This window comes from Schistocerca cancellata, chromosome 9, assembly GCF_023864275.1.
Source record: "Schistocerca cancellata isolate TAMUIC-IGC-003103 chromosome 9, iqSchCanc2.1, whole genome shotgun sequence".
NCBI lineage: Eukaryota > Metazoa > Arthropoda > Insecta > Orthoptera > Acrididae > Schistocerca > Schistocerca cancellata.
In genome coordinates, this window is record NC_064634.1 from 33,198,811 (window position 1) to 34,352,243 (window position 1,153,433).

Genomic DNA, 1,153,433 nt, shown 5'->3' on the forward strand with positions numbered 1-1,153,433 from the left:
GTTCCAAAACCAAGATGTCATGTCACAGAGCCACAATTCTACGTGACTGGTCTGAAGAAAATTTTGGATAATTAAAGTTAATGATTTGGCCACCCAGATCGCCCTAAAGGAGACGTAATTCAGACATCAGTTAGTGCACAGATTCCTGCACCGACGACACTTTCGCAAATAACGTGGAAGAGAGCCCGCATTACCGAAAGAAAGGAAGGCAGAGATGGAATGGTGCGAACCTTAATTCATCGAACCTCAGATGAAAGAAATACTACTCGGCTGGTGCCACTGGTCATCTCACTGAAGATCGACCGGGGTGGGAACGACGACGAGGGTTAAATAAGTACGCTGTTTGTTATGTATTAATATTTGTATTGCATATCTATGACTAGTAAGGTAAATGAAGCTCTAAGAACAATACAGGGTTATAACAAATAATTGAAGCGATTTTACAGCTCTACAATAACTTTATTATTTGAGATATTTTCACAATGCTTTGCACACACATACAAAAACTCAAAAAGTTTTTTTAGGCATTCACAAATGTTCGTTATGTGCCCCTTTAGTGATTCGGCAGACATCAAGCCGATAATCAAGTTCCTCCCACACTCGGCGCAGCATGTCCCCATCAATGAGTTCGAAAGCATCGTTGATGCGAGCTCGCAGTTCTGGCACGTTTCTTGGTAGAGGAGGTTTAAACACTGAATCTTTCACATAACCCCACAGAAAGAAATAGCATGGGGTTAGGTCGGGAGAGCGTGGAGGCCATAACATAAATTGCTGATCATGATCTCCACCACGACCGATCCATCGGTTTTCCAATCTCCTATTTAAGAAATGGCGAACATCATGATGGAGGTGCGTTGGAGCACCATCCTGTTGAAAGATGAAGTCGGCGCTGTCGGTCTCCAGTTGTGGCATGAGCCAATTTTCCAGCATGTCCAGATACACGTGTCCTGTAACATTTTTTTCGCAGAAGAAAAAGGGGCCGTAAACTTTAAACCGTGAGATTACACAAAACACGTTATCTTTTGGTGAATAGCGAATTTGCTGCACGAATGCGTGAGGATTCTCTACCGCCCAGATTCGCACATTGTGTCTGTTCACTTCGCCATTAAGAAAAAATGTTGCTTCATCACTGAAAACAAGTTTCGCACTGAGCGCATCCTCTTCCATGAGCTGTTGCAACCGCACCGAAAATGCAAAGCGTTTGACTTTGTCATCGGGTGTTAGGGCTTGTAGCAATTGTAAACGGTAAGGCTTCTGCTTTAGCCTTTTCCGTAAGATTTTCCAAACCGTCGGCTGTGGTACGTTTAGCTCCCTGCTTACTTTATTCGTCGACTTCCGCGGGCTACGGGTGAAACTTGCCCGCACGCGTCCAACAGTTTCTTCGCTCACTGCAGGCCGACCCGTTGATTTCCCCTTACAGAGGCATCCAGAAGCTTTAAACTGCGCATACCATCGCCGAATGTAGTTAGCAGTTGGTGGATCTTTGTTGAACTTCGTCCTGAAGTGTCGTTGCACTGTTATGACTGACTGATGTGAGTGCATTTCAAGCACAACATACGGTTTTCGGCTCCTGTCGCCATTTTGTCTCACTGCGCTCTCGAGCGCTCTGGCGGCAGAAACCTGAAGTGCGGCTTCAGCCGAACAAAACTTTATGAGTTTTTCTACGTATCTGTAGCGTGTCGTGACCATATGTCAATGAATGGAGCTACAGTGAATTTACGAAATCGCTTCAATCATAGCCCTGTATATGTCGTCCTGGCAGTTATTATACGATACGTATATTATACGATACGGCTATAGAGACAGCAGGGTTCAATGTTTCTGCAGAGGACTTATAACGACTTCTTGAGTCCATTGCCTGTCAAGATGCTGCACTACGCCGGGCAAAAGGAGGACCGGCGAGACAATAGAAGGTATTCCATGATTTCTGTCACTTCAATGTGTTTCCACATTTAGTCCTCCTGGTTACTTTCTTGAACTTCAGCCTCTTGTAATGTGGTCTGAATCAGTATCTGTTCTTGGTTACGCCTTACAATCCAATACCTGTTTTCTGAACCTCAGTCTGTGATCCGTCTTCAATATCCCCTCGTATCTATGGCGTAAGTATTTCGAGGATGTGAATTTTCGAACGTTTAGTATTCTTTCGGTACATTATACTACAGTATCCCACATTAATTGAGAACGTAAGCTGTGAGTAAAACTCAGATATAAAGATTTTGGCACCAGAGAGAAATTCGTGGCGGACTGTATCACACCACTCAGAAGACTGTTGACTAAAAAAAAAAAACGACTGTAGTGAATCGTGGATTCTTGGTAAATCGAAAAAGAAGAGAGTCGACGCGTTTGCGGTGTGGTGTTTTTGGACGATGTTGAAAATTAATTAAATTCTGAAGGTGGCAGGGGTAAAATACAGAGAGCGAAAGGCTATTTACAATTTGTGCAGAAACCAGATGGAAGTTATAAGAGTCAAGAGGCATGAAAGGGAAGCAGTGGTTGGGAAGGGAGTGAGACAGGGTTGTAGCCTCTCCCCAATGTTATTCAATCTGTATATTGAGCAAGCAATAAAGGAAACAAATCAAAAGTTCGGAGTAGGTATGAAAATCCATGAAGAAGAAATAAAAACTTTGAGGTTCGCCGATGACATTGTAATTCTGTCAGAGACAGCCAAGGACTTGGAAGAGCAGTTGAACGGAATGGACAGTGTCTTGAAAGGAGGGTATAAGATGAACATCAACAAAAGCAAAACGAGGATAATGGAATGTAGTCGGGTGATGCGGAGGGAATTAGGTTAGGAAATTAGACACTTAAAGTAGTAACGGAGTTTGGCTATTTGGGGAGCAAAATAACTGATGATGGTCGAAGTAGAGAGGATATAAAATGTAGACTGGCAATGGCAAGGAAAGAAGTGAAATTTGTTAACATCGAGCATTGATTTAAGGGTCAGGAAGACGTTTCTGAAAGTATTTGTATGGAGTGTAGCCATGTATGGAAGTGAAACGTGGTCGATAAATAGCTTAGACAAGAAGGCAATAGAAGCTTTCGAAATGTGGTGCTACAGAAGAATGCTGAAGATTAGATGGGTTGACAACACACCTAATGAGGAGGTATTAAATAGAATTGGGGAGAAGACGAGCTTGTGGCACAACTCGACTAGAAGAAGGGATCTGTTGGTACAACATGTTCTGAGGCATCAACGGATCACCAATTTAGTATTGGAGGGCAGCGTGGAGGGTAAAAATCGTAGAGGGAGACCAAGAGATGAATACAATAAGCAGATTCAGAAGGATGTATGTTGCAGTAGGTACTGGGAGATGAAGAAGCTTGCACAGGATAGGGTAGCATGGAGAGCTGCGTCAAACCAGTCTCAGGACTGAAGACCACAACAACAACAACAATTAAAGAAGTGGTGTATAGGTCTCTGTATGGATAATCGGTGAATAAAGTGAAATTTGGAAAACAATAACAAGGTGAAATGAGCGGGTGATACGAGTAGGAGATTAGTGTTTAACGTCCCGTCGACAATATTGTAGGCCGCGCGGGGTTAGCCGAGGAGTCTCAGCCGCTGCAGTCATGAACTGTGCGGCTGGTCCCGGCGGAGGTTCGAGTCCTCCCTCGGGCATGGGTGTTTGTGTTTGTCCTTCGGATAATTTAGGTTAATTAGTGTGTAATTTTAGCGACTGATGACCTTAGCGGCTGTCCCATAAGATTTCACACACATTACAAATTTTTTTGAACACAACATTGTAATTAGAGGTGGAGCACAAGCTGGGATTAGGTAAAGATGAGGAAGGAAATCGGCCGTGAACTTTCCAAGCAATTATATCCCGGCATTTGCCTGAAACAGTTTAGGGAAATCACGGCGAACATTAATTAAGATGGATGGACGCGAAATTCGAGCGGTCGTCCTCCCGAATGCGAGTTCAGTTTGCTAACCATTGCGCCATCTCTCCTTGTCGGGTTATATAACACGTGTTACGACATTAGACAGTAACTTCCGTTGTACCAGAAGGAGTTGCAGGATGTAAGAATGGTACAGGAAGGCAGATGTCGGAACATGTACAACAAATAATTGAGAACGTAAGCTGCGAGTAAAACTCTGAGATAAATATTTTGGCGCCACAGAGCAATTCTTGGCGGACTGTATCATACCAGTCAGAAGACTGATGATTATAAAAAATTATTCATCAATTCGAAACAGATGTTTGTAGAACTGGATTAATTTGCGATGTTCGAACCGATTTTACAATCGACTAATCAAAGTGTTGGGGATAATTAAAACTTAGCGTTATCTTCTACCTGCCTCAGTAACTGAGTCTACGGTAACTATCGACCACACTTTATTCGTATCTAGCTGTGTACAGCACCAGCACTGCGAGACGCTGGCACTATACACATCTAGATACGAATAAAGTGTGTCGCTTGGCCACTAAATTACTGAAGATAATCGCGCCTTACGAACAAACCCGCTAATAAAGGAAAATATTACCGACTTATCTTGTCCACAATTTTATTTCTTGCAGTCGCTGTCCTCTGCGGTAGCGATGTCTGCTCGCGAATATATTTTTATACGAAGCCTCAGGAAAGAATACTAACAAGTACAAATGCCACAGCTGCATAATGAGAATGAGACAAGCCGTAGTGGACCAGTCACATGCTGCATCAGTTCACAGGCGAACAAAATTTGTTTCCGTATACATGGTGAAGAAACTGAGTTGGGCTCACTGTATCACTCAGCAGCAAACCAAACAAGGTAAACTGTATTACTTTGCACAGATCTTATTCTTAAATGTAATGTTCCGAGTTCGATGCCTGTCCAATATAAGACTTACGCAGTTCTAGAATCAGACTATTAATCTGTCCAATAAGTCCTCATAAGTTATCCAATCTGCCCAGCTATTCTTCACTATTTTCCTGTGACACCACGTTTCGAAAGCTTCTATACTCTTTTTCTCTGAACTTCTTTTAGCTCGAGTTCCACTTCAGCAGAAGGCTACAAACCAAATACGTTCACAAAATAATTCGTGCCATTTAAATTTATACGAGGTTTGTCCGGATAATAGGTATAAAAGTTGAATAATGTCTTTATGTTACAAGTTGCAGTCACCGCCAGGTGGGACTACTGCTGTAATCAATCCCATCAACGCTCAGTTCGACTCAGAGCACTCTGCGTGAAGGTGGGAGTGTGCGGTAGCGTGTTGACAGTTACCCTTTTCCACCTGTCGTCGGCATGGAGCTCTCTCTGATTGAGGAACAGCGCGTCAACATCAAGTTTCTTGCAAAGCTAGGCAAGAAGGGCCGTGAAATGTCTGAGTGTTTGAAACAGGTTTACTGAGACAAATCTCTGAACGAACCAACCGTGAACAAGTGATTAAAAAGGTTCCGGGATAGCTGAGAAGATGTGAACGATGACCCTCGCCCAGGACGCCCGTCGACATCGAGTTCCAACGCAAATGTTGAACGAATTCGGGCTTGTGTTCTTAAAGACCGTAGATTTACAGTCAGAATGATTGCTGACGAGCTGTCAATCCCCAAAACAATCGTTTACGAAATCCTGACACAAAAACTTGAAATGAAGCAATTGTGTGCGAAAATCGTACCGAAGCAATTGACGCCAGAACAGAAAGCAAAGAGGGTTGAGTGCTGTGAGGATTGGTTGGAAGCTGAGGAACGAGGGTACTTTCTCAACCGAGTCACCACTGGAGAAGAATCCTGGTTTTACGAATTCGATGTGGAGCTCAAATCTCAAAGCAAAGAATGGAAACTAGCAGGAGAACCGAGAACAAAAAAGTCGCCAAAATGTAAGTCCAATGTGAAGACAATGTTGATTGTTTCCTTTGATTCTGGGGGCATTGTTCACAAGGAATTTGTCCCTTCCGGCCAGAAAGTGAACGGAAATTTTTACGTTGAAGTTCTGACACGTCTCAGAGCTCGTGTGGCCCGAGTTCGACCGGAGTTGGCAAAAGGGGGCAGGTGGATCCTTCATCACGACAATGCGCCCGCTCACATGTCGCTCGTTGTGCGCGAGTTTTGGGCCCGAAGCTCAATCACCGTGACAGACCACCCGCCTTATTCACCCGATGTAGCCCCGTGTGACTTCTTAATGATCCCGAAATGCAAAATGGTGCTTCGAGAACAACGCGTCAACTGAACAACATCACAACTGAAGGATTTCAGCAATGTTATCAACAGTGGAAACGGCGTTGGCAGAAGTGTATCGCGTCTCAGGGCGAGTACTTTGAAGGAGACCACATTGTAATACCTGAATAATTGTAAAATAAAGTTATTATTCAACTTTTATACGTATTTTCCGGACAAACCTCGTATTCCATGCTAACACACTTCTTGTTTTGATAAATATTTTTCTTGCGATTGCCAGCCTGAATTTTATATCCTCGCTACAACGACCGTAATCAGTTATTTTCCTGCGCAAATAGCAAATCTCATCTACTGCTTTCAGTATAACATTTCCTAACCTAACGTCATCATAATCGGATTTAAACCATGTCGAGAATCTTTGGGATCACATAGATCGGGGTGTCCGCGCTATGCAACCTATCCTTGCTTTACGTTTCAGATTATTTGTCATATAACTTCTTTCCAAGGCCCCATCCACCCTATTTCACTATTTTTCCACGTATTTACCGACTCTAAAAGAATTACAGTGCCATCATCAGGCCTCAAACTGTTTATTTCCGCTCGCTGAACTCCATGGTTACATCGATATGACCACCATCTATGTTCCACGTCCAAGTTCAATAATCACTCACAGACGACAGGTGGTAGCATTAACAGTGGACGGTATATGAGGTGTATGAGGGGACGCAAAAAACAGTGCAGTCGTTGTCGTAAATCGGACACGGAACGATTCATCTGACATCTAAAAGCTTATTATCGTAGGCTGCCTGGGCAGGGGTGGAAGTATTTCCGAAACGCTGAAGTCTGTAAACTGTTCGCGGCCGCTATGATTGAAGTCTACCGTGCATGGCACAACAGCGGCGTTCAAACTCAGGGCCGAGGTGGCTGTGGCGCACTGTGGTGCCATAGATGACAGTGGTGAACGCCGGTTGTGGAGATGTGTACGGGCGAAAAGACGTACAGCTGTTGAGAAACTGACCGTCAAGATGAACCAAGATGCTACAAACAGTGTCTCCTCAGCGACTGTTAGTAGAACTGTGCTCCGTATTGACCACCGCAGCAGGTACTTCCATGCTGGCTGCTGTGCATCGGCGAGGAAGACTGGAATTTGCACACCAATACTGGACGTCCATTGAGTGGCAACAGGTGGCCTTTACAGATGATTAATGTTTTATGATTCTGAAATCAAACACCCTGCAACAGTCGCCGGAAGGGTTCAGTCCGCAGAAGGGGGCGTTATGGTATAGGGAATGATTTCGTAACGTTGCCGAAGTGATCTTGTCACTGTGGAAGGTGCAATGAATCAACACAAGTGTGAATCAATCACTGGGGCCGTGTCAACATCTGTATGCAGTTTGTTTTTTTTTTTTCTTGGCACAATGGCATCTACCAGCAGGACAAAGCAAATTGTCACAAAACTTGCAGCACCAGTAGGAGTTTATCATACTCTCTCCTTGCCACCCAACTCCCCGGATTTAAACCCAGTCGAGAATCTACGGGAACTACACCCGCGATACCTTGCTTAACTAGCCATGGCACAGGAGTCTGCATAGCTCCACGTCCCGGTTAGTACCTTCCAGAACGTGACTCACCCTCTTCCAGCACGTCTTGCAGAGGTCCGCGCTGAAAAAGGTGGTAACTCAGGCCTTTGACATGAGGTCTCAATAATGTGATTGGACAATGTGTAATTCTCTTTAAAAATTTCGCATTGATTTCTTTCGAAGCTTGCTCAGCCTGGCAATTGAATATAATCGGAAGCACGCTACAACCGTCTCTCAATCCCTTCAAAGTCATTGCTTCACTTTCATATTCTTTTACTCGGTAAACTGCACTGTAATTCCTGTACATATTGCATATAACATTTTGCCGCCTGAAATTTATCCATGATACCTCCAGATCCTCAAATCGTGTATTCCAGTCAGTATTATCAAAAGCTTACTCTAAATGTATAAGTGCTAATTGCCTCCAACGGTCCTACATTTTTCTGAAGACCAAATTCATTTTTCCTAAGTCTGTCTGTACATGTTTTCCCATTTTTGTTAACAGTACGAGTCGGGATTTTGCAATATTTGTCATTATACAGATAGTTCGGTGTTATTCACATCTGTCACCACTTACGTTCTTTGTAACGGGAATTATTACATTCATTTCGGACTTGCACACCAGATCCAAACGCACCTTCATAGCTACCTGTCCCTAGGATCTCTGTCAGTTTGATAGAATGACGTTTTCACGACCGCTACGGTCGCAGGTTCGAATCCTGCCTCGGGCATCGATGTGTGTGATGTCCTTAGGTTAGTTAGGTTTAAGTAGTTCTAAGTTCTAGAGGACTGATGGCCTCAGATGATAAGTCCCAGAGTGCTCAGAGCCATTAGAATGACGTTTACTCCAGGAGTGTAGTTTCGACATTAGTCTTTCTATGATCTGTCAGATTTTTCTCGCAGTACCGTAGCTGCAGTCGCCTCATCGTTTACTTTCTCTTTAATTTCTATAGCATTTTCATCAAGCACATGTCTTTTCTATAGTTCTTGTATATATTATTTCAGCTTTCCCTTCTTTGCTTGATACTGGCTTGCCATCTGAGTTCCTGATATTCGTGCAGCTACTTGGCTTTCCTGCAAAGGTCCCTTTAATTTTCACAGAATCGGTATCTGTCTTTCGCCTGTTCATGCACTTCCCGCACTCGATACCCTGGCATTTGTCTTTAGTGCTATCTGCTAAGACTTTTTTTTCTGTTCACATTTGTATTCCCTGTAACCTGTTTCATTTGTTACTTTCTTACATGTCCCACTTCTTAATTTATATTCAATATCTCGCGTTTTATCCGTGAATTTATACCAGATAATGACTTTTCATCTATTTATCATCTTCTGCCTCCAGTATTTCATCTCTCAAAGCTATATATTCGAATCAACCATTGCTTCTGACTTCTTTTAGAACTTTCAGCAATCTCTGGTTCTTTTAATCTGGCCAGTTCCTAACATCTTAATGACGTACCTTCCTAAACTTTTTGTGCAGTCGGCAAAATGCTGAATAAGTCCCTGGGGGATAAGACACTGACCAGATGCAAGCTGGATTTATTATCCCCATATTATGCGTTTCGGATATTGCCATTATCAGCTATCCTGGAACATCATATTATACATAGATACAAACTTTACATGCTATGATCGTTACTACTACATAGAAAAAATTTTACATCCTTCTGCAACATGATGGTCCAGATAAATTTTACATCCATGTGCAACATGATGGTCCAGGATATCTGATGATGGTAAAGTCCGAAACGTGTAACATTGGAATAATAAAGACAGCAGTCTAGTCAATGACTTTTTCCGCAGCAACCTATTCAGCATTTTGCAGACTATATACACTTTCAGCATGGTCACATACATTCTTCGTTATTTCACACCGCAGCTATGTTTCTGCATTTTACTCTGTTTTAATACCCAGTTTGTAACGGACGTATTTTCTCCTCCTCTGTAGTTACGCAAAATCCTCTCACCAACAGACTATCTTGCAGGAATGTATGCTAAAGTAGTATTTATCTTTCTTTGTTTCTCCTTTTAAAATGCCTTTTTTTTATTTTAGGGCTTTACGTAAATAAACATTTCAAGAGAAAAGTATACATTGGGAATGTTTATTCTTTCAATGTAATAGCATTAACTTCTATGTATCCTTGGGGGATCTGGTCCGCTAAGAAATATTTTATCCCTGTAAAATACAAATTAGTCAGCAGGAAAGTAACAGCTGATGAGTAGTAGTATACGGTGGAGCTTAGTTGTATTAAGATAGACGGATGTGGCACTTTTGATAATTAGGAGATATTTAATTACTTCGTGGAAAGCAGGACAGTTATCAGCATGCGATGGAAAGAGGATAAACTTGAAAGATTTCAAGGATAGTGCACTGGGACAGAGAACGCAGTAATTTATGGAAAGTGACGTGAACATCTCAGAATTTTTTGGAAAGCGCTTCTTTCACTAATCTCGCACAAGTTACTAATATTTCGCATGTGAAGATTTATTACGAAATTCGACGCAGAAGGGGATTTCGGCAGACCATAGAAGCTTTGAAAAAAGAAGATATACCAGCAAGAAAATTTATTTCAAGCCTATCGCCGAAGACGTCAATAATGAGAAACAGACAAGAAGGACAATGATCCGGAACCAGAAGCAATCACTTCAAGAGAAGGCAAATTACCGTGATTCTTCAAGGAGCTATATCCAGTTACTTACATGTTACAGGAGACAGAAAAGTGAGTGTGAATTTTACCAGACATTATTTCTGTTACAAGCAGAGAGTCACAGTTGCTGTTTCGTGTGATGAGTCGAGGACCATTTCAAGAGTCAGAGCAAACTGTGTGAGCATTGAAATAGCGATTACAAACACAAGTAACATCTCCACATTTAGACTCATAGTCAAGTAGACAAATGTTTTGAACATGCAAAACTGTGTGTGCAATATTTACTCGACATAATCAACCCCTACGTCCTACTCTGAAACAGTTTAAAGTTCTACATTGTTCATTCTGTGACAGAGTTATGCGCCAGAGCAGTCACGAAAATTCGTTTAAAATTCGTAAAAAAAATTTCCGAATGAAATCACATCCTGATGTGGTCCGGCAATCTCCGAGAAACAGCATCATCATTACGGTAAGAGAGATCTTCCCTGTCTTTGATACAACCCAATGTAAGCCATATCAGTCCTTCACAAATTATCACCTAGCCATCATCTTTGTTTTCAATATGTGAAAAACAGAATCTTTAACCTACTACGAAGTAAATATATGTACAAAAACATCCTTGGCACAAAACATATGTAAGACTCAATGCATATACAATATACAAAATTCAGTTTTTCATACAGCATTTACAAATGTGTCACTGCGCACAAAATGCTGCATATATCTGTAAACAGTGATACAGTTGGTGTGGTTAATCGATGAGGAAATAGTACTGTAAAATGAAGGAGTCTAGCATAGCTTTTTAAGTGAGTATCACATACCAGATTGTATTCAAACATCGTTTAAGTAGATGATGGATGGGGCACACTACATTTGGAATGGGCAGCATATGGGAATTTGGGCAGGACGGGAGGCATTCTCAAATGGCCGAAGCAGTAAAGGCACCCGTTCCAGAGAAACAGAGCATCCGATTTTGACTCCCAGTCTGACACAAATTTTCACGTGCCAGCATTGTATTTAATGCAATGCTAGTACGCAGCTGATGTCTGAAAGTTTCTTTTTCAGGTTAAAAGAAAGCAAAACATCTCCAACGGAGGCCATATATTTTTTAATCAAGACTTGAAATTCATTCTCTGTTATGCCAAAAATACTTTCAATATAGCCACAGTAACAGTTCCTGTGTTCATGGTGACGAGTATAGTTTGTCGTGGCGCATTAACATTACTTTGACAAGAAAGTGAACTGTTTGAGGTGCAAGATCGTTCTCAACGTAAAGTCTCTATTGTCTCCATCTGCACACACATAGGATATCAGAAGATCACTTGGTCGCAGTACTGCCGACCATACTCTATTTAACAAAACGTTCAAGACCTCAATATGATCACAGCTGTTCAAGTTTGTTTTGGGTATAGATGTAGAAGCGAAGTCATGGTAATGTATCTTCCTGCATTGATAGTGCCAAAAGATACATCAAATGAAACCGCTTAGTGCTTTTCACTTGCCCAACTTTGTGACTATTGATTAGGGTCACTTAAAAAGCGATCAGCAAGCTCCTCTAATACGAAAAAAAGATTCCACTCCATCCAAAAGTTGCTACATTCAAGTCAAAAGTATGTGTGCTTCAAGGAAAAACACCTTGTGAATCGTAAGTATGATTGCGGTTATCTCAATATTCATTATGTTCAAAAACGCAGTACGTTGATCACATGGGCAGCACATAGTGCTTCGTTGGTAGTAGCTATGTGCAGATCCACGGGACATCATCATTAATGTGTAAACAGCGGTGCTGGTGCACGCCTGTCTCATAGTAGTCAAATCTCGGAACGTCCAGCGCTGAGTTTGCTCGTGGCGAGGCAGTGATGGATCCCATATTTCCCTTGTGGGTGCAGCATGCGTGAGGATCTGGTGGAGGTAGGTAGTTGGTGAGCGTGTTCAGCTTGCTGTTCTCGGTCGCGGATCGTAACTGTGGTGTGGCATGTGCCTTATCTCGGCAGCCTGCTGTATTAGTTTCTTGTCCGACTCATGGTGTTACAGAAAATCTGAGCGGTGCCAAAACACCTCTCTTATACCCATACCTCTTTCATCCCTTCTCCCATCTGCAGACGGCCTGGGTGGCCGAGCGGTTGTAGGTGCTATAGTCTGAAACCGCGAGACCACTACGGTCGAAGGTTCGAATCCCGCCTCGGGCATGGATGTGTGTAATGTCCTTAGGTTAATTCGGTTTAGTAGTTCTAAGTCCTGGGGACAGATGACCTCGGATGTTAAGTCCCATAGTGTTCAAAGCCATTTGAACCATTTCATTTGAACCCATCTGCAGCTTTCTTATCCTTCTTTCAAAGTGTGACTGGTGTGATCTCAAACCGTTTACAGTACAAATATTAACTTACAGTCCTAATTAAATTCATAGATATTTCGTTCCTATTACTCTTCCTTTAATAATAAAGCATATTAAATTCCATTCTAATTTATCAACATAACAAATCGTTATAATTTGACTTACATCATGACAGGTAAGCAATAATCACAATTCCTTTTATTAAAAATATCAAATTAATTCTTTTATTGTCAAAATGACAGTTATCTCAATGCATATTTTGGTTGGCCGCTCAGGTGAGGTGTACGTGAGTCCTCAACTGTGTTCATGCAATTCTTCCTTGTTCATGTGCACTACCAGAGAGATTTACAACTACCTAGTACACAAGTCACAATTACCTGCGCACTTATCCAAATGTACTGTGGGCACCCTAACTATTTTTTAATTTCTCACTACGTCACCTACCTTATGTTCTCCTCATTCGCTGCTTTTCATCTGATGAGTTAAATTCTCTAAATGTCAGTCACTTTCTGTGTTGTGAATTCGTTTCATTACTGACACCATTGGTTCACTCATTTTCAGCAATTGCTAACCTGAAACATAAACACAAGCACAGTAAAGTTCTCAACTTAGACCTGAAAAACTACATCACAAAGTTATGATGCTTTACTCGTTACTTATTTCAGTGGATCCTTACCTTGTCATCCTGTGCTCATAATGGTTATCTTATTTCACATTTGCAATGGTTTTTGGTCTGTCAGTCTTCCACTGATAAATAATCCATGACTAACATAGTTCGTCCTTTAATCCTGGGTAGCCTTAAGTTCATTCATTGATCTTACTTGCTCTGTGACTTTCGTCATAGTGTCTTCCAAAAGTTCAGCTCCTTTATCTTATCAACAGTACTTGGAGATCCACAAAAATCATCACATCATTCATCAAACAAACACCTGTATAGACTGGTGTACTGTTTTGCTCATCAACTATGTACTCATAGCGTAGCGTTCATTCACGTCTGCTAAATCCTCACAGCGCAGCACTTCTTTATGGCAGCACTCTAATCGGCTCATCGCTATCTAAAATCACTCACAATAGCTCAAATTATCTATCTCTGTGCCTTCTTGTTCAGTGCTCCTTTGCATCTGGTGAATGTTTAAAATAAACCTTAAATGCTATGAGCATGTTCATTGATGGGCAACTATAACCAATGAGCCATTTAATGCTTCTGTTTTCAGTATCGCCAACATTATCTTCCTTAATCTCCTGACGACATTGGATTTATTCCACGCAAAAACTTTCTTTTACATCCACAGGATACTTTTAATTTTGCATTGGGTTGTTAGTTTTATTAGGAAGTTTTCTTCCTAATAATCTAAAACTGGATCTTGTGTTTCTGCTCAGTTCTTCAAAACTTCTCATTCCTTAAACTCCATATGTAGTATGTGGTAACTTCCAATTCATCTGCATCTACGTAGAGTTTCTAGTTATATGATCTTGCAATAAACAACTTTCCGCATGTGGTAAAGTCCGCATAACACGCAAAAGAATTTGCTGCTTGGATATCAGCTCTTCTTTGATCGTTTCCATGACCGAACAAAACTTTGTTGCCTACAGTAAGCTTCATCTACTTTATCGGTTCTCTCTGATTTCCCTTCCTCTTTTGTACTTATCCACTTCGTAATTAATTCTTCTATTTCCTGGTGGTATCTTCATGTAACAGTTGGGTAGGTAACAATCTTTTTATATTATGATGACCTTTGTATAATCATTCTCTCATACAACTACACAATCGACGTTCAGAGTCACTTCACTAAGTTTCTTAACCTTCCTGAAATTTTCCAACACGTATTTATTGCCTAATTACTTCCATCGAAGCGATTTCCCCAAATATCATGTCCACAAACACCATCTACACAATCTCTTCATTATTTTTCCCTTTTTTCTGTTCCTAGCTGTAGTACATTTTACCACTTTCGAGCATATGAAACTTCCTCATCCTCGTTATAGTCTTCTTTCCCTTATGGTGCATTTAAGAGAATGTCAAAAAGCCTCCCGAATCAAATATTGGAAATTCTCTTCTTTTGCATTGCATCCGACGTATTTTGTCTCTTTCTGTTCCGATCTGTCGGTCCACATTTTTTATTTTACATACACGTCAAGTTCCATAGGACCAAATCGAGGAGAAAATCTCCAAGATCATGGAACATATCGGTACATGAAATTACAACATAAAAGTAATGACAGATAAAAATAAAACTTTGATGAACCCGAAAAAAGTCAATCCATAAATAAACGCAATCAATAATACTACAAGAATCAGCTTAATTTTTGAAGGAACTCCTCGACAGCATAGAAGGAATGACCCATGAGGAAACTCTTCAGTTTCGATTTGAAAGCGCGTCGATTACTACTGAGATTTCTGAATTCGTGCAGTAGCTTACTGAAAATGGATGCAGCAGTATACTGCACACCTTTCTGTACAAGAATTAAGGAAGTCCAATCCAAATGCAGGTTTGATTTCTGCCACGTATTAAGTGAATGAAAGCTGCTTATTCTTGGGAATATGCTAATATTGTTAACAAGAAATGACAGTAAGGTGATATATATATATATATATATACACTCCTGGAAATGGAAAAAAGAACACATTGACACCGGTGTGTCAGACCCACCATACTTGCTCCGGACACTGCGAGAGGGCTGTACAAGCAATGATCACACGCACGGCACAGCGGACACACCAGGAACCGCGGTGTTGGCCGTCGAATGGCGCTAGCTGCGCAGCATTTGTGCACCGCCGCCGTCAGTGTCAGCCAGTTTGCCGTGGCATACGGAGCTCCATCGCAGTCATTAACACTGGTAGCATGCCGCGACAGCGTGGACGTGAACCGTATGTGCAGTTGCCGGACTTTGAGCGAGGGCGTATAGTGGGCATGCGGGAGGCCGGGTGGACGTACCGCCGAATTGCTCAACACGTGGGGCGTGAGGTCTCCACAGTACATCGATGTTGTCGCCAGTGGTCGGCGGAAGGTGCACGTGCTCGTCGACCTGGGACCGGACCGCAGCAACGCACGGATGCACGCCAAGACCGTAGGATCCTACGCAGTGCCGTAGGGGACCGCACCGCCACTTCCCAGAAAATTAGGGACACTGTTGCTCCTGGGGTATCGGCGAAGACCATTCGCAACCGTCTCCATGAAGCTGGGCTACGGTCCCGCACACCGTTAGGCCGTCTTCCGCTCACGCCCCAACATCGTGCAGCCCGCCTCCAGTGGTGTCGCGACAGGCGTGAATGGAGGGACGAATGGAGACGTGTCGTCTTCAGCGATGAGAGTCGCTTCTGCCTTGGTGCCAATGATGGTCGTATGCGTGTTTAGCGCCGTGCAGGTGAGCGCCACAATCAGGACTGCATACGACTGAGGCACACAGGGCCAACACCCGGCATCATGGTGTGGGGAGCGATCTCCTACACTGGCCGTACACCACTGGTGATCGTCGAGGGGACACTGAATAGTGCACGGTACATCCAAATCGTCATCGAACCTATCGTTCTACCATTCCTAGACCGGCAAGGGAACTTGCTGTTCCAACAGGACAATGCACGTCCGCATGTATGCCGTGCCACCCAACGTGCTCTAGAAGGTGTAAGTCAACTACCCTGGCCAGCAAGATCTCCGGATCTGTCCCCCATTGAGCATGTTTGGGACTGGATGAAGCGTCGTCTCACGCGGTCTGCACGTCCAGCACGAACGCTGGTCCAACTGAGGCGCCAGGTGGAAATGGCATGGCAAGCCGTTCCACAGGAATACATCCAGCATCTCTACGATCGTCTCCATGGGAGAATAGCAGCCTGCATTGCTGCGAAAGGTGGATATACACTGTACTAGTGCCGACATTGTGCATGCTCTGTTGCCTGTGTCTATGTGCCTGTGGTTCTGTCAGTGTGATCATGTGATGTATCTGACCCCAGGAATGTGTCAATAAAGTTTCCCCTTCCTGGGACAATGAATTCACGGCGTTCTTATTTCAATTTACAGGAGTGTATATAGGGTGAGTCACCAAACATTACCGCTGGATATATTTCGTAAACCACATCAAATACTGACGAATCGATTCCACAGACCGAACATGAGGAGAGGCGCTAGTGTAATTGCTTAATACAAACCCTAAAAAAAATGTACGGAAGTATGTTTTTTAACACATACCTACGTTTTTTTAAATGGAACCCCGTTAGTTTTGTTAGCACATCGGAACATATAAACAAATACGTAATCAGTGCCGTTTGTTGCATTGTAAAATGTTAATTACATCCGGAGATATTGTAACCTAAAGTTGACGCTTGAGTACCACTCCTCCGCTGTTCGATCGAGTGTATCGGAGAGCACCGAATTACGTAGGGATCCAAAGGGAACGGTGATGGACCTTAGGTACAGAAGAGACTGGAACAGCACATTACGTCCACATGCTAACACCTTTTTATTGGTCTTTTTCACTGACGCACATGTACATTACCATGAGGATGAGGTACACGTACACACGGGGTTTCCGTTTTCAATTACGGAGTGGAATAGAGTGTGTCCCGACATGTGAGGCCAATAGATGTTCAATGTTTTGTCCATCATTTGCTGCACACAATTGCAATCTCTGGCGTAATGAATGTCGTACACACCGCAATACATCTGGTGTAATGTCGCCGCAGGCTGCCACAATACGTTGTTTCATATCCTATGGGGCTGTAGGCACATCACAGTACATATTCTCCTTTAACGTACCCCACAGAAAGAAGTCCAGAGGTGTAAGATCAGGAGAACGTGCTGGCCAATTTATGCGTCCTCCACGTCCTATGAAGCGCCCGTCGAACATCCTGTCAAGGGTCAGCCTAGTGTTAATTGCGGAATGTGCAGGTGCACTATCATGCTGATACCACATACGTCGACGCGTTTCTAGTAGGACATTTTAGAGCAACGTTGGCAGATCATTCTGTAGAAACGCGATGTATGTTGCAGCTGCAATGAAGTGAGGACCAATGAGGTGGTCGCCAATGATTTCGCACTATACATTTACAGTCCACGGTCGCTGTCGCTCTACCTGTCTGAGCCAACGAGGATTGTCCACGGACCAGTAATGCATGTTCCGTAGATTCACTGCCCCGCGGTTTGTGAAACCCGCTTCACCGGTAAACAGGTAGAACTGCAACGCTTTCTCTGTTAATGCCCATTGACAGAATTGCACTCGATGATTAAAGTCATCACCATGTAATTGCTGATGTAGCGACACATGAAACGGGTGAAAGCGGTGACGATGCAGTATGCGCATGACACTACTTTGACTTATTCCACCGGCTCTCGCAATGTGCCGTGTACTCATGTGTGGGTTCATGGCAACAGCAGCTAACACACCAACTGCACCCGCTTCTCCTGTGACGGGCCTGTTTCGGACCCGTTTGCGTGCTACGACCATACCTGTTGCATACAGTTGGCGGTAGATGTTTTGCAATGTGCGGCATGTTGGATGCTCTCTGTCCGGGTACCGTTCTGCATGCACCCTGCAGGCTTCAGCTGCATTTAGTCGACACTCGCCATAGATGAGTATCATCTCCGCCTTTTCAGAGTTCGAATACACCATGGTCACAGTTCCTACAACAATACACTATCACAGACGTCTGGTAATACGGTGTACTAAAGTTGGTCTGCGTGCGGAGACGAATGTAGAATAACAATAGCAGCAAGCGCTACATGCGGACACTGCGACAGCTAGACCAAAGCACAACAGTGCACTACAGCCACACTCGTAAACACGGTCGTCATCGTAAACATGTCCCTGCAGATGCTGCTCGCCGACCGTGGCCCGTGTTTGTTACAACACACAACTGGACGTCGGAGTTTTCAAGCGTCAACTTTAGCTTACAATATCTCCGGATGTAATTAACATTTTACAATGCAACAAACGGCACTGATTACGTATTTGTTTATATGTTCAGATGTGCTAACAAAACTAACGTCGTTCCATTTAAAAAAAACGTAGGTTTGTGTTAAGAAAACATACTTCCGTGCATTTTTGTATGGTTTGTATTAAACAATTACACTAGCCCCTCTCCTCACGTTCGGTCTGTGGAATCGGTTCATCAGTATTTGATGTGATTTACGAAATATATCCAGCGGTTACGTTAGGTGACTCACCCTGTATATATATTGAGAGACCAAAGTCAAAATACTCAGACTCGTGAACAGGGATCGATTAGGGGTTCGTGAACTTATACCACTTATTGCCCTAACCGCCTGTTTCTGAACCAAAAATATCGTTTTAGAATGGGATGAGTCACCCCAAAACATAAGTGAATGAAAATAAGTAAAGTAGACTAATTCTCGTGTCGAACGATCAGTCACTTCAGATACTATTCGAATAGTAAAAATGACAGCATTAAGTATTTGAACAAGATCCTGAACGTGGGCTTTCCACGACAGATTACTATCTATCTGGACAGCTAGAAACATGAACTGTTCAGTTTCATTAATCATATGCTTATTCTCTGAAATTAAAACGTCACATTTCGTTGAATTGTGTGTTAGAAACTGTAAAAACAAATCTTAGTAATTTAGCGTTTATTTTGTACAAGCCATGAACTTAGGTCAGGTACTGCACTGTCTGAAACCGAGCCAATGTTGCACACAACATCCTTTACTTCCAACCTAATGTCATCAGCAAACAGAAATATTTTAGAGTTACCTGCCATACTAAAGAGCATATCATTTATATAAATGAGGAACAGGAATGGCCCCAACACTGATCCCTGGGGCATCCACAACTTGACTGTACCCCACTCAGACCCCACATCACCACCATTCTCAACATTGTGAATAATGACCTTTTGCTGTCGGTTGCTAAAGTAAGAGGTGAACCAAATGCGAGATACTCCCCTTATTCCGTAATGGTCCAACTTCTGGACCAATATTTTGTGATCAACACAATCCAACACCTTAGTTAAATCAAAAAAATGTGCCTATCGTTCGAAAGCTTTTGTGTAACCCATCCAGTATCTCACATGTCTCACCCCCCTTCACTGTCTTTGTCATTTTCGAAATCTTTTATTTCTATATTTCCCGCGACCAAAGCTGGAGTCAATTATCCCATCAAATCGCCTACTTGTACCTAATTACAGTCGCTTGTTGGTTCGTGGCTAACTTCGCCTACTGCTTCTCCCTCTTGTCCTGGCCATTCTCTAACTTAAGTCCCTTCTCTTTTTCATTGACAACTGGGCCTAACGAATAACTTTCTTCTCCCAACGTTTATGCATATCCATGAATTTCAGTTTAATTTGCTAACCCTTCAAATTAAACCATGCTAAATTCTACTTCAAAAATGTAGTACAGCATGGTTATGTTACAGAAAATCAAGTACTAACATAGCTTTCAGCCTCAAATCCTTCGCAATCAAAATATTTACAATAAGTGCATGTAACTAGCATTCAAAATCTGCTCTCACTTGGCCCTCAATCTCTGTAACGTTTCCATTTACTGCACCCCATGTTCTCATACAATGCTTCACAGATAATGGTCACTTCTCTTTTTACTGAGACAACTCACAGGTTCATTTTTCCAACAGAGTCACTTGGCTGTCTGAATCGAGTGTACACAGCATTACGTTTTATCCCATGTTCATACTTACAATCGAATATGGAATGTCCTCTGTCCTATGGTCCTATGATTCGTCCTTGATTCTTGGTGCTAACATTAAAACTATAAATAGAGGTCCTGATAAGCTGGTCATAACTGTGTTGCTGGAGCCTCTGCTAGTCAGTTTCTCGGTGCATTCCCCCGTTCTTTATTCGTTTGGTTATGCCTTCTGTCAGGTCCACAAACTTCGAAAGTTTTTACTCTTCCATCTTGTCGATCATCACGTGTCCAGTTATCTTGCTGATCGTCACGTCTGCAGTTATATCTCCTATCATCCGGCCAACAGTGTAGTCCCCATGATCAGCTTTCACTTCGTCTAACCGAACCAATTGCATTTCTCTTCGTTTTTATGAAATATTTCCGCAATTTTCTTGACATGTTCAATCTGCAGATCGAATGCTGTTGGTTGTTGAGTTGTGGACTCCCAAGTTGCGTCATCGAGTGCTGCACTTTTGTGGTCTATGATTTCGGTAATTCCTCTAAATGTGAGACTTCTCCATCGTCTTCTCTTTAAACTTACCTTCTGACATTTCTTTGTCAACCTATGCCTGAATTTGCTCATTACCGACATTACTTCCATTTCGTGACACTACATCCCATGACTAAGGGAGCAAGCATGACATGAGGTCAATTTGTTGTAGCAGGTTCGCTATATTCAGGGGCAAGCATACATTCAGGAACGAGCCTATTGTTCTCTCTTGATTGATTGTTCTGTTATGAAGATATTATCCTGGGGATATTCCGTAATTCATCATTTTGATTCACAGGTCCTTAACATATTGCTCTCCCTCTCATTCTCCTCCCCACTCCTCCTCCCTCTGGGAAATCCCCTTTCCAATACAGCTACAATTTCGACATCAATTAATTAACCGCTCCCCCTCTGGGAAACCCTCCATCCCTCTACCTCTCCCCCCCCCCCCTCCCTGGAAATTGGGGGTAAAAAGACTTAGTTGATTGGCCATTTGGAGACAAATTTATTGTAGTGTATAGAATATTCTTTAAACAATTCAGACAAAGTGTAGAATACTGTTTATCTAAACAATTTACGAGACAGAAGGTGATATATAGAATATTGAAACAACTGCGGTGCTTTTACGTTCTGATCGCATAAGCACACACATATTTACACCGTAACTGAAAGACTTTCTTGCGCCTCGCCATGATTGCAAGCCACACAGGGTCAGGGTGCACCGGTGGCCCCCATGAAGCGAAGTGTCCATCAGCGGCCACGTCACGCACCGCATCATTGTTGGCTATCAGCGGCTCGATAGCTACGTAAAGTACCGCGTTACTCCCCGAAAAAAAGCTACGCTTGGTGGCAATCTTTGATATTGATACCTGAGAAACTCCTGTCGCCATCGCCCCCCACCCCCACCCCCCCTCACCACACACTGCTCCGTTGGTTAAACTGATCTGTATGTGTAAACCAACTTGTCACATGCCAGCGCTAGCGAGAGATACCTTCCATCCACAGCTAATATCCGATTGGGAACCTACGTGAAATACTGCTAGGGGATACAAGGCTGGCTCGGTGGCTGCTTCACACACACAAATTGACGATGTCACAAAGTTAGTAGCAGGATGACTCCAAATACTCGTTGAAAAAAGATCGTTGCGTACAAAGAGAGAGGGATCTAGTTTGCTTTGGAGATGACGTATGAACCACCGTGGGACTGCGACGGATTTTTACGTGCGTCGTGCGATGCAGCAATTGGGACGGACTATACGTTGCTGCTGCAATGCAATTTCTTTTATAATTTTTGTTCACCTACCTCTTCACAGCGGTAAATCTTCGCATGTAAACACCTGACTGCAGCTACTTACGAGATCACAGAAAAGCAGTGTTGAGGAAACTGTAATCTCATAGCTACACGCCGGAGGCCGCTATAAGTAAAATTTGCTGAAAATTGTCTGTGTACTTTAAAGAAATGATTCGGAAAGGGGATGTCACTCGTACTTTAAACATGAAGTTCAAATTTAAACCTTCAATAGATCTTTATTGCCATTAAGCAAGATCATCAGCCCACATTTACGAAAATTACTAAAGTTTCTGCTCACAGTTATCACCATACCTAAAACAGCCAGAACTTTTACCTTCTCAAATTCCGAAACCAATTACTTGTAATTCAGTCAATGATCGGCCAATTACTTCTGCACACGATATTCAGTTATTGTCTTTAGTTAAAGTTTATGCTCGCCATAAAGTACTCAGTAAGAATATACTCAGTACCGCCACGCTATATAATTCAAAGTTCACTCGCGATTTTCGTCGGAACGAATTATCACAACACTCTAAAGTTTTCATCAACAGTTTCTGGTCACTACCAGTACTACTACTGGACCATAACGCGGAAGTCATCCCAAGACTTCATCTCACACATAATGCGAAAAGTCACATCCAGCATAACCGCCTCCAATCAAAGCTAGCTGGCGACGCTCTTCTCACTCTCCCACACTCAAAACTATATATCTCCTCGCTAGGCGGCCAACCGTCTCGCTTCTCATTGGCTGTCAGCACTTACGACCAATGAGAACTCACTTCTAGGGCGCGGCTCGTGCCAAACTCTAGCAAGCACCAACCACTTCTCTAGGCTCTTTGACGTCATCAAGTTAAGTAACACAAAACTCTCTCTGATTAAATAAGCAAAAAAAAAAAAAAAAGAACTATAAGCTTTACTCTACATCTGGAAATTTATTATGTAGTCGCGAATGTTCTGGTTGTCTTATACATAAGCATACATACTTGGACATCCGACATTCACTAGTAGGGGAACCACTAGTGGATTCGTTCCCACGTTACAGAGTAGGAACACTTGCCAGTTCCTGTAGAGAATTACATGAATGGTTTTTAATAATGCCGAACGTCCCACATACTCTCATGCACGCATTCTCATTCACACGCACCCTAACACACAATACACATATTTACTTAGAATTCTTGACATTATTATTATAGAAAAGTCACAGAGGTTTTCCGAAACTAAAATCTTTCCAAATTCATATATGAATACTGAAAGTGTTATCAGATCAACGTACATAGTCACTGAAGGTGAACTATTACATCACTGTATTTATTTAAATTCTTAACTGTTGGAAAATTACGTTTTCTTATGGAATTTTACTAACTTCCAAAATACATCTATTTTTGATCTCAGACTTTGACATATTGTTTGTTTTCAGAACAGAAGGATGTACATCAAATATGACGTTCCTCAGGTTATTCCTTTATTAGTTATTAATATTTTTAGTTTCGTATAATGTAAGTGGCCTGCCAGCGCTACTCCACTGCTTTCACACGCGCAGCTGCAACAGATGATCGTGACGTCAGTCTGCAGGACACAACTCGTCCATTACTGACCGTATAATACTCTACCGGCTTACATTGCACCCCACATACATTCTGAAGTAAGGCTCTTAATAGACAAATGGGCGATCACGCACTAGTTGCGACGCCACAGGACATTTCATTCCGCCGTGCGCTTTAATCTGCGCCAGCCTTCCTTGTGTTGCATTTCACGAACTGCTTCAGGAGCTATTAAATCTGGTGTGGAACATGATATCTTGAAGATGTCTTAAATGTTGCTTCAGAAGATGTGCCACGGGAAATATTAATTAAATCGTTAATATACCATATAAACAATTTACTTCACACCGTTTAAAACTGTTCCATATAGAAAAAGGTCACCACTGCACAATATTATTCCTGTATTAACAAAAGTGTAACGTTTTTTACGTGAAACTTGATTATATAATTCAAAGCTTTTATTGTGGTGATTATTCAGTTTCTCCCGGCGCATTTGTTGCTCGAACAGTCCACGCATATACTGCCGGTTCATAGTGTCCAACGGGCACGATATTTCGGCGATCAGACATGTCGCCATCGTCAGGTGCGCTGACGAACTGAGCTCCTGAGGGTGGGCGGCCGATTTAAATCCCCCCCCCCCCTTCCGCGGGCCTCTCTCTGCGTCGTCCGCGCCCGCGCGCCGGCGGTCGCGAAGACGTGGGCGTCGAAATCTGTCGCAGCGTCGATGTGCTTCCTACGTCCGCCCTGGTCGCCAGTTCGTACCTCTTGCTGAAGGTCTTCTTAATTATATTCAATGCCGGGTCCCAAGCCTTGCTGAGATCGTAGCTGCAATCTCGGATGATAAGACTTCCCTGGTGCGAATGTCGATAGCCTCCCTTATAATGCTGTCCCAATATTTAGAAGTCTGAGCCAGGGTCTTAGTACGCTCATAATCCAAGCCGTGTTTCTCGGACAAACAGTGCTCTGCTACAGCCGACGTATTTGGATATTTCAGTCGCGTGTACCTTTGATGTTCTCGGCAATGATCTTCGATGGTGCGTACTGTTTGTCCGATATAAGTCTTCCCACACTCACAGGGAATTTGGTATATGCCGGCGTTCCCCAAACCGAGCTCATCTTTTACACTTCCCAGTAACGCCCGTGTTTTATTGGGCGGGCAGAAGACGGTTTTAACTCGGTGTTTCGGTTTTTCCCCGATAGTGCGCCATTGTACGGAATAAAGGCAGTGGTCACCTTTTCTTCCGTGACTTCATCCGTCTCAAAAAATGGTTCAAATGGCTCTGAGCACTATGGGACTTAACATCTGTGGTCATCAGTCCCCTAGAACTTAGAACTACTTAAACCTAACTAACCTAAGAACATCACACACATCCATGCCCGAGGCAGGATTCGAACCTGCGACCGTAGCGGTCACGCGGTTCCAGACTGAAGCGCCTAGAACCGCAGGGCCACACCGGCCGGCCTCATCCGTCTCCACAGGTTGTGAAGACCTTTTATTGTTTGATGTCATGATCGGAATCCCTGATGTATAAAATGATAGTTGGAAATTCAAAATTCAATGTGAATTTATATCATCACGGTTATAGAGTTCTCGACGAGTAAGGGTGGCCTAACAAGTGTATTTTCTTTTTTAAAAAAGAGAATGGTTCAAATGGCTTTAAGCACTATGGGACTTAACATCTGAGGTCATCAGTCCCCTACAACTTAGAACTACTTAAACCGAACTAACGGAAGGACACCACACACATCCATGCCCGAGGCAAGATTCGAACTTGCGAACGTAGCGGCACCGCGGTTTCGGACTGAAGCGCCTAGAACCGCTCGGCCACAGCGGCCGGCTTCTTTTTTAAAATGCTATAGAATTCCTAAGGTGACTGGTTCTTTCCGCTACATCGGGAAGGAGGAAGGAACGTTTTACTGTGTGACAGAATAGAGGCAACAGAAAATACCACTGTAAGCCAGAGTCCTCTGTAATGTATTGAGAAGCACTAAACATAATATGTTTAAACAACTATCCAGTCCGTAACAGTAGATGCCGTGGGTAGATCGTTGATAGACTCACACATCCTGCGCACTCAAGATCCAGACGTCCACACACAGCTCGCCCATCGCCTCGTACACCACCAGCGCCTATGTTCAGACCGAAGGAGACTACCACCGAGGCAACAGACGTGCACGTGCGTACATGCCAGTGTGCTCCATCCCGGCCATGGAGGTGATCCCGCGATGACTGCAGTGGTATGTTATCAATACGACCAATACAAACATCCATCATTTCGAATCTTCTCTCACGCAACACACACACGCCCGCTTGTGTCACGCTCATCCAACACACTGATCACTTCACCAGCCCTCGCTGCCATAGGCAAGATCCGACAGGTAGGCGCATTCTTTTTACCTGGGGCCGGCCGCGGTGGTCTAGCGGTTCTGGCGCTGCAGTCCGGAACCGCGGGACTGCTACGGTCGCAGGTTCGAATCCTGCCTCGGGCATGGGTGTGTGTGATGTCCTTAGGTTAGTTAGGTTTAAGTAGTTCTAAGTTCTAGGGGACTTATGACCTAAGATGTTGAGTCCCATAGTGCTCAGAGCCATTTGAACCATTTTTTACCTGGCCTAGGCTGAGCCGGTCCGTTACTTCTGGTTGGCGACTCATGACCGGCACTGCAACCAGCCGCGGTGCACTGCGGAAGTAGCAACTGCAGCTTGGATGTATACAACAGCTTTAAACAATTTTACCCCGATATAGACCCAGCAGTTAAAAAAATCTACTCTACCCAATCTGAGGGAAGTTCTTGAACATAGACCTCGAATTTCTCACGCTAAATGTAGATACACATGCGTTCACACCGCTAAAGTATCGTTACTTCTTGTGAAAATCCTGTACAGGACTATGGCACAGCCTGTATTCCCTCTAAGTATTCTTTCATTAGGCAGACAAATATCTTTTCTTATCTGTCGTGTCCTGAATAGCAGGACTAGAATTTTAAACTCATTTTTGGCTCATGATGGAGTGCTAAGGTCTACCGCTGTCACAAGACGCCTCCTGACTTCGGACTCTCTCTTAAGGTAACAGCACAGAGGAGTTGTAAATATAAGGTTTATACCAAGTATCAGTTTACAAATTCCGTAATACATCTGATTTTATTATGATGGTCGCCTCTTCCTGTGTAGGTGAGTGAACCAAATATCATTAAAATATATTGCCGCAAGCAATAAAACTGCCAAGTTATGAATTATATCCGTGGTGTCCTGGCCATGCCCTCCACCCGCCAGGTTTCGTGACACTGACATCAAATTGATAGGCCAATTAATTAAATTAATCATGAGAGTCACTTTGCAGTAGTCGGATTTCACTTAATAGGTAGTTCAAATGGGTAACCCTGGAGGGAAGATGATGTTCTTTTTGAGGCACACTATTGAAAACCGACATTTGAGGCCGAATACAGAAGGACTCTGCCGCCACCAACATTCATTTTTCATAAGGACCGTGCCATTAAAAACACGATCACAACGACTATGTTAATGTCACCCTGCGTAAAAATCGGTCTTGGTTCTACACAAAAGAGTCCCTGATAGCACTACGCTTTCTGGTAGAAATACTGTCTGCGCTTTTGGAATCAAGTCTCTCCAGTCAACCACATACTTATTTTGGATCCTACAGAAACATCTTTTAATAATAACAGCCACTGGTCAACCATATTCATGCCACTCACATATTTCGAAACAAGTCACCTTCTCTGAACCTATCTGCTACAGCAAAACTTCAACATGACCTTAGACACTGCCTCAGCGTCTTGTAACTGTTCCTCAATCTCTGTCCTGCCGTCCCTGCAACGTCGTCCATGTGATCAGCCCAATTTAAGTCGGAACTGAACAGAAGTCGGAAAGTGCTATATCTACCACCTTCTGCACACTGTGGAGATAAAGCTTGAGATGAGTTAATGTGACAGTGCCGTCTTTTTTGACCACTGGGTGTGTATGGGAAATTTTGTCGTAGCTCCACCAACAGTGTATGATGCGTAACGCCAGTGTCAAAATGGAGGTTTCTCTTGCAACATTAGGTAGTATTAAAGACATTACAGGAACTGAAACAAGGACTCGCCGGCGGTAGTGGCCGAGAGGTTCTAGGCGCTGCAGTCTGGAACTGCACGATGGCGACGGTCGCAGGTTCGAATCCAGCCTCGGGCATGGATGTGTGTGATGTCCTTAGGTTAGTTAGGTTTAGGTAGTTCTAAGTTCTAGGGGACTGATGACCTCAGATGTTAAGTCCCATATTGATCAGAGCCATTTGAACCAAATGGCTCTGAAAGCCTTTGATTGAAAGAAGGACATGGATTTTGCTACTGAATTCCTGTGCGTCTCCAAACTACTTACAGGTACAACAGTTCGGAGGAGATCTGTTTCACTCATGGGGCATTCACGTCTGTCCAAACATACTGTCTACTATCTTTGCTTTGTACCATCCAACACATGAGAACTATGAACTGTAAAAGCTCCACTAACTGCATCTGACAGAGAACTTGGTAAGATTTTACCACATCCCTCTCTTCCGATAAAACGCAAACAAAACCGTATGCCTGCTGCCATGGAACTTATGCGGTGATCCCATTACCTATACACGTCTATTGGAGCAGGTGGCCAGTGGTCGAAGTCCCTTGCACAGATCAGTGTGATGTTTCATATCCCACAGACTATCAGTCGCAAGAGAGGATCCCTGTTGTTGCTGTGTGATAGATTGTTTTATCTGCTGTAACACGTCTATGCAGTGAATTACTACAGCCTCACACACTGCCATACATTTTATTTCTTCCACCAGGACTTCGGGGTCTTTATCAGGTTCAAAACGGACATTAGCAAGTTCCGATCCATTGTGTTTCACAGAATATTGGACATTCCTCAGTAAATCTTGTTACTGCTGCTCCCACAACACACAAACACTGGATGATTTAAATAAAAGACAGTCACAAGATAAGGAAACCGGTAGAGTATTATCACATTGTGGACCATTTCCGAACAGCTGTCCAAAGGTGATTAATGACCTCTACATTTGAACTCCTCTTTCACAGTGACGAGGTAGCGGATACCTCAGTGTTCCATTTCGATTGATTCTTCACACTACAGTGATGCATACTATTTCGGTGCTGGTCATCCCCAGAAGGTGTTGTTCCCACCAAGACTCTCTCGCCATCTCAAACAACTGACGTCAGTCAATCATTGTGAGACAATAAACAGCATACCAGTGAATGGATGGTATGGAAGAGACACCGTCGATATACTGTAAGAAACACCACAGTTGACAGTGTGATCAATTTATCAATTTTACCAGCCTTTTTCTGTAATTTAAATACCAACCAATGACATACAGCATGCTACCCAATTTCTGTATCATCGATAAACCGACCCTCCACTACTTCGCGGATAGCATTGCGAATTTACATAGATAGCTGTGCAGTACGTGCATTACATTGTTAATTTTCGAACATCTACATCAAATTTTACCAGGGAGCGACCTACATATTTCTAGCACTTCGATCATAGGGAGTAATTTGCGATTACGATTGCCCGTCTTTCCCTATACGGATAGCATTCTCGCATTCATAGAATAAAGATAGAGATTGGAAGACCTCGCATTGTCTTTGACCATCGCTCCCTGCAGTACCGTCGCCGATTTAATTTGCAACTGACCAGAAGTAAATTGCTACATTCCACGCCTCGTGAAGAAACAGAGGGAGCCTAGTCCATAACTGCTGTTTAGCCAACACTGTTCCACAGCGATCTAACTCACGGCAGCTATCCAAGTGCACAAGATATCTCCAGATGCGCACATGCCGAGGAGATTGCGACCCCTCATCACTGTATAGCAGATATGAGAGTGTTGTAGTGATATAACAGACGGTTATGAAGAAGAAACGTGTGGTTTATGCACGATGAAGTTCCAAAGGATGTTCTTTGAAGCATTTTACGTAAATCAACTGTGCTATCGATTCAGATGTATTGTTCTAGCGTGTGAGATCGGTACCAAGAAGGTGTTGGCAAGAGTGAAATGATCGTGGAACGTTAACAAATGCATCCCTGAGGTTGCACGGTTCAGCATTTAAAACAATCTATAACGCCAGAGCGGTGCGGCTTCTGACCTATAAGCCAATTGGAATGCACCGCTGTTAATATTACAGAGTAAGAAATACATCCCCAGCGCATGACATGCATTCTCCGTGCAAGTTTCTCAACGATAAACTATGATGATAAACTGTAAATGTATAAAATTACTACTATGCACACCAAAGAATACATCGATTCCTTGTAACACAGACACTACATATGTTTGCAGAGGTGTATAACACCTGCTGTTTACGAAGTTCATGCTCAATTACAGTCCGGAAATGATGATATGTCCACAAGAACCCTATAAAATAATCCTCGACGGCCGAAAGTGCACACGAAGGAACAGTGATACCTTAGCGGGAAATAAACACCACGATCCGTAGCCAGAGGAGATGTAACAGTCTTACCTCTGTTTACCACCGCCCCTGGTAACCTTCATCTTGCACACAGAAGCTATGATCCGGTATTAGGTGTATTGTTCATGTCCAGGGTGCCGTTTCGCCTTGACGTCATGTCTCTAGGGTGCCTCCTCTCTCCACTATTAAGGTGTATATCTGTAGCATGAGTCTACTCTCCTTCTTCAGAATACGCACTTTGATTGATTTTCTCCCGTAGTCTTTTCACGGTATTTGTCTCCAATTTTATGTATTCTAAGTCAATTTCCCTAATTTTACAAGGTTTTCATGATTTTACATATTTCGTGGTATTTCCCTCAATTTTCACGTGTCTCACATCAGTTTTTCGTGATTATATCAGGTTTCCCTCAAATTTTACCAATTTTATGTTTTCTTCCATATATTTAACCGTTTTCCACATATATGTGGTCAGATGGCTGACACACCCATGTGTTGTTTGGTTTTTTGCGAGAATATCAGCGCTTCTTATACACCAACCTGCTAAACAATTATAAGACTTGCCCTCTCGCCGATGATCAGCTTGCGTGCATTTAGGATAGGATGAACATGAAAAGTATAGTAACAGTCTTTTCGTGTGTATATTATACTGAAGACTCGATTTTCGTCCAAGATGGGGAAGAAGAACGGCCTGCGTCGGGTACATCTTCGTCTGTCTAGAAGGTACCGAAACACCTTTCACATCGACGGACATGTTTCATGACACATGAATTAGACGTCTTTTGATGACTGTAGTTTGGAGACACGTTTGCTGTTAACGATCACATGTAGATAGTCCTCTAAGTCGCACACAGAACAAGCAGTTGTGTACGAGTCTATTGCAGGTTATACCACGCAACTGATCTACCGCCAGAGAACAACGGAAAAATCGTTAAATGCATGATACATGATCTGTAGCAACATGACCCTCTCTCTCTCTCTCTCTCTCTCTCTCTCTCTCTCTCTCTCTCTCTCCCCCTCTATCTTAACTTATCACTCCATCTGCTTCCTCTTGTCTTTTAACTCAGATCCATGTAAGTTTAGAAGCAGATGGCTGTCTTTTCAAGGAGAGTATCAAAGACAGCAGTCATCTCGCATGTATCACTATGACCTCAACAGACATACAGCAGAAAGTTGCCATAAATCAACTGTTTGTTAGCTGACAACACAAGATTGTGATTGACGGAGAGTACAGAGAAGCACATTGTAACTACTGTTTGTTAGCGTTTGAAACACCTAAACACTCCTGTACAGGTTCAAATACGCTATCCATTCTGCAGTTGTATACTGCAGTCAACCCAGCCGGTAATACCACACCCTTTAGCTAAGGACACTTTATAAAAATTTATAAGGCCGTTGCCGATAACTTTGGAGTCACACGTGGTTTTGTGATCAGACATATACAAATTTATTAGTCTCTATCTGGTGGTCATCCACGTTAAACATTCTATTCTTACCGTATTATCGCTGTCGACGAAAACTGGCTGTTGTCCTCGTTCCGTGTGATTCCATGTCAACTATTCCTCGTATTCTTCTGGCTGTCGCATATTCGTTGCCATGTACAAGAATTGTCCTGCACCAAGCGGAGGACATGCAAGTATTCTCTCAATTCCCCGGCATTTAGGCGCCTTTTCCATCAATTTATACATATTTTCCATTATCTTCCGTAATATTATCGCTTTTATGCCCCTTCTACCAATATGATCATGACATCACTTCTCGTTCCGTATTCTAAAATTGCTTGTAAATGTAGTAATGTGGCCTACACCTAGCGCAAATGCTCTGTTTTTGTGGTCGGACGGCATAGCATAGCACCGTACTCGAATGCGCCAGTTACCTCCAATCACATATTCTACAGTTGCAGTGGGTTTGCTTTGTTTTCTGTATGTCTGCACACAGCACAGTGCAGAGAAAACAAATAAGATCGCCTACAAGAGTTCAGTTCAACTTCATGTTACTGAAACAGAAAACATAAGTTGGTTGCGCACCAGCAACATAAAATAATTTGTGAACTTTAATTCAATGATTATTGAGAAGGCAAAAGCAAATCGGTCTTCTAAATTGAGTTTGAACTGGAAAAGTTTTGTGGATCCAATAGCGGCGTCAGGAGTTCGCAAGTAAACGTATCCTGAGCAGAGTCGCCAACTTGTAACCTGTCGCTGGTTGGAGGTACTGAGTATTTAAAGTTCCGTAAAACAAGTTCAATTGAAACACATGTTCCTCTGGTTGCAACCAGTTTCGGTGCCGTAAGCACCATGATGGTGGCTGACGTCAGTGGATGGAGCGAGATCAGTAAGAACCCAGAGCAGTTGACGTTCGTGTTCTCTGTGTTTCTCACATTATGTTTACGTACATTGTTAGTTTCAGGCATTTGCTTTTTGTGATTACTCGTAAGTTTTTGATTACATAGTTACATCTTCATTAAACCACTAATACACCAAGTAACCTTGATTTTAAGCGCAGTGTAACGTGCTATTTCAATGATGAACGTCGATCTCATGACGTTTACATTGCACGGGTATTCGTTGTTTCAGGGCGACAGTGAATGGCATGCCCGCTCTGAAAAAGCAAAATTTTGTTATTTAGATGATTCTTTTGCTTGTATAGTTATGTTATCATCTTAGGTATGATGGTCTGGAGTTGTTCTTGTGCAAAGAAATTTAAAATTTTTCACGATTTAAAATGTTCTTTGAGAAGAAAGATATTCGTACTTTCAACTTATTTTTTCTGAAACACTTCCACCGACTGACTGAAAAAAATTAACGGCCATACGCTTCCATGAGCTGTAAAATCCACCTTAATAAGTCTACTCTTAATAACAGTAAAAACTCAAATGTTTTCAACATTAATTAGACCATAAATGCTTCTTTTAATAACCCAAACTGGACATCTTCTCATTCTACAAAGAAAGACCAACGATAAAGTTTTATCTCAGAGAGTTTAAATCATTTATAGCGCTAGGATTTAGATAAACTGGTGCGTATGGAAAATAAATTTATATACAGAGTGGAGAAAAATAATGTCACGAAATGTTAACCCTGAATAGCTGATGCCAGTAAGAACAAAAATTACTAGTGCTGTGTAGGTCGACAACGCACCATTTTTAAGCTGCGGAAACTTGGCGCCACGCGCTCGGATTGGCGGTGGAATTGCCCTGTGGCAATTCGTCGGTTGAGGGAAAATGCTATGGTTGTCGGTTCACACATACATACATCATTCTCCCCATCACTGCCCCAACGTGATACCCACACGGTGAAATTTGCTAGAGATACAACTAAACCAGGATGTTATTGAACTTTACCTTCTGTGGCCCCTAAGAGCAACACATGATGACCTTACAGTACACATGTACACTAGTGACTGATGGAAAATGCTCTGCACTCTAAACGCTTCCAGGTCAGCTGTGCATGTAGTCAAGCGTTTCAGCGTATGCTCGTCAAATATCAAGATGAAAACTCATCTGTCCAGTTGCAATAATAGTGTGGTCGGCTAATTGAAGTGAAACATTTGTACAAATGTGTGTGAAATATATAAATATATGTGACATTTGCATACGTGGATAAAGCCAGGTGTAAAAGGCTCCTTCTAACGCCCTGAGTCGATTTCAACTAAGCTTGACACAAATACAAGGGTCACTCCAAAAGAAATGCACACAATTTTTTTAAAAAATTCATCTTTTATTTTACATGTTTGAAAGTTTTACAGTCTGTAGATACATCCTTTAGGAACAATATTTTAATTTCTTCACATAATTTCCATCCCTCTCAACTGCCTTACGCCATCTTGGAACCAGCGCCTGTATACCGGCACGGTAAAATTCTGGACTAACCTGTTGGAGCCACTGTTTGGCAGCGTGCGGAAGGGAGTCATCATCTTCAAACCTTGTTCCACGAAGAGAGCCTTTCAGTTTCCCAAAGAGATGGTAGTCACATGGAGCCATGTCAGGATTGTAAGGCGGATGTTTCACTGTTGTCCATCCGAGTTTTGTGATCGCTTCCATGGTTTTTTGACTGACATGTGGCTGTGCATTGTCGTGCAATAGCAAAACATCCTGCTTTTGCCGATGTGGTCGAACATGACTTAGTCGAGTTTGAAGTTTCTTCATTGTCGTCACATATGCATCAGAATTTATGGTGGTTCCACTTGGCATTATGTCCACAAACAAGAGTTCTTCGGAATATAAAAACACAGTAGCCATAACTTTTCCAGCAGAAGGTGTGGTTTTGAATTTTTTTGCTTGGGTGAATTTGCATGATGCCACTCCATTGATTGCCTCTTCATCTCTGGTGAAAAATGATGGAGCCACGGTTCATCACCTATCACAATTCTTCCAAGAAATTCATCTCCACCGTTTTCGTACTGTTCCAAAAATTCGGTGCATACAGTTTTTCTTATTTCTTTGTGAGTCACTTTCAACATCCTGGGAACCCACCTGGCACAAACCTTTTTTAACGCCAACACTTTCAGTATTCTGCAAACACTTCCTTCCCCTATGCCAACGTAACGTGACAATTCGTTCACTGTCATGCGTCTGTCAGCAGTCACCAATTCGTTAACTCTCTGCACAATCTCTGGAGTGTCTGCAGAACGAGGCCTGCCGCTACGAGGACAGAACTCAATATAGCTGTGCCCGCTTTCATCACGTAACCTGCTTGCCCACCGACTAACTGTACTGCGATCGACAGCAGCATCTCCATACACCTTTTTGAACCTCTTGTTGATGTTTCCCACTGTCTCGTTTTCACAGCACAGAAATTCTATGACAGCACGTTGCTTCTGACGAACGTTAAGTGAAGCAGCCATCTTGAAGACATGCTGTGACGGCGCCACTCACAGGAACAGGTTGACTAAAATGGTTCAAATGGCTCTGAGCACATGGGACTTAACATCTACGCTCATCAGTCCCCTAGAACTTAGAACTACTTAAACCTAACTATCCTAAGGACATCACACAACACCCAGTCATCATGAGGCAGAGAAAATCCCTGACCCCGCCGGGAATCGAACCCGGGAACCCGGGCGCGGGAAGCGAGAACACTACCGCATGACTACGAGCTGCGGACCGGAACAGTTTTAACTAAGTTTTAAAACAAGCGGGAAGGATGTATCTACACAGTGTAAAACTTTCACACATGCAGAATGAAAACTGTATTTTTACAAAAAAGTGTGCATTTCTTTTGGAGTGACCCTTGTATTACGGTCTGGAAGAAATACTCTGAGGGTAAGGACTAGTAATCTCCTTTTGGGGGAGAAAGAGAAGGTAGACAGATAGGGAAGGAGAAGATGGATAGTGATGGTAGAGGAGGAGAAAAAGAGATGAGAAGGAGGAAACTGACAGAGAAGGGAAAGTGGAGGAAAGGTCAGAGAGAGGAGGAGAGGTAGATAAACAGAGAAAGGAAAGAGAAAGAGATGGACAGAGGGAGGTGGTACGAGGAAATGGACAGAGGGGGAAGGTGCAGATGCACAGAGGGACTACGAACTGATGGACATGGAGAGGAGGAACGGATGGAGAGAGAGAGAGGTGTAGGAACAAATAGACAGAGGAGTAGGAGGATGTGGACAGCCAGAGCGAGAAGTGAGGGGGGGGGGGTGGACGAGATGAACAGAGAGAGGGGGCAAAAGGGAGAGAGGAGGAGGAAGAGGAGGAGAAACACATAGAGAGGCGCAGGAAGGAAACGGACATAGAGAGGGGGAGAAGACAGGCTAAAGGAATTGGCATACATCTACATCTACATGACTACTCTGCAATTCACGTTTAAGTGCTTGGCAGAGGGTTCATCGAACCACAATCATACTATCTCTCTACCATTCCACTCCCGAACAGCGCGCGGGAAAAGCGAACACCTAAACCTTTCTGTTCGAGCTCTGATTTCTCTTATTTTATTTCGATGATCATTCCTACCTATGTAGGTTGGGCTCAACAAAATATTTTCGCATTCGGAAGAGAAAGTTGGTGACTGAAATTTCGTAAATAGATCTCGCCACGACGAGAAACGTCTTCGCTTTAATGACTTCCATCCCAACTCGCGTATCATATCTGCCACACTCTCTCCCCTATTACGTTATAATACAAAACGAGCTGCCCTTTTTTGCACACTTTCGATGTCCTCCGTCAATCCCACCTGGTAAGGATCCCACACCGCGCAGCAAGATTGTAACAGAGGACGAACGAGTGTAGTGTAAGCTGTCTCTTTAGTGGACTTGTTGCATCTTCTAAGTGTCCTGCCACTGAAACGCAACCTTTGGCTCTCCTTCCCCACTACATTATCTATGTGGTCTTTCCAACTGAAGTTGTTCGTAATTTTAACACCCAGGTACTTAGTTGAATTGACAGCCTTGAGAATTGTACTATTTATCGAGTAATCGAATTCCAACGGACTTCTTTTGGAACTCATGTGGATAACCTCACACTTTTCGCTATTTAGTGTCAACTGCCACCTGCCACACCATATAGCAATTTTTCTAAATCGGTTTGCAACTGATACTGGTCTTCGGATGACCTTACTACACGGTAAATTACAGCATCATCTGCGAACAACGTAAGAGAACTGCTCAGATTGTCACCCAGGTCATTTATATAGATCAGGAATAGCAGAGGTCCCAGGACGCTTCCCTGGGGAACACCTGATATCACTTCAGTTTTACGCGATGATTTTCCATCTATTACTACGAATTGCGACCTTCCTGACAGGAAATCACGAATACAGTCGCACAACTGAGACGATAGCCCGTAGGCCCGCAGCTTGATTAGAAGTCGCTTGTGAGGAACGGTGCCAAAAGCTTTCCGGAAATCTAGAAATATGGAATCAATTTGAGATCCCCTGTCGATAGTGGCCATTACTTCGTGCGACTAAAGAGCTAGCTGCGTTGCACAAGAACAATGTTTTCTGAAACCATGCTGCTTACGTATCAATAGATCGTTCCCCTCGAGGTGATTCATAATGTTTGAATACAGTATATGCTCCAAAACCCTACTGCAAACCGACGTCAATGGTATAGGTCTGTAGTTCGATGGATTACTCCTACTACCCTTCTTAAACACTGGTGCGACCTGCGCAATTTTCCAATCTGTAGGTACAGATCTATACATACATAAATACATACCCGAGCGACTCCTAGTACACGCCCAATAATAATATTTCAAAACACACGCTAAGAGACTGGGGCAGCGCAGTGAGTGGATGGGGCGTGGCTTGCCGGCAGGTGGCGTGGCGCTGCGCGACGTGCGCGTGTCGGTGCCGGCGGCCATCCAGCGGGGCACGGCGGCCGTGCTGCGCTGCCGCTACGACCTGGAGGGCGACGCGCTCTACTCCGTCAAGTGGTACAAGGGCCGGCGCGAGTTCTTCCGCTACACGCCGCGCGAGAACCCCGCCATCAAGGTCTTCCCCTTCACCGGGCTCACCGTAGACGTAAGTAAACACCTCTCTACTCCAGTTAGCACTAGATGGCTGCATCGCCTTCATTTTCCGGAGCGGGGCTTATCAACTCGTTAATCCGATGGCTCTACGCAAGTATGCAACTGTCCTTGCAAAACCATGTCTCCACGGCACGATGGCATCTACCAGTAAGACAATGCAACGTGTCACACGGCTCACAGTGTACGTGTGTGATGCGAAGAGTATCAGGATGGGTCAACCGTTCTCCGCTGGACATCAAACGTCCCGGATTTAAACACAGTCGAAACTCTGTGGGATCACCTGCATAGGGCTGTTCAAGTCGTGGATTCTCAACCGTGAAACCTAGAGCAGCTGACCACGACGCTGGGATCCGCATGGCTTCACATACCAGTCGATACGTTCCGGAACCTCTTTCATACTCCTCCTGTGTGTTGCCGCTGGAGAACGTGGATTCAGACTGGCACGTTTTACGATGAATAGGAGTACAGACGTTTTTGGCCCACCTGTCTTCATTTTTCTTCCGAACTACATTGATATTTTACTAGATTATGATTCTACGCCATCGTTTTCTTTTCAGTCATCGGTCTTCTCACTGGTTTGACGCTGCCCTCCACATATTCGTCTCCTGTGTCAATCTCTTCATCTCAGAGTAGCACTCGTAACCTACGTCCTCAACTATTTTCTGGCTCTATTTCGTTCTCTGTCTTCCCCTGCAGTCTTTGCCCCTTACAGCTTCCTCTAGTTCAAATGGTTCAAACGGCTCTGAGAACTATGGGACTTAACTTCTGAGGTCATCAGTCCCCTAGAACTTAGAACTACTTAAACCTAACTAACCTAAGGACATCACACACATCCATGCCCAAAGCAGGATTCGAACCTGCGACCGTAGCGGTCGCGCCTTTCCAGACTGTACCGCCTAGAACTGCTCGGCCACTCCGGCCGGCCTTCCTCTAGTACCATAGAACTTATGCCCTGATGTCTTAAAAGGCATCCAATCGACCTGTCCCTTTCTCCTGTCAGTGCTTTTCACATATTCATTTCTTCGCCGCTTGTACGGAGAATCTCCTCATTCCTTATCTTATCAGTCCTCCTAATTTTCTTCAACATATTTTTGTATAATCACATCTGATATGCGTCGATTCTCTTCTGTCCTGGTTTCCTCACAGTTATTATCCCACTCGCATACAATGCTATGCTCCAAACGTACATTCTCTGAAATTTCTAATTAATTCTAATTCTAATTAAGGCCGATGTCTGGTATTAGTAGACTCCTCTTGGTCCGGAAAGCCCTTTTTGCCAGCGCTAGCCTGGTTTTTATATCCTCGTTCTCCGTCCGTCATAGGTTATTTAGCTGTCTAGATAATAGAATTCCTTGACTTTGTCTACTTCCTGATCCCCAATTATGAGACAAGATTTACCGCTGTTCTAATTTCTGATACTTCTCATTGTACTAAATTGTTAAGACTTTCGAGGCCACATGTTGACAAACTGCCTATTGGCTTCTGTCTTGGGTTCTTCGACCGACGTTCATCTAATGATTTTACTGACGTTTCGCCAGCACGAGTGGCTGACATTGTCAAAGCTTCACTCTCCAGTTCCGGTGGTGAACTGGAGCCGAGCTCGCGGCCGCAGACTATATGTACCTGGCGCGCCAACGTCCGAGGGCTTCTCCGCGGTCATTTCCGGTGCGGTTCTCCTCTTGCTACCTGCGACGGTCGTTCGCTGTAGTACGGGAAGCCAGGATCGGTTTACCTTAAGTTTGTCAACTTCTCATTATTTTCGTCTCACTTCTATTTGTACTCCATCCATGTTCACATTATACTATTAATCCCACTCAATAGAACCTGTAATTCTTCTGAACATTCTCTGAGGATAGCAATGTCATCAAGATTCTTGTCATTGATATTCATCCGCCCTGAATTTTAATCCCGCACTTGAATCTTTCTTTTATTTCCGTCATTGCATCTTAGATTCTTTGTGCCAGCTAAGCTTGATAATGATCATTGACCGAAACTGATAGCGAATCGTGCAAAATAAATAACAGGTGAAGATTTCACCAGGTATTTTAACACTTCGTTGCTGTAGTCATGAAAATCATGGCAGATGGAGGCATCGGAGTGTCTTGACCAATACTGGAATCAATCTATTCTTGAGTCGTTTCTAGTGTCTGCGACCTTGACCTATTTTTCTCCCCAGGCAACCTGCTTCCGATTTTCCTTTCGTTTCCTGCTTGTTTGATTCAACTAAGTCTTTCGTCGTGTTTGTTTAGGCTTTGGGACTGACACACTCTTCTAAAATGCGCAAGCACTCATTTCCTTGTTTGGGTTATCAAGAGTTAGTTCTTGTGGTTGTTTTGGCTACTTGCTGCGGCACATTCGACGTCAAACTAGGCCCTGCCTGTTGTGGCGCAAGAGTTATATGTACATATAATCGCTGGCAGTTTTAAAATGAAAATAATAACACTGTTTAGGACTTTGTGTGAAAACTGTGCAGTATTTTTAAAGTAGGGGAGACCGGGGTTAATTGCCATAATCTTCTATTTCCTGCCTCCATGGAGCTAGAGAGCTGCCATCGTGCCAGCGTTAAAGCCCTAATTAAGGGCTCTAGCTAGTGTGGAGTGTATATAAAGGTGCACCATCCACCGTAACTTCAGTGTGCTTGGAAACGTCAAAAACGCAGGGCCCTTATTTTACCGTTTTTCTGACTGGTCAGTATAACTTTTGAGAGTAGGTATATATATTATTATTATTATTATTCTGGATTTACAATGTGAGTACATTTTTCCAGCACCTATTCTAGATTACAGTAAGTCACTAATTATTGTTCTCCACTCTTCTCTATTTGTCCATAAATCTTCAGGAATGTTGTTCTTCCTCATTGCTGACTGAACTCCCTGTTTCCATGTATCAGGTGGTCGTCCCCTTTTTCTTCTTCCAATTGGTACCCAGTCGATTATGCATTTTGGTAGCCTTTCCTGTTCCAATTGTCTGATGTGTCCATACCATTTAAGTTGTTTGTGCTCGATGAAATCAATAATTGAATTTTTTCATTTCATCTTGTCCCTGATTACTTCATTTCTTATTCTTTCTCGTCTTGATATTCTTGCTGAACGTCTCCAGAAATCCATTTCTGTGGCTAATAATTTTGATTTCAGTTGCCATTTTGTTGTCCACACTTTTGAACCATATGTAATAATGCTTCTAACTATTGTTTTAAAAATCCTTATTTTGTTATCAGTTTTATGTGTTTGTCCCAGAGAATTCCATTTAATAAAGAGATTGTCGTCTTTCCAGAATTTATTCTTGATCTAATTTCCTTGTCCAGTTTCCCATCATTTGTAATTTTCACACCTAAATATTTATATTCCTCAGTAGCTGTTATTGTTCCCATCCCTTCTTCTAATATTAAGTCTCCATTCACTCCACCAATTACCATGTACTTTGTTTTATTCATGTTTACATTTAGACCTGATTTTTTATGTTCTTGAATCAATTTTCTGGTCATATACTCTATGTCCTCATAGTCTTGGGCTATAATCAGTTGGTCATCTGCAAATTGTAACGAGTATATTGTTCTATCATTTATTGGTATTCCCATAGCGTGACATTTTTTCTTCCAATTCTGTAAAGTTACTTCTGTATATATTTTATACAATGTAGGTGAGATGCTACATTCTTGACGTAATCCTTTTGTGACTTGGAATCCATGTGATAGATATTTACCAATTTTTATTTTTGAAATAGAATTTTTATATAAATTTTGAATTGCTTTAATTATTCTTGGATTTATTCCTATTGATTTTAAAGCTTTCCATAAACTGGATAAAGGCACACTATCATAGGCTTTTTCTATATCTATGAATACTAAATGTATAGGTTGTGCCCAAACCATTTTTTTTTCAATAATTTGTTGTAGGCAAAAGATATGATCAATTGTTGATCTTCCAGCTCTAAAACCTGCTTCTTCTTCAAGCTTGTATATATATATATATATATATATATATATATATATATATATATATATATATATATATATCGCCATGTGTTTCCGGCAACGTCCTCAGAAGGACAACTGCAATAATATCGTGGTCAGATACTACGTCTGGAGTCAGCTGGCATATCTATACCAACAGGTAACGTCGAACAAGGTCAACAAGGAATGCCTCGCACTCTCATGGATCTCCTGATCACCCAGAATACTTTCAAATGACTTTGTTTTGGTGACGTACAATGCCTGTCATTACTCTGCTGAGACTGTCGAAGCTTACGGTAATGAGCTTCGCGTGTCCGTCACGATCAAAAAGGCAAAAAACTAAAGACGGTCGGAGGAGAATGATTCAGTCTGGTACAGCCAATGTAAATATGTGCTAAAATTGAGCCCAACAATTCAAACAAATGGACGCCCAACTCCTAAATTACTTGTTTAATTTAATAGATGGAACCAATTCTGGTTCAACAACAACAGGAAGCTATAATAAGAAGGACTACTTATTTTTCTAGAAGATATCGTTGTTTGTTCACACATTTAGGTTCATACTGTTGTTCACACATTTTAGTATAGTTTTTTTCTCTAGCTATTTCTTCATGAGAAATTACTGTGTCCTGCACACGTACCGCAACCCAAATAAAGTTGCCTAGGGTATGCCAACTAGCCCTGCATCGAGGATTTCAAGTTTTTAGGGAAAGCGTTTTGACGTTACCTAAACAATTATTTAGTAAATGGGTCCTAATGTTTTTGTAGTCAAAAATTTAAGCTCTTCACCGTATTCACCACAGTATTTCCAAGTACTGCAGAAAAAAAAGAAAAACCCAATCGATGTTGATGTGTAACGAGTTACTAGTCCCTGACAAGGACGTAACGTCGCAATTCACCGCGGGAACGCCTATACCAGTACCGACATCGGCAAGGATACAGCGTCCATCAGTTTCGACCGCTCACGATGCTCAACACAGACTACAAAATATTTGCGCGAATGTAGGCGACAAGGCTCAACACTGTAATATCCAAGACACTACCCGCCAGATCAGGCTTGTGTACAGGTTCGGAGCATCACTGCCTCGAAGGAGGCACGTGGCATGCAAGCGACGTTCACATGAGTGGAATTAGATCCGGCCTTTGACTGAATCAACGATGATTTCCTTGACTCGATTATGTGGCGCATGACGATACCCCAGGGTTTCGTTGCCATTCTCATGTGCCTCTTTCGCGGTGCTCCTTCGACGTTGAGAGTCAATGGCAGGGAGGTAGGCACGATTCTTGTTTACAGCTGAGTTAGGCAATGAAGTCCTTTGTCGATGGTGCTGTTTGCGATAGCGCTCGAGCCACTGATACTGACTCTTCGACGGAATCTTACGGGCTTCCAGCTCCATGCGAGCTCCTTCATGTGTCGCACATATACAGATGACTGGATGATACTCGCCTGATTGGAGAACGAAGTACGTCAGGTTGTTGCCCTTCTTACTACATACGGCGTGCGACAGGTAGCAGGGTCAGCAAGCATAAAACCAAGATTCTGCACGCAGGTCGGGACCTGGGGGGTCTGTATAGTCTATTTGCGACGGAGGACAACATGCGATGCTTAGGAGTTTTGTTCTCGAGATCGCTACGGCAATCAGCGGCAAACAGCTAGGAGCGTCTGCTCCAGCACGTCTGACTTCACATACGCCACAATTCACACCGAATCCACGACCTGCTCCAAAGGGTGGAATACTCTAATGTTCATATTGCCTCACTACTGCCACACGTGGAACAGGTACTGCCAATGCCATATGGTATTGCTCACAGATTAATGGCGGCCTTTGTACGCTATGTCAGCCAGGGGATGCTGTTTAAGGTCCAGTACGAGATTTTAACTCTCCCACACCATCCCAGACGACTTAATCTCACAAATGCGCGGAACAAGGCTCTCGGTCTATACCTGCGAGCGGCGCTATGGACGTGAAACCAACAGCAGTACACCATCACGTCGGCGAACCTGGACGGGCGCCTTCCCCCGTCCTTTGCACCACCGGTGGCAGTAGGCATACTGTTGTTGTTGTGGTCTTCGGTCCACAGACAGGTTTTATGCAGCTCTCCATGCTGCTATATCCTGTGCAAGCCTCTTCATCTCCGAGTAACTACTGTAAACTACACACTTTGGAGTCTGCTTAGTGCATTCATCTCTTCGTCTCCCTCTACGAATTTTACCCACCACTCTTCCCTCCAATTGCTGGTCACTTGATTCCTCAGAACGTGTCTTATCATTCAATCTCTTCTTCTAGTCAAGATGTGCCACAAATTCCTCTTCTCCCCAGTTCTATTCAGTATCTCCCAATTAGTTACGTGATTTACCCATCTAATCTTCGGCATTCTTTTCCAGCACCACGTTTAGATATCTTCTATTCTCTTCATGTCTAAACTATTTGTCGTCCATGTGTCAATTCCATACATAACTACACCCCTTACAAATAAACGTCAAAAGGGACTTCCTTGCACTTAAATCTGTACTCGATGTTAACAAAATTCCCTTGTACAGAAACGCTTTCCTTGCCATAGCCAGTCTACATTTTATACCCTCCCTACTTCGACCATCATCAGTTATTTTGCTTCCCAAATATCAAAACACATCTATTTTCTCTCATTTCCTAATCTAATTCCCTCAGAATCACCTGATTTAATTCGACTACATACCATTACCCTCGTTTAACTTTTGTTGATAGTCATCTTATATCCTGCATTCAAGACACTGTCAATTCCGTTTTACTGCTCTTCCAAGTCCTTTGCTGTTTCTGACAGAACTACAATGTCGTCGGCAAACCTCAAAGTTTTGGTTTCTCCTCGTTGGACTTTTAATTCCGACTCCAAAATTTTCTTAGTTTTTCCTTTACTGCTTGCTCAATATAGAGATTGAATAATATCGGGGATAGGCTACAAAAATGGTTCAAATGGCTCTAAGCACTGTGGGACTCAACATCTGAAGTCATCAGTCCCCTAGACTTAGAACTATGTAAACATAACTAACCTAAGGGAATCACATACATCCATGCCCGAGGCAGGATTCGAACCTGCGACCGCAGCATCGACGTGGTTCCAGACTGAAGCGCCTAGAACCGCTCGTCCACAGCTGCCGGCGGATAGGCTACAACCTTGTATAGCTCCCTTTTAAACCACTGCTTTCCTTTCCTGCCCCTCGACTCTTGTAACTACCTTCTGGTTCCTATACAAATTGTAAACAGCCTTTCACTTCCTGAATTTTACTGCTGCCACCTTCAGAAATTGAAAGAGAGTATTCCAGTCAACATTGTCAAAAGCTTTCTCTAAAAGTCTACAAGTACTTTCTGTAACCTATCTTCTAAGATAAGTCGTAGGCTCAGTATTACCTTGCTTTTCCCACATTTCTACGGAATCCAAACTGATCGATCAGGAGGCCGGCTTCTACCAATTTTTCCACTCATTCTGTAAGGAATTCGTGTTAGTATTTTGCAACCGTAGCTTATTAAACTGGTAGTTGGGTAACTACACCTGCTATCTTTGGGATTGCCTACTTCGGTGGCCTTGGAATCACATGGAACCCCTGATGTCGCTGCGTCTTCCGGCAGTGAGCATCTTACCGGTCAGCCATCACTCCAGGGTGAATGGCGGACAGTGGTGGGCTCTCGCGTGCCTGGCCGAAAGGCGAAGGTGGGATCTGGCCGCGTGGCAGCTGCCTTACCCCTTTCCAACAGGTACGGGGTGCTTCCTAGTGGTGATGACATCGTTTCCGAGCCACCACAGGATGCCTCGCCTGTTGGGCCAGTGGCCGATTCTCCGGCAAGGTCCCGACAGTCACAGAGGGCGGGCCTATTAGTTATAGGGAGCTCCAACGTTAGGCGGGTTATGGAGCCCCTCAGGAAAATAGCGGGTAGGTCGGGGAAGAATGCCAGTGTGCACTCGGTGTGCTTGCCGGGGGGTCTCGTCCGTAATGTGGAGGAGGCCCTTCCGGCAGCTATTGAACGCACTGGGTGTGACCGGCTGCAGATAGTAGCACATGTCGGAACGAATGACGCCTGCCGCTTGGGTTCTGAGGCCATCCTTGGTTCCTTCCGGCGGCTGGCTGATTTGGTGAAGACAACCAGCATCGCACGCGGAGTGCAAGCTGAGCTTAATATCTGCAGCATAGTGCCCAGAGTCGATCGCGGTCCTCTGGTTTGGAGCCGTGTGGAGGGTCTAAACCAGAGGCTCAGACGACTCTGCGACTATAATGGTTGCAAATTCATCGACCTCCGTTATTGGGTGGAGAACTGTAGGGCCCCCCTAGACAGGTCAGGCGTGCACTACACACCGGAAGCAGCTACTAGGGTAGCAGAGTACGTGTGGCGTGCACACGGGGGTTTTTTAGATTAGAGGGACCCCCCCTTGGGCGAAACGATAAAATACCTGACGGCTTACCAGAGAGGACATTATCATCGTTGATAAAGAACGTCCGTCCTCAGAGACCAAAAACAGGAAAAGTTAACGTAATGTTGGTAAACTGCAGGAGTATCCAGGGCAAGGTTCCTGAATTAGTATCTCTTATTGAAGGAAATAGTGCGCATATAGTATTAGGAACGGAAAGTTGGTTAAAACCGGAAGTGAACAGTAACGAAATCCTAGACACAGAATGGAATATATACCGCAAGGATAGGATAAACGCCAATGGTGGAGGAGTATTTATAGCAGTAAAGAATTCAATAATATCCAGTGAAGTTATTAGCGAATGCGAATGTGAAATAATCTGGGTTAAGCTAAGTATCAAGGGTGGGTCAGATATGATAGTCGGATGCTTCTATAGACCACCTGCATCAGCAACCGTAGTAGTTGAGCGCCTCAGAGAGAACCTGCAGAACGTCGTGAAGAAGTTTCGTGATCATACTATTGTAATAGGGGGAGACTTCAATCTACCAGGTATAGAATGGGATAGTCACACAATCAGAACTGGAGCCAGGGACAGAGACTCTTGTGACATTATCCTGACTGCCTTATCCGAGAATTACTTCGAGCAGATAGTTAGAGAACCAACTCGTGAAGCTAACGTTTTAGACCTCATAGCAACAAATAGACCGGAACTTTTCGACTCTGTGAATGTAGAAGAGGGTATCAGTGATCATAAGTCAGTGGTTGCATCAATGACTACAAGTGTAATAAGAAATGCCAAGAAAGGAAGGAAAATATATTTGCTTAACAAGAGTGATAGGGCACAAATCGCAGAATATCTGAGTGACCACCATCAAACGTTCATTTCTGAGGAAGAGGATGTGGAACAAAAATGGAAAAAATTCAGAAACATCGTCCAGTACGCCTTAGATAAGTTCGTACCGACTAAGGTCCAAAGCGAGGGGAAAGATCCACCGTGGTATAACAATCATGTACGAAAGGTACTACGGAAACAAAGAAAGCTTCATCATAGGTTTAAGAGTAGTCGAATCATAGCTGATAAGGAAAAGCTGAACGAAGCGAAAAAGAGCGTAAAGAGAGCAATGAGAGAAGCATTCAACGAATTCGAACATAAAACATTGGCAAACAATCTAAACAAGAACCCTAAAAAGTTTTGGTCATATGTAAAATCGGTAAGCGGATCTAAATCCCCTATTCAGTCACTCGTTGACCACGATGGCACCGAAACAGAGGACGACCGAAGAAAGGCAGAAATACTGAATTCAGTGTTCCGAAACTGTTTCACTGCGGAAAATCGTAACACGGTCCCTGACTTCAGCCGTCGCACGGACGCCAAAATGGAAAATATTGAAATAAACGATATCGGAATTGAAAAACAACTGCTATCACTTAGTAGCGGAAAAGCATCCGGACCAGACGAGATACCCTTAAGATTCTACAGTGATTATGCTAAAGAACTTGCCCCCTTTCTATCAGCAATTTATCGTAGATCGCTGGAAGAACGTAAAGTACCTAGCGACTGGAAGAAAGCGCAGGTCGTTCCCATTTTCAAGAAGGGTCATAAATCAGATGCGAATAATTATAGGCCTATTTCGCTTACGTCAATCTGTTGTAGAATAATGGAACATGTTTTGTGTTCTCGTATTATGACGTTCTTAGATAATACAAATCTCCTTCATCATAACCAACATGGATTCCGCAAACAGAGATCATGTGAAACTCAGCTCGCCCTATTTGCCCAAGAAATTCACAGTGCCGTAGACACTGGCGAGCAGATTGATGCCGTATTCCTGGACTTCAGGAAGGCATTTGATACGGTTCCGCACTTACGTTTAGTGAAAAAAATACGAGCTTACGGAATATCGGACCAGGTTTGTGATTGGATTCAGGATTTCCTAGAAGAAAGAACACAACATGTCATTCTTAACGGTTCAAAATCTGCAGATGTAGAGGTAATTTCGGGAGTACCGCAAGGAAGCGTGATAGGACCTTTATTGTTTACAATATACATAAATGACTTAGTTGACAACATCGGTAGCTCCGTGAGGCTATTTGCAGATGACACGGTTGTCTACAAGAAAGTAGCAACATCAGAAGACTCGTACGTACTCCAGGAAGACCTGCAGAGGATTAATGCATGGTGCGACAGCTGGCAGCTTTCCCTAAACGTAGATAAATGTAATATAATGCGCATACATAGGGGCAGAAATCCATTCCAGTACGATTATGCCATAGGTGGTAAATCATTGGAAGCGGTAACGACCGTAAAATACTTAGGAGTTACTATCCGGAGCGATCTGAAGTGGAATGATCACATAAAACAAATAGTGGGAAAAGCAGGCGCCAGGTTGAGATTCATAGGAAGAATTCTAAGAAAATGTGACTCATCGACGAAAGAAGTAGCTTACAAAACGCTTGTTCGTCCGATTCTTGAGTATTGCTCATCAGTATGGGACCCTTACCAGGTTGGATTAATAGAAGAGATAGACATGATCCAGCGAAAAGCAGCGCAATTCGTCATGGGGACATTTAGTCAGCGCGAGAGCGTTACGGAGATGCTGAACAAGCTCCAGTGGCGGACACTTCAAGAAAGGCGTTACGCAATACGGAGAGGTTTATTATCGAAATTACGAGAGAGCACATTCCGGGAAGAGATGGGCAACATATTACTACCGCCCACATATATCTCGCGTAATGATCACAACGAAAAGATCCGAGAAATTAGAGCAAATACGGAGACTTACAAGCAGTCGTTCTTCCCACGCACAATTCGTGAATGGAACAGGGAAGGGGGGATCAGATAGTGGTACAATAAGTACCCTCCGCCACACACCGTAAGGTGGCTCGCGGAGTATAGATGTAGATGTAGATGTAGATTATATTCTTCTTGAAGTCAGAGGGTATTTCGCCAGTCTCATACATCGTGCTCACCAGATGGTAGAGTTTTGTCATGACTGGCTCTCCCGAGGCCATCAGTAGTTCAAATGGAATGTTGTCTACTCCCGGGGCCTTGTTTCGACTCAGGTCTTTCAGAGCTCTGTCAAACTCTTCACGCAGTATCTTATCTCCCATTTCGTCTTCATCTACATCCTCTTCCATTTCCATAATATTGTCCTCAAGTACATCGCCCTTGTATAAACCCTCTATATACTCCTTCCACCTTTCTGCCTTCCCTTCTTTGCTTAGAACTGGGTTGCCATCTGAGCTCTTGATATTCATACAAGTGGTTCTCTTCTCTCCAAAGGTCTCTTTAATTTTCCTGTAGGCAGTATCTATTTTACCCCTAGTGAGATAGCCTCTACATCCTTACATTTGTCCTCTAGCCATCCCTGCTTAGCCATTTTGCACTTCCTGTCGATCTCGTTTTTGAGACGTTTGTATTCCTTTTTGCCTGCTTCATTTACTGCATTTTTATATTTTCTCCTTTCATCAATTAAATTCAATATTTCTTCTGTTACCCAAGGATTTCTATTAGCCCTCGTCTTTTTACCTACTTGATCCTCTGCTGCCTTCACTACTTCATCCCTCAGAGCTACCCATTCTTCTTCTACTGTATTACTTTCCCCCATTCATGTCAATTGTTCCCTTATGCTCTCCCTGAAACTCTCTACAACCTCTGGTGCTTTCAGTTTATCCAGGTCCCATCTCCTTAAATTCCCACCTTTTGCAGTTTCTTCAGTTTCAATCTGCAGTTCATAACCAATAGATTGTGGTCAGAATCCACATCTGCCCCTGGAAATGTCTTACAATTTAAAACCTGGTTCCTAAATCTCTGTCTTACCATTATATAATCTATCTGATTCCTTTTAGTATCTCCAGGATTCTTCCAGGTATACAACCTTCTTTTATGATTCTTGAACCAAGTGTTGGCTATGATTAAGTTATGCTCTGTGCAAAATTCTACAAGGCGGCTTTCTCTTTCATTCCTTCCCCCCAATCCATATTCACCTGCTATGTTTCCTTCTCTCCCTTTTCCTACTGACGAATTCCAGTCACCCATGACTATTAAATTTTCATCTCCCTTCACTACCTGAATTATTTCTTTTATCTCGTCATACATTTCATCTATTTCTTCATCATCTGCAGAGGTACTTGGCATATAAACTTGTACTACTGTAGTAGGCATGGGCTTTGTGTCTATCTTGGCCACAATAATGCGTTCACTATGCTGTTTGTAGTAGCTAACCCGCACTCCTATTTTTTTATTCATTATTAAACCTACTCCTGCATTACCCCTATTTGATTTTGTATTTATAACCCTGTAATCACCTGACCAAAAGTCTTGTTCCTCCTTTTCTCCAAAAGTCTCTTTAATTTTTCTGTAGGCAGTATCTATCGTACCCTATGTGATATATGCTCGTTCATCCTTACATTTGTCCTCTAGGCATCCATGCTTAGCCATTCTGCCCCTCCTGACGATCTCATTTTTGAGACGTATGTACTCTTTCGGCCGGCTTCATTTACTGCATTTTTATATTTACACCTTTCATCAATTAAATTCAATAACTCTTCAATTAGCCAAGGATTTCTGTTAGCCCTCGTCTTTTTACTTACTTGATCCTCTGCTGCTTTCTCTATTTCATCTCTCAGAGCTACCTATTATTCTTCTATTGTATTTTCGTTCCCCAGTTCTTGTCAATCGTTCCCTAATGCTCTCTCTGAAACTCTATAAAATCTCTGGTTCTTTCAGTTTCTCCAGGTCTCATCGTCTTAAATTCCTACCTTTTTTGCAGTTTCTTCAGCTTTAATCAACGGTTCATAGCCAATAAATTGTGACCATAGTCCACATGTAACCCTTGAAAGTCTTACAGTTTTAAACCTGGTTCCTAAATCTCTGTCTTACCATTAGACAATCTATCTGGAACTTTGGAGTGCCTCCAGGCATCCTCCACGTTCACAACCTTCTTTCATGATTCTTAAGCCAAGTTGTGCTCTATGCAAAATTCTACCAGGTGGCTTCCTCTGTCATGCCTTACCCGGATTCTGTATTCACCTACTACTTTTCCTTCTCTTCCTTTTCCTACTATTGAATTCCAGTCAGCCATGACTATTCAATTTTCTTCTCCCTTATCTATCTAAATAATTTCTTTTATCGAATCGTTCATTTTTTCAATGTCTTCATCAGCTGCATAACTAGTTGGCCCATGGACTTGTACTACGGTGGTAGGCGTGGGCTTCGTGTTTATCTTGGCTACAATAATGCGTTCATTATGCTGGTGTAGTAGCTGATCCACGTTCCTGTTTTTTTATACATTATTAAACCTACTCCAGCATTATTCATATTTGATTTTGTATTTATAACCCTGTATTCACCTGACTGCCTTCCGATGTGGCCGACCGGTTCTAGGCGCTTCAGTCCGGAACCGCGCTGGTACTATGGTCGCAGGTTCGAATCCTGCCTCTAGCATGGATGTATGTGATGTCCTTAGGGTAGTTAGGTTTAAGTAGTTCTAAGTCTACGGGACTGATGACCTCAGATGTTAAGTCCCATAGTGCTTAGAGCCATTTGAACCATTTTCACCTGACCAAAAGCCTTGTTCCTCCTGCCACCGAATTTCACTGATTCCCACTATATCTAAGTTTAACTTTTCGATTTCTCTTTTTAAATTTTCTAACCTATCTGCCCGATTAAGAGATTTGATATTCCACGCTCCGATCCCTAGACATCCAGTTTTGTTTCTCCTGATAAAGAATTCCTCCTGAGTAGTCCCCGTCCGGAAATCAGGGGACTATTTTACCTCCAAAATATTTTACCCTAGAGGAAGCCATCATCATTTAAGCGCACAGTAAGGCTGCATGCCGTCGGGAAAAATTACAGCTGTAGTTTCCTCTTCCTTTCAGCTGTTCGCAGTACCAGCACAGCAAGGCCGTTTTGATTGATGTTAGAAGGTCAGATAAGTCAATCATCTAGACTATTCTCCCTAAAACCGCTGAAATGGCTGCTGCCGCTCTTCAGGAACCACATGTTTGTCCGGCCTCTGAATACACACAACTCCATGGTGGCGGCACCTACGGTGCGGCCATCTGTATCGCTGAGGCAAGCAAGCCACCCCACCAACGGCAAGGTCCATAGTTCATTCTGGGGAAGTAGGCAGAATATCGCCCTCTTTTTCTCATGTTGTGCGATTGCTTGCCGATTTTCGTTATCTACAAGGATCCTCACTAGCCGTGAGATGTATCGATACTTGTGGCGTCATCATGGCAGCAATTTTGTCGACCTTAAATAGCAGAGTGATTGGCGACAGATCTGGCGAGATGTCCTTACGCCTCTCCTCGCCAAGGTAGTGAGATCGTCGTGGTTTACAGTAATCAACCATAAGACATTTTCTCACTGACACTTGTACGGCATTCACACGGTCCATTTTCCACTCTGCCTTATATGTGGTGTACAGTACAGCGACGAACACTGTCTGTAGTGCGGTGAGGCGAAAGATGTTTGGCGGCTGACGCAATGCATTATGGTACCCCTGCAACACGCCGGTGACTTCACGATCACGACGGACGCTTTATTTTTCCCAGACGCAGTCTTTTTTTCCTCACAAAGAACGTCGGCAATCCTCTGGATTGGAGAACACGTATCGCTCTACTTGCTCTCGCTGACTGTGATATCGGGCACGGACTATTGGCTCCATCTTCTAGAACAACATGAGATCATCCGACGTCATTCTAAATACAAAAAGTACTTTGCGAACTTTCTAGGAGCATGTTCCATGACCCCTGGAGCCGTGGGCAGTTCCAGGTTTACGTAGTTTCTCGGGTTAGGATTTTCCTACCAGTTAAATGACGAGGATATGACTTCGGCCCTACATTTCTTTCCTTTTTTTCACATGTGATTGTTTCTTTTCTTGGTATACTGAAATGAAAAGAAAGGAATTAAAAACAACAGAAAATAATTAATTAAATGTACAATGCTTCGTTCCCGCTGCCTCTCCCTTATCCTGTCGGGAGCTGGGGAAACCGTGACCAGGCCTCCAAGAACGACTCCTGCCCATTCTATCCCATGACCTATACCAATAACAAAAAAATCGGTAGAGCACTAGCCCGAGTAAAACATGATATAGCGACCACTCGCTGTAAGCGGGAAATCCGGGTTCGAGCCCCGGCTCAGCACAAAATGTCGCTGTCATCTTCCCATTCTGCAGCTGATAGTTGTTCGTATGCGCAATTGCGAAATAAATTTTTGTAGGTTGGAATACAAGTTGATTACGTGTTACAACAGTGCAGCGTGCATTATGGAGGACCTACGTAAAAGAACCACCATGTAAACACAGCACTGTGCGCTGGTATCGATAATTTAGGAGCGCTTATTGTCTCAGAAAAAAGGAAAAGTAACGGTCGACGAAATGTTCAAGACGCAACCGTCTTGAGGGTGAGGGAAAGCTACGTACGAAGTCCAAAAAGGAATCAAAGGTACATGCCAGCCCTGGATTTGGTATACTGCAGTGAAAGGTTTGCACGATGTTGTGACCGTGGTTATGTTTGAGACCATACCGTCCGCCACTCGTGCAGTAATTAAAACGGAGGATCATAGCCAGCGCCTTCCACTTTGCATCATAATGCAGGAAGAACTTGATGAACATGTCACCTGCCAGCTGATATTCAGCAAAGACGCAGCCTTCTGTTCATCTGTTAAGGTAATCGCCACAATGTGGGAGTGTAGGGCACTGAACATGCTCACGAAACTATGGCTCATGAGCGAGATTCGCTTTAGGTTAATGTTTTCTGTGTAGTATCACACACGGATCTGTATGGACCATTTATCCTCTGTGTGAAGACAGTGATGGGTGCTACTCAACTTGATATGTAGCAGTTGTAGTTGTTTCCACAACTTACTGCTGATTGTGAGTATTTCATATTCCAACATGACGGATCACCTCTTCGATGGAGCATCGATCGTCGACGCTGCCTAAATGACGAACTTACTCATCGCTTGATTGTGGGTAGTGATGGACATGATGTGGCTCCGATCTCTTGACCGTCCAGACAGCCTGACGTACCGCCCTGATGTTGTGGATTGGCAACAGAGCCAACCCACTATGAGAGGAAGCCGAAAGGCACGCGTTTAAGCTCACGCAGGCTGGCGTCAGGTCTGGAACAGGTCAAGGAAATGAGACTAGCAAAAAACGTACGTAGCTGCTGGTATACTTAACTTTAATCCGTAAATGGTGAACATCGCTCTTTACGGTACATGTTTTACAGCATCAATAGTAACTGAACACGGCGCCTTGCTAGGTCGTAGCAAATGACGTAGCTGAAGGCTATGCTAACTATCGTCTCGACAAATGAGAGCGTAATTTGTCAGTGAACCATCGCTGGCAAAGTCGGCTGTACAACTGGGGCGAGTGCTAGGAAGTCTCTCTAGACCTGCCGTGTGGCGGCGCTCGGTCTGCAATCACTGATAGTGGCGATAGAGGAGTTCCTAGATAACAGGACGTAGCATGTTATTCTCAATGGAGAGAAGTCTTCCGAAGTAAGAGTGATTTCAGGTGTGCCGCAGGAGAGTGTCATAGGACCGTTGCTATTCACAATATACATAAATGACCTGGTGGATGACATCGGAAGTTCACTGAGGCTTTTTGCAGATGATGCTGTGGTGTACCGAGAGGTTGTAACAATGGAAAATTGTACTGAAATGCAGGAGGATCTGCAGCGAATTGACGCATGGTGCAGGGAATGGCAATTGAATCTCAATGTAGACAAGTGTAATGTGCTGCGAATACACAGAAAGATAGATCCTTTATCATTTAGCTACAAAATAGCAGGTCAGCAACTGGAAGCAGTTAATACCATAAATTATCTGGGAGTACGCATTAGGAGTGATTTAAAATGGAATGATCATATAATGTTGATCGTCGGTAAAGCAGATGCCAGACTGAGATTCATTGGAAGAATCCTAAGGAAATGCAATCCGAAAACAAAGGAAGTAGGTTACAGTACGCTTGTTCGCCCACTGCTTGAATACTGCTCAGCAGTGTGGGATCCGTACCAGATAGGGTTGATAGAAGATATAGAGAAGATCCAACGGAGAGCAGCGCGCTTCGTTACAGGATCATTTAGTAATCGCGAAAGCGTTACGGAGATGATAGATAAACTCCAGTGGAAGACTCTGCAGGAGAGACGCTCAGTAGCTCGGTACGGGCTTTTATTGAAGTTTCGAGAACATACCTTGACCGAAGAGTCAAGCAGTATATTGCTCCCTCCTACGTATATCTCGCGAAGAGACCATGAGGATAAAATCTGAGAGATTAGAGCCCACACAGAGGCATACCGACAATCCTTCTTTCCACGAACAATACGAGACTGGAATAGAAAGGAGAACCGATAGAGGTACTGAAGGTACCCTCCGCCACACACCGTCAGGTGGCTTGCGGAGTATGGACGTAGATGTAGACGTAGATGTAGACACGCGGGTCCGACGTATACTAACGAACCGCGGCCGATTTAAAGGCTACCACCTAGCAAGTGTGGTGTCTGGCGGTGACACCACACCTGTCACATTAACGGTCTTCTTTACGTACCCCCACTGCCGTGAACACTGGGACGGCAGACAGAATGCCAAATATGCTGCCGTGACTCCCGTTGACAGAATGCTGCTACATAAGTTGTGGATCGAACTTGCCTGTCACATGGGCGTATGTCGTATGGCCATGGGAGCACTCACAGAACATTTTTTAGAGTGCAAAGTCCAGGCTTGATGAGTTCGCGGTTATATTCATGCTTCAGTCATGTTCTACATGTAATACTGTGGAAAATACAAAGTTTTGGAAAGGAATGAATGTTTTGTAGCAACCTGGTGTGTTTACAATTGAGTCAGCTTTTGAAACTAGGTGCGTGATTGCAATCATGGGACCCTTATCTGATATGGAAGCACTCCGTCTTCAGGCCACAAGTGGCCCATCGGGACCATCCGACCGCCGCGTCATCCTCAGCTGAGGATGCGGATGCGAGGGACGTGTCGTCAGCACACCGCTCTCCCAGTCGTTATGATCGTTCTCTGTGACCAGAGCCGCCACTATTCGGTCGAGTAGCTCCTCAATTGACATCACGAGGCTGAGTGCACCCCAAAAATAGCAACAGGGCATGGTGGCCCGGATGGTCACTTATCTCATATGGAAGTTAGGTGAAAAAAATCGCAATGTTATGCAAATGACACACGAGTGGGTTTATATGGCATCTACACAAAGTGTGTAATGCAGTCCCTTAATGGCTCTGATACAAATATAATTACTATGTGAGCTCGCTTGCCTCCCACGTAATCTGCTCAAGAAATTATTCATTCAAAGTTCTCCTACAAAAATGATGGTGGGGAAGTTGCAGCATTAGAAAATTGTAGTGAAATGCAGGAAGATCCGCAGCGGATAGGCACTTGGTGCAGGGACTGGCAACTGACCCTTAACACAGACAAATGTAATGTATTGCGAATACATAGAAAGAAGGATCCTTTATTGTATGATTATATGATAGCGGAACAAACACTGGTAGCAGTTACTTCTGTAAAATATCTGGGAGTATGAGTGCGGAACGATTTGAAGTGGAATGACCATATAAAATTAATTGTTGGTAAGGCGGGTACCAGGCTGAGATTCATTGGGAGATTCCTTAGAAAATGTAGTCCATCAACAAAGGAGGTGGCTTACAAAACACTCGTTCGACCTATACTTGAGTATTGCGCATCAGTGTGGGATCCGTACCAGATCGGGTTGACGGAGGAAATAGAGAAGATCCAAAGACGAGCGGCGCGTTTCGTTACAGGGTTATTTGGTAACCGTGATAGCGTTACGGAGATGTTTAACACACTCAAGTGGCAGACTCTGCAAGAGAGGCGCTCTGCATCGCGGTGTAGCTTGCTCGCCAGGTTTCGAGAGGCTGTGTTTCTAGATGAGGTATCGAATATATTGATTTCCCCTACTTATACCTCCCGAGGAGATCACGAATGTAAAATTAGAGATATTAGAGCGCGCACGGAGGCTTCAGACAGTCGTTCTTCCCGCGAACCATACGCGACTGGAACACGAAAGGGAGGTAATGACAGTGGCACGTAAAGTGCCGTCCGCCACACACCGTTGGGTGGCTTGCGGAGTATAAATGTAGATGTAGATGTAGATGTAGAGAAGGACTTTGGTGAGTGTTTAATAGATAAATTCCGCCCCATAGTTACAAGTACATTCACGTTCTTTAAACTGAACAAAGAACTGGTCAAGAATTTGTATGAGAAACAATCATGATATAAACGTTAACCAAACATGTAAATAATCATCACTTGACAGAAATGTTGTCAAAATCCTAGTACAAACGGCACTGCATGGTGTCTAGTGTGTCCCTCTATTACAGCAAGTGGGAGCAAAGAGGACAAGTGGAGTGTATAATATCGATAAACAAGTGTGTAATCGGATGCAGTACCACGACATCACCTAAGAAGGCAAAGTGGTTCCAAGGATGCCACCATTGAGAAACCTCAGTTGTAATCAAGGGCGGCTGAAAAATGAATTGAAAACCTACAGGCCGGAGTTGCGTGTACTGCCGATAGTAAGGCGCAATACGGAGTGCTGATAGCGACTACTGCTCGCGGTCGGCTCCGACGCATTGAAATGGGCTCAGCCTTGGAGACCGATAGAAGCGCGAGTGTAAAAGAAAGAGGAGGGGCTATGTGTTTGTCCTGGTGGCCAGACAACTACTGAAGATTAGATTAGATTAGGTTAATTATTCATTCCATAGACCCATAAAAGAGGGATCCTCCTGGGTTTCTAACATGTCAGATAAACACATTACAAAAATATAATTAGAAAAACTTGAGTTTCGTTAATTTTAATGATCCTCAGTCAATAAACAGTAAAATTATGTACATGAATTGAATTTAAATTTCTAATATTTACAGGTTTAATACTTACATCTGCTTTCATTAAACCCGTCATTCAGACATTTGCTAGTTTCTTGGCTATTACAACCAAGTATTGTGAAAAATTAAAGTAAATTATTAATTTCAGTGATCCTCAATTAAGAACAATCAGATTATGTACAAGATTTAAAATTAAAGTTCCACTATTTACAGACTTAAGACTTACATCTGCTTTCCATACATCCATCGTTCACACAGTAGGTAGTTACTTGGCTGTTACAACCATGTATTGCCAAAAATTAAAGTATAATAAATTTTCATTAAAATTCTCTACTGCACTTGTTGAGAAACTCATGGATGGAATAGAAGGAGTTGGCCACCAAAAATTCTTTTAAATTATTTTTAAATTGTGCCTTGCCTGAAACTAAACTCTTAATGTTTGCTGGTAACTTATTGAAAATATGCGTTGCTGCATACTGGACTCATTTCTGGGCAAGAGAAAGTGATTTTATATCTTTATGTATATTGTTCTTATTCCTAGTACTGATACAGTGTACTAAGCAGTTAGTTGGAAAAAGAGATGTATTATTTACAACGAACTTCATTAAGGAATAAATGTACTGAGAAGCTGTGGTTAATATGCCCCATTCTTTGCATAGGTTTCGACATGATGTTTTAGGATTTACGCTACTCATTACTCTTATTATACGCTTCTGTACTCTAAAAAATTTTTCTCTGTTTGTGGAGTTACCCCAAAATATGATACCATATGACAAAATGGAGTGAAAATAAGCAAAAAGTGCCAGTTTTTATATATTTGCATCTCCTATGTCTGACATCATTCGCATTGCAAACACAGACTTGTTTAGGCGCTTTAGCAGTTCGTTAGTATGTTGCTCCCAACGGAATTTATTATCAAGTTGTGGTCCCAAGAATTTTACACTCTCAACTTCCCCTATTTCCATGTCTTCTTTTACACACACCAGAAAGAATTCTCTTGGAAGTTCTGAACTGCATATAGTGGGTCTTTTCAAAGATTAATGGCCGTTAAATTACTATGAACCACTTATTAATGTCAGTAAATATTTGATTAGCTACCCTTTCTAAATTTATATTTGATTTACTATTTATTGCAATGTTTGTATCATCTACAAAGAAGACAAACTTGGCATCTCGTAATGTAACGGATGACACGCCATTAACATATACAAGAAACAGTAGTGGACCTAGTATGGAACCTTGGGGAACACCACATGTAATTTTTTCCCAGTCAGATGACTTCTGATTGCCTATTGCTGAAGTGTTACGTAAAGAAACCCTTGGTTTTCTGCTAGTAAGATATGACTGAAACCACTATGCAGTACTATCAGTGACGCCATAATATTTTAAATTACTTAAAAGAATGCTGTGATTCACACAGTGAAACGCCTTTGACAGGTCACAGAATATGCCAGTTGCCTCCAATTTGTTGTCCCACGAATTCAGGACATTTTCACTGAAACTGCGAACGTAATTACTCCGCAGCAAGGGCGGCAAAGTAAGCGATCGATTCCTGCTTTGGCCAATCGTCACCGATAAACAAAGTGTTCGCCACTCAAGATCTTACAGAAATATCGTCTACACTGTCACTACTGTACCCCATCAGTCTAGGTGCCAATACCGTTCCTTCCCACCTGTTCGCGGAGGTGACTGCAGACATGTGCTGACGTAACAGTCGAGCAGGGTAACATACCCTCCGCCAGGAATTTGTTCAGAAAGCTTTCCGGCGACGGGCGCCGACAGAATGTGATAACTGGGTTGCTACAAGTGACGCCGTTCTGTCGGCTGTCGCGTGGAGCTCTCCCTCCGTTTCTCCTAAACGTCCCAAAAAATTGCAGCGCCGTGTGCTGAGCCGGTGCGTCTTTCCCAAAATATTAAGCATTCGCGAGAAAACTGCGCCCAGCCTTTGTAAAAATAGCGAGCTTCAGTCATTCAGGTTCCTGAGACCCGACATCAAAAGTGAAATCTGCCAGTCATGGTTCAGAACTCCGCCCACAATTCCCGGAGATCGGATGTGCTCCCACGTCCCGCTATTGTGGGCGGCTGGTCTCCTCATAGCTCGTAAGTTCCCCCACGTGAAATTAACAGCATTACGATATGTGTGCATCCTACTCCCTATCATGTACAAGCCAGTACACAGCATTCGATTACCTACTTTGCACGACAGGGTGATACAGTAGAGGAATGACATTAATTTGCACTACACAAATTCAGTGTGGTGTCACTGCCAGACACCACAATTGCTAGGTGGTAGCCTTTAAATCGGCCGTTAGTATACGTCGGACCCGCGTGTCGCCACTATCAGTGATTGCAGACCGAGCGCCGTCACAAGGCAGGTCTAGTCTAGAGAGACTCCCCAGCACTCGCCCCAGTTGTACAGCCGCCTTTGCTAGCGATGGTTCACTGCCTACATACGCTCTCATTTTCAGAGACGACAGATCAGCGTAGCCTTCAGCTACGTCATTTGCTACGACCTAGCAAGGCGCCATATTCAGTTACTATAAATACACTCCTGGAAATTGAAATAAGAACACCGTGAATTCATTGTCCCAGGAAGGGGAAACTTTATTGACACATTCCTGGGGTCAGATACATCACATGATCACACTGACAGAACCACAGGCACATAGACACAGGCAACAGAGCATGCACAATGTCGGCACTAGTACAGTGTATATCCACCTTTCGCAGCAATGCAGGCTGCTATTCTCCCATGGAGACGATCGTAGAGATGCTGGATGTAGTCCTGTGGAACGGCTTGCCATGCCATTTCCACCTGGCGCCTCAGTTGGACCAGCGTTCGTGCTGGACGTGCAGACCGCGTGAGACGACGCTTCATCCAGTCCCAAACATGCTCAATGGGGGACAGATCCGGAGATCTTGCTGGCCAGGGTAGTTGACTTACACCTTCTAGAGCACTTTGGGTGGCACGGGATACATGCGGACGTGCATTGTCCTGTTGGTACAGCAAGTTCCCTTGCCGGTCTAGGAATGGTAGAACGATGGGTTCGATGATGGTTTGGATGTACCGTGCACTATTCAGTGTCCCCTCGACGATCACCAGTGGTGTACGGCCAGTGTAGGAGATCTCTCCCCACACCATGATGCCGGGTGTTGGCCCTGTGTGCCTCGGTCGTATGCAGTCCTGATTGTGGCGCTCACCTGCACGGCGCCAAACACGCATACGACCATCATTGGCACCAAGGCAGAAGCGACTCTCATCGCTGAAGACGACACGTCTCCATTCGTCCCTCCATTCACGCCTGTCGCGACACCACTGGAGGCGGGCTGCACGATGTTGGGGCGTGAGCGGAAGACGGCCTAACGGTGTGCGGGATCGTAGCCCAGCTTCATGGAGACGGTTGCGAATGGTCCTCGCCGATACCCCAGGAGCAACAGTGTCCCTAATTTACTGGGAAGTGGCGGTGCGGTCCCCTACGGCACTGCGTAGGATCCTACGGTCTTGGCGTGCATCCGTGCGTCGCTGCGGTCCGGTCCCAGGTCGACGGGCACGTGCACCTTCCGCCGACCACTGGCGACAACATCGATGTACTGTGGAGACCTCGCGCCCCACGTGTTGAGCAATTCGGCGGTACATCCACGCGGCCTCCCGCATGCCCACTATACGCCCTCGCTCAAAGTCCGTCAACTGCACATACGGTTCACGTCCACGCTGTCGCGGCATGCTACCAGTGTTAAAGACTGCGATGGAGCTCCGTATGCCACGGCAAACTGGCTGACACTGACGGCGGCGGTGCACAAATGCTGCGCAGCTAGCGCCATTCGACGGCCAACACCGCGGTTCCTGGTGTGTCCACTGTGCCGTGCGTGTGATCATTGCTTGTACAGCCCTCTCGCAGTGTCCGGAGCAAGTATGGTGGGTCTGACACACCGGTGTCAATGTGTTCTTTTTTCCATTTCCAGGAGTGTACTATCGTCAAGAATGTATTCTGAACAGATAATAATGTGGATCATGTACCGTCAAGAGCGACGTTCATCATTAATGGATTAAAGTCAAGTATCAAACTAATTACGTCCGCTTTCTGAATTCTCATTCCGTGTCATGTTCCAGACCTCACATCAGTATAGTTCTTCCCTCCTCAAGGCAGCCTGCGTGAGCTAAAAAGCGTGCATTTCGGCCTCCACTCGTAACACGGTGTTGGCTCTTCCGCTAACACAGAATTCAGATTTTATAAATGCAAGATGCCTGGTTTGAGGAGCCTTAAGTAGTGTATGAAGAGGCCAAAGGGCCTTCGGTCTTTGAACAGGACAGTCTCTGCACTATGTGTAGTACCTCTGAAACTGTTGCTCCATTTCCACCCACCTATTCTACAGATCTGGGATAGAACAATTCCAAGAAACTGTAGACCTGCAGTATTAACCTGTCTATGGACCGGATGACATGGAAGCGAACATAATTATCGTGGCTGCACATTCTTCTTTATTAAATGCGTATTAAATTTGCGCCCTTTGTGTAAATGACATGTATTTTGTCGCACAGGTTTTATGTAGCCCGAGTGGGTACACTGTAAGTTGAGGATCACTGTATTTGTGGTGTAGCAGATTCATGTACTTGGACCTGACGTTGATAAAATGAGGGAGTCCACTTGCCGCCGTAAATACTGGTTAGCAGCACTGCTGCCGCTTCGCTAAATGTGGCCGTAAATAGTCGTGGTGCAGCGTTTAAGTGTTAGCAGGCTGTTTTCGCACTGTTAGACTTGATTACTTTCTGCTATGTTTACGCATTAGCTCGCTATTATTCAGCGCTGTTTGGAAGGCGGGCACGGAACAGCGGACGTCGGCAAGCAATAAATCGACGATTATTGGTCATAACTTTCGCGTTAGCTTGAACGAGGGGTACCGCTGGCGAGTCCAACAGCCGATATCCCTGACCAACGCAGAGCTCTCTCTGATTAAGGCACTACTGGTTTCTTCAACCTGACATAATGTTAAACTCTAAGAGGACAAAAGCTGAGTTATAAATTTTCCTCTGAGTATGATGTATGAATGTCACTATTAAATAACTATGTGACCGGTTTTTTTACGAAAGGAAACATAACTACCTGTAAAACACGAAAACTATATTGTAGACCCCAACTGGATTGCATGGACGCATGAGAAAGGAGGAACACTGGCGATATCTTAAGGTATATTGCCAGAGTTCTGGCTTTCCGCAAGTCGCGTTCAGTCAGTGTGTCACAGGAGAAATGGTCAATATTCAAGTATATGACAGAATTGCTAATTTTAAACAAAAGTCTTCATATGTACACGTATCTTATTTACAATGGTTTCCGCGATAGAACCCATTTAAGTAGCTCCGGAACGCCCTATACTTGCAACGTTAAAATAACGCTTATAAATTAGATCTTTCCTCACAAAGTATTTGATGTAGGAAGTTGAACTTTTTACGGATTATTTATTGGAATATGGGCTACAACTTAACCCAGGGATTTTACAAAATTTTAGTTCAATTATTAAAGATGATTTTTTTTCAATTGTAATGAAAATTCACAACTTTTTTTGCAATTTTTTATTTATATATTCAAAAATATACAGTTATTTGGAAAAAGGCTGTGTTAAATTATGCAGAAGGTACTGTGTAACATTTACTGAAAGTGTGAAACAAATATGTTTGGAAGATCCTTAGAAATCAAGTAATTAGTATGAGAAAATAAAAGTTTTGGGAATCGAGCGACAAATATTGGATTAACTTTTTAGTGCATTTCAGGTCCATAGCATGGATTATCTTCATCCTCTGCAAACTCCTCCTCCAGCTTCCTCTTGTTCCTCCTCCTGTTTACTCTTGCTTGTATTTCTAGACTCATTACAGCCCTGTCTGCAGCCCGAAGGCGTTCCTTGTCTAAAGCAAGCATCGCTCGTACTATGTTAGAACCTATCTTCATTCCCATGTTTCTAAATACCTTGCACCTTACAATGTTGCCATCATTGAAAGTCGCAACAGCAACTTTACTTTTACTCATTATTATACTTCAACAAAACAGAGACTCAAGAAACAGAGTTAATTACGAATATTTTCGAGATAACGACAGAGTAAATAAACATGAAACAATCGACAATCACACCAGCGATATATATTGAACCATCACAGGTTAGCCACAACACATACTTTATCTCACATCACTAAAATGTAACTGATGAACACGGACGTTAATAATAACACCATTTGACAGCAGTGGGTCACGCCCATGTAGAACACATTTCAAAAAATTTTTAAAAATAGTTGTAGTCTTCGGAATTGAATAAATTATATATCTATTAAAAGGTAATAGTCTGCAGATTCAGAAAACGCAAAAAAGTAAAAATTGAACTTTTCATGAGTTTGAGCCTTTCCGGAGCCCCTTAATGTACATTTGTTTTTATGCTAGTGGCGCGCACATAGGAGCATATCTGTTACCCACCCAACCTCTTCGACATTTTATTCTTGTACAAAGCACCGCACTGTTTTCAACCTCTTTGCCCGGGATGTCTTTCTGCCATTAAACTACCCCACTGAATGCCCAGCTGTCGACGGTGTGTCGTGATGCAACTAGTGTGAGGGATTGAATACATATCAGAGAGGAGCATCGGTTAACTGTACATGTACATGCGCTTCCTAATATGCCACCCACTCATATTTAACGAAAAATCTGCAGGTACAGTGAATGTTTACGGCTTATGCCACGGTAGCGCTTTTGCTGCTTTCGAAGAATACCGTCGGTGCCTTGAGACACATCGAATTCCTGTTCGCAGAGAGTTTACTTGCCACAGTTTCCAGCTCACTTCGTTCGTTTTTGTCACTGGTCTAGACTGTTGCTAATTTATTGAAGATGACTATTCATTGTGGGTGGTCCCCAAACCTCCTCTCCATGGGGGTAAATGTAGCAATGGCGAATTATTTACGTCTCAACCACCCACTCCATCCCCCTCCACACTTCTCCTCCCCTCACTTGCTTCCCCCGCCCTTCCATCACTTCTCCCCCTTCCCCTTTGTGATCATCATCATCGTCATCATCATTTAAGACTGATTATACCTTTCAGCGTTCAGTCTGGAGCATAGCCCCCCTTATATAAAATTCCCCCATGATCCCCTATTCAGTGCTAACATTGGTGCCTCTTCTGAGGTTAAACCTATAACTTCAAAATCATTCTTAACCGAATCCAGGTACCTTCTCCTTGGTCTGCCCCGACTCCTCCTACCCTCTACTGCTGAACCCATGAGTCTCTTGGGTAGCCTTGCTTCTCCCATGCGTGTAACATGACTCCACCATCTAAGCCTGTTCGCCCTGACTGCTGCATCTATAGAGTTCATTCTCAGTTTTTCTTTGATTTCCTCATTGTGGACACCCTCCTGCCATTGTTCCCACCTACTAGTACCCGCAATCATTCTAGCTACTTTCATATCCGTAACCTCAACCTTGTTGATAAGGTAACCTGAATCCACCCAGCTTTCGCTCCCATACAAGAAATTTGGTTGAAAGATTGAATGGTGCAAGGATAACTTAGTCTTGGTACTGACTTCCTTCTTGCAGAAGAGAGTAGATCGTAGCTGAGCGCTCACTGCATTAGCTTTGCTACACCTCGCTTCCAGTTCTTTCACTATGTTGCCATCCTGTGAGAATATGCATCCTAAGTACTTGAAACCGTCCACCTATTCTTTGTTCCTCCTATTTGGCACTCAATCCGTTTATATTTCTTTCCCACTGCCATTACTTTCGTTTTGGAGATGCTAATCTTCATACCATAGTTCTTACATTTCTGATGTAGCTCTGAAATATTACTTTGCAAACATTCAATCGAATCTGCCATCACAACTAAGGCATCCACACATGCAAGACTGCTTATTTTGTGTTCACATATCTTAATCTCACCCAGCCGGTTTATTGTTTTCAACATATGATCCATAAATAATATGAACAACAGTGGAGACAGGTTGCAGCCTTGTCTTACCCCTGGAACTACTCTGAACCATGAACTCAATTTACTGTCAACTCTAACTGCTGCCTGACTATCCATGTAAAGACCTTTAATTGCTTGCAAAAGTTTGCCTCCTATTCCATAATCTCGTAGAACAGACAATAACTTCCTCCTAGGAACCCGGTCATATGCCTTTTCTAGATCTATAAAGCATAGATAAAATTCCCTGTTCCACCCATAACACTTCTCCATTATTTGCCATAAGATAAAGATCTGGTCCTGACAACCTCGAAGAGGCCTAAACCCACACTGATTTTCATCTAATTGGGCCTCAACTAAGACTCGCACTTTCCTTTCAACAATACCTGAGAAGATTTTACCGACAACGCTGATTAAAGAGATACCTCTGTAATTGTTACAATCTTTTCTGTTTCCATGTTTAAAGATTGGTGTGTTTACTGCTTTTGTCCAGTCTGATGGAACCTGTCCCGACTCCCAGGCCATTTCAATTATCCTGTGTAGCCATTTAAGACCTGGCATTCCACTGTATTTGATGAGTTCTGAATTAATTTCATCCACCCCCGCTGCTTTATTGCACTGCAATCTATTGACCATTTTCTCCACTTCCTCAAATGTGATCCTATTTCCATCATCATTCCTATCCCATTCTACCTCGAAATCTGAAACATTACTGATCGCATTTTCACCTGCACTGAGCAACTCTTCAAAATATTCCCTCCATCTGCCCAAGGCATCCACAGGATTCACCAGCAGTTTTCCTGACCTGTCCAAAATACTTGTCATTTCCTTCTTACCTCCCTTTCGAAGACTGCTAATTACACTCCAGAATGATTTTCCAGCAGCTTGACCCATAGTCTCCAACCTGTTTCCAAAGTCTTCCCAAGATTTCTTCTTGGATGTTGCAATTATCTGTTTGGCTTTGTTTCTTTCTTCAACATAACTTTCTCTGTCTACCTGAGTTCTAGTATGTAGCCATTTCTGATACGCCTTCTTTTTCCTTTTACAGGCTGCCTTGACTGTGTCATTCCACCAAGCTGTTTGCTTCATCCTACTTTTACACACTACTGTTCCAAGACATTCTTCAGCCACTTCTAGTACTGTGTCCCTGTACCTAGTCCATTCCTTTCCCAATGTCTGTAATTGACTACATTCAACTAATTGGTACCTTTCTGAGATCGCTGTTATGTACTTGTGCCTGATTTCCTTATCCTGAAGTTTCTCCACTCTTATCCTCCTACATATGGAGCTGACCTCCTGCACTTTCGGCCTCACAATCCCAATTTCACTGCAGATTAAATAATGATCAGTGTCATCAAAGAATCCCCTGAATACACGTGTGTCCCTCACAGCCTTCCTGAATTCCTGATCTGTTATTATATAGTCGATGACAGATCTGGTTCCCCTGCCTTCCCAAGTATACCGGTGAATGTTTTTAAGTTTAAAAAAGGAGTTTGTGATTACTAAGCCAATACTGGCACAGAAATCCAAGAGTTGTTTCCCGTTCCTGTTGGCCTCCATATCCTCTCCAAATTTACCCATAACCTTTTCATACCCTTGTGTTCGATTTCCAATCCTGGCGTTAAAGTCACCCATGAGCAGAACACTGTCCTTATCCTTTACTCTAACAACTACATCACTGAGTGCCTCATAAAAACTATCCATCTTATCTTTGTGAAATGATGGAAAAAAGACGAAGTCTGTGCTGAGCTGCTGGAGACGAAGGTCATAAGGTACAGTCTTGGGATCTGTATTGATTTATTTCTATGTGTATTATCATGAAGAATTTCCTAAATTTGCTGCTTGAAATTCAAATAGTTATAACCGCTTAAAATTGGAGAGACAATAAAAGGACGCTCTCTTGAAAGAAGGCATCATGACATGGAATTGGTGGTAAAATCGAGCAACATATTGTTCATTTATTTAAACATTAATTAAATTAGGGAGTTAAACGGCTGGGAAATGTATTCAATTGATGGAAATTAGTGTTCTGAAAAGAAGCGTTTGACAAATGTTTTACCTGAGTACCGTTTCCATAGTTTCCTACAAGAGGAATGGAAGAAGCTAATAATGGATGACAACTTCGTCCTGTTCCACACCCCAGACTGAATGAACCAGAAGTTGTGACCTTGGTGTACTACCCAGAACTGAGAAAGTATGAAACGGGTTTTGCTCCTCTTTCCGATTTCCGATTTCGTATTTGTATTTGTTATCCTTCTGCTTACTTTACTTTACTTTTCCGTGTCCAGATCAAATTTTATTTTTCCAATAGTGAGCCACCGCGACGGCTTTGCCGTTGGCTTGTAGCAGGTCACTAAAACTGCAGGGCTCCGGCAGTAGTCGGCACATGAGCAGATGTGCCTCGTCTTGTACCTCTCCGCATCCGCAAACAACGTCGTCATCGTTAGTCAGCAATCCCCACTTGCACAGATTAGATTTGCATCTGGGTACACCAGCGCTCAGCCTATTTAGTGTTCCCCACACTGTATAAGGAAGTTTGTTTCCAGATGCCATTTGCTCTTTTGGTATTATCTGCAGTGCGGTTTGTTCAGTCTCCCATTTACGGACTCTATTATCTTCCTGTGAACCGTCAAGGATCTTGATTCTTGCAATAAAGCTATTTCTAGACTTAAGGCTCCGAGCCTGAATGACGTGCCCATTCAGTGGGTGTCGAGAATCTGTTTCTTTCTTTGTTCTCTCAGCGTCTGCTGCCACCAGCCTTCTGATCTTGGATGGGGCAATTCCAGCAAGTAGGTACAAATTACCCGTTGGTCTGAGTCTCAGACAGCCTGTAACAATTCGCATTGTCTCATTTACACTTACATCAACCTGTTTAGCATGTACAGGTGCTTCCCATACTGGCGCTGCATAGTCTGCTGCAGAAACACACAGAGCATGTGCTGATGTTCTCAGTACTGATGGTTGAGCTCCCCACTCATAGTTTGTCAACCTGCGGATGATGTTATTCCTGGAGCAGACTTTAGCGTTGGTGTTTTGGCAATGCTGCTTAAAGGAAAGCGTTCTGTCATGTACAGCCCCGAGGTATTTAGGTGTTGGACAGTGCTTTAGCTTCTTACCTTGCCATGTAACGTACTTACCATTCGCAACCAGAAGTTCTCTGTGACGTCTGTCTACAAACCACCAGATGTGGACTTTATTTTCCATGAACCAAACATTTTACATACCCTTCTGCTGGCAGCGATATACTGTTCCGGTCTGCAGAAATGAGTCACAGATGGAGAAAAGACTCAAGAACAACTTCCTGCAAGCCGTTAAACGTATTTCTCGAATGACTGGGACCCCTGGAATAATAGCGAAACTCCTGACAATTCGTCATGGATGAAGACCTGACTGGTCTACAGCGGTATTCTTTCAAATGTTCTTGATGTGCCGTCACTGGCTGAAAGTGGTCCTCATCTAAGTAAAATCAATCTCATGTGGGAAAAGCGTTGAAATGGCTCTGAGCACTATGGGACTTAACATCTATGGTCATCAGTCCTAAAAGCGTTGAAATAATACGTACCGTCTAAATGAAATACACACGGTTCTTTATGCTAGTGGTCTCACGGTGTGCCGGTCTGCTCCATTCTGCACCCGACAGGTGTACAGCGTTGCCCCCGCTACCACCTGCAGTTAGAGCACGTCATCGCTCGCGTTTATTCTACTTCTTCATGTAAACTGCATGGTAGACGTTTTAGAAGCGCCACTGTGGAAATAACAGCTTTATGTGCGTGTGTGTGTTCTCGTATACTGCGGAATGATGAGATTCCTGCCGTATAGACAGCGGAGGAATAGACGATGGAGAAATTGTACACAGATCGCTTGCTTCCCATTGAGTAACACACTGCATTTCCGGCTTTTACGCCCTTCTTTGCAGCTCAGCTTTTGCGATGTCAACTCATTTATTTAAGAAAAGCGATTGAATAAACATGATGACTCATTTGCTGCATGAAGTATTTGCATCGTGGATTCTCCAAGTGTGATTCTTATGCTTACTACAACGAATATTGTGTCGACACACCTCGCCTCACATTGTGTAAAGTGTGTAATCTTACGCTTTTAAAATAACGGATACTGTGGAAGTGAAAATGGACATAGTACTAAAAACAATGAGATCTCTAAGTAAGTTTAAACTCACTCTGCAGGTGTGTTTCTTATGCTTGGTACAATGAATATCGTACCAACAGACCTCACGTCGGAACATGTAAATTAATGCTGTGATGACAACAGAGCAAATGGTGAATATAGTACTAAACTCAATGAAATTCCCAAATAAGTGTTAACTCATGCACATTGTATGAACTTGTGCTGGCCACAATAATACTAAACCGACAACATTGAATCTTGCATTGAATGTGCTACAAAATAAACCCTTAACATCAACTAACACTCCTGAAACATACATTCAGCTTGCAGGTTCCACACACTGTGTTGAGTAAAAGACTTTACCAGTAACATAATGCTGGTAGGGCACAACGACACCACCATAATCAGTACTGAGCGAACATTCTGTGTGTGTGTGTGTGTGTGTGTGTGTGTGTGTGTGTGTGTGTGTGTGTGTGCGTGTGTGTGTGTCTGTGTCAGAGTGTGTTTTAGGAGAAGAGAACTGATATCCTCTTGTAATGAGCTACTGAAAAAAAAACCTCTCTTTCCCACACACACAGATACAATAGCATCGATTATGTTTCGCTATGAGTGCATCCCAGCCTTGGTTCAACAGGAAGGCGAACCGATGTGTTAACAACACACAACTATGGAGAAAATGAAAAACTTCCTCAAGCAGTGCTTGTTTCTTCACCTCGACGTATAGATCACACTAAGCATCTTTGAACCAGTCTCACCTTACCTCCTATCTCCGACTCCGCCATCTGTAGGTAGGCATACTCGTCTTTTAGACCTGTTGTATTCTGTCTATGTTTGTACGCACTGAGCTCCATCCACTGCCGATGACTTGCTGTCGTCAATGTTGGAATGAAATATACTTTTGCAACCTACAGTTGGACCCTCCTTAAGGTGGTGGTACTGCTTTCGAAGGTGTAGTCTATCCTCTCGTTGACGGTACACAAAGAGATCTGTCGGCTGGCGATGATCTCCTTAGGTCAGTGTCGGGTTGACAATGGTATATTGTTTGAGGTCTGCAAAAGACAAATGTATTTCTAGGTAATGCTGATCTATGGAATAATTGCGAAGAATTTCACTGATCGTCATGGAGTTGCCAACAGCATGCTATGGCCATCTGCTATGCCTCGTGTTAGGAAGGGGCAGCGCCATTGGTCACACTCGCCAGAACGGTGGACGCCATGACCTGATGGGCATTGCAGCCTTTCATCTCCATGTGGGTGATCGCTATTCAATGTGCTGTCACCGGCCACTCTCTAGCAACAGCCTCCTGCAGCCTGCCCGCTCAATATTAGTGTGTCTGTGCAAGTCTGGTAAATAAATTGTCATGCAAGTGGGTATTACACACAATTCAGACACACAAGTATCAAAAATTAGCATTCTTCTCCCTCGTTATTTCGTAATATCAAACTGAATAAAACAAAAAACTGGGTCTGCGATACTATTGTCAATGGTAGATGAGCTAACTGCTGAGGTACTTTTTAACCAATTACTCGAATTCCAAACCAGTGGTCTTGACTACTTCATACATCAACGAAACGTGTCATTGCATTGATCTTGTGATGCTATCAGCCAATGACTTTGCAGCATGTTTCTCAATTTCACTGTTAAACCATCCTTTCCATTGCCATGCGAATGTTATATGCATGTGGACATCTCGTGAATCTTGTTACACTACACTACCTAGAGCACCGTTTCGTAGTCTGGCAGGTAGACAGTAGCAGAGAGCAGGATGCAAAAACTACGTTCCTTAGGAGAAACAATTTATAAATTCATTAACATTTTATTATGATTGGCCAGATCTACCTGTCTGGATGAGAATGACCAACTGTTCTCGCATTCATAGGCTAAAGTCGGATATGGAATGGTCTCACCAATGCTTTTGATAATTATCACCCCAGCAAACGAATAATATCCATATCATCACTCTATTTCGAAATGAGCTGCTCCTTAGTTGAACCTATCAGCTAAGGATCCTGAACAAAACTCTACATGGTCTCTCTCTGTATTCATCTCGTAACTGTTCCTTTGTCTTCAACCAACCGTCCCGGCAACTTCGTCTCTGATTGAATTTGAAACTGGCCAGAAGCAGGAGTGCAGTGAACCCGCCACATTCAAAATCTCGTGAAGGAACACAACGAGCTGACTTCCGTGTAATCAAAACACATTGACATTTTGATTTAGGAAACTGTTCCAAACTTGAACAACTGACCGATTCTAGTGACATAGACCCGTATTCTCATTCCAATACCATTACTACTGTTCTACGAAGACTGTAAATCAGAGCCTGATATATTTGAGAGTGTTGTGGTGATATAAAAGAAAGTCAAGAAGAAGAAAAAATTTATGTTTTATGCCTGATGGAGCTCCAAAAAACAGGTGTTAGAGACATTTTACTTAAATCACTTATGCTATCAATTATGAAGCTACACAGTTCAGCACTTAAGCATACTGTAATGTTAAAACAGTGTTTTCCGATATATTAGTCGTGGAATGCCCATCTTTTAGTACTGCAGTATAGAAAATATATTTCCAGCATCTCTCAGACACTCACCCTTTAAGTTTTCTATATCACTCGAAACGTCCCCTTTAAACAGTTATACACGACTGTGCTGATAAACCTCTTACATTATTTGCTTTTCAAACAGCAGAGCAAAACAGAACGTACTCAAACATTCACTAAAGTGACACACAATATTTTTTACCGCAACGCAATCTGACTATCAATAATCCCTACAAAACAATGGCCCTGACTAACATTAACCTATACCTTTCACAAATCACTTACCTCACAAAAATATTCGTTACTCGAACTACTGCAATACAGCGAGCGCCACTATTGCCAGCTAAATAAAAGATTGAAACTACAGAAGGCACTAACTACTGATAGGGATAGTTAGCAAATGAAAGATATTAATAGAGAACAAACAATGTATTTACCTTAATAGTCATAATATATATATAGCAGTTCATGACAAATTACAAAACTCCGCCATCTCTCTCCCCACATCCACCTCTGCTGGCGGCTCACCTCCAACTGCCCAACGCTACGCGCTGTTCACATCCAGCTGCCGCTGCCCTACACTACAATGGCAGACAACAATGCAAACTAGCCACAGACTGCACACAGCACAGCCAGTGATTTTCATACAGAGCGCTACGTGGCATTACCAATATAAAAATCTAAACAGTCTACTTACACACTCACTACGGTCACAAACATAAAGGTGATAAAACTAATACTTTCTACACAAAGAAACATAAATTCTTTGTGCTACATGCATTATATACGTTTCTGGAGATACATAGCGCTCACTCCTCACGTCTGATTACAGTTCAGACAATATGCTGTGCTCGCATCAGACCTATAAAATGGTCGTCAGCAATGGAAAATTGATGAAACAATGACATCTTATGAGGATATAGCCGAATGCATAGCAGCGGTGTTTGACATGTGAAATTACATGCTTTGCTGCACTAACTCTGTAAACAGCACACAGTCTCTTCTACACACAACAACTGTCAACCAAATGTACACACAGGAATTGCAGCACCTCACAAACCCCTGTCACTGACTTTCAATCACTGCTCTTACGAAACGGAAGCCTCGAAATACATCCAAGATGTGATGGGAAATGGTGTATTTTGCTTGTATCTTCATTTATCTAGAGGATGGTGCCGAAATAGGTTTACCACTGCTTTGGTGGGCGATATGCATTACACATGAACTGGAGGTCTTCTGATGCCTGTAGGACGGGGAGCATTGCTGTTAATGATTACAAGTAGTTAGCGCCCTACGTCACAATGAGAACGAGCGATTGTATACAATTTGAACCCATGTTAATTAATTAGTTGGTTGGGTGTTCCATTGATCACTCGCACGGCACAGAAGCTGTTATGATGTGGAACATGACAAGTGCACAAGAAATGCACATATGGTACTATATATATATATATATATATATATATATATATATATATATATATATATATATATATATATATATATATATATATAATGTTAAAGATTAATATTTCTATTATTTGCCCCATTCCCTTAAATGGCACAACGTGCATATACTATATTAATAGATTTATTTATTGCTATTCAAGAATTCATCTATGGTACAGAAGGAGTTGTCAAGGAGATTTGATTTCAATTTATTTTTGAAGCTACTACTGCTGTCTGTCTTTCTGTGCCAAAGATGGGTTGAGTAAAGAATAGTGCCAGCCTTTCTTTTTTCTGGTATTATACTGGTGTAATAATCATGAATGTCACTGTTGTTTTTAAACTGGTCCATGTTGTTGAGAACAAATTTCAATAGTGAGTAAATGTACTGTGAGGCTGTTGTATGAACTCCCAATCATTTAGAAAGATGCCTACCAGACGAGCGACTATGAACCCCACACATTATTCTAGCCATTTTCTTTTGAGCAGTGAATGCTTTTTTGTCTAAGTGTTGAGTTACCCCAAAATATTTTTCCATATGACATCAATACCTGAAAGTAGGCAAAGTATGTTAGCTTAAAAATATCAATTTTCCAACAGTAATTCTCATCTATATGTACACTCAAAACTTTAGTATGCTCTACCCTGTCCACTGACTTCCGTTGATGTGTTATATTTATTGAAGGAACTGTACTTTTTGCAGTAGAAAATTGGATGTGATGTGTTTTTCCCAATTTATGCCACACAACTAGTACAGCCCAAGAGAACAATGAAGAAGATGGTTAAATGTGCAATAAATTATATGCTACAACACCTCCCTCTCTACAATGGATCACCGATCTAACATACAGTAGTCCGTCTCAACTGAAGCTCCATTTACTTTTTATCAACTTTCAACGCAGATTCACGTGAAGTTACAGGCAGATGGTTCTCTTTTCTAGGAAGGCATGCAACACTGGCATGTATTCCTATTAATTCGGTAGGCATACTGCTGAATGTTGTTAAACACCATGCAGCAACTGTCCTGTGAGTTACTTAATAGCTGATACAACATTATTGTGATGGAAGAGCGTAAGAGATGCAGATTGTAAATACTGTTGGTTAAAGTTTAAAACGTTTGTCTAGCACGGGGCCGCACACGTGATCCATCCTGTAGTTGTATATTTCAGTCTCTGAGCTGGTAATACAATGCTCTTTAGCTAAGGAGTATGTCAAGTTCATCATATGCACGTGTCTGGACCCTTTATAAAAATCTGTAAGGGATTTGCTGATAACTTTGGGATCACACTAGGGCTTGTGATCCGACTTGTATAAATTTGTTACGCTGCATTTGGTGGTCATCCAAGTTAGAAAGTCTATTCCAGCCGTCTCATCGCTGTCCACAATAAATCACTGTTTACCTATCCCCCAGTGCTTCCATGTCGACTTTAACTCGCATTCTATCTTGCTGTCACACACTCACTCGCATGTACAGGGAATTTTGCTTCACCAAGCAGATAAGTAAATATTCTCTCATTCTCGGTCAATATTCCAGAATCGTGTCATATTTTCTCTCAAGTTATATGTATTTTCCGCCAATATTCATAATTTTACCGATTTTATGTCATTTTTCACATTCTTTTGAGCACACAGGCTATGGGAGGCTGCTGCTGCAGGGTGACTCGTGGTAGTGTATCGCTTGCATAGGGCCTAATTACTGCGGCGCCCATTACGTCACGGCGTCCGCTCCTCTTGCGAGTGCAACCACTTGGAGTTACCTCTTGCCACTGCGAGGTGTAGCAGATGTCCACAGCGTGCTGGTGGCCGACGGATAGCCAAGTTCTTCGCTACTGTTCCAACTATCAGAATTTCCTAGAAATATGATTTCTGCAGCCCTGAAACGCTATATTATTCTCAACTCGACGTTGCCCAAATCAGAGAATAGCCAGTGAGAGGACAGACTACAAACACCAACTACAGGAGGACCCAGCTGCAGGCTGCAAGCAGTATATCACTGTCAACCACACACTGACGAAAGCAGAGCCGCGGAGCCCTTGCAGTCGATGGTGCTCTTTCTGTTCCATCAGTGACAGGATAGAGCAGACCTGAGAATCCAGTATCCCAATTTACGGGGGGAGGAAGCGAGACTGGTTCAATGCCACTTAGGCTGTTTCCACACACCAAGGTGAGGACACATGCCATTCTAGCGTGAAATTTTTCTTTTTCGATAGTTATGTGATGTTATTACATTGTTTTGTCCTGTTGTAGAACCAAGGCTGGGATACACTCGTAGTGCAAAATAATCGTTGCTATTGTGCTCCTTTTTCTCTCTTTTTTTTAAGTTGCTCACATACAAGAGAATATCGCCTCCCATCACTTAAAACATGCTGTTATCTCTCACTAGGATAGAGCGTCTATCCATTCCTAAATGTGAGTGTTAGATCAACATTGATCGTCGTGTTATTGTTTGATCCTATGAACATTACATTATTAGTGAAGTCTTCTACTCACCACAGTGTGTGGAACTTGTTAGCTTAATGTATGTTTAAGGGCTGTTGGATGGTGTTAAGTGCTTATTTTATAGTATATCCATATACTCGGTTCAATAATCGTTGTGGCAAGCGTGAGTTTATACTACCTGTACGAGCTAACCGTTATTTGGAGATTTCATTGATTTTAGTACTATATCCTCTGGTTGCACTGTTGCTGTTACACTATTCGTTTTAAAAGTGTAAGACTACACCCTTCACATGATATGAAGTGACATCTCTCCGTACAGTATTTGCTGGAGAAAGCATAACAATCACGTCTGGAAAATACACGATCCTAAAACATCATGCAACAAATGGGTTTTTATGTTTATTCAATCTCTTTTTCTTATGTAAATGAGCTGATATTACAGCAAATGAGTTGCTAAAAATGGTAAGACTTTCCGTAGACAAGCAGTGTGTTACTCCACTAGAAACACGTGATTTGTGAAAAATATTACACAACATACACACACACACATACACACACACGCACACACACACACACACACACACACACACACACACACACACACAATACTATTCATTACAATGGAGCATTTAAAACGTCCCATCTAGCCTTAGGATAGTGTATATGAAGAACAAACGCCATTAACGACAGGTCCTAGCTGCATTCATTGCAAGAGGCTGGCAAGTGTCGGCTATTGCTCTTCACCTGTACAGACCAGAGTGCGGCAGACTAGTGGAGAGTGAAACAACCTTGAATAAAGATCCGGGTCCATCTCATTTTGGTAGGGCTAATATTTAGGTGTCTTTCCTGAATGAGACTGAGTTTACTTAGACGAGGTCCACTTTCAGAGCGGTTAAGGCACACTAGTTCTTCGTCCATGACGAATTATAAGGTATTTAGCTACTGTTCCAGAGGGGCTAGTCTTCCTGAGAAATATGTCTATCAGTTTGCAAGAAGTGGCCGGTTAGTGAGACTTTCGCCCATCGGTGACTGATTTTTGCAGACGCGAAACAGTCTATCACTGTCAGAAGATCGTTCTCCTTGTGTACCATCAGCGACAGTATAGAACAGGTGTGGTAAAGCGGTATACCTGTCTAGGGGGGGGGGGGATCAGAAGTAGGTAGGTGGGGTGGTAAGAGGGTCTTTAAGACTGGTTCTAAGCTGCTTAGTTAGTATCGACACATAGAAACGAGCACACATATAGCTGCCACCACTTTCTCCTGGCAAGATTTCAGAGATTTGGTTTTCCGCTAGTTGCGTTATTACAGTGATTCGTCTCAATTCCCAGTGCGTGTGTTTAATTACGATCCGTTTTGTATGAGTGGCGGTTTCTTTCACGACAGTTTAACTGTGTAATTAGAGCAGTGAAGCGTTCTCTGTCAGTTATGGTAGTGTGTATAGGTGTTCCTATGCTTCAGTGACACTTTGCTGTCCCATACCTTCTTACAACGTATGTATGTATGTGTGTATGTGTGTGTGTGTGTGTGTGTGTGTGTGTGTGTGTGTGTGTGTGTGTGTGTGTGTCTACAAGTTGCTTAGCAGTTATACATTTGTAGATCGATGGGAGACAACTCTTCCTGCTCTTCACTGATAGTTCGCTGTCCTAGTCCTTCTTACCATGTATCTGTGTACAAGTTTCTCAACAACTATTCACTTGTAGTCCAGTAGGATGTAATACTTCCAGTTATGGCTGCAGGACACTTTCTTGCTAATTTCTAGTGGTATTGTGAATTGGAGCACACAGCAGGCGAACATATGTACACATGCCACCGAAAATGGGAACAAACCCGTTTCAAGCATCCTCAGTAGAGTCCAATACACCAAGGCGAGTTACCTTTGGTTCATTTAGTTTGGGGTATTGGAATAGGACGAAGTTTCTCCTTCACCACGGATTGACCAATTATTTCAAAAAACACAAACAACTTCAGCACAGACAGTGGTCTGCATGAATTGTGAAATGCATCCTAAGTCCACCATACCATTTCACCATTATTTGCTAAAGAGTATTCCCTCTATGCTCGTATTGCCACTTCCTTCCACTCCTCATTGAGAAGTGTATGGATGCAGTACTCAGGTGTAAGCTTAGAAGTATTGCTCTCTATCCAACACAAACATATCATCAATTGAATACATTTCCCAGAAATTTAATTGACTAATTTAATTCATGTCTAAGTAAAGAAGCAATATGTTGCTCGAATTTACCACACATTTCATGTCATGTAATCCATTGCCTCACAAGAGTTTTTTCTTGTCATCCTGACAATTTTAAGAAGTTGTGTTTATTTGAACTGCAAGTGGAAAGGCTGTAAGGGAATTGTCAGTTCGATTTCCCCACCAAATTTAGGAAATTCTCCTAACAGGATAATTCACATGTAAATAAATGGTCACAATTCCGAAGACAGTACCTTATGTCATTCCTCTTCAGCAGCTCAGCACAGACTGAGTCTAATTTCCCACCACTTCACAAGTGGCAGTGGGGAGGGTAGCTGGGGAGACAGGAGGGAAAGTGTGGGTGTGGGGAAAAAGGGGGTGATGACGTCAACAATGTGACATTGCTGCATCTGCCCCCATGGGAATGAGACGTAGGGACCATTCAAGAAGAACAGCCATCTTGAATTAATCTGGCAACAATGCAGACTGGCATAAACTAATATTGCCCATCTACTGTGGTATTCTTCCTAGTTGCCCCATGTAGTTCAACAACCTGACCAGGGACAGCTGCACATAGTTGAAATGGTACACTGCAGTCCTACTACCATAATGCGGTAACTTCCTGCAAATGTCTCTCTCCCACCAATATGTGGATTGCGAACATTACACGCTGAAAACTTTTGCCCATTTCATATGTAGCATTTCCACAATCTGAAAATTGGCGACAAAGCCACAGGACTTGAGCTTTTTCACTGTTTAAGTGACAATTATCTTTTGTGTCCAAAAGAACTAACGTTAAAGGCAGCCATTTCTGTAAGAGGGGTAAGAGAGGAAGTTGAATGCATCCACGTTTTAAAGAGTAATTTTTTGTCAACTGGCGCTGCACCATAAAAACCTGGAGAAAATATAGTAAAATAAAAGGGATATCGTGGTGATGTCACCCATGGTTCCCTCTTTCCCTCTCTATCAGATATCCATCACGGCAAGATCACTACACGAGATTTTTAACGCTGCTGGATGGTATGAAAGTTGTGCGTCCAATGGGACTGGTTAGAATAAGCTAAAGACCATTTAATAGGGGATTCGGATGAAAACTCTCATGGCACATCGCAGTCGATGTATTGCGACCATTTTTCTTAAAGATTTCAGACCGATACCGTATAAAGTGACTTTGGTACTCAGGGGACTCAGGGGCTGTATAACCCGAGAATTGAGTAAGATGCACATTATTTATCTCTGATCTCCTGAATAGAAAAACGTTTTCTGTGGCTGACCGAAAGTACCTTCCACACCGACAAAAGCTAAAACTAATCCACTGACATTCTCTCATGTGCCATTTTCACACATCTCGAGTACAGTTGAGGAAGCATGTGACCATTATTACCGCAACCCAGGAGAGAAATTTCCGTCGCTTCCTCGTCAGCTGTCTCATGAATCGTGCCGAATGACGAGCACGTTAAAGATCACGCAAAGCTTTGTCTGGGTACAGGTCTTGCGAATCCTGGTGTCCCGACCAGGGGATGGTCATTTCTACCGGCCGTCTAGACTCCGAGTCTACTTCAACCACCATTGTTAGGCGTGACTTTTGAAATTTGTGAGTTTCTGCGAGAGAGATTTTCGGCTTGACTGTTTGGGTTGCGAGTTTTTTGGCGCGCATTCGGTGGACACTACAGAGAAGCAGTCATAGGCAGCCCAAACTTGCTTCACCCAAGTCGCAAGTGTAAGACGTGACAGCGTCAGATGAGGGAGAAAGACCGATTTGTTATTCCTGTTATAAATTTTAATGGTCTTGATCACAATATAATGTAATAATGACTAGATGACATCATATTTTGGTTGACTAACAACAACCCTCAGAGCTCATATAAACAAACAGAAAAATTGCCTAAAGTTTATGTCTACACCATCTGACTATAGTTAAAAAACATGTAATTCTTATAAAAACACTAAAATATTAACACAGTGGAAAACCTACCTTGCTAACAATATAAGTGGTATCTTAATACAGTGTTAACCACTACAAAGTCCTAACTAAGCGTAATATTTGTTCTAGCCAAAGGCTGGTCTGAGTATGACTGCTAGCAAATAAAACTACTTGCAGATCAATCCCTGCACTTGTTTGCCAGCTATCAACTTGTTTGTCAATTATAAATCACGGATACCACACAAAGACACCCAGTTACATATCTGAGAAATGAAAAGACGATCGTACCATCATGACACCAGATATGATTGTTTTCAAATACTGTTTTAGGACGTTTATTCTTAACAGACCCTTAATGCGACAGAGAAATTCTTGAGTAGAAATAACATGTAATTTAAAAAAAATTGTAAATGGCGACCTTAACATGTTTTATTTTTTTGTATATAGATACTCCGGGTTTGTTATAACGTTTAATGTGAATTTGATTTATGGAACATGTAACCAGTTAACTACAAACTTTAGAAACAAATGCAAAGACGCATATGAATTTGTATGCGATGTATCTGAGTGTTGAGTGTGAAGCCCAGTCGGACCGTATTTCCTAGCTGATTATCTGTTAAATATATAAAGCAGAGTTTATGTGTGAATGAATGGGATCTCCTTTCAACACCTAGATCGATTTCAGCCAAATTTGACGACGGGACAGAAGGCCATACAAATATCAGCATTGTGGCCTTTATAACTTCCTAGCTCCAAATGTTGAGGATGTAGGTTGCAAGTGCTTCTCTGAGATGAAAAAGATGGCTGAGCAGACGAATTAACGGTGGGTCATATCAAACCAGTCAGAAGACTAACGACTAAACAGAATCTCCAGCAGGAGCAGAGACGTGGGATAAAACTTCTTTTCTAGAGCTCCTGACGTACAGGCTGGCCTGCATTACCAGGATGTTGTGTGGAAATAGTATCAGATTTATCAGCTTGTCTTCTTCAGGTCAGAGGCTAGGACGGTTTTCCAGTACCAGATATGTATGATGATCTGCGCAGCTGGCACATTGTGTTGGAGTTTGAGTGTTTGTTATGGCTACTCATGTAGATGGGCACAGCTAGTGTGGAAGATGGTAGAGGATACAGGTGGTGAGAGAGGGGGAATATGAAGTGGACAGAGGAAAGGAAAGAAATGGGAGATGGTAGGAGGAAACGGACAGAGAAAGTAGGACAAGATGGACAGAGATAGGTTTGTTTTAAAGGTAGTACTGGCGTACCTTATAGGAGTTACATATGTGTTTGGTTACAGATAAGCAGAGGGTTGGAGTGAGACAGATTGGTAGTAGTGATGGGGAAGGACGAGGTGGATACAGATACTGTGAAGGGAGATGAGTTGGTTATAAAAAAGGGGATAGGAGAGGGCAGATAGTTAAAGAGGGAGAATGAGAGAGATGGACAGAGGAGCAGGAGATGGAGAGGAAGGGGTTGGAGGAAATAGAGATGGATGGACAGGACTGAAAGAGACACAAAGAGAGGCACAGGTGGACACACAGTGGTGGTGGTGGTGGGGGGGGGGGGACTTGTGGAATATACGTGCCGAATACCACACAGGAAAAGGCAAGCTGAAAACAAGTGGATGTCATCAAGGGAAAAATATCCAATATCCAAGATGACCCCCGGTTTCGAAACTTCCTACATCTGATCTGAAATATTATTGCTTATATAACGTGTTCCATTGTGAGTTAGTACCTTATGCCATGGTGTCATTATGGTGGATAAAATGCTGCACATTATGCACAGGTTTGTCGACAGTAAATCCATTTACATCTGAAAAGCACAATGCACGTATGGGCATGTTCGCATACGTGGCACACACAGAGACTTGTTAGTTCTTGAAACGGACGATGTACAGTAAAATGACCATTTGTATCTGTTTATGGTTTCACGACGTGTTACATACGTTGTGGCTTCACCTTATGTGAAGAATATCCACATTCACTGCTATATTGCTTTCCACAGGTGGACGAATCCGCTATTGAGGAGGAGGCCATAATGTTTCGGCTCGTCAGTGTATACTGTTTGTGAAAGGCTCCAAAATGTACTGGTGAAATATCTCCTACTAGGGGAGATAATAATTTAAAATCCTTCTTCTTAGTTTGGTGCTGTAATACATCATTTCTGTTAGCCTGTATAGTATACCGACAGTTGAATGACTCATTGTGGATGCAGTGCTAAGGCGTATGTTAGCCATAACCCGCTTTGATACCTCGCCCCGTATGGATTGCCAATAGTGACATATCTCAGGCTGTCAATTATGGGGAGATTACGATAGCGATTATGGCTTACGTGGCAAGACCAGCAATCTCGCTGGAGACAATGCCACAAGTCTCCCTCTCTGACGTACAATTCCGAGTAAATATTTAATGAATCGACATAAGAAGAGAATGTTCGTTCTACATTTCATTTACTTATCAGACAGGGCCTTTATTATGTTTACATTTTCATAGTCCTTACATACATGTAAAATTAAATCCAGTGAGCAGGGATTTGGTTGTATGTAATGGTGTCAAAAGAAAAGAACTTATTGTTATTACGTATGTTAATGGGCATAACAATCGGAAAGTTTAGACACTAAAACAAAGAAACGACGCACCACGAAGGAGTTATGCAAATTGGTCACAAATTGATATTCATACAGATATCGACAGAAAATGCAAAACTGGAAATTTTCGCGACCGATGGATGAATGTGTGTCGCTGCAGCGCAATTTCACCCTGCAACTGGCAAGGATGGTGAACAGGGGACACGTCGATACCAGGTCTCAAAGTCTTTATCAATATCATACCGTGTACTCAGTTCAATGGTAACTATGCTTTTAAGACAGGAGCGTGAACAATGTTTGCAGATGTCAGCATGTGAGTCTTGCTTTCAAAGAAGCCGGCCGGCCGGAGTGGCCGTGCGGTTCTAGGCGCTTCAGTCTGGAACCGAGCGACCGCTACAGTCGCAGGTTCGAATCCTGCCTCGGGCATGGATGTGTGTGATGTCCTTAGGTTAGTTAGGTTTAATTAGTTCTAAGTTCTAGGTGACTGATGACCTCAGAAGTTAAGTCGCATAGTGCTCCGAACCATTTTTGAACCAAAGAAGCCGATTGGAGTAATCGGGGGATCGTTCTTCATTTGGATAGGAGCGATGGCAGTATTCGACGATGTTGGAAAGAATGGGTGAACGATGCCCAAACACAGCGTCACGAACGAAGCGGTGACATAGGACGACGACAGAACATCACGACCGAGCTCTCACAGTCCCTTATTCACATTATCACCGACCCGATGGGCAACTGATGCTTCAGTGACGACAACGACCAGTAATAGACCACCGACAGAAAGGGGTGACTCTTGCGCCGACTACCGTTGAGCTCTGTACACCGACAAGCCCGTTTTCAGTGGTATCGGGCACATTCGGCCTCGAATTTCATTGCCTGAAATATAACTGTCTTTTGTGATGAGCCCCGCTTCGAAATGAACCATGATGAGCGACGAAGACGTGTCTGGAGAAACTCCGGACGGCGATGGGCTACCAACCATATTGTCTCCCGCAATACGGTCCGGCATCCTGAACTGATGGTTTGGGGGTGCTATTTCGTTTCACTGCAGGACTCTTCTGTCGAACCTCTAATGCGCCAATTCTGAACTTTATCGGTCAGGAAGACACCCAACAACTCCATCAATCAATGCCTAGTCGAATTATTGTATACGCAAGAGGCAGAGAAGGACCATCGCGTTATTGACGTTCTCAGTTCGTAAAGCCCTTCCTCTTCAATAAATCAACTAATTTTCTGAAATTGTAATCATTTCTTGATCTGCAAATTTACGTCACATCTAGCGATTTTCGTCCCACTCGGATAACCCTTTCGTGGTGCGTCATTTTTCTTCTCTTAGAATGTGTTTTCATGTGACGAGTCTCTTTTTATTTCTCCTACTGTTCATAATTTTTTCATATCTCCATATACTTAATTCAAACGATATCAACTACCCGGTCAATACCATTTTTCTTGTCCCTCCTTACTTTGACCGTGTACTTTTAGTCGACCTAGCTGCTCAACACCCGATCGATCTCTAGTACATTACAATCTTCCACGTGTTTCCCGCACTCCCTTGTCCTTCACTTCTCAACACACATTACCTAATAGAAGTATGGGCTACCTATACTATGTAACGGTCTCGTTCATGTACTAAGGTCGGTCGCAGATCCGCCGCGTAACCCAGTTAACGTTCTTTAAAATCAAACAAAATTATGAAGAGGAAATAACGATCTTCGACGCAGTGTAGTTTCTACAGAGTCGTGTGTGATCCAGTAATGTAATGACCGACTGGTTTGCTTTGAAGTTATAAGCAATACAGTTGTAAGTAGGCTGTTTATGTTTTCTTTATGTAAGTAGGCCCTTTAGGTTCTTATACTGGCAACGTTACGTAGCGCTCTGTATGAAAATCACTGGCTGTGCTGTGTGCAGCCTGTGGCTAGTTTGCATTGTTGTCTGCCATTGTAGTGTTGGGCAGCGGCAGCTGGATGTGAACAGCGCGTAGCGTTGCGCAGTTGGAGGTGAGCCGCCAGCAGTGGTGGATGTGGGGAGAGAGATGGCGGAGTTTTGTAATTTGTCATGAACTGCTATATATATGATGATATTAAGGAATATACAGTGTTTGTTCTCTATTAAAATCTTTCATTTGCTAACTATTCCTATCAGTAGTTAGTGCCTTCCGTAGTTTGAATCCTTTATTTAGCTGGCAGTAGTGGCGCTCGCTGTATTGCAGTAGTTCGAGTAACGAAGATTTTTGTGAGGTAAGTGATTTCTGAAAGGTATAGTTTAATGTTACTCAGGGCCATTCTTTTGCAGGGATCTTTGATAGTCAGATTGCGTTGCGCTAAAAATATTGTGTGTCAGTTTAAGCACAGTCTTGTATAAATTGTTCTAAGGGGACGTTTCACAGTCTACCTGCCACCCTCCTAACAATGGGATTTCTTCGTGGACGCAGCGCGATACACTACCGCATTGGTAACCCTGGGTGCCGCGGTCTAAGGCGCTGCAGTCGTGGACTGTGAGGCTGGTCCCGGCGGAGGTTCGAGTCCTCCCTCGGGCATGGGTGTGTGTGTTTGTCCTTAGGACAATTTAGGTTAAGTAGTGTGTAAGCTTAGGGACTGATGACCTCAGCAGTTAAGTCCCATAAGATTTCACACACATCTGAACGGTTTTGAACAACTCTGGGTGACTGCCTCCCGGCTTTCCTCGCGGTCTATCGTACCTGAGCCCATGTTCACCGCGTCCGTCACCTCACAATGGGGTATATAATTTTCGTATCAGTTTATCATTAAGCCACTTAATTGACATCAGCATCCCTCTACTGCTGTATATGTCAATGTCGAATTTATTATTCCTGAAGTATCCTGTATACACAGTTTTTTTTCCTGTTACACACTTCAGCTTTTTCCTAGCTTTTACAGCGTCCGCTGTTTTTCATGATTTGACATATTCTTTTTATTTTAGCTTCATAACCGGATGCCCTTCGTGTTGCCACACTAGTCAATCAACCTAATGGATGGAAATTCTGTACGCCGTCTATCAAACGACTCGTGTAAACTTTTTTGGTGTTTGTGTCTCGCATTTTCTGAGGCAGAGCACGAGCCAAGCCTAGAAGTTTTCTAAAATGGTATGGAAAACCGCGTAAAAACAACATTCAGGCTACCCAATGTGCCAGACAAACAAGTGTTTATCCGCTGCGCGGATTCGATCTAGGTCTTGTTCACCACCTAGTGTTCCTAGGTTCATTGCTTAATTTTGGGGAAGGGACCAAACAGTGACTTCGTCGGTCCCATCGTGTTAGGGAAGGATGCGGAAGGAAATCGGTCGCGTCCTTTCAGAGGAACCATCCCGGCATTTGCCTGAAGCAATTTCGGGAAATTACTGAAAACTTAAATCAGGACGGTCAGACGAGGGTTTGAACCGCCGTCCTCCCGAATGCGAGTCTAACAACTGCACGGTCACGCTTGGTTTACCTTCCATGCTAGCACTCTGCGCATTAACCTACGCTTGACGTTGCGAGACTGAGTTGGAAAATTGGAAGAGACAGTTTCGAACAACTTTTCTAACGCATTATGTGTATTTTGGTAATAAGAAGTGTAGCGTGAGTAAACAATAAACGCAGCTTGAAGTGAAGTTAAGGAGAAAGCCATTAACTTTCTGCAATTTAAATGAGAATTAGTTAGGTAATTAGTTACATGGTCCATAGATCATCCGAACGATTCTTTCATCGAAATAATGGATAACAAATGTTTGTAGGATATGTATATATGTTTAAGTTAGATTTAAAGCTTGCTATGTTACCTGTCAGACATTCTGTGTTACTGGGCAAGTGATCAGAGATTTATTTGCTACATATTGAACTCCTTCCTGAGCCACTGATAGCTTTAGTAATGCTTAATTAAGGTCATTTTTCCCTGTAGTGTTGTACGTATGAACATGACTGTTCTTCTGAAAATGTAATGGGTTATTTAAGACTAATCTCATTAGCGAATAGGAAGTGTGGCACAGTTCCATTAGGACCATGACTACGAAAAGTAAGAGTCAAAGTCGTCCCACCTAAATTGTTAGGCTCCTGAAATCGTTTTAAAAGTGTTTCGAAGCAGCCATTCTACTCCACTTTTCTATTTTTAATTAGTACTGCAGTAAAATTTTCTTGGATATCGTTAGATGCGTCGTAGCGGTGCCCTCTAATTGCCACCTTCAATTTGGCGAACAACCAGTAGCCGATTGTGACCACATCCGGTGAATACAGCGGGTGATACAGGCCTGCGATCTGCTCGCGCACCGTATTTCCTTTGTGGGCTGACAACAGGAGACATTGTTAGGGGGCAGCGGCTAGGTACCTGCCTCGCGGTATTTGGGATTCGCGTGGAATTCGACAAATTCTCGGTCAAAACCACAAAACTTAAAACTAAACTTGACGTTGCTTGCAGATCCACTGCCATTTTCAGACGAGTGTCAGACACGTCCTGTTACATTCACGGCTAGGACGTCTGCTGCATTGATGATAATGCTTTGATCTTCGACAACTCTGTTGTTGAAACTTCAAGGATCCTAACGCCAGAACTCACCATGAGATAGCTGGCAGTCCTGGGACCCACCGTCTCTATGAATTATGGTGGTGCAGTTAAAATTGCTAGCTCCTTGAACAGGTACCTACGTGACGTCCGTGGGTCAACAACACGTATTATCCTTACTGCTCACTTTTGTGCAGTCAGTACTTTCTAAATGATGAGTTACCCCAGAAAATTACTCCATAAGACATTTTTGATTGGAAGTATGCAAAATATGTCAAGAGGCTGATTCGTTTGTTTCCAAGATTAGCAGTTATACAAAGAGCAGAGGCAGCTGACCTTCATTGTTTGAGAAGCTCAATAGTATTCTGCTTCCAGCTCAAGTTTACATCAATAGGGACTCCCAATAATGAGGAACATCCTACGATACTTACTGACTCTTGCTCATGTGCTACGTAAGCTATTGGTAAGGCTTTATCTGCACTACGAAACAGCATTTAGCGAGACGTTTCAAAATTTATGGTGTGTCCATAACCCAAGAACCATTTTATAATTCCTTGAAACATGTTATTTGCCATATCTTCTACTGCTTTCTCTGGAATGGGATTTATTATAACAAGAGTATCGTCAGCAAACCGTGCCAGTTACGCTTGTTGAATGTTAAAGGAATATTCACATATATAAGGAATGGGAGTGGACCCAAAATTGAATCCTGTGGGACTCCCTTTGTGATTTCTCCCCAGTCACTAAAATTCCCTAACCTTCTGACAATATGAATTGCAGTTCCTGCCGTAGGAGACACAAGTACTCTCTGTAAGGTGTAGGTATTGTTTTGGTCTTGAGTTATAAATTAAGTTTACTGCACCTCTCCACTATACTCTATCCTGTGCAAATCATTTCATCGCCAAATAACAACTGCAACCTTATGTCCATTTAAACCTTCTAACCGCACTCATCCTTTGTTGTCTCTCGGCAGTTTTTACTCTATCCATTCTTCCTCACACTTTCCCCCTTTCCGAAGCTGAAGACTCACTCGTGCCAAAGAATGTATGCTATAAACAGATTCCTTAATTTAGTCAAGTTGAGCTTTATATTTCACTCTCCAGTTCGGATCACCTCCTCCCCATTAGTTCTCGAACTACCCATTTAATACACCATTTTTCCACAGTGCCATATTTAAACATTATCTGCTCTCTTCGTGTCTGAACTGCTTATGGTTCAAGTTCCGCACTCGTACAAGGATATGTTCCACACAAATTCCTTCACAAAAACTTCGTAACACAGACATTTCTATCTTATGTTAACTAATTCATCGTGTTCAGAAATGCTTTTTTTCTGGACTTTATATATCCTCACATCGGCATGGAGGTTAATTTGTGTTAGAGAGATAGGTTCCACGATAAGAGTAACTAGGCAGTTACAGTATTGTCTAAGGAATCATTGAAACAAAATGAAGAAGCTTCAGTACGGTAGTTTCTGTGATACTGATCTGCCGGCACGTATGAAAATGACTGTCACACCTTGGTAATCCTTGTATCACGACCAGTCCTGTTAATCGATTCGACATACCGAGCGCGCCTGCAGGTCTCTGCCAAACGCTCATTGTAATGCTGCACGCCTCCAGTTAATTACTAACACTGCGACCAGCTGGGCTCTCTGGGGTGAGGGTTGCTTTATTGCAGCACTGTGGAACTGATTTGGTGGGGGTGCTGTATCGCTGGGCAGCACGTTCAACACAGCGAGGGTGGAAGCCGGAAGTAGGCAACAGTATCTACAGTGGCACATTTAGTCCGTCCTGGAAAGCATGTCAGACTACTTGATTGGTGAAAGCAACTCAAGGTACCCTCCGCCACACACCGTCAGGTGGCTTGCGGAGTATGGATCTAGATGTAGATGTAGTAGAGATCAGAAAATTCATACTCCAATTCCTAAATTGCTATTTGGTGAAACATTTCGCAATCCGTGACACGTAACATTGTTTCATTGACATTTTTAAATTTATGTCTGATATGCACAGAAATTGTATACAAATACATTTTAATGATCCTTTTTTGAGTCAATGGGTCATGGGTGGGTCATTTTGGTCGCCAAACTGGGTTGACACGCACCGCCACTATTTCCTCTTCTGTGTCAACCTCTTTATTTCAATCTTGGAAATACACTCCTGGAAATTGAAATAGGAACACCGTGAATTCATTGTCCCAGGAAGGGGAAACTTTATTGACACATTCCTGGGGTCAGATACATCACATGATCACACTGACAGAACCACAGGCACATAGACACAGGCAACAGAGCATGCACAATGTCGGCACTAGTACTGTGTATATCCACCTTTCGCAGCAATGCAGGCTGCTATTCTCCCATGGAGACGGTCGTAGAGATGCTGGATGTAGTCCTGTGGAACGGCTTGCCATGCCATTTCCACCTGGCGCCTCAGTTGGACCAGCGTTCGTGCTGGACGTGCAGACCGCGTAAGACGACGCTTCATCCAGTCCCAAACATGCTCAATGGGGGACAGATCCGGAGATCTTGCTGGCCAGGGTAGTTGACTTACACCTTCTAGAGCACGTTGGGTGGCACGGGATACATGCGGACGTGCATTGTCCTGTTGGAACAGCAAGTTCCCATGCCGGTCTAGGAATGGTAGAACGATGGGTTCGATGACGGTTTGGATGTACCGTGCACTATTCAGTGCCCCTCGACGATCACCAGTGGTGTACGGCCAGTGTAGGAGATCGCTCCCCACACCATAATGCCTGGTGTTGGCCCTGTGTGCCTCGGTCGTATGCAGTCCTGATTGTGGCGCTCACCTGCACGGCGCCAAACACGCATACGACCATCATTGGCACCAAGGCAGAAGCGACTCTCATCGCACGACACGTCTCCATTCGTCCCTCCATTCACGCCTGTCGCAGACACCACTGGAGGCGGGCTGCACGATGTTGGGGCGTGAGTCCGCCGACCACTGGCGACAACATCGATGTACTGTGGAGACCTCACGCCCCACGTGTTGAGCAATTGGGCGGTACGTCCACCCGGCCTCCCGCATGCCCACTATACGCCCTCGCTCAAAGTCCGTCAACTGCACATACGGTTCACGTCCACGCTGTCGCGGCATGCTACCAGTGTTAAAGACTGCGATGGAGCTCCGTATGCCACGGCAAACTGGCTGACACTGACGGCGGCGGTGCACAAATGCTGCGCAGCTAGCGCCATTCGACGGCCAACACCGCGGTTCCTGGTGTGTCCGCTGTGCCGTGCGTGTGATCATTGCTTGTACAGCCCTCTCGCAGTGTCCGGAGCAAGTATGGTGGGTCTGACACACCGGTATCAATGTGTTCTGTTTTCCATTTCCAGGAGTGTATACAAATCTTCGTATTCCCCTAAAATTCTTGCCCTCTGCTGGCGCTCCTAATTTCGCTGAAACAATGAGTTAATACTTGACAGTGATTGATGTTATTCTGATCAGCTTCCCTCTCGTGGCAATTCAGTGACCACCGTACTTTCCACAACAGTGCAGTATTGAATCAGAGTAATTAATGGGAAGGAACGTATAAAAATCATCCCCCTGAAATCTAGTGATGAGATACTGCGCTCCGAAATTGCGGTCGCAAATCCACATTTTGCGGAGCTCTGACAGAAGAGGCCTCTTTTAAATCCGTAGCTAACTGTTCGCTTGAAACAGTTCACACAGGCTACCTGTTTTTTCTCACCGTCAAGCCTCTACGTACAAAATTTCCCATGTATGTGGAATGAGATTGTTTGTGTAGCTGTTTTACTATGCATAACTCCATCTGACGGAAGCCTTGGAGAGCGCGTTTTCGACAGCCTCTCAACGAATTCAGTTGGGTTAAGCCGCATGGTTATACTCCGCTGGGCTATCTATCTAATCTGATGAATTTTGACTGTGTAGCTTGGAACAAAGTGTTTCTAACACGCCAGACGTGCGCTGCAGAGAAACCACTCGAAACAGTGCTGAATAGTCTCTGGAGAAATAGAAAGAAAACGGCTGAGAACTTTTTTTCAATATAATTCCATGTCTTCGTCGTTATATATGATGTGGAACGTTCAACTGAGAAAAAAATATCATATCTTGATTCTATTAAAAAGTACGCCTTAGGTTCTGTAATCCCATGTGGATGTGTGTAAATTACATAACTGTATGTCAGATAAGTAAATTGAGCATGACAATGCTTGTGACAAGCTGCTGTGATGTGAATAAAAGTATTTTTTAGTACTCATGGTGCGTTTGCGGTATCCTGGCTGGTTCACGGTTCTGTGCAGTCTTTTATTTTTAAACCATTAGATACGTCATCAACAGGTACTGAAGAGAACTAATTTTGTTAGAACCTAGGTATCAGCCGGCCGGATTGGCCGAGCGGTTCCAGGCGCTTCAGTCTGGAACCGCGCGACCGCTGCGGTCGCAGGTTCGAATACTGCCTCAGGCATGGATGTGTGTGATGTCCTTAGGTTAGTTAGGTTTAAGTAGTTCTAAGTTCTAGGGGACTGGTGACCTAAGATGTTGAGTCCCAGAGTGCTCAGAGTCATTTGAACCATTTGAACCTAGGTATGAAGTTAACCCTAAACAACATTTATAAACATCTTGCAAATCAAACCTGTTCAATGGTATCAGGAAACGTCGTCGGTGCCTAACAAACATGACAGAAATATTAAACAGAAAACAGCTCCAAAATGTGAACAACTTCCGAGAAACTTCTACGGACTTATATTTGTGTTGAAATTCTAAATATTTCCTACAGGAGCTTTCCAATCAAGGTAGCATTTTCAGCTCCTTCGAGTCTGAGCTTATTCTTATATTTCGCCTGAAGGAGCGATTTCTTGGTCATTCACTTTTACAATCAACGCACTGAAGAAAATGTCCATTTCTCTTGCCGGATTAATGTGGCCTCGACTCACCAAGGACAATTATACTCCAGATATTGTTTACTGTTTAAAAAATCGACGTCAACGTTTCCAAGGCAGATCCTAAGCCCGGATTCGAAAACTCAATGAACAACTCGCCGTTTAACATACGCGACTCGTACCAAAAAGCAGACGGATGCTATACCAGTGACTGGACATCCACGTTTAGATTATCCGTTGCTCCCCTAAATACGCGACGGTTGGTGCTGGGCTGGTACCTTTGAAAAGAGCATACCAGATTTCCTCCACCTGCCCTCCTCAGTCTAAGCTCTAGCTAGGCCTTACGGCCTCGTTGTTGTAGGTTCGTTAAATGCTAAAATTTCCCGATATATGTAACTGGACGGAACCTAACTATCCGTGTCCTTTTGATAGGCATGAACCATGGTTTCGGCTAATGAAGTGTATGGGAAACCTGTCGGAAAGGAATTTGCGCACCGCTCCAGAATGTTTGTCCAATATCTCAACCATTGTACCACCTTGCTAAGTTTTCTCCTTGGAAGTCGATAGTTTGTTATTTAACCGACACACATTACAAAAATGGGTTTACGTACGCGTGTGCGTGTGTATGCTCCACATGTTCTCCTAAGCCAATCCACCGATTTTAACGAAACTTGGTACGCGTATCCCTTACTATCAAGCAACAATCGCTGTAGGTGTAAGAAGCGTGCACCTATTCTGTTTCAGGAGATTCTTACTAACTCTGTTCGGAACACATTTTGCAGACAGCAACCACGTATGCCGCTGAATGTACCTAATCAAATACACCACTGTATGTCACATGGTTCAATATAAACAACGAAATGCGTAAAACAACGCCGCATTTTGCATGGACTTTTGGTACATTTATTCTTTATTACTAAGAGACTCCTAGAGTCGAGTCACCTTAAGGGAATCCCTGAGAAATGGCAGCGCTTTCGAAAGCTTACAACTGCGACGCGCAAACGGCTGTAGTCGAAGACCGCAGTCATCTATAGAGCTATGGAGAGGCGCTGTCTCCACCGTTCAGAAAACGCCCATTTCGAATGTTCAAGTGTGTGAGAATTCCTAAGGGACCAAACTGCTAAGGTCATAGGTCCTTAGTCTTACATACTACTTAAACCATCTTGGACTAACTTTTGCTGAGAACAACACACACACCCATGCCCGAAGGAGGACTCGAACCTCCGATGGGGGAAGCCGCATGAACCATGGCAAGACGCCCTAGACCGCGCGGCCTTAATAATTTCAAACGGGTTTTCAAGAACAGTCGAAAACGAAAATTTTTTAAATATTACACTACAGAGTTCATTTTTTGTTTTCGTTTCTAATAGAAAATTGGAAAAAGGAATACCTGTGAAATACTAGGTTTGTCAGCTAATAACTACATAAAGTTCCATTAGCGCACACCGTACGCCTTCTCCTCATCCAGATAACAATATAATTTTCTTCATGTAATTCGTGTAATATAGAGTTATTGTAGTGAATATAGATGTATAAACTGCGCGTTGCATGACAATACGCTGAAGTGAGAGCTTATTTTTACCCTAACTAGTTTCACCAGAGTGGAGATTACACACATGGCAGTTCATTTTTAAATCATGAAATAAGATATCAATGTGTAGAAGTGTGAATCAGTTCACATTCCATGTTTTGCTGGACGGAACTTGCTATTCGTACATTACATCACTTTTTTTTTTTAATTAGACTGCCTGAAAAAATTAAGTGCCCAGTAGATTCGACAGATATCAGTTTAGATTCGTGCACGAACGCACCATCAGTGGCTACATAAATAATTACAGTAACAATTCTCTGTATCAGGTAGAACAGCCACTAGAGTGTGTTACAGTTGTTCGTGCTTAGTGTCGTTACCAGTTATGGTAGGGTATATAACGATCGTGAATAGCATCTGATTTTCACCAAATTCTATAAGTCCCTCCAGATCCTTGAGCGTCATGCACTCCGCCTCGCCTTCCGTATACGCCTCCCGTCCCCCACGCGGATCCTCTATGATCTCATTCCTTTCCCCCATCTGCTCCTATTCCTCGAACATATCCGCATCCTCTACACCTCCCGCCGTCTTGAACCCCCTCACCCCATGGTTGCTCCTCTCCTCTCCCATCCCTGCCCCCTGCCACGTCTTCACCGTTGTGTCCCCCCTACCCTCCATCTCTACATCCTACATCTCCTTTCCCAAGGTGGCTTCCATCAGCTCCCCCTCCCGGATGATGCCCTCTCTCCCTCCATTTATCCTTCCTATCAACTCTGATCCTCACCCCCCCTCCATTCCTCCGTCCTTTCCCTGGGCTCCCTCTTCCTCCCCCCTTCCATCCTGTGTTTTCTCCCTGCCTATCATCTCCTTTCTCCCCCTCCCCTTTTGTACTCCCCTCCTCTGCCTTCCCCAATCCCTGACACGTCTGCTCAGCATCCCCCACCCCTCTTATGGATCCTCCTATTCCATTGGCTCCTTTCCCCCCTCCCCCTTCACTTTTCCTCTCCTTCCCCCCCTTTTTTCCCGTCATCTGACCAGTTTCCCCCCACCTGCTCTCGGGTGTGGTATGTCCTATTTGTACCAACATTTAGCGCAGTGTTTAAGTGAGTGTTCAGTGTTGTGCGTCCTTCCACAGTGTTGCGAATTGAAATCATGCTGTCGCTGGGTGTGCTTTTTATATCTCTTGCGAACATAACCCAGACTGTCGCCGTGTTTTTTGAATTGACTGTCTATTATTTTTCTGCTTCTTGTGTATTTTATTAGCTTCAACGACCCTGTGTTTTATGTTTTACGCTCCAGAATTTTCTGCCATTTTTACCTTTTAAGTCACCAATTTTATCGCCAACTGTTATTATTTTTTATTATCTTCATCTTTTTAAAACAAATTCTGTAGGCTGAAGAGCGGCGTAATAAGCTGCTGCCAGCCCGCCCCCTTTAGGGGGAATCGAAACTCAATAAAGGAAGAAAAAATATCTGATTTTCAGTGACAACTGCAAGGGACTTCCTTCAAACTGCACAGTCAACACTGTTCCTTGATATCCTGTGTTAGCTTATTTGTAGTGTAAACATGCCCGTTCCTCTCGTGCGAAGCTTCGTAGCTCTAAAGGTCTTAACTGCTGGTAGTCTTCTGTTTGTGAAAGGTTCAACATTCCATCCTCTCGCACGGATAACTCGTTGTTTGTGCTTCTGTTCAAGCTGATTCCGCCGCGGTACAGTACAAAACAAGCACATCATAGCAGAGCTGCAGCTTAGACAAACCCCGCTGCTACACACACTCAAACTCGTTCGCATTACCGGACGACCTTCCGTGCCCTCTCCGCTGATTAGCAGTTCTAGTATGGCTGCAGCTCAACGACGATACATTTCTCACCTATGGTTACCTGGAAAATTCTGCTATATTCGTAATCCCTCACCCTAGTCTGACCTCATTATCATGTTGCTTTTCTCCGTTCTGTTTATTCGGAAAACCTCACTGCGTTGTGTGTCGGTACGATAGTCATGATTGATATCCACAGATCCTTTATTTTCCTGTTCGTGAAGAGTGAGCTGTTTTATCTGCCATTGGATATGAGTTCTTGTGATCTTGGATTTCTCTGATTTATTCTAATGAACATTTCAGTGTTGTAAAATAAATGTAAAAGTCGTAAGAGTAGGGCTTCCCGTCGGGTAGACCTTTCGCCGTCTGCAAGTCTTTCGATTTGACACCACTTCGGCAACTTTCGCGTCGATGGGGATGAAATGATGATGATTAGGAAACACAACATCCAGTCCCCGACCGGAGAAAATCTCCGACCCAGCCTAGAATCGAACCCGGGCCATTAGTATGACATCTTGTCGCGCTGACCACTCGGTTACCGGGGGCGGACATTTCAGTGTGGTGTCGGGAGGGAATAGTTTTCTTGACCCCTCTTGCATGCTTTCTGAATTTTAACAATAGAGTTGTGCTATAAGGAAAACGTCGCTCTCTAAGGCTAATCAAAAGCACTGTACGGATCACATTTTTAAATTATTGGCTATCGTTTTCTATCTGACTAGCAGGCCATCTGCAGGCCTAAGCCGGAAAAAGGAACAATGAGGCACAAGAGTGTAAAAACTACATGAGTGTAACACTACAAATAATACAGACAGAGGTACTACATACTTTATTACAACATCTAACTTACTGAAATGTAGTTCTCCAAGTTAAGTTTGTCGGAAGTAGTAAGCATGAAACATAAAATCTACGTAAAAAAGTACACAGAGAAGGAATTGAAAAATGTTGCATTATAAATTACGTGACATGTCCACAAGTAGGCACCCTCACATCAACGACCACTACGTTGCTGAAGTGTATTGAGGGCTGTTCTACTAAAATAAAGAAAAGTATACAAATCAAAACTACCTTACTTAATACATGTCAGTATCTATGATGTTTTAAAAGATAAAAGTAAAAAAAAACATTTTCTTGGGTGTTCATACGTTTTACGAACCAGCAAGTGCGAGATTAATAAAAGCAGGCAGTTTGCATTATTTTTGACATCCATCTGTAGAACTTGGTGAACTTGAAACAATTTAAAGAATAAAACAATCAGGACTGTTACTGTGATTAAAACGGCAAAAGTAATTTGGTTACACAAAAAGCTGTAACTTGTAGCAAATGATATTAGATCATATTGACTACGGAGTAAGATAATTTGCGATGACCTCCGAGGTACTCTTACGCATTGTAAATGGAAGCGGTGACGAAACGCAAATCTACTCTCTGCTGCGTTAATCATACTCGGGACCGACAAACAGTACTGAAAAATCAGCCGAACGAATTTCAGCTGGCTCCTCACATTTCTCTTGGACTACTCCAAGGAGTCACAGTCTGCCGTTAGGTGTTACGTGGACGTTCCACGTTACGTCGATCCACATGCAATTGGTTTGATGGGCTCCGCCACAAATTCCTCTCCCGTGCCAACCTCCTCATCCCAGAGTAGCACTTCCATCAACGTTCTCAATTATTTGCTGGATGTATTCCAATCTCTGTCTTCTTCTACAGTTTTTTCCCTCTACAGCTCCCTCTACTACCACGGAAGTTATCTCCTGATGTCTCAACAGATGTCAGATGTTCTACGAGGTGCATTCAAGTTCTAAGGCTTCCGATTTTTTTTTTCTCTGGACTGGAAAGAGATAGAAACATGCGCATTGTTTTAAAACGAGGCCGCTTTCATTGTCAATACGTCCCAGAGATGGCAGCACCGTACGGCAGATGGAATTTTACCGCCAGCGGCGAGAATGAGAACTGTTTTAGATACTTAAAATGGCGACGTTTTCCTAATTTCAACTGTGTGCAATCATTCGTTTTCTGAATTTGCGTGGTGTAAAACCAGTGTAAATTCATCGACAGTTGAAGGTGACATGTGGTGATGGTGTTATGGATGTGTCGAAAGTGCGTTCGTGGGTGCGACAGTTTAATGAAGGCAGAACATCGTGTGACAACAAACCGAAACAACCTTGGGATCGCACAAGCCGGTCTGACAACAAGATCTAGAAAGTGGAGAGAATTGTTTTGTGGAATCGTCGAATGATTGTTGAACAGATCGCCTTCAGAGTTGGCATTTCTGTGAGTTCTGTGCACACAATCCTGCATGACGACCTGAAAATGCGAAAAGTGCCATCCAGGTGGGTGCCACGAATGCTGACGGACGACCACATGGCTGCCCATGTGGCATGTTGCCAAGCAATGTTGACGCGGAACGACAGTATGAATGGGACTTTCTTTTCGTCGGTTGTGACAATGGATGAGACGTGGATACCATTTTTCAATCCAGAAACAAAGCACCAGTCAGCTCAATGGAAGCACACAGATTCACCGCCACCAAAAAAATTTCGGGGAACCGCCAGTGCTGAAAAAATAATGGTGTCCATGTTCTGGAACAGCGAGGGCGTAATCCTTAACCACTACGTTCCAAAGGACACTACGGTAACAGGTGCATCCTACGAAAATGTTTTGAAGAACAAATTCCTTCCTGCACTGCAACAAAAACTTCCGAGAAGGGCTGCGCGTGTGCTGTTTCACCAAGACAACGCACCCGCACATCGAGCTAATGTTACTCAACAGTTTCTTCGTGATAACAACTTTAAAGTGATTCCTCAAGCTCCCTACTCACCTGACCTGGCTCCTAGTGACTTTTGGCTTTTTCCAACAATGAAAGACACTCCACGTGGCCGCACATTCACCAGCCGTGCTGCTATTGCCACAGCGATTTTCCAGTGGTCAGAACAGACTCCTATAGAAGCCTTCGCCGCTGCCATGGAATCATGGCGTCAGCGTTGTGAAAAATGTGTACGTCTGCAGGGCGATTACGTCGAGAAGTAACGCCAGTTTCGTCGATTTCGGGTGAATAGTTAATTAGGAAAAAAATCGGAGGCCTTAGAACTTGAATGTACCTCGTACCATCCTGTCCTTTCTTCCTGTTGGTGTTTTCCATATATTCCTTTCCTCTCCGATACTGCGCAGATCCTCCTCGTTTCTAACCTTATCAGTCCACTTAATTTTCGACAGTCGTCAGTAGTACCACATCTCAAATGTTTCGATTCTCTTCTGATTCGGTTTTCCCACAGTCATTGTATCACAATGTTGTGCTCCGAACGTACATTCTCAGATATTTCTTCTTCGTGCATTTTCGTGTGTATATTACGATTCCCACGTGTAATTTAAATAAGCACCTTTTACATTCTTAAAAGTATTGTGTTGGTTACTGTTGTTGTAATTTCACATACACTGCACCAGGGCTAAAATAGTATACATTTCTGCCGGATCTTCCTCGAAATAAAGAAAACGACACCCCACATGTAAACTGAAAGGCTGCCCACCGTTAATTGACTTTAACCTGGGAGTTTATAGGACATGTTGACCCTCGAATCGTTACCCCGTTGTATATTATCTTACCCACATTAAATAAACGTAATTTGATTGAAGTGATTAAAATGTAGGAATTGCAAGGACTTAACCAAAGGGTACCGGAATATTAAGAAGGGGAAGGGGAGGGGCAGAGCATCACACCCAATTAATACAAAACCGCATTTAGGATCCTGACTGTAGACCTAATCCATCTAGTAACTGTATACGGAAACTGTATCTTAAACATACAGTTGATGCAATGCTAGTATTTGTCCATGTCTACGTTACGCTGTTTAATAATCTGAAAAACCCAGAGCAGTAGTTATCTCGAAGACTCTGTCGTGGCTAGAATGTGTTTCGAAGGTCCACAGTGACATAGACTTCTCTTCAGAGCAGGAATTCTTCCCTAATGTGTTTGCAATCACTGCTTAAGGCAGACGACTTCATCGCAGCTATGATTACAATTAAAACGTTTAGAGTACGTTTCGAGAACGTTTTCCTTGAGTGAACACATGTGGAGGTATGTAACACGTAAAAGGATTCATCATAGGTTAGGGTTGGGTTGTTTTCGGAAGGAGACCAGACAGCGAGGTCATCGGTCTCATCGGATTAGGGAAGGATGGGGAAGAAAGCCGCCCGTGCCCTTTCAAAGGAACCATCCCGGCATTTGCCTGGAGCGATTTAGGGAATTCACGGAAAACCTAAATCAGGATTGCCGGACGCGGGATTGAACCGTCGTCCTCCCGAATGCGAGTCCAGTGTCTAACCACTGCGCCACCTCGCTCGGTATCAAAGGTTAGGAAGGAGGATTATATATTCGTATGCTCTGAGTTGATATCTAACGTAACACAATGATCAATATTCATTTACAGGATAACATACCTCACGTGTCAATTCAGTCTAACGGACCATTTGCCTTTACATTCCCAGCGGACGCAACAGACAGAAGAATACGGCAGCATGTTAGTATCAATTCCTGAAGCGTTGTAGAAGCGAGTAGAAAGGAACTGAGTTTGGTCACTTGAAACCTTAGATTACTAAATTATAAATTGGTAATGTTCCCTAGTGATTCTACGGAAGATGAAACCACGAACAAAGACCTAACATTCCCCACACTAAATATCACAAAATGTATCGCCAACAATAATTTAGTTCTCGATAATCTGAAAGGCCTCATAATTAACAGTCACGTAAATCCTGTTCAGATGTGCATAGCGAGCGACAATCTCACCGTAATCCTGGACGAAGTTTGTTGAATGTACCCATTTCACTGCCTCAAAAAAAAAAAAAAAAAAAAAAAAAAAAAAAAAAAAAAAAAAAAAAAAAGCGTCTATGCTACAGGTAAAATCGGCGCGTTCAGTTGTCGCAGTAAAATCAAAGGAAATACCTTCGTGTACTGTACTGGCCACGAGGCCTCCCAAAACCAATCTTGCCCACGGGCTATTTACGGTTGTACGCTGAGGTGATAAAAGTCATCGAATATCTCCAATTATCGTGTCTGACCTCCTTTAGATCGGCGTAGTGCAGCAACCGGATGCCGCATGGACTCAACAGGTCACAGGAGTATTGGGCGAAAGTATAAATGTTTGGTGAAATCCATGTCGGGCGATCCGGATGGCCAAAACATTCGCTCAAATTGTTCACAGTGTTATTCAAACCAACTACGAAAATAATGGCCTCGGCGACATGGCGCATTGTCTTCCATAAACATTGTATTGTTTTTTGGGGACATGAAGTCCGTAATTGGCGGCAAATGGTCTCCCCAGTAGTTCAGTTGGACCAGAGGACTCAGTCAGTTCTGTTGTGACTTGGCAAGACAGCCAAGCCACTATGACTGGTAGCCGAAAGGCACGCGTTAAGCTCACGCAGACTGGCGTGAGGTCTGGAACAGGACAATGTAATTAATATAGCCAATAAAGTACGTTGCTGCTGGAATACTTAACTTTAATCCATAATTGGTGTACATCGGTCTGACGGTACAGGCATCACAAGATAAATAGCAAATGATAATGGCGCCTTGCTAGGTCGTAGCAAATGACGTAGCTGAAGGCTATGCTAACTATCGCCTCGGCAAATGAGAGCATAATTTCTCAGTGAACCATCTCTGGCAAAGTCGGCTATACAACTGGGGCGAGTGCTAGTAAGTGTCTCTAGACCTGCCGTGTGGCGGCGCTCGGTCTGCAATCACTGACAGTGGCGACACTCGGGTCCGACGTATACTAGCGGACCGCGGCCGATTTAAAGGCTACCACCTAGCAAGTGTGGTGTCTGGCGGTGACACCACAAGTTCCAGGTAAACAGAGCCCACACCATTATGGAGCGACCATCAGCTTGCACAGTGCCTTGTTCACCACTTCACTGCGTGGATTCTGCGGCACATTCGAACCCTACCAACAACCCTTACCAGCTAAAATCAGTACTCTACTGAGCAGGTCAGACAAGTTCACGAGCTCAGGAGATGAGCTGCAAATAATGTAGTGCTGTTAGCAAAGGCATTCGCATCTCTCGTCTGCTGCTATAGCCCATCAGTGACGAGTTCTGCCGTTCTCTGTTGGTCCATAATGGCCAGGGAACATCGGCTGGGTAAGTAATTGTCAAACTCGATCAATTCACCAACAGCCGTGTACTTTAAGATACTGGAATAAACCGATTGTATAAAGCAATTGTATAACGATTGAATTCACGATACCCAGTGTCTTATGGTGCTATATGACAAGTTCGTTTATTTGGGTAGAAGCGTATGGGGCCTGGAGATGGCATAATGAATTGCCGAAACTGGTTGCCTTCAGAATAAAATCAAATATTATCCTGAAGTACAAGGCTGTTGGTGAATTTATTGACACTGACAAAGTTTCGCCGTTGTCCGTGGTGAGAGGCAATGTCTGAGAGGCACACACTTGACATTGTGGATCGCGGAATATTGAACTGACTAACGGAATGCCCCATGCGTCCAGCTCCAACTACCATTCCGCGTCCAAAGTCTGCTAATTCCCGTCGTGCAACCATAACCACGTCATTAAATGAAACAGTAGGTTTACTGTAACCAGTCACTGTTTATTTATCTCCACGGCGCGTTTCAAAGGTTTAAACCTCCATCATCAGGTGGATTTATTTTTTGGAGGAACTTGTGGCACTGCCTCCAGTGGTCAGAGGTTCCTTTCACTGTCGTTACGTGTGACAACTGGAGACAGTGGCATAAGATCCCCCAAAATATCGTAACGCAATACACATAAATGTCATACTAACAAATGTTAATCCACCTGATGATGGAGGTTGAAACGCGTCGAGGAGCCATATAAACAAAGACTGGTTACAGTAAACTTGTTCTTTCACTTAATGTCAATAACAGTCACGGTAGAGCCTAACCTAAAATGTTCGCATTTAAACATAACCACGTCGCTAAATTTTTCACCTGAATCACCTGAGTGTAGATGGCAGCTCTACCTATGTACTGCCCTCTTATACCTTGTGTATGCGACACTGTCGCAGTCTGTATACGTGCATATCGCTATCCCATGATTCCCGTCACCTCAGTCTATGGCCCCAATCGAAGCCCCTTCGACCCATCACGACAGACCTTGTTCGTTTCTACCCAGAGAAGTACTGCGCTAGCGGACACCCATGTGACTATCAAATGTTGTTGTTGTTGTGGTCTTCAGTCCTGAGACTGGTTTGATGGAGCTCTCCATGCTACTCTATCCTGTGCAAGCTTCTTCATCTCCCAGTACCTACTGCAACATACATCCTTCTGAATCTGCTTAGTGTATTCATCTCTTGGTCTCCCCCTACGATTTTTACCCTCCACGCTGCCCTCCAATACTATATTGGTGATCCCTTGATGCCTCAGAACATGTCCTACCAACCGATCCCTTCTTCTGGTCAAGTTGTGCCATAAACTTCTCTTCTCCCCAATCCTATTCAATACTTCCTCATTAGTTATGTGATCTACCCATCTAATCTTCTAGCGTACGAATATGTGGCGTCGAAAGCACTGAAGCCAAAGCAAATGCCTTTCAATATATTCTTATATTCGTTCCTTTTAAGAAAATTGTGTTTTTTTTCATTATATGGTAATGATTTTACACATTGTTCGATGTTTCGCTAATTAACCATTACCACGATATGAGTAACTTCTTGCTGGGAGCAAAGTCAGATTTCGCCAACCTTCAGTCGTTGAATTAATTATCACTGCAATGAATTCGATATCGAAGTATATAAATCTTTTATGGCAGTTCGAGAGTCTGGTCATTTCATTTTTATCTGTAATTACTAAATATTTTCCCTGTTCTTTACGTGCATTTGTCATTTTCTGTAAAATTAAATGTCACAGCCACTTGTCCTGTATCTCGCCCCAACACTCCTCTACCTCTGTAATTAACGACAGGTGAGTAGCGTTATTCGTCTGCTTTGTTCATCCCGATAACTGTTCCCGTAGAACGTAAAAACCCAATTAAAATATGTCCGGTCTTTATTACGCCCGAGGGTAGCATTGTTAATATTCGCAAAATATTCAGTACCGGTGCTTCGGGCAAAGTAATTGTAATACTGTAAAAGTATCAGACAGGTAATAATTTCACCGAGATAACTGTTCAAAGGCTGACAAGTGTAATCTGAAAATACTCGCACAATGTCTGAAGAGATGATTGCCCACATTGGAATAATAACGTTTCTAATTTTATATAAGCTAACTGTGTTGCTTGACAAATGATCGGAAAAGCGTAGGGTCTATATCTTTCTAGAACTTAAATAATGAACGTATGACCAGAAGTAAAAACTTCATTAGCAATAGGAGCTACGTCGCAAACGAAGTGACATAGCGGTCATGCGTTGAGCATAATGAATGAATAGCTTGGTCACATCCGGTAAAAACCGGAAGCGGTTCTCTTTCAGCACCGCAATCCGAGACGTGGCCAATGTTGGGTAATTTCCGCTTGGATATAATCATTTAGTCTGTGAGACTCATAGTTCCAAATAATTCATCACTGTGTGACTATTCTGACCATGGGATAATTTTTGTAGGTCACACCCACACCCGCTGATAACTGACTGGCTGAGCGTTTTCAGTGTAGCGTAAAAATTAATTTAGTCAAATTAATAAAAAGTTCTAAATATCAGATTAAATCTCTTATTTATTATTGAAAATCTAAAGATATCCATCCACTTCTGCAGCTGAGAATCCTACAAATCTCGCTGCTTAAGCAAAACTTACACAAAAAGCTACTTACGGGGAGGTCCGTATTCCTAGAAGAATCGTGCATCTTCGAAATGTCACCCGAAGTATTTACACTATATCATAAAACGTATCCGGACACCCCCAAAAGCATACGTTTATCATATTAGATGCATTGTGCTGACGCCTACTGTCAGGTACTCCATATCAGCGACGTCAGTAGTCGTTAAACATCGTGAGAGATCAGAATGGGGCGCTCCGCGAAACTCACGGACTTCGAACGTGGTCAGGTGATTGGGTGTCACTTACGTCAAACGTCTGCAAGCGAGATTTCCATACTCCTAAACATCCCTAGGCCCATGTTTCCCATGTGATAGTGAAGTGGAAACGTGAAGGGATCGTACAGTACAAAAGCATACAGGCCGACCTCGTCTGTTGACTGACAGAGACCGCCGACAGTTGAAGAGGGTTGTAATGTACAATAGGCAGACATCTATCCAGACCATCACACAGGAATTCTAAATTGAATCAGGATCCACTGCAGGTACTATGAAGGTTGGAGGTGAGGAAACTTGGAATTCAGGGTGGAGCTGCTGCTCATAAGCCACACATCACGTCGGTAAATGCCAAACAACGCCTGGCTTGGTGTAAGCAGCGTAAAGGGTTGGGCGACTGAACAGTGGAAAAACGTGTGGAGTCACGAATAGCGATACACAATGTGGCGATCCGATGGCAGGGTGTGAGTATGGCGAATGGCCGGTAAACGTTACCTGCCAGCGTGTGTAGTGCCAAAAGTAAAATTAGGAGGTGGTGGTGTTATGGAGTGGTCGTGTTTGCACCCCTTGTTGTTTTGTGTAGCACTAACACAGCAGAGACCTACACTGACGTTTTAAGCACCTTCTTGCTTCCCACTGTTGACGAGATATCCAGGGATGAATAATATTTCATCTTTCAACACGATCGAGCACTTATTCACAATGCACGGCCTGCGGTGGAGTGGTTACACGACAGTAACATCCCTGTAATGGACTGGCCTACACAGAGTCCTGACCTGTATCCTACGGGACACCTTTGGGATGTGTTGGAACGCCGACTTGGCGCCAGGCCTCACCGACCGACATCGATATCATTCCTCAGCGCAACACTCCATGAAGAATAGGCTGCGCCGAATGGTTCTAGGCGCTACAGTCTGGTACCGCGCGACCGCTACGGTCGCAGGTTCGAATCCTGCCTCTGGCATGGATGTGCGTGATATCCTTAGGTTAGTTAGATTTAAGTAGTTCTAAGCTCTAGGGGAATGATGGCTTCAGAAGTTAAGTCCCATTTGAACCATTTCTACCGATATCAATACCAATATCTAAGTCCTACCAGTAAAATTACTCTTCTGACCAAATATAAATAAAATATAGCATACTAGTTATGGTATAATATTTGATAATATTCTTCTCGGGTATGCATCCGGTTCATAACGTCTTCGTGACACAATATTTCCGCGGTCCAACTGGCCGCCATCTTCAGGTGAGAGTGCTGGTGCACGATCTCGCCGGAACTGACTTCCTAGTGTTTTTTTTTTTCTTTATTGAGTTTCAATTCCCCCCGAAGGGGGCGGGCTGGCAGCAGCTTAGTATGCCGCTCTTCAGCCTACAGATTTTGTGACAAAGATCAGGAGAACAAATAAGAATAAAAAACAGGCGATAAAATCGGGGACTTAGAGAGTAACAAGGCGAAAAGAAATCGTGGAACTTAAAACAAACAACAGAGGGATGATGATGCTAATAAAAATACATACGGAGCAGACAGGGAAAACAATAGACAATTAAAAAACACGGCGACAGTCTGGATTCTGTTCGCAAAAGACATAAAATTCACACCTAGCGACAGCATGGTTTCTGTTCGCAGCATGACAAAGACAAACAACACTGAATAGTCACTGGAACACTGCACTAAAAAGTTGGCAAATGTGACACCACAGTCGAGAGTAGGTGGGGGGAAACGGGACAGAAGATGGGCAAACAAAAAAAGGGGGGAAAGGAGAGTAAAAGCGAAGGGGGGGGGGAACCGGGAAAGGAGCTGATGGAGGAGGAGGACCCATAAGAGGGGTGGGCGGCAGACGCGACAGGGAGGGGGGAGGCAGAGGAGGGGAATACAAAAGGACTGGGGGGGAGAAGGGAGGTAGGGAGAGGTTTAGAGGGGAGGAAACAGGACGGAAAGGGGGGGAAGAGGGAGCCCAGGGAAAGGGCAGAGGAAAGGAGGGGGAGGGAGGATCAGAGTTGATAGGAAGGATAAATGGAGGGAGAGAGGGCATCATCCGGGAGGGGGAGTTGACAGAAGCCACCTTGGGAAAGGAGATGGAGGGTGTAGAGATGGAGGGTAGGGGGGGGACACAACGGTGAAGACGTGGCAGGGGGCGGGGATGGGAGAGGAGAGGAGCAACCAGGGGGTGAGGTGGTTCAAGACGGCGGGAGGTGTAGAGGATGCGGATATGTTCGAGGAATAGGAGCAGATGGGGGAAAGGAATGAGATCATAGAGGATCCGCGTGGGGGACGGAGGCAGATACGGAAGGCGAGGCGGAGTGCATGACCCTCAAGGATCTGGAGGGACTGATAGAATTTGGGGGGGGGGGGCAGATATCCAGGCAGGACTGGCATAACAGAGGATGGGACGGATTAAGAATTTGTAGGTGTGGAGGATGGTAGAGGGGTGCAACCCCCATCTGACTTCCTAGTTTTTTCGGATGAATCCAGGTTCTGTTTACAGCATCATGATGGTCGCATCCGTGTTTGGCGACATGGCAGTGAACGCACATTGGAAGCGTGTATTCGTCACCGCCATACTGGCGTATCACCCGGCGTGATGGTATGGAGTGCCATTGGTTACACGTCTCGGTCACCTCTTGTTCGCATTGACGGCGCTTTGAACAGTGGACGTCTTCATGACACAATATTTCCGCGGTCCAACTGGCCGCCATCTTCAGGTGAGAGTGCTGGTGCACGATCTCGCCGGAACTGACTTCCTTGCGCAAGCGGCGGCCCCTATATAGGCCGCAGAAGACCCGCAACACGTGCGCGAGAAGGTGCCGTAACTGCGCTCTAGCGCAGTAAACATACCGCGCCGCCAGTGTGAAAGGTCTCTGTTGGATTCCTTTCATGTTTAATTTCTTAAATCTGTTGCCATTTATGGAATAAATTCCTCTTCTAAATGTACTGTGGCGTTTCTGACTATCTGGGAGGAGACTGAGCAGTGGAACGTGTTACTTTTACACATAAACAAGAACGATCTGTCACACTACTACACTTTAAAGCACAGTTTATATGTAATTCTTATATGTAATTCATGTCACACAGTCTCATACGGAACCTACATCCGCTTTCTTTTATATACTGTATATGATAAGATACTGTCATCCCCCTTCCCTTTTGTGTGAGAGGATGAATGAGCATATGTATTTCTAGTTGCATGCTTGAGGGTAGCAGACAAGGCTGTCTGCTAGAGAACAGTAGGACCAACGTCGGAACAGGTAGCTACGCTTCCTAAAAGCAAAGAGGTTTCTATTCTTAGTATGGTCCTGTCCGTCCGTTGTCATGTTGGTATAGGAAGCTGCCCCTCTGGCCACTTCCGTTGGTCTTTGTGAGCCACCCCTCAGGAAGCACGCTCGGAAGGAGGGCAGTTGCAGGGTGGCCGTGGCGAGCGTCTGAAGTGGTAAGATCTCCGGCTAAGCGCGTGTCTGTTAAGTCCGTAGGACAATGGATTTCTTAAGTTCGGCCTAACTGAAAATTTAATCACTTTTATTTCGGGTTTAGGTCTAAAATATCCGATGTTATCTTAAATTGCAGCGCAGTGTAATTATCGTGTGAAGTTCAGATTATTTTTCGGTAGTTGCTTTGTTACTACTTTGTGAGTAAAGTGGAACCACGTGTTGAACAGTAACTCTAACTAAGTTCATCAATCTTAAATCCGAATGTGCGTGAGATTATAACGTCTCGTCTTGAGAATATTTTTTTAATATAGCAACTTTTCTTTATGCTTTTCTTTATGTTCAACCCACGTGGGGTGTACTTTGCGAGACCAGTACCACGTGCTTATATAACTGTTTGACCCATCAGGTTAATAGTAAGACGTTAGTAACCAGTTCAAGGTTTTTCTTTTGTCAATTGCTTTTCGATCTAATGTATTTTAATTATCAAAATTATTGTGGAGTTGTACGCTTTGTGTAAACCAAGTTGACCACGTGGAGCATGTGGTGTAACCATCAAAGTAGCCCTCAGCTATTCTTTTTGCGAAGACTTCACAAAGAGTTAATATGAATTTAGTATACCAGAGTGTGGTAATTACATGACGGACAGGATTGTGATATGAACGTAATTTCTTTGGGTAAAAACTGAATCTGTTGGTTGTGGTTAATTTCTTCTTGCTTATGTTTCAATGTTCTTCGTGTGTTATTTTATGAATGGAGTGTTGTATGCAGTTTCCCAAATCTTGGCTCCATATTTTATGTGTTCCGTAAGATTACAATCTCACATTCTTTTCAATCGTAAATAAGGCACCAGCTCAGTTATAACTCACGTATAATATGCGGAAATTTCAATGAACAATCTTAAAATAAATTTCCAAGTATAAACTGATTTCTTTCTTTTTATTTAAATTCTCCTTTTTATATATATATATTTTACCGGTTTTGTATGACTATTAAAAGATTATCATTAGTGTTAGTCTGCTAAATATCTGATGAAACAGTTGCCCAGTAATCCACGGTTAATGTCCCCAGACAGATCACGGCTTTTAACCCACTTTCATTGTCAATTAGCACCGATTTCAGTATACCGAAATTAAAGTTACAATATTACACATGGCGACCCTGTTCTGTGATTCCGCTAGACTCTGGAATCTCTGAAATGTTAGATTGCGAGCGTGTTATAATCTTAATTTTTTTCCTTACAGCGCTCAAACAACTTCTGCGTTGTTTCCGAGCAGACTTTCAAAAGATTCACGGCGTTGTTGATCGGCATTGCGTTGTTTGTCTTGTTGTGGTTTTTTTTATAATTGTGTGTTTTATATGTCTGTGTGTTTTTTTATTCTCGCTTGTAAATTCCACTGTTTCGATCTAAGATAAAAATTTGTTTTGCGTGTGAAAAAGTGCGTACTAGGTTGGGTATCTTTCGTGTGACTGTCGTAATTTTTGTGGGACACATTTATTTTGATTAGTGTGTCGCATACCGGTTATAAATTGCACTAATGCAGACACGTAACCAAACTAAAAGTAAGCGGTCCGACAACCTAACCAACATGGACCAAGGGGATAATTTAATTTCGAATGTTAACGCGTCGGGCGGTTCCGAAAATGCAATGGGGAATACCTCAGACGAAATGCAAGACAGGACGAACGGGCTCACATCAGAGCCACAAATTAATTTGCCTCCAACTAACCAAATTGATTTGGCAGAACTCATGAAAGCCTTATTGCAACAAAATAAAGAGTCATCCGAAAAATTGATCCGCGAGCTAGGCGAACAAATGACGCAGAAATCTGAAAAATCGATCCGAGAGCTAGGGGAACAAATGACGCAGAAATCTGAAAAATCGATCCGGGAGCTAGGGGAACAAATAGACGAAAAACTAATCCAGCAGACAAATAAAGTCGACAAGTCGATGCAGAGAGTGTCCGATGATATCTCACAAAGAATAAACAATCTGGCAAGTGAGATAAAAAGTGATATTATGAAAGAATTATGCCGTACATTTGAACAAATCGATGATCGTCTGCAAGCCTTAGAACAGAGCAAGCGGAGGGGCGATGCCGAATCTAAAGAAAGCGAAGAACGGCTGCTTAGGAATTTCCTAGAGCTGAGGGAAGAATGCCAAAGGGAGCACCAGCAGGTACTCTCGAGTGTCCAAGAGGCGGAAACGCATTGTCCCACGTCCGTTAGAAACACAATAGCGGACAACAGTTTAGCGATCCACGCGTTGGAACAGCAAATAGAACAATTGAAGCAGACTGGGGCGGAGGACAAGAGACAAATTGATGATAAGATTGCGGCATTAGCGGACATTGTAGGCACGATGAAGCTGACGGAAAGCGAGAACAATACTACACCGGTAGCGGCCGCAGAGACCGAAGAAGTGCGTTCTCTTCTGAGATTTCAGAAGGGACAGTTCGAAGTGAACAGGCAAAACAGAGCTGTAACAGGCGAATTGCAAGAACGCGTGGCGCATCTGGAAAACCGCATGGCGTGTGATTCCGAACTCGTCAATAGCATTAAAAATAGCCGTACGAACAGTGCAGAGAGGGACTCCGGCCACGAGGGAGATTTTGACGACAGGGAAGAATGTAATTTGAGGGGCAGACATGAGAATAATAGAAACATTCAAGGGCCTCGCCAGGAGGAAATGCGGGGATTTGATTTCAAACATTTCCTTACGGTGAGAAAGTTTGAGATATTCCGAAATTCGCAAAAAGGAATACATCCACGAGCATGGCTCGAGCAATTTGAGTTCTGTCTTCCTCCCGACTGGGCAAGTTCACATAAGATAGAATATATGTGTGGCTATTTGGAAGGCGAACCGGCGATTCGCATGAGGTCGGCAGCGCGTCACTGCAACTCCACTCGGGAGTTTCGACAAGCCTTTCTGTCCGCCTATTGGTCGGAAGCGGCACAAGATAGGGTCAAACATGGCATAATTATGCTGCCAAATTTGAACCAGTCTGGTCTCGGCAGCCCTGCACGTCTATTCGACCACATGCTGCAGGCAAATCAATTTTTATACGACCCATACGGGCCTGCGGAACTAATTAGGATATGCATCACCAAATTGCCGATGCACTTGCGGCACGTCATTCTTGCGGGACGATGCAAAGAGGACGTGGAAACGTTTAAAACACTTCTCCAAGATTTAGAATATAATACAGCAGAATGCCCGCCTAATCAGGCACAAAGTTATTACGGGGCACAGCAGCGCGATCGCAGTCGTGGCCGTAGTACTAATCAACGGCGTGACTGGTCGTCGCGACGCGAACGGAACAATAATCGGGACAGGCCGTATAGAAACTGGGGTAACAGTCGCGAACACAGGTGGAACAACAGAAATGATCGAGGACGTGGACAGAATCGTGAACGGAACAGTTACGGCAACCAGAATCGATATTACGGTGAACACGGTGGGAATAGGACTGTAGGCGGAGCACCTCATGATGTTGAAATTCGGCCGGCTAACCCTAGACATAATCCAGCAAATGGAAATGAACAAAACCGGCAATGACAAACGATCAGCGCAGAAGGCGCCCAGTCGGAACAAATGAGCGACATGGCAAAGGACTGCATACGGTATATAGAGAGGGAAGATATTAGAGAGGATTTGTTGCAAGAAACTACGAGTGCTAAAATTTCTGGCATAAATCCAGTCGTGACAGTTGCAGTAAACGAAATATGTTTTAAGTGTGTCATTGACACTGGAAGCCCTTTCTCGATAGTGAGCGAGGCAGCATTTCAAAAATGCGAAGGGACTGGGACTTGGCCCGTTTTTCAAGTGCGAGGAATAAAGGTGAAGGGCGCAATCTACGGTAAAAGCATAGAAATCCGAAGGCAGACTCGGCTTAATTTTACCTGCCAGGGAAGAGAGTTTGAGTACAATTTCTTTGTGCTCCCAATGCTGAATGTGGCAATGATTTTAGGAAATGACTTCATGAATGCCCACCATGCAGTAATTGACATGGGTGGAGGAGTAATGACAGTTCATGTTGGGGATCAGCCAATTAATTTAGTATTTGATGAATGCATATTACGTGCCGAATCAGAAATTAGTTGCCTAAAATTTCAAACTCAAACCGAATCGCAACCCAGACTGGAGCTACTCGTGAACTACGTAAGTGAGTCGTGCTCTACGTCTGGTGAGCAGGGAAAAGATGTTGCTTTTGCTGATGCACTGAGAAAGAGCATCGCGGGTGTCAGAACCACGGACAGGGAAAAGGAGAAATTGTATTGCCTACTTAGGAATCATGAACGGGTATTTTCTGAGACTCCCGGGGCGATTAAGGGTTTTACTTACCAATTCAGGGTACGTGAACATCAGAAGTTTTCTGTTAGACCATACCCTATTCCCGTGGCATATAAAGCCCAGGTGGAGAAGGAAATAAACAAGATGTTAGAACAAGGAATAATTGAGCGGGCAGTAAGCTCGTACAATTCACCCTTGCTTGTCGTGCCAAAACGCGACAACTCAGTTCGTTTGGTGCTAGACTCGAGACAGATAAACACAATTATTATGTCGGAAACGGACAGGCCTGAGAGCCTTGAGGAACTCTTACAACGTTTCCACGGAGTAAAGGTACTATCATCTGTCGACCTCCGTTCGAGTTTTTGGCAAATCGTGCTACACCCATCTTGCAGATTATATACAGCGTTCCTGTGTTACGGAAATTGTTTCCAATTCCGGCGTCTCCCGTTCGGACTAAACGTCTCATCATCTGCTTTTATAAGGGGATTAAATAGCATTTTACCTGATGATTTGAAACAGCGAGTGACAATTTACGTGGATGACATATTAATTGCGGAAAAGTCGTGGGAGGACCATAATGACGTTCTGAACAGACTACTGGATGTTTTTGAGAAGGCAGGTGTAACAGTCAACTTAGATAAGTCACAGTTCGGACGAGAGAACATAAAATTCTTAGGCCATATTGTCTCAGCAAATGGAATACAACCTGACCCGGAGAAAATTGCGGCGATAGCGGAGTGTGCAATCCCGACAAATAAAAAACAGTTGCGAGCATTCTTAGGCCTGTGTAATTTTTATAAGCGATTTATAAATTTTAGTGTACTTGGTACACCCCGTCTATGTGGACTAACAGGGAAGAGCGCTTTGTGCGTCTGGGATCAAGAGGCACAGGATGAATTTTATAAATTAAAAAAGGCATTGGTAGAGGCTCCCATCCTCGTGCATCCCGACCTGACACAAGAATTCTGTTTAATGACGGACAGTTCCTTGTGAGGATTAGGTGCGGTACTGTTTCAAACGGGAGGAAATGATGATATTACAACTTGGAAAACAATCTCGTTTGGGAGCAGGGTGCTCTCTCGATGTGAAAAAAATTATTCTGTCACGGAACTCGAAGCACTCGCGATAGTTTGGGCATTCTCAAAATTTAGGTATTTTTTATTTGGGAGGACCACCAAGGTGTACAGTGACCATCGTGCACTCCAATTTCTTATGAGCACAAAAATCACGCATGGGAGACTAGGACGCTGGGCACTATACCTACAGGAATATAACTTCACTGTAGAATACATTCCTGGACAAAAAAATGTAATTGCTGACGCTCTATCACGCATTCCTATAGGTTTGCTTCACACAGAAGAAAGGGAACTGGGTGAAAATAATTTTAGCATCCTATACTTACAGGATGTAGCGTTCGAGAATTTTGTTACCACCTCTTTAGGGAGTATAGCGGACGAACAGGATAAGGACGCTGTACTGAAAGATATAAAGACGAAGTGGGAGGACAAGGAGAATGTAGGAATACGCCAGTACTACTTAGTGCGCAATAGAATATTATTCAAGAAACGAGCCCCGGACGACTCCAGATGGGTGTTGGTGATTCCGGAGGAACTCGTAAATAAAATTATATGGTACATACACTTGAGTTATGGTCACTTCGGAGCACAGAAATGTTGTGAAAAACTGAAAGAGACATGCTGTTTTAATAACATGCTACGGCGTATTCGTGGTGTACTTAGAGTGTGCGGACCTTGTCAGCGAGCAAAGGCGGCCACAGTGACTTATGCTGCATCATTGCACCCGATAATACCAAGCAAACTTTGTGACCTCGCGGCCGTGGATCTATTTGGGCCACTAATACGATCTAAAGCAGGTTTTGCATATGTTTTCGTAGCGGTGGAGCTAACCTCCAAGTTTGTGTGTCTGACTCCGTTGAAGCGAGCCACAGGAAGGGCAGTGGCAACTGCATTTGCAAAGCAGTTTCTGCATGAAGTTGGGAGCGTGAAAAGGGTTATCTCGGATAATGGACCACAATTTAGATCGCAATACTGGCAGCGGATGCTTCGAAGAAGAAGAATTAAACCTATATATATATATATCTCTTTCACCCCAGCTCGAACCCCAGTGAGCGTATTATGCGTGAATTAGGAAAATTATGTAGGTTATACTGCAGTCGTGATCACCGATCGTGGGACATACACCTAAAAGGATTTCAGAACATAATTAATGAGTTGCCTAATACGTCAACAAAGCTTCCGCCAATCACTGTGCTAAAAAACAAGGAGCCCCCAAGCAAATTCAAAGAGGTGGTGCCTTGGCCACTAGAGCCGAGACTACGCCGGAACGCAATTGTTGACTTAGCTTTACGCAACATCAAGCGTGCAGCAGAAGCCAGAGTCAAGGCGTATAAGAAACACGTGAGAAAAACAGTGTTTGATGTAGGACAAAAAGTTCTTATCAGATCACACAAGCTGTCTAACAAACGGTCAGGTGTCTGCAAGAAATTTTTTAATCTCTTTAACGGCCCGTATCGGATAAGGAAGATTCCCCATAAAAACGCCATAGAAGTGGAAACTCTTCGATCGAAGAAATCAAAAGGACTACACCATGTGTCAAATGTAAAACCATACATTGAGTAGAAAGAGCAGTGAGGAGTAGAGAGGACGGTGAAGAGAGACAATTGATTAGTTTAAATTTATAACATGCATTTTGAATAATATGTTGGTAAAAATTAATGATAAAGATGTTTCTATGTGATGGATTGAAGTGATGTTTTAATTTTTTTCTCTCCTTGTGCAATTAGGATTTAGTTTGATTCAAACGTGAAGATAAAAGGTTTCTTTGTGAACGAGTAAAATGCTGTTTATGTTTTTTTTTTGTGTGTAAATTGAAAAGAGTCGCTCCTGAGGAAAGCAAGATCGTTGCTGAATTAGTGCATAAACTCAGGGGAATATCCGATCTGTGGGTATTATGGGTCTGGCAAACCCAGGTCCCCAGCTGTTAGTAGCCTTGTTTCCGATTTTCTGCTTTCAGTGCTACTATCTATCTATTACTATTCTATATCTGTCAGTATAAATGAGGATCTCTTACTATAGTATGCGTGCTGTATGAATATTTTAAGATAGGAGAACTCTGAGAAAGGAATGAGTAAGTTTGGAATCTTGAAAACAGGATGCGATAATACGATTGTTGAACCATTGGCTTCCAATATGCGATGATATGTTAATATTGATGATATATGTTTTTTTTTGTTCTTTATAGCTGAGTACGTAAAGTGCTGTCTGTGGATTTTGTAAGTATATTGATTCCCTTCAAGGTGAAAGAAGAATTGTGGTTTGTGTAATTTACGTGGCTCTGAAATACTATTGTGGTAGTCAAATACGAGCAGCTTCTCAGCAAATGGAGAATGGAACGGAAATATGGATCCTTTTTGTAGTCTTGATTGATGTTGAGCCAAAGCCTAAAAAATTATTCTGCGTTAATACTTGTCCTAGAAAAGCGACGTTTATGTGTTTTGCTGATGCTGTGAGCATTACAGCTTACTGTTTTCGCTGGTGCGGGATGCACTGCAGCCTATATGATTTGTACTGAGGAAATTTCCCTCTTGAAGGTAGAGGATGATTAAATAATTTTGATTATGGGAACGAAGGAAAGCTTGGTTTAAGGTAATAAGGATAAAGCAAAACATTTGTCATTTAAACTACAGGAGGATTCGGATCTTTTGTGTCTGTTGTAAGTTCAATATGTTAAGATGATACTGTTTTACAGAATAGAGGTGACCACAATTTTGCCATTCATGAGAAATGAATCCAGAATAACCACCACAGGCGAAATAACTGATTTGGAAGCGAAAGGTAACGTAAAGAAGGAACGAAATCGCAGCAAAATGGGTAAGAAAATGTAATATAACCTGTATAATGCAAATATTTTTAACCTTCTCAGAGTCATCTGCGTGATTAATTGTTGTGATAACGTAATTTTAGGTGAAATTTTCTTACTGTTTTATGTGTGAATATATGAGTATGATAAATGTATAATTGCGAGTCTCTTTTCAGGTGTGCGAACTGGTATAAATGTTTTGGCGTGTAAATAACCATTGTTCTTTTTAATGTGTATGTTAAAGGAAAGTTCTCCATATTTATCATGTGACAAGACGTATGACGCGAGCGTCAAGAAGAGGACGAATTAGAACAATGTTGTAGTGGTATATACACGGTGTTGAAATAGCATTGAAGTAGCTTATTGGCTTAACTAGTAGTGGATAGAAGTAGAATATTGAGTAATGCATGTTTATGGGTAGTTAGTTTGTAGAATAGACAACAGGTGTGCATGTATGTGTGTGTAAATAACATGTGAACCCTATGCTGTCCTGACCTATACTTGCACAAGGCATAATCCTATTCATTTTAGTGAATTAATAAATAGTATTTGATTTATTAAAACGTAAGTGAACCACATTAGTGATGTGGATTTAAATATTATATTGTCAGTTTATTTAAATTTTTATTTTTATACTGTCAAGTCATTTCACTTTTATTTTTTTTACATTGTCAAGTCATTTAAATTTTATTTTATATTGTCAATTCATCTAATTTTTTTATTTAAAAAAAATATTAAGTCTCACTTTGTTCTTAAAAATTGTGAAAGACAATACTAAGTGGTATTATGTATGACATTGTGTAATCACATAAGGATGATGAAAAATTTCTGTGAATGCAGTTGAGAACCTGAAAGCGAACCGGCAAAACTCTTAAGAGACAGCGGGAGCAGCCGGACTAGTTGTAAACTGGCGGGTTTCCCAGCGGGACACGCTGTCATCCGGGCCACTTTGGGAGCGCGGCCGACAACAAAAGGAGAGTAAGCGGCAAACACTTTCCCTTGTACCTGGAGCTAATGGGCGGCCGCCCCGGACGACGCTTCCTCGAGGCGATGACCTGAGATGGGCGAGCGGTCCACCGCGCGGAAATCCATCTGCTGGCAACGCACCACACGCACGCGACCGTGACGAGACGGCCGCGGTGAAACAACAAAAGGGGCGTGGAGCCTTTTGACAGGTACTGCCCAGAGAAACTTGCAGACGTCAACGACGCCTATCGACATTTCCTGATGGATACCTACTGTCAAGCGACAGTAAATCATGGTTCGATGTTCTCTGGTCGCTAAGGGTGGCACAAAAGAAGAGCCATTAAGTGTCATCCTTGCCCAGGAATATCAACCTGGTGTGTCAAACGAGAATACCGTACGAATTTGACAACACAAACATGGAACCAAATCGAGATGACGTGACACGGGAGAAACTTCATGAGAGGGCAGAGACGGCGGGATCGCACGCAACAGATGGACAAAAAAATCCCTACTGACAGCTGCGGCGACGAACCCCCCCTCTTTCCCCTATATTGTGCCTCGGAACAGTGGAAGTACTGAGTGTGAACAGTGATTATACGGTTCTTAGTCCAGTGCATATACGTGTGTTTCTGTCAGAGAAGCTCTGACTCGTGTGTTTTGCAGGAGTTCGATTTATTGGTGTTTATTAGACTGACTCTTGTATTTTGCAGGTGTTCTATTTATCTTTTTTAGACTTTGACTCCTGTATTTTGCAGGTGTTTTATTTATAGGTGTTTTTGTTTGTTTTAGATGTTGACTATTGTACTGTTTTATTTATCAATGTTTGTTTTTGTGTGATGTGTTAGATTTGTGATATTTTGTTTCGTAAATTCATTGCTGTGGCATTGCTTCGTTTATCAGTCAGATAGCTTTTTATTCTCATTGAACTGTGATCGATTAGCCTTTGCATGGGGCATATTTACTGTGAGGAACCCCTTAAGGGTAACAATCACATAATTATTGTAGTTTCAGTATAATGACACAGTGCTCATTGTTTGCTAGCTAATTGAAATATAGTAGAGTGATTAAATGAGTGCCACATAGTTATTTTAATTCTACAAATTATTAGTTTTATACGATATAGAATTTTTTTGCGGTAGCCACTTTGTAAAACATGTTTTTTCTCTTATCATTTTGTTGCTTTTGCAGATTGTGCATTGTTATGTTCTGCTTTTTAATACCGATGTTATTTGATGTTCTTTTTTTAATTGCTGTGGCACCTTTGCTATTTTCATAAATTTTGCTTGTTAATAAACAGTCATAAATTTTCCTGTGATCAGTTGGCTCTTGCAATGAGCAAATACTGGTGAACTCCATAAGGGTAACAACCAGAAATTGTTTTCATATTAATGACACAGGAGCCATTGTTTTTACTTGCTGACCGAATTAGGTCTGCACTACCTTTTAAATAGGTGTCACAGATTGTGTTCTTTTTTTTCTGTTTGAAATTGGTAGATTCTAAAGATGTGTTGAAATTATTGTGTTTTAGCAAGTAGCTGGTGTCCTTTTGCCTTTTCTTTTACACTTTTGGTTTAAGTAGGGTGTGAGAAGCCTGCTTGGGAATGTCCTAGCATGGCCAGAAAATTCCCTGCACAGTCTTTTCCCGGAGCGTTGGGGTTATGAAAGGTCTCTGTTGGATTCCTTTCATGTTTAATTTCTTAAATCTGTTGCCATTTATGGAATAAATTCCTCTTCTAAATGTACTGTGGCGTTTCTGACTATCTGGGAGGAGACTGAGCAGTGGAACGTGTTACTTTTACACATAAACAAGAACGATCTGTCACACTACTACACTTTAAAGCACAGTTTATATGTAATTCTTATATGTAATTCATGTCACACAGTCTCATACGGAACCTACATCCGCTTTCTTTTATATACTGTATATGATAAGATACTGTCATCCCCCTTCCCTTTTGTGTGAGAGGATGAATGAGCATATGTATTTCTAGTTGCATGCTTGAGGGTAGCAGACAAGGCTGTCTGCTAGAGAACAGTAGGACCAACGTCGGAACAGGTAGCTACGCTTCCTAAAAGCAAAGAGGTTTCTATTCTTAGTATGGTCCTGTCCGTCCGTTGTCATGTTGGTATAGGAAGCTGCCCCTCTGGCCACTTCCGTTGGTCTTTGTGAGCCACCCCTCAGGAAGCACGCTCGGAAGGAGGGCAGTTGCAGGGTGGCCGTGGCGAGCGTCTGAAGTGGTAAGATCTCCGGCTAAGCGCGTGTCTGTTAAGTCCGTAGGACAATGGATTTCTTAAGTTCGGCCTAACTGAAAATTTAATCACTTTTATTTCGGGTTTAGGTCTAAAATATCCGATGTTATCTTAAATTGCAGCGCAGTGTAATTATCGTGTGAAGTTCAGATTATTTTTCGGTAGTTGCTTTGTTACTACTTTGTGAGTAAAGTGGAACCACGTGTTGATCAGTAACTCTAACTAAGTTCATCAATCTTAAATCCGAATGTGCGCGAGATTATAACGTCTCGTCTTGAGAATATTTTTTTAATATAGCAACTTTTCTTTATGCTTTTCTTTATGTTCAACCCACGTGGGGTGTACTTTGCGAGACCAGTACCACGTGCTTATATAACTGTTTGACCCATCAGGTTAATAGTAAGACGTTAGTAACCAGTTCAAGGTTTTTCTTTTGTCAATTGCTTTTCGATCTAATGTATTTTAATTATCAAAATTATTGTGGAGTTGTACGCTTTGTGTAAACCAAGTTGACCACGTGGAGCATGTGGTGTAATCATCAAAGTAGCCCTCAGCTATTCTTTTTGCGAAGACTTCACAAAGAGTTAATATGAATTTAGTATACCAGAGTGTGGTAATTACATGACGGACAGGATTGTGATATGAACGTAATTTCTTTGGGTAAAAACTGAATCTGTTGGTTGTGGTTAATTTCTTCTTGCTTATGTTTCAATGTTCTTTGTGTGTTATTTTATGAATGGAGTGTTGTATGCAGTTTCCCAAATCTTGGCTCCATATTTTATGTGTTCCGTAAGATTACAATCTCACATTCTTTTCAATCGTAAATAAGGCACCAGCTCAGTTATAACTCACGTATAATATGCTGAAATTTCAATGAACAATCTTAAAATAAATTTCCAAGTATAAACTGATTTCTTTCTTTTTATTTAAATTCTCCTTTATATATATATATTTTACCGGTTTTGTATGACTATTAAAAGATTATCATTAGTGTTAGTCTGCTAAATATCTGATGAAACAGTTGCCCAGTAATCCACGGTTAATGTCCCCAGACAGATCACGGCTTTTAACCCACTTTCATTGTCAATTAGCACCGATTTCAGTATACCAAAATTAAAGTTACAATATTACAAGTGGTAGAAATAGGCGAAATCGAGATATCGCTGTCAAAAATTAATAATTTTGAAATTAATTGATGAAAAACTGGATGAGGAAACAACCAGGCTTTGTCGCCACGTGCTGACGTCGACGTACTTTTTATTCAATGACAAATATTTTGAACAGACTGACGGAGTGGCTATGGGGAGCCCATTGTCCCCAATAGTCGCCTATCTTTTTATGGAAGATTTTGAGGACATGGCGCTGAAGACGGCGTCCTTAAAACCAACCTGTTTCTGGAGGTACGTTGACGTTTATGGTGTGGCCTCATGGGAGAGAAGCTCTTGACCGCCTCCTAGATCATTTTAATTCCCTGCATCCTAGCATCAAGTTTACCATGGAGATGGAACGTGATGGAAAGCTTCTGATTCTGGATGTTCTGGTGTACAGAAAGGATGATGGGACACTGGGACACAGTGTTTATCGAAAGCCTACGCACACGGACCGTTACCTGCATGCTTCTAGCTGTCATCCATCGTTCCAGCCTACGGGGGTCCTGCGGACGTTGGCGAGAAGAGCTTATGCCATTTCAGAAGGAGAAAGCTTGACACAAGAATTGGACCATCTTAAGGTTGTGTTCAAGCAGAATGGCTATACAGATAAACAGATCCGTCGTGCTTTCCAGTTTGGACCTTCGCCTGAACCACCAGAAGATACTTGCAAATCGGTGGCTTTTCTGCCTTTTGCTGGGAGCATTTCCTCGAACATAGGAAGAATTCTGAAAAGATACCATATCAAAAGTATTTTTCGTGCGCCAGCCAAGATTCGACCGCTCCTTGGCTCTGTAAAGGATGACTTGGGTTTGAGGAAGCCCGGTGTGTACAAGATCCCTTGCCACTGTGGGAAGGCTTATATTGGGCAGACAATCCGGACCATTCAGAACCGATGTGTTGAGCATCAGCGGCACACACGGCTGCTTCAACCTGAGAAATCTGCAGTGGCGGAGCACTGTCTCACCGAGGGACACAGAATGCTACATGACGAGACACAAATGGTTGCCCCTGCATCTCGCTATTGGGACTGTGTTTTAAAAAAGATTCGTTTATCTGACAATCTTAATAATAGAGACAAGGGTTATCTTTTAAGTAAGACTTGGGACCCGGTGTTATCTGACATTAAAAAACAACGGTCTGTGATCCGATCGTCGGAATAAAAAATTTTTAATTTTTGACAGCGATATCTCGATTTCGCCTATTTCCACCACTGGCGGCGCGGTATGTTTACTGCGCTAGATGGTAGTTACGGCACCTTCTCGCGCACGCGTTGTGGGTCTTCTGCGGCCTATATAGGGGCCGCCGCTTGCGCAAGGAAGTCAGTTCCGGCGAGATCGTGCACCAGCACTCTCACCTGAAGATGGCGGCCAGTTGGACCGCGGAAATATTGTGTCATGAAGACGTCCACTGTTCAAAGCGCCGTCAATGCGAATAAGAGGTGACCGAGACGTGTAACCAATGGCACTCCATACCATCACGCCGGGTGATACGCCAGTATGGCGATGACGAATACACGCTTCCAATGTGCGTTCACTGCCATGTCGCCAAACACGGATGCGACCATCATGATGCTGTAAACAGAACCTGGATTCATCCGAAATAATGACGTTTTGCCATTCGTTCACCCAGGTTCGTCGTTGAGTACACCATCACAAGCGCTCCTGTCTGTGATGCAGCGTCAAGGGTAACCGCAGCCATGGTCTCCGAGCTGATAGTCCATGCTGCTCCTAACGTCGTCGAACTTTGCGTCCAGATGGTTGTTGGCTTACAAACGTTCCCATCTGTTGACTCAGGGATCGAGACGTGGCTGCACGATCCGTTACAGCCATACTGATAAGGTGCCTGTCACCTCGACTGCTAGTGATACCAAGCAATTGGAATCCAGCACGGCGTTCCGTATTACCCACCTGAACCCACCGATTCCATATTCTGCTAACAGTCATTGGATCTCGACGAACGCGAACAGCAATGTCGCGATGCGGTAAACCACAATCGCGATATGCTACAATCCCTTATCAAAGTCGGAAACGTGATGCTAATCATTTCTCCTCCTTACACGAGGCAGAACAACAACGTTCCACCAGGCTACACCGATCAGCTGCTGTTTGTGTATGAGAAATCGGTTTGAAACTTTTCTCATGTGAGCACTTTGTAGGTGTCGCAACCGGCGCCAACCTTGTGTGAATGCTCTGAAAAGCTAATCATTTGCATATCACAGCATATTCTGCCCGTCGACTGAATTTCGCGTCTGTAGCACGTCATCTTCGTGGTATAGCAATATTAATGGCCAGTAGTGTATGATCGTTGCGATCGTGTTTTTAACATCTAGTGGTCAGTAAGACGATTACACCTTTCTTTTTAAAACACATTGGAACCACCCGCAAGAAAAACTTTTGAGACATGTCCATCTATCGTTGATTATCGGTCAGTATTATTTCGTGTCGCACGCAATAATTTATTGGCGAAGTTTTATACTTAATAGTAGGGCTTGCGTGATAGCTTCGCCTTGAGCGTCAGGCTTGTAAAGTATGCGTTTGTCTTCCGACATGTGCAAAGGAAATGACTATGTCCAGTTCTAAGGAAGGTATAGATTTGCCGTGGAATACTGACAGCAAAGGGAAGAGTATGTCAAGTCATAAGAATGATACTGATATTGCTACTCCAGAGCCACAGCCATCTGCAGGATTTATTTCCGATACTTTACTCATTGTGCAATGTCCTCCAATTGAGTCCGCGACTGTAATATTTAATTGTAAGTACAGGGATAATATGTATGTGTGGCTAGTTTTCCTAGGACGATGCGTGCTTAGCGTGCAGCGCCGGTGACCTGAGGCGGGAATGATTCACGTTTCCAGCTATCGGTAGGAGCTGACTGAATGGAGATGCCTGTTGGGATGCAGGAATGTAGCTGGCTTAATCGTGTCGTCCTCTAGACGGCCGAACAGCGAACTAATACATAGTATGTGTTGGGAAGCTTACGTGGTTGGGTGGAAATTTGAGAAGATTCATTATGGACGTGTGTTTGCACTGGATCATTATTCTCTCCCATGTAAATCACTCGGTTGACTGCTTCTGCGCATTTCGAGCCTTTATTTTGTCGAGGGAACATCGACTGTGGTGTGTGCATCTATCAGGTGAAAGACGGGTGGAAGAGACATTTGCTGGTGCTCTGGACATGAGAAACACCTTAGTTGAGTTGTAAATCATTGGGATAATTTGGAATCTGTTACATCACATACATCGGTATTTGCGAGTGTAAATATCAACTTCCTCTATTTTATCGAGTTCTCACGTAAAGGTCTTCACAGACAGAAAAAGTTTCTAGTTACTCAGTGCTTTCCTGCATAGTCCACCTCGCTAAAGTTTCGGATTTCTAGAGAAATAATTTCCAGCTTATACCTTCGGAATTATGTTGCGGGAGCGGTACTGCTATGCAAACCATATTGCTATGTGCTTGATATCGAGAAGTATCGCGTAAATCGTATAATAGTCTGGCAAACCATGTGGTAATGTATGTGTTCTTGTAATTGCAGAGTCGGGAGATTGATATAGAAAGCAAACAAGCAAGCAAGTCGAGAGAAGAAACGGTGACATCTTTGTGCTGAGGGAAACCGACCCATCCTATGTACAACATTTCTGAGAATGGCTTTAGTCCGCTGAGTGCACTATGGTCACACATTGGAAGGTGGATGACTTCTGACTGTTGGATGCAGTGGATGACCACTTGACCTTGTAGGAAGATATCTAGTGGTTAGATTATCTGTCTTCGCAGTATATGTACGACTGTCTGGTGGTCGATAGCTATATGCACGATGCAAAAGGGACGATTTGGTACGGTGCAGGATACAAATTGTATGTCTACTATATCGACATGTTACACAGTGATATGTTCCTCAGTAGGAGATCAGCTTCAAGCTCTAATGTTCAAGCTTCCGTCCTCAGGGGCAGAGCAGTGTAATTGAGCAAGAGTCTTTTTCCATATTTGACGATATATAGGGCACTTTCGCAGGGTTTAGCTGTCAGTGCAATATGCCATACTGTACACAATAGTTTTGCCACTGAAAGTCTCATCTGCAGAAAGAAAAAAGGCAGACAGTGCTTAGACAACGGCAGCATTAGTAATTTGGCTGGTAAATTCAGTAAGAGCCAATCAGAATGCTCCAATCATTCAAAACACATCCTTTGTGCCAGGACGTAGGAGCCTCTACATATCGGTGAGAACGTTTGCGTTTCGGATATGTTTGTTGAAAGTAGGATGAATTCCTGGAAGGATAACACATGACGGGCTGGGACCACGTTAGGACCACGAGGAGGTATGCATTCAGCGTTATTCTTCGCTATTTTGGTAAACAGGTTCTGTTATTACATGAATTTCCATGCAGACAAGCTGAGACATCACGAAAGCTCCTGCAAAAGTGACCGTTAACTACTTCTGGGACACTATACAATTTCCGACAGATCGACTTTGAGAACCTTTTAGATTCACTTGCAGTGGTCTGTAGTTCTGTGAGCATTTCATGGCGACGCATCATCCACACTTGCCTGGTAAACACATGCATGGCTAGATGCAGCTCGCATATCCCATTAGGATCACTAGGAACAATGCAGCCTGAGCTATTCTGGGAAGCACTGGAACAGATTTCTGGTGCATCTGTGAGGGTGAATCGTTTGGCAATTTGGTCTTCACTGGACTGCAGGGAGAGAGGCATCATACCAGCAGCGGTGAACACATGCGTGACCAGAGGTTGACTTGGCTCTTATTTACATAGACATGTGACATCAGTATAACACTCAAAGATCTCTAACTGTAGACACGACATTCACCTGCCATAGGCAGCAGAACGAAAGGAGTGGCTCACCCCATCCATTCGTCTATCCAGTGGTGGCTCGTGGCAGTGTCAACACATGCGGGCATTGGAACAGTTCACTGTAGGTTTGGTTGATGATAGTTCGAAAACCTTTTTTTACGTGCAATGAATGTTTGTGCAATGCATTAATTTCGGCTGTTTAAGCATTTTGATCGTCTTTGCATTACGTTACACATTATCTTTTGACAACTTACGAGTTGTTTTCGTGCCTGTTGCATGATTTGGTGAAGAGGTGTGCAGGCATGATCGCGACAGTTGACAATTGGCATGTGTGTTTGCAGAGCCTTTTAAATTGATTATTATGACAATTTACGAGTTGTTTGCGTCTCAGCACATCAGTTTACTGCATTATTTCAGTGATGTACGAGTAGTTTGCAGGTCTGTAGACTATTTAGTGCGACCTCAAGCACGCCAGGGTGAGTGTTTTGTATTAGCGTAGAAGTAAACTATCTGGAATCCGTCCTTAAATAAATTCTATGGATTATTTCGTCTGATTATAATTAGTAAGCTTGTCAGTACATCAGCAAACTCCATTATTTCGATGATTTACGAGTAATTTGTAGTTCTGTAGGGTGTTCAGTGCACTATTTCGACACTTTACAATTAGCAAGCGTGTTTGCAGAACATTACACATGCAATATTTTGACGACTAGTTTGCAGGTCTGTATGTTGTGTACTGCATTATTTCGGTAATTCACCAGTTGTTTGCGTGACAGTATATCAGTGTATTGTATTATTTCGATAATTTACGAGTAGCTCGCAGAGCGTTATGTGACGCCAAGAACGTCAGAGTGAGTATTATGTATCAGTGTAATAAATAAACTATGTGAAATCCGTCCCTAAATAAACTGTTCCAAAAATAAATAAAGTACACTCCTTCCCCTCTCCAGCAGCCCAGCACAGGCTGAGTCCTTTTCCCATCATTTTTACCCTCCAGACCGCCATCTTGGATTACATCACAGAAGGGGTGGCAGCACCCTCTGGTGGCAGTACAGTGTACTAGGTCAGTTGGCTCCAAACCTCATGGTGGACACACTGAATGGAGCTACTGCCTCAAATTGTTTTAACGAACACTGCATGCAAAATGAAGACTTACGTCCCTTCCTAACCAGCAGCACAGCACAGACTGAGCCCATTCCCCGCCAATTCCTAGGAAGAGGTGGCACTCTGATGACTTAGGTTAGTGGAGCTAGGCCATGTGCCCTCTTTCCCGCCATTTTCTTATGTTAGTGGAGGTAGCCATGATGTGTTGCATCATCATGCTGGAATTTGAACTTCCTGCCATTTTATGGGGCAGGGGTGGAGGTGGAGAGAAGACGAGGAAGCCATTAGGTTAGTGGAGGTTGCCCAGTTGACCTGTTTTCCCGCCAAAATTTGAACTTCCCGCCATGATGTCATTGCGGCATAGCCATATCTATCGCCACCATCTGTGATCAGACATCTTTAAGAAATTTGGCAACAATGGAGAGTGGGATGTTAATCTCTTTGTCCTACTTCCGCCAGTATATCAATCTCTGGCACACATAACAGCAGCAATGCACCTTGACAAGGAAGCAGTAATGCCTTGGTAGGTCGCTAGTGGGAGTTGGCACCTTCCATGCACACAGAGATCACTTAATTTCCATAAATTCTGGGGAGGGCAGTGATGAGCTATGACGCCATCTTCAATCACATCGCAAGCTTGTTCAGTGGGTTCAGATTGGGCGAATTGGGGTGGCGGGAGGGGTGAGGGAACCACATCAAATGGAACTCGCCAATCTGTCCCTGGCCGTGCGACATCGCCCATTATCTCGTTGAAAATTGTTAGTACCGTTGCGACACATGATCGTCATGAAGGGGTGTACGTAGTTTACAAATAGTGTACCATACTCCTTGGTCATCATGGTTCCTTGAACGAGCTCCAATCGACCCAATGATGCCCATGTGAATTTTCCCCAGAGCATAATGGAGCCGCCGCCAGCTTCTCTCTGTCCTGCAGTAGAGGTATCAAGGAGCTGTTTCTCTGGAAGACGACGGATTCGCGTCCTCCCATCGCTATGATGAATATGCCGATGGTCACGCGCCCATTTCAGTCATACTTACCAGTTGTCACAAGCATGGGTTGTCGGCTGCGGAGGTCCTTCGTTAAGTGTGTGCAGTGCTCTGGGTGTTCAGACTCGCTTTTACTCTGTTTCGCCGCAGTTCGCTGCCTGTCACGTTTTACCAGTCTGTTCTGTCTACGACATCCGACATCTATAACAAAGGGTGGCTGCCGATACCACACGACATCTGGACGTGGTTTTACCTTGGTTTCGTCACGTGTTGAAGACAATCACCATTGCATTCGTCGTTCACCCGACGAGTAGTGCAGTTTCCGAAACGCTTGTGCTGAGCCCCCAGGCCATGACAATCTGACCTTGGTCAAACTCTTAACACCTAGCGCGCCTTCCCCATTCTACACGCGGACAGAATGCTCAATGATACTATACGTGCTTTGCGTGTGTCTTACTGGAAGTCCCTTCTATCGCCTGGACGGATTTATATCGATAGTACGCCGGTGGTCATAATGTTCTGGTAGAGCAGTGTGTCATTCAGAAACCAAGCCTCAATCCATGCATTTGAAGGGCCCAACTTCTCCGAGAGTGAAAACAATTACAATAAGGAAGCCAAGATTCAAAGCTATGATGGTGTTTTTCATTATTTACGGAATTGTTTATCTTCACTGGCTTCGTGGAGATTACACTATGAGTCAATATTACTATCTTGAGTTTTTCTTCAACTCCATTAAAGAATAAGAAAAAAATAACCGAATTGTGGAGTAACAAGCCTCAGGTTCTGGATCAAGCCAAGGCACCAGGTCACACCACGCCATCGGTTGAGAGGCTTCTAGCGGGATACAGCAGCCCAACGTTAGACCACCCACGTTATTCGCATGACCTAGCACAATGTGACTTTCACCCATTCCCCAAGATCGAATCTGCATTAAAAACAGCACGGTATCTGTCCATCGAAGCAGTGAAAGAAAAGGCGGCATGCATCATCGGGGAGCTAACGTAGGGAAACTTCCAGCAGTGTTTTTATCAATGGAAAACGCGAGTGGAGCGTTGTCTGGAGGGAGTGTATTGAAAATTTCAACAACTACGTGTGTTTATAAAATAAAAAGTTTTACAGCAACAGTCCCCTTACCTTATAGCCACACCTCGTATAAGTGTTCAGTGCGTCCGTTATTATACAGACATGACTATTTACTGTCTGGACAAATGCTGACGCCCTCCACAATGTCTGATAGTGTTTTATCTCAACGAGGTGGAATATCCAGGGAGTAGGACCAAAAAGCGAAATGGATGGCTATATGAGAAAATCACAGCAATAAATTCTATCAATCGTATTATTGATTAACGCCCTGAGCAGATTGATGTACAGTCATGCTCAAAAGTATCCGAACGACCTGAATTGCATTTCGCATGATTCGCATGCAACCCACATAACGCAGCTCTCTATCAGGTCCTCTAATCGCTGCTCGGTACAGTCGTTTGACTACGTTTGACTATTGACAATGGTTCCAACACGTTTCCACTACAAAACTCTGCTCTGTATCGCAATAACTCAAGATCTAAAGTAATTCCACGATTCTAGAAATATCAGGGAACACCTTGTCACAGATAAGACTGTCCTTAAGGCTAGTAAGGTAATTTACGTAGTAAGTTCGTCGTATTCATGATTCCCTCTTCAAAGCAACGTACCATACCTGTTATTTAACACAAAATGATATTAAAAATTTAAGTTGTTCACGAGCAGCTCTAATGAATGCCCTTACTACTTAAATCGATTTTGCTGAAAGTCTTAAGTTACATGAAATCAGCCTATTAAAATCTCTGGTGGAGCCCTTCTTCTTAATATTCAGCGGCTGGCTTGCTAGAAAAGATCTTCACATACGTTATTATTATTAAGCGCTGCATTCAGTTGGGAAAAAATCGATCGTTTTGAACACTTCGTTCAGTTTACGACAGATCTAAAATTTCAGATGTGGACGAAGCCTTTTTGGACGATTTCAATAAAACTCAGAGATTGCAGGCTCTCTTCGTCACAGCTGAAACTTCCCAATTAATTACAGGCCCCAGACAATCATCAACAATTCAGACAGAGAACGCATTCGTCATTCACTCTAAAATGAAATGGTCACAAACCTTATTTCTGAGGAAAATTGTATATTGAATCCATTTCCGTACATGTTCCGTTTCCGTGGATTTTTAGTCTCATGAAATTTACAAGTCCTTCTTTCTCTTTGTCTACCCCGCTAGCGGCACAAACTTTCCTGCCTCGCTTTATCGCGAAGAAGAGTAAATAAATCTCCTTTTGCAATACGAAAATCTTCCAACCGATACTTTCCGAAGCTGTTCCTTTCTATCTCTTTCTGTCTCTCTTTCCATAACTATAATGACCATGGAGCATACACCTGTGTACCTCTGTTGTTCCAAAGAATAAACGTACTCGAAAAAATACCTTGGCGTCGACGAGCTGTCGGCGCATATATTACTAGAAAATCTGCTCAGATACTTTTCATACGTAAATAAATGTGGATGATTTGATTGACCATTATTAATTATTGCGTGGTAGAGGGTAATTTTCCGTGGGGAGATTACACAGCTAGTTGAGAATACGTATTAACTTCAAATGACACGACGAGCTGCCTCGTTCTGCATATGGATTCAAACCCAGGTCATGTAGACTAAGATTTCGTGACTGACGGAAACTAACAGTCATTCCTGACTAGGCATGCAGAGAGTGATATACCTCGATTTTAGACAGTATCAGTTAGCAAATATCAACTTTAAATTACATAACATAAACATTTTCAACGGACGCGAGCCGGCCGGAGTGGCCGAGCGGTTAAAGGCGCTACAGTCTGGAACCGCACGACCGCTACGGTCGCAGGTTCGAATCCTGCCTCGGCATGGACGTGTGTGATGTCCTTAGGTTAGTTAGGTTTAAGTAGTTCTAAGTTCTAGGGGACTTATGACCACAGCAGTTGAGTCCCATAGTGCTCAGAGCCATTTAACGGACGCGAATTCCTGCCCAGCATCTATTGTCCGTGTTAACGAACTACGAAAGATGTTAAATATTGCTTGTTCACAAGTAACTTACTTGAAATACCGTGAGGTAAAGCTTTATGTTGGACAGGCATTAGAACCCAGAACCTAATCGGATTGTCATCGAAGCACACTCAACTGTGACATATCGGATTTTCTCGGTAGTAGCTAGACGTTTTAACTGAAATGAGGAGGAGAAACATTATTTTTTTCCTTCCCAGGACTCCAACCCGGCACCTATCACTGTTATATTCTAGAGAAAACGAACGTTAAATATGGGTTTGTTACACCAGCAGCGACATGTGAGCATCTTTGAACTAGAAATAATATGCCGAAGAGTTCAGTGCTGACTGGGTATCGAACCCCACACATACCGTTGTTGACTACACACAAAGCGACGTCATCTCAGAGTTTTCCCCCACCAGCAGCTCGGAATAACATCCCTGAACTTACAGTGATCTCCTAAAATTGTTCTGTGTCCCACTGGGAGTCAAAAACGTCAGATATCGTTAGTGTTGACAACGAATGAAAATGCATTAAAAATCAAAATTATTATACACCAACAGATAGGTGTTCTCATGCTACAGCTTGATAATACATTATGTAAACTTTAGTGCCAGGTCAGGATTCGAACCCATTCACGCGCAATATGAGGAGATGTTGAGGAATCTGCAGTTTTGAACAAACAACAAATTTTAGTCTAGCTGTATTGTCACGAAGGGATCAAATTCCGCGTTAAGGGCGGTCTGAGTTGCATTCCAAGTTCAGAACCAATTTTATCGACATGCAGAAGCTAAAATAAAAGATGGAATAAGTGTCCTGTGACACCACATAGCGTTTGTTTCGTCACTAGAAATAAATAAATAGTATAAGAAAGGTTACTGGTGATAGAGTTCCCACATTTCGCCACTCCTGGCTTTATTGTGGTTCTACTTCGTAGAGAAAGAATATCATGTTTAATGTGAATATCAGACCACAATGCCATTATACCTTCTTCTCTTGGAGTAGCCAGAAGAGAATAGAATCTTCCCCCCCCCCCCCTATTAAAAATCATCGGCAGAATTGGGAATCAAACCAAGATCAGCATCATAGGAACCTATCATCAATCCAACAGACCACCAAACCCTCTACTGAGAGACTCATTTTGCTATCATAATACCATTGCGGCACGCTCGATGAAAATTCTGACATACAGGCTCCCTGTAGTGGTTTGCAGCATGTTCAGTACATTCATTTACTTGGTTCACCGAATCGCCATGAGCTAGCTGCCTCGGCTACCCAGTGCATACATTCGACTCTATTTTGTAATCACCGAAATACACTCCTGGAAATGGAAAAAAGAACACATTGACACCGGTGTGTCAGACCCACCATACTTGCTCCGGACACTGCGAGAGGGCTGTACAAGCAATGATCACACGCACGGCACAGCGGACACACCAGAAACCGCGGTGTCGGCCGTCGAATGGCGCTAGCTGCGCAGCATTTGTTTACCGCCGCCGTCAGTGTCAGCCAGTTTGCCGTGGAATACGGAGCTCCATCGCAGTCTTTAACACTGGTAGCATGCCGCGACAGCGTGGACGTGAACCGTATGTGCAGTTGACGGACTTTAAGCGAGGGCGTATAGTGGGCATGCGGGAGGCCAGGTGGACGTACCGCCGAATTGCTCAACACGTGGGGCGTGAGGTCTCCACAGTACATCGATGTTGTCGCCAGTGGTCGGCGGAAGGTGCACGTGCCCGTCGACCTGGGACCGGACCGCAGCGACGCACGGATGCACGCCAAGACCGTAGGATCCTACGCAGTGCCGTAGGGGACCGCACCGCCACTTCCCAACAAATTTGGGACACTGTTGCTCCTGGGGTATCGGCGAGGACCATTCGCAACCGTCTCCATGAAGCTGGGCTACGGTCCCGCACACCGTTAGGCCGTCTTCCGCTCACGCCCCAACATCGTGCAGCCCGCCTCCAGTGGTGTCGCGACAGGCGTGAATGGAGGGACGAATGGAGACGTGTCGTCTTCAGCGATGAGAGTCGCTTCTGCCTTGCTGCCAATGATGGTCATATGCGTGTTTGGCGCCGTGCAGGTGAGCGCCACAATCAGAACTGCATACGACCGAGACACACAGGGGCAACACCCGGCATCATGGTGTGGGGAGCGATCTCCTACACTGGCCGTACACCACTGGTGATCGTCGAGGGGACACTGAATAGTGCACGGTACATCCAAACCGTCATCTAACCCATCGTTCTACCATTCCTAGACCGGCAAGGGAACTTGCTGTTCCAACAGGACAATGCACGTCCGCATGTATCCCGTGCCACCCAACGTGCTCTAGAAGGTGTAAGTCAACTACCCTGGCCAGCAAGATCTCCGGATCTGTCCCCCATTGAGCATGTTTGTGACTGGATGAAGCGTCGTCTCACGCGGTCTGCATGTCCAGCACGAACGCTGGTCCAACTGAGGCGCCAGGTGGAAATGGCATGGCAAGCTGTTCCACAGGACTACATCCAGCATCTCTACGATCGTCTCCATGGAAGAATAGCAGCCTGCATTGCTGCGAAAGGTGGATATACACTGTACTAGTGCCGACATTGTGCATGCTCTGTTGCCTGTGTCTATGTGCCTGTGGTTCTGTCAGTGTGATCATGTGATGTATCTGACCCCAGGAATGTGTCAATAAAGTTTCCCCTTCCTGGGAAAATGAATTCACGGTGTTCTTATTTCAATTTCCAGGAGTGTAAAATCACGTTAACTGCCACCTACACAGAACTTCCAACAGTGTAGGATGCAGAAATGTAAATAGGTTGAGCTACTCTATTGCGCTATCTGTTTGTTTAAAACGTCGTGCAGTGCAAAAGAAAAGCTGTAACTGTCTGGCTCTCAGGAGTCCAGATCCAGCCATATGCATTATCAGACAGCACTGTGGAATGCGGAAGTCCTGGAGGAACTGTTGTGACCTCTGAAGGTGTTGTAGCAACATGACAGCTAGTAGCATAACGGTAAGCCTTGTGCACCGTAGATAAGACGTCGCGAGTTCTATTACATTCGCTGAAACATATTTTAAAACGCAATTCTGCTGTCTGCTGAAGTTATCAATTTAATGGAACTTTGAACGTAAGTCCCTTCACTTCTCAACACAATATAACTGCATGTGGAAAAAGGGCTAACTTCTGAGACATTTTGTTCTTTTCAGGTTTAATAGATGGCCAGGCTGCAGATGCAACTCTAAGCTTTTGTATTATGTATGGGGACGGCGCATCGTGCCAAAATACGTCGGAAAAGTATTTTCTACTTTAGCTGTCGTCTGGTAGTGGCATTTTATTCTTCTCCAAAACTTGTTTGACATCTTTAACTCAGAGCAAGTTTTCTACATGCATGTAATCAATAAACTGCATGTGCATTGTCAGATAGATAACGTCAGAGAATTCGCTCTCACGTTTAGTATTGTTTTAACAACACTAAAAGAAACCTTACGAAAATTGTGCACTGTTTTATAAGAAATGAAATAAAACTACCCACGATAACCTTGCGACGAAAGTCTGTTTTAATAAAACTGAGTATCTGTACACAAGCGTGCCTCTACCAGCACGTATTAGTAAAATACTACTCACTTAGATTTCGCTTGGGTCTGTGTTTAATTGGTATGCTCTGTCATACTCAACAGGTATGAAAATGTGGCATTTCATAAATAAATTTAGATATTCCTAGAAACCCAAAATTTGCTTGTCAGCAGCGGAAAGAGGCGTTACCTACTGTGCAGCATTGTAAGTTTTTCACCATTGTACTACGAGCTGAAAGTATTTTCTTGCGATTTCCTTATCGATGTTTAATTCTGACTGCTTGTAGCCCTTTCACAAAAGGGATAAAAACGTTATAGTCAGCGAGACTGGAACCTCGAACCATAACTCTCGCTTTTTCACACGTCAGCACGTCACCACGGAGCTAGCAAAGAGGTGTGTGTTGGGCCTTCCTCTTACGAGGCCAATAGTGGCTAGATCACGTAAATTGATATTTAAAGGACAAGATTAGCTGCGATTTCCACGTGCTTCGACTTTCCTCGGCTTAAAACCGTAAATTTACAATCTTTTGTTACACCTCAAGCGATAATAACCCAAATTACTCAATGGAAATGACAGGAAAAATCAAGTGAACTTTGAGGCTTAATTGAGTGCACTCCAGGAAGTAACTCATCGATCACAGAGTTGCCTAACATACCTTGCCTTGTTGCCAAATCGCCGTTACAGTACCAGCAGGAAGAAGACGAATGGATGTGAGCCTAGAGCGCGCTGGGAAGTGACCATAGCTGGCGTCTCAAAGACGCGGCTGCTATGGCGTGGAATACGTAATGCGTGTAATTCGCATTTGTGTAACTAGGTTTGGGGACTGGAGCGTAGTTACTAATATGACTCAGAACTGACTGCAAACTGAGCATCATAGCAGCTTTTATATTTCTTTCGTAACTGTACTCAAAACTAAGAAACTCTTTCATGAACATTTTCCTGCCTCGCCGATAGTCGAGCACACCAAACAAATAAAAATAAAAAAAAGAATGTGTGTGTGTGTGTGTGTGTGAGAGACAGAGAGAGAGAGAGAGAGAGAGAGAGAGAGAGAGAGAGAGTAATAAAAATGAATGAGAGAGAGGGTAAAGAAACTGAATACCGGAAAGTAAAGAAACCTTTCATTAAAATGACACGTTCCACATCATTACGAAATGTCGTATTCATTATCTATGGAACAAGTATTAATCTAATCTAATCAAAAATGGTTCAAATGGGTCTGAGCACTATGGGACTCAACTGCTGTGGTCATAAGTCCCCTAGAACTTAGAACAAACCTAACTAACCAAAAGACATCACACACATCCATGACCGAGGCAGGATTCGAATCTGCGACCGTAGCGGTCGCGCGGTTCCAGACTGGAGCTCCCAGAACCGCTCGGCCACTCCGGCCGGCAATCTAATCTAATCTAATCATATCATATTGCTGACTGGCCATGAAGAGACATGACTTACCGAAATTATCGCCAATATCAGTAAACAAATCTAAACTTGAAAATAAAAGACGACAGTTTTTGTAATAAACCGTTACTCCTATCAAAACCCTTTCATCCCTGTTAACTAACCACAAAGATGTCAGATATACCTCCATTCAGAAGTAACAAAGATTGTATGCATTTAAAGATGAAGCGCATGATGTGAAGTTCTGTGACGGAGATACGAATCCAATACGTAATCGGATTGTTAACTAAGTAAAATCAAATGTTACGTATCGGTTTTTCTTACCAGCTTCTAGGTGTTTGAATCCAAAATAAGGATACAAATTTTTGTGCCTGAGCGACAATCCTGCCGCACTCCTATCGTTCTTCATTATCGTCCACGAATATACATTAGTATCAATTACTTACTCACCAACAGTAACATGTGTGCGTGTTTGACCAGAAATTGTTGGCAACACATGAACAGACATTAAAAGTACACGTCAATTTTCGCTAGCAGGCCAGTGTGCACGCGATAAGGCCTGACATGAAATTATGAATATTTTTGTACTGGATCAGGAATCGGACCCACATACTTACCTTTGGAGGAGACCTAGAGAAGATTGCAGTCTTGGAATAAGGTACGAAACGATTGAACATACTGTTCCAGGAGATTCAGGTCCTAAAAAGAGGAGATACGAATTGGAATCACAGTCCAGCAACAGATTTTTCAACGTCTCTAGTTCAATCAAGTACCAGTAAAATAAGAGCCCTGGTCTTTTAAATGGCTATCGGTTCATCAAATGAAATAAAATTTTCTAGTGTTGGTACGTTACCGGCGACAGTATTTCTGTTTACCATGACCTCCGCGTACGTCATTTCCCAAAGTAAACCGGCACTGTCCAGATGGGAATGAAGGTACGTGATGTTTAATGCGGATTCTGCATTATAACATCTTTCTCTTGAGTTTATCAGAGGTAACGTAAATCTGTTTGTGCCTCTTAAAAGTAAATGTCTGAACCCATGCATTGCACTTGTGATATTTCGTTCCACCAGACCATTGTGGCCACATTGGCCAGCCCCAGGAGTGTGCTGTAACAAATGATGTGCGTAGCTTACAAAATTAGTCATGGTGAAAAAATGCGAGTTTATTAAATGGTTAAGCAGAAGCAAGCTTCTGACGCGGAGATTATGCTATTCTCACGTCAGCAGGATGTAATGACTCTTCTAGGCATCATACCTCGATGTGAAGCCATTTTGAAATTTTCACTAATTCAGGAAATGTCATAGTTAGAGAAAATTCACTATGAAGTGTGAAGTTGCCGGATTATTCGATTATTACCGTATTATTACTATCATTTTCTTCATACCGCTGCTGGAAAATATGTGCTTGACGATTATTTAAGGCCTTTTGGTCATTATAGAAGTTGTTGCCCAAGAACAGGTTCTTTCCTCGTTTACGGAATCCTTTTCATGTTAATATCAAACATCAGCAATTACTCGTAGATTACTTTAAAACTATAGTAATTGCTGACGACGTTACTTGATAACAAAAACGCGCTGTTTTTCTTTATTTACTTGCACCTAGAAATGGCTGTCGAATACTGCCAAACCAAAGGCCAAGGGATCTTACTGCCTTTCGATAAGCATCGCTGCCAGTTCTTCAATATGATTTGGGCGACGTGACCTGTTCCAAGTTGTGCATGACAGAGAATGTTTTAGAAAATCAATTTTTTTCCTTTGATATAAACAGAAAGATTTTCATTCTAAGGTATCCAAGATCAAAGTTTTTGCAATATTTGTTCAGATTTAATATTCGCTCCTATAATGTAGGAAAGTATTTCACAGTTGCAAAAACCCATATCCGACTCACTGTCATTACACTTAGTCGCTGACCATAAATTCTAGTTCAGAGTCTCCATAAGTACACTGTAACAGTAATTTCTGTGTTTATGCAATGCATACGGATTGTAGAACTTAGAGGTGCTCTCGCTTTCACTTCTGTATACAATATGCCTGACCTAAACCTACCCTTTATCATTACAGGCCCTGGGCGGTGCAACATCATACTGACAACAGTAATGTGCTTATACTGACAACCTCACAATTCGTTTTACCTGATTTTGTAATCATTTAAATAAAACAACATGACCTTCCAGTGGGAGACATTTCGTCCCCCTTTTCCCTCTATGAAATTTGTAAGTAAGCTTTTTGCCTTCCAACCAGCGAAATGCGGCAGAGTACGGCCCGTAAACGATTCACAAACGACGATTTAGTGCCGTTAAGAAGATTTCTTTAAACAGTGGCGTAGCTGAAGGAATGTAGTTTCTTCTTAAACCGTCTTATGCAGCAACGTTCACAGATACCTCAAATAGGGAAAGCTCTTTATCCAGGTACGAATGTTGTAAAACAAACTTCCCACAGTTTGTATCAGGTTGTATTTTTCGTCTGATAGCACTGCGTAAGTATTTTGTCTAAGAAGTATCATAAGTAGTGTTCCTGTAGCTGTGGGAATCATTGGTTGAAAACGAGTTTAAACCCACTGGGTACAGCACTGCTAAATACTCATAGTGATTATCAACCTAAGTGTGAGTTCATCCACAAAGTGAGACATATTTATAATATTGAAGCTAGACTGTGGATCCTTGTCTCCCTTGAGTGGGCATCGGAAGGTGTTTACACACTCGTATATGAAGGTAATCCCAAATGTAAGGTCTCCTAAGGGACACGCAAGTGCCAACGCAGACACAAACGAGAGATCCTTAATTTTAATGCCAAGCTGCGTGGTGGGAAAGTGATAAAGAGGAAGATTACGGATATGAAGGTCTCAGGTTCAGGCCCAAGAATTTTGTGTGCCATTGTACACTTATTTCCCCTCGGGCAGTACTTGTTGATGTGATAAGTGCCGAGTTGCATTGTGGTCCGAAAGTCACGTTAAACTGTATTTTCCCCTATAAACTGGCTACGTAGGTCAACTCAAAGGTCGGAGGAAAGCATGCCACCTCCAACAAGACCGTGCTTATTAAAGCACTGTGGTGTTCAAACCACTCTTCCGACTGATGACTGCTTTACTTTCTATGAGGTCCAGAGTTAACGATCTTCGGGTTATCAACATTTTTGTGCTTTCGTGCTGTAGCTTTGACACCAGTAAACGTAAGTACCAGGCCGAACACTGTCACCGTTCGAGTTGTCAAGGTGGTAACGGACGATGCTGTCAACCCCAGTTACAATCTTGGTCATGGCTATGTTTCAGTCGAATACCTCTATGTGACTTTCTCCGTATTTCATGATATACTTTTACACCCTTGGTACGCATCCAAATTGATATCTGATAGATCGGTATTTAGCAACATGAATCAGATATGTTTTCCGTGCAATATATCGGACAACGCGTGAGTGCAGCGAGATTTCGTTTGTGTGTCGTGCATGTGCAAGAAATATTTGTATTTTACTCGCTTCTGTAATAGGTTTCACCCCACTGTATGCTAGGAAGCTCACGAATATACTGTCAGTAACTGGAATTACGCAATAATACACTTAAAAGTTGTATGTCTGCATTATGTATCCCAATGAAAATAACTGTAAACAGGATATGTGCCTACTGCTTATTATTCCCACTTCTCGATGCTTTCCTCAAAACAATAAAAAGAGAGACAGAGACAGCGAGAGAAAACAGAAATATATTTCTAATATCAGCTCGGTGACGCCATGTTCGTCTCGTGATGTAAAGCAAGGATAGTTGATAGGTAATATCTCGTTGAACTAGCGATAAGTTTGGCTACAGGGTTCTTTCTTTTCTCTCTCCACACGACCAGAACAGAGTTCAGTAACAAAGTGGTAATAACACGTATGCAGTGGGCCAATTAAACACTCAGCCTTTCTTGGTTATTTTGTTAATCGTCTGTAATGCAGTAAACATCCTTGATTACTGATTTGTTATTACTACCATTTTTATTGTCATTCGTCACCTCACAACTGCTTTCCTATCACTCATTGCTGCCGATGCGCGTAACAAATGGATCAGGATGTATGGAGTGTGGGATGTTTCGACGCGGAGAATATACACATTTATCTCGGCGTCTTGTGTTCAGAGTAATATGAAAATCTCATTATGAGAAGACGAGAATGGGACGCCGGTGATGCAGGCAATAACACCCAACTATTTCTGTCGACTTAACACCATGACGACAGACAAATTTGTGTCTCACTGTATTTTGATTATAATTCGTTAGCCTTCCTGCGACCTTGTTTTACTAGCTCGTGGGAGCGGGCATAATATTTTGCTTTTTGAACACCGAATAATAACACACAAAGATAGTATATGGAAGGATACAAAGAAACAATCAGACTAATGGGTGTGGATCCAGTTCATCTCTAGAAGACTAAATAGGAGGGAAACATTACGAAAGCAATGAATACACTGGTTAGTATACATTATTTGTATAGATCTGAAGATGGAAAAGCGCAGATCTGCACAGTGCCCGCATCTGCACTTTAGTTTCTTTCTTAATGGGCATAAGTTTTCGTTTCTTCTCTTCTGCATTTTCAGATGAATTAGTTATTAAGTGGTACAGAGTAATTAGTTAACTGTGTTTCTTACAGCTTCCATTCGCACCAACATTTTCTACATTCTCGTGCAATTCATGAAATTTTACTTGTATGATCACAAGACTGCACTTAGATGCAATCTATTCGAGGTGCAAAGTGATTGTTATCTTACTTTTCATGACAGGTGGGCAAAGTTGATTTCCAAAGACTTTTTATTGTACTGAAATAATCTTTTCTCACAAAGTAACAAGGTAAGTGTTTTATTCGTATATATATTTTGGGAAACTGAAATCGTAATGGAAGATTACACACCTAAATGTTTGACACAACTGGTAGGAGTAAACACTGCATATTAACCAAACCCTGCACCTCCGCTCCGTATCCTCCTACGACATGAGCACGGGATTCTCCTCCCATAACGCTACAGAGCTATTCCTAGCACAGCTGAGAATTGGCAACATCGTCTCAAACCTTTGGAAACACTGTGACAGTGTAATCACTTTCACGTACGGTACTGAATTGACTCGCTAAATTTACTTGATATTCCCTTTCCATTTGAATGACTCGTGCTGTATAATCCTCATGTAATCTGAAACACTGAGCCAGAAAATACAATTTTTCGGCTAAAGAAATGCTATTCTTCACATAAGTGACAACTTTTATTATCTTTCACGATGCATAATGAGCCTGAATGACCAACGCCATAATGATAGTGGCATGCTGGCAGCAGTGTGTCCGTAGCCCCGAGGTACCACCTATGTTTTGTGTTGCAACAGTTGAAGGAGTCGTCAGTTCTAACCATGGTAGCGGCCAGCGTGTGAGAGCTTTTATTATGATTTGTCTTATGTGCTGCGAATTTCCGCCGGCCGGTGTGCCCAAGCGGTTCTAGGCGCTACAGTCTGGAGCCGCGAGACCGCTACGGTCGCAGGTTCGAATCCTGCCTCGGGCATGGATGTGTGTGATGTCCTTAGGTTAGTTAGGTTTAAGTAGTTCTAAGTTCTAGGAGACTGATGACCTCAGAAGTTGAGTCCCATAGTGCTCAGAGCCATTTGAACCATTTTTTTTAAGAATCTCCTGTGAAAGGAAAAAGAACAGGATGTGACGCTTTAATTATAGCGCACGGGATCAGAAACAATGAAATTAATTCTGTGCCACATTGATGTATTGCATACTAGTGTAATAAAATAGTCATCAAATAAAAACGGTTTTGTGCTTCCATTGCTATCAGGTGTGAAACACAAATAGCAGACAGATTTGATGGGTCACCACTCAACAACATTGAAGGTTTTATACCGTCGAGAGTGAGGAGTGGAGCACATGTTGTCGGCAGAAGGTGAGGCAGCGCAGTGCCTCTGACCCCATCAGTAGGCAGCAAACGAGTGCCAAAGAACTCAGATACATGCGGAGTTCAGAGGCAGATGATCAGCCAAGAAATCTCTCGCTTAAATATTGTTGAACCAAACAGTTATTACCAATGTGACAGAAAACGAAATATATTGTAGATTCGTTTGAACTATAGCTTCAGCACGAGAGGAAAGGGGCAATAAAAATTTTGTCGATGTGTGCTTTTGGTTACCAGACGTCATATTAGCTAGTCTCACGTTTTACCTCAAGACTACATTCGTACACAAGAGTGATGTACTCATACTGCAGTCACGAGTTCCTCCGGGAAGTGTAGCAGTCTACAATGTTGCCAGATCGAGCATATTACAGAACATAGAATTCAGAGGGGAGCACGACAGTATTGTCCACCTTAAAGAATGACTAGGCCGTCAGTTTTTTTCTCTAAGACTGTATCTACAACACATATTGCAGGCTTAAGAAACAGAAGAATTAAAAAACATTAGTTTATGAGAGCAACGTTAACTATAGCTTCGAAATATTCATTGCATTTAATACGCATGTGTCAACGCCTTCCATTGCCCACTAAAGGAAGATAAGGATAAAAAGTCTAGCTTCAATATTATAAATACACATTAGTTTATGGATGAACTCAGACTTAGGTTGATAATCATTTTGAATATTTTGCAGTGCTGTACCCACTAGTGTTAAACTCGTTTTCAACCAATGATTTCCACAGCTACAAGACCACTACTTGTGATACCTGTTACACAAAATACTTACGCAGTGCGATCAGATGAAAAAATCAACCTGACACAAACTGTGGGAAGTTTGTTTTACAACCTTCGTACCTGGATAAAGAGCTTTTCCTACTTGACATATCTGTGGACGTTGCTCCATAAGACGGTTTAAGAAGAAACTAAATTCCTTCGGCTACGCCACTGTTTAAAGAAATCGTCTTAACGGCACTAAATCGTCGTTTGTGAATCGTTTACCGGCCGTACTCTTCTGCACTTCGCTGGTTGGAAGGCAAAAAGCTTACTGACAAATTTCACGGAAGGAAAAGGGGGACGAAATGTCTCCCACTGGAAGGTCATGTTGTTTTATTTAAATTATTACAAAATCAGGTAAAACGAACAGTGAGGTTGTCAGTATAAGTACATTACTGTTGTCAGTATGATGACGCGCAGCCCAGGGCCTGTAATGATAAAGGGCCCGTTCAGATCAGGCATACTGTATACAGAAGTGGAAGAGGGAGCACCTCTAAATTCTACAATCTGTATGCATTGCATAAACACAGAAATTACTGTTACAGTGTACTTATGGAGGCTCTGAGCTAGAATTTATTGTCAGCGACTAAGTGTAATGACAATGAGTCGGATGCGGGTTTTGCAACTGTGAATTACTTTCCTACATTATAAAAGCGAGTATCAAATTTCAGTAATATTGCGAAAATTTTGAACTTGGATAGCTTAAACTGAAAATCTTTCTGTTTATTACAAAGGAAAGCAATTAATTTTCTAAAACATTCTCTGTCATGCACAACTTGAAATAGGTCATGTCGACCAAATCATATGGAAGAACTGACAGCGATGTATATCGAAAGGCAATAGGATCCCTTGGCTTTTGGTTTGGCGGTATTCTACAGCCATTTGTAGTCCGAAGTAAGTGAAGAAAGGCGGCGCGTTTCTGTTATCAAGTAACGTCTTCAACAATTACTTTAGTTTTAATGTAATCTACGAGTAATTGCTGATGTTTGATATTAACATGAAAAGGATTCCGTAGACAGAGAAAGAACCTGTTCTTGGGCAACAACTTCTATAATGACCAGAATGGCTTAAATGATCTTCAGGCACATGTGTTCCAGCAGCGGTATGAAGAAAATGATAGTAATAATGACCGTAATAATCGAATAATCCGGGAACTTCACACTTTCTCTAACTATGACATTTCCTGAATTAGTGAAAATTTCAGAATGGCTTCATATCGAGGCTATGATGCCTAGAAGAGTCTTTACATCCTGCTGACGTGAGAATAGCATAATCTCCGCGTCAGAAGCTTGCTTCTGCTCAACCATTTAATAGACTAGCATTTTTTCCACCACGACGAATTTTGTAAGCTAAGCACATCATCCGTTACAGCACACTCCTGTGGCTGACAAATGTGGCCACTTTGGTCTGGTGGAACGAACTATCACAAGTGCAATGCGTGGGTTCAGACATTTACCTCTGGTAGCATCAAGAGAAAGATGTTATAATCCAGAATCCGCATTTAACATCATGTACCTTCATTCCCATCTGGACAGAGCCTGTTTACTTTGCGAAATGACATAGGCGGAGGTCATGGTAAACAGAAATACTGCCGCCAGTAAACGTACCAACATTAGAAATTTTATTTTATTTGATCAACCGATAGCCATTTAAAGGACCAGAGCTCTTATTTTACTGGTACTTGATTGAACTAGTGGCGTTGAAAAATTGGATGCTGGACTGTGATTCCAATTCGAATCTCCTCTTTCGAGGATCTGAATCTCTCGGAACAGTATACTTCAATCATTTCGTTCCTTTTTCCAAGACTGCAATCTTCTCTAGGTCTCCTCCAAAGGTAAGTATGTGAGTCCGATTCCAGATCCTGTTCAAAAATATTCATAATTTCATTTCAAGCGCTATCGCGTGCACACCGGCCTGCTAGCGAAAATTATCGTGCCCGTTTAACGCTGAAATCATCTGCACAAAAGTATAAATGCCAGTGGTATGAATAGTATGTCTTGTTTGGAAACAAATTTGTTACGCTCACTCACGCTACTTGTTGAGAAACTGTAATTCCCATTTTATTCTCAGCCCTCAAACTTCCTTTCAGTACTGATCTCTTCTGTCTCGTGTTTGTTTCTCCGGCAGTGTCGGTGATACGTCATTAGTGCTTCACTGCAGGATCGATAGGTTCACTGCCGGCCGAAGTGGCCGTGCGGTTAAAGGCGCTGCAGTCTGGAACCGCAAGACCGCTACGGTCGCAGGTTCGAATCCTGCCTCGGGCATGGATGTTTGTGATGTCCTTAGGTTAGTTAGGTTTAACTAGTTCTAAGTTCTTGGGGACTAATGACCTCAGCAGTTGAGTCCCATAGTGCTCAGAGCCATTTTTTTTTTTTTTGATAGGTTCACTAGAGATAAATTGGCTTATATGCATCTAAGATGAGGGTCCATTTAATGATGAGGAAGAAGGCACAACGATATGTTGCACCGTTCCCTCGGCTGCAGAACCTACTTCACAGTACTTTCACAATACAGGGTTGTTGCGTTACGCAGTGCTTTGAATTGTATAATTTTACTGATATCTGTTGTTAAGATATTTTCAAAGAAGCAAAGGTAATGGGGTACTGAATCGAATAATTTACACATACTCTGTTACGAACCCCAGAGACCACACATTCCTCGCACCAAAATAGAAAACTGACCTGAATAACTTCCGTAATTTCTTTTTTGAAGCTTGGTTTCAATCTGTGGAAGAAACAAATGAAGCAACATTCATTTGCCCTCAAATTAACTCCAAAAAATATTAAGGTACCAAGACAGCAAAATTACTACATGTGCTTTAAAGTGGAAGACAATTTACGAATAACACGATGCGTGTACTGTACTAGTTGAACTGGGAACCTATCTGCTGTGTAAGATTGGAAACAAATGTAGCAGCGGTCGTTGTAAAAGAAAAGCCTGTTTAGTGGACTGAGAAACGGGGAAAAAAGTGACAGCTGTGCAATGGAAAATGAAGGAAGTGTAATACACAAGGAGTCTTTAGAGACGAGAAAAAGCTCGGATAACAAAAGCAAGATGGCCGTGTCGTTTTCAAGGGAAGCGCACCTGCTTTTCCCTGAAGCAGTGTAGCGAAACACGGAAAACTGACAGCTCGGCGGCTAAACGGGGAATTGATTTCCGTCCTCCCGAGTATGGGTACTGAGTATTTACGACTGCGCCACCTCTCCTGCCACTGTGTGGAGCAGTAGGAAAAACTTCTTTAAAATAAAGCAGGGAAAAGAGGAGTGGGAAATTCAGTAAATTGCTAACCCAAGACCCCTCCATTATATCAAAATTTAATACAGAAAATAGAATATCGTCGTTCAGCTACTTTGTGTTCATTGTTATTTCACACCAGCTTTTGAAATTGACTTCATATTTCTGTTTCCGATCTCTTTAGCAGCAGATCATTTGTGCTTCGGCCACATTGAACCGAATAACTTTATCAGCAATAACTATGTAAGATGAGACATACCGAGCCACACGAATAGGAGATTACTACTTCCCACACTTTTTAGTCTCTCCAACGACGATAAAAGTTTGTAAGCATAATATAGTGGCTGTAGTTACGACAGCAGCTATTACCTTCCATCATTCCTTTTACTTTGCGTTACAACATCCCCACTTTTCATCCATCGGGTTGTTAAGAAAGAGAAGACAAGAGTTTAACTATTTTGAATAATTTACGTCTGGAGACAAACTTTGTTCACGAGGTAATTTTATTGCTTCTCTCTCTGCAGTTTCCCTTGAAGCAGCCTGGACTGTTGATTTCATTTTTGATAAGAACATTTACGTGGACTTCTATTAGTATATGGAAAGCCTACCTGATTATCAGGCTTGTCCAGGTATGTATTTATTCCAGTCTTCAGTTAGTCTGTCTCCTCCTACCCTCCTTTCTGTCTCCATCTTCTCCTGACCCTGTCTCTGTTCATCTCTTCCACCCCAGTCTCTCTGTCCTCTGTCCATCCCCTCAACTGTCGACTCTCTGTTCATCATCTCCTGCCCATTTCTCTGTCCCTCTGCCCCCCCTCCCCCCTTGTCTTTTGTCCATCTGCTCCACCTATTCTCCCACTCCATTCACTACTACCCTGTCTATCCATCTGCTACTTCCCCTCTGTCCAACTCATCCACTCCTCTGTCCGTTTCCTCCTACCCCTATATCTCTTCCTCACTCCATCTCTGTCCATCTGGTCGTCCCCTTCTCCTCCAGTCATCAATCTCTGTCCATCTTCCCATTCATATCTTCCTCCCTTTCTTCCTGTTTGTCTCCTGCACCCTCTCCATCTTCTTCTCCCCCTCAGTCCGTCAGTCTCCTGCTTTTCTCTCTTTGTACACCTTCTCCAACACTCTTTCCTATCTGTCTCCAAGTACCTCCTTTCTGTCCATCGGCTCATTCCCCCACCCTCTCTCTATCTGTTCCTTCCCCCTCCCTCTGTCCATCACCATCCCCCATCTGCCTCTGTCTACTTACTCCTGCCCCTTTCTCTGCCCATACTCCCTTCTCTTCTAACATAATCACCCCCTATGAAATAGGAGGTTATTGGTTCTTACTCCCACTATATTACTTTCCCGATATTAAGCAAGATGTGAATCGAGTTTGGTTGAAATAAATTCACGGGTTCAGGAAGATTTTTTTGCCTTTGGCTTTGATGGTGTATGCAGTTGCCTCATATATTTCACATATATGACATATGTCTCATATATTTGACAAATGTAAAACATAGAATGTTTGTAAATTAGTTATACAAAAGTAACCTTTAATTGTGAGAAGGATAACTAATTTACAGGAACTCACACAACAAATGTTAAATAAAGGAGGTTCATAAATTAGTTACACAAAATTAAGCTTTAATTATGAAAGCATATTAAATAACTTACAAAATATTTTATGTAGCAGTGGATGCAGTATATCTCAAAGCATTATTCCCATCTAAAATCGTTTCCCAACGGCCTGCTAGGTAGCATGTGGGAATGAGTTATTCCAACAGTCATCATACACTCGTATAACAGTACAGAGCGTGTGCATGGTTCCATGAATGCATATCTGCTATTGAAGCTCTCAGACAGTTCACAACTAAATATAGAAGCCATCACCTCGAAGACAGACTGTTATTAATTGGTAGAATCGTTCGACAGATATTGGCTGTGTGGCAGATAGGACTCAGGGTCGGTTTGGCAAGAGGGCTGTGACACAAAGATTGAACAGTTCTGAAATCTTACATTTGTAGTCGGGGTAAACTAGAGAGACAGGCCAGCTTCTAATTAAATAAGCGCAGAGTAACAGTGTGAAAAGTATTACATAAGCAACTTTTATTCAAACCTTACAAACTGGAAATACTGCAAGCTTTAAGAGGCAGTGACAGAAGAAAACGAGCTGAGTTTTGTGTAGAAATTTTTAACAAAAAGCAGACTGAAGACGGTTTTCTAAATGAAATTGTATTCAGTGACGAAGCCACTGCTGTAAAGTGAATCGGCGTTATGTTTGGGTATGAGGTGAGCAGAAGCCACGTCACGTAATCGGACATGCATGTGGTTCTCTAAGGTAAATGTTTTTTGCGCTGTAAGATTTGTGGTCCTTTCTTCTTTCCCGAGTCAACTGTAAATGGCATATCGTACCTGGACTTGCTTCAACATTGTCTAATGCCTCACTTACGACAGGATATGGGAACAGAGTTCATTTTCCTGCGAGATGCCGTGTCACCACATTATCATAGTGTAGGAATGAGTCGACTTGAATTGGATGTGGTCGAACAATATCCTTGCCACCAAAATCATCCGATTAAACCCCAATTGACTTCTGTGTGTGGGGTTACGTTAAAGACAAAGCGTTATTCCTCCGCTTCTTGGAAAAGTTAACGAGCCGCGACAATGCATAACACAGGCAGTAGCCGCCACACATCAAGACTTGTTTCGTAGGATTTGGAAGAAAACCGATTGTATCTGAGACATTTGTCGTATTACAATGTTCCAAAATGTAGGTACATTGAATGTTTGTGATAAAAACTTGAGCCGCGCGGGATTAGCCGAGCGGTCCAAGGCGCTGCAGTCATGGACCTTTCGGCTGGTCCCGGCGGAGGTTCGAGTCCTCCCTCGGGCATGGGTGTGTGTGTTAGCCCTTAGGATAATTAAGGTTAAGTAGTGTGTAAGCTTAGGGATTGATGAACTTGGCAGTTAAGTCCCATAAGATTTCACACACATTTGAACGTTTTTTTTTTAATTAAAACTTGAAGATATACTGCGTTCAGTGCTGTATCAAACATTTTTGTGAGTTATTTGAGTTATTTACCCTTTTTCACAATTATAGGTTAATTTTGTATAAGTAATTTACAAACACTATATTTTACATATATCACTCGTTTTTTTTTTCAACATACATACTTCATCTGTATCTCTAGCGAATTTCACCCAGCACCTTCGTTTCCACGCTACTCATTGTTTATGACGTCATACCTCCTGACCCATTTAACTACTTGTCGTACAGTGAAATAATTTTGCAGGAACATTCAGCAGGAAATGAGGATATTGACTGCGAAATGTGTTGTAAATGCAGTTGGTAGTCAAGAACTAGTAAACTAAACGGCGATGCTTCATACGGCTGGTTTACTGCATGAAGAGCGAATATTTAGTATTCGATAAACTTTTTTCCTTTCAAGATTTTGTGGCTGCGGAGAGGGGGCGTGGGTTGGGGAACTAGGCGAGAAAAAGTGTGGTAAAAGTTAGAAATTATATGTAAAGTTTGTTGCAAGTCACCACGAAGTGCTTTCCTTTTCAAATAATGGATGAACGAAATCAAGTGTATTCCGGAATCGTGGACTACACTCTTTTTTCATCCCCACCGCCACCGCCGTGATAGGTGTGTGGTTCTTACCCCTACAGTTATTCTTTCCAGACATTAACTGATATGTATACTACATTTGGTTTAAATCAATACAGTGGTTAGGAGAAGATATGATACACACATAACTACATATATCCACTTTTATAATATGTACCGAGCTTCATACATCCAATTTTGTAATATGCACGTAGCTTCACACATCCACTTTTTTACGAGGGCTATCCACAAAGTACATTACGTTTAGGAATTAATAATAAATAAAGTATTGGAAAATCTTTTTATTATATACAGATGAAAGCCACACTTCAATAATACTTTTCTACATAGTTGCTATTTAAATTAAGGCACTTATCGTAGCGATGGACGAGCTTGGAAATTCCTTCGTCGTAAAATTCGGCCGCCTGCACCTACAACAACGTGGTTACCTCTTCTTGAAGCTGTGCGTCGTCATCAAAACGCTGCATAGCCAACCACTTCTTCATTGCTGGGAATAAGTGGAAGTCGCTCGGTGCCAGGTCGGGACTGTACGGCGGATGAGGAAACAGCTCCCACTTAAAAGATTCGAGAACTTCACTAGTGGCATTTGCCGTGTGGGCCCGGGCGTTGTCGTGAATCAGCAAGATCTTTCAGCCCAACTTTCCCCTGCGTTTGTTTTGTATTGCTCTTCTGAGGTTGTGCAGAGTTTGGCAATACCTTTGAGAGTTCATTGTAGTGTCTCTTTCCAGGAAATCCACAAAAATCGTATTTCTACCGGGCTACTGATTAACCACGTGGCGCAGGCGGCCGAATTTTACGACGAAGGAATTTCCCAAGCTCGTCCATCGCTACGATAAGTGCCTTAATTTAAATGGCAACTATGTAGAAAAGTAGTATTTAAATGTAGCTTTCATCTGTATATAATAAAAAAAATTTCCAATACTTTATTTATTTTTAATTCCAAAATGTAATGTGCTTTGTGGATAGCCCTCGTAATATGCACGGATGTATGAGGGGAGTAAATATCTGTTAACAACGGAAGAAAAAGGAAAAAAAAACTATTTAATTGCTAGTTCTTTGCAGGTAAAGTTGAAGTGAAGTTTAAACAAACGTCAGTTTAACATTCGGTTAGTGCAACAACAAGGATATATAGTTTTCAGAAACAATTTAGCCAAAATCAAGTACCTAGCGCGTGCGCAATTGCTTCGGCGAATTACCGGCCGTTTACCAGCAGGATAATACCCAAGTGTTCTACGGGTATATCAATTTATTCGTTCCGTCTTCATTTGCACCACTGTGGTACGTTGTAAACAATCATAGTTTACTCCGACATAATCAAAAGGTGATTGGTATTGTTATCTTCTTCAGAGAAGGAACCGGAAAAAGGGAGAAGATAAGAGGAGCAAGCCAGGATTTGACGTCAGGGAGAGGTTAAAGCGTCCAAAGAAGTGGCCTTCAGCGCTCATGTTGAACTGGCTAAATTAGAGAATGCCATTTATCTCAGTTTACAGTTCGTTAATCCTCTCGCAGCGGAATTTCTGATGCTGAAGTGCCTTCTACCGTCCTCAGTTAAGCAAAGAAGAGCAAAGGAACGGAAAGAGCGAGGAAAGCAGCGGCAAGTATAGGAGGGCACCTGCCACGCGGAAGATTTTAATTTTCTTTTTTTTTTTGAAGAGCAGCTTTATTTCGATTAATCATTTTGCTCTTTCCCGTTTCTTTGGCATCTTCCGGGGCTGGGACCACTACCCATTACTAACTGCTCTTGGTGGGTTCACCGTGCGCTTCGGTCTCACATTGTCATGCCCTTCCCATTACCCCATATCCGCCTTTCGAATCTTATTTCTCACGCTTGATTACCATGCCTGAGAAGCTCGTTTCCACCGTGTTGATTGCCTCACCACTTACCGCTGCACAATATCACTACTTTCAGTCCCTTCGCTCTGTATGATTATATTCCTGATTCTAGTAGCCGTTCGCTTTCCAGCGTTCGCATTTTTATTACCTGCTGAAACGCGGTCGTATCAGTGCTGAAACGAACGACCAGTGCAGTGAGATGGAGGACAGGTAAAGAAAATAAAAGAAGAGAAATAAAATCATATCGGTTAGAGAAAAGTAAACATATTTTGTGGAGGAACGGAGAATTATGGAGGAAAAACCTGGGTAATGTGTCAGGAGCAAAAGGTTTCTATTTGCAATTATTTCACTAACAGGGACTGCACCTACGACAGCTATACTTCTGCTTAAATTATTATTAAGATATCAGTTCAACATAGGCTACGTAGGCGTAAATTCTCAAGCTCTGCCAGCACGTTCAGAAAGTTAATAAATTTGCTGGTTTAGTTGCCCAGTCAAAGCTAATTTGGAGAAGAGTGCTAGCCAGCGTCGCGAATCTGTGTAGCCATTTAGTTATTTGATCTGGTAGTGTGATAGTACGGTAGTGATAATTAGTTACAGTTAAAACATGTTAGACATAGTCGGGCACGATGTTATTTTTCGTAGCTACAAGTGTAAGAGTTTTAATACTACTGCTAATTCGCTGTAGCAAACATTTATAGTACCAAAGATTGGCTACCATTTTTACTTTATATATGTATTTTATTATTTCATCAATTTTCTGACTGATTTGATGCGGTTTAACATGAATTCCACTCCTGTACCGACAACTTCATCTTTGCGCACAACCTCCGCATTTATTTGTTGGATATACTCCAAGCTCAGCCTTCATCTACAGATTTTTTTCATCTCTATATCTCCTAACAAGGGAACCTCCCCATCGCACCCCCCTCAGATTTAGTTATAAGTTGGCACAGTGGATAGGCCATGAAATACTGAACACAGATCAATCGAGAAAACAGGAAGAAGTTGTGTGGAACTATGAAAAAAATAAGCAAAATATACAAACTGAGTAGTACATGCGCAATATAGGCAACATCATGGATTACATAGCTCAGGAGCGCCGTGGTCTCGTGGTTAGCGTGTGCAGCCGCGAAATGTGAGGTCCTTGGTTCAAGTCTTTCCTCGAATCGAAATTTTAATATTTTATTTTCAGACAATTATTATCTTTCCGTCCGTCCGTCCGATGCGAGATAACTGCGTGGTAGTGAATTGCAGTGCGTCAGGAAAAATGGAGAAAAGACTGGTGAAAGACTTTAATGAACGTGTGATTGCTCCTTACGCGGACAAAGATTTTGCCTTACTCCTTGACAGCTATACAGGACAGAAGGATCAGGCATTGTACAATTTTAGTTTGGGAGTAGACGTGATTGCCATTCCTCCAGGTTGTACACCTCTTGTGCAACCGTTAGATATGTTTGGTTTTCGGCAAGTGAAATACTTTGTGAAAAGATTCTATGATTTTGCGAAGCTGCACAGGTACACAGAGCAGTATTGTTTACGTGATCGTGTGTCAATTATCAAAGTTTAGGCACTCACACATAATCAACTTCGCTCTCCAAAATTCCAGGACATGTTCAGATTTGCTTGGAAATATGCAGGATTTGACGGTCTCACACGGAAAAATTTGAAAACGTTAAAAACATATGTTTTGACAGAGCACAGGGAAAACTGTGCGACTGTGAAACTGTTGCATTCATTTGTTGCAGTTTATGTGACAAACTCTTATGTTTTCATCACTTTCTTGGGAGTGATTATCACATCCACAAGAAATCCTAAATCGGGCAAGGTAGAAGAATCTTTTCACCAATTCGCCAAGTGCACAAGTTAGGTGCGTCGACAACATATTCCTCTCAAGTGACGCACATGCCGTCACCAGTGTCGTATTGAATATATCAGACGTATTTTTCTGTGGAGGAATCGGTTGACCTATGACCTTGCGATCAAATGTTTTCGGTTCCCATTGGAGAGGCACGTCCTTTCGTCTACTAATCGCACGGTTTTGCGGTGCGGTTGCAAAACACAGACACTAAACTTATTACAGTGAACAGAGACGTCAATGAACGAACGGACAGACCATAACTTTGCGAGTATAACGAAAGTAAAATTTTCGGTCGAGGGATGACTTTAACCAAAGACCTCTCGTTCCGCAGCTGCTCACGCTAACCACGTGACCACGGCGCTCCTGAGCTATACAATCCATGATGTTGCCTATCTTGCACATGCACTAGTCAGTTTGTATATTTTGCTTATTTTTTTGACAGTTCCACACAACTTCTTCCTGTTTTCTCGATTGATCTGTGTTCATTTTTTCAAGGCCTATCCACTATGCCAACTTATAACTAAATCTGAGGTGGGTGCGATGGGGAGGTTCCCTTGTAAGTACCGTGGAAGTTATTCCTTTGTGTCTAATCACATGTCCTGTTATCCTGTCCCACGTTTCAGTCTATTTTTCCACCTGGTCCGCTCCTAGCTGATTCTACGGGGAAGTTTTCGTTTCATGCCTTATCATTCCACCTAATGTGTTAGTGCGATGTAATACCGTGTATGACACGTCTACGTGTAACATTCACAATATGGTGGTGGCAGTTTCAACTATTATTACGCAATTACTTAGTAAATTACAGATTTCTGCAATGGTTCTCCTAACATTGAGAAAATAGGTTCTGGGAGATTATAAGGTTTTATACAGTACAAATGCCAGGAAAACTGATTCGTAATTAAACAGGACATATGGCTGATATTTCTGTTGCCAAAATCAGTTAAAAGAGCCTGTTATTTACTAAATAAATCTTTCAAGTTTTATTTATTACTTTTGTAGCTGTTCAGTGCCGTATATTAGTACGTAGAAACGCTTTCTCTGCCATAGGGCATTCTCCTGCTAATATGCACTGACAGCAAGCCACAAATGTACTAAGATACTTAGTAATCAATAGCAGTCTGTACCATTTGCATATACTTCAAGTATGCTATGTTTTCCCTTAACAAGCAAAGAAGCTCTTCATGTGAAGCATGTGAAACGAAGTAAAAAGAAAGACAAAGTAGAACAAAGAAGAATTAATCAGCGACTACCAACCAATGAATTGTCCCAACATTCTCAAAAATGCCATAGTCAGCATGGCAGTATTTCTTAACTTGTTAAGCTACAATGCACAGTTATATGACTATAATATTTAAATTATTGGAAGTGCTGTCCATGTCAATGATAATTTGGTCTTCTCCTCTTGCTTTTCTACTAAGATGAATACCGAGTGCAGAGGAGAATCTTACAGCTAAATTGTCCACGTTTAAATTAATTTTCCGCGTCTCTTTTATTAATTCATAACTCGATTCTGTTTTCAGTATTTCAGTGTATTGTAAGGCAACCACCACAGGCCTCTAACTTGTTTTGTTGAGAATAACCTATACAGAGGACACAGGCATAGACATAATGCTTTCAGTTTCCTCTGTACGTCTGATCGTGAGGCGTAAGTGTGCAGTATCCAAATTGTTAAATATAAACAAAAATAGGAGACAACGGCAGATATACGTACCTTCTTTCAAACTTTTTATTTTTCTGTCGTTTTTTATCCATAGAAATTCATTTGTGGAATTCAGACGCAGAATTTAAGGGCTCAGATTTTCGTGTCTAGATATTTAAGTAAATTTTCTATGGTATTGTATCTGAATTTCATAACCATACAGCCTTACGTTCGTTTTAATAAGCTTTAGAAATAACTTTTAGCAATTTCCTTTAGTGTATGGCATTCTGATTCTCTGTACGGTGTGAGGACCCCAGGTAAACCTCCCCCTCCCCTCTCCCACGACCTGAATGTGTTACTATATTTTTAAAATTCAGTGAGATAGCGCTACCTTCAATACACATCACAGTGAAGAGGATGTGATAATACGATAAGAACTCAGTCATCTGAGAGCGTTGTTATACAGATGAACATTGACCGAATGTATATCGAATGTGCTGTACTCGGCTGCAGTGAGAAATTCTAGAGCAGCGTTTAACTTCGTTGGCTGGCGTGCAGCGCGTTGCCATTTCAAACACGACCACAATCACTTATTTGTGGTTTAGCTTTTATCATTTCTGTAAACTTCTCGATAGTTACGTTTGTAGTATTTGTAAATTTTGGAATTCCCGTTGTTTGTATAAATAGCAGCACATTACGTCCAGGCGTCGGTCCTGTTCTGGTTGTACATTAGTGTTCTTAATCAACGAGCTTGTTTCGACTTGTTATCACGTGACGATAACGTGTCAAACCTTTAGCGCGGAAGAGCGTGTTTCCTGTCATCCGATCTTAGGGAATATCTGAATATTTCAGCAGTGTGTAGGCGCTTGTATTTTGAGTGGGTCTTTGTCGCCGAAGCTGATCTTTGTCGCCAGCATGGCAACGAGCCAGTCAGCGTGTACCAGGAAACGAGTGAGTTGACAAGACCATACCGAAAGGTAAATCGTTTTACACGGAAAGTTGAAAAGTTTCTACTAATACTGTATTGCAATGTGATATGAATACTCTGATGATTTAGGTGAAAGTATTTTTGTAGATGTGTACTGTATTTGCTAAAAAGCGATTAAGTAAACATAAACATGAATTACTGCCAAGACATTTGTGACTGTATCACTGGGGATCTTCAGTAACTTTACTAAGACGAACTGTGCTTCTCGTTTATAAACGTGTTTACCGACAGGTCGACGCCAGAACTTACAAACTTCGTGGCAGTACTGCGTCACGAAAAATATTCTGCAGTTACCCGTACAACAGTGGCCAATCAGGAATTAATTCTGGCTACACACGCACGTGTAACAGTTAGCAAATGTAAAGGGCAGTTGATTATTTTCATTGAGGAATTTACAGAAAATATAAGAGAGTATTTTCCAGTCTCTGAGACGTTATTCAGAACTCGCTTTGCTACCTACCTAGTTAACACTCGCTGTGTGTACGTTGAAATGTTACAGACAGTGCACTGCCGAAATGTGAGAGACAGATACAAATTTCGTCGTGCTATAGTTTAACGTTGGTGGATATACAAAGGCACCACGCACGTTTTTATTCCTTAAACCGACAACATTCGGGAATAACATTACACCGATTAAGTGTCCGCAGCTCGTGGTCGTGCGGTAGCGTTCTCGCTTCCCACGCCCGGGTTCCCGGGTTCGATTCCCGGCGGGGTCAGGGACTTTCTCTGCCTCGTGATCACTGGGTGTTGTATGCTGTCCTTAGGTTAGTTAGGTTTAAGTAGTTCTAAGTTCTAGGGGACTGATGACCATAGATGTTAAGTCCCATAGTGCTCAGAACTATTTGAACCATTTTTGAACCGATTAAGTACGGGAGACGCTTACTAGAGTGGCCATTTAAATAAAAATACGTTTACTCTGCAGATGTCGTGACAATAACCACAACAACATTATTACGCGATTACGATGGACATAATGCGATTCTTTTACGCTATGGCACTTACTCACATGTATAATATCAGACGCTAACGGATAGGAAGCCACACTTCATTGTGATGGAGTACATTCTTAGTTTCTTTTGTTATCTGAAGGCTACTGAGTTAGACCAGCAATTCTCAGCCGTATTTTATAATAATATACATCTAGAAACTAACAGACAATTCGAAAAATGTCAACTACCATTAAAAGCTTCTTAGTAGTGTAGATTTCCTGCTCTGTAACAAAAATGTTTACAGATACAACAGTATTTTAAAAATGCTTAATTTTAATTGACCTTGGGAGCTAAATAAGGTTGGCAACTTACGGCAGGGGTAGAGGAGTAAGTAGTGCGGCCACTGTATGGTTGGAGAGTGCGACAGAGGGAAAATTTTATAGTTAGTCTTCCCTCAGGACTGACAACTCACGTGCGTGGACGACTCGTACCGATTAGCTGCTGAGATATAAATTTCAAACTAAGTACCATGGATTCGTGAACGCACGGTTTAGAGATGGTCTCTTCGAATGTGCTTCTTATTTGCGGAAGGGCACATTAAATTGATTAAGAATGCTGGAATACAACTCAATGGGTAGAAGGAAAATAGCACTCAAAATAATTAGTAAATGTGTGTTATTGTTTCTCATATTTTATAATGGATATAAATTTAAGTAAATTTACTGTTGTCAGTCAGTTAATCATCCAACGCGCCAGGGTAGCCGAGAGCGCTAACGCGCTGCCTCCTGGACTCGGGAAGGCGCGCCGGCCCCGGATCGAATCCGCCTGGCGGGTTAACGACGACGGCCGGTGTGCCGGCCAGCCTGGATGGGTTTTTAGGCGGCTTTCCACATCCCGCTAGGTGAATACCGGGCTGGTCCACACGTTCCGCCTCCGTTACACGCGTCGCAGACATTTGAAACACGTCCGCACTATTTACACAAGACGAAGACAGTTGGGGTACACTGATTGCATCCCGGGGGGTACGGGGTGGCGGCAGGAAGGGCATCTGGCCACCCCTAAAACTAACCTCGCCAAATCCGCTGTAACCACGCCGACCCTGCGATCGCTGCAGGACGGTGGCGTAAGCGAAAGCGAAAGCCAATCAGTTAATCATCCACTGACACAATCAACACAACAACATGTTGTCCGGCAAATACAGGGTAACAACTTGGAGGTCGCTGAGCGTGACACCAAACTAAATCATGGCAGTCGACAAGAAACGTTCCGAATGTTGTTGACATTTCAGTATCAGTACTTCAGGTCGGCAGGTAACTTACCGAATTCATACTGTAGTTAGTCTGTTGGAGACTTACAGCATTCCAGCTTGTCAAAGGTACCAATTAATTACAACTATAAATGGTGCATAAGGAGCCCCAACTGGCGTCCTACAGTGTCAGTATAGGTTCTTGAGTAAAACAGGTTGACGACCACTGAGTTAGACGAAGCATTAGTTTTGACCTTCTTAGATCCACGGTCTACTTGCTTACACAGTACCAGACATCGTCGTAAGATTATGTAAGTAATTCCAACTGTAATTAAAAATTCACACAACTGCTATTTTTATGCGTCATGGACTTACATCTGTTGAGATATCATGGAATAACCTCATTGTTACTAGAGAGAACTGTAGAAGGCAAAAACTATCAAGGAAGACATAGATTGGAATGCATCCAACAAGTAATTGAGGACGCACGTTCAAGAGCCACTCTGACATAAAGAGGTTGGTACAAGAGACATTCCCGGTGGGCCGCATCAACCAAGTCAGAAGACTGATGACTCAAAAAAAAAAATCCAACAGTGAAGCTAGCACGATTATATAATGAGTTTTAGGTACGAATACAATGATCGCAGATTACTGTTTGTTTCACTTATTATTTACGCACCATCCGTAACCAGTACCATTTGGGTAACGCTTCATTTCAAATGTAAACAGTTTTATAGAGGAATACTTAAGTTTTTGTTGTTGTTGTTGTTGTTGTTGTGGCCTTCTGTCCCCGAGATCTGTTTGATGCAGCTCTCCATGCTACTCTATCCTGTGCAAGCTTCTTCGTCTCCAAGTACCTACTGCAACTTATATCCTTTTGAATCTGCTTAGTGTGTTCACCTCTTGCTCTCCTTCTGAGATTTTTACGCTCCACGCTGCCCTCCAATACTAAATTGGTGATCGCTTGACGCCTCAGAACATGTCCTACCAACCGATCCGTTCTTCTAGTCAAGTTGTGCCACAAATTTCTCTTCTCCTCAATTCTATTCGGCACCTCATCATTAGTTGTGTGATCTACCCATCAAATCTTCAGTATTTTTCTGTATCACCACATTTAGAAAGCTTCTATTCTCTTCTTGTGCAGACTATTTATCGTCCATGTCTCACTTTCATACATGGCTACATCCCATACGAATACTTTCAGAAACGACTTCCTGACACTTAAATCTATACTCGATGTTAACAAATTTCTCTTCTTCAGAAACGCTTTCCTTGATATTGCCAGTCTACAGTTTACATCCTCTCTACTTATTACATCATCAGTTATTTTGCTTCACAAATAGCAAAACTCCTTTACTACTTTAAGTGTCTCATTTCCTAATCTAATTCCCTCAAAATCACCCGACTTAAGTCGACTACATTCCATTATCCTAGTTTGTTGATGTTTATCTCATATCCTCCTTTCAAGACACAGTCCATTCCGTTCCACTGCTCATCCAGGTCCTTTTCTGTCTTTGACAGAATTACAATGACATCATCGAACCGCAAAGTTTTTATTTCTTCTCGATGGTTTTTAGTTCCTACTCCGAATTTTTCTTTTGTTTCCTTTACTGCTTGCTCAATATACAGATTAAATAACATCAGAAAGAGGCTACAAACCTGTCTCACTCCCTTCCAAACCACTGCGTCACTTTCATGCCCCTCTGCTCTTATAACTGCCTCCTGATTTCTGTATAAATTCTAAATAGCCTTTCGCTCCCTGTATTTTACCCCTGCCACATAGGGAATTTGTAAGAGAGTATTACAGTCAACAATGTGAAAAGCTTTCTCTATGTCTACCAATGCTTGAAACGTAGGTTTGCCTTTCATTAATCTATCTTCTAAGATAAGCCGTAGGGTCAGTATTGCCTGATGTTTTCCAACATTTCTACGGAATCCAAACTGATCTTCCCCGAGGTCAGCTTCTACCAGTTTTTCCATTCGTCTGTAAAGAATTCGCGTTAGTATTTTGCCGCCGTGACTTATTAAACTCATAGTTCGGTAATTTTCTTATCTGTCAGCACCAGCTTCCTTTGGGATTGGAATTATTATATTATTCATGAAGTCTGTGGGTATTTCGCCTAGCTCATACTTTTTGCTCACGAGGGCTTGCTCTCCTAAAGCTGTCAATAGTTCCAATGGAATGTTGTCTACTCCTGGGGCCTTGTTTTGACTTAGGTCTTTCAGTGCTCTGTCAATCTCTTCACGCAGTGTCATACATCCCATTTCATCTTCATCTACATCCTCTTCCATTTCCATAATATTGTCCTCAAGTACATCGCCCTTGTATAGACCCTCTATATACTCCTTCAGCCTTTCTGCTTTATCTTCCTTGCTTAGAACTGGGATCACATTTGAGCTCTTGATATTCATACAAGTGGTTCTATTTTCTCCAAAGGTCTCTTTAAGTTTCTGTCGGCAGTATCAATCTTTCACCTAGTGAGATATGCCTCTACATCCTTACATTTGTCCTCCAGCCATCCCTGCTTAGCCATTTTGCACTTTCTGTCGATCTCATTTTTGAGACGTTTTTATTCCTTTTTGCCTGCTTCATTTACTGTACTCTTATGTTTTCTCCTTTCATAATTTAAATTCAATATGTCTTCTGTTACCCAAGGATATCTACTAGCCCTCGTCTTTTTACATACTTGATCCTCTGGTGCCTTCACTTTCACCCCTCAAAAGTACTCATTCTTCTTCTACTGTATCTCTTTCCCCCATTCCTGTCAATCTTTCCCTAATGCTGTCCCTGAAACTCTCTACAACCTCTGGTTCTGTCAGTTTATCCAGTTCCAATCTCCTTAAATTCCTCTTGCAGTTTCTTCAGTTTTATTCTACAGTTCATAACCGTTAGATAATGGTCAGAGTCCACATCACCCCTGGAAATGTCTTACAATTTAAAATCTAGTTGCTAAATCTCTGTCTTACCATTATATAATCTAGCTGAAACCTTTCAATATCTCCAGGCCTCTTCCATTTATACAACCTTCTTTCGTGATTCTTGAACCAATTGTTAGTCATGATTAAGTTGTGCCTGTGCAAAATTCTACGAGCCGGCTTCCATTTTCATTTCTTCCCCCATTCCAAATTCACCTACTACGTTTCCTTCTCTTCCTTTTTCTACTGTCGAATTCCAGTCATCCATGACTATTCAGTTTTCGTCTCCCTTCACTATCTGCATAATTTCTTTTATCGCATCATATATTTCACGAATCTCTTCGTCATCTTGGAAGCTAGTTTGCATATTAACTTGTACTACTGTAGTAGGCATGGGCTTCGTGTCTATCTTGGCCACAATAATGCGTTCACTATGTTGTTCGTAGTTGCGTACCCTCACTCCTATTGTTTTATTCATTATTATAACTACTCTTGCATTAGCCCTATTTGATTTTGTATTTATAACTCTGTATTCACTTGACCAGAAATCTTGTTCCTCCTACAACCGAACTTCACTAATTCCGACTATGTCTAACTTTAACCTATCCATTTCCCTTTTTAAATTTTCTAACCTACCTGCCCGATTAAGGGATCTGACAGTGCACGCTTCGATCCGTAGAACGTCATTTTTCTTTCTTTTGATAACGACTTACTTTCTCCTGATACTTAAGTATATAAACGTTATTGCTTTGCGAAATCGTGTAGGCGAAACAACGTTCACAATTGTACCTTACCATGGATTCTAGGTTCCATGTTACTCTCTACTTGCACATTCCACCAAAAATGACATCGAATTATTTTTATATATCTTTCAACTTCATTAGACTCATTTAGTTACAAATTTCACCCAAAACTAATATTAATTCCCTATTTCCTTCCAGTAGGAGGATTAATTATACGAGCAGACATATGTGAGAAACTGGATTGCCATTGACCGTCAGAAGATGACATATTCCGCAGTCTAACCTAATTATGGGTTTTAATCAAGTAACTGAAATCAAGTGACCGATTGTGGCAATTGTATTAACATCTAATTCTACAGTCATTAAAAGGGTTCTTAATATTCACCCAGATGTAGGTACATGTACCGAAATGATAACATTTGGATAAATCTCTAATAAGCTGAGCTTACACACTACCGTTTGTGGCAATTGCAGCACCAAGAAGGAAATGCATGAATTCAGTTAATTTAATACCATAGGTTAGGCACATGACAAGTAACAAATGATTACCTCTTCAATTCAATGTGTCGTGTGGCCACCATGCGCTGCAATTAGAGCTGCCATACGCCGTGACATTGAATCGATGAGGTTCGGAATACGTTCCTGAGGGATTTCCCTCCACGCAGTTTGTATCTGAGCCCCCCAATGCGTGACACAAGTTACTGGAGGCCCGTGACGCACCATGTGCCGACCAACCACATCTCAGACATGTTCAATGGGCGACATGTCTGGCTAACGTGCAAGCCCGGGGAAGCAATGGTGCCCGTCGCTCTTCCAAGAAGGCCTGTACTTTCTTTGCAATATGTGGCTGGGCATTGTCCTGTTGAAATGTGGCCTGTGGAGATGCTTCAAGCGGGGGAGTACCTCAGGCTCCACAACCTCCGTTAGATACCGGTTGCTGTTCAAAGTGCCCGCAATACATCCGAGGCGAGATCAGTTGCTGCAACCAATGGGACCCCAAACCATCACACCTGGTGTATGTCCACTATGCCTCTGCACAGTGCAGCCCACCAGGTTGGTTTCACCACGGTCCAATACTGTAGGACACGTTGAAGCGGGATTCATCCGATAACATTACATGTTGCCACGCAGCACTCCAGTGACGGTGTTCACGTGCCCATTGCAGTCGGAGGAGCTTGTGGTCTCTGGACAATGGGAGCCGACGTAGTGGCATGCGTGCAACCAGTCCAACCTGCATCAGACAGCGACGAACCATCGATGCCGACATGTTCACACCTGTTGCAATGCTCCAGCGTCGAGCCGACAGCGTGGATGACGCTGTACGGTCCGTAATGGCCATGCGGACAAGATGACGGTCATCCCGTGCAGTGGTCGTGTTCCGTGGTCCAGTTCCCGCTTGTCGCTGCATTCGACCACCCTCTATCCACTGCTTCCATACACGCGCCACTGTCGTAGCAGTATGCCCTGTGCGAGCCGAAACGTCGCGGTATGACAACCCCGTTTCCCGGAGACCAATTATTCTGTCCCGTTCGAACTAGCTCGCATGCCGATACGGCTCTCTTTGACGTCGACGAGGCATACTGTAATCACTGTATTGTTTCCACCTCGTGTGACAGCTCTGCACCGACTACAGTACGCGCAACACCGAACCTGTCGGACCGACACGAGAGGGCTCTGTTCGGCCCACGTGTACACCATCTCGCTGCAAAACGTATCACGTATTGCTTGCACACCCGTCGCCACTTCCACAAAGTGTGGCGCTATTCGAGTAATTCCTTCTCGGTGTTCCACTTTTCTTAAACAGCAGTGTATATTCATCTAACATGACGACACCTATGTGGCGATTTTTGTTATTTCAAACAGGTAAAACGTCAGTCAAAACGGAAACAGGAAGACCAACCTGAATCAGGAGTATACAGATAAAGTTGTAATTGTGGTTCTGGTAAAGTGAGATATTGTACTGCATTACATAAACATCTACAGGGACACTCCGCAAATCACAGGTAAGTGCCTGGCAAGGGGTTCAACGAACTGTCTTCACAACTCTGTATTATTCCAATGTCTTAAAGCGCGCAGAAAGAACGAACACCTATATCTTTCCTTGCGAGATGTCATCTCCCTTATTTTATTATGGTGATCGTTTCTCCATATGTAGGTCGGTGTCAGCAAAATATTTTCGCATTGGGAGGAGAAAGTTGCTGATTGGATTGATTCGTGAGAAGATTCCTCCGCAACGAAAAATGCCTTTGTTTTAATGAAGTCCATCCCAAATCCTGTATCATCTCAGTGACTCTCTCTACCCTGTTTCACTATAATACAAAACGTGTAGCCCTTCTTTGAACTTTTTCGATGTACTCCTTCAATCCTATCTGGTAAGAATCCCAGCCCGCGCAGTGGTATTCTAAAAGAGGACGGACTAGCGTTGTGTAGGCAGTATCTTTAATAGATCCGTTACATTTTCTAAGTGTTCTGCCAATAGAACGCAGTCTTTGGTTCGCCTTCCCCACAACATTTTCCGTATGTTCTTCCCAATTTAAGTCGTTCGTAAATGTAATTCCTGGCTATTTAGCTGAATTTATGGTCTTCAGATAGAACTGTATCATCGTATAAGTATAGTTTAACGAATACCTTTTATCACTCATGTCAGTGACCTCACACGTTTCATTATTTAAGGTCAACTGCCAATTTAAGCACCATTCAGATACAGTTTCTAAATCGTTTTGCAACTTGTTTTGATCTTCGGATGAGTTTACTAGACGATAAACTAAAACTTCATCTGCAAAACAACCGAAGACGGTTGCTCACATTGTCTCTTAAGTCTTCTGTATAGACAAGGAACGAAAAAGAGCCCATAACACTACCTTGGGGAACGCCAGAAAGCACTTCGGTTTAAGTCGATGACTTTCCGTCAGTTACTATTAACTGTGACCTCTCTGACAGGAAACCACGATTCCAGTCACATAACTGAGACACTGTTCCATAAGCACGCAATTTCGCTACAAGCCGCTTGCTAGGTGCGGTGTAAAACCCCTCTGGAAATCTATAAATATACAATAAATTTGAGATCCCTTGTCAGTGGCACTAAACGCTTAGTGTGTGTCAAGAACTAGTTATGTTTCGCAAGAAAGATGTTTCCAAAATCCATGTTGACTATGTGTTAATTGGCCGTTCTCTTCGAGATAATTCATAATGTTCGAATGTAATATATATTACAAACTAGTGCTGCATACCGACTTTAATGATATGGTCTGTAATTTAGCAGATTACTCATACTGCATTTCGTGAACATTGGTGTGACCTGTGCAACTCTCCAGTCTTCGTGTAGGGATCTTTCGTCGAGCTAGCGGTTGTATATGATTGTTAAGCATGCAGCTATTGCATCAGCATACTCTGAAAGGATCCTAACTAACATACAGTCTGGACCAGAAGACTTGCTTTTATTAAGTGATTTAAGTTGCTCCACTGCTCCGAGGATATCTACTTCTAGGTTACTCATACTGGCAACTTTTCTCGATTCGAATTCTGGAATAAATACTTCGTCATCTTTGGTGAAGGAATTGTAAAGGGCTGTGTTTAGTAAATCTGCTTTTGCAGCACTATTTTCGGCAGTATTTCGACTGCTATCGCACAGAGAAGGCACTGACTGCGTCTTGCCCCTAACATACTTTACATTCGACTAGAATCTCTTTGGATTTTCTGCCAGGTTTCGAAACAAAGTTTCGTTGTGGAAACGATTATAAGTATTTCGCGATGTCCACGCTAAATTTCGAGCTTGCAAAAGATAGCCAATCTTCTACATTTTGCGTTCGTTTAAGTTTGGCATGCTTTTTCCGTAGCTTCTGCAACAGTGTGCTGACTCGTTTTGTGTACCAAGGGGAGCATCTGCGTCATCCGTTAATTTATTTTGTATAAATCTTCCAATTTCTGTCGATACTATTTCTTACAATTTAAGCCATATTCGGTATACACTCACGTTGTTAATTTGAAAGGAGTGGATATTGTGTCTCAGGAAGGCGTCAAATGAATCTTTATCTGCTTTTTTGCATAGGTATATTTTTGGTCTATTTTTGGAGGATTTGGTGGTTACAACATTCAATCTCGCTACGACCACCCTGTGTTCACTAATCTCTTCATCCATTTTGGTGCTCATTAATAGCTGAGGATTAGTTGTTGCTGAGAGGTCAGGCGTCTTTTCACAACCGTTTATTATTTACATGGACTTTACTCATAATGATTTTCAGATGTTGCGCATAGCAGAATTTCGAATGATGTTTTAAGCGTGCCTCCGGATTTAAATATGCATTTTTGTCAGCATGTCAAGAATAAACTAAGGTCACCACCAGATGTAATTTTATGAATCTGGTGCGTGTTTGAAATTAAACTCAAGTTTTCTTGGAACCTTTCAGCAATGGTATCATCTGAAATGAAAGATCGGTAACAGGATCCAGTTACTATTTTATTCCGGTTGTCAAGAAGGATCCCTGGCCATACCAACTCACAGGAATTATTTGCTTACATTTCGCTACAAGATGAAATAGTTAAAACAGCAACAAACACGCCATAGCCATCTGTGTTTCGCCTATTCTTGCAGAACACCATTAGGTTCTCCGCAAGGATTTCAGCTGAACTTATCTCCGGCTTTAGCCAGCTTTCAGTACCTATAACTATTTGAGCGTCAGTGCTTTCTATTAGCTCTTGTTGATCTGGTACCTTCCCAACACAGCTAGGACAATTTACAACTGTTATATCGATGGTTCCTGTATATATGTTCTTATTTTCGATATCCAACCTTTGAGACTGAAGACCATATTGTATTTTCTCGAGTTTCTCTAACCTAAAAAAGGCACAGCCCACGCCACACAGCTCCTGCTACCACTTTTGCCGCCTCCTGCGTGTAGAGGACTCCAGACCTACTGAGCGGAACCAGAAAACTAATCACCATACAGCGCAAGTCGGGGGATGTGCTGCATAAACAGTCGTAGAACCGTTTGAATCTCTGATTCAGACCTTCCACTCGGCTCTGTACCAAATGTCCTCAGGTAACATGACAGTTAAGATGTTTGTGATGGATCTGTTTGCTGATATTGGTGATACTCATTTGACGATGATGATAATGCTGGTGATAGGACGCTGATGCCGGTGTGATTACGAAAGTTGTTGTAGCTTGTATACTGTAGCTGTAGAGGCGTCATTTAAAGTTCTGCCACTATCTATAGATGTTACTTTATTACGTACCCAGTTTGCAGATGACTCTATGTAATTAAATTTCCTAACACGAACATGCGTTTCTCGTAGTAATCGCCTGTTTCGTGCTCTTTCGTAAACCAAAGCAAGTTGTTAATAGTTTTCTACACTACTGACCATTTCAATTGCTACACCACGAAGATGACTTGTTAGAGACACGAAATTAAACAGACAGGAAGACGATGCTGTGATATGCAAATGATTTAGCTTTTCAGAGCATACACACAAGGTTCGCGCCGGTGGCGACACCTACAACGTGCTGACATAAAGGATTGTTTCCAGCCGGCCGAAGTGGCCGTGCGGTTAAAGGCGCTTCAGTCTGGAACCGCAAGACCGCTACGGTCGCAGGTTCGAATCCTGCCTCGGGCATGGATGTTTGTGATGTCCTTAGGTTAGTTAGGTTTAACTAGTTCTAAGTTCTAGGGGACTAATGACCTCAGCAGTTGAGTCCCATAGTGCTCAGAGCCATTTGAACCATTTTTTGATTGTTTCCAACCGATTTCTCAAACACAAACAGCAGTTGACCGGCGTTCCTGGTGAAACATTGCTGCGATACCTCGTGTAAGGAGGAGAAATGCGTACCATCACGTTTCCGACTTTGATAAAAGTCGGATTGTAAGCTATCGGGATTGCGGTTTATCGTATCACGACATTGCTGCTCGCGTTGATCGAGATCCAATGACTGTTAGCCGGATGTGGAATCGGTAGGTTCAGGAGGGTAATGCGGAACGCCTTGCTGGATCCCAACGGCCTCGTATCACTAGCAGTCGAGATGACAGGCATCTTATCTTCATGTCTGTGACGGTTCGTGCAGCTGCGTCTCGATCTCTGAGTCAACAGAGGAGGACGTTTGCAAGGCAACAACCATCTGCACGAACAGTTCGACGACGTTTGCAGCAGCATGGACTATCACCTCAGAGACCATGTCTGCGGTTACCCTTGACGCTGCATCACACACAGGAGCGCCTGTGATGGTGTACCCAACGACGAACCTGGGTGCACGAATAGCCAAACGTAACTTTTTCGGATGAATCCAAGTTCTGTTTGCAGTATCATGGCGGTCGCATCCGTGTTTGGCGACATCGCGGTGAACGCACATTGGAAGCGTGTATTCGTCATCGCCATACTGGCGTATCACGCGGCGTGATGGTACGGGGTGCCATTGGTTACACGTCTCGGTCAGCTCTCGTTCGCATTGACGGCACTTTGAACGGTAAGCGTTAGATTTCAGATGTGTTACGACCCGGGGCTCTACCCTTTATTCGATTCCTGCGAAACCCTACATTTCGGCAGGATAATGCACGACCGTATGTTACAGGTCCTGAACGGGCCTTTCTGGATACTGAAAATGTTCGACTGCTGCCATGGCCAACACATTCTCCAGATCTCTCACCAACTGAAAACGTCTGGTCAATGGTGGCCGACCAACTGGCTCGTCACAATACGCCAGTCACTGCTCTTGATGAACTGTGGTGTCGTGTTGAAGCTGCATGGGCAGCTGTACCTGTACACGCCATCCAAGCTCTGTTTGACTCAATGCCCAGGCGTATCTAGGTCGCTATTACGCCCAGAGGTGGTTGTTCTGGGTACTGATTTCTCAGGACCTATGCACCCAAACTGCGTGAAAATGTAATCAAATGTCAGTTCTAGTATAATATATTTGTCCAATGAATACCCGTTTATCATTTACTTTTCTTGTTGGTGCAGCAATTTTAACAGCCAGTAGTTTATAAGCTAGTTTCAGCCGGCGCGCAGCTGCGTCATCATTCTTTGTAGTTAATAGCTGTTCGATTTCTGGATAGCTGGGATCAGTCGAATATTAATCCAGCATTAATATATACCTTCCTGATAACTGGAGAAAAAAGGGGACGACATGATATATCGAAAAACATGTGTGATGGAAAAGTAAACGGCAGGTGAATAAGTTAGTATTTGCTGCAGTAACATCTCATCCATCCGATAGTATTTTGTAAGAGAGATGTGGCCACACAGGTTAATTTTGGAGAAGAAAAGTTAGGATAAGAAACGATAGTGCTTTTGTTCTCTTTTAAAGGATACTAGCTATTGATTTCAGCCAATAATGTACGGCTACATGTGGCTGATGTGGACAGTACTAATCGGGTAAAGAGCGAATTTTATTTTTAATGGATGGACAAAACTACGGTATGAAATAAGTGAGAAATTGTTCTAAAGTTATGATGCGATGATAAGCAGTGACGTTAATTGTCTGGCTGCAAAGACCCTAATTTTACGGATGAGAAAGTGTTATGGAAATGCAAGCGAATAACGCAGGCTTAACATAAGCAAGCATTTATAATTTCTTCTAACTTTCTAGACTTTTTATTACTCATACGGTGCTGTGCGCTACGTATTGCATCTTGATTTAGTCCCAGGTATTGCATCCATCTGCACACTGTAGACAAGTCGTCATTCATCTGAATGACGGCACTGCTGATTTTTTCAGCCCTGTTGCAAAAGTAAAGCCATAGGTCATCGGCACTGAAGAGAAATTTACAGAAGAACCGTACTGGCTATTTTTCATTGACATAAAAAAGTATAATTGAAACCCAAGGATTTATCTCTATAGTACTCCTGATAATACTTGCATGCTCTACGACTTTTCCTTCACACAGACAACCCTGCTGCCTTCTGTTTCCCTTGTACGTTTCACGTCACTTCAGCTACTTATCTAAAACGGTCAGTTGACATGTTTTTGTGGGCTGTATACATACGTTCCTAGAATATGTGCTTTATTAAAGTCTAGTAATGTCAAATCTGTGGCCTCATTGTTCGAAATGGTTCAAATGGCTCTGAGCACTATGGGACTTAACATCTGAGGTCATCCGTCCCCTACAACGTAGAACAACTTAATACTAACTAACCTAAGGACATCACACACATCCACTCCCGAGGCAGGATTCGAACCTGCGATCGTAGCGGTCGCGCGGTTCCAGACTGAAGCGCCTAGAACCGCTCGGCCACACCGGCCGGTGCTACATTGTTATTTTGGACACAGTTCAGATCATATGTTACTTTCATTAGTACAATTTTCTCTTACGACGTTTTCGAGAAAAGGATTGATATCTGTCACATCAGTTGAATGTATCTGAGTATTCAATCAGTTGAAAATGAAGAAGATATGCAGTGCATGGAACAAAAGCAGCAAACCAGCGTAAATAAATAAAGTAAATGACAAAACTAGAAAAATGACCAAATCAGGCACCGGAATTTTGTTGTGGCATCCACACATGAAACTGTCTGTTTTCAAGCCACGTCGTATCTGATTTAAAATTTTAACTTTTGGAGATATTCACCATCCCCATGGTCAGGAGCTGATTGACGTATGGCATTCAAGAAGTAATGGACTTGCATATTGTTGGTGGAGTTACCTCATCTGCAGAACTCGCCTCTTGTGTGGTCACTCTGTCAACCCGTTATTTATAACACATCCATTGGTTCCACAGTAATCACTGAAGTGCATGCAATCCACGTTCCTTAAACACCAGGTATCCGTCCTCCACAAACATCTTTAAGTAGGACTGCAGCAAGCCTTCTGGGACAAATTTGACCTTCAACATTTGAGTTGGTTACATGTCAGGGGCAAATGCATGACGTCATCAGTGACCTTGAGCACATAACATTACTGATGACCCTGAATGTATTGACATCATGTCCCTCACCCTCTCGCTTCGCTCCACTGCCCTATTGATTAATCAGAACCTAGTATTACACACCTATTAAAATTAAAAAGTGAATCACAGCATAATATTTTAGCAGCCATTAAAATCAAAAAGACACTCAAAATGTAGTCATCTTGACTGTGCTCAAAAGTGCCTGATCATTCTGAATTTTTTGCTGTGTTCAAAAGCATTTATCCCAACAAGTATGCAAAGGGTATAATTGGCACTATTTTCAAATATAAAGCACGAACACACACACACACACACACACACACACACACACAGAAACAAACACACACGTTCCGTCTCAGAATTTCATTTCTCTCACTTTTTATGTCACTGTACTGTCTTGTCATTAAATTTCATTTCACAGGCATGCACATTACATTAAAAAAATTTTATAACTTTTCCACATCTGCGTCATCATCGCCTCTATAATCAGTAAAATTCACCTCTTAGATTCATACACAAAAAAGATGTTTAAGCCATGTTTCCTTTGTCTCTCTCTCTCATTGTAACGGTTACTTTAATGAGGCAGCAACATTAAATACACTGGTGGAGAAAATCACAACACCAAGAGACAACTAATGTAGATAACGGAATTTCTGAAATATATGGAATACATTTGTCTAAGTTACCTATTTAAGTGATTAGCATAGCAATATCTCACGTTATTGTAAATGCTAGATACGCCATTGCAAATGTGAAGTTCTGGTACATTAATAACGGGTGTAACCGCCTAACTGCGAGAATGTTTAATGCAGGCATGGAAACTAGCTGCCGGATGTCAGTTTGTGGGAAGGAGTTCCATGGCTTTTGCTCTTGGTCAGTCAATACGAGGACGGTTAATGCTTTTTTGTGGATGACGCTGGAATTGTCATCCGACGATGTCCTATATGAGCTCAATTGCAGACAGATCTGATGATCGAGCAAGCCAAGGCAACATGTCGATAGTCTGCAGAGCACGTTGGGTTACAAAAGCGGTATTTGGGGAGCGTTAGCTTGTTGGGAAACAGTCCCTGGAATGCTGTTAATGAACAGCAGCGCAACAGGTCGAATCAACAGACTGACGTACAAATGTACAGTGAGGGTGCATGGTATGACCACGAGAGTGGTCCTGCTGTCATTTGGAATCGCACCACAGACCTTAACTCCAGGTGTCCGTCCAGTGTGTCAAAAAAGGACTGGTTGCAGGCCCTCCGCTGCTCCCCTTCTATTCGAAATACGGACTTCGCTGGCACTGAGACAGTGTTAATATTGCAACAGAAACGGTTCAGCTCAGTAAATACATTCAAAATTACATTACAGTTCAAAAGCAATAGCCCGTTCAGAATCCATATAGCACTCTATTTGAACTACTATATTATTTTCACATTGTAACGCCGGAAATGCATATCCTCCTATTTCCATCTATTGTACTATAATTTTTTTCCTTGGTTTGTTACCTCAAGATATGACATTTCTGTCTCTTTATATATTGTAATTGTTTTACTGTTTGTATATATATATATATATATATATATATATATATATATATATATATATATATATATATATATATGCATTTATGTTGGATTGTTTTGTGAATATTATTTGTATTTATACGCTGGGTCTCGCCTAGGGAAAACTATGCTATCGAACGAATACATCGATAGGTTGTGTGGAGAACCTAAGTGTTTAGGATCCTTGGCAGTGTTAACTCTGCCTAGTGGAGCGCGGGCTGAGCAGAGAGAGTCTGGCTGGAGTAGCAAGTGGAGCAGGTGTGTTGTGTGAAGCTCCCGCGAGTTGCCGCGCTTTCGGGGTTTGGCAGCATGTAATTGCGCTCGACTTCCGATGATAGTTTCTGACATGGTGTCGGGGACGGGAAGCATTATCTGGCGCACATCAAGAGCCCATTTCGTCTGGTGACCGTGTCGAGAAGAAGGCGCGCCAACATCCAGCTTCTGCAACAGCGACGGCCGACAATGAGTGACTGTCGCCACCTCCTCGATCGACGGCTTCAAACCTTCAATCAACCAACAAGGAAGACTGGAAGCACGTAAAGTTTTGGAACTGTGTGGCAGACCTCAGCTTTTCAATTTTTTAAAATTGTTGCATCACAAAATTACAGCAACTTAGCATGAACGTTTGTTGCTCATTGTCCCAATTGCATTGCCAAGCAGGGTCCCTTCCTTTTCCGAAATGAACCCGAGTGTCGTTGAAATTCAAACGCCTGCATTAAAGTAATATAATTCAATTTCGCTGCTTTAATTTCAAAGTTCAGTTAAAGTATTTATAGCTGGCTACAATATTTAGATTACACAAGCACAAATTAAGAGTGCGAGTTTAGTTACCGTATTTTAGCTTACCTGTGACTGCAGCTCAGCTTGGTACGTACTAAATTTTACTATTGTTAATCGTTCAGAATCATTTAATTCAAGTTCAAAGTTAAATCTCTTCTTTCTAAATTGCGTACATTCAAGTAGCTTTTGAAATGATTGTTGAGGTAGTCCAAGACTAACCGTATTTTACTGAATTTCGATGTGCTTCAGAAAGAAAGCTCACTATTAACTTCAGTCACTAAATTAACTTTCGATTTTCCGGTTTTATTAATTCTTTTGCTAAATTAAGTCAGAGTGTAGCGAAATTTGTTACTTCTGACAAACTTTCAGTTTTCACACTACAGTTGCCACGCTTCTAGTGCTAATTATATGTGTAATAACCTTTCTTTTTCAGTTACTATAGTAATTGTCCTTAGGACTGGCGATCGTAATTTCCCCCAAATCTCAAATATCTAATTACCGCTAGTTAATTTTTAACGTAACGGCCGCACATTTACTTTCTTTGTTAACTTTACCCCTTTTCAAAATTAATTTCCACCAGTTTCATTAGCATTTTTCCTTTCATTTAGATGTAACCCTTTCCTCCCTCTTTACCGACAAATTAACTTCGGTGACGATTGCTTTTCCCAAATTTCCATTAGGTACACGCGGTTTCATTTTTCACTGTCATGATGGTCGATAAGTGAGGGGTAGGTTACAACATCCATTTCTGAAAACGCGTTTAGATGGCTCTGAGCGCTATGGCACTTAATATCTATTGTCAACAGTCCCCTAGAACTTAGAACTACTTAAACCTAACTAACCTAAGGACAGCACACAACAGCCAGTCATCACGAGGCAGAGAAATCCCCTGACCCCGCCGGGAATCGAACCCGGGAACCCGGGCGTGGGAAGCGAGAACGCTACCGCACGACCACGAGCTGCGGACCGCGTTTAGATCATAAGGAAAACCAGTGGCTGTATGCAAGAACTAAACGCTCTTGCAAATTAAACACAGAGGCACAACAATCGTATTTTAAGGAGACATTTCAATTTTGGGCTATCAACAAGTGTCACCTTGCGAAATATGAACGCAACCTCATCGACATGGGCTTTCGGAACCGAAGACCCAACCGTCTACCCTTGATGACTGCACGACACAAAGCTGTACACCTCGCATGGCCGCGTCTACACCGACATTCACAATATATATAAATGACCTGGTGGATGACATCGGAAGTTTACTGAGGCTTTTTGCAGATGATGCTGTGGTGTTTCGAGAGGTTGTAACAGTGGAAAATTGTACTGAAATGCAGGAGGATCTGCAGCGAATTGACGCATGGTGCAGGGAATGGCAATTGAGTCTCAATGTAGACAAGTGTAAAGTGCTGCGAATACACAGAAAGATAGATCCTTTATCATTTAGCTACAAAATAGCAGGTCAGCAACTGGAAGCAGTTAATACCATAAATTATCTGGGAGTACGCATTAGGTGTGATTTAAAATGGAATGATCATACAATGTTGATCGTCGGTAAAGCAGATGCCAGACTGAGATTCATTGGAAGAATCCTAAGGAAGTGCAATCCGAAAACAAAGGAAGCCGGTTACAGTACGCTTGTTCGCCCACTGCTTGAATACTGCTTAGCAGTGTGGGATCCGTACCAGATAGGGTTGATAGAAGATATAGAGAAGATCCAACGGAGAGCAGCGCGCTTCGTTACAGGATCATTTAGTAATCGCGAAAGCGTTACGGAGATGATAGATAAACTCCAGTGGAAGACTCTGCAGGAGAGACGCTCAGTAGCTCGGTACGGGCTTTTGTGAAAGTTTCGAGAACATACCTTCACCGAAGAGTCAAGCAGTATATTGCTCCCTCCTACGTATATCTCGCGAAGAGACCATGAGGATAAAATCAGAGAGATTAGAGCCCACACAGAGGCATACCGACAATCCTTCTTTTCACGAACAATACGAGACTGGAATAGAAGGGAAAACCGATAGAGGTACTCAAGGTACCCTCCGCCACACACCGTCAGGTGACTTGCGGACCGCCACACACCGTCAGGTGACTTGCGGAGTATGAAAAAAAAAAAAAAGACATTGAACTGTTAACGACTGCAAACATGTTGCTTGGTCGGACGAGTCTCGTTTAAAATTTTATCGAGCGGATGGACGTGTACGGGTACGGAAACAACCTCAGGAATCAAAAGACTTGCATGTCAGCTGGGGACTGTTTAAGCTGGTGGAGGCTCTGTAACAGTATGGAACGTGCGCAGTTGAAGTGATATATGATTCCTGATACATCTAGATACGACTTTGACAGGAGACACGTACGTAAGCTTCCTGTCTAATCAACTGCGTCCATTCATGATCCCCTAACGTACTCCGACGGACTTGGGCAATTCCAGCAGGACAGTGTGGCACCCGTCAATTCCAGAGGTGTTGCAGAGTCACTCCAGGAACACTCTTCTGGGTTTAAACACTTCTGCTGGGCCCCTAAATCCCCACAATTGAGGATTATTGGGCATATCTGGGATGCATTTCAATGTGCTGTTCAGAAGAGATCTGGACCCCTTTCGTACTCTTACGGATTTATTGACAGCCTTGAGGCATTTGTCGAGTCCCTGCCACGTCGTGTTGCAGCATTTTTGCGTACTCGCGGGAGCCCTACGTGATATTAGGCAGGTGTACCATATTTTTTAGGGTCTTCAATGTACATAACCATACGTTAGTTCATAACACTGTTCCTGAAATCAGCTTTGTCTATATTGTTCACTCTTCCACTAAGTGTCCTTCATATGATGCCAGTGTAAAGAAACTCATGTTCACTATCACTAATGTTCAAGAATCTTGATGGTAGATATATTTTTAAGTCCTTTAGATTAGGTGTTGGTACATCTTTCTCTCAGTGTTTCATGACACTGTCCCATCTCCAACATAGACAGTCTTTCAGTGGATATTGCAGTCTCCAGCTTGTTCAGATGTTCTGCTATCTTTTCAAAAATTATTCAAGATCTGCATCATGCAAACAGAACTCGCAATTTCTTGAATTAGAAGAGGTAATTGATAAGTAACATACACATTTAATTATTTGGAATAATATGTGGCATATGACAGAAATACATATTTTGTCCTAAAATGAAGAACTAAACGACTACAACGGCAGTGTCTACAATAATCCACTACTGCTTTTGTAACACACTACCATATCGAGTCAACAATTTCAAAACAGATCAAATGGCATCTGGCACCCAGCAAAAATGCAATTATTCAACAAGTTGTGGCATTAGTCAGCTTGTCTTGTCAATATAAGATTTATATTTTATTTTCCACGTTTTACTGGTTCAAATGGCTCTAAGCACTATGGGGCTTAACATCTGAGGTCATCAGTCCCCTAGAACGTAGAACTACTTAAACCTAACTAACCTAAGGACATCACACACATCCACACCCGAGGCAGGATTTGAACCCTTCGACGGTAGCAGCAGCGCGTTTCCGGACTGAAGCGCCTAGAACCGCTCGGCCACAACGGTCGGCCACGTTCTAATGAACATGATCTGAAAGTTATGTCTAGTTCGAGATACGCATAATCAAGGAATCCCGACCTCAAAAACGGTTTCATTTCAAGCAACAGAGAACACATAGACACAAACGTGACACTGAAATACAGGTGCTGCCTCTGCTCACCTCTGTGCTGTACGGTCACAATGACTAACAAGAATCACAATACAGAAAAAAAGGAATCGCGCGATATACGTACTCAGCAAAGCAGTACCTTACATGCACTCTTTTAAGAAGGTGAGTAATATTTTACATAGTGAGCTCACTTGGGTTGGCCATTACCGTGATGTTCTGTTCCTTCCTGTTTGCTGTTATCCACACCAACACCTATCCTGTTAAACGTTACGTCATCATGCAATATTGGCGATATTATTTGGCATGGATTTTCAGTTGTCCTGTGTGTTCCAATACATCCCTTCTTCCTTTATTCCCAAGATGCAAAGCGTGCTGTTCAGTATGTGAAATAGTTTGCGACGGTTACGAGAACTGCTCCAAAATCTGAAAAATGTACTTTTAGTGGACGTCTTTTAATTAATGGAATGTACCGGGTGTTTCAAAAATGACCGGTATATTTGAAACGGCAATAAAAACTAAACGAGCAGCGATAGAAATACACCGTTTGTTGCAATATGCTTGGGACAACAGTACATTTTCAGGCGGACAAACTTTCGAAATTACAGTAGCTACAATTTTCAACAACAGATGGCGCTGCAAGTGATGTGAAAGAATAGAAGACAACGCAGTCTGTGGGTGCGCCATTCTGTACGTCGTCTTTCTGCTGTAAGCGTGTGCTGTTCACAACGTGCAAGTGTGCTGTAGACAACATGGTTTATTCCTTAGAACAGAGGATGTTTCTGGTGTTGGAATTCCACCGCCTAGAACACAGTGTTGTTGCAACAAGACGAAGTTTTCAACGGAGGTTTAATGTAACCAAAGGACCGAAAAGCGATACAATAAAGGATCTGTTTGAAAAATTTCAATGGACTGGGAACATGACGGATGAACGTGCTGGAAAGGTAGGGCGACCGCGTACGGCAACCACAGAGGGCAACGCGCAGCTAGTGCAGCAGGTGATCCAACAGCGGCCTCGGGTTTCCGTTCGCCGTGTTGCAGCTGCGGTCCAAATGACGCCAACGTCCACGTATCGTCTCATGCGCCAGAGTTTACACCTCTATCCATACAAAATTCAAACGCGGCAACCCCTCAGCGCCGCTACCATTGCTGCACGAGAGACATTCGCTAACGATATAGTGCACAGGATTGATGACGGCGATATGCATGTGGGCAGCATTTGGTTTACTGACGAAGCTTATTTTTACCTGGACGGCTTCGTCAATAAACAGAACTGGCGCTATGGGGAACCAAAAAGCCCCATGTTGCAGTCCCATCGTCCCTGCATCCTCAAAAAGTACTGGTCTGGGCCGCCATTTCTTCCAAAGGAATCATTGGCCCATTTTTCAGATCCGAAACGATTACTGCATCACGCTATCTGGACATTCTTCGTGAATTTGTGGCGGTACAAACTGCCTTAGACGACACTGCGAACACCTCGTGGTTTATGCAAGATGGTGCCCGGCCACATCGCACGGCCGACGTCTTTAATTTCCTGAATGAATATTTCGATGATCGTGTGATTGCTTTGGGCTATCCGAAACATACAGGAGGCGGCGTGGATTGGCCTCCCTATTCGCCAGACATGAACCCCTGTGACTTCTTTCTATGGGGACACTTGAAAGACCAGGTGTACCGCCAGAATCCAGAAACAATTGAACAGCTGAAACAGTACATATCAACTGCATGTGAAGCCATTCCGCCAGACACGTTGTCAAAGGTTTCGGGTAATTTCATTCAGAGACTACGCCATATTATTGCTACGCATGGTGGGTATGTGGAAAATATCGTACTATAGAGTTTCCCAGACCGCAGCGCCATCTGTTGTCGAAAATTGTAACTACTGTAATTTCGAAAGTTTGTCTGCCTGAAAATGTACTGTTGTCCCAAGCATATTGCAACAAACGGTGTATTTCTATCGCTGCTCGTTTAGTTTTTATTGCCGTTTCAACTATACCGGTCATTTTTGAAACACCCTGTATATGCATTCCGTAATGAAGTCTTTCAGTTTCAGTTATCATGTGAATTATAGTTTGCTCATGTTACAGTAAAACCATTAATATTGGGTATATCCATCCTTTTCCTTCATAATGGAATTTATACAGAAACAAATAGGGCAACTTAATTCACAGTAGGGTCATTGGGCACATGCAAGCTTGGTATCTCAGTTCTACCATTCTGTCATGTCTCCATGTTGACAGACTATCGCACAACCACGTCACCTCATCATCTGAAATCTCTTCTGTATCATCTACAGCACCGTAAAACGACCAATGTATTCTCTTAAGAAATTGAGTAATGCTTTGCATAGTGAGCTCACTTTGGGCTGGCGATCACAATGATGTCCTAGTCTCTTCCTGTTTTCTATTATCCACCCCAACACCTATCTTAATTTTCATATGTAAATCGTTCACCTTAACTGTTTTTTTCAACCTATTACCTGTAGAGTGTGAAGTTTGTTTCTCTGACTTACGACTGCCATCTATATGAGATGAAGAGGATGAAATACCGTAAAAAAAGAAATAAAAATGTTACAGCAGGAAGTTAGCTTCATCAGAAGAGAACGGCGGTTATCTTGGAAAGTATTTAGGTCAGAAAAGATTGGATCTGAGCATCGAGTATTTTAATATGTCACAAATACTGTTTGTAATATTAATGAAATAGTATTTGTTTGCCCGCAGTTTCACCAACGCATGCGAAAGCAAAATATATTTAACATATTTCGGACGTTCTTCAACACATATTTCATTTGTATGTATGGTAAATTTCGCACTACAGATTCACCTGATTTTTGAGAAAAGTTGTGATGTAGTCTGTATAAGAAGTAATCAAAATTCCTGGAGAGTGGTTCAACTCCTTAGGTGTGAAAATGAAACAAACGTTCTTTACATTTCAAATAGGGTAAGTATTTCGTCTCATTTCCTCAAAGATACACATATTCATACTTTTTGTTACATTTAGTTTTCAGCTACGGTCCATGTTTAAATGAAAAGTGAAGGAGTTTTTAAACCGTAGACTGAAGTCGGTTTTGTCATTGATACCTCTTTCATTTCTTCACAATGGTCTCACTTTTTTCTTTCCTTTGAATCTGGCCAATAGACTTCTCTGTTGTCTGAGGTATATTGATAAAAATAAATGATTGTCATTTCGAGAAAAAGGACTGTCCCTGGTAGTTATATGATTCTTCTCTATTCCACATCATGCAGTACATTGCGGACGTTAAATGTACAGTGCCATTAAGCTGTGTAGCATCTTATTTGTGTTTGAAACTGGCTGATAAGATTCTTGCGTCATTGCAGTGTTCATTCCCGCGATCTGGATGACGTGCTGAACAACAAAAATAAGGCAGTTGTGCTGTTTGTATCTCTGAAGTATCTCATATAGAGTAAATACAGGAAAGAAATACGTAGCGGTGGCTTTCAAAAATTTTATTCATATCACCCGTTCTCGTTCCGACCCCCCCCCCCTCTAATGGTAACGGGGGTGGCTTACCTCCACAGTATTTTTATGCAAACAATATGTCACGCACATGCCAAATTTGGTGAACATTGCTTCACGCGTTCTTGAGGTATCCTTTTGTATCACCCATTTTCACCTCTTTTCTCAGCTGTTAGGATACTAGGGGTGCCTTAGTGCCACAGGAATTTTTCTGCTGACGGTATGTGGTGTGCGGCCCAAAACGGCTTGAAATTGCTTCGAAGGCATTACAGGGACGTGTTAGTACGTCGCTGTCTTTCCACATCCCACCCCTCACCCCCCAGCCGCCCAAAGGGGTTAAACGTCACAGAGACTGTCACCAAGTGGGCTACTGACACCATAAACAATGCATTCTCATATATGTTTACGAATCATTTTTCACTCTCGTTTCTATTCCTAATGGTAGTAGTGGTATATTTCCCTCACAATATTTTTATACAAAGAATTATACAGATAATGGAAATAATTTGCCGCCCTTATATAAAGTTTTATCTACATATAAAAATTGGATGACATTACTCTAGACGTTATTGACAATGGGAGGCCACCACGTCGGGATCACAGATTCACTTCAAACTCCGTACACCTTTAGTACACCGTTGAAATAACGTGATGTGCAACTGGTAAGGCAGCGAACCCTGTGACAGTAGACGCGGAGCTACCGTTCCCGGATACGCACTCGACCACAATTTATGCTTACGGCCGTCCACTTGGCTCTGATACATCACTTAAATAATAGACGCGTAAGACTTCTCTTGCGATTTTCTCGGAATTGCCTGTCTAGCGGACCTTACTAATTGCACATTATGTTTTTTTAATGGTATTCTAAATGTGTACAAAGTATGCAGTAAATATGTGTGAAATCCGGTTTCGCGGGACAGAGCGGATCAGGTTGTGGAAAGGGGCCAAGGTGAATTACTGTTAGCAATTCAAGAACACACACAACTTTATTCCTGAAACCAATATACAGCTTTCTCTTTAAAACAACAAAGATCAATTTACGGCTCAGTGCCCAAATAACTTATCCTGAATAAGTTTAAATGATCGCTTTTAAAAACACATTTTTATTTAGAATAACGTCTGAAGGCCTTACTAAAATATAATTCCTATTTCTTCTCGGCTAAAGGCCGAAATAATATTTCACATCAGCTAAGAAAATTCTTTAAAAGCCAAGCATTTACAAATTCCGGCTAAAGGCCATATTAAGGAAAATTCAAGTTAATTCTTCGACTGAAAGCCCAATAACAAATTTTACTTTCCATAATAAAAGAGAAGCTTCAAGATAAGCTTTAACGCAGTACACCAGAAAAACATCTTAAGAAAACTTTAAGTATCTTGTCGGCTGAAGGCCCAAACAATTACTGAGGACTAATTTAAGACAACCTCAAGATAGCCATTTATAGAACACGGCTGAAGGCCTTTTATTTAATTATTTATTTCTGCATTTATTTTACCTGGCAAGATTAGAGCCTTCAGGCCCTCTCTTACACCTAACCAGGCATACTCAGCTTCAACAAATTTCGGTTTCTACAGATCATTAAGGACATATAACATGTTATACAGTATTAATGTTAAAAAAAAATAGAGATTATAAAAGTAGTACAATGATAATTATAACAATCAAAAAATAATTATAGCAATCAAGAATAATAATAATAATAATAATAATAATAATAGTAATGACTATGTATATGAAAGTAAACATATTTTTCTTTTATGAATGTCAGTCCTATTGTTAGTTGGAAATTTTCTCGTTATATTCTTGCAGCTTGTGAGTTATTCTCATCAAGCAGAGACATAAGACGATAGAATGGGGTGAAAGAGATATAGAAGAGATAGCTAGGTTAGAGGAAGAGAAATAGGATGGTAAAATTCGAAGCTATGATGGAGAGGAGAAAGAAAAAGATGAGAGGGGCGCAACAATGGTGGCTGTACCGTCCCTAATATGTAAGTCTTGAGTTCCCTCTTGAATGTTCAAAAATGCCAGATAATTAAAGAGTAACCTTACAGATAAGGATTTACATATGAAAGCCACAGATTCTGAAACACACGCGGCTGAAAGCTTAAATACAGAGCAACAAGAATTTTAAATGAAACACGGCTGAAGGCCTATTCTTAAAATAGTTGTCATGAAGTTCGGCTGAAGGCCGTATACTAAAGAGAAACAGACCATATTAATACATGGCTGAAGGCCTGGCACAGTAACTGCTACCAAGTAAAATGACAATCACAAACAACAAACAGTGGTACTCAGAAGTGTAACAACGGACGGCCTGGGGACGACACTCTAACCACAGTTTAGGTGAGATAGGCGGCCAAGCGTAATAATAAACAATGGGGTTGCAACACGACCTAGCGACGGCTGAGGAACCAACCAACATCAAAATCAATTCCCTCTGTCGCAACCAACCAACTGTCTATTCCAGTACGCAGGTAGCATTCATATGCTCAGTGGAAATTATAAGAAGCTACACACAGTTCGACGTAAACACACTTGCTCAAGAACTCGAACTGTAGTACCAGCAGTTACTGTGGAACAACAAGGACGAACCAATTCGACACACAGAGAGTTTGCACAAGCGGTCGGTGACAAAATATACGTCGTCCGATGAGACGACCGACCGAACGACCAACCCAGGTCGTTCCCACTCAAGTTACGTGTCGGCGACGGTCGAGCGAGTTTTGTTCGTCCGCAGCTGCCGGCAGCTCCAACCCGACTGAACTCGATGTCCGTTCGGAACTCGGAGACACGGCGACCCGGGCACCCTGGCTCGGACCCATGCATGCTGAGGTAACTCTTGCCCACTGGCCACGACATCTCTGCACAGGGAAGGAACCGTCCCACGTCCGGCAAGATGGCCAAGTGACGAGGCCCAGAAACGGGCAAAAGACCAAATACACGTCGCCCGATGAGACAACCAACCGAACCACCGACCAACTGTCGTCCCGCTCCAATCTCCTTCCGTCGGACAGTTCATGTGCGTCGCCAGTGGCCGGCAAGCATTGGCTGTCCGCACCTCACTGGCGCCCCGTCCCCGACTTCACTGCTGCTGCGTCCGGACTTCACCGCTGCTGCGCCCCGACTGAGCTCCCAACACATCAGACACACGACCCGGAAAAACTATCGGTCGTTACAGAGACAGTACGACAGTGCACATTTCGATAAGCGCTGCTGCTGCCACTCACAGGCATTTAAGGCAGGAAGTTAGTGAAGCCAGTAAATGGAATAAGAAAACGAGCCGGTAGTATGATAGAAGATAACAAACAATAAACGGGATGAACATGAGCTGCGCACAGCTCAATGTGATCCCAACCTCCTGGCCACCCCTTCTGGGTTATGCGTTGCTGTGACCACCTTTTTGACCCATACCGACCTCTACAGGAGGTCGGTGGTTCATATCACAACAGTGCTTCTTTCCAAAAGGAAAGTCATACGTGTAATATGTTCACGTGAAATCAGTGTAGTGGTATAGGAAGAGATGCATGAGAATCATACTTACATATACAGGGTGTGACAAAAAGGTACGGCCAAACTTTCAGGAAAAATTCATCAAACACAAATAAAGAAAAGATGTTATGTGGACATGTGTCCGGAAACGCTTAATTTCCATGTTAGAGCTCATTTTAGTTTCGTCAGTATGTACTGTACTTCCTCAATTCACCGCCAGTTGGCCCAATTGAAGGAAGGTAATGTTGACTTCGGTGCTTGTATTGACTTGCGACTCATTGCTCTATAGCACTAGCATCAAGCACATCAGTACGTAGCATCACGAACGTGGTTTTACAGTCAGCGCAATGTTTACAAATGCGGAGTTGGCAGATGCCCATTTGATGTATGGATTAGCACGGCGCAATAGCCGTGGCGCGGTACGTTTGTAACGAGACAGATTTCCAGAACGAAGGTGTCCCGACAGGAAGAGGTTCGAAGCAATTGATCGGCGTCATAGGGAGCACAGAACATTCCAGTCTATGACTCGCGACTGGGGAAGACCTAGAACGACGAGGACACCTGCAATGGACGAGGCAATTCTTCATGCAGTTGACGATAACCCTTATGTCAGCATCAGAGAAGTTGCTGCTGTACAAGGTAATGTTGACCACGTCACTGTATGGAGAGTGCTACGGGAGAACCAGTTGATTCCGTACCATGTACAGCGTGTGCAGGCACTATCAGCAGCTGATTGGCCTCCATAGGTACACTTCTGTGAATGGTTCATCCAACAATGTGTCAATCCTCATTTTAGAGCAAATGTTCTCTTTACGGATGAGGCATCATTCCAACGTGATCAAATTGTAAATTTTCAGAATCAACATGTGTTGGCTGACGAGAATCAGCACGCAGTTGTGCAATCACGTCATCAACACAGATTTTCTGTGAACGTTTGGGCAGGCACTGTTGGTGATGTCTTGATTGGGTCCCATGTTCTTCCACTTACGCTGAATGGAGCACGTTATCATGATTTCATACCTGTGCTGCTGGAACATGTGCCTTTACAAGTACGACACAACATGTGGTTCATGCACGATGAAGCTCCTGCACATTTCAGTCGATGTGTTCGTACGCTTCTCAACAACAGATTCGGTGACCGATGGATTGGTAGAGGCGGACCAATTCCATGGCCTCCACGCTCTCCTGACCTCAACCCTCTTGACTTTCATTTATGGGGGCATTTGAAAGGTCTTGTCTACGCAACCCCGGTACCAGATGTAGAGACTCTTCATGCTCGTATTGTTCACGGCTGTGATACAATACGGCATTTTCCAGGGCTGCATCAGCGCATCAGGGATTCCATGCAACGGAGGGTGGATGCATGTATCCTCGCTAACGGAGGACATTTTGAACTTTTCCTGTAACAAAGTGTTTGAAGTCACGCTGGTACGTTCTGTTGCTTTGTGTTTCCATTCCATGATTAATGCGATTTGAAGAGAAGTAATAAAATGAGCTCTAACATGGAACGTAAGCGTTTGCGGACACATGTCCACATAACATATTTTCTTTCTTTGTGTGTGAGGAATGTTACCTGAAAGTTTGGCCGTACCTTTTTGTAACACCCTGTATAAAATGGTTCTTAATAAATAATTAACTGTCCAAATATGCGACTTTAATATGTCAACGGTTTTGTATCACAAGCTGCTATGGAGCAACTTCCCTAAATTAGTAATTCAATACCCTTCTACCGTATGTTGTGGACAAGATTACACTGTGTGCAGATTTAATCCTGCGCACCTTGACTCTTGAACAAAGTCAATGGTGTGTCGATTTAAAGTCGGTATGTGGACGATTGTTTTACGAAAACATCATCAGGGGTTGTGAGTCTAGATTTAGTCGTGCACGTGCAGGTTTTCTGTCACGCAATCGAACATCTGCACACCTGCCTTGCGTGTCTTTGACCGTTGCCTAGGAACGAAACCACGCCGTACCGCAAGGCGGCGGGCCAGTTGGCGGTCGCATTCCGATTTAAGGTCGTGTGTTGGCTGGTTGGCGCAGGAAGTTGCGCAGACTGACTGTCGACGTTGGAAGCTGTTGCTGAACCATGGTGGCACGAGCGTGTTTTTCTTGGCTGTGCACAGCTGAGCAGGGAGGAAATGGCGGTCTGGCCTCCTGTTCATTGCTACCAGTCAGTCATCTGGATTCGAGCAGCCTTACACCTTACACCCTTGCGGTACTAGTCACATTTTGGAATCATCTTACACCGAAGCGCCAAAGAAACTGATATAGGCATGCGTACTCAAATACAATGCTATGTAAACAGGTAGAATACGACGCTGCGATCAGCAACGCCTGTATAAGACGACAAGTGTCTGTCGCAGGTGTTAGATCTGTTACTGCTGCTATAATGGCAGGTTGTCAAGATTTAACTGGTTTGAACGTGGTGTTATAGTCGAGGCACGAGTGATGGGACACAGCATCTCCGAGGTACCTATGAAGTGGGGATTTTCCCGTACGACTGTTTCAGGAGGGTACCGTGAATATCACGGAATCCGGTAAAACATCAAATCTTTGACATCGCGCGGGATTAGCCGAGCGGTCTAAGGCAGTGTAGTCATGGACTGTGCAGCTGGTCCCGGCGGAGGTTCGAGTCCTCAAATGGTTCAAATGGCTCTGAGCACTACGGGACTTAACTTCTGAGGTCATCAGTCCCCTAGAACTTAGAACTACTTAAACCTAACTATCCTAAGGACATTACACACATCCATGCCCGAGGCAGGATTCGAACCTGCGACCGTAGCGGTCGCGCGGTTCCAGACTGTAGCGCCTAGAACCGCTCGGCCACTCCGGCCGGCAGTGTCAGAGTGAGAAGCATTCAACGAAACATCATCGATATGGGCTTTCGGAGCCGAAGGCCCATTCGTGTACCCTTGTTGTCTGCACAACACGAAGGTATATGCCTCGCCTTGACCCACCATTCTAGGGCTGTTGATGACTGGAAACATGTTGCGTGGTTGGACGAGTCCCGTTTCAAATTGCATCGAGTGGGTGGACGTGTACGGGTATGGAGACAACGTCATGAATCCATGGACCCTGCGTGTTCTCCGGGGACTGTTCAAGCTGGTGGAGGCTCGGTAATGGTGTTGGCGTGTGCAGTTACAGTGATATGGGATCCTTGATGCTTCCAGATAAGACTCTGACATGTGACACGTACGTGAACATCCGTGTGATCACCTGCATCCATTCATGTCCATTCTGCATTCCGACGGACTTGGACGATTCCAGCAGGACATGCGACATCCCACACGTCCAGAATTGAAACAGGTTGGCTTCAGGAACACTCCTCTGAGTTTAAACGTTTCCGCTCGCCAGCATACTCCCCAGATATGAACATTAATGAACATACCTTGGATGCCTTGCAACGTGCTGTTCAGAAGAGTTCTCCACCTCGTCATACTCTTACCGATTTATAGACAACACTGCAGGACCAATGGGCCAATTCCAAAGATGCATGTTCCCTCCCTCACGTTGTTTAATGTGCCGTGCCCCTCCATGGTGTTACCTCCCTTTTGCGTTTTCGTGTTATGCGTCAATGGGAAGAGGAGTGGCTGGTAGTCGGTGAAAAGAAGCTGCGTGTGGTAAAGGCCACCACGCTGCCATGGCGTACGTCCTACCAGTCATGCAGGCGGGATGAGGTTCTCCTCACTCGCCTCCGCATCGCGCACAGTCCCTTGTTGTTGTTGTTGTGGTCTTCAGTCCTGAGACTGGTTTGATGCAGCTCTCCATGCTACTCTATCCTGTGCAAGCTTCCTCAACTCCCAGTACCTACTGCAACCTACATCCTTCTGAATCTGCTTAGTGTATTCATCTCTTGGTCTCCCTCTACGATTTTTACCCTCCACGCTGCCCTCCAATACTAAATTGGTGATCCCTTGATGCCTCAGAACATGTCCTACCAACCAATCCCTTCTTCTGGTCAAGCTGTGCCACGAACTTCTCCCCAATCCTATTCAATACTTCCTCATTAGTTATGTGATCTACCCATCTAATCGTCAGCGTTCTTCTGTAGCAGCACATTTCGAAAGCTTCTATTGTCTTCTTGTCCCTTAACACATGGTTTTTTACTCCGGCGGGAAGACCCCCTAATCTGCAGTGCTTGTGCCGTCCAGATTGCTGTCCGCCACATTTTAATTGACTGTCCTTTATTCTCTGACCAGAGGTCGATGGTTTCCTTGCCACCGGATTTGCCCTATGTTTTGCAAGACGACGCAACGACTGTGGTTAAGGTCTTACGGTTTTGTCCCCTGTCCAATTTGTTGCCTCGGATTTCAGGGAGAGGATTTTAATGTGCTGCTGGGTGACTAGCTCAGCCAGGTTTTAGGTAAGAGGTCCGCCAGTCACGATTACCTATTCGTTTCACTTCGATTTCTGTTCTCTTTTCCTTGTGTTTCCTTTCCTTTTTTTGTGCGTTTCTTCTCCTCTTGTTTTGCCTCTGTATGTGAGGATTTGGAACTGCGTCAGGTCTGTGTCTTTTAGCCTTTCTCCTTGTTCGCTGCCCGTCTTCGTCCCTTCACCGCATGTGTTCCTGTTTCTATGCGTTTGGGCGCTGATGACCATGCCCGAAAACCTGAAACCTCACACACACACACACACACACACACACACACACACACACCATCTAGCACTACTCGAGTCATTAATCGAGTTCATGCCACGTCGTGTTGTGGCACTCCTGATGTTAGGAACGTGTACCAGTTTCTTTGGCTGTATATTGTATAGTCTCAATGCGGTGCAGAAGCTAATGACGAGCATCGGCTTCGACACTAGCTGAAAGTCTCTGATTATTCCTCAAAATTTCGCGGTTTCCGGCTTGTGCTATCAGGCAGTAGTCTGTGGCCGCGTAAATTGTTAAGGGGCTCCGGAAAGGCTCAAAATCATGAAAAGATCAATTTTTACTTTTTTGCGTTTTCTGAATCTGCAGACTATTACCTTCTAATAGATAAATAATTTATTCAATTCCGAAGACTACAACTATTTTTAAATTTTTTTTGAAATGTGTTCTACATGGGCGTGACCCACTGTGGCGCTGTTAAACTGCTGTCAAATGGTGTTATTATTAACGTCCGTGTTCATCAGGTACATTTTAGTGATGTGAGATAATGTATGTGTTGTGGCTAACCTATTTTCAGAGACTTAGCAGCACCTGAACTGTTGAAAAAGTGTATTCACGGAAAAACTCAAAACCCCAATGAAAGTGTAAATAGTGTTATATGGTCGAGAATCCCCAAGACTGTATTTGTTGGAATAGAAACACTTCACTTTGGTGTGTATGATGCTGTTGCGACTTTCAATTATGGCAACATTGTAAGGTGCAAGGTATTTAGAAATATGGGAATGAAGATAGGTTCTAACATGGTACGAGCGATGCTTGCTTTAGACAAGGAACGCCTTCGGGCTGCAGACAGGGCTGTAAAGAGTCTAGAAATACAAGCAAGAGTAAACAGGAGGAGGAACAAGAGGAAGCTGGAGGAGGAGTTTTCAGAGGATGAAGATAATCCATCCTATGGACCTGGAATGCACTAAAAAGTTAATCCAATCTTTGTCGGTCGATTCCCAAAACTTTTATTTTCTCATACTAATTACATGTTTTCTAAGGATCTTCCAAACATATTTGTTTCAAACTTTCAGTAAATGTTACACAGTACCTTCTGCATAATTTAACACAGCCTTTTTCCAAAAAACTGTATATTTTTGAATATATAAATAAAAAATTGCAAAAAAATGTTGTGGATTTCCATTACAATTAAAAAAATCATCTTTAATAACTGAACTAAAATTTTGTAAAAGCCCTGTGTTAAGTTGTAGCCCATATTCCAATAAATAATCTGTAAAGTCTTCATTTTCCTACCTCAAATACTTTGTGAGGAAAGATGTAATTTATAAGCGTTATTTTAACATTGCAAGTATAGGGCGTTCTGGAGCCCCTTAAATGGTTTCCAGATGTAATTGTCAGATCCATGCCTTGAGAGTCGCTTTGCTGCTGTGCGAGAATTCAGCTATCATGTTAAAGTACACTGGGTGATCATCTATTGCTAAATAACATCAGTGTTAGTAACACCCAACATCATTAGGCGCTCTCCGTTGGTTTCCATGCAGACATTAAAGCCGCAAAAAAATAAGTGGCAGAAGACAAAATGAGGCAGACATATCAGCCATATTTAGGAAATAAAACCACAATGAACGTATTACACAATGGGTATAATCTCTACATTGTCTCCGATCTTGGTAGGCTGTGGATTCTTTTTTATAATGTTGCGTCTGTAGCGTGGTGTATTGCAATTGTCTTTCTGTTTCTTGGTGTGTTGCTCTGTTGTTTAATAGCCGTTAGTGGTACGCAAGATCGCGGCTGTTATTTCCTATTTATGTGACGTCGCAAAGCTGGTAGTTGCGCTATTTGCGCGTTGGACGTGTTTATGTCGTAACGTGCGTCGGTAGTACTCTACTGCGCCATTATTTATTTCCTGTTCTAGGGCGCTGCCAGCCTGATGCTTGGCGCTGTTTGCGTGTAGGGGCGTTTAGGCTGTAATGGCCGTTAATAGCACATAGCGCGCGGGTGCCATGTCCTAGTAGATGCATCGCAAAGTTTCAACCGGCACGTTTCAGCGTAATACCTAGATTTCCGCTTCCTGCTTTACCTTTATTTTCCTCTACTCCGTTTTATACTTTTACGGAGCAGTTGTTATGACTCACGTTGGATATGTAAATCGTTGGTGCATATTTATGAAAATTTCACTGTTTAAGTCTGCCTCTCTAGGTTTCCACCCTTTTTATAGGCTGTCTAAGTTGTGTTATACGTAAACTTATGCGAGTGGCGTGTGTGTTAACGAAGTTTATTATGTTGTAGCCAATACATAAAATCATTAGTTGACTAAACTGAGATGCCTCATTATAGTTTGATGAGTTCTTGTTTTATTTTAACCATTTTCATTAAGTTGGTACTTACGCTGTTCGTGGTCATGTTTCTTCTGTTGTTGTTGGTGGAAGCTTTTAGACGTTTCCGTTTATAATATTCTAAACTTGCTCTGCGTTACAATTGTAGCGTTAAGGTTTCACTTATTGACTGATTAGAAGATCTTGGGACTGTGTAGCATGTAATTTTGTAATCGAACTTTTACGAGACTTTTGCTTTCACCATGTCTAATTCCATTATCAGTGTTTCAAGGATTTCGTTGTTCATGTTTGTTTTTTTCTTTATTTTTTTTGTTCTTTCATTTTAACACTAGGACTTTCCATTCAGATAGGACTTTATTGATGTACAGACTGTGTTTCTACTTTGTCATGCTTAATTGTGATAACCTTAACTGATTTTTCTAATGGTGCTTAATTTGTAAATTATGTAAATTTACAGTTCGAGGAGCTGTAGGTACCATGTACATCCAAGTAATCTATGCCGAAAATTTTTCATTTCAATCTCGCCTTGCAAATTATTTCTGGTGACCTGTAGTTTACAGTGCAAGTAAAAGCTGAAAATCAGAAAAATCGTAGTCACTTTCTAATTTGGCGCAAATAGTTCTTAAATACTGGGTGCCTCACCTCACTTGTGTATGTTATTCATTGAAGGTTAATAAGTTTGTCGCACTGTATTGTAATTTTCTGGATTGCCACTCGAGTGGATATCAATAGTTATGTGTATGCTAACTTGCTTCCCTCCCAGTATTTGGCTTACATAATTATTATTGCCGCTACCGACCTGCCCTTGAAGGCCTTACTCGTTACATGTACTGCATTTGTGTTTCTTACTGGTCTGCATTGTGGTAAAGTTTGCATGTTTAAAATTGTTTTTATTCTCTGACCCCAGTAACTTACCACTTCACGCGTCCGGCCATCCTGATTTAGGTTTTCCGTGATTTTCCTAAATCGCTTCAGGCAAATGCCGGGATGGTTCCTTTCAAAGGGCACGGCTGACTTCCTTCCCCGTCCTTCCCTAATCCGAAGAGACCGATGATCTAGTTGTCTGGTCTCCTTCCCCAAACCAACCAACCAACCAACTTACCATTTCCCTATACTCCGTGAGTCATGTCCTGCATTTTCATTGACGTCACGAATACGAAACTAATTTCACACGTCCGCATGAACGTTCTGAGCGTTGAACTGAAACGAGGCAGCTTGGGTATGGGTGTATAAAGTGCACGTTAGGCATTAAAAGCGCCACTTTAGCGTTTTACCTTGTTTAATTAGTCCAGGGTGGAAACTTTTTGGAATGTCGGGAGTACACTGCCTAACAAAGAAATAATGCTCTGCGGCTGGTCCCGGCAGAGGATCGAGTCCTCCCTCGGGCATGGGTGTCTGTGTTTGTCCTTAGGATCCTTTAGGTTAAGTATTATGTAAGCTTAGGGACTGATGACCTTAGCAGCTAAGCCCTATAAGATTTCACACACATTTGAACAACAAAGAAATAATTAAGCACTCACAATGGGTGGAGGAAACACAGAGAAACATGACAGGTTGAGAAGGTTTGCGATGTTATTACAATTTTTACAGAATCAAATTGAATTTACGTAGAAATTAACACCTTGACGCTAGATCTCACTAGAGTGTCACAGCTCACCTGGCATGGATGCACACACTGATCCTGTTGGGAAAGATGTCATAACGCCGTAGTATCCTCTCCTGAGGAAAGATGGTCCACAGATACTGTAGCTGGTCGGTGGTATCCTAGCTATTGGCTCTTCGACAGTTAGCATCTGATCTGCTCCCACACATGTTGTATTTGAAGCAGATATTGGAACCTTACAGCAGCACCTCAGTCTCATGGAGACACTTGATGGGGAAACATCGCGTGTGTAGACAAACATAGTTCTGTTGGCAAATGGAACCACGATTTTGTAGCATCAAAGGTAACACGCGAGGATACAGGATGCCCATGGTGTATTGCTGTGCTGGCTGTGCCCCTGCCCCTGACCCCAGTCTGTACCAGTCTGTATCAGCTGTGACCTAAAATCACACTTAATGCCTCACAACATCATGATGCCAAGGTTGACACTGATGCGTCTCTCTCTCCAAAGAGTGAGACCTCTCCCAGGGTTACTAGCACATACATCAAAAAAAGGTAATTCGGATTAGTGCACATCTGTACATCATCAGTCAACACAATGCGACCTACACCTACACCTATATCCATTCTCCGCAAGCCACCTGACGGTGTGTGGCGCAGGGTACCTTGAGTACCTCTATCGGTTATCCCTTCAATTCCAGTCTCCTACTGTTCGTGGAAAGAAAGACTGTCGGTATGCCTCTGTGTGGGCTCTAATCTCTCTGATTTTATCCTCATGGTCTCTTCGCGAGATATACGTAGGAGGGAGCAATATACTGCTTGACTCCTCGGTGAAGGTATGTTCTCGAAACTTCAACAAAAGCCTGTACCGGGCTACTGAGCGTCTCTCCTGCAGAGTCTTCCACTGGAGTTTACCTATCATCTCCGTAACGCTTTCGCGATTACTAAATTTTCCTGTAACGAAGCGCGCTGCTCTCCGTTGGATCTTCTCTATGTCTTGTATCAACCCTATCTGGTACGGATCCCACACTGGTGAGCAATATTCAAGCAGTGGGCGAACAAGTGTAATGTAACCTACTTCCTTTGTTTTCGGATTGCATTTCCTTACGATTCTTCCAATGAATCTCAGTCTGGCATCTGCTTTTCCGACGATCAGCTTTATATGGTCGTTCCATTTTAAATCACTCCTAATGTCTACTCCCAGTTAATTTATGGAATGAACTGCTTCCAGCTGCTGCCCTGCTATATTGTAGCTTAATGATAAGGGATCTTTCTTTCTATGTGTTCGCAGCACATTACACTTGTATACATTGAGATTCAATTGCCATTCCCTGTACCATGCGTCAATTTGCTGCAGATCCTCCTGCATTTCAGTACAATTTTCCATTGTTACAACCTCTCGATATACCACAGCATCATCCGCAAAAAGCCACAGTGAACTTCCGATGTCATCCACAAGGTCATTTATGTATATTGTGAATAGCAACGGTGCCACGACTCTCCCCTGCGGAACGCCTGAAATCGATCTTACTTCAGAAGACTTCTCTCCACTGAGAATGACATGCCCAATGGAGAGAAGTCATTTATCAGCAGTCCCAGTTGTAGCAGTACTACAAACAAAGTTGTTTGAGTTGTGGCGTTGACTGAAGCTTAGCCATTGGATGGTAATTATGTTGCAGGTAATCCATTATTTGTTCCCGAATGGCAGGCGCAAATCTGAAGGGGTGATGATGTGCTTCATGCTGGTTGTCAGATGTGCTCCACCCAAATCTTGTGTATTCCAGCCCTGACGTTCCCGTACAGTTCAACATCTTGCTATTGTCACATCCGAATGCTATACTTTTACACCAATTCACCAAATGCAAATCCACCATGAGCCCCCATTCAAATTATGTCAGGTGCTGACAACGCTATCTGAGACGAGTGTGTGACATCTCTCTGTCAGTCATAGTGATCAATAACCACTGACACTGTTCACTCCAGTTATCTACACTAGCAGGCCATGCGACAACACTGGGCACAAGCTACAGTAATGTTTTTTGTGGTCATTCTACTTGTCACAGAGAGTTCCAGCTGCAATGACTTAGAGACCTGCCGAAGGTGTGTACATGTATGTGGTGGTTCCACTGATATCCGGACGTGTTGTCTTAGTGGTTTACTTTTTTTGACAGGTTGTCTGTGTAAGTAAGTATATTACAGATAGATGATGATCTGTCAAGCTTTAATTGACAGTGGTGAGTTTTCTTGGATAAGGCTATGTGTTGTGTATGGAACTTATACCGTACATGGGAGGGGAGTAGATTGGGAGCGCCTCGCAGAGGCAGTCTGTTCCCAGAACGCTACGTCGCAGAGCGTGCAGGCCGATGCCAGTTCCCCCCTACTCCCCCCCCCCCCTTTGCCAGTCCAGCCGGGCCTCACACAGCCAACAAAGAACAACTTTTAACTGGGCCTGACTCCTGCTCTGTGGGCACACAGCGCGACGGCGCGCGGCGCTGTGTGGCTGCTTTCAATCAAAGTTGCTCTTCTCTGTTAAAACCCCTGACCACGACCTGCCGCGGCTCGTGCGAAACGCCACTTCCTCCCTCCCTCGGTGGCCTGTAGCTTTCAAACTGCTGAAGGCGGCCCTTTCCCCTTCCATGCAATTGCTTCTATGCCTTTTCATTGCGTTGAAAGTGTGAGAAGCTCCACCCAGTATAGAACAGAGGCTGTACGCAATTACACTACTGGCCATTACAATTATTCCACCAAGCAAAAATGCAGATGATAAACGAGTATTCACTGGACAAATATATTATACTAGAACTGCCATGTGATTACAATTTCAGGCAATTTGGGTGCATAGATCCTGAGACATCAGTACCCAGAACAACCTCCTCTTGCCGTAATAACGACCTTGGTACGCCTGGGCTTTGAGTCAAACAGAGCTTGGATGGCGTGTACAGGTACCGCTGCCCATGCAGCTTCAACACAATACCGCAGTTCATTAAGAGTAGTGACTGGTGTATTGTGACGAGCCAGTTGCTCGGCCACCATTGACCAGACGTATTCAATTGGTGACAGATCTGAAGAATGTGCTAGCCAGGGCAGCAGTCGAACATTTTCTGTATCCAGAAAGGCCCGTGCAGGACCTGCAACATGCGGTAGTGCATTATCCTATTCAAATGTAGGGTTTCGCAGGGATCGAATGAAGGGTAGAGCCACGGGTCGTAACACATCTGAAATGTAACGTCCATTGCTCAAAGTGCCGTCAATGCGAACAAGAGGTGACCGAGACGTGTAACCAACGGCGCCCCATACCATCACGCCGGGTGATACGCCAGTATGGTGATGACGAATACACGCTTCCCATGTGCGTTCACCGCGAAGTAGCCAAACACGAATGTGACCATCATGATGCTGTAAACAGAACCTGGATTCATCCGAAGAAATGTCGTTTTGCCATTCGTGCACCCAGGTTCGTCGTTGAGTACACCATCACAGGCGCGCCCGTCTGTGATACAGCGTCAAGAGTAACCGCAGACATGGTCTCCGAGGTGATAGTCCATACTGCTGCAAACGTCGTCGAACTGTTCGTGCAGATGGTTGTTGCCTTGCAAACGTCCCCATCTGTTGACTCAGGGATCGAGACGTGGGTGAACGATCCGTTACAGCCATGCGGATAAGATGCCTGTCATCGCGACTGCTAGTGATACGAGGCCGTTGGGATCCAGCACGGCGTTCCGTATTACCCTCCTCAACCCACCGATACCATATTCTGCTAACAGTCATTGGATCTCGACCGACGCGAGCAGCAATGTCGCGATACGATATAGCGCAACCGCGATAAATTACAATCTTACCTTAATCAAAGTCGAAAACGTGACGGTACGCATTTCTCCTCCTTACACTATGCATCACAACAACGTGTCACCAGGCAACGCCGGTCAATTGCTGTTTGTGTATGAGAAATCGGTTGGAAACTTTCCTGATGTCAGCACGTTGTACGTGTCACCACATGCGCCAACCTTGTGTGAATGCTCTGAAAAGCTAAACATTTTCATATCACAGCATCTTCTTCCTGTCGGTTAAATTTCGCGTCTGTAGCACGTCGTCTTCGTGGTTTAGCAATTTTAATGGCCATAAGTGTATATCAATTACTACAGCGAACTTCGTTCTGCTTGTAGTATTGTTACAACTGTGTAGGTTCTTCATTTTGCTCATTGATCACAAACAGCTTTAATTAACATCTAAAAGTCTGCTATAAAGCTACTATTGTAATGTTATAGGTGTACTTTGAACAACAAGAATAATTTTTTTGACTGTTACTAGCTAGTATTTCTACCACGACAATACAGGGAAACGTGATAGGTTGCGCCTTGACTAGTGGAAACTTGCTGTATGCTGGGAAACAAACACAAATATCGTGATTGCGTTTTTCAGTTGCCTCACTCTGCCACTAATGTTTCTGATGTGTTGGCAAATGTGCCAACACCTTGTAGATAGAGGAGGCCGAAATGCACGCTATAATCTAACGCAGACGGGCGTGAGGTCTGGAACAGGATACGTAATGAATGCTATAAACAAAAGTACGTAGCTGCTGGAATACTTATCTTTAATCCATCATTTGTATACGGCATTCTTGATGATACAAGTGAGACTCTTTAAATACAAGCACTGTAAGGCTAATGGCGCCTTGCTAGGTCGTAGCCATGGACTTAGCTGAAGGCTATTCTAACTGTCTCTCGGCAAATGAGAGAAAGGCTTCGCCAGTGTAGTCGCTAGCAAAGTCGTCGTACAACTGGGGCGAGTGCTAGTACGTCTCTCTAGACCTGCTGTGTGGTGGCGCTCGGTCTGCAATTACTGACAGTGGCGACACGCGGGTGCGACATGTACTAATGGACCGCGGCCGATTTAAAGCTACCACCTAGCAAGTGTGGTGTCTGGCGGTGACACCACAGTTTCCACCTGCGATTTCCGAATCTTATCTGACAGCGTATTGCGCCTCCGTAGCTGTGTGGCAGTCGGCCTTAGGCTTTTGAGTGGTGCTGTACGTCCCTGCCGCTCCATGTAGCGTTTCCGGATGTGTTGTTGTTTACCGCGTCACGGCGCTAGTGTTGAGTGTTATAGTTACGTTCCTGACATCCGATGCCTCTTCCGTATCGGAAAGCCACCATCAAGCTGCAGTTCGACGCAGCGTACTCTAGTCCCAAGGGCCACGAAGTACAGAGATTTTTACGCGACGTGATACATGTTGACTCGAAAGCGTTGCTAGGTATCCAGTTATGTATCGTCTCCAGGGTTGTACATCTTAAGTTCACTGACGAAGAGATCTGTGACAAAATTCTCAGACGCTCGACAGAAGGTTATAGGGTTCGCCACTCAGACGGTATTGTGGGTGTGCTAACGCTTGAACGTGCTGGACTAGGAATACAAAATGTGCGCGTGTTTGAGCTTTGGAATTTCCTACAGCATTTTCGTCGATTCTGGGTATTTCCGCGTCGTCAGGTGCACTGCATCAAAACAAAGCCGTATCTAAATCTAAGTTTGTCTTATTGTTTTAAACTTTATACATAATATTACACTATAAAATTATTTTAAATTTTTGAATTCGGTCAATAACAACACGAAATACAGAAAATCAAACTTTTTTGCCCCTGGGAGCTGTTAAATAGTCTACCCGTAACTGCCTTTGGGGGGAATGCTGTAGACTAGTCGCTTAGTAATTTACAGGGTGTTAGGGGTAAAAGTGCTGATATTTCTATTGGTAACTGACGAGGGTGTACTGAGTAACATTACATCAATGTTTACGTCATCCTCAGACAAATAATTTTTACTATTACAAGTTGTATGTTTCAGATAGGTTAGCGCATCGAAGTATGTGTGGCAAGAGCAATACATTAATGCTTAATTTCTCCTACGAATCCCGCTGTTATGGCCGAGCGGCTCTAGGCGCTTCAGTCTGGAACAGCATCACCGCTACGGTCGCACGTTCGAATCCTGCCTCGGGCATGGATGTGTGTGATGTCCTTAGATTAGTCAGGTTTAAGTAGTTCTAAGTTCTAAGGACTGATGACCTCAGATGTTAAGTCCCGTGGTGCTCAGAGCCACTTGAACCTTTTTTTCTCCTAGGAAAGCAGGTCAGGTTTTAAAGTGTGGATGCGTGGAAACAAAACTGTTAGCCTACCTGATAGGCGTAGACCATTTAGTGGTGTAATTATAACCATGTAGAAAACAGGTGGTAAAGTTGGTGACGAGTTTAAGGAAAGATATCCCACACAGAGAAAGAACAACCACAACACTGACGCTTGTACATATCAAGGTAAGACATATAAGAATATCTGCCCATATATGAATTTCATACTGCTTTATTGCCGGCTCCATATGGAACGCAGTTTACAGACAGTATCCACATATATCGCTCAACGTATGTGCAAAATTATATCATTGTACGATACGTACTACAGGGGATATGACGTCATAAACACTGCGATACGTGAAAAACATGCTTCTGCATAAAATAGGGCGCACGTTACGTCGCCTGTATTCATCCAGTGTTTCATAATGAGCGCACTTAGTGACTTCCAAGATATGTGAAGCAAAATTTCGAATCTTTTATTAACTTTTTCTTGCTTACACGCTTAACGCTAAATATTCAGCACCTCAATTCATTTGTTATCAGACGCTTCAGACCGTTTTATACATGAAAATTCGATATCTTAAAGAATGGATGGTTTAGTGTTTCTCGCGAAAATCCATTAAATTGAAATGAGAGAGATTCTGTCTCCCACTGATGCTTGACAGTGATCATTCTACAGGGTGTTTCAAAAATGACCGGTATATTTGAAACGGCAATAAAAACTAAACGAGCAGCGATAGAAATACACCGTTTGTTGCAATATGCTTGGGACAACAGTACATTTTCAGACAGACAAACTTTCGAAATTACAGTAGTTACAATTTTCAACAACAGATGGCGCTGCGGTCTGGGAAACTCTATAGTACGATATTTTCCACATATCCACCATGCGTAGCAATAATATGGCGTAGTCTCTGAATGAAATTACCCGAAACCTTTGACAACGTGTCTGGCGGAATGGCTTCACATGCAGATGAGATGTACTGCTTCAGCTGTTCAATTGTTTCTGGATTCTGGCGGTACACCTGGTCTTTCAAGTGTCCCCACAGTAAGAAGTCACAGGGGTTCATGTCTGGCGAATAGGGAGGCCAATCCACGCCGCCTCCTGTATGTTTCGGATAGCCCAAAGCAATCACACGATCATCGAAATATTCATTCAGGAAATTAAAGACGTCGGCCCTGCGATGTGGCCGGGCACCATCTTGCATAAACCACGAGGTGTTCGCAGTGTCGTCTAAGGCAGTTTGTACCGCCACAAATTCACGAAGACTGTCCTGATAGCGTGATGCAGTAATCGTTTCGGATCTGAAAAATGGGCCAATGATTCCTTTGGACGAAATGGCGGCCCAGACCAGTACTTTTTGAGGATGCAGGGACGATGGGACTACAACATGGGGCTTTTCGGTTCCCCATATGCGCCAGTTCTGTTTATTGACGAAGCCGTCCAGGTAAAAATAAGCTTCGTCAGTAAACCAAATGCTGCCCACATGCATATCGCCGTCATCAATGCTGGGACGATGGGACTACAACATGGGGCTTTTCGGTTCCCCATATGCGCCAGTTCTGTTTATTGACGAAGCCGTCCAGGTAAAAATAAGCTTCGTCAGTAAACCAAATGCTGCCCACATGCATATCGCCGTCATCAATCCTGTGCACTATATCGTTAGCGAATGTCTCTCGTGCAGCAATGGTAGCGGCGCTGAGGGGTTGCCGCGTTTGAATTTTGTATGGATAGAGGTGTAAACTCTGGCGCATGAGACGATACATGGACGTTGGCGTCATTTGGACCGCAGCTGCAACACGGCGAACGGAAACCCGAGGCCGCTGTCGGATCACCTGCTGCACTAGCTGCGCGTTGCCCTCTGTGGTTGCCGTACGCGGTCGCACTACCTTTCCAGCACGTTCATCCGTCACGTTCCCAGTCCGTTGAAATTTTTCAAACAGATCCTTTATAGTATCGCTTTTCGGTCCTTTGGTTACATTAAACCTGCGTTGAAAACTTCGTCTTGTTGCAATAACACTGTGTTCTAGGTGGTGGAATTCCAACACCAGAAAAATCCTCTGTTCTAAGGAATAAACCATGTTGTCTACAGCACACTTGCACGTTGTGAACAGCACACGCTTACAGCAGAAAGACGACGTACAGAATGGCGCACCCACAGACTGCGTTGTCTTCTATATCTTTCACATCACTTGCAGCGCCATCTGTTGTTGAAAATTGTAACTACTGTAATTTCGAAAGTTTGTCCGCCTGAAAATGTACTGTTGTCCCAAGCATATTGCAACAAAAGGTGTATTTCTATCGCTGCTGGTTTAATTTTTATTGCCGTTTCAAATATACCGGTCATTTTTGAAACACCCTATACCAGCACAGAGGTACACAGTGAAGTCCCCGCCACACATCGTAAGGCACCTTGCGTCGAAGAGATGTAGACTGAGTAGACGGTGGCAGTACAGTTGACAATTACTAATATTATGCTATATTTTTATTTGATTCGTATTTATTATTTCGCAAACAATGAATGCAGAAATTTAATGGGAATCTAAAAATACATCCTGTTTTGGAATGCTAGGTAAATGCTATAATGTAGAAGACGTAAATGAATAGATAAGTCGATAAGTCCTTCGTGTATTCTCCTACTGGCTTCAAGTATTTCTTACTTAACGAGAGGTTTAGATTAGAGTTAAGGAAAAGTTTTAAACAGAGTTCTGTCCTGAGACACAGTTTGAAATTCGAGCGTCGTCGTAAGCCCATTAAAGGATCATACAGCTAAAAACACCACAAAGCTACCCCTACAGCGTATAAAAATAATACTCCCCGATGAGCTGTAGGAAACGGCCTGTGCAACAGATGGTCCATTACGCAGAAGGCGAGGCGAAGCTTACGGTGGAATTCAAAACAAAATTAAGACAACGGGAAACTACAAACAAATCATTGATGGCAGAGCGGGCCTTTCCGAGAGTCGCCCCTATAAATTACGAAAAAGTGGCTTCGCCGCACAATACTTCCAACAGAATGTTTTATTCAGTGGTGGTCTTAAATCAGACTGATTTCCTTTTCCGTGAGTTTGTCTACCGCTGAACCGCCTGTCTCGTCACGCAAATTTTCCTCTGTCTACACGGATGCTACCATTTGAGATGTACAGGAGAAAAGTTTGAAGAAAGGACAGAAGGAGGGCTCTGCCTGTAGGCGTGGATAAGTCAAATATTCCGTCGACGCGAAGACAGTTATTAGCAATACAATACTGCTACGTATGACCATGAAGTCATTCAAGCCTTTAGCTAGGCTTGATGTGCCACCGTAAACGCAACCTAGGACAGAAGGCAAATATTTGCATGTTGCTTCATCATAAAATGAGTTTAGTCTCACATAGCATCATATGTTCTCCACGAGAAGGATGAATATTTAGTTGTTGGAACCACGGCATTAATCTACAAATATGTACTGTCCACAGACCAACTTCACGTGAAGCTTAACCAGTACTAAAATATCTGCGGTCTTAACAGTGACGTCAAGACATCAAAGTGAAATATCACTTTAAGTAACCGAAAATGCATTTGATCAGGATGCATACATATTTGTTCTACACCAAAAAACAACTACACTCCTGGAAATGGAAAAAAGAACACATTGACACCGGTGTGTCAGACCCACCATACTTGCTCCGGACACTGCGAGAGGGCTGTACAAGCAATGATCACACGCACGGCACAGCGGACACACCAGGAACCGCGGTGTTGGCCGTCGAATGGCGCTAGCTGCGCAGCATTTGGGCACCGCCGCCGTCAGTGTCAGCCAGTTTGCCGTGGCATACGGAGCTCCATCGCAGTCTTTCACACTGGTAGCATGCCGCGACAGCGTGGACGTGAACCGTATGTGCAGTTGACGGACTTTGAGCGAGGGCGTATAGTGGGCATGCGGGAGGCCGGGTGGACATACCGCCGAATTGCTCAACACGTGGGGCGTGAGGTCTCCACAGTACATCGATGTTGTCGCCAGTGGTCGGCGGAAGGTGCACGAGCCCGTCGACCTGGGACCGGACCGCAGCGACGCACGGATGAACGCCAAGACCGTAGGATCCTACGCAGTGCTGTAGGGGACCGCACCGCCACTTCCCAGCAAATTAGGGACATTGTTGCTCCTGGGGTATCGGCGAGGACCATTCGCAACCGTCTCCATGAAGCTGGGCTACGGTCCCGCACACCGTTAGGCCGTCTTCCGCTCACGCCCCAACATCGTGCAGCCCGCCTCCAGTGGTGTCGCGACAGGCGTGAATGGAGGGACGAATGGAGACGTGTCGTCTTCAGCGATGAGAGTCGCTTCTGCCTTGGTGCCAATGATGGTCGTATGCGTGTTTGGCGCCGTGCAGGTGAGCGCCACAATCAGGACTGCATACGACCGAGGCACACAGGGCCAACACCCGGCATCATGGTGTGGGGAGCGATCTCCTACACTGGCCGTACATCACTGGTGATCGTCGAGGGAACACTGAATAGTGCACGGTACATCCAAACCGTCATCGAACCCATCGTTCCACCATTCCTAGACCGGCAAGGGAACTTGCTGTTCCAACAGGACAATGCACGTCCACATGTATCCCGTGCCGCCCAACGTGCTCTAGAAGGTTTACGTCAACTACCCTGGCCAGCAAGATCTCCGGATCTGTCGCCCATTGAGCATGTTTGGGACTGGATGAAGCGTCGTCTCACGCGGTCTGCACGTCCAGCACGAACGCTGGTCCAACTGAGGCGCCAGGTGGAAATGGCATGGCAAGCCGTTCCACAGGACTACATCCAGCATCTCTACGATCGTCCCCATGGGAGAATAGCAGCCTGCATTGCTGCGAAAGGTGGATATACACTGTACTAGTGCCGACATTGTGCATGCTCTGTTGCCTGTGTCTATGTGCCTGTGGTTCTGTCAGTGTGATCATGTGATGTATCTGACCCCAGGAATGTGTCAATAAAGTTTCCCCTTCCTGGGACAATGAATTCACGGTGTTCTTTTTTCAATTTCCAGGAGTGTATTTCTATGTATGGTAGATTCATCTTGATACCATTTCGACAGAGATGAATATGGTGAAGTCACCAAGTCACCATGTATTCAACTGTTAAATACAGCTCACATTACAGGCTGTGTCTTGCCTGATTCTTTCTGGCAGTCCACTAGTATGCAGCTTCCCCCTGCCCCCCACCCCCCCCCCCTCTTGCAGCAGTTATTCCCCTCTGGCAGCAACCAGACAAATGTGAAGCCTGCAACTCCATAAAATGAGAAATAAGACAGAGGTGACCTTGAACACGTTAGCAAGTCTCGTCTTGTCTGACACCTTGCCGATTAAGCGCACTTCGCATAGTCTCCTGAAATCACATGCACGTGGCCCTCTCCCTCCCCCCCCCCACCCCCCTTAAATCCAGGTCTCACGCATATGATGATAGGGCAACAGAAACAAGAACTTGGGGAAAAATTCCCCTCAAGTGCCACCTGTGTGCCTCTGTATGTACAGGATTGTATGATTCGATACGTGGACTATATCACACAGTACCCTGCATTAGGCAAAGTGAGTCCAGAGGTGGCACCAAAGGGCAGCATGTGGACACAAAGCAAGACTTTTCTTAACAAACAGGAGATATGTGAATACCACAAAACAAACCATGAATTATGTATCCAATAAGATTACTAGCAACAGCAAAGTGATTGTGAACAGCTGATTTGATAGTTCGATTAGACAGCTGAATGTGGCTGAGTTCCAATTGTAGTGCAAATATACAAAGCAAATTTATATGTCAAATCACAAGCCCAGAAATGGACAAAAGTATCGATACCGAGCTTAACGATTTTATAAATAGCATTTATATGCAGCTACAAGAATCTTTTGTGCCTATCTTGACTATAGAACATGCTGTTATTAGACTGCAAGTTACAGTTGATAACTACAGAATGGATGGTCTCATGACCATGTATAAGGCTGCCTAAAAGTGTATTAAACGCCAAACAAAGAGTATTTACAAAATACCTTGCTGTACTTTCTGCCACTCTCTGCAGTTTTTAGCAGTGTTCTCTAATGTGTCTGTCTGAAGAGAAGGGGAATCAATAATAATAAACTGAAGTACGTTCGTGCACAATTAAATCTTCCAGGAAGTCAAGACCGATATATGTTCTGTGTACCTATAAATTTAATTATTTATCCATAAACTATACGGTAACAGTTTGCGCGAACTCATATTTCGTGATTACAATAATAATAATAATAATAATCACAAACATTCTGGCCGCAGATGGGCCAGTTGGCCCAACAGACTGCCGTGTCATCCATCAGTCAGTGGTGGTGTGTGGTTGAGGTACGGAGCGGAGAGGGTCGGTGCCCGCATTCCCAGCTACTGTCAGGATATCAGACCTGGTGCCACTACTGCTTGGTCTCGTAACCCCTCAATCGGCATCGTGAAGCTGAATGCACAACCCTCAGGTGCTTCTGCCAAGGAAATATCCCTAGCAGTAAGGGAATAGAACCCGTGTCCTCCTCACGGTAGTCAAATACAATGAACTATAAAGTAAGTGTAACATCAAAAATAGAGAAAAATAGTTTGGTTCAAATTGGTTGATCAGAGCGTGCAAAACATCGGTAACTATTCTGCGCATAAAAATTTACATTGGTGTGATACTTTGCTGTCAGAAACCCGTCTTAAAACTCAAGAACTAAATTTAGAGCATTTCGACAACAGAAGACGCTAGGAAAGCAGAAGATCTGATAAAAAGTCTTAATTTTCAAGCCGTGATTGTTTTGAGCGACCGCTACGGTCGCAGATTCGAATCCTGCCTCGGGCATGGACGTGGGTGTAGTCCTTATGTTAGTTAGGTTTAAGTCAGGGGCGGGCAAACGCTGCACGCGGCTCATGAGCACACAGCGCTGCACGTGTGCTGCTCGCGTGCAATCGTCGAACGGGCCAGTGCCGACAGCCTACAGGTTGCGGCAGTGTAGTAGCAGGCTAAGCTGCGGACGTTGAAGCGAAGCGACCACTACTTAGTGAACGTTGTATTTCAATAACCGGAAAATGCAGAGTGAATCAAGGAAACGGAGAATTGGAGATTTGCTATCTTTTAAAAAGGAATGGGGGAATCATTTGTTCTCTGTGGAAAAACGTGAAAATTGGAAATGTATAATATCTGACAGTATTGTCGCTGGTGAGTGGAAGTTTGATATTGAACGCCATTATAATAAATTTTAGTATGTTGCCGTTCTTAGTGCAATAAAAGAGGAATTTCTCAAGCGATTTGGGGATATATCTTACTTATCCCAAGGTTTTGAATAGTTCTCGATAGAATCTGGTTTCTGTAGATGATATTCATCTCAGTTTGCAAATGGAATTAATAGATGTACAGTGTAATTCTCGTCTGAGAGACAAGTTCCTTTTGGCAAGACGTGTAATAGATTTTTATCACGACTTTCCACAGCAAAAGTTTCCTCGTCTCCATCATGAAGCCATGAAGATAGTCAATGTTGGGCTTGACATACTTTTGTGACAGTTTTTTTTCTGTTATGAAAATTAATAAGTCTCGGTCAGTAATGAAAATTTACGTAACTGTTTGCGTTTGTCTGTATGTAGAAATTTTGTTCCAGACATTAAACGTATTGTAAACTCCACCTGTGATAATTAAATAAAACGTATGGTAGGTAATAGGTACTCTTTCAAACCATGATTTCTGTCAAGCACTCCTACTAACCTTATTCCTTCATTTAATAAAGCAGGCCAGGAAACAAAACGCATTACAGAGGAAGAAGCGGTGAGACGGTATGGTGGGGAGGGGTGAGAGGCGGGTGGCCAGCTTGCCCCTGTGTGCACGCAGAACACCTGTTAACTGCACGCGTGCAAGTGCACCGCACACTTGCAGAATTCCTGCCCGCCCCTGGTTTAAGTGGTTCTAAGTTACAGGGGACTGATATCCTCAGGTGTTAAGTCCCATAGTGCTTAGAGCCATTTGAACCACTTGTTTTGAGCGCAAATGTTGGCATTTGTGGGCTATTTGATTTTTAAAACGGCTTCCTTCATGTGAGGTACTAAATTGAGGATATTTCGAGAACAGCAGAACCTTCTCACAAATCAATAACAGAATTTAGGACAAAAAAAAAATTTGAAATTTGTGGTAAGGTCTTATGGGACCAAACTGCTGAGGTCATCGGTCCCTAAGTTTACACACTACTAAATGTAACAAACTAACTTACGCAAAGGACGACACACTCACCCAGGGAGGCTCGAACCTCCGACAGGGGGACCAGCGCGGACCGTGGCAAGAGGCCCCAAACCGCGCGGCTACCTGGCGCGGCAAATTTAGAACATTTCGACAACAGAAGACGCTAAGAATGCAGAATATGTGTAAAAAAGTTCATCTTCTCAAGGCGTAGCTGTTTTGCGGATAAAAAGTAACTTTGGAGTGATATTTGATTTTTAAAACGGCTTCCTTCTTATGAAGTACACTGAGGACATTTCGAGAACAGTAGGCACTAGAAAGACAAACGACGTTTCAAAAACTTCATCTTTTCAGCTCCTAGCAGTTTTACATATAAAAAGTTTCGTTGGTGTGACAGTTAAATTTCAAAAAGGTTTCCTTCGAATCAAGTACGAAAAACAGGACATTTCGACAACTGAAGACGCTAGAAAAGTAAAGGTGATGTCAGTAAGATCATGCTCTCTTAACAGAACTCGAAAATAAAAAATAGCGGAAAAATCTGTCAAATGTATCGTGAAATAATTGTCTAAAACTAAGACACAAAATATATTAGAGAAACGTCTGATATGCCTTTGAAAGGAGCTCGTAATCACATACAGGTAATGTGGTGTATCAAATGTCTCTCTAATCTCTCTCACTTCTGACTTTTAGAACAATAATTTAATAACACATTTGACAATATTTTTCAGTTTTTTCCTCAGTCCTGGACATTGTTCTCCATAGTACCATCAAATGTAGATATTGCAGAATTATAATGTTATTCTGTAGGCCTTAAGAACGAAAAATTAGTCGTCTCAGTGCAGTTAATGTGCTACGTGTACGCGAAAGAAAACTCGAAATGGGAGAGGTCAAAGGAAAAGTATGCAAACTGGAGCATTTGGAGAAGATAACTGCAACGGACGAAGAATATAATTAGTTTGTGGAGAAATAACAAGCCACAGCAGAAGTGCCACAAAGGTTTACAAATTACTTTACACATAGTGTATTCATAACTCTGAATATGACTGGGAGAATAGAATGTATCAGCATTAATTTACCGTAAGCAGCAATGCAGATTTGTTGTGCAATGAAGTGCTCGCAGAAAACAGAATCGAATAACATTTATTATGTTAGTACAGGTGCGGAAATATTGTTTCTAAACTTCGATTCACGTTTGGATCTGCTTAAAATCATGGTTGCATTTTATCTGTATTTGCTGGTCACGACATTGTGCGTCTAGAAACGGAAAATATATCTACAGAGTTTAAAACTGATAAAAGGATTATATTCGACGAACATCCGTATGCTGCAGTGATAAACTTAAAATTTTATGAGGAAGTTCAGCTAGAATATGGAGGAGAGTTTTCAATTGACATCCAAGGGAACGCGGAATATCCAAGCAATATTTCTATGCACTAAATGAAAGGAAAAATTAACTTTCTTCAAGAAGTGCTCTATTTGGTCTAAGCTTGCACTGCGTCCTGCGTTACTAGTACTGGGGACGCACTCTGCGATTCGCACATGTGCTGCGCCCCGATCATGGGACTAAGGCAGGTTGTTAATAAGTTCTAGAGGAACTAGAAGACGTTTTCACAAATTAAGGCAGGTAATCTAGATGTTTACACAACATTGTGGCACTCAATTTTAGTATCTATTGTGCTTTGCATCAAGTGAGTACAAACATTGAACAAATATAAGGTTTTGGACAGAACAAATCTTTCCATATTTCCACAAATAATTCAGACAATTTAGCCGTTGCACTTAATATTAGGATCAGAAAGTGCTTTGCAGACAGGTGAGTGCTAATACAGAACCAAAGTCAGTTTTTGGCGGAGAACAGATCTCTATGTAGTTTTTGATAAGTAATACAGAAAATTTGAATGTGAGAGCCTCATTGTGGAACTTAATTTTGAGGGCCCATTGTGTCTTGCACCTGTTACGTAGGAAGATCGAACCACAGTCGCGTTTTGGAGTCATATGGTCATGTGTACCGCAAACTGTATGTTACAACAGTAGTGCCACGTGAGTTTTGTACTGTGTTAGAAAATAACTGCATGTATTCTGATAAATAATACAGACAATCTATGTTTCTTTAAAATGATATATCTTAGTGCAAAATCGACCCAAAGTCGTGTTGTGATGCCAAATTTACCGTAACCTACAGGTTGCACAAGTAGTGCCAATGTCTTTGTGTATTATGTTTGGTTTACGGTGCGCTCAACTGCGCTGTCATCAGCGATTTCTATATTATGATGAATAATAAAGACAGTAGAGGCGTGAAAATAACATTGTAGCACTAAATTTGAACGTCTATTGTGCCCTGTATCAATTAGGAACAAATCTTTAAGGGGAGTCGTACCGCCCAAAATGACAAAATTTGACATTTTAACTGTTATGCAAATTATGAAAATATGGATGTTTATGCTTAATTTGGTGTTGGTTTTATTGAAATATTGGATTATTTACTATTTTAAATAAATATTTTAAAATAATCATGCAATGACATTTCCGAGAATTTTGTTTTCCATCATTTCGCATATTGCCATTTTCTCTGGAACTATATAGTCTAGAAGGCTGTGGTTTCTTTTGTTTTGTAGAGAACTGTCCGTTTCATAAGTTGCCTACACTGGCGGTACTTCACAGTAAACTCATTGAACTGTACATTTGTTTGTGTTTGACAATAAAAAACTGCTGGGTAATATTGTAATATACAATGCAGCTTCAGACAGTGAAACAAACTGCAATATCATTATTATTCTCCATGTATTTATTTCAGCTTTGTGTGAAACAGTGTTTTCTCGTATATGTGGAGGGGAAATTGACATTTCTGAAAAGCTATCTCAACGCAGTGGTCTGGTGTGCACTTTACAAATAATTTGAACTGTAAAAGCGATAAGACTTTCAAGACTTCAGAAGTAAGTGTAAAGAATGTACTATTGGACACTAATCTAAGATACTTATATGGACTTAGATGCATAGGAAAAGGCCATTACGTTGGTAAGGATCTTTGTGGCTTGCTGAACCTCCCTAGTCCCCCTACAAAATCTATCAAATACAACTCCATAGTAAGAAGTAGTGTCAAGGCATGTGCTATGGAGTAAATGACTACAGCAGCAGAGCAGGCTGTAGCAGAAAATGGTAGTTCTGACATAGCAATATCACTCAACGGATCCTGGCAAAAAAGATGTTTCCAGTCAAAGAATTCATGTGCATGTATTATCAGCATCAACAACGGGAAAGTTTTGGATGTTGATGTGTTGACCATTTACTGTCAGGGTTGTAGGCAAGCAGGCAAGAGTACTGAAAAGCACACTAAGCATTAAATGAATTGTCAGAGAAACGATGAAGGAACTAGTGGAGGTATGGAGGTTGCTTTTGCAGTGAAAATGTTCCAACGTTCCCAGCATGACCGTGCTGTTCGCTACATGAGTTTTCTTGGGGATGGAGACTCACGATCGTATAAGGCAGTGGCTGAGAGTAAACCGTATGGTTATTTGTCAATTACAAAACTAGAGTGCATTAATCATGTGCAAAAGAGGCTGGGTACGAGACTACGTAGACTCAATCAGCAGTTGGGAAGTACCAACTTACGTGATGGTCTAAGTATAAGACGACGACTGACTGATAAACAAATTGATCAGATTACACAATATTATGGTATGGCTATTAGAAGTAACAGAGACAATTTAGATGGTATGAAGAGAGCTGTTTGGGCAATTTATTTTCACAAGCTGTCTACAGATGCTGAACCAATACACAACCTGTGTTCCACAGAATGGTGTAAATACTTGAAGGCAAAAGAGAAGGGTAAAGTAGACACTTTCTCGCACAAAATTGCTATAACAAATGCTGTTTTGCTTGCCATGAAACCTGTGTTTCAGAATCTTGCCCAATCAGAGCTGTTGAAGAAATGTCTCAAGAACAAAACACAAAATGCGAATGAATCACTTAAGATGGTCAAGGATTCCAAAAAATGTGTTTGTAGGAAGGTCAGTCTTTCATCTTGGTGTTTTGGATGCTGTTCTTATTTTTAATCATGGCTATTGTGGAAGAGTACAGGTTTTGGAATATCTTGGCATTCATAAAGGTTGCAACGCCACTAAAAGTGTGATGGGCTTGGACCAACTGCGAATCATGAAGGCAGAGATTGCAACAAACAATATGTCAAAAGAAGCCAGATCCAAGAGGAGGGAAGCACTGGGTGAGGAAGATAGACGAGGAGATAAGGACTACCACCAGGAGGATTCTAACATATTTTTTATGTATCAGTTGGCTGCATATTAAATTTTTTTCTTTAAACGCAATTTTCTCAGCATGACATTTTTCAGCATAAAAGCCGCTTTTTCTCAGAAACTTCTGAATCTACATCAATGAATTATTTACCACATAACACAGGTAGTACAATGAAGTTGTAGCTCTACTTTAGTAATATTTACTGTAATAGTTAAAATTCAAGAAATTAAAATTTTGAAAATTTACAGCAATAAATTGTATGTTTAGGGAAAAAATCATAACTTTCTTTTCCAATTGTTATTTTAAAGTGATTGTAGAGCAATACAAACCATGGGACAACATATGATAAAAACACCACATTTATAAACTCAACAGTTCCCGAGAAAACGGGGCATTTATATAGCAAATTTAATATTGTCGAGATAGGGCAGTACGACTCCCCTTTTGGCAGCTAATACAGACCGTTTATATATGGAAATAACATTGTAGCACTTACTTCTAGGGTCCATTATGAATTGCGCCAAGTAGTACAACTACAGAACCACAGCCATGTCACGACTTCACGTGCACCTTGAACTGTAATTTACAATGTAATTGCCACTAAAGTAAGCTACATGTTACTTAAAATCCGTCTTGATTGCAATTTTTATTTTTATTATTCATATGACCGGTTTCGGTTCATTCAGAACCATCTTCAGATCTGTAAAAATAATTATACTAATTTACTATTTCACGGAAGCAAATCTTTTTCATCCTATCTAATCAACATCAAATATCAGGTACGTTCTGGTACATTTGCCAGTAGGCTTCTGGTACCCCCATTACATAGTCTGGCAGGTAGCTGTGACGTCACTGGTGTACGCAGCATTGCCGTATACTGGCATATGTTGACTCGGCGTTGGATGCGCCCACTTCATCCGCGCCATCGCTGTATCCTACACTGCGCTGAGATGCAGGCCACCGTCTGTTATTGTCGATTTTTATTTCAATGGCTTCTTTAATTACACAGTCCCAGAAACCGTATGTGCGAGCCGCGGCGGATGTTACGCCAAATTTTATCCGATATCCGTTTTCTAATCCATGCTCGGATAAAGCAGATTTCTCGGGGTAGCGCAGGCGCTAAAACCCCCCACGCTCCTTCCTGCGTTGTTCCGCAGTGCTTACTGTTTGTCCGTCATAAGGCTGGCCACACTCACAAGGTATCTTGTAGACCCCAGGTGTTCTGAGACCTGCTGTGTCTTTTACCGGTCTCTTTAGTAGACGGATTTTCGTCGGAGGACTGAAGATCTATTTGATCTTTTGTCGTTTCAGCAGCAGGCCTATCTTGCTGGACACGGAGTGACAGAACAGCAAGAAGGCAAGTTTCTTTTCCTGCTGCTCGTCGCTGGCCTTCTTGTGAGTCTTACATGAAATCACTCCATTTATATGATGGTCGTTATAGCCGTTGTTCCTTAAGACCTTGTATAGGTGGCTCACCTCATGGGGCATGTTGCATTCTTACAAATCTTTACACGTTTCGATAAATGATACAATTTGTGGTTTCTTTAAAGTGATATTTTGCTATGGTAGTCTACAAAGATCGACCACAGTCCTGTTCGGATGCTAAAATGAATACGGAGGACAAGACCGTCTGCTGTTGGGGTGGGAGGGGTGGGGGGGGGTTCGCGTGTGTATATATTGATTGGTTGTTTCATTTTTAACGCTCGCGTGTGTTTTTGTGTGTTGGCTCTCCTAACTGCCCAACTTTTCCCCGCTTGTAAGCTATACGGGCATGCGATGTCACGAGGAGATACTAAGACGGAACTGTATTGAAGTTATACACCTTTCAGCGGAAGCCCCATAAATATTCTATTACTCTCGGTCCACAGTACATGCTTAATAGGTGCTGCAGTTCTTCTTCAATTTTTATAAATCTTATGACTGATACCCTTGTACCCTGAACTTTTATCTCATCGCTGAAGCTTTCCTTTAGCTGTGTCTTTGTTCCTTCGATAGGAGAGCCAAAAGAGCATATCCCCGTCTTATAGCGTTTCCAGTATGGACAACTTGTTTTGGGCTTCAATTCTTATTTTCTCGTATTTTATCTTGTACATAACGTATACCATCTGTCGTTTCCTGTATCTCATGCCTATTTTCTGACCATTTAATATTTTCAACAGTTTTAGTATTTCAGAAGTCTTATTTCCATTGGCATACTAAAGGGCTGAGCTGCTTCTCTGGTTCCTTTACCTCTTCTAAAACCACCTGGTTGTCACTTGAGAAATATTCTTCCTTTTTTTTCCATTCTCTATCTGCTCTTGGTATCTTCGGGTTTGTTTGGATGTATTTTTTCCGAAAGTCTTATCATATTTCTCGGGTTTCATATATTCCCACTGTACTGTTAACTTTGACGGCCTTGCTTCTCATTTCACTGAAGGATGTTTTAACTTTTCTATTCAGTATATACTCTTGAAGGTTGTGGAGGGGACTTAGTTGATCAAGTCTTCTGTAGGGACCCATGTGGGGAAACTACAGAGCGTCAAAGTTATAGCTGCCGGCGTCTGTAAATGTATATATATACTGTGTGATCCCGTGAAGACGTTACCAACTTTCTAGAATGATAGAGACGGATAAATGTATCGGTGTGTGCTGAGCGTCCCTGTACTGGGAACAAACGATTGGGAAGTTGTTAGCGAACACCGTTCCGATACCTCTGACATTGGAATACATACACTGGTGCTGTACTTGCTAAGACTCTAGGGTTCACAACTATCAGGGATGGTAGTATGAAACAGGGAAAAAACGGGGAAAACAAACAGAGGAAAATGTCCAGTAAACAAGGGCTCCAAAACGCATACCTGAAGAGATATGGGTACTTGTTCGTCTTCACTACTGTGGAATACATCTCCTCTATTTAACAACTGCTCATAGGTCTTAAGGTACGCATTATAGAGCCTGTGTTTACTAGATATTTTTTTCTTGTTTTGGTCCATACTACTAGCTCCGAAAGTTACCTACACTCCAGTCCCACGGACATTACCTCAAATTGAAATATTTATCATTCTGCATCATCCTAGACAGTTTGTATCACCATCAGGGGATCACCCTGTATATGCGTACATTTGTGGGCGCTGTAACCTGCATTGGATAACGTTCCTGGACGTGGGTTCCTGTGTAAAACTTGATCTACTAAGACCCCTCTATAACCTCCAAAAGTGTGTAACATGAATTGTAAAAGGCGCTGTACGTGTCGAATCAGTCTATCCGACGCCCGTTTCTTTTCCGATTTGTTCCCATTTTTTCCTGTAACCTTCTCAACTTGGTTTCGTCGCCTTTCTCATTTACTTCCTTCCTAATCGACTTGTTTTGTTTCGTTCTGCTCTTCCCCTGAACGGTTTGTACTTCCTTCTTCCGTCGATCGTCTGAATTGTCAGATCATAATTACTTACGATGTTCAGTTACGAGAACTGGCACGCCACACTAGGCAGCGGAATCACAGCTTGTGTAATGAGTGTATGAACGACCATAGCTCAAGTTCGTGTGCAGCCAACGCTGACCTCGGGTGCCAGCGTGCTGTTCACTTTATCGCAGCAGCACAGCTGCTAATTCCGCCCGATTATCACCTCTCCCTGTGTTTATTGTTTTGTCAGTCAGTCAGCTGACAGAGTCCATGAGCACTTAATGTTAGCTGCACACTGATTTCATGTCTACTGTATCGCCACTTTTCAGAAGTATTCTGAATTTTTTCATGTGAACCAGTAGTGGTGAGCTAGAGGAGGAGGAGGAGGAGGAGATTAGTGTTTTAACGTCCCGTCGACAACAAGGTCATTAGAGACGGAGCGCAAGCTCGGGTAAGGGAAGGATGGGGAAGGAAATCGGCCGTGCCCTTTCAAAGGAACCATCCCGGGATTTGCCTGAAGCGATTTAGGGAAATCACGGAAAACCTAAATCAGGATGGCCGGAGACGGGATTGAACCGTCGTCCTCCCGAATGCGAGTCCAGTGTGCTAACCACTGCGCCACCTCGCTCGGTGGTGAGCTAGATATTTTACTAAAATAACAGCCGGCCGCGGTGGCCGAGCGGTTCTAGGCGCTTCAGTCCGGAACCGCGCGACTGCTACAGTCGCAGTTTCCAATCCTACCTCGGGCATGGATGTGTGTGATGTCCTTAGGTTAGTTAGGTTTACGTAGTTCTAAGTTCTAGGAGACTGATGACCTCAGCTGTTAAGCCCCATAGTGCTCAGAGCAATTTGAACCATTTTTTAACTATAATAACAGATAATAAGGGTATTTTCAGTCTGAACGAACTTGCTGATCTCTATGGAGAGATAAGTAGTCTTAACCTCTTTTTATAAGAAAAATGGCTAATGCTTCTACCGTAGAAGTTAGCAGTTTTGTTATTAAACTTCGACCATGCAGTGGTTTACCTGCACGAGGCCGAATTTGGCGATATTTCGATTTCACCAAAGCCGACAAAGCTGCAAAACGCTGACCTTGACAAATGCTCATGACGGATGAAATACACATTTGTCATAAAAAAATCTAATCCCAACAATATTCTTGATTCGGGAAATCGAAGAGTCAGCGTCTGCAGAATAGGTCTTGAAAAAATGTATTTGGCAATAATTTGAATGACAGTTGGTGCCTTGTACACACTGTCATCATAAACAGCATTACCAATTCTGACACGATCGGGCACGGCACAGAAATGTGTAAGTGGTTGATAATGGTACCAATGGGAACAAACGGAGGGAAAAGCAGGAATATAAAACATGACTTACGATTTCCATGCTTCGAAACTAGGCCGAATATAAAAAGAATTGTGAGATAAATGCTGTAGTAACCGTCTGATTACAGTATTTCTGAAAACCATGTTAATTTTAATTGTTTGTAAGTTACCCAAACATACTGTACAACGTTCCTAAACCGTCAATACTAACAGGCCCATTAAATGTATCTAGTGTGTGTTCTTGCTTAAGTAACATCTAAGGAACGCAATGTTTCGAACAAGGCTGTGATCAGCAACCGTAATTAATTAAAATGTCACAAATTTCCAGCCAACCGGTTGCAAATAGAATTTAAAATTCTTTAACTAGTTTTCAACGCCAACTAGGAGCGCCTTCTTCAGAAGAAACTCTTACTTTGCCGGCCGCGGTGCCCAGCGGTTCTAGGAGCTTCAGTCCGGAACCGCACGACTGCTACATTTGCAGATTCGAATCCTGCCTCAGGCATGGATGTGTGTCATGTCCTTAGGTTAGTTAGGTTTAACTGGTTCTACGTTTGAGGGGACTGATGACATCAGATGTTGAGTCCCATAGCGCTCAGAGCCATTTGAACCATTTTTTGAACTATTACCTTACATAACAATATCACAGGAGGGTACATTAACAGCAGGTAGGCATTAGAACAAACTTGTAACTTTTACAAATTAAATTGCATAAAAATACTCACAGGTGGTTAAAAGGAAATTTGAGCGACATCGCCCTAGTCAAAACATTAAACCACAATTAAAACATTTTCCACCTCAATACGTAACAGGTATAGCCAAAAGTTTAAAACAATATGTAAATATGACACTACAGTGGTATAGGACACGAGTGAGTAACAGCGACTGCGCCAGCGGGCCGTAGCGAATGACGACGTGAACATGATACAGATCGCGCCATGTAGTAGCGGAATTTGCAAAGGTTTAACAACATCTATACGAAATTAATAAAATAGTGATTGACAAATTAACAGGATGTAAATCATAAAAGCAGTACTTAAGGGCCTAACAGGGAAGCGGATAACCAACATTAGCTATCAGATATCTTTTAGTAACGGCTTTAAGCAGTTGAAAAAATTTTTACTACGCGACTGCAGTTGTTCATTTAATATGAGGCGAGCATTCAGAGAAAGATGTTTGAAGATCTGTAAACCTTCCAAAATGTTTAGTGTAAAACCTTTTCTTTCACAGTGCAGAATTCCGATGTCATTTATTTCTATAGGTTTGTGGCCTGTTATCAACAGGTGGTCGGCAAAGGTTGAGTTATGAATGTTATAACCATTTTTCCCTAAAAGATGCTCCTTGTATCTAGCAAAGAAAGCATGAACTGTTTGGCCTACATAATAGGCTTTACATGTGCCACAATTGATTTTATAGGTTCCTGAGATCTGGATGGGAGACCGTTCTGATTTTAAATTATGTATAAGGTTGCTATGCAAGCTGTTGTTCATAGGAAATACTACGTTGCAGTTATATTTGTTCCTGAGTAAATGAATCCTGTAAGATACTGGCCCTATATACGGAATGGAAAAATATTTTTTCTTTTCGTCAACTTCATTATTAAAAGGCGTGCTGAGATTAGTAATTCTGGATTTGGTCTTATTTCTGAAGATTTTATCTACTATAGTCGGCTTATATTCGTTAGCAGCTGCAATGGTTATTAAGAGATTTATCTCAGTTGCAAGATTTTCGACGGACAGTTGTTAGGAAACAGCTCTATGGATGGCTGCGTAAAAAAAAGCTTTTTTATGGGATTCAGGATGCATTGAAGAGGCTGGTGCAATCTAGTGCGTGTATGTTTCTTTGCGAAAAACGTTAAAGGATATTCTTTCGTCAGTTATCGTTAATGTTAAATCCAAGTAGTTTAACTGACGATGTTCATTTTCGCGCTCACATGTGAATGTAATTTTATCCTGCATTGAAGATTTTAAACAGATGGTCAATACCAGACTCAGGGCCTTTGTAAATAATCAAAATGTCATCAACGGTTCGGCAATAAAATAAAATACCTCACGTTGAACATGAGAAATTTTAAAGAAATTTTCTTCTACGGAATTTATAAAGATATCGGCTAATACAATTGCTAACGAACTGCCCATGGCGAGTCCGTCATGTTGTTGGTATAAGTGTCCATTAAATTAGAAATACTTATATTTCAACGTGATATGTAGCAAATTCATGATATCGGTAATTTGCTCGTCACTAAAGTCTTTTTTAAAAAACCGTAATTTTTTTCCACCATATCTAAGGTCATGAGTACAAGTAAATTCGTATATAAATTCTTAATATCAACTAAACAATCTTGGTATTTTGATCACATTTCAAATTTTATTATTTTATGAATTAAGTTCAGGCTATTCAGAACTGGAAACTTATTTTGAAAAACAAAGGATTTTTTTTTATTATCGTGCAGAAACTTTGCTAAGGTGTGGTAAGCACTAAAGACTTTGCTCTTCGAAATAATTTTAAAGTTTTACTTAAAGATGTCTGATAGTTAATGTTGCTTATCCGCATCCCTATTAGGCCCTTAAGTACTGTTTTCTCTCCCTTGTTTTTATGATTTACATCCTGTTAATTTGTCAATCACTATTATGTTAATTTCGTATAGATGTTGTTAAACATTTGTAAATTCTGCTACTAGATGGCGCGAGCTGTATCATGTTTACGTCGTCATTTGGCACGGCCTGCTCGCGCAGTCGCTGTTACTTTCTCGTGTCCTATACCACTGTATTGCTTTTAATGGCACATTTATATATTGTTTTAAAATTTTGACTATACCTGTTATGTATTGAGGTGGAAAATGTTTTAATTGTGGTTTAATGTTTTGACTAGGGTGATGTCGCTCAAATTTCCTTTTAACCACCTGTGAGTATTTTTATGCAATTTAATTTGTAAACGTTAGGTGTTGGTTCTAATGCCTACCTGCTATTAATGTACCTTCCCGTAATATTGTTATGTAAGGTAACAGTTTCTTCTGAAGTATGCGCCCATAGTGTGGCGTTGAAAACTAGTTAAAGAATATTAAATTGTATTTGCAACCTGTTGGCCGGAAATGTATGACATTGTAATTTAAGGAACGTTTAATATAAATTGCCTTGATGAACATGTCATAATGTGCTCATTAAGATGAGTTGTTTGTGTCTGAAGATAGTCGGTGGCGTATCTATGCTCGTAGCCGCAATATGTATTAATATGTGACAGATTATAGACTTATTCGTACAGTACTTTATTGACACCGATTATCCGTACAACATATGTGTTCGATCGCGGAAGATACATTCCGTCATCAGATCTACGTGGAAAATCAATCACTTCTAATATCAGTTCTGTGAAACACGTCCATGCATGGGTAGACGAAAACCAGCGGTATCTTGCTACACCATTTTCTACACACTGTACCAACAACAGAGGACCATTGACAGTTTTTGTTGGTACGTGCAAAGTCAGCTTCAGTTTCATATGTGTTGTGAAACAAAAACAAAAAAGAAATCGTAAAATTTCACTGGTTAAAGTGTTATGATAACATATCAGTGGTTATCGACAGCCCATGCATGGGAGTATTTAATTTAATCTCTATAGTTGTGGTTCGTTTCGAAGATACATCTAATGGATTATGTATTTTCTGCGAACCAACAACACGAATAAGTTTAAGCTTCAGGATTGACGTATCATAAAGCAATTAACTTAACAGCAGTCTGTGTCTATACAATACGTATTGCCTAAGTATCTATCATGTTTCAACTATTACTTCACTAAGAATATTAGCAGAATTACTAAGTACTTATCCTTCGTCATTTTAAACACATGAGCTTTTACAAACAAAAACTGAGTTCTCCTAAACTTACGTTTGGCTAAATAAGAAGTGTTGTAGGGTGTATTGGCTACTATCCGACACGTTTCACAGGAATTTGTCTCAGAAAATTTGGAATAGAAATGGTATTCAGATGACAGAGTCTTTTCATGAGTTTTATCGGTATTACACCTGATTGCCAATTTTGTGTAGAGGGATGGAATAATGCCAGCACTGCTGATAAGGAGCGGATGTTTACTGTGGGCCTAGCCTCACGTTGCGTGCATAAGACTCTGAGAACGCGACAAAGATCTGGCAGCGGCGATTTTCATAAGCACCCATTTTTCCCTCTTGTTCTCACGATTAAGACAAGGTTGGCACGAAAGCTGTAGATAGCCTGTTAAGAGAAGCCATTTATTCTGCAGATTACCCATTTAGTCTGCCATATCGCCCAGTGCAGTACACCCGTGCTGAGAAACGATGATTGTTTAGCGGCCAAACGCTGTTAGACTATGGGTAATTCGACTTTCGGCTCTCTTTCTGCGAGGTAAAATTCCTTTCAATTCCCCCTTAATTTGTTTCCAGTATCCGTTTGAAATGAATTACGTATAGGCTTAATGTTCACTTTCATTCAAAGGTGTTGACATTAAATATAAATGTATAAATGAGATTATGGGACTTACATGATTCGTAACAAACAAATAAAATAAAATTTTTATTCAATTTAAGAAATATTGATGATAATCAGTATAGCAGAGGTAGGCACTGTTCTTTTCGAGGAAGAAACAAATAAATTATTTGTACACAAGCCTGGGAAAATGACAAGAGGTAGACTTCAAACATATGTTACAAAATGTTGGCAGGGGACCGAACTTTAGCAACTAAAACCAGATGGTGAAGATTGCGACAGAGAGAGAATGGCTAAATCAACATGGCGGTATCTGTAGCGTCTAATGAAGTCTTTCACCGCTAACTGTTTTCAAAACTAACTTTAATGAAGAGTCAGTTATACAGATATTCTCACTAGTGCAACTGAAAATAAAATCAAATGCGGACTGTCTGTTATGCATCCTATGTAAATTAGAAGCATGCAAATCACATAGCGGAAGTGTAAATGCGCATAATTTTTAACTATTATATGCATCTATTGGAAAATAAAGAGTCGAAAGAAACCCAGTTGCATACTAAAAACATTAACAAAGGTGAAATAGATGTTTTTTCATCAAACATCCAGCAACCCTCTCCATCTTTCTAAATATGAAACTGCATTGTGGTACTGCAATACTTGCTTTTTAATTTTTTACTGTTATTGTTGAATTACCTTTATGAATCAGCCGTCGGAATGAGCTTTAACTGTGGTTTAGATTTCCCAAAAGGGAGACTACAAGTCATATTGAACATGGCTAGAAGTAGGGCAAGTAGGAAGTAAAAATATGCTACAGTAAGAGAAAAAACATCTGTGCTTCCAGAGAATCTAAGAATCAACTTCTGTGTAGTAAGATATCCTTGATATCAGTATAGGAATCGCATTGTATTGGAAAATCACATCACATGGGGACAATGAAAAACGGATTACAGCTACCACAAAAAAAACAATATATTGCTATCGTCCATTAACATTCCACAAATGTAATGAAGTACTGCTCCTGAGCTTCCAGAACACAGAAAGAAAGTAACTAATTACAAAGGCGTATGGAAGAAATTATATTTACTGAAAATCAAGTTAAGTCTTATTTTGGCTGAAAGCTCTCACATTTCTTTTCCTCCGTTACTCCTAACAACTTTCAAGCTGGATGCTTTTCTGGAACAAAATTGTTTGTTGTTGAAAGTATCTAAACGGGAGGGAATGTTATCTGTAGTGTGGTGAAACTGTCAGCTTCTTTATCGACTGAAGAACCCTTCTGGTGCAATTGTCACGATTAAAAAACTCAATTTAGGACAATTCATTTGCTTAAGCTCCCTGTATCAACAGAAAAAAATGAAGGGGTTGCATGCATTTGTGAAAAATGAATTTGTCCTGACGTTTCGCCCCGATTGTTCTTCGACCATAAATTGTGTCCAAATCATGTGACAAATTTCATAATTTTCAATACCCATGACACTACTTTTAGAACGAAAAAGGAAAAACGTGGGGCACACGCAGTACATAATTGGTGCATGAATAGTTCATTTCTTACTACTATCTACTGTATGCGTCCCGTGGTTTTAGTTTTAAATTCTACACGTTTTTAATACCTATCAAAAATTCACGAACACACAGTTTGAGTACTATCTGTATGGTGTTACGAATATGTATGGTGTTAGGAGAAATTATTTCATACATTTTTGTCCATTTTAAAACGTGTTATAGTAAAAGTTTTTCATTTACATAAGAATTTTCCCATTGATGGTATAGCGACAACCATGAGCTCGTGGTCCAGCGATCATTAGCGGCGCTACAGCATCATAGATAATGGGATGAGAAGTTCCGCCTTACGCAAGACACCTTTTTTCTTTAGTTTCACCCATACATGTTTCAGCACTTTTGTGCTATCATCAGTGGGTTCTATTTTCATTTTTAACTTATATTATGTTATTGTCCTCTTGTTTTGGTAGCTGTTATGCTGCACAATATACAACATGTCATAGTTTTGAAGTTGTGGTACGTTTTCCTGTTTTGTTGGCGAAGTAAATAGGCTTACTTCTTTGCCTGTGTTCGCGTGGCAATGCAGTTTTTCGATTACTCAAAATAGATGCAGTTTTTCGATTGTTTTTAATTTGTTTTGAGTAATCGAAAAACTGCATTGCCACGCGAACACAGGCAAAGAAGTAAGCCTATTTATTTCGCCAACAAAACAGGAAAACGTACCACAACTTCAAAACTATGACATGTTGTATATTGTGTAGCATAACAGCTACCAAAACAAGAGGACAATAACATAATGTAAGTTAAAAATAAAAATAGAACCCACTGATGATAGCACAAAACTGCTGAAACATGTATGGGTGAAACAAAAGAAAAAAGGTGTCTTGCATAAGGCGGAACTTCTCATCCCATTTTCTTAGCAAACACGGAGACAACAAGAAGAACTGCACTACAAGATGATTATCACAGATAATGTATCACTGCGGCTTCAACGCATGATGAGGCACTAGAATATTCCAGTGATTATCAAACCACATGCGTCATTGTCTTGTGGTGTATGAAAATTTCAACAAATTATTCCGTAAATGCGAAAAAAGTTTCAAGAACAGCACTGAGAACTCCGTAAGAAAGGTAGTAACGGAATTTCATTGCATAACATTACATTAACAGTACAAAACTCCCTTCCAGATATAATATGCAGTTGTGTCGTCTGCGCTGCGGTACCCTATCTGTGGTTAGCCTTTCCACATTCGTACACAACCGAAGTTTTAACAGTCAGCACTCTGTCTTTATTTTCGCTCTGAATATTTCTAACAGTTATGAACAAAGTGCACTTCAGTAGCACACATCTGTTCATTTGCCCTTGCCCTTGCGTAATATTATGTTAAACATAACTGACGTACTCGATCTTGTGGCAGTTTCAGTAGCAAATAGTTAACTTGTGAGATGAAATCTTTGAGACAGGAGAATAAATCATATCAAAGCAGTCAAAAAATAATGACGCCATACTTCCACTGCCCCCCCCCCCTCCCCACCACAAAAGCAAAAAGATTAGGAACAGAATTAATATAGCTATGGCGGTATGATGACGACAGCGACGGGTAATGAAGCATACATTGTTCCTTTTGTCATGCGGAAGTTGATGCATTGAAGTGACAGTAGGTTTCAAAACATCCGCAGAGCTCGCTGCGGAAGAGAAATAGGTGTATGCTGTGTTCACAGACACTAAAGTTATTGGTTTTATAGTTCCGAACACACAGCAGAATCGGTAAGCTCTCACTTCTGCTGAGAATTAACATAGTATTTGCAAACAGAATATTAAGACGGAGATTTAGAAAACGTGGCATGCCTCAGCAAGGTGGTCCAGAAATGCACATGCAAACGACGTTTCGTGGTCGCCAGTGTAAGAAATATTCGTGAAATTGTGGAACAGAGTGACTCGTAACGATGGTAGCTGCCCTAGACAATCGACACTCAAAACAATTTGAAGTGAGAGTACGCGACAGACAGAAAAGATTTCAATGAGCAATGTTGATTCCGTATTTTATTGCTTTGAATGATATCTCAAGCGTTACGACATAACATGTAAACGGAATGTGACTTTCTGAGAGAAACGTTTTTCCAGACAACAGACAATGTTGTGCTCTAGTGCACTTTGTCCCCCTCCAGACATGGAAACAAGCGCGTGTATTTTAGAGTATCTTACTAATCAGGCAGCCACCTAACACGGAGCACATCCTTTACTTTCTAATGGAGTGTTGCACAGGACAATAGTAATTAAGTATGGGAACAAAATTTTCTGGGAATCAGTTCGGACCATGGTAAGTGAGACGCGTCCGTCGGTTACGCAATAATGGCATAACAAATGTAAACTCTGGGAGTGCTGACGTACAGACAGACAGGAAGCTTATTGCCTCATAGCGTCCGAAAGTGTCACCAGGGAACACCTAACTGACAACTTAGACTACAGTACCGAGCAGTCCGCAGCTCGTGGTCTCGCTGTCACATTCTTGCTTCCCGCGCATGGAGTCCCAGGTTCGATTCCCGACGGGGTGAGGGATTTCCACCTGCCCCGAGACGACTCGGTGTTTGTGGTGTCCTCATCGTTTCATCATAATTCCTGAAAGTTGGACTGAGCAAAGGTTGGGAATTTGTACGGGCGCTGGTAACCGCGCAGTTGAGCGCCCCACAAAGGAAACATCATCATCATCATCAGTACCGAGCAGATATGATGATCTTCTGTATCAAGGCTATATGTTATAACTCCACCTAGGAATAAGAACGCCTTTAAGGACAAAAACGTGGCATGTAGAGAGGCCCTGAAGCTGAGGTTAAACACTGGGCCAGCGAAAAACGCTCACAGGCTCATAAAATGTAAGTAAATTCGGTCTCCCACAAGGGGGGAATTTCCTCATCGACTGCTATAAAACCACTAGCCTTCTTTCCAGTCACTCTCAGAGTTACCCCACTCTATCTTCATCTGGGATACCGATGGAAGGTCAGCTCTGCTACCTGCAGGGTGCCCTGGTGAATGCAGTGAAGTATCTATAGCTGCCTTCACTTTGAAGTCCGTTGCTACGAGTCTGCAGCCGTCTGGCTGAGGAGGGAACTACGACTCTGCTAGCTGCCACTCACAATAGTGACTGAAGATGAGGGCTTGGCCGATCTTCCATGCCGGCCAGTGTGGCCGAGCGGTTCTAGGCGCTTCAGTCTGGAACCGCGCGACCGCTACGGTCGCAGGTTCGAATCCTGCCTCGGGCATGGATGTGTGTGATGTCCTTAGGTTAGTTAGGTTTAAGTAGTTCTAAGTTCTAGGGGACTGATGACCACTGATATTAAGTCCCATAGTGCTTAGAGCCATTTGAACCAGTAGGCAGTACATTTCTTACTATGTGAGTTTTAGACGAATTGCCTGCAGAGTACGTTTCTTCGTCAGAGACAAATCTGTGGCACATGTTAGCATGTGTCATTAGTTTTGCTGATCTTCAACTACGAAAAGATACTGTAAGTAATGAGTGTATTAAAAATGAGATATGGGTTGATTGAGGACTTTAGTGTTAAAGACGTGAAGGTGAATTCTGTAAAAACACCTGACTAATAAGTATCTATTACGCATCTAAAACACGTTGTTGAACATGTAGATGAAATAGGAACTTTGTATAATATTCTGAATTGTTCTGTATTGAATATTACGGATTACATTGCTTATTGAAATTCGTAAATGGGCGCCATAAACGTAAAATGAGTTCAAGCGGGATCAGCAGTGACAGTAATTTATATTTTCTAAACGAGTGCAGAGACAGGTCAAGGCCAACATATGATTTCATGTTTGAAATTGTCGTTGAGCAAGACCAAACGTTTCTACTAAAACTGATGGCATTGACAGTTCGCCCCTATTTAATTGGAATCACACAGCAGGGCTTAAACAGCTTCCGGAAATGACCGTTGACGATTCTCGCTTTTCTTAGCTATGTACCTGTAGTAAGGATGCGTAAAAAACACTTCCAAGACATGACATGTTTTCAGAAATATGTTCACAAACAATTATTATAAAATAACGAAGAACAGCATTGTGCACAACAGTACACTGAAATTATATTTTCAGACTAAATGCTTATTCCTGTGTAGTGCAGAGTCTCTCCTTTTCGCCGGCCGGTGTTGCCGACCGGTTCTAGGCACTTCAGTCTAGAACCGCGTGACCACTACGGTCGCAGGTTCGAATCCTTCCTCGGGCATGGATGTGTGTGATGTCCTTAGGTTAGTTAGGTTTAAGTAGTTCTAAGTTCTATGGGACTGATGACGTCAGATGTTAAGTCCCATAGTGCTCAGAGCCATTTTTGAACTTTCCCTTTCGATTTCTTCCGAATACATTTTTTGCCCTTCTGTAGCACTTCATTTAAAATGTTCATATATTCTATACACTAGACCAAGCAACTAGACTGTACATTTTACAAAAGCTCGAAAATGAAGGCGGGTAAAGTTTACGTAATGTAACTGAAAAGTTTTGGTAGTTTTTATTCCAGCTTCTCAGTTCTTCTGCAGCGTAATGTGATCTGCGTGTAATGCACAAATTATGAAGACTTACACGTTGGCACAAAACCGTATAGCAATTCGCAGCGTGAGCCGATAGCGCCGTCACACCTGAGCTTGTGTATAGCTTTGACGTCACTAGAGGTTGTCAGCAGCCACTGAGAAACACTGTCCTGTCGCTGTGCGTCACATCACGTCACACTACAAGCCTTATGAGTTTCAGAGGCCGTATGCGTCGGTGAGCGAGCTGCTGTTTCACCCCAATGTAGTATTTCTTAGCTGCGCGTTTAAATACAGACGATCTCTAGGTAATGCATCACAGAGTTAAGGACTTTAATGAGTATCCTTTCATCGACATACCCATTTCATGATGGCCCTGGCGTAGCCGAGTGTTTGCGATGTATGTTGGGCAAGGTAAGCAGTGTGGCAAGTCCGCTGCGGGGTCCGTATTTCTCGCTGGCCCCGAGGCAGAGGCAGGCCTCCTTTCACGAAAGCGTCGGTTGTACACAGCAGCCTGCCGATCAACTGTTTTGTAATCTACTTCTGTCGTTGAAAAATTACTTGTGTTCGTTTCCACGAATTTCAGGCTGGCGAACAGTTTTCCAGCAACTAGTTTTACATGGCTGTTCCCATTTAGATCGCTCCCGACGGATACATCCATATACATTTAGTGATTATCGACGACAGAATGATCGACCAGTAATGAGTTCTGATATCTGATTAAGCCCTGTCAACTACATTTATTTACGTCCGATGTCATCTGCCAATCCGAATTTCGATTCATTTCGCGTCCTCCTGCACTTCATAATGGTTTCCTGGAAATGCAAGCGCGGCCCCGCCCGACGGAGCTTCGAGCATAGGTGTGTGTGTTGTTATTAGCATAAGTTAGTTAATGAGTATGTCTAAGGACCGATGACCTCAGCAGTTTGGACCCTTAGGAATTCACACACCTTTGCGTGTTTGAAGATTTGGTAATGCGTTGTTTCTATACACTACAGCATAATCTGCGAACAATCTCTCGGGGTTTCCGACGTTACTCCACAGTTCATTTAGGCAGAATGTTTCCAAAAAGTGAGGCCAACGATTTTAGGAGTTTCTAGTAGAACTTGAATAAAGCGTCCGCAGTTCGTGTTCTGGCGGATAGCGATGCTGCCTGTGGATCCCCGGGTCGGGGAATTTCGCCACCCCAGGGGCTAAGTGTGTGTTGTTCTCATCATTTCCTCGTCATTCCAGAAGTGGATAGACGGGACAGTGAAACGATTGGGAATTTCTATGGGCGCTGACAACCACGCAGCCGAGCGCCCCACGAACCAACTACGAGTATCGTCTTCATTATCATCGAATAAAGCTTCACGTATGACATACGTCAGTTTTTACTCGTTACAGAGGTACAGCTGTTTTAATATAACCGAAACGAATAATATCAGAAGGTGTTAAGCAAAAACTGTGATTAAATTAAAAGTTGATTTTCTTAAATTCCAGCTCCAACTTCATTGCATCTTGGAATTCCCTCGTTAATGCCATGTGAACCTCTTCTGAGGTTGTTTCGGTATTCCTCTTTGAGTGCAGCAGTATTCATAATAAGAGGGGTAACTTCATCTCTTGTTTGCAGGCATCACCTGGTAAAGAAACTGGTTCTCTACTTCTAAAAAAAAAATTGCATAGTCTTTGTCAGAACGTGCAGAATCTCATGTGAGGCCAATAAGACGTCAATTTGAATCTAGATATGGTATGCCAATGTTTCCATAATATGAAAATAAATTAGAAAAGTCAGTCCAGTTATTATATAGATAAGATAAATCACTTTAACGGGGGCCGAATGAACAATTATGGTCAATATAATTCCAGTAAACCTGCAGAAGTAAAAACAAATTATTGTAGGGGCCTATATAGACATCGCGCATCTGCTAGACGCCCACGAAATACGTAAGTTTGTTTTGAAGCTGACAGCCAATGAGAAAATAGGTGCAGTTTTCAAGCAGTAATGTCGGACAGCATCAGCTGGTAATACACTTAATTTTAAAAATAAAATATGTACTCCCTCCAAAAGAAGTTACAAACAAACATTAAAATAAAATTATAATGAGCAGCAAAATGTCTGACAAGATTTTTAAAGGAAAATTATTAATTGAACTTTAATTTCGCGTGTTTTCAACACTGTCAACAAGACGAAATAATGGAAATAATATATTTATTGGAACTGAACAAAATTGAGATATTGTGACAGTATTTTTAAAATAGTTTAACTGCAGTTGTCTTTAATTTATAAATGAGAGAGAGCGTAATAATTTTCTTTTAATGTCTTAACTGTTGCTGCAGGCAGTGGGATGACGTCAGCGGTCGTCCGCGCGGACGATGTGTGAAGTGAATCCTGGTTCGTGGCGTGAGGATAATGATGGATCCTCCTCTGTCATTAATATTTCAGTTACGGCCGTGGTTCACGTCTCCCTTGTAGTCGAATCAGCTGGCAGCACTGGCGCGATTATAATAGTTCCAGTGTGTGCGTTGTCGTTACGCGCGCGACGTTTCATTATTAAAAGTTTATTAATCACGCGGTGCGGGTGGGTCGGATTTATGCAATGTCTTTAGTATTTACGATATATATCCGGCTAAAGCCAATACTTCGCCGAGTTCTTTAACCGTGTTGTCGCAGGCAAACAATCGCATGTGTTCATCACTATAACAGTCCGTTAAACACCAGTTCAATTTACGTCGTCGTCTTTAAGACAGTTTGGACGATATAATAAATGTTTCTTGATCAAATCACAGCACTGTTCTTTTACTTAACATTTTGGTATGTTCCACTTCTACAGTTAGTGTCTCCACACGACAATGGTGTCTGATTCTTGGCTGATTGTCACAAGTTCACACAGTTTGTAAAATCGTCACCGCAAACACTCGATATACTTTTCAGGTTTTACTGTTCGCTTAATAATGTTCTATCTCCTGTTATAACAGCGGACGCACTGCAATTAATTGTTCCTCCGCGTACCACCGTCTTTCACGCCGAAATTTGCAACGTTTTTCAACCGCGAACCGACCACGATACAACAACTACTCGCACGCTCTCTATCGATAGTCGTTCGCTCTCTATCTGTCACAGTACTTCTCCTAGCCTAACCAAAGATTTACTAAGCATATTAAACCAGAAAATTCATATTCGTACAATATAAAATATAAAACAGTCGCAAAATGAATGAAGAAACAATGTGACATATTAACAAATATTTAATAGTTGAAATAAATGATACATACGTACTATGACACGGTAATGCACAAAAGAAGAAAAATATTATCGGCTTTCGGGGAAAGGTATGTCTTTACAACCTTCGCACACCCGTAAACATAAAATTGCATAGCATTAAGTCCGCGAAAGTTGAGGCCAAGAAACGTGACCAGTTCTCCTGAATCAGCCATCGGAGAATGTTAGGTTTACACTATGTTTTGCCTGATTACTAGAATGTGAAGGACTCTATCGTATTGGAAGAATATACTCAACCCTGTAGTGGGAAGAGTCTCTTTTAACAGTTCGGAAAGCTCGGTTTCAAGAAAGTCTACATATCGAAAGCCTGTCAGGCAATACAGGAACATGATGAGACCAAACATTTGATTGTTTGTCATAAGACACCAAACATTTACAGAAAATCGTCTTTTGAAATGTCTGCAGAAGTGGGTTTTTGTCGGATTTATTGTGTGTGTTACGAGTGTTATCGATAGCTTTAGGAGGGAGGGCAGGTTTCTCAGAAAACAGTATTAATGAGCTTACTCGATTTGAAATCAGCCAAAAACAAAATGCCAATCTCCTGACTTTGTCTCTCTCTCTCTCTCTCTCTCTCTCTCTCTCTCTCTCTCTCTCGAAAGTATTGCATCCGCTACAAATGTAAAGGATAGACGCTGTGTATATGTTAAGTTCGTCAAATTCGTGTATGTGGAACACAGAAACAAACCTTATAGTTCATGCACACACTGTGCATTTGCTCGTTCAAACGAAATATGGCTCACCGGTACTGCACCAATCGAACATGCTTTAGTAAGAACACGAGTAAATTCTCTTGATTCTGGTACTATGTGGCTAGGAACTCGTCTGCCGTATTATCTACAACGAGGAGGAGCGTTTGCATTATAAAACTTGTACGTAACTAGCACCTGCGATAATATACTCGGTGTCGCAGTATAAAAGACGAATTAATTAGTCTTTTAGTGAGTCTGACAGAAAAATTTTGGAATTTAAAGCTGGCTCGCCACATTTAGGTGAGAGTCTCTTAAAGAGGCACATAGTTGTCTTTTTGTTCTCCGAAAGGAGGGTTTTTCGCTGGTTCCATTATTTCACTGCTACTAAAGTGTATGCTGCTATTTAAACGAATTATACAGGGTAAATAAGTTTTCACAATTTGTTTCATAATTAGACATTTTTACATACTTTGACACATATAAACAAAAAATAAGCACACATAATACTACGTTAACGCAAAATCCTTTGCTTTACATTTTTTTTCAGGATACTTTGCTGATTGATCGCAATTTTAAAAAAATGGCTGTGAGCACTATGGGACTTAACATCTGAGGTCTTAACTGCTGTGGTTATCAGTCCCCTAGAACTTGGAACTACTTAAACCTAACTAACCTAAGGACATCACACACATCCATGCCCGAGACAGGCTTAGAACCTGCGACCGTAGCGTTCACGCGGTTCCAGACTGTAGCGCCTAGAACCGCACGGCCACTCCGGCAGGCTCAAGCATACAGACAAGTGGGGAAAAGACGAGTCTGCTTCTGTTACGCTCAAAACCATCGATCTTCTCAACAGCTCGGGACTTGACAGAAACACCGTCAGGAAGCTTTACCCTCTGGCACCGGCTCCACCGCGACTGTACGGCCTCCCGAAGATCCGTAACGAGGATTTCCCACAACGTCATATATTGAATACCATAAATTCTCCGACGTATGGTGTAGCCACGCACCTAGCAAAGCTGTTAAAACCACTCGGGGGTCACTGCGCCCACCGTGCCAAGCACTCGACCGAATTTTTTAAGGTACTCCAAGGGTTACGCCTGGACGTTAAGGATCTACTAGTCAGCTTTGATATCACTTTTTTATTCACTCGGGTGCCACTGGATGATTCCTTAGCTCTACTCGAAGACCACTTCGATGAGGACACACTCAGACTCTGTCGTCTGGCCGGCCGGCGTGGCCGAGCGGTTATAGGCGCTACAGTCTGGAACCGCACGACAACTACGGTCGCAGGTTCGAATCCTGCCTCGGGAATGGATGTGTGTGATGTTCTTAGGTTAGATAGGTTTACGTTGTTCTAAGTTCTAGGGGACTGATGACCTCAGAAGTTAAGTCCCATAGTGGTCAGAGCTATTTGAACCATTTGAATCTTTCGTCACGTGTTAACCACAACGTACGTGAGGCGCGTAATGGGGCCCCTTAGGGATTTGGCAGCAAGACAGGGGAAGAAAACCAACGTGCACTCCGTGTGCATACCGAGGGGAGTCATTCCAGATGTGGAAAGGGTCCTTCCGGATGCCATGAAGGGTACAGGGTGCACCCATCTGCAGGTAGTCGCTCATGTCGGCACCAAGGATATGTGTCGCTATGGATCGGAGGAAATCCTCTCTCGCTTCCGGCGGCTATCTGATTTGGTGAAGACTGCCAGTCTCGCTAGCGAGATGAAAGCAGAGCTCACCTTCTGCAGCATCGTCGACAGGACTGACTGCGGACCATTGGTACAGAGCCGAGTGGAGGGTCTGAATCAGAGGCTGAGACGGTTCTGCGACCGTGAGGGCTGCAGATTCCTCGACTTGCGCCATAGGGTGGTGGGGTTTCGGGTTCCGCTGGATACGTCAGGAGTCCACTACACGCAACAAGCGGCTACACGGGTAGCAGGGGTTGTGTGGCATGGGCTGGGCGGTTTTTCAGGTTAGATGCCCTCGGGCAAGTACAAAATGGCTCTGAGCACTATGGGACTCAACTGCTGTGGTCATAAGTCCCCTAGAACTTAGAACTACTTAAACCTAACTAACCTAAGGACAGCACACAACACCCAGCCATCACGAGGCAGAGAAAATCCCTGACCCCGCCGGGAATCGAACCCGGGAACCCGGGCGTGGGAAGCGAGAACGCTACCGCACGACCACGAGATGCGGGCAGGGCAAGTACAGAAAGGGCAACATCCCCAACGGGTGCGGGGCAAAGTCAGGACATTCGGGGACCAAGCAGCAATCGGTATTGTAATTGTAAACTGTCGAAGCTGCGTTGGTAAAGTACCGGAACTTCAAGCGCTGATAGAAAGCACCGAAGCTGAAATCGTTATAGGTACAGAAAGCTGGCTGAAGCCAGAGATAAATTCTGCCGAAATTTTTACAAAGGTACAGACGGTGTTTAGAAAGGATAGATTGCATGCAACCGGTGGTGGAGTGTTCGTCACTGTTAGTAGTAGTTTATGCTGTAGTGAAGTAGAAGTGGATAGTTCCTGTGAATTATTATGGGCGGAGGTTACACTCAACAACCGAGCTAGGTTAATAATTGGCTCCTTTTACCGACCTCCCGACTCAGCAGCATTAGTGGCAGAACATCTGAGAGAAAATTTGGAATACATCTCACATAAAGTTTCTCAGCATGTTATAGTCTTAGGTGGAGATTTCAATTTACCAGATATAGACTGGGACACTCAGATGTTTAGGACGGGTCGTAGGGACAGAGCATCGAGTGACATTATACCGAGTGCACCATCTGAAAATTACCTCGAGCAATTAAACAGAGAACCGACTCGTGGAGATAACATTTTGGACCTACTGATAACAAACAGACCCGAACTTTTCGACTCTGTATGTGCAGAACAGGGAATCAGTGATCATAAGGCCGTTGCAGCATCCCAGAATATGGAAGTTAATAGGAATATAAAAAAAACGGAGGAAGGTTAATCTGTTTAGCAAGAGTAATAAAAGGCAAATTTCAGACTACCTAACAGATCAAAGCGAAAATTTCTGTTCCGACACTGACAATGTTGAGTGTTTATGGAAAAAGTTCAAGGCAATCGCAAAGTGCGTTTTAGACAGGTAAGTGCCGAGTAAAACTGTGAGGGACGGGAAAAACCCACCGTGGTACAACAACAAAGTTAGGAAGCTACTGCGAAAGCAAAGAGAGCTTCACTCCAAGTTTCAACGCAGCCAAAACCTCTCAGACAAACAGAAGCTAAGCGATGTCAAAGTTAGCGTAAGGAGGGCTATGCGTGAAGCGTTCATTGAATTCTAAAGTAAAATTCTATGTACCGACTTGACAGAAAATCCTAGGTATTCTGGTCTTACGTTAAATCAGTAAGTGGCTCGAAACAGCATATCCAGACACTCCGGGATGATGAAGGCATTGAAACAGAGGATGACACGCGTAAAGCTGAAATACTAAACACCTTTTTCCTAAGCTGTTTCACACAGGATGACCGCACTGCAGTTCCTTCTCTAAATCCTCGCACAAACGAAAAAATGGCTGACATCGAAATAAGTGTCCAAGGAATAGAAAAGCAACTGGAATCACTCAACAGAGGAAAGTCCAGTGGACCTGACGGGATACCAATTCGATTCTACACAGAGTGCAGTGTGGTTTTCCTCTGTGAAACAGCTTTGGAAAAAGGTGTTTAGTATGTTACTGATTTAACGTAAGACCAGAATACCTAAGATTTTCTGTCAAGTCGGTACATAGAATTTTACTTTCGAATTCACTGAACGCTTCGCTCATAGCCCTGCTTACGCTTACTTTGACATCGTTTAGCTTCTGTTTGTCTGAGAGGTTTTGGCTGCGTTGAAACTTGGAATGAAGCTCTCTTTGCTTTCGCAGTAGTTTCCTAACTTTGTTGTTGAACCACGGTGGGTTTTTCCCGTCCCTCACAGTTTTACTCGGCAGCTACCTGTCTAAAACGCATTTTACGATTGCCTTGAACTTTTTCCATAAACACTCAATATTGTCAGTGTCGGAACAGAAATATTCGTTTTGATCCGTAAGATAGTCTGAAAACTGCCTTCAATTACTCTTGCTAAACAGGTAAACCTTCCTCCCTTTTTTTATATTCCTATTAAACTCCATATTCAGGGATGTTGCAACGGCATTATGATCACTGATTCCCTGTTCTGCACTTACAGAGTCGAGAAGTTCTGATCTGTTTGTTAACAGCAGGTCCAAGATGTTATCTCCAAGAGTCGGTTCTCTCTTTAATTGCTCGAGGTAATTTTCGGATAGTGCACCCAGTATAATGTCACTCGTTGGTCTGTCTCTACCACCCGTCCTAAACATCTGAGTGTCCCAGTCTATATCTGGTAAATTGAAATCTCCACCTAAGACTATAACATGCTGAGAAAATTTATGTGAAATGTATTCCAGATTTTCTCTCAGTTGTTCTGCCACTAATGCTGCTGAGTCGGGAGGTCGGTAAAAGGAGCCAATTATTAACCTAGCTCGGTTGTTGAGTGTAACCTCCACCCATAATAATTCACAGGAACTAGCCAATTCTACTTCACGACAGGATAAACTACTACTAACAGCGACAAACACGCCACCACCGGTCGCATGCAATCTATCCTTTCTAAACACCGTCTGTGGCTTTGTAAATATTTCGGCAGAATTTATCTCTGGCTTCAGCCAGCTTTCTGTACCTATAACGATTTCAAGTTCGGTGCTTTCTATCAGCGCTTGAAGTTCCGGTAATTTACCAATGCTGCTTCGACAGTTTACAATTACAATACCGATTGCTGCTTGGTCCCCGCATGTCCTGACTTTGCTCCGCACCCTTTGAGGCTGTTGCCCTTTCTGTGTTTTCCCGAGGCCATCTAACCTAAAAAACCGCCTAGTCCACGCCACATAACCCCTGCTACCCGTGTAGCCGCTTGCTGCGTGTAGTGGACTCCTGACCTATCCAGCGGAACCCAAAACCCCACCACCCTATGGCGCAAGTCGAGGAATCTGCAGCCCACACGGTCGCAGAACCGTCTCAGCCTCTGATTCAGACCCTCCGCTCGGCTCTGTACCAATGGTCCGCAGTCAGTTCTGTCGACGATGCTGCAGATGGTGAGCTCAGCTTTCATCTCGCTAGCGACCCTGCAGTCGTCACCAAATCTGATAGCCGCCGGAAGCCAGAGAGGATTTCCTCCGATCCATAGCGACACAGATCATTGGTGCCGACATGAGCGACTACCTGCAGATGGGTGCACCCTGTAGCCTTCATGGCATCCGGAAAGACCCTTTCCACATCTTGAATGGCTCCCCCCCCCCCCCCGTATGCACACAGAGTGCACAATTGTTTTCTTCCCCTCTCTTGTTGCCATAATCCCACCCTCTGCGACCGCCCGGATCTTGAAGACTGAGGGACAACCTCTGGAACAGGACAAGCAGCGTTGTCCAGCCGAAGATCAGTATCAGCTTGAGACAGAGCCTGAAACCGGTTCGTCAGACAAACTGGAGAGGCCTTCCGTTCAGCCCTCCGGAATGTCTTTCGCCCCCTGCCACACCTTGAGACGACCTCCCACACTACCACAAGTGAGGGATCAGCCTCAATGTGGGCAGTATCCCGGGCAGCCACAGTCTTAGTCCGATCGGAGAATGCTTGGGACGAGCTGGCCGTCCCCAACAAACCCCCATCCGGACCCCCACAGTGATGCCCATTGGCAACAGCCTCAAGCTGTGTGACCGAAACCAACACTGCCTGAAGCTGGGAGCGAAGGGATGCCAACTCAGCCTGCATCCGAACACAGCAGTTGCAGTCCCTATACATTCTAAAACCTGTTGTGCAAAGAATGTCTGAACTAATCTATAGAGAGCACAAACAAATCGACACAAAATTTAAACGGTTATTAAAATTCAAGATTGCCTAGTAAATACAGTAATGCTGCTACTTGCGCACTGCTGACACATTGCTCGGCGGCGGAAGGATACTACGCGATTTTACACTATTCAGGTACTGAAACGCGACGCTACAACTCTCAAATACTATAATACGCCCGAAATTTATGAATTAAACAATGCAAGTACCAAAAGCACGCAAAGAAATTAAGAATTAAACTATGTAACAAATACGTGAGCTAGGAGTATACGACTTCCTGCTGGCAGCTGCTTATCCAACGGCGGCAGGAAGCACACTCTACATCTACAGGAAGAAGGTGCACACGGACTTATATCTCAATGCTCGGAGCTGTCACCATCCATCACAACGTAACTCAGTACGCAGCACCTTAGTACAAAGAGCCAGGTCGATCTGTGACTGCGAGAGTTTGCCGCGTGAGTCAATACATCTGAGGGAAACCTTCCGTGAGAATGGCTACATCGAGACACAGATAAGACACGCCTTACGTGCAGACAAGAAGCGGCAGGAGAAACTAGAAGAAGACGAAGCAAAACGTGTGGCGTTTCTGCCGTTTGCTGGTCCGCCAACAGCCAAGATCGCAAGAATATTAAATAAGCACGAATAAAGACCATCTTTAGCGCACCGAAAAACAGCCAAATATATACTTGGCTCAACCAAAGACCAGCTGGGGCTGCAGAAGCCGGGTATTTACACTATTGGGTGTGAATATGGGATGGAACATATCGAGCAGACGCAACGATGTAACTGCCAGCGGTATACTGAACCATCAGGAACGTACGACTAGGACATACTTCAAGTAAGCGGTAGCAGAACATAGCATTATCGAGGGACACAATTTCGAAATCGAAAAAAAAGAAGAGGTTGTGCAGCGCCAACGGTTTCTGGGACTCGATCTTCAAAGAGGCAGTGGAGATACGTCTGCACAACAATTTAGTAAACAGGGATAGCGGTTTCAGCTCAGTACAGTGTGGAATCTCACAATTGACAGAATACGTCAGGAACGCTCCGATCTGAAGGCAGCGGCGTCCGCAGACAGATTGGACAGCCACCGGGTCTCGAGAGCCGGACCGCGCCGCGCCACTCCCCCCCCCCCCTCCCCTCCCCACTACCGACTCGGTACCCCCTTCCGGCGGAACACGATTGGCCGGCCTACAGTAGCGGACGACCGCCAAGCAGCTATATAGATAAGCAGAACACAGCATCCTGGCCTGGGTTAAACCAAGGCCGGACACACCGAGGGCGACTTACGCGAAAGTGGTTTCTCCTCCGAGGAACCATGAAAGCGTGGCCCAATCATCACAACACCAGACACAATCACGAGAACAACACCGGGAAATACACAGCAACAACGACCAGGTCCACCATGACAGAGGAAGCTCTAGGGAACCCCACACACACTCCCCCCCCCCTCCCCATGGATCAGTTGTTAGGCGTAATGGTGCAGACCATGAACCTCGTCATGGAAATGATGAAGGAATTCAGGGAAGCCCAGAAGCAGAACACACAGATCCTCGTCGCCCTTCAGGCAACAGTCCAGCAGTCGCTCCCCTCTGCGACTTCATCAGTAGTATCAAAACCCCATCATGAATAGACGACCGAATATTCAAGGCCTGACAATGTGCGTCTTCAATGCAGACGGCATTGTTAATCAAGAGGTCGAGTTCAGAAACTCATGAAGGAGTTCTCCATCGACATATGCATGATGGGGGAAACCCACCTAAAACCGGGAATAAAAGAGACAGTTCCCAACTACGTTAGCTACCGTAAAGACAGGCCAATCCAAGGCGGGGGAGTGGCCATATATGTAAAAAGAGGGATCCCCCACCACCAGGTATTCTTACCAGCTACCAACAAAATCGAAGCAGTGGCGATGGAAGTAACCACTGCCACTGGACCCCTAACAATTGTTGCAGTCTACCGACCCCCACATGACCAGATAGATGAGGGAGACATAGCTGCTCTAGGGCAAATTGAAGGCAAACTCATAATAGGGGGAGACTTCAATGCCAATCATCCTGATTGGAATTCTAGAGTAACCTCCAGAGCAGGCACCAAACTGCAACAACTAGCGCGCACCCACCACTTCGAAACATGGGGTCCAGTCGAGCCCACACATTTTCCAAAAAATGGAGGCAGGCCCGACGTGATAGATATAGCTCTCACTAGGAGGATCGCAGGGTTCGTGGTCGCGAGGACAGTCAACAGAATGTCCTCCGACCACAACCCAGTGATTCTGGAGGTCGATGTGGGAGAATGGGTAGCACTCCCACGATACCAGACGTCGTACAAACGTACAGACTGGGAGCGATACCAAGAAACTGTCGCCTCTGATATAGCTCGCGCTCCGCCACCTACTGCTGAAGCAGTAGAACAAGCGCTACAAGACCTAACAGGCACCATCTTGCAGGCAGCGGAAGAAGCCACCCCTCCACAAAGGGATGGCCCACCGCCGCAAATACAGCTCGCGGAACACTTGCTAGCTCAAATTCGACATAAGAACAGAGTGGCAAAAGAGTGGAAAATCACCAGAAATCAGGCCACCAGGAGGCTACTGAATCATCTACAGAGAGAACTGAAGGTAGCGCTCAATGAGCACAGAAACCAGCAATGGCAGAACCGCCTCACAGCTCTCAAAGTAGACGATCATACACTATGGCAAGCGACCAAACAGTTTACAAAACGACGCGCTAAGATGCCGCCACTGCATGGCGAGCGGGGACTGGTCTACAGCCATGCTGGAAAGGCCAACGCCCTCGCCGACTCCTTCGAGAAGCAGTTCCAAGCGGCAGAACCCCAGGATGAAGAGCATGAAGAGGTAGTCAGTTGTCAACTGACTGTCTTCCTCAATGCTGAGGAGGACCCAGAGGACGAACCCATACTTTTTGCCCCCGAGGACGTGGAAAGAGTAATCAGGTCCCTCCCTACAAAAAAGGCACCAGGGCACGACAGTGTCACTAATCAGTTAGTCAAAAAACTCCCACCCACAGCAATCACACACCTCGCGAACGTCCTCAACGAGATTACTCGATCCTGTGTTTTCCCAGCTTGCTGGAAACATGCGGAAGTGGTCGCGATACACAAACCAGGGAAAGACCCTCTATTCCCGCAGCACTACAGGCCGATTAGCCTCTTGCCAACTCTCAGCAAGATCTGTGAGCGCCTCCTGCTAAGACCCATACAAGAACGTATTACCAGAGAGCACATTCTGCCAGATTTCCAATTTGGGTTCCGGCAGCACCACTCTGCCCCACAACAGGTCATGAGAATGGTTGAAGCAGCCACAGAGGGCTTCAACCACAGAGGTTACTGCGGGATAGTGCTACTAGATGTAGCCAAAGCCTTCGATTCGGTATGGCATAGAGGGCTACTCTACAAGTTGTACACACAAGGGTTTCCCGGGTGTATATTTCAGCTGATCAAGAGCTATCTCACGAATAGGACTTTCTCCGTCAAAGTAGAAACTGCCACCTCCACCAGAAGGCGTATTCGTGCCGGGGTGCCACAGGGATCGGTCCTGGGGCCCGTATTGTACAGTTTGTACACTGCGGACACTCCAACGGCCCCCCTGGTGCACACTGCACAGTACACTGACGATACAGCCTTCTACACGAGAAACGCGAACAAGGACCTGGTCATCCGTAGGCTACAAAAGGTTTGAGATGACACAGAAACTTGGGCCCGTCGCTGGCGCATCACCATCAACTCCGAGAAGACGCAGGCAATGCTGATTACCCGCAGGCTCGGAAGGCGCGAAACTCCTCAACGTCCCCCCCTCCACCTTCACCAAAATGGAACCCAACTCCCCTGACGCAGAACCGCCAAGTACCTTCGCGTAACCTTGGACTCTCGTCTTACGTGGAAACCCCACATAGACGAGGTCCACAGGAAGGCCTGTGCCAGAATGTCCATCCTTTACCCTATCCTGAACACAACCAGCTCCCTTCCCTGCCCAGTAGCAGTAAATGTTTACCAGGCCCTGATCCGGCCAGTAATGTAGTATGCGTGCCCTGTCTGGGAATACGCGGCAAAGCAGCACCTGGACAAACTCCAGAGGCTGCAGAACCACGCCCTCAGAAGGGCACTGCACCTACCTCTTGGATTCCCCACAGACGACTTGCACGCCGCAGCCGAAATCCCACTCCTGAGAGAGCGTTTCCAGGATCTGGCAAGGGCCTTCTATGAGGGTTCTTCCAGATCTAGAAACGCACTCATCCACTCCCTAGGTCGGTATGACATGTCCCGCGATAAGCATAAGCGCCCTATGACGATCTTCGACGATTAAGTCGAAGAAAAAATCCCAACACCCAATCCTTAATCCAGTTCCTTCCCATATAACACCAATCTTTTCTCCTACCTCAGGCAAGTACCAGACTCACTCACAACAATCATCACAAATCACAGACACCAAAAAAACTATAGAAAAATCACATACACACGTTCACAGGGGAGTAAAAGCCGAAAGGCTACAAACTCCCCCTCACACTTCCCCAAAGATGGGAAAGAAATAGGTGAGAGCAGCAGCAGCATCCCATCTGTCTTATTCAACGCTGAGGAGAACCCAGAGGACGAACCCATACTTTTTGCCCCCGAGGACTTGGCAAGAGTAATTAGGTCCCTCCCTACAAAAAAGGCGCCAGGACACGACAGTGTCACCAATCAGTTAGTCAAAAATCTCCCACCCACAGCGATCACCCACCTAGCGAACGTCCTCAACGAGTTTACTCGATCCCGCGAGTTCCCAGTGGTCGCGATACACAAACCAGGGAAAGACCCTCTATTCCCGCAGCACTACAGGCCGATTAGCCTCTCGCAAACTCTCAGCAAGATCTATGAGCGCCTCCTGCTAAGACCCATACAAGAACATATTACCAGAGAGCAACTTCTGCCGGATTTCCAATTCGGATTCCGGCAGAACCACTCTGCCCCACAACAGGTCTTGAGAGTGGTGGAAGCAGCCACAGAGGGCTTCAACCACAGAGGCCACTGCGGGATAGTGCTACTATACGTAGCCAAAGCCTTTGATTGAGCATGGCATAGAGGGCTACTCTACAAGTTGTGCACACAAGGGTTCCCTGGGAGTATAGTTAAGCTGATCAAAAGCTATCTCACGAATAGAACTTTCTCCGTCAAAGTAGAAACTGCCACCTCCACCAATAGGCGTATTCGTGCTGGGGTGCCACTGGGATCGGTCCTGGGGCCCGTTTTGTACGTCTGTACACTGCGGACACACCAACGGGCCCCCTGGTGCACACTCCACAGTACGCAGACGACACAGCCTTCTATATGAGAAATGCGAACAAGGACCGGGTCATCCGTAGGCTACAAAGAGTTTTAGACGACCCAGAAACTTGGACATGTCGCTGGCGTATCACCATAAACTCTGAAAAGACGCAGGCTATGCTGATTACCCGCAGGCTCGGAAGGCGCGAAACTCCTCAAAGTCCCACCCTCCACCTTCACAAGAACGGAACCGAACTCCCCTGGCGCAGAACCGCCAAGTACCTTCGCGTAACCTTGGACTTTCGTCTTACATGGAAACCCCACGTAGACGAGGTCCACAGGAAGGTCTGCGCCAGAATGTCCATCCTATACCCAATCCTGAACTCAACCAGCTCCCTTTCCTGCCCAGTAGCAGTAAATGTGTACCCGGCCCTGATACGGCCAGTAATGGAGTATGCATTCCCTCTCTGGTGATAAACGGCGAAGCAGCACCTGGACAAACTCCAGAGGCTGCAGAACCGCTTCCTCAGGAGGCCACTGCGCCTACCCCTCGGATTCCCTGTTGACGATCTGCACGCCGCTGCTGAAATCCCACTCCTAAAAGAGCGCTTCCAAGACCTGGCAAGGGCCTTCTAAGAAGGCTCTTCCAGCTCAGGAAACGCCCTCATCCACTTCCTAGGTCGTTATGACATGTCCCGCGACAAGCACAAACGTCCAATGACGATCTTCGACGACTAAGTCGAAGAGAAAATCCCTACATCCAATTCCTGACCCTCTTCCGTCGCCCATTATATCAATCATCTCGCCCACGCCAGGCAAGTACCAGACACATACATAACTCAGTATCACGACACTTCGCCAGAAGATGATGGGTACGAATCTCATTGAAACGTTGCGACAAAACGACGCCACCACTCGTCTCATAATCCAAAAAGAATTCATTACAGGCAATATGTTACCCATTTGCTTTGGTTATTGCGTTCCACGGTACAAACACGGCTGAAACTCGCTCTTTGCATTGCCTATGTAAGTACGATAACTTTGAATCTCTGGACCTCAGTAACAGATAATGATATCGAAAAAAATTGAAATTCAGTGACAATATCATCTTTCATCTTAAAAATTAATCTTCTATGACCAGAAATTATACAGTGACAATCCTCATAAACTGATGCTTTTCATATCGAAAAATCATGATTTCTCAGGGTTTTGTCACGAATAGCCCTTGAATTGATGGTTATTTTATAAGGGGCTAAGGCACATCTCACAACACACCTTAACCAAAAGAACCAACTAACTTGCTACATTTACCTGGGCTGGCGGTAGAGCGTCACTTTTAAATTTCGGTCCTATGTTGTGGGATAGTGATAGATAATTCGTTTATCGGGTAGCCATACAAATGGTCGCTAATCCAAGAGCTATCGGAAGCAATTAACACTATCTCTCTTTGATTAATAGAATCCGACATACGACGCCATTAAATATCGCATTTTAGTGAGCAGCTTTTTGGATTATACTGCCATCGCGCTTTCTCATGCACGGGTCAATATCAGCTTACTCCCAAATGGGATTATTGGGCAACAAATCACAATCAGATTTCAGTAACTAAACTATGCATGCTCTAGCATAGTTTCACTGTTTGAACAAAAGAAAGACGACAATTGACGAATAAACCTACAGCAACTATAGCACTAACGGCCGAAATGAGCCTTGCTGTATCTCCGTAACCAATAAGAAATACTATACATTTCCATGTACGTGATTATTCTGCTGTTCGGAATAAAGTGCTTGGCAGAGGCTGCAATGAACCACCTTCAAGCTGTCTCTCTACCGTTCCACTCTCGAACTCCGCGCATGAAAAACGAGCACATAAATTTTCTGTGCGAGCCCTGATTTCTCTTATTTTATCTTGATGATCATTTCTCACTACGTAGGTGGGTGCCAACAGAATGTTTTTCGCAATCGGAGGAGAAAATTGGTGATTGAAATTTCATGAGAAGATCCCGTCGCAGCGAAAAACGCCTTTGTTTTAAAGATTGCCACTCCAATCCATGTAACATGTCTGTGGCACTATCTCCCCTGTTTCACTATAATAGAAAACTTTTTCGATGTCATCCGTCAGTCCCACCTGATGCGGATCCCACACCCCACAGCAGTACTCCAGAATAGGGCGGAGAAGCGTGGCGTCAGCAGTCTCTTTAGTAGACCCTTTGCACCTTCCAAGTACTCTGCCAATGATTCGCAGTGTTTGGTTCGCTCTACCCACAACATTATCTATCTGATCGTTCAAATTTACGTTGTTTGTAATTATGATCCCTAAGTACACTCCTGGAAATGGAAAAAAGAACACATTGACACCGGTGTGTCAGACCCACCATACAAGTTTTCTCCCAGACCAACTTCCGCTGTTGCCTGCCTTTCAGAACCGAGGCACTGCTCTCCAGTTAAATTTGCTGGCAAGAGACGCCATACGCCCTCTGCTGAAACTGCCAGCGAATTCACGCCATTGTTTTCAGCCAGTAGTATGTATGGGATTCAGGTCGTGTGTGTGGACGCTGAAGGATTCTGCAGTGCAGAACACAGTTACTTCTCTCTCTTGTGATCCAGACCTGGAGCAGAACAGACCTCCTTTTTTGGAGGCGGAGCCTCTGCCTCTGAGCTCCATGACCGGCCACCGACATCAATCATCATCAACCGCCTCCCACCGTTGCTCATTTCAGTTAGTTGGTCGACCTCCTAAACTGGCCTAAACCTGGTGAATTCCGACACTAGGCGTGCCCTTTGTATTCCGTACATTGATATATATTCCCTTCACTTTACATAATTTTTTGTTCTACCATTTAACGACAGCCCTGGATGCCCCACTCATAAGTCCTGACGGCTCGACCTTCTGTACATTGTCTTAATAAGCCGGATGCAAAAACTTCTTCCCCCTTCCTGACCATGTACAATACTGGCACCCTCTAAAATATTTACTAATCGTCATAAAAAAAACTCCCTATATATGTTTTGAGATCAAAGCCGGAAAATGGCTTCCCTGAGTATTCCCCAAGTCATTTGTACATCTCACAGTGAGCTAATAACTACGTCATATACAGGGTGAGTCACCCAACATTACCGCTGGATATATTTCGTAAACAACATCAAATACTGACGAATCAATTCCACAGACCGAACGTGAGGAGAGGGGCTAGTGTAATTGTTTGATACAAACCATAAAAAAATGCCAGGAAGTATGATTTTTAACACAAACCTACGTTTTTTTAAATGTAACCCCGTTAGTTTTGTTAGCACATCTGAACACTTAAACAAATACGTAATCAGTGCCGTTTGTTGCATTGTAAAATGTTAATTACATCCGGTGATATTGTAACCTAAAGTTGACACTTGCGTACCACTCCTCCGCTGTTCGATCGTGTGTATCGGAGAGCACCGAATTCCGTAGGGATCCAAAGGGATCGGTGATGGACCTTAGGTACAGAAGAGACTGGAACAGCACATTGCGTACACATGCTAACACCCTTTTATTGGTCTTTCTCATTGACGCATATGTACATTACCATGAGGGGTGAGGTACACGTACACACGTGGTTTCCGTTTTCAATTACGGAGTGGAATAGAGTGTGTCCCGACATGTCAGGCCAATAGATGTTCAACGTGGTGGCCATCATTTGCTGCACACAATTGCAATCTCTGGCGTAATGAATGTCGTACACGCCGCAGTACATCTGGTGTAATGTCGCCGCAGGCTGCCACAATACGTATTTTCATATCCTCTGTGGTTGCAGGCACATCACGGTACACATTCTCCTTTAACGTACCCCACAGAAAGAACTCCAGAGGTGTAAGATCAGGAGAACGGGCTGGCCAATTTATGCGTCCTCCACGTCCTATAAAACGCCCGTGGCCCGTGTTTGTTACAACACGCAACTGAATGTCGGAGGTTTCAAGCGTCAACTTTAGGTTACAATATCTCCGGATGTAATTAACATTTTGCAATGCAACAAACGGCACTGATTACGTATTTGTTTATATGTTCAGATGTGTTAACAAAACGAACGTGATTCTATTTAAAAAAACGTAGGTTTATGTTAAAAACCATACTTCCGTGCTTTTTTGTATGGTTTGTATTAAACAATTACACAAGCCCCTCTCCTCACGTTCGCTCCGTTGAATCGGTTCGTCAGTATTTAATGTGGTTTACGAAATATATCCAGCGGTAACGTTAGGTGACTCACCCTGTATATCTCCTGAGATCTCTCAGTCCATTCACAAAACGTGGCCGACATGAAGTAAATTACTACATTGTTTCTGAATGTTGGTGGAGAACCGTACCGATACCATTTCAGAAATCAAAGAACTGGCCACCAACATGGGCGCCATTATCTGCGGCCCTCAGGAACTCATAGGCGAACAAAACGAGCTGAGTTTCCCAACATATCTGTTTATGAAATGCGTGCTGATTCCTGTCTTATCCAGTCAGACACCAAACCGAAAGCGGTGTGGTATCGAAATGAAGCGAGGCAGGCTTCATCCAGGAGCAAACTGAGTGAATGATGCGCCAGTCCCTTTATTGAGCTCCCACACCAGTGTGTCTACCACAGGCCTCGCTAGCGCCTGACAACGCTCGCTACTGAACTGATGGCCATTACAGTTGCTACAGCACGGAAGGGTACCCCCTGTTACAAACGTCAAATCGGCATGGGCTCTAATTCATGCTTCAATATCATATTACTAGAGCTTCAGCACAGCTGTACACAATATTTAAGAGTATCGCCATCTACAATATGTATATAAAGAGCAATTACACGGTGTATTTTTCCACGAGTTGCATGCCGATGTGCTGGTTTGTGAGAGGATCGTGCTATGTCTCGTTAATCAAGGAGAAATAGCTACCAGTGCGTGTCGAAATTCAACACTGGTAAGCTCGTGGCCTATCAACGTTGCATTGCCTCGTTCCGAGATATTATTGCGCGCGTTGGTCGTGGTCCCACAAATGTGAACATGAAATCGATAGTTTCACAAGGCCCATACTGAACGGCAAGCAGAATTCCAGCCACCCCAGTTTGTTGTTACTGTCAGCATAGAATGATTGATTCTGTTGACTGAACCACAACCTTATCCCAGCTTACACGGTTGCGTCATTATGAAACAGAAGTCATTGAAGGAGTTCTTTAAGTTTTGGAAACAGATGATAATCGGAAGGGCTGAAGTCGAGAGTGTATGAAGGACCACCGGTGGCAGTCTGCCCAAACCGTCATATTTTTGCAGGTGTCAAACCGCTCTGGCATTGCCATGCCGATCGAAACGGTGCTCCATGCGTGGACGCACCTTTCCGAAATCGAAACTTTATTACAGCACGGTGTTTCTCATGCACCGACATACACTCCTGGAAATTGAAATAAGAACACCGTGAATTCATTGTCCCAGGAAGGGGAAACTTTATTGACACATTCCTGGGGTCAGATACATCACATGATCACACTGACAGAACCACAGGCACATAGACACAGGCAACAGAGCATGCACAATGTCGGCACTAGTACAGTGTATATCCACCTTTCGCAGCAATGCAGGCTGCTATTCTCCCATGGAGACGATCGTAGAGATGCTGGATGTAGTCCTGTGGAACGGCTTGCCATGCCATTTCCACCTGGCGCCTCAGTTGGACCAGCGTTCGTGCTGGACGTGCAGACCGCGTGAGACGACGCTTCATCCAGTCCCAAACATGCTCAATGGGGGACAGATCCGGAGATCTTGCTGGCCAGGGTAATTGACTTACACCTTCTAGAGCACGTTGGGTGGCACGGGATACATGCGGACGTGCATTGTCCTGTTGGAACAGCAAGTTCCCTTGCCGGTCTAGGAATGGTAGAACGATGGGTTCGATGACGGTTTGGATGTACCGTGCACTATTCAGTGTCCCCTCGACGATCACCAGTGGTGTACGGCCAGTGTAGGAGATCGCTCCCCACACCATGATGCCGGGTGTTGGCCCTGTGTGCCTCGGTCGTATGCAGTCCTGATTGTGGCGCTCACCTGCACGGCGCCAAACACGCATACGACCATCATTGGCACCAAGGCAGAAGCGACTCTCATCGCTGAAGACGACACGTCTCCATTCGTCCCTCCATTCACGCCTGTCGCGACACCACTGGAGGCGGGCTGCACGATGTTGGGGCGTGAGCGGAAGACGGCCTAACGGTGTGCGGGATCGTAGCCCAGCTTCATGGAGACGGTTGCGAATGGTCCTCGCCGATACCCCAGGAGCAACAGTGTCCCTAATTGGCTGGGAAGTGGCAGTGCGGTCCCCTACGGCACTGCGTAGGATCCTACGGTCTTGGCGTGCATCCGTGCGTCGCTGCGGTCCGGTCCCAGGTCGACGGGCACGTGCACCTTCCGCCGACCACTGGCGACAACATCGATGTACTGTGGAGACCTCACGCCCCACGTGTTGAGCAATTCGGCGGTACGTCCACCCGGCCTCCCGCATGCCCACTATCCGCCCTCGCTCAAAGTCCGTCAACTGCACATACGGTTCACGTCCACGCTGTCGCGGCATGCTACCAGTGTTAAAGACTGCGATGGAGCTCCGTATGCCACGGCAAACTGGCTGACACTGACGGCGGCGGTGCACAAATGCTGCGCAGCTAGCGCCATTCGACGGCCAACACCGCGGTTCCTGGTGTGTCCGCTGTGCCGTGCGTGTGATCATTGCTTGTACAGCCCTCTCGCAGTGTCCGGAGCAAGTATGGTGGGTCTGACACACCGGTGTTAATGTGTTCTTTTTTCCATTTCCAGGAGTGTAGATATATTACACAGCACCAGGCTTAACGCTACAATTCGCAGTCATCTAGCGGCAGAGAGCTTGCTTCAGATACGCAGATATTAAAAAATATAGATGCAGCATGTTAATAAGATTTGTTTTATTTTAAAAACTTTAAGAGCTTTCACATAAAAAAAGTTGGAAGCATCTATCGGTTGCTGTAGACCAACGCGGTTGCCTCCACATTCGCCAGAGTTGGAACCGCTGGAATTTTTCTGCTCGTGAATCATTAGGACGGTGTGTATGCAACACCAGTTGAGAATAAACGGGACTTGAAAGTTCGCATTGTGGCAGCAGCGGAAGTGATTTACACTACTCTTGGTGTTTTTCGAAGAATACAGCAGTCCTTGCATCGCCGCTATGTTCTATGCCAGTGTGGTAGCAGTGGCTAGTTTAAACAATTGGTACGACGTACTCATGTTAACAGAGTAGTGACAAGTATTTTGTACAAGAGCATACCCATTTTTCATTTAGTTCGACCTTTTCCGGACAAGTTGTTACATGAAACATGCCGCATATGATTGTTTTGATATCTAAAGGAGTGCTGTGTCCTACGTCAGCTAAGCACCATACACGTGCATACGATGTTTTTCTCCTTCTCATTGTCACTGTTACTCCAAACGTTTTGTTTACGGATAAATTTTCTGTGAATTACTTTTCATTTTGAGTAATATAACGCCCAAAGTGTGCAACTGCGATCCTTAGTTCATATAGTCATACTCCTTTGTTTGATGCTGTCATTCTGCGCTACACTTTTGGACAAATTGTTTTTACGCCCCCTGTATATGAAGGCTTCGGCTGTAGTGGGCCGGCTGGTGTGGCCGAGCGGTTCTACGCGCTTCAGTCTGGAACCGCGCGACCGCTACCGTCGCAGGTTCGAATCCTGCCCCGAGCGTGATGTGTGTGATGTCCTTCGGTTCGTTGGGTTTAAGTAGTTCTAAGTTCTAGGGGACTTATGACCTCAGATGTTAAGTCCCATAGTGCTCAGAGCCATTTGAACCATTTGTAAACAGTGATATGGGGTTGGTTGATTGTGTTGAGGAACTGCGCTGTACAGTTTCAATGAAACCTGATAAATAAACATTTTAAATACATGCGGGCTGACTTTTTTGTCAGGTAAGTCACTGTTTCTAAATATACACAACGACATATTTTTAAAATGATAAATTCTACGCTAAATTTTAATCTTAAAATTCGTCAATTTAAACTCAACTGATTGCGTCTAACGTGCGTTAGCATTTCCTTACCACTGTTTACTTGTTGGGCGAATTATCGGAAAAGTACATCTAAACTTATGAAAAACAATAATGTAAAAGGTCCTAAGTCTTTCTGTTATTGGTACTAAGGTTTGTGTTAACAGTTTCTGCAATAATTAAGCATAACAACATCTATTATCAATCTATGATCAGTACACTGTAAATTAATTTAATTGCCACCTTACAACACCACGTGAACATTGTTAGGGATGTCCCTTGGTATTTCTGAAAACATTACATTCATATGCTCAGCAATTTAAAAAAAGCGAACACTTTTTAACAAATGTGAATGTGCTTCCTTGTCTAAAAAACTATGAGGGCTCTCTGTAACAAACATGATAGTGGCTACTGGTTAAACACTCTCTTGAGTGCCGACAACTTACTCAGAGATTATCTTGTTCCGGGACTGGCGCCATAAACGTTGCGCTTTGCGAGGCAGAGTATAGTTGTCCGGGATAAACGGAACGCCTAAGTCTGTTAATGACGCAGTAGCTCAAAGTTGGCGTTTCGCGTCTGAGAGTGAAGCAGAAATTTTAGCCTTGGTTTGCGGTCGGCAGGTCGCAGATCAAGAACGTAACTTTGAGTTGGGCACCGGAGTTGAGTCAAGTACGCTAACTCCCTGGGCATTCTCTGCCAGTTAGACGGCCCACCTGCAGCTGAGGTACAATTTGGAGGAGGCCGTTAGCTCCCGAAACAGGGGATGTTACTGCCGCTTCGGACAGCGGTATACTCAGTTACTTTCTTTCTCATCGTTCTACGTTAATAACTCTGACAATTCTTTTTGCGTAAACGAAGATTCCTCTTTTATCTGTACATTTGTTTTGTCGGCCAGTGTAGGACGCCCATGGCCTCTGTACAGGATGGAAACAAGTCAAGGACTATTTTAGGGAATTAGTTTAAGATTATTTTTCAAAGTCCCAGTGGAATCTTTATACACTACTGGCCATTAAAATTACTACACCACGAAGATGACCTGCTACAGCTTTTCAGAGCATGTACACAAGGTTGGCGCCGGTGGCGACACCTACGACGTGCTGACATGAGGAAACTTTCCATCCGATTTCTCATGCACAAACAGCAGGTGACCGGCGTTGCATGGTGAAACGTTGTTGTGATGTATCGTGTAAGGAGGTGAAATGCGTACCATCACGTTTCCGCCTATGATAAAGGTGGGATTGTAGACTATCGCGATTGCGGTTTATCGTATCGTGACATTACTGCTCGCGTTGGTCGAGATCCAATAACTGTTAGCAGAATATGGAATCGGTGGGTTCAGGACGGTAATACGGAACGCCGTGCTGGATCCCAACGGCCTCGTATCACTAGCAGTCGAGATGACAGGCATCTTATCCGGCAGTACATGTACATTACCATGAGGGGTGAGGTACACGTTCGACGGGCGTTTCATGGGACTTGGAGGACGCATAAATTGGCCAGCCCATTCTCCTGATCTTACACCTCTGGACATCTTTCTCTGGGGTACGTTAAAGAAAAACGTGTACCGTGATGTGCCTACAACCCCAGAGGATATGAAACGACGTATTGTGGCAGCCTACGGCGACATTACACCACATGTACTGCGGCGTGTACGACATTCATTACGCCAGAGACTGCAATTGTGTGCAGCAAATGATGGCCACCACATTGAACATCTATTGTCCTGACATGTCGGGACACAATCTATTCCACTCCGTAATTGAAAACGGAAACCACGTGTGTACGTGTACCTCACCCCTCATTGTAATGTACATGTGCGTCACTGAAAAAGACCAATACAAAGGTGTTAGCATGTGGACGTAATGAGCTGTTCCAGTCTCTTCTGTACCTAAGGACCATCACCGTTCCCTTTGAATCCCTACGTAATTCGGTGCTCTCCGATACACACGATCGAACAGCGGAGGAGTGGTACTCAAGCGTCAACTTTAAGTTACAATATCTCCGGATGTAACTAACATTTTACAATGCAACAAACGGCACTGGTTACGTATTTGTTTATATGTTCAGATGTGCTAACAAAACTAACGGGGTTCCATTTAAAAAAAAACGTAGGTTTGTGTTAAAAAACATACTCCCGTGCATTTTTTAATGGTTTGTATTAACCAATTACACTAGCGCCTCTCATCACGTTCGGTCTGTGGAATCGATTCGTCAGTATTTGATGTGGTTTACGAAATGTATCCAGCGGTAACGTTAGGTGACTGCCCTTGTATACTGAGAAATCAGTACCCGGAACTACCACCTCTGGCCGTAATAACGGCCTTGATACGCCTGGGCATTGAGTCAAACAGAGCTTGGATGGCGTGTACAGGTACAGCTGCCCATGCAGCTTCAACACGATACCACAGTTCATCAACGGTAGTGACTGGCGTATATTGACGAGCCAGTTGCTCAGCCACCATTGAACAGACTTTTTCAATTGGTGAGATATCTGGAGAATGTGCTGCCCAGAAAGGCCCGTACAGGACCTGCAACATGCGGCCGTGCATTATCCTGCTGAAATATAGGGTTTCGCAGGGATCGAATGAAGGGTAGAGCCACAGGCCGTAAAATACCTGAAATGTAACAGCCACTGTTCAGAGTGCCGTCATTGCGAACAAGAGGTGACCGAGACATGTAACCAATGGCACCCCATACCATCACGCCGGGTGATTCGCCAGTATGGCGATGACGAATAAACGCTTCCAGTGTGCGTTCACGGCGATGTCACCAAACACGGATGCGACCATCATGATGCTGTAAACAGAATCTGGATTCATCCGAAAAAATGACGTTTTGCCATTCGTCCACGCAGGTTTGTCGTTGAGTACGCCATCGCAGGCGCTCCTGTCTGTGATACAGCGTCCAGCGTAACCGCAGCCATGGTCTCCGAGCTTATAGTCCATACTGCTGCAAGCGTCGTCAAACTGTTCATGCAGATGGTTGTTGTCTTGCAAACGTCCCCATCTGTTGACTCAGGGATCGAGACGTGACTGAACGATCCGTTACAGCAATGCGGATAAGATGCCTGTCATCTCGACTGCTAGTGATACGAGACCTTTGGGATCCAGCTCGGCGTTCCGTATTACCCTCCTGATACCATATTCTGCTAACAGTCATTGGATCTCGACCAACGCGAGCTCCAATGTCGCGATACGATAAACCGCATTCGCGATAGGCTACAATCCGACCTTTATCAAAGTCGGAAACGTGATGGTACGCATTTATTCCTCCTTACACGAGGCATCACAACAACGTTTCACTAGGCAAAGCCGGTCAACTGGTGTTTGTGTATGAGAAATCGGTTACAAACTTACGTCATGTCAGCACTTTGTAGGTGTCGCCACCGACGCCAAACTTGTGTGAATGCTCTGAAAAGCTAATGATTTGCGTATTACAGCATCTTCTTCTTGTCGGTTAAATTTCTCGTCTGTAGCACGTCATCTTCGTGGTGTAGCAATTTTAAAGGCCAGTAGTGTATTTAAGAGTACGCGTACGTAGCGATTTAAACTGCGAAACGGGAAAGGCAGTTTCGAAAAGGAGGTTCACTGGAAAGACCGTAAGGAAATGTGTTCCATCGATAAAGTAGGGGCCGGCCTTGGTGGCTGTGCGGTTCTAGGCGCTCCAGTCCGGAGCCGCGCTGTTGCTACGGTCGCAGGTTCGAATCCTGCCTCGGGCATGGGTGTTTGTGATGTCCTTAGGTTAGTTAGGTTTAAGTAGTTCTAAGTTCTAGGGGACTGATGACCACAGCAGTTGAGTCCCATAGTGCTCAGATTCATTTGATTTTTTGATAAAGTAGGTAGTTTATCAAACTCTCGTTCGACAAATTCTTGAACATTGCTCGTCAAATAGGATCCATACAAGACTGGACTGATTGAGGAAACACTAATATCCAAAGAAGAACAGCGCGCTTCGTTTGTCCCTTTAGTAAGCACGGTAGCGTCACGAAGATAGTTAACCAACTGCAGTCGACGACGCAGAAAGAGAGGCGTTTTGCGTCACGGTTTAGTTTACTGCGAAATTTCTGAGAGCATGATTTCCTACAAGAGTGAACAAATGCATTGCTCCCTTCTTCGTATATATCCCGAAACGATTACGAAGGTGAAATAAGAGACATGGAGTCCAGACTGAGGCTTACTGACAGTCCATCTTCCTGCGAACTACTCGCGACTGTAACAGGACAGGAGGGCTGTGGCATCGGTACGGAAGCTATCCTCGCCAAACACCACAACGTGGCTTGTGGCGTATAGGTGTAGATGTAGAGTATGCAACACGTGGTGGCATCTTTTCGCACAGCCGTAGTAGTTACTGGCAAACATCCATACGTTAAATCTACGTCTATATCCACGTTTATACTCCGAAAACCAACCAAAGAAGTGTGGCGGAGGGCACTTTACGTGCCACTGCCATTATCTCCCTTTCTGTTCCAGTCGCGTATGGTTCGCGGGAAGAACGCCTGCCGGAAAGCCTCTGTGCGCGCTCGAATCTCTATAATTTTACATTCGCGATCTCCTCGGGAGGTGTAAGTAGGAGGAAGCAATATATTCGATACCTCATCCAAAAACGCACCCTCTCGAAACGTGGACAGCAAGCTACACCGCGATGCAGAGCGCCTCTCTTGCAGAGTCTGCCACTTGAGTTTGCTAAACATCTCCGTAACGCTATCACGCTTGCCAGATAACCCTGTGACGAAACGCGCCACTCTTCTTTGGATCTTCTATACCTCTTCTCTCAACCCGACCTGGTACGGATCCCACACTGATGAGCAATACTCAAGTAGGCCTACAGATCGAACGAGTGTTTTGTAAGCCACCCCTTTGTTGATATACTACATTTTATAAGGACTCTTCCAATGAATCTCAACCTGGCCTTACCAACAATTAATTTTATATGATCATTCCACTTCAATCGTTCCGTACGCATACCCTCAGATATTTTACAGAAGTAACTGCTACCAGTGTTTGTTCCGCTATCACATAATCATACAATAAAGGATCTTTCTTTCTATGTATTCGCAATACATTACATTTGTCTATGTTAAGAGTCAGCACCAAGTGCCGCGGCCGTGCGGTTCTAGGCGCTACAGTCTGGAGCCGAGCGACCGCTCCGGTCGCAGGTTCGAATCCTGCCTCGGGCATGAATGTGTGTGCTGTCCTTAGGTTAGTTAGGTTTAATTAGTTCTAAGTTCTAGGCGACTGATGACCTCAGAAGTTAAGTCACATGGTGCACAGAGCCATTTGAACCACGTGTCTATCCCCTGCAGATCTTCCTGCATTTCGCTGCAATTCGCTAATGCTGCAACTTCTCTGTATACTAAAGTATCATCTGCGAAAAGCCGCATGGAACATCCGACACTATCTACTAGGTCATTTATATACCGTGTGATCAAAAATTCAGTATAATGTTGAAAACTGAATAAATCACCGAATAATGTAGATAGAGAGGCACAAATTGACACACTTGCTTGGAATGACATGGGGTTTTACTAATACCAAAAAAAGAAAATAGTCAAAAAATGACCAACGGATGCCGCTTCATCTGATCAGAATTGCAATAATTAGCATAACAAAGCAAGACAAAGCAAAGATGATGTTTTTTACAGGAAATGCTCAATATGTGCACCATCATTCCTCAACAATAGCTGTAGTCGAGGAGTAATGTGAACAGCACTGTAAAGCATGTCCGGAGTTATGGTGAGGCATTGGCGTCAGATGTTGTCTTTCAGCATCCCAAGAGATGTCTGTCGATCACTATACACTTGCGACTTCAGGTAACCCTAAAGCCAATAACCGCACGGACTGGGGTCTGGGGACCTGGGAGGCCAAGCATGACGAAAGTGGCGGCTGAGCACACGATCATCACCAAACAACGCGCGCAAGAGATCTTTCACGCGTCTAACAATATGTTTTTTTTTTCTTCTAATAAAACCCCACGTCATTCCAAGCATGTGTGTTAATTTTTACCTGTTTATCTACATTATTCCGTGGTTTATTAAGTTTTCAAATTTATACTGACTTTTTGATCACCCGGTATATTGTGAAATGCAACGGTCCCATAATACTCCCCTGTGGCACGCCAGAGGTTTCTTTAACGTCTGTAGACGTCTCTCCATTGAGAACAACATGCTGTATTCTGTTTGCTAAAAACTCTTCAATCCAGCCACACAGCTGGTCTGATATTACGTAGGCTCTTACTTTATCAGGCGACAGTGTGGAACTGAATCGAACGCTTTCCGGAAGTTAAGGAAAAAGGCATCATTAAAGAGGGAAAGGTGCCCCTTATACAGGTTTTATTACTGTACAGGGATACAACACTCTTAAAAACGTTAATGCAACTATTTAAAGTAAAAATACATATGGTGTGTCACCGTCTTAAAATGAAAACGCTTTCCGCACCTCAGTAAGGTAAACACTGAACCCGTACAGATTCAATTTTGTCTGTCTGCCTGCCAGTCGGACTCTTGAGAAACCATTTTTTCAGGAGCGGGTAGACGAATCAAGTGAAAATTTATGTCAGACACTGAGATTTTAGGTGCCTTGGCAAAGTCAAAAAATTGAAGCTTCTGAATAAATGGAATAAAAAATACGGACATTATGTCACGTAATTTGATACTCGCAAATTCATTCATCAAGTACTAAAGGGTACTTCACGATGGCCTAAATTCTTGAAATTTAACAAGAAGCAAGGACTCACACAACAAGTATAGGAAAAAATCCTAAAATTGTGAATTTGTCGTTACACTACACGGAAAGGAATTAACATTTGTTATCCGATTGTCTATCAGTTCTTCTGTTAAGACATAATTTTTTCAAGAAATGGTAGACGTATCAAATTGAAATTTATGTCACATACTAAGATCTACAGACGCTTTACTATAATAAATGTTCGTTTCTCATCAACTTACGGCCTTTTATATTATATATTTTGATACTAACAAATTCACTCATCGAAACCTATAATAGGGTATTTCCTGTTGGCCTAGAATCATGACATTTGAAAAGAAGAAAGGCTTTACAGTGAAAGTAAAGGGAAAAAATCACTGGTTGCCAATTTGTAATTTCTATCACAAAAAAATGTTTATTGCATGGGTTAGGCAATTGTCCCTCTGTTCGTTCGTCAGTTAATAAGCCTTTTTATCAGAAATGGGTAGACGTAACAAGTTGAAATTTTTGTCACGTACTTGAGATTTCGGTGCCTTGGTGATGTATAAAAGTTAAGCTTCTAAGTGACTGCAATCAAAGGATGCGCCATTTGTGCCACATATTTTGATACTCGAAAACGCACTCATTAAAACCTGTCGTGTGCTACCCGTTCAGATACGATCATAAAATTTAGCCAGAAGGAAGATTTCACAGTACAAGAAAACGAAAAAATCAGAAATCTGTTGGTTCTTCATTGAACCACACGAAAAATACGTTTCTTTTGTCATTCGTTGTTGTTGTTGTTGTTGTGGTCTTCAGTCCTGAGACTGGTTTGATGCAGCTCTCCATGCTACTCTATCCTGTGCAAGCTTCTTCATCTCCCAGTATCTACTGCAACCTACATCCTTCTGAATCTGCTTAGTGTATTCATCTCTTGGTCTCCCTCTACGATTTTTACCCTCCACACTGCCCTCCAATGCTAAATTTGTGATCCCTTGATGCCTATTCGACTTAAAAATTAAAACATTCTCGAAAGTCTCGAATTTTCCGGGACCGATATTTCACTAGAATGAATGTCAGTATGTAATGCCGGAAATGCATATCCTGATATTTTCATCTATTGTACTATAAATTTTTTCCTTATTTTGTTACCTGAAGATATGACATTTCTGTGTCTTTATATATTGTAATTGTTTTACAATTTGTATATTTACATATATTTATGCATTTAAGTCGATGTATAAATGGTTTGTTTTGTAAATATTATTTGTATTTTTTCGCTGGGTCTTGCCTAGGGAAAACTATGCTATCGAACGATTACATGGATAGGTCGTGTGGAGAACCAAAGTATTTAGGATCTTGGGTAGTGCTAACTCTGCCGTGTGGAGTTGCGGGCAGAGCAGAATCTGGCTGGAGTAGGGCGGTGGCGCAGGTGTGTTGAGTGACGCTCCCACGAGTTGCCGCGTTTTGGTGGTTTGGCAGCATGCAATTGCGCTCGACTTGCTGTGATAGTTTCTGGCACGGTGTCGCGGATGGGAAACATTAGCTGGCGCACATCAATAGCCCGTTTAGCCTGGTGACCGTGTCGAGAAGAAGGCGCACCAACATCCAGCTTCCGCAACAGCGACGGCCGACAATAAGTGATTGTCGCGACCTCCTTGATCGACGACTTCAATCCTTCAATCAACCAACAAGGAAAACTGAAAGCACGTGAAGGTTCAAAAGGCTCTGAGCACTATGGGACTTAACTTCTGAGGTCATCAGTCCCCTAGAACTTAGAACTACTTAAACCTAACTAACCTAAGGACATCACACACATTCACACCCGAGGCAGGATTCGAACCTGCGACCGTAGCAGCAGCGCGGTTCCAGACTGTAGCGCTAGGCCACTGCGGCCGGCGAAAGCACGTAAAGTTTTAGAACTGTACGGCAGGCCTCAGCTTTTCAAACTGTTCCATTTGCATTACTAAAATCAACTTAGCTAGAACCTTTGTTGGTCATTGTCCCAATTGCATTACCAAGCATGGTCTCTTCCATTTCCGAAATGAGCCCGAGTGTCGTTTAAATTCAAACGCCAGCATTAAAGTAATATCATTCCATTTCGCTACTTTAATTTCAAAGTTCAGTTAATGTATTCAGAGCTGGCTACAATAACCAACAGAACTATATTTAGATTACACAAGAACAAATTAAGAGTGCGAGTTTTGTTACCATATTTTAGTTTACCTGTGACTGCACCTCAGCTTGGTACATACTAAATTTTACTATTGTTAATTATTCAAAATCATTTAATTCAAGTTCAAAGTTAAATCTCTTATTTCTAAAATGCGTAGATTCGAGTCGCTTTTGAGATGATTGTTGAGGTAGCCTAAGACTAACCTTATTTTATTTAATTTCGTGGTGCTTCAGAAACAAAGTTCACTATTAATTTCAGTCTCTAAATAAACTTTCAGTTTTCCGGTTTTATTAATACTTTTGCTAAATTAAGACAGAGTGTAGCGAAATTTATTACTTATGACAAACATTCAGTTTTCACACAAGACGTGTCAACCTACAGTTGCCACGGTTTTGGTGCTAATTATACGTGCGTTAACCTTTCTTTTTCAGTTATTATAGTAGTTGTCCACAGGACTGACGACCGTAATTTTCCCCAAATCTCAAATATCTAATTAACGCCTGCTAATTGTATCGTAACGACCGCACATTTACTTTCTTTATCAACTTTACCTTCTTCAAAATTAATTTCCACCAATTTCATTTGAATTTTTCATGTCATTTAATGTAACCCTTCCTCCCTCGTTACCGACAAATTAACTTTGGTGACGATTGCTTTTCCCAAATTTCCATTACGTACAAGCGGTTTAATTTTTCACTGTCATTAAGGTCGATAAATGAGGGGGAGGGGGTTACAAGTTACATAAAAATCGTAGAGATTCTCGGTTCCCGAAGTGGATGAACTTTCTATATACTTAATTAAGTCTGCATGGAGTACTCAGAGCGCCAGTGAGCAAATTTTTAGCTATGATGTAGCTTAATAGTGGCAATGGAACGAAACAATGGGATGAAGTAGTTATTTCAAAGTAGAACAACTAGAGCTGGAAAATGATTGGCCTCAAGAAATGCAGATCGGATGTGGTCCCGTACGTACAGAAGGTAATTGCTTCTAGTAAAGTACCGGGTGATCAAAAAGTCAGTATAAATTTGAAAACTTATAAAAAACGGAATAATGTAGATATGCCGGCCGGAGTGGCCGTGCGGTTCTAGGAGCTGCAGTCTGGAACCGCGCTGCTGCTACGGTCGCAGGTTCGAATCCTGCCTCGGGCATGGATGTGTGTGATGTCCTTAGGTTAGTTAGGTTTCATTAGTTCTAAGTTCTAGGCGACTGATGAACTCAGAAGTTAAGTCGCATAGTGCTCAGAGCCATTTGAGCCAATAATGTAGATAGAGAGGTAAAAATTGACACACATGCATGGAATGACATGGGGCTTTATTAGAACAAAAAAAAAAAAAGAACACCCCACATTGCTAGACGCGTGAAAGATCTCTTGCGCGCGTCGTTTGGTGATGATCATGTGCTCAGCCGCCACTTTCGTCATGCTTGGCCTCCCAGGTCCCCAGACCTCAGTCCGTGCGAGTATTGGCTTTGGGGTTACCTTAACTCTGAAGTATATCGTCATCGACCGACATCTCTAGGGATGCTGAAAGACAACATGCGACGCCAATGCGTCACCATAAATCCGGACATGCTTTACAATGCTGTTCACAACATTATTCCTCGACTACAGCTGTTGTTGAGGAATGATGGTGGACGTATTGAGCGTTTCCTGCAAAGAACATCATATTTGCTTTGTCTTACTTTGTTATGCTAATTATTGCTATTCTGACCAGATGAAGCGCCATCTGTCGGTCATTTTTTGAACGTTTGTATTTATTTGGTTCTAATAAAACCCCATGTCATTCCAAGCATGAGTGTCAATTTGTACCTCTCTGTGTACATTATTCCGTGATTTATTCAGTTTTCAAATTTATACTGACTTTTTGAGCACCCGGTACTTTCCTTTTCTTTCTTTTTTACGGTGAGGCACGACGTCTATCACACCGTCTTTTGTTGGAGCCATGCCTGGTCGGTGATGCCGAAAGAATCGGCCTCGCATACAAAGTCCACTCCTGCCTGAGCGTTTCGCGAGGCAGCCGCCCGCTCTCGGCGTCATTAAAATTTTTCGATTCCATTTCCATTCGCGGCGCCTTTACTGCTAAAAGCCGCGGTGTGCCCGCCGCCCCTGTGCGAGGGCGCAGAAATTTTACGGCCCCGCGTGCCGTCGGCGGGCTGTAATGCGCAGGCGCGAGCACTCCGCCGAGTGGCCCCTGGCCTGGGAGGACAAAGCCCGCCGAACAGAAAGGGGGGCCCAGCCCGCGCCTGCATTGGGGTCGGACGTGCTGCCGCTGCCATTACGGCGCCGTCTTAGCGGCAGGGCGTTGCGTATGCGTGTTCGCCGGCGCCGCAGTCTGCGCACGGAGGCGGCTGTGGCAACTGACACCCAACCCCCCACTGCCCCGAGGTGGTGACGTGAAGAGAATCGACCTTGCCGCACTGACACCTAAAATCTACTTAGGCAGCCTAAACTTATACATTTCGCTGGTAATTTTCGTGCCTCACATGTGAATTAGCAGTTGCCAAGCGTCGCAATGTTACGCAGCGCATGTTACATTCCGTGCCCCTTTCCCGCTCTAGGTAGAAAGTGACCACTCGTGCTTTTATTTCTAATTTACTGGATTTTACTTAAATTTTGAACTTTAGCGGTATTATAAAGTGAGTACGTTACCGCCACATCAGATAGATTTCTTGGGGGTATTGTGCTTTCTATCAAGAACAGACCCTGCTCTATAACTTAACGGAAAGTCGTCTTAAGTCGGCAAGGGAACTTAATGTTATGTGACACGTTGATTTATTTGAAAAGTTGCAAGCGGTATCTGAAAAAATGACTTCAGTATGACCAGTCACTGATTGAATTTCATTGATGATTCATAACAACATCTCCCAAGCAGGAACATCTAATCTTATCAATCGCAGCAGGTGGAAAGGAGCGTTATGATCCATGTCGGCGAAATTACTCAATGGAAATGCAATTTATTAAGACAAGGTACTCTCTACTTGAAGTGTAGCAGTCTTTTAATGTGCTAGATGAAATGAACGAGTCACGAAGGACTGCAAGAAAAAAAAGACAAATTATCTAAGTATTGAATATTAACCGTAAGACTTGTAACTTAGGTAGAGGCGCAGAGTGCAATACGCTTTCGTCAGTGTATTAAGCGGTCACACGAACTGGGTAACTCTGATTTGACGCTCGCTGATTGGCACGATGAGGTAAAAAGCGACTCAGTCACGTAACATCTGTAACGAAATAGCCTCAAATGCCTTATATAGAAGCCCTGAAACGTCAAACAAGACTGGGTTCCAGCGAGCACAAGTGATACAGCAGCCCCGGATGAACTAGCCACCAGCAGGTAACTGTGTGAGCGAGCAATATCTTCATTTAAGATTGTGCACTAAGAAGGATCTGCAAATCTTACCTGTACGTACCTCTGGACTAGATGAACTAGTTCCAATCGTAAATTAGTCTACATGTACCCAGGTCTGCACGCCATTCTTCAATTTTCATTTTCCCGGTTTCCCCACAGGTTCTAATTCACCTTCCTACAATACTCTGCACCACATGTACATTAACAGAATTTTTTCCCTAAAACTAAGACCATTTTTGTTTCTATATAGTACTTTTGTAGAGAATTGATATTTTGGACTATCTGTCTGTTCCTTACATCCACCGTGCTTCCGTCGACATGCTTCAGTTTCCTTCCCAGATAGTTTTCCACTTCATTTGCTATGTACTCATCAATTATTTCACACTTCCGCTTTTCATCACTGGATCCGTCTCTCTTTGGTGTACCTTCAAGCCATGTTGTTCTGAGTATGCTGTTCACACCATCGAAGAAGAAAATTCTTCCTTAAGCTCACTAACGATAGCAATGTGATTATCGAATCATATTGTTCCATCGTTGGACTCAGAATTTTGATACCACACCTGACCCATTCTTTGATACCCAGTATTGCTTCTTTGGTGTACATGTAGAGCGGCAGAGAAGAATTACAGAGGTGTGATCAGAGTAGTTTCAAAAGTATACTTACTTTGTAATTCCAAAGTCAATGAGCAAACGAAATAAAGAAGATTTTTACTAATGACTTAGCACTAGTCGCAGTCAGTTAACAGGAACTGAATTTCGAACGTAATGCTCGACAGTACATTGAGCAAGCAGTAAAGGAAACGAAAGAAAAGTTCGGAGAAGGTATTAAAATCCATGGAAAAGAAATTAAAACTTTGAGGTTCGCCGATGACATTGTAATTCTTTCAAAGACAGCAAAGGACTTGGAAGAGCAGTTGAACGCAATGTACAGTGTCTTGAAAGGAGAATAGAAGATGAATATCAACAAAAGCAAAACGAGGATAATGGAATGTAGTCGAATGAAGTCGGGTGATGCTGAGGGAATTAGATTAGGAAATGAGGCACTTAAAGTAGTAAAGGAGTTTTGCTATTTGAGGAGCAAAATAACTGATGATTGTCGAAGTAGAGAGGATATAAAATGTAGTCTGGCGATGGCAAGGAAAGCGTTTCTGAAGAAGAGAAATTTGTTAACATCGAGCATAGGTTTAAGTGTCAGGAAGTCGTTTCTGAAAGTATTTGTATGGAGTGTAGCCATGTATGGAAAGGAAACATGGACGATAAATAGTTTGGAAGGAAACATGGACGATAAATAGTTTGGACAAGAAGAGAATAGAAGCTTTCGAAATGTGGTGCTACAGAAGAATGCTGGAGATTAGATGGGTAGATCACATAACTAATGAGGAGGTATTAAATAGAACTGGTTAGAAGAGGACTTTGTGGCACAACTTGACAAGAAGAAGGGAACGGTCGTCCGCAGCTCGTGGTCTTGAGGTAGCGTTCTCGCTTCCCGCGCCCGGGTTCGATTCCCGGCGGGGTCAGGGATTTTCTCTACCTGGTGATGACTGGGTGTAGTATGATGTCCTTAGGTTAGTTAGGTTTAAGTAGTTCTAAGTTCTAGGGGACTGATGACCATAGATGTTAAGTCCCATAGTGCTTAGAGCCATTTGAACCATTTGGGATCTGTTGGTAGGATATGTTCTGAGGCATCAAGGAATCACCAATTTAGTACTGGAGGGCAGCATGCAGGGTAAAAATCGTAGAGGGAGACCAAGAGATGAATACACTAAGCAGATTCAGAAGGATGTAGGCTGCAGCAGGTACTGGAAGATGAAGAGGCTTGCACAGGATAGAGTAGCATGGAGAGCTGCATCAAACTCGTCTCAGGACTGAAGACCACCACAACAACAACATGGTCGTCAGTGAAAACCTGTATCTGGTGCTCAGATATTTTTCGGGTGCGAGACATGGACCATGGGAAGACGTAAATGAGGCAACGCGAAGTCACTGAAATGTTGTGTACGAGAAACTGTTGGCGATCTGATAAATTGCTAAAGTATGAAGACGCCATGCAACGAGACAACGAGTATTAAATGGAATGTGAAGAAACACAAAGACCGAAAGCTGGCTTGGGTATTAAGGCTTGGAGAAAGTTTCAAACTCTACTTTATGAGATGGTCGAGAAAAAGAATGACAGAAACAATCGTAGCGTGGATATATAGGGGTAAGGGCAGATAATTTAGGAGTCAGTGGCTATGATGAAATAATTAGAACAACTAGCCAGCAACAACAGTACAGAACTCCGGCAAACTAATCGTACAATTAATAACCAAAACACCTACTGCTCTTAGAGAATTCACACGGATGTTAATTGTACAGAGCGTCCTGCATAAAAGCAGACCTGGGCAAATAATATGTACATTCAACAACAGATAAACATCATTTAAGAGGTGCATTGAGTTCTAAGGCCTCCGATTTTTTTTCTAATTAACTACTCACCCGAAATCGATGAAACTGGCGTTACTTCTCGACGTAATCGCCCTGCAGACGTACACATTTTTCACAACGCTGACGCCATGATTCCATGGCAGCGGCGAAGGCTTCTTTAGGAGTCTGTTTTGACCACTGGAAAATCGCTGAGGCAATAGCAGCATGGCTGGTGAATGTGCGGCCACGGAGAGTGTCTTTCATTGTTGGAAAAAGCCAAAAGTAACTAGGAGCCAGGTCAGGTGAGTAGGGAGCATGAGGAATCACTTCAAAGTTGTTATCACGAAGAAACTGTTGCGTAACGTTAGCTCGATGTACGGGTGCGTTGTCTTGGTGAAACAGCACACGCGCAGCCCTTCCCGGACGTTTTTGTTGCAGTGCAGGAAGGAATTTGTTCTTCAAAACATTTTCGTGGGATGCACCTGTTACCGTAGTGCCCTTTGAAACGCAATGGGTAAGGATTACGCCCTCACTGTCCCAGAACATGGACCCCATCATTTTTTCAGCACTGGTGGTTACCCGAAATTTCTTTGGTGGCGGTGAATCTGTGTGCTTCCATTGAGCTGACTGACGCTTTGTTTCTGAATTGAAAAATGGCATACACGTCTCATCCATTGTCACAACCGACGAAAAGAAAGTCCCATTCATGCTGTCGTTGCGCGTCAACATTGCTTGGCAACATGCCACACGGGCAGCCATGTGGTCGTCTGTCAGCATTCGTGGCACCCACCTGGATGACACTTTTCGCATTTTCAGGTCGTCATGCAGGATTGTGTGCACAGAACCCACAGAAATGCCAACTCTGGAGGCGATCTGTTCAACAGTCATTCGGCGATCCCCCAAAATTATTCTCTCCACTTTGTCGATCATGTCGTCAGACCGGCTTGTGCGAGCCCGAGGTTGTTTCGGTTTGTTGTCACACGATGTTCTGCCTTCATTAAACTGTCGCACCCACGAACGCACTTTCGACACATCCATAACTCCATCACCACATGTGTCCTTCAACTGTCGATGAATTTCAATTGGTTTCACACCACGCAAATTCAGAAAACGAATGATTGCACACTGTTCAAGTAAGGAAAACGTCGCCATTTTAAGTATATAAAACAATTCTCATTCTCGCCGCTGGTGGTAAAATTCCATCTGCCGTACGGTGCTGCCATCTCTGGGACGTATTGACAATGAACGCGGCCTTATTTTAAAACAATGCGCGTGTTTCTATCTCTTTCCAGTCCGGAGAAAAAAAATCGGAGGCCTTAGAACTTGAATGCACCTCGTACTTCAGATGAAAAGATACTTTTGAGTACAGTACCTGACAAAAAGTGCAGCGCCCATAACGGGTGGAGGAAACGAAAAGAAACTACACCGGTGCAGAGGGTGTGCGATATTATTCCAGTGACTACAATATCTTGTCAAATTTGCAGACAATTTGGTGTCATTAGACCACCCGTTTTGGACTACAGGATACATTCACTGCTTCGGTTCGAGGAGGTGTTGTATCCTCCCCTGAGGCAATCTGGCCTACAATTCTAGTAATTGGTCCTTGACATGCTGGATACTGGCACCCTGATGTCCAATCCGGTCCTACACATGTATCTCTGGATACTCCAGGCCACTGGAGTACTCCAACATCATCACGCAGACAGCTCATACAGACACATCTGTCTGAGCATTGTCTTGTTGAAGAATGGCGCCACCATACTGCCACATGAGGTGTAAAATATGAGTACGCTGGATGCCCTGTGACATACTGTAGTGCTCTCGGATGTCCATAAACTACTAGCAGCCCTGATGTCAAGTCATACACGATGCCTCCCCACTCGAAATAGTACCGCTGTGCCTCAGCAAAACATAAGAAAATGGGCCATCTCCACAGGTAGCCGTCAACACTTTCTGACGATTGTAGTGTAGAACGATGATTCGCCGCCGAAACCATTGCAATTCTGTTCACCAGCTCTCGATGCTTCCCCGTCACAACACCACTCGAAACGCAGCCGTTGGTGTTGTAGTGTTAACGGCGTCGTACACGCGGACTAGTAGCTCCCTACTCCAGGTGCTGCTAGTCTTTGGCTAACAGTGAGGGATGACACATTGTTGCAACCAGTCCCATTTCTTGCTCTGACGACATCCGCAGGCGTGATGGGGTTATGACGTGCATGGTGCTCGATACGGCGATCCTCAGATGGGTAGTCAGAGGTGTTCGACTGCAATCTTGACGACGAGCATGTCTGCCTTAATGTTCCAGAGCAGTCCAACATCGGGTCACAATCACATCTGAATGCCTATGAATCTGGACATCGCACGATTGAATAAGCTGACCAAATGGAGACCTGGATGAGGCCATTTTCAAACACAGTCACGTGCCGATAAAACTGTCTCAATACACGGCATCTCAATGTTCTTCACTATGAACACACGACGCTGTTCACACCCCTTATATTCCCTATCAGACTTGAGTACAACGTTGAACACAGACAAAGCTAATGCACTGTAGTGGTCATTCCATCTGTCACAGAGAATTGCAGCTCTAATCATTTAGCTATCGGCCGACGGTGTACACATGTACGAAGTTCTATGACATCCGACCATGTCATCTTAGGGCTTTACCTTCTTTACAGGCAGTGTATGGCAACAGTTGACAATAATTTCATCTTCTGCCATCACAAGATTACGGCTTATCGCCTGTCCCACCCTCACCATCTCTACCTCGTCCCTCCCATACTCGATCTTCCAGTAAGATTCTATGCTATCACTTGTCGAGAGATTATCTGAGGTTACACAGGCAATACGTACACTTTCCAACCCTGCTTTCGTTGAATAACTTTTTATGTTAATGGCTGCATACGAGATCTTTTGACTTCTTTTCTTATTTTGTGTTCTCTTGTGCAGCCTATCAGTGATGTAAGGAACTTCATCCCTGTTGTCTCCACTTGTCATGGTTTCGTTTACCTTAATGTCCAACCTACTGGTCCATACAGTACTGTGGGTATTGCCATGACATTACAAAATTTCATGTGAGTTTCTCTTCTCGTTTTACGCATTAATGTTATTGTTATCGTGTTATACTGACGCAAAAAACTGAAATACTGAAAAGTAATTAATGTAGAGTAAATAAATTTCGGGAATACGTTTGTCTAGGTAACATATTTATGTGATTAATTTTAAAAATATTACGAGTTAATGTAAGCATGAGATAAGACATTGCAAATGTCAAATGCTGGTACATTAATAACTCAGGCCAACGATGGAAAAACGTTTCGCTGGAAATAACTTATTCTCCTTTTGTATCCCATCTGGGAGGCGGCGCGTGGGTAGGAACGGGAAAAGGTAATTCAATTTGGTACTGCTAGAACGTGATTTACTGGTGCAAAAACAAGGTGAAAAACGATTACATAACTTTGTACGTATGTGCGATGCTGAAGCGAAGTGTCCTGGCTGGCTGCACCTGATCAAATGGGGTGAAGCAGTCGCGGAGCTCGTAGACCTCGACAGAACCGGCTAGAGGGCGCTGTCGTCTGTGTCTCTCGTAGTGCCAACTTGAGAAACTATTCCGTGGCATCGTTGCTATTGATACCACATCTTACGTTTTTTGGGTAGGAAATCCAAACATGATACTTAAAAAACTGTATCACCCACCATTACTTCATATTTTACAGTCAAATTTATTAAAGTAAGCGACTTTTTAAAGAAGTTAACAGCTTCTATATAGTTAAAATAATTTGAAAAGGAGGTGTAATGAATGTAGATGGTGTTGGTAGCGCTGCCGAAAAACATTTGGTAGCAAAAAAAGGTCGATTCCATTTTTGTGTTAACAGATGGTATTTTGTCTGCTGTCAACCTAACCTAACTTTCCCGTTTCCTGTACATGTGCTCACTACAATGTCTAATCATGGTTGTAAAACCTCTGATGACGGTGTTTGTTACATTTGTGGTGAATTTGTGATTAAAAAACACCAAAGAAACATTACAGACTTTGTGTAAAAGGTTTATCTCCCATACTTTGGATCTAAACCTAGTGATCAAGATAAATCTTGGGCGCCACGTAAGGTATGTTATGTGTGTGTTGAAGATCTGAGGAAATGGTCCAAAAATGTGAAAAAGCCTATAGATTTCCAGTTGCTGGGGTATGGCGGAAGACAAGAAATCATTCCGATGATTGCTACTTCTGCAGAGTTGATATTACTGGTCATAATTCGAAAACCAAGAAAGTAATAAGCTGCAGTAACCTTCCGTCCGCGATCCGAGCAAGGAGAGCGTTTTCAGCAGGACATTAAAGTGATGTAAAAACGCTATCAAGGCTGCTGGAACACAAACATGATGGGGGACTACTATTGATCACTTCACCGAGAAGTTCAGCAAACGACTCATCGTAGAAAAAGCTACACACGAAGCTTCAAAGAAAAAAGAGAAAGAAAATACCAATTACAGCTGACAAGTGAAACCTCTATTAACACATATCATTGGTTTAAGTAGCTTACCATGAATACAAACCACGCTTGTGTTGGAACAAAGCGTTTCATTCGAAAGGGTACAGTACCACCCGACATTCAAAATAGGTACAACATTCTTCGTTACTCTTGTCTGAAGAACATATTTTTTGTAATAAAAACTCAATTTCACTTAAGACACCAAAACCGGATACCAGTGTAGGAAAGAACGACAATTTATTTATTTAATTGATCACATGCGCACTCCCTCAAAATAATTCCCTACATCCAATTTGGTGAGATCTGTGAAATGAATGAATGTATGGTCGTCTGCTAACCGTAGATAGTGAATGTGCAATATATGATCAGCTTTGAGACGGTCCTTTGGTCACCTTTGGTGAAACCAAAGAGATGAAATTTACCTGAGCTTTGAGGGCCTGAAATGCGATTGACGAATACTATAACATGGTGCTGCCCCACCTCGACGGAGGTGCGAGCTGACCTGAAGAACGGCCATGTTTCAGCACTCTGGCGCTGGATCTTGTGTTGGTAAGACCTGTCTTAGGTGTGCTCCGTAAAGACAAAAGAGTGGAGAAAATGGTATGCATGTGAAACACTTAAGAGTAGTTTGGAATAATTATTTCTCTATTTCTGGAACTTTTGGGGGGAGAGTTAAATGACAGGCAGGTAATATTAAGGGGATCATAGTAATCTTCAGAAGTGACCAACGGTCACAGTGAAACCACGTGTAGCAATAAGTTGAAATACTTGCGAGTGCTAGTACTAAGTTGGAATACTTGCAAGTGCTAGTACTAACTTGAAGTACTTCCGAGTGCTAAAGTTAAGCTGAATTACTGGCGTGTGTACTACAAGTTGGAAATATTTAAGAAATGGCGTGTGCAGGACTTGAAATTAGAGACGATTACTTCCACGTGGTGACTACTGTGTGACTCTCAACCTGTGTATGAGACAAAGGATAAAAAGAAGTACTCGTCCATGGTATCAATTGAGGACTCGCGTGTGTGACGAATATGTTCTTAATATTACTTTGCTTGTTATGTTTCCGTGTGACGCTGGATTCAAACTCTAATACTCTGAGAGTGAAACAAGGTGAGTCAGCCCTCTATCAGCGAACAGTTTAGCACCATTACTTCGCCTATGGTGCTAAATGTTCGCTTTGACCCTGTGCCTATAGTCATGTTGTACAAATGGAGAAGATGTCTTAATTATTGACGACGCCTTTGGCACAATTGTTTTATTAATCTCCATTGCATGATGTAATTTTAGATTTTTTACTTCTGATGAAGGTATATTTATATGTACCGAAACCTTGGTCAAGAATTTTAATAAATTTTTATCCTGCAACAGTTTTTGGCTGTCATCCTTTATTGTGAATAATTCTGTGACCATGTTATAGACCATTCTTTGATTTAAATTCTGAGGAAGAGACTTCTAGAAGTGCTGAAACCCTTTTAACGAATTAACATTCGTTAAAAATAGTGACCGAGGGCTGTTTTCTTTCAGTTGTAACTATTCACGGTCTCTGAACGTGCAGCCATGTACAACCTTTTGCGGTCCTTGTAAGTAGTTATTATTTATAAATGCATCCCACTGACATACTGCCTCTACATCTGAAAGCCGGCCTTATGCCACAAACCACACTGCCACTAGCAGCAACTGCCCAGCCGCTGGCGGCGTCACGGCCACGACCAGTAGTTGGAAAGTGCTCTCTGTGGCGACGAAATGCTAGCTCTCTGTTCCGCTAGGTGGGATGTTTGAAAGAAGGAAGCCGCCACAGCCCAATCTCTGTACATAAAAGTCAATAGCAGACATTCCCGGCTAACGAAGCTGCCAGAACTATTTGCTTTTTTTGTATTCTCCTATGAAGTTATCCCAAATACGAGTCAACGAACAGAGATGTTAGACACGCAGATCAATCTTGTTGGAAAGAAGAAGTTCTGGTTTTGATGTTCCCTTAACCGAGAACGAGATCTCAAAAATTTAATTATATTCATCCTAACTGACCGTGTTTTGTGACATCATCATACCACTAACAAGACTGCCAAAATTCATGCACAGATTTCCAGTAATTTGTTGTATTGTTTGATGCATGATAGGAGGATATACGTACACTGGGCCTGGATTGATTAGTCTGTCTACTGATATGGATAAAAGACCGAGGGCCCCACCCAAAATGCTCCAAAAGGTCGCAATTAGGAAGAGACCTTATGACCTAGCTAGACAAGCTGATGTTGGGAGGAACTCTCGTCGTGTATGTGCGGGAATTACCTTGTTAAAATGTAAGCCTAGGATGCCTTGCTATGACGGTAAACAATACCGGAAGTAGAATGTCGTCGACATACCACTATTCTAGAAGAGTGCCGTGGATGACAACCAAAGTGGTCCTGATATGAAATGAGAAGTCACCCTAGAGGAGCCCTCACGGTTGTCAAGCCACATGGTGGGCGACATTGAGGTTGATATCCTACCACTCTCCAGGGCATCTCCAAACATATGTTCGGTACAATCTGGGCTCAGTTCGAAGTGGGATTCATCACTGACACGTCTTTGGACTCGAATTTTATTGAGTGGAGTAGAATTGTCTTCATTGACAAGTCCCACTTCGAAATAAGACTGCACCCTGATAAAACAGCAGTAGTAGTAGAACAACAGAGGTATCACCCCACTCTCCAGTGTTGCCAAATTTATTCAAGATGGCGGAGATAGAAATGGCAAAATCGCAATGACATCATGGTGGAAGTTCAAATTTTGGCGGGAAAATAAGTCAATAGGGCTAGGTAGCTCCACTAACTTAACCACCTCCCAACACCCCCTCCCACCCTCCTCTAAACACCCCCAGAAAGTGTTGGGAAGATCAAATTCCATCAGGACAATACAACACACCATGGCTACCTCCACTAACCTAAGAAAAAGGTGGGAAAATAGGTCACTTGGGCTGCCTCCACTAACCTAAATCATCTGACTGACACCTCTTCCTAGGAATTGGCGGGAAAGGGATTCAGCCTCTGCTGGATAGAATGGACCTAAGTCCCTATTTTGCTGGTAGTCTTTATTTAACCAATTTGAGACAGTACCACCATGCAGTGTGTCCACCGCGAGTTCTGGAGCCAACGTACCTAGTACACAGTACTGCCACCAGAGGCACTGTCATCCCTCCCATGATGCAATCCAAGTGGCGGTCAGGAGGGGGGGGGGGGAAATGGTGGGAAAAGGACTCAGCCTGTTCTTGGCTGCTGGAGAGAGGAGGGAGTTTATTTATTTTGAAACTACTTATTTAGGGACGGGTTTGACATCGTATAGTTATTACACTGATACAAAACACTCAGAAGGTGGCTGATGACCCCTACATTTAAACTCTTCTGTCACAGTGATGAATAGTTGATGGCTCTGTGTTTCGTTTCAACTGATTCCTTATACCGCAGTCATGTACACGATCACCGTTTCGGTGCTAGCCATCCCAAGAATATTTTGCCCCTCCACCAAAACTCTTTCTTAAACTGAAACCAGCGATGTCAGTTAATCATTATGTGGTAACCAACAGCGTACCAATGGATGTATGGGATGGAAAAGACACCATCGATGTACTGTAATAAGCATCATAGTTGATAGTGGGAACAATTTTAACCATTTTACAATAATTGCAACACCAACCAATGATGTTATAGTATGTTTCCTCAATTCCAGTATCATAGCTAAACCGCCCCTTCTCTACTTTGAGACTGTGATTGCGAATGTAGATGGATGACAGTGCAATATTTCCATTCACTGTTAATTCTTGAACACATACGTCATCAAAGTATACCAGACAGCACTATACATACTTCTAACTCCTCGAGCATAGTGAATATGATCTATCTCTATGTGGATGGGCATCACAGAGCATTTTTGCAGTTTTAGGATAAAATCAGTGACAGAAAGACCCTCTCGCACTGCCTTTGACTGGCCCACCCTGTGCAGCTGACCAGAAGTAGACCTCTACATTTGATGTCTCATGAGGGAATGGAGCTTGCCTAGTCCTTGCCCATCCAAATGCACAAGATTTCTCCCAATGCACCCATGTGGAGGAGGTAAGGACTCCTTATCGATGTATAGAACAGAATGGACACCTGTGCATGTCTCAGCAGCTGACGGCCGCATCGTCACTTCGCAGGGGCTGCTGGTGCATCCTGACTCCTGGGAGTGTGTGCAGTAGCGTCCTTTAACTATTTACTGTGACCTGAAGCACGTCAGGCTGAGCATTTTGTATCAGTCTAATAAATATACTATGTCAAATCTGTCCCTAAATAAATTGTTCTAAAATAAATAAAGTACACTCCTTCCTCCCTCCAGCAGCCAAGAACAGGCTAAGCCCTGTTCCCACCATTTTCCCCCTCTACTGACCGCCATCTTCGATTACATCATGGGAGGGATGACAGTGCCCCCTGCTGGCAGTACTTTGTACTAGGTCAGTCAGACTCTGGAACTCGTGGTGGACACACTGGATGGCAATACTGTCTCAAATTAGTTAAATAAAAACTGCCTGCAAAATAAAGACTTATGTCCATTCTATCCAGCACAGCCAATTACTAGGAAGAGGTGGTGGTTGGTTAGTTGAGGTAACCGAAGTTACCTATTTTCCCATCATTTTCTTAGGTTAATTGTGGTAGCCATGGTGTGTTGCATTGACCAGATGCAATTTCAAACTCCCACCATTTACTAGGAGTATGGGGAGGGAGATAGGGGAGGGAGTTTAGATTGGTATAGGTAGCCCAACTGACCTATTTTCCTATCAAAATTTGAACTTCCCACCATGATGTCATTGCAACGGTTCCATATGTATTACTGTCATCTTGGTTCCGCCATCTTGAATAGATTTGGCAACAATGGAGAGTGGGGTGACGCCCCTGTTGTTCTACTACCAGTGGTATGTCGACGATATTCTACGCCCCACTTACATTTCAGCCAAGACATTCTCGTTCGCACACGCCAAGGGTTTCTACTGCTTGGCTTTGGGCTTGCCGAATCCCGCAAAGTGAGAACGTTTGAAGCGTTAGGGGAAGGGCCTTCCAACCAGCTCGGGATTTTGACGATCCGACACGCCAGATGGACAGAATCAGGGACGATATCCGTCAGGGATACATCCAACAACTCTATCAGTCTTTCAGTTAATATCAAATCGAATAACTGCTTTCGTAAAGACAGATGTTGGCATATGAGTTATTGTAATCATTTGTTTGATTGTTTGTGTACATCACATCTACGGATTTCCGTCCCATTCGGATAACTCCCTAATGGAGAGATTTTTTTGCCTCAGAGTGTACGTTTCATATGTCTGTTGCGATAACTAACACAATGATTACTCAGGTAGAAGTAATTTTCTGTTAATTTTTTTCAATCTCTTCCACAATACGAACTGAAGGCTTATGGTCACTCTTAGAGGCTTCTTCTATTGTCGACTTTGGAACACCACACTTCTTTTCAGGTGTACTCCAAATCAAGAATTTTCCGTATTTAACTGAATGACTCTTAACTTACAGAACATGTATGGATGAACACTTCAGCTATGCACACTCTTTCATTCACGAAAAATGGCATACTTTACTGGAATTATTCAAAGAACGAGGGCGAAACGCTAAGAGCGCTTTCAAAGCAACAACTAGAAGCTGTGGCAGTTAATCATCCCAATCACATGATCTGAAGAAACAGGCGTGACAGAAACGCTAATATCACAACTTCCCGCACGTGGTGGGTGGTCGTCTTTGCCTCGGTTATAATGTGCAAATTGGGCGATCGCGTAGCTGTATTCATATAGAGTCGTTTCATTAGTATTTGCTTGGCTTCAATATGAAACAGAAACAGTGGTAATATAGGTAGCACCTACCAGTAAATTTCAGTTTCAGATGCAAAGAGAAGTATGTGTTTGGGACGGTGGTAAGAGGCACTTGTCAAGTGCGGTGTTCTGCGAGAGAGCAACTGCTAGCGGTCCTCTGCAAATTCGCGCCACGCTGGCAGGAGAGGCAAAAACAACAGAGGGAAGGAAGCCCCGAGGCTACTGACTGCAGTACAGACGGGTTGCAGCCTGAAGAGAACTGGCTGGCGGTTTCAGACGAGGCGTATAACTGCATTCGTTATTCTCTGCATTTTATTTCTTATTTCCTTCTGTTATCCAGTTACCTAGCACAACTTAATCCACAAAACGTACATAAACTTTCAGATACACAGAATCGACACCTTTCTACTAAAAACAATTACAGTGTGACAATTTCCGCTAACCAGAATAGAAATACTGCATACCATTAATTACGATAATTAATTAGTATTTCCAAAATATTACTTTTAAAGTATTTCTAGCTATAAGGTATCGAGATAATTATTGGCTTCAATGTTTAATCTTAAACGCCTGTTCTCTGGGAAAACAAAATTAATATATCAACTCTCCAGTTTATTTCGCCTTACTGTTTACTTCTAAGTTGTTTTTGTTGTTGTTGTTGTTGTTGTTGTTTTTTGGGGAAGACCAGACAGCGAGGTCATCGGTCTCATCGGATTAGGGAAGGACGGGGAAGGTAGTCGCCCGTGACCTTTCAAAGGAACCATCCCGGCATTTGCCTGGAACGATTTAGGGAAATCACGGAAAACCTAAATCAGGATGGCCGGACGCGGGATTGAACCGTTGTCCTCCCGAATGCGAGTCCAGTGCGCTAGCCACTGCGCCACCTCGCTCAGTTTACTTCTAAGTATACAATTAATTTCATTTTTGTTACTACACGGTAAATGGAGGTCCATAAACATGATTCTTGTTATGTACAAGTGACGCGGTTTGATTTGTTCGTTTTAACTGTCGATGTTTTTCGGTGCCCAAAATTATATGCAAAAACATTCTCCTACATCGGAAAGTAAGAAGATGGTGGGGAATGCTGAAACGCCCGTCTTCGCTGATTTGCTACGATGGCATGCAGCCCTTCTTAATTTTACGTAAACTTTGGTTTATAGCAAACAGCTTTTCGTGAAAGTACGAATATAACCGTAGCAGTATATGAATGAATATCTATATGGGACCAATATTTTCAGTTCGTTGATGATCGCCAGTTTTCAATTCTTGATCTCAACACCCGATGCATACAAGCCAAGGAACGCAGTACTTTATTAACCAGAAAAGGCACCTGAAGCATTTTACATGTTGTGCCTTCACAAAAGTATTATTCATTTATCAATCATTTCCCTCCGCAATTCATTAAAAAGCCAACACTCTTCGGTTATTTATGTAATTGACACATCAGCTCCTGTATGTTCATAAGCAACTTGCAGAATTTCAACGATTTTATTCGCTTTATTTGCGTATTTCGTACATGCTTTTCAGTATCTGTTAGTCATTGAGACGATTAATAACTTATTTTCACAATTTCGATGTCCAGAAACCCTAGCTCACTCCACCTTCCTTTTATCTCTGTCTGTTGCTCTGTTTTACGCATGTATTAATCTCTGTGTATATAGCGCCTACACTACTGAAAATACTTGCAGTTACACTCACCAAGCAAGTTCGGCCTCCATCATAAAAAGTAGCAGGAAGTAAAGTTTGTACCACAGAAAAATATTTGCAGTATTGGGGTGGCGTGGTTGCACGCTTGCGACTATCTCCTCACAGGACGAATCATACTATGTCAGATAAGGCGGGTAATAAGAAATCTTTAATAACCATTTATTAAAATAAAATAAAAGATGAGTAATCATGAGTAGAGTGATGATAATCAGGAGTGACGCCTTAGTAGAAGGTATGACCATTACTTTAACTTATCTCGGTGATTTATTTATCGTATAGTTTTACAAATACACAAAGTATCTACAGTCAAATATCAGAATTTGACAACCCGTCGAGAGCACTCTGTGTCACGTGATGTAGCGTACACACATCAACGTTAAATGCGCGAAGTGGGCACTCCTTAACAATGTTTTATATTGTCTGTTCCTCCAGTGGTCAGTCGGAGTGAGCTGATGAACGGATATCCCAGTTGTTCAATGTGTTACCTTACCGCTCTTGACCAGTCCTAATGCCGTTCAGCCGCGGCCAGGTTTGGCGCGATAACTGGAATCACATATCTTATTTGCTGGATCTTGAATCAGGTGAGCGTTCTCGGGTAGACTTCCGTTCCAGCATTGAGCCGTACGTGGGTCACTTCAGAAGAACTGATACTTTCCAAATCAACCCGAGTTGGTCTGCATGATTTCAGACGAGTTGGTGGTAGATACTGTATGGCACAGTAGAATAGAGTGTTCTTATGAGAAACGATCTTTTTGAGGAGGATTGTCAGCTGCATTCCTCTTTATATGTTGCAGAGCAATATCTGATAGAACAAGTAAGCACTGAATGGGAGTAGATCTAGCGTACCAGTGATATCTCTCATGGCTCCATTAAGCCGCATATCAAACTCTGTTAGGTGGGCGCTGTTTTCCCACACCGGAACACAATACATACCACAATGATACACAAGACAAATCCAGCAGAGTGTGGGACCATAGAGAATTACACTACTGGCCATTAAAATTGCTACACCACTAAGATGACGTGCTAAAGACGTGAAATTTCACCGACAGGAAGACGAAGCTGTGATACGCAAATGATTAGCTTTTCAGAACATTCACAGAAGGTTTTCTCCTCTGGCGACACGTATAACGTGCTGACATGAGGAAAGTTTCCAACCGATTTCTCATACACAAACAGCAGTTAACCGGCGTAGCCTGGTGGAACAATGTTGTAATGCCTGCTGTAAGGAGGATAAACACGTACCATCACGTTTCCGACTTTGATAAAGGTCGGATTGTAGCCTATCGCAATTGCGGTTTATCGTATTGCGACATTGCTGCTCGCATTGTTCGAAATCCAATGATTGTTTTCATACCATGGAATGGATAGATTCAGGAGGATAATAAGGAATGCCGAGCTGGATCCCAACGGACTCTTGTCACTAGCAGTCGAGATGACAGGCATCTTATCCGCATGGCTGTAACGGATCGTGCAGTCACGTCTCGATCCCTGAGTCAACAAATGGGGACGTTTGCAAGACAACAACCATCGGCACGAACAGTTCGACGACGTTTGCAGCAGCATGGACTATCAGCTCGGAGACCATGGTTGCGGTTACCCTTGACGCTGCATCACAGACAGGAGCGGCTGCGATGGTGTACTCAACGACGAACCTGGGTGCACGAATGGCTGGCCGACGTGGCCGTGCGGTTCTAGGCGCTGCAGTCTGGAACCGCGAGACCACCACGGTCGCAGGTTCGAATCCTGCGTTGCGCATGGATGTGTGTGATATCCTTAGGTTAGTTAGGTTTAAGTAGTTCTAACTTCTAGCGGACTAATGACCTGAGAAGTTGAGTCCCATCGTGCTCAGAGCCATTTGAACCATTCTGCACGAATGCCAAAACGTTATTTTTTCGGATAATTCGAGGTTTTGTTTACACCATCATGATGGTCGCATCCGAGTTTGGCGACATCGCGGTGAACGCACATTGGAAGCGTTTATTCGTCATCGCCATACTGGCGTATCACCCTGCGTGATGGTATGGGGTGCCATTGATTACACGTCTCGGTCACCTCTTGTTCGCATTGACGGCACTTTGAACAGTCGACGTTACATCTCAGATTTGTTACGACCCGTAGCTCTACCCTTCACTCGATAGTGGCGAAACCCTACATTTCAGCAGGATAATACACGACCGCGAGTTGCAGGTCCTGTACGGGACTTTCTGGATACAGAAAATGTTCGACTGCTGCCCTGGCCAGCAAATTCTCCAGATCTCTTACCAATTGAAAACGCCTGGTCAGTGGTGGCCGAGCAACTTGCTCGTCACAATACGCCAGTCACTACTCTCGATGAACTGTGGTACCGTGTTGAAGCTGCATGGGCAGCTGTACCTGTATACGCCATCCAAGCTCTGTTTGACTCAACGCCCAGGCGTATCAAGGCCGTTATTACGGCCACAGGTGGTTGTTCTTCGTACTGATTTCTCAGAATCTATGCACCCAAAATGCTTGAAAATGTAATCACATGTCAGTTCTAGTATAATATATCTGTCCAATGAATACCCGTTTATCATCTGCATTTCTTCTTGGTATCGCAATTTTAATGGCCAGTAGTGTGTTAGTGACAGTTTGGTCTGAAGCACTGTAGACAGACGCATTGGGACTTAGCGTTAAAGGTCTGATAATTACTAGTTGATAGCAGCTCAGCAATAACTGCAGCAAGTGTAGTTCCACGACAGCGGTGAGAACTGGACGCTAACTGTGACAACAGGACGCTTTCTGCAAAAGCTGGTAGCTAACTGTGGCAACAGTCCTGTAACTGTAACAGCTGGTCGCTAACTGGTACTATAGTTCGTTAACTGTAACAGCTGCTCGCTAACTGCGTAGATTGGAAGCTGACGGGTTGCTAACAACGATAAATGGTCACTAACTGTGACTGCTGGTCGCTATCAGATTTCTGTTTGCCAACTGTTACAACTCTTTTATTAAAGATTGAATATTTCTTCGTTTAAATTGCCCAAGTATTTTAATTAAAAATATTGTTTTATAGGTGACAACTGGTCCCTAAATGTCCAAGTGATCGTGTGCAGCCGCTTTTCTTCACATCAGCGAACGAATCGTCATCTGCGCTCTGTTTGGCAGATGTGGGAAATATTCCACCGGCCGCTGTGACCGAGAGGATCCAGGTTCGAATCCTGCCTCGGGCATGGTTTGTGTGATGTCCTTATGTTAGTTAGGTTTAAGTAGTTCTAAGTTCTAGAGGACTGATGACCTCAGATGTTAAGTCCCATAGTGCTCAGAGCCATTTGAACCATTTTTGAAATATTGCAGTGATTGCCTCATTTCAGCGCGCTCTGTGGCGTCAGATATAACTATCGGCGAATAGGTACCACTATCTTAATGCCTTGTGACAGAAGCATAATAAGGTTCCAGTTACACTTGCAATCTATATCTACATCTACATCTACATTTATACTCCGCAAGCCACCCAACGGTGTGTGGCGGAGGGCACTTTACGTGCCACTGTCATTATCTCCCTTTCCTGTTCCAGTCGCGTATGGTTCGCGGGAAGAACGACTGTCTGAAAGCCTCTGTGCGCGCTCTAATCTCTCTAATTTTACATTCGTGATCTCCTCGGGAGGTATAAGTAGGGGGAAGCAATATATTCGATACCTCATCCAGAAACGCACCCTCTCGAAACCTGGCGAGCAAGCTACACCGCGATGCAGAGCGCCTCTCTTGCAGAGTCTGCCACTTGAGTTTGTTAAACATCTCCGTAACGTTATCACGGTTACCAAATAACCCTGTGACGAAACGCGCCGCTCTTCTTTGGATCTTCTCTATCTCCTCCGTCAACCCGATCTGGTACGGATCCCACACTGATGAGCAATACTCAAGTATAGGTCGAACGAGTGTTTTGTAAGCCACCTCCTTTGTTGATGGACTACATTTTCTAAGGACTCTCCCAATGAATCTCAACCTGGTACCCGCCTTACCAACAATTAATTTTATATGATCATTCCACTTCAAATCGTTCCGCACGCATACTCCCAGATATTTTACAGAAGTAACTGCTACCAGTGTTTGTTCCGCTATCATATAATCATACAATAAAGGATCCTTCTTTCTATGTATTCGCAATACATTACATTTGTCTATGTTAAGGGTCAGTTGCCACTCCCTGCACCAAGTGCCTATCCGCTGCAGATCTTCCTGCATTTCGCTACAATTTTCTAATGCTGCAACTTCTCTGTATACTACAGCATCATCCGCGAAAAGCCGCATGGAACTTCCGACACTATCTACTAGGTCATTTATATATATTGTGAAAAGCAATGGTCCCATAACACTCCCCTGTGGCACGCCAGAGGTTACTTTAACGTCTGTAGATGTCTCTCCATTGAGAACAACATGCTGTGTTCTGTCTGCTAAAAACTCTTCAATCCAGCCACACAGCTGGTCTGATATTCCGTAGGCTCTTACTTTGTTTATCAGGCGACAGTGCGGAACTGTATCGAACGCCTTCCGGAAGTCAAGGAAAATGGCATCTACCTGGGAGCCTGTATCTAATATTTTCTGGGTCTCATGAACAAATAAAGCGAGTTGGGTTTCACACGATCGCTGTTTCCGGAATCCATGTTGATTCCTACATAGTAGATTCTGAGTTTCCAAAAACGACATGATACTCGAGCAAAAGACATGTTCTAAAATTCTACAACAGATCGACGTCAGAGAGATAGGTCTATAGTTTTGCGCATCTGCTCGACGACCCTTCTTGAAGACTGGGACTACCTGTGCTCTTTTCCAATCATTTGGAACCTTCTGTTCCTCTAGAGACTTGCGGTACACGGCTGTTAGAAGGGGGGCAAGTTCTTTCGCGTACTCTGTGTAGAATCGAATTGGTATCCCGTCAGGTCCAGTGGACTTTCCTCTGTTGAGTGATTCCAGTTGCTTTTCTATTCCTTGGACACTTATTTCAATGTCAGCCATTTTTTCGTTGGTGCGAGGATTTAGAGAAGGAACCGCAGTGCGGTCTTCCTGTGTGAAACAGCTTTGGAAAAAGGTGTTTAGTATTTCAGTTTTACGCTTGTCATCCTCTGTTTCAATGCCATCATCATCCCGGAGTGTCTGGACATGATGTTTCGAGCCACTTACTGATTTAACGTAAGACCAGAACTTCCTAGGATTTTCTGTCAAGTCGGTACCTAGTATTTTACTTTCGAATTCACTGAACGCTTCACGCATAGCCCTCCTTACGCTAACTTTGACATCGTTTAGCTTCTGTTTGTCTGAGAGGTTTTGGTTGCGTTTAAACTTGGAGTGAAGCTCTCTTTGCTTTCGCAGTAGTTTCCTAACTTTGTTGTTGTACCACGGTGGGTTTTTCCCGTCCCTCACAGTTTTGCTCGGCACGTACCTGTCTAAAACGCATTTTACGATTGCCTTGAACTTTTTCCATAAACACTCAACATTGTCAGTGTCGGAACAGAAATTTTCGTTTTGATCTGTTAGGTAGTCTGAAATCTGCCTTCTATTACTCTTGCTAAACAGATAAACCTTCCTCCCTTTTTTTATATTCCTATTAACTTCCATATTCAGGGATGCTGCAACGGCCTTATGATCACTGATTCCCTGTTCTGCACTTACAGAGTCGAAAAGTTCGGGTCCGCTTGTTATCAGTAGGTCCAAGATGTTATCGCCACGAGTCGGTTCTCTGTTTAATTGTTCGAGGTAATTTTCGGATAGTGCACTCAGTATAATGTCACTCGATGCTCTGTCCCTACCACCCGTCCTAAACATCTGAGTGTCCCAGTCTATATCTGGTAAATTGAAATCTCCACCTAAGACCATAACATGCTGAGAAAATTTATGTGAAATGTATTCCAAATTTTCTCTCAGTTGTTCTGCCACTAATGCTGCTGAGTCGGGGGGTCGGTAAAAGGAGCCAATTATTAACCTAGCTCGGTTGTTGAGTGTAACCTCCACCCATAATAATTCACAGGAACTATCCACTTCTACTTCACTACAGGATAAACTACTACTAACAGCGACGAACACTCCACCACCGGTTGCATGCAATCTATCCTTTCTAAACACCGTCTGTGCCTTTGTAAAAATTTCGGCAGAATTTATCTCTGGCTTCAGCCAGCTTTCTGTACCTATAACGATTTCAGCTTCGGTGCTTTCTATCAGCGCTTGAAGTTCCGGTACTTTACCAACGCAGCTTCGACAGTTTACAATTTCAATACCGATTGCTGCTTGGTCCCCGCATGTCCTGACTTTGCCCCGCACCCGTTGAGCCTGTTGCCCTTTCTGCACTTGCCCGAGGCCATCTAACCTAAAAAACCGCCAAGCCCACGCCACACAACCCATGCTACCCGTGTAGCCGCTTGTTGCGTGTAGTGGACTCCTGACCTATCCAGCGGAACCCGAAACCCCACCACCCTATGGCGCAAGTCGAGGAATCTGCAGCCCACATGGTCGCAGAACCGTCTCAACCTCTGATTCAGACCCTCCACTCGGCTCTGTACCAAAGGTCCGCAGTCAGTCCTGTCGACGATGCTGCAGATGGTGAGCTCTGCTTTCATCCCGCTAGCGAGACTGGCAGTCTTCACCAAATCAGATAGCCCCCGGAAGCCAGAGAGGATTTCCTCCGATCCATAGCGACACACATCATTGGTGCCGACATGAGCGACCACCTGCAGATGGGTGCACCCTGCACCCTTCATGGCATCCGGAAGGACCCTTTCCACATCTGGAATGACTCCCCCCGGTATGCACACGGAGTGCACTTTGGTTTTCTTCCCCTCACTTGCTGCCATATCCCTAAGGGGCCCCATTACGCGCCTGACTTTGGAGCTCCCAACTACCAGTAAGCCCACCCTCTGCGACTGCCCGGATCTTGCAGACTGAGGGGCAACCTCTGGAACAGGACAAGCAGCCATGTCAGGCTGAAGATCAGTATCAGCCTGAGACAGAGCCTGAAACCGGTTCGTCAGACAAACTGGAGAGGCCTTCCGTTCAGCCCTCCGGAATGTCTTTCGCCCCCTGCCACACCTTGAGACGACCTCCCACTCTACCACAGGTGAGGGATCAGCCTCAATGCGGGCAGTATCCCGGGCAACCACAGTCGTAGTCCGATCGGGGGATGCGTGGGACGAGCTGGCCGTCCCCGACAAACCCCCATCAGGACCCCCACAGTGATGCCCATTGGCAACAGCCTCAAGCTGTGTGACCGAAGCCAACACTGCCTGAAGCTGGGAGCGAAGGGATGCCAACTCTGCCTGCATCCGAACACAGCAGTTGCAGTCCCTATCCATGCTAAAAACTTGTGCAAAGAACGTCTGAACTAATCTACAGAGAGCGCAAACAAAACGACACAAAATTGAAGCGGTTATTAAAATACAAGATTGCCTAGTAAATGCAGTAATGCTGCCACTTGTGCACTGCTGACACACTGCTCGGCGGCGGAAGGAGACTACGCGATTTAACACTATTCGAGTACTAAAACGTGATGCTACAACTCTCAAATACTATAATACGCCCGAAATTTATGAATTAAACAATGCAAGTACCAAAAGCACGCAAAGAAATTAAGAATTAAACTATGTAGCAAATGAGTGAGCTAGGAGTACACGACTTTCTGCTGGCAGCTGCTTATCCAACGGCGGCAGGGAGCACACTCGACTGATCGGAATTCTGTGGCGCCACGGCCTCCCATGAGGCAGTGTTTTCTCACACTTTTTTCAGAATGAAACGAAATTGGTGAGTATGCGCTCTGTAGCGGGTTGCTACCAGCGAAATCTTGCTTACAACACCAAAGAGAGAGATACAGGTTTGCGATATCGACAGAAGGCACGAGTGAAGTAAGGTGACCTGCGAGAAACCTACTCCTCGCGATCCTCGGCAGATTTACGCCACGTTAGCAGAACAGAGGGAAACGGTAAAGAGAAGTGTAGCCCGCGGCGAGCCTTTGCAGCACGCCCAGAGGATCGAACGATTGCCGGAAGGGAAGCAGCTTGCCGTGTCCGCCGAGGCGTACTGAACAATTCCGCTGCAGTGCGCTGCAGGAAGGCCTCAGGGCGGACGAGGCAGCAGAAGAGAAACACAGCCGAGCCGCATCGCAATCTTAAGAGCCGAGCAGAGGCCCTCGAAGCGAAATTAATGGGCCAGCGTTCACAGAGTGGGAGAGGTCGTACGCATTTTGTGGGGCACCCAGCCGCGCTAAAGGAAATAAAGAAGGGTCGTAAGGGGGTGGAGGTTGGAGGGCAAAGGGGGAAAGAAAAGAAAGGACCTTAAGTTTTATGGCGTTCCAATACATCGCTTTCGTGCGGTGCTGCCTCCGCACCAAAGCCAGCGGCCGCTATCCGCACCGACCATCTATTTCGACACTGTACTCCCATTGTTATAGTCGCAAAAACGGGCGCAACAGCTACGTCCATTCTCGGATACGGCCGCGGGAGGCAATGATAGCTTCGGAGGTTCTGTTAGTGCTAGACAGAGGCTGAAGCAATCGGCTGCGGTGAATGAGCAGAGCGGGAGGCTGGGCGTGGTGTGGAGGGAGATAGAGCATTAGGGGAGACCGATAGGCAGAAGAACTGCAAACGACGGGAAGGGGAAAGTGCAGAAACTAAATGGGGATATTCAAGCACGTGATGTTGACGCAAAATCCACGGGTGCTACCAGACGAATGGCCTCTAGTAATGGCGACATAACTGCCACGTTTGTACGGCTTGCTATCGATTCCCGATACAGACGGTCGCCGGCGTTCTGAATGGCTAGTTATGGGAAGCGGAGTCCGTACTCACGGCTTCCGTGCACTGTCGATGCGTTACTGCCTCGCTACGTCACAGGTAATCGATGCCCCGTCTCGTCAGTCAAGTGCGAGTTGCGGCTGTTTGCCACGCGTCACGTAGCCAGGTCCAGCTTCGCGCTGCGTCGCTGGACACTGGCAGATTTCAATTGTTGTCTCGTGCTATTTGGGAACAAACTGTATTGTTATCTGTCATGAAACCGACGTACAACTGTACAGCGAAACAGGACGGTGATAATTACGCACCAGTTTTTGAAAATTTGTGACTTACTTTACACAGTACGTTGTGGGACTACGCTATCTTACGAGGGCAGTTCAATAAGTAATGCAACACTTTTTTTTTTCTCGGCCAATTTTGGTTCAAAAAACCGGAAATTTCTTGTGGAATATTTTCAAACATTCCCGATTCGTCTCGTATAGTTTCATTGACTTCCGACACGTGGCAGCGCTGTACGGAGCTGTTAAAATGGCGTCTGTAACGGATGTGCGTTGCAAACAACTGGCAGTGATCGAGTTTCTTTTGGCAGAAAACCAGGGCATCTCAGATATTCATAGGCGCTTGCAGAATTTCTACGGTGATCTGGCAGTGGACAAAAGCACGGTGAGTCGTCGGGCAAAGCGTGTGTCATCATCGCCGCAAGGTCAAGCAAGACTGATCTCCTGCGTGCGGGCCGGCCGTGCACAGCTGTGTCTCCTGCAATGGCGGAGCGTGCGAACACACTCGTTCGAGATGATTGACGGATCACCATCAAACAACTCAGTGCTCAACTTGACATCTCTGTTGGTAGTGCTGTCACAATTGTTCACCAGTTGGGATATTCAAAGGTTTGTTCCCGCTGGGTCCCTCGTTGTCTAACCGAACACCATAAAGAGCAAAGGAGAATCATCTGTGCGGAATTGCTTGCTCGGCATGTGGCTGAGGGTGACCATTTCTTGTCAAAGATTGTTACAGGTGATGAAACATGGGTTCATCACTTCGAACCTGAAACAAAACGGCAATCAATGGAGTGGCGCCACACCCACTCCCCTACCAAGAAAAAGTTTAAAGCCATACCCTCAGCCGGTAAAGTCACAGTTACAGTCTTCTGGGACGCTGAAGGGGTTATTCTGTTCGATGTCCTTCCCCATGGTCAAACGATCAACTCTGAAGTGTATTGTGCTACTCTTCAGAAATTGAAGAAACGACTTCAGCGTGTTCGTAGGCACAAAAATCTGAACGAACTTCTCCTTCTTCATGACAACGCAAGACCTCACACAAGTCTTCGCACCCGAGAGGAGCTCACAAAACTTCAGTGGACTGTTCTTCCTCATGCACCCTACAGCCCCGATGTCGCACCGTCGGATTTCCATATGTTTGGCCCAATGAAGGACGCAATCCGTGGGAGGCACTAAGCGGATGATGAAGAAGTTATTGATGCAGTACGACGTTGGCTCCGACATCGACCAGTGGAATGGTACCGTGCAGGCATACAGGCCCTCATTTCAAGGTGGCGTAAGGCTGTAGCATTGAATGGAGATTACGTTGAAAAATAGTGTTGTGTAGCTAAAAGACTGGGGAATAACCTGGTGTATTACAATGCTGAATAAAACAAACCCTGTTTCAGAAAAAAAATGTGTTGCATTACTTATTGAACTGCCCTCGTATTATCATTTAACGTTGAGAACTTTGTATTCGGGCAATGTAGTCCTCAAACGTGTTGTATTACATAAACATAAATTTTCGACAAATGGCACGTAATAGCCTTCGTACTGACCCACCTACACCGACCAGCTTCATTACGTTTCAATCCCACAACGTTAGCATTCATTGGATTAGTTTACCGGGATATCATCTCGACCTCTTTCAAATAGCTTGTCACGGAAATCGCGACTTACCTGTGTAATGTTACCCTCCCACACAAAACTATCTAAATTCTCTGTCTCGGCACAAGTTTTGAAAGCTTCGTGAGACGTAAGATACACAAAAGAAAAACTTTTTACTTGTCTTCTTCTTCTCTTGTTGTTGGCTCCAAGTCTTGCATCTAGGCGTACATTCTTGCGTATTCTGCGGTAGTCACAATATTCCAAAGACTTTACAAAGGAAAACAAGTTGTACTTTCTTGACAAAAGAAGAATCTTTACGAAATTCTATCATTATATTATAAATGAGCCCAGAAATAAATTTAATAATTAACGTTAGACTGTTCAATTAATAATATGAATTTCAAATATACAAAAAATTTCGTCATTGCAAATATTTTTTAAAAGAACAGTAATTTTACCCGTAGATACAGAGTGTAACAAATTAATTTCTTTTTATATATTTTAGTCTAAAATATATTACTTGGTATACAAAATGAAATGAAATTCTTTCAGCGAAACAGCAGAGAATTTTCACCTATACCAGATTCGGGAATAATCCTGGTATCGGCTACTTATATATAAAAAAAGGATATTTTACGAAAGGGTGTCCCATTACACCTGAATAATATAAAAGTCTGTGAAACGGTGGGGAGAATGGATGGTGAGTGATGAGGTACTGGATAAAATAATTTTACACAATTTCGATCAGTTTGTTTAACAGTAACATTAAACAACAAAACGAACAAAAGTATTGGACCTCTTAAAGCTACAGGCCGACACATGAGAAAAGCAATTTACACCATATTAACTCTTCCGCCCTGATAAACACTCAGAATATCATGGTACAAGCAATAAAATGTGAAAAACTATTGCGATTATTTGACAAATTGAATGGCAATGGAATATAGAAACATAGTAATTAAGGAAACAGGTTCACGGGGATCAATGTTTTTAAAAATACATTTCGAACATTTGTAATTAGATTCTGGCTTTAGATCGCAGTTTCACTATCTGTCCCTTGTGGCCTGAACTTAGGAAGAAGTCCTTGAAGAGGAACCACTAGGAAAAAAGGTTCTCCCTGAGGCTATCTTTCAAGATTTTAAGTTCATGATAATGTGAAGCCTCATAAATCAGAAAGACGCTGCCTGAAACACACCAAATATATTACAGCTATTAAATACTACTTCAACAAGTGTACAGTATTAAGCCTGAATTTGAAATACACGCAGCAGATCAAATATTTAGTCTCCAGGCAGCAATATATATTAAAGAGCAATCCCAAAATGGCCACCAGCTCGAGAGGCCACAGGAATGGAAATATCCTCTAAAACCAAAAGCGACACAGCATGAAGGAATTATCTGAATGGGAACGAAATAGGTAGAAGTGATTTATATATACAGACAAGCAAACGATTACAGTTTCAGAAAAATTGGATGATTTATTCAACTGAATTCTATCGCCTGTGCCTTGTCCCACAGTTGCGCAGGGTCGACCATGGTTAATCGGATTTGGCATGTTAATTTTAAGGGGGTGGCCAGATGCACTCCCAGCCACCACCCCATACCCCCAGGACCGAATTAATGTATCCCAACTGTCTGTGTCTAGTGTAATCCATGGAAGAGTGGGAACGTATGCAGATTTCTGCCAGCCGTGAAACTGAGGTGGAATGTGGGCACCACCCTGGTATTCACGTAGTGGGATGAGGAAAACCACCTAAAAACCACATCAAGGCTGGCCAGGTGGATTGGATCCAGGACCTGCGCACCTACCCGAGTCCAGGAAGCAGTGTGTTAGCGCTCTCACCTACCCTGGCAGGTCGATGATTTATTCAGCTGCATGAGCTTCATAAACTGAGCAAGTCAATAATGCGTTGGGCTACCTTTGGCCCTTATGCTGCTTGGCATTGATTGATAGTTGCTGGATGTCCTGCTGAAGGATATCGTGCCAGACTGTCCAACTGGCGCCTTAGATATCAAAATCCGGATCTGGTTGTACGACCTTGCTTATAATCTTCCATACATTCTCAATTGGGGGTAGATCAGGCGACCTCGCTGGCTAAGGTGCAGCTTTGAAAGCACGAAGACAAGTAGTAGACATTATCTTAACGTGCTGGCGGACATTATCTTGCTGAAATGTAGGCCTAGGATGGCTTGGCACGAAGGGTAACAAAACGGGGCGTTGAATATCGGCGACGTAACGCTGTGCTCTAAGGGTGTCGGGAATGACAACCGAAGGTCACCGGGGTCTCTCCACAGTTGAAAATGTTTGTAACTTATTGGATAGGGCCATGAGGGAATTTTTACGATGGAATGAGCCACTTTGACAGAATATGGCACGATGTCCCTCAAGAGGACATCAAACAACTCTACCAACCAATACCTGCTTGCGTAAGGGCCAGAGAGGGATCAACGCGTTCTGACTTGGACAATTTGTGAAGCTCTTCGGGTATATAAATTGTCTAATTTTTCTGAAATTGTGACCATTCGTCTGTCTCTAAATGTACTTCACATCTACCTTTTTCCTTCTCATTCGGATAAGACGATCCTGGTGTATGTAACTGGTGTATGGAAGAGGGAGAATACAAGGTCTACCTGTCAGGAGTCAAAGCAGGAATAGCACAATGGGGTGTAGGGATTTACATCAGGAAAGAAATGGAACCCAGCGTAGTTGCAATAAGGTATGTAAACGAACGACTGATGTGGATAGATTTGACAGTGTCTAGCAAGAAAATTAGGATTGTGTCAGTATATTCGCATTGTGAAGGGACAGATCAAGATAATATGGATAGTTTTTATGAGGCACTCAGTGATGTAGTTGTTAGAGTAAAGGACAAGGACAGTGTTCTGCTCATGGGTGATTTTAACGCCAGGATTGGAAATCGAACATAAGGGTATGAAAAGGTTATGGGTAAATTTGGAGAGGACATGGAGGCCAACAGGAACGGGAAACAACTCTTGGATTTCTGTGCCAGTATGGGCTTAGTAATCACAAACTCCTTTTTTAAACATAAGAACATTCACCGGTATACTTGGGAAGGCAGGGGAATCAGATCTGTCATTGACTATATTATAAAGATCAGGAATTCAGGAAGGCTGTGAGGGACACACGTGTATTCAGGGGATTCTTTGGTGACACTGATCATTATTTAATCTGCAGTGAAATTGGGATTGTGAGGCCGAAAGTGCAGGAGGTCAGGTCCATATGTAGGAGGATAAGAGTGGAGAAACTTCAGGATAAGGAAATCAGGCACAAGTACATAACAGCGATCTCAGAAAGGTACCAGTTAGTTGAATGTAGTCAATTACAGTCATTGGAAAAGGAATGGACAAGGTACAGGGACACAGTACTAGAAGTGGCTAAAGAATGTCTTGGAACAGTAGTGTGTAAAAGTAGGATGAAGCAAACAGCTTGGTGGAATGATACAGTCAAGGCAGCCTGTAAAAGGAAAAAGAAGGCGTGTCAATAATGGCTACATACCAGAACCCAGGTAGACAGAGAAAGTTACGTTGAAGAAAGAAACCAAGCCAAACAGATAATTGCAGCATCCAAGAAGAAATCGTGGGAAGACTTTGGAAACAGGTTGGAGACTATGGGTCAAGCTGCTGGAAAACCATTCTGGAGTGTAATTAGCAGTCTTCGAAACGGAGGTAAGAAGGAAATGACAAGTATTTTGGACAGGTCAGGAAAACTGCTGGTGAATCCTGTGGATGCCTTGGGCAGATGGAGGGAATATTTTGAAGAGTTGCTCAATGTAGGTGAAAATGCGATCAGTAATGTTTCAGATTTCGAGGTAGAATGGGATAGGAATGATGATGGAAATAGGATCACTTTTGAGGAAGTGGAAAAAATGGTCAATAGATTGCAGTGCAATAAAGCGGCTGGGGTAGATGAAATTAAGTCGGAACTCCTCAAATACAGTGGAATGTCAGGTCTTAAATGGCTACACAGGATAATTGAAATGGCCTGGGAGTCGGGACAGGTTCCATCAGACTGGACAAAAGCAGTAATCACACCAATCTTTAAACATGGAAACAGAAAAGATTGTAACAACTACAGAGGTATCTCTTTAATTAGCGTTGTGGGTAAAATCTTCTCAGGTATTGTTGAAAGGAAAGTGCGAGTATTAGTTGAGGACCAATTGGATGAAAATCAGTGTGGGTTTAGGCCTCTTAGAGGTTGTCAGGACCAGATCTTTAGCTTACGGCAAATAATGGAGAAGTGTTATCAGTGGAACATGGAATTGTATCTATACTTTATAGATCTAGAAAAGGCATATGACCGGGTTAATAGGAGGAAGTTATTGTCTGTTCTACAAGATTATGGAATAGGAGGCAAACTTTTGCAAGCAATTAAAGGTCTTTACATGGATAGTCAGGCAGCAGTTAGAGTTGCTGGTAAATTGAGTTCATGGTTCAGAGTAGTTTCAGGGGTAAGACAAGGCTGCAACCTGTCTCCACTGTTGTTCATATTATATATGGATCATATGTTGAAAACAATAGACTGGCTGGGTGAGATTAAGATATGTGAACACAAAATAAGCAGTCTTGCATATGCGGATGACTTAGTTGTGATGGCAGATTCGATTGAAAGTTTGCAAAGTAATATTTCAGAGCAAGATGAGAAATGTAAGGACTATGGTATGAAGATTAGCATCTCCAAAACGAAAGTAATATCAGTGGGAAAGAAACATAAACGGATTGAGTGCCAAATAGGAGGAACAAAGTTAGAACAGGTGGACGGTTTCAAGTACTTAGGATGCATATTCTCACAGGATGGCAACATAGTGAAAGAACTGGAAGCGAGGTGTAGCAAAGCTAATGCAGTGAGCGCTCAGCTACGATCTACTCTTTTCTGCAAGAAGGAAGTCAGTACCGAGACTAAGTTATCTGTGCACCGTTCAATCTTTCGACCAACTTTGTTGTATGGGAGCGAAAGCTGGGTGGATTCAGGTTACCTTATCAACAAGGTTGAGGTTGCGGATATGAAAGTAGCTAGGATGATTGCAGGTACTAGTAGATGGGAACAATGGCAGGAGGGTGTCCACAATGAGGAAATCAAAGAAAAACTGGGAATGAACTCTATAGATGTAGCAGTCAGGGCGAACAGGCTTAGATGGTGGGGTAATGTTACACGCATGGGAGAACCAAGGTTACCCAAGAGACTCATGGATTCAGCAGTAGAGGGTAGGAGGAGTCGTAATCAGTCTTAAATGATGATGATGATGATGATGATGATGATAGTGTAGAAACACCAGTAAATACCGCAATGGCTCAGCGGAAGTAGGAAGCCGAGTAATAATAGAAGTGAGCAGTACCTCTGTCAGTGGCAGCACCGTCATGCAATTTTATTTTATATGCAATGTAAACACAAATGATGTAAATTATGCGGCCAGTGTCCACTCGCCAGCCTAGTGAATGTTTACTGACAAGGGAAGTGTGTTGCGTAACTTTATAAAATTTTATTAAGCAGTAACACGCTTGCTTCACAAAAGAACAGACCATAACCCACGCACCCACACAGGTCGGGACCACACAGTATTACAGCGCAGTATGTTTCGAAAACTAGGATGGCGAAATGTTACGGCAGAACAAAGGAACATTCCAAAATCTAGTTCTCCGTCACCGGACAACTGTGAAGCAGATGCACACCACAGATTCCACGTTAAAATCGCTACAAGACTCCAATGTACCCGTTAGTGTTCAACACGTCCGTCTTGATCCGCGAGTCAGTTACGTAGTGACCACTATAACGAGCTGTGGCTTCCCACCCATAATATAAAATGAAAGCCACTTTATACGAGTTAGCCCATTATGTTAACAAACTGGTCCTCTGGCGTTGCCATCGGAATGTATTGCAGTGGTTTCGAATTGGTTATCAATCAGTGACTTATACCTCGTGCAGTTAATAATTCTCATGCTCTTTCCAAGATTATTCTGAAACGCAGGTATACGCCTTTGTTACGGGAATTTTCACAATATGTAGCTGATTGGGGATACTGAGCCGGTCGGTGCGGCCGGGCGGTTCTAGGCGCTTCAGTCCGGAACCGCGCGACTGCTACGGTCGCGGGTTCGAATCCTGCCTCGGGGATGGATGTGTGTGATGTCCTTAGGTTAGTTAGGCTTAAGTAGTTCTAAGTTCTAGGGGACTGATGACCTCAGATGTTAAATCCCATAGTGCTCAGTGCCATTTGAACCATTTGGTGACACAGATGAAACTGATAACATTTTGAAAAGCTCTCGAAGGCATGTAGACGTTCAGTCAAACTGCTTACTTCGCAAATTAACTATATTTTAATGTTGTAATCTAGTCTCCGAATGATCACATGATGTTAGCTGGACACACGCACTTCTCAGTGTTTTGATTTTCTGGTATTATGTAGTATAGCGAAGTAGGAAGATTTGCTGAAGGAGAGTGGAGATACCTGGAAATGGCAGTCACAGTAGTTGGAAAGAAATAAATATGCACAAAGAATGTAACTGCGAAGAAACAACGAATAAAAGAACAAATGCTCCAACTGATCAATGAGCAAAGGACGTACAAAAATGATCAGAGAAATTAAGGAATACAGAAATACTAGCCATATAGATATGAAATAAATAGAGAATGCAGGGAAGCTAAGGCGAAATGACTGCAGGAAAAATGTGAAGAAATCTAAAATGATTGATGGTCGGAAATTAAATGAAAGGGTGGTAACATTAAGAGTGTAAGGGTAATCCCATTATTAAATGCAGAGGAGAGAGCGGTTAGATGGAAGGAATATATCGAAGGTCTCTATGAGTGTTAAGGTTTTTTCAGATGACAGTGTAAAAGAAGATACATGAGACATGGAAGAGGTTGGGGATCCAGTATTAGAATCCGAATTCGATAGAGCTTCAGAAGACTTAATATCAAATAAGCCAGAAGGGGTTGGTAACATTGCATCAGAATTTCTGAAATTATTCGGGAAAATGGCAACAAGACGACTATTCACCTTGGCGAGTAGAATGTATGAGTCTGGCGGTATACCATGTGACTTTCGGAAAAGCATCATCCACAAAACTCCCCAGATTGAAAGAGTGGACAAGTGCGGGAATTATCGCACAAGCTTAACACCTGATGTATTCCAGTTACTGATAAGAATGACATACAGAAGCGTTGAAAATAAAACTGAGGATTAAGATCAGTTTGTCACCAGAGAGGCAACGCTGACGTTGAAGTTGATCACGGAAGCAAGACTAAAGAAGAATGAAGACGAGTTTCATAGGATTTGTCGTCCTGGAAAAACTGTTCGACAGTGTCAAATAGTGCAATATGTTGGAAATTCTGAGAAAAATAGGGGTAAGCTGTAGGGAAAGACAGGTAATATACAACATACACAAGAACCAAGAGGGAACAATAAATGTAGGAGAACAGAGTGATCGGATTGAAAAGGGTATAACACAGGGATGCGGTCTTTCTTCGTGATGTGAAATCTATGCACCGAGGAAGCAACGACGGAGATTGAAGAAAGGATCAAGAGTATAATAAAAATTGAAGATGAAAGTATGTCCATGCTAAGATTCGCTGACAACATTGCTATCCTCAGTAAAAGTGAAGAAAACGGAACTCAATTTATTTTAACGTTTTAATTGTATAATATATAGTTTTTAGACATTTGTCTAAGATGTATATACATTCCTAAAGTTAGCAGAGGAAAAATACTCCCATCGGGCCACAAAAAGGTGAATATACTCCTGTTGAAAAGACTGACTGGGAAACAGTTTACCAGCTTCCTCATTCTTCTATCCTTAGCAGCTTCAAAATTTTTGACAAAAATTTTGAAATGCGAGCATATTCGCGCTCTTTTTAACACGCAATTCGCCTCTCACTGCCACAAATTATCGTAAATGTAACTCGCCCATACCCATGAGTCCATCGCTGTAAGTAGTCTCCTTCATTCTGACTTACTGTCCTCTCTCACTCTAACTGGCTCCCTCTTGCTCTTTGTTATTGCTGTTATCTAATTCATACTTTCCTAGTGCTGCTGCCTTTTCTCGCTGTCATGATGTCTCTTTTCCTCGTTGCCATTGTCATGGACTCTGTCCTCCGATATTACTGGCTCTCAACCACTTCAACGTTCTGCGTCTCTTTATTCCTCTCCACTGCCACTGTCTCCTTCACTCTTTTCCTAGCACTGTTCTTTCACTGTCAACTATGTCCCGCAACTACTGTGTCACTCTCTTTCTGTCACAGTGCCAGTGTCTCCTTTCCTGTTGCTGTACCATAACAGTCTACAACCTTCCAGCACTTATTTTCCACTACCACTGTGTTATTTTCTGTCAACAAACAGAAAACTGCGAATACGTCCGTATGTCAAATTTTTGGGAATATTTTTAAAGGTGCTGAGGGAGGTAGAATGAGGCGGGTGGTACATCACTTTTCAGTCATAGTCTTTTATATACGAGAATATTCGCCTCTTTTGTGGTCGAATAGGAACTTTCTTTCGCCAGTTCCCTTATCTTCGCTGCCACAGCAGAATATGTCACACATATGAAAAGAACTTTATGGCTCAGTAAAATTTTGAAACTTCACTTATGTGGAATTGAAACAACACAAAACTAATTTCGCAGCTCCCACCTGATTTTAAGTGCACAAAAATTTTGCATTTGTTTCAGTACTACTATAAGAAGTTCCCACAACCCTTCTGATGATAACGGAAACACAATACAGGATAATTCTCTGCAGTAAATCACTTTATAGACTTCGTTTTCGCCTAGTATTAGATATTACGTGCGTATTTTAGGTATAGCAGTAGGATAATTTTGAGCCTCTCTATCTTCGAAGCGGATAAAGATATCAAGAAAATTTTCAAGGCTGTTCGAGAACGGGATCTTAGGATTCGTAAGAATTTCAGCCATTTGCCGTGCATAGCTGTCTTGGAATCCGTAGCCCGGTTTTGGTACGGAAAAGTGGTAGAATAACCTTTCTCGGTGTTTGCGAAGGATGCGACCATGAACTAATGGTGCCTCTATAAGCCACTAAGGTTCACCGTAGACCAAATCATATGAAATTAACCGTTGCGCTCCATTTACCTAAGCGGGAGGAAATGTGTAATGTTCAAACTTTGACCTTGTACTGTGGGATAGTGACACTAAGACGGCCGGCCGCGGTGGTCGAGCGGTTCTAGACGCTTCAGTCTGGAACCGCGCGACTGCTACGGTCGCAGGTTCGAATCCTGCCTCGGGCATGGATGTGTGTGATGTCCTTAGGTTAACTAGCTTTAAGTGTTCTAAGTTATAGGGGACTGATGACCTCAGATGTTAAGTCACATAGTGCTCAGAGCCATTTGAACCATTTTTGACACTAAGACGATATTTCAGTTGCATGTGCCAATGACCCCTAACTGAAGGGCTATCCAAAACACGCTACGCTACCGGTCTACCGAAGGTATCAGTCTCAGAAAAATCCAGTATTTATGCTGGCCGTTTTGGAATACATTAGACAGCAAAAGCTGTTGCATGCGTACTGACTAGGTGATTGCAAATATGATTTCTTACCAACAATGTTTCAGTCGCAGTAGGACGGCTTATTATTTTTCGCGAAGCTATTTGGCGCTGTGTGCCTTCTGCCGATACCAACGCCCATTTTTAGACAATGTTGCGATTAAAACAATTGCTGAGTCTATTTTTCTCCGATCGCACAAATCTAGAGGTGCTGGCATTGCATATAAAGCTCCACACTGTTCTGTCATTTCGACGTAAGGTCGTTATCTAAGGTGATTAACTTTTTTTATCACTTTTCATTCTCTGCCCCTGGAGGCAGAGATCGAGGGGGATGGCACGGTAGTTAACACACTGGACTCGCATTCGGTAGGACGACGGTCCAAATCCGTGTTCGGCCATCCTGATTTAGGATATCCGTCGTTTCCCGAAGTCGCTGCAACCAAGTGGGGCAGGGTTCGTTTGAAAAGACCACAACCGATTTCTTTCCCTCATGCGTTCGTAATCCAAGCTGTGCTGTGCTCAGTGTGTAAAGACTGCGCTGTTCCGGGACCCTAAACTCTTATCTTCCTTCCTTCCTAAAGAGAAAGGAGTATCAGAGTGAGGACCCGCTGAGGAGTGAATAACTTTTCAGCCTTATATCAGGCGAAATGGTTGTGGGGCAAAGTGAAACCCGAATGATAAATGAGAATTCCCAGCCCCAGTATTTGATTTATAATAAAGTTTAACTACCCGAAAACTTCGTTGAGAATCGGTGGATGGGAACTAGTTGCAACTAAAATCTAGAACAATATATCCCAGAAAAACATAAGGAGCTTGGTGAATGTGAGTGTGTATTGGATCATGTATACACTGCGTAAAATTGATTACTTCTTGGACATGAATGTTTGCCACGGGAATTTTCTGATTGGAACTATTTTCAACTAAAATCTAGGACAATATATCCTAGAAAAACATCAGGACCTTGGCGAATGTGAGTGTGTATTGGATACACTGTGTAACATTGACTGCTTCTTGGACTTGAATGTTTGCCACGGGAATTTTCTGATTATTAATAGTCGCAGTCGCTAAATGGTCGTCTTTATATTTAAAGCATTTATTGTGGATTTTTTTTTTAATGTGGATTCATTATTGATTCACATATCATATAGGTTTGCTGTTGTCGGGCTTAGTTGGATCCTCATTGCTCAAATAAATATTGCGGCTGTAATAGGGTGCTTAGGTTCTTGTGGATTACCCTTTTCAGTCCAGAAACCGGCTTGATGTAAATTCCCACGCCACCCCATCCTCCGCAAGCCACCCCCCACCCCCCCACCCGCCCACCGATTTCCGAGTAACTATTGCAACCCATGTCCTTCTGAATCTGCTTAGCACACTCATACCTTGGTCTCCCTCTACGATTTTTACCCTCCAGAACCATTGATGCCTCACAATGCGTCCTATCAACCGATCTTACCTAGTAAAACAAAAAAATGGTTCAAATGGCTCTGAACACTAGGGGAATTAACATCTGTGGTCATCAGTCCCCTAGAACTTACAACTACTTAAACCTAACTAACCTAAGGACGTCACACACATCCATGCCCGAGGCATGATTCGAACCTGCGACCGTAGCGGTCACGTGGTTCCAGATTGAAGCGCCTAGAACCGCACGGCCACACCGACTGGCTCCTTCTAGTCAAGGTGTGCCACAAATTCCTCTCCAGTTGTGTTCAGAACCCCCTCATTCGTTACGTCATCTAGCCATCTAAACTTCAGCATCCCTGTGAAGCACCGCATTTCGAAAACATCTATTCTCTTCTTGTCTACACGACTTATGGTCCATGTGTCACTTCCATAAATGGCTACACTCCATACAAACACTTTCAGAAACGACTTCCTGACACTTAAATCTATACTCGGTGTTGACCAGTTTCTCTTCTTCAGAAACGCTTTCTTTGCAATTGCCAGTGTACATGTTATATCCTCTCTACTTCGACCATCATCCGTTATTTTGCTCCAAAACAGCAAACCTACTCTCTACTTCGACCATCATCCGTTATTTAGCTCCCCAATTAATAAACCTCATCTATTATGGTAAGTATCCCATTTCCTAATCTAATTTACTGAACATCACCTGATTTAATTCGACTACATTCATTATCCTTGTTTTACTCTTGTTGATGTTCATCTTATATCCTCCTTTCAAGACACTGTCCATTCCGTTCAGCTGCTCTTCCAAGTGTTTTGCTGTCTCCGAGATAATTACAATGCCATCGGCAGACCTCAAAGTTTTTATTTCTTCTACATGGATTTTAATTCCTACTCCAATTTTTCTTTTGGTTCCTTTACTGCTTGCTCAATATACAGACTGAATAACATCGGGGATAGGCTACTACAACCCTATCGTACTCCATTCTCAACCACAGCTCCTGTCTCATGCCTCTCGACTCTTATAAATGCCATCCGGATTCTGTACAAACTGTAAATATCTTTTCGCTCCCCATGGCAACGCCTTCCAGCTGTTCGTAGGCATTGCCATTCCACGTGAAATAGCTAGTTGGCTAGACATGCATGAAAGGGCTACGCGATGTCTTGCGGGAAAATGGAACCGACATGCTCTTAGTCCAGTAGTGGCCAACATCTTCATGGAACATTTCGACGCACAGGCACTGGACTTGGCGATTTGTAAACATATAGTGTGGTACAGATACGTAGTTGATACTTTCGTTGTGTAGAGCCATGGTGAAGAATAGTTCGGTGACTTCCCAACACACTTGAATAGCCTCCATGCAAACATAAAATTTGCTTTGGAAGTAGGAAAGGACAAAAAAGCTACCATTTTTAGATTTGCTGGTCACAAGGGATGGCGAAAACCTGGGACACAGCGTGTATCGAAAACCAACACACTCAGACCGATACCTGCACAAACTATGAAATCACCACCAGAGCCAGAAAAGAGTCATGATTAATACGCTAGTAACGCGAGCAGAACGAATGTGTGAGCCGCAGCAGCTCAGACGCGAAGTGCAACACCGGGAAAGTGTTCTGAGGAGCAATGAGTACTACACAAGTTACATTAGAAGTGTAACAGAGCGAAACACTCGCTGAAGTGAAAAATGAGAAAAAGTAACGTCGGGCACAGCCTTTCTGCCATACATTCCCAGAGTGACGGACAGAATCGGCAGTATATTACACAAACATGACGTAAAGGCGATTTTCAAACCGACATAGATGATCAAAGAGTGTCTTAGATCGGCAAAGGAGATAAGATATCCACGTGCTATGTCGGGAATATACCGCATGCCACGCACATGAGGAAAAGTATATGTCGGAATGCCTGGACGATGAATCAGCACCAGGATCAAAGAACATAAGTGACATTGCAGGTTGGGGCAGGTGGAGAAATCGGCCGTGGTAGAGCACCCACTGTATGAGACCGACCACGTAGTAAATTTCGCCGATACGTAAGTTCTGGCGGTAGAGAAGCACCATCAAACCCGCTTGTTCAGAGAAGCAATAGAAATACAAAAACACGGAAATAGCTTCAACAAGAAAGAAGAAAGCCTTAAGGTAAACGGATCCTGGTTTCTCGTGCTGCAGAGAACGACTGTCGCAGGTAGCAAGAGGAGAACCGCATCGGAAATGACAGCGGAGAAGCCCTCGGACGTTGGTGCGCCAGGCACATATGGTCTGCGGCCGCGAGCTCGCCTCCAGTTCACCACCAGCAATGGAGGGAGAAGCTTTGCCGATGCCAGCCACTCGTACTGGCGAAACATCAGTAAAATCATCAGATGAACCTCGGCCGGAGAACCCGAGACAGAAGCCAATAGCCTGTTTGTCAATGGCGAGTTTGTCGCCTTAAACGAATTCTTGACTAATACCAACTCACTACCTCTACTCTCTAAGGTTAGTAACGCTCACGGTCATTACAGCGCGTATTTAGAGCAAATGTGATTTGCATCCTCAGAGTGGTGCTACTAGAGCCACTTGTATGTGACAGACGTGAAATCTGAATAGACATCTTTCAGGTGAAGAAACATGCCTACCAACATTCGTATACGTTGCACAACTTCTTCTTGGTGTTGCGTTGTATTTATTAGCCCAATGAATTCGCATACAATATTAAATATACTTGTAAAAAATGTAATCTCTGGATAATCATTGGACTTTGTTTAAAGAAACTGGCTGAGGAATCACATTAAACTTCGTCTATCACACTCTCCTTTTTCGCGCACCTCCTTTTACTGTGATTAATGTAAGATGTTGACATTCAAGTTTGTATTTCTCACGTTAATAGGCCTAACACAGTCTTGAGAGAGATGACGTTTATTATTTAATATTATCGTGATTCCTTGCTCTAACATAGATTTTTAAATACCGGGTGATCCAAAAGTCAGTATAAATTTGAAAACTGAATAAATCACGGAATAATGTACACAGAGAGGTACAAATTGACTACATGCTTGGAATGACATGGGATTTTATTAGAACCAAAAAAATACAAACGCTCAAAGTATGTCCGACAGATGGCTCTTCATCTCAACGGAATAGCAATAATTAGCATAACAAAGTAAGACAAAGCAAAGACGATGTTCTTTACAGGAAATGCTCAATATGTCCACCATCATTCCTCAACAATAGCTATAGTCGAGGAATAATGTTGTGAACACCACTGTAAAACATGTCCGGAGTTACGGTGAGGCAATGGCGTCGGATGTTGTCTTTCAGTATCCCTAGAGATGTCGGTCGATCACGATACACTTGCGACTTCAGGTAACCCCAAAGCCAATAATCGAAGGGACTGAGGCCTGGGGACCTGGAAAGCCAAGCACGACGAAAGTGCAGGCTGAGCACACGATCATCACCAAACGACGCACGCAAGAGATCTTTCACGCGTGCAGCAATACTTTGTTTTTTATTTCGGTTCTAATAAAACCCCATGTCATTCCAAACATGTGTGTCAATTCTTACCTCTCTATCTAAATTACACCGTGGTTTATGAAGTTTCCAAATTAATACTGACTTTTTGATCACCCGGTATTTTTTCTAGCTTTTGTGGGATGAGCAACGATTTAATCTGGTCGGTGCTAACACGGTGGTCCCATCGATTGGCCTCCAGTACAGCAGCCTTAAATCCAAATCGTATGGTCAATAAGAGAACCTACATGATTTTTAAACTTATTACGAAGCTCATATAGGCACTGAAATAGCGATTCACTTCGAAGCTTCACCCTGTTAGCAGGGAGTCAGCCACCACTGATTAAGCCTTTTTTTCCCTAGTTCACGTGATTTAGATAATTTCACTCTCTCTTCTTGCTAGTATCCAAAACTTTTACGTTCTGTCCGAAGTGAAACAGGAACTGTGTCACCCTCACACTCTTCTAAGATGATAAACCATCGGACAAATCGTGCATTAGCAGATGAATTGCACTCAGCACCACTTTTATAAAGGTTTCATATTACTAGCGAGTGACGTGAATCAATGTTTAAGACACTGGGCTGACATTCAGCGGACTGGGTGTCAAACCTCCCCATGTTGGTCAGAATTTCCGTTTTCCATAGTTTGCCGAAGTAGGGTAAGACAAATGCTAGGATGATTCTGTGGAGTCAGGCAGTGTCAATATTGTCCATGAACTCTGTCCTCTTTGACTTCGCTGTCTGTCTCTGACCTGGTAGTCGGTACAATGTTAAAATCTGAACGGCAATCTATTCTTTCTATTTCTTTTATTAGTCAGTTCTTATGTTCGTAGCAATATTTATCAGTTTAAGCGTAAGCAAAGTCACAATGTTTTTAGGAAACAGCTGAAAATATACTACCACTGCCGCCACGGTGTTTCGCCGTCCACACAGATACTGAAATTGTGCTTCACCTGCCAATTATATAGCTCTAAGACCAATTTGGTTTAGTACTTACGAATATCCCGTAAAGGGATACAAAGGCTGAAAAAAAACTAACACATTAAATGGGGTCATTTTTAAGCTTATAGATGACAGAGTGTGAGCATAAATTTATAGATGACTGGTTTATACCTCTGAAGCATGATGTCTATTCCAATTCTGCGCCAGTTGGTAGGGTAGTGGCACTACGAGGATGAAAATGAGGTTTGTTTAAATAAAAGGTGTAGCTTTTGTGAGGATTATTTACCTTTGATGTCGGATGTGGTGAGCTGATGTTAGTCGAGAATGCTTTTAAGGCGAGCAAGACGTCACTATCAACACCCCACTGAGGTTGAACGAGGTCGTCTAATAGGGCTACAAGGAGCTATATGTGTCCTCTGCGATTTTGCAGAAAGGCTTGGCAGTAATGCCACTAATGTACATGATTTTTGGCCATAGTTGTTACGGGAATATACAGTCACAAGAAAACCAGGAGCTGGTTTGCCACGTGGCACTAGTGAGAGGAGACCGTCGTATTTGAGTTATGGTTCTGGTGCATCGTACTGCATCTCAAGCAGCAATTTGAGCAGCTGTTGGTACCGTAGGGACACACTGACTCGCAACAGGCCGGCCAGAGTGGCCGAGCGGCTAAAGGCGCTACAGTCTGGAACCGCACGACCGCTACGGTCGCTGGTTCGAATCCTGCCTCGGGCATGGATGTGTGTGATGTCCTAAGGTTAGTTAGGTTTAAGTAGTTTTAAGTTCTAGGGGACTTATGACCACAGCAGTTGAGTCCCATAGCGCTCAGAGTCATTTGAACCATTTTTTTGACTCGCAACATATAGGTGACATCTGGCGTTCCCCAATGTAGTGTTATAGGCCGTTTGCTGTTCCTTATCTATATAAACGATTTGGGAGACAATCAGAGCAGCCGTCTTCGGATGTTTGCAGATGACGCTGTCGTTTATCGACTAATAAAGTCATCAGAAGATCAAAACAAACTGCAAAACAATTTAGAAGAAATATCGGAATGGTGCGAAAAGTGGCAGTTGACCTTAAAGAACGAAAAATGTGAGGTCATCAACATGAGTGCTAAACGGAACGCGTTAAACTTCGGTTACACGATAAATCAGTCTTATTAACAGAATCTTCCGTCGGTTCTTGGTAGAACAGCATTATAATAATAAATGAAAAGCACCAGTTTGCTTTTGTTCTACAATACTACTTTTATTGCTAACCGGTTTTCGGCTTACAAGGCCATCTTCAGACATTTACTGGTAAATGTAATTTTCGGTTTACAAGGCCATCTTCAGACATTTACTAGTAAATGTCTGAAGAGGGCCTTGTAAGCCAAAAACCGGTTAGCAATAAAAGTAATATTGTAGAACAAAAGCAAACTGGTGCTTTTCATTTATTATTATAAATCAGTCTAATCTAAAAGCCGCAAATTAAACTAAATACCTAGGTATTACAATTACAAACAATTTAAATTGGAAGGAACACATAGAAAACGTTGTGGGGAAGGCTAACCAAAGACGGCGTTTCATTGGCAGGACACTTAGAAAATGTAACAGGGCTACTAAGGAAACTGCCTACACTACGCCTATCCGTCCTTTTTTAGAATACTGTTGTGCGGTGTGGGATCCTTACCAGATAGGCCTTACTGAGTACATCGAAAAAGTTCAAAGAAAGGTAGCACGTTTTTTATTATCGCGAAGTATGGGAGCGTATGTCACAGAAATGGCACAGGATGTGGGATGGACATCATTAAAAGAAATGCGATTTTCGTTACGACGGAATCTTCTCACGAAATTCCAATCACCAACTTTCTCCTCCGAACGCGAAAGTTTTTGTTGACACTGACCTACATAGGGAGGAACGATCGTCACGATAAAATAAGGGAAATCAGAGCTCGTACGGAAAGATACAGGTGTTCATTCTTCCCGCGCGCTATACGAGATTGGAATAATAGATAATTGTGAGTGTGGTTAGATGAACCCTCTGCCAGGCACTTAAATGTGATTTGCAGATTATCCATGTAGATGTAGATGTACTTCAAGGAAAGCTCTTAGGCTGACGCCCTATAGCTTGCATATCAGCGACCCCAAATCACTGCCATTTGCGACTTCAGTAGTGCTAAACGAGAACTCATTTGTGTAGGGAGTGGAGAACTATTGTGTTTTTTGATGAAAGCTGGCCCTGTCTCGGTGGCACTGATGGTCGTGTGATGGTTTGATGGAGGAGTACGCGCGTGGTTATCCTACGCACTAAGAGTGCAAATTTGTACGTCAATTTGGTTATTCGACCTATTGTGCTGCCATTTATGAGCACTATTCCAGGGAGTATTTTTCAACTCATAACCGAACAAGACCTGCAGAGCGTCTACACGTGGCCTTGGTCTTCTCAATCGTCTGACCTGCCTCCAGTCGAGCACATATGGGACATCATCGGACGATAACTGCATCATCATCCACGATCAGCAGTAGCCGTTCCTGTATTGGCAGACTATGTGCGACGAGCATGGAACTCCATCCCACAAACTGGTATCCTGCACCTGAACAACATCATCCATGCACGTTTGCATGCTTGCATTCAACATTCTGGTGGTCACACCGTTATTACTGTAACAGCATTTCAGATTTGCATTTGCTTATGTCGTGCATTAACCTGTATTTAACACTTACATATCTTACCTAGATAAAGTATTACCAAAATTTCATTACTCTACATTAATTATTTTCTAGTGGTTGGACCTTTTGCGTCAGCCTATTGACAGGGTGGTTCATTGATAGTGACCAGGCCAAATATCTCACGAAATAAGAAGGTTGTTTTTGGGGAAGAAGACCAGACAGCGAGGTCATCGGTCTCATCGGATTAGGCAAGGACGGGGAAGGAAGTCGGCCGTGCCCTTTGAAAGGAACCATCCCGGCATTTGCCTGGAGCGATTTAGGGAAATCACGGAAAACCTAAATCAGGATGGCCGTACGCGGGATTGAACCGTCGTCCTCCCGAATGCGAGTCCAGTGTCTAACCACTGCGCCACCTCGCTCGGTCTCACGAAATAAGAGTCAAACAAAAAAACTATAAAGAACGAAACTTGTCTAGCTTGAAGCGGGAAACAGGCTGACGCTATGGTTGGCCCGGTAGATGGCGCTACCATGCGTCAAACGGATATTAGCTGCGTTTTTCTAAATAGGAACCCCCATTTTTTATTACATACTCGTGTAGTACGTAAGGAAGCATGAATGTTTTAGTTGGACCACTTTTTTCGCTTTGTGACAGATGGCGCTGTAATAGTCACAAACATATGGCTGACAATTTTAGACAAACAGATGGTAACAGGTAGGTTTTTAAATTAAAAAAATGGTTCAAATGGCTCTGAGCACTATGGGACTTAACATCTATGGTCATCAGTCCCCTAGAACTTAGAACTACTTAAACCTAACTAACCTAAGGACATCACACAACACCCAGCCTTCACGAGGCAGAGAAAATCCCTGACCCCGCCGGGAATCGAACCCGGGAACCCGGGCGTGGGAAGCGAGTACGCTACCGCACGACCACGAGATGCGGGCTTTAAATTAAAATACAGAACGTAGGTACGTTTGAACATTTTATTTCGGTTGTTCCAATGTGATACATGTACCTTTGTGAACTTATCATTTCTGAGAACGCATGCTGTTACAGCGTGATTACCTATAAATCCCACATTAATGCAATAAATGCTCAAAATGATGTCCGTCAACCTCAGTGCATTTGGCAATACGTGTAACGACATTCCTCTCAACAGCGAGTAGTTCGCCTTCCGTAAGGTTCGCACATGCATTGACAAAGCGCTGACGCATGTTGTCAGGCGTTATCGGTGGATCACGATAGCAAGCAAATATCCTTCAACTTTCCCCACATAAAGAAATCCTGGGACGTCAGATCCGGTGAACGTGCGGGCCATGGTATGGTGCTTCGACGACCAATCCACCTGTCATGAAATATGCTATTCAATACCGCTTCAACGGCACTCGAGCTATGTGCCGGACATCTGTCATGTTGGAAGTACATCGCCATTCCATCATGCACTGAGACATCTTGTAGTAACATCGGTAGAACATTACGTAGGAAACCAGCATAGATTGCACCATTTAGATTGCCATCGACAAACTGGGGACCCATAATGCCGCACCATACATTAACCCGCCAAGGTCGCTGATGTTCCACTTGTAGCAGACATCGTGGAGTTTCCGTTGCTCAATAGTGCATATTATACCGGTTTACGTTACGGCTGTTGGTGAATGACTCTTCGTCGCTAAATAGAACGCGTGCAAAAAATCTGTCATCGTCCCGTAATTTCTCTTGTGCCCAGTGGCAGAACTGTACACCTCGTTCAAAGTCGTCGCCATGCAATTCCTGGTGCTTAGAAATATGGTACGGGTGCCACCGATGTTGATGTAGCATTCTCAACACCGACGTTTTTGAGATTCCCGCTTCTCGCGCAATTTGTCTGCTATTGATGTGCGGACTAGGCACGCAGCAGCTAAAACACCTACTTGGGCATCATCATTTGTTGCAGGTCGGGGTGACATTTCACATGTGGCTGAACACTTCCTGTTCTTCGGGCGGATTTAGTGACATCTGCAAACAGTCAAAGAGACTGTGTTTGTGATACAATATCCACATTCAACACCTATCTTCATGATTTCTGAGAACTGGGCTGATGGAAAACATTTTTTGATGCATGTATCTTCAGTTTATCACTTTGACTGCCGCAAGTTTTTGGTGGATCATAAAGTAGAAACATTTAGGACCTCATGTGTCATACCAGCAGTCCTGCACATCTTCGTTTTTTACTGCCCTCGAGAGTACTGCTTGTGACCGATTATATAAAAGGTTTACCAGGAATGTTACTAGTATTTGACGCCCCCTCTCCTACAGAGGTGTAGCACTTTTTTTTATATTTTATGTCTTGCGATACGCAAAGATTATAATAAGGTTGTACAACAGTGGATATAATTTCTTGAATTTTTCTGTATAATTTTTACATATCCCACTTGTACGAGGGTTATACATAGTTTACTTTTCAAGTATATCGCCCAGAGCAAATAATATTTGAAAACAAAACGTATATGTTAATAATTAACTAATAAAAGTTCTCTTAAAACCAAAACTGACGCCTTATGATGGACAAAGCCTCCGAAATGTGTAGTAAATAAAAAACTTACAATGTAGTATTTAATTTCGTCACGTTTAACTTACATTTTCGACAAACAGGTATTGAAACAGCTTACCCAGATACGTGTATGTGTAAAGTCATAGATACTAGTTTAAAGATCTGGCAGAAACATTTTTCTGGGGTGAAGTCTATCCCACCAGCGTTTCACTGAAATCCCTTATCGATTTTCACTGCAGGCTTATTAGAGCTACCAGCAACGTACATCATCAGAAAAGGGCAAATTAATATATGAAATCTACATTATTGTTTATGTCATACTAAATTACTTTCTAGAGGGTTGGTAATTCGCAGGTAAACCAATAGCCAGAACTCCAAGTGAACGGATACCGAATTCGAATTTCGGGTTCCGCTATCTCCTTTGCAACTGATCATGAGATATTGGCTACTGCTTAGAGCAGATAGCACAGGCTGTGAACAGCAAGTTTGGAGAAACTAGTATCAATAATTACTGTTGCGATGTAGTATCACATTTCTCTGGTTGTAAGCAGCATCTGCAGTATGCAATACAGGGCAAGATATTAGCATGCATGACTGCTGTAGCTTAGAATCTTTGCTTTCTAAAATTCGTGTATCGTGAATCGTTATTGTAATACTAATTATTTCTTGCTTATGAGTGTTGCCAGCAGTAAACGTAATATGAAGAATTTACAAAATGTTACTTATGTCTTCTTACAATTCAGTGCAACGTGTTTGTTGGTTACATAACATGCTTGAAAAGATTACATGATTCATTACCAACGGCTGTGTATCTGACTGAAGTATTTCCACCACATGAAGATACTATGAGCTGTGCAAATTACAAAATCGGTGTAAACCGTAAACAACGTCACCAATTTTGGGATTTTTTTCCAAGAAACGTCAGACTACAACACAGTTCCACTGTTATAGCAACTGAAGCTTTTGGCACCACAGACACGTTGAAAGGCAGTACTTTTCTGTCGTCGTCAGAGATCGCGAGCTAAAGAAAATTCGCTCATTATTTGTATATCGTATAACTCCGCTTGTAGATAGAAATTCCTAATACAGGGTTCCTTTTTTTCTACTGTAACGTGATTACATGAAATGAAAGAGTAATTTTTTTAACAGGGTGGTTCGTAGCAGATCAGAACGCCATGTTATTAAAAAATCTCAGAGTAGCCTGTGTCCAAACCGAATTCAGCAATCTCACCAATAATAAACGTTGTTTGTGCATAAATTGTGAGAAAAGTACTGAATACGAAATGCTCAGTTGAATGAAACAGTGTCTTTTTAATTGCTCGTACAATTTTCTGCATGTAGTGATAAGTACTCCGACATTTGTATTTTTCATTCAGTTTATCTTCAATTTCTACTGCTTCAGAAGCTATCAAATAGCGAACATGAACAGTATTTTGACGTTAAAAGAAAAATAAGACGTTGATAACATGTTTACGGAAGTCTCTGGTATTTTTAAACCTTTAAAATTTTGCAACGCTCTAAAGTTCGATAATGGCGGTATAGTCTCGTCTTATAATGTTGTTGCAATGTATATGACACTGTATAAGTGAATTTGTATGATTTTGTTTCTACAAGTACCTGCTTAATAGTAACGCCTCCGAGTTTTTTATTCTGTTCTCAATATCAGATGAGATATAATGCGTCATGAATATCACTCGTTAGACTTTTCCGATTCGCTAACTCAAGTTACAACCCTCTACTTCTAGAGGGCTCCGAATTCTAGCAGGTAATGTGGATGTGTGTAACATAGCTACGTCGCAGCATAAGAAATAGTGAGCTGTAATTGAGTTTCTAACCGCAATAGAGTTCGACCACACAAGGACCAACCTCACCTAAAGTACGACAGAGCCAAACTACACACAAGCACTGGGACATCTGCAACATGTTGCCGCGCGGGATTAGTCGAGCGGTCTCGGGCGGTGTAGTCATGGACTGTGCAGCTGGTCCCGGCGGAGGTTCGAGTCCTCAAATGGTTCAAATGGCTCTGAGCACTATGGGGCTTAACATCTGAGGTCATCAGTCCCGTAGAACTACATAAACCTAACTAATCTAAGGACATCACACACATCCATGCCCGAGGCAGGATTCGAACCTGCGACCGTAGCGGTCGCGCGGCTCCAGACTGTAGTGCCTAGAACCGCTCGGCCACTCAGCCGGCTCGAGTACTCCCTCGGGCATGGGTGTGTGTGTTTGTCCTTAGGATAATTTAGGTTATGTAGTGTGTAAGCTTAGCAGTTAAGTCCCATAAGATATCACACACATTTTGAAGATTTGGAACAATGCGATGCCTTGAGTTTACTGTCACCGATCATTTACCCACAGAGTACTGACTTGGGCCTATCCACTTTTCACCTGTCTACAAAACCTAAAGAACACCTTCGAGGACTTCACTCTTACAGCGATGAAGCGCTGTAAGCAGAGGTGAAGCTGTGGCTCACCCAATAAAGTCAAACATTCTGCAGTGACGGTATCAGCAAAGTGGTCTCTCGGTGAGAGAAATGTGTTGGTCGCCAGGGTGACTATATTGAGAAATAAATATGGAGACGTGAAGAATAAAGATGCAGAACGTTAATAAAAGTTTGTTTTACTTAAAAAGTTGTGCGAGTTTACACATTAAAAATTCGGCGACATTACTTGCTAGCGTGTTCTCGTACATTCTGTTCTGACGCAGTCGTCCAGTAGAAAATGGCTAAAGGCCGAAAATTCAATGCTGTATTTTTAAAAGAATTTAAATATTACTTTTAACAACGTTAACTGGAAGACTTTCTTCGAAGTTCTAAATTTTTTCAGTGACAAAATTCAGGGTGGTGAAGGTTATCTGCGACATATACAGAAATCGGAGTGCATTTATAAGAGTTAAAGAGCATACTGTAAAAGATATATAGTAGCTGAGAAGGGCTAGGACCCCACGTCTTTCAATCTGTACGTAGCACAAGCAAAGCATTAGCGGAAACGAAGATGAAATTAGGCGAAGAAATTAAAATTCAGGGAGGTGGAATTACAACTTCATTTACCGATGATGTTATGCTTTTATCAGGGACGGAAAAGGACTTGGTAACTAAGTTGAAAGAGTGAGTAGTGTATTGACAGTATGTTATAAGTTGGAATAAACAAACGTAATACAAGGGTAATAGAATGTGCTAAAATTAAATCAGTTGATGCAGGGGGATTAGATTAGAACATCAAACAGTGAAAGGAGTGGAATTTCGTTTACTTCAGCAGAAATTTAATTGACGATGGAAGGAGTGAAGAGGGTATGAAATGAAAATTGGCCGTGTAAAGAAAAGATTTTTTTTAAAAAAGAAAAAAGTGAGTATGTTAACATCTTACATTCACTTATGTGTCAGGTGGTGTTAATTCAAAATATTTGCCTGATATGAATCTTAGAGCATAAACAGACATACAGGAACATAAAAGGAACTTTTGAAATGTGTTTCACAAGATGATGGGAATGATGTAGTACATTGGAGTCCAAAATTAAGCAACAAACCACTATATGCCCGTTCTGTGTCTGCTTCACAATATTTCGACACAAACTGTCAACAGATATCTGTACGATTATGTTCTGCAAAGAAGATGGCTTTCCCGTAACGGAAAATCACGCTAAAGATGACATCATGACACCTATCAAAGTGCGGCTGGTCCGGGCATGAGTGTGTGCGTTTGTCCTTAGGATAATTTAGGTTAAGTAGTGTTTAAGCTTAGGGACTGATGACGTTAGCAGTAAAGTCCTACAAGATTTCACACACAATTGAACATTGAACACCTGTCAACCAGGGTAGTGTTTACCCGATAGACCCACATCCACACACAGTGAGAATCGGTGCGGAATGGCGCAGAGAAGATGCCTACCAAACTTTCTACAGCGGAGGGCCATAGGAAAAATGGAAGCAGGACAATCGCAAACCGATGTCGCCTGATGGCATTAAGTGACGTGTGTTGTTTCTCGCATGTGGCGGCAGTTTGTAGAGACCGAAACTGTATCCCGAAGACCAGGGCAGTGTCACATCAGAAAGAGTGGACCGTTATTTGGCTGTAATATATATATATATATATATATATATATATATATATAGTTCATGACATCCAGTCTTACAAATTTACTGTCTCTGATGGACACACGTCCAGAAAGTGCACGACTTTATCGTGTTGGTACTGCACAGTGACTGGCATCTGACCTCGTAGCATTCACTGGTCGTGTTATATCGAGGCAAAAGGTGTACGGAAGGCTTCGGCAGAGTGACCTGTATTTCGGAGACCTGCTGTACGTGTCCTCTTATGCTTCTTCACAGAAGGGAATGTCTGGAGTGGAGCCGTCAACATGCCAATTGGACGGCCGAAAAGTGGACTGATGTTCTTTTCGCAGGTGAGTCCTGATGGGCTCTGGAGAGTGATTCTCGACGGATTCGCATCTGGAGGGAACGTGTGACACGATTTCGGGGCCCAAACATTGCGGAAAGAGACTAATATCGAGTAGGAGGGGCAGGCATTATACTGACCACTCGAACACTTCTTCAAGAAACTGTACGAGTCAATCGGCCAGATTTAACTACTGTCAGGTATCTTGGCGAAACCTTGACACATCAAGTGCTGTTGTCGCGAGGTGCTGTCGGCCCAGACTTCGTAGTGGTGGACGATAATGCTCGTCCTCATAGAGCACGGGTGGTTGAAGTTTTCTTGGAAACGGGAGATATTGCACACATGACGGGGCCTGTTGGCTCTCCTAATTTGAATCCCATAGAGCTTGTCTGGGAGTCACTAAGGAGACGGGTTACATCACTCAGCATCCAACAACCACTCTCAAAGACCATGCCCGCATCTCGTGGTCGTGCGGTAACGTTCTCGCTTCCCACGCCCGGGTTCCCGGGTTCGATTCCCGGCGGGGTCAGGGATTTTCTCTGCCTCGTGATGGCTGGGTGTTGTGTGCTGTCCTTAGGTTAGTTAGGTTTAAGTAGTTCTAAGTTCTAGGAGAGTCCCATAGTGCTCAGAGCCATTTGAACCATTTGAACTCTCAAAGACTGTGAGCAGCTCTGCAGGGAGAGTGGGCGTTATTGCTTCAATGTGAGGTTAATGACGTCATTCAAACAGCATGCTCAGTCTTTGTGAGGCCCATATTGTTACCAGAGGTGGTCACACATCGTAATGCGCACATTAACTGATAGCCGGAATGTGTTTTCAAATTATTTAAGTTGGAAAAAAGGAAGAACATTTTTGTCTACCGTTATCCATGTTGCAGTTGTTAACGTTCTGTATTGTTTACACTATTTCTGCTTTACTACCACCTGCTTATACCATTTTATTGCAAAATAAACGAAAGTTTGCTTAATGTCCCTTTGTCGTTTTAATTCTGGACACCATTGTATGTTGAGTAACTGATGAGTACGTGATGCATCGAGTGTGGGAGAAAACGAATTGTAACACACAGTCTGGGGACAAGAAGACGAGAGAGATTGTTAGGTCATTTCTTAAGGTTCAAGTGGTTCAAATGGCTCTGAGCACTATGGGACTCAACTGCCGAGGTCATTACTCCCCTAGAACTTAGAACTAGTTAAACCTAACTAACCTAAGGACATCATAAACATCCATGCCCGAGGCAGGATTCGAACCTGCGACCGTAGCGGTCTTGCGGTTCCAGGCTGCAGCGCCTTTAACCGCACGGCCACTTCGGCCGGCGATTTCTTAAGGCACAAACAATTAATTATTAGGTTAAGGCCCAAAGTGTGTGCAGTTGTTGACACAGGCAGGTACAGATGGATGTAGATTTCAGCAGTAATGCAAAGAGGATAAGTTTTGCAGAGGATAGACCAGCTTTAATGTGTTATTTGCAGTCCGCAGCTCGTGGTCGTGCGGTAGCGTTCTCGCCTCCCGCGCCCGGGTTCCCGGGTTCGATTCCCGGCGGGATCAGGGATTTTCTCTGCCTCGTGATGAATGGGTGTTGTGTAATGTCCTTAGGTTAGTTAGTTTTAAGTAGTTCTAAGTTCTAGGGGACTGATGACCATAGATGTTAAGTCCCATAATGCTCAGAGCTATGTGAACCATTTTTTTTGTTATTTGCACCGACGATCACAGTAATCACAAGCTGGGTTGATGGGGTGGATTTTAGAGGAAGAGACCAAACAGTGAGGTCATCGGTTTCATCGGATTAGGGAAGGATAGGGAAGGAAGTCAGCCGTGCCCTATCAAAGGAATCACCCCGGCATTTGCCTGAAGCGATTTAGGGAAATCACGGAAAACCTAAATCAGGATGGTCGGACGCGGGATTGAACCGTCGTCCTCCCGAATGCGAGTCCAGTGTGCTAACCCAATGACAGGTGACTAACAGAGACGTTAAGAGACCCGAGATGGAAACCTGTGGTACGTGTTTTTCGAATTCGTTATCTCATTTCGCACTAAGATAGACACATGAGCCAAAACATATTGACCACTGTTCACCAAGAGGTGAAACACCGCTTGGCAGTGTTGTGGTCACGTGACCCGGTAAGAGAAACATACAAGAGGGGCAGAGACGAATGGCGAATCATGATAATGAAAGGACTATCTTCAAAACACAGAAATGCTCCGGCATAAGCAACTCTGACAAAGCAAAGGTGTAATGATTCACCTGGCACCACCTCAGTAATTTAATAGATTAAAATTTCATTTCCCTGCTTTCATGGTAAGGCAATTATTTTTGTATCCAGGCAGAGCCTATTCAGCATATCTGATCTGAGGACGCTCGTACCTGAGTACGGAGCGCCTGGTGCCATTCATCGCATGTTATTGTAAATGATCGGTTCAAATGGCACTGAGCACTATGGGACTTAACATCTGAGGTCATCAGTCCCCTAGAACTTAGAACTATTTAAACCTAACTAACCTAAGGACATAACACACATCCATGCCCGAGGCAGGATTCGAACCTGCGACCGCAGCGGTCGCGCGGTTCCGCACTGAAGCACCTAGAACCGCTCGGCCACAACGGCTGGCTATTGTAAATGACTACCGGCTTTGATTCTCTGCATACATCTTGTAACGTTGTTGTTTCATAGAGACTCTTTTGTTTAAAACTATATTTGTTAATAGTGAAAAGTACTTAATAGTTAAATGGAAGAGTGTGTAGAAGAAACAATCAAGTTGTTGTTGTTGTGGTCTTCAGTCCTGAGACTGGTTTGATGCAGCTCTCCATGCTACTCTATCCTGTGCAAGCTTCTTCATCTTCCAGTACCTACTGCAACCTACATCCTTCTGAATCTGCTTAGTGTATTCATCTCTTGGTATCCCCCTACGATTTTTACCCTCCACGCTGCCCTCCAATACTAAATTGGTGATCCCTTGATGCCTCAGAACATGTTCTACCAACCGATCCCTTCTTCTCCCCAATCCTATTCAATACCTCCTCATTAGTTATGTGATCTACCCATCTGATCTTCAGCATTCTTCTGTAGCACCACATTTCGAAAGCTTCTATTCTCTCCTTGTCCAAACTATTTATCGTCCATGTTTCATTTCCATACATGGCTACACTCCATACAAATACTTTCAGAAATGACTTCCTGACACTTAAATCTATACTCGATGTTAACAAATTTCTCTTCTTCAGAAACGCTTTCCTTGCCATTGCCAGTCTACATTTTATATCCTCTCTACTTCGACCATCATCAGTTATTTTGCTCCCCAAATAGCAAAACTCCTTTACTACTTTAAGTGTCTCATTTCCTAATCTAATACCCTCAACATCACCCGACTTAATTCGGCTACATTCCGTTATTCTCGTTTTGTTTTTGTTGATGTTCATCTTACATCCTTGTATGATATACAATCAAGTATAATTTTCAAAATTGTGAAAGAGCCAAAGAAACGGATAAACTTGTCTAATATCGTGTAGGGGCTCCGCGAGCACGCATAAGTGCCGCAACACAACGTGGCATGGACTACAATAACGTGTGAAGTAGTGCTGGAGGGAACTGACACCATGAATCCTACAGGGCTGTCCATAAATCCGTAAGAGTACAAGGGGATGGAGAGTGCTTTTGAAGAGCGCAATGCAACGCGTCCATGACATGCTCAATAAAGTTCATGTCTGGGGAGTATGGTGGCCCGCGGAAGTGTTTAAACTCAAAAGAGAGTTCCTGGAGCCACTCTGTAGAAATTCTGGACGTGTGGGGTGTCGAATACTCCTGCTGGAATTGCCGAAGTTAGTCGGAATTCACAGTGGACATGAATGGATGCAGGTGATCACACGGTATGCTTACGTAACTGTCACCTGTCAGAGTCGTATCTAGACATATCATGGGTCCCATATCACTAACTGCACGCGCCCCACACCATTACACAGCCTCCACCAGACTGAACAGCCCCCTACTGATATGCAGGATTCATGGATTCACGATGCTGTATCCTTACACGTACGCGTTCATCCGCCCGATACAACCTGATTCGAGACACGTTCGACCAGAGAACATGTTTCCAGTCATCAACAGTCCAATATCGCAGAAAGACAGCATCAAACGAAGGAATTTGAGTATAGGAACTAAAGGTCCCAGTTGAGGTCCCAGTTGCGTATTTTCGCCGCTATATGAACGTAATTTCAATCTGACATATGGACGTCTTTACTCAAAATGTTAAGCAATTCACAGAAAATTCATACATAAAAATGTTTTTCGGACTAACTAATCGTCATTAAGAGAACAAGAGAAACATAAAGCGTTACATGTAGTGTATCACATTCAGCTGACGTACCACACAGCACATCGTTAGAAATGAAAACAATCGCATTTCCTAAGAAAGTAAAAGTAAATAAAAAACCGATTATGGCCTTGTACACAGACTTGCCACCATTTAATTAACATGAGTATGTCGTAGCAAATGTTCAAGCTGATCACTGTTTTCACGGTGTCACATAACAGACTGGCGATGCTGGAATTGGATGGATTGAGAGGTTCTCTGAAATTCACCGGTAGTAGACTGAATCACTTCTGCTGCTGCCATGATGCGAGCCACAACGTTCTGTTCATCTCCAACTGTTGTTTCATACACACTGGCTTGCATGGTACCCCAGAGGAAAAAAAAGAACAGCGATGTGAAGTCTGACGAACTTGGAAGTCTCCGCGTTTGACCACCATGTACGATCTATCTGTCACCAAATATCCTGTCTAGGTGATCTCGGATAGCATGTGCAAAATGAAGAATTACGCCGTCACGTTGGAACCAAAGGTTCTGCCTAACTACAAGCGGTACATCCTCCAGGAATGCAGGCAATACACGCAGCAAAAACACGAAGTACATCTGAGCGTGTCGAGGTTACACGAGTGGGCCTTCGGCTCCGAAAGCCTATATCGATGCTGTTTCGTTGACACTTGTTGATGGCCCACTATGAAATCTGCAGCAGTTTGCGAAACGGTTACACTTCTGTCAAGTTGAGCGATACTCTTCAGTCGTCGTTGGTCCCGTTCTTGCAGGATCTTTTTTCCACCCGCAGCGATATCGGATATGTGATGTTTTACCGCATTCCTGATATTTGCGGTACATTCGTGGAATGGTCATACTGAAAAATCCCAATTTCATCGCTCCCTCCGAGATGCTGTTTCGCATCTCTCGTGCGCCGACTATAACATCACGTTCAAGCCCACTTAAATCTTGAGAACCTGCGGTTTTAGTAGCTGTATCCGAACAAACAACTGCGCCAGACACTTTTCATACATAGTCCATTCCGACCGCATTGCCGAATTCTGCCTGTTTACATACTGTATCTGCATTTAAATACGCATGCCTATACTAGTTTCCTAGGCGTTTCCGTGTTAATACGAGGTGCATTCAAGTTCTAAGGCCTCAGATTTTTTTTCTCCGGACTGGAAAGGGATAGAAACATGCGCATTGTTTTAAAATGAGGCCGCGTTCATTGTCAATACGTCCCAGAGATGGCAACACCGTACGGCAGATGGAATTTTACCGCCAGCGGCGGGAATGAGAACTGTTTTAAATACTTAAAATGGCGACGTTTTCCTTACTTGAACAGCGTGCAGTCATTCGTTTTCTGAATTTGCGTGGTGTGAAACCAATTGAAATTCATCGAGAGTTGAAGGAGACATGTGGTGATGGAGTTATGGATGCGTCGAAAGTGCGTTCGTGGGTGCGACAGTTTAATGAAGGCAGAACATCGTGTGACAACAAACCGAAACAACCTCGGGCTCGCACAAGCCGGTCTGACGACATGACCGAGAAATTGGAGAGAATTGTTTTGGGGGATCGCCGAATGACTGTTGAACAGATCGCCTCCAGAGTTGGCATTTCTGTGGGTTCTATGCACACAATCCTGCATGACGACCTGAAAATGCGAAAAGTGTCATCCAGGTGGGTGCCACGAATGCTGAAGGACGACCACATGGCTGCCCATATGGCATGTTGCCAAGCAATGTTGACGCGCAACGACATCATGAATGGGACTTTGTTTTCGTCGGTTGTGACAATGGATGAGACGTAAATGCCATTTTTCAATCCAGAAACAAAGCGCCAGTCAGCTCAATGGAAGCACACAGATTCACCGGAACCAAAAAATTTTGGGTAACTGCCAGTGCTGAAAAAATGATGGTGTCCATTTTCTGGGACAGTAAGGGCATAATCCTTACCCATTGCGTTCCAAAGGGCACTACGGTAACAGGTGCATCCTACGAAATGTTTTGAAGAACAAATTCGTTCCTGCACTGCAACAAAAACATCTGGGAAGGGCTACGCATGTGCTGTTTCACCAAGACAACGCAACCGCACATCGAGGTAACGTTACGCAACAGTTTCTTCATGATAACAATTTTTAAGTGATTCCTCTTGCTCCCTACTCACCTGACCTGGTTCCTAGAGACTTTTGGCTTCTTCCAACAATGTAAGACACTCTCCGTGGCCGCACTTTCACCAGCCGTGCTGCTATTGCCTGAGCGATTTTCCAGTGTTCAAAACAGACTCCTAAAGAAGCCTTCGCCGCTGCCATGGAATCATGGCGTCAGCGTTGTGACAAATGTGTACGTCTGCAGGGCGATTACGTCGAGAAGTAACGCCAGTTTCATCGATTTCGGGTGAGTAGTTAATTAGAAAAAAAATCGGAGGTCTTAGAACTTGAATGCACCTCGTATGGTGCCTGTTCTTTCGGAGATGTCCAATAGAACAGATTCCGCATGTATATAATCATGGCGATAATGGCCAATGGTCCCTTCAATGGAGAAGCACAACAGGCTCGAACTCTTATGGGAATCGGCGAGATGCCTCGAGTAGTGAGCGTCATGAACAGGAGTTTGCAGTATTACGTGAGAATTTTGGTCTGGCGGAAGGCGTGCTGGGTCAGTACGCGTACGGTGGCCACTGTTTCCGGATGGTATAGTGGTCAGCGCATCTGAGTAGTAAGCAAGGGGGCCGGCTTCGAATCCAAGTCCAGTACAAATTTTCAACTTGCCAACTGGCCCCAGAGATATTAATCAGTGTCCACTGGCAGCTAATGTCTGTAATTCCTTTGAGCCTGGAGGGATGTACGAAGGGCGTTTGAAAAATCCGTGCAAAAATAAAAAATACTTACGTGTTTTGGATAAACCTTTTTTATTATTCGGCATAGTCTCCTTTTAGACTTATACACTTCGTCCAACTCTTTTCCAATTTGTTGATCCTTTCTGAAAAATAGGATTTGTCCAAGTCTGCAAAATAGCTACTAGTTGCTGATATCACCTCCACGTTTGAATAAAATCTTTGTCTCGCCAACCATTTCTTCAAATTGGGGAACAACTAGTAGTTCGAGGGAGCCATATTTGGAGAATGGGGGGGGGGGGCGGATGTGAAACGAATTGGAATCTTATTTCCATTAATTTTGTGACGACAACTGCTCAGGTGTGTGCTGGCGCATTTTGGTGATGGAAAAGGACATTTTTACCGTCCAATCGCCGGCGTTTTTCTTGCAGGTCGGTTTTCAAACGGTCCAATAACGATGAATAATATGCGTCTGTAACAGTTTTACCCTTTTCCAGGTAGTCGATGAGGATTATCCCTTGCGAATCCCAAAAGACAGTCGACATAAACTTTCTGGTCAAAGGAATGGTCTTCGCCTTTTTAGGTGCAGATTCTCCCTTGGTAACCCATTGTTTAGATCTTTGTTTGGTCTCAGGAGTATAGTAATGTATCCATGTTTCATCCACAGTGACGAAACGACGCTTAAAGTCCTGCGGATTCTTCCTGAACAGCTGCAAACCATCCTTGCAGCACTTCACACAATTCCGTTTTTGGTCAAGCGCTAGCAGTCGAGGAACCCATCTTGCGGTTAGCTTTCTCATGTCCAAGTGTCTATGCAAAATGTTATGTACCAGTTCATTTCAGACTTCCACAGCACTAGCAATCTCACGCACCTTAACTCTTCTGTCATCCATCACCATACCATGGATTTTATCAACGATTTCTGGAGTTCTAACCTCCACAGGGCATCCAGAACGTTCAGAAACACTTGTGCCCATATGGCCGCTTCGAAAATTTTGAAACCACTTATAAACTGTTCTACTCGAAGGTACAGAGTCACCGAAGTGTTATCAATCTTCAAGCTTCTCTTTAGTCTCCTTAGGCCTTTTGCCTTTCATAAAGTAACGTTTAATCACCACATGAAATTGTTTTCCGCCCATTTCTTGACAATCACTGGACTTCCTTTTTTCACACGACTGCCAAACACAAAGAAAAAGACCAATATGGCTGAAACTCGGTGGGCGTTCTTTCCAAAGATGCTACTAATTAAAACATGACCTCGATACGTGCCGGTGGTGCCATCTCTCTGACTTTGCACGGACTTTTGAAACGCCCCTCGTAGAGAGTGACCAGCGCTCATAGGTATTCCAAATAAGTATAGTGGTTTGTGGAAGCAACGACATGAAGCGTCTCGTTGTTTCCCCTATTTTCGAGAATTCGAGGTGAGCAGTTATGAATACACTGCTAGAAGAAAGCCTCTAATATACAGTCGCATAAAATGTCGCTTTAGAGACGCCGAGTTGGTTGTACAATAGAGCTGTAGCTACGTGTAACGTTCGCAAACAGTTTACAGTTATTTAATCACCTACTTTCGCAGAGAGAAATAGACATCAAGAGGTAGCTTGGTCAGGTTAAAGGCCAACTGTATGAAGGAAGCAGTACCTTACATGAAATCATACCTACTGGACGGAGCTAAATGCTGAATTTTCTGCAGTTGGCGGAACTGAGTAGCTATGGCCGTTGAGGCGCGATACTGAATTAACGAGGCGATTTTATTGAAGTATTTTGGAACAGGGATGATATTAAATAGTTAAAGTGTCAACATAATGCTGCCACGAGACGGAAAATGCTTTACTGTTGTAAAACCGAGCTCTCTTCCCCATGTGTGATAATGATTTTAATCACTACTGACGTGAGAAGTTCTCAGGCGTCACTGTTTTCATTTCGTAATCGGTGAATGAATCCAATTTTCTTAACTCCATTCGTATTTCACAAGCTGTACCTTAATACCAGTACAAGGTACGTTAATATATTTAGAGTCGAGCGAACGCATACAACCAAATATGTACAAAACCAGTTTTCTGTAAAAAATTTTAGGACGTGCAGTGAATAATACAACGACTCTGACTATCACAGGTACCAGACCTCGTTAACTACACTCCTGGAAATTGAAATAAGAACACCGTGAATTCATTGTCCCAGGAAGGGGAAACTTTATTGACACATTCCTGTGGTCAGATACATCACATGATCACACTGACAGAACCACAGGCACATATACACAGGCAACAGAGCATGCACAATGTCGGCACTAGTACAGTGTATATCCACCTTGAAACACGTATGTAACATAGCAGCGATGGTGAGGCACGTTAAAATCTTTGACCAGAGAGCCTATAATCGTAGTTAGTCTGCGCTTGACCGCGCGAGTGTTGCGAGCTGTACTCAGTTAGTAGTCGTTGAGAGCTGTTCTGTAGTAGTCGTCATGCAGAGCGGTCGGTCAGTAGTAGCAGCCCAGTGCGGTTGTGTGATGTAGTCTGTCGGCAACACTGGTCAAGATGCTGAATGAGGTATATTGTTAATTAAGGTAATCATCAGATAATGTAAAGTTTATCTATTGTAATTAATTTCCAACAAGCGCCCCAATAATAACTTTGATTTCAAAGCATTTTACAAAAAAATTTATTTAATTGAATTAACGGTTTCATTCCACTTCCCTTAAAGACAAATTTCAGTTAAATTACAAAAAAAAAGGAATATTATTATTTGCAATGCAGTTCCTCCAAGCTGTGCGCAAGAATAAGAGCAGAAATTTGACTAGCAGTTACAATGAGGTAAGAATTTAATTCTGATTTGTACAGGGCCAAAGACCGATATTTCGGTTTAATTGAATTTTCATTGTCACAGAAGTTTTATTAGCACTGAAATGTTTTTCATTATTTTTGCGGAAGCTTACACCAGAGTCAGATTGCGAATTTCACATTTTTGTTGCCTTTGTCAGTAAATTTCATTGCGGGAGGTTACACTTGGCTCAATTTTTATTAAATATTGTCCTTTCTTCCTTTAAAATTTTTGTGGGGAGGTTACACTTGGCGACACCCAGTCCAGGATCGTATTTCGTTGAGAGTCTTTTGAACAACAGTCAGATATCTGCTCTTATTTGCTTAGATATAATTAGGATTTGGCGCAACGCTTTTATTAACTTGTGACTTTCTTTCTACAGGTCAACGGCAATTCGTTGCTCTGTTGTATTTGTGTGTTGCTTTTGCATTGTGCTTATTTATTTTGTGAAAAATTGTGACTATTGTAAAAATGCCGCGAAAGACTGTGAATAGTGTATCGCGAGGTATTACGAACGAAATTACCGGCTCAAACGACTTTACCGATAGGACATGTGACACGCAGTGTAATGATGACAATCCTGCGTTCACTAACAATCAATGCATTACAACCACTAATGATGATTTTTGTCTTAATGATGAACGAACGAACTCGATTGTATCTTCTGTTAACTTGACGACAATTGATGACGCTGGACGCTCTATTGTAATGAGCGCTACCCAGCTTAACACAACTGGTTTGGAAAATTCAAGTAACACACAAACAAATTTTTCGAATGAAAATGGTCAGTGTAGTGAAAGTACGACGGATCCATTTAATTCCGAAATAGTGTCCGACAGTGTACATTTGACTGGCAAACCTTTTTATAAGTCTCAGAATAACCAAATGGTTACAGAAAGCGAAACTATTTCAGATCCACCATTGAACAGCACAGATAATAGAAATGCTAATTTAGGCTCGGATCCAATTTTGGCAATACTGCTACAATTTAGGGAAGAATTTAAACAACAGAATGAAAAACAGGACAAAAAATTTAATAAAATTGATGAAAATTTCAAACAACAGAATGAAAAATTAGACAAACAAAGTGAAGATTTTAAACAACTTAGGGAACAGAACGAACAGCTAAATGAAAAATTAGACGACAATTCCAGACAGCTTAGTGAACAAATTAGAGCTGTTGCCGCGCAGTGTCATGACACTAAGGAACAGTTGCGCGTGGAAATTGAGGCTTGTTCACAAAAAAATAGCGAAGAAATTAAGTCTGTTGCGCAAGAGTTAAGGGAAATGCAAACAGCCGCAACAGAAACACTCAGAGACGAAATTAGCGGAGTCGCTAAACAATGCTCTGAAAAAGCTACACAATTACGCGACGAGTTTAAAGCAATGACAGCAGAACTTTCGCACACAATGGATGAAAAGATCGACGCGAAATTCGACCAACAGAACACTCAGATTGACGAACGCTTTAATCAGCACATACAGAACAGTGATACGCGTTTCCGCAAATTTATTCAAGATCAAAACAAAGTCAAACGTCAAGTCATGGAAACAATCACGGCTCAGAGACAAGAAGACAAACGTAAAATATTCGCGAAAGCGAAGACATACGTAGACAACAATATTGCCTCAGTGTCCGACGAAATTAATTCCATCAAACAGTCGAACACAGAATTACGTGACGAAATTTCTGATCTTAAATCAAAAACAGATACACACACAGTAAATATTCAAACAGTGACAGACAGATTCGAACAATTAGAACTAACACAGGATTGCGATGTCATCAAAGCTGATGTTAAAAAACTAAGCGAAACTACGCGTAAGTTGCAAAAACAGATTAATGCGTCCGATTCTAAAACCGATGATCAGGCAAAAATACTGACTGAAAAATATGATGAATTGGCCAGTCGTATTGATGCTATCGAAAGTGCTAATGATAATAAATCAGACGATACTGCACCGGTTTCATTTAATCAAACACCTGAATTTCAAAATTTACAGCAGACAATTAATGAGATCGATTCATCTAATAACACGTTGCGTAGGAAGTTGTCAAATTTACAACAAGAAGTAACAGAGATTAAAAACATTTCAGTTAATAACATACCACAACAGACGCCACTTTATGAACATTTGTCAGACTCACGCAGCGCGTATAATTTGAGTAATCTACAGAGAGTACGGGACTTAGATTCCGAACAACCACAGTTCAATAGATACTCTTACGATCCTGAACCTGTTGCATCATACAGAGATGATAATTTCGATTACAAACATTTTCTGTCAGTGAGAAAGTTTAAAGTATTTAAAAACGATAGAACGCAGATTCACCCACTGGATTGGATTCAACAATTTAGCTTTGCTCTTCCACCGACTTGGCCTGTTACGCATAAACTTGAATTTATTTGCAGCTTTTTGGAAGGCGAACCGGCAACTCGTATGAGACCGATCGCGAGACAGTGTTACTCGGTAGAAGAATTTCAGAATGCTTTTCTGTCAGCGTACTGGTCGAAGACGACACAGCGTGGAATTAAAGACCAACTAATTAGTTTGCCAAACTATGAAAACTCAAATTTTCCCAGTGTAACGCAATTTTTTGAGCACATGGTACAACAAAACCAGTACCTAAGTGAACCGTACAGTGAATCCGCACTTATACAATTATGCATCTCTAAATTACCACGGTCATTACGAGTGTCACTTTTAACTGGTCAGCAAAAAGAAAACATTTCAGCATTCAGGGATCTGTTGCAGCTTTTAGAAGTACAACAATCTGATTATTATTTTGTAAACAAAAATTTTTCGTATAACCAAGGTCAACAAAAGTACAGGAATTATGATCAGACACGTAATTTCAATAGAAAAGATAACAGACGCTTTAGAAACGACAACTATCAGAACTTAAATCACAAACACAACTCAGATTGTCAACATCGTCAAAATTTTCAGCAACAGGAAGCACATTATGGTAACAATAGAAATTTTCCACCGCAACAGCATGAAAGTCAACCGGTTAGCATACGTAACCAACAATGTAATGCACAAGGTCAACCAGGCTTTAATGTTCCTCCGCGAGCACGTATAGTCCCTGATACAACAAATAGTAACGCACGACAGCAAGGAAACAACTACGTACAAAGAAGACAATATTTCAATTCCTATCGCAATGCACCTTATAGGAATGACTATCACGACAGACGTAAAAACGATGAACACAATTATCTGCGTACATATAATAACAGTCGGTCTTACCAGCAACAAAGTAATCAACAAGAACATATTCTCATGAATGAACCCGACAGTAGGTACCATCCAGAGCGTAACACGTCTGGAAGAAGTAATAAGACAGTTCAAATCGTCGAAATGCCACAGAATCCTCCTAATAATAGTAACACGTCAGACAGAATCTGACTAGATAATGTACAGATCGCATCTTCCAATAACACAAGCACTACGTTTGACACGCAAAATGTTGTTCACGAAAATGTAATTACTTTTGACGATATCAGAGACACTCTCTTGCAGGAAAGACCATTTGTTCAGAAAACTATTTCACATCCTGTCATCGAAATTAAAATTGGTTCATCAAAATTCTCAGCAGTAATTGATTCCGGATCACCTATATCAGTAATAAATGAGGAGACTTTTAACGAGTGCAACAAAGAGAATACTTATCCGACATTACCTTTAGGCAAAACCAAAGTGAAAGGAGCAGTATCGAGTAAAGGAGTAGACGTTAAATTACAGACGCATTTATCATTTTGTATTGGAGGTCATACTTTCCACTCAAATTTTTGGATTGTTCCTTTACTGACAACAGACGTAATTTTAGGTACGAATTTTCTGGTACAACACGACGCAGTTATCGATTTTCAAAATTCTTATTTAATGCTAAAGGATGAAGATGTACAATTGGCTTTAGAATTTCAGCACTCATTATCTGCGGAAGAACAAACAATTAACCGCACAGAGGTCATTTCCGCAACACGTAATATAGACTGTAATCCCACATTGTTCACGGATACGTACGTACACAACGATAATACTCCAGACGAAGCCGACTACGACGTAATACAGACGATTTCAGATGAAGTTAAAGAAAGCAGTGCAAGTACAGACAACGAACGCACGCAACTACAGAAAATTCTTTTACAGCAAGCTCCAGTTTTCGACAACATTCCTGGTACTATGTCCGGTTTTATGTATGAATTTCAAGTTAAACAGCACGACACATTTAAAGCAAAACATTATCCCATTCCGTATATTCATAGAGAACAAGTTAAGAAAGAATTGCAAGATATGCTCGACCAAGGAATTATTGAACCGGCAGTTAGCCCGTACATAAACCCGCTCCATATTGTTAAGAAAAAAGATGGCTCACTTCGCCTCGTACTTGATTCACGTCACATTAATGACATTATTATTAATGAAACAGATCGACCACAGACACTTGAGGAACTTTTACAGAAATTTCATGGTACAGCTATTTATTCTACATTAGATTTGAAATCGGGATTTTGGCAAATTCAACTTCATCCAAATTGCAGAAAGTATACAGCTTTTCTCTGTTTTGGCGACTGTTATCAATTTTGCAAATTACCATTCGGCTTAACTATTTCTTCTGCAGCTTTTATGCGCGGTTTGAACACAATACTTCCGACAGAACTTAAGGACAGAATTACGACGTATGTAGACGACATTCTTATCGCAGAAGCTAACTGGTCTGATCACAATCTGATTCTTGAACAACTGTTACAAACTTTCCATGCACAAGGACTCACAGTTAATCTTAGTAAATCGCATTTTGGCAAAACTTCTATAAAATTTCTTGGACACGTAATTTCAGCAGAAGGCATTGCACCTGATCCGGAAAAACTTCAAGCTCTACGTGACATTACTGTTCCTACGACAAAAAAGCAACTACGCAGTTTTTTGGGCTTAATTAACTTTTTTCGTAAATTTATTCATCACTCCGCTTTAGACACACCCAGACTATGCCAATTAACAGGTAAAAACACTATTTGGTCTTGGGATAAGCAAGCACATTCTGAATTTGTGAACCTGAAGCATGCTTTGTTGAATGCTCCACTTTTATCGCACCCAGATCTTACCAGAAATTTTTCCATTGCCACCGACAGTTCTAACACCGCTTTAGGCGTACACATTTTCCAGGAAATTGAAGAAGATGGTTATACAGTAATTAAAAACATCGCATTTGCAAGCCGCATTTTGTCACGTGCTGAACGAAATTATTCCGTTACAGAACTGGAAACATTATGTGTTGTATGGGCTTTTACGAGATTTCGGCACTTTCTTTATGGCAGACATACCACCGTGTACACAGACCACAGAGCGATACAATTTTTACTTTCGGCTAAATTCACTCACGACAGATTAAGCAGATGGAAGCTTTATTTACAGGAATTTAATTTCACAATTGTTCATATTCCCGGCACACAAAATGTTATAGCAGACGTACTATCGCGTTCTCTCGGCAACAATCAGCAAGACGCAGCAACCAACTTCTGCAAAACAAATTTCAGTGTCATGTACATTCAGCAAGTTGCATTTGAAAATTTTATTTCATCGTCATTACAGGACATAGCACAAGAGCAAAGTAAAGACAACGTGTGGAAAGAAATTAAACAGCTTTGGCAAGATAAGAATAATGTTACGATTAGAAACCACTACACTGTACGCAATGACATTCTGTTTCGCCGTTCTCATCCTGACAGCAACAATTGGTTATTATGCATTCCTGACGAACTGGTTAACAAATTAGTTTGGTACACTCATTTAAGTTACGCACATTACGGAGCACGAAAATGTTTTCTTATACTGAGACAGAACTGTTATTTTACCAACATGGAGAAACGTATTCGACGAGTTTTAGCGTCTTGTAAAATTTGCCAGAAAGCTAAATCAGACACCACTTCACATATTCCTCCTTTATATCCCATTGTACCTGTTAAATTAAGACACATGGCCGCAGTAGATATTTTTGGTCCGATTCCGAGAACTAACAGAGGTTTTTGCTACATCTTTGTCGCTGTTGAGCTCACTTCAAAATTTGTTACTTTCACTCCGTTACGCAAAGCTACTGCTAAAACTGTTTCGAAAGCATTTGTAAAACATTTTCTATTTCATGTAGGGCATGTGATGAAAGTAATTTCTGACAATGGATCTCAATTTCGAAGTAGCGTATGGACACACATGTTACGAGCCAGAAACATTTCTCCGATCTATATATCCAAGTACCACGCTTCTTCGAACCCCTGTGAACGGTTAATGAAAGAAATTGGTAAGCTGTGCCGAATATACTGCCACAAAAGACATATTGATTGGGATACACACATACTCTCATTCCAAGATGTAATTAATTCCATTCCAAATGAATCCACTATGCTATCTCCATCTGTTATACTGAAAAACGTTGAACCACCAAACAAAATTAAAGAATTAGTAAATTTCCCTAAATCTCGTCGCTTACGACACCACGAAATAATTGACATTGCGCTGAACAACATCAAACGTGCCGCAGAGCGCCGGAGAAGACAGCAAAAACAGGTTTGTACACGCCGCGACTTTCACGTTGGACAGAAAATATTAGTACGTACACACTATTTATCCAGCAAATTAAAAGGTAAGTGCAGTAAATTTGAACTTCTATACGCAGGTCCATATCGGATTCGCAGCATCCCTCACCCCAATGTTGTACACGTCGAAACTTTGAGAACCAGAAAATCGAAAGGCAATCACCATATATCAAACATTAAACCGTTTATTGAATGAAATCACTTTATGATGTAACATGCTATGATGCCATTTACTAATGCAATTATTTCACCTGACTAATTACTGATGATTATCGTATTTTTTCTTGGCAAGTGCCCGGCAAGGTAAGGTTAGCAGGTCGCTTTTCTTGTCGCTACACATCAGACCATGCACATTTTCCACTTTTTTATGTACGATTGTATTCCAATTTTGTCTATATGCACTGTGAAATAGTTAAGATATAAAACACACCAGTCGACTTTGACATTTTTTTTGGGCTTATGACATCTCAACATCGTGACTTTTACATTTTTTTTGCTGCTGCATTGTGATATTCCGTGTACATTTTTGCCTTTGAACACTGTCTGTGCTTTCGACATATTACGTTTTCTGTCATGTTATGCTGTATGCTTAATTATATTACCGTTAATCAGTAATTATTTAGTGGGTATATGATTTAAATGCAAGACGTTAATTTCTGTTCATCGATTTCAGAAAGAAATGATGCGTGTAAGAAATAAATTCAACAGAAATGGGAATTTCACCTACGGAATAAACGATAGAAGAAGCAATAACTTTATGAGGAAGAGTAAATGGATCAGGATTAACAAGCATTAACAAGAATATACTATACTCATCGTAGAATAGCAGTCTTAACTAATTTTTTCTTTCAGAATACAAGGTGATTGATGCAGGCTGTCAGACAGAACTACACATCTTAGTTTTAGTGATGAAATATGCTAGAGATAAGGAATAGTTGTATAATGAGTAATGAAGTGATATTTTTGCAGATGATAATGAATACTGATGAATAATTATGAAGAATATGCTACTATGGATAATGAAGTTTTTCTTTACAGGTGATGATAATGATGGAGTTATGAATAATGAAGTGATGAATAATGAAGTTTTTTTCTTTACAGATGAGGATAATGTTGAAGTTATGTATTTATGCTACGTAGTTATTTAAGTATTTGTTGCAGTTTGTTTTGACAGCAGGTGTTATATTGCATAGTAGGATGACGGAAAGTTTTGGAAAGGACAGCTATGGAACACATTTTATACACATTTCACTACTTGTTAATTCGAAGTTCACTACTTTTCAACATAGTGTGCGTTTCTTCTTTCAAGTCAATAATCCATTTTGTATTTTTCCAGGAGAAGTTTTTCATGATACTTACTAAACCTGTTACTTATTATACCTGTTCTAGTACTGGCATTTTTATTTTTTAACCCATTTGTGTTTATCATTTATAAATGTGATCACATATACTGCCTTGTTTCATAACCTTGCTACAGCTGACTCATGACGAATGACGTTACACATTTATCATTTACAGGAACAACCCAGAACCAATTTTTTTTCTTTTTCTCTTCTTGCTTTCCCTTATAATAACTCCACTGTTTATTGTAATGAGACTACTTATAATGTGTATGATTATTAATGCTATGACTGTAATTAGCTGATTTTTAATTATGACTTCATAATGATCTGAATAATACTGAATGATGAATAATGTTTTATTCTATTCAATACTTGATGGCCACTGAGTGCCAATAATTAATGTCAATCAATGAATTAGGTTATTAATTATGCCATTAATTAGCTCTTGTTTTCAATGTTGATACTTTGTAACTGAAAAAGAATATGATTCTTACTATATTGAAATGACAAATGATTAACTATGCTTTATAATTGGAAAAAAATGTGATTGTTTAATAATGCTTTGTAATTAGGAGAAGGCTAATGATTATTACTATTGAAATGACAAATAATTAATTAACGATGTAATACTTTGTAACTGAAAAGAATGCAATTGCTTCATAATGCTTTGTAATTAGGAGAAGGCTAATGATTATTACTATTGAAATGACAAATAATTAATTAACGATGCCATACTTTGTAACTGGAAAAGAATGCAATTGCTTCATAATGCTTTGTAATTAGGAAAAGGCTAATAATTAATACTATTGAAATGACAAATAATTAATTAACTATACCATACTTTGTAACTGAAAAGGAATGCGATTATTTAATAATGCTTTGTAACTAGGAAAAGAAGGTTACTGATTCTATGTAAAACAATTAATGAACATTTTTCTGTAATACTACATATTTGGTACAGAAATGTTCAATCACTGCGCTATGAATGCCCCAAACTACTAATGAAGACTGTAATTGTCAATATTATGTGACTTAATGTCCTTCACCTCATGAGCTAACTACCCTGAATTACTGCAATGTCCATTTGTCCTGTCTATCCTAGAGATCATGGAGCACTATCTTTGGTTTTGCACTAATTCTACGTTGGTGTGCCTTGTAAGAGCGTGGTGTTGACACGACATGCTGTCCACCACCGTGAGCGATGAAGACGTTATTATGGTCCCACTGTTTGGTGTACCTAATGTACTGGCAAAATGAAAACATGAAATGTTACTACGAGAGTTCAGTGTCTTGGCTACACTGGCAAATTCTGATGGGAAAAGAACTTCAAATTGTGTCACTTGGTGTTGTACTTCTGTGGAAAGATATGGACTTTCAGAACAGCTGTGTGCAATCTAAAGTGCTACAACCATGATGCAATCCTTCCCTTTCCTATCCTAATTCTTGTCACATAGTGAAAATCATTTTTTGCTAACATTATTTATGTTCATGGGTTATACATTTTTTTTGATTCGCTGAACTCCAGTGCGAGTACACTTATGTCACTTGTAGATATGATTTTTTTGCCATTATGTTTATTTATTGCAAAAATGCCTAAGACATTTTTTCGATTTGTTCTCAAGTACAGTATGTGCACTCTTGTCTTTTATATTGTATATACATTTTTTTTATTTATTATTTTATTTTAATGATATGTTCTGAAATACAGTGCATGTGCATTTAAGTTATGTGTTAATATGTTTTCTACTGGACTTCAGTGCCTGTGCACTTTTCTCATTTTTCAATGTGATTTGTACTCATTCTGTATGATCAATACTTCAGTGTGTATGCACTTATGTCATTTGTTACTCATTGTATATACATTTCATCATTTACTGATATGTTCTCAACTGCAGTGCATGTGCACTCATGTCACTTGTCAACATAATTTTTTTTTTACCAGTCTGTTTATTTGTTCTGAATCTGCTAAAGAATTTTTTCAGTACCTGTGCACTTTATCTGTCAAATAATTTTTATACATTTTTCTGATTTGCTACTATATTTTGTACTCACATCCTGTCTTTGTCTGATATATTTTGTACTCGGTGCATGTGCACAACATTTAATTTATGTACTAAATTTGAATATTCTGTAAATTGTAAAAATTTCTTGCGATGGCAAGTCCAAATGACTCACCATCGCTGCCAAATTTTTGCCCCCCCCAGTGGAGGGTTATGAAACACGTATGTAACATAGCAGCGATGGTGAGGCACGTTAAAATCTTTGACCAGAGAGCCTATAATCGTAGTTAGTCTGCGCTTGACCGCGCGAGTGTTGCGAGCTGTACTCAGTTAGTAGTCGTTGAGAGCTGTTCTGTAGTAGTCGTCATGCAGAGCGGTCGGTCAGTAGTAGCAGCCCAGTGCGGTTGTGTGATGTAGTCTGTCGGCAACACTGGTCAAGATGCTGAATGAGGTATATTGTTAATTAAGGTAATCATCAGATAATGTAAAGTTTATCTATTGTAATTAATTTCCAACAAGCGCCCCAATAATAACTTTGATTTCAAAGCATTTTACAAAAAAATTTATTTAATTGAATTAACGGTTTCATTCCACTTCCCTTAAAGACAAATTTCAGTTAAATTACAAAAAAAAAAGGAATATTATTATTTGCAATGCAATTCCTCCAAGCTGTGCGCAAGAATAAGAGCAGAAATTTGACTAGCAGTTACAATGAGGTAAGAATTTAATTCTGATTTGTACAGGGCCAAAGACCGATATTTCGGTTTAATTGAATTTTCATTGTCACAGAAGTTTTATTAGCACTGAAATGTTTTTCATTATTTTTGCGGAAGCTTACACCAGAGTCAGATTCCGAATTTCTGTTTAATTGTCATTGTCAGTAAATTTATCTGCTGGGAGATTACGTTAGGTTGTATTCTTGTTAACATTCAAATTATAGTCTTTCAACATTTTGTGGGAAAGTTTCACTTGGCTCCATTTATATTAAATAATTGTCTTTTAAAATTTTTGTGGGGAGGTTACAACCTTTCGCAGCAATGCAGGCTGCTATTCTCCCATGGAGACGATCGTAGAGATGCTGGATGTAGTCCTGTGGAACGGCTTGCCATGCCATTTCCACCTGGCGCCTCAGTTGGACCAGCGTTCGTGCTGGACGTGCAGACTGCGTGAGACGACGCTTCATCCAGTCTCAAACATGCTCAATGGGGGACAGATCCGGAGATCTTGCTGGCCAGGGTAGTTGACTTACACCTTCTAGAGCACGTTGGGTGGCACGGGATACATGCGGACGTGCATTGTCCTGTTGGAACAGCAAGTTCCCTTGCCGGTCTAGGAATGGTAGAACGATGGGTTCGACGACGGTTTGGATGTACCGTGCACTATTCAGTGTCCCCTCGACGATCACCAGTGGTGTACGGCCAGTGTAGGAGATCGCTCCCCACACCATGATGCCGGGTGTTGGCCCTGTGTGCCTTGGTCGTATGCAGTCCTGATTGTGGCGCTCACCTGCACGGCGCCAAACACGCATACGACCATCATTGGCACCAAGGCAGAAGCGACTCTCATCGCTGAAGACGACACGTCTCCATTCGTCCCTCCATTCACGCCTGTCGCGACACCACTGGAGGCGGGCTGCACGATGTTGGGGCGTGAGCGGAAGACGGCCTAACGGTGTGCGGGACCGTAGCCCAGCTTCATGGAGACGGTTGCGAATGGTCCTCGCCGATACCCCAGGAGCAACAGTGTCCCTAATTGGCTGGGAAGTGGCGGTGCGGTCCCCTACGGCACTGCGTAGGATCCTACGGTCTTGGCGTGCATCCGTGCGTCGCTGCGGTCCGGTCCCAGGTCGACGGGCACGTGCAGCTTCCGCCGACCACTGGCGACAACATCGATGTACTGTGGAGACCTCACGCCCCACGTGTTGAGCAATTCGGCGGTACGTCCACCCGGCCTCCCGCATGCCCACTATACGCCCTCGCTCAAAGTCCGTCAACTGCACATACGGTTCACGTCCACGCTGTCGCGGCATGCTACCAGTGTTAAAGACTGCGATGGAGCTCCGTATGCTACGGCAAACTGGCTGACACTGACGGCGGCGGTGCACAAATTCTGCGCAGCTAGCGCCATTCGACGGCCAACACCGCGGTTCCTGGTGTGTCCGCTGTGCCGTGCGTGTGATCATTGCTTGTACAGCCCTCTCGCAGTGTCCGGAGCAAGTATGGTGGGTCTGACACACCGGTGTCAATGTGTTCTGTTTTCCATTTCCAGGAGTGTAATATCAGAAGATGTACGGTGGTGAGGCTAATTGCAGTGAGATAGTTTTTTCATTCATTTGTGTTCAGATCAAGTCATTCAATGTTCAGGGCTTTCAATTCAGTGAAACATTTTAGTCAATTCATGCCTACTACGATAAATATTCGAAAGTGTAAAAGTGAAACATATGGTAACTGACTGAAGATTACTTCAACAACTACACAGATAACCAGGCACCACAGAGTCCTAGTACCTACAGTTACTTATACATCAACTTATTGTGTGTACTGATACTGATTATTGCATGCTTTGGATAGTGGTATAGCGTGAGAGTGGACAGTGCATTAGGTGGTGTCATCTAAATTAATGAGTTCTATTTCTTGTATTCACCCCACCTGCAGCCATCTCGTCATTAAGATGAAAGTTACAGTACACGTAGTGACTTGTTCATTTCTCCTGTATTGTTTTTTGATACAATATTTAGCAGTATTAGGAGCGATCGAAAAGGCCCTCCTGTACCCCCCTCTAACATCATTTTCACATTGTCTTTTCTCAGCACTCTTGTGTTACTGTCATCCAGTGCCACTGTGACACTGACATTGTTTCTTTCACTCTATAACATAGCCACTCTCTACTATCTTCCAGTATTTATTATGTTTCCGTCTCTCCACCACTGTCTTCTTACCTCTTATCATAAAAAGTCGCGAATAAGTTTGCATGCTAAAAGTTCTGAGAAAATTTGGAAAGTGCTGAGGTAGGGGGACAGAGGCAGATGGGACTTCACTGTTCAGTCAGAGTCTTTTAAATGAACAAAAACATATTCGCATTTTTTACGCTTCTACAGGAACATTTTCCGTTGGTGCCCTTCTTTTCCCCGCTCCAGCCGGGCCTGTAACTTGTGCAAAGTCACCTCTGAATAGGATACAGATGTGAAGAAAATTTTCAAAGTTGTTTGAGAACAGGGTCTTAGGAACAGATAGTAAAATTATAGTCATTTGCTGTGCAGAGTCGTCTCGGAATCTGCTGTTCTAGGTAAGTGTCTAGAGAATACACCGTTAAAATTTGAGCAATTTGCTGGATTATTTATTATTTAGATTTCACTTCTAATCGGATCTTACGTATAGAAGTATATTGAATTTGCAACTCTGTTTCTTGATAACGGATAATGTTTAAAGAATATTTTCGAAACTGCTCAAGATCGGGATGGTAGGAATATACTGTTAACTTTTGAGCCACTTGCTGTGCATGGCTGTCTTGGAATTCTCGGCCGGTTTTTGGTCCGCTGGTGACGAATAAAATATAGTTAAAATTTCTTTTTTGTGGCGTTTTACGAGAAACCGCTCATTAACAGCTGGTGCCTCCATAAGTCCCATCAAGACCTTCGAAGACCATATCGTATGCAAAAAGAACTAACGGCTTTGTTCCAGTTTGACTAAGCAGGAGGAACTGTGTAATATTCATACCTCATTCAAGTACTGTACGAGTAGGATAGTGATACTAAGACAATGCTCCTGTAGGATGTATAAATGGTCTGTGGACTCAGGGCCACCCAAAACACTTGACTGTACCTCTTTATCAACAACAGAACCCAAGGTATGAGCACCAGAAAAACCCTGCTTTTATGCGTGGCGTTTCGAAACATATTAGGTACGAATGCTGTCACATGCATACTATAGCTAAAATAAGAATGAAATGAAACTTCAAGGTCGTGCATTCCGTTGTATTTTATGTTTTGAGTGTGTGTACCATGGTCCACGCAGTCAAAAGCCTACTTCTACAAGTTTGGCAGGGGATGTACGGCTGTGAATGCTCGAAATCTGCAGGTGTGTGAAGATGACAATTGACGGCGGTTGTGCAGAGTTAATCTCCACAAACTGCGTGCCAGTGGCAGCAGCAGCTGGTGGTGATGATGATGATGATGAGCTGCAGAAGGGGTCGGCACGCCGTCGCCCGTACACCTGGTCTGCTGGCTAACCGCGAACCCGGCCGGCCGGCCGGGCAGCCACCGCAGCGGCAAACCGCGGCCGAGTTACGCCCCGGGCCGCGTTTAATTGCGACGCTGCCCGCAGTGCGCTCCCGCGGTAAATTTGATTCAGCAGCGCAATAATCGCGCCGGCTGCGCCGGGCTTTACTCGCACGTGGCCGGACTGCGTGCGCTAATAAGCACCACTGCCTTGTCGCCTGTGTCACGTGCTGGACGTCGACTTGCGAGGTGCATTCAAGTTCTAAGGCCTCCGTTTTTTTTTTAATTAACTACTCACCCGAAATCGATGAAACTGGCGTTACTTCTCGACGTAATCGCCCTGCAGACGTTCACATTTTTCACAACGCTGACGCCATGATTCCATGGCAGCGGCGAAGGCTTCTTTAGGAGTCTGTTTTGACCACTGGAAAATCGCTCAGGCAATAGCAGCACGGCTGGTGAATGTGCGGCCACGGAGAGTGTCTTTCATTGTTGGAAAAAGCCAAAAGTCACTAGGAGCCAGGTCAGGTGAGTAGGGAGCATGAGGAATCACTTAAAAGTTGTTATCACGAAGAAACTGTTGCGTAACGTTAGCTCGATGTGCGGGTGCGTTGTCTTGGTGAATCAGCACACGCGCAGCCCTTCCCGGACGTTTTTGTTGCAGTGCAGGAAGGAATTTGTTCTTCAAAACATTTTCGTAGGAAGCACCTGTTACCGTAGTGTCCTTTGGAACGCAATGGGTAAGTATTACGCCCTCGCTGTCCCAGAACATGGACACCAACATTTTTTCAGCACTGGCGGTTATCCGAAATTTTTTTGGTGGCGGTGAAAGTGTGTGCTTCCATTGAGCTGACTGGCGCTTTGTTTCTGGATTGAAAAACGGCATTTACGTCTCATCCATTGTCACAACCGACGAAAAGAAAGTCCCATTCATGCTATTGTTGCGCGTCAACATTGCTTGGAAACATGACACACGGGCAGCCATGTGGTCGTCCGTCAGCACCCACCTGGATGACACTTTTCGCATTTTCAGGTCGTCATGCAGGATTGTGTGCACAGAACCCACAGAAATGCCAACTCTGGATGTGATCTGTTCAACAGTCATTTGGCGATCCCCCAAAACAATTCTCTCCACTTTCTCGATCGTGTCGTCAGACCGGCTTGTGCGAGCCCGAGGTAGTTTCGGTTTGTTGTCACACGATGTTCTGCCTTCATTAAACTGTCGCACCCATGAACGCACTTTCGACACATCCATAACTCCATGACCACATGTCTCCTTCAACTGTCGATGAATTTCAGTTGGTTTCACACCACGCAAATTCAGAAAACGAATGATAGCACGCTGTTCAAGTAAGGAAAACGTCGCCATTTTAAGTATTTAGAACAGTTCTCATTCTCGCCGCTGGCGGTAAAATTCCATCTGCCGTTCGGTGCTGCCATCTGTGGGACGTATTGACAATGAACGCTGCCTCATTTTAAAACAATGCGCATGTTTCTATCCCTTTCCAGTCCGGAGAAAAAAAATCGGAGGCCTTAGAACTTGAATGCACCTCGTAAAGGCACGCGGCTCGTCTCGAGCAAGCCGTCGACATTGCTCTGTATTCTTACAAATTTAACATGTTGTCCCAGGAGGAATTGTCATTATTCAGAGATATGAGGCTCCTCTCAAGCAAGAAATTTCGTACGGGCATATGCCATTATCCGAATGGTTTCCGAGATACAGCACATTTAATGCGCAGCGTAGAAGTGATAGTAGGAGCATATGGCATTGGTGGCAGGGTGACGCCTCGCGGGGCGGTTCGGCCGCCGCTCCACAAGTTCTTTAACGCCACTGCGGCGACTTGCGAGTGAACGAGGGTGAAATGATGATGAAACACACACAACACCCAGTCATCTCGAGGCAGAGAAAATACCTGACCCCGCCGGGAATCGAACCCGGGATCCCGTGCACGGGTAACGAGAACGCTACCGCAATAGCACGAGCCGCGGACACCGTATAAGTAAACTCCCGGTACTTAAGAGGACACGCCGGAAAAATGGCTTATCATAGCGTGATGAAACAGTATGGAAACATTCGTAAGGACTTTCGGAAAAAAAATTAATGTAGCAGCAGCAGGCTGCCGAGATAGAAGCAGCAACAGGGAAACAGCCGATTTTGTGACATTTTACGAGTTCCCAAACAGAAGCGAATTATACAGTTTATCTGTTTGTTCTGTTAGCCTAGTTTCTTGAATTTTTTCTCATTAATTTAATACTTGTATTGTTTTGTATGTTAACCGGGGGTCTAAGAACGACGGAGAGGTTACGTCCCCGCCGCAGCCGCAGTGCTCCACAACCCGATGACGACTACCGCGGTCCATTTCACCCCTCCACGCCGAACCACTCTTTCAGGATAATTGTGCGGTCCGGCCCCTGGTGGAATACCCCCCCCGCCGCCCCCTTCCCTCCCCCAGGAAACGTCTCACACCAGACGAGTATAGCCCCTATGTTTGCATGTTAGAGTAATTGTGGTGTACGCGTACATGGAGAACTTGTTTCCGCAGCAATCGCCGACATAGTGTAGCTGAGGCGGAATAAGGGGAACCAGCCCGCATTCACCGAGTGAGATGGAAAACCGCCTAAAAATCATCACAGACCAGCTCACCGGACCTCGACACAAGTCCGCCGGACGGATTCGAGCCAGGGCTACTCCTTCCCAATCTGGAAAGCCGTGCGTTGACCGCACGGCTAACCCGGCAGGCTTAATACTTAACAGACACAGTTCTCGAGTTTGCGTTTGTGTCAGAAAGTAAACAGATTCCGTGAAATATTACAAGTTCTTCTAAGGAGCAAATTATTTATCCAATCTGACTGCTTTGGTAGCTTAGTTAATGTAGTTTATTAGACCCAGTTCTTAGGTTTTCGTCACTGTCTGCAATGGAGTTCGGTAGCTAGTGTCGACAGTCCTTTGTTTGTCTGTGTTGTGTACTTTTCCATATTCTTTAATATTGATAAGGACTGTGATTGCTGTATGCGGATGCGAGTCCAATTATTGACCCTCCTCTCTCAGCTCCAGGCTATGGTGACTTCGGTTACACATCTTGAAACAGCAGTGGATGGGCATCACTGTTGTGGGACGGCCATGGGGATCCAACGGACGTCCAGAAGGTCTAAGTCCGCTGATCGGTCCACATATGTGGTCGAGTGGGAGGTTGTCTCGTACCGTGGCACGCGACGGAAGATTTCCCAGGGGGCTGGAAGTAAGGCCTTCCAGGTTGATACGACAAAGAAGTACCAGGTGCTGTCTCTGGCTGACACTGTCTCTCAGTCTGGTTTCAGAGGAAACTTCTTAGCCTGCAAGATCCGGGCAATACAGAGGGTGAGTTTATTGGTTGTCTGGAGCTCCAATGTTAGGCGCACTATGGCACACCTTCGGGACATTGATGTCAAGGAGGGGAAGAAAGCCAATGTGCATGCCGTGTGCATACCAGGTCCTTTAGGAAGCCATGATGTGCACAGGATGATGTCAATTTGGATTGCAAGAGAATCTGTCTAGTTTCGAGGGATAGCAGTCCTGCATCCGAGATGATAGCAGAGCTCATCATTTGCAGCATTATCGACAGGTACGATTGCATACCTCTGGTACAGAGCTGAATGGAATGTCTGAATCTGAGGGCCAGACGGTTCTGCCACTGTGTACGGTGTATATTCCTCAACTTGCGCCGTAGGGTGGTTGGGTTTTGGGTTGTGTTAAGAAGGTCGGGAGTCGATTACACGCGGGAGGCGGCTACACGGGTAGCAGGGTCTGTGGTGATCGGCAACACAATCGCAATACGAGCCAACAGGCGGTTACCTCTAATACTGGTAGAAAATTTTTGTTAAGATATTAAGATATGTGTTAGTGTCAGTTATGTTTACTTTGCACGTCCTTGTTGGTTGTTTTTTACGTGTCAGATCGACATCTTTCGGGAAACGGACCCAATATTTTGCTCGTCGGAGTCGAGGAGGTGTTTGTTCTAGTGAAGGTTTTCCACGCTTTTCGTAGTGCGGCAGTGGACCACTTTTTCATATCAGCTCTGCTGTATTTTTTCGATCATCAACGTAATAAGTTATTCGTCTTCAACCTTTTATTTATTTATTTATCTGTTTATTCTTTGATAATGCCTGTATTGAACAGAGCCACATCCGACATATAATAAAAAGTTTAACTACACTTCGGTGACAAGTTGATCAGCATGGGGAGCCTCTATAGGAACAAGGGAAAGGATTTTATTAAGCCTGTGCGTGATCCAGCATGCTGCAGTCGAGGTAAGTATTGCTGAGGGCAAAGAAAAGGAGCGAATGTTGCTGTTACTCATTCACAGAGATTCACGAAGCCGATATACATACAATTTCGTTAACCGATTTGCGTGGGACGAGGGGAGAGCGAGAGAAAAATTGATATTAATTCTAGATACTGAAGGGAGAGAACGAACATACTGGTCACCTTAAAACAGGCGGTTTTGCACACGTGGCAATGATTTCTGCAATTCGGAAAGACTTTGTTACAAAGAATTGTGACTACGAACAAGCTCTGCTCGTGACATAGCTAGCAGTACGACAGCAAGCATTTCAACTCACAGTCGTTGCCTCGTGGTAGACCTGCACAATGTGTCCCCCTCGGCCAACAGCATCTCCAGCACGACCGGGTTGTAGCGCTTCCCGTCTTAAACTCCCCTAATTCGATACTCAGTTCCCTCTGGAGGGCGCACTATTTTTGCGCGCACTTCGGCCAATCAAGGGCGTAGTTTCGGGAAGCTACACTACGGCGCAATCCGCTCGCGTCAAGAAAAGCAAGCTACGGATCCCGTGTTCGCCCGTACCAACTGACGGATTTTCTCGAAGGTTCTCGTAGCCTCCACCGCGAACTTCCAGCAACCAATAGAAGAAGTCTACCACGAATTCGGCGGCAACGACCGTTGCACCTACGCACTCCAAGTCACGTGCGATAGGACAAAGAGACTTAGGGTCCTCTGCCGCCATTTCTCTTCTTATTTCTGTATTCTCCCTCCTGCTACTGCCCTGTGCATACCGACGGTTCAGCCTTGCGTTCCTAAGCTCGGATATAGCAGAAAACGGCGGAGTGGCCGCGCGGTTTGAGGCGCTATGTCACGGATTGCACGGCCCCTCCCGTTGTTTTAGGCATATGTTTGTTTTAGTAGTGTGTAAGTCTAGAGACCGATGACCTCAGCAGTTTGGTCCCTTAGGAATTCACACAAATTTGAAGCTTTTTTTTTTCAACAGCAGAAAATTCGCTTTAGCTCACACCCACACGAACAGAATGGATTTCAAGCAAGACAGAAGTGGGTGCTGGTCATAGAGGGATTGTGTCAAAAATTATAATCCACTTTTTCAGCTTCTATCATTACCGTAGATAAAGATGAGGCCCAAATGTCTTAAGAAAAATTTTACACCTGAGGTACAGGCAAGATTCCCCATTGCATCCAATGCTGGGACGTTATTGCAATATCAGAGGGCCTCAGCAATAGTGACACTCTAAGACGGGAAAAGAAATAAGCTGAAGACATGCGTTGATGTTTGTGTTAGGGAGGGCATTGGACTAGGGTAGTCCGTGGAGCTGTGTCAGATATCGTGCTGTGGTGGTGTAGTGGCTAGCACAAATGCCTAGCAAGCACCGAGGCACTGGTTTGAGTCCATAAATTTGAATACATTTCCTCAGCTTCTAGCAATATCGTAGAAATTAATAAGCTAATACATCAACTCAAAAGTAAAGCTTGCATGGAACTGATGGCATTTTGACCGGAGCACGAAGCAGATAAGTAGGGCTCTCTGCAACATATGTAGTAGATCGCTGAGACAGGGCATATGTCCAAACAGACTGATATGTACTATTGTCAAACCATTACAAGAAATGGTTATAGGCTTGATAATGACAACTACCACCCACGCTCATTTTCTGACAGCCGTATCCAAAATTTCTGAAAAAGTAATGTGTTCAAGATTAGCCTCACATATCTGTAAGAATGAAGTACTAACAAAACGCCAATATGGTTTTCAAAAAGTCTAACCAACAAAAAAATGCTATATATGCCTCCCATGATCAAATTTAAATCTTCGGAATAACCAGATATTAACGAATGGGATATCTGATGATCTCTCAAAGACTTTAGACCGTGTGAATCGTGAAATTCCTCTATATAAACGTACGTATTATGGTATGAGAGGGACAGCGCACGAAAGGATTAATGCTTATTTAACTGAAACAACGCAGAAGGTCCAATTTAACGGTAAGATAGCCTGCAAAAATCAGCAGAGTCCTCTAACTGGCGATCATCAAGAACGGTGGCCAACAGGGATCAGTCTTGGGACCCTTACTGTAATACAGGGTGTCTCACATAACTCTGCAACCTCAAATATCTCTGCAACAACAATAGATACTCAAAAACGGTTTTCACCAGCATGAACGTACGGCGGGGCTTAGGAAACCAAATACTACGCGAAATTTTAAAATGAAAACAAATACATTTTTCAACACAAACTTCTGTATTTTTAAATGGACACCCCTGTTATTTCGTATGCAACCAATGGCATGAAAAGACAAAAATAAATAATGCCATTGGCTGCATCGCAATACGTCAATTACATCCCGAGAAGTTGCGAAGCCAAGTTGACGATTCAAATAAATGAAGCGCACAGCTAGCCCACGTCGTAATACAAGCGTGCACATCACGCTGCCTGTGTCAGGGGCTCACATAATGGGAAGGTATGCACAACCCAGAAAAATAAACAAGTAACACGTCCATAGCAAAGTTACGTTTTCCCAATTGTAAATATATGTTTATTATAGCGAAATGAGAACTAGAGATACAATAAGAGATAAAACACTTGAATTCACTTTGCTAAACACATTTACTACGGCCCTGTCTTCCACAGAAACTGTATTGTTGTGCATCACATCTAGCATAGAAAATACACCCACATCTTGACCAATGAAACTGTGTCATGTTAACTCATGTTCGAAGTGCCCTCCATTTGCATCAATACACGTTTGCAGACAGGTAACCAGAGAGTTTTGAGACTGTAGAGTTTCTACAGATATTGCCGCACACGCAGCAGTAATACGATGTTGCATATCCTCTACTGCCGTTGAGGGTTCTTAATACACTGTGTCTCTCACTGCGCTCCAGAGAAAGAAGTCTAATGGCGTCAAGTCGGGGGACCGTGCTCGCCATCGCACAGTACCTTACCGTCCGAACCACCTACACTCCTGGAAATGGAAAAAAGAACACATTGACACCGGTGTGTCAGACCCACCATACTTGCTCCGGACACTGCGAGAGGGCTGTACAAGCAATGATCACACGCACGGCACAGCGGACACACCAGGAACCGCGGTGTTGGCCGTCGAATGGCGCTAGCTGCGCAGCATTTGTGCACCGCCGCCGTCAGTGTCAGCCAGTTTGCCGTGGCATACGGACCTCCATCGCAGTCTTTAACACTGGTAACATGCCGCGACAGCGTGGACGTGAACCGTATGTGCAGTTGACGGACTTTGAGCGAGGGCGTATAGTGGGCATGCGGGAGGCCGGGTGGACGTACCGCCGAATTGCTCAACACGTGGGGCGTGAGGTCTCCACAGTACATCGATGTTGTCGCCAGTGGTCGGCGGAAGTTGCACGTGCCCGTCGACCTGGGACCGGACCGCAGCGACGCACGGATGCACGCCAAGACCGTAGGATCCTACGCAGTGCCGTAGGGGACCGCACCGCCACTTCCCAGCAAATTAGGGACACTGTTGCTCCTGGGGTATCGGCGAGGACCATTCGCAACCGTCTCCATGAAGCTGGGCTACGGTCCCGCACACCGTTAGGCCGTCTTCCGCTCACGCCCCAACATCGTGCAGCCCGCCTCCAGTGGTGTCGCGACAGGCGTGAATGGAGGGACGAATGGAGACGTGTCGTCTTCAGCGATGAGAGTCGCTTCTGCCTTGGTGCCAATGATGGTCGTATGCGTGTTTGGCGCCGTGCAGGTGAGCGCCACAATCAGGACTGCATACGACCGAGGCACACAGGGCCAACACCCGGCATCATGGTGTGGGGAGCGATCTCCTACACTGGCCGTACACCACTGGTGATCGTCGAGGGGACACTGAATAGTGCACGGTACATCCAAACCGTCATCGAACCCATCGTTCTACCATTCCTAGACCGGCAAGGGAACTTGCTGTTCCAACAGGACAATGCACGTCCGCATGTATCCCGTGCCACCCAACGTGCTCTAGAAGGTGTAAGTCAACTACCCTGGCCAGCAAGATCTCCGGATCAGTCCCCCATTGAGCATGTTTGGGACTGGATGAAGCGTCGTCTCACGCGGTCTGCACGTCCAGCACGAACGCTGGTCCAACTGAGGCGCCAGGTGGAAATGGCATGGCAAGCCGTTCCACAGGACTACATCCAGCATCTCTACGATCGGCTCGATGGGAGAATAGCAGCCTGCATTGCTGCGAAAGGTGGATATACACTGTACTAGTGCCGACATTGTGCATGCTCTGTTGCCTTGCCTACCTACGAACTGTGCCGAGTCGGAAATGCTTCCACGCTCGAGTCCGCAGCTCGTCGTCTAGTGGCTAGCGTTGCTCCCTTTGGATCACGGTGTCCTGAGTTCGATTCACGGCCGGTTGGGGATTTACTCTGGCAGGGTACTGAGTGTTTGTGTTGTCCCCATCATTCCATTATTATCATCATTGTGAACGAGGCTAAAATTAGACTGTGTAAAGATTGGAACATTGTACAGGTGCTGATGATGGCGCACTTGAACACCAAAGCGTTGCTATACAGCAGGCCACGGTACAGTAACATATATTTAATTAAAAGGAAGGTCAGCGTTGGCCGTAATGTTGATGGTTTATTGATAGCAAAATCGAGTTTCTATCACATAGTAATCATCTTCAGTGCTGTGTGATTGAAAATCGATTTTGCTATCAATGAACCATCAATAATATGGCCAACGCTGATCTTCCTTTTAATTTCCCATTGAAGGTCGTTATGCACACAGTACTCCATGGAGTCACCAATTCAACATATTTAATTTTCCCATATTTACAATAGATGTTGAAACCTGTGTGAAATCTTATGGGACTTAACTACTAATGTCATCAGTTCCTAAGCTTACACACTACTTAATCTAAATTATCCTAAAACTAACACACACACCCATGCTCGAGGGAGGACTCGAACCTCCGCCGGGACCAGCCGCACAGTCCATGACTGCAGCGCCCAGGACCGCTCGGCTAATCCCGCGCGGCATATTTTCAGAAGTAGCTGCATTTAAGTACGCCAAATTAAAATACTGTCTTAAATCATTCTGCAATTTCATACTGCCAGCTAGTGGCGACTATTTATTGTAGCCAACAGCATTGTCCTCCATCCTTGAAGATTACTACTGCTGATCCGATCTTATAAGTGGATCATGTGTGCATAAAACATTGTTGCTTCCGTAATACTTCCGTGTCTGTACCATTGGTCGCGTAATTTGGGTAGGTCCACTGTCGAGCAGTTGAAAGTACTAAATAGTAACAGCCAAATATTTTCGTGTTAGTTACAAACGTATCATCAAAGTCTGAATATTAACATACAATGTGATACACCGCCGAAACAAATTTCAAAATGTGGGTAGATAGTACCTTCATTATACTACATGCAATAAATTTTGTGTAAAGAAAGTGACCTGTGTGTCTCACGAGCACTTTTCTTGAACCTGTGGTGCTTCTTCGAAGAATCCCTCAGGAATTTAACAATGTCCGAGTTTATAATTTGCTGTCGGATCAGTAACGGTCGGACGTTTTGGAAGTTAATGTGCATATCTATGGATCAGTTCATTTTCTTTTACCTCTGATCTGTTCTCTTTTCCGATCACACAACACGGCTTTTTAATCCATTAAATGCCACTGTTTCTCAGAATAAATGTGTACTTGACATGTATTGGTTTTCCTCTCTCTTCTTGATGTAAGACAGGGTCGGCGATCCGTCATGTCTTCTTTATAAGAAATTAATTACGTGAAAGCTGGAGATACAGAAGTTTTCTCCCTCCAGGGAAACTTGAGACACTGGAAGGCAATCGATGCTGCAGTGGAGAAGCGCAATGGCCAGCTTGCTATCTTCAGAACGAACTCGTAAAATTTATTCTGTCCGCCCGATAGTAAAATGTACATCACATGTAGCACGAGAGTTGATAGAGGGATTATTTTTTTAAAATGACTAAAATAAAGCCCCATATTTAAAGTAAATTGTGCGTGTAACTTCACAGAAAATACCAGTGATTTCATTCGAATGCGTAGTGAATTTGTCAACATGCAAAATTTAGTAATTAAAACATCATCATTATATTTCTTTAGATGTATTATTCCTCGTGAGCATAATTAACTATACGGAACGTTCAAAATGTTTCTCATTGAGGACATTTCTGCAGCGTATATTCAACGTAGCACAACTCCGACGCGGCTATATAAGCACCCGTATATGGGCATGGGAGTAGTGTGGCATTCATGTCTTTCCGACGTTCATGCGATGGATGTGGAAACGTAAACAACAGCGACATTACCAAATGCATCCATACAGCACCAACGTACAGTTATCCTTCTCTTGGCTGCCAAAGGACAGTCACCCGTAGACATCCATCGGAGAGGCGGCCGCTGTGACCGAGCGGTTCTAGGCGCTTGAGTCTGGATGTGTGTGTTGTCCCTAGGTTAGTTAGGTTTAAATAGTTCTAAGTTCTATGGGACTGATGACCTCAGAAGTTAAGTTCCGTAGTGCTCAGAGCCATTAGAATCATTTAGCAAGTTCCATCCCCCAACGCCCTGCACCCTCCCCAACCTACCCAGTTCCTCTTTTGCTTTTTGTAACTGCACCAGAAGGACACAGATTTTACGCTCCTGCTCCTCTATCACCGTGTGGTCTGCTACAGATTCTGCATTTTCAAGAGAGGGCCTTACTACAATGCCCACTGGCTTCCCCACTGCACTCCGTCAAGGAAATTACTTTGAACAAATCTCACACAGTAACCCGCTACTCACAAACCTATGACAAATTCCACATTTCTCACTCACGGTAAAATGTTAACAGTTTTCGAAAAAACAAGACGTCTACGCTTCCTAAGTTCAGTTACATCAGTAGAACTATTTAATGAACTAACAATAGTGACATCGAATTTCGCTCTCTGCTAAGAAAGCAACCGAATATTTTCGAGATCACCGCTGCCAGCAGACAGCCTGTTACTCGACTTCGTTTGGACTCAGTGAGGTGTTAATAATGATGTATTTGTCAGCTTTAAGGCATTCTTGACTAATATCAATTCTCCACGCCCAACTTCAGAGGTAACTGACGCCCACGACCGTTACAGAATTTATTTGAAACAAAATTTATTTGCATCCTCATAGTGATGCTATCGGGGCCCCTCTTATATGATGTGTACGAAATTTTATTAGACATCAAGCTTCAGATGTAGAAACACATCTAGTAACTTTCTTTTACATTGCAGAACTTCTTGGTGCTGCGATCTTTTTTCCGTCATTGTATGTTCGACGTCAACGTGCTACAACCACTCACAGCATGCAGGCGGCAGAAATAGCAGCGGAGGATCTATAAGCGTGTCGGGGTAGGGAGGAGAAGTGAAAAACAGTTCTGTCGTTATCGTAATACGGAAACGGAGTTCCCAGAATGAGATTTTCACCCTGCAGCGGAGTGTGCGCTGATATGAAACTTCCTGGCAGATTAAAACTGTGTGCCCGACAGAGACTCGAACTCGGGACTTTTGCCTTTCGCGGGCAAGTGCTCTACCATCTGAGCTACCGAAGCACGACTCACGCCAGGTGCTCACAGCTTCACTTCTGCCAGTATCTCGTCTCCTACCTTCCAAACTTTACAGAAGCTCTCCTGCGAACCTTGTAGAACTAGCACTCATGAAAGGAAGGATATTGCGGAGACATGGCTTAGCCACAGTCTGGGGGATGTTTCCAGAATGAGATTTTCACTCTGCAGCGGAGTGTGCGCTGATATGAAACTTCCTGGCAGATTAAAATTGTGTGCCCGGCCGAGACTCGAACTCGGGATCTTTGCCTTTCGCGAGCGAGTTCGAGTCTCGGTCGGGCACACAGTTTTAATCTGCCAGGAAGTTTCGGAAACGGAGTTATTTAGCTGACGTCCAAAAGAGTATGATTTTTGGATTTCTGGCCAAGCGTGGAAGATGATGATGTTTGGTTTGTGGGGCGTTCAAGTGCGCCATCATCAGCACCTGTACAATGTCCCAATCTTTACACAGTATAATTTTAGCCTCGTTCACAAATGATGATAATAATGAAATGATGGGGACAACAGCCGGCCGGAGTGGCCGAGCGGTTAAAGGCGCTACAATCTGGAACCGCACGCCCGCTACGGTCGCAGGTTCGAATCCTGCCTCGGGCATGGATGTGTGTGATGTTAGTTAGGTTTAAGTAGGTTTAAGTAGTTCTAAGTTCTAGGGGACTGATGACCACAGCAGTTGAGTCCCATAGTGCTCAGAGCCATTTGAACCATTTTTTTTTGATGGGGACAACACAAACACTCAGTAACCTGCCAGAGTAAATCCCCAACCGACCGTGATCCACAGGGAGCAACGCTATCCACTAGACGACGAGCTGCGGATTCGAGCGTGGAAGCATTTCCGACTCGGCACAGTTCGTAAACCGTTGGAGTGGTTGAGGTATACCGCGGACTGTCAAATGGTGGAAGCAAAAAATTGGCAGAGAGGCAGCTGTGGTGCAGTACGGCCATAGAAGACAGGGGTGAACGCTGGCTGCGGAGGTGTGTACGAGAGAACACATGTGCAACTTTTGAGCAGGTGACCGCCCATATGAGCCAAGGGGCTACCGATAGTGTCTACTCTCCGGCCGTTCTTCGAACCATGGTGCATATTGACCTCCGCGGCTGGTCTGTGGTTCACCTACCCATGCTGATTGTTGTTCTCCGACGACGACGGCTTGAACTGGCACGCGAATACCAGAACTGGATGTGTACTGAATGGGAGCACGTACTCCTTTAATATTAATCACGTTTGATGTTATATTGGACACATTGTCGTTGGAATGTACGGCGCGAATTATGAAATCAAACGAGGAGGAGGCTTTATTGTTGGGAAATGTTTTCGTGGTATTATTGGGATGATCTCGCCATTCTGGAAGCCACAGTGGATCAATACAAGTGTGCGTCTATCCTTGGGTACCATGTTCACTCGTATAAGCAGTATGTTTTTTTCGTCAGGATGGTGGGATCCAACAGCAGGACAATGCAACGTGTTACACAGCTCGCATTATACCCTTACCTTACTCCCCTGGACATCAGATTCTCCGAACCACCTCCATCAGGCACTTCGTGCCGTGGATCCTCAACAACGCATTGGCGTCGGCGTGGCTAGACATCACTGTTGATACCTCCCAGTACTTCACTGACTCTTCTCGCACATATCACGGCGGGCTGTGCTGCAAAAGATGGCTATTGATTATTTTGGCAGGTGGTTACATTAACGTAACGTGACACAGTAGCTCACCAACATTCCTGATTTGTTACACATTATGAGACCTGCTCGCGCATTACCCCTATTTAAATTTTTATTTATAGCCCTGTACTCACCTGATCAGAAGTCCTGTTCTTCCAGCCAACACACTTCACTAGTCCCTGCCATACATGTACCTTCAACACATTCATTTCCCTTTTCAATTTCTCCAACTTCCCTACCCAGCTAAGTTATACACCATTCCACGCTCCTACTCGTAGGTTGCCAGTTTCGCTTTTCCAGATGACAACATCCTTCTGAGTAGTCCCCATCCAGATACCTGAATTGGGGACTGTTTTCCTTTCAGAATATGCTATCCAAGAGGATGTCATCGTCATTTAACCATACACAAGAGCTGCATGTCCCCAGGATAAAAACACCAATCACCCATACTCCAACTTATTAAAAAGACTGCTGACACTCTTCAGGATACAAACGTTTGTCTGGCATCTCCGTAGAGACTCCTACATTGTGACTGCACTTACAGTACACCTATCTACACTCCTGGAAATTGAAATAAGAACACCGTGAATTCATTGTCCCAGGATGGGGAAACTTTATTGACACATTCCTGGGGTCAGATACATCACATGATCACACTGACAGAACCACAGGCACATAGACACAGGCAACAGAGCATGCACAATGTCGGCACTAGTACAGTGTATATCCACCTTTCGCAGCAATGCAGGCTGCTATTCTCCCATCGAGCCGATCGTAGAGATGCTGGATGTAGTCCTGTGGAACGGCTTGCCATGCCATTTCCACCTGGCGCCTCAGTTGGACCAGCGTTCGTGCTGGACGTGCAGACCGCGTGAGACGACGCTTCATCCAGTCTCAAACATGCTCAATGGGGGACAGATCCGGAGATCTTGCTGGCCAGGGTAGTTGACTTACACCTTCTAGAGCACGTTGGGTGGCACGGGATACATGCGGACGTGCATTGTCCTGTTGGAACAGCAAGTTCCCTTGCTGGTCTAGGAATGGTAGAACGATGGGTTCGATGACGGTTTGGATGTACCGTGCACTAATCATTGTCCCCTCGACGATCACCAGTGGTGTACGGCCAGTGTAGGAGATAGCTCCCCACACCATGATGCCGGGTGTTGGCCCTGTGTGCCTCGGTCGTATGCAGTCCTGATTGTGGCGCTCACCTGCACGGCGCCAAACACGCATACGACCATCATTGGCACCAAGGCAGAAGCGACTCTCATCGCTGAAGACGACACGTCTCCATTCGTCCCTCCATTCACGCCTGTCGCGACACCACTGGAGGCGGGCTGCACGATGTTGGGGCGTGAGCGGAAGACGGCCTAACGGTGTGCGGGACCGTAGCCCAGCTTCATGGAGACGGTTGCGAATGGTCCTCGCCGATACCCCAGGAGCAACAGTGTCCCTAATTGGCTGGGAAGTGGCGGTGCGGTCCCCTACGGCACTGCGTAGGATCCTACGGTCTTGGCGTGCATCCGTGCGTCGCTGCGGTCCGGTCCCACGTCGACGGGCACGTGCACCTTCCGCCGACCACTGGCGACAACATCGATGTACTGTGGAGACCTCACGCCCCACGTGTTGAGGAATTCGCCGGTACGTCCACCCGGCCTCCCGCATGCCCACTATACGCCCTCGCTCAAAGTCCGTCAACTGCACATACGGTTCACGTCCACGCTGTCGCGGCATGCTACCAGTGTTAAAGACTGCGATGGAGCTCCGTATGCCACGGCAAACTGGCTGACACTGACGGCGGCGGTGCACAAATGCTGCGCAGCTAGCGCCATTTAACGGCCAACACCACGGTTCTTGGTGTGTCCGCTGTGCCGTGCGTGTGATCATTGCTTGTACAGCCCTCTCGCAGTGTCCGGAGCAAGTATGGTGCGTCTGACACACCGGTGTCAATGTGTTCTTTTTTCCATTTCCAGGAGTGTATATTTGTGAGTCAGCTAGGCCAGCCCACCACGATACTGCTGGTAGGGAGAGAATACTACAAAATACGTAGTAAAAAGTAATAAAAGACAGAGTAATAACAAAAAAAATCATCATTTATTGCCTTACTCTTCACTATCGGTCCACAGATGAGCATTTCATAATGTGTCCGGCATCTGTTGAATCTAGACTGCTGCCGAACATACAGCTAGGCAGGCAAGTAGACGGTGGAGAGGACTCTAAAGATAATTTTGTAATGTTACGCGTCGAAATCTGGCAACACCTAGATCGTGGTAGTAGTACAGACTATAGAGCTGCTTTTGGATTCCTTCTTTGTTTGTATCTTTAGATGAGCTAAGAATGTTACTCTTTTACAGTATAAATGTTCATAGCTCTTTATGTGCGCGGGTTTTTATTGACTTTGTAGAGGATGATTTGTGTTACTTTTTAGACTTTTAAATCTGTCAGTTCATTAATAAATAGTCCTCAGTATGATGTTTACAAGTACCACAATCCTTCTGCATAGTTTCCCTTCCCTGCAGTACATCAGCATACTTAGCGAGATCACATATATGGATGATATTGAATTACTTGGATTGATGAACTGAAGAGATTTCTTGAAGAAACAATAAACGAAAACAGCAACCAGAAAATGAAGCTTTTACCCATCACGCAGCCATCAGGTATCATTACCTTCGTCACCGCCTGCGGAAATGTACAGTAGATAACAGCATAAACGACGGACAGATCGCTCCATAAAGCTCTTTTTCTGGATGAAATGGGTATGAAATCCTGATTTTCGAGTCATTATCATTATTTAAATGCCGAAAAACGAAAATAAGATGTAAGACATATTGATAATTCCCTGATTTACAGCAATTGTAAGAGATGGTTCGGCGAAATTGTGAGATTTTTATGCTTACTTTAGTATTAGTTTTCAGAGAAACTTGTTTTTGATCACTGCGAGTGCAGTAAAAGATTATTTTAGAGAGATATTCAGTAAATTTTAATTGAGAGAGCTGCTTTGATACAATATGAATTTTGCGCTGTTTTCCGATTAAAGGCTTCTGTAACAAATCCTAATGAGTGTAATGCGCGTAATTAATATATGTGTCTGGTTTGTTCTTTTTATAGTTCTGCAAAATTTATCCCAGTCACAATATCGTCTAGAAATGCAGGTTGAAATATTTCTACACCTATTTAGAATTTGAAACATTATTTGCGACGTGTGTGGCATGAAACAGACGTGTGCGGCTCGACCTTATAACTACATGGAACTATTCTTTCTTAAACAGACTGGTGTTAGCCCAAGTACCTAAAGTATGAATAAGCACAGGTAAAGTCGCAGATGGTTTATCCTGAACTCGGCACATTTAGTGAGATCAATCAAATGCAATAATATCTTATTAGAAAAGAAAATTAGGAGCTCCAGCAGGCCGATAGGTTTCTGTAACAATTCCTCTATTATAGTCATCCAGCATGTCAGGATATATCCAACTTCCAAATTGGTAGTTTGGTTTCCTTGTGGGAGGAGAGAACTAAACAGCAAGGTCATAGGTCCCAGTGGATTAGGGAAGGAAGTCAGTCCTGCCCTTTTAAAGGAAACATCTCGGAATTTGCCTGAAGCGAGTTAGGGAAATCACACTAATCTGGAATGTCGAACGTGGGTTTGAACCGTCGTTCTCCCGAATGAGAGTCCGGTGTGCTAACCACAGCGCCACCTCGCTCAATCTTTCAAATTGATATACAAGTGTTCGATTACAGTCCGCGTACCCCCATACGGACCCTATCTTCGTTCGAGCAAACAATCGAAGTAAAATACTTCTAATCACAGAACCTCTATCGGAGAATTGTGTTTGTCGATTGGAATGTCAGAGAAACTAACTCGTGGTACCTTCTTTGGTCTACTTGATGTAGCTTTCACAGAATCTGTACTGCTCATGCACACAGAAGCAACTACAGTACGTGACCAAACGTCCCCTGTACATCATTAGATCTTCGTGACCTCATGCTACATACGGCGGCTCGGTTCCAAATGGGACTCATCACTGAAGACAGTTCTAACCCAGACTTGAGGACGATGATATGTTGGGATATGACCCGAACTGCTGTGGGGTACCAACTTTACTGCCACACGCCATAAGGCCCGCAACCTTAAGTGATGGGAGTGTCATTTCGTTTCACAGCAACACCCGTTTGTTTGTCATCCGTGCATTCTTACGAGGTGCATTCAACTTCTAAGGCCTCCGATTTCTTTTTCTCCGGACTGGAAAGAGATAGAAACATGTGCATTGTTTTAAAATGAGGCCGCGTTCATTGTCAATACGTCCCAGAGATGGCAGCACCGTACGGCAGATGAAATTTTACCGCCAGCGGCGAGAATGAGAACTGTTTTAAATACTTAAAATGACGACGTTTTCCTTACTTGACAGTATGCAATCATTCGTTTTCTGAATTTGCGTGGTGTGAAACCAATTGAAATTCATCGACAGTTGAAGGAGACATGTGGTGATGGAGTTATGGATGTGTCGAAAGTGCGTTCGTGGGTGCGACAGTTTAATGAAGGCAGATCATCGTGTGACAACAAACCGAAACAACCTCGGGCTCGCACAAGCCGGTCTAACGACATGATCGCAAAAGTGGAGAGAATTGTTTTGGGGAATCGCCGAATGACTGTTGAACAGATCGCCTCCAGAGTTGTCATTTCTGTGGGTTCTGTGCACACAATACTGCATGACGACCTGAAAATGCGAAAAGTGTCCTCCAGGTGGGTGCCACGAATGCTGACGGACGACCACATGGCTGCCCGTGTGGCATGTTGCCAAGCAATGTTGACGCGCAACGACAGCATGAATGGGACTTTCTTTTCGTCGGTTGTGACAATGGATGAGACGTGGATGCCATTTTTCGATCCAGAAACAAAGCGCCAGTCATCTCAATGGAAGCACACAGATTCACCGCCACCAAAAAATTTCGGGTAACCGCCAGTGCTGAAAAAATGAAGGTGTCCATATTCTGGGACAGCGAGGGCATAATCCTTACCCATTGCGTTCCAAAGGGCACTACGGTAACAGGGGCATCCTACGAAAATTTTTTGAAGAACAAATTCCTTCCTGCACTGCAACAAAAACGTCTGGCAACGGCTGCGCGTGTGCTGTTTCACCAAGACAACGCACCCGCACATCGACCTAACGTTACGCAACAGTTTCTTCGTGAAAACAACTTTGAAGTGATTCCTCAAGCTCCCTACTCACCTGACCTGGTGACTTTTGGCTTTTTCCAACAATGAAAGACTCTCTCCGTGGCCGCACATTCACCAGCCGTGCTGCTATTGCCTCAGCGATTTTGCAGTGGTGAAAACACACTCCTAAAGAAGCCTTCGCCGCTGCCATGGAATCATGGCGTCAGCGTTGTGAAAAATGTGTACGTCTGCAGGGCGATTACGTCGAGAAGTAACGCCAGTTTCAACGATTTCGGGTGAGTAGTTAATTAGAAAAAAAATCGGAGGCCTTAGAACTTGAATGCACCTCGTACAACACAGTGGTACGTCGACTAAATTCTACGCCTCGTTTTGTTTTAGGGTGCAAAAACAACTAGGGTCATACGCGCCAACGACAGAAATGTTGAACACGAGTACAAATGCATGAGTTAAAAAGAGTTACATGTTAATCTCAATCGATGGAAAAGAAGACAGCTAAAAACAAGGATATAGGGACGCCGTACAGAAATGGAGGTCGTGAACTAAAATTAAATGTCCTTCGCCATATTGCTTAGACGGATAAAGGGTAAAAAGCGGTCGACAGCCCACGCGTCGTTCCCTAAAACGGCCGATAATTCAGATGGCAAACACAAACGAGAAGGTATGTTGTTGTTGTTGTTGTTGTTGTTGTTGTCTTCAGCCCCGAGACTGGTTTGATGCAGCTCTCCATGCTACTCTATCCTGTGCAAGCTTCTTCATCTCCCAGTACCTACTGCAACCTACATCCTTCTGAATCTGCTTAGTGTATTCATCTCTTGGTCTCCCCCTATGATTTTTACCCTCCACGCTGCCCTCCAATACTAAATTGGTGATCCCTTGATGCCTCAGAACGTGTCCTACCAACCGATCCCTTCTTCTGGTCAAGTTGTGCCACAAACTTCTCTTCTCCCCAATCCTATTCAATACTTCCTCATTAGTTATGTGATCTACCCATCTAATCTTCAGCATTCTTCTGTAGCACCACATTTCGAAAGCTTCTATTCTCTACTGGTCCAAACTATTTACCGTCCATGTTTCACTTCCATACATGGCTACACTCCATACAAATACTTTCAGAAATGACTTCCTGACACTTAAATCTACACTCGATGTTAACAATTTTCTCTTCTTCAGAAACGCTTTCCTTGCCATTGCCGGTCTACATTTTATATCCTCTCTACTTCGACCATCATCAGTTATTTTGCTCCCCAAATAGCAAAACTCCTTTACTACTTTAAGTGTCTCATTTCCTAATCTAATACCCTCAGCATCACCCGACTTAATTCGACTACTTTCCATTATCCTCGTTTTGCTTTTGTTGATGTTCATCTTATATCCTCCCTTCAAGACACCATCCATTCCGTTCAACTGCTCTTCCAAGTCCTTTGCTGTCTCTGACAGAATTACAATGTCATCGGCGAACCTCAAAGTTTTTATTTCTTCTCCATGGATTTTAATACCTACTCCAAATTTTTCTTTTGTTTCCTTTACTGCTTGCTCAATATACAGATTGAATAACATGGGGAGAGGCTACAACCCTGTCTCACTCCCTTCCCAAGCGCTGCTTTCCTCTCATGCCCCTCAACTCTTATGACTGCCATCTGGTTTCTGTACAAATTGTAAATAGCCTTTCGCTCCCTGTATTTTACTCCTGCCCCCTTCAGAATTTGAAAGAGAGTATTCCAGTCAACATTGTCAAAAGCTTTCTCTAAGTCTACAAATGCTAGAAACGTAGGTTTGCCTTTCCTTAATCTTTCTTCTAAGTGCGTAAAAAAAGGGCACTCCGTCAGAGTTTTTGAAGGGGACTGAGTGAGTCGAAGCGGATGACGCAATTGAAAAGCTTGTGTCGCTGGATGTACTGCGTGGCTTGATCCTGGACGAAGAGCTCTCCTGTAAACACTGAGCAGTGCTCCGGAAGCCGATACCGAAGAACGTCGGCGCCAGTGACGAAGGCTCACGCGACACTACGTTCAGTCCGAGAGCCGTCAGTGCGTAGAAAGGTACAGTCGTGAAATTCCGTGCACAGGTCGTGAAACTGAAGGAGATAGAGCGAGGCTGGAGTTGTGTCTTTAGGAAGCGAATGAAGGCCTAGGTGAACACGGGCCGATACCCGAAGCTGAGGTGGTGAGGGGTTCACGCTCACTGGGGACATTGCAGGTAGCGTGAAGTTAAGCTGCTGGAGAAAGAGCCGAAAGCGAACTCCAGGATGTAACAGAGAAGAGGGGCGCACCATACTGGCATCAAAGGAGTGGTCGAAGAAGGAGTCATAGCATGGGTGGCCACGCATGGCATATCTGCTGAGGGGGAAGTGGTGGTACGGCAGTGGTAGTTCGGCAGATCCTGCATACGGACTTTCAACTGGGCTAGTGGAATAAGCGCCAGTTACCAAACGGATGCCACGATGGTGGATAGTTTTTAGATGGCGTAAGAGCTTCGGACGTGGAGATGCATAAACGAAACACGCATAGTCTAGTTCCGAACGGGCAAGGGACCGTTGGGGTTGTTTGTGGGAAGAGACCAAACTGCGAGGTCATCGGTCTCGTCGGTTCAGGGAAGGACGGGGAAGGAAGTCGGCCGTGCCATTTCAGAGGAACCATCCCGGCATTTGCCTGGAGCGATTTAGGAAAATCACCAAAAACCTAAATCACCCAAATGCGAGTCCAGTGTGCTAACCACTGCGCCACCTCACTCGGTCGGCAAGGGACCGGTACTAACAGAGGAGGGCGGTTCCCTCTGCTCTCCAAGAAGTACCACTGACTACATATAGTACATTAATGGACCACGTACCGCAGGCTGCCAGGTAAGACACATGGGATGACCAAAAAAAAAGTTTCCTGTCGAGTATGAGCACCAGGAATTTCGTAGTTTCGGCGAACGAAAGATCAACAGGGTCAAGGTGTAAAGACGTTGGAAGAAACCAACTGCTCCGCCATAAATTTATACAAACGGTTTTATCAGTGGAAAAACGAAAGCCATTGTCAGTGCTCCATGAGTAGAGAAGATCGAGACGTCACTGAAGACGCCGCTCAATGAGACAGGCCCATGGAGAACTGCAATAGAAGGCAAAATCGTCAACGAAAAGGGAGATGGGGAAGCACAGCTGGAGACAGGCCATTACAGAGTTAATGGCGATAGCAAAGAGGACTACGGTCAGGACGGAACCCTCAGGCATACCGTTTTCCTGGATAAAGGTGCCCGATAAAGCAGAACCCATACATACCTTGAAAACTCGGTCTTTTAAACATTTCTGGAGGAAACGGGGCAGGCGGCCATGGAAACCCCACGTGTTGTGAGTATGGAGTATACCAGTCCTCCAGCAGGTGTCATAGGCTTTCTCCAAATCGAAAAACACGGCCGCAGTCTGGAGTTCCACGGAATGTCATACACGACATTGATGGACAAAGTGGCGAGATGGTCAACAGCCTAACGGCGCACTCGAAATCCACACTGTGAAGTGTTTAGCTAATTGCGAGACTCGAGCCACCATACCAACTGGGCTTGAATCATATGTCCCATCACCTTGCAAACACAGCTGGTAAGAGAAGTGGGGCGGTAGCTAGAAGCAAGATGTCTGTACTTACCGGGCATGGGTGTGGGATGACAGTGGCTTCAATCAGTGTGTGCGAAATGTCCCCCCTGACCAGTTGCAGTTGTACATGTGAAGCAGGAAGTGCGTGCAGCAAGAGAAAGGTGCTGAGGTGCTGCAACACCTGAATGTGAACGTCGTCTGGCCCTGGGGTGAGGATAGGGATGAAGTGAGAGAATGGTCTGCCTCCCTCATAGTAAAGGCGGCATCGTTGCACTGACGATTCTGAGACGAAAAGGGCGCCGTCCAGGCCTCCTCCACTCGTTTTAGATGGAGGAAGGTAGGATGATACTGGTAGGTGCTCGAGATGTCCGCAAAATGGCGGCCCAAGGTGACGATGACATAGTCTGCTATTGTCAGATCGAAAATTGGGGAATCGATATTGGTCCCAGAGAGCTGTCGGAGGTTGCCCCACACGAGGAAGAGGGTGTGGAACTGTTAAAAGAACTAGTGAATGAAATCCAGCTAGCTTTCTTGCTGTCCCGAACAACGCGACGACACTGTGCCCACAACTGTTTATAATGAATGCAGTTTGGTGTCGTAGAAGGACGGTTAAAAACTCGGGGAGCACTTCTCTGTGTGTGAATTGCGACGTGGCACACCTCAATCCACCGACAGACCACCGAGACACAGTGTGGTAAAAAGGAAGTGCTAGGAATGGAACGCTCTGCTACGGTAAGGATAATGTTTGTAAGATATTCTACCTGGTCATCACAACTGGGGAGATGTCCTTCGTCAGGGAGGAGTAAAGCCTCCAGTTGGCCTTAGTAAGCTGCCATTGGTTTGTGCACATAGATGGGGTAGCAGTCAGCAAACGGATGGCAGATGGTCACTTAAGGAAGTCTCAGAGAGAACGGACCACTCGGGATGATAGGCAAGTTGGGCAGCGCTGAAGTGTAGGTCCAAATGGGAATATGTGTGTGTGGAGTCTGATACGAAACTGGGTGCGCCTGTGTTAAGGCAGAAGAGGTTAAATTAAATGAGAAGGTCAGCCAAGAGGGAATGGTGCGCATTAAAATCACCGAGCAGCAGGAAAGGGGCGAGACAGCTGCAAAATAAAATGGAGAAAGTCTGCCCTGGTGACCTCGAATGACGGAGAATGTAAACGATTTATAGAGAAAAGGTCATGTGAGGAAGGAAAAGGCGAACTGCAACAGCTGCAAGGTGGGTAGTCAGGGAGATGGGTTGACTATGAATGTCATCCGATGGGAGCTGGATTACTCCCCCATGAGATGGAAGGCTGTCTTCGGGGGGACGGTTGAAACGGACTGGGAAGAAATGCGAAAGCTCAAAACGATCGTGAGGAGGCTTTTTTTTTCCTGAAAGCAGAGAACAAGTGGACGCTGTCATTTTAAGAGCAGCCGTAAATTCTCGTTGTTGGTTCATAGACTGCAAACGTAGCATTCGAGGAGAGTCGTGAGTGGAAAAAATTAAGGGGTGTCACCTCATCGGCTGCCGAGTGCCTGCCTCTGAAGACTCGCTGCTTCTTCCTATCCTTTCCACCTTGCTGTTGTGTAGCTGATGACTTCGCCCCATTAGGGACGTGATGCACACCTGGATGAGGAGATGGAGTCACTACCATGACGATGGATGATACCACAACCGCAGTGCTAAATTTGAGGTCGCATGTCTATGTGGCCATGTAGTTCGTGAAGCGAGATGTAGCTAGAACAGTACTGTAAGATGGTGAAACGCAGGGTTTCCGACTAACCAACAACTTGCGACCGACCGGGTAAGGCACTTTTTCCTTCCCCCGTGTATCTTGGACAGTCTGCTCATAGAGAGACATGGCACAATCGTGGGAACAGGCGGCGTGGTCGCCATTGCAGTTGAAGCAGCGGTGAGAAGGAGGCGGACAACAATCCTCGTGAGCGTTCCTAGGACAGGTTATACATTTGGCAGGGAGTCGACAGGACTCTCCAGTGCGGTTGTAATGATGAGACTGGTAGCAGCGCATCGGGTTCAGAATATACACTCTGACTATGAAAACTTCGTAACCAGCTTTGATCTTTGACGGAAGAACCACTCTATGAAAAGTGAGGAAGAGAGCGCGTGTTGCGACGGGGCGGTAAATAAAGAAGAGGCGTTTGCGAATGTTCACACGAATTTGCACATACAAATGTTGGTTAAAAATGTTATTGCAAATTTTGGCTCTCACGTAAGCCTCAGGGGATGATTTCCACACTTGGAGCATTAGTACACTTCCACACCCGCGCATTTGTTATAGGTTTTGAATTAATTATTCACTCAGACATAAGTACAGTTTATGCTAGGGAACAAAAATTTGGCGATTATTATAGCAAAATCAGTTTCTTCACGACACAGTTCAGTCACTATTTATTGGCGTTGTCTTCTTCTTTCATACAATGAATATAGCACAGTTTTACTTTAATAATAATTTGACTCCGAGCCCCCAATAGCAGTAATGTAGGCTGCTATAAAAGAAAATTATTCAAGTAATTCGAACAGAACCACAAGTCCCACTGTCCTCTTTGTTCTAACAGTTTGGACGCGAAATCACAGTTCTCCACATGTTCACTTACGACGATGTATACTTTGTAAATCGTTCTCACACAAATAATCGTAGCACTTCCAGTTCACCAAATATATGCTAGCACACTTGCACTATTAAACAATACTCTTTGTCGAAATAAATCGGCGTGAAAAAGAATTCTCAAACGATCACATGGGCCCCCGTGAAGTGGGGCTTGCTCGCCACCCATCCTCCAAAACGACTGACCAACGACTCACCCCTGGCCAAGATGGCCGCTCGTTTATATAGGCTCGGATGTCCAACCACCTGATTATTTTAGTACCAGTCTCACCAGTTAAGATTACAAATTTTGATGCATACATCCCTGGACAGAAATAAGTACACCATCGGAACCGCGCAAACATCTTATTTACTATGTTAAATTAATTTCTAGGATTATTCTATCGCCCGTAAATCAAGTTTTAGTTTTTGCAAAATTTCGCCACTTAGCGAAAATTTGTTTGTTTACATCTGTGCTGCAGAGTTTTAACATGGAAGTGCATATATCACTGTTTTAGACGTAATCTATAGCGATGCACACATTGCGCTGCTCGAAATCTTCATATCTATAATAATTAATTAATTATAGGCGATAAATATTAATAATAATTTGCGAACAATGAAAACTGTTGCAAGTTACATCTACAGTATAACTGAACGAGTTTAAAATACGTGTGATGTCACCCAAAATATTATATAGTGCCGTTCTTTACGCCATGAATTTTCTATTGAATTATATAAACAATTTCCCCTCAAACTTTGATTATTGCTCGTTACGGGCTTAATTATTTATGAATATTAACATATGACTAAGGCACTCGATCCGCTATGACGAGACGTTTTTAATGACTGCTCGCTCATCCCTGTAAGTTGTTATTTACTATTTTTATTAGTCTCTCAGTAATCATAATATTAACCGATTTTTGGGTTACTATAACTTTTGCGTCTCGTGACTTGAAATAAAGATCGATGTTTCAGAAGGTGCATATTGCTGACCACAATCCACTGCCGCATCGCTCTTCACCGTAAGTTACATAGTTTTCGCGTAATGCGCGAAAAACCAAACAGTGCCCCAAGCTACGGGCCACGTGGCGACGGAGGCGTCTCAATGACCGTTGCAAATCTCGCGCGGGCGCGCCACGCGCTTCCGCGAATCGCGTACCATGTAGCGCGCTCGCTCTCCACAAAGCAATCCTTGCATATTAGACCTATTCATCTAGTAACGGGGATTGTACCGTCACTGTGGAGGAATCTACACTTTTATGACCCGATGGACTGGAATGAGATGTTAATCAGAGTGGTACATTTGGTTTTCTGCCTCTGTGAGATCATCGAGCAGCCTAGTGTAAATAGCACTGCGGGAATAATTCACCTTTCGATAGGCCTCGACACGCACAGGCAAAGAGCCATTGGGTAAACAAGAGCAGGATTTCACAGGGCCAGCACCAACACCTCTCTGAATAATAGAGTTACCATAGTGAATGGCTGACTGTCTTCAGTACGTCAAACAACGAGGAACCGTGGCGGAACTGGGATGGTCTTTGAATCATGAGCCTTATTCCGTTTACGTTTCGTAGCCGTTGATAGAAGATGATTGGCTCATTTCGAGAAAATACCCCATGATCGCCAGCGTTTCCATGGCTCACTCCTTTCTACTGGTGGCCCACTTCAGAAGGCGGCGCACCCGTCTTCAGTGATTGTTCAACCTCAGGTACATCTCCTGAACACCTGACAGAGGGACCAGTTGGCAATTTGGGATGGTAGCAGCGCAGGCCTCCCTCGGCCTGGCCTGTACTGGGGCCACATGCGAACCCTACCCGTCGGCTCTGGACTGGGAATTAGGCGTTACCCAGTCAGATGCATGGGCCGGCCTTCAGGAGCACACAGGAAGGAAGAAGAAAATGTGGAACCTCAAACGCCGAAGTGGAGGGAGAATAAGAGGAGGTGATCGAAGAAAGAAGAAAGGAGCGAAAAGTAGTGGATATTATTCTGATATTGACTACCGAAAATGCAGAATACATTTCCAAAACACACCCCAGACATGTTCCCCAAGAGGGGTGGAGGAAGAACAGCAAGTGGATAGACATGCAGCATGGTAGGGAAAAGATGCTGCAACGGCTGGGGCCCCACTGTAGTCGGGCACGAACGCACCAAAGAGCAGCAAGACAACTGGGACGACGCCTGCTTTTGTTCATGTCATTCCAAGCCATCAAGATAATGCCCACCCACACATGGTGAGAGGTTGTAACCCTTGTCTTCGTGCTTACGAAATCCTATCTTGGACATCAAGGTCACCAGACCTCTACCCAACTGAGAAAGTTTGGAGCGTTATGGACAAGGCCTCCAACAAGGTCAGAATTTTTATGATTGAACTCGTCAACTGTAAGGGCTCAATTGTGAAGCTCTTTCTCTTGAATGTATCTCTTCGTACATCATTTACATCACACCTACTGATATCTGTCCCAATCGGATAATTCCCTCTTGTTGTGTTTTTTTTCTTCTGTTTCATTTTCTTTGGTTATTCCACCAATTATTCAGAAAGCTTCCCAAACCTACATTATCTTTAACAAATTAGTTTCATTATTGAATAAAATTATTTTCTTTTTGTCCAACAACACGATTTATGGCGGTGGGTTTTCCATTTTTAATTGTAAAGTATATGAGGAGAAATATTGCCTTTTTAATCAGAATAACAAAGTCGATTAGAATACATTCAATTTTTATACATATAATAATTATAAACAAGAACCACAGTGGTAATTATCGTAAAAACAAAGAAAGCAATAATTTTGGCGACATCTTGCGCAACATATAAAAGCGGATTTTTTACAGTCACAGGGCGTTTTCAATAAATCTGTACAAAAACATGCCCCATTAACATTTACGAAAATGTTTCGAGTTTCTGACAATTTTGAGGCAAACCAGGCATATTGAATCATGTCTCGGAATATTGGTGACGATAATTGGTGGTGAATTATAGAATGAATTTTTATACAGTCTTACCTGGAATTACTTTCACGATTCTCCTGTAACAATGCGCTGCAATTTTGCAAGCAACAGAAGAAAAAAAAGTGCTGGAAGAGGAATCGAACCAGAGACCTTTGGTGTAACGGTCCGAGTGCTAACCATGTAGGCCAGGCGGCGGCTCGGCAGCAGACTAACATTTTACACTCATAAGGCACCTAAGAAACTTTGGATATATTTTTCTCGGGATTTTCCGAGTAGTGCGTCCTAATATTTTAACCACGTGAGGTGTTAGGGGTCCTCTTTCACCACACAAAATTGCGGACAAATCCCCAAATCCCCAACCCCACCTATCTCCATGTTAGTGTGTACTTATGTTGGCACTTTCAGGCGCATTTTGTGAATATTGTCAGGGAATCATATTGCGAATAGAGTTAGTAGTAAGGAAGTAATACATTGAAACGTCATGCATGTTGAGGCAGTTTCCACGCATGTCAATATTTGACGTGATATTTCTTGAACTATGTCTCATGCAATGACATATTTTGGTAGATACATTCAGCAGTAGTTGTTGAGACTGTTCGCGAATAGAGTAACTAGCAAAGGGTAATAAATGTAAATTTAATAAATTAAAACTTCATGCTCCATGCGGCTCTTTTACTGGATGAACAGCGAAGAGGTAGCTAGAGAACCGCTTTTCCTTTCATCATTTTTTGAGAATTGTCAGCAAGGAAATATTCGTAAAGCATTGAAATTATGTATAATGTTTGATGAAATACCATATATGCGCTTATTCTCAAATACAGTGTGAATAAACTAAAGGGATTTGTACGTCCTGGGCTACACTGCTTTTTGTTACCCACATCAACCCTTCTGTTAGGTTGGTGTTCTTACTACCACAGCAGACCTTTCCAGATATGTGATATGTGTATTATGTTTGGTTGAAATCAGTCCAGTTGTTTAGATGTTTAACACACATACGTACGTGTATACATAAATACATCTCTGCCGTAACTTTACGTGTATTTAGGCGAGCTATTCGGCCACTCAGTAACCTACAAGGTAAGATGAATCTGTCGTGTAGCTGAACGCTGGCTGGCTCAAGGGCTCAGGGCATGCTGCGGCATTTCCTACAAGGCGACAGGTCCAGGTGAGTCCAGCTGCAGAGACCAGGAGCACATTGACAGAAATGGGGAAAATATTAGATAATTTTGACTCTTGGGACGACAGACGAGGCTCCAAGAGATAATGGAGTGTCAGACAAACTGAAAGACGGCTTCTTATGGCTATCTGAAAGTCTACACTCCTGGAAATTGAAATAAGAACACCGTGAATTCATTGTCCCACGAAGGGGAAAATTTATTGACACATTCCTGGGGTCAGATACATCACATGATCACACTGACAGAACCACAGGCACATAGACACAGGCAACAGAGCATGCACAATGTCGGCACTAGTACAGTGTATATCCACCTTTCGCAGCAATGCAGGCGGCTATTCTCCCATGGAGACGATCGTAGAGATGCTGGATGTAGTCCTGTGGAACGGCTTGCCATGCCATTTCCACCTGGCGCCTCAGTTGGACCAGCGTTCGTGCTGGACGTGCAGACCGCGTGAGACGACGCTTCATCCAGTCCCAAACATGCTCAATGGGGGACAGATCCGGAGATCTTGCTGGCCAGGGTAGTTGACTTACACCTTCTAGAGCACGTTGGGTGGCACGGGATACATGCGGACGTGCATTGTCCTGTTGGAACAGCAAGTTCCCTTGCCGGTCTAGGAATGGAAGAACGATGGTTTCGATGACGGTTTGGATGTACCGTGCACTATTCAGTGTCCCCTCGACGATCACCAGTGCTGTACGGCCAGTGTAGGAGATCGCTCACCACACCATGATGCCGGGTGTTGGCCCTGTGTGCCTCGGTCGTATGCAGTCCTGATTGTGGCGCTCACCTGCACGGCGCCAAACACGCATACGACCATCATTGGCACCAAGGCAGAAGCGACTCTCATCGCTGAAGACGACACGTCTCCATTCGTCCCTCCATTCACGCCTGTCGCGACACCACTGGAGGCGGGCTGCACGATGTTGGGGCGTGAGCGGAAGACGGCCTAACGGTGTGCGGGACCGTAGCCCAGCTTCATGGAGACGGTTGCGAATGGTCCTCGCCGATACCCCAGGAGCAACAGTGTCCCTAATTTGCTGGGAAGTGGCGGTGCGGTCCCCTACGGCACTGCGTAGGATCCTACGGTCTTGGCGTGCATCCGTGCGTCGCTGCGGTCCGGTCCCAGGTCGACGGGCACGTGCACCTTCCGCCGATCACTGGCGACAACATCGATGTACTGTGGAGACCTCACGCCCCACGTGTTGAGCAATTCGGCGGTACGTCCACCCGGCCTCCCGCATGCCCACTATACGCCCTCGCTCAAAGTCCGTCAACTGCACATACGGTTCACGTCCACGCTGTCGCGGCATGCTACCAGTGTTAAAGACTGCGATGGAGCTCCGTATGCCACGGCAAACTGGCTGACACTGACGGTGGCGGTGGACAAATGCTGCGCAGCTAGCGCCATTCGACGGCCAACACCGCGGTTCCTGGTGTGTCCGCTGTGCCGTACGTGTGATCATTGCTTGTACAGCCCTCTCGCAGTGTCCGGAGCAAGTATGGTGGGTCTGACACACCGGTGTCAATGTGTTCTTTTTTCCATTTCCAGGAGTGTATAATAAATTACACTCAAATATTAATTTCAATCTGAACGCATCTGAAATCTCAGAAAAATGAGGCTCATCCAATGACACAACAGTATTTCATTATCTTTAAAAGTACAGAAGTTAATATTTCACAGTGAATAAAACGTTTTTACAATCAACCATGAATTAACAACTTTTAAATACTTCAGATAATTTGAGCATACTAGATCTCAATTGCTAGCCATTTCACTATACCTGTCATCTCTGAAAGCTATGTATCTATTTAATTTCTTGATTTATTACGTCCATTGTATGTTTTTGTTACACAAATGTTTCCCCATAACGTCGCATTCTCCATATTTACACGGCAAGTGAACACAGCATCAGTAACTCATATTTTGTCATACTTGTGTTTTTATTTAATGACGACTTTGCTGTTTTGTCTGCAACTTTATTTAAATGTTGATTGCAAGAGCTATTAAAAACTGTACTAATTTGAAGGTGGTGAGTCACATGTATTAGCAGACAACACAATTCAAGTGACAACCAAAAGACACATCTGTTGAGAAGGCATGAATAATACTTCAGACAACATTTAATGACAATCTATTGTCATTTAGCATGTGCACAATAGCATAAGAATGCTGGCTTGTGTATTTATGACCTAAGTATTACTTATATCCATTGTAAATGGCCTGAGTGTAATCAAATTTTTATAACTTTTATTTTACTTAAAGATTGTTGTAGTACATTAGTTTAGTCCAGAAAGTGGTAAAGATTAGTTTAATGTCTATAGAACTTAAGGAAAATGTATTTTTGTTGGAGAAGGCCTTCAGCCAATAGATAAGCAGACAGCAGCAGAATGCTACGGGAGTCAAGTCGAGACAGAGTTTTCGAATGAGTCGCTCAAGGGAGAAAGTCTGCACTTTATGCCGAGTTCTTGAAGAAGGAGGACCCGCCTGTGGTAACGTGCATTATTCGGTGGTACAGGTGATCTATTCTGGGCAGTAAACAGCCCCTACCATATTTTAACATCTGAAGGAACTTTACATTTCAAGAGGTTTGAATGTGCTCCAGAGTACGACTAATTTTTGCTGCTTCATTTAGGGAGCTGAGAATAGGCACAGTATGAGTTACTCTTCTTTGTATCATGAGTGAAAATTTGTAAACCATCATGTTGAACTCTAAACTGTTTGGAGCTGATGAATATGTCGTGCGCTTGATTACTAAGTGGACTGAGGTTTCTCATATTTCACATATCTTTGATAACTATTTAGTCTGGGGATTTTTCCACCATTCTTGTAATGCTCTCAGCATAGCTTTACTGCACTTAATGAGAGTGTGTTCTGTCGATATTTTGACTGAACATTGTAGGACCACTTCCCACTTAGTTTAGATGTCCTTTCATGAATAAACATTACAAAAAAATTCCTTGTAGTCTACATCAATTATGGATGTTATAGCGAAACACTTGTTACTAAATTATTCTTTTAACTTCTGTTTTGTATTCCTGTGTATGCATATCTAGGCAATTCTTTCTGACTGCAGGATCACAGCTAAAGGTTATTATTTGAAGCGAATTAGCTGCAGGACATGAAAGCAGAAGTGTGCAGCGTTGTGCAGTGAATACATCGAGTTATTCTTCGTTAAACAGAGCCGTGCATAGCCCAGGCACATGAAGTACGACTAACCACACGAAAAGACGCCACTGTTTTGCCCCCATATGAAGCTGTTTGGAAGAGCAACCACACTAGCAATAACCGTTAGGTACGTCGTAGTACACCCGTTTTTATGATATATATGGATACGGGTTGAAGCAGTGGCTGTGATCGAACCCTGGGCCAAGGACATTTTGATACTAGTCAAAGACATTACCACTACGACAGATGAGATACTGATCATTAAACTCTCCTATCATATAACCAATGATCCATACTGATGGTTCCCTGTTATTTATTTTTGTAAATTCGTTTTCATTTTACGTAGCGATAACAAGGATTATTACACAATCATATGGCAGACAGTCCGTATTGCTTCAACATTAATGCTAATGCCCATGTATATTAGAAGGTAGCCAAGCTAGTGGTGTGGTGTCAACGCCAGACACCACACTTGCTAGGTGGTAGCCTTTAAATCGGCCGCGGTCCGTTAGTATGCGTCGGACCCGCGTGTCGCCACTATCAGTGATTGCAGACCGAGCGCCGCCACACGGCAGGTCTAGAGAGACTTCCTAGCACTCGCCCCAGTGGTACAACCGACTTTGCTAGCGATGGTTCACTGACAAAACACGCTCTCATTTGCCGAGACGATAGTTAGCATAGCCTTCACCTACGTCATTTGCTGCGACCTAGCAAGGCGCCATTACCAGTTACTATTGATGCTGTAAAACATGTACCGTCAAGAGCGATGTTCACCATTTATGGATTAAAGTTAAGTATTCCACAGCTACGTCCTTTTTTGCTAGTGTAATTTCCTTGACCTGTTCCAGACCTCACGCCAGCCTGCGTGAGCTAAAACGCGTGCCTTTCGGTTTCCTCTCATACCGGGTTGGCTCTCTTGCCAATCCACAACAGTGGTGTATACCGTCACACCGCTGCGGCTGAAGATAATCGAATTTCGCTTTGCGGAAGAACCCCTTAGCTCCGATGCTCGCCCATCACAAACACCGGGAGTACCACTGAGTTCTCTGTTGGCAGAAATTTCCATCAGAACCCAAGTTATACAACAGCGTACCCAATTGCACAACTGCTTTAGATGTAGCTTCATACAGCATACACGATTTCCCAGATTCCCAACTAACACTCGGTAGAAACTAAGAAGTTCGCTTCGCTTAGCGGAGGACAGATTTCAGTTGTTGGACTGAGAGCTAGCCAACATTGAGGAGCCCGTGTCCCAACTGCCTGCAGAGAACTTTTCATCCTGGAAGAGGCACACATTCGGAGGATATCTTACCTGCTGTCAAGATTACATCCAACACAATTCGTGGGCCCGCAAGTGGAACCGGAGGAACATGGGAAGTTAGGTAAGGGGAGACAGAAGTGAATGACTGTCCAATAACGGGAAAAATTGTTGACTTATTCGAGCGGAAGCTGAAAAAGAGAGAAAGAGAGAAAACCGCCTCCATTTACACACTCACATATGCGTAGTCTGCGAACGTGTACCCACAACCGCAAATAAGAGGATAATGGTGGGTGTACACTTGAATTTCTACAGAGTGTAAATTTTCACATTGTCGAAGTTAGAATTTCGACAATATTCAAAAGGATAGATTTTCACTCACCGTAAAGATAACGCGTAGAGTTGCAGACAAGCACAACGAAAAGACTGTTGCATACTGACCTCACGGCGAAAGCCTTTCTCAGGAAAGGAAGATACACACATTCACACGAGCACGCACAAATAACGCGCTCATGACCGCTATCTCCGGCCACTGCGCCCCGGACGCCAAGGAGAAGAGCGTTTTTTATCATAGTTCTTAAAAAATGGTTCAAATGACTCTGAGCACTATGCGACTTAACTTCTGAGGCCATCAGTCGCCTAGAACTTAGAACTAATTAAACCTAACTAACCTAAGGACAGCACACACATCCATGCCCGAGGCAGGATTCGAACTTGCGACCGTAGCGGTCGCTCGGCTCCAGACTGTAGCGCCTAGAACCGCACAGCCACTCCAGCCGACTATCATAGTTCTTAAAGCAATAAGTATGACCTATGTACTTTTCATACTTGCAGACAAATCTTTTTAAAATATTATATTTTTCTGAATTGCAGCTTGTTGCAAGTTAACTCTTCATTCTGTTGCTTTGCACATATGGATAGTAGAGTTACAATAGGAATTTCTTTGTTGTTAGTCAAAGTTTACCATTGCTGATTGCTCTGCACATTTGTATAGACGCAGCTCCAAATGGAGAAAAACACAAAACAGGGGTGCCTTCTTCAGAAGAAACTGTTACCTTACCTAACAATATCACAGCAAGGTACATTAATATCAAGTAGGCATTAGAACAAACCCTTAATTTTTACAAATTAAATTGCACAAAAACACTCACACATAGTTAAAAGGAAATTTGAGCGATATCGCTCTAATCAAAACATTAAACCCACTATTAAAACATTTTCCACCTGAATACATAACACTTATAGTCAAAATTTTAAAGCAATATATAAATATGCCACTAAGGGCACTATAGAGGTTTAGGGCATGAGTGAGTAAATTTGTCAATCACTATTGTATAAATTTGTAAAGATTTGCTAATCTTTGTAAATTCTGCTACTAGATGGAGCGAGCTGTATCATGTTCACGTGTCATTTGCTACGGCCAACTCGCGCAGTCGCTGTTACTCACTCGTGTCCTATACCACTGTAGTGCCCTTGATGGCATATTTATATATTGTTTTAAATTTTTTGTTATACCTGTTATGCATGCAGGTGGAAAATGTTTTAATTGTTGGTTTTAACGTTTTGACTAGAGCGATGTCGCTCGAATTTCCTTTTAACCACTTGTGAGTATTCTTATGCAATTTAATTTGTGAAAATTAAGTGTTTGTTCTAATGCCTACCTGCTGTTAATGTACCTTCCTGTGATATTGTTAGGTAAGGTAACAGTTTCTTCTGAAGAAGGCTCTACTATTTGGCGTTGAAAACTAGTTTATGAATTTTAAATTCTATTTGCAACCGGTTGGCTGGAAATTTGTGACACTCAATTCAGAAATGTTTGACTGTGTGTTAACCTAATGGACAGAGGGTGTCGAACATAAATTTCCTTAAAATGGCAATTAATAGAAAGCAGAAAGAGTTGAATTTAGGAAATAATGAAAGTAGTTAAAGTTTTCGTGAATGAAATAATAAACGGTCGCCAGCCTAATTAGGCATAATAATGTGGGAACGTTAAGTTCAAAGAGTTTAATTATAATTTGGCAAAAGGGGCTCTCATTATATCTCTCTTTGTAAAGTGCAATGAACACACACAACTACTGGATGAACTGAGCACTGATTAGCAGTAGTTATCATTCGTATAAATTAGCAGTCACAGAAGGATAAATGGTACTTGACTCCTGTTAATAATATTCTTCATATCAACCATTAACCAATTCAGCACTAAAAACTTATCAAAGACATCATGAGACTAAGTGAAGCATGACAAGAGTCCTGGTTTAACAAACACACAAACATCACAAATGCTGTACAAACACCTTTTTTACACTCTCTCTTTTATGGAAATACTTCAGATTCCTTTAGCAAATGCAATATTTAGTTTAACTTTCTCATTATAGAGAAGAATATAGAGGGGCCATAAACTATCATTTACTCTACAGGCCAATTCTGTAACTATTCCAGAGACAAATTGCATTACACTAATGTGGATTTCTAAAGCCACTTTAATTTGTTTATATTTCAACACTATACAGATATTTTCCCTTTTCAAATTTCTTCTAGGCGATGTATTAATCATTTTAGAGCCATTACATAATACAAGAGCACCATATTACAGCAGAAACCACATCCGCGGCAATTTCAGCATAAATCGGCTTCTGAATGCCTCACTTGGAACCTACGGTGCTGACTGTACAACTGCTGGCCACTGACTGCGTAATGTGCTCCCTCTCTCTTGCCGCCCAGATCGACCGCCAAATCCTCCTTTTCCCGCGCGCCAAGCCCTTCCGTAGCGGAGGGGGTTCCCTACACGTTTTACTTTATATAATACAACCTACTAAGTTGGAACCAGTATTCAAAGTACAATTTCTCTTTTACGAGCATACGTATTTTATGAAGTTTCATTAATTTTAAATACTATTAAATCTTTACAACATATACATCATAAACTTCCACTTTCTCTCTGAAAATTCAAAGATATTAATTAGTACAGAACAATCACTTCGTAGTTAAACACACATAATAACACTGTATAAACTACTTAGAAACGATAATGGTGTTACAGTAGCGAGATGTGCCCAAAAGCAGACAATCTTCACTTAATGTAGAAATTAAATTCGTTGGGTGCCTTTTACGGTAAAGAGCTAAAGAGAATAACGAATGCATCGAAAAACGGAGCTGGTACTGACGAGCTACAAGAACTAAACTTGTGGTATTTTGTTACAATGAACGTTTTGGAAGAGCGTGAAACTTCTTGGAATACACTGTACTATGCGAACACCAACATAAAACATGTGGATAGGTGAACGCACAGAGTTCACAGGGAATTGATTTATTTGAGGCGAGAAAAGCATTGCATATCGTTTTATGTCAGTTTTATTTCTTGTATTACGGTATGCATTGGTGCTTGTATATACTGCCATCAAAACAATAGTATGTACTCCAAAAACTTTATTATCCGTATTACACAAATTTTGTTTGCCTGAGACCTTGCTTTCCCAACTGAAGAAGAAACAGTAACTCCCCCTCGTAGATTTTCCGCTGAATGTTGCATGTCTGGAACAAATGCTCTGCAGTCCATCTGCTCCCTGACTCTGCCTCAGAGTTCCTTTGCCTGACTACACATTTTCCATAGCAATACAACCGCTGGAATATACGTGTATTCTTCCTATTCCTCAGAAATTTGTGCGAGTAGCAACATGCAAATATCACTGGGTGATTCCATGATGATGGTACAGATTTTCAGGTATGACGGGGAGGAGTAGACGTATCAATTTAAAGAAAAGGACGGTATTCCGGAAATGACCGAGTCGAAGTTATAAGCGAAAATCGACTCGAGCTCTGTATTAGCTTCGTGCTGTCCTCAAAATAAGGGTCCCAACTTCCGAAGATTGACCATGACGTACATCCTTCCCACTGAACATTCCCCAGTACCCTCAGATAATGTCCACTGCTGATGGAGAAGTAACGGCGAATGTAACATGATGCCAGAGAGACAGAAAATCCTAAATCTGCGGTACATTAGTAATGAACTCTGTTTAACTACACAAGTTTGACAAGCTGCTACACTTACAGCAGTTGTTCAAAATGTTGTCCCCCCGTGGCAACATAGGCATGACATCGCTACACCGTGTTCTGTTGTCTCCGTTCGAACATCTCCGGTGTCGTTTGAAAACGTAGAGGACAGCGATAATTCTTGCCAGGAGATCCTCTTCACTCTCGACAGGCGTCTTGTACACGAAACTTTTCACGTGGCCCCACAAGAAGAAGTCAGTTTGTGTGAGATTAAGTGAGCATGTTGGCCACGTAACATGACCTCCTCTGCCTATCCACTTTTCAGGAAATGTCTGATCTAGGTGTTCACCAAATCTGAGTTTTAAGTGACGTGAGGCTTCACTGTGTTAGACGCCGATTCGTTAGCGAATAACAAGTAGAACATCTTCCAGGATCTTTGATAGTACGTCTCTGATAAACACTATGTACACTGGTGCATTTAATAGGGAAGGAAGAGAAACGGGCCCTGTACATAATCATCGACAATGCCTCCCATACTTTGACTGATAATATGCGTTGGCCGCTGTTCGCAACTACAGCGTGGGAATTCTTATCGTCCCAAACATGACTTGTGACTACTTGGTATTACGTCTCCAGTGAAACAGCTTCGTCTGCCAAAAGTACACGGTTATTACAAATGATTGAAGCGATTTCACAGATCTACAATAACTTTATTATTTGAGATACTTTAACAATGCTTTGCACACACATACAAAAACTCAAAAAGTTTTTTTAGGCATTCACAAATGTTCGATATGTGCCCCTTTAGTGATACGGCAGACATCAAGCCGATAATCAAGTTCCTCCCACACTCGGCGCAGCATGTCCCCATCAATGAGTTCGAAAGCATCGGTGATGCGAGCTCGCAGTTCTGGCACGTTTCTTGGTAGAGAAGGTTTAAACACTGAATCTTTCACATAACCCCACGGAAAGAAATCGCATGGGGTTAAGTCGGGAGAGCGTGGAGGCCATGACATGAATTGCTGATCATGATCTCCACCACGACCGATCCATCGGTTTTCCAATCTCCTGTTTACGAAATGCCGAACATCATGATGGAAGTGCGGTGGAGCACCATCCTGTTGAAAGATGAAGTCGGCGCTGTCGGTCTCCAGTTGTGGCATGAGCCATTTTTCCAGCATGTCCAGATACACGTGTCCTGTAACGTTTTTTTCGCAGAAGAAAAAGGGGCCGTAAACTTTAAACCGTGAGATTGTACAAAACACATTAACTTTTGGTGAATCGCGAATTTGCTGCACGAATGCGTGAGGATTCTCTACCGCCCAGATTCACACATTGTGTCTGTTCACTTCACCATTAAGGAAAAATGTTGCTTCATCACTGAAAACAAGTTTCGCACTGAACGCATCCTCTTCCATGAGCTGTTGCAACCGCGCCGAAAATTCAAAGCGTTTGACTTTGTCATCGGGTGTCAGGGCTTGTAGCAATTGTAAAAGGTATGGCTTCTGCTTTAGCCTTTTCCATAAGATTTTCCAAACCGTCGGCTGTGGTACGTTTAGTTCCCTGCTTGCTTTATTCGTCGACTTCCGCGGGCTACGCGTGAAACTTGCCCGCACGCGTTCAACCGTTTCTTCGCTCACTGCAGGCCGACCCGTCGATTTCCCCTTACAGAGGCATCCAGAAGCTTTAAACTGCGCATACCGTCGCCCAATGGAGTTAGCAGTTGGTGATTCTTTGTTGAACTTCGTCCTTAAGTGTCGTTGCACTGTTATGACTGACTGATGTGAGTGCATTTCAAGCACGACATACGCTTTCTCGGCTCCTGTCGCCATTTTGTCTCACTGCGCTCTCCAGCGCTCTGGCGGCAGAAACCTGAAGTGCGGTTTCAGCCGAACAAAACTTTATGAGTTTTTCTACGTGTCTGTAGTGTGTCGTGACCAATGAATGGAGCTACAGTGAATTTATGAAATCGCTTCAATCATTTGTGATAGCCCTGTACATACGCTAGAAAGTGAGGATCGACTGTAATGCGCTGCAGGAACCATGGGACTGCGCACGACACGACTCCTGAATTCAGAACGAGTCATATCATGCACGTTCTGTAGAAGATAGGGGAGTAACTCCGTTTTTTTTGTAATACTCGCCACACCAGTACTTTGTGAAAAATCATTTCACGTCCAACTGATCGAGTGCTGGATACTGGCGTCTAATCCACTAGAGCAAGCACTGCACCTTCTGCTCTTACGTTTGGAGTCTTTCTAGTTCAGCGGCCTCCTCAGTCGTTGTGCTGTAGTAGCAATTGCCCTATTTCACCTAATCGCAGGGACATTCTTGGAAACATGATGCGAGGGATGACTTTCGCTCAGATATTAGGTTCTCTACAACCTTTCCGCTTCTATGCTTCTACCATTTGCTTGCCCCTATATGAAAATCATATCTGCAACTTCCGTTAAGGGGCGCAAATCCGTTAGGTTCGGGCTCATAGATGTTAGTATTTCAATTTGCAAACACATACCGCAGTCCACTTCAGCACAGACATTGTACACCAGGATTGCTCGTGCCAGTACAGTACGTCATTGTCATTGCATCAGCTAAGTTATTGTCCTAATCCCTACCCCTAAGAGCTCTTCCGGATTGCATACCCCACAATCTTCGCAACAACATTACCGGTACATGCAGTCCACTGACATGGGGATAAGAACGATTTTCTCTTATAAATTTCGAGTCGCTCGTTTCCTGACCAGGGACCCCTCAACTCAAACTGATACATTTACCGTTCTCCGCTGTTGTTGAAGTTCTGAAACATCACAGAATCACCCTATATGACTTGACTTTGTTAGGAGACAGATTCACAGGTCTGGATATCAATATTTCAACACGACCTGCTCGATCTCCGCGATATTTGAAAAATCGCTGTTCTCTTTGTGATCTAGTTTGACGGAAAGGTTTCGGTAAGTTGTCAAGCAGTGGAAAACCTTCGTCCCCCCACAGAAAACGCAAGTTTTTATTGCTATTTGGCAATCTACGTAGTGCAGTGACTTAGTGAATTACCTATTGTTGCTTTTCCGAAATCGGGATAGCCCAAAACAACTGTGTTCGAATTCTGCCACTACGCCAGCATTAGCCATTATGAATTTCTGGATAGAGTTTACAACAACCAACAGTACAGTACTGAACAATTTCTTATGATTGTGTGATACAAACCATTGTGAATCAGTGAGAGGTATTCTTTTCATGAAAACATATTGGTAAATTCCGTTGATCATGAAACCTTTTAGTAAGAGCTTCTCATTCTCCTTCTGTTTCTGGAGCCTTAAATCGATAGAAGAAAATTCCATTTGTAACTGTCAGATAAATTGTGACTGTTTCACAAATTTTTACAAAATATTTATTTACAACGTGGGCGAGGAAAATGTAAAAGAAAGACGACATTCGTCTACTAAATTTCACTCGCGTGTAAACGCCTACACTATTCGCAGCCGCCACAAAATAATTAAGAGAAATTAACTCCTGCGTGTGCAGTTGGTTCAAAAATTAGACATTTATCATTAAAGCAATCAGTGATATCATTGTAAGGGCAAATGGGGAATTTGTACAGCGATTCAGTGCAAAATCAAAATGCACTTCAACCTAAAGCGCATCGTCGACTTGATTTACGTATACAACCAAAATAGCATTGTAGAATACGCGGACACAAGTACAAATGATTTTAATACAATTTAAATGGAAATGGTGTACTCCATGTATTTTAAAATTGTATCTAATCAAATAAATAAACTTTACGCCATTACAATAACAATTTGAACATTAAATACGGAAACAGATCGTGTTTAAGTAACGTCTCAAGCTTTCTGCAATAGCTGTGCACATTTCTATCACGATTAGGCTTATTGACAGTGGTGATATTTCATTCATAATTTTTAGGTCTTCAAATGAATTTCCTGTATGCAAATAACGTAAGATAATCGACAGGCGCTGACTTGCAGGAATAGCGAGTCGCAAATGAGTCCCCATTTTTCTTAAATATCAGCGTAACCATTTGCAAAAGTACACCAATTCTCAAAGTTCCGATAATCGTTTGGCTCGCCTATACTCAACTGCATTAGAAGATTGTCGTGCGTTAATCTTTCTCTGTTGTTACTCGAAGCCTTATTCCACCTGCGGTTCCCCTTTCGCATACGCCAGTTAGAAGCCTGCCCAAGGGCCAAATAACCATCTCTTGTCCATATCTGCCATGTTTGCACTTCAGAGATTTGACACTAATACTGTGCAGCATTGATTAACTATCTGGGGCCAATCGTCAATATATTGAACAGTATCACTGTTCAGTATTATCGGCCAATATCACTGATAGTTTGGGAGCGCTTAGTTCTTGAGAAATTACTATGAAGTAATTACTGTAGGGGGACGGTGGCTAGAATGAACTACTTAAGCCGAATTTGGTCTGAAACTACTGTTGTCTTAAAATGAGCTCTAACTGTATAAAACATTTAACTGAACATTTTTTTTTGTATAAACGGTGGACAAAATATTTCTAGCCGAAATGACACACAGCAAGAAAATAGTTTCTAAGCTTTAAAATTCGAAACATTAAGAGAACTCTTGGGTAGTTTGGGCCGCACAGCACACTAAAGGTTTTGAAACATAGGTGTTTTGTAGTTCATAAATAGGTGTGATCAGTTTATATTACAGAAGTACACTATAATAAAAATTTAAACTACCAACATCGAAAAGAAACGTGATTCTTGCTATGGAAAATTAAAAATTATATTTTGTTTCTTTCACGCAATGTAATTTAGCTAAACAGTACCTCTGTAATGTTCAAAGTTAACAGCAAAACAAACTGTGTTTTTGAATCTTTATTGTATGGAGAAGGTACGAACACCGACCCGTCATGTGTTTCACACTGGATTCAATTTTCTTCAAAAAATTCTTCAGAAACACTGTTCGTTTGAAAACCCATATCCGATGTGTCAGAGATGTTTACTGATTCCCTACAACTGATTTTCATCACCTTGGCACTTTATTTGAAGGAATACAGACCACAGCCATTACGGTCATCTCCTTCTCTAAAACACTTGAAACAGCTCAGTTCGTTGGAGTAAGAGATCAGTCCCCTAGACCTACATTGGCAGAATAAGGATTTACTTATGTTTCTCGTACCACACGACTTCGGCTTGGCCGATATTACCCGAATGTCACTACACATTAAACCAGAGTGTAAACAGCAATCAGCTTGAGTGTGCGAAATTTTATTGTTAAAATAGATTTTATTATTAGAACACAATCTAAATTACACTCCTAAATTATTACGATATTGCAGTGCCCGCGTTATTCCGAATTACGCTGAAATGGATATCGAAAGGAATACGGCATCGTATTTAGAAGCCGACACGGGGCAAACAGCTTTTAAGTACAGCGGCTTCCGTGTGTGAGAATATGCGTAATGGATGACAACATATGAAAGTCTGGATCTGACAGTGAGTCGTACTCACTGCCAAATGGCAAGGTGACAGGTCGCGATACGTGGGAAGTTAGGGTTCAAGTGCCGGTCTGGTACAAGTTTTTCCTGTTGTCATTCTATTACACGGATGATGGTTGGGTACCGCATGATCTTTCCCACCGTGTACAAACTCCAGGGATTGATCGATGGGAGGACACGCAACGGAAAAGATCTAATGAACTTATGTCCGGACATAAATGGTTTCCATGCAAAAGACTTTTTATTCAATTATATACTCTTACAGAGAGTGCCATCTAATACGTTTGTACCATGGAGCCACCGTTACAATATGTTTTGGAAATTGTTTCCATGTGCCTCAACCCAAGTGTGTACGCGGCGTAGCATGTTCTGTTGCACACATTCACATCGGTCAAGCTGCAACTGAACAATGTCAAAGGCAATAATAATAAGGTAGTAATAGACGGCAAATCATCGAGTAAAACTGAAGTGATATCACGTGTTCCCCAGGGAAGCTTCCTGGGACCTCTGCTGTTCCTGATCTATATAAATGACCTGGGTGACAATCTGAGCAGTTCTCTTAGGTTGTTCGCAGATGATGCTGTAATTTACCGTCTAGTAAGGTCATCCGAAGACCAGTATCAGTTGCAAAGCGATTTAGAAAAGATTGCTGTATGTTGTGGCAGGTGGCAGTTGACGCTAAATAACGAAAAGTGTGAGGTGATCCACATGAGTTCCAAAAGAAATCCGTGGGAATTCGATTACTCGATAAATAGTACAATTCTCAAGGCTGTCAATTCAACTAAGTACCTGGGTGTTAAAATAAGGAACAACTTCAGTTGGAAAGACCACACAGATAAAATTTTGGGGAAGGCGAGCCAAAGGTTGCGTTTCATTGGCAGGACACTTAGGAGATGCCACAAGCCCACTAAAGAGACAGCTTACACTACACTCGTTCGTCCTCTGTTAGAATATTGCTGCGCGGTGTGGGATCCTTACCAGGTGGGATTGACGGAGGACATCGAAAGGGTGCAAAAAAGGGCAGCTCGTTTTGTATTATCACGTAGTAGGCAAGAGAGTGTGGCAGATATGATACGCGAATTGGAATGGAAGTCATTACAGCAAAGACGTTTTTCGTCGCGGCGAGATCTATTTACGAAATTTCAGTCACCAACTTTCTCTTCCGAATGCGAAAATATTTTGTTGAGCCCAACCTACATAGGTAGGAATGATCATGGAAATAAAGTAAGATAAATCAGAGCTCGAACAGAAAGGTTTAGGTGTTCGTTTTTCCAGCGCGCTGTTCGGGAGTGGAATGGTAGAGAGGTAGTATGATTGTGGTTCGACGAACCCTCTGCCAAGCACTTAAATGTGATTTGCAGAGTAGTCATGTAGACGTAGATGTAGATGTAGATGCAACATGGATACGCAGCTCCAGCATATCCACATCTGGTTTGGGCCCTATATACACAATACTTTTGCGATGGCCCCATAACCAGATATACACTCCTGGAAATGGAAAAAAGAACACATTGACACCGGTGTGTCAGACCCACCATACTTGCTCCGGACACTGCGAGAGGGCTGTACAAGCAATGATCACACGCACGGCACAGCGGACACGCCAGGAACCGCGGTGTTGGCCGTCGAATGGCGCTAGCTGCGCAGCATTTCTGCACCGCCGCCGTCAGTGTCAGCCAGTTTGCCGTGGCATACGAAGCTCCATCGCAGTCTTTAACACTGGTAGCATGCCGCGACAGCGTGGACGTGAGCCGTATGTGCAGTTGACGGACTTTGAGCGAGGGCGTATAGTGGGCATGCGGGAGGCCGGGTAGACGTACCGCCGAATTGCTCAACACGTGGGGCGTGAGGTCTCCACAGTACATCGATGTTGTCGCCAGTGGTCGGCGGAAGGTGCACGTGCCCGTCGACCTGGGACCGGACCGCAGCGACTCACGGATGCACGCCAAGACCGTAGGATCCTACGCAGTGACGTAGGGGACCGCACCGCCACTTCCCAGCAAATTAGGGACACTGTTGCTCCTGGGGTATCGGCGAGGACCATTCGCAACCGTCTCCATGAAGCTGGGCTACAGTCCCGCACACCGTTAGGCCGTCTTCCGCTCACGCCCCAACATCGTGCAGCCCGCCTCCAGTGGTGTCGCGACAGGCGTGAATGGAGGGACGAATGGAGACGTGTCGTCTTCAGCGATGAGAGTCGCTTCTGCCTTGGTGCCAATGATGGTCGTATGCGTGTTTGGCGCCGTGCAGGTGAGCGCCACAATCAGGACTGCATACGACCGAGGCACACAGGGCCAACACCCGGCATCATGGTGTGGGGAGCGATCTCCTACACTGGCCGTACACCACTGGTGATCGTCGAGGGGACACTGAATAGTGCACGGTACATCCAAACCGTCATCGAACCCATCGTTCTACCATTCCTAGACCGGCAAGGGAACTTGCTGTTCCAACAGGACAATGCACGTCCGCATGTATCCCGTGCCACCCAACGTGCTCTAGAAGGTGTAAGTCAACTACCCTGGCCAGCAAGATCTCCGGATCTGTCCCCCATTGAGCATGTTTGGGACTGGATGAAGCGTCGTCTCACGCGGTCTGCACGTCCAGCACGAACGCTGGTCCAACTGAGGCGCCAGGTGGAAATGGCATGGCAAGCCGTTCCACAGGACTACATCCAGCATCTCTACGATCGTCTCCATGGGAGAATAGCAGCCTGCATTGCTGCGAAAGGTGGATATACACTGTACTAGTGCCGACATTGTGCATGCTCTGTTGCCTGTGTCTATGTGCCTGTGGTTCTGTCAGTGTGATCATGTGATGTATCTGACCCCAGGAATGTGTCAATAAAGTTTCCCCTTCCTGGGACAATGAATTCACGGTGTTCTTATTTCCATTTTCAGGAGTGTATTTTGGGGAAGGGGAGCCAAAGGTTGCGTTTCATTGGCAGGACACTTAGAAGATGCAACAAGTCCACTAAAGAGACAGCTTACACTACACTCGTTCGTCCTCTGTTAGAATATTGCTGCGCGTTGTGGGATCCTTACCAGGTGGGATTGACGGAGGACATCGAAAGGGTGCTAAAAAGGGCAGCTCGTTTTGTATTATCACGTAGTAGGGAAGAGAGTGTGGCAGATATGATACGCGAATTGGGATGGAAGTCATTACAGCAAAGACGCTTTTCGTCGCGGCGAGATCTATTTACGAAATTTCGGTCACCAACTTTCTCTTCCGAATGCGAAAATATTTGGTTGAGCCCAACCTACATAGGTAGGAATGATCATCAAAATAAAATAAGAGAAATCAGAGCTCGAACAGAAAGGTTTAGGTGTTCGTCTTCCCCGCGCGTTGTTCGGGAGTGGAATGGTAGAGAGATAGTATGATTGTGGTTCGACGAACCCTCTGCCAAGCACTTAAATGTGAATTGCAGAGTAGTCATGTAGATGTAGATGTAGATGTAGATGCAACATGGATACGCTGCTCCAGCATATCCACATCTGGTTTGGGCTCTATATACACAATACTTTTGCGATGGCCCCATAACCAGAAACAGCACGGGTTGAGATCTGGTGAGCTAGCGGGCCATGCAACTGAACCCGATCGTCCGATACATAGACCAGGGAATACAGGATTGAGATGCATGCGGTCGTTAACGGTGAAGTGGGATGAAGCACCATCAGGCAGCAGCCACATAACCCTTCGAATTATCAATGGCACTTTCTCCAGCAAGGCCGCGCGGGATTAGCCGAGCGGTCTCAGGCGCTGCAGTCATGGACTGTGCGGCTGGCCCCGGCGGAGGTTCGAGTCCTCCCTCAGGCATGGGTGTGTGTGTTTGTCCCTAGGATAATTTAGGTTAAGTAGAGTGTAACCTTAGGGACTGATGACCTTAGCACTTAAGTCCCATAAGATTTCACACACACATTCTCCAGCAGGGGAGGTAAAGTCACGCAAACGAGGGGGCGGTAGTTCAGGCCTGTTAGGCGACGGGGAAGGAAGACTGGTCCCGAAATAAGGTCGCCAGTTATCCCGGCCCACACATTACAGTACCGATGCTGATGATTCGCTGTCAGCATATCATTGGGTTCTGCACACTATCGCACAGATGACTTATAGAAGTTGAAGATACCACTCAGCGTAAAAGTGGCCTCATCTGTAAATAAGGTGGATGACACAAAGCCCAGAATAGTGGTTGCCTGGTGGAGAAACTAGTGGCAAAACTGCTCCCGATGTGGAACGTGTATTGCTAGTAAGCGATGCACAAGGTGTAATTGATAAGAGTTGTAACAATTGTCATGGAGAATGTTCCACACGGTCGTCTGACGTATCCTGTACTGGAGAGTCAGCTGCATGGTGCTGACATGGCGATCGCCTTCCACAGTATCAAGAACATGTTGCTGCAAGTCTGATGTCCGAACGTTTCGAGTACGTCCTTCATGCGTCCTGGAACGCACCTTTCTCAGACAAATGGCGAAACACTGTTGCAGACATTGAATGCTGTGATTATTGTCCGCGGAGATAGGTCACCTAATACTTGGTTTATGCCCGCCGATCGTTGCCGCTTGCCTTTCTGTAAGTAAACACTATGTCGGCAAGCTCTCTACTCGAATACGGATCCATTGTGGACAACACTGTATCACATCCACTACAAGGTGAGTAAGCAAGAGAAGTTAATGGGACAAAACATTACGAATGATTACGGAAAGATAGGGCGGTGGGGCATGACGTATGAGGAACAGTAGCATCTTCTATGAGGACACCATGCATACTATAACTTGGCTGCATTGTACAGAGCGTATTAAACCTTAGTTCCTGTAACAAAGAATGACAGTATATATCGTCTCTACCTTTAAAACCATTCAGTTCCTGACATAAGTTCATTATACTATGATCGATGAGTCCCTAGAGTTTGTTCACGGTTAAAAAAATCACGCTGCATATTCGTAGCTGCGAAAACATTTCATGCATTTCTTACAATAATACTAATATACATTACTGGCCATTAAAATTGATACACCAAGAAGAAATGCAGATGATAAACGGGTATTCTTTGGACAAATATATCATACTAGAACTGACATGTGATTACATTTTCACGCAATTTGGGTGCATACATCCCGAGAAATCAGTACCCAGAACAACCACCTTTGGCCTTAATAACGGCCTTGATACGCCTGGGAATTGAGTCATACAGAGCTTGGATGGCGTGTACAGGTACAGCTGCCCATGCAGCTTCATCACGATACCACAGTTCATCAAGAGTAATTATGGCGTATTGTGACGAGCCAGTTGCTCGGCCACCATTCACCAGACGTTTTCAGTTGGTGAGACATCTGGAGAAAGTGCTGGCCAGGGCAGCAGTCGAACATTTTCTGTAACCAGAAAGGCCCGTAAATGACCTGCAACATGCGGTCGTGCGTTATCCTGCTGAAATGTAGGGTTTCGCAGGGATCAAATTAAGGGTAGAACCACGGGTCGTAACACATCTGAAATGTAACGTCCACTGTCAAAGTGCCGTTAATGCGAACAAGAGGTGACCGAGAAGTGTAACCAATGGCACCCCGTACCATCACGCCAGTATGACGATGACGAATACACACTTCCAATGTGCGTTCACCGCGATGTCGCCAAACACGGATACGACCATCATGATGCTGTAAACAGAACCTGCATTCATTCGAAAAAATGACGTTTTGCCATTCGTGCACCCAGGTTCGTCGTTGAGTACAACATCGCTGGTGCTCCTGTCTGTGATGCAGCGTCAAGGGTAACCGCAGCCATGGTCTCCGAGCTGATAGTCCATGCTGCTGCAAACGTCGTCGAACTGTTCGTGCAGATGGTTGTTGTCTTGTAAACGTCCCCATCTGTTGACTCAGGGATCTACACGTGGCTGCACGATCCGTTACAGCCATTCGGATAAGATGCCTGTCATCTCGACTGCTAGTGATATGAGGCCGTTGGGATCCAGCACAGCGTTCCGTATTACCCTCTTGAACCCACCGATTCCATATTCTGCTAACAGTCATTGGATCTCGACCAACGCGAGCAGCAATGTCGCGATACGATAAACCGCAATCGCGATAGGCTACAATCCGACCATTATCAAAGTCGGAAACGTGATGGTACGCATTTCTCCTCCTGACACGAGGCATCACAACAACGTTTCACCAGGCAAAGCCGGTCAACTGCTGTTTGTGTATGAGAAATCGATTGGAAACTTTCCACATGTCAGCACGTTGTAGGTGTAGCCACCGGCGCCAACCTTGTGTGAAAGCTCTGAAAAGCTAATCATTTGCATATCACAGCATCTTCTTCCTCTCAGTTAAATTTCGCGTCTGTAGCACGTCATCTTCGTGGTGTAGCAATTTTAATCGCCAGTAGTGTAATACTGTAATAGTACTACTTCTTAACTTCAACATTACAAACCGATGCTGAAAATTACATCGTCCACCACCTTCTACATTTAAACACCATTGAAATATCTTTGTAACACAATTTCAGCAGCTATGTGACTCAGGTGTTAGCAAATGGTAGACTGATATCTGCGCTTTATTCCATGCACTGCATGCGTTCGCTATTGAACGGCAAGAGCGCGTAACACCAAGTGGTCCGTTCCGCTAAGTAATAAAATACAGTGTGTATCACGGCCTTTGTCGTGTAGGACGAAGTTCTTACAGATAATTGCACCTCGTCAACTTCAAAAACAGTCTCTCCAAAATTTCGCTGCTGTTACACGAGCCGCCGTCATGATTTTTCTCCGCTTTACAGTTACTGTTAGCGGCAATCAAGTGGTGATAGAGATTCACTACCTGCTCGGTTTTAACTTACTCCTGATTTTGACATCATCCTTCGTGCAGCAGAGTCGTAGCACATATATGAAGAAGGGCACCGCCCTGGAGCTGACCTGACCCCCAAAAGAAACAGTCACTTTCTTGGACGGTGGGCGTGTACTCCCGTGGGAGACTGCCCCATGCCGTCAGCTCACCCAATACATCACTCACAAATAATATTCGGCCTTTTCGCTCTTCTGGAACCACTATTACAGCCAACATTTATCTTTATAAGCAGTAGCAGGCGCGCAGCAACGACAATTTACCGCGGCACGCTGAAAGCCGCAGCAATTTTTCCACATAAAACCGCTGCCGCTCTTGTCTCCCGTCCACCTCATTCCCTGCCGTCCTCACTCTCTCTCTCTCTCTCTCTCTCTCTCTCTAGCCCACCTCCCCCTTTCCACGTCTGCTCAGGGACTTCGCAGACGTCCTACAGCAGGGACACCTGCCACGCAGGCTCCCCGCTACGACGCTATTTTGCTACCACTTTATATCCATCATACGCAATTCCACACAGGTGGCTTCAGAGGATTCCTGCAGTCATTTTGGATTCCATTTTTAGGGCAGAGGATGAAGTTACCACATTCTGCCTTCTAAGTGAATTTCTGTCCTATGTATGTATGTTTTACCTTTTCGACCGTTACTTGGTAAGTTACTTCATTTTACACGCTTCATAATCGTGCTCAATGAGTATAATGTGGATTGAATCAGTTAGCTTACTATTTTGACACACTTTCGTGATGGGAAATTCGGCAACATCTTTACCATAGGCGATGACATACATTATCGTTATGGCAATTACGAAATGGATTCGCATTTTACGTATCCGGGGCCGCGCAGGATTAGCCGAGCGGTCTATGCCGCGGCAGTCATTGACTGTGCGGCTGGTCCCGGCGGACGTTCGAGTCCTCCCTCGAGCATGGGTGCGTGTGTTTGTCCTTAGGATAATTTAGGTTAAGTAGTGTGTAAGCTTAGGGACTGATGACCTTAGCAGTTAAGTCCCATAAGATTTCACACATATTTGAATATTTTTACGTATCCGGATTGATGTCAGCTGTTTGTGTGACTTGAAAATTTGTGTCGGACTGGGACACCAAGCCGGATTTCCCGCTTATCGCGAATTTTCGCCTTAACAATTTCAACTGCCCGAGGACACCTCCAGAAAGTTCCGTGTTTCACAGAGTCCACTGTCCCTACGCTCGCACATTTCATGATTCCCGTACAAGGAAATACAAATATTTTAATGTCATTTATAATCCATCGTGGTATCGATACATCGTTGATTGCTGCAAAGTGGGTTATGAAAGTGTCTGTATCTTCACATTACGTCATTCAGACATGCATGAACAAACACTGTTCAGACGATTACAGCTGTAGTAAATATTACGAATTTGATTCTCATTTTACAAATCCCAATTGACTCCAGCTGTTTCGGACACATGAAAATACGTGTCGGACCGTGACTCGCAGCCGAATTACCCTCATGTCGCTACCAGATGCCTTAACCACATCGATTATCTCAACACGCATCCAGGACCAATTTAAACTTCCATATGTGAGAGAGTCCACAAAACCTACGCTCTAATGTTTCGTCATTTTTTGTTGTAATTTTTGGGCCGTCGAGGCATATATACATAATATATCTCACGAAATAAGCGTCAGACGAAAATAACTACAAAGCACGAAACTAGTCTAGCTTGAAGGGGGAAACCAGATGGCGTTATGGTTGGCCCGCCATATGGTGCTGCCATAGGTCAAACGGATATCAAGTGGGTTTTTTTTTAAAATGGGATTCCCATTTTTTATTACATATTCGTGTAGTAGGTAAAGAAATACGAATGTTTTAGTTGGACCACTTTTTTCGCTTTGGATAGATGGCGCTGTAATAGTCACAAACTTATGGCTCACAATTTTAGACGAACACTTGGAAACAGGTAGTTTTTTTAAATTAAAATACAGAACGTAGGTACGTTTGAACATTTTATTTCGGTTGTTCCAACACTCGTTCGACCTATACTTGAGTATTGCCCATCAGTATGGGATCCGTACCAGATCGGGTTGATGGAGGAGATAGAGAACATCCAAAGATGAGCGGCGCGTTTCGTCACAGGGTTATTTGGTAATCGTGATAGCGTTACGGAGATGTTTAGCAAACTCAAGTGGCAGACTCTGCTAGAGAGGCGCTCTGCATCGCGGTGTAGGTTGCTCGCCAGGTTTCGAGAGGGTGTGTTTCTGGATCAGGTATCGAATATATTGCTTCCCCCTACTTATACCTCCCGAGGAGATCACGAATGTAAAATTAGAGAGATTCGAGCGCGCACGGAGGCTTTCAGACAGTCGTTCTTCCCGCGAACCATACGCGACTGTAACAGAAAAGGGAGGTAATGACAGTGGCACGTAAAGTGCCCGGCGCCACACACCGTTGGGTGGCTTGGGAAGTATAAATGTAGGTGTAGATGTACATACATGTACCTTTGTGTACTTATCATTTCTGAGAACGCATGCTGTTACAGCGTGATTACCTGTTGATACGTCCCCTTAGAACAATTATACAAGACTGTGCTTAAACTGACATACAATATTTTTAGCGCAACGCAATCTGACTTTCAAAAATCCCTACAAAAGAATGGCCCTGACTAACATTAATCTATACCTTTCACAAATCACTTACCTCACCAAAAATCTCCGTTACTCGAACTACTGCAATACAGCGAGCGCCACTACTGCCAGCTAAATAAAAGACTCAAACTGCGGAAGGCACTAACTACTGATAGGCATAGTTAGCAAATGAAAGATTTTAATAGAGAACAAACAATGTATTTACCTTAATAGTGTTGAAAAAGCATAATATACATAGCAGTTCATAATATCCATTCTGCACTCAAAAATCCGCCATCTCATTTCCCACATCCACCACTGCTGGCGGCTCACCTCCAACTGCGCAACGCTACGCGCTGTTCACATCCAGCTGCGCTGCCCAACACTACAATGGCAGACAACATTGCAAACTAGCCACAGACTGCACACAGCACAGCCAGTGATTTTCATATAGAGCGCTACGTAACGTTGCCAATAAGAAAACATAAACAGCCTACTTACATAAAGAAAACATAAACAGCCTACTTACATAGCCCCCATGCTCCCCACAAAAAATTTTACAAATTGTTTTGGGCAGTGGCCAATAATGATTTGATAAAATTTTTCATAATTACAATAACAAAGATATCAAATGCACACAATTATTGATACAATGTTGGTCATAAGCTAAAATTTTCTCACAGTCCATAAAGACAGTCCAGATTGTTCATTACAGTAAAATTGCAGTGGCTTTCTCAAAGTCTGAGCAGTAAAAGAAAATGCACACGGAAGTACTGGATTTCCATGCAGTCTTGAAAAAGTAGTATTGTCCTTCCAACGGTAAGACAGTGCTGACTCTTGACATGCTGACACGTAATGGGCCACAACAGAGCAAACCCACAGCAGAGTCAGTCGAAGTTGATGAATATTGTTAGGTAGGTCATCACAGAGTAGACCCACTGTAGTCCTGGTAGCGATTACGGTATTGGTGGGCCACCAGATGTGCAGACCCACTGTAGTCCTTATTGAAATAATGGTATTGTTGGGTCATCAAAGATTCAGACCCACTGTAGTCCTTGTAGAAATAATGGTATTGGTGGGTCATCAAAGATGCAGACCCACTGTAGTCCTTGTAGAGCTAGCCAGCGGCCATCTGTTGCGACTGTGCAGGTGCACATTCACCATCGAAGAGTCTTGCGGAGAATATAGAAAGTCCATAAACCACCACTTGTACACTCACAAAGTTTTTGGAATTGTCCTTAGAACCAGCAATGCTGTTATCCAGTCCCTTGCTGAATTATCAACACATGTGCAAACTCTATCAGTCCCTACTTCTCACATATTGTCCATATACTATGACCAACAGAAACGTGTGCAGTGAAATGTAACTTACAAGTTACTTAATTTGATGAACTGGTGTCAATTACAATTTTGTAACATAAAAATACAATAACAGAGTCACAAAATACATCATTAAAGAACATAACAATACAGATAACATTTGTGGTACAGGCTTTACAAAAGAATCGAACTAACATATACATCAGTGTTACAGGAATTATGACATAAGTAAATACATAAAAGATCAGAATAACTTTTGAAACATCAACTTTACACATGAGCATTAAAACAAAACAGAATAAATAATGTGTAAGCATATTTACAAGGTAAATAACATATTATTAATGCCAATTATATTTGAGGATAACAGCATTCCTCATCATAGTGGATGTAGCTTAGTATTAGAAGAACAAAAACTTCTATGAAACTACACAGAGACAGGAAGAAAACAAATACACAAGGGTACACAAACACATAGTGGGATAACACAAGGAAAGGACAGGGTTTGTTTTATTGCAGTATTTTGCAAACAAATCTTTCTTTGCTTCTTGGAGATCTCCCTTCATTCATCATTATTCCCCAAAAGTCCTATCTATACCTCCTTCCTGTATTCCATTCATATTTCTTTCAAAATAATTGTTCCTCATTGTACAATACTCATTTTGGCCCAAATCTTTTTCATATAACTTCGCAATGCATTCTTTACCTATTCTCCATAGTCAGTTTCTTATATAGTCTACCCCTCTTAAGCTAACTTAAATCTACTGAGCTCAGATGCTAAACTAAGGGACGAGGCAATGCAGCAGCACAAAACAATTAACACAAACAGCAATGACAAAAAAATGGAAAATTGCAAAGCAAGCTACAGTAAATCTAAATTACCAAGCAATGCAACATTACAACTAATATGAGCCAATGTGCAGCAACAAGAAAAATAAATCAGTAGTAAAACTAGCTTAACAGAGTAATACAAAGTGAAATTTAGTAGCACTATGCCTGGCACACAGCAGCAGCAGCAAATTATACCTAAACATGACATAGCTCAAGCATAAAAAATGTTACAGTAAAAATGGCAATGTTTAATACCTATGTCACATCTTAACACTAGAGTGATGCATCACAAAAACTTACTCTACCAAAAAAATTACCAAGTAGTTGAAAAGAAAATTCCGTATGCAATTCCTGTGAAGGGAAATGTGTTTTTGTGCTCCTTCGTTTTTTTTTTTTTTTTAAGTTTTTATTTACTGGATCTGTAGGCATAAAATATCTATATTAGTACATTCATAAAATTTTATTTTAAACAATGCTGCAGTGCAGCTAGAAACTAGATATTAAACAAAATGTAGAAATAAATACATAAAGCAAGCCATATGGCATTTTTCTCAACCAGCAAGACAATAGCCGTGAAATGTTTCTCATCGTTTCATTAGGCATTTCAGTAAATATCATAAATTATGAGCTCCACAGTATGCTTTCAACAAGGAAATGTCAATAGCGAGGATAATGGCCTCCCTTTCTTTCTACCTGTGCTTCCGAAAAGGCACACCCTAATGGCTTGTTCTCCAGGCGTCTGACACAGCTGGGTGCCCACGACACATTACGTGCAGGTGGTCACTTAACTTTCTTATGGAAATATTTACGACAGCAGTTTCCGCTACAGTGACAGTCTCATATACAAAATTGCACGGGTTGAGAATTTGCGTTGCAAATGTGTAGAAACAAAATCTTATGAATATAACAGTGTCCAAAAAATTTTTGTCGGCATTGTAATACATACACGCATTTACATACATTTCATAACTCTTAAAGTACGATTCTTGGTTTCCAACATCCTTATTCACAAACCAGAGTCCCTAACCACTATTCATTACTCCTTACCTTATCACACACATATATATTCGTCGACACGTCTTCAATATTTCATCATAATAATTACATAGCATAAGCAGATTCCTCATATAACATCAGCTTATTGATCATAAACATACCTCAACAGCATAATACACATCGTCATCGTAAAAATAACGTCATAACACATCAGTCAAATCTCAAAAACGTCGTAGCTTTCTGCATTAATGTCAAAACCTAAAAAAAAATTCTCTGCTCATTTCAAGAGTGTCATCTACCTCAAACGTACTTTAAAATCATGCTCCCTTACCAAATACATCATTCAAAGCTCTCATAGTATCACAATGGTTCCGAAAAAATATGAACAGTTCACAAAGTACAGACAAAATACAATTTCGTAAGTGTGAAGTTATCCAACGGTGTAATTACATAAACATCTGTCACTGACGTAGTAAAATAAATGTTTGTCTCTCTCACTTAAATGATCAGATATCTGTGTAATTATGTGTTAGAGAAATATGGTACTGATGTGTAAAGTTGTATAAGCAAATACCATATTAGCTAGGGCTCCTTGTGCTTGCCAAACACATGACACACAAAGTAAGCGTGTACCCCCCTGAGGATTAATGTAATTATACCCTCAGGTGTTACAGATTACAGCAATGGAATGAAATGTGTTACGGAAAACCTTTGTATCATTGTACTTCAACTATCTTTCAAAATAAATGTTTTAAGTACAAAATTAATAACTCAAATACGTGTCCTGTAGCGCTAAATGTGCGTCTTGCTGTAAGATAATCTCTGTGGAAGTGTTGTAGTTATTGTACTTTGAAAGCTAAGTTCTGCAGAAGCCAATGTACTTACCTCATGATAAACAAAAGTGAGATGCTGTGCGTATAGATATTACGCTTATTGTTGTGATGATGAAAGTACTGTGCTGTAACGTATTGTTGTGCTACGGAAGAGGCTGTCTCATTGTAGCTATACCACAAAAGTTACTATTAAACATGTTTTACTTTCCAGAAGAATTGAGAAAAACTGTGCTGATATAAAACAGATACACCACAAAAGCAACATTGTAAATTGTCACTCATTAGTAACGTCGTGATATAATCATGTAGCTGTCACATAAACTAACCACTGTGTCATCTGGTATCTCACAGAAAGTACTTTAAATCCAGAATGTATTTTCAAATAAATAAAAATGTTGCATTAGAATCTCATTAGCAGTACTGGTAAATGTTCTAAGTAGGGGAGCCTTATGGTCGTTATGTAATCGTGCAACTAACAAGCAAGAATGTATACACACAATAACACTGTGTCGTCTGTTCACAATAACAATGCATTCGTAATTTCTGTTTAAATAAGTTCTCTTGGTTCTTGACTGGATATTTAACTTCAAACATTGTTGCATGGTAACAGTTTCTAAAGCATACTAGTAACGTGAAGTGAAAAATTTTATAGCAAAGACTAAATAAAAAACAGATTATCTCTCAATAAATGGTTTTACATGTGAATTGTGGTGTAACCCTTTGCTCTTCCTAGTACGCAGAATTTCAACTTTAACGCAATTATCATGTGATATACGTCAGTAAAGACTACTGGAGTTACTCTCAAGGTTAGCGTCTATGTTATTTTTCTCTGAGCCAGCCGGCGCAGGTGGCTGCATGCGATGCGGGTCATTGTCTGCTATCTCTTTGTTGGCGCGCGTCGTTATTGGGGTTAGGAGACCTAACTTCCACAAATTCACGTTGTCGAGAGTGCCCTGCTCTGTTTGAATCCCGCCAGTTCTGATGAAATTCATGTCTGTCGTTATGATTATATCGTCTGTCGTCATGTCGGTAGTTCCTGTAGTTTCTTTCTTGTCAGTTAAGTGGTGGAGAATTTCTCCCTGAATTATCACTGCACGGTGGGCCGTTGCGTCTGAAGTTATTCTGTCTCCCATGATAATAATTGTTTTTGTTCCCATATTGTCTGTTTCTTTGGTAATCTCTGTCATATTCATTACTACGGAAATGCGATCTTTCCCTGTAACTATTACTCTGCCAGTGGTTGTCATACGGGTGGTGTCTGTTTTGGTCACGCTTTACGTTGTAAGAATAGACTTGTCGTGTCCAGTTATTGTTTCTGTCGTCACGGAATTGTGACGGATGTGACCTGTAGTGATTGTTTTCCTGTTTTTGCATCCCGCGACTGTCTGTGTCAATTTCTAATTCTTGTAAGAGTCCCTGAAAAACTTCAATGTCGTCTTTGCAACGTCCTGCCAAAATCATATGCCGTAAATGTTCAGGTAATTTTATTAAGCAAATGCGGATGAGTTCTGAGGGGCTGTATGGGTTTGACAGGTACTGATTCTTGTGCACCATGTCTTCAAAATATTTCACAGGACTGGAAAATTCAGATTGTTGGAAATGTTTCATCATTATGATGCTATGTTTTACTCAGTCTTGTGTAGTTTGAGACCAATATGCTGAGAGGAAGGCATGGTAAAATTCTCCTTCACTGTGGCAATCGTGAATGACCGATCACATTCTTACAGCTGGTTCATTCTCTAAGTAGCCACACATAAATTCTAATCTGTGTTCTAATGACCAGTTGGGAGGAAAACAATGAGAGAATTGATGGAGCCACGCTTGTGGATGAATGTCGTTGGCATAATTCTTAAACGTTTTGAATTTACGTGTAGTAATGAACAGCTTATAGTCAAAATCATCATGTCGGCGAGTCGCATGTCGGTCATTGTTACATCGTGTCGGCGGTTCCATCTCAAAATTCGATGCACATTGACAATTTCTTTCATAACTTCCGAAATGCCCTGTGTTATTATTTCGTGGCTGTTCCGTATTTCTATGTCCCTCTTCCCGTATTGGGGCGCGAGTGTCCTTTGAAATACGTAATTCTTGTATTACCTGTGTCAGCTGATCTTGTACTTCTCGGATTTCTCTTTGGTGTTGCATATTAATTTGATTCTGATTTTGTTTGAATTTCCTAATTTGTTTGCACTCTTCTGTGTCATTAAAGACTACTGGTTTTGTGTCATTCAGATTATCATCTACCTTCGTAGATAATTACTTAGCTGATCCGAAAGTTCAACTACTTTCTCTGATAATGAACTAATTTCCTCCATGTGTCTTTCTGAACCAATTTTCAGAGTATCTACTGTGTCCTTTAAGTTTTCTTGAGTTTTTGCAAGTTGCGTAACCGAATCAGTAGATGCAACTGAGTCAATTTTAGCTTGCAAGGTCTCATGATTTTCATGAACAATAGTTTGCAGTTCTTTTATGGCTGCTTCGTGATTCTGTAATGCATTTTCATGCCGCGAAAAAATAGGTTGAAAATGCTCACAAATTTGTGTTTTTACGTCATTACAGACTTTTTGACATTTCGATTCATTGTTATGTAACTCAGTAGTTAAATCTTCACGTGTTTGTTCAATCTTATGTTCCATTGAGTCTAACTTTTGAAGCTTTTGTTCCATTGTGTCTAACTGTTGCTGTGTTTGCCTCTGGTGTTGTTCCATTGTGTCTAACTTTTGAAGATTTTGTTCCATTGTGTCTAACTGTTGCTGTGTTTGTCTCTGGTATTGTTCCATTCTGTCTAACTTTTGAAGATTTTGTCCCATTTGTTTCTGATTTTGTTCAAGCGTTGTGTCTAACTTTTGTAGCCTTTGTCCCATTTGTTGCATTAACTGTAATAACAATGCACTGGTGTCTGAAACATGTTCCTCAGTGCTATTCGACAGTGCATTTTAACTGGCAATATTCGCATTTTGACAAGCAGAAAATGTGTCTTGACTTATTTGAGAAAACGGTGATGACCCAAAACCTGAATCTACAGTATTTGCAAAATTGTGTCCTGTCATTTCGGATTCCTGAGGCGAGCTGTTGCCGAGCGATCGATCGATAATGCTTCCCTGTTCACTAATTGTTTCACTGCCTACGCCATTGTTTGCCGCCCGCTCCATTTCCCTAAGCACAATTACCAAATTACTACTTTGAATGTCTGTTAATTCACTACACAGTGGTGCTGATAAGCTACGCTCGTCGTCACTATTATTTCTCAGTTTACTTTGGAGCCTAGTGTTACGTTTTTCACACGCCATTATTGTCACAATATTTCACACGATAACACAGAAAAGCACAATTTGAAGAGCAAAAATAGGAGAACACATTAACATAGTACTGAAAATAATATCTAGTTAATTGCAAGCGCAGCTGCGAAACACTTGGTGGAAATCTACATGCATGCCACAACTGTTTTACTGTACAACAATGAAAGACTGCAACTACAAAGGAGATTCTCTCTACAATTACGCTATAGCAATAAACAATAGCTACACTAATTGCACAAACTACAAGAAAAAAAATCAGAAGATTCCAGTGAGGTATCCTAGGCTAAGGGTCGACATATGAATATGAAACGTCCCCTTTGAAAAATTATACAGGACTGTCCTTAAACTGACATACAATATTTTTAGCGCAACGCAATCTGACTTTCAAAAATCCATACAAAAGAATGGCCCTGACTAACATTAATCTATACCTTTCAGAAATCACTTACTTCACCAAAAATCTCCGTTACTCGAACTACTGCAATACAGAGAGCGCCACTGCTGCCAGCTAAATAAAAGATTCAAACTGCGGAAGGCACTAACTACTGATAGGCATAGTTAGCAAATGAAAGATTTTAATAGAGAACAAACAATGTATTTACCTTAATAGCGTTGAAAAAGCATAATATACATAGCAGTTCATAATATCCATTCTGTACTCAAAAATCCGCCATCTCATTTCCACATCCACCACTGCTGGCGGCTCACCTCCAACTGCGCAAGACTACGCGCTATTCATATCCAGCTGCCGCTGTCCAACACTACAATGGCAGACAACAATGTAAACTAGCCACAGACTGCACACAGCACAGCCAGTGATTTTCATACAGAGCGCTACGTAACGTTGCCAATAAGAAAACATAAACAACCTACTTACATAAAGAAAACACAAACAGCCTACTTACACTGTAAATACCACATTAATGCAATAAATGCTCAAAGTGGTGTCCGTCAACCTCAATGCATTTGACAATATGTGTAACGACATTCCTCTCAACAGCGAGTAGTTCGCTTTCCGTAATGTTCGCACATGCATTGACAATGCGCTGGCGCATGTTGTCAGGTGTTGTCGGCGGATCACGATAGTAAATATCCTTCAACTTTCCCCAAAGAAATAAATCAGGGGAAGTCAGATCCGGTAAACGTGCGAACCATACCTCGACGACCAATCCACCTGTCATGAAAATGCTATTCCATACCGCTTCAACCGCACGCGAGCTATGTGCCGGACATCCTTCATGTTGGAAGTACATCGCCATTCTGTCATGCAGTGAAACATCTTGTAGTAACATCGGTGGAACTTTACGTAGGAAATCAGCGTACATTGCACCATTTAGATTGCAATCGAAGAATTGGGGGCCAATTATCCTTCCTCCCATAATGCCGCGGCGTACATTAACCCGCCAAGTTCGCTTATGTTCCACTTGTCGCAGCCATCGTGGATTTTCGTTGCTCAATATTGCATATTATGCCGGTTTACGTTACCGCTGTTGGTGAATGACGCTTCGTCGCTAAATAGAACGCGAGCAAAGAATCTGTCATCGTCCCGTAATTTCTCTTGTGCCCAGTGGTAGAACTGTACACGACGTTAAAAGTCATCGCCATGCAATTCCTGGTGCATAGACATATGGTACGGGTGCAATAGATGTTGATGTAGCATTCTCAACACCGACGTTTTTGAGATTTCCGATTCTCGCGCAATTTGTCTGCTACTGATGTGCGGATTAGCCGCGGCAGCAACTAAAACACCTACTTGGGCATCACCATTTGTTACAGGTCGTGGTTGACGTTTCACGTGTGGCTGAACACTTCCTGTTTCCTTAAATAACGTAACTATCCGGCGAACGGCCTAGACACTTGGATAATGTCGTTCGGGATACCGAGCAGCATACATAGCACACGCCCGTTGGGCATTTTGATCACAATAGCCATACATCAACACGATATCGACCTTCCCACAATTGGTAAACGGTCAATTTTAACACGTGTAATGTATCACGAAGCAAATACCGTCCCCTCTGGTGGAATGTTACGTGATAGCACGTACTTAGCGTCATCTGTCACAAAGCTAAAAAAGTGGTCCAACTAAAACATTGATATTTCTTTACCTACTACACGAATGTGTAATAAAAATGGGGGTACCTAATTTTTAAAAAAACGCAGTTGATATCCGTTTGACGTATGGCCGCGCACATCTAGCGGTCCAACCATAGTGCCATCTGGTTTGCCCCTTCAAGCTAGACAAGTTTCCTTCTTTGTATTTTTTTCGTTTGATGCTTATTTCGTGAGATATTTGTCCCAGTCACGATCAATGGACTATAGTGTGTGTGTGTGTGTGTGTGTGTGTGTGTGTGTGTGTGTGTGTGTGTGTGTATGCGTATGTGTATGTGTGTGTGTGTGTGTGTGTGTGTGTGTGTGTGTGTCTATGTATATTTGTGGGTTGAAGGCACTCAACAAGGAAGTATCAGTGACCATACTACATAAGTAGAAACGAATGATGTTAAAATGGACAAAATGAGAGGAATGAGATAAAAACCAGTATGAGATAAAATGGCATTCACAATATTGAAGTCTCACCGATGATCAACTGGGCAATCACACTAGCGCTCATCATGGAAAATAGCGATACAGTTGTTCATATGATCTAAAACTGTCAAGCAAATCTGAGTAGGACGAGAGGAAAACTAAGTTACATTCACTAGATTATGTGGTTGGCTCATCACGCACAAAAACATGGATAAGCCAGGCAACCTGACAGTACATTAAAACAATAGACCTATAATTTTAAGAAACAAGTAGGACAATTCAAAAAACATTAAAAGTCGTATCGCAATCTCTTGATTGTCGATAAAGATAGAGGGAAAATGAGCTGTCACCCTTTTAGTGGGAAAGTAAAATTCTCGTAAAGTGTGACGCAAAGTGATCTGTGTGCCACAAGCACGGCACAATGGCGGCTCCTCTCGCCGGAGCAGGCATCAGCGGGTCTTAAATGTAGTCCATCAACAAAGGAGGTGGCTTACAAAACACTCGTTCGACCTATACTTGAGTATTGCTCGTCAGTGTGGGATCCGTACCAGATCGGGTTGACGGAGGAGATAGAGAAGATCCAAAGAAGAGCGGCGCGTTTCGTCACAGGATTATTTGGTAACCGTGATAGCGTTACGGAGATGTTTAACAAACTCAAGTGGCAGACTCTGCAAGAGAGGCGCTCTGCATCGCGGTGGAGCTTGCTCGCCAGGTTTCGAGAGGGTGCGTTTCTGGATGAGGTATCGAATATATTGCTTCCCCCTATTTACGAATGTAAAATTAGAGAGATTAGAGCGCGCACAGAGGCTTTCAGACAGTCGTTCTTCCCGCGAACCGTACGCGACTGGAACAGGAAAGGGAGGTAATGACAGTGGCACGTAAAGTGCCCTCCGCCACACACCGTTGGGTGGCTTGCGGAGTATAATTGTAGATGTAGATGTAGATGTAGAAGGCTGTGGTCTATGCGAAGACGAGTAAGGAGAACGCCATTCCGTCTGCGTGGCTAAATAGACGCAACTTGTATAGTCCACAACATAGCCATGGCGTACCTCCTTTCAGCCACGCAGCTGAGATGAGGTCCTCCTTGTATACATCATTGATGGTTGCAATGTCTTCGTTTGTACAGTGTCTATATCTTCACATTAAACTATCGTTCAGACATCCATGCACACACACTAACACACACACAAAAACACACACACACAGTATTAGGTATTCAAGAATTCCTCTACGGGACTATGAAGAAGATATTTCAGTTTCTGTTTAAAGGTAATTTCATCGTCTATCAGATTCATTACGTAAGAATTTTATGGCTGGCTGTGGTATAGTGTGGTCTTCAGTCCCAAGACTCACTAGTCTGTCCAGTGCAAGCATGATCATATCTGCATCACTACTACAACCTACATCCATTTCAACATGTTTACGCCACTCAGGCCCTTAGCGCAATTACAGTTCTTACATTTGGCACCTCGCCTCGTTACCAGAATGACTATTTGCTCACCTCTCAGAGCGTCTCCTGTCAGCCGGTCCGGGCTTTCGGTAAAGTTCTGCCACAAATTTTTTCTATCGTGTTTTGATGCATTAGTCATCCGGTCTGTTCATTTAATCATCAGCCTGGCTGGTTACCCGATTTATTCTGGGCCACACAAGGGTTGAGAGACGAACACTAGAAGTATTTCACTTTCTGTAACTATATTTATGAATTTTACTCTTTTCAAATTTCGGTTTTTAGTTGATGAGGTAGAAAGGGTTGTATGTCATTGTTGCCAGTAAGTCCAACTGGTTGAAGCGATGTCTAGAAAAGACTCTACTGCGCATGCCAGTTACTATAGTAATAACATTCTTTCTTGTAACAAACACAGTCTTCCTCAGTGAAGAGTTCCCCCACAATATGATTCCGTAAGTCACTACAGAATTAAATTAATACACGTAAGTCAACCTTCGAACATTTTCATATTCAAAGCCCTCCATTACCTGTAATAAGATTATTGAAGAGATTCAACATTGTGATGAGGTGCAATATATGATTTCCATTTCAAGTCCTCATCAACCCAATCACCTGAGAATCTAAAATATACTTTTTCATTTATTTGCGTTCTCGCATGCATTATTTCTGAAGATATGAGTAGCCCTTATGCAGTGTATAACTAGATGTACTCTGTGTATCTAAGAGACGTGATACTGTGAGTGAGAAGAATTTTATTCAGTACTAGGAAAGGAAGAAAATGAACACCAGCCTGAAGAAATGTTCCCAAATTATTCAAGAATGAAGGTTTACTCACCAGTTTTTCGGTTGCACTCTACATAACGGCAGAGCGGGTACAAATACCTGTGGCTTAGGAAGGGGTTCCTGCTACAAGTTAACGCTTTCATTCAGACAGATAGTACCGACAGATATTAGAGCAACCGTCCTTACCGTTAATACCAAGGAAAACAAATTGTCTGCTACATTTATTATAATTCATCACAGCAAAATCTACTTCGTTACGAAGCCTGCTTGAAACAAGTTTGAAGAAGGTAAGAGAAATTTTGAATTTGGGGATTTATCAATTAGCCATTTCATATTACAGAAGCAATCTCAAGTAATAAGGAATCCTCATATACGTCGAAAAACATTTCAACCAAAAGACCCAAGTAACCTATTTCATAAATTGAAAGCTGTTGACTAGGACTATATCCAGACAAGGGTAATTTATTTAAAACTGTCGTGATGAATTTTTTTAACACGTGAAATTTGACGAACACAGTTAGATGCAAAGGACTGTACAAATAATACTTAAACACAAGTCAACAACACTGCAACTATAACAGCAAAGACTAAGGTGAATCTTTAGCACAGAAATCGCGCAAATAAAATTTAAAAGTTACAAACCTTTACCTTTAGCAATGTAAGTTAGACGAGACTGAACTGCTAAAATTTTTAAATATACGGAATTATAGACAAAAAGTGATTAAAATCTTAGAAAAATTCGTTAACTTATGCAAAAGAAAAAGCTTCACAAATTGAGCACGTCATTAACGTTTTGATCCAATCTTGCCCTTATGCAAGCAGTTATTCGGTTTGGAATTGACTGCCAAAGAAGTTTGATGTTCTCCTAAGGGCTGTCGTGCCAAATTCTGTTCAGTTGGCGAGTTAGATCGTCAAAATGTGAAGATAGTAGGAAAGCCCTGCCCTGTCAGGCCCATAATGCTTCAAACGTTCTGAATTCGGAAGAGACCGTTGACCTTGCTGGCCAAGGTAGGGTTTGGCAAGCATAAAAACTAGCAGAAGGGTTGTAGAGCCCCTCATATTATTTGTGGAACATGTGGTGAAGAAGAACATAAAAAAGCGGAATGCCCACGACCGGAGCATAAAATAGGATGTATCTACTGAAAGAAACGAAGCAGAACCTCCACAAACGTGGAGCGACTGAGTTTTTAAATCACAAACTATTGTACAACAGACAAATTGAGAAGACTGACATTGGTCTCTAACTGTAATACGAACTCCAGCCACCACACGCAGTACGTTCAACGTACCGATCGAACATTTTGACACCTAAGATGAAAAAACAATGTGCATCCACAAGAACTAGAAGCTGGCGCCGCGCAGTAGAACAGCGACTGCAGCATGGTTTATTGCAACAGGACACATTAAACAGTAAAAGTGAAATAATACCATTAATATACACACAGGCCCTCCGAGACACATATATTGGTACTACAGATTGTCTGGACCAAATGTGAAATGTAGTTTAGGTAGATCCGATAGCTGCACGTACGCTAAAACGTAACCTCTTGCAATGGATAGTGTATCAGACTCTATGTATTTTAAGCGTGAAAGAATTGGAACGTAAACTAATTAACAGAGAGACTCAAGACATCACACATACAAACAAAGTTCACTCACACAATACAGAGGGTCAAAACTCATCTCGCAACAACATCTGTAAGTAGGCTGTTTAGGTTTTCTTATTGGTAACGCCACGTAGCGCTCTGTATGAAAGTCACTGGCTGGGCTGTGTGCAGTCTGTGGCTGGTTTGCATCGTTGTAATACTCGCCATTGTAGTGTTAGGCAGCTGGCTGTGAACAGCGCGTAGCGTTGTGCAGTTGGAGGTGAGCCGCCAGCAGTGGTGGATGTGGGGAGAGAAATGGCGGAGTTTTGAAATTTGTAAGACTGGATTTCATGAACTGCTATATATATTATGACTATTAAGGTAAATACATCATTTGTTCTCTATCAAAATCTTTCATTTGCTAACTATGCCTACTAGTAGTTAGTGCCTTCCGTAGTTTGAATCTTTTATTTAGCTGGCAGTAGTGGCGCTCGCCGTATTGCAGTAGTTCGAGTAACGAAGATTTTTGTGAGGTAAGTGATTTGTGAAAGGTATAGGTTAATGTTAGTCAGGGCCATTCTTTTGTAGGGATTATTGGAAGTCAGTTTGCGTTGCGCTAAACATATTGTGTGTCAGGTTAAGCACAGTCCTGTATAATTTTTCAAAGGGGACGTTTCACATCTACTAAACGCAACAATACATGAACAGTCAATTATCTACATCTCCATGTACACTCTGCAAATTACATTTAAGTGTGTGGCAGACGGTTTATCCAACTACCTTCACAATTCTCCGTTATTCCAGTCTCGTATAGAGCGCAAAAAGAACAAACACCTACATCTTTCCGCGTAAACTCTGATTTCCCATATTTTATTATATTCATCGTTTCTCCCTATGTACATCGGCGTCAACTATATTTTTTCGCATTCAGAGGGGAAAGTTGGTGATTGGAATATCGTGAGAAGATTCCTCCGCAACTACAAACGCCTTTGTTTTAATGAAGACCACCCCAAATCCTGTATCTTTTCAGGGACATTTTCTCCCCTATTCCACGATAATACGAAACGTGCTGCCCTTCTTTGAACTTTTTCGATGTTCTCCTTCAATCCTATCTGGTAAGGATCCAACACCGCGCAGCAGTACTCTAATCAATAACGGACAAGCGTGGTGTAGGCAGTATCTTTAGTAGATCTATTACACTTTGTAAGTACCCTACCAGTCTTTCGCTAGCCTTCCTCACAACTTATTCTATGTGTACTTTCCAGTTTAAGTTGTGTAATTCCTAGGTATTTAGTTGAATTTACGGCCTTTCGATTTGACTTATTTATCGTGGTACCGAAGTTCAACGCATTCCTTTTAGCAATGATGTGGATAACGTCTCAGTTTTCGTTAATTAGAGTCAACTGCCGATTTTTGCGCCACACAGATATCTTTTCTAAATGGTCTTGTAATTTGGTTTAATCTTCTGATGGCTTTTCTAGAAACGACAACGTCATCTGCCAACAATCTAAGACGGCTGCTCATATTGTCTCCCAAACCGTTTATATAGATACGGAACAGCAAAGGGCCTATAACACTACCTTGGGGAACGCCAGACATCACTTCTGTTTTACTCGATGACTTTCCGTCAGTTACTACTAACTGACTGCAAATCACAAATCCAGTCACATAACTGAGACGATATTCCAAAAGCACGCCATTTTACTACAAGCCGCTTGGGTGGTACAGTGTCAAAAGCATTCCGGAAATCCAAAAATTCGGAATAAATTTGAGATCCCTTGACAATAGGACACAACGCTTTATGCGAGTAAAGAGGTAGTTGTGTTTCACAAGAACGATGTTTTCTAAATCCGTGTTGACTGTGTGTCAATAGATCTTTTCCTTCGAGGTAATTCATAATGTTCGAACACAATGTATGTACCAAAATCCTGCTGCATATCGACGTTAATGACATGGACCTGTAATTTAGTGGATTAACCCTACTACCTTCCTTGAATATTGGTGTGACCTGTGCAGCTTTCCGGTTTTTGGTTACAGATCTTTCGTCAAAGGAACGGTTGTATATGATTGTTAAGTATGGAGAAATTGCATCAGCATACGATGAAAGGAACCTAACCGGCATACAGTATGGATCGGAAGACTTGCTTTTGTTAAGTGATTTAAGGTGCTTCACTACTCCGAGGTCATCTACACTCCTGGAAATTGAAATAAGAACACCGTGAATTCATTCTCCCAGGAAGGGGAAACTTTATTGACACTTTCCTGGGGTCAGATACATCACATGATCACACTGACAGAACCACAGGCACATAGACACAGGCAACAGAGCATGCACAATGTCGGCACTAGTACAGTGTATATCCACCTTTCGCAGCAATGCAGGCTGCTATTCTCCCATGGAGACGATCGTAGAGATGCTGGATGTAGTCCTGTGGAACGGCTTTCCATGCCATTTCCACCTGGCGCCTCAGTTGGACCAGCGTTCGTGCTGGACGTGCAGACCGCGTGAGACGACGCTTCATCCAGTCCCAAACATGCTCAATGGGGGACAGATCCGGAGATCTTGCTGGCCAGGGTAGTTGACTTACACCTTGTAGAGCACGTTGGGTGGCACGGGATACATGCGGACGTGCATTGTCCTGTTGGAACAGCAAGTTCCCTTGCGGGTCTAGGAATGGTAGAACGATGGGTTCGATGACGGTTTGGATGTACCGTGCACTATTCAGTGTCCCCTCGACGATCACCAGTGGTGTACGGCCAGTGTAGGAGATCGCTCCCCACACCATGATGCCGGGTGTTGGCCCTGTGTGCCTCGGTCGTATGCAGTCCTGATTGTGGCGCTCGCCTGCACGGCGCCAAACACGCATACGACCATCATTGGCACCAAGGCAGAAGCGACTCTCATCGCTGAAGACGACACGTCTCCATTCGTCCCTCCATTCACGCCTGTCGCGACACCACTGGAGGCGGGCTGCACGATGTTGGGGCGTGAGCGGAAGACGGCCTAACGGTTTGCGGGACCGTAGCCCAGCTTCATCGAGACGGTTGCGAATGGTCCTCGCCGATACCCCATGAGCAACAGTGTCCCTAATTTGCTGGGAAGTGGCGGTGCGGTCCCCTACGGCACTGCGTAGGATCCTACGGTCTTGGCGTGCATCCGTGCGTCGCTGCGGTCCGGTCCCAGGTCGACGGGCACGTGCACCTTCCGCCGACCACTGGCGACAACATCGATGTACTGTGGAGACCTCACGCCCCACGTGTTGAGCAATTCGGCGGTACGTCCATCCGGCCTCCCGCATGCCCACTGTACGCCCTCGCTCAAAGTCCGTCAACTGCACATACGGTTCACGTCCACGCTGTCGCGGCATGCTACCAGTGTTAAAGACTGCGATGGAGCTCCGTATGCCACGGCAAACTGGCTGACACTGACGGCGGCGGTGCACAAATGCTGCGCAGCTAGCGCCATTCGACGGCCAACACCGCGGTTCCTGGTGTGTCCGCTGTGCCGTGCGTGTGATGATTGCTTGTACAGCCCTCTCGCAGTGTCCGGAGCAAGTATGGTGGGTCTGACACACCGGTGTCAATGCGTTCTTTTTTCCATTTCCAGGAGTGTACTTCTACGTTACTCATGTCGGCAGATATTCTTGATTCGAATTGTAGAATATTTACCTCGTTTTCTTTTTCTGAGGCATTTCGGAATGCTGTGTTTAGTAACTCTGCTTTGGCAGCACTGTCTTCGATAGTTTCTCCGTTGCTATCGCACAGAGAAGGCATTGATTATATCTTCCCGCTAGCGTACTTGACATACGGCCAGGTTTCGAGACAAAGTTTCACTGTGGAAACTATAATAAGCATCTCGCATTGAAGTCCGCATTTGCTTTCGAACTTCTGTAAAAGATCGCAAGTTTTGGAGATTTTGCAACTGTTTACATTTGCCACGTTTCTTTCGTTGTTTCTGAAAAAGTGTTGTGACCAGTTTTGTGTGCCAATGAGGATTTCCTCCGTCGTTTGTTAAGTTATTTGGAATAAATCTCTCAACTGCCGTCGATACTATTTCTTTGAATTCAAAACACATCTGGTCTACATTTATACTGTTAATTTTGAAGGAGTGGAGATTGTCTCTCAGGAAGTTGTCATGCGAATTTTTATCTGCTTCTTCGAATAGGTATATGTTTCGTTTATTTTGGGAGGATTTGAGGTTTACAATATTCAGTCTCGCTACGACATCCCTGTGTTCAATAATCCCTGTATCCGTTTTGATGCTCGTTGTTAACTCAGAATTATTTGTTGCTAAGAGGTCACGTGTCTTTTCACAATCGTTTACTTTTCGCGTATGCTCACGAACTAACTGCTCGGAGTAATTTACCGAGCATGCATTTAGCACAATTTCGAATTATGTTTTATGCGTACCTCCGGAATTAAAGATGTATTTCCGCCAACGTATAGAGAGTAAATCAAAGTCACCACCAACTACAACTGTATGAACCGGGTACTTGTTTAAATTCCAACTCAGGTTTTGCTTGAAACGTTCAGCAATTGTATCATCTGATTTGGGAGGTCGATAAAAGGAGGCAATTATTATTTTATTCCGGTTGCCAACAATGACCTCTGTCCATACTAACTCACAGGAACTATCTACTTCAATTTCACGACAAGATAAACTACTTATAAAAGTAACAAATACGCCACAGCCAACTGTGTTTAGCTTTTCTTTCGAAGCACCGTTAGGATTTTCGCAAAAATTTCGGCTGAGCTTATCTCCGGCTTTAGACAGCTTCAGTGCCTGTAACGATTTGAGCATCAGCGTTTTCTGTTAGCGCTTGGAGCTCTGGTACTTTCCCAACTCAGCTACAACAATTTACAACTGTTATACGTCAGACAAAGCCCAAACATGGAGATAGATATGACACAAAAAATGTAAATAGTATCTAAAACCTACTAAATTTATCTCATTGGGATACAGCAACACAGGGGAAACCTCTTGTGCCATCAATGCGAGGTCATCGCTTCCACCCATAGTAATGCCCACGAAACAGAGCGATACCAACATTGTAGCTTGTAAAGAAAGTGAAAGTGATGTAGTAAGTGATTTTGTAGGGATACCACCGTCAATATCAAATGATTTGGTGTGCAAAGTAGGGGGAAAACTTCCACCGATTCCCAAAGATGTGAAATGTGATAAAGTAGGGGTACCATCATCAATCCCTAAAGATGTGGCGTGTGGCGAAGTAGGGGTACCACCACCATTTCCCGAAGATGTGCTGTGTGATGAACTAAGAACAGCCACAATAATCCGCGTTGATATGGCGTGTGATGAAGCACTGACAGCCGCATCAACCGCTAGTAATGGAAACATAAATCAGGAGCAAAAGGGCAAAGCCACTGTAGGTACTGCCAAGACCAGGAAAGGACACAAGTTAATGACAAAATATAACGCCATAAAAACAAAGTGGGACAGTGAAAGTATCTCTTACAATAATGTATGTAAAGAAGATACTCAGGTAGGGGTGCACAAACAAGCAGTGAACAACATAAAGGACGAACAAGTATGCAACCGTAAGCAGGAAGCAACTAAATATATCAAGTCTAAACTGAAAAACACGAAAAATACACAGGATGAACAAGTAAATAATTATAATTAAGAAACAGCAAACAACAAAGCTTCTGAATTGAACTTAAAGCTCAGTAGCTCGAGCGAAGGAATATCCTGCAAACTGTACAAAGATTAGTTATACGATTAACACGTGAGAAGGGTTATTCATTTGCGTTCCTACAACAGAGTGGATAGGGTAATACTTGGAACGGAAAACTTGCCCACTGATGAGAATGAGCTTGCTGAACTTAGATAGGTCTGCAGACGGCTTTCAGAAGCACTCAGTATTGTGAAAATGTACAAGACAATGTCAGGGCTTATAGGAGAGTGTACTTTGACTCAGAGAAGACGGTGTGAAGTGCTACGTGTGTACATGGTAGCCATGAAGTTCTCACAGTTCAGTGCTATGAGGAGTAGAATCTAAGCGCCGAACTCCCCGGGCTGGTCAAAGAATTAAACGTTGATGTCATGTTCACACAAGAACCATACACTGGTAATGGTAAATTGATATCAAATAGGCCGGGAGAAACTGAAGACTCACGTAAATTAATATGTTTGGCCCCCCTCTTCTTGGCCCCAAACTTCTCAGATAACAGAAGACAGAGAGGCTATTGCTGCTATAGTGATAATGGACACCAAGAGCAAGACTGAAAAGTCATGGAATTGTGCAACAGACATGTTGTAACAGAGGAGGTGACCAAGGCTACAGACAGATGGGTACTGGCGTCATGGTATGTCCAGTGCTCCCATATAGTTCAACCAAACACGAACATGATTCAGCCCACAACACTTTACTCAGAAGGGAAGAAGATGATCATTGCAGCCGACATCAGTGTCAGATCCTCTTTGTGATATGGTGAACATACTGATGACCGAGGTCAGATCGTCAACGACATCCTAAGTGCGAACATCCTGTACATTGTCAACAATTGAGGACAAGTACCTGCATATACAGGACATGCCGGTGGCTGTAGCAATATAGATGTAAGTACAGTTAACCATATGTCCGCATCTCGTGGTCGTGCGGTACCGTTCTCGCTTCCCACGCCCGGGTTCCCGGGTTCGATTCCCGGCGGCGTCAGGGATTATCTCTGCCTCGTGATGGCTGGGTGTTGTGTGCTGTCCTTAGGTTAGTTAGGTTTAAGTAGTTCTAAGTTCTAGGGGACTAATGACCATAGATGTTAAGTCCCAAGGTGCTCAGAGCCATTTGAAGCCAAGTTAACGATATAGCGGTAAATATAGAAATAGACTGGTGTGTGTATCTGAATGCAGCGACAAGTGATCATAATGCAGTCATCAGTGACACAAAGACTACACCACATCATACACAATATAAAACAAACATATTTTAGAAATAATTCAAACGTTAAGATCGCTTAAATACTGTTTACTGGATAACCGGTTTCAACACACTAAAGGTGCCCTCATCGGATATGAATGTAGATTAACATTTATAAACAATTTGGATATGACACATGAGGCAGAACAGCTGATATAAAATCACTGTCACAAAAATTATATCAGCTGGTCTGCCTCATGTATCGTTGTATCCAAATTGTTTATTAATGTTAATCTACATTCAGATCCGATGATGGAACCTTTAGTGTGTTGAAACCTGTTATCCAGTAAACAGTAATTAAGCGATCTTGGCTTTTGAATTATTTCTACAACAGAATGATCACCCCACTACACACTATGTGTTCAGTACAAAACATATTTTCAGAGCAAATTGGGAGGGGATTCATAACCTTGTAAGAGAGAAACTCGTGGAAAACGTTAATGAAAGTGTAGACCTAACGGCATACAGACTTCAGCAAATATTACACTCCGCTCAACAGAAATACATATAGACTTTCTCTAACCAACGTAAGAAAGATGCTCTCCGGAGTCCGAGATATCTGTACTCAGACGCGATATGAGACGCAAGGCGGGTCTCTACCAGAAGTCAATTAGCCATTGGGACAGACAGATACTACAGGGACGCAAAAACTTAGATTCAAAACTGTGCTAATCACAATTAGACAAGAACATTGGGAACAATACGTCACAACATATCTACAAAGACCACTTGGGGAATACCATACAAACTTATAGCTGAGAAAAATAACTCCCCTGTTGTCATGGCTAGGCTAAGGGAGGACGACGTAAGTATGACACGGGGATGGAGACAAACAACACACTATCTCCTAGACAAACCCCACCCTGATGACGATTCAGGAACAGATACAGAAGGAGGAAATGTGTGGGGATCAAACCTCAGAAACTGTCGGTTGCCCATATGAGCGAGATCAGGTCGTGTTAGCAATTGCTAACTTGCAAAACAAAGAGAAAACCAGACCATATCAAAGCAGAAGCACGGCGCCAATGTTTCACCGCAGATAATCCAATGTTTAACAAATCTAATAAATGATGCAGTGAGGCTGGGATGGGTTCCTCTAATCTATAAAACATTCAACACAGTAATTATTTTAATGGAGCCGCAGGTAGGGATCCATCAGCACCAGAATCGTGCAGACCAATTTGCTTCTTAAATACAATGGCTAAGGTCCTTGATAAGCTCCTATGTAACCTACTCCAAGCTCACAGGGAACTGCATGGCCTTAGTCGGCACCAATTTGGGTTTAGACCGGGGAAATATATTGATGACGCAATTACTCAGGCTTTCCAAATTGTAGAACATACATTACAGAAGTATGCTGTTGTGGTTCTTAGTGACATTGCTGGCGCCTTTGATACTCTTTGGTGGCCAGCGGAAACTACAGGTACCCGGAACTATAGTATTCGAGACTATTGTAGGAACAGAGTGGCTGAGTGGCGGGAGGGCAAACGCAAGGTTGTAGAAAGTGTTACCAAGGGATGTCCACAAGGCTACATGTGAACCCTTATACTGGGATATCGCAACTGAAAAAAAAAACTAAAAAAAGTCCTCCCGAACAGGCCATGAAGGCCCAACGGTGCCGACAGGCCGCCGTGTCATCCTCAGGCCATAGGCTTCACTGGATGCGGATACGGAGTTGCATGTGGTCAGCACACCGCTCTCCCGGCCGTATGTCAGTTTTGGAGACCGGAATATCGCAACTGAACCCCTCTTGAATTTAATCGAGTGAGATGAACGTTCAGACGGGACCGTTGTGTACGCTGATGACCTGTTAGTTGTGATATCGGTCAACATAAGAGCACTATTAGTAAACAAGTCCAGCGGTATGCTACACACAGTACAAAAATGGTGCAAACAAAAGCAAATTATCGATAGCAGCACAAAAAACAGCACATATAATGATTAAAGGATCACTACAAAGACACCTGGGGATTAAAGTAAGCAACAAAAACATGAAACGCTGAGTACTAACTAGAAGTCTTGGGGTACACGCAGTTTCAACGAACATATACGACTAATCAAAAAAACAAGGCAAGAAGTATACCCCACAAAATAGCGACATTAAATTCGACTCGGCACAGGCTACCACTCGCATACATAAAAATGTACCAGCCGGCCTTGGTGGCCCAGCGGTTCTAGGCGCTACAGTCTGGAACCGCGCGACCGCTACGGTCGCAGGTTCGAATCCTGCCTCGGGCATGGATGTGTGTGATGTCCTTAGGTTAGTTAGGTTTAAGTAGTTCTAAGTTCTTGGGGACTGATGACCTCAGATGTTAAGTCCCATAGTGCTCAGAGCCATTTGAACCATTTTTGAAAAATGTACCAAACCTCACTTGTGGAGTAAGTATTGGAGTTTTCAGCTAATACTTGAGCACATAGTCTCGCTGTTGTCATGAACAAGACCATTGTTAAGCGGAAGCACAGCAGTGCTACTTAGACTATCTGGGGTCTTCGGTACCACATCAGTCGGTTCGCTATATGTGATGCTTAGCGTACAGCCTATTGATATAACCAAAATATATCGGACTGCGGCATACTGTCTGCAAATGGGTTGAACTGACAGTGTGTTGCAGATTACTAGGCAGCACATAGGAGATAGGTGCCAACCAAAGAACTGGCGTGTGGACACTTAGGTAAATACAGTGGCACGAAAGAGATACTCTTCTTAGCCCAGCATCTGGGAACGTCTACGGTTGGCCCATGTTAACCCAGGCCGAGGCATGGTCCATTTTTTGACTGGACGTGGCCGATATCCCACGCACTTGCAGCGCATGTAGAATTCAGAATGCAATCGTTGCACATGCGGGGAAATTAGTTTCCCAGAACACATCCTTTTGAAATGCACTAAATACAGTCACTTACGTAATAACATAGAACAGACAACGGAAACAACACAGAGCACTGCGGAACCCAGGTACACGGACACAGTTGAACGCAATCGACAACAATGTCTTAAAAGAAGAAGATGACACATACAAAAAAAATCATTAATACAGAAGGCGCAGAAGATGAAGACAGGCCGATATAGATAGTTGGAGTACCTCCATTACTGATGATGAAACGAGTGACTGGGGCAACACTGACATAACAGACACACAAAACAAATGTAATATAAAACACGTAAAATATGCACAACTACTCACGTCAACATTAATGGAAGATTGCTATTTGTATCTTATTATGAATGAACATAATTGAAAGTAGAGGCACTTAAAATACTCCGTGGATAGATATTGTTCTAGAATACACGTTAAATCTGTACCCAAAATTGTTAAATTGCTTCAAAAATGAATACATTATTGCAAACGTAATAATAGGGATATAACACAAATTTAATATAAAGTAAGCAAGCAAAATCAAACACTGTAAATACACAAGACAAACAGGTCATGCATATTACGCAATTATACAAAATTAATCAGCCCACTACTCGAAAAAACCCAGTCTGTTTTCACAAGATTAATAGTAGGTTGGCGGTGGCTTGTTATTTCTCCTACAGTTATATGGGAACAGTTCATAACTTATTTAGATTACATTGAGGCACGATATTGTTCCAAAGCCAAGCAGAATTTGTTTGCTAACTTAGTGGAAGTAGTTGTAGTCTAACCTAACTAAAATCACATCACACAGCACTCTAACAAACAACACCGACGTAGGCTAGATTCGCAGGACCGAACAAATCGAGTTCCCAAGAGGGATGTTCAATCTGGGCAATACTGAAATGAGTAGCACCACTTGTGAACGTTAGACTTTAAGTTCAGTACCGAGTCGCCTTCCCCAGGTGGTGTTATTGAAGCGATATTTATGTCTTCATTATCATATCGAAGCACTACACGGATCAAAATTAGATTTGTATGAAATGGTTACCATAAACAAAAGTGAGCAACTAGTATCACATTTAGAAGGTGTTGTTATTCTACTGAGAAGAATTGGCAAAATATGAGATGACTCTCATGCTGTAAAGGAATAAACTTCCCTCCATTCCCTTTACTACCGACGAATGATACTTGATGTAAACGACTATGCATAAACATGTGAATGAGCTATAATTTCTGTGATATTCTCCTCACAGTCGTTTCGCGATGTGTATGATCGAAGTAATATTTTACCTAAGCTATACACATGAAATTTCAACAGTAAACCTCTTCATAATACATGTGTCCTGCCCTTACTAGCAGATGTTGTGATAAAACATGTCACTTTTCATTGGATCTTCTCTATTAGCCCAGTCTCAAGTTTTTTAATGTACTTCTTCCGTGGATGATCGCCATTTTCTTAACATTCTCCCGTTAAACCTTTGCCTGTACTTTCCTACAATTCGTTTTATGTGGTAACAAATATTTAAAGAAAACTTTAATACAACAGGTTTTTAAAACGGACTGAAAGGTATAAAATAATTTTTTCTGGGCCCATACAGATTCCCTGTCCCATACAGACAGTCCTAAAAATCTGTGCCTATGAATTTTTAATAGTAATGAATATACTTGTAGAATTTAAACGAGAAACTTGGGGCGTATTCAATAGGTAACAGTAAGGAGAAGAACTATACATCGATCAATTATGTACTGCATGTGTCCCCCCGGTTTTCGTTTAAAATTCAGCAGGCATTTTCGTAACTATTAAAAATTCCCCAGCACAAATTTTCAGGTCTCTTTATTGGGTTAGGAATCTAAATGTGCTAGCAGAAATTATTTAATACTTTTCAGTCCATTATAAAACATGAAACTTCCTGGCAGATTAAAACTGTGTGCCCGACCGAGACTCGAACTCGGGACCTTTGCCTTTCGCGGGCAAGTGCTCTACCATCTGAGCTACCGAAGCACGACTCACGCCCGGTCCCCACAGCTTTACTTCTGCCAGTATCTCGTCTCCTACCTTCCAAACTTTACAGAAGCTCTCCTGCGAACCTTGCAGAACTAGCACTCCTGAAAGAAAGGATACCGCGGAGACATGGCTTAGCCACAGCCTGGGGGATGTTTCCAGAATGAGATTTTCACTCTGCAGAGGAGTGTGCGCTGATATGAAACTTCCTGGCAGATAAAACTGTGTGCCCGAACGAGACTCGAACTCGGGACCTTTGCCTTTCGCGGGCAAGTGCTCTACCATCTGAGCTACCGAAGCACTTGCCCGGCATGTCGCCGGTCTCATACATTCTGTACACTAAAGTGCAGAGTCGTTTTGTTACTAATTCCCCCAATGATATTAGAAATTCTGATGGCTTGTTATCTACCTTCTGCCTTATATGATCTTAAGCCCTCCATATCTCTCTTAAATTCTGATTCTAATACTGGATCACCTACCACTTTTAAATCGACTCCTGTTCCTTCTTCTACCACATCAGACAAATCTTCCTCCTCATAGAGCCGTACTACGTGGATGATTTCGCGATAATGGCAAGGGAGGTGCTACAGGTCCGTAATCTGTGGGTCGATGGATACCTCATATTCCTTTTTAATTTATTTTTGTCACCGCTAGTCATATTATCTCACGTATATTACATTTGAAAGATAGTACTCGTATAATGAAAGGACGTGTATTTACATGAACGTTTATTGAAATTCCAATGTTATTTGGTTGTTTCCTGATTTTTTATTGTCACAACACATATTATATTTATAACTATCGACAAGTAAATGACAAAGCGCATAAAGTTTTCCTGAAGATGTAAGCCAGTCGTGATTCTCGAAATCCCTTATAACTGCAATTGGTTAAGGTATCGAGAACAGCCTTGGATCTGAACGTTCCGATCTGCAGGCACAACTTTCGAGGACGTGGCATGGAAAGCCCAAACCTAACATTCATAAATAAAAGTGTAAGTAAATTTATTCAACAATATAGTGAGTTACAGTATGCCAGAAGATAACGGTAAAGAACGATTAATCGCCAGGTGTGCTTTTTATCATTACAAGATGGAGGATAATATTTTTCGTACAAACAGGGAAACATAAATTAAAAGAGCATCTTCAACATCGAATGAATGCAATTTCCAATATCTTTAGAGTGTCTACAAAAAAACTAAGCTCGTTGAAGAATTGAAAAATTTGTTCCACTGACACTTTGGAGGAAAGCCATGCGTAACGCTACACTTCGTAAATATCGGTGCCGAAAGTTGGTGACGTACGATTGAATTTATTTTAAAATAATCTTCACGAGAAGCAATTTCTCGTTCGTTGTCATTAAAATACGAACCAGTTTAAAGGCACTTTCTAAAATGTTTAACTTAGCTACAGAAGAAAGTCACATAATATTTGTTGTATTAACAAAAATTATTAAACAGCGAAACAACGTAGTAAATTCGATAAAAGTTCATGCAAATACACGTGCCTTTTCATCGCATACCTTCTCAAATGTTAGATGTGCGAAATAATACGACTAGTGTTAAAGGGGGTAGGACGTCAAACGGGCGGACTTGGAACAGGAGAGGCACCACAGGACATTTAAAATTCTACTGTCTATACTTTTACAAATAAATTCATAAAACTTTGTCGGCATGACCAGGAAGGATTGAGGACTCACACTCATAGCAGTGGAAGTTCAAAAAGGTAGCAAAATACCTTTTTTTTACATGTGAAATTTCATTATTTTTTTCACTTACTACTGGCTGCATTTGTTTCTGTAAGTACACTTTTCTTCCTAAGCAAGAGAGATTCTTCGATGAATTTTGCACAGCATGAAACTCTAGAATTTCCAAATCTATTAAAAACTGTGGTAAAAATTGAGGTAATTAACTATAAAATTTGAGTATTTTCTAAACATGAAGTTTAAAATGTAACAGTTCAATAATTTTTTCATAAATTAAATAAACTCTAGAGTTTCATACACATGTAACTATAGTTTGTATGCTGAGCAAAATTCATCTAAGAATCTCTCTTACTTAGGAAGAAAAGTGTACCTATAGCAACAAATGCAGCCAGTAGTAAGTGAAAAAAATAATGAAATTTCACATGTAAAAAAATGTATTTTGTTACGTTTTTGAGCTTCCACTGCTATGAGTATGAATCCTGAATCGTTCCTGATCATGCTTTCAAAGTTTTGTGAATTTATTTGTAAAACTGGAAATTTAAAAGTCCTGTGGTGCCTCTCCTGTTCCAAGTCGGCCCGTTTGACGTCCTACCACGTTAAAAGAAATATAAATAAAGACATGACTGACGCGTAAAACCGCTGCTGCAAATCTTCGAAGTCGCCTAAGCAGTAAGCCTTGCTAATTGCACTAGTACTGCGCTATGCTGGTAGTCAGCTGCTGGAGAAACTTTCGTCTGTAAGCTACGTGCACTTGCACGTATACTACGCCACTGACCCTGCTGATATGCAGACAGACTATAGCATTTCATTTTTCATTCAGCTTGAGTGGGTGGTTAAATTAGCAGAGAGTTACTAAGTCACATTTGCCTGCCGTGGGAACCCGCGTTTGCCACCTGACGGTCTCCAGCAGGCAAGCAGAGATTCATCCATTACCCCCACCGCCCCCCGCCCCACCCCCCTATCAACCAGACGCGCTTCGTCTTATCCTGCCGTCTCTCCTGAAGCAGAACCAGGCCCGAAGCTGTAAGAACCGTTTTCTCAATTTCCAGCCGGGCCCCTTAAGCCGGCATCTCGTTCCCCCTTGCTCGTCGGCTGACATTTCCAGGAGTACGCGGCGGACGAAGTTAATCCGGAACTCCATCTCTCCCCGCGCCCCTCATCTTCTGTGAAGGTGACTCAGCACGAGATAAAGAAATTTTGCAGTGTCGCACCAGCGCGGAGAGAGGCAATTGATGAGGCGATTCTTTCTTTAAAGCCTGTCACTGGAAGACGGCGTTTCTCTCCAGCTTCGAGTGAAGACGCGAGAGAACAACTGTTGCGCCTGGCACAGTGTGACCTACAACGTTGTTACATGCATCGGGACCATACTGATTGTTCATAAAACGCGTTACCTTAACATTACTTAAAAGCAGAGAGGAAAGCCTCCTTCATTACTGTTACTTCTGCTGAAGTGTGTCCAAAGGAAGAGAGGGAGCCGTCACAGAAACTGAAATTTTAGGCTCCGATGTGATGTTTCGAATGTGATCGGGCTGCCTATTAAACAACTCTTTCTTCGGTTTTCTATTTAATCCCTCTCTTCAGAAAATTATCACTATTGCTGTAGAAGCTCAAAATATTTCAATGTCGGATGACGCAGTTTAATATAGGGCCTACAACGGAGATATGTTTTATTCACATGAGTGCACCTATTTGTGTATGTAATAATTTATTCACTCTGGAATTTTAGTGTGTAAACTACAAGATCTCTTATGTTGAAACTTCCTGGGAGATTCAACCTGGGTGCCGTACCGAGATCCGAACTCTGGACCTGGGAGGACGGATCGTGAGTCTTGCTTGGGTAGCTCAGACAGCAGAGCACTTGCCCGCGAAAGGCAAAGTTCCCGAGTGCGAATCTCGGTAAGGCACCCAGTTTTAATCTGCCAGGAAGTTTCATATTAGCGTACTGTCTGCTGCAGAGTGAAAATTTCATTCTGGATCTCTCATGTTGTCCATGTACCTATTATGACAACATACAAAATTGTAGACCGCTTTTCACATCTGCAAAATACTGTCTAAGCTGTTAATATAATATTATCTGAAAATATTGTTCTGTACGTAAGCTAATGAGGTGGCCCAGCTACGGACATATTTTATCACGTAGTCAAGACAGAGGAGATTGTGTCTTGAATGAAATGTCACTAGGCTTGAGAGGAATATTTACAAGACTGCGCGAACGATGTAAGAGGCCATTTTAATTTGATTGTGAGAAATATTGGTAAAAGATTTCAGCTTACTCCGTCAGCAGCTCCGGCTGCACTTGGCTACGACAAGGTGACGAGGAAACAGTGGCATACTGCCTTCACTGAATTAATTGTAAAATGGAAGTTATTATTGTTCTAAGCTGGAAGAAAATTAAAAGATCGCGCTGGTGGTTTTAAATTGTTTGAAAGAAAGAAGTCGCCGGCCGCGGTGGTCTAGCGGTTCTGGCGCTGCAGTCCGGAACCGCGGGACTGCTACGGTCGCAGGTTCGAATCCTGCCTCGGGCATGGGTGTGTGTGATGTCCTTAGGTTAGTTAAGTTTAAGTAGTTCTAAGTTCTAGGGGACTTATGACCTAAGATGTTGAGTCCCATAGTGTTCAGAGCCATTTGAACCATTTTTGAAAGAAAGAAGTCCAATTGTTCTTCAAGAGCGAGCGAGAACCCAAGCAAATGACTTCGTGCGCGTGGCAAAGTAAAGCTGAAACAGGCAGAACCTAACTCACTGACTGACACATTCACACATTTCACATGTTTGTGTGGAATAAAATACATTTTTGAGCAGTGACTGAAACGCAGCTTCCCGCTTGGTTGCCTTGCGTATGGAAGGACTGGGCAGATAGCGCCTCAACACCATTTGTCACAGCCGCCCGGGTTTAGCCGAGCGGTCTTAGGTGCTGCAGTCAAGGACTGTGCGGCTGGTCCCGGCGGAGGTTCGAGTCCTCCCTCGGGCATGGGTGTGTGTGTTTGTCCTTAGGATAATTTAGGTTAAGTAGTGTGTAAGCTTGGGGACTGATGACCTTAGCAGTCAAGTCCCATAAGATGTCACAAAAACACACACACACACCATTCGTCACACAAATAAATTTAAAATACACATTGTTATAATGACCAGGTTCTTGGACAAAACATATAGAAGTTTACTACACAGTGACCATATGACGGGACGCTTCACATGCTAGGCTGGTGAAGGAACATAGACACCACCTCATTGAAAACCACCAGGCGTGCAACAACGCTAAAGTCCGTGAAATAAAAATTGATAAAATTTACCCCTTAGATGCCGCCATTTACCGCAAGACTCTTTTCTCTAAATGCAGTTAAATTTAAACTGAATGCAATGAATTTCCAGTAATTTCTAATGTCGCGTGGGTGTTCGGAACAGCGAGCAAAATGAACAGTTCTAGGTAATTACCGACAAAATCAGATGATATAAATGAACACGTACCAAAATTAGACAGCAAGGTTTCCGAAATTTACATCTACATATACATCTAAGTCATTACTCTGCTATTCACAATAAAGTGCCTGGTAGACGGTTCAGTGAACCACCTTGAAGCTGTCTTCCTAGCGTTCCACTCTCGAAAGGCGCGCGGGAAAAACGAGGACTTAAATTTTTGTGTGCGAGCCCTGATTTCTCTTATTTTATCGTGATGATCAGTTCTCCCTAAGTAGCTGGGGGCCAACAGAATGTTTTCGCAATTGGAGGAGAAAACTGGTGATTGAAATTTTATGAGAAGATCTTGTTGCAACTTTGTTTTAATGACAGCCACTTCAGTTCACGTACCAAGTCTGTGGCACTATCTCCCCTACTTCGCGATAATACAAAACGAGCTGCCCTTCTTTGTACGTTTTCGATGTCATCCGTCAATCCCATCTGAAGCAGATCCCACACCGCACAGCAATAGTCCAAAATAGGGCGGACAAGCGTGGTGTAAGCAGTCTCTCTAGTAGACCTGTTGCACCTTCTAAGTGCTATGCCAGTGGATCGCAGTCTTTGGTTCGATCTACCCACAACATGATCTATGTTATCGTTCCAATTTACGGTATTTTTAATTGTAATCCCTCAGTATGTAGTGGAATTTACAGCCTTCAGATTTGCGTCACTCATCGCGTAATCGAAATTTAGCGGATTTCTTTTAGTACTCATGTGAATAACTTCATACTTTTCTGTATTGAGAGTCAACTGCCACTTTTCACACCATACAGATATCTTATCTAAATCATTTAACAATTCTGTTTCGTCATCTGATGACTTTACAAGACGATACATTACAGCACCATCTGCAAACAATCTAAGACGACTACTATGTCGTTAATACAGATCAGGAACAATGAAGGGCCTATAGCATCTCCTTGGGGAACGCCGGATATTACATTTGTTTTACTCGATGACTTTACGTCTGTTACTACGAGCTCTGATCTTTCTGACAGGAAATCACGAATCCAGACGCATAACTGAAGCGATATTCCATAGGCACTCAGTTTGGTTAGAAGACGCTTGTGAGGAACGGTGTCGAAGCCTTCTGGAAATCTAAAAATGTGGAAACAATTTGACATAGCCTGTCGATACCACTCATTACTTCATGAGTATAAAGGGCTAGTTGTGTTTCACAAGAACGATATTTTCGGAATTCGTAGTGACTAATTGTCAATAAATCGTTTTCTTCGAGGTACTTCATAATGTTCGAATACAGTATATGTTCCAAAACCGTACTGCAAATTGACGTTAGTGAGATGGGCCTGTAATACAACGGATTACTGCTACTTACCTTTTTGGGTATTGGAAAGACCTGAGCAATTTTCCAACGTTTGGGTACGGATCTTTGTGTGAGCGAGCGGTTGTATATAACTGCTAAATATGGAGCTATTGTATGAGCATACTCTGACAGGAACCTGACTGGTATACAATCTGGACCGGAAGCCTTAATTTTATTAAGTGTTTTAAGATGCTTTGCGAAACCGAGGATATCTATTTCTATATTTTTTCTTCTTGACAGTTGTTTTTGATTGGAATTCAGAAATATTTACTTCCTCTTAACGAAGGCACATGAACTTAAACTAGAATTGAAGCCTTAAAATTTTACAAGAAATTTAAGAAAATACTTAAACGTGATTTTTGAGCCCAAATGATTTAAATACATCCAAGTGCACTCGCACTTGAAGTACAGGAAACAGGCTGAACTCTGAAGCCAACAACTAAATAGTGAGCGAACAGGCTTTCAAGCAACATCAAGAAGTAGCTTAGCGAAAATCACAAATGTTCAAACGTGTGTGAAATCTTATGGGACTTAACTGCGAAGGTCATCAGTCCATAAGCTTACACACTACTTATACTAAACTATCCTAAGGACAAACACACACACCCATGCCCGAGGGATGACTCGAACCTCCGCCGGGATCAGCCGCACAGTCCATGACTGCAGCGCCTTAGACCGGTGAAAATCACGTTATCTAATAAGTGAAGTAAAGTCAAACATCCGTTGCACGCGAAAGTGCTTCGCCGTACAAATAAAAATTGGGGCTTGCTGCACTCCATATTTGCTGTGCTAAGCAAAAGGAAGCTATTGTCAACGCACCAAACGGGAGCAGAATTCATTCACAAATTTCTCTTACAAATTCAGGCAGCCCATTCACACGAAGTATAAGCAGGGGGGATGCACTGTCGAATTGTTTTATGAACTACAAAATTTAAAACTGAACAGTTCTTAAAAACAATTGAAACACCCAAAAATAATAACGGAGGTTGAGATGCACTGCGCAGAATTTAACTATATAAAATAGGCTTGTCCGGCCCCATAAAATCAGAGAACTACACCAGCAAGTAACTCTAAGAGCAGAATTCAGAGCACCGTCGATTAAAACAACTGAAGAGACTGAGAGAACTCGTCGCACAGGAAACTTTCTTGCACTTCGACCACAACGTGTGACACGACAACGTTAATCAGTGGGACAGTTCCAGAACGTGTTAACCCGTAATAACTCAGACTGACATCGGTGTGGGAGCCTCCTTACCCCAGTGGTAGGACTCCCCCTCTGCTAGCGGCTGCCCACAAGGACGCAACTACGGCGGCAAATGGCAGGCGGCGTTCTCCTTGCGGCCTGTCCCTCTGTGATATGTCCAGGTCGCCAGGGCCAGAAGTTGGCGGGTGTACCACGAAGGACTGCGGCGACGAACCAAAGAGCCAGACTAAGTGGCCACTCGAGCCAACAGCGAGTGAAACTGCGATCGCAGTCCCCCGCTCTGCTTCTCGACCATCCTCACTGTTCCACAACTAAGGCCGCTGCCGACGCCCTCTGGCCAAAGATGTCTATTGCTAAGAGCGTGACGTGACCTATTCACTCGCGGCATGGCACAGTTGGTTTGGGTTGATGTGTTGGAAGAGACATCATGAGAGATCATCGGTCTCATCGGAGTAGGGAAGGATGGGGAAGGAAGTCGGCCGTGCCCTTTCAAGGGAAGCATCCCGGAATTTGCCTGAAGCGACTTAGGGATATCACGGAGAACCTAAATCAGGATGCCCGGACGCGGGATTGAACCGTCGTCCTCCAGAATGCGAATCCAGTGTGCTAACCACTGCGCCACCTCGGGCGGTCACGACTCACTGATAAAGCAAACTCGGAAAAGGCGTGTGCTGTTGTCTGCATTAACGGTGTTTGGCTACTAATAGACATCCAACTCTCGTCGAAATATCCCTCCGCCGTTGTTGAGCCTTCCAGCATATGGTAAAGTGTCTCAAGGCGGACTGCCTCCGAAGAACTTCACTACCCAAAATTTTAACATACGGTTCGTTCAGATCACATTTGACAGGCACGCCGTTACCGATCAGCGTCTTTGTGTCATCCCATGGTGTCTTGTCTAACATCTAACATCTCTCTCGTCTTTGACAAAACTCAGCGGCGACACGAAAAGGCTGTGCAGCTATTGAGAACTTTGTACGTCTATGTTTGTCTACGAAGTTGTGACAGTACCCCTATGACGACTATCAGTGTACACTAAAAGGAAAGGAGATTTTATTGATCAGTAGTGCTAAGCGGCCAGGCTAAAGTTGTACGTCATCATAACATTAGCGAGAATACGTTGCAGAAATCTGTGTGTAGTAAGATGCCACGCAGTATCCGGACGTGGTTGGAGAGGTGGAGTTACTTGCCACTCGACTGCGTGAGCAACGGCAGCCAAACAACGTCAGGATATGGCTGCTCAGTATGGGATATAAATAAAAATGATGTACGGTCAGCCGTTGCTGCTCGTTCTTCATTGACTGATGTGTTATATTTATTATGCGACAGATCAAGATTCTTGTTTAATGGTGAATATTGTTTAATTTGAGCGAAAGTTTATGAGGGAAAATACGGCACATTCTGTATAATATGTGTTTTCCAGAATACACCACTACAGCATTACAGCAGACATCTTTTGGGTTTGATCAGTAGTTTGGTGTTTTCGAAAGCTTTTGACAAGACCCCATTTTTCATATCCTTCTTTTAATTTGTGGAGCATGTAATTTGCATCTTCCTTATCTCCAGCTACTAACATAGGTCGTCAGCGAAACATAAAGTGAACAACATCTTATCGCATATGCGAATACCCATTCGTCGTCATTTCAAGTTCCAGGGTAATAGCGCCTCCTCTAGGTAGATCTTAAAGAGTATAGGGGCGAGTGTGCATCCCTGGCGTAGTCCTTTTGTCACCTCAAACTCTTGAGATAGTTGATTTCTCACTTTGACCATTGCCGTACAACCATGGTAGAGGAGTCTGACAGCTTTCACCTAACCCGGTGACACACCATTATCAATAAGACTTGTCCATAGCTTGTTCTGTGGAACTGTGACATAAGCTTTCTGGAGGTCTACAAAGTCAAGGTGGGTCGCAATGCCCCTTGTTATCCTTCTCTCCACTAGGTTTTTGAGGGGAAATACTCGATCAGTACAGGAGCGACCATGTCTGAATCCATTTTGTTCTTCATATTCAGTTATGTCTTCTTCTGTCCTCTGTCTTTACGATACTGCCATAGACTCTCGCGATGGATGGCATCACAATAATACCACGATAGTTTGCACAGTTTCTCCTGTTGTCATTCTTAAATATTAATGTAATTGTTGCCTTTTTCGACTCCTTTGGGGCTTCGTCAGATCTAAGGCATTTGTCAAAAATCACTGCCAATATCTCAAAGAGTTTTGACGGTGCTGCTTTAACCAGTTGTCTATAAATTAATCCTGGACCAGACGACATTCTGCTTTTCATGAAATTAATTGCATTTCAGACTTCCATCGGCGTCATCGGTGGTTACTCGTTACTGATTTCATTGTCTGGTGGGGTCTCATTGAATGCCGCTCTTTTCATTTCAATCTGAAAATAATTACGAAATGTACTGAGGGTCTTTTATACTTTGGATCTTATAGAAACTCTCAGAGCATTGAAACTTCCAGATCGTCTGCCGCGACTGACGTTGATTTTACGTTGCTACACTACTGTCCATTAAAATTGCTACACCAAAAAGAAATGCAGATGATAAACGGGTATTCATTGGACAAATATATTATACTAGAACTGACATTTGATTACATTTTCACGAAATTTGGGTGCATAGATCCCGAGAAATCTGTAACCAGAACACCCACCTCTGGCCGTAATAACGGCCTTGATACGCCAGGGCATTGAGTCAAACAGAGCTTGGATGGCGTGTACAGGTACAGCTGCCCATGCAGCTTCAACACGATACCACAGTTCATCGAGAGTAGTGACTGGCGTAATGTGACGAGCCAGTTGCTCGGCCACCATTGGCCATATGTTTTCAATTGGTGAGAGATCTGGAGAATGTGCTGGCCAGGGCAGCAGTAGAACATTTTCTGTATCCAGAAAGGCCCGTACAGGACCTCCGACATGCGGTCGTGCATTATCCTGCTGAAATGTAGGGTTTCGCAGGGATTGAATGAAGGGTAGAGCCACGGGTCGTAACACATCTGAAATGTAACGTCCACTGTTCAAAGCGCCGTCAGTGCGAACAAGAGGTGACCGAGACGTGTAACGAATGGCACCTCGTACCATCACGCCTGGTGATACACTAGTATGGGGATGACGAAATCATGCTCCCAATGTGCGTTCACCGCGATGTCGCCAAACACGGATGCGACCGTAATGATGCTGTAAACAGGACCTGGATTCATCCGAAAAAATGACGTTTTGTCATGTACACCATCGCAGGCGCTCCTGTGTGTGATGCAGCGTCAAGGGTAACCGCCGCCATGTTCTCCGAGCTGATAGTCCATGCTGCTGCAAACTTCGTCGAACTGTTCGTGCAGATGGTTGTTGTCTTGCAAACGTCCCCATCTGTTGACTCAGGGATCGAGATGTGGCTGCACGATCCGTTACAGCCATGTGCATAAGATGCGGAAAAGATGCCTGTCAACTCGACTGCTAGTGATACGAGGCCTTTGGGATCCAGCACGGCGTTCCGTATGACCCTCCTGAAACCAGCGATTCCATATTCTGCTAACAGTCATTGGATGTCGACCAACGCGAGCAGCAATGTCGCGCCAGCCTTGTGTGAATGCTCTGAAAAGCTAATAATTTGCATATCACAGTATCTTCTTCCTGACGGTTAAATTTCACGTCTGTAACACGTCATCTTCGTGGTGTAGCAAATTTTAATGGCCAGTCGTGTATTATCCAGACACATCATTATGATGAACAGCTGCGCTTTCAGTGGGGGTTGGTTTTAGGTACCTGGACAGGAATTCTTTGCAAATCCAGGATCAAGGGTGCTTGAAGGAAGACAGTAAAATTGCAGTCAGTATTGAACTCCCGATAGACACAAAGCCACGAACTATACAATTACTAGAATGGAATCGGAACGAAAGGTAGTCAAAGGGTAAAATGGTAATTACGTAGAGGAAAGAAATCATTGGTAATTGAACAAAAAGTAATACTAATTAATCAACTATAGAAGTAGGAAAAACTATGGATACGGCGAGAAAACCACATTACCAGGCTTAATACGATGTAGGAAACCCGTTGGCAGCCGAAACAGCTTGCAGTCGTCTCGGCAGGGATTAGAAAAGATACAGTATGGATTTCAAGGGAATCTTCTACCGCACATTTCTTCCTGTAAAACAGTGGCCAGTTCAAGTAATAATGATGGAAGTGTGATAGTGATCGCACACGCTTCTCTCCGATGCAGAACACTAAGACTCAATAACAATAAGACCAGGTGGATGCGATGGCCAAGTGGCACACGACATTAAACCCTCTTGCTCACACATCCTCATCCAGCCCTGGACGATGCGCTCTGCGCGAACAGGGGCCCTCTCCTCTTGCTACACAGCATCCCCACTGGAGAACAAACATTGTACCATGGGATGGGCCTGATCAGTCAAATAGGTCAAATCATTTCCAGTAATGGAATTCTGGAAACTAATCATGGGGCTCATAGAACACCACGATATGGCTTCCCAGACCATCACCAGATCTCCGCCACGTCTCACTATTGGGATGTAACTCGGCCAGAAGTTGGAAACAGTATGGAGCCACGCTCATCCGACCAAATGACTTCCTTCCATTGCTCCACACTCCAGATTTTACGGCTTCGGCACCACGTTTTCTATGTCACGGGCATTTGCATCACTGATAAGTGGGTTTCGAATTCCATATAGATCTGCAGTTCCCTGCCTATGGCGCTCCGTTTCAGTTGTTTTGATGCTAACAGGTAGTGCGACATTCACTTCTGCAGTGACTTTGGCAGCTGTCGTCACCTTATTTTTCGTCACACTCCTCTTCAAAAACCATCTGCGTCTGTCACTATCACTCAGTACAGATTTTCGTCTGCGCTGTGACTTAGCGGGTGATCTTTTCCCGCTATCCCTGTAAGTTGAATAAACCTTCGGTGCGGTGACTTCTGAAACGCCATACACTTCGGCACCCTTGTTTATGGAAGCGTTAACCACACGAGCACCAACGATTAGCCCATGTTCGTATTCACTAAACTCCGACATAATACACCCGATACAGAGAAAACTGTTCCGAGCACGAAGGACATTTTCAACCTTATTGATCTCATTCTACATGCGCCTTTAGTGGTCAGATACAAACCCACTTGCAGGCCTGGTTAGCATCTGCAATTATATTCAAGAATTTATTTCTCGCGGACTTTCCATATTTTTATCCAAGCCTTTTATCTGTCAGCTAGTTCACAGTATTATATGCACCATGCAAAGTCCAAAGCACTGAAGCAAAAAGAGAGGCATTGCATATTATTTGATACAGGTTGCTAAGACACAACGGAAAACAGCTACTGTTTATCTGATGGCTTTGAATTACCAAATACTGAATATATGACGGAATTACTGCCCACAGTCCTCCACGGTCCAGAGCCAGCGCTCCGCAGCCTCTGTCAGCCCGTATGCCATGATTGGATCTGCACCGTAACGATCACCTCACGTACACTGAAGGGCCACAGAGTTTCATGCAATCCACTCAAGGGTGTGGGATAAATTAACGCTGTAAGAGCTATTTTTCTACAGCAAAACTTAAAGAGGAAAGTAAGTTTCACACGTTGTCTGAATGACATGTAACACAGCTTGATGAAACCTGGTAACACATAGAAAGATCTGCTACAGTTCAGAGAGAAAGTAACGGAAAGAAATATTTACCCTCCTATGGCTAAACACATGACACATCCAGGAAAATTGTCGAATTTACCATTTAGTGGTCGATGTGCTATTATGTTGAGGCGAATAATGTTGCATGGACGTGCAGCATAAACATTGCGATGAGCTGAACTTGCCAATGTCATTTTGTGCAACTTGAAACGCTGTATCTGGCCTTCAAGTTATTCGTAAACTCTCTCTCGCTACGCGCAGGCACTCAGTACTACAGAAATAGTGAACCTGACCTTTTTGTAGGAAATTTAATGTAGTTAAATTTTTTACTGGATTACATCTTCGCTGGAGGCCACGGGTTTAGAGTTATTCGAGAAAAAGGCTCGAAAGCGATTTTCATACGCACCTTAACCCCCGCACTCATCCTTCACCAGTGAGAATTGCTAGAAAATTGCTCATGGCTCTTCATCCTAACACTATAAAAATTTCCGATTACGCGAACTTTTCCCGATATTCTGCCTTTTTTGGTCTGTATAGATTGCGCTATTACGTCATTAGTACAGTCTGCTATTTCGTTAACGTTATTAATTTACACGTGCCCTTGAGGGCAATGCAAGAAAAATAACTTCTATAACCGTTACACTAAGAGTAATTCCGTTGACAGCTAACTGCAGACTCAACCCTTACAAGAGTGTAAGTATCGTAGTCAGAAGGCCTAATGAATACAGCTATGTAATTGTTTACTTTATGCTGTTAAAATTCACATAATTGTTAGGTAAAATTGACACAAACGTCAGTTTTACAATTTGTATGAGCTCGACTAGAACGGTGTCGTAACAAGGCCAGTGAAATAAGGCCAAAGAAAGCTGAATGTGAGAAATAATTCGCGTAGTCGCCAATTTTTGTTAAGGGTAGGAGGGAGTGCCATGAACTACATTCTAGAAATCCTGGCCGGCGGGAGCTGAGTGTGGGAGCGGGGGCGCCTTTGAAGGTTACATTTGTACAGTTTTTTTGAATAACTCAAAAACTACGGCCTCTAGCGAGTACGTGATCCCACAGAAAAATTAACTACACAGAAAAATTAACTAGATTAACTTTCCAAGGTAAAGTTCGTCTTAATTTTCTCTGTAGGGCTAACAGTGTGCACGCAGCGAGCGAGAGGACGTCAAAATCTTGTCCGTCGTTATTGAAGACAAGCTATAACACTGCGGGTTGCAGGAAATGACCTCGGTAGGGGCAGCTAAATCACTCTGAATAAAGGGTGTATCTCAGACGAGCCTCAGGCACATTTCCCCCGGTGTTTGGAACGATATTTGCCATTTCAATTTTGCATTCTGTAGCTGGAGGCATCACAAACGAGCAGCACTCTTCACGTCTTCAATCCAATGAACTGTGTCGACGAAAGGCGTCGGCTAATTTCCTGTCCAAAACAAAATAATTTCTAAAGGAGCTTCTACGTGTCCATTCAGTAGAACTATCTAAAATTACTTTACTGAGATATCTTTTTATCGATTTGTATGAAAAGAGGTAGAAGAGTAACCAGTACACCTGCAGCGACACATGCGTCGTGTGGCCTACGCTGGGTAATAACTCTATATATCTACATCTACATTTATACTCCGCAAGCCAACCAACGGTGTGTGGAGGAGGGCACTTTACGTGCCACACTCATTACACCCCCCTTTCCTGTTCCAGTCGCGTATGGTTCGCGGGAAGAACGACTGTCCGAAAGCCTCCGTGCGCGCTCTAATCTCTCTAATTTTACATTCGTGATCTCCTCGGGAGGTATAAGTAGGGCGAAGCAATATATTCGATACCTCATCCACAAACGCACCCTCTCGAAACCTGGCGAGCAGGCTACACCGCGATGCAGAGCGCCTCTCTAGCAGAGTCTGCCACTTGAGTTTTCTAAACATCTCCGTAACGCTATCACGCTTACCAAATAACCCAGCGACGAAACGCGCCGCTCTTCTTTTGATATTCTCTATCTCCTCTGTCAACCCGACCTGGTACGGATCCCACACTGATGAGCAATACCCAAGTATAGGTCGAACGAGTGTTTTGTAAGCCACCTCCTTTGTTGATGGACCACATTTTCTAAGGACTCTCCCAATGAATCTCAACCTGGTACCCGCCTTACCAACAATTATTTTTATATGATCATTCCACTTCAAATCGTGTGGATCATTCCGCACGCATACTCCCAGATATTTTACAGAAGTAACTGCTACCAGTGTTTGTTCCGCTAGATATAATCATACAATAAAGGATCCTTCTTTCTATGTATTCGCAATACATTACATTTGTCTATGTTAAGGGTCAGTTGCCACTCCCTGCACCAAGTGCCTATCCGCTGCAGATCTTCCTGCATTTCGCTACAATTTTCTAATGCTGCAACTTCTCTGTATACTACAGCATCATCCGCGAAAAGGCGCATGGAACTTCCGACACTATCTACTAGGTCATGTATATATATTGTGAAAAGCAATCGTCCCATAACACTCCCCTGTGGTCCGCCAGAGGTTACTTTAACGTCTGGAGACGTCTCCCCATTGAGAACAACATGCTGTGTTCTGTTTGCTAAAAACAGACCATTTCTGTCGACAATGGGAGGACCGTGACCGACGTGACGGGTAATATTCGTTTGGTATGACTCCATCTACACACCGTAAAAACGCAATTGCAAAGGCACCAAAGAAAATGTGGCTGACGACTCTTAGGAGAGACACTTGGTAGATAGCCAATAGGTGAAAAAAATGTGTGACTGTGTAGCGCAATTTCACCGCTTAGCTGGCACGGACATGAAACAGAGGACACGTCGATACCAAGGCATAAAGTTTTTCGTTAATTTCATTCCGTGTACACTATTGGACAGTTACCATGCCTATCAGACAGTCGCATGAACAGTATAAGCAGTGGTCAGCATTTTAGAGAGGACGTGTAGTTGGGCTCAAAGAAGACGAATGGAGCAGTCGGCAAGTCGCTCGATGTTTTAATAAGGAACAATGCCACTGTTCGGTGATGTCGGCAGGAATGGGTTAACCATGGGCGAACAGAGCGCCAAGAAGGAAGGGGCTGACCCAGAGAGAATACCGAAAGAGAGGGCCGGGAAACCGTCGGAATGGCACTCAGAGCTCATCATCGTCATCGATCCCATGTCTTACTGGAGCTTCAGTGAACGCAAGGACCATTAATAGGCGGCCCACAGGAAGGGAGCTGAGCTCACGGCGTACCTTGCGCTGACTACGTCATGGACCTCTGTACACCAGCGAGCTCGTGTGCGTTGGTGACGGGTGCATTTGGCCCGGAGTTTTGTAGACTGGAGTACAATTGTCTTCAGTTACGAGTCCCACATCGAAGTGATCCCCAATTATCTGCGAAAACACTCCAGACACCAATAGGGTACCAACAGGATTATAAGTGAAGTTACAATATAATGAAATCTAGGCTTTTCACTGCTTACTGGCGTTGATAAATATCAACGGGGACTGTTGAAAAATGTATGCCCCGAGCGGACCTTTCGCTGCTTATTATCAACCCCTGTAAGCAGCAAAAGCTCTAGATTTCATTATAACTTCACTCTTCGAGAGCTGCAAGATCAATGTCATCTGTACAGATACCAGCTTCATGAACATGACTATCGTTTGCCATACCGCCCGACAGCCATTATTTATGGTCTGGGGTGCCGTTTCGTTTCATATCAGGACTGCTTACAGACTACGAGGTGCATTCAAGTTCTAAGGCCTCCGATTTTTTTTTCTCCGGACTGGAAAGAGAAAGAAACATGCGCATTGTTTTAAAATGAGGCCGCGTTCATTGTCAATACGTCCCAGAGATGGCAGCACCGTACGGCCGATGGAATTTTACCGCCAGCGGCGAGAATGAGAACTGTTTCAAATACTTAAAATGGCGACGTTTTCGTTACTTGAACAGCGTGCAATCATTCGTTTTCTGAATTTGCGTGGTTTGAAACCAATTGAAATTCATCGACAGTTGAAGGAGACATGTGGTGACGGAGTTATGGATGTGTCGAAAGTGCGTTCGTGGGCGCGACAGTTTAATGAAGGCAGAACATCGTGTGACAACAAACCGAAACAACCTCGGGCTCGCACAAGCCGGTCTGACGACATGACCGAGAAAGTGGAGAGAATTGTTTTGGGGGATCGCCGAATGATTGTTGAACAGATCACCTCAATAGTTGGCATTTCTGTGGGTTCTGTGCACACAATCTTGCATGACGACCTGAAAATGCGAAGTGTCACCCAGGTGGGTGCCACGAATGCTGACGGACGACCACATCGCTGCCCGTGTGGCATGTTGCCAAGCAATGTTGAAACGCAACGACCGCATGAATGGGACTTTCTTTTCGTCGGTTGTGACAATGGATGAGACGTGGATGCCATTTTTCAATTCAGAAACAAAGCGCCAGTCAGCTCAATGGAAGTACATACATTCACCGCCACCAAAAAAATTTCGGGTAACCGACAGTGCTGAAAAAATGATGGTATCCATGTTCTGGGACAGCGAGGGCGTAATCCTTACCCATTGCGTTCCAAAGGGCACTACGGTAACAGGTGCATCCTACGAAAATGTTTTGAAGAACAAATTCCTTCCTGCACAGCAACAAAAATGTCCGGGAAGGGCTGCGCGTGTGCTGTTTCACCAAGACAACGCACCCGCACATCGAGATAACGTTACGCAACAGTTTCTTCGTGATAACAACTTTGAAGTGATTCCTCATGCTCCCTACTCAGCTGACCTGGCTCCTAGTGACTTTTGGCTTTTTCCAACAATGAAAGACACTCTCCGTGGCCGCACATTCACCAGCCGTGCTGCTATTGCCTCAGCGATTTTCTACTGGTCAAAACAGACTCCTAAAGAAGCCTTCGCCGCTGCCATGGAATCGTGGCTTCAGCATTGTGAAAAATGTGTACGTCTGCAGGGCGATTACGTCGAGAAGTAACGCCAGTTTCATCGATTTCGGGTGAGTAGTTAATTAGAAAAAAAATCGGAGGCCTTAGAACTTGAATGCACCTCGTATTTTACAGTACAGTGGTACTGCGACGATACTTTACGTCCCGTTTTGTTGTCCTTCATTGCAAGACGTCCTGGGCATACGTTTCAGCAACATAACGCTCGCCCGCGTGTGACGAGATCTCTACTGCTGGTCTTCGTATTTTCGAAGCCCTAGTTTGGTCGGCAAGGTCGTCGGATCTCTCCCAAATTGACAACGCTTGCAGCATTATAGGCAGTGCCATCCACCCATTCCAGATTTTGACGATCTAATGCACCAATTGGTCAGAAATTGGCACGACGTCTCTCAGGAGGACAAGGTTTTCCCTAGAATCTGCGATTTCTGAGTTGCTCCCGAGAAACGCACAAAAGTAAGCATCAAACTCATCCCTATGCCCACACTCTTTCCGCCCCCCCCCCCCCTCCACCGGTCAGAATATTTCGGTCTTTCCCGTATTCGACGTTTTCTTGTCGCGTTGACTAGGCTGTTACTACGCTACTAGCTTACTTGAGGACTCACAAATTGTGAAACTGACTTTTGTGTGAATTTAATCTCAGGATATTCTGAATTTTAATAGCGTAAAACTAACAGTTAGATCGTTTTGTTTCTGTGACCCTTTCGCTACGAAGCTACTGTTCTTGTAGTGGTAAATTTAAAATGGACATGTAAACCTAATCTGACTTCGCACAACATTTACAGAAGTCTTTCTTCTTTCTTTCAATACCCCAACGGTAGAGCTTAAATCCATAATTTTAACGATATCGACTACTAAGCCGTGAAGTAATAGCCCAACCAATGGAGAGCAAGAAAGGTCGAATGCGTGGGGGGGGGGGGGGGGGGTAACCCTCTATCGAAATTAAGTCCCACTACAAAATTAAATCTCCTACAAAAATGATCGTTTACAGGATACGATATCTCATAAGCGACGTCACTGATAATCTAATTTACCATCCTTGTAGTTTTTATGTCAATATGCAATGTTTCATTTAAAACTGTGTGTTCATACAAAAAATACACTTTATAGGCATTATTACAATTTGTTTATCGGTGACAGTACAACCGCTCACTACGAATACACTCTGTGACAGCCAAACATCACCATCACATTCCGTTTCCGCAATATCTGCGGTCCATGTTATAGGTGATTCACCCTGTATATGTGAATGACTTTCCGTTTAAAATCCTGCAAGAAAAATTGATACGTTTTGCAGACGAAACTAGTATTATACGAAATGCCATTAAAGAGAAAGCAACGGAAGATGTAATAAGTGTATTTTGCAACGAATTGTTAAATGATTCTCTGAAACTGGACCCCAACACCAAATTTTGAAAAAAAATACACACTACTTTCAGTTCTGTATGACAGACAGAATCACACGAAAAATTGTTGGAGTACATGAGCAGGAGTCAGTAAGTAGGGTAGAATGCTCTATACTTTTGGGTATACACACTGATGAAAACCTGAACCGAAAGAAGCGTATTAGTGAGCCTCTCAAACAATTAAGTTCAGCTACTTTGTCACAAATATTCCACCACAATCTGAGATGAACAGTGATGAATAAACTTACAACACTAGACGGGAAAAATTACGTTTATTACCCACCGTTAAAGCTGTCAGTGGCTCAGAGAGGCATTCAATGTACAAGAATAAAAATATTTGCTCATTTGCCCAGTAACATAAAATGTCTGGCAGGGAGCGACGAAAGGTCTGAATGTAATTTAAAATAATTTGTCCTGGACAACTTCTTCGGTTCCAATGACGAATTTCTATTTAAATTCTGGTACCCAATACAAATTAAACTTGTTTGCAAGTGTAATTGATGAGAAGGAATAAAATGATAATGTGTTCATTAAAGTTAACACAAATCAAATTATGTATCATGATTTCTCTACAGTTTGCACTTGCGTGTTCCGACAGGCGCTACGCAGAACTGCTTTCAGGCTGTTTCTCGACCGTTCCTCCCTCGAATAGCTCGTCTGAAAAGTGAATTTACATAAATCTTTCCGTGTGGCCTCTGATTTCTCTTACTTTATTACGATGGTCATTTCTCCCTACGTAGGAGAGAGTGAGCAAAATAATCTCCAATTCGGAGGTTAAAGTGGAAATTTCGAGAAAATATTTAATCGTAACGAAAAAAAGCTTGGGTTAATGATTGTCAGCTCTAGTCGCTTATCGCATCCGACGCACTCTCTCTCCCATCTCACGATAATACAAAACGAGCTGCCCTTCATTGATCTTTTTCAATGACATCCGTCAATCCATCCAGAATAAGAATTCCATGCTGAACTGCAATACTTCAGTAAAAGACGAACAGTTGTAGTCTATGCAGTTTCTTTACAAGTTTTGTTACACCTAAGTGTTCTGCAAGTAAAACCCAGTCCTTGGTTCGCCTTCCGCACAACATTTTCCACTTGATAGTTCCAATTTAAGATTTTAAAAGCTATAACCTGTCAATAACTACGAAAAGGGTTCTTTGTGACGGTAAGGCAGCAAACTGGCCGCAGAACTGAGACAACACGTGACAGACACTCAGTTTAATTAAAAGCCTATCTTGAGCAATAGTGACACAACCCTTCTGCAAATCTGGAAGTATGGATTGAACCTGAGATACAGTCTTGATAGAGTCATTACTCTGGATAAATTAAGAGTCATTTATGTCTCACAAGAACGAAATTTCCTGAATGCGTGGTGATTATGTGTCAGTGGATTGTTTTCGTCGTGATATGTGATACCGTTTGAACACAGTATATTTTCCAAAATCATACTGCTAACTGACGTCAGTGTTACCAGCCTATATTTCAGCATATTAGTTCCATTTAATTTCTTGTGTCTTGATGTGATCTGTATCGAATTCCTGCCTTCAGTTATGAACCTTTCCCGAGCGAGTGGTTGTACATGGTTCCTAAAAACTGAGTTGTTTCATCAGCATACTGTGAAAGGAACATAACTGGTATACAGTATGAACCAGAGAATTTGTCATTCGTAAGTGACATAAGTTGCTTCTCTACACCGAGGCCATCCACTTTAGAATTACTCATGCTGCCAGCTGTTCTTAACTCGAATTCTGGAATGATTACTGCGCCTTTTTTGTTGGGAGGATTTCTGAAAACAGTGTTTACTAAGTACTCTGTCAATACCATTGCCGTCACACAATGGAGAAACTATTCCTTGACGCTGTTTTACTTTACGTACGATAAGTAGTCTTTCGATATTCTGCGAGATTTCGAAACAGAGTCTCGTTCCGGAAACTGTTTAAAGTATCTAGCACTGAAGTACGCGCAAAGCTTCGAGAATCTGAAAACTGTGGCAAATCTTGGAGATTATGCCTTCTTTTGAACCGGAAAAGCGTCTTTCGTTGCTTGTGCAATAGCGCCCTGAGATGTTTTTGTACCACGAGACTGCGTTCACATTTGCTAAGACAACGTATGGTCACTGTTTCCTTCATGATGCTTTTTATTTGCCCAGAACTGTTTGTCGCTAAAAGGTCCAACACGTCGTTTCAATAATTTACGCTTCGATTTGATTCCTGAACTAATTTCTCAAAATAAACTTAACGCAGAAATGGCTTAAATCTTGCGTGCCGGCTTACAGAGGTTTCTAGGCAATGGAGGCATAATTTTTATTAGTAAAGAAACCTATTTAATCTTCAGTGCCTGGACTGCCTGTCGTTAGGTACAATCTCGTATCGTCTTCTAACCACGAATTGACTTCCGTCGTTCTCGGAAGGCCTGTCTCCAAATCTGCTCTGGACTACGGGCTTTTATTCTACGACATAGTTTCATTTTGTACATCTACGAAAAACCAAGAAAACAAACACCGTTTAAACAGGCCTTGAAGACCCAACAGTACCGATCGGTCGCCATGTCTTCCTCAGCCTTTGCCGGCCTCTGGTCGCCAAGCGGTTCTAGGCGCTTCAGTCTGGAACCGCGCGACCGCTACGGCCGCAGGTCGAATCCTGCCTCGGGCATGGATGCGTGTGGTGTCCTTAGGTTAGTTAGGTTTAAGTAGTTCTAAGTTCTAGGGGGCTGATGACCTCAGATGTTAAGTCCCATAGTGCTCAGAGCCATTTGAACCATTTCCTCAGCCTTTAGAAGTCACCGGACGCCAATATGGAGGGCCATATGGCCAGCACACGGCTATCCCGGCCGTTGTCCGTCTTCGTGACTGGTGCCGTTGCTTCTGAATCAAGTAGCTCCTCAATTGTCCCTACAAGGGATAAGTGCACCGCACTTGCAAACACCACTTGGCAGACCCGAACGCTGTTTGCTCCAAGTTCCAGTCAAGCCTGGCAGCACTTAACTTCGTTCACCTGACGGGAACCGGTGTTATAACAGCGGCAAGGAAACTTGCACACCTTAACAGCATCAGCTAACCATGTTATCAAGAAATCACTGCCAAATGTTAGACGAATTAAAATGTCAAAGCTTCATATTTAAGTCAAACCTGACGAGGAAAGCTATCTGAGACTATATTACCCAAAAATATTTCTGCCTTCTGATGTTTTTCTTAAGAGTACTTCTTCCCTTCCACTATCGAAAAGTTCACACTTTTACACGCTACGATAAGCTCTATAGGTCTCCATTATTTTATTTCAGATAGATTCGTTTTCATAGCATTCATACGTTATCCCTAGCCAGTTGCAGTAACTCTCGCTATAATACCCACACATAAAACCAGGCGCTCTTAGACAATAATAACGAAATGAACGCAGTGAGCGTCGGTCCTTTCGTTCAATGTTGTTACTCTGAAGGGCCAAAGAAATTGGTACACCTGTCTAATATCGTGTAGGGCCCCCAAGAGCACACAGAAGTGCCGAACAAGACGTGGCATGTAATCGACTAATATCTGTAGTGCTGGACGGAACTAACACCATGAATCCTGCAGGTCTGTTGATAAATCCATAAGAATACGAGGGGCTGGAGATAAGAGATGTTCAATAATGTTCATGTATGGTGGCCAGCGGAAGTTTTTAAACTCAGAAGTATGTTCCTGGAGCCATTCTGTAGCAATTATGGACATGTGGAGTGTAGCATTGTTCTGATGAAATTGCCCAAGTCCATCGGAATGTACAATGGCCATGAATGGATCCAGATGATCAGACAGGATGCTTACGCACGTGTCACTTGTCAGAGTCGTATCTGGATGTATAAGGAGTGCCATATCACTCTAACTGTACACGCCCCACACCTTTACAGAGCCTCCACCAGCTTGAACAGTCCTCTGCTGACATGAAGGTTCCATATATTCATGGGGTTGTCTCCATACCTGTACACGCCCATCCTCTCGATATTATTTGATACGAGACTTGTCTGACCAGGCAACAAGTTTCCAGCCGCCAACAGTCGAATGTTGGTGTTGACGGGCCCAAGCGAGGGGTAAAGCTTTGTGTCGTGTGAGTCTTCGGCTCCAAAAGCCCATATCGATGATGCTTCGTTGAATTGTTCGCATGCTGATGCTTGTTGGTGGCTAAGCACTGAAATATGCAACAATTTTCGGAAGACTTGCACTTCTGTCACCTTGAACGATTCTCTTGGTCGCCGCTGGTCCTGTTCTTGCAGGATCTTTTTCCGACCGCAACGATGTCGAAGATTTGATGTTTTACCGGATTCCTGATATTCACGATACACTCGTGAAATGGTCATACAGGGAAACCCCACTTCATCGCTATCTAGGAGAGACTGTGTCGCATGGCTCGTGCGCCGGCTATAGCACCATGTTCTACATCACTTAAGTCTTGATAACCTGCCATTGTGCAGCAGTAAACGATATAACAACGGGGCCAGACACTTGTTGTCTAATATTGGCGTTGCCGACGGCAGCGCCGTGTTCTGGATGTTTGCATATCTCTGTATGTGAATTCTCGTGCCCATGCCAGTTTCTTTGGCACTTCAGTGTACATAAACAACTGTAGTGGTAGTTGTACTTCTCTTTATCGAAAACAGTTACTCATCTAACATGGAAAAAATCTCTGTGATAGTCCTATTTTCTCTGTGGCTCAGGAAGCCCAATTTCGATCACGTACCTAGGCTGACTGTTGGAGGACTCTTTAATCAAGCTGGACCAAGCAACAAGTCGAGATATTATCTTGTCCTTTCTGCCTCCCAAAATTAGCCCTTCTGTCGCACCATGGAAAACAACTTTATGATAGCTGTTAGATTCTTTTTCACACAGTTAATTTGAACTGCTTTAAAATTTACGATAACCTGACAATTATATATAGAACTAGGTGCAAATACTTTTTTTAGGGACAAAAAATAAAACGAAATTTTTGTTGGAGGAAGTTGTGGCGACAACTGCTTTCTGGTAAGGAACAGCAAAAAAGTGTGTGATATCTGTTTGTTACAAGGAAAACGAAAGAAAACGCGTAATTTTCAATGATCGACAAGTTGTATTTCTTCCTAATTTAGTTCAAGTCAGTGACAGTACGAGCCATCATACACATTAAGAATCACCCCGTATCGATGTGTCGGGTAGCATTGGCTCTTTAGGTTAACGACTCGATCGGCGAGTCGAGTCTGCACTGCGATACCTGAACCGTTGATAGCCAGGCGAACCGCCGGTTCAGCCCGACGGAGGAGAGCCCGGGGGACCGGCACGGGTAGAGTGACTCCAGGGGACACCCGACCGGACTCATCTCACCCGCGCTACGTGAACCAGTCTGGCTGGGACGGGCTAGCTGACCTGGCAGTGCCAGTCGCTCGCCTCTGCTATCATCAGGGGTCATTATAGAAGCAGCCGTCACAATTACCGTGGATTCTGTACGGTATACTTGCTTACCTGTTACCATTATCATCGTCGTCATCACAACTCGTTGAGCTCACTGATGAGCCTCGTGAACACATGAAGTAAACCTTTCCATCCTGGACGCTTACGGGTTTCCATGAAAGCTTGCTGAGGACGTAGACTGGAGATCTTACTAAAATGATCTATCTCCGTGATCGCTACTCTCCCTCGTGTCCTCGGCCTTTCCTTCCACTATTATTTTCTCCGCAATTTCTCCATCTCTTCTCATTATATAGCCTAAGAATTGGAGAATTTTTAGGCTGTCACGAGAAGAGTGGCGGCTGGGGACAGTGAGTTGCTCAATGGTGGACAATTAGATCTTCTTTTCACAGAATGAGATTTTCACTCTGCAGCGGAGTGTGCGCTGATATGAAACTTCCTGGCAGATTAAAACTGTGTGCCCGACCGAGACTCGAACTCGGGACCTTTGCCTTTCGCGGGCAAGTGCTCTACCACTGAGCTACCGAAGCACGACTCACGCCCGGTACCCACAGCTTTACTTCTGCCAGTACCTCGTCTCCTACCTTCCAAACTTTACAGAAGCTCTCCTGCGAACCTTGCAGAACTAGCACTCCTGAAAGAAAGGATATTGCGGAGACATGGCTTAGCCACAGCCTGGGGGATGTTTCCAGAATGAGATTTTCACTCTGCAGCGGAGTGTGCGCTGATATGAAACTTCCTGGCAGATTAAAACTGTGTGCCCGACCGAGACTCGAACTCGGGACCTTTGCCTTTCGCGGGCAAGTGCTCTACCACTGAGCTACCGAAGCACGACTCACGCCCGGTACCCACAGCTTTACTTCTGCCAGTACCTCGTCTCCTACCTTCCAAACTTTACAGAAGCTCTCCTGCGAACCTTGCAGAACTAGCACTCCTGAAAGAAAGGAAATTGCGGAGACATGGCTTAGCCACAGCCTGGGGGATGTTTCCAGAATGAGATTTTCACTCTGCAGCGGAGTGTGCGCTGATATGAAACTTCCTGGCAGATTAAAACTGTGTGCCCGACCGAGACTCGAACTCGGGACCTTTGCCTTTCGCGGGCAAGTGCTCTACCACTGAGCTACCGAAGCACGACTCACGCCCGGTACCCACAGCTTTACTTCTGCCAGTACCTCGTCTCCTACCTTCCAAACTTTACAGAAGCTCTCCTGCGAACCTTGCAGAACTAGCACTCCTGAAAGAAAGGATATTGCGGAGACATGGCTTAGCCACAGCCTGGGGGATGTTTCCAGAATAAGATTTTCACTCTGCAGCGGAGTGTGCGCTGATATGAAACTTCCTGGCAGATTAAAACTATGTGCCCGACCGAGACTCGAACTCGGGACCTTTGCCTTTCGCGGGCAAGTGCTCTACCACTGAGCTACCGAAGCACGACTCACGCCCGGTACCCACAGCTTTACTTCTGCCAGTACCTCGTCTCCTACCTTCCAAACTTTACAAAAGCTCTCCTGCGAACCTTGCAGAACTAGCACTCCTGAAAGAAAGGATATTGCGGAGACATGGCTTAGCCACAGCCTGGGGGATGTTTCCAGAATGAGATTTTCACTCTGCAGCGGAGTGTGCGCTGATATGAAACTTCCTGGCAGATTAAAACTGTGTGCCCGACCGAGACTCGAACTCGGGACCTTTGCCTTTCGCGGGCAAAGGAGACGAGGTACTGGCAGAAGTAAAGCTGTGGGTACCGGGCGTGAGTCGTGATTCGGTAGCTCAGTGGCAGAGCACTTGCCCGCGAAAGGCAAAGGTCCCGAGTTCGAGTCTCGGTCGGGCACACAGTTTTAATCTGCCAGGAAGTTTCAGATCTTCTTTTGCTCCATTTTAGGTGAAGCCTCCTGCACTGGCACCCAAGCTAAATTGCGCCGCTACGCTGTTCGTTTATGGCGTTAAGGGTCCATGTTTTACAACTCTGGTACCGCACGAAGCGGAATTTGAATCCGTGCCAGACGTCACGGACGTCGAAGACCCCTAGAGGTGTCTGCACCATCGCGCCATAGGCTGCGGCGACGCGCGCCTCCTGGCTCGCATTTAGCGTGAGGGCGCCACAGTGGAACACGCGGTTCCAGAGGCCAATAGCGGCGCCCCCGATAGAGCATTTAAGAGCCTGCCTCTCGCTCAGCCAGCGCCTTGCCTTCCGTATACGCCTCCCGTCCCCCACACGGTCTCATTCCTTTCCGCCATCTGCTCCAATTCCTCGAACATACCCGCTGCTCTACACCTCCCACCGCCTTGAACCCCCTCACCCCCTGGTTGCTCCTCTCCTCTCCCATACCCGTCCCCTGCCACGTCTTCACTGTTGTGTCCCCCCTACCCTCCATCTCTACACCTTTGATCTCCTTTCCCAAGGTGGCTTCCATCAACTCCCCCTCTCGGATGATGCCCTCTCTCGCTCCATTTATCCCTCCTATCAACTCTGATTTTCACTCCCCCTCCTTTCCTCTGTCTTTTTATCGGGCTCCCTCTCCCCCCTTCCATCCTCTTTCTTCCCCATCTCCCCTCTCTCTGTCCCCTTCTCTCCCCCGAGTCCTTTTGCATTTCCCTCCTCTGCCTCTTCTCATTTCCTCTCGTGTCTGCCCTGCCCCTCTCCCGCCTTATGAGTCCTCTCCCTCCTTGGTTCCACCCTTTTCGTTTTTTCCTCTCCTCCCTCCTGGTTTTCCCCCTCCTCCAGGTCCACACCCCCTATCTGCCTTGGCTCGGGAGTGTCATCTTTGTGCCGCCATTTTCGTGCAGTGAGTGCTTTACAGTGTTGTGTCTTTTGGGAAGTGTTGCGAACGGCCATCATACTGTCACTGGGTGTGATTGTTTTATCTCTTGCGAACAGAAACCAGACTGTCTCCATGTTTTTTAATTGTGTGTCTACTATGTTACTTGTCTGATTCCTGTGTCTTTTATTAACATTGCCAACCCCTTTTGCTTTCTGTTTTAACTTTCCGCATTTTTCCGCCATTTTTACACTTTAAGTCACCGTTTTATTGCCTGTTTTTCTTGTTTCTTTTCTTCTTCCGTTTTTTAAAAAATTCTCTAGGTTGTAGAGCAGCCTACTAAGCTGCTGCCAGCCCGCCCCCTTCGGGGGGAATTGAAAATCAATAAAGGAAAAAAAAAACAGCTCAGCCAGCGAGTCTAATCGTTGCGTGAGTCTCGACACATCGCCTCGACAACAGACAGCGTGTTTATCGTTCTTTGGTTTCATTAATACTGGTCGTCTTGGATTCGTCTGGTTGTCTCTGTCACTCCGTTGCTTCTTACATGTAGTCGTCGTAAGGTCTCTCTCCATCGTCCGTCGTTGTTCATGTCCGTCCTTTCCGTTCGTTTGTTTGTTCGCGGGCCGCCCTCCGTTTGGTCCCGCCGCACTACCTCGGCCACCCAGCGACCGTTCCGGTCGCGGTCACAACAGGTTACAACAACAACCACAAAAGAAGATGGAAAACAACGATCTTTCGATATGCCGGATATATTTGCTCTTATCGCTCTGTTATGCCACATCTTGGGGGGCTTCTTAATAGCCATCCCCCTAGCGTGATCTATGTTCTTATCTTGACAACTTCTCATATCGTTTCGATCAGTTGTCAAGAGTTTGGAGTTGAGGAAAACGTTGACTAGTCCATATGGTACGATAAGTCCTTTTCCATTGCTAATGAACCAGCAAGGACATCTTCGCTGCTGTCTAAAAGTACGACGTCATCAGCAAATCGAAGGCTGTTAATAGTTCTTCTGCCATAATTTACTCATTACTTTGCGTAGGTAGTCATCTCACCTCATTATAGTTTATATCGCTAATCTTGATGTGTCTGTTACTTTCAAAATGTGGCATGTTATTCGAACATCTTACTCTGTAACATTACTGAGAGAAGCATATGCACTCCGTGTGTGCCAGTTATTTCTGACAGATAGGAAGTAAACGCACCTTACAGAAAAAAATTCATTTTTTGGGTAACAATTGTATATCTGACTGTCGGTAGCCGGCCGCGGTGGCCGAGCGGTTCTAGGCGCTTCAGTCCAGAACCGCGCGACTGCTACGGTCGCAGGTTCGAATTCTGCCTCGGGCATGGATGTGTATGATGTCCTTAGGTTAGTTAGGTTTAAGTAGTGGGAAGCTCTAGGGAACTGATGACCTCAGATGTTAAGTCGCATGGTGCTCACAGCCATTTGAATTGTCGGTGATACGTTTTTCTGTCCAGTTTATTTTGTCGCAAAAAAGAACGGCTGTATTAAACTTCTCTGCAGTGTCATATAAAATTAGATAGCTCACTCTCTGTTGAAATGTAGACTGACACTTGTTAGTAGATATTAATACAGGTGGTGACCTGCCTTTCCAACGGCGTGCACTCTGCAGGTGACACTTTCAGTGGAATGTCTGGGGGGGGGGGGGGGGAATGGCAACTTCTTCCTCAAGAGACGAAAACGAAGGAGGTATTGATGTTGACGCTGGGGCCAGGAGTGGTGTGTGTCTCTTAATTTATTTTCTGACATTTTCATGAAGCCCGATACCAGTTTGTCTCCTTCGCCAACCTATTCATTTCAGTCAACACTTTTAGTCAATGTGGATGTTTCCTGTATGTATTCCAATCTCTTTCTTCCTTTACAGTCTTAACACTCTGCAGTTCCCTTGAGTAACGTGGAGATTCTTCCATGTTGCCTTAACACGTGTCCTGTCATCCTATCCGTTCTTCTTGTTAGTGTTTCCCGTATGTTCCTTTCTACGCCTATTCTGTGGATAATGTGCTCATGCCGTACCTCATCAGTCCACCAAATTTTCAACATTCTTCTGTAGCACTATATCTCAAACGCTTCGAATCTTCTCTGTGGTAGTTTTCCCACAGTCAAAGGTTCACTACGATACAATGCTCTGATTCAGACGTATATTGCCGCGTGGGATTAGCCGAGCGGTCTAGGGCTCTGCAGTCATGGGTTGCGCGGCTGGTCCCGGCGAAGGTTCGAGTCCTCCCTCGGGCATGGGTGTGTGTGTGTGTGTGTGTGTGTGTGTGTTTGTCCTTAGGATAATTTATGTTAAGTAGTGTGTAAGCTTAGGGACTGATGACCTTAGCAGTTAAGTGCCATAAGATTTCGCACACATTTGAACTTTGAACAGACGTATGTTCTCATAAATTTCCTCCTCAAATTAAGGCCTGTGTTTGGTAATAATGGACTTCTCTTGTCCATATACGCCTCATTGCCAGTGCTAGTCTCCTCTTTATGTCCTCCTTGCTTTGTCCGTCATGCGTCAATTTGCTTCCAAAGTAGCGGGAGTCCTAAACTTAGTCCACATTTCGTTAACAAATTTTGATCTTTATTAGTCTCTCTATCCTCATTACTGCTACTTCTCTCTCCTTTCGTCTTTCTTCGCTTTACTATGAATCACTATCGTGTACTCATCAGACTCTTCATTCCATTCAACACATCCCGTACTTCTTCTTCACTTTTCCTGCGGAAGTCGTCAGCAGATCTTATCATTGTTATTCTTTCACCCTGAATTTTAATCCTACTCTTGAACCTTTTCTTTTACTTGCATGACAGCTTCTTCGATGTATATAGGTGGGGCAGTAGGTGCGAAAGACTACACCAATGTCTTACACCCTTTGTACTCCAAATATTTAGTTTTTGTCTTCCAGTCGTGTTGCTCCCCGTTGGTTCTTGTACATAGTGCATATACCCGTCTATACCTTACTCCTATTTTTCTAAGAATATTGCACATCTTGCAACATTTTACGTAGTCGAATCCTTTTTTAGGTCGACGGATCCTATGAATATGTCTTCATTTTTCTTCAGTCTTGGTTCCGTTATCTACCGCAAGGTCCTGACTATCTCCCTGGTGCGTTTAGTTTTCCTAAAACCAAACTCACCATCATCTAACAGATCCTAAATTATCCTTTCCATTCTTCTGTGTACTATTCTTGGTCTGATAGTTCTTTCAATTAGCTCTTCATGCTGCCTTTGGAATTGTGCGGATCATGTTTTTCCGAAAGTCTGGTATTACGTCACCAGTTTCATACCACACACCAACTTGAATAGTTTTTTTTTATTTACTTTTTATCTCTGCCATTTGTCCCAATGATTTTAGAAATTTCGATAGAATTTTGCCTATCCCTTCTGCATTATTTGATCTAAAGTCTTCATAAGTTCTTTGTGACTCTACTACTCATACTGGGTCCCCTATGTTGTCCATATCGACTCCTGTCTCTTCTTCTATCACGCCATCAGATGAGTGTTCCCTCTCATAGAGGCTCTGAGTGTACTCTTTCCAACTATGCTCTCACTCCCCTCTGCATTTGACAGCGGAATCCTGACTAAACTCTTGATGTTACCACCTTTGCTTTTCATTTGACAGTAGTTTGTTTCGACTCTTCTACATGCTGAGTCAGTCCAGCCAACGATTTTCTCATTGCGATTTCTTCACATTTTCCTTGAGGTATTTCGCCTTCACTTCCCTTAGTTTCCTATTTATTTCATTCCTAAGTGATTTATATTGCTGCATTCCGATCTTTCGCAGAACATTTTTTTACTTCATTCTTTCTCTGATCTCTAATACTCCTTCTTTTACCCAAGAGTTCTTCGCAGTTACCTTCTTTGCACGTATGTTTGTCTGTGCAACAACTGTGATATTCCTTTTTAGAAATGTACATTCCTCTTCAAGGGCCACATCGTTAACGTAGACCTTGATTTCATCACATGAATTTCTTAAAACATATCTTAATTTCAAGAGCTATGAGCAATTCTTTCTCAGTTGAAACCGAACCAGTAAGCCTGACCGAATTGCCTCAAGAATTTTACCTACGAATGTCTCTGTGTCACAACATGAAGATCATCGTGAGAGGTTGTCATTGCCTTTAGTCGATGAAGCAGTGCCAGTGACAATCACCGCATCATCAGGAAAAAGGAAAACAAAAAACTTGTGGGAGAAATATTGAATAATTTTTGCAACTCTAAAACATCAAAATACTTTTAGTGAGGGCACTGCAAGACATTACGAAGATGACGTCGCTGGTAGATTCCTAATTTATCGCATGATTCCAATGAACTCCCTTCCTCTTCACACGCAAACACTCGTAAAACTTAAAATACAAGATCTTGATTATGATGAGTTGGTTGAAGTAAGTTATTTGCGAAGTTCTGTTTAAAAACAGTGATTGTGCACTGATTTATCTAGCGTTACCGTTATACACAATTTTTCATGTGTGAAAATTTGTGTTCTGTTTCGAAATTTTTGTCCTTAATGTTTTGCAGCTCATACTGAAATGTACACTGACGGAAGAAATCGCGACACGAAAAAAATAACTAATGTAGAGTAACTAAATTTTTGGAATACATTTTTCTAGGCAACATATGTAAGTGATAAACACTGCAGGGTCACAAATTGATGTAAGTGGGAGATAAGCCACTGCAAATATAAAATGCTGGTACAATAATAACGGGTGTAACTGCTAGAATGTTGAACACAAGCATGCAAGCCTACATGAACTGTGTTCCAGAGGGACCGGATGTCAGTTTGTGGGCTGGAGTTGCATGCCTGTGGCACATGGTCGGTCAGTACAGGGACAGTTAACGGTGTTTGTGGATGACGCTGAAGTTGCCGTCCCATGACGTCCCACATGTGATCGACTGGAGACAAATATGGTAATCGAACAGGCCAAGGCAACATGTCGACACCCTGTAGAGCATATTGGATTACAATAGAAGTATGTGGGCCAGAATTATCCTGTTGTGAAACACACCCTAGAATGTTGTTCGTGAATGGCAGCACAACAAGGCGAATCATTAGACTGCATTACAATTTTGCTGTCAGAGTGTGTCTGATAACCGCGAGAGTGCTCCTGCTATCGTACGATTTTTTTTCCTTTATTGATTTTCAATTCCCTCCGAAGGGGGCGGGCTGGCAGCAGCTTAGTACGCTGCTCTACAGCCTACAGACTCTTTTTAAAAACGGAAGAAGAAAAGAAACAAGAAAAACTGGCGATAAAACCGTGACTTAAAGTGTAAAATGGCGGAAAAAATGCGGAAAGTTGAAACAGAACGCAAAGGGGTTGGCAATGATAATAAAATACACAGGAATCAGACAAGTAACATAGTAGACACACAGTTAAAAAAACACGCCAACAGTCTGGTTTCTGTTCGCAAGAGATAAAAAATCACACCCATCGACAATATGATGGCGGTTCGCAACAACACAGAACACTCACTGTAAAACACTGCACGAAAATGGCGGCACAAAGATGACACTCCTGAGCCAAGAGCAGATGGGGGGGGGGGGGAGACCTGGAGGAGTGGGAAAAACAAGGAGGGAGGAGAGGAAAAAAAACGAAAAGGGGGGGAACTAAGGAGGCAGTGGACTCAGAAGGGGGGAGAGGGGCAGGGCAGACGCGAGAGGGAATGAGAAAAGGCAGAGGAGGGAAATGCAAAGGGACTCGGGAGAGAGAAGGGGGCACAGAGAGTGGAGATGGGGAAAAAGAGAATAGAAGGGGGGGAGAGGGAGCCTGGGAAAAGGACAGAGGAAAGAAGGAGGAGCAGTGAAGATCAGAGTTGATAGGAGGGATAAATGGAGGGAGAGAGGGCATCATCCGGGAGGGGGAGTTGATGGAAGCCACCTTGGGAAAGGAGATGAAGGGTGTAGAGATGGAGGGTAGGGGGGACACAACAGTGAAGATATGGCAGGGGGTGGGGACCGGAGAGTAGAGGAGCAACCAGGAGGTGAGGGGGATCAAGGCGACGGGAGGTGTAGAGGATGTGGATATGTTTCTAAGAATAGGAGCAGATGGGGGAAAGGAATGAGGTCATAGAGGATCCGCATGGGGGACGGGAGGCGCATACAGAAGGTGAGGCGGAGTGTATGATGCTCAAGGATCTGGACGGACTTATAGAATTTGGGGGGGGGGAGGGTGCAGATATCCAGGCGGGACTGGCATGACAGAGGATGGGACGGATTAAGGATTTGTAGGTGTGAGGACGGAAGAGGGGTGCAATCCCCATGTCCGGCCAGAGAGGAGTTTGAGGAGTTGGAGACGGTTGTGGGCTTTGGATTGGATGGAGCAGAGATGAGGGATCCAGGTGAGGTGACGGTCAATGGTGAGGCCAAGGTAGGTGAGGATTTGGGTGAGGTGGACAGGACGGGCGCAGACAGTAAACGAGAAATCCAGGAGCTGGGAGGAGCGAGTGGTACGACCTACTATGATTGCCTGGGTCTTGGAGGAATTGATTTTGAGGAGCCATTGGTTACACCATGCAGCAAAAAGGCCAAGGTGATTCTGGAGAAGGCATTGGGACCATCGGAGGGTAGGAGCGAGGGCGAGGAATGCGGCGTCATCGGCATATTGCAAGAGGTGTACTGGAGGGGAGGGGCGTATCTGCCATGTACAGTAGGTAGAGGAGAGTGGATAGGACAGAGCCCTGGGGCACACCTGCAGAGAGGTAGAAGGTGTGGGAATTGGCATTATGGACGGTAACATAGGAGGGGCGGCGGGAGAGGAAGGAGGCCATCAGACGGATGTAGTTGATAGGAAGGGCGTAAGTTTGGAGTTTAAACAGGAGACCGGGATGCCAGACACGGTCGTAGGCCTTTTCGAGGTCAAGGGAGACAAAAATGGCGGAGGGACGGGACTTAAGCTGGAGGGAGAGGAGATGACTGAGGCGAAGGAGTTCGTCATCGGCAGAGAAAGACTATTGTACGAAATCGCATCCCAGACCGTACCTCCTGGTGTAGCCCATTGTGTCCAGCTCTCAGACAGATTGGTTGCAGCCTTTAAACTAGACTCCTTCTAATCATCACACAGTCATCACTAGCACCGAAGCAGAACCAGCTTTCATCAGAAAACACGACAGACCTCCGCCCTGCCCTCCAATGGGCTCTCGCTGGACACCACTGAACACGCAAATGGCGCTAGTTTGGGCTCAGTGGATTGCACGCTAGTGGGCTTCTGTTACGGAGCTGCCCTCGAAGTAAGCTTCTTGTAACAGTTCTTTGTATCACTGTGGTACCAACTGCTACTCAGATTGCTGCTGCAGCAGCAGTGCGAAGTGGCAGAGCCATTTGCCGAACCCGATGGTCTGCCCAGAAGGCACTGCCACGTGACCATCTGGAGCCCGGCCTTCTTGCGACCCTGCATTCTCGTGAGCGCCGCTGCCAGCAGCTGGCTGTATTCGTACTAAGTCCTTGTGCGACTTTGCAGAAGGGAGCATCGACCTCCTCGTGGCCCTATTACACGACCTAGTTCAAACTGAGAAAGGTATTGCTAAGGGCGACTTTTTCGCCTAAAAGGCATCCTTCACTAACATCATCTGACCATGTCCCATCTGGAACGTCACTAACGCACATGATCATTACAACGTGTATCTAAGGCAATCCTGATTCGCATCCTCAACGTGGTGCTGCTAGCGCCACTGTTATGAGACTTGCACGAAATTTGAATGGATATTATCTTTCAGATTTAGAAACCCGTGTTACAACTTTCGTTTGTGTCACACATCTCCTTCTTCGTCCTACGATTTTGTTTACTTCTTCAGTACGATTCACTGAACGTCGCAAGTACGGCCCGGCCCGCCTCTCGCCATCCCATCGGGGCCTGGACGCTGGTGAGAACATTAAAATACAAAACAATGGGTTTTATATCTCGGAGCGTATGATTTGTTGTGGAACAAGAAAAAATGGGATGCTTCCATAACCTCCTATTTCTTTTGTGCCTCAGAATCCGACGAGTCACTGCACTGTCCAAACAACACCAGGAAAATGATGAAGTCATTGCTCTGTACGACAGCTGGGACAGGCTGGCGGTGAACAGCCTCGCTGTCACTCTCTCCCGCTCATTAGCTGCTTTCTGCATCTACATCTACATATATACTCCGCTAGCCACCTAGCGGTGTGTGGCGGAGGGCACAATGCTCGCCAAATCCATATTTCCCCCCGTCTGTTCCACTTGCTTTTTTAAAAATTAGATGGGGCCCCTCCACGCCCGCACCAACGTGGTGACCAGACCAAAAGTTCTACTGACGCCTCCGTCAACATGTTAGTTATCTAGTAAGTGGATCACAGGATGCTGGGCGGTGATGTTATCCGTGCGTCTGGGTAAGACTACGCATTAACACGGTCTATCAGGTGATAGTGGACGAAACGCGAGAGAGGTTAGCAGCCGGCCGTTGTGGCCAAGCGGTTCTAGGCGCTACAGTCTGGAACCGCGCGATCGCTACGGTCGCAGGTTCGAATCCTGCCTCGGGCATGGATGTGTGTGATGTCCTTAGGTTAGTTAGGTTTAAGTAGTTCTAAGTTCTAGAGGACTGATGACCTCAGAAGTTAAGTCCCATAGTGCTCAGAGCCATTTGAACCATTTGATTTTGAGGGTAGCAATTTGAAGAGCAGAGGGAAAAAAGTGGCAAGGCTCGTGCCGTGGGAAAAAAAACCTCAGCGACAGTGGCATGGGTAATAAGAGCAGTAGTGGCTTACTAGCTGCGATAGTTCATGTAAGGTTGGATTTGTTAGTATGGGTATGATGCATCATTACCGTGGCAAGCGATGGCGATGTATCCCAGTTGCTGCAGCTGTTACCTTCCTGGAACAATCAAGATCTCTATATAGTAGTGGGAGATCGACCATAGATCATCTCACTGTGTGGGGGATGTGTGGAGCTTGTCTGCATGCAGTGTACGGTACGGCTTCCCTGCGTAGTGCCACTTACTCGGCAGCTTGTTCCAGCTGGATATCCAGTAATGGCGTCTGAGTAACAGGAGACCACCAGTACCGTTGTGTTTGCGTGTGCTTGGCCATAGATGTTAGATCCTTACAAGTATGTCTTTTGGTCTTTTATTTTTCCATCTATGGCTCTGATCGCGCGAGGGACAAACGACTGTCTGAACGCCTCAGTACGAGCTCTAATTTCTCTTATCTTTGAATGGTGATCATTGTGCGATTTGAAAGTTGGTGGTAATGTGCTCTACATCCTCGGCGAAGATGGGGTTTCGGAATTTAGTGGGCAGCCCCTTCCGCTTAGCGCGTCGTCTATCTGCAAGTGTGTCCCACTCCAAACTTTCAATGAGATCTCTCGCGATGAGTACATGTATCAGTCACGAATCTTGCCGCTCTCCTTTGGACCTTTTCAATCTCTTGAATCAGACCCAACTGGTAAGGGTCCCATACAGACGAACAATAAGACTGGGCGAAGTAACGTATTGAAAGCAATTCCCTTTGTTGAAGGACTGCATCGCTTCAAGATTCTACCAATAAACCGCAGTCTAGAATGCACCACGCCCGTTACTTTTGTAACTTTGCTACCTCGCCCCCCCTCCCCCCGCTCTCAGGTGCAGCAGTAGCGAATCACCTGCTATAGATAAATCACGACACTGCATTAACTGCATTACTACGTACCTCCCCAGTACATGAAGTGATTTCATGCTGCATATTATCGCGTTATCTTCCATGTTCCCCATTTAGAGATTTGTCTTTGAAATAGAAATTTCGTATTTGTAGGTATGTTGACAGCCGTTGTTACTACTTTGAGTAGGATCTGCTGAATGGAATGAACAGTCTACTGAGTACAGAATATGGACTGAGAGTAAATCGAAGAAAGACGAAAGTAATGAGAAGTAGCAAAAACGAGAACAGCGAGAGACTTAACGTCAGGACTGATAGTCACGAAGTAGATGAGGTTACGGACTTCTGCTTCCTAGGCAGCAAAATAACCTATGATGGATGGAGTAAAGAGCTCACCAAAAGCAGACTAGCACGGGTAGAAAGGGCACTCCTGACCAAGAGTATAAGTATCAAGCATAGACCTTAATTCGAGGAAGAAGTTTCTGAGAAAGTACGTTTGGAGCACGACACCTATGGTAGTGAAACACGGACTGAGCTAAAACCGAAACGTAGGAGAATCTAAGTACTTCAGATATGGTGCTACAGACGAATGCTGCAAATTCAGTAGAGTGACAAAGGAAGGAGTGATGACCTTTTGGACAGAATCAGAGAGGAAAGGGACATATGGAAAACACTGACAAAAAGAAGGGATAGGATGATAGGATATCTGCTAAGACAACAGGGAATAGCTTCCATGCTACTAGATGGAGTCGTACAGGGTGAAAACTGTAGGGGAAGGCAGAGATTGGAATACAACCACCAAATAATTTAGGATTTAGGTTGCAAGTGCTACTAAGAGATGAAAACCTTGGAACAGGAGAGGAATTCGTGTTACGCAGCATCAAACCTGTCAAAAGACTGATGACTCAAAAAAAAATCCATATTTATCTAGACCTTCGCCAGGCTTATGCATTGATTATTAGACAGCTGTTGTTAAACGAGTGAACCCTGTAAGATCAGTTGTGTGAGGAGTGACAAGAGTTGAATGTTTACAAAACAGCATAAATTATATTAGTACATAAATAATTTCCAGCATCTGTGTAGGGGCATGTTCTTTTATAGTTTAGAAGATGTTTATCAGTTATTTATTTCCAAAGCTTTTTTATTTTCCGACGAGGGCTCTATGGCATTTGATCTCGCCTAAAACATCTTTTTTTCTCCACATGCACAATGATTCGCTAAAAAGCACTTCCTATAATGGAAATTGAAGAAACTATAAATGACCCCAATGGCTTCTTCTATGATAACGGTCAATGAGACTATTGAGACTGTCGGGCTCCCTCCAGACTGCATAGATGACCGACTGTGATGATGTTGACATAAGTATATATTGGAAGAAAATCTTCCAGCTGATGTGCCAGATACCGAGGCAGGGACAGAGAAGGAAACGCAGGCCATCGAAAGAAGAAGATGAAAGCTGATATGACATCTGATTGGGCAAGGGAAGATACAACTCACATCGAAACCTATCCCGGTCTAGAAGAAAATGAACTGAGCAACAGCGGTTTGGTAGCAGCATTATAAGAAATATCTGTAATTAATTGGTTTGAAAATTTTTTTATGAACAAGTTCTGAACTTGACTGTTAGTGAAAGTGTCCGACCTGTATGCTTCACAGAACAATGACCACAGCTTTGAGTTATTCCATGAATGCATAATAAAGTTCTTAGCTACATGGCTCATAACTGGATAGCAGTGTCTCCCAAATTAATAGTTATACTAGAATGAACATGAGGACACTGAAATAAGATCTTACAACAGTTTACGAGCCGCAAAAGATGTATGGAAATCAAGCTCTACCTTTATTTCGGTGGTAACATACATGTGAACACTGTGGTAGTGGTCCCTTTTAAGTTAGAGGGCCCGTGTAACAGACTAGCAAGGTGGGCTGCCGACATCCCTTCAAGAGCTCATATCAAAACAACGCCAGACTTTCCGCATAAACATGGCACTACTTCGTGAAAAGCCATGTGAGACATTTCCACCAATTGGAACTAATGTGACTAAGTGTAGCACTCCGCAGAATCGGTGTAATAAGTACGCCAGCAGAGTCAGACAGCAGTATGTATCTACGGCTAGGATAGCTCCGTCGAGTACGTACGCCGGCTCTAGCCCAGTAGACATACTCGCTGTAGTCTTCTGTAGAAATATGTACTTGTTAGGCGTAACGCCACTTTGGAACTGTGTAGCATAGTATTTTGGTTGTTATTTCTTTTCATTGTCTTGTAACTTTTGTATGGCTTTTTCCACCCGGAGAATTAATTCGTCTCTTATTGTTCCTGAGTTTGGAAATTAGTGCACACCAAGAAGGTGTTTTAGTTCAATAAAGTGTGTTGAAACTAAATCATTAGTTCTTTCCTGCCGACCACAGGACTTCAGTTATTGCTGACGAGTATGGGATAATACATTCATTTTCAGACGAAACGGATACCTTGACGGAAACTCTACATCAGATTCAGGCAGCTCTCACAAAGTCAGAACCTCATCTTTACGCCCCAGCGTTACACGACGTAGCTCATAGAGTTGATTCCATTGCGGATAATTTGAACAGTCTGCACTTGGCTCCACCAACGTTTCCGGCTTTCAATATGTCTGTCGAACCATGGTCAAATTATTTCGAATGGTTGGAACAACATTTACCAGCACAAGCAATCGACGACGAAAATCGAAGTAGGGCTTCTTTTTTTAGCAACATTCGGTCCACAGGTGCATTATTTAATCCAACAACTGGACCCTGGCAGTCACCTTCAGATCCCTCATTTACCCATATTAAGGGCTGCCTCTTTGAATACTTTGACGCACAAATACACGTCACATTCGCCGGTCCGACTGTTATTACGGGAATCTCTCCATCGCACCCCCTACTCCTCCCCCCCCCCTCCCCACCCCGGCGAGATTTAGTGGTAAGGTGGCCCAGTAGATAGCCCGTTGAAAACTGAACACAGACCAACAAAGAAAACAGGAAGAAGAAACAGGAAGAAGATGTACAGAACTGTGTCAAAAAGGAGAAAACTGGAAACGGTTTACGGTACAAACTCAAGATGTGTAACATTGAGCGAATGTGAATAGCAGCGACGTCATGATTAAATGGTCACGGTGTTAGACTGCGAAGTAGCAGGTCCACCTTCAAATCTTTCTCGTCCTTATATATATAGGAACGAGAATATATACAGGGTGGTCCATTGATAGTGACCGGGCCAAATATCTCACGAAATAAGAATCAAACGAAATAACTACAAAGAACAAAACTCGTCTAGCTTGAAGGGGGAAACCAGATGGCGCTAATGTTGGCCCGCTAGATGGCGCATCCATAGGTCAAACGGATATAAACTGCTTTTTTTAAAATATGAATCCACATTTTTTATTACATATTCGTGTAGTACGTAGAGAAATATGAATGTTTTAGTTGCACCACTTCGCCTTGTGATAGATGGCGCTATAATAGTCACAAAGATATGGTTCACAATTTTAGACCAACAGTTGGTAACTCGTAGGTTTTTTTAAAATTAAAATACAGAACGCAGGTACGTTTGAACATTTTATTTCGGTTGTTTCAATGTGATACATGCACCTTTGTGAACTTATCATTTCTGAGAACGCATGCTGTTACAGCGTGATTACCTTAAAGTACCACATCAATGCAATAAATGCTCAAAATGATATCCGTCAACCTCATTGCATTTGGCAATACGTGTAACGACATTCCTCTCAACAGCGAGTAGTTCGCCTTCCGTAATGTTCGCACATGCATTGACAATGCGCTGATCGCCGGCCTTAGTGGCCGTGCGCTTCTAGGCGCTACGGTCGCAGGTTCGAATCCAGCCTCGGGCATGGATGTGTGTGATGTCCTTAGGTTAGTTAGGTTTAATTAGTTCTAAGTTCTAGGCGACTGATGACCTCAGACGTTAAGTCGCATGGTGCTCAGAGCCATATGAACAATTTTGAACAATGCGCTGACGCATGTTGTCAGGCGTTGTCCGTGGATCACGATAGCAAGTATCCTTTCAACTTTCCCCACAGAAAGAAATCCGGGGACGTCAAATCCGGTGAAAGTGCGGGCCGTGGTATGATGCTTCGACCACCAATACATCTGTCATGCAATATGCTATTCAATACCGCTTCAACTGCACACTAGCTATGTGCCGGACATCCATCATGTAGGAAGTACATCGCCATTCTGTCATGCAGTGAAACATCTTGTAGTAACATCGGTAGAACATTACATAGGAAATCAGCATACATTGCACCATTTAGATTGGCATCGATAAAATGTGGGCCAATTATCCTTCTTCCCATAATGCCGCAGCGTACATTGACCCGCCGAGATCGCTGATGTTCCACGTCTCACAGCCATGGTGGAATTTCCGTTGCCCAATAGTGCATATTATGCCGGTTTAGGTTACCGCTGTTGGTGAATGACGCTTCGTCGCTAAATAGAATGAAAGCAAAAAATCTGTCATCGTCCCGTAATTTCTCTTGTGCCCAGTGGCAGAACTGTACAGGACGTTCAAAGTCGTCGCCATGCAATTCCTGGGCAGCATCATTTGTTGCAGGTCGTGGTTGACGTTTCACATGTGGCTGAACTCTTCCTCTTTCCTAAAATAACCTAACTATCCGGCGAACGGTCCGCACACTTGGATGAAGTCGTCCAGGATACCGAGCAGCTTACATAGCACAACCCGTTGGGCATTTTGATCACAATAGCCATACATCAACACGATATCGACCTTTTCCGCAATTGGTAAACGGTCCATTTTAACACGGGTAATGTATCACGAAGCAAATACCGTCCGCAGTGGGGGAAAGTTACGTGATACCACGTACTTATAAGTTTGTGACTATTACAGCGCCATCTATCACAAAGCGAAAAAAGTGGTCCAAGTAAATCATTCATATTTCTTTACGTACTACACGAATATGTAATAAAAATGGGGGTTCCTATTGAAGAAAACGCAGTTGATATCCGTTTGACCTATGGCAGTGCCATCTAGCGGGCCAACCATAGTCCAATTTGGTTTCCCCCTTCAAGCTAGACAAGTTTCGTTCTTTGAGTTTTTTCGTTTGACGGTTATTTCGTGAGATATTTGAACCGGTCACGATCAATGGACCACCCTGTATAATATCCACAGTTATGAACCGTCTGTCAGGGCATTGGCGTGTCTTTACGATGTATTCGATTTTGTGTCTCTGTCGTGGTGTAACGTCCGTTAGCAACAGCGAGGTGTAAGGAAGGTACTTCCAGACGTACGTACGTCCTCTTTGTTCTACAAGTATCTTAAGACTCTTGAGATCCGTTTTGGAAGTTCTGACTCTTGAATTGCTTTGTTGTAAGGCAGTTCACATCCCGTTTATTTGTTGTTTTCATATATGTAAGCGGTGTATGCGGAATCTCGCCTGCTCTCACTATGCATCAAATTTACGCCGCGTCAATTATTGAACTATATGAAAACAAACGTAAATCAGTTAAAAACTACGGCATGTACTCTCTTTATTCAACATGTAAACTTCACTCCACATATTCGGATTTAAGCTATGACATATTCGGTATGCCTGCCATCATTGGCGAGGGTGTGGCGCAGACGAAGAACGAAATTCTCCACGACCCACTGAAGTGTCGGAACATCAATGGTGTCGATGACCCCCTGAATGGCTGTTTCCAGCTCATCAGTGGTTTTGGGGTTATTGCTCTACACATCAGTGATGTTTAACATGTTTTGTTGTGCGGTGTTCCTTTATAATTTTCCCTTTTTCTGAAGAAACTGCGTTTATCCCGCTAAATGATAAATCCGTATTGTTTCGTTATTTTTACTATAAAATCTGTCTGTTTGACGTAAGGGATATCAGTTTTCCAATAAAACTTGAAGTAAACTCTGACAATTCAATTTTGCTATAAATACTGTTATTTTTTAGTAATGAACAGGAAGATAGCAATGTACAAGAAAAGAATTCCGTAGGTTACATTGCCGTTTATACACTGAGGCGCCAAAGAAACTAGTATAGGCATGGGTATTTTAAATAGAGAGTGAGAATACGTAAACAGGCAGAATAGGGCACTGCATTTGACAACGCCTATATAAGACAACACGTGTTTGGCGCAATAGTTAGATCGCTTACTGCTGCTACAATGGCAGCTTGTCAAGATTTAACTGAGTTTAAACGTGGTACTTTAGCCGGCGCACGAGCGATGTTACACAGCATTTCCGAGGTAGCAATGTAGTGGTGGATTTCGCGTACGACCATTTCACGAGTGCACAGTGAATATCAGAAATCCGGTAAGACATCGACTCTTCGACAATGCTGCTGACGGAAAAAGATCCTACAAGAACGGGACCAACGACGTCTGAAAAGAATCGTTCACCGTGACAGAAGTGCAACCCTTCCTCAATTTAGTACAGATTTCAATGCTGGGCCATCAATAAGTGTCAGCGTGAGAACCATTAAACGAAACATCATCGATATGGGCTTTCGGAGGTGAAGGCCCGTTCGTGTGCCCTTAATGACTGCAAAACACAAAGGTTTAGGTTAGGTTAGCAACCCTTCCTCAATTTAGTACAGATTTCAATGCTGGGCCATTAACAAGTGTCAGCGTGAGAACCATTAAACGAAACGTCATCGATATGGGCTTTCGGAGGTGAAGGCCCGTTCGTGTACCCTTGATGACTGCAAGACACAAAGGTTTAGGTTAGGTTAGCAACCCTTCCTCAATTTAGTAGAGATTTCAATGCTGGGCCATCAACAAGTGTCAGCGTGAGAACCATTAGACGAAACATCATCGATATGGGCTTTCGGAGGTGAAGGCCCGTTCATGTACCCTTGATGACTGCAAGACACAAAGCCTTAGGCTTCACCTGGGCCCATCAACACCAACAATGGACTGTTGTGACTGGAAACATGTTGCCTGATCGGACGAGCGTCATTTCAAATTGTATCGAATGGATGGACGTGTGCGGGTAAGGAGACAACCTCATGAATCCATGGTTCCTGCATGTCAGCAGGGGAGTGTTAAAGCTGGCGGAGACACCGCAATGATGTGGGACGTGTGCTGTTGGAATGATATGGAACCCCTGATACGTCTAGATAGGTCTCTGACAGGTGACGTGTACTGAAGCATCCTGTCTGATTACCTGCATCCATTAATGTCCATTGTGCATTTCGATGGACTTGTGCAATTCCAGTAGAACAACGCTACACCCCACACGTCCAGAAATACTACAGAGCGGCATCTCAGTTTAAACACTTCCGCTGGCGACCAAACTCCCAAGACAATAAAATTATTGGGCATATGTGGGAAGCTTTGCAACGTGGTGTTCAGAAGAGATCTCCAATAACCTCGTATTCTTACGAATTTTTGGACCGCTCTACGGGATTCATGGTGTCAGTTCCCTCCAGTACTACTTCAGACATTGGTCGAGCAGTCGAGTCCATGTCATGTCATGCTGCGGCACTTTTGTGTGCTCGCGGGAGCCCTACAAGATATTACGCGTATGTACCAGTTTCATTGGCTCTTCAGTGTGTATCTTCACACAGTCTCAAGACGCTTCAAAGCTTCTGGTTTGTAAAGGTATCTAATAGGACACTGCGTAAGCAAACAGAGAGATCTAAATGAGGTAACGACCTATTAGGTATGCAGCAGACCTAATGTACAGGTAACACGGATACTAGTTCAGTTGGTTGAATCTACCGGGAAAACTATCGCGGTCTACGCTTACGTACGATCTACGGTAATCTACTGCAGCCTTACAGCTCAACCCACAACAGAGCTTGTTACTCTGGATAACAGCGGCCGCTCCAGCCTCCTACTACACAAGGCCAGTAGCACGAGTTGTCAGGAGACAGTCGTCACTCGTCTCCGAGACGCATGCTCCAAAAATCGGCACCTCCGCTGCCCACCGAAAGCTCAGCAAGCAGCTACTCCGGAACAGACACACCCGACGACGCGCACTCCTTGCATTCGGTGCTACCCACAGTGCATTGACAGCGCGCTGCTGCCCGCGGCCGAGGCACTGGCTTCAGGTTCCATCTGGTCCGCTGTCACACGCAGCTCTACAATATTTCGTGCTGTTTCTCTCGCCCGCGGGCCCACTCATAGTGACGCTGTTGTCGGCAGCTTTGAGTCCTGCAAAATCTCCGCTGTGGCAGGAAGTCACCAACTGCCAGGCAGGGATGGATTTTAGCTGTGGCGCGTAATGGCAGCAGCACAGTAGAGATTTATTAGTACAACCATCTTACGAGAAAAGGTGGGAATTGGAGGAGATGTAACCTGGATAAACTGAAAGAACAAGAGGTAGTAGAGCGCTTCAGGGAGAGCATTAGGGAGCGATTGACAAGAATGGGGGAGATAAATACAGTGGAAGAAGAATGGGTAGCTTTGAGAGATGAAATAGCGAAGGTAGCTGAGGATCGAGTAGGTAAAAAGATGAGGGCTAATAGAAATCCTTGGGTAACAGAAGAGATAATGAATTTAATTGATGAAAGGAGAAAATAAAAAAATGCAGTTAATGTAGTAGGCAAAAATAAATACAAACGTCTCAAAAATGAGGTCGACTGGAAGTGCAAAATGGCTAAGCCGGGATGGCTAGAGGACAAATGTAAGGATGTGGAGGCGCATAACACTATCGGTAAGGTAGACATTTCCTACAGGAAAACTAAAGAGACCTCTGGAGAAAAGAGAACCACTTGCATGAATATCAAGAGCTCAAATTGAAACCCAGTTCTAAGCAAAGAAGGAAAAGCAGAATGGTGGAAGGAGTATATAGAGGGTCAATACAAGGGCGATGTTCTTGAGGACAGTATTATAGAAATGGAAGGGAATGTAGACGAAGTTGAAATAGGAGATATGATACCGAGGGAAGAGTTTGACAGAGCGCTGAAAGGCCTAAGTCGAAACAAGGACCCGGGAGTAGACAGCATTCGATTAGACCTACTGACAGCCTTGGGAGAGCTAGGCCTAACAAAACTCTACCATCTAGTGAGCAAGATGTATGAGAGAGGCGAAATACCCTCAGACTTCAAGAAGAATATAATAATCCCAATCCCAAAGAAAGCAGGTGTTGACAGATGTGAAAATTACTGAACTATCAGTTTAATAAGCCACGGCTGCAAAATACTAACACGAATTCTTTACAGACGAATGGAATAACTGGCAAAAGCCGACCTCGGGGATGATCAGTTTGGATTCCGTAGACATGTTGGATAACGTGAGGCAGTACTGCCTCTACGACTTATCTTAGAAAACAGATTAAGGAAAGGCAAACCTACGTATCTAGCATTTGTAGACTTAGAGAAAGCTTTTGACAATGTTGACTGGAATACTCTCTTTCAAATTCTAAAGGTGGCAGGGGTAAAATACAGGGAGCGAAAGGCTATTTACAATTTGTACTGAAACCAGATGGCAGTCATAAGAGTCGAAGGGCACGAAAGGGAAGAAGTGATTTGGAAGGGAGTGATATAGGGCTGTAGCCTATCCCCGATGTTATTCTTTCTGTATATTGAGCAAGCAGTAAAGGAAACAAAAGAAAAATACGGAGTAGGTATTAAAATCCATGGAGAAGAAATAAAAACTCTGAGGTTCGCCGATGACATTTGTAATTCTGTCAGAGACAGCAAAGGACCTGGAAGAGCAGCTGAACGGAATGGATAGTGTCTTGAAAGGAGGATATAAGATGAACATCAACAAAAGCAAAACGAGGATAATGGAATGTAGTCGAATTAAATCGGGTGATGATGCGGGAATTAGATTAGGAAATGAGTCACTTATAGTAGTAAATGTGTTTTGCTATTTGGGGAGCAAAATAACTGATGATGGTCGAATTAGAGAGGATATAAAATGTAGACTGGCAATGGCAAGGAAAGTGTTTCGGAAGAAGAGAAATTTGTTAACATCCAGTATAGATTTAAATATCAGGAAGTCATTTCTGAAAGTATTAGTATGGAGTGTAGCCATGTATGGAAGTGAAACGTGGACCATAAATAGTTTAGACAAGAAGAGAATAGAAGATTTAGAAATGTGGTGCTACAGAGGAATGCTGAAGATTAGATGGGTAAATCACATAACTAATGAGGAGGTATTGAAAAAAATTGGTGGCACCATTGACTAGAGGAAGGGATAGGTTGGTAGGGCATGTTCTGAGGCATCAAGGGATCACCAGTTTAGTTTTGGAGGGCAGTGTGGAGGATAAAAATCGTAGAGGGAGACCAAGAGATGAATACACTAAACAGATTCAGAAGGCTGTAGGTTGCAATATGTACTGGGAGATGAAGAATTTTGCACAGGATAGAGTAGTATGGAGAGCTGCATCAAACCAGTCTCTGGACTGAAGACCACAACAACAACAATCATCCACCAGTGGAGCAGCCTGGGTGGAAGTGGAGGCTGTTTATCCATGAACAGTCGGCCCCACACTGTAGGGTGGCTTCAAGAATATAGTTGGTATATCGATTCTAGAGATGTTTCTATCTCATCAAAGCATCTCATCAGAACATTTTTTTTAGAAACTTAAATTTGGCACGACTTCATTTTTTCAGTACTTCTGAGTATATGGACTGGATGGATATAATGAAATTGGGGCCAATCATAGGGGCCAGTTTGGGCGGGACCGGAAGAAAATAAAAGTGGCAGTTTCGGCCGACGGGTCCAAATGCGGCACTGTACGCTGCTTGTCTGACGGTATGACAACCACGCTGTCTTTTTACAAGCCGTAACGTGAGTGAACGTTTTTGGTATCGAGAAGAGAGACCGTACGCTGTTAGTAAAACTGTTTTTACGCGACGGCAGCAACTGCATTTCTGCATTCAGAGAGTATCACCAAGTGAAAAGTCTATGTCATTAAATGTTTTAAATAAAATGATACTGAAATGTAAAGCTAGGGCGAGCTTGGTGCCACCTAGGACAGGAAGGTGGAACTTACTGACGAGGTTGCTACTGCTGTAACTGACCATGCAGCAGTTACCCCGAGTAGTGCTAGTGATTATGCAGTGTCGCCAGAAATATTCACCCCATGCTCGACAGTACGGACGGTTTTGCGGTCTCTTTTCCACTGGTACCCGTACAAGATTAAGACTGCGCAGCGTCGGAAACCTCGTGATACGCAGCAACTTACTGAACTTGCTACTCGGTTTCTGTCACGGATCGTAGTTGATAACTCAAGCCGCGCAACTATCCATACTTTGACGATGCACATTTTATACTACAGGGTGGATTTGATACAAAGAACCACCGAATCTGGGGCACTATTAAACTGCCTCTCGTGCACGAAGAACCACTGCACTCGCCGTACGTTACTGCGTGGTGTGGATTAACAAGCATCTTTATTCTCTGTCCGTTCTTGTTTGAATAGAATACACCCAGACGAACTGTCAGGATTACCGCGACACCAGCATGTCATCGAGACGTCGTTGTGCAGCATGTGATTCCTGCTTTGGAAGAGCGAAAATGCGTGAAAACCAGTGGTTTCGTGCCAGATGGGGCAACATCTCATGTCGCTCGGCCAGTCAAAATTCAGCTTAATGTAACCTTTCATGAAACGTGTTATTTCCAGAGGTTCTCCAGGTACATGGCCGGCAATATCACTTTTGGCACTGGAATATCTAAAAAATGGGCGTACCAAGAACAAATTCGGCCTCTGCCTGATCTGAAAGCCTGTATACGGAAACACGTCGCTCGTAGTCCACAGTAAGTGCCGCGGGCAGCTGTTGACAACATCGGTTTACGGATGCCGCATATAGTCGACGTCCGTTGTTGATATTGAACAAATTGTGTAAGTGGCTGTTTTAATAAAACCAACATTCTGCCTTTCTAATTTGTTTGCCATTATCTGCCAGAACCCCGTTTCTAATCCATTACATATGGAAACATTTTTATACGTCTTTGTTACATCCACAGCGCCATATTTGCGCCTGTTGATCAACAATGGTTCTAATTTTTTCCAGCCTAAATCGGTTCCACGTACACGCACTGAAATACTTACCACGTTCCACTGCCTTACGATAATCACAGCTCACAATGGTCTCCTATGGGCTGCCGTACTTTAATTAGGACCACCTGGTACATTATAGAAAAACAGCATCTTGGCACCACGTGTGATTTTCACGCTGTTATTGTTCCTTCTTTCCTTAGGATTAGCGTCGATAGTGTGAGACACATTTGTCACTATTCCCAGTTGGCAGGTTTTGCTAAATAGACTTCTCGTATCTGTTTCTGTACTAACTTTTTCTCCCTCTCTTCAAAATGTTCAAACGCAGCTTCATGCACAGTCAGGCTAAGATTTTCTTTGTCTATCACCAAGCACACTCGATGGCAGTAAGTCGATTCTATCCACATTTCTCCGTTTCAGTATGGTGTGACAGTTATCATAACACTATATGCTTGAAAGCTTACATCTGAGTAGTTACAAACACGAAACCCTCCAAGATTAATTGAACGAGCTGATTGTTAGCGACGAAAACCTCGCTTCCGAACCACAGGGCAAGTGCCACTTGCAGGTAATATCTTTTATTATTAAAAGGAAGGGCCCATTATCTGACGTTGCTCTTACTGCTCCCCACAGACTACACCTGTTTAGGCAGGTGTAAGATCAGTATGCAGTTGTCTTGCGGATCTTAGAACAGATTGCGAGCTCAAATGTAACGAGCAGTCCCGAACGTCATGGCTTCCGACAGTGTACTGTAGATCATGCGAGATTCAACTCTCTTTCTTATAAGAGATTCTGAGAGCCATGGATCAAGGCTACCACGTAGTTGCAGTATCTTTTCGTTTCCGCAAATGACTCAGTGCTACAGCTGTTCTTATTATCGAAACATCGATCGTATTGGGTGTCAAACGAAAAATGATTACATTGACTACTTCATTTCTAGACAACCAAACATACAGGGTGTTTCAAAAATGGCCGGTATATTTGAAACGGTAATAAAAACTAAACGAGCAGCGATAGAAATACACCGTTTGTTGCAATATGCTTGGGACAACAGTACATTTTCAGGCAGACAAACTTTCGAAATTACAGTAGTTACAATTGTCAACAACAGATGGCGCTGCGTTCTGGGAAACTCTATAGTACGATAATTTCCACATATCCACCATGCGTAGCAATGATATGGCGTAGTCTCTGAATGAAATTACCCGAAACCTTTGACAACGTGTCTGGCAGAATGGCTTTACATGCAGATGAGATGTACTGCTTCAGCTGTTCAATTGTTTCTGGATTCTGGCGGTACACCTGGTCTTTCAAGTGTCCCCACAGAAAGAAGTCACAGGGGTTCATGTCTGGCGAATAGGGAGGCCCATCCACGCCGCCTCCTGTATGTTTCGGATAGCCCAAAGCAATCACACGATCATCGAAATATTCATTCAGGAAATTAAAGACGTCGGCCGTGCGATGTGGCCGGGCACCATCTTGCATAAACCACGAGGTGTTTGCAGTGTCGTCTAAGGCAGTTCGTAGCGCCACAAATTCACGAATAATGTCCAGACAGCGTGATGCAGTAATCGTTTCGGATCTGAAAAATGGGCCAATGATTCCTTTGGAAGAAATGGCGGCCAAGACCAGTACTTTTTGTGGATGCAGGGACGATGGGACTGCAACATGGGGCTTTTCGGTTCCCCATATGCGCCAGTTCTGTTTATTGACGAAGCCGTCCAGGTAAAAATAAGCTTCGTCAGTAAACCAAATGCTGCCCACATGCATATCGCCGTCATCAATCCTGTGCACTATATCGTTAGCGAATGTCTCTCGTGCAGCAATGGTAGCGGCGCTGAGGGGTTGCCGTGTTTGAATTTTGTATGGATAGAGGTGTAAACTCTGGCGCATGAGACGATACGTGGACGTTGGCGTCATTTGGACCGCAGCTGCAACACGGCGAACGGAAACCCGAGGCCGCTGTCGGATCACCTGCTGCACTAGCTGCGCGTTGCCCTCTGTGGTTGCCGTACGCGGTCGCCCTACCTTTCCAGCACGTTCATCCGTCACGTTCCCAGTCCGTTGAAATTTTTCAAACAGATCCTTTATTGTATCGCTTTTCGGTCCTTTGGTTACATTAAACCTCCGTTGAAAACATCGTCTTGTTGCAACAACACTGTGTTCTAGGCGGTGGAATTCCAACACCAGAAAAATCCTCTGTTCTAAGGAATAAACCATGTTGTCTACAGCACACTTGCACGTTGTGAACAGCACACGCTTACAGCAGAAAGACGACGTACAGAATGGCGCACCCACAGACTGCGTTGTCTTCTATATCGTTCACATCACTTGCAGCGCCATCTGTTGTTGAAAATTGTAACTACTGTAATTTCGAAAGTTTGTCCGCCTGAAAATGTACTGTTGTCCCAAGCATATTGCAACAAACGGTGTATTTCTATCGCTGCTCGTTTAGTTTTAATTGCCGTTTCAAATATACCGGTCATTTATTAAACACTCTGTATTATTTCGTCTGAAGAGAAATCGACAGATATTGAGGTACTTTCACGTGTGCCAAAGGTAAATGTGTTGAGACCCTTGCTGTCCATGTAGTATATTAATGACCTTGCGGAAAACACTAACGGTAACCCCAGCCTTTTCGCAGATGATTCAGTTAGCCGTACAGAAGTTCTGCTTCATAAAAGCTTCACAAATATTCAGAAGCTGATAAAATTGCAAAGTGGTGCAAAGAGGGCTACTTGTTCTAAATTGAAACGTATAATTGCGCACTTATCAATATGAAAAAAATATAGTTCCGTACAATTAAGTATCAATAAATCACAGTTGTAGTAGGTTAACTCATACAAAGTATCTGAGCGTAACAATATGCAGGAATATGAATTGTTAGGATAACATAGGCTCACTCTCATGTAAAGCAAGTGCCAGTCTTCAGTTCACAGGTAAAATACTACAGATATGCAATTTGTATCCAAAGGAGATTGTTTACGAAACAGTCGTGACACATACCTCAGAATAATGCTCCAACATAAAATGAGACTAACAGGGAACACTGAACGCATGCAAAGAGTAGCTCGAATTGTCACAGGTTTGTCTGATGCATGCGACAGCGTCACGGAGGAGCCGAAGAAACTGAACTATCGGACGCTTGAAGACAGACGTAAAAAAAACGCTTAGAAACCTATTTCGAGAACCAGCTCCAAGTGAAGACTCTAAGAGTACGCCAGATTGTTACATTACTGGCCACTAAAATTGCTGCACAACGCAGATGACGTGCTACAGAAGCGAAATTTAAGCGGCAGGAAGAAGTTGCTGTGATATGCAAATGATTAGCTTTTCAGAGCATTCACAGAAGGTTGGCGCCGGTGGCGACACCTACAACGTGCTGACATGAAGAAAGTTTCCAACTGACTTATCACACACAAACAGCAGTGACCGGCGTTGCCTGGTGAAACGTTGTTGTGATGCCTCGTGTAAAGAGGAGAAAAGCGTACCATCGCGTTTCCGACTTTGATAAACGTCGGATTGTAGCCTATCGCGATTGCGGTTTATCGTATCGCGACATTGCTGCTCGCGTTGGTCGAGATCCAATAACTGTTAGAGGGTAAAACGGAACGCCGTGCTGGACCACAACGGCCTCATATCACTAGCAGTCGAGATGATAGGCATCTTTTCCGCATGACTGTAACGGATCGTGCAGCCACGTCGCGATCCCTGAGTCAACAGATGGGGACGTTTGCAAGACAACAAACATCTGCACGAACAGTTCGACGACGTTTGCAGCAGCATGGACTATCAGCTTGGAGACCATGGCTGCGGTTACCCTTGACGCTGCATCACAGACGGGAGTGCCTACGATGGTGTACTCAAAGACGAACCTGGGTGCACGAATGGCTAAACGTCATTTTTTCGGAGGAATCCAGGTTCTGTTTACAGCATCATGATGGTCGCATCCGTGTTTGGCGACATTGCGGTGAACGCACATTGGAAGCGTGTATTCGTCTTCGTCATACTGGCGTATCACCCGGCGTGATGGTATGGAGTGCCATTGGTTACTCGTCTCGGTCACCTCTTGTTCGCATTGACGGCACTTTGAACAGCGGACGTTACTTTTGAGATGAGTTACGACCTGCTACTCTACCCTTCATTCGATCCCTGCGAAACCCTTCATTTCAGCAGGATAATGCACGACCGCATGTTGCAGGTCCTGTACGGCCTTTCTGGATACAGGAAATATTCGACAGCTGCCCTGGCCAGCACATTCTCCAGATCTCTCAACAATTGGAAACGTCTGATCAATGGTGGCAAGGCAAATGGCTCGTCACAATACGCCAGTCACTACTCTTGATGAACTGTGGTGTCGTGTTGAAGCTTCATGGGCAGCTGTACCTGTACACGCCATCCAGGCTCTGTTTGGCTCAATGCCCAGGCGTATCAAGGCTGTTATTACGGCCAGAGGTGGTTGTTCTGGGTACTGATTTCTCAGGAGCTACGCACCCAAATTGCGTGAAAATGTAATCACCTGTCAGTTCTAGTATAATACATTTGTCCAATGAATACCCACTTATCATATGCATTTCTTCTTGGTGTAGCACTCTTAATTGCCAGTAGTGTATAATTAAAGCGCAGCTTCTCACAGGGGTCCCGTTTGAGCTGTAGTTATCAAATGGCAGCGAAACGTGGTAGATATTGGAATGCGTCAATGCGGAACCGATTACGGTGGGAAACAAATAGTTCCAATATTGGCCATCAGGCGCAAATCTTGTGCTGTGAGAAAAAGAAAGATGTATAGAAGTGTTTCCATATGTATTGGATTAGGAATGAGATGATGGCAAAAAAGTTAGACAAGCGAGAAAGGCATAATGTTGAATTTACGTTTAATTGCTCCTTACTCTTGTTCAACTTAACCGCCGGAGATGTAGACGAGATGCTGTACAGCGCCAGATTAGCACCTGGGGGCCCAAATTGGAACTATTATTTCCAGCGTAGGCCTAAATCACTTCCACATTAATGCATTAGCACATCTACAATGTTTCGCCGCCCTACGACAACTACCGAGCGAGGTGGCGCAGTGGTTAGACACTGGACTCGCATTCGGGAGGACGACGGTTCAATCCCGAGTCCGGCCATCCTGATTTAGGTTTTCCGTGATTTCCCTAAATCACTCCAGGCAAATGCCGGGATGGTTTCTCTGAAAGGGCACGGCCGACTTCCTTCCCCATCCTTCCCTAATCCGATGAGACCGATGACCACGCTGTCTGGTCTCCTTCCCCAAACAACCAACCAACCAACCCTACGATAACTACAGCCCTCACTAAGCCTCCGTGAGTACCTGCATTTTAATTGTAGCCTCCCGGTACTTACAACTCGGTATGTATCGCTGCCATGGGGATCGTAAAGACCTGATTAGAGTTTCTGCTACTGCAGCACAAGTTTGTAAGTAACACTCCTGTCGTGCGGTATACTTGAAGAAGCCCTAGTAAGTGGTACATCCGGAAGTATGCTGCCATGCAGCTCACAATCGTTTGCAGCATATGCGTGCAGACGCATATGTATATGTAGACTTCATCGCATGAATTCCGGTGTATATCACCCAACTGAGGACGTGTTACTGCTGGTGTACTTTTTACAAGTCTGCAGTAAAAGTTCCCGTATATGACCCTCCCTGAGGTTACACTATGTGGCACGTTCATCTATATTTAGACTACGGTCCATGTCTTAAGCACTGTATCACGCAAAATAAGAGGTCCAAAATTTAGTGCCCGAACGGACACTGAAGAACAAATGAGTTTAGCGACATATACGTCGACTGCAGTGATATTGTGATCGACACTAATGTTTATAACTAGAGTCCATGATAAGCGAGCAAATAGCACAATTGTCGACTCATATCTGTACGGTATAGGGAATCGTAATTTGTTACACTCCGGAGATCAACAATTAACAGAACGCTCAAAAAGAGTGCACATCCATTAGCGCTGAGGTTTGCAGGAGCGCACTAAAACATTAGGACCACGTTAAAAGTCTACGTAATACCAATTTTTAAATGATTATCTTGAAAGGAAAACACCTGACTACACTGCATTTCTTCCCTTTCCTTTGAGACGTGTGGAGATGGGGGGCGGTTGGGGGGGTGTCAGCCCCACTCACTCACACACGGGCTTGGGTTCAAAATGGCTCTGAGCACTATGGGACTTAATTTCCGATGTTATCAGTCCCCTAGAACTTGGAACTGCTTAAACCTAACTAACCTAAGGACATCACACACATCCATGCCCGAGGCAGGATTCGAACCTGCGACCGTAGCGGTCACGCGGTTCCAGACTGTAGCGCATAGAACCGCTCGGCCACTCCGGTCGGCTACGGGCTTGGGGGTCATCGGCTAGACACTACCACTCAGCGGGTCTGTGGCGGCGAGGCTGAATTAAAAATCGAGATCGGCTAACAAGCGATTTGACCGAGGTAATCAATTACAGACTGAAAACTAGTTGTAGGTGACACTATACTGTCATTAAATCACTCTGTAACAGCACTACGCACTAGAATGTGACGACAGTAAAGTGGGAGAACGTACAACTGTGCAACTGCGTTTAATATGGCTACAAACACTGCATAATATGAAAAACTGAGACAAACTTGAAATGGTTTTGACAGAAGGATTAGTGCACTTATTCGCCCGCTCCGTAGCACAGCATGCTAAGGATCTTTGAGAATACGCTGTTGTTTACCAGCTCGAATACAGGGTAAAGCGCAATTCCATATACGTGGCAAATGCAGTACGCCGGAATAAATTTATCCTACTTTGGAATTAGCAGGATCAGTTCATAACCATTATCATTTAGCTTTACGTGTAATTACGCACCGTCAGAGGCGAAATTACTGCACCGTTATTATAGCAGCCTCTACATTCTGTACGGTCTTCCCTATACGTCCACAGTTTCTCCAAATAAACTGTTCGTTAATTTACAATTTTACTACAGGTTCATGAAAGATTGTCTCACATAATAAGATGCTTCAGTTGTGCAAATGAACTGCGAGAACTAATTATATCCATCTCATTTGAGAAGTATTGTTGATATTACATTTCAAACGTCTTTCACGTCGCTAAATTACCAACGGAAGATAATTTAACGGTTCTTTCCAGATAGCAGATTACATCAGATCATGCTCTGTTCTGCCATGAAAGGAAGTGTTGCTAACAACGTCTAAGAGCATGCTTCCTACTAAGACAAGTGACCCAGTGTCCTCCCTAAGCGTCTCGCATTCATCTTTCATTTCCTGTGCTCGATATTGACGAGGATGTTAAATGTACACAAAGATTTCCCCACAGATCTTTCAGTTGTACACTATGTGATCAAAAGTAACCGGATAGCACCAAAAAGAAATGTTTTTCATATTAGGTGCATGCTGCTGCCATCTACTGCCAGGTATTCCGTATCAGCGACGTCAGTGGTCATTAGACATAGTGAGAGAACAGAATGGGGCGCTCCGAAGAACTCACGGACTTCGAACGTGGTCAGGTGATTGGATGTCACTTGTGTCGTAATACGCCTTTACGCGAGATTTCAACACTACTAAACATCCCTAGGTCCACTGTTGCCGATGTGGTAGTGAGTTGGAAACGTTAAGAGACATGTGCAGCACAAAAGCTTACAGGTCGACCTCATCCGTTGACTGACAAGAGACCACCGACTTCCGATGTGATAGTGAAGTGGAAACGTTAAGGGATACGTGCAGCACAAAAGCGTACAGGTCGACCTCGTCCGTTGACTGACAGAGACTGCCGACTGCTGAAGAGGGTCGTAATATGTAATAGACAGACATCTGTCCAGACCATCACACAGGAATTCCAAACTGCATCAGGATCCACTGAAAGTACTATGACAGTTAGGCGAGAGTTGAGGGAACTTGGATTTCATGGGCTGCTGATAAGCCACACATCACCCTGGAAAATGCCAAATGACGCCTCGCTTGGTGTAAGGTGCGTAAACATTGGACAATTGAACTGTGGAAAAATGTTGTGTGGAGTGACGAATCACGGTACATAATGTGGCGATCCGACGGCAGGGTGTGGGTATGGCGAATGCCCGGTGAACGTCGTCTTCCAGCTTGTGTAGTGCCAACAGTAAAATTCGGGGGCGGTGGTGTTATGGTGTGGTCGTGTTTTTCATGGAGGAGCGTTGCATCCCTTGTTGTTTTGCGTGGCACTATCACAGCACAGGCCTACATTGATGTTTTAAGCACCTTCTTGCTTCCAACAGTTGTCGAGCAATTCGGGGATGGCGATTGCATCTTTCAACACGATCGAGAACCTGTTCATAATGCACGGCCTGTGGTGGAGTGATTACACGGCAGTAACATTCCTATAATGGACTAGCCTGCACAGCGTCCTTACCTGAAAGATACAGTACACCTTTGGGATGTTTTGGATTGCCTACCTCGTGCCAAGTCTAGCCATCGACATCGATACCTCTCCTCTGTGCAGCTTTCTGTGAAGAATGGGCTCCCATTCCCCAAGAAACCTTCCAGCGCCTGATTGAACGTATGCCTGCGAGAGTGGAAGCTGTCATCAAGGTTAAGTGTGGGGCAGCACCATATTGAATTCCAGCATTATCGGTAGAGGCCACCACGAACTTTTTCAGCCAGGTGTCCAGATTCTTTTGATAAATAGTGTACTTATTCGTACTACATACTAAACATACAGTTGATCCATGCCGAGAAATACACTACACAGCATTTCTCGTAATTATTTTACTCTTTACTGAAACGCAAGATCTTCCAAGCTAATTAAATTGAAGTCATAATGTGAAACCATGTTTATTCGAATACCAGATCTTCTGTTCACCAAAAGTCGAAGCTAAAGGAAAGACCCAGACAAGGTGTAATCTAGAAAAAAATGTATAGCTACTTATACCATGTATTACGTTTAAGTAATGAAGTTTCGTTGGGTAAAATGATACTTTGTAGAACATTAAGAGCCAGAAACTCATTCACCTGTCTGAGTGAAATTAATACCTGAGAATTTAACTCCGATGGCAACAAAGAAATCAAATTCGTGGACAATATGATTTTGGGCTTTGGTTTATTGGTATTAGCTTTAAGACTTGAAGAAAAACGTATAGAGGATTGTTTCGTTTTCCGTTACGGTCCTGAAAGCTTAGCCTATACGGGATACTGAATGTGATTTCTGAGCTAGGCCATAATTAATAAAAATTATTTCCATGCTAGAATGAGAGACATTAAATTCTACTGTAAACCTAGGGAGACCTACGCACTGGTTGTGCAGTTTTAAGTGGCAGTAAATTATGAGGACCGTAAGTTAACTAATACAGAGAGAGAGAGAGAGAGAGAGAGAGAGAGAGAGAGAGAAAGAGAGAGAGAGAGATAAACTTCCTGTGTCTGGTGGAGCGGTGTAACATATTAAATTTTGTCCTTTAATAGGGTTCCCGCAAGAATAATAACCCTCGCCTCACTAAATTATGCAGCGTGGGTAATACTGATTTATCTACATGTGATGCTTGTCTTACGGCGACTAACTGTACATTTTATCTTCGTTGCACAATAGTTGGTGATAAATGTGGATTAATTTAGAAGATCCCCGGCCGTCTCTGTACCCACGCTTCCGTTCCTAAACATTTACTGTTTCATATTTTGATGTCAGCCACCTCTATAATGCTGATATTTCTATATAATTTTCACATGAAAGGGAAATATTCTCTGTAATATTTCTAAACCTATCATTTGCAAGTAATAGGTGTAAGGTAATGGAAACCTAAACAATAAACATATCACGACATAGCCCTAACACATAATTGAACAGATTTTATTGTAAGACGCAGCACTTAAAAAGGATACATGATTTTTTTTGTATTATATTCTTCTGGTTGCTTCTCTAAAACCTTTCCAGGAATTTTCCTGTAATTTATCTGGTGTATTTAAGTTGAATGCAGTGTCTTGTTGCTTATACTTCCAGTTTAGTTCCTCATTTAGCAAAATGGACTTCGCGTTAAATTTTAATAAAATATTGGAACAGGGACAGTCTGTAGATGTTTCGATAAGTGCAGGACAGTTGCAAAGTAGCCACGGGTGCACTATAAGTTTATTATATATGAAGTTGGTAACTTGAACATTAACGCTGAATGTAGATCCAATGCGTCAAAATTTATACTTTGCTCCTAACACGCGCCTTGCAACCAGGTTTGTAGAGATTATTCGTTTCTCAAATACGCGTTCCGAATTTTCTGCGTCTTCTTTCCGTTTTCCTCACACAGATTATCTAACACGTCAGGCGTGCTCGAAAGCAGAGTTTTATTTAACTTACTTATTTTTATGTTTAGAAGATTCACTGGCTCGTACATTTATTGCAGTCGATTCCACCCCGTTTCCCGTGTCACTACACGATGCCACCGATGTCAGGGCTGAGTAAATCAAATAACCTCTGTGATCCCCATTTCTAATGAAGCTTCTCATGCCAATAATGCTGTCGTTCATCGACTAGTAATGTCATCAGAAGATCAAAAGAAATTACAAAACGATTTACAAAAGATATGTGTATAGTGCAAAAATTGACAATTGACCCAATTAACGAAAAGTGTGAGGTCATCCACATGAGTGCTAAATGGAATCCGTTAAACTTCGGTTACACGATAAATCAGTAAAATCTAAAGTCCCTAAATTCAACTAAATACCTAGGCATTGCAGTTACTAACAACTTGAATTGGAAGGAACACATAGAAAGTGTTGTGGGGAAGGCTAACCAAGGACTGCGTTTTATTGGTAGGACATTAAAGAGACTGACAAACTGCCTATTGGCTTCTGTCTCGGGTTCTTCGGCCGACATTCATCTAATGATTTTTCTGACGTTTCGCCAGCACGAGTGGCTGGCATTGTCAAAGCTTCACCCTCCATTGCCGGTGCAATGCAAGTTCTAGCATAGTGCTCAGAGCCATTTGAAAGACATCAAGGTTCGATGAGGGCGACCGTGGAGCAACTCAGCCGGCGAGCGACCATCTCGGGACTGAGAGTGATACGAGGAAAAAACGAGCAAATAACGCGTCCTCCGGAGAATGCGACTCATTCAACTTCAACATCTGTGACTTGAAAGTACTGACCAATCGTTCAGCATCACCGTTTGACTGTGGCGAAAACGGCGCGGACGTCAGATGTTGAATACCATTGGCCTTGCAGAATGACTGAAATTCTGCGGACATGAATTGTGGGCCATTGTCGGAAACAATAGTCCGTGGAAGACCTTCAATGCAAAAGATAGCAGATAACGCTTGGATGGTGGCAGATGACGTCGTGGAAGACATCCGGACAACAAAAGGAAAATTACTGAATGAATCTACCACAACCAACCATCGAGCATTCCAGAATGGACCAGCAAATTCGACGTGTAAGCGTTGCCAAGGGGAAGTGGCTTTTGGCCATCCAAAGAATTTTCTCGGTCGTGCTGATTGGTGTTCGGCACACACCATGCAAGAAGAGCACATATTCGTAATCGCGACATCGATTCCGAACCAAGTACAGTGCTGACGAGCAAGGTGTTTCGTTCGCACTTTACCCCAATGTCCTTAATGGAGAAGCTGTAAGGCAGAGGACTGTAACGAACGTGGGACCACGACCCTGCACTGATCATTACCAGAACGCAACAGCAAAACACCACGTCGAACAAAAAGTCTCTCCTTGTGAGCAAAAAATCGGCGAACCAACGGGTCCCCGATCCGTGACTTTGACAAGGGCCATCGCGTAGCAACAAAACGCAGAACGGTAGCAAGGACAGGGTCGGTAGCTATGGCTGTGGCTACACGACGAAAATCAATCGGAAACGATTCGACCACGTCATCGGTTTCCGCTTCAATGAACATGGAAGCAAGTTCGGAGGAATCGAATGCCCTATCATCAGCAACAGGCAAGTGGGACAACCCATCGGCGTTTCCGTGCTTAGCAGTGGACTGATACAAGATATCGTAGCGGTACTGCGAGAGGAAAATAGACCAGCGAATGAATTTCTGCGCTGTACGTGGAGGTATAGGCTTGGTCGGATGAAAAAGCGATGTCAAAGGTTGTAACCTCCCCACAAAAATTTTGAAAGAAATGACAATATTTAATAAAAATGTAGCCAAGAGAAACCTTGCCACAAAAATGTTGACCGGACAATAATTTGAATGTTAACAAGAATACAACCTAACGTAGTCTCCCAGCAAATAAATTTACTGACAATGACAATTAGACAAAAATTCGCAATCTGACTCTGGTGTAAGCTCCTACAAAAATAATGAAAAACAATTCAGTACTAATGAAATCTCAGTGATAATGAAAATTCAATTAAACCGAAATATCGGTCTTTGGCCCTGTACAAAAATCAGAATTAAATTCTTACCTCATTGTAACTGCTAGTCACATTTCTGCTCTTATTCTTGCGCACACCTTGGAGGAACTGCATTGCAAATAATAATATTCCTTTTTTTTTTAATTTAACTGAGACTTTTGTTTAAGGGAAGTGGAACTTCAATCAAATAAATTCTTTTTGGAAAATTGCTTTTGAAATCAAAATTATTATTGGGGCACTTGTTGGAAATTAATTACAATAAATAAACTTTACATTATCTGATGATTACCTTAATTAACAATATACCTCATTCAGCATCTTGACCAGTGTTGCCCACAGACTGCTCTGCATGACGACTACTAGCGTACTCCACGACGACTACCACTGAACTGCTCTCAACGACTACTAACAGAGTACTGCTCGCAACTAGACAGAGCTACAGACTCGCAACGACTGACTGACAGACTGAGAACCGCTCGCAACACTCGCGCGGTCAAGCGCATACTCTCTGGTCACAGATGCTACAATGCCTCGCCATCGCTGCTATGTTACATACGTGTTTCATAACCCTCCACTGGGGGGGCAAAAATTTGGCAGCGATGGTGAGTCATTTGGACTTGCCAAGCGCGGCAAAATTTTTCTTTAATTAACAAACTTCTACAACTTACAGAATATTTAGATGTAGTACATGAATTAAATGTTGTGCACACGCACTAAGTACAAAATATATCAGACAAAGACAAAATGGAGTACAAAACATAGTAGCAAATCAGAAAAATGTATATACAAATTATTTGACAGATAACAAAGTGCACACGCACTGAAAAAATTCTTTAGCATTTTCAGAACAAATAAATAGACTGGCAAAAAAATTATGTTGACAAGTGACATGAGTGCACATGCACTGCAGTTGAGAACATATCAGTAAATGATGAAATGTATATACAATTAGTAACAAATGACGTAAGTGCATACGCATTGAAGTATTGAATATACAGAATAGTACAAATCATATTGAAAAATGAGAAAAGTGCACAGGCACTGAAGTTCAGTAGAAAGCATATTAACACACAACATAAGTGCACATGCACTGTAGTTCAGAACATATCATTAAAATAAAATACTAAAAAATTGTATATACAATATAAAAGACAAGAGTGCACATACTGTACTTGAGAACAAATCGAAAAAATGTCTTAGGTATTTTTGCAATAAATAAACATAATGGCAAAAATCATATCGACAAGTGACATAACTGTACTCGCACTGGAGTTCAGCGAATCAAAAATATGTATAGTCATGAACATAAATAATGTTAGCAAAAAATTACTTTCACAATGTGACAAGAATTAGGATAGGAAAGGGAAGGATTGCATCATGGTTGTAGCACTTTAGATTGCACACAGCTGTTCTGAAAGTCCATATCTTTCCACAGAAGTACACCAAGTGACACAATTTGCAGATCTTTTCCCATCAGAATTCATCAGTGTACCCAAGACACTGAACTCTCGTAGTAATATTTCATGTTCTCATTTTGGCAGTACATTAGGTACACCAAACAGTGGGACCATAATAACGTCTTCATCGCTCATGGTGGTGGACAGCATGTCATGTCAACACCACGCTTTACAAGGCACACCAACGTAGAAGTAGTGCAAACCCAAAGGTAGTGCTCCATGATCACTAGGATGGACAGGACATTGCAGTAATTCAGGGTAGTTAGCTCATGAGGTGAAGGATATTAAGTCACATAATATTGATAATTACAGTTTGCATTTGGGGCATGCATAGCCCAGTGTTGAACATTTCTGTACCATGAATGTAGTATTACAGAAAAATGTTCATTAATTGTTTTACATAGAATCAGTAACCTTCTTTTCCTAGTTACAAAGCATTATTAAATAATCGCATTCTTTTCTAGTTACAAAGTATAGCATAGTTAATTAATTATGTGTCATTCCAATATAGTAATAATCATTAGCCTTCTCCTAATTACAAAGCATTATTAAACAGTCACATTCTTTTCCAGTTACAAAGTACAGCATAGTTAATTAATAATTTGTCATTTCAATATAGTAAGAATAATTAGCCTTTTCCTAATTACAAAACATTATGAAACAATCATATTCTTTTCCAGTTACAAAGTATCAACATTGAAAACAAGAGCTAATTAATGGCATAATTAATAACCTAATTCATTGATTGTCATTAATTATTGGCACTCAGTGGCCATCAAGTATTGAATAGAATAAAACATTGTTCATCATTCAGTATTATTCAGATCATGAAGAAGTAATAACAATTCACTGAGTCACATTCAGATCATTATGAAGTCATTATTAAAAATCAGCTAATTACAGTCATAGCATTAATAATCCTACACATTATAAGTAGTCTCATTACAATAAACAGTGGCAGTTATTAGCCAGTTACAAGGCATTATTTTATATATATATATTTTTTGTATCATTACGAAGTCATTACTGAAGTGACATACTATTCAGAGTTGATCAGTATTATTCAGAACTTTCTCAAACTGGTATCACTATTTGGGACTGGTAATACATTTTTTTTGTTAGCAATGCATTGCGTTTGGTAATTATAAGAGAAAGCCAGAAGAGAAAAAGAGAGAAAAAAAATAATTGGTAGTGGGTTGTTCCTGTAAATGAAAAATGTGTAACGTCATTCATCATGTGTCAGCTGTAGCAAGATTGTGAAACAAGGCAGTAATGTGATCACATGTATAAATGATAGACACAAATGGGTAAAAATAAAAAAAAATAAATGCAAGTACTAGAACAGGTATAATAAGTAATAGGTTTAGTAAGTATCTTGAAAAACTTCTCCTGGAAAAAATACAAAATGGATTATTGACCTGAAAGAAGAAACGCACACTATGCTGAAAAGTAGTGAACTTCGAATTAACAAGTAGTGAAATGTGTATAAACATGTGTTCCATAGCTGTCCTTTCCAAAACTTTCCGTCATCCTACTATGCAATATAACACCTGCTGTCAAAACAAACTGCAACAAATACTTAAATAACTACATAGCATAAACACATAACTTCAACATTATCCTCATCTGCAAAGAAAAAAAAAACTTCATTATTCATCACTTCATTATTCATAACTCCATCATTATCATCACCTGTAAAGAAAAACTTCATTATTCATAATAGCATATTCTTCATCATTATTCATCAGTATTCATTATCATCTGCAAAAATATCACTTCATTACTCATTAAACAACTATTCCTTATCTCTAGCATATTTCATCACTAAAACTAAGATGTGTAGTTCTGTCTGACAGCCTGCATCAATCGCCTTGTATTCTGAAAGAAAAAATTAGTTAAGACTGCTATTCTGTGATGTGTATTGTATATTCTTGTTAATGCTTGTTAATCCTGATCCATTTACTCTTCCTCATAAAGTTATTGCATCTTCTATCGTTTATTCCGTAGGTGAAATTCCCATTTCCGTTTAATTTATTTTCTTTACACGTTATTTCTTTCTGAAAATGATGAACAAAGATTAATGTCTTGCATTCAAATCATATACCCACTAAATAATTACTGATTAACGGTAACAGAATCAAGCATACAGCATAACATGACAGAAAACGTAATATGTCAAAAGCATAGACAGTGTTCAAAGGCAAAAAATGTACACGGAATATCACAATGCAGCAGCAAAAAATTTAAAGTAGTCACGATCTTGAGATATCACAAAGCAAAATGTCAAAGTCAACTGGTGTTTGCTATATCTTAGCTAATTCATAGTGCATACAAACAAAACAGGAAAACAATCATAGACACATAAAAAATGGAAAATGTGCACGGTCTGACGTGTAACGACAAGAAAAGCGATCTGCTAACCTTATCTTGCCGAGCACTTGCCAAGAAAAAATACGACAGTCATCAGTAGGTAATCATATAAATATAATTGCATAAGTGGTCATAAAATGTGTAAGTTCGTCTGAAAAAAATATGCACGGTCTGATGTGTAATCGACAAGAAGAGCGACCTGCTAACCTTACCTTGCCAGGCACTTGCCAAGAAAAAATACGATATTCATCAGTAAGTGTTCATGTGCGTATAATTGCATAAGTAATCATAAAAAATTAGGAAATGGCATTATTGTGCGATAAATCATAAAGTATGTTTATTGAATAAAGGGTTTGATGTTGGAGACGTGGTGATTGCCTTTACTTTTTTTCGTTCTCAAAGTTTCGACGTGTACAACATTGGGGTGAGGAATGCTGCGAATCCGATATGGACCTGCGTATAGAAGTTCGAATTTACTGCACTTACCTTTTATTCTGCTGGATAAATGGTGTGTACGTACTAGTATCTTCTGTCCAACGTGAAAGTCGCGGCGTGTACAAACCTGTTTTTGCTGTCTTCTCCGGCGCTCTGCGGCACGTTTGATGTTGTTCAGCGCAATGTCAATTATTTCGTGGTGTCGTAAGCGACGAGATGTGGGAAAATTTACAAATTCTTTAATTTTGTTTGGTGGTTCAACGTTTTTCAGTATAACAGACGGAGATAGCATAGTGGATTCATTTGGAATGGAATTAATTACATCTTGGAATGAGAGTATGTGTGTATCCCAATCAATATGTCTTTTGTGGCAGTATATTCGGCACAGCTTACCAATTTCTTTCATTAACCGTTCACAGGGGTTCGAAGAAGCGTGGTACTTGGATATATAGATCGGAGAAATGTTTCTGGCTTGTAACATGCGTGTCCATATGCTACTACGAAATTGAGATCCATTGTCAGAAATTACTTTCATCACATGCCCTACATGAAATAGAAAATGTTTTACAAATGCTTTCGAAACAGTTTTAGCAGTAGCTTTGCGTAACGGAGTGAAAGTAACAAATTTCGAAGTGAGCTCAACAGCGACAAAGATGTAGCAAAAACCTCTGTTAGTTCTCGGAATCGGACCAAAAATATCTACTGCGGCCATGTGTCTTAATTTAACAGGTACAATGGGATATAAAGGAGGAATATGTGAAGTGGTGTCTGATTTAGCTTTCTGGCAAATTTTACAAGACGCTAAAACTCGTCGTATACGTTTCTCCATGTTGTTAAAATAACAGTTCTGTCTCAGTATAAGAAAACATTTTCGTGCTCCGTAATGTGCGTAACTTAAATGAGTGTACCAGATTAATTTGTTAACCAGTTCGTCAGGAATACATAATAACCAATTGTTGGTGTCAGGGTGAGAGCGGCGAAACAAAATGTCATTGCGTACAGTGTAATGGTTTCTAATCGTAACATTATTCTTATCTTGCCAAAGGTGTTTAATTTCTTTCCACACATTGTCTTTACTTTGCTCTTTTGCTATGTCCTGTAATGACGATGAGATAAAATTTTCAAATGCTACTTGCTGAATGTACATGACACTGAAATTTGTTTTGCAGAAGTTGGTTGCTACGTCTTGCTGATTGTTGCTGAGAGAACGCGATAGTGCGTCTGCTATAACATTTTGCGTACCGGGAATGTGAACTATTGTAAAATTAAATTCCTGTAAATAAAGTTTCCATCTACTTAATCTATCGTGTGTGAATTTAGCTGAAAGTAAAAATTGTATCGCTCTGTGGTCTGTATAGACGGTGGTATGTCTTCCGTAAAGAAAATGTCTAAATCTCGTAAAAGCCCATACAACACATAATGTTTCCAGTTCTGTAACGGAGTAATTTCGTTCAGCAGATGACAAAATGCGGCTTGCAAATGCGATGTTTTTAATTACTATCGAACCATCTTCTTCAATTTCCTGGAAAATGTGTACGCCTAAAGCTGTGTTGGAACTGTCGGTGGCAATGGAAAAATTTCTGGTAAGATCTGGGTGCGATAAAAGTGGAGCATTCAACAGAGTATGTTTCAGGTTCACAAATTCAGAATGTGCTTGCTTATCCCAAGACCAAATACTGTTTTTACCTGTCAGTTGACATAATCTAGGTGTGTCTAAAGCAGAGTGATGAATAAATTTACGAAAAAAGTTAATTAAGCCCAAAAAACTGCGTAGTTGCTTTTTTGTCGTAGGAACAGTAATGTCACGTAGAGCTTGAAGTTTTTCCGGATCAGGTGCAATGCCTTCCGCTGAAATTACGTGTCCAAGAAATTTTATAGAAGTTTTGCCAAAGTGCGATTTACTAAGATTAACTGTGAGTCCCTGCGCATGAAAAGTTTGCAACAGTCGTTCTAGAATCAGATTGTGATCAGACCAGTTAGCTTCTGCGATAAGAATGTCGTCTACGTACGTCGTAATTCTGTCCTTAAGTTCTGTCGGAAGTATTGTGTTCAAACCGCGAATAAAAGCTGCAGAAGAAATAGTTAAGCCAAATGGTAATTTGCAAAATTGATAACAGTCGCCGAAACAGAGAAAAGCTGTATATTTTCTGCAATTTGGATGAAGTTGAATTTGCCAAAATCCCGATTTCAAATCTAATGTAGAATAAATAGCAGTACCATGAAATTTCTGTAAAAGTTCCTCTAGTGTCTGTGGTCGATCTGTTTCATTAATAATAATGTCATTAATGTGACGCGAATCAAGTACAAGGCGAAGTGAGCCATCTTTTTTCTTAACAATATGCAGCGGGTTTATGTATGGACTAACTGCTGGTTCAATAATTCCTTGATCAAGCATATCCTGCAATTCTTTTTTAACTTGTTCTCTGTGAATATATGGAATGGGATAATGCTTTGCTTTAAATGTGTCGTGCTGTTTCACTTGAAATTCATACATAAAACCGGACATAGTACCAGGAATGTTGTCGAAAACTGGAGCTTGCTGTAAAAGAATTTTGTGTAATTGCGTTCGTTCGTCGTCTGTAGTTGCACTGCTTTGTCTAACTTTATCGGAAATCATTTGCATTACGTCGTAGTCAACTTCGTCTGGAGTATTATAGTTGTGTACGTACGTATCCGTGAACAATGTGGGATTACAGTCTATGTTACGTGTTGCGGAAATGACCTCTGTGCGGTTAATTGTTTGTTCTTCCGCAGATAAAGAGTGCTGAAATTCTAAAGCCAATTGTACATTTTCATCTTTTAACATTAAGTAAGAATTTTGAAAATCGATAACTGCATCGTGCTGTACCAGAAAATTCGTACCTAAAATTACGTCTGTTGTCAATAAAGGAACAATCCAAAAATTAGAGTGGAAAGTATGACCTCCAATACAAAATGATAAATGCGTCTGCAATTTAACGTCTACTCCTTTACTCGATACTGCTCCTTTCACTTTTGTTTTGCCTAAAGGTAATATCGGATAAGTATTCTCTTTGTTGCACTCGTTAAAAGTCTCCTCATTTATTACTGATATAGGTGATCCGGAATCGATTACTGCTGAGAATTTTGATGAACCAATTTTAATTTCGATGACAGGATGTGAAATAGTTTTCTGAACAAATGGTCTTTCCTGCAAGAGAGTGTCTCTGATATCGTCAAAAGTAATTACATTTTCGTGAACAACATTTTGCGTGTCAAACGTAGTGCTTGTGTTATTGGAAGATGCGTCCTGTACAGTATCTAGTCAGATTCTATCTGACGTGTTATTATTATTAGGAGGATTCTGTGGCATTTCTACTATTTGAACCGTTCTATTACTTCTTCCAGACGTATTACGCTCTGGATGGTACCTACTGTCGGGTTCATTCATGAGAATATGTTCTTGTTGATTACTTTGTTGCTGGTAAGACCGACTGTTATTATATGTACGCTGATAATTGTGCTCATCGTTTTTACGTCTGTCGTGATATACGGTGTATTGCGATAGGAATTGAAATATTGTCTTCTCTGTACATAGTTATTTCCTTGCTGTCGTGCGTTACTATTTGTTGTATCAGGGACTATACGTGCTCGCGGCGGAACATTAAAGCCTGGTTGACCTTGTGCATTACATTGTTGGTTACGTATGCTAACCGGTTGACTTTCATGCTGTTGCGGTGGAAAACTTCTATTGTTACCAAAATGTGCTTCCTGTTGCTGAAAATTTTGACGATATTGATAATCTGAATTTTGTCTGTGATTTAAGTTCTGGTAGTTATCGTTTCTAAAGCGTTTGTTACTTTTCCTATTGAAATTACGTCCCTGATCATAATTGCTGTACTTTTGTTGACCTTGGTTATTATAAGAAAAATTTTTGTTTACAAAAGAATAATCAGATTGTTGTACTTCCAAGAGCTGTAAAAGATCTCTGAATGCTGAAATGTTTTCCTTTTGCTGGCCCGTTAGAAGTGACACTCGTAATGACCGTGGTAATTTGGAAATGCATAATTGTATAAGTGCAGATTCACTGTACGGTTCACTCAGGTACTGGTTTTGTTGCACCATATGCTCGAAAAATTGCGTGACGCTGGGAAAATTTGTGTTCTCATAATTTGGTAAGCTAATTAACTGATCTTTAATTCCACGCTGTGTCGTCTTCGACCAGTACGCTGACAGAAAAGCATTCTGGAATTCTTCTACCGAGTAACATTGCCTCGCGATCGGTCTCATACGAGTTGCCGGCTCGCCTTCCAAAAAACTACAAATAAATTCAAGTTTGTGCGTTACAGGCCAAGTCGGTGGAAGAGCAAAGCTAAATTGTTGAATCCAATCTAGTGGGTGAATCTGCGTTCTATCGTTTTTAAAAACTTTAAACTTTCTCACTGACAGAAAATGTTTGTAATCGAAATTATCATCTCTGTGTGATGGAACATGTTCAGGATCGTAAGAGAATCTGTTGAACTGTGGTTGTTCGGAATCTAAGTCCCGTACTCTCTGTAGATTACCCAAATTAAACGCGTTGCGTGATTCTGGCAAATGTTCGAAAAGTGGCGCCTGCTGTGATGTGTTATTAACTGAAATATTTTTAATCTCTGTTACTTCTTGCTGTAAACTCGACAGTTTTCTACGCAACGTGTTGTTAGACGAGTCGATCTCATTAATTGTCTGCTGTAAATTTTGAAATTCTGGTGTTTGGTTAAAGGAAACCGGCGCAGTATCGTCTGATTTATTCTCATTAGCACTTTCGATAGCATCAATACGACTGGCCAATTCATCATATTTTTCAGTCAGTATTTTTGCCTGATCATCAGTTTTAGAATCGGACGCATTAATCTGTTTTTGCAACTTACGCGTAGTTTCGCTCAGTTTTTTAACATCAGCTTTGATAACAGCGCAATCCTGTGTCAGTTCTAATTGTTCGAATCTGTCTGTTACTGTTTGAATATCTACTGTGTGTGTATCTGTTTTTGATTTAAGATCAGAGATTTCATCCCGTAATTCCGCGTTCAACTGTTCTATGGTATTAATTTTGTCGGACACTGTAGTAATATTATTGTCTACATACGTCTTCGCTTTCGCGAACATTTTACGTTTGTCTTCTTGTCTTTGTGCAGTGATTGTTTCCATGACCTGACGTTTGACTTTATTTTGATCCTGAATAAACTTGCGGAAACGCGTATTACTGTTTTCTATGTGCTGATTAAAGCGCTCGTTAATCTGAGTGTTCTGCTGTTCGAATTTCGCGTCTATCTTTTCATCCATTGTGCGCGAAAGTTCTGCTGTCATTGCTTTAAACTCGTCGCGTAATTGTGTAGCTTTTTCAGAGCATTGTTTAGCGACTCCGCTAATTTCGTCTCTGAGTGTTTCTGTTGCGGCTGTTTGCATTTCCCTTAATTCTTGCGCAACAGACTTAATTTCTTCGCTATTTTTACGTGAACAAGCCTCAATTTCCACGCGCAACTGTTCCTTAGTGTCATGGCACTGCGCGGCAACGGCTCTAATTTGTTCACTAAGCTGTCTGGAATTGTCGTCTAATTTTTCATTTAAGTGTTTGTTATCTTCCCTCTGTTGTTTAAAATTTTCATTAAACTGTTTGAAATTTTGCTGCAAAAATGCCATAATTGGATCCGATTCAAAATTAGCATTTCTATTCTCTGTGCTATTCAATGGTCGATCTGGAATTGTCTCGTTTTGCGTGACCATTTGGTCATTCTGTATTTTACAAAAAGGTTTGCCAGTTAAACATACACTGTCTGTCCCTATTTCGGAATTAAATAAATCCGTCGTACTTTCAGCATCCTGTTCATTTTCATTAGACAAATTTGTCTGTACGTTACTTGAATTTTCCAAATCGGGTATGTTAGGCTGGGCATCGCTCATTACAATAGAGCGTTCCGCATCATCGATTGTCGTCAAATCAACAGAAGACACAATCGAGTTCGTTCGTTCATCATTAAGACAAAAGTCATCATTACTGTTTGGAATGCACTCATTGTTAGTGAACGCAGGATTGTCATCATTACACTGCGTGTCACAAGTCCTATCGGTAAAGTCGTTTGTGCCGGTAATTTCGTTCGTAATACCTCGCGATACACTATTCACAGTCTTTCGCGGCATTTTTACAATATTCACAAATATTCACAAAACAATAAGCACAAATGCAAAAACAACACACAAATGCAACAGAGCAACGAATTGCCGTTGACCTGTAGAGAGAAAGTCACAAGATTAGTAAAAGCGTAGCGCCAAATCCTAATTATACTTAAGCAAATAAGAGCAGATATCTGACTGGTTTTCAAAAGACTCTCAACGAAATACGATCCTGGACTGGGTGTCGCCAAGTGTAACCTCCCCACAAAAATTTTGAAAGAAATGACAATATTTAATAAAAATGTAGCCAAGAGAAACCTTGCCACAAAAATGTTGACCGGACAATAATTTGAATGTTAACAAGAATACAACCTAACGTAGTCTCCCAGCAAATAAATTTACTGACAATGACAATTAGACAAAAATTCGCAATCTGACTCTGGTGTAAGCTCCTACAAAAATAATGAAAAACAATTCAGTACTAATGAAATCTCAGTGATAATGAAAATTCAATTAAACCGAAATATCGGTCTTTGGCCCTGTACAAAAATCAGAATTAAATTCTTACCTCATTGTAACTGCTAGTCACATTTCTGCTCTTATTCTTGCGCACACCTTGGAGGAACTGCATTGCAAATAATAATATTCCTTTTTTTTTTAATTTAACTGAGACTTTTGTTTAAGGGAAGTGGAACTTCAATCAAATAAATTCTTTTTGGAAAATTGCTTTTGAAATCAAAATTATTATTGGGGCACTTGTTGGAAATTAATTACAATAAATAAACTTTACATTATCTGATGATTACCTTAATTAACAATATACCTCATTCAGCATCTTGACCAGTGTTGCCCACAGACTGCTCTGCATGACGACTACTAGCGTACTCCACGACGACTACCACTGAACTGCTCTCAACGACTACTAACAGAGTACTGCTCGCAACTAGACAGAGCTACAGACTCGCAACGACTGACTGACAGACTGAGAACCGCTCGCAACACTCGCGCGGTCAAGCGCATACTCTCTGGTCACAGATGCTACAATGCCTCGCCATCGCTGCTATGTTACATACGTGTTTCAAGGTTCGTGGTCTGTGATGATGGTAAAGTGACGACCATACAAGAAATCATGAAACTTTGTAACACCAAATACGAGAGCCAATGCTTCTTTCTCGATCTGTGAAAATTTTTTTGCGCAGACGAGAGCAATTTGGACGCAAAGGCAATAGGGCGATCGTGCGATCCATCTTTGTGCGCAAGCACAGCACCGATCCGGAAATCCGATGCATCCACCATCAGCAAAAGGGGCTTCTGGGGATCGAATGGCGTAAGGCAAGTATTGGAAAGCAACGCAGATTTCAACTGGCGAAAGGCGCGCTTGCATTCCGTCGTCCAGACGAACGGAACACCTTTATGGCGTAAGTGATGAAGCGGAGCTGAAATGGAAGAGGCATGTGGCACACATCTGTTATAGTAATTTATTTTTCCCAGCACACTCTGTAGCCGCTTCAAATTCTGCGGCGAAGGCAAGTCTTGTATGGCACGAAGGTGCTTGGGACTGGGATGTATGCCTTGGGCATTGAGTACATGTCCCAGGTAGGGCAAATCACGAGCAAAAAACACACATTTTTCCTTCCGCAAGCGAAGACCATTTTGTCGCAAGACCTGAAATAATGTTCTGAGATTGGCCAAATGTTCTTCTTCCGTCTTTCCGGAGATCACAATATCGTCCAGATAATTTGCAGCAGTAGGGACCGACGCACAAACAGTTTGTAGATATTGCTGAAACAATGCAGGGGCGGATGCACACCCGAATGGCAGTCGTTTGAATCGATACAAACCAAGATGCGTGTTAACCACCAAAACGCGCTGGGATTCTTCATCCACCGGTATTTGCAAGCACGCATCTGCTAGGTCCAACTTAGAAAAATATTTACCCGTGCACAGTTGTCAAAAAGATCTCCTGGGCGGGGTAAAGGAAAAGTTGCAATCCCTAGTTGTGGATTCACTGTCGCCTTGAAATCCACACAGTAGCAATTTTCTTGAAGGTTTTGGCAAAATTGCTAAGGGTGATGCCCAGAGAGAAGCCTGCACACGTTCAATTACACCTTGTGATTCCAAATCTTGTAATGTTTTTGCGACCTCATCACGCAATGCATGGGGAACATTGTGCGCTCTGAAAAATTTCGGTTGCACGTTTACTTTCTGTTCCAAATGTGCTTTATAGTTCTTAGCGCAACCAAGGCCCGGTGCAAAAATGTCTGCAAATTCTTCACATAGACGAGAAACACTGTCGGAAGGCACAGTCTGGTTCATTGATAGGAGCTGATTTACTATAGACAAGTTAAACAACTTAAACAAATCGAAACCAAACAAGTTCACTGCAGAAGAAGAACGAAGGACGTAAAATGACACAAGTTTTGTTTGTTCTTTGTATGTTGAAAGAAGGCTGCACTGTCTAAAACAGGGATCTTTTGACCTGAATAGCTAGTTAACTTAACATTTGCGGCACGCAATGTAGGTGTGCCCAGCAGTTTGTAAGTGTCTTGATTGATCAGTGAAACTGCAGCCCCGGTATCGAGCTGGAATGGTATCACTTTGCTGTTAATGTCCAAGTCCACAAAAAGTTAATTGTCCTGCTGACGACAAGAGCGACTGTCTCGTGCATCGTGAACTGACACTGGTACAAAATCACTTGCGACAAGATGGGAGTTCCGGCGATGTCGATGCACACTATTTGTAGGACGAACACAGTCATTGTTAGAGAGAGTGGCACTGGGCGGAGTGGCATGAATTATATGAATTTCCATGGGCGAAGCTTCGCGAGCCTGAGTACCCTTGGTTCGATTCCAATTCCGGCGCGAAGCATACGGCCTGGAATGGTTTTGAGCTTCCGATCTGAGCTTTTTCTGGCAAGCACTCTCAACATGTCCTTTTTTATTACAATAAAAGGAAATAGCTTGGCGTGACGGGCAGTTCTCACGCGAATGTCTAGTAGCGCTCCGCGGGCAGGATTTGAGCACGGCATTTGCTTGTCGGCGCAGCACACGTGGCTGAGATCCTGGTGGCAGCGGCGCGGTCGGGCACGAGGACTGTTTACTGTTCTGTGCAGCTCGCCCGGCGGGCCGGTTAACCTGACACACTGCTGGCGAAGTTTCAAAAGATTCCTGAGGAAAGTCAAGTGTGTCCTGCCGATCCAATATGTCCATCAGTTGTTGAAGGGAGGGACTGACTAGTTTCTAAATCTGTTCCCTTTTACAAACACCAGAAACGTTCTGTGCAATTGCATCACGTACCATAGTATCTGAATAAGGGAGTCCACATTGACACTCAAAAGCACAATCCCTAGTTAAGGCCTTGCAAGGTTGCAACCCACTCCCGATTAATCTGACCTGCCGTATGTTTTGTACGAAAGAAGGTATAACTTTTCGCAACTACATTGACTGATTCTTTGAAAGATGCATCTATTTGCAGAAAAAATTTCTTTGTAGGACAGAGTTGCTACGTCGCGTCGAGGAAATAATTTGACTATCACACGGTACGTTTGTATGCCGACTGATGATAACAAAAAAGGCTGCCCCTCGTTACCTTGAACTCTGTAGACGGCGAGATGGAATCCAAATTGGCGTGACCACTCCATCCAGCTTTCCAGTGCAGCATCAAAAGGTCGAAAAGTTGGTGCAACTGCGTGATGTGGCTGCGTTAGCGGTGGAGAGGCTGTTGCCGCATCGTTTTGCATCACACGTTGACCCTGGACGAGTTGTCCAAGGGCATCCTGTAAGGCCTGCGTCTGCTGATTCTGTAAGCGATAATATTCGGACAGTACATCTCGAGATTGTGGCGAAGCCATTACACAAGTAAATCAGGGCAGTTTAGAGAAGAACGCGGTTTTGCCTCGTCGCCAATGTTGTGGTTGGCAGGAGAGCCAACACCGTGTTACTAGAGGAAGCCGAAATGCACGCGTTTTAGCTCACGCAAGCTGGCGTGAGGTCTGGAACAGGACAAGGAAATTAGAATTTAGAAAAAACGGACGTAGCTGGTGGAATACTTAACTTGAATCCATTAATGATGAACGTCGCTCTTGACAGTACATGATTCACAGTATCAATAGTAACAGGTAATGGCGCCTTGCTAGGTCGTAGCAAATGACATAGCTGAAGGCTATGCTAAACTATCGTCTCGGCAAATGAGAGCGTATTTTGTCAGTGAACCATCGCTGGCAAAGTCGGTTGTACAACTGGGGAAAGTGCTAGGAAGTCTCTCTAGACCTGCCGTGTGGCGGCGATCGGTCTGCAATCACTGATAGTGGCGACACGCGGGTCCGACGTATACTAGCGGACCGCGGCCGATTTAAAGGCTACCACCTAGCAAGTGTGGTGTCTGACGGTGACAGCACAGAGTCCATGTCCGCAAATGTGCAGTACGTACGTAAAATAAGTTTGAAGATAGCATCGCTTTGAAATACTTCGCGTCAGGTTCGCATGCAGTGGAGAAAATAAGCTCTGACTTGTGTACTCTACAGGTGCAGCTCCACAGGGCCATCCTACTGTTCGTTGCCAAAAGTGATCTGCCGCATATGCTTTCACACACACGGTCCAGTAACTCTTAAGTGTGCGCTATATCATTTCTGCTGCATCTAGAGCTCGTACAAGGATATCTTCTTCCTACTGTAGAACACTTTTATACACAGAACTTCGTATGACCCCAAAAGAAACAGGCGAATGGAGTCAAATTCGTCCACTTCAGTCTACCCACCTTCCACAGTAGTTTGACTGATATATTCACGAACACCAAGTGCGAAACGCGCAGATGTGCCATTCTCTGACGTAGTGACACTGGCCAAACTTTAAGTAATTGCAGCAGTGACTGTTGCAGGAATGTAAGGTAAGTGGTTGATCGCGTAAAATTTAGACCCCAAAAAGACGACCGGTAATGAAGCCAGCCCATGTAATAACCACAAATCGCTGCCAAAATCTGCGTACAAATATAGCATGAGGATTCTCGTCATTCCAGTTGTCACTGTTTTGACAATTGAAAACAACTGACTCGATTAAGTGAGCTCCGTCCGTAAAAAAACGCAACGTGAGAATTCAGGCATGTCAACACAAGGTCGCAGAATCAACGTGATGAAAATGGCACATGGTGGAAAGCCTGTTGTAGTCTGTACATTCTGTCGGTCGTAAGGATGTAGTAGCTGATCATACATTAACATGCCTAAGGCTCACGTGGTGCACGTCCATGGCGTGCGCAATGTTTCGACTACGCCTCATCGGGCTTGCAAAATCCTCCCGCAGTACCAAACCTCCATATACTTTTCTAGCCGCGATTCCGTGACAACTGGTATAGCTGATACACAGGGTGATTATAATTAAACTTCCAAAACGCTGTAGAAATACCACCACTGGTCAGAATGACGTCAAAATGCAGCGGAATATTATCGGCGAAGGAGGAAATCGTATGGCAAAAGAAAAAAAAAAAAACACTGTGAAAATTAATCAATAGATGGTGCTGTATGTGTTATAATATTAAAAGAAAACACCTGTGATGCGCACGACCCATTGAAGTTGGCATAAACATGCCGGATACACGGCTTTTCCTCTTTTCGCGTCTGCCACGTTCGCTGTGACTATCTCAATGCAGGATCGCTCTCTGCTTGTAAAGCTGTATTGCAAGAATGATGACTGTGCACACGTCGTTCTGCAGAAGTTCCGGATACTAAAGGGTTTGGAAAAAGGCGTTTTTCCGATGACTGCCGTGCCTCAGGAGAAAATAATTCGGACATTCGAAAAAACGGGTTCTTTTTGGTGTGCAACCTGCTAGAGGGAGGAAACGAACTGATTCGACTTCAGTGGAAGCAGTGGCCACAACAGTGCAGGAGGAGACGAGTGGTGGTGTGCGAACGTGTAGTGCACGGAGAATTGCCGGAACATTGGAGTTACCCGGAGAACGATGCGTAAAATACTGCGATACATCGTTCTTCGCTATCCATTCAAAATTTATCCATGTGCACGAGTTGCCTCCTGTTGACCTGCGAGCATGATAGAGCTTTGCCTTAGAATTTCCTGCTCGCATGGAAGTAAACAATGATTGGCCGTGGTAGATTTTGTGGACAGACGAAATCCACTTCCATCTGACAGGATATATCAATATACAGAATTGTCGAATATGGGAAACGGAAAATCCACACACAAATCAATCAGTACCACTTCATCCTGGAAAGGTGAGTGTGTGGTGCGGGTTTACGGCATCAATTATCATACGGCCATATTTTTTCGAAGGGACAGGTACTTCTGTTCCTGTTAGCTGTACCGACAGTGGTAAGTGCTATGAGTGTTCTGGTACAACCACGTCATTCCAAATCTCCAACAGGGTGGATGTGTGGATGGGGATCGTTGTTATGCAAGATGGCTCACCTCCGCACTTTACAAATCCAGATAAGCAGTGGCCGGCCGGAGTGGCCGTGCGGTTCTAGGCGCTACAGTCTGGAACCGCGAGACCGCTACAGTCGCAGGTTCGAATCCTGCCTCGGGCATGGATGTGTGTGATGTCCTTAGGTTAGTTAGGTTCACGCAGTTCTAAGTTCTAGGGGACTGATGACCTCAGAAGTTGAGTCCCATAGTGCTCAGAGCCATTTGAACCAGATAAGCAGCTGCTGAAGCTCCATTTCGGAAATTCTGTAATCATCAGGCGCCATTTCCCTACAGCCTGTCCGTCCGCATCACCTGACCTTCATCCGTGTGACTTCTGACTGTGGGGCTATCTGAAAGACGTTGTGTTCAGTGTGCCGATCGCAAACATAGCTGCATTGGAGGTACGCATTGCGCCACACATTCTGAACGTGACCCTGGGAACAATTCCATCGCCGGCCGATGTGGCCGAGCGGTTCTAGGCGCTTCAGTCTGGAACCGCGCGACCGCTGCGGTTGCAGGTTCGAATCCTGCCTCTGGCATCGATGTGTGTGATGTCCTTAGGTTGCTTAGGTGTAAGTAGTTCTAGTGGACTGATGACCTCAGATTTTAAGTCCCACAGTGCTCAGAGCCATATTTTGAACAATTCGATCAGTTTTGGAACATTATGTATGTCGATTTCATCTTTTTGCAGAAAACGGTGGACAGCACATTGCTTATGGAACATGTTTTGCGCCAGTCACACGGAAATTAATAATCAGATTTCATTTTGATTCATGATTTTTATGCGGTTTTTGGCCTCAGGACAATCAAGAACCTATGTGGTTGATAATTTTATGCGGTTTTTGGCCTCATGACAATTAAAAACGGATGTGATTGATCCATTTTATGCGGTTTTTGGCCTCAGGACAATTAAAAACGTATGTATGTGCCGTGGTGAATGGGCTTACGTAACTAACATTTTCACGCCAGTACACCCATGCACACTGGGTAGTACAGTTTGTTTAACGTCAAACGTACACATTAGGCATTGTTGTATGCTTCAATTATCATGTGTACTCGACCACTATTAAATTATGATGGTTATAGCGCCATCTATTGCTAGATTTTGTAACTGTTTAATTTTCTTGTGCCATACGTTTCCCTCTTCTCCGAAAATATTCCGTTGCAATTCGACGTCAGTCTGACCAATGGTGTTATTTCTACAGCTGTTTGAGAGGTTAATTGTAATCACCATGTACAGCATACTGGTCAAGCCTTCCCACAGGAAGCTGCTCAACTTAAGATGACCCTTTCATGGATTATCTTACTGAATCGTCTCATAGTATTTCCTCCAACCAGTTCTCTGTGTAGCTGTCGCAGATAGAGTCTCTAGAAGTAGCTCTTTCACTGCACAGGGACCTAAGGAAGACGCAAGTAGGCGATGTGTGATTCTAAGTAATGGTGTGGGTCGCTAATGTACATGAAATAAGTCCTGTGAACCTATCACTATGAGTTAATTAGGAAACACTGAACAATAGTAAGAGTTTAGTATTATGACGTTTCCCAAGATGTTAGTAAAGGAAATAAGAGTAAGCTCCTACTAATAGGATTTGGAGTTCCTGTGTTATTCTGATTACGATGCGAAATTCCTTTGGACATGAATTGATAATTAAATGGACACCCTAGCTGCAAACAGACGTTGATGTACTTCATTGGGGACATGTTGAAAATGTGTGCCCCGTCCGGGACTCGAACCCGGGGTCTGCTTGCATGGCAGACGCTCTATCCATCTGAGCCACCGCGGGCACAGAACATAGTGCGTCTGCTAGGACTTATCCCTTCCACGCTCCCCGTGAGACATGCATGCATATCCCAAGGAGCAGGCACTGTTGCGAACAGTTATAGCTGATGGTAGCCTTTATTCGCAATTGCGTAATCATTTGATGAGCTCCCAGTAAGCCCCATCGGCTACTGGTGATATTGGAGCGCAGTCAAAATACCTTGTTTACAACATAAAATTTCGTATTCCTTCGCGCATCTTTGCTAACGAAACGATATTACTTGCGTACGGAATTTACTGGTTTACTGCGCAACGTTATTATTGCAGCGATGCTTTGTTGACCCGTAGGCTACTTCTAGCATTTGCTATGCAAAAAGTGGACCTTAATGACCCTAATTATTGTTATGTAATAAGGTAAAGTCGGCGTTTCGTGCCTGAACACTGGTAATTCTTCTACACATTGACTACCGAGAAAGATTGCTTCTCAAGTTTCGCGTACCTCTCCTTACTCCAGTGATTCAATGCCGCGCCATACGGTCCCGTCATTACCACGGCCTGCATGGGAACCAGCTTCATTCTAGCTGCCGCCTTATTCTGCTGCACTGCTTACGGCAGCGAATGCACGTCTGCTGTCTGTTGAGTTGTCGCAAATGTAAAACAGGAGAAAATAAATGGACTCCAAAACAGGAGGAATCTCAGAAACTTTCTCCTACGTTACAAAGGACACTTCAAGGTCGCGAGTGCTACCCATCCCTGGAGCTTCACAGTCAACTGTCATAGTAGCAGACGTCCCTCATTGTTGCAGCCGATGTTGGAGTCGGATGAAAATGTTACGTGATGGACGTAGGCTGCCGCGGAAAACGTTTTCATAACATCAATTGTGCAATTCTACCATTGCATCCATCTTCGTCATAAATTAAGAACACTTCCCTGTACTATTCAAACGTGTATTCCGCTATTCTGTGCTGCCGTAGACGTCATTACTGCTCAATGACGGACTGAGAAATGAGCAGAACATTGAAGCCGTGATAGTAAAAAGAGGGCACATTATACCTTGGAATTGACAACGGCGCCATATTCTCTGCTTGTGTGTGCGTACTGTTAAGCGAGAGATTTAAAAGGGACTCCATCCTCAAACATATTTAATATCCACAAGCTATATTTTCGGTCTTAGGGCACTTATCAAAACCATTTACTAAATCCTCTCAGTAAGCACTACAGACTTGTTATAGGAATTATGAAACATCCGGTAGACATGAAGTAGGAAGGTTATTTGGGACAGACCCCCAAGCATGTTAACAGGAAAGTTAGGAAGCAAATATACCGTGCTTATTTGAAACGAACTGACTGCGGCATTTAACCCATGTTAGAGAAACAACAGAAAATCTTAATCGTATACACTGGTCAGATATTTGAATCACGTCCCGACGAACGCTGCTAGTGTTCACCACGCCTTTTAGCAGGAAACAAGGGTGAAAACACATTTAATTGCCTCTCGTCCCATGATGACCAGTAGCCTAATTCACGGGTCATTAGTAACGACAGTCTTCGTTAGAGTGAATCTATCAAATATTAGTTGAATGGAAAAAAAGGTATCGTTACTCATTCTTAGTATACAGAATCTTTTTTAAGATGAAGTTCACATAATTTAAATGATAAAACATCATCTGTGCAGACATTTTAAAACTATTGAGATTCTGTATATGGAAACACACAGTTCTCATGCTATTGTGTGCCTCGTCTTATGTATGTTCATCTTCCGAAATGCTGTAAAGAAACATTGAAATAGTGAGTTTGCGGAATATTAAAATGGAATTCAGTTCATTATTGTATTCTGACAGTGTCATAATTAAACATCAACGTCGCAACATCGTTTCTACTCGGCCAACACGTACAATTATCTTGAACATAAAATAGTGTATTACAACTTTTTGAAAAAAAAAAAAAAAATCCAGACAGCGGTTCACAGTCTGAACCCTGCGTTTGATTACGTTTCTAAATATATGTAAAACTGCACATATATACATTTTAATAACAGTGTTTAATTTCGAAATACATACTAAACCTGAGTTACCTTCTTGTAGGCAGATTATTTTACAAGTAGAGCTCTGTTTCATGTGAAAGCTATGAGTTTTTTTTCAGGCTTTTGTATGTTGTGAAGCATCTCGGCAGGAATTCCTCTCTAGTGCCAACTTCATCATCTCTGGGTAGAGTTTGCTCTGGTTATGTAAGGATTTTAATCTATGATTTGAAAACGGACAGTATTATTCTATCACTAAAGGTTTACAAATAAATATAAATTCCATTGTATGAACAATAAAATTTATAGTAATAGTACTATATATGGAGTTGTAAAAATTAATGTTAATTTTTTAATGTGACGACTTTTCGTGATTTGCCTCACGTTCAAAAAGGAACGATCGTATTTTTGACTAGTCTTCTGAACCTTCTGTCTGCAGCTGTCAGCTAATAAAAGTATTGAATAACTGGTTGACATTTTCCTAAATATGTTTATCATTTCTCAGTTCTACACCTCTTTTACACGACACCATAAACATGCATTAGGAAATTGTTGAATCCATTACATAAATGGATAGAATGGTTGTGTTTTTTATCATAGTTCACTCTCCATAGACCTCCAGGTTCCCTTCACGTATGAGATTTATTTCCTTACATAGCAATTGACAGCAACTTCACTGCCACGCGCTCATTCAGACGGTTACTGGAATAACGCTCCTTTTAAACTTCCATTTTCCTCATTCAAATAACTTTTTCAAATGAGGGCGATCTGGTTATAACAATAGTTTCTTACACTCACTGTCCGAGCGACGAGAAAGCTGTATTTTATAAAGCGACATGACTCTTTGATCAATTAATACTTTTATGTCGTTAGTTTTCGATAAATACAACTTTTCTGTATAGTTCAGTAGTTACTAACAACAGAACATTCGCTTCACAGATCCCTCGTTTTTAATTCGTGCAATTCTAATTTATTAGGCAATGATTAAATCAAGTTGACATCTTGTTGTAAACAATAGTTCGTAATAATTTCAAAGCTAATGTAGTGTGGAATACCACCAGCTTGACCGTCAACCATAGGGCATATAAAAGCTGGATGTAATTTTTCCTGCCAGTGTAATGTCTACGCTCTGGCGTACGTTAACTCTTTAAAGCCTGTACTATGGTAAGTTGACGGGCTTCACCTTATTAGAAAGGATTTTAGTAAATATGTTGACCGCGTGTACCTGAATGGAGGCAAAATCAGACTTACACCCACCCAGTAACAACAATGATACGTCAAGCAAGTCTAAAGTGCAACTACACGTTAGAACGGACAAGAAACATACACAGCAGATGCTACCAATTGTTAATAATATGGTCGTTAGCCTAATTAGGCATTAACTGAGTTTCTTCCCTGTACAAGAGGAAGTACGTTCAAGCATAACAACACGTAGTAACACTACATTATATGGTAAATTTAGAACCAGAAAAATCTACTGAACTAATATTTTCACTATCTGTACTAATTTGGACAAGCTATAAATACATAACATTACACTATAATGTTTACTACAGACTGCGTTTTGTCTATTGATCCGACTGAAATCGGGCATAGGTTACCCTAGAAATAGCACTTTTGAAACACATATACAATGTCAATTTTAAGAAGGGTAAAACACTGATAAATTTAGGTTTTATATTGACTTTAACTTTGCTGATCAAATCAGTTCAGTACACTTCAGAATTCAAATGAATAGAAAAAAAAGGGGGGGACCCTGAAACTATTATGATCACTGTAGTGAAAGTTTGTTTATTGAGAGCATTAAGCACTCAAGATTTTCAAAATATGATTTACCATTCTTTTTGTCTTATTTCCTGCTCATTTAACTACCGTTATTTTTATCTCAATTTAAATAAACTTCATTACTAAACCAATTTCAACATTATCTTCCAACTTTGTCATACCTATATTATTCGTCCAGTATTCATTAACAACAAAGTTCTTTAAACATCATTCTAACGTTGATAGGTCTGCAGGTTAATATTATTATCATAAACTTTAAATCTTCATCTTGGGACACTCGGATTGCACAACATGTGGAAAGGACCCTGTCTAGGTTAGTTGTGAGCATAATTAATTGATAGGACAGTTCTGGTAAAATTTAAGTTGTTATTGAACAGTATGTAGCAAAAGTAACACTGATCCACACGAATACAGTACTAAAAGTTTCAACCTGTTCGTATCGTTGACGCGGACGGCTGGCGGCGAGATGGCGAGGCACAAAGCACACATGCAATTACAGCAATGGTTCTTGAAATATTGGCACTTCACTTCTTCATAGCGTCGCAATACTTTTCCATTTAGTGCCTATGGAATATTGCCATACTGTATAGGCGTCGGAAACAGCGCATCCGAGGCTCAACGAAACCACTTTTTCCAGGAGAGCCTCCTCGATCCAGCACGTGTTTCTCAGATCGATGCCCAACTCCGACTAACTCTGCTGAGCCCGTTATGCCATGCAGCGCCCGTGTGCATTTTCCCGCGCTCGCCTGCCTCCACTTTTTACCACTCCCCTACAGACAGGGTATTCACCAAAGGTTTTGCGTTCCTACTTATTCTAATACATTACTTACGTATGGACCAGGCGTACAATTACAACTTTAACATCGTAAAATATTTCCAACATTAGTTACACTTCACTTTGATTACAACATTGCTTGAAATTTGACATAAATATTAAAATTTACAGAAAATTGTTTACAGTTGTTTTAACATAATAGCACGAAACCAAAAAAGAAATGAAATCAGAACATCGATTAGGCTAATTTATGGAAATTCAGGAGAAAAAAATTTATTACATATACAGTAGGATAACGTTAGTGTTGTTACACATGCCCCTGTTTCCAGTAAGTTTCACTAAGTGAAAATTTGATGGGAACACTGAACTTTATATTTATACTGTGGTTCTGAATCTTTGTGTGATTGTTCCATCAAAAAAAAAAAAAATTACCTCAAACTTTCTTTCACTCACTTTACATAAGTCTATAATTTTTTAACATATCAAGAACATTTACCTGTCGTTTGCGTAAGTGCCTTTGGCACAATCCAACCTCCAATCACAACATTATTTAAGTAGCAAACTACTCATCATTGTTCAATTTCTCAGACAAATAAAAACCAAATTTGGAACACAAACACCTATTTACAAAAGCAAATACAAATATCTATATACACCATAAAACAATTTGTTGCTGCTTGCATTGAATGGCAGTCCATTTTCTTATTTGCAAAAAAAAAAAAAATACCACACAATAATATTTAGAAAATTACTACACACATTTGCTGCCTATTATTCAGATTTGGGCAGTCCTTTTCACCTCATATTGTCACATCTGCTGTATCCCACTTACAATTCTCCTTTGACTATTTATCTGCCCTCTTTGGTGTTTGGCAGTCCTTTTTATTATGGCTCATACACTGCCCATTTTCATTTTTGACATTCCCATCTTTTATCTGGCTGACAGCATTTATCCTTTCTTTTCAGCCCTTTCTCTCCATACCTCTTTACATTTATAGTACAATTGGTAATCTGAAACTCACATAATTACATTAGTACACTGATATTGGTCTACCTATGTTACAAAGGTTTGTTACATTTGGCATAAATTAGCTTCAGCATAATATACAGCATATTTACTGTAAATTGTTTTCTGATTGTACTTAGTTCATTCACTTCTAGGAACATACACTTTCAGGTCCACAACATTTCTTACACCTAAAGGTCTTTTGGATTTTGGGTAGATCAGGTAGTAAGCATTATCGTGTGGAATGTTCTGTATCACATATGGTCCATTATAAATATATTTAAATTTGGAAATTTCATGGTTCAGTTCACTAGATTTTTCATGGGTTTTTAAAATAACATAATCTCCAATTTTAAATTGTGAAAATTTCAGATTTTTATCATGTCTTTTAGATCTAGATTCAGCCTTTTGCTTTGCCCTTTTTCTGACCAATTCTTTCTTTTGACTCAACCCCAAGCTTGTACAAGGCGGAAACTCTAGTTTTTCTTCAATTAAACTTTTACTTCTGCTGCCTAACAAAATTTCTTTCAGTGGGAACCCAGTAGTTTCCTGATGTAAGGTGTTCATGACATTCTCAAAGTCCAATATTAATCTGTCCCAGACTCTAAATCATGCCCCTTCCTCTTTTTTCCACAACGCACCTTGGTCGACTGTGACATCGTCCCAAGATACGTTTCTGACCTATCAACCATTTATATCTGGCGGCTTTTTCGGTTTCTGGAGTTCAAAGTCTTTACTTACTTGAACTCGTTGAAAAATAAACACTGAGTCGTCCGGTGGCTCTTTCTCTCTGTGTTCAGTCTCAACATCTGGATTTTGTTTTGAAACATCGTCATCATTAGGTATAATATCGCAATTAGCTGTATCCCCATTATTTTCACTAGTACCGAAATATTCGTCATCTGAACTATTGTCAGAATCCGACCATTCTGGATCGCTTTCAGGTTCTAACATTAAAGCTTTTCTGAGACAGGCACTAAGTTCTTCCTCTGCATTTTCGTCAGGTTTTGATTTTAACTCAATATCTTCTTTTGACAAAATGGCCTCATTATCAGCTTTACTCACATCTACTGTTACTTCATATTTAGTGTAATCCTCATGGACTTCAATTACTTTTAGATAATTACCAGCCTCTTCCTCACGGTGTCTTTCGGTAGCAGTTTGTACTGTTGGCGGATCATTAACAGAAGTTACTTCCTCGTCAATGCTTAGTATTTCATCCTCCAATTCCTTCCAATCTTTAATCATCGTCCTATCGGCAGCACGCGTACTCAGCGCGGCGCTGTTTAATCTCTCCTCTTCAACTTTGGGCCACGTCACCTTATCGACGTCCCTATTATCTCCTTTTTCACTAATCAACTTCCTAGCCTCATACTCCTTCTTAAAATCTTCCCACTCACATTGCTTGAGGCCCTTGTACAGATCGTCGATCTGCACACACCAATTAGTTACTTCTCCTAGTTCATACTCGCCATTTACTTTATTGCTAATACTGCAAACCGCACCTCTCTGTGTATACACTGTTTCATCTATTATTTCCTTTGCCACAGAATTACCACTCATAATGTATTAACCAGTTCTTCGGCAATGTTCGTATCTAATGCTGCCGCATTGCTAGCAGCTTCTTTCTGAACAGCTGTTCTGCTAGGCTGGGCCATTGCCCTCTGATGCTCCACTCGCCTGTTAATATGTAGCGCTCTGCACGGCACAGATGACTGACTAGCGCTCGCACCTGGCGCTTGGCCCGCAACTACGCGTTGCGTCGTTCCACGCCTGTCTCTAACCTGTCTCATAAAATTACTGTCAGTTCCGTAACATTTCTTAAATCAGGGCCGGTATGTACTATCCGCTTCCGTTTGGCCCGCAACATTCACGGAAATAAGTTTCCCGCGTCGTTATTATTTTGTGCGGTATACCCTCTACCACAACCTATATAACTTCCTCTTCCTCTACCTTTGCCGCTTCCTCTCTGTATCATATTGACGCGAATTCCATCGCCGTCATTTCTTTCGTCACTATTACGATTATTTCTGTTGCCAAAATTCTGATAATTGGCACGACTTTCTCGCCAGTGGTCTTCGTCTTCCACCCTTTCGAGAAACGCTTGGAAGCTGCGATGATTGCTTCCCACGTATCTCTTTGAATCTTCTGGAAGCTTTTTATATAGCTCCCATATGATTTCAGAATAGGATCTACTCCCTCTTAAATGCGTCAACTTTCGGTACCAATATTCGCAGAAATCTTTCAAAGAATTCCTGCCCCTGTTATCGTGAAGTTTGGCCATGATAAACTCGCGCCACAAATGATCCTGTTTTTGTTCAGACCAATATTCTTCTGTAAACTTTTGCTTAAATTCTTCGAACGTCATTCGTTCGGTATTCAAATTAATTCCCCAGCGCTTAGTGTCACCTGCTAAGGTACTAATTACTACGTTTATCTTTTCCTGATCAGACAAGTGTTCAGGAAATATTCTGTCGCAAATCTTGATGAAATCTAACGGATGCCATCCGTTATGTTTCTTGGCGGGATCGAAGCGTTCCTCACCTTCCAATAGCTTCGTAAGTGGTGTGCCATTATAGACAACACCAGGCCTATCCTTAATTTTACCCTCAAGATCGAAAATTTTGCCTTGAATTTTCGAAGTATTTTGTTCACACTTTCGTACACATCTGGTCACTTTTTTGCCCAATTCTCTTTCAGTGTCTGAAACTGCCTTTTTCAACTGTGATATTCCGTGTTGACATTCGTTTACGATATCAGGTTTAAGACCGAAAACTTTTTCGTCTACTTTTGTTTCCACTAGCGGCTCTACTTTCTCTTGGATGTTGAGAATTTCAACATCAAACCTACTGTTAATGTTGTCAATTTCCCCCTGCATAGTATCCATATTTATATTAATTGTGTCAATTTCAAACTTCATAGTATTTACTACAGAGCTTAAACTACCCACTTTTTGTTCTGCCTGTTCTAATTGTTTAGTAATTTTAATTCCTTGTTCTTCGACCTGTTTTTTAAGCTGATCATTCTGTGTTTTGAGCTGATTACTCTGAGTTTTAAGCTGCTCATCAACGTGTGCTTTAAGCTGATCATTTTGTGTTCAGAGCTGACTAACCTGATTACTGACTTGTTTTTGAAGCTGATAATTCTGCCCTGCAATTTGTTTGGTTAATTGTTCAAATAAATCGTTCATGCTTAAAATTTTCGCACTGTTTTGTTCTACGGGATCGGTGTGTTCCGATCCTACTTCAAAAGTTTCTTTCGGTTCTTTCTTTACCTGTGGAGAATCAAACATGTCAGTGGATTCGTTCACGTATCCACTATCGTCTACAAAGTCATCCCCTACTTCTTGTTTTATCTCTAGCTGTGTTTGAGGCAATCTCGACATTTCAATCTGTTCATTAACTTGTTCGTGATATTGTATATACGCCAATTGCCTTTCGCTAACGCCATCTGTTATCTGGCCGCGTAAACTCCTGCTATTGTCATGCGCCCCTTCCATTACGCTCGGCACATCTACCCTGTCTACTTTCCTTTCCATACTAAATGCAAATTACACCACCCTACAGTACTTGACGTTCACTGCTATTTATTTTACTAATAAATATTGCAATTCATGCCGCTGAACATCCACTGTTCGGTATTCACGTTAATTTGTGACTGACAACAACTGGATGTCCTGTCACCGGGAAGCCACTTGTAACGTCTACGCTCTGGCGTACGTTAACTCTTTAAAGCCTGCACTATGGTAAGTTGACGGGCTTCACCTTTATAGGAAAGGATTTTACTAAATATGTTGACCGCGTGTACCTGAATGGGGGCAAAATCAGACTTACACCCACTCAGTAACTACAATGATACGTCAAGCAAGTCTAAAGTGCAACTACACGTTAGGACGGACAAGAAACATACACAGCAGGTGCTACCAATTGTTAATAATACGGTCGCCAGCCTAATTAGGCATTAACTGAGTTTCTTCCCTGTACAAGAGGAAGTACGTTCAAGCATAACAACACGTAGTAACACTACATTATATGGTAAATTTAGAACCAGAAAAATCTACTGAACTAATATTTTCACTATCTGTACTAATTTGGACAAGCTATAAATACACAACATTACACTATAATGTTTACTACAGACTGCGTTTTGTCTATTGATCAGACTGAAATCGGGCATAGGTTACGCTAGAAATAGCACTTTTGAAACACACATACAATGTCAATTTTAAGAAGGGTAAAACACTGATAAATTTAGGTTTTATATTGACTTTAACTTTGCTGGTCAAATCAGTTCAATACACTTCCGAATGCAAATGAATAGAAAAAAAAGGGGGGACCCTGAAACTATTATGATCACTGTAGTGAAAGTTTAATTATTGAGAGCATTAAGCATTCAAGATTTTCAAAATATGATTTACCATTCTTTTTGTCTTATTTCCTGCTCATTTAACTACCGTTATTTTTATCTCAATTTAAATAAACTTCATTACTAAACCAATTTCAACATTATCTTCCAACTTTGTCATACCTATATTATTCGTCCAGTATTCATTAACAACAAAGTTCTTTAAACATCATTCTAACGTTGATAGGTCTGCAGGTAATTATTATTAACATAAACTTTAAATCTTCATCTTGGGACACTCGGATTGCACAACATGTGGAAAGGACCCTGTCTAGGTTAGTTGTGAGGATAATTGATGGATAAGACAGTTCTGGTAAAATTTAAGTTGTTATTGAACAGAATGTAGCAAAAGTAACACTGGTCCACACGAATACAGTACTAAAAGTTTCAACCTGTTCGTATCGTTGACGCGGACGGCAGGCGGCGAGATGGCGAGGCACAAAGCACACATGCAATTACAGCAATGGCTCTTGAAATATTGGCACTTCACTTCTTCATAGCGTCGCAATACTTTTCCATTTAGTGCCTATGAAATATTGCCTTACTGTATAGGCGTCGGAAACAGCGCATCCGAGGCTCAACGAAACCACTTTTTCCAGGAGAGCCTCCTCGATCCAGCACGTGTTTCTCAGATCGATGCCCAACTCCGACTAACTCTGCTGAGCCCGTTATGCCATGCAGCGCCCGTGTGCATTTTCCCGCACTCGCCTGCCTCCATCTTTTACCGCTCCCCTACAGACAGGGTATTCACCAAAGGTTTTGCGTTCCTACTTATCCTAATACATTACCTACGTATGGACCAAGCATACAATTACAACTTTAACATCTTACAATATTTCCAACATTAGTTACACTTCACTTTGATTACAACATTGCTTGAAATTTGACATAAATATTAAAATTTACATCGAAAATTGTTTACAGTTGCTTTAACATAATAGCATGAAACCAAAAAATAAATGAAATCAGAACATCGATTAGGCTAATTTATTGAAATTCAGGAGAAAAGAATTTATTATATATACAGTAGGATAACGTTAGTGTTGTTACACCAGGATACATAAAAATTATCACTTTTCTATTTCAATATTTTTCATTAACGTATTTTAGTTAAAATAATATCGCCCTGCAAATTATGTACGATCTGAAAAAAGAAACGAAAAGTGGGAACATGAATCAGGTGCTGAGATCTGTATCAGAAGCTATATTTAACATCAGTGATATGAAAATCGACAAGAAATTATAAAGCAATTATATCACATCATCAGAGGTGTGTATTGTTAGAGTTTTCCTATATTATGTGTATTTAGGTGACAATACTAAATCACTTTTAGTCTAAGACTGTTAGCTGTTTTTGAATACAGAAAGCGGTGGATCTATGGGAATTATGTTACATGCTTGATTTGCTTCACAATGAGCCACACACGGTAAGAACTACATTAGTTCGATGATTTTTTTTAACAGAATCATGCTAACTAGCTGTGGACTTGTTAGAACTGGCATTTGTTTGTGCAATATAGCATAAAATCCAACTTTTTATTTTAACATAAATGGTCAGTAGAACGTGTCCCTAAATAATCGACTTGTCTGGTTATTGTTACGTGGCACCTACATATGCATAATACGATAGGCGATTATGTATTGCTTGTAATACGAGTATGCGCTGGAGGAAAAACGTAAAAAATTTAACTTAAAGATCAGTAACTATTAACTGTCCAGATAAGCGTGCTGACGGTTTCGTTTCTAAATCGTATATAAATCACACTCATTTCACCATCAGAAAGATGTCTGCTGTCTTTACACATGTAAATAGCAGAAATCCAATATCGACTACTTAATATCTTTGCCGAACAATTAGTCTAGGTCTCAGCGTTTATACAGACAGAAACGTAACTCCTGCTGAACACGCTTGCTTGGAACATTTGAATTTAATACTCAGTCGCTATTACGTAGGGGTCCTATGACCCTTGTGCAATTTCTTGCTAACAATGCTAGAAAGGCCACCATGAATTGAGAAAGCGAATAAGTAAGTAATTAAGATATGGCGGAATTGGTGTCTCCCAGCTTAGTCGACTTTAAAATCAACGTTGGTCTTCGCAGGCAGTAGAGATACAATTAATTCTGAAGTATAGGCCAATATTATTAATGAACTGCGAGCGGATTGCAAACGTTATTAATGGTAAACGTATACCTACTCTTGCTTTCATAAGCCAGACTGCGTTGTCGAACGGAAAATCCATTAATATTTCGTGCCTGTATGTACTGCTAATGAAACTAGATTTCCCTTGAGCAAACATACGCAATGAAGGAACAACCGCTCAAACATTTGCTTCCGAAACAATGTTGTTCGCTACAACCACAAGCGATAGACGTGAACAGGTGATCACAATTTTATTGTAGCAGGAAAATTTTAGTTTAAAACTGTTACTTAATTCCTCATTTCCTTTTCTCACAGTGTAATACTTCAGTTGCGACAATACGTTGTTGTGTAATCTAAGTGTACTGAAAGGAATGTGTCTAATGACGACTACTATAGCCCCCACGGTAAACGCATCGCATTTCCTACATTTATTTTCACCCACTGAAATTTAACAAACGCAGTACAGGAAACCAATATGAAACTGAAGAAGTTGTGAATCATGGGGTAAGCAAAGAGTTGATAAGAAACAGAAGTCATTAAGTTCACAAGCATCTTAAAATCGTATCTCCATACGAACTATAGCCATAACCAAAATTATCGTAGGATTGAAGGTCAATTTGCATTTAACCCACAATATTTAAATCTTAGCTGGCTGGTGTGGCCAAGCGGTTCTAGGCACTTCAGTCTGGAATCGCGCGACCACTACGGTCACAGGTTCGAATCCTGCCTCGGGCATGGATATGTGTGATGTCCGTAGGTTAGTTAGGTTTAAATAGTTCTACGTTCTAGGGGACTGATGACCTCAGCTGTTAAGTCCCATAGTGCTCAGAGCCATTTGAATCATTTTTTAAATCTTAGTAGTATAACGTTCATGATTAATTCATGGCTAGTTATTTATATCAGCCACATAAAATATCAACAGGGCCCCCGCAAAAGGCCATGAAAAAAGACTGCGTTAATGTCCAACGATCTCGAGGATCACCTGTGAACTGATCACTTTGACACTCCTTGGCTTCAGGACAGTGTTTGATAAACTTCATTTCGTTACCTTATTACTGCAAATGATACCAGCTTATCACCCAAATAATGCAGTCGTTTGCTCCTGTGATTCGCCTATTTCAAGAGAAACGGATGTCTACGGCTGTCCAAGAAGTGGAGCATTACTTGAAGAAAAGTGTCCATTATGGTTCTCTCTTAGTTCCGTTTCTCTTATCCCTGTGTTCCAGAATCTCATCCTTTTTACAACGACTTATATTTAATGCTGATTAGATGCGGCTGTACTTAAGTGCCAGCTCTAATATTCCATCAGCTCTCTCAGAATGATGCCCTCTGTCTAATACCACAATGGGCGCAAAGCTCGGTTGTCACCTTGACTCCAAACGAGCTACTGATCATCATATAGCATCCAACAATCACTTATGAATAATTATGTGGAACACTTCCTCACGTATTTGTTGGCAGTACCTCAGTACCATATGCAACATACCAGAAATGATTTCAGAAATATTTTGGGTGATCGTATAGGATGGAAAGATGTTACTTAAGCAGACTGAAACCCTTTTCCTTGCCAATAGGCAAATCGAAAATTTAGGAAAAACATTCCATTAATGTGAAATGAAAGCTCCTGTGATATATGTCAGCAGAGCAAATAGAAGATATATCCACATACCTTTAGTTAACAATGAAAGCTTGAAGTTGAGATGTATGGAAGATACAGTGGTTGTATGATCATGTTAGGAATTGTTACACTCAATTACTGAACGTATCCTCACGCAGAGTAGTTATTTTTTTTTATATACTATGTGTTCTTTGTTAGTTTCGTAGCACTTAACTCTCACATTGAAGTGCCAAAGAAACTGGTATAAGCATATGTATTTAAATACAGAAATACGTCGTAAATAGGCAGAATACGGCAGTGCGGTCGGCAAGGCCTGTATAAGACAAGTGTCTGGCGCAGTTGTCAGATCGGTTACTGCTACTACAATGGTATTTTATCAACATTTATGTGAGTTTGCACGTGGAGTCATACTCGGCGCACGAGCTATGGGTCACAGCATCTCCGGGGTACCAATGAAGTGGGGATTTTCGTGTACGACAATTTCACGTAAGTACCGTGAATATTAGCAATCCGGTAAAACATCAAATCTCCGACATCGTTGCAGCCGGGAAATGACGGGACCAACGACGACTGAAGAGAATCGTCCAGTGTGACGGAAGGCAACCCTTCCGCAAATTAAAGCAGATTACAGTGCTGGGCCTTCACCAAGTGTCAGCGTGCGAACCACTCAACGAAACATCATAGATAGGGGCTTTCGGACCTGAAGGTCCACTCGTGTACGCTTTATTACTGTACGAGACAAAGCTTTACACTTCGCATGGGCCCATCAACACCGACATTGGGCTGTTGATGACTGGAAACATGTTGCGTGATCGGACAAGTCTCATTTCGCATTGTATCGAGCGGATGGGTGTGTACGGGTATGGAGACAATCTCATCAATGTATGGAACCTGCATGTCAGCTGTTGGAGGCGTGAGGCTTGTGAGGTTGGAATAATATGGGACCCCTGATACGTCTAGATACGACTCTAACAGGTGACACATTCGTAACGTCCTGTCCGATCACCTGCATCCATTCATGTCCATTGTGCATTCCGACTGGCACGGGAAGTTGCAGCAGGACAATGTGACACCCACACGTCCAGAATTTCTGCAGAGTGGCTCCAGAAACACTCTTCTGAGTTTAAACACTTTCGCTGGCCATCAAACTCTCTAGACGTGAACTTTATTGAGCATATCTGGGATGCCTTGAAACGTGCTGTTCAGAAGAGATGTCCACCCCTTCGTAGTTCTACGGATTTGTGGACATCCCGCAGGATTCATGGTGTCAGTTCCCTCCAGCACTACTTCAGACATTAGTCCAGTCCATGTTACGTCGTACTGCGGCACTTCTGCGTGCTCGCGGGGACCATACACAATATTATGCAGGTGTATCAATTTCTTTGGCTCTTCAATGTATTCACCTGTCTTTGCGCATCGGATAACTGTTTCCACTGAACTGAAAATACCAAGCTTCTAAGAAACGTTTGTGAGTGACTTTGAACTGTTCTACTTCTCCTGCGCCTGATTGAAAAGGGCGCTACACGGAAGTGAAGAGTAAAACTTTCTGTACGTCCATCTCTGATTCCCGTCCGTGGAACAAACTAACAGAGAATCAACGTCTTATCCAAAATATCTTACTGTTCATTATGTGAGTGAAGCTTTCCCTATTATCATCGGCGCAGGTATTGTATTGTTATATTCAACCTTTCTTCATCATCTTCGACATCGAACTAATAACGTATACTGATTGTTCAGATACTTCAGTTATTTCTCATCCTTTCATTATTGCGTCTATATTACTGTTTCTTTCTGTGGCTCTTGTGCTAATCTTCCCCATTCTTCTAGTAATTTATTTCTCTCAGGTACTTTATTTCACCTCCAGCTTTTGTTCTTTGCTTGGTTTTATCCATACTTTAAAGGATCAGTAGTAAACGTTTAAGTTCGTAATGAGTACAATTTGCAACAATTCCCCTTTCTTTGGTAACTTTAGCTTGGGAGAAGATTCCAAACTTATGTTAATCATAAAGTAGTCGTAACTGCAAACAGGGAATATTTAGAGGGAGACAGTGAAATTAGAATGTATACCTTACAGCGCTAAATACAAATGCTGATTTTGAAGGATGTTGTTCTGGATCGGATGCATAGGTTTCATCGCTGTGTACATGCACTACATGGCTTGGCTTTCCTTCAGTACCATATGAGACATTTCTTAGTCGCAACACGATTCGCATGCTCCTGTATCCTCGAATTCACTAATACTTTTGCATTATATATTATGTACTCGTTTGGTAAACTGATCTTGACAATATAATCGAGGACAGCAACTCATTGAACTAGGACGTCTCCTTGCATCGACTCCGTGGTGAAAATTTCGTCATAATTGCAGTGCTCGCTTAGGTTACCAAGTGAACTCTACAATTACCGACATCTTCCAATCAGAATATTGTAAATAAGTTTGTGTCTCTTAAGGGTTCAGAATGGCAATCATCTCCACCGCTGGAGAGGGACTGGAAAGTGATCCACTGTCTCACTAAGCTATGCACAAATTGCGAATTTTTTGTAGCATATAGATGATATGAAAAGGCATAATGGATCGAGCAAAGAGGAGAAATGATAGTGAGTGCTGGTGATTCAAGAATCTAAACGTCTACCGCCCTTTGATCAATTACCGTCGTATAGATTTTTGGAGACATGAGCCTGCGCTTAGAGGATGTCACTGGAACTACATTTGTTGGTGCCAGTGGCTAGCCAAATCCTTGTATGACATACAACGCTAATATTCTGTAGACACGCGGGCCTAGCTGATTCATATCTCTCGGAATGGCACTAGTGCTTTTTAATATCCGAGCAAGCGTGCTCAAGCTATTCCCCAATATTTTGAGAAAACATTTAATGAATTTTATGTCATTTCAAGATTGAAGGAAACCTATGCCGTGTTGTTTGAATAGAAAAGCCTGTTCTATAAGCACCTCAGTCGGAGCCAACAATTTACAGTAGAATAACATATTCTGAACATACAGTTAAAGGGAGTGTTGGTGGCTTTAGATTTGCCAGATGACATTACCGGTCAAACGCATTGCACCAACTACTTATCTGGTGACTTTTGTGCTTCGATGGAGGCGAGCCGGACGTGATATAATAAGCCTCATGATTTCAAAATCACGATATTCTCTAAAATAAGAACACAATATAAAAAAATTAAATACAGTCTCTTAGGCAGTGCCCACCTGTGTCCATTTAATAAAACGTCTGCTGCAGTGGAATCGCTGGAATGAGTGTGTAAATGACGTTGAGATGCTATCAAAATGTAATGTTATGTGAGCCTTACTGCCCCTTTTTTTAATACTAGTGTGTGTATGATTTTATTTTGAGAAGCTCAGTAATGTATGTAAATAGCGTAAATGTAAATTTTATTCAGAAAGTACTTGAAGTGAAGTGAAGCGCAGCTGGACAGCAACAAACTCCTTAGCGCTCAATCCCCGCAATGATAGTAGTTGTGAATCTTTGAGTATGGATTCTTAAAAAAAGACAATTGATTTATTAAAAAAAATAGAACTGTTAATCTGTGTCTTGTGGAAAGAGGACGTGTTGCTAGGCCGCCGCTCAGAACGTATTGTTACATTTAATGAAAATTGATATTTTAGTGATAAAAACGAGTAAATTATGCGTAAGAGTTACCAAAAATTTATGTATACAAATTTTCTGGAAGTGAAGTATAGAAATATCTTGTTTTTGGAAAAGGAGGTGAACTTCATTGTCGTCGCCGTCTATCAATTGACAGAATTGTAAGTGTACAACGTTCACTAAAATACAGGAAAAGAAATGCATTCTCTATAGTTTTCATTCAACAGACAACAACCTCTCATAATTTCTTAATTAAAGTAATTGGATTATGTTCTTGTACAATAGTATGGTGCTGAACTCCACTGACCAATTTTGATGTAGCAGGACGTGTAGTTTGAAGGAAGTTTGTGTGGCAAGCAATCTCCTTTTCTCACGAAAAGCAGAGTGCTGTTTGATCTTGCTTACTTACAACAGTGGTCCCTTAGGTATGAAAAGCTACGAAAATTTGGGCTCAAAGTTATCCACAATACGGCCAAGTAACTAGCAGAGTCGTATTTTAAACCTTATAGAACAATAACTTCCTCCAAATTGCAATACGTCAACATCTGGTTCAGAAGCTGATCATTCGAGGAGGCAGCAACCAAAATTCAGGTGCCAATTACGGCTTGAACGCAAAAATCTCAATCAAAAATCAATCTCTCTCCCTCCAAACACATATATAAATATTGATAGTATAAAGAAAGACATTTTTATGAATTTCAGACTGAGGTTTGGGCACGCATTTAAAATGTAAAAGTAATAGTGAAGGTACACAGATAGAAAAGCTGTATAATATCACCTAGTAAAACATACGATAGGATATCACTGTTCGTATCTTCATCACACGTTTGCGTTAGCATTGAATAAAGGCCGCCTCAAGACGTCGCCGCTTTTTATGAACATAAGGTCTATGCTCATTTGTCGCCCCTGAGTTTTTTCTAATGACATTAGCCGGTCTTCCGCTAGGTCACTCTGTCTTCCCGTAACTTTTGGGATTCATCACTGGGTTTTCTTGGTCCATCTAATACCTAATAATCATCTCAAGGGCATTTTCATTCATCATTACTAAGTCTTCCACACCAGTCTATCAGCAGACCAGTGTGCTTGTTTCTGCTGAATCTCGTAGCAATACCCTTCACCCATCTCTGCATCCCAAGCTGGACACTTCTCAGTTTCTCGATGATTCTCTCATTGATAGTTCATCTTTCACAGCCGTAAGTCAGAGTTAACAAAAAACACTGAAGTAAACTATCCGTTTCTGACACATTGATAGTAAGTTTTGAAAGCTCTATTTAATTCACCAAAAGCGTTCAATGTCGTTTTCAGTCTTCGGTTTATTGCTTTTCCGACCAATCCAGTGCTCCCAGTCTGAACTACTTAAAACAGGAACATGATAAGTTTGCGTGATTGATGGTGCGACAAATAAACTTAAATCAATGGATTCTAGCTGTGTGACGCGACTTTGGCGGTTTGTAATACATTGTCGCAGGTATATAGTTGAGGGAAGCTGTTTACTGTTAATGATTAGTGGTAACAGACAGTTCTTTGACTTGACTTCTTACAAGACTGAGGATTGCCCGTAACCTTAAAATTACCTTCTGCGCCGTATTAAAGAAGATTAAAAAAAACCTTGCCCTAAGTACAGATAGTCTGACGCTAGTTAGAAGAGAAAACTTGGAAGTTTAATGGCGATAGTGCCATATTTTCTTACAAAGTAAACGGATGAGCGAATATAGTCCTAATGACGTGAAACTGTACAGGTTTGAAAGACAGTTTCCGTCGTATCGAATTTTGGCAGATCTTTATACTGTTTACACATTATGCTGACTTATGTACATCAGGATTTTTGTCAACCAAGAGACGAATACACTAAGCAGATTCAGAACAATGTTGGTTGCAGTAGGTATTTGGAGCTGAAGAAGCTTGCACAGGATAAAGTAGCATGGAGAGCTGCATCAAACCAGTCTCAGGACTGAAGACCTCAACAACAACAAATTGTCCGTAACACGTTGTAGTTTTATGCTCCGAGAGTATTTGTCAGCTCATCAACCATTATTTTGCTATTAGGGCTACGGTACGCTGAATCTTGAAAGCACGCTATTTTCCACTAATTGTATTGCAAGTTCAAAAGTTTAAAGATGACTTCATTATCGCGGGAAAGAGAATTTTTTAATTAAAATAAAAATCTCGTGAAAACCATGAAGCAAATATAATTTAGAAAGACATGAAAGGCACATGAAAATACACTGGTTAGATCCTTGACGAGGACGACTATTGCGTCAGTAGAGACTTGCAAATTTGTCTTCACAGTCGGGGATTGTTGCTTCTACCCTACTGTTTCAGACTGGAGAAAATTATTTCACGCTGATGTCGTTTGGCAGGTCTGAGCACGGTATATTTGGCGGAAACAATACAAATTGTTTCAGTACTTAATGGAAAAGAACTTCCCAAGCCAGCGGAAAATGTGAATATTGTGAAATGTAACGAAATTCGACTACCCGTAGTTGAGTGCTGTTCCAATGAAGGGCGTTTGGCTTCGACGAACTACAATCTGTGATCGGCTATTTTCACACAACAGTGAAGTGATGAGTGACCGATGGCTTAATGTCTTGGAAGAGGAATTGGAAATTATGATGCAGAATCCTTTAGAAGGACAATAGTGTTTGATAGAAGGACCACTTATCATTAATTTGTTTTATTGAAAATGTTTAACACATTTGTTTCAAATATATGTTGTACCCAAGTTGCAAAAGCGGCTATGAGACCAAAAATCGAAAATTTAATTAGAGACACTTTCTTGTACAGGTTTTGACGATCTATGTAATAATGTATAGATCAGGCTTCAGAGGCGGTTAAAATGAGATGCGAAAATCGCGTGCGGGTGCAAAGGCGGCTATGTTTTCTACGCGTTAGGTTGCATAAGAGGCCAAATCCTATTCGGTTGCAAAAGAGGCAGAGTATGAACGGGATAAGGGCCTCCGACAAAGGGTATGGTTGCAAAACCGGACATATCGTTTTGTCACGCGTAACACTTTTTAAAAGTTCCGATTTTTAGCTACATATAACTAAAATGTTCGGGTTGGCAGTACTGGGTAAAATTTCGTATGTTTTTGCTTCTAACACCACATTGTAGGAAGGAAAGTGCGAGAAGGCATGGTTAGCTGATAAAAATACCTACCAGCACACTCGTTCCTCTGTGTATTTTAAAACGACTTACTAGGCAGTTTTATTGTAGCACAGTTCGAAATGGACAAGGATAATAAAGAGGAAATTTCTACTATTGAAGTACATTTCGATGAACCCGAATACAATAGAGATGAGATTAGCGTTAGTGATGAGAGGGAGGGTAGATGCCACGAGAAACTCTACTTCTAGTAAGAAAAGACGGAATGTACAGCAATGAAAACGAAACGTCGAGAAAAGGAAGAGGTAAGGAAGACCAATGCTTATAGTAATATTCAAATATTCATTACAGGTTTAATGTTGCTGGAATTAATGACCTAGAAATATTACCTAACCTTTTCTGGAACACATTTCTTGTAAATTCAACGTACTTGGAAATAGAGGCACTGAACTTCTGATTGCACTGACATAAAACTACTATAAGTTGGCTTTTAGTTTCTTTTTCAATTATCTGTAGGTACCAACCAAAAGGGTTTCCATAGATGCCAAAATGTGAACATGCTGCTGGAAAGCTGAAATGCAAAGAGTTTGTGCTCAAAAAAAAAAAAAAAAAAAAAAAAAAAAGAGTCTACAAACATTTGGGTTTGCAGAGAGGCTTTCATGGGGATTTTGCAGATCAAAAAAGTAAGACTCAACAAAATTTGTCAGAGTATAATGAACGATTCCTCACCTGCAACCGCTGAAAGAAGAGGAGGTAACAGACGAACCAAGTTCTACAAAGATAGAAAAAATTTAGTTGTCACACACATTGAACAATTCAAGCCGATCGAAAGCCACCATTCTAGAGGAAATATGCTACATCGCCAATATTTGCCCAATGAATTAAATGTAAAAACAACGTAGGAAATGTTCTGTAAAACATACTGATCTTGACTTAAAGTAAGACTACTACCGGACAATATTCTGCAATAATTTTAATACTGACTTCGGAGCAGCTTATATTGACACATGCTCTAATGCGCTCGTCTCTACAAAGAGTAATTTCCTTGGAAAATCAGCCAATTGAACATCAGCTTACAGCTCACAAAGTTCGGAGCGATTTTTTTTTTTAATGAAAGACTGAAGGAAGACATCGAAGGTCAACTAATTTCAAATTATTACTGCCAGAAAAATTTAGTTCTTCCAAAAGTCCGAGATCAGGCGGCTTACTATTCCAGACCGATATACCTATATAATTTCATGGTTTGCCGAGGTTCCTAAACGAGACGAAAGACGATGTGACCTCGCATGTTTGGCTGGAGAAAGAATCTGCAAAGGGGTCGAATCAGATTGCTTCACCCCTTCATCATCAACTGCTTAACACCAATTTGCTTGGTCTCACCGAACTACCCCTCTTTTCGGATGGATGCGGTGGGCAAAATAACAATACAATAGTGATTGGGATGTTGATGTACTGGTTCCTGTACGCTGCTCCAGAACACGTAGAGTGTGTTTAAGTGTGGTTCCCGATCGTCGGTCATTCTTTTATACTCCCTGATACAGTTTTTGGAAACATGGAGAGAAAATTTTGAGAACTGAGCGTAATCGAAACCCTCAGTATACGTCGGTATAATGGAAAAATTCGCCGCAGTAGTGCATTTGGGGTCGGACGACTGCAAAGTGAGAGACTGGAAGAAGATCGCCACTGACGTCATCAAAGTTCCTGGATCCTGGCACTTCCAGTTTCAAAATTCGAAGAGTATTATCGTCAAGAAGACAGCAAACAGAAAATAATGTGTTGTTCAAGGAGAAGCATTCTTCCATTTTGAAAGTGGAGCACCGAAATCTGTTCTTAAAGAAGCAAACGTATCGCGAAAGAAAGTCTTCCTGAGGAGATTCCAAAAGGCGTCCCACTGAAAAAACTTAAAATTCCACACTGATGTTTTTGAGCAGCAGAAGGTCATGGAAATAGAAGAATCTGGAAACAGACGAATGTCAAAACGGCCAGGAAGAAGGACTTGATTTTGAGCTCTTATATGACGATGATTCCCCGAACATAGCTTAAAAGCTGTACTATTCGTTTTGCCTTGTGATCGTTTCTTTCCAATAGTTTATTATCCGAATATTGGTTTCTAAAGATTTATCACTTTCATGATTGGTGTTAAGACTGAATTCAGTGATGAAATCTGAGTAATATTAATATTGTAATAGTTCATGTATAGTTTTTTATGTAAAGGTTTCAATCTTTTTAAATACTCAAAATAAAACAGTATTTCAGCACTTTGTTTGCTTCATTTTCATCTTTTCGCATTATTTTAAAAATGGCTCTGAGCACTATGGGACTCAACTTCTGAGGTCATTTGTCCCCTAGAACTTAGAACTACTTAAACCTAACTAACCTAAGGACATCACACACATCCATGCCCGAGGCAAGATTCGAACCTGCGACCGTAGTCGTATTATTTTATTATACTACTGTAGTCTACCATTCGTACCGACGTAGCCAAATAAACACACCGGAATTAATTTTTCGGCCGGTTTTGCAACCGGCTGCATTCCATCATTGCCGCCGATGTGGTGGCAGAAGTGGCAAACTGGCCCATTCGGTTACAATACGGGCTAAGTACAAATTTTTACATAAAAATAGTAATAAGGGGTTAATGTAGGATTATAGAGACATTTATGATATGGTCGCTATGCTTTTTAACCACCGTTGTAATATTGCTGTGAGAGCAAGGCTGCGTTTTTCAGCCTTTCCCGAAAATCTTTTAAAACTGTCTTAGCCTCTTTTGCAACTGGGCTACTCATATATAAGAATATAACTACTCACTTAATGCTTAAAACCACTGGCATACAAGGAAAAAACAACGAACATTAAAAATAAGTCAAAATTTCCAAAAAATAACTAACCAGCCGTCAAATAACATTATTTCTCCCTGATTCTGCTAGTGATTGTATCAGATTTTGGCTATTGATTTGAGTAATATTCCTCCTAATTTTGTAATTATATTGTAGCCTCCCGTAATGTAATTTTACTGACAATGACAATTAAACAAAAATTCGCAATCTGACCCAAGTATAAATTCCTCACGAAAATAATGAAAGTCAATCCAGTGATAAGAAAATCTCAGTGATAATGATAATTCAATTAAACCGAAATATCGGTCTTTGGCCCTGTGCAAATCAGAATTAAATTCTTACCCCATTGTAACTGCTAGTCAAATTTCTGCTCTTATTCTTGCGCACAGCTTGGAGGAACTGCATTGCAAATAATAATATTCCTTTGTTTTGAAATTTAACTGAAACTTTTCTTTAAGGGAAGTGAAATGAAATCGTTAATTCAATTAAATAAATTTTTTTGTAAAATTGCTTTTGAAATCAAAATTGTTATTGGGGCACTTGTTGGAAATTAATTACAATAAATAAACTTTACATTATCTGATGATTACCTTAATTAACAATATACCTCATTCAGCCTCTTGACCAGTATTGCCGACAGACTACATCAGACAACCGCACTGGGCTGCTACTACTGACCGACCGCTCTGCATGACGACTACTAGCGTACTGCACGACGACTACTACTGTACTGCTCTACATGACGACTACCACAGAACTGCTTGCAACACTCGCGCGGTCAAGCGCAGACTAACTACGATTATAGGCTCTCTGGTCAAAGATTTTAACGTGCCTCACCATCGCAGCTATGTTACATACGTGTTTCAATATAATACCAAAGTTTTATTGTGATGGTTCTTAGGTCAATTTTCAATACAGTATCTGCATCGGAAATTCCATCAACCGCTCAGTTTTATCTGCAGGGTGACTACTATCGAAGTTCAAATCTCAAACCACTGTAGAAATAATACAACTGGACAAAATGTCGTCCAATTGCAACGGAATAATATCGGAGAAGGGGGAAAATGCATAACGGAAAAAAATAGTTACAAAATGAAGCAATGAATGGCGCTGTAAGTATGATAATTGAATGGTGGTCTACTACAAATCACAAATGAATCATACAACAATGCCAGAGGCGTACGTTTGATGTTAAAAGAAAAGTTTACTACTCAGTGTGCATGGGTGTACAGGTGTGATACTGTTAGTGATGTAAGCCCTTCCGCCACAGGAAAGTCATATCACATCGGAAGGGAAAAAATCGGTTTTTAATTGTTCTCCTGCAAAAAATCGCATTGAAAGCAACGATAACATCGGTTTTTCATTGTCCTGAGGCCCAAAACCACGAAAAAAAGCGGCAGTCAAAATCAAAAGGTATTATTAACTTCCGTGTGACTGGCGCAAAACATGTTCAATATGCTGTCCACCGTTTTCTGCAACAAGTTGAAATCGATAAACGTCATGTTCCACAACTGATCGAAGTGTTTCCGAGGTCACGTTCAGAATTTGTTGCGCATTGTGTACCTTCAGTGCAGCTAAGTTTGCAATCGGAACACTCAGCACAACATCTTTCAGACAGCCCCACAGCCAGAAGTCACACGGATTAAGATCAGGTGATCGGGATGGCAAGGCTGTAGGGAAATGGCGCCTGATAAATGCAGAATTTCCGAAATTGCGGCTTCAGCAGTTGCTTAACTGGTTTTGCCATGTACGGAGTTGCGCCATCTTGCATAAAAATGATCCCATCCACACATCCACGCTGTTGGAGAGCTGGAATGACGTGGATGCTCAAAAAACACTCATAGCGCCTGCCAGTGACGGTACAGGTTACAGGAACGGAAGCACCTGTCACCTGGAAAAAGTATGGCCCTATGGTAAATTATGCCGTAAACCCACACCACACAGTGCCCTTTCCAGGATGAAGTGGTACTGGTTGATGCTTCGTTGAATTTTACGAACCATGCTCATGGGTATCTCCAACATTCGGGCAATTCTCCGTGCACTTCATGTTCGCACACCACCACTCGTCTCCTCCTTCATTGCTGTGGCCACTGCTTCCACTGACGTCGAATCAGTTCGTTTCCTCCCTCTAGCACGTTGCACAACGAAAGAACCCGTCTTTTCGAACTTCCGAATCATTTTCTACAGACCGACGGCAGTCATCGGACCAACGCTTTTTTTCAAACACCTCCGTGTCCGGAACTTCTGCAGAGCGACGTGTGCACAGTCATCATTCTTGCAATAGAGCTTTACAAGCAGAGAGCGGCCTGCATTGAGATAGTCACAGCGAACATCGCAGACGCGAAAAGAGGAAAAGCCGTGTACCCGGCGTGTTTATGCCAACTTCAGTAGGTCGTGCGCATGACAGGTGTTTTCATTTACGTATTCTGACACATACAGCGTCATCTATCGACTAATTTTCACACTGTTTTTTTTTCTTTTGCCATACGTTTTCCTCCATCGCCGATAATATTCCGTAGCAATTTGACATCACTCTGACTAGTGGTGTTATTTCTACAGCGATTTGAAAGTATAACTTAAATTATAATCACACTGTATATTAGACACTATAGTCACACTACCGTAGATCCTCTCAGATTCTAGGCGATTATTATTGTTTATACTCCTGAAGCTTTCCATGTATACATACACTTTGCCTGATGTTAAGCTATGCACTGAAGTCAAAAAGTGTTGGGAGTGCAGGAGGACGGCGTAGGTTATCTTCAATCATTAAGATTTCCAACAATTAGTAATAAACTGATAGTTATTAAATATGAAGAAACACTCATATAAGTGCTGCGTCTTCTTATGAAATGTCCAGCAAAATTATTACAAGTCTTCTAAAATATTAAAGTCCAGTCACTGTGCCTCTGAGAGATGCCTACGTAGAGTGCAGAGCTGGACTATGATGCCTACAGAGTCTAAGACTTGCTGACGACGGACGAATTGTGCAGCTTGAAGACTTGGCGGTACCTGGAGACTGTACACGACTCGGCGCACTGAAGGGATCTGTCTGCCGTAGATCAGTGCTCCGGTATTTAACGAGTCCTCGACCAATCGCGGTCCACATACGAGATGCCCATGGGTGGGCAGCTGCGGGCCCTGGGGGACCACGTTACAGACCGTACTGCAAACCCCTACAGCTGCTGCACTAGGAGTGTTTCGAGTGCGGCTTACTGATTGTGCTTCAGTACTCTCTGGAGACGTGAGTACCATCACCGCAAATAGCAGAATTTCTTTTTCGTTTAATTCACGTTAGTAGTTCGATTAATTCAGGGTTCATACAGCACATTATAAGTAGGCTGTTTATGTTTTCTTACTGGCAACATTACGTAGCGCTCAGTATGAAAATCACTGGCTGTGCTGTGTGCAGTCTGTGGCTAGTTTGCATTGTTGTCTGACTTTTGAAGCTTTTGTCCCATTTGTTGCATTAATTGTAATAACAGTGCACTGGTGTCTGAAACATGTTCCTCAGTGCTATTCGGCAATGCATTTGAACCGGCAATATTCGCATTTTGAAAAGCAGGAAGTGTGTCTTGACTTATTTGAGAAAACGGTGAGGACGCAAAACCTGAATCTACAGTATTTGCAAGATTGTGTCCTGTCATCTCGGAATCCTGAGGCGAGCTGTTGCCGACCGATCGATCGATAATGCTTCCCTGTTCACTAATTGTTTCACTGCCTACACTATTATTTGCAGACCGCTCCATTTTCCTATGCACAATTACCAAATTACTTCTTTGAACATTAGTTAATTCATTACACGGTGGCGCTAACACACTGCTTTCGTCTTCACTGTCATTTCTAAGTTTACTTTGGAGCCTAGTATTACGTTTTTCACACGCCATTATTGTCACAATATTTCACACGACAACACAGAAAAGCACAATTTGAAGAGCAAAATAAGAGAACACATTAACATAGCACTGAAAATGATATCTAGTTAATTGCAAGCGCAGCTGCGAAATACTTGGTGCAAATCTACATGCGTGCCACACCTGTTTTACTGTACAACAATGAAAGACTGCAACTACAAAGGAGATTCTCTCTACAATTACGCACTAGCAATAAACAATAGCTACACTAATTACACTAACTACAAGAAAAAATCACAAGATTCCAGTGAGGTATCCTCGGCTAAAGGTCGACATATGAAACGTCCCCTTAGGAAAATTGTACATGACTGTGTGTTTAAACTGACACACAATATTTTTAGCGCAACGCAATCTGACCTTCAAAAATCCCTACAAAAGAATGGCCCTGACTAACATCAACCTATACCTTTCACAAATCACTTACCTGACCAAAACTCTTCGTTACTCGAACTACTGCAATACAGCGAGCGCCACTACTGCCAGCTAAATAAAAGATTCCAACTACTGAAGGCACTACCTACTGATAGGCATAGTTAGCAAATGAAAGATTTTAATAGAGAACAAACAATGTAATTACCTTAATAGTCATCAAAAGTCATAATATATATAGCAGTTCATGACATTACAAATTTCAAAATTCCGCCATTTCTCTCCCAACATCCACCACTGCTGGCGGCTCCCCTCCAACTGCGCAATGCGTTGTTCACATCCAGCTGCCCAACACTACAATGGCAGACGACAATGCAAACTAGCCATAGACTGCACACAGCACAGCCAGTGATTTTCATACAGAGCGCTACGTAACGTTGCCAATAAGAAAACATAAACAGCCTACTTACAGCATGATGTTTACAATCTTACATCAATCCCTATAACACATTAATTTATTACATATGCCTGATTATAATTAAACATCCTCAGAAATCTAATGAATCCTTAGAAGAATTGACAGGGCAGAGTCCTAGCTTAGAAGCGCGTTATTAATTTAATGAACTATTTAGAAAACTTTTTATGCTTGCAGAAGACGTTATTCATATCCTCGTTTGAGCCGCAGGTGTAATTCGACGTACCCACAACAAATGATTGTTGTATTGCACATAATTAAACGCATCTCTCGAAATAGTTGTGAGAATTTCTTTGGATCACTCATTTCCTGGATACCGTAGCTGTGGTGAGATATCACAGCTACACCTCTATGCTGTTGGTCTTCATCTAGTATACTTCTCGCTCTTTAGATCTCTTTTCTGCTTGTTTAAATGGTGATATACATTGAGGCTACAAAAGTCAAGGGGTACCTTCAAACATCGTGTTGGATTTGTGCAACAACTCGACGTGACATGGACTCAAGAAGTCGTTGGGAGTCCCTTGCCGAAATATTGAGCCATACTGCCTCGTAGCCGTCCACAATTGCTAAAGCGTTGCCAGTGCATGATTCCGTTCACGAATTGATCTTTCGATTATGTCTCATAAATCTCTGAAGGAATTCGTGTCGGGCGCTCGAATTGTCCAGAATATCTTTCAAACCAATCGCGAGCAACTGTGACCGGTGACATCGGGCACTGTCATCCATAAAAATTCCGTCGCTGCTTGGGAATGGCAGTAAATGGTCTCCTAAGAGCCGAACATAACCGTTTCTATTGAATGATTGGTTCAGTTGGATGAGAGGGTCCACTCCATTCCATGTAAACACAGCCCACACCATTATGGAGCCACCATCAGCTTGTATAGTGCCTTGTTGAAAACTTGAGTCCATGGCTTCACGGGGTTTGTGCCACACTTGAACTCTACCACCAGCTCCTTTCAACTGAAATCGGGACTCATCTGGCTAGACCACGGTTTTCCAATCCTCTAGCTCCCAACCGATACGGTCAAGAACACAGGAGAGGCCCCGCAGGGGATGTCATGCTGTTAGCAAAGGTATTCGTTACGGTTGTCTGCTAACATAGCCCATTAACGTCAAATGTCGCCGTACTTTCCTTACAAATACGTTCGTCGTACGTGCCGTCTGTTAGCACTGAGAACTCCACGCAAACACCCCTGCTCTCTCTCTCTCTCTCTCTCTCTCTCGTTAATTGAAGGCTGTCTGCCAATGCGTTGTCTTTGGTAAGGGGGAATGCCTGAAATGTCATATTTCCAGCACATTCTTGACACTGTGCGTTTCGGAATGTTGAATTTCCTAACGGCTTACGACATGGAATGTCCGGTGCGTCTAGTTCCCACTACCACTGCGGGTTCAAAGTCTGTGGTTAATTCCCGTCGTGGGGACATAATCACGTCGCACAATTTTCACGTGAATCACCTGAGTACATATGAAAGCTCCACTCACGCACTACCCTTTTTTTACCTTGTGTAAACAAGACGAACGTCGTCTATGTATGTGCATACCGCTATCCCGTGACTTCTCACCAAATTGTAAAGTCGAATATATTATGAAACGTCCCCTTAGGACAATTTCTGAATTACTGTGCTGATAGACCTCTTACATTATTTGCTTTTCAAACAGCTGAGCAAAACTGAACGTACTCAAACATTCACTGAAGTGACACACAATATTTTTAGCGCAACGCAATCTGACTTTCAAAAATCCCTACAAAAGAATGGTCCTGACTAATATTAACCTATACGTTTCACAAATCACTTACCTCACAAAAATCTTGGTTACTCGAACTACTTCAATACAGCGAGCGCCACTACTGCCAGCTAAATAAAAGATTCAAAGTACAGAAGGCACTAACTACTGATAGGCATAGTTAGCAAATGAAAGATTTTAATAGAGAACAAATAATGTATTTACCTTAATAGTCATCAAAAGTCATAATACAGGGTGATTCAAAAAGAATACCACAACTTTAGGAATTTAAAACTCTGCAACGACAAAAGGCAGAGCTAAGCACTATCTGTCGGCGAATTAAGGGAGCTATAAAGTTTCATTTAGTTGTACATTTGTTCGCTTGAGGCGCTGTTGACTAGGCGTCAGCGTCAGTTGATGCTAAGATGGCGACCGCTCAACAGAAAGCTTTTTGTGTTATTGAGTACGGCAGAAGTGAATTGACGACAGTTGTTCAGCGTGCATTTCGAACGAAGTCTGGTGTTAAACCTCCTGATAGGTGGTGTATTAAACGTTGGTATAAACAGTTTACAGAGAATGGGTGTTTGTGCAGCCCGTGACAGAGCACTTCATCACTGGCCTCCAAGAAGCCCTGATCTTACCCACTGCGATTTTTTCTTATGGGGGTATGTTAAGGATATGGTGCTTCGGCCACCTCTCCCAGCCACCATTCATCATTTGAAACGGGAAATAACAGCAGCTATCCAAACTGTTACGCCTGATATGCTACAGAGAGTGTGGAACGAGTTGGAGTATCGGGTTGATATTGCTCGAGTGTCTGGAGGGGGCCATATAGAACATCTCTGAACTTGTTTTTGAGTGAAAAAAAACCTTTTTAAATACTCTTTGTAATGATGTATAACAGAAGGTTATATTATGTTTCTTTCATTAAATACACATTTTTAAAGTTGTGGTATTCTTTTTGAATCACCCTGTATATATAGCAGTTCATGACATCCAGTCTTACAAATTTCAAAACTCCGCCATTTCTCTCCACACATGCGCCACTGCTGGCGGCTCACCTCCAACTGCGCAACGCTATGCGCTGTTCACACCCAGCTGCCCAACACTACCATGGCATACAACAATGCAAACTAGCCACAGACTGCACACAGCACAGCCAGTGATCTTCATACAGAGCGCTACGTAACGTTGCCAATAAGAAAACATAAACAGCCTACTTACAGCATGATGTTTCCAATCTTACATCAATCCCTATAACACATTAATTTAATACATATGCCTGCTTATAATTAAACATCTTCACAAATCTAATGAATCCTTAGAAGAATTGACAGGGCAGAGTCCAAGCTTAGAAGCGCGTTATTAATTTAATGAACTCTTTAGAAAACTTTTTATGCTTGCAGAAGACGTTATTCATAAACATGAACATAAACATAAACAGCCTACTTACAATATGACTTCTATTACGTTTTTTGACACGATGAGTGTTGCAATGTGCATACACCCACATAAGTACTGCCTTCAAAGCAGTAGCCTCCTGTTCTCTCGCACCAACCAAAATATTCAATTGCTGAGGCGAAACGTTGCTGGGTAACGACTCCTAACAGTGCTGATGAGTGTCGCGGCCAACGCTCCATTTCCTGCTACCAGGGCAGGTACACCGAATGACTGGTGCTGTAATCCTAGTGGTGATTAACGCGGGTGGGAGCTCGTTAGTAAGCGATACGCCGCTAAGCCCCACGGCGCGCCGGACGTGCGAGATTTGTGTCCCGAAAGGGACCGCCTCTCGCCTTGCTGTTCGAACACGCACTCTGTTCTTGTTCCCCAAGATAATTTTTAATCCAAGCAGTTTGTTCGTGGTCTTCCATTTTCGCTGTTACACTCTAGCTATGGCACATACTTTGTATCACCCATCTTTCCCTATAGCTTACTCATATTCTTATCAGAATTTTGAAGACCTTGTATGACTTCATATTTAGAAACCTTTTCTATGAGGGGCGTTCACTAATTAATGCAACACATTTTTTTTCTCTGCCAGTCTTGGTTGAGAAAGTGTGGACATGGTCGGATATTCCCACTTTAGTCCCAGTAGTTTCATGAGATTTCCGTAGGTAGCGGCCCAATACGTATCCTGCAAAATGGCGTCTATAACGAAGTGTGTTCCAAGCTGAGAGCTGTCATTGAGTTTCTTTTGGAGGAAAACCAGAGCATCCCAGATATTCATAGATGCTTGCAGAAAGTCTACAGAGACATGTCAGTGAACAAAAGCATGGTAAATCGTCGGGTTGTAACCTCCCCCTCACTTATCGACCTTAATGACAGTGAAAAATTAAACCGCGTGTACCTAATGGAAATTTGGGAAAAGCAATCGTCACCGAAGTTTAATCTGTCGGTAAAGAGGGAGGAAAGGGTTACATCTAAATGAAAGGAAAAATGCTAATGCAACTGGTGGAAATTAATTTTGAAAAAGGGTAAAGTTAATAAAGAAAGTAAATGTGCGGCCGTTACATTAACAATTAACTAGTGGTAATTAGATATTGAGATTTGGGGGAAATTACGGTCGCCAGTCCTAAGGACGATTACTATAGTAACTGAAAAAGAAAGGTTATTACACATATAATTAGCACTAGAAGCGTGGCAACTGAAGGTTGACACGTGCAGTGTGAAAACTGAAAGTTTGTCAGAAGTAATAAATTTCGCTACACTCTGACTTAATTTAGCAAAAGAATTAATAAAACAGGGAAATCGAAAGTTAATTTAGTGACTGAAGTTATTGGTGAGCTTTCTTTCTGAAGCACATCGAAATTCAGTAAAATACGGTTAGTCTTGGACTACCTTAACAATCATTTCAAAAGCTACTCGAATCTACACAATTTAGAAATAAGAGATTTAACTTTGAACTTGAATTAAATGATTCTGAACAATTAACAATAGTAAAATTTAGTACTACCAAGCTGAGCTGCAGTCACAGGTAAGCTAAAATACGGTAACAAAACTCGCACTCTTAATTCGTGCTTGTGTATTCTAAATATTGTAGCCAGCTATGAATGCCTTAACTGAACTTTGAAATTAAAGCAGTGAAATCGAATTATATTTGAATTTCAGCGACACTCGGGTTCATTTCGGAAAAGGTAGGGACCCTGCTTGGCAATGCAATTGGGACAATGAGCAACAAAGGTTCATGCTAAGTTGCTGTAATTATAGTTACAAAAATGGTACAGTTTGAAAAGCTGAGCTCTGCCATACAGTTCTAAAACTTTACGTGCTTCCAGTCTTCCTTGTTGGTTGATTGAAGGTTTGAAGCCGTCGATCGAGGAGGTGGCGACAGTCACTCATTGTCGGCCGTCGCTGTTGCAGAAGCTGGATGTTGGCGTGCCTTCTTCTCGACACGGTCACCAGGCGAAACGGGCTCTTGATGTGCGCCAGCTAATGCTTCCCGACCGCGACACCATGTCAGAAACTATCATCGCAAATCGAGCGCAATTACATGCTGCCAAACCCCGAAAGCGCGGCAACTCGCGGGAGCTTCACACAACACACCTGCTCCACTCGCTACTCCAGCCAGACTTTCTCTGCTCTGCCCGCGCTCCACGCGGCAGAGTTAACACTACCAAAGATCCTACACACTTTGATTCTTCACACGACCTATCGATGTAATCGTTCGATAGCAGTTTTCCCTAGGCAAGACCCGGCGTAAAAATACAAATAATATTTACGAAACAAACCAATTATACATCGACATAAATGCATAAATATATATATACAAATAGTAAAACAATTACAATATGTAAAGACACAGAAATGTCATACATTCAGGTAACAAAAATAACGAAAACAAATTTATAGTACAATAGATGCAAATAGGAGGATATGCATTTCCGGTGTTACACTACACCTGGAGTTATGGTGTCTGATGCGATTTCATATGACAAGCGGAGTACTCTCGTGGTTATCCCACGCATCCCGACTGCAAATATGTACGTCAGTCTGGTGACTCGACCTGCTATGATAACATTCATAAACAAACATTGCAGTGGCTGTTTTCCAACAGGATAACGCTCATCCACAAATAGCTCTCGTAACTCAACATGCTCTGAAGACTGTCGACAGGTTGCCTTGGTCTGCTTGAACACCAGATACGTCCCCAGTGGAAAACATACGGGACATCATCGGACGAAGACGGCAGCGTCATCCATGACCAGCATTAACCATCTCTGAACTAACCTACAAAGCCCAACAGATTTGGAACTCCATTGCTGAAACTTACATCCGGCATATGTACAACGCAAAGAAATGGCTCTAAGCACTATTGGACTTAACGTCTGAGGTCATCAGTCCCTGTACAACACCAACCATACATTTTTCCACTCAGCATTCTAGCAGTTAGACCGGTTATCAATGCACCAGCAGTTCACATTTGCCATGAGTTAGATCGCAGTTACATTAACCTGTGATGTTACATTGTTAATCACTTAAATATGACCCTCGACAAATATCTTTGTAACATATCATTACTCTACAAATATTCGTTTTTCTGCTGCGATTCTTTTTACGTCAGTGTACACACGTAGACTACTGGCCTTTAAAATTGCTACACGATGAAGATGACGAGCTACAGACGCGAAATTCAACCGACAGGAAGAAGATGTCGTGATATGCAAATGATTAGCTTTCAGCGCATTGACACAAGGTTGGCGCCGGTTGGGAAACCTACAACGAGCTGACATGAGGAAAGTTTCCAACCGATTTCTCATACACAAACAGCAGTTGACCAGCGTTTCCTGGTGAAACGTTGTTGTGATGGCTCGTGTGAGGAGGAGAAATGCGTACCATCGCGTCTCCTACTTTGATAAAGGTCGGATTGTAACCTATCGCGATTGCGGTTTATCGTATCGCGATATTGCTGCTCGCGTTGGTTGAGATCCAATGGCTGTTAGCAGAATATGGAATCGGTGGGTTCAGGAGGGTTATACGGAACGCGGTGATGGATCCCAACGGCCTCGTATCACTAGCCGTCGAGCTGACAGGCATCTTAAAAAATGGTTCAAAAGGCTCTGAGCACTATGGAACTTAACACCTGTCATCAGTCCCCTAGAACTTACAGCTATTTATATCTAACTAACCTATGGACATCACACACATGCATTCCCGAGGCAGGATTCGAACCTGCGACCGTAGCAGTCGCGCGGTTCCGGACTAGAACCGCACGGCCGCCGCGGCTGGCACAGGCATCTTATCCGCATGGCTGTAACGGATCGTGCAGCGACGTCTCCATCCACGAGCCAACAGATGGGGACGTTTGCAAGACAACAATCATCTGTACGCACAGTTCGACGACGTTTGCAGCAGCTCGGACTATCAGATCGCAGACCATGGCTGCAGTTACCTTTGACACTACATCACAGACAGGAGCGCCTGCGATGGTGTACTCAACGACGAAACTGGGTGAACGAATGGCAAAACGTCATTTTTTAGGATGAATCCAGGTTCCGTCTACAGCATCATAATGGTCGCATCCGTATTTGGCGACATCGCGGTGAACGCAGATTGGAAGCGTGTATTCGTCATTGCCATACTGGCGTATCACCCTGCGTGATGGTATGTGGTGCGATTTGTTACACGCCTCAGTCACCTCTTGTTCGCATTGACGGCCCTTTGAAAAGTGGACGTTACATTTCAGATGTGTTACGACCTGTGACTCTACCCATCATACGATCCCAGCGAAACCCTATATTTCAGCAGGATAATGCACGACCGCATGTTGCAGGTCCTGTACGGGCCTTTCTGGATACAGAAAATATTCGACTGCTGCCCTGGCCAGCACATTCTCCAGACCTCTCAGCAATTGAAAACGTCTGGACGATGGTGGCCGAGCAACTGGCTCGTCACAATACGCCAGTCACTACTCTTGATGAACCGTGGAATCGTGTTGAAGCTGCATGGGCAGCTGTACCTGTACACGCCATCCAAGCTCTGTTTGACACAATGCCCAGGCGTATCAAGGCCGAAATTACGGCCAAAAGTGGTTGTTCTGGGTACAGATTTCTCAGGATCTATGCACCCAAATTTCCTGAAAATGTAATCACGTGTCAGTTCTAGTATAGTATATTTGTCCAATGAATACCCGTTTATCATTTGCATTTCTTCTTGGTGTAGCAATTTTAATGGCCAGTAGTGTACATCTGTTGTCATGACAGGTATGGACTGCGTTCCTCTTTGGCCGCCTGACGGCAGCCCCCGGGCTGTTGCTTGTGTTGCAGAAGAGCCGCAGCAACGCGACGCAGATCACGCTGCCGCGGGTCGACGTGGGGCTGAGCGGCCGCTACAGCTGCGAGGTGTCGGCCGACGCGCCCTCCTTCCACACCCACCTCGTCTCCGGCGACATGGCCGTCGTCGGTGAGCTCGCTGCAGCCGCCGCCATCACTACGTAGTGCCGCCACCTGCGGCTTGCATGGCCGATCTTCTGATTTTACCGCCTGACCCCCCACTCTCATTTTTGGATCGTCTCAGAGCAGTTCGCATCTGCCTGTCCTTGGTCACCCTGCCTGGAATCATTTCTCACCTTATACATGGTGGTACATTGATCGTGACCGGGCCAAATATCTCACGAAATAAGCGTAAAACGAAAAAAACTACAAAGAAACGAAACTTGTCTAGTTTGAAGGGGGAAACCAGATGGCCTGCTAGATGGTGCTGTCATAGGTCAAACGTATATCAACTGCTTTTTTTCCAAATAGGGCCCCCATTTTCTTCACGTATTCGTGTAGTACGTAAACAAATATGAATATTTATCTTGGACCAGTTTTTTCGCTTTGTGATAGATAGCGCTGTCGTAGTCACAAACATGTGCCTCACAATTTTAGACGAACAGTTGGAAACAGGTAGATATTTTAAATTAAAATACAGAATGTAGGTACGTTTGAACATTTCATTTCGGTTGGCCCAATGGGATACACGTACCTTTTTGAACTTCTGAGAACGCGTGCTGTTACAGCGTGATTACCTGCAAATACCATAATAATGCAATAAATGCCCAAAATGAGGTCCGTCAACCTCAATGCATTTGGTAATACATGTAACGACATTCCTCTCAACAGCGAGTAGTTCGCCTTCCGTAATGTTCGCACATGCATTGACAATGCGCTGACGCATGTTGTCAGGCGTTTTCGGTGGATCACGATAGCAAATATCCCTCAACTTTCCTCACAGAAAGATATCTGGGGACGTCAGATCGGATGGACCTGCGGGCCATGATATGGTGCTTCGACGACCAACCAACCTGTCATGAAATATGCTATTCAATACCGCTTCAATCGCACGCGAACTATGTGCCGGACATCCATTATGTTGGAACTATATCTCCATTCTGTCAAGCAGTGAAACATCTCGTAGTAACATCGGTAGAACATTACGTAGGAAAACACCATACATTGCACCATTTACATTGCCATCGATAAAATGGAGGCCAATTATCCTTCCTCCCATAATGCCGCACCATATATTAACCTGCCAAGCTCATGTTCCACTTGTCGAAGCCATCTTGGATTTTCCGTTGCCCAATAGTGCATATTATGCCGGTTTACGGTACCGCTGTTGGTGAATGACGCTTCGTCGCTAAATAGAACGAGTGCAAAAAATCTGTCATCTTCCCGTAATTTCTCTTGTGACCAATGGCAGAACTGTACACGACGTTCAAAGTCGTCACTATGCAATTCCTGGTGCACAGAAATATGGTACGGGTGCAGTCGATGTTGATGTAGCATTCTCAACACTGATGATTTTGAGATTGCCGATTGTCGCACAATTTGTCTGCTACCGATGTTCGGATTAGCCGCGACAGCAGCTAAAACACCTACTGGGTATCATCATTTGTTGCAGGTCGAGGTTGACGTTTCACATGTCGCTGAACACTTCCTGTTTCTGTAAATAACGTAAGTATCCGGCGAACGGTCCGGACACTTGGATGATGCCGTCTAGGATACCGAGCAGCATACATAGCACACGCCCGTTGGGAATTTTGATCACAACAGCCATACTTGAGCACGATAGCGACCTTTTCCGCAATTGGTAAACGGTCCATTTTAACACGGGTAATATATCAAAAAGCAAATACCGTCCGCACTGGCGTAATGTTGCGTGATACCACGTACTGATTTATACGTTTGTGACTATTTCAGCGCCATCTATCACAAAGTGAAAAAAGTGGTCCAACTAAAACATTTACGTACTACACGAATATGTAACTTAAATGGGGGTTCCTATTTAAAAAATGCAGTTGATATCCGTTTCACCTACGGCAGCATCATCTAGCAGGCCAGCTATAGCGCCATCTGGTTTCCCCCTTCAAGCTAGATGAGTTTCGTTCTTTGTACTTTTTCGTTTGATGCTTACTTCGTGAGATATTTGGCCCGGTCACTATCAATGGACCACCCTGTATAGTTGTAGTAGTAGTAGTAGTAGTAGTAGTAGTAGTAGCAGTAGCAGTAGTAGTATTACTAGTAGTAGCAACAACAGTTGTTTTATTATTCGTGTATCACTTTTAGAAGGATATTGGAGGTGATTACCAGCCGCTGTCATGATGTCCTTCGGCTAATTCTCATAGGTTAACAACTCTTCGGCTTCGCGTTTCTTATGGGATGATATATTCACTCCGAAAGAGGCAACGAATTTCTAGCACCGGTATACAAACCAGTCTCTTCTTAGATGTCGTGACAGATACACTGAAGTGCCAAAGTAACTGGTATAAGCATCCATATTCAAATACAGAGATACGTAAACAGTTAGAATACGAAGGAGTTGTCCAAAACGGCCATATAAGACAACAAGTGCCTGGCGCACTTGTTGGATTGGTTACTGCTGCTACACTGGCAGGTTATCGAGATTTAAGTGAGTTTGAACGAGGTGTTACAAAATGGTTCAAATGTTTCTGAGCACTAAGCGACTTAACTTCTGAGGTCATCAGTCGGCTAGAACTTAGAACTAATTAAACCTAACTAACCTAAGGACATCACACACATCCATGTCCGAGGCAGGATTCGAACCTGCGACCGTAGTGGTCACTCGGCTCCAGACTGCAGCGCCCAGAACCGCACGGCCACTCCGGCCGGCCGAGGTGTTATAGTCGGCGCACGAGCAATGGGTCACAGCATCTCCGAGGTAGCGATGAAGTGGGGATTTTCCGGTGCGAAAATTTTACCAGCGTACTGTGAATATCAGGAATCCGGTAAAACACCAAATCTCCGACATCACTACGGCCTGAAAACGATCCTGCAAGAACGCGACCAACAACGACTGAACAGAATCGTTCAACGTCACACAAGTGCAGCCCTTACGCAAATTGCTGAAGATTTCAATGCTGGGCCGTCAACAAGTGTCAGACTGCGAACCATTCAACGAACCATCATCGATATGGGCTTTCGGAACCGAAGGCCCACATGATGACTGCACGAGACAAAGCTTTACGCCTCGCCTGGGTCCGTCAACACCGATATTGGACTGTTGATGATTGGAGACATATTGCCTGATCTGACTACTCCCGTTTCAACTTGTAGCGAGGTGATGGACGTGTACGAGAATGGAGACCACCTCATGACTCCATGGAGCCTGCACATCAGCAGGGGGCTGTTCAAGCTTGTGGAGGTCTCTAATGGTGTGGGCGTGTGCAGTTGGAGTGATACGGGACCCTGACACGTATACATACGACTGTGACAGGTGACACGTACGGAAGCATCCTGTCTGATCACCTGCACCCAGTCAGTCCATTGTGCATTCCGACGGATTTGGGCAATTCCTGCAGGACATTGCGACACCCGAAAAGTCCGGAATTGCTACAGAGTGTCTCCAGGAACACTCTTATGAGTTTAAACACTTCCGCTGGCCACCAAACTCCACAGATATGAACATTATCGAGCATATCTGGGATGCCTTGCAACGTGCTGTACAGAAGAGATTTTCACCTCCTCGTACTCTTACGGATTTATGGACAGCCGTGTAGGAATCATGGTGTCAGTTCCCTCCAGCGCTACTTCGGACATTAGTGAGTCCAGGACAAGTCGTGTTGCGGCACATTTACGTGATCGCGGGGACCCTACACGATATTAGATAAGTGTAGTAGTTTCTTTGGTTCTTCAGTGTATTTAAATGTATATTTTTTCCTAAAATTCACGTATTACGAGGTTGTGGTAACGTTAGAATGTGAGTGTTTGGTTGTATGAGGTTGGACTGTGACAGTTTGCTTGTGAGTTGTCGAAAAGATGTAAAAGCTAGATATTCCGGTCATGCTGACGAACTGATCTATATGTTAGCCAGAGGTGTAGGTTGAGTTGAAATGTATCAGTTTGTTTGTGAGTGGACGAAGCCAACGAATGTGAAAGTTAAAATACCTGGTTGTGGATATAGCGACTGTTCTGCAGCTGGTGAATGATACGAATAATATTGGAGAAATGACTACCTGTTACAGTTTCCTTATCAGACGAGTAATAACACTCGCCTGCTTATTTACTGGTTGTGGTCCGTGAAAGCTTCACTTGGCATGAGTTTCATGGCCTAATAGATTAATTTAAAGGAAAAGGGACAGTGGGAAAGCTAGAGAAAAATGATGGCCAGCAAGAGCGATTTCATTTGAACGTATACACACAGTGCCAGTCCTAAGAGTAGCCCGGAGCTTTATCTCTTGTGTTTCAGCAGATAGTTACAATTTTGTTATTGAATTGTGTATCGGGATTCAGTCCAAACATCTAGTGCTCATCACGTCTCTCATGCAACCCCTTGTGTCGATGGAAAGCGTCCGTTATTTCCCGTCACAAAGAAAATTGTTTTTAAAGCAGAATTTTACGTTCCCAGAGCATAGAATGATCCTTGATTAGTCCGGACCGATATCTGTTTTATCAATAAGTATTGACATGGATAATTAAATTGGCAGAATAACAAGAACCCCAATAGCGTTAACACTGACCTGGTCCTCCCTGGCTGCTATCACTCTACATGCAGCGCAACTGAGCCGCCACTGGATTTCTCTTTATTCTTCATGTTTTACAGTTCCTGTTAAATTATATCGATAAAACGAATATCGGACTAAACTAATTTTTGAACGCTCTGTCGAATGGGCACCTAAAATTCTGATTTAAAAATTATTTTGGCTTCAATGGGAAGCAAACCGACGCATTCTGTTGACGTTGAGCTTCGCATGAAAGACGTGAGGGGCAGTAATTTATTAGTTTGACTCCAGCTGCACCGTACAAAAAACAAAATAGCACATATCTACCGAAACACCACAGGAAATGCATCTGACGACCCTTAGGAGAAACACTCGGGATATATAAACATATAGATTGGTCAGGAACAGTATGAAAAGTTTGTAAGCATGTTGCATGGTAGGTCTTAACGTTCTTTAAAAAAAAATGTTGAAAATAGCATCACCGTTGGGGAACAAACATTGTAAAGCGTAATTCCCAAGGAATACGACGATTTCTTTTTGAATCATCAGTGCTGTGAGTTGTTTGAGGCAGCTAGCAACGAATTCCTCTCCTACACCAACCTAGTCATTTCACGGCACCACGTGTACACTAAGTCCTCAGTTATTTGCTGGATGCTTTCTAATCTCTGTCTTCTCCCTCAGGCTTTTCCCTGCACAGCTCTCGCTAGTATCATGGATGTTATTCGCTGATGCTTTAACACATGCCCTATCTTTCTGTCCCTTCTTCTTGAAGGTGTTCCCTATACGTTCCTTTCGTCGCCGATTCTGTAGCGATTCTCTTCATTCCTTATCCTATCATCCCAACTGATTTTTGACCTTCTCCTGCAGCACCACATCTCAAATGCTTCAGTTGTCTTCTGTTTCCGTTTTCTCACTGTTCATGATTCACTACGATACAATGCTGTGATCCAAACGTACAATCTCAGAAACTTCTTCTCCATCTTAAGGCCTATGTTCGATACCAGTAGACTCACTCGTCCCGGGATGCCACTTTAGGCAGTGTTAATCTGCTTGTGATATTTTCCTTTCTTCGTCTGTCATGGTTTATTTTGCTTCCAAGGTAGCAGAAATCCTTAACTTCGTCTGCTTCGTGGCCACCATTTTTGATATTAAGTTTCTTGTTATTTTCATTTCTGATACTACTCAGTACCTTTATATTTCTTTCGGGTTACTCTCAATCCACATACTGTGCTCATTAAATAGTTCACTCCATTCAACAGGTCCTGTAATTCTACTTTACTTACACCGGGGATAGTAATTTCATCAGCGATGTTCTTTCAACTCGCACTTTAATTACCGTCCTGAAGGTTTAGAGTGCGATTAAAATTTTATTTCCGTCACTCTTTACTCGATGTAAAGATTAAAAAATACGGGCGAAAGTCAAATAGGCTACCTCTATGCGACGGGTGCCTATCCCAAACCCACACATGCATCTAAACGATAGTCTCTATTGTGAAGATAACTAAAAAGTTCCCCAACATCAAAATAGCCGTATTAGTAAGACGTAACTTCAAACAATAGAGAAACTCACGATATTAATTATATCCGAATAAGAGAGAGAAAAAAGCGGGTTAGTAATAAAAACCAAAAGAAAATCAGAACTCTGTGTTAATTAAACCCTAACCACTAATCCCATAGTTCTTGCAGTGGCACGTTCATCATATTTTGATTCATTCCCCTACGAAAGCTGCTATTTTTTGAACTCCACTGGGTACTTATTTTCGTATGCTCAAGCGGATATGAATTCGTTCAAAAAATTTTCAAATGTGTGTGAAATCTTACGCGACTTAAGTCCCTAAGCTTACACACTACTTGACCTAAATTATCCTAAGGACAAACACACCCACCCACGCCAGAGGGAAGACTCGAACCTACACCGGGACCAGCCGCACAATCCAGGACTGCAGCGCCCTAGACCGCTCGGCTAATCCCACGCGGCAGTGTGAATTCGTAAGGGGCCAAACTGTTGAGGTCATCGGTTCCTAGACTTACACACTACTTACACTAACTTATGCTAAGAACAACACACATACACATGCCCTAGGGAGGACTCGAACCTCTGACGGGATAGCCGCTCAATCTGTGACATGGCACCTCAAACCGCGCAGCCATTCCGCGCTGCTGGATACTTACGGTCCTGTACTCTACTAGAACGTCCTCTAATTCTATAGGATAGCCTCGAACATTCCCCACACATATGAGATCGGCTGCCATCTTATTAGGCTACATTTCTAAGTCCACACTTGGTACGGAAAGAGGTACAAAAAAGAGAAAACCAAGGTAATTAAATTCCAGGGGCTTATCTCAACGTGTAACGGCCAGGTTTCACTTTAAAATTGTCCGCCCCTGGTAGCTGAGTGGACAGCGCGACGTAATGTCATACCTAACGGCCTGGGTTCGATTCCCGGCTGGGTCGGAGATTTTCTCCGCTCAGGGACTGGGTGTTGTACAGGCCTCATCATCACCGTTTCATCCCCATCAATACGCAAGTCGTCGAAGTGGCGTCAACTTTGCACCAGGTGACCCGTCTGCTCGACGGTAGGCCCTAGCCATACGGCATTTCCATTTATTTGAAAATTTTACTGGGGAAAGTGCCACTGTGCGCCAGCACCTGGTACAGCCACGCAAAAAGCTGCGAAACTGTCCTTTATTACACCTTATGTTAAAATGAAATATTTACTAGCTGATAACAGTTAGTAGACATGAACTTTCCTCTTAATCATTCAAAGTACACTCCTGGAAACTGAAATAAGAACACCGTGAACTCATTGTCCCAGGAAGGGGAAACTTTATTGACACATTCCTGGGGTCAGATACATCACATGATCACACTGACAGAACCACAGGCACATAGACACAGGCAACAGAGCATGCACAATGTCGGCACTAGTACAGTGTATATCCACCTTTCGCAGCAATGCAGGCTGCTATTCTCCCATGGAGACGATCGTAGAGATGCTGGATGTAGTCCTGTGGAACGGCTTGCCATGCCATTTCCACCTGGCGCCTCAGTTGGACCAGCGTTCGTGCTGGACGTGCAGACCGCGTGAGACGACGCTTCATCCAGTCCCAAACATGCTCAATGGGGGACAGATCCGGAGATCTTGCTGGCCAGGGTAGTTGACTTACACCTTCTAGAGCACGTTGGGTGGCACGGGATACATGCGGACGTGCATTGTCCTGTTGGAACAGCAAGTTCCATTGCCGGTCTAGGAATGGTAGAACGATGGGTTCGATGACGGTTTGGATGTACCGTGCACTATTCAGCGTCCCCTCGACGATCACCAGTGGTGTACGGCCAGTGTAGGAGATCGCTCCCCACACCATGATGCCGGGTGTTGGCCCTGTGTGCCTCGGTCGTATGCAGTCCTGATTGTGGCGCTCACCTGCACGGCGCCAAACACGCATACGACCATCATTGGCACCAAGGCAGAAGCGACTCTCATCGCTGAAGACGACACGTCTCCATTCGTCCCTCCATTCACGCCTGTCGCGACACCACTGGAGGCGGGCTGCACGATGTTGGGGCGTGAGCGGAAGACGGCCTAACGGTGTGCGGGACCGTAGCCCAGCTTCATGGAGACGGTTGCGAATGGTCCTCGCCGGTACCCCAGGAGCATCGGTGTCCCTAATTTGCTGGGAAGTGGCGGTGCGGTCCCCTACGGCACTGCGTAGGATCCTACGGTCTTGGCGTGCATCCGTGCGTCGCTGCGGTCCGGTCCCAGGTCGACGGGCACGTGCACCTTCCGCCGACCACTGGCGACAACATCGATGTACTGTGGAGACCTCACACCCCACGTGTTGAGCAATTCGGCGGTACGTCCACCCGGCCTCCCGATTCCCCTCTATACGCCCTCGCTCAAAGTCCGTCAACTGCACATACTGTTCACGTCCACGCTGTCGCGGCATGCTACCAGTGTTAAAGACTGCGATGGAGCTCCGTATGCCACGGCAAACTGGCTGACACTGAACGGCGGCGGTGCACAAATGCTGCGCAGCTAGCGCCATTCGACGGCCAACACCGCGTTTCCTGGTGTGTCCGCTGTGCCGTGCGTGTGATCATTGCTTGTACAGCCCTCTCGCAGTGTCCGGAGCAAGTATGTTCAGTGTCTTCACTGTATAAATGTATCAGAATTATGGTAACACACCCGTTCATCATAGTGTTTGTATATCATTTCGGTTGACGTTTTTGTATATTAATTGCAGCTTAGGTTCTTTTAATTCAGCAACGGCTCCCAGATTGCAGGTGGGTTTACCGTCTTTACTACAATGACGTGACAAAACTCACTGGATAGCGATAAGCACATCTACTGATTGAGGTAATAAAGCGTACACAAGGTATAATAGGGCAGTGAATTAGTGGAGGTGTCATTTGTAATCAGGTGATACTTGAAAATGGTTCAGGCGTGATTGCGGCTGTACGACAGCAATTCACAGACTTTGAACGCAGAATGGTGGTTCGAACTAGACCGTGGGACACTCAGTTTCGTAAATCGAAAGGGAATGGAGCATTCTGAGATACGCACTGATAAGAATATGCCGAGAACACCAAATTTCAAGCATTACCTCTCACCACGGGCAACGCAGTGGCCGGCGGCCTACACTCAACGAGCGAAAGCAGCGACATTTGCGTGGAGTTGGCAGTGGGGGACGTACGACAAACGTACTCGTTAGAACAGTGCAGCGAAACCTGACGCTAATGGGCTATGGCAGCAGACGACCGACTAGATTGCCTTTGCTAACAGCGTGAAATCGCCTGCAGCGCGTCTCCCTGAGGATTTGACAATATCTTTTGAACCATAGACAGCTGAAGAACCGCGACCCAGTCAGATGAGTCCAGATTTCAGTTAAAATGTCGTGTGACGAGGGCCTCCCGTCGGGTAGACCGCTCGTCTGGTGCAAGTCTTCCGATTTGATGCCACTTCGGCGGCTTGCGCGTCGATGAGGATGAAATGATGATGATTAGGACAACACAACACCCAGTCCCTGAGCGGAGAAAATCTCCGACCCAGGCGGGAATCGAACCCGGGCCCTTAGGACTGACAGCCTGTCGCGCTGACCACTCAGCTACCGGGGCGGATCCGATCTCAGTTGGTACGATTTGATGGTATGGTTCGAGTGTGGCTCAGATCCCACGATGCCGTGGACTCAGTTTGTTAACAGGGCACTGCGCAAGCTGGTTGTGGCTCCGTTATGGTATGGGATGTGTTTACATGGAATGCAATGCACCTAATGAACCGATCATTGACTGGAAATAGTTGTGTTTGGCTACTTGGACACCATTTGCAGCCGTTCGCGGACTTCATGTTCCAAAACAGCGATGGAATTTTTATGAATGACAATGCGTTATATCACCGGGCCACAATTGTTCACGAACGGTTTGAAGAAAATTCAGGGTACTTCGAGCGAATAATTTGGCCACCCTGATCGTCCGAAGTGGATTCCATGGAAGATTTATGGAACATAAGCGAGAGATCAGTTCGTGCACAAAATCCTGCAACGGAAAGATTTTGGCAATTAGGGACTGAAAAAGATGCAGTATGGCTAAATATTTCTGTAGGGGACTTCCAAAGATTTATTAAGTCCAGGCCATGTGAGATGCTGCACTAAGCCGAGCATAAAGAAGTATGACACTATGTTAGGAGGTAGCCCATGACTTCTGTCAACTCAATGTACTTCTTCACTACTATTAGATTTTCGATTTTTTCGTTCCGTCATGTTCCCTTTTTCAGTTTATTTTCCTTGTCTATATATTGGCTTTATTGGTCTGTGTCTACTCCGTGGCTATTCTCCACAATTATTTCTTCCGTGGTTTCTAATGGACTGCTTTCATTCTTCTTATCCACCCACCATTGTTATTCGTATTTGAATCCCTGGGTAGTTTCCACAGTAGAAGATCACTGACAGATTTACAGATATCAGAGATTGCAGCTTAGAAAAAGAAACTGAAAGTAAACTATGAAGATTATGGGAAGCCATATAATCCACTCACTAGCTCACATAAATTGTGAATTCCCTGACCCTTGATTTTATGCTTATTAGGAAGTCCATGACCCACCAACGCTACTGTCAATTATTTATCGTGCGTTTCTCCCACTTTTCCTTCTTAACATCATATTCTGCTCCTTTCCAGTCTTAACTATACTCTCCAAGATCCATTTTCTTCTGTCATTTTTTGATTCTCTGGCATGTCCTACCACGCCCTTCATTTTGTAGAAAATTCTTAACTCACCTCCTCATCCGACTCGTGCTCCAGTTCTTTCGGTTACAGTTTTTCCATTTGTATTGTTCCCACTTCGCTATCCGTGTCCCCACCAACACTAGACTCTTTCCCGTCGCCTTCGTTAGATTCCTCATCTGGTCTTATCTTGTCCAACTCATTTCCACTGTCGCTTTCTCCTTTCCTCTTAATGCTTCCAGTGGAATTGATTTTATTACTTAATAACAGGTGTTGACATGTGTGAAAATTACCGAAGTATCAAGTGAATAACTCACCGTTGAAAAATAATAGCACGAATTCTTTACAGACGAATGGAAAAAACTGGTAGGAACTGACCTCGGGGAAGAACAGTTTGGGTTCCGTAGAAATTTTGGAATACGCGAGGCAATACTGACCGTACGATAGGTTAGGGAAAGGCAAACCTACGTTTCTAGCATTTGTAGACTTAGAGGAAGCTTCTGATTGTGTTGACTGGAATACTCTCTCTAAAATTCTGAAGGTAGCAGGGTTAAAATACAGGGAGCGAAAGACTATTGACAATTTGTACAGAAACCAGATGGCACTTACGTATAAGACTCGAGCGGCACGAAATGGAAGCAGTGTTTGTGAAGGGAATGAGACAGGGCTGTAGCCTATCCCCGAAGGTATTCAATCGGTATATCGAGTAAGCGGTAAAGGGAACAAAAGAAAAGTTTGGAGTAGGAATTAAAATCCATGGAGAAGAAATGAAGGCTTTGAAGTTTGCCGACGACATTGTAATTCTGTCAGAGACAATGAAGGACCTGGAAGGTCAGCACAGTGAAGTGCACATTGTCTTTGAAGGAGGATATGAGATGAACATCAGCAAAAGCAAAACAAAGAAAATGGAATGTAGCCGAACTGAATCAGATGACGCTAAAGGTATTACATTAGGAAATGAGTTTTACTAATAGGGGAGTAAAATAACTGATGATGGTCGAAGCAGAGAGCATATAAAATGTTGACTGGCTATGGCAAGGAAAGCGTTTCTGAAGAACAGAAGTTTGTTAACATTAAGTACAGATTTAGGTGTCAGGAAGTCTTTTCTGAAAGTATTTTTATGGAGTGCAGCCATGTATGGAAGTGAAACATGGACGAGAAACAGTTTAGACAAGAAGAGAATAGAAGCTTTCGAAATGTGGTGCTTCAGAAGAACGCTGAAGATTAGACTGGTAGATCAATTGAGTAATGAAGAGGTACTGAACAGAACTGGCGAGAAGAGGAATTTGTGGCACAACGTGACTAGAAGAAGGGATCTGTTGTTAGGACACAGCTTAGGCATCAAGGGATCACCAATTTAGTACTGGGCACAAGCGTGAATAGTAAAAATCGTAGAGGAAGACCAAGAGATGACTACAGTAAGCAGATTCAAAAGATTGTAGGCAGCAGTAGTTATTAGATTAGGTTAGATGAGATTTACTTCCATTCCAATTTATCCGTAGTGAGGAGGTTCTTTAGGATGAAGAACATGTCAGAAAAACAATAACATATGACAAATATTTATAATAAAAACAAATAAGCTGATGTACCTTCCACAGGTCCCAAGTGGAATGACTGTAATTATTTTATTTATATTTCGTACGTCAACTCAGGGGAATATCATTATGACCTTCCCCTTTAACTATAAGGGCCCGCTGTCCATCGGCTTCTTGAGTGCGGCATGACAATTAACGTACAGCGCTCCGTCGAATGGTTCAAATGGCTCTGAGCACTATGGGAATTACCTTCTGAGGTCGTCAGTCCTCTAGAACTTAGAACTACTTAAACCTAACTAACCTAAGGACATCACACACATTCATGCCCGTGGCAGGATTCGAACCTGCGACCGTAGCGGTCTCGTGGTTCCAGACTGTGAAACATCCCCTTAGAAAAATTATACATGACTGTGCTTAAACTGACACACAATATTTTTAGCGCAACGCAATCTGACTTTCAAAAATCCCTACAAAAGAATGGCCCTGACTAACATTAACCTATACCTTTCACAAATCACTTACCTCACAAAAATCTTCGTTACTCGAACTACTGCAATACGGCGAGCGCCACTACTGCCAGCTAAATAAAAGATTCAAACTACTGAAGGCACTAACTACTGATAGGCATAGTTAGCAAATGAAAGATTTTAATAGAGAACAAACTATGTATTTACCTTAATAGTCATCAAAGGTCATAATATATACAGCAGCTCATGACACCCAGTTTTACAAATTTCAAAACTCCGCCATTTCTCTCCCCACATCCACCACTGCTGGCGGCTCCAACTGCGCAACGCTACGCGCTGTTCACATCCAGCTGCCGCTGCCCAACACTACAATGGCAGACAACAATGCAAACTAGCCACAGACTGCACACAGCACAGCCAGTGATTTTCATACAGAGAGCGCTACGTGGCGGCGGCGTTACCAATATAAGAACCTAAACAGCCTACTTACAACGGTAGCGCCTAGAACCGCACGGCCACACCGGCTGGCCGCTACGTTGACTTCTTAGAAAAATGGAACGGTGCGATCAAGTCCGAACTGCCCAAGAATGTTGACGGACGGCTTCATTCTGTTGCAGAATAATGCTCCTGCACATTTTTCCAAGATCGTTTCTGCGACGCTGGAGAAGTTTTACTGGGAAGCCCTAACACATCTGAGACGGCTCAGTAAACATCCACTAGGAAGGACAAGGCAGGCTTGGAGAAATGGGGAATGATTACCATTCGCTAGCGCACATTTGAGCTAATATTAATTAAAATTACATAATTTCACACAATTAACAAAATGAGGAAACTTAAATAGGATGGCCCCCAAAATCAGAGGATGTAGCTACCCATATGCAAATTGAAAGCCCTGCAAAGCTAAGACTCACATTTGATGACATTTACCAAATATGCATTACACCAGTGAGAATTCGAAAGAAAAATTGCGTACCCTTAACTGTGTAGGCCCTTAAATATAACCAAATCAGTACTTAAGATGGTTCAAATGGCTCTGAGCACTATCGGACTTAACATCTATCGTCATCAGTCCCCTACAACTTAGAATTACTTAAACCTAACTAACCTAAGGACATCACACAACACACTCAGTACTTAAAAACATCTATCAGTGGGTGAAATAATACTCATAAGATCACAGAAACGCCCAACTCAACCATAACTGGGCATATTGACTGACATATAAATCAATTTAAAGAATGTTTTGAGCAAAGATATATTCAACAATCGTAAAAATATTCAACAATCGTAAATGTGAAGGTGAAGCTTTTGCAAAATGCTCTGATCAAAATGCTGCTCTGCCAAGTAGCCCAGATTCTCTGGTTCTATATCGTACACAAGGGCAACAGCCTTGCCGCAGTGGCTCCCGTGAAATCACCGAAGTTAAGCACAGTCGGGCATGGTTGGCACTTGGATGGGTGACCATCCAGGCCAACATGCGCTGTTGCCATTTTTCGGGGTGCACTCAGCCCCGAGATGCCAATTGAGGAGCTACTCGACCGAATAGTAGCGGCTTCAGTCAAGAATACCATCATCACGACCGGGAGAGCGGTGTGCTGACCCCACGCCCCTCCTATCCGCACCCCCTCCCCTGAGGATGACACGGTGGTCGGATGGTCCCGGGAGGCCACTCGTGGCCTGAAGACGGAGTGCTTTATAACGTACACAAGACTGCTATTAGAAGCACAATAAATTAACTTGCGCAATTTTGCGCGGCAGCAAACAGCCGAGTCACACGCTCCGGCGGTTAGGTATATGAATAGTTGCTCACCCTTTCTTCAGTACCACTCTCATTACCAATATAGGGAAGGATAAGTAAAAAACATCAAGTAGCAGGTGAGATAACAGAGAATTACTATAAGTTGACACAATTTTGCTGCACGTGCAAGAAATAGAAAACGTGTGGTTGGTAAATCTGGTACTACCAGACTTAATAAAAAGATCGCAATAACAGCCCAGAGTTCAGGCTGGCCCAACTCCATATGGAGCATCTACAACGAACACAGCTGCAGCGTTAAAGTCACACCAAAAGTTAGTAATACAGTCCACAGCGGCAAAATGTACTGAATATAAGGCAATACGTCCATATTCGCTTCTCTCAACGAAGAACCAATGCAATAAATAGTAAACACGCAATTAGAACGAAACCTTACAGTGGAAGACTGAAACTAGTCTAATATATCAAGTTATTTAAATAGCAGGATAATAATTAGCGGGTATCGGCTTCTCTCAAAGGCCTGCCCAGTCGACGAACATAATATAAGTTGGCGCACCTTGCAAGACACTCGGCTGGTATAACTTTGCGAACTTGCAGTTACAACGGCGCTCTTGCCCTGCTAAATGCAAGCAAATATTTCGTAAGATTCTCACTGGATATTAACGAAGAGACATAAACATACAGCTTGTGGTCCCGTGGTAGAAGTCCGTCACAGACGGCGCTTTTCAGCACTAAGTCCTTAGGCCGCGGTGAAAAAGGCCGCTGTTCCCGCTGTACCACCAGCTTCGGCGGAAAGCGACTCGTGCGGCCGACGTCCAAAGCACAGCCGCTAATCTGGGACTCACACGTGCGCCCCACGCGTTACGTGCTTTCCTGCTAGGCACCGCCTGCCCTGTCGGTGGACTGTCTGTGAGATTACAAGCTTTCCAGAGGCCTCTTACGAGTCGCCCGTGGACGCCGTCTGGCCAACGATAAGAGTCCACGAAAACCTGAGGCGATAGGTCAATTCTGGAAACGGCTCAACATTCTGCGTACAGTCCTGATCTCTCACCATGTGATTTCCATAAGGCCTGAGGCCTGAAAAATGAAATTCATTGCCATCGATTTGGTTAGGTCGAAGAGGCGCACGCCGGGGTACAATCACGGTTCCGCAGGCAGCCAGAAACACTTTTCCATGAAGGCATCAATCGACTTCTGTCACAGTGGGACAAATGGATTAACAGTTATGGCTATTACTTCCGCAAAAATAAAGTTTCTCTTCTTTTTTTCCATCTGTTTCGATTCCGTTTGACTACCCACTACACACTTAAGTGCCAAAGAGAGTGGTACAGGCATGCGTTTTCAAATACACAAATATGTAAACAGGTAAAATATGGTGTTGCGGTCGGCAACGCCTACATAGCTAAACAAATGTCTGGCGCAGTTATTAGATCGGTTACTGCTGCTACAATGGCAGGTTATCCAGATGTGAGTGAGTTTGAACGTGGTGTTACAGTTGGCGCACGAGCGATGGGACACAGCCTGTCCGCGGTAGCGATGAAGTAGGGTTTTCCCATACGACCATTTCACGAGTGTGTCGTGAATATCAGTAATCCGGTAAAACATCAAATTACCGACATCTGGCGCAGTTATTAGATCGGTTACTGCTGCTACAATGGCAGGTTATCCAGATGTGAGTGAGTTTGAACGTGGTGTTACAGTTGGCGCATGAGCGATGGGACACAGCCTGTCCGCGGTAGCGATGAAGTAGGGTTTTCCCATACGACCATTTCACGAGTGTGTCGTGAATATCAGTAATCCGGTAAAACATCAAATTACCGACATCTGGCGCAGTTATTAGATCGGTTACTGCTGCTACAATGGCAGGTTATCCAGATGTGAGTGAGTTTGAACGTGGTGTTACAGTTGGCGCACGAGCGATGGGACACAGCCTGTCCGCGGTAGCGATGAAGTAGGGTTTTCCCATACGACCATTTCACGAGTGTGTCGTGAATATCAGTAATCCGGTAAAACATCAAATTACCGACATCTGGCGCAGTTATTAGATCGGTTACTGCTGCTACAATGGCAGGTTATCCAGATGTGAGTGAGTTTGAACGTGGTGTTACAGTTGGCGCACGAGCGATGGGACACAGCCTGTCCGCGGTAGCGATGAAGTAGGGTTTTCCCATACGACCATTTCACGAGTGTGTCGTGAATATCAGTAATCCGGTAAAACATCAAATTACCGACATCTGGCGCAGTTATTAGATCGGTTACTGCTGCTACAATGGCAGGTTATCCAGATGTGAGTGAGTTTGAACGTGGTGTTACAGTTGGCGCACGAGCGATGGGACACAGCCTGTCCGCGGTAGCGATGAAGTAGGGTTTTCCCATACGACCATTTCACGAGTGTGTCGTGAATATCAGTAATCCGGTAAAACATCAAATTACCGACATCTGGCGCAGTTATTAGATCGGTTACTGCTGCTACAATGGCATGTTATCCAGATGTGAGTGAGTTTGAACGTGGTGTTACAGTTGGCGCACGAGCGATGGGACACAGCCTGTCCGCGGTAGCGATGAAGTAGGGTTTTCCCATACGACCATTTCACGAGTGTGTCGTGAATATCAGTAATCCGGTAAAACATCAAATTACCGACATCTGGCGCAGTTATTAGATCGGTTACTGCTGCTACAATGGCATGTTATCCAGATGTGAGTGAGTTTGAACGTGGTGTTACAGTTGGCGCACGAGCGATGGGACACAGCCTGTCCGCGGTAGCGATGAAGTAGGGTTTTCCCATACGACCATTTCACGAGTGTGTCGTGAATATCAGTAATCCGGTAAAACATCAAATTACCGACATCTGGCGCAGTTATTAGATCGGTTACTGCTGCTACAATGGCATGTTATCCAGATGTGAGTGAGTTTGAACGTGGTGTTACAGTTGGCGCACGAGCGATGGGACACAGCCTGTCCGCGGTAGCGATGAAGTAGGGTTTTCCCATACGACCATTTCACGAGTGTGTCGTGAATATCAGTAATCCGGTAAAACATCAAATTACCGACATCTGGCGCAGTTATTAGATCGGTTACTGCTGCTACAATGGCATGTTATCCAGATGTGAGTGAGTTTGAACGTGGTGTTACAGTTGGCGCACGAGCGATGGGACACAGCCTGTCCGCGGTAGCGATGAAGTAGGGTTTTCCCATACGACCATTTCACGAGTGTGTCGTGAATATCAGTAATCCGGTAAAACATCAAATTACCGACATCTGGCGCAGTTATTAGATCGGTTACTGCTGCTACAATGGCATGTTATCCAGATGTGAGTGAGTTTGAACGTGGTGTTACAGTTGGCGCACGAGCGATGGGACACAGCCTGTCCGCGGTAGCGATGAAGTAGGGTTTTCCCATACGACCATTTCACGAGTGTGTCGTGAATATCAGTAATCCGGTAAAACATCAAATTACCGACATCTGGCGCAGTTATTAGATCGGTTACTGCTGCTACAATGGCATGTTATCCAGATGTGAGTGAGTTTGAACGTGGTGTTACAGTTGGCGCACGAGCGATGGGACACAGCCTGTCCGCGGTAGCGATGAAGTAGGGTTTTCCCATACGACCATTTCACGAGTGTGTCGTGAATATCAGTAATCCGGTAAAACATCAAATTACCGACATCTGGCGCAGTTATTAGATCGGTTACTGCTGCTACAATGGCATGTTATCCAGATGTGAGTGAGTTTGAACGTGGTGTTACAGTTGGCGCACGAGTGATGGGACACAGCCTGTCCGCGGTAGCGATGAAGTAGGGTTTTCCCATACGACCATTTCACGAGTGTGTCGTGAATATCAGTAATCCGGTAAAACATCAAATTACCGACATCTGGCGCAGTTATTAGATCGGTTACTGCTGCTACAATGGCATGTTATCCAGATGTGAGTGAGTTTGAACGTGGTGTTACAGTTGGCGCACGAGCGATGGGACACAGCCTGTCCGCGGTAGCGATGAAGTAGGGTTTTCCCATACGACCATTTCACGAGTGTGTCGTGAATATCAGTAATCCGGTAAAACATCAAATTACCGACATCTGGCGCAGTTATTAGATCGGTTACTGCTGCTACAATGGCATGTTATCCAGATGTGAGTGAGTTTGAACGTGGTGTTACAGTTGGCGCACGAGCGATGGGACACAGCCTGTCCGCGGTAGCGATGAAGTAGGGTTTTCCCATACGACCATTTCACGAGTGTATCGTGCATATCAGTAATCCCGTAATACATCCAATTACCGACATCGCTGCCACCAGAGAAAGATCCTGCAAGAACGAGACCAACGACGACTGAAGAGAATCGCTCAACGTGACAGAAGCGCTGCCTTTCCGAAAATTGTTGCAGATTTCAGTGCTGTTCCAGCAACAAGTGTCAACCTGCGAATCACTCAACGAAACATCATCGATATGGGGTTTCGGAGCCAGAGGCTCACTCGTGTACCCTTGATGACTGCACGACACAAAAACGTTACGCCTCGCTTTGGCCCGTCAACACCAACATTGGACTGATGACAGGTTACAAGCTGGCTGGTAGGACGAGTGTCGTTTCAAATTGTATGGTGTGGATGAACATGTACGGGTATGGAGACAACTTCATGAATCCATGGACCCTACATATCACCAGGGGACTCTTCAAGCTTGTGGAGGCGTCGGCATGTGAAGTTGGAGTAATATGGAACCCGTGATATGTCTAGATACGACTGCAACAGATGACACGTACGTAACATCCTGTCTGATCCCCTGTATCCATTCATGTGCATTGTGCATTCTGACGGACTTGGGCAATTCCAGCAAGACAATGTGACCCCCCCACACGCCCAGGAACACTCTTGTGAGATTAAACACTTACGCTGGCCACCAGACTGCACAGACATGAACATTATGGAGTATACCTGGGATGCCTTGCAACGTGGTGTTCAGAAGAGATCTCCATCCCTTCGTATTTTTATGAATTTATGGACAGCCCTGCAGGATTCATGGTGTCAGTTCCCTCCAGCATTACTTCAGGTATTAGTCGAGTCCACGAGATGCCGCCCTACACGATATTAGGCAGGTGTACCAGTAACTTAGGCTCTTCAGAGTATTATGCAAGGGAAAGTAGTGTTGATAAATACACCAATGTACAAATGTTATCCCAGTCTGTTTCGAATTTCAAAATAATCACGGGTGCGATCCTGTTGTCTATTTATATTCTTCTCAGTAGACTTAAATCTTTTGTGAAGTCTGGTATTTTCTTTTATTTTCTGTAGAAATGTGATATGAACTAACAGCTCCTTTCTGAAAATGTCATAATTACTTTGAAGGTAAACCATTGTCTTCTAACTTTACTTAAAGGGCCAACTGAAATTAGGAAACAACTTTTAAGGAGAATGATGATCGCTTTTCAAGCAGAAAACTGTAATAACGGTATGTGACTCGTAAACTCCAGCGACAAAGTGATAAGCTTTCACAATCTGTAACCTCCCGCTCACTTACCGACCTTAATGACAGTGAAAAATTAAACCGCGTGTACCTAATGGAAATTTGGGAAAAGCAATCGTCCCCGAAGTTAATTTGTCGGTAAACAGGGAGGAAAGGGTTACATCTAAATGAAGGGAAAAATGCTAATGAAACTGGTGGAAATTAATTTTGAAAAGGGGTAAAGTTAATAAAGAAAGTAAATGTACGGCCGTTACGTTAACAATTAACTAGCGGTAATTAGATATTTGAGATTTGGAGGAAATTACGGCCGCCAGTCCTAAGGACAATTACTATAGTAACTGCAAAAGAAAGGTTATTACTCATATAATTAGCACTAGAAGCGTGGCAACTGAAGGTTGACACGTGTAGTGTGAAAACTGAATGTTTGTCAGAAGTAATAAATTTCGCTACACTCTGACTTAATTTAGCAAAAGAATTAATAAAACCGGAAAATCGAAAGTTAATTTAGTGACTGAAGTTAATAGTGAGCATTCTTTCTGAAGCACATCGAAATTCAGTAAAATACGGTTAGTCTTGGACTACCTCAACAATCATTTCAAAAGCTACTCGAATCTACGCAATTTAGAAATAAGAGATTTAACTTTGAACTTGAATTAAATGATTCTGAACAATTAACAATAGTAAAATTTAGTACGTACTAAGCTGAGCTGCAGTCACAGGTAAGCTAAAATACGGTAACAAACCTCGCACTCTTAATTTGTGCTTGTGTAATCTAAATATTGTAGCCAGCTATGATTCATTCCGGAAAAGGAAGGGACCCTCCTTGCTAATGCAATTGGGACAATGAGCAACAAACGTTCATGCTAAGTTGCTGTCATTTTTTGATGCAAGAATTTAAAAAGTTTGAAAAGCTGAGGTCTGCCATAAAGTTCTAAAACTTTACGTTCTTCCTGTCTTCCTTGTTGGTTAATTGAAGGTTTGAAGTCGTCGTTCGAGGAGGTGGCGACAGTCCCTCATTGTCGGCCGTCGCTGTTGCAGAAGCTGGATGTTGGCGCGCCTTCTTCTCGACACGGTCACCAGACGAAACGGGCTCTTGATATGCGCCAGCTAATGCTTCCCGTCCGCGACATCATGTCAGAAACTATCATAGCAAGTCCAGTGCCATTACATTCTGCCAAACCCCGAAAACGCGGCAACTCGCGGGAGCTTCATACAACACACCTGCCCCACAGCACTACTCCCGCCAGACACCCTCTCTGCCCGCGCTCCACGCGACAGAGTTAACACTACCAAAGATCCTCAACACTTTGGTTCTCCACACGACCTATCAATGTATTCGTTCGATAGCATAGTTTTCCCTAGGCCAGACCCAGCGTATAAATACAAATAATATTCACAAAACAAACCAACATAAATGCATAAATATATATATATACAAACAGTAAAACAATTACAGTACATAAAGAGACAGAAATGTCATATCTTGAGGTAACAAAACAAGGAAAGAAATTATAGTACAATAGATGGAAATAGGAGTATATGCATTTCCGGCGTTACAAAGCTCTACGTAGATTTTAGGGATGTTATTCTGATTGAAATGGATTAATTGATATTAGCACGGAATTCTACTAACCTAATTATGCGTCGTGTAGAGAATCTCCTCTTATTGACGAACAGCCATGCAATGGAAATAATCTTTCTGTTTATACGATCTGAAGCGATGTATCAAAAAAGATGAACTTTTAAATTTTATCGGTTATCAACGTAATTACGTGGGATACCGATCTGAAGACGTTACTGCAGAATAAACTGCATGAAGCGATAAACACGAAAACCAACACTTACAACGGAGCAGAAAATATTTCGTAAGACAAATGCGTGGTGGTAAATAAAAGTTTGCATTTCCTGTTGGAACATAGTCGTTAGAGTGGAGCCAAGTGTCAAGTAAAGCCCAGTACTGCTGGTGCAGTCCTAAGACCATGTGGTTTCATGCTCAAACATAAGGAAATTTTAATCTAAGGAATAGACAAATGTTGATATAATGGGTAAAGATGACCTAGTAATGAAGTACGGCGTGGTTATAATCAAACTTTCACTAGTTGAGAGGAACTCCGTGAAAATGGAGTGATCATAGGACAAGGAAACATTGTGGAAAAATGTATACGAACATGCGGGAGAGAAATAACGATAAGCTATTGAAAGAAGGACATTTTACTTTCCTTACCAGAGGGTAAATTTTGTTCATTCCGAAGCATGTTTACGTTCCATATTATAAACGTTGTTCCATGCGATGAGCTTCTGCTTCCACGACAGCATGGAACCGCACTAGAGTTTGCTCTACTGTTTCCCCAAACAGCAGTGCACAATGAAATCTTCAGTTGTCGTGACAAAGCTCGTGCATTGGTTGAGGATCACACACTGCATGCAGCATTCTAAACCATGGCAACAGTAACTCCTTTAACAGTTTGTGGGGCAACTTGTAACCTCCCCCTCACTTATCGACCTTAATGACAGTGAAAAATTAAACCGCGTGTACCTAATGGAAATTTGGGAAAAGGAATCGTCACCGAAGTTAATTTGTCGGTAAAGAGGGAGGAAAGGGTTACATCTAAATGAAAGGAAAAATGCTAATGAAACTGGTGGAAATTAATTTTGAAAAAAGGTAAAGTTAACAAAGAAAGTAAATGTGCGGCCGTTACGTTAACAATTAACTAGCGGTAATTAGATATTTGAGATTTGGGGGAAATTACGGTCGCCAGTCCTAAGGACAATTACTATAGTAACTGAAAAAGAAAGGTTATTACACATATAATTAGCACTAGAAGCGTGGCAACTGAAGGTTGACACGTGTAGTGTGAAAACTGAATGTTTGTCAGAAGTAATAAATTTCGCTATACTCTGACTTAATTTAGCAAAACAATTAATAAAACCGGAAAATCGAAAGTTAATTTAGTGACTGAAGTTAATAGTGAGCTTTCTTTCTGAAGCACATCGAAATTCAGTAAAATACGGTTAGTCTTGGACTACCTCAACAATCATTTCAAAAGCTACTTAAATCTACGCAATTTAGAAATAAGAGATTTAACTTTGAACTTGAATTAAATGATTCTGAACAATTAACAATAGTAAAATTTAGTACATACCAAGCTGAGCTGCAGTCACAGGTAAGCTAAAATACGGTAACAAAACCCGCACTGTTAATTTGTGCTTGTGTAATCTAAATATTGCAGCCAGCTATGAATGCCTTAACTGAACTTTGAAATTAAAGCAGTGAAATCGAAAGACGCTGGCGTTTGAATTTCAACGACACTCGGATTCATTCCGGAAAAGGAAGGGACCCTTGTTGCTAATGCAATTGGGACAATGAGCAACAAACGTTCATGCTAAGTTGCTGTAATTTTTTGATGGAAGAATTTAAAAAGTTTGAAAAGCTGAGGTCTGCCATAAAGTTCTAAAACTTTACGTTCTTCCTGTCTTCCTTGTTGGTTGATTGAAGGTTTGAAGTCGTCGTTCGAGGAGGTGGCGACAGTCCCTCATTGTCGGCCGTCGCTGTTGCAGAAGCTGGATGTTGGCGCGCCTTCTTCTCGACACGGTCACCAGACGAAACGGGCTCTTGATATGCGCCAGCTAATGCTTCCCGTCCGCGACACCATGTCAGAAACTATCATCGCAAGTCCAGCGCCATTACATTCTGCCAAACCCCGAAAGCGCGGCAACTCGCGGGAGCTTCATACAACACACCTGCCCCACAGCACTACTCCTGCCAGACACCCTCTCTGCCCGCGCTCCACGCGACAGAGTTAACACTACCAAAGATCCTCAACACTTTGGTTCTCCACACGACCTATCAATGTATTCGTTCGATAGCATACTTTTCCCTAGGCCAGACCCAGCGTATAAATACAAATAATATTCACAAAACAAACCAACATAAATGCATAAATATATATATATACAAACAGTAAAACAATTACAGTACATAAAGAGAAAGAGATGTCATATCTTGAGGTAACAAAACAAGGAAAAAAATTATAGTACAATACATGGAAATAGGAGTATATGCATTTCCGGCGTTACAAAGCTCTACGTAGATTTTAGGGATGTTATTCTGATTGAAATGGATTAATTGATATTAGCACGGAATTCTACTAACCTAATTATGCGTCGTGTAGAGAATCTCCTCTTATTGACAAACAGCCATGCAATGGAAATAATCTTTCTGTTTGCACGATCTGAAGCGATGTATCAAAAAAGATGAACTTTTAAATTATATCGGTTATCAACGTAATTACGTGGGATACCGATCTGAAGACGTTACTGCAGAATAAAATGCATGCAGCGATAAACACGAAAACCAACACTTACAACGGAGCAGAAAATATTTCGTAAGACAAATGCGTGGTGGTAAAAAATAGTTTGCATTTCCAGTTGGAACATAGCTGTTAGAGTGGAGCCAAGTTTCACGTAAAGCCCAGTACTGCTGGGGCAGTCGTAAGACCATGTGGTTTCATGCTCAAACATAAGGAAATTTTAATATAAGGAATAGACAAATGTTGATATAATGGGTAAAGATGACCTAGTAATGAAGTACGGCGTGGTTATAATCAAACTTTCACTAGTTGAGAGGAACTCCGTGAAAATGGAGTGATCATAGGACAAGGAAACATTGTGGAAACATGTATACGAACAAGCGGGAGAGAAATAACGATAAGCTATTGAAAGAAGGACATTTTACTTTCCTTACCAGAGGGTAAATTTTGTTCATTCCGAAGCATGTTTACGTTCCATATTATAAACGTTGTTCCATGCGATGAGCTTCTGCTTCCACAACAGCATGGAACCGCACTAGAGTTTGCTCTACTGTTTCCCCAAACAGCAGTGCACAATGAAATCTTCAGTTGTCGTGACAAAGCTCGTGCATTGGTTGAGGATCACACACTGCATGCAGCATTCTAAACCATGGCAACAGTAACTCCTTTAACAGTTTGTGGGGCAACTTGTAACCTCCCCCTCACTTATCGACCTTAATGACAGTGAAAAATTAAACCGCGTGTACCTAATGGAAATTTGGGAAAAGGAATCGTCACCGAAGTTAATTTGTCGGTAAAGAGGGAGGAAAGGGTTACATCTAAATGAAAGGAAAAATGCTAATGTAACTGATGGAAATTAATTTTGAAAAAAGGTAAAGTTAACAAAGAAAGTAAATGTGCGGCCGTTACGTTAACAATTACCTAGCGGTAATTAGATATTTGAGATTTGGGGGAAATTACGGTCGCCAGTCCTAAGGACAATTACTATAGTAACTGAAAAAGAAAGTTTATTACTCATGTAATTAGCACTAGAAGCGTGGCAACTGAAGGTTGACACGTGTAGTGTGAAAACTGAATGTTTGTCAGAAGTAATAAATTTCGCTACACTCTGACTTAATTTAGCAAAAGAATTAATAAAACCGGAAAATCGAAAGTTAATTTAGTGACTGAAGTTAATAGTGAGCTTTCTTTCTGAAGCACATCGAAATTCAGTAAAATACGGTTAATCTTGGACTACCTCAACAATCATTTCAAAACTTACTTAAATCTACACAATTTAGATATAAGAGATTTAACTTTGAACTTGAATTAAATGATTCTGAACAATTAACAATAGTAAAATTTAGTACGTACCAAGCTGAGCTGCAGTCACAGGTAAGCTAAAATACGGTAACAAAACTCGCACTCTTAATTTGTGCTTGTGTAATCTAAATATTGCAGCCAGCTATGACTGCCTTAACTGAACTTTGAAATTAAAGCAGTGAAATCGAATGACGCTGGCGTTTGAATTTCAACGACACTCGGGTTCATTCCGGGAAAGGAATGGACCCTGCTTGGCAATGCAATTGGGACAATGAGCAACAAACGTTCATGCTAAGTTGCTGTAATTTTGTGATGCGACAATTTAAAAAGTTTGAAAAGCTGAGGTCTGCCATAAAGTTCTAAAACTTTACGTTCTTCCTGTCTTCCTTGTTGGTTGATTGAAGGTTTGAAGTCGTCGTTCGAGGAGGTGGCGACAGTCCCTCATTGTCGGCCGTCGCTGTTGCAGAAGCTGGATGTTGGCGCGCCTTCTTCTCGACACGGTCACCAGACGAAACGGGCTCTTGATATGCGCCAGCTAATACTTCCCGTCCGCGACACCATGTCAGAAACTATCATCGCAAGTCCAGCGCCATTACATTCTGCCAAACCCCGAAAGCGCGGCAACTCGCGGGAGCTTCATACAACACACCTGCCCCACAGCACTACTCCCGCCAGACACCCTCTCTGCCCGCGCTCCACGCGACAGAGTTAACACTACCAAAGATCCTCAATACTTTGGTTCTCCACACGACCTATCAATGTATTCGTTCGATAGCATAGTTTTCCCTAGGCCAGACCCAGCGTATAAATACAAATAATATTCACAAAACAAACCAACATAAATGCATAAATATATATATATATACAAACAGTAAAACAATTACAGTACATAAAGAGACAGAAATGTCATATCTTGAGGTAACAAAACAAGGAAAAAAATTATAGTACAATAGATGGAAATAGGAGGATATGCATTTCCGGCGTTACAAAGCTCTACGTAGATTTTAGGGATGTTATTCTGATTGAAATGTATTAATTGATATTAGCACGGAATTCTACTAACCTAATTATGCGTCGTGTAGAGAATCTCCTCTTATTGACAAACAGCCATGCAATGGAAATAATCTTTCTGTTTGCACGATCTGAAGCGATGTATCAAAAAAGATGAACTTTTAAATTATATCGGTTATCAACGTAATTACGTGGGATACCGATCTGAAGACGTTACTGCAGAATAAACTGCATGCAGCGATAAACACGAAAACCAACACTTACAACAGAGCAGAAAATATTTCGTAAGACAAATGCGTGGTGGTAAAAAATAGTTTGCATTTCCTGTTGGAACATAGCCGTTAGAGTGGAGCCAAGTTTCACGTAAAGCCCAGTACTGCTGGGGCAGTCCTAAGACCATGTGGTTTCATGCTCAAACATAAGGAAATTTTAATATAAGGAATAGACAAATGTTGATATAATGGGTAAAGATGACCTAGTAATGAAGTACGGCGTGGTTATAATCAAACTTTCACTAGTTGAGAGGAACTCCATGAAAATGGAGTGATCATAGGACAAGGAAACATTGTGGAAACATGTATACGAACAATCGGGAGAGAAATAACGATAAGCTATTGAAAGAAGGACATTTTACTTTCCTTACCAGAGGGTAAATTTTGTTCATTCCAAAGCATGTTTACGTTCCATATTATAAACGTTGTTCCATGCGATGAGCTTCTGCTTCCACAACAGCATGGAACCGCTCTAGAGTTTGCTCTACTGTTTCCCCAAACAGCAGTGCACAATGAAATCTTCAGTTGTCGTGACAAAGCTCGTGCATTGGTTGAGGATCACACACTGCATGCAGCATTCTAAACCATGGCAACAGTAACTCCTTTAACAGTTTGTGGGGCAACTTGTAACCTCCCCCTCACTTATCGCCCTTAATGACAGTGAAAAATTAAACCGCGTGTACCTAATGGAAATTTGGGAAAAGCAATCGTCACCGAAGTTAATTTGTCGGTAAAGAGGGAGGAAAGGGTTACATCTAAATGAAAGGAAAAATGCTAATGAAACTGGTGGAAATTAATTTTGAAAAAAGGTAAAGTTAACAAAGAAAGTAAATGTGCGGCCGTTACGTTAACAAATAACTAGCGGTAATTAGATATTTGAGATTTGGGGGAAATTACGGTCGCCAGTCCTAAGGACAATTACTATAGTAACTGAAAAAGAAAGGTTATTACTCATATAATTAGCACTAGAAGCGTGGCAACTGAAGGTTGACACGTGTAGTGTGAAAACTGAATGTTTGTCAGAAGTAATCAATTTCGCTACACTCTGACTTAGTTTAGAAAAAGAATTAATAAAACCGGAAAATCGTAAGTTAATTTAGTGACTGAAGTTAATAGTGAGCTTTCTTTCTGAAGCACATCGAAATTCAGTAAAATACGGTTAGTCTTGCACTACCTCAACAATCATTTCAAAAGCTACCTAAATCTACGCAATTTAGAAATAAGAGATTTAACTTTGAACTTGAATTAAATGATTCTGAACAATTAACAATAGTAAAATTTAGTACATACCAAGCTGAGCTGCAGTCACAGGTAAGCTAAAATACGGTAACAAAACTCGCACTCTTAATTTGTGCTTGTGTAATCTAAATATTGCAGCCAGCTATGAATGCCTTAACTGAACTTTGAAATTAAAGCAGTGAAATCGAATGACGCTGGCGTTTGAATTTCAACGACACTCGGGTTCATTCCGGGAAAGGAATGGACCCTGCTTGGCAATGCAATTGGGACAATGAGCAACAAACATTCATGCTAAGTTGCTGTAATTTTGTGATGCGACAATTTAAAAAGTTTGAAAAGCTGAGGTCTGCCATAAAGTTCTAAAACTTTACGTTCTTCCTGTCTTCCTTGTTGGTTGATTGAAGGTTTGAAGTCGTCGTTCGAGGAGGTGGTGACAGTCCCTCATTGTCGGCCGTCGCTGTTGCAGAAGCTGGATGTTGGCGCGCCTTCATCTCGACACGGTCACCAGACGAAACGGGCTCTTGATAGGCGCCAGCTAATGCTTCCTGTCCGCGACACCATGTCAGAAACTATCATCGCAAGTCCAGCGCCATTACATTCTGCCAAACCCCGAAAGCGCGGCAACTCGCGGGAGCTTCATACAACACACCTGCCCCACAGCACTACTCCCGCCAGACACCCTCTCTGCCCGCGCTCCACGCGACAGAGTTAACACTACCAAAGATCCTCAGCACTTTGGTTCTCCACACGACCTATCAATGTATTCGTTCGATAGCATAGTTTTCCCTAGGCAAGACCCAGCGTATAAATACAAATAATATTCACAAAACAAACCAACATAAATGCATAAATATATATATATACAAACAGTAAAACAATTACAGTACATAAAGAGACAGAAATGTCATATCTTGAGGTAACAAAACAAGGAAAGAAATTATAGTACAATAGATGGAAATAGGAGTATATGCATTTCCGGCGTTACAAAGCTCTACGTAGATTTTAGGGATGTTATTCTGATTGAAATGGATTAATTGATATTAGCACGGAATTCTACTAACCTAATTATGCGTCGTGTAGAGAATCTCCTCTTATTGACAAACAGCCATGCAATGGAAATAATCTTTCTGTTTGCACGATCTGAAGCGATGTATCAAAAAAGATGAACTTTTAAATTATATCGGTTATCAACGTAATTACGTGGGATACCGATCTGAAGATGTTACTGCAGAATAAACTGCATGAAGCGATAAACACGAAAACCAACACTTACAACGGAGCAGAAAATATTTCGTAAGACAAATGCGTGGTGGTAAAAAATAGTTTGCATTTCCTGTTGGAACATAGCCGTTAGAGTGGAGCCAAGTTTCACGTAAAGCCCAGTACTGCTGGGGCTGTCGTAAGACCATGTGGTTTCATGCTCAAACATAAGGAAATTTTAATATAAGGAATAGACAAATGTTGATATAATGGGTAAAGATGACCTAGTAATGAAGTACGGCGTGGTTATAATCAAACTTTCACTAGTTGAGAGGAACTCCGTGAAAATGGAGTGATCATAGGACAAGGAAACATTGTGGAAACATGTATACGAACATGCGGGAGAGAAATAACGATAAGCTATTGAAAGAAGGACATTTTACTTTCCTTACCAGAGGGTAAATTTTGTTCATTCCGAAGCTTGTTTACGTTCCATATTATAAACGTTGTTCCATGCGATGAGCTTCTGCTTCCACGACAGCATGGAACCGCACTAGAGTTTGCTCTACTGTTTCCCCAAACAGCAGTGCACAATGAAATCTTCAGTTGTCGTGACAAAGCTCGTGCATTGGTTGAGGATCACACAATTACTATAATAACTGCAAAAGAAAGGTTATTACTCATATAATTAGCACTAGAAGCGTGGCAACTGAAGGTTGACACGTGTAGTGTGAAAACTGAATGTTTGTCAGAAGTAATAAATTTCGCTACACTCTGACTTAATTTAGCAAAAGAATTAATAAAACCGGAAAATCGAAAGTTAATTTAGTGACTGAAGTTAATAGTGAGCTTTCTTTCTGAAACACATCGGAATTCAGTAAAATACGGTTAGTCTTGGACTACCTCAACAATCATTTCAAAAGCTACTTAAATCTACGCAATTTAGAAATAAGAGATTTAACTTTGAAGTTGAATTAAATGATTCTGAACAATTAACAATAGTAAAATTTAGTACATACCAAGCTGAGCTGCAGTCACAGGTAAGCTAAAATACGGTAACAAAACTCGCACTCTTAATTGGTGCTTGTGTAATCTAAATATTGTAGCCAGATTTGAATGCCCTAACTGAACTTTGAAATTAAAGCAGTGAAATCGAATGACGCTGGCGTTTGAATTTCAACGACACTCGGGTTCATTCCGGGAAAGGAATGTACCCTGCTTGGTAATGCAATTGGGACAATGAGCAACAAACGTTCATGCTAAGTTGCTGTAATTTTGTGATGCAACAATTTAAAAAGTTGGAAAAGCTGAGGTCTGCCATACAGTTCTAAAACTTTACGTGCTTCCAGTCTTCCTTGTTGGTTGATTGAAGGTTTGAAGCCGTCGATCGAGAAGGTGGCGACAGTCACTCATTGTCGTCCGTCGCTGATGCAGAAACTGGATGTTGGCGCGCCTTCTTCTCGACACGGTCACCAGACGAGACGGGTTCTTGATGTGCGCCAGCTAATGCTTCCTTTCCGCAACACCATGTCAGAAACTATCATCGCAAGTCCAGCGCCATTACATTCTGCCAAACCCCGCGGCAACTCGCGGGAGTTTCACACAACACACCTGCTCCCTGCACCACCCCAGCCAGACTCTCCCTTTTCCCGCGCTCCACGCGACAGAGTTAACACTACCAAAGATCCTCAACACTTTGGTTTTCCACACGACCTATCGATGTATTCGTTCGATAGCATAGGTTTCCCTAGGCCAGACCCTGCGTATAAATACAAATAATATTCACAAAACAAACCAACATAAATGCATAAATATATACACTCCTGGAAATTGAAATAAGAACACCGTGAATTCATTGTCCCAGGAAGGGGAAACTTTATTGACACATTCCTGGGGTCAGATACATCACATGATCACACTGACAGAACCACAGGCACATAGACACAGGCAACAGAGCATGCACAATGTCGGCACTAGTACAGTGTATATCCACCTTTCGCAGCAATGCCGGCTGCTGTTCTCCCATGGAGACGATCGTAGAGATGCTGGATGTAGTCCTGTGGAACGGCTTGCCATGCCATTTCCACCTGGCGCCTCAGTTGGACCAGCGTTCGTGCTGGACGTGCAGACCGCGTGAGACGACACTTCATCCAGTCCCAAACATGCTCAATGGGGGACAGATCCGGAGATCTTGCTGGCCAGGGTAGTTGACTTACACCTTCTAGAGCACGTTGGGTGGCACGGGATACATGCGGACGTGCATTGTCCTGTTGGAACAGCAAGTTCCATTGCCGGTCTAGGAATGGTAGAACGATGGGTTCGATGACGGTTTGGATGTACCGTGCACTATTCAGCGTCCCCTCGACGATCACCAGTGGTGTACGGCCAGTGTAGGAGATCGCTCCCCACACCATGATGCCGGGTGTTGGCCCTGTGTGCCTCGGTCGTATGCAGTCCTGATTGTGGCGCTCACCTGCACGGCGCCAAACACGCATACGACCATCATTGGCACCAAGGCAGAAGCGACTCTCATCGCTGAAGACGACACGTCTCCATTCGTCCCTCCATTCACGCCTGTCGCGACACCACTGGAGGCGGGCTGCACGATGTTGGGGCGTGAGCGGAAGACGGCCTAACGGTGTGCGGGACCGTAGCCCAGCTTCATGGAGACGGTTGCGAATGGTCCTCGCCGGTACCCCAGGAGCATCGGTGTCCCTAATTTGCTGGGAAGTGGCGGTGCGGTCCCCTACGGCACTGCGTAGGATCCTACGGTCTTGGCGTGCATCCGTGCGTCGCTGCGGTCCGGTCCCAGGTCGACGGGCACGTGCTCCTTCTGCCGACCACTGGCGACAACATCGATGTACTGTGGAGACCTCACGCCCCACGTGTTGAGCAATTCGGCGGTACGTCCACCCGGCATCCCGCATGCCCACTATACGTCCTCGCTCAAAGTCCGTCAACTGCACATACAGTTCACGTCCACGCTGTCGCGGCATGCTACCATTGTTAAAGACTGCGATGGAGCTCCGTATGCCACGGCAAACTGGCTGACACTGACGGCGGCGGTGCACAAATGCTGCGCAGCTAGCGCCATTCGACGGCCAACACCGCGGTTCCTGGTGTGTCCGCTGTGCCGTGCGTGTGATCATTGCTTGTACAGCCCTCTCGCAGTGTCCGGAGCAAGTATGGTGGGTCTGACACACCGGTGTCAATGTGTTCTTTTTTCCATTTCCATGAGTGTACATATACAAACAGTAAAACAATTACAGTGTATAAAGAGACAGAAATGTCATATCTTGAGGTAACAAAACAAGGAAAAAATTATAGTACAATAGATGGAAATAGGAGGATATGCATTTCCGGCGTTACAAAGCTCTACGTAGATTTTAGGGATGTTCTTCTGATTGAAATGGATTAATTGATATTAGCACGGAATTCTACTGACCTAATTATGCGTCGTGTAGAGAATATCCTCTTATTGACGAACAGCCATGCAATAGAAATAATCTTTCTGTTTGCACGATCTGAAGCGATGTATCAAAAAAGATGAACTTTTAAATTTTATCGGTTATCAACGTAATTACATGCGATACCGATCTGAAGACGTTACTGCAGAATAGACTGCATGCAGCTATAAACACAAAAACCAACACTTACAACGGAGCAGAAAATATTTCGTAGGACAAATGCGTAGTGGTAAAAAAAAAAGTTTGCATTTCCTGTTGGAGCCAAGTAAACCCCCGTACTGCTGTCGCAGTCGTAAGACCATGTGGTTTCATGCTCAAATATAAGGAAATATTAATATAAGGAATAGACAAATGTTGATATAATGGGTAAAGATGACCTAGTACTGAAGTACGGCGTGGTTATAATCAAAGTTTCACTAGATGAGAGGACCACCGTGAAAATGGAGTGATCATAGGACAAGGAAACATTGTGGAAACATGTATACGAACATTCGGAAGAGAAATAACGATTAACTATTGAAAGAAGGACATTTTACTTTCCGCACTAGAGGGTAAATTTTGTTCATTCCGAAGCATGCTTACGTTCCATATTATAAACGTTGTTCCATGTGATGACCTTCTGCCTCCACGACAGCATGGAACCGCACTAGAGTTTGCTCTACTCTTTCCCCAAACAGCAGTGCACAATGAAATCTTCAGTTGTCGTGACAAAGCTCGTGCATTGGTTGAAGATCACACACTGCATGCAGCATTCTCAGCCATGGCAACAGTAACTCCTTTAACAGTTAGTGGGGCAACTGGCCGTCGGCCTTTTCCAGGAGCTATTCCTCAATCGCCAATTAATTCGAACTGCCGAATCGTGTTCTTCAACTCCGGTGCGGAAAGAGGACATCTCGGTATCCCTTTAATGCGTCGATACTCGCGAAAAGTAGCAGTACTATTGCTGTTACTTTATAAAATAGCTTTACTAGTACAGCCCTCCTCACCTTGTCCAGAACCATGGTCGTTGTCTACTTCTGTAATGTACACTGATGCTTGTGTTTCCATCCTACGTCGGCGTACGAGTACCGGCCCCTGACGCCAACTTGTACGCTACTAACAGCGCAAATCCTGCAGGATTCCTATAAAGCTGGGTACCCATATGGTAGATGGTTTTCCGTCTACACGGGGATAAGCAGCGAAAGTTGTCTATAACCAACTTACACTCCAACTACAGAAAACGTAGCGCCATGTGGTTGACAGCAAAGCTCTGAAATTTGGCACTAACGACAAATACTAAGAAGTTCATTATTTTGCTTCAGAAGAAAAGTAAAAAAAGACACCATCAAAGCAATCTGCTGACCAATAGCTGAGAGAGGGACAGAAATAGGGGAACAGGGGGAGGGAGGGAGGGAGAGAGAGAGAGAGAGAGAAACAGCCACGAATGCTCACAGGTGAGATAACACACAAGTAGTAAATATTGACGTAGCCCCATGTTTCGAAACACTGCACAAAGGAATGCTGCATGCCATTACTAATTCAACAAACAATAATTTAGTCAGCGATAAAGTCTCTTGATAAACAAATCAGTTAAAACACACTTGAGACGTTTGATGTAAGTTAGGAACACGTGGAGATCTCACCGAGATGTGTAGCAACATGATGAAAACTAAACAACAGCAAGCAAAACTTACAAGGCAACCTTACGACAAAAGGAATTTGTATTTTTGTAAATTTATCGAACATGTAGTTCAGAACTCAAATACCAATCGACAAAACTCGTTCATTGCAACTGCTTAAGATTGTTGAGAAAATCTACTTTGAAATATTCCGAGCGTCTTTAATTCAGTAAATAACAGCCGATTCTGTAGACGGGTCACATGGCTCTCTGGTAGAAAACCCGCCTACAGTGTGGGTGGCCAAGATTCCATTCCATAATGATGCAAGGTTTTTTAACCATGGTGTATGTTCTACAAGCATTCGCGTGAAGCTTAAAATATTTAAACATGAAAAAAAAAAAGAAAATTCGTTAGCAAACGAGCACCGACTCGAGTCGAGTTTCGGAGATTATTTTTTTTTTTTTAATTTTCCATTCAGATCTAGTACCTACTACTTCATCAGTACATGTTAATTAACACATTTCTAACTATCATTATAATGAAAATGAGTCTCTTCTTAAATCTAAACATATAGTACGCAAAACGTAAGTTCCTAATTACCGATCTTAAATAAATGTTACTAGAAGTTGTTTAAATAAGTAAAAACTAATTTCTTTCATCTTTATGTATTTAACGCTTCACGGAAATGCTCGTAGGACGGGCACCACTGCTAAAAGTCACATCGGCCGGCAATAGAATCCAGGCCGCCATTATTGCAGGCACGCATTCTAGCACAGAGCCATGTGGCCCAATCAGAAACTACGCTATGAGTTACGGAATTAAAGATTCTTGGAAAATTTCAACATCGATCTTATCGAGAGTTTTTGAGAGCTGAATCTAAATGCTTTGACCATCGGTACTTCTCGCACCATAAATATAAAAAATTACAAAAATTCGATCTCTGTGTGGTGCCATTGCTATCCCAGAAATTGTCCGATCTAAATATCGAATTCAACGTCAGAAACTTGCTTCCTTAACGGCGTTTTTCCTCTAACTAGAATTCGCGACAAGGCCTCTCATTTACTCTCGCGAGTCGAAATCGCTGAACTGAGCGCGATACACCTCGCGTAGCTATTCAGAGATAATGCGGAGTGCATCCAGGCGTTGCTGCCTGTCAGAGATACGATACTTTGGGAAAACAAAAGACCGTCGAGCGGTGCGCCAGCGAACTTACGAGACGATTCAGAGCAAACAGCTGAAGAATTCAGTATTACCTTTGGATAATGTAGCGGAAGCAGTACGACACCGGCACACACAGTTTCAGGAGCGAAATGGCACCAAAACGGAAACACTCTGGATAGTCAGAGCTCCCGAGCCGTCAGCGCTAATCACCAGGTAGCGTTCCGTTTTCTGGGAAATTGTGCGTAGCGGCTCTCGGTACGCAAAGTACCGTCGAGAGCGCTCTTGTCAGCGAGGCAGAGGAGAACAGCACTTTCGTGACACGGGACGTAAATTTTTACGGTAAGTGCCGCTTGTCTGTCTTCACGTGCCGGGAACAAAGAGAGGTGCAAAGCGCCCTGGGAGCCCGCCCCTACTCCCAGCGGGCTATTACAGGTAGGTTTTATTCAATCTGGTGGAAGAATATCTCAGCGAGGCTGCGCCCACCGGGGACCGTTTAGGGTGGGGGAAAGCTTCTCTACTGCCGCGGACCGCTCCACGCCAAATTGTCCGTAAAGTCCGGCTCGTTTTTTTCCCATCTAAAATGCTGTAGCCCGTAAGACAGAAACACCCGTTGTTCGTGAGCAAAACAGAAGACTGAACGTAGAGAGGACCGGCATGTATTTTAATTATTTGAGTAAAATAAATGTTATATAACGGCATTTGCGACTGCAATAAAAGTCTTCTTTACAACATGCACGTTTCGGTTTATTCCAAAATATCTTCAGTGGTCACTGCAACAGTTGGGATTTCCTTAAAAATCGTCAATATCATACACAGTTCTAGTATTTCACATTTTCGATGACTGATTATACGCTGAAGAACCAAAAAATACTGCTACAGGCATGCGTTTTCAAATACAGAGATATGTGAACAGGCAGAATAGGGCGCTGCTGTTGGCAACACCTATATAAGACAACAAGTATCTGGCGCAGTTGTTAGATCGGTTACTGCTGCTACAATGGCAGTTCACAAAGATTTAAATGAGTCTGAACACGGTGTTGTAGTCGGCGCACGAGCGGTGGGACACAGCATCACCGAGGTAGCGATGAAGTGGGGATTTTCCTGTACGACCATTTCACAAATTCAGGGCTATTACAAATGATTGAAGCGATTTCATAAATTCACTGTAGCTCCATTCATTGACATATGGTCACGACACACTACAGATACGTAGCAAAACTCATAAAGTTTTGTTCGGCTCTAGCCGCACTTCAGGTTTCTGCCGCCAGAGCGCTCGAGAGCGCAGGGAGACAAAATGGCGACAGGAGCCGAGAAAGCGTATGTCGTGCTTGAAATGCACTCACATCAGTCAGTCATAACAGTGCAACGACACTTCAGGACGAAGTTCAACGAAGATCCACCAACTGCTAACCCCATTCGGCGATTGTATGCGCAGTTTAAAGCTTCTGGATGCCTCTGTAAGTGGAAATCAACGGGTCGGCCTGCAGTGAGCGGAGAAACGGTTGAACACGTGTATCTGGACATGCTGGAAAATTGGCTCATGCCACAACTGGAGACTGACAGCGCCGACTTCATCTTTCAACAGGATGGTGCTCCACCGCACTTCCATCATGATGTTCCGCATTTCTTAAACAGGAGATTGGAAAACCGATTGATCGGTCGTGGTGGAGGTCATGATTAGCAATTCATGTCATGGCCTCCACGCTCTCCCAACTTAACCCCATGCGATTTCTTTCTGTGGGGTTATGTGAAAGATTCAGTGTTTAAACCTCCTCTACCAAGAAACATGCCTGAACTGCAAGCTCGCATCAACGATGCTTTAGAAGTCATTGATGAGGACATGCTGCGCCGAGTGTGGGAGAAACTTGATTATCGGCTTGATGTCTGCCGAATCACTAAAGGGGCACATATCGAACATTTGTGAATGCCTAAAAAAACTTTTTGAGTTTTTGTATGTGTGTGCAAAGAATTGTGAAAACATCTCAAATAATAAACTTATTGTAGAGCTTTGAAATCACTTCAATCATTTGTAATAACCCTGTATATACCATGACTATCAGGAATCCGGTAAAACATTAAATCTCCGACATTTATGCGGCCGGAAAAAGATCCTGCAAGATCGGGACCAACGACAAATGAAAAGACTCGTTCAATGTGACAGAAGCGCAACCCTTCCGCAAATTGCTGCAGGTTTCAATGCTGGGCCATCACCGAGTGTCAACATGCCCAACGAAACTTCATCGATATGGGCTTTCGGAGTCGAAGGCCTACTCATGTAACCTTGATGACTTCACGACTTTTACGCCTCGTCTGCGCCCGTCTACAGTGACATTGGACTGTTGATGACTGTTAAGCCTTGGACGAGGCTCGTTTCAAATTGTATCGAGCGGATGGATGGGTTCGGATGTAGAGACAACCTCGTGAATCTATGGACCCAGCATGTCAGCAGAGGCTCTTCAAGCTGGCGATGGCTGTGTAATTGTCTGGTGCGTGTACAGCTGCAGTGATATGGGACCCCTGATACGACTATACAGGGTGTTAGAAAAAGGTACGGCCAAACTTTCATGAAACGTTCCTCAAACTCAAAGAAAGAAAATATGTTATGTGGACATGTGTCTGGAAACGCTCACATTCCATGTTAGAGCTGATTCTATTATTTCTCTTCAAATCACATTAATCATGGAATGGAAACACACAGCAACAGAACGTACCAGCGTGACTTCAAACACTTTGTTACAGAAAATGTTCAAAATGTCCTCCGTTAGCGAGGATACATGCATCCACCCTCCGTCACATGGAATCCCTGATGCGCTGATGCAGCCCTGGAGAATGGCGTATTGTATCACAGCCGTCCACAATACGAGCACGAAGAGTCTCTACATTTGTTACTGGGGTTGCGAAGAAAAGAGCTTTCAAATGCCCCCATAAATGAAAGTCAAGAGGGTCGAGGTCAGGAGGGCGTGGAGGCCATGGAATTGGTCCGTCTCTACCAATCCATCGGTCACCGAATCTGTTGTTGAGAAGCGTACGAACACTTCGACTGAAACGTGCAGGAGCTCCATCGCGCATGAACCACATGTTGTGTGGTACTTGTAAAGGCACATGTTCTAGCAGCACAGGTAGAGTATCCCGTATGAAATGATGGCTGTGAATCGAGGAAGTACAGTACACACTGACGAAACTAAAATGAGCTCGAACATGGAAATTAAGTGTTTCCGGACTCATGTCCACATAACATCTTGTCTTGATGTGTGTGTGAGGAATGTTACCTGAAAGTTAGTCCGTATCTTTTTGTAACACCCTGTATATGATCGTGGCAGGTGGCACGTACGTAAGCAGCCGGTCTGATCACATGCATCCATTGATGTCCATCGTACATTCTGACGGACGTGGGCAATTCCAGCAGAATAACGCGACATTCCACAAGTCCAGAATTGCCATAGAGTGGCTCCAGGAACACACGTCTAAGTTCAAACACATCCGCTGGCTACCAAACATTATTGAGTATATCTGGGATACCTTGAAACGTACTGTTTAGAAGAGATCCCAACGCCGTGTACTCTTACTGATTTATGGACAGCCCTGCAGGATTCATGGTGTCAGTTCCCTCCAGCATTATATCAGACTTTAGTGGAGTCCATGTCACGTCATGCTGCGGTACTTCCGCATGCTCGCGGGGACCCTACACGATATTAGGCAGTTGTAGCAGTTGTTTTGGCTCCTCAGTGTATGAGACGATGGACTGTCTATAACGAGAACTCACCTGTGTTTCAGTTCTGTCTTTATTTTCGTTGACAGATGCTGGATATTGTCGTATTATTTCTGATATCCATGTGCCTCCAGTTTTGCCCTGATAAGGAACTCCATGTTTCAAGCTGCATCGTTCCAGTGGAATTACTCATTGAAAATTATATTTACTAAATTGTAATCTTCCATCTGGTGTGAAAGATATATGAGACAGGCGACACACAATCAGATTTAAAGAAGAATATCATAATTCCAAGTCCAAATAAAGCTGTTTCTGACAGGTGTGAACTATCAGTTTAGTGAGTCATGACTGCAAAATGCTAATACGAATTCTTGACAGAAAAATAGAAAAACTGATAGGAGCCGATTCGGAAAAGATCAGCATGGATTACGGAGATGCGCAGGAACACTCGAGGCAATACTGGCCCTGCGACTATCTTCGAAGATATGTTAAACAAAGGAAAACTTAGGTTTATAGCATCTGTAGACTTAGAAGAGGCTTTTGACAACTCTCCAGAAGTTCTGAAAGTAGCAGGAATAAAATCAGGGAGCGAAAGACTATTTACAACTTGTACATAAATCAGATGGCAGTAATAAGACGTATGAAAAGGAAGCAGTGATTGAGAAGGGAGTGAGACGGGGTTGTAGTTTATCCGCGGTGTCCATCAATCTGTAAATTGAACAAGCAGTGAAGGAAACAAAAAAAAATGTTGGAATAGGAGTTTTAGAGTTCTGGGAGAAGAAATAAAAACTTTGAGGTTTGTCGATGACACTGTAATTCTGTCACAGGCAGCAAAGTGTAGGAAGAGATGTTTACGGAATGGGTACTGTCCTGAACGTGGGATGTAGGATGGACTTCATCAAAATCAAAACATGGATAATGGAATGTAGTAGAATTAAATCAGGTGATGCTAAGGTAATTATATTAGGAAACGAGACACTCAGAGTACTAGATGAGATTAGCTATTTGGGCAGCAAACTAACTAAGATGGCCGAAATAGAGAAGACATAAAATGTAGACTGACAAAGGCAAGAAATACATTTCAGAGTGAGAGAAATTAATTAACATTGAATATAAATATAAGCAATAACAAGTCGTTGCAGAAGGTATTTCTCTGAAGTGTAGCCATGTAAAAAAAGTAAACATGGATAATAAGGGAGTTTAGACAAAGAGAGAATAGAAGATTTACAAATGTGGTGTTACAGAAAAAAGTCTCAAAATTAGGTGGGTAAATCACGCCACTAACGAGAACGTAATGAACAGCAGTGTGGAGACAAGAAATTTGTGGCACAATTTGACCAAAAGAAGGGGTCGGTTGATAGGAAATACTAGTAGTGAGATATCAGGAGATCACCAGTTTAGTATTAGAGGGAAAGGGGCGAAGGGGGGGGGGGGGTAGTATAAGGAGACCAGGAAATGAATACAGTAAGCATATTCAGAAGGATGTAGGTGGCAGTTGTAGGTTGCATTCGGAGATAAAGAGGCTCGCAAAGGATGAAACAGCATGAAGAACTGCTTCAGATCAATCTTCGCACTGAAGACCAGGACAACAACAACAACAACAGTTTCTCTACATCCGACACGGTACTGAACGATGCCTATCGCATTTTATGATTTAAGTAACATATTCTTTCACTTTCATGTCATCACCAAGTGATAACAGAGGAAATGTCCTGTAAGTCACTGCTTCGATTCGTAATAACGCCTTACCCACGCTCTTGGTATGGCAAATTAAAATGCGCTGAAGGACGAAAGGACTGCTATAATGTGAATAGATGATAACGAGGGGTTACATGATTAGTACAGTTTCGGAGCAGGGAAATTAGGATAATTAACGAAGAAACTGTAGCATTATTTACCGTATGTGATAGGGGGGAGGAATGTAAATCGAATTCTGAATGGCCTGAGGTGTGTTTCAATATTGCACCTCTCGACTTCCTGCCCAGTTTTTTATCACTGCGACGCCTCATCTGGTCTAAACATCAAAATCATTTTGAGGCATTATGTGAACTGTGTAGTGCGAGGTACATGGTTTATTTGTGACGGTTTATATTAATTTGTGGTATTTCATGAGCCATATGCTAGAAGAGCGGATATCAGACGAGGTAATGTAATAGCCCGTACAGTTTGGGTACTTACAACACGGATCCTGTGTCACTTGGCACAGTGACAGGGCGCAGCTTCTGCACGCATAGCATTCTCATTAAGGACTATAATACTTTGGGTGAGAACGTTTTCTGAGTAACACTTTACCCTAGGCATGGCGGAAATACTTTGAAGAGTTAACACAGTAATCGGAAGACTTCATTTTCTCGTGAACAGCAGTTGCGAATTTGAACTTTAACATTAATAGAAAGTTTATTCTGGAAATTTATTATTTTTAGGAATCAAGTGACAAAATTTTAGAGACGTTACTGGTTTCATATAGATATGATTTTACGTATATAGACTGAACCGGCGGCGCCGGCCACAGTGGCCGAGCGGTTAAAGGCGCTACAGTCTGGAACCGCACGACCGCTACGGTCGCAGGTTCAAATCCTGCCTCGGGCATGGATGTGTGATGTCCTTAGGTTAGTTAGGTTTAAGTAGTTCTAAGTTCTAGGGGACTTATGACCACAGCAGTTGAGTCCCATAGTGCTCAGAGCCATTTGAACTCAAGCGGCGAGTGAGAATTTGTATCAAAGCCGGGAAGCGGATCTGCATCTCTTGCTTCCTAGGCAGGTGCGTTAGCCATATATATATATATATATATATATATATATATATATATATATATATATATATATATATATATATGGCACTGCCGTCAGTAATGGCTATATAAGGCATAAAGTGTCTGGCGTAGGTGTTAGATCGCTTACTGCTGCTACAATAGCAAGTTATCAATACGGAAGTCAGTTCGAACGTGGTGTCACAGTCGGCGCAGGAGTGATGGGACACAGCATCTCTGATGTTGTGACACGAAGTGAGGATTTTTCAGTCCGACCATTCCAAGAGTGTGCTGTGAATATCAGGAACCCGGTAGAACAAAATAAAATTAAACCAACAGCAGTCGTCGGTCGCAAAAAAGAAGTCTTTCGACCTGGATTTGGGCACTGCCTTGAGCGCCTTCATCACAAGTAAAGCACTCAAACTGGCCTATAACCTAAGTACAAAATTGTAGAAAAAGGTTTTTTAAGCGTAAGTAATGACTTGGAGTACAAAAAAGGAACACAAAATTTTTTAACGTAATGTATAGAAAGCAAGCCATTTGTGGGCTGCTCAGATGGGTCGAGCTACGGCAGCATCAGACTCCGTTAAAACATCAAATCTCCAACATCGCTGCTACCTGTGAATTAACGAGCATTTAGCTCCCATTTAAGGATATGACCGAAAGAGTCAGCCTTCAGGAATTGTGGAATTAACCCTGTCGTCAAGGACCATGTGCCACAAAGAGCGCAGATTCGCTACGAGATGGGGATATTCACAGGCGTCCATTCTGTTGTAGTGTGCAAGTGAGACAAACGAGAACCTACGCCAGAGGGAAACTCCATAGAAGCCGTTTGTGGCCAGAGAGACGTAGCAGTGTTACATATGGCGGATCTAAGATCGGTCATAAAGGGAAACATTTATGAAAATTATGTAATTCTGTAGCAATGCAGAGAATAAAGCTACAGTAATTTTAATCTACCATCCTTCATAAATTTAAGGGCGATCCCAATAAAATTTGAGTATTTATCATATCTATAATAGTTTAGGATTTACTGTTAAAGTGAAATTCACAAATTTTCTAACAAAGACCTGAATGATAAAATCTGAACGCTTTAGTCGATCTTAATGATCGACATTCCATGTAAAAGCACATCATTAAAATGACAGATGTTGTAAATATCAACTATATAACTTCATCTGCTTAAAAGACATAGTAAATTTAGATTATTAGTATTTACAATTAGGCTTCAAATCATCATTTCCTCCACACGAAATACATTGATCGATGACAGCATGACACCTTATTTAGTCAGTAGCTAATAGAATATCTGTTGTAAAGGCTAGTGCATAATTGCTACTATCGTTCTTTATTTATTTATCAGGAAGCACAATGGTACAAGATTACTGGCCGTAACATACAAAATTAAGAAGGAAATTGTATAGGTTTTAATTAAAAGAATTTAACAATGGATACTATTGTTACTTTATTTAGAAAGTGAAAGTGGACAAGATTTGATTATTTAAATATGTTTAAATGTAAAATAATGTAGAATAAGCTGTAGACAATCAGATGGACGGCCTCAGGAGAGGGAACTGCACTAGCCAGTTGAGCGAGTATGTTCGGCGCGCGGGAAGACAGTGCTGGCGCAGACGCGAAAGCGGATAGTTCGGCTGGAGACACGAAAGGGTACAGAGGAACCGCGTGTGAGCCCGAACATGTTAGCTCGCCAATTACCCCCCCCTCCCCCCCCCCCACCACCGCTATTAGAAAGCTGGGCCAGGGATATTGGGGTATTGGTCCTTAACCTCTTAACCTGTCGCGATCAACGATCCTGACTATCGGGGGGATGGAGTGTGAAGTGGCAGCAGTGGGCGGAACACAGTTGGAGTCTATGGGCTGGCTTCAATATCACTCGGCTGTATAGGCTCGTCGCAGGTGGATGGAAAACATACGGGGCTATATAGCAGTACAGAAGAAGTTCCTCCTAGCAGAGGTAGGCGGTGTTCAGTCGCTCTGCTTCGGGCTTGCTATTCTGGCAAATCAAACATCACGGTGGGTTGACGTTGGCTTATCTGAGCGAGACATGTGATACTGTAAGGACGTCTTTAGGAATGAAAACCTTTTTCTGTCCATGTCTGACAGATTGGAGTTGGATTCCAACGTCTCATTTGGCAGCTGAATGACGTGCTAACTATGTTACTGTTTCTAAAGCGGCTGGCTAAAGTGGTGCTGGTAGAGCTACCGGTGCAAAAGCGTATCGGCTGACTTTGCTGCGCTGGCGATTGAGGCCGGAGTGCAACGAAGGTAGGCTTTCCCTCTGGATTCCTGGCCGCGCCATCTTTGTTGCCACTGACATTACTGTTTGGCGGATGCCTGGCTCAGGTGTACGACGCAATGCTCGGAGGCGCCTGTGCCGAAATTCTGCTGAAATGTGCGGGTGTGGTTTGTTCCGGTACGTGTTGCATCAGATATTCGTAGCACTATATGGAACAGAAATACGTCGCCGATCGAGAGCTGTGTGTTCACTTTGGAGCAAGTTGTCCAGCGCCGGCCGGGGTGGCCAAGCGGTTCTAGGCGCTACAGTCTGGAACCGCGCGGCCGCTACGGTCGCAGGTTCGAATCCTGCCTCCGACATGGCTGTGTGTGATGTGCTTAGGTTAGTTAGGTTTAAGTAGTTCTAAGTTCTAGGGAACTGATGACCTCAGAAGTTAAGTCCCATAGTTCTCAGCGCCTTGTGAACCATTTTTGAAGTTGTCCAGCACCTTGTCACTCGTTACCTGGCCGCTTTCTTAGCCCACGGCACCATCCATAAGCTGGCACAATTTCCGACACGGAGTACGCGAAGTGTTGTTCCTGCCTCAAATCTGTATCACATCAGTCGCAAATTGTGCTATATACGAGGTGCATTCAAGTTCTAAGGCCTCCGATTTTTTTTTTCTCCGGACTGGAAAGACATAGAAACATGCGCATTGTTTTAAAATGAGGCCGCGTTCATTGTCAATACGTCCCAGAGATGGCTGCACCGTACGGCAGATGGAATTTTACCACAACGGCGAGAATGAGAACTGTTTTAAATACTTAAAATGGCGACGTTTTCCTTACTTGAACAGCGTGCAATCATTCGTTTCTGAATTAGCGTGGTGTGAAACCAATTGAAATTCATCGACAGTTGAAGGAGACATGTGGTGATGGAATTACGGATGTGTCGAAAGTGCGTTCGTGGGTGCGACGGTTTAATGAAGACAGAACATCGTGTGACAAGAAACTGAAACAACCTCGGGCTCGCACAAGCCGGTCTGACGACATGATCGAGAAAGTGGAGAGAATTGTTTTGGGGGATCGCCGAATAACTGTTGAACAGATCGCCTCCAGAGTTGGCAATTCTTTGGGTTCTGTGCACACAATCCTGCATGACGACCTGAAAATGCGAAAAGTGTCATCCAGGTGGGTGCCACGAATGCTGACGGACGACCACACGGCTGCCCGTGTGGCATGTTGCCGAGCAATGTTGATGCGCTACGACAGCATGAATGGGACTTTCTTTTCGTCGGTTGTGACAACGGATGAGACGTGGATGCCATTTTTCAATCCAGGAACAAAGCGCCAGTCAGCTCAATGGAAGCACACAGATTCACCGCCACAAAAAAGATTTCGGGTAACCGCCAGTGCTGAAAACATGATGGTGTCCACGTTCTGGGACAGCGAGGGCGTAATCCATACCCATTGCGTTCCAAAGGGCACTACGGTAACAGATGCATCCTACGAAAATGTTTTGAAGAACAAATTCCTTCCTGCACTGCAACAAAAACGTCCGGGAAGGGCTGCGCGTGTGCTGTTTCACCAAGACAACGCACCCGCACATCAAGCTAACGTTACGCAACAGTTTCTTCGTGATAACAACTTTGAAGTGATTCCTCATGCTCCCTAGTCACCTGACCTGGCTCCTAGTGACTTTTGGCTTTTTCCAACAATGAAAGACACTCTCCGTGGCCGCACATTCACCAGCCGTGCTGCTATTGTCTCAGCGATTTTCCAGTGGTCAAAACAGACTCCTAAAGAAGCCTTCGCCTCTGCCATGGAATCATGGCGTCAGTGTTGTGAAAAATGTGTACGTCTGCGGGGCGATTACGTCAAGAAGTAACGCCAGTTTCATCGATTTCGGGTGAGTAGTTAATTAGAAAAAAAATCGGAGGCCTTAGAACTTGAATGCACCTCGTATTATGCTTATGTACACTGCGACAGTGAACTACGATCCTTCGAAAACCGAGAGAAACAGTTTCGTGGTTTTCGATCAGTAAAAACTGTAAAATTTCTTCCTTCCACAGTCGATCACATATAATTAATGGCCTTGAAGATCGCGAGCAGTTCACGACTAACAGCACTCCATTTCTCCTGCTGCAGCGTAAGCTACTAAGAGTAAAATGCGAGCGGTTGCCATCGACTAGTAACTATCGACTGCAGTGCTGCGCCGACTGCATTTTACTCACGTCCACCATGAGAGCTAACGGCGCACTAATGCGTGGCTGAGCCAGCCGTGCCGTTTGTGGCGAACATTCCTTGAGTGTGAGAAATTCCGCTTCCCTCACTGGGATGCGAGATATCTTCTAGCTACCAGTTGCATGCTTTCCTGACATCAGCAGTGTAAGGGTTACTGCAGACTTCCCAGCCCTGGAATGTGTAACAAGTAGTAATTTAGGATTCCCAAAAATCTGTGAAGGGTGTTGGCAAAGCCTTATATTTCGCTGCTGCCACACATCCAGAAAGCTGTGGCAGACCAGATGAGGAGACTAAATATCCAAAAATGGTACATCTCGCCACAAATTTATTTTAAGTTTCTTTATTCAAAAGGTACTGTTACCGGTTTCGAATCATTACAATTCATCGTCAGATGGCTCTCATCCTTTCATTAGAACATGTGGTGCATGTTTTACTGATTAGCTGTCGTGAAACGCCGGTTTGGACTGCTTGCTTTCATAGTTTTCATCCAGCTGGATGAAAACTATCTACTTAGGAAATGTATGCATTGTCTCTCTCAGAATGCAAATGAAAGCTTCAACAGCTGTATATGGGAGAGAATACCCAAAACAGTATTTGTTGAGCTGACAGTGCTGAAGATTGGTGTAATGGATGCAATAATAACATTCAATGATGGTGCACTTTCAAGGATCAATGTTATGAATTGAACATCCACACGGGAAGGAATATGGCTTCAGCTCTAACTGCTATTGATAGGCGGCGGGTAACCGAACCAGAGACAGCTCCAGAAGCTGCTATCAAGCAGTCAAGGATAAAGAAAAGAACGAAGAGAAAGATTATGTACGATAACGAAACAGGAGGACAAATGAAGTATGCAGGTGGAATGTTCTAAACGAGCATAGTGTGTAAACGCTGCGCTAATCCACACGATACTTTTTAAAGTCTGTACTATAGTAAGTTGACGGGCTTCACCTTATAAGAAAGGATTTTAGTAAATATGTTGACCGCGTGTACCTGAATGGAGACAAAATCAGACTTACACCCACTCAGTAACAACAATGATACGTCAAGCAAGTCTGAAGTGCAACTACACGTTAGTATGGACAAGAAACAACACAGCAGATGCTACCAATTGTTAATAATACGGTCGCCAGCCTACTTAGGCATTAAGTGAGTTTCTTCCTTGTACAAGTGGATGTAATCCAAGCATAACAACACGTAGTAACACTGCATTATCTGGTAAATTTTAGACCCAAAAAATCTACTGAACTAATAATTTCACTTTCTGTACTAATATGGACAAGCCACAAATACACAACAATACACTATAATGTTTACTAGAACTTCGTATTGTCTATTGATCAGATTGAAAGCGGGCATAGGTTACCCTAGCAATAGCACTTTCGAAACACACATACAATGTCAATTTTGAGAAAGGTAAAACACTGATAAATTTTGGTTTTATCTTGACTTTAACTTTGTTGGCCAAATCAGTTCAGTACACTTCAGAATTCAAATGAATAGAAAAGAAAGAAAGGGGGGGGAGGGATACCCTGAAACTGTTATGATCACTGTATTGAAAATTTTGATTATTGGAAGCATTAAGCATTCAAGATTTCCAATATATGAGTTATTACTCTTTTGGTCTTATTTCCTGCTCATTTAACTACCATTAATTTTATCTCAAATTAATTAAATTTCATTACTAAACCAGTTTCAACATTATCTTCCAACTTAGTCAGACCTATGTTATTTACCTATGTATTCATTAACAACAAAGTTCTTTAAACATCATTCTAACATAGATAAGTCTGCAGGTAATTATTATTAAGATAAACTTTAAATCTTCATCTCGGGACACTCGGATTGCGCAACATGTGGAAAGGACCCTGTCTACGTTAGTTGCGAGGATAATTAAATGATAGGACAGTTCTGGTAAAATTTAAGTTGTTATTGAACAGTATGGAACATAAGTAACACTGGTCCACACGAATACAGTACTCAAAGTTTCAACCTGTTCGTATCGATGCGGCGGTCGGCAGGCGGCGAGATGGCGAGGCACAAAACACACATACAATCACAGCAGTGGCTCTTGAAGTATAGGCACTTTACTTCTTCACAGCGTCGCAGTACTTTTCCATTTAGTGCCTATGGAACATTGCCATGCTGTATAGGCGTCGGAAACGGCGCATCCGAGGCTCAACGAAATCATGTTTTCCAGGATAGCCTCCTCGATCCAGAACGTGTTTCACAGACCGATGCCCAACTCCGACTACTACTGCTGAGCCCGTTATGCCGTACAGCGCCCGTGAGCATTTTCCCGCGCTCACCTGCCATCCACCTTTTTCCGCTCCCCTACAGACAGGGTATTCACCAAAGGCTTTGCATTCTACATATCCTAATACATTGCCTACGTATGGACCAGGCGCACAATTACAATTTTAACATCTTACAATAGTTCCAAGGTTAGTTACACTTCACTTCTATTATAACATTGCTTGAAATCTGACATAAACTTTAATATTCACATCGAAAATTGATTACAGTTTCTTTAACTTAATGGCATGAAACAAAAAAAAATGAGATTAGAACATCGATTATGCTAATTTATCGAAAATCAGAAGAAAAAATTTATCATATGTACAATAGTATAGCGTTGTTGTTGTTACAAGTGGTAAGTTAATAAATCCGTGAACCTTCTTTTGCGATTTACCGAAAACTTGAATTTTCATCATTCGGGTACAGTTTTCTACTAAATGGCTGAAATGAAACTCACAGAAATTGGTACAGATATTTAGACTGAGCTCCTCTACCTCCCTTGCCTACTACTTCCTGAAAAATGTATAACATGAAGATGATTTCGGTGATATTTGAGCTACATTTTTAAATACCTTTGTTGTAGTAAAATTAATTACGTGTCTTTTTTCACAGATCAGCATCAGGGAAGGAAACTGGTGGCATTAAACACTTTTGTGAATGTTGTCTGTACTTTGACTCTTTTTCCAAGCTGTGCAGGCAGTGGTTGCAAAGAAAATGGTACCCCAGTGAAATAGCGTCCCGTTTTTTATACTATTATAAATATTGTTGTCATTACCAAAATATAATAAATATCTCAATGATTTTTTTGGGAAATGCTTTGACTAATGATCCTAATCGTATGTAAGAATTTTGAGCTGTCTCTCATTTATAGATCAGTTCCACTGTGAGGGTGAAGATACTGCTAAAAATGCGGCCCGTTCAGGAGTGTGTTCGTTTAAAATGCGACAACTAACTCTCGGGTATCCAGTTTGAAATTTCCCATTTATTTCACGCATCCCTTCAGCATAACTTTTCCGACAAGCTGGTGTCATTTTTTGCCATTATTCTTCGCCAACTATGGTGGAACATCGTGTCCAGTAACCTCGATTTGACGGGACATCACACTGCGAACGTCGGTCCCTATTTTCATTGTTTCCTTCACATACCAGTTTCACGATCAATCTAAATTTCTTCTCCCACAATTCTATTGTTGGGGACCTTAAAATACGGTAATTCCACCTTCAGTTCTTTCAGCATATTTGGGTAATGCAAGCAAATTACTTCTAATATACAACGAAGTACCCGAAAAGCACAATATGTACCTAGAACAAACAAAAATGTGTCTGAAAGAGAATCTATGTGTTCTCTGTATGACTGTCACTAACATAAGCTGAATAAAATCCCGAACTTCCGCATAAAACAGTAGTTATTACCTAACAGGTGGAAAGATGTGAGGCCAAATACAAGCAACGATAAAAGCGTGTGGTGTAGGTAAGGCATTACGTGATATGCGAATAGCTGACGCGGCCATCACTCAAAACGTCTGATAACATTCACGTCCAAGTGAAAATGTCATTCTTGTGTTCCTTTTTTATGGTGTAACGTATGCAAAACACTGCATATGTTTGCAGGTAGCCTTGGCATACTACACGCACTTAAAATCTGACTAGTGCATTAGAAAGATCCGAGATAACAAAACTTTCTTTCCAACGAATGCCATTTCCGCGCGGAAATTTCCTTGCTCCCAGGGTTTTCATCCGTCAGCCATTCACGTGGCATGCTTACTGCAATCACTGAATCTGACAGGCGACGCACTCTTAGATCTTAACAATTCATGCTAAGATATTTTACTCGTCGGAGACAGTTTCCAACCAAATGCAGATGGCGTTTACTTGTGACCCAATTCACATAATCGCGATGCGCGTAAGTGAACTGACAATTGTTATGTTTCATCAAAAAGGGTTTATTACGGATTGATCTGTCGTATCCGGTCACATTGTCCTTAAAAAGTGTGGACACTTCTTGTATTGCCATGCATTTAGTCTGGTCCGTAATAAAGTGAAACCGAGCTACGAAAGAACACTTTGAAAATTTTTTCTTTTTGTTTTTCTTTCTTACTGTGTTCCGCAATTTATTTTTCACATACGTTCGCAGTAAGAGTGTAAATAATAACATGAATGCACTTACAAAACAAATAGCCATTTCACAACGGTGACACTTTCGTCAAAGGATAATTGTTTAATTAGCGGTAGGGTAAAAACTATCGAAAAATGCTCCTGTCGTAGCACAGAAAAGGCGAAATTGTTCCTCTTTGAAAGACTCTGGCAGAAAAGTGAGTAATCAACTGTTTCAATCCACATTCCGCCCTGCTCGGCAAAAATATTAGCATGTGAACATATCTGAGCTCTTTTAATACTAAAAACTAAAGCTAATCTCCGTCCTAAACGGCCTTGGAAGTCCCAACGGTACCGACCAGCCGCCGTGTCACCCTCAGACCACAGGCGTCACTGGATACACATATGGAGGTGCATGTGCCCAGCACACTGCTCCCCTGGCCGTGTGTCAGTTTACGAGACCGCTTCCCCTACTTCTCACTCAAGTAGCTTCTGAGTTTGCCTCACAAGGGCTGAATGCACCCCGCTTGTCAAAAGGACTCGGCAGACTGGATGGTCGCCCATCCAAGTGCTAGCCCAGCCCGACAGCGCTTAACTTCGGTGATCCGACGGGAACCAGTGTTAAGACTGGCACCAATGGCGTTGGCGCTGTTTTAATACACAACATTCAAAACACTTCCATAGCGTCCGTCTTTGTAATTAAGCTTTCATACCTAGCATCTTCCTCTCAGTGCAACTGTATAATATGCCTCTCTTCCACTGCCCCCTTTATCTTCTACCAGTTTTCAATATAATATCTCACTGCCACTGTCTCATCCTCTCTTACACGGTTTCCTTTTGTATTTTTTATCCCAATGCCACTGTCTCCACAATACCTCGGCAGCTCAAACGTTCTGGGGTGATACATCTATTTTTTTTTCTATACCCACGTGTTTCAAATTTCGGTCTAGAAAGCACCCTCCCTTATACGTGCGTGTAAAAGTTCGCCGACCTGGTAGGATCCAAACCCTACAAGCCTATGTAAGGTTTCCACTCATCTGTATTTTTATATTTCCACTGTCTCCTCTCTATTTTGCCCCCACTGCTTCAATCCGTATCCATCTCTCTTTCTCTTTAAGTGTCACTGTCTCTCACCAGCCACCACTATCTCCTCTCTCTTTGGCTCCCACTGGTATCGCCTTCGCCCTTCTCTTTTTCTCATTCACTGCCACTTTTCCCTTCCATCATTGTCCTTTACTACGTTTCTACGACGTCAATTAAAAGCATATTTGAGTGTCAGACCGCATACGACATGTATATTTTAAGTTAAATTTGAACCTCTTTATGTCGGTAGGGGATACTGATATCGAGAAAAGTTTCAAGGATCTCTGACAACATAATCTTAAGAACACATGGTAAAAATTTCGCGCAATGAATAGAAATTACAGAAGTGACCATTCCCACAATTGTTATTTTTGGTATCCAATAATCGTAGTTTATCGGATTTATCTTGACAACGGTAAAGATTTTCGAAAGTGGGAAAATGTGATTTCTAGACTATTATCAAAAGAGTGAACATTTAAAATTGGAGCGATTTCTTATGGTTAACTATTTAGATAGAAGCGGTACATGTTCCAAAAACGGCTGAAAAACACGTTTTTTCCGTTTTCTTCTTAAGTAAGGTAACTCTGAACCTCATGATCTCGCTAACAGATAATGATATTAAAAACACTTACGAAGTTCCCCGAGAATATAATCTTAGGGACATACGCCAAAAAAATCGACAAATTGATATGACCAGAAATTTTAGAAATGGTCATCACAACAATTCGTATTTTTTATACCCAAAAATATTGGTTTTTGTGATTTCTTTCATGAGCCGCGCATGAACAAATGGTGTTTTTATAAGACGCGTTAAGTTCGACACGGGACTACACTTAATGCTGAAATTGCCCAGGCTGGAGGAAGCTGGTAGTGTTTAAATTTGGATCTTACACTGTAGGTGAGCTACACTATACTGGTAACTACACCAATAATCGTTAGGCAAAGGGCTGCCCAAAACACCTGTCCCCTTTACCTCTGCGATCAATAGAACATGTTGGTATCGAGAACTGACGTACACGTACACGGATGTACTGAAAAAGCTATTGTGCATTAGGAGGATTCACGGAACTACTTTATGCTGATGAGCTTGCTGTTCGGAACAACTAATGCTGATTCGGCGATAACGAGTTGGCTGCATGACGACGACTCATTACAGGCACGACTTGAGCGCAGCCCAGTGTGAGTGCAGCCGACTGCTCTACCGCACATGCAAAATGTAAACATAATGTAATTATATTGACTGTTATGCAGTTACCTTCCGTGCGTAACATATACTTCATGTACTCTCTTCGCCATACATGACAACCACATCAGTTCCGTCAGTAAAGAAACGTCGGTGCGTGATTGAAAAAAAAAAAAAAGAAGGGAAGCCGAGTACCAGATAATCCATCATCCATGACGTCGATCGCCTGAACTTCTAGTTCAACAATAATATCCTGTCTGGGATAGACAATTCTGCTTTTTCCGTTTTCGGTTTTATGGAGATTGAAATCAACACTCCTGGCAAAGGTATAAATCCGTTTTTCTATTTGTTGCGAGCTTCGCTTCCCATGTCATAAACGGATGACGGCATTCAGAAGTTACAACACTTTTGATCCGACAAAGATGATGAGAATACTTCAGAAACCAGGTAACATGTAATTTGTGGCATTTTGCCTGCAACAATGACCGAGTTTAAGGAGATCTCCTTATGTCATGCTCTCACTTGGTTATTTGTCTCCACATTTCTCTCGTTTTGAGATATTTTTGTGCCTGAGATGCGGTATGTTAATGATACCCTCTACTTTCTGATATAGAGGTCTGAATCTATCCATGCAAGAGGGATGCCATTAATGCCATAACCCTTTAGTTTGCTGAGCAGAATTTTGTGAGCCATGAAACCGAAGCCTTTTTCAACGTAACAGAAAATATCAACAAGTAGTTTGTTGCAGCATTTCCCTTTTCCCTTATATGTGTACGAGGTGCATTCGAGTTCTACGGCCTGCGATTTTTTTTCTGATTAACTACTCACCCGAAAATCGATCAAACTGGCGTTACTTCTCGACGTAATCGCCCTGCAGACGTACACATTTTTCACAACGCTGACGCCATGATTCCATGGCAGCGGCGAAGGCTTCGTTAGGAGTCTGTTTTGACCACTGGAAAATCGCTGAGACAATAGCAGCACGGCTGGCGAATGTGCAGCCACGGAGAGTGTCTTTCATTGTTGGAAAAAGCCAAAAGTCACTAGGAGCCAGGTCAGGTGAGTAGGGAGCATGAGGAATCACTTCAAAGTTGTTATCACGAAGAAACTGTTGCGTATCGTTAGCTCGATGTGCGGGTGCCTTGTCTTGGTGAAACAGCACATGCGCAGCCTTTCCCAGACGTTTTTGTTGCAGTGCAGGAAGGAATTTGTTCTTCAAAACATTTTCGTAGGATGCACCTGTTACCGTAGTGCCCTTTGGAACGCAGTGGGTAAGGATTACGCCCTCGCTGTCCCAGAACATGGACAGCATCATTTTTTCAGCACTGTCGGTTACCCGAAATTTTTTTGGTGGCGGTGAATCTGTGTGCTTCCATTGAGCTGACTGGCGCTTTGTTCCTGGATTGAAAAATGGCATCCACATCTCATCCATTGTCACAACCGACGAAAAGAAAGTCCCATTCATGCTGTCGTTGCGCATCAACATTGCTTGGCAACATGCCACATTGGCAGTCATGTGGTCGTCCATCAGCATTCGTGGCACTCACCTGGATGACACTTTTCGCATTTTCAGGTCGTCATGCAGGATTGTGTGCACAGAACCAACAGAAATGCCAACTCAGGAGGCGATCTGTTCAACAGTCACTCGGCGATCTCCCAAAACAATTCTCTCCACTTTCTCGATCATATCGTCAGACCGGCTTGTGCGAGCCCAAGGTTGTTTCGTTTTGTTGTCACATGATGTTCTGCCTTCATTAAACTGTCGCACCCACGAACGCACTTTCGACACATCCATAACTCCACCATCACGTGTCTCCTTCAACTGTCGATGAATTTCAATTGGTTTCACACCACGCAAATTCAGAAAACGAATGATTGGACGCTGTTCAAGTGAGGAAAACGTCACCATTTTAAGTATTTAAAACAGTTCTCATTCTCGCCGCTGGTGGTAAAATTCCGTCTGTCGTACGGTGCTGCCATCTCTGGGACGTATTGACAATGAATGCGGCCTCATTTTAAAACAATGCGCATGTTTCTATGTCTTTCCAGTCCGGAGAAAAAAATCGGAGGCCTTAGAACTTGTATGCACCTCGTATATTAAAGCAGTCTGTATGTCTATGATTAACCTCTTTCTCCTTCAAAGACACTGTCTCTGTGAATTAACAGAAATCAGGCTACATGAGTAGGACCCAAAATGATTTTGGCAAGTCCACAACTAGCACATTAACAATCGAGAACTTGAGGGACCAGTAGTTTCTGAAAGTGTCTCATAAATGAACACAGAATAATGTTTCACGAACGTAAAATCTTGTCCCACTCTTCTAGAATATACGAGACCAGCTTAGACTGGCACGGCGGCTGTAGTGTTACTGGACCATGGTGGCGAGCCTCGACACAGAAAATTATTCGGAATTGATTACTTCCCTAAGGAGGGCCAATAGTGCTTCATAGTGGGACGTAATGATGGTGCACGTCGACTTGGCATGGGACAATGTATGGGCTACGAATGGTCATCACAAGAGCAGTGTCGAGAGTGAGTTGTTCCCATTGAATCCGATGAAGTATGGGTTCGGAAGCTCAAACTCTGTCTCAGATTTTAAGCGGAAAGGAAATCGAGAATGTTTTGTACAACACATAATCAGCCGTTTTCAATTTAAGCATTTTTTTATCTCCCTTTGTGACTAAGACCTAATATTGATACGGTTCAATGCTAACTAGTTTCTGCGGTTAATACATCTAACTACATTTTTGAATGACTCCACTTCAGCTGCATCTGACAGTTTTCCATTTATTTTCTATTCCGTCGTATAACCTGAGACCCCGGACCATATTTATTAAAACAGTAATACTTTCTCAGTACAGCAATTTTTAGTTAGAGATAAAAGCAATGACTGAACAGAGAAACCTACTTCGCTACATGCGATAACATGTTAGATTTTTGGTGACTATACGACCATAAAAAATTTGCGATGGAAAATATTATCAGACATGTCTCCTGTTTTACTAATTTATTTATTAATTATTCACTTATCTCCTTCTGAGGCAGCTTGGCTGTGCGCAAAAGGCCGACCTTCAGCGCTCTTTTACTGTGTATTGCACAGTATTTAAAATTTACACGAAATGGTACAAGAGTTTAAAATAGTTGATGATGTTTCTGACAAGATGATGGTGATGAAATGCACATTCTTGTCATTATAAATATGATTTGATGAGAGTTCATGATAAGTGTAAATACGGATTGTAATGTGCGAGGCATTGGAGAGTATCGTGCATGAAAAATAGTGTGCTATCTCTATGTAGGAAGAACTGATAGGTGTGATGTTTTTGCTAAGAGGTCACGTACACGTCTGTCGCACATGGTGTCCTTCTTAATGCACATGCCGTATGTTCAGTGAAAACTGTACATCAAAATGGTTCAAATGGCTCTGAGCACTATGGGACTTAACATCTATGGTCATCAGTCACCTAGAACTTAGAACTACTTAAACCTAACTAACCTAAGGACATCACACAACACCCAGTCATCAAGAGGCAGAGAAAATCCCTGACCCCGCCGGGAATAAAACTGTACAGCGAGCACCATAGGCATGGTAGCACTAAAGAGTTTATAATCCCATATAATACTGAATAATATAGTAACTCTCGATATACAGACACTGACTGAAAAGCAGGATATCTGAGCACTGCTCAGTGGTATATGATGTTACTACCATATTCCTATACCAACGACGCACTGCAGATTTACATAGATGATACATACATTTGTCATAAGTTTCCCAGACGTACCTAGCAGCAGGCATTTAGGTGTAGGAGCAGTGCAGGTAACTTTATGAGGTGGCACAGGATTAGGGTGGAGGTGACGCCTGGCAGGGGGTTGTGCAATGGGAGGCTTTCAATAGCTCTTTCTTCTACTGAACAATGATTTACGATACAAGAGCGCATATGAACATAGCGAACCCCTGCGCTCAGCCTCTTGCAATTATAAACAGCAGATAATAAATGGCATATCATATCAGAAGATAAATAATAAAATAGTTATTCGCCTCACAGTAACAAAATAATCGGATCTCTAATATGGGCAACAATAATATGTAGCAAAAATATATCCCAAAGCAATGACATGCGTTATACAGACATAACAAAATTTCTTCTGCCTCAAGATCATGTTTCGAGAAGGCACTAAAGTAAAATAACAGCAGTGACCAGCAACATATCCACCGTATCCCCGGCAGGCATCAGTTAGAACAACACAGTCTACAAGGATATACAATCTACTACAGACTCTACAAAGAAAATGCTTAAACAAGCAAAAGGTACAAGGTCTATCACAAATACAAAACAACGTCAAAATGATCTCACCACGTTTTAAAACACTCATACAGTATCACGGCCACCCCATGGAAATACACTTAAATGCAATTATGGCAAAAATTATTTCATTGCGGATTTACTGTGTTTTTTCTCACCAACAAACAGTACCAGGCCAACTTAGCCGATCATGGTGCAGACTACCGCACTGAATGCTGGTCAGGCAAACTCTGACAACTACCAGTGCACACATGTTGTGCATCGTATTGTCGTAAGCGAAGCTCTCCACCAACCCTTCCGCGTCTTTGATCTGTCATCTTCTACACTCTCAAGGGCAGATACTTTCTGCTCAATAACGTCCGCTTTACAGTTGGTCATGCACCGTGGAGACGTTGCAGTCCACCGCTGCTTCCATGCTGCACTCACGTACCCGTTTTCCTTAGTAACTGTCAACGAGCTTCCACACCACACTGTACTAGTGACCCCTTGCGTAGTGCACGACCACAACGTAATTCGAAAATGTGTTTCCAGTGGCGGGACAACGAAATACTCCACAATTCAGGGCACGATCATAAAGCAGCTGCAGCACTGTATAATCTGTCTTGAGTCACCATATTAATTGCTGCGAGCTTTGCAGCGTTGAAGAACGTTTTCATAGAATTGGTACAAAACTGTATAGAAATTTCTAATGTTACGTTCATTTCAGTGTAATAAGTTACCTTTCCATCTCTGTCGACCTCATCTATAACGACACATTGACTTCCTTTGCTCAGCATGCAGCAAGAGCAATATCTCCTTTGCGTGGTATAATTAGATTGAACGAGAAGAACATGAAGTTTCCCTCTGAAATACTTTTTGCTTAATCCTAAGGAGACATAAAATTTTACCACAATGAATGTACCAGCATTTCGCATTAAATTTTTTTGCTGGATATCATGCCAACAAACAGAACACGGTGATCATCACATGTAAAGAGATGATCACTAATTTTCAGGGTCAGCTGATCTGTCTAAATATTCATGTTTCTTAAGGCAATGGGCAATACCTCACTGGGTGAGTTGCACTTTCATGTTACTGTGCGAAATTTGAGTTACGTCCCACAAAATAATTTTTTTCCTTAAAAGCGTTACTATTAGTTTTGTAAATCATCAATGTCACAATTCCATCTCCATTCTAATCTGTCTGCAACCACATGTGAACGATGGTGACACGAACACTGAGCTTGCCATACACAGCTGTTTAGGCGATTATACTTTATGAGGCACTCCACTGCTTATTTCAGTGCACGATCAGCGAGAAACAGCACCAGTCAATCGCTGTCACTAACGACTGTACCGGCTACCTCATTCTTTCACATGAAGAAGCATTATTGACATCACTTTTTGATTGCTACGAGCCATTTCTGCTTGCACAAGCCAAATTACGCTTCCAAGTGCACAGTTGGCGGGACATTCTGAACACAGAAGAGAAGGGCAGCTGTCATGGAACATCTGCACAAGGTCTTAAGCGAATTTTCTTTACTTTTAGATCGAACTATGCCTTATATTTTCTTATCAGCAACAAGAATACATTTTTATTGTTTTCTTAGCTTTCATGGATAAAATACAATAGGACTGTCCCTAAATTTTGTAGATACAATCAGTTTCTTCGTATGAGATACGCTTGGCTGTAACCTTGTGAAGTCCATCTTATTACCTTATTTTGCGGGCTATAAGACGACACGGACTAGAAGACGCTACGAACTATAAAACGCACCTCAATCTTTAAGAAATTTAAAAAAAAAATAACATTTTTATTATTAGACTGCAAAATGAGACTAAAATATCATTGGTTCATATAAGCGAACTGGCCATCAAAATCCATGAAAATCATTATTTGAACTTTCTTCTTCTTCTTCTTCCTCTTCTTCTTCTTCCTCTTCATATCAAAGATAGCCTTCACTTCCATTGAGAGCGTCAAATGTGCCGCACGTCTAGAAACATTTAATAATAAAGTCTTCTCTCACTCTATATAACATGACCGTTTTATCCACTGACGTACTTGTTTGATTGTAGGTCGTTTTAAGTTTCCTTCGGCGTGAATTCATGTTGGGTTTCTTTCAACATCCATTTGTTCCATTCCTGTCTCATATATATATATAGAACTTGCAATCGTGAAGTAAATCTTCCCGGAATAATAGTAAGCTCTGTATGTTCCTGTCTCAATATCTCTTTCATAGAATTTTTCAAATAATTACTTAACTGATCTAGCACAAGAAGAGACCTCTTACTCAATAAAACACCTTTCCTTCTCTCCCTGAGTCTGTTAATCCATAATTTGACACCAGTCTCCTTCATCCAACCCGTGCCACGTACGTAAACAACACCTGCCGGTATTTCGGGAAGTTTTGGCATTATTCTGCGCTTGAAAATGATCATTGAATTAAGTTTAGTACCGACGTCACAGTACGAAATATCTACAGCGTTGTGCATTTTTCATATCCACTTGTTTTATAGTTACAGTTTTAGCCTCTTTCATGGTAACAGTTCTGTTGCTCGGCATATCACATGTCAGAGGAGTTTCCACCATATGAGATATTTCGGTTCGTTCCACACTGGTTACAATTCGATCTTGAACAATAAAGTGATGGTAACATAATATTTTCTATTCATACTATTGTGGCGTTTTGTGAGATATTTTGGTTTTGGTTCGCATTCTAAGTCCATGGCGCTTCATAAACCTGTAGCAACAACCAACTTCATCCTTAAAGTGTCTTAAGTTGCACTGTAGTGCTAGCTTACGAGCGTGTGTTTGAGTCATTTTTGTATTAATTCCAATGCCGTTTTAACGGTGTCCTTCAATGCATTTCAATATGTCGTCTTCTGGTTTGGCTATTTAGCATTCAGTCCTCGATTTGCACATTCCGTCTTCCTCATTTTTTTCAATTCTTCTTTAGTAGCCCGCCAATCATAAAAGGTGTTTTTCTGTTCGTGGAGGGCCGAATGCCACTCAGCTGCTATGTTGCCATGTTCTTCTGTATATGCCATTGCTTTCAATTCATAGAACGCACCATATGAATACCTCAACTTTTTTCTCTTACGAAACTAGCTACTAACCAATGACACAAATCACTTTCAATTCAAGTTCATTGGCACTGTAGACTGCAATGACGCATCATTGGCTAAACAGTGTACTAGGTCCGTGATTGCGGGGCGACAGACAGTCAATGTTAGCAAGCTTGTGAATCCCCGTGGTTCATGTTCGTCGCATCGGTGCACTGTTGATGACAGCTGAATCCAATGGAACCAGGTAGAGAGAGGTTTCACGTGGCATCGAATATGTGACCATTTTTAAGGGTAGCGGGAATTTTTAATCAAACACTGGTCATTTTTATATTAATTCCGGATATAAAAAGCACCTGAATTTTGGAGGCAGCTTTTCGGAGGAAAGAGTGCGTTCTGTTGTCCGTAAAGTACTATACGTAACGTTTTTCGGTTTAGCAGCTTTGTTTCCAGAAAAAATCTGAACTGCATCATCATCATCATCATCATCATCATTTAAGACTGATTATGCCTTTCAGCGTTCAGTCTGGAGCATAGCCCCCCTTATATAGTTCCTCCATGATCTCCTATTCAGTGCTAACATTGGTGCCTCTTCTGATGTTATACCTATTACTTCAAAATCATTCTTAACCGAATCCAGGTACCTTCTCCTAGGTCTGCCCCGACTCCTCCTACCCTCTACTGCTGAACCCATGAGTCTCTTGGGTAACCTTGCTTCTCCCATGCGTGTAACATGACCCCACCATCTAAGCCTGCTCGTCCTGACTGCTACATCTATAGAGTTCATTCCCAGTTTTTCTTTGATTTCCTCATTGTGGACACCCTCCTGCCATTGTTCCCATATACTAGTACCTGCAATCATCCTAGCTACTTTCATATCCGTAACCTCAACCTTGTTGATAAGGTAACCTGAATCCACCCAGCTTTCGCTCCCATACAACAAAGTTGGTCGAAAGATTGAACGGTGCACAGATAACTTTGTCTTGGTACTGACTTCCTTCTTGCAGAAGAGGGTAGATCGTAGCTGAGCGCTCACTGCATTAGCTTTGCTACACCTCGCTTCCAGTTCTTTCATTATGTTGCCGTCCTGTGAGAATATGCATCCTAAGTACTTGAAACCGTCCACCTGTTCTAACTTTGTTCCTCCTATTTGGCACTCAATCCGTTTATATTTCTTTCCCACTGACATTACTTTCGTTTTGGAGATGCTAATCTTCACACCATAGTCCTTACATTTCTGATCTAGCTCTGAAATATTACTTTGCAAACTTTCAATCGAATCTGCCATCACAACTAAGTCATCCGTATATGCAAGACTGCTTATTTTGTGTTCACATATCTTAATCTCACCCAGCCAGTCTATTGCTTTCAACATATGATCCATAAATAATATGAACAACAATGGAGACAGGTTGCAGCCTTGTCTTACCCCTGAAACTACTCTGAACCATGAACTCAATTTACCGTCAACTCTAACTGCTGCCTGACTATCCATGTAAAGGCCTTTAATTGCTTGCAAAAGTTTGCCTCCTATTCCATAATCTTGTAGAACAGACAATAACTTCCTCCTAGGCACCCGGTCATATGCCTTTTCTAGATCTATAAAGCATAGATACAATTCCCTGTTCCACTCATAACACTTCTCTATATTTGCCGTAAGCTAAAGATCTGGTCCTGACAACCTCTAAGAGGCCTAAACCCACACTGATTTTCATCCAATTGGTCCTCAACTAATACTCACACTTTCATTTCAACAATACCTGAGAAGATTTTACCCACAACGCTGATTAAAGAGATACCTCTGTAGTTGTTACAATCTTTTCTGTTTCCATGTTTAAAGATTGATGTGATTACAGCTTTTGTCCAGTCTGATGGAACCTGTCCCGACTCCCAGGCCATTTCAATTATCCAGTGTAGCCATTTAAGACCTGACATTCCACTGTATTTGATGAGTTCCGACTTAATTTCATCCACCCCAGCCGCTTTATTGCACTGCAATCTATTGACCATTTTTTCCACTTCCTCAAATGTGATGCTATTTCCATCATCATTCCTATCCCATTCTACCTCAAAATCTGAAACATTACTGATCGCATTTTCACCTACATTGAACAACTCTTCAAAATATTCCCTCCATCTGCCCAAGGCATCCACAGGATTCACCAGCAGTTTTCCTGACCTGTTCAAAATACTTGTCATTTCCTTCTTCCCTCCCTTTCGAAGACTGCTAATTACACTCCAGAATGGTTTTCCAGCAGCTTGACCCATAGTCTCCAACCTGTTTCCAAAGTCTTCCCACGATTTCTTCTTCGATGCTGCAATTATCTGTTTGGCTTTGTTTCTTTCTTCAACATAACTTTCTCTGTCTACCTGGGTTCTGGTATGTAGCCATTTTTGATAAGCCTTCTTTTTCCTTTTACAGGCTGCCTTGACTGTATCATTCCACCAAGCTGTTTGCTTCATCCTACTTTTACACACTACTGTTCCAAGACATTCTTTAGCCACTTCTAGTACTGTGTCCCTGTACCTTGTCCATTCCTTTTCCAATGACTGTAATTGACTACATTCAACTAACTGGTACCTTTCTGAGATCGCTGTTATGTACTTGTGCCTGATTTCCTTATCCTGAAGTTTCTCCACTCTTATCCTCCTACATATGGACCTGACCTCCTGCACTTTCGGCCTCACAATCCCAATTTCACTGCAGATTAAATAATGATCAGTGTCATCAAAGAATCCCCTGAATACACGTGTGTCCCTCACAGCCTTCCTGAATTCCTGATCTGTTATTATATAGTCAATGACAGATCTGGTTCCCCTGCCTTCCCAAGTATACCTGTGAGTATTCTTATGTTTAAAAAAGGAGTTTGTGATTACTAAGCACATACTGTCACAGAAATCCAAGAGTTGTTTCCCGTTCCTGTTGGCCTCCATATCCTCTCCAAATTTACCCATAACCTTTCCATACCCTTCTGTTCGATTTCCAATCCTGGCGTTGAAATCACCCATGAGCAGAACACTGTCCTTGTCCTTTACTCTAACAACTACATCACTGAGTGCCTCATAAAAACTATCCATCTTACCTTGATCTGTCCCTTCACAATGCGAATATACTGACACAATCCTAATTTTCTTGCTAGACACTGTCAAATCTATCCACATCAGTCGTTCGTTTACATACCTTATTGCAACTACGCTGGGTTCCATTTCTTTCCTGATGTAAAGCCCTACACCCCATTGTGCTATTCCTGCTTTGACTCCTGACAGGTAGACCTTGTATTCTCCCACTTCCTCTTCTTTCTCACCCCTTACCCGAATATCACTAACAGCTAAAACGTCCAGCCCCATCTTACTTGCAGCCTCTGCCAGCTCTACCTTCTTCCCAGAGTAGCCCCCATTGATATTAATAGCTCCCCATCTCATTACCATTTGTTTGCCAAGTCGTATCTTAGGAGTCCCTGGTTTGTCAGTTAGAGGTGGGACTCCATCACCTCCAAAGGTCCGAGGCATTTTGCTCTGATTATTGCCAGCATCATATTTAAAGTACCAGGGAAGCAGGTTGCTAGCCTTACTTGCCCCGAGTCCCATTGGGTTTTACCCCTAGCGGCTGAGGGACTAACCGGTGGATTTGGTAGTCTTTGCCGTATGAGCACAAAGGTGACCACGACTCAGAATATGTCTGAGATGCCCAGCCTTATTCCAAAGTAACTGGTATCCCGACTGTCGGGACCACTTACTTGGCCACTCGTACGTTGCCCATGGTTCTGAACTGCATAAAAATTTAAAATTATATAATCTTTTACTTAGTATGCAATTGATGACAAAGAATTTCTTATTTTATTTGTGAAGGGCGCTATGGGCATCGTTCAATACACGTAAGGCTACTACCCGTGAAACTTATTTGGGTTACTACATCTTACGTTCTTTGCCTAATAACTTTCCTTAGAAAAAGACCTTCCATGAGACCCTTACTAATCGTGGCACTATGTGCTGTAGGAAGATAACACATTATCAATGATGAGCTGATTTTGTCTATCGACGTGTAACAGTGACACCGTCACAATAGAAAACAAGCAACAAATTATTAATTGGTTAGGAGATGGAATGACTGAAAGTGTTACACTAATGTCGAAAAAACACATTAACATCATTCGTTATGTGAAGTTATCATCATCTACATCAGGGTTTGGCTTTTTGATCCATTCTGTCTCCTTTTTCATTGGTCTTTCCGAAGATATTTTGCCTCTAAGATTATAGTATTGTTTTAGCGATTCTTGGTATCTGATATTCGGTTTGTGTGTTCTTTCCATTTCATCTGATTATTGTTTTACTGTGTCAGTCATGTTTTACATATTCAGCTCGGCTCGAATGTCATTAGTTGTCCTTTTATCCATTAAAATATATGAATCCACATATGTAAGTAAATTCATTTCACATCCTTCTACCATCTTTTTATGCCTCTTCGTAATGGTCTAGTTTCTACACGCTTAGAACAGTAGTGGGATTGCCGTAATATTGTAGAATTTCGGCATTGGTTGTATTTCGATTTCCTTTCCGAACGTTCTGTGTATTGTGTTGTTATAGCCGCATCCTTGTAAAACCTCGGCAGAGGTTCTATGTGGACTTTCTTTCCCAACGTTCAGCGTACTCGTATAGTCTCACAGAAACTGTTAAACACGCTGAGCAACACATTTAAAAAAACACATCCTTTGCATCCCCGTAATTGGCCCCTATTCTGAAGGAAAAGTTTGAAATTTCGCTCAGATAAGCCTACAACATGTCTGTGTAATCGTGCAGAAGCGTGACGCCCTGCCACGTCAGCCTCGCATTTGGCGACTCTTTAGACGGCAAGGCGTCGACACATACGAAGAAAAGACAGCGCCTCGGAAGTTAATTTGACGTCTAAGGTGGGTTAATGACGTCACCTTTGCACCAAATTTTACCATAATTCTGTTCAACCCCACCATGATCGTGTCACACGGGAAGTTGCCGTTACCCTCCCCCTTACTCACATTTCACACCGTCCATTAGCGAATGTGTAACGGAGGTCAGAACCGCGCCGCCCAGCGTTGAAATCGACAGAGTATACCATACAAGACATCAGTGAACCACCCCTTCTCTTTATGCGTTGGTTCCCATACATTTCGTGATTGGAAACGATGGTTCGCAGTGCGATGAGCAGCAATGCGATGTCCTCGACCACGTTTGACTCTTCTGACACCCGCGGTCGTTTCAACCATTCGACCAAATTTGAACGTAATCCGTAGCAGCAAAGGGTGTCTACGCTTTTTCTGCCCCCTTCCAGCTCCGCGCATCCCTGTGTCATGATCACAGGTGTCTGCAACGCCGACATATATGTGAATCAAATGTCAGAGGTGTCCTTAAGACCCATCCTGCCCCTCTCTCATTTTAGCAACACCCTTGGTATCACCCACGCACCTTTCGTGAGCAGTTTAAAAATGTACCTACACATAGAGAACCCCTCTCGAATTCCTAGGCGGCAGCAGACTAATAATCTCGCGACATTCTTCAGTTCAGTGGCACTAAATTTCTACTGCTTGCTTGTAGGGTGTTTGAGGGGTCGTTTTCCGGCAGACGCCTAAGAATCTGGCGTACATTCTCTCTGTACAGACACACGTTCAAATTGCTCTGAGGAGGTGGCACAGAGGATGTTGCGGAACTTGGGGGGGGGGGGGGAGGGGAGGGGGTCCGTAGAGGCCACTTGGTCATGTTATTCCCACGTGTGTCAATGTTGCTTAAATTTGTGCACGTAACTGCGTGATTTCCTAACATCACTGCTAATTAATTCGGAAGCGGGCCATATCGAATTTTTTTAACAGTTATTTCTCAGTACAACCTACCGTGTCACAACCATGCGAGCTGTCGAGACTGTTTCTAATCACCTTCTATGTATACTCGCAGAAAAAAAAAGCAGAGCAAGAGAGAGTTGTGCCACAAAAACGAAAGTTGGTAAGTGTATTTTACGTGTGAAAGACGATGTCTAATCGGATTTCGCGCCAGTTACGTAAGAGTGGCGCAAGTAGCGTCACTATCAGGATGCAAATCAGACTTCCTTTACATGTACATCTACATGTACATAGATACTCTACAAACCACGCTTAAGGGCCTGGAAGAGATTTCATCGAACCACTTTAACAATAATTCTCTATTTTTCCAATCTCGGACAGCGTGAGAAAAAAAGGTACACCTATATGTTTCTGTGCGAGCTCAGATTTCCTTCATTTTACGATGGTCATCGATTCTCCGTATGTAGATCGGCGTCAGCAAATAATTTTCGCATTCAGAGGACAACGTTGATGATTGGAATTTCGCAAGAAGATTCCCGCCGCAACGGAAAACGCCTTTGTTTTGATGATATTCACTCTCATCTCTATTTTTCGACAATACAAATGTACTGCTTTTTGAATTTTCCCAGTGTACTCTGTTAAACCTATTTCCCAATGTACTCCGTTAACCCTATCTGGTAAGGATCCCACACTGCGCAGCAGTACTCCAAAAGAGGACGGACGAGCGTAGTGTAGGCAGTCTCCTTAGTAGGACTGATACATCTTCTAAGTGTTCTGCCAATAAAACACAGTCTTCGGTTGGCCTTCCCCACAATATTTTCTATATGTTCTATCTAGTTTAAGTTGTTTGTAATTGTAGTTCGTAGGTATTTAGTTGAATTTATGGCCTTTAGATTTTATTGAAATACCCTGTACCCGAAGTTAAACGGATTCCTTTTAGCGCTCATGTGGATGACCTCACACTTATCGTTATTTAGAGTAAATTGCCAATTTTCCCACCATACACTTCTGTTTTATAAACCGTCTTACAATTTGTTTTGATCTTGTGATGACTTTACTAGTATGTAAACGACAGCATCATCTGCAAACAACCTAAGATGGCTACTCAGATTGTCTCCAAGATCGTTTTGTAGATAAGGAACAAAAAAGGGCTTAAAAGACTACCTTGGGGAATGCCAGAAATCAGTTCAGTTTTACTCGATGACTTTCCGTCGGTTACTACGGACTGTGATCTCTCTGACAGGAAATGACGAATCCAGCCACAACTGAGGCGGTATTCCATAAGAACGCAATTTGAGTACAAGGTGCTTGTGATGTACAGTGTACCGGCCAGTGTGGCCGAGCGGTTCTAGGCGCTTCAGTCTTGAACCGCGAGACCGCTACGGTCGCAGGTTAGAATCATGCCTCGGGCATGGATGTGTGTGATGTCCTTAGGTTAGTTAGGTTTAAGTAGTTCTAACTTGTAGGGGATTGATTACCTCAGATATTAAGTCCCATAGTGCTCAGAGCCATCTGAACCATCTGATGGAGTGTCAAAAGCCCTCTGGAAATCTAGAAACACGGAACCAGTTTGAAATCGATTGTCAATAGCACTGAATACTTTGTGTGAAAAAATACGCACTGTAGCTATTGTGACCGTTGGTTATCTTTGAGATTGCACATTGTGAGTTGCTGTTAGTTCAAATGGTTCAAATGGTTCTAAGCCCTATGGGACTTAACTTCTGAGGTCATCAGTCCCCTAGAACTTAGAACTACTTAAACGTAACTAACCTACGGACATCACACACATCCAAGCCGAGGCAGGATTCGAACCTGCGACCGTAGCGGTAGCGCGGTTCCAGACTGTAACGCCTAGAACCGCTCGGCCACTCCGGCCGACTGTTGTTAGTTTAGAGTTCCTTTAAGACGACAAAGACGCCATTATCAACATCTCACTGAGTTGGAACATGTTCGTGTAATAGGAGTACGAGGAGCTGGATGTTCCTTCTGTGATACTGGAGAAAGACTTGGTAGAAATGTAACCACTGTACATAATTACTGGTATCAGTGGTCACGAGAATGTACAGTCGCAAGAAGACAGGTCTCCAGCCAGCTACTTGGCACTGCCAAGAGGAGGACCATCATGTATGGTGAATGGCTCTGGCGCATGGAGCTGCATTTTCAGTAGCAATGCGAACAGCAGTTGGCTACACAGTGACACAACAGGGAAGTAACCGATTTTATGACTTTTACGAACTCCTAACCTGGAGCGTAGAGTAAAATTTCATCTATGTGCTTTGATGGTTTAGTTTCTTGAGTTTCTGCGTGTTAATTTAGTATCTAATAGACACAGTTCTCGCATTTTCGTTTGCGTCGGAAGTAAACCGATTTTGTGTACGGTAATACATTACCATCTTATATTGCATCTCCAATATACAGCATTCAGTGTTGATAAATTCTTCTCTGTGTATATATAGTTCACTCACTCCCCAGTAATCCATGTTAATCTTTAGTAATTCTTTACCTCAAAACAATTTTGTTTGTCTCTGCTTGTCTATTTGCTATTTACTCTCTGTTTCTAACTTTACATAGACTATTTTACGCTAGACAGAGAGAAAGAAAGACGATAGCAGAAACTTCTGGATTAAGAAGAGGTAGGTTGACAATACGAAACGAAAAAAGGAAATAATATTGCCAGCAACTCCGGGTGCTCGATGTACATCAAACCCTAAAGCCGCAAAGATTGCGCATTCCCTGAGGCTGATTATTTATTACTCTCTTATTCATCCTTCTGTATGCATTTCTTCCAGTCAATGAGATTATGCAATTCCAAAAGTTTGTGTGATTTGTCTTAATTCAACCTATAGACATTTGCATGAGGCTTGGCCACTATCATAAAAAAATCTCAGACATTCATCTGTAAACTTCTTCGTTTTTAACGTAAGCTTTTGTGACTTTTCCTTCGTTTTCACAGACACAAAATCCCCCTATGTGAAAACTAATGGCAGGCGCTCTCACATAAAGTAGCCTTTTCCTTTCCAAGGTCTTTTTTCTAATATCTGTCTCTAATATCTCCTTTTTTTCTTCTTCTTCAGTTCTATTGCCACCTCAATAAGTGCAGGGAACTTCGCTCAGTCAAAAAATAAGTTATTGGGCCTAATTCTGTGCATTAACACTGCTTGTGCGAAACCAGCTGCTTCATGTTCTAAGTGATTAATCTTCGAAATATTCTAGGTATTTGACCCTAGTTGTGAGCTTCTTATGACAATATATCCGGCAAAGGCGATTTAGTCCTTTCATTATACATTCACACATACTTTCGTGGGGAAAACTGGTTCTGCATTTCTTTTCTTTAAGCATTCCTCAAAACTCTTAGATACATACTCTGGTGTTTTATCCGATAGTATCGCTTTCGGTACCTCAACGGTTTTAAAACAGTCCTTTTTTACCTTACTCACAATCACTTTAGAATTTGCCTTTTCAGTACGGTAAAATTTCACGTATTTTGTACATCCATCTACTACCACAAATACATATTCACTCCCCTCACCCCCTCGTTGAAGCGGGTAATCGGCCAAACACATCCTCAGCTACGAGATGAGCCTGTTTTCAAGTTCTATTGAATACATTTGTCCCTGCAGAATTCGGTTATTTTCTCTCACTTTCTGACATCAGTCAAAAGGTTCTGATCTTTTCTGCACTTTGCGCCATATATTTTCGAAGATTAGGGCCTCACCCAACCTTTTATGCACTTTCTGCCACCATAATTTCCATATTTTCCGTACACGTAATCGATTAGCAAGTCCAGATGTTCTTCGGAAGAAAAAAGTGCCACTTTTCCTCGGCCTTCTTTCTTCGCCTGAACATTATACCTTAGTGTTTTTTATAATACTCAGATATCTTCGGAAACTGTTGATGCTCTACCTGACCAATCCGATTTTATCGTCGTGATTTTGTTCTCTTCTGAGGTTCTTACAAATTCGTTTAAGGCTTCCTTGTTCATCCACATGGATCACTGTCAATAAAATATCACTCTGTTCCCTGTTTCCTAAAAGATCTACCTGCTGCCTCTTTATTTTTCCACATTTCAAGACAATGCGTAGGCTACAACTTTCTCCGAGCCTTTTATGTACATGATTTCTATATCGAAGTGCTGCAACCTCGTCAGCAACCTTCTCAGCCTGGGATGTCTTAGTTTGCATGTCGGCAGCAATGCTAGTGAACGATGGTCGCTGTAATTATTACTTTATGGACCAGTAAATATTGTTCAAGTTCTGAAGCCCAACTATGATTGCTAAAGTATCTAACTCTGACATAACATAGTTCTTTTCCTACTGTTATAACGATCGACTAGCAAATGGGATCGTTTTGTGAACTTGGTTCTTTCCTTCTGTTTCAGTTAGGAACAGGTCCGCTGCCAGGCCAAACCCACAACATCTGATCATAGACAGAAAGGCATAGGAAAATCGGGATGATTTAATATCTGACTGCTCAGAAGCACCCCTTTAATTTCTTTGAAGGTGCTCTGATATTCGTCTGCTCATTTATATGTAATATTTTTCTTTAATAGTTCCCTTAGAGAAGGTGCACTGAGTAATTGCCAAGACATCAATTATCTATAAAATCTGAAAAGACCATAGATACCTTTTGCTTCATTTCGAGGAGGTGCTTCATAATATTTAAAGGTTTTAATCTTGTCAGGATCAGGCATAATCCATTCTCCGCTACCAATATGTCCCAGAAACTTCATTTCTTTCTTTATAACCTCGGATTCTTTTCTAACCTCAACTTCATTCTACCCCTCTCTATTGGCTCTGCTGCCTTATCCAACAACAGACAATGTTCTTCCCAAGTGGGAGTTGAAATCAGCACATCGTCCACACAGACTGTAATTCTCCATAACAATTCGTCTCCTAATACTTGCAACATCGATCTGGCAAATACACAAAAGGTGATGTTCAACCGAAAGGGCACAACCTTGTACTGATAGCATCTTCCCTCTAACAGGTAGGCTGCATATTTTCTAGATTCTTTCGCTACAGTTTGGTTGCAATAAACACAAGTTACGTCTGCAGATAAGAAAAATTTCCCGGCGCCTTTAAATTGACGTAATGACTCTTCTATATTTTCAGGCTTTTCTCTCTCCGGCTGTATTATTTTGTTCAAAGCTCCCTGCCGCCGTTGGATAAGCAGCTGCAGCAGCAAGTCGTATGCTCCTAGCTCACTCATTTGTTACATAGTTTAATTCTTAATTTCTTTGCGTGTTTTTGGTACTTGCATTGTTTAATTCATAAATTTCGGGCGTATTATAGTATTTGAGAGTTGTAGCATCGCGTTTTAGTACCTGAATAGTGTAAATTCGCGTAGTCGTCTGTCATCTTTTTTTTGTTTTGAACGGCCAGTGTCGGTTGGTCACAGTCAGTGTGCTCCCTGCCGCCGTTGGATAAGCAGCTGCAGCAGCAAGTTGTATACTCCTAGCCCACTCATTTGTTACATAGTTTAATTCTTAATTTCTTTGCGTGTTTTTGGTACTTGCATTGTTTAATTCATAAATTTCGGGCGTATTATAGTATTTGAGAGTTGTAGCATCGCGTTTTAGTACCTGAATAGTGTAAATTCGCGTAGTCGTCTGTCATCTTTTTTTTGTTTTGAACGGCCAGTGTCGGTTGGTCACAGTCAGTGTGCTCCCTGCCGCCGTTGGATAAGCAGCTGCAGCAGCAAGTCGTATACTCCTAGCTCACTCATTTGTTACATAGTTTAATTCTTAATTTCTTTGCGTGTTTTTGGTACTTGCATTGTTTAATTCATAAATTTCGGGCATATTATAGTATTTGAGAGTTGTAGCATCGCGTTTTAGTACCTGAATAGTGTAAATTCGCGTAGTCGTCTGTCATCTTTTTTTGTTTTGAACGGCCAGTGTCGGTTGGTCACAGTCAGTGTGCTCCCTGCCGCCGTTGGATAAGCAGCTGCAGCAGCAAGTCGTATACTCCTAGCTCACTCATTTGTTACATAGTTTAATTCTTAATTTCTTTGCGTGTTTTTGGTACTTGCATTGTTTAATTCATAAATTTCGGGCGTATTATAGTATTTGAGAGTTGTAGCATCGCGTTTTAGTACCTGAATAGTGTAAATTCGCGTAGTCGTCTGTCATCTTTTTTTGTTTTGAACGGCCAGTGTCGGTTGGTCAGTCAGTGTGCTCCCTGCCGCCGTTGGATAAGCAGCTGCAGCTGCAAGTCGTATACTCCTAGCTCACTCATTTGTTACATAGTTTAATTCTTAATTTCTTTGCGTGTTTTTGGTACTTGCATTGTTTAATTCATAAATTTCGGGCGTATTATAGTATTTGAGAGTTGTAGCATCGCGTTTTAGTACTCGAGTAGTGTGAAATCGCGTAGTCTCCTTCCGCCGCCGAGCAGTGTGTCAGCAGTGCACAAGTGGCAGCATTACTGCATTTACTAGGCAATCTTGTATTTTAATAACCGTTTCAATTTTGTGTCGTTTTGATTGCGCTCTCTGTAGATTAGTTCAGACGTTCTTTGCACAACAGTTTTTACCATGGATAGGGACTGCAACTGCTGTGTTCGGATGCAGGCTGAGTTGGCATCCCTTCGCTCCCAGCTTCAGGCAGTGTTGGCTTCGGTCACACAGCTTGAGGCTGTTGCCAATGGGCATCACTGTGGGGGTCCGGATGGGGGTTTGTCGGGGACGGCCAGCTCGTCCCACGCATCCCCCGATCGGACTACGACTGTGGTTGCCCGGGATACTGCCCGCATTGAGGCTGATCCCTCACCTGTGGTAGAGTGGGAGGTCGTCTCAAGGTGTGGCAGGGGGCGAAAGACATTCCGGAGGGCTGAACGGAAGGCCTCTCCAGTTTGTCTGACGAACCGGTTTCAGGCTCTGTCTCAGGCTGATACTGATCTTCGGCCTGACATGGCTGCTTGTCCTGTTCCAGAGGTTGCCCCTCAGTCTGCAAGATCCGGGCAGTCGCAGAGGGTGGGCTTACTGGTAGTTGGGAGCTCCAACGTCAGGCGCGTAATGGGGCCCCTTAGGGATATGGCAGCAAGGGAGGGGAAGAAAACCAAAGTGCACTCCGTGTGCATACCGGGGGGAGTCATTCCAGATGTGGAAAGGGTCCTTCCGGATGCCATGAAGGGTACAGGGTGCACCCATCTGCAGGTGGTCGCTCATGTCGGCACCAATGATGTGTGTCGCTATGGATCGGAGGAAATCCTCTCTGGCTTCCGGCGGCTATCTGATTTGGTGAAGACTGCCAGTCTCGCTAGCGGGATGAAAGCAGAGCTCACCATCTGCAGCATCGTCGACAGGACTGACTGCGGACCTTTGGTACAGAGCCGAGTGGAGGGTCTGAATCAGAGGCTGAGACGGTTCTGCGACCATGTGGGCTGCAGATTCCTCGACTTGCGCCATAGGGTGGTGGGGTTTCGGGTTCCGCTGGATAGGTCAGGAGTCCACTACACGCAACAAGCGGCTACACGGGTAGCAGGGGTAGTGTGGCGTGGGCTGGGCGGTTTTTTAGGTTAGATGGCCTCGGGCAAGTGCAGAAAGGGCAACAGCCTCAACGGGTGCGGGGCAAAGTCAGGACATGCGGGGACCAAGCAGCAATCGGTATTGTAATTGTAAACTGTCGAAGCTGTGTTGGTAAAGCACCGGAACTTCAAGCGCTGATAGAAAGCACCGAAGCTGAAATCGTTATAGGTACAGAAAGCTGGCTGAAGCCAGAGATAAATTCTGCCGAAATTTTTACAAAGGCACAAACGGTGTTTAGAAAGGATAGATTGCATGCAACCGGTGGTGGAGTGTTCGTCGCTGTTAGTAGTAGTTTATCCTGTAGTGAAGTAGAAGTGGATAGTTCCTGTGAATTATTATGGGTGGAGGTTACACTCAACAACCGAGCTAGGTTAATAATTGGCTCCTTTTACCGACCCCCCGACTCAGCAGCATTAGTGGCAGAACAACTGAGAGAAAATTTGGAATACATTTCACATAAATTTTCTCAGCATGTTATGGTCTTAGGTGGAGATTTCAATTTACCAGATATAGACTGGGACACTCAGATGTTTAGGACGGGTGGTAGGGACAGAGCATCGAGTGACATTATACTGAGTGCACTATCCGAAAATTACCTCGAGCAATTAAACAGAGAACCGACTCGTGGAGATAACATCTTGGACCTACTGATAATAAACAGACCTGAACTTTTCGACTCTGTAAGTGCAGAACAGGGAATCAGTGATCATAAGGCCGTTGCAGCATCCCTGAATATGGAAGTTAATAGGAATACAAAAAAAGGGAGGAAGGTTTATCTGTTTAGCAAGAGTAATAGAAGGCAGATTTCAGACTACCTAACAGATCAAAACGAAAATTTCTGTTCCGACGCTGACAATGTTGAGTGTTTATGGAAAAAGTTCAAGACAATCGTAAAATGCGTTTTAGACAGGTACGTGCCGAGTAAAACTGTGAGGGACGGGAAAAACCCACCGTGGTACAACAACAAAGTTAGAAAACTACTGCGAAAGCAAAGAGAGCTTCACTCCAAGTTTAAACGCAGCCAAAACCTCTCAGACAAACAGAAGCTAAACGATGTCAAAGTTAGCGTAAGGAGGGCTATGCGTGAAGCGTTCAGTGAATTCGAAAGTAAAATACTAGGTACCGACTTGACAGAAAATCCTAGGAAGTTCTGGTCTTACGTTAAATCAGTAAGTGGCTCGAAACATCATGTCCAGACACTCCGGGATGATGATGGCATTGAAACAGAGGATGACAACGTAAAGCTGAAATACTAAACACCTTTTTCCAAAGCTGTTTCACAGAGGAAGACTGCACTGCAGTTCCTTCTCTAAATCCTCGCACCAACGAAAAAATGGCTGACATCGAAATAAGTGTCCAAGGAATAGAAAAGCAACTGGAATCACTCAACAGAGGGAAGTCCACTGGACCTGACGGGATACCAATTCGATTCTACACAGAGTACGCGAAAGAACTTGCCCCCCTTCTAACAGCCGTGTACCGCAAGTCTCTAGAGGAACAGAAGGTTCGAAATGATTGGAAAAGAGCACAGGTAGTCCCAGTCTTCAAGAAGGGTCGTCGAGCAGATGCGCAAAACTATAGACCTATATCTCTGACGTCGATCTGTTGTAGAATTTTAGAACATGTCTTTTGCTCGAGTATCATGTCGTTTTTGGAAACTCAGAATCTACTATGTAGGAATCAACATGGATTCCGGAAACAGCGATCGTGTGAAACCCAACTCGCTTTATTTGTTCATGAGACCCAGAAAATATTAGATACAGGCTCCCAGGTAGATGCTATTTTTCTTGACTTCCGGATGGCGTTCGATACAGTTTCACACTGTCGCCTGATAAACAAAGTAAGAGCCTACGGAATATCAGACCAGCTGTGTGGCTGGATTGAAGAGTTTTTAGCAAACAGAACACAGCATGTTGTTATCAACGGAGAGACGTCTACAGACATTAAAGTAACCTCTGGCGTGCCACAGGGGAGTGTTATGGGACCATTGCTTTTCACAATATATATAAATGACCTAGTAGATAGTGTCGGAAGTTCCATGCGGCTTTTCGCGGATGATGCTGTAGTATACAGAGAAGTTGCAGCATTAGAAAATTGTAGCGAAATGCAGGAAGATCTGCAGCGGATAGGCACTTGGTGCAGGGAGTGGCAACTGACCCTTAACATAGACAAATGTAATGTATTGCGAATACACAGAAAGAAGGATCCTTTATTATATGATTATATGATAGCGGAACAAACACTGGTAGCAGTTACTTCTGTAAAATATCTGGGAGTATGCGTGTGGAACGATTTGAAGTGGAATGATCATATAAAATTAATTGTTGGTAAGGCGGGTACCAGGTTGAGATTCATTGGGAGAGTCCTTAGAAAATGTAGTCCATCAACAAAGGAGGTGGCTTACAAAACACTCGTTCGACCTATACTTGAGTATTGCTCATCAGTGTGGGATCCGTACCAGATCGGGTTGACGGAGGACATAGAGAAGATCCAAAGAAGAGCGGCGCGTTTCGTCACAGGGTTATTTGGTAACCGTGATAGCGTTACGGAGATGTTTAACAAACTCAAGTGGCAGACTCTGCAAGAGAGGCGCTCTGCATCGCGGTGTAGCTTGCTCGCCAGGTTTCGAGAGGGTGCGTTTCTGGATGAGGTATCGAATATATTGCTTCCCCCTACTTATACCTCCCGAGGAGATCACGAATGTAAAATTAGAGAGATTAGAGCGCGCACAGAGGCTTTCAGACAGTCGTTCTTCCCGCGAACCATACGCGACTGGAACAGGAAAGGGAGATAATGACAGTGGCACGTAAAGTGCCCTCCGCCACACACCGTTGGGTGGCTTGCGGAGTATAAATGTAGATGTAGATGTAGATGAAAAGCCTAACTGAACGGTTCCTCGGGGCCACCACCACTATAATACTTTTATAAATACGAATTTATTTTTCAGTAATGTCCCATTGCAGCATGTTCTAAAGCATGTCCCTCACTGCTTCTTTATGCACTTCCGCAACAGCAAACGGCTTTAGGAAAAATTTGCAGCCTCTTTTACAGTTATATAGCACTTATAACCTCTAACCAGTCCGGGCTGGTCACAAAACACTTCCTGATCTTTACGTATGACCTGTTTTAACTCATTCCGTCACATTCGATAATTCCTGTACATTTTCGTCTATACTCTTTCTGATGTTTTCTACCTGAGAAGGATCTACTTCCTTTCTTTCTCCATATTCATTATACCCCACGATATCCTTCTTTCGACGGTAACGTATAGTCATCTCACACTGCTCGTACGATTCGTATTGCTTCCTATCGACAAAGGGAATTTGTAGTGCTTTTCCCTTTACCACAATGACCTCCTCATTACGTCCAAAATCTATTTTTCCATTGTACTTTTGTAACAAGTCTGCTCCTACGAACACTTCCACGTTCAAGCTATATGTTTTAAGAAAGTTTTGGTACAGTTGTACATCATGAGTCCTGAGAGCTAGCATGACTTTGTATTTAAACACTTTATTGTTTCTTCCAGTGTCTACAACGACGTTTCTTCCACTTAATGCATAATAACATCATTATTGCCAGAGAGACTACGGAGCTGATCCTCCTTGGTACATAACACGGGTCAGAACGCTACTGCGGAAACAAGAGAAAAAATGGCAAGTTTAAACAGACGCAAAATATCCAAGATTGGCAACCAGTTACAGAAGCTCGAAATTTGGCGAGGACTTCAATACGAGATGCTTATAATAGATTCCACAACGAAACAATGTCTGGAAACCTGGCAGAAAATCGAGAGATTCTGGTCATATGTGAAGTATCCTAGCGGCAAGACACAGTCAGTGCCTTCTCAGCGCAATAGCAATGGAGAACCTGTCGAAGACAGCGCCGCCAAAGCAGAGTTACCAAACACAGCCTTCCGAAATGCCTTCATAAAAGAAGAGAAGGAAAATATTCTAGAATTCAAATCAAGAACAGCAGCCGCCATGAGTAACGTAGAAGTAGATTTCCTATAAATAGTGAAGCAACTTAGTTCACTTAATAAAAGCAACCGTTCTGGTCCTGACTGTATACCAATTAGGATCCTTTCAAAGTACGCTGAACCAATACCTCCATACTTAAGAAACATATACAACCGCTCGCTCGGCAAAAGATCTGTACCCAAAGACTAAAAAGCTGCGCAGTTCACACAAATATTCAAGAAAGGTTGTAGGAATAATCCAATAATGTACAGGCTCACATCATTAATATCAATACGCAGCAGAATTTTGGAGTTTATATTGTGTTCGAACGTTATGAATTACCGAGAAGAAAACGGTCTATTGACACACATTCAACATGCATTTGGAAAACATCGTTCTTGTGAAACACAACTATCTTTTTACTCGCATGAATTGTTGAGTGCTATTGACAAGGGATTTCAAATTGATTTCATATTTTTGGATTTGCGGAAGGCGTTTGACACAGTACAACACAAGCTGCTTGTAGTGAAATAGCGTGCTTATGGAATATCGTCTCAGTTATGTGATTGGATTCGTGGTTTCCTGTCAGAGACGTCACAGTTCGTAGTAACTGACGGAAAGTCATCGAATAAAACGGAAGTGGTTTCTGTGTTTCCCCAAGGTAGTGTTATAGGCCCTTCGCTGTTCCTTATCTATACAAATGATTTGGGAGAGTCTCTGAGCAGCCGTCTTAGGTTGTTCGTAAAAGACGTTATCGTTTGTCTACTAGTAAAGTCATCAGAAGATCAATACAAATTGCAAAAAGATCTAGAAAACGTATCTTTAGGGTGCGAAAATTGGCAGTTGACCCTGAGTAGCGAAAACTGTGAGGTCATCCACATGATTGCTAAAAGGAATCCGTTAAACTTCGGTTACACGATAAATAAGTCAAATGTAAACGACCTAAATTCAACTAAATAGCTAGGAATTACAGTCATAAACAACTTAAATTGTAATTAACATACAGTAAATGTTGTGAGAAAGGCTAACCAAAGACTGAATTTTATTGGCTGGACGTTTAGAAAATGTAACAGATCTACTAAGGAGACTGCCTACACTACACTTGTCCGTCCTCTTGTAGAATACTGCTGCGCGGTGTGGGATCTTTACCAGATATGATTGACGGAGTACATCAAAACATCGAAAAAGTTCAAATATGGGCAGCACGTTTTGTGTTATCGTGACATAGAGGAGAGAGTGTCACTGAAATGATACAGGATTTTGATTGGACGTAATTAAGACACAGGCGTTTTTCGTTGCGGAGGAATCTTCTTGTGAAATTGAAGTCACCAACTTTCTCCTCCGAATGTGAAAATATTTTGTTGATGGCGACCTACATAGGGAGAAATTATCACCATGATAAAATAAGGGAATCAGAGCTTGAACCGAAAAATGTGTTCGTTCTTTCCGCGTGCTATACGAGATTGGAGTAAACTCTGCGACACTGCACATCAATTCTAACCACTATATAGTAAACAAGGACGTTTTCGGTCCAAAACGTTAAATTCCGTTATAGAATGTCCTGCTCTAGATTCCGAAACAGGTTCATCTAGTAAATGCTGCACTGTCACGCTTATTAAATCCTACACCATCTGTGGAAAATACGCACATATGGGTGTTGTCTTCTTCCTCTTTCTCTGTGACAACTTCAGTTAATCTGCCCACTGGCGACCAGTTAAAACGTTTATCGATACTCTCTCTCTCTCTCTCTCTCTCTCTCTCTCTTTAATATAATCAGATTCTGCAACTGTTTGTATAGTGTTGTCGAAATTCTCAATAAAACCCCCTACTTCCTCTTCTTCTGTTTCTTCCCTACAGTTAGACACTACTCCTTCTAATCCAGGCAGCACTTCTTCGGCCCACCTTTATCTTTTCTCCGGCACTTCTAACATTGTTTCTCCTAAATGAGTGCTTATCTCATAGTTTTGTATAGAATCCTCAACTGCATCGCAGTGCAAATCTACACTAATAACGTCTTCTGAATCATCATTATGTAACTGCTGTTCAACATCAACATGGTTCCTAGAATCACTGTTATGATGCTTAGTTTCACAAAAGTCTAATAGGTTTCCTTGAAACATAGGTATTCGGGCAGCCTCCCGTTCCTCTTCTGCAAATACGTGCTTCTGCTGTACCAGTATTACGCCTTTCACCTGGTTGTTGCCTTAAAAAGGTTTTGCTAGCGGATTTAACCTATACCGCTGCAGTCTGTAAACGCTAGCACCATTACAGACTGCTATTAGTTTTTCCCCCCTCTCCCACGCGGTCACTGCATTGGTATTACGTTCGACTGGCTGCCTTTGCCATTCCACCTAGTCAGCTGACTGCTGCTGCCTGAATTCGATATTCCAGTCTCCATCATTGTATCTGCTTACAGCAGCCCAACATCGTCCTCAGTGCCTTTCTTTAGTATTACTGGTTCATTTCACCCCTAATATGTTCACACGTTCTCATTTTCCCTAGGAGCCCAAACTCTCTACTAGATTCTCCTTCTCCTTTTCTACTCTTTCAAGACAATGAATAAATTTATCAGTATCACCACTGGATGCTGAAATGATCTTATTTCTCCAGCATTAAGGCAATTTATTCTCTGCCCCAATAATAATCTGTTCTGTACCCATTTTAGTGCTCTAATAGGACAAATTTGTGAACTATTTTTGCACAAACCTCTTAATATTATCTTTCTTTAAATTGTACTTTCCCCCTGATCAAAAGTTATTTAGCACTTTCATTTGATTTCTCTAGCCTCAAAGAAAATTGATTAAAACCTATCACACTATCATATTTATCTATGGCTAAATTACTCCAAACACGAGCTTCACCCATTTAATATTATATACAGTAAAGCCAATTTTCTGTTTATCATAGCAAGATTTAAGTAAAACGGCCTCAAAGTCGCTTCAGAATTCTTTAGGATGTACGTTGTTACTAGGATCAAATCTTAACAATTGTCTTATCTGTGTGTAACGTATACAATTTCAGATGTTTCTACTACGCCATTATGTATTAGAGGACCACTACTGTTGGTAACCTTCTGCTCTGCTCTCTTCATTCTACCATCATGATCACGTAGTTGTTCACCTACAACTGCATGAACTGAGTTAAGTTAGTTTCTAGGTGAATAACTTTTGCAGCCACTTGCCACCGAATCTCTCAAACAAATCTTTCCCTTCTTTAACTTGATTTTCCAAAATACTGTTATTATCATCAAGTTGTTTTCCCACATCTCTTACATTCCCTTTGACTTTATTTAATTTTGCACTTTCCTGTCCCCCTAACTGTTTGCAACCTTCAGCAACTTGCTTATAATCTGATCAGTTAATTCACTTTTTACTGTTACAGCAGCAGTGTTACGGTCTTATTTGACTTTAATAATTGTTTATTTACATTACAATCGAAAAAAGACATGTCATTTTCCCACGAACCCCATAATATAGAAATTTTGTCATCTACTCCAGCTTCAAATTCTGTTACAATGCTGCTCTATCTTGATTAAGTTCACAGACTAACCCATCCACTTCAGAATGGACAAAATTTTTATCTCAATACTCATTTAGTTTGCAATTCATATCAGAGCTTATGAATGTTTTACCTCAGAACTCTTTGCATTCATTTTAGTATTAATCTCAGAACTCATTTCTCCTATTTGTTTCATCATACCAGCCAGCATTGTGTCAACACTACATTTCTGTCCACAAGCGTTTGATGGTGACTCACTTTTCGTTTCTGGAATAGCAATAAGTGTAATTTTAACATCAACCTCAGATTAAGATTCCTTTTTTACCTCGCGAACACGAATGAGTGTAGAGTTTTCAAAAACACGAAACACTGTCCCACTTTTTATCCTCTGAACACGAAATGGTGTAAATTTGACATTGGTGAGCCTCAGGTCCTGTTCATTACCTGACACATAATTTGAAATTATAGAATTTGGTAAGCCACTATAATTTTCATGTTATTTTTTTGTTGAGTCATCCGTCTTCTGACCGGTTTGATGAAACCCGCCACAAATTCCACTCCTGTGTCAACCTCTTCATCTCAGAGTAACATTTGCAACCTACATCCTCAATCATTTGCTGTATATATTACAATCCCTGTCTTCCTCTACAATTTTTGCCCTCTCCAGCACCCTCTAGTCGCATGGAAGTAAGTCCCTGATGACTTAACACATGTCCCATCATCCTGTCCCTTCTCCTTGTCAGTGATTTCGACATATTCCTTTTCTCTCCGATACAACCTCCTCACTCCTTACCTTATCATTCCACCTAATTTTCAACGTTCGTCTGTAGCACCACTCCTCACATTCTTCGATTCTCTTCTGTTCCGGTTTTTCGACAGTCCATGTGTCAGTACCATACATTGCTGTGCTTAAAACGTACATTCTCAGCAATTTCTTCCACAAGTTAAGGCCTATGTTTGACACTATGATTGACTGAAGATCGAGCCGAATATTCTTCAGATACAAACAGTCACTGACACACAAGCTTACGCAGGTTAAAGATTCAGACGATTCAGTGATCTTCCTTTACAGAAGTGCTCGCCATACTATTGTGTCACGAATGCGAAACACGCCACGCGGAATTTCTAAATCCTACCAGAGTTCGACCAGAATAATTTCAGACGCCGTTATCTCTCACAAGGAAGCACTTGGTATTACCAAACGTTCACTCAAGTGCTTCCCACTCCAGCAACTTTGTTAGCGATAATCGAAATGTCTGTAATTCTTTATTTTACTTACTATTTTCGGAGAGTAATCTAACATGATGCGTTCGGTACAATGGTTTGGGAGTGACACTCTGAGGCAATGTACTTGCACAGATAGCACCCCCGCCCCTCCCCTCTACGCGGAAAACTCTATGTTCTGGTTTGCCCTTGATTTGAATGACAAATTCCAGCATGTTTTTCTAGACGATTCTCACGGCAAATTCCTCTCTTATCCAATCGCAGTATATAAACTAATTTTACGTAAGGTAAACTTCAATGTGTTGCAATACATTTAATTATAAACCAAATAAAAATATGAAATAATTCCATAACTTATACCGATCGATATTTATCAGATAATCATTTTTACTTCTATTACATACAGTTCTTTGGAAATTGTCGTAGAATTCTTTAAAACCGTCATACGTCCGTTTTCTGGTGCACGTAAACTTGTTACCAATATATAAACTCTTCTTCAGGGGGAAATAAATGAAAGAGGAAGCTGTGTGGTACAATTTTGTAACTGATGTGGAGGTAGTAAAAGGAAATGGGGGGAAAAGAAGTTTGTGGCACGACTTATGTAAAAAAATGGGGCAGGTTGATTATAAGATAAGTTCTGAGCCATCAGAGAGCCACGACTTTAGCGCCGGAGGGATGTGTGGGGAAAAACTGTAGAGGGAGACCAAGAGATGAATACAGTAAGTAAGTTCAAAAGGATATAGCGTATATTCCACACAACAGCATTTCCAACATAGAGTCTTATCTTTCGAGGGACTCCACTGTGGATCCTATCGCCACTGTTTGCTGTTGTAGAACCTATTGATCAGTTTTTCGTTTCTGCTATGATGGCCATGTCAATATGTTAGGAATTTCAATTATTTTCTGATCTTGTTTCTTATCCCTAATAAATAATTGTGGTCATTCCATGTAGCCAATTTGAATACACTGTCCGTTCTGAGTTGTCTGTTTCTATTGTATGCCAATATCGTTTACTGTTCATGTATCCAGTTTCCTTGTTTTTAGTAATATTGTAATTCCACCGTTACAGGACAGCGACCAATACCCAGGGAAGACTATGTGTAGGTCTGCCACCTTGATTCCAGTAAATCAGTTTTTCTTTCTGCGTTTCCTTTCTTAGAAGTTGCCTTCACTATGGTTGTGAATCCATTTCCCCAAGTTTTTAGGGTGTCCTTAACTGTTTTCAATTAACGATGTCGCCTCTTGGAGGGTCAGATTACCTACGCCCGAGATATCCCCTGTCCCCTACCTTGTGAAGTATTGCTCGCCTGACCGCTGCCCAAGAGACTTGTCTGGGACCAGTGCAACTCTTAGGTGAGCTCCAGCTTGAGTCAGTGTAGTTCTCTTGGCCATAGCATAACGCGCAATCTGCTCGTCACGAATGGCGGCAGTCCTCTACTAAACTATGCCAATGGAAAAAAAAATCCCAACACCAAGAAGGAGTTGTGTGAAATAAGAAAAAGTTACGAGGCGTGTTTCTGCATCTTCAGGAAGACGACGCCTCAGTTTTCGAGCCAGTCTTAGCACACTGTCGCTAGTAGCACCGCTGTCGGGATGCAAATCAGGTTTGCTTTATATGTGCGCTGTAACGGTCATAAGCGTTCAAATGGTTCAAATGGCTCTGAGCACTATGCGACTTAACTACTGAGGTCATCAGCCGCCTAGGGCTTACAACTGATTAAACCTAACTAACCTGAGGACATCACACACATCCATGCCCGAGGCTTGATTCGTTCCTGCGACCGTAGTGGTCGCTCGGCTCCAGACTGTGGCGCCTAGAACCGCACGGCCTCTCCAGTCGGCTCATAAGCGTTACTTGCCTTTGAGAGTGTCCGCTGTGAGTTGACGTTTGTCAATAATGCTGGATGTTCCTTCTACGATACTCCAGAAGGACTTGGCAGCGATGGTTATGGGAAGCTACGTTCGCAAGAAGACCGGGCACCGGATAGCCATGTGTCACTAATGAGTGGGTATACCGTTGTGTTTGGCGCCTGGCTGTGGCATATCGTACTGCTTGTGATTGGTTGGTTGGTTGGTTTGGGGGAAGAGACCAAACAGCGAGGTCATCGGTCTCATCGGGTTAGGGAAGGACGGAGAAGGAATTCGGCCGTGCCCTTTCAAAGGAACCATCCCGGCATTAGCCTGGAGTGATTTAGGGAAATCTCGGAAAACCTAAATCAGGATGGCCGGACGCGGGATTGAACCGTCGTCCTCTCGAATGCGAGTCCAGTGTGCTAGCCACTGCGCCACCTCGCTCAGTACTGCTTGTGAAGCCACGATTTGAGCAGCAATTGCAACACAGCGATACAACGAACTCTTACAGTAGGATACTGTTGCAGCAGGACTTTGGAGCATCTACTGTACTCGAACATTATGAATCACCTTGAAGCAAATGACTTATTGATACATAACCAACACGGATTCAGAAAATATTGTTCTTGTGCAACACATCTAGCTCTTTATTCCCATGAAGTAATGAGTGCTGTCTACAAGAGATCTCAGATCCATTCCATATTCCTAGATTTCCAGAAGGCTTTCGACACCGTTCTTCACAAGCGACTATTAATCAAATTGCGTGCATATGGAGTATCGTCTCAGTTGTGTGACTGGATTCGTGATTTCCTCTCAGAGAGGTCACAGTTCGTAGTGACAGACGGTAAATCATTGAGTAGAACAGATGTGATATCTGGCCTTCCGGAAGGTAGTGTCATAGGCCCTCTGCTGTTTCTGATTTACATAAATGATCTAGGTGTTAATCTGAGCAGCCCCCTTAGATTGTTTGCAGATGATGCGGTAATTTACCGTCAAGGAAGATCATAAGACTATCAGTTCCAATTACAAAATGATCTAGAGAGAATTTCTGTATAGTGCGAAAAGTACCAATTGGTACTAAACAAAGAAAAGTGCGAGTTCATCCACATGGGTACTAAAAGAAATCCGATAAATATTGGGTATACGATAAATAGCAGAAATCTAATGGCCGTCAATGCGACTAAATACCTAGGAATTACAATTACGAGCAACTTAAACTGGAAAGAACAGATAGATGATATTGTGGGAAAGGCGAAACAAAGACTGCGCTTTGTTGGCAGAATACTTAGAAGATGCGACAAACCCACTAAAGAGACAGCTTGCATTACACTTGTCCGTCCACTGCTGCAGTATTGATGCGCGGTGTGGGATCCTTAACAGGTAGGATTGATGGAGGACATCGAAAAAGTGCAGAGAAGGGCAACCCGTTTCGTGTTAGCGTGCTATAGGGGTGAGAGTGTCACTGATATGACACGCGAGTTGAGGTGGCAATCATTCACACAAAGGCTGTTTTCTTTGCGGCGAGATCTATTTACGAAATTTCAATCACCAACTTTCTCTTCCGAATGCGAAAATATTTTGTTGACACCCATCTACGTAGGGAGAAATGATCATCATAATAAAATAAGAGAAATCAGAGCTCGAACGGAAAGATTTATGCGTTCCATTTTCCCACGCGCCATTCGAGAGTCGAATGGTAAAGAAGTAGTATGAAAATGGTTCGATGAACCCTCTGCCAGGCACTTAATTATGAATTGCAGAGTAACCATGTGGATGTAGATCTAGATGTACAAATCGGTTACTTAAAGGACAGTTCCAAGCCAGAAGCCCTGTAGCGCGCATTCCACTGACCCCACCACCACCACCGTTCGCGACTCCAGTGTTGTCAAGCGAGAGCTCATTATAGGATGGAGTGGAGATCTGTTTGTGTTTTCCAATGGAAGCCTGTTCGGCTTCGGTGCCAGTGGTGGTCGTCTGTTGGTTAGGAGGAGGCCAGATGAACACCTGCAACCAACCGCTCTGCAACCTACACACAGGACGGACACCTGGAGTCACGGCCTGGGATGGGGTTTCGTATGACAGCAGGACCGCTCACGTGGCATCCTGACTGCTAATGAATACGTTAGGCTGGTGATCCTTCCTGCTGTGCTGTCATTCGTGAACATCATTCCAGGAGGTGTTTTCCAACAGAATAAGACTCGCCCACAGACTTCTGTTGTATTCCAGCATGATATACAGTGTTTCGCCTTGTTACCTTGTCCTGCTCGATCACCTGATCTATCTCCAATCGAGCAAGTGTGAGACATCATCGAATGAGAGCTCCAGCGTCATCCACAAACAGCAACTGTCCCTTTATTGACCTACCAAGAGCAACAGGCTTGGAACTCCATCCTACTAACTGAGATCCCACACCTGTGCGACACAATGGTTGCATATTTGCATGCTTCCATTCAATGTTCTGGCAGTTACACCGGTTACTGGTATACCAGTGTACCAACATTTCACATTCGCTAATTCCTTTCTCGCTCCGACATTAACCTGTGAACTTCTAACGTTGATCTCTGAAACACGTTACTTAGACAAATTTGTTCCGGAAGTTTAAGTACGCTGCCTTAATTACTTCTTGGTCTTGAGATCTATTGTCCGTCATTGTATACGAATACGGCGAAACTTCTCAATAAACTGTCACAGTTGGGGCGAGTCAAACATAACCGACACATTTAAGCGTCGATCAAACAGTTTCCTTTCGAAGTACAGCCGTAGTGTCCAGAAAAGGTATGCGAATCAGGAAAAATCACCGGGAGCATTAAGGCGATGAAGCCGTCGACACCCTGCACATACATGTTTAATAAAACACCGTATCCTGCTGCGTGGCGAAATCCGTAACGGTATCGTACACATCTTCATCCGAAAGGAATCGTTGGCCTTACAGAGGCATTTTTCTATGGACTGATGGCGTGATGAATGCGTGAGGAAAGATCAACAGTATAAGGTGCTAGCTGTAGTGTCTCCCACGTAAATTGGCGTAATTTCCGCGTTATGATATTTGCAATAGGGGACGTGCATTATCATGAAGTAGCATCACTCTTTGTCTCCCACAATTCAACAACGATGGCTTTCGAAAGATATGCTAGCCCACATACGATCGTCACGCTCCGATGTATGTCTACCAGTGTTTGTCCTACGGAACCCAAGAAAAACAACACGTTGATCCTGTTTGAACTCATTTAGTACACTCCTGGAAATTGAAATAAGAACACCGTGAATTCATTGTCCCAGGAAGGGGAAACTTTATTGACACATTCCTGGGGTCAGATACATCACATGATCACACTGACAGAAGCACAGGCACATAGACACAGGCAACAGAGCATGCACAATGTCGGCACTAGTACAGTGTATATCCACCTTTCGCAGCAATGCAGGCTGCTATTCTCCCATGGAGACGATCGTAGAGATGCTGGATGTAGTCCTGTGGAACGGCTTGCCATGCCATTTCCACCTGGCGCCTCAGTTGGACCAGCGTTCGTGCTGGACGTGCAGACCGCGTGAGACGACGCTTCATCCAGTCCCAAACATGCTCAATGGGGGACAGATCCGGAGATCATGCTGGCCAGGGTAGTTGACTTACACCTTCTAGAGCACGTTGGGTGGCACGGGATACACGCCAACGTGCATTGTCCTGTTGGAACAGCAAGTTCCCTTGCCGGTCTAGGAATGGTAGAACGATGGGTTCGATGACGGTTTGGATGTACCGTGCACTATTCAGTGTCCCCTCGACGATCATCAGTGGTGTACGGCCAGTGTAGGAGATCGCTCCCCACACCATGATGACGGGTGTTGGTCCTGTGTGCCTCGGTCGTATGCAGTCCTGATTGTGGCGCTCACCTGCACGGCGCCAAACACGCATACGACCATCATTGGCACCAAGGCAGAAGCGACTCTCATCGCTGAAGACGACACGTCTCCATTCGTCCCTCCATTCACGCCTGTCGCGACACCACTGGAGGCGGGCTGCACGATGTTGGGGCGTGAGCGGAAGACGGCCTAACGGTGTGCGGGACCGTAGCCCAGCTTCATGGAGACGGTTGCGAATGGTCCTCGCCGATACCCCAGGAGCAACAGTGTCCCTAATTTGCTGGGAAGTGGCGGTGCGGTCCCCTACGGCACTGCGTAGGATCCTACGGTCTTGGCGTGCATCCGTGCGTCGCTGCGGTCCGGTCCCAGGTCGACGGGCACGTGCACCTTCCGCCGACCACTGGCGACAACATCGATGTACTGTGGAGACCTCACGCCCCACGTGTTGAGCAATTCGGCGGTACGTCCACCCGGCCTCCCGCATGCCCAATATACGCCCTCGCTCAAAGTCCGTCAACTGCACATACGGTTCACGTCCACGCTGTCGCGGCATGCTACCAGTGTTAAAGACTGCGATGGAGCTCCGTATGCCACGGCAAACTGGCTGACACTGACGGCGGCGGTGCACAAATGCTGCGCAGCTAGCGCCATTCGACGGCTAACACCGCGGTTCCTGGTGTGTCCGCTGTGCCGTGCGTGTGATCATTGCTTGTACAGCCCTCTCGCAGTGTCCGGAGCAAGTATGGTGGGTCTAACACACCGGTGTCAATGTGTTCTTTTTTCCATTTCCAGGAGTGTATTAACGTCGCCGTAGTTCACACTTCCGCGTTTACAGCACGCACATCGGAAAGACACGAATTTGACATTACTCTCTTAGCTACATATGGGTGCTTGTACACTCCTCTTTGCATCTACATATCTACATCTACATACATACTCCGCAATCCACCATACGGGTTGTGGCGGAGGGTACCTCGTACCATAACTAGCGCCGGCCGGTGTGGCCAAGAGGTTCTATGCGCTTCAGTCTGGAACGCGCGGTCGCTACGGTCGCAGGTTTGAATCCTGCCTCGGGCATGGGTGTTTGTGTTGTCCTTAGGTTAGTTAGGTTTAAGTAGTTCTAAGTTCTAGGGGACTGATGACCTTAGCTGTTAAATCCCATAGTGCTCAGAGCCATTTTTTGAACCACAACTAGCATCTTCTCTCCCTGTTCCACTCCCAAACAGAACGGGGGAAAAATGACTGCCTATATGTCTCTTTACGAGCCCTAATCTCCCTTATCATCTTATCTTTGTGGTCTTTCCGCGAAATGTAAGTTGGCGGCAGTAAAATTGTGCTGCAGTCAGACTTAGCTGCTGGTTCTCTAAATTTCGTCAGTAGCGATTCACGAAAAGAACGCCTCCTTTCCTCTAGAGACTCCCACCCGAGTTCCTGAAGCATTTCCGTAACACTCGCGTGATGATCAACCCTGCCAGTAACAAATCTAGCAGCCCGCCTCTGAATTGCTTCTACTGTATGTCCTCCCTCAATCTGACCTGATAGGGATCCCAAACGCTCGAGCAGTACTCAAGAATAGGTCGTATTAGTGTTTTATAAGCGGTCTCCTTTACAGATGAACCACATCTTCCCAAAATTCTACCAATGAACCGAAGACGACTATCCTCCTTCCCCACAACTCCCATTACACGCTTGTCCCACTTCATATCGGTCTGCAACTTTACGCCCAAATATTTATTCGACGTGACTGTGTCAAGCGCTACACCACTAATGTAGTATTCAAACAATACAGGATTCTTTTTGCTATTCATCTGCATTAATTTACATTTATCTATATTTGGAGTTAGCTGCCATTCTTTACACCAACCACAAATCCTGTCCAAGTCATCTTGTATCCTCCTACAGTCACTCAACGACGACACCTTCCCGTGCACCACAGCATCATCAGCAAACAGCCGTACATTGCTATCCATCCTATCCAAAAGATCATTTATGTTGATAGAAAAGAACAGCGGGCCTACCACACTTCCCTGGGGACACTCCAGATGATACGCTCACCTCATTAGACTATATTACAATCGAAAGTTCTGTTGTCTCTTACAGGCACCGCTGCCCTGTGCGGCCGTAAATAAGTTCGATTTTCCCGTTGTTATATTCGATTGTTTTTCTGTAGAAAGAGTTAACGGAATGTATGTGTCTTTTATTTGTTGTACTTACACGAAGTACATCCCTGGACGTTAACATTTTTACTGAGCGCAGTTACATCGCCAGTGCGTCATTTGAAACAACCAATAGCGGAAGGTGTCAACAGTTCGCAGAGCGCTCAGCTTGTAACGTGCGCGTTGGGCACACGATACTCATTAAAGCCTGTACTATGGTAAGTGAGTGGGGTTTACCTTACGAGACAGGATTTTGGTATAGATATTGACCGCGTGTACCTGAATGGAGGCAAATCAGACTTACACCCACTCTGTAATAACAATGATACGTCAAGTAAGTCCGAAACGCAACTACACGTCAGGACGGACAAGAAACAACACAGAAGATGCTACCAATTTGTTAATAATACGGCCGCCAGCCTAATTAGGCATTAACTGAGTTTCTTCCCTGTACAAGTTGGCAGATATTCGTGCAACGCAACAAGTAGTAACACTGCATAATATAGTATAATTTTAGAACCAGAAAATCTATTGAACTGATAATTTTACTTTCTGTACTGATATGGATAAACCATAAATACATAACACTGCACTATAATGTTTACTACAAAACTTCGTACTGTCTGTTGATCTGAATAAAATCGGGCATAGGTTACCCTAGAAATAGCCATTTCGAGCCACAAACAAAATGTCAATTTTAATAAAGATAAAACACTAATAAATTTTTGGCTTTTATATTGACTTTAACTTTGCTGGTCAAATCAGTTTAGAACACTTCAGAATTCAAATGAATAATAAAGGGGGGGGGGGGGAACCCTGAAACTGTTATGATTACTGTATTAAAAAAAAAAATTACTGACACCATTTTGCGCTCAAGATTTCCAATATATGAGTTACTACTCTCTTTATCTTATTCCCAATTCATTTAAATACCTTTATATCTGTCTCGAAATAATTAAACTTCATTTGTAAATCAATATTAAAGTTATCTTCCAACTTTTTGAGACCTTCGTAATCCATTTACTGGTTCATTAACAAAACAGTTCTTTAACCACCATTCTAACATAGTTAGGTCTGCAGGTAATTATTATTAATACAAACTTTAATTTTTCATCTCGGGACACTCGGATTGCAAAACATTTGGAAAGGACCCTGTCTAGGTTAGTTGTGAGGATAATTAAATGATAGGAAAGTTCTGGTAAAATTTAAGTTGTTATTAAACAGTATGGAACAAAATTAACACTGGTCCATACGAATACAGTACTAAAAGTTTCAACCTGTTTGTATCGATGCGGCGGTTGGCGGGCGGCGAGATGGCGAGGCACACGGCACACATACAACCACAGCTATGGCTCTTGATGTATCGGCACTTTAATTCTTCTTAGCGTCGCAATACTTTTCCATTTAGTGCCTATGGAATTTTGCCATGCTGTATAGGCGTTGGAACGGCATACCCGAGGCTCAATGAAACTACGTCTTCCAGGAGAGCCTCCTCGCTCCAGAACGTGTTTCTCAGACCAATGCCAATCTCCAACTACTACTGCTGAGCCCATTATGCCGTGCAGCGCCCGTGTGCATTTTCCCGCGCTCGCCTGCCATCCACCTTTTACCGCTCCCTTACAGACAGGGTATTCACCCGAAGTTTTGCATTCTACATATCCTAACACAATGCCTACGCATCGACCAGACGCACAGTTACAATTTTAAACATCTTACAATAATTTCAACATTTGTTACATTTCAATTCTATTACAATATTGCTTGACATTTGACATAAACATTAATTTCAACATTGAAACTCGTTTACAGTTTTCTTAACACAATGACATGAAACAAAAAACAAATGAAATCAGAACATCAATTACACCAATTTATCGAAAAATCAGATGGAAAAAAATTATTTATATGTACAATAGTACAACGTCGTTGTTGTTACAAGCTCTAACGGCTACTGTAAAGTGAAAAGCTTATAATAAATGAGCGAATAAATTCAAAAATGTATGCCACATTGTTTTCCTGAAACCAGACACCATAGACGTAGATAATAGCACCTCAGTGGTCGTGGGTACCCAGGTGGAGAGGGAAGCTTCGCTCATACACGTCGCGCGGCGCAGTGGCCACTCTATTTACTTCTACGCTTCGTGAATAGTGAGCTTTGTGGTGAGCTCAGGAGTAGCCAAACGCAGCACGAAGCTACAACACTCTGAGGTCGTCCTGCCAACGCAGAATAACTATTGAGGCTTTCATTCAACGTGGAATACTAACCATCAAGCAGGATCTCGGTGCGGTACTAACCCCTTTGCTGCTACGGACGTGCTCTCTGCATTCCATGCTGAGGGCAGCTTTCGTTATGGCTGCACTGCTCGCTGAATGCTATTGGCTGTGCTGAGAGATGACCGATTTGAGCCACGTATCATCCGAGTATTCAGAAACTGTGAGGTGAAGTAAATTGATTTTTGCATATCATACATTCTGACATTTTCGCTCGATAAAGAAGTGAATTTCTTTTCGTTATATGCCACATATATATGAAAGGGAAGCAGTGGTTGGGAAGGGAGTGAGACAGGATTGTAGCCTCTCCCCGATGTTATTCAATATGTATATTGAGCAAACAGTAAAGGAAACAAAGGAAAAATTCGGAGTAGGTATTAAAATCCATGGAGAAGAAATAAAAACTTTGAGGTTCGCCGATGACATTGTAATTCTGTCAGAGACAGCAAAGGACTTGAAAGAGCAGTTGAACAGAATGGACAGTGTCTTGATAGGAGAATAGAAGATGAACATCAACAAAAGCAAAACGAGGTTCATGAAATGTAGTCGAATTACGTCGGGTGATGCTGAGGGAATTAGATTAGGAAATGAGGCACTTAAAGTAGTAAAGGAGTTTGGCCATTTGGGGAGCAAAAAACTGATGATGGTCGATGTAGAGAGGATATAAAATGTAGAGTGTCAATGGCAAGGAAAGCGTTTCTGAAGAATAGGAATTTGTTAACATCGAGTATAGATTTTAGTGTCAGGAAGTCGTTTCTCAAAGTATTTCTATGGAGTGTACCCATGTATGGAAGTGAAACATGGACGATAAATAGTTTGGACAAGAAGAGAATAGAAGCTTTCGAAATGTGGTGCTACAGAAGATTGCTGAAAATTAGATGGGTAGATCACATAACTAATGAGGAGGTACTGAATACGATCCCGGAGAAGAGAAGTTTGTGGCACAACTTGACAAGAAGAAGGGACCGGTTGGTAGGACATGTTCAGAGGCGTCAAGGGATCACCAATTTAGTATTGGAGGGCAGCGTGGAGGGTAAAACTCGTAGAGGGAGACCAATACATGAATACACTAAGCAGATTCAGAAGGATGTAGGTTGCAGTAAGTACTGGGAGATGAAGAAGCTTGCACAGGATAGAGTAGCATGGAGAGCTGCATCACACCAATCTCAGGACTAAACACCACAACAACAACAACATATGCCACAGTAACTGAGCTGTATCAAATTAAGCAAAACATTTCGGGAAATTTTAAACATTTTCCCACGCAGAGTGGCCGCGCAGTTTAAGGCGCGGCCCCTCCCGCCGTAGGTTCGGGTCCTTCTACGGGCATGAGTGTGTGTGTTGTTCTTAGCATACGTTAGTTTAAGTAATGTGTAGGTATATGGACCGCTGACCTCAGCAGTTTGGTATCTTAGGTAGTCACGCACACATTTTAAATATTTTGCGGAGATAATAACGCAATGGCTAAACTTTGCGTATGGTCGATTTTAGCTCACACATTGCGTTTGATCAAATGTAGATAAGATATCGAAATTTTATTTAAAATTAAGAACAAGGGATATCTCACTTCGTTCAGTAGTTATTGGGTTTTATAACCGAAGGACAGTCGCCCGTGACACGTCCGTTCACATCTTTGCGCATGGGGAATCATTTTGCCGTTTCTATCGTCAAATCTCTTGAACGACTGAAGATATAAAAACGAGGCTTTTAGCAAATAATACCATGTAATGAGGCACATATGTTGAATGACAAACACTCGAAACACTCTTACGCTGCGAGGTGTGAAAGTAACTCGTCCACAGCAGTGAGATGCATTCAGATCTCGACAGCACTGCAAGGAAATCCAAGCAGCACACGTCTACAACACCTGGGGAACGGAATAGCAGGACTTGTATATACGCCAACAGCAGCCAAAGGGCTAATTACTACTAGAGGTCTCGATGTGTGTTTTCGTCTGAGTGATTCTGCCTTATAGAGACACAGTAATTTTGGAGCTGAGCCCACATTTCAAACTATCACAGTAATCAGAGTAACCTGAAGATTGGCATGATCACATTTTCAAAATGGCTTTTATCTTAGTTATGTAAATGGCAAAACGACAGCTAGCAGTGTTTCGCAAGCGTTATTGAACCATGTTACTTGGTCGATTATTTTTGGCCAAATCCGAGATGCTTGGATGGTGTTCCCAAAGACTTCTACTGTGCTGTGTGGGATATTATCGCTCTGTTAAGATTCGAACGGGGAGAGGCGACAATCGGTATTGGTCGAAGAGTGTTCTCCACTCAGCGACGCAGAGTACTGCTGCACACGCAACGAGAGAAGAGTCATGGAGTGGGAATGTAGGCGAGGACAGGACAAGAGTGCGCGGAATGTATGAGGGCTTCGACAGCGCATCTGTGGTGTGCCAAGAAAGCCACATGGATTGACTGTCGCCATCGTGGATGAAGAAGACGGGAAGTGGTTGCCGACTACGGTGGACATAGGTAATGCCCGGTATGTCGACCTTTGGAACTTTTGAGGTATTGTGAGCCTTCGATCAGAGCATCACTCATGTTGAAGAGCACGGCAGAACTGTGTTACGAGCGCGTTTGTGTTAGAAGCGTGTAAGAGGTCCGAGCAGATGTGATTTCGATGTATAGCTCATGCGCTGCCTGCGATATGCAAGGTCTCTGAGCAGAGAGCAGTGTTGACTGGAGTAGGAACTGTGTAGCTGTAGCAGTAAGTTGTTGCTAGTCTGGACTCTGCTCTGGTCTGGTATGGTGTATCGTGTTGGCTGGCCCGGTCGCGGTGCAGCGATGCCGGAGCTTGAGTATTATTGTACAAGGTAAAAAGCAGCCTCGCGCATATGTAGTAATGTTATCTCAAGTCGCATGTAAATGTTTTAAAACTCTCGTAATAATAATCTTCCTCATAAAAAGTAACTTTTAACCACCATTCATTTCAATTTAACGAATTTACTAATTTCTCCCATCCATGATCATCCCGATTATTGCAATAGAAAAATCAGTTGCTTCCTTTCATAAATGACAGATAGGTCGGCCAGCATTGCACAGAACTGTGCCGGAAAACTTCATTGTAAGAGCAGATATATCCGGCGACTTCATTGAGGTAAGAATTTTTCCTTTTTTTATTCAGAATGATCTTTCAGGGCCATGACGCAGCACTGCTGTCGTCCAAAATTTACCAGGTTAAATTCACAGTGAATTATTGAAAAGTCATAAGTGACAATTTAATTGAGAGGTTAGTCCATGTTTTATTACCAGGTTACTGAATTTATTTTTTTATTGGGACGTTACACTGAATGTGAACGACATAATTATAATTTTTACTGTTGAGAGGTTTAGGAATTTTTCTGTTGTGAGGTTACGCTAAATGTGAATGAATTTTGAGCTTAGATTAAATCATAAAGAATTTTGTGTGGAGGTTAAATGTGAATGAATTTCTGTAGGGAGGTTATAAATGGCAACGAATTTTGTGGCGAGGTTACACTGTGAAAGAATTTTGTTTTGAGGTTACACTAAATTAGAATCTTATCCATATTATTTTTTTTTATTTTGTGGGGAGGTTACAAGCGTGAAGGGCATTTGAGAAAGCCGTTGACCAAATGATTTTTGGAAAAAGGTGTTTCAAGGAACTAGTGAGTTCATTTGTGCTACTGTCACTCTAATGAAACTATCAGTTACGGGGAGCTGACTTGTAGCTTGCGATGTATTGCTAAAGGTAGCCGGCCCCGCTGGCCGAGCGGTTCTAGGCGCTACAGTCTGGAACCGCACGACCGCTACGGTCGCAGGTTGGAATCCTGCCTCGGGCATGGATGTGTGTGATGTCCTTAGGTTAGTAAGGTTTAAGTAGTTCTAAGTTCTATGGGACTGATGACCTTAGAAGTTAAGTCCCATAGTGCTCAGAGCCATTTGAACCATTTTTAGGCTAAAGGTGCCTCGGTGACGCTGAACCAGAAAGAACTCACAAGAATCACGTGGGAAGCTGATCGGACAAGGTAGTGGGTGAAGTAATCAAGTAATTTCATGTTTATATGATTGAAAGAAATGCCATCTACAGGCAGTGAAATATATCAGTGGTGAAAGATGAACATTTGTGTCCGACCAGGATTCGAATGTGGATGCTCCGCTTCTCGAGAACGATTGCCTTAACCACCTCGGCCATCCGGTCACTCTCTTCCCGTCTAACCCAAATTCTCGACCAGTCACGCACAAATAGCGCCCCTAACCGTTAGCCCCACTGCTTGAACATTTCGCTGATCCCAGCAGATATTCGAAACATAAGGTACTTCCGCACTGCAGTTACCGATAGCCGAACTCGCTCACAGATATATAGATGTATGGTGTCTGTTCTGCCGCACAAGTCTTACAGAAAAGACACCACACATGCACAATTTATTTGTTTATCCCAGATAGAGTACGACCAGAGCTATGGGACATGCCGAAGGATAAGGTAAAAACCTACTTATGTAGTTGTAAATGTGTCCGTTGTGTATGAGTCGCATGATAGCTAAGTTTTCTGAAGTTCAGTTACTGATACTTCTCACAAAACTCGTCTGTGGCCACAGAAACAGTATAGATACTGTTGTATGCTGGAAGAAAAGTGTAACAATTTCCAAAGAACAACTGATGTCTGTTTTAATGCAATCAATTTATGATCAGTATTTTTTTTTTTAAGTTTAAACACGCTGCGTTTTTATACTAATACTTTTTAGTTGATAGTGGAGGGTTTCACCTTTGTATTTGTTGAAATGTTTGAAGATCTTGAACTTAAATTAACGTTTACGGTCAAAGAAACCAAATATTTCATACATATTTCGAGAGTGGACACTGTTAACATTATGAGTAAACCTGATTACACAATGCTACTTAAAGAATTCAGCGAAGTTTTCTGAAATATTTTATTTTAATTGTAGTTATCAATCACCTTGGTAAATCACGATATGACGGTCTGGTCAATTTTGTTTTATATTTTCTGCTACAGTGTGTCAATAAAGAGTAAAAGTTCCTTTTTGGCTTTCAGTATACCAATAGTTTGCTTCAGTCTCCACAAATCCGTGTCGCTACCTTATTAGTTGTTGCCAGTTAATACGCAACACGTTTCCTATGCTAAGAATTCACCTCTAAAGTGCAGCATTCGGAATTACTGCCTCAGGTAAATCCAAGGACTTAATCTATCTCAGGAAGTTTCTCCAAAAAATGGCTCTGAGCGCTATGGGACTTAACATCTGAGGTCATCAGTCCCTTAGAACTTAGAACTACTTAAACCTAACTAACCTAAGGACATCACACACATCCATCCCCGAGGCAGGATTCGAACCTGCGACCGTAGTGGTCGCGCGGTTCCAGATTGTAGCGCCTAGAACCGCTCGGCCACTCCGGCCGGCAATAGGTTCTCCCATTTACCGTTGAATAACCAATTTAGCTGTTGGATGCAAAGTTTAGGAACAAAATTCGTAATCTGTTTTAAAGGTCTGTTTCGTGATCCGGATCAGCAACAGCGTTTGCCGAGGCCAAAGCATACATGAGATATCCATACTGTAAAAACTGAAGGGGACATATAAAAATAAACACTATAAAAAGGTAATAAATTCTTAACACTGATTAATTGATAGAGGCATTTAAACTACAGAATCTCTAAATTTTTACGCAATTATATAATAATTGTTAAACCGCTCTTTCATTTAGAATCTGTTTTTTATTTAGATTTTCTTCCTGTGGTAGATGACGGAAATCTGACTTCTCAAAACTGAGCGGCGATCAAAGCCACTGCAACGAAGGAATTTATAACAAAAGTCTCAATTATCGGCGTCAGTCACAATTACTTTAATGGTTTGACGAGTAAATACATCTTTATTAAAATATCTTGATTAATAACATGTTTCAAGTGTGCTCCCTGCCGCCGTTGGATAAGCAGCTGCAGCAGCAAGTCGTATACTCCTAGCTCACTCATTTGTTACATAGTTTAATTCTTAATTTCTTTGCGTGTTTTTGGTACTTGCATTGTTTAATTCATAAATTTCGGGCGTATTATAGTATCTGAGAGTTGTAGCATCGCGTTTTAGTACCTGAATAGTGTAAATTCGCGTAGTCGTCTGTCATCTGTTTTCGTTTTGAACGGCCAGTGTCGGTTGGTCACAGTCAGTGTGCTCCCTGCCGCCGTTGGATAAGCAGCTGCAGCAGCAAGTCGTATACTCCTAGCTCACTCATTTGTTACATAGTTTAATTCTTAATTTCTTTGCGTGTTTTTGGTACTTGCATTGTTTAATTCATAAATTTCGGGCGTATTATAGTATCTGAGAGTTGTAGCATCGCGTTTTAGTACCTGAATAGTGTAAATTCGCGTAGTCGTCTGTCATCTGTTTTCGTTTTGAACGGCCAGTGTCGGTTGGTCAGTCAGTGTGCTCCCTGCCGCCGTTGGATAAGCAGCTGCAGCAGCAAGTCGTATACTCCTAGCTCTACCACATAAATTTCGGGCGTATTATAGTATTTGAGAGTTGTAGCATCACGTTTTAGTACTCGAATAGTGTTAAATCGCGTAGTCTCCTTCCGCCGCCGAGCAGTGTGTCAGCAGTGCACAAGTGGCAGCATTACTGCATTTACTAGGCAATCTTGTATTTTAATAACCGCTTCAATTTTGTCGTTTTGTTTGAGCTCTCTGTAGATTAGTTCAGACGTTCTTTGCACAAGTTTTTAGCATGGATAGGGACTGCAACTGCTGTGTTCGGATGCAGGCTGAGTTGGCATCCCTTCGCTCCCAGCTTCAGGCAGTGTTGGCTTCGGTCACACAGCTTGAGGCTGTTGCCAATGGGCATCACTGTGGGGGTCCGGATGGGGGTTTGTCGGGGACGGCCAGCTCGTCCCACGCGTCCCCCGATCGGACTACGACTGTGGTTGCCCGGGATACTGCCCGCATTGAGGCTGATCCCTCACCTGTGGTAGAGTGGGAGGTCGTCTCAAGGTGTGGCAGGGGGCGAAAGACATTCCGGAGGGCTGAACGGAAGGCCTCTCCAGTATGTCTGACGAACCGGTTTCAGGCTCTGTCTCAGGCTGATACTGATCTTCAGCCTGACATGGCTGCTTGTCCTGTTCCAGAGGTTGCCCCTCAGTCTGCAAGATCCGGGCAGTCGCAGAGGGTGGGCTTACTGGTAGTTGGGAGCTCCAACGTCAGGCGCGTAATGGGGCCCCTTAGGGATATGGCAGCAAGGGAGGGGAAGAAAACCAAAGTGCACTCCGTGTGCATACCGGGGGGAGTCATTCCAGATGTGGAAAGGGTCCTTCCGGATGCCATGAAGGGTACAGGGTGCACCCATCTGCGGGTGGTCGCTCATGTCGGCACCAATGATGTGTGTCGCTATGGATTGGAGGAAATCCTCTCTGGCTTCCGGCGGCTATCTGATTTGGTGAAGACTGCCAGTCTCGCTAGCGGGATGAAAGCAGAGCTCACCATCTGCAGCATCGTCGACAGGACTGACTGCGGACCTTTGGTACAGAGCCGAGTGGAGGGTCTGAATCAGAGGCTGAGACGGTTCTGCGACAATGTGGGCTGCAGATTCCTCGACTTGCGCCATAGGGTGGTGGGGTTTCGGGTTCCGCTGGATAGGTCAGGAGTCCACTACACGCAACAAGCGGCTACACGGGTAGCAGGGGTTGTGTGGCGTGGGCTGGGCGGTTTTTTAGGTTAGATGGCCTCGGGCAAGTGCAGAAAGGGCAACAGCCTCAACGGGTGCGGGGCAAAGTCAGGACATGCGGGGACCAAGCAGCAATCGGTATTGTAATTGTAAACTGTCGAAGCTGCGTTGGTAAAGTACCGGAACTTCAAGCGCTGATAGAAAGCACCGAAGCTGAAATCGTTATAGGTACAGAAAGCTGGCTGAAGCCAGAGATAAATTCTGCCGAAATTTTTACAAAGGCACAGACGGTGTTTAGAAAGGATAGATTGCATGCAACCGGTGGTGGAGTGTTCGTCGCTGTTAGTAGTAGTTTATCCTGTAGTGAAGTAGAAGTGGATAGTTCCTGTGAATTATTATGGGTGGAGGTTACACTCAACAACCGAGCTAAGTTAATAATTGGCTCCTTTTACCGACCCCCCGACTCAGCAGCATTAGTGGCAGAACAACTGAGAGAAAATTTGGAATACATTTCACATAAATTTTCTCAGCATGTTATGGTCTTAGGTGGAGATTTCAATTTACCAGATATAGACTGGGACACTCAGATGTTTAGGACGGGTGGTAGGGACAGAGCATCGAGTGACATTATACTGAGTGCACTATCCGAAAATTACCTCGAGCAATTAAACAGAGAACCGACTCGTGGAGATAACATCTTGGACCTACTGATAACAAACAGACCCGAACTTTTCGACTCTGTAAGAGCAGAACAGGGAATCAGTGATCATAAGGCCGTTGCAGCATCCCTGAATATGGAAGTTAATAGGAATATAAAAAAAGGGAGGAAGGTTTATCTGTTTAGCAAGAGTAATAGAAGGCAGACTTCAGACTACCTAACAGATCAAAACGAAAATTTCTGTTCAGACACTGACAATGTTGAGTGTTTATGGAAAAAGTTCAAGGCAATCGTAAAATGCGTTTTAGACAGGTACGTGCCGAGCAAAACTGTGAGGGACGGGAAAAACCCACCGTGGTACAACAACAAAGTTAGGAAACTACTGCGAAAGCAAAGAGAGCTTCACTCCAAGTTTAAACGCAGCCAAAACCTCTCAGACAAACAGAAGCTAAACGATGTCAAAGTTAGCGTAAGGAGGGCTATGCGTGAAGCGTTCAGTGAATTCGAAAGTAAAATACTAGGTACCGACTTGACAGAAAATCCTAGGAAGTTCTGGTCTTACGTTAAATCAGTAAGTGGCTCGAAACATCATGTCCAGACACTCCGGGATGATGATGGCATTGAAACAGAGGATGACAAGCGTAAAGCTGAAATACTAAACACCTTTTTCCAAAGCTGTTTCACAGAGGAAGACCGCACTGCAGTTCCTTCTCTAAATCCTCGCACCAACGAAAAAATGGCTGACATTGAAATAAGTGTCCAAGGAATAGAAAAGCAACTGGAATCACTCAACAGAGGAAAAACCACTGGACCTGACGGGATACCAATTCGATTCTACACAGAGTACGCGAAAGAACTTGCCCCCCTTCTAACAGCCGTGTACCGCAAGTCTCTAGAGGAACGGAAGGTTCCAAATGATTGGAAAAGAGCACAGGTAGTCCCAGTCTTCAAGAAGGGTCGTCGAGCAGATGCGCAAAACTATAGACCTATCTCTCTGACGTCGATCTGTTGTAGAATTTTAGAACATGTCTTTTGCTCGAGTATCATGTCGTTTTTGGAAACTCAGAATCTACTATGTAGGAATCAACATGGATTCCGGAAACAGCGATCGTGTGAAACCCAACTCGCTTTATTTGTTCATGAGATCCAGAAAATATTAGATACAGGCTCCCAGGTAGATGCCATTTTCCTTGACTTCCGGAAGGCGTTCGATACAGTTCCGCACTGTCGCCTGATAAACAAAGTAAGAGCCTACGGAATATCAGACCAGCTGTGTGGCTGGATTGAAGAGTTTTTAGCAAACAGAACACAGCATGTTGTTCTCAATGGAGAGACATCTACAGACGTTAAAGTAACCTCTGGCGTGCCACAGGGGAGTGTTATGGGACCATTGCTTTTCACAATATATATAAATGACCTAGTAGATAGTGTCGGAAGTTCCATGCGGCTTTTCGCGGATGATGCTGTAGTATACAGAGAAGTTGCAGCATTAGAAAATTGTAGCGAAATGCAGGAAGATCTGCAGCGGATAGGCACTTGGTGCAGGGAGTGGCAACTGACCCTTAACATAGACAAATGTAATGTATTGCGAATACATAGAAAGAAGGATCCTTTATTGTATGATTATATGATAGCGGAACAAACACTGGTAGCAGTTACTTCTGTAAAATATCTGGGAGTATGCGTGCAGAACGATTTGAAGTGGAATGATCATATAAAATTAATTGTTGGTAAGGCGGGTACCAGGTTGAGATTCATTGGGAGAGTCCTTAGAAAATGTAGTCCATCAACAAAGGAGGTGGCTTACAAAACACTCGTTCGACCTATACTTGAGTATTGCTCATCAGTGTGGGATCCGTACCAGATCGGGTTGACGGAGGAGATAGAGAAGATCCAAAGAAGAGCGGCGCGTTTCGTCACAGGGTTATTTGGTAACCGTGATAGCGTTACGGAGATGTTTAACAAACTCAAGTGGCAGAGTCTGCAAGAGAGGCGCTCTGCATCGCGGTGTAGCTTGCTCGCCAGGTTTCGAGAGGGTGCGTTTCTGGATGAGGTATCGAATATATTGCTTCCCCCTACTTATACCTCCCGAGGAGATCACGAATGTAAAATTAGAGAGATTAGAGCGCGCACAGAGGCTTTCAGACAGTCGTTCTTCCCGCGAACCATACGCGACTGGAACAGGAAAGGGAGATAATGACAGTGGCACGTAAAGTGCCCTCCGCCACACACCGTTGGGTGGCTTGCGGAGTATAAATGTAGATGTAGATCAAAAGCACACCCTAAAAAAAATGGTTCAAATGGCTTTGAGCACTATGGGACTCAACTGCTGTGGTCATCAGTCCCCTAGAACTTAGAACAACTTAAACCTAACTAACCTAAGGACATCACACACATCCATGCCCGAGGCAGGATTCGAACCTGCGACCGTAGTAGTCGCGTGATTCCTGACTGAGCGCCTAGAACCGCTAGACCACCGCGGCCGGCCCGCACACCCTAAGGGCTAAGCACTAAGCGCTAAAAATTAGGCATTATTTCATTGTTGTGTAGTTCCTACACTCTTCAATTGTGATTGTGCACCCTCACAGTCGAAATGGATGGCTGCTGGCCATCTCTACAAGGACTACAGTGGGTCTGCACCCTTTCTACAAGAAATACTGTGGGTCTGCTCTGTGGTGACTTACCAATTCTACCAATATTCTTCAAGACTCCGACTGACTGTGGTGTGGGTTTGCTGTGATGTGGCCCATTACCATTCTTCATGTCAAGAGTCAGCACTGTGTTTCCATTAGGAGAACACCGCTTCTTCAAGACTGCATGGAAATCCTCTACTTGCGTGTGCATTTTGTTTTACTGCTCAGACTTTGTGCATAAAACTATCATAGACTACTACTCTGATACATGATTAGGACGGTCGTTAGAGACTGTGACGACAATATTTGCTTTTGCCCAACAGTGCATTAATAATTTTGTGCATTTGATCTATTTGATATTGTTAATATAAAAAATTTTAACATATTGATCCTGGCCACTACCGAAAATAATTAGTAAAATTTTTGTGAGGAGCAGGGGGACTATGTAAGTGGACTGCTTCTGTGTTGGGAGGACTATATAGCGCTTTGCATTGGATCTCAGACTGCACTTTTTTGTAAGAGACTCTGTGACTGGCTGGACTCTTTGTTGAAAGTTAATCGCCAGTAGTGCTGGGCAGTTGGAAGATAGTCGCCAGCAGTGATGGAGGTACTGTTGGGCAGTTAGAGGTGAACAGCCAGCAGTGATGGATGTTAAAGGTGAGAAATAAGCATTGATGGAGCGTAGAGGTCTGAAGTGTTAGCGTAGGCTAACGATCTGGAAGTATCCGACTTGGAGATTGAATATTATTCATGAGTCTATATTTTTGTACTGGATGTCAATGACGATTTATATTCGTGTTCGAACTGGATGTCACATTATTAAATTAAAAACTACAACATTTGGTTTGCAACAAAATCTTTCCTTTGCTAACCACATATCTATTAGTAATTTGTAGCTTTAGTAGTCAGAATCTTTTATTTAGATGGCAGTACTGACGCTCGCTGTATTGCAGCAGTTCGCATAATAAAGATTTTTGTGTGATAAGTGCTGAATGAAATGTATAGGTTATTGTTAAGATTCATTTTTAGTCAAGGCCATACTTTTTAATTAATTATTTGAAGTCAGGTTGTCATTTTTTGAGCTTTCAGAAGTTGCGCTAGACATTGTGGGTCAGTATTGACATGATAAGAAAAAGTAAAGAGAAAGTAGGCTAAGTACGTTCAGTTTTACTCAGTTGTTTCACAATCAAATAACGTATAACTTTAATCTTCTCAGTCATTCAGCAATTTAAGTACAGCCACACACATATAAAAACAGAAGTTACAGTTTGACGTTAAACAAACTGTTCTATACAGAGCACATGGGTGAACAGGTGTGATACTGTTAGTTACGTAAGCCCATCCACCACGGCAAGGTCAGATCGCATCGGATGGCAAAAATCGGTTTTTAATTGTCCTGAGGCCAAAACCGCATGAAAATCATCACTCACATCGGTTTTTAACTGTCCTGAGGCCAAAAAGTGCATAAAAAGCATCAGTCAAACTGATGGCGCAAAACATATTCAGTATGCTATGCACCGTTTTCTGCAACAAGCTGAAATCGAGAAACAGCATGTTCCACAACCGATCGAAGTTTTTTCGAGGTCAAGTTCAGAATGTGTTGTTCATGGCGTGCCTTGAATGCAGCTAAGTTTGCAATCGGAACACTGAACACAGCACCTTTCAGATATCATGTCCATTACGATTATCCGGGCTGTTATGCCGTGGTCGGTTGATGAATTCTGTGGTGATTCCCAACGTTTCGTCTCCGACTGCGGGAGACATCTTCAAGGGGGTCCGTAGCTCGATGGAAGGTCCAACAAGATGTGTACTACACGTCCACTACTGGGTGATGGCAATGGAGATCGACGGCGACGGACAGCGACCAATTGCACTGACGTTTTCAAAACACGTGACGTCACGCCGCGGCGCGGGGGCGCGCGGACACGGAATTTAGCGGCAGTCAGTAGCGAGCCAGTGTGTGTGTAGGACCTTCCAACGAGCTACGGACCCCCTTGAAGATGTCTCCCGCAGTCGGAGACGAAACGTTGGGAATCACCACAGAATTCATCAACCGACCACGGCATAACAGCCCGGATAATCGTAATGGACATGATATTTCCGGCCGTGAAAGTCTACATTTTAGTACCTTTCAGATAGCCCCAAAGCCAGAAGTCGCACGGATTAAGGTCAGGTGATCGGGACGGCCAAGCTGTAGGTAGATGGCGGCTGATAATTCTAGCATTTCCGAAATGGCACTTCAGGATCTGCTTAACTAGATTTTCCATGTGCGGAGGTGTGCCATCTTGCATAAAAATGATCCCACCCACACATCCACACTGTTGGAGAGCTGGAATGACGTGTTTGCTTAAAAGACACTCATAGCGTTTACCAGTGACGGTACAGGTAACAGGACCGGAAACATCTGTGTCGTCGAAAAAATATCTCGCTATGATAAGTGATGCGGTAAACCCGAACCACAAAGTGACCTTTTCAGGATGAAGTGTTACTGGTTGATTTGGGTGTGGATTTTCTTTTGCCCTTATTCGACAATTCTGTGTATTGACATATACTGTCAGGTGGAAGTGGGCTTCGTCTGTCCACAAAATCTTCCACGTTGAATCATTGTCCACTTCCATGCTATCAACAAATTATAAAGCAAAGGTCTCTCTTGCTGGCAGGTCCACATGAAGCAACTCGTGTACATAGGTAATTTTGAATGCATAGCAAAGAACTATGTTTCGTAGAAATTTACACTCTCTACTCACGGGTATGTCCAATGTTCGGCTATGTCCAATGTTCGGGCAATTCTCCGTGCACTACACGTTTGCACACCACCACTCGTCTCCTCCTGCATTGCTGTGGCCACTGCTTCCACTGACGTCGAATCAGTTTGTTTCCTCCCGCTAAAAGAAAAAAAAATGGTTCAAATGGCTCTGAGCACTATGGGACTTAACATCTACGGTCATCAGTCCTCTACAACTTAGAACTACTTAAACCTAACTAACCTAAGGACATCACACAACACCCAGTCGTCACGAGGCAGAGAAAATTCCTGACCCCGCCGGGAATCGAACGCGGGAACCCGTGCGTGGGAAGCGAGAACGCTACCGCACGACCACGAGCTGTGGACTCCCTCTAACAGGTTGCACACCAGAAGAACCCATCTTTTAGAATTTCCGAATCACTTTCTCCAGACCTACGGCAGTCAGACCAACGCCTTTTTTCAACCACTTGAGTGTCCGGAACTTCTGCAGAGCGACGTGTGCTCAGTCATCATTCTTGTAACACAGCTTTACAAGCAGAGCGCGCGCCTCCTTTGTGACAGTCATGGCGAACGCCGCAGATGCGAAAGGAGGAAAAGCCGAATACCCAGCATGTTCATACCAACTTCAATGGGTCGAGCGCATGACAGGTGTTTTCATTTACGCATTCTGACACATACAACGCCATCTTTTGATCAGTTTTCATAATAGTTTCTTTCATCTGCCTTACGTTTTCCCGCCTCTCCGATAATATTCCGTTGCAATTGGACGTCATTCTGGCATGTGGTGTTATTTCTACAGCGTGTAGAAAGATTAACTTTAACTATAATCGCCCTATATATCTACTTTCAAAATCAGTTTCTTCATTAATGTTTTTTATGTGATCGAGATTGATTTAGTGAATATCTTGTACGTTACACTTGTACGCTGTGTCTGACTCCTTTCCCATACAGCATAAGTATTTAGCATTTCCACAGGCTTTACTGATAAAATAATTTTTGGTGATGTACTTTCAACAGATATTTAATATTACCCTAGTCAAGTTTTTTTTTTAAATATTGGCTAGCACAATGTTAATATTCGTAGAAAGAGTATTTATACACAACTGTTAACCACAGCTTGGCTGTGAGAAGCCACCTGTTAATTTTATTATTTCATTATCCTAAAGAGGGCTTTCAGCTTTATTACTTCATACATTAAGTTTCCACAGTACTTTTTTCAGTGTAGGAACACTGTTCCTCGAAATAAGGTGCTGTGCGCAGTAACACAAATTTGTTGAACCAGCTAGAGTTACAGTGGGCATCAGTTGAGCCCAGCGGAATTAGGCTGATATTATTATCTTAATGTATTACAGTCCCATTAGTATTTCAGTGGATTTCTGTTAGGCTTTACGTGGTATTTGTGAATTACATTAGTGCAAAGAACGGACATTAAATGCTAATATCTCTTCCACTGTAATCCGTATCACACGTTCCATGTATAACTTGAAGCATTTGTAACAAGATTAAAGACAATCCTAGCCAGTTCGAGCGTCATAGCACCTACGTATTTTGCTTTTTCACACTGACCCCTGACAAAAGTAGATTTTCTGAGGTGTAATTCTTTTATGCCACAAGAATGCACGCTAGGTAATGTAGCTTTGTGTTGATTAAGAAATTACTCGATTAATTTTGTTTTAATTATTATGTACCGTCGTCAAACGTTATGTCTAAACTGAAAAGTTTGTATGGACGTATTTCCTTACAGTAACACGATTACTCTACTACCAGATTTACTTCTCTTCGTAGTTTTACATATGTACTCCGCAGCCTGCTGTACTTTTTTAGGTGTGTCCCTTACTACTCGTTATATCTCTCGACCGAAATTACATGTTTCTTGATTCATTTCGGAATGACATCGTTTGTAATTTTGTAGGTAAGTATATCCGTGAAATTCAACGATTTTATTATTGTGTCTTACACTCCAATTAGGTGGATTTCCTCTGACTGACTTGATGTCAAGATCCCGTGACGAAACACGCAGCTGTACTTTGGATCTTCCCTATCCCTCCTGTAAATCCAATTTGAGAAGCGTTCCGTGCCAGTAGATAAGAAATAATTAAACCAGAAACTCTCTGTGAATTCCTTAGTGCAATGCTGCACTTCTTCGGGACTCTTCTGTTAAGTCCAAGTCTGACATTTACTTTAAACTCTGTTTGATTTTAGTAGTTGTCGCACTGCGAATCACTAGACAGGTACTTTTCGACACCTGCTGATTGATACTAACTCCGGTAAACAACTGACGATCTCGCAGTCAAATTGAAATGGATCACTCTTCTCTTTGTTCACTTTACTTCACTTATTTGTCTTTTTCATACTGTACTCTTATGCTTTTGTAGCATTTTTAACTTTATTATTTACTTATTTATTTAATATTTTTTACGTTCCAAGATCGAACTGCGGCCAGTAGTGATGGCCAATCCTTGCCTGTCGGTTGGGCTGATGGTAGGAATGATAGCTTGAGAATGTCGCTTCGACTCCCACACTATACCACTTCGCCAAACTTAAGGGCGAGACGTGTGAAGGACCGTAACATACCAACTGCTCAGTGGATGTGAATGAAAATGAGGGAGTGTTTTGCCACAGTTCTCCCAGTTGCGCACAAAAAACTGGACGTGACAAGAGGCTCGGAAAATTGCTCACAGCATTGATTCATGTGCGTAGGAGCGTTTCGAACGACAGGTACTACTGCCCTGAGCAGAGTAGGTGGTCGATTACGATCAACTACAGCAACAGCTGACAGTTACATTGTGCAAAATGCAAGAATGAATCCACGTCATAGAGTGGATGCAATTGGAATGACACCCAGCAGGACTGCAACGCGCGTAATCTCACGTTACATATTTGTACTGCATCTGCATGGCGGTGGTCGCTTTGAACATCCAGTACGGTGTGTTTCGTTGACACTCGCACATTGGCGGCATGGTTTGCGAAGTCCTCCTCGGATGAGATCAGATTCAGTCTGAGTAGCGACTTTAGATGTACCCCATAAGACAAAAGGTGGAAGCACGTATTGCCCACAAGACAGTTGTCGAATGTTATCATTCTAATGATCCAGCTGTTATGGTGTTGAAAAGCATAATGTTGCAGGGCTTACTGATCTCCAAATATTTGTACACTGTACACTCACCGGTCAAGGTTATTGTGACGCTCTACTCCTTCCATATGTGCGCCTTTTGTGGCTGCATTCGGTCCTGACTTCATTTTTATGGACCAGAACGGGCGACCGCGTCGAACTGCATAGGTGGAGGAGCATTTGGATCGAGAGGATATTCGGTGAACTGACAGGCCTGCCCGCTACCCCGAGATAAATCCCATGCACCAAGTACGGTATGGTTCGGAGAGATGCATTTCAGCACGTTCCCCTGCACCAACTAAAATTATGGAGTCGTCAATCGCCATGGTGGAAGAATGGAGCACCCGTATCCCGGGAACCACTAATCATCCTTGTGGCCGGCATAAGAGTACGTGGCAGAGCAACCTCTGCTGTCCGTGGAGGCCTCACAGCGTGTTAACAACCGCGACACTTCTTTTTTAATGTCGAGGAGACCACCATGAGTCGCCGTGACTTCACTGTAATCACTGTCGTTGAGTAAAAGAATCATTTATGTTCGTCTCATTCCGGATTTCTTTGAGCTACCTTCTGTGGTATACTGTGGTGCTTCTTTCTATGTGTAATGTCATTCTAATATAAGTGTAGTTTCACCCAGATATGTGTAGTTTCATCCAGATATGCTGCAAGGTAGTGACAAATCACGCGACAACTACATTACTGGCCATTAAAATTGCTACACCAAGAAGAAATGTATATGATAAACCGGTAATCATTGGACAAATATACTATATTAGAATTGACATGTGATTACATTTTCACGCAATTTGGGTGCATACATCCTGAGAAATCAGTACCCAGAACAACCACCTCTGGACGTAATAACGGCCTTCATACGCCTGGGCATTGAGTCAAACAGAGCTTGGATGGTGTGTACAGGTACAGCTGCCCATGCAGCTTCAACACGATACCACAGTTCATCAAGAGTAGTGACTGATGTATTGTGACGAGCCAGTTGCTCGGCCACGATTGACCAGACGTTTTCGCCTGCAACATGCGGTCGTAAATTATCCTGGTGAAATGTAGGGTTTCGCAGGGATCGAATGAAGGGTAGAGCCACGGGTCGTAACACGTCTGAAGTGTAACATCCATTGTTCAAAGTGCCGTTAATGTGAACAAGAGGTGACCGAGACGTGTAACCAATGGCATCCCATACCATCACGCCGGGTGATACGCGAGTATGGCGATGACGAATACACGCTTCCAATGTACGTTCACCGCGATGTCGCCAAACACGGATGCGACCATCATGAAGCTGTAAACGGAACCTGGATTCATCCGAAAAAATGACGTTTTGCCATTCGTGCACCGAGGTTCGTTGTTGAGTACACCATCGCTGGTGCTCCTGTCTATGATGCAGCGTCAAGGGTAACCGCAGCCATGGTCTCCGAGCTGATAATCCATGCTGCTGCAAACGCCGTCGAACTGTTCGTGCAGATGGTTGTTGTCTTGCAAATGTCCCTATGTGTTGACTCAGGGATCGATACGTGGCTGCACGATCCGTTACAGCCATGCGGATAAGATGCCCGTCATCTCGACTGCTAGTAATACGAGGCTGTTGCGATCCAGCACGGCGTTCCGTATTACCTTCCTGAATCCACCGATTCCATATTCTTCTACAGTCATTGGATCTCGACAAGCGCGAGCAGCAATGTCGCGATACGATAAACCGCAATCGCGATGGGCTACAATCCGACCTTTATCAAAGTCGGAAACGTGATGGTACGCATTTCCCCTCCTTACGCGAGGCATCACAACAACTTATTACCAGGCAACGCCGGTCAACTGCTGTTTGTATATGAGAAATCGGTTATAACTTTCCTCATGTCAGCACGTTGTAGTTGTCGCCACCGGCGCCAACCTTGTGTGAATGCTCTGAAAAGCTAATCATTTTCATATAATTGCATCTCCTTCCTGTCGGTTAAATTTCGCGTCTGTAGCACGTTATCTTCGTGGTGTAGCAATTTCAATGATCTGTCGTGTACCTTTGGGCTTAAGTGTACTAACAAATAACGAAAGAGAAATAACTTCAATAAAAGCATAATGTTGCTATGGAACGGCTATTTCGAAAACAAACACATTTAGCTGCAAGACTTTTCATCTAGACCGAGCGAGACGGCAGAGTGGTAAAGACACTGGATTCGGGAGAACTGTAGTTCATATACCAGTACGGCAGTCCAAATTTAAGTTTTCGCTTTCAGTATGTCTTGAGACATACGCCAAAATGTTTTCTTTGAAAATGGCATCGTCCATTTCCTTCTCTAATCTGACCTTGTTCACTGCACTTAATGGTCCGTCGTCTGCGGGACTGTTTTAAACTGTAAACAGTCTTCCTCCGTTGTTTCATGGATTGACAACTGAAACTCTATAGTGATGTAACTAGGCTGAGGGCAACAAGGACATTGCCCTGGACCAGCTAGGTTAAGGCGTCCCTGACATCCGAAAGAAGGAAATGAGGAAAAAACAAAGAAAAATTAGTAAAAGGAATCAGCCATGGGAGACTCTGCCTGTATTAAAATCATCAATGTTGGTTTTGGAAATCAGTCCGATGTGTTACACGGTCTTCTTATTTCCATAAGAACACATATCCCAGTGTGATACAGCTCCGAGTGTCTACTTACAGTGAACGGTTAATGTCGCATCTGAATGGGGGATGCCCAATGGCGTAAGATGTCATGTACACGTGGTATTGACTGTTACAAAGTAGTTATCAACGAAATGAGACACAGCATTACACAAGGACGACCATAGCGTCAGACCTAACAGCGCAGTGGCATTTGATCCCTGTAGTTGTCAGCAACAACATTTCACCTTGAATTTTACCGATTCAGTACTAGGGAGATGGAAAGGCTAGAAAATGGAGTCGTACTAAATTGTGAGTGTGGGCACAATCTGCGCAGGCGTAAAGACGGAAGCTAGCCCCCTTTATTTAATTATATCTAAGCAGAAACAATAATTTCAAACCACATATCATTGTATTTCTGACACCTATGAACTAAAAGGCAACGTAGACAAACTGGGATATCCCCGCAAAAAACCATAACAATCAGCATCGAAAATTTAACTTGTTCAAAACATGTCACTTACAAAAATAATTTATTTCAAATACATCACACCTGCACAATGTCACATTCGTAAAAAAGATAAAAATACAGCTAATTATTTGTAGGAGCAAAGATCATAAGTATGGTCACTATTCCTTTCATCTGCAACCAACTGACCTGTGCTTTTCGGTTCCTGGCTAACTTCACCTGGTAAAACGTACACATACAAAAAATAGCCAAATATTGGTGAGAAACAAGATTGCTAATGAAATCACAAATCTATTCACTCATTACAATTAAGCTGTGCTGTTGTGTTCCTGCCTAACATCACCCTCGTAAATCGTGCCACATACTGAAAAAACAAACAGCCAAATATTTGAGAGAACCGCGGTTATAAATAGATCGCTACGCGTTTATCAGATCGCTACGCGTTTCTCTGGCAACAACTTAAGATGTGCTCACAGGTTCGTGCTTAGCAACACCCTTGTGAACCACGACATATTCGGAATAGAGAGCATAGTTTAAACAAATTGCTAAGCCAGCCACATTTCGTCACAGGCCGCTTGCACACTGCGCATCATGAACTCCTGACATCACATAGGACGTCACAGTCTAAGGTGTCAGGCAAATCCTACACCTTCCATGAAAACCCTGACATGATAAGGAAATCCAGTAGTATGTCACATAGCTCCGAATAAATCGTGACATTAAATTAACCAAAGTCATACGAGTAACGAGTGAGCAAATGGAATACCACAGACTAACACAAGAATGCCTAAATGCATGTCATACTTTCCCACCGTGAGACAGACGCAGTTCCGAGGGGAGAAACGAGAACAGAAGCCGAGAGCAGAACCGTGTTAAGGTAGAAGGCCCTACGATAAGGGACGCACACCCACGTCGCCAGCTAACCGCTAGGACCACCCCCGAGCCCATGTTAAAAGCTAGAGCCCTCCAGAAGAACAGTATAGTTCTTACGATAACCCTAAAAGGGCTACCCCAGCCGCAAGTTTTAGCGTGAGACTTTTTCGCGTCTCTGTTACGTTGCAAACTTTAAAAACATTGCCCCACCACGAAATGTATAATGTTTCTCATTGGATAGACAGAATTTTTGTAGGCGGAGCTTAAGGTTAACATTGAGACCCCGATTGGTCAGATGAAAACACAGCCAGATAGTTACTTCCGAGACGGCGAGGTGAGCGGAGCTGTGCTGCCCGCTGCCCCCTGACGAACACCGACAAGGTAATGAACGCACGCGATGCCGCATAACAGCACATAAAGCTTCACTCAGAATTGCAGAAGTATCATATGTTACACCCCCTTTTTGAGTAATACTAGTGTCGATCGTCAATTAAAGCTCATGGTGTTCACATTTGCCACTTGAAGTAAAAATCTGAAACGCGATGATTTTTCTGTTATATAGTTATTGAGAAGCCACATCAGCCACTGTAATTTACGACAAGTTAAATAAGTAATTAAAGATAATTGAGGGTCACTGAAGACCATTTTGATAGTTTTCTCTTTTGTGAAACTTAATTTAAACCTAGATTATAGATGTGATATGGCATAGGTCATCCTTCGATCCATTGTAGAACTTGGAAACCCATTCAGGGAATATTCGTTCACATTTTTGTTGAACGCAGTTGGTTTTTACCATCCTGTATTAAAACATTTCCTTTTATCAATAGTGCAATTTATAAACAATGTTTTGTGAGTAGATAAAAATTTCCAGTGGTAAACTTAACTGCTTTTTCGACGTAATTTTACCAGCTAACTAGAAATAGGAAAACCTTGAACCCCTTCCACTAAATTTAGTTAGTATTAAGATTCTATTACAGGGAGTGCAGTGCAGCTGACGTTGAAATCATTAAGTATTTGGTTATATCATCGCTAGTCTAACTGAACTCTTCTGAACTCTACATGTTATGTGTGGTCTGACGTCTCCTTACCAGCAACAGGTCCCAGGTTCAAACTAGTCAATTCCCTAAGAAACACGCTCAGAGCGTCGTTGCGCGAAAGTGGTAGGGAGACACGATATAGAACAACAGACACCACGCAGAATGTTAGAACAGTTCAAAGTCGACGAGTGGCACTAGACCGTGCGATTGACCCCCAAATTAATTTGCTAAGCATTTGTAGCTTAATGTGGGAAATTCGTCTATTATCGTTACAAGTCCTTATAAAATGTAGTATATCTTATGATAGAAAGCGTATGTTTCAAATACCGCTGTCACGAAGCTGACTTGTCGAACCATATCTATGATAGCGAATACATGAATTATATGGAACGGAAATTTCGTAGGAGAATGTATAATTTATAGTATTCGGATACTCTTGCAATTACAAGTTTTGCCAAAGTCATGATTTCCCCGCAAAATGTACGTCAAGGAAACATTGATAAACAATTTGAATGAGTGGTTTGCAAGATCAAATGAAATCGAACGTATCTGCATTGTTGCAGATGTATTTCCACCTTCATTAAATTTACTTGCCTTTGATAATATATGTTATTCGTGCGTACAAACATGCAACCGCTTTGACGGCTGTGTTATGTGCGCCACTGATTGACGGAATTCGGATGACTTACCTTCTAACTGTTATCGTTGCTGCTCGTTCTTACTGCATATCACGGTTTTCTTAAGATTTTGCAGACTGCGTTGGACACGTCCGTGTAGCCTCGCCAATCGCCTCTTCTCAGATTGTTGCTAAGCAACGGTGTTGGCTGTTGCAGAGACTCCTGTGTTGTTAAGAAGTGCGTCAAGTCGCGAGATGTTGCTTACACTAATTGTAAGAGGACATGCGGATAGTTGTCACTGTATCATGAAAGATACTACACGGCGATACTGTTGGGAGTGTAACCAGACTGGTACGACCAGAGTATTGCACGGGCGGACAACGTGCCAAGGTCAGTCAATATTGTGATAAGAACATCACTTAACCGAATCAATAGAACTAAAGAAACAGTACGAGAGCAAACGTATCGCCTGTGACGGAAAATGCGTCATGAGTGACATGTGCAATAGTGTGCAATGAAAGTAGTAAGACATTAAATTTACCACTCGAAGGTATTTGCCGTTTATGCAACCCATTCAAGGCAGTTTGTTCAATTCACCACAAAAAAAGGAAATTATTTCTTGGAAATAATAATAAAGAGGGACAGCAATAAACAAACGTTTGACATCTTTAGAAAGCCAGCAGCCACGGACATAATACTCGTAATACATGCTTCATCCAGCCACCCGCTAAACCCAAAATTAGGGGAACTACGACACATGTTACACAGACTAAATAAGAGGACCGATGAGCTCAGCAGTTTGGTGACATAGAACTTACCACAAATTTCCAAAAAATACTTAAGAACGTCCTACTCAGGAAAAAAACTATGAAAAAGAATTACAAAGACTACAACTTCTAGCCACAAACATGTTTACAACACCCATATAGTACAAAACCTCAACCAAATTATTAAAACACAACTAAAGAAAAATCAAAACAAGCAGAGAACAGAAACACCAAAGATCCCCTCAGATACTGCAGCACACACGGAAACAAAACAATAACACATGGGTAACAGAAAAAGATGGTACACTCTAACATACAGACACAGAGCAACACACGAGGTAGCAAATATTCTAAAATGGTTCAAGTGGATCTGAGCACTACGCGACTTAACTTCTAAGGTCATCAGCCACCTAGAACTTAGAACTAATTAAACCTAACGAACCTAAGGACATCACACACATCCATGCCCGAGGCAGGATTCGAACCTGCGACTGTAGCGGTCACTCGGTTCCAGACTGTAGCGCCTAGAACCGCAAGGCTACTGCAGCCGGCAATATTCTAAAGAAACAGTAGTTACACATAGCTTACTGAATAAGAAACACACTCCAATCACATTTGCAAACAACAGACGAACAGAAAGAAAAGACATTAAATTTAATTCTTAAAGACTCTGTAGAGGGGTGAGAAGGTATGAAGAAACGGCTCTGTACTTCGTAACAGCTAACATCTAATCACATTTGTGACACTGAATGTTACGGTGATAGGAATTAAAAACTAAAGATACAAAATCCAAAGATTCGAGCTGGCAGACAAGAAGTCTTTCACTAACTTAAAGGTAGATTCTTTACACTTTCAATCTAATAAACAAAATTTTTTTAGTTAGAAATGTAACGAATTATGTGTTTCAATAGATCTTCAGAACATAAATTTACCTTTTCAGTTTCATTATAAACCATTTGAAAGAATGAATGTAACACCTAAGCCCTTTCAGTGTGAAAGCATAGACGCTGGAATTCCTATGACGTCTCAGGAACGGCGCTGTCAGAAATAAAGGTGTGTAATTATGGTTCGACGTCTGATCAACGACGAAGTCATTTGAGCCTGGTGGCAAACTCGGGTAGGAGGAGGATGGTTAAGGTCGTCAAGCCGTACCCATTCAAAGAAATCATCGCGCCATCTGTCTCGATCAATTTGAGAAAAAATTATGAAAAATTTAGCTTTGGATGGTCGGACGAAGACTTGAACCGCGGTTCTCCCGAATGTGAGTCAAATGTCATAGCACTACAACATCTCTCTATCGGCTCCTATTAGGAACAGCTGGCACCAGAGGAGAGGATCACGTGACAAACTATTTGGTGAAATTTCATGTCCTCGAAATTAAATACCTTGGATTTAAGATTTTTTTTTCTTTATTGATTTTCAATTCCCCCCCGATGGGGGCGGGCCGGCAGCAGCTTACTACGCTGCTCTACAGCCTACAGACTTTTTTTAAATAAAGGAAGAAAAAAGAAACAAGGAAAAACAGGCGATAAAATGGCGATTGAAAGTGGAAAATGGCGTAAAATTGCGGAAAGTTAAAACAGAAAGCAAAGGGGCTGGCAATGTAGATATTAGACACAGGAATCAGACAAGTAACACAGTAGACACACAATTAAAAAAACATGACGACAGTCTGGTTTCTGTCTGGATTTAAGGAACGATGTATATTATTGACGCGTACGTAGAAATACCGCCTGAGAAGGAAGATGTTAAAAATGAACCACTTGAGTTTTCTATGGTATTTTCTCATATCTCATATATACTACTGGCCATTAAAATTGTTACACCACGAAGCTGACGTTCTACCGACGTGAAATTTTACCGACAGGAGGAAGATGCTGTGATATGCAAATGATTAGCTTTTCAGAGCATTCACACAAGGTTGGTGCCGGTGGCGACACCTGCAACGTGCTGACATGAGGAAAGTTTCCAACCGATTTCTCATACACAAACAGCAGTTGGTCGGCGTTGCCTGTTGAAACGTTGTTCTGATGCCTCGTGTAAGGAGGAGAAATGCGTACCATCACGTTTCCGACTTCGATAAAGGTCGGATTGTAGCTTATCGCGATGGCGGTTTATCGTATCGCGACATTGCTGTTTGCGTTGGTCGATACCAAATGCTCTGAGCACTATGGGACTTAACATCTATGGTCACCATTCTCCTAGAACTTAGAACTACTTAAACCTAACTAACCTAAGGACATCACACAACACCCAGTCATCACGAAGCAGAGAAAATCCCTGATCCCCCGGGAATCGAACCCGGGAAACCGGGCGCGGGAAGCGAAAACGCTACCGCACGCGTTGGTCGATATCCAATGACTGTTAGCAGAATTTGGAATCGGGGGGTTCAGAAGGGTAATACGGAACTCCGTGCTGGATCCCAGCGGCCTCGTATCACTAGCAGTCGAGATGACAGGCATCTTATCCGCATGGCCGTAACGGATTTAGCAGCCACGTCTCGATCCCTGAGTCAACAGATGGGGACGTTTGCAGGACAACAATCACCTGCACAAACAGTTCGACGACATTTGCAGCAGCATGAACTATCAGCTCGGATACAGTGGCTGTGGTTACCCTGGACGCTGCATCACAGACAGGAGTGCCGGCGATGGTGTACTCAACGACGAACCTGGGTGCACGAATGTCAAAACTTAGTTTTTTCGGATGAATCCAGGTTCTGTTTACAGCATCAAGATGGTTGCATCCGTGTTTGGCGACATCGCGGTGAACGCACATTGGAAGCATGTATTCGTGATCGCCATACTGGCGTATCACCCGGCGTGATGGTATGGGGTGCCATTGCTTACACGTCTAGGTCACCTCTTGTTCGCACCGACGACACTTTGAACAGTGGACGTTACATTTCAGATGTGTTACGACCCGTGACTCTACCTTTCATTTGATCCCTGCGAAACCCTACATTTCAGCAGGATAATGCACGACCACATGTTGCAGGTCCTGTACGGGCCTTTCTGGATCAATGGTGGTCAATCAGCTGGCTCGTAACAATACGCCAGTCACTACTCTTGATGAACTGTAGTATCGTGTTGGATCTGCGTGGGCAGCTGTACCTGTACACACCATCCAAGTTCTGTTTAACTCAATGCCCTGGCATATCAAGGCCGTTATTACGACCAGAGGTGGTTGTTCTGGGTACTGATTTTTCAGGATCTATGCACCCAAAGTGCGTGAAAATGTAATCACATGTCAGTTCTAGTATAGTATTTTTGTCGAATGAATACCCGATTATCATCTTCTTGGTGTAGCAATTTTAATGACCAGTAGTGTATTCTGTTTCAAATATAAAAATAAACGAAGTCTGCTGTACAAGACTTGCTACAGTTGATGTTGAATTCCTTAGTATAGCTGATGGTGTGTTACTCTGACGTATTCACTGCCGTAGTGTCGCATCTAACAATAACTAAAGCTGTTGCAAGAACTCAGGGACTTTATTATCCTGAATTAAAATAATTTTAAAAATACGTTCTATAAAGAGTCAGGCATGTTTACCCGTGTTTGGAGTACTATCAATAGGAGGAAGGTATTGTAAACATTCACAGGCTTGTTGGAAGGGTGAGACAGAGTAATAGAAATGTCGTGAAATCATAGCTGGCAGGACACGAAGCAGGACAACTCACATCTTTCAAGAACGTGCTTTGAAATCTCAAAGACCTGCACTTCAGCGCAGAGTCCACCGCCCTTAAAGGCCCTACGTAATTTTCGCGGTGAAGTCATGCTGATGAAATCAGATTCGCACAAAGACGTGGAAGCATTTACTTTTCACACGCTCCATCCACGAATGGAACGGGAGCAGACCTCACTACATCGTCCACTAAGAGGCATCCTCTACTACGCAGTTTATAGTGAATAAAGACGAGAAATTACGATTATAAATTTCTTGTCTAATATCAATCCTCAGAGGTACAAAAACAATTTGAACACAAACACAACAAAAAAGAATCCTTCAAAAGTTCTAAAAAAACTTTAAGAGAGAACAGGAACGATCTAAATGACAATTTGTTGGGGTTCCTCACTATAAGCTTAATCATACACGTCGGCACGATTACACGATTTTAGGCAGCGGCATGGTGATGCCGCGACCCAACTCTTGCACGGATACTTAGAGTATAAAAAGTTCAGCTTGCTGAGCTTGTACAAGTTTGAAACTGCCACCTGCGTCTTCATAGCCTGTGGTGATGCCTCCAGCATTACGAAACTGATCGTTAGACACAGAAACATGCTTTAACAAACAAAATTTACCAACGATGCAAAATCCGGCCTTGAAATCCTGCCCTATATGGTAATTCAAGTACGACAAGAATTTTGATCGCTAAGCACACACGTTTCAGTAGAAGCTTACATATTTACTTTGAGTTCAAACTTCGTATTTCAGAAGAGATATATTCACAACTGTCAAGATGATTAGACTTGAGATGCACAATGTATTAGTGCAAGATGAAAATTTATTCCAGACTGCGACTCATAACCCAGAATTCCCGCTTTAAGCAAGTAGTCGCCTCAACTACTTTTTTATTTCATTAGTAGAAGTAGAATGGTCGGCTTCGGACCGGTGGGGACAGGGTGGGCAGGGGTCGAAACCCGAGGCCCGGTCACGATTCCTCTCCCTTCCCGTCCCTTAATGGCCCACCCCAGAGTTTTTAATTTTTTTAGACGAAGGCAAACTAAACAACGCACAGTTGTGGACTCCTAGGGGTAAAGAAGGTACCTAAGCAGTGAAAACAAAATTAAAGCATAAATACAACTGGAAGGCCTCCATTCCGCCGGAACCAGCATTAGACACTACGCCTCATTCTACTAGCGATAAGACTTCCACATACCCTTAAATCGCTTTTTTTGGGTGTGGTGGGGGGTTGGGGGGGGGGGGGAAGGGGGGCAGGCGGCTAAGGCAATGCGTACAATAGCCTTTGTGAACAAGGTGTGGGTGCAATAAACATACGTGCATCTGTAAACAAGAAAAACTGAAAGCAAGGTGTGTGACGCCGTAGACAAATAAAATCGTTTCTCCAGGGCACTTCTGTTAGACCGAGAAATTTTCATTTAAAAACTGAAAACCTGTGGAAAAATCTAGATTTGAAGTATAGTGGCACGACTAGGACTAAAAAGTAAGTTGTTCTTTAATATGAACACTAATTATGTATATAGTCGTACGTCCTGTCAAGGGCGTAGACAGGATTTGGTCAAAGTGGGGAGGGGAGGGGGGAATCCGATTTATGAGAAAGGGTCTTATGAAGACCCACGTTTCCCATTTATTCTGACAATTTCCGGAAATAATATTAAACAATTTTATTCGGAAATGTTCTCGGAGTTTTCACCAAGCGGAGATATAACCACGGTACTTAGCAGTGGTTTTTGGAAAGCCACTATGAAGTAATCATGCTCCAGTCTCCCTTCACCCTGCAAGATCACTTTACACGCTTTTTTTTAGTCTGGCTCTGAGTTGAGGAAGGTGACCAGGAATTGACGGGCACAAATTTTTTGAGACACCGTGATTATAGCCGACAGGGCGTTTTGAATAAAGAGAGCTCTGTTCGACAGAGAAGCTAGAACAAGTGTTGGTGGCGAAATTGAAACGGATCTGGAATTATTCAACCTTACACTTTACCAAATTTCCTCAATTAAATATGCGTCTGTCACTTCTTTCAGTGTAAGAAATATCACTTTCTGCATTAAAGTACGTCACGATAGACAAATGATTGATACTAAATGAGGAGAATTTGGATTATTATTTATTTATTATACAGGTTTTAGTGTCGGGAGTCCCCGAAGAAATGGTCCGCTCGTCTTCAATGCAGCTCTTTTCATTTAAGCAGTGTGACTACAGTTTAATCTGTCAGGAAAGAGTCATATTTGGAAAGAATTAGCTACAGTGGACCAAACCCGGCATTCACCTAAACTGAAAATTGTAATCACAGAAAATCATTTTCAATGTTTCTGGCGTATTGCTTCAAATCACCTCCGCCCCAGAATCCAAGGAAATTTAGTTCAGCGGCTCAACTCGCAGAGCTACACACACGGTGGAGAAATGGGAAAAACTGGTTGTTGTACATTGTTTTTAAATAAAATAAAGTGCGTCGGAACACAGATTAAATTCTGACATTGTATGTATTTCCTTTGATTGTGCATGTTTAGTCATTTGATAGTGCATCAGTGCCTGCATATTTTAACATTTAATTGTGCAGGGAATCGTTGGTATCGGTTTATAGTGTGTTAAGAAAGAGTAAATAGATTTTGGACGAAAGGGGAAGGGAGGGATGTATGAAGCAGTCTGCTCTGATGTATTCGAGCAGATCGCTGAAAAAATCCTTTAGAAACGAACGAACTACAGAACGTGGTGTCATCAAATACTCCTTCCGTTCTCCACTAATACCTCACCATCGTTCCGTGTTGTAAGTGCTTCTTCTAACTGAGTACCACCTGGGTGACGAGACTGGGTCACATTTTGCCATTTGGGCTACTAATGATACAATACTGAACATTTTTTTTTTAAAGAAATGCAACCATCGCCGTTCGGGCGATATTTGTGTTGATCAAACCCAAGTGAATTTTTATGCACAGATTTTAATTTAATGTTATACATTACGATATTTACCGTCGTCTTGCCTTGTGAAATACTAGAACCCCAAAGTTTTACTAGCTTCTAAATAGTGAAATGATAATTAAAGCAAGACCCTAAGCTGTCGCCAGGCGCTGATATACATCAACGGTCACAGTTGAAAATGTGTGCTCCGACCGGGACTCGAGCCCGGGATTTCGTGCTTACATGGCAGACGCTCTGTCCATCTGAGTTACCGAGGACACGGTCCCCGGGAGACCCACAACCTCAAGTTACTATCCACGCACTACATTCGCAGTGCCCCTGCCCGTTACAATCATTACTCGCGGCAGACAATCTTACCGAGTCCCGTAACAGTTCACACAATGCGTGTGGATCCAGCACAGAAGAAGAAGGTCAATGGGCGATTAGTCTTAACTATATGAAGATGGTATCAGTTCTTTCGGACGTGTCTAAATAATGGCTCAAAATGGTTCAAATGGCTCTGAGCACTATGGAACTTAACATCTGAGGTCATCAGTCCCCCAGAACATAGAGCTCCTTAAACCTAACTAACCTATGGACATCACACACATCCATGCTCGAGGCAGGATTCGAACCTGCGACTATAGCGGTCGCGCGGTTCCAGACTGAAGCGTCTAGAACCGCTCGGCCACAACAGCCGGCTCGTCTAAATAATGACTCCAATGCTAACATTAAACTACTATAAGTAGGTGATTAGACTATTGTAGTAGTAAATACATATTTTTAATTCACCATAACACTGTCGGACGAATAAAAATCGGGTGTCTTCTTCTTTCTTGTTACAAAGCTTTCAATAATTAGAAGGTATCAAAACAGCAAACAGCACAAAAACAGTAAGCGTTAGCACTTACACTAAATTCAACTGCAACTAAGAACTGAACTGATTGACAAAAGCCGGCCGGAGTGGCCGAGCGGTTCTAGGCGCTACAGTCTGGAACCGCGCGCCCGCTAACGTCGCAGGTTGCAATCCTGCCTCGGGCATGGCTGTGTGTGGTGTCCTTAGGTTAGTTAGGTTTAAGTAGTTCTAAGTTCTAGGGGACTGATGACTTTAGCAGTTAAGTCCCATAGTGCTCAGAGCCCTTTGGACCATGTTTTTGATTAACAAAACAACTGAGCTCAAGCTCGGAGAGCTACTGGTTTTGCCAACAGTAGGGATAGTCGGCAGCCGGTAGTGGTATTGATGTGTAGATAGTTCAAAATATTTCGTTGCTCTCACTGAATATCGAAAGTGCGTATCCATTTTTTGTCGTATGACTGAAAATGAAAATATGTTTCAATCATACTACGAGGCAACTGTGTCGTGTGTAGTTTCAGTAGTCCTATTTAGGTGATAGGGGGAGGCCGAACCCTCTGGACCCCGTTTGGCTGCGTCCTTCATCATGTAAATATATTTTTCCAGAAACCTAACACGTAGATCTTCTGTGTCAAGAGTATTTACGAGGTGCATTCCAGTTCTAAGGCCTCCGATTTTTTTCTAATTAACTACTCACCCGAAATCGATGAACTGTCGTTACTTCTCGACGTAATCGCCCTGCAGACTTACGCATTTTTCACAACGCTGACGCCATGATTCCATGGCAGCGGCGAAGGCTTCTTTAGGAGTCTGTTTTGACCACTGGAAAATCGCTGAGGCAATAACAGCGCGGCTGGTGAATGTGCGGCCACGGAGAGTGTCTTTCATTGTTGGAAAAAGCCAAAAGTCACTAGGAGCCAGGTCAGATGAGTACGCAGCATGAGGAATCACTTCAGGAAGAAACTGTTGCGTAACGTTAGCTCGATGTGCGGGTGCGTTGCCTTGGTGAAACAGCACACGCGCAGCCCTTCCCGGACGTTTTTGTTGCAGTGCAGGAAGGAATTTGTTCTTCAAAACATTTTCGTAGGATGCATCTGTTACCGTAGTGCCCTTTGGAACGCAATGGGTAAGGATTACGCCCTCGCTGTCCCAGATCATGGACACCATCATTTTTTCAGCACTGGCGGTTACCCAATTTTTTTTTGGTGGCGGTGAATCTGTGTGCTTCCATTGAGCTGACTGGCGCTTTGTTCGTGGATTGAAAAATGGCATCCACGTCTCATCCATTGTCACAACCGACAAAAAGAAAGTCCCCTTCACGCTGTCGTTGCACGTCATCATTGCGTGGCAACATGCCACACGGGCAGCCATGTGGTCGTCCGTCAGCATTCGTGGCACCCACCTGGATGACACTTTTCGCATTTTCAGGTCGTCATGCAGGATTGTGTGCACAGGACCCACAGAAATGCCTACTCTGGAGGCGATCTATTTAACAGTTGTTCAGCGATCCCCCAAAACAATTCTCTCCACTTTCTCCATCATATCGTCAGACCGGCTTGTGCGAGCCTGAGGTTGTTTCGGTTTGTTGTCACACGATGTTCTGCCTTCATTAAACTGTCGCACCCAGGAACGCACTTTTGACACATCCATAACTCCATCACCACATGTCTCCTTCAACTGTCGATGAATTTCAATTGGTTTCATACCACGCAAATTCAGAAAACGAATGATTGCATGCTGTTCAAGTAAGGAAAACGTCGCCATTTTATGTATTTAAAACAGTTCTCATTCTCACCGCTGGCGGTAAAATTCCATCTGCCGTACGGTGCTGCCATCTGTGGGACGTATTGACAATGAACGCGGCCTCATTTTAAAACAATGCGCATGTTTCTATCTCTTTCCAGTCCGGAGAAAAAAAATCGGAGGCCTTAGAACTTGAATGCGCCTCGTATTTCGCGCCCGACGTAGTCCGTATATTTAAATCCGTTGTTAAGACGTTTATTTACATGCCTGTAACTTGCAACTAGAGACATATTCAAGTTGCAATCAGCCGAAACAGATGAGAGAGTTACTGTGTGCGTTTCTCCCACAGAGGTGCCAGACGACGTGCCGAGCATCTCTGGCGTGAAGCCGCGGTACCGCACGGGCGACACGCTCAACGCCACGTGTTCCAGCACGTGGTCCCGCCCGGCCGCCACTCTGCTGTGGATCGTCAACGAAGAGCCAGTGAGTACCGCTACTAAAGTACACGTCGCATATAGACTCAACTCCAGATAGCTTACTCTTAAACTCTCTCTCCCTCTCTCTCTCTCTCTCTCTCTCTCTCTCTCTACAAGTTTATCTGCCACCATTCTTACTCTCTGTCTTTGGTTTTCTCTCCTTTTAGCATTGTGCCAATCTCTTTTTCACATAACTGATGCGCTTCGATGGGCTATGATTCCACAACCATGACTGCCGATGCATATTTACGTTCGACCTCTAGTGGGTAACTAAAATTATGAGCAAGGAGGACATGGAAAGCGACTGTAAGAGGTGACACTAGGTTAGAATGTAGGTTGGCTCAGGAGTATGCCGAGATGGTCTGCGCATTTTTATTTAATACTGAGTCCAGGTGGCGCAGTGGTTAATGCTACTGCCCAATAAGCAGGTGATCCCAGGTTCGAGTCCCCATCCGGCACACATTTTCACTTCTCGCTGCTGATTCCGCATATGCAGCTGATATCATCAGTTCCTTTTCCTTCCTTTCCTTTACCCTCTTTCCTCCCCCTTACACCTTCAATTACAATATAATCTCTCTTTTTCCGTGTCTCTTTCTCTCACTACCTGTAATTGTGATAGATAGGGTAAGTGGTAAAGTGCAAGGAATAATTTGGACCACGTTTTAAGCACAACACTTATTGGGATTGGTCTTCCACCAAAATACCACCCGATTTGTTGACGAATATGTCTCAACATTTAATCATAATATAAAATTTATTCAAATCAAATCAAATCAATGGTTTAACTGTTTTTATGAGATTAATAAGAATGCAGCCTCTGATACACAGAATTAATGAACAACTTTTACTTCAACACAATAAGACGTACTTCTGTTTACTAGCGTTGACATAAGCCCTCTGGGACCTGGGAATAGTAGTAACAGTCTGGATACAAAATGTACAAATGTAACTAATAGAAAGGAACACATGTAGAAAGGAAAAGTGAGGTCGTTAAAACATCGCTTTAAACAAGAAACTGAAAGATTTGCAGGGTACAAAAAATTATTGATAGTATGTAATTGTGGTTCAACGGCGCAGAATCTTTCTTCTGCTTTGGCCCTTCCGTGATTACCATACAACTTGAAACGTCCCCTTAGAAAAATTATACATGACTGTGCGTAAAGTGACACACAATAGGTTTTTTTTAGCGCAACGCAATCTGACTTTCAGTAATCCCTACAAGAGAATGGCCCTGACTAAATTAACCTATACGGTTCACAGATCACTTACCTCACAAAAATCTTCGTTACTCGAACTACTGCAATACAACGAGCGCCACTACTGCCAGCTAAATAAAAGATTCAAACTACGGAAGGCACTAACTACTGATAGGCACAGTTAGCAAAACAAAGATTTTGATAGATAACAAACAATGTATTTACCTTAATATTGTTCAAAACTCATTTATACACGGTGAGTCACCTAATGTTACCGCTGGATATATTTCGTAACCACATCAGATACTGACGAATCGATTCCACAGACCGAACGTGAGGAGAGGGGCTAGTGTAATTCGATAATACAAATAAAAAAAATAGCACGAAAGTATGTTTTTTAACACAAACCTACGTTTTTTTAAATGGAACCCCGTTAGTTTTGTTAGCACATCTGAACATATAAACAAATACGTAATCAGTGCCGTTTGTTGCATTTCCAAATGTTAATTACATCCGGAGATATTGTAACCTAAAGTTGACGCTTGAGTACCACTCCTCTGCAGTTCTATCGTGTTTATCGGAGAGCACTGAATTACGTAGGGATCCAAAGGGAACGGTGATGGACCTTAGATACAGAAGAGACTGGAACAGCACATTGCGTCCAAATGCTAACACCTTTTTATTGGTCTTTTTCACTGACGCACATGTACATTTCCATGAGGGGTGAGGTAAACGTACACACGTGGTTTCTGTTTTCAATTACGAAGTGGAATAGAGTGTGTCACACTGGAAACGCTTCGATTTATGTGGTATCAGCATGATGGTGCACCTGCACATTCCGCAATTAACACTAGGCTGACCCTTGACAGGATGTTCGACGGGCGTTTCATAGGACGTAGAGGACGCATACATTGGCCAGCCCGTTCTCCTGATCTTACACCTCTGGACTTCTTTCTGTGGGGTACTTTTAAAGGATAATGTGTACCGTGATGTGCCTACAACCCCAGAGGATATGAAACAACGTATTGTGGCAGCCTGCGGCGACATTACACCAGATGTACTGCAGCGTGTACGACATTCATTACGCCAGAGACTGCAATTGTGTGCAGCAAATGCTGGCGACCACATTGAACATCTATTGGCTTGACATGTCGGGACACACTCTATTCCACTCCGTAATTGAAAACGGAAACCACGTGTGTACGTGTACCTCACCCCTCATGGTAATGTCCATGTGCGTCAGTGAAAAAGACCAATAAAAAGGTGTTAGCATGTGGACGTAATGTGCTGTTCCAGTCTCTTCTGTACCTAAGGTCCATCACCGTTCCCTTTGGATCCCTACGTAATTCGGTGCTCTCCGATACACACGATCGAACAGCGGAGGAGTGGTACTCAAGCGTCAACTTTAGGTTACAATATCTCCGGATGTAATTAACATTTGGAAATGCAACAAACGGCACTGATTACGTATTTGTTTATATGTTCAGATGTGCTAACAAAACTAACGGGGTTCCATTTAAAAAAACGTAGGTTTGTGTTGAAGAACATACTTTCGTGCATTTTTTTATGATTTGTATTAACCAATTACACTAGCCCCTCTCCTCACGTTCGGTCAGTGGAATCGATTCGTCAGTATTTGATGTGGTTTACGAAATATATCCAGCGGTAATGTTAGTTGACTCACCCTGTATATATCAGTTCATGACATCCAGTCTTACAAATTTACTCTTTCTTAATGAGACACGTTCATATCGTCCGCTCTCAAAATACCGCCATCTCTCTCCCCACATCCACCACTGCTGGCGGCTCCTCCAACTGCGCAACGCTATGCGCTATTAACATCCAGCTGCCCAACACTACAATGGCAGACAACAATGAAAACCAGCCACAAACTGCACACAACACAGCCAGTGATTTTCATACAGAGCGCTACGTGGCGTTACAAATATAAATACCTAAACAGCCTACTTACAAACTTAAGAAAGTAAGTAAGGTCCCCAGCTGACATATTAGAACAGTGGGCTGTATTACCCCTGTATCGTTCCATCCAGAGGAAGGTAGGGTAAGTATAATCATTCACCATAAATGATAGTGACAAATACACACATGAAATTTTAGCAATGGCATGCAGCAATAAATGAATTTTCAGTGCCATTTCTCAGGTGAGATACATAGAGACAGTATTAGCAGGAAGTTCTCACGAAATAATTTTCGCTGCGATTACCCTAGAGTGACAGTTTCATAGGTCTCGACGTCGTGTGCCAAACTTCATGCACTTAGGCTAACTTCTCTCTAAGGCGCTTCGCAAAGTCAACAGCCACTCCTCGGCTGCAGGAAGCTCACCAGGAGTAGAAGGTGCCAAGTAGAAGTCCGCCACTCGGCCACCACAGGGAATTATATGGAAATGTACCGTCTCAAGTCCATTTCAGGCGAAAATGTCCCAAGTAACTCAAGCACACGTCTGTCTCCGCAAGCGCGACTGATCCGCTTAAATGGGCGTAGCGCCAGCTGCCGCCTGTGGATGCAGGAGGTAAACGAGTTCTCGGAAGTTAAACAAAGACACAGTAAGACAAGCTGTCGATCCCGCGCCATCGCACGAGTCAATTTCTTTTCGTTCTCATACACACTCTAAAGCTATACCTTTCATTTCACTTAGCACTATACATCTAGAGTGGACACATTCTCTAACTATGGAAGTACACCGATCAAGGATCTCTTTCCGACGTTTCTTCTCGCACCGGACAAATTATTAGTCACCCTCCAGGAGGTATCACGCTTACACCAGTCCTAGTCTTGATAACATCCCCCATTCGACTATCAACAAGGCCCACAGGTCTTTACAGTTACGGCGTATTGCCGATAGAGCCACTCATTGATGACTGGATGAGGTAGAAATACCAAACTGTGGGGATGTTGACTGCTACGTTTCTACAGTTTTTCCAATTGGTCCCAGGTATTTTCTATGACGATACGATCAGGTGTTTTAAAGGCTAGTCGTGGGGCGTTAGCGTGCTGGTAACCCGAATAAGTGCGTCCAAGTCTTGGTAAGGGAAACACTTCCAAAACGCAGTGGAACTACCGAGATTCTGAACTATATAATCCACACACTGTGGATTACAAGATTTAAAACCGTGACTGTGGGGTCGCACGATATGTCTCCACACGGCTACTATGATGTTTCTGTGTTTGGTCCACTGGAAACGTGACGTTTTATGTGCCTCTCTGAAAAATGCCCTTCTATGAGATACCCAACACTCAAAGCCCTTATCATGCGGTTCCCACCGCAATGTTGGCTCCGAAACTGGTTCAGGTAGACCATCTTTCACTGACATCAGCAATTCCTTTCATCACTGAAACTAGACGTCTTTGACAAAGCGTGACATTCGTTCCCAATTCTATAGGTTAGGATCTTTTTATGACCACTGTTCTTACACCGCTTTTACATAGCTGCGGGAGGACAGGTTGGAAGTCTGCCATGATATACCAACATATGGGGCCACTTCTGTCACAGTGAGGACATGGGCACTTGCAGACGCGATATCTCCCTTCTGCCGTTCTATCAGGTCTCCACTTTGAGCCACCTTGTAAAGGCTCACATGATATGCCGGCCGCGGTGGTCTAGCGGTTCTGGCGCTGCAGTCCGGAACCGCGGGACTGCTACGGTCGCAGGTTCGAATCCTGCCTCGGGCATGGGTGTGCGTGATGTCCGTAGGTTAGTTAGATTTAAGTAGTTCTAAGTTCTAGGGGACTTATGACCTAAGATGTTGAGTCCCATAGTGCTCAGAGCCATTTGAACCATTTTGCTCACATGATATGTTGCTGGGCTCACTCACGAGATTCTTAACTGAATAGCAATAGCTCGTCTATAAGGTCATAGGGTAAGGTCGCACACAAATACACATTTCTCGTTTCTTGTGAGTAGTCTGCAAATTAATGTTCGTGGGATCTGTTTGTAAACGATAGCCCACTGTTTTTAGGCGCAAGCGCCCCAGCGCTGAATCCTTTAAAATAATTATGTGATTAATACGGTTTCATACAGTTCCGGCAACATTAATGTAATAATGACACCAAGTTGAAAGCATTGAAGTTTGTTCGGGGTGTATCAAGTTACTATTACATAAACTGATTCTACAATACATAGTGAGAATAGGTGAAACCGACAATCATCATGCGTCCCGGTTTTATTAATAACCTGAATAAATTTGTCATTCTGAAGCTGAAAACATGGAAATTCGTTGATATCATAACACATGGCGACTGGCAGTGGAGTGCTCTGCGTAATTTTGAATGGATGATGAATGTCAGGACTGCGTGCGAATGTGCAGAGGCATCGCGACAGAGCGACGAGAAATGCCTCGGCCGAGCAGGTCCATAACCGGTGTACAGTATCGCAACCTGAATGGCGTTAAGATTCTGGGATGTGGGGTCAGCCCGAACCCAGAGGGGGCAGGAAGCATTGTCCGCCAACCACGATTGCTGGAGGTTAAGGTCCGATCTCGGACAGTAAGACCCCGCGTGCAGTAGTTGGGGGCGACTATTCCACTTTTTCTGACTTCCTTTGAGGACCAGTATCTGGCGTAATAATTGACTGTTCATTGCCATTTTTTTGGTGACATCCATACAGACAATTTCAGGATAAAGTTCACACTGAATAATTTTCGCAGCGATTGTTCTACAGTAACAGTTTCACAATCCTGCACATGGTTATGGTGTCACCACAGGAAGTAACAGACTCCGAGATCAGAATGGTAGTTGGAACTAGGTGAATGGGATATTCCATTTCGGAAATCGTTACAGAATTGATATTCCAAGATCTACAGTTTCAAGAATGTGCCGAGAAAAACCAAATTTTAAGCTTTACTTCTCATCACAAACCAAGCAGTGCCCCATAACCTTCACTTAATGACCGAGAATAGCGATGTTTGAGTTGAATTGTCAGTGCTAACAGACAAGCAACATTGCTTTAAATAACAACAGAAATTAATGTGGGGTGTAAAACGAATGTCACGTCACTGCGGTGAAATCTGGCCTTAATGGGCTATGGCAGCAGACGGCCGACAAGAGTGATAAGAGCACCACTTCACCTGCAGTACCTGTCCTGGGCTCTTGTCCATATCGTTTGGTCTCTACGCTACTGGAAAACTGTGGCCTGGTGAGATAAATCCCTACTTAGTTTGGTAATAGCTGGTGGTAGTATTTGAGTGCGGCGCAGACTCCATGAAACCGTGCACCCAAGTTGTGAACAACACACTTGTCAATCTGGTAGTGCCTCTATAAGAGTGTGAGCTGTGTTGGAATACACTGTGTACTCTGGTACAAGTGAACCGATAATTGACTGAAAATGGGATTTTCGTCTACTTGGAGACCATTTGCTGTCTTTCATGGACTTCACGTTCCCAAACAACGATGGAAAATTTATGGACGACAATGTGCTGTGTCACCAGCCAACAATTGTTCACGATTGGTTTGAAGAATATTCTGGACAGTTCGAGCGAATGATTTGGCAACCCGGATAGCCCGACATCATGAATCCCATCGAACACTTATCGGACGTAATCGATAGGTCAGCTTGTGCACAAAATCCTGCACCTGCCACAGCTTCGCAGTTATGGACGGCTATAGAGGTAGCATGGCTCAGTATTTCTCCTGGAGACATCCAACGATTTATTGAGTACATGCCACGTCGAGTTGCTGCCCTATACTGGACAAAAGGAGTCAGACACGATAACAGAAAGTATCCCATGATTTTTGTCACTCCTCTTTTCTACAGTAGTAGACTCAATGAGTTTTGAGACTGACGCTTGTGGAGCAGGACCCCATAGGAACCTACCTGTCTCTCACGATGCCGTTTAACAAGACGTGGACCACGCTGGGTAACGTGCGACATGTTCTGGTCATTAGCGAGAAATTTGTGTCACATACCATGACTAACCCCTTCTGTTCTTTCGAAATTTTTCGAGCGCTTGGCAAGCACCAACACTGACCTCTTTCCAATCTTGCATTCCGTTCGAACCGTTTATGGGCGTCCAGTATGCACATCTACGAGGGCAGTTCAATAAGTACTGCAACACATTTTTTTTCTCGGCCAATTTTGGTTGAAAAAACCGGAAATTTCTTGTGGAATATTTTCAAACATTCCCGCTTCGTCTCGTATAGTTTCATTGACTTCCGACAGGTGGCAGCGCTGTACGGAGCTGTTAAAATGGCGTCTGTAACGGATGTGCGTTGCAAACAACGGGCAGTGATCGAGTTTCTTTTGGCGGAAAGCCAGTGCATCTCAGATATTCATAGGCGCTTGCAGAATGTCTACGGTGATCTGGCAGTGGACAAAAGCACGGTGAGTCGTTGGGCAAAGCGTGTGTCATCATCGCCGCAAGGTCAAGCAAGACTGATCTCCCGCGTGCGGGCCGGCCGTGCACAGCTGTGACTCCTGCAATGGCGGAGCGTGCGAACACACTCGTTCGAGATGATCGACGGATCACCATCAAACAACTCAGTGCTCAACTTGACATCTCTGTTGGTAGTGCTGTCACAATTGTTCACCAGTTGGGATATTCAAAGGTTTGTTCCCGCTGGGTCCCTCGTTGTCTAACCGAACACCATAAAGAGCAAAGGAGAACCATCTGTGCGGAATTGCTTGCTCGTCATGTGGCTGAGGGTGACAATTTCTTGTCAAGGATTGTTACAGGCGATGAAACATGGGTTCATCACTTCGAACCTGAAACAAAACGGCAATCAATGGAGTGGGGACACACCCACTCCCCTACCGAGAAAAAGTTTAAAGCCATACCCTCAGCCGGTAAAGTCGTGGTTACAGTCTTCTGGGACGCTGAAGGGGTTATTCTGTTCGATGTCCTTCCCCATGGTCAAACGATCAACTCTGAAGTGTATTGTGCTACTCTTCAGAAATTGAAGAAACGACTTCAGCGTGTTCGTAGGCACAAAAATCTGAACGAACTTCTCTTTCTTCATGACAACGCAAGACCTCACACAAGTCTTCGCACCTGAGAGGAGCTCACAAAACTTCAGTGGACTGTTCTTCCTCGTGCACCCTACAGCCCCGATCTCGCACCGTCGGATTTCCATATGTTTGGCCCAATGAAGGACGCAATCCGTGGGAGGCACTACGCGGATGATGAAGAAGTTATTGATGCAGTACGACGTTGGCTCCGACATCGACCAGTGGAATGATACCGTGCAGGCGTACAGGCTCTCATTTCAAGGTGGCGTAAGGCCGCAGCATTGAATGGAGATTACGTTGAAAAATAGTGTTGTGTAGCTAAAAGATTGGGGAATAACCACGTGTATTTCAATGCTGAATAAAACAACCCCTGTTTCAGAAAAAAATGTGTTGCATTACTTATTGAACTGCCCTCGTACATCCCCATCTACGTACGGACTTCGCCAACTACCGTATGGAGCGAGGCGGAAAATGCCTTGTCCCACTACTTGTCAGTTCCTTTCGCGTTCCACTCGCAAACAGAGCAAGCGGAAAACGACTGCCTGTATGACTATGTTCTGAATTTTCTCAACACTGTTCCAAGAAAGAACGGCGTCTTCCTTCCAGGAATTCCCAATTTAGTTCTCCGTAATGTTGGCATGTTGACCGAAACTACCGGTGACAAATCTAGCAGCCCACCTCTGAATTGTTTCGATACCTTCCTTTAACCTGACCTGGTTGGCACCCCAAACACTCTGGCAGGACAACTCAAGAATAGATCGTACTGGTGTTCTATACGTGGTCTCCTTTCCAGATGAACTATGCTTTCTTAAAATGCTCTCAATAAAACGAAGTCGGCCATTCGCCTTCCCTACTACCGTCATTATGTGTTCGTTCCATTTCATACTGCTATGCAACGTTGAACCTAGGGATTTAATCGAAATGACTGCGACAAGCAGTACACTACTAATTCTGTATTCGAAAGTTACAACACTTTTTTTCCTGTTTATCTGCTTTAATTTACGTTTTTCTGCACTTTGAGCAACGTGCCATGCATCACATCAATAGAAATTGGGTCTACGTCATCTTGTATCCTCAGAGTCACTCAACGAAGAGACTTTCCCGTACACTATAGCAACATCTGAAACCTGCTACAGACTCATTCTTAACACATACGTCAGACAAACAATTTTAGTATGCGGAGAACAAGAGTGGTCCTATCACACGTACTTGGATCTCTTCTGAGGATGCGCTTGTCTTTAATGAACGGAGGGCAACATACTGGAATCTATAACTTAACAAGTCTTTTACTCACATCATCCTCTGAACTGTCTCTCCTTTTTTTAAAAAATCGGTGGTAACTGAAAGCAACAATCGACTCAATACGTCATCCGTTTAAACTTGTTGCATGAAGTGCAAAATTTTTCAGTGGCGATTTTTTTTTCTAATTGGTGAACAACGTACCGGCCGGCCGCGGTGGCCGTGCGGTTCTGGCGCTGCAGTCCGGAACCCCGGGACTGCTACGGTCGCAGGTTCGAATCCTGCCTCGGGCATGGGTGTGTGTGATGTCCTTAGGTTAGTTAGGTTTAAGTAGTTCTAAGTTCTAGGGGACTTATGACCTAAGATGTTGAGTCCCATAGTGCTCAGAGCCATTTGAACCATTTTGAACAACGTACCGGTCCGCTCAAAAGCAGAGATCTGCTGCCTGTCCCACACCGAAACTTCTACTACCACCGACACAGCAGGTCCTCCTCCAAACGTGATAACATTTAGATCCACGGCCCATGACGAGTCACTTGAAACAGACTCACCACCTCCTTTCTACAAACTAGAACTCAGTTGACCAATCTTCAATGAAAAATTCATAAAATGATCGATTATTTAAATTTAGACAATCATTACATCATGAATAATCAAATACAAGTATATGGTTACTGAGTTATTTTCAAGGCTGAAAAATCTATTATGCATGTGGTGTCACCGCCAGACACCACACTTGCTAGGTGGTAGCTTTAAATCGGCCGCGGTCCATTACTACATGTCGGACCCGCGTCTCGCTACTGTCAGTAATTGCAGACCGAGCGCCACCACACGGCAGGTCTAGAGAGACGTACTAGCACTCGCCCCAGTTGTACGACGACTTTGCTAGCGACTACACTGACGAAGCCTTTCTCTCATTTGCCGAGAGACAGTTAGAATAGCCTTCAGCTAAGTCCATGGCTACGACCTAGCAAGGCGCCATTAGCCTTACAGTGCTTGTATTTAAAGAGTCTCATTTGTATCGTCAGGAGCGATGTACCACAATGATGGATTAAAGTTAAGTAGTTCCGCAGCTACGTACTTTCCTTTATAGCATTCATTAAGTATCCTGTTTCAGACCTCACGCCAGCCGGCGTGTGCAACGCGTGCATTTCGGCTACTTCCGAGTGGCGTGGCTGTCTTGCAACGCTACAACAATGCATACACTGACTTAGCAAACGTCGTGGGACAGTGTAGCACAGATGGTGCAGGTGTGCTATATGGACACCACACGCCCACTGTGCCACCTGTTGTTGTACAGGAGACGTTCTGATATGTGGTTGTGCAAGTGATTAGTGTAACATGCAACGTCATTGTGAGCTGGTGCCGTTCAAACGGGGTATGGTGGTCGGTGTCCGACGGATGGGAATTTCGATTTCGGCAGTGGCGCATAAATTCGGCTTTACACTTTCAACCACGTCCAGCGTGTGTCGTGAGTGGCTGAATGAGGGTCTCACAGCTCACAAGCTGACAATCTGCTGGCCGTCCAGCCACCCTCGATGACCGTGACCAGCGCCATCTGAGAAGGATCGCCAAACGTGACAGAAGGGCAGCAACGCAACAAGTGACCCCTCAATTGAGCACAAGTCGTGCTGGACTCGTCTTGCAGTGGACAGTCCGTAGCAACATTGGTTCCACGGGGTACGGGAGCTGGCGTCGCACATGGGTGGCACTGTTCACCCAACGTCATCGGGCACATTGCATTTGTCGCCAGTCATCAAGGTTGGGCGCAATGAGGTAACGTGATATGGCCAGGCAATTCACGATTTCAGTTCCACCAGTCTGATGTGAGGCACCGTGGGTGGCGTAGACCACATGAATCTATGGGTCCAACCTGCCAAGAAAGTGTGGTTCATGGGGGTGTTGTCTCTGTTATGAGGTGTTGGTTGCATTTTCCTGGTATGGAAAAAGCCCCCTAGCTGTTCTGGAAAGGATTTTGAATGTTCCTCAGTATGATGAGCTGTTACAACGGCCTGATGATTATATGGTGTTTCAAGCAGTCTTTACCCGCAGTAATATCACTCCCATGTCGCCCGGAAATGTTTCCAGGAAGATGCAGGGGAGGTCCAAAGGCTGAGATGGCCACCTCTGAACTCAAATTTGCTCCTCATCGAGGGTACCTGAGATGTCATGGAAGACGGGCTCCTTGCCATGGTTCCTGCACACGCGAACAGTCCAATATTGGCTGCGTATTGCAAATGATTTGGTGTCAGCTGCTTCCAGAGGAGTACCAAGGACTTGTAAACTCATTCCACGGAGTCTTACTGCAGGCCAAAGGGCCTGACGATGCCCCATTCGATATTAGGTGCCTACTCCACAACATTTGCTAAGTTTGCGAGTTTAGGTGGAATGCTAAGCGAGTTGAGGCGTGAAAGGGTATTTGGATTGATGAGGGAGATGTACTGGGGCAATCTGTGCCGTTGTGCCAATTCACTGTGCCAGTGTGGCGTAGTGTTCAGCGCATCTGTGTGGTGAACAGGCTACCCAGATTCGAATCTCGACCTCGATACAAATTTCCATTCGTAGCTTCAGTCTGCTTAACTACATTACATAGACTGTAAGAGCATTTCAGTCTTCCCACGTCGGTCATTTCCAGATGGTACAGTCGCGTCTGCTTCTGTTGATTTTCTTTCAGTCACAAAAATGGTAAATCTATCAAAATTACACCATGCAAAGAGAAATCATCTGATTATTATTCTACTAATGAATACAACATGATATTCTATCGGGACTTACGATGTGCTTTTCAATTGCGGTATAAAATTTTACGTATTCCACACCTCCTTTTGAATTACAGTTGATTTTAATATACGCAGTTTCAACTAAATATTAATGTTATCCACAAATCAATCTTATATCTACAATGTTTTATGTAGGAAGATGGATAATTTGTATTTGTTCAAATGGTTCAAATGGCTCTGAGCACTATGGGACTTAACTTCTGAGGTCATCAGTCCCCTAGAGCCTAGAACTACTTAAACCTAACCGATCTAAGGACATCACACACATCCATGCCCGAGGCAAGATTCGAACCTGCGACCGTAACGGTCGCGCGGTTCCAGAATGTAGCGCCTAGAACCACTCGTCCACTCCGGCCGGCAATTTGTATTTGTGATATGACTCGCTTCAGTCGGGAACCACGTGACCGCTACGGTCGCAGGTTCGAATCCTGCCTCGGGCATGGATGTGTGTGATGTCCTTAGGTTAGTTAGGTTTAAGTGGTTCTAAGTTCTAGGGGACTGATGACCACATATGTTAAGTCCCATAGTACTCAGAGCCAGTTGAACCATTTTTATGTGATATGACTCATACAGAGAGGGGCAAATAAAAGTGGCCCGGACGAGCGGATACGATTGGTCGACATAGCCTCACCTGATGACGCAAACACCACGTGTACGTCTGCCACTTGATCCACACAGGTTCAGAGCATAGTGTGGGCTGTGTCAGTGTGAGTGGAGCACTGCAGGGGGGACAATGGTACTCACAGTGGAGCAATGGGTGTTAGTTGTGGAAAGTTACGTGTCAAAAAAGTCGTTAAAACGGTGTGGTCAGTTGTTTCGTGAGACCTTTAATGGTGTCAAAGTGCTAGAAAAAAATACCAGTGCGAAAATGGCGTTAGGCAGGATCTGTTTTGAACAAGTCAAAAAAATTCCAAAACGCGCCCGCACAATAGAAAATGTGGCTGCAGTTCACCAAAAAGTGCCATACATTCGGCCGAACCTTGGAGCGCACTTGCACAGTCTTCACGCCTGACAGAGTTTCTAGCAGATGTCAGCCCTGACTGACCACTCAGGTTAACTGATCTGACAGTGTGCGTTTACTTTGTGATGGGAGCCCTCAAGTCTATGGTGTATCGCAACAACCATCATAGTCTTCAAGAACTGCAACAAAACATTTCGGGTGAGGTTGCAGCATTTCAAGCAATCCAGCTTCGATCCGCCTTAAGCTACTAGCTGACCAGGGTCCCAAAGTGCCATGAGATTAATTGCGGCCCTTTCAGCATCTGCTATGGTCAGGATAGTACTATGTTTCCTCTCGTCTGCTGAATTTGTTTATACCGAGTCACTTTGATTGGCCATACCCAGTAATGTCAGAAATACTGTGTTCTAGTGGAGTTTCCAAATCGCTTATCTTTGATTTGCGTTGCAGCGTCTGATATGTTTACTGTCTCGCTGAGACGCTTTTATTCGATCTAACTATTGTTTATAGTTGTGTAACCCGTCTGTGAGTATACATATCTAATACTAACTAAATTTATATTAATTGGTATAAGCTGTATTTAGCCTATTTGATGTAACGTTGCCCATTTCCAATACGCAAGTCTATTGTGTAATATCGATGAGCTTGTCTCATTGATGTGAATAAATTTAGGTCCTGTATTTAGATTTGTCGTAGGTTAGCTATTTCGCTCACTGGACACAATTTCCAACTGTTTCACAAGCTGTATACGCCAGTGGTCGGGTTACACATTTTTATCGCAATTGGACAAAAAATGTTGGGTCATCTATGGGTTATCGTTTGGAATTAATTACGAAACAATTACGTATCCGTGAAGATGTGGTTCTAACGCCACAAAACACATTGAGCTGAAGCGGTCTTATTCATGATAGTATAGTTCTGCAGCTGTGAATGCCCACAATACAAAATTTTCTGCTATCCGGATTATTCGATAACCTTTTTGATATGCGAAACTGTATAGAGTACAGTAAGGAGACAAACTTTTGCTTGGTACCACCGTTGTGTTTGATGCCGCTGATTAAGAGATATACACGGAGTTTCAGAAGTGATGGTCAATATTTAGGGTTATGACAGGAATGATAATTCTAAACAAAAAAGTCAGGTAAACATGGACTCTAAAACGCATATTTTAAGAGCTGTGAGCAGTTCCTGATCTTCGATACTGTGAAGCAAATCTCTTCTATTGCAAGCTCTTTGATTTCCATATTTTCGGAAGGGAAAGTATGAACCAAAACAAGAAAAAAAATGACCATTAAACATGTGCTCCAAAATGTATACCTTAAGAGCTCTGAGCTCCTGTTCATCTTCGGTAGTTTGGAACACAACTCTTCTAATGGACAAGTGCTCATAACTTTTAAGGTATGCATTTTAGAGCACATGTTTACTGGACGTTTTTTCTTGTTTTGGTCCATACTACCACTTCCCAAAAATGGAAAGCAAAGAGCTTGCAGTAGATGAGATTTGTTTCACCATATAGAAGACTAAGAGTATCTCGTAGCCCTTAACGTATACATTTTAGACCCGAAGTTTACTTGACTTTTTTGTTTCGAATGATCATTCCTGTCCTATGCCTGAAAATTGACTATCACTTTTGAAACACCCTATATTTACATGCGTATTTTTTTTTTCTACTGTTTACGCCATCAACAAGAGAGACTGTACAAAACAAATGGCTCTGAGCACTATGTGACTGAACTTCTGAGGTCATCAGTCGCCTAGAACTTAGAACTTATTAAACCTAACTAACCTAAGGACATCACACACATCCAAGCCCGAAGCAGGATTCGAACCTGTGACCGTAGCGGTCGCTCGGTTCCAGACTGTAGCGCCTAGAACCGCACGGCCACTCAGGCCGGTTGTACAAAACATTTTACACACGTTGCATGGCATTTCGCAACTCTTCCAGACTAATTTTGTGAGATGATTTATACTTCACATATCGACCTATTTCATGGACCTAACATATCTCATTCCCCTTCTATCTGTCCTTCCCTTTCACCGCGTGAATCATTAACTTGTAGTAGTTGGGTTGTTTATTATGTCTCAGTGGTACTGAATGCTGTACAATAGCTGCAGTAACGTATCTATGGAGAAGCCAGAATAATATCAGATCGCTGAAGACATGTAGCAGCCTTCTCGACAGCTGCATGGACAACAATCACGATAGCAAAAGTCATAACGGTGTTGCTGCGTTGGAACTAAGAATGGCTGTAAAGACACCAATTCGATTCTACACAGAGTTTGCGAAAGAACTTGCCCCCCTTCTAACAGCCGTATACCGCAAATCTCTAGAGGAACGGAAGGTTCCAAATGATTGGAAAAGAGCACAGGTAGTCCCAGTCTTCAAGAAGGGTCGTCGAGCAGATGCGCAAAACTATAGACCTATATCTCTGACGTCGATCTGTTGTTGAATTTTAGAACATGTTTTTTGGTCGAGTATCATGTCGTTTTTGGAAACCCAGAATCTACTATGTAGGAATCAACATGGATTCCGGAAACAGCGATCGTGTGAGACCCAACTCGCTATATTTGTTCATGAGACCCTGAAAATATTAGATACAGGCTCCCAGGTAGATGCTATTTTTCTTGACTTCCGGAAGGCGTTCGATACAGTTCCGCACTGTCGCCTGATAAACAAAGTAAGAGCCTACGGAATATCAGACCAGCTGTGTGGCTGGATTGAAGAGTTTTTAGCAAACAGAACACAGCATGTTGTTATCAACGGAGGGACGTCTACAGACGTTAAAGTATCCTCTGGCGTGCCACAGGGGAGTGTTATGGGACCATTGCTTTTCACAATATATATAAATGACCTAGTAGATAGTGTCGGAAGTTCCATGCGGCTTTTCGCGGATGATGCAGTAGTATACAGAGAAGTTGCAGCATTAGAAAATTGTAGCGAAATGCAGGAAGATCTGCAGCGGATAGGCACTTGGTGCTGGGAGTAGCAACTGACCCTTAACATAGACAAATGTAATGTATTGCGAATACATAGAAAGAAGGATCCTTTGTTGTATGATTATATGATAGCGGAACAAACACTGGTAGCAGTTACTTCTGTAAAATATCTGGGAGTATGCGTGCGGAACGATTTGAAGTGGAATGATCATATAAAATTAATTGTTGGTAAGGCGGGTACCAGGTTGAGATTCATTGGGAGAGTCCTTAGAAAATGTAGTCCATCAACAAAGGAGGTGGCTTACAAAACACTCGTTCGACCTATATTTGAGTATTGCTCATCAGTGTGGGATCCGTACCAGATCGGGTTGACGGAGGAGATAGAGAAGATCCAAAGAAGAGCGGCGCGTTTCGTCACAGGGTTATTTGGTAACCGTGATAGCGCTACGGAGATGTTTAACAAACTCAAGTGGCAGACTCTGCAAGAGAGGTGCTCTGCATCGCGGTGCAGCTTGCTCGTCCGGTTTCGAGAGGGTGCGTTTCTTGGATAAGGTATCGAATATATTGCTTCCCCCTACTTATACCTCCCGAGGAGATCACGAATGTAAAATTAGAGAGATTAGAGTGCGCACGGAGGCTTTCAGACAGTCGTTCTTCCCGCGAACCATACGCGAGTGGAACAGGAAAGGGAGGTAATGACAGTGGCACGTAAAGTGCCCTCCGCCACACACCATTGGGTGGCTTGCGGAGTATAAATGTAGATGTTGATGTAGATGTGAAATGTGTAGCCCTTATCTACCCTGATGGTAGCCTCTTCAGTGAAGACTCTTGAGGTAAAGCAGTCCACTATTCCGATCTCCGGGCGAGTACTGCAACCGACGTTGATGTCACCAGAGTAAGTTAAGCATAGCTTACCAAAGTCAGACATCACCTTCTGGACACATAGCGACCATTTTAATATATATCCTCATGAAACAGATACTCGACGCGCGCAATGTAATCCACAACTATCGGTTACCTTCATCAAATAAGAGAACCACTGCTCTAGTGGCAACACGTTACACGTCAAGTGTACCTCTCGGTATCACAATCAAACTTGAGCAAAAGCAATAGAAGTTATTCAGATTGTGCACGACCTGTGGCATTTATACGTGAATATATTAAGAAACAATAAATCTGGCCCTCTGTGGATGGAACGTTAGATTCATTTGTCGAATATGTACGTTAGAGAACTTCGTACGCCTTATCAACAAACAAACGAATGGCGGGTGATGCAGGAGTAGGTCTGCTAATGAACAAGAAAGAGGGAATGCCAGTGAACCACCGTTAACAACATAGTGAAAGGATTGTCTTGTAATGACTCGATATTAGTAAAAGCCCTCTAGCTCCACTGATGTTGATGAAATTTGAAAAATGAATCACGGGGTACAAGAAATATTCCGCTACTGTAAGGAAGATGAAAATTTAGTTGTTGTTGGGGACTGGATATTGATGGTGAAGAAAGGAACAGAACAAATATCACAGGATGAACTTATCCTACGCATTCTTAACAAAAGGGGAGGTCGACATTTAAAAATGCTGCCCAGAGCATGATAAACCACAGCAAACCTATGTTACACGAGTTACGAAAGATGGGTGTATACGTGGAACTGCCTCGGAGTCATTATATGGATCTAGTGGAATATACGAAGGAATATACGGGGGTTGTTCGGAAATTAAGGAACGATCGATAGCGAAATATAAACCACAGTGAAACTCAAAACAGTTTTCTTTGCACATTTATCCATATCTTCCAGGTACTTCTCTACACAGCCACCGCTCCGACTTAAGACATTTATCTGAGCGTTATACCAAATTTCAAACACCATAGTCCTAGAAGGCAGCCGCCTGCGCTTTACAATAAATCTCTACACTGGTCTATAGCGCGTAGCCTGCGCCCATGTGTTGTCTTCGTATCCAGCGTTTCCTGTGAACAGAGATGATACTCAGGACGAGCCAATTAGGGTTGTGTTGTGGGTGATCGAACAATTCCCATAGAAAAGGCTGCAGGAGCGTCTTCACTGCCCATGGAGAGTGCTGCTGACGAGGGAACCTCACCATCGCACCCCCCTCAGATTTAGTTATATGTTGGCACAGTCGATAGGCCTTGAAAAACTGAACACACATCAATCTAGAAAACAGGAAGAAGTTTTGTGGAACTATTAATAAATAAGCAAAATATACAAACTGAGTAGTCCATGTGCAAGATAAGAACATGAAGGGTAATCTGAACTGAGGAGCACCGTGGTCCCGTGGTTAGCGTCAGCAACTGCGGAACGCGAGAGTTCCTTGGTTCAAGTCTTCACTCGAGTGAAAAGTTTACTTTTTTATTTTCAGACAATTATCAAAGTTGAAGCACTCACACATAATCAACTTCGCTCTCCAAAATTCCAGGACATGTTCAGATTTGCTTGGACATGTGCAGGATTTGACGGTCCACACACGGAAAAATTTGAAAACGTTAAAAACATGTTTTGACAGCGCACAGAGAAAACTGTGCGACTGTGCGACTGTGAAACTGTTGCATTCATTTGTTCCAGTTTATGTGAGAAACTCTTATGTTTTTATCAATTTTTTGGGAGTAATTATCACATCCACGAGAAAACCTAAATCGGGCAAGGTAGAAGAATATTTTTACCCATTCGCCAAGTGTACAACATATTCCTGTCATGTGACGCACATGCCGTCACCAGTGTCGTATAGAATATATCAGACGTGTTTTCCTGTGGAGGAATCGATTGACCTATGACCTTTCGATGAAATGTTTTCGGTTCCCATTGGAGAGGCACGTCCTTTCGTCTACTAATCGCACGGTTTTACGGTGCGGTCGCAAAACACAGACACTAAACTTATTACAGTGAACAGAGACGTCAATGAACGAACGATAGATCACAACTCTGCGAAAATTAAGACAGTAAAATTTACACTCGAGGGAAGACTTGAACCAAGGTCCTCTCGTTCCGCAGCTGCTCGCGCTAACCACGGGACCACGGCACTCCTGAACGTATATTGGCCTTGATGTTGCCTACCTTGCACATGGACTACACAGTTTGTATATTTTGTTTATTTTTTTCATAATTCCATACAACTTCTTCCTGTTTTCTCGATTGATGTGTGTTCAGTTTTTCAAGGCCTATCCACTGTGCCAACTTATAACTAAATCCGAGGGGGGTGCGATGGGGAGGTTCCCTTGTGAGAATGGCCATGAAGATGGAAGTGCGTGGCAGTTGTGCTAGGTGGGCTGCATTCATTAAGGCGAAGCCTCTCAGCGCGCCCTCCTTCTTGGCGGGAGACAACGTTGTTCTAGGCACCTCTACTCGCTCACAGTGCGCCCACAAATAAAAAGAGCTTCTTGATGCGATCGACCGGCATACTAGACACTGCCTAAAACGTCTGGATTTTCACAGTGTTTTCCATTTCTCAACCGATCATTCCTCACTTTCCGAGTAGCCCTCGTAGCATAGTATAACAAAGATGGTTTTTGATTTTTTTTCTGTTTTCTTAATTATTAGTCTTTTGACTGGGTCAGTGCACCGTTCGCGGAAATACTCATTACGCTTGACGTTGCTGCATCCATTTTCACATAGATACAGGCTGGGTAATCTTGCATCTCAAGTTTTTTACTTTTGAGAGACGACATTTCCGTACAAATGATATAGCTGCACCATATACTGACGTCAAAAACGCTCAGCAAGTATAAACAAGATTTCACTTGTGAGTTTGTGGATGGGCAGATGCCCATGTTCGCACCCTTTGCATGATTGCTTGCAATTCATATCGTTTCTCAGCTTGCTCTCTGTGTGATGCTGCAACGTCATTCAGGCAATGCACAGCTAGTACATAGTGCATCAATGCATTGTCGTCCTCTATAAATGGTTTTTTCTTTGCTATTGCTTTAGCCTGAAACAATTACAGTCGTTTATAACTTTATAGTATATTCTCGGACTTCCTGGCGCATCAATTCAGGGTAAAACCTCAAGCTTTCGAAGACCACCTACATATTCTCGTCAGGAGCTACTGACTGTAAATACTGCTGTTGTGATGACATTATATAGCCATAGGCGGTTTCCGATTGGTCGAAAATTACGTAATGCTGTCGCAGTTGGCGTCAACGTCTGTGCTGGTAGTGCCACCACAGTTGCGTAAACACTGCGACGAATATCTCTGCCTCTTCTCTTCATCTAAGGCTCGCTTCCAGGAACTGCTAAGGTTATATCCCCTGTCACAGTAGAAGTTCCTGTCACCCATTCTTATATCTACGACCTTTTTAATTAGTGAGTCCCATGATGTAGGAGCCTGGGACAAATCTTTATTTCGCTAAATAGTAATTTGTGTTTGTGAGGCTTTGATCAACAACTGCAGACTTCTCCTGTTCTCGATATTTAATATGCCTTTGATGTTCTTCACAGTGGTCGAAACGGTGTGGACGGACTGAGCGATGTAACTGCCACCACATTCATAAGAAATATTACTAATCTCAGGGATCATCAGGCCGCGACTATCCTTTGTCTCCTTAGGAGGTCGGATAACAGGCCCTACATCTCTTCTTCGCAGGACTCTGCCTGTTTTGCTGGTTGTAGCACAGCAGAAAGAAAGGAAAACAATCGGTAGATCACCACGTGGCCGTTTACATTTCCACGTTTCACTTTCTTGGAGTATGCTGAGTGAACCGTAGTCATTCGTTCGGAACACTGCTTCATATTATTAGGAATCCAAGCGGTCTTCATCGGAAATAGCTAATGCTCTGTGCATCGATCTATTTAAAAGTAATGTCTTCTGGGTTAGATAATGGAAACTCTGGGCGCTGAGCATTAGCGGATTTACATACGAGGTGTGGCTAGAAAAAAACCGGACTAGTACTGGTGAAACAATAAAACGAATGCAATAAGGCTGAAAGTCGCGTGGCCTGTCACGTGACTCTCGCTCCGCCTACTGCTCGAGTTTCATCTGCCTCCTGCACTCAGTCTGCCCGTGGCGTCTGTTTTAAGTAGTTGACGTTTTGTCTGTGCGTCGGAAAATGTTGAGTGTACAGAAAGAACAGCGTGTTGTTTCAAACTAGGAAAATCTGCAAGTGAAACGTTTGTAATGTTACAAAAAGTGTACGGCGGTGATTGTTTATCGCGAACACAAGTGTTTGAGTGGTTTAAACGATCTAAAGATGGCCGCGAAGACACCAGTGATGACACTCGCACTGGCAGACCATTGTCAGCAAAAACTGATGCAAACATTGAAAAAATCGGTAAACTTGTTCGACAAGATCGCCGTTTAACAATCAGAGCAGTGTCTGAGTTAACAGGAGTTGACAAGGAAAGTGTTAGGCAGATTCTTCATGAAAGTTTCAACATGAACAAAGTGTGTTCAAATATGGTTCCAAAGTGTCTCACAATTGAACAGAAGGAACGCCGAAGAATGATTTGTTCTGACATCCTGAAAAACATTGAAAGTGATCCCACCTTCTTACAAAATGTTATTACTTGCGATGAATCGTAGTTTTTTACTTACGATCCCGAAACTAAACGCCAGTCGATGCATTGGAAAACTCCTGGTTCTCCACGACAAAAAAAAGCACGAATGTCAAAATCGAAATTCAGGGCAATGATGATTGTTTTTTTTTTTTGACATCAAAGGGATTGTGCACATTGATTGGGTACCAGAGGGACAAACAGTGAATCAGCATTACTACATTAGCGTCCTGGCTACCCTACGTGAGCGAGTACGGAGAAAACGGAACGATTTGTGGAGAAAAAAGTCATGGATCCTTCACCAAGACAATGCCCCAGCTCACAGTGCGTTGTCAGTGAAGACGTTTTTGGCAAAACACAACATTCCCATCTTAGATCATCCACCCTACTCACCTGATTTGGCCCGTCTGTGACTTTTTTCTTTTCCCTAAAGTCAAGTGAGTTTTGAAAGGAACTAGATTTGAGACTGTTGAAGCAGTAAAAGAAAAAGCGACGGAAGTAATGTATGGACTTACCGAAAATGATCTGCAGCATTGCTATGAACACTGGAAAATTCGTATGGAGCGGTGTAGAAACCGAGGAGGAGAGTACATTGAAGGAGATAACATGAAATTGTAAATAATTTTAAATAAATGTTATTTCCAGCATCAGTCCGGTTTTTTTCTAGCCGCACCTCGTACAGCCTCACTAGGCATGGGCCTAGGGGTGGCACCTTAAGGGGGTCGGCATTTTTTGGTCTGTACTCATTTTAACCTTTTACATTTTAAAATAACTGAACTTACAAAGGACAAAGATTTTTAATATTGTTAAACAACTTGCTGGTTTAAATAACGATTAAGAACGAAATTCGACAGTACAAATCTGGAAATACATATAGTTTACTTGGTGACTGATTGGGAATTTAACACTGGTTTCTGTCTGGTACCATCTTCATGACTGTTCAAAATATTTTGAAGTAAGCAGTCAGGACGGCAACCAACAATGTCTGAAACGTTATTATTCCGAGAATGATGTCGGTTTCTAATTACCCCTACCATATTTTCCCTGTGAAAATACCGGAACCCATGGAAAGCTGTGATAAACTAAACAGCAGTTTCTTAAATACTGTAACACGTGTGGGCCTCTGTATGCAAAACACGACTCTACTTAAATTTCTTGTTGAAATTATGGGGAAGTATCAAGTCAACCCTCAATTACTGTAATTAATGTGAAAGCTCTGTGGTCTTCAATATGTGAGCTTTGATATAATGACTCCCATTTAACAAAACAGATTGATACTGCGAATGCTTTACATTTTTAAACACTTGTTTATATGAAAAGAACATAAGCGGAATATCTAATAATGTGTGAAATACACTTCACAACAGCTTAAAATACTTATTTATTTATTTACTTAGTTATATTTTGGCGAAAAAAGAAATAGAAACCAACTTTCTTTGATCTCATTTATTGTGCTGCAGCATGCACGTTATCAAAGTTCCCATTCTGTGCAATCGAATAGTACGCCGCATTGCAAATTTTATATTAAACTTCTTAACAAAGCTTTTTTTCTTCGAGGAAAGGTTATTTTCAATTTGTGTTGTAACAAGAGGTGCATGTTCATGAAGAGATAACAGCACTGTTGACACAAGTGACAACACACCACATCAACTGCCAACAAGACTAATTGAACTTTGTAGTCTGTCTTCTCTGCCCACAGAAACCGTTAAAATGTTATAAGAATAAGTGGGATAAGAATCGAACCAGCACACCCCACTGCAAGAAATTGCAAAAATTATTTGCTTCTTAAATTAGATAGACAGTTTCAACAATATTCATAACATATGTGCGTCCCACCTCAAATTCCGGCGACGCGGGAAACAGAAGCCAGGGAACGGACTGCCCTGTTTTCTTTACGAGACGAATTCCAGCCGGCAGGTGTGCTTCTGCTGTTCACTGACAACAGAGAAACAGGCGACAGTGAAATTATATTATTCTGCATTGTTGTTCTTTCATAGCACAGTTACGTCGAGTAATCCGATTTGGCCAGTTAACCACTCCATGTTTAAAGGAAAAATCTTTGTGCCCGTGTTCCATTTTTAAAGTAATAAGCTTTGTGCTCAAGTGCGATGTAGTACAACCGGAACTGGATACAGTCTTTCTTTCGCTCCTTCTACAATTTTTTTTTTCTTTTGTTTCGACTATCGGTTGACAATTTTGTAAGTGCCTTAACATGAATAACAGTGAAAAAAGGAAACGTGCAAAATTAAGTGGGGCTGCATTTCGGAAATTATTGAAGGGAAAGGGTGAACGAGAAGCCGATGTTCTAAAAACGCTTGGCTGAGTAGATAAATTTTTCGCAAAAAATGTTGCTTGTTCGACATCGACTTCAAGTAGTACGGATGATATTTCTGGCACTGCAGCTGTTTTAAAAGAAGTAAGTACAGACGAAACAAAAGTTAAAAATGAAGAAAAGTATATTGTTCCTGATTTCGAGTTTCACGAAAAACTAAGTGTCGAGTCAGCCATTACAAAAACAAATGACCTCGTTAGTGATGATCCCGCAGAATGTTGTGTCAATGAATCAACACTCGACATTATCTAACAACTTGGCATTAATCAAAATTCTAACGGTGGTTTTTCTAATTCAAGAAGATCAGTAGGCGATAAAACCAGATATTTGAACAAAAATGTATTTTACTGTAAAATTTTAAATGGTGAATCAACTTTGCGTGATTTTCTAGTATAATCACTCCTGTAGCAACGGTGCTGTTTTTTCTGCACCATATAAATTGTTCAGGGTTCAGGCCACGATTGCTACTAATGGTATTGCAGATTGGAAAAATACTTCTAATATTTTATCTCATCATCAGAATTCATTTGAACACAAAAATTCTGAGTTATCACTCCTAACAAGAAAAAAAAGTCACTGGGAAAAATATATAACCATTTCGAGTCATATCTTGAGCCAGAAAAAAATGTACTGGTGCAGTGTGTTGAAAAGGGTGTTTGCAGTAGTAAAGAAGTTAACAAGTCGTGGACTTCTCCTACGTGGACACATTGAATGATTTCAAACATTACATAATGGTCAATTTATGATGTCTGTCGAACTTATAGCCGAGTCTGATCCACTTCTCGCAGAGCACAGTGAACGATTTCTAAATCCAGGGCAGGGACACACAAGTTATCTTTCTTCAACAATCTGTGATGAAATAATAGAGCTTCTTTCTGAACGAATAAAAAGAATTATCATAAGTGAAATAAAACAGTCCAAATATTTCTATATAATAGCAGATTCTACTGTGGACATTTCACATATTGATGAATTATCTTTCGTATGAAGATAGGTGACCGAGAATGGTGAACCTGTTGAACGTTTCCTTCTGTTTTATCAAACCCGGGACATAAGTCCGAAAACTTAGCTCAGGCCGTACTAGAAGTCCTGTCTACAAATTCCACTGATATTACACACTGTAGAGGCCAATCATATGACAACGCAAGCAATATGTGAGGAACCTACACTGGTTCGCAGGCACGCATTAAACAACGAAATCCGAAAGCGCATCATGAGCCTTGTGCAGCACATTCATTGAATTTAGTCGACACAAGTGCTGCAAGCTGTTGTCGGGAAGCATGTTCATTTTTCAGTTTAGTGCACAAACTTTATAATTTTTTCTCTGCTTCTACACAGCACTGGGATTAACTTCTTTCTTTCATAAAACCAGGAAGCAAAACGGTAAAAAGTTTATCAAAAACACGTTGGTCATAAAGAGAGGAAGCGTGTGTAAGTCTATATGAAAACTGGAAGGCCGTTACAAATGCTCTCACACATATTGCCAATAATACGTTAGACAAACCACTGGTGCGAAATGAGGCTTCAGCTTTACTGAATCAACTCAGCAGACTAGAAACAGAATTCATGATGACAGTTTGGTAGGACATAGGCCAGAGATTTAATAACGTAAATCTGAAATTGCAGGGTGTAAATATTGATACTAAAATACTTCATGAATTATATGAATCACTTGTAGGATTTATTGCATCTATTCGCGGCATGTTCTACTCTTATGAACATAAATCCATGGATAATGTGACTGATATAGGCTATGAATGCACCTATAAAAGATCACGAAAACGCAAACCTCATGATGACGAAGAAGCGGATTCTGAAGAGGTGTTTTCAGACTGGAAGGAACAATGTAGTGTCAAACATTTCTTCCAGTATTCGGCAACTTGAATTCTGAATTAGTGAGCAGGAAGGAAAGCTATAGAACACTGTTGGACTCATTCACAGTTTTCAGTAACCTTAAGAACAGTTCACTTGACGATATTGCTGGAAGTGCAGCAAAACTCCATCCGTCAAATGACACAGATTTAGAGCCTTCCTTCCCTAGCGAATGTCTACATTTCGCGGAACTTTTGATATTTTCTGGGATTAGTGATATACCAATCGAAATGAGAAAATTTTTACGAAAAGAGAGGTTACAGTCCGTGTTTCCGAACGCTGACATTGCTCTTTTAACATTTCTATGTATGGCACATCCAAATTGTTCAGCATAACGCTGGTTTTCGGCTCTTAAAATGCTGAAATGGTACTTACATTCTAAGCTGTCAGAGGAAAGTCTGAACACATTGTCCATTCTTCACATCGAAGCCGACCCCCTAAATGGTAACCGTCTGATCTATGAAGATATAAATAAACTGTAAGCAGTCTTGATCGCACCACCAGCCACAAGCAAGAGGGTTGCCATGCTCCACTGCCTCCGGCAGACAATTGTGGTCTGCAGACGGTCTTATGATAAGATCGAAACCGGTCACCACATTAAAAAATTTATGCGATCAAGACTGCTTCCAGTTTATGTATAATTTTTATACATCGCTGTTTCTTATAATGAGAACTATGTTCTTTAAAATGTTATGTGATGATATGATAAACGAGTTTTCTGCTGTCAAAGCCAGACGCTAACTTTGTTGAGTGGTGTTTGTTTAGTTTTGTAGAGCACTTGCCCGCGAAAGGCAAAGGTCCCGAGTTCGAGTCTCGGTCGGGCACACAGTTTTAATCTGCCAGGAAGTTTCTTATCAGCGCACACTCCGCTGCAGAGTGAAAATCTCATTCTGGAAACATCCCCCAGGCTGTGGCTAAGCCATGTTTCCGCAATATCCTTTCTTTCAGGGGTGCTAGTTCTGCAAGGTTCGCAGGAGAGCTTCTGTAAAGTTGGGAAGGTAGGAGACGAGGTACTGGCAGAAGTGAAGCTGTGAGTACCGGGCGTGAGTCGTGCTTCGGTAGCTCAGTTGGTAGAGCACTTGCCCGCGAAAGGCAAAGGTCCCGAGTTCGAGTCTCGGTCGGACACACAGTTTTAATCTGCCAGGAAGTTTCAGACTACATTTTATTATTTTTCAGAAAATATCTTATGACCTTGAGTCACAAGCTGAGTGAAGCTCTTTAATGCAGACTAAAAAATCGCATTCTCATTCCATTCGCATGCTAACTTCAGTTTGGTAATGTTTTCCATGATGTCCTTGGACACCTAGATCTATTTTCCTTCCGGAACATGTTGACATTACTATGGATCCTGTTTCTGTGCTGTCCGATGGTCAAGAACATCCAGGCCGATAGAGATGACGCACGACCTTGACCGATCGCGGAATCCATGTCCTCATCTGCCGCTTCCTTATTCAGCGTAGCAGAAGCATTTTCCTTCGCAGCTTGCCTGCTCCCACTTTCCTTTTCGTTTCTTGCTTGCTTGATGTCATTAAATCCAGCCTCCCGTTTCTTTTGCTTATTTGGATGCCAGACATCTGTTTCTATACAGTGTGGTCCATTGACAGTGACCGGGCCAAATATCTCACGAAATAAGCATCAAACGAAAAAACTACAAAGAACGAAACTCGTCTAGCTTGAAGGGGGAAACCAGATGGCCCTATGGTTGGCCCGCATGGCGCTGCCATAGGTCAAACGGATATCCACTGCGATTTTTTTAAAATAGGAACCCACATTTCTTATTACATATTCGTGTAGTACGTAAAGAAATATGAATGTTTTGGTTGGACCACTTCTTTCGCTTTATGATAGATGGCGCTGTAATAGTCACAAACGTATAAGTACGTGGTAAAACGTAACATTCCACCAGTGTTGACGGTATTTGCTTCGTGATGCATTGTTTGTTGTGGTCTTCAGTCCTGAGACTGGTTTGATGCAGCTCTCCATGCTACTCTATCCTGTGCAAGCTTCTTCATCTCCCAGTACCTACTGCAACCTACATCCTTCTGAATCTGCTTAGTGTATTGATCTCTTGGTCTCCCTCTACGATTTTTACCCTCCACGCTGCCCTCCAATGCTAAATTTGTGATCCCTCGATGCCTCAGAACATGTCCTACCAACCGATCCCTTCTTCTAGTCAAGTTGTGCCACAAACTTCTCTTCTCCCCAATCCTATTCAATACCTCCTCATTAGTTACGTGATCTACCCACCTTATCTTCAGCATTCTTCTGAAGCACCACATTTCGAAAGCTTCTATTCTCTTCTTGTCCAAACTAGTTATCGTCCATGTCTCACTTCCATACATGGCTACACTCCATACAAATACTTTCAGAAACGACTTCCTGACACCTAAATCTATATTCGATGTTAACAAATTTCTCTTCTTGAGAAACGCTTTCCTTGCCATTGCCAGTCTACATTTTATATCCTCTCTACTTCGACCATCATCGGTTATTTTACTCCCTAAATAGCAAAACTCCTTTACTACTTTAAGTGTCTCATTTCCTAATCTAATTCCCTCAGCATCACCCGACTTAATTTGACTACATTCCATTATCCTCGTTTTGCTTTTGTTGATGTTCATCTTATATCCTCCTTTCAAGACACTGTCCATTCCATTCAACTGCTCTTCCAAGTCCTTTGCTGTCTCTGACAGAATTACAATGTCATCGGCGAACCTCAAAGTTTTTACTTCTTCTCCATAAATTTTAATACCTACTCCGAATTTTTCTTTTGTTTCCTTTACTGCTTGCTCAATATACAGATTGAATAACATCGGGGAGAGGCTACAACCCTGTCTCACTCCTTTCCCAACCACTGCTTCCCTTTCATGCCCCTCGACTCTTATAACTGCCATCTGGTTTCTGTACAAATTGTAAATAGCCTTTCGCTCCCTGTATTTTACCCCTGCCACCTTCAGAATTTCAAAGAGAGTATTACAGTCAACATTGTCAAAAGCTTTCTCTAAGTATACAAATGCTAGAAACGTAGGTTTGCCTTTTCTTAATCTTTCTTCCAAGATAAGTCGTAAGGTCAGTATTGCCTCACGTGTTCCAACATTTCTACGGAATCCAAACTGATCTTCCCCGAGGTCGGCTTCTACCAGTTTTTGCATTCGTCTGTAAAGAATTCGCGTTAGTATTTTGCAGCTGTGACTTATTAAACTGATAGTTCGGTAATTTTCACATCTGTCAACACCTGCTTTCTTTGGTATTGGAATTATTATATTCTTCTTAAAGTCTGAGGGTATTTCGCCTGTCTCATACATCGTGCTCACCAGATGGTAGAGGTTTGTCATGAATGGCTCTCCTGAGGCCATCAGTAGTTCTAATGGAATGTTGTCTACACCCGGGGCCTTGTTTTGACTCAGGTCTTTCAGTGCTCTGTCAAACTCTTCACGCAGTATCTTATCTCCCATTTCATCTTCATCTACATCCTCTTCCATTACCATAATATTGTCCTCAAGTACATCGCCCTTGTATAAACCCTCTATATACTCCTTCCACCTTTCTGCTTTCCCTTCTTTGCTTAGAACTGGGTTGCCATCTTAGCTCTTGATATTCATACAAGTGGTTCTCTTCTCTCCAAAGGTCTCTTTAATTTTCCTGTAGGCATGCATTACCCGTGTTAAAAGGACCGTTTACCAATTGCGGAAAAGGTCAATTTCCTGTTGATGTATGGCTATTGTGATCAAAATGTCCAACGAGTGTGTGCTATGTATGCTGCTCGGTATCCTGGACGACAACAAGCCACATGTGAAACGTCAACCACGACCTGCAACGAATGATGATACCCAAGTAGGTGTTTTAACTGCTGTCGCGGCTAATCCGCACATCAGTAGCAGACAAATTGCGCGAGAATCGGGAATCTCAAAAATGTCGGTGTTGAGAATGCACCCGTACCATATTTCTATGCACCAGGAATTGCATAGCGACGACTTTGAACATCGTGTACAGTACTGCCACTGAGCACAAGAGAACTTACGGGATGATGACAGATTTTTTGCACGCGCTCTATTTAGCGACGAAGCGTCATTCACCAACAGCGGTAACGTAAAGCGGTATAATATGGACTATTGGGCAACGGAAAATCCACGATGGCTGCGACTAGTGGAACACCAGCGAACTTCGCGGGTTAATGCATGGTGCGGCATTATGGGAGGAAGGATAATTGGCCCTCATTTTTATCAGTGGCAAACTAAATTGTGTAATGTATGCTAATTTCCTGCGTAATGTTCTACCGATGTCACTACAAGATGTTTCACTGCATGACAGACCGGCGATGTACTTCCAACATGATGGATGTCCGGCACATAGCTCGCGTGCTGTTGAAGCGGTATTGAATAGCATACTTCATGACAGGTGGATTGGTCGTCAAAGCACCATACCATGGCCCGTATGTTCACCGGATCTGACGTCCCCGGATTTACTTGTGTGGGGAAAGTTGAAGTATATTTGCTATCGTGATCCACCGACAACGCCTGACAACATGCGTCAGCGCATTGTCAATGCATGTGCGAGCATTACGGAAGGCGAACTACTCGCTGTTGAGAGGAATGTCGTTACACGTATTGCCAACTGCATTGAGGTTGACGAACATCATTCTGAGCATTTATTGGATTAATGTGGTATTTACAGGTAATAATGCTGTAACAGTATGCTTTCTCAGACATGATAAGTTCACAAAGGGACATATATCACGTTGGAAAACCGAAATAAAATGTTCAAACGTACCTACGTTCTGTATTTTAATTTAAAAAACCTACCTGTTAGCAACTATTCGTCAAAAATAGTGAGTCATATGTTTGTGACTATTACAGCGCCATCTATCAAAAAGCGAAAAAAGTGGTTCAACTAAAACATTCATATTTCTTTACGTACTACACGAATATGTAATGAAAAATGGGGGTTCCTATTTTAAAAAAAAACGCTGTTGGTGTCCGTTTGACCTATGGCAGCGCCAACTAGCGGGCCAACCATAGTGCCATATGGTTTCCCCATTATTGCTAGACAAGTTTCGTTCTTTGTAGTTTTTTCGTTTGACGCTTATTTCGTGAGATATTTAGCCCGGTCACGATCAATGGACCACCCTGTACAAGCACTGTTTTCTTTATTCGGCTTTTCAAAAGTTCGTGCTTGTTGCTGTGGTTCAAGCGCAGCTTCAAAATCGTGACTGCTTGTTGTGGTTGGAGAGCTGTCCGCGACTTGGCTTACAGAAGGAATGCTTGGGACAGTCGGGACAGTACATCGACAACAAGCTAGTAGTAGTATTAACCTTAGGGATTAGCCTAATGTAGTTGTGAGGTGTGATACATAGTACCGCTTCTCGTGCATTGTGTGTAGTTTTGGATGATCGTCTTGTCTGAGTTTAATACAACTTTGGAGGGCGCTGCCTACCGATGGAATAGAGCCATGGCAGCTTAAAGCGGACGTGGTCGCCGTCCCTCCGTTGGTGAATGAGATGGTTCTGGGAAATTCGAGAAGTGGTGTAGAGTATTCTCGACGTGAATTGGCACCTATCAAAGTCACAGGAGTTGCCAGACACGTCATGCATGTTGTGTGCCTGAAAGTCGTAGCGCACATGGAACACTCGGTGCAGGATTCTGTTCTGGATAGTTTATAGGTGCCTGATGTCGCTGGGAGCTGTATTTCCTCATATCCCGCTGGTTTAGTTCACGACTGGCCGAATACTATTTGCGTAGACATAGAGGCCACACTTGAGTAACAGTGAAGACCTCTCGTTGAGCAATGGGTATATCACGTTACGCCGCGCTGTTGTTTGCTTATGTATCTGAAGAAAGTGTTCCTTCTATATGAGCTCCTAATCTAAGAAGACCCCCAGCTCTTTCAAGGACTTGGTTCATTCAATCAGATGCTAAGGGTGTACAATAATGGTGATCTTTTGCGACATTGAAACCTATCCTCCAGTTCTCAGCCAGTTCCTTAAGCTGGTGGGAAGGACTTACAGTCGGCGATGCACAGCAACCACCCACCTACTACACGTGAGATGCTCTGTGTCGTCGGCGTATAGGCGTTGATGACTGTGGGTGACTTCGGGAAGCTGCTGTGAAGGCTGTAAACAGCACTGGACCTACGACGGAGCCATTCGGCACTCCGACCGTAATATCTCTTTCTGTAGGCCTCCCCACTCCAGCAGAAACGATGACGCTGTGATGTTCAAGGCAGCTGCCGATGAGCTTTACAAACGGTGGTGGAAGACCCAGTACGGAGAGGTTATACGAGTGGCCATGGTGCAAGACGCTGTCAGACGCCTTTGACACATCCAAAAATATGGCTACACGGTTGTTTTTGTCGTTAAAAGCAAGGACAGCCGCCTAAACAACGCGCAACAGCTGCTGAATGGACGAATGCTGCTGGCGGAAGCAAAATTGCTCATCAGGCTATATGCCACCTTGCTCCATGTGCTTGTTGAACCGTGCAAGGAAGATACGCTCGAAAACTTTCTGACCGTATGGAGGATGCTTATGGTCCTAGAGCTAGCAGGGTCCTTCCCGTCTTTCAAGGGCTCGGCACAACTATAAAAACCACATGTTTCCAACCTGAAGATAATGCTTCTGCGTAAGGATGACGTTGAACAACCTCAAGAAGTAGATAATCGTCACCGCCAGGAGTTCTTTGAGAGATCGGCCCCCAAATGTTAAGATACGCGGGAGTTATTGTTCTTGGAAGACGTCGCAGATGACCCCGCACTTCCCTATTAGTGCCTGTCTATTTGCGTCTTCGAGAGAGTCTCCAGCGAACAAGATATGAAGCCTGCCCTAAATGACATGGACATGTTGAAAGATGATGGGTCGCTCGAGAGGTTGAAAATGACCTTAGAAAACGTCAGTCAGTGCATTGGTTTTGGAATGTTATGCATATGCGGTGCCCTGCGACGTATCTAAAAGAGGAAGTAGGTGGCGTTGCTTAGCGAAGCAATGAATCACCTCCAAAGGCTGGGTATCGGGTTCGATCGTGGCGTGTTTGTCCTGCCGATGTTGTTTGTGACGCTCTCCCAGAGTGGCTTTCACTTGTCGACGCAGTAGATTGATCTGCGCCTTTGTGGCTGGATCTCTGGTTACGTGTCAGTCACGACTCAGCCTGTTACGTTGCAAACGAGTGAGCTGCCTCCAGGTTGGCTGGTGTGATATCCTGCGCTCTATCTACCCTGAAGCTGCCGCAGATTTTGAAACGTTAGTTTCAAGTACCGGATCTGAGGTTCACTCCACGCAGTCTGTTATAATTCGGGTACGTTTCGTCCATGCTCCTTACATAAAACATTCGACGATTCCTGTTTTTTAGCAGCTGCACATCAGTTTTTTTTTTGGGGGGGGGGGGGAGCAGAGTTTCTGCTTGTGGTTTTGTGAACAACAGAGCAACATCGATATCTACATCTACATCTGCACCGATACTCTGCAAATCACACCGAAGGGCCTGGAAGAGGATTCATCGAACCACCTTAAGAATAATTCTCTATTGTTCCACTCTCGAACAGCACCGAAAAAACGCGCGAGCTCTGATTTCCTTTATTTTATTGTGATGATCGCTCCTCCCGACGCTTGTCGGCGTCAGCAAAATATTTTTCGCATTCGGTGGAGAAAGTTGGCGACGGAAGTTTTGTGAGAAAATCCTGCCGCAACAAGAAACGCCTTTGCTTTAGTGCCATCCACCACAAATCCTGTATCATGTCCGTGACACCCTCTCAACTACTTCTCGATAACACAAAAGGTGCTGTTCTTCTCTGAACTTCGATAAAAATTGGTTCAAATGGCTCTGAGCACTATGGGACTTAACTTCTGAGGTCATCAGTCCCCTACAACTTAGAACTACTTAAACCTAGCTAACCTAAGGACATCATACACATCCAACCCCGAGGCAGGATTCGAACCTGCGACCGTAGTGGTGGCGCGGTTCCTGACTGTAGCGCCTACAACCGCTCGGCGTACTCCGATAATCCTGCGCGGTAAGGATCCCACACCTCGCAGCAGTACTCCAAAAGAGGACGGACAAGCGTAGCGTATGCTGTCTCTTTAGTAGATCTGTTGCATCTTCTACGTGTTCTGACAAGAAACGCAGTCTCTGTGTCACATTCCCCACAAAATTTTGTATGTATTCTTTCTAATGAAAGTTATTCGTAATTGCAATTTTTAAAAATTTTGTTGAATTTACGGCCTTTAGATTTGATTGAGCTATCGTGTAACCGAAGTTTAACTGAATTCTTATAGCACTCGTGTGGATGACCTCACACTTTTCATTATTTAAGGTCAATTACCAATTTTCGCACCATACAGATGCCTTTTCTAAATGTTTTTGCAATTTGTTTTGATTTTCTGATGACTTTACTAGACGATACACGACAGCATCATCTGCAAGCATCCTAAGAGGGCTGCTCAGGTTGTCTCCTAAGTCTTTTATATAGACAAGGAACAGAAAGGGGCCTATAACACTACTTTGGGGAACGCCAGAAATCATGTCTGTCATACTCGATGACTTTCCGTCATTTACTACGAACTGTTACCTCTCTGACAGGAAATCATGAATCCAGTCGCATAACTGAGGTAATATTCCGCAAGCAAGGAGTTTCATTACAAGCCGCTTGTGACGTGCAGTGTCAAAATCCTTCTGGAAACCTAGAAATACAGAGTCAATTTGAAATCCATTGTCAACAACACTCACCACTTCGTGCGAGTAAAGAGCTAGTTTTGTTTCACAAGAACAGTGTTTTCTAAATCCGTGTTGAGTGTATGTCAATAGACCATTCTCTTAGAGAAAACAGATAATGTTCGAACACAATATATGTTCCGAAAGCCTGTTGCCTATTGGCGTTAATGATATGGGCCTGGAAGTTAGTGGATTACTCCTATTGCCTTTCCTGAATATTAGTGTGACCTGTGCAACTTTCCAGTGTTTCGGTACGCATTATTCGTCCAGCGAGCGGTTGTATCTGATTGTTAAGTATGGAGCTATTGCATCGTCATACCCTGAAAGGAACGTAACTGGAATACTGCCAGTACCAGAAGAGTTGATTTTACAACTGATTTAAATTGCTTCACTACTCTGAGGATATCTACTTCTAAGCTACACACGTCGGCAGCTATTCTTGATTCAAATTCTGGAATATTTAATCCGTCTTCTTCAGTGAAGGAACTTCGGAAGGCTGTCTTTGGTAAATCCGCTTTAGCAGCGCTGTCATCGATAGTATTTCCATTTGTATTGTGTAGAGAAGGCATTGATTGTGTCTGGCCGTTACCATACTTCACATGCGAGTAGAATCTCTTTGGATTTTCGGCCAGGTTTCGAGACAAAGTTTCATTGTGGAAACTATTGTAAGCATGGAGCACTGAAGTCTGCGCTAAATTTCGATCATCTGTAACGGTCGCCAATAGTGGGAATTTTACTTTAGTTTGAATTTGGCTTTTTTCGTTGTTTCTGCAAGAGTGCTCTGACTCGTTTTGTCATTTTATTTAGTATAAATTTCCTAATAGCTGTCGATACTATTTCTTTGAATTTAAGTCACGTCCTGTCTACACTAATCTTATTAATTTGGAAGGAGTGGAGAATGTCTCTCTGGAAGGTGTCAAGCGAATTTTTATCTGCTTCTTTGAGCAGGTCTATTTTCCCTTATTATTAGGGATATTAGTGAGTTACGGTATTTGGTGCCACTACGACAGCCCTGTACTGACTAATACATATATCCATTTTGATTCGCGTTACAAGCTCAGGACTTTTGATGCTAAGAGATCAAGTTTGTTTTCAAAATTGTTTACTATTCGAGTGGGTGCATGAACTAACTGGTCGAAATAAGTTTCAGAGATTACGCTTAGCACCATTTCGGGCGAAGTTTTATGCGTACGTCAGGATTTAAAAAATGTATTTTCACCAGCGTATCGACGGTAAACTAAAGTCACCACCAATTATAATTGTATGAGTCTGGTACGTATTTGAAATTAGACTCAAGTTTTCTTTGAGCATTTCGGCAATTGTATCATCTGAGTTAGGAGGTCGATAAAAGAATCCAATTATTATTTTACTCCGGTTGCGAAAAAATGACATCATCCCATGCTACCTCACAGGAAATATCTGTTTCAATTTTGCTACAAGATATATTACTTCTAACAGCAGAACACAGTTAGGTCCTTCGTAAAAATTTTGGTTTAACTTATTTCCAGCTTTAGCCAGCTTCCAGTGTCTATAACCACTTGAGCATCAATTCTTTCTTTAGCATTTGGAGCTCTCGTACTTTCCCAACACAACTACGACAATTTATAACTCTTATACTTATGGTTCCTTAATCTACGTTCCTAAAAAAATGGTTCAAATGACTCCAAGCACTATGGGACTTAACATCTGAGGTCATCAGTCACCTAGACTAAGAACTACTTAAACCTAACTAACCTAAGGACGTCACACACATCCATGCCGGAGGCAGAATTCGAACCTGCGAACTTAGCAGCCGCGTGGTTCCGGACTGAAGCGCCTAGAGCCGCTCACTCGTTGGTTTTGTGAGTAGATTCAGAAGTTATTAGAACATTCAATTCGCCGGGAAAAGTTATGGTCACACAGTCTGGATAAAGTTGTCAATCAGACAAGGATTGACTATTATATTAGGATGTTTTTATAGACCACCAGCACCCGCAACAAATGTCACAGAACGTTTCAGGGAAAGTCTTGCGTACACAGGAAATAAATATCCGAACTATCCATTAGTCATACGTAGAGACTTTAATCTGGCATCCATTGACTGGGGAAATTACACGTTAATCACAGGGGGCAGAAGCAAAGACTCGTGTGAAGTTATTGTATGAGCGCTCTCAACATACAACCTTGAGCAATTTGTTAGAAAACAAAGTCGAGATGGGAACGTATTAGATAACTTGGTGACGAACAGATTTGATCTTTTTGATGAAGTGTTAATATAGAAGAAGATATTACCGACCATAAAGTCGTTGTGGCTTCTATGTCAGTGGACAGTGGAAGCCGCAAAAAAAAAAAAAAAAAAAAAAAAAAAAAAAAAAAAAAAGGCTAACACCGTAGAGTTTTCTTCTTTGGAAAAGCAAACAGAAGTGTTATCAAACAAACGCAAGGATGGCAGACATAGTGTTTAGTGTATCTGGGATTGTAAAACAGTTAAGATCCTTAGGCGCCAGGAAGGCATCTGGCCCTAGCGGTATCCCCGTAAGATGTTATGTTGACTATGCTACAAATATAGCAGCATTCTTATCCATCATCTATCAGAGATCATTGGAACAGCGGAAAGTTCCACAGGACTGGAAGAAGGCCCAGGTCATAGCAATCTACATAAAGGGTAGAAAAACGGATGCACATAATTACCGGCCAATTTCACTGACATCAATTTGTTGTAGAATCATGGAACTTATTTTGTGTTCAAATATTGTGACCTTTCTAGACTCTGAGAAGCTCTTCTGCAGAAACCAGTAGGGTTTTAGGAAACAGCGGTCATGCGAGACACAGCTGGCCTTCTTCGTGGATGATATACAACAGGCTCCAAATACCGGCTACCAGGTTGATGCTATATTTCTCGACTTTCGAAAGGCGTTGAACTCAGTTTCGCACTGTCGCTTGCTCCAAAAAGTGCGCTTACGGCCTATCCGAAGACATATACGGTTTGATAGATAAATGTAACAGACATGGGGCAGCATATCGTCCTGAACGAGGTGACTTCAACAGAAACAAGAGTAACTTCAGGTGTGGCACAGGGCAGCGTAATAGGTCCTCTGCTTTTTACGATTTACATAAACGATCTGGTTGATGGTATTGACAGCGGCATTAGACTGTTTGCCGATGATGGTGTAGTCTACAGGAAAGTAGTATCACACGAATGTTGTGAACAAATCAATGAGGAAATGCAGAATATAAATGCGTGGTGTAATGACTGGCAGTTATCTCTTAGCATCAGTAAGTGTAACCTACTGCGTGTAACAAGGCGAAAATCCCCATTAATGTACGAGTAAAAAATAAATGCCCAATCTTTGGAAGCGGTAACATCCGTCAAGTGTCTGGGTGTGAATATTGGAAATTATCTCAAATGGAACGATCAGATTACACAAGTAACGGGCAAGGCAAACTCTAGATTGCGGTTTATTGGTAAAATCCTGAAACGGTGCAGTCCTTCTACAAAGGAAATAGATTACAATACGTTAGTTCGTCCAGTGTTGGAGATTTGTTCGTCTGTATCGGACCCTTACCAGTTGGGTCAGATTCAAGAGATTGAGAAGGTCCAAATAAGAGCGGCAAGATTCGTGACTGGTACATTTAGCCATCGCGAGAGCGTTACAAATCTCTCAGAAAGTTGGAAGTGAGACACACTTGCAGATAGACGGCGCGCTAAGCGAAAGGGGCCGCTCACTAAATTCCGTAATTCGATCTTCGCCAAGGATGTAGAGCATATATTATTACCACCAAGTTTAAAAACGTGCAATGATAACCATTCAAAGATAAGAGAAATTAGAGCTCGTACTGAGGCGTTCAGGCAGTCGTTTTTCCCTCGCGCGACCCGCGAGTGATGATGATGATGATGATGTTTCGTTTGTGGGGCGCTCAACTGCGTGGTTATCAGCGCCCGTACAATTTCCCAACCTTTGCTCAGTCCAATTGCGCCACTTTCCTGGATGATGATGAAATGATGAGGACAACACAAACACCCAGTCATCTCGAGGCAGGTGAAAATCCCTGACCCCGCCGGGAATCGAACCCGGGACCCCGTACCCGCGAGTGGAACAGACGGAGGGAAATATGACTTTGGCGCGAATTGTGCCCTTCGCCAAACACCGCTTGGTGGCTAGCGGAGTATATATGTAGATTTAGATGTACAGAGGCCAATTTTCAAGTGGTGGCGAAAACTGGAACTAATATTGTTCCTGAACAAAATCGGTTACGGATTAAAGCATTAACATATCTATCAATGCTCGCAGCTTTATGACGATTACAGTTCGCACTGGAACTTTGGGAATAGCCACACTTTAATTATAATAACCTGATATGCGCCTAGCAAAAATATAGTGGAGGGAAAGGATCCACCTTGGTACAAAAACATATTGGGAACTTGCTGAGAAAGCAGAGAATTTTGCACAGTCGTTTTAAACGCTGTAGCTGCCCTGCTGACAAACAAATTATGCCAAATCAAAGCAGCTGTCAAAAGGTCAGTGAGAGATGCTTTTAACAAATTTGAAAGCAGTATTTTATATGCAGATTCTGAAAAAAAGTTATCCGTACGTAAAATCTGTGAACGCTAGAAATAATTGAATATCTTCTCGTGTTGACAGTACGGGTAATGTAACTGATGATGATAAACAGAGGGCTGAAATTCTAAACCAAGCTTTCCTAAAATCGTTTACGGTAGAGGTTGCAGCACCATCCCCCCTTTCAATTATCGAAAAAACGCAAGGATGGCTGACATAGTGATTAGTGTTCTGGGATTGTAAATCAGTTAATACCTTTAGACGCCGTGAAGTCATCTGGCCCAGACGGTATCCCGGTAAGATTTTATGTTGACTATGCTACAAATAAAGCACCATTCTTAAATAAATACTAGGCCAACGCATACAATTACTCACGTAAGAGGAAGAGGTTTTACTGGAGAAGAAATCGTGGCATTAGAAGAGTGATGACAACAAAAAAGGCTAAAAGGCTGAATGTACCTCAGAAAGTTCTTGCTCTCACAGAAATTTAGTGGTACTGAGAGAATGAACAAGGGGTTATAATACGCAGTGCGTGAGGTAGTCGCTTACTCGGAATATTCATCCCTTAGTACCACTGTCTGTTCAAATTTAAACAGTTTCCTCTGAAGCCGAAGCGATAACTTTTGAAACTATACACCGTAGTACTATGTGAAAACCGAACTCTCACCTGTCTCATTAAGACGCACTTTAAGTCCTCAGATATTATGCTCGCTTGAGAAATTGTCTACATTTCTCGGTAATTAAAAAAAAATAAGAGGCAACAGCCGAAGTTACTCTTCAGAGACATAAATTAAGCAGGAGCACTTAAAAGGCTGACGTCAAGCGTTTCCACGGAATATCCTGTAATTCGAGACTCGCGTCTTATTCCATGTAATTTCCAGGCAGGTAGGCTAACTTCCACAGTGTGCGCAGTAGGTAATGAATTACTGACGGACCATTCTCATGGAACGCGAGAATCAGCTTTGATGAAATGTTTCCCTAACGTCACTATGAAAACTGAATGAAGACTCCGTTCGATATAGTACCTAATAGAGGAGAGTGTCATATATTGTACTGCCTCCTAATTTAAACCACTGCTATAAAATTCTTACCTCCTGCAGTAAATGACGTTTAGTAACGTCAGAGTGAATTACATTTTTCTTGAAAGCGAGGACAGTGTACTAGACAACATAACATCTGTAATTATTTCATTATCAGACTAATAAATTTAGACTCGTTTGTAGGTTCAAGTACATGGGACATGAACAGGACAATAATGCATATTTTCCCCTGGGCAGCAGACCGGGTGCTGAAATGCGGAAGCGGGGACGCAAATTGGTTAATCTACACTCTCGGACGTAGACCAATTAGTGGTGCAGTTACGATCGTGCATAAAACATCATGTGGTAAATTATGCGAAACGTTTGCGGAAGACCGTTAGATGAAGAGCAAAAGCAGCTGACGCACTGAAGTGGGTACATGTTAAAGTACGAATGATCACAATATCTGCACTTATACGCCTAACGCCCTGTAGAACTTGTTGCGTATCTTGCGAAGAGAATTACTGTTGTGCCTAAGTGACAACATTGTGTTTTATTACTGGGTGAGAATACGTGAAATAATGCACCTTTACAGAATGTATTCGTTTGTACGACACTGGCAAAGACAAAATGGCGATGTTGCCTATAATGTACCACTGTAGGTGTCTGAAAATGTGTAGGTACTGTAACCTCCCCCTCACTTATCGACCTTTAATGACAGTGAAAAATTAAACCACGGGTACCTAATGGAAATTTGGGAAAAGCAATCGTCACCGAGGTTAATTTGTCCGTAAGGAGGGAGGAAAGGGTTACATCTAAATGAAAAGAAAAATGCTAATGAAACTGGTGGAAATTAATTTTGAAATAGGGGTAAAGTTAATAAAGAAAGTAAATGTGCGGCCGTTACGTTAACAATCAACTAGCGGTAATTAGATATTTGAGATTTGGGGGAAATTACGGTCGCCAGTCCTAAGGACAATTACTATAGTAACTGAAAAAGAAAGATTATTACACATATATTTAGCACTAGAAGCGTGGCAACTGAAGGTTGACAAGTGTAGTGTGAAAACTGAAAGTTTGTCAGAAGCAATAAATTTCGCTACACTCTGACTTAATTTAGCAAAAGAATTAATTAAACCGGAAAATCGAAAGTTAATTTAGTGACTGAAGTTAATAGTGAGCTTTCTTTCTGAAGCACATCGAAATTCAGTGAAATACGGTTAGTCTTGGACTACCTCAACAATCTTTTCAAAAGGTACTTGAATCTACGCGATTTAGAAATAAGAGATTTAACTTTGAACTTGAATTAAATGATTCTGAACAATTAACAATAGTAAAATTTAGTACGTACCAAGCTGAGCTGCAGTCACAGGTAAGCTAAAATATGGTAACAAAACTCGCACTCTTAATTTGTGCTTGAGTAATCTAAATATTGTAGCCAGCTATGAATACTTTAACTGAACTTTGAAATTAAAGCAGCGAAATAGAATAATGTTACTTTAATGCTGGCGTTTGAATTTCAACGACACTCGGGTTCATTTCGGAAAAGGAAGGGACCTTGCTTGGCAATGCAATTGGGACAATGAGCAACAAAGGTTCATGCTAAGTTGCTGTAATTTTGTGATGCAACAATTTTAAAAGTTTGAAAAGCTGAGGTCTGCCATACAGTTCTAAAACTTTACGTGCTTCTAGCCTTTCTTGTTGGTTGATTGAAGGTTTGAAGTCATCGATCGAGGATGTGGCGACATTCACTCATTGTCGGCCGTCGCTGTTGCAGAAGCTGGATGTTGGCGCGCCTTCCTCACGACACTGTCACCAGACGAAACGGGCTAATGCTTCCCGTCCGCGACACCGTGTCAGAAACTGTCATAGCAAGTCGAGCGCAATTACATGCTGCAAAACCCCGAAAGCGCGGCAACTCGCGGGAGCGTCACCAACACACCTGCTCCACTCGCTACTCCAGCCAGACACTCTCTGCCCGCGCTCCACGCGACAGAGTTAACACTACCACAGATCCTAAACACTCTGGTTCTCCACACGACCTATCGACGTATTCGTTCGATAGCATAGTTTTCCCTAGGCAAGACCCAGCGTAAAAATACAAATAACGTTTACAAAACAACCAATTATACATCGACTTAAATGCATAAATATATATATATATATATATATATATATATATATATATATACAAACAGTAAAACAATTACAATATAATAAGAGACAGAAATGTCATATCTTGAGGTAACAAAACAAGGAAAAAAATTATAGTACAATAGATGGAAATAGGAGGATATGCATTTCCGGTGTTACAGTACCATATTAGAAACTTTATCGACTACAGTGAGCTTCAAAATGCCTTAGGCATTATTAGTGTTACATAATGTATATAAATGACGCAGTGAAGTTTGTAATACGTTCTTTATCCTAAGATTCTAATTAAGTATTCCTTTTGTATTACAGTACGGCACAGAGAGGCGTTATGGAAAGTGGAGCACAGACGTAAAGAACAATTTCTTCCGTGGCATTGCTTTTACATTTCGGAACCTGTTGTAGCGTCTACTTTTTTAAGTGCGCATAATTGAAGCCACCACCAAATGGTTCAAATGGCTCTGAGCACTATGGGACTCAACTACTGAGGTCATTAGTCCCCTATAACTTAGAACTAGTTAAACCTAACTAACCTAAGGACATCACAAACATCCATGCCCGAGGCAGGATTCGAACCTGCGACCGTAGTGGTCTTGCGGTTCCAGACTGCAGCGCCTTTAACCGCACGGCCATTCGGCCGGCGAAGCCACCACCGTTTCGTACGGTGAACACAATCTTGACCCAGTTATGCGTACTGATCGGTAAAGTTAACAGCATAAAATGTCGATTATACTCACTGTTGCGGAACGTAAAGCATATTACTTTAAACCCCTGGCACTTGTGATGTAGACCGTTGGTTGCTATTTAGTCTGAATAATGTGACGACAAACACCTTGAATTAGGAAAAATGTCTTCAAAAAATTCCCACTTTCCTTCTGACGTATGAGACGTGTTTATGTCTGCTTTGTACAATTTTATATGTTTGGTCCGAAGTAAGAGGAAACCTGACGGCTCCATCATGGCTTTAGTAAGTAACTTACTAATCAAGGTAAACAAATAAAATTTATTTTCACTCATCTACGTTTCAGAGAGCCGGCTTAAAACTTCTTTCTTCACTCAGGTGATATGCTTCTCGATAAAGCTCTATACAGTGGTATTCTGTGCTGATGTTACAAACTTCCAGGGAGGATGAAGTAAGAGTAAATGTATCAAGTTGAGATAAGGGACCTTTGTCGATAAACTATTGAGTCGATAGTCATAGGTGAAAATCGCACTGATACCTCTGACCGTGCCAACATTGTAACGCAAGCTCTTTGCTTTCCATGTTTTGGGAGGAGGTAGTACTGGCTGAAACAAGAAGAAGATGTCCGGTACACATGCACTGTAAAGTGTATATATTAAGAGCCATGAGCACTTCCTCGTCTTTGCTACAGTGAAACACATCTTTTCTACTGCACACGTGCTCATAGTACTTAAGGTATGCACTAAGAGGCAATTTTTACCGAAAATTTTTCGTCCATACTAGCTCCTCCCAAAATGAGGAACACAAATGGCATGCAGTGGAAGACGCCCGCTGTCACAGATATGAGTATGATTCTCGCTTATAACTTCGAATTGGTCGTTTCCGGACCAGGATCCATTACCTCCAGTTCACCCATTTATTCTTCTCCATCAACTTTTGAAGCTTGTAACGTCATCAAGGAATCACCATGTATATCATTTCTACTTGCCCTTACAGATTTTTTAAATTTTAGGGCCTACATAGTCCCTCTTTGGTTTCACAAATTTCGCTTTATTCAGTAATGGCTTCATCAGCCACGAAAACTAAATTTCTTAGTCTTACTTCTATTTCCACAATAAAGTTCCTTGTTTCCTTAGGGCTAGCACCTTCTATTCCGGACGTAATATTATATTTTTTAATTGGTAGCCGTACCGTAGGTCCAACCACAATGGAGGGATATCTGTTGAGAGGCCAGACAAACGTGTGGTTCCTGAAGAGGGGCAGCAGCCTTTTCAGTAGTTGCAGGGGCAACAGTCTGGATGATTGACCGATCTGTCCTTGTAACATTAACCAAAACGGCCTTGCTGTGCTGGTACTGCGAACGGCTGAAAGCAAGGGGAAACTACGGCAGTAATTTTCCCCGAGGGCATGCTGCTTTACTGTATGGTTAAATGATGATAGCGTCCTCTTGGGTGAAACATTCCGGAAGTAAAATAGTTCCCCATTCGGATCTCCGGGCGGGGACTACCCAAGAGGATGTCGTTATCAGGAGAAAGGAAACTGGCGTTCTACGGATCGGAGCGTGGAATGTCAGATCCCTTCATAGGGCAGGTAGTTTAGATAATTTAAAAAGGAAAATGGATAGGTTAAAGTTAGATATAGTGGGAATTAGTTAAGTTCGGTGGCAGGAGGAACAAGACTTCTGGTCAGGTGACTACAGGGTTATAAACACAAAATCAAATATGGGTAGTGCAGGAGTAGGTTTAATAATGAATCGGAAAATAGGAATGCGGGTAAGCTACTACAAACAGCACAGTGAACGCATTATTGTGCCCAAGATAGATACGAAGCCCACGGCTACCACAATAGTACAAGTTTATATGCCTACTAGATCAGCAGATGACGAAGAAATTGAAGAAATGTATGATGAAATAAAAGAAATTATTCAGATAGTGAAGGAAGACGAAAATTTAATAGTCATGGGTGATTGGAATTCGAGTGTAGGTAAAGGGAGAGAAGGAAACGTAGTAGGTGAATGTGGATTGGGGCTAAGAAATGAAAGAGGAAGCCGCCTGGTAGAATTTTGCACAGAGCACAACCTAATTATAGCTAACACATGGTTCAACAATCATAAAAGAAGATTGTATTCAAGGAAGAACCCTGGAGATATTGACAGGTTTCAGATAGATTATATAATGGTAAGACAGAGATTTAGGAACCAGGTTTTAAATTGTAAGACATTTCCAGGGGCAGATGTGGACTCTGACCACAATCTATTGGTTATGAACTGTAGATTAAAACTGAAGAAACTGCAAAAAGGTGGGAATTTAAGGAGATGGGACCTGGATAAACTGACTAAACCAGAGGTTGTACAGTGTTTCAAGGAGAGCATAAGGGAACAATTGACAGGAATAGGGGAAAGAAATACAGTTGAGGAAAAATTGGTAGCTTTGAGGGATGAATAGGTGAAGGCAGCAGAGGATCAAGTAGGTAAAAAGACGAGGACTAGTAGAAATCCTTGGGTAACAGAAGAAATATTGAGTTTAATTGATGAAAGAAGAAAATATAAAAATGCAGTAAATGAAGCAGGCAAAAAGGAATACAAACGTCTCAAAAATGAGATCGACAGGAAGTGCAAAATGGCTAAGCAGGGATGGCTAGAGGACAAATGTAAGGATGTAGAGGCTTATCTCACTAGGCGTACGATAGATACTGCCGACAGGAAAATTAAAGAGACCTTTGGAGAAAAAAAAACCACTTATAAGAATATAAAGAGCGCAGATGAAAACCCAGTTCCAAGCAATGGAAATGAAAGAAGATGTAGATGAAGATGAAATGGGAGATATGATACTGCGTGAAGAGTTTGACAGAGCACTGAAAGACCTGAGTCGAAACAAAGCTTCAGGAGTAGACAACATTCCATTGGAACTACTGACAGCCTTGGGAGAGCCAGTCCTGACAAAACTCTACCATCTGGTGAGCAAGATGTATGAGACAGGCGAAATATCCTCAGACTTCAAGAAAAATATAATAATTCCAATCCCAAAGAAAGCAGGTGTTGACAGATGTGAAAATTACAAAACTATCAGTTTAATAAGTCACAGCTGCAAAATACTAACGCGATTTGTTTTCAGACGAATGGAAAAACTAGTAGAAGCCGACCTCGGGGAAGATCAGTTTGGATTCCGTAGAAATATCGGAACACGTGAGGCAATAATGACCCTACAACTTATCTTAGAAGCTAGATTAAGGAAAGGCAAACCTACGTTCCTAGCATTTGTAGACTTAGAGAAAGCTTTTGACAATGTTGACTGGACTACACTCTTTCAAATTCTGAAGATGGCAGGGGTAAAATACAGGGAGCGAAAAGCTATATACAATTTGTACAGAAACCAGATGGGAGTTATAAGAGTCGAGGGACATGATAGGGAAGCAGTGGTTGGCAAGGGAGTGAGACAGGGTTGTAGCCTCCTCCCGATGTTATTCAATCTCTATATGGAGCAAGCAGTGAAGGAAACAAAAGAAAAATTTGGAGTAGGTATTAAAATCCATGGAGAAGAAATAAAAACTTTGATGTTCGCCGATGACATTGTAATTATGTCAGAGACAGCAAAGGACTTGGAAGAGCTGTTGAACGGGATGGATAGTGTCTTGAAAGAAGGACATAAGATGAACATCAATAAAAGCAAAACAACGATAATGGAATGTAGTCGAATTCAATCGGGTGATGCTGAGGGAATTAGATTAGGAAATGAGACACTTAAAGTAGTAAAGGAGTTTTGCTATTTGGGGTGCAAAATATCTGATGATGGTCGAAGTAGAGAGGATATTAAATGTAGACTGGCAATGGCAAGGAAAGCATTTCGGAAGAAGAGAAATTTGTTAACATCGAGTATAGGTTTCAGTGTCAGGAAGTTGTTTCTGGAAGTATTTGTATGGAGTGTAGCCATGTATGGAAGTGAAACTTGGATGATAAATAGTTTGGACAACAAGAGAATAGAAGCTTTCGAAATGTGGTGCTACAGAAGGATGGGTGGATCACATAACTAATGAGGAAGTATTGAATAGGATTGGGGAGAAGAGAAGTTTGTGGCACAACTTGACTAGAAGAAGGGATCGGTTGGTAGGACATGATCTGAGGCATCAAGGGATCACCAGTTTAGGATTGGAGGGCATCGTGGAGGGTAAAAATCGTAGAGGGAGACCAAGAGATTAATACACTAAGCAGATTCAGAGGGATGTAGGTTGCAGTAGGTACTGGGAGATGAAGAAGCTTGCACAGCATAGAGTAGCATGGAGAGCTGCATCAAACCAGTCTCAGGACTGAAGACCACAACAACAACAACAATTGGTAGTATTTGTATAAGATGATCCGAAATCTTCTGGTGTAAAGAATTTATACGCTTAAAAGACAGATAATTGTTGTCTCTCGAATAAAAAAGTAATTGAATGAAATTATTTCATCAATTGAAAAACTAGTTTTGTGTCATTTACTATAAAATAAGTTCTAATGATTTTTGTATTTGAAATCCTCTTACAAATATCTCTTCAGTTCTTTGCTGTTTTCACTTATGCAGTGGAAAATGCTGGTCACAAACCATTATACAGCATTTTATTTGCTGGGTGATTTAAAAACTTCTGTGATGTGTGTAGGTATACTGTCTGTTCTAATCATTAACGGAAGCTAAATTGTTCAATTATTACCGGCGTATCTCCTCGCTTTTCATGCACAGAAACATGTCCTCCAAATTGTCTTAGTCTCCCCAGAATGAGTATTTACTAGTCTCGCATAGTCTCAGTAGAGCCTTTCAGCTGTTGCTAGTGTAACATTCAGTACCAGATGCTTTGAGCACGTTTTGGATGTGTTTATCCGAATTGCTGTCCGATTTCTAATAGTAAAATTTCTTTGCCTTCTATTCGGATACATGGAGAACCTCTTGATACAGATCCACAGCTCTTACGAAAGTTCTGTGTCTTACCTGGTCCATTATATAATTGTATTCCATATAATATAGATGACCCAGTTAAAGAGGTGACTGATATAAGAATAATCACTGTTGGATTCAATCCTTGGGGAAGAAACCATTTGAAAAGTCCGTTATGTTAGGCAATTCGGTGGCCTTTCTACTTCCCTCTGCGATCGATACCAAAGTAGATGTGGCCTTTTAACTTGTCACACACGCAATCCTCCTTCGATCTCTGATAGAAGTAATGTTGCATTTTAAACTTTTATATTCTCCGAGGAGCGAAAACATTGGAGCCTCCTTTTAATAACGTTTTGTTCTACTTTTCAACCACAATGCCACAGAGACTTTGCTTCGCACGGATTGTAGAAGTCCTTCACAGGATTACAGGAGTCGGAGGCGCGCTGCTGCTACGGTCACAGATTCGAATCCTGTCTCGGGAATGGGTGTGTGTGATGTCCTTGGGTTAGTTAGGTTTAAGTAGTTTTAAGTTCTAGGGAACTGCTAACCTCAGATGTTAAGTCTCATAGTGCGCTGAGCCATTTGAACCATTTGATTCCAGAAGTATGTGCCACCAGATGTCTACATACAGGTCAAGCAGTTCCGACAAATTACGGGATGCTGGTTTACTTTCACGCAGATGGCGACCGATATGTGTCCTATAGGTACAGCTCAGGCACGTTTTCTGCCCAAGACATCAGTGTGAGTTCAGTATAAAGCCCCTCAAACCGCTGTGGCACGATTCGGACATTGTAACACGGACAGTTATACTTTAGGAAGAGCACCGAGCGAGGTGGCGCAGTGGTTAGACACTGGACTTGCATTCGGGAGGACGACGGTTCAATCCCGCGTCCGGCCATCTTGATTTAGGTTTTCCGTGATTTCCCTAAATCACTCCAGGCAAATGCCGGGATGGTTCCTCTGAAAGGGCACGGCCAACTTCCTTCCCCATCCTTTCCTAATTCGATGAGACCGATGACCACGCTGTCTGGTCTCCTTCCCCAAACAACCAACCAACCAACTGTTGGAAGATGCCATCACCGCACGAGGATACTTCAAGCGTGAAGTGATGCCGATGGTCCACAGCAATGGTCACGTGGTTCAGTGCTGTCATGATGCTTTCGGCTACCGCCACAGATCCGATGGAAGCCTAACTCAGTTTGCCCCATGGCATAATTCTGCCATCATTAGCCTGCATCTGTGGCGCGGTGCACGTTTCGTGCTGCCATTCGCATATATGGCGGCTCCTGAGCACCCAGACATCGACCTGGTGTAACAGGAAACGCAATTCATTCGACAAACGACATGTTTCTGTTGATCCACGGTGAAACCTCGGTGATGGTGTGTCCAACTACAATCATAGCTGACGGTGTCGCTGGTTCAATACAGGAGCACGTAAGGTAACGCGGAGCTCCCTGTTCAACAATGGCCTTTGAACGGTGTGCTCTGAAACACTTGTACCTGCACCAGCATTCCCTCTGTCGTCAGATCTCCCACATATCGCTGCCTGTCCTGGATTACACAGTGGGGGTACTCCGACCTCTATGTTTTGTGATGAGACGTGGTAACTCATTATTTTACCATTCTTTAAATACTTTTCATAGATGCTCACGAGAGTAGCACGCCAATAAGCAACCATCTTCACTATTTCAGATATTCTCACTTCCAGCTGCAGCGGCACAACAATGTGCCCTTTGTCAAAACCAGTTATATCAGTGGATTTCCGTATTTGCGGCGCCCTTATCTTCGCTATAATGACTGCCAATTCGTCTCTCTCCCTCTTAAATTTTTTCTATGCTGCTTCAAGTGCCCGCAACACCATCAGGACGCATTCAGCCTCGCAGTGGGCACTAGTCATAAGGATTTGGCTCCTCAGTGTACCAACAAATATACAACCCTTTACAGATTTAATTCTATTCCTATTTTCTCGATATAGGTACTACCTATGTCACACATCCTCAGTCCAAAGATTGGTTTGATGCAGCTCTCCACACAACTCCGTCCTCTGCAAACCTCTTCATCTCTAAATAACTAATAGAACCTACATCCATTTGAACCTTATTACTGTATTCATCTCTTTGTCTCCCTATGCAATTTTACATCCCACACTTGATGATCCCTCGAAGTCTCAGAATGTCTCCTATCAAACGATCCCTTCTTTTAGTTATGCTATGCCACAAGTCGGGTGATGCTGAGGAAATTAGATTAGGAAATGAGACAGTTAAAGTAGTAAAGGAATTTTGCTACTTGGGGAGCAAAATAACTGATGATTGTCGAAGTAGAGATGATATAAAACGTAGACTGACAGTGGCAAGGAAAGCGTCTCGGAAGAAGAGAAATTTGTTAACATAGAGTATAGATTTAAGTGTCAAATGGTTCTGAGCACTATGCGACTTAACTTCTGAGGTCATCAGTCGCCTAGAGCTTAGAACTAATTAAACCTAACTAACCTAAGGACATCACACACATCCATGACCGAGGCAGGATTCGAACCTACGGCCGTAGCGGTCGCTCGGCTCCAGATTGCAGCGCCCAGAGCCGCACGGCCTAAGTGTCAGGAAGTCTTTTTTGAAAGTATTTGTATGGAGTGTAGCCATGTACGGAATTGAAACATGGACGATAAATGGTTTCGATGAGAAGAGAATAGAAGATTTCGAAATGTGGTGCTACAGAAGAATGCTGAAGATTAGATGGGTAGATCACATAACTAATGAGGAAGTATTGAATAGGATTTACGAGGAGTTGTGGCACAACTTGACTAGAAGATGGGATCGGTTGGTAGGACATATTCTGAGGGCAGCGTGGAGGGTAAAAATCGTAGAGGGAGACCAAGAGATGAATACACTAAGCAGATTCAGAAGGATGTTGGCGGCCGTAGGCACTGGGAGATAAAGAAGCTTGCACAGGATAGAGTAGTATGGAGAGCTGCATCATACCAGTCGCAGAACTGAAGACCACAACAACATCAACACCGTGCCACAACTAACTTCTGCCCCAATTTTGTTCAGTACACCTCATTACGTACATGATCTACCCATCTAATCCCCAGAATTCTTCTGTAGCACTACATTTCAAAAGCTTCTACTCTCTTCTTATTTTGACTGTTTTTCGTCCCCGTTTTACTTCGATGCAAAGCTACGCTCCATACTAATACCTTCAGAAAAGACTTCGGAACACTTAAATCTATAAACGATGTTACAAATTCCTCTCCTTCAGAAACGGTTTACTTGCCATCACCAGTCACATTTTCTATCGTCCCTGCTCTGATTATCATCATTATTTTAACGCCCAAACAGCAAATATCATGTACTACTTTTAGTTTCTTATTTCCTTATCTATTCCCTCAGTATCGCCTGATCTGATTCGACGTTCCACTACGATTGTTTTGATTTTGTTGATGTTCGTCTTATTTCCTCCTTAGAAGACGCTGTCAATGTCGTTCAACTGCTCTTCATGTATTTTGCTGTTTCCACAGAATTGCAATGCTGACGGCAAACCTGAAAAAATTCATTTCTACTAACTGAACTTTAGTATCTTCTCCAAGTTATCCCATGGTTTACTTCACTACAAGCTCAGTCACAGATTGAGTAATACCTGTGAGAGGCTAAAATCCTGTTTCACTCTCTTCTTAACCACTACTTCCCTTTGAGACCTCTCGGTTCTTGTAAATAACATTTCACTCTCTTTATGTTAGCCCCGCTACCTTTATATTTTCAAATGGTATATATCAGTCAAAATTATCAGAAGCTTTCTCCACACTATGTCTTCTTTGTTTTGCAACCTTTCTATGCCAATAGATGCTATAAACTTATGTTTTACTTTCCGTATCTCTTCTAAGAGAAGTCCTAGAATCTGCGTTTCCTCGCGTGCTCCTAAATAACTCCCTGAAAAAAAAAAATCTTCGCCAAGGTCGGCTTCTGCCTTTTTCTCCATTCTTCCATAAGTAACTCGCGTCAGTATTTTGCAACTATGATTAGTTAAACTGATAGTTCGGTGATATTCAAACGTCTCAGCACCTGCTTTCTTTGGAACTGAAGTTATTACATTCTTATTGCAGTCTGAGGGTACTTCACCTGTCTCATTCATCTTACACACTGATTATATAGTTTTGCCATGGCTGTCTCTTCCAAAGATATCAGTGGTTTAGACGGAATGTTCTTTATTCTTCGTGCCTTGCTTGGACTTCGGTATTCAGCGCTCAGTCAAATTCCCCTAACAGTGCTATATCTCACATCTCATCTTCATCTACGTCCTCTTCCTTTCTATAATACTCCCTTTAAGAGCATTGCTCTTGTACAGCTTCTCTATAGACTCCTTTCGCCTTTGAACTTTGTCTTCTTTTCTTAGTACTGCTTCTTTTTTCTCAAAATGTCTCTTGAATTTCCATACATGAGATATTATCTTTAGTTATACACAGTTCTATAACCTTGTATTTGTCCTCTAGCGATTTCTACTTAGCCCTTTTACACTTTTCTCAGTCTCGGGCCTAGAACTTGCGTACCACATCGTAACCGAAACATAATTTCCGAGTACATTTACCTTTGGAACAATGAAAGTTCTTAGTCAACATTTCCTTTTAGTTCCTCTCTACTATCTCCATACATCTTTCTTCAATTATTTGGAGTCATTTTTCGATGGGTATTGTCTGCACGTAATATTTTTGAGTTCCCTGTCTCTTGAAATCCATGACTGTTATTTAATGTTTCCTAAGATAATAATGTTTGTCTTGTGGATATTAACTTTAACACCTAATTCTGTGCGAACATTGCCCATTATTTTGATAACAGTCGTCAGGTCTTGCTCGTCCTTTACTGCTGTTACGATGTGAACTGCATGAAGTACACTTTCACTCGAAACTATGTACAATTATTAATTAGTCGTCGTTTTCTACTGCTATCAAAATTTGACCCAGCGTATCAAGTATTCTGATAAATCTCAAAACATCTTGGTTCTTTACTGATTTTCCGAAAAGGGAATCGCGAACGTCATCAGGGATAAAGGTGCATCCTTACTTCCTAGATCAATTTACGTTACTTAAATCAGTCGTCTGATTCCCTGAATGAGCTATCCGGGTCCAACTCGTCAGTACCTCTGTCTATCGTTACTTTCCATTTCTTATTAATAAACTGTATATGAAACTAGTTTTGCGTGCTTAATCTCCAGGGTAAATTATTTTACTTTCCCCTAACAGTTATTTTTAACTCGCCTGTATTTTTTATGTAACTCTTAGTATATGTCTGGGATTCACTCCGCATATTATTATCGGGGTAGCTAATATTTTACTAAACTTTAATTTTGTATCTATCATTGTCTTGCCACCTAATTTTTATTCTACCATGAGTCAACTGAGACTTTTTTGTTTTTTACTGCAGTCATTTTATTGTGCCTCTCTAATACACACCCTAAGAATAGAAACACCGGTCTGATCTACACTTTGTTCTTCTATTACAGATTTTGCACAAAAATGCCAGTTCTCTTATACAAGGAGCGGCAAAACGATCTGACGGTTTTCGCCGCCTCCCCGTTGAGCGCGTAGGTGGTGGGGATAGGCGCCTTTCAGAGCCTACGCGTGAACATTTTTAGTAACCATGGATCTCTGGTCAGTTGAACATCGTGCGTTTGTTGTCAAGGCGTATTTTAAAAGTGGCGATTCCTTTGTTGCTGTGCAGCGGTAGTTCCGTAGGCGTTTTAATTTAGGTCCACGAGGAAAAGTTCCGACACGCAACACAATTATGCTGTGGGTGAGTAATTTCGGTGACAGGCCGTCCAAGGTCAGCCCGGACGGCAGAGAATATCGATAAAGTAGGAGAAGCTGTGGAAGCCACTCCTCGGCGCCCGACCCGTAAACAAACTGCTGCTTTACGTATGTCTGACCGCTCGGTAAGACGAATCTTGCGGTTCGACCTGCATTTACATGCATACAAAGTGACTATTGTTCAGCAGTTAAAGCCCAACGACTATGCAAAGTGGAAAGCTTTTTCAGAGCAAATGATTGATTTGATGATAGATGAAAATACACTCCTGGAAATTGAAATAAGAACACCGTGAATTCATTGTCCCAGGAAGGGAAAATTTTATTGACACATTCCTGGGGTCAGATACATCACACGATCACACTGACAGAACCACAGGCACATAGACACAGGCAACAGAGCATGCACAATGTCGGCACTAGTACAGTGTATATCCACCTTTCGCAGCAATGCAGGCTGCTATTCTCCCATGGAGACGATCGTAGAGATGCTGGATGTAGTCCTGTGGAACGGCTTGCCATGCCATTTCCACCTGGCGCCTCAGTTGGACCAGCGTTCGTGCTGGACGTGCAGACCGCGTGAGACGACGCTTCATCCAGTCCCAAACATGCTCAATTGGGGACAGATCCGGAGATCTTGCTGGCCAGGGTAGTTGACTTACACCTTCTAGAGCACGTTGGGTGGCACGGGATGCATGCGGACGTGCATTGTCCTGTTGGAACAGCAAGTTCCCTTGCCTGTCTAGGAATGGTAGAACGATGGGTTCGATGACGGTTTGGATGTACCGTGCACTATTCAGTGTCCCCTCGACGATCACCAGTGGTGTACGGCCAGTGTAGGAGATCGCTCCCCACACCATGATGCCGGGTGTTGGCCCTGTGTGCCTCGGTCGTATGCAGTCCTGATTGTGGCGCTCACCTGCACGGCGCCAAACACGCATACGACCATCATTGGCACCGAGGCAGAAGCGACTCTCATCGCTGAAGACGACACGTCTCCATTCGTCCCTCCATTCACGCCTGTCGCGACACCACTGGAGGCGGGCTGCACGATGTTGGGGCGTGAGCGGAAGACGGCCTAACGGTGTGCGGGACCGTAGCCCAGCTTCATGGAGACGGTTGCGAATGGTCCTCGCCGATACCCCAGGAGCAACAGTGTCCCTAATTTGCTGGGAAGTGGCGGTGCGGTCCCCTACGGCACTGCGTAGGATCCTACGGTCTTGGCGTGCATCCGTGCGTCGCTGCGGTCCGGTCCCAGGTCGAGCACGTGTACCTTCCGCCGACCACTGGCGACAACATCGATGTACTGTGGAGACCTCACGCCCCACGTGTTGAGCAATTCGGCGGTACGTCCACCCGGCCTCGCTCAAAGCTCAAAGTCCGTCAACTGCACATACGGTTCACGTCCACGCTGTCGCGGCATGCTACCAGTGTTAAAGACTGCGATGGAGCTCCGTATGCCACGGCAAACTGGCTGACACTGACGGCGGCGGTGCACAAAGGCTGCGCAGCTAGCGCCATTCGACGGCCAACACCGCGGTTCCTGGTGTGTCCGCTGTGCCGTGCGTGTGATCATTGTTTGTACAGCCCTCTCGCAGTGTCCGGAGCAAATATGGTGGGTCTGACACACCGGTGTCAATGTGTTCTTTTTTCCATTTCCAGGAGTGTAGTACATTCGCCACGTTAACTGTTGGTACTAAAAAACTTCCTGAGCTCTGAACTTGAGAGAAAACGTTTAGTTCGCAGCAGGATGGGGCAACTGTCCATACAGCCAATGAGGTGATGGACGTTTTGAAATGCAAGTTTCGTGGCCGAGTAATCTCGCGTTTTGGGGATACTGCATGGTCAGCACGCTCCCCTGATTTAAGCGTTTGTGATTTTTTTCTTGTGTTTTTTTTTTTTAAATCAAGAATCTGCACAAACAAGCCCCGCGCACCGGGCGAACTTAAGGTGGCCATAACTCAAGACATCGACAACCGGCCTCCTGCAAAGTTAGGGAAGGTGTTCGACATTTTCGGTGTGAAACTGGAAGAATCCTTCATCACAAAAGGTCACCATTTGCAGGACGTCATCTTCATATCTAAGTCCTCAAGTCCGCAGCTCGTGGTCGTGCGGTAGCGTTCTCGTTTCCCACACCCGGGTTCCCGGGTTCGATTCCCGGCGGGGTCAGGGATTTTCTCTGCCTCGTGATGACTGGGTGTTGTGTGACGTCCTTAGGTTAGTTAGGTTTAAGTAGTTGTAAGTTCTAGGGGACTGATGACCATAGATGTTAAGTCCCATAGTGCTCAGAGCCATTTGAACCATTCTTTTCATATCTAAATCTAAAGAAACCGGTTGTTCCAATGTTATTTTCTTTAACTTACATTAACTCCAATCTGTAATAACCAATAAAACATTTCTTATCACTCTTAACACTTTTGTTATTTGTGTTTTAAAATCGTCAGACCTTTTTGCCACTCCTTGTACGAATTGAAATGGACATAAGTCAAGAAAATTCCTTAAGTGACGGAGCTTTTTCTTGCGAAGGAATGAATCTTCGTTCTGTTTAGTTTTTTTTCTAGGAGATGTTACCTTTTAGTCATCGGATGAAACTAATTCTCATGTACTTTCACTGCTCCCCGTCATATACGTCATTACGGCGGTAACAGTTGTGACGCGCTCAAACTAATTGGTGCTCCGTTACAGGAACAACAAACGGACGCCTCGGTGTGAAATTAACACGTCACACAGTAACGGCCGCGGACAGGTGATGGATGTAAATTCTTCACATTGATAGTGCAATTAATTAGCGAACGCGAAATTTCCTAACGGCTGACACCGTATGCCGAGGTAACCAGCGCTGTGCCTCCGACGCCACAGTTCGTCCAATGGGATAACGCAGCTAATGAGCGATTACAACGTCAATGATCGATAGCTGCGGTAGGAGTCGGCAGACAAGTCACGCCGCACAGTCGACAGAGCATTAACTGCCCAGTATACAGTAGTGGGGCGGATTAGAACTCGCCTATAATTATCAGTTCAAATGGTAATACAAAGTAATTACGTAGGTTGTTAATTAGGGCCGGTAGCCGGAAATGAGATTTCATAAACGATGAGTTTCCGAAATTAAGTGAACAACTCTGTGCAGATAAACTTAGGGCTAGCAATACGTTCTAGTACTCGTTTTTACGAGAAGAAACGTGGAGTGCGGACAGAACAGCACTGTAGCAACTGTTTCCTACATCAGGCAGGTTATGGAGAAGGGCAGTGAAATCCAGAATAGATATGTGTTGTTCTGCTTCCTTGATTACGTTAAAACCTTTCAATGTGTCGAGCACAACAAATTATGGGATACACGCAAATGTCTGGAAGTACCTAATCGTCACTTTTATGTCGTATGGAATGTACCGGGTGATCAAAAAGCCAGTATAAATTTGAAAACTGAATAAATCACGGAATAATGTAGATAGAGAGGTACAAATTGACACACATGCTTGTAATGACATTGGGTTTTATTAGAACCAAAAAAATACAAAAGTTTATAAAATGTCGGACACATGGCACTTCATCTGATCAGAATAGCAATAATTACCATAACAAAGTAAGACAAAGCAAAGATGATGTTCTTTACAGGAAATGCTCAATATTTCCACCATCATTCCTCAACAATAGCTGTAGTCGTGGAATAATGTTGTGAACAGCACTGTAAAGCATGTCCAGAGTTATGGTGAGGCATTGGCATCGGATGTTGTCTTTCAGCATCCCTAGAGATGTCGGTCGATCACGATACACTTGCGACTTTAGGTAACCCCAAAGCCAACCATCGCACGGACTGAGGTCTGGGGACCTGGGAGGCCAAGCATGACGAAAGTGGCGGCTGAGTACACTATCATCACCAAACGACACGCATAAGAGATGTTTCACGCGTCTAGCAATTTTTTGTTGTTGTTGTTGTTGTAATAAAACCCCATGTTATTCAAAGCATGTGTGTCAATCCTTACCTCTCTATCTACATTATTTCGTGGTTTATTAAATTTTCAAGTTTATACTGACTTTTTGATCACCCGGTACTTTCTCGATAAAAAGTCATGGTGAGAACTCTACAACTACAAGATTTAAGATTCAGAAAGGAGTATGGTGAGGCTATCCATTGTTTCCTCATTTATTCAATCCGTATGCAGTCCGCGTCATAAGTAATTCCCGGTTAGATGAAGATTAAGCTGGAAATAAAGTAGTTGGGCTAAATACAAATAACTTTAGATATGCACATGATACAATACTTACGTTAGAAAGTAAATAAATATTAATGATCCTCTTACCGAAGGCAAAAGAAGAAACTGCAAAAGCTGAATTAATGATGAATGCAAGAAACGACAATTATGGCAACTACACCAATGACTAAGTCACGTACGAAGATAAACAAGAGAGGTAGTGTCTATTGTTCTCGGCTTCTATATTTCCACTGATTTTGAGTGCAGCCACGAAATCGAGGGTCCCTTGTTACTTGTTAAAAAGCCAACTTTCAAACTTGACAATGTTTTAGGAACAGAAACGTAGCTTCCAGCAACAAAGATGCGTATAGTTGGGTTACTTAGTTACATGTTTCCTGGATCATCTGAACGAGTCTTGTACAGGAATGATTTGGAACGAGTTAGTTTACGGGATATGTATACATGATTAGTGTTAACACTAAACAATACACTGCATTTTACTCCTACTCATGCAACTACACTTAAAAACAAGATGACGTGGTCAAAGTCGAGAGCAGAAATTAGTAATTGTTTACGTTTCCAGATTCAGAAAAAATTCCTTACGTGAGAACACCAAATTAAATACTTTTTATTGATTGACTGCTCCGGCAAAAGCTGTAAGCCATCTTGAGATCTGTAAGTAGAAAAAAATGCATATAACGGAAAACTGTACGGCACAAACTGCCAACACTATAGTTGCACTATGTAAAAACTGTACTGACCTGGTCAGCTGGGGTCACTTCGTGTGTAGGAGGCTGAACACAGTGTGTTTAAGAGTGGTCCAGAGTACTACGGAGGCATTATATCTATATGTACATGATTACTCTGCAATTTATAATTAAGTGCCTGTCAGAGAGTTCACCCAACAACCTTTAAGCTATTTTCCTACCGTTCCCCTCCTGAATAGCGCGCAGTAGATACGAACGCTTAAATCTTTCCGTGCGAGCTCTTTTTTCTCTTATTTTGTTATGCTAATCGTTTTTCCCCATGTAAGTGGACGCCAGAAAAATATTCTCACACTCTGAGGACAAAGTTGATGATCGAAACTTCGTGAGAAGGTAATGCCGCAGCGGAAAATGTTTTTGTTTCATGACTGCCACCCCAGTTCGTGTATCATATCCGAGGCACTCTCTGCCCTATTTCGCGTTAACACAAAACTAGCAGTCTTTCTTCGAACTTTATCGATGTCCTCCGTCGATATTATCTGACGCGGATCCACAGCACACAGCAGGAATCTCGAAAACGGCGGACAAGCGTATCGTAAGCAGTCTCATTAGTAAACCCGTTACATTTTTTTAAGTGCTCTGCCGATAAAATCTTAGTCTTTGGTTTACTTTGCCCACATCACCTATGTCATCCTTCCAGTTTAAGTTACTGGTAATGGAAATCCCTAAGTATTTAGCTGCGTTTACAGCCACTGGGTTTGTGTGATTTATCGCGTAACTGAAATTTAGCGGATTCTTTTTAGTGCTCATGTGGATGACTTTACATTTCTCATGATTTAGAGTCAATTGCCACTTTTTGCGCCATTCAGATATCTTGTCTAAATTATTTTACAATTCGTTTTGATCAGATGATGATTTTTTTTTTACGGCAAATGACAGCATCATCTGCAACTTATCTCTGAGGACTCTTCAGATTGTCACCTAAGTCGTTTATGTAGGAACAACAGAGGGCCTGTAACACTTCCTCGGGGAACGGCAGATATTACTTCCGTTTTACTTGATGACTTTCCGTTATTTATTAGGAACTGTGACGTTTCTGACAGGAAATCTCGAAAAATGGTTCAAATGGCTCTGAGCACTATGGGACTTAACTTCTGAGGTCATCAGTCTCCTAGAACGTAGAACTACATAAACCTAACTAACCTAAGGACATCACACACATCCATGCCCGGGGCAGGATTCGAATCTGCGACCGTAGGAAATCTCAAATCCAGTCACAATACTGAGACGATACTCCGTAGGCACGCAATTTGATTAGTGAAACAGCAGTATCTGTAGTGACATTTATTTGCCAGGATGGGTTTACAGAGTTGTAAAGTTGCCTCAGTGCATCGCACGGTGGCTGACGCGCGAGCTGCGAAGAAGTGCAGCCATACCCTGTCAGTGAGTCTTGTAGTGCGGGCAGCAGCTTGGAGACGCGCAGGCGCGCACGCCCAGAATACTGTGCTGCCCTTACACCTCAGCAATCTCGTAGATAGCCTGCCGTGTACTTACTGGGGAACCTCCCCTTCGCACCCCCCTCAGATTTAGTTATAAGTTAGCACAGTGGATAGGCCTTGAAAAACTGAACACAGATCAATCGAGAAAACAGGAAGAAGTTGTGTGGAACTACAAAAAAAAAAAAAAATAGCAAAATATACAAACTGAGTAGTCCATGTGCAGGATAGGCAACATCAAGAAAAACGTGAGCTTAGGAGCGCCGTGGTCCGGTGGTTAGTGTGAGCAGCTGCGGTTGAAGAGGTCCTTGGTTCAAGTCTACCCTCGAGTGAAGGGTTTATTTTTTTTATTTTCAGACAGTTATTATCTGTCCGTCCGTCCGTCCGATGCGAGGTAACTGCGCCGTAGCATGAGGATGCTACACCTAAACAAACATCGAAACGCACGACGTCAGTCGACAACAGCGCACGGAAGAGGAGTATTCCTGCTAACGAGGCTCCCTGGCTGGCAGTTGACTGTTCGCTACTTTGGACGGGAGTGCATTAAATACGTGAGATGTATTCCGTGGGCAATATGAATCCAGCAAATATAGCTCGCGACTTCAATAACAAGGTCAATGAATATTTTCCGAATTGTAAGTTTGCGGTGCGGTCGCAAAACATAGTCACTAAACCTATTACAATGAACAGAGACGTCAATGAACGAACGGACAGATCATAACTTTGATAAATAAAGGAAGAAAAATTTTCGCTCGAGGGAAGATATGAACCAAGGACCTCTCGCGCCGCAGTTGTTCACGCTAACCACGGGACCACGGCGCTCCTAACCTCATGTTATCCTTGATGTTGCCTATCTTGCACATGGACTATTCAGTTTGTATATTTTGCTTCCTTTTTTTCATAGTTCCACACAACTTCTTCCTGTTTTCTCGAATGATCTGCGCTCAGTTTTTCAAGGCCTATCCACTGTGCCAACTTGTAACTAAATCTGAGGGGGGTGCGATGGGGAGGTTCCCTTGTTAGATGAGAGTAACCGCCACTGTCGTCCAGGATGTCGGTTATCGTGAAGAATAGGTGCTGGTCATCCGCCATGGATCGATCAAGACGGCTGCAGACGTTCACGAACTAGGCCAGTGGGCTGCGCGAATACACCACACCTGGATGGTGTGGGGTCGCGGCACGCAGTTTGTAACCTCCCCCTCACTTATCGACCTTAATGACAGTGAAAAATTAGACCGCGTGAACCTAATGGAAATTTGGGAAAAGCAATCGTCACCGAGGTTAATTTGTCGGTAAAGAGGGAGGAAAGGGTTACATCTAAATGAAAGGAAAAATGCTAATGAAACTGCAGGAAATTAATTTTGAAAAAAGAGTAAAGTTAATAAAGAAAGTAAATGTGCGGCCGTCACGTTAACAATCAACTAGCGGTAATTAGATATTTGAGATTTGGGGGAAATTACGGTCGCCAGTCCTAAGGACAATTACTATAGTAACTGAAAAAGAAAGGTTATTAAACATATAATTAGCACTAGAAGCGGTGCAACTGAAGGTTGACAAGTGTTGTGTGAAAACTGAAAGTTTGTCAGAAGTAATAAATTTCGCTACACTCTGACTTAATTTATCAAAAGAATTAATAAAACCGGAAAATCGATAGTTAATTTAGTGACTGAAGTTCATAGTGAGCTTTCTTTCTGGGGCACATCGAAATTCAGTAAAATACGGTTAGTCTTGGACTACCTCAACAATCATTTCAAAAGCTACTTGAATCTATGCAATTTAGAAATAAGAGTTTTAACTTTGAACTTGAATTAAATGATTCTGAACAATTAACAGTAGTAAAATTTAGTACGTACCAAGCTGAGCTGCAGTCACAGGTAAGCTAAAATACGGTAACAAAACTCGCACTCTTAATTTGTGCTAGTGTAGTCTAACTATTGTAGCCAGCAATGAATACTTTAACTGACCTTTGAAATTAAAGCAGCGAAATAGAATAATGTTACTTTAATGCTGGCGTTTGAATTTCAACGACACTCGGGTTCATTTCGGAAAAGGAAGGGACCCTGCTTGGCAATGCAATTGGGACAATGAGCAACAAAGGTTCATGCTAACTTGCTGTAATTTTGTGATGCAACAATTTTAAAAGTTTTTAAAGCTGAGGCCTGCCATACAGTTCTAAAACTTTACGTGCTTCCAATCTTCCTTGTTGGTTGATTGAAGGTTTGAAGCCGTCGATCGAGGATGTGGCGACAGTCACTCATTGTGGGCCGTCGCTGTTGCAGAAGCTGGATGTTGGCGCGCCTTCTTCTCGACACGGTCACCAGACGAAACGGGCTCTTGATGTGCGCCAGATAATGCTTCCCGTCCGCGACACCATGTCAGAAACTATCATCGCAAGTCGAGCGCAATTACATGCTGCCAAACCCCGAAAGCGCGGCAACTCGCGGGAGCTTCACACAACACACCTGCTCCACCCGCTACTCCAGCCAGACTCCCCCTCTCTGCCCGCGCTCCACGCGACAGAGTTAACACTGCCAAAGATCCTACACACTTTGATTCTTCACACGACCTATCGATGTATTCGTTCGATAGCAGTTTTCCCTAGGCAAGACCCAGCGTAAAAATACAAATAATATTTACGAAGCAAACCAATTATACATCGACATAAATGCATAAATATATATATATATATATATATATATATATATATATATACAAATAGTAAAACAATTACCATATACGAAGACACAGAAATGTTATATATTCAGGTAACAAAAATAAGGAAAACAAATTTATAGTACAATAGATGGAAATAGGAGGATATGCATTTCCGGCGCTACAAGTTCATCCACAATTAACCCTCTGTGGGAGGAATGCGGGCAGTACACTAGTCTACTGTTCATCCATGATGTTCCGGAAGGCAGTAATGGCGTACCACGGCTGTGATATACTTCAGGTGGCAGCGGCTCGGTGTTGAAGTCAGCAAGCAGCTAGCAGACAGCCCATCATCAAATGGGTCAAATGGCTCTGAGCACAATGGGACTTAACACCTGAGGTCATCAGTCCTCTAGACTTAGGACTCCTTAAGCCTAACTAACCTAAGGACATCACACACATCAATGCCCGAGGCAGGATTCGAACCTGCTACCGTAGCAGCAGAGCGGTCCCGGACTGAAGCGCCTAGAGCCGCTCGGCCACAGCGGCCGGCAGCCCGTCATTGATCAGCTTGTTGTGGTTTCACTCAAACCCAATGAACCAGCTCTGGTTCTAGCGACGCAGATGGTGCATAACTGTATGTGCATTTGAGTTTCTTAAGTTCCGTTTTTCAAGAGATCCAACTCCACATCCGTGACGCGGTAGTTCTGAGTGCATGACAGGATTTTCTATCATTTATCGCTCTCGAAAGCACCCCACGCCTCGCCACGATGCTGCAGTAATTATTTTGAATCGCCACACTCAAGTCTTTCTGCATTGTCTGGCTACTGCAGTAAGGCGCTTGATGTTGTTGTTACTTCACACTGCTCTAATATGTGGTACTGCGGCGTTTGTTCTTTTGTCACCCTCGCTCAGTGGTTGTATGGCAGTGCTCGCCTTGTGCCGTGGGTTCCGCTAATTCGTCGGTCTGCTGTGTTTACATACCGAACGGCACACTGACCGCGATTTGGGCTCCTCGGCTTTCACCTACCGGGCAGAACATTAAAAAAACTGAAGCACGTACATCGGAATAATTTTGCAATGCAAAAAAAAAAACATACCGCAGGGTACAAAAAGTCCTCTACAGCCATCACTGACAGGAAATATTACAATACCCTATTTTGTGTAAGATGTATAGCTCAATCCCATTACATAGCTCGAAGAAATTTTAATGTGAAGTCACCTGAAAGATATATTTACACCAGCGACAAGCACTATGATGTAGTGTGTCACAACATCAAAAGTAAAGTTGAAACTATATAATTCTTGACATCTTGGATATTCGGGGATCCAGCAGCTCGTGGTCGTGCGGTAGCATTTTCGCTTCCCGCGCCCGGGTTCCCGGGTTCGATTCCCGGCGGGGTCAGGGATTTTCTCTGCCTCGTGATGACTGGGTGTTGTGTGATGTCCTTAGGTTAGTTAGGTTTAAGTAGTTCTAAGTTCTAGGGGACTGATGAGCATGGATGTTCAGTCCTATAGTGCTCAGAGCCATTTGAACCATTCGGGGACCCAGCCGGATTTTCGCGTCGTTCTCACACGATACTTCAACAGCGTGCCTCGCTGTCTTCTTCATGTGCTACCTGAGATTGGTCCTTGCGCCGACCGAGTCCAGTATTTATGCCTGGAAGGAGCTGGGCGTTCCCTAATCGGTCCGCGCCGAGTCGAGTGTTCCGCCTGTGGTCCGCGCCCGCCAGACTCGGCTTCAACGGACCCCTCCAGTTTCAGATGTTCCGACCGCCGTCCGCGCCCGGCCTGACCGTCTTCTGAAGTCGAATTCATGGTCTGGGGTGTGTCACATCTGGTCTCTAATGTCCGACATCTTGTCTCACGGCTGTTCTCTCGGCCTCAACTTCTGTTTCTTGAAGAATCCCAGAGTGTCCTGCGTTGAGTTTTCACAAGTTCAAGCGCTGGATTCCAGGCATTGCTGATTTGGTATCCCGAGTCACGGATGATTAGATTGTCTGTGACCTTAATAATCTCAATGGCTTCTTTAAAGACACTGTCACAAAATCTTGAGGTCTGTGTCTCAATCTTGGTGTCACTGTAATCCATTGAATGACCAAGTTCCAGACAATGCTCTGGTATGGCTGACTTAGTGATGTCCGCAGTTCTGGTGGTCTGGCCAATGTATGACGTCCCACACTGGCATGGTATGTAGTAAATACCCGGCTTGCGTAGTCCCAGGTCATCTTTTACATTCCCCAGCATAGCCCCAAATTTGGTAGGTGGGCAAAATGTGCTCTTGACGTCATATTTCTGGAGAATCCTTCGGATTTTGGCGGAGATAGGTCCGGCGTATGGCAGGTATGCAGTCTTCTTTGCCTCTTCTTGTTCTTTTTCTGGATCCTTTGGCTGATTGGCAGGTTGAAGTGCCTTCTGGATATCTCTAGAGGACTACCAATTCCTGCTGAACACTGATTGTAAGTGTTCTATTTCTGTGGCCAAACTATCAGGATCTGACAGAGTTTGTGCTCTGTGTACCAGTGTTTTGAGCACTCCATTCTTCTGTGCCGGATGGTGGCAACGGCTGGCTTGTAGGTATAAGTCAGTGTGCGTAGGTTTGCGGTGCACACTGTGTCCCAATGTGCCATCTGCCTTTCTCTTCATTATAACATCCAAGAAAGGAAGTATTCCGTTCTTCTCCATTTCGGCTGGATTCTCGAATATACCAAGATGTCAACAGATCGTCGGGAAGCATGAAGATTTATATATAATTCTTATCTAAGCATGAGACAATTGGGTATCGGTATCCACTATGTAGTAAACTAATAACAAACAGTCCCCACATGAGCAGAGTGAGATGACTTCTAACACAACATGTTACTCTAGAGATACAGCACGCAAAAAAAAAAAAAAAAAAAAAATCAATACATACGTTTAGGTCAGGTATCTGAGGATGGTACATCCGTTGTGAAAGTATTGTATTACAGATTCCACATGTGAAGCGTGAACAACACAATTTATACACTGAGTTAAACCATGACACGTAGCATTGGTAAACGGCAAGAAAAGTGCCCTTATCATTGCAGGCAGAACACTACATGATGTTATGCATCATGGCGTGCAAACAAGCAGCGCTCCGCCACATGGCAGTGGTTGTAGAATTTAACTGAATCACAGAAACTACTGAAAAATCTACAAACTGTAGCAACAGGAATAAAAATTACTTAGTTTGCAAGAGACAATATGAAAACATCCTATGATTAAAAATCAGTTTTCCAGTTACCTCACAGTGTTATTATATATATTTGAAGATACTGGCAGTAATGTTTGTATTATCTATGCTTTGTGTAACAGAGTATAAGTAGCCAAAATTATTCGAGTTATAGAAAAATGTAGAATCATATGAAAATGTAATAGTCACACGAATTCCATAGTAATTGGTCCCATGGCTGAAGGCCGTTCGGAGACATGTGGTTTTTACATCAGATTTCTTGTAACCTCTAATGCGTAACATCGTTAGCTACTTCGCCTGCTGTGATATGGACATTTTCTTTGGTCATCGATGTTACGTGTCTTGGGTAACTCATTGTGTAATATTTGTTGGTCATGCTTCACATGTCGAGTCTAGTGCAATACTTGCACAGTGGACATGACGTCCTGATACTACTGGGTGAAAATTATGTATTGTTTCTTGATGCTGTGTCACCATAGTAACATTGTGTGTCAACAGAGAATTTTTTCTGTATCCAAGTAAAGTAAAACCGAGGTATTTTTTCGCGATATGAGTTCTTAAATAGATGTTTATCCACAGAATAGAGCTTGTCCAAGATAAACGAGTTTAGGTTATTTTAGCCTTGCTCTGCTACCTGTCACACTTTTTACGTCACTGGGCAGATGAGCAATCCTTTTTTTCTGCATGCTAAACTCCCTCAGACTGTTATACAGGGTCCAGCTGGACCCCAGTATGAAACTATTTACTTTTTATGCATAATATATGTGATTTACAATTTTGAGAACTTTTTAATATGGCAAAAATTTGATTACACCTCACAGCAGTTCATGTCCCATAACATTTTTTGCAACGTAAGAGTTTTACGTTGCCTGCCTTGTATTTTTCAATTATTCTAGCATGTATTGTTGGCAGCCTTCTGTTTTCAGTTATTCTTGCACGAATTATTTGTTTTAAATTGTGTGATAACAGTTCGGTACTCACCTACTATGCAGTGTCACATGTAATCGTGTCGAAAAAGAAAGATGAATCTTTTGATTTAGATAATCGTGGGGTTTTTAGAACGTTATGCAAATAATAAGTGATACGAATGATGAAGATCAATATGAAATAAATGTTAGAAGATAGGGTCAGAGAATAAAGATGCGTTAGAACCAGGAGAGGAAATGATGCATATACAAGAATGCGGAAATGGCAGCGAAGGTGACAGGGACAGAGACAATGAACGCAATAATGTTGAGTCCCTCATTGCTGAAAGTGGTATAATGGCGTCGGCTGACCTGCCAAAGACAATTCGACGCAGTATAATTATTGGGTCTCATAGTCTGACCCCCTCATCTCAAGGCACTCAGTCGGTATCGAAGTTTCGAGTTATTTTTTCATGAAAATATGGTATAAATTACTGTATGTTACAATAATAAAAAAGCTCAATGTTCTTTGATGAATGGAATGCAAAATACGATAGTGAATAACGACAATGGCATGCTACAAGTACCGATAAAATATATGTCTTTGAGGTGCTCTCTTGACGTTGGCATACCTGAAAGCTCAAACAGAGTTTATAGGATTTCTATGGACTACAGATCCTCTCTAGAGGAGAGATACTTTCCTTGCCGCTTTGTCTAGAATTAGATTTCTACAGCTGTCATCATTTATTAGATTTGATGGTATACGTACAAGGGACGAACGAAAAGGAACTGATAGATTAATAGCAGTTAGAGCTACTTTTGAACATTTTGCTACTCATTGCATAGCCAACTATAATCCTGATTTAGATTTGACTGTCGACGAACCATCTCCGTCCTTCAGACGACCTTGTCGCATTAGAGTGTATATGGAGTCGAACGAGTGCTTCTCGACATAACGAACTGTCTTCAAACGGGTCACGGTGTCACAGCAGGTAAATTCTTTACATCTGTTTCTCTTTCAGAGGAACTTTATAAGGAGACTCTGACCTTTAGTGGTACCCCAGAAATAACAAAGCAAAGCCCACGCTTCCTAATGCATCCAGACTAGTGGACCCCTCTACTTATTCTTGAAAGGTTAACAATGGTATCCAATATACCAGAAAAAAGGCTGCAATTTTCCTAAGTATTTAGCACAACAACATGAATATTGAGGATTAAAAAACAAAACCAAAATCCAGATATAATTCCCCATTATAAGCAAACAAAAAGCAGTGTGGACACAATGGAAAAAATGATCGGTGAGTATTTCACTAATTGCAAAATAAGAAGACTGCCGTTTGTTTTGCTCGTGAACTTGATTGACATATGGTCCATAAATGCGTTCATATTACGGAAGACGAAAACCCCCACGTGAAAATCAGATTATTCAGACCTTACAACAGGAGTGCTCAACGAGCAGATCGCAATCGAGAGGTCGATCGCCATGGCTTTATGAGTCGATCTTTCACAACGTTTGTCTGAAATCTGTTTGAATGTGCTGTTTTTGTAAAATACCAGTTTATTGACTACGAGGGTGTCGCATTGTATCTGCAAGATATAAATTTGACAACACTGCCTCCGGATCTTTCGTCTCCACCTATATTTTACCGCCTTTAAGGCCCGCGCCGGGCAACAGTCTTTCTTCCTGCGAGGTGAGGTTACCACCTACGAACTGCAACTTCACGCGCTGTGACCGGGGGTTGCGGTGAAAACGGGGAGAGCGGTCTCAGGGTTTGCTGCGCGATGCGGTGTGTGTGAGAACAAGATCCGCCTCCACTAGGCCACCCAATCCTCGTGTTTTCGAGCTAACACGAAACAACGACGTGCAAAACGGAGGAGATGACTCGATTTCGAAAGGACATTTCCTCAAAGTTAGTATACGATGAAGATAACCTCAGGATGTTATTGAGAGTAAAAACTTACCCTAACATTGTAAAAGTGGCATCATATATTTTACATTTTTTGGATCAATTTATATCTATGTGAGGCAGCATTTTCACGGATTAACATGGTGAAGTGTAAGTGTAAAAATACTTTGACTCATCGTTGTGTGTCAGACTGTTATAATAAAGTCTCCAACGTTATACTAAGATGAACATGTCACTAAACATATTTCAGCGATTATGACTGTATACTCAAACGCCAAAGAAACTGGTATAGGCATGTGTATTCAAATACAGAAATGTGTAAACAGGCAGAATACGGTGCTGCGGTCGGCAGCGCCTATATAAGGAACTTCTGTCTGGCGCAGTTGTTAGATCGGCTACTGCTGCTACAATGACAGATTATCACGAATTAAGTGAGTTTGAAAACGTGGTGTTAAAGTCGGCACACGAGCGATGGGACACACCATCTCCGAGGTAGCGATGAAGTAGGGATTTTCCAATACAACCATTTCACGAGCTTACCGTGAATATCAGGAATACGGCAAAACATCAGATCTCTGACATCGCTGGGGCCGGAGAAAGATCCTGCGAGAACGCGACCAACGACGACTAAAGAGAATTGTTGAACGTGACAGACGTGCAAACTGCGGTAAATTTCAATGCTGCAAACCATTCAACGAAACATCATTGATATGGGCTCTCGGAGCCGAAAGCCTACTCGTGTACCGGTGATGACTACACGACACACAGCTTTACGCCTCACCTGGGTCAGTGAAAACCGACATTGAACTGTTGAATACTGGCAACATGTTCCCTGGTCCGACGAGTCTCGTTTCAAATTGTATCGAGCGAGTGGACGTGTACGGGTATGGAGACGACCTAGAGAATCCATGGACCCTGCATGTCAGCAGGAGGCGTTCGAGCTGGTGACGCTCTGTAATGGTGAGAGGCGTGTGCAGTTGGAGTAATATGGGTCCCCTAATACATGTTGATCCGACTCTGACAGGTGACACTCACGTAAGCATCCTGTCTGATCACCGACATCCATTCACTTCACGTCCATTTTGCATTCCAATGGACTTGGCTATTACAGCAGGGCAATGCTACACCCCACACGTCCACAATTGCTACAGAATGGCTCCCGGAACACTCTTTTGAGTTTAAACACTTCTGTTGGACGCCAAGTTCACCAGACATGACCATTATTGATCAAATCTGGGATGCCTTGAAACGCGTTGTTCAGAAGAAATCTCCACCTCCTCGTACTCTTACTGATTTATAGGTAGCCCTCAGTGCTCTTCTGCGTACTCGCGGGGGTCCTACACGATATTAGTCAGGTGTGTCAGCTCCTTTGAGACGTCAGTTTTGTACTTTACTTTTTACACATGTATAATATCTTGACAAATGAGTCGTAGGTCGATAACTTTTAGTGGTACGAAAAGTTGTCTTTCACGTATTTTGTGGAATTAAATGATAAACTTTGGCTTTGGTGTTGTTTTGTGCTTAAATCTACATGAATTTGTAAGTCGGCAGACCTGCAAATGGACTAAATTGGATAAAGTGGATCTAAAAGCTAAAAAGGTTGAGCAGTGCTGCCTTAGAAGATACTTTTTTCTAGAAACAGCAAAAGAGCTGGCTTTTCCTCATATGAATTAGAGGATAGGCCTACTCAGAGTTCTTACAGATGCAATTGGAAATCTGATCCCAGAGGACAAGAATGCAGATGCTGCTGGAGAAACACTGAAACTAAATGGCTGATGTCAGTTACGTCCAAGAAAAAATTATAGAAAGACTAGAACAAAGTGGAAGAGTTGCAGGAAATTCACTTTCGATACTTACTATAAGAAAATGCTGGGAATAGTAAGTCTTGGGTTACATAGCGAACATGAGTTGTAAAACTCCATGTAAAAAAATTAAACGGTGCTGGTAATACGAGGGACACTCCAAAAGAAAAGCACATTCCTTTTGTAAAAATACAGTTTTCATTCTGCATGTGTGAAAGTTTTACAGTGTGTACATACATCCTTCCTGCTTGTTTTCAAACTTAGTTCAAACTGTTCCAGTGAGTGGCGCCTTCACAGCATGGCTTCAAGGTGGCTGCTACACTTGACGGTCGTCAGAAGCAACGTGCTGTCATAGAATTCATGTGCTGTGAGAACGAGACAGTGAAAAACATCCACAAGAGGTAGAAAAATGTGTACGGAGATGCTGCTGTCGATCGCAGTACAGTTAGTCGGTGGGCAAGCAGGTTATGTGATGGAAGCGGGCAAGGCTGTAGTGAGGATTGTCCTCGCAGCGGTAGGCCTCGTACTGCACACACTCCAGACAATGTCCAGAGAGTTAACGAATTGGTGACTGCTGACAGACGCATCGGAGTGAACGAATTGTCACGCTACGTTGGGATAGGGGAAGCAAGTGTTTGCAGAATACTGAAAGTGTTGGCGTTAAAAAAGGTTTGTGCCAGGTGGATTCCCAGGATGTTGACAGTGGCTCACAAAGAAACAACAAAAACGGTATGCAGCGAACTTTTTGGACAGTACGAGAATAGTGGAGATGAATTTCTTGGAAGAATTGTGACACGTGATGAAACATGGCTCCATCATTTTTCATCAGAGACGAAGAGGGCAATCAATGGAGTGACATCATGGAAATTCACCCAAGAAAAAAAAAATTCAAAATCACAGCTTCTGCTGGAAAGGTTATGGCTACGGTGTTTTTCGATTCCGAAGAACTCTTGCTTGTGGACATCATGTCAAGTGGAACCACCATAGATTCTGATGCATATGTGACGACACTGAAGAAACTTCAAACTCGACTGAGTCGTGTTCGACCACATCGGCAAAAGCAGGATGTTTTGCTGTTGCACGACAATGCACGGCCACATGTCAGTCAAAAAACCATGGAAGCGATCACAAAACTCGGATGGACAACGCTGAAACACCCGCCTTACAGTCCTGACCCGTCTCCATGTGACTATCATCTCTTTGGGAAACTGAAAGGCTCTCCTCGTGGAAAAAGGTTTGAGGATGATGACTCCCTTGTGCACGCTGCCAAACAGTGGCTCCAACAGGTTGGTCCAGAATTTTACAGTGCTGGTGTACAGGTGCTGGTTCTAAGATGGCGTAAGGCAGTTGAGAGGGATGGAAATTATGTGGAGAAATGAAAATATTGTTCCTAAAGGATGTATCTGCGCACTGTAAGACTTTCAGACATGCAGAACAAAAGATGTATTTTCAAAAAGATAGTTTGCATTTCTTATGGAGTGCCCCTCGTATATTATAGAAAAGCTAAAACGCAGTTGTGAATCCCAGTGAGAAATGAAATATAAAACAAACTCAAAAATAAAAAAAATCATATTATTACATATAATGCGATAGTGCTGGAAAATAAAACTCATGTGGTAATCAGTAATTCGATTGTTTGATTGACAGCACTAGTTTTGAGGTACACTGTTGGTAAAAAAAATGTTGAAGTCGTCAGAATTGTTATTCTAAGTAAAAGATAATAGTTTTCCGTCACTGTGGTTACATGGATCCGAGAGAGACACACAACATCTGTTACTTCAGAACTTTCTAGGTGTTCTCATGTATACAAGAACCCATCTATCTGGTTTTTCACCCCACTAGTGTTGTAATGAAGGAACTAATTTATTCTCTCTGGAAGGACTCTGGTATTTCCAGTTGTGATGTACGGATGTGAGATCTGGATCATGAGGACGGTGTTGTAGAACGGAATTGTGACGAATGAGAAAACCCAGAGTTCAGACCACTGCAACGAGGGAGACTATGTCGGTATTTGAGCAAATAAAACGAAAGCGCTCCTTGAAGGCTCTGATAATGAAACAAAACTAACCTACTTCGAACACATTAATGGAATACATGATTCTCTGGGAAAGACCTTAATGTTGATGAAGTTCGAAGGCACAAGGGAAAGAGAGCGGCGAAGGAAAATCGGCGTGCTTTAGTTCGTGGATCATAGAGATTCGGCGTCGACTAAACGACTAGAGAGAGAGAGAGAGAGAGAGAGAGAGAGACAGAGAGAGAGGAGGAAGCTACCTAAGTTTCAGCATTGACTTTGTGCCACAAGACATTCTTGGGGGAACGTGCATGCACCCCCCACTCGTACTAAACACCCATAAATGTCTCAGTTTATCCGGTGAGCCCGTGGATGTTGGTATATGGGGAAGACACAGCATAACTGGCCACGATTTCCCACCCGAGCTTAGCGATAATTAAACCAGACCGTTCTTGAAGTGACTTAGTGAGTCGCTGCGTTCGAATTCTTCCTACCTGCTTTTTGGAGTTCCTCTCGTAGTATGTCCCTATCCAGAGCCGTAACAGCACCGTCGGATTCTGAAAGTGCAATACTACTGTCTATGTTTTACGTAATGAGGCGGGGAGAAGCTTTTTTGTGCAAATAATTTTTACACGCGATGCCATTGTGGTGCGTTTTTTAAGAAACACCATAAAATGAACTTCTTCACCCTGATTATAAGCTAACTGTTATCTGTACGAGAGCATGGTCTACCGCATGACTAGATGACCGGAAGGTATCCTATCAACGACTGCCGACCATGGTGCACAGTCTGTACCTTGAGCGTACAATCGATATATTTCGTATAAGATCGTATGGACGCAGTTTCGGAACTATATGAGTTGCAGATTTAGTACGAAGAGGAATGATGACTCAGAACAATGGCTGGATAGCACAGTGACATAAAAAAGTTTCGAAATGAAGAACAAGGTATTATTCGATAAGGTAAATAGTTTATTTTTATTTTTGTCGAATTGTATTGTTGGTCCACTTCAACCTCGTCACAGTCGAGTTTTTGATACTTATCCTGTTGATTGATCTTCTGAGTTAATTTACTACACAATGGAAGTTATAAGAGTAAACGAATTTTGATATTAGTGTCTACAATTGTTTTCTTTGATAAGTTCCTTTCTAACTGAAATTCGAATACTTCTAGGTTGCGTCATGTGTTTCATTGGCGTTCTGTGACAAGATTATGAAAACAACTTTCCTGGAGCAACTGTAGTTAGCTTTTAGCTGTTGCGGAGTCTTGCTTTGTTGCTGTTTCTGCCAGTACTTCATCTTGCAGGCAAGATTCCTAATACGTGTTTGTTTCGTTGTCTTTGCGCAATGTAGGTTCTGTCAGTTTCTTTACTTCACCAGGGTAATATGTCATTGTAGAAATTTTCAAGTGTTTCAGGTTTCATTCTTATACAGGTCGACATTAGAGTTTGTTTTTCTTTATACAGTTACGTCTTCTTTTTCCGAAGAGTTCGCACTGACCAAGTCCGCTGAGCGGGAAGTTATTGGTTTGCTTATTCATCTGCTTGTGTATGAGATCGATTTTTACACACACAGACACGACTGTTTGCACTTTCATGTAAGTGAGTGGTTTTGAGCTCAGAAGCACATTTAAGTTGTCAGTTGACATTTCGATGTTTGTATTTACAATAATAAACACACACACACACACACACACACACACACACACACACACTCACACACACACACACACAGGTAAAGGCTAGTCGCTTATAGACTCCTAATATCGTAGTGGTAAAATGTCACTCTTGTTAGCAAATATTTATTAGTGGTAATTACTTGATTCGCGCCAGAATAGATGTACTCTCGTTATGTATCTATTTAGTGACGTCACGAGCGATTTCTGCATCGGCACTTCATTCCTCTGGCTCTGAAAGCGTCAGTTGGCCAACCACCTTTGCTAGCCAGCGCGGGAAACTGTCGCTCGGTTCTTACATACTGCGTACTGCAGTGCTGATACATTCACTTCACGTATGTCAAATAGCAAAATTTGAAATAAAGTAAAGCAAGCAAGCAAGAGGTACCGTACAAAGATAAATATAGTTCTCGAACGGCCATACTGAGTAAATTTGGACAATCTCAGTTCGAGAAAAATTTTGCGATAATTGTATTGCTGCAATCATATATCTCAAGTGGAGGTCGTATGAGTAAGATAGTAAAGACTACTGCACGTGCCGAGGCGTAAAGACAGAAAAGGCTCTTATTAGCTATCATTCTATTTCACTCTAATTTCCAGTTTGCAATTTTTACTATTATTTTTTAAAGGTTTACTAACTTCATCATATTTTGTTTAACACATTTCACTGTTTCTTGCTACTTCTTGCTACTACCGGATTTAAACACATTTTCTCAATCTGAAAGCAGCATTATGTTTACAGGAGGAAGCGCTAATTCCGATAGTCGGTAAACAGAAAGTAGTGATCCTCGTGAAGTTTGTTCATTTATTATAACAAAAGCGTCACAGTTACTAAGACATGGCGTCAGTTTTTATGGCGTAGGTGGTCGCCAGCTGTTTTCAAAACGTATAACACAACCACAAACCCTTAAAATGTCGTCAGCTGACAAAATAACATTATCTGTTTTATTCTGTATTATGTTGAGCGTGCAAGTCGTCTGAATAGAGAGCGAAGTGAGAGTGCAATGCTAACAGTGCTGTCAAATTACTGTGCGTATGGTTAGTTACCTGAACTGCGTGTGGGGTAAGGGGAGCAGTCACCTGGCACGTAACGCATTACTCACGAGCTACCTCCGGGGGTTGAGGTAGATAGCAATATAATACATACTGTTGGATACGGGGCTAAATCAGAAATATTGACAGTATGGCTAGAGCTGATCAGTTGTATACTTTCATTTTTCTTTTTCTTTTTTTTTTCTTTTGTGTATATGGGGTGACAATTACTGAACCATATGAAATAAAATATTCATAGCTTCTGAAGGGTTTGCGTTAAAGACTGTTGGTAGGGGTGCATGATAGGAATTAGTATGTGAATATGGTTTGGTTTAACGATGAAGCCCGCTTTCATTTGGATGTATTTGTCAATAAGCAAAATTTGGGCGACTGAGAATCAGCATTTCGCGATTGTAAAGGCTCGTCACCCTCAACACGAGACTGTGTGGCGTGTAATATCCAATTACGGAATAATCGGTTCGATATTCCTTGACTACACGGTTACTACCGAACGGTACGTGAAGGTTTTGGAAAATGATTTCATCCCCTTTATCCAAAGTGACTCTGATTTCGACATTATGTGGTTCATGCAGCACGGAATTCGACTACATTGAAGCAGGAGAGTGTTTGATGTCCTGGAGGAGCACTCTGGGGACCGCATTCGGGCTCAGGGATACCCAAAGAACACAGGCATGGGCCTCGACTACCCGCCACATTCTTCGGATCTGAACACATGCGACTCCTTTTTGTGGCGCTTCATTAGAGACAAGATGTACAGCAATAGCCCAAAAATCATTGCTGAGCTACAAACAGCCCTTCAGGAGGCATATCGAACTTGTCATGACCTAAATCCGAATGTCTGTTGTGACATAAATATGTTGAATAATGAATGTACACGTCGTAGTTTGTAAGTAATTAACTTTTTATCATATAGTTTAATAATTGTTACCCTGTAAGTATTAATCTATCCCAGTTTACGTAACAGGTTATTGTGCGGTTTTTGAGACCGCTTACACTCTATCCTAGTTTACATAACAGGTTATTGTGCCGTTTTTGAGACCGCTTACAAGTTTTAATATCCTTTACAATTTCTCCGACAACAGGAATTAGCCATTCAAACGCTAGGAAAAGGATAAATTATAAAGACTTAAGTAACACTACCCCTGAAATTTACTGTTGTTTCTGATGATATATGTCATGCGAAATAGAGTTGAAAAGTTCGCTTTCGATATTTTCAACAGCAGTGGCTGATTAGATCAGGTTGATTCGATGGTTCTACACTTTCGTATTACCATTGATTTAATAGCACATCGACGCACCGAGTGGGGTGGCGCAGTGGTTAGACACTGGACTCGCATTCGGGAGGACGACGGTTCAATCCCGCGTCCGGCCATCCTGATTTAGGTTTTCCGTGATTTCCCTAAATCACTCCAGGCAAATGCCGGGATGGTTCCTCTGAAAGGGCACGGCCGACTTCCTTCCCAATCCTTCCCTAATCCGATGAGACCGATGACCACGCTGTCTGGTCTCCTTCCCCAAACCAACCAACCAACATCGACGCACTCTGCAGAAAAAAAAGTCCTACGGCATACCTAAGCAGGTATGCGACTGGATTTAAAATGTCTTGACATGCAGGGCACAAAACGTTATACTGTCCAGGTAATAATTTACAGATACTAAAAGTGGCATCTAGAACACCCAGAGAATTGTAAAAGAACCACTAAGGTTAATTTTATTGATCAACGATCAAGTGGATTGTATCTGTTGGAATGTCAGCCTTTTCGCACATGATACAGTTATCGATGACAGAATTCTACGTCAAAAAAGTGTAGTAACATCCATGTGTGGCTCGATACATTATTATAGTAGTTCCAAGCCTGGCATTTAGTTAATAATACCGCGAAAGGCAATTCAGCAACCACAAAAGGCTAGAATTCTTTGACTATAAGCTAAATCAATTTTAAAATTATCGTTACTGTCATTTAAGTACTTGAGAGTAACAAATATAATGTTATTAAGAGGACCTATCGAATGGTCTTATTTGCACATTAACTAAATTTGAACTACGATTCATTGGTAGGATTACGAGAAACTACAGTCTTTTTTTACGACACGTATTGAACACTAACTCATGTACGGCCAATAATTCGCTATCTACAAAGCGTAGAGCTCTCTGTTAGGTCCGAATAGCAGAACGTACCGTACCTTTCTGGAGTAATCTAGTGCGAATGTTCATAGGCGAGAGACGGCAGCAGAAATGTCGGAAAATAGGAACTGGGTGACACACCAAGAAATACACTACACATAATGCAAGAACCTCCTTAAGAAAATTCTAAGGACAGGCTCTCTAGTCAGAAGCCACAAATACCCTTCAGTCCTCTGTGTACCTGCTCCATAGAGGCTGGTTCAAATGGCTCTGAGCACTATGGGACTTAACATCTGAGGTCATCAGTCCCCTAGAACTTAGAACTACTTAAACCTAACTAACCTAAGGACATCACACACATGTATGTCCGAGGCAGGATTCGAACCTGCGCCCGGTTCCAGACTGAAGCGCCTAGAACCGCTCGGCCACACCGGCCGGCCATAGAGACTGGCAAATAACAGTCCTCAGAAATGCGTACGAGCAATCCCGCTTCCCATGAATAATACGTGGTTGGACCCTTTGTCACACACTTGAAAGTAATTTTCCGACAATAAATATGTACTCTAACTGACAAGGAAAGCGAAGCATCCCTAATGAGGGCTGGTGGGTGGGGGAGAACGCAGCCGCTGATTCGTTTGGGAAGGGTGTTATAAGGGCGTTGTATCTCGTTCTGGCGCAACCGGTCCACAGGTCTAGATAACGGAACCTGTAACCTGAGCTGGCCTCATACACGTTCTATCGGAAGCGTATCTTAAGATGTCGCTGGCCACGAGAGTATTCCAACATCGTGTAGTTAAAAGAGACAGGCAGTCTATGTATGCACATTATCGTCTTGAAAAATGGCGCAAAGATCCTGCCGCATGAGAGGTAATATATGAGAACTCAGGATGACCGTGAGGAACTGATATGCCATCAGAGTTCCCTCAAACACTACCATTCTTGAACTGGCTCCCCAAACCATGATGCCAGAAATAATATGCTGTGCTTCTCCAAACCAATGTATGAATGGGACGTCTGCCGAGCACACCGCCGTACTCGCCAATGATAGTTATCCAATGTAACACAAAAAAAATGGTCCAAATGGCTCTGAGCACTATCGGACCTAACATGTTAGGTAATCAGTCCCCTACAACTTATATCCTCTGGGGAAATACTTTCTAGAAATCATCTACATGTTTTTTCATATATCTGCCAACTTCGGTGTAAATTTACTAATTCAGACAGATGCTTGTATTTCAAAGGAATTCATTGAATGTAAGGAACACGCATGCGTTGGCACCTTAAATCACGGTAGTTGGTTCATTTTCTGTATCAAGAAGAAAATACTGCCGCTGCTACTTGATCAATGAAATTTGGTGGCTCAGAATCGCAAAAAATCAAACTGAACGTCAATATGTAGGCTAAAATTTCAAATCTACTTCTAGTCTATCAGAGGTGAAGTCCTATGACATTATAAATTAGTTCACATGATGAGGAAGTTACGATCTGCGACCCCATTGGTGTTTTGCTCAAGGAATACATCATATTTAGGAAGAGCTTTATAGTTCCTTCATTGGTTGTCTTCTACAGAAGCACAGCTTTCTTACGTCCTCTAAGCTAAACAGAAACGCTACGCTGTAAAAGTAACATAATAAATCGTTTTGCGTGTTCCTAACCAGTACTGCACTTGACCTATATAAACTATTACCAAGCGTAACATACAAGGGAATAGGAAAAGTATTATTTATCGTCCAGGAATTCTCATAAGTCCTTAAAATAGTAAAACATTTACACTCTTAAGAATACGCAAATTTAAAAAGAACTGAAGTAGTAAGTTTAAGACAGCAATCACGGAACGCCTCTGTTTTATATATCTTGCTTATAGTTTCACCTAGTATATAATGCGTTACATACTTCGTTTTCTCACGTTGTGCGTGTAAATCTAACGCTTTCTTTTCCCTTCTCTGTCTGTATAATATACTTCATTAACTAGATAATCCTAATAGTGCACTCGTACTATGTTTTGTCATCCTTTTCTGGGAAAGGCGTGCCGCAGGGGACAAGGGACCGCTGGCGGTAATGTTCCTCTAACCACTTCTCGCTTATGCGGCGTTTCGGCGTTAGCACGAACAGGCGGCGCTGTTTATGTACGTCTTTTTTAGCTATTTGTTTTGTAATTTTTATATTATTCTGCGTACACGAAAAGCTGTTTCCTATTTATGTCATTATCTAAAATATCACCACTTCAGCGCATCTCAGTTACTGTCTCTTAACTTTTTCCTTTTTAACAACCTAAATATTTCGCATTTTACTTCATTGTACTTTATTACTGTAATGACTTTTATACACTATAAGCCGACTACATACTTTATTGATTGTATCCCTCTTTTTATTTTCCATCGCACAGTTATCAGTGAGGAATATATGTACGCCTACAGTAGCGACATCTGGCGAACTTGCAACACTGAACATTTTGACGCTACTGTACGGCAATTTGTTTAGAATAGTAGCGATGCTGAGGAGATGACTCTTGTGTATACTATTATTTATACATGTGTGAAGACGCTAGCTCTGATTTTGTGTTCAGCATTTGACGACCCATATGGCTCCAGTATATTAGGACATGTTTTTATAAAACAGGTATACCTCATCATATTTGAAGCTCTTAAATGTACATGTATGTCAGTATTACTTTTAATCATGGCCTGTTTTACAGTTTTAAGCTGTAGACAATCTGTTATTTTGTGATTTTTTCCCATATTTTGCTGCAGATCTGAAAATGGTCATTGCCGACCGACACTTGTAATCTGAGGACCTACTAGTTTGTGACCATGGACGTGAAACAAATGAAATTTATTATACAGTTTCGGGTCACTGTTCAATTCGCTATCATGTCACAGCTTGTGAAACTTTTCTTCTTGGCAAATGTCATGGTTGTAGGTCACCGTGAAGAAACCTGTAGATTTGATGACTGAATTTGCAAGTGTCAAAATATGTTACCTAAAAGGCCGTGTCAAATGACAGCAGTGACACAGAAGCTTCACTTTTCGACATCGCCAAGAGACGGTAGACCCTAATACAGTACGTAAATTTCGTCTTGATACGTCTACCCGTCCCTGAGACATAGAGCTTCGAACAGTCGGACAGACAAACAGACGGATAGATAGACAACCAACTTATCCTGTAAGGATTCCGTTTTTACCGACTGAGGTACGGAACTCTAAAAAGAAAACAGTCTACAAAATCCAAGATCGTATAAAGTCTCAGATGATTCGTTCGTGTACCAACGATTTCATTATCTTGGTATCCGTCATTATCTATTCCTTACGTTTCGAAAATTTGAGCAGCACTCTCCCTTCATATATGAGGTTTAACTTCTATGTATAAGGACGGAATAGAAGACATCCACAGCAGTTCATAATAGGAATGAGAATGTGCAAAAATTTATGTACGGATACATACTACAAAATTGGACGTATGTGCGTGAGTTATACGAGGGTTGTGCAGAAAGTAAGTTCCGATCGGTAGCTAAATGTAAACTACTTGGAAAATCCGGCAAAGCTTTGCACAGATATGTTGGGCAGTGTCTCTAGTATGTCCGTAGATCGCGTCGCGTCGCTCTACAGTTTTGAGTGAACAGTGAGCACGTAAAGATGCGTAGGGAACAGCGTCTCCCGCCAAGTATGGGGGCCTGTTTAGAGATTTCGCCTGTGTCATGCAGCCCACATAACACAACTGTCGAACAGTTTCTTCTTCATGCCAATTCTCGGCCGCACACTGCAGGGGCAATGAAGATGCTCCTGCAGCGTTTCCGATGAGAAGTGTTTCATCATCGACAATACAGTCCGTAATTGGGTCCCCTTGAGTCTTATCTCTGCTCATAAGGACCGCTGGCTATGAAGACAAAATTTTTCCACAGACAACGAGCTGCAGACCAGTGCAGATAAGTGGCCGAGAGCACAGGCGGCTGCTTTCTATGAGGAGGATATTAGAAAGTTGATACAACACTACGGCAAAACTCGAAATTGGAGCGGCGGCTATGTAGAGAAGTTGGTGGAAGGTGTACCTAATAGTTACAAATAAAACGATTCTGGTTTTCACTGTGGTTTCCATTTCGCGACCGATCGGAACTTACTTTCTGGACAACCCTCGTATTCCATATCTCCCCTTAGACCAGCGGCGGGCAAACGTTGCACGCGGCTCATGAGCACACAGCGCTACATGTGTGCTGCTCGCGTGCAATCGTCGAACGGGACAGTGCCGACAGCCTATAGGTTGCGGCAGTGTAGTACCAGGCTAAGCTGCGGACGTTGAAGCGAAGCGACCACTACGTAGTGAACGTTGTATTTCAATAACCGGAAAATGCAGAGTGAATCAAGGAGACGGAGAATTGGAGATTTGCTATCTTTTAAAATGGAATGGGAGAATCATTTGTTCTCTGTGGAAAAACGTGAAAATTGGAAATGTATAATATGTGACAGTATTCTCGCTGGTGAGCGGAAGTTTAATATTGAACGCCATTATAATAAATTTCAGTATGTTGCCGTTCTTAGTGCAATAAAAGAGGAATTTCTCAAGCGATATGGGGATATATCTTACTTATCCCTATGTTTTGAATAGTTCTCGAGAGAATCTGGTTTCTGTAGATGATATTCATCTCAGTTTGCAAATGGAATTAATAGATCTACAGTGTAATTCTCGTCTGAGAGACAAGTTCCTTTTGGCAAGACGTGTAATAGATCTTTATCGCGACTTTTCACAGCAAGAGTTTCCTCGTCTCCATCGTGAAGCCATGAAGATAGTAAATGTTGGGCTCGACATACTTTTGCGAGAGATTTTTTTCTGTTATGAAAATTAATAAGTCTCGGTTAAGAGCAAACATCAGTAATGAAAATTTACGTAACTGTTTGCGTTTGTCTGTATGTAGAAATTTTGTTCCAGACATTAAACGTATTGTAAACTCCACCTGTGATAATGAAACAAAACGTATCGTAGGTAAAAGGTACTCTTTCAAACCATGATTACTTTCAAACACTCCTACTAACCTTATTCCTTCATTTAATAAAGCAGGCCAGGAAACAAAACGCATTACAGGGGAAGAAGCGGAGAGACGGTAAGGTGGGGAAGGGTGAGAAGCGGGTGGTCAGCTTGCCCCAGTGTGCACGCAGAACACCTGTTTACTGCACACGTGCATGTGCACCGCACACGTGTAGAATTCCTGCCCGCCCCTGCCTTAGACCAATCGATCGATTTCTCTCAAGCTTGCTAGACATACGACTTACTGTCGATAAAGAACCAATGTGGGGTAGAAAGCACGTACTTCTCAAATGGGTGGGGTGCAGATGAAAAAGAAGTGTAGTTCATCACCCGCAAACAGCCGGACTGTATTCACCTACTACGTGGGAATCTGAGCACATAGTGAACTGGAAGAAAACCTTACACATAATTTCACATCTTTACGACACTGTTTTTCGCTGACCCCTCTTCACGAAATGGTACAAGGAAGGAACTTCATAGTTTACTATATTATCGCTTTTCATGTAGTAAAACTGTCACACCAGATATGGTCTTTTTATTTAATACTTCTTTACTACGAACTCTATTTTCAAAAGATTTTGTAGACAATATTCATATGTACCTATGGATATTCCTAGAAAAACACATCACTGTGTGCTACAGGGCGAAATTCACTAGAGATACAGGTGAAATATGGATTCTGATTTGTGTGCGAAGTATCTTAAAGATATGTGAAGTGTAACTGGTAAGCGTGAATACAGGGAAAGCCATGTGTAAAAACCTCCACCTAAACCCCCGGATTTATTTGTACCAAACTTTCTACACATATTACGTACTATTTAGATGGAAGTAGAGTGGGGCTAAGAAACAGCAATGTGCTATTGGGGTGGGGGTGGTAAGGTTGACAGTGAAGGGAGAGGAGGAGACAGACTGATGTAGAGTGGAAAAAAAAGCTGGATAGTGAGAGTTGGACGAGGAGATTGACAGAGAGAGAGGAGGAGAAGGAGACTGGCGAATAATGGGGTTGGAGGGGATGGGCAGAGAGAGTGGGAGGTGGAGAGAGGTGGTGAGGAGAATATGGACAGCGGGAGGAGGAACAGATGGACAGAGATGGAACAAGAAATGGACATAGACAGGGGGGACGAGCAGATGGATAGGGAGAGGGAAGAGGAACAGCTGGGCAGAGAGTGGAGGGCGGTGGGTTGGAGGAGGTGGGAAGAAAAAGTGGGCAGGAGAAGACAGGCAGAGAGGAAGGAAGGAGGAAAAGAACATAGAGAGGAAGATGGATTAACAGGAAAAATCTGGACAATGCCACGTACTTATACAGACCAGTTTAAAACTGTCAGATCCACTAGTTTTCTGCATATTAATAAGCATAATTATTGTCAGTTACTGAAAAAACTATTGTATGCAATGATGAGCCACGGAGTGCGCTGAGGCTGTTCCAGATACTGGGCTCGTATACAGCCAACACTGTGGTGGTTCCACTAAAAATAATTGCCCAGTTTTCTGTCCCATTTTTATCTAACTCATCCAACACTTCATTGCTAATGAAATACTTATGACTGGATGGTAATTAATTTTTGATTTTTCCCTCCTTTTCTAGAATAGAAAGTTTCCTTAGTAAAGGATTCGAGCCATATCTCAAATGCAACAAAAGCTTACTTTATGCAGTACATTAGGAATGAACACATCAGTAGATTTAAATAAAATGTATGAGTCAGACAACAAACAGCAAATATCATTGTGAAGCAAGAGTACTTAATTATTTAACTAAACAGATTTCGGTCGCACATTGAGTCAAAGCTTTTTATTCTTTGAACGCGTCAAACCATAATTTAAAGAATAAAGGTAGCAGAATTTAAGTAGCAAAATAGAAGACTAAGTAAGAAAAATTTACAATAGTATATACAACAAGTATATATTACTTTTCAATGACTGATATTACTTTCCTATAGTAATTTGGAGTTATCACTCTTTTTCTTTAAAAAATCTATTTAAAATCAAGTCTTCGGGATAATGAACAACATCCTATTCAAACGTTAAAATAGTGTTACCGAAGTGTAAATCAGTGATAGAATGTATTTGTTCCTTTTGACTGTAAGTCTATTACTAAACATGAACTCCACGAGAGAGCACAAGTTAGAGAGACAGCTGGGTGAAGAGCCCAAGAATTTTTGATAGTGACTTGCTTCATGTTTGCAGACCGTCACCGCTGGTTCTTCAGACTGGTGTATTCCCGGCTCTGAAATTTTTTGTGAACGCAAAGAGATGCTCTACAACATTGCAATCTATTAAACCTGATGACTAATGAACCCACGCTGGGCACCAAGAAGTGGTAAAAATTAAAAATGAATAGACGTGGCCCCACGCTGAAGGTCAAAATGTAATAAATTCAAAATGATAAAACAGGGAACCGTTTGAGTTTGTTATATTATTGTATAAATCATCAATATAAAACCAAATCAGGGCCGGTTTGGCTGGGTAAAACATTACACAGTAATCCAGCATGTAGTGGGAGCGTATTAGCCACACCTCACCGCGCAGACCTCCGGTCGATTTTCCTGTGTTGCCGAGGGGCCGTTGCTTGACAGCTAGTGGCTCTAACATTGTCGTGGCTTTGCAAGTGGCGATGTGAACAAGTTAACTTGTCCCAATTTCCGCATATCCTGCCTAAGTACACTCCAAATTAAAGCTCTGCACAGCACCCAAGCGGAACTATAATCCTAACGAGGTGAAGATATTCAGTGGTTCCCTACGCTGTCGAAGCGTCTGTCCCCGATATTAAGCAGCCCGCAGAGCTGTGTCGGTTTCATATTTGAACGTTGGTGTCAGATCAGACGAACCGAAGTGTCAAACATTGGTCATACGTAAGACCAGCCGACATGGAATGGAAAATGAGGGTGTCAGAACGTGACAATAGATACCGGGATGAATGCAGAAATCTAGCTCAGAGTATGAAAACTAATAGAAGATAGGCTGACATACCTCTGGAAGCCAATTCCAGAACATTTCACGTGGAACAGCGTGCGAATCGTCAAACTCCTGCCAGAATCATCTGACTCATTTCTGACTCCTAATCCAAAAGATCGGCAGACTGATGTATCTGGACAAACTGATCTCTTGCCCATACCTACTTCTCCACTTTTTCCGTCAGGAGACTAAATTTCCCATCTTATCGTCTTTTTCGTCGATAGGATCATTTTTCAGTGTCACCTAGTGATTGATTGGCATTGGGTAAACATGGCTGTCAGTCATCGTGAAAGTGCTAAACTCTCGACCTTGGTCCCGAGTTCGAGTCTCGGTCGGGCACACAGTTTTAATCTGCCAGGAAGTTTCATATCAGCGCACACTCCGCTGCAGAGTGAACCTCTCATTCTAGAAACATCCCCCAGGCTGTGGCTAAGCCATGTCTCCGCAGTATCCTTTCTTTCAGGAGTGCTAGTTCTGCAAGGTTCGCAGGAGAGCTTCTGTAAAGTTTGGAAGGTAGGAGACGAAGTACTGGCAGAAGTAAAGCTGTGAGGACCAGGCGTGTGTCGTGCTTCGGTGGCTCAGATGCTCGGTCGGGCACACAGTTTTAATCTGTCAGGAAGATTCATATCAGCGCACACTCCGCTGCAGAGTGAAAATCTCATTCTCGACCTTGTTTCTTGGGTGGTTTTTACCCTATTACTAGAGAAACTCCCGCACCGTTCTCATGTTATTTTCCATTGTCGCAATTGTACTGTTAACCGCAAATTCCCTAGTTGCTTACATGCCGGTGTTCCTTGCGAAAACTGCTGAGAATTCCATCACGTGTTTTTCTGTATTCCTGAGACGCTGAGAAGACTAAAAGCTTAACAAAAAGCTCTGTCTATAAGTGGAACGCTCCTTTCTGAGCGAAGTAAATATTTCAGTGAAACCATAGCTGGCCATTAGCTGCGGTTCTCGGGAAAGTTTCAAAATATCCCAGTACTGTTTAAATGGAACTCTTGTGTCAAAATACACTCCTGGAAATTGAAATAAGAACACCGTGAATTCATTGTCCCAGGAAGGGGAAACTTTATTGACACATTCCTGAGGTCAGATACATCACATGATCACACTGACAGAACTACAGGCACATAGACACAGGCAACAGAGCATGCACAATGTCGGCACTAGTACAGTGTATATCCACCTTTCGCAGCAATGCAGGCTGCTATTCTCCCATGGAGACGATCGTAGAGATGCTGGATGTAGTCCTGTGGAACGGCTTGCCATGCCATTTCCACCTGGCGCCTCAGTTGGACCAGCGTTCGTGCTGGACGTGCAGACCGCTTGAGACGACGCTTCATCCAGTCCCAAACATGCTCAATGGGGGACAGATCCGGAGATCTTGCTGGCCAGGGTAGTTGACTTACACCTTCTAGAGCACGTTGGGTGGCACGGGATACATGCGGACGTGCATTGTCCTGTTGGAACAGCAAGTTCCCTTGCCGGTCTAGGAATAGTAGAACGATGGGTTCGATGACGGTTTGGATGTACCGTGCACTACTCAGTGTCCCCTCGACGATCACCAGTGGTGTACGGCCAGTGTAGGAGATCGCTCCCCACACCATGATGCCGGGTGTTGGCCCTGTGTGCCTCGGTCGTATGCAGTCCTGTTTGTGGCGCTCACCTGCACGGCGCCAAACACGCATACGACCATCATTGGCACCAAGGCAGAAGCGACTCTCATCGCTGAAGACGACACGTCTCCATTCGTCCCTCCATTCACGCCTGTCGCGACACCACTGGAGGCGGGCTGCACGATGTTGGGGCGTGAGCGGAAGACGGCCTAACGGTGTGCGGGACCGTAGCCCAGCTTCATGGAGACGGTTGCGAATGGTCCTCGCCGATACCCCAGGAGCAACAGTGTCCCTAATTTGCTGGGAAGTGGTGGTGCGGTCCCCTACGGCACTGCGTAGGATCCTACGGACTTGGCGTGCATCCGTGCGTCGCTGCGGTCCGGTCCCAGGTCGACGGGCACGTGCACCTTCCGCCGACCACTGGCGACAACATCGATGTACTGTGGAGACCTCACGCCCCACGTGTTGAGCAATTCGGCGGTACGTCCACCCGGCCTCCCGCATGCCCACTATACGCCCTCGCTCAAAGTCCGTCAACTGCACATACGGTTCACGTCCACGCTGTCGCGGCATGCTACCAGTGTTAAAGACTGCGATGGAGCTCCGTATGCCACGGCAAACTGGCTGACACTGACGGCGGCGGTGCACAAATGCTGCGCAGCTAGCGCCATTCGACGGCCAACACCGCGGTTCCTGGTGTGTCCGCTGTGCCGTGCGTGTGATCATTGCTTGTACAGCCCTCTCGCAGTGTCCGGAGCAAGTATGGTGGGTCTGACACACCGGTGTCAATGTGTTCTTTTTTCCATTTCCAGGAGTGTATTACGTTGCTCCTTGGCGTAACCCTCATTATTTTGGTTGAGAAATTTGAGAGTCCTATAAATGTGGTCCATCTATGCTCACTAGGTACATCACGCATAATTCGTGTTAATAAAAAAACCTTTGACTACTTAATTTAAAATAAAAAGTATTACACTCCACTGAGGAGTTTTGTGGCTTCTGCAGGTAAGTAACACTGCTTTCCGTTGTGCTGAGATATGATCAGGCCCAGTACACATTTGAAACAAAGACTATCCTTAATGATACGTTAAATACGATGATGTGAGCTACATAAAACGTAGCATATAAGGATCAACAGCATATAAATAACACACCTAAGACATAAACTGCAGTGAACAGGGTCGTCCTGTCACAAAGGAAAATATGACACAAGCGCCAGACACACAGAAACAGCTTTTCGTAAAACAAGAATCACGTGGCAAACAATATTTATCAAAGAAATATAAGAACGCAAAGTGGGTGACAACCAAAGAATTACTTATATAAATCATCAAATATCCTTGACATACATCCCTTTACTAACGTAGACCAGCTTGGATAGGCTGGGACTGGTAACAACTCAGTACTCTAAACTATGTACCACACGTTCCCCAAATGTTGGCTTGAAGCCCACAATAACATTTGTATAATCATATAACCACAGCGTTAGAGAAGTTAAATTTGAAACGTTACACTCCATCATGTTACACATGTAGCGGTAATGTGGGAAAACGGGAAACTGTTGTACATATTGCGACAGAACACAATTACAGAAGCTTTGAAATAATTAGATTTTGCAGTGTTCAGCACACAGAAATATGTGCTTGTGAATTAATACGGAAAATAGTTCACCTTTTATTCTAATTTATATAGACTCCATACTGAGGAAATTAGAAATGATTATGAAGATTTGGATTCCCTATTATGCTCTCTGCCAGACAGCATCAAGCAGTTAATAGTCTGCTTTTATTTCAATGAAGATTTTCTAAAGGCGTCTAGTGGGGCAAGTGATCTGGAAATTTTATTTGTGTTCCGTAATTTGATCTAAGCAATTAAATTTCCGATTGTTAGAGACATTAGGACTGTAACTGATAATGTTTTCTTTGATGATAAAACTCAAAAGAAAAAAATAAATACACACAACAAAAAAAGTTTTGGATCACCCCGGTTCCCAGAACTTCTGAAGATAGACGTTAACGGTGGATATTGTATCATAGACACAGTCGCTTTGTCTGTTCAGAGGTATCACTAAACATGCCCAAAGATGTAAACAACCATGCATGACCAGTGCCTATTAGACGGAGGGGGACTGACAGCCGATGAGTTGCAGTCATTCCACCAGGAAGAAGGTACACGGCTTGTGTTGTCTGCAGATTAGCTATGCCTAGACGGTCAATATCATGGTTAGATCGCGTTGTTGCTATGTGCCAGGAAGGGCTGTCAACAAGGGAAGTGTCCAGGCGTCTCGGAGTGATGTTGTTCGGACATGGAGGAGATACAGAGAGACAGGAACTGTCGATGACATGCCTCGCTCAGGCCGCCAAGGGCTACTATTGCAGTGGATTACCGCTACCTATAAATAATGTCTCGGAGGAACCCTGACAACAACGCCACCATATTGAATAATGCTTTTCGTGCAGCCACAGGACGTCGTGTTACGACTCAAACTGTGCAAAATAGGCTGCATGATGCGCAACTTCATTCCCGACGACCACGGCCAGGTCCATGTTTGCAACCACGACACAATGCAGTGCGGTACAGGTTGGCCCAGCAACATGCCGAATGGATCGTTCAGGATTGGCATTACGTTCTCATCACCAATGAGTGGCGCATAAGCCTTCAACCAGACAATCGTCGTAGACGTGTTTGGAGGCAATCCGGTCAGGCTGAACGCCTTAGACACACTGTCCAGCGAGTGCAGCAAGGTGGATGTTCTCTGATGTGGGGTGGCATCATGTGGGGCCGACGTACGCTGGTTGTGGTCATGGAGGGCGGCGTAGCGGCTGTAAGATACGTGAATGCCATCCTCCGAACGATAGTTCAACCATATCGGCAGCATATTGGCGAGGAATTCGTCTTTATGCACGACAATTCGCGTCCCTATTGTGCACATCCTGTGAATGACTTCCTTCAGCATATTGACATCGTTCGACAAGAGTGGCCAGTATGTTCTCCAGATATTAACCCTATCGAACATGACTGGGATTGATTGAAAAGGACTGTTTACGGACGACGTGACCCACTAACCACTCTGAGGGATCTATGCCGAATCGCCGTTGAGAAGTGGGACAATCTGGACCAACAGTGCCTTGGTGAACTTCTGGATAGTATGCCACGACGAATACAGGCATGCATCAGTGCAAGAGGATGTGCTACTGGGTATTAGAATACCAGTGTGTGCAGCAATCTGGACAACCACCTCTGAAGGTCTCGTTATATCGTAGTACAACATGCAATGTGTGGTTTCCATTAGTAATGAGAAGGGCGGAAATTATGTTCATGTTGATCTTTTTTCCAATTTTATGCACAGTCTCCGGAACTCTGAGATCAGAGGTGATGCAAAACGTTTTTTGATGTTTGTATATACACAGTAACAAACGCTCTATTTGATCATAATGCAAAGTTACTTTGGATAAATAAGGAACTGCCTGATGACGTAGAGACTCTTCAGTGGAGATCAGTTAAGAGTACTGTTAATTACAGTAGTTTATAAGACCGACCTGCGATGACTGTAATGATCCCAATTCTGACATAAAGTATAATTCATTCCATGCTTAAATTCAGATAATTATGTGAAAATGGTTTTGTGCATAAGATAATCAGACAGGACAGTAAACATTCATGTAAAAAGTCATGGATCACCACAGGGATCAAAGTATCATGTAATAGTAACAGGGAAATATATCTGTTGTCAACAAGGAGTGTACAACCATCAGTGATTGCACGCAACCAAAATTACTCAACATTGTTAAGAAATGTTATTAATAAATGAAGGACCTTGTATATTATTTCAGAAATCAGCCAATCCGACAACTGACTCATGCACATATGAAAGATAGTGAAACCAGGCAGGAAAATAAGAAACAGAAAACGATAATAGAACTATTAACATAAGTGTAAGGGTATTAAGAGTCAGTCACAGATAAAAGATACGCATTTCATAATATAGTATCGTAGATGATATAGGAACAGATAATTCAAGACCAAATTAGCATTTTGAGCTAGTAACTCACCCTCTTCTCCTATGATGTTAAGAAAACTATATGCGTTCTCTGAAATAAAAGGTCTTATCAATTTAACAGTGTTTCCAGTGGAGTGTGAAGGACTTGTTCCCATATGGTAAGCATTGTCTTTCCTGAAATATGTAATGCATAACTGACTTGGGTCATTTTTCCAGAGATAGTGAAATATGCCATTGTTAAACTCCTGTGTAAGAAAGATGAGAGGACAGATGTCAATTACTACACACACACTTCACTACTGGCATAATATGCCAAAGTTTTACAGGTCACATATTCTAGGATAGATTCCCATTTGATTAAAAATAATATCCTTTGTAAATCACAGTTTGAAATTCAGAATAGAGCTAAGAATGGCATTTACACAATAGTTCACCAACTGTTAAGCCGTCGGCACACGGACCGTGCTGTCGAACGTTAACGTTGAGCGTGCCAAGTTCAACGTGCTGCTGAACGCTCAGGAACGAAGCAACTTCTGCATACGGTACATGGGACCCAACGTGGTATACGCGATCGCAACGCACTCCAGCGGCAGTTGAGGGATGTTTCTAGCTCGTAAATCACACTGTTTACTCAACGGATGCGCGCAAAATTCCCAAGTTAGCTCTATTAAAACACACATTTGCTCCATCGTCCACGAAAAGGAAAGTACCATGTCCAATCAATAAGGACACAGGCTTATAAATGTTCCATTACAAACAGTGCGTTACAAATTTGGAATACTTCTTCGCATAAGACAAACATTATTTCTTCATTCCCACATTTTAGTAAAACCTGAAGGTCAGTCTTACTTGATCACTGTTCCTACCCAGTAGCAGAACCTTTGCAACATGTGAATTACGAAGCGTAAAAGAAAAAGGAGCAAAATATCTTTATACAAGTAGCGGAAGCTATCCTCTAGATTAAGCCAATCGAACAAGTCACCCCTCAAAAAATGTTAACATAACATCAAATATTATAGTATATACTTATATTAAACTAATAATAAAGTATCAGAACCTAATACAAACGCGAAAGTTAGGAAAAAAAATTTGAAGTGTCAAGACGCGAACCACCGCCCCAACAAACAACTTCATAGGGAACGGTGACGCTACTCACTTCTCTAAACCAACATCGTACCTCTATATCTAATCAAATTGTGTTGCCCGTTGCTGAAAACCTTAATCGTAGATATGTAGATATGTTAGTAATTTAAATTTAATTATAACAAATTGTACCAAGAACAATGCGTTTTGGGTGGATCTTCAGTGTGTCGCTGCCTTCAAATAGTCTACTCTCATAATACGCAAGTTACAATAATTCTTCTGTCACGAATATGATGTTTCGTATTTTATTGGAACGAATCACACAGTTATCAACGGGTTTTGCAGTGATTCTCAATTTGCTGGTGCTCAGAAACAACATATATACATACAGCCTTGAAACGAATGCCAATATGGCGCCTCACAACTCTGTACTGAAGGGAGCCGCCGTGCTTGTGACGTAGGTGGCGTTGTGCCATCTCATTGGTCAACGCTCAGACGCACGCTCAGAATATCTGACACGCCAGATATTGCTCTGCACGTTCGGAAAGGCTCCCGAGCCTGCTGTTCGACGCAATGACGTCAGAAACTCGGCACGCTCAACGTTCAACGTTCGGATGCACGGTTCGTGTGCCGACGGCTTTAGGAGCTCTAAGTAACAAAATATGACCAGTCGTTATTTCCTATGATCCGTCGAAGGCTTTAGTTTGTGTGAACCACAATATTCTCATGGACAAACTGAGTCGGTGCCTCTCTGCCATACTGCGACCTCTGTGACGTTCTCTGCCCTCATTATTGTCCCTGTTACCGTGACTTCAGTTCCAACGTTAGGCATCGTGGTCCTCTTACCCGTCGTTCCGTCAGCTCGTGAGGCCGCGTACTAGAGCATTCTCCCTGACGCGAGTCCTTCACATTCTCATGGCAGATGTGGCCTGGTAACTGAGAGTACTCATCAACGGCTTTGGCACTCTGAACCTTCCAAGTACGGGTGCGAGGCTCTCTAACGCACGAACAGTCGCAACGCCTCCGATAGATTCATCTTCGTCAGCTACGTACGTAGGACTATTTAAAACTCCTTTTACCGTAGATTTAGCTATTTTTGCGACTATGGAAATTAAGTCTAGGAGCTTTAAATAGAGAATACTCTTCGCCATTAAATAAAGCTGACCACGTGCCTAATACGAACGCGTCTCTCCAACGCTTGCAAAACATTCTCAGTTAAAAAAATGAAAGGAATGACACCTTCAAATAACAAATTATGCATCATTTTCATATCTTTTAGTAAGTAAAACGCTCCCCAAGAACACCTAAGCTCAACCACTCTTGTACCAACAGATAATCTTATTACACATTCATGTTCATGTAGCTAGTGCCGTACGAGGTGCATTCAATTTCTAAGGTCTCCGATTTTTTTTCTAATTAACTACTCACCCGAAATCGATCAAACTGGCGTTACTTCTCGACGTAATCGCCCTGCAGACGTACACATTTTTCACAACGCTGACGCCATGATTCCATGGCAGCGGTGAAGACTTCTTTAGGAGTCTCTTTTGACCACTGGAAAATCGCTGAGGCAATAGCAGCACGGCTGGTGAATGTGCGGCCACGGAGAGTGTCTTTCATTGTTGCAAAAAGCCAAAAGTCACTAGGAGCCAGGTCAGGTGAGTAGGGAGCATGAGGAATCACTTCAAAGTTGTCATCACGAAGAAACTGTTGCGTAGCGTTAGCTCGATGTGCGGGTGCGTTGTCTTGGTGAAACAGCACACGCGCAGCCCTTCCCGGACGTTTTTGTTGCAGTGCAGGAAGGAATTTGTTCTTCAAAACATTTTCGTAGGATGCACCTGTTACCGTAGTGCCCTTTGGAACGCAATGGGTGAGGATTACGCCCTCGCTGTCCCAGAACATGGACACCATTTTTTCAGCACTGGCGGTTATCCAAAATTTTTTTGGTGGCGGTGAATCTGTGTGCTTCCATTGAGCTGACTGGCGATTTGTTTCTGGATTGAAAAATGGCATCCACGTCTCATCCATTGTCACAACCAACGAAAAGAAAGTCCCATTCATGCTGTTGTTGCGCGTCAACATTGCTTGGCAACATGCCACACGGGCAGCCGTGTGGTCGTCCGTCAGCATTCGTGGCACCCACCTAGGTGACACTTTTCGCATTATCAGGTCGTCATGCAGGATTGTGTGCACAGAACACACAGAAATGCCAACTCTGGAGGCGATCTGTTCAACAGTCATTCAGCGATTCCCCAAAACAACTCTCTCCACTTTCTCGATCATGTTGTCAGACCGGCTTGTGCGAGACCGAGGTTGTTTTGGTTTGTTGTCACACAATGTTCTGCCTTCATTGAACTGTCGCACCCACTAACGCACTTTCGACACCTCCATAACTCCATCACCACATGTCTTCTTCCACTGTCGATGAATTTCAATTGGTTTCACACCACACAAATTCAGAAAACGAATGATTGCACGCTGTTCAAATAAGACAAAGTCGCCATTTTAAGTATTTAAAACAGTTCTCATTCTCGCCGCTGGTGGTAAAATTCCATCTGCCGTATGGTGCTGCCATCTCTGGGACGTATTGACGATGAACGCGGCCTCATTTTAAAACAATGCGCATGTTCCTAGCTCTTTCCAGTCCGGAGAAAAAAAAATCGGAGGCCTTAGAACTTGAATGCACCTCGTATTGCGTTTCCACAACAAATTAACTGGTAATCACTGATCACGGAAGCCTTTTCATATCTTTTCTGGTAGCAATATGTACCGCCACGTAACTTACTGATTAACAAAATCGATGCTGTTTCTTCCACAAATTTGCCGGCCGCGGTGGTCGAGCAATTCTAGGCGCTTCAGTCTGGAATCGCGTGACTGCTACGGTCGCCGGTTCGAATCCTGCCTCGCGCATGGATGTGTGTGATGTTCTTAGTTTAGTTAGAATTAAGTAGTTCTAAGTTCTAGGGGACTGATGACCTCAGATGTGAAGTCCCATAGTGCTCAGAGCCATTTGAACCATTTTCTTCCACAAATTTAATAAATAAACAGGAAGGTTTTTTCGTGAATAAACCGAATCCCTGCAGCACTTTTATCCTAAGTAGCGATCTAATACTTTCGACAAATAATTTTAGCCTCTATCAAAATCTTCCGGCCAATTTTCGTGACCTCTACATACGTAACCTCAACAACGACTCTCCCTGAACTCAGCGCAGCGCCTCCATATTTATTTACACGTAAAGTTACGTAGGACCAAATTGAGAAGCAAATCTCCAAGGTCATGGAACGTGTCACAACGTAAAATTACTACATAAAAGTAATATCATACAAAAATAAAAAGTTTATGAAACCGAAAAAAGTCAGTCCAAATAACGTTTAGGTAAACGCAATCAACAATACAATAAGAATCATCTTAATTTTTCTAGGAACTCCTCGACAGAATAGATGGAGTGACCCAAGAAGAATTTCTTCGGTTTCCATTTGAAAGCGTGTGGATTACTACTAAGATTTTTTTATTCGAGTGGTAGCTTACTGAAAATGGAAGCAGCTGTGCACTGCACACTTCTCTGCACAAGAATTGAGGAAGTCAGATCCAAACGCAGGTTTGATTTCCGCCGAGTGGTAACTGAGTCAAAGCTGCTTATTCTTTGGAATAAGCTAATATTACTAACAAGAAATGACAGTAAGGAATATATACTGAGTGACCAATGTCAAAATACCCAGACTCGTGTACAGGGGTCGGCAATAGGTTCGTAAAGTTACACCACTTATTGTCCGAACCGCCTGTTTCTGAGTCAGAATTATCCTTTTAGAATGGGAAGAGTTTCCCTATAATACAGGGCGAGCACAAAGTCTTGCCCTGATTATAAAAATTTATAACAGAATAACCGTTTGACGCAATAAGTTACATGTGATGCCGTTACACAGGTAAGTGTTACTAGCTGTTGTGACCAATAGATGGCGCTAGTGCTCCACAACACCGACGCGGTCTGTTAGGTCACGTTTGTTGTTGTCGAAAAGGCGTCGAAGTGGAAGAAAGCGCAATGTGTGCTTTAGTTTCACGAAACGAAATCACCCATCAGTGTTCAGCGTAAATTTCGGGCTTCTTATGGACGCAGCCCCCCTGACATTAAATCAGTTAAGCGATGGTATGCAAAGTTTAACGAAACAGGCAGCGCTGAAGATCGTCTTGGAAGTGGCAGGTCTCGTGTAAGTGATGCAACTTTTGAGTGTGTTCGGCAATCGTTACAACGTAGTCCGTCTAAATCAGCTCGTAAAGCATCACGTGAACTTCAAATACCGCAAGCAAGTGTGGTGAAGATTCTTCACGAAAGGCTTAGGTTGCATGCTTACAAAGTACAAATCGTGCAGGCCTTGCAACCGAATAATTTGCTGACACGAGCTGAATTTGCAACTGAGATTCTGAACAGGATTTATGGCGCTAACGATAACTAAAATCGCATACGCTTTACCGATGAATCTACCTTTCATGTCATTGGAATGGTAAATAGGCATAATATCCGTGTATCGGGTTCAGAGTCTCCACGTGCTACTGTACAGTTACAGCGAGACAGCGAAAAACTGAATGTTTGGTGCGTTGGACCGTTTTCCTTGGCGGAAAAATCCATTACCGCTAACATTTACTTAGACGTTTAGCAACAGTTCATTGCCCCACAGTTAGAAGAGTATCAACCATGGATACTTCTCCAGCAAGATGGAGCAACGCCCCACCCCTCCCCGCCCCCGCCCTCCTCTTAGCTTTGATAGTGCGTGATTTCCTGGATGAAACATTTCCGGACGGTGGACTGGAGGGAACGTTCCAACACCCTGGCCACCCCAGTCTCCAGACATTACGCCTCTTGACTTTTTTTCTGGGGCTGTATCAAAGACAGAGTCTTCGCCACACCAGTTGTTGACGTCTACGAACTGAAGGCTAGGATACAAGCTGCTGTAGGTACTGTGACAGAACACATGTTATGAAATACCTGGCGGGAACTGGAATACCGCCTCGACATTTTCCGAGCTACCAAGGGAGCTCACGTTGAGGTTTACTAACGTAAGTCGTCTTAAGAAAAACTAGTAACACTAACTTATGTAACGGCATAAAATGTAAATTTTTAAGTAAAATGGTTATTCGGTAATAAATTGTTATAATCACTCCAAGACTTTGTGCTCACCCTGTATAATACCATACGACATAAGCGAATGAAAATAAACTTAGTAAACTAATTATCGTGTCGAGCGATCACTCACTTCAGGTACCGTTCGGTTAGTAATATTGGCAGCATTAAATATTTCAACAAGGTCCTGAACGTGGGCTTTTCACGACAGTTTACTATCTATCTCAAAACCTAGAAATTTGAACTGTTCAGTTTCACTAATCATATGCCCATTCTGCGAAATTAAAACGTCAGGTTTTGTTGAATTTGTGTGTTAGAAACTGTAAAAACTGAGTCTTATTGTGATTTAGCTTTAGTTTATTTTCTACAAGCCATGAACTTAGGTCAGGAACTGCACTATTTGAAACCGAGACAATGTGGCACACAACGTCCTTCGTTACCAAGCTAGTGCCATCAGCAAACAGAAATGCTTTAGTGTTACTCTTAGTACTAGAGGGCATATCATTTATATAAATAAGGAACAGCAGTGGTCCCAACACTGTTCCCGCGGGGGCATCCCACACTTGACCGTACCCCACTCAAACCCCACATCACAGCCTTTCTCAACATTGTGAATACTGACATTTGGCTGCGTGTTACTAAAATAAGAGATGAACCAGTTGTGAGCTACTCCCAGTTTCTGTAATGGTCCAACTTCTGGAGCAATATTTTGTGATCGACAAACCCGAGTGCCTTAGTAAAATCAAAAAAATATGCTTAGCATTCTAAATCTTTTGTTTAACCCATCCAGTACCTCACAGAGAAGAGAGAATATAGCATTTTCAGTTGTTAAACGACTTCTAAAGCCGAACTGATAGTAAGTCATGTGATAGAAAATGGTTAATTATCCTCACATACACAGCCTTTTCAATAACCTTAGCAGACACTGATGGCATAGAAATAGGTGTAAAATTGTCTTCATTACCCTTTCCTCGTTTTTAAAAAGCAGATTTACTACTGAGTACTCTAATCGCTCAGAAAATTGACCATTCCAAAAGGAAAAATTACAAACATGGCTAAATATAGGGCTAACATGTGCAGCACAGTACTTTAATATTCTGCTCAGCACTCCATCATAATCATGACAGTCATTAGTCTTCAGCTATTTAATTATTGACTCAATCTCCCCCTTCTGTGTCACAGAGGAGTATTTGAGACATCAATTTCGTAAAGGCATTTGTCAAGAAATTTATACGATTCCATGTAGAAACTAAATTTTTATTTAATTCACCAGCAATGCCCAGAAAATTATTGTTGAATACTGTACATATATCTGCTTTATCAGTAACAGAAATATTTTTACTAAGAACAAACTTTATATCGTCGACCTTGTGCTGCTGACCAGACACTTCCTTCAGAACTGACCCTATGGTTTTAGTTTTATCCTGTGAATTAGGTATTCTATTTGCATACCGCATACTCTTTGCCTTCCTAATAACATTTTAAGAACCTTACAAAACTGTTTCTAATGGGCTACTGTAGCTTGATTGTGACTACTTCTGCCAGTTTGATATGATTCCCGCTTTGTTCTACATGATATCCTTATCCCACTAGTCAGCCACCCAGGCTGCCCATTACTGCTAGTACCCCGTTTAGAAAGTTCTAATGGAAAGCAGCTCTCAAAGAGCATGAGAAATGTGTTAAGGGAAGCATTATATTTATCATCTATGTTGTTGTTGTTGTGGTCTTCAGTCCTGAGACTGGTTTGATGCAGCTCTCCATGCTACTCTATCCTGTGCAAGCTTCTTCATCTCCCAGTATCTACTGCAACCTACATCCTTCTGAATCTGCTTAGTGTATTCATCTCTTGGTCTCCCTCTACGATTTTTACCCTCCACACTGCCCTCCAATGCTAAATTTGTGATCCCTTGATGCCTCAAAACATGTCCTACCAACCGATCCCTTCTTCTAGTCAAGTTGTGCCACAAACTTCTCTTCTCCCCAATCCTATTCAATACTTCCTCATTAGTTACGTGATCTACCCACCTTATCTTCAGCATTCTTCTGTAGCACCACATTTCTAAAGCTTCTATTCTCTTCTTGTCCAAACTAGTTACCGTCCATGTTTCACTTCCATACATGGCTACACTCCATACAAATACTTTCAGAAACGACTTCCTGACACTTAAATCTATACTCGATGTTAACAAATTCCTCTTCTTGAGAAACGCTTTCCTTGCCATTGCCAGTCTACATTTTATATCCTCTCTACTTCGACCATCATCGGTTATTTTACTCCCTAAATAGCAAAACTCCTTTACTACTTTAAGTGTCTCATTTCCTAATCTAATTCCCTCAGCATCACCCGACTTAATTTGACTACATTCCATTATCCTCGTTTTGCTTTTGTTGATGTTCATCTTATATCCTCCTTTCAAGACACTGTCCATTCCGTTCAACTGCTCTTCCAAGTCCTTTGCTGTCTCTGACAGAATTACAATGTCATCGGCGAACCTCAAAGTTTTTACTTCTTCTCCATGAATTTTAATACCTACTCCGAATTTTTCTTTTGTTTCCTTTACTGCTTGCTCAATATACAGATTGAATAACATCGGGGAGAGGCTACAACCCTGTCTTACTCCTTTCCCAACCACTGCTTCCCTTTCATGCCCCTCGACTCTTATAACTGCCATCTGGTTTCTGTACAAACTGTAAATAGCCTTTCGCTCCCTGTATTTTACCCCTGCCACCTTCAGAATTTGAAAGAGAATATTCCAGTTAACATTGTCAAAAGCTTTCTCTAAGTCTACAAATGCTAGAAACGTAGGTTTGCCTTTTCTTAATCTTTCTTCTAAGATAAGTCGTAAGGTCAGTATTGCCTCACGTGTTCCAACATTTCTACGGAATCCAAACTGATCTTCCCCGAGGTCGGCTTCTACCAGTTTTTCCATTCGTCTGTAAAGAATTCGCGTTAGTATTTTGCAGCTGTGACTTATTAAACTTATAGTTCGGTAATTTTCACATCTGTTAGCACCTGCTTTCTTTGGGATTGGAATTATTATATTCTTCTTGAAGTCTGAGGGTATTTCGCCTGTCTCATACATCGTGCTCACCAGATGGTAGAGTTTTGTCATGACTGGCTCTCCCGAGGCCATCAGTAGTTCAATGGGAATGTTGTCTACTCCCGGGGCCTTGTTTCGACTCAGGTCTTTCAGTGCTCTGTCAAACTCTTCACGCAGTATCTTATCTCCCATTTCGTCTTCATCTACATCCTCTTCCATTTCCATAATATTGTCCTCAAGTACATCGCCCTTGTATAAACCCTCTATATACTCCTTCCACCTTTCTGCCTTCCCTTCTTTGCTTAGAACTGGGTTGCCATCTGAGCTCTTGATATTCATACAAGTGGTTCTCTTCTCTCCAAAGGTCTCTTTAATTTTCCTGTAGGCAGTATCTATCTTACCCCTAGTGAGACAAGCCTCTACATCCTTACATTTGTCCTCTAGCCACCCCTGCTTAGCCATTTTGCACTTCCTGTCGATCTCATTTTTGAGACGTCTGTATTCCTTTTTGCCTGCTTCATTTACTGCATTTTTGTATTTTCTCCTTTCATCAATTAAATTCAATATTTCTTCTGTTACCCAAGGATTTCTACTAGCCCTCGTCTTTTTACCTACTTGATCCTCTGCTGCATTCACTACTTCATCCCTCAGAGCTACCCATTCTTCTTCTACTGTATTTATTTCTCCCATTACTGTCAATTGTTCCCTTATGCTCTCCCTGAAACTCTCTACAACCTCTGGTTCTTTCAGTTTATCCAGGTCCCATCTCCTTAAATTCCCACCTTTTTGCAGTTTCTTCAGTTTCAATCTGCAGTTCATAACCAATAGATTGTGGTCAGAATCCACATCTGCCCCAGGAAATGTCTTACAATTTAAAACCTGGTTCCTAAATCTTTGTCTTACCATTATATAATCTATCTGATACCTACTAGTATCTCCAGGATTCTTCCAGGTATACAACCTTCTTTTATGATTCTTGAACCAAGTGTTGGCTATGATTAAGTTATGCTCTGTGCAAAATTCTACAAGGCGGCTTCCTCTTTCATTCCTTCCCCCCAATCCATATTCACCTACTATGTTTCCTTCTCTCCCTTTTCCTACTATCGAATTCCAGGCACCCATGACTATTAAATTTTCGTCTCCCTGCACTATCTGAATAATTTCTTTTATCTCATCATACATTTCATCAACCTCTTTGTCATCTGCGGAGCTAGTTGGCATATAAACTTGTACTACTGTGGTAGGCGTGGGCTTCGTGTCTATCTTGGCCACAATAATGCGTTCACTATGCTGTTTGTAGTAGCTAACCCGCACTCCTATTTTTTTATTCATTATTAAACCTACTCCTGCATTACCCCTATTTGATTTTGTATTTATAACCCTGTAAGTACCTGACCAAAAGTCTTGTTCCTCCTGCCACCGAACTTCACTAATTCCCACTATATCTAACTTTAACCTATCCATTTCCCTTTTTAAATTTTCTAACCTACCTGCCCGATTAAGGGATCTGACATTCCACGCTCCGATCCGTAGAACGCCAGTTTTCTTTCTCCTGATAACGACGTCCTCCTGAGTAGTCCCCGCCCGGAGATCCTAATGGGGGACTATTTTACCTCCGGAATATTTTACCCAAGAGGACGCCATCATCATTTAATCATACAGTAGAGCTGCATGTCCTCGGGAAAAATTACGGCTGTAGTTTCCCCTTGCTTTCAGCCGTTCGCAGTACCAGCACAGCAAGGCCGTTTTGGTTAATGTTACAAGGCCAGATCAGTCAATCATCCAGACTGTTGCCCCTGCAACTACTGAAAAGGCTGCTGCCCCTCTTCAGGAACCACATGTTTGTCTGGCCGCTCAACAGATACCCCTCCGTTGTGGTTGCACCTACGGTACGGCCATCTGTATCGCTGAGACACGCAAGCCTCCCCACCAGCGGCAAGGTCCATGGTTCATGGGGGGGGGGGGGGGGGGGCATCTATGTTATCGACACTATAAACGTCCTGCCACTCTTGTTCCCTGACATGGTTTAAAAATCTGTCTGTTGCTGTTGGATTAATTTTCCTCCATAGTTTGTAATTACATGTGAGATTTTTTTGAGTACAGAAGCCTTTTAGTGTTAAAATTGGTGCATCATAGCCTGAAAGGTCATTCACCCTTTTACTAACAGAATACCCATCTGGCCATGAAAAATTAATAAAAATATTGTCTGTGGCTGTGCTACTGTTCCCCTGCACCCTAGTTGGAAAATCACAGTCTGCATCACCTCATATGAATTTAGGAGGTCTACCATCATCCTTTTTCTTGCACCATCATATGCAAAATTTACATTGAAGTCACCGCATATAACTAATTTCTGGTACTTCCTACAAAGTGAATCAAGAACGCTCTCCAGCTTGAGCAGAAATGCTCTGACGTCAGAGTTATGGGACCTATAAAGAGCAACAAATAGATATTTAGTTTCACTAAATTCAACTGCCCCTGCAAAACATTCAAATATCTGTTTAGTGCAATGCCGTGATACGTCTATGGATTCAAATGGAATACTGGAATTCCCCATAGCGGAAAAAAATTCCTCGTTTAGTGCAACTTCTCCCCAAATATCTTAAACCTAACTACTCTTCTAAACTGTTCTGTATTATCAGTGTCAGAAGCCTGAAGAGGTGGAATTATGTGTTCGGGCTGTAGCGCTGGGTCGTTTTTGATGATAGATAGCAAGCCAGTGCTCCCTCCAGAGCAAAAGCGCGCTTGTCTTCGAAGATTGTAGAAATCAGCGATGGGAAATCAGCGATGAGTACGGAGTACCAAAGACAGCAGTAATCTTTACAACGATCTTCACCGACCTTACCTTTATGTCCTCTTATATAGTCTAATAAATTAACAAATAAGTGGACCATATATAATAAATTTCGTTGTCCTGTATTCATATTACTGTATTAAATTTGCCGTCGGTGTCTTTGAAAGTCCTGGATCATGTCTCTGAAGAGAGTATGTCACTGAGACAGCTCAGCGATTATCAGTGCGTTCGCTTGAATATCGCATCTTCCGTCTATCTGGACAGCGAGACCCGGTTTTTTACCAGCTTCTTTGCGCTCCTAACGTAACAACCAGTGCAATCGCTTCAACGGTTATTTCGTGTAATTTGCTGCCACTCTACACCAGTTTCGTGTCAGAAGATCTGGAAGGGCCATAGGTTGCGAACTAGAAGCCAGACATGCCCTGGAATTCTTCGAATTTTATATCGACGACGGGACAGTGATCACTTTGCCAAGCTGGTACGGGTAATCACTGTACAGATTACTATCGTCTTCCGCTTTCGAACATCAATACTGCTCGTTGCGTTTGTTATGTACAGGGTGTTTCAAAAATGACCGGTATATTTGAAACGGCAATAAAAACTAAACGAGCAGCGATAGAAATACACCGTTTGTTGCAATATGCTTGGGACAACAGTAAATTTTCAGGCAGACAAACTTTCTAAATTACAGTAGTTACAATTTTCAACAACAGATGGCGCTGCGGTCTGGGAAACTCTATAGTACTATATTTTCCACATATCCACCATGCGTAGCAATAATATGGCGTAGTGTCTGAATGAAATTACCTGAAACCTTTGACAACGTGTCTGGCGGAATGGCTTCACATGCAGATGAGATGTACTGCTCCAGCAGTTCAATTGTTTCTGGATTCTGGCGGTACACCTGGTCTTTCAAGTGTCCCCACAGAAAGAAGTCACAGGCGTTCATGTCTGGCGAATAGGGAGGCCAACCCACGCCGCCTCCTGTATGTTTCGGATAGCCCAAAGCAATCACACGATCATCGAAATATTCATTCAGGAAATTAAAGACGTCGGCCGTGCGATGTGGCCGGGCACCATCTTGCATAAACCACGAGGTGTTCGCAGTGTCGTCTAAGGCAGTTTGTACCGCCACAAATTCACGAAGAATGTCCAGATAGCGTGATGCAGTAATCGTTTCGGATCTGAAAAATGGGCCAATGATTCCTTTGGAAGAAATGGCGGCCCAGACCATTACTTTTTGAGGATGCAGGGACGATGGGACTGCAACATGGGGCTTTTCGGTTCATCATGTGCGCCAGTTCTGTTTATTGACGAAGCCGTCCAGGTTAAAATAAGCTTCGTCAGTAAACCAAATACTGCCCACATGCATATCGCCGTCATCAATCCTGTGCACTATATCGTTAGCGGATGTCTCTCGTGCAGCAATGGTAGCGGCGCTGAGGGGTTGCCGCGTTTGAATTTTGTACGGATAGAGGTGTAAACTCTGGCGCATGAGACGATACGTGGACGTTGGCGTCATTTGGACCGCAGCTGCAACACGGCGAACGGAAACCCGAGGCCGCTGTCGGATCACCTGCTGCACTAGCTGCGCGTTGCCCTCTGTGGTTGCCGTACGCGGGCGCCCTACCTTTCCAGCACGTTCATCCATCACGTTCCCAGTCCGTTGAAATTTTTCAAACAGATCCTTTATTGTATCGCTTTTCGGTCCTTTGGTTACATTAAACCTCCGTTGAAAACTTCGTCTTGTTGCAACAACACTGTGTTCTAGGCGGTGGAATTCCAACACCAGAAAAATCCTCTGTTCTAAGGAATAAACCATGTTGTCTACAGCACACTTGCACGTTGTGAACAGCACACGCTTACAGCAGAAAGACGACGTACAGAATGGCGCACCCACAGACTGCGTTGTCTTCTATATCTTTCACATCACTTGCAGCGCCATCTATTGTTGAAAATTGTAACTACTGTAATTTCGAAAGTTTGTCCGCCTGAAAATGTACTGTTGTCCCAAGCATATTGCAACAAACGGTGTATTTCTATGGCTGCTCGTTTATTTTTTTATTGCCGTTTCAAATATACCGGTCATTTTTGAAACACCCTGTACCTTTTCCAGTAAGCCGACACCTGTGAAAACTCATTGTCTTGGTAATGTACGAGGGCAAATCTGATAGCCTTTCCCCTATTTTTATAGGCAAATTACGCATATAAATGCATTATCACTCACAGCGTTGGATCTTTCTTGGTTCGTGCCGGCTGATGTCAGTTGGTAAAGTTGGCTTTTGTGCTTCACACGTCTACGCCGTTAGATCAACGAAGTTTGGTTCATTTTCTATGGAGCAGGGGGAGAAAACCCGTCGTTATCTACAGGGAAATGCAGGCCGCATATGGAGAAAACTGTCCCGCTTTCGGAGCTGTGAGTTGTTGGTGGTGTCAGTTCGTCAACGGCCATGATGTCCTGATTGACAACGAGCAGTCGTGGAGGCCCCATTCGCCACTGACTGACGTTTCCCGCGTGTATGCAATGGTGAACGCAGCTCGGCGTGTACGCACCACGGGCATTTCCCGGGAGTTTGGCATATCGTTAGGGAGTGCTCACGACATCTTTCACGGATTCTTAGGGTACCGGAAGATTTCATGAAGGTGGGTGCCTAAATAGCTGGATGACATGATGAAAGTCAAGTGAATGATATCCTCATTGAATCACGTGGAACGGCACTCCAAGGAGGGTCAAGGTTTCCCGTACCGCATTGTTAATGGCGATTAAACGTGGATACTGCATTTCACCTCAGAATCCAAACAGCACAACCTGATGTTCAAATGGTTCAAATAGCTCGAGCACTATGGGACTTAACATCGATGGTCATCAGTCCCTTAGAACTTAGAACTACTTAATCCTAACTAACCTAAGGACAGCACACAACACCCAGTCATTACGAGGCAGAGAAAATCCCTGACACAGCCTGATGTGAAAATATCAATGTTCGCTTGCGACAAAAAAAAAAAAATAAAAAATAATAAAGTATGCTCAGCGCCGTCTCTTCCGAAAGTGATGTTAACGGCTTTCTGGGATAGCCGTGGACCGTTCATGCTGGATTTCATGCCACAAGGTGCAACTCTGGGCGTTTCACTGGGAGATTCTGGACCACCCACCTTATTGTCCAGATCTCGCCTCTAGTGATTTCCACGTTTTCGGATCACTGAAGAACTTCCTGGCGGGACAGAGATTCGCAAGTAACGATGAGGCCAAGATAGCAGTGTGAATGTGGTTCTATAGCAAGCTGGACAAATCCTACTGCAGGGTTGTCTCAGTTTCAGTGCTGCGATGGCACAAAAGTATGAACCTGTGTGAGGACTATGTGTAAAAATAGCGTGAGGTACGTATAATAGAATGTATAGTTGTCATTACCTGTATGTGCCTTAGTTTGGCTAGTAAAAAGTAGGGGCAAGGACTTTCTGATTTTTCCTCGTATCTGCTCGATCTCGCGCACCAATACCTTGGCTGGCACCGGTGTCGGCATTGCGCAGTACCTTTGTGCCCTCTCTCACTATTCGACTCCAGAACGCACGGACAATCTGTCTGTAATCAAATGGTTCAAATGGCTGTGAGCACTATGGGACTTAACAGATATGGTCATCAGTCCCCTAGAACTCAGAACTACTTAAACCTAACTAACCTAAGGACATCACACAACACCCAGTCATCACGAGGCAGAGAAAATCCCTGACCCCGCCGGGAATCGAACCCGGGAACCCGGGCGTGGGAAGCGAGAACGCTACCGCACGACCACGAGCTGCGGACTGTCTGTAATGCTGTGGTTAATTCGGATCTTGAACACGCTGAAATGCGCCATGGTGTCGGTCATACTCTCACCTGTTACTTTCCTCTCTTCTTGCATCGCTATTTTGCCAATACCGCCTCCTACTTTAGAATTCCCTCGGTGCTAACGTGGGTCGTCCACTCTCCTTACAAACTCCCTGATGTGGTCCGACGCTCTCAAACTATCGACAAATTGTCCTTTGGACAATAGCCCCGTGAGTGCACGCTGTACTTTAGCGGGGAAGTGTGTGCGCAGCGCACTACAGCACTCCTCCTCTGTCATTTTGTTGTCCAGATACACTGCTGGAACGACAAAATGAGCAGCACTGCTCCGTGTTAGACCCAATATCCAATCGCTGTATCGGAAACGCAGTACTCGCACCCGATGGTGTGACGTGCGACGCAAGGACACTTTCGTGTTGCATTGGAGACACCTCGTACTTGAGAACAGACACTAATGTGTACTGTTTTGTTGCCAACTTGTCTCCTGCTGTGCGTTCATGTACGATTTCTTTTCATTATCATTTCATTCATTTAATTCGTTTCATTATTGTCCGCAGCTCGTCGTCGTGCGGTAGCGTTCTCGCTTCCCACGCCCGGGTTCCCGGGTTCGATTCACGGTAGGCCAGGGATTTTCTCTGCCTCGTGATGACTGGGTGTTGTGTGCTGTCCTTACGTTAATTAGGTTTAAGTAGTTCTAAATTGTAGGGGTCTGATGACCATACATGTTAAGTCCCATAGTGCTCAGAGCCATTTTTTTTTAGTTTCATTATTAATTATCCATGAGCGTGGCGCGCATCTCCATGTTTGCGGTTACTTCTGATTCCAACCTGGCAAAATTTCTCATAACATGTGTTTTCACTTCGCCTATACTTTCTGTGAGCTGCGTCCATATCTTTGCAGATTAACTTCGGCAGCCAGATGCACTAAAGGTGGTAGCATCGCCTAGTTTCATTTCAAATAACTGAGCTGTCTAGGTGATTAACTGAGCTGCGGTGATAGTACAGTTTTGTTTTAGTTCGACTAATTTTTCTTTGATGTTTGCTAACACCGCGAATATGAGATCCAGTGGATTCTGACTTTATTACCCTCTATGGAAATGCCTTTTGCTTGCCCACTCACTCTCAGACTTTCTCCAAGTGACCTTTCCGGCGTCAGTGTTTATCTCTCAAACCTGGAAACCGCAATCACGAGACCAATGTGGCCCACAGAATTAACTGACATAGCAAAACTACACCTTTTTCAACTTTGGTAACAGCAGGAAGAACAATGGAGAAATAAAGTAAAAGACTAACGAAGCAGCAAACAACACATATTAACATATGTACGAAACAAAATCACAGGACACAAGGTATGGTGTTGCAATTAACAATAAATACACTAACTACATCCACATCTTCTTAAAATTAAATATTTTAAATGAACTATAGCGCAGTCTAAATACAATGGTCTCTCAAGAGACAATGTGCAGCCTTTCGTATTCCAATAATATGAGAAAAATGCAATCCCACATCCATTAACTACACTCCTGGAAATTGAAATAATAACACCGTGAATTCATTGTCCCAGGAAGGGGAAACTTTATTGACACATTCCTGGGGTCAGATACATCACATGATCACACTGACAGAACCACAGGCACATAGACACAGGCAACAGAGCATGCACAATGTCGGCACTAGTACAGTGTATATCCACCTTTCGCAGCAATGCAGGCTGCTATTCTCCCATGGAGACGATCGTAGAGATGCTGGATGTAGTCCTGTGGAACGGCTTGCCATGCCATTTCCACCTGGCGCCTCAGTTGGACCAGCGTTCGTGCTGGACGTGCAGACCGCGTGAGACGACGCTTCATCCAGTCCCAAACATGCTCAATGGGGGACAGATCCGGAGATCTTGCTGGCCAGGGTAGTCGACTTACACCTTCTAGTGCACGTTGGGTGGCACGGGATACATGCGGACGTACATTGTCCTGTTGGAACAGCAAGTTCCCTTGCCGGTCTAGGAATGGTAGAACAATGGGTTCGATGACGGTTTGGATGTACCGTGCACTATTCAGTGTCCCCTCGACGATCACCAGTGGTGTACGGCCAGTGTAGGAGATCGCTCCCCACACCATGATGCCGGGTGTTGGCCCTGTGTGCCTCGGTCGTATGCAGTCCTGATTGTGGCGCTCACCTGCACGGCGCCAAACACGCATACGACCATCATTGGCACCAAGGCAGAAGCGACTCTCATCGCTGAAGACGACACGTCTCCATTCGTCCCTCCATTCACGCCTGTCGCGACACCACTGGAGGCGGGCTGCACGATGTTGGGGCGTGAGCGGAAGACGGCCTAACGGTGTGCGGGATCGTAGCCCAGCTTCATGGAGACGGTTGCGAATGGTCCTCGCTGATACCCCAGGAGCAACAGTGTCCCTAATTTGCTGGGAAGTGGCGGTGCGGTCCCCTACGGCACTGCGTAGGATCCTACGGTCTTGGCGTGCATCCGTGCGTTGCTGCGGTCCGGTCCCAGGTCGACGGGCACGTGCACCTTCCGCCGACCACTGGCGACAACATCGATGTACTGTGGAGACCTCACGCCCCACGTGTTGAGCAATTCGTCGGTACGTCCACCCGGCCTCCCGCATGCCCACTATACGCCCTCGCTCAAAGTCCGTCAACTGCACATACGGTTCACGTCCACGCTGTCGCGGCATGCTACCAGTGTTAAAGACTGCGATGGAGCTCCGTATGCCACGGCAAACTGGCTGACACTGACGGCGGCGGTGCACAAATGCTGCGCAGCTAGCGCCATTCGACGGCCAACACCGCGGTTCCTGGTGTGTCCGCTGTGCCGTGCGTGTGATCATTGCTTGTACAGCCCTCTCGCAGTGTCCGGAGCAAGTATGGTGGGTCTGACACACCGGTGTCAATGTGTTCTTTTTTCCATTTCCAGGAGTGTAGTTACAGGATGGGCCTTCTTCGACCATTTCATGAACGACGCAGAAGTGTTTTGTTTATCTTTAGAACAGCAGCAACTTCACTTTCTCGTACTAATGAGTTCATTAGGGTCATTATCAAAGACCAAGGCGCATTTTTAAATATCCTTGATAAACATGGCTGATCCACAGGAGCGCAGAGTTAATATGAATGAAACAGGCACATCTATCGGGTAAAGCAGGGCCATTCGAATGACGGATAGCTCAGAGGCAGACGTGGGGTCAGTGATGTAAATGCTGCTGAGAGGTTGAGTCTCAAGGCTGTGTATTACATAAGATCCAGAGAACCTTCTTCGTAATCTCTGATGATCTATCTAGTAAAAGATCTGGCAGATTTATTAACGAATGTTGTTATTCTAAGATGCAGTGCTTCTGGTAGTATTAAAGAAAATCTATTTACAGAGTAGTTTCATCAATTTATTAAGAAGACCATGCCTAGAAAGCAAATTCTGTTCATTATGGGAGAAACACACTCACAAACGAAATATTCACATTGTTCATCTTGGCCAGATTCATCACATTACCCTCATGAGTCTCCCCTAACCCCTGTTACAACGCTTAGGATCCAGAACTGGGTTAAAACATGTCTATCCGTTTCAAAACACTACTACAGTGAAAATATGCGACAATGTACGCTTCATGATGATAGTGAAGAGGACCGGATGACATTTAGGCATTTGGGAAATGCTTATTTAGTTTTTCAGAATGTAGTAATTTCTGCCAGTGGTTTCAAAGTAACAGAAATTTACTCTTCCAATCGACAGACTTTTCTTTAATCCTCATTTTGCTTTCTCTTGGGGAAAAATGACGGAAATACGTGAGAAAAGTCTCCAGCAAAACAATGGATTACTTTTCACTAACATGAAGGTAATATTACAGCTGCTCAGAAGTTAAAATTGACAAGTCCGTCAATAGACATGCCAAGTAATTCGAACCACAATGTTTTGCAGTGTGCTAAGGATTTAGGAGTAGCTGGTCCCTACAGATTCCTTTCAGCAAATAAACATGAAGTAGTTGTTTTATCATGTGACATTCGGTTCATCCCGAAGGTCAAGGAAATGATAAGAAATAGAAGTTCGTTGTCCTTAAAGGCTGCCTTGGTAACATAGATAGTCTCCTTATAAATTTACGTTAGTAGACGCACGAGGAAGAGCAAAAAAATATGGATTTGCGCAGAAGAATTGTATAAATGTAAATATGACGACGTCATACGAGTAGAACCTAGTGCGTAAGAGAATGTATGTCAGCCGTAGTGAGCGATCAATGAGGAACAGAATAAAAAACTTAGAGAAGAGTCCTACAAAACGAAACTACTTGTCTCACAAAGATTCCGACGAAGAGTCATATCATTCCGACATAGACGAGGATCAGTACGTTCCTGAAACCATGTCTGGAGTTAGCTCCCTTGTCTATTATAGCACTGCTTACCTCTTTTAGCGATGGGATGTCAATGGAAGACTGTAGTAGCGTTCTCTCAGTTCCTTGTACCCTCTTTGAAAAGTGAGCCCACAATGAATTCGATGTCTGTGATACTGACATATGTGTCATTTAAGTAAACAACATATTTTTGAAATTCTTAAAACCGGTCTTCACAAAGCTTTCTATATTGTACAATCATATAATTACAATTTATTCGATAAAAGTGTATGTATTGATATTCAGAATGGAAGTTTGAAATTTTGTAGTGGGACCCTTATCAAGAAAAAATGGTTCAAATGGCTCTGACCACTATGAGACTTAACTACTGAGGTCATCAGTCGCCTAGAACTTAGAACTAATTAAACCTAACTAACCTAAGGACATTACACACATCCATGCCCGAGGCAGGATTCGAACCTGCGACCGTAGCGGTCACGCGGTTCCAGACTGAAGCGCCTAGAACCGCACGGCCACACCGGCCGGCCCTTATCAAGAGCTCTTATTTTTTCGCAGTTGTGTTTTTCGTGATACCTTAAAGATTGTCTAAGATCTAGGTGAAAGGTTAACCATAGAATGTGCTCAGAAAGTTTCAAGTAACTGGGAAAGAAATGGTAGGAGTACGGATAAAAAATGTGGGGTCTCATTATAACACGCCTTCCAGAACTAGTTGCACTGCCTTAGATCAGATACGGGACATACTTTCGACCTGAGCTCCATGGTTGACTATGCGTGGCTCAATGGACAGTAAGTATATTGAAAGCCACTGAAGTACGTGAGCTTAAGTATGTGAGTTAGAGCAGTACCAAGTAATTTCTCTCTGTCAATTCAATCCGTATTTAAATTAAAACACAATAATGACATCAGTCATTAAGTGTGCTATCCTACATGCATTATCACTTCACATTTAAAATAACTTTCATGAAATAATATTTCTATAAGAGTCCTGCATAACGAAAGAACTGAAAAGTGATATTATTCTCGTGTCAGAGCGCTATTCCTGTGTGGTAGCCTACTGTACTTTTGTTCGCCAATGCTGCCAAAATTTAAACAAGGCCAGTATATAATGTTTCACTATGGCTTTAACTCCAAGGAAAACAACGTCGAGAGATCCGCTGGAACAGGTTAGGTTATTGTGTTCAGCCGGGTGAGCTGCCACGGGTTTCCTGGCGTCGTACTGACATGAATAGGACTATCGTAATACGAGGCTTCCATTATTCTCAGTGCAAGTCACCTTTCATTTTCAGTAATTACGAAGCAAAATGCACTGTTGTTATTGTCTTGTGGAATACAATCGATCCATTATATCGTATGAATGGTCTAAAACTTAACCACAGAAATTCATCACCACCTGCAGAGCTCAAGCGAAGATCCTAGACGCTCGCTTTTCTCTCAACGAGATGAAAGTAATACGTAATTAGCGAGAGCACGGTTATGAGGTGTCTGCTGCCCAAGAGAAGCCTCACACACGTATACACTCCGCTCACGTTAAAGGAACTGTGAGCTGTGTGATATGCTTCGGACTTGTTAATCATTTAATTACACGCGTAGAAAATTTAAATTTCTGTAGCAGTGAAACGGAATTTCTGTACTGTAATTTAATCTACTCAGTGCTACACTTGGACTCGTACGAAGCTAGCGAGTACAAATACCTTTGTTTAGGAAAGGAGAACTTATATAAAAAAGGGCGATAAAAATTAGTTATTTATGAGCTAAATATTTATATTCTACATACTTAAAGTAATTTTGAAGTTTTGACGCAGAGTTTTGTAAATGCAGATATATTAATTCCGCTAAATATGTACCAGCGATTACCTGTGTCAAAATTTATAAACTCTTTGTATCTCTGTTCTTTAGTGTGTAGTGACTTTATGGGAGATGATGGTAAACGGAAAAGAGAGTCTTTTCGGGAGTATTGAAGAAAGCAGATATTTCTTTTGACTTGCATGTTCAAATTTGTTCCGTCATAATATGGAAATATAAAAGAATACAAATGTTTAAAAGTTAAGATGCTTTAATTCATTTAGTTTTTCGAGAATTACTCGATTTTCAGTATCTTTTAATCAGTTGATTGTTAATTTTCAGTTCTTGCACTTCGAAGTCGCCACTTTGCGCTAGCACATCGAATTAGCGTCCTTACTGAGAGCGATATATATCGGACGCTCTACTCTCGATTTTTTGACAGGAGAGACGGCAAAAGACGAACGTATTGAAAACGAGCAGCCATTAGAAATAGAGAGTAGCAGCGTTTTTTCCTCTCACGGGAATTTTTGATAAAATGAGCAGTGCCACATTGATTACTGACCAGACACGTCGTCATCGTGCACAATACCGTGTGCTATCTAGACAACGGGTGACATTCCTTTTTCTCCCGCAGCCGTACTACACTTTTGACGTGTCTTTTAGGAAAATTGGCAGAGTGTCAGACGATATAGGTTTTTCAGATAGTTGCAAGTAGTGATAATATACAAAACTGAAATATGTACAATTCGACTCGATCCCCCCGACTTCCCTCTTTCTTAACAGACGATGTGACTACCCGAGACGCTCAGTATTCTGTATCTGCACGGATAGATCGTCGGGCGATACTAATTCTATTGAATGATTCACGAATTCTTTATCAGTTCTCTTGGTTTTCAATGTTTTGTGTGATCTACAGCCATCAGTTAGCACTTTAGTACCTGGTAAAATGTGTTCAAATGCCTGTGAATTCCTTAGGGACCAAACTGCTGAGGTCATCGCTCCCTGCACTTACACACTACTTAAACAAACTTAAACTAGCTTATGCTACGAACAACACACACACACTCATGCCCGAGGGAGGACTCGAACCGCCGGCGGTAGGGGCCGCGCAATCCGTGACATGACCCCTCATACCGCGCGGCCTTTGCAAAACGAAATGTTTCATGAGAGGTATTAAAGTTTTCTTTCCCTTAGAAGACACACGTAAAATGAACCTCTTTCTTGACTCCCGGTCGATTCTCCTAAACACCTAGATGTGATCGATTTAATTCTTACTTTAAGGGGCTCCGGAACGCCCTATACTTACAATGTTAAAATAACGCTTATAAATTACATCTTTCCTCACAAAGTATTTTAGGTAGGAAGTTGACCTTTTTACACATTATTTATTGGAATATGGGCTACAACTTAACACAGGGATTTTACTAAATTTTAGTTCAGTTATTAAAGATGTTTTTTTTCAATTGTAATGAAAATTCACAACATTTTTTTGCAATTTTTTATTTATATGTTCAAAAATATACAGTTTCTTGGAAAAAAGGCTGTGTTAAATTATGCAGAAGGTACTGTGTAACATTTACTGAAAGTTTGAAACAAATCTATTTGGAGGATCCTTAGAAAACATGTAATTAGTATGAGAAAATAAAAGTTTTGGGAATCGAGCGACAAAGATTGGATTAACTTTTTAGTGCATTCCAGGTCCATAGGATGGATTATCTTCATCCTCTGCAAACTCCTCCTCCAGCTTCCTCTTTGTCCTCCTCCTATTTACTCTTGCTTGTATTTCTAGACTCTTTACAGCCCTGTCTGCAGCCCGAAGGCGTTCCTTGTCTAAAGCAAGCATCGCTCGTACCATGTGAGAATGTTATTATTTACAGTAATAACACATACCTTTGGCTTTCCAACATTTCTCCTTTTCTTAAAAGCCTTCAGAGGATTTCTAATAACTTTACTTTTACTCATTATTATACTTCAACAAAGCAGAGACTCAAGAAACAGTATTAATTACGACACAGTAAATAAACATGAAACAATCGACAATCACACCAGCGATATATATTGAACCATCACAGGTTAGCCACAACACATACTTTATCTCACATCACTAAAATGTACCTGATGAACACGGACGTTAATAATAACACCATTTGACAGCAGTTTAACAGCGCCACAGTGGGTCACGCCCATGTAGAACACATTTTTAAAAAAATTTAAAAATAGTAGTAGTCTTCGGAATTGAATAAGTTATATATCTATTAAAAGGTAATAGTCTGCAGATTCAGGAAACGCAAAAAAGTAAAAATTGAACTTTTCATGATTTTGAGCCCTTCCGGAGCCCCTTAAGTGATCGTGTTCTTGCATACTTGCGGGTTGCGATGTGAGATTCATCTACTTCTACAATAATTATTTTTGACCATCAATGGGTACACAAGATTTAGTAACAATAACATAACACACGCAGTGGCACACAGTCTCTTCCAATGTAAGGTTACGTAATACAGCACGCAACACGTGTGGTCCTCTGGTTAATATTTAATTTTGTACTGCCAAACCATGTGTGCTTTTTATACTACTTCTGTTACATTTCTTACACATGAGCCGGAAAGGAAAATTAACGTTCGCTGTCGTCTTCGACAGCGTCACAGAATTTTCCGAGTCACAGTGAACGCAAATCATTGCACCTTGTTTCGGAACCAATCGGTATTTCCAAAAGAGTTCTAGCCATTTTTCAGAATCACTCAAACAGAGAATCATATGCTTTCACACAAGAGAATTCGATGTGGGCGTTGCAGCAGATTCACCCACGACTTCAAAAAGTTTCACGTGACATTTTACTACTGTCTTGCAACGTTCCGTTGTCAAAGCAGAAAACAATATCCATTTTTCCACTTCGAGAGTCGAGCGTTCAGTATATATATATCGGTTTCATTGAGGCTGTGACTTCCATGAGCACCATTTCTTGGAAATTACCAGCTAATTATCTCTGTACGAGAAGAAAATATTCGGTGGTTATGATGCATCCGTAGACAACAAGATAAATCTCAAGGCAATCAGGTACGTAAGACTTCATATTTTCCTATGTGGATGTGTGAAGCTTCTGAAATTTCGGTATTGTTTTCACCAACACGTCGCTTGATCATGTCCAAAGCGAGACCGGTTAACAGCTATAACATGAATCAAATTGGTTATTTCAAAAGCAAAATAGCCCACATAGAAAATTAACTTTCCTTAAGATATTCCCTCTGAGTCGCCAAGAACTAGAGACTTCCTATAAACGTCACTGGCAACATGTATTAGCGACAGCTCTTAACCGTCCCTAGTTAAGCCGATTTGAAGAGTTCCCCGTACTGTTCTGCCGTGTGTAACAAACACTGCTGTGTCAGGAAAGCTCTGCGCTCCCTCAAAGGCCGCCGCTGTTGAAAGTCAATAGACGACTTCACATGCTGGCGGGGCCAAATTCAAATCCTCTTACGCTGCATTTAGATATATCACATATTCCCTTTATCTCGTAAGGAAAATCCGCTTTCGACATTTGCATTTTTATCAGCTCCCGAAGATTACCTTTAACAATTTTATGAATTCCGGCAGAATACAAAAGAACGCGGACGTCGAATTTCCCGAGAAATTCTGCTGTTCCTGAGGTTTTTCACCACATCTCGCTAGCAGGTAAAGGGATGGTAATTTTGGAATTCCAATTTCTGCCTACTCTTATTCTCCAGTTTCTTACGATATACTTCTTGGAGCGCAGGCAGAAATAAGGTTCGAGATTCAGAGGAATCGGAAGGAGCAGACGTAAGGTGGTGTTAGGAAATTTATTAATCTGAAATGTACAGGAAACAGCGCATCCTGCTACGAACATCTTCACTACAGGTTAATCCAAGAGGATTTTCAATAAACAGTTCAAGGCGTCCGCCTATGTGGCGCCGTTATATGAAACTCAGATCACTGCCTTACTGCACAATACTCTATCGTAATAACAAGCATACATCTTAAAAAAATCACCATGGGTCACTGGTCTCAAAGTAGACGCATTCTTAAAAATATTATCATGCTGACCACCACCATAAGTAAACAAAACATTTACAGTTTGTTGAGAACTACTACTTTCAATGATTAGTACAATCACCCACAATGCGACAATCTTCCCAAGAAGAAGGGCCGTGGGCCTTCACCCACAAATGAACACTACAATCGGAATTTATCTTACATCGTCTACGACAACGACAAATTCCCGTGCGGAAAGAGGTAGGAACCCTCACTAGCAATGATAATCTCAGAAACTGGTATAGTACGGTAAGCTAAGATCTCCCTAGTTTCAAAGGATTCCAAACCTGGTCTACCTGCATTGTTACAAGCAACAGTTAGCCATCCGTTACCCAAACTAGATAAATTCCGATTGTAGTGTTCATTTGTGGGTGAAGGCCCATGGCCCTTCTTCTTTGGAAGATTGTCGCATTGTGGGTGATTGTACTCTATATAATCATTGAAAGTAGTAGTTCTCAACAAACGGCCCTTTAAGGGCCACAGATACTACAAACTTTGATCTTGCCAAAAGCCGAGAAGCGATTCTTCTTAGTGTTGTAGCTCTCTGGGGCACTCTGGGATGCTCTCTGGGTTTCTCTGGGAAGCTCAATAGATGTCGAGCACAGTCTCTGATTGGCTGACGTGTTTTTGGCGCGCGATTCAAATTGGTCTCCGCAACAAGCTACAGTCTCTGACTGGCTGACGTGTTTTTGGCGCGCGATTCAAATTGGTCTCCGCAACAAGCTACCTAGTATTACTTGGAGCTTGTTGCTGGAAAATTAACTTCCGGTGCGATAGCGGGAGCTGATTACAGTCCACATCCGCTGAGTGAGCCAGGACTGATGCGATAAATAGCACATTGTTCTGTCTAGCGCATTCACTCGGTTTGAGTGAATAGCCACTGAGGCACTGCTTCTTACAATGATGCGTAAACGTTGCTTTCGTCGCCGTCGGCGAATGCTTATTTACAAATCACTTGTCAATGTGGACGGCACTCTAGGTGCTTCGACATCTTCTGCGAAGGGTAAAAAGAATGAAAGAATCAATAGACAGTTAATGGATTCTACTAATACAAAGCTCTTCGATTCGCTGCCGAATACGTTCGCAGAAATGGGGACGAGTTTCGATGTCATTCTCGTCACAGCCATAAGCTGTAAACCTGAGAACTTTGTATAAATACAGCTCTTAAAGAAAGACAACAAGAGGATATCAAGTGGTTTCTATGTGTCACAATCAATTGAGGGGACTATACCATGATTAGCTTTGTTGTTTGTTTATTGTCAGGAAAGCTCCAGAGGACTCAGCCGGACACATGTGCATTTGAAAAATATTTTTCGTCTGGTGGATGTACGAACTAAAGTGGTCTACGATTTTGTGAATAATGGTTATGGTTCACGAGACTTACGATTAGATATTCAACAATATTTCATTATACTGGGTATTTCACATAAGATATGCACTTTGTCTTCACCACTGTGCGGGGACCAACATCCACTTAAATTCTCTCCGACCACCGCGTGACGGTCCGATACGACGGCGTAAACACTGTGGCAGGTCGCATGCCGAAAATAGACTGGACTGGCTATGAGCAACGTTGGAAAGTTGTCCAAGAACATTGTTACATAGCTAACCATCTTCGAATAATGTGTGAGTATCATGTTTTCACAGAGCTGTCGACAAACTGAAACCTTACAACGGAATGCTAATGCATCTACTGACCAGTTCAGATGTTTGAAAAAGAGTCATATTTAAAAATGCTCAGCAAGTGTTGAAAAGTAATTCTTAATGAACTGCCCGTTTCGAACATTTGGTCACCTTCAACTATCATAAAATCACTTACAACTACCTGTAAGGCAACGTTCTTACTGTGTTGAAAAATAAAATATAAACCACCGTGAGTCACAGACACCAGTGCTAATATACACTCATGCACATAAATTAAGGATAATGTTGATATATTGTGAAACAACGCTCTGGTGGGCGGTTAGAGGGTTTAAATCATCTCGTGGTATGACCATGCGGTGCACTTGACCTGCGGTCGTCGCACGGTGGCGCTGGCAGCACTCCACATACGCAGAGGTGTGTTGGTGCATGTCAGAGTACGGTGCAGCGAGTAAGTGTGTAGACGTTTCCCGACGTGCTAATGGTGACTGTGTGTTGAAAATGGCTCAAAGAACACATATTGATGACGTTATGAGGTGTAGAATACCAGGGCGACTGGAGGCTGGTCAAACACAGCAGGTCGTAGGACGGGCCCTCCGTGTGCCACAAAGTGTGATCTCAGGATTATGGCAACGATTCTAGCAGGCAGGAAACGTGTCCAGGCGCTACAGTACCGGACGTCCACAGCGTACAACAGCACAAGAAGACCGATATCTCAACATCAGTTGTAAGTTTGTTACTTTAATTTGCTATGATGAAAGCGGTACTGATGGACAATAAAAGCGGGTTAAAAGCTGTGAGCTGTCTGGGGAAGTTAATCTTGCATTACCAAGCAACTGTTTCACCAGGTATCCTGTCTAGCTTACCAAATTCCCAACCAGACGAACATTAATTATAATCTTTTAATAGTCATACGACAACCGGTGATATGTATATAAAAGAGAGAATTTAAATAAAAAGAAATAAATCAGTTTATATTTGGAAATTTATTTTAAGATTGATCATTGAAATTTCAGCATATTAAAATTGACCCTAACTAAAGTGGTGCCTTATTTAGGATTGTGAAAATGTGAGATTGCAATCTTACGGAAGACATCAATTATGGAGCCAAGATTGGGAGACTGCAAACAACACTGCATTCATAAAACAACACACAAAGAACGTTGAAACATATGCAAGAAGAAATTAACCACAACCAACCGATTCAAATTTTCACCCAAAGAAATTACGTTCGTAGCACAATCCTGTCCGTCATGTAATTACCACACACTGGTATACTAAATTCATATTAACTCTTTGTGAAATCTTCGCGAAAAGAATAGCTGAGGGCTACTTTGATAATTACACCACATGCTTCACGTGGTCAACTTGGTTTACACAAAGAGTGTAACTCCACAATAATTTTGATAATTAAAATAAATTAGATCGAAAAGCAATTTACAAAAGAAAAACCTCGAACTGGTTACTAACGTCTTACTGTTAACGTGACGGGTCAAACAGTTATATAAGCACGTGGTACTGGTCTCGCAAAGTACACCCCACGTGGGTTGAACATAAAGAAAAGTTGCTATATTGAAAAATATTGTCAAGACGAGACGTTATAATCACACAAGCATTCGCATTTAAGATTGATCTTAGTTAGAGTTACTGATCAACACGTGGTTCCACTTTACTCACAAAGTAGTGACAAAGCAACTACCGGAAAATAATCTGAACTTCACACGCGAATTACACTGCGTTGCAATTTAAGATAACATTAGATATTTTAGAGCTAAACCTGAAATAAACGTGATTAAATTTTCAGTTAGGCTGAACTTAAGAAATCCATTGTCCTACGGACTTAGCAGACACGCGCTTAGCCTGAGATCTTACCACTTCAGACGCTCGCCACGGACCGACTGACCTGCCCTCCTACCGAGCGTGCTTCCCAAATACAAAACGGAAGTGACCAGAGGGGCAGCTTCCTATACCAACATGACAACGGACGGACAGGACCATACTAAGGATAGAAACCTCTTTGCTTTTAGAAAGCGTAGCTACCTGTTCCGACGTTGGTCCTACTGTTCTCTAGCAGACAGGCTTGTCTGCTACCCTCAAGCATGCAACTACAAATACATTTGCTCATTCATCCTCTCACACAGAAGGGAAGGGGGATGACAGTATCTTATCATACACAGTGTATAAAAGAAAGCGGATGTAGGTTCCGTATGAGACTGTGTGACATGAATTACATATAAACTGTGTTTTAAAGTGTAGTAGTATGACAGATCGTTCTTGTTTATGTGTAAAAGTAACACGTTCCACTACTCAGTCTCCTCCCAGATAGTCAGAAACGCCACAGTAAATTTAGAAGAGGAATTTATGCCGTAAATGACAATAGATTTAAGAAATTAAACATGAAAGGAATCCAACAGAGACCTTTCACAATTCACTCAGACGGCCACGGAGTAATGCAGGTAGCCTTGCTTGGGATCCTACCGCAGCCACTGGACATTTTGTCTCCAGATATACAGCCTACAGACGACTGAAAAGACATGGTTTATTCGCCTAGAAGCCTGAAAGGTACATTCCACTGACCCCTGGTCACAGAAGAGCCCGTAAAGCCTGGTGTCAAGAACCCAGTACATGCTCATTGGAACAATGGTCCCAGGTTATGTTCACGGACGAGTCCAGGTATTATCCAAACAGTGATTCTCGCCGGGTTTTCATCTGGCGTGAACAAGGAAGCAGATACGAACCCCTTAATGTCCTCGAAAGGGACCTGTATGGAGGTCGTGGTTTGATGGTGTGTAGTGGGATTATGATTGGTGCACGTACTCCCCTGCATGTCTTTGACAGAGGAACTGTAACAGGTGAGGTGTATCGGGACGTCATTTTGCACCAGTATGTCCTCCTTTTCAGGGGTGCAGTGGGTCCCTGCTACCTCCTGATGGATGATAACACACGGCCCCACCGAGCTGCCACCGTGGAGGAGTACGTTGAAACAGAAGATAGCTGGCGAAAGGAGTGGCCTACCTGTTCTCCAGACCTAAGCACCATCGAGCACGTCTGGATTGCTCTCGGTCGACGTATCGCTGCCCGTCTTCAAACCCCTACGACACTTTAGGAACTCCGACAGGCCCTGGTGCTAGAATAGGAGGCTGTACCTCAGCAGCTGCTCGACCACCTGATCCAGAGTATGCCAATCCCTTGTGCGGCCTGTTTACGTGTGCATGGTCGTCATATCCCATATTGATGTCGGGGTACATCCGCAGGAAAATAGTGGCGTTTTGTAGCACATGTGTTTCGGGACGGTTTTCTCAACGTATCACCAATACCGTGGACTTACAGATCTGCGTCGTGTGTGTTCTCTATGTGCATATGGTATTAGCGCCAGTTTTGTGTACTACCACGTTGTGTGGCACCACATTCTCCAATTATCCTTAATTTATCAGCATCAGTGTAGTTAGTACAATCAACAGGAAAAGAGGACAGTTCTAATTCGTTTGTTACTACAGTAAAAACGTTGCCGCACATGTTGCTGAAAATAAATATTTTGATATCTCAAGACGAGCAGATGACCTAAACTGGCTGATAATAAAAATTCATTCATAAACAACTCTTTCCAGTTCCGAAATATGACTTCTTTCCAAATAATTACTACCTGTACGGCAAGAAGTACACAGAACACACAACATCTGATCAGAAGTATCCGGACACCCCATCCATAGCGAAAATGACCACTAGGCATGACAAGAGGTGGATCCGCCAGTATAAAATGAGGCGCACAGTATTGTGTTGTCAGTAGACAAGCAGTGACATCAGAAGGGATCGCTGACGAAACCTCCGGAGCGGACTAGTTATTGGTCGTCAGCTGAATAACAAATCCATCATGAAAATTTCATCACTCCTAAAGAGGCCCAAGTCGACTGTTGGTGTTGTGATTGTGAAGTGGAAACGCGAAGGAACAACCACACCTATACGAGGACCAGGTAGACCTTATTTACTAATGTACAGGGACCATAGAGCATTACGGAAAGTGGTCGTAAAAAATCACATTAAATCTGCTGAAGGAATAACTCGTGAGATCCAGAGTGCTGCCAGCAAAAGCGACGATTGAGATGAATGGTGTAAAGAGCAACGGCACTGGAGGTTGGATGGCTGGAAACAAGGGATTTGTGGTGATGAATCACGCTATCCTCCGCTGGAAACAGACACGATGGTTTAGTTTTATCGAATGCCGTGAGAACATTACCTGCCACCATGTATGTCAACACTGAAATACGGAGGAAATGGTGTCATTGCATAGTTTTTTTTCGTGTTTAAGTTCTCAGCAGAATTGGAGAAGAAAGGAATATATGAAAAACACTGAGAAGAAGAAGGAACAGGATGCTACATGTATTAAGACATGCAGAATAACCTTCACTAGAGGGAGTGGTAAAGGGGAAGAAATCGTAGGGGAATATAGAGTTTCAGCAAATAATTGAGGATGCAGGTTACAAGTACTACTCTGAGATAAAGATGTTAGCGAGCGCAGGAGAGGAGTTCGTGGCGGGCTGTGTCAAAACAGCCAGGAGACTGACACTGACTACAATTTAAAAAAAAAGGGAGGGAGAGGGAGGGAGAGAGTTTTGTCTACTTATTGCACTTAAGAAGAAGTATTTCAATGTGGAAGGATATTAGAATAATCGATAGATTTTACAACACTGTGTCATCCGCAAGCAGAGGAACAGTTGGGAGACGATGATTGTATCACGATGACAGTGCACCTTGAAATAAATTAGCGTATGTATTCCAATGGTTTGTCCGAAGTGAGGTTCCTGAAATAGACGAGCCTGCCCAGGGTCCCAACTTGAATCCAAAGGAACACGTTTGGGGTGATTTAGACCGCCTACTTCGCCCTAGACCCCGGTGCCGAACATCACTACCTACTCTGTTCTTTTTGCACTTGAGAGAGAATGTACTGCAGTTACTTCACATACATTCAACCACCACACTCAGCAGAGTTCAAGCCATCATAAAGGTGAAGGCTGCACGCAGCCGAAGTTAATAGAAAACACTGACAAGAAGACGTGACAGGATGATACATGTGTTAAGACATATAGAAAAACCTTCACTAGAGGGAGTGGCAGATGTTGTAAGAAGTATGCGATGTATGCGCTGCCTGCAACAGGCAAGACTTAGGAGAGTCTCTGATCAGAGAGCAGTATGTAGTTAGTTGTTGCTTGTCGCTAGTCGGCAGTAGTCGACAGTAATCTGCGTGAGTCGGCAATAGTCGACAGTAGTCTGCGTGAGTCGGCTGTAGTCGACGGTAGTCTGCGCGTGTCGGCGCGTGTCGGCAGTCTGCTCTGGTCGGGACTCTGGAGGATGAGTATTATTGTGGAAGGTAAAGAAGCAGCTTTGCGCATATCTAGTAATGTACGTTAACTGTCATCCAATTTCTTTCAAAAAATGCCCCAATAATAATTTTAATATTATAAAGTAATTTTTTTTAAAAAAAGCATTCATTGCAATTTAAAGATTTTATCCAATTAATAATTAACTCCTTTCACGAGTCACAAAGCATAGGCCAGTATTGCACGGAGCTGTGCCGAAAATGTTTTACGTAAGAGCAAATATATTCGCAGTTTTTATTGAGGTAAGAATTTTTGGTTTTTTAATTCAGAATACAGGGCCGAGGCGCAGCGTTGCTGTCGTCGTAAAATTTACCAGGTTACTGAATTTTTTTATTATTTCCGTGTTTAGGAATTGAATTTTGGGGTTGCATTAAATGTGAATGCATTTCTGCACGGAGACTATAAATGGGAACCAATTTTGTTCAGAGGTTACAATATTTAAAATTCATTTTTTATTATTATTTCCGTGGGAGTGTACACATGGTACATAATTATAAATTAAATATTTCTGTGGGGAGGTTACAATGTCATTAGACATCATTAAACTATTGCAGTCTTTTCCCGATGGAGAGGGTGGTCCTGAAATTGATGTATCATAAAAACCCTTGTAATATCATAAATGACGCATTAATGGTGCGTGCTTTTCCCTTATCCTGCTTCCTGGTTGTTACATGTTTTCTTTTGCGGTTAGTTCTCTGGAAACAGGTTGCCCTATGTTGTTCAAATACCTGCTAGTAGTTCATTGTAAAAACAGTGCGTTTAATGTTCATCTTCCGTACCACGTAACGATTGGAGTCGCCACTAGCAGAAAAGATGTCGAGTAACGGTATATGAAATGGATTGTCCAAGCACCACTGTTACTTCAATTAATTTGTAAAGATTGAGCTTGAGTTCGTGCATAGCTCTGTGAATAGTTGCTATTGACTGGCCTATGTGAAGTTCTGAATGGTTCAAATGGCTCTGAGCACTATGGGACTCAACTTCTGAGGTTATCAGTCCCCTAGAACTTACTTAAACCTAACTAACCTAAGGACATCACACACATCCATGCCCGCGGCAGGATTCGAACCTGCGAACGTAGCGGTCTTGCGGTTCCAGACTGTAGCGCCTAGAACCGCACGGTCACTCCGGCCGGCGAAGTTCTGAATGGCGCAACCTCATTGTTTTTCCATTTTTAATTTCTTTGTGTAGGGTCGTGCCCACACATCTCGTATAGGGTGCCTAAGGAACCCAGTTCTAAGCAAAGAATGGAAAGCAGAAAGGTGGAAGGAGTATATAGAGGGTCTATACAAGGGCAATGAACTTGAGGACAATATTATGGAAATGGAAGAGGATGTAGATGAACATGAAATGGGAGATACGATACTGCGTGAAGAGTTTGACAGAGCACTGAGAGACCTGAGTCTAAACAAGGCCTCGGGAGTAGACAACATTCCATTTGAACTACTGACGGCCTTGGGAGAGCCAGTCCTGACAAAACTCTACCATCTGGTGAGCAAGATGTATGAGACTGGCGAAATACCCTCAGACTTCAAGAAGAATATAATAATTCCAATCCCAAAGAAGCAAGTGTTGACAGATGTGAAAATTACCGAACTATCAGTTTAATAAGTCACAGCTGGAAAACACTAACGCGAATTCTTTACAGACGAATGGAAAAACTGGTCGAAGCCCACCTCGGGGAAGATCAGCTCGGATTCCGTAGAAGTATTGGAACACGTGAGCCAATACTGACCCTACGACTTATCTTAGAAGCTAGATTAAGAAATAGCAAATCTACGTTTCTAGCATTTGTTCGCAGATGACATTGTAATTCTTTCAGAGACAGCAAAGGACTTGGAAGAGAAGTTGAACGGAATGGACAGTGTATTGAAAGAAGGGTATAAGATGAACATCAACAAAAGCAAAACGAGGATAATAGAATGTAGTCGAATTAAGTCGGGTGATGCTGAGGGAATTAGATTAGGAAATGAGATACTTATAGTAGTAAAGGAGTTTTGCTATTTGGGGAGCAAAATAACTGATGATGGTCGAAGTAGAGAAGATATAAAATGTAGACTGACAATGGCAAGGAAACCGTTTCTGAAGAAGAGAAATTTGTTAACATCGAGTATAGATTTAAGTGTCAGGAAGTCGTTTCTGAACGCATATACGGAGTGTAGCCATGTATGAAAGTGAAACATGGACGATACATAGTTTGGACAAGAAGAGAATAGAAGCCTTCGAAATGTGGTGCTACAGAGGAATGCTGAAGATTGGATGGGTAGATCACATATCTAATGAGGAGGTACTGAATAGAATTGGTGAGAAGAGGATTTTGTGGCACAACGTGACAAGATGAAGGTACCGGTTGGTAGGACATGTTGTGAGGCATCAAGGGACCACAAATGTAGCATTGGAGGGCAGCGTGAAGGGTAAACATCGTATAGGGAGACCAAGAGATGAATACACTAAGCAGATTCAGAAGGTTGCAGTAAGTACTGGGAGATGAAGAAGCTTGCACAGGGTAGAGTAGCATGGAGAGCTGCATCAAACCAGTCTCAGGACAGAAGACCACAACAACAACAACAACAACAACAACAAGGAATGCTGCATTCTCGGAATGCTAGACAACAGTTCAAGCAAATAACATTAGTAGTTTTACTTCAATAAAGCAGATTTACATTAGTTAACTTTGAAATAACAATGGCGTCGCAAGTGATGGGTGACATGCAACATAAATCCGAGTCCTTTGCTATATATAATGTTCATGCAAGTTTAACACACAGTTTGTGGTTGACTGATATCTGCAATCGCAGCACTCTCTTCCAGGCTCTGCTAATGCTGTCCGAATACTGTCTACTAACGTCCGGCCGAGGGTGGCAGCAGCGGCGCTTGTATCCACTTCAGCTAGATTCCGCTCCCGTCGTGGTGACGCAGGTCAGCTCGCTGTTGGATGACGTCGCCTCGCAGCTTTCTCTGGGCTTGAGTTCTTCATCTTCCTTCTGGCACTTGTGGTTACGCCAGAACACTTTGCAAGGTCGTTTTTAATTCGTGTAGTCATCCCCCGGCTAAAACCAACAATACACCACCTGCCACGACGTCTGAGGAATGGGTCGCAGCACCGTGTGACGAGTGGGCTCTGCCTGTGACTACGGGGATTTTGGTTCCCGTGCAACGCCGGAGATAGCGACTGCGTCACACGTGAATCACATTGTATCGCATAAAATGACACGACGGCAAACGCCCAAAGTTATAAATATAACCCAAATGTAATATTTTTTATCTGCTCTCAACAATATAGGGATTAAGTACTCCAACTACATCCAGAGTAATTATTATGGCGGAAAATGATCGAAATTTCTGTTGATAAGATGGTTTTGTGACAATCCTTCTTCCCATACATCTACATCTACATGATTACTCTGGTATTCACAATTTAGTGCATGGCAGAAGGTTCCATGAACCACCTTCAAGCTGCCTCTACCATTCCACTCTCGAACGGCTGGCGGGAAAAACGAGCTCTTCAATTTTTTCTGTGCGACCCCTGATTTCTCTTATTTTATCGTGAAGACCATTTCTCCCTATGTGGGTGGGTGCCAACAGAATGTTTTCGCAATCGGAGGAGAAAACTGATGATTTAAATTTCATGAGAAGGTCCCGTCGCAACGAAAGACGCCTTTGTTTTAATGATAGCCACTCCAGTTCATGTATCATGTATGTTGCACTATCTTCCCTATTTCGCGATGATACAAAACGAGCTGCCCTTCTTTGTACTTTTTCGATGTCATCCATCAGTCCCACATGATGCGGATCCCACACCGCACAGCAATATTCCAGAATAGGCGTGGTGAAAGCAGTCTCTTTAGTAGACCACTTGCACGTTCTAAGTGTTCTGCCAATGAATAGCAGTCTTTGGTTTGCTCTACCCACAAAAATATCTACGTGATCGTTCCAGTTTAGGTTACTTGTAATTGTAATCCCTAAATATTTAGTTGAATTTACAACCTTCAGATTTGTGTGACTCATCGCGTAATCTAAATTTAGTGGATTTGTTTTGGTATTCGTCTGAATACCTTCACACCTTTTTTTATTCAGGGTCAGTTGCCACTTTTCGCACTACACAGATATATTATCTAAATTATTTTGCAATTCGTTTTGGCCATCTGATGACTTTAGACGACGCTAAATCACAGCATCATCTGCAAAAATCTAAGAGGGCTACTAAGATTGTCTCTTATATCGTTAACATAGATCACGAACAATGGAGGGCCAATAGCACTTCCTTGGGGAACGCCGGATATTGCTTCTGTTTTACTCGATGACTTTCCACCTATTACTAAGAACTGTGACCTTCATGACAGGAAATCACGAACCCAGTCTCACAACTGAGGCGATACTCCATCGGCACGCAGTTTCCTTAGAAGACGCCTGTGAGGACCGGTGTCGAAGGCCTTCTGGAAATTTAATGTTCCAATACGTACTGGTGATCCGAACAGGAATCTGGGTTATTGTAGCCGTACACTAAGTACCATTCCCCACAAAACGTGAGGTGGTTTCAGAGTTTGGATGTACGTGTAGAGTCAATAAACTGATTTATATAGGAAACTCCACAAATAATATTTATGGAAGTAATTGGTATTGTCATAACAGTAATGATGAACACGAAGATTGGAGTAACGGTTTTTAGTATTAATTATACGAGGAGGCCAATTAAACACATGTAATAAGGTACTTCCATAAATGTTCACGGAGAAAAAATTATGTGTGTAAATAAACGTTAAGAGTGGTAGAAGGTAGTGACTCTGATGATACTTGTCTATCACGCACTAAAATCTCCAGTAAGTGAACGTTGAAAACTGAAGTACTGCAAATTTCAGCCCTGCCTACTCAGCAGACGCTATGGTAGAAATAACACAAGAAAGTAACAACGTTTCATAAACTTGCATTCTAGGGCAATTCATGTTTACAGCGTTCGTTTGCAGTAACACACGCTTATCAGGCAGCTATAATGCGACAGCTGTTAGGTCGATCATGTTGCGCAGACGAAGTAAGAGGAAAAATGTGGACATTGATAATGAAAACCCCACTGTTGTTTTGAACGAAGCGAGAAATATTATAGTTCAACGTCTCATCGACATCGAAGCCATGGGAGGTGTACAACAAGCTCGAAACGTTTCCTGGATCGGGGAAGAAAAGCTGCCGGGCTCTTTCAAATGAACCATCCCGGCATTTGCCTGGAGCGATTTAGGGAAATCACGGGAAAAAGTCTGGATAGCAGGCGCGGATCTTAACCGTCGTCCTCCCGAATGGAATTCCACTGTGATAACCTCTGTGCTACCTAGCTCAGTGTTTCAAAAGATGTATTTACACTCCTGGAAATTGAAATAAGAACACCGTGAATTCATTGTCCCAGGAAGGGGAAACTTTATTGACACATTCCTGGGGTCAGATACATCACATGATATCACTGACAGAACCACAGGCACATAGACACAGGCAACAGAGCATGCACAATGTCGGCACTAGTACAGTGTATATCCACCTTTCGCAGCAATGCAGGCTGCTATTCTACCATGGAGACGATCGTAGAGATGCTGGATGTAGTCCTGTGGAACGGCTTGCCATGCCATTTCCACCTGGCACCTCAGTTGGACCAGCGTTCGTGCTGGACGTGCAGACCGCGTGAGACGACGCTTCATCCAGTCCCAAACATGCTCAATGGGGGACAGATCCGGAGATCTTGCTGGCCAGGGTAGTTGACGTACACCTTCTAGAGCACGTTGGGTGGCACGGGATACATGCGGACGTGCATTGTCCTGTTGGAACAGCAAGTTCCCTTGCCGGTCTAGGAATGGTAGAACGATGGGTTCGATGACGGTTTGGATGTACCGTGCACTATTCAGTGTCCCCTCGACGATCACCAGTGGTGTACGGCCAGTGTAGGAGATCGCTCCCCACACCATGATGCCGGGTGTTGGCCCTGTGTGCCTGTGTGACACACCGGTGTCAATGTGTTCTTTTTTTCATTTCCAGGAGTGTAAATGTGCACTGAACGTAGCTGCAAATAACTTTGAGATCTATAATTGCAGTTTGATGAACTGACAGTGCCGATCTTGTAATGCATCACATTTACATCTCAGGTTACTTTACGTGATTATCATTGTGTTGTCATAAGGGAGGGACTGTTAATTAGTCACATTTAGCACAAAAGAAACTTATGAACGTACGGTACGAAGGACTCACTTTAAACTATCGAACAAGTAAAGGGGTGTTAGTTATTTGTGTAATATTCGTAGCTACAGTGCTGCATTTTCTGTGGTCAGTTCTGAGATGTTTTGCTTGAATGGCATCACTTTAAAATACATGGCATTGTTAATCACAGATCAGTGACAATAAGTTCTACATATAGTCGTCCATTATGTTATGCATTGTTATATTTTTATGGTAGGTAAGAACTAAGAATCTGCATAAGAATAAATTCCAGTTAACTGGGTAAAAAAAGTTGCCTTAGGTTGCTTTATTAACGCAGTTGGTTGAATTCCGACAACAGGTGGTACTAGTTATTATTATTATTTGTTTATCAATCCTTTTCAGTCACACAGTGCTTGTCATTACTTGTTATGACTAACCTTCCATAAGGCCCTGTTATTATTCCCACTGGCGACTTTTCTTTACCTAGTTCCTTTTGTTCCTGTGCTATTTATGATTTTACAACCTGAGGAACTCAGCATCGTGCGGGTGCACATTTTTTCCAATCTTCTATTACTCCATATCCTTCTTCCCCTTCTTCCAGCTCATGTCCTCCTCATCACATACCCTGTCTATCTACTCCTTGCCCCTCTGTCCATCTCCTCCCCCACTATCCACCTCCTTCTCCCCCTCTCTCTATCCATCACCCATATCTCTGTCCAGTCCCTCGGTCCCTTCCTCTCCCTGTCCACCTCTTCTCGCCCCCCCCCCCCCCCCCATACCCCCGCCACATCTCTGTCCATTACTCCGTTATCAACCTCCACTCTAACCCCAAGGGAGGTTTATGGTTTACACCCACAGTATTTATTCACAGATAATAAGCAATATTTGTACCAAGTTTGGCTAAAATCGATTCATTAGCTGAGGAAGCGATAATGAACATGTACGTGACACACTCGTATCTGAACACTATATCTGATTGTCTGCTGTTTCATATCATACGATTCCTGAGAGGATGTTGAACGTACCTGAGGTATTCAGCTGTGTGGTTTAGTCTTAGATCCCGAACACGTCGAAGATATTGGGTCGGTGCAGTGACCGTTCTCTTGACCTGGTTGACACACTGAACACCACAAATAGGAGGCAAATTTCTGGCCACACATTGAGAGCATTTCATATCAACTAAACCAGGAAATGAATACCAGCAGCTAATTTTCGAACATTTTCACGTCACTCTCGGTATGAAACAACACCTAGTCGTAGTGGAAAATCTGCCACACATTTTGTAAGCAAATAAAAAATCTTGTCAAAGAAACATCCGCTACTGAGCATTATAGCACAGGTTGGAAATACCGCTTCAGTTGAAAGGTTCTTTTTATTTTTCAGTAGTTAAGACACGCTCGGTTTCGGGCTCTTATGTGCCCACTGCGTCTTGTAGTGAAAGTAGACAAGAGACCGGAGCTCATAATAGATTTTACACACAGCAGTACGCAAAGAAAAACGAAAACGGAGTTCCATATAACATTTTATAAAACAGCGGTCGCGGTAGGTTCGGGAAAACCTAAGTCAATGGCAAATTGACACCAGACAATACAACGGACGACTGTCTGGGTAGAGAAATATGCAATGGACACCCGGACACAATATGTCCTTTGCCATTCATAATGTACTTTTAACGCTTTCGTGTGACATTCTACGTAATGTTTTTTCTTTCTTTTTCTCATTTTGAATGTAAATGACTTATTCTTATTCTTAACGGCCGGGATGGATGCCGTCGCTTTTTTCTTCCTGTCAACAGTTGGCAGTACTTTTGCCCTCTGATTCACCAGTTTGCTTCTCCCTTCATGTACGGTTACCCGCGCCCTGTATTTGCCCTGTGCTCGTTCACCACGACGCTCGTCACAGCACGGAGTGTACGTGTGCTGATGTTAACCGCATATTTCTTTACCCAGGCAGTCGTTCATATTATTTTCTGGTGTCCCTTTGCCATTGACTTATGTTTTGCCGCACATAGCCCGCCCGCTGTTTCCTAAAATGTTATGTGGTACTTCTTTTTTGCTTTTTTATGTCTACTACTGCGTATAAAATCCAATATTATCCCCGCCGACTTGTTTATTTTCAGTGTAAGCCCTGATGATGGCCATGTAAGAGCCCGAAACCAGGCGTGTTTTAACTAATGAAAAATAAAAAAAAAACCTTAGAACCGAAGAAGTATTCCAACCTGTGAAATAAAATGTCATGTAGCCAACACAGTCGATAAAAGTGATCTAGGTAGTCGTGAGCTATGCTTTAATGTCAGCCCCTTTTTATTCCCACCCCTATGAGATGCAGATGGTCCTTAACCGCGTAGTGCTTCTTTCTAGATAGTAAGTCACCAGTAAACCCACGATTCTTAAAACAATCGAGCTATCCCATATGAAACAGAGTCAAACCTTTGATTACTAGTATTAAAAATTTGACGTTAAGCACGTAAGTGAGAAAAGTTTAGAACAGGTTTCAAATTGTGCTTAAAGTTTGTTGTAAGTCGTTCAGAGCTCTCTTTATCAAACACTAGAATAGTATCAACTGATTATCATGATCAAGACTAACTGACTCCCCGTGTTAAGAAGCCTAATTTCTCATGCATATCAGTATTCGTGACATCATACCTCCTGAACTATACGTCATACACGAATATTATTACTATTATTTTGCAGGTACATTCAGTGACACATGTGGCTACTGTCTACGAAATATACTAGAAACAGAGATAGTAGAATGGAAGTAAGAAATAAAGACGTCATGCATGATGCAGCAGTTTTTCACGCATCTGAATGTTCATGACGTCTAATGTCCTGAGCTATGTGTCGTACGATAATTTTATTTTTCTGGTACATTCGGTGATATATGTGGCTACTGTCAGCAGAATTCGTTGCAAAAAGAGTTCATAATAATGAAGTAATAAAATAAAACGTCATCATTTATCAGGTAGTTTTACTAAATGAACGGCGAAAATGAAGTAAGCAATTAGTTTTCTTCCTGTCATAATTTTGTGCGGGACGCAGTGAAAAAAAAGTTTAGTTGAGGTTTGAAATGATGCGTAAGGTATGTCGCTAGTCGCTAAGTACTCCCATTCTCCAATACTGGATGGACATAATCTGGGTACTTGGGAATGGAGCGTAACGCTTCTTGTCCACCCCCACCGTCAACCATACGGGACATAGGTGGTTCTTAACGTCACAGTATGTCTTTTGAGATCGCAAGCAATATGTGTACCAGTTTCGGCTGACATCGTTCTGATAGCTTAGAAGGACATGTTGAACCCGCATAAATACATACATACATACGTACCTGCATAATTTTGTAAGAAATTTCTGACAGAATGTAAATACCTCTGGAGTAAAAGGTCATCACTCACTGAAAATCAGAATCAGTGAGTCGAGACAGGCAGGCACGCAGTCAAAAACAAAACATAAACAAAAAAAACGCGTGCAACAAAGAACTTATGCAAATGGGAAGGAAATCGGTAGATGTCGTGTACATGTACAGACAAACAAATTATTACAATTCCATAAGAAGCGGATGATCTATTCAAGTGAAAGACTTTTTCAAATTTAGTAACTATTTAACCCTTTGATCAACCACTGATCCTTATGAAACCAGCTATTCGGCTTGGCACTGATTGAGAGAATTTTTTCATGCCTTCCTGAGGGATATGGTACCAAATTCTGTCTAATTGCACGCTATATGGTCCAAATACCGAGATTTTTGGAGGGCCCTGCCAATAATGATCGAAACGTTCTCAGTTGGGGAGCGATCTGGTGACCTTGCTGACCAAGGTAGGGTTTGACAAACACGAAGATAAGCAGTAGAAACTCTCATACTGTTGAGGTGGGCATTATCATGCCATACCGCCGTGCTGCAAGTATGCTACGGATGACAAACAAAGTGGTTCTGTTATGAAAAGGAATGACGCTCCAAACCATCACTCCTGGTTGTTGGACCGTTAGGGGGTGGTGGGGGGCCGACAGTCAGGTTAGCATCTAACCACTACGTACGGCATCTGCCGACCCCTCTTCACTCGACATCAGGGCTCAGTTCAAAGCACTCACGTCTGAAGACAGTTTTACTCTAGTCAGTGAAGTTCCAGGTCGAAGACATGTCCAGAGAAGCCTAGGACAGCAGTCGTCGCATCTCTTCCCATACAAGAATGCTTGAAGCATTATTGACAGGGCCCTCCAACGATCTCGGAACTTTCATAATCTAACGTGCTGACTGGAAAGAATCTAGCAGTATATCCTATAGGAGAACATCCAGCATCTTTTTCAATCAATGTCAAGCCGAACAACCGCTTGTGTAAGAGCCAGAGGTGAACCAATGCGTTATTGACTTGCTCAATTTGGGAAGTTCTTTCACTTGAATAAACAATCCAGTTTTTCAGAACTTGCAACCATTTGTTTTTCTGTACATAAACATCACATATACAATTTTTGTACCAATAAGGTAGTTCCTTCGTGGTGCATCTCTCTCTCTCTCTCTCTCTCTCTCTCTCTCTCACACACACACACACACACACACAAACACACACACACACACACACACACACACACACACACACACACACACACACACACATATATATATATATATATATATATATATATATATATATATATAAACATGCACACATACATACTCTATGCTCCTACTTGGCGCTACCTGGATGCATATTGCTGCAGTTTGGCAGGCAGATTAGGCTATGGTGGAGGTTCTGTTGGTTGTGAAGGGCAGTTGGTGAGAGTGACGTCAGGCAGGGAGAGCGGTTCGCGAAATTGGCTAACGGTTTGGCAGGAGGCTGCAAGTTTGCCCACTAGGAATGACTGAGGAAAGGGTGGCAGGAGCGGAGGCTACGTCTGTGATGCATAGTTGCTGGAGTCGGCGCTGGCGATGCACTCTGAAAGTGATGTCGAGACTTGAAATTGGGAGGGGATGATAGGGTGGAGAAAGGAGAAAATGTTGGGTGGAGAATGTTAGGAGCGTTGGTTATGTGAGATTGAGGCCATTGGATGCTTCGCAAGAGTGACTCCCATTTACTCAGTTCATACATGCCGATGGTGGAGGAAAGGATGCAGATGGCTCTGGCTGTGAAGCGACAACTGAAATTGAGCATGTTATACTAAGCGTTAACATTACCTTATATACACTGTCCACTGGCGGCCAGCCAGACTGTATAGGAGGACCTTTTCTGTTGTGGAAGGGATGACAGTAGTTGAAATGTGGGTGCTGTTAGTCGTTAGTGGGTTTCATGTTAATACAGCTGTGCATGGAACCTTTAAAGAGGTGGAGGTACGCGACCAAGAAACTGACACGTTGGGCTGAGGAGAACCAGGTTGTAGTGGTTAGGTGAGAAGATGTTGAGGGTGAGAAGGAATAAGGACAGGGTGGACAGGATGTCTTCGCCATTGGTCCAGGTAATGAGGATATCAGTAAACTTGACCCAGGCTACAGGTCAGGAGTTTCCTTTACATGTTCCATAACCAGGTTGGCCTAGGAGGGTGCCATGAGAGCCCATGGTTGTGCCATGGACTGGCGTACCTTATCTTCATAGGAATAGTATTTGTGCATCAGAATATAGAACATAGGTAGTACAAGGGATGAGGAAGTAGGTTTGGAGTTGGGCACTGGAAGAGATAGTGAGGGAGATATAAAGTGCTTTATGCAGGTACCATTTGGAAGCCTACACCGTTTATGTTACAAGAATTTAGCTCTTTGTTTCTTTTTCTCTGTGTGTGTGTGCCAGAAAGCCAGTGATTTTCAGGCAGGGTCACACTTTCAGAAATTTTTATGGTTTCCAGTTGATAATTATTGAATTATCTTGGTATTTGTATCAAGGCATATTTGTTTTACACAGATTTTGTTAGGTCACAAATATTGTTTCCCTTTTCCGTAGCTATTGCTGGCCAGATCTTGAAAGATCTGAAAATACAATTTATTGTATTACATAGCAACTATAGTTACAGAAGATGATTGACCAGATCCAAAAATGCTGAACATTTCGGTACCATCCATCTGCCTATTCTATCCTATGAAATGAAATGAGCGTGTGTCATTGTTGGCCGAGGGGCCATATCAGGGGAATTTGGGCTGCTGAGTGGAAGTCCTATTGAATCGAAACCACGTTGGGCGACTTGCGCACTGGTGATGAGTATGAAATGATGATGAGGACATAACCCAGTCCATCAGCGGAGAAAATTTCCAACCTGGCCGGGAATCTAACCCAGGCTCACTGCATGGGAAGCAAGTATGTCACCACTCAGCTAAGCAGGAGGACATTCTATCCCACATTGTACTGAACTGGTGAACATAAACTACTCATCCAAATCGAGTTTTCAAAGAATATGCTGCATTCATAAAATTATTTATTTATTTGTTAATCATAAATGTGCATTCATCATATTTACATAAGATTTGGTATACATTTGATCATACATCAAATATGAATTTCATTAATATGTTATACAACGCAGAGGAATGTATGTGTTTGTCCAGTATCACCTTTCGAACACCTGAATCGATTTCAGTCGAATTGTGAAGAGAAACATCAGGCCTCATGAGTATCAGCAATATTGGATTTATAACATCTTCTCTTGAGAATGAGCAGATATCCAAAAGATCGCGGTTTTCCCTATATTGGCTGCAACCTACTTAGTTTGTTTTCGGATTACATTTCCTTAGGATTCTTCCAAAGAATTTCAGTCTGGCACCTGCTTTACCGCCGGTTAATATTATATGGTCATTCCATTTTAAGTCACTCCTAATGCCTACTCCCAGATAATTTATGGAATTAACTACTTCCAGTTGCTGACCTGTTATATTGTAGCTAAATGGTAAAGGATGTTTCTTTCTATGTATTCGCAGCAGATAACACTTGTCTACATTGAGATTCAATTGCCATTCCCTGCACCATGCGTGAAATCGTTGCAGATCCTCCTGCATTTCAGTACAATTTTCCATTGTTACAACCTCTCGATATACCACAGCATCATCCGAGAAAAGCCTCAGTGAACTTCCGATGTTATCCACAAGGTCATTTATGTATCTTGTGAATAGCAACGGTCCTACGACACTTCCCTGCGGCAGACCTGAAATCACTCTTACTTCAGAAGACTTCTCTCCATTGAGAATGACTTGCTGCGTCCTGTTATCTAGGAACTCTCCAGTCCAATAACACAATTGGTCTGATAGTCCATATGCACTTACTTTGTTGATTAAACGACTGTGGGGAACTGTATCGCACGCCTTGCGGAAGTCAAGAAACACGGTATCTACCTGGGAACCCGTGTCTACGGTCCTCTGAGTCTCGTGGACGAATAGCGCGAGCTGGGTTTCACACGATCATCTTTTTCGAAACCCATGCTGATTCCTATTTCCATGGCCGTGGTGAAGTACAGATCTCGTGGTCCATGGTGGCGACAAGTGGAGTCTGGAGGTCAGTGCGGTGGTAGCTCCTGCTGCTGCCCCAATAGCTTCAAGGTCCTGCATGGTGGGCAGTGGTACCTGACATTCGGTGGCTGTCTGTTGTTTTACGCTGCTGGCCAGGTGGGTGTGTCTCAGCCAGCTGGGGCCAGTGCAGGGCGCTGGTGACTAGGAGTGCATCGTTTCGACCTCCACTCCATCTGGCGACAGCCTGAGCAGGAAGAAGTTCGGCTGCTAGCCAACACACAATGCCTTCCAAGTCTAACCCAGGCTGTGTCGACAGCTTCGGGCCAGAATTTGTACGGGGCAGGTCTTTGAAGGACGCATGATTTGGCGTCAAGAGCTGATGGTAAAATTATGTTACTGAACAACTAGTTCCAGTCCATAGACTATTATCAGGTTCACAATAACCGGTACAACATGATACTCACTCACTCCGTCTTCAGGCCACGAGTGGCCTATCGGTACCATCCGACCGCCGTGTCATCCTCGGTGGGTGATGCGGATTGGAGGGTCTTGGGGTCAGCACACTGCTCTCCCGGTCGTAAGATGGTAGTCTTGACCGAAGCCGCTACTAATCGGTGGCTCCTCAATTGGCATCACGAGACTGAGTGGACCCCGAAAAATGGCAACAGCGCATGGCGGCCTGGATGGTCACCCATCCAAGCACCGACCACGCCCGACAGCGCTTAACTTTGGTGATCTCACGGGAACTGGTGTATCCACTGCGGCGAGGCCGTTGCCTACAACATGATACTAGGCGAAAAAAACATTGGCGTCATATTATAAAATCTACGAATACGTCACTATTGTCAAATAGTAAAAAAACTGTATCGTCAATCATAAAAATATGCACTGCTTTGCCCATGTGCCCGTCGCTAGCGATACCGTCATACTAATTGTGTCTTCAGTTGACTGGCCTCTTCTAAAGCCGTCGGCACACGGACCGTGCTGTCGAACGTTAACGTTGAGCGTGCCAAGTTCAACGTGCTGCTGAACGCTCAGGAAAGATGCGACTTGTGCATACGGTACGTGGGACCCAACGTGATACACGCGATCGCAATGCACTCCAGCGGCAGTTGAGGGATGTTTCTAGTTCGTAAACCGGACTGTTTACCCACGTTAGCTCTATTAAAACGCACATTTCCTCCATCATCCACGAAAAGGAAAATACCATGTCCAGTCAATAAGGACACAGCCTTATAAAAGTTCCATTACAAACAGTGCGGTACAAATTTGGAATACTTCTCCGCAAAAGATAAACATTATTTCATCATTCGCACATTTTAGTAAAACCCCAAGGTCAGTAGCAGAATCTTTGCAGCATGTGAATTACGAAGCGTAAAAGAAAAGGAGCAAAACATCTTTATACAAGTAGCGCAAGCTGTCCTGCAGATTAAACCAATCGAATAGTCACCCCTCGAAAAAAGGTGAACTTACATTTACATAACATCAAATATTATAGTATATACTTATATTAAACTAATAATAAAGTATCAGAACCTAATAAAAACGTGAATTTTAGGGGAAAAAATTCAGAAGCGTCAAGACGCGAACCATGGCCCCAACAGAAAACTCAGTACAGGACAGCGACGCTACTCACTACGCTTTTTTTTTCTTTATTGATCGTTGTGTTTGGTCGTTACGCTAAACTCACAACACTCCTATAGCATCTAATCATATTATTTTACCCTTGCTGAAAATCTTAATCGTATATATGTTACTAACTGAAATTTAATTATAACAAATTGACCAAGAACAATGCGTTTTGGGAGGATCTTCAGTGTGTTGCTGCCTTCAAATAGCCTAATCTCATAACACGCAAGTTACACAGTTAACAACAGGTTTTCAAAAATGGTTCAAATGGCTCTGAGCACTATGCGACTTATCTACATCTACATCTACATCCATACTCCACAAGCCACCTGACGGTGAGTGGCGGAGGGTACCTTCAATACCTCTATCGCCTCTCCCTTCTATTCCAGTCTCGTATTGTTCGTGGAAAGAAGGATTGTCGGTATGCCTCTGTGTGGGCTCTAATCTCTCTGATTTTATCCTCATGGTCTCTTCGCGAGGTATACGTAGGAGGGAGCAATATACTGCTTGACTCTTCGGTGAAGGTATGTTCTCGAAACTTTGACAAAAGCCCGTACCGAGCTACTGAGCGTCTCTCCTGCAGAGTCTTCCACTGGAGTTTATCTATCATCTCCGTAACGCTTTCGCGATTACTAAATGATCCTGTAACGAAGCGCGCTGCTCTCCATTGGATCATCTCTATATTTTCTATCAACCCTATCTGGTACGGATCCCACACTGCTGAGCAGTATTCAAGCAGTGGGCGACTAAGCGTACTGTAACCTACTTCCTTTGTTTTCGGATTGCATTTCCTTAGGATTCTTCCAATGAATCTCAGTCTGGCATCTGCTTTACCGGCAATCAACATTATATGATCATTCCATTTTAAATCACTCCTAATGCGTACTCCCAGATAATTTATGGCATTAACTGCTTCCAGTTGCTGACCTGCTATTTTGTAGCTAAATGATAAAGGATCTATCTTTCTGTGTGTATTCGCAGCACTTTACACTTGTCTACATTGAGATTCAATTGCCATTCCCTGCACCATGCGTCAATTCGCTGCAGATCCTCCTGCATTTCAGTACAATTTTCCATTGTTACAACCTCTCGATATACCACAGCATCATCTGCAAAAAGCCTCAGTGAACTTCCGATGTCATCCACCAGGTAATTTATGTATATTGTGAATAGCAACGGTCGTATGGCACTCCCCTGCAGCACACCTGAAATCACTCTTACTTCGGAAGACTTCTCTCCATTGAGAATGACATGCTGCGTCCTGTTATCTAGGAACTCCTCAATCCAATCACACAACTGGTCTTAACTTCTGAGGTCATCAGTCGCCTAGAACTTAGAACTGATCAAACCTAACCAACGTAAGGACATCACACACATCCATGCCCGAGGCAGGATTCGAACCTCCGACCGTAGGGGTCGCTCGTTTCCAGACTGTAGCGCCTAGAAACGCACGGCCACTCCGGCCGGCAACAGGTTTTCCAGTGATTCTCAATTTGCTGGTGCCCAGAAATGGCATATGTACATGTAAGATTGAAATGACTGGCAATATAGCGTCTTACAACTCTGTACTGAAGGGAGACGGCGTGCGTGTGACGTAGGTGGCGTTGTGCCCTCCCATTGGTCAACGCTCAGACGCACGCTCAGGATATCTGGCATGTCAGATATTGCTCTGCACGTTCGGAAAGACTCCCGAACGTGCTACTCCACGCTATGACGTCAGACACTCGGCACGCTCGACGCTCAACGTTCGGATGCACGGTCCGTGTGCCGACGGCTTAAGGGGCTCCGGAACGCCCTATACTTGCAATGTTAAAATAACGCTTATAAATTACATCTTTCCTCACAAAGTATTTGAGGTAGGAAGTTGAACTTTTTACAGATTATTTATTGGAATATGCGCTACAACTTAACACAGGGATTTTACAAAATTTTAGTTCAGTTATTAAAGATGATTTTTTTTTCAATTGTAATGAAAATTCACAACATTTTTTTGCAATTTTTTATTTATATATTCAGAAATATACAGTTTTTTGGAAAAATGCTGTGTTAAATTATGTAGAAGGTACTGCGTAACATTTACTGAAAGTTTGAAACAAATATGTTTGGAAGATCCTTAGAAAACATGTAATTAGTATGAGAAAATAAAAGTTTTGGGAATCGAGCGACAAAGATTGGATTAACTTTTTAGTGCATTCCAGGTCCATAGGATGGATTATCTTCATCCTCTGCAAACTCCTCCTCCAGGTTCCTCTTGTTCCTCCTCCTGTTTACTCTTGCTTGTATTTCTAGACTCTTTACAGCCCTGTCTGCAGCCCGAAGGCGTTCCTTGTCTAAAGCAAGCATCGCTCGTACCATGTTAGAACCTATCTTCATTCCCATTTTTCTAAATACCTCGCACCTTACAATGTTGCCATCATTGAATGTCGCAACAGCATCATACACACCAAAGTGAAGTGTTTCTATTCCAACAAATACAGTCTTGGGGATTCTCGACCATATAACACTATTTACACTTTCATTGGGGTTTTGAGTTTTTCCGTGAATACACTTTTTCAACAGTTCAGGTGCTGCTAAGTCTCTGAAAATAGGTTAGCCACAACACATACATTATCTCACATCACTAAAATGTACCTGATGAACACGGACGTTAATAATAACACCATTTGACAGCAGTTTAACAGCGCCACAGTGGGTCACGCCCATGTAGAACACATTTCAAAAAAAATTTAAAAATAGTTGTATTCTTCGGAATTGAATAAATTATATATCTATTACAAGGTAATAGTCTGGAGATTCAGAAAACGCAAAAAAGTAAAAATTGAACTTTTCATGATTTTGAGCCTTTCCGGAGCCCCTTAAGCCCGTAGAGGTGATGGCTCATAATTGCCTTGCAGTCACTCCGCCGTTCTTGTCAGCAGGTACTCGCGAGAATGGAGCAACAGGGTCGAGCCATATTTATACGATGTGCTTCCCTCTGGTCATTCCGTCGCTGATAAGCACGAAGCTATACACTCCACGAGGCTTATCTCCGCATCTAGGGGGTGCTCGCTTCTTTTTAGGCGGCGGCGGCGGCACGCGCGGATTGTAAACGTGGAAAATTAGGGCGGAGATATCTGCGTAGCATTTATAACGGGGCTCGTTACGGCGCGGCTGGCCGGCTGGTGACGTGCGTAATGGTTTTCCGGCCGGGGCGGCCGATGGCGGCGATAGCGCACGCGACGCTGTCACTGCGCGAGCCGAGCCGCGCCGAGCAGCGCCGAGAATCGCCGGACGCCGGGAACCGGAAGTCGGCCGCGGGTCGCGAGGCTGTGCGCCGGTCACGCGGGGGACGGCCCGGCTCGCGCGCGTCGCCGCGTTGCCGGGCAACGGCGAACTACACGGGAAGCCCCAGCAGGCGCACGTACGCGGGGCGTGCGGTCAGCGCAATCCATCTTTTAACTGGACACGTGGTGTGAGATAACACGCGAGCACTGTAGCTTGACACCGGAACAAAGCTAACACCAACCGGTAATGGATACTGTACTGGCGTGCAGTTAAGAAGACCGGTGGTGGACGAGGCACTGTCGTTCTGCCACATTTGACTGCTGCGTGTATGCTCCGGTGTCCGATTGCAACATTTAGCATCAATTTTCATGAGAGCCGATTGAACTTTGGGGCCGAAAAATGTGATGTCACCGCCAGACACCACACTTGCTAGGTGGTAGCTTTAAATCGGCCGCGGTCCATTGGTACATGTCGGACCCGCGTGTCGCCACTGTCAGTAATTGCAGACCGAGCGCCACCACACGGCAGGTCTAGAGAGACGTACTAGGACACGTCCCCAGTTGTACGACGACTTTGCTAGCGACTACACTGACGAAGCCTTTCTCTCATTTGCCGAAAGATAGTTAGAATAGCCTTCAGCTAAGTCCATGGCTACGACCTAGCAAGACGCCATTAAACATTTCTAGAGAGAGTCTCACTGGTATCATCAAGAATGCTGTATACAAATGATGGGTTAAAGTTAAGTATTCCAGCAGCTACGTACTTTTCTTTATAGCATTCATTACGTATCCTGTTCCAGACCTCACGCCAGTCTGCGTTAGATTATAGCGTGCATTTCGGCCTCCTCTAACCACAAGGTGTTGGCACATCTGCCAACACATCAAAAAATATTATTTCAGGTAGATGTTGCTGTTGCGACAGGGCGGTAAATAAAGAAGAAGAAGTGCGGTTGCAGAGTTCACACGAATGTGCATATGGAAACATTGGTATGTTGCAAATTTTGGCTCTCACGTGAGTCTCAGGGGATGATTTCCACACTTCGTGCATTAGTACACTTCCACACCCGCGCATTTGTTATAGTTCTGAATTAATTATTCACTCAGACATAGGTACTGTTTGTACTAGCCGCGCGGGACTAGCCGAGCGGTGTACGGCGCTGCAGTTATGGACTGTGCGACTGGTCCCGGCGGAGGTTCGAGTCCTCCCTCGGGCATGGGTTTGTGTGTGTTTGTCCTTAGGATTACTTAAGTTAAGTGGTGTGTAAGCTTAGGGACTGATGACCTTAGCAGTTAAGTCCCATAAGATTTCACACACATTTGAAATTTTTCTGTTTATGCTAGGGAACAAGAATTAGGCGATTATTATATTTAAATCAGTTTTTCATGACATAGTTCAGTCACTATTTATTGGCGTTTTCCTTTTCTTTCACGCAATGAAATTATCACTGGTGAGACAGTTTATACTTTAATAATAATTTTACTCCGAGCCCTCAATAGCAGTAATGAAGGCTGCAATGATCGAAAGTTATTCGAACAGAACCACAAGTTCCAATGCCCTATTTGTTCTAACAGTTCTAACAGTTTTGGCGTGAAATCACATTTCGCCACATGTTCACTTACGACGATCTATACCTCGTAAATCGCACTCACACTTATAAACGTATCACTTCCAGTTCATCAAATATATGCTTGCACACTTGCACTATTAAACAATACTCTTCGTCGATACAAATCGGCGTCCTCAGCTCGTGGCCGTGCGGTAGCGTTCTCGCTTACCCCGCACGGGTTACCGGGTTCGATTCCCGGCGGTGTCGGGGATTTTCTCTGCCTCGTGATGACTGGGTGTTGTGTTATGTCCTTAGATAGGTTTAAGTAGTTCTAAGTTCTAGGGAACTGATGACCATAGATGTTAAGTCCCATAGTGCTCAGAGCCATTTTGATACAAATCGAAGCGAAAAATTCTTACTCAACCGACCACATGTGCCACCCTCAAGTGGGGCTTACTCGCCACCCACCCTCCAAAACGACTGAACAACGACTGACCACTGGCCAAGATGGCTACTCGCTCATATAGGCTCGGATGTCAAATGGCTCTGAGCACTATGCGACTTAACTTCTGAGGTCATCAGTCGCCTAGAACTTAGAACTAATTAAACCTAACTAACCTAAGGACATCACACACATCCATGCCCGAGGCAGAATTGGAACCTGCAACCGTAGCGGTCGCTCGGCTCCAGACTGTAGCGCCCAGAACTGCTTGGCCACTCCGGCCGGCGCTCGGATGTCCAACCTCTGGTTATTTAAGTACCAATCTCACCAGTGAAGGTTACAAATTTTTATACATACATCCCTTGACAGAAATCAGTACACCATCGGAACCGCCCTAAACGTACATCTTATTTATTATGTTACATTAATTTCTAGGATTATGCTATCGCGCGTAAATCAAGTTTTAGTTTCTGCAAAACTTCGCCACTTAGCGCAGATTTCGTCGTTGACATCTGTGCTGCAAAGTTTTAACATAGAATTGCATGTAGCACCGTTTTACACGTAATCTATAGCGATCTACACAGTGCGCTGCACAAAATCTTCATATCTACAATAATTAATTAATTATGGGCGATAAATGTTAATAATAATTTGCAAACAGAGGAAACTATTGCAAGTTAAGTGTATAGTATAACTATACACTTAACGCTGGATGATTCTATTTCAGTCATCGTTAGTCCAGTTCTTGCAGTATCTTTTTCCGGCCGAAGTGATGTCGGAGAGTTGATGTCTTAGCGGATTCCTGATGTTCACGGTACACTCGTGAAATGGTCATAGGGCAAAGTCCGCACTTCATCACTACCTCAGTTGATAACCTGCCATTGTGGCAGCAGAAACGTATCTAACAACTGCGCCAGACACTTGCTGGCTTGTAAAGGCGTAGCCGATTGTCTAACATAGGCGTCGCCGACCGCTGTGCTATATTCTGCCCGTTTATATATCTCTGTATTTCAATATGCATGCCTATACCAATGTCTTTGGCGCTTCATTGTATAAATATACCCTCACACAACCTCTTCAGACTTTTTTGCCTACTGGTTCAAATGGCTCTGAGCACTATGGGACTTAACTTCTAAGGTCATCAGTCCCCTAGAACTTAGAACTACTTAAACCTAACTAACCTAAGGACATCACAAACATCCATGCCCGAGGCAGAATTCGAACCTGCGACCGTAGCGGCCGCGCGGTTCCAGACTGTGGCGCCTTTAACCGCTTGGCCACCACGGCCGGCTCTTTGCCTACTGACAGGAGTGGTCCGTGTCCTGTACTTTTGCCAATTGAATACTTCCTTTTTTATATGGACTGTAGGATTTAAGCCGGCCGTTGTGGCCGTGCGGTTCTAGGCGCTACAGTCTGGAACCGAGCGACCACTACCGTCGCAGGTTCGAATCCTGCTCGGGCATGGATGTGTGTGATGTCCTTAGGTTAGTGAGGTTTAATTAGTTCTAAGTTCTAGGCGACTGATGACCTCAGAAGTTAGGTCGCATAGTGCTCAGAGCCATTTGAACCATTTTTTGTAGAATTTAAGGGATGTCTCTCCCTCCACCATTGCTCAAAACAATAAACAGATTTATTTATCGGCGAAAAAACGTGCAAGGAGTTTATTAAGAAATTAGCTTTGACCTGCAGCTGCACACGCTTGTCAGTAGTTGAATGATGGTGAATAAGTAAGCTATTGTAAACGCAAAAATGTCAGCAGATCTCACGTGTCCGCTTGGTCCAGTAGATGTAGTTCATGATTTGCCTTTCCCCCCCTCCCGCTTACCGCCACATCCAACTACTACACAGATGCATGGCTACGCAGCCCACACACAGCATTGTTGCCCAGCAGTACATGTGGGTGGGCGTAGGCAGGGGGGTGCACCAATGCGCTGTGCTATTGTAGTACCCATAAATTATACAATGTGTACAGTATGCAACAAACTTAATAATATGTTAACATGCTTTGTGCTCACTGATGAAAAGAAAAGGTGTTCCATCCCCTACTCCACACGTTTAGGTGGCACCTTTTCTTGCTTTTTCTTCCTAAAATTGCATTTATCCTTCTTGAGTGTTCAAGGTACGTCGATACCAGTTACCATCGACTGTTTAGTCGTAACAACGTAACACAGTTGCTTTTCATACTTGTTACATTATAATATGGAAGTATGGATTAAACACACTGAGCGTTATAGATGCATTGTATTAATGATGTTGAACCGACTTATGTGGATCATACCCATCAATAAAAGAATTCTTAGTAACATGATAAATTTCAAAAGATGGAGACTAAACAGTTTTTTTCAAAGAGTAAATACATTTTTCAAAGAGGAAATATTTTCCCTGAATCTCTTGTTGTTCTTCAAATCAGTAAACATCCGGTAATAAACACTTTCTAAAGTAGCCTATGTTCTTCCTCAGCGTTTAAACTATTTCCTTAAGGGATTTCATCAAAATCGGTTCCTTGCTTTAGTCGCAGATAGATAACAAACACACTTTCGCATTTATGAAACTTTAAATTACGACATCTTTTTTTATCGTGATCCAGATTTGGGTTCAATAAAGCCTATATGTTGTCTCAAGCTCTGCTTAGATTACGTGTGTAAACCCCATGAAAACCGATCTAGCAGTTTCTGAGACTAGCGTTTTCAAACATACAGACAATGATTTTACAGTTTTGTTATTAAATGGTTCAAATGGCTCTGAGCACTATGGGACTTAACATCTATGGTCATCAGTCCCCTAGAACTTAGAACTAGTTAAACCTAACTAACCTAAGGACATCACACAACACCCAGTCAGCACGAGGCAGAGAAAATCCCTGACCCCGCCAGGAATCGAACCCGGGAACTCGGGCGTGGGAAGCGAGAACGCTACCGCACGACCACGAGCTGCGGACTTTTGTTATTAGTACACAGGACAAATATAGGAACGAGAACATCTTTGGCCTACCAGAACCGTGTTCAGTATACTTAAGTCAGCGTTTAGCAGCTGGTGAATGGTGTATCAAAATTAAACAGTATAATTAGTTGTACACAGACACAATTATAAAGGAAAGTTAATTACAGCCAAACCATCCATCACTTCATAACGAGCATACCTTGAACAGAAACGATAGAGTATGCGGTAAGGAAGAGTAAGATCGACACAGGCTCATATCGTGAAAAAGTGTTCGCATGAGGCGCGGGGGTGTCTTTGGAAACGGACAGAGACAGCTGAAAAACTCAGCCCAGGACTGAGAACTGAGAGGTCAATAGCTGGCAGTTATGGGGCTTGTAGCCTCAGTGTTCAAATTGTTTATCAGTTCGAACACGACCTGACTCCAGATGCCTACTAAGGTGAGGTAACCTGGAAAAAGAAAAGAAACAGCCTCAACTTGTCCTTAGTAAAGGCCGATCATCTCCCATCTCCAACGATTGGAAAGACGTAACCGTGTGTCACCGAACGCAGACGAGGTTTGTTATCGGTACACTAGACGCCAGGCTGTCGGTATTCGTGCACTAACCCTCCACCTAACAGACAAAACTGACACTTTATTAACGCCCCAAGGTTTTCAGCACAGCTTTCCTGCCCTTATTTCCAACATCTCTGTCTATTCATTTACACTCAATACTGATGTCGGACTTCATGAGATGGAGGTAGAAGTGGGCGTCACTTTAGTGAGGTAACTAGATACTCTTGCAATTTACAGTTATTGTGTACCGTTTTCCAATTAAAGACTGATATTACAACGACAAGTCCTTCTTAATTAATTATTCTCAGTGAGTGTACTCGCATTCACTGTACACCACCGATTAATATCTCCAATTGGCAAGAGGCTCTTAATTTTTGTATGTAAGCTACCTGTATCAATTTAGGAAGCCAAGTGCCACATGCAGACGCTACATATCCATCAGTGTTAATCTGACATTATCGACTGCCCCTCTGTTGTTATTTCCATTGCCATAGAGACTGTCAGCTGTCAGTGAGCAATCGCAGTAGAAGATTCGTGACATGTTTCTAGATCTGTATGGTTTACGATGCGAGATGGAACTCTTCAAAATAGGACAGTACGGAAGACATCGTATTTATTTATTTATTCATTTATTTGTTTAACCTTGTGTCATTACGGCCATCAGGTCTTCTTTACATCGCACCTGGATTTCACACATACAGTATTGTTTTTACATCATAGATATTTAATAAATTACAATTTTACTATGACAAATAGTATTAAAATGATGTAACTGTCTATAGGGACAATGTGGGTAATACTGACCATGAAGTAATAAAGCTAATAGTGGCAGTACGTGTATTACTGATGTTGCTCCAAATAATAACAATAATAATAATAATAATAATAATAATAATAACGAAAATAGTAGCAGTTATGATAGTGTCAGGTAGAAAAACAGTCCATGACTGCAGCGGCTAAGACCGCTCGGCTAATCACGCGCGGCAGTTTATAGGTATACAAAATAGATGTTTTCTGATACAGCTAGTTCTAGGGAAAGGAAATATAAGGAGCAAGAAACTGGAAAATGAGGAAGATCTGGTTGGGAAGAAGGATGTACAGGGAAGTGTAAGGAGTACGTACAGGAACAATGGCAGTCATTAGTGTTGCTTCAGTAGATGTGTCAGTAACTGTCTTCTGAAGCTGGACATGTTACTCATGTAATGCAGGAGGTTGTTCCAAAGTTCCTACTACTGAGAATGACTTCGAGAAAGCGGCTGAACCATAGAATGGGACAGAAAGGTTTTGCTCTGATGGGAACGGGTGCTTCTGCCTTGTTGTTCAGGCAAGGGCGTTCAGATCGAGTAGAAGTATGAGGCACAGTGTAGGTTGATAGGACAGTAGAGAAGATAGAGTGCATGGAAATCTCTGGACTTGTCTACACGCAGCCAGGACAGCTGGCCATATTACGGTGAAATGTGATCATAGAGTCTAACACCAGAGATGTAACGAACAAAGGAATTTATAGCCAGTTCCAGCTGCAGTGAGCTTTACAGGAAAAGATCTTGCAGGATGACACCGCTGTAATCACTAAATGGAAATAGAAGTGTTTGTCTAAGTTCCATTTGCAGGTAAAGAGAACATGGAGAGATTCTGATGCCTTCTTGGACATTGTAGTTACCTTCCCCGTCCAGTATCGATTTTTATCTGTTGTTACTAGTAGACTCTTTATAGAAGTAGAGAAGTTGATGTATGTCCCATTTAGCATTAAAGATGGCAGAGTTTCTCAATATTTCGGACCGATGTCTCTGGAGTCTGCAACCATTACTGCTTGGGTTTTGGGAGGGTTGCAATTTAACGCTATTTTCTGCGCCCATTTTGATAATGCACACGGGTAGGTGATGAGATGGTCGATGGCTGTCATCAGCTATATTGGTTTTCCACTTAGCCTAAACATTCCTCCTGAAACATCTTGTACACACACACACACACACACACACACACACACACACACACACACACACACATATATATATATATATATATATATATATATATATATATATATATATATATATATATATGCAAGGTGATCAAAAAGTCAGTATAAATTTGAAAACTCAATAAACCACGGTATAATGTAGTTAGAGAGGTAAAACTTTACACACATGCTTCGAATGACATGGGGTTCTATACGGACCAAAAAACATAAAAAAACAAAGTTCACAAAATGTCTGACAGATGGCTCGTGTAAGATCTCCTGCACGCGTCGTTTGGTGATGATCGTGTACTCATGCTTGGCCTCCCAGGTCCCCAGACCTCAGTCCGTGCCATTATTGGCTTTGGGGATACCTGAAGTCGCAAGTGTATCGTGATGGACCGACATCTCTAGGGATGCTGAAAGACAACATCCGATGCCAATGCCTCACCATAACTCCGGACATGCTTTACAGTGCTGTTCACAACATTATTCCTCGACTGCAGCTGTTGTTGAGGAATAATGGTGAACATATTGAGCATTTCCTGTAAAGAACATCATCTTTGTCTTACTTTGCTACGCTAATTATTGCTATTCTGATCAGACGATGTGCCATTTGTCGGACATTTTTTGAACTTTTGTATTTCTTTGGTTCTAATAAAATCCCATGTCATTCCAAGCATGTGTGTCAATTTGTACCTCTCTATCTACATTATTCCGTGATTTATTCAGTTTTCAAATTTATACTGACTTTTTGATCACACGGTACATAAACGGAGGCGTGAGAATATTATGAACACTACCACTCAGGAGACTGAAGGCCTCATGGTAGGATAGTGGACCACTGATACGTTGATGGAAATGTATATAATGAACCAGAGAGGAATGAGAAAACCATTCCAATGCCTATAAGGGGATATTTACTGGCAAAAACGACCTTGAAAACGACAAATTCTTATAACTCTGCCCTGTGAACGAACGTATTAGAATGGGTGAAGCTGGTCGGCTATTGGCATGCTACCTTCGTGAGCGTGTGTGGAAAGAGAATGAAGGACAGTGACACCACGATCAGGAGACAAAATGTTTGACATACACGAGTCAGCGTAGAACATGGCGGTCAGAAGCTTGGTTGCTCTGTGAAGCAGAACAGGCGGCAGAATAGGGCAGATTTGCCAATGGTTACAGTGCTAGTGAATGCACAGGTGCCCATCACACCGTTGAGCACAAATTTTTGTAGAGAGGTGCCTATGCAGACGACCAGCGTGTGTTGCTCTGTTGAAACGGTGTCTTCGAGATTAGGCCTTGCAGCAACATAACCGTGTCACCGAGTCGGATGAAACACGTTTCCTGTTCCATAACGTGAACGACACTGTATAGATACGCCGTACTCAAGGTCAACATAATCTGCACCACACGTTCGGGCCGTTCGGTACACCATTATGCTTGGGAGACAATCAACTGTGCCCCCACACCTTCACAACTGCGCACTACGAGAACATTACTGCGGACCACATGAACCCTTCTGCCTTGAAAATGGCAGTTTTCACCAGTAAATGTCCGTTTCCTAACGCCAGAACCGTAGCACATTTCTTTGGGAAGCATGATTGTGAACTCACACTGATGACTACGCCACCAAATTCGCCTCATCTGAACTCGATGGGACACATCTGGGGCGTTGTCGGGCACCGCTATCCTGTAGTACAAGGGAAATGCGTGACGCTTGTTTGGCAATCTGATGCTACGTACATCCGGAAACCAATCTAGTATTTGAAACTTCCTGGCAGATTAAAACTGTGTGCCCGACCGAGACTCGAACTCGGGACCTTTGCCTTTTGCGGGTAAGTGCTCTACCTTCTGAGCTACCGAAGCACGACTAAGGCCTGTACTCACAGCTTTACTTCTGCCAGTACCTCGTCTCCTACCTTCCAAACTTCGCAGGAGAGCTTCTGTAAAGCTTGGAAGGTAGGAGACGAGGTACTGGAAGAAGTAAAGCTGTGAGTACCGGGCGTGAGTCGTGCTTCGGTAGCTCAGTTGGTAGAGCACTTGCCCGCGAAAGGCATAGGTCCCGAGTTCGAGTCTCGGTCGGGCACACAGTTTTAATCTGCCAGGAAGTTTCATATCAGCGCACACTCCGCTGCAGAGTGAAAATCTCATTCTGGAATCTAGGATTTGTCAATTCTATGCCACCCACGATCACTACTGTATTGTGCTTCAAATGTGGAGCAACACAATATCAAGCAAGTGTTAACAAAATTTTTGACTCACTGGAGTGTCTCAATTAATACTGTCTTAATGGATTCAATGTTGGGAAAAGGATATCTGAGATACAACGTTTTTAGGTCGAAGGGTCTTACGCTGCAGCGCTCCACGCCAAACGTATTTTACAGATTCTTTCAAACGTCAGTATACAGAGCGGAAATACGCTAGAGAAGCAACGAAAAACCCCTGCCCGTTTTGACAGGATCACCACAGTAGGCCTTGAACGATAACCGCTCGACGTATGCATGGTCAGTACATTGCAATGGCAATAAATTGCAGCGGTAATTGGAAGTGTGCGGTGCACACCTGAAGGTCACAGTGATTTCCGAGGTGTGCTCTGACACGACAGTCCCCGTGACGGAACTCCACTCAGATTCCTCATGCGTACGGAGGCACTTCGTTTTACAGAAACGTGAGGTAGGATGAAGTAGACGACTTGCTGTCATGGCCCGGTCAGGAGGCTACAGTTTTTCTCCCTCGTGATCGAAGCTCTATTTCTGCAGCAGTGTTCGCCCTGTTACAAAACTTCAACAATAATGAAAACAGTGGGTCCTAACTCTGAATCTTCCCTATTCGTGGCCGATTCCTTTATCGGCTAGTAACTTCAAAGATTCTCCCCTGCTTTCCAAACTGAATAAACGTGATTGTACACGTTACTTCACTGGCACCTATTGAAGAAACGATGTGGTTTGTAACCCCGGAAATGCATGTCCTCCTATTTCCATCTATTGCACTGCAAATTTTTTTCATTATTTTGTCACCTGAAGATGTGACATATCTGTCTCTTTATATATTGTAATTGTTTTACTGTTTGTGTATATATATACACATTCATGTAGGTTTGTTTTGTGAATATTATTTGTGTTTATACACTGGGACTGGCCTAAGGAAAACTATGCTATCGAACGAATACATCGATAGGGCGTGTGGAGAACCAAAGTGTATAAGATCTTTGGTAGTGTTAAATCTGACGCGTGGAGCGCGAGCAGAGGAGAGTCTGGATGGGGTGGTGCAGTGGAGCAGGTGTGTTGTGTGAAGCTCCCGCGAGTTGCCGCGCTTTCGGGGTTTGGCAGCATGTAATTGCGCTCGACTTGCGATGATAGTTTCTGACATGGTGTCGCAGACGGGAAGCATTAACTGGCGCACATCAAGAGCCCGTTTCGTCTGGTGACCGTGTCGAGAAGAAGGCGCGCCAACATCCAGCTTCTGCAACAGCGACGGCCGACAATGAGTGACTGTCGCCACCTCCTCGATCGACGGCTTCAAACCTTCAATCAACCAACAAGGAAGACTGCAAGCACGTAAAGTTTTAGAACTGTATGGCAGACCTCAGCTTTTCAAACTTTTAAAATTGTTGCATCACAAAATTACAGCAACTTAGCATTAACGTTTGTTGCTCATTGTCCCAATTGCATTACCAAGCATGGTCCCTTCCTTTTCCGGAATGAACCAGAGTGTCGTTGAAATTCGAACGCCAGCATCATTCGATTTCACTGCTTTAATTTCAAAGTTCCGTTAACGTATTCATAGCTGGCTACAATATTTAGATTACACAAGCACAAATTAAAAGTGCGAGTTTTGTTACCGTATTTTAGCTTACCTGTGACTGCACCTCAGCTTGGTATGTACTAAATTTTACTATTGTTAATTGTTCAGAATCATTTAATTCAAGTTCAAAGTTAAATCTCTTATTTCTAAATTGCGTAGATTCAAGTAGCTTTTGAAATGATTGTTGAGGCAGTCCAAGACTAACCGTATTTTACTGAATTTCGATGTGCTTCAGAAAGAAACTCACTATTAACTTCAGTCACTAATTTAACTTTCGATTTTCCGGTTTTATTAATTATTTTGCTAAATTAAGTCAGAGTGTAGCGAAATTTATTACTTCTGACAAACTCTCAGTTTTCACACTACACGTGTCAACCTTCAGTTGCCACGCTTCTAGTGCTAATTATATGTGTAATAACCTTTCTTTTTCAGTTACTATAGTAATTGTCCTTAGGACTGGCGACCGTAATTTCCCCCATATCTCAAATACCTAATTACTGCTAGTTAATTGTTAACGTAACGGCCGCACATTTAATTTCTTTATTAACTTTACCCCTTTTCAAAATTAATTTCCACCAGTTTCATTAGCATTTTTCCTTTCATTTAGATGTAACCCTTTCCTCACTCTTTACCGACAAATTAACTTTGGTGACGATTGCTTTTCCCAAATTTCCATTAGATACACGCGGTTTAATTTTTTCACTGTCATTAAGGTCGATAAGTGAGGGGGGGTTACAGGTTCACGAAGGAGTTAACTGTAGGCTAGTGTTTATTTGTTTCGCTCTGCCGTGTACTGTTCACTGGCAATGAAACTGACTGACATATTAAAACTGCGTTAATGCTGGAAATGAAATGCTGATCAACGACATATGCGGGAAACTGTATTACTGATTCATCTACAGTAAGGGTGTGTTCAGTAGGAGCACTAAGAGGGATTCCCACAATTATTTAAAAATCCCTGGAGTCGATTAGAAGTGACAGACAGTGAGGTTTTTATGCTCCACGTCGATCCATATCTTATTATACCTTACCATACAATGTAGGAAGGCTTACGTTGCTGTGCGCCAGCAAGCCGTACGTATCGCTAGTAGCCCAATCCCACGAAATGACAGACGGCCAAAGAGCAATAGAAAGGAGACGCGAGAAGGAGCCATTCCATACCGCAGTATACTGAGAACACGGCGAATGACACTGCGAGTCCAGGCGGCAAACATATAACTTTGATTTTTAATACTAAATATTTATACAGGGTGTTTCAAAAATGACCGGTATATTTGAAACGGCAATAAAAACTAAACGAGCAGCGATAGAAATACACCGTCTGTTGCAATATTCTTGGGACAACAGTACATTTTCAGGCAGACAAACTTTCGAAATTACAGTAGTTACAATTTTCAACAACAGATGGCGCTGCGGTCTGGGAAACTCTATAGTACGATATTTTCCACATATCCACCATGCGTAGCAATAATATGGCGTAGTCTCTGAATGAAATTACCTGAAACCTTTGACAACGTGTCTGGCGGAATGGCTTCACATGCAGATGAGATGTACTGCTTCAGCTGTTCAATTGTTTCTGGATTCTGGCGGTACACCTGGTCTTTCAAGTGTCCCCACAGAAAGAAGTCACAGGGGTTCATGTCTGGCGAATAGGGAGGCCAATCCACGCCGCCTCCTGTATGTTTCGGATAGCCCAAAGCAATCACACGATCATCGAAACATTCATTCAGGAAATTAAAGACGTCGGCCGTGCGATGTGGCCGGGCACCATCTTGCATAAACCACGAGGTGTTCGCAGTGTCGTCTAAGGCAGTTTGTACCGCCACAAATTCACGAAGAATGTCCAGATAGCGTGATGCAGTAATCGTTTCGGATCTAAAAAATCGGCCAATGATTCCTTTGGAAGATATGGCGGCCCAGACCAGTACTTTCTGAGGATGCAGGGACGATGGGACTGCAACATGGGGCTTTTCGGTTCCCCATATGCGCCAGTTCTGTTTATTGACGAAGCCGTCCAGGTAAAAATAAGCTTCGTCAGTAAACCAAATGCTACCCACATGCATATCGCCGTCATCAATCCTGTGCACTATATCGTTAGCGAATGTCTCTCGTGCATCAATGGTAGCGGCGCTGAGGGGTTGCCGCGTTTGAATTTTGTACGGACAGAGGTGTAAACTCTGGCGCATGAGACGATACGTGGACGTTGGCGTCATTTGGACCGCAGCTGCAACACGGCGAACGGAAACCAGAGGCCGCTGTCGGATAACCTGCTGCACTAGCTGCGCGTTGCCCTCTGTGGTTGCCGTACGCGGTCCAGCACGTTTATCCATCACGTTCCCAGTCCGTTGAAATTTTTCAAACAGATCCTTTATTGTATCGCTTTTCGGTCCTTTGGTTACATTAAACCTCCGTTGAAAACTTCGTCTTGTTGCAACAACACTGTGTTCTAGGCGGTGGAATTCCAACACCAGAAAAATCCTCTGTTCTAAGGAATAAACTATGTTGACTACAGCACACTTGCACGTTGTGAACAGCACACGCTTACAGCAGAAAGACGACGTACAGAATGGCGCAGCCACAGACTGCGTTGTCTTCTATATCTTTCACATCACTTGCAGCGCCATCTGTTGTTGAAAATTGTAACTACTGTAATTTCGAAAGTTTGTCCGCCTGAAAATGTACTGTTGTCCCAAGCATATTACAACAAACGGTGTATTTCTATCGCTGCTCGTTTCGTTTTTATTGCCGTTTCAAATATACCGGTCATTTTTGAAACACCCTGTATATTCATACACTCCTGGAAATTGAAATAAGAACACCGTGAATTCACTGTCCCAGGAAGGGGAAACTTTATTGACACATTCCTGGGGTCAGATACATCACATGATCACACTGACAGAACCACAGGCACATAGACACAGGCAACAGAGCATGCACAATGTCGGCACTAGTACAGTGTATATCCACCTTTCGCAGCAATGCAGGCTGCTATTCTCCCATGGAGTCGATCGTAGAGATGCTGGATGTAGTTCTGTGGAACGGCTTGTCATGCCATTTCCACCTGGCGCCTCAGTTGGACCAGCGTTCGTGCTGGACGTGCAGACCGCGTGAGACGACGCTTCATCCAGTCCCAAACATACTCAATGGGGGACAGATACGGAGATCTTGCTGGCCAGGGTAGTTGACTTACACCTTCTAGAGCACGTTGGGTGACACGGGATACATGCGGACGTGCATTGTCCTGTTGGAACAGCAAGTTCCCTCGCCGGTCTAGTAATGGCAGAACGATGGGTTCGATGACGGTTTGGATGTACCGTGCACTATTCAGTGTCCCCTCGACGAACACCAGTGGTGTACGGCCAGTGTAGGAGATCGCTCCCCACACCATGATGCCGGGTGTTGGCCCTGTGTGCCTCGGTCGTATGCAGTCCTGATTGTGGAGCTCACCTGCACGGCGCCAAACACGCATACGACCATCATTGGCACCAAGGCAGAAGCGACTCTCATCGCTGAAGACGACACGTCTCCATTCGTCCCTCCATTCACGCCTGTCGCGATACCACTGGAGGCGGGCTGCACGATGTTGGGGCGTGAGCGGAAGACGGCCTAACGGTGTGCGGGACCGTAGCCCAGCTTCATGGAGACGGTTGCGAATGGTCCTCGCCGATACCCCAGGAGCAACAGTGTCCCTAATTTGCTGGGAAGTGGCGGTGCGCTCCCCTACGGCACTGTGTAGGATCCTACGGTGTTGGCGTGCATCCGTGCGTCGCTGCGGTCCGGTCCCAGGTCGTCGGGCACGTGCACCTTCCGCCGACCACTGGCGACAACATCGATGAAACTGTGGAGACCTCACGCCCCACGTGTTGAGCAATTCGGCGGTACGTCCACCCGGCCTCCCGCATGCCCACTATACGCCCTCGCTCAAAGTCCGTCAACTGCACATATGGTTCACGTCCACGCTGTCGCGGCATGCTACCAGTGTTAAAGACTGCGATGGAGCTCCGTATGCCACGGCAAACTGGCTGACACTGACGGCGGCGGTGCACAAATGCTGCGCAGCTAGCGCCATTCGACGGCCAACACCGCGGTTCCTGGTGTGTCCGCTGTGCCGTGCGTGTGATCATTGCTTGTACAGCCCTCTCGCAGTGTCCGGAGCAAGTATGGTGGGTCTGACACACCGGTGTCAATGTGTTCTTTTTTCCATTTCCAGGAGTGTAAATGACTCCGACGAGACTCGCGACATAATCCACACTGACAGCTTCCTATATATGGCTTCAGTAGTTCTAAAGTCAAGCTCACATTTTCATTCGAACTTTGTTTAATGCTATATATCATTGACCTGTTACACCGACCAATCAGGAACTCGCCTTATGCAGACAGGTGCCAAATAATGAAGGTATCTCACCAAGTAGTTTACAGTGAACCACATGTTCTTTGAATGTGAACGTCCTATCTGTAGTAGTTCAAGGTGTTCTGTTTTTTTCCTGACCATGAGTGTACCTCAGTGTACTTCAACGAGTGAATATTTCATATTGTTCAAGTCAAGTCAAAGTATACACACTTCCAACATAAAGTCCTGACAGGACCAGCGACTTGGGTAACATTAATTCTTTTCTGTAATTCTGTCACAATTGCTTCTCATTTAGCTGGCGACTAGTTTCGAACTACAAAGTTCATTTCTAAACGAGGCCTATTATAGATGAAAAACAAAAAGAATTATAAGAAAACATGAAAATGAATGTTAGAAAACATAGAAATACATTTCATAAAATTTCAGCACTTTTTCACTGAACTATAGCTTACCTGCACTATTATTCCACAGTCAGTTTACACATGGGAAATATGCATATAATACGTAGTTGCATTGAGTGTCAGACCAATTTCACATAGTAGATGTATACATGAAGTGTAGATGAACCAGACTAAGGACTAGTGCTGGATTGAGTTCCATAGGAGAATAGCTGATGCCGGTAGCGTGTGTTAATGTATTAAAGTGTTGCTGTGTCGAACCTATGATGGTAAAGTACAGCTGTTTACGATGTCACGTCCGGGAACGAGGAAATGGATCGCGTTATGAACAAGACATGTCAACTGCTAGGCAACCAGCGTTAATGTACAGCCGATCATTATTGATTTGGACCGGTGTTACTTTTTCATGAGTAGCACGTATGTCAAGCTTGTTTTATTTCTATTATTCCGATGTAAGGATATAAACATGAAAGCATGTTGTTGTTGTTGTGGTCTTCAGTCCCGACACTGGTTTGTTGCAGCTCTCCATGCTACTCTATTCTGTGCAAGCTTCTTCATCTCCCAGTACCTATTGCAACCTACATCCTTCTGAATCTGCTTAGTATATTCATCTCTTGCTCTCCCCCTACGATTTTTACCCTCCACGCTGCCCTCCAGTACTAAATTGGTGATCCCTTGATGCCTCAGAACATGTCCTACCAACCGATCCCTTCTTCTGGTCAAGTTGTGCTACAAACTTCTCTTCTCCCCAATCCTATTCAATACTTCCTCATTAGTTATGTGATCTACCCATCTAATCTTCAGCATTCTTCTGTAGCACCACATTTCGAAAGCTTCTATTCTCTTCTTGTCCAAACTATTTACCGTCCATGTTTCACTTCCATACATGGCTACACTCCATACAAATACTTTCAGAAATGACTTCCTGACACTTAAATCTATACTCGATGTTAACAAATTTCTCTTCTTCAGAAACGCTTTCCTTGCCATTGCCAGTCTACATTTTATATCCTCTCTACTTCGACCATCATCAGTTATTTTGCTCCCCAAATAGCAAAACTCCTTTACTACTTTAAGTGTCTCATTTCCTAATCTAATACCCTCAACATCACCCGCCTTAATTCGACTACATTCCATTATCCTCGTTTTGCTTTTGTTGATGTTCATCTTATATCCTCCCTTCAAGACACCATCCATTCCGTTCAACTGCTCTTCCAAGTCCTTTGCTGTCTCTGACAGAATTACAATGTCATCGGCAAACCTCAACGTTTTTATTTCTTCTCCATGGATTTTAATACCTACACCGAATTTTTCTTTTGTTTCCTTTACTGTCTGCTGAATATACAGATTGAATAACATCGGGGAGAGGCTACAACCCTGTCTTACTCCCTTCCCAACCACTGCTTCCCTTTCATGTCCCTCGACTCTTATAACTGCCATCTGGTTTCTGTACAAATTGTAAATAGCCTTTCGCTCCCTGTATTTTACCCCTGCCACCTTTAGTATTTGGAAGAGAGTATTCCAGGCAACGTTGTCAAAAGCTTTCTCTAAGTCTACAAATGCTGGAAATGTAGGTTTACCATTCCTTAATCTTTCTTCTAAGGTAAGTCATAAGGTCAGTATTGCCTCACGTGTTCCAGTATTTCTACGGAATCCAAACTGAGCATATGTTTTTAATTAAGACTCATTTAAACGAATTACTGTTAGTGATAAATAAATATTAATGCAAAATACGTAATTTGAATTGTGTTAAGACAGACAGCTTAATACGAAGCTTGTGTAATTGTTTTTGAGTATACAAAGCACTGTAATAGAGCAAGCATTGTAATTTGTAATTTGTCAAGTAAGATTTCTTTTCTTTATTGTGTTTCGATTCCCCCCCCCCCCCCCCGAGAGGGGGGGGGACTAGCTGGCAGCAGCGTAATACGCCGCTCTGCAGACTACAGACAAAGTTAAGAAACATAATGTGGAGATATAACAATAAAAAGAGGTGACAAAACGGTGACTGTTTAAAACTGGTACACGTCAAAAAGTTGTGAAGAAAACACAAAAAAAATCGAAGCAGTCAGTGATACTGATTAAAACACTTAGGAAACAGACAGGCACAATTAAAAAAAACACAGCGACAGTGTTGTTTCTGTTCGCAACACTTTAAAAAGGGGACCCACAACACTGAACACCCACAGAAAACACTGCACTATAGAGTATGAAGCCATATGGCTACGAGGGGGGGAGGGAGGACTTGGACAGATGAGTGGGGGGTGAGGGGGCACGAGAGGAGAAGCAAAAAAAAGGGGGGAGCCGATGGAGGGAGAAAAAGGCACAGAAAAAGGGGGGAGCAGGGCGGACGCGAGAAAAGGAGTGGGGAAGACAGTGGAGGGGAAAGAAAAAGGACTTGGGGGAGATAATGGAGTCAAGGAGTGGGTAGGTGGAGAGAAAACAGGATGGAAGGAGGGGGGCAAAGGGAGCCTGGGAAAAGGACAGAGGGAGGGGGGGGGGAGGTGAGGATCATAGTTGATAGGAGGGAAAATTGGAAGGAGCGAGGGCATCATCCAGGAGGGGGAGTTGATGGAAGCCACCTCGGGAAAGGACATGGCGTGCAGATTGAGGGGAGAAGCAAGATTTGTAACACGCTGTATAAAGATGCGTCTGAACAGACTAGATTTGAGATATGATGTACCAATGGCTGTAGGCGCGCAAAAGATTACTAAATAAGACACTAACGGAATCAGTTGGTCTCCTGTGGGACCGTTTCAACGCTAGTCTTTAGTCTAGCTCAACTACACTTTATGAGTACATCTACGTTTTAAAATTGGTCTAACGTTTCATGTGACCACGTGTCAAGTTTATATTGCCTATGTGTGAATTGGTTGTCGCCTAATCAATCACAATTAGCGCAAGTATGCTATAGTTCTAAGAACATCATCACCACTTCCTTGGGCCTGTGTCCCACTTCAGTGCGGGATCGGCCTCGTTACTATGGATTTGGCGATGTTAATGTCACAGGGTGGCCGGATGCCCTTCCTGTCACCAATGCTACAGTTCTGAGAACAATTACGGAAATTTTAAGAACTGCATTTTTGTTTTGAAAGCTTATTTCATTCCATTAGGGGCTGATTAGTAGAGCGACCCGAGTCCATATTTACGTAAACAGACAGTCTCAGTTGCAAAGTTATTTTTATTACACATATCGCGTTTCGCTATGTTAGGCTTTCCTCAGACATTCTAAAGGAAAAGGAAAGACAAAATTACAAAGTAAGGGGGTATTGTTCTAAACTGCAAAAAACTTTTAGGAAATATTTTAAAAACTGAACAATTGCAAATTAACAGTCACAAAAGACTATCAAAGCATTACATATCATAGGCTGGTAGGGAAGTTCCTCAGAAAGATGGTAACAAACTACCTAAAGGAGGAACGTCATGGAAGAGACACTGGAACAAAACCACGTATAGAGTGTAAAAACTGGCGATAAATGTATGAAGGCAAACATACACAGGAGGAAAGGGCACGAACAAATAAAGTAACGAAAAATACCTTAAAATAGTCACAACCGAAAGGCGAGATGCAGAGCCGGGCCACAGTTACATCGAATGACCTGGATATTACGTGACTAAACGCTCTACTACACGGCCACATTGAAACTACACAGAAGAGGCAAGCCATGTTGCCCTCGTTAACAGGGCGGTACACCAACAGAAGGCGCTAGTGTCGGAAAACTTGAACTGAGCTAAGCGTAAGAACTTAAGCGAATCTTACCTCTCTGACGAGGTCAAGGAGAAGGCACGAACCTTTTTTCAGAAGTTGGACATGATACGAGACAGTACACCTCAACTCACCACAGTAGGTGCGGTAGAACCCTTACGCAACCACAAATATAAAGTACCGAAGGCGATAGTATTTGAGCCTCCGTAAATGAAATCCCTACGTAATTCTCCATAATTTAAGGACATATCGTCCTTTAGCACTTCTACACACATGCTTACAAACACACACCAAAAGCAGCGAGTTAAAGGACCCTTCCGTGTGCCCAAACTAAAGCTGAATGAAGAATAAATAAATAAAGAGAAAATTTTTACCCCTTCCATTCCCTACAGAAGTAAAATTAAACGAAGTTGATCAGACTTCAGCACCACCACAAAAAAAAGCGTAAGAATGTAAGAAGAAGCTCCTACAGGCAAAAAGTTAAAGTGACGGGATGGCATCCTAGCTAATTAAAACATGAAAGTAATCTGAATACTACAATCTCAGTAATGCACTGTGCAAGTTTTGTAAACAGCCATTATCTCCAGCCGCCATAGAGAAAGACCTGTCTAATTTTAAGGCACACTGCCTTTCGTAACTGCTACACCCCGCCGGTAGTTTGACAATTTATTACCATCTTTCTGACAAACCACGGTTATGTGTAATGCTTTGGTAGCCTTTAGTCAGTGTTAATTATCTTTTTACAAATATTTTAAAATAATTTTTAAAAGTTTGGCGCAGCTTAGACCATGTCACTTAATTTGTAATTTTGTACACTTGCATCCTGGCTTTTACCTTTTGATTCGAAAAGACGAGGAAGCCTTAACAAGGCGAAACGCGTTATTAGTAATAAAAATAACCTTGCAACCGAGACTGTCTCTTTGAACAATATTGTATTTTAATGTTTTCTAACACTTATTCTTATGTGTTCTTATGAATATTTGGTATCTTAGCTTTAGTAGGCTTGGCTTGAGAATGAACTTAGTAGTTCGAAACCAGTCGCCAGCTTAATAGAACGCAATTACAATGAAGAATTTGTTGAGTCAAAGTATTCGTTAGCCTCGGGACACCTCTACACAGTCACGAATTAGTTTTCGGAAAGGCACCACGAATGTACAGTGAACCGAATATGATTTGGCGTAAAAGCAATCATTTTAGTTCAAAGTGCCTCGGAGAACGTTTCTGCAGTATCGCGAGTGTGGGGACATTTTCTTGCGCTTGAACTGGTGCTCTGCAATTGATATTCAGATATCGCGAACGTACATTCAAGTATTAACAGTAGAGTGTCTGTAAAGACAGTCTCTTTCCTTCCTTTTTATTGAAAACAAACCGGCCTCCCACTATTTCGAGACTTTTCATTTAAATACAGCAAATGCATTCACCATTGAGAATATGAACCAACGTCGGCTGTATATCTGAATGACAACAGTGAAAATTTGAGCTACACCGGGACTCGAACGCGGATTTCCGGCTTTACGCGAGCGAGCGCCATAACCGCTTCGGCTATACCCGCACGAGCTACCGCTAGACCCAAACTTCCATATGTCGTCACCCTTGTGTCAAAACGTGCACTCGTACGTTACGTATATTCCCGTTTAGGAAGGAGGTATTTATTAAGAGTCTAGTGCCGGTATTGGCGAATAAATGCGAAGTAGCAAAGCCTGTGTTACTAGGAAATACGATGCAATGTTTCTTTTGGACATGCAAGCTTATCTGAAGGAACACTGCACCGTACTTGTTGATAACACAGACAATAGTGTTACGTATTTGTTTTATTTTAAAGTAGCATTGCAGTTTTCCCGCTTGCCATTACATTACACACAATTGATTGAATGTTTGTGAAGGGGCACCAGTACTGGATTAGAAGAAGATCAGCAGGGACATCGAGGCAAGTGAGCAAGTCAAAGGGTAAGCAAACCTCTTGATGGTGAACCAGGGAATTTGCGTGTGTGCTGCACCTTCTCTTTAGGAGCAGGTCAACGTAACCCTGCACGTGCAAGGAATCGCGTGGAACCACTGGCTTCCCTAGCGTGTTCAGCGTTATAGCGTGCCACGGCAGGAACAATCCATATCTCGCTTTAATTAAATAATTTGTTAGCAAGAGGCAGGGACCGTTACAGTAGGTTTAACCTGTCGGGAAGTTAGATCTCTGCTGCTCCTCATTCTCTCATTGAGTCGGATATACGTCTGAATATAATGAATGGCTAATTGAATGAGAGGTATCTGCAAGAGACAGACTATGACCGTGGTTTGGAGACTAGGTCCGAGAGTACATAGGAAGGCTTTGGATTGCAGAGTAGCATGTTTTTAGAGCATCCCTCACTTCCATGCGTCCTCACGCTCTCCGGCTTCACGCTAACTCTCCTGAACCCCAGGGTCAGATTTATGAGCTGAAAATCTGTCGCCATAAATCATCCGCTGCGGAGCTCTGGAGCACAGCGTGAGAACGCCGGTCGCCGGAATTTCGGCGCATCTCAAGCCTTTTCACAAGTCTTATCTCTGACGTGGAGATGACAGGGTTGATAACCAGTGATGTTTCTTTTATTTATTACTTTTCTTCATTAGGAAGAAGGACAGGATGAAGCTATTCAGTCGTTATCCATTGCTAAATCTGTGTGTCAGAAATTTCCACGGATAGCTTCACCAATATACAAAGGAACATGTCACAGTACACATTCGCGCTTTACAAGAGTAGTTCAACTGCGCAAAGCGACATGTTTTTGGCAGAGTACGAGCTTCTCAACAGTGAAGCCCTCATTCTGCAGCCGTGTAGTGCGCAAACCTAACAACATCTACAAAGTATCTGAACAGTAGAACTGGAGATCTAAATGAACTACAATGGTGTAATCAAAAATTTTGAAATGAGGGTCTTAGTAAGTCCAGTAAATGTGAAACGAAGACCTCTTGTAGAACAACTCTGTCTGAAGTTTACTACTCTCCTCTCTTTCGCATCCGTAATGTCGGCTTAATGTAAAATAGTCGTCATGAGTTATATATGTGCTATTAGGGACTTGTTAAACAAATGACAAAACTGAGGGATTTGCCATCGAGGAGGAAAATTGCCTCAACTGATTTGAGGAAAGTTATAATTGGATTTTACGCAGCACCGAGATACCATATCCGACGAAGCACCTCATTATGGTAAAAACTTGGGATGCTGATTGCTGCATGTTGGTGTCGTATTGTCTGTTATTCATTATAAGGTACATGAAATAAACGTGAGGATTAGGGGTTATGGATTAGTAGCTAAAAGACGACGGTAGCAAGAGCGTAAGTTACTACTATCACCTTGTACAGGTTGTTTCAAAAATGACCGGTATATTTGAAACGGCAATAAAAACGAAACGAGCAGCGATAGAAATACACCGTTTGTTGCAATATGCTTGGGACAACAGTACATTTTCTGGCCGACAAACTTTCGAAATTACAGTAGTTACAATTTTCAACAACAGATGGCGCTGCGGTCTGGTAAACTCTATAGTACGACATTTTCCACATATCCACCATGCGTAGCAATAATATGGCGTAGTCTCTGAATGAAATTACCCGAAACCTTTGACAACGTGTCTGGCGGAATGGCTTCACATGCAGATGAGATGTACTGCTTCAGCTGTTCAATTGTTTCTGGATTCTGGCGGTACACCTGGTCTTTCCAGTGTCCCCACAGAAAGAAGTCACAGGGGTTCATGTCTGGCGAATAGGGAGGCCAATCCACGCCGCCTCCTGTATGTTTCGGATAGCCCAAAGCAATCACACGATCATCGAAATATTCATTCAGGAAATTAAAGACGTCGGCCGTGCGATGTGGCCGGGCACCATCTTGCATAAACCACAAGGTGTTCGCAGTGTCGTCTAAGGCAGTTTGTACCGCCACAAAATCACGACGAATGTCCAGATAGCGTGATGCAGTAATCGTTTCGGATCTGAAAAATGGGCCAATGATTCCTTTGGAAGAAATGGCGGCCCAGACCAGTATTTTTTGAGGATGCAGGGACGATGGGACTGCAACATGGGGCTTTTCGGTTCCCCATATGCGCCAGCTCTGTTTATTGACGAAGCCGTCCAGGTAAAAATAAGCTTCGTCAGTAAACCAAATGCTGCCCACATGCATATCGCCGTCATCAATCCTGTGCACTATATCGTTAGCGAATGTCTCTCTTGCGGCAATGGTAGCGGCGCTGAGGGGTTGCCGCGTTTGAATTTTGTATGGATAGAGGTGTAAACTCTGGCGCATGAGACGATACGTGGACGTTGGCGTCATTTGGACCGCAGCTGCAACACGGCGAACGGAAACCCGAGGCCGCTGTTGGATCACCGCAGCACTAGCTGCGCGTTGCCCTCTGCGGTTGCCATAGGCGGTCACCCTACCTTTCCAGCACGTTCATCCGTCACGTTCCCAGTCCGTTGAAATTTTTCAAACAGATCCTTTATTGTATCGCTTTTCGGTCCTTTGGTTACATTAAACCTCCGTTGAAAACTTCGTCTTGTTGCAACAACACTGTGTTCTAGGCGGTGGCGTTCCAACACCAGAAAAATCCTCTGTTCTAAGGAATATACCATGTTGTCTACAGCACACTTGCACGTTGTGAACAGCACACGCTTACAGCAGAAAGACGACGCACAGAATGGCGCACCCACAGACTGCGTTGTCTTCTATATCTTTCACATCACTTGCAGCGCCATCTGTTGGTGAAAATTGTAACTACTGTAATTTCGAAAGTTTGTCCGCCTGAAAATGTACTGTTGTCCCAAGCATATTGCAACAAACGGTGTAGTTCTATCGCTGCTCGTTTAGTTTTTATTGCTGTTTCAAATTTACCGGTCATTTTTGAAACACCCTGTATCTATCATATTATGATTTAGAAAATTATTACAAGATATAGCTTGCTGGTTTTAATTTGAACCAGGTAAATATTTCTAAAACGACACAACGTACAAAGGAAATAACCTATGTGAAAAGGTAATATTAGAAAAAGGTACATCAGACTGTGCTACAACTATCAGTCTCCTAAACACTCCTCCTGCTTGGGCGGTGGCATCTCCGTATTTAGAAAAGAGAACCCCCCCCCATTTTTATTACATATTCGGATTCTAAGACAAAAAACAATACATACAGTTTATTCAAACCATTGTTTTACATTCTTGGTGGATCGCAACGTAATCGACATACATCCTCAGCGCCTACTCTTGCAATTAAGAGCCGACGAATTAGATACTGCATTTCATTTACGATGTAAATGTAATCTTTTGTGTTCTAACGATTATTATTCATGTTCACAATTTTCTTTGGTGTTGTAGTGTCGCATATTCTACTGTACAATATTATTCGCCGTCTCAATTTCTGGTTCGCAACTAATTTTAGTTTTATCCAGGAATAGCGACGAGGACGTAATAGTTTTCTGTTCCCATTGGCGGTGCCTCAATTCGGTAAGTATCCACGTCAGTTGTGCCAGTCACCACAACTTCACGGACATTTTGCCTTATACCAACGAATTTGGTTTGTACTCCGCCGGTAGCCGCGTAGCAATGAGCGAGAGTTACGACGGGTGGAAGGAAAAACACCGAGATCAGTCACTCTGTTGCTGGGGCCCGAGGACGGCATCCGAATTCGAGCATTCTGTCGCTTTAGGGACTCAACACAGTCAAAGCCGTAGGGAAGAGAAAACTACGTTACCGTACAGTAAGAGTTGTATAAGGTGTGAACTCAAGAACATCCTGCAGAAGCCTGTTTAGCGAACTAGGGAAACTAACTACTGCTTCCCAATATATTTATTCCTTAATGAAATTTGTCATTAAAAATATATCACTTTTGCAAACCAACGGCTCAATTCATGGAATCAATACTAGAAATAAGGATAATCTTCACAAGGACTTAAAGTCACTTGGCCTTGTACAAAAAGGTGTGCATTATTCAAGAACAAACATTTTCAATAATTTGCTAGCAGCCATAAAAAGCATAACAAACGATGAAATTCAGTTTAAGAGAAGCCTAAAGGATTTATTGGTGACCAGCTACTTCTACTCCATTGATGAATTTCTCAGTAAAACCAACAGATTTTATATATATATATATATATATATATATATATATATATATATATATATATATATATATATATATGATCAATCTAACTTCTGCACAATTTCAGTGCAGTAATGTGTTCATTGTAAATAAGTATTATAGTATTGGTATTACACGTTTATTACCTTATAAATAAATAAATAACTTTTTTATTTTAAATTCAGTGCATTAGTATTTGTAAAATGACGCTTTCATATAGTGTTCATTAAAAAATGAAGATCATTCCACTTGGGACCTGTGGAACGGTACATTAGCTTATTTGTTTTAGTTGTAAATATTTGTCAGGTATTGTTGTTTTTCTGACATGTTCCACATCCTGGAGGACCTCCTCACTACGGATGATATGGAATGAAAGTAAATCTAATCTAATCTAACCTAATCTAAAACCGTACAGGTTGCCTATCTGCGAGAAATTTTAATGTCCAGAATTATTATTCCTGTTCTATAATTTGCAAGTCTGTAGTATTGTCTGAGCATCAGTATCAATCGTTAGAACACAACGGTGTATATTAACATTGTAAATGACTTATAGAATCAGAAGTGTTGGTTCGTAAATCCCAAAACGACCAAACTTCATATTTGTCGATTACAGCACCGTCTTTTACGAATAGAAAAGAACGGTTTGAGTGAACTGTACGTAGTTTTCGGCGTAGAATACGAATATGCAATAAAAATTGAGTGTTCCCATTTGAAAGTACTAAGCTGACCCCACCCACGCACGAGGGGTTGTTCGGAAGTGGCCATTTCTAGCACGGACAGATGTCCCCATTACTAATATGGACTCTTCACTTACGTTTCTTTAGTACGATGCGTCATTTTTGAGGTATTTAAATGTCTCAGGTTGAAACGAACACCCTTTGTATTACAAAGTACAGCACCAAAATAATTCAGTTTAATGTATATTGAATATGCAACTAACTGCTGCCGAGAAAGAACAGAAAACATTATAGTGTCTCAGTATATTACTACCAATGTCATAACTAATGCTACACTGCTAGCAAGAAACGTGAAACACCAAAAAGACTAAGTGTCAGATGTCAATGTAAGTTCATATGCATACTCGCCAACAGATAGTACGTAAATGAAGAAAGTAGGATATCTCTGTGACAGGTACAAAGACCGCATGCGTTGATTAGTGTTGTTCGTGTTTATTTTGTTACCAGAACTGGTAGAGTGTATATGGTATGTGAAAAGCGTCAGGGGTGGACTGATCACTGTTAATCTCGTGGAGATGCCGCGTACTCATATGAGACAACGTTACCATCGCAAGAAAGTGTTTGAAAGGGACCTCATTGTGGGTTCGAACTTGACCGTCTGGTCGAATCCTGCAGTAGCGAGATTTATGAAGCATTCGGAGTCTGATGTTGGTGTGCACACACGTCCTCAAGTTTCTTGTCTTCCAAGTCTCTCTACCATAATGAAGGATGGCCGTTTTCTGCACCAGTCGTAACCAGTTCGTAACCTCGTCACATCTACCTCTTCCATCTGAGACCAAGTAATGGACCCACTGCAGCATTCTGTGTCAGTCACACCATTGGTCAGAGATTAGCAGCAGAGGAACGGTGGAATTATCGTCCCATATCTAAGTCGTCGTAAACACCACAACGCAGATGGCTGCGTTTGGAGTGGTGTCACACAGGGAAGCCTAGACTGGTGAAGAATGGTGTCCCATTCTGTTCAGCAATGAACCGAGGCTCTTCACTATCCCCGATGACCGTCGACAGCGTGTATGGCGGCGATATGTGAGAGCCACAATTCTTCCAACGTTTAGAGTGGCAAAGCGGTGTTACTCTTACCGTCAATGTGCGAGGGGCCATTGAGTATGATTGCAAATCACGGCAGGTAGTGACTGAGGAAATTCTGATGGCATAATGGTACTTCAAGTAGAAAATATATAAATGCAGTAAATGAAGCAGGCAAAAAGGAATACAAACGTCTCAAAAATGAGATCGACAGGAAGTGCAAAATGGCTAAGCAGGGATGGCTAGAGGACAAATGTAAGGATGTAGAGGCTTATCTCACTAGGGGTAAGATAGATACTGCCTACAGGAAAATTAAAGAGACCTTTGGAGATAAGAGAACCACTTGTATGAACATCAAGAGTTCAGATGGAAACCCAGTTCTAAGCAAAGAAGGGAAAGCAGAAAGGTGGAAGGAGTATATAGAGGGTCTATACAAGGGCGATGCACTTGAGGACAATATTATGGAAATGGAAGAGGATGTAGATGAAGATGAAATGGGAGATACGATACTGCGTGAAGAGTTTGACAGAGCACTGAAAGACCTGAGTCGATACAAGGCCCCCGGAGTAGACAACATTCCATTGGAACTACTGACGGCCTTGGGAGAGCCAGTCCTGACAAAACTCTACCATCTGGTGAGCAAGATGTATGAAACGGGCGAAATACCCTCAGACTTCAAGAAGAATATAATAATTCCAATCCCAAAGAAAGCAGGTGTTGACAGATGTGAAAATTACCGAACAATCAGTTTAATAAGCCACAGCTGCAAAATACTAACGCGAATTCTTTACAGACGAATGGAAAAACTAGTAGAAGCCGACCTCGGGGAAGATCAGTTTGGATTCCGTAGAAATACTGGAACACGTGAGGCAATACTGACCTTACGACTTATCTTAGAAGAAAGATTATGGAAAGGCAAACCTACGTTTCTAGCATTTGTAGACTTAGAGAAAGCTTTTGACAATGTTGACTGGAATACTCTCTTTCAAATTCTAAAGGTGGCAGGGGTAAAATACAGGGAGCGAAAGGCTATTTACAATTTGTACAGAAACCAGATGGCAGTTATAAGAGTCGAGGGACATGAAAGGGAAGCAGTGGTTAAGAAGGGAGTAAGACAGGTTTGTAGCCTCTCCCCGATGTTATTCAATGTGTATTTTGAGCAAGCAGTAAAGGAAACAAAAGAAAAATTCGGAGTAGGTATTAAAATCTATGGAGAAGAAATAAAATCGTTGAGGTTCGCCGATGACATTGTAATTCTGTCAGAGACAGCAAAGGACTTGGAAGAGCAGTTGAACGGAATGGATGGTGTCTTGAAGGGAGGATATAAGATGAACATCAACAAAAACAAAACGAGGACAATGGAATGTAGTCGAATTAAGTCGGGTGATGTTGAGGGTATTAGATTAGGAAATGAGACACTTAAAGTAGTAAAGGAGTTTTGCTATTTGGGGAGCAAAATAACTGATGATGGTCGAAGTAGAGAGGATATAAAATGTAGACTGGCAATGGCAAGGAAAGCGTTTCTGAAGAAGAGAAATTTGTTAACATCGAGTATAGATTTAAGTGTCAGGAAGTCATTTCTGAAAGTATTTGTATGGAGTGTAGCCATGTATGGAAGTGAAATATGGACGGTAAATAGTTTGGATAAGAAGAGAATAGAAGCTTTCGAAATGTGGTGCTACAGAAGAATGCTGAAGATTAGATGGGTAGATCACAAAACTAATGAGGAAGTATTGAAGAGGATTGGGGAGAAGAGAAGTTTGTGGCACAACTTGACCAGAAGAAGGGATCGGTTGGTAGGACATGTTCTGAGGCATCAAGGGATCACAAATTTAGTATTGGAGGGCAGCGTGGAGGGTAAAAATCGTAGGGGGAGACCAATAGATGAATACACTAAGCAGATTCAGAAGGATGTAGGTTGCAGTAGGTACTGGGAGATGAAGAAGCTTGCACAGGATAGAGTAGCATGGAGAGCTGCATCAAACCAGTCTCAGGACTGATGACCATAACAACAACATAATGGTACTTCACAGACATCGTACGTCCTCATGTGTTACCTCTCAAGCGACAGATTCGGGGTGTCATTTTTCAGATTGGCAATGCTCGTCCAAGTATGTCACGTGTCACTACGACCTGTCTGTGTGATGTAGAGGCACGTCTATGGTCAGCTAGATCCCCAGATCAGTGCCATATGGAACGTGTGTGGCACCAGATCGGACGCCAACTCAATGCCAGTGGCAGCATCCAGGATGTCAACGAACAGTCAGAGCAATTGTGGATCAGCTCACCTCATGAGAGGATACATTGACTTGATAACGTCCTTGTAAAACGAGACAGTTCATGCATCCAGGCAGAAAGGTTGCAACGTCATACTGATAAGGATTTTCGTATTGCAAATTCTCTGTAAATTTCATTCAGTATTTTAATCGTTGAAATAACATAACATAACATAACTTCTCAACTCTCCCTCCTCCTCTTCTTTCAGTGCATCACGCGTCAGGCTGTGTACGCATTGTTACCAGAAGACATGTAATACCAAAATACCGCAAGTCCTTTTAACATAATTAAATTGATGAATGTCAATGACTGTGTCACATCTAGAGCCGGTCAGCAGATCCGGTTAAGGAGCGATTAAGTCCGACTTTCCGACTAGTCCACTGCTTCCTGATACGTCTGTACCTACAGCGGCAGGTGGCGAGGTATCGGAGACCGGCCAGAGCAGACGCAACGGTCGGTCGGTCAACAAAAATGTGGCCTGCAAGTGGATTTAGTTACCGACAGCTGTTGTTGTGAACAGCTAATTCTATACTGTCGTAGTAGGCAAAAAAAATTGTTCAAATGTCTCTAAGCACTATGGGACCTGTCATCTGAGGTCCTCAGTCCCCTAGACTCAGAACTAATTAAACCGAACTAAACTAAGGACATTACACACAGCCATGCCCGAGGCAGAATTCGAACCTGCGACCGTAGGAGCAGCGCGGTTCCGGTCTGAAGTGCCTAGAACCGCACGGCCACCGCGGCTGGCCATAGAATGGAAAAAGAAATTACGGAGGCACTGCTTCGACGAAAGGCAGCGAACAAACATTTACAGTGGGTGCTGTGGTACACATTACGTGTCACAAAAAATCGCTACGACATGCGTAGAAATCTGGAGCTTTGCGTGGGAACTAAACTCGCTGACAACGCGAACAGTGAACAGGAAGTGTCAGCATTGGTAACAAAAAAGATACACCGCAGCTGTATATCTGCACGTATACTCTGGAAGCCATGTTGCGTCACTGTTGCACACAGGAATAGCGCGTTCAACTAACGAATTATTATTGATAAACCTTCGTATGAGCTGTAATTTCTCTGCCATTCTCGTTGTGGTCATTTTGCTTGACGTGTTTAGCAGGAAGCAATGTATCGCCCGATGTAGTATATATATTGTCTGAGCGTAGTGTAATTGTAATGTTTGTGTGAAATTGTCTTTTAAATAGATTATAGTTAATTTTTTTTTCGCCGATTTTCTTACAGTCTTTTAAACACCAAACATGTTAACACATACTTACACCCAACACGTTGGTGTTCTAACTAATTCACTATAATTATTTCCTTTTACTGAAGTTACGTTATCGTGCAGATACGTTACTGCACACCGAAGCAAGAACAATATATGAACATGATCTCTTTTTATCTGAGAGACTGAAACTTTAGGGTTCGACTGTATGTTTATTTATTAGCAGCAGAGTGGTTTGTCAATTGTAATTGCATGAATTGTATTTAGTTATAGCCTGCTCTGTAATTGTCCCGATGTACAAAAATTACGCACTCGACATTAGTGGCCCCGTACGGCAAAATTTGCATCAGAAAACAAAAATAATGGTGGATATGCCTTAATACTTTCATAACCGCATAAAATAAATTAGTTATCTTAATAATACCTGGGCTGGGAGAGCCGCTATTACCAAAAGAAGTTGTAACGACCGTAATTGTGGACAACAATAGAGTAAGATGTTAACTAATAAAACTTTTAATAACCGTCGGAAACATCAGAGTTCTTCTATAAATTAAAGTTGGTTTCAAAAGTAGCAAATAACATTTTGTAATCTGAAAACTTATTGTATTAATTAACCAATATTAGACTTACTACAAACCTCTTAGTATGGCACGTAGGAGAAGCGTGTGTTGCTAGGTCAGCAGTACTACTCGGAAAGGTATAAACTCTCCTCTTTTATAAGGCAAATGAAGGTTAACAGAATATATATACTGTCTTCTTTAGTCATTGTCTACACAGATGATAAATCGTGATTATTGTTTTGTTCTATTCACTCGAGGCACTTCCTATGAAAATATGTCAATGTTTATCACACATTACAGAGATAAATTAAGTCCTTACTTCAGGTACGTTTACAAACAGAACTACGCCAGGAGGCGGCACAACGATTCTTCCCTATATACACTCCTGGAAATTGAAATAAGAACACCGTGAATTCATTGTCCCAGGAAGGGGAAACTTTATTGACACATTCCTGGGGTCAGATACATCACATGATCACACTGACAGAACCACAGGCACATAGACACAGGCAACAGAGCATGCACAATGTCGGCACTAGTACAGTGTATATCCACCTTTCGCAACAATGCAGGCTGCTATTCTCCCATGGAGACGATCGTAGAGATGCTAGATGTAGTCCTGTGGAACGGCTTGCCATGCCATTTCCACCTGGCGCCTCAGTTGGACCAGCGTTCGTGCTGGACGTGCAGACCGCGTGAGACGACGCTTCATCCAGTCCCAAACATGCTCAATGGGGGACAGATCCGGAGATCTTGCTGGCCAGGGTAGTTGACTTACACCTTCTAGAGCACGTTGGGTGGCACGGGATACATGCGGACGTGCATTGTCCTGTTGGAACAGCAAGTTCCCTTTCCGGTCTAGGAATGGTAGAACGATGGGTTCGATGACGGTTTGGATGTACCGTGCACTATTCAGTGTCCCCTCGACGATCACCAGTGGTGTACGGCCAGTGTAGGAGATCGCTCCCCACACCATGATGCAAGGTGTTGGCCCTGTGTGCCTCGGTCGTATGCAGTCCTGATTGTGGCGCTCACCTGCACGGCGCCAAACACGCATACGACCATCATTGGCACCAAGGCAGAAGCGACTATCATCGCTGAAGACGACACCTCTCCATTCGTCCCTCCATTCACGCCTGTCGCGACACCACTGGAGGCGGGCTGCACGATGTTGGGGTGTGAGCGGAAGACGGCCTAACGGTGTGCGGGACCGTAGCCCAGCTTCATGGAGACGGTTGCGAATGGTCCTCGCCGATACCCCAGGAGCAACAGTGTCCCTAATTTGCTGGGAAGTGGCGGTGCGGTCCCCTACGGCACTGCGTAGGATCCTACGGTCTTGGCGTGCATCCGTGCGTCGCTGCGGTCCGGTCCCAGGTCGACGGGCACGTGCACCTTCCGCCGACCACTGGCGACAACATCGATGTATTGTGGAGACCTCACGCCCCACGTGTTGAGCAATTCGGCGGTACGTCCACCCGGCCTTCCGCATGCCCACTATACGCCCTCGCTCAAAGTCCGTCAACTGCACATACGGTTCACGTCCACGCTGTCGCGGCATGCTACCAGTGTTAAAGACTGCGATGGAGCTCCGTATGCCACGGCAAACTGGCTGAAACTGACGGCGGCGGTGCACAAATGCTGCGCAGCTAGCGCCATTCGACGGCCAACACCGCGGTTCCTGGTGTGTCCGCTGTGCCGTGCGTGTGATCATTGCTTGTACAGCCCTCTCGCAGTGTCCGGAGCAAGTATGGTGGGTCTGACACACCGGTGTCAATGTGTTCTTTTTTCCATTTCCAGGAGTGTATATTAACTCAACTTCCCGTTATTCCTCACACAATATTTTACACGATATGAACGAAAGGAAAGCAAAACATCTGTGTGTTAATATGCAACATTTATAATTTTACACACCGTTGTCGGCTCTTGTGACATAGGCAGGTGCAAAGATAATTAAATACTTTTTGCTGTGAAATATTTATGGGATCAAATATTTTAAAATAGCGTGTCTACAGAATATATCAGTTGGTTTTTAAAACTAGCAATTGTTAATCCTTCTTTCAGGTTTAAATCGAGAGATGTAACTTAATTTAAAATGTGATGCCAAGCTATTTAGGTAAGATTAAATAGGTGATACGTTAAACTTCTAATAATTACAACAATTGTATTGAGAAGAAAGATAAGTTGAACAATATACAATAAACTTTGGTGACATGTTCCTAAGGACTGACTGAACAAGATAATTTCTTCTTAATAGGTTCAACTATTATTAACAGGTAAAATGTTACGAGGAAGAGTATAGAGGTAAGTGGAACAACTGTAATTATACAGAGTAAATTTCAAGCTAAACAGTGTGATTTCACAATGGAGTTAGGGGGTGATTCGATAAATTATTTAGACCTAACCATAGATATCAGTGCTCACATTCATTGTTTCAAAAGTTGCAGGGAATCCACCACCAGTGACTTCATACCACGTCATCCATACATATGCTGCCTTTCATTCAGTGATTCGACTGATATCAGTCCATACAGTTAATGACAATTTCCAAACTGAATCAAATACTATCAAACAAATAACATCAGGTATTGTATATACTCCTGTTTTGGTGGATTCCATAACGCATGAAATTCTAAAACAAAAGGTTTCCATTCTTGTACATCTTGCCCTTGACAAACCACTTTAAGAGCTTTATAAATGGTGAGCGGATCCATATTTAGGAAACGCCTTTTTAAATGTGGCCAGAAATCTTTAATCCAGGAACTTGACACATCAGCTTATGTTCACAACACTATTGGACACTTCGTTTGCTACCGTAAAGACTGCGCCTCAACTTTGACAACGAATGGACTGTATAATTCTCTTATAATTGTGACAATTTGTATATAGGCCAGTATGGCTGATCAGCAGCCTGGTGCTTGAAGGGACGTCATAGAGTAGGAGACTGAGAGAAGGAGACGCAAGTTTTACAAACCACCTGCTTAAAAAAGGCCATAGTTACAACGTGCAACATGAAGTCTTACATAGCATCCACAAAAGGAGAAAGACCAACACCCTTGAAATAAAGGAAGTTAATAATCTCATACTCATTCGTTCCAGCCTAGTACTAAATGATCAGACACAGTGTCCTTACTCACCACTTATAACTGCGTATACTACCAGCAATGCCATCGAGACCATTTTCTAAATTTCTCCTCCCACTTACATGACCTATGTGCCCTTTATTTCTGTGATTGTAGTTAGACTTTTTTGGCCTATTAAAGATTTTACTTTGTATCATTTCAGTTGCTTCACTTAACTCTTTAGTCTCGCTTGTAATATTTTACCTGCTTGTAGTAACAGTCCTGTTAAACAGAAAATTATCTTGTTGAGTGAACTGCTTGGAGTATATCACAAAGTTCATTATACACTCCTGGAAATGGAAAAAAGAACACATTGACACCGGTGTGTCAGACCCACCATACTTGCTCCGGACACTGCGAGAGGGCTGTACAAGCAATGATCACACGCACGGCACAGCGGACACACCAGGAACCGCGGTGTTGGCCGTCGAATGGCGCTAGCTGCGCAGCATTTGTGCACCGCCGCCGTCAGTGTCAGCCAGTTTGCCGTGGCATACGGAGCTCCATCGCAGTCTTTAACACTGGTAGCATGCCGCGACAGCGTGGACGTGAACCATATGTGCAGTTGACGGACTTTGAGCGAGGGCGTATAGTGGGCATGCGGGAGGCCGGGTGGACGTACCGCCGAATTGCTCAACACGTGGGGCGTGAGGTCTCCACAGTACATCGATGTTGTCGCCAGTAGTCGGCGGAAGGTGCACGTGCCCGTCGACCTGGGACCGGACCGCAGCGACGCACGGATGCACGCCAAGACCGTAGGATCCTACGCAGTGCCGTAGGGGACCGCACCGCCACTTCCCAGCAAATTAGGGACACTGTTGCTCCTGGGGTATCGGCGAGGACCATTCGCAACCGTCTCCATGAAGCTGGGCTACGGTCCCGCACACCGTTAGGCCGTCTTCCACTCACGCCCCAACATCGTGCAGCCCGCCTCCAGTGGTGTCGCGACAGGCGTGAATGGAGGGACGAATGGAGACGTGTCGTCTTCAGCGATGAGAGTCGCTTCTGCCTTGGTGCCAATGATGGTCGTATGCGTGTTTGGCGCCGTGCAGGTGAGCGCCACAGTCAGGACTGCATACGACCGAGGCACACAGGGCCAACACCCGGCATCATGGTGTGGGGAGCGATCTCCTACACTGGCCGTACACCACTGGTGATCGTCGAGGGGACACTGAATAGTGCACGGTACATCCAAACCGTCATCGAACCCATCGTTCTACCATTCCTAGACCGGCAAGGGAACTTGCTGTTCCAACAGGACAATGCACGTCCGCATGTATCCCGTGCCACCCAACGTGCTCTAGAAGGTGTAAGTCAACTACCCTGGCCAGCAAGATCTCCGGATCTGTCCCCCATTGAGCATGTTTGGGACTGGATGAAGCGTCGTCTCACGCGGTCTGCACGTCCAGCACGACCGCTGGTCCAACTGAGGCGCCAGGTGGAAATGGCATGGCAAGCCGTTCCACAGACTACATCCAGCATCTCTACGATCGTCTCCATGGGAGAATAGCAGCCTGCATTGCTGCGAAAGGTGGATATACACTGTACTAGTGCCGACATTGTGCATGCTCTGTTGCCTGTGTCTATGTGCCTGTGGTTCTGTCAGTGTGATCATGTGATGTATCTGACCCCAGGAATGTGTCAATAAAGTTTCCCCTTCCTGGGACAATGAATTCACGGTGTTCTTATTTCAATTTCCAGGAGTGTATATGAATGAAGCGTACAACTTCCATCGTCGAACCTTATTGAAAGAGCTTCCCGAGCATCTAAGAAAATTGTGTTCTTGCGTATAGCTCTACGCTGTCGAAGGTTTCTATTAAGTCACTTATCGACCAACCTAGTGCAACAATATAGGACTGCAACAGGAAAGACAATCTATTACTTTGACATTGAAAAATTCATTCATGCACGAAGATCGTACAGACATCTTACCGCTTGACCGTCGCACAGACTTGGAGGACATGGAATGAGGAATATCCGGCTTTCAGAAACAACTAAAGGAATTGAAAATAAATAACTCACCAGGTCCGGATGTAATCCAAATACTGTTTTACAGAAAATACTCTTTGGCATTAGCCCATTACTTACCTTGCATTTATGGCGAATCTCTCATGCAGTGCAAAGTCCAAAGCGACTTGAAAAAAATGCAGGTGAATGCTGTGTATCAGAAACGTAAGGGAACAGACCTATAAAGCGGCAGGCCAACTTCTGCCTTCAGCAGAATTGTTGAACGTGTTCTGAATTCGAATATAGTAAATTTTCCTGAGACAGTGAAGCTTTCGTCCGCAAACCTTCAGGATTTAGAAAGCATCGCTCGTATCATGCTCAGATTGTCGTTGTTGCGCTCGCGATATCCTGCAACCCACGGATGACGGGTGAAGGTTAACACTAAGATACCTTTTTGGTGCATCTCCGGAAAGCGTTAGACAGAACCCCCCCCCCCCCCCCCCCCCAATGCGGACTGTTAACGAAGGTCCGAGAATACGAAATAGGCTGTAAGATATTTGAGTGGCTGGAAGAGTTCTTTAGTGATAGAACCCAATACGATTTCCTCGACGGGAAGTTATAATCAGAAGAATCGTCAGGAGTGCCGAGGTCACTGCAAGTGTGACAGAAGTGCTTTTGTACTTTGTACGTGTATATATAAAGGATCTGACGGACAGGATGAGAAGACACCTGAGACTGTTTGCTGATAATGTTGTAGTGTGAAGGGAAGTGTTGTTGAGTGAGTGCAGGGGGAAAAGGAAGACGCAGACAAAATATCTGTATGGTGTGACCAATGTCAGATATCTCTAAATGTAAACAAATGAAAGTTAACGCAGATAAGTAGGAAGTACAGTCCTGTAACGTTCGAGTATTGTAGCCTATTAGTATCCTACTGCTTGGCACAGTCACGACGATTAAATACCTAGGCGTAACAATGCAAACATTCGGATCTCCGGGAGAGTACTACTGACAAGGGAACCTCCCCATCGCACCCCCCCCTCAGATTCAGTTATAAGTTGGCACAGTGGATAGGCTTTGGAAAACTGAACACAGATCAATCGAGAAAACAGGAAGAAGTTGTGTGGAACTATGAAAAAATAAGCAAAATCTACAAACTGAGTAGTCCATGCGCAAGATAAGCAATATCAAGGGTAGTATGAGGTCAATAGTGCAGCGGTCCCGTAGTTAGCGTGAGCAGCTGTGGAACGGGAGGTCCTTGGTTCAAATCTTCTGTCGAGTGAAAAATTTACTTTCTTTATTTTCGCAAAGTTATTATCTGTCCGTTCGTTCATTGATGTCTCTGTTCACTGTAATAAGTTTAGTGTCTGTGTTTTGCGACCGCACCGCAAAACCGTGCGATTAGTAGACGAAAGGACGTGCCTCTCCAGTGGGAACCGAAAACATTTGATAGCAAGGTCATAGGTCAACCGATCCCTCCAAAGAGAAACACGTCTGATATATTCTGCACGACACTGGTGACGGCATGTGCGTCACATGACAGGAATAAGTTGTCGACGCACCTAACTTGTACACTTGGCCAATGGGTAAATGATTCTTCTACCTTGCCCTATTTAGGTTTTCTTGTGGAAGTGATAATCACTCCCAAAAAAGTGATGAAAACATAAGTGTTTGTCCAGAAACCAAAAATAAATATATTAAACTTCTCATTCGAGGAAAGACTTGAACCAAGGACGTCACGTTCCGGAGCTGCTCACGCTAACCACGGGACCACGGCGCTCCTGAGCTCAGACTATCCTTGATGTTACGTACATTGCGCATGGACGACTCAGTTTGTAGATTTTGCTTATTTTTTCATAGTTGCACACAACTTCTTCCTGTTTTCTCGATTGATCTGTGTTCAGTTTTTCAAGGCCTACCCACTGTGCCAGCTTATAACTAAATCTGAGGGGTGTGTGATGGGGAGGTTCCCTTGTGAGGAGAACGTCGTTATCAGAAAAAACAAAACCAGCGTTCTACGGATCGGAGCGTCGAAAGGTTAAAAAATTTAAAAATGGGCATGGATAGGTGAAAATTAGGTATAGTAGCAATTACTGAATTTCGTTGGCAGGAGGAACAGGACTTCGGCTCGGATGAATACAGGTCGATGAATACAATCAAATGAGGGTAGTGCAGGTGTGGGTTTAATAATGTGTTAGAAAATCGGAGTGCGGGTACGCTATTATGAACAGCGTAGGGAACTCATTATTGTAGCCAAAATGGACACATAGCCCACATTCACCAGAGCAGTACAAGTTTATGCGCCATCCAGCTCCGCAGATGATCAAGAGATTGAAGATACGTATGATGAGATAAAATAAATTATTCAGATAGTTAAGGGAGAACAAAATTAAATAATGAGGGGGACTGGAATTCGATAGCCGGCCGCGGTGGCCGAGCGGTTCTAGGCGTTCAGTCCGGAACCGCGCGACTGCTACGGTCGCAGGTTAGAATCCTGCCTCGGGCATGGATGTGTGTTATGTCCTTAGGTTAGTTAGGTTTAAGTAGTTCTAAGTGCTAGGGGACTGATGACCATAGATGTTAAGTCCCATAGTGCTCAGAGCCATTTGAACCAAGCCATTTGGAATTCGATAGTAGGAAAATGAAAAGAAGGAAAAATAGTAGATGAATATGAATAGGGAGAAAGGCATGAAAGAGGAAGGTGCCTGGTACAATTCCGCACAGTGTATAATTTAACCGCCCCTGACACTTGATTTAAGGATCATGAAAGAACTTTGTATACGTGAATGAGACCTGGAGACAAGGGAATGTTTCGGACTGATTATATAATCGTTAGACAGAGTTTAGGAAACAGATTTTTAATTGTAAAACGTTTCCAGGGGCATACATGGACTCTGACCGTAATTTATTGAGTGTCAGCTGTAGATTAAAAATGAAGAAATTGCAAAAAAAGTATGGAATTAAGCAGATGGAACCTGGATAAACTGAAAGAACCAGGGGTTGTTGAGAATTTCAGAGCGATCAGGGAACAATTGACCGGAGCAGTGGAAAGGAATATAGTAGAAGAAAAGTAAGCAGCTTTGAGAGACGAAATAGGAAAGGCACCAGATGGTCAAATAGGTAAAAAGACGAGGCCTCTTAGAAAGCCTTGGTTAACACAAGACATACTGAGTGTAACTGATGAAAATAAAAAATTTAAAAATGCAATAAAATAAGCAGGCGAAAGGGAATACAAACGTCTAAAAAATCAAGATCGACAGGAAGTTCAAAATGGCTAAGCAGGAATGGCTAGAATGCAAATGTAAGGACTTAGAAGCATATATAATTAGAGGGAAGATAGATACAGCCTCTGGCAAAATGAGGAGGCATTTGAAGCAAAGTGTACCACCTGTATGAATATCAAAAGCGCATACGGAAAACCGGTCCTACGCCAAGAAGGAAAAGCTGAAAGGCGGAAGGAGTATATAGAGGGTCCTTACCAGAGAGATGTACGTGCTGGCAGTTTTACATAAATAGAAGAGGACATAGACGAAGATGAAGCGGAAGCTGTTATACTACGGGAAGAATTTTACGGAGCACAGTAAGACAAAAAAGCCTTGTGAGAGCCAGCCATGACAAAACTCTTCCATGTGGCGAGTAAGATATATGAAACTGGCGAAATACACTCAGATTTCAAAAAGAATATAACAATTACAATACCAAAGAAAGCGAGTGCTGACAGGTGTGAATACCGCGCAACTATTAATTTAATAAGTCATGGTTGCAAGATACTAATGCGAATTCTTTACAGGAGAATGGGAAAATTGGTGGAATTCGACCTCGAGGAAGATCAGTTTGGATTCCGGAGAAATGTAGGACACGCGAGGTAATGTGGACCCTACTACCTCTCGTGGAAGATAGATTAAGGAAAGGCAAGCATACGTTTATAGCATTTTTAGACTTAGAGAAAGCTTTTGACGTTGTTCAATGGCATGCTCTCTTTGAACTTATGAGGATAGCTACTTTAAAATACAGTGAACGAAAGGCTATTTACAATTTGTACAGAAATCTGACGGGAGTTACAGGAGTCGTGGGGCGTGAAAGGGAAACAGTGGTTGAGAAGGAAGTGAGAGAGGATTGTAGCCTATCCCCTATGTTATTCACTCTGTACATTGAACAAGAAGTAAACTAAACAAAAGAAAACTTTGGAGCAGGCATTAAAGTCCAGGGAGAAGAAATAAATACTTTGAAGTTTGCTGACGACGTCGTAATTCTCTCAGAGACGGCAAAGTATTTCTAAGAGCAGTTGAACGGTATTGACAGGGTCATGAAAGAAAGATTTAACACGGACATTAACAAAAACAAAAAAGGGATAATGGAATGTAATCGAATTACTTCAGGTGGTGCTGAGAGAATTAGATTAGGAAATGAGACATTTAAAGCAGTAGCTGAGTTTTGCTGTTTGGGAAGAAAAATAACTGATGAGGGCCGAAATAGGGAGGATATAAATTGTAGACTGACAATGGCAAGAAAAGCATTTTTTGAAGAAGATAAATTTGTAAACATCAAATATAGATTTAATGGGTCAGGAAGTCTTTTCTGAAAGTATTTGTGTGTGTGGAGTGTAGCCATGTATAGACGTGAAACATGGACGATAAACAAATTGAGAGGAATAAAAATCTTTCAGTTGTGGTGGTACAGAGGAATGCTGAAGATTAGGGAGGTAGATCATGTAACTAATGAAGAAGTGCGGAATAGTAATGAGGAGCAAAGAAATTTGTGGCACAACCTCACTTCTGGGGGGATCGGTTGGTAAGACATGTCCTGAGACATCAAGGCATTACCTATTTAGTACTGGAGCGAACTGTGGGTGGTAAAAATAGTAGAGGGGACCAGGAGATTTATACAGTAAACAGATACGCAAGGATGCAGGCTGCAGTAGTGACTCAGAGATGAAGAGGCAGGATAGAGTAATTGCATCAAACCAGTCTTCGGACTGAAGACCACAACAACAACAATATTGCAGAGCGATATGAAATGGAAGAAGCACGCAGAGTAAGGTGAATAGTCGGCCTCGATTTATTGAGAGAATTTTAGAGAAATGGAGCTCATGTATAAAGGAGATTGCGTATAGAGCACTGGCATGACGCATTCTTGACTACTCTTCCCGTTTTTGGAATACCTGCCAGGTTGGCTTGAAGGATGACATTGAAGAAGTTCAGAGGCGTGGATTCTAGATTTGTTATCGGCAGGTTCGATCAACAATCCAGTATTACGGAGACGCTTCGTGAACTCAAATGGGAATCCCTGCAAGGGAGATGAAATTTTTTCACGAAACAATATTGAGAAAATTGAATAAACGGCATTTGCCGGTGACTGCACAACAATTCTTCTGTCTCCTACGTACATTTCACGTACGAACCACAAAGATAGAACATGAGTAATTACGGTTCATACGGCGGTGTATTGACAGTCGTTTTCCCTTGCTCGTTTTACGAGTCGAACTGCAAACGGATTTCCTAAATATGTACATAGATGTAGATGTAGAATGGTAAGTTTGGAAACAAACTGGAAGATATCCTGAACTCCGCCAATCTCCAACAACAGAAGCACAAATGCTCCACACATTCTTATGATGATAAAAGAGTTATTAAACTGCATCGATTTATAATAACTGACTTTCTTATCTACTTATTCACCACCATGGCAGTACGGCCACCCTGCTCTTCATAGAGCAAACTTCCCAGTTTGTCCAGTACTGTTTTCATTCTGAGCACCTTGTTACAAATAAGTCGGAGAGTCAAATGACCTGATCACAGTGGAAACAAAGTTTAAACCTAGTGAACAAGTTAATAGATATACAAATCGTTCCTAATGCCAATACAGTTTCTTTCTACGTGAGCAGCTTATTCACTAACTTATCTGTTCAGGAGTGCCTACACAATCTCGCAGACTTATTTGATGGTTCATGAGTTAATCTAGTTGTCACTGATGAGACAAGGTTAGCAACACACACTCGCCTAACGCGGAATTACTTCCGCTGCAGTGGCAAGATACACAAACAGTTAGAAGGTCTAGTTATCGGATCCGCCAACCATTCTAGTCCAAGCACTTTAGAAAAAAAAAAACCATTTTGTGCCAGTTGCTCGCACATTTATAATTCGCCGCGCGACCGATCGTCCGTTGGATGCCAACTTCCGCGTCATCTGTCGCGAACGTTCAAATGGTTCAAAAGGCTCTGAGCACTATGGGACTTACCATCTACGGTCATCAGTCCCCTAGAACTTAGAACTACTTAAACCTAACTAACCTAAGGAGAGGACACAACACCCAGTCATCACGAGGCAGAGAAAATCCCTGAACCCGCCGGGAATCGAACCCGGGAACCTGGGTCTGTCGCGATGGGCAAGCTTCTTGGGCCAGGAGATTGGAGCCGTGTGAGTAGAGTCAGAAACACAGTTGTGAACTTTCGACCGGACCTGGGACCACGGGTGACGAAAAGTGACGAAAACGAAGGTTGTCGGTGAGCAGAATATCACCAGATCTAGCTCTTTGTCTTATGGCATTGGGAAGTTCTGCTTACTCTTAAATGTCTGTCTTACCTAAAATGTAACGCATTTAATTGAATCTTAATACGTCTTTGTAAAAAAAAAATCAATTTAATCTTGCTCTCACTTTAGAGCAATGGATCACCAGTAATTAAGGCTCTATCAACAGATAAGACATGAGTATGTATCATATAATACCAGGGAACGCGTGTCATGCTAACAGTAGACAGCTCTCACACACCAGTGCGTTACCAGACTCCTCCAAAACGTTATTTATAAATAAACGAATAGACAAAAGCTAGTATTTCCTTTGATCCGAGGCTTGGTCTTCTCTGACGAACCAGTTTGCCACAACAGTCGCACCCAATCCAGCAGACAATTTCGCTGCACAGTACTAAGTGGAGGCATCCATCTAACGAATACCACCGGCCACCTACCCAGGTTGGTTGATTTGGGGAAGGAGGCCAGACAGCGTGGTCATCGGTCGCATCGGATTAGGGAAGGATGGGGAAGGAAGTCGGCCGTGCCCTTTCAGAGGAACCATCCCGGCATTTGCCTGGAGTGATTTAGGGAAATCACGGAAAACCTAAATCAGGATGGCCGGACGCGGGATTGAACCGTCGTCCTTCCGAATGCGAGTCCAGTGTCTGACCACTGCACCACCTCGCTCGATACCTACCCAGATTTAGAAAATTTTACATGGCATTACTACCGTGTTCTCACCGCTGTTGTGTTCTGCAGTCAGTTTTAAAGGGGCCATGTGGTACAATAAGAGTACTTTCTAGAGTATATACACTGAAACGCCAAAGAACTAGATAGGTAAGCATATTCATATACAGGGATATCTAAACAGGCAAAACACGGCGCTGCTGTCGGAAATGCCTAATAAGACAACAAGTGTCTGGCGCAGCTGTTAAATCGGTTTCTGCTGCTACAAAGGAACGTTATCAAGATTTAAGTGAGTTTAAACGTGCTGTTATAGTCGGCGCACGAGCGATGGGACAAAGCGTCTTCGAGGTAGCGATTAAGTGTGGATTTTCTCGTACGACCATTTCACGGGTGTACCTTGAATATCAGGAATCCTGTACAGCATCAAGTCCCCCACATCGCTGCGGCCGGAAAAACATCCTGCAAGAAAGGGACCAACGACGACTGAAGAGAACCGTTCAATGTGACAGAAGTGCAGCCTTTCCGCAAATTACTGTAGATTTCAATGCTGGGCCGTCAAAAAGTGTCGGCGTGCGAACCATTCAACGAAACATCATCGATATTGGCTTTCGGAGTCGGAAGCAACTAGTGTATCCTCGATGACTGCACGACACAAAACTTTACTTCTCGCCTCATTCCCTCTACACCGACATTGAACTGTTGATGACCTGAGACATCTTGCGTGGTCGGACGAGTCTCATTTCAAATCGTATCGAGCGCATGGACGTGTACGGGTATGGAGACAGCATCATGAACCCATGGGCCCCGTCTGCCAGCAGGAGACTGTTCAAGCTGGTGGAGCCTCTGTAATGGTGTTCGGCGTGTGCAGTTTGAGCGCTATGGGAGCCCTGATTCGTCTAGATACGACTCTGACAGGTGACTCGTACGTAAGAATCCTGTCTGATCACCTGTATCCATTCATGTCCATTGTGCATTCCGACGGACTTGGGCAGCTCCAGCGGGTCCATGCGGCACCCCACACTTCCAGAATAGCCGCAGAGTGTTTCCAGGAACACTCCTCTGAGTTTAAACACTTCCGCTGGCCGCCAAACTCCCTAGACATGAACATTATTGGGCATATCTGGCATGCCTTGGAACGTGTTGTTTAGAAGAGATCTACACTCTTGCGGATTTACGGATAGCCCTGCAGGATTCTTCAGTGTATGAGTTCACAATCGTTCCCAAATTAAGACCGTAGGTACGATGCGTTAGTCTCATTTCTCACTGCACCAAACACTCCACGTTCCACACGTACCTCTAAGCAACAGCAGTTATCCGTCCTACACGGTCTAGTTCGCCACTGCGCTTCAAAGCTTTGCGAGCGTCACATGACATCGGTTAGAAATTTTCCAGTGCATTTCCTCGTATTCACGCCAACAGCGTTCGGTTACGTCACCGCGCGCTTCCAAACCGGGTCGACAACGCAAGGCTCTGTTCCTCACTCTCTTCCCGCGCGGTTCCGGTCTTCTGATCCAAGAAGCTGGCCAATTCCGCCAACTGACGCCGAAATTGGCTTCCAACAAACTGTCGGCTGCGCGGCGAATTCGAAATGTTCTGTAAAAAAAAAGCCACTGTCTTCCATTGTTTGTTAATTCACAACACCCTAAATTAATAAGAGCTCTATTCATTCGTCTTTTTTTCTGGTTTACTTTCAATCCATGTTCTGAGTTGCTCACTGTTCATTCGGTTTAAAAGATCCTGTAATTCTTCGTTAGTTTTGAAGATATCGGTCCGCAGCTCGTGGTCGTGCGGTAGCGTTCTCGCTTCCCACGCCCGGGTTCCCGGGTTCGATTCCCGGCGGGGTTAGGGATTTTCTCTGCCTCGTGATGACTGGGTGTTGTGTGCTGTCCTTAGGTTAGTTAGGTTCAAGTAGTTCTAAGTTCTAGGGGACTGATGACCATAGATGTTAAGACCCATAGTGCTCAGAGCATTTTTTTTGAAGATATCGTTTCCTCGTGAGTTTTAAAGTCATTTCTAAATCTTTATCTTTGCCCGGCCAACGGACGCCTCTGTTTCTTGCGCTATCAGCAGCTGAATGTGTAAACTTTGCCGAACAGCACTCGCTTTAGAGACATAAAATATGCAATGAAGAGCAGATTGAGAATCTTAGACCTGCCTTCGGATGTATAGGTTGACCGGTACCATACGCCTTTTTCTGCCTCGAAATTCGAATAAGGCGTGTAGGGGTCTCACGTACCACACTGGTTAAAGGGACTGCTCGCAAGGAGCAGAAAATCTGGGTTCGTGTACCGGGCTTTCATTAATGTTACTCTGCCGGACGATGTGGCCTAGCTGTTCTAGGCGCATAAGTCTGGAACCGCGCGAACGCTACGGCCGCAGGTCGAATCCTGCCTCCGGCATCGATGTGTGTGATGTCCTTAGGTTGGTTAGGTTTAAGTAGTTCTAAGTTCTAGGGGACTGATGACCTCAGATGTTAAGTCCCATAGTGCTCAGTGCCCTTTGAACCATTTAAATGTCACTTTTCTCCTGGTGTTCCATTCTCATGTTTCTCAGATGGATTTTTGACATAAATGAATTTGTTGTGACTTGGCAAGACAGCCAAGTCACTATGCGAGGATGCCGAAATGCACGCGTTAAGCTCACGCAGACTGGCGTGAGGTCTGGAACAGTAAAGAAGTTGAGTCTAGTAAGAAAAGAACGTAGTTGCTGGAATACTTAACTTTAATCCATAATTGGTGAACATCGCTCTTGATGATACATAAGTGCAATCTCAATGTACACTGGTAATGGCGCCTTGCTAGGTCGTAGCAAATGACGTAGCTGAAGGCTATGCTAACTATCGTCTCGGCAAATGAGAGCGTATTTGTCAGTGTAGCTTCGCTAGCAAAGTCGGCTGTACAACTGGGGCGAGTGCTAGGACGTCTCTCTAGACCTGCCGTGTGGCGGCGCTCGGTCTGCAATCACTGACAGTGGCGACACGCGGGTCCGACGTATACTAGCGGACCGCGGCCGATTTAAATACTACCACCTAGCAAGTGTTGTGTCTGGCGGTGACACCACATTCCTCCCCCGCAAATCGGCGAACGGTTGTGTTATAAGGCTTCCGACCGCCGTGGGGAGGACCCCATGCTGACGTATGCGCCGAGGTGGGGAGCCTAACAACAGGCGAGGCTGTGCCACCCGCACCCGGCCATTCGGTCCGAGGGGAGCTAGGAAACGCCTGAAAACCTAGTCCAGGGTGCACGCCAACATGCGGGGTATGCACCCGAAGATAGTCAGGAGGGGCCGAAGGGTCGACCTCCATCGAGTCGGAGCACCCGGCGGGCGAAGACGACAGATGGTCCGGAGCGGGCAAGAGTTCCATGGCGGAGGACAACTGGTCACGGGAAGCGATCGGCGGCGAGTGACCCAGGGAGGCGTCCGGCGGTTGCAGCGACGCGTCCGCTGCGGGCGTCGCCGGCGAGAGAACAGGCGGCGGCGGCGGCGTGTCGCCATGGGGCAAAATGGAAGGCAGCGTCGGTAACACCTGGGGATGAGGCGAGCCAGTAGATGGGTCCCCAGGGCGCTGACCGGACGGCACCGTCGCTGAAAGCAGACGGGGAGCGGCAGAACCCAGGCGACGACAGAGGCGCAGCTGATTGAGATGCCGACGCACCTCACCAGAGGCCCCCAAAACCAGATACATAGCGCGGCCGAGGCAGCGAAGAATGCGCCCTGCGAGCCAACGCCGTGAACCGCGATAGTTGCGATAGTATACAACGTCACCGGGAGCAAAAGCAAGTGTCTGCCACTGCACAGGAACCTGATGCGGTGGATGTAGCAAAGACATCAAGGTTCGATGAGGGCGACCATGAAGCAACTCAGCCGGCGAGCCACCATCGCGGGGCTGAGAGCGATACGAAGATAAAAAGAGCAACAATGCGTCCTCCCGAGAATGCGACTCTTTCAGCTTCAACATCTGTGACTTGAAAGTCCTGACCAAACGTTCAGCGGCACCGTTTGACTGTGGCGAAAACGGCGCGAACGTCAGATGTTGAATACCATTGGCCTTGCAGAATGACTGAAATTCTGCGGACATGAATTGTGGGCCATTGTCGGAAACAATAGTCTGTGGAAGACCTTCAACGCAAAAGATAGCGGACAACGCTTGGATGGTGGCAGAAGACGTCGTGGAAGACATCCGGACAACAAAAGGAAAATTACTGAATGAATCGACCAGAACCAACCATCGAGCATTCCAGAAGGGACCAGCAGAATCGATGTGTAAGCGTTGCCAAGGGGAAGTGGCTTTTGGCCATGCAAAGAATTTCCGCGGTGGTGCTGATTGTTGTTCGGCACACACCATGCAAGAAGAGCACATATTCGTAATCGCGGCATCGATTCCGAACCAAGTACAGTGCTGACGAGCAAGTTGTTTTGTTCTCACTATACCCCAATGTCCTTGGTGGAGAAGCTGTAAGACAGAGCACTGTAACGAACGTGGGACCACGACCCTGGACTGATCATTATCAGAACGCAACAGCAAAACACCATGTCGTACAAGAAGTCTCTCCTTGTGAGCAAAAAATCTGCGAACCAACTGATCCTCGATCCGTGACTTTGACAAGGGCCATTGCGCAGCAACAAAACGCAGAACGGTAGCAAGGACAGGGTCGGCAGCTGTGGCTGTAGCTACACGACGAAAATCAATGGGAAACGATTCGACCACGTCATCGGTGTCCGAATCAATGAACATGCAAGCAAGTTCGGAAGAATCGAATGCTCTATCCTCAGCAACAGGCAAACGGAACAACGCATCGGCGTTTCCGTGCTTAGCAGTGGACCGATATAAGATATAGTAGCGGTACTGCGAGAGGAAAATAGACCAGCGAATGAATTTTTGCGCTGTACGTGGAGGTACAGGCTTGGTCGGATGAAAAAGCGATGTCAAAGGTTTGTGGTCTGTGATGATGGGAACGGGACGACCATACAAGAAATCATGAAACTTAGTAACACCAAATACGAGAGCCAAAGCTTCTTTCTCGATGTGTGAATAATTTCTTTGCGCTGACGAGAGCAATTTGGACGCAGAGGCAATAGGGCGATCAAGCGATCCATCTTTGTGCGCAAGCACAGCACCGATCACGAAATCCGATGCATCTACCATCAACAAAAGGGGTTTCTGGGGATCGAGTGGCGTAAGGCACGTATTAGATAGCAACGCCGATTTCAACTGGCGAAAGGCGCGTTCGCATTCCGTCGTCCAGACGAACGGAACACCTTTACGGCGTAAGGGTTGAAGCGGAGCTGAAATGGAAGAGGCGTGCGGCATATAGTGGTTATAATAATTAATTTTTCCCAGCACACTCTGTAGCTGCTTCAAATTCTGCGGCGAAGGCAAGTCTTGTATGGCACGGAGGTGCTCTGGACTGGGATGTACGCCTTGGGCATTGAGTACATGTCCCAGATATGGCAAATCACGAGCAAAAAACACACATTTGTCCTTCCGCAAGCGAAGACCATTTTGTCGCAAGATCTGAAATAATGTTCGGAGATTGGCTAATTGTTCTTCTTCCGTCTTTCCGGAGATCACAATTTCGTCCAGATAGTTTGCAGCAGTAGGGATCGACGCACAAACAGTTTGTAGATATTGCTGAAACAATGCAGGGGCGGATGCACACCCGAATGGCAGTCGTTTGAATCGGTACAAACCAAGATGCGTGTTAATTACCAAAACGCGCTGGGATTCTTCGTCCACCGGTATTTGCAAGTACGCATCTGCTAGGTCCAACTTTGAAAAATATTTACCCGAGCACAGTTTGTCAAAAAGATCTTCCGGGTGGGGTAAAAGAAAAGTAGCAGTCACAAGTTGTGGATTCACTGTTGCCTTGAAGTCCACGCAAAGTGTCAACTTTCCGGAAGGTTTTTGCAAAATGACTAAGGGTGAAGCCCAGAGAGAAGCCTGCACACGTTTAATTACACCTTGTGATTCTAAATCGATTAATGTTCTTGCGACCTCGTCACGCAGTGCGTGGGGAACATTGCGCGCTCTGAAAAATTTCGGTTGCGCGTTGACTTTCATTTACAAATGTGCTTTATAGTTCTTAGCGCAACCAAGGCCCGGTGCAAAAATGTCTGGAAATTCTTCACATAGACGAGGAACACTGGTTGAAGGCACAGTCTGGTTCACTGATAGGACCTGATTGACTACAGACAAGTTAAACAATTGAAATAAATCCAAACCAAACAAGTTCACTGCAGAAGAAGAACGAAGAACGTAAAATGACACAAGTTTTTTTTTGTCCCTTGTATGTTGCAAGAAGGCTGCACTGTCCTAACACAGGGAACTTGTGACCTGAATATGTAGTTAGCTTAACATTTGCGGCACGCAACGGAGGTTTGCCCAGCTGTTTGTGCTTGTCGTGATTGAGTAGTGAAACTGCAGCTCCGGTATTGAGCTGGAACGGGATCACTTTTCTGTCAAAGTCCAAATCAACAAAAAGTTTAGTGTCCTGCCGACGACAAGAGCGACTGTCTCATGCAACGTGAACTGTTTCTGGGACAGAAGCACTTGCGACTTGACGGGATTTCCGTCGATGTCGACGCACACTATTTGTGGGACGAACACAGTCACTGTTAGAGAGAGAAGCACTGGGCGGAGTGGCATTAACTACATGATTTCCATGGGCGAAGGTTCACGAGCCTGAGAATTCTTGGTTCGATTCCGATTCCGGCGCGAAGCAAAGGGCCTGGAATGGTTGTGAGAGTCCGATCTAAGCTTTTTCTGGCACACACTCTGAACATGACCTTTTTCATTACAGAAAAAGCAAATAGCTTGGCGTGACGGGCAATTCACACGCAAATGTCTAGTAGCACACCGCGGGCATGATTTTAGCACTGCATTTACTTGCTTACGCGGCACACGTGGCTGCACGTACAGGCGCGAGGGCTGTTTACAGTTCCGTGCAGCTCGCCCGGCCGGCCGGTTAATGTGACACACGGCTGGCGAAGTTTCAAATGATTCCTGAGCAAAGTCAAGTGTGTCTTGCCTATCCAATATGTCCATCACTTGTTGAAGGGAGGGATTGACTAGTTTCAAAATCTGTTCCCGTATACGAACATCAGAAACGTTCTGTGCAATTGTATCACGCACCATAGTATCTGAATAAGGGAGTCCACATTCACACTCAAAAGCACAATCCCTAGTAAGGCCTTGCAAAGTTGCAACCCACTCCCGATTAGTCTGACCGGCCGTACGTTTTGTACGAAAGAACATATACCATTTTGCAACTACATTGTCTGATTCTTTGAAATATGCATCTAATGCAGACAAAATTTCTTCGTAGGACAGAGTTGCTACGTCACGTCGAGGAAATAATTTCACTATCACACGGTACGTTTGCACCCCTACGCACGCCAATAAGTGAGGCTGCCGCTCGTTACCTTGAATTCTGTAGGCGGCGAGATGGAATCCAAATTGGCGTGACCACTCCGTCCAGCTTTCCAGTGCCGCATCAAACGGACGAAAAGGTGGTGCAACAGCGTGTTGTGGCTGCTGTAGCGGTGGAGCGGCGGCGGCCGCATCGTGTTGCATTGCACGTTGACCCTGGACGAGCTGTCCAAGGGCATCCAATAAGGCCTGCGTCTGCTGATTCTGCAAGCGATAAAATTCGGACAGTACATCTGGAGATTGTGGCGAAGCCATAACACAAGTAAATTAGTGTAGCAAGTGGTACAAACGCGATTTAGCTCGCCGCCAATCTGTTGTGACTTGGCAAGACAGCCAAGTCACTATGCGAGGATGCCGAAATGCACGCGTTAAGCTCACGCAGACTGGCGTGAGGTCTGGAACAGTAAAGTAGTTGAGTCTAGTAACAAAAGAACGTAGTTGCTGGAATACTTAACTTTAATCCATAATTGGTGAACATCGCTCTTGATGATACATAAGTGCAATCTCAATATACACTGGTAATGGCGCCTTGCTAGGTCGTAGCAATTAACGTAGCTGAAGGCTATGCTAACTATCGTCTCGGCAAATGAGAGCGTATTTGTCAGTGTAGCTTCGCTAGCAAAGTCGGCTGTACAACTGGGGCGAGTGCTAGGACGTCTCTCTAGACCTGCCGTGTGGCGGCGCTCGGTCTGCAATCACTGACAGTGGCGACACGCGGGTCCGACGTATACTAGCGGACCGCGGTCGATTTAAAGGCTACCACCTAGCAAGTGTGGTGTCTGGCGATGAGACCACAGAATTTACATATATTTCCTTAGAATGTGTAGCACATCTACTTTTTTGAAAATTTCAGCATCTTGTGCCACTTGCGACATTACTGAGTGCCTTTTCTACATAAACACACCGTCACACCGTACAAAAGTAGCTTCATTTTTCTTTTTTCCATTGTCAGACGAATTGTTTGAACTGCTCCTCTGCCGTATGTGTCTTTCCTAAACTAAAATATTCGTCATCTAAGAGGAACTCAGTTTTCAGTACCATTATTATGAACAACATTACTGTTCAAATTGGTTCAAATAGCTCTGAGCACTATGGGACTTAACTTCGGAGCTCATGAGTCCCGTAGAACTTAGAATAAACCTAACTAACCTAAGTACATCACACACATCCATTCCCGATGCAGGATTCCAACCTGCGACCGTAGCGGTCGCGCGGCTCCAGACTGTAGCGCCTAGAACCGCTCGGCCACCCCTGCCGGCAACATTATTGTTATCTGACTCCATGTATGACTTGTCAAGCTGATTGTACGATGATTCTCACATTTATCCGCAATGCAGTGCAATACTGCTCCCAAAGTCCAACACTACAAGTGTATTCTCATTGTTTCCACACACTTGAATAATTATTTCGTCATCACTTCTCCTAATTAGTTCGGAAATCACGATGGACTGTTGTCTATTGTTCTAACTGCGACAGGAGGCATCGAAAACTCACACACTATGACTCTGACACTGTACCGCATACGTCTTCACGTCGATTGCCTTTCATTCTTTCATCACTGCATCAAACATTTCCTCCTGCTCGTAAATACCTTAATGTAACTCTTCCACATATCTACTCTCTTTTTTTGTGTAGAACGCTCGAATCAATTCTACGTACTTAAATTTGATGTCTTTGCTTTTAATTTCATCCATAGTGATAAGGAATATAAGATAAAACGAAGCTATAGTTGCTACAGTACGTTGTTAGATTAAAAACATACAGCTGTTATCGATATAGGAAATTTCGTGCCCATTCGGTTGAGTCTTTTGAAAGAAAGTTTATTTCAATTCACAGAACCGTTTTCAAAGATTTAGTGGGTGTCCAAGCTACTTGGTTCACCTCGTATAAGGAATTACATTACACAGTACAGTCTGCGTTGTGCTTCATGATAACATAACAGCATTTCCAGCTTATTGATGGCTGAGGAAAACATTGTTCTTTAATACAAGTAATGGTCCAACATTACCGGATAATATCAAAGCACCTAACATGAATATTGGGGAATTTAACTGTCGGTGATAATGCATGTCTGAATGTATTTCCAGAGTTCTTTATAATCTGTTACACTTGTATGTACAAGCATTTATTTTTTGCTGTATTCTTCATCAATCCTATGGTTAATATGGTCATTTCTCCACTGCTACTACACTAGATATCCATTACGTTTCGGCATGGGTGCCGTATCCAGCATCACCAGCGATCTCATTTATATATTCACACGTAGTAGTGGATGTGTTGCTCTTTTATTCCACTGTCTATTCGAGTACACTTTCCAGCGAAGCCTAATGTCCTAACATGTCCTTATCCAGTCAATCTCTTCGATACATTTATGAAAAGCTCTCGGGCGTCCACTCGAGTGAATTCGTGTAAATAGCGTGAATTATCAAAGAGTGCCACTTCCATCATCTTATCATGATCATCCTTCTGGTTTGATGCGGCCCGCCACGAATTCCTCTCCTGTGCTAATCTCTTCATCTCAGAGTAGCACTTGCAAACTACGTCCTCTGTTATTTCGTGGGTGTATGCCAATCTCTGTCTTCCTCTCAGTTTTTGCCCTCTACAGCTCCCTCTAGTACCATGGAAGTCATTCCTTCATGTCTTAACAGATGTCCTATCATCCTGTCCTTCTCCTTATCAGTGTTATCCACATTTTCCTTTTCTCTTCGATTCTACGCACAACCTCCTCATTCCTTACCTTATAAGTCAACCCAATTTTCAAAATTCGTCTGTAGCACCACATCTCAAATGCTTCAATTCTCTTCTGTTCCGATTATCTCACAGTCCATGTTTCACTACCACACAATGCTGTACTCCAGACGTACGTTCTCAGAAATTTCTTCCTCAAATTAAGGCTGATATTTTATATTAGTAGACTTCTCTTGGCCAGGAACGCCCTTTTTGCCATTGCTATTCTGCTTTTGATGTCCTCCTTGCTCCGTCCATCATTGGTTATTTTAATGCCTTGGTAGCAGAATTCCTTAGCTTCACCTACTTCGTGACCATCAATCCAGATGTTATGTTTCTCGCTGTTATCATTTTTACTACTTCTCATTACCTTGGTCTTTCTTCGATTTACTCTCAGTCCATATTCTGTAGTCATTAGACTGTTCATTCCGTTCAGCAGATCCTGTAATTCTTCCTCACATTCACTCATGATAGCAATGTCATCAGCGAATCCTATCATTGATATCCTTCTACATTGAATTTTAAGTCCAGTCTTGAGCCCTTCTTTTATTTCCATCATTGGTACCTCGAACAGAACAGTAGGGTCGAAAGGCTACATCCTTGTCTTACATCCTTTTTAATTTTAGCGCTTCGTTCTCGGTCGTCCACTGTTATTATTCCCTCTTGGCTGTTGTACATATTGTATATGACCCCACTCTCCCTATGGCTTACCCCTAATTTTCTCAGAATTTCGAACATCTTGCACCATTTGACATTGAAACTTCCTGGTAGATTGAAACTGTGTGCCGGACTGAGACTCGAACTCGGGATCTTTGCCTTTCGCGGGCAAGTGCTCTACCAACTGAGCTACCCAAGCACGACTCACGCCCCGTCCTCACAGCTTTACTTCTGCCAGTACCTCGTCTCCTACCTTCCAAAGGTACTGGCAGAAGTAAAGCTGTGAGGACGGGGCGTGAGTCGTGATTGGGTAGCTCAGTTGGTAGAGCACTTGCCCGAGAAAGGCAAAGATCCCGAGTTCGAGTCTCGGTCCGGCACACAGTTTTAATCTGCCAGGAAGTTTCATATCAGCGCACACTCCGCTGCAGAGTGAAAATCTCATTCTGGAACCATTTGACATTGTCGAACGCTTTTTTCAGGTCGACAAATCCCATGAGCGTGTTTCGATTTTTCTTTAGTCTTGCTTCCATTATTAACAGCAACGTCAGAATTGACTCTCTCCTGCCATTACCTTTCCTGATGCCAAACTGATCGTCATCTAGCGCATCCTCAATTTTCTTTTCCATTCTTCTGTATATTATCTTGCCAGCACCTTGGATGCATGAGTTGTTAAGCTGATTGTGCGGCAATTCTCGCACTTGTCAGCTCTTGTCGTCTATATCCTCATATAAGCTCCGAAATGGGAGGCAGACTCCTTCTTTCGCCACGAGGTGGGTGGAAGAGGGGAAAGAGACGCGGGGCTGTGTTCGAGTCCCGGTGTTCTCAGTCCGACTCCATCTACAAGGTACTGTGCCCAGTAATAGGTTCCTAGCAGAACTTGGCTGGTAGGCATAATCCGTCTCTGCTGTCTTAAAATCTAAGGGGACAGCCCTGTCGTCTGTTCAAAATCAAACAAGTGGCTATCTTTCAGGCTGTGTTCAGCGACCGTCGATTTAGTTTTCAGTCCCAGGTGAATGTACCTGCAGTGCTCGAAGAACATCTGGTAGAGACAGCGTTGCGTCTGCCCGATATACAGCAGCCCATTCTGCCATTGGATGCTGTAGGCCCCAGGCATGCGCCGTACGATTGGATCCTTCAGCGAGGCTTCAGATCTTTAATCTTCTGCGGTAACTGAAATATTATTGTATTATAGTATTTCTTCAGGACCCTTGCGATATTTGTTGCTGGTGTCCCACATATGACTGACATACCACTCGTTCGACTGCAAACCCAAAAGCCTTACATTATTTCAACTCAAGCAGAAAGAAAGCAGTATCATATTGTCCATACATCATTTTCTCTCGTTGGCTCGTTGCAGGACATCTTCAGTTTCTATTTCTTTTTCTTTTTTTTTCTTTTTCAGTCATCAGTCTTCTGACTGCTTTGATGCTGCCCGCCACGAAGTCCTCTCCTGTGCCAACCTTTTCATCACAGAGTAGTACTTGGTTGCCCTTTATAGTTCCCTCTAATACCAATGAGGTTATTCTCTGATATCTTAATGTATGTCATGTCATTCTGTCACTTATTCTTGTCAGTGTTATCCATATGTACCTTTCTTCACCGACTCTTTGGAGAACCACCTCTTTCCTTGTTTCTTCAGTCCACCTAACTTACATACTTCCGTAGCACAGCATTCTGTTCTATTCCCACTGTCCATAATTCACTACAGTGCAATGTTGTACTCCAAACGCAGTCTCAGAAATGTCTTTCTCAAAGTGAGGCCTATATTTGATACCTGTAGACTTCACGTGTCCAAAAATTCCCTATTTGCCTGTGTTAGTTTGCTCCGTCCGTCATGGTTATTTTGCTTCCTTGCTTCCGTCTGCTTCAGGATCACCAAATATGATCTTAAGTGTCTCGCTACACTCACTTCTGTTGATTCTCATTACTTTCTTTCTTACCGGTTTACTGTCAGTCCTATCATTGCATAGTTTTTACTTGTCTGCTCATTCCATCCAACAGATCCTGTAATTCTTCATCACTTACGCCGAGGATAGAAAATTTTATCGCTAAGATCCTTTCACCCTTCCTTTTAATCACACACCTCAACCTTCCTTTTATTTCCGTCATTGCTTCTTCGATGTATAGAGTGAACAGTAGGGGCAAAAAAGTGCATCACTCTCTTACGCCCTTTCTAATCCGAACACTTCGTTCCTAGGCATAATGTCTTATTGTCCCTGCCTGAGTTTTGTACACACTGCGTATTAGCCGTCTTACCCAGCAGCTCACTCCTATTTTTTGAGATTTTTGAACTTCTCGCCCCATTTTACATTGTCGAACGCTTTTTCTCGGTCGACAAAGCCTATGAACTACCTTGATTTTTATTCTGTCTTTCTTCCTTTATAAATCGCAGTTCTACATACAATGAATTCATTTTACCTTTACGTTTTTAGAAATTACTCGTGCCAAAGACTTATAACCATTTCCTTTACGTGTTCCCATTATCCAAGTTTTCTGCTGTAATCGCCTCTACACTTTCTGACAAAAATGAGTGAAGCATCCAAAAAGGGAAGAGAAACCGAAATGAAGATTTACGGGTTGACTTGGTATGCTAATTAAGTGATTAAAAATTGTGTCCAGTTTACAACCAACTTCGCGGTATGAGCCGAGTTATCAGCACGACGTTGAATGCCATCTGGCTTGGATACATACCATGATTCATTTGGGAAGAGTGTCATAAAGCCGTGTATCATCTACTGAGGTATGATGGCCAACAACTATCCATAACTCATTGTTGATTTCCTGGATATTAGCACTTGGAAGGAATTTTTGTCCAAATTGGTTCCACACATGTTATATGAGGAATATTTCTGGAGGTCCAGCTGAACCACAGGAGTACCTCATTGTCGCTAAGACCATTCATACAGGAACGTGATGCAGTGGACGAGCGTTGTCGTGTTAAAATAAATTGCCCCACGATAGTCTCACATGAGAGATAACGCATGAGGATCAGGATGTCAGAGATATGTCTTTTTTGAAGTGCCCATCAAGCTGACACTTTCTTCTAGAATGGTATAATTATCTGCATAATTTACTCAATTTAGAGGCAATAGGTCCCCTAAAAACTCAGGTACCCAATTAAAATGTTACGCAACGGATTTTATAAAAGATAAGCATTTATATGCTGGACCAAGTCTCCACGGGTCACAGTTCTTAGCCTTCTGCCGGACTCTCTCACTGTGCACTGTTTTCTAAAGCACGACCAAAAGTCTGTTTACGGGGTCCAGAACGACGCCAAGCCAAAACAAAATAGGCGATCAGCATACCTGTCACTTTTTGCTGGGCCCATCACCTCATTCACCCATTACGTAAACTCACCACGAGTCGTCCCTGGTCCCTAGTGCGTAACAGAGCGGAGCATTTCAGCTCACGTCCAAAACCCCAGCTCACAAAGGCGAAAAATCTGCCATTACAACCGCACAAACATAGTTGGAATAGAGCTTGTCCTTCACAGTCACATTTGTTAATCTCGTAACAAGAATTAAAAATCTGTACGGCTAACCATGACTTTACCCGATGGTTGACTGATTTTCTTTCTAAAAATGAGAATTACCAATTTGGAAATGGTTCAAAGCTTCTCACAATGTTCCTCTATAGTTCTATCAATCAGTACCAGTTGTGATCCGAAACCATACCCGATATCTCACCACACCATGATACCTGGAACAACACCACTGTGCCTCCCCAAAATAATAGAAGAATAGGATCTCTCCTCATATCACCGCCATCACCGCCAACAGCGGTCATCTGGGGCACTGCGAAACCGCAATTCATCGCTGAACACAATGGGACATGTTCATCGGCAGCCCATTCTTCCCATTCACAGTACAACTCTTTACACAGTCGTTTGCATTTTGGTGTTAAGCTGCCTGCAGCCGGCCTCAGTGGCCGAGCGATTCTAGGAACTGCGCGACCGCTACGGTCGCAGGTTCGAATCCTGCCTCGGGCATGGATGTGTGTAATGTCCCTACGTTAGTTAGGTTTAAGTAGTTGTAAGTTCTAGGGGACTGATGACCTCAGCTGTTAAGTCCAATAGTGCTCAGAGCCATTTAAACCAGGTCGCGTGTTTCAGGACGTTAGTAGCTGTTCATGGCCTTTTCCTTCTTGTAGTCCTTATTATTGTGTCTTGCATCTTCCCTGTTTATCGATTCAGCCTCCTAGGTAGCTGAAGTGACAACGTCCGAGTTTACTATATACCCTACCTGTATGCCCACCTGCTGCGGACGTCGTTATTGTACCTTAGCTTTTATGCGTATATTAAAGTCTAGCGAACATGGCAATGCTTTGAAATTACTAAATATGTACGCGAATTGGATATACGTCCTAACCTCACTCTTCTTCATTTTCTGTCCATCCTCTCCACTGCCCTTATATGTCTCCTCCTGTTCCAATAGACCGTCCCACGCTCTATGTCCATGTCCTCCTTCACCTGTCCCTCTGCATCTTCTCCTCCGTCCTCCCTCTTCCCATCTTAAACTTCCGCTCTCTATCTTCATTCTCCACCCCCTCCACCTCTAACCATTTCCACTTCCACCTCCCACTGAACTGGAGCCTTGTTTATTGTTACAGCCAATGGAATCCTGACTGGGAGCTAAGTCACTCAAAGTAAATGGGTAAATAATTTGAATCATTTGGCATCACTGATGTACGAGGTACGAGACAACTCCTGTTGCCGGATCTGTGAGGATAGTAGTTTTGATAGCAGTATTCCACGTAGTTTCAATTTGTAAATGGGCAAAAAGTGTAGCCTGCGTCCCTCTAAATGTTTATTACAGCGTTTGAGAATTTTGCTAACAATGTCTCCCTGTGTATATATAACGAAGCCCCAGCTAAAACGCTATAGGCATGCGTATTCATGCATGGAGATATATAAACAGGCAGAACACGGCGCTGCTGTCGGCAACGCCTACATACTCCTAAGACAAAAAGTGTCTGATGATGATGATGTTGGGTTTGGTTGGTGGGGCGCTCAACTGCGCGATCATCAGCGTCCATACAAAATACCAGTTTTGGCACAGTCCAACGTTTACATAGTCCAATCTAGCGACTCTCATGAATGATAATGAGGGCAAAAAGAACACCTAGACCCCGGGCAGAGAAAATCCTCAACACGGCCGGGAATCGAACACGCGACCCCGTGATCCAGAGGCTGAACAAGGGTCTCGCGCAGTTGTTAGATCGGTTACTGCTGCTGCAATGCCATGTTATCAACTGAGTTTGAACGTGAGGTTATAGTCGGCGCACGGGCGATGCGACACAGAATCTCCGAGGTAGAGATGAAGTGGGGAGTTTCCCGTACGACTATGACACGACTGTACCGTAAATATCAGAAATCAGGTTCAACTTCGAATCTCCCACGTCACTGCGGCCGGAAAAACATCCTGAAAGAACGCGACCAACTACGACTAAAGAGAATCGTTCAACGTGACAAAAGCGTAACCCTTCCGAAATGGCTGCAGATTTCAATGCTGGGCCTTCAACAAGTATCAGCGTGCGAACCAGTCAACGAACATCATCCATATCGGCTTTCGAAGACGGAGGCCCACTCGCGTACCCTTGGTGACTGCACGACACAAAGCTTTACATCTACATCCACATCTACATTTATACTCCGCAAGCCACCCATCGGTGTGTGGCGGAGGGCACTTTACGTGCCACTGTCATTACCTCCCTTTTCTGTTCCAGTCGCGTATGGTTCGCGGGAAGAACGACTGTCTGAAAGCCTCCGTGCGCGCTCGAATCTCTCTAATTTTACATTCGTGATCTCCTCGGGAGGTATAAGTAGGGGGAAGCAATATATTCAATACCTCATCCAGAAACGCACCCTCTCGAAACCTGGACAGCAAGCTACACCGCGATGCAGAGCGCCTCTCTTGCAGAGTCTGCCACTTGAGTTTGCTAAACATCTCCGTAACGCTATCACAGTTACCAAATAACCCTGTGACGAAACGCGCCACTCTTCTTTGGATCTTCTCTATCCCCTCCGTCAACCCGATCTGGTACGGATCCCACACTGATGAGCAATACTCAAGTGTAGGTCGAACGAGTGTTTTGCAAGCCACCTCCTTTGTTGATGGACTACATTTTCTAGGGACTCTCCCAATGAATCTCAACCTGGTACCCGCCTTACCAACAATTAATTTTATATGATCATTCCACTTCAAATAGTTTCGCACGCATACTCCCAGATATTTTACAGAAGTAACTGGTACCAGTGTTTGTTTCGCTATCGTATAATCATAAAATAAAGGATCCTTCTTTCTATGGATTCGCAATACATTGCATTTGTCTATGTTAAGGGTCAGTTGCCACTCCCTGCACCAAGTGCCTATCCGCTGCAGATCTACCTGCATTTCGCTACAATTTTCTAATGCTGCAACTTCTCTGTATACTACAGCATCATGCTCGAAAAGCCGCATGGAACTTCCGACACTAACTACTAGGTTATTTATAAATATTGTGAAAAGCAATTGTCCCATAACACTCCCCTGTGGCACGCCAGAGGTTACTTTAATGTCTATAGACGTCTCTCCATTGATAACAACATGCTGTGTTCTGTTTGCTAAAAACTCTTCAGTCCAGCCACACAGCTGGTCTGATATTCCGTAGGCTCTTGCTTTGTTTATCAGGCGACAGTGCGGAACTGTATCGAACGCATTCCGAAAGTCAAGGAAAACAGCATCTACCTGGGAGCCTGTATCTAATATTATCTGGGTTTCATGAACAAATAAAGCGAGTTGGGTCTCACACGATCGCTGTTTCCGGAATCCATGTTGATTCCTACAGAGTAGATTCTGGGTTTCCAAAAACGACATGATACTCGAGCAAAAAACATGTTCTAAAATTCTACAACATATCGACGTCAGAGATATAGGTCTGTAGTTTTGCGCATCAGCTCGACGACCCTTCTTGAAGACTGGGACTACCTGTGCTCTTTTCCAATCATTCGGAACCTTCCGTTCCTCTAGAGACTTGCGGTACACGGCTGTTAGAAGGGGGGAAAGTTCTTTCGCGTACTCTGTGTAGAATCGAATTGGTATCCCGTCAGGTCCAGTGGACTTTCCTCTGTTGAGTGATTCCAGTTGCTTTTCTATTCCTTGGACACTTATTTCGATGTCAGCCATTTTTTCGTTTGTGCGAGGATTTAGAGAAGGTACTGCAGTGCGGTCTTCCTCTGTGAAACAGCTTTGGGAAAAGGTCTTTAGTATTTCAGCTTTACGCGTGTCATCCTCTGTTTCAATGCCATCATCATCCCGGAGTGTCTGGATATGCTGTTTCGAGCCACTTACTGATTTAACGTAAGACCTGAACTTCCTAGGATTTTCTGTCAAGTCGGTACATAGTATTTTACTTTTGAATTTACTGAACGCTTCACGTATAGCCCTCCTTACGCTAACTTTGACATCGTTTAGCTTCTGTTTGTCTGAGAGGTTTTGGCTGCGTTTAAACTTGCAGTGAAGGTCTCTTTGCTTTCGCAGTAGTTTCCTAACTTTGTTGTTGAACCACGGTGGGTTTTTCCTGTCCCTCACAGTTTTACTCGGAACGTACCTGTCTAAAACGCATTTTACGATTGCCTTGATCTTTTTCCATAAACACTCAACATTGTCAGTGTCAGAAATTTTCGTTTTTATCTGTTAGGTAGTCTGAAATCTCCCTTCTATTACTCTTGCTAAACAGATAAACCTTCCTCCCTTTTTTTATACTCCTATTAACTTCCATATTCAGGGATGCTGCAACGGCTTTATGACCCCTGATTCCCTGTTCTGCACTTACAGAGTCGAAAAGTTCGGGTCTGTTTGTTATCAGTAGGACGAAGATGTTATCTCCACGAGTCGGTTCTCTGTTTAATTCAAAAATGGTTCAAATGGCTCTGAGCACTATGGGACTTAACATCTGAGGTCATCAGTCCCCTAGAACTTAGAACTACTTAAATCTAACTAACCTAAGAACATCAAACACAACCATGCCCGAAGCAGGATTCGAACCTGCGACCGTAGCCGTCGCGCGGGTCCAGATTGACGCGCCTAGAACCGCTCGGCCAAACCGGCAGGCTCTCTGTTTAATTGCTCGAGGTAATTTTCGGATAGTGCACTTAGTATAACGTCACTCGATGCTCTGCCCCTACCACCCGTCCTAAACATCTGAGTGTCCCAGTCGATATCTGGTAAATTGAAATCTCCACCTAAGACTATAACATGCTGAGAAAATTTATGTGAAATGTATTCCAAATTTTCTCTCAGTTGTTCTGCCACTAATGCTGATGAGTCGGGAGGTCGGTATAAGGAGCCAATTATTAACCTAGCTCGGTTGTTGAGTGTAACCTCCACCCATAATAATTCACAGGAACTATCCACTTCTACTTCACTACAGGAAAAACTACTACTGACAGCGACAACCACGCCACCACCGGTTGCATGCAATCTATCCTTTCTAAACATCGTCTGTGCCTTTGTAAAAATTTCGGCAGAATTTATCTCTGGCTTCAGCCAGCTTTCTGCACCTATAACGATTTCAGCTTCGGTGCTTCCTACCAGCGCTTGAAGTTCCGGTACGTTACTAATGCAGCTTCGACAGTTTACAATTACAATAACGATTACTGCTTGGTCCCCGCATGTCGTGACTTTGCCCCGCACCCTTTGAGGCTGTTGCCCTTTCTGTACTTGCCCGAGGCCATGCAACCTAAAAAATGGCGCAGTCCACGCCACATAACCCCTGCTACCCGTGTAGCCGCTTGCTGCGTGTAGTGGACGCCTCGCGTGGGTCCGTCAACACTGACATTGTACTGTTGATCACGGAAACATGTTGCCTGGTCGGACGAGGCTTGTTTCACATTGTACTGAGCGAATGGAAGTGTACGCGTATAGAGACAACCTCATGAATCCATGGACCCTGCATGTCAGCTGGGAATGTTCAAGTTGGGGGAGGCTCTGTAATGGTGTGGGGCGTCTGCAGTTGGAGTGATATGGGACCCCTGATTCGTCTAGATACGAGTGTGACAGGTTACACGTACGTAAGCATACTGTCTGATCACCCGCATGCATTCATATAAATTGCGCATTCCGACGGACTTAGGCAATTCCAGCAGGACAACGCGACACTACACAAGTCCAGAATTACTACAGAGTGGCTAAGGGGATACTCCTCTCCGTTTAAACAGTTCTGCTGGGCACCAAACTCCGCACACATAAGCATCGTTGAGCATGTCTGGGATACGTTGCAATGTGGTGTTCAGAAGAGATTTCTACTCCCTCTGACTCTTACGGGTTTATGGACAGCCCTGCTGGATTCACGGATTCAGTTCCCTCCAGCACTGCTTCAGACATTAGACGAGTTCATGCCACGTCGTGTTGCAACACTTCTGCGTGGTCGCTGGGGCCCTGCATGAGATTCTGCAGGTGTACCAGTTTCTTTGGCGCTTACGTTTGTCATGTTTGTTCTAATGTTTATTAAAGTATCGGGGAAAAATCGCTAATAAAGTGGTCATTTTCTAACAATACATATGGTTTTAAAAATACGTAGGCTATATCTTCCCAAACGGTCTTAAGAAATACGAAGCAGATCTGTGAAGAAATTTTTGAGGTTCTTGCTAACAATAGTTATTCATTAAACGATGCGAAGAGTAAGGCGTTCTGGACATTTATTAGAGTATCATGGTTAATTATTTGAATTAGATCGATCAAGAAGTTTCCGAAATTTTAGGTAACAACCCTTCTCCTTGGCACAGCATTTACATAGACTGATCAGCCAGACCATTATTACCAACTACACAATAACTAGTATTTCTACATTTGACACGGGAAACAGCGGAGTCTCGTCGTGGTATGGAAATATTGAGGCGTTGGGAGGTCAGTGGAGGGAGGCACAACATGTGCACGCACAACTTACCTAGTGCGTTTTAATTCCGTGGGGAGAGGGCGATGAACTCTGACACATGGTTCAATCACATCCAAGATGTGTTTGATCAGGTTCAGATCTTGTGAGCTGGGGTGCCACAACATCAGCTGGAACTCGCCACTGTGTTCCTTGAACTCTTGGCCTTGTGACACGGCGTTATATCTTGTTGAAAAATGCCACTGCCGTCAGGAAACGTGGTCGTCATGGAAGGGTATATATGATCTACAACAAGTGTTACGATACTCCTTGGCCGTCACGGTGCTTTGCATATGCAACCCTACGGCACTGCACCAAGGTCTAGTGCTGATGGTCACGTGACCATTTCAGTCGCAGTTGCTGGTGTCGCGGTGTTAACATTGGCACGTGCATGGATCGTTGGCCGCGGAAGCTGATCGTTATTAGTCTTCGGTGAACTGTGTGTTCAGACACACTTGTACTCTGCCCAACATTGACGTCTGACATTAGTTCCGCCACAGTTCACCGCCTGTCCTGCTTTACCGGAATGCTCAGCCTACGACGTCCGACATCTGTAATGAGAAAAGTCTGCACTTGTTTCCACCTTGGTCTCGCCACGTGTTGAGGACACTCCCACAGCACCCCCTCGTACACCCGAAAAGTCTTGCGTTTTTCGAAATGCTCGTGCCGAGCCAACCGGGACTGCACCTTACCCATTCTACGCAATGATAGCACCCTCGCTGACACTGCCTGCACCGAGTGTGTGTCTAGCGGTCATTCCTCACCAGGCGACGCTGCTATCGCCTGGACGGTTTTATATCGATAGTAGGTCGGTGGTCATGATTCTGTGGCTGATCAGTGCATACGTATTTACATATCAATGTATTCATAAAACCGTAGCCTATGTTCTTCTGAACATTTGTTAGAGTATCGTGTTAAAATCAGAAGTAAATCGGTCAAGAACTTCTAGAGCTTTTAGGAATGGCGTTAAACTGCAACTTGCCTATATACAGTATTATATACACTACTGGCCATTAGAAAATGCAACAGACGCGAAATTTAACCGACAAGAAGAAGATGCTGTGATATGCAAATGATTAGATTTTCAGAGCATTCGCACAAGGTTGTCGCCTGTGACGAAACGTACAACGATCTGACATGAAGAAAGTTTCCAACCGATTTCTCATACACAAACTGCAGTTGACCGTTGTTGCCTGGTGAAACGTTGTTGTGATGCCTCGTGTAAGGAGGAGAAATGCGTCCCATCAAGTTTCCGACTTTGATAAAGGTCGCATTGTAACCTATCGCGATTGCCGTTTATCGTATCGCGACATTGCTGCTCGCGTTGGTCGAGATCCAATGACTGTTAGGAGAATATGGAATCGATGCGTTCTGGAGGGTAACGCGGAACGCCGTGCTGGATCCCAATGGCCTCGTATAACTAGCAGTCGAGATGACAGGCATGTTATCTGAAAGGCTGTAACGGATCGTGCAGCCACGTCTCGATCCCTGAGTCAACAGATGGGGACGTTTGCAAGACAACAACCATCTGCACCAACAGTTCGACGACCTTTGCAGCAGCATGGACTATCAGCTCGGAGACCATGGCTGCGGTTACCCTTGACGCTGCATCGCAGACAGGAGCGCCTGCGATGGTGTACTCAACGACGAACTGGGTGCACGAATAGCAAAACGTCATTTTTTCGGATGAAACCAGGTTCTGTTTACGGCATCATAATGGTCGCATCCGTGTTTGGCGACATCGCAGTGAACGCACATTGGAAGCGAGTATTTGCCATCGCCATACCGGCGTATCACCCGGCGTGATGTTATGGGGTGCCATTGGTTACACGTCTCGGTCACCTCTTGTTCGCATTGACGGCACTTTCAACTGTGAACGTTACATTTCAGATGTGTTACGTCCCGTGGTTCTACCCTTCATTCCATCCCTGCGAAACCCTACATTTCAGCAGGATAATGCACGACCGCATGTTGCAGGTCCTGTACGGGCCTTTCTGGATACAGAAAGTGTTAGACTGCTGCCCCGGCCAGCACATTCTCCAGATCTCTCACCAATTGAAAACGTCTGGTCAATGGTGGCTGAGCAACTGGCTCGTCCCAATACGCCAGCCATTACTCTTGATGAACTGTGGTATCGTGTTGAAGCTGCATGGGCAGCTGTACCTGTACACGCCATCCAAGCTCTGTTAGACTCAATGCCCAGGCGTATCAAGGCCGTTGTTACGGCCAGAGATGGTTGTTCTGGGTACTGATTTCTCAGGATCTATGCACCCAAATTTCGTGAAAATGTAATCACATGTCAGTTCTAGTATAATAAATTTGTACAATGAATGCCCGTTTATCATCTGCATTTCTTCTTGGTGTAGCTATTTTAATGGCCAGTAGTGTATATTCAAAAAACCTTAGCCTATGTCCTTCTGAACAATTGTTAGAGTATCGTGTAAAAATCTGGAGTAAGTCGGTCGAGAACTACTCCAGATTTTAGTAACAAGCTAAACTACGACTTGCCTTTATACGGTACTATAGGTATATATGACGGTAGTATCTGTTCCCGAAAGAACAGTTTCCGTGGATGACCATGCAGCTTTGCTAGAAATGAAATGATAATGAAATGGACACCCTAGCTGCAAACAGGCGTTCATGTACTTCATTGGGGACATGTTGAAAATGTGTGCCCCGACCGGGACTCGAACCTGGGATCTCCTGCTTACATGACAGACGCTCAATCCATCTGAGCCACCGCGCCTGCCACGTAAGCAGGAGATCCCGGGTTCGAGTCCCGGTCGGGTCACACATTTTCAACGTGTCCCCAATGAAGTACATCAACGCCTGTTTGCAGCTAGGGTGTCCATTTAATTATCATTTCAGTGCTATAGGTATCAGAAAGCGTATGTTCCACATCATTAAGCATCCAGTTCAGTTGCTCTTCAGCTTCTGCGACCACTGCTGTGTCATCGATAAAGCGTACCAAGCAGGTTTTATGACCGTGGCTAACAACTACTACAGTGAGAGAGTCCTTTATTACAGTTATCGCCTCCTCTGTACAAAATCAAACATCTGTGCAGACAATGTGCAACTTTACATTTCGCCTTTCTTTATTTGTTTTCCTGTTACATCATTCCGTCACTGCTGAATATTCCGGGGTGCTTATTCTTATCCATTTGTGCTTGTCATTAACACGTAACTGCTTACGAATGGAAGACGTTTTGCAATTACTTAGAACTATGTGCTGTTACGTTTCATGGTGACCGCACCAAATTTTGTTGAAGGCAATGGCTACGTAGTTTAATTCATTAGTTCACTACGAGCGCAGTGCCGACAACTGGGAAAATTTTCATTTGTGGAGCGGAACGAAAAGGGGACGTGAGAGATGGGTTCTGTTGGGTTTCATAAGTGTTTTTTTCATTTATCAGCAGACAAACCGTACGTGACATTAATTTTCTAAGTACTGGTACGAAACTCCGTGATAGCAGAATCCTCTAGCATTCATTAACAATGTATTTGGATTACCATTTGGCTTAAAAAGTATATCACAAAAACTTGTAAATGAAAATTCCCTTTAATACAGTTTTTAAGGTTTAGTATTTTAACTTCCACAAGACACTGTAATTTTATCTAGTGCTCTGTCTGGGAATTACAGTATGCGACCTGATTCCCGCAAAGCCGCAAAAATTCGCGAAAAGAATTGGCAACGACCATCCAATTAGTAAAAGTGAACCGTGGTTACTGAGAACGCTGCAGCCGACTTTTGCTGTGGTATTTAATATCATTTCTTTTATTTCGGGTCTACTGTACTTGAAATTTCATTTTTATATTCTGTCTTTCTATCAAATACATACTGAATTATTCATTCGTTCCTAAAAAATGTGTTCCCCATCTGTACCTTATTAATGCTGTATCTACAATTTACAGTTTTTAATTATTCAGGAAAAATATCTGCTTGGTCTTTTTCATATTTGTCTAACGTAGTAAAAATGTCACACGTTACAAAACCGTATTCAGTATTAGATATCTGTAATTTTTTAACGACGAAATTGATGAATTTTATTCAAATAATGAAAAAAAGTATTTGTAAGTAGTAACAAAATTTAATTCATGGTTGAAAAACAAATAAACAGCGTTTTTCATTTATTAATTTCCGTTTATTTCCCATCGATTTTCAGCGTATTGGCCATTTGTCGGGAGGAGTATTATAAAGATACTGTCAACTTACAGAAAATCTTTGCTCATAACATTACGTGAGAAATGTGATTGCTTGTGTAAGGCAGGAAATATGTTAAATTACCGCGTTAAAATAAAATTTAGGAGATGGATAGATTCAGACACGGCAAGTAACGAAAACACACAATGTGAAAATATACTTGTTGTATGACTGTATAATACGAAATGGATGCTATAGAATTATGACGTCTTTGGAGAACGGAAAATCTCCTCCATAAAATCAACATGGATTCCACTAACAAAGATGTCGTGTTTCTCCTTGAGATTCACAGCACTGCAGACAACGGTGCTTAGGTTGATGCCGTGTTTCTTGACTTCAGAAAGGCATTTGATATCCTTCTAAATTGTCGTTTAGTGAAAAAAATACGAGCTTACCGGGTATTGTATCACTGGATTCAAGACTTCCTTGGAGGCAAACTGTAAACGTGGCTCTGAACGGAACAAAGTCGGTAGATGAAAAAAATTTCCGGCGTACCCCTAGGAAGTGTGATAGGACCGTTACTGTTTATTCCGCGGGGGGGGGGGGGGAGGGATCATTAGTCTTCTGACTGATTTGATGTCCTCTGCATCACAGAGCAGCACGTGCAACCTACATCCTCTACTATTTGATGGATGTATTTCAATCTCTGTGTTCCTCTACAGTTTTTGTCTTCTACAGCTCCCTCTGCTACCATGGAAGTCATTCCCTCATTTCTTAACAGACGTCCTATCATCCTGTCCCTTCTTCTTATCAGTGTTTTCCACATATTCCTTTCCTCTCCGATTCTCCTCAGAACCTCTTCATTCCTTATTTGGTCAGTCCACCTACTTTTCAACATTCGTATGTAGGACCGCTTCTCAAAAGCTTCGATTCTCTTCTGTTATGGTATTCCCATAGTCCATGTTTCACTATAATAAAATACTGTACTCCATACGTACGTTCTCAGAAATTTCTTCCTCAAATCAAGACCTATGTTTGGCATTGGTAGACTTCTCTTGGCCAGGAATTCCCTTTTTGCTTTTGATGTCCCTGCTCCATGTCGTTGGTTATTTTACTGCCTAAGTAGCAGAATTCCTTAACGTCATCTACTTCGTGACCATCAATCCTGATATTAAGTTTCTCGGTGTTCTCATTTCTACTGCTTCGTATTACCTTCGTCTTTCTTCGGTTTACTCTCAGTCCATTCTGTTTGCTCATTAGACTGTTTACTTCATTCAGCAGATGATGTAATTCTTCTTCACTTTCACTTAGGATAGCAAAGTCAACGGCGAATCGTATAATTGATATCCTTTCACCCTGGATTTTAATTCCACTCTTAAATCTTCTTTTATTTTCATCTTTTGTACCTCGATGTACAGATTTAACAGTAGGGGCGAAAGACTACATCCTTGACTTATAGAACGCTTCGTTCTTGGTCGTCCTTTCTTATTATTCCCTCTTGGCTGTTGTTTTACATACTGTATATGACCCGTGTCTCCCTATAGCTTACCCCTGTTTTTATCAGAATTTCGACGATTTTGCACCATTTTACATTATCGAACGTTTTTCCCAGGTCGACAAAACCTACGAACGTGCCTTGGTTTTTCCTTAGTCTTGCTTCCATTATTAACCGCAACGTCAGAATTGCCTCTCTCTTGCCTTTACCTTTCCTAAAGCCAAAACGCTCGTCATCTAGCACATCCTCAATTTCCTTTACCATTCTTCTGTATATTATTCTTGTCAACAGCTTGGAACAGGAGCTGTTAGGCTGATTGTGCGATAATTCTCGCACTTGTCATCTCTAGCCGTTTTCGGGATTGTGTGGAAGATTTTTATCCGAAAGTCATATGGTACGATGTCAGACTCATAAATTCCACACACCAACGTGTATAGCCTTTTTGTTGCCACATCCCCCAGTGATTTTAGAAATTCTGATGGATTGTTATCGATCCCTTCTGCCTTATTTGATCTTAAGTCCTGCAAAGCGCTTTTAAATTCTGATTCTAATACTGGGTCCTCTATCTCTTCTAAATTGACTCGTGTTTCTTCTTCTATCACATCAGACAAATCTTCGCCCTCATAGGGGCTCTTAGTGTATTCTTTCCACCTATCCTCTCTCTCCTCTGCACTTAATACTGGTATTCCCGTTGCACTCTTAATGTTATCATCCTTGCTTTTATGTCAGTTAAGGTTTTTGTCACTTTACTGTATGCTAAGTCAGCCTTACCAACAATCATTTCTGTGTCGATTTCTTGATATTTATCATGCAGTCATTTCTTCTTAGCTTCCCTGCACTTACTATTTATCTCATTCCTCAGCCACCTATATTTCTGTATTCCTGAGTCTCCCGGAAAATTTTTGTAATTCCTCCATTCATCGATCAATTGATCAAACATGGTTCAAATGGCTCTGAGCACTATGGGACTTAACATCTGAGGTCACCAGTCCCCTAGAACTTAGAACTACTTCAACCTAACTAACCTAAGAACATCACACACATCCATGCCCGAGGCTGGATTCGAACCTGCGACCGTAGCGGCCGCTTGGTTCCAGAGTGTAGCGCCTAGAACCGCTCATCAACCCCGGCCGGCCGATCAGTTGAAGTATTTCTTATGTTATCATGGTGTCTTCGCAGTTACCTTCTTTGTACCAATGTTTTCGTTCCCAACTTCTATTATCGAACTTTTTAGGGATGTCCATTCCACTTCAGTTGTACTGCCTACTGAGCTATTTCTTCTTGGTGTATCTGTAGCCGTAGAGAACTTCAAGCGTATCTCCTCACTCGTTAGTACTTCCGTATCCCACTTCTTTGCGTATTCATTCTACCTGACTAATGTCTTGAACTTCAGCCTACTCTTCATTACTACTATGTTGTGATTTGAGTCTATATCTGCTTCTGGATGCGCCTTACAATCCAGTATCTAATTTCGGAATCTCTGTCTGACCATGATGCAATCTAACTGAAATCTTCCCGTATCACCCGGCATTTTCCAAATATACCTCCTCCTCTTGTGATTCTTGAACAGAGTATTCGCAATTACTACCTGACGTTTATTAAAGAACTCAATTAATTTTTCTTCTCTCTCATTCCTTGTCCCAGTCCCATATTCTCCTGTAACATTTTCATCTACTCCTTCCCTACATCTGCATTCCAGTCTCCAATGACAATTAGATTTTCTTTTCCCTTTACATACTGTATTACCCTTTCAAAATCCTCATACCCTTTCTCTATCTCTTCATCGTCAGCTTGCGACGTCGGCGTGTATACCTGAATTATCGATGTCTTTGTTGGTTTGCTGTCGATTCTGATAAGAACAACCCTACCACTGAACTGTTGGCAGTAACACACTCTCTGATCTACCTTCGTGTTGTTGTTGTTGTGGTCTTCAGTCCTGAGACTGGTTTGATGCAGCTCTCAATGCTACTCTATCCTGTGCAACCTTTTTCATCTGCCAGTACCTACTGCAGCCAACATCCTTCTGAATATGCTTAGTGTATTCATCTCTTGGTCTCCCTCTACGATTTTTACCCTCCACGCTGCCCTCCAGTACTAAATTGGTGATCCCTTGATGCCCTGTGGATACGCGTCACATGTCTTTAATGCAGCGGTTCCAATTGCCTTTTTCATCCTTGTGGCGTTGATCTTTGTTGATTTTTCCGACTTTAGGGGCGGTTTCCCACTCCTAGGACGAGAGAATGCCCTTAACCTCTTCCGCTCCTCGGTCCTCTTTGACAGGGTCGTTGGCAGAATGAGGGTGACCTCTTATGCCGCAAGTCTTCGGCCACCAGTGCTGATTATTAATCAAAATTTAAGCAGCGACAGTATTCGAACCCCTAACCTAAAACGTTTCGATTGTAAATTAATGACTCCACCCCTAGACCACGGATGCAAACATTGTTTTTAGTCTATTTAAATGGTTTTGTAAATGGCGTCGGAATCACTTTAAGACAGTTCTCAAGTGATGTGATCGACTATATGAAGGTAGCAACGCAAGAAGACAATACTGATTTGCAGAATGACCTGCAGAGGACTAGCGGGTGGTGCAGGCTCTGGCAGTTAATGCACAGGAAAAGAAATCCACTACTTTACAACCACACTACTTATGACTGCTGCAAACAGTGTCACCGTATAATATCTAGAAACAACCATCCAGAGCGACCTTAAATAGAATGTTTACATAAAACAAATAGTAGGAAAAGCAGATGCCAGACTGAAATTCATACGAAAAGTCTTAAAGAGATGTAACTCATTCACGAAGGAAAGGCTTACGAAGCGCTTGTTCGATCGATTCTTGAGCGTTGTTTATCAATCTGGGATTCTTATCAGGTAGGGCTGGTAGAATAAATAGAAAAGATCCAAGGAAGAGCGACGCGCTTTGTCACAGGATCATTTAGTTTGAAATAGATCGTTACAGGGATGCTCAATAAACTCTACTAGCAGACGTTGCAAGAGGGGCGATTTTCATGACAGAGGTTTACTATTTAAGTATTGAGAGAGTACATCCCGCCCAGCGTCAACCAACATATTTCTTTCTCTCACTAGTATCTCGCGAAATGACCACGTCGTGAGAGTTTGAGAAATTAGAGCTAATACTGAAGCTTACAGACAGTGACTCCTCCTACACATGATTCGTGAATGCATCAGGGAAAAGGGGAGGGGGGAGAGGGAATCAGTAATATCAAAGTGTCCTCCGTCGCACGCAGTTAGGTGACTTGCAGAGTACGATGCAAATACAAATGCAGATTAAAGTATTGCAATCTAAAACTTTTGGCGTGTAGCACGAGTTATGAGCTCTCGATTTGTCGTTTTTCACTAAATATGACGACTAAGAATTTGTTTCTCTCAACAGTACCTTTGGTTTCTTAAAACTGGCGTCTCTTCCGTTGGTTCATGTCGATGGGCCAATACAACGATAGTCGGTCAGACGTAAATAAATATGAGTTGTGTGGCGTTTCTTCTATTGGAGGTTTAGAAATACAATTAAAAATCAAATGCCGGCCGATGTGGCCGAGCGGTTTTAGGCGCTTCAGTCTGGAACCGCGCGACCGCTACGGTCACAGGTTCCAATCCTGCCTCGGGCATGGATCTGTGTAATGCCCTTAGGTTAGTTAGGTTTAAGTAGTTCTAAGTCCTAGGGGACTGATGTTAAGTCCTGAAGTGCTCAGAGCCATTTTAACCATTTTGAAAAGTGAAAGGTTCAAATGGCTCTGAGCATTATAGGACTAAACATCCGAGGTCATCAGTTCCCTAGAACTTACAAGGGAACCTCCCCATCGCACACCCCTCAGATTTAGTTATAAGTTGGCACAGTGCATAGGCCTTGAAAAACTGAACACAGATCAATCGAGAAACCAGGAAGAAGTTGTGTGGAACTATGAAATAAATAAGCAAAATATACTGAGTAGTCCATGCGTAACATAGGCAACATCAAGGATACTGTGGGCTGAGCAGGGCCGTGGTTCCGTGGTTAGCGTGAGCAGCTATGGAATGAGAGGTCCTTGGTTCAAGTCTTCCCTCGAGCGAAAAGTGTAGAAAAATCTTTTACCCATTCGCCAAGAATACAAGTTAGGTGGGTCGACAATATATTCCTGTCATGTGACGCACATTCCGTCACCAGTGTCGTATAGAATATATCAGACGTGTTTTCCTGTGGAGGAATAGGTTGACCTATGACCTTACGATCAAATGTTTTCGGTTCCCATTGGAGAGGCACGTCCTTTCGTCTACTAATCGCACGGTTTTGCGGAGCGGTCGCAAAACACAGACACTAAACTCATTCCAGGGAACAGAGATGTCAATGAACGAACGGACAGACCATAACTTTGCGAAAATAAGGAAAGTAAACTTTATCACTCGAGAGAAGACTTGAACCAAGGACCTCTCATTCCGCAGCTGCTCACGCTAACCACGGGACAACGGCGCTCCTGAGCTCACACTATCCTTGGTGTTGCCTATCTTGCGCATGTACTACACAGTTTGTATATTTTGCTTATTTTTTTCATAGTTCCACATAACATCTTCCTATTTTTTCGATTGATCTGTGTTCAGTTTTTCAAGGCCTATGTACTGTGCCAACTTATAACTAAATCTGAGGGGTGTGCGATGGGGAGGTTCCCTTGTTAGAACCACTTAAACCTAACTAACCTAAGGACATCAAGCACATGTATGCCCGAGGCAGGATTCGAACTTGCGACCGTAGGGGTCGCGCGGTGCCAGACTGAAGCGCCTAGAACCGCTCGGCCACTGCGGCGGGCTTGAAAAATCAAATCTACAACGAAAAATCACACATAGTCCAACAATAGCAGCACGAGAAGGGATGCCTTTAATTTTATTCTTAGCTGTGATAACAGCAGTCTTGAGCTCAATGTTGTCTATAGCCTCATACACTGTCTCGCGCAAGCGACGACGACATCGATAGCGACGCCCTATTGTGAACAGTTCAATGCTGTTGCACTTGTACAACTCCAAACCACAGTCGCAGTGACGTCAGCTCCGCGAGGCTGTCTTTCAGTTCCCACAGTCTCAATGCAGAGCGCTCAAAGAGTAAACAGTACGCCGACTCAATCGAAATTGCCCTCAACGGGAGCCAAATATTCCAGTCTTCAAATAAGCCCAACCGATATTTAGCTGGTCCAGTATCTGCATCTATTTGCATAGTTGGTTAACTTCTTCCATCCAAGAAATCTAAAATTTAAGTTCTCAGAGATTCTATAACTTTCAAAGAATGAATATGTCTTTCAGTTCTCTTAACTATTTCTGTAACTAAAACAAGCAATTCCACTGTAGCTCACTCTTCAAAACAATAAGAACACTTCCTGACTACCATGCAACTAACCTCAGTCTATTAATAAGAGCAGAGAAGTTCTGCAACACATTTTAATATATTTTCGAAGGATTTATACACGCATTGCTAGTGGTGTTTTTCCTGTCTACACTTCTGATCATCTTATTAGTTTCAGTTTTATTATATTCAGTGAATGACCTAGCCTGGGACAGTGTAAGAGTATTACGTCAATCAGCATATTATACAGAGCAACGGTTGAAGAGTTATAACTACTTCAACAGAACGACATATTCTGAATAAGATTCCCCCACGATCCAGGATATACTTGTCTTATATGAACACCCGGCGCGTGTTCTTTCTGACATGTCCGAAAGAACAGACATCACGCATTTATATACAGGGTGATTATAATTAAGTTAAACTTTCAAGCTGCTGACCAGAGTTCGCATGAATGGTATCAACAAGCCAGTTGGGGATTTCTAGAGACCCGGGATGCATGTGTCGCGATATTTTATCGAAAGTAAAGCGAAAAAAGTGGTCCAACTAAAACATTCATATTTCTTTACATACCACACGAATATGTAACAAAAATCGGGGTTCCTATTTTGAAAAAAACGCAGTTGATATCCGTTTGACATATGGCAGCGCCATCTAGCGGGCCAACCAAAGCGCCATCTTGTTTCCCCCTTCGAGCTAGACAAGTTTCGTTCTTTGTAGTTTTTTCGTTTAAAGCTTATTTCGTGCGGTATTTGGCCCAATGACGATCAATGGACCACCCTGTATAGGCGTTGCCGACCGCAGCGCCGTATTCTGTCTGTTTACATATATCTTCATTTGAATACGTAACCCTTCATCAGTTTCTTTGGCGCTTCAGTGGATAAACCTTGCAATTAAATTGGAATTTTCCTCTGGATTTAGAGCTTAGCTTGCGATTTAGTCTGTAATCTGATTTCTTTGTATTTCTGATTTCAGATTATACTTAAAAATGAATATAAAACACAAAATAAATCAATTTTTAAAATTAACAAAACATAAAAAACGTAAATTAAATAAAAAAGCATTCTTCGTACGTAGCATGGGAACTGGATAGTGGTTTGTGGGGTATGTTCTGCCGCTTATTGTTCTGTTATCATAATTAACCGTTTCTCATATTTACAGCTTATATTACATGATGATCTGACTGTGGTTTTCTGAAGTTTCAAGATAGGACCAGGTCACTGTGATAATAGAAAAGAAAAAAAAGTAAGCAGAAGATCCTGATTTCGAATCCCAATCCGGAACACGTTTTCACTCGTCGGCACTCGTTTTGCATAAAGTCCTGATGAAGCTGACATCAACAGTTTTCTTTCCTTTTCTTTCTCCACCTACACTTTCAGTTTAAATCATATTTGTTTTGTTATAAACCCAGCCAAGGATCACACCTAACATGCAAGAGTGGAAGTACGTCACTACTCCCTGCACAGCCACATACGTTTTTAAACCGTGGCGAAATAGTGTCCATGGTATGCAAAAAAAAATTACAGTTTGTTATGATGCTTGTATAGCTGATTCATGTTACAGTAGCAGCTGTTATATATGCACTGTCACGAAGTATGTAATGTACTGAATTTGCTCAGATATGGCAATGCTGTAATGTTTGCTTTGCTAGTAATGATATCTGATTCCGTATTTCATGTAATTTGGAGATACTGGGCCAGAATGTCGAGCTATGTTTGTATATTATTCTTCAGGTCTGAAGATAATCTTTGCTTACCAATATTTATTACCTAGTTAACAATCGTTTCTGATCAATAACTGGATTTAAAACAAAACAGTACAACAGTTTCATCCTGAACAGCTGCAGTGGCATCCCCAGAGTCATCTTATCGCTCTGCTGTCACAGCAAACACTGGTGTGCCCTGGTATTTGTTTCCTAAGCGCTACCGCCTGATACGTGGCACCGTGACAGCTAACCCCAGAACATTTGTAGAACACAATAATATGTGCTTTATTCTCTAGTTGTGACTTAACCTTGTCTCAGCATTTTTTTCTGTATACATTCTCCTTATTGTTCTGGCATTTACATGTGTGGAAATGCCTTATCGATCCTACACGTGTTCTACGGCCCTTTTCCCCTCACTTCTTTCTGTCGCGAACAGTGTTTACCAATTTTGTGTTGATGTTCATCCTAGCTGAGTGCTCCCGGATACTTGCTCGGTATCTCTTCCTCTTACTCAGTCCACTGATTGCAGAATGTCATTCTAGGTTGTATATTTTGTTTAATTCTTGCTGTATGGCCAACTTAGTTCAACCTTTCCTTCTTTAGCGTTTCGACGATGTTACGGTGTTTATACATCTCTCGTTATTAATTTTTTTTCTTATCGTCCACTCCTTGTCATTTTAATCACATTCAGGTCTATAAATTTTTCTTAGTAGTATGCTTTCCAATATTAATACTATTTCTTCAACTTTGTTGCTAAATTTTAGTGCTCCACATTCGCAGAATGTTGACGGTACAATAGTCTATCGATACAAGCGAATATTGATAATAATGCTGAGTGATAGTTTTTAAAGACATTGATAATACTAAAAAGGGGTTTGTTTGTTGTTGCTAGACTGGCGTCCACATGGCCCAGTTACATTAATGTGACCACTTCGTATGTCCGACGTCAACGTGGAACAACCACACTCAGAAGCAGGTGGCAGGACTAGCAGTGGTGGGTATGCAAAGCGAGTAGGGGGACGCAAAAAACAGTGCATTCGTTGTCGTAATGTCGAAATCGAACCATTTATCTGATGTCCAAAAGAGTATGAGCATTAGCTAGCGGACCAAGTGTGGAAGCATTTCCTAATCTGCTAAGTCTGTAAACTGTTTGCATGTCGCCCTTGTTAAGCTATGCAAAGCGTGATCAAATGGAGCCGAGACCATGGTGGTACACCATGGGCCAGGAATGATAGGGGTTAAGGACTGCGGTGGAGATGTGTGTGGGTGAATAGACGTGCAACCGTTGAGCCAGTGACTGCGGAAATGAACCAGTGGGCTACCAACAGCATCTCGGCAACGGCCGTTCGGTGAACGTTGCTTTGTATGGGCCTCCATGGAAGGCGCCTGTTTCGTGCACCCATGCTGACTGCTGATCATTAAGGGCAAACTCTGGAATTTTCACGCCAATACGGCAACTGGACGTCCACTGAGTGGTGAAAGGTGGCGTTTTCAATATAATCACGTTTCATGCTCCGTAGAACAGATGGTTGTTGGCGTGTATGACGTGAAATGCCTGAAAGCAAATACCCTGCGTTTTTAACAGCTCAGGGTATAAATACTTGTTTTGCGAATCAAACTGCCTTTTCCTGCTGCTTTTTATTTTATTTAACCCATACGCGTTTCGCCTTCTACTGTTTTAAGGCATCATCAGTGGGATGATTTGCTGATTTGCGTTTCCTCACATCTGGTCTAGAGGTCGCACTACACTTTTGTGCAAAAAAGAGTGACAAACATGCTGAACAGTGGTTGGCGAAAACACGAAGAGGTGAAAATAGAACAGTGATAAAAGTGGTGGTGCGACCTCCACACCGGAAGTGAGGAAACGCAAATCAGCAAATCATCCCACTGATGACGCCTTAAAACAGTAGAAGGCGAAACGCGTATGGATTAAATAAAATAAAAAGCAGCAGGAAAAGGCAGTTTGATTTGCAAAACAAGTATTTATATGCTTGCTGCGGAAGATGGGCACACAAACAAACCTGTTAGCTCAGTGTATGTTTGGTCTTCACTACAAGACTTGTTATTGTTTAATTTCTTTATTGATTGTTGTATTTGATTTAAAGATGGGTTGATGACTGTGCTTCAACTGTGCCAGGCTTTTCAAGTTTAAAGTGAAGCTGTGAATCATTGCAGTTGAGTAGTTGTAAAAATTATGTATTCCGTCATTATCCGTCTTGTTGGTCAGTACAGCTGACAGTTGTTCTAGCAAGAAGTGACAAAACAAATCCGTATACAGGGTGGTCCATTGATCGTGACCGGGTCAAATATCTCACGAAATAAGCACCAAACGAAAAAACTACAAAGAACGAAACTTGTCTAGCCTGAAGGGTGAAACCAGATGGCGCTATGGTTGACCCCCCCACCCCCATGGCGCTGCCACAGGTCCAACGGATATGAACTGCGTTATTTTAAAAATAGGAACACCCATTTTTTGTTACATATTCGTGTAGTACGTAAAGAAATATGAATGTCTTAATTGGAGCACTTTTTTCGCTTTATGATAGGTGGCGCTATAATAGTCACAAACATATGACTCACAATTTTAGACAAACAGTTGGTAACACTTAGGTTTTTTAAATTGAAATACAGAACGTAGGTACGTTTGAACATTTTATTTCGGTTGTTCCAATGTGATACATGTACCTTTGTGAACTTATGATTTCTGAGAACGCATGCTGTTACAGCGTGATTATCTGTAAATACCACATTAATGCAATAAATGCTCAAAATGATGTCCGCCAACCTCGATGCATTTGGCAATACGTGTAACGACATTCCTCTCAGCAGTGAGTAGTTCGCCTTCCGTAATGTTCGCACATGCATAGACAATGCGCTGACCCATGTTGTCAGGCGTTGTCGGTGGACCACGATAGCAAATATCCAACAACTTTCCCCACAGAAAGAAATCCGGGGACGTCAGATCCGGTGAACGTGCGGGGCCATCGTATGGTGCTTCGACGACCAATCCACCGGTCATGAAATATGCTACTCCATACCGCTTCAACCGCACGAGAGCTATGTGCCGGACATCCACCATGTTGGAAGTACATCGCCATTCTGTCATGCAGTGAAACATCTTGTAGTAAAATCGGTAGAACATTACGTAGGAAATCAGCATGCATTGCACCATTTAAACTGCCATCGATAAAATTGGGGCCAATAATCCTTCCTCTCATAATGCCGCAACATACATTAACCCGCCAAGGTCGCTGATGCTCCACTTGTCGCAGCCATCGTGGATTTTCCGTTGCCCAATAGTGCATATTATGCCGGTTTACATTACCGCTATTGGTGAATGACGCTTCGTCGACAAATACAACGCGTGCAAAAAATCTGCCATTGTCCCGTAATTGCTCTTGTGCCCAGTGGCAGAACTGTACACGACGTTCAACGTCGTCACAATGCATAGAATATGGTACGGGTGCAACCGATGTTGATGTAGCATTCTCAACACCGACGTTTTTCAGATTCCCGATTCTAGCGCAGTTTGTCTGCTAGTGATGTGCGGATTTGCCGCGACAGCATCTAGAACACCTACTTGGGCATCAACATTTGTTGCAGGTCGTGATTGACGTTTCACATGTGGCTGAACACTTCCAGTTTTCTTAAATAACTTAACTATCCGGCGAACGGTCCGGACACTTGGATGATGTCGTCCAGGATACCGAGCAGCTTACATAGCAGACGCCCGTTGGGCATTTTGATCACAATAGCCGTACATCAACACGATATCGACCTTTTCCGCAATTGGTAGACGGTCCATTTTAACACTGGTAATGTATCACGAAGCAAATACCGTCCGCACTGGCGGAATGTTACGTGATACCACGTACTTACACGTTTGTGACCATTACAACGCCATCTATCACAAAGCGAAAAAAGTGGTCCAACTAAAACATTCATGTTTCTTTACGTACTACACGAATATGTAATAAAAAACGGGGTTCCTATTAAAAAAAACGCAGTTGATATCCGTTTGCCTATGGCAGCGCCATCTAGCGGGCCAACCACAGCGCCATCTGGTTTCCACCTTCAAGCTAGACGAGTTTCCTTCTTTGTAGTTTCTTCATTTGATACTTATTTCGTGAGATATTTGGCCCGGTCACTATCAATGGACCACCCTTTATATATAATTTTCATTGATTTTAATACTTATTATGCACACAAACTTGACGCTTTTTGAAGTACTGAAACGTCCCCTTAGAAATATTTTTGAATTACTGTGCTGGTAAACCTCTTACGTTATTTGATTTTCAAACAGCTGAGCAGAACTGAACATACTGAGATATTTCTCTCTTTACTTATTCTGATCAACACTAAACTGACACACAATATTTTTAGCGCAACGCAATCTGACTTTCAATAATTCCTACAAATAATGGCCCTGACTAACTATAACCTATACCTTTCACGAATCACTTACCTCACAAAAATCTTCGTTACTCGAACTACTGCAATACAGCGAGCGCCAATATTGCCAGCTAAATGAAAGATTCTAACTACTGAAGGCACTAACTACTGATAGGCATAGTTAGCAAATGAAAGATTTTGATAGGGAACAAACAATGTATTTACCTTAATAGTGTTCAACAGTCATTATATATATATAAAATCAGTTCATGACATCCATTCTTACAAATTTCGTTTTTCTGACGGACACACGTCCAGATCGTCCGCTCTTAAAACTCTTCCATCTCTCTTCCCACATCCACCGCTGCTAGCGCCTCACCTCCAACTGCGCAACGCTACGCGCTGTCTACATCCATCTGCCCAATACTACAATAGCGAATATTCCTACAATGCCATCCAGCCACAGACTGCACACAGCACAGCCAGTGATTTTCATAAAGAGAGCTACGCGACGTTACCAACATAAAAACCTAAACAACCTCCTTACAGTATAAAGTCTTGAAGTGAGAATGGGGTCAAAGATGGCTCTGGGCGCTGTGTACAGTTCCAATGCTGCAAAGGGTACTGTTCCGGAAATGGTTGATAACCTCTGGTTGCATTAACGGGAACGATGAAAGAAAAAAAGTTAGTAAATGGGGTGGCCACCACGCTAAACATACACGGCACGCCCCAGCTCGGCGCGCTCCTTGGGGATGGCCGCGGCTTGACTCGGGTACGTCGGTGTGCGCAGGCGCAGGAGCAGCAGCTGAGGCCGTACCCGGCGGAGGTGGAGCCCGGAGGCGGCGGGCGGGAGCGTGCGCGCCTGGGGCTGGTGCTGCCCCTGGAGGCGGCGGGCCGGTACCGCGTGCGCTGCGTGGCGCGGCTGGACCCCGTCTACTTCAAGAGCGCCGAGACCAGCGTGGAGGCCACGGAGCGGGCGCCTCCGCCGCTGCAGCTGGCGCCGCCGCCGCCGACGCGCCTCAGCTGGGGGCTGCTCGACGACGAGTACTCGCACAGTGAGTACACCCGGCAGCCTGACCCCAGGCGCCGCACGCACAGCCAGTATGCAGGCACCCACCCCACAGAAAGTGCACCCTACCACATCCCCCCAGGCACTACATGCACAGTGTATATGCCACTCACTGATGCCCCAGGCGCTACACCCACAGTGAGTACACCCTACACCTGTCCCACGTGCTACATGCACGTTGTGTACCCCTCACACCTGTTCCGCCAGGTACAACATGCACAATGAGCACGCCCTACACAAGTCCCTAAGGCGCTACAACCACAGTGAGAACGCCCTAGACCCATTTACCAGATGCTACACACAAAGTGAGTACACCCCACTTCCATCCCCCAGGCACTACACTCACAGAAGTTACACCCAACCACTTCCGCCAAGGCACTACATGCACAGTTTATGTGCCTCACACCCATCCCCCAGGCACTACACGCACAGTGAGTATGCCCTACACCTGTCCCCCAGGGGCTATACACACAATGTGTATACCCTACAACTGCCTCCCCCTATCAGGCATTACACATGCAGTGAGTATGACCTACGCTTGTCCTAGGTGCTACATGCACATCGTGTACGTCTCACACCTGTCCCACCAGGCACAACATGCACAATGAGCACGCCCTACACAAGTCCCTAAGGCGCTACAACCACAGTGAGAACGCCCTAGACCCATTTACCAGATGCTACACACAAAGTGAGTACACCCCACTTCCATCCCCCAGGCACTACACTCACAGAAGTTACACCCAACCACTTCCGCCAAGGCACTACATGCACAGTTTATGTGCCTCACACCCATCCCCCAGGCACTACACGCACAGTGAGTATGCCCTACACCTGTCCCCCAGGGGCTATACACACAATGTGTATACCCTACAACTGCCTCCCCCTATCAGGCATTACACATGCAGTGAGTATGACCTACGCTTGTCCTAGGTGCTACATGCACATCGTGTACGTCTCACACCTGTCCCACCAGGCACAACATGCACAATGAGCACGCCCTACACAAGTCCCTAAGGCGCTACAACCACAGTGAGAACGCCCTAGACCCATTTACCAGATGCTACACACAAAGTTAGTACACCCCACTTCCATCCCCCAGGCACTACACTCACAGAAGTTACACCCAACCACGTCCGCCAAGGCACTACATGCACAGTGTATATGCCACACACTGATCCCACAGGCGCTACACCCACAGTGAGTACACCCTACACCTGTCCCACGTGCTACGTGCACGTTGTGTACCCCTCACACCTGTTCCTCCAAGTAGAACATGCACCCTGAGCACGCCCTACGCAAGACCCCGAGGCGCCTCATGCACAGTGAGAACGCCCTACACGCATTTCCCAGATGCTACACACACAGTGAGTACGCCCCACACCTATCACCAAGGCACTACACTCACAGTAAGTCCACCCTAACTCATCCCCCAGATACTACAAGCACAGTGTATATGCCTCACACCCATCCCTCAAGCATACACGGACAGTGCGTATGCCCTACACCTGTCCCCTGTCCCCCAGGGGCCACACACACACACTGTCTATACCCTACAATTGCCTCCCCCTATCAGGCATTACACATGCAGTGAGTATGGCCTACGCTTGTCCTAGGTGCTACATTCACATCGTGTACTTCTCACACCTGTCCCACCAGGTACAACATGCACAATGAGCACGCCCTACACAAGTCCCTTAGGCGCTACAAGCACAGTGAAAACGCCCTAGGCCCATTTACCAGATGCTACACACACAGTGAGTACACCCCACTTCCATCCCCTAGGCACTACACTCACAGAAGTTACACCCAACCACATCCCCAAAGGCACTACATGCACAGTTTATATGCCTCACACCCATCCCCCAGGCACTACACACACAGTGTGTATGCCCTACACCTGTCCCCCAGGGCCTACACACACAGTGTGTATACCCTACAACTGTCTACCTCCCCTCCCCCCCAATCAGGCATTACATGTACAGTGACTATGCCCTACGCTTGTCCTAGGTGCTATATGCACATTGTGTACACCTCACACCTGTCCCACCAGACACAACATGTACAGTGAGCGTGCCATACACAAGTCCGAAAGGTGCTACATGCACAGCAAGAATGCTCTATTCCCATTTCCCAGACACTACACACACAGTGAGTACACCCCACACACATCCCCCATGCACTACACCGACAGTGACTGACAGTGAGTATGCCCTACACCTGTCCCCCAAGGGCTACACACAGAGCGTGTATACCCTAAAACTGCCTCCCCCCACATCTGGCATTACATGTGCAGTGACTATGCCCTACACTTGTCCCAGGTGCTACTCCACGTTCTGTACACGTCACACCCATCCCTCAGGCACTACTGGCATAGTGAGTATGCCCTACCCACCTCCCAGGCACTACATGCTAAGTGGGTATGCCCTACCCACCTCCCAGGCACTACATGGTCAGTGGGCATGCCCACAGCCACCTCCCAGGCACTATATGCTCAGTGGGTATGCCCTAAAACCACTCCAGGCGCTACTCTCTCAGCGAGAATGCCCTTCACTCATCCTCCAGCGACTACACCATGCTTTGCAGTGACACTTCAGTCCTCCCTCCCTCCCTCCCTCTCTTTTTGTCACTAGTTCACTGATTCCTTGGGAGCAGGTTGCTACAACTTCCTCCTTCATTTCAAAGCAGAATCTACAGCCAAAGTCGTCATTATTTGCTGGACGTTCGCCAGTCACTGTCTTCCTCTACTGCTTTTCCTCCCTGCAGCTCCCTGTAGTTTCATGGTGATTATTCCCGAATGTCGCAACACATGTTCTCTCAACCACCCATTCTTCTTTTCTGTGTGTTCCACATATTTCCTTCCTCATCGATTCAGTGGAGAACCTCATCTTTTAACTTATCACTCTGTAAGATTCTTGTGCTGCCCAGTATGAACAGAGTGGGGTGAAAATCCCCACAGAATGTTATCCAGATGAAAATGACCTGTTTTCTATGTGCCAATTGACCTATATGTTAATTTCGCAGCACAGTTTAGTTTTATGAATAGTTTTAACACAGGTAAACTTACTTACCTCCACACTTGTTTGGGCATTCCACATAATTTGTCACTTAGTAGTGTACAGGTTCCATTTAACAGAAGGTAGCATGCAATACACTAAACAGAATATCTTCAGCATACTTTTAGCAAATTTCTGATCAGGGAAATTTGGACCAAACGGACGGTTCTATGCTTGTGGAGTAGAAGAAGTGCTGAGGCAAGAATTGTTTACCTACTGTTTTAAAGGAATTTATTTTGTTAGACGCCAAAGACGACGAATTTTAATATTAGAACTACCCGATGTCTGTTGTACTTTAGGCAGTACTTGTACTCACTTTTGCTACAAAATCATGACACTTAAAACGAAGTAAACCGTTACGTGAATCAAAACATCATTAACTTGAGTGCATGTAAAATTGTTCAAGTAAAACCTCTACAATAAATTTAATAAAGGCATTTCAGAACTTACAAGAATAAAATCACTTGAAAGATAAAGAACAAAATCTCATAACTAGACAAACTACTCTCACAAGAAGCGGAAGTAAGGCGCCTCATAGAAATAATGCGACAGTTTTCATAGCAGAATTAAAGCTAAATTCCGCCTCTGGTTGCATCATTTACACAAGCCACCTTTATGGTGGCCAACTGGACCTTGCATCAAATAATAGTGCAAAGGTCAGCACATAGCAATAGCTCCTGCAAGGTAAAAGCTGTCAACAACTTATAACCACCAGGAAACCTGCTTCCACATATAATCTTTTAATACTTAAAACCACCAGCACTTGTCATAATTGACCGACACTTACTTCATTTAATCTCAAACACAGAACTGAAGTCGCCAAAAATCTTTATTACTTAATAAGACAAGGACCCCAGAATTCAGTATAATGATCAACTTAATCGCCAGAAGTACCATGGACGTTACCATTGCCTCAACCAACCGCTGCACCGAACAGCTACGGAAATTACAAACAAAATGTCAACAGTAACTACGGCAGTTTGCTACCCACAGTGAATAAGGTTAATTCTCAAAACGGAACAACAGTATCATGTGGCAAATTTAAATATCGCTAAACAGCATCTAAATCATTTGGTACACTGCATTCTTACAAATTACTTAATGGTACTCCCATCGTTTTACTAAGTGAAAACCAAAACAATCACTTAACTGGGAAAGAATATACAGGGTTATTACAAATGATTGAAGCGATTTCACAGCTCTACAATAACTTTACTATTTGAGATATTTTCACAATGTTTTGCACACACATACAAAAACTCAAAAAGTTTTTTTAGGCATTCAGAAATGTTCGATATGTGCCCCTTTAATGATTCGGCAGACATCAAGCCGATAATCAAGTTCCTCCCACACTCGGCGCAGCATGTCCCCATCAGTGAGTTCGAAACGGTAAGGCTTCTGCTTTAGCCTTTTGCGTAAGATTTTCGAAACCGTCGGCTGTGGTACGTTTAGCTCCCTGCTTGCTTTATTCGTCGACTTCCGCGGGCTACGCGTGAAACTTGCCCGCACGCGGTCAACCGTTTCTTCGCTCACTGCAGGCCGACCCGTTGATTTCCCCTTACAGAGACATACATAAGCTTTAAACTGCGCATACCATCGCCTAATGGAGTTAGCAGTTGGTGGATCTTTGTTGAACTTCGTCCTGAAGTGTCGTTGCACTGTTATGACTGACTGATGTGAGTGCATTTCAAGGACGACGTACGCTTTCTCGGCTCCTGTCGCCATTTTGTCTCACTGCGCTCTCGAACGCTCTGGCGGCAGAAACCTGAAGTGCGGCTTCAGCCGAACAAAACTTTATGAGTTTTTCTTCGTATCTGTAGTGTGTCGTGACCATATGTCAATGAATGGAGCTACAGTGAATTTATGAAATCGCTTCAATCATTTGTAATAACCCTGTACTATCTTGTAACGACAATGGCGGTCCTCATACACGTTTACTACAACGATATTTGGAACGTGGTGAGTGCCTACCAGTACTCAGACTCTGGCTGAGTCCTTCACTGCCAGTGCAGTAATTCTATTCCAGAAGACATTAGCACTCCTAGAAAGCCATCCAGTGCTGACCATGTCCCACCCACTGCCGCCAGTGACTTGTCCCACAAGTGAGTGATGCATTCAATTGGGAACGAACAGCATTTACTTTTGCCAAGAACCGCGAGCCAAATTTAAACTAAGCCCAGGAAACACACGACAAGTGCAGAAATGGAGATACTGTGTCCTTAATTCAACCTGGCAGTGCCCAACACAGGACACATACTCGTACAGCCACGAGTCGGTACAGGACACAGCATACATCTTCGAGGGGTGTTGCCAGTCGCTCGAAGGCTCCACCTCTATTGTGAGCAGGGAGGAGTGATAACACTCTGGTGGCGCCACGTGCATCCCAAGCCCTTGCACTCTGTGTATCCCTCCACGGCTCCGGTTTCGCCGTCTCCTCTAGCGCCACAATCACTGGCGTTTTGCGGATGAAATGACACAATTTCACAGACTTTAATGGTCTCATACAGGTATGATTTTATATACATATAGACTGAAGTCGTATCTTAGGAGTCCCTGGTTTGTCAGTTAGAGGTGGGACTCCGTCACCTCCAAAGGTCCGAGGCATTTTGCTCTGATTATTGCCAGCATCATATTTAGAGTACCAGGGAAGCAGGTTGCTAGCCTTACTTGCCCCGAGTCCCATTGGGTTTTATCCCTAACGGCTGAGGGACTAACTGGTGGATTTGGTAGTCTTTGCCGTATGAGCACAAAGGTGACCACGACTCAGAAAATGTCCGAGATGCCCAGCCTTATTCCAAAGTAACTGGTACCCCGACTGTCGGGACCACTTACTTGGCCACTCATACGTTGCCCGTGGTTCATGAACTAGGACATGACTACAGGAACCCACACCATGATCCATCAGAAGAGGCACCAGTGTTAGCACTGAATAGGGGGTCATGGAGGAACTGTATAAGGGGGGCTATGCTCCAGACTGAACGCTGAAAGGCATAATCAGTCTTAAATGATGATGATGATGATGATGATGATAGACTGAAGTGGCGAGTGAAAATTTCTACCGAAGCCAAGAATCAAATCTAGATCTCCTGATTACTTGTCGGGTGAGTTGGCCACTAACGCACCATGTCACAGCGGTTCACACAACTTCAAGGACCACCCTGGCACACTTCCCTCATTGATCCAAATTCTCACTGCCGCCCCAGTCTACTCTAAATTCCCTTGGTACAAATGTTCACTCGCCGCTTCCGTCTATATACATAAAACCCGCATTATAATTAGCCGCATCAGAGTTCGTCTAGTAGTCAGAGCCTCGACCCTAGTGCGTGATATCAAACAAAGATAACTAAAGAAGCTGATTAAAAGTCAACCAGACCTCAGCTTATAAACATTTCTTACATTACACCTAAACAGTTAAACAAGTGTATGGACCATGCTAGGCTCTTCGTTACAATCCGGAATACAATTTAACAGTAAGGCTGAAAACACATGCCTTAAGTAAAATTGCATGGAATTTGTCAACGCCACTGTTGGTCCAAAGTTATTACTTTCTGGAACCTAAAATGAACATACTACAATATTGTGTACAATCTTTCGCTTATGAGAACTCGATGCTTCATAAAATTCGTTTTTGAAATTGTACCAAAAACAAAGAAAAAGTAGACTGAGATTTTCACTCTGCAGCGGAGTGTGCGCTGATATGAAACTTCCTGGCAGATTAAAACTGTGTGCCGGGCCGAGACTCGAACTCGGGACCTTTGCCTTTCGCGGGCAAGTGCTCTACCAGCTGAGCTACCCAAGCACGACTCACGCCCCGTCCTCACAGCTTTACTTCTGCCAGTACCTCGTCTCCTACCTTCCAAACTTTACAGAATCTCTCCGCAGGTCCCGAGTTCGAGTCTCTGCCCGGCACACAGTTTTAATCTGCCAGGAAGTTTCAAGGAAAAAGTACAGTACCAACAGCCAGAGCGGAGTCGAACACAACAGCAATTAGAAAAGCTATGTATCCTTTGAACGTGCAATCCACGAGCATAGTAACCGCGCTATCAGTCTCCTTCGGCTGAGCCTGCCTTTGCCTCAAAGTCATTAGACAAGACAAACCACTGCAGCAACAGTGGAAGTGATTACACGCACAATCGATCAGTGTGTGCAAGTATAACAACAAAGATTGCTCGTGAGAAACAGACGTGTGAACCATGAACCTGGTGTGCTGGCAGAACATAACAGACAACTTACAGGGATATCTAATTTTCAGCATCCTCCTGTAGTATCTCATCTCAGACGCTACATTTCTCTTCTTTTTCGGCTTCTTCGCAATCTATGAGACTCCTTCATACAACGCTGTGTTCCAGAAGCATGTTCCTAGAAATAGGTTCCTCAAATTAAAGCTAATGTTAGATACTTGTAGATTTCTATCGGCTAAAGACGACCTCCCTGTCTGTAGTAGAATCTGTTAATGAAACTTTCGGAAAGGCAAGTTACTAAAAATCAAACACAGCATAATTTGCTCTTGCTATTTTATGGGAGCAACACCTAGCAGTTATAACACAAGCAAATTAATGATATCACTATCAAGCATCACTGCCAACAAGATTTACAATTGCATCTTAAGAAAGGCAGCTGATGGCACAACAAATTTGAGCAACAACTGCCAATAGTATTCATTACAAAAGCTTAAGAAAAACAGCTGCTGGTAGAATTTAACAGAATAATCAAATGAGCACAAATTTGAACCGCTATTGCCGACAAAGGCCCGTAAAAGACTGTTGACACAATTAAAATCTACTGAAACACTCTCAGTTTAAGTATTTGATAAATTTTATCGAGAGTGGCTAGTCGACAGAAATGCTGGAGCAAATATATTTACTAGTACTGGACCATCAAGGCTCTATTAAATAACGAAATTCAAACTAAACGGTACACACTTGGTATCACAAAATGTATTACAGAACAGACACTCAAAACTCAACTAATCATGCCCTGAAATAGTACAAAGCTACAAAAAATTCTGTCTGTGATATCGGACCATTAGATGGTAACATAAGCAGAATCAAAAGAAAAATATTAGGTTTAGCAGCACTAGACTAAGCAGCTTGTAGTTGTACCGGTTTTTGAATTTAACCTCATCAGTACAGCTTACGGGAAGCATAAATCTTTTTACTTTGCAAGTGAATAGCCTGTTTCAGTAGAGCCGTTACTTATAAGGTACCGGTCCCTGATCCGGGGACCGTGGATACACAAAATAGACAGACAGAATTACAAGGTCCCCTTCCTGTAACACACAAGACGCAAATGAACAATCTTCCAAGTTACTAAAATATACATATACACAGCAAGCCAATTTGACGTTAAAGGTAAAGTAAACAAACTTATATTAAATGTAAATACCACGTAACATTAACCACTTAATTCATATAAGGTTTACTTTTTTAAACCGGGCCCCTTAACCACCGCTACTGGTTTCTCCCAAGCGGCTCCACCAACGCCGCAAGTTCAGTTGCAGAGAATGGCTAGAAAATCACTTAATAAATAACCTGACGCAACTGTTTCAAAGACCCTACTGTGATTCTAATAAAACTGGGTAAACAGGACCTCGAGCACCACAGGTGACGGGATCACATAACAACATAACAGACGTACCGAAGAACAAATGCTCGCCTTAATTTCAGAGTATCTGTGCGTAAGTCAATAGCAGCCCAAATAGCAGAGACTGCAAACAAGACGGCGTTTCCACAATATAACTGTCGTTCAGGAACCAACAGGACGTAATCCACAGGCAGCCCTTGCGCCCAATGATCGGAACTGAGTGACAGGCCACAAACCGGCCACCATACGTGATCCAGGTTTCTTTCGGATCTCCCGTGTCGAGCATTTATACACTGACGCGCCAAAGAAACTGGTATAGGCATGCGTATTCAAATACAGAGATATGTAAACAGGCAGAATATCGGGAACGCCTATATAAGGCAACAAGTGTCTGACGCAGTTGTTCGATCAGTTACTGCTGCTACAGTGCCAGTTTATCGAGATTTAAGTCAGTTTGAACGTGGTGTTGTAGTCGGCACAAGAGCCATGGGACACAGCATATCCGAGGTGGAGATGAAGTGGGGATTTTCTCGTACCAACATTTCACGAATGAATGTCAGGAATACGGTAAAATACCAAACTCCGACACTCCTGCGGCCGGTGAAAGATCCAGCAAGAACGGGACCAACGACGACTTAAGAGAGTCCCTCAACGTTACAAAAGTGCAACTCTTCCGCAAATTGCTGCAGATTTCAATGTTGGGCCATCAACAAATGTCGGTCCGGCGGAGGTTCGGGTCCTCCCTCGGGCATGGGTGTGTGTTTGTCGTTAGGATGATTTAGGTTAAGTAGTGTGTAAGCTTAGGGACTGATGACCTTAGCAGTTAAGTCCCATAAGATTTCACACACATTTGGACATCAACAAGTGTCAACGTGCGAACCATTCAACGAAACATTATCGATACGGACTTTCGGAGCCGAAGGCCCACTTGTGAACCCTTGATGACTGCACGACACAAAACATTACGTCTCGCCTGGGAGCATCAACACCAATATTGGACTGTTTATGACTGGAAACGTGTCGCCTGGTGGGACGAGTCTCATTTCAGATTGTATCGAGCGGATGGACGTGTACGGGTTTGGAGACAACGTCATGTATCCATGGACCCTGCATGTCGGCAGGGAACTGTTCAAGTTGGTGGAGGCTCTGTAATGAAGTGGGGCATGTCGAGCTGGAGTGATATAGGACCCCTGATACGTCTACATACAACTGTGACACGAGACACGTACGTAAGCAATCTATCTGATCATCTGCATCCATTAATATCCGTTGTGCCATACGACGGGTTTGGGCAGTTCCAACAAGATAATGCGACACCGCAGACGTCCAGAATTGCTACAGAGTGGCTCCAGGGAATCTCTTGTGAGTTTAAACTCTTCCGATAGCCACCAAACTCCCCAGACATGAACATTACTGAGCATATCTAGGATTTCTTCAATGTGCTGTTCGGGAGAGATGCCCACCACCCACCTTGTACTCTTCGGATTTATGGACAGCCCTGCGGGAATCATGATGTCAGTTTTAGTCAAGTTCTTGCCAAGTCGTCTGGCGGCAGTTCTGCTTTCTCACGGGGACCCTACACGTTCTTTGGCAAGTGTGTCAGTTTCTTTGTCTCTTTAGTATATATTAAGCCATCCAGTCGAATAAGCTTTTCACAGTGTGATTTTCACTTGCCGAACAACAGCTACAATCGCACCTCGTACCAGCATTATGGGTTTAAACGTGGCTGCCGCCCAACCGTACCACTGGCCACGAAGTCACTGCCCCTGCTACACGCAAGCCGATTAATGACAGCTCACTGACTGCGCCCGTAACTGAGGGAGATACTGCCCGCCGCGGCGCCTCTGTAATCTCCTGGCTCCCCTCTAGTGGCCGAAACGTAGCCCGTTGTACAGACAGCGTTGCTTCCAGCCAGAGGCACCTACCGATACTGCGCGGGAAAGATAGAACTACCCCGCACTGCACTATTTCAGCTCTCCAAATTAAGAACCTCTTCATCTACATCTACATCCATACTCCGCAAGCCACCTGACGTTGTGTGGCGGAGGGTAACCTGAGTACCTCTATCGGTTCTCCCTTCTATTCCAGTCTCGTATTGTTCGTGGAAAGAAGAATTGACGGTATGCTTCTGTGTGGGCTCTAATCTCTCTGATTTTATCCTCATGGTCTCTTCGCGAGATATACGTAGGAGGGAGCAATATACTGCTTGACTCTTCGGTGAAGGTATGTTCTCGAAACTGTAACAAAAGCCCGTACCGAGCTACTGAGCGTCTCTCCTGCAGAGTCTTCCACTGGAGTTTATCTATCATTTCCGTAACGCTTTCGCGATTACTATACGATCCCGTGACGAAGCGCGTCGCTCTCCGTTGGATCCTCCCTATGTCTTCATGATAACAACCAAATGGCGATCTCCACTTCAATGTTTTGAGTAACTCCGTATCACGCATGCGCCGAGTAAACGATGTCTTGACGAAAGCACAGTTCTTTGTTGCATCCTCTCTTTATATTCCTCTAAATCCTACTTGGTACCAGACAGATGAACGATGCCGAAGAACAGGTCGATTGAGTGTTTTCTAAGTCACTTATTTCGTCTTCTATTTCCATTTCCTTAAGCTTAAGAAGAAAAATCATGGATGTGTTACATTACTACCAGTTTGGCCTTTGTAAAGGCAACCAGAAGGACTGTGCTCACTCTGCACTTTACAGTGGTGGCTTAGAATCAACTTTCAATAATGTAATAGGGTGGAAGAAGTTCCAGTTTCTCGATAAAAAGGTTTAAGCTATAGGGAGAGACAATCAACAAGAGAGAAAGGTAATCATGGAAGATGTAGTACAAAGTTCTGGAATTAAGAAAGGTTTGAGGCAGGAATATCGTTATCTGACGTTTGTGTCTATAAATCGAAAAAGCTGTGACAGAAGTAAAAGAAGGTATCAGAAATGGGATTAAAATTGGTGGTAAAACGATATCAATGAAAAGATTCGCTAATGACATTACTATTCCTGGCGAAAGTGAGAAAGAATTTAAGAGCGTGTCGATTGGGATGATCTAATGATCACATACTACGGACTGAGAGAATAAGAAGAAAGGCAAAAGTAACAGGTAGTAGCTGAAGGAAGATCAGCAGTAAGCTTATCAAAATCGGAGATGCAGGAAGTAGACGAAGTGAAGGATTTCTACTGCGAAAAATAAGTTATGGACGCAGAAAAGAGCACATCCCTCGAAAAAGAAGACAACTAACATCATACGATTTAATGTGAAGGAGATATTTTTGACAATGGACGTTTGGAGGGCATGTTAGGGAGGAAGTGGATTATGAAAGGTATAAAACCAAACGTCCTTTGCAGACCCGCATTCGAAGCTATGTTCATCCGTGTCAGTCATTTGGCATGTGGCACACAATGGGGAGTCGGCGAAGTGGATGTGATGTAGGTGGGACTGGCACAGCTGTTTCCCATTAACAGTGACGTACCATGCAGATTGCAAGGTACCAAGGCTGGTGACATTCACTGCCTGCCACACGGTCCGCCACTTTGTAGTGGGGTGTTTGCTTTCAATCGCATTCGGCGCCCTGTTCAGTTGCATGGCAGCATATATCGCCCTCGTCATCATCAAGCGTGTGGGTAGTAGTGCGGTGTGGATGTAGCTTAATTCGAGGAAGAATTGGCTAATGTAGAAGAAAGGTGCTGGGATGTCCGATATCATCACAAGGGGAGCGAGTGAGGTTGGTCGTAAGGCCCCCAGTGATAGACTTGTGAGGCACGTCGGGCTTCGTCGCCACAGTTGCAGGTGACAGCTGACGAACAGGGCCTTCGCTCTGTTCTGAACATGACAAAGGCCTAAACCCCCTCTGCTCCTCGGGAAGGTTACGGACTCGTATGTTGTTGTTGTGGTCTTCAGTCCAGAGACTGGTTTGATGCAGCTCTCCATGCTACTCCATCCTGTACAAGCTTCTTCATTTCCCAGCACCTGCTGCAACCTACATCCTTCTGAATCTGTTTAGTGTATTGATCTCTAGGTCTCCCTCTACCATTTTTACCCTCAACGCTGCACTCCATTACTAAATTGGTGGTCCCTTGATGCCTCAGAATATGTCCTAATAAGCGATCCGTTCTTCTAATCAAGTTGTGCCACAAATTTCTCTTCTCCCCAATTCTGTTCAATACCTCCCCATTAGTTATGTGATCTACCCATCTAATCTTCAGCATTCTTCTGTAGCACCACATTTCGAAAGCTTCTATTCGCTTCTTGTCTAAACTATTTATCGTACACGTTTCACTTCCATACATTGCTACACTCCATACAAATACTTTCAGAAACGACTTCCTGACACTTAAATCTATACTCGATGTTAACAAATTCCTCCTCGTCAGAAACGCTTTCCTTGCCATTGCCAGTCTACATTTTATATCCTCTCTACTTCAACCATCATTAGTTATTTTGCTCCCCAAATAGCAGAAATTATTTACTACTTTAAGCGTCTCATTTTCTAATCTAATTCCCTCAGCATCACCCGATTTAATTTGACTACATTCCAATATCCTACTTATGCTTTTGTTGACGTTCATCTTATATCCTCCTTTCAAGACACTGTCCATTCCGTTCAGCTGCTCTACCAGGTTCTTTGCTGTCTCTGACAGAATTACAATGTCATCGGCGAATCTCAAAGTTTTTATTTCTTCTCCGTGGATTTTAATTCCTACTCCGAATTTTTCTGTTGTTTCCTTTACTGCTTGCTCCATATACAGATTGAATAACATCAGGGATAGGCTACAACCCTGTCCCACTCCCTTCCCAACCACTGCTTCCCTTTCATGCCCCTCGACTCTAATAATTACCATCTGGTTTCTGTACAATTTATAAATGGCTTTTCTCTCTCTCTATTTTACCCCTGCTACCTTCAGAATTTGAAAGAGAGCATTCCAGTCAACATTGTCAAAAGCTTTCTATAAGTCTACAAATGCTAGAAACATAGGTTTGCCTTTCCTTAATCTGTTTTCTAAGATAAGTTGTAGGGTCAGTATTGCCTCTTGTGTTCCAAGATTTCAACGGAATCCAAACTGACCTTCCCCGAGGCAGGTATCTACCATTTTTTCCATTCGTCTGTAAAGAATGCGTGTTAGTATTTTGCAGCCTTGGCTTATTTAAGTGATAGGGACTCGTAACGAATCTTAATTAACATGTCCGTACTAACAAAGTGTACCATAACCGCCAACATGTGGTGAGCCAGAGTAGGTGATATCGGGAGTATCTGTGCAAAATAGGGGATACGTGACGCCAAATAGACGTTAGCATATCGTGTCCGTTGCAGGAGGTGTAGATGTCTAAGACGGTGGTCACTTATTCCTGCTCTCATCTGATTCAATAATCGCCTGTAGTTAAAGGCTGTTGAACGCTTCATGTCAGATGTGAAATCAATGCCAAGACAGCGGATTGTGTCACTGATTCGTAACGGTGCGACGCTCTCGACGGATAGACAGATCTCTGCCTATAAACAAGGCGTGCGATTTGTGGAGAATTAGATGGCTCCCCGATGCCGCACCGTAGGTCGCCACCCATGCCAGTGCTGCACGAACATCGTCATTACTGCGAAGAAGGAGTACCAGAACATCAGCACATGCAGTGCAGCAAAAAGTGTGTCCACCAAGGGACATCCCAGTCAGGCGTTGTCGGAGGCCGCAGAGGAGTGGTTCCAGGATGAGGACGTATAACATCGCCGAAAGAGGGCAGCCTTGTCGCACCGACCGCTGGATCTATATCGGTGGCGTGAGACGGCCGTTATATAACACCTTGGACGGCGCGGACGCATCTGTACCACCACTATGATGTCCGGACACCCCATGTGTCGCAGTACCTCCATCACAAATGTGTGGTCGACTCTGTCAAAGGCCCGGCTAAAGTCGAGTGAGGCCAAAACTCCCGGCAGTTGGCGAACTTTGGCTAGCACGATCATATCTCGATATCAGTACAGTGCTGTGCGAATATTATGGTCACCTCCTAACGATGCCTGGTCCTGAGACACAACACATTGTGCCGATCGATTATGCGTGCCGCCAGAAGCCGGGTGAAAATCTTCATGTCACTGTTGAGTAAGGTCAAGGGACGATAATCACTGATCCGGGATCCGCCTCGTGGTTTGTGTATGGGCACAATCTGTCCTTCTAAGAATGCCCCAGGGATCTGCGTCGTGGCAAATATCAGTCCATGCTGGTGCCAGTAATTGTTGATATGTCCGATAAAATTCCAGACGAAGGTCATCAGGTCCCGGGGACTTATGAGCAGCCCCGGCCTGTTTTGCTTCAATGATTTTCTCTTCCTTTCCATCTGCAGTCAAATCTGCTGCCGCTGTCGAAGTGATCATGCCATAAGTGAGTGGAGAGACTTCGGCGATCACCTCTGAGGGATGTCGGTGTTTCGAGTACAGCCTAGTGTAGTGAGCATGAAGGGCGTTTCCTATATCGCACAGTGTATCAAGGCGTTGTGCGGCCTCCGTCGTGATAGCTTGGATCAGTGTCCTGCGCCGGTGCCGTCGTTCTGCAATGACGTGGTACGTGGACGGTTCCTCCTGGACCACTCTGCCTTGAGTGCGCGCTCTGACGATCGCACCCTCAAGGTGGCAACGTGTAAATCTGATGATCTGTGCCTTGGCACGGTTGACCGTCACCTGCCTTGCAGGTGAGTACCCTCCCTTAAGATGCTGTAATAAAAGTACATGATATATCTCTTCCATGCTGCTACATTTCGTCCGTAGCCTATCAAAGTCTTCTGGAGGCCTTGTTTCGCACAGAGTAACCGCCACGACAGAGTAGACAGGTAGGTGCCTCGCCGGAAGCTACAGAAATCTCACGTGTTCTGTATAAGGCGACGACATTCCTGAGAGACTTGGTGGGCGACGTTCAATTTCCAAGGACCACGGCTGCGCCATACCTTCTGGCGGCCGAGGCTAATGGTGCAGATGTAGGCCTCGTGGTCAGAAAACGCTGTGGACCAAACTTCGGCAGCTCTCGACCCCACAGCTATGGAGCGCGAGATGTAAATCCGGTCGATGCGGCTGGAGGAATGCTGATGTAGTGCGTAAATCAGGGCCGATCTCCACAGATATGTTCCCACGAATCCACCAATTGAAGATTACTTACAATTGTTGCAAGTTCTTTGCAGGGAGAATGATGCGGTAACTGACCCTTAGGTGCTTTGCTACAGTTGAAGTCCCCTCCGAATATCAAGGCGTCCTGACGGCCCAGAAAGAGGGGCGGGATTGTATGAGCGAAAAAAGGTGAAACGTTTGCGACGCCGACCAGATCCTGACGGCGCATCAATGTAAATAAGTTTGACTCCATGGACAGTAAGAGCCATGCCTCTGGCGTCGTGGAGATACTCGACGTCTTCTGCGGGTATACCTTCGTGGAGGAGGATCGCCACACCTCTGCCATTGGCCGACGCATGCGAGTCCCAAGTCTTGTAGCTACAGGGTTCCTTGAAGTCTGCGACATTTGCCTCTTGAAGGAGCGCAATGTCGATGTCTGATGCATTGAGCAGATCCTGTAGCATCGATAGGTTAAGTCGGGCACGTATGTTGTTGATGTTAATCATTGCTAGACGGTATGTTTGGTCAGCCAGGTCGGCAACTGGGTTGTGTAGGAGGCCAGGTGTTGGCGGCAGAGGGGGCCCCACAGGGGCTGACGATACAGCCGTCGTTACTGTGGTTGGTCGGTGCTGGGTACAGCCGAGGGAGCATCTCTGCCCTCGGCATCCTTCGGGCGCTGTGGCTCATCCTCGACATCATCCGCCCAAGAATCAGATGCAGCAATTGGTAACTGTTGATTAGTGCTGTCAGTAGAGAGATTGCGCGCATGTTTAGTGGCAGAAGTGGTGTTGTCAGTCCGAGGCTCAGAAACCGTATCCACCATAGCATCGTCACATCGGGTGGCTCAAATGTGCAACTGTGTGTGAAATCTCATGGGACTTAACTGCTAAGATAATCAGTCCCTAAGCTTACACACTACACATCATCATCATTATCGTCATCATTTAAGACTGATTATGGCTTTCAGCGTTCAGTCTGGAGCATAGCCCCCCTGTGCTAACATTGGTGCCTCTTCTGTTGTTACACCTATAACTTCAAAATCATTCTTAACGGAATCCAGGTACCTTCTCCTCGGTCTGCCCCGACTCCTCCTACCCTCTACTTCTGAATCCATGAGTCTCTTGGGTAACCTTGCTTCTCCCATGCGTGTAACATGACCCCACCATCTAAGCCTGTTCTCCCTGACTGCTACATCTATAGAGTTCATTCCCAGTTTTTCTTTGATTTCCTCATTGTGGACACCCTCCTTCCATTGTTCCCATCTACTAGTACCTGCAATCATCCTAGCTACTTTCATATCCGTAACCTCAACCTTGTTGATAAGGTAATCTGAATCCACCCAGCTTTCGCTCCCATACAACAAAGTTGGTCGAAAGATTGAACGGTGCACAGGTAACTTAGTCTTGGTACTGACTTCCTTCTTGCAGAAGAGAGTAGATCGTAGCTGAGCGCTCACTGCATTAGCTTTGCTACACCTCGCTCCCAGTTCTTTCACTATGTTGCCATCCTGTGAGAATATGCATCCTAAGTACTTGAAACCGTCCACCTGTTCTACCTTTGTTCCTCCAATTTGGCACTCAATCCGTTTATATTTCTTTCCCACTGACATTACTTTCGTTTTGGAGATGCTAATCTTCATACCATAGTCCTTACATTTCTGATCTAGCTCTGAAATATTACTTTGCAAACTTTCAATCGAATCTGCCATCACAACTAAGTCATCCACATATGCAAGACTGCTTATTTGTGTTCACATATCTTAATCTCACCCAGCCAGTCTATTGTTTTCAACATATGATCCATAAATAATATGAACAACAGTGGAGACAGGTTGCAGCCTTGTCTTACCCCTGTAACTACTCTGAACCATGAACTCAATTTACCGTCAACTCTAACTGCTGCCTGACTATCCATGGATACACACTAACACACTACTTAACCTAAATTATCCTAAGGACAAAGGAACACGCCCATGTCCGAGGGAGGACTTGAACCTCCGCCGGGACCAGCCGCACAGTCCATGACTGGGGCCGCGTGAGTTGCGGTGATAGAGTCCTGAGCGTCGTCCGACGCCGGATCTTCGTCCGAGTCACTCATCCGAAGCAGGCAATCATCAGATGACGTAATGCGCCGTTTCTTGCGTTTTCGAGGGGTCCGTTGTTTTCGGGCATGTTGTTCTGTGTCAGAGTGCGGGCGGCAATCGTCTGATGCGGTCTCCATTGGTAGGAAGGCACAGGTCGGGGCAATTTCTGGTTCGACAGCCATCTTCTCTTTAGGCTCGTCTCGGTGGCACAATTGATCACCGTCTTGAGGTAATTCTGCCGATGACGTCGTGGAGGGGGATATGCTGTCCGCCACACTGTCATAGACCATTGACCGCAATACGGTGTTTCCATCCTGGGCAGGAGCAGCTGTTGCGGTTGCAGCCGTTGCATACGTGATGGAGAGTGAAGTAGGTGTCGCCGGGGATGAAAATTCACCAACTGGTGTCTGAGTACAGGGCGATCGGACATGTCCTTGCTGGCCACAGCCGGCGCAAGTATGCGGTTGTCCGTCGTACATGACAATGGCTCTGCAGCCGCCCATTTACTAAATAGGATGGCACATGCTTCGTCAGTGCAATCTTAGTTTGTCGCACTCTGTTTGAAACGGGATATGTCTTAAACGTTTGCCACGTCTTCAGCCAAGTGGCTTGGCACGTTGCCGAACATGGGGAGGACTTCGAATGGCAGCTCGAAGACCCTCAGAGTGCGAAGGCCTAATCCAGCGTGGTCGTTCGTTACAGTTCCTTTGTAGCCACCAGGATGCTTAAATTTAAGTCCGTGAGTGTGTCGGCACACAACAGCAGTGCACGCATCTTCATTGATCAGTTTTATGTATACGATACTGTTTGTTATAGAAAAGTGGATCCCAATGATGTCTTGAGGTGCAGTATGAAGTTCTTGCCGGATGAAACGTTCAATGTCAAGCGCTCGAGGTCTTGCGTAGTCCGCTTGAAATGTGATCTTAATTGTGGACTCGCGGTACGAGTGCGCCATGGCACTACCGAGACACGGACGCGTGACACTCGCCGCAGCGGAAGGTAAACATGAAATCTCATTCTGGAAACATCCCCTAGGCTGTGGCTAAGCCATGTCTCCGCAATATCCTTTCTTTCAGGAGTGCTAGCTCTGCAAGGTTCGCAGGAGAGCTTCTGTAAAGTTTGGAAGGTAGGAGACAAGGTACTGGCAGAAGTAAAGCTGTGAGTACCGGGTGTCAGTCGTGCTTCGGTAGCTCAGATGGTAGAGCACTTGCCCGCGAAAGGCAAAGGTCCCGAGTTCGAGTCTCGGTCGGGCACACAGTTTTAATCTGCTAGGAAGTTTCATATCAGCGCACACTCCGCTGCAGAGTGAAAATCTCTTTCTGGAAACTAATATTGAATTTGATGTATTAGACTAGCGGACGTTTGCGTCTAATGGCTAAATCCTCTGTTAAGGTACTTAAAACGAACTGTGAGAAAGTTGCAAACCCTACTTTTTTTAACACAGCATACGCTAGGATTTTCTTTCTCACAGTTGGTTTTAACAGAAAAACTCTACATACTTGTTCAAAAAGACATATAGCTGCCGGAAAGTTTATTAGATTACAGGTTAAAAATATGGAGTAATTAGGTTAAGAAATATCGAGATTCATTTATTACATATATTTATATACACTCCTGGAAATGGAAAAAAGAACACATTGACACCGGTGTGTCAGACCCACCATACTTGCTCCGGACACTGCGAGAGGGCTGTACAAGTAATGATCACACGCACGGCACAGCGGACACACCAGGAACCGCGGTGTTGGCCGTCGAATGGCGCTAGCTGCGCAGCATTTGTGCACCGCCGCCGTCAGTGTCAGCCAGTTTGCCGTGGCATACGGAGCTCCATCGCAGTCTTTAACACTGGTAGCATGCCGCGACAGCGTGGACGTGAACCGTATGTGCAGTTGACGGACTTTGAGCGAGGGCGTATAGTGGGCATGCGGGAGGCCGGGTGGACGTACCACCGAATTGCTCAACACGTGGGGCGTGAGGTCTCCACAGTACATCGATGTTGTCGCCAGTGGTCGGCGGAAGGTGCACGTGCCCGTCGACCTGGGACCGGACCGCAGCGACGCACGGATGCACGCCAAGACCGTAGGATCCTACACAGTGCCGTAGGGGACCGCACCGCCACTTCCCAGCAAATTAGGGACACTGTTGCTCCTGGGGTATCGGCGAGGACCATTGGCAACCGTCTCCATGAAGCTGGGCTACGGTCCCGCACACCGTTAGGCCGTCTTCCGCTCACGCCCCAACATCGTTCAGCCCGCCTCCAGTGGTGTCGCGACAGGCGTGAATGGAGGGACGAATGGAGACGTGTCGTCTTCAGCGATGAGAGTCGCTTCTGCCTTGGTGCCAATGATGGTCGTATGCGTGTTTGGCGCCGTGCAGGTGAGCGCCACAATCAGGACTGCATACGACCGAGGCACACAGGGGCAACACCCGGCATCATGGTGTGGGGAGCGATCTCCTACACTGGCCGTACACCACTGGTGATCGTCGAGGGGCACTGAATAGTGCACGGTACATCCAAACCGTCATCGAACCCATCGTTCTACCATTCCTAGACCTGCAAGGGAACTTGCTGTTCCAACAGGACAATGCACGTCCGCATGTATCCCGTGCCACCCAACGTGCTCTAGAAGGTGTAAGTCAACTACCCTGGCCAGCAAGATCTCCGGATCTGTCCCCCATTGAGCATGTTTGGGACTGGATGAAGCGTCGTCTCACGCGGTCTGCACGTCCAGCACGAACGCTGGTCCAACTGAGGCGCCAGGTGGAAATTCCCTTTCGTATGTTACTGACATGTTTATGTACCATATACATATTAAAATCATACGTTCCTACGTATTATGATATCGATACAGGCTGTTCAGAAATTCACATTAAAAACATATTGGACATGTAGAGGGAAATAGCTACTTATCATTATGAATAGGAACGCATATCCGGAACCGTACCATTTCCGTTCTACGATGGTTTCACTTCAGATGTTTAACTCATCCACTTCTGCTTGAGGAACTAAATTAAACGTGATGCAATACAGTTAATAGTAAAAACTCAATAAGAAACATAACGAACCATTCCTTTTTTCACATCTGTTTGTATGACACTTATATATTACATGTTTACATTCGTGCAAAACAAAATAGAACACAGCGTACTGTACGTCGGAAACAGTACTCATGCATTATAAAAGTGGCGGTCAACAATGTTCTTACAGACATTGTACCTACGAGGCGTGTTCTGGTACCCACTCTCCATCCCACCTGGTGTCTCTTCAGTTGCTGGTGCAATGGCCATAAATCGTGCCAGTAGATCTTCCTCTGTCTCTACAGGAGACTCGTAAATCAAACTTGACAAAGCAGACCTCATGTTACATCAGGTGACAGTCTTACGCAGTACACTTCATACTTTCTACCCTACAGCATTCCAGATTAAGCAACCATGAGATTTTTTTCTCTTTCTCTCAGCAGTCGTGGACGCGTTACACGTCTGAACTGAAGGCCTAGTAGAATGGAAACGGTACGTTTCCCGACATGTGTTCATGTTCAGAATGTTACGTACTCACTTTCCTCTAAAAATCGTAGAAGTCTGCAACAGGAATTTCCTAACACCCTGTATTTATGTACAGTATGGTATTTAATTTTAAAAAATACAGCCTATGTCTGACCGTACTTTTATTGGAGCAACCAAAAAAAAAAAAAATGAAGTAAATCGCTCAAGAACTTTTCACGAAGTTTGGTAACAACGTTAAACAACGACTTTTGCTTTATGCAGGGCGAATGACTTAAACTTTGCACCGCAAATACTGCCGAAATGGAATGTACTATTGATCTGCGGTTTTCACAGAATGCGTTCATAATCGGGGGCTGGTATTGTTAACCGATCAACAGATTGTGACAGTACTTAGAGAGTGTATTTTTGTGCTGACACACAATTTAGCAGCAGCTATTGACATTAACAGACTAAAAGAGCGGTAAATTAGAATGTCGGTGATACCTGTTGCAGGATTCTAATGCGAGTCATTTACGAGATACCCTATTTTAAAAAGGTTGGACACTGACACTTGTGGCCGGCCGGAGTGGCCGAGCGGTTCTGGGCGCTGCAGTCTGGAACCGAGCGACCGCTACGGTCGCAGGTTCGAATGCTGCCTCGGGCATGTATGTGTGTGATGTCCTTAGGTTTAATTAGTTCTAAGTTCTAGGCGACTGATGACCTCAGAAGTTATGTCGCATAGTGCTCAGAGTCATTTGAACCACTGACACTTGTACACTACCTGTGGCAACAGACACTAAAGAACAACGTAAGTGCATACACTGATTACGTGGATTCCGACCAGTATCGAGACAAATGACCATCACAGGCTATGTTCAGAATCATCATCGTCAGCGGCAATAGCGCTCCCTGTATGGTATGAAATGGCTGCTGCACATGTGCGAGCATTTCAGTGGAGCTGTCCGGGCAGGCGTCAGTAATACATCGTTACATATCATCAAGTGTAATTGGTATGTCCTTGTAGACAGCGTATTTCTGCTTTCCCCACAAAAAAAAAAAAAAAGTTTACATGTGTGAAATCAAGGGATTGGGCCAGCCAAGGTGCAGGTCCTCTGCGTCCAGTCCAACAATTTCAAAACAATTCGTGAGGACATGCTGTAGTACTTCGTGCACTATGGGCTGGAATGACATAATATCGCTATCACAGGTTACTGCTCGTATGCAGAAGAACGTCTTCTAGCGTCCGTGGAAGCTGGACGGTTACGAGACTGCGATACTTGAGTGTGTTCAGTGTTCTGTGAAAAACGGGCCTGTGAGCTGATGGTTCAATATCCCATACCCAAACTGCAAGTTTACACTCCACGGACGTTGACGTTCCACCTGACGAAGCCAACGGGTATTGTCAACAGACTAACAGCGGAATGTTCGGCGTTTTACCTGGCCATGACTGGTAAATGCGGCTTCATCACTAAACAAGATACATGACACATTTGCACTCTACTGTCCTAAAGCACATTCTCGTAATCATTTCCTAGCAGCTCTTAAGGGAGATTTGATAGGAACTGAACATACACACATCAAAAAACGTTTTGCATCATCCTGGTTCCTAGAACTTCGGAAGACAGACATTCACTGTGGATATTGTATCGCAGACACAGTTCCTTTGACTGTTTAGAGATGTCACGAAACCCTCCCAAAGATGTAAGCAACCACGCATGACCAGCGCCTATTAGACGGAGGGGGTCCGACAGCCGATCAGTTCCAGTCATTCCACCAGCAAGGAGGTACACGGCTGGTGTTGTCTGTAGTTCAGCCTTGCGTAGACCGTCAACACCGCGGTTCGATCGCGTCCGCATTGTTACTGTGGGCCACTAAGGGGTCTCAGCAAGGGAAGTGTCCAGGAGTCTCGGAGTGAACCAAAGCGATGTTGTTCGGATATGGAGGAGATACAGAGAGACAGGAACTGTCCGTGATATGCCCTCACAGCAACGCCACCATGTTGAATAATGCTTTTCGTGCCGCCACAGAACGTCGTGTTACTATTCAAACTGAGGACAATAGGCTGCATGATGCGCAACTTCACTCCCGACGTCCATGGCGAGGTCCATCTTTGCAATCACGATACCATGCAGCGCGGTACAGATGGTCCCAAAAACGTGCCGAATGGACCGCTCAGGATTGGCTTGAAGTTCTCTTCACCGATGAGTGTCGCATATGCCTTCAAACAGACAATTGTCAGAGACGTGTTTATAGGCAACCCGGTTAGGCTGAAAGCCTTAGACACACTGTCCAGCGAGTGCAGCAAGGTGGAGCTTCCCTGCTGTTTTGGGGTGGCATTGTGTGGGGCTGACGTACGCCGTTCGTGGTCACGGAAGGCGCCGTAACGGCTATATGATACATGAATGCCATCCTCCGACTGATAATACAACAAGATCAGTAGGATATTGGTGAGGCATTCGCCTTCATGGACGAGAATTCGCTCCTCCGTCGTGCTTATCATGTGAATGAGTTCCTTCAGGATAACGACATCGCTTAACTAGAGTGGCCAGCATGTTCTTCAGAGATGAATCCTATCGAACATGCCTGGGATAAAATAGGAAAAAGGCTGCTTATGGACGACGTGACCCACCAACCACTGTGATTGATCTACGCCGAATCGCCGTTCAGGAGTGGGACAATCTGTACCAACAGTGCCTTGATGAACTTGTGGATAGGATACCACGAGGAATACAAGTATGCATCAGTGCAATAGGACGCGCTACTGGGTATTAGAAGTACCGGTGTGTACAGCAATCTGGACCACCACCTCTGAAGGTCTCGCTGTATGTTGGTACAACATGCAATGTGCGGTTTACAAAATGGTTCAAATGGCTCTGAGCACTACGGGACTTAACATCTGTGGCGATCGGTCCGCTAGACTTAGAACTACTTAAACCTAACTAACCTAAGGACATGACACACAGACATGCCCCAGGCAGGATTCGACCCTGCGACCGTAACAGCAGCGCGGTCCCGAACTGCGCGGTCCCGAACCGCTAGGCCACAATGAATGTGTGGTTTTCATGTGCAATACAAAGGGCGCAAATGATGTTCATGTTGATCTATATTCGGTTTCTCTGTACAGGTTTCTGAACACTCGGAACCGAGGTGATGCAAAACTTTTGTTGAAGTGTGTATTTCGATGGAGAATGCGTAGGACACTTGCCTGACTCACGACAGTCGCTCGTGCGATTAGTAGGAAGCTAATGAGCGGATCAATTGCAACGGCAGCAAGGCCATTAATTTCCCCGTCTCCTGTAGTCAGTTGTTTCCTTTTGTTACGTTGTCTAGGTGTTACACAACCACTTTCACGTAACCGGTTGAAGAGGTTGATAAGTAAATGCCGATATGGTTGACGTCTATTAGGATACCTTCATGGATATGCCATACAGCAACGAACTGAATTCTTCCCACACTCTCCATACGCCATTAACGAGGCGGTTTTTTCTGAACTGGTGTCCCGTCGTCCACTCACGACCGACCGACTGCTTTGGCTGTCACACTCTGACTTGAAAGTCGCAATGGACTCAAGGAACAGAGAAGCACACTTTAGGCAAACATAACAACATTGTACCTAGCAACTAAGCAGACCGAAAGGGACAAACAAGTGTAGGTGATATCTCGTAAACGTCCCTCATTGTTGTTGTTGTTATGATCTTCACTCCTGAGACTGGTTTGATGCAGCTCTCCATGCTACTCTATCCTGTGCAAGCTTCTTCATCTCCCAGTACCTACTGCAACCTACATCCTTCTGAATCTGCTTAGTGTATTCATCTCTTGGTCTCCCCCTACGATTTTTACCCTCCACGCTGCCCTCCAATACTAAATTGGTGATTCCTTGATGCCTCAGAAAATGTCCTACCAACCGATCCCTTCTTCTGGTCAAGTTGTGCCACAAACTCCTCTTCTCCCCAATCCTATTCAATACCTCCTCATTAGTTATGTGATCTACCCATCTAATCTTCAGCATTCTTCTGTAGCACCACATTTCAAAAGCTTCTATTCTCTTCTTGTCCAAACTATTTACCGTCCATGTTTCACTTCCATACATGGCTACACTCCATAAAAATACTTTCAGAAACGAATTCCTGACACTTAAATCTATACTCGATGTTAACAAATTTCTCTTCTTCAGAATCGCTTTCCTTGCCATTGCCAGTCTACATTTTATATCCTCTCTACTTCGACCATCATCAGTTATTTTGCTCCCCAAATAGCAAAACTCCTTTACTACTTTAAGTGTCTCATATCCTAATCTAATTCCCTCAGCATCACCCGACTTAATTCGACTACATTCCATTATCCTCGTTTTGCTTTTGTTGATGTTCATCTTATATACTCCCTTCAAGACACCATCCATTCCGTTCAACTGCTCTTCCAAGTCTTTTGCTGTCTCTGACAGAATTACAATGTCATCGGCGAACCTCAACACTTTAATTTCTTCTCCATGGATTTTAATACCTACTCCGAATTTTTCTTATGTTTCCTTTACTGCTTGCTCAATATACAGATTGAATAACATCGGGGAGAGGCTACAACCCTGTCATACTCCCTTCTTAACCACTGCTTCCCTTTCATGTCCCTCGACTCTTATAACTGCCATCTGGTTTCTGTACAAATTGTAAATAGCCTTTCGCTCCCTGTATTTTACCCTTGCCACCTTTAGAATTTGAAAGAGAGTATTCCAGTCAACATTGTCAGTAGCTTTCTCTACAAATGCTAGAAACGTAGGTTTGCCTTTCCTTAATCTATCTTCTAAGATAAGTCGTAAGGTCAGTATTGCCTCACGTGTTCCAGTATTTCTACGGAATCCAAACTGATCTTCCCCGAGGTCGGCTTCTACTAGTTTTTCCATTCGTCTGTATCCCTCATTAGAAAAAAAATGGTTCAAATGGCTCTGACCACTATGGGACTTCACTTCTGAGGTCATCAGTCCCCTAGAACTTTTTTTAAAATATCTATTCAATCGTTATAATTATACAAATTAACCTACTACCTAAGTACATTAGTAGGTCCTATTTCTAAATACTGCAATTGACAATCTGCAGCTTTTACTTTCTAACACTACATGTTAAGGGTGGTAGGACGTCAAACGGGCCGACTTGGAGCAGGAGAGGCACCACAGGACATTTTAATTTCCACTGTCTATACTTTTACAAATAAATTCATAAAACTTTAACAGCATGACCAGGAAGGATTAAGGATTCATACTCGTAGCAGTGGAAGCTCAAAAACGTAACAAAACACATTTTTTTACATGTGAAATTACATCATTTTTTCACTTACTACTGACTGCATTTGTTGCTATAGGTACACTTTTCTTCCTAAGTAAGAGAGATTCTTCGATGACTTTTACACAAACCATAGTTACACGTGTATGAAACTCTATAAGTTATTTAATTTCTGAAAAAATGAATGAACTGTTACATTTTAAACTTCATGTTTAGAAAAAACTCAAGTTTGATTGTTAATTATCTCAGTTTTTCCAGTTTTTTAATGAATTTGGAAAACTCTAGAGTTTCATACACGTGTAACTACTGTTTGTATTCTATGAAAAATTCATCGAAACATCTCTCTTACTTAGGAAGAAAAGTGTACCTATAACAAAAAATGCAGTCAGTAATAAGTGAAAAAAATGATAAAATTTCACATGTAAAAAATGCTATTTTGCTACTTCTTTAACTTCCACTGCGATGAGTGAGAGTCCTCAATCCTTCCTTTCCATGATGACATAGTTTTATGAAATTATTTGTAAAAGTATAGACAGTAGAAATTAAAATGTCCTGTGGTGACTCTCCTGCTCCAAGTCGGCCAGTTTCACGTCCTACCACCCTTAATACTATAATGCCTTCGCCACTTGGGGACAATTCTACTGTCATTTACTACTCATGTTGTTATGATAATTGGATTGAGTTTTCTACTACTGTTAGACTTTGATACTACTTTTAACATCTTACTAGGACTACTCTACCTGCAGCGTCACAGGTGTGCCAGAAGAAACAAACCTAATTTTGCTGGCCATTCACACTGAGCTAATCCCAATGGGAGCGCCCCTGGCACTGGATTGGCCGATGACTTTGCGCTGCAGTTTTATACTAATCTAATTATATCCTATTCTGAGCCTATAACCAATCTATATCTATATCTAATGTCATGATCGGTGCGTTGTCAAGCCCGGTGATTACGTACTGCCCCCCCCCCCCCAACGTACTCCTAAAACATGGCGGGTTCCAGCCGTGAGGGGGCTGGCCAAGTCCATGCCCTGGGGGAGCAGGGGAGGGGGGGGGGTACGGAGTCTAAGTCAGAAGTTTATTCTTTAATTATCTCTTAGGTATTCTTTGAGGACTACTTAAACCTAACGAACCTAAGGTCATTACACACATCCATGCCCAAGGCAGGATTCGAACCTGGGACCGTAGTGGTCGCGCGGTTCCAGACTGTAGCGCCTAGAACAGCTCGGCCACCTTTCATTAGAATATTGCAATAAACATCACTGACATGATAATTTACCCTATTTTTAGTTTGTTAATGTCAAGAGGCATTGTTCCATTTAAGAAAGTTTATGTTTGCACAAAAAATACACGTCCTACCTGTTACTACAGTCTGTTGATAGGCTAACAGTACGAGCCCTTGACTACAAATCCACTCAGTGAAAACCGCACATCAAGAGCACTTCCCATTTCTGTTGACTGGCTAACAGTACGAGCCGTTGGCTACAAACCCATTCAGTGAAAACCGCACATCAAGAGCACTTACCATTTCTGTTGATTGGCTATCAGTACGAGCCCTTGACTACAAATCCACTCAGTGGATTTCGCACATCAAGAGCACTTACCATTCCTGTTGATTGGCTATCAGTACGAGCCCTTAACTACAAACCCACTCAGTGAAAACCACACATCAAGAGCACTTACCATTTCTGTTGATTGGCTATCAGTACGAGCCCTTGACTACAAACCCACTCAGTGGAAACCGCACATCAAGAGCACTTACCATTTCTGTTGATTGGCTATCAGTACGAGCCCTTGACTACAAATCCACTCAGTGGAAACCGCACATCAAGAGCACTTCCCATTCCTGTTGATTGGCTATCAGTACGAGCCCTTGACTACAAACCCACTCAGTGGAAACCGCACATCAAGAGCACTTCCCATTTCTGTTGACTGGCTAACAGTACGAGCCCCTGACTACGAACCCATTCAGTGAAAACCGCACATCAAGAGCACTTCCCATTTCTGTTGACTGGCTAACAGTACGAGCCCCTGACTACGAACCCATTCAGTGAAAACCGCACATCAAGAGCACTTCCCATTTCTGTTGATTGGCTAACAGTAGGAGCCCTTGGCTACAGATCCATTCAGTGAAAACAGTACATCAAGAGCACTTCCTGTTTCCACAATGTTTACGTTGCAAGTTTTAGGTGGTTCACCCTGCGCAGTGGTAGAGACGTGTCCGCAGTGCACCTAGGGTGGGATTCTCGTGCTGCCACTGTTCACTGTTCCCCCGGCCTGCCGCCTGTTCCAGCAGAGGTGGGCGCGAGCACGCGCGGCGGGCCCTCGCGCAGCCCCCGGCCGCCGGCGGCGCCGCTGTCGCTGCCGCTGCTGCTGTCCGCGTCGCTGGTGGTGCTGCTGGTGGCCAGCTGATGGCGCGCCGCCCCCGCGCCGCCCCCCTGGCGCCTCGCGGCTCGCTGATTGACGCGCCGGCGCCGGCCGCTCCCGCTCTACCAAATCCATCAGCTCGTACACACTGGATAAACGTGTATAGAATTATTTTTGTAACCGTTATTCTTATCTCGTCGTAACTTCTACTGATATTGTACTCTCAAAAATTTTATTCCAACTATACAAGATTCGTTGTTGGACAACTATGACTGTTGTATTATTTTTAAATTTTAAATAAACTGATTGTGAACTATTTTCAAATTCCCCTAATACTGTGTATTTTGTTTCCCATTAACCTTTTATATTCCCATAGTTCATGGTAAACAAATTTATTGGAAACTAATTTCAATGAAATAAACACCCTTACCTGCTTACAGGCGTTGACATACGTCGATGGGGACAGATGAAAATTGTGTGCCCCGCCCGGGACTCGAACCCGGGATCTCCTGCTTACATGGCAGACGCTCTATCCATCTTTTTTTTTATCGTTGTGTTTGGTCGTTGCGGACGTCGCAAGACATCCTGTTCAAGTTCGGTGGTTGATCCTTCCACTCAGTTTTTATTACAGAGGCCAACCAGCCCTCTGGCTTAACACTCTGAGCTACCGTGCCGGCGTCCATCTGAGCCACTGAGGACACAGAGGATAGCGCGACTGCAGGGATTTATCTCTGGCACGCCTCCTGCGAATCCCACATTGTCAACGTATTGTCCCGCACTACATTCGTAGTGCCCCCGCCCATTATATTCATTACTCGCAGCGCGTTGCCGATTCCCGTTAGACTTCGGGCACTGTTTGTGCATTCCGTCCCCGTCGACATATGTCAACGCCTGTAAGCAGCTAAGGGTGTTCATTTCATTGTAATTTCATTCTAACGTACTGCATGGTGACCGATGGTATCTGTTCTCTCGGACATGTACGAAAGAACATATACCATCTTAGTATATATATTATTGGAAAGTACTGTGTTAGTCTTATTCTCCTTCGGAATGTCAGCTGGTTGGCTAGAACATGAACCTTCCCAAAACAAAAGTAATGCCCAACAAATGGGTCACAGATGGAGATGTGAAAGTCAAGGACAGTCTATTAGAAGAGGTCAGTGAATATGTCTACCTTGGCCAGATTATAAATAAGAAGGGAGACATAAGGCCAGAAATCTATCGACGCATCAAGCTTGGCTGGCAAGCATTTGGGAAGAATTCAACAGTATTCAGATAAAAAATGCCAGTAAATCTGAAGAAAGCAGTATTTGATCAATTCATTCTTCCTGTGACGACGTATGGCTGCGAGACATGGACATTGAACTCATTTACAAAAGGGAAACTTAGGACAGCGCAGAGAGCCATGGAGAGATCAATGCTGGGCTGTACAAGAAAGGACAGGAGATGGGCAGATGACATCCGGTCTGTGACGAAGGTTAATGACATCTTAGAGACTAGGTTCCTTGAAATTTCAGTGGGCTGGCCACGTCGCAAGAAGAAAAGACAACAGATGGACGAAACTAGTACTGGTGTAGAGTCCGAGACAGCACCAGGGGCCTAGGGGAAGACCACCAGACAGATGGGACAAAGACATCAATAAGATCGCTGGTAACACCTGGCAGAGAACTGCCCAAGACCGTCCCACTTGGAGGAGACTGCTGAAAGCCTACCTGAATCCACGACTCGAAGAGGCCACATCATTTAATGATTGAATTGGCTGCTGCTGATGATGATGATTGGGTTATTCTTGAAGTTTTCCCGGCGTACTGATTGTTCGATGAGATTTCGGGATTGCAGCCGGATCACGTTGACGTCTTGCCACGATATTTCGGCTGCCAATCGTCCAGCCATCTTCAGGTGAGTGTCCGCCACTGGAGACTGCAAAGCAGGCCGTTGTGGCCGAGCGGTTCTAGGCGCTTCAGTCTAGAACCACGCGACCGCTACGGGCGCAGGTTAGTTAAGTTTAAGTAGGTCTAAGTTCTACGGGAATGATGACCTCAGATGTTAAGTCCCATACTGCTCAGAGACGTTTGATCCATTCGGAGACCGCAGGTTCCCGCAGTCAACTTTATAGCACAAAATTGGCGCGAAAAAGCATGCGCATTGGCCTCCGTCACAGGAGCGTCCTCTATCAAACCCGCGCCCTCTGGAGCTACTGTTCTATCTGTGGAGCGCAGGTGCATGCGTAAAGGTGAAAAACTACATGTCCGCCCTATGTCGGAATGCGCGCCCGCTTCGCTATAAACAGACGTCAGATGTCGCCAAACGTGGCATTATGAATAAACTGTCTTCTCTCAGAGGAAATTAGAGCGACCACCGGATCCCAAGCCTTGTCGAGTTGAAAACCGCCATCACGATTTGTAACATTTTGAACTAGGCATATCTCCACAGATACTTTAATTATTGAATCCCAAAAAGTTTTCGCGGGGGACAAGATTATCGTGGCAGAAAAATCCGTTGCGTGTCCTGTGGCAATACAGTGCTCAGCTACGACCGACGTACAGGGCGTGTCGTCTGATCGATGTAGGCTTTGCCACACTGGCAAGGAATTTTATAGATTCCGGCCTTCCACAGATCCATATCGTCCTTAACTGAACCGAGAAGGGCAGTAATCTTCGCTGGTGGTCGGAAGATTACTTTAACTTGATGTTTCTTTAGCACCCTGCCTGTTTCAGATGAAAGGTGCCCGGCGTATGGAAGGAACGCCCTGGACTTCAATAGCTCCAAATCATCTTGATGTTGTGGGTGGTCACGTTTATTCCTTCTTAGCGCTGTTCTAATCTGATGGGGAGACTAACCATTACCTCTGAACACCGGTTCTAAATGTTCCAGCTCCTTTGTAAGGCTGTCTCCATCAGAAACAACATGAGCCCGGTGCACCAACGTTCTACGGACGCCGGTAGTTTGTGAAGGATGATGACAAATCGACGCTTGCAGGTAAAGGCCCGTATATGTTGGCTTACGGTAGACAGAATGCCCTAGTGACCCATCCACTATCTTAGTAACAAAGACGTCCGAAAACGGCAAGCAACCATCCTCATCTATTTCCTTCGTAAACTGGATGTTCTTGTGGATTGCATTCAGATGCTGCAAGAACCATTATAGTTCTTCATCACCATGGGACCACACTACAAAAGTGTCATCCACATATCGCCCGAAAGCTCTCGGTTTAAGTTCTGCCGTATCTAGTACCATTAAAAAGTTTGTTAGCAAAGGCGAGAGAGGACTACCCATGGCAACACCGTCAGTCTGCTCAAAATATTCGTTGTTAAATAAAAAGTAGGTTTAGGAAAGGACGTGATGGGAAAGTGCTGTTGTGTCGGCAGTGAACTTATTGCTGAGGAGCGACAAAGAATCCATTCAACTCAGTGAAACTGACTTACTAGTCAGCTTCGATATCATCTCACTTTTCACTAAGGTTCCGCGCTCCACAGATAGAACAATTGCTCCAGAGTGCGCGAATTTCGATAGATGACGCTCCTGTGGCGGAGGCCAATACGCATGCGTCTTCGCGCCAATTTTTTGCTACAAAGTTGACTCCGGGAACTTGCAGTCTCCAGTGACGGACACTCACCTGCAGTTGTCTGGACGAGTGCCAGCCGAAATATTGTGGCAACAAGTCAACGTGATCCGGCTGCAATCCCGAAATCTCATCGAGCAACTATAGGGTTATATGTAAGGTCGTAGTTTTTTTCCGTAAGTGTGATACACACAAGTCATGCACACAACACAGACTTCAGTCATTGAAAGACATTGTCCTTCACTATTTACAACACTGTGCCAAAGCAGGGGTAACTTTTCGATTCTGCGACTGTAGAAATCACGTGGTCTTGAGACGAAAAACACGTCGACCCATGTTCGGAGCGTATTTTTATCAGGAAAGGAAGTTCCCTAAGGGTTGTTCAACGGAGAGCGGGAATGGCGCTAGAGCAGGTGCATAGCGTGGTTACTGTTTGACTTCCCAGCCCAACTCCTGTTCAGTGGTTATTCTCAATGTAGCAAATGTGAGCAGACGTTACAGTGCTGTGGCACCATTCCCAGCAGTCCTTCTAGTCGTTGTTCTTGGACTGCGTCTGCATGACGTCACAATTGTTGACAATAAATGTCAGTAGTGATGGTCACGCCTCGGGGAAGCACTTCGTAGTACACCCCATCGTCGCTGTTCTACCAGATGCTTAACATTATCTTTCGCCGATGCGCGCAGATGTTTGTACAGGGAGTTGAAGTTTAGTTTGGGGTTAACCATTCTTTTGTTCTTCTTACTATAGCATGAAGACACCATTTATCGTCACCAGTAACGAAACGGAAGAGCAATTTTAGGTTGTTGTTGTTGTGGTCTTCAGTCCTGAGACTGGTTTGATGCAGCTCTCCATGCTACTCTATCCTGTGCAAGCTTCTTCATCTCCCAGTACCTACTACAGCCTACATCCTTCTGAATGTGCTTAGTGTATTCATCTCTTGGTCTCGCTCTACGATTTTTACCCTCCACGCTGCCTTCCAGCACTAAATTGGTGAGCCCTTGATGCCTCAGAACATGTGCTACCAATCTTTAGCTTCTTCTGGTCAAGTTGTGCCACAAACTCCTCTTCTCCCCAATTCCATTCAATACCTCCTCATTAGTTATGTGATCTACCCACCTAATCTTCGGCATTCTTCTGTAGCACCATATTACAAAAGCTTCTATTCTCTTCTTGTCTAAACTATTTATCGTCCATGTTTCACTTCCATACATGGCTACACTCCATACAAATACAATGTCATCGTTGAACCTCAAAGTTTTTATTTCTTCTCCATGGATTTTAATACCTACTCCGAACTTTTCTTTTTTTTCCTTTACTGCTTGCTCAATATACAGATTGAATAGCATCGGGGAGAGGCTACAACCCTGTCTCACTCCCTTCCCAACCACTGCTTCCCTTTCATGTCCCTCGACTCTTATAACTGCCATCTGCATTCTGTACAATTTGTATGTAGCCTTTCGGTCCCTGTATTTTACCCCTGCCACCTTCAGAATTTGAAAGAGTTAGGTATTGCTCACAATCCAATAGATGACGAGCAAGCAGAGATGCACCTAAGGCTACCCGCCGATTTTTGTGATTTTGGCGTGTAGCATGCGGTACCCATACACCCGGTGTTAGAACCTTCTCCATTTCCTGAAAATGTGACACAATGATGGAATGACCGCAGTTCATCACATTTACCACTAATTTTCACTGACATATATAGTTGGGAATTAATTCGTTTCAACGATCTTCGTCAAAGACCATATGTTTTCCTCAACGTAGAGAGTCACTAATGTCAAAACGGTAACCCATAAAATGAGAAAACCATTTTCTTGGCGTCCTTTGTCCAGTGCTGTTATTGCCGTACACAGGGAAAATGATGCCTCTAGCTTCCATCACTTCTGTCACTCCTCTACCGAAAACTTATACTCCTCCACAGTGTCCATGTCATTAATTTCGACAAATTTTGTTTCACGAAAGCTACAGCTTTATTCTCAAAAGGCTGCATCGGTTCCATCAAGCAGCGAAGTTTTGTTTGTTTTTTTCTTTTGTTTTTTAAGGCAGAGAAACACAAATATAACAAATAATAAACAACAACGTGCACTGTGCACTCAGTTTGTTTGGTGACGGCAATTTCCACACAGCCCCCCTCTCCCCCTGCAGTAGAGCGGAGCTCCAAGGACATAGGGACTCTTCAATTCTATGCCTCTGCCAGCTTTAGAACGTCTGAGAAGCATCTGCGGCTCCTCCTCCAAGTCTACTGCATTCGTTTAGGGTAGTGGGCTCTCTAACAGCTTCGTTATTTCTTCCTACCTTTCCAGCAGTACAGGGACCGTCTCTGTTTGTCTTTCCTGTCGTACCTTTCACTTGGGCAACGGCAGGTGGGTAGCTTTCACTCAGTTCATGCAATGAAGACTGTTTGCTGCTTTCCATGAAACTGTGTCTTGATCATTGTACGGCCGAGAGTAGGGGGTCCGCAGAGGTGGTCGTATTGTATCTGTCCACAACGACACATGGGAACAGTGCCTCAGATCTTTGTGGACAAACTGGGTGTCCTCTATGTGCTGAGAACCGGGTGCCGGACGTTGTTTAGAAATATGGTCTCGTACTTGCTGCAGAACATAGGGCATCTCTATCAAAGTAGCTTCTCATGGTGCAGCTAAACGTCCTGCTGGCAAACGCAGGGCTTCCCCATAAACTAACTCTGCTGTGAAAGATCCTAAATCTGCTTTGCAAGCAGTCCCTAATCTCAGCAACATCACAGGTGAGGATGAACTCCGCCTCTCCGCATGGCACATCAAGGCAGCCTTCAAGGTTCTGTCCCAACGCTCGACGATGACATACATTCAGGGTTTCCACCATCAAATTTTCACTCTACAGCGGAGTGGGCGCTGATATGAAACTTCTTGGCATACCAGCTCAGGCAACGAGTGGAAGCAATGCCATTGGCTGACATATAAGCGGAGACAGTGGCATGTGTGTTTCTAGATATTTGAATTGCTCGTTTCGGTTGCTCCCTACATGTGAGCACAGACTAGGGTCGCCAATTGGAATCGAAGTTAATTTTGGAGCTGATAAAGTTGTGTGGATTTTAGCACCGCCACACGACCGCTTACCACCCTGAATGTAAAACTTCCTGGCAGATTAAAACTGTGTGCCGGACCGAGACTCGAACTCGGGACCTTTGCCTTTCGCGGGCAAGTGCTCTACCAGCTGAGCTACCCAAGCACGATTCACGCCCCTTCCTCACAGCTTTACTTCTGCCAGTACCTCGTCTCCTACCTTCCATACTTGGTAGAACACTTGCCCGCGAAAGACAAAGGTCCCGAGTTCGAGTCTCAGTCCGGCACACACTTTTAATCTGCCAGGAAATGTAATATCAGCGCAAATTCCGCTGTAGAGTGAAAATTTCATTCTAGAAACATCCCCCAGGCTGTGGCTAACCCATGTCCACGCAATATGCTTTCTTTCAGGAGTGCTAGATCTGCAAGGTTCGCAGGAGAGCTTCTGTAAAGTTTGGAAGGTAGGAGACCTGGTACTGGCAGAAGTAAAGCTGTGACGACGGGGCGTGAGTCGTGCTTGCGTAGCTCAGTTGGTAGAGCACTTGCCCGCGAAAGGCAAAGGTCTCGAGTTGGAGTCTCGGTCGGGCACACAGTTTTAATCTTCCAGGAAGTTTCATATCAGCACACAAACTGCTGCAGAGTGAATATTTCATTCCAGATGAGCTTTTCCTGTACTGTAACAACTTCGACACTTGTCGTTGTAACGCGCTAAAGTTCATGCAGCTTTCTGGCTAAATCCCCAAGCCGGCTCTTCCGTATAGCCACGGTCTTCAGGGCACAACCTTCCGCAACCAGCTTCGTACGTGCCTTATGCGTATTGCTGTTGTCGCGTAAACCTTGTCTGCTGTCGTTATCAATATCTGGACATCGTCTTTTGCGCAGGTAACTACCGCTTCCTTGACAACACCGGGCACCTGGGCCAGCCGAATCTACCGCAGTGTCATGTCTGGTAAGACATATTCTCCGACGATGCCGCGTAGATGTCGCCAGTACACGGAGGGAGTCCTGTCACCCATCCGTTAATTCTCCAACACCTGTTGTATGCGTTGTTCAAGGGGTTTAGACATTCTGTTGATCAATAACTTCTTTAAAAATGTATTCTGCCGTTCCGTCGCGGGCGTAAAGCCGTCGGCACACTGACCGTGAATCCGAACGTTGAGCGTTGAGCCGGTCGAGTTTCCGACGTCGTAACGTGGAATAGTACGTTTCTCATTCTTTCCGAGCAAGTGGACCAATATCTAGCATGTGAGATATTCTTAACGTGCATTTGAACAATGACGAAAGAGATGGCAGAACGCCACCTACGTCACATGCACGCCATCTCCCTTCGGTGCAGAGTTGTGAGGAGACACACTGGCTTTGAGTTGAAGCCGGTATGCATACATGCAGTCTCTGAGCACCAGAAAACAGAGGAGCTCTCCAAAACCAGTCGTTAATTGTACATTTCGTTGCAATAAAATGACGAGAAACGTCACATTCGTGGCAAAAGAATTATTGTAACTTGCGTATTATGAGAATATGCCATTTGAAGGCAACGCCATGTTGAGGACCATAAGAACCGCGTTATCCTTGTTGATGTTATAATTAAATTTCAGTTAGTGATATAGCAACGATTAAAACTTCAGGACATTTTCTTAGATACAGAGAGACTACTGATACTCGTTGTCGTTTCAGCTACTACGGTCACAGGTTAGTTACGATTTTTGTTATATGTTGGTGGCTCGCGTCCCTCTACATAGATAAATTTTTTTCTAACCTTGGCGTTTTTAGTATGTTCTGATACTTTCGTATTAGTTTGGTATAAATATACACTCCTGGAAATGGAAAAAAGAACACATTGACACCGGTGTGTCAGACCCACCATACTTGCTCCGGACACTGCGAGAGGGCTGTACAAGCAATGATCACACGCACGGCACAGCGGACACACCAGGAACCGCGGTGTTGGCCGTCGAATGGCGCTAGCTGCGCAGCATTTGTGCACCGCCGCCGTCAGTGTCAGCCAGTTTGCCGTGGCATACGGAGCTCCATCGCAGTCTTTAACACTGGTAGCATGCCGCGACAGCGTGGACGTGAACCGTATGTGCAGTTGACGGACTTTGAGCGAGGGCGTATAGTGGGCATGCGGGAGGCCGGGTGGACGTACCGCCGAATTGCTCAACACGTGGGGCGTGAGGTCTCCACAGTACATCGATGTTGTCGCCAGTGGTCGGCGGAAGGTGCACGTGCCCGTCGACCTGGGACCGGACCGCAGCGACGCACGGATGCACGCCAAGACTGTAGGATCCTACGCAGTGCCGTAGGGGACCGCACCGCCACTTCCCAGCAAATTAGGGACACTGTTGCTCCTGGGGTATCGGCGAGGACCATTCGCAACCGTCTCCATGAAGCTGGGCTACGGTCCCGCACACCGTTAGGCCGTCTTCCGCTCACGCCCCAACTTCGTGCAACCCGTCTCCAGTGGTGTCGCGACAGGCGTGAATGGAGGGACGAATGGAGACGTGTCGTCTTCAGCGATGAGAGTCGCTTCTGCTTTGGTGCCAATGATGGTCGTATGCGTGTTTGGCGCCGTGCAGGTGAGCGCCACAATCAGGACTGCATACGACCGAGGCACACAGGGCCAACACCCGGCATCATGGTGTGGGGAGCGATCTCCTACACTGGCCGTACACCACTGGTGATCGTCGAGGGGACACTGAATAGTGCACGGTACATCCAAACCGTCATCGAACCCATCGTTCTACCATTCCTAGACCGGCAAGGGAATTTGCTGTTCCAACAGGACAATGCACGTCCGCATGTATCCCGTGCCACCCAACGTGCTCTAGAAGGTGTAAGTCAACTACCCTGGCCAGCAAGATCTCCGGATCTGTCCCCCATTGAGCATGTTTGGGACTGGATGAAGCGTCGTCTCACGCGGTCTGCACGTCCAGCACGAACGCTGGTCCAACTGAGGCGCCAGGTGGAAATGGCATGGCAAGCCGTTCCACAGGACTACATCCAGCATCTCTACGATCGTCTCCATGGGAGAATAGCAGCCTGCATTGCTGCGAAAGGTGGATATACACTGTACTAGTGCCGACATTGTGCATGCTCTGTTGCCTGTGTATATGTGCCTGTGGTTCTGTCAGTGTGATCATGTGATGTATCTGACCCCAGGAATGTGTCAATAAAGTTTCCCCTTCCTGGGCAATGAATTCACGGTGTTCTTATTTCAATTTCCAGGAGTGTAGACAATAATATTCAATGTTACACAAAAATGAGCGCGCGCTTTTTGAAGAGTGGGTCTGTTCGATTGGCTTAAATTGCAGCACTGTTTTCAATAAGACCTTTGTCCTTTTTTATTTTAAGTTTTTTAATTCACATGTTGTAGAGATTCTGGTACTGGGTAGGAACAGTGATCAAGTGAGTATGACCTCAGAGTATTGCTAAAGAGTAAGAATGATAAAATAATGTTTGTCTCATGTGGGGAACTATATTAAATTTGTCTCACACTATGTGTAATAGAACTTTTATAAGCCGATGTCCATATTGACTAGACACGGTACTTTCCTCTTTACCTTATAGGACTGTCAAGGATCTTGAAGTTTTTGTTTATGTGTTCTACACAAAAAAACGATCTGACTAGTATAAGGAAAACTACGTTCTAATAGACATAATATACAGTAGGAATTTTGCGCCTGTCCATTTCGTAAACAGTTGGATTCGCGTGCCAGATACAGCCGACAGCTACCACTGGGAGTGTGCGTTGCGGTCGAGTATACCACGTTGGGGCCCAAGCTCCGTGTGCACAAGTTTCTGAGCGTTCGGCAGCACGTTGAATTCGGCACGCTCAACGTTGACGTTAAGAAACACGGCCCGTGTGCCGAAGGTTTAAGTACAGTATTACGTCTGCGGCTATAGTAGCAGCTTAGGCGTCCAATGCGTTCACGGCCACCACAAACCTCAGTTGTTCATCAGTTATTTCATTTTGCTCGAACGTCAGTTAAAGCATCGCGAACCAAAGTTCCGGTTCTTCCAGCAGGAACTGTGGCGTTCGTACTTCCATCTGCGGCCCCCTTGCCGTTGCCAGATCTGCCGCTAACTGCCGTCCCTGGGCTCATCGCTGGTCTGTTTTGCTCTTATATTGCAGATTGCAACTCAGTTATCTGTCTTCGTAGCTCGTCGGGAATGCCTACTAACTGTTCTTGCGTATAGGTTGGCGTCGTCCTCGCACCTGACGATACTGATCGATCTGTATTTTACTGTGTGTATTTCCGCTTGTTTGCTGGTTGCTGGCTCACCAATTTACAGTGCTCTACACATGTACACTACTGGCCACTAAAATTGCTACACCACGAAGATGGCGTGGTACAGACGCGAAATTTAATCGACAGGAAGAAGATGCTGTTATGTGCAAATGATTAGCTTTTCAGAGCATTCACACAAGGTGGGCGCCGGTGGCGACACCTACAACGTGCTGACATGAGGACAGTTTCCAACCGATGTCTCATACGCAAACAGCACTTGACCGGCGTTGCCTGGTGAAACGTTGTTGTGATGCCTCGTGTAATGAGGAGAAATGCGTACCATCACGTTTCCGACTTCGATAAAGGTGGGATTGTAGCCTATCGCGATTTAGGTTTATCGTACCGCGACACTGCTGCTCGCGTTGGTCGAGATTCAATGAGTGTTCGCAGAATATGGAATCGGTAGGTTCAGGAGGTTAATACGGAACGCCGTGCTGGATCCCAACGGCCTAGTATCACTAGCAGTCGAGTTGACAGGCATGTTATTCGCATGGCTGTAATGGATCGTGCAGCCACATCTCGATCCCTGAGTCAACAGATAGGGACTTTTGGAAGACAACAACCATCTGCACGAACAGTTCGACTACGTCTACAGCAGCATGGACTATCAGCTCGGTCACCATGGCTGCGGTTACCCTTGACGCTGCTTCACAGACAGGAGCGCCTGCGATGATATACTCAACGACGAACCTGATTGTACGAATGGCAAAACGTCTGTTTTTCGGATGAATCCAGGTTCTGTTTGCAGCATCATGATGGTTGCATCCATGTTTGGCGACATTGCGGTGAACGCACACTGGAAGCGTGTATTCGTCATCGCCATACTGGCGTAACACCGGGCGTGATGGTATGGGGTGCCATTGGTTACACGTTTCGGTCACCTCTTGTTCGCATTGATGGCACTCTGAACATTGGACGTTACATTTCAGATGTATTACGACCCGTGGCTCTAGCCTTCATTCGATCCATGCGAAACCCTATATTTCAGCAGGATAATGCACGACCGCATGTTGCAGGTCCTGTACGGGCCTTTCTGGATACAGAAAATTTTCGACTGCTGCTCTGGCCAGCACATTCTCCAGATCTCTCACCAATTGAAAACGTCTGGTCAATCAATGGTGGCCGAGCAACTGGTTCGTCACAATACTCCAGTCACTACTCTTGATGAACTGTGGTATCGTGTTGAAACTACATGGGCAGCTGTACCTGTACACGCCATCAAAGCTCTGTTTTTCTCAATGTCCAGGTGTATCAAGGCCGTTATTACGGCCAGAGGTGGTTGTTCTGGGTGCTGATTTTTCAGGATCTATGCACCCAAATTGCGTGAAAATTTAATCACATGTCAATTCTAGTATAATATATTTGTCCAATGAATACCCATTTATCATCTGCATTTCTTCTTGGTGTAGCAATTTTAATGGCCAGTAGTGTAATTAATTTCGACACGTACTGTTCCAGGAAAGCTATAACTTTTTTCGCAAAAGGCTGAATCAGCATCACCAATGGGCGAAGTGTTTTAAAAACAAAGAAATACAAATATAACAAAGAATAAACAACAGTCTCCATTTTCTTTCACGAAATAAATAACAACATGGGCGCTGCGCCCAATATGGTGACGGCGATTCCCACAAACTCAAACGTAGGAATGTGTCAGAAATGCTCCGATTTCTCCACCTGGCACACCATTTTCTAGCGTCCACATCTCCACTCGTGCTCTCCCAATGACGGTATTTAAACTCAAATAACAACAGTGTACTACAAATAAAAAAATGAGAATCGATAAGTAAATTCATAGCAACCAGAATCTCACCACTCAAAACATAAACGCTGCGAACTTACGCACGGACCTGATATCATGTGGGAGATAGCAGAGAGGCTGCATTTCACTGATGCTGTTCAGTCACACAACATACGTGATAAGTTTTAGAATACATTCCATTATCAGATGTATCTGAGGAAATAGTCACATCTACATCTATTCAATGAAATACACCCACGCACTGATAGACGAAAACCATCGATATTCTGTCATTGCAATTTACCACATACGTATCTTCTAAGCTAGCCTCAAGTTTGGTTTGTACGATCCACAGTCAGTTGTAAATAAATAAAATAAAAAATGCTATAATTTTGCAAACAATGCTATAGGTTATATCTTAGTGCGTCGGAGGTGCCGTCGACAGCAGCAGTACAGATTACAAACAATTAGTGGAACTTACATCACGCGAGAAAACACGCCGTTATATCAGTAAGTATACATATCTAACATTCAAATTTCTGGCGTTTCCGAAATTAAGGGTACAGCATGTCATTCCTCCTCTCGTCAAAGTGGTTTATTTTTCCATTTTCCCTTGCGTACCAAAACTTCCTTGACCACACAACTATATATACTTTTTTTTAGTTATGGTCTCCCAATGGGAAAGAAAAATGTGTTTGAAAGTAAGACATATACTACGCTGTCACCAAGAAGAACGCCACTTACAACAGTCGCCGGAGTGCAGTAACATTTAGCGACATGATGGTCTAATAAACGCATTTTAATAGAGATGTTTCAAGCAGCGGAGACGTTGACTTTCCGTTACAATTTCTGTATGGTAATTTGCTCATGTCCTATACTGACACCAGTATAATGAGTCAAGGGTTGCGCCACCTCGCTTTCTGTGAATTTCGAGCTCAGTGAGTGACTCTGTCCAACAAACACGGCGCTACAGCGATCCTGTTAAAGGATGTGAACTCGGACGTGATTCCGAATAAAACCAATGATCACTCAGAAACGATAGCACATCCATATAAACCTGTGATGGTTTTCAGCTACAAAAAAATGGTTCAAATGGCTCTGAGCACTATGGGACTGAACGTCTGAGGTCATCAGTCCCCTAGAACCTAGAACTACTTAAACCTAACCAACCTAAGGATATCACACACATCCATGCCCGAGGCAGCATTCGAACCTGAGACCGTAGCGGTCTCGCGGTTCCAGACTGTAGGGCCTAGAACTGCACGGCCACTCCGGCCGGCTTTCGGCTACAACTAGCGCACCCAAGACACCCATTTTCTAACAAGGCATAGGTGCTCTCAAACAACTGCGTTTATTTATGATTTGGTTGTGAAGCTGTTGCAGAATTATGGCATTTCAGGTCCGCCCGTTAACCCAACAACAGTCTTTATACAAATCTAAACATGTTTTGTGCCATACTAGCGGGTATTCTTTATACAAGTCTTAATTCTTCAAGATTATCGGGTTACTTGGGACCATCGGTATGCTGCTATATATTGGTAGCTTGTCATACAGTTTCGACATATTCGTTCTGATCTGCGTTCTCACTTGTTGTTGAAATGAACACACAAACGCAAAATGGGTTTTTTAGCAGAATTTTACTACCGAGTAACAGTTCTTTATTTTGCGAAACACAGTTTTTATGTTGCTGCAGTGTGTCCAGTCTATATTGATGTCCACGTCACATTTTTCAGGTAAGTCATAGTTAAACTTAGAAGATGTTGTAGTAGTCTACTGCCTATACATGTGAGCAATATAGGACTGTAGTTTTGCGAATCAGCTCTCTTCCTTTTTCATGGATGGGTGTGAGACGAGCTCTTTTACAATGACGCGGAAAATACGGTACGTCTTCTCATGGCGCCTGTGTTAAACCATGCTCAAGCGTAAACACAGTTCTGTATAGAACTTGACGAGAAATCCGTGAGACACTGAAGTGTTTTCAGCTGCTCCTCAGTGCGACTACTACTGAGCTCTGTGCCACTCGTCTTAGCAACACTACAGCCACTGACAGATGCCAACAATTTATAACTTACAAGTACACCGAAGCCCCAAAGACATTCATTTAGGCATGCGTATTAAAATACAAAGATATGTAAACAGGCACAATACGGTGATGCGGTCGGCAGCGCCTAGAGAAGACAACAAGTGTCTGGTGCAGAAACTAATTCATGTCAACACGTGTGAGGTAAACAACCTCATGTGTATATTAAAACAGCTGGATGCACTTTCAGGCAACAGACAAGTGCCGGAAGGCTGTCGTAAAATAGGTGGCAATAAAGGCCGCCGCATCCACCTTGACTCATACAGAAATAACATGTCGAGAAACCTCAGGGGGCAATAGCACTCTTTACATTGCTAGGTAGCTGACGATTTGCAGGTACTCTAGTTAACTAACAGTTTGCTTCCTTCCTTTTCACCCTGTTAGTTCTTCCCTCTTCATTACTCTGAAGTAAAATCTGTCATCTATCCTTCTTCTCTATTCAAGATAAAAAAGAGAGACAAAAAGGGATTAATTGAAACTAAAGACATACTGACTGAATAGCTAAGCAACCGATAATAGACTGTACTTATGTACCACAAAAGATAACATTGCAAAACAAGTACAGAACCTAGGCTATAAGACCTAAAACCATCATCCATACAGGCAGCAGAACACCCCACAAACTACGCACAGAAACTTTTTATACATGTTATGAAACATACAGGAATTTCATGTGCATATATACAAAGAAAACAATCTTCTGTATTTCTTTATTTAGCAAGCTTGCAGCTGACGCAGAGGAAGAGGACGGCGCCAAACCAAGTAAGTGGACACAATTAGAACAAACAGCAGGCAATGGTCCTGAGACGAATAGATTAAACTTTATTAGCAACAATTGGTAGATGGTCTGCGAGTGGTTATAAGCAGTGATGTTTCCGCTGCAATACAGTTGCATTTAGGCTAGGATGAGTCCAGCCACAGCTAAAATGATGAGAGAGGTTTGGATCGATCAGAGAAATCTACCACTCGCATATGATGTTAGGCAATAGGAAGTTAATAGGCGACATGACAGTCAACCATACATTTAGGGGTTAGTGGGCGAGGTATTTACGCCAAAGCATTATTATTAATTGTATCGTGATGCATAAATGTTACCCATATAACTAATGAACAAAAAATATGAATCTCACATATGACTCAGACAATAATAAGTACTGAGATACAAATGCATAAATCACATGAGAAATGTTTGTTATATTCATAGTGTTTACATGTTGAAGCAGCAAAGTCCATAATAAGCTACGAGCAAATTAAAGCAACAGGATTTGTCTGGCTATTTTTCTCTGTTATCGCGTTCTAGGATGTCTTCAGTTCTCTCAAAAGACCTGTGAAACTTGTTTGAATCCCTAGTTAAGTTATGAAATGAAATGAAAAGAAATCCTGAAACATAAAATGAGAGCTTTTCTCATAACATTTCCATTTTCAATACGTTGAAGTATGCATACAAAATTGTCATAAAAATAATTCTGAAGAGAATTGAAGACCAGGGGGAGGATATACTGAGTGAAGATCAGTGTGGATTCAGAAGGGGATTGGGAAAAAGAGAGGCTATTCTGGTACTGAGACTCCTTATTGAAAAACAATTACAGAAAAATAAACCTGCTTATATTGCCTTTGTAGACATGTAAAACACATTTGATAACGTTTTCTGGCAAGAGATGTTCAGAGTGCTGATGAAAAGTAAAATAAAGTACTAAGGCTTCCGTGTGATACTTACTTTCTGTAAGAATGAGGTGGAACTGATTAGGAACTGTCATAAGGAACAAGAAGCAAAATTAGAAAAGCGGTAAGACAAGGAAGTGCTCTCTTTCCTCTTATATTCAATGCTTACATCCAGAAAGCTATAGACCAAGTTCGAGAACTATTGAGGTGGGGATCAAAATTAATGGGCAGAAGATAGACATGCCACGTTATGCAGATGATATTGCTATAGTCACGGAGACAAAAGAAGATCTAGAGGAAGTCCTCCGAACAATGGAAAAAATTCTATGCAATAAGTATGGAATGAGAGTAAACAAGAAAAAGACTAAACTGATGATGTGCAGTACAAGAGCAGAATAATAACCTCTTAGAATGAGAACTGGAAGAGAGGAGCTGGAAGTGATAGACGAATTTACTAACCTGGGAAGCAAAATCACAAGGGATGGTAGAAGCCGGAAAGAAATTGCGAGCAGCATACAAAAGGGCAAAATTGCATTTAATCCGAGGAGGAACTTACTCACCAGCAACAACATCAGTCTGAAAATAAGGAAATGTATCATGAAAGGTTTCGTTTGGAGTGCACTCCTATACGGATGTGAAACTTGGACAATTGGAAGAGAAGAGGGAAGACGGCTAGAGGCCCTGGAGATATGGTGCTATAGAAGGATGATGAAGATCATAACAACCACATTTTTTTTTTCATCTAACATCGGCGCAGTGCCTTCCACTATTACCTAAGAACACTCACATTTTTTTTTTTTTTTTACTTATGCCAGCACTACGCCGGCCATATGTATTGATTACTTTCACATAATTCATATATATACTCTAAATTAAAAATTTGGAAATCTGTGGTAAGATCTTATGGGACCAAACTGCTGAGGCCATCGGTCCCTAAGCTTACACACCATTTAATGTAACTTAAACTAACTTACACTAAGGACAACACAGACACCCATGCCCGAGGGAGGACTCGAACCTCCCACAGGGGGAGCCGCGCGGCCCGTGACAATGCGCCTTTGACCGCGCCTCTACCCCAGGTGGCCCCTTAAATTACATCAGCATATAAGTGCCCTTACATTAAATTCATACGTAGATGTAACATTGTTTTGCAATATGCAAAATGTTGCATTGAACATGATACAATAATACGGTACTTACGAAGTCTTTGTTACTGCTATGGTGACTACAGGGCTTTGATTTGAATTGTCTCTTGGAGCGGCTAGTGTTCCTAACCTTGACTCTTGCACCACCTGTTGATGTTTTGTCGTTACGCATCAGGCGTGACTCATCTTCGTCATCGCTTAGTTTCATTCAAGTTAATAACAGCGATCGACGCATCGCTATCTTACGTCTTCTTTTCTTTTAGTTTTCAACTCTGTGGTTGGTTTGCAACACAACGTCATTCCTCTCTTCTGTCTTCCTTCCTCTTCATTTCCACATATGTGTAACATCCAACGTCATTCATGATCTGTTGCATGTATGACATCCTTGCTCGTCCCCGCAGATTCCTTCTCTCAACATATCCTTCTGCTATGATGTTGTTGTGTCGTAGGATGTTCCCTACACTTTTGTCTCTTCTTGTTTGGATGTGCCTCCACAGAGATCTGGTTTCCTCTACTCTTCTAAGCACCTCATTGCGCCGAACAACCTATATTGATTAGTACCTATAATATATAAACATCAATAAGTGTAGTGAGTGTTTATGAGTGGATTTAATGGCCCATGTGCCGATGTTTACTGTTGAATAACAAGACTACAGAAAATTTAAAGGACAGCTATTTGCTCAAAATCATCAATGATATTTTGTAGTAAGAAGTTCATGGTGTAATGTGTGTTTACTTAAGGTTCAAAATGGCTCTGAGCACTATGGGTCTTAACGTTTGAGATCATCAGTCCCCTAGAACTTAGAACTACTTAAACGTAACTAACCTAAGGGCATCACACACATCCATGCCTGAGGTAGGATTGGAACATGGTTAGCATTACTAAATCAATGATTTTGGTTAATTGGGATGAAATTTTTGAAACAACAATGTCCTAGCTTTTCCTGAAGAATTTCCATGAATGAGAGAGCAGGGAAGTTACTGACAGATTGGAAACCTCAATTTTTTCTAAAATTTGGGGCCAAATTTTCTCATTTCCAAACTTGTCAGTTGTCTTCGAGAACAGGTCAGTTTTGGAAATCAAAGAAGGAAGTTGATGTGTTATTTCCCTGCTGTTGCCGCGAGAATTTTGTCTTGCGAGAAGCTCCCCTTGATGCAGCTTGATATACGTGAAGTAGCATATAGTACAAAAGTGGGGTTAGGTAAAAGCAGCAAATGGTACAGTATGTACCATTCCCGTGGGAGAATCCGCGAGTTCCACTGAACTTGCTTCTGATTGGTTGGCAAATTCGGGTATTAGGTGCCAAAACGCCTAGCTTCTCTCATTATTTATTCATATACTTTTCATTTTATTTAACCCAGTTTTCAGTAGACAATCTCTAATGGTTTCCCTGCGAGTCTACCGTTTTTGTTTTATTAAATTTCACTAGTTTTGAGAAACATAAGAGTAATCATATGACATCCGAATTATTTAGGACACTTTCGGGTCACTTTGGCTCGCCAGGGTGATGAAGTATTTTGGCTGCGCTAGTCATTCTGTTCCGGGTGTTCTTCAGACCCGAACGTGTATGTCTGTTTCGGATGGTCATGTCGTACTCTATATCGAAAGTTGTCAGAAAAGTTACCATACTATTAAGAAAGCTATGTCGAGTGTGGTAGAAGGCAGTGTAAAAAGTGATATTTTGAAATATAAACAAGTAGAATACATTAATAAGAGGGGTCGCCTACCATCATTGTCAGTGCTACAGATCTTGCCCTATGTAGATACGGAGACTAACCTGGGCAAGTGGCGTTTCACAAAAACAGCAAGAACGTAGGTTCAAGTTCGAGATGATAGCATAGCAGCCTCTGCTGAAGGAAAATCCACGACCGACGAGCTGTCTTCTTTGCTGGGGACACAACTTTAGAAGACAACAGGTTGGTGGAAAGCACGGTTAGAGACTTTTATTCAATCTCTACAGATCTCTCCAGATTCCAGATCTGACTTTCAACACGACGACGTATAATTTATACATGGAAGAACAGAAGGATCTCTTGTACGGCATTGGGTGTCAAGATTCAAGGTGAATAATTTCTTCTATGTATGTAGGTTTTCTGTAAACAACGAATGTATGTCTGTTACTAGTTTTAGAAATTGATAATTTCATAAAGTTAACAGAGTTATTCTCCTCTTCTTAGGTATTTGGGCGACGACGCCGATGTCGTTAGTGCTTGTCTTTAACATCACTAAGATGTTATCCGTATAACGTTTATAGCAGACGACTTTAGCTTTACAGTCCTGTCTCTGATTCGGTTAGCCTGCAGTGATCGCAGCCTGGCAGTCGTCTCTCGATATGCTGCTTTCCCTTTGCTTAATTGCGCACTGCACACGTCACCCAGATCCTCTGGGAAGTAGCTTTTATAATTTTAAATGGCTTGTCATTATTATACCTTTGTTTATGACTTTTTAAAATTGTATTCCTGATTCTGTCCATTTGCATTATGCATTGGCCTTCTTCCGTCCACGGTTTCTTAGATCCGTTCATGGTACGCCGCTTTGCCACTAACTGTTTTATCTTTTGACATGTCAACTTCATTCTGCTGCATATTTCACAGACATTTATTTGTTAGCAGCTACCTTTTATAATTTAAATTGACATTTCTCCGCCACGCGGTATTAGCCGAGCGGTCTTGGGCGCTGCAGCCATGGACTGTGCGGCTGGTCTCGGCGGAGGTTCGAGTCCTCCCTCGGGCAAGGGTGTGTGTGTTTGTCCTTAGGATAATTTGCGTTAAATAGTGTGTAAGCTTAGGGACTGATGACCTTGGCAGTTAAGTTCCATAAGATTTTACACACATTTGAACATTTTGAACATTTTTGATATTTCTCTGAGGATCCATGCAAGAACTCTACCTCTTTCTTGAAGTGCATTTGAATATACACAGTTTAGTATTATGCGGAACGTCTTTGATCGTATATGTGATTGTGTATCACGCCACAGAAAACTGCTTTCGGGCAGCAACATCTATCGAGCATGCCTCATTGTGCTATTTGTACCGTAGTGGTAAGCACAGTACGCCAGCGACGACGCGACGTTACAGCCATGAATGTTAACCATTAATCATGATTTCACTCTGTGAGAAAATGCCATTTATACCTAAATAATTTATCTGTTTACTCAGTAATTAAGGCAGTTATGATCGCTGCTTAAATTTTGATTAATAATCAGAATTGGCGGCCGAAGACCATCGGCATAAGAAGTCACCAACATACGGCCAACGCCCTTGTCAAAGAGGGCGGAGGAGCGGACAGAGGTTCAGGGCACTCTGTTGTCCTAGGGGTGGGAAACTGCTCCTGAAAACAGAAGGAACGACAATGATGAGGATGCAGAAGGCAACGGAAACCAATGCGTTAAAGACACGTAACATGGATTCAAAGGACATGTTGCCTGTAATAAAAAAGTGTCATGATGGTCTCTCCGTTGACAAAAGATTCCGGAATAATTCCCCACACGGATCTTCGGGAGGGAACAGCCAAGGGGGAGCTGACTCTAGGAAAAAGACTGAATAACCAACGAAACAAAAATGTTCTACGAGTCGGGGCGTGCAATGTCGGATGCTTGAACGTGGTAGGGAAGCCAGAAAATCTGAAAAGGGAAATGCAAAGGCTCAATTTAGATATATTAAGGATCAGTGAAGTGGAATCGAAAGAAAGAAAGGACTTCTTTTCAGATGAGTATTGGAGAATATCAACAGCAGCAGAAAATGGTATAACGGGAGTAGGATTCTTTATGAATAGGAATGTAGGGCAGAGAGTTTGTTAATGTAAACAGTTCAGTTATAGTGTTGTTCTTATCAGAATCGACAGCAAACCAACGCCAACAACGATAGCAAGCTAAAGATGAAGAGATAGAGCAAGTATATGAGGATATTGAAAGGGCAGCACAGTACGTAAAGGGAAATTGGAGAATGGAAATGTAGTTGTAGGGGAAGAAGTAGAAAAAAAAGGTTACAGGAGAATATGGGCTTTGGACAAGGACTGAGAGAGGAGAAAGTCTAATTGAGTTCTGTAATAAACTTCAGCTAGTAATAGCGAATACTCTGTTCAAGAATCACAAGAGGATGAGGTATATTTGAACAGGCAGCCTGATACGGAAGATTTTAGTTAGATTACATCATGGTCAGACAGAGATTCCGAAATCAAATACAGGATTGTAAGGCGTACCCAGGGACAAATATGGACTCAGATCACAATATAGTAGTGACGAAGGGTAGACTGAAGTTTAAGACTTTAGTCAGGACGAATCAATACGCAAAGAAGTAGGATACAGAAATACTAAAGAATGACGAGATACGGTTGAAGTTCTCTAAGGCTATAGATGCAGCAACAAGGAATAGCTCAGTAGAAAGTACCGTTGAAGAGGAATGGAGATCTCTAAAAAGGGCCATAACAAAAGTTGGGTTGGAAAACATAGTACAAAGAACGTAACTGCGAAGAAACTATGAGTAACAGAAGAAATACTTCAGTTGATCGATGAAAGGAGGAAGTACAAAATTGTTTCAGAAAACTCAGGAACACAGAAATACATGTCGCTGAGTAATGATATAAATAGGAATTGCACGGAAGCTATGACGAAATGGCTGCAGGAAAAATGTGAAGACATCGAAATAGAAATGATTGTCGGAAGGACTGACTCAGCATACAGGAAAGCCAAAACAATCTTCGGTGACATTAAAAGCAACGGTGATAAGACTACAACGGCAATTCCATTGTTAAATGCAGAGGAGAGAGCGGATATGTGGAAAGAATAAATTGAAAGCCTCTACGAGGGGTAAGATCTCTCTGATGTGCTAGAAGAAGAAACAGGCGTCGATTTAGAAGAGATGGCGGATCCAATATTAGAATAAGAATTTAAAAACGCTTTGAAGGACTTAAGATCAAAGAGGCAGAAGGGATGGATAACATTCCGTCAGAATTTCTAAGATCATTGGGGTTAGAGGAAACGCAACGACTATTCACGTTGGTGTGTAGAATAAGTGAGTCTGGCGATATACCATCTGACTTTCGGAAAATCATCATTGACACAATTCCGAAGACGGCAAAGGCTGAAAAAGTGAGAGAACTTTAGCACAATCAGCTTAACAACTCATGCATCTTAGTTGCTGACAAGAATAATATACAGAAGAATGGAAAAAAACCTGAGGATGCGCTAGATGACGATCAGTTTGCCTTTAGGAAAGATGAAGCCACGAGAGAGGCAGTCCGGACGTTGTCGTTAATAATGGAAGCAAGACTAGAGAAAAATCAAGACACGTTCTCAGGATTTGTCGATCTGGAAAAAGTGTTCGACAATGTAAAATGTTGGAAGATGTTCGACATTCTGAGAAAAGTAAGGGTAAGCTACAATTAGAGACGTGTCATATACAAATGTACAACAGCCAAAAGGGAGTAATAGGACTGGACGACCAAGAACGAAGTGCTGGTATTAAAAAGGGTATAAGACAAGGATGTAGCCTTTCACCCCTACTGTTCAATCTGTACATCGAGGATGTATTGACGGAAATAAAAGAAAGGTTCAGGAGTGGAATTAAAATTCAAGGGGAAAGGATTTCAATGATGCCATTCGCTGATGGCATTGCTATCTTGATTGAAAGTGAAGAAGAATTACATGAAATGCTGAACGGAATGAGCAATATAATGAGTATATGGCACGGATTGAGAGTAAATCGAAGAAAGGCGAAGGTAATGAAACATAGTATAAATGAGAACAGAGAGAAACTTAACATCAGGATTGATGGCCTCGAAGTAGATGAAGTTAAGGAATTCTGCAGCCTAGGCAGTAAAATAACGAACGACGGACGGAGCAAGGAGGACATCAAAAGTAGACTGGCAGTGGCAAAAAGGGAATTCCTGCCCAAAGTAAGTCCACTAATATAAAAAATCGGCCTTAATTTGAGGAAGAAATTTCTGAGAATGTACGTCTGGAGTACAACATTTTACGCTAGTGAAACGTGGACAGTGGAAAAACCGGAACACAAGAGAATCGAACCATTTGAGATGTGGTACTATTGAAAATTAAGTGAACAGATAAGGTAAAGAACGAGTAGGTTCTGTGCAGAATCAGAAGGGAAAAGAACATGTGGATAACACTGAGAAGGAGAAGGGACGCGATAACAGGACATCTGTTAAGACTAGAGGGAATAAATTCCTTGGTACTAGAAGAAGCTGTAGAGGGCAAAATCTGTAGCGGAAGACAGACTGGAATACATCCAGTAAATAATTGAGGACGTAGGTTGCAAGTGCTACTCAGATGAAGAGGTTGTCACAGGAGAGGAATTCGTGGCGGGCTGCATCAAACCAGTCAAAAGACTGATGGCCAGAAAAGAAATGTCTGCTAACCTTCCATAACACATTGAAGAGCCAAAGAAACTGGTACACCTGCCTGATATCGTGTAGGGTACCCGAGATCACTCAGAAGCTACGCAACACAATCTGGAATTGACTCGACTAATGTCTGAAGTAGTGCTGGAGGTAATTCACACCATGAATCCTGCAGGGCTGTCCAAAAATCTGTAAGAGAACGACGGGGGTGGACATCTCTCCTAAACTGAACGTTGTCAGGCATCTCAGATATGCTAATTGCTGTTCATGTCTGAGGAGTTTGGTGGCCAGCGGAAGTGTTTAAACTCAGAAGAGTGTTCCTGGAGCTTTTCTGTAGGATTGGTGGACGTGCGGATTGTCGCATTGTTCTGCTGGAATTGCCCAAGTCCGTCGGAATGCATAATGGACATGAATGGATACAGGTGATCAGACAGGATGCTTGCGGATATGTTACCTGTGACAGTGGTATCTAGACATATCATGGGTCCCATATCACACCAACTGCATACTCCCCACACAATTATTGGGCCTAGACCAGCTTGAACAGTCCCCTGCTGACATTGAACGTTCATGAATTCATGAGTTTGTCTCCATACCCGTATACGTCCATCCGCACGATACACTTTGAAACGAGACTAGTCCGATCAGTCAGCATGTTTCCAGTCATCAGTAGTTCGATGTCGATGTTGACGGACCAAGGTGAGTGCAGGAGTGGGCCTTCTGCTCCGAAAACCCATATCGATGACGTTTCGTTGAATGGTTCGCATGCTGACACTTGTTGATGGCCCAGCATTGAAGTCTGCAGCAATTTGCGAAAGGGCTGCACTTCTGTCACATTGAACGTTTCTCTTCAGTCGTCAATGATCCCGTTCTTGCAGGATCTTTCCCCGGCCGCAGCTATGTCGGAGATTTAATGTTTCACCGGATTCCTGATGTTCACTGTAAACTCGTAAAATGGTCGTACGAGAAAATCCTCATTTCATTGCCACCTCGGAGATGCTGTGTATCATCGCTTTTGCGCTGACTATAACACTACGTTGAAACGCACTGAAATCTTGATAATCTGCCATTGTAGCAGCAGTAACCGAGCTCACAACTAAGCCAGACGCTTGTTGTCTTATGTAAGTGTCGCCGACCGCAGCGCGGTATTGTGCTTGTTTGCGTATCTCTGCGTTTGAATGCACATGCCTATGCCAGTTTCTTTGGCGCTTCAGTATATGTATATTACGGTACAGTTGATAGCCTACCCTTACGAACTTTTTTTTTCCTTAAAATCCCCTTTTCTCTTTTTCTCTTTCCAGATCAATCTGAGGATGAATATAGTGATTCAAACCGGCAAATGAATGACAAATATTTCTTATGAGAGATTTTCGTGGTACGTACTGAGTTTGGATTGTTGTCGCCTTTATAATGAGTATGTCACACTTCATAACTGAGTTCTACCATAAATTTCAATTCATAATAGCGGCTTACCAGATGTACAGGAATCAAGAGGACAAGGAATGAATGCTCGGATTAGAACGTGTGTAAAGCAGGGATCCGCTCTGTCGCCCCTACTGTTCAGTCTATACACTGAAAAAGGGAAGATGGAAAGAAAAGTAAGGTTCAATAAAGAAATTAATATTCAGAGATATGGATATAAGTGTTAAGATTTGCTGATCGCATTGCTATCCTCAGAGAGGATGAAGAAAAATTACAGGATCTCTTGAATGGAATGTAGAATCTAGTGAATACACACTATGGACTGAGAGATAATCGAAGGAAGAGGAAAGTAATGAGCCGCAGCGTAAAACAGAACAGCGTGAAGCTATGTGATCTCGAAATAGAAGTTTTTAAGGAATTCTGGTACCATGACGGTCGTAGCAAGGAGGACATTAAGTCCTGACTGGAGCAGACAAAGATGGTGTTGCTGTCCAAACGAACTCTATGCTACGCCACAAATAAGTACAGGCATGGATTTGCGGAATATCTGAAAATTTTACGCAGCTATGGCCAGCAGGTAGAAGTTAAGAGAGAGATAGGCACATCGGGCACTGGAAATGTTATTAAGCAAAGGGGTGGCGAAGGAGATGTACGACACTGCTCGCAGGCGAGGAAGCACAACCTGCCGGGCACAATAAACAAATGTGGAGATGGCTGTGGAGTAATCAGGTGTAACACCGGGCACTGAGGTGCTACGAAAAACCTTTACATTGCAGTTACAACAACGCCTAGCAAATTCTGAACCTTGGCGCTGGCATTATGGTGATTAAGGAGCACTCCAATCGTGCCTTCCAGAGACTACGTTAGAGGTGTAGGAAAAAGAGTGTAAATAAGGAAGCCCAGAGGCTCAATACAGACAGTCGTATAGTAATTCTGTCCATAGCTGGAAGTGGAGAAAATGATAATTGATTAAGTGGCATCTGGTGAAGGATTTCGACAGCCAACTGGACCGCTGAATCAACCGTCGAGCTCTGTTGTACGGACTATACACATCCGTGGCTAGACGTGCACGAATCCTGGGCGCTACATAGTGGCGAGGGGCATGGAGGAGGCAATATTCCGCCCTCTGGATGACGTCGTCCGAAGGACTAAAATGTCATCCACAAGGGCCGGACCGGGGCGCGATCTCACTACCTCCTGGTGTAACCTCCCCCTCACTTATCGACCTCAATGACAGTGAAAATTAAAACGCATGTACCTAATGGAAATTTGGAAAAAGCAATCGTCACCATAGTTAATCTGTCAGTAAAGAGAAAAGAAAGGGTTACATCTAAATGAAAGGAAAAATGCAAATGAAATTGGTGGAAATTAATTTTGAGAAAAGGGTAAAATTAATGAAGAAAGTAAATGTGCTGTCGTTACGTTAACAATTAATTGGCGTTAATTAGATATTTGAGATTTGGGGCAAATTACGGTCGCCAGTCCTATAGACAACTACTATAATAACTGAAAATGAAAGATTAATGCACATATAATTAGTACTAAAAGCATGGCAACTGAAGGTTGACACGTGTTGTGTGTAAACTGAATGTTTGTCAGAAGTAATAAATTACGTTACACTCTGACTTAATGTAGCAAAAGAATTATTAAAACCGGAAAATTTAAAGTTAATTTAGTGACTGAAATTAATAGTGAACTTTGTTTCTGAAGCACTACGAAATTCAATACAATAAGGTTAGTCTTGGGCTACCTCAACAATCATTTCAAAAGCTACTTGAATCTACGCAATTTAGAAATATGATATTTAACTTTGAACTTGAATTAAATGATTGTGAACAATTAACAATAGTAAAATTTAGTACGTACCAAGCTGAGTTGCAGTCACAGGTAAGCTAAAATATGGTAAGAAAACTCGGACCCTTAATTTCTGCTTGTGTAGTCTAAATATCGTAGCCAGCTATGAATACTTTAAATGAACTTTGAAATTAAAGCAGTTAGATGGAATGGTATTACTTTAATGCTGGCTTTTAGTCTTCCTTGTTGGTTGATTGAAGATTTGCAGTCGTCGATCGGGGAGGTGGAGACAGTCACGCATTGTCGGCTGACGCTGTTGCAGAAGCTGGATGTTGGCGCGCCTTCTTCTGCACACGGTCACCAGGCGAAACGGGCTCTTGACGTGCGCCAGCTAACGCTTCCCGTCCGCGACACCGCGCCAGAAACTATCATAGTGAGTCAAGCGCAATTACATGCTGCCAAACCCCGAAAGCGCGGCAACTCGCAGGAGCGTCACCCAACATACCTGCTCCACCGCCCTACTCCAGCGAGACTCCCTCTGCCCGCGCTCAATGCGGCCAAGTTAACACTACTAAAGATCCTACACACTTTAGTTCTCCACACGACTTATCGATGTAATCGTTCGATAGGATAGTTTTCCCTAGACCAGACTCAGCATAAAATACAAATAATATTTACAAAACAAACCAATTATATAGCGACATAAATGCATATATATATATATATATATATATATATGTGTGTGTGTGTGTGTGTGTGTGTGTGTGTGCGTGTGTGCGTGTGTGTGTGTATAGTAGAACAGTTAAAAAAATATATAAAGACACAGAAATGTCATATCTTCAGGTAACAAAATAAGGAAAAAAAGTATAGTGCAATAGATGGAACTAGGAGGATATGCATTTCCGCCGTTACACTGCACCCGTGGCTGTCCTCAGTCCCTGACTGAGCCACTCTGAGCTGGCGACTGGAGCTGCTGAAACTAGTGATGGGGAGCTCGTGAATGAGTCGTTCAAATGAACGCTTCACTCCAGTGAAGTGTAAACTAACCACTCAATTTCAATGAACTGGTACTTCAAACTCTTCACAGATAACACACTCCACACTCATTTCTAGTTCACTCACTCTCTTCCCCTCTCCCTCATCCCAGTACATCGGCGCTACGTCACTTATTCTCCCTTCACTTCAGTTGCCTCTCTACTGCCTGTCGACGAATCGCGCGGCGTTTGTGGGAAACGATAGGTTTGCGAGGGGTTGTGGTGGTGAAGGGCGAGGGGAAGGCAGCGTCTGCTGCTTCCTGCAGTGCTGACATCATTACCCGTGACTATTTGTGCAGTTCAGTTATACTTCGCGTCTACCGGTAGCCTACCGTTGGCAGCGCTTGCGGACAAATGAAAATTACAGATACAAATGATGAGGCTGGCTGTGTGAGCACGCACAGCCAACATGAAAATAAAAGGTTTGTTAATAACACTGAAATCGTACCAATGACTACAGGTGAGGGTTTGTTTTGAGTCTTGGAGGGTTATTATTCTCAACAAAAATAAATCTACAGGAAAACTTCTACTTAAAGTAGATATATAGACTTTGTGACAGTGGTATACATACACATTCTATTTTTGATTAAATTTTAAAAGGAACATAAAATTGGACTGCATTTCGTAGGTAGCCCTAGTTTTCAGTCCATGATTACAACAAATAATGTTTCACTTGGCAGATAAAGACTTTTTTGGGCGCTTCATGAGAAAATGTCGAGCAAGATTAAATGTAATACCTTCTTTATATGTGACAGGCTTCTCTGTTTATCTTTCCTTTGTCCCCTTCGACCATACTCTATTTAAGTTAGCTCAGACGTTGTAAGAGGTAAAACGTTGCGTGCACGTTACTGCATAGTTCGGCCATCTGTTTGTAAAATTATGAAGTATTACGAAGCTTTATTGTACGAGCGAGGCGAAGCGAGCGTAGACGCGGCTGAGCGGCGAACTGGGCAACTTCGCCAGGCTTCCGTACTTCATAAATGAACTACTTCATTTGAACGCTTCACGGCAAAGAGTGAAATGAATGAAGTAGTTCACGGGAATGAACGAGTTCGACCCATCTCTAGCTGAAACTCTGCTACAGCGACGGCTGCCGGCTGTTTCCCCCTGACGCTCAACACAGTGACCGGGAGAACTTACTTGAAGGGAGAGCCAGCTGCGCTCCAGATGGCAGGCACCGGGCTTGCGGCTACGCTGACACATGCTGCCGGCACGCCTCTCGGGTAGGGTCAGGAGCCGTTACGTCACGTAGACGGAGCAGCCAGGTGACGGGGCAGTAGGTTCTGTTCCTGCCGTTTGCACTGACACACGATCACATGCAGCGCTGCCTTTGTCTGGATGAGCAGAGGTACTGTGTATTCTTCGGTGGAATAACACTGTGAAATTTCTTTGCGTATCTATGCAGGGCCCAGCGTGATTCACCCGTCTCTCCGAAACCATATGTCTACTCTAAGCCATCCCTGTACATTACTTACTGAGGTCAGAGGGGGGGATGGGGGAGGGTGGAGGGAGTGATGGGGACGTAACAGTTTGGTGTCAGAGAGGTCGTTTAACTTCCCAACACAACAAGTTTAACCGGAAAGTGTACGTCCACGTCCACTACGTGCGGTTTTCTGAGGGAATACGTTTAGGAAAGTGGTAAGAGGCAGTGGCACTTAATGTGGATTCGGTGGCGTCAGCTGGGCACAATGTGGTGTAGTGCGTCTAGTTTTATTTATGTTATGTTTGGTGTTTGCTCTCGGTATCAGAGTTAATTGTATGACCTAGGATACGCGATGTTTAGAATTAATATTGTGAAGCCACAGGAACTCTTGGACTTGTCCTTGCTAGAGGTAATGGAGAGCATGATAATTTAGAGCCAGTGAGATGTCCATTTCCCGGTTTGTCTTAGCATGATTTTCCATGTAGCAGAGCTGTAACAACTACTTGTTCTCTGTGTAGGCGAAGTGGTGATTTAGCTAGTAACTGTATTGAGTGCAGGTGGGAGAAGATTCGCTGGAAGAATTAACTTGTGGATAGATTTTTATCCTTGAGGGAGTTAAGTCGGGGGTTTTTTGTTTACATCTGAATGAAGATAGAAGCTGAGCATGCAGAATGGTGGAATTACGGGCTGCTACTACAGTAGATGCAGTTGCTGCACTTAGCGAGTGCTTGCGTTATCACGGGAACTGGAGCACGAGAGGCAGGGACATATAGATCTTAATAGTAAGTTTGAAGCTGGGAATGCAAATTAGGTTCAGCCGAAATGTGAGTCAGGTGAAAATAAGTTTGGATTGAGAGAGCACATATAGAGGAGGTGTACAGGGTGTTTATAAATTAATATCGGGGTTTTAACGCTTTATAATATTTATAACATTAAACCTACAGTTATAAATAAAACGTCAAATGAAACAGCAACTCAAACAGTTTTACCAAGAACCTTATAAATGTTCACTGGCATAGCGAAGTATGCGATTGGTTTAACTTCACTGTACCCAAGCGCTGGATAGCCCGCAAGGGGCCAATGACAGAGCTTGCTTTGCATGGCCTCCACGTTCACCCGACCTAACGCCATGCGATTTTTTCCTTTGGCGCTTCGTCAAGTATCGTGTGTACGTGCCTCCTCTACCAGCACACCTCAATGAATTAAGAAACAGGATTGAAGCAGCTGTTGCTACAGTCACTGAAGACACACTTATCAACGTTTGGGAAGAACTCGGCTATAGACTTGATGTGTGCCGTGTGACAAATGGTCCTCACATTGAACACTTATAAGGTTCTTGGTAAGACGATTTGAGTTGCTCTTTCATTTGACACATCATTTATAACTGTCATTTTAATATAATAAATATTATAAAGCGTTAAAACCCCGATATTCATTTATAAACACCCTCTTTATTGCAACAAAGCAAAGAGTTGATCAACCGATGTTCCATACTGAAATCGGAAGGAGAGTATGAGGAAGCAGTCTAAACAACCAGAATGTTATGCGTGTAGTGGAGTACATCACTGGGTACCTAACTGTAGAAGTAGGAAAGGTGGGAAGCGCTGACAAGGGAAGAATCTGTTAAACACAAACGGAAGTGGAACATCCTGACAGATTAAAACTGTGTGCCCGACCGAGACTCGAACTCGGGACCTTTGCCTTTCGCGGACAAGTGCTCTACCGAAGCACGACTCACGCCCGGTAGTCACAGCTTTACTTCTGCCAGTACCTCGTCTCTCACCTTCCAAACTTTACAGAAGCTCTCCTGCGAACCTTGCAGAACTAGCACGCCTGAAAGAAAGGATATTGCGGAGACATGGCTTAGCCACAGCCTGGTGGATGTTTCCAGAATGCTTGGAGTGCTAGTTCTGCAAGGTTCGCAGGAGAGCTTCTGTAAAGTTTGGAAGGTAGAAGACGAGGTACTGGCAGAAGTAAATCTGTGAGTACCGGGCGTGAGTCGTGCTTCGGTAGCTCAGATGGTTGAGAACTTGCCCGCGAAAGGTAAAGGTCCCGAGTTCGAGTCTCGGTCGGGCACACAGTTTTAATCTGCCAGGAAGTTTCATATCAGTGCACACCCCGCTGCAGAGTGAAAATCTCATTCTGGAAACAAACGGGAGTGTTGCAACCATCTGAAGGCAGTCCAAACAGACCGGAACACTGCACAAGTTAGTGCACACTGTTTAGTGGGCTTGAAGAGTGGCATGAAACAGAGGTTTTTTGCTAGACACAAGGGTGCATCCGTCCTTTATCAGTCTCGACCTCATGGAAAAGAGGGGAGTGAGGCCTCCACGGTGTAGTTACGTGGGGTTGTCGACGATAGTGCGGTATCCCTGGGTACGGTAGTACTGGAGTTGGGAAAATTAAGTTCAGGGAACACACTGTCATGCATAGGAGAAGGTTATTCACTGATTACTGGGCTAGACTTTCTCAACAAAGATCACGCTAAGGTTGATCTTTGGCGACGCACGGTGGGACTTTGTTTCAACATGAGGAAACAGTTGCAACTGAGGCAATGGCAGAGGCTAACCTGTCATGGGGCTGAGACCAACTGAAATTATAACACTACTGTCTGCTACTGTTATACCATAGCCTTAAAGTAGGAGGCAGGTCGTGAAATAAAACTATATAGTTAGAACAATTATGGTATAAAGCAACAGAGCAGTGTTACCCTCTGAGAGGAATTTTGACCGTGTTGTACCTAACGGGGTTGCCTTATCGGAAATGAAAGTCAGAATTAAGTGAATATTTGAACAATAATAAACAAAATTTTTGCTTATCTGCACTGTTTAACAGATAAAGAAAACGGTCGCCAGCCTAATTAGGCAGGAGAATGATTAACATTATTGTTCAAGAAAATAGTTATTAGTAACTTTAACGGATAAACACAACCTTTACTTTGTCACATGCGAGTGCAATGAACTCTGACACATACATATGTTTACGGTAAGATTGAAGCTAACAGCTAGAGCAGCACAAACTATTGGCAAAAATATAACAGATACCGAAACACACTATTACTTTCAGGGCTTGTTCAAACTGAATAGTCTTTATAACATTACTATTAACATTCACTGCAGGATCATAAATTGGACATAGGTTTAGTCTCTCTCAGTTAAATTCTTTACTATTTAAAATGAAAGTTAATTGGATTCCACTAACAGGTTGCTTCTCACTATCTTTTGAATAAGGAAACTATGGTTTTCATAAATAGTGGTCTTCCCATTATTTGTTACTCCGCATTAGCACAATAGACAAAGTGTGGATCCAGTTATACTATTAGTATGCACATCCTATAAACAAGAGAGACAAACACTTAGCAATCATGAACATATAATTTTCTACTATGGCAGTTTTCCACTTTTACTACAGTGAAACACAATGTTGACAAATTTGCAAGAAACTGACTCACCTTTTAAAATTTACTACAGGTAGCACTATGATCGTGAACTAAGCAAAACTTTATAAGCCTCAATTTTAAGACCTTTAATTTATAAAAGAAAAAGCAAATTTTTTTATTACCACAGTCTTCTACTTTCAAGTAAATTATTAAATAGGTGACTTTGAAACTTCACAAAACTACATTTACTGTCTCTCACAACTTCACTAAATCCACAGTAAATCTGAATGTGCCCTTCTCATCAAAGATCAAACAACATTATGTAATTAACTGTCTAACTTTGAGGCTTTCATTTTTTCCACAAAATAGGACACTCGGTAATCATAGTTCAGATGGAGAGGAACCTGAGAGGTGTTGTGACAGGGAGAAAATCAAGGTAGGTACATAAATTCAGTTATAAGGTACCTTATATTTGTGCATACTAATACATCCAATAAGCTGATCCTTCACTGTACATTATAATAGTATTCCAGTTCAGTGATTGCGCAATGTGGTGGCAACTGCATATTGGTAGGTGGATTTGCAGGCAGAATTGCTGGACTCTGTCCCTTCTTGGTGGCGATGATGGATACCAGTTCCAGAATCGTTCCAGCTATTTATCCATCCATCTGAGGCATTGGAAACTGGCAGAAAAAGCCTCTCTCGGAACCAGCACAATATGCAACTTTTAAACGGCAGTTCACAGTTTGGTAGCTCGTCACTGACTGACTCTTGGTTCCACCTTTTCTACCTAGGCCAACCACAATTTGCGCGCGCTACACAGTTCCGTTCGCGAGGGGAACCACTACACCTTTTACATATGACATAACTAAGAATCCTAAGCGAGGATCAGCAATTTACATAACAGCAAACAAACATTTTAAATAAAACTGAACATTTGCACATATTGACATTTCTACAAAAAATTATTCACACAGAAATTACAATTATATACAATAAGTTTCGTTCCCTCCAAATGTGACAAAGAATTTAAACGACAGATATACCACATTGCATAGAATCAAACAATATTTACAGAAGCTCAACGATGTAACATTAAACAAAACAAAAGCAAACTAAATCAGTAAAGTATTAGATCTATGGTGTTACAAAATGCGTACGTTCACAGCAAAAATCGATTAGCAGAGTAAAATACCAGCAGGTACGCGGACGGTAGTATTGCTTTCAATGGACACCTGTTTGCCGAGAGAAACATTATATGTGGTTCAACCACTCTTCAGCAATGAAGAGCTGCATAGTTCGCGTAGTTTTGTTCTTAGGAATTTGACGCAAGTGTGACAGTAATGAGGAACGAATGATTCCAGCTAGTGCGGATAACTCTGACAGAAAGGTTACTCTGTCAAAGTGTGCAGTGATAGCCACTCTGGAATACTGGAAGGAGTTCGACAGGTCGAGTCTAGAGGAAACCTACAAGCCAATCGTCGACACGGATGTGTCACGAGGGGAAGTGGATCACTTGAAGTGCAACGATAGTAGGACTATGGAAAACTTGTTGTGATCTATATTGTACAGACAAAGGGTTACGAGCAACCCCGGTGATACAGTATTATATACACACAGTTCAATCAACCTGCCTCGACTGACTTCTTGTCTGCTGTCTCTTGATTCTGTCGTAGCAGGTACTATCAGGGTGGTGTAAACCTAATACCTATCGGATAGAGGCCGCAAAACTCAACTGACTTCTTGTCTGCTGTCTCTTGATTCTGTTGTAGTAGGTACTATCAGGGTGGTGTAAACCTAATACTTACTGGAAGCCATACCGTATAACAAGGCATCTGCAACCATTAGTAGAAGAGTTTATCGAGTAACGAGTTCGGGATGGGATCATAGAACTGAGTGATGGCCCTTGGAGGGTGAATACAGTAGTTGCGTCGAACAAGTCGGTGGCACGAACAAGTAACTACAGACTTTGCTGCGACTACAAATATGTAAATGTACGAACCATTTCGGCTGCTTATCCTGTTCCAAACATCACAGGGGCTTAGGATAATATAGGTCAGGATCCCTCCTTTACAACAATGGCACTCATTAGTGGGTAGTATCAATTAGAAGTGGTGCCTCATAATAGGCAGAAAACAGTGTTTACGGTATCGAGTGGCCACTTTTATTACAAGTGTATGTCGTTTGTACTAAGGAACACACCGACAACTAATCGGGATTGTTAGATGCGGTACTGAGAGCATAAAGCCAAAAACTTGTATCTAGATGACATAATTGTCTTTTCAAAGGGTTAATCAGAGCGTGCGAGGATGTCTTTATTAGACTACATGCGGCGGGGCGGGGGTCCGTTCTCTTCGTATTGTTATAACAATCACACAATTCAATCCACCTGCCTCGACTGACTTCTTGTCTGCTGTCTCTTCATTCTGTCGTAGTAGGTACTATCAGGGTGGTGTAAACCTAATACCTATCGGATAGACGCCGCAAAACCCTTGTTAAAATATCAATTCCTGAACGTTCATGATAAATATCGAACGTTCGGGTTCTACCTTCCTGTAGCAAGATGTCTGAAATCCTGTTGACTACTTATTGGCACTAAGACTAATGAAACGGCTCCCAAGTCCGTATTTACGCCTGCACTAATATTGGCTCTGCAAGCTTACAGTTATAAAGATGTGCTACACAGAGTCACACCAAAGCCGCCAGAAAACGCCTGCACTAATAACGGCTCTGCAAGCTTACGGTTATAATGATGTGCTACACAGAGTCACACCAAAGCCGCCAGAAATTTTGTAAGTTCGACCTGAATATTATTCACGATCTGAAAAGTCACCAAACCACAACTTTACGCGACTTAAACATCCGGCTGATTCAGTGGTCCTCCTTTGCAGAAACGCTTGCCATAATATTCCGTCACAAATGCGAAATATGCCACACGGGTTTGTCAAGTTCGATTAGAGTATTTCACACGCGACTATCTTTCACACGAAATCACATAAAATTGCCAAACGAACACTAAAATACTTCCCACTCAAGTCACTTTTTGTCAGATTCAACCGGACCGAATTCTCAATTTACATACTATTTGTGAATAGTGATCTAACGTGATGCGTTCGATACAACTTCATTAAGAGACTGCCCTAGGAGTTTCATCATACAGATAGTACACCGGTCTCCGTGCGGAAAGCTCTCAATTCTGACTGGCTTTTGATCTGGATCGCCCACCAGAATATCCTTTCTAGGTAATTCTGAGGAAAAATCCTCCCTTATGCTACCACAATTTTACGTAAGCAAAACATCAGTTTACTACATTACATTTAATAATAAATCACATGAAGTATGAAGTAACTCCAAAATTAAATAAAAAATTTATTCCGTTTACAACTTCTTTTCCGGCTGCCTTTCTACAAAATCATGCTTACTCAAACACATGTAACATGACTGCTGGTTCTTTACAGGATTTTTTCCCACCTTTTGGATTTCCCGTAGATCTTCACAAAATAAAACATTTCCAATTTTCATATGTCCCTCATTCACTCTCTCAGTCACTCCCACAGTTTCACATAGCAAAATATAACTCAATATTGATTACAATAGTTCCAATATTATGTCAAAATTTACAAACATTATACAATGAAAGATTCTAGTTAATTGACTTTTTAGGATATGAACTTTCCGTTATAGCTCCATATGACGCTGAAAGTTCAGTTAACGCATTGACTAGATCCGTTTTGACGTATCAAAATGGTTTTTGTGATTTTGAGGTAAAATTTTATATCTTCGAAATTATGATAAAAAACGAAATGAAATTGGGACAGCATCATTTTAGCAATAACAAAAAGCAATATGTAAGGTTTGAACAAAATAAATAATGCAGTTTTTTTTAACGAATCTCCAGTAGCTACGAATGGTCAGCACGTTTGATGTTATGTAAGGACAAGTGGGATTTGGTGCATTATCGGGGCATGTGATTAGTAGACGTGACGTACGGAACGATCTTTGTATTACAGACGCAGTTCAAAATTTTCCAACACCACGAACAACTAAGCAGGTACAGTCATTCATCTGCCTTTGTAAGTATTATAAACGGACCCTAAAGAAGTTCGCAAAAATAGTGGAACTCTTGAATAAGCTACTGAAAAAGGGGGCGAAGTTCCATTGTTCACAGTGATGAATTGAAATGATCGTATTTTCAAGTGGTATTTGAAAAATTAAAAGAAATGTTAGTTTCAGATGCGGTATTTTTCCACGTCTCGAGAAAGAGTTCATCTTGTCATGTGACACTTAAAATGATGCGTTTAGTTGTGTTTTGGGACATACGGTATATGGTCGAGAACATCGCTGTGTTAAGCTTCAAGGCAGTTAAACGAGGTTAAATATAACTGCTCACCGTCTAAGAAAGAGATTTTGGGTCTCATATATGGTATTTCGTATTTTCGATGTCACGTGGATGTTAGGATGATTAAGATCGTGCTGGACTATGCCGCGATTAAATGACTGGTTCCAGAATGAGATTTTCACTCTGAAGTGGAGTGTGCACCCATATGAAACTTCCTGACAGATTGAAACTGTGTGCCGGACCGAGACTCGAACTCGGGACCTCTGCCTTTCGCGGGCAAGTGCTCTACCAACTGAGCTACCCAAGAACGACTCACGACCCGTCCTCACAGCTTCAATTCTACCAGTACCTCGTCTCCTTTCTTCCAGGAGTGCTAGATCTGCTAGGTTTGCAGAAGAGCTGTGAAATTTGGAAGGCGGGAAACGAGGTACTGGCAGAATTGAAGCTGTGAGGACAGGTCGTGAGTCGCGCTTGGGTAGCTCAGTTAGTAGAGCACTTGCCTGCGAAAGGCAGAGGTCCGGAGTTCGAGTCTCGGTCTGGCACACAGTTTTAAGCTGTCAGGAAGTTTCAAATGACTGGTAGGTTTAAATTCTCGATCTAGCAGATTAACTCGGTGGCCACTTAAGGTTAATGAATTCGTGAACAAGGTAATCCAAAAGTCAGGAAAATAGCATGGAAATGCAGATACATTAAGTCTTAAGATAGTGATATTGAGTGCGTTAAGAAAGAGCTTGGTAGAGTGCTATGGAGCACAGGCAAATGACGAGGAGTGACAGGCATTTAACTCACAGCCACATTATGTTATTCATGTGGGTTTGTTATGTAGAGAGACGAGGTATGGAGCACGTGTGGTGGTTCTAGTGGATTTCAGAAAACAGTTTTGTTTCAAATGGCTCTATGCACTATGGGACTTAACATCTGAGGTCATCAGCCCCCTGGACTTAGAACTACTTAAACCTAACTAACCTAAGGACATCACACACATCCATCCCCGAGGCAGGATTCGAACTTGCGACCGTTGCAGCAGCGCGGTTCCGGACTGAGGCGTCTAGAACCGCTCGGCCACAGCGGCCGGCGAATGAAGTTTTGTAGCAGCTCATGATCATATGTTCTTAGGTCACAGGGGGCGGCATACGATGGAAAAATGTGTAGTATAGCACTTTTGGTGGATGAGAGTTGGCAATAGAGCTAACCCGATGTGTTAGTGAAACGTAGGAAAAGCTGAATAGCGATTTGGAGAAAATACAGAAGCAACTGAGTCTACTGGACAACGAATTCATTATAGCAAGGTTGCAACGTGGGCTAGTGGACCAACTTGGGGTTGCTAAGAGTGGAGTGGGTAGGATGTGAGGTTTCACTCAGTAGACGGGCAATTTAGTGACGTGTTGGTTATACGTAGGGAATTTATAGTGGGATTCCATCGGGCATAATAGGAGATTCCCGCAGAATTACAACAGCCAAAGGGTCGCAGGAAAATCTGGCACCGCTCTTCCATATGGCTAGGGTACAAGTGGAAACAGATGGGTCATGGGGCATATAGCAATCCGGGTATCTGTTGTGGAGAGAAACTCGGAATTGACCCGTATCCAGTGAAATGGGGGCTATTGGGGAAATGAATGCGGGTGAGAACATGGAGAGTATTGCTAGTCTCAAAGTACAGGCAGACTGACGTAGGTTCACGTGTATAGCTAGAAAGATGGGAATGTTGAGATCTGTGTGGCTGGTCAGGTAAGAACTGATATGAGGACGTGAAAAGTGAGTTCATTTCTGGGAGAAGTAAATGGGACAAGTTGCGGGAAGGTACTTCTGCCAACTAGAATTTCTTTCCGGATGATACTAACGCATTGGTTACACTCAGTATTCACGCCATAAACTGTGTGGTTAAACAGCTGTGAAGATGGAAGAACGGTAGGGTTGAGAAAACTCGAGCTTTAGGGAAGTGGAATGATTATTAATGACATGACTAGTGAGATATTCGGGACAACCGGCTTCCGGCTGCACTCAGAGGCTTCATTATTATAACATTGGCACTGAAAAGACTGTGTTAGCCGCAAGGGTCTCTGAGAGTATTACTCATTCAAAATTTAACTTATTTAAGTAATACACTCAAACCAGACCTTATTCATACCTTCGATAAAATTAATAATATTCCAGCAGAGGAGAATATCGACGCAACAGATGTGGAGCAGATATACCATGTCTTGGAACAACCACAGCCCAAAGTATTAATAGCAAACGAATCGACTATTTGTTGTGGTGTGTTTCTGGCAGACTTTTGCGTACTGTATTTCTCGTTGTAACGCAAGCAGTCACCGGTTGTACATGTGCCAACACATAAATTACCAATAGAATAGTTGACCGGCATTCTACATCTACGTCGATATTGATATTCCGCAAGCCACCGTACGGTGCGTGGCGGAGGGTACCATGTACCACCACTAGTTATTCCTTTCCCTGTTCCACTCGCAAATACAGCGAGGGAAAAACGACTGTCTATATGCCTCCGTAAGAGCCCTAATTTCTCGTACCTTACCTTCGCTGTCCTTACGCACTGTGTATGTTGGCACCAGTAGAATCTTCGGCAGTCAGCTTCAAATGGCGGTTCTCTAATTTTCTCAGTAGTGTTCCTCCAAAAGAATGTCATCTTCCCTCCAAGAATTCCCATATGAATTCCCGAAGCAACTCCGTAACACTTACGTGTTGTTCCAACCTACCGATAACAAATCTAGTAGCCCACCTCTGAACTGCCTCAGTGTGCTTCCTCAATACGACCTGGTACGACTCCCATATACTCGAGCAGTACTCAAGAATAGGTCACACCAGTGTCCTATATGCTATCTCCTTTACGGGTAAACCACTCTCTCAATATGTCTTCCAATAAACCGAAGTCGAACATTCAGCTTTCCTACTGTTGTTCTCACATGTTCGTTCCATTTTGTATCACTTTTGAACGTTACTCCCAGGTATTTAAACGACTTCACTGTGTCAAGCAGAGCACAACTCATAGTGTATCCGAAAGTTACACTTTCGTTCTTCCTACCCATTCGCGTTAACTTACATTTTTCCACACCTAGACCTTGGTCCCATTCATCACGCCAACAAAAAATTTTTGCTACGTCGTCTTGTATCTTCCTACAGTCACTCAATTTCGATACCTTACAGTACGCCACAGCATCATCGGCAAACAACCCAGATGGCTGCCTACCCTACCCACCAGATCATTTATGTACACAAAGAACAGCACCGGTCCTTCGACAGTTTCCTGAGGCACTCATGATGATACCCTAGTCTCTGATGAACACTCGCCGTCGAGGACAACGTACTAGGTTCTATTACTTAAGAAATTTGCGAGCCACTCACACATCTGTGAACTTACTCCATACGCTCGTACCTTCGTTCACAGCCTGCAGTCGGGCGCCGTGTCAAATGCTTTCCGGAAATCCAGAAATATGTAATCAGCCTAATGCCCTTCATCCACAATTCGCAGTATATGATATAAGAAAAGGGCAAGCTGAGTTGGCAGGGAAGGTAATTAGCTTTAAATATTTAATTAGTAAGCAAGGATACAATGGGGTAAATGTAAGTTAGTTAAGGGGTAAATACTAGTGTGGTGAGAGGTTCTGATTGGGAACACTACATAGCGAATAGGCGGAATTGTCCTCCATACATACATTTCTAGAGTAAAGGTAATTTAGTGGGAGTCTAATATTAAAGATTCGGGACGAATCTTCTCGAAAGGGATGAGGTAAGCTGCACCACGAATCGATACAGGCATGGGTTTGGGAAATACTTGAAAATTCTGCGCAGCTATGAGCAGAAGGTAGAAGTTAAGGGACCGGTGGACGCATCGGGTAGTGGCCACTGGCAGTGTTGGTATTAAACAAATGGTTCTGCTACATGAGTTTAGGACACTTTTAGCAGCCGAGGAAGCACGGCGAGGCGGGCACTGTAAACAAGTGTGTAGACGAGTGTGGAGTGCTGACATGCTACGAAAAACCTGTAGTTGCATTTACAACAAAGCACAGCAGCCAGTCAGTATTCAGGGGCGCAAGTGGGCTAGGAAAATCTTATTATTAAGGGATACTCCACTCGTCCGCACCACAGGGACAGCGACGTAACGTAAGTTAAGAAGTATAAACAAGGGAGCTCAGGGGCTGAATGCAGGCACTCGCCATCATTTTCTTAGAGGCTGTGTCCCACTGCAACGCGGGGTCGGCCTCGTTACTATGGATTTGGTCACGTCAGTGTGAGAGGATAGCCGGATGCCCTTCCTGTCGCCACCCCATACCCCCCGGGACGGAATTAGCGTACCATAGCTACAGGGTGTTTCAAAAATGACCGGTATATTTGAAACGGCAATAAAAACTAAACGAGCAGCGATAGAAATACACCGTTTGTTGCAATATGCTTGGGACAACAGTACATTTTCAGGCTGACAAACTTTCGAAATTACAGTAGTTACAATTTTCAACAACAGATGGCGCTGCGGTCTGGGAAACTCTATAGTACGATATTTTCCACATATCCACCATGCGTAGCAATAATATGGCGTAGTCTCTGAATGAAATTACCCGAAACCTTTGACAACGTGTCTGGCGGAATGGCTTCACATGCAGATGAGATGTACTGCTTCAGCTGTTCAATTGTTTCTGGATTCTGGCGGTACACCTGGTCTTTCAAGTGTCCCCGCAGAAAGAAGTCACAGGGGTTCATGTCTGCCGAATAGGGAGGCCAATCCACGCCACCTCCTGTATGTTTCGGATAGCCCAAAGCAATCACACGATCATCGAAATATTCATTCAGGAAATTAAAGACGTCGGCCGTGCGATGTGGCCGGGCACCAACTTGCATAAACCACGAGGTGTTCGCAGTGTCGTCTAAGGCAGTTTGTACCGCCACAAATTGACGAAGAATGTCCAGATAGCGTGATGCAGTAATCGTTTCGGATCTGAAAAATGGGCCAATGATTCCTTTGGAAGAAATGGTGGCCCAGACCAGTACTGTTTGAGGATGCAGGGACGATGGGACTGCAACATGGGGCTTTTCGGTTCCCCATATGCGCCAGCTCTCTTTATTGACGAAGCCGTCCAGGTAAAAATAAGCTTCGTCAGTAAACCAAATGCTGCCCACATGCATATCGCCGTCATCAATCCTGTGCACTATATCGTTAGCGAATGTCTCTCGTGCAGCAATGGTAGCGGCGCTGAGGGGTTGCTGCATTTGAATTTTGTACGGATAGAGGTGTAAACTCTGGCGCATGAGACGATACGTGGACGTTGGCGTCATTTGGACCGCAGCTGCAACACGCCTTTATTGTATCGCTTTTCGGTCCTTTGGTTACATTAAACCTCCGTTGAAAACTTCGTCTTGTTGCAACAACACTGTGTTCTAGGCGGTGGAATTCCAACACCAGAAAAATCCTCTGTTCTAAGGAATAAACCATGTTGCCTAAAGCACACTTGCACGTTGTGAACAGCACACGCTTACAGCAGAAAGACGACGTACAGAATGGCGCCCCCACAGACTGCGTTGTCTTCTATATCTTTCACATCACTTGCAGCGCCATCTGTTGTTGGAAATTGTAACTACTGTAATTTCGAAAGTTTGTCCGCCTGAAAATGTACTGTTGTCCCAAGCATATTGCAACAAACGGTGTATTTCTATCGCTGCTCGTTTAGTTTTCATTGCCGTTTCAAATATACCGGTCATTTTTGAAACACCCTGTATCTGCGTCTAGTGTAAGCTGTGATAAGGTGCGAACGTTTGCAAGAGTCTGCGAGTCGTGTAACAGAGGCAAGACTTGGGGACCAGCAGGGCATTCACCTAGTGGGATGCGGAAAATCGGGGCTCAATGCAGGCACTAATGTAGCCATTCTGCCATTCTGTCAGCTTCTGGAAGCGGAGGGAATGACGATGGTTTAAGTTGCAGCCGAATGACGATGTCCATCAGGTGATGAATTTCGGAGGCCAACCGGACCGCTGAATCAGTCAGCGAGCTCTGCCCAGCGGTGCGGGGGCAGGTCTGAAACTGGGTGCTGCACGAGTCTGAGGAGCAGCGGAGGGACCAGCCTCCGTTCTCTGGTTCACGTGGTCTGACCCACTGGAAGCTGCCGCCAGCAAGGGCAGGGCCGGACGGCGATCTCTCGAACTCCCGGGTCAGAGGCTGTGCTCAGTCACTGACCGAGCCGCCGTGGCTGAGTGACTGGAGCTGCTGAGAGCCTACTGAAACGATGGCTGTTGGCTCTTACCCTCTGGTGATTACGAGGGATGCGCTTGAGGGAACAGAGAGCTGCGCTTCGGTGGGCAGGTGCGGGTCTTCCGGTTCGGCTGACACATGTTGCCGGCGACGACGCTCGGGCCGCGAAGGAACCGTTACGTCACGAGGTCGGAGCGGCCGTGGCAGCAATTCCCGGCGCAGGTGTTTGACTGACACGTGTACACTTGTCGTCTGGATCAGTAAAGGGTGTGTGTATTGTTTGGTGGAGAAGGAGGAGGAGGAGATTAGTGTTTATCGTCCCATCGACAACGAGGTCATTAGAAACGGAGCGCAAGCTCGGATTACGGAAGGGTGAGGAAGGAAATCGGCCGCTCGCTTTCAAAGGAGAAACCCTGGCATTTGCTCAAAAATGGTTCCAATGGCTCTAAGCACTATGGGACTTAGCATCTGACGTCATCAGTTCCCTAGACCTAGAACTACTTAAACCTAAATAACCCTGGGACATCACACAGCCGGCCGGAGTGGCCGAGCGGTTAAAGACGCTACAGTCTGGAACCGCACGACCGCTACGGTCGCAGGTTCGAATCCTGCCTCGGGCATGGATGTGTGTGATGTCCTTAGGTTAGTTAGGTTTAAGTAGTTCTAAGTTCTAGGGGACTTATGACCACAGCAGTTGAGTATCATAGTGCTCAGAGCCATTTGAACCATTTGACATCACACACATACATGCCCAATGAAGGATTCGAACCTGCGACCCTAACAGCAGAGCGGTTCCGGACTGAAGCGCATAGAACCACACGGCCACAGCGGCCGGCCCTGGCATTTGCCTGAAGCGATTTAGGGAAATCACAGAAAACCTAAATCAGGATGACTTGACGCGAGTTTGAACCGTCGTCCTTCCGAATGCGAGTCCAGTGTGCCAACCAGTGCGCCACCTCGCCCGGTTTATTCCTCGGTGGAATAAACGTCGACTCCAGAGTTGTCTCTGTATCTCTGCAAGCACCGGCATGATTCATCCCTCTCTCCCGAACCATATCTGTTAGTATATGAAGATGGTATCTGTTCTTTCGGACATGACCGAAATCCCTACAGCCGCACGACCCTCTCTGCCCTCGGTGGCTCAGATGCATAGAGTGTCTACCATGTAAGCTGGAATTCCCGTGTTCGAGTCCCAACCGGATCACACATTTCGGACATGACCGAAAGAACAGTTATCATCTTCATATAGTTAAGGCTAACCGGCAATTGACCTTCTTCTTCTAGGCTGGATGCACACGCATTGCTCGAACTCTTAAGGGACTCGGTAACGATAATAATGGCCAGGGGCACTACGAATGTAGTGTGCGGACATTAAGTTGGGAATGTGGATCTCACGGGATGCAAGGGATAAATCCCTACAGCCGCACTACCCTCTCTGCCCTCGGTGGCTCAGATGCATAGAGTGTCTACCATGTAAGCAGGAATTCCCGTGTTCGAGTCCCAACCGGATCACACATTTTGAAATGACCCCTTCCGACAGCTTAAGGTCTTGATTTAATTATCATTTCATATCTCTTAGTAATGACACGGTCTTCAGCATTTTCTGCATGGTCAGTTCTCCTGTTCATGAAGAAGGGTACACTTGCGTCAGTCCTATTAATTCACCACCTGACTAAAACGATTAGCACTCAGAATGGGAAGAGGAAATAGAATAAAACTTCACGAGCTGAGTGTGCGACATCTTTTTAACATCCTCAGTCATTTGTTTAATGCAATCCGGTCTCTATCGTCTACAGTTTTTACGCTTCATATCTTAGCTTAGTTTTTGATAATCATGGGCGGAACTTTTTGTCCAAGAGTATAAAATTGGAACTGTTTTGGCATGATCTACCATAAAGGGCTTTGTAGCGAATAAGTACTTTAACTATCCGGAAAGAGTACGAATGCTAGACAAATCAAATTGGCAGATTGCAGGGACGAATGAATATTTGTACAAATGCTGGCCGAGCGGTTCTAAACACTACAGTCTGGAACCGCGCGACCGCTACGGTCGCAGGTTCGAATCCTGCCTCGGGCATGGATGTGTGTGATGTCCTTAGGTTAGTTAGGTTTAAGTAGTTCTAAGTTCTAGGGTACTGATGACCTCAGAAGTTAAGTCCCATAGTGCTCACCTCGCAACTCCTGCCTCCACAAATCAAATTCCCATTCACGCCGCAGTCCCTCTGTTATTCCCCCTTGACTCATGATATGCATCATGGATCTCTGTGATTTGAAAAAGTCGCTGGAACCATATAGTATCATTCGATCAAAGCCCCTATGTCGGAGTTTCAGGCATGATCCCCTGTTTCGTTTGATACTGAGATGCTATTCTAATAAATCCTGTTAGAGTTTAGTGCGTATATAATGTGGACTGACTCGTAAACGTGAATATAGATTGATGAGGAAGACGTGCTAGGATACTGCGTGCCGTTGTGCAAGGCCTCTGTGGTAGGTCGACGAAGTGGTGAGTGCGTCTGCCAATGAGCAGTAGACGTGGTTTCCAATCTCAACTGTGGTGTAAATTTTCATTCTTCGCTTCAGTTCGTACATACAAATCATAGATGTTTTCAGCCTTGAAATGGTCTCTGGAAACATGGAATTTCATTTGAACTGAAAAAAAATTCCTCGAGTGAATGGCAGGCTGGGACCAAGTCTGATGAAATCCCAACACCGGTTACCTGCGCAGTTGGGAAGTAAGAGATCGATCGTCGTGTCAGTACGTTATCAGGAAGGACTTGCATCTATATCCTTACAAATTTACTGTTGTACCTGAGCGAAAACGTCTCGACGAAGTTAGGGGTGTTGAGTTTCGCCAATGCCTTCAGAGGGAATTTTCGATCCTAAGATTTTCATTTTTATCTGATGCGGCCAGTTTCATCATGTCAGGGTACGTGAGCTCATAGAACATGCGCCATTATGCTTCGTACAACCCCGTCAGTACTTTGAAGTGCCGTTGCATAATCTCAGTGTTAGTTTCTGTTGTGCAATACCTAGCATCTGCATCGTAACACGACTCTCTCACCAAAATGTTAATACTAACCGGTATTTTCAGAAATTGTTTGATCTATATGTGGTTCATAAAAGAAAGAGGTATGGACATTTTCACCGAGACGGAGCAACAGTGCACGGTGTTGACAACCTTATAGCAAGTGCATGAGGCGTTAGATGCGGTGCTATATCATTCTCCTGACCACATCGATCTTCTGGTCTCTTTCCCTGTGGCTTTTACCTGTGGTAGAAACTAAAGTGGTAAGTATACTCAAAGAGGCGTCATATTGGAAGAGCTAGAGGAGAACAAGGGAAAGGCTTTTGCTGCTATCTTTCAGGCATAGCTGCTATGGGCTTCTCATAGATTAACCGAGCACAACACTGCATCGCCGTAAACGGTGTCATTTTCAGCATTATCTGTTACGTTCATTAACAACAGCTAGCTCCATGTCTGTTTCTGAGGCCATTTATTTTCCTATTATGTAAAAAGAAACTACATTACGGTCAAATGAGTCATTTTCGAAAAGTAATGACGCAGATTCTACTAAAATTTGAAACATAATAGAATTTATGAAACGGGAATAACTCAGGAGAAGTCTAATACGAATAACAAAATAGAAATGCTACTGGGCTGCTGTGAAAAGCTTAGTGAATGCATCATCGTAGATGAGACATATAAATAGCCAAAAACGAACACATCAGTACACGTTTATATGCCTACGGGTTCCGCAGACGACGAAGGGCTTGAAAGAATGTACGATGAGATAAAAGGGATGATTGAGATCATGAAGACAAAAGAAAATTCTTAAATTCGGTAGTAACAAAAGGAAAAGACAAAAAACTAGCAGAAGAACATGACTTAGGGGAAAGGAATGAAGCCGGCCGGAGTGGCCGTGCGGTTCTAGACGCTACAGTCTGGAACCGAGCGGCCGCTACGGTCGCAGGTTCGAATCCTGCCTCGGGCATGGATGTGTGTGATGTCTTTAGGTTAGTTAGGTTTAATTAGTTCTAAGTTCTAGGCGGCTAATGACCTCAGAAGTTGAGTCACATAGTGCTCAGAGCCATTTTTGAATGGAATGAAACTGAGAGTTTCACTGTACATTTCGCACAAAGCACAATTTAAATCATTGTTAACTCTAGGTTTAAGAGCCGTGTTTTAATGTTTTATACTTGTAACGTATCGGAAGGTGCCGGAATGGTTCGGACAGCACATATAATAGTAATATATAAATTTTGAAACCATATTTTCAACTGAAAATCACTGCCAAGGGCAGATGTAGATGTAACTGTATTTTATTAGTTACTGACTAACATTTAATGCTGAAGAAGTTGCAGAAATGTAAGTAAAAAGGAAATCAGGAAATGTGGAAAGGTTCTTATAGTTTCCAGAATGAGATTTTCATTCTGCAGCTGAGTGTGCGCAGATATGAAACTTCCTGGCAGATTAAAACTGTGTGCCAGACCGAGACTCGAACTCAGGACCTTTGCCTTTCACGGGCAAGTGCTCTACCATCTTAGCTACCCAAGCACGACTCACGCCCCGTCGTCACAGCTTTACTTCTGCCATGATCAGATCACCACCATCAGATGGTAGAACACTTGCCTACGAAAAGCAAAGGTCCCGAGTTCGAGTCTCGGTCCGCCACACAGTTTTAACCTGCCAGGAAGTTTCGTCTAATAGTTTGTTAGATATCTCAAGAGGAGCGTTAGGCAACAATTGACTGATACAGTGGCGTGAAAGGCAGTAACATTGAGAAAGGAAATTCTGAAGGTGTTGGAGGATTACATCAAGTCCGGGGAAACCAGAGCGAAAAGTCTACAGGAAAAATGCAAAGAAACTGAAAGTAAATGGTCACCAAATCGATAATTTAAATACATAGGAGACTCTCAGCTACATTCGGTGCCATTAAAATCGAAGGTGTCAGTATTAAGAGTATATGATTAATTTCGATGTTAACGCAGAGGAAGAAGAGCATAGATGGAAACATAACATTGAAAGCCCTTACGAAGACGAGGTACTGTCTTATGACGAGACAAATAACAAATAGGAGTAGATACGGAGAAGAGGGATTCAAGTATTAGAATCGGAAATCTCTGAGACTTTCATCTGTTATTGATATCGATACTGGCATGATATCGGTCCCATCAATTTCGAAAATATTTTAATTTTAATCTTCATGTTTAAAGTTTTTGTACAATTTCGCATACGCTTTCGAATGTAACTTGAAAAGCAGCTACAAGTTGCATGTAATTTTTCTTCATTTTCACATGTTTCGCTCGACCAATGCGAACGTCATCAGAACAGTGCAAATATAATATGATACACCCCATACGATAAAAGAAATTAACAAATGCAGTTTATAACGTAATGACTTACATCACTATCTGAGGGCTAAACGTTACATGTATCGGGTTATGTATAGCGCCACTCTCATACAAAAATGTAGTAGGTTGCCTGTGTACAGTTAACCTAAACTCTCTGGTCAGGTAAACACTAAGAATAAACAGCGAGTCAAAGCACTGCCCATATGTGCTTTCGTTAAAACCATCTCATTAAGTCCAACGTAAAACAATGTAATACAGAAAACAACAATGTCACTGAATTGTGGCAAATAAACTCCGCTTTCTCGGGTGTTCACAGAGACCAGTTCTAAGACTATACCTGTCTCTTAAAATGTTTTCAAAAGCACGTAGTAAAATTAAAATTATAATAGACACACCCAAAACTACTGCGAACATTTGCCACAGTTCAGCGATATTAGTGTCTTTGGTATTACATTGTTCTTCATTAGGCTTCATGAGTTAGCTTCAACCAAAGCGCGTACCAATCAGGCCTTGACTTGCTCAACGAAAAATGACATGTCTTGAAATATCTTGCTGTTTAATCTTAGAATGTACTCAAACAGAGGGTTTACCTTAACTGTACACGAACAACTAATTCCTCTTCATGTATGAGAGCGACGCTAAACACAGCCAGATATTTGTTGCGAGTGGCTCTACTAACGTAAGCTGTCACGTTGTAAATTGAATCTCTCAGTATAGCTTGTTGTCTGGAGGGGTATAACATTGTGTTTCCACACCTCTGAAAATGCTCACCTTTGTCTAGTGAAACACGAAAAATAGAGAAAAAGTCATATACGGCTTATGGCGGCTCTACAATGTTCATTTCTAACGGTCGCTGTTCCGCTGGAGGCATATGTCTACGCTCGCTGTTGTGATTATTCATTTATTCTTTTGATGTTGTTGTTGTTGTGGTCTTCAGTCCTGAGACTGGTTTGATGCAGCTCTCCATGCTACTCTATCCTGTGCAAGCTTCTTCATCTCCCAGTACCTACTGCTACCTACATCCTTCTGAATCTGCTTAGTGTATTCATCTCTTGGTCTCCCCCTACGATTTTTACCCTCCACGCTGCCCTCCAATACTAAATTGGTGATCCCTTGATGCCTCAGAACATGTCCTACCTACCGATCCCTTCTTCTGGTCAAGTTGTGCCACAAACCTCTCTTCTCCCCAATCCTATTCAATACTTCCTCATTAGTTAGGTGATCTACCCATCTAATCTTCAGCATTCTTCTGTAGCACCACATTTCGAAAGCTTCTATTCTCTTCTTGTCCAAACTATTTACCGTCCATGTTTCACTTCCATACATGGCTACACTCCATACAAATACTTTCAGAAATTACTTCCTGACACTTAAATCTATACTCGATGTTAACAAATTTCTCCTCTTCAGAAACGCTTTCCTTGCCATTGCCAGTCTACATTTTATATCCTCTCTACTTCGACCATCATCAGTTATTTTGCTCCCCAAATATAAAAACTCATTTACTACTTTAAGTGTCTAATTTTTTAATCTAATTCCCTCAGCATCACCCGACTTAATTCGACTACATTCCATTATCCTAGTTTTGCTTTTGTTGATGTTCATCTTTTATCCTCCTTTCAAGACACCGTCCATTCCGTTCAACTGCTCTTCCAAGTCCTTTGCTGTCTCTGACAGAATTACAATGTCATCGGCGAACCTCAAAGTTTTTATTTCTTCTCCATGGATTTTAATACATACTCCGAATTTATCTTTCGTTTCCTTTACTGCTTGCTCAATATACAGATTGAATAACATCGGGGATAGGGGGGATAGGCTACAACCCTGTCTCACTCCCTTCCCAACCACTGCTTCCCTTTCATGTCCCTCTACTCTTATAACTGCCACCTGGTTTCTGTACAAATTGTAAATATCCTTTCGCTCCCTGTATTTTACCCCTGCCACCTTTAGAATTTGAAAGGGAGTTTTCCAGTCAACATTGTCAGAAGCTTTCTCTAAGTCTATAAGTGCTAGAAACGTAGGTTTGCCTTTGGAGTTAAATTAATATGCTGTGGTAACTGACTATTGTGGTTGTGTTGACTTCGTCCGCTCTTATCCGCGCTGCGATTAATGGTATGATTTGACGGATGTTATCGGACAAGAAATCGGTACAGTGGGCCATAGGACCATTGTTGCCTAAGTCTAGAATATTCTGTGAAATGCGACAACGGATAACTTGTGGGATATTGGAACCTCATCCTAAAGATTGGAAAGCAGTCCTGAATCAGTTACCAGTATTACTTTGCTTTTTACCATTACAGATGCTGTATGTGCCGTAGACATTGATTGACTCTCGGGAAATGTTTGTATGTAGATCTACATCTACATCCATACTCCGCAAACCACCTGACGGTGTGTGGCGGAGGGTACTTTAAGTACCTCTATCGGTTCTCCCTTCTATTCCAGTCTCTTATTGTTCGTGGAAAGAAGGATTGTTGGTATGCCTCTGTGTGGGCTCTAATCTCTCTGATTTTATCCTCATGGTCTCTTCGCGAGATATACGTAGGAGGGAACAAATTACCGCTTGACTCCTCGGTGCAGTTACGTTCTCGAAACTTCAACAAAAGCCCGTACCGAGCTACTGAGCGTCTCTCCTGCAGTCTTCCACTGGAGTTTATCTATCATCTCCGTAACACTTTCGCGACTACTAAATTATCCTGTAACGAAGCGCGTTGCTCTCCGTTGGATCTTCTCTATCTCTTCTATCAACTCTATCTGGTACGGATCCCACACTGGTGAGCACTATTCAAGCAGTGGGATAACAAGTGTTCGGTAATCTACTTCTTTTGTTTTCGAATTGCATTTCCTTAGAATTCTAATAAAGAATCTCAGTCTGGCATCCGCTTTACCGACGATAACCTTTATATGATCATTCCATTTTAAATCACTCCTAATGCGTACTCCCAGATAATTTATGAAATTAACTGCTTCCAGTTGCTGCCCTGCTATATTGTTGCTACATTATAAGGGATCTTTCTTTCTATGTATTCGCAGCACATTACACTTGCCTACATTGACATTCAATTGCCATTCCCTGCACCATGCGTAAATTCGCTGCAGATCCTCCTGCATTTCACTACAATTTTCCATTGTTACAACCTCTCGATATACCACAGCATCATCCGCGAAAAGCCTCAGTGAACTTCCGATGTTATCCACGAGGTCATTTATGTATAGTGTGAATAGCAACGGTCCTACGACACTCCCCTGCGGCACACCTGAAATCACTCTTACTTCGGAAGACTTCTCTCCGTTTACAATGACATGCTGCGTTCTGTTATCTAGGAACTCTTCAATCCAATCACACTATTGGATTGATAGTCCATACGCTCTTACTTTGTTCATTAAACGACTGTGGGGAACTATATAGAACGCCTTGCGGAAGTCCAGAAACACGGCATCTACCTGGCAACCCGTGTCTATGGCCCTCTGTGTCTCGTGGACGAATAGCGCGAGCTGGGTTTCACACGATCGTCTTTTGCGAAACCCATGCTGATTCCTACAGAGTAGATTTCTAGTCTCCAGAAAAGTCATTATACTGGAACATAATACGTGCTCCTAAATTCTACAATTGATCGACGTTAGAGATATAGGTCTATAGTTCTACACATCTGTTCTACGTCCCTTCTTGAAAACGGGGATGACCTGTGCCCTTTTCCAATCCTGTGGCACACTACGCTCTTATAGAGACCTACGGTACACCGCTCCATGAAAGGGGGGGGGGGGACAATTTCCTTCGCGTACTCTGTGTATAATCGAACTGGTATCCCATCAGGTCCAGCGGCCTTTCCTCTTTTGAGCGATTTTAATTGTTTGTCTGTCCCTCAGTCGTCTATTTTGTCATCTGTGCGACAATCTAGAGAAGGAACTACAGTGCAGTCTTCCTCTATGAAACAGCTTTGGAAAAAGACATTTAGTATTTCGGCCTTAAGTCTATCATCCTCTGTTTTAGTACCATTTTGGTCACAGAGTGTCTGGACATTTTGTTTTGATCCAACTACCGCTTTTACATAAGACCAAAATTTCTTACGATTTTCTTCCAAGTCAGTACACAGAACTTTACTTTCGAATTCATTGAACGCCTCTCGCATAGCCCTCCTCACACTACATTTCGCGTCGCGTAATTTTTGTTTGTCTGCAAGGCTTTGGCTTAATTTATGTTTGCTGTGAAGTTCCCTTTGCTTCAGTAGCAGGTTCCTAGCTCGGTTGTTGTACCACGGTGGCTCTTTTCCATCTCTTACGACCTTTCTTGGCACATACCCATCTAATGCAATGAACTTTGTCCACTGATCCTCAACAATCTCTGTACTTGAGACAAAACTTTTGTGTTGAGCCGTCAAGTACTCTGATATGTGGCTGAAATCATCGATGCATTAACCGCTTTATGATCGCTGATTCCCTGTTCTGCGTTAACTGTTTCAAATAGTTCGGGTCTGTTTGTCACCAGAATGTCTAATATGTTATCGCCACGAGTCGGTTCTCTGTTTAACTGCTCAAGTTAGTTTTCAGATAAAGCACTTTAAAAACATTTCACTGGATTCTTTGTCCCTGCCACCCATTATGAACGTTTGAGTCTCCCAGTCTATACCCGACAAATTAAAATCTCCACCCAGAACTATAACATGGTGGGGAAATCTACTCGAAATATTTTCCTAATTTTTCTTCTGGTGCTCTGCCACAACAGCTGCCGAGCCAGGGAGCCTATAGAGACATCCAATTACCATGTTTGAGCCTGCTTTAAACGTGAACTTCACCCAAATTATTTCACATTTCGGATCTCCGTCAATTTCCTTCGATACTTTTGCACTTCTTATCGCTATAAACACGCCTCCCCCTTCACTGTCCAGCCTGTCTCTGCGGTATACATTCCAATGTAGAATCTAGAATGGGCAGTTCATAAAGGACCAGTGATGCTAGCGCCGGTATGCGCCTCTCACTGCTCAGTGGCAATGGCATCAATTTCACGGCTACAGGCTCAGTCAATTAGCACGCAATTTTGTAAAATATGTAGACAAAACTTTCTCGTGAATCACTTTACCTGATACTGAAAACAAGAATATAATCCCTAACGGTTTCGATTTTACCAACTGAGATACGGAACCCTAGAATGTGGAGTGTAATGAGGAGTAGCAGAAATGAAATTAGCGGCAAAGTTAACATCTAAATTGGGGATTACGAAGTAGGGGAGTGAAAGGAATTTCCTGCCATGGAAGGTAATAGCATCTGATGGACGAACTAAGGAGGACACAAGAAGAAAGTTAACACAAACAAAAAGGGCATTTGTGGCAAAAATACGTCTGCTTGCAACAAGCATAGCTCTTAATCTGAGGAAGAGATTGCTGAGAGCATCTGATGGACGAACTAAGGAGGACACAAGAAGAAAGTTAACACAAACAAAAAGGGCATTTGTGGCAAAAATACGTCTGCTTGCAACAAGCACACCTCTTATTCTGAGGAAGAGATTCCTGAGATTGTATATTTGGAACAGAAGACTATGCGGAAGTTATATATAAAGCGTGAGAAAATCGGAATAGGTGGGAGCTGTAGGGTTTGAGGTATCACGTTTTAAGGAGATGAAAATTGGATCGATTGACAAGAATATAAATGATGAGCTTATCCGCAGAATCGGCGAGGAGACACATGAAAAACATTGTCAAGGAGAGATGAAGTGACAGGATAATAGGACATTTCTTAAGGATCAAAGAATAATTTTATGCTACTTAAGAGAGCTGTAGACAATAAAAAACTGTCGTGGAAGACAGAAAATGGAATATACCCAAGAAGTAAGTGAGTACGGTCTACTCTGACATGGAGAGTAACGGAAAGGAAAGGCATTCGTGGCTGGCCACTTCAGTGTTATCGGAAGGTCGCTAAGCCAAAAATAGTTTTACTATTTAGCAGCTAACTAACTGACGATGTCCGAAACAGACAGGATGCCAAATGTAGACCGGCAAAATAAACAATTAAATAACATTGTATATTAATTTAATAATTACCAAGGGTTTCTTGGAAGTATTTGTGATGAATATAGCTTTCGAAATGCAGTGTTACAGAAGAATGCCACGGTATGTGTGGGCAGCTCGCTTGACTAATCTGGAGGCACTGATTCGATTTGGAGTGAAAAGTCTTTTATGGCAGAATTTTGTTAGAAAGTATTGACTGATATTACATACCCTGAAGTATCTACGAATTATTAGGAGATGTTAGGAGGGAAAGTAGTACTGGGAGCTCAAGGCTACACTACTTTATGGAAAGTAAGAAGAAGTAGTTATAAAAAGATGAAGAAGCTAGCACTAGACAGACTTGCGTGGAGAACTGCATCAAGCCGGTATTTGGATAGAAGACTACGACAACAATTTATCTTTTAGTGTTTTATCAGTGTTAGACTGTAGTTTGTGAAATAAATTAATATATTTTTAAACACATTTCTTTATAGCTACCAAAATGAAAAGTAGAAAGTGAAAAATGAGCAGACATTCAACTATTCAATACAGAGAACAGACAAACGTTTTTAGAGTCATACTCAAATGAGAATATTGTACTTGTCGTTGCAATGTACAAGCGGTTTCGCATCGAGTTGTTGTTGAATGATGTAGTGAGATAGAGGATTTGTAGTGCTAAGTTGAGGGAGGAAAACCTCTTGTACAAGATCTCGCATGGGAATCAATATAACCACCTGTGTAAGCAATACCAGACGCTCTACTAGTTGAACCGTATGACCTTGAATAAAAATTCCTTCTCACAGAGATGAAGAGAAACATACCACACTTTCTGAAGTTATAACAGTCTTACAGCTAACTCAAAATCCAATTGAAGAATTACGGAGTATCTGCAGGTAATTCAAAAATCCAATTGCAAGTGGTGACCTGCGAAGGCACGTATGTGGCAGAAATCTGTAGAGACACACACGAATAAAACTACTTTAACTTCACTTTCTAGACAACTTCAGTAGAGCATAAACGACGTAAGAACGACGTGAAAATGAACTTTGTGAGCCTGGGAACAGAAATGCTAACAGAATGAAGGGTGTAGAACTGTTCGTAGTAATAGACTGAAAGTCGTCGAGTAAACCAAAAGTATTATCCGGCGTTCCCCAAGGAAGCGTTATAGCCCCATCTATGGTTCCTGACCTATATTAATGACATGGGAGACAATCTGGGTAGCCCTCTTAAATGATTTGCAGATGATGCTGTCATTTACCGTCTTGTATAGTCATCAGATTACCAAAATTAATTGCAAAATGATTTAGATAAGATATCTGTATAGTGCGAAACGTGGCAATTGACCCTGAATAAAGAAAAGTGTGAAGGTATTCACATGAGTACTAAAAGAAATCCACTAAATTTCGATTACACGATAAGTCACACAAATCTGAAGGCTGTAAATTCAACTAAATACTTAGAGACTACAATTACAAATAACCCAAATTGGAACGATCACATAGATAATGTTGTGGGTAGAGCAAACGAAAGACTACGATTCATTGGCAGAACACTTGAAAGGTGTAACAGATCTACTAGACTGCTTACACTACACTTGTCCGCCCTATTCTGGAATACTGCTGTGCGGTGTCGCGTCGTATTATGTGGGACGGATGATATTGAGAAAGTTCAGAGAAGGGTGGCTCGTTTTGTATTATCTTGAAATAGGAGAGATAGTACCACAGACATGATACGTGATTGGTGTGGCAATCATTTAAAGAAAGGCCTTTTCATTGCGATGGGATCTTCTCATGAAATTTCAATCACCAGTTTTCTCCTCCGATTGCGAAAACATTCTTTTGGCACCCACCTACACAGGGAGAAATGATCATCACGATAAAATAAGAAAAATCAGGGCTCGCGCAGAAAAAAATTAGTGCTCGTTTCTCCTACGCGCCTTTCGAGAGTGGAACGGTAGAGAGACAGCTTGAAGGTGCCTCTGCCATGCACTTCATTGTGAATAGTAGAGTAATCACGTAGTTGTAGATATAGATAACTTCCTCTGAGAAGTACAGCTAGGACCGAGTAATAAAGTCTCACATACAGGACAATTAGTTTTCAGGATGTGCAAAAATCTGATGATCACAGTTCTTCCACAAATTAAGCTTTGACTTGGACTGACTTGTAGTATGATAGGGATCAATTGTCGTTATGTCTTCCAAACAGTCATAAATTGGCTGTAACACGCGGAATTAGCGAGATACGTCTGATGAGTGACAACACACCTTAATTAAATTTGTAATTTTTAGAAATGAATACACAAAATTCTTCTAATAGTTACACAGGTAGAACAGAAGTTACTGGATCAGATCCAAGCAGCTACCGGCACATACAGTGATCAGCCACAACAGTACGAGCGGCTACTTAACAGCCGGTATGTACACCTTTGGTACGGATAACATTGGTGATGCGTCGTGGAGTGGCAGCAGTGGGACCTTGGTATGTCGTTGGAGGGCGTTGGCACCACACAGGCACACACACGTCACCTAATTCCCGTAAATTCTGGTGAGGGGGGCATGAGTTCTGACACTGCTCCAACGTCCAGTGCCTATGGTTACGCGCCCATTTCAACCGTAGTTGTTTTATGTCATGGTGTTCACATTGGCACATGCGTGGGTCGTTCGCTGCGGAGGTCCATCGTAGGGAGTGTTCGGTGCACTGTATGTTTAGAGGCACTTGTACTCTGCCCAGCATCAAAGTCTGATGTTAGTTCCAGCGCCTGTCTACGACGTCCGCCATCTGTAGTGAGCTGTGGCCGCCCAACCTCTCGGTGTCTGGACGAGATTTCACTTTGTTCACCACTTATTGAAGACACTCACCACAGAACTACCCGAACACCCGACAAGTCGTGCAGATTCCAAAATTCTCACCGAGCGAGGTGGCGCAGTGGTTAGCACACTGGACCCACATTCGGGAGAACGACGGTTCAATCCTGATTTAGATTTTCCGTGATTTCTCTAAATCGTTTGAGGCAAATGCCGGGATGGTTCCTTGGAAAGGGCACGGCCGACTTCCTTCCCTAATCCGAAGTGACCGATGACCTCGCTGTTTCCTCTCCTCCACCAAACAACCCAACCCAACCCAATATTCTTGGGACGAACCTTCCGACCATCGCAATCTGCCCTCGACCAAACTGAGATAAATCGCACGCCTTCCTCATTCTAAGTTCTTGGGGACTGATGACCTTAGAAGTTAAGTCCCATAGTGCTCAGAGCCATTTGAACCATTTTTTTTTAGGATGAAGGTGGGCTTTCTACAGCCCTATGACTAAGACTATCAATAACACTAAACTGAATATAGATTTCTATTACCATCACTACTTACTACGTAACACTATACGATGTGTAAAACTGCTCCCCCAGGGTGTCTTATTCTTCTTTACACATGTGACTAGTGACTGTCGGAGATACTGCATACACTAAATATTTTACTATTTCTTCCCGTTGTAAAGACATGTGAAGTTGAAATCACAATAAATATTACAAGTCACTACCCACCTTACAGGAGTCGGTTCCCTACAACCCTTACAGTGGCGACATTACAGAGTCGAAGAGACTGAGAACTATTTTCGAAAACAAGTATCCAAGTGCACATAGACAGATTTCTGACAGGAAGCAGGCGACTGCAGTTACTAAGTACTGTGTGGTGTCCAGTATACCTATACTATTCAGGTTTTGTGAGTTCTGTTTTTCATATGAAGGAGTAGTAACTATGTAAAATCAAAATAACTCGCTCTCTGGACGAAGTCTTACAGAAGGTGTATATTGCAAACTCTGTAAACGGAATAGATCACATCGGCTCCATTCTCATTGATAAGCACATCCTGCTATTCGGCAACTTCGGATGCTATGGTACATGTCAGTCAAACGGCGAGAGCCGCAGTTGTACAACAGCATGATAATTCTGCTTTGCAACCAATTTCTCCAAAAGCTAGTTTAAACTGAAACTTTCGTTCCAATATTTTAGGTTTACGGACATCATTAATTTGATGAACCCCTCTATTACACCGTCTGATAAACTTCACTTCTGTTCCATGTTACTGCTCTTGCCGTATTTGATATTATGACGATATTCGAGACAGCGCCCGGAGACAGTTGGATGGTGAGGGGAGTGTTCCTTGCATCTCTCCTCGTGTGTTGTAGCAGCCTGTCTCACGAAAGACATCACACGTTCGCATGAAGTGCTGTACACACCCGTGCTTCCGATGCCTAGATCATCTGTAACGAAACAAGGAGGACTCCTCTTTGTTGATGAGAGCGAAATATTCTGGATGCCAGGCTTCTAGCCGGCCACTGTGGCCAAGCGGTTCCAGGCGCTTCAGTCCGTAACCGCGCTACTGCTACGGTCGAGCCGGTCGGTGTGGCCGAGCAGTTCTAGTCGCTTCAGTCTGGAACCGCGCGACCGCTATGGTGGCAGGTTCGAATCCTGCCTGGGGCATGGACGTGTGTGATGTCCTTAGATTAGATAGGCGTAAGTAGATCTAAGTCTAGGAGACTGATGACCTCAGATGTTGAGTCCCATAGTTCTCAGAGCCATCTGAACCATTTTTGAACCATGCTTCTATAGGTGACTGCCAATCTTTCCGGATGTTGGACCAGCATACAGTAACCACGCGATTCTTAGCTTCTCTTTCTTTATCTCAGCGTCAAACTCTTTCTTAGGTGTTCTCCATTTTGACTTTAAGGTCCGCTCAATTTGACGACGTATCATGCTTGGTGTCTTTTCCAAAGACCATGACACCTTCCAGCAGGATAACTCTCCATGTTACAATTCTAGAATCGTGCGCACAGTTGATCGTGGAACATGGTAATTCACTCATGTCGATGTGTCGTCCACCAAATTTGTCTGTTAAACCCCGACAAGAACACACCCGCGACGCTGTCGCGCGCCAGCTGTGCGCCCGACCTTCGGCTAGAGATAGGCAAAACTTTTTCTCAGAGACTGGATCACAAATGTTCACTCAATGGAATGAACTAGCTCTTTTTCATGACTCAGCACTCACCATTCATTCACAAAAATAAGTAAAATGAAGGTACATTGCCATTTTAATTCAGGTTACTAAACATGTGGTTGTACAGGGTTATTACAAATGATTGAAGCGGTTTCACAGCTCTACAATAACATTATTATTTGAGATATTTTCACAATGCTTTGCACACACATACAAAAACTCAAAAAGTTTTTTTAGGCATTCACAAATGTTCGATATGTGCCCCTTTAGTGATTCGGCAGACATCAAGCCGATAATCATGTTCCTCCCACACTCGGCGCAGCATGTCCGCATCAATGAGTTCGAAAGCATCATTGATGTGAGCTCGCAGTTCTGGCACGTTTCTTGGTAGAGGAGGTTTAAACACTGAATCTTTCACATAACCACACAGAATGAAATCGCATGGGGTTAAGTCGGGAGAGCGTGGAGGCCATGACATGAATTGCTGATCATGATCTCCACCACGATCGATCCATCGGTTTTCCAATCTCCTGTTTAAGAAATGCCGAACATCATGATGGAAGTGCGGTGGAGCACCATCCTGTTGAAAGATGAAGTCAGCGCTGTCGGTCTCCAGTTGTGGCATGAGGCAATTTTCCAGCATGTCCAGATACACGTGTCCTGTAACGTTTTTTTCGCAGAAGAAAAAGGGGCCTTAAACTTTAAACCGTGAGATTGCACAAAACACATTAACTTTGGTGAATTGCGAATTTGCTGCACGCGTGCGTGAGGATTCTCTACCGCCCAGGTTCGCACATTTTGTCTGTCCACTTCACCATTAAGATAAAAACGTTGCTTCATCACTTGAAACAAGTTTCGCACTGTACGCATCCTCTTCCATGAGCTGTTGCAACCGCGCCGAAAATTCAAAGCGTTTGACTTTGTCATCATGTGTCAGGGCTTGTAGCAATTGTAAACGGTAGGGCTTCTGCTTTAGCCTTTTCCGTAAGATTTTCCAAACCGTCGGCTGTGGTACGCTTAGCTCCCTGCTTGCTTTATTCGTCGACTTCCGCGGGCTACGCGTGAAACTTGGCCGCACGCGTTCAACCGTTTCTTCGCTCATTGCAGGCCGACCCGTTGATTTCCCCTTACAGAGGCATCCAGTAGCTTTAAACTGCGCATACCATCGCCGAATGGAGTTAGCAGTTGGTGGATCTTTGTTGAACTTCGTCCTGAAGTGTCATTGCACTGCGATGACAGATGTGAGTGCATTTCAAGCACGACATACGCTTTCTCGGCTCCTGTCGCCATTTTGTCTCACTGCGCTCTCGAGAAACCTGAAGTGCGGCTTCAGCCGAACAAAACTTTATGAGTTTTTCTACTTATCTGAAGTGTGTCCTGACCATATGTCAATGAATGGAGCTACAGTGAATTTATGAAATCGCTTCAGTCATTTGTAATAGCCCTGTATATGAATTGGTCTATTTTGAAAGAATATATAAAGAGGAGAAATACTTTGTGTCATGTCCCTAGTAATTTTCAGATACAAATTTTGTGTGCAGCAAAAAATATGTCTTGAGTTTGCAATGCTGTCCAAAAATCCTTCAGCTCAGCATTTACTGTACAGGAGCAGTCGCTGTCTATATAATAAAGCTTATTGTTGACCCACTACTGCTCACAATAACTACAGCTCCTTAGAGCTTGAAGCTCGTGCTGGACAACACAGCAGGAACACTCGTTCCCATCAGAAAAAGGAGCACTGGAGATCCGATTGCTAAGAACAGAAGCTGGGTACATTCTGTCTGACAGGAGAGTGATCTGACAGAAAAGAGCTGAGAGTGAAAACCTTATATGAGCAGATTAATGAATACATAAACAACTGGAAGAATTATGTCACAAGAATGGAAGACGACAGATTACCAAAACTGGTGATAATTATTACCCAGTGGTCAGATGATTTTATGCAGACCGAGTTTCACCAAGAGGGTGTAACAGGCAAATGCCTAGTATAAGAGGGAGAGATATCATATTAAAAATATAGTGATTTTTTAAGAAACTGTAATTTTACTGAGTTTTGTATTTACACATAAAAATCTTCTTAATGAAACAATAATTATGTATAAAGGTCCTCTTAATGAAACAATAAGTATCTCTGACCCTATCATGTCAAAATCGTTACGATTCGGTAACATATTACGAACGTTTGACGTTGTAACATTCTATACAGTACCGTGGCATACTCCAGTAGCGTTACAAGATTACCACATAACATGTGTCAAGATGGCAGTGGGTGTAGACACATCAAGAAACCCAATTAACAAACCGTTAAGTGCCACACTTAAACCCATCAGATTGATTATTCACAAGAGACTAAATATTATGTATTACTTTTGAATACATTATGGGAGTAGCAGTGATCAGTGAGTTACAAATATTTACTATTAAAAACAGTCTTGATCACGATTTATTTATTAAGGTGACCGGTTTCGACCACTAGTGTGGTCATCTTCAGACCATTGAGTAGGAACCTATTTCTGCTGGAGAATCACTACAGTAGTGATTCTGTCGCAAAAAGGAGTTCCTACTCAATGGTCTGAAGACGACCACAGTAGTGGTCCAAACCGGTCACCTTAATAAATAAATCGTCATCAAGACTGTTTTTAATAGTAAATATAAACATTATGTCATCGTAATTAGAATGAATCGAATTTTAACAACGGCGCAATGTCACAACTTGTTGTTTTTCCACATTCAATTCAAGGGGTATTAATCGCAGCAAGAAGAGTACACACGGAGAATTTTTGATCTTATTCTGCTTTTCCATGTTGCACTTTGTAGCTCGGTAAGAAAAAAAGGTAGGAAGCTCATAAACTACCTCTATCTCCAGAAAGATTAGAACAAACATTTAAGGCAGTCCTCCTTCACCAAGCACACACTTTACCATTAAGCTAATGAGTCAGTGCTGCTTCCACTCCGCTTTCATTGCCATAGAGATAGATAACACAGATAATTCGCGACATAAAATATGAGACCTGTGGTAGACTGTGAGTGGAATGGCCTCTCGGGATTCAAAGTCAAAGGCCTAGTGAACCTTTATTACATCTTAAGTGAAAGTTATTGAGATTATTCCATGAAAATGACGAAACTGTCGCGTGGATTTAGCAGGATAATTATTTTTAATTTAAGAAAATTTGTTGACGCTTGCCGAAAGCATTCTACAATGATGCTAAGTGTGTCCAGTACACTATCGATAGGAAGCATACATTTCCACAACCGATTGGGAAACTTGTACTACAAAGACGTGACTGTTCCAGCCGCTGCCGCCTTGACTGTGAACTGAAAGACCTAAAGCGTAGTCTAGTGAACATCATTATAACGTCAAGAAGCACCAACTGCACTCTGAACATCATAAATAAAGATCAGTAGGAATTATTAGACATTAGCTGCCATAAGTATTTTTGTTTTTCTGCCTTAAGCATGCTGCAGATCAAAAGGCTGATTCACTGAAAGCAGATCGCTTTCTTTAGAATCACCAGACGCTGTACAGTAAAAATTGTGGACATATAAAACTTTTGTTATTTTGAAAATCGTTTATCACTAACACCGCTTTCATTTGTACTGGCTCTAATACAGAAAAACACAAATGAAAATACAACATAGCTCAAACAGAAACAAAATAATGTAATAAGCTCTGAATAACATAAAAATTCAGATCAAGAAAGCAAAGTGTGCAGTGACCGTAGTAATACAGAAAGCTGTGAAGAAAATGAAACAAGTGAATGAGTTCAGAGCAAGTTCAAAAAAATGGTTGAAATGGCTCTGAGCACTAAGGGACTTAACTTCTGAGGTCATCAGTCCCCTAGAATTTAGAACTACTTAAACCTAAATAACCTAAGGACACCACACACATCCATGCCCAAGGCAGGATTCGAGCCTGCGACCGTACCGGTCGCGCGGTTCCAGACTGTAGCGCCTAGAACCGCTCAGCCACTCCGGCCGGCAGAGCAAGTTCAGTTGCACCTTCTGCTAACATGACATCAGACTGTGGACATCAATGTCCCCACTGTATTATTCCAACGAAAAGCTGTCATTCAATTTATAAAAAGTATTGCAACGAAAAGTTTCACACACTAGTACATTTACAATATAACTCTTGCTGATACTCTGTCAATAAAAGCGGACTTTATGCAATGCTTACGGTAAATTTTGCCCCAGATGGTAGATTACATACTTCAACATTCCTTATATAATATACTACATGAGTAGTAGTCACAGTGATGTTACCGACGCAATAATATTACACAAATTGTGGTTTAAGAGTAGAGAAAGAAGTGCTCTCGAAACCTCGAGTTTGCCTTTACAATGTGCGATGTTTACCACTTGACTGTGAACAGATACATCACCAGCACAGCTGGATCGTAAACCAACATTATCTGTAGAAATGTGAACACCCAAAATTTTTGGCAGTTTGTGCAGATGGCCGTTATAAGATTTCGTTTCATTCACTGCATAATAAAGTCGAAAGTACGCAATGGATTTCTGAGGCCGCTGTTGAAAGAGGTTGTGCTCGAACAAACAAATGAATGTGTGAAACATGCTGTTATATACCTTAAGATAGTCGCAATGATCAAGTATGAAACATCCTTTGTTATAACAAAAACATGACCCAACAAAATATTGGTTTGGTGGTCATTTGAATTGATGGTATTCCCAAGGACTGGGTTCTATATCCATGTTAGATGACCATCTTTCACGGGCAGATATAGACTGTCTTCGTCTTGAGGCACCATGCATTGATTTGTGCGGCACACGATTTCACAGCGTGGGAAAGCGCCTGCTAGCAGTTTCTGTCATGCCGGATTACTGTACAGGTAGCTGGGAATCGCATACTGAGCATGGCGCGAAGCAGTACCACGCTGTTAGTTAATGTTTGTTGTTTGAACGCTGCTATGCTCCTCCGCTCATACCGTCAACATAACTTGCTCAGGTACGTTTTAATAATTGCATAAAGTCATGAACTAAAATAAAAACGTAAATGAGAAGCACATTTTAACTTAGTCGTTATTGCTGGAGGCCGATGCACCAAACAGAAGGCGCACTGAGTAAGCAGGCGCCAAATTGTTGTTTTAACTCACTACGAGTCTCATACCGGATAGTACGAAGCGTGTTTTTTAAGTACGTACCGTTATGAAATTAAAAAAAGACGTGCTAAGATATCTCAATAATTTTATTTTTACATGAAAGCCCTTACCTTAACCTACTTTTCTCCATAATTTCCGTCAATATTGAGGCACTTGTGATAACGTTGTACCAGTTTTTGAATAGAAGTCTGACGCCTGACTTGTTAACCACTGCATCACCACTGTTTTGATTTCGTCATCGTCTTGAAGACGCTGACCGCCCAAGTGTTTCTTCAAGCTGAAATATGGGTGACCTACGTCACACCAGAATCAAAGCAACAGTCCATGGAATGGAGGCATTCAGATTCACCCAGAAAAGTGAAGTTTAAATCAAACAATTTCTGCCCGGAAAAGCATGAGCACATTTTGGGACAGAAAAGGAGTTTTGCTTGTGGAATTTCTGCCTCGTAATGAGTCAATCAATGTAGCAGCCTACTGTAATGCGTTGCACAATCTGGGACGCTCAAATCAGAACAAAAGACGTGGCAAGTTGAGCAAGGGCATCGTTTTGCTGCAAGACAATGCCCGTCCACATGTGGCGAATCAGACCAAAGATCTCATAACATCTTTTCGATGGGAAACTCTAGATCATCTTCCGTACAGCCCCCGATCTAGCACCCAGTGACTACCATCTGTTCCTGCACTTGAAGAAACACCTGGGCGGTGAGCGTCCCAGTGACTACCATCTGTTCCTGCACTTGAAGAAACACCTGGGCGGTGAGCGTCTTCATGACGAAGTCAAAACAGTGGTGATGCAGTGGTTAACAAGTCAGGTGGCAAACTTCTATGAGGAGGGTATTCAATAACTGGTACAACGTTATGACAAGTGCCTCAGTATTGACGGAAATTATGTAGAAAAGAAGATTAAGGTACAGGCTTTCATGTAAAAATTAAATTATTGAGATTTCTTAGCACGCCTTTTTTTTAATTTCAAAGCGGTACTTACTTAAAAAACACGCCTCGTAGAAAGGCAACACGCAAGGGGACGGTCCAGCACAACACGATACTGATAAGAAGTTTTGAACCATATATGAAGAAATGCAAAACGCACATTGGACGGTATAGTTCAGCGAGTTGCCGAAAGTCATTTTTCGTGTTGAACAGTCTCTTGGTGAGCGGTAGTGTGATGTTTTGAACATCATCTAATACTGTCAATCGTTAGACTGTGTCCTGATCCAGTGCTCTGAACATAGTTTCCGTGTAATTTGTTTTAATGACTGAACGAAGATCGACTCTTATTTGCATTTCTTGATTAGCACTAAACGTTAAGGAATTAAATCAAAGTGGCACCCTGTGTTTTGATAACTTTATTTCGTAGCACTGGATTTCCTTACACAATGCCACTGCAGTTTAGCACAGTCTGTTGTATCCACGTCGTTCAGATGGTTCAAATGGCTCTGAGCACTATGGGACTTAACGTCTGAGTCCGCAGCTCGTGGTCGTGCGGTAGCCTTCTCACTTCCCACGCCCGGGTTCCCGGGTTCGATTCCCGGCGGGGTCAGGGATTTTCTCTGCCTCGTGATGACTGGGTGTTGTGTGATGTCCTTAGGTTAGTTAGGTTTAGGTAGTTCTAAGTTCTAGGGGACTGATGACCGTAGATGTTAAGCCCCATAGTGCTCAGAGCCATTTGAAGCAACCTTAACATCTGAGGTCATCAGTCCCCTAGAACGGAGAACTACTTAAACCACGTAAGGACATCACACACATCCATCTCCGAGGCAAGATTCGGACCTGCGACCGTAACAGTCGTGCGGTTTCGGGCTGAGGTGCCTACAACCGCTCGGCCACCGCGGCCGGCTACACATCGTCTCCTGCGTCTATAAGGAGAAGAATCCAGTCGGGGCGAGATGTACGAGACAACTTTAGAAGACGCAAAGTAATCAAACAAGAATCAGTGAGGCAACGGATGTGAAAAGACATGCCCTAGTAAACTGCGGTGTTGATGGAAGCCGATTTCTCTGTGAAGTGGGTAGGGCATTTTATGAAACCCGTCTTCTAGTGGATTTGTAGGCGAACATTGTAACAACGATTCACTGTCGCCATATTTCCTAACGTTACCCTTGGCAGCCCTTACGGGGAAGCGGCCGGTGGACTGTTGGACTGTACTTAATCGGTGCGGCAGGAAATGCCCGCATCTCGTTGTCGTGCGGTAGCGTTCTCGCTTCCCACGCCCGGGTTCCCGGGTTCGATTCCCGGCGCGAATAGTGAACTTTTATCGTTCGTGCAACTTTAAATAGCAGCCGGAAATACTTTCTTGCGTTGTCGTTGCACGAACAATGATGATTGGTAGTTATTTTGAATGTGGACTTTTGACGACGAATGTACGAACCAATAGTTCAGATACAGTCTGATTAAGTAGTGGCCTTGGTTGATGTTTAGTAATACGGCGCGTTAGAGCTGTTAAGACGGTACATTTGCCACTATAAACGGCACTGGATGACGAACGGAGTGCACATTTCGGAGTACGGCTATGACGGAGGCGAGATACCGGTGGCTGACATCGCATATCGACGGCGGCGGCGTTGTCGTCTTAACTCCAGAGGCGCGCAGAGCGGCTGCGCAGACAGCACATGCGAACACCGGCAGCGGCCGTTACCAGTTTCTGGCAGAGATCTCGCCGGGGACGCGGATTTCAACGCGCGCGGACTGAACTAGCGACGGCTTGGAGATGGCACTTGACTTCTTAGTTGTTAATATAAATTATTATTAGAGAGACGGACTTTTGTTATAATTTTAAGGAATATTAACTTGAGATTTAAAACTTTCCCGGCGTACATATTGTTCCGCAAAACTTCGGGCGAACTGTCGGATGTTTGCAACTTCCTGCCACAATATTTCGGCGCAGTGTGTTCTGCCCGTCTTCAGGTGATACTGACGAAAACTTCCTGAGCTCTGGTATTTAAGGCCTTTTCGGCACATGCGTGGTGGATTCACTTACCGCTGCGCGCTCAAGTGGCGCACGCGCAACGCCAGGTGAATCCACCACGCATGTGCCGAAAAGGCCTTAAATACCAGAGCTCAGTCGCCAGTATCACCTGAAGATGGTCAGAAGACTCTGCGCCGAAATATTGTGGCTGGAAGTTGCAAACATCAGGCAGTACGCCCGAAATTTTGTGGAACAATATTGACTTAACTTAAAGTTTTGTAATACAACTCAAAAATAAGTCAGAGGCGTCTGATTGTTGCTGGTTCAGAGAATACGTCATATTTGCGTTCTAGCCACGATGCCAAGTCTGTAGGCGCAGTCGTTCACTAGCAGAATTAGTTCGAAGTGCTTGCTGTGGCGTCGTGGTCACGAAGTGAGGTTCGGCTGTCCTGCGGTAGAACGTCATGCATGATTTAAATTCAGACCAGTGCTCTGAAGGAATGATTTTAGCACTCGGTGATCTGTGTCCATAACGTACAATTATATTCAGGTGGTACAGAGAATTCCAAAGACGAAATTCCACTCAGGAGAACGACGAGAGGACGGGAACGTCATGATCATCAGTTACGAAGGAGAACATTGACGATTTGAAGAAAATGCTAGACGAATACAGACGAGTGATCTGTAAGCAGATACAGAATGCCTTATGGATAAATGCACCACCAGTTCATTCGGTTCTGGGCGATCATTTGCAGGTAAAGAAACTTTGTTGTCTCTGCGTGCTGTATAGACTGACGGAAGAACAGATGACACTATGTGTGACTTGGTGCAGAGAGCTGCTAAAGAAGTTTTCTAAGAGAGAATATAAGTATGTCAATAACATCGTGACAGGTGACGAGAATTGGTTGTACTATTATGATGTCCTAACTAATTCCCAAAACAAACTTTGTGTCTCTGAAGACGACGACACACCAGTAACTGCCAAAAAATCTCTATCAGTAAAGAACACAATGATATCTGTTTTTTTTTTCTTTTTCAAGTCGAGTGGAATCGCAAAGCATGTTGTTTTGGGCACACAGTGGTACACTGAGCAGTGCCTGCCCAGAGTCATCCAGTCTTTGAACAACCTACGACCAAAGTCAAGAATGGACACCTTGTTCCTCCATCATGACAATCTTTTTGCCAGTCCTCCGGGTCACCGGGCCGCAGGCACGCGCCGAATATTTGCGGGGTAGAGCACTGAAACTTCTTGAGAATCCTCCTTACACTCCACACCTTGCTCTGTGTAATACTTCACTGTTCCTACATGTGAAAATGAAACTGTAAGGAGTGCAGTTTTCAAGTGACTGAGGACATCCTGACGGCTTGGGACAGCAGGTGTACCTTACTCCCTACAGAAACTTGGGAGAACTGGTTAAGGGATTGATTTCGGAGGATGGAGATGTGTGTTCAACGTGGAGGAAGTTACTTCTAAAAAATTGAATAAATAAAGCTTTATTGCAAAACTTTCGTAGTATATGTTGATACCAACGATAATACTAATTTATTACGATAATACTAATTTATTAACACTGAGTAAATCTCCTGATGAAGCGTATCTTGACAGTGTTGGAGTAAATGGGGCACAAGAAATTGATGAGAGTGCAAGTCAGGTTGAATGATGCAACAGAATTATCAAACAGTATTGGTGAGGTTAGTGTCGGAACACTAGAAGGGTGTAGCCTTTGGCATAATATTGTTACGCTACGACAGATGTCAAAAGCAAATCATAGGAATAACGTGAGGTTGATTAGGAGAGCTACTAAATCTGATGTCTGTAATAAAATTTTGGGTAGGTAAATTGATCAAACCAATAATGAGTTAAGATAAACTAGAAAGAATCTGCCGAAGAAAACTGATAAGCGAGATGATCAGATGACCACATCCTGTGAAGAATCATAAAATGAAGTTAGAGTTGAACTGTATAAATTTAAGGCTGAACTGAAAGGGATAAAGGTGATGCTTAGCACAGAAAATCAAAGAAAAACACCGGAACTGACCAGCTGAACAGCTCATTGGAGAAAACTGAAGGGGCATTGTCAGAAAATATTAGCTCCAATGAAACTAAACCAAGGTATATGATAACGTTAAAGAACTAACTTCTAGTGTTGAGCAGAAGTTATATTTAGATGATCCTCTGAAGGAATGGGATTTAATTTCTACTGTGCTGTTTATACAACCTGTAGGTATACAAGGAAAGTTATTAGGAACTCTGAAAGACAGTGTTCACAGTACATAGAATACTCCTGAACAGCTGTATTAACTGTTTGGCATAAGTCAACGTAGAGAAGGATGGAGAGGTAATGGGTGCAGACGAAATAATCAAGATAATGGACAAAAAGATGATTATGTAGAAAATTATAGGGAACAACCTTCTATAGGAAGAGATGGCTGGCCATATTCTTTAATAATGGACAACATCAAAGAGAGGTGACAGATGACATAAGAAGGTCGAGGACAGAAAATTCAGGTGATGAGACGGACATGAACAGGCCGAGGCAGGAAAACTAAGTAGGAGTTCAGATGAGGTCCGGACGAGAACCAATTCCGAACAAGGACCAGGCAGTGCCAATTATTTGGGATGTGAGGAGAGGGATTTCGTTAAGGGAAACTTAACATTTGAAGAGAAGAAGGAGGTCAATGAAGATTATCAGCCCACATTAAATGTACAGTTATATAATACAGAAGTATTAGCTATACTACATTCTGGGAGTGACGTTAGTGCAATAAATGAGGAGCGTATCTACGTTAAAAGAGGGAAATGATATTTTATAATTCCCAGTGCAAGGGCTGAGAATTAGTGGAAACACAGCTGTTGAAAGTGAGTGAGTAAAGAACCAAGTGCATGCCACTTTAGATTAAAGATGGGAGGTTTAATGTGAATGTAATCATCATTCCTGGATTGTTCATCAAATTAATTTTGGGGATGACCTGTGCCGTGGTAGATTTTGAAAGAGTTGTAGAAAGGAAGATGAAACCTTGTTTCTAAGACTGTGATCCAGAAGGATAAACAGAGTGAGGTTCATGTTAAACTAATAAAGTTAATTATTATCCTGAGGAAATCTGAAACTGAATATTAGAAGATGTAGGTGGCACAAATGATGAAAATGGGAAGGCAAAGTACCATGTTTAGTGAGGAAGAGATGTTGCAAATAATGTGGGTAGTGAAGAAGATATTTTTTGGTTGGTGTTAAACTTAATGGTATCTCGAGAAAATACTGATGTGATTACTGACAAAGCAGGGCAAGATGAAAGTTTGGGATTTGATGAATGAGAGTCGCTAAGGATGTCGTTGAGAAAACATGTAAAAGCATTTTGAGATAGACCGAGTCTATGGAGGGACTAGGTGTCGTGTTTCGAAGTAAGCGAGCAAAACCCATTCAAACAGAGACTGTATACTATCCCCACAGCAAAATGCGGAGCATTAGACAAATAAATTAAGCATACGTTGTATTGGACCGTGATTGAAAGATCACAAAGCTATTATTGTAGTACATTAGTATTGGTTGTTTTTTGGGGAGGAGACCAAACAGCGAGGTCAATGGTCTCATCGGATTAGGGAAGGACGGGGAAGAAAGTCGGCCGTACCCATCCATAGAAACCATCCCTGCACTAGCCTGCATCCCTGCTTTAGGGAAATCACGGAAAACCTAAATCGGGGCCGGCCAGAGTGGCCGAGCGGCTCTAGGCGCTACAGCCTGGGACCGCGAGACGCTACGGTCGGAGGTTCGAATCCTGCCTTGGGCATGGATATTTGTCATGTCCTTAGGTTAGTTAGCTTTAAGTAGTTTTAAGTTCTAGGGGACTGATGACCTCAGAAGTTAAGTCCCATAATGCTCAGAGCCATTTGAACCATTTTTGAACCTAAATCAGGACGGCCGGACGCTGGATTGAACCTTCGTCCTCCCGAATGCGAGCCCAGTGTGCTGACCACTGCCCCACCTCGCTCCGTCCATTAGTATTGGTCTTAAAGACCTGTAACAATAATTCTGGACGCGAGAGCAATAAAAACTATTATGCCACAAAAGAATAGACCAGAAATATTAGAGGAGCTGATTCAAAATTTTAATAATATTCGAGCTATGGCTAGCACTCATCTGATGGCCAGCTTGGGACAGATACTGTTAGCTAAAGAATGTGTAAAATATACAGTTCTTGTATACATGGGTCAATGTTATCACTTTAATGTGGAATCCTTAGGGCTAAATAATTCTGTAGAAACATTTATTGGAATGTTAAATGGTGTACTATGAGAGGAATTCTATCGAGGTCGACATGTTACGTGGATGATGTTCTGATTCTGATAAATAGTTGGAAAGAAGATAATAAAGCTTTGGATCAAGTACTGAGTATTTTTTTTGGTAATTATGTCACAGGTAACTTCAAACAATCGGAATTTATACGAAAGGAAACTAATTTTTTTGTACACAGCATTTCAGTGAAAAGATACAAACGATAATGGAGGTCCCAGATCACAGCGATGAAAACAAAGTTAAAGCTTTCCTTGCATTTTGTGATTTTTTTATAGAAAATTCACATATATAAGTTACGAATGGGCTAGCGTCATTGGAATCTACTAAGAAAATTATCCATTAGGTTTGGAAACAGTAAAGATAATAGGAATTCTGGAAAATAAAGGAAACTTTATGCGAAACAATAGAGCTAGAACATCCAAATTTCTCTAACGACATCTGCATTGCCTAAGACATCTCAGAAAATGGAATTGCAGCCAAAATGTTCCAAGTAGTAAAGACCTGCACTGGTCTCTAAAAGCAAGGAAATCATCACAGAACTGGCGTCAAATAACTTTACAAGTGTATCACATTCCATTCACCCTTTAAGGGAAATCTGCCGTCTGTATAAAAGGTCAAACCCACTGTAGCTACACATTTAACAATAGACCACTGACTACCAGATTCCCTACGACCAGTTATCTTGTTAACTTTATTTCCTCGTACGTCGTGTTACAAATTACCTAGACAGTTCAGCTTGTAGTGAAAATCATGGTGTTACATTTTTTGACACAAAGTCTCTAGGTGTTTCGCTTACACGCTTACGTTACGTTTGCGTAGATGTTGAAGTTCGAAAGTACAGGAAAATCAAGAGAGAAGTAAACATAGATCCACATTTAGAGCCAGAAATTAAGAGACTAAATTGTACTGAAACGTATTTGTTTGTTGTTACATCCGGCTTTATTCGAGCCGCAGCGTGAAAAATAACATTTCAAAGAGATATGAAAATTGATTAAACAGCACGATGACAAACGGAAATTAATGTGAATAAACCCGATAAAATATTCATTAATGAGTTCCATTGCAAAATCGGTGAAATGTTAAATGCCGGTAGCTACTGAATGGACTTTCTGCTGCAGAGGACAAAAAGCACATTTTTTAATTTTAGGGTCACTTTATTGTTCCATCGGCAGCTTATCGTCACTGTTGGACAATTGCGAACAGAAAAAATGTAGGCTGCAGCATTATCGACTGAGTGGCAAGTGAAAAGTAGGAACTTACAAATTCAAGACTACCTTATAACTTTATTTCATGCGATTCTATTAACAGAAGGTGTTATGTTCTTTCCTTCAGTATTTTTTCTTGGAAGAATGTATGAGAAATGGCTAATCGCCTTAGCTATGTAGCTTGATACAGGTTTCACAGCGGCATTTATAGCCTGATTGCACGTTTTGATATTTTGTTTAACCTAACTAATGGTTCTTCTTTCCTTGCAGCCTCTGTAGGACAACAGGATATCCGCTCATGGACTGCATTTTCTTTCCCTCCCCCCGGAATCTCTTCGTCATTTCCCCTCAGTCTCTATTTCTTCCAGGTCTTCAGAATCCTCTTCTCTTGTCTACTTCACTGCTGACTCTTTATCTTCTTCGTATAGCCCTCTCTTTCGTTGATTTCTAGTGCAGATCTGGCACATTTCAGTCGGATTTCTCCTAGTACTGGCCTCATGTTCTGATACGAGTTTTACTTAGCGCAGGGCTCTAGTTTCAGACGCAGTGAATAGAGCTTTTGAGGATAGCTTTAAGTGACATGATTGGTTTTATTGACCGTTTCTCTCTATAATTTAAAAGTTCGTTCTCAGACCCTCTTGAATTTACACTGAGAAATGGAGAACAAAATGGGACGACGTGGATTCTTACATTGACGTTAATGAACATAACCCATTTACTGTACCGCAATTCGTGTCTAAAGTACAGTAGTTGGTTGATTGCGTTGTCGGCACCTGAGATGAAGTTGGCTGCACATTAGTATTTTCAACGTCCGTGGCATTGTGCATCCAAGTACAATAGAGTAATCATACTGATCGACGTGTGGTCTCAAACACATGAATAGCGAGGAAAAGAAAGTGCTTTGACAACATTATCAATTTGTTCTGGAGTGCGATTTCATGGGTACTGTTAAATGAGATTGGTAAATACCAGAATCATTTGGAAGGATATGTTACATACATTAAATTTAAAATAAATTTGTACAGTGCATTACAAGGAAAAAGCGTGCTACTTGTACATAACGAAATAGAAGATACTGAAAGTAAAACTGTAATTTTTGTTATACATTATATGTCAGAATATTTTGAAATGAAAACAAATGAAACAATAAGGATATTTACTGGCAAAAATTTCCTCTTTGATAGTTTAACTTCGTGTTGTAAAGTGGTAATAGAAATAAAATGTACACAGCCCAGTCACGTAATGTGACAACCCCTTAAAAGCCTGATAACAACCCATTGAAATACGGACCGTTCCTACATGTATAGGAAGAGTCTCAATGTGGGAAGGTACCGACACGACAAGGATATCGAGCCACGCTGACTGCAGTGCCGTGGTCAGCTGGATCAGGATTCCCGAATGAGGAGTAAATGAGCAAACAGCGTCATCGAGGTGATCCCATAGATTATCGATTTGTTATAAATCAGAGAAGTTTAATGGCCACGAGAGTATGGTAAATCCTGCTGCTCTTTAAACCACGCACATAAACCGCGAGCTGCGTAACATGTTGCACTGTCCTACTCGTTGAAGTAGAACAACAAACTGCATGTTCCGCTTCATATCATTCCCAAGGATAGACGCATACTTGTATTGACCGTCTGTGCCTTGCAGGATGACGAGATCGCCTAGGGATTGCCATGAACACGTTCCCTATTTTGTAATGCTCCTTCTTCCATTCTGAACCCTTCCAACGATTGTCGCAGGGTCGTTGGTTTCGACGTTTCACACTGTACCCACCAACTGCCGTTTGTCTGACGAAGCGTAAAACGTAATTCGTCTGAAAAGGTCACCTGTCTTCACTCAGAGGACCTTCAGTTGTGGTATTGGTGTTCAGATTATAGCCTTCGTCGCTACTGAGCAGAAGTCAGCATGGGTGCTTGAACCAGGCACCTGCTACGGAGGCCCATATATAGCTACGTTCCATGAACGGTCGTTGAGGATACACTGTTTCTCCTGGGCGGTCAGTTGCTCAGCAGTTGCACGTCTGTTCACCCGTACACATCTCTGACCCATGGTCGACCACAGTTGTCTCTGCTCCAGTTACGGGCAGCGCCATTTTGCTGTGGATGGTATGCTTTAACCATGGGACGTGTGAACAACTTACAGACCTAGACGTTTCTGAAATACTTCCACGTTCGGCCCGACAGCCAATGATTATGCCCTTTTGGACGTTAGATAAATCCAATTCCGCATTATGCAACGACTGCACTGTATTCTGACTCCCCCAAACACGCTTTATATATCGTCCACTGCTAGTGCTGCCACTGGCCGTCTGTGAGTGATTATTAGGTGTTGATGTCGAAGTTAGGCACTGGTCACATTCATGTGACAGTAGCTTATAGCATCACTTTCACCCAATATGTACTTCTGAGGCTAGTGGAAAACGTTTGTGTAAAACATTATAGCTCTTTGGCCCCACTCCTTCAACAGCTGGAGGTCCAGAAACTTTTCATTCGACATTTCAAGACGACCAGTGAAGACAAATTTTTCTTGTTCTTCTCCTTATTATTGATATAATTACTGTCACTATATAAAGTAGTTCTAAATTACCATTTAATTACATTACTTTCATGAACAGGAGATGGGCAGTATCGAGACTGCTGCTCTTGAAGTGGCTGTGAAGCTCTCACATTCGATAGTATTCAAGCTCAGTAGTAAATTTCTTGGTACTGAATGAGGTTCAGTTGGTATTTTTTGATGATCACCCGTCTGATGGGTTTTTTATGACTGGATATTTCCTCAACTATTTGTTCTCCAAAAACGACTCCCAGATTGGTATCATATCTTAAACGACAAACACAACACCAAGTAGTTTAACTCCACATTGAGCTTCAATCATGCTCTGCATCCAATCTGTGGGTACTTCTAGTACTGCTTTTCTGTTATCTACAGAAACTTCAATTCACTCACAAAGTAATTTAGACACCTTATAATAGCGCAATTTTAGTTCTGGCCTAAAGACGACTGAGTAAAATTTCAAGATACTTCCCTTCCTAGTTCAATAGTTGTGTCACAAAATGAATTAAAGAGAAAACAGATTCACTGTCTTCTTTTCTTGCATTTGCATTTGAAAGCTGCTGAATACTGAAACACTGAACAGACAATTGTCTTTTCTGATATTTATGATTACTACTTGCATTCGGAAGAAATAATTTTTTTGTGTAGTCTATGCAGACCGTTCCTCTCTCATCGTTCTTTTGCGTCCTTAAACAAGCACATCTCTTCCAGGAATAAAATGTTTCAGCGTTGACTTTGTGTACCTTGTGCTCGATGATGAACTTATTAATTTTTGTAAAAAAAATCTGTTTGTTCATGTAATCATCTAAACATTCATATAATATTATATTCAGCACATTCATCTCCGTAGTGTAGATATGGCAGATTGGGCACATACACTAAAGAGCCAAAGAATCTAGTACACTCGCCTAATATCGTGTAGAACCCACGAGACCACGCCGAAGTGCCGCAACACAACATAGTATCGAATCGACTAATGTCTGAAGTAGTACTGGAGGGAATTAGCACCATGAAAGCTGCTGGACTGTCCATAAACCCGTAAGAGTACGAGGAGGTGGAGATCTCTTCTGAACAGCACGTTACAAGGCATTCCAGATATGTTCAATAATGTTTACGTCTGGGAAGTTCAGTGGCCAGCGGAAGTATTTTAACTCAGAAGAGTGTTCCTGGAGCCACTCTGTAGCAATTCTGTACGTGTGGATGTGACGTCACGAGTTAATGCACGATAACAATTATTGTACTAAGCTACATTGCAGTATACCCCCCAGTATTGGGGCAGGAGTCTGTGAAGGAGACAGCAAGTTGTGTCCTAGCAATGAGTTATGTCACTTGTTGGTACTGCAGCGTGTGAACGCGCCAGCGTGTCACTTATCAGGAGCTTATATTCAAACTACCTATGAATCTAAACAAATTATAGTAAATATAATTCAATCTTGTTCAAAGTCGATACACTGCATTTTGTTATTCAAGAGGATATGGAATAAAACTTTCAGCCTTCTGTCATAGTTTCGGAGGTAGAGGGAATTACCTAAAACACTCCAAACCGACACTTAGACTAAAAAACGCAGTTAGGAATTGTAGTGGACTGACAAGACAGCCAGTCCACAGTGACGGGTAACCGAAGGCACGCGTACACACACGCCGACTGGCGTGAAGTCTGGAACAGGATACGTAATGAATGCTAATAAGAAAAGTACGTAGCTTCTATAATACTTAACTTTACTTCATCCTTGTGGTACATCGCTCTTGATAATACAAATAAGACTCTTTCCAGATACGGTTAATGGCGCCTTGCTAGGTCGTAGCCATGGACTTAGCTGAAGGCTATTCTGTCTCTCGGCAAATGAGAGAAAGGCTTCGTCAGTGTAGTCGCTAGCAAAGTCGTCGTACAACTGGGGACGAGTGCTAGTCCGTCTTTCTAGACCTGCCTTGTGGTGGCGCTAGGTCTGCGATTACTGACAGTGGCGACACGCGGGTCCAACATGTACTAATGGACCGCGGCCGATTTAAAGCTACCACCTAGCAAGTGTGGTGTCTGGCGGTGACACCACAGAAATAATGTTTGTCTTTTAGTATCATTTGAAATCACTACTGGAGTTCACAAAATGTCAGGTCAATTTATTTGGATTTTCACATTAAAAACTTTAACTACTTTTCATTTTCGCAATATAAAATTCAGAAAATATTATTGTTTAATTAATACCGTATCTATTTGTTTTATTGTTGTGGAATGAATGAGAATGAGTGAGAGTGTGTAAGTGGGACATATTTAGAAATTCAGTATTTTATATCGTACCATATTACATAACTGTGTAGTGGGAAAGTTGTGTTTTCCCACACTGCTGATGACGTACGTCTAAGAGTACTTGCTTTTGTAAGAAGGCAGCCAGAATAGCCGTCTGCAGAGTAATAGTTTGTAAATAAATTGCCAGATTACTTTTCTTTTCGTTTGGTTTTGTTAGACATTATATTAATATTTGCATATTGAAGTGACGTAAATGCAACTGCGAATAGTGATTGGCGTAGGACAGTTTTGGCGCGAGACAGATCTAGAACAATGGTTCTGATTGGATCAACCAATCAGACTATGGCAGTCCCCGCGCACTGCCTGGCAGTTATGGGCAACAGATGGATTATTGTTTGCACTGGTTATCTGACACGATATTCCATTACAAAAGCCGTGAAAACAGCCGAAGCATTCGAGGTAGCCAAATTCATCATATAAGGCATTGCATTAAAACACGGTGCCCCAAGGTCGTTAATTACGGATCGAGGGAAAGTTGTTCAATCAGATAAACCGTCGGTGCAACATTACTCATCACATGACGACTGCCTACCATTCGAAAACTAATGGGATTACTGAACGCCTCACCGAGCGAGGTGGCGCAGTGGTTAGACACTGGACTCGCATTCGGGAGGACGACGGTTAACTCCCGCGCCCGGCCATCCTGATTTTGGTTTTCCGTGATTTCCCTAAATCGCTCCAGGCAAATGCCGGGATGGTTCCTGTGGTGTCACCGCCAGACACCACACTTGCTAGGTGGTAGCTTTTAAATCGGCCGCGGTCCATTGGTATACGTCGGACCCGCGTGTCGCCACTGTCAGTAATTGCAGACCGAGCGCCACCACACAGCAGGTCTAGAGAGACGTACTAGCACTCGTCCCAGTTGTACAGCCGACTTTGCAAGGAACGGTTCACTGACAACTACGCTCTCATTTGCCGAGACGATAGTTAGAATAGCCTTCAGCTACATTTGCTACGACCTAGCAAGGCGCCATTACCAGTATAGATATTGAGATTCTATTAATGTATCATCAAGAGCGATGTTCTACAAATGTGGATTAAAGTTAAGTATTCCAGAAGCTACGTACTTTTATTTATAGCATTCATTACGTGTCCTGTTTCAGACCTCACGCCAGCCTGCGTGAGTTTAAGCGCGTGCCTTTCGGCTTCCTCGCATTGTGTCTAGGCTGTCTTGTCTAGACACAACAGTTCCTTTCAAAGGGCACGGCCGACATCCTTCCCCGTCCTTCCCTAATCCGATGAGACCGATGACTTCGCTCTCTGGTCTCCTTCCCCAAAACAACCAACCAACTGAACGCCTTAATAAGACCTTGGACGACGTGCTATCAATATTCGTGAATGTTGAGCAGAGCAACTGGGATGCGGTGCTACCTTTCGAGACGTTTGCCTGCAACATCTCCCAACAGACACCACAGGATTTACGTCATTTTTCCTGGTGTATGGGCGTAAGGCGACGACGACGGTGGACACTGTGTTTCCGTTACATCTTGATGCCTTGGACGACGACTGCATCGGCCGGTTGTTAACCAGAGCTGAGGAAGCTCGGCAGTTGGCTCGACTCCGCACGCTGTAGGCTCAAGGAAACGATCGCCGAAGGCATGACGCGAGCCACCGCCCTGTTGTCTACCAGCCTGGTGACCTCGTCTGGATCTTCACTCCTGTACAGAAGGTTGGTCTCTCTGAGAATCTCCTCAGGCTCTACTTTTGACTGTATAATATTGTAAGACAGTTGCGTGATGTTACATATGAAGCTGAAGATTTCGACCCCGACACAAGACGACGAAAGTTCAGAGATACTGTCCACGTCCTTCGAATGAAGCCCTGAAACCCAGGGTAAATTCGAGCTCCAGCGACAGGCAACAAGCAGAAAGGCAACTTAGAACGTAGCGGCAAAGGAAGTTCTAAGAATAACACCGCCAGGGCGAACATCAGTCATCGGGAGCCGGAGTATGCAGGACCGATGACTCGTTCCCGGACTAGGAGGACTTAACACCGAGACGCTGTTGTCTTAAGGAGGGAGCGATGTTGCAGAAGGAGCCTAGAAGCGCAGTCGCCATAGTGTAGTAGATTATTGCGTCGAGGGTCGTGAGTTCAAAACAGACCTAAACTAAAATATTTTAATTTGTATCTACGGTTCGTATACGTTCTAGAAGTATCCACAAATGGCATGAATTATTGTACTGGAATATTCTGTAGGTGTATATATACCGTATGTGTTCTAGCCGGAGATAGTTCACTCCACGGTCTTGTATGTGCAAGTGCTGAATATACCTTCGTTAAGTGAAATTAGTTTTCGTCATTCATCTGCATACATCTTCCTCTACGTGGGAAGGTGGAAATGGACGGAGACGGGGGAGGAGGAGGTAGTGACAGTGAGGGGTGGTAGTGGGAAGAGGAGGAATAGATTAGATTAGTACTTGTTCCATAGATCAGGTTCAAATGGTTCAAATGGCTCTGAGCACTATGGGACTCAACTGCTGTGGTCATAAGTCCCCTAGAACTTAGAACTACTTAAACCTAACTAACCTAAGGACATCACACACATCCATGCCCGAGGCCGGATTCGAACCTGCGACCGTAGCGGTCGTGCGGTTCCAGACTGTAGCGCCTTTAACCGCTCGGTCACTCCGGCCGGCCATAGATCAGGAATACGACACTTCGTAATGATGTGGAACGTGTCAGGTTAATAAAAGGTGTCTATACATGATATTACATTACACAAAATATTACATGACACTTAATATTTTTAAATTTTTTGTGGGAACTGGGGATATCACCCACTTACTACATCCAAAAATTCATCTAATGAGTAGAAGGAGTTGCCATTAATAAATCCTTTGATTTCCTTTTAAATGCTATATGGATATCTGTCAGATTTTTGATGCTATTAGATAAGTGACCAAAGACTTTTGTGTCAGCATAGTTTACCCCCTTCTGAGCCAAAGTTGGATTTAACCTTGAGCAGTGAAGATCATCCTTTCTCCTAGTGCCGTAGCCACATACGCTGCTATTACTTTTGAATTCCTTCGGGTTGTTAATAACAAATTTCGTAAGTGAATATATATATTGAGAGGCTACAGTGAAGATCCCTAGCTCTATAAATAAGTGTCTGCAGGATGATTTTGGATGAGTTCCAGCAATTATTCTGATTAAACGCTTTTGTGCGATGAACACTCGTTTACTCAATGATGAGTTACCCCGGAATATGATGCCATACGACAGCAGAGAATGAAAATATGCCTGGTAAGCTAATTTACTGAGGTGTATATCGCCAAAATTTGTAATGACCCTAATAGCATAAGTAGCTGAACTGCAACGTTTCAGCAGATCCTCAGTGTGTTTTTTTCCAGTTGAACCCTTCATCAATGCATACACCTAGAAATTTTAAATATTCTACCTTAGCTACCGATTTCTGATCGAAGTCTACATTTATTAATGGTGTCATTCCATTTGCTGTGTGGAACTGTATATATTGCGTTTTGTCAAAGTTTAATGAGAGCCCATTTGCAGAGAACCACTTAATGAATTTCTGAAAAACATTGTTTACAATTTCACCAGTTAATTCTTGTCTGTTGGGTGTGATAGCTACACTTGTATCATCGGCAAAAAGTACCAGCTTTGCATCTTTGTAAATATAGAATGGCAAGTTAAGAAGAACAGCAGAGGATCCAAGACTGAACCTTGTGGCACCCCATTCGTGATTGTTCCCCAGTTTGAGAAATCACCAGTGTTGTGCATACTACGTGAACTGCTTACTTCAACTTTCTGCATTCTTCCAGTTAGGTATGATTTAAACCATTTGAGCACTGTCCCATTCATACCACAGAACTTGAGCTTGTTGTTGTTGTTGTGGTCTTCAGTCTTGAGACTGGTTTGATACAGCTCTCCATGCTACTCTATCCTGTGCAAGCTCCTTCATCTCCCAGTACCTACTGCAACCTACATTCTTCTGAATCTCCTTAGTGTATTCATCTCTCTCCCTCTACGATTTTTACCCTTCACACTGCCCTCCAATGCTAAATTTGCGATCCCTTGATGCCTCAGGACATGTCCTACCAACCGATCCCTTCTTCTAGTCAAGTTGTGCCACAAACTTCTCTTCTCCCCAATCCTATTCAATACCTCCTCATTAGTTATGTGATCTACCCACCTTATCTTCAACATTCTTCTGTAGCACTACATTTCAAAAGCTTCTACTCTCTTGTTGTACAAACTATTTATTGTCCATGTTTCACATCCATACATGGATACATTCCATACAAAATACTTACAGAAACGACTTCCTGACACTTAAATCTATACGCGATGTTAACAAATTTCTCTTCTTCAGAAACGCTTTCCTTGCCATTTGCAGTCAACATTTGATATCCTCTCTATTTCGACCATCATCAGTTATTTTGCTCCCCAAATAGCAAAACTCCTTTACTACTTTAAGTGTCTCATTTCCTAATCTAATTCCCTCAGCATCACCTGACTTAATTCGACTACATTCCATTATCCTCGTTTTGCTTTTGTTGATGTTCATCTTATATCCTCCTTTCAAGACACTGTCCATTCCGTTCAACTGCTCTTCCAAGTCCTTTGCTGTCTCTGACAGTATTACAATGTCATCGGCAAACCTCAAAGTTTTTATTTCTTTTCCCTGGATTTTAATACCTACTCCAAATTTTGCTTTTGTTTCCCTTACTGCTTGCTTAATATACAGATTGAATAACATCAAGGAGAGGCTACAACCCTGTCTCACTCCCTTCCCAGCCACTGTTTCCCTATCATGCCCCTCGACTCTTATAACTGCCATCTGGTTTCGGTACAAATTGTAAATCGCCTTTCGCTCCCTGTATTTTACCCCTGCCACCTTCGGAATTTGAAAGAGAGTAATCCAGTCAACATTGTCAAAAGCTTTCTCTAAGTCTACAAATGCTAGAAACGTAGGTTTGCCTTTCCTTAATCTTCCTTCTAAGATAAGTCGTAAGGTCAGTATTGCCTCACGTGTTCCAACATGTCTACGGAATCCAAACTGATCATCCCCCAGGTCAGCTTCTACCAGTTTTTCCATTAGTCTGTAAGTAATTCGCGTTAGTATTTTGCAGCAGTGATTTATTAAACTGATAGTTCGGTAATTTTCACATCTGTCAACACCTGCTTTCTTTGGGATTGGAATTATTATATTCTTCTTGAAGTTTGAGGGTATTTCGCCTGTCTCATAAATTTTGCTCACCAGATGGTAGAGTTTTGTCAGGACTGGCTCTCCCAAGGCCGTCAGTAGCTCTAATGGAATGTCGTCTACTCCTGGGGCCTTGTTTCGACTCAGGTCTTTCAGTGCTCTGTCAGATTCTTCACGCAGTATCGTATCTCCCACTTCATTTTTATCTACATCCTCTTCCATTTCCATAATATTGTCCTCAAGTACATCGTCTTTGTATAGACCCTCTATCTGATCCTTCCACTTTTCTGCGTTCCCCTCTTTGCTTAGAACTGGGTTTCCATCTGAGCTCTTGATGTTCATACAAGTGGTTCTCTTTTCTCCAAAGGTCTCTTTAATTTTCCTGTAGGCAGTCTCTATCTTACCCCTAATGAGATAAGCCTCTACATCCTTACATTTGTCTTCTAGCCGTCCCTGCTTAGCCATTTTGCACTTCCTGTCGATCTCATTTTTGATGCGTTTGTATTCCTTTTTGCCTGCTTCATTTACGGCATTTTTATATTTTCTCCTTTCATCAATTAAATTCAATATTTCTTCTGTTACCCAAGGATTTCTACTAGCCCTCGTCTTTTTACCCACTTGATCCACTGCTGCCTTCACTACTTCATCCCTCAGAGCTATCCATTCGTCTTCAACTGTATTTCTTTCCCCCATTCCTGTCAATTGTTCCCTTACGCTCTCCCCGAAACTCTGTACAACCTCTGGTTTAGTCTGTTTATCCAGGTTCCATCTCCTTAAATTCCCACATTTTTGCAATTTCTTCAGTTTTAATGTACTGTTCATAACGAATAGATTGTGGTCAGAGTCCACACCTGCACCAGGAAATGTCTTACAATTTAAAATCTGGTTCCTAAATCTCTGTTTACCATTATATAATCTATCTGATACCTTTTAGTATCTCCAGGTTTCTTCCATTTATACAAGCTTCTTTTATGATTCTTGAATCAAGTTTTAGCTATGATTAAGTTATGCTCTGTGCAAAATTCTACCAGATGGCTCCCTATTTCATTTCTTAGCCCCAATCCATATTCACCTGCTATGTTTCCTTCTCTCCCTTATCCTACTGTCGAATTTCAGTCACCTATGACTATTAAATTTTCGTCTCCCTTCACTACCTGATTAATTTCTTTTATCTCATCATACATTTCTTCAATTTCTTCGTCCCCTGCAGAGGTAGTTGGCGCATAAACTTGTACTACCGTAGTAGGCATGGGCTACGTGTCTACCTTGGCCACTATAATATGTTCACTATGCTGTTTGTAGTAGCTTATCCGCACTTCTATTTTTTTATTCATTATTAAACCTACTCCTGCATTACTCCTGTTTTATTTTGTATTTATAACCCTGTATTCACCTGACCAGAAGTCTTGTTCCCCCTGCCACCGAACATCACTAATTCCCACTATATCTAACTTTAACCTATCCATTTCCCTTTTTATATTTTCTAACCTACCTGCCCGATTAAGGGATCTGACATTCCACGCTCCGATCCGTAGAACGCCAGTTCTCTTTCTCCTGATAATGACATCCTCTTGAGTAGTCCCCGCCCGGAGGTCCGAATGGGGGACTATTTTACCTCCGGAATATTTTACCCAAGAGTACGCCATCATCATTTAACCATACAGTAAAGCTGCATACCCTCGGGAAAAATTTCGGCTGTAGTTTCTCTTTGCTTTCAGCCGTTCTCAGTATCACAACAGCAAGGCCGTTTTGGCTAGTGTAACAAGGCCAGATCAGTCAGTCATCCAGACTGTTGCCCCTGCAACTACTGAAAAGGCTGCTGCCCCTCTTCAGGAACCACACGTTTGTCTGGCCTCTCAACAGACACCCCTCCGTTGTGGTTGCACCTACGGTATGGCTATCTGTATCATTGAGGCACGCAAGCCTCCCCACCAATGGCAAGGTCCATGGTTCAGGGGGGGGGTACTTGAGCTTATCTAGAAGTATTCCATGATTTACACAATCAAAAGTCTTTGACAGATTAAAAAATTTCGAATTGGTGTCTTCCGGTTAATCAGAGCAAGCAATATTTCATTAGTGAAAGTATATATAGCATTTTCCGTTGAAAAACCCTTCTGGAAAACAAACTGACATTTTGTTAAAACTTTATTTTTACAAAGGTGTGAAGCTACTCTACAATAGATTACTTTTTCAAGAATTTTGTATATGGCAGTCAGAAGAGAGACTGGATGGTAGTTGTTGACATCAGACGTATCCCCTTTCTTATGCAGTGGTTTAACCATGGCATACTTCAGTCTATCTGGGAAAATACCCTGCTTCAAAGAGCTATTACATATGTGGCTAAGAATCTCACTTATTTCTCGAGAACAAGCTTGTATCATTCTGCTGGAAATGCCATTAATTCCATGTGAACTTTTATTCTTGAGAGAGTTTATTATCTTCCTAATTTCAGAAGGAGAGGTGGGTGGAATTACTATTGTATCAAATGGTGTGGGTAACGCCTCTTCCATAATTGCCATTCTTCTTCTAATGAACATTTAGATCCTACTTTCTCTACAACCTTTAAAAAATGATTATTCAAAATGTGTTCGTCTTCTGGCTTGTTGTTTATCAAGTTTCCATTCACTTTGATGGTGATGCCGTCATCCTGTACTCTTGGTTGCCCTGTCTCCCTTGTAATAATATACCAAATTTTGATTTCCTTATCACAGGTATTAATCTCAGACATGATGCACATACTTCTGGACTTTTTAATAACCTTTCTTAATGTAGCACCGTAGTGTTTATAATATTCGGCTGTTTCTGGGTCATTACTCTTTCCTGTTCTTAGATACAGTTCGCTTTTGTGGTTACAAGATTTTTTTTGCATGGTTTCTTATAATTAGATTTAACTAATTTCTTGGGGAAACAGTTTTCAAATTCTCTTACAAGTGTATCATGAAATAAGTTATATTTTAAATTAGCATCAGGTTCCTTATACACCTCATCCCAGTCTAACTGCTGAAGACTTTCTCTGAAATTTCTAATTGTTGAGTCATTAATTGAATGCACAGCATTGGAGGGTAGTTTTGAATTACTGAATGGAGCTATGTCATATACTGTAATTAGTTGAGCATCATGATCAGAAAGGCCATTCTCAACAGGACAAGAATTTATGTTTTTAAACCTATCTTGGTCTATAAAAGTGTTATCTATCAATGTTCTGCTGTCCTTTACTACCCAAGTAGGAACATTAATGGCAGATGTCAAATTGAAAGAATCGATCAAGGCTTTCAGGTCATTCTTCCTATTACACTCTTTCAGTGAATCGACATTGAAGTCCCCACAAATAATAATTTCCTTTCCCCTATCTGACAGATAGCACAACAAGGCATCCAGGTTTTCCAGGAATAAATGAAAGTTTCCTGAAGGGGGCCTATATACTGTTACAATTGTAAAATAGCCCTCCTTCAGTTTAAGTTGACAGGCACATGCTTCTATATGTTGCTATAGACAAAACGTTTTTGTATCTAAGCTTTCTACACACTGATAACTTTAGACACTCATGGTAACTACTCCTCTCACCTCATTCTCTCTACCCATATGTGCAGCTAGTTCATAACCACTGATATTTACCTTTTCCATTGTCAGACACAATGTGATGCTCAGACAGGCATAGTATATCTATTACATTATAAGATTCAATGTCATCTAAGGAAACCAGGAGCTTGACTACTTTATTCTTCAGTCCCGGGATATTTTGGTGAAAAATGGTAACATTATTTTTTACTTTACTTTTGTGAGAATTTGCTTTTCCTTTAATACACCAATATTTTGGTTAAATATGGTAACATTATTATTTACTTTCCTGTTGTGAGAATTTTATACATTTTGGACCTCTTTAGCACCATCTTGCCTGAACTTCTCATTGGACACTGTTATTTGTCTAAAAAAGAGGTAAGTCCATGAGTTTTAGTGTCCCCCCTTATGGATTTCGCTAACAACCCTGCCAGTTTACCCTCCCCTTTCCTATTGAGGTGTAGGCCATGCCTTGAGAAATCCCCCCCCCCCCTATCAATAGCCTCGACAGGAACCTATCCAGTGTCTGACAGAGTGGCTGCCCTATGCAACTGATCCAATTCCATATTTACCCTCCTGACAGAGCGGTTCAACTGGGGCTGATCATGCCGCACGAAAGCAGGCACCAGCCCAACATTGGTTGCCGAGGCTATTTTCACCAGGTCACACTCAATACTGTAGACCTGATCCCTATCAACACTGTTTCCCACTCCACCCACTATCATCACATGATCTTGCTTTGTGAAACCATTCCACAAGGAACCTATATCCTCTACCACCAGGCTAAGACATGCACTTGGCTTGAAAAAGTTTGTGACCTGGTACCTGTCACCTAATTTTTCCTGCAAAATATGGCCCACATCTCTTCCATGACTGGCTGCTACCTAGCAAAAGAACTTTCTTCTTAGTTTCTACTTTTTTTTGAAACATTTGGTTTACGAGCGAGATTCTGTTGCATCGTAACTACATCTACTTCTACTGGAGCCTCTTCCTCGCTTAACTGTGGTAGCAAGGCAAATAAATTGGTTGCGCCAATTGGGAAACTGTCAGACACTGTCCTCTTTCGGTGGCCCCTGTTCCCAGCTACCATTTTCCACCGCTGTTTACCCTCCTCCCCCCTTAACCTCTTCAGTTCCTCCCTCGATCTGTCCAACTCTGCCTGAAAGGCTCTAATTTTCTCCTCCTGTTCAGCTGGAATCCTATCTCTTGAGCAAACCCTGCAAAAGAATGGAAGAGTCTCGATTGCTTCCCCAATTCCCACGCCGCTACAAATGCCCCGATGAAACCACCTGTCACAACAGCTGCACAAAACTCCTGAACTAACTTTCCTACTGCAGCTCACACACTTAGTATCCATGCAGCTTGGATATTAGTTACAAGATTTACTAAGTGATAACGATAATATATTAAATACAGATGCAAAAGGACACTAAATATGTTTTGGAAACAAATATGTAAGTAAACTATTAACAAATGCACTTACATTTGTGGTATAACGCTAAATATGCACACTCTGAAAGTAAGGCAAAGCCGCGAAAGATAAACAAAAAGAACTTTAAGCAATTACTGAAACAATACGCTAATAAAAGTAAAACCTTTAATGGTGAACTTGAAAAGCACCCTAATGAACGTATTTAATCAGTTAAACTACAGGAAATGCACTTACAATTCCGGTATAACGCTAAATATGCACACTCGAAAAATTAGGCGAAAGCAGCAGTAAGTAAACAAACGAACTTTTCGCGATTACTAGAACACTACGCAAATAGAAGAAAAACTTTTAATGGTGAGCTTGAAGAGTACACTAAAGAACGTATTTAATTAGTTAAAAGAGTTCAACTACAATTAATTACAATCTAGATTACGTATCTTTCACGAGAGCTCTTTCTCCGTACGTGCGGCCTTGTGCAGGGCTGGAGATAGCAAATAGAGCCGGGAGGAGTAGGTGGATGTGACATTGCTATCCTCCTTGAAGGTGAAGAAAAATTGTCGAATCTGTTGAATGGATTTAATATTCTAATGAGTGAAAAATATCCATTGAGAGTAAACTGAAGAAAGACGAAATTAATGAGAAGTAGCAGGAATGTGAACAGTGAGAAGCTTCATATCAAACTTGGTGATCACGAAGTGGACGAAATTGAGTAACTGTGCTACCTCTAAAGCAAAATAACCCTTGACGGAAGAAGCAAGGAGGACGAAAATAAGCGCACTAACGCTGAAAATGTGGGCGTTCGTGGTCAATAAAGATCTTTTAGTATCATACATGTCTCAAGAGTTAAAGAAATTACTTTGATGGGGGCTATGGAGGACAAAAACTACAGTGGAGGACAGTGATTGGAATATATTCAACAAACATATAGGACGTGCGCTGCAAGAGCTACTCTGAAACGAAGAAGGTTTAATGTGCCGCCGCATCGAACCAGCCACAAGACTCTTCGCCCCCCTTAAATAGAAGAAAAAACATTGTAAGCGTGTAGTAACATTGCTGCCTAATTCTCTGAATGACAAGTGCTCCCTGTGAAAGTGTGAATGTAGTTGTTCGAAGTAATACACTCCTGGAAATGGAAAAAAGAACACATTGACACCGGTGTGTCAGACCCACCATACTTGCTCCGAACACTGCGAGAGGGCTGTACAAGCAATGATCACACGCACGGCACAGCGGACACACCAGGAACCGCGGTGTTGGCCGTCGAATGGCGCTAGCTGCGCAGCATTTGTGCACCGCCGCCGTCAGTGTCAGCCAGTTTGCCGTGGCATACGGAGCTCCATCGCAGTCTTTAACACTAGTAGCATGCCGCTACAGCGTGGACGTGAACCGTATGTGCAGTTGACGGACTTTGAGCGAGGGCGTATAGTGGGCATGCGGGAGGCCGGGTGGACGTACCGCCGAATTGCTCAACACGTGGGACGTGAGGTCTCCACAGTACATCGATGTTGTCGCCAGTGGTCGGCGGAAGGTGCACGTGCCCGTCGACGTGGGACCGGACCGCAGCGACGCACGGATGCACGCCAAGACCGTAGGATCCTACGCAGTGCCGTAGGGGACCGCACCGCCACTTCCCAGCAAATTAGGGACACTGTTGCTCCTGGGGTATCGGCGAGGACCATTCGCAATCGTCTCCACGAAGCTGGGCTACGGTCCCGCACACCGTTAGGCCGTCTTCCGCTCACGCCCCAACATCGTGCAGCCCGCCTCCAGTGGTGTCGCGACAGGCGTGAATGGAGGGACGAATGGAGACGTGTCGTCTTCAGCGATGAGAGTCGCTTCTGCCTTGGTGCCAATGATGGTCGTATGCGTGTTTGGCGCCGTGCAGGTGAGCGCCACAATCAGGACTGCATACGACCGAGGCACACAGGGCCAACACCCGGCATCATGAGGTGGGGAGCGATCTCCTACACTGGCCGTACACCACTGGTGATCGTCGAGGGGATACTGAATAGTGCACGGTACATCAAAACCGTCATCGAACCTATCGTTCTACCATTCCTAGACCGGCAAGGGAACTTGCTGTTCCAACAGGACAATGCACGTCCGCATGTATCCCGTGCCGCCCAACGTGCTCTAGAAGGTGTAAGTCAACTACCCTGGCCAGCAAGATCTCCGGATCTGTCCCCCATTGAGCATGTTTGGGACTGGATGAAGCGTCGTCTCACGCGGTCTGCACGTCCAGCACGAACGCTGGTCCAACTGAGGCGCCAGGTGGAAATGGCATGGCAAGCCGTTCCACAGGACTACATCCAGCATCTCTACGATGGTCTCCATGGGAGAATAGCAGCCTGCATTGCTGCGAAAGGTGGATATACACTGTACTAGTGCTGACATTGTGCATTCTCTGTTGCCTGTGTCTATGTGCCTGTGTTTCTGTCAGTGTGATCATGTGATGTATCTGACCCCAGGAATGTGTCAATAAAGTTTCCCCATCCTGGGACAATGAATTCACGGTGTTCTTATTTCAATTTCCAGGAGTGTAGAAGAAGAAACATTGTAAGCGTGTAGTAACATTGCTGCCTAATTCTCTGAATGACAAGTGCTCCCTGTGAAAGTGTGAATGTAATTTTTCGAAGTAATAGTTACGGCTGTGCAGTAGCGAGTGTTGGGACACACACATTTTCGGGTGTGTTAATGAGCTGCGCGTCAGGGAAGTTACTTCCAAGCTGTCGCCGTCTTAGTGCAGGATATTACATCCGATGTCGGATAAATGTTCTCCGTCTGCTATATACGGGCGAGCAGTTGCATAAGTACGATGTGCTTTCTGGTACGCGTGTCGTGTCGAGAAGGCTACTGATCATTCGCTACGGGATTGTTATTGTGGGACGCGATCACGCACGATCTTGATGCTTTCGAGTGAATACCAGTGCAGATGTAAGTGCACGCTAAATGACGATATTTCACGAATTGTTCCATACTCGCTTCCTCATCGCGTCGTGGAGTTTTCTTTCTTTCGTGCAGCGATGGTTGTACACTCTCTAGTGAGTAGGAATTTAGTGCCAAGTAGTTACGGTGAACTGTGCATATCAGGAGGAAATCAAATTGTATGGGAGTAAACGGTAACTGTTAACAAAGTATGTCTGCGGTATGTGATAAATCGTGAAGAACAATTCAACACAGGACACTTGCTGTTTATGAAGCCGGGAAACATGTAATTGGCTTACAGGAACCACCGAAGACACAGCTCATACGAGGCGCTCTAGATTTTCAATCTCGCTCAATCCCTCACGCTACCGGAACAGTCTGCTATTTCGTCAACACTATTAATGTCAACTACCCCGGGTGTCTACTGAAGCAAAAAGACTTTTAACGTTATGCAAGAACAAATTACATTTACAATTCCATTTAAACTTAACAGTTACTAACATAATGGTTTTCAAGTAAGAAGGTCAGACAAACAAAACGATTTAATATTTACATTTACGCTGCTAATATTCGCGGTATTACGAGATACACAAACGTCAGTTTACCATCTTGTATGAGTGTGCAGGGACAAGGGATTTTTCATACTGAAGGTCGATTTTAGTCAAAATTTCATGCGGTGCGTATGAGCTGTAGCTGAGGCGCATGTTGTAGGCCAATTTGCGGCAGTTTTCCCGCTTGACGAATAGCCCGCAGGTGTCCTGTACCAAACTGCTCGTCTCGATTTCGCCTTCACCTCTGTGATTCGTTGTAAACAATTACTGCTTACATCCTGTGCAATACAGAACTGTATCCATCATGAAAGATAGTCAGAAGATAATAATTGTACGCACTAATAATTAAAATTAACTTACGTAATGACTATAGACTATGAACAGTGTACACTGCTGATATCAAGAGACGAACGATGTTACTAGAGCTACGTGTGAGTGATTTCAAAGCCTACCTTTTCTCCAACTCTGGAGACATTAATTAATAACGGGATTGCGCGTTGCTAGTAAAATATGAGCATGTGGCTAAACGAGCGATGGCAGAATAGGTGCATGATTAACGGATACCATTCATCAACATACACTCCTGGAAATGGAAAAAAGAACACATTGACACCGGTGTGTCAGACCCACCATACTTGCTCCGGACACTGCGATAGGGCTGTACAAGCAATGATCACACGCACGGCACAGCGGACACACCAGGAACCGCGGTGTTGGCCGTCGAATGGCGCTAGCTGCGCAGCATTTGTGAACCGCCGCCGTCGGTGTCAGCCAGTTTGCCGTGGCATACGGAGCTCCATCGCAGTCTTTAACACTGGTAGCATGCCGCGACAGCGTGGACGTGAACCGTATGTGCAGTTAACGGACTTTGAGCGAGGGCGTTTAGTGGGCATGCGGGAGGCCAGGTGGACGTACCGCCGAATTGCTCAACACGTGGGGCGTCAGGTCTCCACAGTACATCGATGTTGTCACCAGTGGTCGGCGGAAGGTGCACGTGCCCGTCGACCTGGGACCGGACCGCAGCGACGCACGGATGCACGCCAAGACCGTAGGATCCTACGCAGTGCCGTAGTGGACCGCACCGCCACTTCCCAGCAAATTAGGGACACTGTTGCTCCTGGGGTATCGGCGAGGACCATTCGCAATCGTCTCCATGAAGCTGGGCTACGGTCCCGCACACCGTTAGGCCGTCTTCCGCTCACGCCCCAACATCGTGCAGCCCGCCTCCAGTGGTGTCGCGACAGGCGTGAATGGAGGGACGAATGGAGACGTGTCGTCTTCAGCGATGAGAGTCGCTTCTTCCTTGGTGCCTATGATGGTCGTATGCGTGTTTGGCGCCGTGCAGGTGAGCGCCACAATCAGGACTGCATACGACCGAGGCACACAGGGCCAACACCCGGCATCATGGTGTGGGGAGCGATCTCCTACACTGGCCGTACACCACTGGTGATCGTCGAGGGGACACTGAATAGTGCACGGTACATCCAAACCGTCATCGAACCCATCGTTCTACCATTCCTAGACCGGCAAGGGTACTTTCTGTTCCAACAGGACAATGCACGTCCGCATGTATCCCGTGCCACCCAACGTGCTCTAGAAGGTGTAAGTCAACTACCCTGGCCAGCAAGATCTCCGGATCTGTCCCCCATTGAGCATGTTTGGGACTGGATAAAGCGTCGTCTCACGCGGTCTGCACGTCCAGCACGGACGCTGGTCCAACTGAGGCGCCAGGTGGAAATGGCATGGCAAGCCGTTCCACAGGACTACATCCAGCATCTCTACGATCGTCTCCATGGGAGAATAGCAGCCTGCATTGCTGCGAAAGGTGGATATACACTGTACTAGTGCCGACATTGTGCATGCTCTGTTGCCTGTGTCTATGTGCCTGTGGTTCTGTCAGTGTGATCATGTGATGTATCGGACCCCAGGAATGTGTCAATAAAGTTTCCCCTTCCTGGGACAATGAATTCACGGTGTTCTTATTTCAATTTCCAGGAGTGTACATTACTAGGTGTACATTCGTGATTAGTTATACATTCTGCCGTGCAACATATGGTGTCTGCACAACCAAAATTTACCGTCGGTAGTTTCGTTAGCGGAAATATTTAGTATGCGTCTTAAATAGTACGGTTGTAAAGCTAATGCAGACCTTCACTAACATGCTACAAGAATGCGTCAGTTTATATTTATGGTGCTGAATCGAAGGGGGCAGAGTTGGGTCTTCAACGTGAAGGTGATAACTCAAGCTAAGTGAGCATGTTTTTTGGTTCCGAGGAAGTATATTCACCACGATGGCGTAGTGGTTAAAGGACGACTTGCAATTTGGGTGGGGTTGTGGGGAGAAAAGAGTGGGTACTCATATTAACATCCTGCATTATGAGTTGTATTTATTGTATTTCCTCTCCAAATATTTCATGGGATTTACCTTTGGGGTTCGATTCCCCGCCGGGGAGTCAAAAACCGGCCGTGGTGGCCGAGCGGTTCTAGGCGCTCCAGTCCGGAGCCGCGCTGCTGCTACGGTCGCAGGTTCGAATCCTGCCTCGGGCATGGATGTGTATGATGTCCTTAGGTTAGTTAGGTTTAAGTAGTTCTTAGTTCTGGGGGACTGATGACCACAGCAGTTAAGTCCCATAGTGCTCAGAGCCATTTGAACCATTTTTGGATTTACCTCATCGAATGACACATCTGTAGCCACCAGATCTTCAATCAGTTTGCTCGTAGGCTGCTTTCTTTTTCGATCAATAGAGACGAAAAAATGTGATCGCATTGATATTAGATAACAATGAAGCTGTCAGACATAAACTATTCGATGAACTTACTGGACAAAACATTAGTGCAACCATTGCGAGGGGGACTGTGTGCGATTTGAACATTTGCAATAGGTTACCTCACAAAAGGCCACTACTCACAACGGCACATAGAATTGCGTCTGAAATAAAACCAACACAGAAAACTGGACAGTAACTGACTCTAGGAGTTTAGTATGGTACAACGAGTCGCGATTTTGTGTCTTTTCAAATGATACAGGCCATGAAATGCCACGACAATCGCATTTTTTTTCCTTAGTCATCAGACTTATGACTGGTTTGATGCAGCCCGCCACGAATTCCTCTCCCGTGCCAACCTTTTCGTCTCAGAGTGGCACTTGCATCCTACATCCTCATTTATTTACTGGATCTATTTACATCTCTATTTCCCTATACAGCTTCCTCTGCTACCACAGACTTTATTCATGATGTCGTAACTAAAGTGCTATAATCCTGTGCCTTCCTCTTGTCAGTGTTTTCCCTATTTTCCTTTCTTCACCTATTCTGCGGAAAACTTCCCCATTCTTTGTCTTATCAGTGCATCTACTTATCTATGTAATTTTGTATCACCACATTCCAAACGCTTCTATTCTCTTCTGTTCCGGTTTTCCTATCGTCAGTCATTCGCAACCACGCAAGGATCACAGATATTTCTTCCTCAAATTACGGCCAATTTTTGATCAAGCAGACTTCTCTTGGCCAGAAATGCCCCTCTATGCACGTTCTAGTTTTATTTTTCTATCCTCCGAGCGGTCCTAAGCGATTTATATTGCTTCATTTCTGTATTTCCGTTGACATTTTTGTGCGTCCTTCGACGATCCGATGCAGCGTTTAACCCGTTGTGCATGAAGGCGGTCGTTTTAAAATTTTTGCTCATTTCATAGCTTTAATATTCTCACGTAAACGAAGGTGTAAGTACATGAACGAACACTAACTTCGCCGGCCGCGGTGGTCTAGCGGTTCTGGCGCTGCAGTCCGGAACCGCGGGACTGCTACGGTCGCTGGTTCGAATCCTGCCTCGGGCATGGGTGTATGTGATGTCCTTAGGTTAGTTAGGTTTAAGTAGTTCTAAGTTCTAGGGGACTTACGACCTAAGATGTTGAGTCCCATAGTGCTCAGAGCCATTTGAACCATTTTGAACACTAACTTCACTTAACGAAGGCTTATTCAGCACTTGAACATACAAGAACGCGGATCGAACTGCCTCTGGTCAGAAAACATACGGTATATATACAACAAGAGAACATTCCAGTACAAAAAATCTTGCCATTTGTGGACACTTCTAAATGTACTCGAACCGAATATAGAAATTAAAATATTTCAGTTCAGGTGTGCTTTGAACTCACGACCCTCCATGCAACAATCTAATATCATAAGCAATACACGATGGCGACTGCGCTACTTGGCCTCTTCAGCAACATTGCTCCCTCCTTAAGAGAAAAGCGTCTCGATGTTACGTCGTCCTAGTGCTAGAACGAGTCATCGGTCCAGCATACTCCGACTCCCGACGACTCATGTTTACCCTGGCGGTGATCTTAGGCCTTCCCTTGCCGCTACGTTCTTCGTTACCTTTCTGCTTCTGTCTGTCGCTGGAGCTTCGAATTTAACCTGTATTTCAGGATCATTATTGAGCTTCATTCTAAGGACGTGAATCGTATCTCTGATCTTACGTCGCCTTGTGTCGGAGTCGAAATCTTCAACTTCACATGTTACATCAGATAACTGTCTTACAACCTTATCATGTCCAAAGTAGCGCCTGAGGAGCTTCTCAGAGAGACCAACCTTCCGAACAGAAGTGAAGATCCAGACGACGTCGCAAGGATGGTAGACAACAGGGCGGTGGCTCGCGTCGTACCTTCGGCGATCGTTCTCTTGAGCCTGAAGCGTGCGGAGTTGGACTAACTGCCGAGCTTCCTTAGCTCTGGTTAACACCTGGCGGATGTAGTCACGTCGACGTCATCAGGATATAACGGAAACACAGTGTCCATAGTCGTCGTCGCCTGACGCCCATGCACCAGGAAAAATGGCGTAAATCCAATAGTGTCTTGTTTGGCGGTGTTGTAGGCAAACGTCTCGAAAGGTAGTACGTCATCCCAGTTGCTCTGCTCAACACTGACGCACATTGATAGCATATCGGCCAAGGCCTCATTAAGGCGTTTAGTGAGGCCGTTAGTTTCCGGATGGTAGGCAGTCGTCATGAGATGAGTAATGTTGCACCGACGGTTTGTCTCTGTTACAAGATTCAATTGAAAAACTTTCCTTCGATCTGTAATTAACGAGCTCGTATTAATACAATGTCTTATACGATGAATTTGGCTACCTAGAATGCTTCGGCTGTTTTCACGGCTTTTGTAATTGCATAGTGTGTCAGATAATCAGTGCAAAGAATAATCCATGTATTGTCACTAGCGAGCATTGGAAATCGTCCGAGGAAGTCAATCTCAACACTCTGGAAGGGGTTTCGGCTGGTGGAGTTGGTGTGAGTCGGCCAGGTGGTTTCTGAGGAACTGCCTTTCTCCTCTTCCACTCACGATAGAGCGACACATAGTGATGGAAATTCCGAAATAAACCTGTCCAGAAAAATCTCTTGCAGGTTCTATCGTAGGTCTTGACAAATCGTAAATGTCCGGCCTCAGGAGTGTAATGGAATTTCTGTAGAACATCTAAGCGCATGTGTTTAGGAATCACTGGTAGTCACCTTTTTCCAAACGGATCAAAGTTTTTCTTGCTAAGTAATCCATTAACTACCTTAAATTGTCCTTTCACATCCTCTGACCGATTTAAGGCAAGCATAATTTGAGATATCTTGGCGTCCTTCTTCTAGTCAGCAGAGAGATCCTGGAGTGCAGCGAGACAGTCATTATATTCATCAAATTCTTGATGGTCTTGCACAGGGTTTCTTAAATGACAGTCGGCATCTTGGTGTTTTCTTCCACTTTTGTACCCTATGGTAATGTCATACTCTTGAAGACGTTGTGCCCACCTGGCAAGTCGTCGTGTTGGATCCTTAAGACCCGTCAACCAACAAAGTGAATGTTGGTTTGTAACAACTGTGAGTGGCCTTCCATAGAGATACTATCAAAATTTGCACATGGCCCAGATCACAGCTAGACATTGCCTTTCTGTAGTTGAGTAGTTTCTCTCCGCTTTTGTAAGTGTCCTAGAATCATAAGTTATAACCATCTCTTTTCCATCCGGAATCTTCACCAGAACAGCACCGATCCCATACCCACTGGTATCTGTGTTTAGTTCTGTAGGTGCTCTCTCATCATACAGACCAAGTACAGAGTTAGTCATCAGAGCTTTTCGCAGCACATCGAAAGAATCTTGTTGAGCACCACCCCAGATGATTTTAGCATCGGCTTATAACAACTGTTGGAGTGGCCTGGCTTTGATACAAAAGCCTTTGATAAAACGACTGTAATAAGAACACAATCCGAGGATTATTCTCACATCTGTAATACTTTTAGGAATAGGTAATTCCGTTATAGCTCTCACTTTTTCTGGGTCTGTCCGCACACGTTCGTTTGACACAAAGTGCCCAAGTATTTTGATTTCTTTTGCTCGAAAGAGACACTTTCTTGTATTAAGTTTGAGTCCGGCTTGTTGGAAACACTTAAGAACGGCCCTCAGCCCTATTTATGTGTTCATCAAATGTCTCTGAGAACACTATAATGTCATCTAAATAAAAAAGACACGTCGTTCACTTGAGGTTCCTTAGGTGATTATCCATCATTCGTTCAAAAGTTGCTGTAGCATTACACATAGCAAGCAGCATTACTTTAAACCCATACAGGCCCTGAGGGATGATGAATGCAGTTTTCTCACGATCAGCCTCATTACTTCAATTTGCCAGTATCCCGAGTACATGCCCATGGTTGAAACAAACGCAGAACCATTCAGACAATCTAGTGTATCGTCAGTTCGTAAGCGCCCTTTTAGTTATTAAGCTTCCTCTAGTCAACACAAAAGCGCCAACAGCCATCCTTCTTCCTGACTAGAAACACAGGTGACGACTATGGGCTCTGTGAAGTCTGAATGATGTCATTGTTAAATCATTTGCTCTACCTCTTTGCGAATTATTCGACGTTCCGTTGCTGACAAGCGGTATGCTCCCTGGATTATTGGTTGATGGTCTCCAGTGCTAATCCGGTGCTTCACCGTCGATTTGCTAATTTGCTCTTTACCTGTGGACTGAAGCATTCAGAGAACTCTCGAAGAATGGCATGTAGCTTCTTCTGTTGTACCTTAGTGATATCTGGTGATAGTCAAGCTCGAAGACCTTGTCTCGTAGTGGTAGCGCTGATTTCGCCCACAGACTCGGCATGGGAGGTTTCTATGACGCTCAGCTGTTCTAGAATTAACGGTTCAGCATTTTCTATGCACATGCGTCTTGGAAGGATCTGCGGTTCTCGGCGACATTTAAGTACCTGCAATTCACCAAACCCGTTCTTAAACGAGACGACAGAGGCTGGGATGACCAAGTTATTCTCCTGTGGTGTGCTTCTCTTACATTCCACTACAAGATCCATGGGTTGATTCATGGCATGACACATGTCAGCCACCTTTGTAGCGCGGACTGCAGGGGTGTCCACTTCATCCAGCACACATAGTCTCCACACACTCGGATGCGCATCTTCCTGCCCACAGTATCTCATCTCGTCCAGCATAATCTTCGAGCGACCATAATCTGCAATTGCTTGGGAAGCTTTCAAGCCGGCCGTTGTTGTCGAGTGGTTCTAGGCGCTACAGTCTGGAACCATGCGACTGCTATGATCACAGGTTCGAATCCTGCCTCTGGCATGGATGTGTGTGATGTCCTTAGGTTAGTTAGGTTTAAGTAGTTCTAAGTTCTAGGTGGTTGATGACCTCAGAAATTAAGCTGCATAGTGCTCAGAGCCATTTGAACCATTTGAAGCTTTCAAGAAGAGAATGACGTCATGACTTGACTCTTGTAAAGCGATGAATTCTAAGGACTGTGTACGGCCACATACACCCACACGAATGACACATCTTCCTGTAGGTATTTCATATTTCCCATTACCCACCTTCAACAGATATGTTTTGCTGTCGACGAATACGGTTTTCTGGAACCGGTACTTCTCCGAAATGATTGAATATGATGCTACAGAGTCCAAAGGAGCTTGGGCTGGTCGCCCATCCATGAGGATATCGACGTAGTTTCCTGTCTTTTTTGTAGTGATCGACGGCGGAGGATTTTTCTCTTCGGCGGCCTCACCTCCAAGGAAGGTCTCACTCTTTAGTTTTCCAGGCTGCGGCGGCTAGGTGATCGACTGGAGCTTCTAACCTGCGATGGAGACCTTGATCGGCTTGTTCGGTAGCGTCTTCTCCAACGGGTAGCTTGCAGCGATGGTGACCTACGTTGTCCTGCACGCACATGCTCGTGTTCATCTTCGTCGTCCCGGAGTTGGCGTCGGCTAAGATCGGTCTGCTGTCTTCTGGCACAGGCGTCATCAGATATCCGCCGCCTTTCTCGACAATAGCGCACCACATGTGCTAGTCGTCCACAGTGGAAAGATACAGATTTGTTATCCATGGTGCTCCCGACATCACTCTTCCTTGGTTCCCAAACAGGTTCCTCATGCGGCCTTGTAGGAACGTAGCTCCGCCTGGGTCTCGAACTTTTTGTCGATTTAAAGGGAAATGAAGGACGAGATATTGGGTTCAATGTCTGTTCCACTTTCTCCCTTATGACCTCTTGAAGCGTCTCGGTTGTCTGCTCGCCGTGCAATCCAAGTGCCTTCTGAACTTCCTCTCTCGCTATCTGACGAAGGAGACTTGTGATATCAATTTAGACCTTCATAAGGCGTTCAAACTCCTTCCGTGCAATTCTTTTTTGATTCACTGTCTCGATATGCTGGTACCATTTGATGAAGTCATCTGCTGTCGGAACCTTCTTCAGGAGTAGGGCTTGGTACATGTCCTCAGCAACACACTTCATGAGATGTGCAAAGTTATCTTCCTCCTCCATTCGAGGATCCACTATTTGACACAGCTCCAAGACGTCTTGAACGTAAGGTGCTGTCGTTTCTCCTGGACTCTCTACCCTGCAATTTAATTTATCTTCCGCTTTGCACTTCTGTCTTTGTGTGTCACCGAAATACTTGCGCAGTTCCAACTGGAATACTTCCCAGCTTGTGAACTTCTCCTCGTTGTTCTCATACTATTGCTTGGCAGTGCCCTCCAAGTAGAAAAATACGTTAGCTAAACATAAGGTGTCATCCCATTTGTTAAATTTATCTATACGCTCATATACCTTCAGCCACTTGTTTGGATCTTGGCCATCGTAACCAGAGTACACGGAAGGATGTCTCACGTGGTGGCACACAGTTGCTGTCTTCGTATCGTGCTCTTCTTCTTCTTCTGTCTCCGATAGATTGCGATCTGTTGAATATGGGTCGAACTCGGTTTTCTCGCCACGTAAACGGCGGCTCTGTCGTGGTCTGATGGGAGCCACTGCGTCGTCGATAATGTGCGCTGTCACAAGTTCCAATACCCGGCGCCTCCACCAGCATAATGCCACGTAGAGGATGGTGTAAGTAGATGAATGACGAACTTCACTTAACGCAGGTTTTTCAGCACTTGCAGATACAAGAGCGATGAGCGAACTGCCTCCGGCCAGAACACATATGGTATATATATATATATATATATATATATATATATATATATATATATATATATACAGCTACAGATCATTCCAGTACAATGATTCTTGCCATTTGTGTATACTTCTAGAATGTACTCGAACCGAATATAAAAATTTATATTTTTCAATTGAGTTGAGGTTTGATTTCACGACCCTCCATGCAACAATCTAGTATCATAACCACTACACTACAGCGACTGCAATACTCGGCTTCTTCTGCGACAATATTGAGCCCACTCTTTCATTTCACCCTGAAAAAGAAACAGAACTTTTACTTCAACGTTCTCAGTGATCGTCATTGTGTATACTGTTGAAACTGATTTCTTATAGACAGACCGCAGTAGTGTTCACAAGGCAGCACATGAACACATTTTGTAACATCCCCTTGGAAAAATTAGTGAATTACTGCGCTGATAAACCTCTTACTTTATTGGATTTTCAAACAGCTGAGCAGAACTGAACGTACTCAGACATTTCGCTCTTTACTTATTCTGATCAACACTAAACTGACACTCAATATTTTTAGCGCACACAATCTGACTTTCAATAATCCCTACAAAAGAATGGCCCTGACTAACAATAACCTATACCTTTCATGAATCACTTACCTCACAAAAATCTTCGTTACTCGAACTACTGCAATACAGGGAGCGCCAATACTGCCAGCTAAATAAAAGATTCTAACTACGGAAGGCACTAATTACTGATAGGTATAGTTAGCAAATGAAAGATTTTAATAGAGAACAAACAATGTATTTACCTAAATAATATTCAAAAGTCACCATATGTATGTATATATGTCAGTTCATGATATACAGTATTAGAAATTTACTCTTTCTGATGGACACACGTCCAGATCATCCGCTCTCAAAACTCCGCCATCTCTCTCCCCACATCCACCACTGCTGGCGGCTCATCTCCAACTGCGCAGCGCTACGTCTGTTCACATCCAACTACCCAACACTACATAGCGAATTTTACAACAATGCCAACCAGCCACAGACTGCACACAGCACATCCAGTGATGTTCAAACAGAGCGCTACGTGACGTTACCAACATAAACACCTAAACAGCCTACTTACAACTTGGTTTTTCGAACATTCGGGAACCCTATCGCATCTCGACCAGTCCATTATATCACCCAGTGTGAACACCACAGAAAATGTCTATGAGTATTTAGGGCAGAAGCTAAGATATAGCAGTCGACATTTGCGCATTTTGGTAGCTATGCGGGACCTGACCCTAAATAAGTTGCTTCAGCTCGTAACAGCACACCTTAAGAAACTTGTGGATCGCCTTATTCGCCGAAATGAAGTCTTTATGCACAAAATATGTCACACTGTATTTGGGTGCTGTGTGCTGCGAGGGTGACTAACTTGTTTTTGTCCGATGCGCTTAACTTTCAGTCTTTCACAGTACGATGTAATTCCTCCTGTTCAACGGCTGTGACTGGAACGCTGACAATGCAAGGCGTCGTCGGAGGTCGGAACAGCGAAAGTACGCACTACGGAGTGCAGTTTGGTAGCTATGCGGGACTTGACCCTAAATAAGTTGCTTCAGCTCGAAACAGCACACCTTAAGAAACTTGTGGATCGCCTTATTCGCCGAAATGAAGTCTTTATGCACGAAATATGTCACACTGTATTTGGGTACTGTGTGCTGCGAGGGGGACTAACTTGTTTTTGTCCGATGCGCTTAACTTTCAGGCTTTCCCAGTACGATGTAATTCCTCCTGTTCAACTGCTGTGACTGGAACGCTGACAATGCAAGGCGTCGTCGGAGGTCGGAACAGCGAAAGTACGCACTACGAAGTGGAGATCGGTGACAAATAGTCGTCACTGTATTGGAAAGTTGATGTTGCTCAGAAAGAAGAGAGGCGAGCGTCGCCTCGTAGCGGCTACAAAACCTGCTCTCTTTTTGCCGGAACTACTCTCGTTGCGAGACAAAAGGGCCGCGGGGGACAATGGGGAGAGGCGCTTTGATGCGGCCGACAGGAATCCGCAAACATCGCACATCCCGGCGCCGCCGGCGTGGTGCTCCACGCCGCCCCGGTCCGCAGCTGCAGGCTTTTGTAAGGCCCTCGGTTTGATCCCAACACGCCACGCACTACCTTTCATCTTTTGGCGCATCCGCCTTCCTCTTACCTGTATGTCTGCAATGTGTGTTAGCTTTTGTGCCCTGAACGTATCGTTGTCGATGTTAAACTACAAATTATGCACAACCTTTGAACACTATAAGTATCGCAGAACAGTACTTTGGCGAACGTATCCGCAAGTCTTCTAAATCAGTAATAATTGTCACAGAACATTCTTGTCTTGGCTTTTCAGTCTTCAGCTTTGCACCCTCAGTCTGAGTGGTTTGAGTGGACCCCGTTTCATCTCACAATAACGTCTTCTGTCAGCGTCCTCAATTTTCTTTTAAATTTATGTCTTTGAATCTCAATCTTCCCTTATAGTGTTCGAGCACTGCTGCTCCCTCGAATACCAAGAAAGTTATTGATTTATGTTTAACACATGTCGCATCATCATTGTTCGACTTAAAGTTTTCCGTATCTTCCAATCAATCCTATGATGCGACTGCTTTTATTACTTATCTAGCTGAATATCCGGCGTTGGCCGGCTACACATTTATTCCAGGCTTTTATTAGTCCAAACTTCTCCTTCCCTTCTTTCTGTCCAACTCCTGCTCCATTCTTATCCATCTCCTCCTGCACCACCTCTAACTGCCTCCTCCTCCTCCTTCCCCTTCTTTTTATCCATTTCTTTCTCCCACCTATCTCTGTCCATTTTCCCCTCGCACCTATCTCTTATCATTTACTCCTTCTCGTTCTCTCTCCATTCATCTCCACCTCGTTCCATTCTCTGTCCAGCCGGCCTCGGTGGCCGAGCGGTTCTAGGCGCTTCAGTTCGGAACCGCGCGACTGCCACGGTCGCAGGTTCGAATCCTGCCTCGGGCATGGATGTGTGTGATGTCGTTAGGTTAGTTAGGTTTACGAAGTTCTAAGTTCTAGGTGACTGATTGTGGGGTGGCAGGTGGAATTTATGTTGTTATAAAAATGTAGATTGTAATGTAGAAAAGATGCATTTCCCGGCCGATTCACCATATGTGGGGCGGCGGGTGGAATATATGTTATTAATGTATGATGTAATAATGTTCCTATTATTTATGCAGTCTTTTGCCGTTCTCAACACTGGCTCTCTAACTACAATATTGGCAACCAGAAAGTGATTAGCAAAACGTGTAGCCTGTAATTAGAATTCCTAGTGCCCACTTCCTCTGAGAAATACATTTATAGCTACAGCTTAAAGCTCTGAGGAATTAGAAGATCGTCTGGGATTCATAATCAAAAAACGATTCTCTCTAAAATGTTCACTATATTCCGAAAGTCACAGACCAAAAAGAATCCACACAATCCAACTACCAGAGCAGTTCAGTGTCTAATGCGCTGATGCAACTATAACTGTTCCAATTAAATGTTTAAGTGAATGCTCGCCATAATTTGATGATAATGTTCATCAAACGCCACGCTAAATAATGGTAGAATGTCTGTCCCGTGACGGCACGTGAAAATACGACATACGCAAACTGCAGATAGATCATTAAAGTCATCCCAGAATTAACACTTTACTCGAAAACGACTTCATGGTTACGCGTATCCCGAGTAACTTATTACTGCATCCGAGGCTGTTTATAGCAATGATACCGACGCGACGCGACTCCCGGCAGAGGTGGTGTGCTATTCAGCGTCTCGAGAGAACTGGGGCCTCTATTATTGAATCATTTCCCTTTCTCACACTCCTGTCAGGAGACAATACTTCATATTTCACTTTAACATTACTATTTTCATGCATATTTACACTTGAACCGTTGTCTGGATTTACAGTTCCCTCAACAGAGACAGGTTCTGCTTTAAGTTTAACCTCAGTTTCATCTGGCGGTTCCATCGCCGACAGTCTTTTAGTGCAGGTTAGTAAAAATTTTAACAGCTTTTCACTTAACTTAATTCCTTCAGCACGATGTATGGCGTTGCCGGCGCGGCGTACCAGGATTACTGATGCGACGCGGCGCGCTGAACTGCAGACGCACTTCGACGGCTGCTGTGTGTTTGCGTGGCCCGAAAATGCAGGCGCGGCTCCGGTTGCTCCGGCGGACGACTGCCGTGAGGCGAAACTGGCTTCTCGCGATGCCGGCAGCGCCACTAGACTCAGCGCCAGCTCCGTCAATCCAGATGCATTGTTAATGCAATGGCGTCGTCCACATTCACACGTAACACTATCACTGTTCTATTACTCAGTAGCGTGTCGCATTTCACTCCCGAATCCGAATACTTTAAAATCACTTTCACTTTTACCAAGTTTGTTTCCCAGCCGATGCACCATATGTGGGGTGGCGGGTGGATTTATGTTGTCATAAAAATGTAGAGTGTAATGTAGAAAAGATGCATTTCCCCGCTGATGCTCCATATGTGGGGCGGCGGGTGGAATTATTATTATAAAAATGTTCCTATTATTTATTTATTGCTGTGGTTTGCCGTTCTCAACACTGGCTCTCTAACTACAATATTGGCAACCAGAAAGTGATTAGCAAAACGTGAAGCCTGTAATTAGAATTCCTAGTGCCTGAAATCTGTGCAGAGGTTTAGAAAGGGATGAGGAACATACATACATACGTATGTATATCCATTTTTATGATACATATGGATTTTCTAGACCGACAGGAGAACGTCACTGTTGTTACTGCGTAACACGCCGCTGCCTTGCGAGACAGTGAGGTGATCCAGACCCGGACAGAGCCCACACGACGAATTAGCGACCACGCCTGAAGCGCCGGTTAGCCAGAATGTGGTTTTCAGGCAGTTTTCCACGCTCGCCTAGGCAAATTCTGGTTTTCTCTTCAACTCACGCCTTCGAAAGTAGGAAACACATTTCCATCTACACGAATACTCTGCAATTCACATCTACGTGCATGGTAGGGGTTTAACCATACCACTTTCAAACTATTTCTACAGCGCACGGGAAAAGTGAGCACTTAAATATTTCGTACGGGTTTTGATTTCTGTTATTTCATTGTGGTGATCATTTAGCTCTATTTAGGCCGGTGTTAACACAATATTTTCGCATTTTAACGAGAATGTTGCTACACAATTGACTGACCATTCACACAGTATAACATAGGTGCTTACATACAGGTGTTAAAACTTTTGAAACATAAAACCGAATGAAAATTCTAATAGCCCGTAATAGCTGTAATTATTGAAGTCGGTCAGAGACCCACACAGCCGGTTTCGGAACTTTAAAGTTTCGTCTTCTGTGATATACCTGTACAGAAGTTTTATAAATTAGTACTCTGATAATGGCTCAATGAAGTTTTCTGAGATATTTTCAAAATACTGAGCGAATTGATTTAAATACCATGGAAAATATTATGCATCTGCTTAGGAAACTATGTGTGGATCACAGATGTCCAACAAAAAACGGCCGTGTACTTAAGTAATAAATAAGATTTGTAATATCATACCAAACTATGGTTAACTGCAGTACTATGTCGTATGGTGAAGGAGCTATTAGACAATAGCGCAAGTAATTTTTGGCGTGGCTTGATAAAGTTCCCAGCCTTCTTAAGTTGGTAAACCCAAACTTAGTGATGAATGTACAGTCAATAAAAGCGAAGAGATGAAATTAGGAAGCGGAAACTGATCCTTGATTGAAAAACAGTTAAGCAAGAGATGGGGAAAGTCCCGTGTAACGTGAAATAACTGACAAAACCGGGAAAGACCTGTGTTACAATCCTCTGAACTGTCATCAGTTGAGCTATTGAAATATGCTCCAGTAGGGTTATGCTAAGCAACGGACGATACCCCTCGTAAACATTATCCAGGAAAATATTGAGTCCTAGAGTAATTGATCAATAAAAATGAATAAATTTAATTATAAAAACTAATGAACTAATGTGTAAAACACACTGAATATATTATTTTTTTATATGCTTGTGTTCCACCAGTGGTGGAAAAGAAGAAGATCGCGCTGAAGGTGAAACTTACGTGAAGGCGACACGCTATCCGGATTACAGTAGAACATAACGTGGTTGATACAAACGTAATAATGTTATCGAGGTGAAAAACTAGGAGGTTCGCGATTGAAATTTCGTGAAAAGAACTCGCGGCAGCTAAATACGCCCTGGTTTTAATAACTGTCACCTCAGCTCGTGTACCATACCCGTGTAACGCTCTCCCCAGTTTTCGTGATAGAGCAAAACGTACTGCCCTTCTTTGAACGTTTTTGATGTCATCCTTCTATCCTGCCTTGTAAGGATCCCATGTTGTTGTTGTGGTCTTCGGTCCAGAGACTGGTTTGATACAGCTCTCCATACTACTCTATCCTGTGCAAGCTTCGTCATCTCCCAGTACCTACTGCAACCTACATCCTTCTGAATCTGCCGGCCGGTGTGGCCGTGCGGTTCTAAGCGCTTTAGTTTGGAACCGCGTGACCGCTACGGTCGCAGGTTCGAATCCTGCCTCGGGCATGGATGTGTGTGATGTCCTTAGGTTAGTTAGGTTTAAGTAGTTCTAAGTTCTAGGGGACTGAAGACCTCAGATGTTAAGTCCCATAGTGCTCAGAACCATCCTTCTGAATCTGTTTAGTGTATTCATCTCTTGGACTCCCCCTACGATTTTTACCCCCCGCGCTGCCCTCCAATACTAAATTGGTGATCCCTTGAAGCCTCAGATTATGTCCTACCAACCGGCCCTTTCTTCTAGTCAAGATGTGTCACAAATTTCTCTTCTCCCCAGTTCTGTTCAATACCTCCTCATAAGTTGTGTGATCAATCCATCTAATCTTCAACATTCTTCTGTAGTACCACATTTCGAAAGCCTCTATTCTCTTCTTGTCTAAACCAATTAACGTCCACGTTTCACTTCCATACATAGCTACACTCCGTACAAATACTTTCAGAAACGACTTCCAGACATTTAAATCTATACCCGATGTTAACAAATTTCTCTTCTTCAGAAATGCTTTCCTTGCCATTGCCAGCCTACATTTTATATCCTCTCTACTTCGACCATCATCAGTTATTTTGCTCCCGAAATAGCAAAAGTAATGTTCCATGCCCTCGGGAAAAATTATGGCTGTAATTTCCCCTTGCTTTCAGCCGTTCGCAGTACCAGCACAGCAAGGCCGTTTTGGTTAGTGTTACACGGCCGGATCACTCATTCATTCAGACTGTTGCCACTGCAATTACAGAAAAGGCTGCTGCCCCTCTTCAGGAACCACACGTTTGTCTGGCCTCTCAACAGATACCCCACCGTTGTGGTTGCGCCTACGGTACGGCTATCTGTACTATTGAGGCACGCAAGCCTCCCCACCAACGGCAAGGTCCATGGTGCCACCGCACAACAATTCTCTACAAGAGGACAGGGAAGCGTAGTGTAGGTATTCTCTTTGGTAAACCTTCGCCATGCCCTAAGTGTTCTGCCAATAAAATGCAGTATTTTGTTCGCCTTACCTACAACATTAGCTATACGATCGCCCCCATTGTTGTTCATAACTGTAATCCCTAGATACTTAGTTGAATTAGCAGCGTTTATGTTTATGTGATTTACAAACGGAGGGTCAACTGCCACTTTTTGCACCATACAGATAACTTTCGTAACCAGATAGTTGGAGTACTGTCTCACACAGAGCAATGTTTACGCAGTTCACAGACACATGGAGCTCACGACTCCCCTCTCTTAAGGAAGTGATGACTGCTGTGATAGAAAGGGGATCCGACAGCAAAGTTGAATAAAACGAATTTGTCAAGTCTTCGGCACTTTTGTGTGATCATGTTTCTACATCTTCGATTCTGTTCTTCACCGCTTTTCCCACAGTCCATGCGGTGGTACAGCCGTACATTCTTGGAAACTGCTTCCTCAATTGGACGCCTATTTTTGACCCAAGCAGAATTATTTGACGAGCAGTGCTACATGTAATATTAACTTGTCCCCCCCCCCCTCTCTCTCTCTCTCTCTCTCTCTGTGTGTGTGTGTGTGTGTATGTGTGTCTGTCCACTATCTGCTCCAATCAAAGTATGAGCACTTGTCAAAGAGTCTCATGTGTCCTGTGTATTACTGTTATGTTACGTTTTTCATAATACGAGGATTATTCGGAAAGTAAGAAACGATCGCTCGTGAAATGTGAAATACAGTGAAAATATGATGAAGTTTTGCACAGATGCGTTGGTCAGTGTGCCTAGTACGCCAGTCGATCGCATCATGTCGCTCTTTTCAGTTGTGAGCTCACAGAGAGGACGTAAAGATGGCTAGAAATTAGCGTCTCCCGCTAAGTATGAGGGCCTGGCGAAAGATTACGCCTGAAGCTATGCAATCCAAATAACATAACTGTCATGCAGTTCGTTCTACAATACAGTTGTCGGCCGCACTCTGCAGGGGCAATGAAGATGCTCCTGCAGCGTTTTCGATGGGAAGTGTTTGATCACCCACAATACAGCACATAATTGGCTACCCCTGAAGTTCATCCCTGCTGAAATGAACCGGTGGCTATGAAGACAATATTTTCACACAGACAACGAGCTGCAGTCTAGAGTAGAAAATTGTCGAAAAGCACTGTGGGCTATCTTCTATAACGAGGGAATAGAATAGTTCGTACAACGCTACCACAGATGTCTAAGACTGAGCGGCCACTGTGTAGAGAAGTAGCTGGAAGATTTAGCTAACCATTGCAAATCAAACAGTTTTCATTTTCACTTTAGTTTCCATTTGGCAACCTATCGTTCCTTACTTTCCGAATAGCCCTCGTACTTGACGCTGGTCGCCTGTATTCGATGTAGCTGTATTCTTACGTCGCACCAGAACTGCATACAGTATTCGGTACCACTAGTAACTGCCTAAATAACTAGTTATTTTCCTGCAGTTGGATGGGAACAGATACTTAAAGCCACAGGGAGCCCAGAGCTGAGTTTCAGCGCAGGTAGCCGAAACGGAATTCAGTCCACCCATCACGCGCGCTTCAGGCATTACAGCGGTCAGGTTAAAAAAAAAGAAAAGAAAAACCACCCAAAGGCCTGGAGACGCTCGAGCGTTAGAAACGCCATTATTCACCTTGCTTGGCAGCCCAACTACAGAGGAACGTTGTACAGCAAACACTTTCTTCTGCACACCGGCATCCAAGACTTCCCATATGTCAGCTCCTGAATCGTATCATGCCATGCGACAGGTTTCCTGCTCTCCTCCTCACATCACAACACTTATAAAATGACTTTTATCTTAATAATATGAATATTTATATATGTGTTTGGAGAGAGAGAGATAGAGATTAATTTTTGATTGAGATTTTCACTTTAAGTCGTAACTGGTACCTGAATTTTGGTTTCTGCCTCCTTGAATGATCAGCTTCTGCACCAGTTGTTGACGTATTACAATTTGGAGGAAGTTATTGTCCTTAAAGTTTTAAAATACGACTCTGTTAGTTACTTGGCGGTATTGCGGATAGCTTTGAGCCTATGTTTTCGTACCTTTTCATACCGAAGGGACCACTGTTGTAAGTAAATAAGATCAAACAGCAATCTGCTTTTCGTGAGAAAAGGAGATTGCTTGGCACACAAACTTCCTTCAAACTACACGTCCTGCTACATCAAAATTGGTCAGTGGAGTTCAGCACCATACTATTGTACAAGTACATAATCCAGTTACTATAATTAATAAATTATGAGAGGTTGTTACTTATTGAATGAAAACTGTAGAGAATGCATTTCTTTTCCTGTATCTTACTGAACTTCGTACACTTATAATTCTGTCGATTGATAGACGGCGACGACAATGAAGTGCACCTCCTTTTCCAAAAACAAGTTATTTCTATTCTCCAGTTCCATAAAATTTGTATACATAAATTTTTGGCAACTCTTACACATACTTTACCAGGTTTTATCACTAAAATATCAATTTTCATTAGATGTACCAATACGTTCTGAGCAACGGCCTAGCAACACGTCCTCTTTCCACAAGATACAGATTAACAGTCCTCTTTTTTTAACAAATCAATCGTCTTTTTTTTAGTCCATACTGAAAGATTCACAAGTACTATCGTTGCGGGGATACTGCGCTGTCCAGGTGCGCTTCACTTCAAGTAATTTTGGAATCACATTTACATTTACGGTATTTACTTACATTACTGACCTTCTCAGGATACAAACAAGGGGGCTCACATAACATTACACACTGTTGGTTAATAAGAACGAAATCTACAAGAGTAGGAGTTTATTTAACTTTACTGCATAATTGTTAGTGGGTGGAAGTAACAACGTCTGCTACTACTGGCTGACCAGATTTCTGCTGTGCCAGAAACAATCAAGCTTCAGAGCGTTATGACAGAAGACTCTTGCCGCTGGGCCATGAACACGATTACTGGCGATCAAAAGCAAACGAGACGCCCAGTTTGCTTTTATAAAATTCGTTTGGCGATGCTTTTGCATTAACTTCTGACTTATGGATGATTGGATTGTTTTTTTTTTTTATTTTCCCGTTAGAGCGTTTACAGTGCAGCGAGCACGAGGCTAATTGGACTCACTCAAGTTGCTGTGAAGTTCTCTTCGGCAGTAGCGCCAAGGATTCTGTGGTGGCTCCCCGCGAGGTGTCGCGAGTTACGCGGACTGCGACGACTGGCACCGAGGAAGTCGGCTGTCTTGTGTTTGAGGTGGCTGTTGCACACTAACGTGATCCGGCTCGCCACTGTTAGAGGCACGTGTGCCTCCATGGGCTGTATTTTATCCTGAAAAGCAGATCGGGAGACTGTGTGCTATTCTGAAATTTTGTGGAGGAGTTTCTTGTGGAATCTGCATTCAATTGACCACGTTATGGGAGACTATAGTGGGAGTCTTGTCAGTTATTCTCACTCTAGTGTCGTCTCGCCACCGTGTTCAATCTAGTTGATGTAGAGAGCTAAGCTATGCGTCGGTGGTCGCCTTCTACAGAGTCCTTCAAAACGCGGTGAGAATTTTTGTACCACTTATGCTGTTCCTGCGCCCTTGTTATACCTGAAACCGAAGTTATGTTTATTTTTATGACAGCATTTGAGAAGTGCTGTGACCTCAAGTTGGTCATGTTTCGTTAGCATTCAAGTTAATAGCTACTCATGAGTAGCAAGTATATCAGTGCCATCCCTAACGTTTTCGTTACACTACTGGCCATTTAAATTGCTACACCACGAAGATGACGTGCTACAGATGCGAAATTTAAGCGACAGGAAGACGATGCTGCGAATTGCAAATGATTAGCTTTTCAGAACATTCACACAAGGTTGGCGCCAGTAGCGACACCTACAACTTGCTGACATGAGGGAGGTTTCCAACCGATTTCTCATACACAAACAGCAGTTGACCGGCTTTGCCTGGTGAAACGTTGTTGTGAGGCCTCGTGTAAGGAGGAGAAATGCGTACCATCACGTTTCCGCATTGTAGCCTATCGCAATTGCGGTTTAACGTATCACGACGTTGCTGCTCGCGTTGGTCGAAATTCAGTGACTGTAAGCAGAATATGGAATCGGTGGGTTCAGGAGGGTAATACGGAACGCCGTGCTGGATCCCAAAGGCCTCGTAACACTAGCAGTCCAAATGACAAGCATCTTATCCGCATGGCTGTAACGGATCGTGCAGCCACGTCTCGATCCCTGAGTCAACAGATGGGGACGTTTGCAAGACAACAACCGTCTGCACGAACAGTTCGACGACGTTTGCAGCAGCATGGACTATCAGCACGGAGACCATGGTTGCGGTTACCCTTGACGCTGCATCACAGACAGGAGTGCCTGCGATGGTGTACTCAAAGACGACCTGGGTGCACGAATGGCAAAACGTCATTTTTTCGGATGAATATAGGTTCTGTTTACATTATCATGATTGTCGCGTCCGTGTTTGGCGACATCGCGGTGAACACACATTGGAAGCGTGTGTTCGTCATCGCCATACTGGCGTATCACCCGGCGTGATGGTATGAGGTGCCATTGGTTACACGTCTCGGTCACCCCTTGTTCACATTAACGGCACTTTGAACAGAGGACGTTACATTTCAGATGTGTTACGACCCGTGGCTATACCCTACATTCGATCCCTCCGAAACCCTACATTTCAGCAGGATAATGCACGACCGCATGTTGTAGGTTGTAATGGTCGCCTGGTCGTAGATATTGCTAATTGCTATAATCGCACTATTTCACTCCCATTTACAGAGCTTGTTAGCACATGATGTTAGGTTGGCGCCATTAAAATGCATTGTAGTAATCACTGCTGCTTGCTGGATAGCCGCTGTGTCTCGATGTTGATGCTGGCTCTAAATCTGGTTGTCTAGGGTTAAAAACATGAGGTCCCGTGTTTTTTATGTGCTTTTGATGATAAAGAATGAACGAAACCAACAAATATGTAAACTTCAAATATTTATTACTCTGGTGGCCATCTTAATTCCACTGTCCACCAAAGACTATGACACAACACAACTTCCTTTACATGTTCTTTGCATTGTTTATCCACCTCAAACAATAACACACAAACGCACTGTACCAAAGTGACATTCCGACTGCTTTTCGACCCTTCTTGCTGCTCGTATTTATAACATTGTCAAAGAACTACTAAAAAGAGATATAGTTTACAAGTCACATGTACATCTGTTATCCTAATTTGTGCAGAAAAGTTATTAATTTGCATCGAGTGACATAATTTAACATGTTATTAAAATGACAGACAGATTTGTTGACTTGACAGAATAATTCTTTGTTACAAAAAGTCCATTTTCTAGAAGTTTGTCAATTGACTTCTCTAATTTTATAAATAAGTAATTAACATGAATTATTAAGAAATACATTGGTTTTCGTCTAAAACAGGATTGATTTCGTGAATACTAAGTGAAACCGCTCCTAGTGAACAAATTGGTTTCACTGGGTGATTTTAATTTAAGGAGATCCAAAATACCTAAGTTGTACACTATTTTTCGTACTTCATATTAATTATTTAAGATGAACTCAGTGTTTTTACATGATGACATTTGCTGTATCAGTGATCAAGTGATATTAACTTTTGTGTGGGTTAGTTATTCAGTATAATTTAATGGGTTGACTGTTTATGGAGACATGTTACGCAATCATTGTTAACATACACAATAACTTTTCTATAATCATAAATACTCGTTAAACTGGTTGAATTTGGAGGGTATCGCATACTTCGGTACAGTAAAGCCTTTAATATGTTCCGTTACAAGGTCCTGTACGGGCCTTTCTGGATACTGCAAATGTTCGACTGCTGCCCTGGCCAACTCATTCTGCAGATCTCTCACCAATTGAAAACGTCTGGTCAATGGTGGCCGAGCAACTGGCTCGGCACAATACGCCAGTGATGAACTGTGCTATCGTGTTAAAGCTGCATGGGCAGCTGTACCTGAAAACGCCATCCAAGCTCTGTTTGACTCAATGGCCAGGCGTATCGAGGCCGTTATCACGGCCAAAGGTGGTTGTTCTGGGTACTGATTTCTCAGGATCTATGCACCCAAATTTCGTGAAAATGTAATCAAATGTCAGTTCTAGTATAATGTATTAGTCCAATGAATACCCGTTTATCATCTGCATTTCTTCTTGGTGTAGCAATTTTTATGGCTAGTAGTGTATTTTGGTTGTTTGTAGTAACAAATCAGTGTTGACGTATTTTCACCCAAATTTTCTTTCTTATCGCATTATAAAGGAAACCTTGATGGCTGATGCTTTGTTAAAAACCCAGGAAGCAACCATTTGTCTGTGGTTCTCATACGTGTGTGCTACTATTTGGACCCAGACTCTTAAGTTAAGTAATCTGGATTTTATCTTGTGGTCTTTTAAGTTAACCATTCTTTTAATTTGTCATAGTGTTAAGTTGTCAATGGTAATCATTATTTGGTGTTAGTTACACAAAATCACTAATTAAATCTCAGATGTCACAGCTGTTTTAATGGAACTAACACTGTTTCTAATGAGATGCATCAACTTCCATAGGTAGGAACTGTTTGAAAAGGCTGCGTGAAAAATATTTATGTTATTTCGCATTTGTGTATTTAATATTTAAATTTTAAAGTGTTCAATCTCTGAAGTTATGTAATGATTTGTTGCTCCTTCTAATATCTTTTCACTGCATTGAACTTCACTATAACGCCTTTTATAAGTCTTAATAATTTATACCTACCCCCATGAACCATGGACCTTGCCGTTGGTGGGGAGGCTTGCGTGCCTCAGCGATACAGATGGCCATACCGTAGGCGCAACCACAATGGAAGGGTATCTGTTGAGAGGCCAGACAAACGTGTGGTTCCTGAAGAGGGGCAGCAGCCTTTTCAGTAGTTGCAGGGGCAACAGTCAGGATGATTGACTGATCTGGCCTTGCAAGACTAATCACAACGGCCTTGCTGTGCTAGTACTGCGAACGGCTGAAACCAAGGGGAAACTACAGCCGTAATTTTTCTTGAGGGCATGCAGCTTTACTGTATGGTTAAATGATGATGGCGTCCTCTTTTGTAAAATATTCCGGAGGTAAAATAGTCCCTCATTCGGATCTCCGGGCGGGGACTACTCAAGAGGACGTCGTTATCAGGAGAAAGAAAACTGGCGTTCTACGGATCGGAGCGTGGAATGTCAGATCCCTTAATCGGGAAGGTAGGTTAGAAACTTTAAAAAGCGAAAAGAATAGGTTGAAGTTAGATATAGTGGGAATTAGTGAAGTTCGGTGGCAGGAGGAACAAGAATTTTGGCCAGGTGAATACAGGTTTATAAATACAAAATCAAATAGGGGTAATGCAGGATTAGGCCTAATAATGAATAAAAATAGGAGTGCGGGTAAGCTACTACAAACAGCACAGTGAACGCATTATTGTGGCCAAGACAGACACGAAGCCCATGCCTACTACAGTAGTTCAAGTTTAAATGCCAACTAGCTCTGCAGATGACGAAGAAATTTATGAAAAATATGATGAAATAAAAGAAATTATTCAGGTAGTGAAGGGAGACGAAAATTTAATAGTCATGGGTGACTGGAATACGAGAGTAGGAAAAGAGAGAGAAGGAAACATAGTGGGTGAATATGTATTGGGGGAGAAAAATGAAAGAGGAAGCCGTCTGGTAGAATTTTGCACAGAGCATAACTTAATCATAGCTAACACTTGGTTTAAGAATCATAAAAGATGGTTGTATACATGTATGATTCCTGGATGTACTAGAAGGTATCAGATATATTATTTAGTGGTAAAACAGAGATTTAGGAACCAGATTTAAAATTGTAAGACGTTTCCAGGGGCAGATGCGGACTCTGACCACAATCTATTGGTTATGAAGTGTAGATTAAAACTGAAGAAATTGCAAAAAGGTCGAAATTTAAGGAAATGGGACCGGGATAAACTGACTAAACCAGAGGTTGTACAGACTTTCAGGGAGAGCATAAGGGAACAATTGACAGGAATGGGGGAAAGAAATACAGTAGAAGAAGAATGGGTAGCTCTGAGGGATGAAGTAGCGAAGGCAGCAGAGGATCAAGTAGGTAAAAAGACGAGGGCTATTAGAAATCCTTGGGTAACAGAAGAAAAATTGAATTTAATTGATGAAAGGAGAAAATATAAAAACGCAGTAAATGAAGCAGGCAAAAGGGAATACAAACGTCTCAACAATGAGATCGACAGGAAGTGCAAAATGGCTAACCAGTGATGGCTAGAGGACAAATGTAAGGATGTAGAGGCTTATCTCACCAGGGGTAAGATAGATACTGCCTACAGGAAAATTAAAGAGGCTTTTGGAGAAAAGAGAGCCACTTGTATGAATATCAAGAGCTCAGATGGAAACCCAGTTCTAAGCAAAGAGGGGAAAGCAGAAAGGTGGAAGGAGTATATAGAGCGTCTATACAAGGGCGATATAATTGAGGACAATATTATGGAAATGGAAGAGGATGTAGATGAAGATGAAATGGGAGATACGATACTGCCTGAAGAGTTTGACAGAGCACTGAAAGACCTGAGTCGAAACAAAGCACTGGGAGTAGACAACATTCCACTAGAACTACTGACGGCCTTGGGAGAGCCAGTCCTGACAAAACCCTATCATCTGGTGAGCAAGATGTACGAGACGAGCGAAATACCCTCAGACTTAAAGAAGAATATAATAATTCCAATCCCAAAGAAAGCAGGTGCTTACAGATGTGAAAATTACCGAACTATAGTTTAATAAGTCACAGCTGCAAAATACTAACGCGAATTCTGTACAGACGAATGGAAAACCTGGTAGAAGCCGACCTCGGCGAAGATCAGTTTGGATTCCGCAGAAATGTAGGAACACGTGAGGCAATACTGACCTTACGACTTATCTTAGAAAATAGATTAAGGAAAGGCAAACCTACATTTCTAGCATTTGTAGTCTTAGAGAAAGCTTTTGACAATGTTGGCTGGAATACTCTCTTTCAAATTCTAAAGGTGGCAGGGGTAAAATACAGGGAGCGAAAGGCTACTTACAATTTGTATAGAAACCAGATGGCAGTTATAAGAGTCGAGAGGCATGAAACGGTAGCAGGGGTTGGGAAGGGAGTGAGACAGGGTTGTAGCCTCTCCCCGATGCTATTCAATCTGTATATTGAGCAAGCAGTAAAGGAAACAAAAGAAAAATTCGGAGTAGGTATTAAACTCCATGGAGAAGAAATAAAAACGTTGAGGTTCGCCGATGACATTGTAATTCTCTCAGAGACAGCAAAGGACTTGGAAGAGCACTTCAACGGAATGGACAGTGTCTTGAAAGGAGGATACAAGATGAACATCAACAAAAGTAAAACGAGGAAAATGGAATGTAGTCGAATTAAGTCGGCTGATGCTGAGGGAATTAGATTAGGAAATGAGACGCTTAAAGTAGTAAATGAGTTTTGCCATTTGGGGAGCAAAATAACTGATGATGGTCGAAGTAGAGAGGATATAAAACGTAGACTGGTAATGGCAAGGAAAGCGTGTCTGATGAAGAGAAATTTGTAAACATCGAGTATAGATTCAAGTGTCAGGAAGTCGTTTCTGAAAATATTTGTATGGAGTGTAGCCATGTATGTAAGTGAAACAGGGCGATAACTAGTTTGGACAAGAAGAGAATAGATGCTTTCGAAATGTGGTGTTACAGAAGAATGCTGAAGATTAGGTAGGTACATCACGTAACTAATGAGGAGGTATTGAATAGGATTGGGGAGAAGCGCACTTTGTGGTACCACTTGACAAGAAGAAGAGACCGGTTGGTAGGACATGTTCTGTGGCATCAAGGGATCACAAAATTAGCATTGGAGGGTACCGTGGAAAAATCGAGACCAAGAGATGTTGCATGGGGGCTTAATTAAATAAAAATACAAATATTATTTAGTAGCTGTTAGTCCGATTACGCAAGTCTCGTAAACGGCTGGCCCTGACTAGTATTATTACGCAATCTGACTGCATAGAATAACAACAAACAATGAAACAAAATTTTCGTTAACACAGTTAATTAATTAAGTCCCCAGCAACTATAAAATCTACGAAGCTAACAAAGCACAAGTGTAGCTGTTCTGTGTGTGGTAGTATGACTCAACGCACATCTGGCACGGTTCTTCTTCAACAAGACAAGAATTTTTAAATACCCATTATACTGACGTGATAAAAGAAAATTAGAAATACTATAATTGCGAAAGGAAAGCAGAATTACACTCTATTAAAAGAACACAAGCCAGATGCCTTGTTGACTGAACCTGTAATGATGCATTATTTGAGATACAGAAATATTAAAAAGAAAAAACAGGGAATTTGTTACCTTCATATACACTCCTGGAAATGGAAGAAAGAACACATTGACACCGGTGTGTCAGACCCACCATACTTGCTCCGGACACTGCAAGAGGGCTGTACAAGCAATGTTCACACGCACGGCACAGCGGACACACCAGGAACCGCGGTGTTGGCCGTCGAATGGCGCTAGCTGCGCAGAATTTGTGCACCGCCGCCGTCAGTGTCAGCCAGTTTGCCGTGGCATACGGAGCTCCATCGCAGTCTTTAACACTGGTAGCATGCCGCGACAGCGTGGACGTGAACCATATGTGCAGTTGACGGACTTTGAGCGAAGACATATAGTGGGCATGCGGGAGGCCGGGTGGACGTACTGCCGAATTGCTCAACACGTGGGGCGTGAGGTCTCCACAGTACATCGATGTTGTCGCCAGTGGTCGGCGGAAGGTGCACGTGCCCGTCGACCTGGGACCGGACCGCAGCGACGCACGGATGCACGCCAAGACCGTAGGATCCTATGCAGTGCCGTAGGGGACCGCACCGCCACTTCCCAGCAAATTAGGGACACTGTTGCTCCTGGGGTATTGGCGAGGACCATTCGCAACCGTCTCCATGAAGCTGGGCTACGATCCCGCACACCGTTAGGCCGTCTTCCGCTCACGCCCCAACATCGTTCAGCCCGCCTCCAGTGGTGTCGCGACAGGCGTGAATGGAGGGACGAATGGAGACGTGTCATCTTCAGCGATGTGAGTCGCTTCTGCCTTGGTGCCAATGATGGTCGTATGCGTGTTTGGCGCCGTGTAGGTGAGCGCCACAATCAGGACTGCATACGACCGAGGTACACAGGGCCAACACCTGGCATCATGGTGTGGGGAGCGATCTCCTACACTGGCCGTACACCACTGGTGATCGTCGAGGGGACACTGAATAGTGCACGGTACATCCAAACCGTCATCGAACCCATCGTTCTACCATTCCTAGACCGGCAAGGGAACTTGCTGTTCCAACAGGACAATGCACGTCCGCATATATCCCGTGCCACCCAACGTGCTCTAGAAGGTGTAAGTCAACTACCCTGGCCAGCAAGATCTCCGGATCTGTCCCCCATTGAGCATGTTTGGGACTGGATGAAGCGTCGTCTCACGCGGTCTGCACGTCCAGCACGAACGCTGGTCCAACTGAGGCGCCAGGTGGAAATGGCATGGCAAGCTGTTCCACAGGACTACATCCAGCATCTCTACGATCGTCTCCATGGGAGAATAGCAGCCTGCATTGCTGCGAAAGGTGGATATACACTGTACTAGTGCCGACATTGTGCATGCTCTGTTGCCTGTGTCTATGTGCCTGTGGTTCTGTCAGTGTGATCATGTGATGTATCTGACCCCAGGAATGTGTCAATAAAGTTTCCCCTTCCTGGGACAATGAATTCACGGTGTTCTTATTTCAATTTCCAGGAGTGTATATTGACGAAAAGCACTCAGATCATTACAATATCTCCATTGGAACAACATCTGCTATCTCTCCCATCAAACCACTGCATAAAACATGGATCAACACTCTCCAATACCACATCTCACTCCGACTTCACGACAAGCAGTGTCCACCACAACTTCTCGGCAAGAACTGCCTGCCGCTACTTCTGAATAATCACTGCCAGTGGAGGCGGCGGAACAAAACTCTCTGGCGCGATCTCTGGAGCTGTGGCTCAGTGTAGCCACCTTTCATATGCCCTTCCTCCACGGGCTAGAGTTTGATGGTATTTTTGCCAGCATTGGTGGTGAAAATACCACCCAATTCGTCAAAAAAAAATACAGACAAAAATAAAAGATAATATTAATACGTAAATATCATATAACTAGATAAAATTTTGGCTTTGCACTGACCTTTCAATAGCGTAATATATAAAGTACACTAAGCAATACAAATTATTTCATACATATGACTTTACATAATAGTTTACACAAATATCATGTGGTTAAACAATTCAATCGATAGCGTCAGCAATGACGAATATTTGCAGGTAAGAGTCTCATAACTTTTCACAAATAGTAATACACAAAAAATCAGTTTATACAAATATTCACATAAAATGCTTCACAACAAGTAGTTGACAGTTCCAGCAGTAGCACCCAGCAATGTTGAGTAGGTGCAGACACCATCAGGTGACATCATTTCAGTAGAAGCAGTCCACCAGTGGCACCCAGCAATGTTGAGTAGGTGCAGACACCATCAGGTGACATCATTTCAGTAGAAGCAGTCCATCAGTGGCACCCAGCATTGTGGAACAGGTGCAGACACCAACAGGTGACATCATTTCAGTAGAAGCAGTCCATCAGTGGCACCCAGCATTGTGGAACAGGTGCAGACACCAACAGGTGGCATCATTTCAGTAGAAGCAGTCCGTCAGTGGCAACCAGCAATGTTGAGTAGGTGCAGACACCATCGATGTTGAAGAGGTACACACAGCAACAAGTCACATTTCTCAGTAGAAGCAGTTCATCAGTGGCACCCAGCAATGTTGAGCAGGTGCAGACAGCAACAGGTGACATCATCTCAGTAGAATCAGTTCCATCAGTTGCACCCAGCAACGTTGAGCAGGTGCAGACAGCAGTCCATAATATTCACTATCACTAATCACACTGTTGATCAGAGTTTATCAGCAGAAATGAAACATGTCCTAGTGTCACCAATCATGTAGAAAAAGTGCAAGTCACAGTCCATAATATTCACTATCATTAATCACACAGTTCATCAGAGTTTATAAGCAGAAAGTAAACATGTCCTAGTGGCACCAATCATGTAGAAAAAGTGCAAGTAACAGTCCATAATATTCACTATCACTAATCACACTGTTCATCAGAGTTTATGAGCAGAAAGTAAACATGTCCTATTGGCACCAATCATGTAGAAAAAGTACAAGTAACAGTCCATAATATTCACTATCACTAATCATACAGTTCATCAGCAGAAATTAAACATTTCTAAGTGTCACACATCATGTTGAAAAGTGCAGGTAACAGTTCATGATATTCACCATCATTAATCAGACAGTTCAGGCATGAACAATAGTTTGAATACACATACAAATGCTTTTACACTAAACATACAAATCATAACAAACACACAAATGATATCAGATAATTGTCATATTACTATTACAAATACTCAAATATCAGTAAACCTATAATATTTATGGGTGTCAGTGCAAGCCACTACAAACAAATAAATAATATTTAGGAGATAGGTGGGTAGGATTAGGAAAGGAAAACACACAAAACACACTCACTCATCTTTCATCCACATTAAGTACTACTGTGTAATTGAATAGTGTTAACTGTGTAAATGTAATTCTGTCGAAATTTGATGTTCATCATGTGTATCAAGTAGTAGTGGCAGCAATATATAACAGTCAATAATAGTTAAGTCAACGTCATAGTCATCATGTCAAGATCAATGTTTGCCAAGCCAGATCAAAATGTACAGTTGCTGAACAACTGTCAGTGAGCCAAGATATGCAAATGCTTCCTCTCTCCAAAAAAAGCACATACTGCTTAGTGATTTAACAAAGTGTGTGTCAACAATCTTCCTTCCACTTTAGTGTTCTAGTCTGCTATCTTCATCCTCCTTGTTCCATATAGACAAACAAAAAAAAATATGCACCTCACTTACTTTACCTCTTATCCACCAAAACTCCAATAATCATTAGCATCACATAATCTCAATACTTCAATAATACCTCTTACGTCGATACATATAAATCTTATCATCAATATCATTTACCTTACCTCTTATCCACAAAAACTCCAATAATCATCAACTTCATATAATCTCAATACCTCAATAATACCTCTTCAATACGTCGATACATATAAACCTTATTGCCAATGTCATTTCACTTCCATAACAACTCTTTCCTCTAGTCAGCCTCCTCGAATTAGTACAGATAAAATCCTAATGCAAACCTCAACATCCCATACAATCCGAAGACACGCTGTTAACACACAACCTCTGTGTAATCCATCCAACCCAAATCTTCTACTCATTATGAATTATAAACAAAAGAAATGCGTACATGACCTCTAACAGACTTAGTTCGAATAACTCTCTGTAATTAATTACGATTACGGAGTGTGAATGATCATAATATTTCACAGTGTGTACACCACTTCAAGAATTATGGCAAACAGAAGCAAACATGTGGAGTATTTCTTGTGTCAAGTGTCACTTCCTATTTCAATTGCTCACGAAAAATGCAGTGTAATAACTGTCAATGGTCTAAACCTAGTTTTGGTATGTCATGTCATTAGCTTCCTTCCTATTAGCATACATTTATACAGTTTCCATAAAACCTCAGCTCATGTGACTTCTATGAAGTTTCTTGTAGTAATGTCGTTTATGTCGAATTATAGCAGTTCATTTTCCTATCTTAAAAATATAAGGCACTGAGCGTAAGCAAAACATGCAATAGCGAGTAAATATACCAGTAGAGAACAGAATGTCAACAAGTGGATGCAGCACAATTCTTACATCGAGGCTCTGCTAAGCGAACAATCTGTAACTAATACCATAGTGTAACCTAAACTCTATGTTCGTACACTGTACATCAGCATTGCTATATACCAAATTAAAGAGTAGTTGTGACGACAAACAGAAATGTACGAGTATAAATATGCAGTCCATACGCATAGCAGTAAACAGGTCTTAGCATCATATCAGCATAAGCAAATAAATGTTCATATGTAATCTTAATAAGTAAACGTGAAGGCGCAAGCAGATAAATCACAAAGTATAACTTACATACCTAACCACATCAGCACAATTAATCAGGTGACAATTATAATTTAAATAAATAAGCACAGCAGGCACATAATTAAAAATATGACATCAGTGAAAAAGCAGTGCAGCCAAGCGATGCATAATATACACAAGTTACATCCCAGTTCATTAATAATCATTGTCAAAATCAGTTAACGTACGCAAGCACGTCGCTTCACAAGTAAATTCATAGAACATGAAATTAGCACAAAGTATGAATCACGTAATCGCGAGCAGCAAATTACGTCTAAAGTACGTACCTAAGTGGAATTATGTTACCTGAAAAATAAACTCAATTAATAGTTACCCTTTTTAGTTTATTACTTTTTTCTTGGAAATTACATTCTTCCTGAAATTTTCGACAGCAAGTCGTCTTAACGTCGGAGACACACAGAATTTACCTGAAGTTCTTAAATATTTTATAGAACCGTATCCTGAAAAATACTGAACGTTAATAACATAATTCATCAAGTCACTATAGCTTTATACTGAATTTAATCGGAGAAATTAAACACTGTATAATTGTTTACGGCTGTCAGTGCATTCTCACTGAGCGCACGATCAGCTGTAGGCGCGTGACGTAGGAAGCAATTGTTTGCGGTCAACGACTGCCCTGTGCGGCGCGCAGACTTGACTGTTGCTTTGAGTATATGCCGCCGCCAAAACACAGCGCGGTATCCTTGTACTCTCCGCATGTTTACATGTAGCTGTTCGTTTCTCACAAGTATGTCATTCTACAAAAATTTTGACGTTTGATATATGATGTATTCCCTTAGAGCGTCGTGATTTAAGAGTTTCTACTTCAACAGTGTTATCATGTATAATTTTGCAAACTCTATATGGACCGTTATAAAGCAGAAAAAATTTGCGACACAAGCCTTTTCCCTTGTGAGACAAACGATGAGACTTAATTAACACTTTCTGACCAACTGACAAAATTTTTAAACGACCAGGATGTTTAGCTGATTTCTCTCTTCTAGCAGCCGCAGATGCAATATTTTGCAGAGCCATGTTCACAACTTGAGAATGCCGCAGTTTCCGTGAAGGCGGAAAAGGAACGATTTCAGATATGCGATATGTCGGTGCTTTGTTTTTTAATATCAGTATAGGCGGTAAAGAAGTTGAATCATTAGGGAGTTCATTCAGAAGGTTTTGAAAAATATGAAGATCCTGATCCCACGTTCTGTGACTCTGATGACAATAAAGACGACAGAATTTATTGATTTCCTTCATCCATCTCTCTGAAGCGTTAGATTGAGGGTGAAAAAGTGAAATGAAAATTGGTTTAATTTTACGACGCCATAGCGTACGAAGCCAAATTTTAGAACGAAACTGTGATCCATTATCTGATATAACCTTGTCAACATGACCCACTTCTTTAAGAAAATGGTTAATGAAAGCATTAGATACAGAACGAGCTGTTGCTTTGCGTAACGGTGTAAAACACACATATTTTGATGTCAGTTCCACTGCTACGAAAATGTACGCAAAACCATTAGTAGATCGAACCACTGGACCGAACAAATCAACTGCAGCCATGTCCTTTAATTTCGCTGGAATGATAGGAAACAACGGTGCTCTATGAGAAATTGTTGGCGGCTTAGCCTTTTGACATAATTTGCAATTTGGCAAGAACAGATCGAATACGTTTTTCCATATTACTGAAGTAGCAATTTTCCCGTAATTTATGAAAGCATTTTCTGGGACCAAAGTGTGCATAACTGAAATGCGTATACCAAATCAGCTTATTAACCCACTCATCAGGAATACAAACTAACCAAACAGAGTTGTCGACCGATTTTCGTTTAAAAAGAATGTCATTGCGAACTAAATAATGCTGTCTAATCGCTACGCTTTCCTTTCTCCTCCACTTCTCCTTAATGTCCTTCCAGATTGGATCCTTATTTTGCTCCTTAGCAATGTCCTGGAGCGAAGACGAAATAAAGTTCTCAAACGCAACACCTTGAATATACATCAAACAATAATTGTTTTCCTTGCAGTCCTCTTCAGCACTTTGTTTCAAACCCATAGGTGCACGTGATAAAGCATCAGCAACAATATTTGAAGAACCCTGTATGTAAACAATACTAAAATCAAACTCCTGTAGGTACAACGCCCATCGTGACAACCTGTCGTGAGTTAATTTTGTTGACATGAGAAATTCCAGAGCTCGATGATCGGTGTAAACCTTAGTATGCCTGCCAAACAAAAATGTCCGAAATTTTGTAAAAGCCCAAACAACAGCCAAAGCTTCAAGTTCCGTAATCGAATAATTCTTTTCTGATTTAGAAAGAACACGACTTCCAAATGCAATAGTCTTTTGTACTACAACGCCGTTTTCTTCTATCTCTTGAAATAAGTGTGCACCTAGGCCTTTGTATGATGAGTCCGTCGCCAAACAAAAATCTTTAGATAAATCCGGATGTGAAAGAAGTGGGGCAGCAACTAAGGCATCACGAAGTTGTTCAAATTCTGACTGAGCTTCCTCATCCCAACACCAATTAGATTTCTTTCCGGATAGTTCACATAAACGAGGTGTGGCCAAATTGTCCAATCTAACAAAGCGTCTAAGAAAATTACAGACACCAAGGAAACTACGAACATCACGTTTTGTGGTAGGAACAGCATAATTACGAATAGCGTCTAATTTTTCTGGATCAGGAAGAATACCTTCTGTAGAAATAATGTGACCGAGAAATTTCACCTGAGAACGACCAAATTCAGATTTTTCCAAGTTCACTGTAATGCCAACTCTTGCAAAGATACGTAATAATGAATCCAAAATATTGTTGTGCTCACTCCAAGAATGTTTAGCAATAAGAATATCGTCAACATATGAAGTAATATTGTCACGAAGATAAACAGGTAAAATTTCATTTAAGCTACGAATGAATGCTGCTGAAGATACAGTAAGTCCAAACGGTAATTTCCGAAACTGGTAACAGTTACCAAAGGCTAAAAAGGCCATGTATTTTCTACAATCAGGGTGGAGTTCAATTTGCCAAAAACTTGCGCGCATATCAATCGTGGATAAAACTTTACTTCCATGGAAATGTTGAAGAAGCTCATCTAAATTTTGTGGACGGTCAGTTTCAGGAATAATGATATTATTTATCTGTCTGGAATCCAGAACCAAACGAATTGACCCATCCTTTTTAAGAACAACGTGTAATGGGCTAGTATATGGACTGACTGCAGGCTCAATAATGCCCTGATCTAACATGTACTGAAGTTCATTCTTAACCTTGTCTCTGTAAGCCAAAGGAATAGCGTACGTTTTCCCGCGAAATGGTGTGTGTTCTTTCACTTTAAATAAATATTGTAGTCTTGTATAGTTCCTGTGTGGTGACTAAATAGTGTAGCATGTGAAGTCAAAATGTGGTGCAGCTCTTCTCTTGCAACGTCATTTGGCACTTCAGCTTCCTTAACCTATTCATTAATTAATTCTTCGTTATTAATTATATCATCCATCGCGTCTCTGTATCTATTGTCATTGTCATGAATAAACACACTGTCGTCATAATGCTCAACGAAAACATCAGAAGTAAGAAACCTTAAACATTTTGTATCTGACTCAGATCTTGTTAAACACTCGAAAAATTTCAAACATTTCGGCATTCCGGCAACAGTCAAATTCACACTTCCTTCTTTAAAGTTCAAAATTGCTTTATGTGCGTTAAGAAACTCCATACCTAATATAATTTGTGTACTGAGTAATGGAACAATAATAAAATTAGCAGAAAATTCGTATCCTTGACAAATGAAATTTAAGTTGGTCTGTTGTTTGACTTCCACACTTTTTCCAGAAATCGCTCCTCGAATTGTAGTTTTAGAAATAGGTAACACAGGACAGGCAATAGTCCTTTCACATATACGAAAAACTGATTCACTAATGACGTTCAATGGGCTCCCAGAATCTAAAACTGCAGTGAACTTATTCTTACCCACACATACTTCAATAACAGGATGTAAAAATGCGTCTACATTATTTTCCTTTTCGTCTAACAAAATGTCTCTCATGTCTTCCAGGCGTACGTAGTGTAAAGCCGTAGTGTCATTACTTTCTGAACCGTCTATATTGCTGCCAGAAGCCGAAGCTGCTAGTCATTGTCGATTGTTTGCGTCACGTCTTTGATTATTCGCGTCATTTCGCGGATCCATTTCTACGATTTGCACTTGTCTCTCTGAAGTTCTGTCACGTGGAGGATGCCAATTAGGTCCCTCCTGTCTGTTAGATACAAATTCTTGGTTGTGTCTGTTGTTAAAATTTCTGTTTTCCTGTCTGTCTGCATAACTACTTCTTGTGTAATTTCGACTGTCACTTCTGAAATTATTGTTGTATCTATTACCCTGATTATTTCTGTAGTAAGGATTTCTATTACTGTTTGAATAATTTCTGTCTTGATAATACCGATTACTGTTTCCGTATGATTGATCATTCCGGTACGAATTACCGTTATTATAATTGTCTGTGTAATTTCTGTTAGAACGTCTGTTATTGTCATAAGGCTGGTATCTATTGTCCTGTCTGTTACGTCTGTCATTCTCAAAGTTCCCCATATAACGCCCGTTCCGATCACTACCCCTTTTCTCTGAAAATCTGTTGTAATTACTGTTGCTGAAAAAGTTACAAGAAGTCCCGTCATCGTTGTCATACTCAAGTTCTTGCAACAAAGTCTTAAAAGTCTCAATGTCGTCTTTACATCTTCCGGCTAAAGCAATTTGTCTTATGGATTGTGGCAGCTTAGTTAAACAAATGCGAATTAATTCAGTCGGGCTATAAGGGTTGGAAAGGAACTGATTCTTTCGAATCATGTGTTCAAAATATTCCGCTGGCGTGCGGAACTCAAGACTGTTTGAAATTACGCTGCATAATAAGACTGTGTTTGACTCTGTCTTGCGTGTTTTCGGACCAATATGCCGATAGAAATGCATGATAAAAATCATTCAGATTATTACAATCTCTAATGAGTGCGCGCATCCGCGTCGCCGGTTCGTTTTCTAAATATCCACACATAAATTCCAGTTTGTGACTTAGTGGCCAATTTGGTGGGAGTGCGTACATAAATTGATCTAACCATGAACATGGATGTATGTCATTCTTAGAATTGCGGAAGATCTTAAATTTCCGAACAGTCAAAAAGTGTTTATAGTCAAAGTTTTCGCCTCGTGGCGACAAAGACCTACCGCGTCTGTCCCAGTCACAATGACGATTATTGTTAAATTCACGCGCCTGGCGCTCTCTTGTTGCATCCCGTACACGAAACAAATTACTTTCTTCAAACCCCTCTGCTACCTGTGATTCTAAATTTCTTCTGCTATATTTTCCTACGATTTCGCCTTCAATTTGCTTGACTTGCTTTCGTAATGCCTCAACTTCCCTTTTAACGCGTTCATTAAATTTTCCCTGATTTTCAACATGCTTATTTATGTTCTGGTACTCTTCGGTTTCTGCAAATGGCAATGGTGCTGTATCATCTGAATCTCTGTCCCCATTTAAACTAACATTTGTCAATTTGTCTGAAATTTACTCAACTCTTTCCGATAAATCACCTATTTGTTCTTTCTGTTTATTTACGTCTTCCGTAAGCGTCGCGACTCGGGTTTCAGTATTGACACATTGGGTAGTTAACTGTTCATATTGTTGTGTTAAGTTATTTAATCTGTCATTTGGTACGGATTCCTCGATTCTCTCAAATATTTCTTTCTTATCGTGTGCACGTTGTAAATTTAACTCTGAAAATTTCTGTACTGTCACGCGATCTCTTTCCTCCTGTTCTCTATCCTGTTCCCTTTGTCTAATCTCTACTGCAACTAATCTATTATTGTGAGCATTCAAAATCGGTTGTACTTCTTCTCTGATTTCTTTCTTTAATTCATCTTTCATATTTTTGAAACATGTCCCTATTCGTGAATCTATCCGTGTTTCCATTGTTCCCATTTGTGATCCCAGTGAGTCTAACCGTGTTTCCATTGTTCCCATCTGTGTCTTAATTGTCCCTATCTCTGTTTTTAATTCAGATCTAAACCGTGTTTCCATTGTTCCCATATTTAATATAGCACTCATCAACTGCTCCTTAGTAACTGTTCCAAAATTCTTTTCACCCCTAACATTTCCCCCAAAACCAGCTACCTTCGTCATAGCTGTAAGGCTATCTGTGTTCGATACTATTTCAGAATCTTCTATCGTTAATCTCGTATTCTGTGAATTTTCTGATTGCGAAAAATTTTGAAATGATTCCGGACTATTTTCCCGACTTATTAAATTGTTTTTCACTTCATTATTCATCACACTGTTCTCCTGTGTTGGCGAGTTCGCCATGTTAACAATTTCGTCGTTCTCACTATTCATCATTTTTGCCTCTTTCATCGATCGCGTAATCATTTACAAAACATACAGAACTCGTCACTATACGAAATTTATACACAATGACACTTTATCTCCAACAATACCATTCACACGAAAAGCTTTCTTTCAAACACGATTAACGAACAATTGAAATAATTGCACTAAATTGTCAAACGCGTAGACAAGACAACAAATTTAAATTTTGAAAAATACCATTAGAAGAATGCCGATTACCAAATCTACACATGCAAAATAGACTACAATTACTAAACTACAAATTACAACTACAATACTACTGTCTACTATTTTTACAATCAGAAGAATTCCAAGGGACGATCCGAAGCAGCGGTCGCCACGTGCATGGGGGCTTAATTATATATAAAAAAATGAATGCAAATATCTTTTAGCAGCTGTATGTCCGATTACGCAAGTCTCGTAAACGGCTGGCCCTGACTAGTATTATTACGCAATAGGACTGCTTAGAATAACAACAAACAATGAAACAAAATTTTCGTTAACACAGTTAATTAATTAAGTCCCCAGCAACTATAAAATCTACGAAGCCAACAAAGCACAAGTGTAGCTGTTCTGTGTGTGGTATTATGACTCAACGCACATCTGGCCCGGTTCTTCTTCAACAAGACAAGAATTTTTAAATACCCATTATACTGACGTGATAAAAGAAAATTAGAAATACTATAATTGCGTAAGGAAAGCAGAATTACACTCTAATACAAGAACACAAGCCAGATGCTTTGTTGACTGAACCTGTAATGATGCATTATTTGAGATACAGAAATATTAAAAAGAAAAAACAGGGAATTTGTTACCTTCATATATATTGACGAAAAGCACTCAGATCATTACAATATCTCCATTGGAATAACATCTGCTATCTCTCCCATCAAACCACTGCATAAAACATGGAACAACACTCTCCACTACCACATCTCACTCCGACTTCACGACAAGCAGTGTCCACCACAACTTCTCGGCAAGAACTGCTGCCGCTACTTCTCAATAATCACTGCCAGTGGAGGCGGCGGAACAAAACTCTCTGGCGCGATCTCTGGCGCTGTGGCTCAGTGTAGCCACCTTTCAATGTATACACTAAGCAGATTCAGAAGGGTGTAGGTTGCAGGATATACTGGGAGATTAAGAAGCCTGCACAGGATCGTGCAGCATGTGGAGCTGCATCAAACCAGTCTCAGGACTGAAGACAACAACAACAACAACAACAATAAATTATACGGGAACTCCAATTATTTCCTTCTGGAACTTAATTGCGGGAAACTGCAGGTAAGTTTTCGAGTTCAGATTCTCAACTGTATATTTGTGACCTCAGCTCTATGAAAAGGATGTCAGTCTAGAAACCTTGATTTCGTGAGCTATATTTAGTGTGTAAAATGTCTAGTTTCTGTTTGGTTTCACGTGGATCACCATCACACTGTTATTTATTGTAGCATGATCTCATCATAAATTGTAATGTGAAGTACATACCATGTGTTATTCACCCTGTGAAAAGCAAAACAAGTTTTTTTGGGTTTTAGTATTGAAGTTCTAATTTCTGAGTATAAAAAAAAAAGTGCACTGTAAACACGCCCAGCACCGTACTGCTTCCTCCAATCTCCCCCCACTACAACAACACTTTTGGGCTGAAGATTGAAGAGTAAAGACTTGCTTCAATACGAGCCTTGCTGTAGTATAAAATGATTTCCCCACTTCAGTACTGAGTACTGGGAAAGAACTAAACTCAGAGCCTCTAGCCATTGTCATGGCTGCCTTCCGCATTCACGCTGCACGGGTGTGCCAAGAAGAGGCCGGCAATGCAATCACCGACTCAGTACGGACGCAATGTTAATTAGCTCCTATCATAAGCCAATAGTTGATCGCTTCATGCACTTTGGCGGTGTTATTGGTGTTCATACTTATTTTCCAGGTTCTTTCTTTAACCGATAGCCACTCTTGCAATCAATGGATGTGTCTGCGAAGTATCATCATTAGTGTAATCATGCATCTGTATCAAGGTTAGACTTCTCAATTACCTTCCCTTGCCCATTTACTAAATGTTCATTCACTTTATGGGTGGTTCAGATGTTAGCGTTTTATGGTAATAGACCCGATTTTCGTGGTGACTTTTAATTTGTCTTTTAGAGAGATGATCCGTTGTCCCATTATTATAGATACAGGGTGACAATTATTAAACTGTATGAAAAATAAACATAAATTATTTATATATTACGGCGTGCACACGCTTTACTCAACATGTATACGTCGCTTAAACACATGGGCAATGTTACTAACCTAAGACATTTGTAAGATGGCAAGAACTATGCCCCTTACATGAAGTCATTAAACATCACCAAACTCACAATGAGTGAACAGTAGGGCTGAACAAAAATGACTGACAAGACACAATTCATATTGTAGAGGGTATAGTATGGACGTATTGGAATAATTAATGTTGGGTGATGGTTTTAAGGTAATTCACACGACATGAAAACTTCGTAGAAACGTGTCAATTTACTGGAGGCTAGTTTATCCCAGGGAAGTATTCACAGTTGCCCGCAGCTGGGTGGCGGAGCGTGGCTGGGGAGTGGGGAAGGGAAGTGACAATAGACAGCTTAGGGCGGCTCAAACTCTGAGAAAGCGGTAACGGGCTGCGGCCTCCAGCTGCCTTAAGATGAGTGACAGTGAGTGGGTGGTTGACCCCATGCTGTTGTACCAGGAAGCAGACGGAGCACTTGTATTCTGTTGATAAATGTCCGTCGTCCAGTTTTCAGTGAAACATGAGAGAAAGCCGCGCAAAGCTATGGTGGAGCAGTCAACAGAGGCCGAAATATGCGTGATCATGGCTATAGCAACTTCATGCTGAATTCACCGTCTGCAGAGTCTGAAGTAAATCAGGGGAAGAGCGACAGAATGAAATACGTTGGCCTCTGATGGGAACGTAGGATCAAGGAATTTGAAGTACTCTCCTGGGAGTCAGAAATTCGGAAAAATTGGTGTTTTATGCACATGCTAACCTTTATGGGTGGCCTGGGAGGAGCTAAGTAGCAGAAATTGAGTGGAAGGAAATTTTGTGGGAATTTGTTCACTTCCCAGAGCAGGCATTGGTTGTCGTCAGGAAGTGACACACAATTAACACGACTTGCGCTGCAATTGGCATAAGTGATTTTGCTGGATGGGAAACCGAGGCAAAGAGCTGACTGGCAGAAGCCTCAGTAGAAGTCTTTTGTTCCCAGCTGGCCTAGAGTACAGACATGGCGTTCTTTACTCAGCTTTCCTGAGAGAGAGTGAGCATCTCTGCAGTTTATGACTTAGCAAACGGAATGATTGAGCTTGGAGATAGGAAAATTTGGTTCAGCTATGTACTGAGCAAGATAACTAGGAGTGAATAGACAAGCACAGCCCTGCAGCACCATGAGGCCACCCAACGTTCGCACAACGAGGCAGCCCCGTCACGTTGAGATCGGTGATATTGCGCCCGCTCCGGCTTGACTTAGGCCACTGATTAATCTGTTGGATCACGCCTGCAAAGTTTCCACTAGGGTTTCGTGCGCCATGTATTCTAGAATTCTTCCACACTTCGCATTACGCCTGGGTCAGTCGATAGGAATTAACTTTGACTTATCGTGTTTTACTCCGTGTAAACGCAGTTTATTCCCACTGCCTGTTAGGAGAGTCATGTAATGTGATGATTGAAGGTCGTGAGTTAAAATAAATTTGTGATAATCGACTGCATCTGTTTTCAATCAAGTAGTTTGCGACCGAACCGCCGAATCTTTCCATCAGTAAATGGTGTATGTTCTCAACTGACTCGGTTGTTTTGACCCCCTCCACTGACGGAATGACCCGCTTCCTAATTCCGTATGTATAAAACCAATACGGACTTGTAGCTGTTGCGGCTTTGTGCTTACTGCTACGTATTTTAACCGTAAATAGCTCAGTCCTAATGGTAAGAGGTAGTAGTGAATTCCCATTGTTAATATTTGAATACAGCACAGCTGCCACAAGCTCAGTTCACTTTTACTCCACTCCTACCCTCGCCCTTGCACCACATTAACTATGTGCTATATGCACCTTGCTAAATTCTCGCCAGTATTTACCTAATGATTAGCACACTCCTAACCGGACTATTTCCCAAAGATCTGTGATGATTGAACGGGTTCGATCCATGGCCTACAGTGCCCTACAGTTCACACGGTAACACTGCCTACCTGACCCACTTAACTTGGTAGTGAGCTTATGTATCCAATCACCACTGCTAGCAGCAGTGGATAATCCTATCAGCACGACGAGAGCAGCAGACTTACCGTCGAATCCTCCTGAAAATACTTATAACTATGGTCGCCAGCTCTCAAGGAGCAAAAGAATAAATCAAATTTTGGCTTGTTTCAAAGTGAAACGGCTTGAATTGAAATTAAACTTAATTCTGAATACTACTATTTCTGATCATTCGAGGTGATTCTACAAAGCAAATACTCTTTCAATTTCTGTGAGTTGGCTTGGTAATTACTACCAAGACTATTTTTGCAACTTGGGTTAACAAAATTCTATCCTTCAACTTTATGTAATGATTTTGGATATTACTCTTTGGACAATTGATATAGAATTACTTAAGTGACTTTACTTGAAAGGTTACTCAGAAAAATTTAAGTAACTATAAATAGGCGACTCATTCTGGTGTGACCACTGCTCTTTTCAACATTCTTATACGCTACAGTATTCTACAACAAAAAGAATTGTAAATGAAAGAGGCGATGGTGGCCACAGTGTGATTTCACTATACTGTGTTTGAGGTTACTACACTTTACAATGAACAACATGCGTCATAACTTTACTCATTACTATATTCTGTCCTCTGTACTTGCACAAAAGAAAACTGGTATTCTCCTTTTACATTTATACAAAGTTCGAATTAACAAGTGCAAGCAGTCTTGCCTTGGGTAGACGTGTCGGTGCTGGTGGTGAGATGCATGTGGCTAACGCAGCTCTTCACGCCTCATGCCCTTAATGGCGGCTGGAACTACGAGCCGTAGCACTCGTATAAGCTACTGCACGTCTGCCATAAAATCTGGTTGCAGGAACTCTTACAATCAGCCCCAGTAGCATAGAGGCGGCTTCGACAACCATTCGTCGCGTTCTACTCCACAAACGGCGACGATATTCGCCTCTTCGCTGTTGCACAATCATTTTTGCGTGAGCACAGCTACGCACGTCCGATCACGTCAACACTCCCCAGGCCATTCCATTGTTCAGTCCCTGTGTCTCCAGCTACCACTAGCTACGCTCGTATCACCAAGAGTGGGGGCGTTCCCCTACCACCTTTTTACCGAAATCATTTAGTTTTCAAGAATATTTATCCTTATTACCCTGGAGTTCATACCAGTCATAATAATTTACTACTAGCGTATTACAACATTAAATCATACAGTAATGACTTATAATTACCAAGAAAAAGAATACATTTGACTCCGAGAGCTTAGTGCATTGTCTGACAGGTAGTGCTAATTCCCAGTTTCGCCAATAGATGGCATCAGGGTGCACTCCCTGGCAGTCTCACACCAGCGCGCCCGTTTCCGACGCGCGGGCTCCAAATTACTGGCAGCCTACCATCGTTTCAGTTCCGTTACAAGTTGAAATCCCAAGTCACTTTCTTAACTAATTTTATGTTCAACATTTGCATCTGGTGTTCAAAAGTTGAATATAACATCAATGTGCACCCCTTTTTAATTGAAAGGGATCAATTCTGAATCAATTCATGTCAACACTGCCACTTCAGTTCAATCAGGAGTCACAGGGCCTTATTAATTCCTTTGCATTATCCGATATTGCGGCAGTTTTGCGCTCTCTGTTGATCTGTTAGTCAATTACCTGTGGATAACACGCACCAAAACCAGATAAGTGATGGATGTGGTGTTACACATTACAACACCAATCAAATTTACTCCCTAAACTAACTATCCTACCATTGGCACAATGTAAACTCTATTCGTTATCGCGCCCCTTTCCCCAACTTATGTTGGTTCACACGGATCAGGCAAGTCGTTGTTCTACTAAGCTCCACCTAGGCGGACACAGAATCAGAGAGCTCAAGAAAAGAGCTAGTGGAACACGTACTCATTTACAATTACACTGCCCTACTTTGCCAATTGTTTGCCCTCATATGACCACAATTCAGTGAGAAGATTACGACGGTCGTACCAGGCACCGGCGTGATGTCGTCTTTCCCCTGTGAAAGCTCGACTTTACCTAGAACCGTGGGCGTGATTTCAGTCCGAAAACTCCTGACCGTAAGTTGCTCAGTTGCGAAGTCCGTCACGAGCCGATACACGATGTACTTGCACAAATGATAGGAGTAGTTGGTAACTCAAGTGTGTGACAGCAAATAAACACAATGTTGCATTCTAACGCCACAAGTGAGCACATATCTGTTTGCTCTTCTCAGAGCAATAGATGATTCTGCTTTTTTGGAGGTAAATGCACTAAAGGACGAAAGCAGGAGGGAGGGGAGTGAGAGTAAATCTGTGGTTCGGATTGATTCTTTCCCCTCCCAGCTTACCTATGGGTTTATTCGACTGTTAGCCTCTCCCATGTCTGTGAAAGTCTAAGGTACCAATGACTGTACTGTTTAAAATGCAAGGCACTAAGACCTGATCTATTCTCTAGCCTGCCATAACTAGTATTACTAGACTCACGTGTAAAAGGTGCTCTAAGAAAGAAGAAAAATTCCTTTTGCCTCGTGGTAAGAACTAGTCAATTGCATAACGAATTCCTGCTCATCTGGAAGCTGTAACTTACGTAAATTTGTGTTTATGTATATTTGGCTATAGGTAAGCAAGGTTGTTAATGTACGCTGTAGTGGATTTCTTATATTGTTTCTAGTCAGCAAAAACAGTTGTGTGTTTTTCCAGTTCAATACCTTTTAAGGCTTTTACTCAGCGTGCTTATGTGTTTTAACCAGGTAGTCGGTTATTAGTGTGTTTACTTGCCATGCAAAAGTTCGCCATATCATTACAGGTAAAAATTGTTGCCTTGAAAGGAGAGTGTTGTAAAAGTTCGCAAGTCCTACCTGGCGAGCGTGTGTGTTTGCCGTGTTAACTGGCAGAAATTTGGAATTTCTTTACATATTTTGGAAATGTTAATGTTATTAACTATGAGTGTCCCCCCGTGTGCATTTTGAGAACTTTTGTAAACAGGATTGTCCTTATATGTTGCAGACAAGTTACATTTTGCACCATTTAATGAATGAAGTGAAATTCACCTGCAATTTAGCTGAGCTTGAAATTTTATAGAGCGTCGCGTTGTATATGTTAAATTGCTAGCCTGTACTTGCCTTTTACTGGCGTGAAATTTTTTTTAATAAATTTATGATTTAAAAGTCCTTTCCTATCGTTAATTGTGACTTATTTGTTAAATGATTGTTGGTCTTTTTTTAATATGGTGAAGTCTTGCACTAAATTTGAATTAAAAGTGTTACTCAAAATTGTGTGTAATTTTACCAGTTATTCCTTGGCACCTACTTCCACTCTACATTTTGTGTATTGATTGAGATTAATAACCTTTGGTGGACCAGTAGTATTTTCACGGTTCAGTATTGTTCTGTCTACCGGCTATACCTGTCCCAGTTGTGCCGGTCGCGGTGGTCTCGCCGTTCTAGGCGCGCAGTCCGGAAACGCGCGACTGCTACGGTCGCAGGTTCGAATCCTGCCTCGGGCATGGATGTGTGTGATGTCCTTAGGTTAGTGAGGTTTAAGTAGTTCTGAGTTCTAGGGGACTGATGACCACAGCTGTTAAGTCCCATAGTGCTCAGAGCCATTTGAACCATTTTTTTTGTCCCCGTTGTATTTGTCATTTATTTTCTGAATAAATCTCATGTAAGGTACTAAAACCTGTCACCTTACAAATTGTCACCTGTATATATGGTAGGGTACCCAAAAGCTTGTGCCTGACTGGACCAACCTCATTAAATATCATTAAGTAAGAAGTTTCCTTTTGAACATGATCTTAAAAGGTGCTTGCTTTATGAGCCACCAGTGATCCTATTATCCCATATCAGTGGTATGCTAAACAGGACAACTGAAGCCCAACAGTTAGAGTCGCACAAGATGTGACAGCATACACTTCCACGTACAATCACACTACATTGGTGCAGTTCAGGGTATTCAATGACTCTAATAACACAACCTTACTCAGTACAACGTGAATTATATTGTTTTGCGATACAGGCTTATTTTTCATGGTATATGCAGGTTTATTTTTTCAAATGGTTCAAATGGCTCTGAGCACTATGGGACTTAACATCTGAGGTCATCAGTCCCCTAGAACGCTGAACTACACCTAACTAACCTAAGGACATCACACACATCCATGCCCGAAGCAGGATTCGAACCTGCGACCGTAGCGGTCGCGCGGTTCCAGACTGAAGCGCCTAGAACCGCTCGGACACACTGGCCGGCTTGATTTTTTCCTCCATGAACAAACTATATGGACTGATCGATGAGAGGATATGGAAAAAAGGGTCTAATGTACTTATGTCCGGAAATGCATCGTTTCTATGCTAGAGATAATTTATTGGATCATACATCGTTACAGAGACTGCAGTCTAGTACGTGCTATACCATGCAGCCACAGTTACAGTATGTGGTTGAAAATGGTTTCGATGAGCCTAAGCACATGCATGTACGCGCCATAGTATGTTCTGTCTCACACGTTCATATCGGCCAGACTGAATCCGACCAGTATCAAAGGCCGCATGAATATTCTGCTCCAGTGTCTCCACATCTGGAATGGGCTCTGCATACACGATACTTCTGAGATGGCCCCGTAAGCTGCAAACGCACGGATTGAGATATGGTGAACGAGGAGGCCATGCAATTACACCCCGTCGTCCGTTCCATCGACCAGGGAAGACACGATTGAAGTGTGTTCCGAACATTAACGGTGAAACGGGCTGGTGCGCCACCACGTAGCGGGCACGTAACCCTTCGAATCGCCAGTGGCACTACTTCCAGCAGGGGAGGCAAAGTCATCCGCAAGAAACGTCGATAGTTCCTGCCTGTTAGGCGAACATGGAAGGAAGATTGGTCCCAAAATACGGTCGCCAATTATCCCAGCCCAAACAATGCCGCTGCACCGATGCTAATGGTTCGCAGTCATCATTCCAAGGGGGTTCTGCATACTATTCCACAGTTAACTGTTGTGAAAGTTGAATATACCACTCCGTGTAAAGGTGGCTCATCTGTGAATAAGATGGATGACACACATTCGTGAATCATGGTTCACTGGTGAAGAAACCAGTGACAAAACTGCACACGCTCTAAGTGATACGGGTAGTAACAGTTTTCGTGGAGAGCGTTCCACACGATCGCCTAGCTTACCCCATACTGGAGAGCCAACTGCCCGGTACTGACACGGCGATCGCCTTCCACAGCTTTAATCTCATTTTCGTCCAAGTCTGGTGTCCGAACATTTCGGGTGCGTCCTTCAAGATTTCCTGCTGGATGAAACGACCCTGTCTGTGACAAACGGCGAAACACTGTTGCAAACACTGAATGCTGTGGTTGTTATCGGCGGGGATAGGTCTTCCGATATAACCTATACTACGTGATCAAAAGTAACCGGACAACTGTCTGAAAATGACCAACCAAGTTCGTGGCGTCCTCCATCGGTAATGCTGGAATTCAATATGGTGTTGCCCCACACTTAGCACTGATGGCATCTTCCACTCTCGCAGGCATACGTTCAATCAGGTGTTGGAAGGTTTCTTGGGTAATTGCAGCCCATTATTCATGGAGTGCTGCACTGAGGAGAGGTATCGATGTCGGTCAGTGAGGACTGGCACGAAGTCAGCGTTCCAAAACATACCAAAGGTGTGCTATAGGATTCAGGTCAGGACTCTGTTCAGGCCAGTCCATTACAGGGATGTTATTTTCGCGTAACAACTCTGCCACAGATCGTGCCGAAAGATACAGTCGCCAACCCCGAATTAGTCTTCAACAGTGGGATGCAATAAAGTGCTTAAAATATCAATGTAGGGCTGTGATGCGATAGTACCACGCAAAAAATCATGAAAAACACGACCACACCATAACACCAACGCCTCCGAATTTCACAGTTGGCACTACACACTCTGGCAGGTGACCTTCACCGGGCATTCGCCATACCCACACCCTGCCATCGGGTCGCCACGTTGTGTACCGTGATAGGTCACTCCACACAACGTCTTTCCACTGTTTAATCGTCCAGTGTTTACGCTCCTTACACCAATCGAGGCGTCATTATGCATTTACTGTCGTGATGTGTGACTTATGAGCAGCCGCTCGACCATGAAATCCAGGTTTTCTCACCCCCCCGCCTAAGTGTTATAATACAGGGTGTTTAAAAAATGACCGGTATACTTGAAACGGCAATAAAAACCAAACGAGCAGCGATAGAAATACACCGTTTGTTGCAATATGCTTGGGACAACAGTACATTTTCAGGCAGACAAACTTTCGAAATTACAGTAGTTACAATTTTTCAACAACAGATGGCGCTGCGGTCTGGGAAACTCTATAGTACGATATTTTCCACATATCCACCATGCGTAGCAATAATATGGCGTAGTCTCTGAATGAAATTACCCGAAACTTTTGACAACGTGTCTGGCGGAATGGCTTCACATGCAGATGAGATGTACTGCTTCAGCTGTTCAATTGTTTCTGGATTCTGGCGGTACACCTGGTCTTTCAAGTGTCCCCACAGAAAGAAGTCACAGGGGTTCATGTCTGGCGAATAGGGAGGCCAATCCACGCCGCCTCCTGTATGTTTCGGATAGCCCAAAGCAATAACACGATCATCGAAATATTCATTCAGGAAATTAAAGACGTCGGCCATGCGACGTGGCCGGGCACCATCTTGCATAAACCACGAGGTGTTCGCAGTGTCGTCTAAGGCAGTTTATGCCGCCACAAATTCACGAAGAATGTCCAGATAGCGTGATGCAGTAATCGTTTCGGATCTGAAAAATGGGCCTATGATTCCTTTGGAAGAAATGGCGGCCCAGACCAGTACTTTTTGAGGATGCAGGGACGATGGGACTGCAACATGGGGCTTTTCGGTTCCCCATATGCGCCAGTTCTGTTTATTGACGAAGCCGTCCAGATAAAAATAAGCTTCGTCAGTAAACCAAATGCTGCCCACATGCATATCGCCGTCATCAATCCTGTGCACTATATCGTTAGCGAATGTCTCTCGTGCAGCAATGGTAGCGGCGCTGAGAGGTTGCCGCATTTGAATTTTGTATGGATAGAGGTGTAAACTCTGGCGCATGAGACAATACGTGGACGTTGGCGTCATTTGGACCGCAGCTGCAACACGGCGAACGGAAACCCGAGGCCGCTGTCGGATCACCTGCTGCACTAGCTGCGCGTTGCCCTCTGTGGTTGCCGTAAACGGTCGCCCTACCTTTCCAGCACGTTCATCCATCACGTTCCCAGTCCGTTGAAATTTTTCAAACAGATCCTTTATTGTATCGCTTTTCGGTCCTTTGGTTACATTAAACCTCCGTTGAAAACTTCGTCTTGTTGCAACAACACTGTGTTCTAGGCGGTGGAATTCCAACACCATAAAAATGCGCTGTTCTAAGGAATAAACCATGTTGTCTACAGCACACTTGCACGTTGTGAACAGCACACGCTTACAGCAGAAAGACGACGTACAGAATGGCGCACCCACAGACTGCGTTGTCTTCTATATCTTTCGCATCACTTGAAGCGCCATCTGTTGTTGAAAATTGTAACTACTGTAATTTCGAAAGTTTGTCCGCCTGAAAATGTACTGTTGTCCCAAGCATATTGCAACAAACGGTGTATTTCTATCGCTGATCGTTTAGTTTTTATTGCCGTTTCAAATATACCGGTCATTTTTGAAACACCCTGTACTTGCAGTGGATCCTGATGCACTTTGGAATTCCTTTGTGATGGTCTGGACACATGTCTGCCAATTACACATTACGACCCTCTTCAACTGTCAGCGGTCTATTTCAGTCAATAGACGATGTCGGCCTGTACGCTTTTGTACTGTACGTGTCCCTTCACGTTTCCATTTCACTGTCGCGTCAGAAACAGTGGACCTAAGGATGTTTACGAATGTGGAAATCTCGTGTACAGACGTATGGTATAAGTGACACCCAATCACCTGACCACGTTCGAAGTCCGCGAGTTTCGCGAGCGCCCCATTCTGCTCTCTTACGATGTCTAATGACTGCGGAGTTCGCTGATAAGGAGTACCTGGCATTAGGTGTCATCAAGCTGCCTGCCGTCCGTGCAATTTGACTTTCCGTTAGTAAACACCATGTTGGCAAGCTCTCGATTCGAATACGGAACCACGAACACTGTATCACATCCACTATAAGGTGAATCAGCAAGAGCAGTGAATCAGACACAACATTACCAATTACTATGTTAGGGGAGGGAGTTGTTGTATGAAGTATGGGGAGCAGTATCACCCGCTAGGAGGAAATCATGCGTACTTTGACTGTGGCTGCATGGTACAGCGCTTATTAGACCGCAGTCTCTGTAACAATGTATGATTGTGTAACCGATGTCCAGCATGGAAAGAATGAATTTCTGGTCATAAGTTCATTAGATATTTTTTGATCCATATCCTCTCATCGATCAGTACCTGAAGTTTTTAGACGGTGGAAAAATTATATTAAAGAATTCTTGTTTACCTATTAGATCTTAAGTTTAGCATTTCATAAGAGTTAAACAACCCATACAAAATTTTACGTTTTTCTGCCAGGAATTAGACAGTCTGTAGGCAAAATAAATATGCGAAACAGCCACAAGTGACATACACTCCCCTTCATTAATAGGTTCCCTGTCAGACGCGTGCTTCTTCAGAACTGTGGGTGATTGCAGTATGATATAACAACGAAAAATGAAATAGAACAACATATCAGCTTACAGCACAATAGCTAATATTCAGTAGCGAATAGTCACGCTTTCAACATATCTGGCAGTGAACAGCGCCAACATCAGCCATCAAACGGAGTAAGTTATCTGTCTCAGAGTCACTGTAACTCTGTGGTCAAGTACATTGGAAGATAAGCTAGGAAAGCGTGTAGTTTTTTTTTATCTTTAGTAGCCGCAGTTGTCTCCAGATGATCGTAAAACGAACATTATAGTAGAAATCTCTTATTAATACAAGACGCTAATTTTCTGTATATTGAATTGTGATCGAACGGAATGATAGCTAAATGATTAAACCAGAGTTCGTATAGCGTGCCGAAATACTGATATAAACGAGTAGACGATAGCGAAGGTGTAATCGAAAACATAACAGTGGAGTCGGGAGTTGCTATGTGGGACTTAGCAGTTTCAGTAGTCGTCCAGTCGTCCAGCGGAAACTCTGCGGTCGGAGGAAGCAGTGTAGCTTTCCATAATTTATCGGTATCGACTCTTCCCGAGCTGTGTTCGAGGCGAATGCTGGCAGTGGCTCAAGAACTTCCTCCGTCCTGCTGCAACATTAGCAGGTGCCTGACGGTCTCTAATGATCCTGCCGTCTACAGGCCCTAAAATAACAAACTTAAAGCTGTCTTAGCTCAGTTTGATCGCTATTACGTAAACTTTTTTATCCATACTATCACCGATGTCACTAAACACTCCACTGCATTCTGAACGCAAATCTTCACAGGAAACAATTACAATGCGTTCTCTGCGTTACTCATATGGACTCTGGCACAGGCTGTGTTGCCCAGTGGTATATGTACTTTGTTCTCTACGCTGTTTTCGTTAATTTGACCAGCATATGTTTCTCAGGCAAGACGTTGTGTAGTGCCTCGATGGAGGAATTTTTTGTCTTGTATTCACGAATACATGCCTGAGCGGAAAACTTGTGTTACTTCACATCTCTCTTAAAATTTAGAAGATAGATACCTCTTCCTCTTTTTCTTCTATTTCTGTATCTGCCTTACGTTAGATCTCACTCGGCCAGTTGCAGCTACATTTTGACCATTCTGCTTTTTGTCCATTCATCTTTTCGGTGGTCTTGAAATGCATCTTTTAGCTTGAGAAATATGTTACCTTTATGTAGTGGTAATCCTTCTACACGATTCTACATCTACATCTACATCTACGTGATTACTCTACTACTTAAAATAAAGTGCCTGGCAGAGGGTTCAATGAACCACCTTCAAGCTGTCTCTCTACCGTTTCACTCTCGAACGGCACGCGGGAAAAACTAGCACTTAAATTTTTCGGTGCGAGCCATGATTTCTCTTATTTTATCGTGATGATCATTTCTCCCTATGTATGTGGGTGCCAACAGAATGTTTTCGAATCGGACGAGAAAACTGGTGATTAAAATTTCATGAGACGATCCCGTCACAACGAAAAACGCCTTTGTTTTAATGATTGCCACTGCAATTCACGTATCATGTCTGTGACACTATCTCTCCTACTTCAAGATAATGCAAAACAAGCCACCGTTCTCTGAACTTTTTCACTATCATCCGTCCCACCTGATACTGATCCCACACCACACAGCAATAGGGCAGACAAGCGTGGTGTAAGCAGTCTCTTTAATAGACCTGTTGCACCTTCTAAGTGTTCTGCCAATGAATCGCAGTCTTTGGTTTGCTCTACCCACAATATTATGTATGTGATCGTTCCAATTTAGGTTATTTGTAATTGTGATCCTTAAGTATTTAGTTGAATTTACAGCCTTCAGATTTGTGTGACTTATAGCGAAATCGAAATTTAGCTGATTTCTTTTAGTACTCATGTGAATACCTTCACACTTTTCCTTATTCAGGGTCAATTGTCACTTTTCGCACCATACAGATATCTTATCTAAATCAATTTGCAAGTCGTTTTGATCATCTGGTGACGTTACAAGACGGTAAATGAACAAGTGGTGTACACGGTTTCCTCGCCTTAAGTTACGGCGACCTGTTTGGCATCAGGAAGGGTACCTGTTCATAATATTAAATAATAAAACAAAATATACCAAACCCTCAGCAAGTGTACTAAGCAGGAGAAAAGTTTGGGAAAAAGAGAATACGAGAATACATATACTACCATTTAGAACAGTGGTCATAAGAGCCACATAAAAGAATCTTCATACTTAGCTGAGGTTTCCAGAAAAAAAGACGGTTTCACGCAGTCTGCCACGTGTAAATATTTTCGTATTGTGCACGAAGACTGGTTTCATGTAGTCTGTCATGTGCAAATCTCCTCACCTCTGCACAACAACCGCAGTCTACACCCATTTCGTCCTGCTTACTTAAGGTAGCTCTTGGTACCTCTCTATAGTATGTGGCAATCACACTTCCCTCCATTCCGAAATTCTTTATTCCTCTCTGCTATAAACCAGGGGCATCCAAGAAGTAGTGCTACATATTTTCTTCTATTACAATTTCGGCTGAAATCATTTCGGAATTTTTCCTGGGACCCGGAATACTCCCGCTCCAGCCCTTATATTTTCATGAAGTTCCGATAGGTGGCGGCTATATACGTAGTCTTCAAAATGGCGTATGTGAAGCTTTCCAAGCAGAGAGCTGACATTGAGATTCTTTCGGCTGAAAACCAGAGGATTAAGGGGCTCCGGAAAGGCTCAAAATCATGAAAAGTTCAATTTTTACTTTTTCGCGTTTTCTGAATCTGCAGACTATTACCTTTTAATAGATATATAATTTATTCAATTCCGAAGACTACAACTATTTTTAAATTTTTTTTGAAATGTGTTCTACATGGGCGTGACCCACTGTGCCGCTATTAAACTGCTGTCAAATGGTGTTATTATTAACGTCCGTGTTCATCAGGTACATTTTGGTGATGTGAGATAAAGTATGTGTTGTGGATAACCTGTGATGGTTCAATATACCATCGCTGGTGTGATTGTCGATTGTTTCATGTTTATTTACTCTGTCGTTATCTCGAAAATATTCGTAATTAATTTTGTTTCTTGAGTCTCTGTTTTGTTGAAGTATAATAATGAGTAAAATTAAAGTTATTAGAAATCCTCTGAAGGCTTTTAAGAAAAGGAGAAATGTTGGAAAGCCAAATATGGGAATGAAGATAGGTTCTAACACGGTACGAGCTATGCTTGCTTTAGACAAGGAACGCCTTCGGGCTGCAGACAGGGCTGTAAAGAGTCTAGAAATACAAGCAAGAGTAAACAGGAGGAGGAACAAGAGGAAGCTGGAGGAGGAGTTTGCAGAGGATGAAGATAATCCATCCTATGGACCTGGAATGCACTAAAAAGTTAATCCAATCTTTGTCGCTCGATTCCCAAAACTTTTATTTTCTCATACTAATGACATGTTTTCTAAGGATCTTCCAAACATATTTGTTTCAAACTTTCAGTAAATGTTACACAGTACCTTCTGCATAATTTAACACAGCCTTTTTCCAAAAAACTGTACATTTTTGAATATATAAATAAAAAATTGCAAAAATATGTTGTGAATTTTCATTACAATTGAAAAAAAAAATCATCTTTAATAACTGAACTAAAATTTTGTAAAAGCCCTGTGTTAAGTTGTAGCCCATATTCAAATAAATAATCTGTAAAAAGTTCAACTTCCTACCTCAAATACTTTGTGAGGAAAGATGTAATTTATAAGCGTTATTTTAACATCGCAAGTATAGGGCGTTGCGGAGCCCCTTAAAGATACGTATAAGCCCTTGTAGAATGTGTACAGAGACCTGGCGGTAAACAGAAGCACGGCGAGCCGTTGAGCGAGCCAGCCGCACAGAGCTGTGACTGGAACGTGCGGACACTCTCATTCGAGATTACTGACGGAACACAGACACCACGCTGGCCAGCTGGACGTCTGTGTTGGTAGTGCCGACGTATTCGTCCACCGGCTAGGGAGCTCAAAAGTGAGTGTGTCTCTACCGGTTCCCTCGCCGCCAAGCAGAAGAGAATACAGAGCAATGAAGTGGCATATGTGCTGAATTTCTTGTGCATTGCGAGGTTGATCGTGATCTTCGACCATAAATATAATAGACTGGCCCTGACGTCATTTTCGTGGCTCCAACATCTCTGGGTTGAAGTCACGTGAATGTTGGCAAAACATGGTTGTTTCGTGTTGCGCTTATGGCTGTACTCAGCGTTTTGTCGGGGGAAATGGCATTACATTCCACGTTTAAGTGTTTCTATGATAGTGCAGATGCGTTTATTGAAATCTGCTGAAGTGACTTTTATATGTTTTTTACACTTGAAATAGAGTATCACGTAAAGTGTTGAAAGTGATGCTTGTAAAGTCAGACTCATATTACATTTTGGAAAGTATCTGTGATAATTCGGTTACAGAAGCAAGTATAATCGTTTCTCGTTCCTACTCATAGGTTCCCTAAGGATGAAAACCGAGGGCAGCTTTGGATACAGACCCTGAAACGGAAAAACTTTACGCCGTTTGCACATACGCGCCTTTACTCGAAGCACTTCGCGGAGAAGTGTTTTGATAGGTTAGTTATTATTTACAATGTATATGTATAATTTGTATTTACAGTGTATGTCATTTTTAAACCTAGGTTCCAAAATTATTTTCTGAAACTTCAAAGTCTCACCTTTCATCTAAAATATCATTTTTTTTTAAAACTGATTGTTTAAACTTTCGTAAAAATAGTGGGACGTGAACCTTTGAAGCGCACCTAAAATTGACACTCTAAAATGGACCTGCTCCTAAAGTAAACAATTTGGACACCTATAGTTAACATAATTCCCAGAACCCATTTTCTTTTATAAGTGACTAGAGCTCAAAACGTGGCGAATCCAATGTTTAAAGTTTTGACACGAGCCTACTCTTACTGTGTAAAAGAATTTTAACGACATTTTACTTTAATTGATAGTTTATAGTAATTTCGTCCCGCTGCCCACCAGAGTGGCATCCGATGTATTTGTTAGATTTTATAAATGGTACTGTGAACAAATCCAGGTCAAATGTAGTTCTGGCATAATTTTCACAAATAAAAAACCAATTTTTGTTGGAAGCGTTTGGCAGTCAATTGAGGAATGCTGGGAAAATCCGATACAAACATAGGATGGCAGACCGCTGATTTGAAATCCCGCCACGTTTTGCCAACAGTCACGTGGTTTATGTTGGAGCCACACTAGCCCCATAGCTTCTGCACAGCAAGGCCAGTCTACTAGTATCTATGGTCGAAGATCGTGATATTTTTTTTTTTTTTTTTTTTTTTGGGGGGGGGGGGAACCTCGTCACAGGTGTTGCAAGACATTGGCTCTGGAGTCGACCAGTAGAATGGCACCACGGGAGCTTACAGGCGCCCGCAGTAACATGGCGTAACGCTGTCGCAATGAACGGGTATTATACTGGAAAACAGGTTTTTTTTTAGAGCGGGGACTAATATTGTTTATTGTAATCCTGCTGTCAGAAAAAAGTGTTGCGTTATTTATTGAACGCCCTCTGCACTCTATCGAATCTACTAGAATACAGTTTACGCATTTTAAAACATACAGGTAGGTTTCATTATAATAAACTTTGGCGTTGATATTTTTCATAACAGAACTCCTTTGCTTTTTTAAATTAGTATTAGAATCGTTACAAGCTTATATCACGCCGGCAAAAATTTTGACTACGCTCGAGCTGCAAATTACTTAAATAAATTATCAGGATTCCAATCATAAATAAATCAGAGCTCTACAGAGTTTCGGATCGCGGAGGTAGGGGTGGTGTGCGTGTGGGGGGGGGGGGGGGGGGATGGGGCTTATGGGAGGGGCGGTTGGGACTAGACGTTGTGAGTGACATAGCACTATCATTGGTTAATGGCAGCAACTGTCGTTTGGATTTCGAAAAGGTAAATGAATATTTTCACGAACGGGGCTAGATTCGAAGCGCTTGTTCTAGCGACTGATATGATTTCTAGTAACCATTGACCACCTATTGTCTGCATGGACATAGGTCGAAATAATCGTAATAAGATGGCGCTGAAATACCTATGCCAGTGTCGTCGTAACTGCCGTCTGTTTCACATCTCTTGTGCTGCAAGCTACGTAAATTTAGGTGTTAACTGTGTTTTTCTTACTTGTCACTCCTTTTTCCGTGTGTTTTACCTGTTAGGAACCTTTAATTTTCGGGTACTAGTAATAGTGATCCATAGATTTCGTGTTTGTTTTGAATACAGTCCATAGACAGTTAGTGCTTATTTTCATTGTTCCCAACAAGAAGTGTACAGTAGCCACAGTTTAGTCAGCTATCAGCTGCCTTTAGTGAATTAGCAGTCTAGTTAAAAGTTGATTACTTAACTCTCTACAGTAAATTGTTGATTTCTTAGAATGGATAGGATGTGTGACTGCTGTGTACGGACGCAGGAGGAGGTGGCCACTGTTTGCGAACAGCTGAACGTGCTGGTGGCCAATGTCAACCGTCTTCGCGCTACTGCATCGGAGTGTAGCGACAGTGGGGAGTCTGGTGCGTCGCATGGTACACCCCAGGTGTTACATGCCTCACCCACTGTCCCTGCTGTTGAGACATCTTCGCGGGTACCGGGCGCGGTTGGGCCACCCTCTCCCGAAGGGGAGTGGCGCGTTCAACGGCGTTCGCGTCGCACGAGGCGGAGGGTCAATGTGGAGGCTGGCCGTGTGGCATCGCCCGCTCTGCCTGTGAGTGGACATGTGGCCGCTCCTTCTGCAAGGTCCGAGCAGGCACACGGGGGTAGGGGTTTATTAGCGATTGGGAGCTCCAACGTTAGGCGGGTGATGGAGCCCCATGGGGAAATAGCGGAAATTTAGGGGAATAAGGCCAGTGTTCACTCTGTCTGCTTGGCGGGGGTCTCACCCAAGATGTGGAGGCGGCCCTGCCGGCGGCGATAGAGAGCACTGCGTGCACCCGGCTGCACATTATTGCTCATGTTGTCACCAATGACTCCTGCCGTCTGGGTTCAGAGGTCATCCCCAGTTCATACAGGCGGTTGGCGGAGTTGGTGAAAGCGGAAAGCCTTGTTCGCGGGGTTGAATCGGAGCTATCTATTTGAAGTGTCTTTCCCAGAACCGATCGCGGTCCTCTGGTTTGGAGCCGACTGGAAGGCCTAAACCAGAGGCTCAGACGATTCTGCGGAGATCTGGGGTGCAAATTTCTCGACCTCCGCTATTGGGTGGAGAAATGTTGGGTCCCCCTGAATACGTCAGGCGTGCACTACACGCAGGAAGCGGCTGCAAGGGTAGCGGAGTACGCGTGGAGACCACATGTGGGTTTTTTAGGTTAGAGAATTCCCTCCCTAGGCCCGACAAGACGCCTCATGAGACGTGACAAGGTAGTAGTAGGCAAAACGCAACAGGGAATGACAATAGTAATGTAGTAAAAGTAAACTGCAGGAGCGTCTGTAGAAAGGTCTCAGAACTGCTCTCATTAATAAACGGTCACAATACCCTCCTAGTACTAGTGACGGAAAGTTGGCTGAAACGAGAGATAAACAGTAATGAAATTCTAAACTCAGATTGGAATGTACATCGCAGAGACAGGCTGGACAGTGAAGGGGGAGGCGTGTTTATAGCGATAAAAAGTGCAGTAGTATCGAACGAAATTGACGGAGGTTCGAAATCTGAAATAATTTGGGTGAAGGTCACGGTTACAGCAGGCCCAGACATGGTAACTCGATGTATCTATAGGCCCCTGGCTCAGCAGCTGTGATGGCAGAACACCTGAAGGAAAATTGGGAAAACATTTCGAGTAAATTTTCCGACCACGTTATAGTTTTGGGTGGAGATTTTAATATACCAGATATCGACTGGGAGACTCAAACGTTTATAACGGGTGGCAGGGTCAAAGAATCCAGTGAAATTTTTTAAAGTGCATTATCTTAAAACTACCTTGAGCAGTTAAACAGAGAATCGACGCGTGGCGATAACATTTTAGATCTTCTGGTGAGAAACAGGCCCGAACTATCTGAAACAGTTAACGCATAACAGGGAATCAGCGATCATAAAGCGGTGACAGCTTCGGTGATTTCAGCCGCAAATAAAAATATTATAAAAGGGAAGAAGACTTTTCTGTTTAGCAAAAGTAAAAAAAAAAAAAAAAAACAGATTTCAGAGTACCTGACGACTCAACACAATAGTTTTATTTCAAGTGCAGATAGAGTTGAGGATCAGTGGACAAAGTTCAAAACCATCGTGCAATATTTATTAGATATGTGACAAGCAAGATCGTAAGAGATGGAAAAGAGCCACCGTGGTACAACAACCGAGTTAGAAAACTGCTACGGAACCAAAGGGAACTTCACAGCAAACATAAAAATAGTCACAGCCTTGTAGAGAAACAAAAACTACACGAAGCGGAATGTAATGTGACGAGGGCTACGCGAGAGGCGTTCAACGAATGCGAAAGTAAGGTTCTATGTACTTACTTGGCAGAAAATCTTAAGAAATTTTGGTCTTATGTCAAAGCGGTAGGTGGATCAAAACAAAATGTTCAGACACTCTGTGACTAAAAGGGTACTGAAACAGAGGACGACAAACTAAAGGCCGAAATAATATCTTTTTTCAAAGCTGTTTCACAGAGGAATACTGTACTGTAGTTCCTTCTCTAGAATGTCGCACGGATAACAAAATGGTAGATATCGAAACAGATGACAGAGGGATAGAAAAACAATTAAAATCGCTCAAAAGAGGGAAGGCCGTAGGACCTGATGGAATACCAGTTCGATTTTGCACAGAGTACTCGAAGTAACTTGCCCCCCTTCTTGCAGCGGTGTACCGTAGGTCTCTAGAAGGGCGTAGCATTCCAAAGGATTGGAAAACATCACAGATCATCCCCGTTTTCAAGATGGGACGTCGGACAGGTGTGCAGATCTAGAGACCTATATCTCTATCGTCGATCAGTTGTAGAATTTTGGAACACGTATTATGTTCAAGTAGAATGACTTTTCTGGAGACTAGATATCTACTCTGTAGGAGTCACCATGGGTTTCGAAAAAGACGATCGTGTGAAACCCAGCTCGCGCTGTTCGCCAACGAGGCTCAGAGAGCCATAGTCACGGGTTCCCAGGTAGATTCCGTGTTTCTTGACTCCCTTAAGGCGTTTGATACAGTTCCCCACAGTCAGACCAATTGTGTGACTGGATTAAAGAGTTCCTAGATAACAGAACGCAGCACGTCATTCTCAATGGAGAGAAGTCTTCCGAAGTAAGAGTGATTTCATGTGTGCCGCAGGGGAGTGTCGTAAGACCGTTGCTATTCACAATATATATAAATGACCTTGTGGATAACATTGGAAGTTCACTGAGGCTTTTTGCGGACGATGCTGTACTATATCTAAAGGTTGTAACATAGGAAAATTCTATTGAAATGCCGGAGGATCTGCAACGAATTGAAACTCAATGTAGACAAGTGAAATGTGCGGCGAATACATAGAAACATCCTTTATCATTTAGCTACAATATAGCAGGTCAGCAACTGGAAGCAGTTAATTCCATAAATTATCTGGGAGTAGGCATTAGGAGTGATTTAAAATGGAATGACCATACAAAATTAATCGTCAGTAAAGCAGATGCCAGACTGAGATTCATTGGAAGAATCCCAGGAAAATGAAGTCCGAAACCAAAGGAAGTAGGTTACAGTACAGTTGTTCGCCCACTGGTTGAGTACCGCTCACCTGTGTGGGATCCGTACCAGATAGGTTTGATAGAAAAGATAGAGAAGATCCAACGGAGAGCAGCGCGCTTCTTTACAGGATCATTTAGTAATCGCGAAAGCTTTACGGAGATGATAGATAAACTCCAGTGAAAGACTCTGTAAGAGAGACGCTCAGTAGCTCGGTACGGGCTTTCGAAAACATACCTTCACCGAGGAGTCCAGCAGTATATAGCTCCCTCCTACGTATATCTCGTGAAGAGACCATGAGGATAAAATCAGAAAGATTAGAGCCCACACAGAGGCATGCCGACAATCTGTCTTTTCGTGAACAATACGAGATTGCAACAGAAGGGAGAACCGATAGAGGTACTCAAGGTACCCTCCACCACACACCGTCAGGTGGCTTGCAGAGTATGGATGTAGATGCAGATGCAGATCTGATTGTGAAATTTATTTTGGAGAAAGTATGACAATCCTATTCCCTCGTCTAGTGCTATTGCGAATGATATTACGATTGTCCACTTTGCGGGCAGTTTAGAATGATTACAAATCCTTTCGCGCAATATTAGGAAAGGGCAGATTCCTTTTTCGTGTATATCACAAGATGTCTATCACTCGAGACAGCTTTCTTTTATTTCATCTCAAGAGCCGCGGATATAAAGGAACGGGCAAAGATCTCGGAATTCCAAGCACGCTGTGCGCCCGCAGGCAAGGGAGTCGAATTGTTATCTCTGGCGCGCAGCATGCGTGTACCGCACAAAATGTGAAAAAAATTACTACGCTCCACCCCATCTGAGCAGAATTGTAAGGAATTAATATTTCTTCTACTGTTCTTTGTTCATGACTGTTAGCCCGAAGTACTTTACTCCTCTGGAATCATTCCATATAATATGAGTGAAATCACAGAATATTGGAGCAAATACCATATTACATTCTGCAAAATCTTTTGTTATTCCAACAGATAAAACTCATGTAAATCTTTACAGAATGAAATTTTCACCCTGCAGCGCAGTGTGCGTTGATATGAAACTTCCTGGCAGATTAAAAGGGCTTTAATCCGCCAGCAAGTCTCATGCTGATGTTCATTTATTTAAAGTCTTTCACTTGATCGAACTGAACTTTAAACAATATAATTGCGTTACTCCATTTTGGTTTGAAACTGTTTGTTCGAATGTAGAACGACAATTGAAACAAAAGTACATGTTGGTTATTATTTGATGTCAGCTTGTTCAGTTTATTATTATGGCCTGCTTCAGGTGGCAAGGGCAGCTTTGGGACATTATTTCCTATAATCATCTTGTGGTGCAGTTCATCTTGTTGTCTCCGTGCTTGCTAAGAAAATGGGATGAGAAGTTCCGCCTTATGCAGGACACCTGTTTTCTTTTGTTTCACCCATACATGTTTCAGCACTTTTGTGCTATCGTCAGTGGGTTCCATTTTTATTTTTAACTGTAAATTTGTTGTTAACATATTAACATTTCCATCGTTTACAACATTATGTAACAGTTGCATTTATAACTTAATTGGCGAAAAGTAACACCTTACATGATGTTATTGTCCTCTTGTTTTGGTAGCTGTTCTGCTACACAATATACAACTTTTCATCTGCAAACAGCAAACGTAATTTATTTTCTGTTTGTTTTGCATTTACGAACGGAAATAAGATTGTATCACGTTTCCTTTCTGTAACTTACGGTTTTGAAGTTGTGATACGTTTACCTGCGTAGTTGGCGACGTATATAGGCTTACTTCTTTGCCTGTGTTCGCGTGGCAATGCTGTTTTTCCGATTATTCAAAACATAGGCGGAGTTTTCGCTGCCATTGCGTGTTGTTGTGTCTGTGTGGCGTTCATTTGTTTCGTAACGTGTTCTGCTGGGTGAGGCACGTGAGTTTGAATTGTATTTGGTGTTGGTGGTGTTTGGTTTGTGTGGGTTTGCGTGTGTGTGATGAGTACTGGGGCAGAGAGAGAGAGAGAGAGAGAGAGAGAGAGAGAGAGAATGAAACAAAGACAAAAAGAAAAGAGAGAGGATTTGTGTGTGTGTGTGTGTGTGTGTGTGTGTGTGTGTGTGTCTGTGTTACTTGTATATTTCTTCCATTGTGGCGAAGAGGGTTTTGTTGCACAGTGATGTGTATTCATTGAATACTTTCTTTCCGTGGGCTATTGATTTTTGGATGTGGTAGTTTTCTTCTATAGTTAATTTTTGGTATAGGCTGCTGCTAGTTTCTAGGATGTGAAGGTCAGTTTCAATGTTTCTTGGGTGGAGGTTGTGTGCTACCCGGTGGTCTGCAAATGTTGAGTGTGTGCTATTGCTTTTCAATGCTCTGAGGTGTTCATTATATCTGGTTCTGGAGGTCCTACATGTTTGGCCCACATATACAGATTGACAGCAGTTGCAAGTAAGTTGGTAGATGCCGGACTGGCTGTATTTGGCAGTGTTGGTGGTATTTCTTCCGAGTCAACACAATACAGAGCAGACTCTTTTTTAAAGAACGAGTGATTTTTGTTAGTAACATTTGCACTGCTTTGAAATATTGCGTTGTTACAGAAAAATGGGAAACTCCATCAGTGCAATTTTAATAGCAATGCAGAAGAAAACGAGCGACAAACACTTGGCTTAAGGACTGGTGCAGCATTGCTGAGACAATAACGTGTCTGTTATCGCGTGGAGCGGCCTGTTAGATGGTACCTGTGTACGTGGGCCGGCCGGTATGGCCGAGAGGTTCTAGGCGCTTCAGTCTGGAACCACGTGACCGCTACGGTCGCAGGTTCGAATCCTGCCTCGGGCATGGATGTGTGTCAGGTCCTTAGGTTAGTTAGGTTTAAATAGTTCTAGGTCTAGGGGCTGATGACCTCAGATGTTAAGTCCCATAGCGCTCAGAGCCATTTGAACCATTTTGAACCTGTGTACGTGGAGTCGGCATCACTTGCCCCAGACGTTCTCATTGTCGAAGTCGGACATCAGTTCTATTACAGATTGGCACAATCCCTATTTGCAACTATTTAACGAAATGCGATATCAATGAAGTACAATGGTCCATTTGCTTTAAAAGAATGAAAACGTGAGTAACCACAACCAGTTTATCATAACAAAAAGAAAAAAAACTCAAGACTTAATGTTTCTTCATAGTTTACAATCAAAATATGAAACAGCAGATCTGCTGCCTGTGTCTAGATATGCCTTTGTCTGCTTGTAGCGCCTCAATCCAGAGAAATTAACACGAAAAATAGAATCGTTCAATCCCCCGTTTCAGCCTTAACTCTGTCTATTCGTTAAGTCCAAATAGTGGTATGAAATCTCAATACAATATGATTTTTGAGCATACTTTCACAAAATTAGAATGAGTAGCAAAAGTTCTTTTTTTTGTAATAGTCAAGCACTTATTACTTTTCGAGAAAAGGAACGAACAGTCGACGAACTAAATTTTCCTTAATTTGAATATCTAATTTGTTAGTTTCATTCTACTGACAAGGGAACTTCCCCATCGCACCCCCCTCAGATTTAGTTATAAGTTGGCACAGTGGATAGGCCTTGAAAAACTGAACACATATCAATCGAGAAAATAGGAAGAAGTTGTGTGGAACAGTGAAAAAAATTAGTAAAATAGACAAATTGAGTAGTCCATGCACAAGATAGGCTACATCAAGGAGAACGTGAGATTAGGAGCGCCGTGGTCCCGTGATTAGCGTGAGTAGCTGCGGATCGAGAGGTCTTTGGTTCAGGTCTTCCCTCGTCTGAAAATTTTATTTTCCCAAAGTTATGATCTGTCCGTTCGTTCACTTTCGTCTCTGTTCCCTACAATAAGTTTAGTTTCTGTGTTTTGCGACTGCACTGCAAAACCGTGCGATTAGTAGACGAAAGGACGTGCCTCTCCAATCGGAACCGAAAACATTTGATCGCAAGGTCATAGGTCAACCGATTCTTCCACAGGAAAACACGTCTGATATACTCTATACGACACTGGTGACGGCATGTGCGTCACATGACAGGAATATGTTGTCGACCCACCTAACTTGTACACTTGGCGAATGGGTAAAAAGATTCTTCTACCTTGCCCGATTTAGGTTTTCTTGTGACTATGATAATCACTCCCAAAAAAGTGATGAAAACATAAGAGTTGGTCACATAAACTGAAAATAAAAAATTAAACTTTTCACTCGCGGGAAGACTTGAACCTAGGACCTCTCGTTCCATAGCTACTCTCGGTAACAACGGGACCACGGCGCTCCTTGATTCCTCACGTCCTTGATGTTCCCTATCTTCTCATGGACTACTCAGTTTTTATATTTTACTAATTTTTTTCACAGTTCCACACAGCTTCTTCCTGTTTTCTCGATTGATCTGTGTTCAGTTTTTCAAGGCCTATCCACTGTGCCAACTTATAACTAAATCTGAGGGGGGTGCGATGGGGAGATTCCCTTGTGAGGAACTCAAAATTTTTCAATCTTTGTTCGATTTCCCTGTTTATGACAAGAAATAATGGGAATAAAGTACCGAAAACCGGTTATTCACAAACCAGCTGTTTTGAGCGGTTTATTAAATTGGCACTGAAATAAAAACTATATAAATGAAAACCGTGTGTTCCACCAATAACCGCCGTCCCTAGTTATCAGCTGTGCTGAATTCGTTGGATGCAGGAGCGGTGTACCTATAATGCAGTGGTACATGTCCCTTGGGGTGTAAATAGACCATTATTTGTAACTGCGGTTTCGTTGCCAAATAGCGTCATGCCACTGTAGCACAATCACTGAGTGTCCGCAGCACATTTCACAAATCCGCCTAACAAAACAGGGTCCGTAAACGAACTGGCGACAATGTTCTATTTGTGCGTCGAGCGTCGAGTAGCAATCCTGAGTGATCAGCTGCCACACGTTTCAGTTCGTCCGCAGCACACCGTTTACACTTCCTCATGACACGGCACTCGCACGAGTTCGTGACTCTGCCCACATTTTATCAGACGAAACTCAGCAGCTTTTACAACTGAAGTTCGTTGCTCTACATATTTATGTCAATCTGTCTCTCGTGGGCTTTCTAATTTAAAAGTCGCATAAGTCATGACAACTACAATAACTGAACACTACCACCTAACAGTTCCCAAGAATTCACTTCAGTGACCTGAAAAATGGAACAAGTAGCGCAATCTTAGTTCCCACGAATTCACTTCAGTGACATGATAAATGGAACAAATAGCGCAATCTTAGTTATTGCGAAATTTATTAAGCACCGCATCGAAGACCGATATTCAGAAACTAAGTACGTGAAGAAAGTCAGAGCTCAAGCGAGCAGAACGCATCACTCCACTTTGCATGATAAGCCCCACCTGCACCAAGTGTGGTGCAGCAGCAGGCTCAAAGCAGAGTAAGTTTTAAACAAGTAGTTATTGTTATCATAAATATACACTACTGGCCATTACAATTACTTCACCAAGAAGAAAGGCAGATAATAAACGGTTATTCATTGGACAAACATACTATACTACTACTGACATGTGATTACAAATGGTTCAAATGGCTCTGAGCACTATGGGACTTAACTACGAAGGTCACATATCCCCTAGAACTTAGAACTACTTAAACCTAACTAACCGAGACAGGATTCGAACCTGCGACCGTAGCTGTCGCGCGGTTCCAGACTGTAGCGCCTTTAACCGCGTGGCCACCCCGGCCGGAACATGTGATTACATTTTCATCCAATTTGGGTGCATAGATCCTGAGAAATCAGTACCCAGAACAATCACCTCTGGCCGTAATAACGGCCTCGATACGCCTCGGCATTGAGTCAAACAGAGATTGGATGGCGTGTACAGGTACAGCTGCCCATGCAGCTTCAACACGGTGAAACAGTTCATAAAGAGAAGTGACTGGCGTATTGTGACGAGCCAGTTGTTCGGCAACCATTGATCAGAAGTTTTCAATTGGTGAGAGATCTGGAGAATGTGCTGGCCAGGGCAGCAGTTGAACATTTTCTGTATCCAGAAAGGCCCGTACAGGACCTGCAACATGCGGTCGTGCATTATACTGCTGAAATGTATAGTTTCGCAGGGATCGAACGAAGGGTAGAGCCACGGGTCGTAACACATCTGAAAAGTAACGTCCACTGTTCAAAGTGCCGTCAATGCGAACAACAGGTGACTGAGACGTGTAACCAATGGTACCCCATACCATCATGCCGGGTAATACGCCAGTATGGCGATGACGAATACACGCTTCCAATGTGCGTTCACCGCGATGTCACCAAACACGGATGCGACAATCATGATGCTGTAAACAGAACCTGGATTCATCAGAAAAAATGACGTTTAGCCATTCGTGCACCCAGGTTCGTCGTTGAGTACACCATCGCAGGCGCTCCTGTCTGTGTTGCAGCGTCAAGGGTAACCGCAGCCATGGTCTCCGAGCTGGTAGTCCGTGTTGCTACAAACGTCGTCGAACTGTTTGTGCGCATGGTTGTTGTCTTTCAAACGTCCCCATCTGTTGACTCAGGGATCGAGACGTGGCTGCGCGATCTTTTACTGCCATGCGGATAAGATACCTGTCATCTTGACTGCTAGTGATACGAGGCCGTTGGGATCCACCACGGCGTTCCGTATTACCCTCCTGAACCCACCGATTCCATATTGTGCTAACAGTCACTGGCTGCTGCAATGTCGTGATACGATAAACCGCAATCGCGATAGGCTACAATCCGACCTATATCAAAGACGGAAACGTGATGGTACGCATTTCTCCTTCTTACACGATGCATCACAACAACGTTTGTGTATGAGAAACGGTTAAAAAATTCATGTCAGCACGTTGTAGGTGTCGCCACCGGCGCCAACCATGTGTGAATGCTCTGAAAAGCTAATCATTTGCATATTACAGCATATGCTTCCTGTCGGTTAAATTTCGCGTCTGTAGCACTTCATCTTCGTGGTGTAGCAATTTCAATGGCCAGTGGTGTACTCCACTTTACAGTGACTTACTCTGTTCATTAATCTTATTTACATGGCAAGGGAATAGTAATCTCACGATTGTCAGGTGAGAGTCGTTCATTTTAAGCGATCTTATGAGTATGAAAAATGAGTATGAGGGCTCCCTTAACATGACGGTTTAAAATTCAAGAACCATTCATGAGCTCCTGTATACTTCACGGGCTAATATGTAACTGCTAGAGATAACAGTACATAAATGTATGTCATACAATCCTTAAACCAAACATATATCTTGTGTCTAAACACGAAGATTGGAGAATCAAAGACTGCTGACTTCTGCATTACACCAACATAAATATTCAGCTAAAACATTCAAATTGAAAGTATGTTCCTAAAATGCTGCACAATAATTTCATGAGGAACAATACTTCCATAAATTTTGACGAAGATAAAGTCCTTTAATTCGATGAATGCTTCGGTTCGCAAATAAATAGACACGGTGAATCGGAATCCTTACAAAGGTCAGATTGATCAAAGCTTTCAAAAAATTCTTGTAACAACGTTCTCTGTCATTGGGTACCAGAGGAATCTTGTCCACCTTTTCATTTTTTCTCCTCATGCTTCACGTTAGCTCTGCCGGAGTGCACTGTTTTGGCAGTTGGGGCGGGTAATTCACCAATTCTTCAAATGATTTTATATAGTGGTGTCGATGGTGACAATATGTCCTTATGAACCGGTTTATGTCTCAAAACATCCTTCTTATTTCTTGATTTACTACCTTCCGTAGTGACTAGAGGATAGCTTTGCGTGGAAATACTTCAAGGCGAGATGTGTATACTCAGATTATTTCAGATTTTTCTTCAAGAACCTCCGCATATTGATTCAAGAGGTCGTACAACTATTGCGTTTGCTCATCGGTGATGTTCTCTGGCTCTTCTACTTTCTGTTTTACTTATGATCTGACTCCAAGTTCTTTGATCGACTTGTCCAGAGGCACTTTTGTCCTGCGATGTTCTTTTCCAATGAAATTGATTCGAAAACCTCGACAGTACAGTCCGTAGCTACCGTCTTTCCATAACAGCTCAACATCAGCCCTTGCACTGCTAATCAGAAAGGGCACCTCGCAAGCAGAGAGGTCGATCTTCTTTGTGTTGTGCTCGTAGATGAGCTATATGCCCAGAAGATAGACGTGAATCAAGCCTTCGTCTACTAGAAAAGTGTATGGGATCTATTGGCACTATGTAATATCTCTTTTCATTCGATGAATTATTCTGATAAAATTCTACCCTTGAATGACGTTTACTAATTTTCTGTCTTCATACTGGCAGAATCCATGTGCAAAGTAGTTTCATACAATAGCTATGCCATGAGCGCATAATTATTCCTTGTAGTACTCTCTCTGGTGGTTGTTAAAAAAAAAAAAAAAAAAAAAGCTTCCGAGATTGTCTTCGTGCCGATTAGCCTGAGCTTTGCTTGAAGAATTGTATTCTGAATATTGAGATTTATGACAAAAGATAGCTGATACGAAATTGTACGATTAAAAGGGATATATATATATATATATATATATATATATATATATATATATATATATATATATATCCCTTCATACAAACGGTGTGTATTTGACATTTGAGAATTAATGGTATTCATCGATATATTGCGTAGTTGTTAACCAGAAGGGAACTTCCGAAAGACTGGATACGAACCTACATTTAATAATCCAAGAGCTCCATTACTTCTTCGGAAGGTTAAACTTCATCAAAGCCAAATCCGCTTGATCTGACGTTTCCAGTCTGATTATACAACGCTCCCAAAAATACGAGGCATTTTATTTGAATAGATTAGCAGACTGCCGCAAAGCACGAGCCTGCAGAGAAGAAGAATCATCGCCTGGTTTCATTCTAACAAATAAAATTTCTGAATCATTTTGAGTGACTGAGCTATGACTGTGTTTCCTATTTTGAATGATTGATTGCTCAAACGAATTGAGAACTACATCACTACATAATTACATAGATGGGAGGAAAAATTACAACTAACATCCGCATCTTCATTCTAACATTACTGGGTTGTGCGCCAACAGCGCCAATAATCATGTAGTTGTGTACTAGAAAACAGGCAGCTTGGTTTGTCTGGACTCTTTAGTGAAAAACGGCTTGAAATCACATTGAAAGACATTCCTGCGTCCAGAACAATAGTTACCGCGTCATCCTCAATAGCAGCTCTAACCCCAGATTCTAGTACGGACGAGTGTTCCTGATTATATTGATTCACATCAGAACGGAGCTCCTCCCTCGGTTCCGTTATGATACCGGAAGAATTTTACAGCTCTATCACAGATCCTATTCCACCTCATGCACGACTCTCCGGTGTTAGATGCAGTCAGAGTTGGTTCAAAATGGTTCAAATGGCTCTGAGCACTATGGGACTTATCTTCTGAGGCCATCAGTCCCCTAGAACGTAGAACTACTTAAACCTAACTTACCTAAGGACATCACACACATCCATGCCCGAGGCAGTATTCGAACCTGCGACCGTAGCTGTCGCGCGGTTCCGGACTGCGCGCCTAGAACCGCTAGACCACAGCGGCCGGCGACGGACAGATCACCGTCATCATTATCACATGCCCTCTCTTCGTGAGAAACTGCAGTGGGTGTGGTATGGAAACCAGGACATTGGGGCTAATTCTGCTGATCAGGAACTTTATACCACCATCCGTCTTCGCCTTTGCCAGCCAGATTCTGGCAGTGCAAATACTTCCATCACTACGATTCTAGCCGACTCGCTGTTGGGTCGAGTGCCCCTCCATAAGCGTGCCTTAGCGTCCTCGGCCACGGAGGTTAATTAGTTTCTTACTCAGTTGGACGACTGCTGTCGCGTACGGCTTTGGCAGTCACTGGTGGATGTTATATCCAAATCAGTATTCGCTGAAATCAGTGGCTGATTGTTATTCCAATACGTTATTTATTCCAATTATTGGGCACACAGCCAGGATTGTATATCCTATCATGGCGTTTTTGTGTACTTCCATTGGTACTGTGATTATTCCCACTACCATAACCATTCAGCGAGGTATTCTGTTGGAGACAGTCAACTGTTGCGAATTGGGGGGTGGGGATCATAGAGAGACCCTTTGCCGTTCTATTCACGCACATGTTAATGTTGCACTCCCCCCGTAATCATGGTACACGAGGGCGCAAAGCCGGATGGCAGCAAAAGCGTAAGTACACTTTGCGGCTTCGGATCACGTTCAGATTCGTCGAATAATGCTTAACGGTTTTCACAAAACATCAGTATTCAATGCGGAATTTGTTGTTGTTGTGAAAACATTCTAAAGACTAACAGTCAAACTGAACGTTACATTTCTTTTTGTCATGAAAACATGTGACAGGAGAACTGTCAAATTAACCGTCATATAGCCTTCATTAAGATATTCGTACAACAACACCCCAATTTTCGACTTTTCCGGTGGATTGTCCAAAAATCTTCTTTCGTTCTAATCTTGTCCTGATAATTGGCAACACAGAAACAAACACACAAGTCGGTCGAGACGATGTCAAGTGATAGCTACTGATTCTTACTTAAGTAGATGGGTACCAGAAGGGCGCAGTAGCATTTTCTAGACGACAGTTAAAAAATGAACAGGGCTGGAATGTAGGTGCACAAACAACAACCAGTCATCAGCAAGTAGCCATTAGCTTTTTTCCTGCTTAAGTTGACTGTACCATTTATTTTGGAATGGCTTAAGCCACAGCCCCACAACTCGTTCTTCCCGCTTGTGTAACTTCATGAACAGATTAGCTATTCCAGAATGAGATTTTTCACTCAGCAACGGAGTGTGCGCTGATATGAAACTTCCTGGCAGATTAAAACTGTGTGCCAGACCGAGACTAGAACTGTGGACCTTTGCCTTTCGCGGGCAACTGCTCTACTAACTTAGCTACCCAACCACGACTCACGCCCCATCCTTAGAGCTTTAGGTAGAAGGTAGGAGACGAGATACAGGCAGAAGTAAAGCTGTGAGGACGGGGAGAGAGTCGTGCTTGGGTAGCTCAGTTGGTAGAGCACTTGCCCGCAAAATGCAGAGGTCCCGAGTTCGAGTCTCAGTCCGGCAAACAGTTTTAATAAGCCAGGAAGTTTCAGATTAGCTATTATTTACTTTATTTAGCGTATGGCAGTGCACATTATTGTATGCTTCTTAGAAATGTTTAAATAAAGATAAACATAAAAACACAATAATATGCTTTCTGTCTAGAACTGACATGGTCAGGCCGTAGCTTTGTACAATTAATGGGAGAATAACAATCGAAAACTGACGATTATGTAAAGTGAATCTTGTAAATCTTGCGAACAGCCGTCTGATGACGAATTTGTCTGTTTGAAACCGGTTACGGCGCCATTTACTTTAACAAATAGCATTATTAATAGTGCCTGGTTGCTGCATTCTTCTTTGTAAGAAACAATCTACAGTAAAATATGCTATATAAGACGTATAAAACATACAGATAATGGGCAATACAATTAAATACGAACTTCAAGATTATATATGGTCAATACAATTAAATACAAACATCAATATTGTGCATAAAGTCCTTAGCGTCGTCCGTGGCTATCAGGAAATTACTGAACTTTCCAATGTATGCCCTTCTGTCGCACTCTTGGACGATGTGGGGATGGTCTGTCTGTTGGCTCCGCAGTCACAGTTGGGTTTGTTGTTTTTTCCCATTTCTAAAGAGTATCTACACATCTTCCGTGATTTGTGCGTATTCTGTTAAGGAATGACTATGTTTTACGCGGTAGTTCATGCCAGGGAGGTCTCTCAGTGGTGCAGGGGAGGGCTTGACAATGCTCACAGTACACCTATCACCATTGTTCCCTCGTCTTTATTGCATTAAAGTTTATACTTCGCAATTCCTTGGTTGTTATCACTGTTGAATGTCTAGACCGAAGTCTGTTTCTTTCGACGTCAGACATGTCGCAGTGTATAGGGAGCTGGGCGTTATCGGTTACCTTCCTATATTCCCAGAGAAGAGAATTCTTCCGAGACAGGTCTGCAGGTGGTATGTGGCTCAGAATTGGCAGTCAATGTGTTGGTGTTGATCTCATGGTTCCGCTGAGAATTCGCGTAGCGGGTCAGCCGAGGAGCCCGAAGTAGTGTCGCACAGTTTCTGGAGAATATTATTCTTCGTATTTAGTTTGGATGCAGTATTTTTCAGATATCGTTTGTGAGCGCTTTGTAAAGTGACTGCAAGGTACTTTGGATGCTCATTAGACCGGAGCTGATTTCCCTCGAGACGAACGTCAAGTTGTTTGCTTGATAATTTATTACGGAGATGGAAACATGTAGTTTCGGTTTTTGTAGGATTTGGCTGTAATCTCCATTTGCGAAAGTATGTACTTAATGTCTCCAAGTCAGATGTCAACGTTTTTTCCATGACATCAAAGTTCTTGTGTTGCCAAGACCCAATCGTCTGCGTACCCAAACTTCCCTGGAAGATTTGGATGGCATATCGACAATATATGAGCTGAACAGTAGCGGAGACAACACGGAGCCCTGTGGTAGGCCGTTGTTCACGGTTCTGTGGACGCTTATCTGTTCTCCTGTTACTACTTGGAATGTTCTGGCAGCAAGCATGACATCTATAAACCTGCTAGTTCGCAAGCAAGGTACTGTTTGCATTAATTTGTACAATAGGCCATGTTTCCAGACAGTGTCGTCAGCAGCAGACAGATCTATGTAAACAGCTGATGTTTTTAATTTTCTTTGGTACCCAGCCTCTATGTACGCAATTAGTGGCATAACCGGGTCTGTACAGCTGCGTGCACGGCGGAACCTGGCTTCCTCCGCTGGAACTGACTCCAGAATTTTGGTGGGAATGCGATTGTAGAGGAGCCTTTCCAGGAGTTTATGGACAGAGCTCAATAATGAGACTGGGCGATAGCTCTTCGGTTCGTTACTCGGCTTCCCTGGCTTTAGGAGAGCAACGATTTTTGATCGTTTCATTTGCTGAGGGACTCTGGCGTGTGTTACAATATCTGTAAAGAATTCGGCTAACAATCAATTCTCATATTTTCCGCAGTTGAGAAGAAACTCTGGATGGGCTCCATCAAGTCCAGGTGCTTTTCCCGATTTTACGTCTCTGAGGACGCTCGTTATGTCTTTTGCCGAGAATGAACGGGAAAATTCCGTTTGGTCATCGCAGAGAATTTTAATATTGTGAGCTGATACTTAATCTGAGTGTTGTGAGCTCTATCTCACGGAGTTTTAGAGATTGATACTAGCGCTAACTGGCAGCCAGACAATCGTATTGATCTCCTGGCTATTTAATAACACATCCTAAAAGACTACCTACGAGTCGCTACGTGAAAGAAGGAAGATTAGGGTATAGAGGCCCGTCACCAACGGTGTCGTAAAAGACTGGTTTGCTATATGATTTTAAACTGATACGGAAAAGTTTGGCACTGTTAATTTGATGTACGAGGTGCATTCAAGTTCTAAGGCCTCCAATTTTTTTTTCTCCGGACTGGAAAGAGATAGAAACATGCGCACTGTTTTAAACTGAGGCCGCGTTCATTGTCAATACGTCCCAGAGATGGCAGCACCATACGGCAGATGGAATTTTACCGCCAGCGGCGAGAATGAGAACTGTTTTAAATACTTTAAAAGGCGACGTTTTCCTTACTTGAACAGCGTGCAATCATTCGTTTTCTGAATTTGCGTGGTGTGAAACCAATTGAAATTCATCGACAGTTGAAGGAGAAATGTGGTAATGGAGTTACAGATGTGTTGAATGCGCGTTCGTGGGTGCGACAATTTAATGAAGGCAGAACATCGTGTGAAAACAAACCGAAACAACCTCGGGCTCACACAAGCCGGTCTGACGACATGATCCAGAAAGTGGAGAGAATTGTTTTGGGGGATCGCCGAATGACTGTTGAACAGATCGCCTCCAGAGTTGGCATTTCTGTGGGTTCTGTGCACACAATCCTGCATGACGACCTGAAAATGCGAAAAGTGTCATCCAGGTGGGTGCCACGGATGCTGACGGACGATCACATGGCTGCCCGTGTGGCATGTTGCCAAGCAATGTTGACGCGCAACGACAGCACGAATGGGACTTTCCTTTCGTCGTTTGTGACAATGGATGAGACGTGGATGCCATTTATCAATCCAGAAACAAAGCGCCAGTCAGCTCAATGGAAGCACACAGATTCACCGCCACCAAAAAGAAATTCGGGTAACCGCCAGTGCTGAAAAAATGATGGTGTCCATGTTCTGGGACAGCGAGGGCGTAATCCTCACCCATTGCGCTCCAAAGGCCACTACGGTAACAGGTGCATCCTACGAAAATGTTTTGAAGAACAAATTACTTCCTGCACTGCAACAAAAACGTCCGGGAAGGGCTGCGCGTGTGCTGTTTCACCACGACAACGCACCCGCACATCGAGCTAACGTTACGCAACAGTTTCTTCGTGATAACAACTTTGAAGTGATTCCTCATGCTCCCTACTCACCTGACCTGGCTCCTAGAGACTTTTGGCTTTTTCCAACAATGAAAGACACTCTCCGTGGCCGCACATTCACCAGCCGTGCTGCTATTGCCTCAGCGATTTTCCAGTGGTCAAAACAGACTCCTAAAGAAGCCTTCGCCGCTGCCATGGAATCATGGCGTCAGCGTTGTGAAAAATGTGTACGTCTGCAGGGCGATTACTTCTAGAAGTAACGCCATTTTCATAGATTTCGGGTGAGTAGTTAATTAGAAAAAAAAATCGGAGGCCTTAGAACTTGAATGCACCTCGTAATACAGAAGACAGTGACCGTGAAGGACACACCGCTGGATTGCCTACAGCCATGTCGTTGCAAGATGAAGATTCAATTAGCAACTGCTGTGAGGGAGAATTTGCACGTCCTCCTACACGTGTCTGGGGCAGACTACACGCAGCACGTCCTTAATTAATCCGGAATACGCCTCTGGGACGCAGCAGCTCGCCTACGCATGTAGGTGCGGGGGCGTCTTCTCCGTTCCACAGTAGTTCCCCGGCAGTTCGCATTGCCATGCTCCACGTGCCATTCCCCACGTCTCGCCTACCATCGAGGCAGAACATCCACCTACACTCTGTCTCTTCTCTCTCTCTGCCTTCTCTCTTTCTCTCTCTCTCTCTCTGTTTCACACACACACACACACACACACTCCCACACAGCTAGACGTATATTCCGCCAGCTTCATTACCTCCAGTCGCTGAGCGTCCTTCCCTACAACCCTGGACAGTACCTCCATTGCAGTGTTTTCCTTCACAGTAATTGTTTCATTCAATGTGCGGATTGTAATCTATTTGTCGCAGCTAAACTCTCTCACTGCCGCGCCGTCCAGTTTTCACGCGTCCACCCACACCACTGTGGAATGGTAAAACTTTCTACCTACGGGATTCCAACGCGTAATCAAGTTTACGTATTAAAACCACAGGCGTTCGCCATGGCAAGTTACACTCAGCTGGCAGCCAGCGGAATGCAGAGATAGTTTGGCTCGAGCAGTGTATTAATGCAACGCGCGGCCAAGCAGCTTCTGTTTTTCTAAATACTTCGGGCTGCTTCCTGTGATTTGTCTGAGTTTTATGAAATGCTACCACCGCCTCATCCATTATGTTTTATTATTTGATGTGGTCAGTGAATACATTTCTCTCGGATAAATTCGTGCAGTTGAAGCACATAACGTTTATACGAGGGTTAGAATTTTAATAGTGGCAAATATTTATTTATAACTCACACAGAGCAGACACATGTTTCTAAGTTTTCCTGTCCTTGAGAGTAGTTACCAGCGTTGTGTATAGCCCCCTGTCAGCAATGTGGAAGTTGTAGGACACGTTTGGAAGCGCCAGATGTGTTAATACATCGAGTGGAGCGGTATAATGCCTAACGAATCTCTGTAACAGTTCTGAAACGAAGGCCATAAACTGGTTCCTTCATCTCAGGAATCAAGCCCCATTGATCGACCAAATCAGTCGCAAGTTGTGCCACACGAGACCAGGCACTGCCCTACAAAATGATGGGCGGATCCTGTAGAAAGTGAACTTCTTTCTCTGAGCTGTTAGTTTTTGGAACACAGCCTGCAATCCACCGCAGTCCCATGACTTATGTCCTTGTGATTTCAATTTGATTACTAAGATGAAGGAAGTACTTCTTTGCTGAACTGTTACAGAGATTCGGAAAATAGACCGCTCCTCTCGAACTGTCATCACAACTGGCGCTGCTACAGCTATCCTACGCTTTCCACATCACTTACAACTCCTTATACACAATTACTGTGACTATTCTGAAGGACCGTAAAACTTTGAAACATTTATCTATTTCGTTTAAATTGTAAATAAACATATGCCACAATTGAAGTTCCAACCCACGTATCACAATTGCATCAACAGGATATGCTGTGAAAATTTGAAGGTGGTATCTGTTCTTTCGGACATGTCCGAAAGTACAGATACCATCTCCATATAGTTTAGGCTTACTGGCCATTGACCTTCTTCTTCTAGCTGGATGCACATGCAATGCCCGAACTCTTACGGGACTCGGTAAGGTTGTCTGTTGCGAGTAATGAGTGTAATGGGCCGGGGCACTACAAATGTAGTGTGTGGATATTAACTTGGAAATGTGGATCTCACGGGGAGCGTGCAAGGGATGAATCCCTGCAGTCGCACTATCCTCTGTGCCCTGGGTGGCTCATATCTCCGGCACGGTAGCTCAGCGTGTTCGGTCAGAGGGTTTAGCTACCCCCTGTAATAAAAAAAATTGATTGAACGGATCAACCAACAACATGAACGGGTGTCATCGGAAGTCCGCCACAAACAGATTCAACGAACAATACAGAACAAAATGAGATCAACAATATATATATATATATATATATATATATATATTGATAGTGTGTGTGCCATGTGAGCAGGAGTTCCTGGGTTCGAGCCCCGGTCAGGGCACACATTTTCAACTATCCCCGTTGATGTATATCAACACGTGTCGACAGCTTAGGGTCTTGATTTAATTACCACTTCATGCTGTGAATAGTTTGACGACATTAGTCTTCCGATCCATAAATTGGGAAAATGAAGTGGAAATACGTTGAATTAGAAGACACCTTATCGACTTTGATGTTGTTGATTACTCTGCGCGGTTTGGGTCCCGTCCAGATAAACATCACCAACATTTAAAAAAGTTGCAAATATTTAAAAAAAAAACTGTATATAAAAACTTTAATTGCCTAGATCGCAAACAATATACAATATTTATCATAATAACTAGTTTCGGTTCTTCATACAACCCTAGTCTCATCTGAAAGAACAAGCTGAAACAGAAAACTACTTTAGTTAAATTTACTTATATGGTCGTCGAGAACATATATATTACAATGAAAAATAACGTACAAAAAGCAATGACCCACCAATTATGTTAAAGACATTGAAAGACATTGTGTCGATGTACACACTAAGACAAGACCGCATCATCTGCCTGTCTGAGTAGTACATAAGAAAGGAACGGCAGCTATCACAGGAAATTAACCATAATCAGTTCTACGGCATAACAAAACATGGAATTAATAAACATGAAAGACACATCACTCTCAAATAACAGACGTCCTCAATTAACTATACGAACGAGATTAATAAAAATCAGAAAACTGTAAGCAGGACTCGCGCTCCAAAGGTTCCGTGCAAACTTAATTATGTATAACAGATATTTCATCCATCCCAGGAATCCCAATCTTGCCTGTTATCGATAAAGGTGCTGACAAGATATTGCTCCCGGGAGTTCCAAAACTTTCGACAATTTTCATCCGTAATTTATTTTTTCTTTGGTTTTTAAATTTCGCTTTCGCTAATGTAATATTTAACTCGTGTAATTCATTTTGAAGTTATATTAACGTGCCAACATAGTTCGCAACTTCAGATGCGTTGATTTTGTCCCGTATCGTCTCTGTCGCAGTTACTGGTAAGATCTGACGGATGTCTCCAAAGAAGGAGACGATATAGCTTACTATAACGCTACTGCCGTTACGCAAGTGTCTAAGTGTTCAGGGATCTGTTTCAAATAATACTTTATGAGATATTGGGACCTTATCCATAACAGTGGATATGCAATCCAGCATCAACTGCCATTAATACTAGCGTTTTTTAAACATCGTTCGTGGAAATATATGCAGACGAATACCACTAATCATCATAGAGCAACTGGTCTGAAGATCGTTTCACAGAGATCAAAACTAGTCTCCTATTTTAAGATAAAAATAAATTATTTTCGCAGTTTATTTACTGAATTTTTTTACTGATTTACTGAATTAGAAATTTCAATATTACTTCGCTTCGAAACACTAAATATCCTCTATGCGTGGTACACCTAGACCGCCAGGTAATGTTTGGTCCTAGAATGAGCAGTCGATAAAAGATCGTCAGTGGCTGCACTAGCGTGGCGTGGCAATCGAGTGGCCTTACACGAGTACCTGTTACCCCACTAGAGGGCGAAGGTATAGTTTTGACAGCCTCAGGGGACTTCACTTCAATGTAACTCAACCAATTACCAGGAAATACTTGTAAACTAGTCTAGCATGAAGGGGGAAACCAGATGGCGCTACGGTTGGCCCGCCAGATGGCGCTGCCATAGGTCAAACAGATATCAACTGCGTTTCTTTAAAAATAGGAACCCACATTTTTTATTACATATTCGTGTAGTACGTAAAGAAGTATGAACGTTTTAGTTGGACCACTTTTTTCGCTATGCGATAGATCGAGCTATAATAGTCACAAACATATGGCTCACAGTTTTAGACGAAATGTTGGTAACAGGTAGGATTTTCAAATTAAAACACCGAACGCAGGTACATTTGACCATTTTATATCGGTTCTTCCAATGTGATACATGTACCTTTGTGAACTTATCATTTCTGAGAACGCATGCTGCTACAGCGTGATTACCTGTAAATACCACATTAACCCAATAAATGCTCAAAATGATGTCCGATGACCTCAATGCATTTGGCAATACATGTAAGGACATTCCTCTGAACAGCGATTAATTCGCCTTCCGTAATGTTCGCACATGCATTGAAAATGCGCTGACGCATGTTGTCACGCGTTGTCTGTGGATCACGATAGCAAATATCCTTCAACTTACCCGACACAAACAAATCCGGGGACGTCAGATCTGGTGAACGTTGTAACCTCGCCGCAAGAATGAAAGAAAATAATTAAATATAAATGGAACCAAGTGTAACCTCCCAAGAAATGTTGAAAAGGACAATAATTAAATGTTAATTGCAATAGAGCCAAATGTGATTTTCCAGCAAAAAATAAAAAGAAGAGTCTATGATAATGAAAACGTGCCAAAAGTTATTTCCCCATAAGATTACTGAAGAATAATGACCCAAATGTTGTTGAGCTCCCACAAAACATCGATAAATTGAAATAAAGGCGACTCTACCTTCGCTACAAAAATATTGAAAAATAATGGCCCAATGTAAACTCGACACAAAAATTGGGAAATGAACATTCAATTGTAATGATTTTTTTCTTTTTAATAACGATTGCTTTGAAAACAGAATTATTATTGGGGCATTTCTTGAACAAATTAATTACAATTACAATACATTATTAGCTGAGCGCAATGCTGCTTCATTACCTTATTTAACAATATACCTCGTCCTGAATCGTGACCAGAGACCAATGTCGACCCCCGCCGACTCCTCACACACGACTATACTAACTGACTACTGCTCTCGAACTGCTAACTCGCAACTGAACGACATGCTCTCGCGACTCGCTACGTACCACAACTGTTCCTGCCGGCTCGCTACACGCAACTGAACTGAACTCTCGCGCGGTCAAGCGCAGACTAGCAGCGATAAATAACTCTGTGGTCAGAGATTCTGTCATGCCTCGCCATCACTGTACTGAATACACTGAACACATACGTGTTTCAACGTGTGGGCCATGGTATGGTGCTTCAACGACCAATCCACCTTTCATGAAATATGCTATTCAATACCGCTTCAACCGCACGCGAGCTATGTGCCGGACATCCATCATGTTGGAAGTACATCGTCATTCTGTCATGCAGTGAAACATCTTGTAGTAACACCGGTAGAACATTACGTAGGAAATCAGCATACATTCCACCATTTAGATTGCCCTCGATAAAATTGGGGCCAGTTATCCTTCCTCCCACAATGCCGCACCATACATTAACACGCCAAGGTCGCTGATGTTCCACTTGTCGCAACCAACGTGGATTCTCCGTAGCCCAATAGTGCACATTATGCCGGTTTATGTTACTGCTGTTGGTGAATGACGCTTCGTCACTAAATAGAACGCGTGCAATAAATCTGTTGTCGTCCCTTAATTTCTCTTGTGCCCAGTGGCAGAACTGTACAGGACCTTCAAAGACGTCGCCATGCTATTCCTGGTGCATACAAATATGGTACGGGTGCAATCGATGTTGATATGGCATTCTCAACAACGACGTTTTTGAGGTTCCCGAATCTCGCGCAGTTTGTCTGCAACTGATGTGCGGATTAGCCGCGACAGCAGCTAAAACATCTACTTGGGCATCATCATTTGTTGGAGGTCATGGTTGACGTTTCATATGAGGCCGAATGCTTCCTGCTTCCTTAAATAACGTAACTATCCGGCGAACGGTCCGGACACTTGGACGATGTCGTCCAGGATACCAAGCAGCATACGTAGCACACGCCCTTTGGGCATTTTGTTCACAATAGCCATAGATCAACACGATATCGACCTTGTCCGCAATTGATAAACGGACCATTTTAACACGGGTAATGTATCATGAAACAAATACCGTCCGCTCTGATACAATATTACGTGATACCACGTACTTATGCGTTTGTCACTATTTCAACGCCATCTCTATCACAAAGTGATAAAAGTGGTACAACTAAAGTATTCATATTTCTTTAGGAACTACACGAACATGTATTAAACATGAGGGTTCCTATTTAAAAAACGATCTTGATATCCGTTTGACCTATGGCTGCGCCATCTAGTGGGCCAACCATAGCGCCATCTGGTTTCCCCCTTAAAGCTAGACGAGTTTCGTTCCTTGTAGTTTCTTCGTTTGATGCTTATTTCGCGAGATATTTGGATTGACCCGGTCACTATCAATGAACCGCCCTATTATATATATATATATATATATATATATATATTGAACCGCCCTATATATGTTGTTGTTGTTGTGGTCTTCAGTCCTGAGACTGGTTTGATGTAGCTCTCCATGCTACTCTATCCTGTGCAAGTTTCTTCATCTCCCAGTACCTACTGCAACCTACATCCTTCTGAATCTGCTTAGAGTATTCATCTCTTGGTCTCCCCCTACGATTTTACCCTCCACGCTGCCCTCCAATACTAAATTGGTGATCCCTTGATGCCTCAGAACATGTCCTACCAACCGATCCCTTCTTCTTGTCAAGTTGTGCCACAAACTTCTCTTCTCCCCAATCCTATTCAATACTTCCTCATTAGTTATGTGATCTACCCATCTAATCTTCAGCATTCTTCTGTAGCACCACATTTCGAAAGCTTCTATTCTCTTCTTGTCCAAACTATTTACCGTCCATGTTTCACTTCCATACATGGCTACACTCCATACAAATATTTTCAGAAATGACTTCCTGACACTTAAATTTATACTCGATGTTAACAAATTTCTCTTCTTCAGAAACGCTTTCCTTGCCATTGCCAGTCTACATTTTATATCCTCTCTACTTCGACCATCATCAGTTATTTTGCTCCCCAAATAGCAAAACTCCTTTACTACTTTAAGTGTCTCATTTCCTAATCTAATACCCTCAACATCACCCGACTTAATTCGACTACATTCCATTATCCTCGTTTTGCTTTTGTTGATGCTCATCTTATATCCTCCTTTCAAGACACCAACCATTCCGTTCAACTGCTCTTCCAAGTCCTTTGCTGTCTCTGACAGAATTACAATGTCATCGGCGAACCTCAAAGTTTTTATTTCTTCTCCATGGATTTTAATACCTACTCCGAATTTTTCTTTTGTTTCCTTTACTGCTTGCTCAATATACAGATTGAATAACATCGGGGAGAGGCTCCAACCCTGTCTTACTCCCTTCCCAACCACTGCTTCTCTTTCATGTCCCTCGACTCTTATAACTGCCATCTGCATTCTGTACAAATTGTAAATAGCCTTTCGCTCCCTGTATTTTACCCCTGCCACCTTTAGAATTTGAAAGAGAGTATTCCAGTCAACATTGTCAAAAGCCTTCTCCAAGTCTACAAATGCTAGAAACGTAGGTTTGCCTTTCCTTAATCTTTCTTCTAAGATAAGTCGTAAGGTCAGTATTGTCTCACGTGTTCCCATTTTTCTACGGAATCCAAACTGATCTTCCCCGAGCTCGGCTTCTACTAGTTTTTCCATTCGTCTGTAAAGAATTCGTGTTAGTATTTTGCAGCTGTGTCTTATTAAACTGATTGTTCGGTAATTTTCACATCTGTCATCATCCACTTTCTTTGGGATTGGAATTATTATATTCTTCCTGAAGTCTGAGGGTACCTCGCCTGTTTCATACATCTTGCTCACCAGATGGTAGAGTTTTGTCAGGACTGGCTCTCCCAAGGCCGTCAGTAGTTCCAATGGAATGTTGTCTACTCCAGGGGCCTTGTTTCGACTCAGGTCTTTCAGTGCTCTGTCAAACTCTTCACGCAGTATCGTATCTCCCATTTCATCTTCATCTACATCCTCTTCCATTTCCATAATATTGTCCTCAAGTACATCACCATTGTATAGATCCTCTATATACTCCTTCCACCTTTCTGCTTTCCCTTCTTTGCTTAGAACTGGGTTTCCATCTGAGCTCTTGTTGTTCATGCAAGTGGTTCTCTTATCTCCAAAGGTCTCTTTAATTTTCCTGTAGGCAATATGTATCTTACCTCTAGTGAGATAAGCCTCTACATCCTTACATTTGTCCTCTAGCCATCCCTGCTTAGCCATTTTGCACTTCCTGTCGATCTCATTTTTGAGACGTTTGTATTCCTTTTTGCCTGCTTCATTTACTGCATTTTTATATTTTCTCCTTTCATCAATTAAATTCAATATTTCTTCTGTTACCTAAGGATTTCTACTAGCCCTTGTCTTTTTACCTACTTGATCCTCTGCTGCCTTCACTACTTCATCCCTCAAAGCTACCCATTCTTCTTCTACTGTATTTCTTTCCCCCATTCCTGTCAATTGTTGCCTTATGCTCTCCCTGAAACTCTGTACAACCTCTGGTTCTTTCAGTTTATCCAGGTCCCATCTCCTTAAATTCCCACCTTTTTGCAGTTTCTTCAGTTTTAATCTACAGGTCATAACCAATAGTTTGTGGTCAGAGTCCACATCTGCCCCTGGAAATGTCTTACAATTTAAAACCTGGTTCCTAAATCTCTGTCTTACCATTATATAATCTATCTGATACCTTTTAGTATCTCCAGGGTTCTTCCATGTATTGCCCTATATATAGTTTCTTCGATAGGGCGGTTCATTGATAGTGGCCGGGTCAAACCAAATATCCCACGAAATAAGCATCAAACGAAGAAACTATATATATAGGGCGGTTCATTGATATTGACCGGGTCAAACCAAATATCTCACGAAATAAGCATCAAACGAAGAAACTACAAGGAACGAAACTCGTCTAGCTTCAAGGGGGAAACCAGATGGCGCTATGGTTGGCCCACTAGATGGCGCAGCCATAGGTCAAACGGATATCAAGATCGTTTCTTAAATAGGAACCCTGATTTTTAATACATGTTCGTGTAGTACGTAAAGAAATATGTATATTTTAGTTGGACCACTTTTATCGCTTTGTGATATATATATATATATACATACATATATATATATATATATATATATATATATATATATATATATAAACCTTTCCCATGTATCATTTCACCTATTACAGAAGAACATATAAAAAAAATCCCTGTAGCATTTCTTCAGATTTTTTACTGATTATCAATGCAATGTATGTTTGTAATGGCAAAAAGAACTTTATGTCAAATAATTATAAATTAACAATCTTCTGATAATTTTCCTTCGCTTGTACTGTGACACCTTGCTTGTTACCAAATTTCATGAGCCTATGTCAACGGGAAATAACATACAAATTGTGATGGGTCTGTTCGTATCAAGAACTGGCCGTATCTTTTGAGTCCTATTACCTGGAATCCTAAAGATCTTACACCGCTAACGACCGCAGATCTTAAAGTGTGACATAAATTTCAACTTGATACCTATACCATTCCCTGATAGAAAAGGGATGTTAATAGTTGAACATACAGAAAACGAAAGGGTCCCTTAAGGATTCAGTTTTTACTAATTGAGGTACAGAACCCTAAAAAGAGTGATTCCAAACATATAGGGGTAAAAGAAAGTAACAGTATTCTAAAAAATGAAATAAATTTACATGAAAGGACCAAGTTACGATAAGCAGAGAACATGGTTTACAATAAGTATAGAAACAATCCATGATTACTAAAAATAACCCCTGAGTATAAATTTCTTTCACTTCTCTGTTAAAAAACTTAACTCATCAGAACCAAGACCAAGCAATATAAAGAACTGTATGTAACAAATTCGTCATTACTTCTGAGTGGTTTGCGTTAGGACGTCCACACTGCACGCTTGGCCAGGGGTGTGATGGGAATTAATATGCTCTTGCATGGTTTGGTTTTGCGACATGCCCACTTTCATTTGGATTGGTTCGTCAATAAGCACCATGCGAGGTGGCGCAGTGGTTAGCACACTGGACTCGCATTCGGGAGGTCTACGGTTCAGTCCCGCGTCCGGCAATCCCGATTTAGGTTTTCCGTGATTTCCCTAAATCGCTGAAGGTAAATGCCCGGATGTTTCCTTTGAAAGGCCACGGCCGATTTACTTCCCCATCGTTCCCTAATCCGATGAGACCGATGACCTCGCAGTTTAGTGTCCTCCACCAAATCAACCCAACTCAATAAATAAAATTGGCGCAGAATGGGGACTGAGAACCCGCATTTCGTGACCGAGGAATCTGTTCACCCACAACCATAGACTATGTGGTGTGCAATGTCCAGTTTCGGAATAATCGGTGAGATATTCCTTGATATCACTGTGACTACCAAATTATACGTGAAAGATTTGGAAGACCATTTCGTCCCCTTTATCCAAAGTTCCCCTGATTTCGACAAGATACGTTTCATGCAAGACGGATCTCGGCTCCATCGAACCAGGAGTCCTGGAGGAGCACACTGGAGACAGCATTCTGACTCTGGGGTACCCATAGGCCACTGGCTTAGGCCTCGAGTGGCCGCGATATCTTCCGGGTCTGAACACATGCGACTCCTTTTTGTGCGACTTTATTAAGACGAAGTGCACAACAACAACCCCAAAACCAATGCGAGGCTGAAATGAGCAGTTCAGGAGGTCATCAACAGCATCGATGTACCGACACTTCACTTGTTCATGCAGAATTTCGGTATTTGTCTGCGCCACATCATGGCCAATGATGGCAGGCATAATGAACATGTCATGAGCTAAGTGCGAATATCTGTAATGACTTTTACATGTTGAATAAAATGTATGCCCGCCGTAGTTTGTAACTAAATTACTTTTTTTCCATATACACTACTGGCCATTGAAATTGCTACGCCAAGAAGAAATTCAGATGATAAACGGGTATTCGTTGGACAAATATATTATACTAGAACTGTCATGTGATTACATTTTCACGGAATTTGGGTGCATAGATCCTGAGAAATTAGTACCCAGAACAACCACCTCTGGCCGTAATAGAGGACTTGATAGGACTGGGCATTGAGTGAAACAGAGCTTGGATGGCGTGTACAGGTACAGCTACCCATGTAGTTCAACACGATACCACAGTTCATCAAGAGTAGTGACTGGCGTATTGTGACGAGCCAGTAGCTCGGACACTATTGACCAGACGTTTTCAGTTGGTGAGACATCTGGAGAATGTGCTGGCCAGGGCAGCAGTCGAACATTTTCTGCATCCAGAAATGCCCGTTCAGGACATGCAACATGCGGTCGTGCATTATCCTGCTGAAATGTAGGGTTTCGCAGGGATCGAATGAAGGGTAGACCCACGGGACGTAACACATCTGATATGTAACGTCCACTGTTCAAATTGCCGTCAATGCGAACAAGAGGTGACCGAGACGTATAAACAGTGGCACCCCATACCATCACGCCGGGTGATACGCTAGTATGGCGATGACGAATAAACGCTTCCAATGTGCGTTCACTGCGATGTCGCCAAACACGGATGCGACCATCATGATGCTGTAAACAGAACCTGGATTCATCCGAAAAAAAGACGTTTTGCCATTCGTGCACCCAAGTTCGTCGTTCAGTACACCATCGCGGGCGCTCCTGTCTATGATGCAGCGTCAAGGGTAACCGCAACCATGGTCTCCGAGCTGCTAGTCCATGCTGCTGCAAACGTCGCCGAACTGTTCGTGGAGATGGTTGTTGTCTTGCAAACGTCCCCATCTGTTTACTCAGGGATCGAGACGTGGCTGCACGATCCGTTACAGCCGTGTGGATAAGATGCCTGTCATTTCGACTGCTAGTTATACGAGGCCGTTGGGATCCAGCACGTATTACCCTCCTGAACCCACCGATTCCATACTCTGCTAACAGTCATTGGATCTCGACCAACGTGAACAGCAATGTCGCGATACGATAAACCGCAATCGCGATAGGCTACAATCCGACCTTTATCAAAGTCGGAAACGTGATGGTACGCATTTCTTCTCCTTGCACGAGGCATCACAACAACGTTTCACCAGGCAACGCTGGTCAACTGCTGTTTATGTATGAGAAATCGGTCGGAAACTTTCCTCATGTCTGCACGTTGTAGGTGTCGCCACCGGCGCCAGCCTTGTGCGAATGTTCTGAAAAGCTTGCCATTTTCATATCACAGCATCTTCTTCCTGTTGGTTAAATTTCACGTCTGTAGCACGTCATCTTAGTGGTGCTGCAATTTTAATGTCCAGTAGTGTAGTTTAATAATTTTCACCGTTCACATTTATAGATAGTAGGCCAAATTTGTTTATGATGTAATCGAAGGAAAAGAATCACTTCTTTTATCTCGTTAGTGTAATTCATTGATGTTGTTTCTTCAAGGAGGAGTCTTGCATGTTTATTATTTCCCTATTTTCCTAATGCCATAAAACTACTTACGGTTAACATTAATAGCAGTTTCACTGTAATTGATGATCATCCATTCGGTCCCGACTTAGTCCCGTCCGATTATCATCTTTTTCCAAAACTTTAAAAGCAGCTTCAAGAACCTGCAGTGCTGACACCGACTGCTGTCAGATCACTGAAGTTAGGTGCTGTCGGGCGACCTGGATGGGTCACCGTCCAAGTCTGCCGAGTTGTGTTGGCAGGTGAAGTGCACTCACCCTTTGTGAAGCCAATTAAAGAGCTACGTCACTGAGAGGTAGCGACACGAGTCACAGAAACTGACAACTACTGGGAGAACGGGTGCTGACCATCCGTCCCTCCATATTTGCGTCCAGTCATGCCTAAGGGTTAACATGACAAAGTGACCTGTCGGTAGTACCTGCGGGCTTTCACGGCCTGTTCGGACGGTCTTGGTTTGTTTCTCTGTAACTTTTAGCAGCTGTTGTATATTTTATGAGTAAAAGTAGCGAGGGTGAAATGCTATGCAGAAGGAATGGATTGCGCTACTGAACGGATTGAGCTACGAGACAGTCAACTCAATTGACTGGATATTTACAAAATTCAGTAGTTCAACCCACAATAAACGATCAAAGAGAGGAAGTATTCCACTGACATGTACTAAGCATAAATCCCTGTATTAACCAGACTCCGTGCTAAAAAATTGAAGTATGATTGATGTTGATATCCACACAGATCGCTGAAACTGTCAACAGAAAACAGAAGCAGGCCAATGTCTCTCAAACCGACAGTAAAGTATCCTCTAAGAAGCAGAAAATAGCAGTAGGTCCTCTCCAGATGTACGGTAGCAGTGAGTTACGCTCAGGATGTTTTAGATAAGAGGAACTGAGACATCTAGTGTGTGTAGGACATATGACGAGAAATTTATTTACCCTCTGATTCTGGATTACTAGGTAGGATCCAATTAAATGTAGTGCACCTTACGGCTGTAAAAGGGCAGTTCATCTGATTAAATAAAAATTGTGCCACACAAAAGATTAATTTGATGTACAACACCATTGCAAATAGCACGGTGTCGTATATGGACGAATGGTAGCTAACCATAGAAAACATGGCCACGTCATTTTACTTTACCACTCGTCGCCCATCAGACAGCAGTTGAATACAGCAGAACTGAAAGCGATGTGCAGTGTGGTGGCGCTAAACGAATTACAGAAGCCGTTGTAAGAACATAAATACAAAGTCATCTGATTATGAGGAAGAATTCCTAACATGGCTGTTTCAGCTCATCTCATAACGGAATACAGATGCCCATTCGTGGCAGTAATATTTCCCAACAGGGAGTTTTAACTTATCGTCAGATTATTGTTTACGTTTACTGAGAAAGAATAAATACGCTTCGCAAAATCAAAATCTCATTTGTGGTGTTGATAAAATAATGTATTCATTTAAATCCTAAAACTGTGCTGGACCACTGTGAAAAACCAGATGACAGACGTCATCAATTGGAAGAGAAGATTCTGGAGCTGCAGATGTCAGGGCATAATTTGCCTCGAAAGCCACTTATCTTCCGAAACAGGGCGTGAGTGATCTTCAACAAAGACCTTATCATAATATGCATGTCAGCTTGTAGGTATATTCAACACAGAGAGGTCACCTTAGGAAAGATACCTAACGACCATCATTTCCCAATGTACTGCCTAAATAGCGTAAATAAGAACGTAGCACAGAATTCATTCTTTAAGATTGGTAGCAGCTTGGCAGAGGCAGATAGGGAACTTCTGATATTGAGAGTACGTTACCCCACCCCTAACTGATCCGGAAGACTGTTGTTGTTGTGGTCTTCAGTCCTGAGACTGGTTTGATGCAGCTCTCCATGCTACTCTATCCTGTGCAAGCTTCTTCATCTCCCAGTATCTACTGCAACCTACATCCTTCTGAATCTGCTTAGTGTATTCATCTCTTGGTCTCCCTCTACGATTTTTACCCTCCACACTGCCCTCCAATGCTAAATTTGTGATCCCTTGATGCCTCAAAACATGTCCTACCAAACGATCCCTTCTTCTAGTCAAGTTGTGCCACAAACTTCTCTTCTCCCCAATCCTATTCAATACCTCCTCATTAGTTACGTGATCTACCCACCTTATCTTCAGCATTCTTCTGTAGCACCACATTTCGAAAGCTTCTATTCTCTTCTTGTCCAAACTAGTTATCGTCCATGTTTCACTTCCATACATGGCTACACTCCATACAAATACTTTCAGAAACGACTTCCTGACACTTAAATCTATACTTGATGTTAACAAATTCCTCTTCTTGAGAAACGCTTTCCTTGCCATTGCCAGTCTACATTTTATATCCTCTCTACTTCGACCATCATCGGCTATTTTACTCCCTAAATAGCAAAACTCCTTTACTACTTTAAGTGTCTCATTTCCTAATCTAATTCCCTCAGCATCACCCGACTTAATATGACCACATTCCATTATCCTCGTTTTGCTTTTGTTGATGGTCATCTTATATCCTCCTTTCAAGACACTGTCCATTCCGTTCAACTGCTCTTCCAAGTCCTTTGCTGTCTCTGACAGAATTACAATGTCATCGGCGAACCTCAAAGTTTTTATTTCTTCTCCATGAATTTTAATACCTACTCCGAATTTTTCTTTTGTTTCCTTTACTGCTTGCTCAATATACAGATTGAACAACATCGGGGAGAGGCTACAACCCTGTCTTACTCCTTTCCCAACCACTGCTTCCCTTTCATGCCCCTCGACTCTTATAACTGCCATCTGGTTTCTGTACAAACTGTAAATAGCCTTTCGCTCCCTGTATTTTACCCCTGCCACCTTCAGAATTTGAAAGAGAGTATTCCAGTTAACATTGTCAAAAGCTTTCTCTAAGTCTACAAATGTTAGAAACGTAGGTTTGCCTTTTCTTAATCTTTCTTCTAAGATAAGTCGTAAGGTCAGTATTGCCTCACGTGTTCCAACATTTCTACGGAATCCAAACTGATCTTCCCCGAGGTCGGCTTCTACCAGTTTTTCCATTCGTCTGTAAAGAATTCGCGTTAGAATTTTGCAGCTGTGACTTATTAAACTGATAGTTCGGTAATTTTCACATCTGTCAACACCTGCTTTCTTTGGGATTGGAATTATTATATTCTTCTTGAAGTCTGAGGGTATTTCGCCTGTCTCATACATCGTGCTCACCAGATGGTAGAGTTTTTTCATGACTGGCTCTCCCGAGGCCATCAGTAGTTCAAATGGAATGTTGTCTACTCCCGGGGCCTTGTTTCGACTCAGGTCTTTCAGTGCTCTGTCAAACTCTTCACGCAGTATCTTATCTCCCATTTCGTCTTCATCTACATCCTCTTCCATTTCCATAATATTGTCCTCAAGTACATCGCCCTTGTATAAACCCTCTATATACTCCTTCCACCTTTCTGCCTTCCCTTCTTTGCTTAGAACTGGGTTGCCATCTGAGCTCTTGATATTCATACAAGTGGTTCTCTTCTCTCCAAAGGTCTCTTTAATTTTCCTGTAGGCAGTATCTATCTTACCCCTAGTGAGACAAGCCTCTACATCCTTACATTTGTCCTCTAGCCATCCCTGCTTAGCCGTTTTGCACTTCCTGTCGATATCATTTTTGAGACGTTTGTATTCCTTTTTGCCTGCTTCATTTACTGCATTTTTATATTTTCTCCTTTCATCAATTAAATTCAATATTTCTTCTGTTACCCAAGGATTTCTATTAGCCCTCGTCTTTTTACCTACTTGATCCTCTGCTGCCTTCACTACTTCATCCCTCAGAGCTACCCATTCTTCTTCTACTGTATTTCTTTCCCCCATTCCTGTCAATTGTTCCCTTATGCTCTCCCTGAAACACTCTACAACCTCTGGTTCTTTCAGTTTATCCAGGTCCCATCTCCTTAAATTCCCACCTTTTTGCAGTTTCTTCAGTTTCAATCTGCAGTTCATAACCAATAGATTGTGGTCAGAATCCACATCTGCCCCAGGAAATGTCTTACAATTTAAAACCTGGTTCCTAAATCTCTGTCTTACCATTATATAATCTATCTGATACGTTTTAGTATCTCCAGGATTCTTCCAGGTATACAACCTTCTTTTATGGTTCTTGAACCAAGTGTTGGCTATGATTAAGTTATGCTCTGTGCAAAATTCTACAAGGCGGCTTCCTCTTTCATTCCTTCCCCCCAATCCATATTCACCTACTATGTTTCCTTCTCTCCCTTTTCCTACTGACGAATTCCAGTCACCCATGACTATTAAATTTTCGTCTCCCTTCACTACCTGAATAATTTCTTTTATCTCGTCATACATTTCATCTATTTCTTCATCATCTGCAGAGGTAGTTGGCATATAAACTTGTACTACTGTAGTAGGCATGGGCTTTGTGTCTATCTTGGCCACAATAATGCGTTCACTATGCTGTTTGTAGTAGCTAACCCGCACTCCTATTTTTTTATTCATTATTAAACCTACTCCTGCATTACCCCTACTTGATTTTGTATTTATAACCCTGTAATTACCTGACCAAAAGTCTTGTTCCTCCTGCCACCGAATTTCACTCATTCCCACTATATCTAACTTTAACCTATCCATTTCCCTTTTTAAATTTTCTAACCTACCTGCCCGATTAAGGGATCTGACATTCCACGCTCCGATCCGTAGAACGCCAGTTTTCTTTCTCCTGATAACAACGTCCTCCTGAGTAGTCCCCGCCCGGAGATCCGAATGGGGGACTATTTTACCTCCGGAATATTTTACCCAAGAGGACGCCATCATCATTTAATCATACAGTATAGCTGCATGTCCTCGGGAAAAATTGGAAGACTATGTTGACGGAAAAGTCTTCCAATTTTCGAAAGCTATCCAGGCAGCCATTGAGAAGCATGTACCGATGAAGCACAAGTCGAAATAGCATAATTATTAACCCAAGTGCCCGTAATTACATTACATAGGAAACAAGTTTGGAGACCGAGAAGAATATGCCAAAATTTGGTATGAAAGGGAGTTTAAACTATTGCAATACATGCCCCTAAATGGATGGTATCAAACTGTCAATTGAGGTGTGTCAGATGAGCCAGCAGGGAAAGAGTTGTTCATGAAAATTTAGTAATAGCTATTTCAAATACATACTATATAATAATTGCTGAGAAACTGGTTAAGTTCCCGCTCTCGCAGCCTTTCTCCCCCCCCCCCCCCCCCGAACCCCACCCTCCCACCTACACCTTCTCACAACACTCTTAATCACTTCCCAAACCAACTTCTCTCCCCCATTATCAACACTCTCTAGACGGATGAGTAAATGGCTACAAGCTGCAGGAGCTGACCGTAGTTCTCCTTCTTTTTTTCCGATTTCAGATGTCGACGGAACGGCTGACACCGTCACAAACAGTCTGCCAGGAAGTTTCATATCAGCGCACACTCCGTCACAGAGCGAAAATTTCATTCTGAAAACTAAGAGAAGAACTCTAAGAGCCTCACGAGAATACTCGCACAGCAACCAGCACCTGTGAACGTATGCAGAGGAGGGTGAAAGTAAAATTAACTGAGATCCTGGTCTAGATGCCATCAAGTACCTATATGGTCTCTTACATTGCATGATCATATTAATCAACTGACATACAAGCAAGGAATGATTTCTAAAGAGTGGTAAAACAGTTCTACGTAACGAAGCAAATAAGAATGTAGATAATACAAAGATCCTAACCACCCAAATCGTACAAGGCTATATGATTATTGAACATCTGAGAAGAAAGATAGTCCAACGATGAGGACGTTCACAGACACGCAGAATGGTCCGACCGTTGTTTACAGAGACTTGGTGGCTCATTATCACTGAAATTCGCCAACAGCCATGTAACTGACATTTTATTTTATTTTATTTGGACTACCAGTTTCGGCAAACACTTCACTATCCTCAGGCCCCTGCGTAATACAATATGGTGCATTTGTAGTGTATATCAAAGTATACAAAACAAGCTTTACAGAAAATGACGGGTAATCATAGAATCACTTAAAGCTACAAAACGAAAGAAGTATCGTTAAAGCAAATCTCTGTGTACATCCTTCACAATAGAAAAAAAAATGTGTACGTATTTGTTAGTCATGAAACTACACTCCTGGAAATGGAAAAAAGAACACATTGACACCGGTGTGTCAGACCCACCATACTTGCTCCGGACACTGCGAGAGGGCTGTACAAGCAATGATCACACGCACGGCACAGCGGACACACCAGGAACCGCGGTGTTGGCCGTCGAATGGCGCTAGCTGCGCAGCATTTGTGCACCACCGCCGTCAGTGTCAGCCAGTTTGCCGTGGCATACGGAGCTCCATCGCAGTCTTTAACACTGGTAGCATGCCGCGACAGCGTGGACGTGAACCGTATGTGCAGTTGACGGACTTTGAGCGAGGGCGTATAGTGGGCATGCGGGAGGCCGGGTGGACGTACCGCCGAATTGCTCAACACGTGGGGCGTGAGGTCTCCACAGTACATCGATGTTGTCGCCAGTGGTCGGCGGAAGGTGCACGTGCCCGTCGACCTGGGACCGGACCGCAGCGACGCACGGATGCACGCCAAGACCGTAGGATCCTACGCAGTGCCGTAGGGGACCGCACCGCCACTTCCCAGCAAATTAGGGACACTGTTACTCCTGGGGTATCGGCGAGGACCATTCGCAACCGTCTCCATGAAGCTGGGCTACGGTCCCGCACACCGTTAGGCTGTCTTCCGCTCACGGCCCAACATCGTGCAGCCCGCCTCCAGTGGTGTCGCGACAGGCATGAATGGAGGGACGAATGGAGACGTGTCGTCTTCAGCGATGAGAGTCGCTTCTGCCTTGGTGCCAATGATGGTCGTATGCGTGTTTGGCGCCGTGCAGGTGAGCGCCACAATCAGGACTGCATACGACCGAGGCACACAGGGCCAACACCCGGCATCATGGTGTGGGGAGCGATCTCCTACACTGGCCGTACACCACTGGTGATCGTCGAGGGGACACTGAATAGTGCACGGTACATCCAAACCGTCATCGAACCCATCGTTCTACCATTCCTAGACCGGCAAGGGAACTTGCTGTTCCAACAGGACAATGCACGTCCGCATGTATCCCGTGCCACCCAACGTGCTCTAGAAGGTGTAAGTCAACTACCCTGGCCAGCAAGATCTCCGGATCTGTCCCCCATTGAGCATGTTTGGGACTGGATGAAGCGTCGTCTCACGCGGTCTGCACGTCCAGCACGAACGCTGGTCCAACTGAGGCGCCAGGTGGGAATGGCATGACAAGCCGTTCCACAGGACTACATCCAGAATCTCTACGATCGTCTCCATGGGAGAATAGCAGCCTGCATTGCTGCGAAAGGTGGATATACACTGTACTAGTGCCGACATTGTGCATGCTCTGTTGCCTGTGTCTATGTGCCTGTGGTTCTGTCAGTGTGATCATGTGATGTATCTGACCCCAGGAATGTGTCAATAAAGTCTCCCCTTCCTGGGACAATGAATTCACGGTGTTCTTATTTCAAGGAGTGTATTTAACATCACGAATTTCATACGAATACCCAAAAATATCTTGTGAGCTTATGACCGTACAAAAAATCGAAATATAAAGGTGTGATATGGTGTCCTTTATGTCACTTAACAGGTCGGCACTACTATGGTGAAACCTACCAACAAGGGTCTCAAATCTCTCTTATCGAAAGGGAAACCTCCAAGTTCTCAGCTGACAATGTCATACTGTTTCCTGGGAGTATACGCCATTATCCTAACGACCTATCTATAAAATGACGAACCCATATAAACAGTAACAAACACATAGCGAGTTTGGTGGGTATGGAAAATGCTAAGAAAAAAGGTGAGTGTGCGAAGAACAACATAACATCAAACTTTAAGCTCACTAAATAAGTAACGTACTTGTACACCAAAGGGGCACCGATTGCGCGTGAAAAAGGGTTTGTTAACTGGAATCATATCTAAAGTACTCATGGAGTGAATAATAATGTGTTAAGCATGGCGAGTAACGGAGTAGCCCAAATCAATTAAAGAAAATGTTAATGAAAGTGCGAGAGTTTGCAGGGCACTCTCAGTTGTGATACAGTGTCATCCCATTTAATGTTCTTAGGGAAGAAGTTCATTGTTACTTGGTTGCTATGCCTGGATACAATCTGACTTCATTCATATGGTGAAGTGGATGGCAGTAGTTAGCGCTCTTGCTTGTGTGCTCTAGTGAAGGAATGGTGGTAAGCTTTACCTGCAGTCAAAGGAAGAGGGTGACGAATTAAATGACTGCAGCAAAAGCACACGCCGGGTGACGGCCAAGGAGAGCATTTTTTCTGCAAAAACCTGGGTGCAAACGTTTGCGGACTGCCCAATTCATCGGTCTCACTGTGCACATGCAATGGATGGCGCCAGTTGGTTGGCGGTTTGTAACCTCCCCTTGTAAGTAGGCTGTTTATGTTTTCTTATTGGCAACGTTACGTAGCGCTCTGTATGAAAATCACTGGCTGTGCTGTGTGCTATCTGTGGTCAGTTTGCATTGTTGTCTGCCATTGTAGTGTTGGGCAGCGGCAGCTGGATGTGAACAGCGCGTAGCGTTGCACAGTTGGAGGTGAGCCGCCAGCAGTGGTGGATGTGGGGAGAGAGATGGCGGAGTTTTGTAATTTGTCATGAACTGCTATATATATTATGACTATTAAGGTAAATACATTGTTTGTTCTCTATTAATATCTTTCATTTGCTAACTATCCCTATCAGTAGTTAGTGCCTTCCGTAGTTTGAATCTTTTATTTAGCTGGCAGTAGTGGCGCTCGCTGTATTGCAGTAGTTCCAGTAATGAAGATTTTTGTGAGGTAAGTGATTTGTGAAAGGTATAGGTTAATGTTAGTCAGGGCCATTCTTTTGTAGGGATTTTTGAAAGTCAGATTGCGTTGCGCTAAATAATATTGTGTGTCAGGTTAAGCACAGTCGTGTACAATTGTTCTAAGGGGACGTTTCATATGTCGACCCTTAGCCTAGGATACCTCACTGGAATATTCTGATTTTTTCTTGTAGTTTGTGTAATTAGTGTAGCTTTTGTTTACTGCTAGCGCGTAATTATAGAGAGAATTTCCTTGGTAGTTGTGGTTTTTCATTGTTGCACAGTAAAACAGTTGTGGTATGCATGTAGATTTGCACCAAGTATTTCGCAGCTGCGCTTGCAATTAACTAGATATTATTTTCAGTACTATGTTAATGTGTTCTCTTATTTTTGCTCTTCAAATTGTGCTCTTCTGTGTTATCGTGTAAAATATTGTGACAATAATGACGTGTGAAAAACGTAACACTAGGCTCCAAAGTAAACTGAGAAATGACAGTGACGACGAAAGTAGTGTGTTAGCGCCACCGAGTAATGAATTAACTAATGTTCAAAGTAGTAATTTGGTAATTGTGCATAAGGAAATGGAGCGGGCGGCAAACAATGGCGTAGGCAGTGAAACAATTAGTGAACAGGGAAGCATTATCGATCGATCGGTCGGCAACAGCTTGCCTCAGGAATCCGAAATGACAGGACACAATCTTGCAAATACTGTAGATTCAGGTTTTGCGTCCTCACCCTTTTCTCAAATAAGTCAAGACACATTTTCTGCTATTCAAACTGCGAATATTGCCGGTTCAAATGCGTTGCCGAATAGCACTGAGGAACATGTTTCAGACACCAGTGCACTGTTATTACAGTTAATGCAACAAATGGGACAAAGGCTACGAAAGTTAGACACAACGCTTGAACAAAATCAGAAACAAATGGAACAAAACCAGAGACAAACACAGCAACAGTTAGACGCAATGGAACAAAATCTTCACACCACACTTGAACAAACACGTGAAGATTTAGCTACTGAGTTACATAACATTGAATCGAAATGTCAAAAAGTCTGTAATGACGTAAAAACACAAATTTGTGAGCATTTTCAACCTATTTTTTCGCGGCATGAAAATGCATTACAGAATCACGAAGCAGCCATAAAAGAACTGCAAACCATTGTTCATGAAAATCATGAGACCTTGTGGGCTAAAATTGACTCAGTTGCATCTACCGATTCGGTTACGCAACTTGCAAAAACTCAAGAAAACTTAAAGGACACAGTAGATACGATTTCAACACAAATGGACACTCTGAAACTTGGTTCAGAAAAACACACTGAGGAAATAAGTACACTATCGGAGAAAGTAGCCAAACTTTCGTATCAGGTCACTAACTTATCTACAAAGGTAGATGATGATCTGAATGACACAAGACCCATAGCCTTCACTGACACAGAAGAGTATGAGCAAATAAGAAAATTCAAACGAAATCAAAATCAAATCAATACACAGTACAAAAGAGAAATCCGGGAAGTACAAGATCAGTTGAGACAGGTAATACAAGAATTACATATTTCAGAGGACACTCGCGCTCCAACATGGGAAGAGGGACATACAAATATGGAACAGCCACAAAATAATAACTCAAGGCATTTAGGAAATTACGAAAGAAATTGGCAAGGTACACTGAATTTTGAGATGGAACCGCCGACACGACGTAACAATGACCGATATGCTACTCGCCGACACGATGATTTTGACTATAAGCTGTTCATTACTACACGTAAATTCAAAACGTTTAAGAATTCTGCCAACGACATTCATCCACAAGCGTGGCTCCATCAATTCTTTCATTGTTTTCCTCCCAACTGGTCATTGGAGCACAGGTTGGAATTTATGTGTGGCTACTTGGAGACTGAACCAGCTGTAAGAATGCGATCGGTCATTCACGATTGTCACAGTGAAGGAGAATTTTATCATGCCTTCCTCTCAGCATATTGGTCACAAGCTACACAAGACCGAGTAAAACATAGCTTCATGATGATGAAACGCTTTGAACAATCTGAATTTTCTAGTCTTGTCAAATATTTTCAAGACATGTTGCACAAGAATCAGTACCTGTCAAACCCATATAGCCCCTCAGAACTCATCCGCATTTGCTTAATCAAACTGCCTGAACATTTACGGCATATTATTTTGGCAGGACGTTGCAAAGACGACATTGAAGCTTTTCAGGGACTCTTACAAGAATTAGAAATTGACACAGACAGTCGCGGGATGCGAAAACAGGAAAACAATCACTACAGGTCACATCCGTCACAATTCCGTGACGACAGAAACAATAAATGGCCACGACAAACCTATTCTTACAACGTAAATCGTGACCAAAACAGACACCACCCATATGACAACCACTGGCAGAGTAATAGTTACAGGGAAAGATCACCTTTCCGCGGTAATGACTATCACAGAGACAATCAGAGAAACAGACAATATGGGAAGCAAAACAATTATTATCAAGGGAGACAGAATAACTTTAGATGCAACGGTCCAGAGCGCAGTTACGATTCAGTGAGAAATTCTCCACCACGTGACCGACAAGAAAGAAACTATGGAATCTACCGACATGACGACAGACGATATGATCGTAATGATAGACCTGAACTGCATCAGAACTGGCGGGATTCTCGTCACGGTGAATTTGTAAAAGTTAGGTCTCCAAATCCCAATAACAACGCGCGCCAACAAAGGAGCAGACAATGACTCGCACCGCAGGCTGCCGAGTGCGCCGGCTGGCTCATGGAAAAATAACATTGACGCTAACTTTGAGCAAAATTCCCGTATTCTTTACGGACGAATACCACATGATAATTGCATTCAAGTTGAAACTCTGTGTACTGAGAAGAGCAAAAGGTTTACACCACGTTAACTTTCTCTTTGCCATAAAACTTTTCACTTCATATTTCTAGTATGTTTTGTCAGACTTAAGTAACTGTTAACATGCAACAATGTTTAAAGTTAAATATCCAGTCAAGAACCAAGAGAAATTATTCAAACAGAGATTACGAATGCATTGTTATTGCGAACAGACGACACAGTGTTATTGTGTGTGTACATTCTTGCTTGTTAGTTGCACGATTACGTAACGACTATAAGGCTCACATACTTAGAACATTTACTAGTACTGCTAATGGGATTCTATTGCAACATTTTGGTTTACTTGAAAATACATTTGGGATTTAAAGTACTTTCTGTGAGATTAAAGATGACTTAGTATATGGTTTCTTTGACAGCTACATGGTTATATTATGACACTACTAATGTGTGACATAATTTACATTGTTGCTTTTGCGGTGTATCTGTTTTATATCGGCACAGTTTTTCTGAATTCTTCTGGAAAGCAAAACGTGTTTCAGTAGTCACTTTTGTGGTATAGCTACAAGGAGACAGCCTTTTCCATAGGACAACAATACGTTACAGCACAGTACTTTCATCATCACGGCAATAAGTGTAATAACTAAGATATCTATACCCAAAGCATTTCACTTTTGTTTATCATGAGGTAAGTAAATTGACTTCTGCAGAACTTAGCTTTCAGAGGACGATAACTACGACACTTCCACAGAGATTATCTTACAATAAGATGCACCTTTAGCGCTACAGGACACGCATTTCAGTGATTAGTTTTGTACTTAAAACATTTATTTTTAAAGATTTTTGAATTACAAAGAAAGTTTTCCGTGATACATTTCATTCCATTGCTGTAATCTGTAACACCTGAGGGTATAATTACATTAATCCTCAGGGGGGTACACGCTTACTTTGTGAACCATGTGTTTGGCAAGCACAAGGAGCCCTAGCTAATATGGTATTTGCTTATACAACTTTACACATCGGTACCATATTTCTCTAACACATAAATTACACAGCTATCTGATCATTTAACTGAGAGAGACAAACTTTTTTACTACGGCAGTGACAGATGTTTACGTAATTACACCATTGGGTAACTTCACACTTACGAAATTGTATTTTGTCTGTACTGTGTGAACTCTTCATTTTTTTTCGGAACCATTGTGATACTATGAGAGCTTTGAATGATGTATTTGGTATGAGATCATGATTTTTAAAGTACGTTTGAGGTAGATGACACTACTGAAATGAGCAGAGAATTTCTTTAGGTTTTGAAATTATTGGAGGATGCTACGACGATTTTGAGATTTGACTAAGGTGTTATGATGTTATTTTTACGACGACGATATGTATTATGCTGTTGAGGTATGTTTATGTCAATAAGATGATGCTACCATATATGAGGAATGTGATTACGTGTTTATATGTATATGAATAATGAATAGAAGTTAGGGACTCTTGACTTGTGAAAAAGGATGTTGGAAACCAAGAATCGTACTTTAAGAGTTATGAAATATGTGTAAATGCGTGAATGTATCACAATGCCGGCGAAAATTTTTTAGGACACTGTTATATTCATAGGATTTTGTTTCTACACATTTGCAACGTAAATTCTCGACCTGTGAAATTTTTATATGAGACTGTCACTGTAGCGGAAAATGCTGTCATAAATATTTCCGTAAGAAAGTTAAGTGATCACCTGCACGTGCGTCGTCGGCGCACAGCTGTGTCAGACACCTGGAGAAGAAGCCATTAGGGTGTGCCTTTCCAGAAGCACAGGTAGAAAAAAAAAGGGAGGCCATTATCCTCGCTATTGACATTTCCTTGTTGAAAGCATACTATGGAGCTCGTAATTTATGATATTTACTGAAATGCCTAATGAAATGACGAGAAATATTTTTACATCTGCACACCTGATTATGACTACTGTCTCTGTAGTTGAGAGATTTTTCTACTAACTTATGAAATGCCTCATGACTATTGAATGATGTTCTTATGCTTTACTTTGTACATAGTTGCTTATTTCATTTGATATCTGGTTTCCAGCTGTGTTGCAGCATTAGTTTTATAAAATAAACTTAGATGCATTTGCTAATGTGAACACTTTCTGTCAACAGATCTATTAAATAATAATTTTGTAATCCACATTCTTTAAAAAATGAGCACTTGGAAAGGAAAGAAACAATAAGAAGGGACTAGTAACAGTAACTGGACACATAATTTTCTTTTCAAGTACATGGTAATATTTTTTTTACAATAAGTTGTTGTGGTGCACCACTTTAATTACATAGACATTAAGATGTGAATATACATTTCCCTTATCTGCGTTGTTGTTTTTACTGTAATATTTTTTTTGCTTGAGCTATGTCATGTTTAGATATAAGTTGCTGCTGCTGTTCGCCAGGCATAGCGTTATTGAATTTGACTTTGTATTATTCTGTTAAGCCAGTTTTACTAATGATTTATTTTTATTGTTTGCTGCACATTGCCTTAGATTAGTTGTAATATTACAATTGCTTTGCTAATTTCTTAATGCTGCATGCTTCGCAAATCTGCGTTTTTTTTCATTGCTGTTTATATTAATTGCTTTATGTGATGCTGCATTGCCTCATCCCTTATAGTCTGATTTGAAGTAGTTGTCACTTGACGTTTGCGCTGTGGAGTTGCGGCGTTGTCACGTCAAGCACTGGCTGGAGGCAGCCGCCTCAGCGCATCGCTACCCCGGCGATAGAAAATCGTTTTAAAGTCTGTATCTTCTACAAAAAGTAAGTAAACAATTTCAAACCCACATATGATGTATATCTCTACAATGTCTCTCAATCTGTCAAATATCTATTCTTAATTTTAATTAGGACAAGAGTTACGTTAATTTGTTTGAAACCATTTAAATTCTCGATTTCGCAAACAGCTTCTAACTTATCACGCCATGACTGAAAAACTATTGGTGTCACAGCAATATATTTTTTTCCATTCATTACCAACATACTGCACTCGGCAAAGAATCCTTAAAAGTTTTCGTACTGCATCACGTTTCCTGTATATAAATTTCTGAAAACACCATTTTTAAGCAACGCTATCAGTACTGAACTCGAAACAAGTATGACGTTTAAAATCTCTATCTCCTATAAATATTATGCAAATATTTTGAAATTTACGTACAGTATCGGTCTCAGTGGTATCTATAAGCAAATCAAATATCTTTTCTTAATTTTAATTAGGGCCGTTGTTACTATTGATGTATGAGAAATTTTCGCGTCCGGAAGTTTTCTTCTTTAGATTGCAAATCTCGAAAACTATTACACACATTGAATAACATCTTGGTGTATATACAAAATGAAATAGAATTAAAATTCAGTCTAAGTTACCGTAAGGAGATGACGAGAGCTGGCCAAACAGTATTTCTTAGTCTCACAACAAGAATAAGAATTAATCGAAATAAATTCACACACACATTATTTAAAGGCAGTAAGTACACTACACACTAATCAGACAATGCGAAAACACGGCTTAATTCAGAGTCAGAGAAACTAACCGTCTCGCTGCTCGTGTTAACAGATATAATTAAGTCTTCGACACTTTGTCGTAAGATACCTTCATTGTTCCATGCGTCCTGTATCACTCCTTTCACGTGATGTACTACCTTCTGCCAGTCTTCCGATGTCACAATTTCAACTGCCTCTTTCAAAAGACGTTCCACTTCGGTTAACGTGAATTTCTTATTTTCTGCAGCAATATGCCGTTTAACCTGAGTCCAAATCAGCTCTATTGCGTTGAAATGGCAATGGTAAGGAGGCAATCTGAGCACTTTACGCCCGTATTTTTTTGTTACTTCATCCACAATGTAAATCGGGTTCTTTGGCTTGTGTTGCTATACAAATTCTAATAATTCTGCCGTTGTAAAATTACTGTCGAACTGCACATTATGTTTCTGTAACCAGCTAACAATGTCGTTTTTCCTCGTTGCCTTTGTGGGTGCTTTGTCTTGTATTACTGAATGATACGGAGCGTTATCCATAACAATGATAGTTTTTTATTAAGTTCTGGAGCACACAGTCTTCAAACCATTTCACAAAAGTATTGTGGTTCATGTCCTCGTGGTAGTCGGAGGTCTTATTTGAAATGAATAGCAGCAGACAATTTGGAATGAAACCTTTTGAATTTCCGGCATGTGCTACAATTATCCTTTTTCCTCTGCCGATCGGAGCTGCCATACTTCTGCTGATGGTACCATCTGTCCAGCCTTTTTGTAAACCGTGTCCTGCATTCAGCCACGTTTCATCAAGCCAAACGATATCATCAAAATTTGTCCCCACTACTTCTCTAAGAAAGCGGCATCGCCAGGCTGCAATATCTTGGCGTTCCATTATTAACTTTCTGCCAGAGATGAATTTATAGCGGAATCCTAACATTTTCACAACTCGTAACAAAGACGATTTACTACCCTGAAACAGGTCAGCCGCTGTGAGGGTAGCATGTAGTTTTTTGAGTTTTGGATACTCCTTCCTTGAATAAAATGCGTATATTTCAAGACGAATGCCATCTTCCTGAAAAGAGTCAAGTTTTGTGACCCTCTTCTCTAGTCGCCTCTTTTTCCCAGGTGTCTCCAATTTAGGTGATTCACTTGAGCCTTCTTTCGTGAATTTCTCCTTGCAGATTCCTATTACTGGTCGTTCGCTAACTTGCAGAGCAGCTGCAGTTCGCTCCACCACCTTATCCAAAGGAACGAGACGCCCTCCTGCATCTCCCTCTCCCTTAAGGAACACACGTATTCGAGCGCCTGACTGCGTATAACGATGCCATGTCCGCCACTTTTTGGAGGTTTCCGAGGAGTGTGCAGCCTCGGCCTCCCTCTCTTGCGACTGCTTTCATCAGACATCGTAAACACGCGAAGCTACAAGCCCCTCAAATCTCTCACCCGCACGTCTACAACGGCTCGCAGAGGACTGGCTTGCACAATGCCATAGTCAGCTCAGCAGAGCGAAGTGGCAACGCAGTGGCAGCCGACAGCGCTGGCTGCCATTGGTTTATCGGTGGTGGGAGCCCTACAGCCTGTTGCCTGTCAAGTGACAACTACTTTAAATCAGACTATAGTTTAGCATCTGAGCTCAGTAGATTTAAGTTAGCTTAAGAGGAGTAGACTATACAAGAAACTAACTATGATGAATTTATAAGAAATGCATTGAGAAGCTATCAGAAAATGGTCTAGCAAAAAAAAAAAAAAAAAAAGGATACTGTACAGTGGAGAAAAACTATTTTTGACAGAGGATGTGAACAGAATACAGAAAGCAGGCTTAGATAGGACTTTCGGGAATAATGATGAATGAAGGGAGATCTCCAAGAAGCAAAGAAAGTTTTGTTTGCAAAATACTGCAATGAAACAAAACCTGTCCTTTCCTTTTGTGTTATCCCACTATGTGTTTGGGTACCCATGTGTAATTATGTTCTTCCTGTCTTTATATGTTTATCTGATAAGACTTATGTTGTAGAATTTTTCTAATACTCAGCTACATTCACTATGATGAGGAATACTGTTATCCTCAAATATACTTTGCATTAATAATATGGTATTTTCTATGTAAAGATGTTTAGACATTATGTATTCTGTTCTGTTTTAATGCTCATGTGTGAAGTTGATGTTTCGGAAGTGATTCTGATCTTTTATTTTTGCACTCATGTCATAATTCCTGTAACACTGATGTATATGTTATTTCAATTCTTTTGTAAAGCCCATATTACCACAAATGTTATCTGTATTATTATGTTTTTAATGGTGTATTTTGTACCTTTGTGATTGTATTCTCATGTTATAATATTGTAATTGACAGCAGTTCGTCAAATTAAGTAACTTGTAAGTTACATTTCACTGCACATGTTTCCGTTGGTCGTAGTATATGGACAATATGTGAGAAGTAGGGACTGTTCGTGTTTGCACGTGTGTTACTAATTCAGCAAGGGACCGGATAACAGCATTGCTGGTTCTCAGGACAATTCCAAAAACTTTGTGAGTGCACAAGTGGTGGTTGTGGACTTGCTCTATTATCCGCAAGAATCTACAATGGTGATTGTGCACCTGCACAGTCGCAACGGATGGCTGCTAGCCATCTCTACAAGGACTACAGTGGGTCTGCATCTTTGATGGCCCACCAATACCATTATTTCTACAAGGACTGCAGTGGGTCTGCGCCTCTGGTGGCCCACCAATACCATATTCTCTACCAGGACTACAGTGGGTCTGCTCTGTGACGACCTACCTAACCATCTTCTTCAAAACGTCGAATGACTCTGCTGTGGGTTTGCTCTGTTGTGGCCCATTACCTGTATGCATGTCAAGAGTCAGCACTGTCTTTCCGTTGGAAGGACAACACTACTTCTTCAAGACTGCATGGAAATCCACTACTTCCGTGTGCATTGTCTTTTACTGCTCAGACTTTGATAAAAGAAACGGCAGTTTTACTGTGATGAATGATCAGGACTATCTTTATGGACTGTGAGAAAATTCTAGCTTTTGACCAACATTGTATAAATAAGTGTGTGCATTTGATATCTTTGTTATTGAAATTATGAAAAATTTTTTCAAATCATTATTGGCCACTGCCCAAAAATATTTTGTAAAATTTTTTGTGGGGAGCATGGGGGCTATGTAAGTAGGCTGTTTATGTTTTCTTATTGGCAACGTTACGTAGCGCTCTGTATGAAAATCACTGGCTGTGCTGTGTGCAGTCTGTGGTCAGTTTGCATTGTTGTCTACCATTGTAGTGTTGGGCAGTGGCAGCTGGATGTGAACAGCGCGTAGCGTTGCACAGTTGGAGGTGAGCCGCTAGCAGTGGTGGATGTGGGGAGAGAGATGGCGGAGTTTTGTAATTTCTCATGAACTGCTATATATATTATGAATATTTAGGTAAATACATTGTTTGTTCTCTATTAATATCTTTCATTTGCTAACTATCCCTATCAGTAGTTAGTGCCTTCCGTAGTTTGAATCTTTTATTTAGCTGGCAGTAGTGGCGCTCGCTGTATTGCAGTAGTTCCAGTAACGAAGATTTTTGTGAGGTAAGTGATTTGTGGAAGGTATAGGTTAATGTTAGTCAGGGCCATTCTTTTGTAGGGATTTTTGAAAGTCAGATTGCGTTGCGCTAAATAATATTGTGTGTCAGGTTAAGCACAGTCGTGTACAATTGTTCTAAGGGGACGTTTCACCCTCACTTATCGACCTTAATGACAGTGAAAAATTAAACCGCGTGGACCTAATGGAAATTTGGGAAAATCAATCGTCACCGATGTTAATCTGTCGGTAAAGAGGGAGGAAAGGGTTACATCTAAATGAAAGGAAAAATGCTAATGAAACTGGTGGAAATTAATTTTGAAACGCGGTAGAGTTAGTAAAGAAAGTAAATGTGCGGACGTTACGTTTACAATTAACTAGCGGTAATTAGATATTTGAGATCTGGGGGAAATTACGGTCGCCAGTCCTAAGGAGAATTACTATAGTAACTGAAAAAGAAAGGTTATTACACATATAATTTGCACTAGAAGCGTGGCAACTGAAGGTTGACACGTGTAGTGTGAAAACTGAAAGTTTGGCAGAAGTAATAAATTTCGCTACACTCTGTCTTAATTTAGCGAAAGAATTAATAAAACCGGAAAATCGAAAGTTAATTTAGTGACTGAAGTTAATAGTGAGCTTTGTTTCTGAAGCGCATCGAAATTCAGTAAAATACGGTTAGTCTTGGACTACCTCAACAATCATTTCAAAAGCTACTCGAATCTACGCAATTTAGAAATAAGAGATTTAACTTTGAACTTGAATTAAATGATTCTAACAATTAACAATAGTAAAATATAGTACGTACCAAGGTGAGCTGCAGTCACAGGTAAGCTAAAATACGGTAACAAAACTCGCACTCTTAATTTGTGCTTGTGTCATCTAAATATTGTAGCCACCTATGAATACCTTAACTGAACATTGAAATTAAAGCAGTGAAATCCAATTCTACTACTTTAATGTTGGCGTTTGAATTTCAACGACACTCGGGTTCATTTCGGAAAAGTAAGGGACCCTGCTTGGTAATGCAATTGGGACAATGAGCAACAAACGATCATGATAAGTTGCTGTAATTTTGTGATGCAAGAATTTTAAAAGGTTGAAAAACTGAGGTCTGCCATACAGGTCTAAAACTTTACGTGCTTCCAATCTTCCTTGTTGGTTGATTGAAGGTTTGAAGCCGTCGATCGAGGAGGTGGCGACAGTCACTCATTGTCGGCCGTTGCTGTTGCAGAAGCTGGATGTTGGCGCGCCTTCTTCTCGACACGGTCACCAGACGAAACGGGCTCTTGATGTGCGCCAGCTAATGCTTACCGTCAGCGACACTGTGTCAGAAACTACCATAGCAAGTCGAGCGCAATTACATGCTGCCAAACCCCGAAAGCGCGGCAACTCGCGGGAGCGTCACACAACACACCTGCTCCACTCGCTACTCCAGGCAGACTCCGCCTCTGCCCGCGCTCCACGCGACAGAGTTAACACTACCAAAGATCCTAAACACTTTGCTTCTCCACACGACCTATCGATGTATTCGTTCGATAGCATAGATAATCCTAGGCAAGACCCAGCGTAAAAATACAAATAATATTTACAAAACAACCAATTATACATCGACATAAATGCATACATATATTTATACAAACAGTAAAACTATTACAATATATAAAGAGACAGAAATGTCATATCTTCAGCTAACAAAGTAAGGAAAAAAATTTGCATTGCAGTAGATGGAAATAGGAGGATGTGGATTTCCGGCGTTACAGGTTGTGTCCAGGAAGGCTTAGTAGTGTCGCTGCTGCTATGGGCAGAGCATTGATGACCGGCGATAAAGCAGAGGATGGGCCTTTGTTAGGAAGTAAGCTGATGACTCTGAGTTTCTGCGAATTTCCGTGGGACAGGTCAGTGGTGCCCAGGCGTCCAGACTCTGCTACGTAACATATTTGTGAAGGCACGAGGCTTCTAGCAAGCGTATGGCCGTTCTTTGGAAAGTTCGAAATGGACGCCACAGAGCAGATAACAATCATTTTATGGAGTGCTGCGGTTCCATCCAGGTGGTGCTTTTAGCAAAGACAGCATAAACGTGTGGGAAAGAGGCTGCAAAGCTGAATCTTTTTACCTTTCCTCCCAATTAATTTTTAAAGTCGCTGGTTGGTCAAAGATGTGTATGCAGAGCAAGGGGCGGTCTCCCAGCTTCGAATGCCGCGCTCCAGCTCGTGATTGGCTTGTGATAAAGTGGGACTAGTCTAAGATGTAAAGAATGGCAGGTCTTTACCTAAACGGTGAGACCTGTGTCCATTGCTAGTGTGTCACTTACAGCCTGTGCCAGTCGCCATCTTAACCATCAGAGGTACTGCCTCTTGAATCACGCACACGAGTGATGTGTGGGTAAAAGTTACTTGTTTTGAGTCGTCCGTCTAAATGTTCGATATATTCCGTCACGCATAGTCGTGTCACGGAGTCAAATTGGGTTGGCAGACCAGCAAACAGGTACACGTGCACACGGGAACCCACTGGGTTTTCAGAGGCTTATAGGGAAGTGTCTACACTCCGACTCAGCCGAACGCGTGACTGTGTACTTGCAATTTTTTTCGGCCAGGCGACGTTAATAACAGATTGCCGCCGTCCATGACTGCAGTCACTGAGCACATAGAGGTGTACCGCCCTGACCTCTTCGGGCCATACCACGGTTTCACATGTATGAAGTCAGGTAAAGCTATTAGTTCTGGTTAGTGTCGTGTGTTGATACCCACCTGAACACTTTGTTCACTATAGACCGCATATTAGTGGACGCGTTTGTCAAATATACATCTACATCTACATCCATACTCCGCAAGCCACCTGACGGTGGGTGGCGGAGGGTACCCTGAGTACCTCTATCGGTTCTCCCTTCTATTCCGGTCTCGTATTGTTCGTGGAAAGAAGGATTGTCGGTATGCTTCTGTGTAGGCTCTAATCTCTCTGATTTTATCCTCATGGTCTCTTCGCGAGATATACGTAGCAGGGAGCAATATACTGCTTGACTCTTCGGTGAAGGTAGGTTCTCGAAACTTTATCAAAAGCCCGTACCGAGCTACTGAGCGTCTCTCCTGCAGAGTGTTCCACTGGAGTTTATCTATCGTCTCCGTAACGCTTTCGCGATTACTAAATGATCCTGTAACGAAGCGCGCTCCTCTCTCTTGGATCTTCTCTCTCTCTTCTATTAACCCTATCTGGTACGGATCCCACACTGCTGAGCAGTATTCAAGCAGTGGTCGAACAAGCGTACTGTAACCAACTTCCTTTGTTTTCAGATTGCATTTCCTTAGGATTCTTCCAATGAATCTCAGTCTGGCTTCTGCTTTACCGACAATCAATGTTATATGATCATTCCATTTTAAATCACTCCTAATGCCTACTCCCAGATAATTTATGGAATGAACTGCTTCCAGTTTGTGTGAGGTTTCTTTAGCCATTTTTTTTGTCTTGTGATGTTAAGAATGAATAAATCTATAAGTGGAGGAAATTTTATTTGCGCGGCTGCATGCCTGAAATGTAATGGACAAATCTATTGTTATTTAGACCACATCTCCTCCCAGTGTTCTGATCAACAACACATTTGCTTGTTAAGAAAATCATAGTATTCCCCATAAGCTGTATGTAGAAGTAAAGGGAAACGCTGAAACACTGATAAAACAGTGTTACTTGCAAGATGCAGTCAAGATGTACCGTATTTCCCACAAATGAACTGGGGAATGTGCCAGTTTTTGTCTAAAAATAATTGACTAAAAATGGTACGCTGACAACAGACAACACCTAATCACGCCATATGTAATCAGTAAAAAACATCATTGTCGTAAGTGTAAAAATAGCGCACAAGAAAAAAACCAAGGGACTGGTCAGTAATTGAAACGTGCTGTACACCAACATAGTAGACTGCTACAAAGCGAGATACAAAAGGTTGCGGAAACAATCAAGATCTGCGAGCTAATCCAATACTCACGGTAAACCTTCTGAAAAGCGTGTTTAATACACCCTGATGTAGAGGGTGGTTATAATTAATTCTCGTAATACAGCTTTACAAGCAGGGCGCGATCCTGCATTGAGACGGTCATGGCGAATGTCGCAGGCGCGAAAGGAGAAAATTCTGTGTACCCGGCGTGTTTATACCACCTTCAATGGGTCGTGCGCATGACAGGTGTTTTTATTTACGTGTTCTGACACATACAGCGAGGTCTATTGATCCATTTTCACATTATTTTTTTGCTTCGGCCACACGTTTTCCCCCTTCTCCCATAATATTCCGTAGCAATTTGAAGTCATTCTGGCGAGTGGTGATATTTCTACAGAGGTTTGAAAGTTAAATTTTAATTATAATCACCTGTACATTACAAGTACTCTGTTGTATTATGCAGGGGCCTGAAGATGGCCTAGTGGAATGCCGAAAGTGGTAGTCAAAATAAGATAAAATAACATCTCAATTACACGGCTGTTGGCGAATTTCAGTGATAATTACTTGAGCAGCTTACGTCTCCTGTCCACGATGGATCAACAGAAACTGTGTGACGAAGTTGAAAAATACTGTCGTGTACATGTGTAGCTTCGAAGGGTAGTGTAGTGTTCAGTAAAAGTTACTTGGTCCGTCAAAGTAAACTGTAACGTCCTTTTTAAGTCTTCTCGTAGGTATAATAATAGACATTTTGACAACTTTACATTAGGACAGAATCTGGCGGCCCAACAGTGTCGTCCTGCTACCTGTAGTGTTATTGTAGACCTATGTCCTACTACAACAGTTAACAAAATTCTGTATCAACGTGTAACCAAAGGCTCATCAAACTCAATAAAGAAACTTAATGACTGTCTTTACCGCAATTCCAATCTCAACGATATTCTGAAGTGCCACGGAAGGGCGTTGATACACTGAAGCGCCAAAGAAACTGGTATAGGCATGCCTATTCAAATACACAGATATGTAAACAGGCGGAATACGGCGCTGCGGTTGGTAACGCCTACATAAGACACATACGAGGTAGTGGTGAAGTGCGTATTTTGCCGTATGACCACATCACGAGTGTACTGCGAAAATCAGGAATCCGGTAAAACATCAAATCTCTGAAACAGCTGCAGCGGGATAAAGACCGTGCAAGAACGGGACCAAAGACGACTGAGGACAATCGTTCAGCGTGACAGCAGTGCAACCGTCCCTAAAATTGCTGTAGATTTCAATGCTGGGTCATCAACAAGTGTCAGCGTAAGAAACATTCAACGAAACGTCATCGGTATTTGCTTTCGGAGCCGAAGGGACACTAGTGTACAGTGATGACTGTTCGACAAAAAGACTTACGTTACCCGGAACATCGACTCTGGACTGTTGATGACTGGAAACAGAAGCCTGGTCTGACGAGTCTTGTTTCAAATTGTGTCGAGCGGATGGATGTGTACGAATATGGAGACAACCTCATGAACCATGGACCCTGCCCGTCAGTAGGGGACTGTTTAAGCTGGTGGAGGCTCTGTCATGTCGTGGGGCGTGTGCAGTTAAGAGTGATATGTGACCCCTAATACGTCTAGATACGACTCTGACAGGCGACACGTACGTTGGCATCCTGTCTGATCACCTGCACCCATTCATGTCCATTGTGCATTCAGATGCACTCGGGTACTTCCAGCAGGACAATGCGACACCCCAAACGTCCAGAATTGCTACAGAGTGGCTCCTGGAACACTCTTACGAGTTTAAACACTTCCGCTGGCCACCAAACTCCTCAGACATATTTAGGATGCCTTGCAAAGTGCTGTTCAGAAGTGATCTCCACCCCCTCGTAGTCTTACGGATTTATGGACAGCTCTGCAGGATTCATGGTGTCAGTTCCCTCCAGGACTATTTCAGACATTACTCGATCCATGTTACATCATATTGTGGCACTTCTGCTTGCTTGCGGAGTCCCTTCACGATATAAGGCAGGTATATCAGTTTATTTGGCTCTTCGCTTTAGTTAACAACATGAATTCTACGCTGAACTCGTATTCCGGAGGATCGTGGACCATATTCTTGTCAAAAAGAAGAAAACGAAAGTCAGCTCGTTTCTCTTAAGGTAATTCCTTTATTGAGATTACTTCGTCAGTCCGAGTTTATGTCGGCCCGAAATGATCTACCGTCACTGAAAGTAACCAGCGAAGTATGGATGCAAATAAGATGCACAAATTAAATGCAGGGGCGGTAGACATACTGAGGATTTTTGTTCATTTATTTCTCTTCAGGAAATAAGCTTTCCAAGATAAGGAAAAGTGAGGTTACAATTTAGCGAAGTTTACTAATCGCCGCGCGGGGTAGCCGAGCGGTCTTAGGTGTCTTATCACGGTCTGCGTGGCTTCCCCCGTCGGAGGTTCCAGTCCTCCCTCGGGCATGTGTGTGTGTGCGTCGCCCTAGCGTAAGTTAGTTGAAGTTAGATTAATTAGTGAGTAAGCTCAGGGACCGATGACCTCAGCAGTTTGGTCCCGTAAGACCTTGCCACAAATTTCCAAATTTCGTAATGAAGACTTTTAATATTGTATAATTACAGGTAAGGAACGTGTGGTGGAGGGATTCACATTTTTATTCACTTGGTTTTGTTCCGTGTAATGTAAGGATGCCGATGTGTCTCAGCAGTATTGCTGGTAGTTTGATGGTTCCGCGGTATCAGCACAGGGCCAAGAGAACTATTGCCCAACCCTATAGTCAACAATCTGGCGATGATTTTGATTTTATAATGATAATGCGTGAGTACGGAGTAGAGATGAGCTCTGCATACTCGCTTTCAACTCGCCAGCGGGCCATGTTACGTCATCTCCGAACTTCATGTCACCATATGCCCGGAGACTCGACTCGTAGGTCTCCGGCGTTACCCCATGAACGGAAAACGTCATTTGAATCTGTTGTCGGATACAAGTGAACTCTACCAGCGCAAAAAGAAAGCGAGTACACATGTCTGCAAGTACAGCCAACGATTCGTGGCATTACCGCTACTTACATAACAGTTGCGCATGACGATTGTTATATCAATGCACGTACTGGTAAGTAGACATAAATATTTATCTATATATGTGCTTTGTGTGTGTGTGTGTGTGTGTGTGTGTGTGTGTGTGTGTGTGTGTGTGTGTGTGTGTTTCTATGTATATACATATACAAAAATTTGTCAAAGCAGCTGTAAATTTATTTTAATTTTTGATCTCCATTCAACTTCGTTAGAGGGCATCTGACCATGACAAGCCCTCACACTATGTCAGGATTAAACTTACAGCCCTGAATGCTTTAGTCAGCAAGAACAAGGCAACAACTAGCAAGCGATCTCGGTAGCAGCGTTCTCAGAAAAGTCATACTCGCGGAAATACGGGAGGAACGAAGGAAGTCGTCAAAAATGTGACGTAACACCGAGCGAGGTGGCGCAGTCGTTAGCACACTGGACTCGCATTCGGGAGGACGACGGTTCAGATGCACGTCTGACCATCAGATTTAGGTTTTCCACGACTTCCCTAAATAACTCCAGGCGAACACCGGGATGGTTACTTCGAAAGAGCACGGCCGATCTCCTTCCCCACCCTCGACACAATCCGAGCTTGTGCTCCTTCTCTAATGACCTCGATGTCGACGCCATCTTCCTTCCTTTCTTCTGGTGTAAAAATGGCTCCTCGATTTTAAATGTACCCAGGCATGATCACAGATAAGTTTACTTGACTGGTTTCGCCTTTCAGCAGCAGGCAGTCAAGTAAACAGGGAGATATAGCACCACCACTGTTTCTTGGCATGGCTGAGTAAAGCCCCAGCCGAATCTAATGCAAGAGGCCAATTAAGTGCATTAAATTGGAGCCACGCAGTCAGAGGTGCAACAGGGGTAACCTGCTGATATGGCCAGTACTGGCTCCGAGGCGTCTGATCCATTATTATAAGCTGCAACCGGTTGGAGGCAACAGAGGCATATAGCATTGTCACAGCAGAAAGACCAAGCCACTACCGCCTGGACGATCTAGATTCTTCAGTAATAAAGTGGAACACCTGCAGACGTCCTTTCTGTATTATTTGTTATATAGGTATCAGTTTCTATGATTCAGTAGGCCATCTTCAGGCCTTAACTGAACTCTAATCGTACACACGATCCCATTAGTGGCCAACATGTTCCGTGACTGTAACAGATGTTTTGTATGTAGCCATCAACTACTACGACTAGTAGTTCATTTGCGTAATGAAATGGAACACCTGCAGCCGTTCGATGTTATCGAAAGGACGGCTGCAGGTGTTCCATTTCTTTACATAAATACATAAATGAAATACCGAAGTCCTTCAAACCTTCTGTCAGAAGGATGGATATACAAAAATCACTTTGTTCATGTTTGAACCATGTTTTGTTGAGGCTTACGTGACATAAACCAATGCAAAGAAAGGAGAGGCCAAGGCAGCGTAAATACTTGTCAATTCTAGTATCCCAGCAACCAGTCCCAAGAGGGGACCTACGGTGGTCTACAAATCTTTGAGCGTACATAGATCAACAAGGCACCACCTCCAGACTCTGCCGCTAAAGCTATGTTTCTGCTGCGTGCACCAAGTCCAGTGTTCTACCCAGCGGGCCTTCTTCAGCTGTTGCCAACCTCCAAACCAGGAGGTGCCCTTTTGAGCCCAGGGCTGGATAACTGGTCAAAAAAATGGCTCTGAGCACTATGGGACTCAACTGCTGTGGTCATAAGTCCCCTAGAACTTAGAACTACTTAAACCTAACTAACCTAAGGACAGCACACAACACCCAGCCATCACGAGGCAGAGAAAATCCCTGACCCCGCCGGGAATCGAACCCGGGAACCCGGGCGTGGGAAGCGAGAACGCTACCGCACGACCACGAGATGGGGGCAAAACTGGTCAACCGACATAACTTGTGTAGACACGATCTTTGCTGCCTGCATCTGCTCGTGTCGGCGGATACTGATGCTGCTCTGAGCCGTATCTTCCGCGCTGGGACGATGGCGTGATTCGGCGTTCATCGGCACGCTTTGTCCATTGCAGCAGGAGAGCCTTTAGTCTGCAGTGCGGGAAAACCGTTCGCCACACGGTACTGCTTTGTCGACGGCCATACATGGTCACACCCGAGCACTAACACTAATGGTTTTTCCGTTGATGTATCGGAAGACTACCAGTACCCCATACGCTGCTCCGTTGATACTCCACCCTGGACAGTGAGCTACCGATTTTCTGGAAGTAACAACTCAGTTCCAGCATTCAGTGTATTGACCATCCACTTGCGGTCTTAAGATATGCCTAACTGTCACTGCATGATTTTTGAGATGCAATTGGCATGTATGTTAATCACATTCAATTCTTCACTGCCTCCATTTCGGCAGCTTAATGTACAGGGTTATTACAAATGATTGAAGCGATTTCACAGCTCTACAATAACTTTATTATTTGAGATATTTTCACAATGCTTTGCGCACACATACAAAAACTCAAAAAGTTTTTTTAGACATTCACAAATGTTCGATAAGTGCCCCTTTAGTGATTTGGCAGACATCAAGCCGATAATCAAGTTCCTCCCACACTCGGCGCAACATGACCCCATCAATGAGTTCGAAAGCATCGTTGATGCGAGCTCGCAGTTCTGGCACGTTTCTTGGTAGAGGAGGTTTAAACACTGAATCTTTCACATAACCCCACAGAAAGAAATCGCATGGGGTTAAGTCGGGAGAGCGTGGAGGCCATGACATGAATTGCTGATCGTGATCTCCACCACGACCGATCCATCGGTTTTCCAATCTCCTGTTTAAGAAATGCCGAACAACATGATGGAAGTGGGGTTGAAAGATGAAGTCGGCGCTGTCGGTCTCCAGTTGTGGCATGAGACAATTTTCCGCGGGCTACGCGTGAAACTTGCCCGCAGCGTTCAACCGTTTCTTCGCTCACTGCAGGCCGACCCGTTGATTTCCCCTTACAGACGCATCCAGAAGCTTTAAACTGCGCATACCATCGCCGAATGGAGTTAGCAGTTGGTGGATCTCTGTTGAACTTCGTCCTGAAGTGTCGCTGCACTGTTATGACTGACTGATGTGAGTGCATTTCAGGCACGACATACGCTTTCTCGGCTCCTGTCGCCATTTTGTCGTCCGCCGCTCGTGGTCTCGCGGTAGCGTTCTCGCCTCCCGAGCACGGGGTTCCGGGTTCGATTCCCGGCGGGGTCAGGGATTTTCACCTGCCTCGAGATGACTGGGTGTTTGTGTTGTCCTCATCATTTCATCATCATCCAGGAAAGTGGCGAAATTGGACTGAGCAAAAGATTGGGTAATTGTACGGGCGCTGATAACCACGCAGTTGAGCGCCCCACAAACCAAACATCACCATCATCATCATTTTGTCTCACTGCGCTCTCGAGCGCTCTGACGGCAGAAACCTGAAGTACGGCTTCAGCCGAACAAAACTTTATGAGTTTTTCTACGTATCTGTAGTGTGTCGTGAGCATAGGTCAATGAATGGAGCTACAGTGAATTTATGAAATCGCTTCAATCATTTGTAATAGCCCTGTACATATGAGTGGATATCGTTCCTTATGTTGAAATGCAAAGTGCAACGAAATTCATTACTCCCTGAAGCCACAACAATATTTCTGCCACTTATACACGCAATCAGTAATTACATGCATTAAGAATTCAGTGCTATCATTGCCTTACTCGGTATTCATTAATGGCACAACAAATCTTCACGATCTCATAGAGTAATTTATCAAGAACTGTGCGATAACAGAGAATCCAGGGAAAAGTTGAACTTCGACCTGCGAAACAAGGTGCGTTCTAGCCTTTCACAAATGCTTAAGTATTTCCAAAGAGCACTTCATCTTCTGGAGATATTTCCTTTCTTCTTCGGTGTTTGCGCCGTTGAGTGAGGATTCTTCCACTCGTAATTCGCCTTTTGTCAACTTTTATTTCCCTTTTTTAGATTTTTATTCTTGCTGAAGCCATAGTAATCAATTACTGAAAAACATATTCCTCAATCAACTGTTAGTACATAATGAACACGATGTTGAGTAGCATATAAATATATATGCACGGCCCGTTTCGCCGCGTGGGGTAGCCGTGCGGTCTGAGGTATCTTGTCACGGTTCGCTCGACTCCTCCCGTCGGAGGTTCGAGTCCTCCCTCGGGCATGGGTGTGTGTTTTGTCCTTAGCGTAAGTTAGTTCAAGTTAGATTAAGTAGTGTGTAAGCCTAGGGATCGATGACTTCATCAGTTTGGTCCCATAGTCCTTACCACAAATTTCACAATTTTCATGGCCCGTTTCAATCACACGGCCATCGTCACAGTGGAAAAAATCATTTGCAAGGACAATACAACACGACAATCTTGTTTCGTGTGAGCTGAAGAACAGTGAGTGACTTCAAAAACGTTAAAAACCTGCGTACTCTGTACTGAAGCGCTGGCTCTTGCGATAACCAGATTACTGATAATCCCGGTTACAAGTCTGTCTTGTGTTTTTCACGTTTTTCAACTCATTCAGACTTCTACATGTCATATGAAACCATGAGTACCGTGTGATGTTGTCTTTACAAATGGTACTATAGCACTGTGCAAATGGTGTCTGGAATCAGTCGCCAATAAGATGATATACAAGACCTCATTGTATTCATCATGCGGTTCAACAGTTACTGAAAGAGAGGGTGTGGGAGGAGTGTGTGGAGGAGGAACTCGTATAAAATATGACTCCCTCTACCATCTAAACTTTATATAGTTTGAGATCGTGCTTCAGCTACGCTTCAGGGCTGGTGATGCTGACCGTATTCCGGGAATTTGCCTTAGCTACCACGGAAAACGGTGGCCGCTAGAGCAAATCCCACACTCTTTGATTCGATGTACGATTTCTATCCGCATGCGATTCATTGTTTTGTATCGCTGCGGTAACTATTTGGGTGTTACGCTTTGCTACCAAGAGCAACGGTCTTGCCGCAGTGGATACACCGGTTCCCGTGAGATCACCGAAGTTAAGCGCTGTCGGGCGTAGCCGGCACTTGGATGGGTGACCATTAAGCTACCATGCGTTGTGGCCATTTTTCGGGGTGCACTCAGCCTCGTGGTGCCAATTGAGGAGCTACTCGACCGAAGGGTAGCGGCTCCGGTCAAAGAAAAGCATCATAACGACCGGGAGAGCGGTGTGCCGACCACATGCCCCTCCCATCCGCATCCTCAACCGAGGATGACACGGCGGTCGGATGGTCCCGATGGGCCACTTGTGGCCTGAAGACGGAGTGCCTTTGCTACCAGATCTTCGTGAAAATATGTTTGCAACAGAAAATGGAACTTGTCCCATAAGTAGGTAAGTTTTTGTTTCACGAGGTTCTACATCGAGTTTCTAGGGCACAAAACACTAACTCAGGGCATGCTTAATTATTCACTGTCCGTATCAAATCTCAAGGTCTTGTTCTTCTTTTTCAATAACTATCACGCATCTTGACGTTATCGGCAATGTACTTGATGGACATAACAATGATAGTGGTAGAGGGAGCCCAGATGCGCCCCTCCCCCCCCCCCCCCCCGTCCCACAATCTGTCGCTACCACTCAGCCCTTGTGCCTTTCTTATTCATTGAGATCAATTAAACTGTCTATAGAGACGAGATCACTGTTCTAATTTGCCTACCCTATTGCTCACAAGGCAAAGCGTATGTTAGTCACGGGCGGTCGCGGTTGTCAACAGGGAGAGGCACCGACGCCGCTATTGCAGAAGACGGCGCTAATCTCGAAGGCGTCGCCAGTTGAGACGGCTCCGCGGGGAAATCTGAAGAACAGCCACCCCGTGCCCTGTGTCCCGGACGCTCCGCGCTCCAGCCTCGGCCGCCGTCCAGACCTGGCCGCGCCTAATTGCAGCCGACAAGCTCCACGGCTGCGCAGCCGGCATTGCAGATGGCTGCTGGTGGCTCCACCTGCTGCAGGGGCGCGCACGCACTGACAAACAAGTACTGCCGACCGGATCGATATCTGCAACTCGAATACAAGAGGTATGTGATCAGACCATTTCATCTCCACAAAACGTTAGAGAATTATGCAGTAGATTTCGGCCCTGTAACCACAGACATTCTACTTCTTCACTTGCTATTACTGGATACATTAGGTCTTTTTCCTAGTGAATAGGGACACTATAGCAACAGATACTGACGCTGAAAGTGGATCTTTCTAGGCTCAAGGCAGTGCAGGTAAGGCTACTCAGTGCTATTCCTGCGGATCCTGGCTGGTTGAAGGTCGATGTGGTCTGACAAGTGGAGAGGTTTGAGATTATGTGGGAGACCGGTAATCCTTTGCTTGGTGATTTGCTGCGGTGGACTATTATCCACGCAGCATGCCTGGCCAACGAAGTGTCGATCGGTGGTACATCTGAGGGCTCAGATCCTGGATGGGTACAGGAGTTTTCCCCCCTCGTCGTCGGAAATGCACACAGTTGTTCTGAAGCATTTAATCTAGGAGGACCTAACATGCTGCGACACCGACCTGGAGGTCAGGAGAGAGTGCTTTGGGTTGTATCTCAAGAAACTGGTGTAGGAAGCTCTAGCGTGATCGAAGAAGGAATACGAGCACTTTTGTAGTGCTGGAACCACTTCCTAGGTAAGAGCAGCTTAGACCACTTCTGGAGCCGGGGCGGTACGGAGGTGGCGACGCGGCAGCTGGGTGGGAGCATGGCGCTCCATCTGCCATCTGCTTATACAAGACGTTGTCGGGCCGCCCTGGTCCGAAGGCCGGGGAGCGGGAGGGGAATCACAGCCGTCCACTCGGGCGATGCCTAGTCTACGTCTCCTCGGCGAAACTGCAACCGGGCAGCACACGCCCAGAACTGCGCTCTCTGGTACCCTTCTTGAAGGTACTGCATCCGCCGTAACTCTGAACGTGCGGTTGGCTACAGCTGCAGCGGAATGGAGCCTCTTCTTTCTTGAGGCTGTTTGCTCGGATGTGGTCCAAAACATTTAACAGAGTGTCCGGCATTGAGCGATATCGGGCGATGGGGTCGAAACCCCGGAAAGAGTAACACTGCGCCCTCCGGTACTAGGCCTCCTGCGACTGATGCCAATCTTTCTGTTACAATGTTCTTCATTTGATAGATTTTGCGATTCTCGACGTTTTCAATGACAATCGTAAAGAGAACTGGCATGGATACAGAGTCCACAGTGACCTGATCAGGGGGGGGGGGGGGGGGGCGACCACACGCCGAAGCTGAGGTCCTCCAGTTATATCTTAATGTGATCAAGTCCTGCCGGCTACTGTGGCCGAGAGGTTCTGGGGGCTTCAGTCCGGAACCGAGCAGCTGCTACGGTCGCAGGTTCGAATCCTGCCTCGGTCATGGATGTGTGTAATGTCCTTAGGTTTCAGTAGTTCCAAGCCTAGCGGACTCACGACCTCAGATATAAGTCCCATAGTGCTTAGAGCCATTTGAACCATTTTGATCAGGCTTATCTTCATGGGATCGTGGTGAAACACCACATTCAGAAGCTTGAGGGTCTTTGGAGTGATTGGAGCTACGGAGTTTGTGATAGCCGATAAGTTTCATGACTTTCCAATAATCTTCAGTGTAACGTACGGTGATTTGGTAGAGCTCGTCCCGTGTGACATAAATAGAGAATGACAGCTTCTTAGTTAAGCTTGAGTCCCAGCGTCTTTTATGATTCGACCCATATTATGATTACAGGCTTAGGAGGAGGAGATGACATTACTGAAGGCTTCGGCGGAAGATGTTCAAAAGTGGCTACTTCCGGCTCCAATCACTCCAAAGACCCTCAAGCTTCTGAATGTGGTGTTTCACCACGATCCCATGAAGATAAGCCTGATCAAAATGGTTCAAATGGCTCTAAGCACTATGGACAGCACTATTGGCAGCGTGCGGAGCTGGTTCGTGGCAGGACTGCAGCCCAGCAGTTTGAGTTCGCCGCGGTATCACGAAACCATCCCGCTGCTGCCGTGGGGCGGAATGTTTTTACGACTTGGCGTCTTTCCTGGAGAGCGCGCTTGGTTGCTTAGTGGGCGACAAAGTGGCATATTGCGTGACGAGTCGGTTGCGCTAGCGGCGACCGGACGTCTGCGCGAGGCTTAGACTACCTGCGTACGTTCGTCTGAAAGGAGACCCATGAGAAAGCGCACTGCTACTCAGCCCAGTCTCTGCCTAATCTCCCGGTCTCTATGTAATCGCCCAGTCCTTATGTAATCAGCGAGCAATTGCAGCCATCGCCAACGATGACACTATCGTCAGAGCACAGATACGGCTGCATGCCAACAGAACAATTAGTCTTAACTTTACATCACGTCGCAACGGCCTTACCGCAGTGGATACACCGGTTCCCGTCAGATCACCGAAGTTAAGCGCAGTCGGGCGTGGCCGGCACTTGGATGGTTGACCATCCGGGCCGCCATGCGTTGTTGCCATTTTTCGGGGTTTACTCAACCTCGTAATGCCAACTGAGGAGCTACTGGACCGAATATTAGCTGCTCCGGTCAAAGAAAACCATCATAACGACCGGGATTGCGGTGTGCTGACCACATGCCCCTCCTATCCGCATCCTTCTCTGAGGATGACACGGCGGTCGGATGGACCCTATGGGCCACTTGTGGCCTGAAGACGGAGTGCTTATATCACGTTAAAGACAATTGTACTCTCATATGAAACGATCTTTCTGCAGCGAACAACGGGCAGCTTTAGCATCAGTTACATGCAGTCTGTGCGGACGCTAATTCTTTTCAAAGTATTTGCCACGTTCTAGTTTTAATAAGTTACTAATAATTTGTGTCCGTATCTGCTCGACCTCCTCCTGAAGTAATTAAGTTGCTACAATTCGCTATAATAACAATGCTCCTTAACGTCCTCACACCAGACCACCTATTAAAAGTTAAAGTGAGTTACACTAATATTAATTAATTTGCGTCAATGGTAGTTAATAGTGCACGATTCTAAAAAAGTTTTTGAAACCATAGTGAATTTTTTGTAGATGGTGTCATACACTAAAGTGATAAAATTCAGGGGATACTTCCTAATATAGTGTCAGACCTTCTTTTGTCCGGTGAGGTGTAGCAGCTCGACAAGGCTTGGACTCAACAAGTAGTTTGAAGTCCCCTGCAGGAATGCTGAGTAACGCTGCCTCTGTAGCCGTCCATATCTGTTGTGGTATTGCCTGTGCAGGATTTTGTGCACGAACTTACCTCTCGATTATATCCAATAAAGTTCGGGGGAATTCACTTCGGGCGATTTGTGTAGACAAATCATTAGCTCAAATTATCCAGAATGATCTTCACACCAATCCCGAACAGTTGTGGTCAGGTGACATGGCACACTGTCATACATAACACTTACATCGTTGTTTGGGAACACGAAGTCAATGAGTCGATGCAAATGGTCTCCAAGTAGCCGAACATAACTATTTCCAATTAGCTGATCTCCTTCCCCCAACAACCAAACCCCCCACACCCCCCGCTACCTGGGAACATGGATTCGTGGGATTTTCGCCACATGCGAATCCTACTATCAGCTGTTACGAAAAATCAGGACTCATCTGACCAGGCCACGGTTCAGGACTCGTCTAGCGTCGAACCGATATGGTTAAGAGCCCAAGAAAGGCATTGCAGGTGATGTGCTAGTAGCAAAGGCAGTCGCGTCCGTAACTTACCGCCATAGCCCGTTAATGCAACTTTCGCCACGCTGTCCTAACAGATACATCGTCGCAAATCCCGCATTGATTTCTGCGGTTATTTCGCACGGTGTTGCTTGTCTATTAGCACTGTCAACTCTACGCAAACGTCACTGCTCTCGGTCGTCAAGTTAAGGCCGTCAGCTACAGTGTTGCCCGTGGTGTGAGGTAATGACTGAAATTTGGTATTCTCGGCACACTTTTGACATTGTCGGTCTCTCAATATTGAATTCCATAGGCATTCCATAACGGAATGTCCCATGCATCCAGCTCCGATTACCATCCTGCGCTCAGTGTCTGTTAATCCCCGTCGTGCGGCCGTAATCACGTTGAAAACATTTTCACATGTATCACCTGAGTACAAACAAGAGCTCCGATAGTGTACTGTCATTTTATACCTTCTGCACTAGCCATCAGTATGCAAGCATATCGCCATTCCACGGCTTTTGTCACCTCACTGTATATCTTTACCTTACATTCCAAGTTCTCCGCCCCTTCGTCAAGAAAGCCCGCTTTCACCGTCAGGGTCTGAAGATGCTTTAGCTGGAAGTGGACCTTCATAAACTCGGAACGGACCAGGTAAGCAAATTCAGTACTAGACCTGTAAGATCATGGTTCCATTGACCTCAATTCTACATCTACATCCATACTTCGCAAACCACCTGACGGTGTGTGACGGAGGGTTCCTTCAGCACCTCTTTCGGTTCTCCCTTCTATTCCAGTCTCGTGTTGTTCGTGGAAAGAAAGATTGTCGGTATGCCTCTGTGTGTGCTCCAATCTCTCCGATTTTATCCTAATGGTCTCTTTGCGAGATATACGTAGGAGGGAGCAATATAGTGCTTATTTCCTCGGTGAAGGTATGTTCTCGAAACTTTAACAAAAGCCCGTACCGAGCTACTGAGCGTCTCTCTTGCAGTTTATCTATCTTGGAGTTTATCTACCATCTCCGCAACTCTTTCGTGATTACTAAACGATCCGGTAACGAAGCGCGCTGCTCTTTGTTGGATCTTCTCGATCTCTTCTATCAACCCTATCTGGTACGGATCCCCCACCGGTGGGCAGTATCCAAGCAGTGGGTGAACAAGCGTACTGTAACCTACCTCCTTTGTTTTCGGACTGCATTTCCTTAAGATTCTTCCAATGAATCTAAGTCTGACATCTGCTTTACCGATGATTAATTTTATAAGGTCATTCCATTTTAAATCACTCCTAATGTCTACTCGCAGATAATTTATGGAATTAACTGCTTCCAGTTGCTGACCTGCTATATTGTAGCTAAATGATGAAGGATCTTTCTTTCTGTGTATTCGCAACACATTACACTTGTCTGCATCGAGATTCAATTGCCATTCCCTGCAGCATGTGTCATTCGTTGCAGATCCTCCTGCATTTCAGTACAATTTTCCATTGTTACAATCTCTCGATATACGACAGCGTTATCCGCAAATAGCCTCATTGAACTTCTGATATTATCCACAAGGTCATTTATGTATAGCGTGAATAACAACGGTCCTACGACACTCCTCTGCGGCACACCTGAGATCACTCTTACTTCGGAAGACTTCTCTCCATTGAGAATGACATGCTGCGTTCTGTTATCTAGGAACTCTTCAATCCAATCACACAATTGGTCTGATAGTCCATATGCTCTTACTTTGTTCATTAAACGATTGTGGGGAACTGTATCAAACGCCTTGCGGAAGTCAAGAAACACGGCATCTACCTGGGAATCCTCCGAGTCTCGCGGACGAATAGCGCTCGTCTTTTTCGAAACCCATGCTGATTCCTACAGAGTAGATTTCTACTCTCCAGAAAAGTCATTATACTCGAACATAATACGTGTTCCGAAGTTCTACAACTAATCGACGTTAGAGATATAGGTCTATAGTTCTGCACATCGGTTCAACGTCCCTTCTTTAAACCGGGGATGACCTGTGCCCCTTTTCCAATCCATTGGAACGCTACGCTGTTCTAGAGACTTACGCTACACCGCTGCAAGAGGGGGGTAATTTGTCCTGACAGGTGGATTGTGCGAAACGGGTCATTCTTTGTCTGCTGCTGTGTAGTATTATCCATGTAGCAGACCTGGCTAACTAAGTGTTGGCCGGTGGTACAGCTGATGTCTTATGTTCTGGGTGGCCAGAGGAGTTAATGACGCACCTCGTTCTAGGAGAGGTACTATGAACCGTCACCTTAGAAAAATTTATACATGACTGTGCTTAAACTGACACACAATATTTTTAGCGCAACGCAATCTGACTTTCAATAATCCCTACAAAACAATGTCCCTGACTAACATTAACCTATCCCTTTCACAAATCACTTACCTCACAAAAATCTTCGTTACTCGAACTACTGCAATACAGTGAGCGCCAGTACTGCCAGCTAAATAAAAGATTCAAACTACTGAAGGCACTAACTACTGATTGGCATAGTTAGCAAATTTAAGATTTTAATGGAGAACAAACAATGTATTTACCTTAATAATCATAATATATATGCCATCCAGTCTTACAAATTTCAAGTCTCCGCCATTTCACTCCCCACATCCACCACTGCTGGCGGCTCACCTCCAAATGCGCAACGCTACGCGCTGTTCACATCCAGCTGCCCAACACTACAATGGCAGACAACAATGCAAACTAGCCACAGACTGCACACAGCACAGCCAGTGATTTTCATACAGAGAGCGCTACGTGGCGGCGGCGTTACCAATATAAGAACCTAAACAGCCTACTTGCAGTACGCAGTCGTTCTGAAGCACCAATCCGAAGGACCACGATGGGCTCTGTGAGTTGTATCTTTGGGAGCTGCTTTAGTAAGTGTTTGAGCGGCCGAAGAAGCAGCGCAGGTTCTTTTGTGGCCCTGCTGTCACCTTTTTTAATGGGAACAGCATCTAAGACTATGTCTGGAACTTTAGCCCATATACACATTTCTAGGCACCATATTCTTCTTTGACTAGTCCATATAAGTTTTCACAATTATTTTCAGTTATACCTCGAGTCATTAAATAAGTAGTTCTATGTTAGACTCATCGTGGAGACCTCGTGTCTTAGGAGTCCGTAAAGTTTCCACCGTAGTTCGTCCACTGCGCCTCCTATCACTGTTGATATGCTTAGTCCCGTCTCAGACTATTACGTGGTACTGGTGGCCTGCTCTCAGCGATGTCAGCATTATGCTAAGGGCTAAACATTCTTCGATTTCGCTAATTCTGTTTAGATAGCTCATCGTAATTCTTGCGGTTAAAAAGGTTTTCATTTCCGTAGTTTCTTCTGTTCCACAGACCGTGTTCCCTGTTTTTGTGAAAATTACCTCTGGAATGCCAACTGTTTGCACGATACAGCTGGTGTCTCATTGCATACCTACTGCCTTCGCGGTTCCTATTAAATTTCTCCCTCAAATGCTAGCAGTGTGGGTAATAGCACTGTGGCCTGTAATTATGGTGGAAATTATCATATTGCTATTCATGGATCGTACATCATTATCAACTTCAAGATTCTGTAACAAATCTCTAAATGCTTGTATATCGCCTTTTCGATGACCAGCCACGACTATATGTCTTGACTGTACCGGCAGTTTAGTCAAATAAACTCATATCAATTCTGAGGGAGTGTAAGGATTTGTTAAAGATTGATTCTTGTGCACCATGTATCCGAAAAAGCATGCAGGACTTGAGAAGGCCGGTTGTTGAGCGTTTTCAATCATAGTGTGCAGTGCTTAGTGCCATCATGTATCATCTTTGATCAGTAAGCTGACAAGAAACGTGTGGTAATAATCACCACAAGTTTGTCATTTTCAGGCTAATGAAAGCATTTTTGTAGCTTTTTCCTAGTCATGGTAAATGCACATTAGCTATAATTAGCGGCCAATATGTCATGTAGGTGGAAGACGAAAATCAAATTATTTTAGTCGCTCCATTGAGTGATTTGCATTACCAACATTTAGGAAAATTTTAAACTTACAAAGAGTGAGAAAATGCATGTAATACACTCCTGGAAATTGAAATAAGAACACCGTGAATTCATTGTCCCAGGAAGGGGAAACTTTATTGACACATTCCTGGGGTCAGATACATCACATGATCACACTGACAGAACCACAGGCACATATACACAGGCAACAGAGCATGCACAATGTCGGCACTAGTACAGATTATATCCACCTTTCGCAGCAATGCAGGCTGCTATTCTCCCATGGAGACGATCGTAGAGATGCTGGATGTAGTCCTGTGGAACGGCTTGCCATGCCATTTCCACCTGGCGCCTCAGTTGGACCAGCGTTCGTGCTGGACGTGCAGACCGCGTGAGACGACGCTTCATCCAGTCCCAAACATGCTCAATGGGGGACAGATCCGGAGATCTTGCTGGCCAGGGTAGTTGACTTACACCTTCTAGAGCACGTTGGGTGGCACGGGATACATGCGGACGTGCATTGTCCTGTTGGGACAGCAAGTTCCCTTGCCGGTCTAGGAATGGTAGAACGATGGGTTCGATGACGGTTTGGATGTACCGTGCACTATTCAGTGTTCCCTCGACGATCACCAGTGGTGTACGGCCAGTGTAGGAGATCGCTCCCCACACCATGATGCCGGGTGTTGGCCCTGTGTGCCTCGGTCGTATGCAGTCCTGATTGTGGCGCTCACCTGCACGGCGCCAAACACGCATACGACCATCATTGGCACCAAGGCAGAAGCGACTCTCATCGCTGAAGACGACACGTCTCCATTCGTCCCTCCATTCACGCCTGTCGCGACACCACTGGAGGCGGGCTGCACGATGTTGGGGCGTGAGCGGAAGACGGCCTAACGGTGTGCGGGACCGTAGCCCAGCTTCATGGAGACGGTTGCGAATGGTCCTCGCCGATACCCCAGGAGCAACAGTGTCCCTAATTTGCTGGGAAGTGGCGGTGCGGTCCCCTACGGCACTGTGTAGAATCCTACGGTCTTGGCGTGCATCCGTGCGTCGCTGCGGTCCGGTCCCAGGTCGACGGGCACGTGCACCTTCCGCCGACCACTGGCGACAACATCGATGTACTGTGGAGACCTCACGCCCCACGTGTTGAGCAATTCGGCGGTATGTCCACCCGGCCTCCCGCATGCCCACTATACGCCCTCGCTCAAAGTCCGTCAACTGCACATACGGTTCACGTCCACGCTGTCGCGGCATGCTACCAGTGTTAAAGACTGCGATGGAGCTCCGTATGCCACGGCAAACTGGCTGACACTGACGGCGGCGGTGCACAAATGCTGCGCAGCTAGCGCCATTCGACGGCCAACACCGCGGTTCCTGGTGTGTCCGCTGTACCGTGCGAGTGATCATTGCTTGTACAGCCCTCTCGGAGTGTCCGGAGCAAGTATGGTGGGTGTGACACACCGGTGTCAATGTGTTCTTTTTTCCATTTCCAGGAGTGTATAAAGAGGCGAGAGACTGTCGCGAACTAATTCAGTCGCGTATGACTGACTAGAGATAGATCCGTACTGACATTGCCATGGTGCAGAATGCAGTGTCTAATATCAACCAATGAATTAATGATTTAGCACGTAAGGCGTCTGGTAAGGGGCAAAAAATCGCGAAAGAACTCAATGTCAGAAAACGTGTCACTCAAGATGCGCTAAAAAGATTCGATAGACGCATTGTATCGCAGGTTCGAATCCTGCCTCGGGCATGGATGTGTGTGATGCCCTTAGGTTAGTTAGGTTTAATTATTTCTAAGTTCTATGCGACTGATGACCTCAGAAGTTAAGTCGCATAGTGTTCAGAGCCATTTGAACCACGCATTGTAAACATCGTCACGAAAAGTCAGCAGCTGCATGAACAGCTTCGTACAAAACTGAAGCTGTGTACTGATAACCGAACAGAAAGCAGTTGTGAGGCGACTGAATTGGTGGTATCATCCAACATAGTGGTCGAAAAAAAATCCAGATGTAACCTAGTGAGGTATGCAATCTTCCGTGGCAGCTGCGGAAACTCAAAAAAGTCATGAGATTCCACAAGTATGTCCACAAGAGGTTGAGTCAGTGTTTTCCGATCCTAAACACAAGCAAATTGGAGGAGTACAGTTGAGACAGGTGAGCGAAGCAGGTACTGTGCATTCGCAACAGACAATGGTGCGAGAAGCGGTAACTGCGAGCATACCAACCGAACGGCAGCGAATGACGCGATAACAGAGCAAGTTTCGGAGACACATGCACCTGATTCTCAATTTACGAGTTATAGTACAACAGGTCATATACCGCAGATCAATATGAATCAAGTAAAAAGACAAAACACTGATCCACTAACGAGAAATTTAAACGTTTCTTTCAGCCAGATACACGAGGAACGTGTAACGCCGGAAATGCATATCCTCCTATTTCCATCTATTCTACTATAAATTTGTTTTCCTTATTTTTGTTACCTGAATATATGACATTTCTGTGTCTTTACATATCGTAATTGGTTTACTATTTGTATATATATATATATTTATGCGTTTATGTCGATGTATAATTGGTTTGTTTCGTAAATATTATTTGTATTTTTACGATGGGTCTTGCCTAGGGAAAACTGCTATCGAACGATTACATCGATAGGTCGTGTGAAGAATCAAAGTGTGTAGGATCTTTGGTAGGGTTAACTCTGCCGCGTGGAGCGCGGGCTGAGCACAGGGGAGTCTGGCGGGAGTGCAGTGGAGCAGGTGTGTTGTGTGACGCTCCCGCGAGTTGCCGCGCTTTCGGGGTTGGGCAGCATGTTATTGCGCTCGACTTGCTATGATAGTTTCTGACACGGTGTCGCGGACGGGAAGCATTAGCTGGCGCGCATCAAGAGCCCGTTTCGCCTGGTGACCGTGTCGAGAAGAAGGCACGCCAACATCCAGCTTCTGCAACAGCGATGGCCGACAATGAGTGACTGTCGCCACCTCCTCGATCGACGGCTTCAAACCATCAATCAACCAACAAGGAAGACTGGAAGCACGTAAAGGTTTATAACTGTATGGCAGACCTCAGCTTTTCAAACTGTACCATTTTCGTAACTATAATTACAGCAACTTAGCATGAACATTTGTTGCTCATTGTCCCAATTGCATTACCAAGCAGGGTGCCTTCCTTTTCCGGAATGAACCCGAGTGTCGTTGAAATTCAAACGCCAGCATTAAAATAATAATATATCATTTCACTGCTTTAATTTCAAAGTTCAGTTAAAGTATTCATAGCTGGCTACAATATTTAGATTACACAAGCACGAATTAAGAGTGCGAGTTTAGTTACCGTATTTTAGCTTACCTGTGACTGCAGCTCAGCTCGGTACGTACTAAATTTTACTATTGTTAATTGTTCAGAATCATTTAATTCAAGTTCAAAGTTAAATCTCTTATTTCTAAATTGCGTAGATTCAAGTAGCTTTTGAAATGATTGTAGAGGGAGTCCAAGACTAACCGTATTTTACTGAATTTCGATGTGCTTCAGAAAGAAAACTCACTATTAACTTCAGTCACTGAATTAACTTTCGATTTTCGTGTTTTATCAATTATTTTGCTAAATTAAGCCAGAGTGTAGCGAAATTTATTACTTCTGACAAACTTTCAGTTTTCACACTACACAGTGTCAACCTTCAGTTGCCACACTTCTAGTGCTAATTATATGTGTAATAACCTTTCTTTTTCAGTTACTATAGTAATTGTCCTTAGGACTGGCGACCGTAATTTCCCCCATATCTCAAATATCTGATTACCGCTAGTTAATTGCTAACGTAACGGCCGCACATTTACTTTCCTTATTAACTTTACCCCTTTTCAAAATTAATTTCCACCAGTTTCATTTGCAATTTCCTTTCATTTAGATGTAACCCTTTCCTTCCTCTTTACCGACAGATTAACTTCGGTGACGATTGCTTTTCCCAAATTTCCATTAGGTACACGCGGTTTAATTTTTCACTGTCATTAAGGTCGATAAGTGAGGGGGAGGTTACAAATGGTACGGTTTAGATAATTGCACACCACTGCGTAGATGCGATGCTAGATGAGACTCAAAAATGTCATCTCAGGATCCAAATATGGTACGATGAATTAAGGAAAACATGACGCACTTGAACGGAATGGGAAATATTGCGAAAACACTAACGCCATATGGACCAATAGAAAAATTTGACAATGATCACTTTTTGACAGTCAAGAATTCCAATATTGCAAAGAAAGCGGGAATGACTTACACCCCCACACATTCATACATCAATTCCAGATCGGTTTACCAGAGCACTGGCCACTTAGCCATAAACTTGGCTTCATTTGTGTTCATATGGAAAGCGCAGTGGCGGAAACCATGCAAAGGGTAGTTGCATACTCTCAGTCGTATGAACATTATGTCTATATTCTTGGAGCGATGCTGGTCCACGTAAAAACAAATAGGATAAAATATGCATTAGAAAATTTGGGAGAAAAGAAGCCAGTTAGATTTTCTGAAGAAATGAGAAAGAAGAATGAGTGTTTAGACAATCTGTTCAGTGATGGGAAACTGATACGTACGTGCACAGTAAAGTTACCGTTGGTTTATCAGCAATCGTTGGTTGGCAGAGAAGCAGTCAATATATAGGCATTTAAAGGAATGTTAAGAGAACTTGAATTGATCTTCAGTGAAGATACGCGAAGAAATAACGGCAGTGAGAGAAACCATTGGTAGGGGGAATAATAGCAACCGATGGGCCTTTTCATAATGCTAACAATGGCAATAACAATGTTGGGAAAGGTAATCGTTTTGGGAAGAGTAGTAATCGCCCATGGAATAATAATAGCTATGGTTTTGGCAACTCACAGAGGTCAAACAACAACCATGGTTTACGTGAGCTGCGGAAATACAATAATGGCTTTGGTCTCAGAAACTAAAGTGTTAACTACAATTTGCCATATTATCACCGTGCATACGAAGCAGAAAGGCTTAGACGTTTTCCACCTCTAAACCCAAGTTATTCGGGTAGAACTGGGATGCCAAAACGCGGAAATGTTGGGAGAATCAGACGCCAGCAGGACAACACACGCGAGATAAACCGGTACATGAAGTCGAGTTGAGGCCACCTTGTTGTTGTTGTGGTCTTCAGTCCAGAGACTGTTTTGATGCAGCTCTCCATGCTACTCTATCCTGTGCAAGCTTCTTCATCTCCCAGTACCTACCGCAACCTACATCCTCCTGAATCTGTTTAGTGTACTCATCCCGATTTTTACCCTCCACGCTGCCCTTCAATACTAAACTGGTAATTCCTTGATGCCTCAGAATATGCCCTACCAATCGATCCCTTCTTCTAGTCAAGTTGTGCCACAAATTTCTCTTCTCTCAAATTCTATTCAATACCTCCTCATTACTTAATCTTCAGCTTTCTTCTGTAGCACCAGATTTCGAAAGCTTCTATTCTCTTCAGGTCTAAACTTTTTATCGTCCACGTCTCACTTCCACACGTGAATACACTCCATACAAATACTTTCAGAAACGTCTTCCTGACATTTAAATCTAAACTCCATATTATTAAACTTCTCTTCTTCAGAAACGCGTTCGTTGCCATTGCCAGTCTACATTTTATATCCTCTCTACTTCGACCATGATCAGTTATTTTGCTCCCCAAACAGCAAAACTCCTCTACTATTTTAAGTATCTAATTTCCTAATCTAATTCCGGCTCATCACCCGATTCAATTCGACTACTTTCCATTACTCTTGTTTTGCTTTTGTTGATGATCATCTCATATCTCCTTTCAAGACATTGTCCATTCCGTTCTGGTAAAAGACTGAATTGATGAGATGAACCATACGAAGACCAGTCACAAGCTATTCAATCGCAACATGAGGTTGATTTTATAATGAAAAATGTAAATAAACTTAGTTTAGATCAACTATATTCGGATAATGCACCATTGGCAACACCAATATTGATACCCTACTCAGATGGCATATATAGGATAGGAAAGTATGAAGAAGTAATAGAGACGTTTGATAAAGATTATGGGAAAATAATTTCCCCCAGAGCATTCAGATGACAGGTGTTAAAAGTAATGAGAAATATAAAGTGACAGTAGCAAACCAATGGGACAGACAGTCTCAACATATTGACAGGTTAACATATGACTCGATAGTTGTTGTTGTTGTTGTGGTCTTCAGTCCTGAGACTGGTTTGATGCAGCACTCCATGCTAGTCTATCCCGTGCAAGCTTCTTCAACTCCCAGTACCTACTGCAGCCTACATCCTTCTGAATCTGCTTAGTGTATTCATCTCTTGGTCTCCCTCTACGATTTTTACCCTCCACGCTGCCCTCCAATACTAAATTGGTGATCCCTCGATGTCTCGATAGAGGAGGCACTAAAGCATGAAAATGAAACTATAGCTCCTCATGAGGTGCAACCGGTCGTTAGGGTTGAGGGAAGCGGAACAACGGCGATTTCCGAACAACTTATTGAGAAATGTAACGCTGAACCTGCTCTAGCAGTGTTACGGACAAAACGTGTTAAAGTCGAAGGACCGACCATGAGTGCGTCAGCGGTGATTACTAGGCAAACACGTGTAACATTTTCATGTCACGGGCTTGAAATAGAACCGACCTTGGTAATTGTGGCGAAACTACTGTATATGTGCCCATAAACACTGGAGCCGATTTCATGTGTCAAAATCGTGTTACTCTCGATATGGAAGAGGGGTATTTGATGCTCGGAAGCTAAGTCTTCCTTTTGTAGAAAAACTAAGACATGAAGAGATCCCAGGTGCTTACAAAAAAACTGACTATGCAGCTGGCTATGGCTCTGAGCACTATGGGACTTAACATCTATGGTCATCAGTCCCCTAGAACTTAGAACTACTTAAACCTAACTAACCTAAGGACAGCACACAACACCCAGCCATCACGAGGCAGAGAAAATCCCTGACCCAGCCGGGAATCGAACCCGGGAACCCGGGCGTGGGAAGCGAGAACGCTACCGTACGACCACGAGATGCGACTATGCAACTGGATCTATATCAATCGCAGGAGGGACATCCATGCTAAAGGTGAGCGAAAGAAACGATAACTGCAGACGATGAAATAACGGTGGATATTCATCAAGATATAGATAATAAGTTGCGACAATTAAGGGATATTTCAGATACAAACAAAGCCGAATTAGAAGCATTACGGCAAAAGGGCGAGATGCCATTAAAAATTATCAATACGTATTCAAGGTTAAAGATTACAAGCAATTCATTTATAGTACACTATAGTAGCAGGTTATGTAAGGATGCAAGTTTTAGGCTTCTGGAGAGGGCACAAAGTGTCCAGTTAGCTAAAATGGACTAGGAAGAAGTAAAGTGCTGAAATTTCCATGGAGTTTGATGGTATGCCCGTTGCAAATTTCAGAGATAATTTCCACAAGATGAAAGGAATGCTCCCATTGGTTAAAAAAAGCCGTGATGTGAAGCACGAAAGGACCCAGGTGGATGACAGTTTTGCTACGAGAGACACAAGACCGAAAATTTCGGGGACTCTCCTCTGAACTAGCGTCAAGTGCAGAATGGGGCGCATCACGCTCCGTACGACGCAAAGGAAGAATTTGGTGTGAACACTGCGTTCACTTCGGCTGACATTCAGCTAGATATTAGCTGTAACATCGTATAGCTCCAACAGTGGAGAAACTAAACAGCCACATAAATAATTGTTCATGCAAGAACTGTGAGGGCACTGTCATAGGCATGCTGCTTCATCCATGCACGTGCATATCGCCATATTTCAAGACTAGGGATGAGTGCATGTTTCCTCTCCTAAAGATAAAATCAGCAAAGATTTTGATTATCTTTTACAGGACTTTCAGAGGGCGAGAGCAGCCATACAGCCAATGGTTCATCGCAGCTAAGGTAAATACCGCTAGCAGAGGCGTGAACTTGTTGGTTCACCAGCTTGCATCCACTGTGAACTCGAGCAACCTTGAGTAATCTTTTGTTTAGCTTGTCTCAAAAACTAACCATCCTCGGTAGACTTGATTGTCATCCTAAATAGTAACGAACTTAGAACTGGAGCCTGATGATTTGTCGTAATATTGGCCAACTTCACGTTGTAGTAGTAAGAATATTTTTGTAGAGAACCTTGTGGTTAAAATTTGGTAGTGTTGTGTTCAGAGTCCATTCGATTAGACAGCATGTAATGTGTTATGTTGACAACTGTTCTAACATTGTCATGTTACAACCTATGGAAATACGCGTTCTTCTTTGACAATAAGATTGAATTAAAAACGATTTGTATACAGCTAAATACCGTAGTGCTCTGTCACAGAATAAGGGTCCACTCTTAACGCAAATCATTTATTCTATAGAAGCTAACGCACTCCACGGTGTTTTTGCTGATGTCTGACAGTAGAGGAAAGGAGTGGAGTTTCAGAGGTTCCTTAAGTATACTAGGATATGCGTTTGTGACTTCTTCTGAGTGGCATAGTCGTTTGGGGCGCTGTTACCTTATTACTGTTTGATTATCATTAACATTATGTGTGTTCGAAGGCTCAGTGCCCTTTAAAAAGTATAAACTCTAGTTCCCTTAAAAAAAAAAAAGCCGTTGTGATAATTCGGCATATGTTAAAGATTATATTTATCCACGTACTAATAGGTCATTACGCCACATTTTCTATTACAAAAAGCTATACTTGGACAAATACTATAAAACAAGAAAGAGAACTTACGCACCACGAAGGAATTATTCAAATGAGATGGTAGATGGAATTTACATGTAGAAGCAAACAAATGATTACAATACCCGAAAACTGGTTGCTTTATTCAGAAACTGAGCAAGAAAACAATGCGTTGGTAAACCTGTGGCCCTTATGCAAGCCGTTATTCGACGTGGCGTTGATTAATAGAGTGGTTGCGTGTCCTCCTGAGGGATACCGTGCCAAATTGTGTCAATTCTCTCGTTCGAACGTCAGAACCCGAGCTGGCTAGAAGGCACTGTCCATAATCCTCCAAACGTTCTAAATTGCGGAGAGATCCGGAGACATTGCTGGCCAAGATCGGGTTTGGCAAGAACGAAGACAAGCAGTAGGAAATTTGGCGTGTGTGGGCGGGCATTACTTTGCTGAAATGTAAGCCGAGGATGACTTGCCATAAAGGGCATCAAGACGGAGCGTAAAACACCATCTATTGTATTGTATTGTATGTTTACCGTGGATCTAGAAACGTCGAAGAGACCCCGTACCCGCCGCAGCCGCAGTGGTCCACAACCCCACGACGACTACTGCAGTCCACTTCACCCCTCCGCCGCCCCACACCGAGCACAGGGTTATTGTGCGGTTCGGCCCCCGGTGGTCCCCCCAGGAAACGTCTCACACCAGACGAGTGTAGCCCCTATGTTTTCGTGTTAGAGTAATGCTGACGTACGAGTACGTGGACAACTTGTTTGCGCAGCAATCGCAGACATAGTGTAACTGAGGCGGAATAAACGGAACCTGCCCGCATTCGCCGAAGCAGATGGAAAACCGCCCAAAAACCATCCACAAACTGGCCGGTTCACCGGACCTCGACACAAATTCGCCGGGCGGATTCGTGCCGGGGACCAGGCGCTCCTTCCGGCCCAGAAAACCGTACGTTAGACCGCACTGCCAACCGGGCGAACACTATCTAAGTACCACAATGCTGTAAGGGATACGTGGATGACAAACAAAGGTGCCCTGCTATGAATCGTTCCTGGTTGTCGGGACATATGGCGAGTGACGGTCAGGTTTGTACCGCCCGCTGTCTGGCGCGTCTACATACTCGTCTCCACTGGCTATCGACACGGAGCTCATTACTGAAGACACTTCTAATCCAGTCAAAAAATGGTTCAGATGGCTCTGAGCACTATGGGACTCAACTGCTGTGGTCATAAGTCCCCTAGAACTTAGAACTACTTAAACCTAACTAACCTAAGGACATCACACACATCCATGCCCGAGGCAGGATTCGAACCTGCGACCGTAGCGGTCGTGCGGTTCCAGACTGTAGCGCCTTTAACCGCTCGGCCACTTCGGCCGGCTCTAATCCAGTCAAATGGCTCTGAGGACTATGCGACTTAATTGCTGAGGTCATCAGTCGCCTAGAAATTAGAACTAATTAAACCTAACTAACTTAAGGATATCACACACATCCATGCCTGAGGCAGAATTCGAACCTGGGACCGTAGCGGTCGCTCGGTACCAGACTGTAGCGCCTAGAACCGCTAGGCCACTCCGGCCTGCTTCTACTCCAGTCGATGCAATGTCCCAGACACCACTGCAGAAGCGTTTTTTGGTGTACTGTGATTAATGGGAGAAGGCGCAAGGGGCGCCGGGAGTTCAGCCACCTATTAACGGGATTTGCGGTCACTGAAGCATCAGTTGCACGTTGGGTCGATCATGTTGCTGAATCCGGGGCTGTAGGTGCGAGACTGCTCGGTCCTCACGTTCTGTCTTCTCTGTAGGTCGACCGCTTAATTCTTGATGCTGTCTTCGGCCATGGTCCATACTTTCCTGCAATAATGGCACAGCTCCTGTTCAGATACCGAGCGGTTCGCTCATTACTCCAACTGGTATATTTGAGTCCAACTACACGTGCTCACTCAAATGTTGATATCTGTGTAGTTTCTTCACGCGCCTGTCTGCGAGGTAAAGTTACTGTGCTGCTCAGTATATGGAATGAAATGCTCTGGTATCGACATTTTCCATGTTTACTATCCTAGTCAACTGCGAGGGGAAACTGCGCTGCAGCGTCAACATTCATTCATCGGATTTATTAAAACTCAGTTTCGCATTTCCCGTCTGTTCCTGTTGAGGTCTTCAGTCCGAAGACTGGTTTGATGCAGCTCTCGATGGTGCTCTATAGCGTGCGAGGCTCTTCATTGCCGAATAACTACTGCAATCACCATCTTCCTGACTCTGATAACTGTATTCATCTCTTAGCCTCCCTCTACTGATTTTACCTCCCCCCCCCCCACACACACACTTCTCTCAAGTACTAGATTCGTGATCCGTTGATGTCTCAGAATGTGTCCTATCATCCGATCCCTTCTTTTGGTCAAGTTGTGAAACAAATTTCTTGTCTCTCCAATTCTGTTCAGTCCTTCCTCATTGGTTCGTGATCGACCCATATAATCTTCAACATTCTTCTGTAGCACCACATTCTATTCTCGTGTTATCTTAACTGTTCATCGTCTATGTTTCACTCAGGTCAAATACTTTCAGAAAAGACTTCGTAACACTTAAATCGATATTCAACGTTAAGAGATCTCTCTTCTTCAGAAATTCTTTTCTTGCCGTAGCCAGTCTATATTTTATATCTTTACTACCATCATCAGCTATTTTGCTGCCCAAATAGCAAAACTCATTTACTACTATAAGTGTCTCGTTTCCTAATCTGACTCCCTTATCCTCACCTGATTTAATTCGACTACATTTCATTACCCTCCTTTTCGTGTTGTTGATGTTCATCTTGCATACTCCTTTCAAAACACTTTCCATTCCGTTCAACTTCTCTTCCAAATCCTTTGCTGTCTCTGACTGAATTACAGTGTCATCGGCAAACCTGAAAATTTTCATTTCTTCTCCCTGGACCTTAACCCCGATTCCGTACTTTTCTTTGGTTTCCTCTACCGCATGCTCAATGTATAGACTGAATAACATCAGGGATAGGTACAGCCCCGTGTCACTCAATTCTCAAGCGCTGCTTCCCTTTCATGCCCCCAGACTTTATTAACTCTCGTCTGATAGCCTTTCGCTCCGTGTATTTTACCGCTGCTACCTTCAGAATTTCAATGGGAGTAATGCAGCCAACATCGTCAAAAGCTTTCACCAACTATAAAAATGCTATATATGTAGGTTTGCCTTTCCTTAACCTATTTTCTAAGGTAAGTCGAAAGGTCAGTAGTGTCTCGCCTATTCATACCTTTCTCCAGAATCCAGACTGATCTTCCCTGAGGTCTCCTTCTACCAGTTTTTCCTTTCTTCTGTAAAGAATTAGTGTTATTAATTTGCAGCCATGACTTGTTAAACTGATAGTTCGGTAATTTTACACCTATCAGTGACTAATTTCTTTGAAACTGCAATTACGACATTCGTGTTGCATTCCCAGTGTATTTCGCCTGTCTCATCCACCACGCACACCAGATGAAGTGTTTTGTCATGGCTGGCTCTCCCAAGGCTATCAGTAATTCTGGCATAATATCATCTACCCATTGGGCCCTGTTTCGAACAGCTTTAGTGTTATACATGTATTTCTGTTAGGTCTTGTCTTTTTATCTATTTGAGCCCCTGATGCCTTCACTCTTTCATCTCTTAAAGCTAGCCTTTCGTTTTCTACTATATTCCTCTCCCCTGTTTTAGTCAACTGATGTCTCATGCTCCCTCCGAAGCTCTCAACAGCCTCTGGTTCATTCAACTTATCCTGGTCCCATCTCCATAAGTTCCTATATTTTTCCTATTTCTTCAGTTTTAATCTACATTTCGTAACAAATAAAGCGTGGCCAGAGCCGACATCTATCACTGGAAATGTCATACACTTTAAAATCTGGTAATTAAATCTCTGTCTAACCATTATATAATCAATCTGAAACCTTCCCACGCCTCCAGGTGTCTTCCACGTGTACAGCCTTCTTTTATGACTATTAAATCAAGTGTTAGCTACGATTAAATTATACTTTGTGCAAAACTCTAATAGGCGGCTTCCTGTTTCATTCATTTCTCCAAGTACATATTCACCTGCTATTTTTCCTTGTCTTCCTTTTCCTGCTATCGAATTCCAACCCCCAAGACTATTAATTTTCATCTCCTGTAACTATCTGAATAAGTTCTTTTACCTCGTCATACATTTCTTCTATCGCCTCACGTGCAGAGCTAACTGGCAGGTAAACCTGTACTACTGTGATAGTACTGTCTAACCTGGCTATGATATGTGTTCACTAAACTGTTTATTGTAGCTCACCTGCACTCCTATTTTCTTTTTTGTTATTAAATCCACTCCAGAATTATCTTTATTTGACTTTTTATTTAAAATACTGTGTTCACCTGACAGGAAGTCCAGTTCCTCGTGCCACCGAACTTCACTAATCTACATTGTATGTAACTTCAACCTATAGATTTCCTTTTTCAAATTTTCTAACCTACGTGCCCGATAGACATTCTCCGCTCCGATGCGTAGGATGCCAGTTTCGTTTTTCCTGAGGGCAACTTCCTCCTGAGTAATCCCCGCCCGGAGATCTATTTTACCTCCGTAATATTTTACACAAGAGGACGCCATCGTCATTTAACCTTACAGTGGAGCTGCATATTCTCGAGAAACATTACGGCTTTAGTTTCCCCTAGCCTTCAGCCGTTCTCAGTAGCAGTGCTGCAAGGCCGTTTTGACTGATGTTACAAGCTGAGAACAGTCAATCATCCACACTGTTGCTCCTGTAATTACTGAAAAGGCTGCTGTCCCTCTTCAGGAACCAAACGATTGTCTCGCCCCTCAACAGATACCCCTCCATAGTGGTTGCACCTACGGTACGGCTATCTGTGTTGTTGACAGACGCAAGCCACGCCAACGATGCCAAGGTGTATGGTTCATGCATGAATATCAGTTTCTGCCCAATTTGCATAATTCCTTCGTGGTGCATCTTTCATTTTTTATTTTTTCTCTTAGCGTGCGTTTATTAGTCTTTAATTCGTTTCTGGCGGCACATATCTATCTCACCCTGTGCGCCGTGGTTCGTTATACCAACGATTAAGTAACGTTCCTCTCTCCGTTGCTGGACATGGTATTGACCGAACTATGGGGGTCCTGTTCTCCAGTGCATAAACCTAAGTGCATTTGTACCCGTCGTATATGCAAACTTACTAGTTTAAACAATTACAGTAAGTAGACCTAAAAGTCTTATTAAACGAACTGCATGGTGTGGGACTTGATACACTTGTAAGGTGTCAGGCAAATCCAACACCTTCCATGAAAACCCTGACATGATAAGCAAATCCAGTAGTATGTCACATAGCTCCGAATAAATCGTGACATTATATTAACCAAAGTAATACGAGTAACGAGTGAGCAAATGGAATACCACAGACTAACACAAGAATGCCTAGATGCATGTCATACCTTCCCACCGTGAGACAGACGCAGTTCCGAGGGGAGAAACGAGAACAGAAGCCGAGAGCAGAACCATGTTAAGCTAGAAGGCCCTACGATAAGGGACGGACTCCCACGCCGCCAGCTAACCACCAGGACCAACCCCCAGCCCATGTTAAAAGCTAGAGCCCTCCATAAGAACAGTATAGGACTTACGATAACACTAAAAGGGCCACACCAGCCGTAAGTTTTAGCGTGAGACTTTTTCGCGTCTCTGTAACGTTGCAAACGTTAAAAACATTGCCCCACCACGAAAAGTAACCGCCAGGACTACCCCCCAGCCCATGTTAAAAGATAGAGCCCTCCAGAAGAACAGTATAGATCTTACGATAACACTAAAAGGGCCACACCAGCTGCAAGTTTTAGCGTGAGACTTTTTCGCGCCTCTGTTACGTTGCAAACGTTAAAACATTGAACCACCACGAAAAGTAACCGCCAGGACTACCCCCCAGCCCATGTTAAAAGATAGAGCCCTCCAGAAGAACAGTATAGATCTTACGATAACACTAAAAGGGCCACACCAGCTGCAAGTTTTAGCGTGAGACTTTTTCGCGCCTCTGTTACGTTGCATACGTTAAAAACATTGCCCCACCACGAAAAGTATAATGTTTCTCATTGGATAGACAGAACTTTTGTAGGCGGAGCTTAAGGTTAACATTGAGACCCCGATTGGTCAGATGAAAACATAGCCAGATAGTTTTTTTTTTAAACAAACTTCGGTAAACTGTAGTAAGGAAAAGTTAGAAAAGAGTTGCTTCGGAGACGGCGAGCTGTATGGAGCGGCGCCGCCCGCCGCCCTCTGACGCTGCATAACCAACGACAAGGTAATGAACGCACGCGATGCCGCATTTTTGAGCGCATAAGGCTTCACTCAGCACTGCAGAAGTCTCAACTGTTACATTTCCTTTTTATGTAATACTAGTGTCGATCGGCAATTGAAGCTCATGGTATTCACATTTGTAACGTAAGTTAAAATCTGAAACGTGATGATTTCTCTGTTATAAAATTATTGAGAAGCCACCTCAGCCACTGTAATTTACGACAAGTTAGATAAGTAATTAAAGATAATTGAGGGTCACTGTAGACCATTTTGATAGTTTACTGTTTCGGGAAACTTAATTTAAACCTAGATTATATATGTGATATGGCATAGGTCATCCTTCGATCCATTGTAGAACTTGAAAACCCATTCAAGGAATATTCGTTCACATTTTTGTTGAACGCAGTTGGTTTTTATCATCCTGTATTAAAACATTTCCTTTTATCAATAGTGCAATTTATAGACAATGTTTTGTGAGTAGAATAAAATTTCCAGTGGTAAACTTAACTGCTTTTTCGACGTTATTTTACCAGCTAACTAAAAATAGGAAAGCCTTGAATCCCTTCCACTAAATTTAGTTAGTATTAAGATTCTTTTACAGGGAGTGCAGTGGAGCTGACGCTGAAATCATTAAGTATTTGGTTATATCATCGCTAGTCTCACTGGACTCTTCTGAACTCTGCATGTCATGTGCGGTCAGACGTCTCCTTACCAGCTACAGGTCCCAGGTTCAAAGTAGTCAGTTCCCTAAAAAAAACACGCTCAGAGCGTCGTTACGCGAATGTGGTAGGGAGACACGAAATAGAACAACAGACACCATGCAGAATGTTAGACACTAGTATGGTAATACTTCAAATTACACTAGGTACGAAAAACTGTGGCCAAGATAGACACGAAGCCCACGCGTACCATAGCAGTACAACCTTATATGCCAACTAGCTCTGCAGATGACGAAGAGATTGATGAAATGTATGATGACATAAGAAAAATTATTGAGATAGTGAAGGGAGACGAAAATTTAATACTCGTGGGTGACTGGAATTCGATAGTAGAAAAAGGAAGAGGAGGAAACATGGTGGGTGAATATGGACTGGGGGTAAGAATTGAAGGAGGAAGCCATCTGGTAGAATTTTGCATAGAGCATAACTTAATCATAGCTAACACTTTGTTCAAGAATCATACAAGAAGGTTGTATACATGGAAGAAGCCTGGACATACTGGAAGGTTTCAGTTAGATTGTATAACGGTAAGACTGATATTTAGGAACCAGGTTTTAAATTGTAAGACATTTCCAGGGACATATGTGGACTCTGACCACCGTCTATTGGTTCTGAACTGTAGATTAAAACTGAAAAACTGCAAAAAAACTGGGAATTTAAGGAGATGGTACATGGATAAACTGACTAAACCAAAGGTTGTACAGAGTTTCAGGGAGAGCATAGGGGAAAGATTGACAGGAATGGGGGAAAGAAACACAGTAGAGACAAACAGGTAACTTTGAGGGATGAAGTAGTGAAGGCAGCAGAGGATCAAGTAGGTAAAAAAAACGAGAGCTAGTAGAAATCCTTGGGTAACAGAGGAAATATTGAATTTAATTGATGAAAGGAGAATATATAATAATGCAGTAAATGAAGCAGGCAAAAACGAATACAAACGTCTTGAAAATGAGATACATAGGAAGTGTAAAATGGCTAAGCAGGGATGGTTAGGGGACAAATGTAAGGATGTAGAGGCATATATCACTATGGGTAAGATAGATACTGCCTACAGGAAAATTGAAGAGACCTTTGGAGAAAAGAGAACCACTTGTATAAATATCAAGAGCTCAGATGGAAACCCAGTTCTAAGCAAAGCGGGGAAGGCAGAAAGGTGAAAGGAGTATATAGAGAGTATATACAAGGGCGATGTTCTTGAAGACGATATTATGGAAATGGAAGAGGATGTAGATGAAGATGAAATGGGAGATATGATACTGCGTGAAGAGTTTGATGGAGCACTGAAAGACCTAAGTCGAAACAAAGCCCCGGGGGTTGACAACGCTCCATTAGAACTACTGACAGCCAGTCATTACAAAAATCTACCATCTGGTGAGCAAGATGTATGAGACAGGCGAAATACCTTCAGACTTCAAGAAGAATATAATAATTCCAATCCCAGAGAAAGTAGGTGTTGATAGATGTGAAAAGTATCGAACTACCAGTTCAATAAGTCACAGCTGCAAAATACTAACGCGAATTCTTTACAGGCGAATGGAGAAACTGCTAGAAGCTGACCTCTTGGAAGATCAGTTTGGCTGCCGCAGAAATGTTGAAACACGTGAGGCAATACTGACTCTTCGAGATATCTAAGAAAATAGATTAAGGAAAGGCAAACCTACGTTTCTAGCATTTGTAGACTTAGAGAAAGCTTTTGACAATGTTGACTGGTATCCTCTCTTTCAAATTCTGAATGTGGCTGGGGTAAAATACAGGGAGTGAAAGAATATTTACGGTCTGTACAGAAGCCAGAAGGCAGTTATAAGAGGGACATTAATGGGAAGCAGTGGTTGGGAAGGGTGTAAGACAGGGTTGTAGCCTATCCCCGATGTTATTCAATTTGTGTACTGAGCAAGCAGTAAAGGAAACAAAAGGAAAATTCAGAGTAGGTATTAAAACCTTTGAAGAAGAAATAAAAATTTTGAGGTTCACCGATGACATTGTAATTCTGTCAGAGACGGCAAAGGACTTGGAAGAGCAGTTGAACGGTACATACAGTGTCTTGGAAGCACGATATAAGATGAATATCAACAAAAGCAAAACGAGGATAATGGAATATAGTCGAATTAAGTTGGGTGATGCTGAGGGAATTAGATTAAGGAATGAGACAGTTAAAAAATGAGTTTTGCTATTTGGGGGGGAAAAATAACTTATGATGGCTGAGGTAGAGAAGATATAAAATGTAGACTGGCAATGGCAAGGAAAGCGTTTCTAAAGAAGAGAAATTTGCTAACATCGAGTATTAATTTAAGTGTCAGGAAGTCGTTTCTGAAAGTATTTGTATGGAGTGTAGCCATGTATGGAAGTGAAACATGGACTATAAATAGTTTGGATAAGAAGAGAATAGAAGCTTTCTAAATGTGGTGATACACATAAAGCTCAGGATTAGTGAGGAGGTATTGAATAGAATTGGGGAGAAGAGAAATTTGTGGTACAACTTGAGCAGAAGAAGGGATCAGTTGGTAGGAAATGTTCTGAAGCGTCAAGGGATCATCAATTTAGTACTGGAGGGCAGCGTGGAGGGTAAAAATCGTAGAGGGCGACCAAGCGATGAGTACACTAAGCATATTCTGAAGGATGTACGTTGCAGTAGTTACTGGGAGACGTAGAAGCTTGCACAGGATAGAGTAGTATGGAGAGCAACATCTGACCAGTCTCTGGACCGTACACCAGAACAACAACAACAACCAAAAATAGGCAAGAATGTTAGAAATTAAGGACAAAACGTCGTTGATATCAATAGGTATTAGTACACCTGTTACGTAGTAAGCTGGAACGTCTTGAAACATCAATCCTTTTTCTACTCATAATAAATTTTCACTGTAGCTGCTTCACACAACACATGATTGTTTACTATGTCTATGAATCGGTTTGAAAAGAATTATAATTGGATACTACAGTTGTAAGTAATGGAATATTCTGCAATGTGAATAAACATTAGGGACTGGGAGGCAACGTTCCCTTTATTACAGCACAAGAGAAGGAAAATTAAAAGCTGTCAGGCATGAAGAATAAACGAGAAGAATATTAAATAATAGCGTCTGTATCACAAGGTTGCCTATATTTTTACATGCGTCCTGCTAGGACTGAACCAGGGCAGCGTGGCTTTCTCTAGACCGTGCAATTCGTTTAGGATACCGTGTCAGCCTTGCCCGAATACATATTTATAAAAAAGCACCTCTTGGATGCATAACTCGTTCGGATTTAATTAAAATCTCGAGCGCGTGGCTCCTGGTCCTGAAGTCCCTGCCCTCATCAGACGGAGGGCCGCGCAACGCACAATTCATTATTCAACTTCACGAAAGAAAAAACGCCCCCGCAACTTGGAGTAACGAGGCCGTAAACTCCGACCTGCCCCTCTTCCCTGCCAAGAATTCCTTTTTTCTTCCCTCGTTTCCTGGTTTTGAGAAGTTTCGTCTTAACCTTCCTCTTCGGGACGGTTCAACGAAATGATTTAAGCTCTGAAACTAATAAAGACCACCAGAAAGACAAATTCCATTTGCATACAGAGTAAGGGAAGGATAAGCCTGGCAGGTCACCTGCTGTGGTGGTGGCGGGCTGGCAGCAACGATTTCCTTTATTAATTTTTTTTAATCCTTTTCGTGCGTTTCGGTTCAGAGTGGGGCAGCCACTTTCCGGTCTCGCCTTGTCGCTCCCTCATTCTAATACAGGAAATTTGGCTATTAAGTGATGTTAAATTAAGTTAGCGAGTTGATGAAGTGACTGAGGACTATCAGTGGCTGGGTGAGGCCGGCGACTTCTTGCAGCTGTGCCTGCCGCAACTTGGTGCGGCCTTAGGCGACAGAGCCCAGAGTCTAACGCCGCCGAATGGCGCCCTTTCGCTCCAGTCCATTAGTAATTCCGATAATTAAGTTTTAATAATCTCTTGCGGGTTCATTAGACGCCGCTGCAAGTCTCGGGCGTGCGACCGCTAACGACGCTCTTTTGTTTCCACGAGGAAGGAGGGGGTGCGGAGGGGGTGGGGGCACAATCTGGTGGCACGGGACTCCTCGACGCGTCTCACTTCCTGCTGCGTCAGGACCCCACTGACAAGAATTAGACTATTTCACTACTGACCAGGTGCTGATTGTCAGTGTCGCACGCGCTACCATATTTGTTCCAAAACACCACGCATAAAACGGAATTCTTCCGGTGCACATATCTCGGGTTCTGTTGGTGATAGGAAGGTAGGTTCATGTGTTTTGGACAGGCCGTGGGCTAGGGTCCTTTTCTATACACGACAGAAGGATCATCTTAGTGTCGCTATAGTACAGCACAGGGTCAAATTACTCTACTGGCCATTAAAATTGCTACACCAAGAAGAAATGCATATGATAAACGGGTATTCATTGGACAAGTATATTATACTAGAACTCATATGTGATTACATTTTCACGCAATTTAGGTGCATAGATCTTGAGACATAAGTACCCAGAACAAACACCACTGGTCGTAATAACGGCCATGATACGCCTGGTCAATGAGTCAAACACAGCGTGAATGGCGTGTATAGGTACAGCTGCCCACGCAGCTTCAACACGATAACACAGTTCATCAAGAGTAGTGACTGGCGTACTGTGACGAGACAGTTGCTCGGCCACCATTGACCAGACGTTTTCAATTGGTGAGAGATCTGGAGAATGTGCTGGCCAGGGCAGCGGTCGAACATTTTCTGTAACCAGAACCGCCCGTACAGGACCTGCAACACGTGGTCCTGTATTATCCTGCTGAAATATAGGGTTTCGCAGGGACCGAATGAACGGTAGAGCCACGGGTCGTAACACATCTGAAATGTAATATCCACTGTTGAAAGTGCCGTCATGCGAAGAAGAGGTGACCGAGACGTGTAACCAATGGCACCCCATACCATCACGCTGGGTGATACGCCAGTATGGCGATGACGAACACACGCTTCCAATGTGCGATGTCACCAAACACGGATGCGACCGTCAAGATCCTGTAAACAGAACCTGGATTCATCCGAAAAAATGACGTTTAGCCAATCGTGCACCCAGGTTCGTCGTTGAGTACACCATCACAAGCACTCCTGTCTGTGATGCAGCGTCAAGGGTAACCGCAGCCACGGTCTCCGAGCTGATAGTCCATGCTGCTGCAAACGTCGTCGAACTGTTGGTGCACGTCGTTGTTGTGTTGCAAACGTCCCCATCTGTTGACTCAGGGATCGAGACGTGGCTTCATGATCCGTTACAGCCATGAGGATAAGATCCCTGTCATCTCGACTGCTAGTGATACGAGGCCGGTCGGATTCAGCACGGCGTTACGTATTACCTTCCTGAACCCACCGATTCCATATTCTGCTAACAGTCAATGGATCTCGACCAACGCGAGCAGCAATGTCGCGATACAATTAAGCACAATCGCGACAGGCTACAATCCGACCTTTATCAATGTAGGAATCGTGATGGTACGCATTTCTTCTCCTTACACGAGGCATCACAACAACGTTTCATCAGGAAACGCCGGTCAACTACTGTTTGTGCATGAGCAATCGGTTGGAAACTTTGCTCATGCAAGCACGTCGAAAGTTTCGCCACCGGCGCCAACCTTTTGTGAATGCTTTGAAAAGCTGATCATTTGCGTATCACAGCATCTTCTTCCTGTCGGTTAAATTTCGTGTCTGTAGCACGTCATCTACGTGGTGTAGCAATTTTAATGGCCATTAGTGTATAAATATTAAACATGGAGCACATCGTTTGGTTCTTTGTGCATTTGATGTGGTCTACAGGGTGCTGGTGGAGGTACAATCAGTACATGGGCGGGTCCTTAGAAAACTCCCAAAAAGGTTTTTTCTACCATTTTTAGTAGTAAAACCGAGGAGCCGATACCAAGCCGGCTATGCACAGATACTGGTTTAAATTTGAACGATATGTTTCTAAGATCACAATCTAGAACATCTTTGCAAATTTTGTTGTTATTGTTATCCGTTTCCGAGATACAGAGGTTCAAACTTACGCTACTTGTACAAAAGTGACAAAGCATGCAGAAATGTGCTGCTGTAAAATGTGTCCATTATCATCTGAATATTGGAGGGCAGCGTGGAGGGTAAAAATTGTAGGGGGAGACCAAGATATGAATACACTAAGCAGATTCAGAAGGATGTAGGTTGCAGTAGGTACTGGGAGATGAAGAAGCTTGAACAGGATAGAGTAGCATGGAGATCTGCATCAAACCAGTCTCAGGACTGAAGACCACAACAACAACAACATCATCTGAATGGTTCTGTGAGGCCTATGTTGTGCTGAAGCACATACAAATTTTTGTGCACATAGAATGCTGTCTGAGGCGCAAAATGAGTTTTGCTCTGTTTCAGTTTCACATAAATAAAATATCAATACGTCTTTTCAGATCACTGACACACCCTGCTGTGTCACAGAAAATAAGGAAACCAGCGGAAAAATGCTCCTATCGGAACACAGATAAAGCGAGTACGCTTATTTTTAAAATCTCTGACTGAAAATCGGTAGTACCAGCTTACCCATTTTATCTTCCTCAACACCTTTTAAAATTTTCTCAAAAATTTTAGCAAGCCATCGTATTATGAAATTTCTTATTCTGAGAGAGAGAAGGCGACAGTGACAGAGGAAAAGAGACAGTAAAGTAATAAATACTGAAAGACAGAAGACAATCAGTGGTTATGGCATAGAAATAGTAGGAGACAGTACCAAGGTGAGGTGAAAAACAGGTACAAAGCGGCGCTGGGACGTAGTTGACAGGGGCAGAACAGTCTAAGAAAATAATGAAAGACACTTACCAGAGGGAGACGGTAAAGGGAAAGAGAAATTGGAAGTGGGTTACATCCAGAGATAATGAGAAATGGAGTTTACGACAATGGTAATGGGTAAGAGAGCGGCAGTGACTGTGTGAAGAGACAGTGGCACTGTGTAGAAATGAATGAGCTAGTAGCAGTAAGACAGAGCGGGAAGACACTGTGGCTATGAGACAGGAGGCACTGGCAGTTATGAAGACAAAGAGAATGAGGTTGACTGAATGAAAGATTGAGAATGGGCTAGTGAGAGTGGATTGGTATGAGCTACTTACAGCATTGCTCCAGTGGGTGTATTTTCAGAGGCGGTACATTACGTTGTTTGTGTGGGTGTTTTTTATGTGTATATATAATTTAGGATATGTATATAAAACATTCATCAACACTGCAGTCATTTTAATGTTATACCAGAGGAAGAGAAGGAAACGTAGTTGAATATGGATTGAGGCTAAGAAATGAAAGAGGAAGCCGTCTGGTAGAATTTGGAACAGAGCATAACTTAACACTTGGTTCAAGAATCATAAAAGAAGGTTGTATACATGGAAGAATCCCGGAGATACTAAATGGTATCAGATAGAGATGGTAAGACAGAGATTTAGGAACCAGGTTTTAAATTGTAAGACGTTTCCATATATATATATATCACTATTAAGTTCTGCTGACATCATTAATTTACCTCTAATTTTCGGTGGTTGCCAATCATACAGTCTGTTACGTCGGTGCCATTTGTTACGTTATATATTAAAAAATTATATATCTATTTTAATTTATCAGCATCAATTTTTCTTTTGTTAGAGCATGATTCTTTCTCTCAGGGATTTTATCTTTTCTTAATACTTTTACTTACGTGCATAAGTAAATATGAAATGGCTTCTTGAAGGGCCACTGTTATTCATGTACCAACTCTAGATTTTGAATGTGATGGCTAAAATATAGTTAACTGAACTGAATGTAAATTTGTTAATTTCTATTTATTGGTTGCAAAGCAAGGCTCGAGAGACTTGCAATTGTTGCCGTGAAGCGGCCAACGTAAAACTTACTGAACTCGTGGAATCTGTATAATTTAAAGAAAGAGCTCAAACGTAAATTAATTATCTGTTGCAATTTAGAAAGGGTCTTACAACGAAATCTCTCGCATTTACAGTTACTGTTGTTGTTGTTGTGGTCTTCAGTCCTGAGACTGGTTTGATGCAGCTCTCCATGCTACCCTATCCTGTGCAAGTTTCTTCATCTCCCAGTACCTACTGCAACCTACATCCTTCTAAATCTGCTTAGAGTATTCATCTCTTGGTCTCCCTCTACGATTTTTACCCTCCACGCTGCCCTCCAATGCTAAATATGTGATCCCTTGATGCCTCAGAACATGTCCTACCAACCGGTCCCTTCTTCTCGTCAAGTTGTGCCACAAACCTCTTCTCCCCAATTCAATTCAATACCTCCTCATTAGTTATGTGATCCACCCATCTAATCTTCAGCATTCTTCTGTAGCACCACATTTCGAAAGCTTCTATTCTTCTCCTGTCCGAACTATTTATCGTCCATGTTTCACTTCCATACATGGCTACACTCCATACAAATACTTTCAGAAACGACTTCCTGACACTTAAATTTACACTCGATGTTAACAAATTTCTCTTCTTCAGAAACGCTTTTCTTGCCATTGCCAGTCTACATTTTATATCTTCTCTACTTCGACCATCATCAGTTATTTTGCTCAACAAATAGCAAAACTCCTTTACTACTTTAAGTGTCTCATTTCCTAATCTAATTCCCTCAGCATCACCCGACTTAATTCGACTACATTCCATTATCCTCGTTTTGCTTTTGTTGATGTTCATCTTATATCCACCCTTCAAGACACCATACATTCCGTTCAACTGCTCTTCCAAGTCCTTTTCTGTATCAGACAGAATCACAATGTCATCGGCGAACCTCAAAGTTTTTATTTCTTCTCCATTGATTTTAATACCTACTCCGAAATTTTCTTTTGTTTCCTTTACTGCTTGCTCAATATACAAATTGAATAACATTGGGGAGAAGCTACAACCCTGTCTCACTCCCTTCCCAACCACTGCGTCCCTTTCATGTCCCTCGACTCTTGTAACTGCCATCTGGTTTCTGTACAAATTGTAAATAGCCTTTCGCTCCCTGTATTTTACCCCTGCCACCTTTAGAATTTGGAAGAGAATATTCCAGTCAACGTTGTCAAAAGCTTTCTCTAAGTCTACAAATACTAGAAAAGTAGGGTTGCCTGTCCTTAATCTTTCGTCTAAGATAAGTCGTAAGGGCAGTATTGCCTCACGTGTTCCTATATTTCTACGGAATCCAAACTGATCTTCCCCGATGTCAGCTTCTACCAGTTTTTCCATTCGTCTGTAAAGAATTCGCGTTAGTATTTTGCAGCTGTGACTTATTAAACTGATAGTTCGCTAATTTTCACATCTGCCAACACCTGCTTTCTTTGGGATTGGAATTATTATATTCTTCTTGAAGTCTGAGGGTACTTCACCTGTCTCATACATCTTCCTCAGCAGATGGTAGAGTTTTGTCAGCTCTGACTCTCCCAAGACCGTCAGTAGTTCTAATGGAATGTTGTCTACTCCCGGGGCCTTGTTTCGGCTCAGGTCTTTCAGTGCTCTGCCAAACTATTCACGCAGTATCGTATCTCCCATTTCATCTGCATCTACATTCTTTTTCATTTCTATAATATTGTCCTCAAGTACATCGCCCTTGTATAGACTCTCTATTTACTCCTTCCATCTTTATGCTTTCCCTTCTTTGGTTAGAACTGGGTTTCCTTCTGACCTCTTGATATTCATACAAGTGGTTCTCTTTTCCGCAAAGGTCTCTTTAATTTTCTTGTAGGCAGTATCTATCTTACCCCTAGTGAGATAAGCTGCTACATCCTTACATTTGTCCTCTAGCCATCCCTGCCTAGCGATTTTGCACTTCCTATCGATCTCATCTTTGAGACGTTTGTATTCCCTTTTTTCTGCTTCATTTACTGCATTTTTATATTTTCTCCTTTCATCAACTAAAATCAATATTTCTTCTGTTACCCAAGGATTTCTACTAGCCCTCGTCTCTTTACCTACTTGATCCGCTGCTGCCTTCACTACTTCATCCCTCAAAGCTACCCATTCTTCTTCTACTGTATTTCTTTCCCCAATTCCTGTCAATTGTTCCCTTATGCTCTCCCTGAAACTCTGTACAACCTCTGGTTCTTTCAGTTTATCCAGGTCCCATCTCCTCAAATTCCCACCTTTTTGCAGTTTCTTCAGTTTTAATCTACAGGTCATAACCAATAGATTGTTGTCAGAGTCCACATCTGCCCCTGGAAATGTCTTACAATTTAAAACCTGGCTCCTAAATCTCTGTCTTACCATTATATAATCTATCTGATACCTTTTAGTATCTCCAGGGTTCTTCCATGTATACAACCTT

The 1,153,433-nt window shown here is 43.1% G+C and overlaps 1 protein-coding gene and 1 pseudogene across 1 annotated transcript; both read left to right on the top strand.

Annotated features, from left to right (window-relative positions):
- The first annotated feature begins 37,285 nt into the window (after window positions 1-37,285).
- On the top strand, window positions 37,286-879,460 carry LOC126100754 (uncharacterized). Its single transcript, XM_049911378.1, has 4 exons — window positions 37,286-37,513; window positions 528,537-528,672; window positions 653,965-654,098; window positions 878,957-879,460. Exons 1-4 carry the CDS (start codon window positions 37,286-37,288, stop codon window positions 879,458-879,460), a joined length of 1,002 nt encoding a protein of 333 aa, XP_049767335.1.
- Window positions 879,461-1,122,177: 242,717 nt separating this feature from the next.
- LOC126102401 (5S ribosomal RNA) lies at window positions 1,122,178-1,122,295 on the top strand (annotated as a pseudogene).
- The last annotated feature ends 31,138 nt before the right edge of the window (window positions 1,122,296-1,153,433 follow it).

Excerpts from the sequence above, each read along its gene's own strand:
- LOC126100754 (XM_049911378.1), top strand. The coding sequence starts at position 37,286 with ATGGGGCGTGGCTTGCCGGCAGGTGGCGTGGCGCTGCGCGACGTGCGC. Across the intron at positions 37,514-528,536 it reads TCACCGGGCTCACCGTAGAC|AAGAGCCGCAGCAACGCGAC; the intron begins GTAAGTAAACAC and ends CTTGTGTTGCAG. Across the intron at positions 528,673-653,964 it reads CGGCGACATGGCCGTCGTCG|AGGTGCCAGACGACGTGCCG; the intron begins GTGAGCTCGCTG and ends TTTCTCCCACAG.